General features: G+C 32.9%; 6 protein-coding genes, 2 non-coding genes and 1 pseudogene across 10 annotated transcripts; 3 read left to right on the top strand and 6 right to left on the bottom strand.

Moving 5' to 3' along the window:
• Positions 1 to 11242: 11242 nt before the first annotated feature.
• On the bottom strand, positions 11243 to 21997 carry LOC118182176 (uncharacterized). Its single transcript, XM_085807039.1, has 4 exons — positions 21847 to 21997; positions 19035 to 19659; positions 17965 to 18249; positions 11243 to 11503 (listed from the first exon to the last, which is right to left on the bottom strand). The coding sequence occupies exons 2-4, from the start codon at positions 19655 to 19657 to the stop codon at positions 11314 to 11316; spliced, it is 1098 nt and encodes a 365-aa protein (XP_085663165.1). The 5' UTR covers positions 19658 to 19659; positions 21847 to 21997; the 3' UTR covers positions 11243 to 11313.
• A 13935-nt stretch (positions 21998 to 35932) lies between these two features.
• LOC118182179 (chymotrypsin inhibitor-like) lies at positions 35933 to 50557 on the top strand. The gene is made up of 2 exons (XM_035351502.2): positions 35933 to 36091; positions 50319 to 50557. Exons 1-2 carry the CDS (start codon positions 36031 to 36033, stop codon positions 50513 to 50515), a joined length of 258 nt encoding a protein of 85 aa, XP_035207393.1. The 5' UTR covers positions 35933 to 36030; the 3' UTR covers positions 50516 to 50557.
• A 39134-nt stretch (positions 50558 to 89691) lies between these two features.
• On the bottom strand, positions 89692 to 98714 carry LOC146993150 (uncharacterized). Its single transcript, XM_085808154.1, has 3 exons — positions 98709 to 98714; positions 94245 to 94487; positions 89692 to 91180 (listed from the first exon to the last, which is right to left on the bottom strand). Exons 1-3 carry the CDS (start codon positions 98712 to 98714, stop codon positions 90332 to 90334), a joined length of 1098 nt encoding a protein of 365 aa, XP_085664280.1. The 3' UTR covers positions 89692 to 90331.
• A 231-nt stretch (positions 98715 to 98945) lies between these two features.
• LOC146993149 (potassium voltage-gated channel protein eag pseudogene) lies at positions 98946 to 102290 on the bottom strand (annotated as a pseudogene). The gene is made up of 3 exons (XR_015038717.1): positions 102042 to 102290; positions 99603 to 99799; positions 98946 to 98984 (listed from the first exon to the last, which is right to left on the bottom strand). The product of XR_015038717.1 is annotated as a potassium voltage-gated channel protein eag pseudogene (transcript).
• A 996-nt stretch (positions 102291 to 103286) lies between these two features.
• LOC118182178 (potassium voltage-gated channel protein eag-like) lies at positions 103287 to 673184 on the bottom strand. Its single transcript, XM_085806948.1, has 8 exons — positions 672854 to 673184; positions 396993 to 397226; positions 124934 to 125078; positions 122239 to 122249; positions 116729 to 116859; positions 114217 to 114612; positions 113239 to 113674; positions 103287 to 103492 (listed from the first exon to the last, which is right to left on the bottom strand). The coding sequence occupies exons 1-8, from the start codon at positions 672930 to 672932 to the stop codon at positions 103287 to 103289; spliced, it is 1638 nt and encodes a 545-aa protein (XP_085663074.1). The 5' UTR covers positions 672933 to 673184.
• Positions 227588 to 227659, top strand: TRNAT-UGU (transfer RNA threonine (anticodon UGU)). The gene has a single exon. It is a non-coding gene; the product is annotated as a tRNA-Thr (tRNA).
• On the bottom strand, positions 334311 to 334383 carry TRNAD-AUC (transfer RNA aspartic acid (anticodon AUC)). The gene has a single exon. It is a non-coding gene; the product is annotated as a tRNA-Asp (tRNA).
• On the top strand, positions 494042 to 808297 carry LOC118182177 (uncharacterized). 2 transcript variants are annotated; one of them, XM_035351500.2, is made up of 6 exons: positions 494042 to 494152; positions 676942 to 676986; positions 773914 to 774484; positions 783039 to 783391; positions 795633 to 796044; positions 807885 to 808297. In XM_035351500.2, exons 3-6 carry the CDS (start codon positions 773919 to 773921, stop codon positions 808000 to 808002), a joined length of 1449 nt encoding a protein of 482 aa, XP_035207391.1. In that variant the 5' UTR covers positions 494042 to 494152; positions 676942 to 676986; positions 773914 to 773918; the 3' UTR covers positions 808003 to 808297. The 2 variants fall into 2 exon arrangements, with proteins under 2 accessions (XP_035207391.1, XP_035207390.1); XM_035351499.2 differs by lacking the exons at positions 494042 to 494152; positions 676942 to 676986 and adding an exon at positions 743832 to 744050.
• A 30087-nt stretch (positions 808298 to 838384) lies between these two features.
• LOC118197056 (aromatic-L-amino-acid decarboxylase-like) lies at positions 838385 to 1027505 on the bottom strand. The gene is made up of 17 exons (XM_085807204.1): positions 1027458 to 1027505; positions 1020319 to 1020458; positions 957943 to 958222; positions 926285 to 926398; positions 908921 to 908972; positions 897141 to 897211; positions 884594 to 884728; positions 878901 to 879011; positions 878744 to 878776; positions 870983 to 871144; positions 863071 to 863138; positions 862895 to 862965; positions 862548 to 862567; positions 851893 to 851991; positions 847291 to 847392; positions 844229 to 844450; positions 838385 to 841336 (listed from the first exon to the last, which is right to left on the bottom strand). Exons 2-17 carry the CDS (start codon positions 1020456 to 1020458, stop codon positions 841070 to 841072), a joined length of 1947 nt encoding a protein of 648 aa, XP_085663330.1. The 5' UTR covers positions 1027458 to 1027505; the 3' UTR covers positions 838385 to 841069.
• Positions 1027506 to 1037361: the final 9856 nt, after the last annotated feature.

Below are 1037361 nucleotides of genomic sequence, written 5' to 3'. Positions count from 1 at the left end.
GATGTAGAATCTGGCATTTGGCGACTTTTACTTCATCGCTTTTGCCATTTATTTATGAGCGTGGTGTAACAAAAGCATTAATATAGATATAGCTTATACTGGCATAAAATATAATTTTTATTATTCTTTCTTGTGTTTTAAGTAAAACGAATAGGTATCTGACTTCCTTAAATGTTTATTGAATGTTTTGATTTGGTTTATTTTGCGTTTAGTTTAATCTATTTCCCTATACTCCGAGATGTTCAGAAGTGATTTACTCTATACCTTGCATAGCACTTGCTTATGTGCTCTGAAAGCAATATATTTCTTTTCTTTGTAGCCTTTCATTGATGCCTAAGTTACCAGAGCCATACTGAATTCATACAGTGTAAATGCACTGCAAACATGGCTTTCTAAGCAACATACACGCATAATGGTACGATTAAGCGATTACACATTTACCCCGCTCTTCAACTACTAATAAATACTTCATTTATGATGCGACAGGCTTCCTAAGAAATATGAAATGCGTTGTGATATCATGAACAGAATTACTAAACTTTTACCGGGCATTTCATAGTTTCTTGTACATTTCTCCGATAGTATGATATCTATCTTTTCTCACTGTTCAGTACTTTCATTATATATTGTGGTACAATAATCTGAATTGAAATGATGGTGGAAAATCATGGAAAAGCGCTGCACGCATCGCTTATAAAGTGACAGTTTTACTTTGTAATTCATAGAGATATCTAGCTTAAGCATTGCTAAGTGCAAAACTAAACTTACTGATATTTGAAGCTCTAACATAAGTTAATGCACATTTAATTTTTTTAGAATCTGCTATACTGAAATAGTTATGATAATAAGTTTTAGAAATATGTATGCAATAAATATGTGTGCTGTTTAGCATGTTTTCTGTTTTAAAGTCCTATGTGTTCAAATCCCATAAGATACAATATTATCATATTTCCCAGTTATGAACATGCACTAATCTGACATTGCGCGCTCTCCGCCTCTCGTTGTCTCTATTTGTGACGCTTGGTTAACCCCTCTTTTACCTCCGACCGTCCTTTACCTACTCCAGTCTTCAGCCGTCATGTGCTCTTTTGGTATATCAGTCACCCAGGCAGCGGCATCCCGGCAATACATGTATGAATGAACGAATTAGCATATTTCATTTTGTATCTAAAATAAAAATTTAATTAAAACTTCTAAAAGCATAGATATTTTGCAGTACTTTAAACATAATTTTAGTAGTATGTAATATGAAACAGAAAAATTTATTTGCCATTAAAAATCTAATCTTTCTTTCACGTCTGTATTGCATACTCAACTGAGAAACAGTAATAAATTTTATTTACTGTTTCAAATTAAAATACTTCCATATACACAGTAACTAAAAGGCTGTATGCAAGCTATAAGGGTAAGTGACACTTTCTGATCATTCGTACCTCTCACTAAAAAGACACAAAAAATGTGAAGCAACCCAGGTCAACTCGTAGCATCTTTCCAGACGGTTTTCCATTTCTACAGATACTTTTGTCAGAGTGACTGCAATTATGATCCCTCTTTCAGGAATTTCAGCATTTTAGCATAGCAGTGGGGCGCATCCCGAAGATTTTTTTCCATTTTCGGCAAAATCTCAGCCTTAAATTTCTGCACACATACAGCATAATGTGCCTCGCTTAAAGATATAACGGGTCTCCTTTTTCTCTTCTAATTTTAGGATTTTGGAATAGCGGCAGAACTTAAATTGTGCCGGAATAAATAGTGGAATAAATTCATGAGAGTGGGTATTATTTTTCGTTTTCAAAGTAATAACAGTGTTTACCTTCTGGCCGTGCAAGTCTCAGGTCGTGCAGCGCTAGTGACCTTTCCAGTGCAGAGCTTCTGAAGACACTTGAACTACTTAACTAAATACGGGGAACGGATATTGTAACTTGCGCAGACCTTACGTTTGTTCTCATGTTCTTATCGGATCGCATTCGAGGAGAAATCCCTCTCAGTCACGTTCTGAATGACAGCTAGTATTATATCGCAACGCATCATGGAGAAAGACCGTTAAACATCTCTCACTTTGTTTTTGAAGCTACACTTCTCCGTTTAAATTTCTTTCCACACTCTCATATTGTTTCTAGTACACTCTAAAAGTAAGTATTTTGATACAGATGCAAATGCCGATATGTGCGATCCTGATATACGTCACGCGCTCCAACTTAAATATCGTGCAGGAAACGATATTTCATCAGTCGCATGCCAGTGCCACGAACTGCAGAGTTACCTGATTTCGAGAAAGTTGTAATCATCCGGTATCACAGAAACGACCGATTTTTAGGCCTCATATCTAACGAGCTGAATTACTCAAAATCGATAGTGGCCTATGTGATTCAGAAATGTAAGGTGAACTATGGTTAGAATAGAAGAGAAAATCGCCAATGTGACAATCAGAATCGCAATACAACCTTGTATTTAGCGTACATATATTAAAACACTCAATCGATTTCGAGGGTAGCTAAATGTCCCTCCTCATCAGGAGAACGAAATTACTAAAAAGGAGGAAAAAGAAGAAAAATAAAGCATCGGCCAAGGAGTCTCAGAAACACGTGGTCGTTATTAGCACTGCACGTGTGCACGTGGTCGTAACCGGATTTTGAATCAGAGTTACACTGGCCGCCTATTTTTACTGAGCCAGGCTATCTGATCAAACATATAACACATACACTAAAACGCAAAAAAATATCAGCAAACTAAAAAAATAGAGAGCGAGGGGCAACTGCCCCTTCACGTACCAAGTCTGAAACCTCGAAAAAAAAAATTGAAATGAAAAAAAAAATTTTTTTTTCGAGGTTCAGACTTGGTGCATGAAGCTGCAAGTATATATATACACGCATACATATTGAGGGTAAGCTAAAAATCACTACTCGTTTAATGTTGAGTTCTTGTTATAAGTTACGTAATTACCATCAAGATGTTTTGGAATATAGTGTAGCATTTTCCCTTACTATTTGATAAAATTAGAAAATGAGGCATATAAAATCTAGAAGACAGCTAAAAACAATATCCTATGAAGCAGATTACTCATATAAAAATGATACAATTATTCAACTAATATACTTAACAGTAATATTAATTCTAGATTAGAAAATTGCTTTGTTCCCGAAAAAACATATCATACATAGTGCATTGTACAAACTTATGGGAAAACTCAAACTACTGTTTTTTAACTTAGTCACTGAAAAAAGTAATTTTATGAATAGTTTGACTTTTTTTCCTTATTTTCCTGTGCATTTTAGTTATAGTAGCATATTCAGTTTTTGCCTTGTATTTTAAAATCTATTTTCAAACCGTCATGGATTTATTTTCTCTTCCTGGAATTGATATTACATTTTAAAGTCATGATACCGAAACTACAGTTTCATCATTTTGCAAAAAAAATTGTATTAATATATGTGCTTATTACTTTACAGTTGGAAATAATTATCTCTTGTACAATTTAAAATTTGTTCGTTGTTCATTATGCAAGATGTTCAATTTAAGCTTTGTTCGTTGTCTATTATACAAGATGTTCAGTTTAAACTTTGTTCGTTGTTTATTATACAAGATGTTCAATTTAAACTTGACCACTTCATAAAAATAGTATGTGCACATATTTATGAGACCTACCTTGTTTGTATATATTTTAAGTTGGTTGGTTTATTTAAACACAGCAAAGCTCTCGAAGACCTAAACGGAGGGATACCTTCATGGAGGACTTTGTAAGGAAACTGGCTCATAAACACGTGGGTAAAATCACAGAAACACCCATGTAGCCAGTCCATTTGTCTGGAATCTAACTTTCGACAAACTACCAGTGTTAAAAGAATTTACCACTTGGCTGTTGGCGGATCACATCATGTGTTGAATATAATGCTCCAGTTCAGTGCGTTAACTAACATATTTTTAGAGATAAAATGAAGTTTGTCCTTATGTTATATTCTGAATTGCTCCAGTGATGTTCATTTTAAACTCATTTTAAGGGGTGTGTACCGTTTATGAACCGAGTTTAAGCAGAGATGTCGTGGTTTTTAAATAGGATTCTGCTACTATAACCTTCCCCAGTATTTTTATAGTGGAATCTACTGTTGAACATTTTACATTTTCTTTCTATATTCAGTAGTTATGTTCGTTCGTCTCCAGTGAAAGAGTGAATTAACCCATTAACCGCCAAAACTACAAGGAATGTTTCATTTCTCATGAAAATAATAGAAAATATTAAATTAAGCATTTATAACATAAATTTACATTGAAAATAAAAAAAAATGCTCTTAGGTGTGGAAAAAGCGAGTGTTGCGTTCGCGCAACGTCAGCGGAATAAGACTACGGATGTTTAGTGAGTAGGATTGTACTCGTGTGATGTTTCTTTCAGTGGAGCGCAGGATTACTTGTAATTAATTTAATATTAAAATATACATTTTATTTCTTTTACAAATAAAGATTATTTTATTTGAAAGATTCAAGCATGAAAAGCTTGATTACAATCATGATGTAAAGCTACATTACATACTTTGCATCTATAAACAGTCTGGCTAAGGTACTCTTTACAACAAAGGCTTTTGCTATCAACGGACTTTACGATAAAATTTCTACCATCTTCATGCAATGGTTTTTGAATGCTGAATTTACTAGGTCTTCCTGTTGCTGATCTATTTCTGGCTAATTTTACACTCTCAATAGGAGTTTGCAAAAGGAATAATGCATTCTCGCGTCTGAAATCTAAAACGGAATTTATATTGCCAGTAGTAAAAAGTGGTGATATTTAGTAAGTTTAGATACGGTCTCACCTCATATAATTTATCAGTATTGTCAAATGCAAATTCTGCTTCATATTCCTGTACTGCGAACGTGATATCAATTCTCGTACAACAGGAACAGAAATGTTCTTATCAAAAGACCAATACATTTTTTCTTGAGGTAAAGAATGATATCCTGTAAGCAATAATATTCCAATAAATCTTTTCATATAGGCTTCAGATGCAATAAATTCTTTTTTTTTTTCTTTTCTGAGCGTATATATTTGTCTGTTCAACGAGAAGAGAGTAAATGTATAAACCAAAAAGAAAATCGAAAATCTGTGCACTAGTTTTACCTTGAGTTTTGTCTTTTGTAATTTCTCTTCTATCTCTTTCTTCATGTTCTTCCTGAGACATAACTAACAGTTCCTTTTTTATCACTTCAAGATTTCAGTCTTCTGCTTTTTAAACTTTTTAGTATGACTATAACTGCTTTTAGAAGGCTGAAACTTACTTCTTACGTGAATTTCAACTTCCCCAGCAGTATCATTTGGTAAAATATTATTATTATCATTATTTAAAACATTGCCATTCCTTTCTTCTTCGTCACTAGCCTCTGCAATTTCTGGGGGAACAACAACAATATCAGTTTCATTCTGGTCATTATTAACATTATCATCATCTGTTTCTTCATCAAGAAATCTTTGCAGGGCTTCTTCTAATGTAAGATACCTAGTTCTAGGCATTTTTAAACAACCAGAACATGAACCAGAATATTGAAAGGAATGAGTGAAAAAGGAGATTGACTACCCGTTTCCTGCTGACGTTGCGTCAACGCAACACCTGTTTTCCCTTCCTTCCCAACACAAGTATAAACATCTGACTGATGTAATGTTCTGATAAACGGTGACCTTGACTAAAAATATATCACTCATAAAGACGGCGATTCTTTCGTTAAATATTTTCAGCAAAAATACCCGGTCGAAAATTTTGCTTAAATTTTGCTTAAAGTATGAGATTAATTATTATAAACAAAATGATTGTTGAAGGCAAATATTTTTTTACAGAAATAATCTGCATAATATTACCTACACAAATCATCTGCTGGTATAAAATATCTTAGGTAGTTATATTTATATACGCATTTATTTTGACCGTTGCGTCAACGCAACACCAGCGGCTAATGGGTTTTAATAGACTATCTTGCTAGGTTCAGCATTCATTGTGTTACAGTACTGACTCAGCAATTTGTTGTCTTGATGTGACACTCTAAACAATAACATTTGCAAAAATGGAAAGGAGAATGATAAACAAGTGCAAATTTTCAGGGCTTCATGCTTTGCAGATTCCGTCACAGACATCTCTATTTCGATGAGACCATTCCTCATCTCGCAATGCTACCACAAATTAAGCTCTCATAGTCAGAGATTTGCTATGTTTAGTCTGAAAATGTTTTGTCTGAATATAAAATATCAGCTTTAAAACTAACTGAAGTTGTCTTTTAACTAGTTCTGCTTTTCTAGTGCAGTTTTTAATTAGTAACTTTATATGAGTCAAAAATTCAAGAATAAAATGTAATAAGTCTGTGATTTAATTACATTTTATGAACTTCGTCATCTTTACATATGAAACACTGAACTAACTTTTTGAATATGAAACATCGTATATGAAAACACTGGGTCCATTCAAACCCAACACAAGAATAAATTATGCTAAACAAAATTCACGATACTATAGTACGAGCTTTTCTGCACCGCATTTATTTTGTACAAAGCGTAGAAGCCAGGTGTCCACATAGAAAAACTTTCACAATGACATGATGGTCTTCGATTAAAAGAGAATTGAACACAATAAAAATCTGAAAAAATTTTAGAATTATGAATTAGCATTACACTGTTATACTTCACACTTTTGTAAATCAATAAATGTATGCATAATCTGCAGCATACCTTTAGATAAGAATAAAATATTCTTCGCCCCCCTAGGTCACCAAGTAAGATTCTTAAAAATGTCACATCTTTGGATGATTTGCTGAACAGCTGTTTCCTTAAAAAAGTATTCAAATACTATATTATTGTTTATCATCGGAGCTTGAAGATGATTTAGCAGCGGATTGCATAACTGAAATTAAAACTGATAAAGCTCTGTCATTAGCTCAAGAAACAGTCAGAACAACGATGTATGGAGACGGGAGAGAATTGTTCAAAGGAAGTAACCGTTATTCTCTATTTACATACTCTAAGAACAAATTCCCCATCTGGGAGAAAAAGTTGAATAATTTAATAAATTAATAATTAAAATACTTTTTCCGCCTTCTTAGCATGCCTTCGTAGTGTATTGGTCAGCAGTCTGGGCGCGTGTTCCAGAGGTCCGTGGTTCGATTCCCGGCGAGGGCATTGCTCATTTTTAATCACTCCTGCTTTAAAAATAACCCAATGACTCTACAGTGGCGCTCGAACTAAAAGGGTTGAGGATGATGATGCTCCACACCCAGGATTTGGCGACTGAGTCCCCTAAAAACCCCAGTCGCCCTTTAAAAGTGGGAGTATACAAGGTATTTCTCCCACCTTCTCAGGATGTCTTCGTAGTGTAGTGGTCAGCAGGCTGAGCACGTATTCCAGAGGTCCGTGGTTCGATTCCCGGCAAGGAATTGCTCATCCTTCTTCACTCCTGCTTTACAAATAACCTAATGACTGTTGTAGATATGTCATTAGGTTTACAAATAACCTAATGACATATCTACAACAGCATGCTTCACGGTAATAAAGCAACTGAGCATGGAGCAAATGTAAAAGGCATTGCTAGAAATGTGTATGAAGCAAAGATAAGGCATTTTATTAAGCTATCAGGATTGATAGTAAATCTAACAGCTCCTTGGCTTGGATTCAGCCCTGATGGTATTATCGTAATAAATGGCAAACCCCGGCTTTTATAAACAAAATTGTCCTGTATATCGGCAGTTTACACCAGCAACAGATATTGCAAAAGATTAAAATTTTATATGTACTGATTAAAGTGGCAATTACAAGTTGCTGTTAAAATGTAAATTTTTTCGACAAGTGCAGTAAGGAGCTGTGCTTGGAGCTATTGAATGCGAATTAATTTTATTTGACACATTTGATCAATCATATATCATACTTTTGATCCCATTCGATTTTAAAATTGTAACAGATATGCTTGAAAGTCTGACAGATGTTTATTTCATTTACATACTTCTATTTTTATTGAAAACAAAATAATTATATATAATTGAAGTTTTAAGGTATATTTAAAATTTTATCTTTACTTTAACTGTTCTTTTCTCCATAGGAAACTGTACTTGTATTTTCTTTTATTAAATTAGTGACAGTTGAAATCAAGTTGCGATTGCTAGACATGAAAATGTTCTTGTGTGTTTTCTGTGACATACTGAATTTTATTTGGATATTGAATAAATTGAATTTGATGGTGTGCTGAGAAATGGAATTTCGTGAAGAATACTTAGTACTTGACAAATAAAAATAAGAATAATTTTAAAATTTTGTCTTTTCTATATTATCAAAATTGACTTGCGAAAATTCCTTTATGGTAAAATGTAAACTAGATTATACAGTTTCTTTTCTACGTGCCACATACTTTTTGATGTTGTATATGCAATGAAACATTTTTTTCTGGCGACATAAAGAATGAAGAAGCAGCTGGTGCTTGAAGATGTAGTGGCAGTCATAGCTGTTGAATACTTCGTATTTGATAGCAGGTTCTTGAATGAAAAAAAATACCTCTCGATTTGCATAAAACTCATGCCTATTCTTCAATTACATTTGTACTTGCGACATATTTAACAGATAGTTGAAGAAAAAGTAGTGTCAGATTACATGTCAGTATATCGCAAAAAAAAAAAAAAAAAAAAAAAAAAAAAAAGGAAGAATATGTAGATTAGAATTTTCAAATTAAGAATAGTAAACTTATGGTTCTACTTTATTTTTCTTGAGAATCGAATAACAATGATTAATTTTGAAAAGAAGCAGTTCAGATAAGTTATCATAAGCATTTTACTATTTTTAGCATAGAAAAGGGAATAACCAATTAGAAAGGAGACTTAAAGGGTTATTACAAATTAGATATAATTTTTCATATTCTTTATCTAACATACAATTTTCACAGAGACTTTTCAATGGTACAGAAGTTTAATGAATGAATATTAATTGTTATGTTTACAATGCACATTATATTAGAAGTATTTAAGTATAAATTAGAGTGGTAAAATACTTTTGCAAACATTTGTAGTTTTCTTCATAATCAATTACAGTATTATCGGTTAGTGCACTTAGGAAACTACCTTCTATGGCTCTGGCCCATGCCCTATTAGTCCATAGACAGGGGTTAGAAAATAGTTCCTATTACAATGTATATAATATACATATAGTAATTGATATAAAAAAGCTACTGAGAGGTCAAATATGGATTTTTAAGATTAAACATTACTTCTCGTGTATTTTCATTAATGAAAAACCGTATCTGAATTTGACAATATATTCTAAAATATTTGATATATGAATTTGACAATATAGTGTAAGTACAATATATTCTAAAATTACAGCATACATTACAGTACATAAATATCTAGGAAGAAACTGAAAACGTCTAGTGCATGAAATAAAAATTAATAATTGTACATTATGATTAAAAAATCTTGGCACATTCATGCTCAAAGTGCAGAAACTGTATGAACATTATTCTCCGGTGATTGCCAGCACATACCAAATACGTCGGTGTGAAAGACCAATTATTCTGCTATATTGTTATACATTCGGATCATCACCGGTGTATATCGATAAGCAGAGAAATGATCTGGTGGAGGTCGAAATGAGAAGCCGCGAAGACGGGCGTTGTGAAAGCAGGAGACTTGTGCGATTCAAAAGTGTCATGACAGCGCAAGTTGCTGCAGTAAATTCAACAGTATAACGTGAAACACGCAAGTTTATTAACGTTATTTTCTTCATTTAGAATGTACTCTTGGTTTCAAGTTCAATAATTTATTTACCTGTGCTGTTACTTAAGCTTTCTCCTATCTTTACATATATCATATTTTAATAACGTAAGATTTAAAAACTTGATATTTTTATTCAGGATCAGGGCATGGTGAATGCAGACATTTGCCTGTTATATGAGAAATGAGGATATTTAGCAACTATTTAGAATATGCACCAAACAATCATGTTTGAATGTTGACATTCTCCAGATTTTTGTCCTTCACGGTAACATACATAATATTAGCTCATCTGATTAAGATTATTTTTCATACATAAAATCAAGGTTAAAAATGAGATTATTCTAGGCTGAATTTTCGCTGAACTAATTACAGTAATATTCCTAGAATAAGCGTATTTTCATGCACGAGTTATTTCAAGGTTCTTCAGTAAATTTGCAATAGATTTTTAAAGTAAACTGAAACGTTTGTATTGTTAACCGGTTTAAAAGGCGACATGCTATATAGAATTATCTTAAAATGCTAAGCAGAGAAATGACGCTTCCTTTCAGAATATTTAGAAAGTTTCCGAGATACAGTTGTGGCTTTGAAAAACAGGCGTAATAAAGGAAAAGCGAATACGAAAATGATTAGTTACCCAAAGCAGTTTTTTCAGGGGTGTAACAACCGAGTTGTACGTTCCTAATTGTACAAGATGAGCTGAAATTAAAGTGGTAAGTCATATCTATAGAAAACTAGACCATAGTTAAAATTCTCAACGGGTTTAGTTCAGAGGAGTTAACTCCATTCTTTTGATTGAGTTTTAAAACTTCTACTGACGAGTTTTAAAACTCCGTGGACATAAGGAACTTCAAGAAACGTGCTGCGGTAGAAGCTGAGCTATCCAGCAGTCTTATTTCAAAGCTTTATGGCACTGGATTCTATAATATAATGTATAGGCAATTTTGAAAAAATAAACTATTATAAAGTAATATACCCAAGTTTCATTTAATTATCCAAATTCTACCATTACTTATTAGAGTAAAAATGAACTTGGAAATGCTACTTTCTCAGTTCGGGAAGACTAGAATAAGGCTAGTGTTAAAATCTTGAATTGGGAATCATTCACTTCCACGCCTGGCAAAGCAGACAGTTTCCAACACAGATTGTTAGAACCCTAATTAAGTTTCAATAATTCGATGTTTCGTTTCATAGAATTCCAATTAAATGTTAAGTATACACAACTTCCATTTTTGAAGTAGAAGAGAAGCTAACAAGTATTAAAATCTGGCTTCTGTTTAGGTCTGCAGAAGTAAAACTTCATGGTATACGTTCAAGTAATCTTACATGCATTTAATCTTGAAAATATAGTAAGTTGTACATAAGATATCGCTCTTCAGGATGAGGGGAATCACTTCATACAAACTTGTATACTTTCAACAGTTAGATACACTTCCTCATTCCATTGTTTGGGTAGAGCTGAAAATCAAAACTACAGCATCAGCAAGTGAAGAATTAATTTTAACAAAGAAATAAAGCAAGATTCGAGATATTTGGTAGTTTATTTTAAAAAGGCAGTTTTTAAATACGAGTTATAAATATGCAAGATGCCCATTACAATTGATTAACCATATCCGAATTAATGTTTTGAGGAACACCCACAGATGGTGCTACGTTTTTCACGATTTCATAAGCAGCATCACCACATTGAGGGAATCTCCCCGAGCAGCCACCTTCTCGCTTTCCTGCTTCCATTATGGAAATATACTGGTAAGCACCACTGGATGGCAGAACTTCTAGAGAGCTGAAATTTAAAAATTTTGGTTTATTAAACTATTTCAACATTCTACATATTAATGCAACTAATGAAAACGACTCCGAATATCGGACTAACTGAAAGCGATTATTCAAGAAACCCAGTTAAATGATTTGTCTGTATGTAGACCAAGTACGTATTTACTGTAAAATAAATAGCATTTGTATTTAAAGAAACACTTGTGAACTCGTGTTTTAGCGGCCTTGGCGAGAAACCGAAGTTTCACACAAGCAATCCATTCAATGTCTATTAATTCCTAAACCATTCACATTCAATAAAATAGGACCAGATAAAATCGCCGATATTGACGATTCCCTGTTCTTAAAATAGGAAAAGCGGCTCGCCAATTCTCGAGCGGTTATATCGCTGAACACCGGTAGTTCCGTCCGGGATTTGAACCCCGGCGAACTGCCTGGCTGCATCGTGTTCCCCCCCCCCCACGGGTAAGGTATACCAGCCAGTTTCCTTTAGAAAACCCTCCACGAAGGTATCCACCCCTTAGATAGCCCTCATGTACTTTGGCGTAATCAAATTAACAAAAACAAGAAAACAAGCGGTGGATATTAAGATGGAATTTGCTGCAACGGCAAAATGCTCCTTGATATAGATACCAAACAAACTCGAAAATCCTCATGAAACACGCGAGGTATATATTGTATACATTAAGGTCTGTACACTATAGAGGTTGAATGAATTTGTGTATTAATAACCGTCCGTTTCTTGTCGAGGCTGAAAAGGATACCAACAAAGAGTAAGGCAATTTTATTTCTATAGAATTAGTGGCAAAACTGAGAACTTGAATTTCATCCAAGCTGCTTTCAACCAACAATTACTTTAAGTTGGCAGCTAAACAGAGTTTACCTTACTAAAATTAAAGAAATATTTTTAAAAACAAATCATAACTCACTTCTGTTCATCTTAATCCGTGTTTAAAAGTTTTTATGCGACAGACCTTTACTCAAATGATGGTAGTTTTTAGAGCGGGCAAACTAAATTTAAAAATTATCTTTTGCATCCTCTCAGTTCCCATACTAATCCAAGGTAAATTTGACGCAAAATTAAACAAAAATTTAACTTCCGTATGACAAAGTTTAATAGATATCCAGTTTTAAATTAGCAAACCATTTAGGAACCATACACAAGTTAAGGAGTCAGGAAATGTCTCCATTTGGACGCAAGTTAAAAAAACTAGCTCAGAAAAGTTTGTGATGTTAATAGATAAAGCGACGAAGATTATTACTATACAAGTTTAAAATATTGATCAATATTAAATTTTCAGAAGAGCAAATCTTATACAAACAATCTTATAGAATTCATATTCTTGAAAACGTTGGGAGGTTTTATAATTGAGATATATCACTTGCATAAATTTAAAAATGTTTCTAGCCCAATGAATTTTAAACTTATGATTCTAAACGAGTAAACTTCATGCTAATATTAAAAATAGCATCTGGAAACTCGCCAATTACACGCGAAAATTTTTACCAATTGCATGTTTCGATATATTATGAATTTTAAGATTACACCCTAGTAAATCTCGTAAATATGGAGCAAGATAAAGGAAAATTTGCTTAAATTATTCCAATTTTATTAAGTAATCCATCAAGATATGCTAAAAATGATGTCTAAATAGCTTAGTTAAATTGTTGTACAGGAGGTAACACTTTTTTGCGAGTTCATCTCGTAACGGCTAATCTTTAGAATATGGTAACAGGTAGTTTGGTGACATTTTGGTAAGGCTATAAAGGTTACCAGCTAGGCTAGCTAGGACTTTAGCAATAATCTGAGAAGTACACAGTTCGAATTGCAGATTTTGTCTCAGAAATGAGAAATCATGAGACATGTAATGTTACATTTTCCGGAAAATTTCAATGGGGATTTTAGCTAATAAGCACTTAAACAATTTCGCTGCTAAAGTGCAGAAGCGCCCACTTATTTGTTTGGCGCTTTTTACAAGAGTAAGAATTGGTTTTTTTGTCAACTTTCTTTGACTTTTAAAGTGAAAAATAGGTTGATGTGTACATGGATAAAGTCAAGAGTGTGCGCAATGCCATTTTTGTGCAATTCTGGGATTTTTTTAAAGTGAAAATAGGTCGACGTGTACATTTATACCGTGTATATGCAATTCTTAAAAACGCGGCAAGCAGTGGGCGATTCTACACTTTCTCCCAATTTCGCACCTAATCTTCGTCATAATTAAGCACTTTCGTTCCATAAAAGTTCTAGCAAAAGCGTAATTCGGCTAGCAGATTGTTGGAAAAATGTAGTTAAAAATACATGCCTTTACTTCGTGAAAACAAAATGGCGTCCAAAAAAGTAACAGGTTGCTGTAGCAGGGTTGGTCGCCAAAGTTTCGCCAAAAAATCGCCAAGTTACCATAATCTAAAGATTCACCCTCGTAACTAGGGACGAGGGCTCGTCTGAAATGTTTCCTTTATCTTGCTCCATATTTTTTACAAAACATTTAGGAACACCCAAAGATGAAATTTAACATTATCTGAAACACTTTTGTATTTGGAAGTATGTCTACGACCAATGGTTGGAGAAAAGGCCGGTTAAGACTTCCGTGCACATTATGACTTCCTATGCATAGTAGTAACTCAATGAATGGAAATTACCGAGAAGTAAATAAGCTTATTTTCCTCTTTACTGGAGAAAAAACAGATATCAAATCTAGATCACTGGATTTCTATTACAGAAACTGATTATACAGAAACTGAAGGTAAGTAATTGCTAGAAAGGCCATGTATAGCCTCGGCTTTATTTAACATTCTAATATAACCGAGAATCCTGCATATCTCAGCAAAATTTCATACTTTTCCCACTTTTATGGCTTAAATTCTCGATACTAAAATCTTTGTTAGTTCAAGTTACTTAATTAGGTAAGTTAAATATATCAACTAACCTTAAAATCTTCATTTTCGAGGCAACAGATGCACTAAAGCAGTTTTTACTTGGTAACTCAAACATGTATTAGGGGCATGCGGAACTTCCAACTTATTCCCAAACTGATTTTTCTAGAACTTTGCGTCTAAATACAATGCTACATGCATGATGGAAATATTAAATATATAAAGTATTTTAAACATCGAGTCTTTAAATGCGAAATTAAGATAAAATAGCATTGGCGCGCTATGGTACAAATGTTAAGAGTCTTAATTCGAATTTCTTGAAAGACTTGTTAAAACACTTATGAGAACAAGATTTTAATCCTAAAAAAGATACAATGCGCTTAGATTAGGGTACTTCTATTTTTATTATCTTACTTATTCACCCTAAAGCACTACACGGAAGGGAGGGATGCGTTCGTGGAGGACTTTGTAAGGGAAACCGGCTCGTATTGACACGTTACATATGGGGAACACCACGAAAACGCCCATGCAACCAGCCTGTTCGCGGGATTCGAACCTCGGGCAGAACTACCCGTGTTCAGGGACTCTTTCGACAGCTGGTGGGTAGGGTACTCCTTGAATTTAGAAATAAAATTGAGACAAAATACCAAATACGGCTGGCTTTAAATTAATTTCCGATGTTTAAGTTATTATGGCAACTTTTAAGGGGTATCAGAAACCTCTACACCGACAATGTTAAATTGGCCATTTTCGACGTACCTTTTCTCAAAATCTGCTGTAGATACAAGTTTGAAATTTTTTCTGCAATTAAAGTATACCTATCTGATTATACTGAAATAAGCTTTTGAAACATTTTGAATTTTAGAGTAAATTACAGGATGTTTTGTTAGGCATAATAAAATTTAGCACTTTTCTCACACAAAAAATTTTCCCAAGTTTATTACAAAAAGCTCTTTTCAGTAAATATTAGGGAACCTAAGCCATAAAAAGTTGATACCTGTGAACAGTAGTTCCTGAGAAAAGGTACATCGAGTATAAAAAAACCACGTTTGGAGAAAAACGAGTTTATGTAAAAATCCTCTATTTATCAAAGCAGTAGACAACAAATTAAAACTAGATTTTACAGTTATAATTTTCATAGAGATTAAAGAATGGTATTTTTAGAAAGAAAAGTGTAGAGAATGAAAATTCAAAAATCCGAAATCTTAATTTTTTGAAGATTTTGGGGTTCCAACTCCCCTTAAGCCATGCTCTTATATCCAAAATTTAATTTTCCCCCTCCTCCACATGCTTATATCAATTCATACTGACGCTTAAAGTTTAAGCATGGACTTTAAAAGTTAAATTTCAGATTTTTCAGTTTACAAGTTTGCATGCGTATAAAACAAGCATGCATCTTCCCTAGTGAAAGATCTAAGACTTCTTCGAAACATTGTTCCACTAGCATTCGGAAATTTAATACGGTTTGGTTAATTAAATTCAGTTCGGTTAGTTGAATTTTAAGATTTTCTTAATTTGCGAAATTAAAGCATGAGAAACGTTCTTGAATGTGTTAGGATGGTCGATTTGAGAAGGATTGGATTATTCAGTTATGGCAAAGCACACGAGGGCTATCTGCCTAAAGGGAGGGATGCCTTCGTGAAGGACTTTAAGGGAAACTGACCCGTATACACGTTACTCAGGGAGAAAACCACGAAAACACCCATGCAGCCAGCCCGTTCACGGGATTCGAACCTCGGACCGAACTAACAGTGTTCAGCGTCTTTACCGCTGGGCCGATTTGAGAAGGATTAATTTCTTTAAAGAATGAATGCTTAATTAACAACGGTGGTAAAAATTTTGTAGATCATAATTCATGACAGTAATACAGCATTTTTAGATTACAAGGTACATCAAAATTATTTCGAAACCATATATGGTAGAACAGAAAACCAAGTTAAATTTGATTTTTTTTACCTTTTACTAGAACTTTATTGACTTGTTGCTTCTTCAGGAATTTGCAGCGAGATACCATTTTGAAAACTGCTCTTGTCCTTGGCGAATCAGCTTGAGAAAATGTCGCCAAGGTGTACTCTGTTTTAAAAAGAACCTTATACAGCAAGGTTCAAAGTCAACCGCTTTTCTGACATAGTTCGAAAAAGATTCTTTTGTCATGAGAAAATTCAATTTTTCATTGCAATCTTGAACATTTGAGAATAGCTTATCTACTGGATAGTAAAGAAATCTCTTAAAATTCCGAGCTATCGAGTAAGATGTCTGAAAAACCATCAAAGCTTCAAAGGAGTTTAACAAAATGCAAAGAAAAATAGCAGGAAAATTAACTCAAGTCCAACGAATATTCAGTACACCTAGTAACAGAATCCGTTTAGAAATGTTTTAAAATTAACTTTCATTACCGAATAACTGGAAGGAAGGGATTTCATGATAAAGCGAACTGAAGGTATGAATTCACCAGAATTTAAGAATTTTGGTTATATTTGTAGATTAAAGCATATATTCGCGAGTGATAAAAAGGAGAAAGTGAAGTGAAACGCCAATACTGAACTTCAGACCATCTTACTCCTTCAGTAAAACATGGAGGTGGCCAGATGATCTGAGGCTTCATCTGCGGCATTTAATGTCTACATTTTGGCGATTGTAAAATTTTAAATTTACGCATTTCAATCTTTTAAAAAAATTTGAAGGACAAAATAGGCATTTTGTCGCAATAGAGCATTGCAAGGCCGAAGATCCCAAGCATAATGCTCTTATTTGCAATTATGGACTTTGTAGAACTGTCTATGCATACCTCAGTTTTATTCCAACATACTTAGAATCATTTACAAGACAAAATCTCAGACTCACCACAGAATGGCAAATAAAAGCATACCTCAAATTCTTGAAAAAGCCATATCTAGAAGACACGGAAGGTGATCCTACATTAATATTTAAAATTTTAAAAAATTAGTCCTCCAATACTTGGCCTCCTCGTTTGAGCCCAAGTGTTTACAATTTATCTAACATTTTTAGATAACTTAAGACCTTGATGACAAAAGTAGTTTAGGTTAAATATTTACTTTCGAAAAGAGAAAGGTTGCAACCTCAACAAGTTTCTCACTTTCTGTATGATGTAGAACCAGTTCTGAAGAAGGTGACATAGCGCTCCTAAATTTCAACTAGTCTGAATTACCGAAAGTCGTTAATTAAAATGAATTAAAGAAAATTTTGAATTTTTCAAGTCATGTGCTTCGAAATTTGTTAGCTTTCCTTTAGTTGAATTTATAAATTGACTGTCAACTTTAGTGTTCGAAATCTATTGTTTCCGGATTTATTCAAGTATTTTAAATTTTATGTACAAAATTAAGAAAAACGCTAAATATGAAGCACTTAAAGCTTAATTGCATAGTTAGGAAATTTGACTTTAGATGAATTAAATTTGTACTCCTTAAATCTAAATTGAAAAGTTAAATGTATTAATCTCGTGATACTTTAACACTATACTGACGACATCAAAGTGATTGTTACAGGTACATGATGCAACTATAATGAATTATTGATACTTCTGAAGCAAGACTAATTTCAGAATTCCAGATTTAACTTTAAAATAAAAATTATTACCTGATAATTCCGTGAATATTCTCCGAGAAGTCTCCCAAAAAGGAAGGATCTGCGCCAATGTCACACATCAGCCTGGAAATACAAGTATTATCATCCATATCACGAAGGAAAGTAAAGAAACTCTCGATATCCTCTTCGGATCCAGCTCCTCCATCGGCTGCAGGAGTATCGAGACCTGGCGACGGAGGTAGACTATTTGAAACATCGTGAGGCATACTTCCGAACCCACCACCTCCATTCCCAACACCAGCATTAGGCGGAAACTGATTAAATCCTCCCCCACCTATGAAGATAACTGTATTAGGAAACTATGTAAAATATAGTTAATGTTAAAATTATTAGTTATCTTTTCAATTTTGAAAGGTAGCTCGAAGGCATAAGTTACTGTTGCACAACTACACTTCTACGTATTTAGTACCATTGACTATATACAGTCTGAATACTGGTAGACTAAAGACAATGTATGTATTTAATGTTAATTCATCGAGAGGTAAAGTATGGATTTACGTTAACAAGGCTTAGAATTATGGTCAATGTTTAACACTGAACAGCCATCTTTCAGAGTTAATCGCTTATTCTATAAAGCTAAAATTTTACAAATTCTGTTCCCCTATATTAATATTTTGTTAAACAAAAAATGAGATTGCAAGTGTAATTTTCGGTATTCCCTTTTGTAACGCCCACGTGTAGTTCATCTTTTGTTAATAAGTTTATTTTTGTTTGTTTGTAGATTTGATTTCTAGAGATATCAAAGTAAATGAAAAAGTTTACAGATTTTTAATTTTCAGCTTCCCATGTTAAGAAATTTGGCAAAGCAGAAGCTTCGTCAATGTCCTTTATAGTAAAAATTTATCGCTGAAACAAATTTTAAATTTTTCACCCAAATAGTAGCCCAGATGTGTGCAATACAAAATAACTTGAAACTTATGACAAGTGCTAACTGTTATACTGGGAGTTTGCGTTACGCATTCAGAAATATTGAAAGACCAATTCTGTTAGTTCAATGCATCAATCGATTCTCATTCATTCGCATAAAAACACACTAAGTAATTAAAATAGAATACTCAACTTGTGGTAAGGTTTGTTCAAAACTTGATGCATCTCCACCGAATCCTCCTCCTTCCCTGTTCATTGCTTGCATAGCTAAATTTGGATCAATTCCTTGAGCCGCTAATGCTTGAAAAAGTTCAGCCGGATCAAATCCTCCATAAGGTCCTTGTCCACCTCCAGGCTGCTGAGGGGGAAATCCTCCATAATTTCCTAGTCCACCTCCAGGCTGCTGAGGGGGAAATACTCCATAAGGTCCTAAACCCCCTCCAGGCTGCTGAGGGGGAAACCCCCCTGCTCCAGATAAAGCATAAGGCAGAGGCAATCCACCACCAAACTGAGAGCCTCCTGGTGCTGGAAATCCACCACCGCCACCTGGTTTAGAAAAAGTATTTTTTGGGGGCCGCATGGGCGGCGGCTTAGGTTTTGATCGGCCTTGGCCAAAATACCCTAGATAAAACAGAAGTTTAGCTCCTATGGCTAATTTTGCTCCAACAAGGCCTGTTGTTATAGGACCTGCACTAAAGGGTATGGTTGCCAAAGCTGACGTGATGGCCTGGAAAAACAGCGAGGCAGTTGCTTCCTGTTCTTTCACCAGACCGAAAATCACGAGAGCCAAAAGGGCTCGTTGGCACAATTTAGTCATACCTAAAAATGAAAATAGGGAAGTTCATTTAAAATTTAATATTTCACCTGAAATTTTACAGAAACTCAAGAAATCCAAACACATACCTATTGGTAGTAACATTCGTGAGAGATTAAGATTTAAGATCAACAATTATTTTAGAAATTATTAAGGTCTAGAATGCAAATTACTTTGCCTCTATGCAGCATAATTTCTTACGCTTTCTTTACATTTAGAGATAGATGGGAATCAAGTTTAACAGTACCTTAAACTTTGTAGCATGAAAAAATATTCGGTTTGACTTTATTCTTAAAGTTTCAGCACGAAGGAATTTTGAATTTTTAGAAGTCCAAGATGCCTCTATGTTGCAGGAGGATTCCTAATACACGAGCTTAGAGATTTATTTGTACAAAATAATCATGTGTGGAAAAGGCAGAATTTTATGGTTACTGGTTTTTGCGGCTGGGAGAATATTTCAATACTATAACCACAGAAATGTATCTATACATAAGAAAATTTAATATTTACTTTAGTTAATCTAAAAACGTTTGAAGGTCAAAAACTAAAAACATGCAGCAATAGAATTTTCACCCGTGAACAATGGTATATATACATAAGAAATAAGAAAGTATACATTTGAAAATACGGTTGTTTGATGCAACATTTTAAGATAACCTATAAACAAATGTGCGAAAAATGTTATATCAAGGGAGGGGAAGTTATTAAGTCAAGCTCCTATTTTCACAAAGTGCTGTGGGAATAAAAATAGCAATTTACTTAAAAATTTACTGACATTTTGCAGCATACTTTTTTCATTTACAGTATATTTACTAGTTCAAGTGTGCATGTGTACTGTAAAAAATGTCTAAACAGATACTAAAAAGATCAAATATTTCTCATCAATAAAAAATTCTCTAAAGAAGAAAAATGCGCAGCTTCACGTTTCAAAAGACTTAAAATAAGAGTCAAGAAATACAATGAATATACAGCAAGAATTTCAAAAGCAACATGCGCTTCGGAACCGCTGAAATAATTTCAATTGCACTGTCTATTGAACTTTAACAATTCTATAATTTCATTGCAGAAATAATGCGTTTTTCAGTTTGCTTATAGCATTGCTGTAGTTTCGACTTTTTCTGTATATTTCTGTATATAAGCTTACAACAACCTGCTCCCCGAAAAACGTGCTTTCCAAAGTTCCTGTAGAAGTTCTGTAAAACCTTGTAATGGTAAACTCAAATGCAGTTATAATTTCCTTATCGAAATTCTACTTTGTTACGTTCTTGTAAACAATCTGTACATTTGCTGCTGCAGTATTCAAAGTATAAAATTTTTGAACTAGTTAATGTCGAAAAACTGGTTTTTAATATACTTTGCCATTTAGTCTAGATTATCTATACCACAATTTACAAAATAAACAGTTTACAGTAATAAAAGTAATACCCCTTTCTAAATGCTTCTTTGTAACTTCTGTATCGGAGTGAAAAAACTCAAAACAAACTTTCACTTGATATATCACAAAGGTGTCACCATGTGTCATGCAAGGTGGTTTAGCTAATTTGGGAGGATCACGATCAGTTATTAAATGCAGGTTAACTGAATAGTTTTAAAGCTTTTGTTTAATAGATCGTATGTTTAAATTGCAAGCGAAGACCTGGAAAAGGGGTAAAGAATATAAAAAAAATCGTATCTGTGAAAGTTTATGCTTTTACTTTAACCAATATGCGAGAATAACAAATTTAACTGCATAAGTTTAACATAATTTTCAACATAAATTTAACATAAATTTTGTTTTCATATACAGCGTAATTGTTATTCGGCAATGATCTCCACTACACAGAGTTATCAAAATTCGCCACTACGTGGACTTTGCAAACCTTCCGATGCTCTGCGAGGTAATAAGATTAATAACTTCTAAATATCCCAAGTTCATTAATCCTGTTCTAGGATAATTAAATTCAATGAGCTATATTTCTTAAGAGAGGTTTCTCAGCTAAGGCACAGTATTTGAATTCAATATTTATTTAGAGTTCCTTCCTTTTGAATTAAAAAAAGACATTTTACAAACTTATAATGGCCTCGTTTTCGACCAGAAAGTAATGTATATAAAAATTTCGAGTTATCCAAAAAGGAGAAAAACTATATCAAAAGTCAACATATTTCTCGAAAATTCACCTATAGCTTAAAAACAGAACGTAAACATTACTTACTCCTTCGGTTAGAACACCGGCCACAAGAAACGGATAATAAAAATTACATACTAAGCGAAGGATTTTCTTCGTGCGTTGTAGTTTTGTAGAACACAATGCTTAACTATTTACATACATTCCCAAAAGAACTGTTTTGTACCGTATAGTTTTCCTTACTCATCCCTTACGGCACCCCATTCATAACATTCTATTATTAGTTTAACTTCTTCGCATTTTGAAGTAAACGAAATAATTATGAATTTTAGATGAAATATAATTCAATTTTAGAGAAAATATTTCCCTTTTTTATAGCTTCAGTCTGCATAGCAATGCTAAGAGGTTTTTTACGTGAACTGGATCAAAATTATTTTTAAGTAAATGGAAATTTCTAATTAGGGAAATGCATTAGAAAACTAAAATATTTCATACAGATTGATATATGAATATTACTGTAATAATTCACTTCTTTTATAGAAATTTCATTCTTGATTATTAATCATTGCAGTGTGAATCATCAGATAATTTTTAGTCGACATGTCTGCTTAGACGTAAAGTTAGTTTAATGAAATTTTGGAAGTTTTATTTATTTAGCTTCGTTAATGCATATAAATGATTTGATTCATGAGAAGTTTTAATACATCGAATAATTTATGAACACTCTTTGTCATTCAAAATGTGCATTATGAAGGGAACTTCTAATGAGCTTGAAATTTTCACCATCAGTAGACCTCGATATGGCATGCAAATGATTAGAATTGCTGCGCATTTGCAGACATGTGCACCAGAACCATCATCTAGAAGTATTATAAAAAGAGAGAAACTTTAAGTAAATACTAGGAATACTAGTAATGTTATTGTGTTGTAACTTATAATCAATTGTCTGGAAATAACATAAGGCCCGCGGAATTTATCGTGGCGAGGAGTGCACGATAGCGCCTGTCGTTGTCAAAAGCCTTTTGAGCACCATGCAGGTGACAGGAAGACTTTGCTCAGTTCCGCCCCCAATTTCGATGGAGAGCACCCCTGGTGGCGGGTCCAAGGGTCTCCCACACCTCTTTCCTTACCAACAATCTCTTGAGATGGCTTTCCGCTCGCTGCATATTTAGAGTGAACCCATGCTGCAGAGACACTATACATTGACAAGCATCCAAGCCTTCTCCGGGAATCGAACAAGGGCCCTTCGGTGCCGCAATAAACGCCGCTAACCACTATCTCGATTGAAGGCATACTAGAAGTACTTAATACTTTAAATAAGTATTAGAATTATGTTTTTTAAAAAATGAAGTTATTCAGACAAGTTTCTGAAGTTGACAAAAAAAAAAAAAAAAAAAAAAAAGATTATGGCTTATATAAACTATGCATTCAGGAAGCAGTGCACGTGTTGTATGAAATCAAGCCACGATGATGCGAATAAGGAATCGGTGGATGCAGGAAACGTGGACTGATTGATGGGAATGATTTCACCAACTTCGTCACTATGGTCACATTGCTGGAGGACAGGCATGTTGTTAGGATAGCAATGACAAACCAAACAGAGACATCAAGAATTAGGATCTGCTGCACAGCACTCTGTTTCATCATGCACCATACGACGTTGTCTGTAGAGGAAGGGAATTTTTGCAAGGCGTACGTTGTTGCGATTACCGTTAGCTCTATATCGCTGATTCATGCACTTTCAATGATCCGGATGAATTCCAGGCATATAAATAAAGGAATGGAAAGACACTAACTTTTCAGATGAATCTTGATTCTGTCTACAACATCATGACTGTCGTATTCGAATCTTCTGGTAATACAAAATATTGATTTTTTCTTGCTCCGCAAGACGAAAGTGGGCACAATTTTAAACAATTCATCCTCATGCCTTATCTTATTTGTCCAGTAAATCTGATATCGCTTGTTCTTCATGGTACGGCAGTTTAGATAGCTAGTAGTATAGTATGGGACCCTCGTATGGAACCTTCAGAAATATACGAGTTGAAGCTCGTTTCTAATTTTGAGATCTGTGAAGCACCAGAGAACTATTTTGCCTGATTTTGGTTTCGTTTATTTGACTATGGCAAGCACGCTGTGACTACTTGCTCAAGGGGATGGTTGTCTTTGTAAAAACTTTTCTAAGTGGGACTTGCTTGCATTTACGTTACACATGAGGAAAATACGAAAACTCGTATGCAGCCAATCTCTGGATTTTAAACCCACGTCAAACTACCAATGTTGAGCAATTATAACCACTCCGCCATTCCTGGGCTTTTCGGGGTTTTGCTTGAACTTAAAGTCAGTATAATAAAACTTTGCAAGATTATTTAAATGATATGTTTATAAATTGTAATGTTATAAGGCATTTCTCCCGCCTGCTCAGCGAGCCTTCGTGGTGTAGTGGTCTGCACGCTCAACGCGTAATTAAGAGGTCTGTGGTTCGATTCCCGGCGAAGGCATTGCTAATTTTTCATCTTGACAGCTTCCAAAAAATCCCAATTCGTCTACAGTGGTGCCCGAACTAAAAGGGTGTTGGATGATGATTCTCCTCACCCAGGATTTGGCGATTGGGTTCCCTAAAATCCCCAGTCGCCCTTTAAAAAGGGGGAGCATATAAGGTATTTATCCCACCTTCTTAGCGAGCCTTCGTGGTGTAGAGGTCTGCACGCACGCTCAGCGCGTAATTGAGATGTCCGCGGTTCGATTCCCGGCGAAGGCTTTGCTAATTTTCATCTTGCCAGCTTCCAAAAATCCTAATGTCTCTACAATGTAAGATTTTACTTTTTAATTAATTAAAGTTAATTGAATTAACATTATTCGAGATAATTTTCTGTGCATCATCTAAACTGAGAGCATTTCAAGAACTTAAAACAACTCACAACTGCTGTTTTTTGAAGCTATACGTTTTGAGGCTAATATGTGTTTTGCTTGATGTTCTGAATTAAGACTATTAGCAAAGAAATAATTTTTTTATTCTATTTATTATCAAACGCTCTTAGGATCTTTTATTTCGTTTTTTTTTTTTTTTTTTTTTTTTTTTTTTGCTCAAACAGTTCTAGTAACGGCGAATTTTCACTTCCTTTCTGTCTCTTTGTTGAATTCCATAAGCATAATTCATCAAAAGATACAGTTAATGCACTGAATTTAGGTTATAAAAATTAAACCGTATTTTGCTTTTACTAGTTAAATGCAGAATGAAATCAACTTAATAACAGCATACCGCAGTCACAGAAAAACTTTAGCAGTAAATAAGGTGATCCGAATCAACTTACAGATAGAACAAGTTAGTCACGTAAACAAAATAATTAAAATAAATCTATATAAATCCATTATTTTAAAGATCTATTAAAAACTGTTTACTTAGGTTCTCTGAAAATTTTTAAGCAGTTTGGGAAGTGACAGCTTACATAATATGGAACAGCATGTAGTGAAGATAAATGTTAGAATCCCCCTTTTTATAAGTACGAGATAGATAGATGGATATGCAATGCAGAGTCTGTAATTAGTATTAATTACATATAACGTAGTAATGGAAGAAGAGTTCATCTGGCTCCAGTGGGCTTTTGAGATTATGCTGGAAAATGGCTTTTAACACAATAATAACTTGGAACCTTTCCCCCCCTCAAAATATAATTCAATATTCTAGTTTTTGTAGTAGCAATATCTTTCTTTTTCAAATGCAGCTAAAGGGATCATTCAGCCACTTATTTCGAACAGCAGCTATTTTAAGTTTTCCTGAAATGATAGAACAAACCGCAACTTGTGCAAAAAGTATGTACGGGAGGGGATTTTTCCTTAAGAAATTAAATTGCCTTTTAACTAAATATACTTCTTTTGATGTTTCGCAAGGTCGTATAATTCCAGAATTTTTACTGCATGGATTTTCTCATAGGTGTGCTTTTTCGTTTTCTTTTATTCTTCCTAATTTTTAAGTTGAAAATGCTTTACTGAAGTAAATGAACCTTTACTAAAGCGAAACATTACAAAATTCTTAGACAGAGATTAAGCCGTGGAGGCGAGATTAAAAAAATAGCAACATTATAGTAAAATAATGACTTTCAAACAGTGAAAATTGTACATGTGGTTGTACACTGGTTATGCTGGTTAGTCAATCCAATGAAATATCTTAGTATATCAAGGTCAGCACTGATTTAGTACCTAGACAATACGACCACCGTTATGCACACTAAAAAATGGCATAACTGGAACTGGTGAACTCTATGTATGAGACTATGAACTTTCTCATGCCTTGACTTTAATCAAATGACTGTTACTGCGAGCTATAAACTGTGACTTGGATTATGTACCTCCTATGAACTACCAGTGAACTTTCACAAACATAGACTTTGATCAAATAACAGTTACTGAGAATTATGAACTGACTCAATCCATGAACTTTTTATGAACTGTCAATGAACTGTGAACCATCCATGAACTGCAACTCCGTACTGACACTGCACACTGAGCAAACCTATCAACTTAAACCCAGGACATCCACAATGCAATTCTCAAATATGTACCAAATTACATCACATTAATATCACAATAATTTAACCAAGATAGTAAAGTTTAATGTTTTTCCATTCAATTATATTTCTTTATTTATGTTCATTTTGTGTACCTATACTTATATTTATATTTCACCACCAATTGTAATGTATGGTATTGTATTTTAATGTCATTGTCATGTGTCATCAGCAACTTTATCTCCCGGCCATACTTTGTACCCCAAGTTCTGTATGCCCCGATGAAAATTTCTCAATTAACACCGGTGCGTGGTGTAAGTGCGCCCTATGGAGGTGTTCTTCTCAAGACGGTTAGTGTGAAGGAGCGACACCAGTTTTGCCTATGGCGATGTGTTGGTGCTTCCACATTTAGTCCTGTTCCATCCTGGTTTCACTGGTTATTTTTGAATGTGACAAAGCAACACGAGGGCCATTTGCCTATTGGGAATTATGCCTTTGCTGAGGGCTTTCTAAGGTCCGTATTAAGATTACACATGGATTAAACCACGGAAACCAACATACAGCCAGCACATTCGCTTGGGACTGAACCTGGATTGAACTCCCAGCATTCAACGGTCTTAACTATTCGATCACAAGTATCTGGTTACAGTACAACAAATACACTAAGTGTTCATTACCTACGAATTAGATTACAACTGTATATGAAATTTAAATTGCTTCAAACATCCATGTGTGTTTCAAGAAGAGTTTAGAAATTCACTAACAGATCTGAAATTAGGCAAAATTTAAAATAAATTAATGAAGTACACCGTGTTTTAAAAAGAATATACGTATTACAAAGTGTTATTTTGTCCAAACTATCGATCACTGCTCATTGGCTCGGCTATTGGCGAAACGAATACATAGTCTAGTTTATATTAATAGCCGCTAGATGTCAGTTGTCTTCTGTTTTGCGTGGTAACCGTCACATGTTTAAAATGGCTATTCCGCAGCAGAAATTATTTTGTGTTCTCGAGTTTGACATCATGTGACTTTATCAGGGTCAATGTTCCTTCTTACCTTCTTCGGGAACATACAAGTACCTGACTCGGAACAGAGAGCTTACTAAAGCTATGTTCACTAATTGTGGTAAGTAGACAGGATACAGACGAAGGGTATACAAAACCCTTTATTTTTCTCTATATACAATAACTTCTGTACTTCGGAATACACTGACCCGCTACTTGGGGTCTAACGTAAAAGTATAAAAATAAAAACTAAACTCTAATTTAACTTTAGAATAATAAACGTGGAAGATTGGCCTTATAATAACAGGAAGCGTATGTAGTACAGAGACTGTGAACACTACAATACGTTTAAATTTATCAAGAGGATTAAAACCTCTGGCCTGGAAGGCAAACAGCAACTGCGTAACTTCTAAGGTAAGCGGCCTGCTTTGACTCACTGCTTCCGCTCTCTCGCTTGGCAAAAGGCCACAACTTAAATACTTGGCGTTCGCCAGACAAACTTTGCATAAAAACCTTAACGCTTATAATTCTGGCCGGAAGTAGAAAATAAGAAGTGATAGTAAAGATTTAAAATAAAATAAACGTTAGTAAAACTTAAGATCCTTACATACTTTCCGCCAGAGTTAATTAGTTTGAAAGTAAGGTCTAAAACGACCTTGTTGAAAACTTTTAGCTCTAGAATCTAACGCGAGGCCAAACTTTTACAAACATACTTCGCTAGAAACTAGAAATTTAAAAGAAAGAAATTTGTTACAATAGCAGCTCCCAGGATATACAACAATTTTTTTCATCTGTACTGCATATAAACAGGAGCTTTTATTCAATTCTGGTTCCTTCCAGAGATCTGGAAGGAAAACTAGTTTAATGAAATGTTACACAATGAAATGGTAAGTAACATATACAATTATACTTCTCTTAACATTCTTATTTCATTCATGACGATTTTAATTATCTCTCCCCGTGCTCTCTGACATGTGTTGTAAAAGAACACCAAACACGATTGTGTTTCTGTCTACGTGTTCCACACTTCCTCCTACAATCAAAACACTAACGTGTTAAAATTCAACATAACAAGACCTCTTAACACACCCTAATTTCAACTCTAAACCCTGAGGTACTATTCTAAAAGTGGCTAACTCTAAAGTGTAGCGTCAGAGAGCCTAACTACATCACTCAACCTTTAACACATATTCGCCATGCTTTAGTCTTTTTACAGTCACACGAATAAAAAATTTTAACATTCACCTTTACCATATCACGGTATTTCTTAACATTTAAAATAACAGTTCACATTGTATATAAGAACATATCAACATGCCGTTAATTTTACACATTTGAAAACATACATTAGTAGTACATTGTTAACTTCTATTCTTTTCAAAGCAAGTGCCAATTCTTTCTACATTGAAATACTACATTTCAAAAAGTCTTTCAGACTAAAACTTCTCTCTTGCTAGAATGTTTTAAATAAAATTTATACAATAACTTTTTACAATATTTAAGTCTTTACACAACGCTATTATACATCAACTTTAGTTTTACGCGCGAGTAATTGAAAAACATAATACCAAAATCGGTCACAACTCATTTCTCGCCCTTTTGGCGATAAAGGTAGACCTCGCATGAGGTAAAACTTCTTGAAATCTGCCACTTGCAGTAAGAATGAAAGATTAACTTAAGTTTGCAAAGTAACATAAAATTTTACTTATCTTTGTAATATTCGGACATCCTTTTCTGGGCCCAGTCTTTAAAGGTACTACAGATAGTAGCTTGATTTATCCTCCTTCTTGTACGGGCTCGCCCTTCAGTGCTTTCCTCTGGAAGCTTCCGTTTTTCACCAGTTCGGCCACCCTTGAACACCTTCCTTCTCTCCTCTGCTTGTGGTCTTGGCCGTTTGAAGGCAGCTGGTCTTGGCGGAACCGGGAAACTTCTGTCGTGATCCTGCTTGGACCTCGTTGCTGGCCGTTCAAATTTTCCTTGTAACTTTTCCTCCGCCGCTGATGGCCCTTCCGCAGTTCGCCGACATTTACTGCGGAGAGTCCTGTCGGATGAGTAGATCCGTTTTAGAGCCGGGTTATAGTTGCCGTCATTTCTCCTGGTTCTCTTCACATACGTCGTCCTTCTCCCTTCTTCATTCTGGGGGTGTTCGTGAACTCTCTTTTCTGGACGGTGGAACGGTTTCTTTTTCTTGCTACCTTCAATTTTTCCGCGGGGCAATTTTCTTTTCACTTGCTCCTGCCTCTTATTGGCTTGCCCTTGTACTTGTCGTTTTTCCACCTCTGGAGCTTGTGCCTGCGGTGTCTGCCGTGCCGGATCCTGCAAAAGATCTGAAAATATTTGCATTTTATTACGATCGAAGTAGGGCTTGATTTGATCAATGTTTGCGGAACAGGTTTCACCATTTCTGGCTTTTAACACTACTACAGCGTGAGTTATTTTTTCTATAACATATGGTCCTTCAAATCGTGGAAAAAATTTGGCAGTTTTATCTTCTGGTGCTGAAGAAAGTGAATGCTTAATTTTTAAAACTTCATCCCCTACTTTATAAGTTACTCCCCGTCGTTTCAAATCATAATAGAACTTCTGTTTTCTTTGTGCTACTTCCGTATTCTTTTTTGCTTCTTTTATTAGTTTTTCTATATCACCCATTTTAAATTCTGGGGCTCTTTGTTGCACATAAAATAATTTATCTAACGGCGTTATAATCTTTCTACCTAGAAATAACTCAGCAGGAGTTTTGCCCGTAGTATCATGTTTTGCGGTCCTAAGGGGAAAGTAAATTCATTGACATAGTTATCCCAGTTTTTATGAAAATTTTTAACATAACTACGGATAATTTTCACTATATTTCTATTAACCCGTTCTGCTATATTTGATTGCGGCCGATACGGGACCATTTTTAAATGACGTATGCCCAGTTTTTGGCACATGTCTTCAAATATATTACTTACAAATTGAGGACCATTATCCGATATAACTTTTAGGGGCGCCCCGTATTTTAAAATATATTTATTTAAAATAGAATCAGTAACTAATTTCGCGGAGGCTCGTTTTAAGGGAACAATTTCGGTCCATTTACTAAAATGATCAACCATAACAAGGAGATACCGACTTTTATTTAACTGACTTTTTGGGAAAGGGCCCAATAAATCGATGCCAATTATTTCATTTGGAAATTCGGATTTAATACTATTTAGAAACCCGGCCGGGCGGAAATTAATATAATTAACTGCTTGACATGTTGGGCAGGACTGGACATACGCCCTTGTTAACTTTTGCAGTTCAGGAAAGTAGACTGCCTCGCGTACGCGTTGGATAGTTTTTCGAATACCAGCATGAGAAGCTAAAGGGCTGTCATGGAGCTCCTGCAGGATATTTAATCTAAGACTAGCTGGGATAACAGGTCGAAATTCGATGTTGGAATTCGTAGTTTTTGTATAGAATAATAGACCATCTATTAGTTCGTAATGGGCCGCCCTATTTCTTATCGCCACAATATCTTCGTGGCTAAAATTTTCAGGATCCTTCAAATACTCATAAATGCTTCCAAACTCAGGATCCTTACCCAGTTCGGTTATTACAGTTTCTCGGGAATTTATTGTACATGCTGTGAGCATTGCCACCTTTACGGTATTACCTTGTTCGTTTATTTTAATTCTTGATAGGGCATCTGCTACGATATTTTCCTTTCCGGGGGTATGCTTGATTACCAGATTATATTCTTGCAGCTTGAGTGCCCATCTTATTAACCTTGGGGATAAATTTTTCCCTGAGTACAATCTAGTTACCGCCGCATGATCAGAGTACACTGTTATCGGCGCCTTTTCAAAATAGACTCGGAACTTTTGCACTGCTAACAGAACTGCAAGTGCCTCTCTCTCGGTCGCGGAATAGTTTCTTTGTGTTTGATTTAAAGTTCGGCTAAAAAATGCCACGGGCTGCTGATTTTGCGAAAGTACCGCTCCTACCGCATAATCCGAAGCATCCGCTGAGATTTCTAAATTCTCATCCTTTTCAGGAAATTTCAACACAGGGGCTTGCGTTAATGCTTGTTTTAATTTTTCGAAAGCACTATTGGCTTCGGCCGTCCACGAGAATCTTGCCTTTTTCCTTTTTAATTTTAACAATGGCTCCGCGATAGCCGCAAAATCTTTTATAAAGGACCTATAATATGAACAAAGTCCTAGAAAAGAAGAGAGCTTCTTTGCCGTGTTTGGAGTTGGATACTTTTGTACAGCGATTATTTTTTATTCATCTGTCTCGATCCCTTTTTGAGATATTTTGTAACCTAAATATTTTAATTCAGGGGCTACAAATTTGCACTTTTCGACATTAACTTTTAGACCGGCCTCATTTAATAAGGAAAATACCTGTCTTAAACCCTGTACATGTTGGTCAAGATTATCACTAGTAATAATGATATCGTCTAAATAGATAAATGTGGACTTTCCAAGAACAGGTCTTAACACAATGTCCATGCATCGCTGAAATGTTGCCGGGGCCCCTGAAAGGCCAAACGGCATACGCAAAAATGCATAAGTGCCAGACTTGGTTATAAAAGCAGTCTTAGGCACGTCCTCACACCTAACCCCTATTTGAAAATAACCAGTCGTTAAGTCTAAAGTCGTCATAAATTTGGTTGATTTTATGTTCCTTAAAATTTCTTCTATGATCGGTAACGGATATACCGGATATTTAGTTATGGAGTTTAATTTACGGTAATCAATAGCGAATCTCCACCTTTTTGGATGCTCCAAAGGATAATCATTATTTTTCTTACATAAAACCACCGGGCTAGCATAACTACTTGAGATGGGCGTTATGATCTTTTTACGTAGCATATCGGTAATATGCCATTCTATAATTTTTTCCTTATTCTTATCATACCGGTATGGTTTTTGGCGAACTGGCATTGCATCTCCGGTGTCAATACTATGGTTAGTAACCTGAGTAAATCGTGGAATATCACTAAATAACGAAGCAAATTCACTTACCACTTGTCGGATTCTATCTTGCTCGTCATTAGGCAGGTGGTCAAGTTTTAACATCGGCGGTTCAGCGTTTTCAGTACGAACTGGTTTCATTGTCAGCTTAAGGGACGCTTCATTAAAATCCAGTGTTGCTTGTGCGTCTGAAAGAAAATCTATCCCTAAGATTAAATGTGCTTGCAGATTCTTTACTATAAAAAACATCACCTTTACTTGTTCGTCCTTGATACGGATATACAAAGGTACTTTACCTATGCACTTACATTTTTCTCCTTGCGCCGCTAACACTGTCGTATTATCCGAATTATATATGCGGTATTTGCGAAAATACTTCCTAAAAAATTCTTCTGCCACACAGGAAACACTGCGCGCCTGTATCCAGGAGTGCGGTGGCTGGGATATTATTCACCAAGACTTCAATCTTCGGAAGAGTCAGATTTTTCACCATTACTGTATTTAACTTGTAGGAAGAGGGGTTTTCGTGACCTTCGGATTTCCGCACCCTCTCGTCAGCAGAAATCCGTTTTAGTTTAAATTATTTTTCCTTTCCGTGCTTTCCTTCTTTTTCCACTGGCCTTGAGACTTTTTTCCTGGGTTGCTATTGAACTGTCGACGTTCGCCGGCTGTTTTTGAATGCTCGGGTTTCCTTGCCCACTGATTCGCTTTTTCTCCGTAGCCGTGTACTTGAGTTTCCTGTAGTCTTGGCGTACCAAATTGGTTTCGTTGTTGATATTGGCGTCTTCTTTCGACGTCCGCCGTTCTTCTACTTTCAAACTGGATTGCTAGCTCAAATAACTTTTCCAGTGTAGTCGGATTTCTTAATTCAATAAAGTCTTGCACTTGGGGTAGTAACCTCGGCAAAATCACTTGAATTATTTCAGGATTCGGACGGTTTCCATACAAGAGCTTGAAAATGTGAATTTTTCTTAAAATAAAGCTCGAGAGGTTTTCGATTCTTTGTTGATATATACTGAAAAGTTCCGTTTCTAATTTCGCACGATCCCTTACAACAGGGAAGGCTTTTAGTAGGGCAGTCTTGAAATTTTCGTAAGTATAGGTGGGACTTCCTGCTTGACCCAAGAGACTTCTGCCTATACATTTGAACCAGTTAAGCGCTTGGTCCCTCAAAGCGCTGGTAGCTAAGGTAAATTTTTGAAACTCGTGCACGGGGTAGAGCATGAAGTGGTCATCCAATTTTTCCAAAAAACTGGTTACCGGTGAGTTTCCATTAAATGTTGCTTCTGGTTTCATCGAAGCGCGCATGGTCTGGACGATGTAACCAAATCCTTCCTGGGCGGCAGCTGGCATTTCTGGGTTTTGAGCCGTTTCTGCAGGCAGCACAGGTTCTTCTTGAAACTCGGCCATGGTTATTCTTCTTCGTTGGGCGCCACTATCAGGGTCAATGTTCCTTCTTACCTTCTTCGGGAACATACAAGTACCTGACTCGGAACTTAGCTTACTAAAGCTATGTTCACTAATTGTGGTAAGTAGACAGGATACAGACGAAGGGTATACAAAACCCTTTATTTTTCTCTATATACAATAACTTCTGTACTTCGGAATACACTGACCCGCTACTTGGGGTCTAACGTAAAAGTATAAAAATAAAAACTAAACTCTAATTTAACTTTAGAATAATAAACGTGGAAGATTGGCCTTATAATAACAGGAAGCGTATGTAGTACAGAGACTGTGAACACTACAATGCGTTTAAATTTATCAAGAGGATTAAAACCTCTGGCCTGGAAGGCAAACAGCAACTGCGTAACTTCTAAGGTAAGCGGCCTGCTTTGACTCACTGCTTCCGCTCTCTCGCTTGGCAAAAGGCCACAACTTAAATACTTGGCGTTCGCCAGACAAACTTTGCATAAAAACCTTAACGCTTATAATTCTGGCCGGAAGTAGAAAATAAGAAGTGATAGTAAAGATTTAAAATAAAATAAACGTTAGTAAAACTTAAGATCCTTACAACTTCTTCCTGTGAGGTTTGATTAAAGACAACGTTTATGTACCACAACTCCCACAGAACCTGGAAGAGGTGAAGAACCGGATCCGTACTGTCATAACATCCGTGACGACGGACATGCTTGCCCGAGTATGGGAGGAGTTTGAGTATCGATGTGATATTGTTCGTGTAGCTAATGAGGGACATATTAAACATTTATAGCCTGAACTGGAGAGGTTCGTACGTATGTTTGTAAAGTTTCATATTCATAAGTCATACGGTTTAATAAATATATGCATTCGAAATACGTATATTCTTTTTGAAACACGCTGTATTTAAAGTTTTTAATTCTAGTGTAATTTACGTAATTTTACGTTCTGACTTTTGCGAAACCAAAATTTTTTCTATTTAAAGAGTTTTCAAAATTTTCGGGTTTACATGTTTAGATTTTAGGATTAAGCTATTCGCTAATGGAGAAATTATATATGAGTAACTTCTGTGGCAATGAAAAATAAAAGTCAGATAATGTTCATAAAAGATTTTCATTATGCATGTATACCAGGATTTGTTCATCAGATAGCAAAATGTGAATTACGAGCATTTGTCTGTATATTGTGAAAGTACGGATTCTGTTGGAATAAAATGGCTTTTGATGATTCTTAACTGTGACAAAGTCACTCAATATTGTAGAGACATTAGGTATTTTTGCAGCGTGCAGGCTACCACACCACGAAGGCACGCCAAGAAGGTGGGGAAAAATACCTTATAACGTGTTCGATAACATCATAAGTGATTCGTAAAGAAATGCAGTGTGATCAGACATGTTTAAAACACATTGAATTTTCTCATGTATATGTAATGAATAGGCATGGGAGCTTTCGAAATGAAAGCAGCCAAGAGTTAAAATTCAGATAACAGTTTCTGATAAAGCATATTTTTTAAATTACTTATTTTCTGGTCATTAACTTGGGTAAGGAATTCATATAATGAAACGATTGAACAAGCTACATATAAACTCGGTATTCGTAAATACCTATTGATAAAAATAACGAAAAAACGTTTCATATAGGCTTCATACCAGTGTTATTTGTTATTATATCATAAATTTGTATCATGGTTTGCGAACTGGAACTGGACTTAAAAGTCATTTTTCAGGGTAATACACATGATACAGATGTTTGAGCAAGCCTAATTCACATTTTCATATACAAAAATCTCAAAAACATGGCATGTAGTATTTTCATAGAGCTGCAATAAATGCTGCAATTAACAAGCTGCCGTATAAAGTATATCAAATCGTGAACCGATACTTCATAAACAGCTTTTTTCTTTAACATTTGCATTCAGTTTATGAAATTATGGTCAGTTTATTTGATTTTTAATAACGAAATAATTTTCTACATGAGATTTACTTACGAAAGACAAAAAAGCAGTTTGCAAATGCAAATATGGAAACAGTCTTTTAATTACTTATTGTTTTATTAACCCAACGCAAATATGAAAATAGTCGTATTAACCATTGCAAATTAATCCAATGCAATACGAAAGCAGACATTTATTAAACTATGTGAATCCTATAGAGAAAAACTCGCTATCAGTGGTAAAAATTACAGGTGGAAAAAATGGCGTCTGCCGAAAATGTGTTCCGTTTCTGAAACTACCGATTAACATTTCAAGTTGATGCTTGAGATAAAACAGACGCAACACGTGGAAATTCCCACATCACCAGGATATCACGATCAAAGAATTTCCTGCTGCATATAAATATCGAGGGTTTTTCTGAAGGCTTTCATAGTTAAAGCAGACGGACTCGTCAGGAGAAAATGAAAGCATTTGCCTCAGTTTTGATTGTTGCTGTATTGGTGGCCGTATGTTATGGTCGGCGTAAGTACTTTCTCGTTTTCATTTTTCAGTTGTTTACTCATGTATGTCCTTTGGTAAATGTTTATGATTGAATAAAAAGTAATTTTAGCTACAGTCGGTCAATGTGCAATACGAAACGTAAAATTCTAGTAATATATTTATTGCTAGCGTATTTGTGACTGAATTTACAGATAATAATACTAGTATCCTGGAAATATTGACCAGCTTTCTTCATTTGCTTTGTGTCATAAAAATGTGATTATTCAATTTATGAATGCAAAATATTTGAAATTATTTTATATGTATGTCAAATATTCCGCATAGCATGAATTTGGAATTTGGTTTTAATTTTGTTATTGAAATTTTATCTCACGCACTTTATGTTCATCAGTTTTTGAAAACAGCATTACTTAAGCTTCTTACTTTTAAATCAGTAATCAAAACCAGTAACTAAGTTTTAAACCAGTAAATCAAAAAACTAATTATCTTTGCTTTAAGAGGTAATTTTGCCAAAAGAATTACTGATAATCATTTTTAAATGCAGTGTGAAATATAAATACGGTATCTTTCCAGAGAATATCTACCTCACTAGTGGCCGAGGGATTTAGGCACGATTCGTGCTTTCAAGACTAGTGGTTTTCCTATGTGTAATGTTATAAGGTATTTCTCCCTCTTTCCTAGCGTGCCTTCGTGGTGTAGTGGTTCTGTACGCTGGGCCGGTATTCCAGAGGTCCGTGGTTCGATTCCCGGCGTAGGCGGTTGCTAATTTTTCATCTTTCCTGCTTCCAAAAAATACATAATGTCTCTACAGTGGCACCCAAACTAAAAGGGTCTTGGATGAGGATTCTCCACACTCAGGATTTGGCGATTGGGTCCCCTAAAAACCCGAGTCGCCCTTTAAAAAGGGGAGTATATAAGTTATTTCTCCCTTTTTCCTAGCGTGCCTTCGGGGTGTAGTGGTTCTGCACGCTGGGCCGGTATTCCAGAGGTCCGTGGTTCGATTACCGGCCAAGGCGATTGCTAATTTTTCATCTTGTCTGCTTCCAAAGAATCCTAATGTCTCTACAATGGGAACTTAGGCCAGTTTCCGTTAAGAAATCCTGCACAAAAGAATCTCTCGTCCTAGGTATATACATATATCCTTGTATTCTTTGCCATAATTAAGGACTCTATAAAATTGTACGCTTATTTAAGTAACTGAGAGTGCATCTGTCATTATAAGCGTATAAAAAATCTTTAAATGATAATTGTGTTTTTATTTATCGCGCTACATCATTAGTTGCTTAATTTACTTTGTTTTCGATGTTGAAAAACAATATCCCTTACCACTTAAATGTTTTTAGGTTTGGTTATTTGGATAGGGTAAAGCATACGAGGGCTTTCTTAAGAAGAAAGATACGTCACCCATCGGAAAAAACACAAAATCTACATAAACAGCTCTTTCGTTGAAAATGAAAAACGAATCGAAGTAGTAGTCTTACCGTAATTTCATCGTTCGGGACACTTGTTTATTCTCACTTAAAGATAGTTTTTTCATAAATATGAAAATTGTCATTTTTGCATACTTACAATGACTCAGCTCATGTGCACAGAAGAAACTGACGAGCAGTATTTTATTCAATTCATGGTTTTTAATTTACATTGAATATTTTACGATACTTTAAGCATGCATGTTTATGACAGGGTTCTAAAATTGTATTCAAATAAAGAAATTATGCACAGTCCTATTACGTAACACATATTTTTGAAAAAAATCATTTCACTGATGCTAATCATATTTCATATAAAGTACATATTTTATAAAGTATTTGGTAAAATGAACTTATAATTCAACATTTTTCATTCAAAGAGAATAAGATGAAGACAAATTAAATTAAGATAAATTGTGTATTATAATGTTTAGACTGAGTATTAATTTTAAGTCAATTTGAGACCACAGAGTTATGACTTTAAATCGGATATCTTTTGACACACCCTTTATATTGTCTTGCATACAACTATTGTAACTTATTACATAAATTAGCTACATTTTGAAATGAGAATTTGTCAAAAGATATGATTAGAAAACGAGAGCACATTGTCCAAGACGTATTGTCTGATTTTTAAAGCATAAATAAAACACTGGACTATGAATAAATGAACGGAAGAAGAAGGGGAAAAAGCATAACATTTTATATACTTTAAATACTGTAAAGGGCCGTTCCCACTGGGGTTTATCTGAGCTAACGGAGACAACTGACGTAGCCGACCCATCTTCAAAACCAGTTTTTTTTTCCATAGGGCAGCAAGTTGAAAAATCTGAACTGCAGGCATAGCGGAGCTAGTCGACACAGGGAACTGACTCCGTTAGCTCAGATAAACCCCAGTGGGAACGGTCCATTAGAGGATTTGGAGGCCTCATTGAAAGTACAGGTACTGAACACGTGTTCCATCTGCCTCTGCGGAAATTGAACCCTGATGGGCAGATGACATATATCTGCACCACGAATGTCATCCGACCAAGCACCAAAAATGGCAAAATTGTTTCTAAGGTTATAAGGTATTTCTTCCGCCTTCTAAGCGTGCCGTAATTAATCCTGGATGTGCATGATGATTCTCCACACCCAGGATTTGGCGATTGGGTCCCCTAAAAACTCCAATCGCCCTTTAAAAGAGGGTGTATATAAGGTATTTCTCCCGCCTTCGTGGTGTAGTAGTTTGCACATTGGGCGCATATTTTAGAGGTCCATGGTTCGATTCCCGGCGAAAGCGTTGCTCATTTTTCTCATCTCCTGCTTCCAATTAACCTAATGAACCTACAAGGTGATACAAGGCAAAGGGCTCTTGAAAGCACCAAAACTTAACTAAAGATGTCCTTAAGTATTGATTTATTGTACCTTCTGTTTTTGTAAACTTAAAAATATTACGAATTCATAGGCAGGAAAAATAATTCTCCAGATGTAATTTCATATGACAAATGCTTACATATTTCCTAAATATTTTCTGAGTTAAGGCTAGAAAAAAGCAAAAACTATGAAAAATTATGCTATTCTTCAAGTCATGAAGAATAATGTATGTCACTTTCGAGTTAAATAAATATGGCCCCATAAAATAACGTAATTACCCATAATAAATAAATGTGTCCCTTCCGTAACACGTTTAGTTTTTCGTGAGTGTTTTGATATATGACATTCAAATCTGAATTTCACCTTCTCGAGATTTATAAGCTTGTTTATAGATTAATATAAATTTTCCAAACCTTCAAAGCTAAGTAAGATTATGATGGTACTATCTCATAGTCCAGAGAGATGACTAAGTTCTTATTTAAAATATTCCACATAAAAAAAGTCAATTTCGATTTTCTTAACATCTGTCTTTTAAAATGGAATATAAGCTTGTAAAGGATTGTGAATATCCACAGTTGACTTCAAACAGTTATTTATTATACATCGGTAAAACACTGCACTGTATTAGTTTATAAGGTATTTCTCCCGCTTTCCTAGCGTGCCTTCGTGGTGTAGTGGTTCTGCACGCTGTGTCGGTATTCCAGAGGTCCGTGGTTCGATTCACGGCGAAGGCGGTTGCTAATTTTTCAACTCTCCGGCTTCCAAAAAAAAAAAAAAAAAATTCTAATGACTCTACGAGTTTAAGAGAGAAAAATCAGAATTTATGTGAACCGGGAAGTGTTGACCATTGTTTACAGTAACCGGAAAAAAAAAAGGCGAGACAATTATATAAGTAAATTTTTCGTTATCATTTTGTACTGTTGCACGTTTATAAATACCTCTGTATGAAAACATGATACTCTTATTTCATAGTATGCAGTCCTTTTGTTCATATAAATAAAGATGTCAAGGTTTTGTGAATACTAATAGTATTTTTCTGTATTTGGTTGGTCAATTATGGGAAAACATATGGCGGTTTATTTGCATAAAGAAGTGGATGCTTTCATCGACAAAAACGTCTGAAGAGAAAGTGAGTTTTGTGCGCATAATGCACGAGAAAAACTGTACAATTTGCTGTATTATATTGTATGTTTCTTAATGACTGAATTGTAAAATCAATTAATTGGCAAAGATGATTCGAAATATGCTTTGTCGTATCTTTTTTATAACTTTAAGTACACTTATTTAGAATTTTCTAAGTTTAAAATGTTTAAACGTTAAAATAAAATTTTTATAATAAAATTAAACTAGTATGAAAGGATGCTTTTAAAATATGTGATGTAGTGTTAGACATTGCTTTTAAGAAAACTCTTTTAAGCATTGTTGAAAGATGCAAATTAGAAACCCATTATTATCAATCCAAATATTTTTATGCACCAATTTATCATAAATTGTAATCTTGATCTGTAATTTTTTCCGGTTAATTGCTTTCAAGTACTTCAAGTTTTAGCTTCTTTCATTTCTATAAAGCCAACGCTGAAGCTATTATATAAGGAAAACCGAGATATCTCCCTAACTGCAGATACCTAACTGAAGATATAGCCTTCGTGGTACTCGAGATATTTACCTAACTAGAGATATAGCCTTCGTGTATGTCGTATAAGGACAAAGTAGCTCTTATTTACGTTATACATACAAAAAACCGCGAAGCACGTGTGCAGTAAGTTGCTTTACCAGGAACAGAAGTAGCGCTCATCAGGCTTATCCACTCTGCCATTAATACTCAGACCTAACGTTGAAGCGCTTAGTTACGAATGTTTGGTTGCTTGTTTAAAAATGTGGTGTGCAAGTACATATATATAGTTAACACATATATGCTAAATATAGCTTAATAAGAATGTAGGTTAAATGCTACATGCTAATTTTTGGTAAGAGGATTTTAAATTTAAGAATTTTTAACATTTAAAAAATGAATGTTGAACTCCATAAGTAATACTTTAGTAAAGGAAAATAAAGAAGCATTCCAACTACTATTTTCTTCGCTTACAGTTTAGTAAACACCAAATAGCTTTAATTTCTCTGAGTAATTAAGCTAGTGGATAAAGTTCTTTCATTTGATAACATTATTTCATAAAGAGCAAGTGACTTTATCGAGTACCCAAAAAGTAGAAGGTAAATGCTTCATATGAAATACATTTATTAAGTCGAGATGATAGGTTTATTCTAGAGCAGGAAAAGTGGAAAAAGCAATGTACTGAAACTTCGCGTCCTTCTCCAAGAAGATTCGAACTCCAGGTGTCCGGACTGCTAGCCGGATATGTGCTTCCAATTTACCACGAAGTCACGCAATAAGGAAGAAGAAAATTTCTTACTAGGTCACATCTCAGAGAAAAACAAGTTTATCTGGTAAAGTAGATAATTTTATCTTCAATGAAAATTCATACTAATTTTAAACAAGCTGTTAAAAAGCCACACACTGAAATGTTTATAGACAAGCTAAAAAAATTACAGTCGAATCCGGTTAATTGAACCACCAGATAATCGGACCAGCCGCTTTTTCGGACCAAATCCTAAAGAACCGAAACAAATCCTACGTACATAAGCCTAATATTATTCGCTTATTTGGACCAAAATTCCGTTTAATGGGACCAAAAAACGTGAGAGCGAATAAGAAACAGAAGCCACAAGTCGGCCGCGTACAGCGGATGTACAGGTGGTCTGACATATAGGAGGATCTGTGGTTGCTGCTTCCCAGGAAAATGCTTTATCGAAGGTCAGGAATTCCTTGAAGTGCATGATAAAAGCAAAACTGGTGCGAGGTGAACACGCGCACCATTTTCTTTGACCTTTCTTTGACCTGCGCCTCCGAGTTTCGTGGAAATGAACAATAGAGTGTCCGGTTCCACCTGAAAGAAATTCCTGCCTGTCAATCATGATTAAAGTTTACACAAGAAAGCTATCATTTCATCACCTTTTTGGGATGATTTTAGTGCCAAAGCTCTGAATGGCGAGCATTTTTATCTCCCTCTTGACCTCAACCCGAAACACCAAGGTTTCTCCAGACCACTTTAGTCCATGAACTGTGCGCGTGGTAAGTTGGTGCAAGTGACAACACAGGGTACGAGGAAATGCACTGAAACTTTGCGTCGGTATTTCATGCAGGAGGAAAATAAAGGCAGTCCCATTGCTGCGTTAGATGTTTGTAGCGGTTTCGTTAAAGTGCAATCCGTCAAGGGAACGCCTCAGATCACATTGGATAAGTACTTCAAATGTTGACTGTAACTTGGTAAGAAATTGTTTTTATTGTGCTTCGCATATTGAGTATCGTGGAGATTGTTTCTTAGAATTTGTTTCTAAATTAATTTTTTCAATCAGAAAAAGTTCGACTGTATTTCTTGTTTGTACATGCATGTTCGCCATACGTGTGTACTGCACCATAAAGTTCATAATTACATTTTAATACGTGATTTACATGTACATTTACTGTTTGATACATATAGCACGTTCCGTCTTACAACATAGGACATGTTCGTGTAATCGGACCAGCCGGTTATTAGGACCGAAACGATCGCTTCCCGATGTGGTCCGATTAACCGGAATCGACTGCATATGTGCATATATAGAGAAGTTTATAAATGTATATATATGAAGCGTCCTAGAATAAAAGTCGCTAAACGGTGGCAGTGTATTCTACGGTCAAAGCTAAGCAAATACTGAAAGGAATGTATGAACATTCAAACAGGAAATTCCTAGATTACGAGTTAAAACACATTGAAAATCGCTGAGAAGTTGATGCGAAAGGCTAGCTGCTTACCCCGTGAGGCAGAGCCATGAGATAAAGCTCAGCAAAGGAATGAAGCAGCAGATATCCGTCAGCAGGATTCCATGTTTTAGTTATTAAAAGACGACATACAAAGTTCCTAAATCAGTATTGGTAGCGTGGTTGATTAGTTAAGTAGCCATACTACCAGTTTGGATTAATTTAATTACACTATCAACCGTGAAAACACTACCAATATCAGGTTCAACATATAAAACTATTAGTAGAGCGTAAAAAGAATTTAAGAATATAAATAGTAAAAATAAATAAATACACAAGACTCCTGGAGAAATTTTAACGAATTTATTTATTAGGTTCTAAAGATAAGTTGTAAAGGTTATTTATATATGTGAATGTTATAAAAAGTGCTCGAAACGTAAGCCACAAGCAATAAGAGACATCGGTGAGACTGGCGGACATGTTTTAAGATTCATGGAATGTTGATGACACGTTGAACAACCTCCTTAACACGCTGTCGAGATTCGTGAAAAGATGATCTGGATGTTTAAGAGAGGTTGGAATTTGTCAAAGGTATTCAGTGATAACAGCAGGTCCCTACATCCTCTAGTTACTGATCTTATATGACTCGAAATTTTAAAGTTTTTCCCTTTGTATGTTCAGAGGATACTTTTTGCTTATCTTTGGTCGGAGGTATTTACACAGCATACTTCTGGCATTTAACGATTTTATTCTGAAGTCCTTGTTTACATATATATAAATATTCATCACATTTATTCTAAAATAAGATCCCCTAACATTTTAAGAAATAAAAATGTAGATTAATATTTAAGGAAACGCTGGTCTGATTAGAATTCATTTGTTTGGTTCTAATTAGAATGAAAGGTAATATACCTATGGTATAGAAAGAGAAAGTGAGAAAAATTAATGTGCATTATTACCCATTTGGTTTCAGGCATACCAGTAACGGGTATAGTTGATGCAGGCCTAAACTGAAATCATTCAACTAGATATCGCTATTATAGTTGAATGTAGTTACCAAGTTTATATTCACGATAATTATCTGTTGTTTGTTTAGTATTTAGCGTCTTTTAGAGCATAGATGCTTAACATGCGACGATGTAGTCTGTAAAGAAAATTGTTCATATATGCATATAAAAATATTGAATGTTCCCCGAAATTTTTTATCAGCTTCAAATTCAAAAGCATGTCTTTTACACCACGCTGTGCATTGTTTCGCATTCAAACATCTGGTTTACAAGGAATGCTAGATGATGTTGAGCATTCTTATTCAAAAATTCTGAATGACATGGCAGCAATATAAATCACTAACCAAAGGTATAAGTATTTCCTTTCTGTACCTCTGAATAATCAGGAATAATCGATTCTGAAGAAAGTTTCGGATTGGATTGGATTATTCAATTATGGCAAAGCACACGAGGGCTACCTGCCTAAGGGGAGGGATGTCTTCGTGGAATACTTTCTAAGGAAAACTGGCTCGTATACACGTTACACATGGGGAAAACCACGAAAACGCCCATGCAGCCAGCCCGTTCGCGTGATTCGAACCTCAGACCGAACTACCAGTGTTCAGCGTCTTTACCGCTCGGCCGCTATATATATAAAGTTTCGGTCAATATGCCAACCCAAGCTTATCTTTGCCCAAATAAGCACTCTCCTCCAGCTAAACGCTACAGTCTTTGACATGCGTTTCAATGTATTGGGTGGTACGTTCCTAGAAGTAGCAGGTATCTAGCTCTAAGCTGAATCTGGACTCATAAGCGAAGGCACTGCAAGCGCCGCCTACGAAAGACCCGGCCATTTAATTCCTCGCTTCATTGACAGCTGTTGTAGAATGATCGGTAAAGCGCCGGGCTTGAGAACAAATAGTCCTCGGCTATGTCCTCACCGGCAGCAGAAATCCAGATAAACATGCATTTCCCAGGCGCCCTTTATTAGCGAACATCACCATTAGAAACATCCAACTAAAAACTAAACAGCGGGAGTAATTGAGTTTTAAGGTATTTCTCCCACCTTCTTAGCGTGTCTTCGTGGTATAGTGGTCAGCGCGCTCGACGAGTATTCGAGAGGTCCGTGGTTCGAGTCCCGGAGAGGGCATTACTCATTTTTAAAATCAGCTGCTTCCAAACAAATCCCAATGTCTCTATAGTGGCGCCCGAACTAAGAGATGGTGAATGATGATTCTCCACCACCAGGATTTGGCGATTGGGTCTCCTAAAACCCCAGTCGTCCTTTAAAAGGGGGAGTATATAAGGTATTTCGTCCGCCTTCTTAGCATGCCTTCGTGGTGTAGTAGGCAGCACCCTCGACGCGTATTCAAGAGTCCCGGAGAGGGCATTGCTCATTTTTCATCTTCCTGCTTAAAAAAAAAAAACCTAATGTCTTTACAGGCTTACTATACCAATCATAGAAAATGCCACGAAACCAGCTAGGTCTAACGACACGTTCCACTTCAATCACAGTATTCTTCAACCTAGCGTCTTCGACTATTACGGTGTTGATAGGCCATTCAGACGCACACAAACTGACATACACATACAAAACAAAAACAAGTTTATGTGCATACTATATCTCCACCACCAGGATTTGGCGTTTGGGGTCCCCTCAAACCCCAGTCGTCCTTTAAAAGGGGATTCCTATATTTTTACGATTCCTGGATTAATACTGTCCACAAGGAAGGCTGCTTTTGCGAATTATTTGTATAGCTGATCTGCTAGTTGCCGTTGTTTTTGCATCCAATGGCGGACGTAACGATCCATTAAGCTTCGATCAATTTCCAGTCTTTTATGGTTCGTCATGTAGAGAGCTAGAGGGCAGTTCAGAGCTTCTCAACCAGGATGGTTTCATAGCTTCAGAAGGGGAACTGTGTTCAGCCTTTTACGTACCTGTTAATTATTTAGTCTTAGATTATAAACAATTACTTTTATTCCAAGTTTTGGTATATATCAATATTGTCTATACTAATCTAAATAAGTGTATGTCTAGATTCCGAGTTTGGGAAAGAGGGGGAAGTGATCTTCTCTCAATGGTGAAGGAACAAAACAGTTTGAGAATCACTGTGCTTTTGGAAAAGTTTTATATTTTTAGGTGTATTTACGATTCCTGGATTATAACTGCTGTTTTTTATAGCATAACTATCCCTTCATCATACTCACAAAACATACTTTCGGTAATATTGTTGATTTTAGCACAAAAAGTATTTTGCAAAAACTATTCGTTTGTTAAAATTTGTGATGATCTTGGGACAAATAGTAACAGAACTGACAAAACGTAGTCACACACACACACACACACACACCAAAAAAAAAAAAAAAAAAAAAAAAAAAAAAAAAAAAAAAAAAAAACAGTATTTAAAAAAAATATTTGGTGTTTATTAGTACTTGATATGGGGTCACTGAATGATATCAAGCAGTTTATAGTGAAACAAAGATAACATTATTTAAGCAATCTGTAGAGTCATTAGGTTAATTGGAAGCAGAAAAGATGAAAGAATATGCAACCACCTTCGCCAGGAATCGAACCACGTACCTCTGGAATACCAGCTTAGCGTGCTACCGTTACACCACGAAGGTACGCTAGGGAAGTGGGAGAAATACCATATAAATCAACATAAAATTCAGTCTTCATAAGAATTTCAATTAACAGAAATAAATGCTAAATTGTCTCCTCTCACGCATTTAACGTGTGGCCCGGCTGTGTCAGGACGGCAGATTTCCTTTTGCGTGGGCTGCTGTTACATTGTTTCCGAGGTGAATCCCTAAGGAGATATTTAATTTCTGAGTGTAGAATCTCAATGTTTATATTTTGAGAAAGAAAACTAAATAGGAAAGAGTATTTGCATATTAACATTTAAAGAAGAAAGCCTAACTACATGAATTAAAATCTCGGGGAAAGCTGTAACATGTTACAACTTGCCCCGTCGTATGGTTTTGGAGACTTTTGTTCATTTATAAAAAATATTGCAATTAGTAAAAAAATACAGCAGGATTTTAAAATTTTTCACATAGAAAAAATTAATAGCTAAAATAACTTTAAAAAAGATAAATTAGCTTAATTTAAATCAAAATTTAGGAAATATATTAATTTTCCATTAACTACTTAAGACAGAGCACTTCCTTGCAAACCCTCACTACTCTTTCATTGGGGCACTGATTGTGCTTGCGTAATAGTCGTAAAAATCATGTCCAGTAAAAATTCTGATGAAACATTAAAAAAAAAAAATAAGTGTGTAATGGGCGTGTTACAATAATGCTAATGTGTTAATAATAATGTGCGTTAATTTATCCTTGTTACAACTAGCCCATAGCTGTCCTAGTTTATAGGAACTCGTGTTGAATCTTCATGCTAACACGAGACAGACATAAAAAAATTGCTTCTCCAGTGAAAAGCCGTGTAACGTTCAGCTCTGAAAGAACCAATTATGTTTTACGATTTTCTCATCGAAATCAGTATTGGCGTCTTTGCTACTAATTTGCATTTCAAACTCCTTTTTATAAGCTCTCTTTTAATTACTCGAGAGAATCTTATAACAGTTAAATAATATTTTACTCGAATGCTTTGGATAAAATCGTTTAATAATAGTGTTCCACTAACTTTGTTGACCAGTGTATTAACAAAGTGACGATGTTCTATGAACGGAACATCTTAGATAAAATAGTTAGGAAGCAAGATGAAATGCATTGGAAAATATATCATACTATGAAAATATTACAAAAATGTTAGAAAACCTAATATTATGAAATAATATTACGTTTTATTATAAAATAATATTAGGTATTGAAATGGATATGAGTAACTATGTTTATATTTTCCTTCTAATGCTTACTAATTAAGACATTAATAAAGTAAATTCGTGCTAGCAATATTTCTATGCTGTTGTTCACTGGTAAACGTTTCCTACATGCTAGAGAGGGATCTGCTAGAAATTTACATGCTAGTAATATTATATTTTGAGTTAGTTAAATTTCTTTATTGAAATTGTATATTAGGGGAACAATCACTTTTATAGGTGATATTAAAATAAGATATTTCATAGGTGATATTCAAATAAGATATTTTCTAGGTGATATTCAAATAAGATATTCTCTAGGTGATATTCAAATGAAAGAATTAAGGCTTTACAACGTTGTAAACAATACTTCTTTACCATACGAACAAAATATTAAAAAAATGTGCTCATTACTTGCTCAGTTTATCGATATTTTTCAGTTGTTTGCTTGACTATTGAACAGAAGAGATGTTCTTTTGTAAGGGGAAATGGTTTTATTCAGGCTACGCTTTGAAAAAATATAAAAATATATGCATGAAATGGAAAGCTTCTTAAATAATATTGTAAAGTAAGGAAACATTATGCCCGGAACTAATACTATTGAACTTAACTTCAGTTATTTAACTATTTTAAGGAAGTTAGATAGTCAAGATAAACATTTTAAGAAACACAAAAGTATAAACTAACAAACTTAAATTATTGTAAACCTCACTCGGGTTACGAAGTAAAGTATATACGAAGATGCATTACAAATCTGCACTTAAGCGTAAATTCACATACAGGGTGTTTCATAGATCATGGGACAAACTTGGAGAGGTGGTGGAGCATACTAAAATATGCATTTTTTTATAGGAATGTAGGGTCTAAAGTGACGGGTTAAGGCAGGAACGGGGGGAAAACCGACACGAGAAGAAAATGTGTTTATGTACAAAATCAACGCAAAGTGCTTCTTTGTAGTAATACAGTATTCACAATAAGTGTTCAAAATTGCGACCACCAGCAGCAATACATGCTTGGTAACGTCGCAGAAGGGATTGACGAATATTTTGTAAAACGACAGGCATTTCGCGCACGCTTGCAGCCACAATGGATAGTCGTGCAACGAGGTCGTCCAGTAAGTCAACGGGAGTCTCATAAATGATGCTCTTCAGATGGTCCCATGAAAAAAATCCAAGCTGGATAAATCTAGCGAACAGGGTGCCCATCGAACGGGTCCACTACGGCCAATCCATCGGCCGGAAATGTCCCATTCAAGTAATTGTGGACCCGCACGTGGTTATGGGCTGGTGCACCATCATGCTGGAACCACATGCGATCACGAACGACAGTCGGAACATCCTGCAGCAATTCCGGTAGCACCTCTTGCAGAAAAAATGATAACATAAGTCATTTGTACGTGCAGGTAAGAGGTATGGGCCTATGAGGTAGTCGTTAACAATACCCGCCCACACATTCACGGAGAAGCGGGTTTGGAATGCATGTGGACGTGTGACGTGTAGATTATGAGTTGCCCACACGTGCATGTTGTGGCTATTGAAGATGTCGACCTGTGAGAAAGTTGCCTCGTCCGTGAATAGCACATCCGATGGGAAATTCGTCTGCGCCGCAAACTGCTGCAAGGAAATGACAGAAATGAACTCAAAGAGGGTAATCTGTTTCTTGCAAGGCTTGGACTCTCTGCAAATGCTATGGGGGCAAACCATTTTCATGCAATACTCTCCAAACGGTGGAATGACTCAGCTGCAGATGACGTGTAATAGCTCTTGTACTTGTCTGAGGTGATTCATGCGCAATGTTCAAGATGGATTCTTCAATGTGAGGTTGTCGTGCACTCCTTCCACTCCTAGTGTCAGAGATGGCTTCAAATGATTCGTTTTCACACAGAGACCGATGCAACCTCTCGAACATTGTGTGCTTTGGCATACGCCTGTTCGGAAACCGTTCCTGGTACAACCGTAGCACTGCTCTGCCGTTCCCATTAGCAACATCATACATGAGATGCACGTCAGCTTTTTCCCTGTGCGTAAGCTCACTCATCACGCTCGACATCAGAGTTGCGAATGATCCTCTGATATATCGGATCGTGGTTTGTGCGGCTCACTACCGCCCTCTACCGCTGCATTGCCAACTAATCACAGCTGTAGTTCCTATTACTGTTAGTGTTCCCTTTTTTGAACATTTGTTGTGAATACTGTATTGCTGCAAAGAAGCACTTTGCGTTGATTTTGTACATAAACACATTTCCCTCTCGAGTCGTTTTTTTGCGTTCCTGCCTTAACCCGTCACTTTAGAGACTACATTCCTATAAAAAAATGCATGTTTTAGTACGCTCCACCACCCCTCCAAGTTTGTCCCATGATCTATGAAACACCCTCTATTAGAAACATGAGTATGTTTCCACAGAATAAATCTTTAGAGCGAGAAGTAACCTTGATCTCATCCGAACTTGTTTCTTATTAAATAAATCTCAATTTTATCTCACGGGCAAAACATCTGAGTCTTGGAAACTTGTAATATAAGTTAAAACTGTTGTTTATAAATATAATGAACATAACATGCGAAGGTAAACAAAAGGGAGAAACAGCCAGATACTTGGGTTAAAATTCATATCAAGAAGTACTGTTAATCATTATAGTCATATCAGTGTAATTATATTTAGCATCTTGCTTACATAAAATGTTCTAAACAGAAAAGCGTTGGAAATTTCGAACCAAAGAGCTTAAGCTTTAATGTACTTTAGGAAAAAAAGAGTATTTGAAACTTTTTTGTTAGTGTAATATGTATTTCTATAATTATAATTCTCATTCTTATTTTTAGCAAGAGAAGATATAGGCATTTGTTATCCCGAGAGAGGCGAAGTATTCAAGAGCTGTGGATCAGCCTGTCCTGATACTTGCAGTAACTACAACGAAGTCCGTCCTTGCACTATGCAATGCGTCAGAGGGTGCTTCTGTCCAAACGGAACCGTTAGACGAGAGTCTGACCAGTACTGTGTAAAACCTGAAGATTGTTGAATTTCGAAGGCAAAAAATAAATATGTAAGCTTTTAAGACAAATGTTTCGTATGCTTTCTACATTAAGGATTTAATGATCTTGCGCAATAACTTATTAATGCAAACTCATTTCACTGTATATACACAAATTTACAACATATATAAGAGAGCATGTAGAATGTGTATAAATAATCAGAGCGCATAGAATACATTTTTAATTATTATGAACGCTTCTATGTCTTCACATATTATCAAAATCAAAAGCCTATTTAACCTTTAACTGCTGTGACAAATTTCTCGGCATAATTACTGTGAGCGGTCTCACAGACCGCTTTAAAGAAACGCTTAAAAAGACATACTTTTATGCCTTTTTAAGGAATGTTATAGATACCTTATGCATATTTATGTAATACTAATTCATTTAAATCAATATATTTTAAACATAAATCTTTTAATTTTACTCAGTTAAATTCATATAAAAATGACTATTTTCTTGGCTTTATGGAACAAAGCTTTTTAAAGAACAAAATATTTTATTAAACATGCATGAAAATATGTGACTTTTCTTAAGCATTACTGTCAATGAAACCATAATTCTACAACAATGAATTTAATTATTAAAAATAATATATTAGTTTATCTTTGTTTACAAGGATTAATCGTAAGATGATATGCAGTCAAAACACATTTTCTGAGAGCACTGAAGACACACTGGTTCCTTGCATTCCAAGCATTTGTATGCTGTTTTTCTCTTCTTACAAAGTAGGCACAGATTACATGTTTTTCTTTCTTCTAATTTTCCTTCTTGATCTGATAAATCCATTCTCTGAATTTCCAAGTATTCTTCTAATTGCTACCTTCAGTTCCCTTGGCAAAAAAGCTGAAGTTATACCAACTTTCAGATGCGGTTTAATAAACGGATTAGCTAATAAAGCATAAAATTTTCATCTGCAAAAAGCTCAGATTCACTTTTGCTTTCGCTATATAATTCTCCAGAATCAGAGTATTCTACATAAAAAATATTGTTGACAAGACATTCAATTTATTTTTGAGTGAGATATACGGGACGTTTCTTGTGAAATATGAAGCCATATTTATCACTTTTACGAAAAACAAGCATCCGATATACTATAACGCCTATCGTCCACTAAAACTGGTACGCATCTGCTGTGAGCAGTCTCCTAGACCACTTAAAAAGTAAAAAACGTGGTAACTGAAACCATAATAAAGCTAGAAGTGTGAAACCGGATATGAGACCTTGGGGGACGGGTTTGGGAAGATAAAAAGAAGGACAGGGACATTCTCCGTTTTTAGAGGTGGAAACAACAGTTAGAAAATCCTCAGCGGTGTCTAAGACCGCTCACAGTAGTTAAGTTTAATATATTTCAACAAAAGCTGTTGTTATAACTGAATCCTTTTGTATATTATCAAAATGATTCAATAGCATTATTCTGCTAAAAAATAAAAACAAATTAATATAAGATTTAGTATTATGAAAGTTATTAATAAACTTAAGCCATAATTTAAAATTATGAATAAGTTAATAGTTTTGAAAACATAAATAAATCGCAATATAATATATAAACTCAAATTAGTGTTTAAAATTCAGCAGGAAAAGAATTATTTATTCTCATTAGCAATCTCACCGCATCCCATTTGTTTCGCCATTACACTGTAATGAATTAATAGATCTTATTTACAAATTGGAGACATGCAAGTTTCAGAAATTAGAAATGTAGTAAATAACACTTAGTTTAGCTATCATGTATTCAGATGGTCAATCAAACAAAGTGGACTTGGACTACAACACTTCGTGGTTTGAATGCAGAAGACATTTACACCGATGGGACTGCAAGACTGAATTTGGTATAGTTAGTTCCTTTTACATTTTTCAGGGAGGAGATACAATGCGCATATGGATACTGAGAATAACTCTCAGATCTGTTTTTCATGGCGAACACTGCTCTGTAGTAGTAATCAGCTACGCACTTCACTACACTCCGCGTGTAACAGTGTAACAATCAACAGTGCTTAGGACAAGTGCAGATTCTCTGGTGGCCCGCTTTTCCTGGACATCCTTACATTTCATAAATGATAACACGGCAGGTTCGGGACTTCACTGATGACGGATTAACAAATATTTTGGATTATCAAAAAAATATATATATAACATTAAAAATCAATTTTTGTTTTCGGTATTGAATCTAACGAGGAATGCAAAAAAATTCATACAGTAATTCTGCAAACATATTTAATAAATACATTTATTCATAGTTTAATTGCATTTAATCAGCTTTGAAATCATCATTGTTGCTAGAAAAATAGAAAACTATTTCTATTGTGCATTTTTCAGTTTTATAACTTTATTAACACAAATTTCTTCAGATTTTTATACATTGGACGAGTCTCTGCAATACTTCTTAACACTCATTGTAAACAGCTCCAGAAAAGTTATAGTCTTTTAAGGAAGTTTATTATTCATTATTCCTGGTTATTCATTCTCAGTATGATCATCCAGTAATAATCATCAAAGTTTTTTTTAAGTAGCAGCATAATGTCCTTTCCAGCAGCTCTGTGGGAGGCATCAAATTCATTGAGAAAGAATCAGTAATATTCCGATGTGTCCATGCTTCTATTTACTCTATAATTTCATAAAATTTTCTCAATTCTTTTTCAAAGAAATCCTTATCAGTTGTATTTTTCAGATTTGTATTAATATATTTTGATTTGAGTCAAGTGTGAGTATGGTACTTATTCGAATGAAGATTTCGAAAGCCATCTTCCCTATTTCAGGCCTGGAGTAAATTAGGAAAATAAACTGTAACATTTTCTTTATGTGAAATATTTACAAACTTAGTTAAAAAAAGAAAGCAGTTTTTAAGTCACGTATAGCTCAATAACAGGATGTGTAAATTCAGTCCAATTTTTTTTAATAAAACAGAGAATTAGCCGGAAATTCTAAAACAGTCAAAGCATTGGGATATTACCATGCAAATGATAAAGAAAAGCAACCAATTTCCAAATTTCAAACAAAACGTTACATGTATAAAATAACGGCATTTCTAAATTATTTTCTAAATTTCTTATTGCAAAATGAATTCTGGATTGTCGTTTTACACGCGAGTAGAGAAAACCTCATTAGAAAATCATAAGCACCGAAATAAAGGAATTGATAGTCATGATGTTTAATCTACTAACTTATAGAACAAGAAAGATGTCACATGTGGCTATCTTATTCGTCTAATAGAAGAACTTTTAGAAGTAAAGGAACTGAACAGTACAAGCATAGATGTTAACAGCTGAACATAAAGAGTGGTATCTTTATAGAAGTGATATTAAAAAGAAAAGTATCAACATTAGAAACCTGTGCGGCATTCTAAGATTTCTAGCTGCAATTATTACTGGTCTGGCTTCCTAAAAGCAAATTAAAATTCATGATTTCATCAATGCATGCTTTTTCAGCTGTAAGAATTCGTATAGAAGTCAATGACGTGTTTATACGACAAAATTCGGTGACACTACTATATTGTACATTATGCTGTTTATCATTGTGGGAGAATTATCACTGAATTATATCTGTTATTTGTTCCAATTTTTTTAACTCAATTTAAAGAATTCTGTTTTCGATAGTATTCATAGAAATCAAATTCAGTGGTACATTTAAAGGAATATATATTGCAAAAACGAAGTACTGCACCAGAAATGACCCGGAAATTAGGAAAAAATGTAAAGGAATTTTTATGCGTTTCCTGCTCCAACAGATGGCAGCACCAAAGTTTTCAGGCAAGGAAATTCTTACTAGCTTTAGACCCTGAAGATGTTTTTACTACTTTTTTTATTATTAAATAGTTTCCTTATTTGATGCTTCGTCTTCATTAGAATATCTTTTAACCGGCAGAAACAGAACCTCGTTGATTCCGGATAAGATATTTTTTCGGATAACAGACTATATATTTCTAGAACTTACTTGTTTATGTTTTTTGATGTCATCTGTCCAAATTGTAGCAGGCGAAGTTTGTTTGTCAGGTATTTTGATGCATCGGCCACAACTAAATGAATAATATCAGAAATCGTACATATTATTTTAAACTAAAACATATACGCATGATTTCCTATTTCAGAAAAACAAAATTTACATATATTTTAAAATTTCCGTATTTATTATCCCATGAATGATACGAATTTTTTTCTTAGCGTGATAACACATATTTACGAATGTCTGCTTGCTTACAAGATTTTTGCCGTAGTTTTAAAAAGCTGCTAATACAGATGCAGTACTAACACAAATGAACATTTCTCGGCGAATCTTATGAAAGTCTGCAATTCTTCACCAATTTAATTTGAAATATCTCTGTGTAATGTAATGTAATATGCGAATGTGTTGCAACCCTCCTGGATTCCTGTGTGTCGCGTTCACCCTCTCCTTCCTCTCCGTCAATTATCTTGAAAAAGTTTGACGGAAACAGGATTCTTCACATCTACCCAGACCCTCATCTTTTCCTCATTAATAATAACCTTCTCCCGAGCGTATAACTAAATTTAGGATTTGGGCCACGAGCGCTAAGCTTATTTTAAAATTAAGAGAATCTTTGTCACTCAAGCCGTCATTTACGAATATGATCACGTCTTTCCAAGCAAGGGACAAAGTAAATATGGCGTCTTTAAAGGTGCATTGTTTCCGTAAATCATGGAAACTACCTTCAAAGTTCACACATTGATGCATGAAAGAAGGCCGTAGTTTCTCTCTACATTCTAGATAATTCCTTCGTCTAAAATTCGTTGGATAAGGCTTGTTACGTTGAGCGGCGGGAACACAACATAAATGTTTTCCCGCATTTATATTTTCCTTTTATTAGCCTATTGAACATAATTTTTACTTCATGGGCCTAAATTACGGATTTAAATTTAGATCTTCAAACGTGCCGTTATTTTGAAACTGCTAGTCAATTGAGACCCGGTTACCGGAGATTTTACTCTATATGCTTTTGCGCAGTGAGTCTTATATATTCATTGATGAAGGAATTTTCTTGCATATGTGGAATAGAAATTTTCTTGCACATTCAAGCACTACTTCTGCGTTTTTGATTCGCCAAGTTGGCTAGAATTTAAAAGAGTTATCCTGCTTTTTTATTACTTTGATAAGACTTAACGTTTGCATTATAGCTACGGCTTATGTGAAGGAAATTGCATATTAGGTGTTATATAAAGGAAATGTATTAATTTTCAACAGCCTTGTGAATAGGTTTTTTTTTTTTTTTTTTTTAAACGGTCGTATATTCGTAAGTATTTACTAGTCAAAAGTTCGTTAAAATATTGTTAAAGTATCAGAACGTTTTTATATGCTTTTGCGCAGTGAGTGTTATATATTGACTGATGAAGGAATTTTCTTGCATACATGGAATAGGAATTTGCTTGCATTTTCTTGCATATTAAGGCACTACTTCTGCGTTTCTGATTAGCCAAGTTAGCGATAATTTAAAATGGTTATCCTGCTTTTTTATTAGTTTGATAAGACTTAAAGCTCTCATTATAGCTCAGGCTTATGTAAAGGAAATTACACTCATGTCCATAAATTAAGGATAATTCGGAGTCACGCGGAAATCGAACTCTAAAATAAATATTTCACCTGTAAAATCACTACACACATCTTCAAGAATCATATGCAAATTTCAAAAAGTAACCAGATGACACCGATGGCACGTCACAATGGCGAGAGTGTAAGAGAGTGATATATAGGGAATACAGACAAAGAAGTAAAATTGTTCGCAGGCGCTTTATAAGCATTTCAGTGCAATAACCGAATAGTTATGACACAAAGGACGCATTTGGATGATTTTTTACGTGGTAGAATTATCGGCCGTCTGGAAGGTGGGCGTACCCAACTGAAGTATCAGACGAACTTGGAATTGCCCAGAATGTCATCTCCAGGCTTTGGCAACTATTCCAAGATGATGGTAATGTGAGTAGACGTTACAGCACAGGTCGCCCAGAGTTACAACGCCGAATGAGGACCAGTATTTGGCGGTTATTGCCAAAAGAAACAGGCGGAGCACAGCCTCAGACCTGTCTCGTCAGCTCTCTTCAGCCACTGGTACGACAATTTCAAGGCAGACCGTGTACAGACGCTTAGGGCAGATGGGTCTATATGCTCGTAGACCTGTCAGATGCGTTCCACTTACTGCAACTCACTGTCGCCTGCGGTTAGCCTGGAGTAGAGAGCATGCATATTGTGGAAAACGCAACAGTGGGCTTGTGTGATGTTTTCCGACGAGTCAAGGTTTAGCTTGCAGTTTGATTCTCGCCGGACTTTCATATGGAGAGCTCCAGGTACCCGTTACCACCAAGAAAACATCATTGAACGACACCGTTACGGTGGTGCAGGAGTGCTCGTCTGGGATGGAATGATTCTGGGTTCCAGAACTGACCTGCATGTTCAAATTGGAACCATGACAAGCCAAATCTATCGGGACTTCATTCTGGAACAACATGTACGTTTGTTTCGAGGCGCCATGGGCGCACAATTTATGTTTATGGATGACAACGCCCGTCCTAACCGTGCAAACATCGTAAGCGAATGCTTTCAATCGGAGGATATCACCCGTATGGACTGGCCAGCATTCTCACCAGACTTGAATCCAGTAGAGCACGTGTGGGACATGATTGGCCGACGAGTTGCAGCCCGTCAACCTCCTCCTACATGTCTACCGGAACTTCGGAGAGCATTGCGTTTTGAGTGGTTTAATATCGTCCAAGATCAGATCGGTAGTTTGATTCTCAGCATGCCTAGGCGTTGTACGGACTGTATTGCATCGTATGGGAGACATACAATGTATTAACAATCATACCAACCATGTAATATTGGTTTTTTGTAAATAGGGTTTTTTTGTAATTTGCTCCAGGTAGAAAAAATCTCTAATTTTTTTTTAATAATATCATTTTTTGCTCTTTACCTTTTGTTTAATAAACAAGCTTTATAAATAAGTCACATTTGTTTTGCTTCTAACTCTTCCTTTGCCTGATTTTGCATTATCCTTAATTTATGGACATGAGTGTACATATTAGGTGTTATATAAAGGAAATATATTAATTTTCAACAGCCTTGTGAACAGGTATTTTTTTTAAAACCGTCATATATCCGTAAGTATTTACTAGTCAAAAGTTCGTTAAAATATTGTTAAAGTATCAGAACATTTTTTAATGCTCAAATCGAAATAAAATGCGAATCAAAATAAAAAGGTTTCATTGAAACATTAATTAGTTGCTTAAGCATATGATTATTACAACACTATGGCGAAATTAAAAGTACGTAAATCTTTATATCACAAATATAGCATTGAAAGCATAGCCATGAAATGGCCATTGAAAGGTACCAGGAAATAAAGTGAAATTTTGAATTTTATTTTACCTACGAAATAAATGAAAGAAGATGAAAATGAAGAAAGCAAATCTTGATGAAAATGAAAATGAAGAAAGCTTCTACAAATGAAGAAAGCTAAGCCTTGAAAGCATCAAAGCAAATTGTTATTGGGTACGATAAAATAATACTTAATTGACAGAAGAGGATTACTTTTTCAAAATTTTGAATAAAATAGTCTTTACTTGCGGTTATTTATTTTTCCAAATAATGACTGATCGAAGAGATTAAAACTATTCCTAAACTTCGTAAGTATGCGATATCAAAATGGAATTTTATTTAGTGTAAGAGCTGGCGACGTTAGGGACAAAACATACAGAGCGGTATCGTTTCTAAAGTTTAACTTTTCAAAATACTCTAGCTTGACACAATCTAGTTTTCTGCTTTCAGTTGCTTCTTAGTTGAATTTCAAAATTCTTTTCAGCATTTGGTAAATTATGCTTTTCACTACCACAAGGACATTTGTGTCTTGCAAGGTGGGGCGGATATCCCTCGAGTGCTTTGCCATAATCAAATAAACCAAACCAAGCGCTGCAAGGTTTGCATAATTTTCCCGCTGAAATAACATAGAGTTCCTACAGTAGTGGCCTTATTGTTGACTAGACAGCGACTTAGAATAGCGAGTGAAAATTTAGGGGTTTTTAAGCAAAACATTTATAAATATAATATATATAATTATTTTATTCTATGCGTTATTAAATGATTAATTGTTTGACAACAACCAAAGAGTTAATATAAAAATGCTTCTGGCATACACACGGTGCAGGCAAAAGTTCTTACTCGACCTTTAATTACGAATCTCAGATCATAGACATAGTACTTCCAGTTACAAAAATGCTTTAAGTGACGAAAAATTCGTGTTTTTGTATTTTCAAATTAAAAAAGCAGTTTTATATAAAATACGAAATATTTACCTTTTACAAGTTCCTTGAGTCCCTATACTTTTATTTAGAATTAAATTTTATTTAGAAACCTCCTTGTAAGAAACCAAGCAGAAAAAAATTGACTCACCTACGATTTCGTGTTTTGCATCTCTTCGTTTTACGGCAGTAGGCAAATGAAACGTTTTTGGATATATTTGTGGTAACATTGTCAAATATAATTTTCCACAAGTGCAAAATAAATGATGAAAATAATTTATGATAAAAAATTCGTTACATTAATTTTGATTCTTTTTAAAACATGTGCGAGAAAGCCATTCAGTATGACAATTAACTTAACTGAAAATAATTTTGTCCCCATTTGTTGGTTGAATCTAGCAGCTGAGAAGGAACAACAGGAATTCGTGGTTATCTTAAGATCTTAATATATTTATATATATATATAGGTACATATAGGGGCTGATTTTTAGAATATGGTAACTGGTAGATTGGCGACATTTTGGAGGCGATAAAGGTTACTACCTGGGACTTTGGTAATAATGTGAGCAGTACTCAGTTCCGATTACGCATTATTTTGTGTGAGGGAAATGAGAAATCATGGGATATGTCATGTGATATTAATGGACGAATTACGGTTCTTTAATCGGAAAAGGGGGGAAATCGGGAAAAAATCTGGAAATTTTGTATTTGGCTTTATTCTGTGTTGTGTGAAACAGTGTTCGTTAATTTTTGGATCCCATGGCCCTAACTAAAGTGAATTCGAAATGGGTATTTAGTGAGATTGAAAGGGGTAGTAATAAGTGTTTCTTCAAGGTTGTGCGAGATAGAAGTAAAGATGTTTTATTAAGTTATTTATTTTACTTGGTACCTTACTGTGAACTATAAGTATGATTTTAAAGATCCTGAAACAAAAATAAGAAAAGTTTATCGGACACGTAATCAAGATTCTGAAGAAGATTAGGTAAGTTAGTATTTTTAATTATTTGAGGATATTATTTTTATGCATTGTTCTAAATGTAAGGTGGAAGTAAAGTAATTTGGTATTATTGGGAAAATTGTTATTAGCAATGATTTAGTTTAAAGTAATTAGGATTGTAAGCTAATTTTTATTAATTTAATGTATGTGCTTATTTATATTTTAAGTAGTGTTTTTGAATTTAATTATATTTTAATTAAATGATAGTTATTTTGTGAATTTTATGTTTGTAGGAATTTGGTATACGTTTTAGTTGAAGTAAACGTGCATGGAAATAATTTAAATATTTGACACTAAGTATTTGTAATGTCTGCGGTATGAATTCGTTGGTGACGTTTATAATATAATAGATAATTTAGAGTTAAGACACAATAACACGCCGAATAAATACTAATTCAGAAGTCAAACAACAAAAATCAGCGTTAATTTACAAAATTTTCACAGTAAAATGTAAGCCTGTTTGGGGCTTCTATAATTAAGACACAATAACACGCCGAATAAATACTAATTCAGAAGTCAAACAACAAAAATCAGCGTTAATTTACAAAATTTTCACAGAAATTTTCACTGTGAAAATTTTGTAAATTAACGCTGATTTTTGTTGTTTGACTTCTGAATTAGATAATTTAGAGGTAAAAGTTTTTGGATATTTTATTTATTTTATAAGTGGAAATGTTCATATTTGGAAAGGGTATATACTTTTTCGTTATTAGGTAATTTCATATATGTTTTTTTAACGGGTTTAAAGATTCAGAAAATTGTCATGCATTTTTTTGAAATTTTTCTAATTTATGAGAAAAAAGCAGTGTACATGGATATGGTGATGAGTGTGCGCAATGCCATTTTTGTTCAATTCTGGGATTTTTTTTTAAGTAAAAATAAGTCGACGTGTACATGGTTTAGTGATATTTTAATTAAGTGATAGTTATTTTGTGAATTTTATGTTTGTAGGAATTTGGTATACGTTTTAGTTGAAGTAAACGTGCATGGAAATAATTTAAATATTTGACACTAAGTATTTGTAATGCTTGCAGTATGAATTCGTTGGTGACGTTTATAATATAATAGATGATTTAGAGGTAAAAGTTTTTGGATATTTTATTTATTTTATATGTGGAAATGTTCATATTTGGAAAGGGTATATACTTTTTCGCTATCAGGTAATTTCATATATGTTCTTTTTACCGGGTTTAAAGATTCAGAAAATTGTCATGTATTTTCGTGAAATTTTTCTAATTTATGAGAAAAAAGCAGTGTACATGGATATAGTGAAGAGTGTGCGCAATGCCATTTTTGTGTAATTCTGGGATGTTTTTTTAAGTAAAAATAAGTCGACGTGTACATGGTTTATGTGTATGTGTTATTTTGAAAAACGCGTAAGGAGTATGGTATTGTGCACATTTTCCCAATTTTGCAGTGAATATTTGTCATGATTAAGCAGTTTTGTTAGATAAAATTTCCAGCATAAGTTTAATTCGGCTAGTAGATTGTTGGAAGAAGTGTTCAGTAGATAAAAAGAAAAGAAACATGTCTTTACTTCGTGAAGACAAAATGGCGGCGGGAAAAAAAAATAGAGGGTTGCTGTAGGAGAGTTGGTCGCCAAATTTTCGCGAAAAATTCGCCAAGTTATCATAATCTAAAGATCAACCCATATAGGTGGAACTCGCTTGACAAATATTCGTTTAAAATAACCTATTCGAATAACTGTTATAATGGGATGTATTGAGCGAAAACTGTTAGTGTAATTATGTCTTACTACGTTTTGTAATACCCTGGTATCTAGTAAATATTATAATCATATTTATGGTAATTGCATATCAATATACAGTAATTTTAAAAGTTTTAGTTAAAAATCTGAAGGTTTAAGCGCTTCAAACAGAATCAGTGTTGTGCGATAAGAATAAGCTTTAAACGACCAAACTGTGATATACTAAACTGTAATAAAAATTACACGTGGTAGATTAGACTTATAACCGAAACTGCACATAAACAGCTATTTTCAATGTAGTAGGTTTTCCACTTTCATTTAATATTTTGTGAAAAATTCATTATCATCCAACATACATCTAATTATATCACTGCACATTTCATAACATTACATATTGGGTCACACGAAACATACAGAGGTTTTTTGATGATAAATATAAATAAAAAAGTAAAATTTAGAAAATTTCATTGAATCACATAAGCATCATTTTATTCTATGTCGTCATACCATCTTCCAGACAGCTGGAACATTCCTTTTTTTAAAAAATGTTATTAGACTTATTCTTAAAGAAGTTATCGTCCTGTGTTGTTTGATGATCTCCAAAGAAGTGAACTTCGCACCATTCAGAAAATTTTTAGGTGAGCTACAGAGATGAAAATCCGAGAAGGCGAAATCTGATGAATATGGGTGGTGGGTGACACAAAGCATTTCAGTCATACTCAGTTTAATTTTGTCTGACGTTCATCAACATGTAGGGCCAAGCATTGTCATGATGGAAGACAACACCTCTAAAACTGGTAAGTTCCGGTGCATTACTTAAAACTTCCATTTTTGAACAGTATTTCTTAGAATTTACTGTATTATTTAGTGACAACAGTTCATAGCATACAATTCTCTTATAGTCCTACCACACAAAACAATACGTGTTTGAGATGCCAACCCCCTCTTAATGTTATTAAGGAGGGTTACTAAGAAGGGTCTTATACCATGATCATTATTGTGAAGCATTCCCTTCTCCTCTCCAGTAATAGATAGAGTGTTTCAAAACAGGAACTGTTTTACTTTTTTAAGCAAGGAATCACATGGCAAAACTAGAATAAGCATATTCTGCTCTGTTAAATTATGGGGTACTCATACATCGTAGTAGCTTAAATACACAGTCTTCTTCAAATAATCAGGTACTGTACTCTTCGGTTAATATTAATTCTCTTTGGTAGTTATTCTGTCTGATAATCTACTCTACTTTCCATCGAGATGACATTCGACTTAAGGCCTTTATAGATCAAATGGATTAAGTCATTACAATGGTGTAATTTTATTGAATCTTAATAGCAAATTTTCGAATATGCATAAGTTATTTTGCTACATTTCCTGGCAGATACTGCACTTTTAGTGCTTCTAACGCTGAGAATAATTTTTACATTGATATTTAACAGAGTCAAATAATAAATACTCAACAGAATTCGTCACTAATCCGTAGACATTAGACATTAGATATTGAACGCTTAATACTGGGTTTTGCTCTGCTGTTCTCTGAAAGGGAACTCCAAAAGGGGACATGAGACGTTGATATCTAGAACGGTAAAATCTTCACTTAGAATGTTAAAATTGAACTGAAATATTGTTTCAGAGAACAGGGGCCCGAGATCTTTAATGCTGTTGTAAGATTTGGAAGATATGAATAGTTGTACTCTAAAAATTTAAGGGAATCCGAGTTATTTGAGATGAATCATTGTTCCCATTGTTAATCTGTAGTGCTTATACTCTCTGTCGCAGCTTTATATACAGCGCTGTTTTGCCCCCATGACAGTGTCGTGAGACGACTGCGTGATAGTAGCATAAGTAGTTCCATGCTCTTGATTTGAATGTAAACAATTGATGCATTTAGTTGCTTCCTAGCGTAATTTTTCTGAATGACAACTCGAGCCCTGCATGCAGACAGGACATGCTTTACACTTACGAGACTTATATGGCTAATTCTCTGGCAATGAGAACACAATGCTGAAATTTCCATACTTCCGCACTTCAAGCCACCTTCAAACTGTGTCCTCAAAAACAGCACTTTTTCCATGTATAACAGAGATTTTACAAGCAATCTGACAAGAATTTTGTTCTGACTAGCCTTTTTAAAAATAAAATAGGAAAATATGCAGAAAATGAGCTTTTGGGTTTTTTTATTCTTAGCCCTGCACTGAAACAAAAATTGCGCCATAACACATTTTAGAATTATGTAACCTGAACAGGAAAGACCTTATTTAAATATCCGCTTCGATCAAGGTCATTCTATATCAGCAGTAACAAAATAATTAGAAGAAAACGCGCTTGGATTTGAAAACCACAGAACCTTTGGGATGACCAACGATATTTAAAGTTTATTTGGTCAGACACCTCTCTGTTTAAAACGGATTGAAATGAAACTTAACGGCAGGAATAATTCTGCGATGCAAATAAGATAAGCATTTGCTAACTCAGCCTGCAAATCATATACCTTTTAATGCTCCTAAAACTGTGTTGCTATTCTGGTGTTCAGCTGTGCTAAAAGGAAATGCATTGTTACTGTAAACCAGGGGTCGACAACTCGGAAGTAATTTTAAAGTGCCCACGATTCATATATCTCAATTCTATACTTTATATATTTGGACAACAAACACTCGTAATTTTAATGAGAATAATTTTAGAAAATATTCTTTTTTTTATCTTAGTTATTTTAATAATTGTATGAATTTTACAATTAAACTTCTGACAAAAACTGTATCAGAGTGATACTATATGACTAGATAAATCAATTTTCAACTACTAGAAACATCTGACTCCGCATACAGTAAACTATTTTCTATTCTCATTATCCCTATTACACACTGTTCAACGACTGCGTGTTGCACTTTATATCCTTAACATCTGCTCCGAAATAAACTTTAAATTCATGAATATATTTATTTTTTGTTATTATAGTATCTGCCTCCTGATGCCCTCTGTTCCCGCAGCTTTGTACTCGCCGACATCTCTCACCTCTGAAATATGCCCTCTTAGTAAAAAAATTTGCCGGCATCTATCGTAGACTAGAATTTTCTAACATATTTTAGCACATTGCCCTCTTTTTAACGTTAATTTTGCTTAGCCGCGTTATCCTTGTAACAATGATATGTTAGATAATCTTTTGAATGTAATCTGCAGGCACTGACTGAAAACGTACCAAAATATTTAGGTATTTATTGCATTTTTACTGCATCAAATAATTAACTGAAACTCATTATGCAATACTGAAAAACATGGTAATGATTAAATATTTCTATGGCAAAGAACCTGCAAAACATACACAGATGCCTATATCTGCTACAGTATACATAGACGTGTATAATGAATGAATATGCTACTTTGGAGTACTGGGCATAATAGAAAGTATCTATTTGTGGTCATGATTTAAGAATAAAAAGCTGACTGTAAAATCCAATCCCTTGGAATAGAAAAATGAAACTGCACATAACTTGGAATGAATTGTGTAAAAGGTCGATTGATATAATGTGGTTAATTTTTGTAAAGATGCATCACTGTAATACTTGTACAATCAAATGAATGTTTAATTGTTAGTTTCAAAAGTGTTTAAACAACCAAATTTTCTAAGCGAGGCACTTAGACGGAAAAGGAATTATTAACCCAGACTACCGTAATGAAGGGTCCGGCTTTAAATCCCCGAGAAGGCACGGATGTAAATTGTCTGTCTCTTCATAGAAGGCAACAGTGGCACACCTGTTAGATGTCTCTATAATTAAGTGACAACCGCTTCCGGCTTTAATATTGACCAACGCCTATAATGTCTAGTGTCAGCCGTTGGAAAAAAAATCTAATTTTTAAAAGAATAATCCTAATAAAAAATTCTTGTTCATTTGTTTCTTAGTGCTCCTTGCTGTTCTCAGACCAGTAACATTTCCCTCGGTCTTTGCAGCACCTACTGGTGAGAAGTGAAGTCCACATTGAGAGCTCTTGCTTCAGATATTATTTTTAAGAGATACCTTTAATGTTTATGTTGATTAACCCATTATCTAATTTTTTTATCTGTACTGTCACTTCTGCTTTCGTCAGCTCCCCAAATTTTGTAAATTATGCAAATTAGCAAATATATGCGAGGGGAGGTTTTGAGAAGCTAACCTTCGTAATATTTCCTTGTTCAGCTCTGAGAATTTCGTTAGACCAGAGTTAAACTTTCGCTAGCTGAGTTGCTCGCACTTGTAGAATCCTGAGCCATAGCTTGTTAAGAATTTGATTTGTGAACTTATAAGAGTTAATTACTTTACATTTTACCTTACCTTTTATGTTAAATTGAAACTAGCAAGTAGAAGATTATTATTGTAAACACAAACTGAGTATTATTATTTTTAAAGATTTAACAAAAGGGTCGTTTAAACCGTCTTCTGAGCTAAAGTTATTTTAATAGATGAAGCGATAAGTTCTCCGTCAGTCCCACAAAGAAACTCAGCTTAGCAAGAGAACTGTTCCCTGTCACCTTAGCTAAAGTGCATTCCTTCAGATACAGTGAACGTAATGATTGAGTAAATGAAAAATGAAAGCCTTGTCAGCAGAGAAACACTTCCGAGGCACATGTTTGAAAAATGACGCAGTACGAGACGAGTGTCGTTCTCCATAAAAATTATATCATTAAGACAAGGGCATGGTTAAAGAGCTAGAATTAAGAAGACTATGTAAAAAAGGACATCACACTGACCCTTCACTATACCGATAATCTGTTTTAAAGAGCAGTGTGTAACGCTACAGTGCCAAATAACTTTGCACTTAGAAATGTTTTCGATGAAAACGAAAGCCAACATTGTTCAGTAAAGAGTAACTTTATTACATATAGTGGCTCTTCTTTTAACATTACTCGAACTTCCTTATGGAAACCTCTACAGTTATGAGAGCTAGCAGCGCACTAAAAATGGAAATGAATCTCATTTGTTCTTAAAATGTATATTTGTAGAATACATAAATTCAAGAAAACTTGCAATGTAAAATTTCTTATTGCTATAAATGGGCTAGCAGATGTGCAAAAAAAATGATATATTCTGAGCGGACGCTGTAGCAAACTATACCTCGATGTCTTATGAAAAAGGTAAAGAAATTAATTTGAAACGTATTACAGGCTAGTCCATCTGTAAGATTCACCCTACTGTTCTGCTAATTTCGTATTCTTCTTTGTTATGGGCAAGTTACTTTCCTCCTAGTAGGACGTGAAGTTCCCAGTTTAATCAAAATCTGTAAATATTTTATTTAAGGTACGTAGAGTAACTTTGACTTTTAGCATCCGAAACATTTTCCTTTTTACTATTAACAATGTAGTTTATAGCTTCGTAGATAATACGATTTACAGTTCCATTCATAATTTTTCTTAGCAGAAATGGGAACTTTTAATTTAAAACTAGTAAAGTATACTGTCTGTTTTAGCCTAATATCTTTCATTGCATAATAGAAATGATGAATTGTAGTTTTAAAAGTAAGAGCACAACTGTGGCGAAAACATTTTATGGTTGCTTGAAAATGATTGCCACAACTGAGAACCAAAGACAAATTCACAACGCTCGAGCTAAAGTGCCTGGTGATACGTCAGCTCTAAATTTGAGAGAATTGAGAAAAAGAAATTATTGTCACCAAAAGTGTTCATTTATGCTACAGTGCTCATTCTTACTTTTTGAATGGAAATTAGAAATTAATTGGTACTCTAGAGATTCTAGCTAAGTTAGGCGATAATAATTCAGACTTTTGAATATATATATATATATATATATACACTCAGTCACAAAAGTCTACATACATCCAATGAAATAAAAATTTAGAAAGCTTTATTTCAGTTTAAACTGTTAAAGTATATTAACTGTCATCTTACTCGCATAAAAAATATTTCCTCCAAAATAACAGCTTAAATAACTTAAATACAAAAGATATATTCAGATGTGTTGAAAGCAGAAAGTCACAAAAGCCAGCATACAGTTGATTAACTCTAAAATAAATTTCATATACGGCTGTTTTCTTCCCTTTTGGCTTTATAATAACACCTCAACCAAGCGTGAATTTCAGAATCTTGACTTCCTTTACCAGAGGTGATCGTAGCTTGAAAACATGAATCCAAGGAAAGAAATTTCTTTAGATGCGAGGAACTTTATTGTACATTTAAGGTATGAAAAGAAGTATCTTAATAAAATAGCTAAAATTATTGGAAAAAGTCATGCAACTGTACAGTCTATAATTAAATATTACAAATCAACGGGAAATGTGTTCAACAAATTTCGAAGTGGTGGTCCAAGAAAAGTTAGCTATCGTGATGCAAGAAGTCTTTTGTTGAAAAAGGCGAGAAAAATCTAAAGGTAAGCTCTCTAAACTTACTAAACACATGCGACGGTAACTGAGAAAACGTCTACCTAAAAGCCATGCGTAGAATTCTTCGACTGCCGGGATTTAATGGCAGAGTTCTCAGAAGGAAACCTCTAATCTCAATTCAGAATCGACAAAAAGGATAAAAGTTTGCAAATAAATACCTACACAAAGATGTTGACTTTTCAAAAACAGAAGTATTTACTGATGAAAGTTAGTTCAATGTTTTCGGAAACAATGGTCGTGGAAGGATTTAGGACGGAAAAATGAAGAAACGAAACCGAAAAATTTACACAAACTATTAAACATAGTAAACGGTTTGGGGCTCAATGACAGAGGCTAGACTAGGCAAATTAGTTATTATAGATTGCACTATGGATCGCTTCGTTTATCAGAAAATACAAACCAATGTGCAGTCATCTGTTGAAAAACTGGGACTAGGAAGTAGCTGGGCCTTTCAACAAGACAATGACCCAAAACATAACTGCCAAGATTGTTAAGGAATGGCTCCTCAAAGTACCTAGTAAGCTGTATTCTTCACCCCAACTGCCAGACTTAAACTCCATAGAACACGCGAGTGAGTAAGAGATTACAGGAAAAGATACTCTGAAGGCAGCAACTGAAACAACATAATTTGAAATTAAAATAGATACGACAAAAAGTCTGGTTCGCCAGCCGGGCGGTGATAAATTCAAAAGGTAGACCCGCAAGGTATTAACTTTAATTTTTGATTCATTTGACCAAAGTGAATGACGTATTTCTCTCTCTGTATTTAGATTTTTATAACATGCAAAATGTCGATTTTTGCTACATTTTGTTGAAATTTAACGAACTCTGAGTTAGTTTCTTGATTAGAATAAATTTATGTCTCAGAAGTTTATTACAAAGCATTTATTTACTTATTTACACATTAAAATATCAATGTAAATGCAAATAACGGTGTTTTGATGGTTATATGTAGACTTTCGTGACTGTGTGCATAGACATTTTGAATTATAGGAAGATTTTAAGTTTGTTTTCTACACTGTATATCAGATTTGGTTGATTTTTTTTGCAAAAAAATCTTGCATCTCATTTAATATACTGATCGGCTTATATTCGGAAATAATGCGGTATTGTATAAATGTTATTGTATAGATTAAACTGTAAAGTATTACAGCAATATATGCATTGACTATATATGTATCGATTATTAGTGCTAGAATATTAAACAAACTCATCTTTTTAATGTACAGCACAGATGGTAAATGATTTATCTATAGTACAACATTTACTTTTCTACGGTCACTAAAATTATTTGAAATTTAAAATAATTTTTATCAGTGCATTGAGTATCATAAACATGTTGCTTTTGAAATATGCTCTTGAAATTAATAGCAGCTGTGCGTAAATAAAGCGTTAGTATAAAATGTAGAATTGGATCTAGATTTACACGTTTTAAGCAATATATATAAAGTTCAAGTTAAAAAAATGTTCATTAAAGGAGGAATCTATGTATGTTTACTTTTGAGTTTCATTAATTGGTATGTGATTGTACAATAATGTAAATCATTGTTTTTATTAGAAAGCGATTAGTGCACTGGTCAAATGATAATGCTGTATAAAAACGAAGAAACAAATGAATCAAAGTGTCGGAAATTATTTTTATTGTACATTTTTAGTAAAAGATCTCAAAGAGAAAATTTCTATTTACATGAAATTTACTTTATCACGAGTTTTCGGACTCGCTTCTGTACAATAGAATGTCATTTCTTTCAAAGGCTTCATCAATAATGCTTAAGTAAAATAGTCACAAATCATTTAGGAAAAAATATAGAAAACAAAATTTGAAATAGTCTTAAACATTTCTTTCACAAATCATTCAAATTTGAAAGTTCTACAGTAAGTAAAGCAAATGAGATAAGATATTTTTACTTGAAATTCACGTTGAGCAAATGAGAATGTTATTGTTTGGTGCACTTTCTTTCTAAACATTGTGACATTTTCCCGCTTTTAACATAGACATAAGTTTCTATATTTATTCACTTTTACAAATTCATTACTCAACATAAATTTCAATGTTTAAAAATCAAGTAATAACTGTTTATCTGTTCAGATAGACATATTTCCACACAATACACACATAATCAGTAATTTTAAGTTGAAGAACACGGTGAATATGACGTCATAAAACTTGCTTCAATTGCCAGTTTAATACACACATTTTAAAACTATTTAATAACTACAACATTCTTCAAGTATAATTTTAGACGTCATGACATCGATTCATCATTTTATGCTTTAAAATTTAATTACAATGATTTTTGTTTTCAAGAAATATTAAACTGCTCTGACTACATACAGCGGATTGGCACAGATATAGAAAAGTTTTGATTAAAAAATGCTTAAAATATCAATTCAGCAATAACAACCGTTGATGGGGTAAAATTGCAAAGGAGCAACACATCAGGCTGCTATACTGCAGCGAAACAAATAGATCTTAGTTAACTTCGAGAGTGTATAAAAGCGCTAGATTACTACGAGACAATTCTCTTCATAAAAGCAGTTTTCAAATATACTGAACTTATTAAAAATCCAAATTTTTAAGCACTAAAAATAGAGTAGGTGTGATTATTTTACTTTTATGAGCCCATTGTGAACCTAACATCTTGAAGTACACATGGTAAAACTGCAACATTTACAAAAGGGAATGTCAATCTAGGAATTATTTAACAATTTCCAGCGTTTCCATATGATAGTTTATGATTTACTGATTTTGGCCAAAAAATATAGCTTCTGGCTTCAATACTAAATTATTTAAACAAATGTTTGTTCCAAAATTTCGGCATAATATTATTGAGGTTAGTAGCACGTAATGTATATTGCTATATATCAGAAAGAGAAAACATAATACATGCTAATATGTACAAGAGGAATAAGACTGGAAAACATAAAAACTCATCGCAACAAATCTTTGATATGTATTCAATCAGTGCGACGTCCGCATTAAACAAAAGGCTCTAGTTATCACAGCTCCGCGGATTGCATACGGCTCTAACTTAATAACAGGCAGAGTTGTTCAACAAAAATGTGACTGTAAGGTACGTTTATCTATAAAATTCAAATAGATAAGGTAAATTCAGTTTATTTGAAAGATGGAAAAGTATTTGTAATTATCAATCTTATTCATCATATTCTAATAGGTACTTTAGAGTTCATGGATTTAATTATTAATATAAACAAGAGACCCCTAAGTGAAGTTCTTTGAAGGAGAAGTTTATTTTACTATACAAGAAAACTAAAGCATTAAATATTATCAGTAACGCAATTTTGAATTAGATAAATTCAGCAAAAGCAAAACCTCATGAAATATTCTCTCTCTTCCCTCAAAGCAACTACATAGTCATAAGAGAAATAGCAAATTCTAATTATTCCTTATAAGAATATTTCCAATATATTAAAAACTTCATGTATTTTTGTTTATACTCACGAATCAGTTGCAATTAAGATTAATTTTTAAGATCTAGCTAACTTTTGTATTTTGAGGTCTGATACATTCACTTGCTGAAAAATGTATTCTGAACTCTATTGTATAATACTTTTATTTTCAAGCAGTTTTATTAACGTTTCCATATTTCAATCATGATATTCGTATAATTTTAATGTATGATAAGAAATGGCAATGAATAGTTATAGCTGAAAGACGGTAACGAAAATTATACTTATTCTTTTGGCTAAGATTTTTATAAAAAATACTAAAAAATATAAAAATAACTGAATTTTAAAATTTAAAAACATCTGCTTAGAAACGGAACTTAAAACAGTTAAATTGTTTAATTTCCTGAAATAATTAGATTCATTTCAAATACATTTTTAAAGCATACAAAAAGCTTTTCATGTAAAGCAGCAACAAGATGTTATTTTTCATGGACTATTTATTAGAACATCTAAAAAGCCAATAGCACAGTTTAGTGTTAGTTAAACTATTTAACATTCCTACATTAATTAAAAAAAATAACGTCTATTGTTTTCTGAGTATATGTTGAATATTATTTATGAAGGCAGGAGGGGTAGATCTTAGGAATGATTTCTTGCTATGAGAAGAAACTAATCTCTTTCTGTATTTTACAGCGGACTTTCTTGCATATTAATTAAGTCGATGCTACGATATATTTTAAATGTTTTACAGAAACGAAAAATATATACATATTTGTATATATATAAGAATACTTTTAAATATCAATTGGATATGAAATAATCACTATACGGTCAAAAAAACTATAAAGTCAGTAATTATTACGTAATAAATTTTTTATGCAATATTAGTAGTATGCAGATACAATTTATTATTTCAGATACTAATTAATACGACTATATATGACCCGTTTATTAGATCATAGTTATTATTTATTATATAATATTAATTATTTATATTAGCCTTTTAAATATTTAGATATAGAATATAGTCGAAGGAATTTTACAGTTTAGAGACATTTTCCTCTGTTTCTTGGAATAGTTTTACATTTTAGAATTCTTATTGCAGGAAGTTAGGAAAAGAGAACTTTCATCAAATAATTTAATCCATCCAAAATCTTAATAATTTGCATAAAACAAAAATTTCTTTGACGCAAATTTTCAAATATACTTAGCACACGATAAAAAGTGAATTGTAAAATCTTATTTTGTTTGAATATTAAAAGCTTAAGAGAATATCATAACATTTATGTTGGAAAATTAACGTAATTTAGCGCATCTCTCTAAGAAAGGATTAGCATTTTTGAGGAAATTTCGCAAGATTTTCTCTAGAGAACTTTAAAAAATTTAGCAAAATACTTTTTTTTTAATCTAAAAATTCCGAATAATCTACTGAAACAGTTAAAATGTATGTTAACCAAATAACTTTTCCATTTTTCTGAGGTAGGTTTGCATAATGATACATGCATCGGGTCATTTTAAGTTTGGGAAGGAGAAGGTAAAAGATTACACAATTTGTCAACTAATGTTTAATAGTTTATAGACTGCAAGAGGAGACAAATTTAATAATTGACAGTTCAAAAGCATAAAGAAAAGATTTCGAATTTAAAAGTAATAAGTTTTCGTTTTTTAAAAATACATAATTATTAATTAACTACTAAATTAATATGATTTTCTAATTGGGAAAACAAAATGATCTTTCACGTTGCTTTTTTAAATCGAACTAAGTTCAATGGCACTTTCCAGAATTAAAATGAACTGTGCAATATTTAACACTATAGGAAAGTAATAAAAATCTTGCAGTACGTTTGAGAGTTTTCAAACTCGTAAAACAAAATTAGAGTATTATCCTCAAACGTTTAGAGATCAACAGAAATATTTGGAAAAATTTATCGAATTTGAAAGATTGAATTCTCTAGAAAAATACTTTTGACGTTTTAAATATAAAATTAAAGGAAATTTTCTGAAAGAATCATGATATTTTTATTTTAACAAGCTATTAAAACTGGAATGTTTAGGAAAAGTAATAACCAGTCATATGACATAAGACTGCTCGGATTCAAAATTTAGAATAAACAAGAACACAAAGAAAATCACCTCCAAAGAGATTTCTTCCTTTTTTACATTCAACAAGTAAAGGTAAGTAAATAAGATAAAATAGATAATTTTATTAAATATTGTGCATCTGACTTCATACTTTAAAAACTTGTATGATTAATTTTCAAATCTAAAGAAAGACTTTAGATGTCTTGCTTTAAAGAAAGAAATTGGTGAAAAAACTAGGCTATTTTATGTTTCCAAGTATCCTTTTTATAAAGCATTAGAATTACATTTCTATATATTGTCGAATGTTTATTATAAAAAACTCTTTTGCCAAAAGCCGGCGATTACTAACGTAAAAAAAATAACCTTATAAACTAAGGTTTCACATAAGTTCTAAATTTTAAGTTTCCAACAGTTAGGATATTCCGAATGGAATACATCAGGAACTAATCATATAATATATCGGGTAAAATTATAAAGTTCTCAAAACGTTTTTGGAATAATTGCAAAATGTTTTTATAAAATACTGAAGCCGATAGCAAAAGATAAGAATTGCCCCTTATGCAGCTAAGATCCATAAGCTGTATATGAAAACCAAATAACGGAACGATGTACAGATGAATTTACGATACATGGTAAACAAAATACATTATGCATACGATTGGTTAAAATAAGAACAGCTTCACCATTACAATTATTCCAATTGACAGTATTATTTCCCTAGGTATTATAGCATCACAGGTTTAATGAGCATTGTCATTGCTTTAATAATATTGGAACAATAAACACACAACATTTGATGAACATTATTATTTCAGGGGAAGTTGAAAATAATATTCTGAGGCACTCTGTTATACGACTTTTCTGTTCACTCACTGTCAGTCACTTGAATAAGAGTGCGGATTATTTTACTTCAAGAAAATGTTTTAAATTTATGATTTAATTTGACGAAAATATTTAAAACTCAATACTTATATTATTTATTCATATTATTGTAACGCTTCATGAAAAGTACACATTTTTATTCAAGTAACTTTTTCTAATGTCGAATATTTGAAGAACGCAAGAACAAGTCACCTACCCTTATTTTTGCCCCCTTTGCTTAAATAATTATTTAAAGCACTTGAATTCATGTCTCTTTGGGACTTTTTATTTTGGTCCAACAGCATAAAACTCATACTATTTGTGAGCTCATCCATTACGTAACTAAGGACAGTATCTCCTATACAATTTATGTTTGACCTTTACTGTTAAATTACTTCAAATGGGAGATGCTTGAAGTTAGAATTCAGGATTAAAACTTAGTTAGAATTCAGTGAACTTTTAAATCCAAAATTAATAATTTAACTGACTGAAAATGTCGTTAGAAACACTTATCATGTTTATAAAACTGCAGCTATCATTTAGATGAAGTAAATTTGTTACTGCTGAATGAGCCTGAAAAACATCTGTACTTAAAAGAGATCCAATCTTCAGTTTGGGTAAAAAACTATATACAAAGCATCACTTAACTTCTAATAAGCACTTTATATTAATTAAGCAAGTAGGCAATATAAAAATGCCGACATAAAGAAATAAAGCTAAGATATACTAAGAAAATTGCATATTTTCTTACTAAATGGAAGTGACTTTGCCAAAGGAAAAAAAAGAGCTATCTGATAAGTGCGGAGCATGATCTATAAATACATTTTAAAATTCTAGAGTTCAAAGTTACGCGGAAAATATCATAATTTGTTTGCAATATTTGTACTTGTTCAAAAACTTTAATTTCTAGCTTACCTGCTTACCTTTAATACGTAATAGAATACTGTCTGCTCGCGTACGATCACGCCTCTACCAAAAGATAGCTTGATATATAAATACCGAACTTAATTAATTATTCTATAATCTAAATCTCCCTAAGTTTTAAAATATGCAAATGTAAATAGAAAATTCTCCCACATATGATAATCTTCAGATTATCAAAGAAGCTATCAGAAAGAGTGCTTAAGTATTAGCAGCTTGTGCAATGATTCTATAATAATACGTCTTAAAAAGCGCGCATTATTAATATGCTTATCTAGCAAACTTAAATAAAATATCAGAATCTGTTATTTTGAAATATATTCTATTTAATGCTGAATGCACAGACTCGTTAAATTCATCGAAAAATGTAGAATTATTATAGCTCCTAATTGTTAATTTGGAATGCATAAGTTTTGTTGGAAAAAAATGTCAAAAAGCTATGCAGCTTTTAGAAAATGAACATTGGTGTATCAGTGAACTTTCATTTGAAAAGATATAAAACTAAAAATAAGAATTAAACATCATGATTCTAAATTATGCTTTTTGAAAGTGGATGTTTTCAAAAATTTTGAAGTGATATTCTTGAGGTTTCTGAAAGAAAAATATTCAAAATAAGAATAAATAACTATTTTAAATCTTAATTCTTCGTATTATTTATCTAGATTCATTGCTCAGCATAGAACGAAATTCTTTATAACAATGAAAAATTTTCATATGTCTGCAGCTAAGTTCACTAAAACATTTAACAAATTTATGATAAACTCTGGCAATAATTTCATTGTTTCATTATATATTTTAAATTCATGCTCCGCTTTCAGCAATATTCATCTCGAATAAATATCAGTAATTATATGACCCTAAAAGCTAAATGAATGCGATTTTAGTTTATACAGCAACTATAGTACTGTATGAAAAATCCTGTGCGCTTTTATGTGTCATAAAATGCACCGTGTAATACATTAGGTTAAAATGTATACTTAAAAGATAATTTTAATTAACTTAATCTGCTTAAACTTAAAAAAGAATGAAATGCAAAATATTTAGTAAGGGAAGCAAATTTGTAAGAACGCAAAAGGTTAGAAAATTATACTTTATTACATTTAAGCAAGAAAACTGAAATATTTAGTTCTCACTCAGAGAAAATTTTAAGAATGCAATCTAATTCAGCTATAATATCATAGAAAATGTAACTTTTGAAACAGAAGTGAAGATAAATAAAATAAAGAATTCAAATTAGTGGCAATTTGGAAGCTTAATCATACTTTCCCTTATATTAATTACAGGGTGCTACAATAGAATAGAGCTGATAAACATTTTGGGTTTTCAAGTAGAGTTTTTATAATCAGAAGATCTGTAATGAAAAGCTCTTTTTTATTTTGACATACAGTCATTTGCTGACTTTTTTATTTTAATTTTTCATAAAAGCAAACAAGGAAAATTTTAGAATTTCTCTCCCTACAAATAAACTACAAACACTTTCTTTCATATCATATTTTGATACCCAAAAAATGCATGTTTTTTCAAATATGCAAAGTCTTTTCGGTCTTATTTCATAAGTAATTCTACCCCTTAGAAAAAAAGTGAAAAGAAATTATAAACTAGAAAACGCATCAGATTTTTATTCTCAATTTATTTTGTTCTTTATAGGAAAGAATATTTAACAACAAGTTACTGCTTTCGCATTTCTCCCCCTTTAGTACTGTGCTCGAAAAGATTAAAAGAAAATATGTATCCCATGACTTTCTATAAGTTTTCCAGACTTCCGTGCGTTCGCTTTCGTATATACTGAACGTTCTTTGATAATTTGTTAGTAAGAATAAATTTCGTTAGTATACGCAGCAAGAATGGGAGAACTAAATGCGCGGCATTATCGGAATATTTAGATACAGCTAAATGGTAATAAAAATAAAAAGCATTTCCAATCATTTTTACAGACAATGAATAATAAAGTTTCTACTTACATTGACCAACAACATTGCATAGTGAGCACTTTGTTAAAACATTGCATAGTATTTAAGCTAAGGTATCAAACGTAAGTAGTTACGAGAAAAGCATTATAATATATAATAAAGACCGATAATTCTTACATTACTTGAATTAATATAATTTTCTCTCATAAATATATTACTCGTACGCTTTTGCAATCTACAAATAATCGCTTTTTCTGTAAGCATTCAAATGAAGGAAATAAAATGATTAGTTTTGATTTCAAGTATTAACTTTAAATTCTGATTAGTATGCGAATGATGTTTTAGCATATTACGAAAGCTTTCAGAAATGTTATTGCGTTATTTATTTTGAAAATTAAATTGTATAATTAAATGGTATAGCACTACATAAACAAAAACTTAAGACCTGGGGAGAAATTGTTGAATTCTTCACTTCTGAAATTTCGAAAAACGCAAAATAGATCAAGAGCATAAAATTTCGGAAAGAGTTTATTTTAGTTTTCTCTTTTCGGTAAGCTGATCCCTATCAAAATATGTATACTCATAGTGTAATATTCATAAAATATTATTTAATTCTAGATGTAACTAATGATCTAAATGGAAGAAAGAAATAATTTGCCAGAAAAAGTTAACTGATTAAACCACAAGTTCTGAACTCGTGAAATTCCTATTAGACAACGCATTTAGAATTGAATAAATTAACTTTTGCAATACAATTTGGAACATATGTCGATATATCTATATCTATATCTATATCTATATCTATATCTATATATGTTATACCAACTTCGGAAAACATTTGACTGACTACATAACAAGTGTATAATAGGCTTGAAAGCGAAAATTTTGGAAGTTAATATTTAAGTAGAAAAAGACATTATGATATCCTTCAGCAGTTTTCTGACAAGAAAGAAACTCCCCAGGCCGTACTTAAGCAATTGGAAAAAACTTTAAACTGTAAAAAGAAATAAAAACTTTGATACTTTTATTTATCTAGAGCGCTTAATGCATTTGGTAAAATATTTGAACTCTATAGATGTAAAATTTCTATTAAGTTCAATACATAATTTTATGTTCAAACATTATTCGTATATTTTATAATGAGAAGAAGTGATAAAAACGAAAAAAAAAAGACACTGAAAATATAAAATTTAAGCATTAATTTTAAGAAAAGCAGCTAAGTTTTATAATAACACATAATTGTAATTCATCAAAAAAAAAAAAAATAACTGAGCATTCATATACAGGTGCACAGTCGAGGTATAAGAAAACCTGGAATTATAAAGCGTGTGGAACATTTACACCGTATTGCATAGTGATGAGAGAACGTAGTTGATACAGACGCTTCTCATTTATTGCTCCTTTTTATTATTGCTCTTAGCTCCAGGCAGCAAGTTATGCAAGCGGTTTAAAACAGGAGTTGTTTATCTACAATTGAAAAGGTTCGCTGTATACCATATACTTGAATAAAATTGAAAAAGTATTCAATCAAAACAAGAAGCATATAAGTGTGCTCCTAAATTGTTTAATCATATTAAGATTTATATATTATAATTTATACGAATGTTTTATATTAATGGAGCTTAGAAATGAGATAATATAAAAACATAGCTTTTATTCCGTTTGATGTATTAGTTAAAGGTTATTGCACCAACTTTCGCTGTCTCTTTCATGTGATTACAAGAGCAAATTAAACTTCAGATTTGATGCTCACAGAACAAAATTTAATAAATTTTTCATAGAATATATAGAATTAAAATAACGGGTTTCACACTTATAAAAGGAATAAAAATATCTCTTACGGATTTTAATAAAGTGATAAAAAACTTCACTAAACTTTAATGAATGCTTTGCTTTATAACTAAGTTAATATAAAAAGAAGCAAAACGAAATAACTAATATATTGAATTACAAGAGGGCTTAGTAACAGAAGGACACAGGGCACCAAATGCTTATTTAGGAAAATTCAGCTTCAGATTATTAATTGAATATTTCTCCATATCACCCCTGATTTCTCATCAATGTCCTCAAGCATAAGCAAATACATGTAATGAGGAAAAATTAAAACAATATAAAATATTGTCTTAAATTGCTCAGTATGAATGAACCCGATTATATCAACGTGTGATATAACTACATTGGACAACATTTAACAGAATGAATTATTTCAGACATATATACTGAGATTATGGTATTATAAAACATATTTTCCTATATGCATGTTGCAGCAAAAGCATTAGTTGATGTAGAATTAGAGCAATGTATAGAAATTATGGTCTACATTTTTTAATTTAATACACTTATATCACTAAAAATTAACATACTTTTAATCACACTTTAAGTTAAATATTATTATTTTTTTCAATTTTTAAACTTTTTAAAATTACATTTCATTACATTGAGGCCTACTATGAAAGGCAGGAAATGAATTGCTTCTAACAAGTCTAAATCCAATGCAAAATATAGAGCTTAGCAATTTTTAGAATTTCATGGAAATTTAAGTTAAAAGATGAAATATTATACATATATATCTAAAGTCTAGCAAATGCTGCTAAATTGCCTTAAAATGATTAATGGTTAGAGTACATTATTTTAAAAAAAGGGGTTTTAAAATGTAGTATGCGATGGAGAATGTTGTGTATTCTGATTAGTAAAGTTAACTAATAATGTTTTTACGAAATGAATTAATTCAATTATTCAGATTAACTTCTTAGCTCGAATTTAATCCAGCTAAGAATTACCTAAAAATTACCCCCATCCACCAAAAACGAAAAAAAAAAAAAAAAAAAAAAAAAGAAAAAAAAAAAAAATGCAGCTGCTTGAAAAAGCATTTTCTAGAGTAAAACTCTTGTCAAATGAAAGTTACATTTGTTTTTATACCTTTTAAAATTTAATTAAACAAATAGTAAGCATCTAGACACTCAACTCGATGTAAAAAATGAAATATAAAACTTTAAGTCACTATTCTACACCTGAAGGAAAATACTATTGGTATATAAGGAGCGCAGCCAGCTTAATTTTATCGAGAAGTTTATTTTCCCCTGAGACCTTACTTCCTAGTTTTAGTTTTACAGTTACACATAATATTTTGCCTGTCAAATACTTCCATTTCATTCAAAATGCGAAATATTTCAATTCGCTTTTGCATATTTAGTTGGTTAGTTTTTTTATATAACCAATTAAGGAGATAGATATTTGAGATGTTTATAATTATGCTGTATTTATTTAGATGCAAATTACAAGACATGGATTTAATACAATGAACTTCATTTAATCATTCATCATAGCAATTACTATAAATACTGTTTGTCTTATACTAATGTATTTGTTGAAAAATAAAAGAATCAGTTTCCCAAAGCTTTACATGAAAAGTGAATTGAAAATAAACTTAAAACTTCACAGTTTGAAATTTAACAAAATGATAACCTTTGATGGAATATCATTAACTATTAAAAATAAAAAAATGTACATATCTGATATGTCACTTAACGTTCATGGCTCTTCGGAATCAATTAAGCATTCTTAGTTTAGGAAATTTTCCTTCGAATAAATTTTACTTCTTATTAAAAAATACGCAATCTTTTCATAAGAACTGTAATTTCAGTGCTATATAACATTACATATGTATAAAATAATCAGAATTTTACGAAGTCTGGAATTTTGGAATCAATAAGGACAGTGTTTTGATCACAGGCCTAACCTAATTTTGATATTTAAAATTATAAAATATTTATACAGAATGATAATTGACTTTTTAACATTTAATTTTAAATTTTGTGTCCTACTCAAATTAAATATTAACAACAGTATATGTATCATAATCGGATCCGAAACTTATTTCAAAATATATCAAAGTGCTCGAGATTAAAACTTTTACCTTAAAATGAAATTTAAAGCAATTGTTGTTATGAGTTTTATTTAAAATTTTATTTATTTAAAAGCAATATTATTTCAGTTTTGAAACGCAGTAATATTTATACAGTTTTACTTAGAAATAAATATTAAAATCATAACCAAAGCAAACTACTCATATGAGATTTTCCTCCAACAGATTTTGGATAAGAATATTTTTAAATCATCTTCAAATAAAGCTCAATAATATTCTTTTAATTTTAGCATTGAAATTGATTTTTTGCTAAGTATTTATTTAATTTGTTATCACACTCTAGTAAAAGAAAGAAAAGTTAAATTTGTGATTATCGAAAAATGATGCGCGGGACTTTGTTCGCATTCATTTATTCGTAATTTACCATTACTTAATTTTCTAATCCCAAAAGAGGCTCTAGTTTTGATCACAATCAATATATGATATTAATTAAAAATATAAAAGTTAGTGAAAATCTGTATTTGAGGGAAGTCAAGTAAATATTTATAGAATTGTGAGCAATGCTCGCGGAAAGACTTCGGTAATGCTCTTAAATTTGAAATTTAGCAAAATCTATCAGTTTTAATAAACGATAAATATACTAAAATGATAACGGATTTAATTACTTAATATTTATCATAAAAACATGTAAAACGCTTAATTTTGCCTGAATGAAATCAGCTCCCTAAAACGCAGAATTTGTTTTTTTGAAAAGGTATAAACTAGTCTTGTAATACGAGCTTTACAAACGGATGAATATCGCGTTGACATCTGAAGAAGTTTTGATAAACGTAGTAGATTTCTCATTGATAAACTCTTTTCCTTTTAGTTATGAATGAATGGTATAATCTGAATACATTATTGATTATGGGGAATCATATTTGTCTAAAGTGCATGGAAGAAAATGAGTTTAGAGTAAATGAAAAAAATCTTAGTACCAAAGTAAGAAACTTATTATGATAAAAATAAATAACTGCTTTGAAATAACTTTTTTTAATATAAATTTCTTTTTAAGTCCTTCTTTTCGATCTTTTAAAGAGTAAACGGAGTGTAATATGCATCTAAATAAAACAGATTTGATCTAATCAAACTTTGTTTGCTGTTGTGCAAATTTCAACTTCAATGCAACAAATTTCTGAAATGGTTCATGTCCATTGTAAAATCTATTTATCCAAGGCTTATGAATAAACAATCACATGAAGTAAGGCTGTATTTGACCTGCGTCTAACGCAAAGATTGTCGGGTATGTCGATAAATGGAATTCAGAATGGACGGTTTATTAACTAGATCAGAGGTTTTCAAAATATTTAATATGTTTTTATGTTTAATTCAGATTTTCCAGTAGATTTTTATAGAAGAACAACATTTTCATAAAATATAGCTCTGTCCTGTACGCATTTAAGCATATTATTTTATTTATCTTTAAATTATACAAAAAATACTTATTTTAAATTCAGTAAAAAATCTACTTCCAGCATTTCCTTTCCTTTCCATATTGATATAAATGATGTAACAACTTATAATATATCACTGATTTAATTAACTAATTAAACTGAATTAATCTTTCCTCTGAAATAATAAATTCTCTATGCGGAATAATAGCGACTATCTTAGGATGATAATTTTAGCTAAAATATCGAATTGATAAAAAGCATAAGCTACGATTTCTGTTAGAGAAAGGTAGGTCAATTCAAATGTCATGGGTCATATTAAAATTTAATACAAATGTTAGGCGAAAGAACTATTTTCAAACAGCCAAATATGTGTTAAATTACCGTGATATTTTGAATACCTCTGTAATCTGGGTTTCGCTTTAGACGTTGACCAAGGTTATAACAATAATAAAGGAAATATCTGTAAATTAATGCACAGGAAGAGAATCACACATTTTCTGGCTGAACACTCAATAAATGTGAAAATGCTCTACAAAGAAGCCAGATTAGTGATTGCAAAGGGCGTTACCTATATACAGAAGAGACTTCACGCTTACAGAAGATATAAATATATACAGACATATTTGTGCACATGAAATACATGTGGGAAGGCCACAGTCATTCAGCATACAATAAATTCTGCCCTGGAAGTGCACAATGATCACTCTGTATTTAATATTCCAGTTTATTTCAATAACTTAAGTTCTCAGTTCTGAGAATAACTGCTTATATTTAACGACTTAACTATATACTAATTCAAAGCTTGTAGTAGAAAAGAAATTGCAGTATCTGATATAAAAAATATGCTATAAGGCTTTCAGTACTAACTAATTATATTTTGTTATACCTAGGTTTTACAAAACATGCTAATAGTTTCGAACTCTAATCAGGAAAGACAGATATCTTTTTTTTAGATCTGAGATATGTGAATTTATTGTAAATTCAAATTTTTGTTGCTTAGATTTTCTAGCTACTGATACATTACTTTCAGAGATAATTTATTAACTGCTTGTGAGCGTTAAACAATATTTCAACAATAGGTTATTTTTTAACTCAGAACTGAGAACTACATGATTCTTCACAGGGAGAAAGAATGCACAGTATACATTGCTATCACAGCCTATTCTTACAAATACAATGTGATTCAGTTGTAATGGAATGGCCTATGATTAGTGCAAAATAACATGATGTTACAATTTACTACACAGTAACCACTTATTGTAATCACTGCAACCCTTTACTTTTTCTTTACATAGTTTACATGGTATTCAGACATTATGGAAATGTTTAATTACTTATACATTATCCAAGAAAAAGATGGTAACATAACATCGTATTTTGATACAAAAGAAGATAGTGACAAATAAGCGATGCTGAGATCAAAATTCTTAGCTAATTGCAGTGCATATTGACACCAGATTCTGCTAGTCTGATAGGTTAAAAAACACATGCTTCAAAAGAGGTATGTAGGCACTTAACTTCGGTTTCTCGGTCTAACTTTGTGCTGAAATTTGAACAAATTATATAATCTACTAAGATAAATCTGAGAAAAACTACTGTTTTTGAAAAATCTGCAGTTAATGCTGAAGTGCATGTTAGTTTGAAGTATTACAAAAGGAACTGAATTTGTACATCATGTGATACAGAATTCGAAATTCTTCCTCTTTAAGTTTGATGGAGAATTTCTATTACTGTAGAAGATTATAACCATCAAACTTATTTATCACTGAAGAATATAAAGAACTTTACACAACTTTCATTTACACTAGAATATATTCTTGGAATGCGAAGTTATTGGGAATTTAATTAATTTTTTTGACACTAGTATAAAACACTAGAATGAGCTAAGCTTATTCTAGTGTTTTCCCTATGAAGTATATTTTACTTTAAAGAGTTTTGATTTAAAGAAATAAAACATTATTTCATTCATGGCAAAAGCACTAAAGGTGTGTAAATTTTGAAATAACTACTAATATTGCAGTATTATTCTGCAGACTGAAATAAATTACGTATGCTTGAAATTTTTTACCGATAACAAATGTTTTAATTTTGTTTCGAAATCATTAATTAGATGGCGCGTCAAGACTGAATAAAGCTCGAAAATTTTAAATGCGCTGAATAATAATACCTAGGCTTAAATCTTTAGTTTGCCAAACAGTACTATTTCCACTGTAATGAATATCATGTCTCATTGAGAATTAACTTAAACAAAACAAAAAATCTTAATAGATTTTTTAGCAACACCCTAAACAAATGCACTTTGTTGCCTTTAATCCCAACTTTGGTAAATTAGAACCCTCTTTTATATTTTCCTCTGTATTTAAATATTATGCAACTAAATGTAAAGGTCATTTCTGGTCCGCTGTCAGCCCATCAGTGGCCGAATAGGTAAGACGCCTGAACCTGGAAGGTCGTCAATGCTCGTGTTTCAGTAAACGGGCTGGCTGCATAAAATTTCCGAGGTTCTTCTAGAGTGTAACGTGAAAGCAAACCCTCTTTTACAATGTTCTTAATAAAGGAATGCTTTTAACAAAGGAATATTAGTAATATTCAGTTGATATAATAATTTGTTAATCTGATGCATATGAAGTTAAAACGGTAGATGTGCGACATATTGAATTAGGATTGTTGGAAAATATGGTTTTGCCATGAATACATCAAGCTCTAATTACTCACATTCGAATTTATGGTTTATATTTAATTTAAACAGATTTGAAATAAACTATAATGAAAAAATTATGCTTTTTGATAGCCTTTGAACTGTAAGTTAATAAAATTCTGTATCCTAATAAAATTAAACGAACTCTATCATGGTTCTTTATTTTATCGATGGAAGATACTTAATATTTAGAACGTGTAGTTTTTAGCCATTTGTTCCATTCAATGAATGTAGCTCGTGAAGAGAAGTAAAACTTAAAGCATTCTTTAAGTTCCATAGAATTTTTTTAAGGCTTCATATTCACTCTTATACTCTATCACAGCTTTTTGATATCAGCGTCATTCCATGCAAAAGATATTATGAATCAATTTCTATATTTTGGTTTTCCACTTAGGAGACCACTCTTTCACACATTGCTTAAGGACATTAAAAAAGGAATGTACATGAAAGAAAATCGCTCTAAACTAAGTTTTTGAGCAACCTAATAATAGTTAGATGACAGAGCTTTTACATCAAATGAATTCATTAAAATGCCATTGAAGGATAAAAATCTATTCTCAGAACTACATTAGTGCGGTATTAATCATTCAGCTCTGATTATGTGCATTACAGGATTTTACTAACAGGTATAAAAATAGTATCTATTTTAAACAAATATGAAAAAGGAATGGAAGGGAATTATGAATAAGCGCCGAAAGCAGAGCTTAATATATTAGGAAATAAGCTGTAAAAGAAACTCACTAGCTTCTCATCGTGAAGTATTGATGGCTAAGAATACAGCATTCAGCAAATAATTTAAAGATCAGAAGTTGTTTTGCAATTGCATAAAGCTTATTTGATTTTGTTTTTAAGGTATTCCTCTTAAATTGTGAAATAGTTTTACAGCTTAAAAATAAAGATTGCTGATTAAAACATATTTGAAATAATGGCTTTCATATGGGTAATGGCATGCAAGAACAGCGTTCAGAAAAGGAAAAGGTTATTGTAGCAGTTTACAATTAAAGTATTCGTGTTATAATTAAATTTGCTATTAATATATTATCATAAGATATACTTCTAGTAAACAGATTCCCAACGATATGTTATAATCTCACTGTCTTCAGAAATTATTTTAATAAAGAAAATCTTTAATTTATTAAATACTACCAGTTATCAACACTAATACGCATAGTTTACAATACTTAAATTATATTATTAAAGTAGTGGAGCTTATGAATACCATTTGAAAGGCCTAAATAGTAATATTATTATATTAATTATTAATTATTATCAATTATTAATTATTATCAATTATTAATTATTATTAATTATTCGTTCGTATAACTTATATCTGACTGAGTATAAAGAAATTAGTTCATTGTTAAAATATAGTAAAAATATTTCTTTATTTGATTATAAATTTAATTTTTGAATTGTCTTAAATAATTTTAGGAAAAAAGGGCAGTTTAAACTCTCAAAGACTAATTAACGTTCATTTTTTCTCGTTAAATAGTTAAAGCGCATGTAGCATTTCAAACGTATGCAATACAACTTTTACTATGCATGTTTCTCTCAAATAAAGAGATACAGCAGAAAATTTTAAATAAACCGATTAGTAGTCTTATGCCTGTTATGGTCTTTGTTTCTTGTTGCCGAAGCTTCAATCTTCTGCATAGTTTATAGATTAGCATAATAAATTTTCATCATTAACTAAGAATCTAAGATAACAATTTACAGTTTTATTACACAATGAAAGTGAAAAATATATGTAGAAAAATGTGGCATAGAATGTAAGAAATGTACCGCATGTGCATTACAGGGCAGTGAATAGTAAAAATATTTGGAACTTCTGAAAGCCAAAAAATGTGTGCTTACTTTAAAAGAGTTGAATTTCGAAAATAAATTTAAATATAAATGAGATAGTACTTGATTACATTACAAGCAACAAAAGTTTTAACTTTAAAGAAACATACTATAACTGAAAGATAGTATCACTTAAAAGAAGCAGATTGCCTCAAAAATATTTCGAACAGAGTAGATAAACTTACGAATTAAAAAATACTGATCTATCACACATGTGGTTTAGAAAAGTTCCGTAACTAGTATAGTCTTGTTTAGATCGAGTTATAGAAAACCTTTGACAACGAATAGTTAACTAATTATTCTGAAAAATAAGAAGGAATCCTATTAAAAAAGTACAGGATAAGCTGCTACCTTCACGGTAGATGCAACAGCGCAATCGGTGAGCTCTCACTGTTTTGGTTTTTATTTACGTATAGTTGCATAAACATTTTGTTATTTTTGATAATTAGTTATTATTTATCAAAATCTTTTAATTTGTTAGAAATATTAAACGTGTGATTTAAATGTACTGCGTGTGTCGTGAATTAGCCCTAACGTAATTTTTCAGATTCAAGAGCACCATGGTCAAGAAACTCCTTGCCGGGTGGAGTGGTGCACCATGCTTTAAAACTTTCAGCCTGTTGACTCTGGGTTGGAGTTTTCTTCAGAGATCTACTACAAAGAGCCTTTCTGCCCACTGACGGTTTTATTGGATTCTTAAAATTTGGCAGAAATATGAAATATCCGGTAAACATGCGATTTAAGTGCATTGCCTGTATCATGAGTTTGCCCTAATATGAAGAGGTTTTTCAAATTCAAGAGCACCGTCACCAAGAAACTCCTTACCCGTTGAGTTGATGCACCACGTTTTAAACTTTCTAGCCTGTGGACTGTGAGCTGGAATTTTCTTCGGGGCTCTACTACACATAGCTTTTCTGTCCATTGTCGGTTTATTGAAGTTTGATTCGTTTTTAATATTTGCGCTTAAATGTTTGATATTCAGATTTTATAGCTTTTAATGTTTTAAAATTTATCTTTAGAGCGCTTGAAGTGCTGATTGATTAAATCAATTGATTTATGGTATCTGGTAAAGAGGTATTGAGTACCGTTACAGCGAATACTGTGGAAAAGACTTTACTCAGTCACAATATGTGATGAAGGAGATTTGGCTTATGTAACTAATATTAGAAATACCATTATGACATTAGTTAGAAAATTCAGAATATAGCGGATCAGTTGAAAACAAAAAAACTAAATCTTGCCTTGACAGTGCCATTGAGTATTTAGGAACTATTCCTTACTTAGCTTCTAATCAGAATTCCCAATTCATCAAGGCTGACATAATGAGGGAAAAAGAATTAGAAATAGAGAGACTGCAATCGTGAAATTAAAGACACTTTACAGTCTTTCAAAGGAGAAACGAATAATAAGCAGATTTTGAACTGCACTTGCGAAAAGCGCATATTACAGGATACAGAAAATTCAGGATATAAAACATGAAATTATTGACGTGAAAGAAACATTTCTTAACAAGATCATCAACCTAGGAGCCTACGAGAACTATTCATATCAAGATGATATTACAACCTTGAGTACGGATACAACAAAATTGTAATCAAATATTTAAAGGAAAGTATAGACATCTGTGAAGAACTTAAATATATTAAACCAGACGAAACTGATGCTAGACACCGAAAGACTATTAAAAGAAGAAATAGAGACACTGGGTTTAAGTTGGGATCTTGGGTGAAACTATTTGTTTAGAAGAAAATCTGAAGAACCTAGCCAATGCTTTAAAGAATAATTGCGTATGCGAAAGGAAATATTCCGTGCAATAAAAAACAGACAGAATTCAAACATTATCCGTAGAGGGTTTATTATTACGCCAAGGTGTCAAGTTAAAATTGCTGAAGAGAAGAGTATTACGTGGATTAAGTGCGCAATTAAATTATTCTTCGGATACAGAAGATGCTATAATGGCAACAATATGGGCACATCGCTAAAAATTGCAAAGACTAGAAATATACATGTATTAGTGTTGAGAAATCGTGGTATATTTTAATCGATGGACTACGTGAACAAAACACTGCCAGAATTTCATTTAAGCACTCCGTTTAGCTCATTTAGTTACGAATTATACAAAAAATAAAAGCCTATGAAAAAATTCGAAATTTGAACTTTTAGAGGATTGAGAGTTTTTACAAATCTCTACAAAATTCAAATTTTAAAAAATTTATACTTTAATGAAATTTAGATTCTAGTTTACCATTAACTATTGCATCATTAAAAAATTATTATCAGCTTAACATCCTGATCAATAAATAACCAAGGTGGAAATAATTGTGTCTCAATTACAATTTCTACATTTTAATTTTAAAGTGAAAAGCTAGTGAGTGTCTTTCAAATTTATAAAAATTCTCTTTAGAAATTGTTTACAAACTGATTTTCCTTGGACCTTTTTCGGAAAATAATTGAAATTACTATTAAAATGGTTCGAAAAAAACTAAAGTTGCAAAATTAATGCAACTTTCCGGCTATGTTTTGGAGATATGTGTTACTGAAATATCACTGAGATTCTAACTTACCTTACACTTTCAGTAAAAAGTTTTATTGAAAAGATTTGTACACGTATGAATTAATCTGAGAGATTTTCAGACTTTGGGTTTTAATTGATATATGTCGCAAATTTTATGAATTCAGTATATGATATCCAATTTAAAGTGCCTAACTTATTGTATATTTTAGAGAAGAAGATGTTTTATAAAAGTCTGAAAGTACGAAAAACGTTTGAACTTGAACCTTTAAATTATATTTATATGTATTGTGATGATAAAAGGCTAAACACATTTCTGCTCGACTCTATGGTCAGAAAGTGCCCTTTCAGAAATGTTATGCTTAAAGCAATTAAATTTTTTTAAAAAATATGCAAATTAGATAAACACTTAAATAAAGGAAGTTGAGCAAATCAACCAGTATTTTAAAAAAGAGGTATTGTAGAATGCATGGGAAATGTTTTATAATAACGAAATGCATTCTGAAAAGAGCAAAGTGATCATATTTGTATAGGCGTAACTTATAATGTATCATCAGCTTAGAAATATAGTTTATATACAATATATAAATAATCTTCACTGTACATGTTAACTTACCCCGGGAATGAAGGCTTTTAACAGAATAAATAAAGATCCAAATATAACCTTCTAAATCACTGAACATTATTATAATTGGCGTAGCACCAAAAAATGGAGACCGTGATTTTTATTTTCAGCCGCTCCCAACAAGTTGACATGTAACGGCATAACAAGTAATAAAAAGGAATATTTTTGCTTTCATAGAATAACAATTTGTTGTCCGTCTGAGCAAAACAGCCTCAAACAACTCAGCCTTTTAGAAGACTGAAACCAAACCTACTAAAATGAAGTTATAATGACTAGTGAAACAGATGATCCTATAGAGACAAGAAAGGCCACTTGTCTGTCAAATTGTGCTCTTATTGTGTTTCGTTTGGAAGCGATTCTCGTTGGAGCTCTTCGATTTCGTTCTCGAGCATGGCCCTGACGGCCGAGTCATTAGGAGATGCACGCGATGGCGCAGGGGGTGGGGATGATTTGGATGACGTCCAGCTTTTAGATTTTGAACCCTTCTTTTTGGATGGGGCCACATGAGATTCCCTTTTACCCCCTTTGCTACAAGTATGTTTAGAATGATCACTCCCGCGTCGGTGTGAATCTGGCCGACCGTCAGAAGTCCGTTCTACATCTGCTTTAGTAGGAAGTCTTGGCATCTTTTTCACTAGCTCCACAAGATGTTCATCTATCCTAGAAACTTTGAGATTCAGTCTCTGGATTTCGAGTTTCAAGTCCACTCGCATGTCCATTAGGCTGGAAACAATCTGCTGGTACTCGCCTCCTGTAACTCCACTTGTTAGAAGTTGGAGTTCACCTTCGGTAGATTCCGCTGTTTTATCCTTGGCACCAACTGGTTTCTCAAGATCGGATGTCGGAAAAGACTTCCCTCCTAGAGGCTGGACTTCAGCTCGAGAGTCCAAGCTCTCCTCTTCTTTGATTTGGGTAGATGTTGTTTCGTGCCCAGTAGTGATAGTCTCAGGTTGAGTTGTCTTGGGCCACTTGGAAGAAATACCTTTAGAGAGAAGGCCACGCTGCCGTTGATCCGATTCGCTGTAAGCGTCCGGTTGTTTTTCAACGGTTAGGTCTGCTGACTTATGGAAGAAAGTAACTTCATTTTTGTTTCCTAAGTTGTTTGAGCGAAGAAGAGAAGAATCAAAACCCATCAAACTTTGTGGACCATTTTGATTTTCTCTTGCTTCTTCTTCAGGAACCTGCTTTTATAAATACAAAATTAAGAATTAAAGTATGAAGCACGGACAACAAGCACTGAGAAGTAAAATAATAATTTATAATTTCAGAACAGCAGAAATATATCTGAAGTAAATGTCAGTGGCGTGTCATCAATCAATTATGGGAAACAGATTGGTCACTTAACATTTTAAATAATAACTCTTTCAAGAAAAATTTAATATAACATTCTTAAGATTAAAATGACTGTTGTTTTATTTCTTTAGAGAACTCGCGCCTTTTGAATGTGCAGTGTGATGCATGAAATGTCATATTGACTGTTTTGTTCATTTATTTATCATGGAAATATTGCAAATTGAATGCATAGTTAGCTATGTGAGCATCAAAAGTGAGTGTTTTATCAGAATTCAAAAGTGAGGTAAATGTGTCCACCATTATGTTTCACAGCCTCTTGCATGAGAATCTTTGCATTTGTCACAAAATTCCGGTAAAAGTCTTCCGATACTGCACGGCACAACCGCACGATAAGAGTCTTGAGTTTCGCTACATTTGGAAGCTTCCTTTCGATTACTTTACCTTTCAGAATTCATATAAAAATCTTATGGATTAATATTCGGAATATGCGAGAAAAAATGTCTCCCATTTTGAGTTTCGGGGAACTTCTCCATCTTGCATGAATCACTGAGTGAAAAAAGAAAGACTTGTCATTTTCAGGCGTGCGAACACTTAATGAGTGCCGTCGATTTTTCTCCAAACTAGAGCCAGTGGCTTTCAGTTGCTGACACAGTCTGTGAATAGTTTGTTTGCAATTAGCGTATATTGTACCAAAGTATGTTTCCACTAAAGTCTTTTCCTCAAAGAAACATCACAGAAAACTCAATCGGCCGTTATCCGCGATCTTGGAAACTATTGTTTGGCGTCACTCGAGAGTTCGATGCTGACTTCTAATGACAACTACAGGATTTTGCGTAAATAAAAGCACCTGAACATGTTATCAGGATTTCAAGAAATATCTTTTGATGAGGTAGTTAACTCTGAATCAATAATTCATAGATTCATTACCTGATTTTAAATGTTTCATAAGCCTGATGAGTTACATTAATACATAGAGCTAAATGCAATTTTATTGCAAAGACTTAGTCTTTGCTTCCAAAGTTAAGATTGAAAATTTGGTACGCCCAAATGTTTCTCACCTGCCACAGTGAAACTTAAGGTCTCTTGTGAAAGCTTATGAAAAGCAGAAATTAAGTTTTTTTTTTCCTTAATCTTTTTTCTTGATCTTTGAAGTAGCTTGGCGTTCTGTTACCACTTTCGAATCTGCATTCAATAAAAGATAGTTTTATGAAGGGTAAGAAATTTCCCAAAGCTGTAAACATGACTAAGAAATTCTTGAAGGATATTAATACAATCTTGAAAACATTGCATTTCTGCTCATCATTAAAATCAAATGCTCCCAAACTTTGCATAGTCTTGTAAATTATAGTACAATACAATAATATAGAAGTATTTTGAATCTATTTCACAACAAACAAACTTTAGAATGCCTTTTTGGGAAAATGAAAAATATTACCCAGAAGTATTTCTTTTAGTTTGATTTATATGAATTGATATCAAGGCATAGCAGATATCTTGACGTCTGACAATCTAAATTTATATAGTTTAAGTACTGAATTTACGTATTTTTATTTCATGTAGATCAGTTGACTAAATTTCTTTATCAATTCAAATTGCAACATAAATAATTTAAACGAGGAAGAAAGATCTCTGTCAAATGTAGACGCAAAAAAAAAATGGTAACACTGACAACGGTAATTTAAAATTTCTGGTACAAGTTTTGATTTGATCAAAGGATTTTTGATTTCCATTCACGCTTTGCATTTATAACAATGATGATGCTTTTCGAAAAGAGCCTCCGATTTAGGAATCTGTTTTTTCGCCTAGGACGAAACTTTCCACTTAGAAAGATGTTTATACTACAATTGTGTAATTCAAGTTACTCTGAGGCACTAGCTAAGGTAATGAAACATTTATGCCGATGCTGGGAAAGATTCTGGATGATGGTGGATCACATATTAAAAGTATTGGGATTTTATTTCATTTGTGATTTGAATTCAAATGAGAGCTGCCAAATTTATTAAGCTGTTTGACATCAAATCATTTCATATAAGTGCAATGTATAAACATGTATTGTTTTCTTTAGAAAGTTACACCTTTTTATAGTGATCCTACGTATAATATAAGAAAGTGAATACTTTATTTATGTATATCATTCATAAAAGCAAACTTAAAAAAATTCTGTACTGAATTATGCTAATTATGTAATGACAGATAATCTTCCTATAGCGACATCCCCTCTCTAAGAAAAAAAAATATTATTGAAATCAATTAATTTTTACTGACGTCTTTGCAATACAAAATACAGTGTTTTAGTATGGGCAGAAATACTTTATTTTTAAAGTGCTGCATTTTTAGGCGCTAAGTGCTTTATTTTTAAAGTGCTGTCCAGAAACACATTGCTTATTGCTATTTATTTAAGTTTCGTAACTTCAGTAAAACTAGTTATACAAAAACTGCTCATTCATGATTATATTCATCCAGATAAATGATACTCATGTATTTTACAGCTGATATACGTAGTAAATGGAACTATTGCTTAGTGGAATGTATGGTGTGATCTCGAAAAAAGTAAACAAGTTTATCAGTTCGTAACATATTTCCTTTTATATAGATGATAAAATTTGCATAACAGTACTTTGTTCCACTGATGTTCCAGTGCCTGCGGGCTTACTGATACTGCTGCTTGAGAAAAATACGGTTGTTCCTTTGCTGTTGTTAAGTAGGATAATAAGCCCAACAATAAATTAATATCAATATAAGGATATTAGTTTAAACTTGATAATTGCTATTGTGCTAATTTAAGCTTACTAAATGCGCTCTAAACAAATATTTATTGTAAACAGACTCTTTCATCTAAAAGCTGAAAGTCATGAAATAAGTTTAAGCTATAGGTTTTAAATATGAGATTAAAATGTATAGTTTCCAAATATAGATTTAAGATACTTGTATGCAATACTTATGTGTACTTACAGGGGACCTTGGGCCATCTTGTTGAGGAGGGCTAGGAGGCGGAGCTTCTCCTCTTTCCACATCTGGTAAAGCAGCAATTTGGTTTGGGCTGCTGGTCTTTCCAGAGTCCCCTCCATTTTTCCTAAATTTTGAGAACAGCTTCCGCACAATGTGATCCTGGGAGATATCCGGTACGGGATCCGCTTTTCTCCTTTCGGATAACTCGCGTTCCCGTTTAACGTCAGAAACCTTCCGGAAAATCAACTAAAGAAATGAATGAAAGTCTTAGATGCAACAAATAAGTAAAATTAACATCGGTATAGATAATAGATATCTGAATAAAACTTTGAACATTGCATATCAATCAGTTCATACTAGCAGCAGATACAACTGAGATGTGTTCGGAAGCAATTATGCAGCTTAAGAAATCAACCTAGTAATAATCACATGTTCATGTTTTTGCCATTAATTTGGAGCCGTAGAATGCAATACAGAAGGTTAGAAACGAGAATGAGAAAGCCTATTGAAGTAAAGTGCACAGAAAGAAGATTTATTACATATCAAACTATATCACATTGTTAAGATATTAAAATATCGTCGAAAGTGATTACTGATTTACAGTCTTTACCTGGAGTACAGAATTCGCAGTCCAGCTCATAATCCTTTATACATACGTATTTCTAGAATTAAGTATATGGTCAAGCTTATAGACATATTATGCATCTAGCATTTTACTTGTTTGATAGCGAGTAACATGTTGTAAGGATCTTAAGTTTTACTAACGTTTATTTTATTTTAAATCTTTACTATCACTTCTTATTTTCTACTTCCGGCCAGAATTATAAGCGTTAACGTATTTATGCAAAGTTTGTCTGGCGAGCGCCAAGTATTTAAGTTGTGGCTTTTTGCCAAGCGAAAGAGAGGAAGCAGTTAATCGAAGCAGGCCGCTTACTTTAGAAGTTTTACTCAGTTGCTGGTTGCCTTCCAGGCCAGAGGTTTAATCCTCTTGATAATTTTTAAACGTATTGTAGTGTTCATAGTTCTCTGTACTACATACGGCTTCCTGTTAATATAAGGCCAATCTTCCACGTTTATTATTTTAAAGTTAGAGTTTAGTTTTATTTTTATATTTTTACGTTTAGACCACAAGTAGTGGGTCTTTGTATTCCGAAGTACGGAAGTTATTGTAAATAGAGAAAAATAAAGGGTTTTGTATACCCTTCTTGTGTATCCTGTCTACTTCCCACAGTTATTGAACATAGCTTTAGTAAGCTCTCTGTTCCGAGTCAGGTCCTTGCATGTTCCCGAAGAAAGTAAGACGGAACATTGAACCTGATAATGTTTTGAAAGGCAGTTCATCTAGTAGAAAGATTTTTATTTTAAAATTTTCTTTATTTATTGAAATAGTGTAAGTTTTAATGTTAATGCACGCCATTTCGTGGTAAGTTCTAGATTTTACTTACAAAGATGACATCATTTGTGTGTTGTAAAATTTATTATAGTGAAAAGATATTTTTTGCTTATGAAGTACGAATTGATAAAGGTCTTAAGTCTAAACAGCGTTATTTCGTCTTGTTCGTCATCATTATTACATTTACTTTGAGCTACAATACAATACGATAGCAAAACTGCAAGTTTATAATGAAGCAAACTAAAATTTGAATTTGAACTTTCTAACTCATTAAACGCCTCTGCGGTTCCTTTACAAAGGGAAAATATTTTTTAAGATATACCGTAAAACAAATTTGCAATATCTTTACCAGAATTTGAGCATTAAAATTTGGAATATTATGGACTAAATAAGAAAAATAAGCCATTCAAATTTTCAAGCCGCCTCTTTATTACTTTTAATGTTAAGTTTCAGATTAAACTTCGCTAGAAGTGCAATTTAGAAACTTTAGGATTTAAAAGTAGAAAATGCATGTGTAGGTTCATTGTATCTATCAGCTACAAGTTTGTCCGCAAGTGAAAGTGTCTGAAGATTTACTGAGATAAAACAATAGACAATAAGATAAGATTCACGATTGCTAAGATAGTAAGATAAATAAGTCTAAGATTAAAATATACCTACACGTGAAATAATTTAGATTTAATTAATTTAGAATTAAATCTATATTTATTATTTACTGTTGAATTATACTTAAATGAAAAATATATTATATAAAAAAACTTGTTCTAGGTTTTAGAGTTTAATAGATACGGATAAGTTTTTACAGTTAATATAGATCATAAGTAGTCGAGAAAAGATATTTTTCTGGAAAAGGAGTTCTTTTATTTTTATATTTTGTATATATGCAAAAGTTATTTTGCAGTAATTTCTAGTTCATTTTTTTAAATAATACATAAGTTTTCAAAGAAGAGTTTTCCATTTTTAAACTGAAGTATATAGCATCATGCATCAAAAGTTTTGGAAAAACTCTTAATTTCTAATAGACTTGTAATTCCATTGCTCGAGAACATGTGAGCTTTGAAAGGTTCTTTTATTCCAGAAAATTTCGATAGCTTCTGAGAAGATTGCTTGGTTAAAACGCGTATCTGAAAAAGCAAACGCAGAATATGATTTGGAAGAAAATGTTAGGGATGCTGAAGCTTAACAATAACGAAAAGAAAATGAAGGTTATAAAGATTTGTATAGTAATGATATGTTTTTGGCAACAGTCCACTTTTATGGTTCAAGCCGTAAATTTATTCTTCGTACCATACATTCTCCCTAACAGTTAAGGTATTCAAACAAAGAATTATATGAGGATTTTAATTCACCTAAATCAAATCAAATCGGAACTTTGTTCAATGAAATTACAAATTTTTGCGATAAGAATAATGGTTTTACTAGTACATGTGCGATAATGATGGTATTACTAGTACGTGTGCGATAAGAATAATGGTTTTACTAGTACGTGTATTTGCAAACAGTTTGTTTTCCCACAGCTAATAATTAATAAGTCTAAAAAAGAACCAGACTGACCAGTGAGTATTTACCGTTCGTGATGAAAGTAGTTACTAGTAATTTTTTCATGATTACAAAAATTGGAACGTCATGAGGGTGTTGCAGCTAAAAGTCGTCATTAGAAATACGGAAGTTTATAATTATTTACATACAAATATATGAATTTTTTTGTATGCGTCGATGAAAAATTAAATAAATGTAACGCAGAGAATACGTTGCCACCATTTATTCTCAAATGTTGCCCCACTTGGAAAGTTTTCGTAATTTGTTTGCCTTTAATTTATATAAATTATTTAATTCAATATGTTAGAATTCTATGAAATAAACATCAGCCAGAATATTTAACATTTAGCTGTCAATATGTTTGAATTATAAAAGTTCCAAGAGAAATTTTTTGCAAGTATTAGTATTTAGATTTCAGACAGAAAATAAATATAAACTGGAACTTTTTCCTTTGCATTTTTATTATAACTACTTATGTATGTTTTGATAAATAATTAATAAAATTTTAAATGTAATTAAAAAGTTTTATTTTATTAAAAAAATAAACCCCGGTATATTTTGGTAGAAAAATCTAATATCTGAAATACTTAAACACGTAATATTTACACACGATTTAAAAATAAGACACATAAGGCCTGCTTTACGAAAAATAATGTTATTCGAATTAAACTTACTGTTTGGCATTTAATTATATTTTAAAATGCTTAGACTTGTGTATGAAATAATATGACATCGAATTTAATTAAAACAAAGTATTTATTTATTCAAAATCCAATAGTCTTTTATTATTAATCGAATTGCATGTATAATATCAATCAAAAACAAACAAAAAAAATCGACAAAGCTATTTAAGACCGTTCATAATAATTTTAATTTATATTAATCATGCGATTTTCCGCAAAATTTTATTACAGTAATATAATATAATGTAGTTATTACAAAATTAAATGTACAATAACAGTCAAATTTCCGAAAAGTTGGAAACTCCTATAAAAATTACAGGTTTAACTACAGTTTTAAATTATATTATAAATGCAAGTGCACAGTTGGTAGTAATTCATTTTGCATGAACTTGTGTAAGGAATGCTACAAAACTAGTATAAAAGAATTCTTTAACTATTTGCGACACAGTGTGTCCGGTCTGGACACACCTAAAATTTTCCTTCTGTACGCACAGAAAAATTGAATGAAAAAGGATTTATAGGTTACTATAGGTTACTCTGAACCTTCTTTATTTATAGTAGATGGCAGCTGAACACAAACCAGTCCATATATTTTAGTCATCTTTAGATTTTTAAGACCCTCATTTTTCAAAGAAATCTTCTAGATATTTTTTAGGGTATAAAAGGAATTGTTTGAAAAGAAATTTCTATGTTATGTTTTCTATGTTTGTTATTTCTATGTTAACTTTTGCTTTTATACTCTACACTCAGGGTTAGAATTCACGAATTTCAGAATAGTTAATTACACTGCATGCATTATTTTATACTTTGGTTTTATAAAAGTTTTGCTAAATTAAATTTGTTTCATTTTACTCTCATTTTCTAAGTCTTAGATACTCACTATCTGTGATTACGTACGAAGTGCATTTTGAGAGTTAAATCTGAAATATTTAAGGATTATCGCTTATAAGGCACAAAGTGATTTAAGAAATCGATGTTGATGTGCTCTATTGATAATATTCATTAAGTTTCCTTTGTTTAAATTTTCCCTAATTTGTTCTGAAAATTTGAAGATGCCACAGTTTAATAAGAATATTTGTATTATTATAATTATGACACTGGTGAAGAAACCTTGCCATTGCTATCCAACTACGAGCAATGTTATAAAAGAAGTAAATTGTCACAGCAGCATACACAAGGCTTTTATATTAGTATAATATTTAAGTGTAATATGCTGAGATTACTTCTTTTCACTTTCTTGATTTTAAGATATAAAGTTATAAACCCTAAATTATATCATCTCCCCGTGAGTGCTCTGTAAATAGTAGCATCTACATTTTAATTCCAGTAAAGGCATGGCTGAGTTTTCGTGTTTCCTGCTCGAAAAAAACCTAATGGCTCTAGGGTGGCTCTAGTACTTAAATGGGACGGACGATAACTCATTACCATCTGGAAATGATCGACTGGGTCTCGTGCTTCTTGCTAGTCACCCACGTATTAGGTTTGGGAGAATGTGAGGAATTATCGGATTCTCACGTATGCTGTCGTGATGTCAGAGGTAATATATCCAGATGGAAATTTCAAGATACTAATGCCAGTAAAGGCTAGGCTATAGCTATATTTTGTTATACTATTGCGAACTTAGTTTAATTAGAAACTTAAGTGATAAGAAATTTATAAGTTAAACAGCAATTTTAAATTATATATTTTTAAGCCCTTAGAAATAGTACTTGCATAGTTGAATTCCGTAAATAAATTAATACTCACCCTGTGTCGGAGGTTGTAAGTTAGTACAAGATTTCTTGAGAAAGAATTGGCAAAGGCATGATAAAAGTTAAGCACTTCAAGTAGTTTGTCTCGTTTGATGGCGTGAAGATCACAGTATGTAAGCGCTCTAACATTTGCGCATGACTGACCTATAGAAGGCTCTTTCCAAAAGGAGTCTCCGAAAACATCCCCTTTACCTTCGGAATTAAAACAATAGAATGTTAAGCAAAGTAAAATACAGTATATTAACTGAGTAACAAAATTAAGATTCTCTAAGTTACACTAATGATTAATTTATATTCAACATTCTTCTAGTTTGGAATTAATAGATTTTGTAAAATACTTATGAACGAATGGTTGTAACGATAAAATTAAGTTTTTATTTTATACCTTGGATAATTATTAAGTATCTGGGCAGTCAGAGATAAAACGTACTTTTCTAGTTTATGATATTAAAACTGATAAGGCTATGTACTGATTAATCAGCTGAAAAAGTTTTCTGTATATTCTCATAGTTGAGATAAAAAGTAATTACATTTAGATAATAGTCGAATAAACAACCTATTGATGATTCATTCTTAATACAAACATCACTTCATACTATTCAAGAGTCTGTGTTCAGCGTTATGTATATTTTGAGTAAAGAATTAGTTTATATAAACTCATAAACAACATAAAATTCACATATTCTTTTCTGTGAGCAAATTGGCAGACTCTAATATAAGTTGCATTACAACGGGAAGCTGTTTGATTAATACATAGCATCCCAACCAACCGCGAGATGGATTAAGACACGTCAATTGTAGCAACGATCTAATTCCTACTCTTAATGATCTGGGCTAGAGCAATAACACAAAGGTATAAAATCTAAGAGCCCTTTAACAACACCCCGAGAGTTGGTAAATAGTACATATATAAAAAAAGTTCATATTAAACAGACAGTAATAGTTAACAAAAGAAAAACTCATCTCACTTTTACTTAGGACCATCTATTGTCTTACTAGTATTAACTTCTGCTACCAAGGACAAAACTGTCTCACGTAAACAGACTTAATTCACTTGAGTATAAATGTAGCTTAAAATCTAAAGATGGCTTAAGCCAAATGTATTGATAGCTTAGAAATTCAGAAAAATGTTTTATAATTACAAGATGTAGGTAAAATGGAGTTCAACTCTTAACGCTTTTAACTCAGATTTGCCAATTGAAGTGAAGCTTTAAGGCCGGAAAATTCCGTACAGAAGGTTGCCTTCCACATTCATTATACATGAAAATTTCTGCTAGCTTTTAATGTATCTGATTTCAGTTTGGATGTATATTGGAAGAAAAGAAATCAAGGTACAAAATGAAAGAGTCATTTTTAAATTAAATAAGAAAATATCACTTATTCATGACATTTTGAGGAACTTTGAAATTTCAAGGCTAAACCCGTAACGCTCAGAGTGTTAAATGATATGTTTAGAGCAACAAAACAAACAAAAGATTAGTTGATCATTGCTACCATTGAGATTAACTATCATCGAGTTCGAAAGGCGTTTCATACAAGCAAATTTTAAGTGTTCTCACTCGAAAAAGATTCTGTAGTGGCAAAATTCTCTGGTTTGTTCGGAATTCAAATGTGAGCCTAAAGGCGTGTCAATATGTCAGCCTATACTATACTGTTTGAGGTGGTGCTGTACCAAAACGAGTTTTGAAAGAGTTTATGTATTCTTTAACCAGGCATTTATACGATGTTTTAAAAGAAATTAAATGTAATACGAAATAGACGAACTTATAATAAGATTTAAATGAAGTAATTTTGATGTATATTGTATATTTTTTGTACTATACGTGGTGAAGCACACCATAGCCTGTTTTCTGACAAATAGATACATATGAGCTTTTGGGTAGTTTAATAAAAACTTTTTTATAACTCATATTTCTCAATGAAAATTTTACACATTTTAGTTTCTATTATCAAAATCAAAATAATTTTGAGTCCTTGCTGTATTAATCATTACTAGGCTAATTATAAACTCCAATTATTTTAACTTTGGAATCACCGGTTGCGTTAATTTGTGTGCAACAAATTGTTTGAAAGACTAACTTTTCTTTTTTCTGGTGAAACTTATTCCAGGCTACAAATCAGTTTCATTACCTTAAAAAAGCTAATACTTATTTGAAATAAGGATGCTTTAATTAACGAAATAATTCTCAAATAAACACATCTTAATTTCAAATATATAGGTAAAAAGAAGTCAAGAATGTTATGTAATATCATAATATTATAAGTAACATACATATTTGATTGCATTTCATGTTTTCTAAGATGTTGTTTGCAAAACAAATGTCATTCCTTTAATATGTCAGAAACCTAAACCTGACATGTGTATACCATAAAAAATTTTAAGTGTCAAACACCGATAGTCAAGCATATACCGAGAAGAATGTCAAGCATATACCGAGAATAGCGACGACTTCATCATCTTGGATGACCTCCAGAGATCCACTGACGACAAAGCAAAGTGTATCAATACTCTCTCCAGTGTGGTACAGTAAATCTCCAGGGGCACTATGGTCCATTGTGAAGTACATTGCTAGGGCTCGCAAACAACCATCGCTCGCCAGTCGGAAAGCAGGGTGCTCGTTAAACACTTTGCGGTTCAGATGCACACAAATGTCAGCAGTCATGTCTTTCGGGCAATAACTTAAAACCTATATAAAAGATGTTGCATTAATTTTCAACATTGGCAAAATACTATGGGGAACAACTAAGCAATTCAGAGAATAATACTGAATACCAATGACAGAAAACTAACACTTCATGATTAAACTTTTTCTTGTGAATGCTCTTTGAGAATTAATGAATGTTTTCTTCTCTTTGAGACCCTGTTCTTGACTGACTTAAATTTATCAGAGTGCACTTGAGTTTATAGATAGTTATTTTAGTACCAAGTGGTTATCAACTGGTGTTAGCAATTTCTGTTCGATATTTAGTTGTGCAGAAAATTAAATGCGTACTAAAACAATGGAAATTTTAAAACATAGAAATTTAAGATGAAAAGAATTAAAAAAGATATAAAATCTAAGAGCCGTTTAACAACATTCAGAAAATTAGTAAATAGCACATGTATAAAAAAGTTCAAATTACGCAGACAATAATAACTAACAGAAGCAAAACTCATCTCATTCTGGCTCAAGACCATCTATTTTCTTACTAGTATTAACTTCTGCTACAGAGGACAAATGCTGTCTCACGTAAACAGACTTAATTCATATGATGCTTAAAAGATAAGCTTAAAATCTAAAGAAGATTTAAGTCAAATGTAGTGATGTTTTAGAAATTCCGAAAAACGCTTAATCATTATTTAAGATGCAGGTAAAATGTAGTTTAACTCTTAGTTTTATTTATGTTTTCCAAATGTAGTAAATCTTTACAGAAGCTCAGTGTTTTTCATCGCAAAGTACTTTTGAATTTTAAGAAACTAAACCATACCAAGAATTGTATCTACACCACACCTTATGACATATTTTTCCTGAAAGTAATTTCCGTGACTTTATGTGCAATCCGCAATGATTTTCTGTGTATTTTCTTATGTAACAACTTACTGATTAACAACTTATGTAACAACAAATAACTTATTTCATTTATGTAACAACACCTTATATAAAATGAATTAAACTCAGACAAAATGTTTAAAAAGTTATTATACCTTTTTTGTATCTATGCCTTTGCTCATGGCCCAAGTAGATACCACATAGTCCATAACTCGTTCACTAAGGGCTTTTGGAACTTCATGTAACTTCATAAACTCGCGCACGTTGTTTAACATTTCATGGTACCTTGCAGTTACCGATGTCATTTGCTGAATGATGGTTGTCACATGTCCAAAAATAGTGGCATACAGAAGTGCTACGGAAGAGATAAAGTGAATGAATAAATTTGAAGTTTTACATCGCATGCTCATTGAAAATTCCGTAACTATTTTAAAAACATGAATAACTTTTCTATGTAGATACATCTCTGAGTACTGGATATCTTGAAGTAGTTTAACATTACATAAGAGCTTTGTATACTAGAGGTATTTTGTATATGTGATTATAGAAAACTATACGTTATTGCTATTATCATTTTGCAATATTAGATGTACAAAAAAGAAAGAAATATAAATGGTGATAACTACTTTCTATCTGAACGAAGAAAATTTGTGAGGCTGAAGTAATTGCGCAACTGTATAATGCCTATAATCAATTTAAATTCACTTCTACAACTGCATAGTATTTTAAGGTATCCGACCTTGTATAAAAGACGATTTTCGGTCAAAATTTCGATTTTTACTTTATTACATTATCTTAAAGAATACATCTTTAGCTATCAAATACAAGTTTTTGCTTGTTGATGGATTAATTAGAACTGAAGTTATAAGCATTTTTCTGTAACTGAATGAACCGGAAGTTCCAATATTCTGGGCCGGAAGTGAGCGTTTAAATAGATATACCTATTTAGAAACTTTATTTATAATCAAGATTTTGTAAATTATAAACCTGCGTACTAAGTTTAGATATTTTGTAATACATTTTAAGAATCTGGTGTTAGTTTTTTCCCTTAATTTCGTATTTAGTTTGGCGCAGAGGGTATTCGACGTTGAATGTATGTGTTGCTGCTTTGTCAATTAGCGTTGACAGAGTGCTTGATTTGAAAGCTATGTCACACTTTTGCATCATTTGCAACAAAATAAACAGAATGGCATGCAATCTTCAGCACGACATATGTAAAGCGTAATATAATTGTTCTGCAAATTATAAAGAAGCAGCTTCAGGTATGGAAGCAGTTGGTGCTTATTCCCTGTTTGAATGATCTATTACATTACGAAAGCTGAAGCACACGGAGTATTACGAGGATGGGGATTCTAAGGGGGTTTTTAATTGTGAAAGATATATATGGTAAAGATTCGGTCAAGAAAGTGGAATGCATTGAACATGTACAGAAAAGGGTTGGTAGTGGATTACGAAAAGTAAAAAAACTCCGCTCCTGAATTGAAAGGAAAAGGTAAACTGACTGATTCTTTTATTGATAAATTTCAGAATTAGGGATTGCAATTAGAAGTCATGTTTGAAACTTAATTGAGATGCAGCAGGTTCTACTAACTGCTTGTTCCATTGTAGCTCTTTTTCGAAGCTAATGCCCTCCTCAATAATCAATGAATTGGTGCAACTATGAATGTGTTATTGCAGAAATCAGGAAAAAAATCAGAAAGAAAAAAACCTCTGGTATATCAATATATATTTTGAATTTAATTAAACCTACATATATGGAGTTGACTACATAAACAAGAGTTATTAAAAAGTGTCTACATGGCAAAACTCAAAATATCAAGGAACGTTTTAATGGCATTTTATTGCTAATTGTTCCGAAAAAAACATTCATAAACTTGCGAATATTAATATTTGGAGCAAATGTAAGTGTTGTGTTATTTAATGATGGATTTATAGGTTTGCTTGAAGCATTTTCAAGGTTAGGTATGTTCCCTGAATTTTACACTGAGCAGGGAATTCGAAAACTTGATGAAGTGCAAAATCATGACTTTTGGTGACATTCCACATATTTTACAAAAACACAAAGAAAAATTACGCTTTGTTCGAAAGAAAAGGTTCAGAGTGTGGGAAGAAAAAAACAAGGTGTTAAGTTACAAAGCAAGGGAATTTTAATTATCAGGGATGCTTCTTTCACTAAGAAATTGTTTTATGAAAACTTTAAACTTGTTTTCTGAAAAATGTTTTTTCTGTAAATGTTGCCAATGGTAACAGCCATAACTCAAAATTTTATGGATAAATTTAATGATACTTTCTATACATGTTTCACATAATTCTGATGCATGCTCTGAAGCAAAATATTTTAGAAATATTAATTAGAGGTTGAATTGTTACTTTTTATTTTTAGATTTTGGATGCAATAATAGGAAAATATACAGTAAATAATATACATTTTGACATATCTCAAGAATATATGAATATTTCTTAATTATTTTGCTTCATTGTATACAAAACAAGTGTAAATATAAATACAAATTAAAAAAACTGCATATATACATTGTTCACCGTGGTTGTTGCCGTAAAGGCAAAATTTAAGCAAAAATTATCCTTTTTTTCATTATTTTTTAAAATTAAAATTACTTAGCAATACGTTTTAAATTGTTTTCAATCATTCATATGCTTATCTTCAAATTAATATGTTTATAGTTAAAATAAAAACCATTTTTGAAAAAATGGTACCCGAACGAGGTCGGATACCTTAAATTAATTCAGTTCTTAGAAGTAACATATTGTATCATGATATGGCGAGATGGGATTCAGGTTTATCTATTCATCCTCATAAATTCCATTTAATCCCTCCCAAATGTCTTGTTTTTTGTCACTGCTAGATTAATTCCTTTGGCAGATATTTCCTTGCATCTCTTTTTCAATTACGGTTGGCCTCATTGCATAGTGAGTTGAACATATGATATTCCATTGATATCCAAAGAAATTGTACACTCCTACGCATTGAAATTGCAACACCAAGAATAGAAAGTTGTAAAGTTACCAAATCGTGAGAATTGTAAGAGTAGCTAAAACAGGAAAATGAGGAAATATTTCCTCCTCTAGCTTTAATCTGTGACATGTGGGACGAGCTTCAATAGAACAAAAGCTTGATCAAGTGTAATTTTTTCTGCCACATGAAATTTCAGTAAACGAATTAAATTTGTTTGATGGTGTGATGCTTTGAATCTGTCGTGGGACTCATCGTCACCTCTCGCAAATGGGGACAAATATAATCCTAGATCTTAAAAATCCTGGTATATTACTTCAGCTGACCGCTACTTGTTTAGGCTGAAATGCTAGTAGTGTTCAGTGCTGTGTATTCCAGTATTTATGAAAACAACCACAAACTCGGATTACAGTAAACCGTGGCCAAGGCAAATTCTGCATGGATTGAATGTCAGATCAGAAGAATGATGCATAGTGATCGATTTTTATACTGGGAATCATGCGTAATAGTCCTTTTTTCTCGTATGTCACATACTACGTTCAGACGTTGAGCAGTATCTAAAATGCCATCAGAAGGCACCTACACGACAATGGGCTGTGAGCCAGGCAACCAAAGAAAGGTGTTCCATTAGTCCAAATCCACAAATTTCAAAGACTGTGATGTTGTACATCCAGGTAGCAATGGAGGACTGTTCTGTTTAGCGATGAGCATCGTTTCTTTATTCGAAATAGTGATGGCTCTGAAGGCCTTATAGTAAATACCATCAGTAAGATTTACGAGAGAAAGTCAAATCTGCCCTGCTCCCAGAATAATGGAGGGGAGAATCATAATCCATGAAAGACCAATTCGTATACTCTTATTTCTTGCTTACATCTCAACGTAATGCTGATTTTGATATGTAACCACACGTATAGTCATTCTTGCAAATTGCCCAAGCAGGGACAGGAAAAAGTGGACGGAGCACCAGAACTTCGTCAGTGACTTTTAAAGGTATAGCTCCGCCGCACTACTGTACCTGCTGGGCGTTCGGTTGGCCCGCATCAGAAGGCTAACCTAACAAGACAGTTACAAAGATACTTTACAATAATTCTAGACTTCGTATTGAATATACGATTCTAATAGCTCGGTATGCAATTATTACCATGAACTTAATTGATTAACAAAAGTTGGGTTATGACAAATTAATATAACATAATTACTTCTAACATACATTAGTACATCATACAAACAACGCATTTACATAAGTATATCTAATTACGTCAAATTACATTAAAAATTTTCTTAACGAACTCATTATTGTATAATATTAAGTGCATCCCCTAGTACATTGTCGAGGCGTTTTTATATATACTATAATGATAGGCCACATGTTGCTCAAGCTGCTGTCAATAATTTCCATAAAAGTAATGATCTTCCGGCGCCTATCTCAACTTCGGATTTATCTACCATCTGGTACATCATTGGTCGGCTATTGCAAAAGGAAGAGCAAACTTCGAATCTTAACGCTTAACGTACTCAATGTTTGCAATGTGGGTAAAAATTTTTCACTAAAATGCTAATGATCTCATTTATAATAGGACGAGGTATATGTCAAGGCGGGTAAAGGCATACACTGGTGTGCAAAAATTAAGGACGAGACGGTTTTTTCAATATAACTTTGTACAAAAGCTTTCCAAATCAACACATTTAATACCGTAAGATCCCCAATACATGGACATGAGTAATGTAAGCAACACTTACTAAAAGAGAAATCAGAGGGATAAAAAGAAGCTTTATTGAAAAAGTAGCATGGAGCGCAATGCGACTGAAGGCCGAAACATCCCGGTGATGGGTGTCCAGCAAGAAACATCCGGTCTTTAATAGGGGATATGATCTCCCCTGACTACTAGGCAGGTTTCACAGCGTCTGCCCATGCTGAGAATGAGGGTGTCAATGAGTTGTTGAGGCATTGCTGCCCATTCGTCTTGCAGCGCAAATCGAAGCTCCGGAATCGTTACTGGTGGTAAGGTACGAGCTGCCAAGCGTCTGCCTAGAAAATCCCATACATGGTCGATGGGATTGAGATCCGGAGATCGTGCCGGCCAATCCATACGTTCAATATCCTCACTCTCTAAGAGCTGTTCGGCAGCTACTGTACGATGACATGGTGCATTGTCGTCCATGAAAAGGAACTACGGACCCATAGCGCCTCTAAAAAGACGCACATATGGAAGAAGAATCTCGTTACAATAACGGGTCTCGTTGACTGAACCTGCGTCGAAGATGTGAAGGTCTGTACGACTACCAAGCATGATGCCTCCCCAAATGAGAACACCGCCACCTCCAAATCTGTCCCTTTCAATGATGTTCGAGGGATGATTGCGGCTTTTCCGCTCTCTCCAGATGAGTATGCGATGAGAATCGCTACTCAGACTGAATCTGCTCTCATCTGTAAAGAGTACTCGTCCCCATTCATTGTCTCTGCAATTCCGGTGTTCCCGGCACCACAGAGAACGCCTTCTCCGATGGGCAGGCGTTAGAGGTACACACCGTACAGGGCGTCGTGCAAACAGACCACCACCGTGCACTCTTCTGGCCACGGTAAAACGCGATATCGGTCGTCCAGTCGCCTGTGTCGTGTGTCTAGCGATTTCTCCCGCTGTCTGCCGCCTGTTTCTTCTGGCCTGTAAAGCAATATACCGGTCATCTGCGGGTGTGGTTCCTCGTGGACGACCACTACTAAATCCCCGGATAGCTGTTCCTGTAGTTTGAAATTGTCTCCAAAGTCGTGAAACTATGCTGTGAGCAATTCCGAACTCTGCAGCCACACTTGTCACACTGCGGCCTTCCTCCAACTTCCCAATGATTCGACCTCGGGTAAAAGCATCCAGATGTCGTCTAACAGATTGATTATTCGCCATTTCTCGCTGAGGCAGCAACTCGGTGTGATTTTTACTGCTATACGGCGTGCAATCTCTTTACCAGAAATACTGATCTTACACCGACAACATGCTTTATACTACTCAGACACTTCCGTCTACCTACATAGACGTCTACCTGTATATCTGCGCATGTGCTACCGTACATCACCTTACTTAATCTCCTGTTTGGTCTTTCTGTCCACTCTGCCTCTTCGTTCAGCTGATATGCTAATTTTTCGACTTCGTCCTTAATTTTTGCACACCAGTGTATGTTTCTGAGCATGGCCGTCATAGTATTTCATACCGAATAAATCAAGATGATTTGAACACATTTTGTTTCAGCTTTTATTTATTTTTTTGATTAATGTGTCCATCGATCTTTCGAACTCCAAATTTACACAGCCTCTCCTTTTTAGTGCTATAATCTTAGTGCTGAGTGCATTGTATTTCTATTTATTATAAATATATGATTATGTCAGTTTTTTTAAGTGGAGCTACATGGATCTTTCAATAAACTGAATTGCAGACTACTGTGGGAAATCTGTAGGAAAGGCAAATGCGTTGTTGACCGAAAAGAACAGACAACTATAAGCAAATTGACATTATCCAAGTAGTAACAGTATACGAGAACTATACAACTATACAACCATAACCCCTTGATACAAGATGGTGTAGTTATGATACAGGATAGAGGATACTCTCTGTTAAAGACAGTATTCTCAATCCTGTACCATAACAACAGTTCGCTGTTCTTCGTTTGATGAGCTCATTTATCAATTCTTGTGAGCAGACAGACTTTCAATCATCGTATATTTCACAGCTGTCATGTGTTTGCAGGATATAAGCGACTGGATATCTGTCGTTTCGGTAAAGTGATCAATGCCTGTATTCTCTAGCGTCACTTGCACTTGCTCATAATTTTCCTTATGGGCATGATTGCTCCACAGGATATTTATAGTAGCCTTCATCTCAGTTTTATAGAGTGGCTTTTACATTATGTGTGTGATCTCATTGCCTAGCACAAAAATAACTTCTCAGCTGATATTAAAACCGGACAAACTTGTACTTTTATTGAAATTAGTGAAAATGATAAAATCTCGTTTAACGCAGGCAATAAGTTCTGAGATATAATTCTACAAAGAAACGAGACACATAAACCTAACATTTTCCAGAAATTAAACATATTCCATTTTCAGCTGCCCACAAATATTAAGTATTAAATATCGCAGCTTTTCATACTTGCTTCCATTGCTCATCATCGATATAAATTTTACGTCCATTACAAGTTACTTTAAATTTTATGTTCCTGAGAAAGCTACATTTTATAAATGAAAACTCTTTATTGATTACGCCAAATTTGTATGTTTTACACTTGTTGTTAAATTATCATTTTAAACCCCGTAATGTGTACCAGTTGATCTTACACTATATTTCTCAGATAATAGAAATTACTTCCAGTTGCTTTGCAAAATATTAACACTATTAATGAATGGGAACAAGGTCTAGAAACGCATGAGAATTTAATGAAAAAGAAAGATATTGACTACATTCTAGCCTTGAAAGTTCGCCTTAAACATCTGAAGAAATTTTCAAACATACGTTGTTCAAATTAAGAAAATCGTTTAAATTGATCGATCCAGATAGGGGTGATTACCGCCTTGACCAATAAGGCTCAGATTTTGGAGGAGTTACACATTCTCCTATAATTTTTATAAACTATTCGGTCCTCATAAGATCAAAGTTCCTGAAGGAAAGCTCTGGCTAGCAACCTAGATTATCTTAATCTTTATCTGGTATGACTTAAAAAACCTTCAGAATAAGGAAACATTTTTATATTATTCTGCGTAAGTTTACTTTGTGGCTTAAACTTCACAATTAAAAGTGGGCTGCTTTTAGAGTAAAAAAAAAAGTTACCCTTATTTTATCTGCTCATTTTCCTTTGTTTCCGTCAGCGATGTGTTATTAATTAAACATTTAAACGCCGATAACTGTTTCATCAATTCCTCATACATATGTAATTTACATTTCCTCGTATATAAAAATTACTAAACTTCTTCGACTTTTGTAGTTATTGTTTTTTATATCAGTTTCAACGATCTATATTATTCTCTCTCTCCGTTCGTCAATAAGAAGATGCGATACGCACCTGGAAAATAATTTTTTAAGAGAAAGCGATCATGATCCTCGATATGCTATTTAGGCTGTTTTTGATATTTGCGTAGTGATATGACGATCTTCAGTGACGAGAGTTTTATACAATAAATAATAGCACTAATAACGTTTTTGCTGTGACTGAGGTGGATGAAAGACCTTCTCGTATGTCAAATTTTCGGAAGTTATTTTCCAGTTAAAAATAAGTCCAGCGTCTAAATATTGTGGCAAATAAGGCAAATAAAAATCCTTATCTCCCACATATGACTTTTATGATATTAAGTATTTAATTCATTTTAAAGATATAAAAATAAAACCCAAAAATCTATCTTAATCAAACATGACATTTTTTGGATTACAAGAGTTGCTTGTATCCGATTAAAAATGTTTTCATACTAGAAAAATGTGACATATTGTGGATGTACTTAAAATGATAGGATAATATGAAGCATTTAACTCTCATAAAAGTTCGTTACCTAAAACTTTATGAATGCCTTATAAAAAAGAATAAAGAGAATATCAATTTTATTAAGGTTCAGAGAATGCGCTTAGTTGAATTTCGCTGAGTCGAAATCCGCTAAGCTGAAACAAGAAGAAAAAATAACTCTGATTTAATAAGCCGATTACCTCTAACACTTTTAAATGCTCTTTTTTTCTTTTCTTGTTTAAACTTTTTCATTATATATAAGTAAATATGTATTTTACAAGAAAAAGTGATATTAGTACATTGTAAGTAAAAACAGTGAATATTGAAATTAAGTCTTTCATAAGGAGATAACGTTAGGTACCCACATTCATTTGTGGATTATATTAATTAAAACTCCGATGTTTGGCGTTTCCTTTTACTTCCTCTTTTGAAAGTTTCTAACCTTTCAAAAGAGGAAATAAAAGAGGTACCAATAAATTGTAAACAAAATTGCCGAGTATTCCAAGGAAACATTTTTCTATTTGCTTTTTTCCCTTTCTTTCAGTTTTTTTTTTTTTTTTTTTTTTTTTTTTGTGATTATCCATTGATGTTGACAGTACAGGTGAATAGCATTCCTGAAACTCGAAAATGATGTTCATATTTCTTTTATCAATTAGAAATATTGTACAATAATACAGTTAATGAAAAAAAGAAGAGAATTGCTTTATTGCTCCGGAATGCTCTTTTCGTTGAAGAAAAGAATTAGTCTACATTAGGCTGATGTACAGCTTATGAAACTAAGGTGTAGAACAGCTGCTAATAATTCGTTGTGAGAAAACTCGAAAGAAGGTCACGCATTGTTAACGAATGGTATGCAATTAAAATTATTATGAATAATATTACAGAAGAAAAATTAAAGAAAATCATCCATTAAGTAAAGGAAGGCATACATTTTATGCTCGAAGAAAAGAAAATAAATAAGTAATGATCTGCAGGACACTGTTAGTTTTCATATCACGTGCTATCTTTAACTTTTAATGATGCTATTCAAAAAATGTCTTAAGCTGGTGGACTAGATTTCCTTGAGGATTTTATATCAATAAAAATATTTCTATTTTAAGCAAAGATTTCAATTTTAATCCGAAGTTAATTTCTGTCTACTAACAAATCAGTTCTTGATCTGCCTTGACATTTAATTCAGTTTTTCTAATCTAGAGATTACACTAGGACTTACGTTATTTTTAATTTTTTTTTTCTATTTCGGTAGAAAGTTTCAAAGATGTTTTGATATCATTCTGTTTATGGTTCCCATTTTATACATAATTGCTTCCGAAGGAAGCAACATTATTAAATTACCGAAAGCCCTTCTTTAATTAACGTGTTCCTTGCTAATTTTTTTACTAAGACTATTCATTATTTTGAATAAAAATGCATGTAAATATTTGGCGATGTAACTAATAATTTTGCTTATAATTGTTATGTATCTGTCTTGAGTCGCCGAAAATAGTTACTATATATCAATAGAAAAAGAGCAATCCGAAATGGCTCTCCAAACATTATTTCGTTTAAATGAGATACTGCTATTGATACTAAACACACAGTACAGCTATAAAACTTAACAAATGCAAATGTGCAAAATAAATATAAAGGGAATTCAAGAATTATTATTATACCTCCGATAATCATCATGCAGATCGTAAAAGCTTTTTCATTATCAGTTTCAGCAGCCACATTTCCGAAACCGACACTGGTCATGCATGTCATGGTGTAATATAAAGCAGTGACATACATAGTACCCCTTGGCGGTCCCTTAGTCAGCTCATGCGTGTGGTTATTTTCTGGATTAGAACTAGGCTTATAATAGAAAAGCTTTCCTGTGGTGTTAGATAATTTCCATAACCAGCTATGTACATATCCATTTTCAGCGTCACTCCGGCCAATGCTGTACCATATACATGCCAGCCAGTGGGCCACTAGCATATAGAAACATAGTAATAGGATAAGCATAGCTGCTCCATATTCCAAATACCTGTCCAATTTCCTGACTACTCGACCCAGACGTAAGAGTCGCACCACTTTTAGAGCACTAAATAAGCTACCTATACCTTGCTGAAATGAGAAAGAAAATTCGAATTAGAAAACAGATGCATCAACAATATATAAAACATATTGAAATTGTAATAAAAGTCACTTTTTTATTTCATTTTTAGTTAGAACCGTTTTCAGCTGACAAATTAATGTTTTTGATAACCTACCTTTCTTCGACTTTAAAGAATAAAATTAAGAAAAGTACATTATTTCTTGCAAAAGAGAGTATTCATTTGTCAGAGACTCCGGTTGACTATTGTTAAAGAGCCGAAACAAAAATCAGCGGAAGGATGAATGTCACCTGTTTCAAATTAATTGCTTAAGCCATAATAAGAGTTAAATTTGAAATTTTCATTATTTGAAATTAATAATTTATTATTCACGTAGTAGTATTTTAAAAGATGGATGCCATCTTTAGCTCCAAATCTAGTAAAAAGAGTACCACACAGAAACATACAATGTTATATTTACAGAAATAAATTTATTATTTCAAAGGAATTTTTAACAAGAAATACGAGTGCAAGTACAAAAGAAGTATAAAATGTACTGTTTGAAAAACTTACGTCATCGTCGTGGTCGAAGGCATTGAACACGTCATAAGGCAGACACGAGAGGAGATCGATGATGAACCAACTACGCATGTAGTTCATGCGGATGATTTTGGGGTCCGAAACCACTTCCCCTCCGGGCCCCACGAACGTCGTATGGAAGTTGAGAACAATGTCTATGAAGAAGATGACGTCGACGATGCTGTCTAACACAAGCAGCGACACATCCTCGGAGGTCTTGTTCTTGAAGGCCACATTGTAAGGGACCATGATGGCTGTGTAGAAAGTGAGGCAGAGGATAACCCAGTCCCAGATGGCTTTGAAGGCGCAATAGTGCAGGAGTATATGAGGTGGGGTTTTGGGAGCTTCTTGTCGATACTGAGGCAGGACTTCTGAATTGAGGCTTATCATCTGGAGCATAAAATTTAATTAATTATGAAAAGATCTGAATTATATAGTAAATACATTATAGAAAATTAAAAAAAGAGCTACGTGAATGTATTTTACGTATGATGTCATGGTATTTCGTTAATAGGAAGAAAAAGATTCTTAAAATATTCCTTTTTTTTAGAAGAGAGGAAAATGTTTCTTTAATTAAAAAAACTTAATTTCGGTATTTAGATTAAAAAGTTACTGCGAAATATTTAAAGTCGGTGGATAAACCTATAGTTATCGGTGACAAATAAAGAAAGAATGTAATCAAATAAATTAAAATTAAAAAATGTAGCTTCTTATTTATCTACTTGATTTAATAAAAATGTTTTGATGCAATACGTGGTACAGACATCTTTCCTTCCTTCTGAAGAAGGAGGAAAAAAGAGGAGTAGGAGGTTGTTAGCTCTTTTTTATTGAAATTACTTTTTAAAGTGTTAAGTATTTACTTCAGTTTCAAAACACAGGATTCGATCTTATTTCACGTAATTATACTTTCTTTTCCGCTGAACCAATTCTTGCTTTAGAGTGTACCTATTTCAGTTCCTGAGATTCATAACATTCATGAGACTATCCATAGACTTATGTCCTAGACTTTTCCATAGAGTTAAGTCCTATGCTATCCTAGACTGAAGTCGCAGAATCGAACAGTAAAAATCATGAAAATGCTTAACACTTAGGCAAGGAAATTTTATAAACGTTTTCTTAACAATTAAATTTAAAGTTTTACACTCTCATATTCTTTTTCTGCATTTCTGTCATACATTTGTTTTCCAATTCTGGAGTTTATGAAAATGTTAGCTGCGCAGAAATAATTTTAAGTACTTTTACTAACTGAAAATTATATCGAATCCATGTGAAATTATTTCTTTTTTGAGTTTCTTGTGCTAGTCGCTGTTGGGAATTTGTTCTTGCGCTGCCAGCTGACCATGATTTTCAGAGTCTTTTTTGAGTTAAATGTAAGTTAAGTTTAAGAGGAAGCGACTAAAAGCATTCCCACTCTTAAATTTGATAATTAGGACTGCAAACTGCTACAGGCTTTAGGCCAACTGTTGGCTCTCAAGTTAGAAGCTTAAAAACTTTCATAATGAGCTTAATTTTAAGACCACGAATTGTAATTAAAATAAACTTTTAATTATTATTTATTTGTTGTTATAAGTTATTTAATCTTGCCTTAGCAATATATCTAAGTGGCCAATGAAAGCCAGGCTGACACAGAATTTAAGTTTAGAATCATAAGTTAAAAACAGATGTAGATGACACCGAAAGCTTCAGTAAAATGCTAGAAAATACATAATCTAATACGAGATTTACAGAAATAACATGGAAAATTTAGTTTCTGAATCTGACAGATGTAGTTCATTAAATTAAACTTTCTGTAATATAGAGAAAGTAGTAAAATTTTTATTTATTAAATATTTTCAGTTTTTAAATAATATAAAAGAAAATTACAGGAACAAAATGCCTTCTAAATGGAGACTAGAGGATTTTGTCTTTTATTTAATTTCATTAAAGATACATTAGAAAATCCAAAAATAAAAGCACAGTATTGAACATGTGAGTAACTAAAGTTGCAAATATACATTAACCCATTGCATTTTTAATGCCTCTCTTAGAAATATGCAATGAGTTTTAGTAAGGAGAATAACATTCTTAGTTCAATGAATATGTGGTTGAAATTAAAGCAGAAGCAATATGATGTTGAAATTAAAGCAAAACATATTTGTGGCTTGATATTAGTGTTAAAGGAACACTATAAATTTTGAGAGAGACAATGAAGAAGAGGTATCTGGTGTTTGCGTCACTCGAAATGCATAGAGCCTTTCTTTTAAATAAGTATCAAACCAATTTTTCCTCAATTTAATATTTATATTTGTATACCCCTTTCTCTTTACTAACTTCTTACTCACATTGCATGAAAATGAGATATGATAACTAAGGTAGTCCTTAAAGATTAAATTTCTAACATATAGAACTATTAATTTCAAATGAAAACTACTAATTATATTTATTTCACAATTGTTCTGTTACTTTTTCTTCATTAAATTTAATTTTATAAATGTTTGGAAGGAAATGTTATAAAAAATAGACTTACATGTGCGATTTGTGATTGTTTAGTGGGATCTGATTTGAGGCCTTGGGATAACTGAGTGGAAAATTGCTGAACCAGGACAGAACGACTTCTAGTAACAGACCGGGCAAGGCGGGCGAACTTGCTAAGTCCAACTGTAAACATAATATTAAAAATGAATATTGGCACAACATAGTTAAAACGCTTTAATAATCAAATGTTAAATATGAGAGCGGTAAGAAGAGTAAAATCGGAAATTTGATATATCTCCCTTTAAGTGAAAATTCTAGTTTTATAAAAATGGTTAGAAATTGATTTGATTTTTATAACGAACTGAATCTCACCTATATACTTGAAACCATTGCTTTAGAAACTGTTATAATCATTATTCCTGAAAGAATTTCATAAAATATATTGCTCGTTCAAATTAAAGGACTATCTGAAAAAATATGCTGACTGCATAAAGTTTTCAACCAATGTCTAGTGGTGTAAAAATTTATGTTAGTTATCTGCAAATGACCACAAAATTTGATTACTGTACATAGCCTAACGAATAAAATATACAAATTAGGTTATTCATAACATGTTGCGCAATGAATTCGTAATGCAGTTTTTGAGAATGATCAGTATTCATTATAATTGAAGACCTGCAAAACCGTCAAGTCCACTTTTGAATCGAATTAAGTTTCAAGTACCCACGATCGATTGATGCAAAAAACAGCCAAGTCCGAAGTGCATCAATGGTTTAAAATGTTCAATTTGGACTTAGCCGACCATACCCTTTGGAAGCAAAAACCGGTCGTGTCCGGGACTTGTTCGATTTTTTGCACATAACGTTAATAGTAGAGTATGGGAGGACATGACCTTGAACAATCGCACGCTTCGCTTCCTAGACGCCTTTCGACAAGATTTAGTAGCTTCCTGTAGCTTCTTATGTGTGCGTGCACGTGGTCTGTTGTTTATTGTGTGTAATACGTATAATAGTGTGTGAAAAATGATGTCATCTGAAGAAAAAAAAACATTTTATGTCAATAGGTAGTGAATATTTGCCATCTGATGTCAATTAGCCAAGTATTAGCCTGTTTGAAAACAGGGGGAAAAAAGAAAACTCAAGCAAATTGAAAACATTCCTTTTAATAATCCGAATTCGACACCAGTTGTAGACAAGTCTGTTTTGCCAGACAATGTAAGTAATCCTTGCACAAAAAAGGAAAGAAGAAAATACGAAATGAGGCATCATGGCAACGAAATATCAGGAAAGTGAAAATGGCAAAAGGTGAAACGTACACTACCGTAAAAAGTGGAAAATTAATACCAGAACAAAAGTGGGTAAAAATTGTGCTTGTCGTCGCAAACGTTTTTTGAAGTTCAGAGTGGAAAAAAAGAAACCAAGTCTTGCAGGAGTTCAATGGCTTAGCTAATAAAGAAAAGCAAGATCAGCCTTGAGTGGCCTAATCCGGGTAATCAAGCTGCAAGAAAAAAATATGAACAGGAAACGGCAAAACAAAGGCCGTTACTTTCCATTACAAGGTGGATTAGGATTATGACAAAAAGTTAGTTAGTTGCTCTATGTTTGTGGCGATTTCATATTGTTTGCCTAAACAGATTTTAATAAAGAAGGTGGCATTGAATTCTTCTTACCACTGGTACTTATATAAGTTCCATTATATCACAAAAAATGAAAACGTCGAAGGTTAAAGACCATTTTACTTTACTAAATTTAGTGAATTTTGTTTTCAACGTTTTAGTTTGAATTTTGTGTGGCCGGGTTTTATATTTTTTCAAAATAATTTTAATAAATTGTACCTACTATTCAAAAACATAAAATTTAAAGCATTTTTTTATTCAGATTCGTATTAAGGGCACTGAATATATGGTCTGCAGACAGGCAGTATATTCTATCCATGGAGTTACCAGAGACCGGGTAAATCGTATAGGCTTCACTTTAAAAGAAAAAACTGCGGCGTCACTGGGCATGAAGAGTAAGCATAATACCCGCGCTAACAACATTCCTCAGAATATTATAGCTACCTATAGACAACTATATATTAAGCTTTCCCAAGCACTCATCACATTATAGCAGGGAGAAAAAGGAATGTCGAACTCCATTATTGCTAATCTGAACATTTCCAAGATGCATAAGTTATACTTGGAAAAATATGAATCAGAAATTTCTGAAAAACTTAAACGTGAAGAAAAATGCCAACTAAAAGTTTCTTATGACGTGAAAATGACAATGTAAGCTTCGGTTCTCCTTGTTTAGATACATACCAGACATGCTTTAATAGCAGTAGAGCAGGATCGAGAGGCCACACATGTACTACAAACAGAAAAAGTAGCACATACTAGAAAATGAGAAGTATTCTATACGTCGACGAAGGAGAAAACCCAGCTTGCCAAAATCGATGAAGCAGAAATTTTATGTTTTGACTATCAACAAAACCTTCCTCTCCCCCATGCTCCGGCAGGAGATGTTTTTTTAGAAGAGACAGCTGTTGATGTACAGCTTTTGTATCTTTTCAGGAAAAACCGGCTTATCAACATTTTACAACAAAATTGTACTATCACCAAATATTTGTTTGATTTTGTTAATCAGAGTATAAAAATATTACGTATTAAAATATTACTCAAATTTTTCATCAATATCCTGAGTTTGGTCATAGTTTCTTACCCTGTGATCTCTCCTTTGGCTTAGTCCAGAAAGAGGGAAGAAGACAGCGAATTTACCTGTCTGCCGAATGGAAAGAACTAGTAAGGAAAACTAGCAACATGGTTTCGGGTCGTAGATGCAACTCAAGATATAATAATTTAAACCCATTTTTAAAGCAACGTTTACCAGTCAAAAAATAAAACAAAATTTTGTATTTCAATAGTCCGATTATTTAAATATCAAAACTGGTCTAACTTCATTGAATGAACAACGGCCTTTCCTTTCCACTAAATTTTCCGCTATTAAGCTTGGCTCTAATTTAAGGCTACCTACGACGCGGACGATCCGGATACATCCATTGCCAATAAATCAAAACATATTGGAAGCTTTTAGTTAAGAAATATGTGCCAGAAGCATACCACGGTTACTGCGACTAAATATTGGCGGAAACTGAAGAAGAATTAGAATGTGAGTCCCCCCCCCCCAGTGGAAGCGGTAGAAGCTCGAGAGGAACCTGTAGAAGATGCAGCTTATGAATCACACGCCTTACTTAGTTCTGTTCTCGAATAAGACTTTATACAAGAAATAAATACTGTTGTTTCATGTTTGTGGTTTTTTTGTTCAACATTTTCGTACAAAAGCTAAATCCAAATTTTCAAAGTTCACTTTTTGTGAGATTTTTACAAAATATCAGTTTTATATTGGGCCATATAACGAATACCAAAATTTGGGACAGTTGCAAATTTGTTTACAAATTTGGAAAGTTCTTTGATTTCCCATAAAATTTAATTTTATGACTTGACCGATTTTTGCACCAAGGCATCATTTAAGCAATTAAAATGCATCATTTAAGTAACGGGCAAAACTTTCGAATAATTGCTCATTGCTTTCTGATTATATTTCACAGTGTCATATTAAGAAACTGGAAGAGCTTTTCAAGCAGTGAATCAGTTAGTAGACAGCCTAGCCAAAGTGGTCAAGAGCAACAACTGCATTGGAAAACTGTTTTCTGTTATTGCAGGCTTGACTGTGAACTGACTACAAGAGAGTTGGTGTTAGGCTTTCAGGCTGTCGTAGGAATACTCGAATTAGCTGTTCTAGCTGCACGGAAACCTCATGAGGCTGGATTTCATAGCAGAAAACAAATGATTTATGTCTCACTCAATTCATCTTTAAAAGGATTCAATTTAATTGGTGTGCTTGTATATTAACCGGAGCCAAGAGAAATATTGTTTCTACTAGTCCAGATGTAGCCTGAACATTGATTCTACATATATTTTTACCAGAATGGAACGAGAAACAAGTAATTTTCTTTTCTTTTTTCATAACTAATCCTGCTTCTACTGGAGTTTCACAGTTTGGGGTGGAAGTATCAAAAATGACCTTCATCGAATTGCATATTTTTAATGGACAGAAACGGATCATAGATAAGTAGAAATGGTCTTGAAACCTCAGGTAAGGCTGTTTCGGGGGTAATGATGGCTTAGGTCAGTTATCTCAAACCGGTAGTCGGCGAGCCACGTGGCCCCCGAAGCAATTCCATGAGGCCCGCGAGAGCATTTCAGTTATGTAATTGATGCAAATACGGTGTTGAAAAGATGTAATGTTTTTTGTATAAATTTTTTAAATCACTTTTTAATAAGTTACTGTTAATTTTTTTTCCTGATAATACCTTTGAATTTTGACTTGAAGTGTAGTTTAATAAGTTTGGCATAATAATTGAATGTATTTAAGGGAACATGGAAGCATGTAAAAGGCACATCAAGACACATTTTGTAAACATAATATTAATGCCAATGAAATCATGTCTCGCAAGTCGATATTCGTCCTGGATCTGAGTACCATTTGAGTGCCATTTAAAACACTTCATCAAGATAAAATCATCCAAATATCATTTTAGAGTAGAAGTTGGCCACAAAAGCATGTTTCTGGCTTTGGTAAATCAACGTGTAAAAGCAACATGACGAAGCAGCAGAAGCTAAGTTCAAATCTCTGGCAAAGTTCAGGTCTTTCAAGTATTCAATAAGTAATTTACTGCAAAAAATTTATTTTTTGTGAAATTATATCTTCCACTGGGAAGTATTTACTGCATCCTAATATTGTAAACCTTGTAGTAAATACAGGGTGACTAAAAGTCCGTTAACATTTGAAAATTCAATAATTCACGGAATAATGTAGATAGAGAGTTAAAATTGACACACATACTTGAAATGACATGGAGTTTCATCAAAAGGAAAAGAAAAAAAAAAAAAAAAAAAGAAAAAAAAAAAAAAAGAAAAAAGGCTCAACGTATGGCGCTGGGCAGCAAAATGTCAGTCAGTTCTATGAGAATCGTGTACGAAATGAGCTGTAGTGAGAGAGGGAATCAGTCCCTTTATGACTTTGTGAATTTACTGTCCTCGCCTCGGCATGTTGGTCATGGTGTGATGTGGATTTATCACATCAATAGTGAACTGACTACAAGAGAGTTCACGATCTCAATCGTTATAAATCGTGATCGGACCATTTTCTTTCGAGAAAATGCGTGGTTCTGCTATTCAAACTGTCGGTGTGACGGGTGCGAGGTGCGATGATTTGTTACCGAATCGCATCATTCCTAGTTTGGCTGATAAACATCTGTTGAAAGGGATGACATCTATGAAGGATGGCGCTCCACCCCATAATGCTACACGTATGAAAGATCTCTTGCACTCATTGTTTGGTGAGGATCGAGTGCTGAACCGCCACTTCCGTCATGCTTGACTTCTCAGGTCTCCTGATCTCAATTCGTGTGATTATTCGTTATGGAGTTATCTGAAACTGCAAATCACCGCAACCTACCGTGATCGTCCGACTTCATTAGGGATGCTTAAAGACAGCATCAGACGGCAATGTCTCACCATACCTACAGATATGCTGTACAGTGCTTTTCACAGCATTGTCGGCTGGAGATATTTTTGATGAATGAATGCCGGCATGTTGAACATTATATAGAACATAGTCTTTGCTAACAATCACTTGTTATACTAACTATTGCTTTTGCTATCATATGAAGAGTCATTTGCTGGCCGTTTTAAGCAATTTTTGGCTTTCAATATCACATTTCAAACATGTGTGTTAGTGTTTACCTCTCTAAGTGCATTATTCGGTGAATTATTGAATTTTCAAATATGAACGGACCTTTGGTCACCCTGCATAAATACCTATGTATATATATTAAAGGAAGAGTCTGCCAGTCAAAAGAATGAAATGCAATCAAATCTGTACGAGAAATCACTGAACCACAGCCAAACTCTGAAAATATCGATAAATTGAAGAAGAAACTGCATTATAAATAATTCAGTATAGATCAACAGATATCGTGCCCAGTTGCTTAAAATTAACTCTTAGGCACATATTTAAAAGTAAATAGTACAGAAAATTGCTTATATAGGCTATAAGACTTTACTACACCCTGCTTACTGACCATATCCTTCCTTTATACGTTACTCCTTTTTTCGAAATGTAAATTATAGCAGCTCTGCTGATTGGGTGGCTTGAGAAGTTTTCAATAATAATTCAGCTGTTTAGAAGGTGGTTGACGATTTTATAACTTCCACGGTGGAGAAGTTTTCGAGTTTTTATATGAAATATTTTGCGGTATTTTGTCAAAAATGTATTGACGTTAAACGCAACTGTTTCAGTAAACAATTGTTTCTTGTTTTGTTGCTTTCAATGAAACTGACGATTTGAGTTGTCACGAATCACAGTGTGTTTCAAATAGAATCACCTGATTTTAAATTTGTATATTATGAAAAATGCTGAACATAGAAATTTAAGATTAAGTTTATATTACGGAGATAATCATAAAGGTTCAAACCAAATTTAAGTTTCTCAATATTTCCACCTCTGAATGCAAGGCATAGGTTTACAAAGTAGTGAAAGTCATCCCAAACTTTTGCGAGCATATCTGCATCCACTGCTTCCATGGCTGTTGCTATGCGTATCTTCAGTTCGGCTAATACAGCTGGAAGAAGAGGCGCATAAACGGAGTCTTTTATAAAACAAGAAGAAATCGTACACGGAGAGGTGCGATTATCTTGGAGACCAGTAATGTTCAAATGAGTCGTCAGGTCCCTAATGGCTGACTGATAGTTGGCGAACGAGGTTGCTAAAAATTGTCAAAGATCCAATCTTCAGTGTAGTGGTACCACGTTTTACTGGAAAACGAGGTTAACCAATCGGTTTCTGACTATGAGAAAAGCCAGTGTTCAAGCATATAAAGATATGTGATCCCCGTAACAGTGCCCTCTATGAAGAAAACGAGGCCATACATCTTTTTCAGAGAAATAGCGAAGAGAACATAAACTTTTTTCGAGTCACTCTCATGCTGTATAACCCATACTCTAACTCATGCTGTATAACCATACTCTGGTCTGGCTGCTCCATAACCCATACTCTAACACTGTGACGGTCGACCTTGCCACTTAAATGAAACGTAGCCTTGTCACTAAACATAAAGCATATTAAAAATTGCCATAAAGCATATTAAAAAATGCTAGACACCTTAGGCCATTATTTAAATAGATCAAATTTAAGGTGAAAGCTAGACTGAATAGCCTTCACTTTAGGGTCACTACAGGGCTAGATTGACATCAGTAATATCCATGTTCATAAATATATCCAGGATTTCATTCAAAAGTTTTCTGCATCAGATGTTTTGGTATGGCTTATTCAAAAAGTAACTTTACAGTGGTTTATTTTTAACCTTCGTTTATCAAATACAAGACTGTAATCAGGTGCATTTCTTCATAACACTTTATTTCTTAGTTCTGCTTTCAACTTTACAGCACTCAACGTTGGTGGTATTTACAAATTTGAGCAGTAGCTTTCCAGTTAAATCATACACGAGCTCAAAGAAAATATGCTCATGATATTGACAGAAGTAGAAATATAATGTTATTTGTTGATACATTTCATTTTTAAAGAAAAACTAGACTTTTACTAAAACACTATTTGGTTCCTTTTCTAAACAATAAAAATGCTATCAATAAGCAATACGCAGATATTAGTTACTAAACCACACTAAACATAAACATACAGCATTCGAATCCACATAGTACTTCAAATAGAATACTTCAGTAGTCAAATAGAATCAAATAGAATAGAATAGTTAGAATACTTCAAATGTAAATGTTTTTCATAAAACTGTAGGTTGTGCGCAAACGTACTCTTTTTGTAAAGTGCTTATGAGCTATTTTTATCGTGCAAAACTGTGCCAAACCGAAAAGGAAATCTAAAATATTGATGAGATGCAGCAATCCCAAAGTGCAGACAAGAATTCCAGATTAGTTGCCAAAAATTCTATGAATATTTGAAACTATGTTCGTTCTGAAAATTAATTATGATAAGGTACATGCAAGATTAAGGTGAATTTTCCTGACATGCAATAATCTCTTCAATTTAACCTTATTAACCTAATTAGTCAATTACCAATATTAAATTAACATCTATATTAATAATCACACAAAATGAAATATTTATAGTACTTTTGGCAATACTTAACGTGAAGTGAACTAAACTACCATGCAGATAAGGTGCAATATCTTTGCATAGAAAACAAACCTTTTTTTTTACCTTTAGCAGCATCTTCTTCTTGTGGTTGCTTAAGGGCAGTGATGTCTCGAAAAGTGAGAAGGAACAGAACCACGACATCCTTCTCATTTCTGATTGGGGCTACGTGGAGAAGGAGCCACAGAGGAGAATCTAAATCACATATTCAAATGATAATAATGAAACAAACTTTCCATGCCTTGAATACGGCATCTTAACTGTCTTTCATGCCTTGAATTTGGTAAAAAAATATTTAAAACAGTTTTTAATGTCATTCATATCGTAAAGGAAAAACAAAATACTGCGTTTAGCACCTTGATATTGTCAAAAAAACTCTCGGAATAACGTTTTAGTTACATATATTTAAACATATTTCTTGTCACATTTGTAATCACAATATTTTAATGACGAAGAGGTATTAAGAGACTGTAATTGAGAGACGTTTATTGACTTTAATTTTTTAAGCCAGTTTTAAAAGTACAAATGAGAGCAACATTGTATTCTGTATTGAATTTTTAGACAGAATATGTAAATTTGGGTGTAATAAGGATTATTGTTTTTTATCAAGTTAGTGAGTCTTGTAATTGAACTAGTTTAGTGTAATAACGAAAGCTACTAAGTAGTATTTGTTTCCCTTTCTGAATTAAAGCGCGTGCCATAAATTTCATACATATTTCTACGAGCGATAGATTCAGTCTGTCAATGTATTTTAAAAGAAAAATGTGAAAAGTAAACGAAAGCAGTCAATCAAATCATTTGCTTTTAAAACAAATGATGTTCATGAAGATGAAGAGTTAACTAAAAATTAATTTTCATTTGCGTTTCATAAATTTAATATGAATACATTGAGAAGAATTATTAATTTGAAGCAGAATCCATACAGTTTTGTTCTATACGTTACAGAAAGAAATGCATCTAAATTCTTAGAAAGAAAGGTCATTCCATTGCTGATATTATGTAATACTCATATATATAATGTTAAGTGATGACATAATATAGCATAGTAATTGATTCTAATCAAACCTGCTTAACTACTACTGATATGCAGAAAAACCAAGTATGTCAAAAACTGCCTTAAAAATCTGTAATCGAAAATGAAGACTTCAAGTGTTAATAGAAAGTGAAGAAAAAGATATATAAATAGGGGTACCCAAAAGCAGCCGGAATGACAACCCTGTATAGTAGCATTTTTATAATTACCAAGGTTTTAGGCCTTGTTAGATTAAGATTTGCCGCGTCTGTTGCTCAAATGGCGTTAGTCGTTATTATAGGGATTTCGTTCTCGGTGATGATTTATGGGTGCGTCTGCTCACAGCATTCTGCGTTTCTTGTGATGTGCGATCGCAAAAACAAACAATGTGCATGAATTTTTTGTTCAGTAAAACTGCAACTGAGATCGTTGTTATGTTTCGGCAAACCTTTAAATAGCTTTATTAGAGTAAATCATACATCCCCAAGTGGCTTTCCAGACTCAAAATTGATAATATGTCGGATGACGTCTCTTTCGAAATGGAAATGAGTTGACGAGTAGAAATGACGAAAGCATTGCGAAAGTGCAACAACCTATTGAAGAAGATAACAGAAAGACCATTTACCAGATTTCAGAAGAAACTCTCTTAGTCAGATAGTTTTTGGGGAAGAACAACATGGTGACTGTGTCTCATTTTCGCTACTCAACAAATCTTCTTATTATTCATTACGTCCATTTTCTAATTCCACAGAACGTTCTTAAAACGCAATTCAGTGGATAAAAATGTAATTCAATGAAACGCATGAAGTGCAAGAAATTGCAATGCATGTCTTGAATAATATTCCGTGCGACGATTTCCGGAATTGTTTCTGTGTTTCCAGCAGTGAAGGAAACATTGCTAAAGTGTATCTGAACTAGTGGAGATCACCCTAAAGGAGTTAGAATAAGTAAATGTAAAGTGTAATTTAATTGCTTAAAAATAATTCCGGTTACTTTTGGGTACCTCTGGTACACACATACACACATAGTATATATAATATATATATATAATTGTACACACGTACATATATTTTCCTTTAACGCTTAATATGTGTGTGTGTGTATGTGTACAGGATGCCCACTAAAGTCTGGTACCAGCCGTTTAACTGTGGAACGGTTGCAGCTACAGTCATAAAAGTTGTGTCTAGGTATAGTAAAGCAGCTATGTCCTACTAGATGAGACCGCTTATAGAGCCACCTGTTGGAAAACATTAGAGTTAGCATTCCTATCTCAAAAACAACAAGATAGGATGAAAAAAGCGTGACAAAGTTGTAGAGCATCACAGATCTAGTGCGAAAAGACACTTCGTGGACATGAATCCTAAGAACAGACGTTTAAAACGCACATTTGTTTGTTCGAGGTTTTCTACACTGTAACGTGACGAAACTACCTTAGAAAGAAACATAAATCTAGTTATCACAAGATGCTTTTATTTTTGATGTTCAGAATTCTTTCCGTCAGTTGAAATGCACATCTCGACCCTTGTTAGAATTTCGCATTGCACACGTTATAGCTCAGTGGGGGACACGTTTGCACAAGCCTTTATAATACATCATTGAAGGTCCTGCAATGAAGGGGTCGCATATACATGTTGTTTTAGGTATCCTAACAAGAAAACGTCTATTGGAGTAAGGTCAAGTGAATGTGGAGGCCACTGTTGAAACCACCATATTCGCTTATTCATTCTTCGAATTCCTCCATCAAGTACTGCTTCACTGGGAATGTCTTGTGCGCAGGCGCGCCATCATGTTGGAACCATCCACTCCGGAGTTGAAGCAACGCCAGGTTCTCAAAAAAATCGGATTGCAGAAATTCTAAATATCGTGCGGCCATTAACTCTCTTGTGCTGCTGTTCGGATATGTGAGGTCGTATATATCTTCCGGTTGCACTTTCTGCCCTACCTTAGTTGGTCTGCCTGGTGAAATATTATAAAGATTAGTCTGTTATTCTAAATTCCACATCAAACATTCATAAATCGTATTTGCTGTCGAACGTCGGTAGAACGTGATGAAATTTAAAACAGCGCCCAGTAATGGGTGTTCTGCCTATTGGACATTTCATTCCGCGAAAAGCATGCCTCATCCGTCTATTTGCCGAGACTGTTGAGTGGCCCCCTATCTGGTTCATGATGAAGTTGCTCCATGCGAAACCCCTCTTGGCCTCCCCTTCCAGTAATGCCTGCTGAGGTGTTGTCTGGTATGGATGAGAACCTAATTCGTTTAGGATTTTACAAGCGCGACTTTCTGAGGGGTCACAGTTTTCACTTAGCTCTCTTGTGCTGCTGTTCGGATATGTGAGGTCGTAAATATCTTCCGGTTGCACTTTCTGCCCTACCTTAGTTGGTCTGCCGAATCGAAGACGGCTAGTCACGCAGCTTATCTCTCTTAAACGTTTAACAACCTGCAGAACAGAACAGAATGGTTTTGTGTGAAGGCTGCAGGCCTGCAGGAAAAAGTTACCGATCCAACTGCGCTGCCGATCGTGTCTTGTTCTCACATTCATCGTAAAGAAGAACCATTTCACATTAATTATTTTTTGAAAATCTCTCCATGACCATGAGCTTCAACATAAAACTCCTAGGAGATATTTCTTTTATAGCTATCTCAAGTGAACAAGTTTGACATTTCATACACTATTTGCATAATACACAAATTTCGCACACCAATCAGGATGCATCCCGCGGGGTTTGAACCAAAGTCCTCTCGACTGTGAATTTCAAGAGATATCACTGTGCCGCGATGCGGATCGTTTCTCGACTGAAATTCACAACTTCGATATGAAACAAAAAACATATAAGGTAGAAATAAATGTGCATTTTGAGCATTCTGTTTTTAGTATTCATATCCACAAAGTGTCTTTTCGCACTAAATCGACGATGCTCTACAACTTTGTAATTTACTTTTTTCCTCCTATCTTTTACCGTTTTCGAGATAGGAACGGTAACTCCGCCTTTTTCCACCAAGTGGCTCTATAAGCCGTCTCATTTAGTAGGGCATAGCCACTTTACTATACCTAGACACCACTGACCCTACTTTTATGACTATAGCTGCAGCCATTCGGCACTGGTACCGGACTTTAGTGGGTACTCTGCATATATATATATATATCTGTACGTGTATATATGCAGGATATCCATAAAATTCCTGTTCATTTTGTTGGAAAATAAAATATTTCTCAGGTTTTGTTTTAGGTACCAAGAATTGGTTGTAGAATGATAATAATACAGGTGACAAACGCGAGCAGGATCCGGACATTCGGGGGGCTTTCATTGACTATTCGAGTATTCTCTGGATCCTGCAACTTTCCCGAAGAACAACATTGTCAAACAGGGGCTGATGGCGGAAGACAGACGTATTGCAGATTCTTACAGTACCATCGCTTATAATACATAATATATGGCAATAAAGATATCTTACATCAAAAAGCGGTGTTACTCCTAGTAATTGCACATTTTGCATTTTCAAGAATATTGGACATTTAAAACATAGCATTAAAAATTTGAATTGCAAGAAAGTAGTGCTATATTAAATTAATATAGAAAAGATAATTAAAACACAATAACACGCCGAATAAATACAGAAAGCCTGGACAAGAATAACACGCCACTTGCTTATTCTTGTCCAGACTTTTTTATCTTATCTAATCATTATTTCCTATCTTGTTCATTTGCGGTTTTGCAGCTGAGGATGGTGGTTCGGTAAAACCATCGAAACTAGTCCTGTGAAAATTTTGTAAATATAACGCTGATTTTTGTTGTTTAACTTGTGAAATAGAAAAGATACTGAGAAGAATAGTTATTACGACGCGATTAAGAGTATACCATACAAAACCTTTCAAGTCGAATTCAAGTATAAAATTAGAATACCTGGCCCTACAAAGGCAAATATTGGACTACATAATACTGACGAGAACAGGTGGGCAAGTGATGAAAAACAGTCAGGCACATTTACAACAATTGCTAATACCATACAATATCTTACGTAAACAAGTGGTTGTATCTGTCAACACTGCATTCCTTAGCCGTCAGAGTAGGTAGCTAAATCTGCTGCGTATTTTGTGTTACTTAGTTTTAAGTCTTTGTTACACTTATGTACTATGAAGATTAACAAAGCAAAAACCTTGTGTTAGGCATAGATTTAGTCAAGATCTCAATTTATTTCGAGGGAAAACATATACATGTCTCTCTTTATCAGGAGCAGAGAAATCTGTGGGCAAGGTTAGACGGCACAGCGGTCATATTTATACCATGCAGCAGTAAAACTAAATAGAAAGTAGCACCATTTGGTGGCAAAAATAACCGCGAAATTAAACAATTAAGTTAATAGAATTTTGAAAGCGTTAGGAAGGATTAGATTGGACTTAAAATCATTAACTAAACAAGATAAATCTTTGTGAAGGGGAAAAGCTTCACGAAAATTCACCTTCACGAAATTTCTGAATAATTTTTACTAACACAAAGTCAAACTTATGTTTCAATTTCCAACTATGATTGACTCACTAATTTTAGAATTTAACTAAAATTAACTAAAATAATCTAATTAACTAAAATTTTAACTGATTTAAGACTCGCTAATTTCACCTTTTCAGACATAGGATTCGTGTTCCTTGATACAAAACTTTAATACTCTTTTAGTTTGGCCTATATATCTCAAACAGTACTATAAGTTTCCCAAGAATTAAAGTCAGAAATGGAATCTTTAAGAATCGAAGCATGGGCTTTAATAAAAAGGTGAGAAAATGGCTTGAAAATTGAACTTCTATAGAATCCGTTTAATTTCGTAACTGATAGAAGGATGAAATGGAAGCATGAGAAGATTATGATGGCTGATTTTTTACTGTACGGTACCCCTTGGTTTCTATCTGAAAAAGCCGCCAAGTGGTATTGGTTGTTCGTAAAATCTGAAAGTCTACTGAGTGAAATAGGTTTTTCGGTAACCCTAATGTTAGTAATGTTGGCGAAACTAACCTTGGGGGAAAATTGTGGTTTATTTTTTATTTTTTATTTTTGTCATTAAAAAGGGGTTATTTCTGCGAATATCGCCAAACGTGTTGTGATAAATTAATACTTTGGATATTTTTGTAATAGCAACCCTTTTGTATGGACCAAGGTGTTTTGATTCTTATCATTCTTTTCAATTGCTGTGTTTGGTTGCACTGCGTTGGTGTTGTATTTTGACGTGGGAACCATCATTTGAGTATGTCTGAGGTAAATAAGAGGATGAATGTTGATAGTTTGGACACTATTATACGTATGGAACCGAAGCGACCAAAATTTTAATTTAATTGCTTACATGGAGGATGGAAGAGATGGTGGTGAGAAGCGTAAACGTATGCACGTGAAAAAAAGGTATGTTAAAAATTCAGCTTTCATTTATTTATTCGTTTCCGTGTGTTAATGTTTGTTAAAAGATTTGTTGTTGAATGCGTTAATGTTCGGAAATATGTATTTTTGGTTGTTTATTACTCTCTGTTTGTGTCTTTTTGGTTATTTATTCGTCTGTTTGTGTTAAGACAGCAGCGAATTTTTTTTTCTGGTTAACATGATAGTTTTAACTTTGTTTCAGCTTCCTGATTTTGTTTAAGTGAAAATAGATCGCTGTGTACATGGATAAATTTAAGAAAACGCGCAATGCTTAGTTTGTGCAATTCTCTGATTTTTTTTAAGTTAAAATAGGTCGATGTGTACATGGACACGGAGTTTGTGTAAGTCTTTGACTTCTTGTTTTGGTTTTGTGTAGCGGGCGGAAGGATCGTCACTATCTTGAATTTGGTGCCGATCCTTCCTGGCGCCGATCTTGGCGTCAAAAAAGAAACAATTCTTCAAGGGGTACCATAGAGTAAATTTTAACCGTTACAATTGATATTTCTAATAGCAGAATATCTTGTTTGATGGTAAGCTGATATTTGTAAAAACTTTATCAATGACCAAGGGCGAAAATCCTCGGCCAATGATAACTGATCTCAAGTAATTGAGTTCGTTAGTAAGCAAAGGTTCTGAGGAAAATGCTTTGAGAGCGCAAAATACGTAATAGTATAGAGAAGCCTTTTTTTTTGCTTAGCCGGGTGACATGACTTAGCATGGGGCTTTAAACAAACAAAAAAGGATTTACGGTAAACAGTAGTGCTGAAAGCAGATTCATTGCGAATCATAAGAATATCAAGAAAGGGAAGGGTATTTGCAGATTTTGAGACAAATCTTCTACATTAGCATCAAAATCGCGAAAGTGTCTACTTAGCGAATTCAGAGATGAAAAAGATAGTTTCTCAAATAATTTGATCTCAAAATAGTGTATGTAGATATCAGCAAGTAAAGAACTAAAGGGATTACCCATAGCTATTTCTTCAGTTTGGTGATAATATTCATTTTGGGAACAAAGTGCGTGAGATTCAAAGAGATTTTAGTAAGAGAAATTAACTTTTCAATTCCAGAATGTGTGAAATGGAATTCTGGAAGCCTAGTTTCAAAACAATTTAGTTCTCCTTCGACTGGAACATTAGTAAACAGTTTAACATCGAAAGAAACCATAATGGAAAGCAGGGAAGACAATTTTTAAGTTTATCGACGACTTCAAAAGAATTTTTTCACAGTGTGTATATTGTTAGAAAGTAAAGGAAAAAAATCTAGAAAATAAATATTTTTGGCCAAAGAATATGATGCCATTCCTACAATAGGACGAAACGGAATTCCAATTTTTTGGGCTTTGGAGAGAACGTAGAACCTAGCACAGTTAGCAATAGATGGAATAAGTTACTTTTTAAACTGAGTTGTAGTTATATAAAACGACTGAAAAACTGACTTACTTTCATGGGATCAGAAGTTGAATGATCTGTAGGGATCGAGCTGTATCAGCTTTCGTTTATCAGTTTTGAGGCTCCATAAATGTACGTGTGTTTGCCCGTAACAAAGATCTGTCCGCCCTTATCAGCTTTAGAAATTATAATATTAGTATTAGAATGAATTTCACCTAAAGCCTACCTTTCCTTTCTATTAAAATTCGAAATAAATAATTTGTTATTAAAATTAATGTTATGAGTAATTAAGTTGCTGATTGTGTCCTTCAGTGTTTCCAAAATTTTAGAAAATTTCAAAGCTTTTTCAATAGTGGTTATAATTTGAGGAAGTGAAGATTGAAATGTTTTTTAAAAGTTGAAGTTATACCTTAATACTTTCCTCTGTAAATTATAATTTAATTTCTTATATAATGAAGTTATAACTTTCCTCTTTACCATGATGATCTTTATTCAATGCAAAACATAACAATTTTCACTAAATTTTACCTTGTATACTTTGAAAATTTATTCTTTACTGAGACTGAGAATAGATGCAAGTTTGGATAAGATTACATTTTTCTGAAGAGTTTGTACAGCATCTGCAGATGGCTTATGTATAAGTTTTTCATCTGCTACGCTGCCTGTTCTCATAAATGTGTTATTAAACAGCCGAATATTCGCTCTTGTGTGAGCAAGTTTTCCAAATTTAAGCTTAAGTTCGACTCGAACGGTTTTATATGATACTTATGTCATCACATGGAACTACATTAACATTGCCATTCTACAACCAACCTTTGATATATAGAATAAAACTGAGAAATAGTTATTATATTTTAATCAAAAGAACAGATATTTTAATGAAGTATTAACATATATTTAAAAAGGATGATTTATAATTTTCCCCAAAATTTCGAAAGCTTATTCCGGGTGAACTGGGGACATTTAATTACTAAGAGCACTTGATAAAAAAATAGAAATCAATTAAGTAGTTTTGAAATCTGGTAATATGTTTAATGTTACATGATTATACTAGCAATATCTAATAATTTTCATCTTTTGTTTAAACATAAGAAATGATATTCTAAATATGATAAGTCGAATGCTCTTAAATGTAAGTGTATTGATGGCATAACTCTCTATTATTTGAAACTCGAAGATCTGATTGTGTGTTATATTAAATCTTTTGCTGCACTAATGCAGTTTGTATAATACACTATACAAAATGTATTTTTATTCAAAGCGCACAGCAGAAATTTTTTCCTACTTAGGCATACTGTACTATCAGGTATACTATACTACCAGGCATACTGTTCTAGGGATAAATCGTCTTCATGAACAAATTCAATTTTCAATGATACTCGTATAAATATTTTGCTTTTGTTATATATAACAGGAAATTTTACATAAAAAGCGTCGTAATGATATAGATTTAAAACCATATAATGTTTATGAAACAAAAGTCTTAAGTTTTTAATGGAATATTTGATGGCATGTGACTATTATCATATGTTCAAAATGTTATTCATTAGATAGGCAAAGGAAACGAAAAACTGGATTTTCTGATATTACATGTCAATGAAAATGTATCAAAAATGATATGAATGAAATGGTGAAGAATATATATGTATTCACATGTGTTGCCACCATTCTCCGAAGAGTTCTCAGCATTATTTTATTAGGGTGATAGTATGTTTCTGATTTTTTTACTTAAAATAAAAAATAATGCTTTCAATTTATATGCTTTTATAATTTTAACTAAGTTTTATTCGTAAAGATGTGTATAAATTTTAAGCAGATTTGCAAGAATATAAATTAAGCCGAAAGAATGCTTAGAAGTTTGCTTTCTAGTCATAGTTAAAAATAAAATTACAATAATCATTGATCAGTTTAAATATTATTCTTTAAATTGCAACGAAATACGTAAATCTAAATTTTTCAACTATTTGGTTGGAAAAAAGTATCTCTAATCAAAGGTTTAAGCATCCTTTCATTAGGGGGGGATATAGGATCATCCCTTGATATCAAGGTATATAATTATTTTTAAAAGACTGAAATGTTTTGTTCGTTAAAACATATTTGTTATCTTTTGGTTTAAAATATCCAATTCTGTCAAGAAATACTTCTATAATTCTGTTAGAAGTTTGAAAATTTGTCAGTTTGGAAGGGGGGATAATATTAAAAGCTAAAAAAGAGAAGTACCATCCAAAATCTCCACAAAAATATCTTTAACTAGCACAAAAGTTAAAAGCATATCAGTATAAAATATATCTTTCCCAGTTTGCCTTCGGACGATGGCGAATCAAAAAGTAAATTGCGCTTATGTGAAAGCAATTTTAATTAAAAAACATATATTATGCAGTATTAAAAACTACAACAATCTTGACTGAGTTTCCTACATAGTAGCCTAAAAAATTAAAACATTTATCATAACGCACGATTAATTTATCCTTACAGTTGTAAACGAAATCTCTCACTGCATGGTATAATCAGTTCAAGGTCTAATTTTTACATCATTAGTGGTTCGAATTCGTTGCTCTCTGTTTTATTTTACGAAACATATGATAATCACACGGCGATAAATCAGAAGTGTATGGTGAATATGACCACAAGGTTTTCAGCAGTGATAGTGCACGAGACGTTATTGTGCAAAAGAATGATTTCATCAGTTAATTTTCCCTGTGGCCGGTCTTTAACTGCCTTCCGTATTTTAAAAAATTACCAGTAGGGGCTTGCATCGACTATTCCTGCTGTTATCATGAATTCAACAGAAACATCACCGTCATAGTCAAAGAAATTGGTCGAATTAATTTTTCGGAAGCGTCGAAATTTTTCTCATGACCGCAGTGATGGAGATTGGTGGTCTATCGTTACTATATTCTTTAGTTAGATTTTGTGCGACTCTTTCATATTATTTGAATCAGTTCACAACTGCTGGGCTAGATATTGCATTGTCGCCACACACAGCGGAGATTTCACTTGATTTCACTATCAGTGAAAGTTTAGCGTTTAGCTCACAGAGATCTGATTGTTCTGGCCATTTCCAGTTTTAGAATATGAGTACTAAGGACATGTAGTTACGAAATATCCAACAAACGGGTTAAGAAGGAATTATACAAATAACTAAATTTATAAGGTATTTTCTCCCTTTATACCGTGTGCCTTGGTGGTGTATTGAAAATCATGTCTGGGGAGCAAATGGGAGATCCGAAGTCCAAGTCCTGATGAGCTCATAGCTCACTTTTTCATGTTTCCTTCTCGAAATAAATGCAGTGGCTCTGCAGTTTCTCTCCCAAAACATGTATGTATATTCTGCACCTTTGTTAAATGTAGTCATACTTAGTGCAAAGGCTGCCAAGTGCAATTTAGATTTTAATTCATGTACATAACAGGCCGCATCATATAACTATGGATTAACCTCTGTGAGCCACTTTTCTTTTCGGAAGAAACTCCGAGGACAGTTAATGTACCCAGACATGCTACAGCAGTTGCTAATGCACCAATAATGAGAAAACAGTGAGGTCATCGTTCTTCAACAAGATGGAATTTCCCAGATTTTAATGAGAATGTCCTCGTTTAGCTCAGTTCCAAACTTCCTGGTTGTTGGACTGAGCGTGCTTCTCGAGATGACTCCCTTTCTCTTCTTGACTTCCAAGTTCACTTAACAACTTCAATTGATTTTTTTTCTTGTGAGGTTACATCGAAGATCCCTCCTTTGCGACATAACTTTACGTAACTGCAAGGAGGGGGTACATATGTGGCATCTGATATCGATCGTGAGATGTTACGACCCGCGTAGTAAGGGCTTGAACTCTAGATTGATATCTGCTGTGTCACTAGAGATGCACATATCAAGCACATGTAGGATTCATATAAAATTTGGAGAGATTTTTTTTATGTACCAATATTTTTTTGCTCCAATTATTATAGTTAATGCAATATAAACTTCCGAAATTCCATAGGGAATTGTGAATCACCTTATACAGAGAGAGAGAAAAAAAAGAAATGCCGATGCAATGTTTTTAAACGAAAATATAAATTTTACAAAGTGTAACTGAAAAATGATTAAAGTGAACAGGCATCTTACAAAAGAGTCATTTTCTGTTTTTTGATTACAAATTCCGGTTTTATCAAAAGCCCTATAGTTAACCATTAAAATTTTATTTTTGAAATTCCTTCAAAATTGAAGCAAAGTATAAAACCAAAGAAGAAGAATGGCATGGGGACTGCATACATTTGTGATCTAGCTGGCATATAGAAAGTCATTACTTCTAACACATAAAGATTTATTTTGAATATTTTATAAAATCCATGGATGGCCATCCGTCCCATCATATGAAGTGAGGGAGGCGACTATACTTCATACAAAGACTATTTGATATTAATGCCACAATAATCCTAGAGTAAACGGCGTTTATTATTTGAGGAAATATTCATACATATAATACTAATTGTAACAAACTATGCTGAGCATGGTCTAAAAACAATTTAAATTGGTAATTGAATACTTAGAAGTTCACTGCCAGTACAGTAAACAAAGAGTATTGGAAGTTTTGCTTTGAAGTGAATATAAGAGCAATAAATGATCCAATGTAATAAAATCAGTTTTAAAAAAAATGTTTAGCGCAATAAAATGCATGGAACGTATACAGTCTTTCCAGTTTTCGTAATATTTTCACTTTAGATTTGGCCCAATTATGTGAATTGCTTATTCCCAGGCGCACCATTATTCATAGAATCACTGAATACTTTTTGCAGAATATGCTTGCTGGACCATGTAAAAGTTATGTAATGCATTAACTTGTTACAGGGAAAATTCGAAATTCATTCAAGTATATGAAACAAATTCCACATTTCATTTCATCACTTTATTTGTTGTTTATTACTTTACAGCATCCATTTAACTGCTTAGATATAAAAAGTAAATGTTTGTCGCTAATAATAGTTCATACTTGGTATTTAAAGCAACAACGTTATTTTAACTTCTCACCAGCTTTGGAAGCCTTTTTAGCAGTTTTTTCGTGACGGACTATGCACTTTTTTTGTTAGCATGTGAGATATAAAAATAACCATAATGTTTGCCATTTAAGAAATTTGCCACTTCATTTTGTCCCATAAAATGTTTACCCAAGCCTTTCGTCCTTTAAATATTCGAAACTAAATCGCAGAGCAAACATTTTTCTAGCTAATTAAAAGAGAGAATGTGTTAACGATTGTTACTGACCAACATCACTTCCAAGACCGGGCGACTTCCTTCCCAGACTTCCAGCGTCCCCTGAATCCGGAGATCGGCTAGTAGGAAGCCGGGAGAGAATGTTGTCCAGCTTGCATCCTGAAATGGAAGAATAAACATCTGCAATATTTTTTAAACAAGATGACATATTTTATTTTATTCATAACGGCAAAAAAAAAAGCATTCTCTAAAAGTTTGATCGAAAATAATTATTATTTTATTACACAAACATTAATTCGCTATTTGAAAAAACGTACTTATTTTTAGCAATTGATCTTTATTTAAATCTATTTATAATCTTATTTATAGTTTCCATTTACCTATGGTTAGAGACGCAAGAATCACGTAACAGTTTTGTGCGATAGTTTGACTGACATATTAGCTATCTTTATCTAATTATTAATGCTGATTCGCTTCAAAACCTGTTTGTGCAAATGTTTGATTTATTGTAGATCTACATTTTACGCATCAAAAGGGAAACAATTACTTTGAAAGAGAGGAGACTATTTTTTTAACCGTGTAAAAGCTCAAAATTTAAGAACAATCTAAACAACGTTAACTTTAGTGTAATGCTAACAAATTTGGATTCTACTACAAAAAACAAATAATTATTTTTACAGAAATAAAATATGTTTTCGCTACTTTCTATTATCAGATGCAATACTCCAAATTTTAAGTGCATTATTACACAGGAAAATCAGTCAAAATTACAGCTTTTCATACGGAACGATAACATAGCTATGATGTATTCGGGGAAAAAAACCGTTTAAAAAATTAAAATGCTGATTAACAGGAACAAATTTATAAATTACATCTAAGAACTCCAAAGTTCTTTGGACGTATATTAGTTATTAAGAGATAAGACAAGTTCCTCTTCCCAGTATAAGCAATATTTATCATAAACTCAGGTTATAAGGTATAACTGTTACACAACGGTAAAGTGTATAAGGTGCACAACAGTACGTACAACGGTAAAGTGTATAAGGTGCACAACAGTACGTACAACGGTAAAGTGTAACAGTAGCACACTCGGGGCGTATTTGAGAGGTCGGGTTTGAGTCCTGGCCAGGGCATTACTCATTTTTCATGTCTCATGCTTCTTCATAAAATCGTAATGACTCTACAGTGGAGCAAGCTGGTGGACGATAATTCATCACCACCAGAATTTGGCGATTGTGTCCGCTCATCCCCATTCGTATTTTAAAAGGTGGAGTATATATTTTCTCCCTCCTTTTTCAGCATGTCTTCATGGCATAACGGTAGCATAATCGACAAGTATTCAAGCGGTCCAGGTTCGAATCCCGGCGAGGGCACTGCACATTTTTCACGTCTCCTACTTGAGAAATAACCTAATGACTCTATAAGGTCCAAAAATTTCAATTTTCTTGGAGGTGCTAAGAAAGCTATAAATATTTTTTTATTCTAGAGCTCCTTTGTCACAGGTTTGGAGCATTTTGCATCATGCGCCTATCATTCAAGCACTCTATAATTCATATTCTTTTAAACTTTGACCTAGTGCTTTTTTAGAAAAAAATTGCTAGCATTACGACCATTCACTCTTTTCTAAGTTTGAATTACGGTATTTACTTCCGTATTTCTTCCCCCTTTTTTTACTAATTTTATCGTAAAAAAAATCAAGAAGGGAAAATTATGCAAATAATTTAATTTCAAAGGACGCGGTTATAGTAAAAACATAAAAGATGAAAATTATTCATGGATACTACTACCGGTAAGTTATCGCTGAAAAAGAGAATTTATTACCGAAAATGAACTATATTCAGTACTAAAACAGAACAAAATCTTTTGTTTATTACAATCTAAATTCGATTCATTCAAGATTATTTAAATATATTTTAGAGAAATTTAATGTCACTAACTGCAGTATAGGTACTGAAAAATGCATAAAATCTGCATTGAAAGCGTATGCTTCAGTGCCTATTGCAAATTGTAAAATATTGCAAACCGTGGAAGAATGCTTTCAGATAAACGAAAAATGGAATTCTGATTTTAATCAAACAAAGAGGTGGAAATAATAACGCTGTTACCAGTGCAAGAAAAGTGTGTAATGAATGTCTAAATGTTTAATAAAAAATGTTTAAATGTTAAAAAAAGTGTTTAATGCTTTTCAAATACTTTGAGTATATATATAGATTATCATTTATCATATAAACGTTTAAAACTTCTTAATTAGACACAGCAAATTTAATAATCTAGATATATACAGGAATTCACATGTGTACTCCTGCACAGAATCTTCTTATTCAAGGTAACAATCATCCATTCACTGGTACTCTCATTAGAAGAAAAGAGAGTTGTCTGAAGATATTCTAGGCTAGCCTTCATGTTTTTATGAGAATTATAAAAATATTCGCTTATTATACTCTATAAAAACGTCGAGAGCGAATACATACTAAATACAAGTATGGTGTCAAATTGCTAAATGTGACGTTTATATCAACAGAAAACATATTAAACAATAATGTTGATCAGATCAGATCCGTTAACTAACACTCACAGAAAAGCAAGTAGAAAGAAGAAAATCTTTTTCAACGGGGGTAACTGCTTTGCGTCAATGCTTTCAATATTCTATTAGAGAGTACCTATGGAACTCGCTAATAATTATATACTTTTCAAGTGATGTTCAGTAGCAAGGATAAATAATAATACTTGTTGATATCTATCCTATGCCATTAAAAACACTTAGATTTTAGGTTTTATCATGCTTTTATCACGAATATATAATAAAAATAATACAATAAAATACGTAGACATTTATTAATGGAATAAATACGTAAAAAGGAATTATTTTTTTTTTTTTTTTAAATGTCTTAGAACAATTTATATAAGATGTAATCGTAAGTTTTCTTTATTTGAAGTATATTAAAACTCTCGTTACATCTATAAGAAGTATACGCAGTATTTTTGGATCTCTAACTAAACTCAAATACGTGATATATATATATATAACAATAGTCAGTAAAAAAATTACATTTTTAAATCCGATTTTGCTAGTTTTTTTCAGTCTAACATAAAACAGAGGTTCGAATCCCGCGAACGGGCTGGCTGCATGGGCGTTTTCGTGGATTTCCCCATGTGTAACGTGTATACGAGTCAGTTTCCCTTAGAAAGTCATCCACTAAGGCATCCCTTCCCTTAGGCAGATAGCCCTTGTGTGCTTTGCCATAATTAAATAATTGATATATATCTATATAACAATAGTCAGTAAAAAAAAAATACATTTTTAAATCCCATTTTGCTAGTTTTTTCAGTCTAACATAAAACAGAGGTTCGAATCCCGCGAACGGGCTGGCTGCATGGGCGTTTTCGTGGATTTCCCCCATATGTAACGTGTATACGAGTCAGTTTCCCTTAGAAAGTCCTTCACTAAGGCATCCCTTCCCTCAGGCAGATAGCCCTTGTGTGCTTTTCCATAATTAAATACACCACACCACACCTAACATAAAACATTTTGCCAAGTGTATGTCTCTAGAAATTTGCAAAAACTGGTTTAAAAAGGGTAAAATTTAATAAAATTTAGCTTATTAAATTTTAAAAGCGTATTGTACATCACTGTGGCCCACTAGCAGCAGCGCAGTAAGACTGCTGAAAACTGATTTTTCGACCCGTGCTAAAATCCCGGCAAATGGCTGGCTGCATGGGAGGATTATTATTTTTTTTCCAAACGTAATGAGTAGTACCAGTTTCTCTTAAAACGTCCCCCACAAAGTTCTTCTTTCCCTTACTCAGAAGGGCTTCGTGTAGTTTGCCTTAATCCGAATGAGTAATTTAAAATTGTAGCTCTTTTGCTATTGTAGTGTCAACATTAGTGCTGTTGACATTTTTCCCTACCCTACCTGACATTTTCCCCTAATGGTGTATTTTTGTGTAACTTGCAACTTTTGTGTTAGTAACGTTATAAGGTATTTCTCCTGCCTTGCTAGCGTGCCTTCGTGGTGTAGCGGTTCTGCACGCTGGGCCGGTATTCCAGAGGTCCGTAGTTCGATTCCCAGCGAAGGCGATTGCTCATTTTTCAATCTCTGGCTTCCAAAAAATATCCTAATGTCTCTACAGTGGTGCCCGAACTAAAAGGTTAATAGATGATGATTTTTCCCCACCACAAATTCGGCGATTGGGTCCATTAAAAACACCAGTGTCCCTTTAAAAGGGGGAGTATATAAGGTATTTCTCCCGCCTTGTTAGCGTGCCTTCGTCGTGTAGTGGTTTTGCACACTGGGCCGGTATTCCAGAGGTCCGTGGTACGATTCCCGGCGAAGGCGATTGCTCATTTTTCAGTCTCTGGCTTCCAAAAAATATCCTAATATCTCTACAACGTTTTGTGTTAAAGAATCTTTACGAACGATGAAAGATGCGCATATAGTGGATCATATCATTGCATCCCCCTTCCTTTTCACAGGAAGTGCACTAAACGTAACTTGTAAGACACTGAGTAATAACAAAAGATACACAGCCTAACTTAGAGGATTTTGTTTTTGTGTTTTCTTAATTTTTGTAATTACTTTGACAGTTCTGATGATATATATTAATATTTTGCATAGAAACACACAGAAAAAGTGTTACTGGGACAAACAAACTTAGTTGATCTTATCTTGAATGAGGACGTGAGGAACTTGGCTAAATAACATTTACCAGAAAAGAGCACTCCAGTTACAGAAGTTAGACCCGACATCATGAAACACACAACGAACGGGCTTGCTGCATGGCGTTTTCGTGGTTTTTCTTATGCGTAATGTGTATAAGAGGCAGTTTCCCTTAGAAAGCCTTCCACGAAGTCATCCTTTCCCTTAGGCAGATAACCCTCGTGTGCTATGCTATAATCAAATATATCGAACCAAACCAAACTAAGAAGGCCGAAGAGTACAGGGACAAAAGTACTCTGAAAAACGTAAAGGTATAATATGTTTGAACCTCATAATTCATGGAAAGAGCTCTTGGTTTGCTCATTTAGCAAATTCGCAAACAAGGTTAAAAGAAAAAACACTTATGAAAAAAGGCTATACCAAAAAAGAAAAATGTTGTCTAAATGGGCCTAGGCCTCTCACCCGTCGAGCTGTAAAATCACCGAACACTGGTAGTTCAACCCGGGCTCAAACATCAGAGAAGAGGCTGATGGCATTGGAGTGTTTGTTTTTTTAGTGATAGCAGCCAGTTTTCCTTAGAGAGTGTTCCACAAAAGCAACCCCTCCTCTTAGGCATATAGCTCTCATGCACGTTGACATAATCCAAATATTCCAACAATCCATTTCTAATGAGCGTATTTTAAAAAAATATATATCTAAGAAAAATAAAAGATATGATTCTTCGTGTCTGTCTTCCATGGCAGGATTAACAAAAAAATATTATAAATGCAAAAACACGAATCATAAGTTGGGCATAAAAAGTTATTAAAGCAGCACGATCACATCTGATGGTGGCATCCTTCTACTTTATCTAAATTATAAACTAAAAACTGAAATGAATGACTATTTCAGGAATATATAGATATTAAATAAACAGTATAGCTTTTTAACAAATAAAAGTATAACCAAATTTCGAGAAATACAATATTCATCCTTCAAAGATTATGTTTCAAAATAGGGGAAAGATCTACTCATGTACAAGAGGATACAGGTATTTTCAGATTGCTAAAAACTTCAGGATATAAGTAGAACAGAATTTGTTATGCATAAAATTGGTAAGATGAAAGTGACGGGAAAGAAAGTTTGACATTGACATACTTTACCGGGCTGAATCAAAGGCATTGTTCAAAGTACTTGAATTTGTTTAGATTTTTTACTGATGGTTAATGTCTTTAGGAGTAGCTTAAGTGTATTACAGGCAACCGAATCACAGTTTCGCATTACTTGGAACATCTGTGACATGTACGAAGTCAAATCCACCAGCGGTTGAGCGGTAAAGTTGCTGAACACTGGTAGTTCGACTTGGGTTCAGTCCCAGGCGAGTTAGCTGCATGAACAGGCATTTTCGTGATTTTTGCCTTGTTTAAACTGGATACGAACCAGTTTCCCTTAGGAAGTCCCCCTTGAAGACACCCCTTCCCTTAAGCAGACATTACGAACAGACTATGAAGCTGTAGATGAAACGGTAAAAGCAGTTGCGTAGAAATATTTAGTAGATATTCAGCTACTAAGTAAAAATGTGATTATGTAAAGCAAAGAATAATTAAGAAATAGTTAAGATTAATGAAAAAAATGGAGAAACAGAAAGTCATCATTTCAGATAGTACCAAAACGTCCCAGCAAAGATTATATACAGTTATAAATGTCATACAAATGGATAAAAGTCGTGGAAATTTTTCATCACATACATTAAAAAATATTAAAGTGGAAATTAGGAAATACTAACATATAAGTGCTTGTTTGCTGTTTATTATATGGTAAGGTTGGTCAGAAAAACTTTATAATAGGAGCCACATTTAAGGATTTAGGAATTTTGAGAACAACAGCTAGATTTCCTCAAGAGCCACAATTCCGTACTTAGATTGTTTTAAATTTGATGAAATAGATTTTTATTAAAAGAAACCTTAATAGAAAAAATAAGTAATTCGTACTTTTTATCTAATTAATTGGCTACATTTATACATAAATAAATAATTCTTTCTTCTGCTGCTCTATGTTCTATGTTCTGGGAAGCTTAATCCTAAGAAATAAAAATTTGAAACTAATGAATGTAGATGAAAATTTTTTTTCTCAGAGAAAAAATCAAGCATTTTTCTTTAGCTTCCTATCTCCTGCGTTTGTAACTATTGGCTTGTAATTACTGACTGTTGTAGCAAATGTAAACTGAAATCTAAGAAAAAAGCTTAAAAGTTTTTCCAAATACAGTAAGGTAAAAATGTTTTCATTTGAGTGAAAATAAAGCACACATTTAAGAATAGATCCAATTTTTTTTAACTCATATACGTTTCACAAGAAGGAATCATTGCGAAAGGCGGAGTTTCAGCTGAAAAAAGCGATTTATTACAAATGCTTCTAAAAAATGCATAGAAAAATATACAAAAACGCATGACTTACATAGGATTAAACATTTTCAGTGCTTGTTCATATTTGTGAGTGGGAAGGTTATGACAAACCTGCTGACCAAGTACGAGTGAAAAGTTTTACCTCACTAGCCATAAAATTTAAACAGGAGTTCATCAGTCCACAAATATATCCCTAATTTAAAACAGCTTCATCTTTCCTCCTAGAAAGAGGTTTAATAATATAACTTTTAGGTTCAATAACATTTGTAGCCAAGACGGCGCATTACAGCTGTATAGTCCAGTTAGGACTATTGACGAGACAAAGCCATCTCCATCAAAAATGAATAATTTTAATCCTTGCTTGTGCACATTTACTTAGTTTAGTAGTATCTTTAATAGCACCTTTTCAGTCGCTCAGATGGGAAAGTTGTTAGTGACCCTGACTACCATACCGAAGTGCTCGGGCCCGAATCCCGAAGAAGACATGGATGTAAATTGTCTGTCCCTTCATAGCAGGCTACGGTGGCGCCCTGTTAAGTGCCTCCATAAATAAAATGACCACCGCTTCTGACCTTGGTAGTGGCAAAAGCCTAAAAGTCCGCGACATTAAAGAAAGGAAAAAAAAGTACTTTTTCATAATTCTCTTGTGCCTTACGAGACAGATGTTAGTACCTAAATATTTAATTAATTGCCATTTATCTTCTTCCTATAATGATTAAATTTTACTACACGTTTATCTTATTTAAAATGTAATACTATTTAGGAAAACGAATATTACACTGAATGAACATCTATTTTATTCTACGTACTTTTAATATTGATTAGCGAGAAATACTTCAAGCATGTCTTGTCCAGGATTTCAAATGTGCAGCAACTTTATCTTACTTAAAATGTAATACCATTTAAGAAAACGAACATTACACTGAATGAACACCTATGTTATTCTACGTACTTTTAATAATGATTAGCGAAAACTTCAAGCATGTCTTTTCCAGGATTTCAAATGTGCATTAACTTTTATTTGAAGGCATGTAATTTTCCAAGAAAAACAAAGTGTTTTATAATAAATTTAAGCTAATGCTCTTCACATTCCGACGTAAAATACTTTGGACAAGTCTATTCATTTTAATATGAAAATGAAACTCGAAACGGCCTTTATGTATTTTCGATAGAGAAACTTTTTGTTTTAGCTGATAGGTTGTAGAGACATTAGGTATTTTTTTGGAAGCAGGCAAGATGAAAAAGGAGCACTTGCCTTCGCCGTGAATCGAACCACGGACCTCTGGAATACCGGCCCAGCGTGCAGAACCACTACATTACGAAGGCACGTTAGGAAAGCGGGAGAAATACCTTATAAAGTTTCTGTTTTTAGATGATAAGTTCTTTGTGATGCGATTTGTTTGCTTTAAGCAGAATGTAATCTACGATGTTTTTTATTCTAGAAAAGCCTGGCTGTTCGAAAAATAGATATATAAACATGAACACTTATTATGAAGCAAAATGCGCATTTTAGCTAATTTGATTCCAGTAATTTTGATCGGAATATTGATATAAACTCAGTTAAGAAATACTAATTTTATTTAAAAGTATACACTGCTCAACTGCTGTAGAAATATTTGGGTAAAACTATGTAAACATGTTTGAATTATGTATTGGTGTTTTAATTATGGCTTCATTTTTGTTACATAAATTTCATTTTTAAGGGATCACTCCAGTTTTCATTTAATACGGAGATGATTAATATTTGGTTATGGCAAAAGACACGAAGCCTGCCTTCCTAAAGAGAGTCATGTCTTTGAAAAAGACTTAAGGAAACTGGCTCAAATTCACATTACATTAGGGAAAAATAAAGAAAACTCCCATGTAGACACTCCGTTTGGTGGGATAATACGGTAATGAGTTTTATCGCATTAAAACAAAGCAATGTATATGCTCGTTACTTAAAGAGAGATGCTCTATATATTTTGTGTTATATTATTCGTTGGTAACAAATATATTAAAAATAACTTTGTGCTAAAAAGACGTAAGTCTTAAGAATTTAAACGACAACAATTTATAAAAATATGCCCACCTTTTCCCACTATAAGCCCTCCATTTTAAAGTTACGGGAATACAAATAAATGCAACAGAAACAAAGAAAAGGAGATCCGATAGGAATTTAATCCGCGTTTACAATGAAAGACTTGACACGGACTGAATCATTGATCCTTTAACGCTAGAATAATAGGGTCTCGGACAAGAAGAAAAAGGAAGTCAGATTGTGAATAATGTATAAAATTGTGGAAAGAACAGAATATGCTTAAATCGATCTATGTGGTAGAATCTGTTATATCGCTACGAGGAAAATATAAACCCCTTCAGCATTATATTGCTTTAAGATTAAAGACTGTTTAGTTAAGCATAAAAAATTATAATTAGAATGAAAGCAGTGGTTTTTATAATTTGAACTGTATATAAATTAAATGGTTTAAGACATTTGTAAGAAGTCTGTAGTAAACTAAAAATGTAAACTATATAGAATCGAAATTCAACATTAAAAACGGCGTGTCAATTGAGATAAAATTTATGAATATACTCGTACATTCAAAGCTTCAAAGAAGAAAACAAAATAGTGGTGAAGTAAAGTGACAATTTGGTAAGCTTAATAAGCGAAATCATGGCGCATTTTGGAATGCAATGGTAAGGTAAATATCTTATCCTTGTTTGCATATTCTAGTTACTGGTTTCATTGTACAGATATTCCTTAATCTCTAATCAAAGACGTTTAATTATAAAGATTCGCTGATTTAATACGGATTGTTTTAGGCAATATTATATATTTGTATTTACGCTGGAATCACCAGTTTTTTGTTTGAATATTACTTTTGGAACTTTACTCTTTTGAAATGGAGTGAATAAATAGATTAATTCAGTTTAGTGTCACAATAACATGAAAGTACAAGAGCGCTACTTAAGGTAATAAAAAAAGAGGCAGAAAATAACTAAAGCATATATGTCATCAGAAAATTTTGAAAAAAGAAGGTTGAAAAAGTTTTCTTTTTAAACTTGTGAAATGTCTTCAGGACTTTTCATCCGACAATTTCAACAAGCGAGTTATCTTTTAACTCTTTCGGCGGGACGAGCCCTCGATCTTACAACTGCGTTATCGCCTAATGCGCGCCAATAGTGGAACAGCCAAGGAAACTATCATGTGACCTATGACGTCAAATGTACCCCGCGCGGTTGCTAGGGGCAACTACGTCTACTGATATAATATTACCGGAGCATTGCAGCTGGCCTAAGCTTTTAAGTTACATAGAAACCTCATGAAGTATTCTCACACGTTGCAAGAGCATGTAAAGTTTTATACTTTCCTAATCCTTTACCCACCTTCAAAAGATATGCTCAGTTTAATTATGCCAGAAGAAAGCCATATCGTATTCCAAAGCAGCGCTAATACTACGCTGGCAAACCTATTATTGGCGATTTGAAGGGTTGTCATAAAAGCATGTTCACAATGTGCTTTGCAATCGGCAACAAACTTCTAATGAAGTCTCTGTTGCTGAATTCAGCGTAAACCTCCCGATATAAATTCCGGAAGGATACCTAAATACTTAGGGGTACCTGTAAGCAAATAATTAAATTTTGGTTGTAGTTACATTTATTTCCTTTTATATTCTGAAAATTACTTTACTACAATCTACTATGTTAGTTCTTGTTTTAACTTCTCAGTGCCATGAGGAACTATTCAGCAATTTGGAGTTTTGAACCTGACAGAGGAATATTCATTCATACATAGTCCGTTTAAAACTCTTTTCATGCAAAATTGATAAGGTATTTCTTCCGCCTTCTTAGCATGCCTTCGTAGTGTACGCTCGGCGTGTATTCGAGAGGCCCGTGGTTCGAGTCCGGTGAAGGCGTTGCTCATTTTTCATCTCTCCAGCTTTAAAAAAAATACCAAATGTTTCTACAGTGGCGCTCGAACTAAAAGGATGATGGATGATGATTCTTTACCACCAGGATTTGGCGATTGGGTCACATAATCCCTAGTCGCCCTTTAAAAGGAGAAGTATATAAGGTATTTCTCCCGCCTTTTTAGCATGCCTTCGTAGTGTAGCGGTCAGCACGCTCGTCGCGTATTCGAGAGACCAATGGTTCGAGTCCCGGAGAAGGCGTTGTTCATTTTTCATCTCTCCTGCTTTCAAAAAATTTGTCTCTACAAATTTCGTATCTCATATTAATATTCGCAGGTTTTGATATAAATATTTGTGAATCCGATATTAATCACTTCAGGTTGAAACTGGTTATTTTTAGTTTTATGCAAATGCGTCCACTTTAATAAATCTGAAATATGCAGTGAGCATTCGGAGAAAAACATTGCGCAATAAAGTATAATTTCATTGAATTAATGAAATTTTTGAAATTTTTTATTCGCAATCGTAATTTGTTATTACTTATACGTTTAAACCGTATGAATAATAACGAATTACGATTTCGATGCAAAGCTGCAAGTATCACATTGCCGAAAGGTAGGAGTCAATAATTAATGTGTGGCCTACTCAGATTTCATCGAATAATATCATTTTGAGGTATGCACAATGTGAACTTTCCTAACCAGATATTTTAAAAAGCATTTTCTGGAAGACTGGACCATGTGTTGTGAAGAATGAAGAATCTCCAAAACACGTGCTGCATCTTTTGCTTATCGAACAAAGAAATAGATCTTTTGCTTATGTTTTAGCATTCTTTATTCAGCATGTATGTGGCTTAGATCTTCGACTACCTTGAGATACGGGTGTTCGAGACACACCTGGAGCCAGTTTCAAACAAGCCAGGCAGTATTTGAGCGTGCTGTACATGACTTAGAATAAATGTTGCTAGATGATAGCATCTTCCTTCATACGATGGCAAACCGAAAAGAAGGAAACCCAATTAGTTCGAAATTTCGTCCATGGATTTCCACATCGTATGAAAAGAACAGAATGCCAGTGTAGTATTATATATATTATTATCGGTGATAAGCGGTGTACCACTGCTGCAACTAAACTATCTAAAACGTCAATAGAAGTAAATCCAGGAACATTATAAGAGCTGACTTGTTAAAGCAGACAACTTAGACTAGACTGAAGTTTAACTGGTGTATTTGCAATGGATCGTCTAGTGGATCTTCTTGTATATCTATAGCTCCAAATACAGTTTTGCCATTTAATTCGAGTTTTACAACGCGAGGTTTGTGCACGCTTTGTCACACTGTCATTCTTTCCCATATTATCGGCTAGGAAAGACACAAAAGAGACAAAATAGTGCAACGTCTTACAAATGCTAGATTAGTAAATTTATTTTTTTTGCGACTTAAGAAAAGTAATGTTTCCAGGCATGCATTCAGATACATGGTAGAATGCTTTCCCGGATTTTTGAAGTTAACTGTAACTAAAACGGATAGCCTTGATTATTTAACAGGTTTCTTTACAAGCAGAAGCAAGTCTATTTTTTTTTTCTATACGATTTAAATTTTTCCGTTGCAGTCTAGACATCGTTAATAATAACAATGTCTAGACTGCATGTGTACATATTGCCATGGAGAAGACAAAATTCTATAAAAGTAAGAAATGTGAATTTACAATTGAGTTTTCATATCCCTAAAATGAAACAAAGATACAAGTATTTTTCATGAATGATTATTAGCTATAAATTAAAAATTAGTTAAAACTTTCTAACTAGAATATAATTCAATAAATCCAGGATTTGAAAGTCACTTCCCAAGATATGAAACAAAGTAAAAGAGACAAGATTAAGAGTAATAACTTTTTTAGTACTTTTTATAGCAATGTCTTTTTAAATGAATGATATTTAAACCCTTTTTTCAAGAAAAATTTCGTACTTCTGTACGATGTCTCAAACAAGTTTGCAGTAATTATTAAAGTAATAAACCATGCGTTCTTTCTGTTACGCAAGTAAGAAACGTTTACAGCAAACATTACCACCCGGATACCTTGCTGAATTTTTTTATCTATTACAGTGTCATTTGTCGCTAAAGTAGACAGTTGTATTATAGAGTTCTTCACTTCGGAATTCTAAGTTAAAGTTGGAAGTGAAGAATCTAAGAACTGATTAGCGAATAATTGCTTGAGTTCGGTGACAAGAAACAACAGGATAGAAGGGTAACTAACCTTTTATTATTCCAATAAGATTTAACAAAACTCCGCCTGGGAGTGTACAAGCAAAGCCCGCACTTGGACTTGAACTTAAAAGACTAAGAATTACACTTAAACTAAGATTAACTAAAGAAGTATAGCCGAAGCTATCAAGGTTCAAATCGAGTTGGCCCCTTAACTTATTTGACTACGAAGCTTAGCAAGGGCCTGAGTACGGCCGAGCGTAATAACAGCTTTGAGAGAGAGAGTGGACAAAAAGGCAGACGCGCGTAAATCAGAAACTCTGATTCTCTCTGACTCAGTAAGTAAATTCCTGGTTTAAATACCGCTCCTTCTCATTAAATATTCAGCAAGATTCCAAAACTACGTTCTAGCCGGAAGTAGTAAGTTGAAATTAAGAATTTGACAGGAAACGAACTTTAACTTAAAATTTAACTGTTAATAAAATTAATATAATCCTTACATTATTACTAAATAAAGTTCAAACAAAAATTATTTAGCACTTTATGATTAACTTTAAAATTATAACTAATAACTATATAAAACTGATTAACTTTACATTTTATATATAAATGAGGGTAAGGTATAAGTTCCAATATAGTGTACTAATGTAGTGTTTATTACTGTAATAATAATCTCTTCTATAGAGAAAATGCCACAGGATGAAAATTTTGCAGCGCTTTGCAGTTTGCAGGGTATATTTAAAAAAATTAGCCATGCACATTATTGTATATTTAAATAAAGTTTCGTAGTATTTTCAAATGACAAAAGAACAGGATATAAAAAGAAAATCAGTAGCTTTAGCTGAAAATTGTGGCTTTCCTTTGATAGCACAAAAAAACCTTTACTTACTACCTTTCGCCTCACCATTGGCCGTGTGGTTAAGACAGTTGAATACTGAGAGTTTTTTCTAGATTCGATCCCAAATGAGCGGGCTGGCTGCATGGTGGATTTTTGTAGTTTTCTCCATGTGTAACGTGAATACGAGTTAGATTTCGTTAGAACATTCTCTTCGAAGACATCTGTCTCCTTCTGCAGATAGCTCTCGTGTGGCTTGCTACAATCAAATAACCTAAGCTAATCATATTGCTTTCTGTGTCAGAACAAAATGAAGGAAATGGCTTTGAGCCCTACGTGACAGCATTTTGTCCGAATATGTGTTTACCAAGGATTTCGTTATATCTTCACATATAATCATTTAGTTTCTTTTTCTTGTGATATTGAATTCAAAATTGACCATATCTCTAATCGTATTCAAAAATAATTATTAAAAGAGAGAAAAAAGAAACTTCATAAAGGACAGAAAAAAGTCACATAATCTGAGAATGCTCTTATCACCACGTTAGATGTCATACAGTTTTTCTTAAATGATGTCAATTAGCTGAATTCTTTCGCCAAATGAAGGGAACGTATATCGACGAATGCGTCTGGAAAACAAGAGTGGTGCTTTGGGGAGGAATGTTTAGGAAAGGACATAAACGAACAAGTAATTATTTCCGTCCTGTACAGGGTAATGTTATCGACATGGAGGATAGTTGTGCAAAGATGAAGCAATCGTACGAATAAATGCCTCAGCATTATGTCCATAACGAAAAAAGTCATGGGATTGTAAAGATTCAGCCTGAGTCATGGGATTGTAAAAAACTATTTAAGCTTTGGGGGTATCATAAAATGTTCACGCAGTAGGTTGGTAGAGGGAAAAAGTTCGAGGGTCAGCGGTTTCACTAGGATATTGAGTTGATGGCCACCATCCCTCAATCGATCAAAAACCAGTCTTCAGAACTTTATTGTTAGAAAGTCCTCCACGAAGGTATTCCTCCCTTTAAAAAAAAAAAGGTAGATAACCCTAGTATGTTTTACCGTAATCTCCCTAAACCAAACCAAACCAAACCAAACCCATCAAAACTCTAAATGTAGCCAGTTACACAATGATAAAAATGTTTAAACGCCTATAGTAACTCTTCTGAAGAACAAATGCTGTGATCATGTATGCCTGCACACAGTGCATAAACTATTTTAAAGTGCAATTTAGTATTGTAAAATACAATTTTTACTTTTACAGATATTGCTTGCGAACGGGTTTCAGAATATCAATACGCAAAAACATTAATAGTTTTTTAGCTAAAACATTTTTATAATTAGAACCATATATTTGCGAACAGCGGCTACGTAAATAAACGCAGGGTAAGGACTTTTGTGGAAAAAGTGCATGATATTAATGTGATGATGTCAAATTTACAATGATGCTATTAAATAATTTTGTGTGTTTTGAATTGCATCTGGATCTACAATCTTATTTCTCTTAAAACCATCCATCCTTCTTCTTGGCGAAGAGAGATAAACTGACACGCTTATCCATACTTCTACATTGCTATTCGGTTGGTTTGATTAATTAGGGCAAAGACTCAAGGGCTATCTGCGCAAGGGGAAGGCTGTCTCCGTGTAGGACTTTCTAAGGGAAACTGGCTCGTATACACGTTACACATGGGGGAAACCCCGAAAATGCCCATTCGCGGGATTCGAACCTCGGACCGAACTACCAATGTTCAGCGACTTTGACCACTCTGCTGCTGGTGGGCCCCATGGCTGTTCAGGGAAAAGTCATCGGAGAAACCACATATTTGGTGCACGAGTTAATTATCAAAATAAATCGTAAGTGATTAAAATTTGAGATGCATAGGCAAATAGGGTCACAGTACTGAAGGAAATCTGACTCAGTATTCTACCATAACATGACATATTTGGGGACAATGGACGAAAAAATCTTAGAATTATTGACGTGAGGGAAGGGGGAAAACTACATAGATGATAGAAAGGGGAGATAGGTACTGTTACGCATAGCGGATATGTATCATACAGCAAGTGAGAACTTGTAGCTTGGAGTTGACTTTTGCAATTTTTATTGATTTCATATGCTTGATGTCAGAAACAGCGGTAGGGTAGAGGACGAAAGCGCCTGGGAGCTTGAAAAAGGCAAAATGCTCCTTTATAAAGAGTTTAAATATTGTGGAGCCACAATGTTTTCATCTTCTTTCATCAATAGCATAGGAAGTATCAACTGGAAAGCTGTACTGCAGATCCTCATGATATGGAGCTATTGCATTTCACGTATGCTCACGCTGTCTATGACTCGAAAGCACAATAAATATTCAGCGTTGCATTTTTGAGGTGTTGAAACCAGACGTTTTACTATCTTTAGAGAATCAGTTTGTTACATTCCAGAAGGACAATGCTACTGCCTATGTTGCATGCATTAATTAACATTTCCTTCATGGCCTCCAAGTGTCAACTATTCCTTAACTAAAAGATCGAAAGATCTATCCCCTCCAGTTCATTTCAAAAGTCGTATGGCCTACGCGTTTACTACGCGTATGGCCTACGCGTTTGTCGTATGCAGAATTTTTTTCCCTCTTCAGATACCTTAACGGAAAGGTTTATACAAATAATCCGCATATACTGGAGGACCTAAAGAGGGACATTGCGACTACTATCAACAACATCACTCTACAGGTTCCAAACGCGGCCTCAAATGTCATCAAAGAGTACGCGAATGGGTTATGAACGCAGCTGCTATTTCGAGCATATTTTGCAAAGATATGGGTTTTTCCTTTTTTCTGAATTTTCTATCTTTGATATGAGGAACAAAAGTAATGTGTTTAGCATGAAAGAAACGGGAAAGAAGGTTTGAAATTTTCTTGGTAAGAACTGAGGCAAATTATTCTTGTTAACTCTACGACAACTGACATAAAAGAACTTATTCAAAAAAGTTCCGTTTCTTTTCTTTGATAATAAGGTAACTTATATGAAAGAATATCGTAAAACACTATATTCTGACGATTCCCGGTAACTGATATAAATGAATATGTTTTGGAAATTTTGATTTTGTTAAAAAATGTCTAAAAGCTATGATTTTAGAAAGACTGACATGTGAGGAAAGAGAGATAGATGAACGGCGATGCTTTTTATTACAACTGATATTTTGAATGGAAAGGTAATTTTCATCTGCCTTCCAGATTTACAAAATGTAACGCAGCAGTTTACTCCCGTTGGCAAATCGATGATGAGTGATTGGTTTAGAACTGAAGTATGGAGTTGCAATAAACCCTATCAACAATAAATTGTCCTTTTAATTCGCACGGCAGCTGCAACTGAAGAAGAAACTGTACTAGTATTAACATATTGACCACATCTGAACTATATTTAGCTCACATAATAAATTCTGTTAAAACTCAAATAAGCTTATTTTGCATTAAAAATCCGAAACTGAAAATGAAGAACCATTTTAAATGACAAAAGATATTTGAGAATTAAGGATTTTTTTAGTTGATTAACTGGTTACCAGAAAGTATGTGAGAGCTACATTATTTACGAGGAGAATAAATGGATATTGTTTGTTTAACTACTGCAGCAAAGCAGGAAAGAGCCATCTGCATAAGGGGATGAATGCCTTCGTGGAGGATATCCTTATGGAAGCTGTTTCGTATTTACATAACAAAATTCATATGAGGATGTAACGAAGCTGTAATGAATCCTTTTCTAAAAAAAAAAAAAAAAAAAAAAAAAAAAAACCGCGGTTGACATAAAAGAGAGCGTTAGACCACCATGCATGGAACTTTTTCTTTCCGATGGTCGACCGTAATTTGCGTATTTGGTAACAATTTGGTGCCGATTACAGGAAAGGTCAGAGAGCACATCCACACGAATGGGGCAGACATTTCCTTACCATGGGTGTCAGACTACGCAGAGAGAGTTTGGAATTCTAAGGGAAAGAATGAACCCTGAGCTTTCTCTCTTTGTTGCGACAGAAAGATATACTCAAATTGTTCTTTAATGTAAATTAGTTGTATATACTTCTGTGCATAATAAAAGCTGTATTAACCCCAAAATGCCATGCATAATATTTCTTCGGTGACGTTACAGCAGTAACTCCGAAAGCGCCCATGGAAATACCCATTAGAGAGTGTAAAAATGGATTACGAAATGGAGACTTTTAAATTAGGTTAAGTAAAAAAGGTTTGTAAGGATTACGTTAATTTTATTAACAGTTAAATTTTAAGTAAAGTTCCTTTCCTGTCAAATTCTTAACTTCAACTTACTACTTCCGGCCAGAACGTAGTTTTAGAATGACGTTTGAATACATAATGAGGAAGAGCGGTATTTAACCGCGAAGTGCATTGGTCTTAGAGAGAGAGAATCAGAGTTTCTGATTTACGCGCGTCTGCCTTTTGGCCCTCTCTCTCAAAAGCTGTTATTACACTCGGCCGTACTCAGGCCCTTGATAGCTTCGCAGTCATCTGGAGATTAAGAGGCCAACTGCGTTAGAAACTTGATAGCTTCGGCTATATTTCTTTAGCTAATCTTAGTTTTAGTTTCATTCTTAGTCTCTTAAGTTCAAAATTAAGTGTCGGCTTTGATTGTACATTCCAAGACGGAGTTTTGTTAAATCTTATTGAAATAATAAAGGGTTAGTTACCCTTCCATCTTGTTGTTTCTTATCACACGAACTTAAGCAATTATTCGCTGACTAGTTCTTATTCGTCACTTTCTACTGTAACTGAGATTTACACAGTGAAAATCTTACAGGTTCATAAACATGTTTCAAAAGGAAGTCCAATCCGTAGACAGCTTTCAGTGTGTTAGATACCAGATCTAAAGTAAAACTCATTTTTGTTTTATTACGGCGATGTACACAGTGGTATCCTCTGAAGGGAGGGATGCCCCGTGGAGAACGTTTAGAGGAAACTGGTTCGTATCCATATTAAACATGAGGAAAACATGAAAACAGCCATGCAGCCTTTTGTCGGGATTTGAATCCCGGACCGAATTACCAGTCTTAGTGACTAAAGCGCTTGCCTGTTGTTCGGCCTAAAATGCACATAGTAGCATTATATTTGAGTTTCATTAACAGATGTATTTAATGTACATCTTTCCTGTTTGGCTCATACTGCTCATGTAGATATGAGTGGCAAGCTGTTTTACTGTAAACGTAGAAGAATTTCGTGTGAATATGTGAGAGGTTTGGTATTCACGCCGATGCAGCCTGCCGTTAGAAGATTTTCTCTCTTGGTAAATGAACCGCTAATCTCGAACTAAATAGAAAAGAGCAAAGATAGATTTGGTTTCCTAAGTTAAAATTTTAATCATTGTTGCGGCCTTAGGTGAATCTTGTAGCTTCTAATATATTGAATCAGCTTGTCTGCAATTGTAAAAGTTTTAAGGAAGCTTGCGTTTCAGCTGGATTTGCGCTGTATAATTTCAATTTAATTCTGACAAGTGGTCAGGTAGAATAAATCTAAAATTAACGCTTATCTCTGTTCGTTTGTTTTAAGAGTTTAGAAGTTCTAATGGCGATAATTCACACACAGACTCTATATAACACCTCAGTTAGATTCTGAGTGAGCTAGTTAAGTTTAGTTGAACTAAAGATAAGTGTCACAACATTTATGGCATGTATGTTTGTTGCTGATTTGTTGGAGTTAAAAGCAATAAAGGAAACAAAATGTTATAATCAAGCGATAACATTCTTCTATTTCTACTTTATTATGTTGATGCAATTTCTTGTCTATTCAAGAAAGAAAACCAAATTTATTTTTTAAGAATGCTGAAATGCATAGGACTTTTAAGTTGCTCTGATTCAATTCTTTAACTTTATAAAACTTATTCATCAGTAATTTATATTGTTAATAAGTTAATGACATCACGTTTAACAGTTTCAAAAAAGCAGCTTGTAATTTCCTAAATAACCAAATGAGTGGCTCAAGAATTTCATGATTAATACCTTATTTTAAAACTCATGCAACTTCAATATTTTAGGGCACTAAAGCAGGCAGAAACTAACTTTTTTTTAAAGATAATTCATGAACATAATTTAGTTGAGCAGCATCTGAGACTAGACCTGTCTGTTAAGAATATTTTTAATGTTGCATGTTACGCTGTATGGTACTTTCTTCCTTCTTACAGCCTGCCTTTTCGGTGTAATTTGAAAGTCCGTCCGACTAACAATCGGGAAGTCCGGAACTCAAAGGCATATTCACATTTTCTCGTCTCCATGCTCCGAAATATAGTACCAAAACGTCTCTGCAACTCTTTCTAGTGGTTAAAAAAATCTTCACCAAACATTAAAAAAATTATATAAAATTGTTCGATCAAGAAAATCTCTCAATTACAGTTTTATCTTTACGGAACACGAATTAAGAAAGCAGATTAAAATAAATTAATTATTATTTTTTAATTAGAAAAATTAAGTTCTAAGCTAAATGCTATAAAATTAGTTCAATTTATATTAATTGCATAACTCTTTGTACTATTCCTATATTGTTTGTTATTCTGACTGCATAATCCAAAGGATTTTTTAATTTTTCGTTTTAGAATTATGGAATATCATTTTAAATGTATGTTTTTCGTAAACTGAAGTAAGAGTAGCTGGTTTTAAAATAGTAACTTTTGTTGAGAATAAAAGTTTGCTGATATAATTACTAAACATTGTATTTAGGGATCCTCGTTTAACTTTCTATCCCGTGTGAAGAAACATCCATGAAATACTTTGCCTTGGAACACGAAATTTATCAGCGCTTAACCTGATAGGAGTTGCTGGTTACTTTTCCCACAAGGTGTTTAATTTAAGTTGATAACAGAATGAACTCACGTTCAAACAATAGTTCATGAATTTAGCATAAAAATAAGAAAATAATATTTGTGCAAATTCATCCCAAGGCCACTAATAGTTACTAAGAGTCGGAACAAAGAAGAATGTCTAACCATGATCCGAAATTTCCTGGCCACGCCTAATCATTAGCCTCAATACATTATTTGATTCTTTTGCGGTCAGGCTAAGATGAACTTTTGTTAAAGGGAATTCGAGAGGTTGAAGTCACATGAGCTTCAGATTAGGGTATTGCTTTCGAGCAAGAATAAATTGTACGGTATTAATGTATGTACAAAAATAAGGGAATATGCCCATTACGATAACTAAAATGTTGACATAACTATGATATGGTACTAAATGACCACACCTAGCTATTATCCTAAACATATTACCTACTGATTTCCAATTGCGTTGCAGTAAACGTTCAATAGAAACCACACGAGAAAATTGTAGCTATGAGTATGAAATATTTCTATATGAATCTAAATTAAATTCATTGAACAGAGTCAGCATGCCTAAATTAAATTTATTGAACTTATATTTTCCTTTCAATCTCTTTGCTATTTTTGTTGCCACCATTGGTAGATAGCCCTGGAGTATGTCGTCATAATTAAGTAATATAATTCATTTTTAATTAATACCATATGACTGAATATAAAGCAAAACTTAACATTTTATATCTAGCACTTTTACTGTTATTCAAATTGTATATAATAATAATAATACATCTTATTATTAACTTCCGTAGAAAATAAAACTTTATAGTAAATATACACGCAAGACAAGGAATCTAACATGCAAGCCTACCAGTTATACAAAGTACATCTTAAAGTAATAGTTGAATTTAGGAAATCGCATGCACAAATTCTGGGTGTAATTATCCATCGTGCATCCTCCGTTCTTTAAAAAACATCTGATTTTTTAATATAATATACTAAATGTTTATTTGGGTATGTTAAGAGAGTTAAAGGATCAAGATAAATTTTAGAATGCATTAACGAACTTAATGTATATTATTGTAAATCATGTCATAAAGCTACTGTTCACAGAAAGAACAAACAAAAACATGTTATTATATGAAGTCGTTTATTTCAGTCTATATCATAATTTTGTGTCAAATATAATTAGTATATTACATTCCTGAATTACATGTGCGTGATATCTGTACTTTGTTCGTGTTACTCTCTCTTCTGTATATTTACTAGTAAGCCTCCGGTTCCCTAACGAATCGTATAAGAGAACGCGTGAAAGGCGTATGATATATATGTGAATCAGAGTGGGAGATTTAAAAAATAGAGAATAAATATAGCTTTGAAGGGGTATATCCACTCTGACACTTAACGATAAAATTAAACGAAGTTAAATAAAAAATAAATAATATTAAATAAATGTTAAACGAATATGGATAAATTATATTATTGTTTAATTTTACAACATAACTCAAACTTTGCGTAACAAGGAGCAGTAGTCAGCAAATATATTTACGAAATCCATCAAAATCTCTACTGTACACAATGTTTCGAGTAAAAAAAATTATTAAACACTAATAATACCTGAAACTAAATAATAAATTTTGCCAAATTTATTCCTAAAAAACTTTCTCCTAGTGCCATAAACAAACCGCATATAGATAGGGAAAAACGCGGCCGCTCTTTCCATTTGCGGAGGACAAAAGGAAAGAGATTTTTCCTTTGATGTCATAATATCAGCTGAGTGCATCTACGCTTCACTTTTTTTCCCTTGGCCCTTTGTAATATAAGATTACATGTTTGATTTTGATTCCCTGCTTTCAGGAAATATAAAGCCTTTTCAGTATATGTATTTTCCTGAAACGAGAGTCCCACGTTGTAGTTCACTTGGCCTGGTACATAAAGTTACTCCTAGTTACTTATATCCCATATTAAAATATATTTTCATCAGATATAATTCAGAATGCTTAGATGGATATCAAAGTGCGTAATATGTATTTTAATTTGATTTTTGATTTCCTATATGCAAAATATATGGAATAATGGTTCTTTGTAACTCATGGAAACTAACTGATTTTCTTCAAACAAATGCATAACATTAAAACTAATCGTGTCAGATAAATGTGCGATTATTCTAGGATTATGTCAAACTAACAAAATCCTGCAAAAAACTAATATGGTTGAAAAAGAGGATATTTTATTCTTAGAAGATAAAAGTAAAATAAAATTGATATTTATTAAGATTATTTTAGAAGAAACTTTATTGCATAAAGCGTGTGAAAGTATTCTATGATTTTAAGTGTATGATCTTTTTATAGTAATGTATGGGCATAATTAAGTTTTATCCCCCATTTTTACCCAATATTTAATAAATGGGTGCAGTAAAGGTACTTTTCGGTACTGGGATAATAACTTCTGCTTGGAAACAACAATTTTGAGTTAAGATGGATGGCACAACTTCAAAAAAAAAAAAAAAAAAAAAAATTATACTAATATCCTACAGACCTTTTTACAGAAATAAAATGTCTAGAAATGAAAGGAAATTGACTTTAACTTCAACATTTGTGGCACCTTGCATAGCCTTTACATCTCTAATAAAAACTGAAGTCCTCTTGTTTACTCTATATCTAGAGTCACATCTGGCTTGAAACGTAAAGAAGTATTTAATGGTTAAACCTAAATTTTAAGTTAACAAACAGATTTTAAATTTCGAGGTCCTGGATAAAATTCTACTGTTAATTTTCAGAACTCCGAGCTGTGACAAATGATTAAATTTCATTTGGCCTATGCAGTAGCCGTTTTCCCTGAATTTGCTTTTTGCCCTTTCTTTGCTGATAAGAGGGGGCCCACCAGCGGCCGAGCGGTAAAGTCGCTGAACACTGGTAGTTCGGTCCGAGGTTCGAATCCCGCGAACGGGCTGGCTGCATGGGCGTTTTCGTGGTTTTCCCCATGTGTAACGTGTATACGAGCCAGTTTCGCTTAGAAAGTCCTCCACGAAGGCATCCCTCCTCTTAGGCAGATAGCCCTCGAGGCTTTGCCATAATGACATACACACACACACATTGCTGATAAGAAGATTTAGTAAAATTAATCAAAGCTGATGATGCTGTTTTCTACGTTGCATGTGAGAACTTGAAAAATAAAGTGAAGTTTTTCATTAACGTTATTAGAATTCAGGTGAAAGATAAAAAAAAAAAGTTTCAATAAAATGTAAAATACAATTGATTGTTTATAATTCAGAGTAGGTACAACTAATCAATTTAATTTTCATTAGGACAGATTTTGATCAAAGGAGGTTGTCTGTTGATAAAGATGTTATAGATAAAAACGGGCAAATTTTCGTAGCTCTTATCAGTTAAGACCATTTTCATTAACAGAGGTATAAAGTACCGCGCAGCCCTACCCGCCTTAACCAAAGAAGTCGGTCTTGTGGTTTTTCCGCATGCCTTCGTGGGGTAACTGCACGTACGCTCGACGAGTATTTGGTAAGTCCAGAGTTCCAGTCCCGCCAAGGGCATTGCACATTTTTCACGTTCCTGCATAAATATAACCTAATGACTATACTGAGGTTTTTTTAATATAAAAAGCATTACATGCAAATTCATATAGGTGTATTCAGCAAACAATTACTTGTAGGCATTTATCCTGAAAAGATAATTGCTACTACTATAAACCTAAACTTTATTAGTCGCATATTTGCATATTTCTATAAAAATATGTACATTAATGGCAGTATTTTTATTATAAAGCGTTATGAAATTAATGGTAGATAATGAATGAGTCAATGGGCCCATTAAGAATTATTTAAACTAGTTATTTTATTTAATGTTAAATAATACCAAGAGGTTAACATCAATATATATTTTTAACTAATTTCTTAGCAGTTATCAAACGTCACAGGTATATTGATTTAATAAAAGTTTCTGTTAGTCAGTTTTAGAAATTCAGATGCAGTAATGATATTTAATTGCTTATACGTTTAATAAAAGCAAATCTATAGCAATGAATAGAATTTTAAAATTGCATTTTCTGATGGAAGTATACCATTTCCAGTTTGTTAGTAGTAAATTTCATCATGGCTATGCCTAATTAGTCGACGCTTGTTAAATCTTGTACCATATCTTAGTAAAAGTTATTTATATTATTCATATGTAAACACAATTGTAACGTGATGGATGAGGTTTACGGTTTTACACAATTTTAGTTGCCAATTTCTAAACCTCAAAGACAAGCGACGGAGGACGTGGGCACTGTACCTTTACCATAATGGTTAATCAGTACAGCACCACTTCCCCCATTATCTAGAGCGGCCCAGAGGAAGAAGTGTAGAAAATAGTACAAAGGACTTATACTTTTCTAGTTTACAGTGCAGATAACATTTTTGTGCATAATGCGCCACAGGTGTCCACAGATAGATATATGCACATTACAATGTGCAAATGGCTTATTTATGCCTTGTGAATTTGCTGATTACATGATTTTGGACAGTACACACTCAACTCTTATCTTATAAACACATTAGGAATACACATACATTACAATATACGCTATACAACAGACTTATGCCATATTTAAGCATAGTGAATATGCTGATGACCAGGGTATGCAGGATGGTTTACAGTATAGGTGACGTTATAATCACATGTTACGTGGTTACAATTACACATACATTACAGTTTACAAGTACATTACAGTTACTTTGCAATTACGCATGCATTAGAATACTCTTACTTTATAAATACATTAGAATTACACATACATTACGATATAAGCGGGAAACGTCTTGTCATCCTCTCATACCTTCTAAATACAATAACCACAAACTAAGATGGAGTTTTAAAGTAAATCTATTTATTGGCGCGTCAGTCTGACGGTTTTACTAGCTGTGCAATAACAGAACTGAAGAGCGGCTATTTGCAGAAAACGTTGAACAAAAAGTTCAGTTCTAATTAAAATATTAAATACAAGTTACAAGCGCCTTCTAAGTTTTCCCTCGTCCTTCAGTATCTCACGAAGCAATGGAGGCTAGTCAAGCTAAAGCCAATAAGTCAGTTTAATAGTAGGGAGGTATAATAGAGTAACTGGTCCGCGATAGTTGCCACAAAGGCTGTCCTAAATTCAAGAATGCTGCGCTTAAATTCATTAACAATTTGCACCATGGCAAGAGGGGACAAATGTAGAAGAGACTGTATATGCAAAATAATAAAATATCCATGTCAATTTACATAGAATCCTATAAAGTGGTATAAATAGCTATTAACTAAAATTACTTCTTCTCTTCTAAAAGAAGATGAAGTCTAATAGCAAAAGAAATAAATCATATTTTAAGGGATTATTTGTATTAGTTATTAATTATTCTCATATTTCTTGATTTTTCAGCTTTTACGTAATCATTCTTTTTAGACAAAAATGCAAATAAAGAATGAAATAATGCTAAATTTTATCGAGAATAAAATTCTGCTTAAACTTAGTACTACTTTTATTTTTATTGTAATAAAAATATTACCTGACAGCTATGCCTGATGAAAAGTTGCTTTCCAACTAACTGATTAGCTGTACCTACTCTGAACTATAAACAATGAATTGTATTTTACATTTTATTGAAACAAGAATTTTTTTATCCTTTAACTGAATTATAATGACGTTAATGAAAACGGAAGTACGGCACTTTATCTTTACATGCAACGTAGAAAACAGCATCATCAGCCTTGGTTAATAAATTCAAAAGCCATATTAGTAATTATTTATTTATAAACTTACTTTCTTTTTCACATTGTGTTGAGCTAAATGCACACTTTATAAATAAAACATAAATCTTAATGCTAATGTAATGAACTGTGAAATTAATTAATCTTAATGCTTAATGCTAATGTAATGAAATTAATCTTAATGCTAATGTAATGAAACTGTGAAATTAAGCAAATATTTGCCGTTCAAGACATAACGGCAAATATTTGCTTTAAGTTGCATTATGTCAATTAAAACTTCCATTGTATTAAAAGAATCCCTTGGAAGTTCCTAAGCTACCGAAAACAAAAGATTCTTGTAAATAATAAAATATTTACAGTGCATTCCGAGTGAAGTATATCAATTTTATGAGGTATCATAAATTTTAAGATGACAGCCATTATTGCTGAAAGTATTCAATTATTGTTGAAGGTAAAATGATTCTTTTAACTATAAATTTATGATTATTTAGGGGACAGTAAAAGATTTTAATTTCAAGTTGTCAAGAATTTACTATTTTCTAACCACATGCCTTCGCCGTGTAATTGGAAGTCCGTTCGCCTGACGATCGGAAGATCCAGAGTTTGAATTTTGATGAATATATAGCTGACTTCTGTTTTCACGTCCTGCTTCGAAAAACTTATTAGACTCTAGAGTAATGCCAGACTAAAATGTGGTTGAGACTAATTCGCCACCAACTATATTTGGCGACTGGTTTCCTGTCCTCCCTTTGAATAGGGAAGAATATAAGGAATTTTCTCCTTGTAAGGTTTATTTTAATTTTATAATAATTATTTTTAATTTTGAAATCCTTTTTTTTAAATTCTTATTTCTCACTTCCTACCAGAATGAATTTTTAAGTATCCAGTAGAATGTAAATTGTAAAAGGAGTATTTAATTGAGGATCAGCTTACTTCGGTAGGAGAGCTTAGGAGTCCTTAGAGGCGCGTGTTTGCCGTTAGGCTGCTTCGTTATTAAGCCATATACGCTCAGTATTGTACCTGCCTGTTAATAATTGCCGATTAATTTATAATTAAGGGTAAACTACCTTGGGTAATTGTGTCTAGCTTCGACTAAGTCAGTTTAGTTTTATATTAGATTAGTTTCTTATTTTCTTATCTTGTTGTAAAAGCCCAAGTGGAGGTTTTCCTGTAAGCCCGAGAAAGGGCCAACTGTTATTACTTGAGTGAATGAAAGGGTATTTTAACCCTTCTCTGGATTTTTCCATTACACACTTGAGCTCAGCGATAAGTCACTACACAGTTCAATTACCGTTCAGCATAGACGAAATAGTTAGGAACATTATGTTCTTCCTTACCGCGTACCTTCGTAGGGTAGTTGAAGCATATCGTGAGGTCTGGAGTTTCAAACCCAGGCATCTCTTATTTTTCACTTTACTTGCTGCAAAAATATGTAATCGCTTAAATATTTTTTAAATGTTATTTTTATTAATACTAATGGATTTAAATTACAATGTTATTAATTTTCATCACATGTGGATTTTCATCTTCATTCATGGGATATTGATTCGACAATTTAAAAATAATAATTGTAATAGAAATAAAAATTCAAATCTTATCTAAACATTGGCGGTGTTTATTATTTCCCCCACAAGATTTAAATGAAAATAAAATACCTGAAAAGGAAAATAGGGAGTTTATTTTACGAAAAATATATTACAATCCGTCACAGAAAAATATATGCACCCAGAAGAAGGCTGGTAAGAGGTATGACGCCAATGAGACAAGGGAAAGCGCGTTATGCACATATGAGATGCACAGTTGGGGGGGGGGGTTCACAGCGTTATTGCTTGTGCCATAGGGCTATTCAAACGAATCTCTTGACCTGGAGGGATGGTATTGTGACTAGAAATCCCTCTGAAACGTAATCGGCGGCAGAACGAACAGTTGTTGGACTTTGAGAAGAGGCATATAGTAGGCCTCAAAGAAGCAGGTTGGTCGAACAGGCGTATCGGCCACTATTTCGGTCGGAGAGATAGCGTAGCTGCTTGGTGTTGGCGACAATGGATCACGAAATGGATAGTCTACTGTAGCGGAGAGTCAGGGCGTCCCAGGAACACAAATGAGAGCGAGGATCGTAGAATTATAAGAGTGGCCACTTTCGCACTGACATCGGACGCCGTTTACCACTTTCTAGGCATCCGGTGGTATGAAGGGAAACCATTCGGAGAAGACTGGCCGGCGCTAGTATATGCTGTCGCCGTTGATTAAGACGTCTACCACTGACTTCACACCATAGGCAATGTCGATCGGGTTTTTTGACAGAACTCGGGTAATGTGACCTAATGGAGACGTGTGATTTTCAGCAATGAATTCCAATTCAGTCTCTGTGCTGATGACCAACGCACACGCATGTGGAAGCGGCCAGGCCAGCGGTCCGGTACGGTATTTGTTGTCAAGCGGCGTACGGCGCTTTGTTGGGACATACGATCGCCTGTAGTTGTCCTTCAAGGCACTTTGACAGCTCGCAGTTGCGTAGACGACATTTTAACGCCGGTTGTGGTGCCTGTGCTATCAAGTTGTCCAGATGCCAGTTATCAGCAAGACAACGCTCCTCTACACGCTGCGCGACTCTTCCAACAATGTATTCAAGGATATGACATACTCCCGTGGCCTGCGAGGTCATCAGACATTTTGCCAATACAGCACGCTGGGGACATACTTGTTAGGCAACTGCAACCGTCCCGGAATATTGGTGAAATAACTGTCCATTTGCAGAAATCATGGCATGATCTTCTGCAGGGGGTCATAGGTGACCTACTTGATTCGATGCCATTCCGTGTTCGGCTTGTATAGCTGCCAGAGGTGGGCTATAGTACTTATTAACTGTAACCTTTTTTATGCCGTAACTTCTTAATAAAACGATAAGTTTCGTTCTGGTTGTATATATGTTTTGTGACAGAGTGTACTATAACATTATTATCAAAACCAATAAGCATAAGACTGACCCATTTTCTTTCCTTATGATAATTAGCTTTACTTAAAAGATCAGGACGGAACTGACAAAACAGCTGTGATATATATTTGTATATACATTGCAATATATGCATTCTTGTATGATATTGTATACATACGTAATTTATCTCAACTTTTGAAAGCATATACCAATGACTATCCCAGAAATATGAAATGGCTCCTGTTTAGTTAACTCTGATAAGTCGAATTCTAGTGCACATTATTCATTTTCCAATAAAGTCTGGGCAATTTTAGATATTTCTTCTCTTCATTTGCTATGTATTCCAAAAATATATTATAAAAGCATGTTTATTTGTTCATTTTTATCAAGACACAGACGGGACGTTTAAACTTTTAATAGTACATTTCGAAGGCAAGTTACATATTTTTCGCCTATTCACGTGACAGATTTTATGTATATTACCCTTGCTTACTATTATATGCAGCCCACTAGCGGCCGAGCGGTAAAGTCGCTAAACACTGGTAGTTCGGTTCGAGGTTCGAATCCCGCTAACGGGCTGGCTGCATGGGCGTTTTCGTGGTTTTCCCCATGTGTAACGTGTATACGAGCCAGTTTCCCTTAGAAAGTCCTCCCCGAAGGCATCCCTTCCTTTAGGCAGATAGCCCTCGAGGCTTTGCTATAATCACACACACATACTATTATATGCAAATATCAAATACTTTTAATACTAATTAAGTACAGTACAATAATTCTGAAGACTAAAAATTGTAAAAAATTATTTTTAAATTGTAAAATACTATAATCAAAATAGAGAATTGTTTGAAATTAAAGGATAGTAAACTATAAGAAAAGATAATGAAATAAAGATTTATCACATTTCCCAACCATATTTTTAAAATTCAAACATCTTCAATCAATGCAGATATTTTCTACGGTTTTTCCATTTTAGAAGGAAAGGTAGAAAACAGATAATTCATTGTAACTGAATTTATTTTTCTTTTGCTATTGCAGCAGATGCAAAGGTGATCAATGCATATCAGGTTTGCTCATATAAAAAGAATAATATTAAAAAAAAGCTTACGAAGATGCATAAGATTTGATAAGACAGTTGAAATCGCCTTAAGATGTATATATTACTGCTGCACGGAAGAAAGAACTTGCATAAAGAAGTTATGGTTTATGAACCGTTGATGGCCCTCAAGTATACCTTATTGTATAAATAAGTATACCTTATTATTTACAAAATAAAGATTTTGGAATGAGTAATAGATCTAAATCTTTGCGCTTTTTCATTTCTATGGGATTCCGAAAAATTATTGCATCAGATTCAGATTTGTTGCAGATGATCAAATGGTATAGGAGGATACAGGGGGTTTATTATGGCGAAAGATTAAGATATGTTTTAGGACACTAAAATATTAGAGAGCACAAGTATATAAGTTCCAATTTTACCAAGCCGTAAAAATTGTTTTCACAAATATCACTCAAAGTATGTTGATAAAAGAAGCACGTAAACTTCATAAATTAAAATACTACGTAAGAAACAACTATTCCGCCTTTTTAATTATATAGTGTTAGTTAAAGCCTGATTACACAAGGTATACATAGAAATGTTTTGAAATGCCTTTTCTAATAATTCAATCACCTTCCAATCTATATTTAAACATATTGCTATTACTGCATGTATGCTCATATCTCAGCGTTTCCCAGACTTTTTTGATCGCGGCCCGGTACTAGATTTTAAATTTTTTCGCGACCCAGCTTATAAAAACATTTATTTACAAAACAAATTTTATTTTTTAATAAAAATCAAAATTCAAGTTATTTGTTTGTTTATTTCATACACAAAAATTGCAAAATAATTTGATAACAAAAACATAAGTAATTAAAGACAATCCATTATCTTCATTTAAAACTTAAGGTAAATAAAGTAAATTTTGTTTTACATATTTTGACTTTAGTGCGAAGGATGATGTTGTTTTTCATCACATAGTAATTTCAAATTAGGACTTAATGATGTTATTCTCAAATTAGGTTCAACATCCAATCTGTTTCGATGCTTATTTTTTAGGTACACCAAGGCTAAGAATGCAGTTTCACACGTGTAAGTGGTGACAAAAGGCATTAAAAATTGCATCGCTTTTTCGCTTACGCTTGGATATTCCTTTCGACAGTAGAACCAAAAATTAATTACTGGTACAGTTTCAAACACATTTTTAAGATCGGTGTCGCCATCAAATTTCAATTAAATTATCAACTTCTTGTTCACTAAGATTAAGCATTTCTTCCTTTTCAATATCGACAGAAAAAGGATCTTTAATCCACATATTATTTGAAGGAATATCTTTAAAACTATTTATCGTTTATTCTTCCATGAATAAAATTCCGAGTTCCATACTCAAGGACCCCATTCTGGATATGAATTCCTGGTAACCATACTGGCAAGGAATCTTTTGTGGTTTAATTTACATTGGCCAAATTAAGAGAGCCTTGAAATTTCGTGTCAAGGAACATGAAGCAGATGTTAGAAAAAAGGAAACACAGAAGTCTTCTGTTGCCCAACATGTTGGTCCGAAAAATCACACTTTCAAATTTTCTGCTGCCAAAATTATTCAAAAAACATCTTCCATTGGAGAACTGGATTTTCTAGAGGCTTTTCACATTCAAAAAAATCTTTCTGTTATAGTCAACGATCCTAATTCCAATCCATGTTTGCCTTCGGCCTTTAAGAAATTATGTTTTAGTTCTGGTTTCATCAACAGATGGCACCACTAGCTTATTTTCTGTCCAGGCTTTCTTATCTTATCTAATCATCATATCCTATCTCGTTCATTTGCGCTTTTGCAGCTGAGGATGGTGGTTCGGTAAAACCATCGAAACTAGTCCTGTGAAAATTTGAAAATATAACGCTGATTTTTGTTGTTTGACTTCTAACCTATAATTAATAAATACAAAGGAGGATGCTTAAAAATTCCTCGAAAGTATTAGTATGTGTATTAAAACTGTGTATTAAAAGGAGTGTATTAAAACTGGGTATTTTCCAAAAATGGTTAAGTATAATTTAACAATGAAAAACGTTTTAGAGAAGTTTATACTCCAGATTTACTACCTAAAAGAAAGAAAAATATGAAAATAATTTGTCAATTTAGATGTATCTACAGAGATTGGAACCCTTTGGCTTTGTTATTATAACCATTCAAATTACATTCTTCTTGAGTATTTTTATTCCTTTGGAGCCTATCTATCAGGAAACAAGTAATTAAAAAGCGATCGCATTACTGAAAACATAATAAAATATCTCAAATCTCAAGGGGACAAATATAAAAATGACAGTTTTTTGCTAAATTCTTTATCTGATAACTGCGGTTTTTAAAGCATGAAATACATAACGAAATAAGAATAAATCTCCTTTATATGTTTGCAATTATTTTACTCAAGAACCGAGCGAATTCAAGAGATAAAATGAAAGACTGAACTGCTAAATTTGATCCTACGCTTAAAATAAAACAAATTAAAAATATTACTCAAGGGATTCACTATGTTTATTTCTGGACACAACATAAGTGAAAATAACGGAAATAATACGTTTAAATACTTCCATGTATTTGAGTGGGTTGATTTCATTATTCCAAATGAAAATTACATAATTACAGAGTTAAAAGATTATTTATAAATTTATTTCTTAACAACTTGGAAGAAAAAGTAGGGGAATAGGAACCACCTATACAGATTATCCGAAGAGAGGGTATCCTAAAAGCTCGACAACGATATACTGTAAAATTACTGAATACATAAAATAAGTTATCCTTAAGTAAACGGCACAAAATATTAGAATTTGAAGCCAAAATTTATAAAGAATTCTGTAGAGACATTAGGTATTTTTGAAAGCAGGCAAGATGAAAAATTAGCAACCGTCTGTGCCGGGAATCGAACCACGGACCTCTGAATACCAGCCCAGCGTGTAGAACCACTACACCACGAAGGCACGCTAAGAAAGCGGGAGAAATACCTTATATACTCCGCCTTTTAAAGGGCGACTGGGGCTTTTAGGGGACCCAATCGCCAAATCCTGGGTGGGGAGAATTCATCATCCGCCACCCTTTTAGTTCGGGCGCCACTGTAGAGACATTAGGATTTTTTGAAAGCAAGAGAGATGAAAAACAGCTTCCGGGAATCGAACCACGTACCTAGGGAATACCGGCCCAGCGTGCAGAACCACTACACCACGAAGGCACGCTAGGAAACCGGGAAAAATACCTTATAAGGCAAACTAGAAGGTGAATACAACTGGGATATAACAAACGGAAATAACAATGTCTATGTTCATTGTCTCTTAAAGGAGCTTTAATAAATAATAATACATCGGATGGTATTCTTTCGTATAAATAAATAATTACCTTCAGGCAGTCATATCGGAGAAAAGTTTGATAAACCTATATTTTTTAATTTAAGACTTGAAGATGTTTATATCATTACCATGAAAATTACAAATAAAAAGAAAGAGTAATTAAACTTGAGCAAGAAAGAAGTGGAATGAAATTTAATTTTCGATTCTGAGGATGAAGAATTAGGATATTTAGAGAAAAACTTATAATTTATTGCAAAAGTTTTCTTCTTTAAAAATGAATCCTGATAGATGTTATAAAAGGAGAAAGAATAGCAGGGAGAGTTCTGTTTTAAAGGAGTTAAGATTTAGTATTACAAAAAACAAAATCCTGTAATAAATTGAGAGATACTCTTTATGACGGGCACAGTTTTAGAAATATATATACCATATTTCATTTCTGAATAAATAGAAATAATTTATGATCTGGGCAGTACGAACTATTATTATAATCTAAATAAAAAAATAACGAATATAAAAATATCGAAAAAAAAAAAAAAATGTTGATCTCAAGTATGAAAATACAAAAATAGAATTTTCAAACAAGTTCTGGGATGCTTGTTTTCTCTTCTTAGATAGTTTTCGTTTCGTTTTCAAAAACTTAATATTCTATAATCAGATGTTTCTACATTAAGAATGACACTGTAACATTTGTTCATGGTTACGGTTTGATTAACAATGAGTGTTTAACAGTAGGAGGCACTACCACTGAGAAAAATCATGAAAATATGGCATTCATGCTACACTTTGCTTTTGATTACTGAAATTTTGAGCCTACCAATGCGATTTTCTATAAAGATACATCCAATTATGCAGAAAATCAATTTTGGCTATTCTGGTATCTCATGAGGATGTAAAAAAATATCAGATGCAGCTAAGAATAAAATTGAGTAAAAATACACCTAAGGTCTTGCAGAAAGACTAGAGCTTATGAAAGACAGTCAAATACAAAATGTTTTTACATCCTTCAAACACATATTTAACTTCTTTAGCGAATACAGAAGAGTTGCTACAGGTTTCAGATATGAAATGGAATTTGAAAGGAATAAAAATGTCCACATGTTTTAAAAAATGAATACAAAGACTATAAATATGTTATAGAAGAAATGAGTTTGATTTTTCCAGTTGTTACTTTCGAAAAAGATGTTGAAATAAAAAACATAGAATTAAAAAAAATAAATTTGGAATTACTGGATATTGAAATTATGCAGTACTTAAAATTGAAAGACTAAACTGATTTATAAACAGAGATGGTATGCATGAAGTCAAATCCTCATCAGACAACGTATTTGTCTATGAGTTTCCATAATACGTTAAAAGAGAAAATAGCGTAAAAAATAAATCATATGATATTTGATAATTTAGATATGATTTCCTTTTGGGTAACAGGGAACAAAAATGTCGATTTGTCGAATGAACCATATAAAATGGATTTTAATAATAGAAAACATAACTGTATTCGAATCTTTTAGGAGTAGGATTGAATAATATCAACATGGATGTCTGATAAGTTATAAAGAGTATGGAAGTCTGTATTTTATGTTTCGTTTTAATCTCTCACATCGAGATGACTCTTTAGAATCAAATAGTTAGACATTAATTTTCACTGAGAACTGAGAAATACTCTAAAAGACTCTTTTAGATTTTTCTTTAGTTTGGATCAGAGAAGAATCTGTAAAATTAATATAGTTTCTAAACAGATTTCTACGATAACCTCTTCGGGAATATAAAGAATTTTTATTCTTTAATAAATGACAAAGCATTACACCTTTTGCAAAAGAAACGGAGAAGAACGAGATTTCAAACTGACAAGCAACAGATGTTATGAAATGAAACATAAAATTTTATCCAACTGTGGAAATCCGAAAAAGGAAAAAGGTGTCACAAATAAAGAGAGTTTGTTTTTGAAGATATAGACGACACTTGTTTATAAATTGAGGACACAATAGATGCAGGAAATAAAAGAACTGAAGACGTTTAAGATCTAATTATACCAAAAAGTCTTGTCGATAAACAGTATTTGGAGCAAAAAATTAAAAGTAAACACTAAAAGAATGATAATGTTTTACAGTATAATCAAGGTTTCTTTGTTCCATCTTAAAACAATTAACACATAATTGAGAATATGATATGGAAAATAAAATTTTAACCAGGTACAGAGATCTGCAAATGTCCAAGATGTCACAATGAAACATTTCATTTATAAAAAGCTGTTCTTTTCATGCAACTAGCTAGCTTGAATCTATTACTTTTAAACCTAAAAAAAGAACTGCCTATTCTATAGATCTATGAAGTTTTCAAATAATATAACTTTAAGCGATTAACTGAGATTTCTTACAGAAGAAGATGTTAAAATTTCGCTATTTATAGAATCATTTGAGCCAAGTGCTGTACCTATTTTAATAACGATTGATAATACCGGGTGGCCATAATTAAACTGACAGTGCTCACAGTGTTCTGTAACGCGATCAATTTGCGAGAATGACGCCACATTTTGTAGGAAGATTAAACAAGCAGATATGCTTCCTTACGGATGGTATTCATTGAAACAATACTCCTGGATGCCTGTTGATACTTCTCGCGGATGAGGGCCATCGGTTGGGTGCGGTTCTTCCGAATTTCTCTGGACAGCACTCGTCGGTCCCTATCTCCCAGTTTCGTTGGTCTGCCGACTCGGGGCACATTCCGACAATCACCGCTCACCTTCCACTTCTTAATCACATAGGCCACTGTCCATTTTGGGTACTTCAGATCGCTAGATATGTCCCTTAAGGATCGGCCACATTTGTGATACCCGATAATTATACCTTTCTTGAAATCAGAGAGCTCTGAACTGCGAGGCATCTTGCACGCGACTAAAGCCGATGCTGTTTCCTACACGATATATACCGGTGGAGTCCGTGACGTACCTTAGGACCGCAGATATCTTCATTTGCATAGGTGTCCAAATACTTATTGGTAGTCATTGTTAACAATACAAAGGCTGACAGGTTTTGTATGCTTTGTATAAATTAATAATACAATCTAATCCAATAATTTACCTACAAAGTGGAATTTTATAACGAGCAAAAACATTTGCACTATGATTTTGATAAAAATACATATCTCCAGTATTTCTAACTAAAATGATTAATTTTTACGATCTCATTCTCTAAATATGTACGCCCTAACAGGTGACGAGAAAGTAAAAGCCAAGACAATTAGTTATTTCCTTTACTTCATAATTTCACTGCTGTGTTACTAGACCTGTATAATCTTCAGGCAAGCTAAAGAAATGGCTAGTTTGTAAAGTTAAAAAAATCCGTTTGAAACCAGAAGATGCACTGAGTGTCTTTCGTATAAAATTCCATGAATATATGAGTGTGAGTATCTTGATCATTATGCTCCATCGCAGATTATTTCTATTTCCAAACGATGAATCTTCCTTTCTATCCTGAAGTAGAAGTAACCGATGCATTTATTCCACAGTTTTGAGCTCTGAATTCTTAACGTTTGAGTTTTGAGAATTTAGTTCGAATCTAAAGTTCATATAATCTAAAAAATGCAAATTGGGAAAGTTAAATACTCATAGTTTAATGTTTTGATCTTCGATCATTTTTGATTGTAAGGCCTACCGAAGAAGAAGAAGCATGGTATAGGGAGAAAATAATCATGTTTGTTTTAAAATGGATGAAAACTGGACATTAACTATCAATAGAAACGGAAATTATATACACTTAGTAGTGTCCCGCGTCCTTATCAGCTTTTGGCCAAAACGTTTTAGTGTACCACTTCTAATTTTACTTAAACTTGATCCCTGGTGAGACTATCAGGAAACTTATCGTCTCGTATGTTGAAGTGCTACAACTCATAAGAAGGTTTAAATAACTTTTTATTAAAAGCTTTAAACTTAACAAATACACGGCTTGTGCTTAGAGAACAATTTTCCAAGCTTGGGGAATTTAAGCTAACATAAAAAATGGATTAGACTTTAAAGTAATTTATGCTGGAGCTTCATGAAGCCTATTAAACGTTGGCACAAAAGAATGTAGTTGCGCTAGCAAATTCTGCTAGCACCGGTCTAAATGCTTAGAGCCTGAGCGAGGAACTATCACAACAGTGGATATCGCTGCCTCTATCTCTAACTTTTAAGATTATTTTTTGGTTTTGATTTATTTTGATTATGGCAAAGCACTCGAGGGCTATCTGCCTAAGGACATGGACGCCTTCATGGAGGGTTATCTAAAGGAAACCGGCTTGTACACACGTTGCGGATGGGGAAAACCACGAAAACGCTAATGCTGCCAACATGTTCACTGGGATACGAATCCGGACCGGTGTTCAGCAACTTTCCCGCTCAGCCGCTCATGCGCCTAACTATTAAGAACTCCGTTCATATACTTATGTAGCTAATTTATATCATGTTAAGAGCTGAGAGAACATGGAGGTTGAACCGAATATCCAATGCTATGGAATACTGATAACTCAAACAGGTTCTACTGTCGATGAATGAATGAAATATTTTACACATCAACTTTCAAAATTTGTGGAAATTCTAAAACGGATATTGATATTATTTTAATGCACGACACTCCTATACTGTTGCAAATATTATATCAATTTAAATTTCAGTTGATGTTCAGTTTATGCTGTTAGTTTTAAAAACTACTTGTTTCGTGCAATACGGAGATAAGGTTTTACCAAGGAAAACAAATATTTATGACTACAATTAACAATTAGCATATTTATGACTAGCATTTTATAAAACTGCGTTGAGCAATACTTCTCAACATAATTTTATAAAAAATTGATTGAAATGTTTAAAGAGAACTTTTCATATTTTTCGTGAACTTATCTAGGTAATGATTTTCCGCTTGGTAATCTTATTTCTAGAAACTGGAAGCTTTTACATTGAACAATAAGTGGCCACCCGTCTTTTCTGAGTTCGGACAAAATGTGCTAAGTCAGGAATTAAATATCGTATTGATCAATAAAGAATAGGAGAAAGATAGCAACGCAATTAAATTTATGCGGTCAGAAAATTGGATGCCTGACATAATTACTTGTGTAAGATATTTAATTATATTTATGACAGAAAGCGTAAGTGTAGAGTGTAGGAAATTACGTTATAGGCACGTATCTTAATATTTGCTGTGTGCTTTGTGCATTAATATATAATGAAGTATTACAAATCAGCATCCAGATACTCTTAACGTTAAGCAGCCGTAGCCTGATAACCTGCTATGTTCATCTATTTAATCTGTCACAAACAATGTTGACTCATATATGTATATTATTATGTCATTTATTATGTGATGCTACATAATAAATGATGTTAAGTTTACACTAAAATCATTCTTTTGAGAATGATAAACGGGGAATTTTATTTTCCACTAGGATAATTGTTTAAAAAGGTAAGGATACAGGAAACTTTATTTCCTTAGCGTAATGAATTAAGAACAAATTAAGTTCCACAATTGAGAATGAATGTGAATGAGAATTTTCTGAATCACTTATTTCCGAATTGTTAAGTGTTTTCGTTAGTTTATAAAAATCTGATTCAAATTTCTATTCGTTAGAGCCCTGCAAGCTGATCATTTCGAACGATAGCTAAATGATATGAGGATTATAATTATTTGTGTTATATATATATTTTAAACATTTGGTACAACGACGACTTATATGTCTTAGCTTTCTAATGCAAAGTTTTAACCTGATTGCCCTTTCATTAAGGCTTAAATACACTACACATGAAGACAAAACTGCACAAGAGATGCTAATTCTAATTTAGGAGTGTTCAGAAAGAGTATATTCAACAGAATTCCTGAATTATCTTGACTTTTTACTTAAATGTAAATGTAAAAATTTGATCCCCAACTTTATTGAAATCAAATCTAATCAAAAACCTTCGAGTCGCGTTTCAAGAATTCTGTTAAATTGCAAGCTTCTTCGGTCCGTCATAAGGGATACGCGTCAACAATTGTCCAAAATTGAACATGAACTCTATAAGCTTCATCTGGAACTCGCTAAATCATATCCAAAATTCACTGCCCTTGAACTAAAGTCTTGGTCTAGAACGGAGAATGCAGTTAACCGTCATAAAAACACCCTTGCAGTTAAATTCGAAAAACTTCTTTTACAGTCTTCCAGTTCAAGTAGTTCAAAAAAATCTTCCCATTGTAAACATCAAACCAATAGTTAATATTTCTAATGTTAATCTTTCAGAAGAACAAGAGAGAATTCTAAAATATAATTTTAACTTCTCACAAACCTGTAAACCCTCGATTCCAAAGATTTTGGCTCCTATCGAAAAAGCTTTCAAGTTCAGTAAAGTTTCAGATTCACAGAAAGAAATGATTAGGCATCTTATCGCTCATAATGTGAAATTCAATAATAAACCTTTGAAACAAATCTAACTGCGAAAGAAAGAGCTACAATGCGCGAAATTCATTCTAACCCGGATATTATCATTTCAAAGGCCGACAAAGGTGGTCAGATAGTCGTCATGGATAAGAACACTTACATCGATGGTGTCACTAAACTCTTAAACGAAGGACCATATAATCCGATCCCTAAAGATCCTTCATCTTCGGACTTGTCAAGAATAAAAACTGCGATCCAATCTTCGCAAATCATTTCAAGCAACTTAAAATATTCGCTTATCCGATCTGTTGCGAATTTTTCTAGATTATATGCTCTTCCCAAAATTCATAAAAGTGGTATTCCTTTCTGCCCTATTGTATCAAATTTAGGTACTGTCTCGTATCCATTAGCTAAATATTTAGTTTCTAGATTTTCAACTCTATTAGACAATAACATTTACACCATAAAAAATTCAGCAGAGTTTGTAAAAAAGGTTAAAAACATTTCTCCTAGTAATTTACTCATGGTTTCTTTTGATGTAAAATCATTATTCACCAATGTCCCAGTGGAGGGTGCATTAAGATGTCTAGAAACCAGACTTCGCGAATTTCATTTTTCTTGCATCGAAATTGATCAGCTAATTTCTCTCACTCAACTCTGTTTGAAATAAACACATTTTTATTTCCAAAATAAATATTACAAGCAAACTGAGGTATTAGCCATGGGAAGTCCCCTCAGTCCCATCCTGGCTGATATCTACATGCATTATTATGAATCAAAATTGTTTGAAATTTAAACTTCCCGGCATGGTTCCGCTACGTAGACGATACTTTTACCCTGTTTGAAGGTAATAAAGATGATTTAAATAAAGTTCTTTCAACAATGAATTCTATTGATCCTGCTATTCAGTTCACTTTTGAACTTGAGACTTGCAATTCTCTTCCGTTTCTCGACATTCTGGTCACACGTAACACATCCAACTTCAGTACTACGGTTTACCGTAAACCTTCATCGGTTTGCCTTCCACCACACTTTAAATCATGTCATCCAACTAAACAAAAGTTAGCTTCATTTTATTCCTATGTTTTCCGTGCTCTTCAAGTTTGCTCCTCCAAACTAGCCCTTGATGAAGAACTAAATTATTTAAAAGCAATAGCTATTGACAGGGGCTTTTCCCCCAACATTATTAATCAAGCAGTTAAAAAATTCTCATCTCAACACACTAAAAGGCACACTCTTGTTTTAGGAGATTATAAAAATTATGTTGTCATTCCCTTCTTTCCATCAATTAGCTATAAAGTTACACATATTTTGCAGAAATTTAACTTTCGGGTTGTTTATTCTCCCATCAATAAAATTCCGAGTTCCATACTCAAGGACCCCATTCCGGATATGAATTCCTGGGGTATTTATAGGATTCCTTGCCAGTGTGGTTTTATTTACATTGGCAAAACTAAGAGAGCCTTAAAATTTCGCGTCAAGGAACATGAGGCATATGTTCGAAAAAAGGAAACACAGAAGTCTTCTGTTGCTCAACATTGTTGGTCCAAAAATCACATTTTCAATTTTTCTGCTGCCACAATTATATAAAAAACATCATCCATTGGAGAACTGGATTTTCTAGAGGCATTTCACATTCATAAAAATCTTTCTGTTCTAGTTAACGATCCTAATTTCAATTCAAATTTCCCTTCGACCTTTAAAGAAATTATGTTTTAGTTCTGGTTTCACCAACAGATGGCGCTACTTGCTTATTCTTGTCCAGGCTTTCTTATCTTATCTAATCATTATTGTTCATTTGCGGTTTTGAAGCTGAGGATGGTGGTTCGGTAAAACCATCGAAACTAGTCCTGTGAAAATTTTGTAAATATAAAAATATAACGCTGATTTTTGTTGTTTGACTTCTGAATTAGTATTCAACAGTACCTTGAATTTAAAGCCTTCCTAGCTATGATAAGAACGTTCAATGCAAGTGTTTCATGAACAACATATCAGGAATGTTCAGACAGAACGCTCTAAATCACGTCTATATTGTGCTGTTCTAAAACGGATAACCCCCAGCTTGCCCAATACGGTGTTAGTGGTACTCTAATGCAAAGTGTAAAGAACGTTCATACATCGTTCTGTAAAAACGTCCTAAATCACCGTCTATATATTACAGTTACATAACTTACAGAAATTCAGATATGTGTGTTAGTGGCACTTTCATGCAACAAGTAAAGAACTGTTGTGTATAAAAACTCTTGTATACCGTTCTACAAAATCTTTCTGACTTAAGTCTACATGTAGTTTTATAACACGTAATAATAGCACGCTAAATACTGATACTGGCGGCATTTTCGCATAGCATATAAAGCATGTATTATAAAAGGTCACCTGAAATGTGTCATGGAATGACGGATCATGATGAAAACAGTTTACGTAGGAAGGTGTCCGAAATCATGACCACCCGTAGCTAAAGGATGATGTTTGCAAGTGTATTGGGGAGAGGAAAAAGTGAGTTCATTTCAGGCGAGAAATTTGCACGAGAAGGATGTATCAAGAAATTGGCCCATATGTATTATGTTTATGAGGCCTTTAGTGGAAATGAGCAAGCAATGTTATGTAGAGAAATTATCTGATAGCGTTATAAAAATTAGGTGAATGATTTTATGATTTATGGAAATCTTAATTTTTATTTGATTATGAATTATTTATTTTAAGGCTTTAATTTTGGGGAAAAACAGATGCTTCTGGAAATATTATTTAGTTTAAATGAATGTTATTTATTTTATTTTATTTGCAAATCTTGTACAAACTTTTATTCATTGTGAAAGAAGCAGGGAAAGGGAGGCAATTTTTGCCAAGTCATGATTTTGCGCGCTTTGTCCTTTAGAATGTTCGAGAAAGAATTTTCATTGTTAGTTGACCTTAAGAGAGGAAAGTACGTGACAGAAAGGTCAAAGGTTGCTACTTGTCTTTCAATGTAAGTCATTCAGGTTTTTGGCGATTGAGGGTCCGGTTGTTGGCTAAGTGAAGAAAGGCGCGCATGCGCGATCACCCTTATTTCCGCATTCAGGGGTTGAAAACGCAAATTTTGCCAAAATTAAGGGGGCGATAAGTGAAGCCATAGTGGGAGCCCGCGTTTGTGAAGGAGACGAAGGAAATTCGAGTTGGATTCACTCTTGGAGACACTGACTCTCTGACTTTCGGGCTTGCGGGACTTGTGGACGTTGCTCTTGAAAACCGGCTTGAAGGAGATAGATGTAAGTGACTACGAGAGGTGTTTTCCGGCGGGGAGCGGCAAATATGCTCCCCGGCCGCGTTTTGGTTAAGAGGACTCTCTTACTTACTGACATTTTGACTCACTCACTCTTGGACTCGCTGATTTTCGGGCTGGCTGGACTGGTGGACGTTGCTCTTGAAAACTGGCTTGAAGGAAATTCGAGTTGGATTCTCTCTCTTACTGACTGGCGGGTGGAACTTACTTGGGACGTTACTCGTGAAGCTTGCTCTTGGGATGAGTAAGAACAGGCGAGCCGTAATTGCCTAGAAAAAACGTTTCTGACTTGAAGCTGAAAACCCTCTTCCTTCCGGCGTGCTGGTAAAGAGGCGAAATTTGAACGAGTTACCTGCGTGTTGACATAGGACTTTCAGGACCAAGCGGATAGCCGTCCTGGGCAGCAGTGCTCCTGTTTCTGTTCTACAGTGGGAATTGGCGCCGACATTTTTAGAACCAGTGTCAAGATGAGCCCGGCCGACATCAACGCTTGATAAGATACGAGTCCTCCGCTTCAAGATGTCAACTTCAAGATAAGTTTTAATTTTTTTTGGTGTGTTTGAACTTTAAGCAAGTTTTTCAAAAACGTCCTTAGCAGTAAAAACAACGTCGAATCTAAAATTTAACTCTAAGGCCATAAATTGTTTCCCTTTCCTTTCTTTTAAATTACCAGACAAACCTTAAGTTTTTTTTTATGAATTTAAATGAAAAGACTCTCAGATGAGGTTAAGATTTTTCTTATTGTGATGTTATTGAATAAACTGATATTTAATCTGGAAACCTCTTACAGTATGTTTTCTTTATATATTTAATATGAACTTTTCCTTTATATCTTGTATATGTTTTTCTTATGTTTTCGATCCTCTCACGGCGCGGTCCCGGGATGCATTTTTTTTTTCACAACGCAAAAATGCTGTACACGTTTCACTATACGATCACTAAAATTTTGTTAGTTGGCAAATTCTGAAGAGTTTAGTTTTCCTCCCTAAGAGGAAGTAGAAACCTTTTCACGGCAAGTAGCTTCATATTTAACATTTAACATATAGGAATTTCAGATATAACATGGAACCTTGAAGTAAAGCTATTTAACCTTGGTGTCGAAACTTCTCTATATAACAGCAATGAGACGTATGTACCGACAGCGCTTCCAAATAGACGTCTGCCAAGTCATCCATTGCTTCGACAACTGCCCTGCAGATTAAGTGAGGCCGGAACTTTCCGAGTAAGCAGCTATATCGGTCAGCCACGTAACTGCGTTCCCACCTGTTGTAGAGGAACCGGTTCTACAGAAAATTCAGAGGAATCCAGGAAAAAAGATCAGAGCAATGGAAAACGACTTGCCCAAGAGTCCTGTCAATTTATCGTAGCACAGCTTCCTCTATGGCAAATGTGCGTGCGTATAGTGTGTTGCCGACCGATGTGATTGCTTACTTAGAAAGCTCTAGCCTGATATAATTTGCAGTAGAATTGAAAAACAATGGATAACTTCACAGACATTTGCTTGGGGAGCGCTCTCTGCACATGCGTCATGCGGCTTGTCCATTTCCATTCACGGCCCTATAAGCGTAATGTATATCGACTAGTTCTTTATTGCAAAATATATGCATTCTTCTGAAATGTCTTCTCCTAAAATGATCCAATTTGCGTTCTCCAATACGCATGCGAACATCGTCCTCTAGCGGCGGTTGATCATAGTTTCGGACAAAATTTCTGATGCAGAAATTGTTCGTCATGGCTTGACAGACTAACACGTAAAGTTTGTAAGCTACTTTTTTAGACACCTTGTATATATGTTTGATTTTTGTAAATATTTTTCAGAAATAGTTTTTAACATAAATGCAATTTGTTTAACAGATTATAAAACAAACATGTAACAGGTTTGTTCATAGATCATCTGATATGTATAGTGTTCTTTTAAATGGCATATGGCTATTACTGATAAAGATATTTATTTTTAATATTTCACAATGTATTGAAAAATAGAAGCTAAAAATAGATAGGTTTGAGGTTTTTCCCATTCTTTCACGTACATTGAGAAAGTGGATGATTAGTATGATTAATTTCTATGTTTTACATTATTTTTTCGTATCGTCTAAAATATAAAAAAAAAATAATTCTCTTTTCAGCAGCTTTTTTTTACAAGTCAAAAAATGTTTCATTGCTGTTTATTATTTATGGTACTTTTCCATTTGTTTCGAAAGAAGGAAGTACATTTTCGTTTAAGTAAAAGCATAACAGAGAAATTATCATACGATGAAATGCAGCAACAAAACACACATTCTCAAAATTAGGCAAAACAGCAACCTTGTTTTGACGTACATTTTGAACAGAACTCTATCGATTTCGAAGGCAATCAGACTGATAAACTTCCTCTTCAGGCACAAAAATAATTTTGCAAAAGAGAAGCTGTATTTATATCAAAAGAAATTGAGGAGCAATGCGAATAGAAGCGTAGTGCTATCTGTCGAGTAAATTAACAATGAGGAATAGAATTCTAAAAGTCATAGGAAGGACTGGATTGGAACTGATGTTATTAACTAAAGAAGTTAAATTTCTTTAAATGTGAAAAAATTTAAGAAAATCTATTTTACAAACTGAAGAAACTGCATGGATAGTTTTCGCAGACCCATAAGTCAAAATTGTGATTATGTCTTCAACTATGCTTAGCTATTGAAGATTTGTTTACTTCTCATCTTCGGACATAAGATTCCTATCGTTGGAACGGAATTTTAAAGCTCTTTTACATTTTAATGAGTAAATATATCTGAAATTACTCTGATAAGATATACTATAAATTCCTCAAGAATTAAAGTCAGAGATGGAATCTTTAAGAGTTGAATATCGAAGATGGGAAATAAATGAGATATTTATAGATGAGAAAGTAAGATTAAATCTGAATTTCTAGAAATTACACAAAATTTTGTAACTGAAAAAGAAAGACGACAAGTTTAGGCTGTTTTCCTAATAGCGAATTATCTTCTTTGATGGCAAGACGAAAATTAAAAAGTTTTATCTTTGACTACGGAAGAACTTTGTCAATGGCAACCAATTTCAAATAACTGAGTTCATCAGAAAGCAAGGATTCTGAAGAAAAAACTTTGAAACTTTGAAAGTACGACATAAATAACAGTAAAAAGAAGGGATTTTTTGCTCAGCATAGTGACATGATTTAATACGGAGATGTAAATAAACAGTCAATATATCTGACTGTTTATTTACATCTTATTGAAGAAGAAGGACCTGTATCTGATCGCCTTTGTAATCAACAACGTCCTGTTTAAAATTTACTCCAAAATATACTTGCTGGTTTGCCTGATTTTATAGTTTTATATGGGAATGTTTCTCTTCCTATTTGAAATATATTGTATCTGACTACTAAATACTAAAAGGTACTGGAAAAAGAATTAAATTTTGAAATATCTTCAGTATAGGAAAAGTTAGATTTTTGAAACTAATCACCTCCTCTTTTCATGGTCGTGAAAGAATGAAGACAAATTAAATCCACAATATGTGGAAAATTTTAGCTGTCATTTTTCTAGTTTTTTAAAGCATTTAGATGTCTAATGATTTTGTGCTTGTCTCTTTCAGAAAAGGCAGCATTTTCGTCTAACCATTACATAACTGTTAAGCAGTGTTTGTTGATTGAGGCAAAGCATGCGACAATTATTTACCTAGATAAATGAAGGTTTCCGAAAATTACCTTTAGAAAGAACATTATTATGTTTGCGTTGCACAAGATTAAAAGGTTTTAAAACCGCCATATATGCAGCTTGCCCCATCGTCGAACACGTCCTTAAACGCATTTGTTGAGAATAGCAGAGCCAATCGGTCATTTAGCCATTACATCAGTGAGAACGTTGCCGGGGTACATGGTACATCACATAGACCGATATTACACCTGAGAGAAAGGGACCAAAGGCACACATATACAGTCAAACCGTATACGCAGAAGTGGATTCCGTCATTTGGTTTTGAATAAGCAGTAACGTACGCTTTTAGCTATTCGGTAAATATATCAATATCTTTCATAGTACCAAGAGAATGGAGATTGAGAAACTTTTTTTAATCAACAATACTTATTTAGAAAATTTAAGACAGATTAGTGCAACAATGACAAACGTGAATGTAGCAGACTGTATATTAAGAGGTTTTTAAAAATCATGTTCAATGCTGCTTTGTTATGTCTAGGATTTTTCATTTTAAACCAGTTTTCATCTTTCGTACCTCTTATAGTTCTCCTTATTTGTCTTATTTAATTTAACTTTATATCGAAGAATCTACTTAGATGAAAACAGAATGATATTAAAATTTTAATTTTTAAACCTTGCTTTATAAAGATTTTTCATAAAAAGTTCAAAAACTAAGCTTTAAATTTTATGGTTCTGAAGATAAAAAGTAAAACGATGTTTTATAGACACTTTAAAGCTCCCATATGAGCCAGTCCCATATAGAAATTAAAATTGTCGTTTTCTTCAAAACAAGTGAAACAGAATGATTACTTATTAGCAATTATAAGCATTTTATTATAAATCTTCTAATAAATAAGCATTTTATTATAAATTAATGCTATAAGGTAGTACTCCCGACTTCCTAGCGAGCCTTCGTGGTGTAGTGGTTCTGCATGCTGGGCCGGTATTCCAGAAATCCGTGGTTCGATTTCCGGCGAAGGCGCTTGCTAATTTTTCATTACTCCTGTTTCCAGATTACCTAATGTCTCTACAGTGGTTCCGGAACTAAAAGGGTGTTAGATGAGGATCCTCACACCCAGGATTTGGCGATTGAGTCCCCTAAAAACTACAGTCGCCCTTTAAAAAGGGGAGTATATAAAGTATATATCCCGCTTTCCTAGCGTGCCTTCGTGGTGTAGCGGTTCTGCACGCTGTGCCGGTATTCCAGAGGTCCGTGGTTCGATTCCCGGCGAAGGCGGTTGCTAATTTGTCCTCTCTCCGGCTTTTCCAATTAACGTAATGTCTCTTCAATGCTTTTTATACGGATGATACATATTTGAATAGGATACAGAAATTAGCCTTTCGCCAGGTAAACAAAAATGGTTTTCAAAAATCTTTCTAGTAATATACAATGACAGAATATTACCGTAAAAGCGTTTTCGCGTTAAGACAATTAAAAAAAGTAGTTTGCGTCACACATATTTGAAATAAAATGATTTTAAGACATACCCAAAAGTATTAAAGAGAGCGATATGGAATTTTTACAAATGGAAATTATCAATGTGAACTTATATGAAATAAGATTTTAATGCTAGGGGATTGGAAAGCCGGTTCCCTGAAAATAATTTTCATTGCGATTTATTCTGACAAAGCACCGAAAAATCTTGCATTATATTATGGCTATTCCTCGAAATTTTAGTGCTTTCATACGTTGGAAATCTCCTTCAAATTTTTTTCTCATCGAGGAAAATTTTTTTCAGCAATAAGCTAACAAATGCGGAGTGTTCAACAAATCAATCTGTAGTATTTCCTATCCAAAAAAGTAATGGAAAACATGTTTCACAAGACTTCGTCGAAATGCTTACAAATTATAGTAGCCTGTGTTTGACATACCATAAATTGCTTCTTTGCACACAAATTTATCACTTTGCTGAAACCAGTAATGTACCAGAAAATATACTATTCTGTCGAGCATAAAATATTTAGAAAACATTTCTGGAGAATCATTTTTTTCTACAATTATGATGATTTATATCATAACGCCAAGTTAGAGTTCTTAAATCATTGTTTATGCAAAGCTATAAATATTCCGTGCTTTCTCAGTATTTTCTGGCATAAGTGCCCAATAACGGCTTTGAAATGATAAGCGAAAATGAGGTATTATACCTCCTAAATTACGGCTTTCATATCCATCGTTTACTGTAATATACGCTTTGAAATAAAACAAAGAGAGAGTGATTTCGAAACTACGGTTGTCAAGCGGCGAGTAGTGAATGTAAACTACTGTCAGGCTTAATCAAAGCATTGTTTCAACTTGTATTATGTATTGAAGTTAGGAGCTGGAAGAGAGTGATATTCATTAATAAGAGCCTTTAAAGTAGTTCACTCAAAATTATCAAAGCTATCCCTTCGAAATGATGATTATGAAAGTTTTAATAGCTGTTTGCCCAAAGACAACATAGACAGGAAAATGTATTAGAAGTGTAGATGGATTTGAAATGAGTATGAAGAAGGAAACTAATGACGATTGATACACGGAAACAAGCAATGTTGATTTTCACTGCAGCCTTTCAAATTTTAGTACAAATAATAGTCTCCAATATTGGAAATTCAGAATTTAGAATCAGTTTTGAAATTACGGGTTAGGTGATTCTGAAACGACAAAGTCACAAGGAATTTTTATCTGACTGAGAGATGCTATCATGGAGGTCTTTCTGAGGAAAGGTTGTAGAGATATTAAATATTTTTTTTTTTGAAAGCAGGAGAGATGAAAAATGAGCAATGCCCTTGCCGGGAATCAAACCACGAATTCGCGTCGAAAATGCTGACCACTACATCACGAAGGTATGCTAAGAAGACGAGAGAAATACCTTATATACTACTCCTTTTAAAGGGCGACCAGGGGTGTAGGTGTCTCAATCGCCAAATCCTGGTGGTAGAGAATCGTCATCTGCCACCGTTTTTAGTTCGGGCGCCACTGTAGAGACATAAGGTATTTTTTTTTTGGAAGCAGGAGAGATGAAAAATGAGCAATGCCCTCCCCGGGACTCGAACCACGGACCTCTCGAATACGCGTCGAGCGTGCTGTCCAGTACACCACGAAGGCATGCTAAGAAGGCGGGAGAACTACCTTATAAGGTGGCTCGTGTTCACGCTACATGGAGAAAATCATGAAAACGAGCCATGCAGCCAGCCCGTTCGCCTACGATCGAACCCAAACCAGGTCAAGCTACCAGTATTCAGTGGCCTTAACCACTCAGTCCTAGGTGGGGCTATTTTCAGATTAGAAAGTTATTGTTTATAGTTACGAACTTTGCTTTCAGATTTTACCCTATACAGATTTTCACATCAGAATGGAAGAATATATTTTTAGATGGATACTGGACATATTTAATTCAAAAAATCACTAAACACAGTGAATAAAATTGACTTACCCTTAAACGCTAAGGGATGTTTAATTAGACAATTAAGATACGTATATTGTTTATGAACTCTTTCTAATTCCTGTTTTTAAACGAGGAGAAGGAGCGTATAATATACACTTTAATAAAAGTTAGCATGAGGCTTTATAAGTAAGGATTCATTATAACAAAGTAAAATATTTTGGCTTGAAAGGTTTTCTTTAAGAACTGTAAAATGAACTTTTATGGTTTTTGCAAAATGTGTTACATAACCATGCTGATTTGTACTGAAAGTAATTTATTACGTAAAAGTAATTGAAAGCAAAATAAAACTTGCAAAACGGAGGTAGATGTGCTTGTGTACAAAAGCATTTGAGGCAAACATAAACTTACAAACATACTTTAAGCGAATACAGTCATATATCAGAGATATTTAATTCACTGGAAAGTGTTTCCTTTTCCAACACGTATAAAATACTTTTCGAGAAAGACTGATCTTTAAAATGTGGTAAACTGAACCAGAAATATTTGGTTTTTCCTAACAAATGGATTTTAAGTTTTAAAACGCTGCAAGAAGAGTAGCACGCTTCTGAACAAAGAGCTATATTTCAAACTTAAAACATTGTACTTAATAATTATGTGGTATTTAAATAAAATTAAAAAAATCGATTTAAAAATAACGAAATTTGGTTAAATGAGCTCACTGGCCGAATAGATAAGGTTGTTATCTGGTCTTTCGTTTCGTGTTTAATATGAATACAACTCAGTTTTCCTTAGAAAGTCCTCCACAAAGGCATTCTGCTTTAAGCGAAAAGTCCTCACGTGTTTTGACTTGTTGCATACAATTAAAAACTTAATGCTCACCTAGTTGCAATAACCTCGTCTGAGAATTATTAGCGTATTATGAATTATTTGCGTATATTACTACGGCTGATTGCTACGATTAAATTTCATTTGAAGAAAGCATAGGTAGTTATTTGAACTTTACGAAATATCGCAAAATTAATGACTGCAGAAATGAGAGATATTCAAAATTCACAACATAGTTGAAACACTAACATTTTACTAATTAAAAGTAGAAAAGGAAATTATTCATTAGCACAAATCTGGATATGTTTTCCAAATATGTTATCTTTTCGAATTTTCTTAAAATTTTATTAAAATATCTCTCTGTGGATCGCAATAATGACAGAAACGTTAAAACTGATTTCCATAAAAGAAACGTTTACTTTTAAATTCTCATACAACTTCCGCATCTAGAGAAGGAAAAAAAATGGCAGTTTTAATGCTAATAAGTTAATCAAAAAAGCTAGAAAAATAATAAATCAGTAATATTATTCTAGGATACTGCATTACCAGTCAAGAACAGTCATGAAAACTAGATGAAAGAAATTTATCCCATCAAGTAGGTGCCAGGTGACAATTATTGGAAATATAAAGCAGGCCATTTATGCCAACTGCTGCAAATTTCTTTTCATCGTCCATCTTTTAGTTCGGGGGCCACTGTCGATTCATTAGGATTTTTTGAAGTAGGAGATGTGAAAATGAGGAAAGACCTCGTCGGAATTCGAAACCTGGATCTCTCGAATACGCGCCGAGTGTGCTACCATTACACCACGAAGGCATGTAGAAAAGAGGGAAAAATACCTTACAGAGCATTACAAAGTATGAGCAAGGAAGTTGGGAAGCCGCTTTACGATAACGCGCTCTTCACCTATCAGTATCACAATCCTACGGCCTCGAATGCTTGTCTACACTATTCTTGTAATATTATATTTGCAAGATAAATAAGAAATAATCGCAAAATAAACGACTACCTCGTATGCTTGCATTTTTAAAAAACATGAAATATTACATCCGTCATTCCAAAGTGGAACATTAAAACACAGTTTAATGGTTAATGATATGCAAATTGAAAAAATAGTCTATTTTGTTGGTTGTGTTCGTTTTGAGATAGAATTACTTTTTATTTAATGAGCTATTTTTTATGTCATCCGTAAGATTAAACACCTATTTATACATTATGGCATGATCAATGATTTCTTCTCCTCAACAGATTTTCACCAGTTTTTCGGAGCATTATTATTATACTCAGTAATCTACGTATTTAAAATACAGTAAACCCTGTAGTGACACCTTCACATCTGAAAGGAATCAATACTTCTGAAAATATAAATAAACACTGCTTGTGAGGCATATCTCTCTAAGATGACCACTTCCATTAACAACACTGACCTACGGAGCAACTTCCTACCTAAGTTAGCCTAAAGGCAACAAACGGAATATGTTACTCAGAGGTAAAACCATCTACTAACTACTGGCTCACAACCTTAGGTCGGGGCCAAAACAGATCAGTCGGGCACTAAAATGTCAAAGTCAAATTTCAAAGTTTTACATTAGTACAATATACAGAGTTATTTGTATATATTGCGTACGTTGAAGAAATACATCTGAAGTTATTATATTAAGATTTCCCAGAATAGTTAAGACAGGAATTGACAGCCGCCTACCGTAACAAACATGGTAACAATAAATGCAAAATATTTAAAGTAGAAGATCATAGATAAATGTCAGTTATATATAATAGAAAAACACAAGTAAATGAACAGTAAGGATCAACACCCCGTTCAGAATCTGCACACTATTGAAATGAAGTATATAGTCATGAAAGAATCAAGTCTGATCTCTAGAGTCCAAATTTAAGTGTAAATGAACATATTTTATGTTCCATAATCCAGTACTAAATGTTTTGTCCAAAGCATTGTGCAGTTCATGCAACATTCAAGTCATATAACTCAGAGGTATTGGAATTTGTACTAAATTATAGTAATAAAATCCGAAAGTTCAATCAAGATGTTTGTTGATTCCAGTACAATTAACAGTTGTCATATAATTGTAACAATGAGTTAAAAAAGATCATACCAGATATACACAATATAGAACAAACATTATGTTTATCAAAATCATATGGAATCATAATCAGCCGTCTTAGAAATTATTGAAATATTTCTTTATATCTATTCCCCTTTGATATAAGACGTGGTCTACAATTGAATAAATTTTATCTATACCCAATTTTTAGGTTTCATGAAACCGCAGCTGCCAATTTAACCATCCTCTAATGATGTAGCATGTGTTACATTTTGTGTGTTACTGAATTGTCGCAGAGTAAGATGTAAGAGACGAACACAAATTTTATCATTCAAAGTAAGGGAGAAAAGAATCAACCTTTGTTTGGAACCGTAATCAGTTAGAAAGACTCAGCTAATTTCGAGGGACAAATAGGCAGTTGCCTTTGTTTCAGTGCAAAATATTCTACGCACGCATATTAGCAAGGATATGTAAAATCTCTAACTAATAAAATAGGAGAATTAATTTTTTTAAAAAGCATTATTATGTTGTAAAGTATATTTTAATTTTATAACAGCTACTTTCAGTTTATGCCTTTTTATCGTCTCTTCTAGCTTCAGCTTACAACTCCCTACCAGAATGAGTTTTTAGAATCGCTTTGAATGCAAATAAGAAGTAGAATAGTATTTAAGTGAAGTTCAACTGACTTCGCCAGAGAGAGTTAGGATTCTTGAATAGCGCACGCTTGCCTTTGGACTACGTCTCTCTAAGCTGTTATTACGTTCAGCCGTATTACGTGCCTTTTGATAGCTTGACTGGCTAATAATAATATAGGCCCGTTAATATAGTTGGCCCGTTATATTAACAAGCCAACTAGTTTAGAATTGTGTTAGATTCGGCTAAATCTCTTTAGCTAGTCATTAGTTAGTCTGTATTTCTTAGACTTTGGGTCTGAGCCCAAGAGGAGGCTTTGCTGTACGCCCTGAGAAAAGGGCCGACTGTTAAATCTTTAATTCAGAAGTCAAACAACAAAAATCAGCGTATTATTTAAAAAATTTTTTCACAGACTAGTTTCGATGGTTTTACCGAACCACCATCTTCAGCTGCAAAAAATTTTGTAAATAATAATAAAAAAAAAAATTGTAAATAATACGCTGATTTTTGTTGTTTGACTTCTGAATTAGTATTTATTCGGCGTGTTATTCAGTCTTAATTGTTAAATCTTTCTTTGAGTGAAATAAAGGGTAATTAACTTTTCTTGAGTTTACGTTTCTGTTCTTGGACTTAAGCGATTATTCGCTTATCAATTCACCAGGTTCCTCGACGTTACATTTAACAAGATAAAAGTGAAGAACTCTTTAATGTAACTGTGTTTCCTTTTTTCTCTTAAATTATACTTTTATTTTGTTCAGGTAAAGAAATATACTTCTCATTCATCTGACGTAAACAAAAGTATTTGGACAGACAAATTTGCTTCCAAAGAAGTGTGATATCTTGCATAACTCTCAAATTACATTAAAACATTTGAATTAAACTCGGTGTCAAAAGTTTATTTTTTGCAAAATACAATGTCTATGAATCGGTGATGTGCAATCTCTGACAATAAATCAATGGTAGAAACATAAATAAAAACTTTTAATTTATGGGTAACGTTTTTTGATATTATCCATAAATAATAACATTCAGAATGTCACGGAAAGGAAAAATGGCATATGGATTATGGGTTATCTTTCAAATAACTTTTGTGTTTGAATAGTGGTGATACCTTAAACTCGTTAACGTAACCGTTTTCTACAGAAAAATCGAAGTTTTGGAATAGTCTATAGTTTCGCATTTTCTTCCGAGTTTAAGAATATTTGGAGGAAAACGAAGACATCTTGTAAAATTTCACATGTATTTATTTGTGTTACGCATGTACTGTACAGTCTTTAACACGTGCGTACTAATCTTTTACACAAATGCTATTAAAATCAAATGTGTTAAAAGTTGGTTGGATTTCATAAAGTCAGTACATCTTTGATCAAATGATGCATTATATGGTTCTGCATTATTTTGCTCATTAGTCTTCGCGTTCAATAAAACGTCTCATGGTCACTAGCTTCCTATAGCAATTACTTCCATACGAGACCAGTATTTCTGAGACCAACATAAACATAGGCAACATAACCTTACCTCTGTAAGCCCACCACCTCCATTGACAACCAGAATCATCTGGAACTGTGATTAAATTGTCTTACGATTAAAAGGTATTTCTCCCGCCTTCTAAGCATGCCTTCGTAGTGTAGTGATCAGTACCCTGGGCACGTATTCCAAAGGTCCGTGGTTCGATTTCCGGCGAAGGCGTTGCTAATTTTGCATTAGGTACCTAATGTTTCTACAAGATTACAATTGTTTTCATAACACCTAGATATTTTGGTGAAAGCCACGAAAGGTATTACTGTATGGTCACACACACACATACGAGTATATACATACAAATTGAATAATAACTTTAATAATAGAGCTTTGCCAGAAAAGAACTAATTAATTTCTTCTGTGTAATTCAATAAATCCCCCCCCCCAAAAAAAAACTAGTCTCTGACAACAACTTCAATTAACACTCAAGCTTTTCTTGCCAGTTTAAGGCTGCCGTATCTCAAATAGAGAACAACATTTCACCAACCACTTACTACGGCAACCCTACTACATTCCAACACTGAATATATTTAATTTCCAGCCATTTCGTTTTAAATTTTGCAGACAAGTAAGTTAATTTTAATTTCCTTTTTGGCATTGTTCTTTATTTGTATGTAAATAGCTACTTTAAGTTACTATAAAATAATATATAAATTTTGATTTTACTTTTGATTTTGAAATTAACATTTTAATCTTTCAGAAAGAATAAATTTTATTTTTACTTTCGATTTTGGGTTTGATTATAAAAGAATGTTTTATTCTAAAACAATATACTCATTTTAATTTTGATATTGAAATTAAAGTTTTAATACTAATATTTTTACTGATGATCTTTTTTGATTATAAAAAAAGTTTTAATCTAGAATAATATATTCGTTTATACATTTTCTATTAATGTTTTCTTTTATATATATATTAATTTGTACAAACATCGATAATTTTTTTTATTATTTTACAATACTGTGAAAGTGTCGGGGAATATTTTTTCTAAAATAAGGATTTTGTCTAATTCAATTTTTAACGTATACCTTAAATTAAGAAGAATTTACTCATTTTTATATATTTTATTTATGATAATTTTTTTCGGTTCAAGTGGACTAATATCTTTCTAATAATTGAGTATTGTTCTTAACTTATGAACTAATTCTAGCAAAATAACTATTTTGATCCTTATTTGAAAAAATACCAAACATTCTCACTTAATTTGGTTATTGTTAATTGATAGTAGATTGGTTTGTTCCCCTTGGCAAGTCAATTAATCTGTGATCATTAACTACTTTTTCAGTACTTTGGATTTGTGAATTTAATATTTGGAGTTTTTACGGTCAAAGGATTTTTCTTTTCAGATTTTAAATAATTTTACTAGATAACTCTAGATAGATTATTAGATAACTCTAGACTTGGAAAGCTACTTAAAAATACTCACTAAAATTTTTTCTAATAATTCATATAGCTTTAATTAAATTTGTTTTTATTGGAGATGATGTAGAAATACCTTTTCTAATATATATATATATATATATACACAAGGTGAATCTGAACAAGTGGACAAAACTTTAGAGGGTGATCGAAAGCAGCTATACGAACAATGATCGTCATAGAATATATGGTCGGAATGCAAACGACGAGCCGCTGGGTGACATTGTAAATAAATAAAGGGTCGTCCTCGTACCCAACTACGTTTTCTACCGTGGATTGCCGAGATGACTGCTGGTTATACGAACCACGAAATTTCCAGGGCGAGGGATTGGTTTAGGTAATCCCATAGCTTGGTCACCTAGATCACCGGATCTCTCGTGTTTGTACTTTTTCCTATGGAACCATATGAAAAACATAATCTATGAGTGCTTCATTGAAACCAGCATGGATCTAGTCTCCAGGATCGCCGTTGTTGCCGGCGATGTTCGGGAAGTGTCTGGTGTTTTCGCACATGTGCGTCAGTCCCCCTATCTCGCTAGTGTGAAGCCTGCATTGCAGCTGGAGGAAGGCCTTTTGAGCAATTTCTATGATTATGTTCTGTTAATAAAATGTTTTCTGAAGTATCTACTCTCATTTTTATGCTCATTCCTTAAATGTGAAGTGGAAAATTATCCTTTAACTTCTCACCGCTTGCGTTCCGACCACACATTCTGTGACGAATATTGTTCGAACAGCTGCCTTCTATCACCTCCTAAAGGTTTTCCCACTTGTTCAGATTTACCCTGTATATTATATGATCATAAGTATGTGGCATAAATAAATACCTTAGTCTTTATAGTATATACGTCGACAGTTAATTGTACGTCGACAGTTAATTGATCGTCGTCATTTATACGTCGACAGTTAATTGATCATGTTTGCACTTACGGGAAAAAAAAATTAGGATCTTGATGAAGTTTTGCATGATCAGTAATGCTTAAGCAGGGAGAACAATCAATGTATCTTATTTTTCACGCATAATTTTGGAATGGTGTTGGTGTATTTTAATTATGACAAAGCACACTAGGGCTATCTGCCTAAGAGGAGGGATGCCTTCGTGGAGGACTTTCTAAGGGAAACTGGCTCGTATACACGTTACACATGGGGAAAACCACGAAAACACCCATGCAGCCAGCCCGTTCGCGGGATTCGAACCTCAGACCGAACTACCAGTGTTCAGCAACTTTACCGCTCGGCCGCTGGTGGGCCAATTTTGGAATGTTATATGTTCGATATAGCTACTTTTGAAAGAAATGAACGAGATTATTTAATCTAGCAGGGACGTATATAAACGTCAAATGCTATCCTGCGGAATTTGCTGCTGAGTATCATGTATCTGTTCAACAAGTTGACGTATCCGAAATACTTGTGCTCGATTTTCAAACTTCTGGAGAACAGGCAAGACAAAGAAGTATTTTGACTGTAAAAAGATACTCTGTGCACAAGCGGGCATTATTTTGCTGACAGATAGCTTCGGATAAACGTAATAGTTTGGCAATACAGCAAGTCAAAAGCGCTCATCGACGTATCACGGGGCATTATGCTGTGTAAGTTACTCAAGGTGACGTGGCATTATAGGAAATGGCTCAGATGGGGACAAGTGATGCTACACTATGACATAGAATGAGTAACCGCTGCACAATGACAATTAGATTATGGAAATATGCCTCTCTATAATGTCCGACAATCCTCCTGCATACATGCATGCTCCAGTCATCCGACCGATATAGGAAATGACATTCATCTCTGAGCACGATACAGCTCTATGGAATAGTCAATGGTGAATGAACTTTACATATATGAACTTTACAGTAGTGTTTCTAGCGCACCATGTGAGCAAAAGGTTATGCCAACTCTTTTTTTTTTTTTTTTTTTTTTTTTTCAGAATGATTTTTCCCAATAGCATAAAAGGCTGTCGATTGAATTTGAATGCCGAAAAGGATATTGCTTGAACATGAAATATTTATGTGAATGTTCGTATCTTAAAGTAGTTTGAAAATTGTAAATATTTTATGTGCTTGCCCACGCAATAAAAGATTAAGAAACAATGAAGGTGGATTTCTTGAACCCAACAGAAACTATGTTACAAATAGTTCCCCAGTGTCTTCGTTATCAACGGACTGTTGCAGAAAAAAACTCGCTTATCTCTTCAGTTGTGTTTTTCTGATGATTTGTTGCTCTCTGTTCAGGAAAGGAAGCTGCAAGGTGACGTGGCATTCCCTTTGCCCAGGTGTTTTCCCTTTGCCCAGGATATTTTAAATTTCATTTGTGAGTGGTCGATAAATTATATGCTGAAATTTAACCACCAAAAATCTAAGACGATACTTATTGATAAAAACATATTACTTAAGATGGATATCATATAAATGACAATCCGCTTGAGATGGTGAATGAAATTACATATTTATGTATTTTATTCAACAGCAAATTTAACTGAAAAAAAGCATAATTCCTATATTTACAATAAAAGTGAGAGACTTCAGCGGGATTTGAATCGAATTGCATATAGTTGTTTTGGTACTAATTCGAATGTTTTATTTACAAGAAAGGTGCTGTCCCCCTTCGTTTTATGTGACTGTAGAGCATGGGGATTGCGCCTAAAAAAGAAGCTTAATTCCGATAGTCTGCGTAGAGTTTAGAGGCGAGTTAGTTGTAAAGATGTTCTAGGAGGATGATACTGAATTGGCACCACCAGTTTCGTATTAGAAATGAATGCACTGTTTGTATTTCTGAACTTCTATTAAAAATAAGTTGATAAGAAGCCAGGATAGACATGTTTCCATTTACTTAATCGTCTACACTGATTTTCTCTTTTCTTTGGTGTCCCTAAAAGGTACCTCATCATGTAATGATATTATTGTTAATATACAGCAGTTTGTCGGGGATTTACTGGAGAAAGGTATTGAAGTGTGATTTCTTACATTTGTTCGTAAGTATCGGGGAAATATGTAAATGACAAAGCTGATTGGCTTGCCAAGAATGCAAGTAGAAAAAAACATTAATGTTGATGTAAATATTCCAAAGTCATACTTTAAAAAAGTATTCAAAGCTAAAATGATCGAAAAATAAGTTACGATTATATCTCTTCTCATAAGGGAGATATTAAAGATTAAAAGAGATTTTATCCAACCATCTCTGAAAGGCTGAAAAGTAAGGACTTATTTCTCAATTTTAACGTTAGGCAATTATTGTCTGTGTCCTGGAAAGTTTAATGTTTATTTTGAATGGTTTAAGCCGAACTTTTCCGAATTGTGCTGTTGTGATCTCAGAGTTTAGCGAAGTTTCTTCCACTTAACGTTTTCATTGCCCTTTGCTTAAACATGCAAGAAATTCATTAAAATGTCCCTCGTTTTAATAACTTCGTTGACTCTTATTTTAAATACTGTAAATTATTTTCTTTGTATTCACGTTTCGGTTTTCTTTTTCTTCAATCATATATGTTTGATTTATTCGTATTATTTAAAGTTGATGTGCTTTCCGTTACTTACGCTTTCTAAGCTTGGTGTGATACTTTGTGATGCAGAAGGAAACATTTTTCAATAAATAAATATAAATCTGATAATTACGATTAAGAAATAGAGAGTGTCATTTGAATGTTAGAAACCGATTTAAGTGCATGGCTACTTAGTTGTTTTTTTCGTTATAAGTTAGTTTCCCCCACCTTTCGCATGTATTCGCAACGTAACTGGAAGCATAATCGACGCGTATTCGAGAGGTCCAGGATTCAAGTCCCGGCGAGAGCACTAACATTTTTCACGTATCCTTCTTCTTCTTCTTAAAAAAAAAATGGCTGTACAATGGTGCCTGAACTAAAAACGTGATGGACGATAATTCGTCACTACCACGATTTGGCGATTGGGTCCCCTCATCTCCAGTCGCCCTTTAAAGGGGGAGTATATAAAGTAATTTCTCCTTCTTTTCACATAGCTTCGCTGTGTAACTAGAAGCATACTTGACGCGTATCCTAGAGGGAGGTCCAGGGTTCGGGTATCGAGGAGGGCACTGCACAATTTTCACTTATCCAGCTTCAGAAAAAAAATCTAACGTCTCTACATCGTCTCTCAAAACTGAGGCTTTGCCACATTGGATTGTTAAAAGATGGCTTAATATTATAAGGAAAAGGAACTTCAATAAAGCCTTTAGATGATCGTCAAAGATGTTTACATAGATTTTGTTTCTATGACTATGATTATGGCAAAGCACTCGAGTACTATCTTCTAAGCGGAAAGATGTCATCGTGGAGGACTTTCTAAGGGAAACTTTCGTATACAAGCTACACATGGGAAAAATCACGAAAGCTCCCATGTAGCCAACCAATCAAATGACAGCGACTAAAATTTAGAACAATTTCTATAAACTGCAATCTTGACTGTTTCTTACTAATAGCATTTACTGGTGGCTCAAAAACCTATAAAAAAAGAGGATCTCTGTCTATGTGATTTTCATACGATTGAAAGAAAGGATCATAGGGAAAGGTTTCATAAAGTTCGAGAATAGTGCAGTTCAGGCTGATTTATCGGCAATTAAACAGCAATTATATGCGCAATAGCATATGAATTTCGAAAACTTACGATTAAATACGATAGCTTCTCAGCGAGTTTTGTGCTGTCTAACAAGAATCACCGTTCCCAATATTTCAAGAAATATTTTTTCAGTAATCAAACAACTATCAACTTTACATTACAATTTCTTGTGTGAAAGTTTGGCTTCTCCAGTAACGAATAAACAGATCAACTAGAAAAGGAAGTGATCTAGAATACCACAGCCCCGACACTAGACATAAAATGGACAAGATCATATGTTACCGGAAGATAAATGATATAGAGAATAGATAATAGCAAAGTGATTGAAACAATACCCCTCAAGGTAAACCGAGGTCTACGAATTTTGGCTACAGGTCAAATAATACAGGCAAAGTAGTAATTTCTTCCTAAATAAATCCCCGATTACGCACGGTTTCTTATCAACATGTTTTATAAAAGAAATCTCATGTTGTAGTACTCGCGGGCGAAAAGACTACCCCCATCATTATACAAAGTGATTCTTTTAGAACTTACCTATTTCATTGGGCTGTAGTTTTGTTAAAAATTATCCGATTTTAATGCGGTTTGAGGCAAAAGATTTAGGAAGAAGGAAAATGTAGTGGTCCGTCCCGTTTTTAATGTGCAACGCCGAAAAAAGAAGAAATAAGAAATAACGAAAAATCTCGAAATGGTAGGAGGAGTAGCTTGCGTCTATAAAAAACGTGGTTAAACACTCTGATTGCTATGTGGCATATCAAACGTGACTAGTAAAGGTTTGTAAAGGTAATAAAGTTTCATAATCAGAAGTTACTTTACAGTAGATGTTGAAAATGGCGTAGGCATAACAGAACTCGCCCCTCCAAGCTAGCTACAGCGCTTCGCAATGTGTCGGCAGTGATGTTTGCAATTTCCTTAGAAATACTGGCCTTCAATTCGTTCAGTGTGTGTGGATTATCGCCTTAGACACGACCCTTCAGAAAACCCCATAAGAAGACATCTGGTGACGACAGATCTGACCGAAGATAGTAAGAGTTAAGTGGTTTTGATTATTTATTTCTTCTTTTTTTCGGCGTTGCTCACGTAAAAACATGATGGTCCACTAAATTCTCATCCTTTCTGAATCTTTTGCCGCCGCATTAAAATCGGATGCCTTTTTAACAAATGTACAGCCCAATGATGAATAGGTCAGTTCTAAAAGAATCACCTTGTACCTTCACATGTCCGTTGATGGCTGCTCTTCACAGTAAGTTCTCAGGGATAGCTATATTGGCTTTCAAGAGGTACACCAAGCAGATGAAGGCACAATGGTTAAAATAATGGCTCTTCTCTGCTCAGAAATAACAAAACAACAAAGCAAAAAGTACTCCTTTTAGCAGAATGAACTTTTTAATAGGTCTCCAAAACAGTGAAAACAGCATGAATTGAAAGAGTGCAAATGCAATAATATAATAATAATACAGTAATACAGCAATTTAGTGTATTAATATTATAACACTAAATTGCTTACTGTAGAAGTTCCGAGAACGACCGAGCAGAGTCGGGAGCTGTACTCTGGTGCTTTGCAGTGAAGCTGTCTTCACCGTTATTGGATGACAGTGTGAAGGTTGTGTCGCTGATTGTTCCAGCGTGTTTACAGTAGATCTTCGACGACTGTAACGTGATTTTGGAGCTGTTCTGATTAATATTGGCTAAATAAAATGTGTTTCGATGCTTCATCAAGTGTCGTCGTTATTCACTCCAAATTCTCACGAACCCTGTACGAACGTGAAAGAAGAAAATAACGTAACAACTGGTGTCAGAAAAAAATCGTAACAATATCAAAGTAAAAATAACATTTTTTCGGGTGTAGAATCGAAACATTTATAAATGTAGCGAGTGTAAGGCTCACATTAGGGATGTAGCTAAACGTATGTGTAATAAGTGTAGGGTTATACAGCAAGTCACAGGTAAAGCACACTCTGCGCTAATTTGTAGTAGTATACTACATGTAATCGATAAGTATATGGAGGATGTAAAGGATGTGAGTATAGTATATGAATGATGTAACAACGTACCTACCAATTGAAAGTTTTCAGTGCATTGTCAAATACGTGTGAATAACTAACAAAATATATGATTTGTAAAAGAAATTAAAAACTCAATGCGTAGTCCAAAAATAGTCAACTGCACCCAAAATGACTATATGATTTTTGCAGGAAATGGAATATGTATAAATTGCTCTTCTAAAAAATTGTCTCTAAGTTGCATGGGTGGAACTCGAGTGCCCGAATGGGAAACGTCCTGCGTTAAAACCACGGAGTTAAGAAGAAAATTTCTCAACTCCGTAAGGTGAAAAGGGCTTGCAGCATGGAGTCAAAAAGCATAGTCTCATATGCGACGCCCCATAAGTGACCTGATATCCTCGATTAGTGTTTTTCCCTTAACGGGTAAAACTTGCTTCCTATTTGTACTTATCAGGTATCCAAAATACTTCTGTTATCTACCTCTTCTATCTTCTAACTATTTATTTAGTCTTTGACTCCCCCCCCGGGGGTCGACGTAGAGAACTCTGCGAAGCTACTGGTTAGGATCTGTACCTAGGCAGTCTCGGCCACGGGGGTATAAAATTTATGAACTTGGTGGTTCTGAAGGCTCTGGGAAAGGTCACTTATTGGCCGGCCTCGGAGTCTGGCATGTCCTAGCGCGGTGAGGTGCTAGTAACCCGGGGGACATATCCCCCGGGGTCGCTGGGTAATGTCCCGCTGCGACGGGCTCGCCCGAGCGACTGGTAGGAGCACTTGACGACCGGTGCTGCCTGGGGCCCGTCTCCAGGTGGTGCGCGGCTCTTCTGGAGGGTAATAGTGGAGGTTGAACCTCCATGACGTGCCCAAAGGGGGAGTCGACCTGCAGTGGGATTTAGTTCTCGGAGCAGGGAAGCCAAAACGCCAAAAAGTCTTTGACTCCGTAAACTTGATTTTAGACGCTGCCGGTCATCCACTGTCTAACCGCACTTTTACAAATTGAAGTCAAACTTTTGGCGACTTGCACACCCAGATAGATGATATAACCAGTTTCTGCCGTTGAATGATGTAATAATAAGTTTTTTAAACCAACTTCCATTAAGTTTCGATAAAATCTGGTGAAAAGTTATTTTAATAGTGTAGAATACTCAGTGCTTCCATTGAACTTCAACGTTACCCTCGTCTTCAACGTTACTCAAGTCTCGTTATTTACTTTTGTTGGACGTACCTTTTAGGTAGTCATGACAGACATAGCACACAGTTTGATCAGCACAGGATTCAAGAGCACCGACAAATTATCTGCATTCAAAACTGTCTTACAAAACTGCCTCATGATTACATTTTTCAGTAGTTAAATTTAAAGTCTTAAGTACATAGTCTGCCTATAATTGTTACTAGTTGAATGGCCTTGTAACCCTAGGATATTTACTTTACATATGAATATCAGGATGCGCGTGATCATTTGTGGTTTTGATTTAGAGTTTTTAAATATGCAGCATTGTTTGTTTAATTATGCAGCGTCTAGGTAAATGATATGATAAAAATAACATTTGGAGTCAAATTTCAATATGTATTACGGAGATGTAGGACATAAACTTTAAAAAATGGAAAATATTATTAGAGATACTTTTCGAAGTGAATCAAAATGGGGCAAATAACAAAAGCCCCAATTTATCAAAAATATAAATCGTATTTTAAAGTAAAAATTTGCTTCTTTCCGCAAATCTACTGTCTACATTCTTTAAATAAAAGTGTTTGAACATGTTTATGCATTTATATTTTTGATAAAGCTTAGTTTTTAGCCCGCAAGATTGAAGTACAATGTCTGCGATCGTAAAGTAAATGAGGAAAACAGTTTTATTCTTTCGACACTGAATTTTCTTTACTTAGCGAAACAGGAATATTCTCAGCTGTTTGTTTTACTCTGTGCTTTCCCCCGTTGTTTTCAGTAGTGTCGTAAAGTTTTCTTTCTTCAAACTTCTTCATTTTGAGACGAATATTTCTGGTTAAGAAGATTTATTTATTTCCAAAAACATTTACTTCAGAACATTCGGCCTTAGAGTAGCAAGATTTATTACAGATTTACAGACACTTGTTAGTTTTATCAAAATACAATATCTAGTAGGTACTAGAAGGTTAGTTAGTAGGTACAATATATGTATGAAGATTTTCCTTCATCACCATTTACTATCTTGTAAGATTTACGGTATTTTATAAATTTGGTTAAAATTTTTAACCTTACGTTAGAATCTAATTCAACAAAGATATCTTTCAAATAAGAATTTTTTGCTTTAAAATTATATCTTACTTTTGCCATTATACCTATATTTTGGCTCACCAGCGGCCGAGCTGGGAAGTCCCTAAACACTTGCAGTTCGGACCGAGGTTCGAATCCTGCGAATGGGCTGGCTGCATGGGCGATTTCGTGGTTTTCCCCATGTGTAACGAGTTAATACGAGCCAGTTTACCTTACAAAGTCCTCCACAAAGGTATCCCTCCCTTCCGCGTAGTGCTTTAGGGCAGAACAAGTACATAATAATATTAATAAAACCTATATTTGAAAGTAAAATTTGATATTATAAGAGTTGACAAGGGAGTGGCAACACATTAAAGATTCTGAAAAAACTTTATTACCATACTTGCGATACTTACAACAACCTCTCAATATAATCACCTGCTATGTCTCCTTCTTTCTACGAAATTAACACCGTCAGGATACCCAGTTCTATAGACATTTCACAGCGAAACCTCTAAAACTCTCCTCTGTACTCTTGCAATGGGTCCCTTGCGATGTTTCCTCCATTTTGCGAAGATATCATAGTCACTGGAAGTTGTATCGTGTGAAAATTATGTGTTTCAGTATCTCTTATCACTAATCACAGAAGATACGCAACAGGTTCACATTGTGACACCGAGCATTGTCATGAAGAAGTAAAGGGATTCATTCAGTAAGTGTCGTCCCTTACTCTTGAGCTCTGGGAGCAGATGATGTCGCAGGTTTTAAATCTCGTCATGCTATGCTAACAGACAATGCACTGTGTCATAAGGGGGAGCTGTCACGGATCTCCTGCTACGGTGGGGATATATTGTATTGAAATATAATACACCATATTCACCCACCATGTGACTATGATCTTTTTGCCAAAATAAAAGAAACACTACATGGTATAAATCAGAATAGTACACGGGAGGTTACCTGAGATTTAGGGCTGTCGTTGCAGGATGTCAACAGAACTGGACTTACTGATGGTATATGACACCTGACAGTAATTTGGAAGAAGCCTAGAAGCATGATAGGCGAGTATATTGTGGAAATGTAAATGTCTGTGCTTATAGTAATAATGTGTAATGTAATTCAGAATTACACATTACTGTGAGGACAAGCCTCTATACGCTATGACGTTTTATATAAAAACCCTTAGACGTTTTATATAAAAGATCTCGGTATGGCCAAATTTTCCCTCTCTCGAACCTTGACAACAGGCGAAGATAAGCTTCTGTGTTTTCCCTTTCGCTTTATGTAGCAGCTGAAACACCGAGACACTTCTCTTTTTCGCTTGAGGCAATGCTAAGTTATTCTTCAAATTTTCGTATTTCTTTCTATGGCGAGAACTTTTTTCCCCTGAAACTTTTCCTTTCTGTGTGACAAATAACTGATCATGTTTCAATTAAGATACGAAAGAATATTTGCGAAGATGTGTCAGGGTGGCTGCTTGCCCTCTAATTTTTCCGTATTACGAATCTGCTCTGAAGAATTATGTTCATGTTGTGTTTGAATGGAAACTTTTTATTGGCCGTAATGATTATAACTAAGTAGCTACAATCAAGAAATAGAAATTTACTTGCAGAATGCAGTTTGATATTTTGGCACTATGCAGTGTAACGAATAAACAATAATTTTTTGTATGTTTTATCATTTTATTATTGCAGCACAAATTGAAAAATAATTATAATCTCTGTATTACTACATTTGATACCGTTGTAATCGCCATAGCTGTATGTAGATGAAACGTAATTTAATTTTTAGAATGTCGAGAGAAATTGCAAATCACAAACTCAGTATTATGAAGTATTAAACAAGTTTTAAGAGAGAAATGGGTCTTTTTTTATCAGAAGCTCATATGGATGTAAACAAATGCAATTTTTACCCAACAGTAATAAAAGTACACTTCGATGAAGAGATTTTAGTATAGTATACAGCTCATTCTAAAAGACTATCAACTTTATTTCTATTCAAATAATCACTAGAATTAAATATGCTTCGAAGTATTTATTTACGGTTAAGAATGAAGCATTTTTATTTGTTATTAGTATTTATCTTTATATTTGTTAAAACAAAGGAAATATCTTTAAATGAAAAAATATAAGAAGTCCTTCGACTTCATAATAACGATTGCTCAACTTCACAGATAAATTACCATAATGAAATAAATAAATGTTATAAAAGTGGCTCACATTGTAGACAAGAAGCGAAAACCCTTTTTTTAAATAAACATTTTTTCCAGGGATGAATGAAAGTCTGAAGTAGATACACATATATTTGAAGTAAATACACATGTTAAATAAAATAATATGACAGAGAGAAAAGTTTAACTGTCGCTTTGAAAGATGAACCATCTGTAGAGACAGAAAGGGTGAATATAATATTTCAGTTTGAGTTACCAAAAAGAAGTAGATGAAGTTAAGTAGACATTTACATACTAATCTTAGTAGCATGAATTCTATCCAGTTGATAATCTGGCATTTTTAGGTCTGCCGGAGATTAACGATATGACTTCTGCGTAATTTCCTAAATATAAGACGACTGTTTTTAAGAATGTTAAACTGCAGAAAACATGGAGGTATGATCTTTACAAAATGAGACCTTATGTCTAAAAGATCATTTGACAGTATATGGATAACTAAAACGTTAATTTATTTAAGTTTGATTATTTTAGATTCATTGTTGCTATGTATCAACATTTTCCTTCTAAATTCATTAATTCCTTGAATTTAGTTTTAGCAGAAATTCTCTGAGAAATTATTTTTTTAGTCTTGTTTTCTCGATATATTGCTGTAGTCATTCAGGATACTGACCGTATGGCAAAACCGTCTGAGGGCATTTGTACTGATTATGTAATTAAATCAGTACTATATAGTTTCATTAGTGCTAAATTTGTTTTTAAGAACCGTGACAAAAGCATTATTGGCCTTTCAAAGAGAAATAAAATATTCCAAAAGTTTCGCTCTGTATTTCATATTCAGATTGAAAATATTTTATTGCCTGAAACATTTGGGGTTGGTATTAAACATAACAATATTACATAATTCTATACTTTGTTCAAAGAATGTCATCAAGCTTATTTCATCTTAGGTATGCATCATTCAAGAAATTTTGCTAGAGCTTATACGAACTAAATGATATGTTGTAATGTAGAAGCCCTATATAGATAATCGTGTTATATAGGATGATTCAAAAACATAAAGGCAGGTAGAGATTACCTTAATTACATAAATTTTGTAATAGAATGTGTAATGAAGTCGTCTTGAATATATCCTATGTATAAGTTGCAAGCACATGTATAAACAATGTTTCTGAAAACTATATGTTGTAATGTTGCGCGCTTCCAACCTGCACGCAACAATAGTGGTGACTGCTGAGAACTGGAAAGTAGACAAAGTCTTGAGAAGGGTTTAAATCCCTTTTCATTCAACTTTAGAAATTACAAATGCGTGCTCTTGACTCTCACAAACTACGCCGACCCGGCGGTAAAATAAAAATAAGAAACTAAAAAAAAGAATAGTAACAAGTGACTAACTACGAGGCTCTCTAAACGTAACTAACCTCACCGCGTTCTAAGATACCGTTGATAATTCAGCAAACTTCTGAATATTACGTTGAAAGATTAACAATCTGCCGAGGCAAGCACACAGGCCGAAACGCGTGGTTCTTCAATTTCTAACTAGCCACCTCCACGCTCGTGAAGCAAGAAAGCACACTTTCGAACTCGTTTCCCTTCTATTTAACTCAGATTACTTCCGCTGACAATTCGAATCTTTGCGCGTTCTACTAAAATTTACATACTCTGGCATTGGCAATTCCAGGGGAAAGTAAGGCTTGACAGGAAAGATAGTTTAAACTTAAAATAAATGTTAGTTAAAATAAATATAAACCTTACAATGTAATACACGTACGTTTTTTTTAAAACTGCTTGGAATTTCAATAAGAATTTCCTTCCGTTTTTAAACTAAGTAAATTCATGTACACATTTTTTTACCAGATGCAAGAGATGTGATTTATAATTGCAAATTTTAGTTTTAGAAGATTCTTATGTGATATACACAAGTTTTAGAAAAGTGTTTAAATTTTCAATGTTTTACGTAGATAAAACAAGTACTATGTGAAATGTGAAACGTCAGTTCTTTTGGTGCCAAGCTCATGGCACAAATTTTTTAAAAGAATTTAGTTTAAAGTGCCTATATTGTAAAGAAATTGCTTTGTACTGGAGGGCTTGTTAATATTTTTCTATTTTTGGTACATAACAAAATAATATCTGTTTGATATTTGTGAAGATTATGCGAAATCGTGAATAGTAAAAGATATTTCCTAGATGATACTATATCCCTATAGGCAATGGATATAATTTTAACTCAAATGAACGTTTTGCTAATATCCAAAGATATAAATTATAATTTTTTTCACGTCTCAGATCGTTACAGTTCTGCAGCAGTATGATTATGGAAATATTTAAATATAAATATAAAGAAAAACGCATCCTGTAAAATAGCAGATGCAATCTTAGAAAGAAATTCAATTTTCCAAAATTATCTGGAAACAAATGTTCGCACTTTGAAACTAAAAAAAGCTCCTACATTTCTCATGATGTACTAGAGCTGATTGAGGGCGAACTAAAACCGATCCCAATATAATTAGATTTGATCCCTGGGAACTAATTTCATGAATAATACTCGTAACTGAATTACGAGGAAGTTTCGCTTAAATTGCATCCATGGAAGATAAAGAAAGAAATACAGGGGTAGAAATTTGTCGAAGAACTAGCGTGAAAATAATTTTTCTTTACCGCAAACTCAAAGCTCGAAATACTCGGTATTAATATTGGATTTATATTTAATTCAGTGGACACTCAGAACGAGAATGTCTTTAAAAAATCTTTTGATTAAAACTGGTCGCTAAAATTGAATTTTCCATCTGTAGGTGTAATATTCAAGTATGTATAATTGACATATTTTAATTTGTATTTTAAATTTATATTAAGAACTTATAGAACTTATATAAATCTGAAAAAGATAATATATAAGTTCTGAAAAAGGTAATATATAAAGGTATTATTACTTATATATATTAAGAACTTATAAATTACTGAAAAAGGTGAAATATCAAGAACATAATTTTCATTAATTAGCTAGAGAGACTTAGCTTTCTATTAGAGAGTCGTGATTTCCTTGAAAGAAAAGTGCGCGATTAATAAGGGTTAGAGCGCTTATAAAACTGAGACACATTTTTTCTACTTATTAATTATATTACAGTCACAGTAATAAAATATGTTTTAACATTGACAAAAGTGTGTCCATATTGCAGAATAATATATCCCTTTTTCGGATGAGGTTGTTTCGTGTGTTTTTAATATTCGATTCAGAAAGGAAGAATAGAAACATTTTAAAATGTTAGAACTAATTAAACTAATTTAAATGAAATTGATTTCTGTATTTAACCTATTTAAAACCATTAAAATTGACCAAGAAGCGTTTCCGCAATTTCCTTTGCAACGAGTTGTGACAAGAATGTAAAAACTATGCGAATTTTTAAACCATACAATTTGCTCAATTATATGAAGTGTAAATTAAGTGACTAAAAATATACCGAATTTTTCATCGTTATCGTTTTGAAACTATTTCATTGTACGCAAATTTCTTTGAAATTACTTAAAAGTTAAATTTGCGATTACTATGAATTACAAACAACAGTAAGGTAAATTCAAGATTACCGACTTACTGCAATGAAAACACCCGAAGAATACATTGATGTCGAAGAAGCAACTGAAGTGAAAATTTATCAAAAGTTGCGTGGAAACTGAATTCTTTTAAACTAAGAGACATAATAATAATAAAACATTAACCTCCGAAGTCTCTATTACAAGAGGAATAATCTAAGATAAATAAAATTTGTATTTATACGGTAAGAAATGCACATCTTTCTATGCAACTGCTATTATAATGTAAAGAACATTCTATACACACTAAACGAATTCCGTTCGCATTGACTACCCAGTAAATATTTTGTTTGTGTTTCATTCATGTTTAAGTTAATACTAATTTACTATTCAGAATTTTTAAAATCAAATCTTTTACAAATACTAACCTATCAAGAATCTGACAAAAAATGACAAACAGGTAAATTTTGAGTCACTTCCAGCTACAATTTAAAACGTGCATTATGCTCTTTACAGTCCTTGTGGTACGTATAAATTTCATCATTAAACAAGTGTTATATTTCTGTTACAGGCAAGATTTGCAATATTTCAATTAATAAATTTAAATAGGGGAATTGTAACTGAAGTCTATAAACGATTAGAAATTTTGAATTCAATGATAATAGTTGTCAAATGAATGCGATAATGATTTTGCAATAAACAGCAACTGTGTAATTTATTTTGAAAATAATGTATTTTAATTTTATTTTAAATATTTGAGGCATTCCACAAATGAGTAACCGATGTTTTCATTAATTTAAAATCGATGGAGGTTTGAAGGAATATAAAATGTAACCGTTCAGCATTGGTTTTAGTAAGTTTTTCTTATAATAAATTTGCGAGTTTAGAAATTGTAGAAATATAACAGCATGATATCCTATAATTAGTATTTTAAAAAAGTTTTCACTTCAATGTTTACTTTGAACTACATAAAAGAGTGAGTTATCAATCATACATAAATTTCGAGACACATACCTTTGTTTAGCCATTAGGAATTTTATGATACGATACACACAGATCGTTTTTCTTATGAAACTTTAACTTCAGGAATTCATGAAGCTTTTTATAGAATTTAGCTGTTATTTAAGTTTCGGGTAGGTCTTCATTAAAAAATCAGTCATCCAGATTTTTCAATTGCAAGCAGCAGAACGGAAAATGAAATCCCTATGTTCCGGGCATTTAATTATTCAGCCACTGTAGAGTTTGCTAGAGGTTATAATTGTGTTTATGGAATATTAATCACAGTGTGATGCAAAAGTCAATATATATTCGGAAATTTATATTTCAGTGTATTTACAATTTACAACAACGGTATTAGCCGAGAAATACATGAAATTTAGGTTTTTAAAAATTTGTTTTATGTAAATTTTTCAATGTTAGTTAAACACACTAGATGGCACTGTATGTTGAAAGAGTGAAGAAACGGCTCTGAGTCTGAGCTATCAATCTCACAGTTAAACAAGCCGCTAATATACGAGTAGTACTATTAAACAGCAGTGGGTTTTGTGGCATGCACACAGGGTGGAGCATCAAACCGAGTTTGATGCGAACAAATCCCATTTTTGACTTTTGGAAAGTATAAAGTTATAAGTCGTACCTTTCCGCTTAACAGACTTTTCAGATCTCTAGACCTGTAAATCTGTGATATTTGGATATTAAGTTCCTTAAGTTAAGGTGAAGGAGACCACTGAGTATCACTGGCAAATTAGAAAAAAGCTTTATCCTGCGGCATGTATCAGACATTTCCAAATAAACGTTGTTCCCACTGCCCATTATTCTAAATTTTGTCTTTAAGGTAAGGTGCAGTAACGATGTTTACCATATTCAGCATTTAGTATATTTTATGCTCGTTAATGGAGAGAACGCAGTATATTGGATATATAATTGCAACTATAAAAAATTTACATAATACAATTTCTTGAAATAAAACCCCGCAAATTTATGCCTAACTGTAAAGCTAATCACCAAAGCTCTTTAAACTGTTAAAAATCTTTAAATATTTACTGACATTTAAGTAACTCTGCAAATTATACAATTAGTAAAAATATCAGTCTTTCAATAATTAGAAACTTTAGAAAAATGTTGCTTTTGTAGCAAATTTTCTGATAAATTTAAATGTAATGTTTAAGATCATTTTATTATTTATATTTTCAGTCTCATATGCTGCTTTTAATATGGATTCTGCCTAACTACAGTTTAAATGAGAATTAGTTAAAGCTCACATAAGGGATTTAGATTAGTCTGAAGTTTGCAAATATATCTCTTTTCTCTCTCTCTGTTACTCTTGTAGTTAAACTCTTCCTGAATTTATTTCCATCTAAGTACAAACATCCGAGTTGAGCATATCATAGAAGATAATGCTTGACCGAGTAGTAGATAATACATTAGTAATCAAAAACATATGCTGAACCAGAAATTGAATTTCCGAATAGAATATATGCGACTTTCAGGACTGTCAGATTTCACTTTTAAATGCAATCGGTCTACGTGATCCTTAATAAAGCACAAGTTCAGAAATAAATTGAAATAACTGTCAGAATTTCACTGTGAAGTCCTCAGGCGATCAGTTTTTGTTATGTAAGATTTTGAATTTGTTCATGCTGAAAAAGAAATATAAATATTTTCAAAATAAATTATAAAAGATTTACTGAAGTGTACATCGTTCATTCTTGAAATTAAAAAAAAGTAACATTTTATGCATTATTATCTAAATAAAATAGTTTTAATTTTAAAAATAAAAATTTTAACAAATAAGATGCTTTTCCTCAGTACAAAAGTTAAAATATTAAGAAAAAATAAAACAGACACAATCCCCCTATTTTAATTAATATTAAATCTCTTTGAAGGTATTTTTTGGAGAAGGGATCATGTTGAAGAAATTAACTTTGACATGCTTTCTCAATGTAACTTCTTGAAGGGAAAAACACAAAATTCTCCGAGATTATACGTAAAGAATAAAATAAAAAGAAATTATTGTAAACGAAAGGAAGTTACAATCTAATGAACGAGGTCATAGGTTTTACTTCACTAAGTGATGGTGATATTAATATTTTATGAATTAGAAAAATTTTAAATTAAATTCTTCGAGATAAAAAATTAAAAGAAGAGATGCATTTTTAACATATGCAAGCGTTAGATACTTTTTAAGGTCATTTCTCTATGCAGCTGTTTTCTATTTAAAATATTTGCCAAAACGTGACAGTAGTGAAGTTGCTAACAGAACGTAACATCACTTTATATTTAGAAGAAAATCAATAGTCGCCGCAATCTTTCTTCCTCGCCCCTTTTCATTTCGATCATATAGCTATGGTATCATTGTTATATTTTTTTAATAAATGTTATATTTTTTTGTTGCTATTGTGCCGCAATAACCTGTAATATGCTTGGAAAGGACTAAGGGTAAGATGTGTGAACTAGGAAATAAAAAATAAAATTCAACTTACCCCAAAATGACAACATTGACTCGTTGAAACAATTCACAATTTATTAGTTAGCCAGATTGTAAAAGATATATATCAAAAGATATCACATTGCCAGACATAAAACAACTAATACAAGGCGCACATGAAGCTGCTCGTGAGTAACAGACGAAGTCCAGAAGAATCCTAATTAATCCGCGAAAATACTGTCCTTACATGAATAGCATATTTAAGTAGAGTTAGCTGCATTGAAGTCACTTACATTTTTGATGAAATTAATTCAAATGCATTTCCAGTTCGGAATCTTAGACCTCAAGAACTAGCACGTGGCTGTGTAACTACTTGGAACGAACAAGAGTCCGATGAAAATTTTTGCAAAATATCTTTTTGTCACAAAACATTATCAGAAGATGGTTCTCCAAACCCTGGCTTTCAGGCAGTTAACCAAAAGAGTTCTTTTAATATGGATTTAATTCGATGGTACTCCAAAGATGAAAAATGGCTAACTCACGCAGCCAGGGAACAAGAAATCTCGGAAAAGTGAGGACTCGGCCAGGACAGCCCAGAAGGGCGTCGTACCAAAGAATCTCTAAGCTCTAAGGATTCTTTGGTCCTTAGAGATTCCTTAGAGATTCTTTGGTCGTACCTCGACGAACTCCAGCAGCAGAAGAGAGCGAGAAACCGGTTTCGTCCTTCAAACTCGCCTCGTGATCAGTGCCGGTTGCAGTTAGCATCTCATGTGGAGGCTTGCCTTCACAATCATTTCCGAGCGCAGTTATCATTCATGCAGAAATTGTTATCAAACATTACGTATTCTGGATTGAATTTCACTCGCATTTTTGCCTTTAGCTTGAAGAAATATAATAAAAGAGAGAATATTGCATTTTGGTAGCATTGATTCCCCGCATACAGTTTATAAAAAAGACGGGTTGAAACGAAGATCCTCTAGAACAAATGGCATAACATATGATGTATCTAACTAATACAGCCCGCATATTTGTCTTCTGCTCCGCAAAAAAAGAGGGCATTACATTATGCACACTAATTTGCTGTAGCATCGTATTTTGTTGTACTGATAAAGAAAGAATTTTGAGATTGAGACAATTATATCTTTTGGTTCCTTATTTTATTTCTTTAAATTATTGTTCTTAATACTATATACTACTTCTTGGAACACTTTATAATATATCGATGAGATAAAGCAAAAATTTTTGACACTTTTATCATACCCCCAAAAAATAATTTATATATGAAACTTCTCATAATTCAAGAAGAGAACATGAAGACTACCACTTAAAATTTTTAAATAAAATTTACATGCTATATGTGACTTCGTTCAGTTTTGAAGTGCAATTTAAATTCGAAGAATTGATTTAGTATCAGCTTATAACTGCTACATTTTTTTTTATGTCATCCAGGTTACCCATCTTTTGGTTTTTCACTATACTTGTTTTACAGCATGAATTAGCCACTTAAGGTATCATATATTTCACAGCCTGGGATTAACAGTTTATTCTCTTCTGTGTTAAAAGAATAAACTTGCCTACAAAAACCAATCATAGCTCTAGTAAACGGAACTGCTATTTAAAAAAACCTTCTTGAAATGACAGCAGTATATCATCCTAATGGCCTTATATTTTAATGTTACCAGTTTTATCCTTATCTCTAGAGATGCTTGTAAAAGACACAAATACTAAACGGAATCTCGGAGAAATAGTTGAAAATAATGAATAACATGAAGAAACTTCTACAGTTAATGGCTCATAGACATTGTTACTTTAGCTTATACAAAGATAGAATTTGTTTGTTGCCAGCTTTATGAAAAAAAGGAGAGAAAAGGAAAACTAGGAAGATATTTTAAGCTGACAGGGAAAATGGCAGTTCTAATGCCACTTCTAGATGCAGAAAATAAAATAATTTTCTGAAGACATTGTAGGCAAACTTACAGGCTCCTCTGAGAGTGTATGCTCACTAAATGATCCCATTTTGAGTCCTGACAACTGAATGATTTGCCGACCAGGTGAGTTCAAATTTTTCCAGTGGAAAAGGTGAATAGGGTTTATTGTCTGTGCGAAAAAATTTCTTGAAGTCAACAAGCCAACAGCAAACAGCTGTGCGTTCAACGTAGGATATACTTATACTACATTAGGAATTTTTACTCAACAAACTATAGGTTTTTAATTAAAATAAGTTCTCTACTTTGCTTCTGAACTTATTGTTCCTATTTTTATACATTTAAAACTTTTTTAGGGCGTCGCATTACATTTTGTACAATACACGGCTTTTGGGTTTAAGTGTAGCGCAGTATAACTCGCAGAGCGGAGAAAAAAAACTTAAAAACATTTTGTTACATTCATTAAAAATATTTTTAATTCGCGTAATATTTTCGAATCATTGTAAAAATCCAGTTTATGTACGAGTATCGAATAAATGGAAAATAAAAAATGAATATGTGGTACACTCATATTCAGAACATGCATATGTGTTAAAAAGAAATATAATTTCAAAAGCATCTTCTCAAATTTCAGAATAGAAGAAATGAAATGAATTAATGTAAAAAATGTTAAAATTTAACCTCAAAATCTACTTTAAAATTTTCAGTAACACTTTCAAATTTCTGAAGTTTTATACTAGTAGCGAAGCAAATGAAATCGAAATATTGCTCTAATAATTATAAAACTTGTCTTTTCTCTATATATACTCAGTTAAACCCCAGACTCCCATCCTAACAGAGATAAACAAATGCTTTGTAAGCCTGTAATGACAGCCAAAATTAGACTGTCGATTGATGTTCGATAGTAAATTTAAAATTCGGCTAAAATTTTTAGCTGTATTTATTCAAAATTTGTATTGCCGGAATATTTTATTTCCAACCTCAACAAGAGTGAATGCTTTGATCTGAAATTCATTTTAGGATTATTGAAATTTGACTGTTGTTGTCATATCTAAAGCAAAAACAAGACTGCAAAAATCTACAGCTCTAAGATTACGTTTTTTAATCCTTTGCGCTAGGGTCCTTTCTCGCGCGGCGCACCGAAAGTTTCGCAGCCTTTTTGACGCATTTCTTACCAGTAACTTAAATCATTGCACACCAGGCTTGTCGGAGCAAGTATTACAATAAAAAGTTATTTGATGCCTTTTTCCGGACTCATTTCTCTGACTTTGTGATAGATAAGAAAAGATAAGATTTCAGATAAGAAAATCTTATCTCCATTTAAAGGGGTATAATTTTACACTTCATAAGATTATACAGAAATAGGGTAGGAACCAGCTTGGAAGAAACTAAATGTAAACAGTTATTGCCGCGCATCGAGTTTCCGCATCAAACCAAGTGGTGAGCGAGAGTCACTTCTCGAGTTGCGGCATCTAGTCACATGATAAGTGAGAGTCAGCTCTCCAGTGCAAAGGATTAACTTCTGACCGGTAACACTTTAGTCCATCCGTAGAGATAGATTAAAACTGCAGTAATTCGGAGTCTTGTTATCCGTAACTTTAGTCGTATGAAATGTTTTGTACTTCTTTAAATATCAAGTAAAATAACTTTTTTAAAAAAAATTATTAATATGATTTTATTTAATTTTTTGTTGAAACAAGTATGTTTCAAGAATTGTTTTTAAGTTTTTCATAAGAATAAAAAAGTCATTGTAAACTATAAATTCAAAAATAGTATAGTATGTATTATACTGTTAATTGAATCAATTCATGCCAGTAAACATACTATATTCTCACGTATATAAGCCGCACCCTTAGTTTTTACCTCTGCCATAAAAAAATTCTCGAGGATAAACCTCAGATAGCCTGCTTACCATCTACAACATTTTCTTAGTTTTAAAGTGTGAAAGCAACTAAAATGAAAACAATACTTACCACACACAGAAATAAGATTTTTATTATCGGCTCAAACGAATATGTTTCTGTGTTTAAGCGTTATTCTGTGTCACTATCGGTACCACTAGAGTAGTTAACCTGCACCTGTACTAGAATCAGTATCAATAGTTTATTCTTCTGTTTTTTCCACCCTCACAAATTTTGGTGTGGATCAAAGGGTCAAAAGGTTTATCCACAAAGGGTCAAACGGTCACATCGAAAGGTTTATCCACATCGAAACGACGTGCTGGAACTCGGTTCACATTTCATCACAGAATAACTTGCAGTTTAAACTCGGCGTTGTATCTAAATTCTTTGCCTGACAGTTTCCTTCAAACGATCTGCAACTACAACTAAACTTGTACAATCCTATGTAACGTTCTCCCAATAAAAAATGTCATTTAAACTCAATTTTTAAATAAGCGCTGATACTATGTTTCACGCTCTGCCCAAATGTTTGCGCTGTCACAAGTTTGTAAGTAGCTATTTCCAATCATTCGCGAGTATAAGCTGCACCCCAGATTTTAATCTGCATTTTTGTAAAAAAGAGTGCGGCTTGTTCTCGAGAGAATGCGGGAACAACTTAGTTTCATTTGGACAAATATCAGTTATGAATTTTACGTTTTATCCTCAAAAACAATATTCATATTACTAGATTAAAAGTATATGCAAGATTATTTGTTTTGTTTTAGGACCTATTTAGATACTGTAATTAATTTCCTTCCAATATTTGAATTAGAATAAGAACGGTCAAGAAAAATGATTTTATTGGTGAATTTTATCGACCCATATTTTTTTTATGGAAAAGCAAAAAAAAAATTTTTTTTTACAGTGAAATATTTAATGAAATAAAATACGATAAAAGAAAGCACTAAATTTCCTCACTTGAGTTACGAAAAATATGCATTTTGTCAACAAAATAAATACAAACCAATTAACCTATTTCTCAAATTTACGGTTGGACTGTAGCTCCAGTTAGTGAAGATTATAGGTCTGCTGTACTTTATTATGTTCCTTTAATCATTATTTCTATCTATAGTAACAACTGAAAATGTTCGATCATTCTTGGCTAATGCACGTATAAGGTGCATTAACACGGTGAGCGCGGCGCCGAATTTGCTGTCGTTTCTGTTCAGCCAGCAGCGAGCTAAGGCGTATTTTTGTTTAGAATGTTTCAATACATTTCATTAAAACTAAATTTGATCATTTCCTGCTCTGAGGAGTAGGAAAACCTACTCCTCAGAGCTATAATGCGGAAATAGGAGCTCTGAAAGCAGTGTCTCAAAGCTATATAGAAGGGCGTCGAGTAGAAAAATTTATTGAGGCGCAGCATACCTGTCCTTAAAAACTTGACTGGATAAATTTGAAGCATGTTTAAAAAGTATAAGTGAGATATTCTGGTACTGAAGAAACAGACTTTTGCGAAAATGAATTTGATAAATGACGGATATGAGTTTAATAAATGGCGGTATTTCTATTAATAAGTATATATTTGTTATGGCTACTGGAAAAGAACGTAATTCACGACTGATTTAATTAACCAGTGAGTTTAATAAGTTGAGGATACTATACGTATTTTTGGTAATGCACGATATATTACAGACCTGTTTCATCTACTTGTTAAATGTTTCCAGAACAGTACATTGGTAGACAATTTATCAGGGTCAATGTTCCTTCTAACCTTCTTCGGGAACATACAAGGACCTGACTCGGAACAGAGAGCTTACTAAAGCTATGTTCACTAATTGTGGTAAGTAGACAGGATACAGACGAAGGGTATACAAAACCCTTTATTTTTCATTTATCAGGGTCAATGTTCCTTCTAACCTTCTTCGGGAACATACAAGAACCTGACTCGGAACAGAGAGCTTACTAAAGCTATGTTCACTAATTGTGGTAAGTAGACAGGATACAGACGAAGGGTATACAAAACCCTTTATTTTTCTTTATATACAATAACTTCCGTACTTCGGAATACAATGACCCGCCACTCGGGGTCTAACGTAAAAGTATAAAAATAAAACTAAACTCTAATTTAACTTTAGAATAATACACGTGGAAGATTGGCCTTATAATAACAGGAAGCGTATGTAGCACAGAGACTGTGAACACTACAATACGTTTAATTTATCAAGAGGATTAAAACCTCTGGCCTGGAAGGCAAACAGCAACTGCGTAACTTCTAAGGTAAGCGGCCTGCGTTGACTCACTGCTTCCTCTCTCCCGCTTGGCAAAAAGGCCACACTTAAATACTTGGCGTTCGCCAGACAAACTTTGCATAAAATCCTTAACGCTTATAATTCTGGCCGGAAGTAGAAAATAAGAAGTGATAGTAAAGATTCAAAATAAAAATAAACGTTAGTAAAACTTAAGATCCTTACATACTTCCCGCCAGAGTTAATTAGTTTGAAACTGAGGTCTAAAACGACCTTGTTGAAAACTTTTAGCTCTAGAATCTAACGCGAGGCCAATCTTTTACAAACATAACTTCGCTAGAAACTAGAAATTTAAAAGAAAGAAATTTGTTACAATAGCAGCTCCCAGGATATACAACAATCTTTTTTTCATCTGTACTGCATCTAACCAGGAGCTTTTATTCAATTCTGGTTCCTTCCAGAGATCTGGAAGGAAAACTAGTTTAATGAAATGTTACACAATGACATGGCAAGTAACATATACAATTATACTGCTCTTAACATTCTTATTTCATTCATGACTATTTTAATTATCTCTCCCCGTGCTCTCTGACATGTGTTGTAAAAGAACACCAAACATGAATGTGTTTCTGTCTACGTGTGCCACACTTCCTCCTACAATCAAAACACTAACGTGTTAAAATTCAACATAACGAGACCTCTTAACACACCCTAATTTCAACTCTAAACCCTGAGGTACTATTCTAAAAGTGGCTAACTCTAAAGTGTAGCGTCAGAGAGCCTAACTACATCATTCAACCTTTAACACATATTCGCCATGATTTAGTCTTTACAGTCACACGAATAACAAATTTTTAACATTACTTTCACTTTTACCATATCACGGTATTTCTTAACATTTAAAATAACAGAACATATCAACATGCCGTTAATTTTACAGATTTGAAAACATACATTAGTAGTACATTGTTAACTTCTATTCTTTTCAAAGCAAGTGCCAATTCTTTCTACATTGAAATACTACATTTCAAAAAAAAGTCTTTCAGACTAAAACTTCTCTCTTGCTAGAATGTTTTAAATAAAATTTATACAATAACTTTTTACAATATTTAAGTTTTTACACAACGCTATTATACATCAACTTTAGTTTTACGCACGAGTAATTGAAAAACATAATACGAAAATCGGTCACAACTCATTTCTCGCCCTTTTGGCGATAAAGGTAGACCTCGCATGAGGTAAAACTTCTTGAAATCTGCCACTTGCAGTAAGAATGAAAGATTAACTTAAGTTTGCAAAGTAACATAAAATTTTACTTATCTTTGTAATATTCGGACATCCTTTTCTGGGCCCAGTCTTTAAAGGTACTGCAGATAGTAGCTTGATTTATCCTCCTTCTTGTACGGGCTCGCCCTTCAGTGCTTTCCTCTGGAAGCTTCCGTTTTTCACCAGTTCGGCCACCCTTGAACACCTTCCTTTTCTCCTCTGCTTGTGGTCTTGGCCGTTTGAAGGCAGCTGGTCTTGGCGGAACCGGGAAACTTCTGTCGTGATCCTCCTTGGACCTCGTTGTTGGCCGTTCAAATTTTCCTTGTACTTTTTCCTCCGCCGCTGATGGCCCTTCCGCAGTTCGGCGACTTTTGCTGCGGAGAGTTCTGTCGGATGAGTAGATCTTCCGTTTTAAAGCCGGGTTATAGTTGCCGTCATTTCTCCTGGTCCTCTTCACATACGTCGTCCTTCTCCCTTCTTCATTCTGGGGGTGTTCGTGAACTCTGTTTTCTGGACGGTGGAACGGCTTCTTTTTCTTGTTACCTTCAATTTTTTCGCGGGGCAATTTTCTTTTCACTTGCTTCTGTCTCTCATTGGCTTGCCCTTGTACTTGTCGTTTTTCCACCTCTGGAACTTGTACCTGCGGTGTCTGCCGTGCCGGATCCTGCAAAAGATCTGAAAAGATTTGCATTTTATTACGATCGAAGTAGGGCTTGATTTGATCAATGTTTGCGGAACAGGTTTCACCATTTCTGGCTTTTAACACTACAACAGCGTGAGTTATTTTTTCTATAACATATGGTCCTTCAAATCGTGGAAAAAATTTGGCAGTTGTATCTTCTGGTGCTGAAGAAAGTGAATGCTTAATTTTTAAAACTTCATCCCCTACTTTATAAGTTACTCCCCGTCGTTTCAAATCATAATAGAACTTCTGTTTTCTTTGTGCTACTTCCGTATTCTTTTTTGCTTCTTTTATTAGTTTTTCTATATCACCCATTTTAAATTCTGGGGCTCTTTGTTGCACATAAAATAATTTATCTAACGGTGTTATAATCTTTCTGCCTAGAAATAACTCAGCAGGAGTTTTGCCCGTTGTATCATGTTTTGCGGTCCTAAGGGCGAAAGCAAATTCATTGACATAGTTATCCCAGCTTTTATGAAAATTTTTAACATAACTACGGATAATTTTCACTATATTTCTATTGACCCGTTCCGCTATATTTGATTGCGGCCGATACGGGACCATTTTTAAATGACGTATGCCCAGTTTTTGGCACATGTCTTCAAATATATTACTTACAAATTGAGGACCATTATCCGATATAACTTTTAGGGGCGCCCCGTATTTTAAAATATATTTATTTAAAATAGAATCAGTAACTAATTTCGCGGAGGCTCGTTTTAAGGGAACAATTTCGGTCCATTTACTAAAATGATCAACCATAAAAAGGAGATAGCGACTTTTATTTAACTGACTTTTTGGTAAAGGGCCCAATAAATCGATGCCAATTATTTCATTTGGAAATTCGGATTTAATACTATTTAGAAACCCGGCCGGGCGGAAATTAATATAATTAACTGCTTGACATGTTGGGCAGGACTGGACATACGCCCTTGTTAACTTTTGCAGTTCAGGAAAGTAGACTGCCTCGCGTACGCGTTGGATAGTTTTTCGAATACCAGCATGAGAAGCTAAAGGGCTGTCATGGAGCTCCTGCAGGATATTTAATCTAAGACTAGCTGGGATAACAGGTCGAAATTCGATGTTGGAATTCGTAGTTTTTGTATAGAATAATAGACAATCTATTAGTTCGTAATGGGCCGCCCTATTTCTTATCGCCACAATATCTTCGTGGCTAAAATTTTCAGGATCCTTCAAATACTCATAAATGCTTCCAAACTCAGGATCCTTACCCAGTTCGGTTATTACAGTTTCTCGGGAATTTATTGTACATGCTGTGAGCATTGCCACCTTTACGGTATTACCTTGTTCGTTTATTTTAATTCTTGATAGGGCATCTGCTACGATATTTTCCTTTCCGGGGGTATGCTTGATTACCAGATTATATTCTTGCAGCTTGAGTGCCCATCTTATTAACCTTGGGGATAAATTTTTCCCTGAGTACAATCTAGTTACCGCCGCATGATCAGAGTACACTGTTATCGGCGCCTTTTCAAAATAGACTCGGAACTTTTGCACTGCTAACAGAACTGCAAGTGCCTCTCTCTCGGTCGCGGAATAGTTTCTTTGTGTTTGATTTAAAGTTCGGCTAAAAAATGCCACGGGCTGCTGATTTTGCGAAAGTACCGCTCCTACCGCATAATCCGAAGCATCCGCTGAAATTTCTAAATTCTCATCCTTTTCAGGAAATTTCAACACAGGGGCTTGCGTTAATGCTTGTTTTAATTTTTCGAAAGCACTATTGGCTTCGGCCGTCCACGAGAATCTTGCCTTTTTCCTTTTTAATTTTAACAATGGCTTAGCGATAGCCGCAAAATCTTTTATAAAGGACCTATAATATGAACAAAGTCCTAGAAAAGAAGAGAGCTTCTTTGCCGTGTTTGGAGTTGGATACTTTTGTACAGCGATTATTTTTGATTCATCTGTCTCGATCCCTTTTTGAGATATTTTGTAACCTAAATATTTTAATTCAGGGGCTGCAAATTTGCACTTTTCGACATTAACTTTTAGACCGGCCTCATTTAATAAAGAAAACACCTGTCTTAAACCCTGTACATGTTGGTCAAGATTATCACTAGTAATAATGATATCGTCTAAATAGATAAATGTGGACTTTCCAAGAACAGGTCTTAACACAATGTCCATGCATCGCTGAAATGTTGCCGGGGCGCCTGAAAGGCCAAACCGGCATACGCAAAAATGCATAAGTGCCAGACTTGGTTATAAAAGCAGTCTTAGGCACGTCCTCAGGCCTCACCCCTATTTGAAAATAACCAGTCGTTAAGTCTAAAGTTGTCATAAATTTGGTTGATTTTATGTTCCTTAAAATTTTTTCTATGATCGGTAACGGATATACCGGATATTTCGTTATGGAATTTAATTTACGGTAATCAATAGCGAATCTCCACCTTTTTGGATGCTCCAAAGGATAGTCATTATTTTTCTTACATAAAACCACCGGGCTAGCATAACTACTTGAGATGGGCGTTATGATCTTTTTACGTAGCATATCGGTAATATGCCATTCTATAATTTTTTCCTTATTCTTATCATACCGGTATGGTTTTTGACGAACTGGCAATGCATCTCCGGTGTCAATACTATGGTTAGTAATCTGAGTAAATCCTGGAATATCACTAAATAACGAAGCAAATTCACTTACCACTTGTCAGATTCTATCTTGCTCGTCATTAGGCAGGTGGTCAAGATTTAACCTTGGCGGTTCAGCCTTTTCTACACGCACTGGTTTCATTGTCAGCTTAAGGGACGCTTCATTAAAATCCAGTGTAGCTTGTGCGTCTGAAAGAAAATCTATTCCTAAGATCAAATGTGCTTGCAGATTCTTTACTATAAAAAACATCACCTTTACTTGTTCGTCCTTGATACGGATATACAAAGGTACTTTACCTACGCACTTACATTTTTCTCCTTGCGCCGCTAATACTGTCGTATTATCCGCATTATATATGCGGTATTTGCGAAAATACTTTCTAAAAACCTCTTCTGCCACACAGGAACACTGCGCGCCGGTATCCAGGAGTGCGGTGGCCGGGATAGTATTCACCAAGACTTCAATCTTCGGAAGCGTCAAATTTTTCACCATTACTGTATTTAACTTGTAGGAAGAGGGGTTTTCGTGGCCTTCGGATTTCCGCACCCTCTCGTCAGCAGAAATCCGTTTTAGTTTAAATTATTTTTCCTTTCCGTGCTTTCCTTCTTTTTCCGCTGGCCTTGAGACTTTTCCTGGGTTGCTATTGAACTGTCGACGTTCGCCGGCTGTTTTTGAATGCTCGGGTTTCCTTGCCCACTGATTCGCTTTTTCTCCGTAGCCATGTGCTTGAGTTTGCTGTAGTCTTGGCGTACCAAATTGGTTTCGCTGTTGATATTGGCGTCTTCTTTCGACGTCCGCCGTTCTTCTACTTTCAAACTGGATTGCTAGCTCAAATAACTTTTCCAGTGTAGTCGGATTTCTTAATTCAATAAAATCTTGCACTTGGGGCAGTAACCTCGGCAAAATCACTTGAATTATTTCAGGATCCGGACGGTTTCCATACAAGAGCTTGAAAACGTGAATTTTTCTTATAATAAAGCTCGAGAGGTTTTCGATTCTTTGTTGATATATGCTGAAAAGTTCCGTTTCTAATTTCGCACGATCCCTTACAACAGGGAAGGCTTTTAGTAGGGCAATCTTGAAATTTTCGTAAGTATAGGTGGGACTTCCTGCTTGACCCAAGAGACTTCTGCCGATACATTTGAACCAGTTAAGCGCTTGGCCCCTCAAAGCGCTGGCAGCTAAGGTAACTTTTTGAAACTCGTGCACGGGGTAGAGCATGAAGTGGTCATCCAATTTTTCCAAAAAACTGGTTACCGGTGAGTTTCCATTAAACGTTGCTTCTGGTTTCATCGAAGCGCGCATGGTCTGGACGATGTAACCGAATCCTTCCAGGGCGGCAGCTGGAATTTCTGGATTCTGAGCCGTTTCTGCAGGCAGCACAGGTCCTTCTTGAAACTCGGCCATGGTTATTCTTCTTCGTTGGGCGCCACTATCAGGGTCAATGTTCCTTCTAACCTTCTTCGGGAACATACAAGGACCTGACTCGGAACAGAGAGCTTACTAAAGCTATGTTCACTAATTGTGGTAAGTAGACAGGATACAGACGAAGGGTATACAAAACCCTTTATTTTTCTTTATATACAATAACTTCCGTACTTCGGAATACAATGACCCGCCACTCGGGGTCTAACGTAAAAGTATAAAAATAAAACTAAACTCTAATTTAACTTTAGAATAATACACGTGGAAGATTGGCCTTATAATAACAGGAAGCGTATGTAGCACAGAGACTGTGAACACTACAATACGTTTAATTTATCAAGAGGATTAAAACCTCTGGCCTGGAAGGCAAACAGCAACTGCGTAACTTCTAAGGTAAGCGGCCTGCGTTGACTCACTGCTTCCTCTCTCCCGCTTGGCAAAAAGGCCACACTTAAATACTTGGCGTTCGCCAGACAAACTTTGCATAAAATCCTTAACGCTTATAATTCTGGCCGGAAGTAGAAAATAAGAAGTGATAGTAAAGATTCAAAATAAAAATAAACGTTAGTAAAACTTAAGATCCTTACAAATTCATGTTATTCATTTGCCAATTTGATTTGCAAACAGTATGTTGCACGATACTTTAAAATCTTGCGGGAGAGGGGTTGGAAAACATTTAACTTAAGAGCAGAATTCTGTTTACTGTTTTTTTTAAGCAGGTCATAGCCGTGTAATAAATCATCCTTGGCCGTTAGATCATTACGCCGTTTACCATCATCCATAATCTTAAAATGAGTAAAAAGGAGTAAAAGTGATTACAAATGATAAAACTAAATAAAAATGACTAAATAAAATAAAAACAAGAGCGCTTTCTAGGGGAAGAAAATTCACCAAAATATAAAGCTGAGAAAGAAACAATGAGATTTCTTGGTCCCCCGAAAAAGGTTATCTGGAATTCCAGCTTCGTTAAATTGGTTACTTCAGTAAATGTTCGTAAAACGTGGAAGAAAAACATGTTTGGTTTTTGTAAACGGTTACAGTATTGTTATGTTTAGCTTTTGTACATTGGAATTATTGGAGTTCAGATCAGATTGGAAGACAACAAAATTTAAAATTTGACAAAAAAGGAACTTTAGTTTGGCTCTAATGTTTTTATGAACAGCTTTTTCAGCAGAAGAAAACTAAAGCCTCAGAAACATTTTTTGCTCCTGAAGAAGAGAGATCTATCTCTGATTGTTCTCTAAATTGATAGAGTTATTCAAAATCTATGCTAAATTAAGCCTTTTAGCCTAATTTTAAATGGTTGACTAAAATAAAAACCAAGTTGTTTGGTTACTTAATCCTTTACTTCACGAAATTTCTCTGTCATTCAGAATATTTGCAATCTATTTTGACCTTATTTAGTGATTTTTTCTTTTATTTGGAAATTTGGGTTAAAATTTTTTTCTATAATAATATGATCATATTAACCGAGCTATTGATTACAATAGGAGAGGTATTTTAATGTTTTCATATACAAACAGGTGAAACTTCGGCAATTCAATAACAATATCCGAATCATAACATTAATCACGATCGCATTAAGCGCCATCTTGTGTATGATTAAATGCGAGGTTTTTAAGTTACAATGATATTAAATTGTGTAAACGGAAAATATTTAATTGCATTTAAAAGCTTGCTTTTAATTTCTTATTAAAATAGTATTTTTGATTGCGCATGCAAACCTTTTCATAATCACAAAACAGTACTTTATCTCATTCGTTGAAACACAAAATTCGAATTTGATTCTTCCTTCTGGATATTAAAGGTCATTTCATTTAAAAGTTTCTGTTATTGTTAATTAGTTTATAATGTGTTGATAATTACTCTCTGCACGCGATGTAAATTTCCAAGTAATTTATATTCTTTATAATTCTGTAGAAGAAGAGTAAGGAGTGAGGCCAGTATTTCCTTTGACATTCCCTAGTCGAACGTATTCTAAGTTTAAATATAACAACAAATTTTACATATATATATTTTAATTATATTAAATGTTTTTTTATTTACGCTTTTCTTACAGGGTGTAAATGAAGCGGTGATCAAAATAAAATGTGTTTAGTTATTTTAATTTATTTTTCAATTATTTATCATTGATTTTTAATTAAATTTATTTACGTTACATTTACCTTTTTTGATGACTTTGCTTTGTATAAACTAAAAATAATGCGAAAGTTACGGTCTTATAACCGGCATACAGACTCGTGTGGTCTTTTATCAAGAGTTTGGGTTTATATAAATCTAGACTTTTATCTATGTGACTTTTATCCATTTGCGTTTTCATCCATGCGGATATTTGTCGCGTGGGCTATCATGATTATGGGCTTTTTTTGTAGGATTTTGTTGGGTATTTTCTTTTATCCAGTGCGCACATTTTCCGACGTTTTCGGAGTTTTCGATATAATGAAAATCTTTTCCTAAAATCAATTCTAATTTATAACACAAATGTGATATTCATCATTTTTCTGGTAAATTTCAAATGATATAGCGTTAAAGTAACTATATTTCTTAATAAAGCTTGCGGTATATGTGATTGGCATTTTCCTTTAAAAAAATGTACTTGATCTCAAAGGAAAGAAGAATATATTTCCGCACAGGAAAAATTCATTGAAGGCGTTTCCCAAGACACATCATATATATCTGAAAATATTTCTTCAGAACAAAGATGCAACTTTCATTGAATGTTTTTAAGGAATTTTTATAAAAAAAGTAACTTTTAAAATCTATGAATTAAACGTATATGGTATTTCTCCTGCCTTCTTAGCATGCCTTCGTAGTGTAGTGGTCAGCACGCTCGGCGTGTATTCGAGAGCCCGTGGTTCGAGTCCCGGCGAAGGCATTGCTAAGTTTTTATCTTTCCTGCTTCGAAATAATCTAATGTCTCTACAAACGAATATCCGTAAAAATTTGCATTCATATGAGAGCAGAAAGCATAAGAAAGAAAATGAAGTAAAACGAAACGTCATAAGGTGTTAGAATGCATATATTCAATACAAATAAAGAATGCAACTGATATTGAAGATAAATCAACACTAAAAACAATACGTCGGATGAAGAGCATTTTAAAATCGTTTTCAGTGTAGCTTTTTCACGAAGAAACAACGTAAATGTGGAGTAGAATATCAACGCAAAAATCAGATCGTACCATGAATTCTTAATATCCTTCAGTAGAAAGTATAATGTAAAATTTGTAGCAAAACTGCTATCAAATTTCAGTTGGTAGCAGAAAACTGATCTACCTTTTGAGAGAGAATACATTAAAATATCTGTGCTCAGGATACGAAATGGCAAGAAATATTTTTCTGAAAACGAAAAGAGAGTGTTTTATAACTTGTAAGGTATATTGTAATTTTGTAACAGTTATTTTAATTTCAGAGTGCTTTCCTATCAATTCTTGTTTCCATTTAAAATTCCTTACCAGAATGAGTTTTTAGAATCTCGTTTAACGCAAATGAGTTAGAGGAAGTATTTAAGGAAGGTTCAACTTACTTCGTGAGAGAGAGCTAGGTATCTTGAGTAGCGCGTGTTTGCATTCGGGCTGAGTCTCTGTTGAAGCTGTTACGCTTGGCCGTATATTACCTGCCTTTTGATATTCGCTGGATAGTTCAATTTAAGGGTTAACCACGTTAGATAATTGTGTTAGCTTCGGCTAAGTCTCTCGTAATTAGTTATAGTTTAGTTCTTATTTCTTATTGTGAGTTTACGCCCGAGTGGAGGGTTTGTTGTAAGCCCGAGAAATGGGCCAACTATTATTAGTTGAGTAAAATAAAAAGTATTTTAATCCTTCTTGGGTCTACATCTTTAATTAATTTAACTGAGCGATAACTGTTCACTAGGTTCTTCGACATATACTTTAGACACAAAGTGTGAGGAACTTTACAAACTATTCCTCCTAAATACTAAAGGTTACCTGATTGTAAGAGCTGAAATTAATAATTTAAAGTAACAAGCTAATTTTTGCTTCTGATTTCAATCCATGTCTTAAAATTTCTTTGGAAAAGAAGACATTTTTAGTCCCTTAGCTCACTAAAAACTTAATTTCTCAAGTGAGGGTGAAGTGGTGCTTTTGACACTAGTCGTTAGAAATTTGTCGCCAAAATTTATTTAAGATCAGAAATTGATACCGTTCTGTAGCCCATCAAAATCTTTATAAATTATATTTCATATGAGCAGTGGCGTAGCTACAACTTTTGTCGCCCTTCTTAATGTACAAGCAAATAACTACAAAAACAAAAAATATCAGAACCACATACAGAGAAATAAATTCAAACTCTACTACTATTTCCGAAGAAAAGCTAATTCCAAAGTTTTCAAGTTATATCATTATTTTGCTTTTTTTTTTTTTTTTTTTTTTTTTTTTTTTTTTTTTTTTTGCTCGCAGAACCATCACTCACATTCTAGAGCAGGCGTCGGCAACCTATGGTACGCATGCCAGATTTGGCACGCAGTACAATTCTCAGTGACACTCTGCATCGCCATTGCAACTGGCACTGTGCACCACTCTACAAAGTTATCACATAAAGATAGTCCTGTCTATCCTTTCTGCACCGGCCCACCAGCGGCCGAGCGGTAAAGTCGCTGAACACTGGTAGTTTGGTCCGCAGTTCGAATCCCGCGAACGGGCTGTCTGCATAGGCGTTTTCGTGGTTTTCGCCGTGTGTAACGTGTATACGAGCCAGTTTCCCTTAGAAAGTTCTCCACGAAGACATCCCTCCATTTAGGCAGATAGCCCTCGAGGCTTTGCCATAATCTCACACACACGTACACGCCTCTTTGCACCAACACACTCACGCATTTTCTCGCCTTGCGTTCGGTTAGTCGCGCCATTGCACGATTATTTGAATATGATTTTAGTCAATCCATGTCTTGCGTTATAGATTACTTTTAACTTTGCGACACGTTCTTAGTTTTATTGTAAAAACTTGTATTTTGTTTGCTTAATTATTATGAAAATTCATATCCACATATTTGTCCACTTAAAAAAAAAAAAAAAAAAAAAAAAAAAAAAAAAGAAAGCCTGATGTTCCTGGTTTTCAAGACTCTTGGACGAATGAATATATATTCGTACATAAAAAGAATCGTGTTGTATACAAACAAAGACATTTTTAAACTAAACATAAATCTACATTTGAGAATTCCGATGAGAAATTTGAAGTTATAAAAAGAGCTGTTTCTGGATATAAGATACACGTTACGTTATTTGTCAAACAATTCGAATCAAACCGAAAGAGACGAATGTAGTTTCGTGAATGCTCTTTGTGTGGTTCCCAAAGGCAAAATTTTCACAGATGGCGAATATAGTATTAAAGGACACATTTAAAATAAGTATTGAAATATTATTCAGCGATTTACCAAATCTATAAACAATATTACCCTGAATTCAGGGAATATTGGCTTCCTGCGCGAATTATTGAAAGACGAAAAACTGAAATCACAGAAAATGTAACAATAAAATAGAATTCAGGATTACAAGAAACTGTTGCATTTAGCGTTTGTTGTTCTTGATGAAAATACTGAAGTGAACGATGTTGCGCACCTAATTTTGTTATTATGTTATAATTGTGTGTTGTTTATTTTTTATTTCAATAATTACGTTTAAAAGATACATAACACATAATATATGTATAATTTAAATTTTTAATTTGTATTGATGGAATAGATATATTTTATTGTTTCTTTTATATTAATACCTTTAAACGATGCATAATTAATATATAATAAAATAAAATCTGTATTCTTGAACTCTATTCCCTAATTCTGCATAAATTGTTGCGGGAATCGAAATTGCTTCAAATATTTCTTACTGTGCGGCACCTTGATTCATACTAGTAGATGGTTTGGCACAGTACAGCTACAGTGTCCGACTCCTGTTCTAGAGGTCTGTTTGATTGCTCCAAATGTTTTTATGTAGACTGTAGAGCAAGATTTCTTAAATGCAAAATATACAGGGGTTGGACAAAAATATGGAAACACCTCTAAAAAACATGTTTCTTTGCTTAATATGGTGTAGGAAACCCGTTGGCATCCAAAACAGCTTTCAGTCTTCTCGGAATGGATAAATACAGTTCCTGTATGTTTGACAAGGGAATATTATACCATTCTTCCTGCAAAACGGTGGCAAGTTCAGATAACGATGTTGGCGGTGGATAACGAGAACGCACTTTCCGTTCCAATGTAGACCACAAAGGTTCGATAATATTCAGGTCTGGTGACTGTGGTGGCCAGGGAAGATGGGACAACTCATCCTCGTGCTCAGAAAACCAGTCCTGGACAATGTGAGCTGTGTGAACAGGGGCTTTGTCGTCTTGGAAGACACCATCACCATCGGGGAACAAAGTTTGTACCATGGGATGAACTTGATCGGCCAAAATGTTCACATAAGTCTTGGCAGTCATGTGCCCTGACACAGTTATCATGGGGCTTGCAGAGAACCACGATATGGCTGCCCAAACCATAACAGAACCCTCGCCATGTTTCACTCTTGGCAACAAGCAGTCTGTATTATAGGCTTGAGATGGCGTTCTCCAGACGTAAACTCGGCCAGAAGTGGGAGACAATGTGAAAGAAGACTCGTCAGACCATATTACTCGCTTCCACTGCTTTATAGTCCAGGCTTTATGACTTAAACACCACCTTTTCCTGTTACGGGCATTAGCATCACTGATGAGTAGCTTCTCAATTGCAGCACGGCCAGCAATTCCCTGTTTGTGAAGCTCCCTTCTAATTGTTTTGGTACTCACAGGGTTCGGTAACACAACATTCATTTCAGCAGTAACTTTTGCAGCTGTGGTCTTCTTATTTTTCGTCACAATTGCCCTTAATGATCGTCTGTCACGATCACTCAGGACACACTTTCGTCCGCGCTGTGATTTAGCAGATGATGTTTTTCCGTTTTTTAAATATGCGGAATAAATCTTCGATACAATACCTCTTGAAACACTAAACACCTCGGCTACCTTGCTTACGGAAGCACCTACCATACGTGCTCCAACAATTTGCCCACGTTCGAAGTCTGTTAACTCTGACATAATGCAATGACAACCTCACATAACACTACTCCGACAACAACTGAACTGTTTAGCACATTTACGAAGTTGTATAGGTGGCGTCAGTAGTCAAAAACGCCAGCGCCACCTACATATTTCATTAAAATCAGTCTTTCGTTTCAAACATGCATTTCACAAGGTGTTTCCATATTTTTGTCCATCCACTGTACATCTGTAGCTCTAGTTCTTAACTGATTTTTATTTAGAAAATGCTTCTCACATCTAGCGGCATTTACTGAGCGGCTGAGAGGAAAGTTCACGCTAGCATTACAATATTTAGAACTTTGTTCTGGGGTTCATATTTTCAAATAAACTATAAAAATTCTAAAGACATTTGCAAGTTTTTAAGGAATGAAAAAATATAACAAAACAACGGAACTCTTGAAATCGCGCGGTCATTTTTTTGAATACTTTATACAGTCAACTTCATTCAGTATGACAATTTATAATCTAATTATTCTTCACCTGCTTCGGCGATACATCTAACTAACCCATATAAAATAATGTTTCAAATAAAAAATGCCGCCTCTAAAAATGATCGGCCAAAGGCGGACTGACACATTTTACCTTTTTTACTGCATATGCGTGAAACTGACACCGAAGTGTGTTTAAATAGTAAAAGAAATCCAAAGCCAAAGAATTATATCATTAAATGAATAATTATATTCCTCACATAGGGTTTATTATGTATTAAATATTCTGTAACACAACAGCCAAAATAATATGCTTCTGCTTTATTGGTACACTATTTACATATATTCTTACATTAAGTAGACACGAACTGACTTTCACCTCCAATCTAAAACGAATACTTCCTTTCCTTGCTATCACCTAATACAACATTAAAATCATTAAATTCCGAAATTGGAAGTTCTTTAAATGCAGCTATTTGTAAGGTACTAAATACTTTTGGAAGCCCCCCCCAGCAGCCAAGAGGTAAAGTCGATGAACACTGATAATTCTGCCTAAGGTTCGAATCCCGGAAAGCAGGCTAGTTGTATGGGCATTTTTGGAGTTTTCCCTATGTCTAACTTGGATGTGAGCCATTTTCCCTTAAATCGTCCTCCACGAGGAATCCCTTCCTTAAGCGTAAACCACTGCATGTGTCTCTGTAATTAAAGAATGAATTTGTGAAGTAAAACTGTAATTTCAGAATTCTAATTTGCATTAAAATCTGAGAGAGAGAACTTACATTGATATGCTGAAAACACAAAATACACACTCTTTTACCACGTGTATTATAAACTCCCATTTAGATAATTAACTCATACAGATTACAAGTTATTTATTTATTTGATTTAATTCTTAAACTTATCATATTTAGTTTTAAGACAAAATGGAATTCATTTGAAATTTAAGAGAACAGATATTTCTAAATTTTCCTTTTTTTCTTGATTCTGCCCCCCCCCTAAAAACAGATACAATGTAAATTACGAAGCGTCTCAAGCATTCATTAACATTTCTAAATTTTCTTTTGATTGTTCATCGCATGAACGTGGTTCTCTTGGCATTTATGAATATTTCCTGTGTCTCGGAATAATAAAAGAAAAATAAATTCTCCATGAAATATAATACGCAGGATAAACAAATATCGAATATGGATTTAAATGACATGTACATTTTAATAATGACATAAAGTTAGCTATATGACTCAAATTAATGATGTTGATAAGAGAGCTGGCTGTTGCTTCTCTATACCATATATATATATATATATATATATATATATATATATATATATGAGTAATATTTTCCATTACAACATTCACGCATGAGGGAGAGTAGATCCTAGTATATATCATATACACATTTCTCCATGAACAGACCGAAATGGATTGGGTTACTCAGCTACAGGAAAACACATGAAGGCTGTCTACTTAATGGAAAGAATGATTTTGTGGAAAGCATTCTAAAACACATTCATGTGAAAATTTACCTTTTAATGCCCCCAAACATAATGATATTGTATGAAACATATAATCGAAGTCTTCCATTTTCACAGGGAATGTGTGAAAACAAGCCTATTTAGCATTATCGAAACAAATGCAATTATACGGTTTCTAATCCGTAACTCAAGGCGGTGTCATCTGACGGTGAATTAAGCGTATAAGGTATTTCTCCCGCCTTCTTGGCATGCCTTCGTGGTGTGGTGGTTTGCACACTGGGCGCGTATTCCAGAGGTCCGCTGTACGATTCCCGGCGAATGCAGTTACTTTTTTTATCTTTCCTGCTTCCGAAAAAATACTTAATGTCTCTATAAGCGGTTTGTGCAAAGTGAATATCTAAGTAGATTTCTATTCTCTAGCGTTTGATTTCAGAATGTAAGGATTCAATATCATTTGGAAGTATACATGAAGTGGCGAATTGGCTGTCGTTTAAAAGCACAGCAGAGAATTATACAGGCAGTGTCATGTGTGAATATTTAAAGACAGATGATCTCGACACTATGGGAAAAAATTCATGAGTCTGGAACTGTTGTAAGGAGGCTTAGACAAGATTGTAAACAAATAACAACTGTTTCTCAAGATCGATGAGTGGTAATAACTGCCCGTCATAACAAGAAGTCTACTGCTCGGCTGTTAAGTTGCAGCTGTGTGTGGAATATTTGTATAACGACAAACTATACAAAGAAGACTTAGTAAAAGAGGCCTTTGTGCCAGAAAAAGAAGGGTGTATATTTCGATTTCTTCACAATTAAAGGGAGATCCCTTTCATTGGTGTAAGGAACATCAGAACTGGAGTGAACAACAATGGTCTCTTGTTTCCGTTTACTGATGAGTCAAGGTTCTGTTACTGATAAGTTAACATCTGATTCTAAACGTACTTGCATTTGGAAGGAGTCAAGAATATGAAATCCACTTTCGAACAGTAGGAATCGAGACCGCTTCAGTGACTCTGGTGTTGTTGTATGAGGAGAAATCAGGATCGATGAATGCGTCACCCTACTCGCTTTCAGCAGTGGATCTGTGGCTTGCCAGAAATACTGGACGAGGTCTTAAAGTAAGACTTTTCAGAAGCGCATACGGACTGACTTCTTTTATGGATGATAATTCTCACCCACAGCAAGGAAACTTCTTTAATGAATTTCTCTAAAGTGAAGTCATTGAGCGAATAGCTTGACCAGCAAAATCTCCTGATCTTAACCCGATGGAGAACTTATCGGACGACGTTGGAAAAGCACTTAAAACGGCATATCCTCCTCCTACAGATGTAATGCTTTGAAGATCGCATAGCTGGAGCAGTAGAACTGATTTCCCCAGACTGTGGTTAGTAACGTTATTGCCATTGCGTCGTTCGCGTAGCCTCTAAACGCACGTACGTTTGAAAGAGTCGGAATTCTTGAATCTAGCGCACAGGAGCTAGTGGTACAGAATTAGATTTTGTGCTAGTAGTACAGAATTAGTTTCCCATTTCACGGCCTCAAGTTATATTATGCACTCGAAGCCACCGAGTTCTTTTGCACCACGCTTCCGATTCGACGCATACAAATCGCCACTGCTAGGATCGCATATATGTTGCCACAGCAAGATCAAAGCCACGGCTAGGAACACTGATAGCACTGAACACGAACGAGCTATAAATCACCCTTGCTCTCCGCTGACTTCCAGTATGAAAACACGTTGTGATATGTGTATTTAAGTCACGGAGATTACATTCCATATTAAATTCAGAAGCCTTTATTTTTTCCCAAGTTATTCTTTTTTTTTCTGAACTTTCCTTCTAACATATTACTACCATTTTCGTGTTTCACGCTACTGAGAAATCTGCAATTTCATGCACGTAAAGATAACTTCAAAGATGAGTTATGCATATTAAACGTAAGAGAAAGAAGAAATCTCAATGCAACCATCTCAGGAATTGAAATAGGAGTACGCTAACACAGTTACGGCTTTAGTCCCTCAGGCACTGTTCGAGGCTTAGCATAATTGTGTGAATTGATTTGTTTTAGTATGAGACGATTGTAATCTTCCGTTGCTACTTGTAGTACAATCGCAACATTTTTAACGAATCAGTAGTCACGTCAGCGCCTTTACATACAGTATAATATTTTCCCTATTGAAATAACTTACATTCAGACGTTTTTACCTACTCGGGATTATTTCGGTGACCATGGCTCCTGATAGAAAATTGTTAGATTTCTCTAACTATATACATAATGTACACCATATCCACAAAAATCTCTTATCCAGCCTTTATTTTTGGAACTGTTGGTTATAAACATATCCTTAACAGTTAGAAATGTTTTAAATAATGCTAAGACTCATGTTTTCGTATTTTTAAATTAAAAATTATTCTGTATAAAATATGAAGTTCTTCTGGTTCCTATTTTACACGTTCCTCTGTTCCCTGCATTTATATTTAGGAAAAGTTTGCACTCTTCATAAAAATAAAACACAAAAGTATGACTCCCGTACTATAAAAATTGACCTAGATATTTGATATTAAAATTGAGAATCATATTTAGGGGTCGTACAGAAATTGAAGATAGAAATGTTTTCATTTGTACGCAATTAAAACTAAAACAGTGTTTAGAAAAGGTTTCTGATGTAAAACGATTGCGTGATAAGCATTTCTATGTAGATAATTGTAAAAAACATTGATTAAATATAATTGTGTTTATCAAAATGGATATCTAATTCAAAATACCTTACACAGTTTGTGTTGAAGAAAACGCTAGTAGGCTTGAGTATGGGCATATAGCTAACTCCTAATCGTATTTGCATTAATTAAAAATGGAAAAAATATTTGATCGTTAATGAATTTTTTGTACGATTACCAGATTATTATTCTAAAGTAATATAATTTCACCAGAATATTAATTACGGATTTTCGAACTTGGAAGAGTTATAAATTATTTGTATGAAAAATGTTTTGAATATCAAACGTATTAAAATGAAAAATTATAAGCACCAACAAATCACAAAACAGTATCATTGAATGGTCTTTAAGGGGGGGGGGCAAATCAACTTCAGTTTATTCTAATTTATTTACTAAATGGCCTCTCAATACAAATTGAATATGACTTTAAAAATCGCTTATTCTTAAATTAAATAGCTTTGACAAATTTTAGCGTAGAAGAGTGAAAGCTTTTGTATTTTATTTCTTATAAAGAACACAAAAGTTTCCTGTATACAAGTATAGGGATTGGAGGAAGATATAAAAAGTTAGCATTTGTAATGTTTATAAAATTGATGTCTTTGAATTTAAAAATACCGAAAGCTGAATCTTTGATTAATGTAAGCATTTTTTATATGTCTACTACCAATGTCTACACAAATGAAGGCCGGGCGGGGACTTTTGTGAGCACGATGTGTATGCATCTTAACTTTTGGCAATATTATATTATACTGAGTAATTTATTTTGAGGTTTAATTTCTTTTCTTCAGTGCAGTCGCTTTAGACGTATTTTTAATGAATCATTATGCTTATAGTTTTTCATTAATTTAACTATAAAATATATTTTTGTGCGTGTGCTAAAAACAACTTTAACTAATAAAAGTTTTAAACTGTTATCCTTTCCAGTATATTTTGAGAGATTTGGAATCTCCGATTCGGATCAGTGCTACTGCGGCGATCTGGGCACAGCAGAACACTACGTTCATGAATGTCCTCTCACGGAGGGAAAGCACATTCCGTTCCCGCAGACGAACAGGGAGGCATTCAACAGATTTATGGTCAAGCAGCGACTCCAGACCAACAAAATTACTCGTATAGTTGATAAGCTAATGGACATGGGTCCAGACTTATGCCATGTGTAAATATAACTGGTCAGTATGTCAGCTAATTTCAATGTAAATCAGTATCATTCAAGCATAAGTAATCTAGGTGTGTCTGCGACGTGTGTATATAGTGTGGGCAAGCGTGTCCTAATGTATGTTGTTGTTGTTGGTGTTGTTGTTGTTGTTGTTGTTGGTGTTGTTGGTGGTGTTGGTGTTGTTGGTGGTGTTGGTGTTGTTGGTGTTGTTGGTGGTGTTGGTGTTGTTGGTGGTGTCGTTGTCGTTGTCGTTGTCGTTGTCGTTGTCGTTGTCGTTGTCGTTGTTGTTGTTGTTGTTGTTGTTGTTGTTGTTGTTGTTATTTTTATTTTTATTTTTATTTTTATTGTGCTAGGTGTATATACTAGCTCTGTCTTATTATTCCAAAGCAAATTAAGGTAATGTCATGTAGGTATTTAGAAAGTATATTTATGTAACAGTGCTGGATTGCATGTCAGCAAATATGTATTAACAGAAGCATGTAATTAACTACTAATGTATATCTGCCCTTGTTTAGCCATGTACAATGCTATTCTTGAAGATTCAAAAATCATTGGACCCGGGCACTTTGGACGGGTGTCGACCCGGGCACTTTGGACGGGTGTCAACCCGGTGGCATTTGGTTCGCGGAACTGCCAACCGGTTGGTCCAGGCGTTGGGCTTGGGCGCCCTGTGAAAGCCTCCCATGTGGCCTCTCTCTGGCTTTACTCTGTATAAGGGCGGACGTGGCCCTATATGCTAATTAACTTAATAGTAAAGGGGTGGTGGCCACGTCCTCCGTCACTATCACTATCACTATCCTATTTTTTGACATAAAACTATCTTTAAACACAACGAGGCAAACAGCAAAGACATGAAGTGCTAGTTGCCAGTTCTAGGTGTCCATCTACTGAAAGGTCTTTTTCTCATATGTAGCGCAAGTAGGTCCTAATTTCTCACAGAAAGCTCTCAATGAAGGCCTTTTACAACTAGACAAATAGTCTTCAAATCCTACTGAATTAATCAGCAAGTCAAGACAAACTGGCGCACGTTCTCAAAAAATAGCTCCATATTGCTCCTTAACAATAATGGAATTTTTGAACATAATATAACACTTCATAACAATGTATGGAATTTTTGAACACAATACGCAGAATTCTCAAGCAGGTGTTTCCATCACTTCATAAGCCATATAAAATAGAGGGTAATGATCACCGCAACTGTTGCTTCAATCATGCAGTTTCTAAGTTTGTGTTTTCACCAGGAATATAAAATACTATCTGTTACTGCAACACCATGCGTCTAATCGCAGTGGAATTCAAGTAATGAAAAAAGTTCAGATTCATTTAACATCAGAATTATTTAAAAAGCTTATTTAAAAGACTGAGATTTCTAGATTCAAATAATAAGTTGAAAGGAAAACTAATTTTTTTATTACGGCAATGATCAAGGATTAAAATCTTCTGAAAATAAGAACACACACAAAAAAATCATAGTTTGGAAAACACACTACTAAAATTAATATATCATTGCCAAACACATTTGTCACCTTAGCATTAGCAAAATCGAAATATTAGGCAGTCAAAGTACGATTTAAAACAAGGAAAGGATTGCATGACAAATAATAATAATAAAAAGATGATAAGGAGGAAAAATAATAATATTGAAAGCATTGCCAACGTTTGTAATCAACATAGCCCTTAGCTTGAGATGAAAGAGCCATTTGTGAACGAAGTGAGTATCAGTGAAACACAGTCGATGTTCTAATAAATAAAAAGAAAATATTCGAAAAAGCTTGTTTCAGTATTCACAGTTGTTCATTTCCTCTTTAATCGAGGACATAATCTGAACCATCTCAGCTACGTAAATAGATACCCAGAGAAAAGTACAGCCATTGATGATTGATGTTTATTTTTAGGATATTTTACTACATTTGGCCCTTCTATTACTATTTTATTTGACGTCAAAAATCTTTGATATTAACTTTTTGTAAAATTACATATATTTTAATTTTATTTCTCTGTTAAAATGCACTATACATTTAAAAAATAAAATACGTTTATTCCGAAAGTTTTTCTACGTTTACCTTTCATTTAATGATGTTAATTTCTAAAAGATTAGAAGACCTATATTCAAGGCAGATATAAATTCATCAGTATGAAATTTTAGATTAAAACCTGATATAAACTAAATAACAATACACATTTCTTTAATTTTCTGTATCTACTTTGTTTTCTGATGGCACTGGCTTAAGAGTAGAGGGTTTCTAGTTTTAAAATGTATTGCTATGAGTACGAATAAAAGTTTTAATTGAGTAGAAATAAAAAATGCATAGGAAAACTACCAAAGGAAAATGAGATTATGCTATTGAATCTACTACAACCTTATTGCCTAGCATATGTCCTTTAATTTTTAGATCAGGGATTCACAACCTTTTTCTTACATTGACTGCTTTCAAAGGAATGATTTTTTCATCAATGCCTTTACATTGTTTTCTATAATCTATAGTATATAACACAATCACAATAGAAATAATTGTCCATAAATGACTTAAACAACTTAACTGTCCAATAGATAACAATTAGATTAAAAAAAGGAATAAAAGTTTTGAAAAAAATGGTTTTATTATATTTATGTTTAATTATCTTTTGTATTATTATTATTTTCAGGTTTCAAATTCAGACATGCTTTAAGAAACAAAAACATTATTAATATATTAATTGCACAAAATTTCGATTTTAGTTAATGTAATGACTGTGCCTGATATACTGATGCATTTTTTAAATATTTGACATAAGTGTCATAAATTAATTATAACTCTCCTCGTTCAAAAATATTCAACCATGCTTCCTGTTTTCATTCCAGTTTTGCGTTCTTCATGCGTTTTTGGTTACAATTCATAGTGTTCTTGCTTTCTTATATAGTGATTTTTTTTCTTTCTGTTCATAGTGTTTTATGTTTCTTTCTGTTGCTTTCTTACATTGCTCTTATTTATTAAAAAAACTTAATATATTTAAAACAAAAGGCATTATTTATTTTTAAAACATATTAATAAATTTAGCATATTTCCCCCTTATCTTTATTTTGCATAATTTTATCCTTTATTATAGCTTTATATTAAACATCTATCTATTTTTTAATAATTTTTTTGTAGTCAGTGGGATCTTGATTATGTCAATGAATTGACGGAGTATATTTGGCTATCGACATCTTGATATGACCCCTTTTAAAATTTTACCGACCCCCCCAAGGAGTTGAAACCGACCCCACTGGGAACCCCTGTTTTAGATGTTGTAGGTTATCTGATTGGGTTCAAAAGATTATTCATTACCTTTCAGTAACTCTGACCATAAGGGATCAGCAATCAAATAATATCTGTTTAAGTCAGTTATGTTAAATATTTTGGCATAACAGTTGTGCTATTATTTATTTTTTTATTGTTACAGAAGAAAAGGAATTTATTATCCATTTCATTTGTAGTTCAAAGCAGATATGCCTAGTAAATAAGGCAACCTAACTTTAATTTAAGGACGTGTTTATTTTATTATTTAGAATCTGAAGAAACGTACTTGCTTCTTAAAAATTACTTTTGTAAAGGATCTAGATATAAATCGGGTTTATAAAGATGATTTTATCTCTAAATTTCATTTATCTCAGTTATGTAACCTGCCTTAACAGGTAATTGTTTTATGTTAATTCGTTTCCTATGTTCTTTGTCTCTTCAATACTTATCAAACTGCAGAGCAAGCGGTAAAGTTTAAAACTAAAATATAATCTAAAACGTATGTTTGCTGAAATTTGTTCTGGAATACTGGCGTCTTACTGCTGAAGAAGCTCGCAGATTAGTGCTCAGAGCTACCAAAAGCATGTCGGAGTCTGGTAGGAAGTTAGCCTTCCATTCCAACCCAAAAATGTTATAGATCTACACAGAATTTCCTGTGCACATCTGTCACTTTTAGTATCGGGAAATAGTTATTGTTTTTAAGTTGACGGGAAGTCACTTAGTTTGCTTCCATTTCAGTTGTATTACTCACACGTCGTGGCCAAAAAGCTTTCACTAAATTTTAACCATGAATTTTGTGGAGTAGTATTTTAGCAGTACCAGGGAATAATTTATCAGTCTTTTAAAATAACTTTTCTCTGTATATTAGGTAAGAGGACTCACCACAGAAATTGTATACTGCCCTACAAATATTTAGAAACATCGAGCGCTTGTGCATATTTTCTAACAACAACAACAACAACAAAAAAAGAGATAAAGCATAAAATCTGATAGAGCTGTCAACTTTTACCATATGTATCTCTAATAGAAGAACTGTTCGAAAAAATTCTAATAGTAATGCTGTTATGCTGCTTTTAAAATTTTCGTAATTTTGCTGTTGAATTGTATATGGCGTAAGTGCAAAAAAAAATGCTGCTTAGGAATGAGTGAAACAGCAGACTTGTAGAGCACGAACTCAGCGAAAGCGAAAAAAACCTTAAAATATCCTTTTGGGGAATCGTTAAAGTCTGAACTCTGAGTTTTTTTTAAATTACAAGGTCATCATTCTCCTTAAGAATTTTAGAATATGATCATCCTACGCTTAGGAAAGTGTGAATTCAGATACTCCAAACTTGGAAAATTCATTAGGAAGAAATAAAAGACACGGGGACCTAACGCGCTGTGCGTTCACTACATTATTGCATGTCTTCACACATCTTTGCCAATAACTTAGCCGATCTCTTTGGGCTGGACGATAATCTCTTATCACACCGATCTGATCCTGCACTAACTGAGTCCTTCTGTTCAGTTCAGTGGAGAATAATCTATAGGAACAATGATTTATTAACATGCGCGGAATGAAAGTAGCAGTACAAAAGTAAGTAAAATACTAAAAGAAAACTATGCATTTATTTTTTTTTTATTTATTGAATATAAGCCATTTATTTTATGTATTACCTAAATGTTTGATTTCGTTTTACTCTCTAATTAAATCTGTGGTATGAAGTTTTAAATTAATCTATCACCTGATTTTACGCTGCCACATTTTAATTATGTTTGAAATAATTACTAAAGATTTATAGATAGTAATATTTCATTCAAAATTTGATTTAAGCCCAAAAATTAGAAAAATTACTGTATTTATAATTTGAAAACAGAAAACATTCGAATCGGCTTATCACGTTCGTTTAGTAATAAAGTACCTTTTATGCGGTGGAGAAATTATGGGCTGTTACAAGTATACATGAGTATACTACCCAACAGAAGGAAATGTCTTCACTTAGAAGTATATTAATAGCAGAATTCTACTTAATTAATCTCAGTTTCAGTTTCATATGTATCTAAAGGTCACATGATTCACAGCACAAATATGTTAAAAGAAAATAAATTTTATGAGACAGAATTATTTACACCTTAAATAAATCATAACAATGGAGCAACAACCTGTGTTAAGCATCGATTTTTAGCTTAGAAACTCTATCGATTTCGTAAGCGAACAAAGTCCTTCTTCATCAGGAGCAAAGAAATGTGCAACTGAAAAACCAAGTTACGAACGTATTTATACCCTAATTAACTCTTTCATCTCTCTCGAATTTCCTATCTAAAATCGAGTTTCTATGCTAAAAATCTACGCCTAACACAGGTTGCTTCTTCACTTTTATAAATTTTATGGCTGGTAAAAAATGAAATTTATAAATACTCAGGCTTTTTGTATAGAAAATACTAAATAAATTTTAGTATATGTGGAAAATTTAATAATTGAGAAAAATATGGAACCTATGAAATACTATTGCTATACTTATATAAATAAAGCGAAAATTGTATGTAGTTGAGACCACATTTTATAAGACAATAAGAAAGACGGTAACTCTCAAATAAAATGCGATAGTCCTTTTTCTTTAAATATAAATGCAGAAGTAATTTCTTGAATTACTGTAGTTTAAATACATTTCCTTTAATACAGTGTTTAAATAACTAACATATATGAATAAATAATTAGCAGTCCCAATGATAACTTCAGAATTATTAATTGGTATTTAAATTTGAAATGGATTTGATTAAAAAGAGCTCCTTTTCTTGAAATGATTTATTGATAGACTTCATAAGACAGCAAATACATTTGACAAGGTTAAACATTATCCTTACTTGTTGCTTTTAAAACATTTTATACCAGTCATTCAAAGCTATACTTTTCATGTCTTTTACTATTCACAAAATTTCATTTGCATCACTGAAACAGGTTGGGATATTGTGAAAACGTTTTCTGTTTGATAAAGGGCTAATATTTTAAAAGTACTCTTTTGCTCATGATGGCACTTTCCATTTACGATCATTTTCGTAAACAAAACTCATTCTTCTTGTGCAGAATCTTCCACTGTACAGATAGTCATCTTTCTAGTCCATTAATTTAAAAATATTTGAAACATCCATTCACTTTGAAGAATTTCGCTTCTAGTAAAAGATTTCGACTAACATACATTAGATCAAAGCAAGATTATTTATTTTTATCGCTAAATTCTAACAGATTGTTGAAGTTCATGTGTCACACATTTTACTTTTGTACTCTAAGAACAAAGGTTTTAGACGCTTCATCACAAACTCCTAAATAACTCCATCCATTTTTCCAGTAAGGAGACTTCTAAGAGTAAGTAGTATAAGTGAAATTTCCTGTAATGCATAACATCCGTAAGTTAGATGCGGAATGAAGTGCCGAAGCAGTATTTTTGGACGTCGATTCTTTGATCAGCCAGAGTCGAATGCAAGTTATCTCACTTTATGAGCTTCAGGGTCTGAAACATATAAAAATATAAATTAGAATTAATAAAACATAGCAGACGGTTTAATAAAATATAGTAGACATATAGTGGAATATAGTATGCAAACGGAATGGATAAGAGCTATTACACTTACCGAGTTCATAGCGCTGGATCCCTTTCGCTAGTCCTCGAAGTGTCTAAAAAGATCTCGAAAAAATATGTGTTTTTACATCTTGAAGTGCAAAACTTTCATCTTACCTTTGTATTCAGTTTATAAGATTTAGTTAAAAGTAAGAAATTTAGATTGCAAAATTTAACAGAAATGTAACTTAAGTTCTAGTGCTGATTCTGCATTTCTACAAAATTATTTAGTGTTTTGCTTCAAAATGGTTTGTCCTTAAAAAACTACATACATATTTTTCCTAGCAATGACCCTCTATGCGCTAATGTGCGAAAGCATTTGTTTTTCTTCTGCATGTTTTTTGAACATCTATTCATACAGTACGAAATCTTATTAATAACTCTTTATGCTACTGACTAAATCATTAGTCCATTTAATGCATATAAAACCAAGCAGATAAGGAAAATAGAGTTTAAAATGAAAAGATATAAATTCCTGCATTCCTGCTCTTATCTGAAATATTTCATGTTTATTGGACATTTATACTTGAAATAATTTTCTTATAATAAACAGTTTACATTTAAGGTAGTTAAATATCTTTACAAATAGATGATATGAAATTTTTCTGAAATGTTACTCAGTGTTTCATAGAAAATGTCATAAAAGCAGGAATATGCGGTGGAAAGGAAACTACTATGATTAAAAAAAAAATTGTACTTACCGGGGCTATGCGGAAGACTCCCTTGCATAACTGCTGGAATAAAAATGCCGTAAGTCTCACAGTTAAAATTTAACTACACAAGTTTCAAATATAAATTTATAGTTGAAAATATACTGCTCACAAACCGATAAGAATATGCAAAATAATTAATGATAAACATCAATACAGAGATGTTTTGCCCCGTGCACAGTTGCTTCGTAACTGAGATGCGAAGTAACATGTAAACGGATGTGGCAGCTGCGAAGACACTTTATTATAGGAATATGGCTAAATTTTTTGTTCGCAACGAATTGTGAGGATACCCAATATGAAGGTGCCACTTTATAATTGACAAGCGTATGCAGGTGATTGCGTGTTTTCATACAAAATTTTACAGTTGAAGACTATATGTAATTCTGTTATATTCAAAATTGTTACCTAAAACTTGAAAGTGAGTTTAGAGAAACTTCTGCTATGGTATACACTTTAAGAAATAGTTAACTAAGGGCTATCAAATCCACACAAAATGAATGTTTGAGTATAAGTAGCAGTGAATTTCTGCCAAGTCAATTAGTTGCTACATACGAAAGCAAATGTAAGAAGACAAGAGTATGGAGTAGATTAGGCATGGGCATAGATTAGATCCCTATGCTTATTCTGTAACAGACTGCATAGACAGACTGACCGTTAAATGAGATAAGAGTTGTCATGAAGCAATTTATTTAGAAGAATGCAATGAAAGTTGAGATATATGTCATTAATATTTTATGACTCACAGGCCGAAGCGTATCACTCCAGGTAACCACAGAAGTGCCATTATTGGACAGGGATATTATTCCGGAGGCTTGATGCATATAAATATGAAATATTTCAACTCTTGACGACATTCTTGGAGCTAACTTCCAATGGGCTCGTTAAAAATATGTTAGGGGTGAAGTTAGAATTACGGTAAAGCATGCATATAAGTTCGAAGAGTGTATGTGTTTACGTTAATAGGAAAAACAATGTTAATGCTATTCAGCCAAACTGTTTCACCGTTGAGAATCGGAGTCGGAGCGAACTATCAGTTACCTTAGATTTTAATCAACTGGTCTTGCCGCTCCAGAAGATATAATGGATAGGGAGCTTACTGCGATAGCGAAGGGCACGAGTTCGAATCTCGGAAAAGACATGGCTATAAACGTCTGTCCCTTCATAAGAGGCAATTATGGCCCACCTATTAGGTGATTGCACAATAAAGTGGCCACTCCTTTCGGCCTTAAGAGTGGTCAAGCCTAAGTCAGCTAACGGCCCGCCAATGAAAAAAAAAATCAACTGGTGCTCGGTGGAAAATAAAATCCCACTAGGAGTTCACATTTTTAGTCTCCATTCCAATCAATCTACCTTAACTTCTGCTACGTTGCTGGTCAAGTCTTCCGTAATCGCGACTGGATAAATTAATTCAAAGCATAGCAAGGTATGTTAAAAAAAAGTGTTTGCACAATGTACCAAATAAGGACCAGCATCCAGTCCGTTTTTTATTTGAAACCCTTGTTATATTTACCCGACAGTTCTTATATGCTCCTTTATTATGCTTTCCTTTACCTTTCAGGTAGGTAAAAATATGATATATTTTACTAATTATCTTATTACCCATGTGCAAGAATTAAACTTAACAGAAATATTAGGAACGTTTTGTGGGCAGTTTATTTTAAACAATACACTCATTTTATACATACATATAAGATTGTGATGAAAAGTAAAAAAATAATGCAAATAAGATGAAATAAGATAACAAAATTGAAAGTACGTATAAAAGTTAGGGGCTTAAAACGTTTTATTGCCCAGACTTTAGATATTTATTTAAAAAAAAATGCAAATTTGAAAGCAAAATCTGTTTTATAAATAAATACCTTACATTAATAATTCACATGATTAAATGCATATAAAATAAAATCTTAATTTCAATTAGTAATAGTCGTTTAATTCGGTAATTTTCCCATTCGGTCCTAAAAATTGAGCTTACAATAAATCTTTCTGAAGTGCATGATTTCAGATTTAATATATGTCATATGATTTTATATAACGTAACTGATACATGTACTTACTTAACAGCAAATAAGAAAGTACATTTTTCCTTAAATCATCATTAAATCGAAACTTAACCAAACCAATAGTAATAAAATGATATATCAATTACTAACTTAAACATTCTTAATATAAATAATAAATTTAAATAAGAACATATGAAATGTAATATAAAGTGAGGTATGGAAAAGTTGATATTATAACACTTTAGAGAAACATAGAAAAACATTAATGAAGTGTGTGGTCATCCGTGAAAAAAATGCCAGCCTTACAGCGACTTTTCATGCTGCGTACGAGTATTATACCGTAAAAGAGTTCCTGCAGTAACAAAGTAAAACTGAGAATAAATAGAGCCTTCAGGAGAGTGCTAGGTGCGGTCAGAAGCGATGCAAATCGGCATCCTCGTGCACCTCAAACATAGTCTATTGCATTAAGTACAGAAAATATGCAGTATGATTGTGTGAGCTGAGTCACAGGAGGCGGTACGCTGTGCGAGCCCACAAACAGATTGCCGATGAGACCGCTAGCTGATAAGGCCAAGGACAGAGTAAGAGAGACTTTACGTCACAGTTTGATAAGAGATTTTCAGATAAGAGAGACTTTACGTCACAGTTTAATAAGAGATTTTCAGATAAGAGATATTTTACTGATTTTTTAGAAGTAATTTCTATAATTATACCAATCAATTTTTACCTGTTGAAACTTCTATTTTTCTTCGTATTCCAAGAATGTTATCCTGTAATTCATAATCACAGATATCATTAACAATTTTCGGCCGTATTTTATGTTATTCATTGCTTACTCGCACGGCCTTTACTGAGTTTTAGATCTAAATTTTCAATTTCCACCATGTATTTAAGCTTTTTAGCTTCCTATGAACCGTTAATTTTAACTTATGTATTATATTTTCTGTTCATAACAACATATTTTAGTTTCCGTAATCTGACATAATATTACTAATTTTTATTGTCTACTTCATTTTACACAAATTTGTTTTCATATCTATTTGGTAATTTTCAACATACTCTTAATTTTAACTTATTTCTTATATTTTTTATCATATGCATGACTTTGTTTAATATTAGATGTAATTTTTAACTACTTTCTCATTTTTTAATGTTTTTTAATTTTGATCATATTCTAAATTTTAATTAATTCACTCTATTTTCTGATCATATACACGTCTCTTATGTAACCCGAGATGTAATTTACAACACCTTTTATATAATTAGAAACTTTGACATTTTCTTAAAATTTGTAACTCTTTTTTTTATAATTTTCGATCGTAACAACGATTTAATTTTAGTTTTAATTATTTCAAGATTTTACTTAATATTACACGCTTCTTTCACATTTGTATATTTCTTAAACATACTGAGATTTTTAAATTAAGCATTTAGTTTTATGGCTGTTAATTGTTACTTATTTAAATCCTTACATTTTACAGTTCAATTTAATCTACATATTATGTACTTCTCATTCGATAATAGTCTTCTTATTCGTTTTCAAATATTTTACTTCATTCATTCGTATTTTTAAACTTAGTAATTCCATTTTCCTGCCAGAATGTAAATTTCTAGCTCGCGTGATATTCAAATAAAGTAGAAAGAAGAGCATATTTAAAATAAGGTTTTCGAGGGTAGAATCAGAGCGTGTTCTGCCTGCTGATGGCCACCATGCTAATTTCGATTCTCTTGAGAGTAATATACTGCGGCGTTGCGTTATTCTTGCCATTAAGATTGTCATGCCCAGCTAGCTCAAAACCAACTTGCGCGTTACATGAATTGTGTAGCCGTTACGCTAATTTAATTTTACTCAATTAAATTAGTTCAATATCTTTGACTTAAGCCATAACCGCTGGCCATATTTGTAAGCACAAGTGGTATCGTTTAATAACTTTTATTAGAAATGAATAAAATGTCCTTTACAGTCTTTCTCAGTCTCTGGGGTACCTTACAAGACATACTGATAATTCACTTCTTGTATTTAAATGTTTCGTACATTTTATGCTGCTAAAGAATACGAAGTGTTATAAACTGGCCATCTACATAATTTTATTTGATATTATGCACAAGGGTTTTCCATAATCTAAACGGTATATAGCTTAATATTACTTATATTTGAATGCGTGAATTTATTTCTCATATATTTTTTAGAACTTCGATGTTTGCTGGTACCATTCGAACCCCATTTGCCTTTAATAACGAGTTTGAATAGTTCTATTGTTTTAGAATGAAGTCTCAACTTTAAGTCGTAATTTTAGAATCATATTACTCTTCCATTCACTCATAATGAAACTGTTCTTCCTATTTATTGCATTAATACCTCTTAATTTAATATTTTTTGTTAATATATTGCTCTTTCATTTGTTAAAAATAATACTAATTTATTAAAATTATGTAGATGATAAATTATGGTCGGAAAATGTAAGTAAAATTAACATGAAAACTAATCAATCGGATAACATAATAATTAACAGGATAATAAATTAATTAGTCGAAAAAACTGATTAACATAATTTTAGGAATTACGCCTGGAAAATCAATAAAATATAATCGCTTATCAAATTGTGAAGTCAAGTTTCTCTTGATTCTGTCCTTCCTCTTTATTCAGCTTGCGGATTTAGTCCGCAAGCTTACACCGCGCACCACCTTCTGTCGTAGAACTTTTCCTTTCATTCTACTCAGACTACTTCATTCGCTGGATTTCTTCGTCCAAAAGATGATAGTGATGGCGATGAGCCTTATCGTCCATTAGGAGCAAGAATTACCGACTGCATCCCTAAACAACTTGATATAAGGATCAATCTCATGTCCATAAAGTTTGTAAGGATCCTAAGTTTTACTAACGTTTATTTTATTTTAAATCTTTACTATCACTTCTTAATTTCTACTTCCGGACAGAATTAAAAGCTTTAACTTATTTATGCAAATTTGTCTTGCTAAAGCCAAGTACTTAAGTTGTGTTTTTTTTGCCAAGCAAGATAGAGGAAGGAGTTATTAGAAGCAAGCCGCTTGCCATAGTAGTTTTACGAGTTTTCACTCGGTTGCTGGTTGCCTTCAAGGCCAGAGGTTTAGTCCTCTTGATAATTTCAAACGTATCGTAGTTTTAGCAGCTCGGCGTACTACATACGGGCTTTGTTAAATAACGGCCAATCTTAATGCTAAGCACTGTATACTTGTATACTAATACTTGTATACTAATAAGTTAGTTTTAGTTACAGTTTTAGTTAGTAGTTTTATATTCTTACGTTCAGACCACAAGTGGTTGGTCTCTGTATTCCGAAGTTCCGGAAATATCTGTAAAGATAGAAAATAAAGGGTTTCATATACCCTTCCTGTGTGTATTGTCTACTTCACAATTTATTGAACATAGCTTGAGTAAGCTCTCTGTTCTGAGTCAGGACAGTTCATGTTTCCAAAGCAAGTCAAGAGGAACACAAGTCCTGATAAGTTTAGTACTTATATTTTAAAGAGACTGTCTGAAGAGTTCTTTTTATCATTGAAGGTTTTATGATAATCTAGATTATCATAACCTAGATAACCTAGATATTCGATGGAATTCCGTAATATATTATAATAATATATTTTCTGTTATTTTATTGGTGTGAACAGAGGGCCACAGAAAAATGACTCAAGGTCGTATGTCGCCCGCGGTCCGCGAGTTTGATACACCCGTTCTAGTGATTATGTAAAGAACACTAAGCATTTTTTATCACGTCACATACAAAAACGCTTTTCAATTACATAATAAAATTTTTATTGCATGCAATTAAAATGCAACATTATAATACACTGCTGGCCATTAAAATTAAAACACCATGAAGGAAAGCAAATATAAAAAAGATATTTATTGTGCGTAAACAGTTTAGCATGAAGACAAAATGATCAAATTTGTAAGCACTATGGAGGTTTACAGAGGTGCGAAATTAGTAGAAACGACTGAAAGGCCTGGCAATTAAAACGGCCCTTACTCGGTTAGGCAGGGAATCGAACTGGGCGTGGATGACAGAAATGGGCAACTCATTCCATGCTGTTTCAATTCTATACCACACTTTATTAACCATATTAGCTGGAAAGGGGTGGCAGACCAGTCTCTCAGCAACCCACGAGGAGATGTTATCAATGTGTGTCAGATCTGGTGACCATATCAGGGTAGCGATAGAATACCTTGTGTATCGAGGAAGGTCAGAACACGACGGGCAACATGTGGTCTTGCATTATTTTGTTGGAACCTGGCATTTGGAGGCCTCGAAGATAGGAAAAACCACTGGACGTAAGATGTCAGAAATGTACCGGTCTGCGTTCAAATTACCGTCCATCCGAAGTCCGTTTGAACTAGAAATGTGCATGTCGTGTATCCAATGGCTACCCAAGCCATCACACCAGGTGCAGAGATCGTATGCCGATATAGAATGCAAGCAGGCGATGTGCGGTTACCATTCTGATAGTAACTTTGCTGCAAACATCGACGCATCTCACGGGCTGGTGTAAACATAACCATTTCCTGCCTAATGCTCCGTGATACGGTTGTACGGTTTTGCAGGGCTGACCTCACATTATGCCTATCCTCCCTAGCGTTAGTCATGGGAGGGGGTTGAGATTCCGCATGCCGTTCAGTATGACCCTAAGTAATCCATTGATTCCATATTCGCATAACAGTGGTTGGATGCCGACCAGTGCAACCGGCGATATCACGGAACGATAATTTACACTTTCGATAGGCAATGATCCTGCTTCTATCGAGTTTCGAAACTTACTGGTAAGCATTTCCTTTTCTTATTAGAGGCACGATATGCTGAGCAAACACCAACCTTACAAAGCACTTTCCAATTGAGAAATTCAGTATACAACCTTTCTTTTATGCAATGCTTCAGATGTCGTTTCTCCCTCCCGTGTCGTCGAAACTGACGTTCGTCAGATCATTCCTTTCTTGTGTTTCAATTGTAATGGCCAGCAGTGTATTATTCTCATGAAACCTCAAAATCGTTTGCAATTCTTGGGTAACTGTTTCGAAATTTTAGAGAAATGCCTATTTTTTAACATTAATTGAACCTGTTTTTAGATTAATCTTATCTTGCATGGTAAATTAATCTCTGAACACTGCCTACCAAAGCAAATATCAAAAGTAAGTTATTTGTGGCTTTGTATAACTATCTGATGCGTGTGGATCAACTGTCATGAGAGAACGAGTACTGATATATCATATCATTTAGGATTTTAATACGCAGTTTATAACTGTGGTGGTTTTACAAGGAATCTGGTGCATCTTGAAGGCCTTTTTAAGAAATTACATCAATATTTTAGAGGTTTTTTTTTTTAGAATTTCGCAATCGTTTACTGAGGATTATAAAATGCACAAAGTAACCAAAACGCGTGACATAAATTACACCTGCGGGAAAAGATGCCTTTTTGTGCTTTATGTGTAGTTTATTAAAATATTTGAGTTTTGAAAAGAATACCTCTAGAATAAATATATGGCATCCCTCATACTCGAAAACTCGAATGTTGAGAAATCAGCTCCGAATTATTTCGCAAAATTTCCATGTTCTAAGCCTTCAATCATTGAACATCTAACATGATGTTATTCCATAGAGCTACGATGAAGGTCAGCTAAGATGAAAGCTAGGTCAGCTCCTTCTTTTTATGCGCCCATTCTACACTGAAGTGCAAAATTTAAGGACAAAGTTGAAAAATTAGCTTATCAGTAGAACGAAGAGGCAGAGAGGAAAGACTAATCAGAAGATCAACTAGGGTCAGGTACATTAGCATGTGCCCAACTATGCAGCTAGACGTAGAAGGAGAGTGTCGGAGGGGTGTAAAGATCACTGGAGGTGTGAGCTCAGCATTTTGGGGAAGCTATTGCACGGCATATATCAGTTTAAACAACGTCGAGTTGCTGCATCAGTGTAAAATGTCGAAGAATAAATCTGTTAGATGACATCTGGATCCTGCTATCCGAGATCGAATTATTGGAAAGACAAGTGTGGAAAGTGCGGTTGTCTTGTTCGGGATTGCCCACAGCATTGTTTCACGACTTTGGAGAGTATTTCAAACTACAGGAACAGCTGTCTGACGGTTCAGCAATGGTGGTCCACGAGAAAATACACCAGCGAAATACAGGTATATTGCTCTATAGGCAAAACGAAATAGTCAGCAAATAGCGGGAGAAATCTCAAGACACATGGAACAGGGGATTGGGTGACCGATATTGTGTTTTACTATGGCCAGGAGGCTGCACAATGGTTGTCTGTTTTCACGACGACCTGTACGGTGTACCATTAGACTGCTCATCGGAGAAGACGTTTTCTGTGGTGCACGGAACACCAGAAATGGACAGATAATTAATGGGTTCGAGTACTCATTACGGTTGAGTGTAGATTTGGTCTCAGTTGCACGCAATAACCCCTTTAGCATCATCAAAAGAGATTGGTTTGGAGGTCGCGGAGTTCTCATTTGGAGATACATGATACTTGGTAACCATACCGACCTTCAAATCTTCCAGTCATCGGGAGATTGCTATTGTAACAAGGTTCTCCCTCTTTACATGCATCTTCTCAGAGGTGCTATGGGTCCTCAGCTCCTCATCGCGACGATAACACTCCATCTCATCGCACGGTTGCTGTCGAAGAGCTGTTGAAAAGTGAGGGTATTGAACACATGGTATGATCGGAAAGGTCTCTGCATCTAAATCCCATCGAGCAGGTATGGAACTTTCTAGGAAGACGATTGGGAGCACGTAACTTATCGCCAGCAACGATTTCGGAGCTGCGATTGGTGCTACAACAGGAATGGGCAGCAATGCCTCAACAACTCATTGGCAACCTCATATTCCGCGTGGACAACTAATGTGAAACCTACACATCAGTCAGGGGAGAACATATCCCCAAATAAAGGCTGAAAGGTTCTTGCTAAAACCTGTCGCATGGATGTTATGGTTTTCTGTTGCATTGTGCTCCATGCTGCGTTTTCAATAAAGGTCCTTTCTAACACTTTGATTTCTTTTTTTGAATGTTTCGCTTACGTTACCCATGTTCGTACATCTTGAGGATTTTATGGTGTTATTTTTGTTGATTCTGAAAGCTTTTGCACAAAAATATATTGAGAAAACCGTCTCATCCTTAATTTTTGCACACCAGTGTACGTTTTCTAACTAGTTTAAGGTCGATATCAGAATGCAGTTAAATTAGAGTAACCATACTGGCAGAAGTGTGATGATTTTGTCAGTTGACGCAAAATTTTTTAAGCAATTAAAAATCCTCTCTCCTATAACTTATTTAGTTAAAGTTTTCAATTCCAATTTGGCTGAGTTCTATAAAATATACCAATGTTCACTAATCACGAGGTTCTAATGCTTACGAAAACTAATGGATTCCGTTATCCGCCACAGCCGTTTGGTGTGTTCACGCAAAACTAAATGCGCTAATATACTTGAATAAAGACTTGATCAGTGATTTCTTCACAATAAATAATACTGGGAATGAAAAATTGAAAATCATACTGGGAGTTGTTTACGTGATCCAAGACGCAAGCTTTGGTATAACTTTTTTATTTCTTGAAATCCTTTGCCTGTCCTTCTGTTGTGTTCATAAAGAAATAAACACTTAACAGAAAATTTTTCTATACATTTTCATTTTAAGGAAGAATTTTCAAATAGGCTTTTTATGCATATCTAACCAATATATTTTCCAAATCATAATTATCTTATTTTTAAATGCCTGTTTTAAAATTAAACAGCTAGGTTAGGCAAACCTAAATACTAAAATTTATTTATCTCTACATTTCAAGGTATTATCTAAAGTTCCTCCTAGTGTTTCAGACAATAAAATAACCACTTTATTTTAAGCTTCTGTTCTAACTAAATACTCTGACATACACTGAAATTTGCATTAAGAAAAACAGGATCCTACTCTGAAACAGCAGAACTGAATCCTGCTTGTCTTTAGTGAAGAAATACTGGATTTGGCAAGTGAGTCGATGCCAGACAAAAATATTTTATTGAAGATATCTATAACGTGGCAATACTCTTCTCATTTCTTGGATTAATTAAAGATGGTGACATTAATTTCGTGAATAATTGACTAGAAAGTTATCAATAAATTATAAAAAGGACTTTACGAATCTTTATTTACTGTTTTATCTTTCTCCTTGTACGAATTCATTACTGACTTAGAAGACCAAATGTTTTCAGAAACAAACTGACGAAAAGTACTTCTAATGCAAGCAATTTTTATGACATAAGTTTGCGGTTAATTAAACTCAACCATCATTCATCAGAAAATAAAGACTAAATTTAATAACGAAGTCCACATATGAAATTTTCTTTCTCTGCATGTAACAATCAAACGTAAGTGAAATAAAATGCAGAAAGAAATTATGATTAAGTTACATAAATTCGAAAAGAAATTTAAAAAAAAAGAATTAAGCTTCATTTTTATTCAACTTTCATTTGATCTTTAGTTAAAAACTCAATGTTTTCGGGACGTAGAGTTTCATATATAATCGATAGTGACATTAGAAATATTACAAAATATTTTTTTATAATCTTTAAAATAGAGGTTTGCTGTTTTTATATTATAAAGTAACATAATACTGTCTCAAAAGTTTCGAAACCCGATATCACTTGGATCCATTCCCAGCCAACTCTATAATGGCCTTGAGGCTTAAACGTCACGTGAGCCGGATGGTCGATGTGTTCTTGTGGTAGTGTGTAGTTGAGAACCCGTGGTCATGCACGTTTTGGATATATAAAAAATTTTGGTAATAGTGTTATGTAAGTGGATTATTTTGCTATTCTAAGTGATTTTAAATAGATTGATCTTTACGCAATAGTAAATAATAGTTTTATCTACATTTCGTTTTATATCTTTTTAATATTTAGATTTATTTGGGAGATTTGTAGCTGTTCTCAAGCCTATTCACGTATTTCCTTTTAACATCGAATGCATTTACATTAGTTTGAATATCTTGCATAGTATTGTTTTGAATATTTGTTTGATATAGTATATTAGAAATTCTTTATTTTGATTATTTCTTTCTAATAGCATAATTGAATACAGAATGTCTCGACACTCGACTCTCGTGTATTCCATTGCAAATCCAATTACGACAAAAATGAGCATGGCACTACTTATTCTTTACCTAAATCACCTAAAACATGGTGGAAAATTGTAAACTGTAAACGTAATCAGTGCTGGTTTGTGTTTCAGGTTATGCTTCCATGAAATAATTAAGGGTGGTAAAATGCAATATTTGCCGAGGTCTGGTTGGAAAGTATTAATTCAGTGGATATAGCAGATGATATTTTTGATTTTCTTAAAGAATTAGATGGGGGAAATTAACTTTATCATTTGAAGTGGCTTTATTAGCATCTTCAACTGTGCATTTCTTATTTGGTGTAATTCTTAAAAACATGGAGAATACATTTCTTATATCAGGGAAGCAACTGGATATTTTATATAAGTTATTTTGAATACAGTTTGGTCGAATTAACTTTAATGTAACATATTCTTGCACTTGTGAAATGCCTTTATAAACTTAGAAAATATTGGTTTGATAAATTGTAAAATAATATTAAATAATTATGCAAAATATAAAATGACAAAATTAATATAAAATGTTAAACATTTACCAGTTAATTTCAGTTAATAAGTCACAATTGCTTATTTTTATTTATGCTTTGTTTCTGCATAGAGTACGTATAATATACAGCATGTGTAGATACGGTACAGCTCCAAGTTTTATGAATCTATTTTTAATAGTGGAATGGGCCTGTAATTTGGGTAAACCACTTTAAAAAAATGAGCCTAAACATTTACCTCTTGATTTGGAAAAAGTGATACAACATAAAATTGAAGCTGGTACAAATAGAAAGCTGTACATTTTATGAATGTAATTAGCATTTAATTCTTTGAAATTTTCTTGAAAGATTTTGTAGGATAATATGCATGTAAGTTTATCTTTATACTCAAATTTTCTATCATTTAAGGAATTTTTAATTCATATCCCTGTTCTGACTAAAATTGAGCTATCCAGTTTTTATTAGTGAATGGAGTGAAGAGTGGTGGTGGTAGTTGAGTTAATGGCGCATGACCAGAAAGGTTATATGCGCCGAATGGAGTGAAGAAAGATGACTGTGGATATTTGCCTTCTGAAAATTTATGTAGCTGATGCGATGTTAGCAGCATGGAGTTTTGCAAAAACATTCTGCCTTTAATTTTTATTTTACTATTAAGAAAATCTAAATAAGATTTATATACATAAATCTTGAATCCCCCCTTATGGGGGATTTATATTATTTTGGGAATAAATTTTATTCAGACTACATAAATGGATTCCATTTTTATTAAATTTACAGAAATAAAGTTTTCATGTTATGATTCTCAATGATATGTTTAGTTACATAAAAAGTACAATTCTTTTACTTATTGAAGATATACGTTTTTACCGCCTGTGAAAATATTGCACTATGAAAAACTTAATGTAAATCATGCGACCTATTCAAATTTATTAATCCCGTTTGGTACTTGTATATTATCCCGCCGACCGTGAACGTTGGCTACCATTGAACCAGAGCAGAGTTCTGAAGAACTGATACCTCTTTATTTAAAAGCATCAAAATTCGACTATCTTCATTTCTGGGCTTCGTAAAAAAGCTTTCGTCGATTTCTACTATTTTGTTAAGTAAAGGTAGACAAAAGATGGCTTACTGAGAATCAGTCGAGGTTACATCAAACGAAAGCACACATGTTATGAGTGTGCTGTTACGTTACGATTATCCATAATTAACGCTAAATCGCGCTATTTGGCATGAGTTAGGCTTTTGACGGAAAAATATATAACTACCTTTTAGTTAAGTTTATTTTAAGAGAAAACTATTATTTTAGAGAAAGTTAAACTTCGCGATTATAGTGAAGAGAGAGATCGTCTATTTCGATTACGTAACTTCCGGAAACTGATTTCCCTTCAAGGCCATGATTCAGTCGGCTGCGGATCCATTGCAATTTTATTCAACCAAGAGTACTTTCCCACCTTTTCATAAAAACAGTATTTTACAGATAGTAGAATACAACTGTATAATGAATGCAATTTTTTTATGATATTTATCATAAGAAAATATCTTATTTTTCTAAACTCTGAAAAATCACCCAAATGAACAAAACAGAGAAAGAAAACATTTTTGCAAAGGCTTGTATTTACTGTTTAAAGACTAGTAGAGTTTGCTCAGAGTCATAATAATAGCAATCACGCATGCAATTTCATGGCTTTCTACTATTCTCTTTTTGAATTATTTACGCGTATCTTCATTACCTGCAAGCAGCACAAATACACGCGAAAGTTTACTAAAATTATTTCAGAAAGAATTAGAGAAGAATTTCCGTTCAGAATTAAAAATTTTTCATTACTTCTACACTTCTATTTCCATAGCTAAAGAACGCAATGGTAAAATAAAAAAAAAACTCAATTTACAGGTAATATATAATTAAGGAATCACTGCAATAATTAATACTTTTGAAAAATAAAATTCCTTAGTGGTATAGTTCATGTTTGGTTCAGTTTGCTTATCTGTTAACATAACTAGAGTATAAATGGTAGTTACGTATTAATGCAACCACCTTGGCGCAGTGTGGCAATTTTTTGGCAAAAGGAAAAGAACGATGCCTTATAATTTCAAAATATTATTTACTTTTTACTCTATACATGTGTATTTTACTAAAGTATTTATCTGAAAATTAATCAATAAACTTGCAAGCGGATTTTTTTTAATCTGTCAGAAATTTCGTGACAGTTGCTTTATGAAGAGATTAATATTTATTGTTTTCTTTAGTGATCTGACAATAAAATATTGTATTAATGTAGAAGTTTTTATCGCAGTTTCTTCCACTGCAAAGAAATTTCGGAAAGAAATATTTTCAAATTATATGTTTAAGAAAAAAAATGTAACAATTGTCTACAAAACCTATTACAATGAAACTGGAAAAAAAAAATGCACAGAACGATCAAAGGAAGTGTTGCTTTGAAAATAAAAGGCTTGATCTTTACATTATGGTAACTTGGCGATTTTTTGGCGAAAATTTGGCGACCAACTCTCCTACAGCAACCCTCTATTTTTTTTTCCCGCCGCCATTTTGTCTTCACGAAGTAAAGACATGTTTCTTTTCTTTTTATCTACTGCACACTTCTTCCAACAATCTACTAGCCGAATTACACTTATGCTAGAAATTTTATCTAACAAAACTGCTTAATCATGACAAATATTCACTGCAAAATTGGGAAAAAGTGCACAATACCATACTCCTTACGCGTTTTTTAAAATAACGCATACACATAAACCATGTACACGTCGACTTATTTTTACTTAAAAAAACATCCCAGAATTACACAAAAATGGCATTGCGCACACTCTTCACCATATCCATGTACACTGCTTTTTTCTCATAAATTCGAAAAATTTCACGAAAATACATGACAATTTTCTGAATCTTTAAACCCGGTAAAAAGAACATATATGAAATTACCTGATCGCGAAAAAGTATATACCCTTTCCAAATATGGACATTTCCACATATAAAATAAATAAAATATCCAAAAACTTTTACCTCTAAATCATCTATTATATTATAAACGTCACCAACGAATTCATACCGCAAGCATTAGAAATACTTAGTGTCAAATATTTAAATTATTTCCATGCACGTTTACTTCAACTAAAACGTATACCAAATTCCTACGAACATAAAATTCACAAAATAACTATCATTTAATTAAAATATAATTAAATTCAAAAACACTACTTAAAATATAAATAAGCACATAGATTAAATTAATAAAAATTAGCTTACAATCCTAATTACTTTAAACTAAATCATTGCTAATAACAATTTTCCCAATAATACCAAATTACTTTACTTCCACCTTACATTTAGAACAATGCATAAAAATAATATCCTCAAATAATTAAAAATACTAACTTACCTAATCTTGATTACGTGTCCGATAGACTTTTCTTATTTCTGTTTCAGGATTTTTAAAATTATACTTATAGCTCACAGCAAGGTACCAGGTAAAATAAATAACTTAATAAAACATCTTAACTTCTATCTCGCACAACCTTAAAGAAACACTTATTACTACCCCTTTCAATCTCCCTAAATACCCATTTCGAATTCACTTTAGTTAGGGCCATGGGATCCAAAAATTAACGAACACTGTTTCACACAACACAGAATAAAGCCAAATACAAAATTTCCAGATTTTTCCCGATTAAAGAACCGTAATTCGTCCATTAATATCACATGACATATCCCATGATCTCTCATTTCCCTCACACAAAATAATGCGTAATCGGAACTGAGTACTGCTCACATTATTACCAAAGTCCTAGGTAGTAACCTTTATCGCCTCCAAAATGTCGCCAAACTACCAGTTACCATATTCTAAAGATCAGCCAATAAAAGAATTGTTACGAGCGTGCTGGAGTTGACCCATTCTGAAAATTTGGCAATTCTTACTAAGGTGGTTGCGCTAATACGTAAATACCCTATAAATTAGCTAACAAAATCCATTTTCAAACTTCTTCATAAATATCAGACCATTCTTTATTATGTGACGTCATATTTGAACTGACTTTTGTAAATCATAACATCATATATGCCTTCGCAACTCTTTTTTAAATGCTTTTCTTATTATTTAAAAAGCTAGATTCTACGTTTGTGACAAGTTACACGAGTTAAATATCGATAAAAAATAAGGAATGATAATTGCATAAGGTAAAATCTTAGTATACGGTGCAGCCTTGGCGAGATTTTGAAAATTATCGCCAACACCAAAAATGATCCAAAGAACGTCTATATATATATACTATACACTGTATACTATGTGTGTATATACATAGTATATACACTATATATATAGTATATACTATGTATAACCATATATATTCTTTGAATGACCTGTTTACTACTCATCGTATATGTCGCGTTTTTACTGCTCATCATAAAGTCGCCAAAAGTAGCCAAATTCCGTGTGCACCGGATACTAGGATTAAACCATTGCATAATATTTTAGATGAGTTCCTCGTATCTATGAATAACTACAGTTTAAATATCTTTCGCCTCTGCTCTGCTTTAATTGTCTGTTTTACGTTCTAGCAGCAATATTTTCGCTGTATCTCATACTTTTAATAGAAATCTTTGTAAAATATATTTAAGTCAGATCTAAGCGTCATCATAATACAAGTAAACCATAAAGTAAGTGTCTAATATGAAAGAGTTCTGCAGATTAAAGTAGATAACTTAATACTGTGTATTAATTAAATTATGAAGCTATAATATATATATATATATACATATTAGAATTAGGTAAAATATATTAAATATATATAAAAAATGCCAAATTATGCAATAGAAAGGCACACATTTTAAAAAACGAAAAGAAAAATAATTAAAGGAATCTTCCTCTTGAAATAAGAATAAAAATAATCAAATCAGAATATATTTATATAAAGTTTAAGGAGAATTTTAAAGAAAATTTAAAGAAATTTTAAAAAAGCATTCTTAAAGATATAACGTGTCCCCACGTGACTTAAAGAAAATATGTCCTTAATATTAACAAAAAGAATTTAAATACAAAGTAAAGAACTGGATTAAACCCAATAAATGAAATTTTTTAAGCAAGGGGAAGAAATTTAAGCAAATTTTAAAACTTAAGATTTGTAAATTATTTAATTAATAATATTTAAATTAGTCATTAGCAATCTCAATTTCTTAGCGGTGTTTTATTCTTGAGCCAACGAACTGCCAACTGTTTGTTTTATCACTTGAGAAATCTTATATTTATTTATATTTGATGTTTTTGAGACATTCTTCTACTAGATAGGTTTGTGACTAATAAATCCACATGCACAAGCATGGCTTAGTACCAGAATTCCTGACCGAGGCCAAGCAAGTGCTTAGCCATTTGAAAACGTTCGTCTCTTTCTCATTAAAGAAGCAGGTATTCCGTTTCTTTTTAAACAATTTACTTCCAATAGTTCTAATCTATCTCAAGAATAAAATTCTAATAAATCTGTTCATGGATTTACATTCACACGAGCACACCGATCAGATTAGTTGTGTGGAACGCCAACAGCCTCCTCAGAAGACATTTTGAACTGCAAAACATTTTCATCGACCATGATATCCGAAATGATTTTCCGACATGACTTTGATATCCGAAACTCATGCACAGGCTTGTCACAAACTGAGCATTCCTAATTATCTTCATTATCGCTGCGAACGCAGCAGCCACCACGGTGGTGGAGTAATAATTTATGTAAAAAGAAATTTTCATTCTTGTTTACTATCAAAGTGCACGGATTGAAAATCTGAAACACTCACTGCATGAATCTCTCTGCCTACTTATAAGGACATCTCTTTCTCAGCGTTTTACAATCCTTCTCCAAACCGATTTTTGCACACATTTCGCAGGGAAGTCCGACATTTGCAGCAGGCGATTTTAAATCAAAACACACTGCCTGGAACTGCAGACGTGCAAATGCTAACGGAAACTTTCTATATGAGTCATATATTAAATAACCCATTGGCTCTGCATACATCCACTGAATACACATACATTCCAGATAAACTTGAACATTCGGATATTGTACTTTCGACTACCACCACATTCCGGTAGCTCTGGGAGTTGTAAATGAAATGACTTCGGACCACCTCTCTATCATTGCTATGCTCAGCATCTCCAAACCTCAGTTTACAAATCACAGGAATATCACTGACTGGCTCTTGTTTGAAAATATAATGAAAAATCGCATTTTGAATTTTCATGAGTTATAGATTGTCGGAGGTATCGAAACTGTGGTTTCCTCCCTCACAAGCTGTATTCAAACTGCCATCACTGATGCTATAATCTCATCTGATAAACTTTACAGACTTCCTAAACATATTCGTGGTTTGATGCGCTATCGTAATAAGCTACACAAGACCTATCATCTCAATTAGACCTATCATAAGCAATTAAGCACTTCTTAAGAACATTGTGTGTAAACGTGTTAATATCACAAATGCTTGTTTAATAAACTCCCAGTTTCCGAATCAGTGGAAGGAAGCCAAGATTATAATGATACCTAAACCAGGCAAAATTCATTCTGACCCTGATGGGTACAGACAGATCAGTCTTTTCCCTGGACTCTGAGCAGTTTTGCTTCCGTGAGCACCTTTCCACAACCAAACAACTCCTCAGACTTGTTGAGTTTGCAGGTGCTGCTCTCCATATGACATAAAATATTGCTATCCTCATGCTAGACGTGGCGAAAGCTTGCAACCACGTCTGGCATGAAGGACGTATCGCCAAACTCATTGACGTAGAAATGGAGCGAGAGTTAATCATGCTCATCTTTTAATTCATCATAAACAGAATTTTTAAGGATTTTGTTACTAATACCTTTTCTTTACTTAAGCCTATGCTTAATGAGATCCCACAGGGTCAGTTGCTATCCCTGTAATCTACCTCTTTTACGCTGCGGGTTTCCCTAAGTTTCAAAATAACTGGAACAATTCTAGCTTGTTACGCAGATGATTGGCAGTAAAATCAGCTAACATTAACCAAGCTGTGAAATATCTCAAAGACTTCATGCCAAAAATTGAACAATGGGGCAGTTATTAGAAAATCTCAATCAATGCACAGAAGTCCCAGCTGCTCCTCATCAGAAGACGCAACCGCAATCACTAACTCAAGAAGAAGAATTTGTGTTTATTTAAATAACTTATTCCTGTGGATTCCCATGCAAAATATCTTGGAGTTATTCTTAACATCCGATTGAATTGTAAACATCATATGGATCACGTTCGTGATAAATCCGCTACTATTATAAGATGCCTGCTGCCTATTGTAGGCAAGTACTCAAAGCTTGATCTTAGCTAAAAGCATCTCTTCTATCTTTCAATAGTCAGACCAGTTATGACCTACACATCCCCTGCCTGGGCTGCAACCTCAGATAACGACATACAAAACCCACAAATAGTAACAAATCAATTTCTTAGAATCATTACGAATGCTCACTATTTTGTGAGAAATAATCTTCATGCTCAAGATTGAACCCATGAAAAGGTTTTTAGGAAAACTAATAGAAACGTGATGGTTTTATGTATCATTTCAGAGTTTTCCAGTCTGACATTCTTAATGAAGAAGATATTTACGACCTTTGGCAGCCTTCCTGCTAAATGAAAATAAAGATTTTCCAATCTAATTTTATGGTTTTATTTAATATTTCAACATATAATTTTAGAATTCACGAGTCACTTTATTTAGATGTTTATTTTGCAACTCTCCATCTGCCTGAAAGATGTCCTCATGGACCCACCGTTCAAGCATTCATTTCACCTCAAGCGCTCTAGAAGCAACATACCTCATAATAGCCGCAAAACAACTTGTTCACTGCAAGCTAATCGCGGCGCCCAGCGTTACCCGTAGTTATTCCTCTACTGTTCAGTAGCTAGAAACATTGTTTAATATGTCTTTCAGACAAAAACAGATTTGAGTTACTGCTGATTAAAAATTATGAGGTATGACTGAGAATGTGAATTAGACTAATTTAAAAGTAAAATTAAAGTTGATTATTGTATTTTTATTTTTCATAAAAAATCGCAATTATTACATTTTAATGTTAGCTAAATAAATAGCCTTCGGATTATGAGAAAACACAAAATTTAATTTTAAAAGTTTCAATTTTAGTTTTTCAAGAAGTTAATATTTGAATTACAGATTTTCCCTTGCAGAAAATGTTTTCTAGATTCTGTTTCAAGAATTCAGATATAACTTGTCATAACATGCGCCATCATGTCATCATGCATTTCCCTTGATGGCATGCTTCAATAGTAGCGCTATTGTAACTGAATCAGCCAAAGCGCTTCCCTTACTCTTCAATTTACGTCAGCCATAGAAGTGGGAAGAAAATTCTGAATTATACACCCAAAAGTGACGAATTTTGAGTGACATTGAAGATCCTATATTTCCGTAATTTTTAATAATCCAGTAATCGTTCATTTATAGATACCAGTCCAATAGTTTCCCGAAGTTTTTTTATCATACCTTTTAAAGCTTCCAATTTTATTTCTTTCTTCTCTTCATTAGGATACAATAGCTATTAATTTTATTTATTAATTTGGCTAAAGATCCCGTGGAAAAAAAACTTGCTTATAGTTTAGCTTTTTTATATTGACATTTGGATTTAATTAAAATCAAATTTGTCGTTAGTCAGAGATTTAAGGAATTTCATTAATCCTAGCTTCAGAATAGGGTAAAATAAAATTCTTGCACCGTAAAGATATGCCCTATCAGTGCTCGAGTGGTTAAGACCACTGAATTTGAACCTGGGTTCGATTATGGCGAAAAGGCTGGCTGCATGTTTTGTTTTCCCATTTGTAACGTGAAATATAAGCCAGTTTCTTATAGAAAGTTCTCCAAGAAGGCATTTCTACGCTTAGGTAGACAGCTCTTGAGTGTTTTACCTTATTCGAAAAACCAACCTTAACCATATGCATTGTTACTGTATACTGAATATCAGTACATTGGCAAGATGACATCCGTCCTAGGTCGAAAAATGTGAAACTGAATGTTACCCCAGTGGGAAATTTTAATGGGGGGGGGACTGAGTAACAACAAGTTGCTATTACTAATTCTTTTTTTCTTTTTTTCGATTCAATGAAGTGTATAAATCCTGATGATAATTTTGCCAGAATTCCATTAATATTCATCGAAAATCCTCGGTGGTGGAGTGGCGGTGAGTCAAGAGCTTGAAGTTAGAAAGCCAACAGCTTTCAGCTCATCTCTCATATTTTCAGTGGTGTTGAGAGTTGGCTTCCTGGAGCCCATGACAGTGATACGAATTCATTGGAATGTGTTCTAGAAGCAACCTTATTTTACCTTTGAGAGATTGGGCTAAAATATTTTCAGTCATCGGATCCAGGAAGTAACCTGGCAAGAAATAAGTGAAATAATCAGATGAAATGTCAAACAACATAACAAAGAGTGGAAATGTCAGATGAAAGGAAATCGTAAATCCTTTGAATACTGCTGCTATTCCGAGAGCCTTATCAAGAAGATATCATTTATATACATATTTAAATTAAAATAATAAGTCAGAAAAAGTTATAAATGAATTATTCTATGCTTTGAATGCATCTTTTATATTTTTTTTAAAGAAGTCACATTGCTTCGTAAACGTTTTCTCAAATGTAAATAAATTTGACATCTTTTGCGTCTCATTTGTACAGTCAGAGAGTCTTACTTAACTTGACGTCTACCTAAATATGAGACTCTGTTTTCTCTTCATCACACTGTGAGATTTTATTAGCAAATAATTTTGTTCACTGTGAATAATGCGCTTCTGCACAAGGTAATAGATAGCCCATATTACTTTGAAGTAATTCATAAACCCAAAATGTAGCAAAACGTTTGAAAAATGCCTTATTTTTAAGTAGATTGACTCTACTTTTATTTAATTACTATTAAACTTTGAAATTCAAAAATTCAAAATGTTTCAGAAAAAAATTCAAATTCAAAACGAAGTAGCTTTTAATAAACCTTTTAATTAAATTAATTATTAAAAATTAATTAATTTAATTTTTAGGTTTTACAAAAGTACAACTTCGAAAACTAATACTATAATTTGTTTTGATATTATTGTGCAATTTTATAACTGTACAATGAATTTGTGAAATTTCGTTCACATAACCCAGCATGAAAAATTCTTAAAATGTGAAAAATGACTGAACATTTTTATTGAAAATATCCACATTCAAGATCAGTGATCAAGAAAAAGCATCTGTTACCTACAGAGTTCATCAAACCACAAAACCACAAAATTCATCAGAACTGGTAAAACAGAATTACACTTTGCTTATGAAAAAAAAACATGACATTCCAAATTCTAAACAGAAAAGAAATTATTGCTGCGATTCTTAATATACTCCCTAATTCTTAAAAAAATCATCTAATGCAGAATGTCTGATCATCAAAGCTGAAACTGTTTATTATACCGATAAGCAAAGCTGCGATCAGAAAGACATTATATTGCCGTAATCTTAACAAAATCTTAATTTAAATACAAAAATATCTATGCCTTAATTCACTCCTACATTTTCGATTTCTTCCGTTAGCCGTCACCAAACACATACTAGATTGAATTTAAATAGCAAGCAATACACAATAAGAAAATTTTAGCAACACGCCAATAAAGCTATTTACTTTGAGACGCCCACCTAAAGCCAGTCAGCATATTTGGTAATGACTTTTCGTATTCTTTACTTTGCAGGGCTAGATTCTCTGTTAGTTGAAGACGATATAATTGGTTGTTGGAAGTCAGCTTTGTCATGTACGAATTTAAGTACTAGAATTAATGAAATGTCACAAATAAGTGGAGGCTAATATTTGTTAACTTTTAGTTGTGCTAAAACGAAGTAGCTTTTAATAAACCTTTTAATTAAATTTTACCACTTGTCTGGGTTCTTGAATTTTAGATTTCTCTTAGGAGAGTGGGCGAAAATTCTTCTATGCAAAAGAAGGTTAAATTGGTGTAGTAAGTTATTAATTAGTTTTAATTCTACAATGTACTGCTCTTTTTTTCTCAGCCGATATTTCAGTTACTAATACGAAAGCTGTTACGAATACTAAAATTCAGAATGATGTGGTGTGGTGTACTGAGAATACGGCAAAGCACACTAGAGCTATCTGCCTAAGGGAGTATGCCTTTGTAGAGGGCTTTCTAAGAGAAACTGGCTCGTATACACGTTACACATGGGGAAAACCATGAAAACGCTCATGCAGCCAGGCCTTTAGCGGGATTCGAACCTCGGACCGAACTACCAGTGTTCAGCGATTTTACCGCTCGGTCGCTGGTGGGCCAAATTCAGAGGGAGAAAACTTGCAAAATCCATTCTAGTAAATCTTTAAGATGAGTTTTAAATCATTGATAGAGGTAAGAACTGCTCTATTTAGACTGAAAGGATCCTGCATTTGAGAGATGGCGATTTTTTTGTGTGCGTGAAAATGGTAAAAATTATTTTATATAGACCTTAATCATAACAGATTTGAATAAAATGCAAATGATGTAAACAGTGCTGATTATTAGTTTTATAATGTGTGATAATGAAGAACTCTACAGGAAGGAATGAAATGAAATTGCATAGAAATTAGTAACATGTTTAACATGAAGGTTTCACCAAAAAACTGTCGAATGTTATCCGAAACTAAAGTAAGGAATTTTTTTACTAGCCTTAATATGATGATCTTGAATCTTATAATTAAAATAATTTACATGTTCAAGTTTTTATTGTGCATAGAAGAGCACGTAACCAAACACCGATACTATACCCTGACTGTTGATAGCAAACCGCTTGTTCGTGCTACAACTGCTAGCTTTAATATTCTCTTGCAAGTAACTTAAGTATGCTGTGTTTGCTTAAGTATGTATGTGTGCTGCCCTATGCTGTATTTATTCTCTAGTTTTATGAAATAGCAACACGCAGAGATCTAATGACCTGATTCGATGTTAAAACGAAGTCTTTAAGATTCATCAATTAATTTAATTTAAATATTTAGTTATGGAGATTTAAATTTTAATCAAATTGAGAGTATCAGTTCAATTTTAAGCTTCATTTCTAAATTCAGTACTTACGTATCGTCCCGTCCACCAAGAAAGTAGGCTACCATCGAACTGTAAAAGATCACTGAGGTTCCGTCGAAGTTACGCAAATCGTTTCTACGCAATTCTCAAGGAAAGGAACTGACGCCTCTTTATTTAACAAACAATCAGTGTTCGACCTCCTTCATTTTTAAGCTTCAAAAAACGGCTTTCGGGATTTTTTTCAGTTTTATTAGGTTTTCCGATTTTATAGGAAGCTCTATTTAGAAAGCTAGGAGTGCAGGTAATTGTTCCAGTCTTTTATCGGCTACATTTAGCTGGTCATATCCTGTTTATTAATGCACATGACATTTTTTTGATGCTAGGATCCCATAACTTTGTAAATAGCTGCCCGCTGCTTTAATATTCTATAGAAGGCAGGGACTAAGTTTTAATTATTTTTTAGAACGCAAGAAGAGCGATAACAATAGTATTTAATGTAATAATAGCGATAACAATAATTAATATATAGATTAATATATAGCGATAACAATTTATATCTTTGTTCATAAAAAACGTGGCTTATCAAGAATCGGTTAGTATTTATCAAGAAAGGGCAGATCAGTGAGTAATTATGTCACGCTTATCCATAACTGGCGCTAAATTGCACTCTTGGCGACACTTTCACAGTCGACAGAATAATACGCAAGTACCTTAAATTGTGTGAAGAAGCATGTTAGCATGGGAATAAGATACAAGATAAAAATTGTTTCCTAATATTTTTATACAGCAAGTTAATAGAATTTGCCTCGAAAGCTAAAAGTATCAGTATCCAAACGTTAAAATTATATTTCCACTTTTGATAGTTCAAAGGTTAAGATTCCTTAAATGTAAAAATACAGATTATCGCAGAAAGATAAAATACACGTGTTCTGAATGTAATATATAATTTTAGATGTGACTGTGGTGGTTGTAGTTAGCCATTAAATGAATTTTTGTTTCCTTACTTAACAATTCCCTACTTTATAAAATAATGCTCTAAAAATTTTGATACATAAAAGGTAAAAAATTGGGATTATTCGTCGTTCATGAAATTTACGCATATTTGCACTAAGAAGTGGAAGAAACTGAAAAGCAATTAAATCTTGTAACCTGGAATTACCAATTTCTTTAAAAGGTATATATGTAAATCTCTTCATCTAGAAATACATATTAATAAAAGGATTAGCTGATAATATTATATCAGTTATCAGAAAAAGAAATTAGGATCGGAGTTGTTGATCGGCAATTGAAATTTGTTCACCTATGAACCTTCTGAAAAAATCTCAAAATTTCGTGAAATCTCCTAATCACGCTGCATAGTAATATAGAAGGATTTTATATTTTCAAGTTCCTATTCACATTAATTTAGAAATTAAATTTTTATAAACGTATTTAAAATGTGTTTTTGTGTTACTCTTTTCCAGTATTTTCGATATTTTATAGTAAACATTTTGTCAGTTTTCCAGTAAAATTGCAGTCTGCACTTACCCTATATGTGTATTAAACCCTGAGTGGGGTTTGGGTTGAAAATATAGTTGATTTTATATCCTCCCTTAAAAATGTAGTTGATTCTGTGTCCTCAAAAGGATTGTTTCGTTTCCGTTTATTTGTTATGACGAAGCACATGATGGTTTCTGCCTAAGCGTAGGCATGCCTTCCTAGAAGACTTTCTAAATACTCAAGGGATTTGCTTCGAAAAACATAAGAGTATGTATATATATTTTATAATTTAAAAGAATTGTATAATGTTGTAGTTTCAGTCATTTCAGAAATACACTGAAATTTTACTATTGAAATTTATTAATTATGCACTTGATTTTGCATTTAATGTGACAGATTCATTCAGCCTATTTTAATTGCCAAATATAGTTTGTTTTATGCTTTGTTGATTTTCATATTTAATAGTGAAATTTGTACTATTCTGTTAGCGTCTCCGGATTCATGCATGAATGTATAAATGTGTATATGTATGTATGTTCATATACATATATATATATATACACATGCATTCGCACTTGCATATGTACATAAATGTGTATATGTATGTATGTTCATATACATATATATATATATATATACATGCATTCGCACTTGCATATGTACATGCATACATGAAAACATACATGCATGCATACATACATATATTTCTGAACTCGGTTTCCTGATTACAGAATAGTACCAAAAATTTTATAAGAGTAAAAATTTTCTATTAAAACGGTTAATCTATTCTATCTCTATAAATTTCGAATACGTTAATCTATTCTATCTATATCAAATTCTATTTCTATGCAGTAAATAGAACGCCCACTTTACTTTCAATTTAAATAAAGTAATATCCTATCCAAATCTAAAAAATGCATTAAACTCGAATACGTATATCTTGTACTGCGCCCAACAGAGATTTAAGAATTGTTTCCTTTCTATAATCTTATTAGATAGGAGAATTCTCGTATAACCTACACCATGCGACACACTGTTGTCTCTGATCTTTGAAGTTAATTATAAACGTAAAAGTGTAAATTCTTTGCATTTTCACATGCAAATGTCTGACGATTAGTTTTAATTTTTAAGTTTAAAAACACATTTTTATAAATGTTTTCATTTTTGTAAGATGCAAATGACTTTAATACGCAGTCAACTTAATTGCCCAAATTCTAAAAATTAGAGACACAAATTTAAACTTGAAACTATATCTTTATTTGGTGATATAAATTCATACAGTGTGGCTTAAGCATTTTTCAGGATTTTACAGCAGACATTTGAAATTAAGATGTAACCAAAGAAAATATTAATCTAATAAATCTGACTTCTGAAATCTTAAAAGAATCTGAAAGTTCAAGGGAAATAATAATTGACAAAGAAATAAAAGAAACTCTCGTTTTATCAGCTGAAGCGGTTAAGTTATTTGAATGCGGCAAAGACAGGATCGATGCCTTTAGTAAAAAGCTTTTTAAGGGAAACTGCCCTCATATTCACGTCACACATCAAATGAAGAAACTGGTTCAGAAAATGAATAAAATGACATATTTGAAAGTATGCATCATGGAATTATAAAAAAAAGCGAGGTAAAATTCAAACGTAATAGAAGAAACGATTTAAAAAAATCGAGGATAGAATAGAGAGAAGGGTACCCCTTGTATTATCGCGAATTTGTTGTTTCATTTATGGTAGTTGAATGTTATGGAAATCCTATTATGACGTTATCGGTTGCATAATTGCGGTAACTTCATAAGGGATTGTGTGTGTTGTTATTAAGCATATTGCTTGTTTTGTGGTTTAGACGGTAAAATGGCTGAACGTGGTAAGATTAATTTGAAGTTTTTGTACGATTGGGAAAGAAAGGGAAAAAGAACATTACTTGACTGGTGTGTAAATGAAGGTTTACTTAATAGCCATTATTAATTGTCCTGTTTGTAGGAAGGAAATGCGTATGGTCAAACGTCGGAACGGCGCTACGGAGGATATTTTTGACTCTTATTTTGTGAATTTATGTGGCGACTCCGGTATACAGATTTATAGTTCAGATAATTTTAGGAGGTTTTTGGATGCTGTTAAGGAATTTTGTTTGACCGAAGACACGTTAATCCCTAAATAAAATAAGTGGATATTTCCTTTGTGTAATGCAAAGATGAATTTCCTTTTTTATGTTATTTCATTGTTTAATTAAAAGCGTAGTTTATTGAGATAATATATTTTTTGGTTGGCTTCTCCTTTGACTTTTTAAGTGAATATAGTTCGATGCGTACATGGACAAAGTCAAGGGAGTGCGCAATGCTTAGTTTGTGCAATTCTCTGATTTTTTCTTTAAGTGAAACTAGGTCGATGTGTACATGGATACCGAGTTTGTGCAATTCTTTGTCTTGTTATTTTGGCTTTGTGTAGCGACGATTTTTGGCGCGAAAATCGCCACTACACATGGCAAAATAATTCAGAGAATTCCATAATCTCGGTATCCATGTACCGCCAAAAATCGCTAATTTTCGCCAAGGAATACCCGCAAATATATTTTTACCAAAGTCGAAAAGTAGCTTGTAATGTAATCAGAATAAAATTAAGCAAGTAAAAGAAATTACAGCATTTTTACTTTAAGAGCAGGTTAGACTATAATAAAGCATAGAACCTATCTTCCTAACGGAAGGGATACCTTCGAGCAAGACTTTCTGGGGAATCTCGAGTCGCATCCACTTTAAACACAGAGAAAGCCACGAAACTCGGCAATGCAGCGAGCCTCTTACGTGAGTTAGAAATTCGGGTTGAACTGCCATCATTTAGCAGCTCTAAGCGCTTTGTCACTGGGGAACCCTTATTTTAAAAGAAGAGAGAACTTTTCAAATAAACGGCTCGCATTCACGTTACCCATGAGGAAAAACACGAAATCTCTTATGCAACCCTTCCGTTCATCGTGATTTGAGCCCGTGGCGAACTAGTTGCGTTCATCAGTTTTATTGCTTGGCTTTGAGCCCGTGGCGAACTAGTTGCGTTCATCAGTTTTATCGCTTGGCTAGGGTTAGCATTGCAATTTTGAAACTTTTGTAATCTAAATTCAGTTCCTTAGTTGCAGTTGTTATAAAACAGATAATTGTTCCGATCATTGTTCACTGCACTCCATCTGTGCTACATAATCATTGCATAATCAGCACATTATTTAATTCCTTGTATGAAGTAAAGAAACTATTGTAATCGCGAAAAAATTCGGGTATTATATTTCAGCAAAAATACCAATTTTGACCGCTACCGAAAGCGACTGAACGATGTTTTTCAGTGACATCTGTACGTAAGGACAGATTCAGACAAGTGCGTATGTGGGGAAAAGGGAGACCCAGAACACTATATTTTCAAGTGCCAGCTCACAAAAGAGCTACACTGCAAAGGAAGGTCACAAATTACGCCCGAGTACATTAAATGCATGCTAACGATACCTCAATTACAACAAAAGGTTTCCTTGATTATGAAGAAACATTTTGCATATAAAAGAGAAGACATATGTCAAGATGCTATCGCATCTGTATAAATACCTCTTATTCTACAACTTGCAAAAATAATGCAAGATTTCAGAAATATTGCAAGTGTCTGAAACAGGCTAAATATGGTATAAATAGTTTTTATAAAATAGCTACATTAAGAATTTGGACTGTATTAGTGTAATAATTAAATCATTAATTAAAAAATAATATAAATAATATACGACTCTATGAGATATATTAGTGTAAATGTAAGTATTATGTGATTTTCTAATGTATATTTTCTGTATTTATGATACATTAATGTACAAAAATAATAATGTAAGACTTCAGTGCTGATGCATTTGTGTGTAACAAGTTAAAAAAAGAAAGGAAATGTATTAATAAGAGAATTCGCCTTAGTAATTCAACTAAGTATGATAAAATGAAAAAAAAAAAATTCTTCAATTAGCTCCTTAAAATGATGTTTATTTTAATTCGATGTAACTAGATATACTAATGTAAATATATTGTTTGTATGAAGTACAATGTACAATGAAAGTTTGTATGTATGTTCGAAGTAATTATGTTATTTCAATCTGCCATAATCCAACTTTTGTTAATAGGTTAATTTCTTTGCAATAATTGTATACTATGTCTTTGTAATTGTATATTCAATACGTAAGTCTAATATTAATGTAAAATTACTATGTAAATGTCTTGGCAGGCTAGCATCCGATGCGGGCCAACTAAAAGCCCAGCGGGGTACAGTAGTGCGGCGGAGCAACACCTGTAAAAGTCACTGACGAAGTTCTGGTGCTCCGTCCACTTTTCCCTGTCCCTGTACGTAAGGACAGAATAAAGAACTCGTTTCCCCAAAACAGATGGTAAAATGGATTCAGAAGACATTTTTCCTGACGTCTGTACGTATGTATCCCGCATAACTCAAAAACGAATAGGAACGTTGAAATTTTATATATAGAACTGCTATAACATACAGTTGTACACCTCCCTTTTTTGGTTAAAATCGGCTGCACAAACATATACATGTATATATACTCGCTCGGTCACTCGGCTCGACGAGCTCAGTTTTTTTTATTCTTAAATGTTGGCAAATTGCACATTTTTTTGTTTTACAAATGATTGAATCATGTTGTTATTATGTTCCGGTTAAGGTTTTTATGCCTTTAATTAATCTGCATGCTGTAGTTGTAGAATTATTAACAATTTAAAAGTATTTTAAGTGCAGCTTATCCTAACGGAGCATCCACATTTGTTTACAATTGAAATTTAGCGGAATAGTGAATTAAGTCAGTTCCTGCACCTTCAGTATCTTTTTGCCGAGTCGGACCAAAAATAAACTTTCAGTTTTGGCACCGAAAATTCTGTTTTCTTGCATGCTGGCCGAATTGTTTGTTTCTGCGTAGAAACTCTAATTACAATTGTACAATTTTTTGTTGTTTTAACTGTATTTGGTGTTTTATGTTTTTCCATATGTTTCAATTTTGAATGAAAATATTTTAAGTTTTTATGTGTTTTTGGCCTTGCCACTAAGTGAGAATTGAATTAATTGAATGAGAAATACATCTCCAATTACATTCGAGGAAATAAAGTTTAAATAAAGTGCAGCAAAATTGTGAATAATTTAACATTCTGTACAAGAAAGTCAGGTGGTGTCCACATCAGATTTTTTACGTAAAGGATTAATGCTTGTAACGCGTTAAAATGACTAAAATATGTCGCCTCTTTCCACAATAAAATAATTTATAGACTTTTTGTATTCTGTTTTTGTTTGCTTTCTCTAATCTTTTCTTCTATTAATTTATAGTTTCGTTGCGACAGTCGATCAGGTTGGCGGCTATCCAAATTTTTAGTCCTGCATTTTAAAAGCTTTGGTATTCGTGAAATAGCGCTGTATCTCCAACTCTCGTTACTTTTTACAGGATTTTGCTATCTAATTATAGACTATTAACCCTGAAAGTTTTCGTTGTTGTATATTTCTAGATGAGTAGATTCAAGTTAATTTTGCCTCAGAAAACCTGAGATTTGAAAGTTGGAAGACCTTTCTTGTCAAGACGAAACACAAGATAAAAACGCAAAAGAAAGTTTGCGTGTAAACGCAAGAGATCATCTTGGAAGGTAAAATTAAATCCGTAGAAATTCGATAATTATCTCACGAAACGAACCTGAGCTCATTTCTTTTATTAGAAAGTGTCTTGCAATTCCGGTAATGTAAATTAACGGTAAAGTGGGGTAGAGTTTCCATAGATGGAAAGAGCATGCGAAGATTGGAAAACAGTGATAAAAATTTGTAAAACATCTGCACGTAGAGAAACATCAAAAACTACTAATGGTTACTTATAACGTATTAATTTTAATTATATTAATAATAATTTTATGGTAAAATGTATGTTTGCTTCATTAGGAAAGGGAAGAATGAACATTTACTTTTCGGGTATAAATTTAATTATTTTTTGTTAGCTTTCGTTTTATATGTCAATAAAAAGAAGATTGTGTCTTAATGTTTACCGTCTTTAGGAATTTTCAACCAGCAGCACTTTTGCATTATTGTTCGATAGGAAGAATCCTAACGACTTTTACATTTTTCGGAGCGAGAAAACATGAAAAATAAATTAAGCCATAGCCAAAATTTGAATCACATACCCTCAACGTTAGCTGAGTCTGCTATCTATGCTGTACTACAAGAGCTAACCCCCAAAAAATGCAGTTAATTGTTTAGAAAATTAAACAAATATAGTTTCAGATATGAAAATTGAAAAATTATTTAAATAAATTTCTTTGAGGAATACCATTTCCAAAAACTTTGTAATCCTTATTGGTATAATAGCTTTTATAACACATGAATTTCGGTAAGTGTTATCGCAACCACGCAGGCGCAGTTTAGTGTGTTTTGGCAGATTAATAGGCAATAGGGACTTAGCTATTGTAAAATAGCGATTTTTACGACTTTGTTTTAAAAAGACATTCGAAAACTGTCGATATATATCCTAAGTCCGCAAACATTATCAACACGTGAAAGGAAAATCCACTTTAACAATTTGAAAATAGAAAGTTTAATTGCTAAAAAGTTTATATGATGTATTAAAAAATATAACTGATTTATTGCCAAATACTTCTGTATTTTTTGTTACTCTTCCCACGCACACAGCAATCCGTTTTCACTTAAAAAGAACATGAGAGAATTCCGCAAACTCGCGGCAAGTCTGGAGAACTTTTCGTATTTTTACGTTTGATCTCGAAGTTGTCGCTTTGTGATCCAACTATAGGTCCCAAGCATTTCCCGATTAATGTTGCGCATGCAAGAAAAGTTTTACTGCAATAAATATTGACGAAAAAGGTAGTTTACGTATTTACATATTGCATCGAATAATGTTGCCAATCTGCAGAACACATTTAGCGCTGGCAGGCTCAGTGCTCACAAGCTTCAAGACGCGGAGCTAGATTTCATTATTTCTGTACACGGCGAATCTCTCGATCTTCCACTATCCAGAGATCCTGACAGAGACTCTTCGGACTTCTACTTCAGATGCTTTTCCTTCTCAAGATGGCAGGAAGAATTCTACGCCTACGGTGAAAGAAAAATAACTGTCTAGGCTTTCCAAAAAAAAAAAAAAAAAAAAAAAAAAAAAACCAAGCTTACTCCCAACCAGGAACCAGGAAGCTACTCCAGTGATTTCAACTTTTAATAATTTTTAAGTCTTAAAACCGAACTTCCCTATTTGTGAAAATCACGTGCCAAAGAACGTGCTTGTAAAAATGGAAATTCTTTCTGAGAAAAAGACTGCCGAAAGCAAAGACAAGGAAGACAGATTACCTCCGATTATCTGTCCCAGACCAGAGTTGACCTGGAAGGATATTCGATGCCTTTTCTCTAACCATAAGATCCAGAACTTTACGAGACAACTGAGCAGAGAAAAGATCTCTATTTACTTCTGCTCTAGTGCCATACGGGATAAGGCCTCAACCTGCTTTATGAAAGAAGAAATACAATTTAGCGCTTTCAAAAGTAAAGTGCAAGAATTACGCGAATACAAGGAATTTCGCATGAAACTCTTCACTAATTAAGCGCACTGCAGAGCTGATGGACAGTAAGAACATAAAGTTTCATACATACAAGCTACTGTGTAATAAAGACTTAAAAGCCGTATTTTAGAAGACCCAAGTTTCCCTAATTATAGATGGAATACAGAAAGCACTATTTGCCGAAGGATTTCAGACGACGCAGGGGCTCCAGAAATAATCAAAAAGCTCTTGTTTCTGGTCTTATTCCCCGAAAGAGAGCATTTAAGGCAAATTTACAGCCTGCATTATCTAATGCATTTCAGTGGAATTATACATATGCCGAAAAGGTACTACGTAATGCTTCAGATGCCAAGCATTTCTTCATACTCAAGCTCAGTGTATACATGCATCCTATTGTGTGAAATGCGGACGGAAGGGGACCATCAATCGAAATCATGCAACCAAACAAACCCAAAACAGACTATCCACAGGATGCCAAGCGTGGATAATTTCATACTTCAAGTTTCAAAGGTTATCTTGCTTATCATAAGCGGCGATCAGCCTTTGTGAAAACGTAGTGTGATCTATGCGGATCGTGTAATTAATAACTGCAAAGTAACAACAACGATACAGACAGCCACCCAGGCTGACGAGCTATCACGAAAATTTCAGGAAACAAAAGTCATCGTTGGAAAACCCACAGCAGTCTGGACAACGTTTATTGACCTTGCCGACTGCCGACTTGCCCTGCCGACTGTACAAGCTGCAGTTGAATTACAGCCAACCAAAGCACGGCAAGTATCTACTACATCGGGCATTCGGACGTTCATGAATCTTGTATCCTAAAATTGATGGTCATGCACCAATTTATAAACCACACGTTATGTGATTACTTTTATTACACAAGTCTATATTTTAGTATCATCTGTTTATGATTTGTACTTAGTTCAAAGTTGCACAGAGTAGTTTGTTAATGAAAGCTTATGTGATGCCTGATTCATCGATAGAATTCAGATGAATGTCACCCAATACAGATACTACACCTTCTAACCTCCCAAGATTCCTGCCGGCGTTTTCAGCCCAGATGACGAAGTCTTTCCGATTCATAGTCTCACTTCCTAGAGTTTGTTGCTCTCAGGAGCAAGAGCGTCTCATAGCTTTTCCACCAACAGTTCCTTCTCCGTGAATCTCAACTAAGGATTTTCCAGAAGTCAGGCCTCAATAGTTTTCTTTCAGGTTTTGGTAAGAGCACGTCGATTTCCCCCCTGAAAACCAAAATAACCTCCAAAGCATCATCTTTCAGAGATGTTGCCTTCCGTCTTGGAAAATATTCCTATAATTATCGCCTAAGAAGTAGGCTTGAAATTATTTATGACATGCATAAGTATATTTAAGTTTTATTTCAATATTTCAATGTTTGTGAAGATTGGTAATTTAATTTTTTTCTATTTAAGTAAAAAAACTCTCTTGATTTCTAAATAAAAATTTCATAGTTCCTTATGATTCTTTAATAAAATTTTGCTTAACAGTGTGCGTTAACACAGAAATTCAAAAATGTGTGCATTGCACAACAACTCAAAATGCTTAAGCTGTGTTAATGCACAACACATCATTTCTGTTTTATGAATTTGGCAAAATTTTCGAAGCAGTCAGATGAATGTTATTACGATTCTGATATTTTCGTGAGAAGACCTGTGCTTATTATGCCGCCAGTCCAACTCTCTATCTTATGAGATTTAACTTTCTGTGTTTGTTAACGCTATGGTTTTAATGCCAATTTCCGAAGAACATGTGTTTATCTCTTTTGCATACATTTACATGAAATTAAAAAATTGATGGACATATCATTATGCAGAGTAGTTAAAAATAACCTGCATAGAGAAAAACGTATTGAGATTTCATTAAAGTGATTTTGATTTCTATTATTCCGAAGAGTTTATACATCCGTCTTCTATTTTCTTCTCAAATTTGTTGAAATAAACACGGTTATGCCATCAAAGAACTGCCATAGCATTATGGACTCGTGTTGATTTATGTCTACGAAAGACTTACCAAACAAGAAATCATGTGTACATGAAGAATCTAGGACAAAGATAATTTTAGTGCAATATTTGCCAAAAGAAATAATCTTTTAAATCCTGTTCCACTTAAGTATACTATCTACAATTTAAGCCCGACTTTTAAAAGAATGGTGTTATTATTGAAACCGTAAGGACTTTAGTTCCACTTTTATCTGGGTAAATCAAAACAACTTTTAAATTCATTAAAAACACTAGTGGATTATTTATACCAGTAATCGTTTACTGCATGAGTAACATTTTATTATTTACATCAGTAAATAAATAACTCACAGGATAGAATTATTTGCAACAGTAAGTTAAAAGCGATAATTTTATATAAGGTGAAAATTTTCGTTATTGAAGGTGACTTAGGGTAATAACTTTTTAAAAACTTACATGAATTTAGTTAATAAAAGATCCTTTTATTTCCTCAGAAAATACTGCTTTTGTAAAAAAAAAAATGTAATTTTGGAGGCGTCCCTTTTCATGCAGAATATAAATTGACACAGTTTCTTTTTTTATTCATCTTTTCTAACATTGTGTTATTAGGAACGCATTTTCTATAAGATGAAATTCAAAACTCAATTTTGAAATTTCGTCTTTAATCGAATAGAAAAGAATGTTACTCTTTTCATCCTTCTTAAGCTATATAGCTTATATCTTACGGATGAAACGGGAAAATCTCTTGAAATTGACCAAAAAATATGTGTAGCAAAAATTATGTGAAAAGAACTTTCGGCAGTTCTTAAATAAACCTAAAACAACCTGGATACTTACATATTATCGCAACCACCTTAGCAGAAATCGCCAAAGCTTCTAAATACACTAAATTCTGAAAACCATGGGTATGATAATGATCCAGGCAACCATGCCCTCCATGACAAATATTCTAGGAGTTTTTCAGTTCCGACGTCGCCATTTCCGTATACGAACGTTTTGTTGTATTCCAAGTTTCAAAGACTTTTATAGGAAAATTATAATTATTTTTTTATCTTAAACTCGATTTTAAAATTTGTGCTTGTAAAATTTTCCAACAATAAAAGAAAGATAAACAACAATAAAAGCAAGAGATGAAATTTCTGCAGAAATACATTATTTTGTCGCAAAATCGGTATAGGAACAATGTTTCGAATTCTTTCTGAAAGCGATCGCTACGAAATTTCCACTACAACAAAAACAAAAAACATTTGTAACTAGCTTTCCTGATTGTCTTTTGGAATATATATATGTAAAATAATAATAAAAAAAAAATACGATGGCTTTGCTCTTTGCGAACCAGCATCCTTTAATTAATTTTCTGCAATTCAGCATCTCCCCTTAGACCATTACCTTCTAGAACATTCGCACCTATTACATAACCTCCTCATATAAATGCTGCGTCATAAGTTTTTCTACATTTTTCTAGAAGCTACTCTGTTACATAACCTTTCATATAAATGCTGCGTCATAAGTTCTCCTAGACAGATGCCTTCTCGTCTTCGTCCTGCTAACGCTTCCGCTATGCTCCTCTTTCTTTGTTAGAACGTTATGACGTATTAAAGTTTAAAGTCAGTCGTATCTAATAGTTCAATTACTGAATAAGTTATTTGATTAACTTCATCTGGAAAAAGTCATCTGCTATAAATTAAAATAAAGATATGCTTGCTGTTAAAAGTGAAAAGTCCTGAGTCGTCATTTTTCTCCGTACTTCAATCATCCCAGCTTCGTCAACCATCTGCCAGAACGTGTAATGGAATAGCCTCACCATTCGCCCACGATGTGATGGAATAACTGAAAACATTACAGTTATTAATTAGTCGGCAGGATTCGAACCTGCGCGGGAAACCCCAGTGGATTTCTTGCTTGTGCTTTAACTCTTTTTCTTTAAAAAGGCTTCTCTGTCGCTACGCCTTTTTCTTTTTGAAGGGGGGAATATGTAAGATAAAAATATATGAATCAGAATTATAATATAACTATAAACATTAATTCTTCCTCTCTATTCTAAAAGCGTAATAACTTATCTGCATTGCGTCATTCAAATTAATCATGCGATCTTACGTAACCGTTAATACCAGATGCCTCTTGACGACCAATCACCGAATTGTAAACCAAAACTTTTCTCTTCGCGTGCTTCCATCTTTCATAACGACGCACTTCAGCTTTTGCTCTCTACTGTGCTAAGATGTAATTTCGCTGGTTTGCTTTCTATCCCAACAATATCAAAAATGTAAATCTTCTGTGGAAAGGCACGACTAAAGTGCCAAGTGATTGTGGCCACAAATATAAATTGGAAATAAAAATAGAATTAAAACTGCCTCGACTGCCAAGTTCTTTAAATACTACGCAATCAAAATTCTTCTTCAATATGGATCTAATCACGCATCTACACTGCTCCGTCTTTTTTCCTTTGCTCTTATTATGACATATATATAGCTGATGTATGTCATAACATGCATGTATACAATATATAATTTTTTACATTTATTGTTCTTTTTCTTCCGTAAAATTCTCGAAACTGTGCTGCAATAATACATTAAGTACCGAATTCTGTTTTAGAATATTCTTGTCAACATCCATAAGAGAAAAAGATGGGGAAAATTCCCTTCATATTCGCCTAAAAATCGTTTTAATACACTTATTTTGTAATCTATTAAAATCTTTCCTAACATTGCTTCTGTATTCGACCATTTAGCTTTTTTCAGGGTTGTTTGCTTCTTTTTGATACAAAGCAGATTTTTAAGTGGAGTAAAACATGAATTTAACATAGGTAACCGAGACTCATATCTCGGATATGACATGCTCTCTAGCAATAAGTAAAGGTTTCACATTTCACTATTTCTGAGTACACTAAAAAGGAAAGACTTTAATGTATGTATATATTCATCTAAAAGATGAAGTAATTTAAAAGCAATTTACGAAACAACTGTTCATATTTAGTTCTCTGTCTCTTTAATTCTCGTAACTAGAATATAGGTACCTCATGTAAAAATTCTTTAGCTTTGTAGAAACTGAACACCTAATAACAATTCATTGTATTAAAATAAAGGTTCTGTTAAAAAATTAGGCACTTTAAAGTTATTTACAATTATGTTAATTGATTTCTTTAAAGCTATGATACAACATGATAAACTGATGAAATTTTAAGTAAATCTACTAAATCTCCATTCAGCGTTTAAATTTATCAGACCAAGATTTAACTAGTACTGTACTCAGGTAAACAGTTTCCAAGAAATATTTATAGACTTAACTGTGCTTTGTTACTGAGGAAAATTAAAGATATATTCAGAATTTTAAGAGGGAAATTAATAAACGTATATACAAATAATATCCAGATACAACTTGCCCCACCCACAAAGAAAAAAAATCATTAATATTCACTTTGATAAAGGATTAAATAAAGCACGATAAGCGCTTCAAGCAATTTCATATGAGTATGGAAGATCCGGACACATTTTCTCTATTTTTTACTTTTAATTAATATCTGATGTTAAGATATTTATTTTTTATTAGTGGCCTGGATATAAAATTTTACAACACTACACTATTATCCGTCAGAATTAATAAATTAGATTTGAACTCTTCAGGTTTTTACTTTGTTTTCTGGAGCAAGACATCTTGAAAAATCAAATGTCTTGCCACAAGCAGCTAAATCCGAATCTTCCAACTGCTAGCTGTATTTTTTCATTTATAAAAAACAAGAACACGTTCCAGCAGTTTTTAAGTTGCTTCAAAACAGGGCTGACTAATAATGTTAATTCAGACACTATTTAAGACCGAACTGCTTAGCTTAAATAAAGCTGTGTACGAAACAAAAAGTCAAAAACTAAGTGTTAAATGAAACAACAAGAAACCGCATTCTAAATGGCACATTAATTAAAAAATCTATTGCATTACACTGAGCACAGATGCAAATAGTAAATTACATATATACAACCAAAATTCACAGATACGTTGTAAAGGAGACAAATAAGACGGGGCAGGAAAACAGACTTAGTATATTAAGCAGAACAGATTAAGTGGGAAACATCATGTAGGACAATATTCAAGAATATCTAATGCTGAAACACAAGAATAAATTCCATCGAGATCTTGTAGATCAATGGCTGGGACATTCTCGATTAACTTTTTCCATCGGCGACAGTTCGATTAAGTAAACTATTGCTTATGTCACGGTCTGATACGGTTACAGTAAGAATAAGTAACTTTCGAAGTTATTAAACGAGTTCCATTATGACGTCCGCGAGAAGACATAACTCTGATAATATTTTCATAGACCACTCATAAATGCATCCATTCACTATTCCAATAACGGGGAAGAAGGCTCCATCCCTAAAGAAAGAAGGAAATTCCTACCAGCAGTAATATGGATCAATGGATATCACTTTCTTTCGTTTTCTGTACCTTTTGTGGCTTCAACTTTTTCTCGGTGGACTCGAGGAAAAGAAGAGATCTGGTACTCCACCCTTTATCTTTTGACATTTACTTTTTCTTCCTCTTTTAACATTTTTTCTTCTTCTCCTTACGACTTGCCGCCTAATAGCACTACCTAAGGTTTGCGAAATTCATTTTAATTTTTTCTTGCGTAAAGTAAGGTATTTCAAAAGGAAGCCAAAAAGAAAGAAAAACATCCTAAGAAAGGAATGTTTCACTCTCAGAATGTGTTGGAGAAAAAAAGAAAGAACAAAACTGAAGGAATAATGAGGATCTCGAGACAAAGAGAAAAATCTTTGAAATACTTTACGTTTAAAGCTGTGCCAGTGATGAATGTTTATGAAATGCCATATTCGTCGCTATTTAAATCTTTGAAAATTAATATTTCTTTCAACACTTCCCTAAGGAAAATGAATTCTAACTTTTAATTATTGTTTACCCTTTTTTCCTTACAACGCTTAATACTTGTACAACTAAAAACTTGGTTAAAGGTTTGCTCTCTTTAATTAAAAAAGTTTTTAAGAAATTATCCTTAATAAATTAAGAATAATGATAATGCTGAGAAGTCGGATATGAATAATTAAATATACGCTTATCGCTTATTATATCTGTAATAAAGGAATTATATATATATATATATATATATATATATATATATATATATATATATATTTCCTAAAGAAATATTGATTATATTATCTCCTAATATAAATTTAGTAGAAGTATCAAAAAAGGAGGGAGATTCTTTCTTATTATATGTATTTCAATTTTTATTTGATTTGTTTTTGCAAAGATATCATTATGTTTAATTTTCTCATGTTTATTTTAATTATTTTGAGTTCTATTTCATAATTCCAATTAAGATTACTACTGTTTATTTTTATAAAAATAGTCTTGAATTAACATGCATAAAAGAGAGGGTGTCGGAGGACATTTACTCAAGTATCTTGTAAATTTTACTACACAAATTGCTTTTCACACAAAATTTATAAAGAGTCTTGTATTAGCGAAAATGCTTCATTGAGAATGAGTTCTTTGGTACTCTCCTTTGGTTATAAATCCCATCACTTCACGGAACTACAATTTTGACCTAACTTAATTTGCCAGTTTGGCATCATCATTCCTACTTGAGTAAGAGACGAAACATCTTCGCATTTATTAATTATTGTTCATTGAACGGGGGTTGGTTTGTTCCGCTTGAAAAGTCAACCAATTTCCGATCAATAGCGATAATTACTTGTTTTTAATTATTAATTTCTTTTTCAAAGTTTGAAATTTTGTTATTGATGATTTAAATTCAAGTCCCCATAAAACGTTTTTTCATAATTTACATCCAAGTTACTTTAAAACACAATTTTCGGAATTAAACTTCCTACATATGGGTTCCCTCTTTTTTAATACTTCTGCTAAATTTATATTAGGAGATAGTATAATCAATATTTCTTTAGTAAATAAAATAATTTCCGATCCAAGTTACTTTAAAACACAATTTTCGGAATTAAACTTCCTACATATGGGTTCCCTCTTTTTTGATACCTCTACTAAATTTATATTAGGATATAATATAATCAATATTTCTTTAGTAAATAAATTATTACTCTTACTTTGCAGCTATTGCGCAAGTATTAGAAAAATTTGTTTTTGAACTAAGTGAATTTTAGATCATTTAACATATATATAAAGTATTTAACATCATGTGAGGTATTTAACGTAATATCTTAATGTACTGAATATCATTTTTAGTCCTGTACTAATGCTATTGTGTAGAAAACACTTTCCGAAGTTAAGATCTTTATTAATACTTGCGTGAAAAAGATTATCAATCCGTTAGTTTGTATCTTCTAGCGGCCGTGAATTCCAAAGATGTTGTGTGAAAAGTCCTCAATGAGTACTTGAGGGAAAATCTGTACAGTTTAAAATAAACAAAACGTTTTTCAACGTAAAAACCAAAACAGATAAAAATGCAACTATTACTGACTGCAGTTTCGGAAGAATGAATCTGACATTATCAAAGCGTTATTGTAATTGCAGTAAACGTTATAGTGTTTAACACGCAAGCAGAAATGTTACGTCGAATGAAAATAGGTGGGATTCCAAATAGGTTATTTTCACCCTTCCTCTAGAAAAATAGTGGATATGTACATTGTACGGTTCTTCAAAATTTTATAATAACAAATCTACCAGAACAAACGTAAAAACTATTAGGTGATTTATTATCCTGTTTCCCTTCTAACTACAGCCCACCAGCGGCCGAGCGGTAAAGTCGCTGAACACTGGTAGTTCGGTCCGAGGTTCGAATCCCGCGAACGGGCTGGCTGAATGGGTGTTTTCGTGGTTTTCCCCATGTGTAACGTGTATACGAGCCAGTTTCCCTTAGAACGTCCTCCACGAAGGCATCCCTCCCCTTAGGCAGATAGCCCTCGAGGCTTTGCCGTAATTAAATAACCTAACCTAACCTAACCTAACCCTTCTAACTACAAATATCGCAATTCAAAGCGAAGGTTTAAAATAAGTTATTTTGTAACACCATCCTGGCGATTTCAGAAGAAACTAACAACGACAGAAACTAAATCATCTGCTTGCTTTAATTCTGAAGATCGTTTCAATGGAAAATTGAATTAAAAATAAACAATCAATGCGTCCTATTATACCTCGGTTCAACTCCGTAGTTTCATAGAGAAAAGCAGCTTGCCGACGCTTAAGCCGATAAATTAAATTCAACCACCAGGGAAGAAAACGCAATAACGATCAGTGTTATCAGAAACTTTCTCTCCAAACTCAAAAACTCGACGCTTATTTGTATTTTGAAAAATTTGCATTCTGGCAGGAGTAAAATAAAGTGGAAACTAAAGTTCAGCTAAACTAATGATATAAAATTTTAATTCTACGAACTAGGTTTCGTACAGAAATATTTCTGAAACTTCTATGAAATTCAAATTGAAAAGCGAATTAGTACAAGCAATGATTTTGGCTTCCGCTAATCGAAAACTGTGGTTTTTATCCAAGTAGTTGGAATCAAGTGAAGATTGCTTTTTATCTTTTTGTCTTGCTTAATGCGCTATTTCACCCTGAATTTTAAAGATTTACAGGTTTGTGCTGTGCATACAAGACCGCATTCCCAAGAAATTTTGTAAATTTTCCATGAACGAAGGTTCGATATTTTGTCTTTTACAAAGGAGAATTTGTTTTTTTATAGGTTTAAAGGAAACGATAAAACCATATTATTCGAAGCATTTGGCAAATAAGAGGGTTAGAGTTTAGTGATGAATGGCAGACTCGCGCTGTTTAGTAGGGTATGTCGTTGAGACATTTGTTCTGTAGGTCAGAAATGATGGTGACTTTCTGGATTTTCTTTCCGCATTGAGTACTGTCGAAGATAACATACAATTTATGCAAGAAGTTGAAATTAAAAATTTATTAGTTTCTTGACACACTTGTTACATTCGTAATGAGTTCTTCTGAAAATGAGTTTCACGCTAGTGTTTTTCCTACATCTTTGTTATCTCCTTCTCCTCTCACACTCGCTTTGCCAACCCTAGAAACAAAATCTGAAGCCTATACACCTTTCTTCATGCTTGCCATTCATTTAAGCTCTACTCCGGCTACTCTGGCGAAAGAGCTCAATTTTCTAAAAGGTTTTGCTGTTTCGTGTGATAATTCTTCCATTATTGAAATTGCCTCAAGAAACTTTCAAGACAACCTCCTTCTTCAACTTTAAGTTTTCAAACTAAGAATACGTCAGTTTCGTTCATTTATCAGTTATTTATCCCTAAATTTAGTTCTCTTCCTTCCAAACGCTTCGGAAAAGTATGGCTTTACAGCTTCCTTTAAACCTATTAATAAAATCATGTTCTCATTTGAAAAAGACCAAATACTGGAACTTCATTTATGGGATATTTATAAAATTCCTCCTGAGAGTGGTCTTGCATTTATAAGATAAACCCATAGCTCTTTAAAATTTAGTGAGCAGGAACACATTAGATGTATGAAATAAAAGAAAGTAAAAACAAATTCAGTTGCTTCCCACTGTTAGCATGAAAAAGCACAATTTTTGATTTCGGAAGCCAAATCTATTGCTCACAATCATTCGTCTTTCGATATAGACTTCCTTTCTGCACAACAATCTAGACAGTGTCGTAGCATCTCCAGTGCATTCGCAGTTCTCTTCTTTAACCCTAGCATTCAAACATGTGAGGGAAGCATTATGACTTCTGCTGTATTTATCGCAATATCAAAGGCTTTGATAATGTTGGACCTTATCTACGAAACTGCACCCAGCGATATTTTCAGCTTTATTGGTGTTAACTGTACGACGTGTTATTTTTAAATTTTTAAACCTCACTGAGCTGCAAAAAAGTGCAGATCTTCGTTAGTAATTCGTTTTCATATTGTACAATGGAGAAGAGAACATCTATTATTCGAATTTCGATAACCCGAAATCTTCGGTAAATCGAATAAATATCTTCGAAAAATGAAATGTTTTAATACTCATCAAAACTTGCCTTGATATGTCAAGTTACATTAGGTTTAATTATTCGTTGAGTATGAACGATTTCATTAAAACTGAAAATATTTTCGGTACTATTCCGTTTTAAGGACCGTAAAAATATTGAAGCGAAAATGGCTGCGCAAAAGCGCCAAATCTAGCAAACGCGCACATTTAACAGCGCGCCAAATCTAGCGTATTAGCTGATTTCAGATTGCGTAAGTTTATATAGTTCTATTATTCTTAAGACGCCTTTGAAATATTAGTTGAACTTTTAAATCTTTTTTTTATTTTTTTTTTTTTATTTTAAATTCTTTTTTGATATCGTATGGATTTAACAATTTGGGAATTGACGAAAAGTGTGCAATAGAATTTTGGGTGAAGTGCAGAATCACCCACTGCTTGATGCGTTTTTAACTGCTTGCACATACTCGGTATCCATGTACAGATCGACCTATTTTCACTTCAAAAAAAATCCCAGAATTGCACAAAAATGGCACTGCGCACATCCTTGACCTTATCTATGCACACATCGACCTATTTTTACTTAAAACGTAAAAGAAAATTGACAAAAATCCAATTATTTTTACACTCACAAAAAGCGGCAAACAAATAAGTGGGCGATTCTGCACTTTACCGAGAATGTTTTCAAAGAAAAAGCATCATTCATTATAAAAAACTGTTTTAACAGCCAACGAGATGAAAGTATGCTCGGTAGTACTCGGTATCGAAATAGCGATGCAGGCATCCATTCAGTTATGTTTAGCAATTTTTATATAAATTATAATAATGATCTGAAATAGTTATTTACTCTTATGCTTCCATTCAGTCATGTTTAGCCTTTTTTATATAAATTATAATAATAAAAAAGTATTATATGAAAATAACCTTTCATCTAAATTACAACATCAATCTTAGATAGTTAGTTACTATTATACTTCCTTTCTTACGTTAGGGTTGCCGCAATTATTTTTGGCAGCACTGGCATCAGCAATAGTTTGGCGAATTTTTACGGCCCTCAAAACCGAATAGTACCATATTTTCTTTATATTTTTAATTCAATAAACCGAAACCAGATGCCATTCCTAAATCACAGAAATCTTATATATATATATAAAATAAATCTGGTCATAGCAGTAACAGATTGAAATTCATGTATTGCATTGTAATAGCTTGGGAACTTGGTAGCGAAGTAGAAGAAACTTGCAATCAAAATTAGCCATCGATTTAGAACATTTTATTTCCTGTTAAAACAATTGTGGAGAAGCAATAGCCGATTTACATTATTAAAGGCGAATATTCACTTTACATTTTGTAAGCTTAGCAGAACGTAAGGCAATGGATGACGCAGAGAAGCGAGCTGCTATGTGTTACTTTGATGCAAGTAAGCGGAAAAGTGACGCATTTGGAAGGAAACGTGAGACAGAAGCGTCAAGAAGTTTCGGTTCTGAAACTGAAATCTTAATCATTGATTAGATAAAAGATACCTGCACTGCTGCGTTACGTAAAATGGCATGAATGTATATCAACATGTAGACAATACCATCAAAATACGAGAGATATTTTGTTTTCTAGAAATGGAGTATTTGCACTTATTCCGTATTCTCTTTTACAAGAAATGTCTCTTAATACTAAATACTCAATATTTCTTTAGAATGCATATGAATCTGTTCATTTAAAAACACATAACAGTAAAAATTTTGTTTCTAATATGCTAAATGCTGTCACGTTTTTGTAAGTACTTTTATTTCTGAAAGTTGCAAATATTTGTTGCCTTATTTTACACTCACGTTTACTACCTAAGACGTGCTTCAAGCAGACACTAGATTAGACTACTGATTATAAATCGTGTCTTAAATGGGGTTTAGATGCTGTATCAAGACTATGCAATCAACTATGATCAGGAAAATTTCATGCTGTTTTATTACTGAATATACGAAGTGTAAGTAAACGTCATTCATTTTTATAGTGTACGTGTATTCTTAGAAGACTTGCACTTAATTCATGATCAGATATTTAACACATATATCAATCTGACTTTAAAATGGAAATTCATACGTAATGTATACATGATTATTTAGAAAAAAATTAAAACACTGTGCAATCTTTAAATTTAATGACGCATTCATACATGATTATGCTTAGTATCAGGAAACACGCAAGGTTGTTTTTTTGTGCTGTAGTTTCGGAAAAAAAAACGATAAACAAGATACTTTAGAATTATTTTGCAAAAAGAATTGTTTTCAGGAAGATAATATCTATTCTATCGCTGCTCAATCGGAAGAAGTAAAATTTGAAAACATAACTGTCATGAATTGTTCGGAAAATGGCAAGTGGATCGAAATGAGAAGATTTTGTAATTGTTTGTGTGCGTTCAAATGGTACATTGTGGTGGCACAGTGCTTTATTAAGCGAGAGATAAGAGAGTTCTACTGTCGTGAATTGCCATTCCTTCTGTACAGAAAGCATTCCCTATTACCCGAAAGCAAAACTAGCCGACAATGCATTTAATTTGTATGCCTGTAGGCGGAAATCGAGCATCAGCTCAAAGGAGGTAGATGGGAATCGTTCACTGTCAGTTATAAAAAATATTCATAAACACATTATTGTACTTCTTAAATGAATAGTTTTATCAGTTTCATTCTTCTGTAAAAAGAGATTGATTAGTGCTTCCTTTCGTTTTTTTTAAGGGTGAGGTGAAAATAAGTAAAAGGATCTCTGACATTAGAGTGCTACATTATGGGGATATTTTAATTATTATTATATTTTCACACAAGAAGTACCACTGACACTACATTCAGCTTATCTGTGCATGAGGAAGAAACCTGAGAACTACCACCGTTTAGTGGTTTTTATCCATTCGAGCACTGGTGATTAAAAATATCAGGAGTTCAGTGAGAGCATTTACTGGCATAAGAAGTAAAAGTTGCGAAACGTTAAACGTTACGAAACTATACATGAAATGTTTTCTGAAGAACTTAACATTTTAATTTTGTACCTGATTATAATTAATTTTATAAGTATGAGACTCAGTACATATTTAATATTTTACAAGCTAACAGATGAAATATACAAAAATAGGTAAGAACTTAAATAATGTAATAATATATACCCCTATGTCTGACAAAGACGAGGAAAATGATTGCAAGGTAAATATTTGAAATTTAAAATCATATTACCTAGTGACCGTTCAAGTAACATTCATTGAAATACGTACACCTTTTGCAGAACTATTTGAATTTCTCAGAAAGATTGAAAAAAATGACGTTTTTGGTATCTGCCGCAAGATAGTATTCAAGTTATTTTGAATAGTGTGAATGGTCTGCAAACGTTGGTTCCGTAGAAGCGTGTTTATAATTTAGAATAGAGAGGAAAAGAAGATAAAAAAGTCTGGCAAATAAATTGGTTGTGGCAGAAAAGAGATTAGTTTTGATAAAAGAAATCCAAGTCTATTTGCTGAAAACGATTTGTTCAAAACATGGGATGTCATCGAATGATCGAAGGATATTTCAGCTCGTTTTGCACTACAACAAGTATTGCACTGTCCCAGATAACGCCAGTATCAAAACAGTGAAAACTTTAGCAGAAAAATTACAAACGGGCTTTCAAGCAGCGATGTTACTTATCCAATTCGCCGAAGCAGATGATTAGTGATTTCAAGCAGCGAATCACGATGAACCAGTAGCACAGTAGGATAGAACGTAGTAGTGAATTTTTGGACTCTTAGATCGCGGGTTCGGGCGCGATTTCTACAAATTCATTATAGCTTTGTTTTTTACAAGACAGCAGTAGTCTTATTGCTATTACATCTTGGAATCTTTATCCAGAGTGACTAAAATGCCAAGACGCATCACTAATAATTTTTAATTCTAACTTTGGAATTCCCATGTGTTATGATAGGGAAAGTTATGAGAATGCTACTCGTTATATTCAGGATGAGGCTTTCTTCCGGAGTCTGATTTCAAGTGAACTTTGCACCTAAGTCTTCTCGCATTTCTTCTACAAAGAGTGCACTAACGCCCTTTCACGGTCAAATTGCTGCAACTTCCACGAAAGTGACATGTCTTTATTCCGAAATTTTCGAACAGAAGAATTTTTATTGATTTAAATATAGATTTATAATATAAATGCTCTTTACCTTGTGTAAAGATATACGTACGAAATTACGTATGCATGTAATTACTAGTTTAGTTCTAAAAGGTTGCCGATTTCTATTAGTTGTATCTAAAATACTCAGTTATCTTTTCAGTATGCACTTTTTATAGCTCATATTTCCGCCCGATTCCTAAAATACAATTAAGTTTGCTTTGAATAAGGTTATCTCGGGCTTTGAAAACCTGTAAAGCCTCCATTTATTTATTTTCTCATTTTATTCTAATTTACATTGATTTAGAGGGAAATTTACATTGACTAATGGGTCACATTTATATTGTAAATATGTGAAATGGTCCAAGATATTCAATGATATTAAGCAATTAGTAAAATGATTAAATTATATGTATGCCAAGTTAATAAAAGGCAAATTTAGGCAAGCGAAAACGAGCAATGACTAGTTTCTGTCGAAAGTAAACCTCAGTTAAAAGGCAAAAGTTTCAGTTTTTTTCCTCCTCTTTCTCAGCATCATTAAATAACAATAATTAAAAACTGGAAAAAAACCCCATCATCCATCAACTGCAGTTCTGGCCATTTAAACGGTATCAAAATTCATTTCTGTTTACTCGGTACAACAGTCAGATGGAAAGATACTCCCAACGGCTTGGAATTACACTCACGATTTATTATCATAAAACTTTTTAACATCTTTTTGTTGATTATAATGGCTTGGAATTATAATACAAATATGTATATATATATATATATATTCCTTTGGTTCTTAATTTAGAGCAAATGCAATTTAGAATTTTGAACTTTACTGAGCTAAATCTTAATTGCGTTTTTTTATTTAAAGCTTAAAAAATTTTGTCTACATTTTGCTTTCTTCAACAGAGTAAATCACAGTTGCTGATAACAATGGGTACCTGCAGGCTATTGTAAAATTTCACGATATCAGCATATTTTCCAGCATATTATGAAGAACAGATAAACGGTAAATTTATGCATAATTTAATTGTAACTAAATATGTAATATTTTGCTAATTTTTTGCAAAGGCTACTTTTTTGTAATGCCGGCTAATTAGGATTTAGTTACGATAGTCATAATTGGCTTTAAATGATTTAAAAGAAATTAAGAGGATTAATTATTAAGAGGAATTAGAAGGAGCCTTTCAAACATCTTCTTGCTCTTCACACAATTTATAAAACACTATCCTCAAAGAAATATTCTTTAAACCTCATTTCAAACAGATAAAATAAAAGCTTGTTCACTTTCATGTTCCGTTTTTTTTGCATACCGTGTACAGTAACGAATACTTCGATTTGGAAATAATCAGAGCAGTCCTTATGAAAATATTGTGGTTGCATTTACAGCAGTTTATGAAAAAAGTTTTCTTCTAAACACATCATTTTATTACAATGAAAACATTCTTACACTGTGTGCAGATTATTCATTATTCATCAGAATTTACTCATTTGAGATGCACATGCTTATACATAGTCAGCTCAAAATTATAATTTTTTTGACTTTTGATCCATTTTTCGCGTTAAATCGTTTTACGTTTAATGTAGTATTGGTATAGAAATGATGAAATACATAATAAATTTCAAATAAAGTTTGATAAGAGTTTATAAAGAAATGCTTTTAATGCATACCAACTCTACGCATATCCGTGCAGACAAATTTATGCATTATGCATTAAAATGCTTTTAATATTCTGAAACACTTACAAAGAATTATGTTCTGTTAATCTACTACAACGTACGTTTTACAATTGCATTTCAATTCTATCAGTATAACAGACAAAGGCGTGACCAACCTGAGAGAAAGAATACAAACCACAAAAAAGCATACATGTAGAAGTGGACTTATGCAAGTTATGCAAATTATTGCGTTTTCAGCCAATCAATAGCGTGCAGAATATAAGCATCAAACAATCACGAAGGCCATTATTTTGGCTATAATGTGCAAGATTTTCAGCAATTTCTAAGTCTGGTGAATGAAGAAAACAAAATAAGGCCTTTAAGACGTCACTGTATTCAGTATTGGAAATCAGTTCACGAAGGTCTTCGTGTTAGACTTATGTACCGATGGTTGGTTCTCGGCTCTGCATCGTGGAGGATACGCAGGTTGATGCCACAACTATTGGTTGAATTTGCTGTCAATGAAACAAGGAAGTAAATTTTGAGCGCCATTGGGGTTTCGAAATAAAATCCAGGAGCAAGAAGACGAAAATCAGTATGCAGTAATGGTCGCATACTGCATCGGGCCGTATCTGGTCGATAGTTCACAGCTAAAGACATTTTGAGAACAGTTCAGGATTCCTCTTTCGTTCCAATACTGACGAAGACAGTTTTACGAGTATTCCCTGAGGCATGTTTGGTATCCATCCGTCCTTTGTAAAAGCTTTCTTTCACAGCGAGCTATCATAGTGACCATTTTCAAAGTTGTTGGAACTGAGTTGGAAGGAGTGCGGAACGTAAATGTGTAGCACCCAGCGATGAATCTCACTTCTGCCTCACAACTAAATCAGATAGCCTTAATGTGCTTTACCACATTGAAATAACCTAACACTGTCTTACAAATGGTGACTGTATAAGAATACGCTGTATGTGAACAATTGTGCTACAAGGCGGACGCATTTGCCATTTTTCAAATCTTCTGATTCGTATGTATTATTTATATTCTATTTCTCCCGTCACTGAGATTTTTACTTTATTTCCTGTATGAGAAATATAGCGTAATAACTTCTCAAACACTTTTTATTAATAATGGGAATAAAAACTGAAAATACCGCAAGAAGAATTGAAGGATGACATGAACTACTGTCTGAACTGACTTGGAGAAAATAAACGTTGTGCAGTGAAATCCAAACGAGTTTTCCTCGTGAATGGGAGGAGGGAGAAAATGGCAACAATCCTGCTGTTCCTTATTTTATTTTAAAGTAACAGACTATGGTATTGGAAATTTTTCACATGCATAAAATCCGTTACGTATCGGTAAAGTTAATATTCAGGATATTCACCAACAGAGAAAGAAAATAAAATAAAAAAGTGAGAGATTTTTTTTTTCCTTTCTTTTTTAAATTACTTTCAATACTTTTGTGCTTACGATAATTACTGTCGATAAGGATACACGAGTTTCTAGAACTAAAAGGCTAAAATAATACCTATCTGTGTTATAAAAGTCCACTGCAGTATTGTATAAAAAATATATGTGCAAATCGAAAGCTTTAACACCAGTTTTTTTCCGACCTCTACCGACTTGTGAAATCTTTATGGAACTTTTAACCTCTTTATACGTAGAAACCACTAAACTTTGGAATTTATTGCACCTGTAAGAAAATTTACTCATCTAATTAGTAGTAAAGGAAAAGAAGATATCCTGCAAACCAATAACAAAAGTATAGTTAATTAAAACATGTTTCTACTGTTAGTAATTTAAAAATAAAATAAGTTAAAAGTCTCCAGTAACTTATTTTCAATTCTAATTTGTCACAATTTAAAATGTTTCACTTAAAATTTTTAAAGATATAAAATATTATATTTAAGATTAATTTTATGTTACGTCACGAGCGTTTAACTGAAAATTGATGTCTCGCAAATAACATATTCGTTTTCTTCAGATTTCTTTCCATTAAAGTGGCAAGTATGATATCAATACATATTCTGATGGAATGCGACATTATCTCACCTCGTAAAAAAAGTAAAATGTAAATTTTGCAGCTATTTATGATTAATTTGAAATGTGTATGGTTACAAAGACAAGACTGAGTCTTTCAACAGTTCTACTCTAAAATTTATATACTTTTGGAACAATAATGAATGCTTTACCAAATAAAAAGTTAAAGCTTTTTAGAGAAAAAAGTAATCTTAGCATTTAGATATCACATTATAAACAAAACGTAGTAGATATTTAACAATCTCAATCCTATAGCTCAAAATATATTACCTAGAATATGGTTTCTAGATAATAAAAAAAATTCAGATAAAATACTTTATCCCTTCCCTGATTATCTTTTGACTTAAAGCGCAATTTGCATGGAAATTAGGCCATGAGTAATTATATTCCAGCACAGGCAGTAATTAATTCATGAATGTATTAAAAAGGAAACTTTCTTTTATTTTAAAGGAAGCTTATAAATCTGTGTCTCCTTTCTTCGAGGTAGTTTGTGAAAGCTAAGTTTAAATGTATAGCCATAGTTATTTGTGAATATATGATATTAAAAAGGTATTATCCCACTGAGGGCATAATTAAATAAAGTAATTTATTTAGACAAGATCTGTTTTTGGCTTTATGAATATATAATGATAGACAGTTTTCGTGTTTTTATTTATTGTCTATGAATAACACGAATGCCTATCTACTTAACTTCAATCAGTTTAAAATAAATTCAAAAGTAATAATAAAAATATTTTACTACTTAGCATATGTGAATATTTTATATATGCATGTGGAATTAAGCCGATAGAAGTTTTGGAAAAATTGGAAAAAGCCTTTCAGCATTTAATATAACGTTAACAAATTTCTGGATACAAAAGTTCTAAGTTTTAGAGTGGTAATCAAAGTAAACTTATTTATAGAACATAAAAATGATTCATTAATGTTTTAACGTCATTAGTATAATGTTAGAGTAATATTTAATTATATACAGTTTGTCCCAAACTGATTTCAAGGCTGAATATCACTTAAAAGTAAAAGGCCACAGATTCATCACGTAATGGTCTAAAAAAAATAAATAAATAAATAAATAAATAAAAAAAAAAACTGAGTTCTTGTTAACATTTCGAATTTTATTATTTGTAAAAATGTTTGTAAATTAATACTTTCTAATTATTAAAGCTATTTTCTATAAAATTTCATTCGAAAACGTTCTCTAGGAATACTTGCATGCAGTTCCCCAAATTTAGTTAAAGATAGCTCAAGTAATTTTCTCCCTAAGAGCACGTAAATGTTTTTAGATATTTTTACCGACAAAGCATTTTCTTACTGAGTCTTCTTTCATCCATATTAAAAATATAAGTTTCATATATTAATACTATTATTGGGCCAAAATGGATCTCTCTAAAAATACATTTTATTTGAAGTCTTCTTAAGCTGGAAATACGATTCTTCAACCAATTATTTAAGATATTCATGCCGTGCAATATATTGAACTATCACATGTACCTTCAAAATATAGTATACGCAGGTCTTTTTCTGGGTTGTCTACAATGTGTACGGAAACGTCTTATGAAATACTGATAAAATACCTCGTCAATATTTCGAATAATTAAATGAAATATTGATTAATAGATATGGGTTTTAACACTCTTAATTGATATTGCATGTTCATCAATATAATTGGAAAAAATATTATAATCCGTTAATTCTAGATTACGTAGACGACATGTCTCATATTTTTTATTACAGCCTCATTAGGATAACCGTTAATTAAAATCCTACTTTGCAAGATTTTCAAAGCTAAAGTCGTATTAAGATGTTTCAAACGGTTTTTTTTTCAGAAACAAAAATGTATCACAAAACAAATAAAATTGAGCCAAACTTAAAAATCAAGTTGTGTAAATTTTCGATGTTTATAGTTGACTAATTACCTCAGTTTCGCCTTCTAATTTTTTGTAAATAAAACGAGAAACATTTTATGCAGCATTATCTTTCTTTCGTTGCTGCAATAGCAAGGATAGCAAAAAAATTACCCATCTCTTTAGAAATGAATCCATGCTTTACATCCTTGACTTTATGCTATGTCCTCATAACTAGAATTTAACACTATGCTTCATTCAAGATTTTTATTAATAAGTATTGCATCTGAAATGAAGATTTATGTGCACTAATTTGAAATTAAACAGCATTATTGCAACACTTCTAAACATATTTTACTTTAAAACAAACGAAAATAATCAAAAGAATAATTATTTCGATATTTAAAAACTGAAAGAATTTGTAACTAATTTAAAAATGCAATAAGTAGTACCTATATAAATGAAAATAAAACTTCTAATTAATAAACCTCAGCATTAAGTAATCGGTATACGTTTTCTCTCTGTTCAGTATTCTACAGTTTTCAATGCTTTTAGTTTGAAATAAAAAAATGAACTTTCATGTGCATATGAGTCATATCTAATAAAAGGAAAATGTAGGTGATAATGATAAACAAAGTAGAGAATTGCTTAAATATCATTAAATACCTTTTAAAAGAATGTAGTTTAGGAGTGATCTATGATTTTCGTTAAAAATATTTACCTTAATTAATGAAGGATTTCTTAAGTGTAACTAATTTTGTACTACACGCTAAGTATATTTATCTTGTAAGAAAATGAGAAGTTACTTCTGTAAAATTACAATATTGTATGGAAGATAAACTGTTCTTTAAGTAAAAGAATTTTACGAAAAATTTTGATATATTTAATACACGCTAAGAGGACATAAATCGAATGCAAAAATATCGTTTGTTTTAAACCTGTTCCGCAGAAGTCTTTCAGAATTTATATTTTAGATAAATTAAGCATTTATTTTAAAAGGAATCTAATTAAATGTATCACCATAAATATCTCAAAAACAAATTAGAATTTCGGTTAAATGAGTGTAATTAAGAAATTTAATCATCATAGTTAAAATTAAATGTCTTAAATAATTAATTTACAGTTGAACATTTGCAAATATTTCAAGAGCAAAAATGTATTTATATTTCATTACATGCGATACTTTATATGCCAGGTTAATTATTGACTGCAGATTTTTATTTGACGGCATGCATTCTTGTGATGTTTTCCTATTTAAAAATAACAAACTAAAATGAATAAAATAAAAAATAAGTTATAAGTATTCCGACTTCAAAGCATCTTTACCATTTAAATTATTTTCTTATAAAATATCTTAAGCATAATTAGAATTCGTTCCGGAGATTTAGTTTTGAGTGGTTTATTCATTTCGAAGTCATGTGAGTCATAAAACAGAAAAAGTAAAATCTTTATTATGCAATTACACATTCTTTATCTGGAAACGCATAAAATCTAAACTTTTAGTTAGATTACATAAATTAAATTAAGGCAAAAAAAATTACTTTTTCAAAATTTTCAGATTTCATTTACTTAAAATTGGCAGGCAGGCAAATGTAGGAAATGAATAGGACTAATATGTATCACTTTTAGGTTTTGCGAAGTTGCTTCAGAGCCGCTTATTTTAAGTTTATTTTTGACGTACAAGTTCAGTAAAACTGCTCTTAATAAATATTCTGCATAAGGTTTCTTTCATTATTCAGTTTATTCTTAAAATATCACAAAAGCTAACAATTGTTTTATTTCATTATGGAACACACACACAAACGCATGCTTAAAATATTTTCATTTCAGTTGCAGTGTAAAAGATTGAGTTTTATTACATAGGTAATAAAATAAGATCATCGTTCCTCATAGTGATGTATATTACATTACCCTTTTTAAAATTATTATTACACATGTACGTCTAATTAAAATCTGAAATATTGAAATGCTGTAAGTAGAGAAGAAGCAGTTCCATTTTTAACTCAGATTTTAGAGTCTTGTATGCAATTTATAATAATTTGAGGTTGCAGTGACTTTTAATTGTCTTAACAATCGCGCCGAAACAGGAACAATCATAGTCATTAGGAGCTTGAGCGAAAGTAGTTAAAAACGGTCACTGCTTTGATAACCTGATCTAGACCCATTTTTACAACCAAACAACTACCAAAAAAGATTAAACACTTAACTAACCAACAATTGCCGGACTCATACGCTGACCACTATGCAACGAAGGCGCATAATGCCTTAAATTCTACTCAATGTGTTTACTGTACCTGAAAATTTAATCATTGGCGCAGAAAATTTTGTTACTTTAAATTATTTACTCATCAGATCATTAGGATCTTGACGTTAAGCCTGAGATCAAAGAGATTAGACGACAGAAAAATTAGAAAATTTTATACAGAAAAAGTAAGACAGAAAAAAGCAATGAAAAATAATAGAAATGTAGTAGCTTATCCCGTCTAGAGTTTTTTTTTTATCTAGGCGGCAATTTCTTATCTAATGAGATACATTTTGTTGATAAAGGCTTTGTTTCCTAATGGCTGAACAAACTATCTCTGCAAAGTTTCCATGATTTATCCCACTTTCTCCTCTAATAACATGCAGTGGGTCTTCAGAACTTTGGCAGAATAAATAATTTAACAGCTGCATAGTTATAAGATCATTGGTATAATTAACATACTTTTCTTTTAACTTCGAAATTATTACGTGAAGTTAAAAGAAGCTTTTAATTATTTTTAATGTGTATCGATGTAGTTTTCTATGTGTGGTATTTGTTGCCATGATATTTCTTTTAAAAATTAATTTCACTTTTGTTTTGCATAAGTAAATCTGCGGCGTTTTTTGTTAATTTATTGAAACTCAGAATCTTTGTGTAATATAACCGTTATCCAAATTTAGCTTAATGTAAGCAAAATTTAGCTTAATTTAAGTTTTATTGCAATGCAACATTGTAATGTGCATGATTATTTATTTATGTAATTACTTAATTACTTATTAAAATTTTACACCTGAATAAATTCTGATCCCAGTTGGTACTTAATGTCACACTTCTGTTATTGAAATTAATTTCAATGAAACACTTCTACTTGAATATGTGGACAAAAAATAAAATACAGTATTCACTTTCAGTCGCTTTTAGCAGACCAGCGGCCGAGCGGTAAAGACGCTGAACACTGGTAGTTCGGTCTGAGGTTCGAATCCCGCGTACGGGCTGGCTGCATGGGCGTTTTCGTGGTTTTCTCCATGTGTAACGTGTATACGAGCCAGGTTCCCTTAAAAAGTCCTCCACGAAGGCATCCCTCCTTTAGACAGATAGCCCTCGTGTGTTTTGCCGTAATTGAATAATCCAATCCAATCCAATCGCTTTTATACGCTACAAATACCTATTCTTTCTGAAAGATATTTACATTAATGTATAATTTGAGCAATATATTTTGATTTACCTTTCATAGAACTACTTCTTGGCCAAATATTGTATTTGCTTTACACACTAATGGATTAAAGTAATTCTTTAAACATTTGTGAAGTCATGCAGAAAGAGAAATATGAAGCATTCAGCATAAAAATAACTTAAAATGAATAGTAAAAGTTTCTCCCATCTTCAAAACAAAGAACTGCCACAGACATACGCTTTTTTCGAGATGTTGTTTTAAAAAATGGAACACTGTCTGCGCTTGAAACGCAAGATATTCCAAGATGTAACTCTAAAATTTAGTTTTTTGATTTATATGCGGAAGACTTTCTAAAATTATTTTCTCATTCTATTTGAGTTAAATACCATACATCACCGAGTCAGCGTAATATATATTTTTTGACATCATGATATATCCACCGCAATCTAGACTACAAAATTTCGTACAGTGCGAAACAAAGTTCTGTATAAAATATCAACGTTTATCACAAATATATGAAGAAATGTTCACATCAATACACTAGCAAAGTAGCAAACACTGAAATTTCAGCACAATCACTCTTTTCACAGATAATTAAATATATACTAAAAGGTTATGGAGTGCACAAAGTGATATTAGCTTTGGGATATAAGCATGATTTAGAATAATTCACAGATTCAAAGGCCATATTTATATTAATATCTATAGAAGTCCTCATGCGGCCATTGTTGACCGTAGACATATACTTCCAACTATAAGAGTGTTTTAAATGAGAAAAATATTCATGTTTTGGATTTTTTTTTAGTTTAAAAAATCAATTTTGTGAAAACTGCGAAATCAAACATTTTATACTATCTCACGTTCTTTTTATATTTAATAAAATGTGTACTTATCTTTTAATATAAAATAAGTACACAGAGTCCCCCTGTGCGGGAAAAATTATCGAGATATGTAATTAAAAAATTTAGGATATTTTCCGAAATTTCAGGGGTCGAACACAAAAATCAAGAGCAACATATTTAAATTTATATGTATCTAAAACTGAGACGTTAGTTTGGAAAAGGTTTTTAATAATAATAGATTAAGTTGCGAGCATTTATATACAGACTGTCATGAAAAGAATTGATCAATACAATTTTTTCAAAATTCCAGATATTGTTCACATAGTCTTATAAGAATTCCTGTTTTAGAAAATGTTAGCAAGCAGTAGTTGCATATATCCAACTGATGATATTATCTGTACTAATTAAAATGAAAAATATTTATACTTTAATTGACTTTTCGGGTTCCGTTTTTACGTTCCCGTCTTTACATTCATTACAACTCTCAGGCGAAATTATATTACTTTTCCTGAACATTGCTCGAATACTCCGCACGTAAAATTTTAGAATAAAGCATGTTTCAGTTACAAATTTAGAGATGGCTATACAGAGCGAGGCAGCGGTCATATTGACTAGTTGACAGATCTAACAATATAGTGCTGATCCTTTTTAAAATTAAACTTACGCCTGTGAAATTAATTACCGAGCTTTTACCTTTGCAACCGTTGCAATGTATATATATATATGTTACGGTGAAACACCGAAATCTGGAGAATGTTGACTTTCACCGGTGAATGTCAACATTCACACAGTATCTTGGTGTATGTCCGAAATATTTTCCAAATACTCTTATTTCTGACTTACATCGGTCAATGTCGACATTCACCATGTACTAATGGTGAATGTTGAACATATAACAATATTATATTTTCTTCTTCGTAATTCAGTCGCGAATAAACGCACTTGAGACTTGAAATAAGAACTTAAGAACATGAGAACCTAAAACACACAATACATTCAAAATGAGAAAGGAAAATAATAGAAGTTAAAAACTTACTTAATTATACAGTACGTTCTAAATGAGAAAATAAAATAACAGTAATAAAAAACTTACTAAATTATGTGATTCAAATCTTATTTATTGCTACAACTTAAATTATTATGGCACTTTATGACCTCTCTTTTCGACTTTCACCAGAGCATATCTGTGATTGTCGACATACACCGGAGAGGGTCCGAATATACAAGAATATAGTGAAATATTCGGTCTTCCACCGACGTATTTGGTGAATGTTGATATTCTCCGGTGAAAGTCGACATTCTCCAATTTCGGTCTTTCACGGTAACATATATATATATATACACATTATTTTAGGAAAATATTTTTATATTATGCACACTGTAAAACACAGAATACAAATGGTTTAACATATATACAACAAAAATTGACCAATATATTTAATTCTAAAATTTCTTATTTTTAAGGATTTTACAGAGCTAGAAAATTGAATATATTCCCCTGCTTGAAGGGTTAGTTAAGAATATCAACTATGATCATTTGAGGTTGTTTTTATTTCAATCCAAAACGTTGAGCGCCACGCGTATTTCTTAAGCAGCCACGCGCCGCTTAAAAGCGCTGGTATTGTAGGGCCAGTGTTTTTATAGCAGTAGAAGATAGTTTACGCTTGGAACGTGATTCCTATAGGCATTCATTCAACACGTTATGCGCCAAATCTGTTTTGTTTTCTTTGTTTGTTTTGTTTAGCCAATTAGGTAACATTTTATCGAAATAGATTCCTGGCCGGTGTTCCCTTTACAACAAACCAGTTCATTGCAGTTCTTGGCCCCGTGCAGACAAAAATTTTCTTTAGCCCTGAGCGTCAAAATGCCAGTTCGAGAGTGTGAAAGCGATAGCAGCAGTTAAATTATTCCTGCTAGAAAACTGCCCAGAGAGGATGTATTTTATCATCTTCTGACAACGAGGAGGAGGTTGTTGGAGAATGGCATGACCCGAAAATGGCGGCCTAAACGGAAAGTCTAGTGTCAGCCACAGGTGGCTGACGTGGCTCTCAACGTGTTAAGGACATTAAATGGCATTAATTTTTGATTTACTAATGTGTAACGTTCTTATATTTGTAATAATTATAATTCATATCTACTTAGTGTGGGTTATAATATGATACGCTGAATGGGCATTCATTTATGCAATTTAAACTAGCAAGAAGTACATGGAATTTAAATAAAAATTATAAACGGACTTTTTTTCTGACCACTTAGAAGACAATATCTCACTGAAAGATTGGACAGCGGCGCGATTTCAACATTTCAACCTCTTAAATTCGCAGAGTGACGCAATTTTTTAGAAGAATGTTTGGAACTAATATTATTGGATATGGAGTCCAGGGAAATGGCCGCCATGATAGCCTGACTTAAGTTCACTAATTTTTCTCTTTGAGATTTTGAAAATAAAGCTTATAAAACGGAATCAACAACTCGTACAGACTTGCTCAATCGTACTTTAGCTACGAGTCCGTGTGTAGCACCAATTGCAATAAGAGAGTTCAAGAATACTTAATTTTACGGACAGAGTTTTTTGTATCAAATAAGAGGAAGTCATTTTGAGAAAATATTGCACTAAAATAATTCAATTCATGAAACCTATGTTTTGCCTTACAGTTTCTTATATCTTTTCTGCAGTGTGTACGTTGGTTTCTAATATAAAAAATTGTTATTAGAATGAAAGTGTTGAGACTGATTAATGTTTATGGTAAATAATTGCAGAAGCGGTATTAGCCCATGAAACGTCATGCCACCAATATTAGTAATTTTCTGTCTTTTCAGTACTAACTGGAAAGACAGAACCAGGCTACGAAAACGCCATGAATACCTGTGATTTGTCTTTTTAGCTCTTCAATGGCGAAGCAGATAACACTTCTGAACTTTTGTAGTTCGATCTGGGTTCAAATCCTGGATATATTGCATGCTTTTCTCTGTGAGTGGTTTCTTCACGTGTAACGTGAATAGGAACCAGTTTCTCTAAGACAATTCTCCCCTGCTCTTCTCTTAGGTATCTCTTAATGACAGTCTTTGAATGCATTGCCATAACTGATTGAATCAAACCAACCCATCTGCTTACTCACCGTCATGTGGCTCTTCACTTTAAGTTCTCTGCAGTAAAACATATTAAAGCTCGAATTCGTATAACGTATGCTATTCTTTTGAAAAATTTCCAAAGATCGTCATCAACTGAGCCTGGACAGTGGTTACTTAAAGGTTTTCATCAGGAGATGTAAAGCAGGAAAGCGCTCTGCAGTAACGCTGGAGGATTAAATAATATGGAAGTATAAGGTGAATCCGAAGCCTCGTTGTATTTTCTGTAGAAAGAAAAATGCCAAGAGGTAAGATAAGACATGTCTTTCTTGTTGTTTATTCATATGAAAGAATAAAATGTTTAGTTACAGTGATATATATTATAATTCTAAAATAATTGATACGAAGCAGCGTATTTTTAGGAAGTGTGTTTTGTTCTATTAATTTTAAGTAAATTGTTCTGAAAGAATATATTTCAAAATTTTGCTGATTCAGATGCACCTGATTTAAAAAGACGCATTTAAAAAATTTGATTTTGTTAAAAACTTTTAAGAATTAGTGCTCCAGAAGACAAGCAAATGAATGTGGCGATTTAAAAAAAACTGAAATCCTACCACCAGTATGAACAGCCGCGGATATGGCAGCACTGCTTGTTAATGTGATCACAACTTTGGACAAAATCATCCACGAGTTACGTATCAGATTTTCGAAATTTAATACAATTAAGCCACCTAGGTTAAGCGATTAGAGGGGTTAGAGATGAAGTATGAAACATAAGATGATGTAAGCTGTGCTATAAAATGTTATCTGATAGATATGATAAATCAGTTGGTTACTCTAGGGAATTAAGAGTTAAATCTCATTCAAAATTCTACTCAAGCTCAAATAAGCCTTTCTTCTAAAAAATCGGAAGAATTGAAAAATCGGAAATCATTGAAAAATCGGAAGTGAAAAATCCCTTGAATCTAGAAAAACATGTACGATAATGCGAACATTAATGATTTTTTAATTGATTACAACAAAACATATATAGAATCATAGCCAAATGTTTCGGCAAGACTTTCTAAGGGAAACTGGTTCATGTTATACAGGAGAAAAATCTCGTGCAGTCAAGTCGTTTGTAATAAAACGAATTCAAGGCAAACTAATACAATTTAGCAGTATTATCTTTTCTGCTACTTGTGAGAAAGAACTTTAAGCGAAAAAAAGGAAGCAGCATAGAACATATTATTTATTTCATAGAAAATGTCTACGAAATCAATAATATCTCTTAGTTGAAGAATGCAAATTTTATCTTACATATTGAGAGAAAAGTTAAAAGTGAAGAAACGAAAAATAGCATTAGAATGTGTTTAACAAATATAAAATAAAAGATTTCTTTCGTTGCAACAGATGAAGGCATATATTTTTAATAAATGTGAAAAATTAGTTACAGAAAACGGGCGTATTCCTCGAATCTAAAGTTAAATGTAGTAGAAACAATGATTTTAAATTAAGATTGTCAGAATGAAAATGAATTGCTGAAAGAATTAATTTTTTAGAGTGAAAGAGCTTTAATTTTAATAGATTAGCAAGGAATTTCACGCATTTCGTAATACGGAAAACATTGAAGATTATAAAATTTAGGCTGTTAGAGAATCAAGATGATCTGAATTAAAAAAGTTTTCGAATTCTGAAGTTTGTTTTTAAGATTCAAATTTAAGGGAGCCGCCCAACCAGTATATTGGTTAGCGTCGGTGACTAGCGTGCCGAAGCGCTCGGATTCGAATCCCGGAGAAGGCATGGATGTTTGTAAATGTATAGTGTCAGTGCGGCATGGCGGCACTCTAAACATACGTCGAGCCGAACGTCCTCTCGCGTGGTATAGTGGAATGGGTGAGGGGTGGGAGACCTTCGGACTTATCCCCCCCCGGGGTGCTCTCCACCAAAATTGGGGCCGGAACTGAGCTAAATCGCACGGTCACCTGTAAGGTGCTTACGGCTGATGCCAACGACAGGAGTAATCTTGCACTTCTTGCCACGAGGAATTTTGTGGGCTTGGGCTGACTACGTCAGACAAGTGAGCTTAAGTGACAATAACAACAACAAATTTAAGGAATGATGAAAATCACAATATCGTTTTGCTACAAAATGCAGTACGAACTGATATTGGAAATTATTCAAAAAAGCATTAGCCCATTTGTAGCAAATTACTGCTTTCTTTTTATAGGCCTATGGTTGGAACTTCCATTTGTACCCACAAACGTTTTCTGAAGACATTTTATACTGAAGTTTCGCTTTTGTCACTGTATACTTTCGAAGTTTAACTAGCAGAAAAGTCTTATCAACCAGAAGATTGGGAGCTCGGATCCTGGCAAGGCATGGTTGGTTTTTCATTGTTGATTTTTTTAGCCTTGAAAAATACCTAACTGCCCTACAATTTTATAAGTCTGTTGTATGCCGTTTCATTTCATGAGAGGATCATCTGTTATGAACAAATAATTTTCATTACATGCACATAAATAGAATGTTTAAGAATGAAACAAATCTTTCTCAATACATTTTTTTTTACATTGTTTATAACACTTTTTCACAACCTTAGGTTGCTTTTTACGAAATATATATCTTATCAGCGCCTTTTGGAATAGACGTATTTTGTTGTATTTGGAGCTTTAATGCTTTCACAGATTTACTTCGTTACTACATTTCTATTGCATAAGGTTTCAGACGATAATTTATACAGTTACATTAAACATTTAAGTTTTTTGTTTTTCTAATAAATGTAGAATGAAATCTCAAGTTTAACTAAACCGTTCTTGCTCTAAGTTTTACTGCATTTGTTGGGTTGAAGTGGAAAGGCTCTTCCTTTCCACTTCAACCCAACAAAGAATATGAATTTAACAAATTTAAAAGGAGATGCCAGAGATTAACGTTTAGCAGCTAATATGGATGATTACCGCCAGTGCGAGTTCCTCTCAATACTTTCAACACATACTGGCGTCGCTGTCAGTAGGTTTGATAAGTTGTTAAGCGACAAAGTGATGAAGCTGATAATTCGCCTGTAGCGATATAGCAATAAATATTATACTTACTTCGAGTTGAACATTGTTAAAGAAAAAACAATAGTTTAATTAACTGTCACTTTGATGTCCAAATGCTTTTAGCTGTTGAACTTTTATTATTGATATTCGAGTTTGGTTTATCGCTCCTGCAAGTTGCAGCGGAACTTTTCAGTTGTGTTCCATTTTCGTATCATTCTACTTAATGTACCATTCAAATATATTTTTGATTCTGTCAGTTAATATATGTGAATAATAAACTGCTAACAGCAACAAAATACATACTTTAGCATGTTTTACTTTATGTGTTATATTTAATGAATAAAAGGAGTTAAGAAGAACTCTACAGAATTTTTTCCCTTTATCGAAGTTTCGATCAGAGAGTATCCTATTTGATCACACTAACTTCTAAGCGCTTTGAAAGTCTGAAATATTTCATAGGCTCATATGTATTTTCTAAAACATAAATTTTACATTTAATTGCAGCATATAGGAAGGGAAATAATTAGGAAATTCACGATGTTTTCTAGTTGTAAAAAGTTCAGATACTCTGTATTTTCATATCTGAGAGACACAGACTTTCTAAATGTAAAATGATTTTTGTTACAATTATGAAATGATCAAAAACCATTTATGCCTTTCAATTTAAAAAGTGAATTTTAAACACTACTTTGAAATTTCAAATTATTTTTTGCTTTTAAATGAATTTTTAATACTATTATTTATAGTTTGCTGATATGTTCCTTTAAAACAGACCATATTTGTATTTTAAGGGTGCATTTAACTATTGAATCTGTAGAATGATTTCTTCAACAGGCGTCGCTTAAATTTCGTTTAAAGTATTCAAATATTTAACAAACAGAAACAAAAAAAATTAATTTACATAGAACAAAACAAATTAGAAGTACTTAAATGTGGAAGATGAATTCGTTTTTTTTCCACCTAAGAGTGCTGTAATATTCAATTCAAATTTACTTCTACATTGGCTTAGAGGAAATCACACAAGCAGTTCTATTAAGTGCTACCGTTCCTTTTAATTACAAAGTTTTATTTAGTTCATTCATGATATTTATCGTTATACTCAAAGGTTCATCATCGGTTTTTAAACTACTTCCTGATGAAATATAGAGTTCAAATTTTGCACGCATATAGTTTATGAAGGATGAAAAGGATATGGTGAAGCGATTGTTTCAAAATTCGATTTAGATGTTTTTAATAAATCCAACTTTAGAAAGATTTTTGCACATATCTTCGTTTAGCGAACAAAGTAAGAATCTCAGAAATTTGCTGTTTGCAGCATTGGATAGAGCAGAAAAACAATTTTACATGAAGTCTATATGTGGTTTATAACGTAACAAAACCGTTGGATTTTATAGATCATTCAACGTAAATAATTATTGGAAGTAAATATTCGCTTTTGAATAAAAAAAAATCCTCAACTAAACATTTTGGTTGATAACATGTCACTGAGACTAATACAAGGAAAATAAAAAAAAAAATAATTAAAAAAAGTTTTTATAAAAAAAGCTTTTATTTAAGACTCATAATTAATGAACTAAATGTAGAAAATTTATTCATTATATTGTTTAATGGAAGCGAGAGATTAAATAATTATCTTTACAAACTTCATTTACGATATTATCTCAGGAATAATATTCTCATTTGTTCGCCTAAATAATGTAATCAAATAATCGAATTGCACTGTCAAAAGCATAAGCCACTAACTGTATAAATTTATGAAGGGTGCGTCACACATTTATTATTCGTGATATAAAATTGTAGATTAATTTTGTAATGAGAATTATTTAATTATGTGCATTTGCACCTTGCTATAATTATCAAAGATGGTTTATTTAATTATCGCAAAGCCTTCGAGGGCTATCTGCCTAAGCGGAGATCGCAAATGTCTTTATGGAGGATTTTCTAAGGGACACTATATCGTAAACACGTTACACATGGGAAAAACCACGAAAAGGCCCATGGAGCCAGCCCGTTCGCGAGATTCGACCAAATTACCAGTGTTTATCGACTTCAGAGCTCGGCCGCTGGTGGGCCTAGTTATCAAGGAAAACGTTGGATAAGTGGAGAGACGAGAGAGAAATGATTGGGAGAAAAAGTGTAATCGTATAATTGTTCAGCGAATTTCATGAATGCATATACACTGCTGGCCATTAATATTGCATCATCAGATAGGAATAATCTGACGAACGTCAAAATTAGATGAAAGGAAAACGAGGTTGGGATATGCAGCTGATTAGTATTACAGGCATTTAGACGTCGCAGGAGGGAGAAACGATATCTCAAGCGCTGCATAAAAGAAAAGTTGTGTAGTGAATTTCTCATTTGAAAATCACCACTTTGCAAGGTCGGCGTTTGCTTCGAATATCGTATTAAACCTCGAATAATAATAAGAAATGCTTACCAGCAAGTGCCGGAATTCGATAGAGGCAGCATTGTTGCCTATTGAGAGTGTGGATTCGATCGTTCCGTGATGTCGCCCGTCGCACTGGTCGACATCCAATCACTGTCATGCGAATATGGAATCAGTGGGTTGCTGACGGTCATACTGAACGGCATGCAGGATCTTAACGCTCGAGAGAACACACATATTGTGAGATCAGCCCTGCAAAGCCGTACAACCGTATCATGAACCATGAGTTAGGAAATGGGCATGTTTGCAGCACACCCAATATTCGCTTGTACGGTGCATCGACGTTTTGCAGCAGCGTGGACTATCAGAACCTCGACCATTTCATGGGCTTCCCTTGACAATGCTAGAGACGGCGACTCTTGTGCGCCAAACGATAGAGCTGGGTACAGTAGTTGCACAATGTCGTCTTTTCAGAATAGTCCCGGTTCTGCATGCAGCATTCTGATGGACGTATACGTGTCTGTTCGAGGAGACCGCATGCCACCTGCTTGCATTCGATATCGGCATAGGAGCCCTGCTCATTGTGTGATTTGGGCAGCCACTGGGTACACGACACGCACATCTCTAATTCGGATAGACGGTAATTTGAACGCAGATAGGTACATTTCTGACATCTTACTTCCAGTTGTTGTGGCCTAGCTTCCAGGCCTGCCAAACGCCATCTTCCAACAAGATAATGCAAAACCACATGTTGCACGTCATGTTCTGATCTTCCTCGATATACAGGGTATTTGACTGTTGCCCTGGCCTGCACGGTCTCTAGATGTGTCAGCCACTGAAAACATCTGGTCATGGGTTGCTGACAGATTGGCCCGCCACCCCTCTCCAGCTGCTACGATTGATGAAGTGTGGCATAGACTTGAAGCAGCATATAATGAATTGTCCGTGTCTGTCATCCAAGCCCAGTTCGACACCATGCCTTACCGGTTAAGAGCCGCTTTAGCTGTCAGATGTAGCCTTGCAGCTCACTTTGAAACAGGGGTGACAGCTGTTTCTACTAATTACCTACTCCTTTAAACCCCAAACCTACTTACAAATTTAATCATTTTGTCTTTATACCGTACTGTTTACGTATAATAAATATCTTTTTTTTTTTTGTATTTGCCTTCCTTCATGGTGCTGCAATTTTAATGGCCAGCAGTGTGTGTATATACATATATATATATATATATATATATATGTTCGAGATTGAAACGAAAGAATTCTACTGAAAATTCAGAGGAGTTACAGATATTTAGATTGATAAGTTTATTAAGGTTGACAATTCGAGAATTATCTGTTTAATACGCGAGATCCTTCGTTGAAACATTTTAATAGAAGATGTTATAAGGTATTTTCGACCTCCTTCCAGCATACCTTAGTGTTGTAACGGTTAGCACACTCGGCGCGCATCCAAGTGGTCCAGGTTCGAGTGCCGGTTAAGGGCATTGCTCATTTCTCGTGTCTCCTGTTTCAAAAATCCTAATGTCTCTACAGTGGTTCATATTCAGGAAGCACGTGGGGAAAACCAAATAAACTCTTACGTAGCCAGTCTTTCGATGGGATTTGAACTTTGGTAAAATGAGATTTAGAAAGCTATTTTTCGGGATTTCATTTGATATTTAATGTACGGGAAGATTAGGTAAGTAATGAAATTTTGAGTAGGATGATATTACATTAACTAATTAAAAATTAAATGAGAGTATTTTTTAAACTGGTTATTGGCATCAAGTATTTAAAATTGCAGCTTCTTAAATCACGCAAAATTGTTTGGAAAAAAAAGATTTAAAGTGGAACTGTAAACTGTTGTTTAACTTCGTTTATTATTTCTGTTGAACTAGGAACATGTTACTTCAAATGTACAGGAGGATCCAAACGTCAGCAAAGCAGTCAACACAGAACTGCATGAAGTTGCAGGAATTGCTTTTGAATACTATTAGTATATTTAGATACATTTATATCCGCCAGATCGCGACTGATCTATAAACTATAACAGTGCATTTAAGTTCTATGACTGCAACCGCAGTAGTTATCTCAAGTTTCTTATTATCTCTTGCAGTCTTGCAACCAAAACTAGCTGCGTACTTTTATCATTACTGTGAAATTTATTATTAAAGTACAAAAATCTTTAATTTTTTCCCAAGGAAATTAATAAATATTACTTAATTTACTTAAACTGTTGTCAATAATCTCGGTTTTTAATGTAAGCTTTCTTCTCGCATGCAAAACCAATGCACTTACAAAATACCTTCTAGTACAGATTCTCTAAATGAAGCTTTAAATATACCTGTTAGAAATGTCGTAACAAGCTTTATTCCATTTCCGCCAAATAATGATATTTCATTTAAAGATCCACCACATGGGATTTGCTTCTGTTAATGCTACGCTTGGTGTGATGGTTTATTTCAGATTAACAATATCTTGACGAGCGAGAGAATGAAAGATCGTTAATCAGTCAACCTCCGCTTTATGCTTCATTTGCGTAATCATTTATTGAACTACATGTCTTTATTTTAGGTTATTGATATTAATGACATGTATTGGATAGCTTTTGTGTATTTAAAGTGTATATTTGGTTACTCCAGAACAGCAGGAAAAGGCGAAATTAGACTATGCCCAAAATAAATAAATAAATAAAAGATGGGGGGAAAATGTCTTATCTAAATTCAGAATGTATGTTTAATACTGTCATCAGGAACTCATACTGTATGCAATGTTGAAAGAATGTTAATTATAAACAGGACTAAAAAAATGTATAAAATGTTAGGTAATTAAAGTATATAAGTTATAGGAAAGAAAACAAGTTACAAAGTTTTTATATTGAAATAACAAGCTTTCTTTATATTTTTCCTATCTTTCAATATGTTTTTCAAACTTACTCTAGAAGATGCAAATTAAAGATTATTTATCAAGATGTTATGCGCAGTGTAGAATTAGAAGTTAGCAGCTGTAAAACTAAAACTGTGCATGCAATGCTTCGCATACATAAGCGTCAGACATAGAGGCGATCCAGTGTAGATTTTGTAAGCACTCTTAAACCCCAGAATAGGGCTTGTAATGTTGCTTGCGTGTCTACAGTATTTGCAACTACGGATTGACAAACATAATACATCTGTGAGTTACAAAGCGTTGTGTAAGTCTCATTCCTGACAGATGATAGGCGTATCATACGGTAGTGATTGCTGCTTGTGTAGTGTCATAAAGCTTTGGCATGTTGTACCTTCAACAAGCAACGTTGTTGAGCAATAAATATGTTACATGCCTTATTGAATGGCTTGTGTTCCTCATGTTGTTTAGAAATATTAGTGACGGAGGTGACACTCAGTAACCCAGAAGAAGTCAAGATTCCATCATATATTTATAATAAGTTTGTATGGGAGTTGTATAGCCTGTCGAAGCAAAGAACAGATTAGCAGTAATGGCCCGAATGAACACTAAGCAAAATATAGCACACTATGCTGGCTGTTGACACAGGTGGCACAACTGAACATAAAGTGGCATGAACTAACCTGCATATTTTCACCAAATTGAAGAAGGCATGTAGCTTTGCAGTTCACTATTATATTAAACGAAGTATGCAAAAGGAGCAGCTATCCCAATTTAAGTTTGTCACATGTTTCCTTTACCATCTAAACCGCCATTTTTTTCCGGGCATAAACTTTACTATAACTCTTCCACATGGGAATATAATACCATCATTACTTACTCGATGGTACATGCATCAACTTCGCTCGCAGTTCTGCCTTCTTCCACCACATTACCATGTCTTGGGGGAACGTATGTGCACGATATATGCAACTTTATGTTGGGATACGCGAGTTTTGTTGAAGCTAGAATGTCCCAAATTCCCAAACGTGCAAATACATTGCATATGTCAATTTACGGTTGCAAATTTTGAGGCCGCACAGGCGTTTTCGGAAGTCTTTTTTCTGGGGGTTGCAGACTACTGCAAAATGCTTCTCGTTGCACTTATTGTTATGCTCCCATTTTGATTAATTTTGTAATTTTTGTGGGAATGTCGTCAAGAAGTTCAATAGCTTGCCTTGCATAAAAATTCATATTACATTCCACATTTGAAAGCAATAAATGAAGTTTAATTTATTATTTGCAGGTAAGCTAAAGTTGCATTTCCACTAATTTGAAAAGCTACGAGTTACATACTTTGAACACACTTTTATTTCTCTTTTACTTTTTCATATGATATTTGTTAAGTTTTATTTAGTTATGCGTCTGTCAGGGAGATAAATGCCAGCTGCAGCTGCATCTAAACAGCTAGTAGGTAGAAAGGAATACAGCTAAATCATTTAATGCACATAAATGTTTTGTAATGATTTTGAAGTCTTTAGCAAAAGATCATCTTTTAACTGCCACAAAGTTCGCATTAGCAGTGAGTATAATAAAAATACAACATTAATATTCAAGGAAAAAAACAATAAAAAGAAAAGCAGGACTATATCAGCATCAATTTAGAATATACAAAGTATCCAAGAAAGATAAATTTGAAGGTAAGTACTTGCATAAACTAAGTAAAATGCACCATTAATTCTCTGAACATTTCTAGATATCTGTAGCTAACCGCTAAAACTTGGATTTCGAAATAAAATCGACTACATAATTAGTATATTGATCTTTCAATGGTACCGAAAATAGGTATCGATAACCTTTTTCTTTATTTGTGAGGATGAGAAATATATCCTTCAATTTTACATTGAAATGACATTTTTCTCTTCAATATAATCTTAATATCCGTAGACAGCCTAAATCTTAATATCCGTAGCTTTTCAAATTAGTGGCAAGACCAGCAAACACTGAGAGCTCGTCCCAATTTCAGACCTCAGGGAACAGTTTATTTATATGGAGTATTGTGGTTTTTTCCAGCGTCAAATGAATAAAGGCTAGTTTGGTTTAACAGGATCTCCTTAGAAAGAAGGCGACGGCCTTTGCTTTGCAATAACCAATTAGCTAACAAATTCAAACTCTTATAAATATTCTATCGAATTTTGGAAATGCTTTCGATTTCCCAGCTTTTGCTAAAGTAAGATTTTTAATTACAAATTTGAAATTTTCGAACTGCCATGATTTTACATTAGAGCTGATATTAATTATATAATATCAGATTAACTAAATTAAGAGAGAGTTTGAATGATATGGCGACATTTAAGTTTAGAGGGATACAATACAGTATATGGTTCGGTTAGTAAAATTATATAGACAGATTTAATTCTTTTTTAAATAATGAATAGGAAATAAGCGAGACTTTGATAACCCCAAAAGCAGCTGGAAGTTAGTCTTTTAAAAGAGGAATTTAAATCTGTTAAGATTTAAGACTTCAACTGGGACACAGATGTAGAATGTTATCGTGTACGGATGAGTACTCGAGTGATAACTCTTTGAATATTCGTGGATCTGGAGCAGGAATCACAAAAAAGGTCGACATAGACACTCAGGAGTCGGTATGACATTCAAAAGTGCCTATGAAAAAAAAAACCATAAATTTATTTTTACATATCTCAAATCATCTCTTTGGCAAACAAATTATGTTTCAATCATCGTTGAATACAATAAATTTTTATATACAGAGGTAAAACGATACCACGACATTTCAGACAGGAATGTACAAGTTGCCCAGAGTTCTTTGTATGGCAGAAGTAAGGAAAAAAGGAAGATGACGTAGTTATTTTGCAAAGAGTATTTATACCTAGTAGATGCAGAAAGTACTCTAAGCTGTGATTGGTTAATTTCAGTTTTAGTCACCCTTTTCAAGCAGCGTTATACAACATGGAAAGATCTCGAATTTGAGTGAACATACAAATTTAAGGGGGAGAACATAAAATCTAGAATAGTTAAGTTTGAGGTCGCCAATCATTCTTAAAGCAGCCATCGTATTTTGTTATATCTTACATATATATATATATTCCATTTAAATATATATATATATCCATAGTATATATATATATATTTAATAGCACCATATTCGTATATTTTAGTACACATTAGATTAGTAAAAAATTCATTAATTGTGCAAGGCATTTTTCCTCTTCACTGAATACATTTGTGGTGTTATTGGAAATATGTCCAGCTAGGTATCGGGGGGTCTGGAGCTCGAGTTTGGGGGAGGACATTGCATATTTTTCATGCTTCCTACTTCGGCAACTAAATGACTCTACAGTAGCGCCCAACTGCGATGTGGTTGACGATAATTCGTAACTACCAAGATTCGGCGACTGGGTGTCAACCATCCCAGTCTCTGTCCAAATGCGGAATAATGTAAGATATTTTCTTCAACAGCGTGGGCCTTCTTGGTGTTACTCCATAGTATATTGGGAATCCACCTAACTAGCAACTGGGATTACTGAAAATAACGGATTTTTTAATGATGAACTGAAGAAAAGTAAGAATAACGTTTTCTTTTTGGGGGATTTATTTGTAAAATATCGCGACTTATCTACAAAGTAAATTATACCATACTTATTTAAGCTCGAGCAATTCATTCTGGCGTCAAAGTTAAATTAGGCTTGTTTAATTCTTCATTGTTGCAAATAAATTGTCAGTATCTTTCAAACCTGCAGCATTAGAATTACAATATGAAGATTTAGAAATATACAAAAAACATCCTAAAAAAGCTCTAACATTTGACATTTCTTTATTGATGTGTCAGTTGGTATTGAAGCTAAAACTCCTTTTAAAAATTTGACCTGTATTTACTTTTGGATAGACATAAATGCTGTACAAACATATCCCAAACTTTCTGAAATGGTGTTTCTATTTTTGCATGGATTTCCAAGTTTGTATATGGTTGAATCTGCTTTTAGCCATGTCAGTTCCGTCTTAATAAAACAAATAAGTTAGATACAGAATTTCGTGGAGAATTAAGACTGAAAGTCACTAAGCTTGAACCCAACACTGTTAATCTTGGGAAGAGTCATCAAACACACACGTCACATTAGTAGAGTGCCCTTCGAAAGTAATCGGCACATTTCCCTCCGATGAGAACAAAATTAGGGAGCGCTCTACGGGCGTTCATTACTTTGCAACTTTGTAGAATTCGCCTGTATTCGTGCAGTACATTTTTCTGCATTTTTGTGCTTGCATGAAAGACCTATTACGTATTCGTTTAGTATACTACTTTTCTGAAAATTCAGAGTATGTATAAGCAAATTCACTTACTCTGAATTTAAGTGCTAGACCTTTGAATACTAGAGGCTTAAACATTACCTAATCTTAGGAAACATCCAGTAAAAATTTCCTGAGGTGACAAATGACACTCATTTATAGCAAATGTTCCATCTTAAACAAATCACCATATATCAGGTATTCACTGTGTGTAAATATAAAACTGGTTTGCTGAGGAAAATATTTACTGCTTCTTCAATCATTAATAGGAAGTTAGGCTTACCTTATTTTTCAACCAGATCTATGTAATTGGTAAAATACTCAACAAATAACAGAAAAACTATTATAATTTAAAGCTTAGGATGTTGAGTGGTGAACGATGAAAAACTTATTTAATTAGTTTACTTCGTAATACGAATTTAAATCGTATATTATGAATCAAATTATTAAAATAATCTTTAAATATTAAAACTGAAATATTTTATCTTAAGCTTCCTCACAATTTTATTTCATAGCCCATTGCTTCCGAAGCGTTTTATTTTGTTTAAAGAAAGAATGATGTGTATAGTGAATCTTACAGAAATAGTTGCTTTATTTCTATTTTTCGAGTTTTCTTATGATATCTATCAAACTGAAAGTATATATATAGTACCATAAGCCCTCACATAAGTATTTAATCATGAATGTGCCAATAAGTTTACGAAAAGCATCAAATGCCATGAGTTTAGAAGAACATCTCATGTTAAAGCAGTAATAAAACTTTGTATGTAACATACCCATCGTAATTCTGAATGTTAACAGATGATGGATGGAATTCTTGCAACGAACATTCATTGAGCAACGAACATTCGAACCTTCATTGTTATCAAGTGCTTAATACTTTGGAAACCTTTTGAAGTGAACTGAAGCTTTCCGTCTAATTAAGTCTAACAGACAATATTATGAAAATTATAATTATGATAAGTGTGTATTTTATGCATCAGTTGTCAAACAAAAAATCTAAATAGTATCACTGTAACTATGTTCAGCAAAGGGAGTAACAGACAGTACGTTTGCTCATTTAAAACGAATCTTTACAAAATTACTATGCTAATCACAAGACATGCCAACCAGCGGCCGAGTGGTAAAAGCCGCTGAACACTGGTACTTCGGTCCCGGGTTCGAGTACCGGCGAACGGGCTGGCTGCATGGGCGTTTTCGTGGTTTTACCTATGTGTAATGTGGATACGAGCCAGTTTTCCTTAAAAAGACCTCCACGGGGTATCCCTCCCTTTCAGTGTAGTGCCTAAGGGTGGAGTACGTAATAAGAAAAAAAAAATCACAAGACATGGTCTACCGTATGACATAGAATTTTTTGATACTAGCAAAATATATTTATTAAAAATAATTTGAATATACTAGCTCTTAAGCCTTTTCACTCACGATTGTCGGTGATGATGTAGAAAAATTAGGTATTTTTGGAAGGAGTCAAGATGAAAAATTAGCAACACCTTCGCCGGGAACCGAACTGCGAACTTCTCAATTACGCGCTGAGCGTGCAGACCACTACACCACGAAGGCTCGTTAAGAAGGCAGGAGAAATACCTTATAATGATAGAATTTTATGCTTCTTGCATTCTGTTTGAAATCACCATAACAGCTACCCAGACACTTCTGGAGTTTCTATTCATTGCTTACTCACTGTTCATATTTTGTTTTGGAAGTCTCCTCATCGCCATTTTATTGATTAGCATTGAATTGTTTTAGAGTCAAAAAGGGTAATGTTATTGATTCGTAATTGATATTATGTCTTTTATTGAATTTGAATCTTATTATGTGATGTAATGCCATTACAAAATTTTACATTTTTAAATTCATCTCGTAAAAACAATGATATTATATTTGTTATTAACACAGTAAAATACATCTATGTTTACCTTAAGTAATTATGTGAGAGAATATTCACCTGTAAACGAAAGGAAGGTCTTTTAACTTCAGGAATATAAATTTCGAAAAACGTGTGCTACTAAAACAAAGAATGAAGAGCATAACACCTTATTGAAGAAAGTAGAATGAGGTGTTATTTTTCAAAGGAACTGTAATTAGATTGCTCTTCCTATTGCTTCAGTTGGTAAGTAGTTTTATAATACATGCAACCTAATTTATTTGAAGAAGAAAGTTTTCGGTATGTTTGTTATATACTTAGGCACAAAAATACAAGTTTATTTACTTGAAATTTTAAACTGTTTCGAATTTTCAATAATCATATTGAGTTGGTCAATTCTCCAAATTATACAGTGTTTTATGAGTACCTGGTTTTAGGCCATTCAAAGTCTTTTGGGCAATTCTTCGAGATCAACTGCAATAGAGTGAAACCAAAGTCCAAAATGACTGATCAATTTTGCAAATTGATTCAGTCTCGGAATATGGCAATAACGTACAGGTTAGGCAGAAATAATGCATCTTATTTTAAATTAGTTATTTGCAAAAATAGACAGCAGTTCTGAACATTTAATCAAAAAATATGTCTTGGTGAGGTTCTTTATTTTTGCATGACTTATTTAGAACATTTTGTGTCAGAAAACTTTCATTTACTTCATGTGATAAAGCATTAGTATAAACCGTCGGCTCATAAAAAATGTTTTAAACTAATGAGCAAAACTTAAGCAAAAAATTCATTTGTCAACATATAACCATAAAATTGTTGAACAGGGAATTTTGGAATCAGTACAATAAAACGCTAACTCAGTAGAAAGGTGATTCATATGAAAACATCAGCATTATGATGTCAGAGAGTACATCAGGGCTTGAAAAACGCGAGTCGTCATAGCAAGGAAAATTTGTAGGGTTTCCCTTAGTTTACATAACAAATTATTTTAAGTTTGATACCTTTTCTGAACTCCCCAATTTCCCTTCGCATTTTCTCGCTAGGATATAAATTTAAAGTTAAGTGAAGTGAGTATTTAAAGGGATGAATCTCTGAGTTTATTCAGAGCGTGTTTTCGCTAGCCAGAGCAAGTTTCTTTGCTATCTCGCTGCTACGCTAGTACGTTTCTTGGCCATTTCGGATAATTGTCACGCCTGTTAGGTTTTATTTAGCCAACTTAAGTTAAGTTAACTGGTTTGTTAACGACATAACTTAAGTTAACATACTTTAGCGTGCTAATTCAGCACTATTCTAATTAGACTTTGAATTGATTTATATTCTACGTTTAAGTTTCACCTGAAGTTGATGGTGTTAGTGTAAAGTACGAAATCGTGCCTTTATGTTATCAGATGGAATTAATAAAGGGTTACTTTCACCCCACTGGTGCTGGTATTTCATTCACGCCTATGCGAGAATTCGCCAGGTTCATTGTAGGATCTAGTTTAGATTTTGTGGACTGGAAGAGACAGATCATAAAACTTCAGAAGAAAGGAAGGCGCATGCCCCTACATTTTTCTGCAAGTGAAAGTGATACAAATGTGCTCGGCCAAGGAAAGTAACGGTGACGGATGGAAATATTGGTGACTGAACCGTGACATATCGCCCTGCAAGCGAAAGGGGATTAAAAGCAGAAAGTGGAGAACATTGCTCAGCAGTTTCACGCGGTAACCGGATAAAAAGTGTTCCGGTTTATTGTGGCCAGAAGGTGGTCTATTCACCCGTTGTCCTGAATGCTCCGTACCAGTGACAGCCGCTCATCGGCTTCACCGTTTATAGTGGTAGAGAACACAGACACAGAGACTGGATACACGAATAGAGTCACGTCCTCCTTACCGATGAGAGTGTTTAGGCCTGGCAAACGGTTCTTGGCGCCAATCGATACGGAGAGAGGTAGGGACACATTTTCCTCGCATAACATCAGGTAAAAAGAAACCGTTTGGATGGTCTGGTGTGTTTGTATGGGGAGGTATTATGATGAATGAACAGAGGAGTTCTACATTTTCAAAAGAAGTTCACTTACTAGAGATCGTTACTGTGATGAAGTTATCCTCCCACAAGTGCGTCTTTTCCTGAGTGCCATTGGTCCCGACTTCGTTTTTTTGGATGACAATGCACGGCCACACAGAACTCATGCTGTTGAGGAGCTCTTGGAAAGTGGAAATATTCGCAGAATGGACCGACAAGAATGCTTCTGATTTAAATACTAATGAACATGGGTGGGATATTTTAGGGAGACTTCTGACAGCATGAACGTACCCTACGAAGGACATGAGACAACTGAAACATGAAGAATTAAAACTCTCTTAGATAATCTGGTGAAGGAACTTAGATTCCCAAGAACTCTTAGATAATCTGATGTTAAGTATCGACAGGCGGTGCAACGCACCCATTGCAATTAGTCATATCCCTTATTTAGGCTCTTTAGTTTGTTTTCTCCCTTTTATCCAGACAGCCATTGTGTTAATATCATGGCCGTTCTGTTAATAAAGCCTTTTTTTTTCGTTCCCTGTATGTTTCCCCATTAACGGTTTCTAGTATTCTTGCTGCTGCTTTAAGTGCTACATGCTGCCTCTGTAGTATGAATTTCATGTGTCGCAGTTGATTTTAGCGGAATATATTTATCGTCCTAATTACTGGTCTACAATTACACACTTTAAATGTAAACATTTATACGGAAAGAAGATCAGGAAGCATTATTAAATAGAATAATATTATGCGCAATAATATTTCATTGTTTTTTTAAAACTAATAATATCAATGCTCATCGTCCTTGTTTCGTCGGAGTATGTCCTCAATTAGTTAGAACTAAAACTATTTCTCAACTAATCAAAAATTTTCTAAAGGTCCTTTCTAAATCTCTCACTACTTTCACATCGAACATTATGTGCTGAAAATTATATATGCTTCTGTTATGTAAATAAAAGTATGCACAGAACTCCACCATACCCATCATATTTTAATTTTGAAATTGATGATAGTGTACACTAGCGGTAAAATTAATAATTTTTCAATCGATCAATTAGAGATGTGATAAAAACTTTTTTTATTTATGACACTTGTGGTATGGAATAACAATGGATAAAAATATTGTTATAAATTTCATATGAAATGACAATTTAAATGAATAACCTGGAGTTATTAGGTTATTCGAAGAAGAAACCAAGGAACATCATTTATGCCCTTACAGGATTAAATCTTAGCTTAAGATTTGAACTCTTGATCTTCCGACTGTTAACCAGACTGGCTACCAAGTACGCTATGAGACCTCTCACTTATGAAGGAGGAAATTACTTACATTTTCAATCACTTTAAAATAACTCCGATTTCAAATAACTCAGGGAGAGGAAGACGAGCTCAGTCGGTGAAATTCAGCTGAAAATGCATTAGTGCCGGCCGCATTTATTGGGTATAACTGTGAAATTGATAGATCTGTTTTCTCAAATCAAGGGCCATCAAAAATCAGTTATATATTTGCCGCAATGCGAACCGATTATTAGGCGGATATGTTATCAATTACACCAACAGGACACGCAGCAGGAAGGCGAAATTTCCTTACAAACTTAGTGCTGCTTTCAGTAATGCTCTTACTTAATTATTTTCATAGTACTGAAAATAAATTTATTCTTCCTCAATGGCAACTAGTCTATTGATGTCGGGCACGTGTTGTGGACATGCACCGACGAAAACAGTGCTTTGACTCTGTAATTTTAAGGTGTTAAAGTTAAGTAGAATACATTCAGATTCTGTTGAGGACTTCAGATAGCTTAGCATCTGAAAGTAGGTTGTGTTCTGAACAGAAAGATTCTGAGTATAAATTCATTGCAATGTGTCAATTACCTGTCATTTAAATTTCCTCGAATTTGATGTATATGTTTAATACAACCAGTCAAGCATTTAACAATGAGTGCAAACGCAAACTGTTGTCCAAGCTACAGAAATTGACTTGTTTTTAGAAAAAAATTGTAAATTATGCTAGCAGAAACAGAAAATGCCCGAGGCAATATTTGAAATGGTTATGTTTCAAAATCTTTGGGTTGATCAGAAGCCGTTCTTCTAGGCAGATAATCTTCGTCAGATGAATAATATTTTCCGCAAATATGTTAAATGTACAATATAGCTTTTTCATCTTCTTCTAACTGAAAGTGAGAAAAGGATGATGTTTTAAATTACTATGAGTATTACATATATTATGTTTTGACGAAATCTCTCATTATCTGTTCATTCACTATCATGTCATCTTTTAAAATGAATGGGTTAGAATAATGTATTTTGGAAGAGGACATTTATGAATAACGTACTGTAGATTCTTGTTTAAGCGGGCTCTGTAGAACTGGATATTAGACTAGATTAAATGAATTGTTGGTTAACCCTTTCTGTACTGGTAATTCGCTACATGGCCGCACTTCATATCAGAATAATTTGCGGTACGTTACAGTAGATACATTGTACAGCATGGAGAGTGAGCATAAGCATCGTTTATAGGCGATAAGAATAAAGTGGATCACTTCGAAACAGAATAGATAGGAAAATCTTATAAGCTGTATTTTAATGAAGAACGTTACCATATTGGTTATATATACTCAATAAGCAAATTGGAAAACATAATTGAAATTAATGTGCATTATGATGAAAACTACCCTGTAAAATATGACTGAGAAAATCTCAATTCTAAGTCGCTGCTATCATTATTAAAAAACAGAATAACAGAAACAAATCCTTTTCATCTTAAATTTGGTGAATAAAAACACGGAAATAACAAGCGCGTTGCTAATAAAATATATCTGAGTAAATTTTTGACTGTTCAAATTTCATCCAATAATTCCACATTATTGGAATCATGAATTACATATTTCTGACATAGAAATATATTTACAATTAATGTTAACCTTTCTCAATGACTTTCATTTTATAGCACGAAATGTTCGATAAAAGGAACTTTTCGTGAATGATGCTGAAATAAATGTCTTTTCCTTTTTTCTGGATAAAATAAATCAAGCATTTTTCTTAATCATAGTGCTCAAACTTTAGCTTTAGAATCTTTAAGTACAGTCTCTTTCATGGCCTTTTTAAGGCAATTAGTCCTTCCTACAAACAAGTAGAGCTTTTGCTCTTGTTAGTATCTAAAAAGCATCTTAAAGAAAACACTTCTTTGTTTTAGATGTGCAGTCTGTATTTTTATTTGGAATGAAGTACGACTAAACTGTTTGAAATTTGACACTTTTATTTTAACTTTAAAATTATAATGTATTTTTTAAGAAACATGTTAAAACATTTTTTAGTATTCATTTTAAATTCTTTAAACTAAAAAAATTTAGTATATTTTCGTTAAGAAAAAAATAAAATATATATTCAAATTATTGATGAAATTATTTTATTACTAGTCATATGATTTTTTTTCTTGTAACATTTATGCTGTTGATAAAATGAAATAATGCTAACGCTGACAAAAGATTTTATTAGTTTCAGATACAAATTTTAATTGGTTATGCCATTTGATTTTTCAGAAGAGCTATATATTTGTATTTCTTTATCACTTTATGCAATGTTTCCGATGTAAGCATCTGATTGAAATTGATTTGTTCATTTTATCTATGCTTCTGGTTTCTTATGTCTCAAAAGTAATTTTATTCATTTATGCACACAATAAATTATGTCTTTTCTGATTAATATGAGTATCCTATAAAGAAACCTAAATATCATATAGATTCAATTTTACGAAAGTCTCGTTAACCATAATTTTCGTTCACTCATTTTTGTCCCTTCTCCCTTCAGCTTGGGTCATTAGATACAGATTGCATACAGATAGAATGTGTGTTGCCTGTTTCCAATGTGTGAAATTCACATTATGTATGATTACACAAATGGTGTAAAATCAAGGATTTATTTTCATTTAAAAAGCGTTGTTTAAGTTAGATTTTCTATATGAATTGAAAAATACTGTTGAATGACATAAAGAAACAAAATAAAATTTTTTGTTTCAACATAATACGAATTTTTCAGCCATTATATTTTACAAAAAATATTATAAAAACTTTAGTTAATGTAAAACGAATTGTGCAGGTCTATGAAATATGAGGTGATTCGCCTGAGAAATCCGTAGTTATGTAAATTCGTCATGCTGAAAAAAAAGTATGTTTTGAAACGTAAACTTGGACTAACTGAAATTATTAATATCAGTTACAAACTTCTGATGCTTAGTATTCAGAAAATCTATAGCAATATAGTCGCTATAATAATTTCAAGCAGCACACACTTTATATCATAATTTTGATAATTGCTTAGCCATTCTCGTTTAATATGTAGTTACAAAACTAACATACTTTAAATGTAAATGATGATGATATAAAAATCGTTGGGTTTCTGCAGATATGTGTATTTCTCTAACATTTAACTATTTTTCTTTTGTAAATGCACTGTTATGGATTTTATTTTTTATTTTATGGCAGGTGAATATGATGTGAACATTTTTGCTGCCCATTCAGCTCTTACTATTTAGCCCAGAAAGAGTTTTATTAAGCAAATTGGCACAGATGAACTATCTGCTTTAGCAGAGGTCTATTTTCATTCAGGCGCTTCTTAAAGCTCTACTACTTTAATCAGCTTTTAAATGGAAAGAACATTTAACATTTAATCTCTGCGAAGAGAGACATAGCTATGGGCTTATAATCATGGATCTGATCATGATCTACTGAAGCAATCGTTTTACAATGTTGAAAGTTTACTCATCTGAACTAACACGTACATCTGAAATTGTAGCTTGTATGGTTGCTCACTTCTTTGCATGCACGCAAAATATTCATGATGTAGTTAGACAATAAAACTAATATATGTTTTGCGTAATATCCCTTTTAGCTAGTTTTACCGTTAGAATTTCAAGATGGGAAAGCTACAAAGCTTATAGTCATTTCTTAGGAGAAGCATAGACCGTTTTCTGGTTAAAAACGGTACATGAATAAGCGAAATAATATAACCGTTGATACACTATTTTCTTTATTTCGACATTGCTACTTATTCCTTAGACTTCATGTAGAAGAAAAATTTCCTCCTGAGTTGTGTAATTTATATCTGAAGTTTCTTATTACTGGTCAGGGTGTGGAACAATAAATTTTAAAAGGAACTAATGAAAAAGGAAGTCGTAAATTAATGGGATAACAATGGACACTTCTCACTAGTTTCGCTTTCAGATAGAGGGAGGTGTTCGTGTAGGAACAGCGATGTAAAGATGTCTTACAATTCCTGTTTTTATTAATATTTTTCCAAGACTGAACCTCGAGGGGCCCTGACTTTATATTCAATCTTTTCGGGTTGGGAAATGAATGATCTTCAATACAATTTTGAAAGTTTAAAATAAGGGGCCTAAAATGCATTTGCAGGGAATAGTAATCTGTGAAATTCCAAACATTATGCATTCTTGTGAAAAGGCTCATATTCTGCATTTAGTGACAAAATTATAAATTATGCAAATGAAATGCAAATTTTCCGAATCGTACATTAAAAAAGTGTTTTTGTTGTTTCAAATGAACGGACATTTTCAACTTAAATCAGTTGCCGGAAATAGCTAATATGCATTGGTCGTTTTGCTGTCTCATGATCGAGAATGCTTCCCATTGTGTACCATAGGCTCAACAAAATTACTCCTTTAAAAAACTGAAACTCCGGCACAGTTTTTTTGGAAAACAACCGGAACTGTCATCTTAATGGGGTTATCACATCTAGACAAGAAAGACATTATAAGAAACTTCTACCATTGGTTTTATGATTGGTCTTCTACCAGATATTATGATTTCGGCTTTTACAATAACTTCTTTTCTCCGTATTCCTCACCAGAATGCAAATTAGTTGTTTGAATATTTAAGTAGAGATTTTTGGATCTTGAAAGAAAAAGTGTGTTTCTGGCACTGCGAGCTACGTGGTCAGATTCTGACAGCTCTAGGAGTAGTAGTAATTCCGCTTTGCGTCTCTCGCCGCCGATACTTTAAATTTGACACTCCAGTAAATTATCGAGCCAGTTCCTAACTTAGTGTTTAATTACGCAATCTTAGACTACTGATTAACGTTCAAATTTATTGACTGTTCTTATTTTAGTTTGCATTTCCACAAGCTGCGGTTACTGTAGCAGAAAGTCGTGCTTTGTTCAAAACTCTATTTAAATAAAAAGGTTGTTTGTATAACCTTCCTAAGACTTTGTTGTTCTGTCTCAGACTCAGCGATAATTCGCTTCACGTCTGTTAGGGTTACATGACTAAAATAGCAAGACCAGATCAAGCGAAACCCTATAAACTAATCCGATATCCCTAATGCGAGTATTTCCTATTTTGTTTTTATCTCGACGGACAGTAACGGATAGTTTGAAGGTCTAACAACAGCTTAACAGTTCACAGATCAAAAACTTCTCGAGAAGACATATGGCTTGACAGTATTTAAATTTTTTATGCTGTAAACGCATTTTATAATAAACATCCATGCTTTCTTCGAGATTGAAATTTGGGTTTAAAACTATTGGCAGCCGGCTGCACTACCTCCAGGCCACACGTTAAAAATATTAGGCGGGGAAGTATTCAAATAAAAATGCCTTGTCTTTATTAAATAAAATTAAATAAAAAAAAGCCTGTGATTCTTTGGAGAATTAATTTTCAGACATTAGGAAACAAACAATAAACATTAAGAAACAGAGACGTCCTTAAAGCTTAAATTTTGCAGTAATGGTTGAGACGAGTGAAATTTATTAATTAAAGCCTTGGAAATCGGCTAGGCATAAGATAAATGAACAAAAGCAATTCTTATAGAAAGATCAAAAGTATTGTACAAGCAAGAATATTTTAGAGAATGCCGATAGTAGCCGACTCCTTAATGTTCTAGGAGCAACACGTTTTATCACCTACATAATATATCTTGATTAAAACTTTACATTTTTATTGTAGGCACTCAGAAGCTTTTGATTCTTCGGGGTTTTCTCCGGTATTTATAAACTGAAATAAGAATCATTTTCAGTATGAATAAGAATTTGAATATTTTCCTTGATAATTGTAATTTTAACTTAATATTCAACAACTCATAAAAAACTTTATTTGTAGATAATGTTAAAAATACAATAGCGGAATTTAGGGATTATTTTGAAAGATATTATGATTAATTATTCTGATTAAAGTAGGTTTTTAAAAATCTGATTAAGTGTATGATGAAAAATTAATGAAATGAGGGACATTAATATGGATAATTTTATGCCAAATACCAATTCGCATGTAACATATGACGTTAAGGAATTTTTCCTACATTATTTGCTTCTGTGAGTTTCGTTATCATTAGTTATTTTTCCAAAGTTAAGAACATTTATTATGAAACAGTATATTTTAATGATGTAAGAATTCCCATCCTCGTGAGCTTTAGAATTTGCTTAGAGTATTCAATATTAATATTGCATAGGAAGATGCGGAATGTTTCTAATTCTTGTTTATACTTGGTATTGCTAGAAAAGAGCTGGAAACCTTTTCAAATAAATCACGAAATATAAAACAGATATTGTTATGTTTTAAAGAGACCATTAAAATGCCCTAAGGTTTTGCATTATTTGACATTGACAATTCTTAAGGAGTAAAATTTAAAGAAATTAAATTATATTTGCATTTTTGCTTGTATAAATCCTTGTAAAACTTTACTACAAATATTTAGTGAAACAGGGCAAATTCAACATATATTTTTAGTTTTGCTAACGTTTCGTAAATGCTAGAGAATACGAAGACAGTTTTTAAACATCACTGACCAATGAAAAATAGTATTTTTAATTTAATTTGGGATCTAAAGCCAATAATGAGGAATACTCCTACGTTTATGTCACTTTACCATTTTTTAAGACTAATATGCATAAGGTTTCTTGTAATGCCATTACAGAAAGTTAATCTCTTTCATAAACCAGCAACAAAAATTTCTCTGTCGCATGAAAGGGTGATCTTATTTATAGTAATATTGGATTGGATTGGATTGGATTATTTAATTATGGCAAAGCACACGAGGGCTATCTGCCTAAAGGGAGGGATGCCTTCGTGGAGGACTTTCTAAGGGAAACTGGATCGTATACACGTTACACATGGGGAAAACCACGAAAACGCCCATGCAGCCAGCCCGTTCGCGGGATTCGAACCTCAGACCGAACTACCAGTGTTCAGCGTCTTTACCGCTCTGCCGCTGGTGGGCTATTTATAGTAATAATTCACATAGTTAATAGACTTAATTGTCTTTCTATTTTACAATAATGATAACTGCACTGTACCTAATAACAGGATACACTACAGTTAATGTATACGGAGAAATTTTTATTACCTAATCTCATTTCCTAACCATTTTGAATACAGAATCTAAGTGTAATAAAATTTCTTTTAATTTCACAAGATGACAGATGCAAATATTGCAAAAGTTAAACACACTTTTGGTGAGATAAGTGTTTATTCGCAATAAATTATTTTGGAATAAAATGATTTTGTGAAGTATACAATAAGTAAGTAAATAATTATAAGGTATATTTTAATTAACAGTTAATGCTTTATTTTAAACCCAACTTCTTCTTGTTCCATCAAATCCACCAGGAAGTCAAATCAAGTGGGTTATAAATAGTAATGAAAATGCAAGTTAAAGAGGGAGAGCTAGCAAATCAGCCGGGCCCCGAAATAAAATGTGGTAGACGATAACGCGATGCCACTTTCATTTGGTCGACTGGATCTTGTGCTTCTTCCCATTCGTTCTTTAAATGGGGAAGTATAAGGAAATGCCACATTTCATCCATGCATGCTCTCATGGTGCAGGTGATTAGTACACCCAACTAGCAATTCAAATGTCCATGGTTTGAATCCCGACGAGGGCAAAATTAATTCCTAGCTGCATAAAACTTGTTTATTGGCTACACAACTCTAATAATCTGTACACGATTCTCAGAATAACCAAGATTATTTTATACATTTAGAGATAAGTTATAGAAAAAATAAGCCATAAAATAAATTACAACTAGCTTGAAATGCAAATCAACTTACCATTAACTAATAAGACGAAGTTAACGCAACCTCCTCACATTTATCAATACTTATATAATTAAAGATGTATTAAATTTTAGAATTAAAATTAACCTTTTCTTTAACATCTTGGCGAAATAACATTAGAAGCAGATATCAGGTTTCTACCGTTAGATTTATTAACTGTGTCAGGATTCATCAGACCCACAGCGTGCTTGTCACTACAATTTAAGCATTAAATAATGTATCTATCATTTATATATATCATAAATGTTTAGGCTCATGTGGATATCTTATATGTTTTTCTTGTAGCAGTCTGAAATTTGGTTTCTTGAATTTTTAATTCAGCATGTTTTCTCTACTTTTTGATTTAGCGATTGCTTTAATTTGCTTTTTTCCCTCTTCTGTTTTCTATTTGTTAAATGAGTCATAGATTAGCCTTTGAGATCGCTGATAAGATATTTAAACTACTTTGTAATTGGGGACCACCAGCGGACGAATGGTAAAAGTCGCTGAACACTGGTAGTTCCCTCCTCTTAGGCAGATAGCTCTCAAGGCTCTGCCGTAATCACATAAAACCAAAAAAAAAAAAAAAAAAAAACTTTGTAAATGACAACAGTTGCAAGAAAACACTTTTTAATCTACGGTACGCATTATAATTTAACAATCAAGAGATTTCCATTAAAACAGTAAAATGTTAAAGAAATGTTGTTCTTTTACGCAAAAGAGGACTTTCCTGTGTTAAGTCAAAGTAAAAGATACTAAAAAGTTCTCCGATGCAAACATTTCCATAATGTTATTTAAAAGTTAAATGGATAGATTTTCAGATCTATGGCTTATACCAAAAAACACTATAATGCTTTAGGGACTTTCATTTCGTAAGAAGCAAATACCCTCATGTCCATAAATTAAGGATAATGCAAAATCAGGCAAAGGAAGAGTTAGAAACAAAAACAATCTGACTTATTTGTAAAGCTTATTTATTAAACAAAAGGTAAAGAGCAAAAAAAAGATGCTATATGTTTGATATTATTAAAAAAAATAGCGATTTTTCTCCCTGGAGCAAATTACAAAAAAAAAAAAAAAAAAAAAAAAAAAAAACCTATTTACAAAAAACCAATATTACACAGTTGGTATGATTTTTAATACATTGTATGTCTCCCAGAGGATGCAATTCAGTCCGTACAACGCCTAGGCATGCTGAGTATCAAATTATCGATCTGATTTTGGGGGATATTACACCACTCAAAAAGCAATGCTCTCCGAAGTTCCGGTAGACATGTAGGAGGAGGTTGACGGGCTACAACTCGTCGGCCAAGCATGTCCCACACGTGCTCTACTGGATTCAAGTCCGGTGAGAATGCTGGCCAGTCCATACGGGTGATATCCTCCGATTGAAGGCATTGGCTTACGATGTTTGCACGGTGAGGACGGGCGTTGTCATCCATAAACACAAATTGCGCGCCCATCGCGCCCCGAAACAAACGTACACGTTGTTCCAGAATGACGTCCCGATATATTTGGCTTGTCATGGTTCCAATTTGAACATGCAGGTCAGTTCTGGAACCCAGAATAATTCCACCCCAAACGAGCGCTCCTGCACCACCGTAACGGTGTCGTTCAATGATGTTTTCTTGGTGGTAACGGGTACCTGGAGCTCTCCATACGAAAGTACGGCGAGAATCAGACTCCAAGCTAAACCTGGACTCGTCGGGAAACATCACACAAGCCTACTGTTGCGGTGTCCACAATGCATGCTCTCTACTCCAGACTAACCGCAGGCGACAGTGAGTTGCAGTAAGTGGAACGCATCTGACAGGTCTACGAGCATATAGACCAATCTGCCCTAAGCGTCTGTACACGGTCTGCCTTGAAATTGTCGTACCAGTAGCTGAAGAGAGCTGACGAGACAGGTATGAGGCTGTGCTCCGCCTGTTTCTTTTGGCAGTAACTGCCAAATACCGGTCCTCATTCGGCGTTGTAACTCTGGGGCGACCTGTGCTGTAACGTCTACTCACATTACCATCATCTTGGAATCGTTGCCAAAGCCTGGCGATGACACTTTGGGCAATTGCAAGTTCGTCTGATACTTCCAGTTGGGTACGCCCACATTCCAGACGGCCGATAATTCTACCACGTAAAAAATCATCCAAATGCGTCCTTTGCGTCATAACTATTCGGTTATTGCACTGAAATGCTTATAAAGTGCCTGTCTTCTTTGCCTGTATTCCTTATATTTCACTCTCTTACACTCTGGTCATTGTGACGTACCATCGGTGTCATCTGGTTACTTCCTGAAATTTGCATATGATTCTTGAAGAGGTGTGTAGTGATGTAACAGGTGATATATTAATTTTAGAGTTCGATTTCCGCGTGACTGCGAATTATCCTTAATTTATGGACATGAGTGTATTTTCTGTCGCATATACAATTTGTTCCATTTATCGATCTTTCTCTTCAACTGCAGTATAGTTCACGCATTAGGTAAAAAGTACGGTAATATAGCATGGTTTATTTGCATTGTTTAATACCATTTTTAATCGCATATTTCTTCTCTGCGCTTATCATATTCCACATATGATTAAAAAACATATAATTTATTGCAGCATTATCGATGATAGAGATAAATCCCAAAGTACAATTTTGTAAGAAAAAAAATAACACTGAAAGAAGTGGCTGTAAATGACTTTTTTTAAATATAAAATTAAAAATTGTTAAAAAAACCTGTTCATATGTGTTTTCAGATTTGATAAGTTATTCCCTCAGAAAATATACTCGGCGTACAATTTTTCCTTCTCAGTTTGTAGAGACATTAGGCTATATTGGAAGCAGGAGAGATGAAAAATGAGCAACACCTTCGCCGGGAATCGAACCATGGTCCTCTGGAATACATGCTCAGCGTGCAGACAACTACGAAGGCATGCTAAGAAGGCGTGAGAAATACCTTATATACTTCCACTTTTAAAGGGCGACTGGGGTTTTAGGGGACCCAGTTGGCAAATCCTGGGTGTGGAGAATCATCATCCACCGCCCTTTAGTTCGGGCCCCACTGTGGAGACAAATTAGGTATGTTGGAAGAAGGCAATATGAAAAATGAGCAATGCCCTCGCCGGGAATCGAACCACGGACCTCTGGAATGATCGTCCAGCGTGCAGACCACTACACCACGAAGGCACGTAAGGCACGAAATATCTTCTATGTTTACAAACTGTTATTTTAATAAAGAATAGGATAAGAAATACAAGAGTAAATACAACAGTCATTAATAAAAATGATCTTAAATCATTCCAGTACTGTATCAACATATAGGACCTCATAGGAAATGCAAGAAATGAAACCCTAATACTCAGTTATCATAACCTTTTGGTGCAAACTAGACAGTTTTGACGTAAAACAATATCACACTCACAGAGGATGGTTATACTTTAGACATGATTTCGACCTTTAGTAGCTAAAAATAGATAGAAAAAAAAACAAGAACAACCCACAAATGAATAAAGGTAGAAAACGATTTGAAATATGGAAGATGAATATTATGCAGGAAAAAATAGACGTGAAGTGCTTTACCAAGCTGTTATACAAACAAAATGCAGCAAGTAACTCCTGCAGATACCATTCTTTGTTTCAATTTAAAGTTCTCGGAGAACAATCAACTACCAAAATAATCCCGTTCATGAATACGAAACTCGATATCTAGACAGAGAGCATATTTGAAGAATCTGAAAGAAGGAAAGAAATCTTTAAAATGCGTTTCCGTTAGGCTTGGTGAAAACTACGGTGAACTGCTGATGTCTCAGATGCAATTTTGTAACGACAAAAATGTATCAATTTGTAAATTTAATTGAAGGATAATAAATGGCTATGTGAGAGGTGTTGGGTGTCGTGCAAATTTTTAAATCCATTTTGCGAATATTTCTAAAAAATAAAGAGAGATAGAGAGAGAAAAGGAAACATCAGTATTCAACTGTATTTATAGGTTTAGATGTTAATAAATGTCTTTACAGTTTTGTGAAAACGCAGATCACATGCATTTAGCAGTTTACAAATTGAAATTAGTCAAGTATTCAAGACACGTAAATGTTTGTATTTCAAATACTATAAGTTCAGATGTTAACAAACATCTTTACAGGTTTCTGATGAAAAAAGTCGTAGTATCACCTATCACCTAGGCTCTTACCAACTAAGAATTTTCCCTGACCACCATGTTTCCAGAACTACACAAACATATTTTAAGGAATATCATTGCAAAATATGTTATGTATAAGCTATAACATTCTATTTGCTTGTATAATAGGGTGAAACGAAGAAATGATTTTTTTAAAAATTCAAATTGCCTGAGTCATTAAGTGGTTCCAAACGTGCTAAAACAAACTGGGCTCAAATTTCAGCTCAAAGTATTGACATTTTGAGGTTTAGCACCTTAAGTGAATATCTATACTGGCTTTTTTAATGATTTTATGATTTTCTCATGAATTGCTTTGTCAAAAACGCCATTATTATCGCGATAAATTGCTTCCCACAATAAAATATCAAATTTAATGCCAAAATATGCTATTAGATGGAAACGGGTTCTAATGTGATTACTGGTTATAGCTTGGGATAAGCAATCACAAGGCTTCCATGATCTTTTCTCGACATTTTATTGTTAATTAGTTGTTGTTTTGGTGTGTTTTGTCAATCTTGCTTTACCAGTCATTGTTTGTGTTCGACTAAGAGGACATCAACTACAATTTCATCATTATGTAATAATTTTAGAACTCCAGTACATCTTAAAGGGACAGATTTGCCCACGTATGCAGATGTAAGGTAGCATGTTCTTTGGGTCTGAAATGAGTTATTGTGGAAAGGTAGTAGAAAGCTCCGTTAGTCAAAAGAAATGACCGATATTGTTTCCTGTGACATTTCGGGAATTTGGAAGAAAAGCTCCATACCTCTGGAAAGTCAAGAAGAAATTATTCGTCTTGCAAGAAGTTACAGGGAAAAGAACAAAAATGTAAAATGAATACCAAAATCTCGGAAGGGCGCTGATAAAATTAAGAAAGATTTCTTAGATCCAGTAAACAGCACTTTGATTTTTTTGCATACAAATGTTTGAATTCTGAACAGTGTGAATGTTTCGTGAAGATTCCAAGCATAGAGCGAAATTTCCTAGCAGACCAACAGTATGAAAGAAAAATCGTCGTTGGGTTGATCGGCATTTCTGAAAGCCGGAAATTTTAACGTATATGAGGAAGGCAGCAAAGAGTGAAAAATCAGGAATCTAAAGCAAGAATGCGTGCTTGTATATGATGATTACAGACTTAAAAGTGAATGCCGTCTTAGTTTCTGATTTAGAAGACGTCCTTGAAGATGATGACAATGATTACATGAATCAAGAAGCCACACGCCTGAAAGCAACTGATTCTCAAGTTCCCTCAACTTCTAAGATAAGAAAAATGCGAATACGTCTGCCGCATTTAGCTGTTGATTTTGATAGTGCGGAAGCATCGGATAAGTCAGCTGCTGCCATTGCATTCTCTGTACTTCAGGATCTAGGAAATGGATCTAAAGGTACTCTAGCTAAAGTTATTGAGAGGAATAGGCTACGAAAAGAACGACGTACAGTCCCAGCTTGAGTCAACGCTACACCAATAAGACAGTCTTTGCGTGGTATCCACGTTGATGAGAGGAAGGACAAAGACTATAGTGTATGAGAAGAAGGAAAATTCTATCTACAGGACTGCAGCTGAGGAACAGCATACCGTTATTTTTCAGAACCTGATTCTGCTTATACAGGGCGTGTTACTCCGGATTCTGTGTCCAGTGCAGATATTACACCAATCATCACGAACATTGTTACATAGAAAGGCATTGAACTTTCGAAACTGGTTGCTGTTGCGTGCGATTGAACGAGCGTCAAAACTTCGAAGAGAAATGGTATGATTAGACTTCTTGAGATCATTTTTGGTCACAAACTGCATTGGTTTGTATACTTGTTACATACCAATGAACTAACTCCTTGTTATTTTTTCCAGAAGACTGATGGAAATACATCTGGGCCACATGAGATTTCTGGAACAATAGGCAAATCTCTGAAAACACGTGAAACCTTTCCAGTGACATAGTATATCTTGATTCTAGTTGATCTATCTGACAGTGACAAAAAGGACGTGAGTCCTGATACCTCCTTATTATTTATAAAGCAGTATCCTCGTGGGGAGGATCCCTTCATACCTAACAAACAGGAGTCTTGGGAAGATGGCTCACAACAGCCAACAGAATTCTTCGCCTTTATGTATCAAGTGCCGAATAAACAGACGACTTGAAGCTACTAGAAGAGTATGTTATAAAAGTTTAAGTGCCATCCTGGTTTGAAATAAAGAAGATCCCGAGAGCAATCACATGGAGCATGTCACGTTCAAGGAATGATCAAGAAAAGCTCATTCTTGCAAGAAAATATTAAGGCAATCGTTCACGAAGTTATTCAGAGCAACCGTTATTTTGCTCACCCTGAAAACATCCTGTTGGCGAGGCTGGAAGATAGACGAGCACACACATATTTGTGAACGTGATCTGAGAAAAAACTGAAAGCAAGAAAAACTAACTTGAAGGAGAAAATATGACAATTTGTGTTTCCCTAATGTAATTTCAAAGCAGAGGAGTATTTTTAGATGATTCGCTGGAACACCTTAAACCTCAACGACAGAGACATAAGATTGATTAGAGGCGTTTCTTAATTTGAAATAGAAAAGCTCCGTTGCCATTCTCATGAGGCATGTGACACTCGCGACAGAAGCATCATTGGCAACACGTGATGCAGAAGCCAGAGATGGATTCACACTCAGTCGAATCAAGTCTCGGAACGAACTTACGAAGTTCGACACAAGATGAATTTCTTCGGTTCTCTTGTGGACGAATGATTAACCTGAAACATTTTTTACTGGCATGTTTTTACCAATTATAACCAAATGTTGGGTCAGGAAGCTAAAATGTTGTAACAAAAGCATTAAAAATATTGCTTAAAATATCTGATGTTTTCATTAACATTATTTTTTTTATTTAGCTCATGTGGAACTTGAAGATGACGAGCGATTGAGCTGCAAGTTTTTTATTGTATTTTTTTCATTGAATAGTACCATTTGTTGGGTCAGGAAATAATAAAATTTGAAAACAATTGCCTTTCTCACTCCACACTGATGTATAATGAATCGCTTTTATAAATAATTAGTTACGAAAACAACACATGAAGTTACTGATACGTGGTTATAGTGTATAGTAATTTTAGAATAGTTGTAACCAGGAAACAAGATCAATCAGCGATGTCATAGTCGGGATGCAATCTCCGCACTTCCCCATTGCTACTACTAGATATGTTTCCAGTTACACCAAGGAATAAGGTAATCAGGAAGAAAATGCCTTACTTTCTGCCCCATTTAAAGGGCGACCGGGAAGGCAGGGATATATTCGCCAAATCCTGGCGGTAACGAATGATCAGCCATAATGTTTTAGTTCGGGAACAATTGTAAAGTTAGTTAGAATTTTTGAAGCTAGGAAAACGGAAAAATCCGCAGTGTCATCGCCGAGATCCGAAACAGGACATGCTTTCAGTTACATCTCGAAGGCATGTAACAGAGAAGGAAAAACCCTACAAGTGATACACCTAAAACAAAAGGTACGTTACAAGTTTATGATTTAATTTTGGCAAAATTGTGCCGATTGTGTATACAATCGTGCGATTGTGTATACAATACAACAAATTCTTGACTAAAGAATGATTATTAGTCATAAATATGATGTAGAATTGTTTGTGTGTTGCAAGGATGCAGTCGCAAAAATTGTGCCTAAAATATTTACTAATGCTATTTTTTTCACATTTTGGCATTTAGTTACTAAGCAACATTAACCGTCGGGTACGGCAAGAACTTTTAGTTATTCATCACACTAATAACAATAAATGGGCCGAAAGTCAAGAGTCAAAAGGTAGAGTAAATCTTGTAAAAACTCGAAGCTACTTTTCACTTACCCTTGAATATAGAAAAATGAAGTTATGCTCTATGTACAGTCATCTTGTATCTCAATTACTTACAGTAAATCCTACGAGAACTATCTGCTTAACTTCCTCCCAGTTTTGACAAAGAGTGCCTGGAAGGATCTAGATATATCATAGACCAGGGGTTCTCAACCAGGGGAAAATTTTCCTATGTGGGGAATTTCAGAATTTGAAGGCGAGAATACGGTCAGTCTTCTATTTATTGTTGTATTTTGTTTTAGTTTAAAGTACTAATCTATGAAAAACTACTTTTATTGAATTTTAGTATTTATGAACATTTTCCATAATTTTCTTGTTTAATTTATGAAACATTAAGATTAATGCAAATTTAAATAATAGTGCATGCATTTTTGAGATTTGGAAAGGAGAGGTAGGAAATTATTATATAACAAATGGTGAAAGAGGTGCTTGGCGAAAAAACAGTTGAGAAGCAATACTATAGACAAATAGTACTTTGAGAGCTCTTTATTAATTTTAATCATCAAGTTTACAATGTTAATTGTTAAGCTTCTGCCAAGTGCGCGTAGGCTATCTGATATGCGATCACGGTGATCGGTGCATTATGGGTAAGAGAAGATTTCCTGATTTGTTTCATATTAATGTCGTGCACGAGAAATTGAGGAAATTTCGATGATAGATACTCGTACATTCGGGAAAAGAGCGGAAGATTAAACTAAATAAAACTATGAATCTATGTAGATTATAAAAGCTCAATTAACGGCAGTTACACTTTACTTCATTAGAATGCTTATCATAAAAGCGCATAGAACAAAATACCGTTTTAAGAATATCGTTGCTCAGCGCTTCTTGCGTTTCCTGTAAACGTTTTATTTCGGAGAACGTAAAATTCAAGATTATTAATAATTGTACTTATTCGCATAAAATTATTAAAAGATTTGGAAATTGAAGCGAGGTGAAAATTCAGAAGCCTCGAAAAATGTCATGCTGGAGACAGAGTTACATTTTATGAACGCAGTTTTAAAAGTATGCATGTAAGTGCAATTACTATTTTGTAACTTATATACCACCAGCCATAATTAGACACCTTCAGTTTTAATTCAAGAGTATACCACCGCTATAATTAGACACCTTCAATGTTTCTTCATAATTGTAACTGAAGTTTCGTGCGTCGACAAAAACTTCTTGAATTAAGATTCTTACGAACTTCATTTGACCATGTCTTCCTATAAAAATTCTTATCATTGCTTATTCTTATTGCTGTATTCCTTATGTGTGCCGAAGATATACTAAAGTTAATCAAATAGTAAGGCAAATATTCGTATTACATAAGCAAACAGAATTGTAGAAAATTAATATATGCTAACAAGAGGTCACTTGTTTTGTAATCAGGTGGTTGATGAAGTTACAATGTCTCAAAATCTCTCTTATTTCCTTTTCTAACAGTGTAAACAGGTCTTCTAGCTTGTTTGAAACCTCTCCTTCCAGCAACGAAATGTAGCAGATTTATATAGAATGTGTATGCAGTCGGCTGAAATTCATCGTGTATTCAGTATATTCGTATATTCAATATATTCGTATATTCAGTATATTCATATATTCGTATATTCAATATATTCGTATATTCAGTATATTCATATATTCGTATATTCAATATATTCGTATATTCAGTATATTCATATATTCGTATATTCAATATATTCGTATATTCAGTATATTCATATATTCGTATATTCAATATATTCGTATATTCAGTATATTCATATATTCGTATATTCAATATATTCGTATATTCATATATTCGTATACTTATTGTATCTTCATATATTCATCATATATGCAGTACGGGAAGGTTAGGTGTATGATTCAGAAAATTCCGGACAAGCCGAAAGAAGCATTTACTACTAGTAGAGCCAATGCATTTGCCAGTTTATTTTATCGACATTGCGCAGATGTGCTAGTTAACCACTTCGTCGTCCGTAACGCGTCTAGCGCTTTCAAGTGAAACTTCCGCAGAGCGGCCGTAAAGCGTTCTTCTACATTTTAAAACTTTTAAACGTTTAAAACGCTTTCTAAATATTTACTTGTTTGAGTTTTTATTTTTGTTTGTTCTAATACCTCCTAGAGGGTAGCACTAATCAGGCATTCTATTTCTAATTGAATTTGCCCCGGGTTTTACGAATATTCGCGCCATTTTACATAAGATACAAGACAGTGAGAGATGGCTTCAACGTCTACTCAGCAGAAAAAGAGAAAAAATGAGGTTGTGAATTGGAAATACAAGAATAATATACGTTTGATGAGTACAGTCCATAATAATTCGATGATTGATGATGGAACACGGAAAAGAACTGTAAAATAACCAATAATTGTAAAAAATTACAATAACAAAATGGGAGGAGTTGACCGCCTGGATCAGATGTTATTAAATTATCCTGCTGTTAGAAATAAGAAGAGATATTATTATTTTTCCATTATGCTTTATTTCCTTATAATTTTACTTAATATTCATTGAAATTCATCCACTACGAAAGTCATATATGGAAAGTTATGATGTACAGAGAAAACAACATTACACACTACGAAAAACAGATTGCTGCTGGGGGGGGGAATTTTGGCGGACAGGATAGGACGGCGAAAGGGTTAAAGAAGATCAAAGGATCGCTTTCTGAGACAGTTAAAAATTAAACATTCGTTATGGTTTTGAAGGTTTAATAATGCATGATGTTGTGCATGTTCTGAAGCTACAGGAGCCACTTTTCTGAAGCGCGATAACATTGGAGAAAAATGTCTTTAATCACGATTCTGGGAAAGAAGAGCAAAGCACGAAATGGAAGAATAAGAGCTTTCTATGCAATACGAAATTCAAGAATCGGTGTATTCGTAATTGCGGAAAAACTGTGCATTCGTAGTTGCAGAAAAAGCAACCGAAAATATATTCCTAAGCAAAAATCAAGAAGCGAAGATGAAAATGCGAAATATGTATCGAAAAATACCAATAGTACATTGAGTCTTAATAAATCCTTTTTTTTTAATATGCAACAGCAATGAGCTAAAGCTTTGATTAATATCCACATATCGATAACTTTCTGCTTTACGAATAGAATTTGTTTTGTAACCATAATTTCAAAGCTTTCATAACAAATTGAAACTTTTGAAGTATTATTTATTTATAACTATGTAATGAGCTAAGTTTTTGAACTATGTTAAATACATGAAAATATTTCATAATGGGCATAATGGGAAGGAATGTCTTCGTGGAAAAGTTTCTCAGGGAAACTAGATAGTATTCATGTCATACACGTGAAAACCACGAAACGCTCTTGCAGGCTCCTCTTCAATTATAAGGAAAACAGCCTAGGATAAATTACCAGCTCTCTTCAGTTTTTTGCTGTCCGGTTACTAGAGTGATTATAACTATTAAAGGCTGGAAATGTTGGCAAGTTAAATACTTGGGAACAGGCTTTAATAATTACTACGTTATGATGAACGATCTTCTGCTTGAAAGAAATATATGCTTATCTAGAACACCTTATAGAGGCATTAGGTTTTTTCGAAGCAGGAGAGAGGAAAAATGAGCAATGCCCTCGCCGGGACTCGATTCACGGACCTCTTGAATACGCGTCAAGGGTGCTGATCACTACTCTACGAAGACCTGCTAAGAAGGAGGAAGAAATACCTTATATACTACCCCTTTTAAAAGGCGAATGGAGTTTTTAGGGGACCCAATCGCCAAATCCTGGTTGTGGAGAATTATCATCCACCACCCTTTTAGTTCAAGCTCCATTGTAGAGTCAATAGGTTTTTTTAAAAGCAGGAGTGATGAAAAGCGAGCAATACATTCGCCGAGATTCGAACCACATATCTCTTGAATACACGTCGAGCGTGCTGACCACTACACTACAAAGGTGCTAAGAAGGCAGGCGAAATAACTTATAACCTTAACTGGAAGAAACCTAAATTAATTATTTCATGGATAATAACTTCCTGGCATAGTAGAAATACTTAATAAACATTACCTTTATATCTTTACCTTGTTATAGGTATTGTATGTTACAGTTGTCGCAGGGCTCTCTTTTATTTTCCATAAACATTCAACTTAATATGTCATATAAAACATTTTATAGCTCTTATGGAAATAATCTTTTAACATTACGGAGATAACACAGTTTTTATTATTTATACCTCTATTATATGAAGAAAATATGTCGACAGTTATAGTACTCCTTGCCGAACGAGTATTTTTGGAATACGATTTCGAATATAGGCATTATCTTACTTATTTCTATTTAATTTGTCCAACGCTAGAATTTCATTCCTACGCTATTCAACGTTTATTCATCAACACTGAATGCTGGATGACATCAACTCTGGCCAGATGTTATGAAGATTTCCATCGATTGCAAATGAAGCCAAAGAAAACCGTGCAATAATGCAAAAGCAACTGGCGATGAAGGAGCTTATTGATATGGAAGAAGTAGAAGATAAAGAATAAATGGAGAAATGACGGTGAAGAACTGTGTTTTTGTATCATCAGCCAACAAAAATATAAAGTGCCTTTGACTTACGAGGAGTTAAACAAACTGTTAAGAAAAAATTGAATTGTCTGATTTTAATAGAAATTAACCCAAATAAAGAAAAATGAAGACACTTTACGTGAGCCATCAAAAATCTCGACGCGGCTTACCGCGGAATAATTAAAGGAAGCCATCAGACATTGTCCCAAGCAAAAATCCCCATAAAAACTTATTTTATCACGTATTTAATGAGAAATAATAAAAGTCTTTTAAAATAACATTGTTTCTTTTTTTTATTTAAGGGGTGTCATCACTTTTGCGCAACACAAAAAGCGAGAATTTTAGCTGATTTTCGAGTTTTAATAAGTCAAATTCTTTTGGTCATCCATATATGAAATTTTCAGTGTGTTATCTCTATACATAGATGATTATGTTTCTTGATTTATTTTACTTAATAGTGTATTTGTTTAATAAAGAAAAATCGAACTGTATTTTCCGAAAATTTAAAATTTGTGCTGAAGCACTGCGCGCAAACTGACAGTAATACAAATTTAGTTACAGTAATATTTTTTATAATTTTGTAGTGAAATATCATTAAGTATGATTCTTCACCTATTTAAATTTTAAAATACCAAAGAATATTAACAGCATTACAATAAGATCTTAGAAAACAGAAGAAACATTATTTTTTTTTAATTAAAATTATATAAATACTTGAAAAAATAATTTAAAAAAACGGTAGGTGCATTTTTTCAGCAATATTATCATGTACTTACCCTGAAATTTTTAAATTAATAGTTATGATAGATTTTTTTAAAGAGTGCGTGCAAGTATGAAAGTCACCATTTTGAGAAAAATGATTTTAAAGTTCAAAATTTTAATATATATTCTCTCAAATAATGCTAAAACAGTTTAAAACTGCCCAGCTGCATACACCATGCCCTCTTACTGTTCTTCAATAGTTATTACTGAAACAAGTTTGGCTCTTTTTCTTGCTCTGCGAGCATCCTATTGTAGACGTCTCTGCCTTTATTTCGGCTGATTGAATACGACTTTGATCAGTGTCTGCTGCAAACTTGACTCCATTATCACCAATTCGGTATCCAAGTTTATTCATAGTACGTAATAGCCCAGACTGACAATCGTTGTATATAATAACTGCCTCATTTACTGCTGTTTTAACAATATTATAACCACACCCGGAATTTTTAGGACACAATTTCCAAACCAAAGCATTCAACGATTCATTTGTATTCGGTGTATGTCCTCCTATCGCACGCTAAGGCCTTTAAATATATCTTTGGTAGCATCCATTACATGTGGTGGAATTGAATTTTTGTGTTTTTACGATTTCATATTTTCACTCGCACTCGCTCTTTGATATGTACAACACGAATCCTTCCCTGTTGGGCAAAAATTGTGAGTAGGTTCCACGTCGATTGAACGTTTGTGGTAAAATATTGCCTATTGCCCACACTGCCTTTTGAATACCTTTTACCTAATTGCAAGGTTTCCTAATAGCCTTTCCATAATAAATTGTCAACTGGTTTATAGTATTCCTCCGTAAGGCGGCCTTTCCCACTGAGAGTCTTACCATCACTTAATTTCTTCCCCTTCATTTCTTGCTTTCGCAATCTAGTGATCATTCTTTTTTGAATCTGTCCGACACATTCAATTTTACCAATATACATAATGTTAACAGCAAAAATTAAAGCATTGTAAACATTCGTAAGCAGCTGCGTGTAAAAATGTAAACAAACGTCAGGTGAGGATTTAAATGCCTATCTGGCAATATTTACTTCAGAATCCTTTTCTTTATTTCATAATGTTTACGGTTCTAATTCGAATATATTAATGCTGTTTTTTTTAACAGACTCAGAAATGTCTACAGCTTCTAAAAATGCAAAATAAATAAATAAAATAAAATAAATAAAATTCGATTTTTCGAATGTGTAAAGGTAATGACTCCCTTTATATTGCAACAATAGTTAGGTGTGTTTGAATTATTCATAATTTCTTAATCTGAATGATATCTAACACAATTTTTCTTTCGGAAATTAATACTGCGGAGCCCGATTTTCCCGCACGCGCCTTGCATTAATAACGTATCTCTACGTTTTTCAAGGTTTCACTGTATAACATGTGTAAGATGGTAGTATTTTAATACCTCACAGATATTAATATTTATTATGAGAGGGATCATGACTACAGTTTAAAATTTCTGCTGTTTATGCATATTATATAAAATTAAAGCAATGTTTAATACGTTTTATGTTGCATCTCTCATCAATAAATAAATGTCAAACAAGGCACTTGGAATGTTGATGGCGTCTAGACCTTGACTATCCATATTATCGATAAAACGCCAACGCCCTGTTACACTGACACACATATCGTTTTTTAATGAATCTTAAAAAGCCGAGTACTAAATGTCAAGGAAAAGATAACTGAAGCCTTTAAAAATAGCGACACTTTTTAACATAAAAGAGTTTCACTTCGCCCCAATATTTTCTTCAATTCTCTAAAAATATTTCGAGGAATTAAGACAGCGACTATCGGAGGCATAAAGATGCATATTTATATGCGCATTTAGACGACTGGTTAAGGAAATATATAAGTTTGGCTCATGTTTGTTTCACAAATTTAATATTTCTTTAGTGAATCAATTGAATAAGATATTTCTTCTATAATAACTGGTATAAAATTTTACTTTTGAAATAAAATGATAAAGCTGAAAGAAATAGCTGAATAGATGTAGCTGTTTCAGATTTTTTTTAAGTTCTCAAACTTTCAGCTTTAATATACTAGTAGTGTCGCCGTCTCGGCTGATTACGAAGGAAAACGGTGAATAATACAATAAACGTAATATTCTTGTGATGCTGTATGAATACTGTGTAGTTTAAATGATGTAACGTTAAGTATAATACACTCACTATGTTACATAGTGTAGTTCTCAGGGCTGCCCATGCCATGAGTAGCTGTCTGAGTTTCTAGACGTAAAGCGGCAAAAAAAAGAAGAAAAATTATATAATAAATTATTTGCCTAATGCCAAAGACACAAACTGTTCTTCGCCGGAAAATACCTTTGTCTAGTACTTGTTCTACCAAATAAAAAGAGTAATGCAAAAGATATACACTAGATTGCAGTCGTTCACGCTCTGTCTTACATATGAAATATGTTTTTCTCTTCTAAGTATCGAATTAAGAAATTCTTCTAATTTAGACTAATTCCCAAAAAGTGTCAAAACATTAATGATTAGTGTAATATATTGTATTTATAGCATTACAGGAATAAAATAACTGTCTTGAATTGGAAAAGGAAGAAAAACCATTAAAATAGTATCTGACCATGAATAGGTGAGATCTTGGTCTATTAAATTTATTGCTTCAGATTGCAGTCGTTCACGCTCTGTCTTACATATGAAATATGTCTTTCTCTCCTAATATCGAATTAATAAATTCTGGTATTTTAGCCTAATTCCCAAAAGGTATCAAAATTTAAATGATCAGTGTAATATATTGTGTTCATGGTATTGCAGGAATAAAATAACTGTCTTGAAATGGGAAAGAAAGAACAAAAAAATTAAAATATTATCTGACCATGAATAGGTGAGATCTTCATCTATTAAATTTATTGCAGTGTTGCTGATAGATAAGCTGAGAGAAACGAATTTCTAAATACATCTGTAATTTGTAAATAAAACATAATTATGTGAGGACCTTTTTCCTCCCTCTTACTTGAATACATAGATTCGAAACGCACATTCATACTCACGAATGGTTTCGGAAAACAGCTGGCTGGTTTGCGCCGATGTATTTGCTTTACGAATTGTTTACACTTGACATCCTGGTGAAATCTAAATGTTGATTTTTCCTCTTCTTTGCTCAGTGTAAACGAGAACAGAAATTTAACTTATATATATATATATTACTTTTCTAGAAAGCACTTTTAAGGACTGACACTGAGGTAGTGTAATTTTTTTATCACAGTAATCCTCTTTTATGAGAGTACATATTTACTAATTTTCTGAAGTTTTAAGATTTACGCTTACTTTGTATTGAGCTAAGAAAACCTATAGGGACATTTTTATATCATTTGTAACATTTCATTTTACATTTGATATCTGAATAATGGGGATTTTATTTCTAATAGGTTAATATCTAAATGAATATGGGGATTTTGTTTTTCTAATAGGTTAATATCTGAATGAATATGGGGATTTTATTTCTAATAGGTTAATATCTGAATGAATATGGGGATTTTGTTTCTAATAGAGGTCATGGTAGAGGAACATTATATGTATATATAATTGTTTGATGTGTCTAGTGTTGTAAATGTTGTAAAAAGTGGTACAAAATTATACATGATTGAGTGATGTATTGTGTTATTTGGAATATCGTAAAATAATTTTCTCCAGACCCAAATGAATATATAAGTTCTGAATTATTCAAATCTACAGATTTAGAAAACATGCGCCATGAACTTTTTAACGTTTGAGAATAAAACAAATCTATAAAAACTGACGCATTTTGCAAACTATTGAACTAAAACTTCAAGTCAATGATTTCTGTAGAATTATTTTTACTCTTTTTTTTTTTTTTTTTTCAGAAAGAATTTTTAAAACATATTCTGTAAATTTAACAGGTTAAAGTTATTTTTATTATTTCATAATAGTAGTTTGTTTAATTTTAAAGAATGCTCCGTGTTTAATTCTTCAGCCTATGATTTCAAATAATATTTCATCAATGCTATTATTCTCCTTAACATAAAATCGTAAGAAAAATCTAAATAAGTTTAAGAAAATTCCTTAATTAGTTATATTAAATGTAAACCTGGGTACATTAATTTTAGAAACCAAATTCTTAAAACTGTATCCAAAGCTGTTATAAACATAAGTTTAAATAAAAGAAATATTTATTTTATCAAACCTTTACTTAGCTAATTGAAAATATGCGTATTTGTAAACATTTCGCTATATTTTCTTTAACGAATGCTCTCAAAATGTTTTTCTTCTTTCTTATCTAACAAAACAAAACCAAAAACCTTTTACTTACGCGTTTATTCATCGTACAATCATTATGCATAATCTTTGGTTGTCCAGACAGCTAATTATTTTTAAAAAGTGCGGTTAAAACATATACAACTCTTAAAATGCAGAAAGAGAGGAAAGGTAAAAACACAGTCTCTTGAGTAGTGAACAATATATGTATACCTCCGCAAAAGAAAAAAAAAGGGGGGCATTTCAATATCTCTCATTCTACTGGGCCGATTGACGAAATTGAACTTGCGTTTTTCATGTCTCGAAAGTGCTACTTAGGATGTATATTAGATTTATATATATCATTGTTCTGAATTTATTATGCATTTATTAATCTCGCCTTTTCATTAATTCTTTCTTTCATAGTTCTAAATTTAGATTCAATCCAAATAAAATACGCAGCAATTTTCTGATTTGTTTTTGAAATTTATACATTTTAGCAATTTTTATAAGAATTTCGGAAAACGTTTTTGAGTTATAACATATAAAATATTGCCATTACCTTAAAGTAGATGTACTTCTAGATATACCTGGAAAAAATTAGAAACTTTTATTAAAAATTTACGAAAATATACGCCAATATATATATTGGCGAGTTTTGAAATTTGGCATATTTGTTATAAGCGATAATTACTACAAATATTGTTTACGAACTTTGATAAATTATTTGAAAGAATGAACGGTGCACCTTTTATTCCGCTCGAGTTAATATCTCCTCATTTTCTAAAGATGGGCATATAATTTGAAGAGTTATTATTAATTCGTAGGACGAAAGTCTCATAAGACTGCGGAATTCTTATAATTTACTAAACAGCAAACTGATATTCGAAGGTTGCAAAAAGAAATTTTACTGCGTTTTCTCCTAAATTAAGCTAAGCGTTTTCAGTTAAAATCAGCATCCATGAATTATGAACTTCCAATCTGTCATGCATCTCAAGCATCAGTTATCAGGCGAATAACGCAATTTTCGTCTATGTTTCGTTTCGTTTAGTTTATTTGATTAGGTCAAAGCACGCAAGGGTTATTTCCCTTGCAGTTTTCCCCATTTATATAGTATGCATTACGGAAATATACAAATATGCAAAATCTAATGTAGTGCACATGAACTCTACTTAATAATTACTTTTACAAATAAAGCGCATTTATCTAAAAATAGTCATCAGCTAAATTAAAAAAAAAAAAACTCATTAAAATTATGAAACTGAAGGAAATGAGAAAACGTTTGCTTTACTATAAATACAATTTATGTTTCAATTATTGGAGACTTCAAGAAGTTTTTATGTAACTTATTTTTATCACCAGGTTATCTAAACCGTGATTGTATCTGAAGAAAAGACGAAATTCGCTTATTTTTACTCACTTTATCAATTTTACAATACAATTTATTGAGTCTTAAATCAATGATTAATTGAAATTAATGGGTCAAAGGCAACACGAACATTAAGCAAACATTTTAGACTAAACCATTTGTATTTAATGTCTGACCCTCCCAAAAGATTGGCCCTAATTAATAATTTAGTAATCAGGAAAGAGAGGAAAAGTTAAAAAAAAATTGGAACTCAAGAAATTCGAATTTCATTTGGCAATTTACAAATAGAATCCATTAGGAAGACATCAAATCAATGAATCCTTTTGTTATTTTCAACAAGAGAAAGAAGTCTTGATATAATGTGGAAATCGTAATTTCGCTTCTACCATCTATCAAACAATTCGTCTGTTTCTTCTGTGACAGATTTGATAAGATATTACAGGGAACCTCGGCTACCACTTTTCGAAAACAATAACCTCTAAAAGTGACCAATATTTTTTTATAAAAGACCTAAACATCAGTATAGCTAACTATGATAGCCTTCTTTAATGTTACCACTCTCTAACCCCTAGTGAGACCATAAAATACTTTCATACGTATTTCTAGTGCTATATAAATCACAAAACTGATCTACAAAATAAAACAAGATAAAAGTTACAAAAACAGTTTTATGAATTTGTGAAACCATTAATTTTATACTTATGTCAGTGTGTTTAATTTATTATATAGGTTCGGTTGCAATACTGCGCTCTTCAAAATTCTGTGACTCTTTTCAGTTCCTATGTTAATTTGAAATAACATTTGGCTATATTTCTCTGGTCGTGTCCCCGTTGTAGATATGCGTTTGTCAAAATCGAGATTTTTGGGAAGGAAGTTGAGCCAAAGCCAATGCTTTGACAGAAAAGAAAATGGTATCAGAACACCCATTAAAATTTGAACTAGTTTTTGTGCAATAAAATGGCAAGTGACAGATGACAGGTGACAGCAGGTCCGGACACCCGGCCGGCTTGCATGGATTAAGCGGGTATCGTCCGGATCCCGCAACTATCTAAAGCTACAGTCCGAAATCAAGACATTAAAAGGTCAAAGCATCAGATACAGTAAAATACTAGTCACCTATATCATTATTATATGAAAACGAAACGCAATTAAAGCTAATTTTAGAGCAATGGCATAACCTCCCTGGAGTATCAATTTTATTTTTGTACTTAGGTCTATTTAAATGTATTCATAAATCTATTTTAGAAGTTAAAAACGCAAATCTAGCTATACAAACTGGGAAATTTTACGTTATTAAGCATTTCATTGCAGTTCAAGAATATTTTAGATCTATTTCTTGATAGAGGAAATGTTAATTATCATTGTTTGTTGGAACTGAAATGGGCCTTATTTAAATCACACACCATAGAGGGGGAATTTAGACTGCCGTTGATTTTACATAAAACTTGTGTAAGAGTTTTATTTAAAATCTTCGCCAATCTAAGTTCTTTTTATTAGATAAGTTTAAAATAATAAGTTTATATTTTACTTTGTATGTCTTTATTTGTGTCTCTCTTACTTACGTATATAGATGAAACCCAGTAGCCTGGAAAGAAAAAATTGGAATTACAAGAGCGTCTCAGTTCGAGAGGTCGGTTATATAATAAAGAAAATATCGGTCCATACCCTCATATATATTAGATATTACCGCATCTGGAAAGTAATGCAAACATTCCAGTCTGATGAGAGTGCCTTCTAGTATTATGTTCATAAAATTTAACTACATTAAATGTCTTACTTCTTGTAAAAGAATATTGGTAAGACTTAACATGTCAAGTGTCATTTATTTTTGCCGAAATTCAACGGCAAGAAATTAATTATGATTAATCATCTATGTCTCCATCACTGATACGTTTTTCCTCGGTTTTTAGCACATCCTTGTAGCTTCAGCCTAATATAGCGTTTTGAAACTCTTAGCGTAATGTAAGCCAAATTTCATATTCGTTGTAATTGTTTGCTGGTAACATTTATTCTGAGAAGAACATGGTGCGAGATTCATAATTTCGCGCAATCAGTCATAAATGCTCCCTAGTTGATGTGGTAAGGCAAATCTGCTTTTATGTTACTTTCCTATGGAGTTTTCTACTTAAAGGCGTTTGCAGTATTCAGTCAGATAGAGGCTTCAGATGAATTTCCTGAAGCGTTGATGAAAAAAGAATCATAGTGTTTCCACTGGCTTTTGTTACATCGCTTATTGTTAAACTTAGAGAATGAACATCCTGTAGAATGAAAAATGACTAAAGATTTAAAATTTAGTGAAAACATGCAGTGAGCGTATTCCAGTGATGTCCATTTTCTCTACGTTCAAGTTTGCTCCATTTAGTATCTCTGGCAGCTCATATTCAGAAACAGAATATCATATTTTATCCAGGTGTTTTTATATCCTTTTATATGGCCAGGGCACTGCATATTTTTCACATTTCCTGCTTCAATTAAACCTAATGACACTACACATTAATAATTTTTTATTTCTCTTTGAAAATTGCAGATGTTACTAATAATTGAATTTGCCAAAGCTAGAAAAAGAACTCTAATGAGAAAAGAATTTCTATGAAGTTTACTATTTTATAAAGCTGAGGTTTACTGAAACAGGCAATTTTGGGAATCATGTCCTTTCATGCTACAAATCCTTTGGGGTTTTACGTATAATCAACAGTTGTTTTCTATTCTTCTTTTACCTTTTTAATAAGTAATTTTTACTTATTTCAAAAATTAAAAAGTACATTTATTTAGTCAAAAACAGGACAACATAGAAAACTTGATGCATGTAAAATATAGAAAATATGCTATAGGAAGTAAACAAACTTTCTACTTAGAATTATAATCAGTAACCATTTATATTTTAATAACATTCTTGAAAAATTTCGTACAATTACAGTTTTGCAAAAATTTGAATCTAAAGTTTTCTTAAAATTAAAATGTTTGAAATAATACGCTGGTAAATATCATTTTTTAAAATTTCATTAATCACATGGTGGAATAAAAGTAAATTCAAATAAAAAGAACCTAACATCATAAAACATAATGACGCTCAGATCTGACTTCGTTTTTGCTTTTAATCATATGCAAATTTTTAAATCATCGATAATTACTTTTAATATACAGATATAGAAAAAGCCTACATTATTTTTCACCTAAGGAAACTGGTAAATGTGCATCCCATACACAATGCAAGATGCCGATCATCTGATCACACTAAATCAATAACTAATTTTAACAATAATAAGTAACTGAAAAAAAAGAAAAAGAAATACATATACATCCATTAAGTTAACTATATATGTGCACTTTTATATTCGTTGACGATATTATTTCAAGCCATAATACTAAAAGTTAAAAGTCTTAAAATAATATTTCATCAAGTTAAATTTTAATTTGGTGATGTTGAGAGTTCTGGCGTAGTATGAAACTTGATTCCTTAACAAAAGAGCATTCGTGCTGTTAAGTCAAACACAAACTTTAGTGCTTTCCTTGAATTTGACATAACCGATTTACAGGATATGTTAGCCTGTGACATGTGATGATTAAGCATAACATGAAGAAGATTACAGTTGGATAATTGATGATTAACTTGACTGGTATTTTGGCAGATACTCGGCTGCAACAACTTCATACGATATTGTCCGACACACTCTGCTCATGTTCGCATTATAGTGTTCGACAGCTCTTTTCCATGTCCATATACATCATATCTCCGCACCACGCTGGTGCATCAGATCTCCGCACCGCACCACGCTCTCGACAATAATAAGGGCCACGTCGATAGCCAGTAGCCGTTATTATTGTCGAGAGGAGACACATTCCTTTCACACACACACCTTCTTGGCTTCTACCGCGGGACTATGCTCAACTGAAACTTGACGTTTAATGCCCTCCTTTTTCTAAGAATTGATTAAATTCATGACTTTTGAATTCTTCCTCATTATTGTTGTAGCATATTTTCACTTGCGTCCCTGCTTGCTTCTCAGCCTGAGATTTATACTTTCTAAAGGCTTCAAGGGGTTTGGACCTTTTTCGTACGGCGCACACAATAATTTTCCGCGATTTGTCGTCGATGAGTGTTATGAAGTATTTTGCATCACCTAAAAATGGGACTACAAAATTCGGTATGTACAAGTTCAAGAATATCACAGTTTACTTCTTATGTTTTCTTTTGGAATAGGAACCTTGTTTGTTTACATTTGGTTCAAGTTTCAAAAAATAGTTTCATTTTTACATTTTGAAACCCTAAGGCCATGAACCAGCTTTTTAGAATGCAACATTTTTAAATGGGATAGATATCAGTAACTACACCTTTCCTGCCACATTTTCAGTTTACTGTTTGGATTATTTGCGCATATGCTCTTTTGATAAAGAACCAAGTTTCACACTACTACAAAACTCACAACATCACGAAATTAAATTTTATCAGGTTATGAGACTATTTCTCCAAGATTCTCAGGAAGTCCTTTGGGTATGTGCATCTAAGCAATAATTCAAGCATCTGTATTTGGTGTACATCACGGTAAGCAAAATTAATCTTTCTTCTTTGGCTTTCCGAAAATTGTATGAAACTAATGAAAAAAATTAACCAGAATATTCAAACTGTAAAACTGAATAATCGTAACTTTGAAATATGGCGTTTCCAAGTGAACATGGTTTTAATCCAGTTAGAGCTTTGGGAAGTCGCGAGTGGGCAATTAGTGAAGCCATAAACTTCCGAAACTAACAGAGCCGAACTTGAAAAGTGGGTTTCAAAAGATCAAAAAGCTTTATGAGTTATTGCTCTGAACGTGAAATCATCTGAGGCACTGCATATTAAAAATGTCAAATTTTATACGGAGCATGGATGAAACTTTACGAAATTCAACAATCGTAGCTTTTTATATTGAAAAAAAAATGACACATAAATCAAATTATATTTTGGAATAGATAACTGATACATAGAAAACATAGAAAGATAGAAACATAGAAAACCGCTGTGGTTGCTTTGTTTGCGTTTTTTCACTGAAGGTCTGCAGTTATTACTTTTATTTCACGTCTCTACTAATTTTTTGCTTTGCCAAACATAACTTGAAAAATTTGAGCAACCACTCACCTTGAAATCTTGAGCTATTTATTTTTGATAAGGTAAACGGGGTCATATAAAACTACCAAACTTAAGCTGAAGTTTAAAAGATATTTAAAAAGTATTTTTTCTGTTTAAACAATTACAGTAACATACATGTGTAGCAGAAAATAAAAAATGAAAATGTAATAAATCAAGGCAAGGACTTTAAACTTTTTTTTCAGGAAAACCAACTAGAAAGCGGAAAATCCCATAAAATGAAACAATTTTTTTATTTTAAAAAGGAGAACCATTGTTAACTATTAATTGCTCCATTTAATTTTAAAGCACCATGAAAAAATTCCCTTTTCTCAGTTATTTGTTTCAAAATTTGACTAAACTGTTAATTTTGAGTCAATTATTTATTTCTTGAAATCTGGTATTCATCTTGTGTATGTGCTTTGTAGGAGTACAAAGCAATGACTTTTAATGCATTTAGACTACTGTGAAAATGCAAACCTTTCCGTAACACCTTTTTACATGAATAAATAGCGTATTGAATCTTTTATGCTTAAACGACTGAGTAAAAAAACTATTTTTTTTTAAAATTCTGTAGCTTCCGGAAATCGTAGAATGACTCCACCCTTGTTTCTATTTTCGTTTTACTTTCTTTTTGTGTAACTGAAGTTCATTCTGTTCTTATCTTTTATAACCTCAGGCACAGGAGAAGAAAACAGCAGATTTTGATGGTTCCAAAACAATTCTTGATGGTCAAAGGCAAAATATACGAGTCTCTTAGATAATCTTTTGCATTTCCTCTTTGCTATTAGCATTTTGTTCTTTTCATTTTTCAGTTTAAAAAATAAATTTAGAAGAATAGGCATGCGCTTAAAATATTCTTTACAGTTCATGGTTCAATTACTGCATTCTTCTACTCGAGTAATATTTCTTAAAACTACGATGTTCAATTTTTTCAAGTGTAAAACTAATGGTTGTACAAATTTCACTTGGTACTAGATATGAATGTGTAATCTGGCATTTCTTTGAAAAGAAAAGATCACTGCAGCACTTTTTCGGTCGTAGCAATTTACTGAAGAATCTATTTTCTTTCCGAAAGTAATTATCTAAAGCTATAGGAGAGTCTAAGGTATGGCAAAATATGTTAGAAAAATTGAGCCAAGAAAAAATTTACTTCTGCACGCGATCTTGTAACAGTAATATCACGAGATCTTTGCATTTTCTTTTTTACATTTTCCTTTTAACCTACTGATTTTCAGAGTCATTTGTCTAGCAATTCGCTGACCCATTAAGCAAAGAAACAGCAAAGTCTTTACATTATAAATACCATAAACATCTACAGTTATTATGCTTAATATTAATATATTCATTTCTCGCTGACTAAATACCGCCATTCCTGTTCTCAAACGATATTATAATTAATAAAGATGACCTTTTGCTTAATTTTGGTGCACTCATTCAAAACGAATATTTGATTTTTGTACGATTTCAAGAGTGATTATTTGCACTGCGCATGCAGCTTATTTTATATGTCATAATTGGTTTTCACATTCTGAAGATTAGATATGTAAGAAACATTTGCGTTTTAGAGCCTGAATTAAAAATTATGATACGAGATACTGATACGAAGAAAAGCCTAAAGCCCTAAGAAAGCAGCTTTTCATCTTCATTTACGTTTAATGCCTAAATGACTCCTGTCCTTTACCATGACATTTATATAGGATGTTTTAGAACTGAAACTTAATAAAAATACATGGAAAGGTTAAAGCATTCGTATATTTGTTCTGACGTGTCTTACTTGCTTGACAGTGACATCATAAAAATTCGTCTACGATAAGAATCAAAGAATTGCGCCTATCGTTGGCTTGGGCCTTTAGCACCTTATAAGTGATGGCATGAATTTGCTTATCTCCATCCCAATTTTGAGCGAGAATTTCAAAAGGAGTGAATTCGAGGGTTCTTCTCCCCCCTCTTCCCTTGCCACTTAAACATTCCAAAGGACTTTCGACTCACCATATATTTTGAAAGCCCTCATGCCACGAAGAGAAGTCTCGGTGGCTGGCGGAGAAGACTCGGTTGTATGTGCCTCATGCCAAGGTACCTATCTCTTATTGGTAACCAATATAGACGGCATTCATATATTTACAAAATAAAATAATGCTAAACTGAATGTACATAGCATTTAATACTATATGCTGAAGGAAAAAATATTCGTTTTCAAGGAATTTAATATCTATAATAATCGATATTCAGAAACTACAGATAATTATAATCAGCAAAAGTGTGATAAAAAATTCTGACTGAGAATTGGATATTCAGTGTGAAAAATCAAATAAAAAATTACGATTTTTTGGACATTTCTGAAACACAAAAAACTCTTCAGATCTAAACCCTAAAAAAACTATTTATTTTTTCCTTTACACAGAAAATCATGAATTCTGTTCCATTAGCAAACTAATTACCACAAGTCAAGGGAATAGTTTATGCCTGTTATGCTTCGAGATTTCAGAGTTGCGAAAAGTAATATGTTTTATAACATATATTTCAAAATATTATTGGAAAATGAAGTAAGTTTTTTTAAACCAGGTTCATTTGTAACTGTAGATGTCGTACAGATTTTCTTCTTAAAGTCTTTACAAGAAATGGATGATGATTGTATCAGAATGATTTATGTTATGATGTTGCGTGGCCCCAACTTGTCAGCAACAGTAGTAGTGACTGCTATGAACTGTAAAGTACACAAACTCGTAAGAAGGGTTTAAATCCCTTTTTATTCCCCTTTAGAAATCACAGTTGCGTTCACTTGACGCTCACAAACTACGCCGACCCGGCGGTTTAAAAAATAAAAAAAGTACAACTAAAAATAAATGACAGGATGAATAAATAACGAAATCACTATCTACGAGGCTCTATAATCAAAACTAACTTAACCGCGTTCTAAGATACAGCTGAGATTCAGCAAACTTACTGATTAAGAAGTTGAAAGATTCAACGAACTGCCGAAATAGGCACACAGGCCGAAACGCGCGGTTCTTAAAATTTCTACCTAGCAACCTTCACGCTCGCGATTCAAGAAGTACACTTACAATCTCGTTTCCCTTCTATTTAAACTCAATTTACTTCTGCTAAAATTTGAATACTCTGCGCGTTCTACTAATTTACATACTCTGGCATTGGCAATTCTAGGGGAAAGTAAAGGCTTGACAGGAAAGATAGCTTAAAATAAATGTTAGTTAAAATAAATATAAACCCTACAATGTAACAATATTCAACAATGCATATATACATTATCTAACTTATAAGGATTTTACAGCGGAAGTTCTAAAGGTATGCATGTAAATACCTTTTCTTAATCTAAATTGATAAATTCTCTAGAATATTCAAAAAATTCTATAAGCTACTGAAATTTAAAAAATAGATAAGTATATTAAACGTTCAAAGTAATGATGTTCGTTTCCTGGTTGAAACTTGTCGTGTCTACATAAAACTTAATCAACTTTATAGTTTCAATAGCTAAACCTCAAATATTTTTAATTTTTAGAAATTGATCATCCTTTACAAATTATAGTATCCTTTACAAATTTTACTTCCTTGATTATTTATAAACTGTGCAGCGTATGTATAAAGTTTTAAATCTTTTAAGCGAATTCCTTTATTTACTTGCTAGTGCCAGAAATTTACTCAATTTAATCTAGATATATTAAATTATACAATATGTTTCGATACAATAATGAAAAGTAGTAAATAGTAAGAAACATTAAATACAATGCATTTTCTCAATGAACGTAAAAAGGCGGCAGATTAAAGTGTCAATTAGGAAGATTAATGTCTGACTTTTAACCGACTATATAAGCTGATTTTAATAAGGTTAATCAGATTTAAACAAAGAGCTTCTACGTATGGTGCGATTAGTTTATCGTACAGTAAGCGTGGCTTAATTATACACGCTGGAACATTTTGTGATACACCTACTATCCTCTTCTTTAATTTTGACAATAATCATAGTTCATTCCATTTTGCAATAAGTTATTTTTCTTACACGATATTAAATGGGATGATATTAGTCTAATTAGGTACGTCTTGTATTGTATTTCCTAATGCTACAACAAGTTAAATTATTTGAAGTCCATAGATACTAGATGCATTATATGTTATGGTGAATAGTTTCTATGCAGAAATTTTGATTTCTAATCCCTCACCAAAATGCTAGTTCCAGCAGAAATAACACTAATTTTAAGTAGTTAAGTAGAACAATATGAACAAAATTTTCAACACTTCACCTAAAATATCGTATGGAATACTTGATTGTAATATGCTTACAAATTTCTGTAAGAAATATGCATTTATGATTCTGTAATAAAAAGGTATGTAATGTCTGTCAGACACTGTATTGTGAATCATATGCCATTTAAACAGATTTTTAGAACAGTTCCAAACGCTTAAAGTACGCAATTTATTCTACTTTCTACCAGACAAAAAACAAGTATATAAGAAGTTTAAATCAGTGAATCCTGAATTCTATCTATGTAACGGCATCTGATTTCTGATAATGCCTTAGTACTTAATTGTTATAGAACTGAAAAGTATTATTCTAGTCTCAATATACTCTAGCGTGAAAAAGTAAACTGAAACTCTTTTTTTTCCTGTAACTCCTCAAGAAATCACGGGGAAATGTAAAAAACCAGTATAAAACGTATACAGGCCACATGTAGTAGGGAATTAAGCAGAATAAAGGAATAAGTTTTTATAAGCAACAGCTTCACTTCTTTGATATTTATTCACTAAGGAATTACCTTTTTTGTAGAAAGTATGCGTTTTAGATATCTAGTAAGGAAATTTATAAATATTGCGTGTTTATTAGATCATAAATAAGCGTACGTTTAACAAAAGGTTAGCTAACATACTAAATAAAACATCATTCGTAGCAGTGTAGTGATACATATACAGATGTAATATTAATTAAGATACAGATGTAATATTAATTAAGATACATATGTAATATTAATTAAGTTACGCTGATGGAATACCATTTTTAGCTTCTGTATTCATTCTTCTTGTGAGTATTTTAAAATTAATCCTGCCATTAAAGTCTCAAAATAAGATGCTTCATATTTATGAACGCCTGAAATCATCACATAGGTTCTGCATCCATTTATGCAGTTTTTCCGTTTTCTCCATCAACATTCTAAAGTTTGTTTCTTCCCAAGAATATAATCCGTTTTCTTTTCAGCCGAAGCGGATGTAGCAAATATACCGTGTGGGCGTCTGTTTTCCTCCTTTATTTGTCTACTCTTTACAAAGGAACTTGTTGAAGTCGCAGTTGAAAAGAAAATTTTAGTGTTACGAAAGGCTTACTTTATCTATTGCTGTCTGGATTACAAAATTCACTTGGAAGGGAGAATTCCAGCATGTGACATCCAGGAAAATAAATCTCAGAATTTTCTTTTACTTAACCGTGAAACGGAAGCGGTAAAGTTGGATGACTGAGCTGTAAGAAAACGTTTAAATCGAAATTTATCGTAGAAAATAAATTGAAGGAGACACATAAAAGTGAGAAAATCTTAAATGAAAAATACTATGTAATTTCTCAGTGAATTTACACAGAAACAGTAAGGTTGAAAGTAACGATTTGTAGCCTGTCGTTTTACGATGCTTTAATACTTCGATCGGACCCAGAAGCCAAAATACTTAATACCCGAAACTTTTCATGCAGAAATAAAGTTTGTAAAATGGTATAAGAACTTACGTTTCTGAGTAAGAAACAAGGCTTCGATAATTGTAGTTCATAGTCACTTAGCATAGCAGTCGTTGAATTCACACATTTTGTGAGCTGTTGGGAATGAAATAGTAAAATACGCTATTCCTGATATATTCAGATTGTTTGCTTAAATTCGCTGCATTTTAACAATTAATTAAGTTAAATCACAGTTACTTAGTACAGCAACTTTGAGTATAGTACAACTGCATATTCAGATATACATGAGTATATTCAAATGCCATCTTGGATTTGTATTAAAAATGTAATTCATCTGGCCTCAAAAGCATTTTTGTTTTATAATTGGTTGCTTAAAACCATGCTGTCTTGTTACATGAGCTTATTAATTTAGTAATAGACAAGAGCAAAACCGTTATCTGGATATTTCTTTTTCAATATGTGGACGTCAGTGGCGATTTCAACTTCGCATATAGGCAGATAACGAATTAGGTTAGGACATAAGACATCAAAACGCGACTGTCAGATCTGTTCAAAAAAAAAAAAAAAAAATAGTACTTTTAAACACGTCTGTTTAATAATAAAATTATACAATCTCCATATATTGTATTTAAGGTATATTTTTATCATTTACGTCAGCACAAGACACACGAGCTGTAGCACATCGAAATCATAGGATGTAGACGTAGATGTTAACAGAGAATAAATAGAGACTATTAGGTTTTGCGGCTGTAGAAAGTGTGGTGAACAATCAATTGTGCTCTCGCTGAAATTTGAACTGCGGCCTTTTTGCTCCCAATTAGACGTGATATTCACTTTGACCGTGTAGGGTTTATATTTATTTTAACTAACATTTATTTTAAGTTTAAACTATCTTTCCTGTCAAGCCTTACTTTCCCCTGGAACTGCCAATGCCAGAGTATGTAAATTTTAGTAGAACGCGCAAGGATTCAAATTATCAGCGGAAGTATTCTGAGTTAAATAGAAAGGAAACGAGTTCGAGGTGTGCTGTTCTTACTTCACGAGCGCGGAGGTAGTTAGCCAGAAATTGAAGAACCCCGCGTTTCGGCCTGTGTGGTTGCCTCGGAGAATTGTTAATCGTTCAACGTGATATTCAAAGTTTGCCTGCCGAATTAGCAGCGGTATTGTAAAACGCGGTGAGGTTAGTTACTTTTAGAGAGCCTCGTAGTTAGAGTCTTGTTATTATTTCTTTTCAGGTTCTTATTTTTATTTTACCGCCGGGTCGGCGTAGTTTGTGAGCGTCAAGAGCACGCAATTGTAATGTCTTAAGTTGAATTAAAAGGGACTTAAACCCTTAGCAAGACTCTGTCTATTTTCCAGTTTCAACAGTCACCTCTTGGTTGCGTGCAGGTTGGAGGCGCGCAACTCTACAACCGTAAGAGAAAACATGGGTGAATACGGTGATTCCTTACATAATCTTCCACTTAAGTGATGACTAGCGAGAGACTATCACTTCACTCGACTAAATATCCAGGTCATAAGAAACTTTCGTCCAATTTAGTTTAGTTTGGGTGCCATTACAGAGACCCTTTACTTTCTGGAGCTTTACACAGACCCCTTTGACTTTCTGGAGCCCAGGATAGGAAAAAAATATGTACAATCATTTTATTGTATAGCTTTAAAATTTCATGAAGCATTGAAATACAAAATGCAAAAAAGTTTCCAAGAGGGTAGAGCAAGGTATTTCTAGATCACGCTCAGAGCATTTTCTTACACAAACGTCGTATGTCTTATTCGCTTCTTACAATTAATACGAACTAGAGTTCTCTCTCTGTATGCGCAGTTAATATTTAGGAAGCGTAAATAAAATACTTAGATAATTGAGTTAGATACTTTTAGGATAGATATTTATTAGTTATATAAACTTAAAGAATCTAAAGTTAAAAGTAAATTGGTGTCAAAGCAAGTTTAAAGCTCCAAGTTTTAACGTTTAAACGTCTGTTTAAATTTTCAAATAATGCTGAAATGATTACTGGCTTTGTCAATTTTGGTGATTACAAATATTTGTTTCAAATCTTGCACTAGAGGATGTAGAAAATTCCATGGCAAATTGCTGTTAAATTTAATCCTTTGAATTCTTTGCTTCAGTTCTTCTAACACTTCACGTTTCCAAGCCAAAAAGGCAGAATTCGTAATATTTAATTTGTAACTAGTTTTAACTGTGAACTCGTCGAGATTTTTTTCGAAACTTATAAAACTGTGATTTTTGCCAATTTTCAGTACTGGTCTAAATTTTGTGCCTTTTTTCATTAAATTTCTTAGAAGCTAGTTTTGAACTATTGTTAAATTGCCAGTAACAATATGTTTATGAAATTCGTCTATGTAGTCTTTGTACTGAAGCTCTTTGCAGTATCAATGGGCTGTAGAATCTAGATCATGGTGGTTAATTAGAAATTTGCTAAGAGTTTTTGATACTTGAAAGCTGGTGAGATTCATACTTTAGCAGCTGGAAATTGTTGTTGACATTTTCTGAAAATTTTTGCTGAATTGAATATTGTCATAGTTCAGATGTAGAAAGTTGATTTTACAATAATATTTATTGTGTTTGTTAGAGATTTGTGTTATTGTGTTTGTTAGAGAATTTAAAACTGCAAAAATCTATAATAAGGTCTTTGATTATATCGTGTCCGGTAAATCGCTGTTTAACAAAATTTATAAGTTTCATTAAGAATTTGTGCTTACAAGTATGCAACCAAGTAATGATATTTTTGGTGAAATTTTCATTTAGAAAGTAATTATTAATATTATCTTTTAACTTTACTGTAGCTCTTGTAGAAAATAATTTATTTTTCTGTTTATTACCTGCTCTGGTTCCTCGTAATGTTTTTTTACTGAATAATTTAAAATACCTGTAAGTTGGAATTTCAGAATTCAATGTATTGGTTGAATGTATTAAGTCCATATGGGTAAAGTGTTTTGAATCTAAGCATGTAGAATGACTCTTGAAATAATATTTCTTTGTATTCAGGCACTGACTACAAAGAAAGATTATTTTTGAAAATTTGAATACTAATTTTGCTGAAACCATGTATTTGAAAATGTACTAATTACATTGCATTAGGCGTGTTAAAATTAGTGGTAGCGAATTTTTTAATATGTGCTCTGTGGTTGTTAATTCTTATATTAAGACGATTTTTGGTTTGTCCTACATATTTAAGGTTGCAAGTGTTACATACGATAAAGTAAATGCAATGATATGTTTTTCAAAATGGGAGTTGTTTTGTGGCTGTAGTATTAAAAAGCATAATGCTAACTTTACAAGTAAGTCATTTGCTAGAATGACATTTATGGTAATTTATGTGATTGAGACGCGCCATTATAAAAGTAAAGAGGGAGCTAACCTACACTACAGTGAATTCTGAAAGTAAAAATTCTTAACTCAATTTTTGAACAGGAAAATTTTTTTAAAACTGGGAATTTAAATGGTATTGATAATTTAATTCACTAAAATTTGAAAATTTAAAATGAACTATTGTTATTAAAACAGATACTGTAAGTTAAGAAAGAACTAAGTGCATAAAATTATTTATTCAGTAAACCAAAGAAATTAAATGAAATAAAACTAAACTTGAAAAAGTAGTTAAATTTTTTTTTAAAGAGAAATCAGTAAAACAAACAAGGTAATTAGCGCTAAAAGCTGCTAAGTACAAATACAATTGTTTAATAAGAATAAATAGTAAAGTTAAATTAAATTAAATTAAAATAATTTTTCAGGATTAATTTTTGGAATATTATATATTTATTCATGGTTTTAGATATATGCACTTAATTTACATATGCTCTTATAGTTTAAATGATATTGTAAATTAGTTCGCTGCAATAATTAATCATTTATTTGTATGCAATTAATATTTCATAATTTAAAATTTTAATTTTAATTAACTTAAAATTTGCTTTATACGAATAGGGAATGTTGTTAAATTCAAATTTCATTCCTTGCAGCAAATGGCGGAAGAGAATCATTTAAATTTAATTTAACTTTACTATTTATTTTTATGAAACAATATATATATAAACATATTGTTTTAATTTTATTCAAAATTTTTGGGACTGTTGTAATTAAATAATTTAGAATGGTTCATTAGCTCATTTAACAACAGAACAGAAACGCAGACAGATAACAGAAACGTAGCCGTTTTCAAAGACGAGAGTCGCTCAATTGAGACTGATGTACCTCCTCTTGATTACGTTATATCAGATTTGATTGCATTTCACTTCCTATGTAATTTTTTTTCCGGTTTCGCGCATTTTTTAAAGCTTTAATATTTCACACTTTTTTCTGACTTTTGGTTAGTTTTACATATATATAAGGAATTTTGAAATTTGCTTAATGAATTTCACTTCTTTTGGGTTTTTGTGGAAATTGTTCTCAGTTTCCTACTTTTTGTCTATCTATGTACCAATCTATCTAACTGTCTGTCTATAAATAATTAAATTTTTTTGTCTTGGAGATGATATATAAATATCTTTTCTAAAACTAAATTATTGATTTATCACTTAGCAGCTTTAAAGCAAGTTTTAGGCATTTTACGTTATTCATTATTATTTTTACTTATGAATTATATACATATATATAATACTACAATATACAAGCTGATCAAGATTTATGGCGAGACTTGTAGAAATCATCAATGTAATAAAAGACGAAGTCTATTTTACACTCGAGGTTGTGCCCGTTAGGCATACTGCACTCGAAGGCAATCTGGCTAAGGTGAGGTATGCCTTCGCGGACGATCTTTTAAGGGAAACTGGCTCGTATCTACTTTACGCATGAGGAAAATAACGAATGCATCCATACAGACAGTCCGTGCGCCTAAAACTGAACGCAGGTCGAATTACTAATGTTCAGCGACTTTACTACTCGGACTCCGGTGGGCCGATAAAAAAGAAATTAAATCTCTTTCGGCGTCATAGGAAATTTCATCTTTAATTTCATTTGTTCCATATCGGAATTTGCCTTTATTTTACATTAATTGCAAATCTATTACTGCATTAACTAAAAATGCAATGTGCTTTCTGCAGGTGCATTCTTTAATAGAAATTAAATCTATTAAATTAAGAATTAAATAGGAATGACTTTAATAGGACCGATAGGAACAAAAACTGTAAATATTTTATAACGTGACTAAATGTGGTGTAAATAGCATAGCCATAATGTGTCAATACCATAGCCCAAGTGTGATGGAGTAGGTAATAGTGAACACTTTATTATATGGCTAAATCTGGTTTAATACTACTGGCTAAATGTATAGTAATAGTTATTTATCATAATTTCGTAACCGATTGGCAACTTCGAATATTTTATTACATATTGAATGGAGGGTGTTAATGCTTTGGTTATATATCAATCCTCTGATTTTCCGCAAACAAAAATGATAACCGAAATACCGTCAGACCTCTTAGAAGAGATTTAATTGGGGCTCGAACAACTATGTATCGAGACAGGAAACAGGTCCTATATCTCAGTAATATACGTGATATCTCAGTAATATTTGATAAGTCGTCCAATTCGAGTGCGGGAAGAAAACAACTGCATTATATAAAGAAATTTTTGAACTTCCGATTCTTTTAATTTTTTATGGCTCCGCGTATAAGTCGTCCCCTCACTTTGAAGTCTTTTTTTTTGTCCAAAATATCTCGACTTATACGCGGGTATATGCGGTATATGTTACGGTGAAACACCGAAATCTGGAGAATGTCGACTTTCACACAGTCGCTTGGTGTATGTCCAAAATATTTTCAAAATATTCTTATTTCTGACTTACACCGGCAAATATCGACATTCATCATGTACTAATGTGAATGTTGAACATATAAGAATATATTTTTTTATCCGTAATTCAGTCGCGAAAAAACGCACTTGAGACTTATAAAAAGAACTTAAGAACATAAGAATTTAAAACGCACAGTACATTCAAAATGAGAAAGGAAAATAATAGAAGTTAAACTAAATTATGTGATTCAAATCTTATTTATTGCAACAACTTAAACTACTATTATGACACTTTGAATTGCACAAGAGGCCCTTGCGTTTACAACTGTATTTATTTGTGGAACACTTCCTTTTGCAATGACCAAAGCGTGTACATATACTCGTCTCTTTTCGACCTTCACCAGAGCATATCTGTGATTGTTGACATACACCGGTGAGGGTCCTAATGTTCAAGAATGTAATGCAATATTCGATCTTTCACCGACGTATTTGGTGAATGTTCACATTCTCCAGTGAACGTCGACATTCTTCAATTTCGGTCTTTCACGGTAACATATATATAAGTGTTTTGCAAAATGCAGAACAACGAAAGATAACCGGCATTAAAAAGGAAAGAAAGCAGTCTAGTGCACTCTCATTTCTTGAAAGGAAGATATTTCAACTTACTGTTATACTCGTAGAAAACTTAGAAACAGAAGCGGAGACCCATACTATATAAAATTAATTTGCCTCCTACTGTCAGAGATGCCTGAATTGTAATTCAGTCTGTAACTTTGGCTGAAAGGTTAATGCCTACTCAATGTTGATAGTTCGCCATCGGTTGGATCCCGGGCGAATGGTCTGCCTTTAATGGTGGAATTTTCTTGCTTTTTCCCATGTGTAAGGCGATTACGAACCAGATTTTCTTAGAAAGTTCGCCATGAATTCATCCCATCCCTTAGGCAGACAAAGCTTTGGCATTTCCAAAAACCTTGACCTGCTTCCTGTATTTGTTATAAGCAAAATCAAATTTTGTTGATATGAAATGCTATTTAATTGCATTTATGATAGAAATATGAAATCAGGTATTTTAATTTAAAAAATGTCAGAATTGTTTTTTCTTATTTATCTATAAAATTTTAATTCTAAATTTATTTTATTCAAAGATGAAATCTTCAACAATTTAAAAAATGTATATATTAATAAAATACGAAATTTGTTGCCACACAAATAAAATGAGAGAAAAACTTCGAACGATTCGTAACGTAACGAAAATAGTCCGGAATAATGGATGATTAAGCAACTATTGCTTTCATGCCTCTCTCCTTACTTATTAGTTATACATGTGGGTATATAACATGTACAATTATATATATATATATATATATATTATAAAAATAGATTCAATATGTCCCCGTCTACTCACTAACTCATTCTCCCTCCCTTCCATTCTCCATCCTGGTTCAAATACCAAATTCCATTCTGAATAAAGTAATAGATCTGTCTCTGTTTAAAAACTAGCAAACACGTAAATTAATTAATTAATCTTCTATGTATATTATGTATACATTTCCTTTACATACATTTTAACTTTACTATTTTGTCTTACGTGAATATAATTTTATTCACCTTTTCTTATTTGTTTAATTGTTTTTACTAAAATTGCATTATGTTCATTATTTTTACATAGTTTACATAGCGTTAATATGATTAAAAGCTAAAGTGTCGGGGGCATTTTTCTCAAAAAAAAAAAAAAAAAAAAATACAACGTACTCTTACAGTAATATATCACGATTTTGAATTTTAAACTTGACGAAACAGCCACTTTTTTACTAAATTATTTATAGCGCTTTTACTTCAATTCATCTCACTTAAACTTTACTTACTTAGCTTAAACTCATCTTAATAAAAATACTTTTGACATAATAATTCCTCCTGGAGAAAAAGACGAAACACCTTCGCATTTCTTACTTATTGTTAATTGATCAGAAATTAGTTTGTTTCAATTGAAAAGTCAACTACTTCCCAGTCAATGACGATAATTACTTAGTTTATTGATTATATTTTCAATTATAATTTACTTTTTAAAATTTCCATTTTTCATTCATTCAAGATTCATTTTTGATGTTTCCATTTTTAAAAATTTTTCAAGATTAAATTTTTAAATATGCTTATAAGTTACTTCATTTAAATAAAATCTAACTACCTTTATCAAAGGAGATAATACACTAAATAATCCATTAGTAAATAAATTATATATATATACATAAAATAATTTTTAACAATTTACATTCAAGTTACTTTAAAACTATTTTCGAAATTGAACTTACTAACTATGGATTCACTCTTTTAAGATAATTCTACTAAAATTAATCTTAGGAGATAATATAATCAATATTTCTTTAGTAAATAAATTATTATACATATAATATATATATTTATACATACATATAAATTTACGTACATATGTGTGAATGAATCATTTGAAATTGCAAAGCAGGCTCGATTTCGTTTCCTTTTTTACGAAAGTTATAAATTCCTAATTTCATGTACGTATATCACTCAGAGTCGATTGCATAGCAATAGAACAATTAAACATATGCCACCTCAAGCTGGTCTGTTTTATTTGTGCACCGTTACTTAAGTCAAAATTAGTTTCAAAACTTTCAGTAAAATATTTCTTAGTTTAAAGAAGTTGAAAATCTGAAATTCCATTTTACATTACATACATGATTATTCAGATTTACTTCCAAGAGTCATGCGAAGAAATGATGTCTCAAAGTTAAAGATAACTTTTAAAGTAGGAAATGTATTTTAAAAGTTTGTCGTGGAATCCGCTTGCAGGTGTACGAGATTCGAAAGTGGTATATGGCTGATCTTAACTTCTGCACGAAATGTTTGACCGTAAACCACTTTGGATGTAATTGATATTTCAAAGCTCTTGATTCTTAAAAGGACTTCTTATCATGTCAAAAGGATCTGTGACCAAAAGGTGCTTGGGAAAGAAGTTTTCTATTTGATCATCAAGAATGAAATATTTTGATAACATAATCAGCCTTAGCCAAAAAAAAGGGACGTGTAACGTAAACAGTCAATCGATTCACTTTGTCTCCGGCCAATAAATCTCACGTATTATATGCGTCAGGATTTATGTAAACACGACAATTTTATTAGTAATTGTTAACTACAGCTCAAGTATGTTATTTATATATTCATATGGAGATAAATAAATTACTTTTGACCTTTAAAATGTAAGGCAGGATCATTTATAAAATATATATGAAAGGTACATATTACAATTTAGCAATAAAATAATTCTTAAAATTATTAATTCCTTATTTATAAAACGCCCTCTCTCTTTTGGATAACGCTGCTGGCATAGATAGCTTTGCGACTAAAACTCAGCTATCCAATAATAGTTTTAGAACGCTACTAATTAGCCATCCAAATGATATCGAAATCGAAACTATCTCGCTATAAATCAAGATTTTTATGCTAATGATTCTTGCTTTGATTCTCGCTTGCTAATGATTCTCTAATTCTCGCTTGCTAATGCTAATGATTCTCGCTTGAAAATTTTTGCTTTTCGCTTTTCAGGCTAATTCGACGCTGCTGCACTTCTTCTCTTCTTACCTTAACGATATCAGTAATGTAAATATTCTGGAATACGAACGATTAATGTGTTAATATATTTATGGCTGCGCGAACGGCAAGTGAAAAAAAGAGCATTTAAATTGGCGTGATTGCAAAGTTCTCCTTCGATAGCCACAGCATATCATCCATGCAGCCCAAGCGGAGCAGTAGTTAGTGACGCTGACTGCCGTACCTATAGCTTTGGGTTCGAATCCCGAAGAAGGCATGGATGTTTGTAAATGTGCAGTGTCTGTGCAGCATGCCGGCACTCTAAATATTATTTTAATGATTTAATATACGCTTGAGGTGGCATATGTTTAATTGTTCTATTGCTATGCAATCGACTCTGAGTGATATACGTACATGAAATTAGGAATTTATAACTTTCATAAAAAAGGAAACGAAATCGAGCCTGCTTTGCAATTTCAAATGATTCATTCACACATATGTACGTAAATTTATATGTATGTATAAATATATATATTATATGTATAATAATTTATTTACTAAAGAAATATTGATTATATTATCTCCTAAGATTAATTTTAGTAGAATTATCTTAAAAGAGTGAATCCATAGTTAGTTCAATTTCGAAAATTGTTTTAAAGTAACTTGAATGTAAATTGTTAAAAATTATTTTATGTATATATATATAATTTATTTACTAATGGATTATTTAGCATATTATCTCCTTTGATAAAGGTAGTTAGATTTTATTTAAATGAAGTAACTTATAAGCATATTTAAAAATTGAATCTTGAAAAAATTTTTAAAAATGGAAACATCAAAAATGAATCTTGAATGAATGAAAAATGGAAATTTTAAAAAGTAAATTATAATTGAAAATGTAATCAATAAACTAAGTAATTATCGTCATTGACTGGGAATTAGTTGACTTTTCAATTGAAACAAACTAATTTCTGATCAATTAACAATAAGTAAGAAATGCGAAGGTGTTTCGTCTTTTTCTCCAGGAGGAATTATTATGTCAAAAGTATTTTTATTAAGATGAGTTTAAGCTAAGTAAGTAAAGTTTAAGTGAGATCAAGGCAAGAATCATTAGCATAAAAATATGCGGCGACCCGAAAGTACTCTCGAGAGATTAGTGGTAGGGGAAGATGGAGTGGCAGACCCTCGGACCTGTGCCTCCGGGAGGGATCTCCTTCAAAATTTGGTTCGGAACTGAGCAAAGTCGTACTGTCACCTCTATGGTGCTCAAGGCAACGACAGGCGCAATCTTGTATTCCTTGCCACTATGAATTTCGTGAGCTTGTTCTGACGTTACTGTAAGACAAGTCACAACAACAACATATACCATCTGTTCTCCATATTTTCTAAATTATAACAATATCTTTCTGTCTGTCTGTATATATATATATATAAAAAAATGTATAGATATGTTTGTATTTATATACATAAACGTAGATCCTTTTTATGTGTCCATTTTTTATGTTTCACTTTCCTTTCAACATTAAGCAATTATATTTTATGCTTATAAATGAAAGAAATGAAACTGAAGCTTTACATTTTTTATTTCTGACGTTCTTTATGTTCTAAATTTACACTGTGAATGAAAATTAGTCATATGTATATTTTTCCTTGGGGGGGTGAGAAAATTTTTTTATGATTTGCTTTGATAAGTAAAGTTGTAGAAAAACTAAATGTAAGTAAAATTATGCAGGGTAGCCCAAGAAAGTCAGTATCCAAAAAAATGAAAAAACACCATGAATTGTAAAGGGATATTATACCGCGTACTCCGAGATAATGGGCTTTCACTTGCTTAGTGCTCTGTTTATTTTAGATCACCTGAAATTTTGCCACTTAATCAAAGATAACAGAAAAATATTTTGTGTACCGCTTAAGGGTAATGGTGCTAACTATACATAAATGTGCTAACTATACATAGTGGTGCTAACTAGTCATAAAAGGACTAATATCGCCTACTTCCACCGTATTCATTTGTAATCCTATTTTTCTACAACCTCTAAGAGTACTTTGTTTGGGACATGGGATGCGGTTGCTTTTCGTACAATTTCCATGTTTCAAATTAGCCTGATACACATGTTATTTAAGTATGTATGAACAATTTCGATGATAAACTATAAAATCACTTGCGCTAAGAATCAACTCCTTTAAAGCATCTCTTTTATTTTGATGTGTAGGACATTTTGCACTAAGATGATTGCTTTAATGGAGATGGGGTTTATGATTCAATAAACAGTGAAAAAAGAGATAAGAATTTGACTGAGATTAATTAATTATACTCATTTGTGATGGCTTGTCATGCTAGAACAAGAAAAGAAGATACACGATAGGTTTTTCTAGTCGATTTGTATTAAATAATTATTTTAAATAATTTAAAATTTATTCAAGCCTAGTTTAAACTATAAACCAAAGGTTACATATTTGAGCCCTAAGCGAGAACATTACATTGGCTCGAAAAAACTTAAGTTTTTTATTATCGCAGAATTGTGGTCAAAGTAACATGGAAAATGATATATTTCTTGTCTTATATTAGAATACGAAAGGGAAAAACAAATAAGACATTATCAGGAAAAGAAATTATAAATTTAAAAAGGACGAATTCATTCGAAGTTAACTCAAATTGACCAATTTAAACTTGCAGTAGGTACAGGTCTCGTATTTTGTTAACGGCTCACCAGCGGCCGAGCGGTAAAGTCGCTGAACACTGGTAGTTCGGTCCGAGGTTCGAATCCCGCGAACGGGCTGCCTGCATGGGTGTTTTCGTGGTTTTCCCCATGTGTAACGTGTATACGAGCCAGTTTTCCTTAGAAAGTCCTCCACGAAGGCATCCCTCTCCTTAGGCAGATAGCCCTCGTGTGCTTTGCCGTAATTAAATACACCAAATACACCATATTTTGTTAACAGCTAAAGTCAAAATCCTCAGATTTTTAAATTAAATTGTATGAACTTTGAATTCGTTGGAATTAAATTTTATTTAATATTAAATTTTATTTTAAAATAAAATTTTATTAAATTCTCTTTGACTTCCAGTTATTTAGGATAGTTTGTTCTTATTACTTATTACTCATAGTCTTAATAAAGCATTCTGACTTGATCTATTGAGTAATATAACTTTATTTTATTAAATTTCTGTTTTATACTGTAAATTCCTCAGTAGATTACTTTTTATTTTAGCTGTTTAATTTCTTGCTGTCTTCTGTTTTTACGAAAAGGAAGGACCTTATATTTTTATACTGTATTTACTTGCGTATCCCCCCTCTTCTAACTCATTTTTTCATGCGAAAATAGAGAGAGGAAAATTACATAAATAATTTAATTTCTAATTAAGAATACATAATAATATTTACATTACAATACGTAATAAGATATCTTCATTTCTGCTTCCCTGTGTCTTGAATCTCATCCGCTGTTATTGTTGTCCTCTGCTATTCGTTAACTCTCAGATCAAAAGGGCTGCTGAAATTGGGTCTTTTGCTAAATCTTGTAAGACATTGTCGTCCTCATTAACATTGCCATTGTCATTGTCTTCGTCACCGTCTGTACACCCTATATACAATGATTTTTAGATCCATCAAGAGCATTCCTTATGTTTGTTGTCTATGTCCTTCGCTATAATTGCTTCATCAGTCAGTGTCTGTTCATCCAAAATCCATGAAAAAAACCGATTAATAAGATGAAAACAACCACTATGTTTACGAATCCGTTTTTAAAATTTCTGACAGCTCGCTTTCCGAACGCTTTGAGGATGGGAAATATTCAAGAATTTTCAGAATTTTATGCTTAAGAAAAACATACGTGAATAGGAAAAAATGGCCGAGTAAATACCTTATATAAGAAGAAACATTTATTGAAATCTGAATCAAAGACATGAAGAAGTTTTTGTAAGAATTGTAATCAATCCTATGTTCTTCGAAATTTTTAAGCCATTTATTTGGATTCATTTTCATCTTGTAGATTTTTTACACCTGTAACAAGCTCTTAGAAAATGGAATTTAAAACTTATTTAATAATCTAGCAATTATTCTCCTTGAAAATTGAGTCTTTACGATTCTCATGCCGAAATGGTAATGCCATAAGATCCTTTTTAGATCATTTCATCATTTTTCACTTAAATACAAGCAGAGGTTAGGAAGAAGAATATGCTATCGATTTAAAATTCATTTCATTATGAATTTTGCACACAACATTTACGAGTGAGTCCATCTATCGTCAATGTTTTCTCCTTAGGTTTTAACTTCTATGCTGCACATAAATCTGGTGTCAGAGGTTTTCTCCTTTAACACAGAATTTTATTTGTTGATTAGATCAGCACTGAATAAATTTTATTTCATAAGATTCCAGCTTTTATTTTAGCTTAAGCTGTAACACTTTCTTGGATATTTTTATGGACTTTTTGAAATAGATTAGTCTATCTATTCACAAGCAGTCTTCATTCAAATTATTTCAGATTTTGAAACAATGTTAAACGCATTGAGCATATTACTGCTATCAAAGTTTGGTCTTAAAGAGATTTAAGTCTCATAATTTCAGTGAAATGTTTAGAGCTTAGACTATCACAAGATAATACCTTGAATAGCAATTTTGTTTCATTTAATTAATGAGAAACTCCGTACAAGTTAGCATTAGTTTAAATCCGTGGAAAATTCCTAAGGTCCTTTAAAATCAAAAATTAAAATTAGAACATCAAGTTCATTATTGGTCGTTATATGTTATCAAATAATACAGAGTGGGGCAATTTTTACTGCTTTTTTGGCATAAATAGAACGAATATAAGTCAGTGCTTGCAAACACTTTTGCAATTCTTCACGATTTCTTCATGATGGTACAGCATGTAAAAGGTTACATGATTTTATTCTGAATTCCTTCGGCAGACAGTACCAAACTAGCAACATGACATGATAGTCTTTTGGTACGAGACATTAGTTTTGCATCTAAATATTTGATATTAGAACACTTTACGCGCTCAATGTGTCCATAACAGTCAAATAACTAATCGGGTCACCGTAAGAGAAAACAAAATAGTTGAGGTTGTTGTTACTGATAAATAAATGTTTTATCTTCCTCGTTAAATAACAAATAGGTTGATGGAGTCGTATTTAATTTAATTTCATGCATTTCTGTATTTAGTAATTGGGATGTTACTGAATAGTGTGGATTGGATTTTTTAATCATGACAAAGCGCCCTCTGATATAATATGGGTTATCTCGTCTAGTAAAATGAATGCTTTCGTGGAAGTCATTAAGAAAAAGTGTCTCATATTTACTTTACACACGAGAAAACCACGAAAACGCCTGTGTAAAAGGATTTAAACCGGATCTAATAAAAGATGTTCAATGGTCTTATCCACTTAGCCACTGTTAGGCTACCAGTAAATATAATACTTGGTTTAATGAAGTCTGGACTGCTTTCAGTGGCTTTTAAAATTAGTCTCATTAGTTAGAGTAGATAAGAGAAAACAAGTTCAAGTATTCAGTGTTCTAGTTCCTAAATGTAAAAGGAGTAAAATTATTTCTAATAAAACTCAAACTATCTAGTAAAGAAAATATGCTTAATTATAGCTAAAAACTCGAAAGAGAATGGCATTGTTAATTAAGAAATTGAAGTTGGAGAGTAAATATATAATTCATATAAAAATGACAAAACGTAGTTGTCAGAAAAATTCTTAGAGCCTTTTATTCTTTCACAGATTTTACAGAATAGTAAAAATATTTTTCTCTTATATGAATTTAGAGGCTACTATGGACTGGAAATAAAATTAAGCACTGAGGGCGTGCAGATTAGTTTTGTAAAACGCTCAGATTAATAAAAAGTAATGAGAAACTACAAAATTACATAATACCGAATCTCTAAATCTATAAATGAAAATCTATAAAAACTAATAAATAGAAAAGAATATTCTAAACGAAACATAATTATCTATTTTAATATTAGCCTTATTTCCCTCTGCAATTTCAACAACGGAAATTCTTTGTTTGCCTTAATTCAAATAGTTTATACAAATATAGTAATTTAAACTACGTTGATTGTTTTACACATTTTCTTTTGCGACTGATATTTTACTTTTTATGTACTTAGTATAATATTTTCTAAAACTTTTTCAATTCGTTTTATACATATGAAAGCGGCAAGGTTTACTGCTCAACTAATTCGGAGACTCTACATAAAATTAAACGCTCATTATATTAAAATACTTGTACTGCTCATTAAAAATTTCGGAAACGATATTAAACTAACTTACTAAAATCAGACAAATGTATCTCCTGCTGTTAAACACTCTTTGGTTTTTTTTTTTGTGTGGAATGAACATACTTTTCCCGTTGTTTTTTCTCTAGCTAAAAATCCGATAGCGAGTGAGAGTGTAAATTAAGGAACTGAATTTGGAAGGTAAATATATAAATCCATATAAAAATGAAATAACTTAGTAACCAATAAAAATTTTACAGCCTCTTTTCTTCAACCTGTTTTATATAATAGTAAAAATATTTTTTCAGAATAAAAATAGTAAAAATTTCAGAGTAATAGTAAATAGTTCAGAGTGAAAATAGTAAGTATTTCGGAGTAAAAATAGTAAAAATACTTTACAGAATAGAGTAATATATAGTGTGTCTGTATAGAAAATTGGGCATTTTACCTTTATGGGTAAAACAAAAAAAACCCAATAATAAATCTCCGCACCTTTTAATTAATTCAACTGCTATATTATATTTCGACATAAGATTACCATTTTTATATGTTAACATTTTAAATATGCTATAGATAACATGTAAAGAATTATTCTTGTTCTTAAACAACATTTGTTCCCTAACATATGCTTTAAATTTTTAACCAGTTATTGTAATATTTGTGTACACAATAGCTTTGAATAAAAATAAATACTGATTTCTCTTTAACTCTGAGGCACATGATCCACGAAGCAATATATTTTAAACCTCCTATGGTATGAGCTACAAATTTGGTAAATTTTCTCTGAGAGAAAGTTACATTTGTAAAGAAGAGATTGGTAAGTTACTAATTCTTTTCAGAGCGCAAGCAATTTTTCTTTTTCTTTTTGGGAAAAGGGTGGTCGAGTGGCAGAATGCTTTCTAGCATTCAACGGGAATGACCAAACTCATCGATCATTCAACCATCTCATAATCGACAGAGTAGCAGCCGGTGTGCGCCACAAGAGGTATACCAATTATCATAATACTCGCGACGAGTGGAGAAGGAGACACTCCAGCAACCAAAACTTGGGCAGGACTTTATGGGGCCCATGAGGGGTTGTCCCGGATAATTGCGGTGTCTGGACTCGATCCGAGTAGTCTAAGTAAGCTGCACAAGTGTTCAGACTCTGCTCTCTCAACTCAACTCAACCTGGACTGGCAGACATAATTTATTTAACCTTTTTACCATTCAGGGAGAATTTACTATACTGTTAGATGTAGAGATTTACTTTTTATGACCCAGTTTGAATCTGATCTCCAAAGTAAAATTAGCACAGTATGTTTACATTAATTTCACAGTATGTTACATTTTCGAAACTGTCGCATAAATGTGTATCGTATTTATACCACCATTTTATTGCACAACTTACATTAAATTTTCATACAGATTTAAAGGTACATAATTAGCACAAACAATGAAGAAAGTTCCAGTATCACATATTTTACGAAACTCCATTTCTTAAGATAATCAATGAAATTTCTTTGTAGCCGAACAAACGTTCTTTTTTAGCCTTCCTATTTCGTCACTTGACAAGAAGACAGAAACCGCTAAGTTTCAATTCTCTCTATGTTCTAAATAACACCACATCTGAAATTTCAGTGTACACAAAATTTTTATATCCTCCTCACGACACGCCTTCATGCCTTATCATTACAAGCTAACTCAGTGTTTTCTCCCGCCCTCGAGGCAGTGGATTACCACTTAATTACATGGCATTCTTGTGCATCGTTTATTTTCTACTTATCTTTTAACTTTGTAGTTAGTGAATCCCTTAGAATGTTTAACTAATTTATGGCTTCCAAAATCTGCTTTCCATTTCACAGTGCAGCTATTCGGTATTATTAAGAAATTTATGTGAATGACTTAATCTGCCTAGCATAATTAAATAAGGTTATTATTTAAAATAATGCACATTACTTGTAAATAAAGCTTCCATTTACCGTATAAACTTAATTTCTTAAAACATTAAATTATAAATGAATGCTAAAATGTAATTTATAAATAAATGATGAGTTTTCTAAATATCCAACTTTGATTACTAGTGTGAATTCTGTAACATAGTCAACGATAAAGTTGCGAAAAAGGTTTCTATTATATTCTACCAGTTTCAAATCTCATAGAAAAGGTTTCGCTGCCTCAAAATGGTACAAGTTGCTGTTCTTTTATAAAGGGAAATCTAAATTGCATTTTAAGACTGATAGTTACTTCCAATAATAACAAAAACGTTAAGCTACGTTTCGTTCCGTTTACAAATAAAGGTAAACCAATGACTATGTTGAAAAGCATATCATAGAAAATATTGAACTAATGGTGTAAATCCAATAGTTTGAAACATTTGAATACGTATTAGAATATTTCAAATGCATCATTACACTTTGGTTGGTATGGTAGTTAGCGCAGCTGGCTGCAGAAGAGCTTTCTAGAATTTTCACAAAGAGCATGCTGCTTCGTTATCAGATGATTTAAAGAGAGTTTTTTTGTTTGTTGATCTATGCAGCTTAACTGTAAAGGAGATGTAAACTTAAAGGAGATGTGTGCCAATAGATGACATCACTGAAGTATGATGTCCTTTCTCTGGCTGCTTTGCTTTAGATCATGCTTGATTATCATAACCCTTTGAATAGTAAACAATGCAAAGTGTTTGTGCTAAAATATATATCTTACTGCAAGCGATTTAGAGACGTCATTTATGCATGTAAACAAAGTCACCTTGCAGTGAACTTCCTCGCAGGGTTGAAATCTTTGTTAGCCTGTGTTTCGTCATTAGATTGCCGGGTGGAGAATGATTATTTAGTTGATGCTGCTGTGAAGTAGGTGGTTGAGTTGGCTATGTAATCTGGTCGAGGCTGTTGCGACACAGTTTATTGTCTGCGTGTGAGGAAAATCAGTAGAGCATCCAGTCACTTCCTAAGATCACCAAAGATGGTTAATTAGAAGAATTGATTCTGTATTTGGTAAGGAGTTGCATTAATGAATGCAAGTTTATTAGTTTTACAGGTATTTGCTGTCCTACCAGGATACTGATTAGCGACGCTGACTGCCGTGCCGAAGTGCCCGGGCTTGAATCTCGGAGAAGGCATGAATGTATGTAAATGTATAGTGTCTGTGCAGCACGGGGACACTCTAAATATGCGGAAAGTCCAAAATTCTCTCGAGAGTTTGGTGGTAGGGAACGAGGAGTGTGAGACCTTCAAACTCGTCCCCCGGGGAGGTGCTATCCTTCGAATTGGGGGTGGAACTAAGCAAAGTCGTACTGTCACCTGTACGGTGCTCATAGACGCAATCTTACACTCTTTGGCCCGATGAATTTCGTGGACTTGTTCTGATGTTATTGTCAGACAAGTGAGATAAGTCACAATGCAGCAATAACTTGTATTCGAAAAACTGCTATAGTATCTGGCTATTAATATTGTTAATTACTACACAACATAGAAAATAATGAAATGCATATAGTACAGATTTAAAATTCATTTAATATTTTTTAGTCCAATTGGGAAATATTTTAAATTCATATTTACAAGCAATTTATATCTGGAAGCAGTTTATAAATATATATATATATATATATATATGTAATAATGAAATTCTATAGTCAAGAATACACTTAAAGTTCTAACTGTATGTTCTTTTCATTTTTAATGGCGACGTTCTCTTATTTGAAAGTACGTGGAATTAAATCCGTAGCCCCGTAATCAAGTTGTTTTTCCCGCCTTTTCTACACGAACAGTTTTAGAGTGTTCTGGAAATATTAAAAGCGAACTGGATTGGCGACGAGGCTGACGTCATTTCTTGGAAGCTCCGCCTTTCCAGAGGCTATAAAAGGACTCGCAAAAGAATATCGGGGTCTTTTTCTTAAATGTCACGATGCAGTAAACTTCATACAAAATGTTATTAGTAGTTCTTTTTTATTTACTCCGGATATTTGATTTTTTAACTGATCTTTCTCCTGAACAATAATAAATGGATCCTGTTTCTTAAACTTATCGTCTGATAATTTAAGCTACGACTACATTTATGCTTCTTCAACAATCTATTTATTCCTGACAAAAGCTGGTACATCACACCTATATATATATATATATATATATATATAAACTTAAATAAAACTTTTAAATAAATTTAAAAGTATATATATATATACTTTAAAATTATTTCTTACAGTTATATCTTTTTCTTTTTATATACCGTATTTGATGGCATGTAAGACGCACCCTTATTTAGAAGGCCACACATGTAGATGTAGAAAAAGTTATGTGTGTCTAGATCTTTATCCGGGCTAAAAATAGCATTCAGTATTGAAAGTTAACCTGAGTCTTTCACGTATAAGACGCAGGTAACTTTTTTGAGACCAAATTTGGAAAAAACATTGCGTCTTATATGCCGTCAAATACGGTATATATTTGTACTTTTATACTCTTACTTTTTATGTATTTATATCGATCATTATTCAATTTTGCTTTGTTCTGTCATTTAGCATTATGTACAATCAATTGCTGAACCACTAATTTGTATAAATACTGATGAAAATCGACTTTGTTAGATTTGATGAAGATACCGGCAAAAGTAGCGAATCAATTTTTAAGTTTTACTTTTACTGCTATAAATATCATTGGCGTTAATATAAGTACAACTTTAGCTTCTATCTAAAGGGAAAATATGGAGCACTCAACCAGAATAATTCACACGACTGAAGTTAAATTTAACAAAATTTTAGGAAATTTAGAAGAAAGAAATTTCTTTGCATTCAGAGAGCTCGTAAATTCAAACTCATTACAAGAATCAGGTTTCTGTTTCATTTCCTTGAGCATAATACAGTTTTTCCATGTAGTTAAATGACTTCACAATTTTCAAAACACATTCCTTTCCGTAAAAAGAAACAAAATCAGAGTTTTTTTTATGCCGTTCATAAGAAATTTTTAACCGCAATTCATAAGATTATTCTGAACAATATGAAGCATCCATGCCAGATTTTACTTAGCTTTCTCTTTTACTAAAATTTATAAAATTTTTATAAATTTATCTGTTGTGCAACCAGCAGTTTACTGGTTGATCAGACTGATCAAAGAATTTAAATTGCAGCTCTTCCCTTCAGATTTAATATGTAATTACATATAATTTATCAAGTGATTTAAAATTCTTTTCCTTTTTTTAACGCATAAAGTTTTATGGATTAATTTATTTACTTATTCAACTGAAGATCTTTCTTTGATCACTCGTATGTGTAAATCTCTAAATTTCTTCTAATATTACATCCATGATTTTATTTCTAAAATTAGAAATTCTTAAGCTCTTTGGAAAGCCGTCGGGAGAAGTAGCAAAATAAATTAATACAATAATAATAGATAAAATATTAAACGATGAATAATTAAAATTGCGTAAAATATAAAGAAATAAAAATATTAATGAATTCAATTAAATTTATGGTAGATATATAAAAAGCAAATTTAAAAAATCAAAAAAATTTTATAATGATAAAATTAATAATAAATTTTTAGAAAGTCATAAAAATTTAATGAAATACTAAAACAAATTAAATGTGTGTAAATTAATGGAAACAAAACATGATATCAAGGATAAAAGAAAAAAAAGTCTTTATTATTATTATTATTTTTTTTTTTTTTTTTTTTTTTGCATTTCAGAGAAAATAATGTCTTTATTTTGGCATCTAATTTCTTTGAAGCAATTTTGAACCCTAAAATCTCCTCTTCTTGATAAAATCGCATTTTGACCTGGAAGACGTTTCTTCCTCTGCTACTTAATTTTTACGTTTTGCTCATCCCAAAGAACCTGATGAATTCATTGAATACTCAGTACTACTCCCGGATTTACAAAATAATGTGTAAAATGTTGCGTTAATGACAACATTTTCTGTCAGTTCTGCAATTTAATTGCACAGCAAAGTACTGAAACGCGTCTTATTTGGAATTTCGGTGCACTGGAGTTACGATTTCACTCAACAGTTGAGAAGTACTGAAACTGGTCATTGTCCCGATTGGGTTTTAAGTCCCGATTATAATGAGATTTTTTATGTCTTAAAATAGATATTAATAACTCAAAGAAATCACTGAATCCATTTTTAGTTCACACATTTATTCTTGCATTATTAAACAACTGACCAGGCCCAAAGAAAACCGTTCTTAAATATCACAAACTGTTAACTAGTTAATTTTCTTGCATTACGAAGTTTGAAAATGTACCGGGTTTTTATCTTCACATTTACTGCACATGCTCTTTAAGATTTATCGTTTTCAATTAATTTTCTTTTTAAAAGAAAGATAAACTTAAGCATCTGTTCAATCAACCCTTTAAAAGCGCCACTTTTCCATTTTGTGTTTCAGATGCCTAGAAAAGATTTTAAATTTATTTTAAGATTTAATCCATTATCTCATGGAACTTTGAAAGAAACCTAGAAATAAGCCAACTTTATCTAAAATCTACAGTATAGTGTAAACTTCGAAGTAGAAAAACGCATCTCTGTTTTACCTAAAAAATGACAAACCATGCCAAATTCAATGATAAACAATGAAATTTGTCTTGCTGTTGCATGAGATCCACCAGCGGCCTAACGGCTAAATCGTTGAATACTGATAGTTCAGACCTGGGTTCGATTCCAGGCTAACCGGATGGCTGCATTGGCGTTTTCGTGGTTTTCCCGATGTGTAACGTGCATAGGTGCCTATTTCCCTTAGAAAGTCTTCCACGAAAGCATAACCCTAGTGTGTTAGGTAGCGTGCTAGTGCCCTTAAGCAGATAGCCTAAGTGTGTTTTACCGTAATTATATAAACCAAACCAAATCTTCCAGTTGCATGCGACTATACGACCACTCGGAGATGCGCGAAACTGTCCCGATCTGGGATATTATGGAAGAAAATGAGGAGAAGTTAGAAATTCCCTTTACCCAGGAAAAATATTTCAGTGACTGATGTTGTAACTCCACAGCAGGCACAGTCCGTTAGGGGAAGGTAAGAAAAGACACAATAACGCACAATTCATTTTGTTTTAAATTTCTGATTACAAATAGTATCCATGATTCATTGCATAGCTCTGTATTTTAATTAATTAATAAAGATTTTACAATACGATGTAGTTAAAATATGATATCTACTTTTTCACAATTTTAAATTTACAGACAAGAGCCGCATGCTTCGCATGCTCTAAGACGATGCCACTTTCGGCTGCAATATCATTGGGATCGGTTTCTAATTCCAGAGAAGACATGAATGACTATGAATGTCTTTGAGATATGCAGAGCTTAATACCTGTCGAGACGGATGTCCCTTAGAGATTGATGGCAAAGGAAAAATGATGCAAACCCCTTGAATGTTATCGATAAAGTTGTTCTTCAGGATTCGGGTGTAGAGATGAATGGAAGTTATTCAGTCAAACATTTTCAAACCTTGAACTATACTCGATTTTTCTTCGTAGACACGAAGAATTCATCAAATTGTGATCAGAAAGATACACAATAAGAAAAATAATTTTTCGCCTCCAAACGCACTTAAGCCAACTTGTGTAAAATTAAGATTCAATATATTTGTAAACAATATATATCACAGACATAAGCTGGAATTTTAAAAAGGGCGTTTGAACCTTAGATTTTTAAGTACTTACTATAATTAGTAATAATAATTACTATATTTTTAAGTAATTATAATTACTATATTTTTAAGTAATTATAATTACTATATTTTTAAGTAACTATAATTACAATATTTTTAAGTAACTATAATTACTATATTTTTAAGTACTTACTATTATATTTCATTACTTACTAAAATTCAAGTGATATTTGTCTTATAAGGTAATTTTCCCGCCTTCTTAACATGCCTTCGTGGTGTAATGGCCAGCACACTCGACGCGTAATCGAGAGGTCCTTGTTTCGAGTCCCGGCGAGGGCATTGCTCATTTTTCATCTCCCCTGCTACAAAAAAATCCTAATGTCTCTACAGTCTTTAGAAACAGTATTTGTGTTTACAAATATAGTAAATTTATTTTGCATTTTTGGTAAGTTCATTGGTCAAGTACCATTATCTGTCGAGTTGAAATTGCGATTTTAGAATTAAATGCTGTAATTATTTTTAAATTTCCCATTAACAGTTTACTAATATATCATACTGCATCAATCAGATGTAAAGTTATAATCTGTCTGATACTAAACTACATAATATAGTTTAAATTCCTGTCCTATCACGGCAAAAGAAAATTTGCAGTCTAAGATGATTAGTGACAAGTACAGATGATTAGGACTAAAAGATGAACTGTGAAAAATGTTAAGGCAAAGTTTATATAGTATTTTAACTTCCTTTCTAAATTTGCTGTTGTTTTTGCATTCGGAATGCAGACCATATTAATGAGCCTATCAACAAAAGTTTGAAGTTCGGTACTAATTCCAAACAGGTGTTAATGTTTTTTTTATAATTATGACATGTGCGTTAAGATAGTTATATGGAAAAGAGAATATGGTATTGTTTTTTAAAAGAATGAATATGTGTTTTGTTGTAAATATAGTGTTGTATTCATTGGTATGAAATTATTCAAAGTGTTTCGAACTCAGATCTTCTTATGTCCTTTCGCATATATGGGCCAAAAGCTCATTTTCTTTGCCTAATAATACCGCATGGAATTACAAGCATTCCTTCAAGAGCAATAAATGTTTCCTCATTTGTTTGTAATATAACGGTCAGCACATCTGGTTTGACGATCCTGAGTTTATTTACGCGTAACAGCATTGTCAAGGTTTCCGTCATTTCAAGCCCTTAAATTCTTTTCATCCCTACAAACTGTGTCCGGATTAAAATCGTGAATAATAATTATAATTCAGATTTCGATTCACCGGCTGTGGTAAGGTCGTCTTTTCTCCGCTCATTCATCATCAGATAGGGAAGAGCTCAGTGTAAATAACAAAAGACATTTTTCCCATGCAAGAACTGTTGTGGTTTAACTATTCGATAATTTGCAGGTGTTTAGTTTGGCTCTAAGCATGGGCATAATCAATATTTCAACGAATTCTCTCTAATCCAAACATTATAAGGAATAAAAGTTACCTAACAAATTTATTGATATGGCTGTTGATGAATAACTCGAGACACGTAACATGCGTTTAATTCGCGCAGAGTAAAACTTATTCGAAACGCCTAGGACAAGAAATGTATTGAATTTTGGAATAGTTGGAGTTTTGAAATATTTGCTCATTCATAATGAGCTGTCTTAGAAATCGATCTCAAGTTTAAGCACAAAATTTGTTCATGCCTCATATATATCCATATATATATATATATATGTACATATATTTATGTATGTAATAAAAGAGGACTTTGCAATATTGATGGTATATAACGTAGAATGTTGATCCGTAATGAAGTACAAGAATGTTTACATTTTTGCTAACTTTGCAGTAAGGGGGAAGCAGCAGATAGCAGTCCAGGTAGGCCTAAGAGTAGCAAGCGAATTGACATGGATTAGTACCGAAATGGTGCAGTGCAAGGAGAGATCATCAATTCTAGATTAGTGAAGGGAAATTAATTTGCGCTGCTAATTTAAATTATAATTTATCTTTTATATATTGCCTATTTTTCTTACACACACACACAGAGATACATATATATATATATATGTATGCATATTTATAAGAGGAATCTTAAAAAGCTTATGCTAAAAAATATACATTTGACACTATAGTTCCTTAGCAAAAGTGTAAAATCATGTAACAACTAGAAACAATATTAAAGTAGTAAAAGCTATCTCGTAAGAGCTATCTCGTAAGGTTAGGTTATGTAATTACGGCAAAGCCTCGAGGGTTATCTGCCTAAGAGGAGGGATGCCTTCGTTGAGGACTTTCTAAGGGAAACTGACTCTTATACACGTTACACATGGGGAAACCACGAAAACACCCATGCAGCCAGCCCGTTCGCGGGATTCGAACCTCGAACCGAACTACCAGTGTTCAGTGTTCAACGACTTTACCGCTTGGCCGCTGGTGGGCCCAAAAGCTATCTCGTAAAATTTTCAGGCTAGAGAGATATCCCTTAAAATTGTGTAATTTTTGGAATAAAAGCTTTTTAGCTATTTTTTTAATTGTACATTTGCCTAAATAGGCTTTCTTGTATAGTTTTTTCTTGTTAATTAGTAAGTTTAAAATTTATAATTTAAATTACGCCGCGTCGGGAAAAGAAGCGATATGATTGAGACTTACTAATTTTTTTTATTATTAAGTTGGATTATTCTATTACTGAAATTACGTTTATAGTCTCAATTATTATCGTTTGACGAAGCGCTCTATAGGTATTAACTTGATTCGAGTTTTGAGCTACTTTTCCTTTGATAAATCCGGCTCAAACCTCGAGTTGAGCTATTTACCATTTATTGCATTTTTTTTGTACATATTTACTGTATATTTAAATGTATTTAATTTTTACAAGAGTTCGTTTAAAATTGTTTGTGAGTTAAAATTTCTTAATTTTTTATCCCCCTTTTTAATTTTGAAGTCATCTCGATTCGTAATTTTTACGTTTAGTTTTTACGAGATAGCTTTTACTACTTTAATCTTGTTTCTGGTTGTTACATCATTTTACATTTTTGCTAAGGCATTATAGTATCAGATGTATTTTTCAGCATTAGCATTTTAACATTAATCTTACTTATAAAATTTTACAAAATTTTGCTGCTATTGAGCGCAAAATTCTTGACCACTAAGGTCTCTCTAATTCATGTTGTCTTGCTACTTTCATATATATGATTGAGACTTACTAAATTTTTTTTAATTATTAAGTTGGATTATTCTATTAGTGAAATTACGTTTATAGTCTCAATTATTATTGTTTGACGAAGCGTTTTATAGGTATTAACTTGATTCGTGTTTTGAGATGCTTTTCCTTTAATAAATCCGCCTCAAACCTCGAGTTGAGCTATTTATCATTTATTGCATTTTTTTGTACATATTTACTGTATATTTTAAATGTATTTAAATTTTACAAGAGTTCGTTTAAAATTGTTTGTGCGTTAAAATTTCTTAACTTTTATCGCCCTTTTTAATTCTGAAGTCATTTCGATTCGTAATGTTTACGTTTAGTTTTTGCGAGATAGCTTTTACTACTTTAATCTTGTTTCTAGTTGTTACATGATTTTACATTTTTTGCTAAGGCATTATAGTGTCAAATGTATATTTTAGCATTATAAATTTACTTATGTGCATTGTTTGGCTCTATCATCATTCGTAACACTGAATTTATATTTTACCGATGCTCAATCATTTCCTGAACTTACAAATAAATGCATAGTAATTGAAAAGATGGCGTACTATTAATACAGAGAAAAAAGTAGCATATTCAAGATATATAATAAATACAGCAGTATCACCAGAATATCTAGAAATCAGCTGCTGAACAAAAGCTACTATTTAAAAGCAAGAATAGGTTGAAAAAATTATACAGAAAGCAGAAGAAATGGAGGATGGTTTCACTTCAGGCATTATATCGAAATTCAAAACATTTTGGACTTTAAAGCGCTTCTGGCTTCTGGTACTCCGTAAAGTTTTGCATTTTGGAATTAGATATGTTCAACAGGAAAAACGCTGCGCTTGAAATATTAGAACAGTATTTTACACAGCCTCTAAAACCATAAACATGCCATAAAATTTCTTTAACTGCAGCAAGTAATCAGAAAAAAATATCATCTTATGTGAAATGCTTAAATAGAGACCATAATTGTTTTCAAAATGCATTTTATTACTATCTTTTAAGTGTTTTTGATGTAGCTATGATTGACTTTTTAGACTATGATATAGCATGGATTTTCTATAACATAAAATATTACAATGTTTATTTTCATCATGATAAAAATGCTATCAATGTCTAAGCACTCGATATTTAGTAGAAATACTTATATAAAGTATAGAAATATGTTTATTAACAGCATATTAATTTCCTGTTATTTGTTTATGAATTAATTAATGCATTACTTTCGAACTAGATATTAAACAACTCTAACCTGAGAATTTTCCTGGAAAACGTAAATGATTTCTTATAAGTTCGTATTATGTAAACTTAAAATAAAGATTTAACATGGTGTCTAAAGTAAAGTAGGCATCATCCGGTAATTGGATGGTACTAAGTAAAGTATTACTCTAAGTAAAAAAAAGGGGGAAATAATATTTGCTTTAAATAAAGAAAATACAGTAACGTAAAAGAAGCTTAGAGTACATGGGGACTTGGTTATTGTAACTTTTGCATGCAGGCTCGGTTAATTAGCTTTTAATTAAAACTAATATGAGTCATTTGATAAATTGAAACTCAGATACATTACGCATTTCTTTCGATAAACATTTTTGACTGTCTGGTAAAAATTCAGAGTAATCACATTAGCTGATTAAATTTCCCATCCGATGAGCAATATTCTAATTACACTCGTTTTGTATTTTAGTTTTAGTAAAGCGGAAAATGGTAAGTTCTTGACACAGGAGAGACTTTCTTTCTAAATAAAAATTGGAAAAACAAAAACATAAATATATACGAGAATGGGTTTTCAAGTAATTAAAAGATTTAAATCTAGTTTCAGAACCAAATTTTAAAATAAGTTAGCTATCTTTCTACAGCTTTTAGTAGCAAGCGGTAATTCAAAAATTTCAGATGTTATTTATTTACTCACGTTTAAGAAATATGAATGATTGCCAGCAAGAGGAAATATGAATGAAAGATATTTTAATCTTTTGTTATATACTTCTGTTCTTATTATGATCCAAGCGAATATACGTTTCAGGTATATGAAAATTAAGTGTCAGCGTAAAGTAGCTGTCTGTAGTGCATTGTATACTTGCAATTATACCTATCATTATTTTCAAACTTTTATTCTTGAATTTATTTACTCTATCACCAATGAAAACTTTTCTACTTAACTCTACTATTATCTTCTCTATGGCATTAAGCCTTCTATGTGTTTTTCTGAAACACTAAAAATGTATATTTTCAGAATATTATAATAACTGTGGTTGATAGTATTTTTGAGATTTTATTGACGACAAATTATGTTTGGAAGCAACCAAAATCATGCCTTGGAAGCAAAAAATCTAACAGACGTTTCTGAAAGCTACGGCTAGGTATATAACTCTTTTAAAATAAACAGCATTTGTAAGACAACATGACTGAGACAAAAATTACTTGGCTAACTGAAGTATATTCGTTTCCTATTGGTGAAATATGCTAGACTTCTAGATAATACTAAGACTTCAATACTTCTAGACAATTACTAAGGACGGGCAGCACTTGTGCCCGTCCTTAGTAATCCATACCGACCATAAAAGAAAATTGAATTAAAGTGTGGAAAATTCAAATGTGCGGGAAATATTAAGAAGTGTACGTATGAAAACATTCATTTGCTCGCCTATTCATCACGTGATAGCGCTGACAAAAGATTTCAAAGATTTGACGCATGTGGGCAATTGTTGTACGAAATGTGAGTTTAATAGGAAATACATAATAGACGATGGTGCCAATTTCAGTACGTCTTCCCAACATCACTTAGATAGTTTTACGAATGGCTGTAATCATTGGAAAGATCGAAGAAGGGCAAAACGTAACTGATGTTGCTAGGTAGTTCAACATCGCCCTTGGTGTTATTTCACGGTTCTGAAAAGTATTTAAAACAACTGGAATGTTCAGCCAACGTCACAAGGGTGATCGTTATAGATGTACGATGCCTTCAGGAGACAGGTATATTATTGGCAAAAAGATACCGTGGCACCACAACTCAGCAGGTGGCGAATGAGTATATTGCTGCCACACTACAGAGGATCTCCCGAAAAACTGTGATCAAACCTTTGGTAGAAGGAGGGCTGTACAACCGAGGATAGGCTGTGCGTGTTCCATTGGTCAGACAGCATCGTACCAAACGTTTGCAATGGTGTCGTGAGCATCGCAATTGGACTGTAAACGGATTGGGCTTGCGTACATTTCTCAGATAATTGAATGTTCAGTCTGTAATCGAATCGTAGACGACAGCTGATTTCGCGTTAGAGTGGAACTGTGTATCGTCCCCAAAACACCCAAACAAGAGACCTAAATCCAAGATCCAGTCTCATAGTATGAGCTGGCATCATTATTAATGGCCGCACATACCTACATGTGATTGCAGCTGGGACTATGCCCCACCAACGATACATTGATGAAATTCTACTGCCTCATGTTTGTACTTTTCGTGATGCTTTCGGTGATAAATTTCTTTTAATGGACGACAACCCACCATGCCATCGAACGCACGCTTCTTAAGATTGTCTAGACAGCTAGAATATTCAACGTCAGTTATCATCTGCATGTTCTCCAGATCTGAACCCTATTGAAAATGTATAGGACGCTCTGGGGAGGCGACTTGCTGGCTGAAAATATCCTCCAAGGAAGGAACAAGAATACTTTTTTCCGTGTTCTGACAAAAAATTGGGATTAGTTGCCTCAACAGTTGCTGTATAATGTTATGCAAAACATGACATGATGCCTGCAATTAAATAATTACCATGCACTATAACATTAATAAATAGTAATGTCAGAAGTATGAATGTATGTGTATGTGAGCGCGTAAATGTTTAAAATGTACCTACATACATCGTATCTATAAGATATTTAGATCATTAGGCTGAAATTCAAATTCCTAAGAAATTGCAGATATTTGTAAATATATAATGTCTTTACAGCATGGCTGCACTTAAAGTTAGTTGAGCCGAAAGTCCGTTCGAGAGGTTGATGGTAAGAGAAGAAAAGTTCAGACCTTTGGATTAATTATCCCGAGGTGTTTTTAATGAAAATTAGAACGTAACTAGACAAAAGCCATATTCTTATATATAAGGTGTTTAAGGTCTTGGCCAACTGCAAAAGCACCTGTCTTCTAATAAATTTCGTAGACCTACTTTGATTTCGATTAGGGGAGTAAGTAACAACAACAAAACGAAAAATCAAATGTAGATAATCAGTCAGTCTTAGTTTTAAGCCGTTTTAACCGGCATTTCTTTCAGCGATATTAAATTAATTTTTTCCTCTAATTTTTAGGTTTAGTTCTCTCCTTCCTAAAAGTTTTCGTTATGCTAAGACATTACAATTATGCTTTCGTATTTATGGAAAACATTATGCTAATACAAATTAAAATTGGAAATTACACGCTTGTAAAAGCCCAAATACGGAACAAGTTAAACAGGTGCTCCGTAATGCAAGACACGTTCACAGGAAGATTGATGAAGAAAGCTCTTGAACATTTATATCTGTGCTCTTTTTGTCTTGTTTGATTGTTTCTGAGCTTATTTGCTTTGAATTCCCATTTTCAGTTTGATCTGCATCTTTGGATAGTTGAAAATTGTCTTATATTTTAAATGCTTCACGAAGAATTTTATGCTCACTAAAATTGCAGGTTTAATTCTGGAATCGTCTTTATTTTGTTGGTGAAAATACAGATATGCATTTTAAATTTCCCAAAGAGTGTTAGTCTGTTAATTAATCACTGTCGGTATGCGGACACCGGCAGTCAAACAAATCCTGTAACGCATTTTCTGAGAATCCAAACATCCTCGACAGTTGTCCATTCCTAGCTGTATTATAATGAATTCCGCTGAATCCCTATGAGACAGTCTTGTTATAGCGTGCGACAAAGACATTTAAATAGTTTCATCCTTGGCATGTCTAAAGGTGAAAAACTACCTTGACTACAAAGCAGCTTGCGAACAATATCGATTTGAAAGCGCGCTTTCTGCTTAAAATGTACTGGACGCCATAAACTGCGTTTATTCGCCATTTTTGGCGAATAAACGCAGTTTTTGGCGACAAACATTTTTCTTCAACACCCCTTCCATCACCTTCGCACTTTTACTGAGTACGATTTTTAAAATTTATTATAATATGAAAACTTGTTTAAATTTGTTTGGCCATTAATTGAATAATAAGTTCATTTAGATAAAGTATTTAAATAAAATGTACATTTTATCATTATTTTATATGTATGATTATAACAATTATAACAGAAAACTGTTATAATTGTCACACGTTTCATGCTTAGCTCCCTGCAATGTGAACAAACACCGGCGTAAAATGTGACACAATGGCCAGAAATGCGAACACTTTCACAAAGCGTAGTATATTTACTATTCCTCGTTTTAGCACCTTGAAATTCAACATTAAGATGCCTACTCTTCTGAAAAAGTATTATTTAAAAGTATTTTTGGTTTTCAAAGCGTTGAAATTCAACATATTCTCAAAAGCATATTCTCAAAAACATATTCTCAAAAGCATTGAAAAGACTTCAAAAGGGATATTAATTAAAATATGATAAACTGATATGTAAAACTAATGCTTAGTTCATCTATAAAAGAATTCATTTTGTTGCTCTGCCTTTTTGACGCATGTTAGAAAATATAATAATCAAATTAAAAGTACAAAGATTTGACATAAAGTATTTATATGTTACCGTGAAAGACCGAAATTGGAGAATGTCGAATTTCACCGGAGAATGTCAACATTCACCCACTACGTCGGTGAAAGATCGAATATTGCACTACATTCTTGTATATTCGAACCCTCACCGGTGTATGTCGACAATCACAGATATGCTCTGGTGAAAGTTGAAAAGAGGGGTTATAAAGTGCTATAATAGTTTAAGTTGTTGCAATAAATAAGATTTAAATCACATAATTTAGTAAGTTCTTTATTACTGTTATTTTATTTTCTCATTTAGAACATATTGTATAATTAAGTAAGTTTCTAACTTCTATTATTTTCCTTTCTCATTTTGAATGTATTGTGTGTTTTAGGTTCTCATGTTCTTAAGTTCTTATTTCAAGTTTCAAGTGCGTTTATTCGCGACTGAATTACGGAGAAGAAAATATAATATTGTTATATGTTCAACATTCACCATTAGTACATGGTGAATGTCGACATTGACCGGTCGAACATTGACATTGAAGTCAGAAATAAGAGTATTTGGAAAATATTTCAGACATACACCAAGAGACAATGTGAATGTTGACTTTCACCGGTGAAAGTCGACATTCTCCAGATTTAGGTGTTTTACCGTAACATATATATGAATTAATATATGTATAAATTAATATATATATATTAATAATTAATATATTTATATATTGGAAGCTGAATCTCAAAGGAATTTTAATAAGAAGCTAACGCCGCAGCTTACGTAAGTTCTGGACATCTACCTGTAAAGAGTTGCAGGTTTTCATTTCATCATAAATTAGCGTAGAATAAGGCAACATCATTATAATAACTCAACGTAGAGTGTGAGGCGCATATGCATTTATTTCAAAACAATAATTAGTTGCCTTGCGTATTATAATTTAATACCTCATACTACCTTAAAATCAAATGGATTTCAAAAGTTAGTGATTACTAATTGAATATATCAAGCTCCTTGATTATTATCATAAAAACTAATTATACTGCTTCATCGGATTAATAAGAGACCTCATGCAGCTTATGATAAGTTTTCAATAGTATTTTAAAACTGAATATTTGAATTAAATTACTAGAAGTTGCACAATTTGGCACTTAAGAGGTAAAATGCGCTCCCGAAATTAGTTTGTACTTCTTTAGTTTTGAAAAGAATGTAAAAGAACTGACAAGATGAGATAGCTTACTGAACTGCACATTAATTATACAACTTTAGCTGTCTTTAAAAGTATAGTTTATAGAGATAACTGTAAAATCTATCAACAGACGTTTACTACTCCTTTTTCAAATGCAAATATTCTGCTCACGTATTGATCTGTTTTGAAGAAGCTTAATATTTCCAAACTTTATTATTAATAGCTTAAAATAGTACTTTATCTTTTTCAAGAACTCTTATTTTAAGCAACAATAACTTTGAAAATCAGACATTTAATACTTAAAAAGTGATTGAATATCTTCATTAATTTCAGAAAAGTGCAGCAGCTGAAATGGCGTATTAAATCATCATTAGTCAGCATCGCCATAAATATTTTCGTTGGAACAAGAGCTGAATATCAAGTCAAACTTTTCGCGTTGTAGAAGAAAAATACTAAGAGACGAGCAAGGCCTCTCAGTTAGTCAATTCTTTACCAAAGAAGGTGACGCAATAATTTCGTATGAAGTTTACTTAAAGTGTCTACAGAAGAGAATGACTAATATGAATAATTTACTTAAAATGTCAACAGAAGAGAGTGACTAATATGCCCTTTTATTTAGCTTGAGCATGCTGAGTCTGCATTTTTAGGAAGTAAGAAGTTATCTCAGTCCTGCTCACAATTTTTGTAAGTCTGTAACATTTTTGAAAGTCTTATTAAGAAACAAAACATCAAGGCATCTGCAAATTATTATTTGAACAAATGATGTATGAAAAGGTATAAAACTAAGCTTAAGATAAATGCAGCACAGGATGATGTTAGCTCGCTACAGTAAAAAAACCTTAATTAAAGTTGATTAAATGATTTATAAAAGTTTGTAATGCGCTTTAATGATATTTCAAAATACAGTTCTAGCTGAGGTATTCTTAAGAACTTTCAAATGTTGCAATTTTAGAAAAGTGCGACATAATTATTAAATGAAGACTTATAATGAATTGGCTCAACGTGTTTTGGAAAACTCATATTTTCAAATGTGTAAGTACTTAAAGATCTTTGACTACAAAAGTAGTACTTAAATATTATAGCACAAAAATTTTAAAAAGGTAAAATTACAGATGTTATTCGTATTATTAATGCAATTAAATATCTGATATGAGAAGCAATAGAATCTAAAACATACAAGAGCTATAAAAATTCCGTATCACTCATTCTTTTTTATCACTTCACATATTTGCTACTTTCTATTTTTTAACTACACTCATGTCCATAAATTAAGGATAATTCGGAGTCACGCGGAAATCGAACTCTAAAATAAATATATCACCTGTAAAATCACTACACACATCTTCAAGAATCATATGCAAATTTCAGGAAGTAACCAGATGACACCGATGGTACGTCACAATGACGAGAGTGTAAGAGAGTGATATATAAGGAATACAGGCAAAGAAGTAAAATTGTTCGCAAGCGCCTTTATAAGCATTTCAGTGCAATAACCGAATACTTATGACACAAAGGACGCATTTGGATGATTTTTTACGTGGTAGAATTATCGGCTGTCTGGAATATGGTCGTACTCAACTGGAAGTATCAGACGAACTTGGAATTTCCCAGTGTCATCTCCAGGCTTTGGCAACGATTCCAAGATGATGGTAATGTGAGTAGACGTTACAGCACAGGTCGCCCCAGAGTTACAACGCCGAATGAGGATCGGTATTTGGCAGTTACTGCCAAAAGAAACAGGCGGAGCACAGCCTCAGACCTGTCTCATCAGCTCTCTTCAGCCACTGGAACGACAATTTCAAGGCAGACCGTGTACAGACGCTTAGGGCAGATTGGTCTATATGCTCCTAGACCTATCAGATGCTCCTAGACCTCCACATGCGTTCCACTTACCGCAACTCACTGTCGCCTGCGGTTAGCCTGGAGTAGAGAGCATGCATTGTGGACACGACAACAGTGGGCGTGTGTGATGTTTTCCGACGAGTCCAGGTTTAGCTTGCAGTCTGATTCTCTTCGGACTTTCATATGGAGAGCTCCAGGTACCCGTTACCACCAAGAAAACATCATTGAACGACACCGTTACGGTGGTGCAGTAGTGCTCGTTTAGCGTGGAATTATTCTGGGTTCCAGAACTGACCTGCATGTTCCAATTGGAACCATGACAAGCCAAATCTATCGGGACGTCATTCTGGAACAACATGTACGTTTGTTTCGAGGCGCCATGGGCGCACAATTTGTGTTTATGGATGACAACGCCCGTCCTCACCGTGCAAACATCGTAAGCGAATGCCTTCAATCGGAGGATATCACCCGTATGGACTGGCCAGCATTCTCACCGGACTTGAATCCAGTAGAGCACGTGTGGGACATGCTTGGCCGACGAATTGCAGCCCGTCAACCTTCTCCTACATGTCTACCGGAACTTCGGATTGCATTGCTTTTTGAGTGGTGTAATATCCTCCAAGATCAGATCGATAATTTGATACTCAGCATGCCTAGGCGTTGTACGGACTGTATTGCATCGTCTGAGAGATATACAATGTATTAACAATCATACAAACCATGTAATATTGTGTTTTTGTAAATAGGTTTTTTTTTTTTTTTGCAATTCGCTCGATGGAGAAAAAATCGCTATTTTTTTTAGTAATATTTAACATATAGCATTTTTTTTTGCTCTTTACCTTTTGTTTAATAAATAAGCTTTACAAATAAGTCAAATTTGTTTTGCTTCTAACTCTTTCTTTGCCTGATTTTGCGTTATCCTTAATTTATGGACATGAGTGTATATCGCATCTATCAATTATAGCAGTATATTATAATAGGGAATCTACTTCAGTAAGGATCTCATATTAGACACTGCTGCATTTAAAAATATATGAAGTAAGTTATAGGCTGTATTAACAATTTAATAAAACACATCGATCATCTTAAAACTAAAAGGACTCTCCGAAATAAGTGAGATCGCTTTCATTTTAAACTACAGAAGCGGTATCCTTTAGGCGGAGAGTATTAAATAAATTTTAAATAACTTACCGTTCTTCTTATAAAGAAGAATTTCAAATTGATCCTGAGTATGCGTTTGTAGGCACTCTTCCAATCTGTTAATACTTGCTTTGTCTGTCAGCTCTCCGTACATAAAAGTACAGCGGCACGACTTTTGCATAACTTCGGCTCTGTTATAACCAGAGATCTTACAAAACGACTCTGAACAGTAAACGATGGGGTATTCCACAATTTGGGCATTGGCCAACAGGAAACTGCAATCAGCTATAAAAGAAGAGAAATACTAAATTTATAATATCAACTTCAATCATATTAGCATTTGTAAAACAAATAAGATATTAATTTGGTGAATAATTGTAGCATTTCAAGAAAATATTACGTTACCTATATCAGTTTTAGTTAAACTCTTATTGACCAGAAGGTTGCTACATTCTTGAATGAGGAGAGCCTTAACGTGACATTAGGATACTGACTGTTTAAAGTGCTAAGAATCACTAATTACGTTGAAAAAATAATTCAGTTTAAATACATATTAAGGTCTGCGAGTAGTCTAATTGTTGGAGATAAGTACTTATAAAATTTCCATTGATGAAATCCAAAAGCATTTCTTGTATTTAATTCTTCTAATACGAGTAAATCATTTCTGCAGTAAATTCAGTCAAGTTTTAGTTTTAATTTATAGCAAGAGCATTATGTAGACTAATTTGAAAATTATGTGATAAATGTGCAAGATTTCCTCGATTTTTCTGTATGTTCATTTTAAATTCAAGCAGGCAAACTGCTCTCACTTTAGTTTAGGTTGAGTACAGAAATCATCACATAAATCGATTTAGGTGTAAGAAAAAGGGAAATACTGATCTAATATTTACTGTGGTTGAAAAACACAAAGCATATGTTGTTAGAAAAAACTTTAAATTTGTCTAATATTTTCTGTGCAAAAATGTTAAATAATGATTCTTATAAGGAATTTAGTTACTGTTTGAACCTAGAATAAAGTGACAAAAATTGTAGAAATTTTGAATTAAAAAGCATTTGCATTCCAAATTAATAAACCTTTATATCATTTGCTGAGTTATGTTTGCCTGCAAGGTGAAGTTAAACATAAAATGTTTTAATAAATTTGATTGAGACGTAGACGTAAAACACAAATTTTGAATCATTTCAGACATTATACTAATCAGTACTCTAATTAGCATAAATATGGGATAAGAATATTAACAATAACATCACAAGGAAAATTTAAATCTACGATTTCCTCCACTCAGGATGCTAAAAATGCTATTCTTATGCCACCAAGAATATTATTTTTATTTAAATAATCATGTTCACTTAACGTCGACGCGTACCACCTATTGAGAATTGCTGCCATAGACTTATTTAAAAACTCTCGCACACTTCCTTAAATAAAAATTGCAGAAAAGTCACATGTATTTTTTACAATGCTAGTAAATAAAATCATGCGACAATAATTTCTTTATCAAATTACTTTTCACCATTTGAATATGATTTAATAAAATACATAAACACTGAAACTGATTTCCTCTTCATCCTCTTCAAGCAGATTTATTACTGGTGAATCTTAACTCTGATTATACCGATTCTACTCGAATGATGCAATCTTTCTTTAACTTTTCAGGTAACCAGCTTGCTTTAGTTTTATTGGCATAATACAACCGATATGGAAGCTATAACTATTTCAATTTTAATGTTACGCAAAGAAAATGTAGGTATTGTAGAGACGGTTACACGAATCGTCGTTCCTCATTTTCCCTGATAGTTTCATTTCGCTTTTAAAATGTAAATTACTTTTATTCAGTAGAAGCTTTATTTACGTTATTAGGTTATTTATGAAGGCAAAACATTTGAGGGATCCGCATTAATCGCAATTCTCAATGAAAGGCTTCTTCAGGGAACTGGTTCATATTCAGAATATACGTGGAAAATCAATGAAAAAATAACGTAAATGCTTGTCTATAGCCAGAAATCTATAACCTATATTTTCCAGTGCATCATAACTTTTTAGGGTAGAGATTATAGTAAAAGAATAAATAAAATTTCCGAATCAGGCTAATATGATAAGTCCTTTCGCGCTGGAAAAAAATTAATTCATGATTAAAAATGATTAACTATTGTTTTCCGTAAAAACAGTTTTGATGTGACAGTAAGATTTGGAACTATAATCTCTTTGCATGCTTAATACACCTATTGTTTAAATTTGATAGCAAACTTACAAATTTCAATTGTTGAAATACAGATATTCATGTCGTATATAGACATCTGATGATATTTCATATAATACATATTTGACGGCTTCAGTCTAGTTAGGGAGTGGTCGTTTATGAGAATAATATTTAATTAGTAATATTAGTGTTTCTTTACCATTATCCTAAACACACTGGTACCTTTTTCAAATGATTATGATAAGATGGTTCAGTGCAATGTTATTTATATTTATCAGGCACCTCTTTTTTCATATGAAAAAGACGAAACTTAACTTCAGAGGGGTGACATTCGTCAATGAATTTCACATCTTACTAAATGGAAAAATATTGAACATGAAAATTTAAAATAATACTTCTCGAATCTCATTTTCAAAACCAGAATTAAAATTTTTATTTTTGTAGAAATGCTATTGGCACTTTGTACAATTCAGATACTGAAAGGGACATCTAACTATTTTAACAATGAGCTGTGGAATTCCAGGTTTTTGAATACACATAATTTGTTCTGAACCTTAGAACCTATGAAATGTGTATTTTGCCTAAGTATCCTGTATATTTCTACTCTGAACAAAGGCAAAGTATTCTTTAATATGTAACAGGGGATGGACATTTCATTCATGAATTTAACATTTTAAAATAAAATTAATAGTAAACAAGACAGACGGAAATATTTATTAAGAACCTGGTATCATAGCATTGAAACATTATAATTTTTTACTTATAGCAGTTTTCTGAAGTTCAGTATTAGTTCGAATTACATAGCACATTTTGAGTACCTTTTTTAATTTGGAAATTGTTTCTTAATCATGCATTTGACAAATATTTTTGAAGTTCCCGCAGATTATAGTTTGGCAAATCCGGGGAAACGCAACTTAGAAATGAACAATAAGGAATTAATTTCATATATTTTCAGAAAGGAATTTCGGAATCTACGATAGTGAGTGCCTAGTTGCGCATATAAATTATCAAGTAACAAAATCAAAGTACTGTACAGAATGGATTTTCTGGTGAAATGTGTGTACCTTTAAAATATACGTTGAGACTTGCCGAAGGAGCGTGCTCCTACTTGGTCGTATCGGACGTAAAACTCCATCAACCTAAGGTCTCGTCCGAGAAGCGTACCTTAAAAAGAGATCGCTCGAGGGCGGGAGAGACGATGCTAAAAAAAGAGGCCGGTAAAGAGGGCCGTAACCTAAGAAATGAAATTAATGTGAATCCTCTAGGTCAGCGGTTCTCAACCTTTTGACTAACGCGTACCATCTAAGCAAAAAATGAAAACCTTTAGTACCACCATTCCAAAGTACTACTACCACCACCACTCTTGAACAAAGCTCAGATCGCATAAATTTACGAGTGTTACAGGAAAAACTAAATCAGGATGTTGGAGTTTTAATTTTTGAATTTAATAGTTAAAAATGCTTTACTTGTTTGCGTACCACCTATTTTTCTCTGGCGTACCACCAGCGGTACGTGTATCACCTGTTGAGAATCCCTGCTCTGGGTACTTATGCGAAACAATAACTTCGGTAAGTTCAGTTTTCAGCCTGCACAATACGAAATCATCTGCATGTGCCTCTCTGTATGTGTATAAATGTCTATTTGTATAGTGTACGCTAACTTATTGAAAGCCCCAAAACATACCTGGATCAGAAAATTCACAGGTTAAAAACAATAATAATTTTCTGTGTGGAGCTCATGAGTCTCCAGCTAGTTAGCTCATGAGTTACTGATCCTAGGGTCCTAGGCAGTACGATTCCTAGGAGAATATATACAAGCAGTTTTTTTTCATAACTTAGCAGTTTAGATATTATAAATATTAGCGACAAACTGACAAACTGAAATAAATAAGCATTCTATCCAGTCCCAGATCCAGCATTGGGATTATAGAATATTATAAATCTGACATGCTAATTTTCACGCACCGCCGTAATGGAAGTAATTAAAAGCATTCTGTACACTACAGATTCCTTATTTTGCTGATAACAGGTATATCCATCTGAAATGTATAAGTTTGAAAGGAAATGAAATGTTTAAATAGGGTTTAAATTAAAATTATGTAAAATAAAGCTAAGCTTATTCCGGTTAGTATTATTAAAATTAAGTAACAAATAATGATACTGGGGATTCCTTGCGCTTAATATCCTTGTCTAATTCTATTCTACAATTTACATTCTTTAAATAGTAGTTAGGACAGAATCGGGATTGCATACGTGTAATAAAACCATGAAATCATTATTTTTGCTATTATGTTAAAAAATGTGACTGTATGAACTGCAACCCCAAGTGAAATAGTGGAATCGAAATTAGTAAAAAAATAGTTTGAGAATTTTTTTTCCGTAAATATCATGTACGTTTACTTTCGTAATTTTGCAATATCCGACGAGATCGGTTCGTTTTAGAAAGCCAAATGTATCAAAATTCATGCTGACTATTATATAGAAATATTACATTATGGTAAAATGTGTATAATTAGATTAAATGTCACATTTCTTTCCGTCACATGCTTTCAGAACACAAAAACTGAATAGATTTTAAAACTCTGCGTTAGTTACAGATTATAAAAACATTCTAGGAAATTCTACACTTATGAAACTTTTAATAAAATTTTGTAAATTTGAAATTTTTATTCTTTTGATTTTCAGTGTTCTATTATTTAAAACCACAAGTTGGAATATCCTTTTGGTACTTTGAACTCATTAGCAATTAAGCGTTTAAAGAAGTTAAACAAAAAAACTGATTGGTGCATGTATTTATATTTTGTTCTTCAATTAAATCTAAATTAAAATTAAAAATTTTCAATCATTGAAAAGATTACCTTCGCTATATTATTTAAATAAATGAAATTCAAATTACTTTTCTCAATTTTAAATCATGAACAGAGTAAATGTATCAATAGGGTTTGACTAGCTTTCCGTTACCAGTCAAAATATTATCTAAAACATTATGTAAAGTATTAAGCAATATATATTTTTGCAACGGTTTTTTTTATTAAAGGAACAATGGTAGAAATAATTTAATACAAAGAGAATTCGAAATGTGTATGAAATTCAAAATTAAAATTTACTGTATTGAATTTTATTCATTTATTGTAGTAAATAAATCTTCTGTAATATGCTTTCTTAGCTGAATTATTTTTGTCAGATTTCAGAGACGGAAAGGAAAAGAGCTGCATCCATCTTACTGGGTTAATCAATCATTAAAAGTCAATAACAATTTCGCTCTCACTTCTCTTTATTCCTTTTGATATCCAATGAAAAGAGGGTTCGAAGTACTGAAAGTTCATGTCAAAGTTAAAAGAAGAACAAATGGAGTATTTTAGTTTATAGTACAAAGCAAAACAAGGAGTAGCACAATGGAAAAGCATCGATATTTTGAACAAAAAATACATCCTGGCAAAAAGTACCTAATGGATATCGATGAATGAACATCAAATAATAAGTTTAAATTACTGTTTTATACACCTTGCTGGTTTTCTGAATTATTTTAGATGTGCTGTTATGCTTTTAGTAAAACGCATAGAATAACAACATATGTTCCTTCATATACAGAATAAGGTCCGACCAGCGGCCGAGCGAAAAAGTCGCTGAACACTGATAGTTCGGTCGAGGTTCGAATCCCAGCGAACGGGTTGGCTGCATGGGCGTTTACTTGGTTTTCCTCATGTATAACGTGTATGCGAATCACTTTCCCTTAGAAATTCGTCCACGAAGGCATTCCTTGTCTTAGGCAGATAGCCCTCGAGTGCTTTGATGTGGCTAAATATACCATAAAAACATACTTATATAGAATAATTAATGTGAATGCATATCGGAATATATTTCTACAATCAGATTTACAGACAAATGCTACATTCATTAATCAGCTATGTGATGATTGCTTTTCTATGATTGTTGTATATGTATTTGTGAGAATCTGCGCATGCTTCGCGAAATTTATAAAACAGTACAAATATACTTGCATGGGGGATTTTAAGTTTCAGCATTTTCAGGGATTGCGTACTGAGTTGCTTTCAAACTTAATCTGATTATCGTAACATATTATTTAAAACAGGGAAATGTCCTATTATATTTCTTAATTATTATTTACTCATTCATGAGTGCTTTTATTCACTGTGCATTATTCACTGTGCACTATTCTATTCACTGCGCATTTAAAAATGTTGTTAATTTTAAGCACAGTTAATAATAAAAAATCCTTTAAATTCCTTTAACCTTAAATTATATTTAAATTATTTCAATGAAACTACCCCAAGTCAAAGATACTTTTTTCTCTGTGCAAAGAGTTTAAAGGCGGCGTAATGAATTACATGAATTATTCACGGAAAAACAATAAATGTCATTTTAAAGTGCAATAGAATATAGATCTATCATTTTCAAGGGAATGGAAGAAAAAAATGGTGAACGCGGAAAAAAGATTAGACAGGGAATTTGTCCGAAGACGGAGAAAAAGCATTCTACATAAGCAATATATTGTAAAAATGTAACTTTTCACTTCAATTTGAGTACATATCTTTTAAATCTACATTTTAACAAAAGTCTCACACTATTCTGTGCTTCTTCATTGAATTTTGTTCCAGCTTAAAATACACGTTTTTTTTTGGGGGGGGGATTTAAAATGTTTTCGTGATCAGCATTAAGTTCTACTTTTGGCTTGAAAAATACTTTAATTTTTGTAAAGCTGTTTAGATGTCGATGTCTTCATATTTATCTTCTTCTACAATACCTCTTATGCCGACACTAAATTAAAAGATTTTGTGCTAAGCGTTATAGCATTACAGTGTTCCCAGATTTACAGTCGAGAGCGAAAAGGTAACGCAAATAAATAGATAATGAGCATTTCGCTTCAACCTTTTATTTAAAAGATTCTTGTAGCAAATGCTGGTTCGAGAAAGCGACTCACATACAATTAATGGAAGAAAAAAATAGTTTGGGGATACGAATGCGAGAATAGAGATATTAAGGCATAACTTCTTTCAGGATCAGAAACATCGAGCGATATATGCAGACAACAATCGCTCTGGGAGCGTTAAATCGAGATTCTGTTGTAAAAAGTACATACCAGCTATGCCAATAAAGCTTGTTAAGGAATTAAACAGTGTGCAGTACGTTTAAAAAAACGATACTTTATAACTGCAATCAGCATGTATAATTATTATAAAACTGAAAAATTATTTACTTTAAATTTCACGACAGACTGATTGACTCGTTAAAGAGGTCCAGCCTTAAATGTCTACTGATGCGATGATAAAAAATCACTTTCGCTTCTGAGTTTCAGTAAATGAAACTTCGAACTGAAAAATTAGTTTTGAAAACTCATTTGCCTCTAAACTCTTCTTATTTATCTGTCGTAATTCAACGAACTTCATTTTAAGTATTACTATAAGGAAATGTTTCGAATATATTTCGATTATTTCATTAATGTCACAGTTTGACTATGTTTTGTACTTCACGTTAAGAGCTATATCTTTTATTAGTGTGAATCCATTACAGTTTCTTTACAACTTATGTATTTGTTATATAGATGTTTCATCCACTGCATGCAAGTCAATTATTTTGTTCACATCCATTATCTTCTTTATCAGAATCATTTAATAGAGAGAGTGTTTTAGTAATATTTAGGTTAGACATTTCTTTAACTTAGTTATTCCAAAACAGTTAATCCTTAACTCAAGCACCTGTAAAATCGGCCAAATAGTATTATGATCCGGAGGAACACGATAAGAGTGTCCATTTTTCTTTCTAAGAATTTACCTGCGTAGATATTGTTCTTGCGGATATAAAATTCTTATTTATCCAACGTAGGAATTCGTCTTTCTAGTTTGTTGAATTTAGTTAACAGCAGCTGTAACAGTGTGTAAATTCTCTTTTAAAATGCAGATATCAAAATGATAAACGGATAGACGCTTAATATATTTTATTAAAAAATAAAGATTACAGTCAAGGGAAAAAATTCCATTCTGTAATTACTCTTATTTACGTTTTGAAAGTATTTTAAAATATATTCTTTCTACTTGTATTGAAATTTTGTGCAAGCAAAGTTATTTATTAAAAAGATGAAATAAAAGTTTTGAAAAAGGCATAAATAAAAAGTAAATATTTTCTCTCGTGGTTTCCACATTTGGTATCACCACTGTAAAACTGAAACCTATAAATCTGTTCCCATCTCTTCGTGAAATAAGACATCCGTTTTATCCAGTAAAAAGTTTGTAAGTTAATTTGTTGCTAGTAAAAAAGTGCCGCTTTAATAGATGAATGCATTACAGTTTGTGGCTTTATTTAATTTTCAAATAAATAGGTAATTTGAAGCTTAAATAAGTGCATTCTACTTTCCTATCTTTTTATTAAAATAACAGTTCACAAAAATGAGTTGAATTTCAATGTAAATTTAAAGTTTCCCCATATGCATTATATAGTAGTTAATGCACTGCTCTTTTCTGTGGTAAATTAAAAATGTTTCTCATCTTATGTAAAGAAAATGTTTCTTCTATTTAAATATCTGGAGAAGTACAAGCAACGTAAGTAATTCCTTACATATTTTAAAATAAAAATGTAAATAAATATTTTAATGAAATTACCAGAGACTGTAAGAATGTAAGATACTTTTGTACTGTTAGAATGTAAGACACTTCTTGCATTTTATTTAATTTATGAATGGATTGGATTGGATTGGATTATTTAATTATGGCAAAGCACACGAGGGCTATCTGCCTAAAGGGAGGGGTGCCTTCGTGGAGGACTTTCTAAGGGAAACTGGCTCGTATACACGTTACACATGGGGAAAACCACGAAAACGCCCATGCAGCCAGCCCGTTCGCGGGATTCGAACCTCGGACCGAACTACCAGTGTTCAGCGTCTTTACCGCTCGGCCGCTGGTGGGCCTAATTTATGAATGAAATATGTACACTAAAATTATTAATTGAAATTACTTAATTATTGTTGAACTTCTTATAATAACTTGAAGTTCTGAAGTAATCCTAATATTCTATGTTCCTTCCTAGCGTAAAAAAACTGAGAATAAACAGATTCAAGCATAATTTTGTGCATTTTTATCTCATAAGAAGACTGTATAAAGATTTTTCAGTACTTCTTAACGTTCATTTCAAACCCGTGTCAATAAATTGAACCTAAATATATCTTTCAGATTTTAATTTTTTGGGGAAATAAATAACATTTTTAAATGCATTTGGGAACAATCACATAATTAAGGACACTGCAGAAGAACTGGTGAAGTTGTACTCTGTACGACTTAAAATATGTATATACACTCCTCGCTATTAAAAATGGAATGTAAAAGAGGACAAAAGATAATAGAATTAAATTTATTTTACATAGCAACAGTAAACACAGTAAACAGTGAGCCATAAAAGCAAAGAGAATTTGTATGGCATTTTGTGATAATGCAGTCCAGACAAATGAAATTGTCATATTAAAATAATATAACTTCTCTAGAGGAAATAGGAATTTTTCAGATATGGAGTGAGCTTTAATTAAAGCACCGGATAAGGCTAATGTGCCTTTTTATGGCTACAATTTATTAGGAAGGATCTTCTGGAAACTGCTTACATAAAGCTTTGGATTTCGACAGCAACACTAACTGCAGAGACGCCATGGAACGAATATAAATAACGCTGCTTTTACATACATTAGTGCTTCTACGTATATTAGCACATCACGTACAATTAAATAAAGTTTCGGATTCTTAAGTCAGTTATTGATCTCTTTAATAAAATTATTTTCTTCATCGTAAGTGTAACTTCTTATTTTAGTTCCCAAAACGAATTTGTGTCAGTCTGGAAATTCTGACTACAGTATAGCTAACTCTACACGAAATAGTCACAAAAGTTAAGGTCTGGCTGAATATTGCCTGGCTGAATTCGATATTCTATCCACTAAAATCATTCGTCGCGAACCAAAACATGTTTTCGCCGACGCTGTTTTCAAGCAAGAAAAACTGTAGTTGGTTTTCAGAAAGCGAATTACATTCAGCACTAACCAATAATGGCTAATCATATTTTGACGACGAGCTTCGGGTACAAGTTCCTGCTTCAACAATTGACGATAATTATATCCAGTGACAGTATTTTCTATTAATACTGAGCCAGTTTATAACTTAGAAAAGACTGCGAATCACGCTGTAAATGTTTTGCGGAGACTTGTGCGCTGTAGTACTGAGATGTGGATTCTTAGTCTAGTGGTTACTTTTGTTTGTAAACATTATCTTTAAGAGTAAGTAAGCCTTATCCTTAAATAGGATATTGTATTTTTTATACTTTTCCTATTGTTTATTACATAGACGACTACATTTTAAAAACCATGCTATTTATTGATAGGCTTGATAAATATATTCTTAGGCGACTGAAAAAGTTGCATCCTCGATTGAAACAGCATCGAACAATTGTCCTTTTTTACAACAAATTTCTTCATATTTTCATAAAGTTGTTAGCGTTAAAATAAATGGTGTTTATTTTTTAAATATTTTTTGTTCTTATTCTTCATTTTTTACATCATGACAATAGCTTAATAACCGTAATCTGCGTTTCTTGCATTCAGAAAAATTGGGATTATCTCAAATGTTTTAAACTAGAATGTTTAAAGTTCGACTAAAGAAACGCACTGAAAATAAGTGACCTTAAAACAGAATAATTTTTGGGACCTTAACATTTTAGCTTTCAAAGATTTTTTTCCCATTTCATGATATATTATAGCTTCTAAATTCTCTTCTACAGTGCTATCAAAATATGACATTACTTCGGTTATTAACGCACTATAGTCTTATGATAAAATAGTCGTTCTTTTAGGCTTGAGGATTGTATATCAAAATTTGTCAAACTAAGAAGGCCTTTATATAACAATCAATTAAATAAATTAATTTAAATAATGTTAGGATATCAAATTATTTTTATTGATCTTTTCGCGAACTTGTAATTAAATAGAACATTGTATACACTTTTACTCACATAATTTGTTCTTTAAAATGCCTTTTCAAATTTCATATTGCCTTATCATTGTATGAATTGTTCATTTTTTCAAGTTGTTCTGATATTACTGGCAGACAGGCGAGGTAAAACAAAATACAATGCAGATTTCACTAATTCAGCAGTTACACACTCTCAGTGAGGAGAACCAATGTTTTGAATTTTCTTCACTTCATGCTATCTGATTTTATTTAACACTAAGTAACGCTTTTTTTCATACATGTAATTCATACAATTGAAAGTTGAAATTATTCTTTAAAACAAACAAACTAGTTATAGACTAAACTTCATAAACTATATAAACAAACAAAAATTAAAATTAAAAATAAAACTAAACAAATAATAATTTAAAACTAAACTTTATAAACAAAAAAGCTTTGTAAACAAAACATTTACGCAAGATAACATCTTAATCATATTAATATTAATTTATTCGTCTTCAAGTATATATACATTGAGCCCTTCAGTGAAAAAAATAAATATTGTATATCTGAACCTTAAAAAAATTTTAAAAAATTAATAAATTATTAAAAAAAAAGTTAATATAACTTAACTAAAATAATTTTAACCATAAATTGATAGCTTCAGATTTTTTTTAATGTCAGATTAATTTTCAGCAAGAAAACAGGAAATTTTATCTTGCTCGTTTTTTGATTCTACACACATAAATGGCTTAGTTAAATGTGCGTTTTCTCTTTGTTTACTGACAGTATTTGATAAAGTTTATGTTTAACCCTTATAATATAATAATGTTCTGTAACTGAAAAGTTTTCTTATTGCATTTTATTCCTCTGTAAACATGATCAGATTTTATGGCAACAAAAGTTATTACCTCTGATCAGATATGATACTGCAATGTGTAGAAACACAAATTGCCCTTTTATACAAATGCACAAAATCCCATGTGCCTTTTCTATCATTTAACTATACAACATTTCATGGTATATTCTTCACTTTCTGGAATAGTTACCTACTGAAGATAGTGCAAAACATACGACTAGATATGTAGTTCACGTATAAAATCTCATCAAATACCTCGTTACTGCTATTTTAAGTTTAAAAGTAAATGCACCAAATTTAAATACAACAAAACTTATGTGCAATTGGAAAGTGATGATTTCTAGTTTTGCGGAGCTTCTTTCTGGGTGTGGCCTCTTTTGCAAATACGTGTACTGCATTCGAAATTGAGAATCTTATTCGTCACGCTTTATGCTGTTAGTGCTTATCTGTGCTGCTAGACTGCTAACTTACTTTTTTCATGAGCTCATCCCATCATTCTATGTTTCTTCTAATGAGAACTTATTGAGTCTCTGCATATTTGTCCCTTGTTATTCAAGCGTATAAAAATCAGTGCAGTGCAATCTAGAAATGTTTATGCTTAAATGGTGCGTGGGGGACTATTTCCGTCACTTTCTGTACGTTAAATGAAAGAAAGAATGCAAATCTATACAACACGCTAGATTCTACGTATTTAAAAGAATCCATTTAATGATTGAAAAAAGCTATATTTCTGAATCTTTGCAATTACAATTTGCTATCTGCTATATTTAATGCGTCTGACTACGTTATAACTGTCAATTTTGATGAAATGTTTCAAAAGAAATTTATTACTTAATTTTAATGCTTACACATCAAATTCTCAAAATTATTTTTATTTTGTCTTTCCAGTCGTTACGAGCAGAATTACGGCTTTTCTTGCTCTACGCCATGAACCGGAAATTTCTGTTTAAGTACCTGGCAATTGTTGTTTAAACGTACACAGACTGCTCTAAATGACTTTAAAATGAGAAATTTTGGTGATGTTCAAAAAATGATTTTTAACCTTTCTATTTGTTATTAAATGATCGGGAATAAAATTTATTTTGCAATTTCATTTTTATACTTGACAACATTTTCATTTTCTTCTGCTTGTGTTTGCGTTACATTAAACCTACATGTTGAAAACCTTGATTTTTTTCCCACTTTCTGTTATGAAAAACTTTTTACTTAAAATATTTCTATAGTAATTTTATGAAACTTCTCACAAATATTCCAGGAAATATTGTAAATTAAATGGACTAAAAGTTTAGGTTAATGCACATAACTAACTTTTTTCAGACAATTTTGTAAATGAAAAGAAAGAAATTTCTCGAAAGATACCTAATGCATGTACTCAAACAGGTGTTTGAAAGGTGTCTGAAAATTCAATTTAATTCTTTTTACCTCAATAAATATAAGTGTCAAAAATAAGAGTAAAATATTGATAAATATTTTTGTGGGAATATATCTAGTAATCCTGAAAATTAAGACATTTTTAACACAAAATATAAGAAAAAGCTAAAACTTTGATAATATGTTTATCATCAGTTTGTATTATTTAAATAGGAATCTGCTAAATAAAACCAATGATATATTTATTTGTACTGGTTTCCAAAATTTGTATGTCGAACGTAGTCGGATACCTCAAGTACAGAGATATTTCCCTTAAGAATGTTTATGTTTTACAAGTTTTTGGTTTTGTATTATTATATCACTAGTTATGGAGTTCAAAAAGAAAACTGTAAATGGCTTACGAAGTAGTCTGAACAAAATGTCAATATTTCATATTCTGTGAATATGTACCTTCTAGCATAATTGAAAGTAGTGTTAAATGTTGATATAAAAATAAATAATTATTTACCAACATGATAAATCAAAGTTATTTACGTTAATATTTACTTTATGGAAGATACACAAAAGAAAATTGGATCCAGTTACAGTTTTTCTGAAAGTGAACTAATATTAAATTGACTAATTTATGATTTTAAGAAAACTTTTCATTTAAATATATTCTCTATCTGGCACAGATCCTTAGGTCTTATTATAGTGTTACTTTGTTCAATTAAAAAGAAATAATTTGTTCCGGCTATTTCATGTACTCGTATTTGCCACTGAATAAAAATCGGTATTCTCGCTGCATTTTTGATTACAGTAGTGCTTTTATAACAGTTATGCACGTTATTTGTTCTCGTCACAAATGTGAAGAAATTTTTATTGACAATTATTTTTAAATAACCAGAAATTTTCTAATAGGCATGCAAGTCATTTATCCATCGATATATCACAACTGTAAGTTTTTCTAATGGTCTGAATAAGACGAAAATTATACCTTCTATTTAAGCGAAAATTTAAATGGCTCTTTTCATCATGTTCAGACATTTATGAAATTTGAAAAGGATCGTTCAACTACTGCAGTTTATTCTGTTACGTTACGGTAAGATGTGGTGCTGACAAGTGCTGTCATTCGGTTTGTAGTGCAGTACGATATAAATAAGCCATTTAAATTATTATTTTATTTAAATAAAAATATCTGCTTTTCCTCAGAAATAGATACTTTTTGGAGCTAATTTTATTGCGTTAAAATAACATGCCCAGGAACGGATATTGGAGGAGTTAAAGCAACAACAATTAGCGTAATATTTATAAATTTGCAGGATTAGTTTCAAAATTTTAAATGTAGAACATTCTGCTTCAGCTGCGGAGGTGAAAATGACGAAAGAGAAGCCAGTGACAGGACAGGATAATATCAGAAAAGGAGAGAAGAATGAGAGGAAAGAATTCAAGCTACTAGCAACCTCTACGGATGAAAAATGGAAACAACTATGCAATAATTTCCTTAAAACCTGAGGGTAAAGATGCATTCGATTTAGGATGGTTAACTAGAACTAAAAACCTTTTATGAATGTGAAAAGCTTCTGTAAAATAATTCGCCAGTGAAAGATGTTTTTTGAATAATCTGGCTACAGAAAAATTCAAAAACAGGATTTTCTGACCAACAGTGATGGACAATAGGAGAATTACGTGTTTTTTTTTTCTTTTGTTGTTGTTGTTTTATTAACTTATGCCTCATGTTTCTTAGCGCGAAATCATAAGGTTCTCTTATTTTGACCAATTTAAATTAAATAGCATTGACAACGAATCCTGCATTTACCCTAGGATTTCATATCTGGAACGAATCCTTAAGTATGGAACTGCGGATTTTATAGGCGAAAAAGAAAACGAACTGAAAGTTGAATTTTTTTAAATAGGTGAAGTTTTATAGATAATCGATGGAAAGTAAAGACTAACAACAGAATTCCTATAATCTCCTAAGCCCAGAAAGGGCTTTTTGATGTGTTGGGATGAGAATCTTTTAACCGTATTCCCAATAATGTTAGGTGAAAAGCCTTTGTCAATAGCATCTGCTTTTAAATAATTTAGTTCTTAATCAAGAGCCGATTTGGAGAATCAAATCTGAAGTGCACAGGCAACGAAGGAAGGAAGTTGAAACTCGTGTTTGTTCAGTCGCAGTATATGATTTGAAGTGTTGTGTAAAGTAAACAGTAGTACTGAAATTGGATAACTTACGTGTGACCATGACATCCATAAGTGAAAGCGAATTGGATGTCTCAAGTTCAAACGTAAAATGAATCTCAGGATCAATGAAATTCACTATTGAACGCACTTTAATTATGTCATCTTTATTACCGTCAAATAGATTAAATATAGCGTCATTGCAGTGGGACCACATAGGAAAGTTTAAAGTCTGAAATAATTTTTATTCAGGATAATGAATATACACATCAGCAAGCACAGGAATGCGAGGGCTTCACATGGCTGTTCCCTCAGTTTGCTTGTAATACTTATTTTGAGAAACGAAATTTGTTGGCTTCAGGCAGATTAGGGAAATTAACTCATCAATTTCGATACGGGAGAAATGAAATTCTCGAATTTTCGTTTCTAGAGATTTTAGTCCACCTTGCACTGGAATATTCATTGGGATACCTTTCATTGGAGCAAAAGGTGATTTTTATAAGTGTATTATTTTCTCTTCAGTTGCGTTTAACTTCCACTGTACATTTCTTCGCAAATATTAAACTAATATTTTTGCTTTCATTAGGCTGAAAAACATAAGTATCTAAATGCTAAAAGAAGACAAAAGCAGCTAATTTAAAGTATTCATCCACAATTTTAGCAAAAGAAAGTTTTGTACTAAAGTTGTTTTACATTTTCAGGGAGTACGTTATGAGACATTTTACACAAAACTTAATTTACAGTATTGAAATAGCAGAACGGGAATTAGGTAGCTTTTCGCATATTAAATACGGAAACGAGAATTGACCTTAGTAAGTTTTTAATTAACTTAGGTGATAAGAAAACCTAAGTTCATGATTTTCACTAGAAAGCGTTTTTCAGAAGTACTTAACTAGCTTCACTCTGCATAATCAGCAATTATCATCTTGTTTACTTATTTGTTAATATATGTAGAAATCAAATCATGTAACACTAACCAAATTAATCTTCCACAAAGAGGATTTTTATGATTTATATGAACTGATGTATATCATATACAAAATATAGCTCATTTTTATTAGTCTGGACTTATAAAGCACATAATTTCATGAAAGGCTACCACTAATTAAATTATCACAACGGAAGTCCTTTATTCTTATTCCAAATTAATTATCAGTTTAATTTGTGATCTGGTAGAGTTGATTATCAGCAAGTGCTTGATTAGCCGATTCTCATCTCATATGAAAGGTATCACTTATCAACTGCCTATCAAATTACCTAAACGAGAGTATATTTAGCTCTCTTGTTTCATACCAGAAGTCGAAGTTCGATTAAATTTGTTCTCAGCTAAAGACGCTTTACCTAACAATGGCCATAATATTAAAGCTTTATTGCTCTACAATTAAATCACAAGTGCATAACTACAGAAATCAGTTAGTAATGCTCTATATACACTGACTACCAATAAGTATTTGGACACCTATGCAAATGACGATATCTGCGGTTCTAAGGTACGTCACGGAATCCTCTGGTATATATCGTGTAGGAAACAGCATCGGCTTTAGTCGCATGCAAGATGCCTCGCAGTTCAGAGCTCTCTGATTTCGAGAAAGGTATAATTATCGGGTATCACAAATGTGGCCGATCCTTAAGGGACATATCTAGCGATCTGAAGTACCCAAAATCGACAGTGGCCTATGTGATTAAGAAGTGGAAGGTGAGCGGTGATTGTCGGAATGTGCCCCGAGTCGGCAGACCAACGAAACTGGAGATAGAGACCGACGAGTGCTGTCCACAGAAATTCGGAAGAACCGCACCCAAACCGATGGCCCTCATCCGCGAGGAGTTTCAACAGGCATCCGGGAGTATTGTTTCAATGAATACAATCCGTAAGGAAGCACATCTGCTTGGTTTTCATGGTCGTGCTGCTGCCCATAAGCCTTTGATCACAAAGTCCAATCGCGCTGCTCGGTTATTGTGGTGCAAAACACATCGAAATTGGGCCGTAGATCAGTGGAAACGGGTTCTTTGGAGTGACGAATCAAGGTTCACCCTTTGCCGTTCAGATGGCAGGGTCTGAGTCTGGCGTCTACCTGGAGAGCGTCTCCTGCCAGAATGCATTGTTCCAACAGTCAAGTTCGGCGAAGGTTGAATTATGGTCTGGGGTGTTTCTCCTGGTATGGGCTGAGACCCTTGGTCCCCATTTATGGTAAGCTCAACTCCGATGCCTTCTGCACTATTTTGGATGACAATGTGCTTCCTACGTTGTGGCAGTTTTACGGGTTGGACCCCTGTTACTTTCAGGACGACAATGCCAGTTGTCATGTTTCGACGTTAACCAAGGCTTGGTATGGTGCCAATGGAGTTCATCGAATGGACTGGCCTGCCCAGAGTCCAGACCTGAACCCTATCGAGAACCTCTGGGACGAGTTGTACCGCCGAATTAAGGGGTGCACTATCCGTGCAAAAACGGTGAAGGAACTTCTATGTCTTCTCCAAGCCGAGTGGAAGAAAATACCACTAGCTGTCATACAAAGGCTTGTGGAAAGTATACCCCGGAGGGTCCACGCTGTAATTACCTATCGTGGAGGCTCTACCAACTATTGATTTTGAATTAAGTTAGTTTTTCTTTTCTATCACAGGTGTCCAAATACTTATTGGTAGTCAGTGTATTTACAGCCGGATTTATATGGATATTACTTATAAAAGTGTTTAGTAAACTACTAAATCGAATTTTTCATCAATTTTTATGCAATAAAAATCACTGATACTAACGGCTCAGAAAGGAACTAGTTTAGTATCACAGCAGCATGTTGTTCAAAAAACATTTCTAACACTTCTAAGCTTCGTCTTAAGACATAGTAAACAATGGAAGTATATCTACACTAATGATTATAAAAGTATAAACGTTTTTGGTTATGTTAGGTCACTTTTATGGAAAAGCATATGAGTGTTATCTCCCTTAACAAAGATACTTTCATGAAGAACTGTGTGATGAAAACTGGCTCATATCCTCTGTACTAATAATTCCACTTAAGAGCCATTCCAAGCAGAAAACTCCATCTGTCACGGAATCCTGGAAGAACTAACACTCTTCTCTCTTTGAATCATTTGGCCACTGAAGTGCCCTAAAGTTTTAGAATGTTTTTAAATAGGTGTTATTAAGTAACCTTACAATTCAGTAAGTTCTAATTATCTAAAAATCATTCTAATAAGATATTTTGGTATTAGAAATATTTATAACACGCCATAGCATTTGACAAAATTTCAGAAAGATGTTCGAATCTGACGTTTTGCTGATATGTGTGCTAGGAAACATAGATATTGAAAAATATCTCTCATATTTCAAACACTATTTTTATTTTCTGATTTATTAATTAAAACCAGCAGTGTAACAGATTTTAATAGATTTATTTATTTATTATTTTATTATTTATTAGCTATTTATCCGCTTGTCATAAACTTGTAGCTCTGAGCTTGAATGCTTTCCTAATGCCAAACCTAACTACAAGTGTTAAAGCGAGTTAACACTAACTACAAGCGAGTTATCTTCTGCATAAAGATAAAGAACTTACAAATCACTAAATACAAGTAACTGAAAGTTTATTCATAACATATCTCTTGATTGAGCTTCAACTAAATGTATAGTATAAAACCTGACAATTTCGATAACTTGGGACAAGATATAAACTTTTCTACTGCTTTTAATAATATTTAACTGTTGGAACGGCTAAAATTTACTAACTATTAAAAAATTTTAGCTCTTCATACAGTTACACATGTACATGTTCTATCAATTAACGTTAATGTTCATTCACATTTATAACGGGATTTCTGAGTTACCAATTAACAGTTATAAGGTATTTCTCCAGACTTCTTGGCATGCCTTCGTAGTGTGGAGGTCTGCACGCTGGGCGCGTATTCCAGAGGTCCGCGGTTCGATTCCCGGCAAAGGTGTTGCTCATTTTTCATCTTGCGTGCTTCCAAAAATACGTAATGTCTCTACAAGTCGAGCTCGAACTAAAATGTGGTGGATGATGATTCTCCACACCCAGGATTTGGCAATTGGATCTCCTAAAAACCCCAAGGAGGAGTACATAAAGTATTTCTCCTGGCTTCCTAGCGTGCCTTCGTAGTATAGTGGTCTGCATGCTGGGGGCGTATTCCAGAGATCCGTGGTTCGATTCCCGGCGAAGGCGTTGCTCATTTTTCACTACTTCTGCTTCCAAAATATACCTAATGTCTCTACACAGTAACCGATAAGAAGAACCTCCTAGCAGCGACGAGCACTTTAACCAACAGCAAGAAAACTATCTAGGATTAAGCATCACGTTTCAGTTACGAAATTTAAGTATTTAACCATGCTCTTGAGTAACAGAGGTTTGCATAAATATTGTAACTGGGACAATTATTATGCAGGAAGTTAGGAAGAAAAAGGCCAAAATGAATTCGCAACTGTTAAGAACATAACATAATATTTACAACCTGAATGATTGTGCCAAATGTCAGTTTATTCTTTCATACTTAAAATTTAACATGAATTATGAGTAAGCTATTTTCAATTTAAACACCTTTCGTCGATCAGTTTAACTTCTTAAATAACAAATCAGCTTTCGGAGCAGAGGGTGAGAAGACACAATTTCCGATGCACAAAAGAATACGGAGACTTTATAATAAAAAAAAATTGCCATTATAACTGGATCGAATAATAAATTACTTCATTGTTATCATTGTAATAAATCAACGTTGAATAATGTAGAAATCGATTATTATTGATAATAAAAGTGACACCACAATAATTTTAACAATGTTTTTAGCAATTTTAGAAGATTTTAAAATATATTAATGTTTATTATTCTAATTTTAATGGGTTTTAATCTCTTATTTATAGTAAGGCATTTTGTTAGAAACGAATCATTGCATGCATTATTTTACTCTCGAACAGATATCCAATTTCGCCAAAGAAGTAACATGATTTGTTAATAAGCGGAAAATTCTTAGCTAAATAGTACATATGTTCACTTCCCACTGCAACAAATGGTTAAGGCATCAGAAATTGGTCCAAATGATGCAGGTAATAGAATATGAACTCATAAAATTTTCCTTAAGAAATCTTCCTTTGTGTTAACATTTAAGTAAATAAACATTTTCTCCCATAAGATTGCATTTTCTGTAAAACCTCCCCACACTTTTGAAACATCATTCCTGCAGTCATAGAGCCTGTTGAATCCTTTCAAATTAATCCTTAATCGTATAACCCTTTAAGTTTTTAAGGTATTTCTTTCTGAAATATTTTAATAACTGTGCAAAATACTTTGTTTTCTCCATACTAAACGGTGCGTGCAACTATTGATGTAATACGCATTGGCGAAGAAATAACTGAAGAATATTAATTATCGTGATTCTATAGAACTAAGTGTTTCAAAACTATTGATTGAAAATTGTCATATAAGCTACAGAAGTCGTAGGCACATAATTAGAGCTATTTATAAAATATGACTATGTAATGGGCTTCTTTAATAATATTTGCAATTAAAAAATTGGAAAAAGCAAGAAGAAAGGGAAGCAGGAAGAATATATTACAGAAGATAAAACCACATTAGAGCATTCTCAGTTACAACGTTACTATAAATCGAGATTTCGGGGTTCTATTTCGTATCGAAGCATAACTATACGTAATCTGAGCTAGTTAAATCTACATTCCTTGTTATATAACTAATTAACATTAACTACTTAATTGCTTCATTAAAATCTAAGTAATAAATTTGCACTAATTAAATCCAGATTAATTTTCAAGTTAACAACCAAATAACGAAAAACACGCCTTGCTTAACCGGGCATTTAGAGCACAAAAATAAGTAAAAATTCAACAAATATTTGTAAGTCTACGTTTCAAAAACTTATACATTTTAATAGTGTTTGCTTCGGAAATCGAAACTTCTGTCCTCCCAAATGCCAAACAGACCAGCAATGCCAAATAGACCAGTAATGACAAATAGACCATCCTGACGTTTCTCTTAATTTTTCTAACTTCTATTTAATTTTATAAATTTCCTTCTTATGATTTATACTTTTTATTATGCCTTTCTGAAAAGATGTGTACCTGAAATGGATTGTAACCTGATTAAACTTTTAAATTTTTTAAATTTTATTTTCTTTAAAACTTAGCATTAGGTCTAGGTGATAAATTATTTCAGTCTATTTCATCTGCGCAACAAAGAATTGCCTCCTTAGACTAATAATGTTGCTGTTATTATTAGACTACACTATTAGCGTTAATATTAATACTGACAAAAATATATGGAATGTGATTAAAATCTTTATTATCCGCAATTCATTTACTCCTAAAAATAATCTTAAAGCTAGATACTAAAATACAATATTATGTCTCATTTATGTAAAGTGCAAACTCTTACTTACAGAAATGGTGAACCCACCCATGTCCGAGTGGCTAGGGCTGCTTGAGTGTGTGCGCGATTATGGCAAAGCCTCGAGGGCTATCTGCCTAAAGAAAGGGATGCCTTCGTGGAGGACTTTCTAAGGAAAACTGGCTCGTATATATGTTACACACGGGGAAAACCACGAAAACTCCCATGCAGCCAGCCCGTTCGCGGGATTCGAACCTCGGACAGAACTACCAGTGTTCAGCGACTTTACCGCTCGGCCGCTGGTGGGACTAGGGCTGCTTGATAGTGAGAGTTTAACATGGGTCCTATCCTAAGGGAATGGGCTGGATATCTGGTTGGTTTTCATGATATTCAACAGGCGCAACGTCAATAGTAGCAAGTGCCCCTTAGAAAATGCCCCATAAAGGCATCCTTTACCCTGGGCAAATAGCCCATAGGTGCTTTGGATTCGAGAATAACCAACCAGCCTTACAGAAATAAATAAGATTACTATTATTATGTTGTATAAGAATTTTAAGAGTACAATAGTTATAAAAATATCAATTTAGCATTAAATGTAGTATTATGATTTATTCATAGACCTATTTTCTATGTACTGAATATTCACCATTTTTTTCTAATTTACAGAATAAATCCACAACTGATATGCGAGCTGTCTAAGAAAAAGTGCAGATATACACTGTGTTCCTGAAACTCTTGACCCGGCCCTTATTTCTGCAACTTTTGGTTTTGACATATACTTCTAGCTACAAAAGTGTTTTAAATGAAGCAAAAATTCATCTTTTCATATTTTAAAAAATATAAAATATGAAATCTAACTTTATATGTACCCCCCGGTCCCTTTACTCATATTTAAGGAAATTTTCTCCTCGTCACAAAAAATAATACACGAAAAGTATGACACCCGTACGACAGAAATTAATCGAAATATTCGGTATCAAAGTCAGGAATCATATTTAGGGGCTATGCACAAATTGAAAAGGGAATTGCTTCCATGTGTACATAAGTAAAAATAAAACATCAGTTTAGAAAACTGTATTTTTGTGAAAAATATTTGCCAATATAATTTTTTTTTTCAAAACAGAAATTTCATTAACATAATCTTCTAGAATTCGTTTTCTAGAAAACACTTGCAGGCTTCAGTATTGGCACGTAGCCGACTTATAATATTACACGGATTAATTAAAAATAAAAAAATAGTTGAAGATTAATTAATTTTCTGTGCGATTACCAGATTCTTATTCAAAGTAATGACAATATTAGTAAAGCATTTTTAAGTAAAAAACTTCAGGATTTTAATTAAAAATTCTTTACTAATATTCAAACTAGTTTAACTTTTGCTTAAAAATACTTACTAATATTTTGAAATTACTTTTAAATTACTTGCGTGAAAATCCTTTCCCTGTACCAAATGGCACAAAATTATAAATTACTGTGAGAGTGTAAACATAGAAGAAAACGCAATGGACACTGTGTGGAATCAAAACTTACTAGCCCGTTTTTTGCATTTACTTTCCTAAAAATGTCAAAAATGAATTTTGTTGCTCTTTATTCAGTTCATACACGTATAACTTGGTAATATCCCATCTTTTTCTAACAATTTTTTAATGGATTTTACTTCCTTACGTTTGACATCCATGAGATGGAAAAATTGCAGAAATATTCCTCCCTTTTCTGTTAATTTATGCAAGATTTGGATTGTACCCTTATTTGTATTCATGGGAAAAGCGCGGGCGTTGACCACAGGCAGAGCTTTTAGAAACTATTCTTCATATACCATAAGAAGTTAAAATGCTATATTTCACATCATATACGCAGGCATTTTATGAATGCTTAAAAACTGGGTTACCAAGAATACCAGGAAGAGATATTTTTTTAAGAATTACTTTTAATCTATGTTCTAAAATTTAAAGCTTTATACTTGCTATATAATGATGAAATATTCATTTAGTATTTTACTGTTTATTTAAATATGTTTACTCTCAGAGAGCACATTAAACACCAATTAAAGACCAATAGTTCTTCCTTATCTCAAATTTTCCATATTTTATAATATTAAATTAATTTATTGGTTTATAATTTACCGTAAGTGTATGACTTTAACTAAAAATCTGCTTAAATTCAAGAGAAATTTAATTTAATCACACAGCAAACTTTCACATGCCAGTGCACGTTTACTTGCATCTTTTTAAGTTATGGCTTTACACATCTCCCCACCTTCTTTATACATCAGTTTAGTTGAACAAATTTTAGAACCTTACTCGATCTTATAATGTTAGAGTTATTTATTTGTTTGTGTGATTGAAAGTAGCAAAACAACTATTAACTGTATAAGGAGAAATTTATGAGATAAATTGAATTGTATTTATGCTACGTATGAGGAAAACCAGGAAATACATGCAGCCAACCTATATGTAAGGATAAGAATTCGCATCAGACTTTTAGTGTTACGCGGAGTTGCTCAAACTGCCTCTTGGATTTAGCGTTAAGCAGAATTTCTCTTTATAATCTGAAAACAAGATACTGAAGTTGTATTGATTTTCTAGCATATAACTTAATATTGTTTTTGTTAAGTATAAAGTGGATTTGTTTCAATTTTTACAACAATACTTTTTTATCCTCTGTATCAACTTCAGAGTTTAATTCTTCTAGGCATCTGCCACGTTATTAACAGGTTAATTAATTAACTAGTACTTCCACTTTATAAACCTATGGTGTTGATAAACAAAACTCAAATTGTAATATATTTTATAACTCAAATTTGAGCATTAATCTGCTATTTCTTCATATTCTCATTTCAGCGTTGACGTTTCAGGTTATTGGTGACAGCATGTATTGTTGAATACACGACGTTTTAAAGCACTTCTGGACAACTTAGCAAATCATACTATAAGCATACTTAATAAGTTAAGTATAAGTGAAATTAGCTTGAAAAATAAATGGAAACGCAATAAATAACTATTATGTACTACACCGCTTTTTATGCTTCTTCATGGAAAAGAAGTGAAAAGCGTGCACTAAAGTAAAAAAAAAAAAAAAAAGCGCGCTGTTTTTAGAAAAAAAAGCAGCTTGATAAGGCTGTAGAGACATTAGGTATATTTTTGGAAGCAGGAAAGATGAGAAATAGCAAACGTTTTCGCCGGGAATCGAACCACGGACCTCTGGAATACCGGCCCAGCGTGCAGAACCACTACACCACGAAGGCACGCTAGGAAGGCAGGAGAAATACCTTATAAGTATACCTATTGAACTAGATAAAGGAAACATCGCACACAGATTTTTGAATGGAAATGAATTAATATATGTTTGTAATTATTTATATCTATTTAACTTATCTTTTTTTTTTTTTTTTTTTTTTTTTTTTTTTTTGTTAAAATACTGTAATTTAATGTTGGAAAAGCAACAATAGCAGTAAATATGTGGAAAAGCGAAAATCAAAGTAAATATGAATAAGGGTTTCATACTTTCATACTTAAAAAAAAAAGAAAAAAGGAAGGAAAGAAAAGAAAAAAAAAACTGTAGGTAATCTGAAATCTGATTTCATTTTAAAAATCAGCACACAAAATTATAGGAGAATGAGAACTGATCATGTGTTTAGTAAAAGAATTGTTTAGCAGCGTTATTTATTTTCAAAAGTCTATAATTGTGAGAACTCATATTTCTGCCTAGGATGATACAATACAATTTTAATACTCTTAAAATTTCATTATTATTGACTGATTACTATTCTCTGATTTGAAAGTCTAATAGTCTAATATTCAATAATCTGCTACTTTTTTTTACCATTGAACCATATTAAAAGTGAGTAACAGTGCACATATAGAATATATTAGTGTTAGATGAGAAAAGGTTAGTTTACTTAATATAACAAGTATCCTTTAGAGAAACTATAAGAAAATAACACCGTCATTAGATAGAATAAGGAAATGCTTTCTCTAAATTTAATTGCTATGAAAATTAGAAAAGAGGTCTCATTTGAGATTCTAAGAAAACACGAGGCATTTAGTTGATTTACAGCTAATAATGATGTTTATGGAAAGTAGTATATTAGTTGGGGAGTTACATAAATATTGTTCCTGTGAGAAGTCGACACAGGTCTTGTATACTACCAGTCCCCTTCACCAAGAACTCTCTTCAGCTGATAGTTTGTTACGATTTTTGTTTCAATTTCCTTTTATTTTTTCTTGATAGTCCTTCGCAAATCTTCACTTGGGTTTGGGAAAAGCGCTTGTAATTATTTAGAAAGATATGCAAATGAATGTAAAGTAAACTGTTACTGCGCGGACTGGCAGTTAGAAGAAATAAGATCATAACTGAAAACACTGGTTGCCTCTTTTTTATGTTTGTCTTGCTTCAATCGCTTGTAACGCTTATTTACAAACCCAGAAACAGTGTTAAAAATAACTTAGTGCAGCTAATCATGGGCAGCTATCACCTTAATCTCTAAATCTAAAGTGACTATCACTGCTGTTGAAAAATGCGTTTAAACTAGCTATTGTATGTTTTCAAATCATAAGAGTTCTTCATATCTGTTGAGAAAGAAAATAGTTGCAATTATTTAAAATATTTATAATTTTATTGTTATTTCATACCAAAATAAATACATAAAGTATAAAAAATTAAAAATGTGAAACAAAAAGAAATAAAATGTGAGGTCAAACTTTTTTTCCTTTATGATTCACTCTTGGAAATTACAGCTAAAATTTATTTGCCCTCAAACTGTCATTTTCAGTAAATAAGACTTAAGAAACACAAACGGTATTAAATTATTATTTATTACATACATTATATATTATTTAATTTACTATTTATTACATACTTGACTTCTTTAATGTCCTGATTATATGTAGCATAAAAATGTTTAGAGCCGTGTGCTTTCTTGCAATGGCGCCTTTATTTAAAGATAATAGTAATTTTATATACATAACATTTTACAAACAATTATTTCTAAAATAAAATATAGAAAAACGTACTGAAAGAAAATACATGATCAAGATCAGAGATATATGAAATTACTGAGAATTATATCCCCCTTTGTCGCAAAAAAAAAAAAAAAAAAGCGTCATAAAACGTTACGTGATTGGAAGGCTAAAACTTTCTAAATGTTCAGCTAGTGCAATTGCCCTTTCTAGAAGTTTACTTGATGGGAAAAAAGTGCGGAAAGACTACCGCTATATTTTAATTCTTTTTGTCCCGTAACACGAACAGGAATTAGGTTAGCCTTTGATTTGTATTCACTGGCGTCTTCCCGTCTCTGACCAGGTTACGCATCTGAAATAACGGAAGAGGAAACGCTGCAAAACTCTGAAAAAATCTAGGACTTTTAGGGAAATAACTGCAGAAAAGTAGACTAAACTTTAAGTGGTATCTGATATATCATGCAAATCTGGAATAAATTTAATCTGTGGTTCGGAATTTATAGGGCAACCTTATTGAAGTATAACGGATGGTAATAAAAAAATGAAAGTTATGTCATGAAATTTTCAATAAATGGGAGAGACGGATAGATGCTAATTTAACCCTCTCAGCGTTACGGCTGGAAAATTCCGTATAGAAGGCTGCCTTCTGTATTCATTACAAATGAAAATTTCTGCTAGCTTTTAATGTATTTGATTTCGGTTTCGATGAATTTTGGAAGAAAATGAATCAAGGTACAAAATGAGAGATTCATGTTTTAATTAAAATCAAGAAAATGCCACTTATTCGTGACATTTTGAAGAACTTTGAAATTTCAGGGCTAAGCTCGTCACGCTCGGAGAAACCTCTAGTTGATACTACAAAGTAAAATTTCTCAATTAAGCCAACAATATCCAACTTTACGTTAAATGAAGTTAAAACTGATGCTGAGAGAAATATCGGAAAGCATTCTCTTAATACACGCTAATATTAAATGACAAATAAAAATTTTGAAATTTTATATTTCACATTTTTATTGTTTACTGTAATAAAAACCCATACTTCCAATTTTAAAGTAGTTGTATAGGAAATCGAAATATAATGTATTTTTAAGCATTTCACATCTTAAAATATTTTAATGATTTTACGTGATAAATTTATACAATATACTTATTTTTCTCTTTATCTAACCAACAGGAAGCTTATTAGAGTGACATCATTATAAAGGTATTTTTATGCGTAACTGATGAATATTAATTATGTTGCATAAAACCTGTTACTCATTAGTAACTAAGGATTAAACATAACATTTGGGAATATGAAGGAAACAGCTATCGAGGCGACTGTGGGAGTCAACGTCAGGTACTTAACGTATTCTATAGCGAGTTCACCAAATGAAATATGAGTGAAAATATGTGAAACACGTAATTTGGAAACCGTGTTCTTCGATAAGCCTGAGGTGTCTAAATTGATTTGTGAAGCTTCTAATGGACACTTTAACAGTATCAAAGCGTTCGGTTTCCGTTTAAGAGAGTTTCAGAATTCTGTATGTCGAGTTTTAAAGACGAAATTTAAATAGAGTAATATAAACAAAAAAGTCTTAGACGACGTGTGTGACGAAAGGTCACTCGTGTATAGCAGTCTAATTTAACTGGCAAATGACAAAGTTCTAGGGTAGCACAGGACTAAAGATATAAAAGGTAAGAGTATCTGCCAACGGAGATCATTTTGTTTTAAATTTTGCTAATATATTTCGATCATTTTATTGATGTTATTTTCTATTTCAGTGCATTAAAAGTCTTACTGTTTAACTAAGGAACGAAAATTAAATATAGACCAACTTACATCTAACTCATTTGATAGTTTAGTTTCATTATTTTAGGCAAATTATTTAATTTTTCATTGCTTATTTGTAGTACTAATGTTAGTTCTTATCTCAATAAGTTAACATTGTTCTTGCTTATTGGTAACGAGAAGCACCATAACTCACAATTAACATACATCACGAGTTTCTGCTTTTATGATATGCATTCAGTATTATTTAAACCTGAAACAATTTCTTGCAAAGTATTCAAATGAGGCCGAATAGTTATTTATAATTTTCATCTAGGGGAACCAGTTTCATCATATCTGTTTTTGACCTTTTCGTTGTAAATTCTCCAAACATTAAGAGAATGATATTCAACCCGTGATTTTTTTTTTTTTTTTTTTTTTTTTTTTTTTTTTTTTTTTTGTCTTTTAAGAGTTAAGAATATCAAAATAATTTGGAATAAGTTAACCGTTCATTAAATGGATTTGACAAACAAACATTTGTCAAATGAATTCAAAAAAAATTTCTGAGAGAATTAATAAACTAAAATTCAGTTTTAGATTATAAATAATTTCAGGGACATGCTTTAAACGTTTCTGGGGAATTTTAAATATTGCATTTCTCATCGTTGTTAAACACTCGATCAAAATAAGAGAGGTCTCAAATCTTGTATTAAAGACCACGAAATTAATCTTAGGAAACAAATATTTATTTATTTTTCTTTTCTAATCATTTTAGCCCATTAATCATACTTAAGTTTTTCTTTCGCTAAAATTAATTAAATTGCTTATTAAAACGATGAATTAAAATTTGCTTATATCCTTCCAAATTCATAAAGAACATGTCAACTTTAATCAATGACGTTAATACCAATCCTATATTTCCGGAGCCTTATTTCACAATTTTTTACTACTTTTGATTTTACTCACTGCACCACTTAATAACTGCTGAGGTTTTAATTATTAATTTTAATTTTATGTTATTCGTTTAAGTGTGAAATTTGGATGAAAAGATCTGAATGAGTTTATTCTTTGAACAGGTGTTGAAGCCAGATTCTCCTCCGGAAATGGGAGAATTTTTCTGCATTTGCTACCAATCAATCGGTAAATTTTGCCTTGTTTAAGAACCAGCCTGAGTTTACTATTTTTGAATCTAACATGAAAAAGCAGACATGAAGGATCAGTTTTCACTTTGATAAATCTTTCAAGTTGCTAGTGACTATTTGCTGGCCCTTTTTCTAAGCTGATTTAGAAAATTATTCAAATTTTTATACAGATTTGAATTTTAACAGCAGATTGCTTTGTTTGGTATCATTTTTATTTTCTTATGGTTTTTTTTCAGAATATTAATCTCACTTTTATGGATTTGAATACTTTATTCTACCGTATTTGCCTTATGGACGCAATTACTATGATTTCATTATGCTATCAACACTTTAACTGTTTCTATATTTATGAGTGATTTATCATTGGCGGGTGCAGAAGCATCATGTTCAATTCAGTTTTAGATTTATACAAGATATTTTGAAAATTTCACAATTAAATGTCTCTTAAATTAGTAGTCTTACACTTATGGTCCAACATAAAATGTTGGTTAAATAATATCGGCTTTAAAAGTCATGAACCACTTAAGAAAACATTTTGCGAAAAATGTACGAAACTAAAACTTTTATACAGATCTAGCTGAAAAACGTATCTATGTGAAAGGATCTTTACGTAGCGGAATTAATCCATGAAAACATGTATTGTTGTACGATCAAAATTACTTTACATACCCTTAAACAACTTGCTGAGGGACAGTAAGCATAAACTACTACGGACAACACTGAGGTTACATTTTTTAATGTAAATTTAAGATTGATATATGTTAAGAATGAATGAAATATAATGAATGGTATATATTACAATTAATGATATATATATCACAATTCATGAATGATATATATATATATATATATATTATGATTAATGCTATGTATTATAATTCATGAATAATATATATTATAACAGTCATAAATGATATCTATTACACCAGAACATACAAATGCATAAATAGGTGTTCCAATTCTCATGCAGCAATTATAAAATTCAAACATTTTAGGAGGTATAATTCAGTTTTATTCTTTCCTTAAAACTGATATATTCACAGGTAGCGAAACTCGTTTAGTTCATATAATTTTGATAATTTTCTTCAGTCTCAGTTCTTCGTGTGTTAACTAGATTATTTCGGAAAAGACATTTAGCTAATGATTTAATAACAAAATGCTATTAGGTAAATTATTCCTTATCATAAGAGTGAGGAATAGCTTATTTAAGAGCATTCTGGTTTTAGAAAGCCCGTATGAAATTTTAATTTCGTATTCTATCGCAAAAGTTTTCAATTGATTAAAACCGTCATAGCCATAAAGACAGATTTTCAAAATGTACCTGGTCATGTAGTCTTCCCGAAACATGCTTATGAACTGCTCTGAAATGTTAAGTAATAATACCGAGTTCTCTAACAGCTTTAAGAATAAATAATGAAATACGATCCCAGTTTATAAGCACAAAAACAGTGCAAAAAATATGGGGAAATTATAATTAGTCTAACCTGAAATCAGAAATTCAGATATACACATTACAAAACACGTCAATGAAGCATGAAGCAAAGCTGTTCTTTTTGAATCAGATGTGCTGCAAATGAATTCGCAATATATACGAATACATTCGACTATGCGTGGTTAACGTGAAATACGAATGTCAGCTTAAAACATCTCAAAAAGCGTCCATGAAGTCTGTATAAGAAAGGGTCTAATATTAGATGTTAGGTGTAAAAACAAATTAGTCTGATATTATTTTATCCGATGATAATAATTAGATAAAGATAATAGCAGTAGATAGCGTTATAAAATTCTTTCACTGGCCAGTAGTTGCTTAACAGGGTTAAAGCTACTTACCGAAAATGTAAAAATGGAGACAGAGCTGAAAATTTAAGTAAAAATGAACATATGCTGAAGTAGCCTGTAATGCATTACAAATAGAGACAACACTGTGCATTTACATTTCGGTTTCCTAAAAATGTGCAGACGTAACGGAAAGCTTTACTCCCACCTGGTAAGACAATGAATTATAAAAAATATATTAACATTAGACATTGTTTATTGTAACATTGTTTACTGTTCTTTCATTTTGGTATTTTTTTTTCATTTTCCTCATTTGCTTCACGTTGTAATATCACCAGTTTTACTAACGACATACATACGTACATTTCGAGCAACACAAATCTTTCAGGAATTTTAAAATACCTTATTCATATTCTTTTACTTACATATATAATCTTATTAGTGAAAATGTTTGCGTAGAGCTTGAAGGTAAAAATCTTAGCGCTTTTAGCATTAATTCAGTGGGGAAAACTTCTTGTTGGTAGATAGGATATCAAAGGCGTTTCAATGAGAAAATCTTCTTAACCTCTTTGTCGTCCGTAACGCGCCTAGTGCGTTCAAGTGAGGCTTCCGCAGGGCGGCCGTAACGCGGCTCAAGCGTTCTTCTACATTATACCTCCTAGAGGGTAGCACTAATCAGGCATTCTATTTCTAATTGAATGTGCCCCGTGTTTTACGAATATTCGCGCCATTTTACATAAGATACAAGACAGTGAGAGATGGCTTCAACGTCTACTCAGCAGAAAAAGAGAAAAAATGAGGTTGTGAATTGGAAAGACAAGAAGGATATACGTTTGATGAGTACAGTCCATAATAACTCGATGATTGATGTTGGAACACGGAAAAGAACTGTAAAAAGACCAATAATTGTAAAAGATTACAACAACAAAATGGGAGGAATGGACCGCCTGGATCAGATGTTATCATATTATCCTGCTGTTAGAAATAAGCAGAATATTTTGTAAATAATATTAATAAATATGAGAATATATCAATACGAGAAAATATTATTTACATATTTTCTCATTATTTTTTGATTGGATAATTATAATAGCATACCGATTTTTATTTTTTTTTCTTTGTTTATGCTTAGTGCGATAGCTTAATCCCTTAGCAGTCGAGGATGTCTCACGAATATTGATTCTATTTTCAAAATGCAAAGTTCTAACATACATAACTTTTGAATGATTCAAAGTATTTTTTTAAGTAATATCTAGAATAATATAGATAATAGTTTTCGTTTTCTAATGACAGCATCTGTTGGTTTATTAATTGTTTGCATTTAAAACCATTTATTCATAAATTTAATTTTAAGACAAAGGTGAAAAAGATCTTAACAATGAAGTCGTAACAAACAGAAGGTCACAGCAGACAGTTCAAAATGAACGAAACGTCGAAACTTTTAATTCATTGCAATAAATTAGAACTTGGGCCACTGGCGGACGAGTCCTTCAACCATGGCACTTCGACTCTAGTTAGAGGTCTGACAAATAGGCTGATTGCATGAGAATAGTATTTTTCGTAATTTTCTGTATATGTAATATTATAAGGGCCAGTTTCTCTTAACAGTTCTTCCATGAAGGTATCCATTCACTTAATATATACTTTTGTGCGCGTCATTATAAACCAAATAAAAATATAACTCAGATTTTTTCTGTTATAAGAAGGCCATAGAACTCCTTTATTTATTACGGACTGCTTTTTAATACCTATGAAAGGAAATTTAAAAAAAAAAAACATTTCTCGCAAGCAGATGTAAATTTATCGCAAAATTAAAGCATTTAGTTACAGATTCCTGTATCTTTTTATGTTTCCCTGACTATATTTTAAAATACCTTGTGCGGATTTATTGCAGATGTTTTAAACCACATTCGTTTTGCGAAGGCCATCATTTTTATATAACTCAGCTGTAGTTTCGTTTCATAACCAAGTGCAAACTACAAAGCTATAGCGGTAAAAATAGAACTTAGTTTTATGACCCCCTAAAAGTCGAAAACTTGGATATTATGCTTGATTTTACTGTCAGCAATTTTGCTTTGACATTATTTCAGCTAATTGACGAGATATTAATAGAACTCGTTGAAAAGATAGCTCTTCCTTTGGGAAAAATCTAATATGAATGTTTCTCCCGAGAACAGATTTAAACTCTAAGGACGTTACCGAATGGTTCAATGAACATAACCCTAAAGAATTCCTTTTATTTTTATATGTTCACATAGTTCCAGTTTGTGCTTGCTTTCAGTTGATATGAAAAGAAGAGATGAGTAAAAGTGAAATGGGATTAAATACTACGTTGGATCGGTGCCAAAATATAAGTTGCACTGTTCGCACATAACGAAATTGATCAAAAGGACGCGGCATAGCAGTTTAGATGAATTCAAGTAAAGTTATTCACTTGCTTTGCATTATCCCAAAACTTTATTTATTCACATTACCGGCTCTTTAATACATCATGCATCATGTTACAAAATCTAAAGTTATGTGTTTTGTAAGATACCATACGTCTGAAAATTTTCATAAAGTAAATATTGCAAATGAAATTTTCATTTCTGCTAAAGCTGCGGGAAATTACTTCTTTACTTATTGTGCTTTGCTGTAATTTAAAAATGTAGATATTTTTCGCTTTTAAAATAATCTAAAAATATTCCTATTAGCTCATCCTCAATTCTTAGTTTTATCGATTTTTTTTATATCAAGATGTTTTTCTTTCTTATATAACTATGTTATGTTATAAGGTATTTTTCACGCTATCTTAGAGTGCCTTTGTGGTGTAGTGATCTGCACGCTGGGCGCGTATTCCAGAGGTCAGTGATTCGATTCTCGGCGAAGGTGTTGCTCATTTTTCAACACTCCTGCTTTTCGAAAGTACCTAATGTCTCTACAGTGGCGCCTGAACTAAAATTGGTGGTAGATTATGATTCTCTGTCATCTGGATTTGGCGACTGGGTTTCCTAATCCCCAGTCGCCCTTTAAAAGGGGGAATATATAAGGTATTTTTTCCGCCTTAACGTGCCTTCGTGGTGTAGTGGTCTGCACGCTGGGTGCGTATTCCAGAGATCCTTGGTTCGATTCCCGGCGAAGGATTTGCTCATTTTTCATCACTCCTGCTTTTCGAAAATACCTAATGTCTCTGTAAAAGATACAAATGTGTTCCATGAAGCAATCCCTGCCCTTAAGCACTTAAGCATGCGTAAATGTGCCTGTATCACTTTGTTATAACGTATTTGATACATCGGAGATCAGGCAAAGTCAGCCTAAAAAAATAAAAAAATAAATAAAAAACTCTTCCTAATAGTTCTTGTAAAATACCGATGCATAAGGTTTCACGCCTGTAACGCAAATATACCTTCCAACAAATGGAAAGGTTTCAGCCGTTCAACATAATGCTACCAAAAAATGATAAATCTTATCTGAAAAAATCTCATTTTAAACAACTGATTCGTAATTACGAGTTCGTTCCCTGTCCAGATGCAATGACTGAGAGAATAATCCTATGAATCACCATAAAAGAACGCCACCTTTGGTATTTCTAGTCTTTCTGCAGGTGTATAAAAAGGATATGTGCTGCAGAATATAATCAAAAGATTACTAGTCGGGAATAATTTAGCATAAAAATCCCCCACGACTCCATTGCTTTCGTATGGATTTGTCATGTGACAGCTAATAGAATTTTGTCGACTAAAAATACCATCAAAATTATTTTAAGATACCATATAAAACAGTTGCATTCTTTACAGTCACGCTGTTTTAAAAAACAAGTTTGTGAAAAGAATGTAATTTGCTTCCCTGTAAAAATCCGTATTAAATTTTATAAACTAATTTCTTTCGGTTTCCTTCTCTATTCTTGTTAACTAAACTGTTTGCAGATACTAACTACTTTAAACATTAATTTCTGGATCCTTGAAGATCAGGCGACCTGTGAATCGGTTTCAACCTATACTGGAATAATGTAACTCAAACACAGAAAATGAATAAAATAAACCTTTTTAATAGTTCATGAACATAACAGTTACACAACTTATATAACAATACAAACAGTCTCCGCTGCTTGGGGGAATAACAGAAACAAAGTTAAAATAAATTTTAAGTATTAAAATATCCCATTTACAAGACAAAGCGCGTCTTCAAGCTGTGACTCAGGTTCCTAAATTTTCTTAAATAGTTACGGCTATCAAGGTTAAAACCGATTTAACTACTTCAAACACTGGGAGAAATAGCAGCGAGACAGTCGACAATATCTGCCATGAACTTTCTCTCGATTTCAACAAATCTTTACTTAAATACGTTAACTAATTTGAATCCTAATGAGATCGAAATTAGTGGAAGTAACAGTAACAGCAAAGTGATAAGATAACATAGTAATGAACATAAAAACTTCCAAATACTATTTACCAAAAATGTGGGCGTGATTAACATTAGCTCACAGCATTCTGATAACATTGTAGATATATTTGTTATTTTAGAGCAGGAGAGATGAAAATGAGCAATCCCGTCGCCGAGTCTCGAATCATCGACCTCTCGAATATGCGCCTAGTGTGCTACCGTTACACCGAAAGTATGCTGGAAGGAGGGAGAAAGTATCTTATAACCTTAAATTCTAAATAAGCTCTTCAAGTAAAATAAAATCTGCTTTCTGGGCATTTAATTTAAAAGGTTAGTCTGGGTAGTTAATTTTATTTGATTTCTCCTAGAAAATGAAGTGCCTAAGAATAACAATGGTAGTAAATTCCCAAGAAACGTTAAATTTGCTGAAGATATGGAATTTTCATTAAGAACACTCTACACCTGTATCTCCTAAATCGTGCAAATTTCCACTTTTGAAGTCTTTGCGGAGGGGCAAATTAAGCTTGGTTCCTCCTCTTAACTGTATAACAAACGACTGTGCCTGAAAAACAGCATTATTTTGAAATTACAAGTAAATAGGGTATAATACTTCAACTTTATAATAATTCTATTAATAATGATGATTTACTGATACGTTTTGAATGAAATAATAATTATACGTATTCTGCGTGTCTTCTAAGACCGCACTACACGTCTCGCCCTTTAATCTTTTGCGGCACAGTGTGTCCGGTCTGGACACACGTAAAAATTTCCTTCAGTACTCACAGAAAAATTAAATGAAAAAGGATTTATAAGTTACTATAGATTACTCTGAATCTTCTTTATTTATAGTAGATATAAGCTCAACACAAACCAGTCCGTATATTTTAGCCATGTTTAGTTTTTTAAGAACCTCATTTTTCAAAGAAATCTTCCAGATATTTTTAGTGTATAAAAAGAATTGTTTGAAAAGAAATTTCTATGTTATTTTTTGGCTGCATGCTAATCTTCTTATTCTATATTAGTTTTAAATTTTTACCTTGAAATCTTGCCTAAACCCAAACGGCGAACCCTAGGTGTGCCCAGACCGAGCTAACCGATAATCTAGGACAACTGAGAGTCTGTATTCTTTGTTTCTCCGCATCTCATAGGTCAGTTCATTGACAACAATTCTCGTTTCAGCACTCTTTTCGAAGCTCTATTCCAGTCAGTGTCACAGAGTTAAACGATAACTTCACAAAATTTTACTTATGTACTCCTCTAGGCCTAATTAGACTGCCTACCTTTTTTTTTTAATCAAAACTCCAACTTTAAAAGGTAGCTTTGCCGGAAAGGGTTAAACTCTTCATTTTGTGCAGGAATAAAGTGCTCGCAAAGATCTCACAGGGACATCAGTATAATTCAGCTACACTTGCAATGGCCGGGGCCTCAATCAGAGAGGCGCGAATTAAAAAAAATGTTAATAGCTATTTACAAATTACATATGAAAGAGAAATCAAACTGCAGTTAAGTTTGTATTTGACATGGTATTAGCTCTGTCAAGAGAATAAATTGCTTTTGCAAAGGATTAGGTTTCTTTCCCATCCTGGCTTTTAACTAATATCATACCTATGTTTTCAAAGTTTAATATTTAATAGTTTCATTTACCAAAATCCACTGCCAGTGAATGGCATATTTATCATTACCTTTTCATCAATTTCTAGCCTCGGAAAAATGTTATACCTTTATCATGACACAGATAAAAGCATTTCAACAGTAAAATCTTTGAATCTTTAAAAGTTTGCTATTGTTGCTTTTCAGCAACTTATAATTCGATTAATGGTTTTATAGCAGAAGTGGCAAGAGATTATGTATTTTTTTTATCCTGTGCAGGCAACAAAGAAATTTTTCTAGCTTTTCTTTTCTGAACTCTTCATATGCTCTGTATCATTTCTGCAGTAGAACCCATGAATGCAGATGGTGAACGTTGTATAAGGATTTTCTGTTTCAAATTCTTCAAATACGTAATTTTTGTCATTTGATGATGATTTTACATAACTATTGCTTTTTACTGCTAAAACTAGATAAAATACCACTGATGTTTTCATAATATGACCAGGGATGTTTAAAATTCGAACTTTGAATACGATTACTCTTTAAATTTAAGAGAAAAATTAGACCAGATAATTCTATTATCAGACAAAAAACGCGAATAAAAGCTTGTACGATTAGCATCGTAGCTATATTCTGTTATTCTTAAACGGAAAATCTTCTGGTCCCAATTTACGACGAAGCCTAGCTTATGACTTCGTGTAGAGAAACCTTTCTCATTCATATCAGACAAAAGTTGAATTTGAAATACTGATGCCATGCCTTTAGGCCTTTTATTTTACTTTCAGCATTTTCGTGTTTATATATTTGTCCCACGTTTCTTGAATTCGTAAGTAGTTCATAGTATTAGTTTTTATACAACTGTGCACACCTGTTAGAAATATAAAGATAGCTGCATAAAACTAACTTAACATTTCAGAAAACTGGACGAAGCTGATTAAACTTTTTTTAGGATTTAATGCTTGTTTAACATTCTTTAAAAGCAAAGGCAACAGAATTAATGTTTGTAGATCATATTTAAACAGGTAGAGATTTAGGTTAGGCAAAACACATGGAAGAATATCTTTCATTTGTAATGTGAGATACAGAAATAGCTCATGAACTATTGTAAAGTTCCTGAAATACTTGTGCTAACTTATTTGCTTTATTATGCGTAGTTGTACGTCGGTCGATTGATACGCTGGGGCACGAAAGGCTGCTACTTCAAGAAGAGAGTTCGAACCCCAAATGAACTGACATTTATTTGAAAGATGAATGAAATATTTTTAAACTTTAATATCGAAGAAAGATACAAAAATTTTGTTTTTGAACTATGATGTGGAAAATATTGTTGCGTTCTACGGGTTCGTGGTGGAGTGATTGACGACAACATTTGATGAAGTATCAAAATACAATTTATTTGCCTGTATTACTCAGTGCAGTTCCAAAACTACGTTTACAGTCTTCGAAAAACTATGCCAAGCACGCTGAAACAATCAGCTTTCAGGCTACAATGGTCAAGACGGCTTCACGGCAAAACACTAAATACAGCTCCCGCTTCGGTCGATCGCTCTTGGAGCTCAACACACTCAAAATACTCTTCACGATTCGTTTGATGATACGCTATGATTAAAAACTGCTACTCCGGAGTACCGGCATGGTTTATATAGCTTTTGGCCTGCCTTCGAAAACAGTTTGGGACAAACCGGTAAGAAATCGTTCTAGAATGTTTTCCATCCATCTAGCGCCTATCGCCACTTTTCCCTCAAATGTTTGATTTCGCGCCAAATCTGGCAACCTAGCACTTCTTTGGTATTTTCTGGCAGGACTAAAACCGCCTTGTGGTAAAGCTATCTTACCGCGGCTGGGTATTTCGTAAAAATATTAAATATTGTTTGATTTAATTGATCACGGCAAAGCACACTAGAGCTATGTGACTAAGGGAATGGATGCCTACGTAGAGAACTTTCTAAAGGAAACTGACTCGTATACACGTTACACGTTCGGTTGGAATCGAAACCAAGTGCGAACTACCAGGTTTTAGAGATTTTACAGCTCGCCCAATGGTGGGCCTTTAAATACTGTTATAATGCATATAAAAAATTAATGAATTAAGAAATGAAATAATTGTAAGAAAATTAATTATGAGGTAGATGTGAAATGTATAAAAAATAATTTGAAATTATGATGAATAAATAAAGTGTTACAAATGTGTGTGTGTTTGTAAAGAGTATGTTGAAGAAGGATTGGTTTGAAAAACAGAGGCCCATTTTTACCTGCGTATAATTGTTCCTTTTTACTTTCATAGAAGAAAAATTTGAAGGCCTTTCATTTTATTATAGACTATAATATATTTTTATATGGATTTTTTTATGAAACTTTTAATGGAACTCTATAAAGGCCGGTTACCTGTTGTGACTTATCTCACTTGTCTGATAGCAGTATCAGAACAAGCCCAAGAAATTCATCGTGGCGAGCAGTGCAAGATTGCGCCTGTCATTGGCAAGAACCTTGAGCACCGTACAAGTGACAGTATGATTTCGCTCAGTTCCCCCCCCCCCAATTTAAATGAAGTGCACCCCGTGGGGTGAATCCAAGGGTCTCCCACCCCTCTTTCCCCACCACCAACCTCTCGATAGGTCTTTCGGCTCACCGCATATTTAGACTGCCTCCACGTTGCACATACTTAAAAACATCCATACCTTCTCCAGGATTCGAACCCGGGGCCTTCGGTACGACACTCAGCGTTGCTAACCATTATGCCGGTTGGGCGGCGGCCAGTTGCCTTGTGCAGTTAACGAAAGTCTTTTCAAATAGCTGCCAAAGAGCTCCTACGTCTAAATTTTACGTTAAAATTTAGTTAAACATTTCTGAAATACATTTCTGCTGTTTTGAAAAGACCAAAAGTTGTTTTCCTAGGAAGAAGAGCGTAATAATTGAATAAATCACCACCACTGCAGTTACATAGTAGTCAGCAGTCAGCCAAAGCGGATATACAGAATTTGATGGCAATGTTTATCCTGAAGCCTATGAAGCATTCCAGTGTGTTAAACAAGGAATTGCAAATGAAATATGACAACAAAGAACCACCATCTCAGCAAGAATGTTACATTATTTATTAAAATTGAAATATAAATTATAAATAGGAAAATTAGTGCTATAGACTTTTATATTTGCTATGATTATGAAAATAAGGAATAGGTGCACGAAATGTTCATATTTGTGTTATTCTGTGAGAAAAGATACCAAAACATTCTCTCAAGAATCATAATCGGACTTTTCAAAAACAAGAACTTTTTGAAATTGTATTGAAAACATATTAGGGTTTCAGAAATGTTAGATTAAAAATCAATACATTGGAAGTATTTAAAAAATCACTATTTAGCGCAAAATGTCATGATTTATGTGTTATAAATTATATATTCTTCAATTACTAATGCTTTAACGTTTTATCTTTGAAAGGCTTTTCCGTCGTTATGATCCTTTCTCTTTGAAATGGGGAGGTATATAAAACATATCACAGAAAACTTTTAACTTGATTTTGTAATAAACTCTGATCTTTTCATTTCATCTGATCCTTCATTTAGGCATTTCCTCTTTCCTCCTGATTCTAAAATTAGTACTTGATTATAATGAACTTCCCTAAACTATGTCATTTCGAAATTAACATCCATCAAATGTCTTTCACATAACGCTATTAACGCAGACGATTTTGCTAATTGAAACTCAACGAGCCATTAATAATTTTAGAGCACTATTAATTAACCAATCAAATTTTACCGAAATCGAAATTAACTCACTCTGAACTAAAATTTCGCCCCGAATATATCTTACTTTCTGCTTCTACCGCGATTCTCTCTTCTACCGTAACTAAATGAAACATGTAACGTTCCGGAATGGGCATTAATAGTGTCCGCAGTTATCTGCGGCCACGAATGTCAGCTCAAATAGCAAGGAATATTTAAATCTGCCGCGACTCCAGGCTTCTTCTTATGGTATACACGTCACTTCAACATTTATATTCTTCATTCACAAATTATACATGTCTACTACATTACTCATAGCAATTACAACACATTTATTCAGGTCTCTCTATAATAATTTCTAAGCTTAAGCTGAGAACTGGTATCTTACTTAAGCATTACTGAGGTAGACCGATCAGTTTCAACACATTTGACGATTTCGCAGTTCATTTAGATTATCGTTCCACATTCGAATAATTTAGATCGATACTATTTAACACAAAATCTTTGAAACATGGGAGTATCTGGGTCGATAGTACATACCCGAAGAAAATCTTAAATAGTAGATAATAGCGTTCTTCTGTATTAATTCATCTTTAATTTTTATACGGTAAAAGTTAAAATAATTGACTTAGATATAATTGGCTTTATAATTAAATCTAAAACTTAACTTTTTTTAATACTGTTCAGTCCTTAGCTTAGAAACGCAATCGTTGCTTACAGGATCTGTCTTTAACCTTCCAGCGCGCGCATGAGCAAAATTTACGACAAATTCAGTTTTTAATGCACATTTTTCGCATATCGAAGCTGAGACGTCTGAAGGTCATTTCTATTCCTCCTTTCAACCCTTCCCCACATCATGGAATGTGCCAACAGGAAGTCATTTGACTTTTTTTTTTAACTGAGCTTTTGTGCTACGTGGCAACTTTTTCGTAAAAGTTACGACACGCGCGTGGTCGTGCGGGAAAATTCGGAAATTTTTTCCCCTCAAATGTTTTGTAATTTTGTGTTCTTAATCGCCGTGTATTATTTTAATTTGAATACATTTGGCTCTGTAAATTTTATATCGGTTTTCATGGCAAAAAAATATGCGCAACCAGCTGATTTTGCTCGCATTCTTCAAGAATTATCTGATGAAGAAAAGGAAATCTTTGGAACTGAGAACAACGGCGATTGCCATTCCTTATTTTCTTTTATTTCTATTTCTTAGAAATAAATAAAAATATTAAAGTCAGTTTAAAGCGCGTTTTTGTATCAGTAAGAAGTAAATTTCCTTGCAGAAGTACGTAATGCTAAAATTACGTTTTTTCCTACCAAGGTGTTTTCCTTTTTTATTGTCTATACTTGCCTTTGATAAATATTAAAATTACCTTCGATTTTAAAATATAATTATTAAATAATAAATTTAAAATTTTCTATAATGAAATACAGCATTGCATTTCCATCTCAATAACGTAAGAAATTAAAAATAATTTACTTATATTTGAATGTGATATCATTTGTATTTTGCAATAATAAGAATAATATTTTATTTCGTAACAAATTTATTATCAATATTCACTCATTTTTGTCGTTTTTCGTGCCAAAAACGGTAAAATAATGGATGTCGTAAAAAATACGAACGCGCGCATGCTCATGTAAAATTGCCAAGCGCGCGTGCTGGAAGGTTAAAGGTCTTAGCAAATTCTAGGAAAATTATATCTGAGGTAGTTATTTAGTTCTTTTAAACTGAACATTCCTGGTCTCATAATATATTATACGAAGCATTGGGTTTCATAATTTATAGCCCCTTCGCTTCTGGCAAAAAATCCATAGCGTCCATGTTGGAGTCACGTCTGTTATCTAATTATTTAAATTTAATTATAAACATATCATTTTAAGCAACATAGAAACATTTTTCTGCCGTAATTTGATAACAATTTTATAAGTTTAAAAACGTTCTCAAAACTCAGTGCTGCTTATAGGTTAACGATTTATTAAGCAAAAAATTATTAAGCAAAAAATAAAACTACTAATTTCATTCTAGTTTGCTAATAGTGTAGAGGCATTAGGTATTTTTAGAAGCAGTGAAAATGAAAAATATGCAACGCCTTCGCTGGGAATCTAACCGCGGACCTCTGGAATACGCGCCCAGCTTGCAGACAATGACACCATGAAGGCCTGCCAAGAAGGCGGGAGAAATACCTTATATACTCCCTTCTTAAAGGACGACTGGAGATTTTAGGGGATCCAATCGCCAAATATTGAGTGGAAAGAATCATCTTCCACCGCCCTTTTAGTTCGGGCGCCATTGTAGAGACATTAGATATTTTTGGAAGCAGGCAAGATGAAAAATATGCAACGCCTTCGCCGGGAATCGAAACCCCTGACCTCTGGCATACGCGCCCAGCGTGTAGGCCACCTCACCACGAAGGCCTGCCAAGAAGGCGGGAGAAATACCTTATAATATTACTAGCTGCAAATAATGTTACAAATTATTTTGGTTATAACTTGCAACTATTTTAGTTTTGTTAACTACAAGACGTTTAGTTTTTAGGCCTCTCTCATTTGCGTTTGGTTCACTCGTTTACTTACTGCAAAGTTCTGTAAATGGGATATTAATCTTAAAATCATTTCTTAAGAAAGCATGCAAGCATTTTACTGCAACCTAGAATTTCATGACTTAAGAGACAGCTTTCCTGTTTTGCCTATTGGCACTGTTTGATTTATGAGTTTGTAAGTGCTGCTATTAACTAAAGAAATTTAGATTCCCGAGGGACAAAATCTGTATGAAATAAATTTGTTTTAGTTAGAGGTAAGAGTTCCAATCAGATAAGTACTTCAATCCAGATTTTAATTGCTAAGGAAAAGCATTATTATCATTACGTTCTTAAAAATATCTGTTGCGTTAGCAGTTGTGTTTCATCAGAAATATTTTAAGAGATTGAAATAGACGTATAATAAATTTTAGTTTAATTTAATTTAATTTTAACACAAGTGTGATTAATATCAGTTTTACTTGGATTTTAAATTAGATGTCTGAAACGGTTATTTGCCGTACAGCAGAGAATGGACAGAATCTAATTAGATAAAAATGTCACTAATTGATCTGATAATATTAAAAAAAGAAAAGGAAAATAAATCTTATGGCGTGTAGAATGGTAAAAATTTCGTTTAAATGGAAAATGAAGTTAACAGGATGTGATATTCCTGAGTATGCAGACTTCTTGAATAAGGAAAACAATAGCACTTGCTGCTTCGTTAATTTAGAAACAGAAAAAGAGAGGAAAGAATATCTGAAAAGCTTCAGATTTTAACATCGCACCAGAATGTTTATTAATGCTTTTTATGCTCTCTCTGAACTCGCAGATTGGCAATTTTCTCCTGGACTCATTGTTCCTAGCACAATACTTTTGCCTTTTTAACTTTACTTCTAAATGTAGCGTTCTTTGCGTGTACACCTTATAAAATTCGACAGTAAAATCATAAATTTTTAAAAGCAACGTATTTTCAGAATACCCGGTAACGCGTTAAGTAATGCTATATTTTTTTATTTTCTATTCTCAGTTCGACTTTTTAAATTTATTATTAAACATCACTTTCTTCACATTTACGCCACTTTAAATTCAGCAACAAAATCAAATAATTTTCAAAAGCAGAACGTATGTAGTTATGCTCGATATACTAGTGTTAAGTGTTACGACACATTTTTCAGTCCGAAAGGGCTGTTAGTCTTGAACCTCATTTTTACGTCGAATCGCAGTTTTGCTGTCCGTTTCACTTTTCAAATTACTAGCTGCTGGCGCACCTAAGAGGAAAAAAAGAAAAAAAAATGTGAAGCCTTTTTAATAAATAAAGCATAAAAAACGAAATATCTTGCTCCTTCACCAACACACAACAAATTGGCGCGTGTAAGATGAAAATGTTCTATACTAGGAAATGGCAAAACATTTCTTTTAAATAGCTAGGTTCATTAAATAAATAAACCACTTACACGGCCAATTTATGAAATATATTTAATGTGGAAAATAATAATATATGAATTAATAATAATGTATGAAAAGTTATTATGAAAAAGGAAAATATGTAGTGATTTTAATGAGACAAGCTAGCGCAATTTCATAAAAATACTTAATGTTTCTAATTATACACCTCGCTATTTAAATGCCATTTTATTTCAATAAATCAGATGACAAAGTTAGAAGAAATAGTATTATGAAATGCATTTATTACTTTTAAATCGCTTAGCTTGCTAATTTATTACAGTCAGATAAATTTGAAATTTAAATAGCTTGCGCATTACTGAATGGCAATACGCTGGCATCTGAAAGATAAAAGTATTTCATATCAAGCAGTGGTAATACATTGCCTTCGAATAGCCGAGTTTGTTGATTAAAATTAAAAGATAAATATCTTATATATTGTCGAATGACAACAGTTTGCAGCGCTGTAGATATAAAAGTTTTATTTCAGGCAGTGTTGTGATTGCTCGCTTTTAAATCGCTGAGTTTATTAATCTCGATTCACATTCTTGATTGAATTTTTATGTGTGTTCAACATTAGGTGGTTCTAGGTATCGCCGATTTTCCGCAATACAAGGAATATACATACATACAGATCTTACAGATCTTCACTTATTTAATAAATAAGGATCTGAATGTAATAAAAAAGGGTTTAATAAATAAGGATCTGAATTATTTAATAAATAATGATCATTATTTAATAATAAGTATCTGAAAGACAACTATCTTAAAGTTTTCCGACTGGCAAAACATTTGAAAAGTGAAACGTTTAAAAATGTAAGGTCTGAGACTAATACTAGAACCACCGGTGCAAAATAAAAAATAAGGAAAATCGCATTCTAATCCTTCAGACTTCAATTTAATTCTGGAAAGTAACAAAAAGGGTAGCTTTGCAGTATGAAATGAGCAAGTCGATCCAAAAGCGGAGATCGAAATTTTTGCATCACATTTTATATACAGATCCATTCCTGATTGTTTATGAATGCTTTCTGAAGGTGTAGTATAGGGGATAAGGAGAAAGATTTTGTTTCTTATGGCTAGACGGAAAACTCCAATTAAGATTCACAAAAATATGAACTTTTACGTATATGATATCTTGAAAGGATTCCTGAGCCTAAAGAGGGGCAAAGTTTACATCGGCTTGTCTTATGGCTATACATCCAATAATACGCAACTTCTAAGTAACATATCGTATAACTGGTGTCACAACGGGAAAATATTTCCGATTTGTGCCCTTGAGACTTATTACATGTAAATAAAAAGAAATTCTAGAAACAGAAATTTGCTTAAATGTAAACTAAAGCAAACCATAAACATGTTTGGATTCTCTTTCAAAAAAAAAAAATAAATAAAGTCCATTACTAACATCTAATAAAATTATAATCATTACTGTTTAAAACATTTAAAAAAGAAAATGTACAGATGACTGACATCTGAATGCTGCTACACAGTTTTATTATAAATTTGCCATTTTTTTTAAAATCTTCTAACGCAGTCTATTTAGTAGAAGCAGGAACATTAGACAGAAGTTCTAAAGCCGAAATTTATATGCAAATAGAGATGTCATTTATAAATTATATACATATGTTTATCTTAAACTTGCGTCTTTGGTTCTAAGCGAAACAAAATATCATACAGAAATACATTCAGTTTTTAAATTGCTTACGTTATTATATGCGTATGGGTATAATAGGAAAGGCACGCAACTGTATTATCGTTTACAGTTTGTGTTTAACCATAGTTATGAAATATTTAAATATATATTCTTCAATGAATATTATTCTATAAATAACAAATATATTGGAGAATATATATGACTGCTTGCACTTTTCCGAGATTCTAATTTCCTTCTACCTGACTCTTATCAAATCTTGCCATCGCTGCGTATTTCTTTAATCTTTTACGTACGAGTAGATCATATAATGTCTTTTCGCAATTTAGCAAACTGATCTGTTACACTAGCTTACTTGTGTATGAAAGAGCATTCTTTACATCCAAATCTTAGCTTACAAAAAACCCAGTATTCAAAATTCATCTTTGCGCATTTGAAATCTGATTTGATTTTCCTTATTTAGACAATGAAGCCCCTAACTACAAAAAACGAAAGGCTTGAAGGGGGCAAGAATAAAAAAATTTGATTATAGTTAAGGCATAAAATAAAAAAATACATGGTATATGATATATATTTTTATTTCTTTGCGCCTGGCTTGATTCGAAAATGATACGCAAATAGCCACGATACTTTTAAGGTCATATGACCGAGTTATTTAAATTAATCAGACCCAAATACAAGGTATTAAATTATTAATCGGAAAGGGATAATCCAATGGAATTCTTATTCTTGCTTTAAAATACATATCACATATTAACATAAAATAAGGGAATTGGAACATTTCAGAAAATGCGACGCTTAAACTTTAAAATAGATTCTTTTGAGAAAAATGCGAACTGTAAAAAAGCGGAAATCAGAAACTTTCAATATAACTGAAAATCACATCACCACAACAAAGCGACAATCATTCACTCCTGTGTGTGCTTTTGCAAATTTAAAAAAAAATGCATTAAAACTTTAGAGAAAATAAAGATCAAAGACAAAAAAGCATTCTCCCAATAATGGCGGTAATCTTCTTTCCACGTTTTTGATGAACCTTTTAGTAGGTAAATGTATAAATGCATGTGAAATGTTGTCCGAAAATTGGTTTAGTATACGATATGGCCAAGGTAATTATTTCAACCAAGGCAGCATCACGCACGTCTTTCTTGGTTCCTCATTCCACATGCGTGCTACGAAGAAGATTCTCATACAACAAGACACGGATATGTTTAATAATAAAAAAAAATGTCTTTGGAAAAATTGTGTAGCTACACGCCCTTCAAAGTTTCCTTGAGTCTAGTTTTCTTCGCAATTGAATCATAAATGCTGCCGTACTGAGTGTTAGAGATGAAGTTAAATAGAAAAATGCAAGTTATTACAGAAAAAAAGTATTTCTTGGAAAATATAGCATTATTAATTCCTCTAAATTAAAAATCACAAATTAATTCATGCACTTACTTCAAAAAACACTTATTTTCCATTTATTTTAAATAATCGCTTTATTGTACTTTCAATCAATACATTCTTAGTTTATTTATGAAAACAATATTTATTCTTGTGTAAAATAAAGGTATCTTTTTTCTGATGTTTTGTAGGTTTTTTATGTTTACTAACTCATTATTTTTTTTATTTATTGTTATTTCTACTTTTGTCAGCTCCGACTAGGATGCAACTTAGTTAACATATACAACAATACAGCTCTTGAAAAAAGTTGAGAGAGAAATTTTTGCAGAGACCTCTGACCTGCTCAACTAGTTCCAGACAGCTCTTAAACCACTAGGAGGTGCGTTAGCTAGCCTTAACGGTGCGTCGGAAGAAAGATTTCGATAATTTTCTGGGCATCTTCTCTTCCCGTAAAAGTGATTAGCAGGCTTAAGCAAATTCCTCCCAAAAGTGCAGTCTGTCTGTCTGTCTTCTTCTAGATAGTACGGGGGAAATGCTACTTTCACAGGACTAGAGCCACCTTTCCTACTGTGGTACGTTTTGTTTGATTTCTACAGAGATTGTAAAGGCCAATTCACAACAACGCGATCACGCGTTCGGGAGAAAAGCGAGAACCAATCAGAAACGAGTCTCAGAGACGGTATTTTCCGCACAGACGATCAGCGCGATTTCACTCAATTTGAATTTTTCGCAGTTTGTCGCGGCGATTATTTATAAAATAAAATTTCAGATAGTGGTTCTTAATTAATTTATGAAAGACTAAAGGAAGTAATTATAGTTACATTTAAAGTAAAAATATGTACATAAGGTATAAAATGTGCTTTAAAATACTTTTTTAAAAATATTTACTGTTTATTAACATTTTTTCCTTCTTTTTAAGTAAATGTTTCCTTTTTCCAAGTATGATATTTCGTTTAGTAATTCTGCACATCCTGCATATATTTAAACGAAGTATAATATTTTGTTACATTAATTAAACCGGTTATATTAAGAGAAGTTCATACATCATACAAAACTTTTATGGTGATCTGTTCCGTGAAATATTCACTCTTCAAATTCGAAATATGCAACTAAGAAATTTTAATTATTTTTTAATGACATAAATAAATAAAGTAAATTACAGATGACGTACTTTTCTGAGATATATCTATCTTTCAAACGATTCTATTCTGCTATATTCTGACACATTCTGGTGTTCTACTTTTGAGTAAATAAATAATAGTTCAAAGAAGACTAGAAATTCCTCGAATTGATGAGGGGTCATGCGAAAGTAATTAAGAGAAATTGCAATGTCGTTCAAGCGAATTTCATAGATTAAATTATTTTCATTGCCTTGCTGCATTTATCTCTTAGATATTAATATAAACCACTGCTTTCTGCTTCTGAGATTTAATCTAGCAGAAAATAGATCCATTTTAATTAAAAAATATTACTTTAAAAAGTCAAAATTATCGCACAAAAATTCACATTCCCCCCCCCTCCCCAAGTTTCAGATACGACGAGCCATCTAGTATGATCATATGCCAAATTTTAAAGTAAAAGTTTCCTCGCTGGTATGAATTGTCGTACGCGGAAAGTGTTTTTTCATAGCATATAAAAGTTTGATTTATGTTAATATGGGAAAACACATGAGGATTATGTGCCCTATGGGGAGACATGCCTGTGCGGAGGACATTTTAAAAGAAACTGGACCGTATCCACGTTACACATGGGAGAATCCACGAAAGCACCCGTATAGGCATCCCGTTCGCTTGGAATCGGACCCAGGTTGAACTACCGAAGTTTAGAGACCGCCCGGTCGCTGATTGGATGTGGAGTTCTTAAATTTTGAAAGAATTGTACTTTCGTTTCATGTCCTTTAGAAAAATCCAAAATATTGATCCAAAATAAAAAAGAACAATCTTAGAAATATATCTTAGTTTTTAAGATGCAAATTTGGAATTTCATAAAAACGTAACATTGTACAGAAATACGATACAATTTGAACAGAAAAACGTTTGTGTATATGAAGAGATTTTCTTGAAAACGAGGTTTTTCAAACTAAGCTTATAAAATGTTCTCAAATTAAATTAACATTAATAAAAACTTCCTTCCAAATATGCTTTTATATATAAAGGGACTTAAATTTTTCAATTCTTTTAACTCAGCGACAGTTATGTAGAAAAGTCTTTTGTTTCCAAATCAGCGACACAAAACTTTTAATGTTCAAAAATGGAACAAGGTGAAAAGGAATCTACTCATTAAGGGCCACACGCAAGTATACAAGCACCCATGCACTCTTACGGTTTATTTCTTTTAATTTTATATATTTATTGCGAAGGAAGAAAATTGGTTGAAACAAAGATAAATCCTTCAAAAATACGCGTTTTTTTTATTTTTATTGGAAGCTCATTAGTGAGATTTTGGAACTGCACATTTTTTATTCGTTTTTATTATTTCTTCGCAAGCGCTGGCAGACAGTGGATAATTAAACGACAGTATAAGGGAAAGCTGATAACAAGCCGAACAACTTGTAGCTTTTGCCTTCAGGTGAAAAGGAAAATGTTGAACAGATCAATACAATGTATAACGAGATGTGCTGTAAAATATGAAAAAACAGTAGAATTTACGAAATATTTTAAAATAAGATACTATTCTTAAAGTTCTTATATGATCTCGTTGCCCAGACGAAACGAGGACAGTTATAAAATGTTTCACTGTTCAAGAAAGAAATGAAAAGCCCGAAGGAATTAGAGAGCAGCTTAAAAGACTAGATAGTTACGTAAATGGAATGTTGTCTGATTCGAGATTTCCATGTGTGTTTATTTTATCCTCTCATAGGCATCTACTAAATTTACGTGAAGCAAAAGAGAAAGTTTAGGTGAAATTGTAGAGCAATTAGGCATTTTTTGAAAGCAGGAGAGATGGATCTTCAATTGCCATTAGTACCTCGCTTGATCTCACTCAATCAAAAAGAAGTTTTAAATTACATTATTAAAATGAATGAGCAATTTTCTTTAATATAATAAACGCATATCTTTCTTTCTGAGGCCCACCAGCGGCCGCGCGGTAAAGTCGCTGAACACTGGTAGTTCGGTCCGAGGTTCGAATCCCGCGAACGGGCTGGCTGCATGGGCGTTTTCGTGGTTTTCCCCATGTGTAACGTGTATACGAGCCAGTTTCCCTTAGAAAGTCCTCCACGAAAGGCATCCCTTCCCTTAGGCAGATAGCCCTCGTCTGTTTTGCCATAATTAAATACACCAACGCCAACACAAACACCAACTTTCTTTCTGATCATACATTATGTTACAGACTTTTCAATTAAATATCGATAACCCAACTATAATCTTAGAGGTACAAGAGACAAATCTCCTAAATCTCAAAGGAATGCGGTTCATTGTATGAATCTGAAATTTATTTGATAGCAGAGCTGAGGAAAATAAAGAAATTTGTTTCGCCGGACTGAGCTGCATTCTGAATATAAACAAAAATGTGGCTTAACAAAAATGTGGCTTCTACCGTAGATGAGTCATGAATCATTATGTTGCTTGATATATTTTCAAAATTTTCGTTCATCATAAAGCCTCCCGAGATAAACCAAGAATGAAATCTCCCAAATCCAATACTTGAGACTGCTCCTTTATATTTTATTCAAACAGCATTAATCATCTAATAACCAATATATATATTTAACCATATTTATCTATGGAATCATTTATAATTCAATATATTACATGAAATTGCCCATCAGCGAGCGAGCGGTAAAGTCGCTGAACGCTGTTAGTTCCGACTTGGGTTCGACTCCAGACAAATGGAATGGCTGAGTGGCCGTTTTCTCCGTTTTCCCCATGTGTAATGTGTATACTAACCAGTTTCCCTTTGAAAGTTATCATACGAAGGCATTCTTTCCCTTATCCAGGTAGCCCTAGATTGCCAAACTAAACTGACTGTTGCATAAAATCTCACATTGTACTTCGAAACCAAATAAGATAAGCTACACATAAGTCGTGAGATAAAATTAAACCATTAAGAAATAATACTTGTAAATGATAGAAGATGAAAGATTGGCATTACTTATTGATAAGAATGACTCTAATTTATATTTTAACACTGTTTTTACATTTTTAATCACTGTCTGTATATCCAGCACGATATTTTAAAATAAAATAGCATTAGAATTTTACTAATAGTTTTTCTAATTTATGAATTTATGAGTGAAATCCGAAATAGCGGGCATTAATAAAATTTCAAATCAATCTAATACCGACAATAATCCGAGTTTGCTGTAAAGCAAGAAACCACCTTCACTGCTACATGAAAAATCTTCAAAAATAGGATTAAGTCTAAAATTACCAAGCAGTAAAACTCCATGAAATAACTAATCCTGAATTTTATGACCTAGAACGCTGATGAGAAAGTAATCGAACCAATAAAGACAGTGGTTTTATCACGAGCACAATAGAAGGAAAACAACACACTACATTTTATCTATAGAGAATAAAGCACCACTCGAGGTAAAAAAGAGAGAGAGAGAGAGGAAGAACAAAATTATCGGCGTATTGCACATACTTGACCTCTTTCTGAGGAGAATCCAGAAAAAAGAAAAAAAAAAAACTGAAACAACCATTATCCTAAAAATAATACCAATCCGACATTAACGGCAAGTTGATGGTCCTCCAAGCTGAGAAAGTAATAGACAACAAACCATTGATTAAGAACTTCGAGAAACCGAGATATTTTGAGACCAAACATTCAGTTCCCGAAATCTCCAGAGGTAAAAATAATTTCCTTTAACATTCAATCATAGACATTTGAATGGTTGGAATTTCGTGATGCGGGGAACGATCTTTGTGTTCTCGGTCGAGATATGTGTCTGCTCGCTTTTCTGTAGCGAAGGCCTGAGATGGCGTCTTCAAGTATGCGGGGGAATTGTCTTGAAAGATAAATTGATGAACGTCGTTCCGAGAAAGGCTACAAGATGATCTCAAATAATGGCACTGTGTACCACCAGAAATCCATTCAAGTATGCTTCTGCGATACATTAAGTTTACGACATACTTCTACGTTTTCATTTTCTTCATGCCTAAATATATGTACAGATAGGTATCTTTAGAAAGAATCAAATTCGACAGAATTATTTTACAGTTGGGGAAGGATTTTCTTAACATATATTTATTTATTAGGTCTCCTAATTTATAACGTAGTATAAGTTAACGTTTAACTTTAGTCGAGGCTGATTGATTTATTATAACGTAGCAGAGATTGATTGATTTATAACGTAGTAGGTTTTAACTCTCGTAATTCTGTAAATCTGTCCACCAGCGGTAGTTGGATCCAGGTTTCGAACCCCGGAGAATAGGCTGGCTGCATGCGCGTTTCCGTGGCTTTCCCTATGTATAACGTCCATACGAGCCAGTTTCTCTTAGAAAATCCTTCACGAAGGCATCCTTCCCCTTAAACAAATAGTTCTCGCGTTCTTTGCCATAATTAAATAAACCAAACCCAAACTGTAACTCTATCGTGCCTGATAAAGAAAGTCCACGTAAGTACACTCCTAGAATGTAATTCTAACGGGATGTGCAAGTTTTTAGTCAAGCTTCAATATAGAGTTTTTAATCTCAAATGTTTGGAAAACGGATCCTCATTTGTGAAATATGATTTGTTACTTAAGATATTCCTATGATGTTCTAATCCTATAAATGTTGACTCGTTTTATCAGTTTTAGGCTAATATAATGAGGCTTGATATAAAATATTTTTAAATGGAATGAATAAACCAGAAAAAATATTAAAAATAAATATTTGTGAGTTTATATATTTTGCTTATTTATCTGTTCTCATTAATTACAACTTATGAAACTCAAAGTAGTTTTATCCATTAGAACCTGGGTTCTATGATAAAAGTCTAGATTAATAACAATCAACTTTTAAGTGGTATACCTCAACCATACCCTTCTATTCCATTCCACTACAGTTAAAGTACGCTAACTTTTAGAGAATTCTATTATGCGTACACGTTTGGTTTTGACATATCCCTTATATACGAAGACTAATACTTCACCCATATCTATCAGTTTAAACATAAAAAATAAGAGCTAAAAAACTGTACCTAAATAGGCGAATGCAATTCCTTTTTTGTTTTGTTTATTAAAGTGCAGCGTGCCTTAATGTATTTCAAAGTAAAATATACGTATCATTTTATCAAAAAGAAACTCAAAACAATCACAGTAATTCTAGCATCTAAGTGCTTGAATCTACTGAAAAGAAAATACAAAAACTGAACTCTCAAATAAAGGCATATAACAGATGCAAAAATGTTATGCCTGGAATTAAAAGCATTAATTTAAATTGATACGTATATTTAAAACATTCAGAAGGGATCAAGGAGACAAATTAACAATTGAAGATTTTTTTCTACATATTATTAACAGAATTAAAACTGAAAGAAATGGTTGAGAGATCAACAGTGATTATAAAAGAAATCATTTTAAATTTCGTCTTTTGTAGTATGTACCATGCTTTAACACAAAATTCGTAAGCTAATTTAGTGTAAATAATGTTTAAAAAGTCATTCGGGTAACCAATATGATACATTTCTCAGGATATATTGTAGAATAAGGAATAAAATATGCTTTTAAGGAATAAAATGTGAGTTTACTAGATAAAGAGGAAAGAACTTGAAAGTTAAAGACATTGACATTTGAAAACATTTGTAACTAAGGGAAAGAAAAAGGGTAATTTACAACATCTAATATAGGTGTTAAAAATAAAGAGCACAAATCCTTTCCTCTCTTTACTATGATGTGTGTTTTGCATAAAACGTAAAGCGTACAGAATAAAATAGAACCACATGTTAGGCTATGAGTTATTTTACCTTAATTCGCTGCTTAATGCATATTATATTTTAGTTAAATGTAATACATATAAGCAATAATATAAAGTGATTTAAAGAATACATTATTTTTATAATGAACGTAAAGGAAGTGCTAACTCAATTTTAGATAATTCAAGATGCCAAAATATACTTAAAAGATTTTCAGAGCACTGAGGGAAACAGTTTGTTTCACTAGTTAGTGCAGAATATAGCGCATTATTCATTTAACCAACATAATTCCTATATTTAAACAGATAATTCAGCGAGTCTCTAAACAATCATACGTACACTCGCAAATTAATGGATAAAGTTCAATTTAAGTCGAATCGAAAGATGTAAAAAAGGGGCTATGCGGTAAAACACAAATTTTACAGGAGGAACAAAAACTATCCAATTCCCCTACAAGAATGTCAGAAAACACGTTGAATTACATGGATCTTAGTTACATTAATCTCATAACGTTTTATTGTTCACTTCTGACAATCTTGTGAGGAATGGTATAGACGTTACATAATCAGCTTTCAAAAGAAAATATTATCTTTAATTCTGAAGAAAATTGACGCACAAAATAAAAGCAAACAATTTGTGCGCTTGGAAAATTCTGATGCGTCATTTCTGGCTGGAATAATATTGTGCTTGTATCCGGCGAATGAAAACAAATTATTTTCTTAACCTCCTCTTGAACGTAGTCTATGCAGGACAAGAATTCCTTATCTGTTATTTTATTAAATACTGATCTTTAGAAAACGGGACAGAACGCAGTTTTAAAAGACAATAACATTTTGAAAAATAATGTTGGGTTTTAATTATTTTACACAAAAATGTTGGAAGCAAATTGATTTGAAAATGTCATGGCTTTATAAATAGATTTAAGCTGCACTACATCTTTAGCTGTTGACGAGAGTAAGGAATATGCTTCAGCAAATATTAAAAATATCGATTCCGTAGCTCTAAATAAAATAAAAAATACTATGCAAACTTCTAAAACGATCAAAATATGGACGTCAGCGTTTTAATTTTTACACTTTTTCCGGCCTATATAGAAGATTACGCATGTAAAACTGCGGGATCTAGTCTTCTTCGATATCATGTAATGTAACTAGACCTACGTAAGTGTTAACTTGCGAATTCTCGCAAAGACTTTGTGGATAAGCACAACAGAGAAAGGGTGTAAAAGACCCTTTTAATGAGCACACTATTTTACAGACAGCACGGGCTTACCTGCTTACAGTCACCGACCACTTGCGGTAAGAAATTCAAAAAATAACGTAGGTAAGAGTAGTGCAAGACTGCACAATTCAGTTTAATCTAACAGACTGACTAAGAACCTAAACCGGCAGGATAATAATTAGGTGCAATAATACGAAGGCGATATTAAAAGTTAACAGCTAGTAGAAATAACAACATGCGCTTACAATAGCGAAAACATACTCTGACCAAACTTTCGCTACACCAGTTTGAATACACTTGTTCATTCTAATTAAATTACATACTGGCATGGAAACATGAAGAGAATAAGAGAAGATAGAAAAGGTTAACAAATTAAAATAACTATTAGTAAAAGTAAATGAAACTCTACAAAACAAGAGGCATGTGTATCATATATTTTACTGAAAAAAATATAATTAGTTTGCTCTTTTTTAATGTTTTTGTTTACAGGATACGATGTAAGAATAATCAGCTTTGTAATGGAAGATTTTATGAATTCTTAGTTCTTTAACAGGAGCTAGCAATTGCTTATACAAATTTGGTTTAAGTTTATTTTAATTTTGAAAATGTCTCGCAGTTAGTTAGGCTATCCCTTTGCTGCATAAATGGGAATGAATTATTCTGCTGCTACATGAAAATTATAACTTATTGCTCGATTCTATTTTGTTAAGAAATTAAATTATAAAATAATTGACAAAATTTAGCACTTGCTTAAGCAGAAAGCAGCAAATTTTAAATACCTGGAAGAATATCATTGTATGCAATAATTACTACTTTCGCATTTCTATATGACAAATGTGTCTGATTTCTATATGACACAATTAACTTACAGAATCTCAGAAAATAGTAAGCAAATTTTTAAAGTTGATTAAGATATTTTAAAATCTAAGAAAAGAATTTTCCCAAAACAATTTATCGTATCTGTTACAGAATTTGCTGTTATTAGAAAAACTTTGCTTCGGATAGAGAGAAATATGCTCCGAGCTTCATATATCATGTGCAGTTAATAGGAATAGTCGTACCTCAAAAGCCTGAAAATCTAGGAAATTTTTACGCCTTGTTCGCAATCAATTTCTTAAAGGTTTTATCTCGTCCGTAAATGTTCCCTCGAAAGTCTACAAACTGTTTCATAATAAAATAGAATATTCAAGTTATGAATGAAGAGATGCAAATACGAGTAATGTCACTAAAACTTATATAGAGTAGCATTTTACAAGGTAAAAATTGCATATATCTACAATCTAATCTACTATTCAATAATGTGATTCTTATGCTACTGAACTATTCAAATAAACAAAGAGAAATCTTATTATAAAAAGTTTAAATTAATATAAAATTCCTAAATAAGGAACCATACTACTAAAATTCAAAGAATTTTAAATACGAATTTGTTGCTGTCGTCACTTATCTCACTTGTTAAATAGCAACATCAGAACAAGTCCACGAAATTCGTCGTGGCAAGGACTGCAAAACAGCGCCTGTCATTGGCAAGAGCCGTGAGCACCATACAGGTGACAATACGACTTTGCTCAGTTTCTCCCTCAAATTTGATGGACAGCATCGCGGGGGGATGGGTCCGAGGGTCCCCCTCCCCTTTTTTTCCTACCACCAACCTCTCGAGAGGATGTTCGGCTCGCCGCATATTTATAGTGCTTCCATGCAGCACAGACACTGTACATTTACAAACATCCATGCCTTCTTCAGGATTAGAACGCGGACCCTTCGGTACGGAAGCCACTAGTCACTATCCTGGTTGGGCGGCTTAAACAAGAATTTCGAGTATCAATTAAGCACGAATGAATTTATCAAATAATCAAAAAGAGGTTTGAAAATGAAGACTTTTCTTCAGAGGTTCGAATTTCTGTAAAGGGAGTGAATCATGAAATAAAGCGTTAAAAAGAAAATCAGGGTAATTTTTGCCTTCATGATTATGCACAAGTTGTACGGTAATGCACAAATAAAAGAAAGAATTTTCTTACAGCAGAAGAACACATATGCTTTAATTATTCGGAGGCCCACCAGCGGCTGAGCGGTAAAGACGCTGAACACTGGTAGTTCGGTCCGAGGTTCGAATCCCGCGAACGGGCTGGCTGCATGGGCGTTTTCCTGGTTTTCACCATGTGTAACGTGTAAACGAGCCAGTTTCCCTTAGAAAGTCTTCCATGAAGGCATCCCTCCCTTTAGACAGATAGGCCTCGTTTGCTTTGCCATAATTGAATAACCCATAACCCATGACCCATTAATTATTCAGAGATTTTATAATTAGCATTTTATTAAAGAGTTTGCATCTTCTGTGAATTCCTTTTTCTCAGAAGTTTCATATTGATTATGTAGTGAAACAAGGGTTATACATTTTTAACTAACAATTAGCTCCGCATATATTAATCTTAAAAGCAAAATTCTAGCTTTGAAGCCTCGATTGTTTTTGAGCTTTCCCTCTGATATCGGTGTTAATATTAAATAATTAAATGAATAACCATATAAGTAGATTTAATTTCAGCATAAAACTAACTCCTCACTCAAGCTTACGCTGTTTTATAAGTAATTCCTTAAGTTTATATACATTTTATATTTTCTGCCGTAAACTAAGGCATTTAAGCATTCATATATTAAAAATTTCTGCAGCTGTAAATCGCACCTTTTGGGATAATTATATCACTCACTGCAATGTAAGCAATAATTTGATTACTGAATATATTATTACTTATCTCAAAATGGGCATATGTTAATATTTTGAAAGAAATAATTTTATTTTATAATACAACTTAGCCCATAAATTTGTTAAAAGGATCTATGAATGAACGTTCGTAAAATCTTTAAGGAGAAGCTCAAATTTTGAGACAATGGTTTATAACAGCGCTAACGTGAATAAGCCGAGCAAATGAATTAAGTGACTGAGGGATGACATGAAAAAATGACAAATAAAATATCATTGGGAAATTGTCAGCAAAATCTACAGCAGATGTTTCCAAAAAGTTAATGAGTAAATCCTTCATTAAAATAAAAAAATTCTTCCTAGAAAACTTAAAACTTATTGATTGCTGGTATATTATGCCTTTATTAAGTTTTAAATCATGCTAAGGCAATGCGCATCTTCGAAAAATGCGATGCAATGAAGTTGTTCCATATAATTTGAATAAATCAAAGACATAAATATTTATAAAAGTTAGATAAATAGACGATGCTAGTTGGCACCTGTGAAATACAGTAATTAGTACCCACTAAAATTGTCCTAAACAGATGGTGTGTGTGTGTGTGTGTGATTATGGCAAAGCCTCGAGGGCTATCTGCCTAAGGGGAGGGATGCCTTCGTGGAGGACTTTCTAAAGGAAACTGGCTCGTATACACGTTACACATGGGTAAAACCACGAAAACGCCCATGCAGCCAGCCCGTTCGCGAGATTCGAACTTCGAACCGAACTACCAGTGTTCAGCGACTTTTACCGCTCGGCCGCTGGTGGGCCCTAAACAGATGGAACTTTGATGGATGGCTAAAGCTCAAGCCGGCCACATCTCAATCTTACCAGACTTCAGCGCAGATTAGATTTTCTCGCAGAGTGAAGAAGAGCACCCTGGACTACAGCACTCGTAATTTTGATTACGATAATCTGTTTCCTCGTTAGCTATTGGATTTCCAGCTGAAGATCCATTCCTTTCCAATATCCATGATCCTTTGTCACCGTAAAATCTTTCGATGAGCACATAAAAATATCGATACATTTCTTCCCATGTCACGTAGATCATCCATACTGAAACTGCGGCCTCACGAGCTTATATGTAGCTTGAAACGAAATTTAATTACATTTTCTGCACACAAAGATATATAATGCATACATTAATGCACGACCGACCTGTACTTGCAGTGCGATTTCGCAAATGCTGTAGCTATTTAGTTACGTCATTGTATGACAGCTCCTTTTTGATTATTTTAATTCCACGCGTACATTCGTAGAGTTTTATTACCATCTTGTCAAAGATTTTGTACCTTTGCCATTAGGCAAGTACGTTTCCTAAGTTGTATAGAATTAGCATTGTTCAAACCCTTGTTTACTTTGCTGGGAAAGTGGAATCAAAGCGATATAACGTTGATCGTCATTAAATTCCGAAACACAAATAATTTAAACGCATTTTCCGTGGCGAATCTTTAATAAGATGTGAAAAATTAACTATAGATTTTTAAAACAACAACAGAATTTAATATCGATAGAGATATCACAAGATGCAGCCATAACAGGAGCATCATATAGATATTATAATACGTTTGGGGCACATATGAAACTAATTAGTGATGCAGAAGTTATGAAAGATTGCTTCATTAACGTTTCTAGCATGTTATTTGATAATTTTAGTAATAAAAACAAAATAAAAATCTGAGAAGATAAAAAATATTTTACTCTTAGGGAATATTTGCAGGGAAAATGCTGCAATATACATTTCTGATCAAATTTCTGAAGATTCAAAAATGTGCGTATGAAACATCTTAGCATGAAATTCATGTACGGAGAGCGCACACATTTTAGTAACATTCGCAGTAATCCATTTTTGTTAGACAGTGTAATGAAACAAATTTAATTCACGATATTTTTTAAATTTCTTCATTTTAAGAAATTAATCCAGAGAGAGAGATTATCTTGAAATTATTTATACACTTACAGAAAATATTTGTATGTGCAAATGGAAGTCCGCCCATGACGGAATATAACAGTTGGCTTACTTTTGTTAAAACTGAAATAAAATTAACAAATCTCTCAGCATTCTATTGCATGATTCACTGGGAAAAATCTGCAGCACATTTTTACTTAATAATATCAACACATGATATTATCCTGTGCCTGAAACTAGATGCCGTGATGAAATCTCTGATAAATATACTGCATTTTATTCGTTCAGGTGAAGTGAACTATGAAAAATCAAAATATAGTTGGAACAAGTTAGGAGGCATTGCAGCAACATTCTCTCGCATTTTTCGGTGCGAAGATTAAAGAAAGAAAATTTTCTGGATTGTATTGTTTCTTTGAGTCAAGTATCTAGTTTACTTTACAAGAAAACATAATGTGAATATCGAATTTAAAAATGATAAGTGGTGGTGTCTTTTAGCCATTTTGTGAGACATCATTGAAAATTTAACAAGAAATTGCATTATTACAAGAAAACGCAAAAGCAAATCGTGGACTAAATAGGATGCCTTAACAAATGCTAAATAATATGCATTCACATGTTTTCAGAAATCTGTTGAATAATTTCAAATTATTTATCTTCCCTATCCAAGGAATTTAAGGACATATTTCAAGATTTAGGTAATATTAATAAATTGTGCTGCCTATAGAAAATTCCTGAAGAGCAAGAACAACTGTTATTACAAAACTAGCTGATGGGTATATTATTACACAACATGTTTTGATGTATTCATTAAGGTCCAAAATGATGGAAATTTGTATATAATTTATAAATAAAGGAAAGAGATGAAAAAGAACACTCTGAATTTAGAGAAGTAATGTCTAAACATAGAAAACGGTACGAAAGTGCCCACAAATGCTGTTCACGTTTTTCAACAATATACCTTTGTGAATCATCCTATTCTAAAATGAAATATACGAAGCACTTACACAGAAACTGACTAAATGATTCGCAACTTGATGGCGTATTAAGACTGGAAGGTAGCTATTATAAATCTGATTTTTCAGCAATAGGGTAAGGTGTCCCTGTGTCAAAAATCACGTCAGTGTTTAAATAAACATTTGGATATACAAAAGCTTATTTTTTATTTATGTTTCATTAAATTACGAGGTAAGGTAATTTATATTTTGTTGAAGCACGCTTAATTTAGCAAATATATGTATGAGGTCCGAATATAAAAGATTGAGTATGGAAATATAGACGATTGAAACCATATATGAAATTTAACCAAAGATTTCCTTTTTACTGTTCCTATCTGAGTCGCATCCATGTGCATCAAAGGAATGTGATATCTGAAGAGTTTTCAAGAGAACCAGTAGCTATTTTCGGTGCAGAATAAAGTCTCACTGCTCAAATCAGCCTTGGCTGTTCTAATAGTCCCGTTTACGGTGATTGTGTTAACTGGCAGAGGTGAAGTTTTTCGAAATGACAGCACACAGACTGGCAAGGAGATATCATACTGCGAAGCTGTTCATGTAAAAAAGTAATTTCTGTATGAGCATGTTGAAGAATTTTATGTATTTCCATGTTTCCGCTGTTCCCTAAGACGAATTTAAGCGAGCATTTGAAACTGGAGTTTGAGAAATAGTTACAAGGAGGATTACCCCAATCACGCGAAAGAAATAAGGACTTCTGGTTCAGTCAGTGTTACGTAATACCAACAGAAGCTGATCAATACATCCTTGAACCTCATTTTATTCGTATGATTTCTTTTGGCTGCAAATGACAACACTAAATGACATAATAATAAATTGGATCTTGTAATGCTTTGGCTGATTGATGCATGTATTTTCATTACTGTTGTTTTAGCCCATAGTTTGTGTAGAGAGGGTCTAATCTTTGGAATATGGTAACAGGTAGTTTGGAGACATTTTGGTAAGGCGATAAAGGTTACTAGCTAGGACTTTAGCAGTGTACATGGATAAAGTCAAGAGTGTGCGCAATGCCATTTTTGTGCAATTCTGGGATTTTTTTAAGTGAAAATAGGTCGACGTGTACATGGATCATACCGTATATGTGCAATTCTTAAAAACGCGGTAAGCACTTTGCGATTCTGCACTTTCTTCCAATTTCGCACCTAATCTTCGTCATGATTAAGCATTTTTGTTCCATAAAAGTTCTAGTATAAGCGTAATTCGGCTAGCAGATTGTTGGAAAAAATGTTGAGTAAAGAAAAACAAAATGCCTTTATTTCGTGAAAACAAAATGGCGTCCAAAAGAAAACTAGCAGATTACTGTAGCATGTCAAATTTTCGCCAAAAAATCGCTAAGTTACCATAATCCAAAGATTAACCTAGAGAGGTTTCTGTAAAGGATGTACGTTAAGTTCTCTAGCAGTGTCAAACATCAAACTATTTAGGGTGGAATATTAGAAACGATAGTAAATTTTCCAACAGCTTAAAATAATTCGTGCAACATTATATAGATGTCTCCACATACATGACCATCAGAGGATTTACATCGATATTTGTATTTAGGTACTATGTGACACAGCATTATCAGCTAAGGCTAGCAAAAACGATCAGATATTACCTTTTCCTAAAACGGAAATTTTATTTTTTGTTGCCTGCTTTAATAGAACTCTCTAAAAAATAAATAAAGGAAAATTCACATTATATTGCAAATAGATTTCCTTATCTAGAACTTGAACATTTTCATAATGCTGTATGGGCCGCCCAAACGGGAAAGTGGTTAATGACACTGACTTGACCGAAGGACTTGGGTGACGTGTCGAATGACTTTGGTTCGAATCTCGGAGAACGCATGAGTGTAAATTGTCTGTCCCTTCTGTGAAGAAGTAATACTAAATTTAAATGTTTGGAATTATTAAAACCTCATAAAAACAATATGAGATGTCATCTGTTTCTTTTGGAGCCAATTGTTTTCATCAACGTGTTTCTTGTAACATGACTAAGCAATTTCATCAGACAAGAACTCAGTTCAGTTTGTCTGAGAAGCAAGAGACATATTACGATTGATTGTTATTCTCATTGTGGAATGTTTTTCCATTGACTGTGATGCTTAACTGTTGGTTTAACTGCAGTAGCTTATAAATAGCAAGAGTTTGTAAAACCTCCAACTCCAACTCCAACTTGCTTTATTTGCCGCGATTAACCTGCGAAATTGCAGGTTGTGTTCCGGCTATCGAACTTTGGTGCTTCTAGGAGAGCTGCAGGTAAGGAAATGCCGAACGTAGTTCACGTGGAGACAGAATAGCAGATGCAGGGGGTGTGACCAATGTCACTTGATGAGCGATAAGACATCTTGTAAAACCTTGTGGACTTTTTGGCTTTTATACTGCTGCTACTATTCGTGACACCTTACGCTATTGGCCGGCGTTTTCACGGTTGGCTTGTCTCCGTCCTTTTTTTATGGTTAGATAAGTGAGTACTATTATGGCATTACTACAGGAAAAGCACTTACGTAAAAGATGCTGTAGTGATGACTGCTGTTATTATTCACACCTCCATTTAATGATACAACCCATTTCCTTTTCCTTCTGGAGTTTGTTTGGCTTTTCGTCTGCGCTCACCGCGTTACAGTTGTTGGCTGCTATTACGAAGGCTGTGGAGCAAGGATTATACAGTGGCAATCCTCGAACAATCAGTATGCAGCACAGTCTAGCATGAAGCAATGAAAAAACAGTCTTTGTAAATGTAACCGGGCCTGCTTAATTTTGTTGCATTGGACAGCTCACCATGACACGGCAAAGACTAGAATTATATCTTGAGTAAGTAAAACCCCTACAGTAGTAGTATTCTTTTAAAATCTTCTTACCTAACACACCACCACCACCACCATGATACTTTCATAGGAGGCCAAAGTGCTTACATAATAAAGTCACCACTTCTTCTGGCCTTAATTGTGGCCAGCTCCTAGTGCCCGCCATTTCAAAAAAATTATGTTATTTAAAATTTAAAGTAATATTTATGTTCTATCACATTAAATACATTGGCCTGATAAATCAAACAATTTTAACCTCACTGTAATCTTCTGCTTTTCATAAGTTAATATACTTTCAGTTTAAATAAATTGCACGATTTTTTTCTAGTGAAATGTGTTAATGTTCTTTTAATCAGAGGAAAAAGCGCTTTGCATATTTAAGAAACAATGCAATCCTCACAATCTAAGCCTTTTTATGGTATTTTATTATTTAATAAAAGTCTTTCCGGCTTACATAGAAGGAAGACGATTGAACTCTGAAGTGCAATTAAGTCAGATACTCAAAACTGAAATGATAAGAATATAATCATATAACTTTGCATTAATAGGCAGTAGAACTTTAAATAACTCACTTTCCAATAAAAGTTTCTTTTCATAAATTACTAAGCAGAAATAGCTAACGTATCTTATACGGTTATAAGAAGGCAATTTCCGAAAATAAAATTGTATTTTTGGCTGCCAAAGAAGAGGAGCTAAATATAAAGGACATTAAAAAACTAATATATTCTTTTACCATAACTAGGGTGCCTTTTAGAACTATTCTGTGTAATAAAACTTGGGGAAAAATCATAAAGATAGTTAAAAAGGCAGTGTATCTGAATGCTAAAGAAATTGTATCTCGAAATGTTTTCTGTCGACGTATCTGATAATTTTCTACAGCTCTTCTAACAATGACTAAGAAAGCTTTGATTACTCACGATCAATAGAAAGGAAATCATTCTGGGAAGACCCACAATAAAACAGAGCATAAAAAATCGTCCTTCCCTTTATGTCTGAGAAAGGAGCAATCGATTAATTGGACTAGACTCAGCAGGATAAAGGCCAATGACGTTATGACCCTGACTTACATAACTCAACTACAGGCAATGAATTTCCCAATCAATTAATTTTGCAGCTTTATGGAAGATCATCGACAAATAATGGAGGTGAATGGTGGATTCTCTTATTCTAATAAACCTGATAGATTATTGTTCGCTGATATCGGAGAGAAAGTAGTGATTCAATTGTTTAAAATTTTATCAGGATTTATTATTTGATTCACTAACACTTTTTATTCGCATAATTGCAGCGTTCTGAAATGCTTTTAGTTTGCATGCCGGAAGGAATAAAAATAATATTGATCAGTGGTGAAATCAAATTTAATATTAACATTGAATTTATGTTTCACCAGAAAATAAGGGCTATAGGAAAATTATTTATGTGAAATTATTCAACACTTATGATTAGTACTTCCTTTGCTCCTCGATGGTTAAATAATATTAAAATTATATTGAGACTTTATGATCTTCCTTCGTTTTCGTTTTTGTAATACTGCTTTAGTATTTATTTACATAAATAAATAAACGACGCTGTTTTTAATTTTTTCTCTACTGTTATTTTATACAACTCATTCATTTCATGGAAGTTTCCCAGTAATTATAGTAAGAGTGATTTTAAGCTCGTTGAAGCTTCCTGAAAAACGCAAAACACTGTTTAATATCTCCCTTATGTTATGAAACATTTCATTGTTGCCCTGAAAAGTATTAAGCAAACTCTCACAGTTAGATTAGATTCTAAATGGTGCCCTTTCAGTTTCCCGCATTATCACCTTTCACAATGCCTCAAGTTAAAATACCTATGTCCTGTCGCTAAGATAAAATTTATTTCTTTGTAAATTAACTTTCCATTTCCATCTCCAACAAACTCTGCACCTGCTTTTGTTCTTAGTTTTCAAACTATGACATCTATGCATGTCTTATCATGCTTCTTCTTGACTTAGTTCAAATTGCTTGGATCAGATGATATTTGCAAGTGTTTTTCCTTTAATAATCTCGTTATTCTTAATGTATGTATTTTCATTTCTTTGAAGCATTAATCAGTCTATTAAACTTTGATTCCAACTCGGATTTAGGAACTATCGTTTCTAGTCTTGTTAGAATTTGTATTGTTATAACAGAAACTATCAGCAGTACTATTCTTTGAAACAGATACCTTTTATTAATGTTATTAATAAAATTAATTATTATTATTATTCTATCTCCTTTTCAACATTTTTCGCAACCACACAGTCTTGCCTTTTTATAGCTATAATTAAACAGCTTCATTAATGTGCCTCCGTTTACGGATTTTAATATCATAAATAAAGAATTTAAATTAAAAGACGTGTGACTTTTGTTTTCTACCTTAATGAAGTATGTAATGAGCTTAACGGCTTTGCCCTGAAAAGTCTCCCAAACTTTTTTGAAGCATTTCTTAATTTGCGTGTTATTTATCATTTCAGTCTTGGACTACATTATCCTAATTTGTTCTTTTTGAGAACATAATCATTCTCATTTCTAAGCAATGAAATGCAATTAATATTGAGTTATCTATTTTTCCCTACGCTTTGGTAGTTTTACGTTTTTCATGCCTCTAGGCATAGCGATAATAAAATCACTAGCGTGCAATTGTAATACCACAATACTTCAATATCTGCGCTAATTGGAGTATTTACTATATTATTGTGTAAGATAAGTCGTAAATGGAAATATACGTGGCTCTTTTAAAACTACTTGTCTTTTGAAATAGTGAGACCGCTTTTATAATATTTCCTTTTCCTCTTTTCTAAGTAGCACTCATCAAACTAAATTTTCTAGGCCACTTTAAATTAAATAAGCATTCCAATGAGCCAGTTATAATTTATTGTCCATAACATGCTTAATAATATGAGACAGAAGGTAGTATTGTATAATTATTCCTTCTGTGAACTTAATGATCAATTAAAGTATTAAACTCATTCCGTAGTTTTTTAAGACAAGATGAGTCTGCTGCACTAGCTCGCTTGTAAAGGAATTCGATCCGCTGCGAATAACAAGGAATTAGGTCTGTGATGAAAATTATTTTGTTGATTTAATTCTGAAAGTTCGAGTTATTCCGATTCAAATGCAAATCAAAATACAGATTGTCTTGGTGGTCTTTATTTTAAGTGGAATTCGAGTAGGAATAGCTCAAACATTTCCAATTGAGCCATCAAAACAAGTTTCATCACGGAAAGTAATTTCTGTAATTTTCCAAAATATCAAATGTTCCAGAATTTCATGGAAAGTAATTTTCATAATTTTCCAAAATTATACTAGCATTGGCGATTTATTCAAATAATGAAACTAATATCTATACTCTTAAGTTTTTATTTAAATGCTGCTCGCTTAAATTGTATTAAAAGGTCTTAAATGTTACTTTGACTGCTTACGCTTTCCGCCAGAAACCATTTTTGATGTACAGTCTTTGAGGTCTTTTAAGAGACTCATTAAGAATTAACGAACTTATTACTGCAATACTAATTTTTAATTACTGAACTATCACAGTTTTTATAATTAGATTAGAATATGAATAAAAAGTTAGCGGTAAGAATGGAAGATACTTTTATTTAATTAAAATTTTCAAGAATGGGAAGCAGGAAATCTATTTCTTTTGAACCAATTAATATCTTTTCTCAAATATATTTTAAAAGAAAAGTAATTAATCCTGTACTTAAAGTATATCATCTCTTCTGCACAGAATGAAAAGAAATTAAATACTCGAAACTAAAATAAAATATGAATTACATATTCCGCGTTACTCTACTCGGATGAATGATAAGTACTTCATTAGTAATGAGTTCTCTTAGTAAGGAAAAGCAAGGTAAGTATGTAAATGGATTTCTAAATGCGTTCGAACCTATTTCGCGTTTTATACCACAGTAGAAGATTATGCTGGCTTGAAACTGATTGTTTCTTGTCAGACTATTTTAACGTCCCTTGTGTTATTAATTACTAAAATATGAGAAAATAATCTGAACATTAATTAGTTACCATATTAACGTGCGAAGAAATTTCTTAACCTTCTCCAAATATTTCTATATGGTGAATCCAAGCACATATTTCATTAATGCATTTAGATTCTATGGAAAAGGTTTCCATTGAACAAATGTTCTATTAAATATTCCATAATATTCCACGAAATAAAGTTATTCCTGATAATAAGAATAATTTGCGATCGAGGTATGCCTTTTAAAGAAGTCCACAATATACGCACGTGGTTTTCCTGCATTATTTCATCACTGAGTAAAATTACATATTCACAATTACATGTCACAGGAGCTTTCTTGTTTTATTAAGTAAGTAATAAGTAGTAAGTTTATAAGTAATTGGAGAAAGGCAATAGCATGAGGTATTTACTTACAAGTTAGCTTTGTACAGTATGTAACTAATATAATCATCAGTGTTGTTGTAAAAGTTTCATATTAATCCTACCTAAATTAGATAATTTGGGAGCAAATCAATTTGAGAAAACAAACTTCCTTAATTCTAGACTTATCGAGGGTTAAATTACACCTATTTTTAAATTTTACAAAGGAGGAAATTTCGTTATTTTGAAATATATAATTTTAATTAATTAATATCTAGTGTTTATTAATTATGGAGAGTAAATTTTAAGTAACTATTCAATAGACTTTAAAATGCAAAACAATCATTCAAAATTAAACACTAGTTTCAAATAGTGCAGCTTCTTTACAATATAAGAGTCAAGCTGACTAATCTCTTTTCATCAAAAATGAGAGCAACTGAGCTTTAATTAAATGGACTTAAATGTAAACAAGAATGTTGCTTCCTAATATCACACAAAGAGAAGAAGGAAAGAAAAAGAAAGCGCGAGATCTTCTTAATTGATTTTTGCTCCTCTTTACCTCTCCTTCCCTGATTTTCTCGACAGGGGACAGAGTATTCACATTTATGAATGACGTAATGTAATGAAAGCGTCTGTGTGGAGTATTTGTTTCTGATTAATGGGAATAGCTTTGCAGTTTTTCTTGAAATGTTCCAATCAGATTTTCCATTGAAATACGCACTTTCTAGTTTAATATCAAAGCTGAATTATGCTTAACCTTTTGCTTATTCAAACTATATTGTGAGAAATGTAATCATCACCGAGTTTACCAAAGTCAGCAATTAAAATTATGCAGCATTTTTTTAAATTAAAATTATTTTCTTAATTACATATTGAAAATTGCATAAAAGATAAAAATAAAACTGTAGTATGTTCTAAAAGTGCGCGAAACTAGATAATCTAAACAGACACGTAGAAAAACAATTTCAATTGAAATATGTTTATATATGATACTCAAAACTAAATACAAAATTGAAAACTTCAGCCCGGTCTGCGGAAAATTAAGAAATTATCCAACGAATACACTCTATACGGAAAATACTCATTCTTTTTCCATAAATTATTACTGCGCAAAAACGTTAAGGCTTTTCCTGAAACGTAACTGCCTAATATGATTCCTTATTTTGAAATGCATTTATGCTTCCCCTGACTATGGTTAGCGAAGCCAGTTCCCCAACTTTGGACTCGGGTTTGAATCCCAGAGTAGATTCAGAGGTTCCTAAGTGTCTTTGTGGTAAGAAATGTGTTGATAAACCCTCAGATTTCATCCTTCGTGCTGTGTTTGACCAGATTTAGGTGAAGATAGGTATCGCCACTAATGCCCAGAAGTGTCAGTTAACGACAAGCACTTTCAGCTTTGTCCATGATTGTTCATACAGTCAATCTGGAGACTTTGCGCCAGGGCATCGGGGTAAGCCCAACAATAATAGCTGATGTTATTTATTTGGTTCACATATCCACACACATCCGCACAAAACTACATAGCATTACAATGTAATTTTTGCGTACCTGCAGATCAATTGAGTTCTTATATTTACAGGTCTTCAAGTTATATTTAGATCCATATAGTTTTGAAATTTCGTGGGTGCGTGAGAATAAGTGCGCGCGAAGGCTGATTCATTGCGCAGAATCCAACATCATTTACATTCATAGCGTCAGTCGGTATGATTCATAGAGCAAGATTAAAGTATTTAAAAAAGTGTACCGTTCCGCCGAGGGTGAAATATGATAACGTTTCTAGTTGTTAAGAGCAACGAACATGAAAGCTGCCAATAATTATCGCCACATATATGTAGTGTAAGATCATAATGCAATGAGTGTCAGTAAACGGATAGAAAATGGATGAGATTACTCAAAGAAGGTCTGGAAAACTCCACGACGTCCATGAATCGCACTCTGTTCGCACATCTATAACTACTAACCATTTGGTGCAGGTATTTGAGACCCAAATTCACGTAAACAGGAAATTGAGTAAATGGCATGGAAAAATGAAAACCACTGATGGAGAAGATAATGGCCATGAGTAATTGGTTATCATTCACAAGTCGCAGACTGCTTTGAGGAAGATATAGTTAACTTATTGTTCCTTCCCATAAATCGTTAAGCCAACAAGAAAATTCGATAGAAAATGGAGAATTATAGCCAAACTTAAAGAAAAAGATTTAAACATTGTTTCCTTTTTTTTTTGTAAGTGAAAATGAATCTTACTTCAGAAATTACCATCATACTGGATGTATTAAGTGTCTTAATCCATTTAAGAGATCTTTCACAGTTACTTAGGCGAAGAAAAAGATATCTGTGATTATTTGAAAGAACTAAGCTCTTTTAATTTTTTTGAAAAGTTATTTTGTTGTCAACAATACCTCCTTTCCAGTAATTATAGGAAGACTTTCCATAATTTTATAATTTGATCCATATAGCTGATAACTGTAACCTTAGTCAGAGTTACTTATGCATGCTCTCTTTCTCCCCCTCTCTCTCTCTGTCTCTCTCTATATATATATATTGATTCAGAAGTCAAACAACAAAAATCAGCGTTATATTTACAAAATTTTTCACAAATTTTGTAAATATAACGCTGATTTTTGTTGTTTGACTTCTGAATTAGTATTTATTCGGCGTGTTATTGTGTCTTAATTATATATATATTGGTTGTATTGCTGTAGTATTGAATATTGCTTCATTTACATATAGATAAATCTTTTGCCTTTTTATAAGTTTAGGTTTTATTTTGTGTCTAATAGAATTTTTGGCCACGTGCTTTTTATATAAGTGCTTATTTCTTATATAGAATTGTAGACCTTTGATTTTTGAATAATATAACATTTAGATTGTCAGCTAGTTCAACGAGAACATGACATATCAGATGTTCCTGACGGATTTTGGCGACAATCTTAGTTGAACAGCCAAACTGAAGACTTTCTGGAAGATTTCGGGAAATACGTTTTTGAAGCATAACCACAAATTTTTCTCGAAATTTCCATAAGATCGTGTTACATTATACACGTGTCCTTGTTATAACTACGTAAATACCACTCTCAGAGATGACACGAATCAGTTAATTATCAGTTATGAGAGTTAGTGGTTCAAAGAGTATTATTGCATGCGGTGATTCAGTGTGGATAATGGTGCAAGAATAATCTCCAAATAACGTAACAAAATTTATTAACAATAAAAATAGCAATAATTAAATAATTGAGGATATATTATTAGGCTATCTCGTCCTTCCACATGTTGCACGCTCAGCGTCTCACCAGCTACTGACTGACGGAGCACAGGCAGCGCTCTCTGTCCAAATGGCTTGGAAAATATGCAATTTTACGAAATTACCATATATCTTGCAGGTTTAGGAGGCTTAGCAATCGCTTTCCTTCAACTATCATCATCAATTTATTTCGCTGTGTGAGGTAAAGTTTCATTATGTTAATCTAACCAGTTATTACGATATATATCTCTACTGTCACTTGTTCTTTCCGTTTCCCAACCAAAGCGCAAAACAGGATATCAGTATTTAAGGCGAGGTTTTTATATTGTCAGACAGAGGGCGTTTTTGCCTCTCGAGATCATGTTACTGGGTTTCGCTAGCTTAGATAAGAGTGTAGTCGTCGACTTTGCATTATGCATGCCGGCATTTAAATTGTTAAGCCGGTAAGAAGTTTGAGCCGACTTCCCGTTAAATAAATTGTGTTGTCTTCGACTATCAGATTTAGTTTTAATTTGAATTTGATTGCTACATTTGCATTAACTCGCAACAAGTGGCTGGTTGACTTTGTAATCACAAGACGTCCGTTTTATGTTCAAGGATCTGATTTAATGGAAAGGTTATTTTGTAAACTTCTCAAATCTTTGCCGTTATCTTCAGACAAGCGATAATTCGCTCCGAATCTGTTAGGAGTTTGGATACCAGTTAATGCTACCAAAGAACGCCAAACTCTATAATGTTATTATTTGTAATAAATTGTTGATCTATTCATTCTCATCTGAAGTGATTATTTAAAGAGACAGCCTCGAACCGGTCACCTACCAGAATACATATGTTACTATCTTTACTGAATATGCAACAAAATACAAAAATTTTGATAAAATAAACCGTATTATGATGACTGTAATACAAAATGCTTCCTTTTTAATGCTGTCAAAACAAAGGTTTTTAAATAAAATGGAACTGAAACAAATTTAACCAATGTGAAAAAATGAATAATTGTCTGTCAAATTGTACTTTTTATCATTATAGCGGTTGCATCAAAATTGCGAAATGAAAAAAATATTTTATGAAAAAATTCACTATTTTTAACCAATCTCTTTTTTAAAACTGTATCATAACCCGAATTTAAATATGATGGAAATACCAAAGCTTATACGGATTGTGTTTTCATAAGATGTGCTGACAGAATTTGTAATTTGCTTGTAACATTTTATTATCTAAGCTAGATTCCAACATCATAAATCTAGATAAATACATTTTTCGATAGTTAAAAATCTCTACATTAGAAGGATCTACGTTCTATAATCTGATCTCTTTACTTTTATCTGACATCACGATTCCTGAGACTAGATTATTTTTTTTCAAAGACGTCTTCAAAGTTACCTGAGGCTAGATTTATACAGTTTATTTCAACTGTGAAAAGAAGCTGATCAGCTGAAACTTTTAGGAAAACAATTTATTTTCCTAATTTATACTTATTTATCAAATTCTGGATTCTCCAAAGAAGCTTTTCAATTTTGTCAGCTCAACATTTTCCAGACTTCGGGTATATATAAACACTGGAAAGTACTAATCTACTAGAATTTTCATTCAATCTTAAATAATGAACATAAAGCATTTTCGTCGTATTAGTCTTTATCATAGAAATCTGTTATTGTATTTTTCATAAGAAATGGCAGAAATGAAAGAAAAGTGTTTCCAGATAAAGAGAAAGCACTTATCGCAGAACAAAAGGAAACTTCTGCCTCTATTATTGCAAGAAACTTTCGACGCATAAAGAGAAATGCTACTGAAATAATATAGAATTAATCTAACACTTTTGTTCCTTTCCTTGACAGTGGGACTGATTAAATAAATGTTTGCTTAATTCTCATTGTTTTGTATTGAGTTTTTAAATATAATGGTGTTAAAATCAAACAGTCCTAAATCATTTAGAAGAAACCTTCGTATATGGAGTTTAAAAGGTGGGAAATTTCTGACTATTTAAAAACAAATTAAAATTTTCTCAACAAAAGCGACTTTTAGATAACATAACTATTGCATCCATTTGTTTAGAACTCATCTACAAACTCAACTACAACATCCAAAAGTGAAAATCGTTTCCTCAAAACCTATGCTATATGTATGGAATAATTTATCGAAATTTTTTTAACCGAATCAATTTGTCGCCTGAAAGGACTAATGCAAATGTCAAGCCTTTTATTTCACTCCAGAAAGTTTCCTGCTCTTTGCTATAATTAATCGGTCGTCAGAATCTTTGGTGTTGGTTTCCGCTAGAGCATAGGAACTTAGGCTAAAATGCTAAATTGTTAAGTGCTTTCCTCAGATGATGTAGTCATAATATAATAATTATGTCACTTAAAACTGTAAATGAAATATTTATATTAACTTTTGTTTTTCGGATCTTGTTAGTGAGATTTAATTCTTTATGTTACTTCGGAGATGGTTTTAGACCACAAGAAATAATATTTTCATGGCACAATGCATGTTGCAACTGTTTTGCTTTCATTTATATATCTAGATATTCTGTACTACGTTTAGGATATTAGTGATTAGATCAATTATTCCAAGCGTTTTTCAGACATACGTGTATCCAGTCAAGCTTTCATAAGAAATATTGATAACGCTCAGGAAACACAGCAATGTGTTAAACTCTTACACTACTCCATAAATAAAAGAATGATAGAATAGCAATTAAATCCTTTCTTTTTCTTAACTGATAATATTGTTTTCAGGATCACTTTCATATATAAAGTAGTTAAATTAATCGTTACTGTATGGCTGTGTATAAATTTTGATGAAGTCAGACACATCAAATTCTTAAGTAATCATTAGAGAATTGAAGAGATTATAATCACTTTAAATGTCATATATGATCAGTACATGATAGTTCATTCATGTGTACTTAGTAAAGAATTACTTGCCGAGTTAGACCCATGCTTAATATGATCTAACTTAACATCAGTTAAATTCTTCCAAAACTCATATGAAAGTAGATATGAAAATAAAATTAAATTCTTCAACTACTACCGAAAGATTTCTTTGATAAAGATGCTGTAGATACCCATTTGTATATTCATTATATTTATTGCTGTATGCATACTAATGACACAAATAACCAAGATATAAAGTACCAAACTGAGGAATCTGCAAATTCAGTATTCAAAATTAAAATGTTTTAATTATCAATATGGATTAAATTAATTATAAAAAACACAGTATACTCATCAAGAACATGAAAACGCTGAAACCATAATGTGCAAATGTATAAATTCTTTTAAGAACTTAATAAAACCATATTTATAAAAAAATCAAATTAAATTACATTTAAAAAGCGTTAAAAATCAATGAGATCATAAGTTTTAAATTATTAGATTTCATTTTTATTACTGTGAAGTAATTAATTTATTCATTAATCAGTGCAGCTAAAATTGTTTAAGATAATCATCAATAGAATATTGCAAATAATTACTGCTATTTTAAACTTTAAAAATGCAATGTAACCTCTACGAAAATATCAACTTTTAATTTTATGGCATTAAAAATTTGTAAGGATCTTAAGTTTTACTAACGTTTATTTTATTTTAAATCTTTACTATCACTTCTTATTTTCTACTTCCGGCCAGAATCATAAGCGTTAACGTATTTATGCAAAGTTTGTCTGGCGAACGCCAAGTATTTAAGTTGTGGCTTTTTGCCAAGCGAGAGAGAGGAAGCAGTTAGTCGAAGCAGGCCGCTTACCTTAGAAGTTTTACTCAGTTGCTGGTTGCCTTCCAGGCCAGAGGTTTTAATCCTCTTGATAATTTTAAACGTATTGTAGTGTTCACAGTTCTCTGTACTACATACGGCTTCCTGTTAATATAAGGCCAATCTTCCACGTTTATTATTTTAAAGTCAAATTAGAGTTTAGTTTTATTTTTATATTTTTACGTTTAGACCACAAGTAGTGGGTCTTTGTATTCCGAAGTACGGAAGTTATTGTAAATAGAGAAAAATAAAGGGTTTTGTATACCCTTCTTGTGTATCCTGTCTACTTCCTACAGTTATTGAACATAGCTTTAGTAAGCTCTCTGTTCCGAGTCAGGTCCTTGCATGTTCCCGAAGAAAGTAAGACGGAACATTGAACCTGATAAATTTACAAAGCGTACGTTGAAAAATTTAGTAAAAATTAGAAAAAATAAACACATTTTTCAAGCATTTCATTTAGGGAAGGCTAATAAAATTTTATGCTGTAATAATTAAAATTCCAAAAACTTTTCAACGATCATGAAAATGAAATAAATATGAAATATCCTTCAATATTAGTGTAGAAAATGATTAAACAATGTGTGTGTTTGGGTATTAATATGGAAAACAATAAATGTTGTGTTACTGAATATTAAAAAATGAATATGAAATATATTAATGATTTAAGAAATTCAATAATTATTACAAAATCGAATATTGGTAATGTAATTAAAAAGTAAGGACATTTTGGTTTAAAATCAAAAGAGTATGTTTTTACCTCTGAATAATTGTTCCTTTTACCTTCTCATACAAAGAAAAGTTGAAGGCTGTTATTTTTTAAAATGAATATATGGTATATTTCTCATAGAATTAATTTTATTATTTTGGAATAATGTAATGCAGTTCTCAAAGGAACAATTTCTTTAACATAAGGAACGGAATGCCTTTCGAGTAATTTTCAAAAAATTTGAGAATTAATTCTAAATGCAGTAAGTTTGAGTATCGGCTAAAATTTTATAAAAGAGCATTTCTGGAAAATTGAACTTGAGAGTGCCAGAATAGCATTATTATTCGTTTCGTGTTACATAAACTAGGCACTGCACCTTAGCGACTTTTCGCACTGCCTAGTTAAGTTGCTGTTGTCTGAAGCTGTTTCATAGAGCACTATATCGGGGAGACAAATGCATTATTATTCAAAGCAGTCATTGTGTTTTATCATGAAATTGTGCCTAAATTTTACCATAGTAAACAGAGACAAAACACAGTTTCAATCTTCATCTTTGCAGCACTTAAATGCATTTACATTCCTACAAAGTGACATGAAAAGGAATTGATATCAAATCACATTCTTTAAATATTTTTCATTTCGACATGTCGATCTGAAAAAAAAATGTCTGCCGTAAAAAAATTATTTCCCAGAAAGTCTACTGAGAAAATGAACCAGAAAAAGAGCATTGCCAATAGGAACTTTTTTTGAGAAAGGCAGATTATTATTCTTATTCTTATTTCTACAGAGAGTGAGTATTAACGTTGAATGACAGAGAAAAACTTTCATATTTCTGCTGGGATTCTTCCAAGAATTGCAGAGCTACACAGAAAAACTGAATTATAGAACAAGCTTTGTAATTTCATATATACGGTGTACGACATTTTGCGTAATCTTAACAAAATTTAACCGATTAAAATCTTTTTCAAAAGTGAATGACAAAATTATTTTCAGCATCACCACGTTCTGTTAGTAAAAACAGTGTAATTAATAAAAGCTTTGTGAAGATTTATAGTAAAATTTGAGCAAAAACTATTTTCCGTCAATATACGCATACGGAATAAGACAGGAAAGAAACATAAATTGTTTGCTAACATCATCGTTAACAAGTACTTTTTTATAGCAATACTGTACAATAATTGCTGAAAATTGGTTCCAGCAATAATAACAGAGTATGCTTGGCAACCTCAATTGCTTGACTGACTCGTGCTGATTTCACCAGAAGTCAGTAGGTAGTTTGCCGCCCCTCGATATTATGTATCTCGAAGAAGACGTCATTAGAAGCTATGCTGTGGTTTGTGACATGATACTACGAATTCCGAGAATGTAGTCACATGATTAATGCAGTTGTCCTAAAAAGCCCGTCTGCGGGCTGCATCCGACCCCCGAAATGATTTCACACCGCACGCGAATATATTTCAATTATGTATTTGTTGTTAAAGCGCTTCTTGTAGTTTTAGAGGCGTAGATATATGGCCTGAGCTAACGTGTGTGGTTGCTATCGAAGGAAAATCAACAGAATGAATAGGATGGGGATTTGTTTTTGTTGGCATATAGTGCATACAATGTATGCCTATATGCCAAACTACGTGACTGGGGTAAGGCGGGAGAACTTCCTACTTCGATACGATCAGAAAATTTAATTCGCCAACCGACCGTTGATGGCAGTTAATAGCTCTGATATATTTTTACAGTTACTGGTTGGTTAGTTGGATGCACAGCTATGCAGTTTATATTACTGTATAAATGAACATAAACTAGCGTACATCTTATAAAACCAGATATTTGTGCCTGTTATTGTAACAACAACTATCGTTTAGAAATATGCATAACTTTTAAGTGTTGCTTCTACACGAAAGTTCTTCATGTTGAATTAAGTCGTAAATAAAGATACAGCAGTAATTTTTAATTAAGATATTATACTGCAAGCCAAATTAAAAGAAAAAGATAAAAGGAAAGCGGAAGGAAAAGGATCTGTTTTCAAGATAAATCAGAAATTATGTACTTTTGTGGTGTTGTGCTTAAAAGAAATTGCATGCTTTATTTTCGATACAGAATACCTTTATATCGTCTGTTTAAGTAAAGACCTTGAGTTGCCAATGAGAATTTTAATTTAACTTTTTTATTTCCACAGGAGATAATATATTCAATAATCTATTAAAAATAAATTATTACTTTATAGCTTTAGTGCAAGTATTAGACGATTTATTACTAATAATTATATTGTTTACTTAAATCTGTTATATATTTCTTATGCAAAAATTTATATATTGTTATTAAATAATGAATATGATGAAAACCACTCTTTTCCCAGATAACTTCTATACTAACAATGCATTTAAAAATTATTTTATACACATATTTAAGCAGTTGGAAATCCGTTATTTTCTTTGTTAATAGATAAATGACCATTCTAAACAACTTTAAGTCCGTTTATTACTTTTAATACATCTCGCAGTTAAGATCGAATTTTAGAGTCCTTTGCCCCATTTTGGGATGTTCAGACATGGATGAATTCATCATGAAATTTATGAAAATTAAACCCAACGCAAGTACAACAGCAATTGCCCGTTGCATAGGTGTGAGTGAATTATCCATTTCCAGAATGTTAAACACAGAACGCTTGTCCCATTTTCAGAGAACTTTGAAAACAGAAGATTACCCCCGAGCATGGTAGTCTACCAGACATTTTTGTAACAGAGGGTACTGAAGCTGAACTTCCTAACTCAGGTGTTATATAAAAATGAAGCAACTTTTACACACTAAGGTGTTTCCAGTGTGCAGAGTTATCAGACACGGACAAATTTAAATCCACTTGCTAGAGAACCACTTGTGTTCCAAGAATGGTTCTCGGTTCTTGAAGGAATTTAGGAACGACTTCCTCATTAGCCCCATTCAGTACGTCCCGTTGGCAGGTATTATTGTTATTTTCTTGAAAGAGTTTTATCAGAATTGGTTGAAGATTTTCCGATACTTGTTCCTAATCGACTTTTTATTTTTACACCGATAACTGGGGCAGCCATTCACTGAACTGAATTAACATCACGACCAAGAAACCCCATTGTCCTTTAACGTCAATACAAAATGACATGTTTACTGAATGATGACCCATTCAACCCGTTAAAAGATAATGGGCTATTAATAAAGACAAGAGAAATACTTGTTTAGTGAGATGATATTTTTACTATGTAAATAATAAAAATTATTTCTCTTATGCATAGAGGCAGATGGTGCATCCTTGAAAAGACCAATTTTGACTCTGAATAAATTTCTCTAGTGGGAAGAAAGAATTAAAATTTAGGAAACTGGAAAATAAGTAAAGTAGTACAATATAATATTAACAAAACATCCATGCGGTCAGCGGATTACTTCGCGCCAATTCCATGTTCAGGCATGAAATAAGAGTAATAACAACGAGCAATATATCTTCGAATTCTCGATAGAGTGTTAGGTGTTGCCATATATTTATTTTTATATATATTTTATTTATTTTATATTTGATATTATATTCAGTATTTCTCTAAAAAAGATAAATATGTATAATATTTAGTGGCAGCAATCTTTATCTATGAAAACTGATTCGACACAGAAGTGAAATGAACTCATTGATGGTTGAGGCTAATATATTTAATTCATTTATAACAAGAGCTCTTCTTCATATTGAACTTGATCTCGTTGCATTTAGCACCATTACAAGAACACAATTCATGCTTATGTATATAATATGTTGTTCTCAGTCACCTACCTATTTTAAATACGAAATTTGAGAAGTTTTGGAATCTATCATAATATATATTTTTAAGAGAGTCTGCTCAGTGTGCTTCAAGTACAGTATCACATCCCTTTAAGCTAAAATCTAATATGTTGTTCCAACTGATGTAAAAGTCTTCAATGTTAAATTTTAAAAGTTTTAATTACGTTTTAATTTAGCTTTTCATTAAAAAGTGTTAAGGGCTTCAAGTAAAGTAGCACTTTCTGTTGTGCAATTTCACCCCAAATCTAATCAATTCTTTATATGAATGCTGAAAGCTTAAATGCAGAAAATAGAAATTTTGGGGAATTTCCCCAATAAGAGTTATCGGAAACGAAATATCATCACACACATACCAACACATATAAACAGACAAAAGTCATTGCGAAGAATGTAAACATGTGTTATGGGGTCATAATTTATGCATATTCACTGAAAACTATTGAATGATTGGTTTGAAACTATTACCTCCTTTACCTGTATATACAAGCTGGCGGAAGGTAAAAATGGGGGAGCGGTATTTGTGAGGAATATGGTGGGTTACTTACAGACAGATATATGAGAGCTGAGAATGCATGCTAATGAAACAATGAGGAGAGAAAATACAAGAAAACACGATGCTGTGCAAATAGTACGTATATCTAATGCAAATTTGATATTATACAAGCAGTGTGATGATTGAGTTATTATAAAATGATAACAGTAAATTAAACAGTAAAATATGCATAAAACAGAATAATATATTTTTATGGGACTGAAATTAAAGAAAACTAGATAGCAAGGTGCAGACATATAAAAGAGTTGTTAAAAATGCATCTTGATAGTTATATTTAGACACAACAGACTTACAAATATGTATATGCAAAATGTTAACGCACGAAGTAATAATAACAGTAAGCGTGGGTTCATCATACTGTTGCACTACCCTATTTCAACACTGATGTTAGCAATTATCAGCATGTTATTTTTGGGCGCGATGGACTGGCTATTGTGGTCCAGCCCACTGGCAATCCCAATCTCACATTTTATCAAGCCTATCTGAAGGGAGTTAATTATTTAAATCTATTTGACTCTGATAAGGACCTCGTAGCTGGAATATCTATTAGGCTTGTACGACGCAATAAATACCTGTCATATTTGAAACTGCATCGACTTTGGAAAGCATCTATTACCATTGGTGGATGCAGTTTTAAACAATTATAGTAAACAATGTTCAAAGGTCTCATTGTAGAATGCTTCGCTTAAAAGCATCATTGAAAAATTATGTAAAGAAGCACTTTTCAACAATACAGTAAGTTAAGAATGTAAGTCTCCTTTCATGCCTTACTTCTTGTGTTTCTAATTAAACGCTCGAATAACCTCTTAAGTCGCCCAACTGGCAGAGTGTTTAGCGACGCTGACTGCCGTACTGAAAGGCTCGGTTTCGAATCCCGAGGAAGGCAAGGATGTTTGTAAATGTACAGTGTCTGTGAGGCATGGGGGAAACTCTAAATATGCGGCGAGCCGAAAGTCCTCACGAGAGGTTGCTATTAGGCAAAGAGGGCTGGGAGACTCTCGGGCACATCTTATGACACATCTAAGAATATGTATGAAGGAAATGATAGGGCCAATTCATTTCGCGTTTCAAAGAAGCCCGTACAAAGTACTCACATCTAATTGTTTTATCTGTTTGTCGACTTGAAGGTGTATTATGACTTGATGCCTAAGATTAGACCACGCAGTTCAATTCTTACAGAAGTGGCAGTGTCATGATTTTGGGCAACAGTCTGTTTCGATGCCAGATTTGCAAACTCTCAAATCCTACCAGCTGTTGAATCCTTAAAACGTCCTTCACTTTTATCCCTTCCCTTAAGTAGACATTCTTAGTGTGCGTTTTCTTATTAATAAACTTAACTCTCAGAATTGTTTATAACAAATCTAGGTTCACTTTGTCAGACTGCACAATGGTATAGTTCATGATACTCTTTGCTAATGGACAATATTGCATAATGTAACTGAAAAGTTCCTAGTTGCCAGATTCTTGAAGCCAAGAGATTGAAAGAATTACTGAAATCGAAAACTAAATTTCCAATAACGCAAAACTATTGCGACAAAAGGAAAATGTTATTTTTGTTCAAGTAATGTACATAAATCTGATATTTCTTCCTTACTCTACATATTGTAATTAAAAACGCTGCTGAAATATTTTTAAAAATTATTTTCAAAAATTTAAAAAGAGACGTGGAAAAAATATATGTCAAATGTGGTTTTTCGTCCTTCTTAAATGTAAATTAACTTGACAATTTTTCTTATGCCGTTTAAAATTGAAATAGAATGAAATTTGACTTGAGTAAATTTGACACATAGAAAGATGGCACCTCTATTAAAGGTGAAAAAGCGCGAAGATTTGGGTAGCTAGAGGATTTCAATAAGAGGGAGCTTCTGGCACTGTTATTGAGAGACAAAAGACAAAGCGTTAGAACACAAGGAATCAGTGAGAGAGCTTCCAAAATATCCTCCATGTTTATCTGCCGAGAAAAAACTGTCGTATAAACATGCCATTCTGAAAGACTGTCAGCTATTAAGCTAAAAATCAGTTTAATGTATTTGAACAGTAATTTAAACACCAAGTTCAGGAAACAGAAATCAAGTTCTGTTTCATCTAAGGCATTAACAAACTAGATTTTTTTCTGCCTTTCAAGTTCCTAGGTGCATATCTTGGGCCCATGACTGTTAATGAGTAAAATGATAGTTTAAATGCTGAAAATCCTTTTTCATTCATATATTCATGGTCCAACCAATTACTGAATTTAATTCAAGTCCAACCAATTACTGAACAGTTATAAGGATGAGGTCAGAGTATTGATTTGGGCTGGTAGTTTTTTGTTACCATAAAAATGATCACAGCTGCTGTTAGCAAAAGGGAAAAAATTAGACATGAAAGAATTTTGTCTTTTGGACCCGTTCAGAAGTCTCACCTATCCCTTTACCCATAAGCCCCTGTCAACAATCATCATGAATCGTTTTGGATTTTAATATTATCTCTGCCTTTTTAAAATTTTTTCTATTATTGCTACAGATTGTACTGAAAGTTTTCGTAATGGTTTATGAGAGTCAAGCTTTTATTATTACTATTATAAGCTTTTGTTTACCTCGCTCATGGTGTTGTTATTTACAGTCAAAAATTTGTAATCGATTTTTAAACAACTTTTTGATAAGCTGTAAAGTTTAAATTTTGTAATACACTGTTTTTGTATAGCAATATGTATGGTGCAGCGATCTGGTTTCCAAATTCGAATTAGAATTTTCTAAATTTAATGTTCAAAAATGCTTTGCACATATCTTTGCTTAACGAACAAAATAAAAGCTTAAATTTTACTGATTTCATCATCAAATACAACGGAAATATATTTTTAAATGTAATTCATGCGCAGTTTTTAATGTAAACTCTCATTTTCAGTGCATTTTGAACACTTTCTTGATTTCCTTATTTTTCTGACGTCTTTTATTTTAAAATTTTAAGATATAATATTAACTCGGTTACAATTTTTACAGATTATAAAGCTCTTTGTCCTCTTTTAAAACAAGAAAGATAAAAAAAATACTTAGATGACATTTTTACTGCTTATTTTAAAACTGCATTTTTATAAGCTTTCACTTAATTCGCTCATGGTGGTTTTCATTACCATCAAGACTTTGCCGTACAGTTTTAGAACTCAAATTTTGCGCGAACACTAATTCAACAGTATAATGTGAGGCGGCGATAATTTTCAAAGTTGAACTCAGATATTTTAATATTTAAAGTGGAAAAAGTTCTACTTTCGCTTAAAGAGCAAAATAAAAATCTCAGAAGTTTGCTACTGGCTCCGTCAGTTAGAAGATAAAAAATCTTTTAAAACCGTTTCCACGAGATTTTAATTTAATTTTTGAGCTTCTGACAAAATCGTTGAATTTTTTCGACCATTTGACGAAACAGAGTTTTTGGAAGTGAAGGAGTGATTTTCATTTTTAAGAAACGATTTTTCTATTAAATAATTTGATTGACAAGGCGTGATTTAGACAAAAAAGATGGAAATAAAAAAGTAAGGAATTATTTATGTAAAAAATAGGGTTTTTTTAAACTGATATAATAATTAATGAACTAAAAGAAAATAGTAATTTTTCATATACGAGTATTTTAATGGGGACAAAATATTAAATAGAAGTAATTCTCTTTACAAAATTCACCTATAATTTTATATCACGAACAATAAAAATTTGAGCGCCGAAAAAACGGAACGTAATAGATGAATTAATTTTCAAAAATATATGATATTATGTTTATAAATCTATCAAGGGTGCTTCGCAGACCCTTAGTCGCGAAGGATGCCCCTCAGACTCTTAGCCAGGAAGTGTGCCTTGGACGCCTGTGTATCATCCCCCACGTTGCCGTATTATGTAATAAATATAGCAATTTTGAAGCATTATGACACATAAAAAATAATTTTTATGTGTCATAATATTGCAATTGTGACACATAAAAATATTCTCATGCAAAAGTATAAACTTTTGCATGAGAAATAGTTTTTAACTTCGGCATAAATTAGAGAAAACATTTCAGTTTTGGCTAAATTTCGACTGACTAGCAAGGATTTCATGCACAGGTCAAGACCTTATTCTTCGTTATAAAATCTGGAAACAGAACTTAAGTTTCAAAATTTTTTCTTTGTTCTTCGTTATCTTAAAAATTTAGCATTTGCGAATTTAGTTAAGTCATTCTCCAATTAAAAGGATATTTTAGAATTGAGGCGAGAATCCTATTTAGTATAAGCTGCGATTAGTTACTTATTGTTGCATTAAATCTTTCAATTTCAATTATAATAATAAGCAAAACAAAGTTATAATTTTTTTTTTCGGTGAAGCTATAATTTAGTTATTTTAATATTCCGAATTTTATTCTATAACTAAGTTTTTAAAAAACAGGCGCATTTCCTTTCTTTACTTTATAAGGTAGTTCTTTATAAAGTAGTTCTTTTTATAAGGTAGTTCTTTCGTGGTGTAATGTTCGGTGGATATTGAGAGGTCCGTGGTTCGAATCCCAGTGACGGCATTGTTCATTTTTCCTCTCTCCTGCTTTGAAATAACCTGATGTCTCTACATTCTTCTTCGGATCAATTTTTTAACAAGTGTAATTTCCTGAAGCTTTAAAATCTCATTAAAGTATGTCTCTTTACGTCAGAGATTTTTAAAATACCCACTAACTCCAGATTTCTTTTCTTACATTGTTTAAGAGATACCGCAGGAAAGGGTTATAAAACTTCACGTTAATTCACATGTAGTATTTTACACTGAGCATTAATTTGCAATACAGACAGATTTCAGTTCATTGTTTAATTATACTAGAAACTAGAAAATATATTTTTTTTATATATTCTGATGCGTAACATTTAGGTGCATAGTTTGAATTATTGCTTCTGTGTGCGTGGTTTCTTATCTTGAATAATAGATATAGGTTTCTGTTCAAAAATGTACTTGTAATCAAGGAGAGCTGTGGAGGCCTTAACACTTATATGCACTAGAATTGGTTCACAGCTGAAAACTCAGAAAAACAATTCACATACAATTTATATGAGAATTCGTATCTGAATTCTACATAAACACCGCCATTATAATGTAGTATCAAAGCAGTTTTTCACATGTCGTGGATCTTCTAAACCGCATTAGTGAACAGAAAATGTAGTGAACCACGTTTTTTAAATTATCCGAAATTCTATCCTAGACAGGTATACATTTTAGGTAATTTTTCTACTTGTTTCTAAAGAATCTGACAGATATCTCTTTTCTTTCATCATAAACTAACGCCTCCCCCTTCTTGTTTCTTTTGTAAACTACATATTAAACTTAAGTTCACCTGTAAAATTTAAGAAATTGTAACCACTTATTAGCATTTATCTTGGAAAAATGACGTATGCAAATCAAAATCTGACCTCTTTACTTAAAGTTTCTTCCTTTAGAGCGGTTGCCACGAAAGCATTCTTTCTCTTAAACATATCGGCATCGTGAGGTTTGTCATATTTAATTAACCTAACCTTACCTAATCTAACCTTTGTTCTTTAGGCTGACAATAGATGAATGGTTAAAGCCGCCAAACTATAGTAGGTCTTCTCCAGTTCCATTGCCAGTGACTGAAATGTCTGGCTATGTAAAATTTCTTCGTTAGGAGCATACTCGTATATGTGTATGGTAGCTCTTTAGCCTAATTTTAAATGTATGCACCGTATTTAATTCACTATAAATTACTGGCAAACCAAAACTTGTTCATGATTAATTAGAAATATGTTTCTCAATCATCTGTTAATTAAGTTATTCCGACTTCTATTAAAATGGAAATACAAGCTTTGAATTTTTACTTGATATTAACTCTGAACTCTGGAAAGTGTGGATTATTATTCATGAGAATCTGGCAGACTCGCGCCCGTAGAAAATTATGCATAAAATTCTATAGCCTAGAAGGATTTTAAGATTTAGCCCTCATGCGGGATATCAGCTTTCCTATTATCATTTTAAAGTAATAAATCCATTATTCGACCTTTTTGTTGCACAAGACAAGAGTATTACATGATTCTTCAATATCATAATATAATCGTTATAATAATTTTTGTTATGGTATTGAAGGAAATTTTTTCTTTGAAGAGAGGGAGGGAAAAGAAAATGCTAACAAAGTACTTACGCTTGGTTTAGGAGTTAAGTAATGTTTAATTGTAAGCAATAATATAAATAATAAATATGATGTTATTCGGTAGTGATAGTTCTGAGGAAGCTCTGGTTAAATTAAATTGGTCTGGTTAATTGCTATGGAATGGAAAATTCTACGCAAAGGCTGATGACGTGTGTGGTGTAGAATTGAAAATTCTATGTAAGTGATACAGATAGCACGTGCTATTTGCGAATAGCACGTTACCTGAGATTTTGGGGTCATGAGTTACTTGAGAGACTATTTCTGTATAAATGTGAATTGTATTTTAAATAATACTGCGTGTAGTAAATCCTTTTTTTCAGTCCTTCCACAACTTAGAATTAAACTTTAAAGATACGCTGTGAAAACGCTCTTCTTTTACTTTCTTCTTCACTGGGGCTATGGGCAGCATTACACGCTCCTACTAAGATGGAAATTTGCTTCTTAAGACTAATTTCCAAAGCGTTCATCAGAAACAGAGTTAAAGAATTCATTCATTTTCACATCTGAGTTGATCAGAAATTTCAAAAGGTTCCTGATGACTGACTGGATTACTAAAATATTTTTCATTCCTCTAATGGACCATATGCCGGGAGATAAATTAATTTGCTACATATTTATATATAATCCCTCCCCAAATACCAGCAAACAAAAGAAAACAATCTGGCCTTTGATACAAAAGTCTCCTTATAAGTTTTCCTTGAGAAAATTATGAATGGACTGAATATGTTTACACAAATACACTCTACGTTACACAAAACATTTTATTTACTGATGCAAATTAGATTAAATATATTGCCTTGATAAGGAGCTAAAAACATGAAATGTGTTCATGTAATACATTTATTATTATTATTATTATTCGAGCCAGAGCATCCGCGGCCTGATATTGCCCTATTGGAAGATGTGTAGTTTTTAAATGCCACTTTTTACAGAGAAAGAGTCCAATTTGTCAAGTTTGGACTCCTGAGCGTGATTTGATGAGATACTTCAAGGGATTGTAGTCCGTAATGACTTCTACTGTTCTCCCAAAAATCCGCTTATCGAAGTTCTTGAGCCCGGATAAAACTGCCAAATCTCCTTTTCTATACTCGTCCAGTTTCTATGAGCACCAGAAAATTTTTGGGACGCAAAATTAATTGGTTTAGGATACCTTTCTCATTTCTCTGAGTTAGACAACAGTTAAATGCCACATTTGATGCATCCGAGTGCGCCTGAAATGGTAAATTTAAATCAGATGTGGTTAATGATGTTACCTGATGCACAATAGCTTTCAGTTTCTTCAAAGCCGCTTCTTCGACTTGGCTCCACCGAACAATATTTGGCGAATTCTCTTTCGTCAAATCCCCTAAAGGTCAGAGTCAAAATTGGAGATCTGAAAATGTAACCCTAGTCTCGCCATTGGGATAACTGGCACCCTATCTTTTACCTTCACTGGCTTAGTTAACTGACAGTTTTCTCTTGATTCACAGAATTTTTCGACATATTGGTTTATATTTTCATAACAAAAAGAATAACGAATTCTCTCTATTTTTTAATTCCTATGTGTCTTCCAAAAACTGACTCATGCGCGGGATCTAGAATTTTAATTCTTCTACATTTAGGGGCGACTGATTGCTCCACACTTTTGTCTCAATGAAATTGTCTCAATGAAAAAAAACATTCCCTCGCAAAACAGTTTCCTTTATCCCACGTTTCCTTTTATCTCACGTTTTAAATAGGTCAATGCTCTGCTTCTGCTATTGCCAAAACTCCCCCAAATTCTGCCTGAGCCAAATTCGTTGCTTCCCCTTCTAAGTGCCCTCTGTATCTGTGATAACATTCTATGGCTTTGTATGTTTGTTTCTAGCTTCTCCTAGTGTGGTTCTGTCACCCTAAACACCGAAGAACTCTTGCTCTTGTTGAAATGTTCCTTTCTTCTCTGCTAAACTGCGAAAATATACAGTCGTTTTTGCCCTGTGACATATCTAAAACCTGTAGGGGTATGAAAACATTTTCAACTAGACTTCCACTGCACGAAGCCTTTAGTCTAAGTTTAGTTTATCGCCTGATGAACAGCATTAGCACTGTTTCCATTAATTTGTGCTAAAGATAATTTTACTAGCTCGCTCTTTCTCAGGGGTCCAAAGATTCCTTTCACACTAATTGGCAAACTATTTCCGTATCTAAACTCTGAAATTATATTTTGCTTTAGAACGGTTATTTCACTACCCGAATCAATTAATGCATTACTTATCTGACCGTTTATACTAACCTATACTCTATCTAATTTGCATAGTTCTGTTTTATTGATTATTTAGAAATTTCCTTTCCAAAACAACTTGCTTTAGTAACAATAACTCTATTTCCTTCAGTTTCGCTAATTTATCTTTCATCTATCTCCCGTGTTTTATTCACCTTCGCAAATTAGTCCTTACCATCCTTATTTTGCGCACAACAGCTTTTAAAATGTTCCTTTGACACACACTTCTAACATGCGAAATTTTTCTGAGGAGAGACTAATTTGACTCTTTTTTGACAATATTGAAGATTGCTTTGTCTGAACAAAGTTTATAGTTTTCTTTTGGCTTTACTTTAAACTTGTGTCTGGTGATAATCTGTCTTTAATACCGTTTTCTTTCCTAGAACATTCTACATGACATTTCTCTGTTGCCGGAAAAAATGTTTCACTTTCTCGCTAAATCTTTTGGTTTCCACCAACTTTCTCCCTGCATACTACTAATATTAGTAGCAGTTTCCGTATCGGGTGTTTCCGTTAATCTATCATCAACAGCTAGCTGTTTGACAGTTTCCAGATCCATCGCTCCTCTCAGTTTACAGTAATAACTCCAGACAGAGTTTAATTTGCTAGCAAACTGAGTATAAATTTTCCTTCGGGTTTCTTTACACCCGTTTAAAAATTTCCACGCGAGCTTTAGATGATGGTTCATATTACCAAAGCACTGTAGTTTTCAATGCTTCATAATACTCCTATTACTTTTCCTCTAAATAAGTTAAAGGATAAGCGGCCTTGTCTCCTAATAAACAAATCAGAACTTTGCACTTTAAGTTATCCATTATCTTTTCGCTAGCAAGAGCATTTTCTAAACTGTTGGAAAAATAATTCTCTCTGGTTTTGTCGGAACAGTTATCAATTTTATTGTTTAAATTAATTCGTCTGAAGTTACAAATTTGGAACTCGTTGCTAAATCATTTGAACTTTCAGAATTCAAACTATGGTTCTCTGCCTCATGTCTAAATCCATTCGCGTTCTATCTGTAACTATCCCTGTGTTAACTCAATTTTCCATTCTCTTTCTTTTTGGAAATAGTTGTTATAATGTAATAGTTTTTTAACTACAACTTCTTTATAGTTCTTATTTTCCAGGACGATATTTTTAGCTCAATTATTTTTAAAGCGTGGGAAACCTCTTTTCCTAACTCATCGGCCAAAAAGACAAGTTCGGCCTGCTTCCCTTTTCATAAAAGGCGATATAATGAAATACACTCGTGCTAAAAAAATAAGGAACAAAGGCTAAAAGAAAAGATAAGAATGGGAGAAGGGGAATTAAAATATATAATTTGCATTACAGGTTGCTTCGTCGAATGGAAATAAGCAACCAAAATTAGCACAAAACGCAATCTCGCAGCCACACCACACCACCTTAAAATGCAGCAAGTCGTATTTATGCATCAGTTCGAAAGTAGCTATAGTTCCGTGTAATTTGAAATAACCAAAGCGGAAAACATTACTCAGAGACCATTTCTACGATGAAATGAGTTGGAGGGCTGTCGGCATGTTGCAGACTGGTGCAAGACAATACGCTGTTGCGGGGAAGCTCAATGTGCATCGTGAAGTCATCAAGAAGCTGTGAAATCGTTACCAAAGGGATCAGAACTGGTGTAAAAGACATGGTTCTGGACACCGGACGATTAGCACAACGGCAGCCGATCGCTTCGTGTTGCTATGTACTAGACGCCGTAGATCACTAACAGCATGACACCTGGCTTCGCCTCTTTTTGGTGTTGCAGGACGGCCAATATCCCTTCAAACTGTGTTGCACTGACTGCATGAAGATGAATGTACTCTCGAAGACCTATTGTTTGTGTTCTTTGTCTACATCGCATGTCAGAGAACTGTTGAATTGGTCCATTCAACATCGCAGTTGGACACCAGAGCAGTGGGGCCACGTACGTTTTACGGCTGGGTCCCTATTTAATATTCAGAACGATTCCCGAAGGGCAATGATACGGCGAGAACTGTCACTTTCGACCTTCAGATATGGTCGAAATAGACAATTACAGAGGACGAAGCTTATTTGTATGAGCTGGGATAGCAACGAACGGTTGCACCAACATCCATGAGGGTACTGGTGGTTCCATCACAGCAGTCTGACATCGCGATAAAATCCTACACACTTCCTTTTATCTTTCGTTCCTTGTGCTTCCGTTTATCGCTGCAATGCGTACTGACTCGAAATTTATGAACGATAACGCATAGAGATCCAGTGGTGTTGAATTATCTGAAACAGGAAACCATTCCACATTTGCCGAGACTTGCTAGATCACTGGACTTGAATCCCACACAGCATGTGTGCCCATGTTCGGACGAGAAAAAGCAAGTCTCAGTGTGCCTCCAGGCACCTACCACAAGCTCCGACATGCATTACTACAAGAATAGGCGCTACTGTCACAAGCGATTAAAGACACTATTGCCAGGTTGCCTCGCCGTTGTCAAGCATGTATTTCATCTACAGAGTTACCAAGTCCGTTATTATCATGTTGTTTACATTGCACATTCTTCCGACCCATTTGGTCTCTCGCGATGGATTGTCGTAATAAGTATTATTTATATGTTTTTACTTTATTGTTAGCTTATGTGGTCTAGTAATGTCACACCAACCTCTGTGATCATCTTCAAGTTTTTCTATCAAATAGTTTTTGTTTTTTATTACGTATTTTGACTTTTTTGCTTATTGTTTGAGGAGTGTAACAAAAGTAATATATAAAGCCAAGAGAAACAAAAACCTTACTGATAATTACTATAACTAAATATACGGATGCAACTTGTTATTCTTAAAATTTATTTTACATACCAAAATTTTAAATATAAATAACACTTAAATAAATTATATGAGCTTTTTTCGCATTTCCAGAGCTAAAAAAAAACAGAACCACTTGTCATCCAAGCGTTATCATCCCATAATACATAATATAGTCTTACTATTCAAACTCAAAATAACCTTTAAGTTTATGACAAACAATTTAACATGAAATCACGTATCTTCCTAACAGTTGCTTTTAATCCTTCAGTTTTTACCAGTAAGGAAACCAAAAGTCACCCCATCGGATAGAATAGAGGACTCAAAACAATAGCACACACACACATATGATGATTCTCATCCCAATTCTGGCACCATCGTCGGTGGATACAGCGTCCTCTTTGATGTATTTTTGTCTTGGGAAAACAACGACACGCAATGGATTTTTGTTTCTCTTCTACGACCTGTAGCGGGGGTTGTCTAGAACGCTTTATGATTTACTGTCCCTAGAGGTATTAATCCGGAAATTCCGAAAAAATAACCTTTAATAACTCTTTTAGTATTTATTAAAAATAATTTTACTATCAGGTGAATTTGCAGTGTTTTTCATTACTTTAGAATTCATTGCACATATATCAAGAGCAATTCGACTCTCGCATTTTTAAATTTTCAAAGCTATGTTTTTAAATAGCGCATTACTGGACATTATGAGTTCATGAGTTACTTAAGAAAATATTTGTGAATAAATATATATTACATTTTAAAGAATAATACAGATTCCAAATCTTTTCTATCAGTCCTTAATAATGTCGAATTAAACTCTTTATAGACTAATGAAAAAGTCCTTTGTTTTTTTCTTCCTCACCGGGGCTATGGGCATTACTGATATCTTACGCAGATCTCATAATAATGCATTACAAAATTTTACATTTGATTTAGATATTGGCAACGTTTTACTACATCTAGTGAGTGTAATTTACTTATTTATTTATAATGCGTGGTGATTACGTGAACCTTGGATATTTAATTGCATTTCCCCCCTATAACACTTGGGACTAATCTAATAATATTTAACATAAATATACTTATCTTTTGAAAATCCTAATTGAAAGTTAATGAAAATTAGGAGAATCAGAATTTAATGTATCCAAAGGGCTAATTGTACTACAAAATGATTCATGATTTTTATCTGTATGCTGATAAGGCTAGATTAAGCAAACTTCAGGTTTTCCCACAGATAGTAAATCTGAAGCCGATAAGGATCTGTTATGACTAATTTTTAGGAGAATATAATTCCTTCCTATAACATGTTTTTTAAACTTTTTGGGAATTCTGGGTAAATTCGGTAAAGGTTCTAACCTCATTTAGATAAAACGTTAAATATTCTACAGAGAAACATGCTGATTTCGCATTTAGTTCTTAATATTATGTTAAGAAAAGAGTTCTAATTCGAGTATTCTTTACTAAAGCAATATATAGCGTAGGAAACTTTGAATGAAATAGATAGTCTTTGGAATTTTGTCTTGAAAAAATTTAACATTTAGGAATATTAATTAAATTACAGTTTTCGAAAATGCGTGGAAGGTTGCTCGAAATGCGTGGCTCGAAAATGCGTGGTAACAAAAATTTGTATGTATAAATTATAATAAAATGAAACCTTATTTATGTACTGAAAAGAGGTTATTTCTCATTAAATGGGTATTAGTAAGGAATATTCTATATGCATTAATCTTGATGAGGATATGATGAAGATTTTGTGAAAAAATTTCTGTAGATTTAGTATATTTCTGTAGATTTAGTATATTTCTGTAGATTTAGTATATATATTTTCTGTAGATTGTAGTAGATTTTGGTGAACTATCTCATACTCTGTCTTTGATTCGTTCTGTAAATATATGTATATCGGTAATGATATGTAGTGTAAAGGTATGTAGTGGATGGACAAAAATATGGAAATACCTTGTGAAATGCATGTTTGAAAAGAAAGATTGATTTTAATGAAATATGTAGGTGGCGCTGGCGTTTTTGACTACTGACGCCACCTATACAACTTCGTAAATGTGCTAAACAGTTCAGTTGTTGTCGGAGTACTGTTATGTGAGGTTGTCATTGCATTATGTCAGAGTTAACAGACTTCGAACGTGGGCAAATTGTTGGAGCACGTACAGTAGGTGTTTCCGTAAGCAAGGTAGCCGAGGTGTTTAGTGTTTCAAGAGGTACTGTATCGAAGATTTATTCCGCATATTTGAAAAGCGAAAAACATCATCTTCTAAATCACAGCGCGGACGAAAGTGTGTCCTGAGTGATCGTGACAGACGATCATTAAGGGCAATTGTGACGAAAAATAAGAAGACCACAGCTGCAAAAGTTACTGCTGAAATGAATGTTGTGTTACCGAACCCTGTGAGTACCAAAACAATTAAAAGGGAGCTTCATGAACAGGGAATTGCTGGCCGTGCTGCAATTGAGAAGCCACTCATCAGTGATGCTAATGCCCGTAACAGGAAAAGGTGGTGTTTAAGTCATAAAGCCTGGACTATAGAGCAGTGGAAGCGAGTAATATGGTCTGACGAGTCTTCTTTCACATTGTTTCCCACTTCTGGCCTAGTTTAGGTCTGGAGAACGCCATCTCAAGCCTATAATACAGACTGCTTGTTGCCAAGAGTGAAACATGGCGGGGGTTCTGTTATGGTTTGGGCAGCCATATCGTGGTTCTCTGCTAGCCCCATGATAACTGTGTCAGGGCACATGACTGCCAAGACTTATGTGAACATTTTGGCCAATCAAGTTCATCCCATGGTACAAACTTTGTTCCCCGATGGTGATGGTGCCTTCCAAGACGACAAAGCCCCTGTTCACATAGCTCACATTGTCCAGGACTGGTTTTCTGAGCACGAGGATGAGTTGTCCAATCTCCCCTGGCCACCACAGTCACCAGACCTGAATATTAACGAACCTTTGTGGTCTACATTGGAACGGAAAGTGCGTTCTCGTTATCCACCGCCAACATCGTTATCTGAACTTGCCACCGTTTTGCAGGAAGAATGGTATAATACTCCCTTGGAAAATTACAGGAACTGTATTTATCCATTCCGAGAAGACTGCAAGCTGTTTTGGATGCCAACGGGTTTCCTACACCATATTAAGCAAAGAAACATGTTTTTTAAAAGTGTTTTCATATTTTTGTCCAACCCCTCTATGTCTTGAACAAAATTTCATTCATAAGAAAATGAAATAGTAAATAAATTAATAAAAATCGGCATTCGCGAATGAAATTTATGCCACACATTAGGTCAAAAGAACATTCTGAATCTATGTGTTTAGGCATATTTAGCACAGAATATTGTTATTAGCATAATAACCTAATTAAAAAATCCTTTATGTGAAAGTACATCGCCTCTAAATTGTCTCTAACCTCTAACCTCATCGCCTCTAACCTCTAAAGTACTAGTATTGCATTTTACTAACACTATAACTACTATCTTGTGAAAATGCACAGCACTGATATTTTCGCGTAGTCAAACTGTCAAGTATATTTTGTAATGGATTAGAAAATTTGTGAAATAAGCACTAATAGCCGGAAATATTGAAGGACGTTGCAAACACATGATAGTTTCTTCTTATCACAAATATACCGTAAGATGGGTTTGAACAGAAGTTTTAGGTATATCAATGATATTTATAATTAATAATAAAGTATTATATTTTTAATTCATAAAATTCGTAGTATGGGTGATTATAAAATAGAATGTAAGTGAAGTTGGCTAGTGAATTAGATTGGAACTGAATTGGGTTCGAATAAACGTATTACTGTTATATGGTAAGGTATCTGGAATGCAAAGTTATTTCCAAAATTTAAGGAAATTAAAGTCGGAAAGTAGACTTTTAATATAAAAAAAATCTCTCTTTTCTCGTTCTTTTTCCCTTATCAGTTATCTGAGCCTTTGGCTGCGGGCTCGTCCGCAATCCACCCAAGGACCGCTGCTTACTGCACCTGCGAGTTTGAAATTATGGCGCAGAAACGGCTGTTTCGTACTACCAAACCATTGATAAAATGTGGTGACGTTTCTTAGTTAATGCTTTAATATATGTTGTATGTCATATCAAGATATAATATATGCTATAATATATGATGTGTGTTACTTCAAGGAAATTTCTAACAAGATCTTACCGAGCATTTAAATTGTATTCATAATGTAAAACTATTGAAGTACTAGTATTGCATTTTACTAACACTATAACTAATATCTTGTGAAAATCCAAAGCACTGATATTTTTGCAAAGTAATCTATGCTAAACTAAAAGTATAGCAGACTCTGAGGAAATATGACACGGCCTGTTAAAGTCCTTAAGGTTACAAATCTTATTAACATTTATCAGCAGTCGTTTGCAGACAACTAAGTCTAGATTATATGGCACGAAAATTAAATCATTGTTTCAACTAGTGACAATACATTGGTTCCGTAAATTATCCCATTGGCCTAACACGCTTCGTATTAACTTCCAATGTTGCACAGCATTTTTACAGTTCAAGAATAAAAGCCATTTAGTTTCTAATTTTGGATTGAATTAATTTACACAAGCTTCATTAATGTTTTTGTAATATTTATTTTATTTATTATGAATCGATCAGTAATCAGCTTAACGTTTAAAGCTTAAAGAGAGAAAATTATCAACTTTTGACTTATCTTTAAATTTTATGACATTAGCATATAAAGAGAGCTGAAAAATACACTTTTTGGTTAGTTTTTAGAATCTCTTAAAAGATTTCAAGAAATGATTTGAGTTTCCATATATGCCAAGGTGTATCGCTTTTCAAATGAAAGCATTGATATAATTCCTTTGTTTATTTATTACAGATACTCAACATACATCAGTGGCCAAGTCACTAGCTCGACGAAATTCTGGTAACTACGCCCAAGTTGAATTTCCTGCAAAGAAACGAGTTAACAACAGGATTGAATTCATATTTTTCTTTTTCTCTAATGAAAGTAAGCTCCATTTTCTCTTTGAAAGCCTGCTAGGATCACATTACCATCTTAGCATCTCATACAAAGCAGGCTTTGGGTTCTATACCATATTATCAAAAATCTCTAAACCAAAAGCGTGTCATTTAGAGTTATTTCTCACCCAGAACTCAGAGACTATACTTGAACTAGTCGAAATATAAAATTAAAAATTACGTTAATAAATCGAAGTAATTATACTTTGACAGCTAAATTAAGATATTCCCTTCAGTTATAAACTTGGAAGGTTATATTGAACTTTAGAAAAAAATCAAAGTAGTGTTTAATTCCTAAACTAAATATTATTTTAATAATTCCATTAAATATTGGAGGATAAGTACCTGAAAACTGGGGGATGAAATTTCGGAAAAACTAATTTAAGTAGCTATTTCTAAACACTTTGTAATGAATTAATGCATTAATTATGAAAATGGCAAAGGTCAAATAAAAGCTAATTTTATTTCATTTTCATACAATGATTATATAAATTAGTGATCACACGTTTTACATCAAGTAACGAGTAGTTAGTTGTCTATACAAATTTTCTTCCTTATTTGATTTCAAACTAGACGCTGACGTAAGGAATGCAATTAGAAATTATTAAAGTTTAAGTCACTGATGTTCACTTTTTATTATTAAATATGACAAAAATTTAAATCATTGCCATTCACCTTATAGCACAGCTTTCCAGCTTGTGACATACTTATCCCTGGGAGATTGACGATTTAGTTAGCGGTATTCGAAAAATGTATCAGTAATGGTGGAAAGCAACAAAATGTTATAATAAATGCCGATAAAAAGCAAAATATTTAAAATGCTTATATTTTTAATTGAACAAAAGGGAAAGTAATTGCGAGAATACCCGACGTACCCTTTTCGAGTGGGGTTCTCTGTACGTTATTTATTACCAGCCAGCACAGCCTTCTACGGAATTCGCTAATACTAATGAAGAAAAAAAAACATACAAACGTTGATAGTTCCTTTCAGTGAAGATTCTAAATATTTGTTTGAATAAGAATGCTTTCGAAAAATTAACAGTATTCGCTTCTCAAATAATACAAATTCTAGAAGAATGAAGAAGTATATAGCTGATGATATTGATTTAGCAGTAACTGAGTTTTACTTCATTATGGTAAAGCACTAGAGGGCCATCTGCCTAAGAGGAGGGATGGATGCCTTCGTGGAGGACCTTCTAAGGGAAACTGGCTCGTATACACCTTACACATGGAGGAAAACCACGAAAACGCCCATGCAGCCAGCTCGTTCGCGGGATTCGAACCTTGGGCCGAATTACCAGTGTTCAGTAACTTTACGCTCGGCCACTGGTGTATCCAGCAGTAACTGAGAACAGTACTGATAATTATTTTTTTCTTTGCCCAGGTTAATAACAGCACCAATGTGTTAAGCATTTCGATCTGATCTTTTTATTGCTAAATATAAAAAAGGGTAAAAAACTCAGGATAAATCTCTTACTCTGCTATTCTGTCACAATAAGATGAAGAAAGGCAGGAAATATTTAACGTCTTTTAATTATTATTATTGTGAAAAGAACACTGATTGAACCGACTGTTATGTGTTTGTACGGATGAAGAAAAGCCCATGGCAGAATGTTACAGTTTTGTGTGGGAGCACTTAAAGAATTCTAACGCCATATAAATTGGGTCTATTGCTGCGTTCTTGTAGACAAAGCCTAGAAAGAAACTCAATTTAGGCTTACAAAAAGTTCTTTAAATGTTTATAAAGTGCCTGGCAAAATTTATTCTGAAGCCAGAAATTTAGACTTAAGGGAACCATGCATTAAGAAGAGAAATCGGATCGAGACATTTCACTACTTCTTATCTTACTACTCGAGACACTTCATTACTTCTTATCTTTAACTTAAAGAGGACAAGAAAGAGAATACAAAATACCCAAGATTCATTCAAAGATTACTTTCCTAATTAAGAATGTCAAGTGAATTTTAAATCCTTTCAATGAAGATTTCTTTGAACCAGCCTCAAAATTATCAGATCAATTATATTAAAAAGAACAAGATTCTGAGCTTTGGACTGATTCCTCCAAAGCCATATTTATGAAAAGCATTTGCATTTTCCTAAAAAATATACTTTATTCTCTTATATAATTTTATAAAAGTGTCCTTAACCCTTTGAGGCACAAAGTGTTCAGTTTGGACACACCTAAAAATTTCCTTCTCTACGCACAGAAATTTGTTACTCTTAACCTTCTTTATTTATAGTAGATGGCAGCTCAACACAAACCAGTCCATATATTTTATCCATGTTTAGTTTTTTAAGACTCTCATTTTTCAAAGAAATCTTCCAGATTTTTTTAGGGTCTAAAAGGAATTGTTTGTAAAGAAATTTCTATGTTATTTTGTGGCTGCATGCTAATCTCATTGTTCTATATTAGTTTTAAATTTTTACCTTGAAATCTTGTCTAAAATCAAACGGCAAACCCTAGGTGTGCCCAGACCGGGCTCACCGATAATCTAGGACAACTGAGAGTCTGTATTCTTTGTTTCTCCGCATCTCATCGGTCAGTTCATTGACAACAATGCTCGTTTCAGCACTCGTTTTATGCTCTATTCAATCAGTGTGCCACATTGGGCACACCCACAGAATTAAAACGATAAGTGCTATCTTCGCAAAATTTTACTTGTGTACTCTTCTAGGCCTAATTAGACTGCCTACCTTTTTCTTTTTAGCAAAACTCCGACTTTAAAAGGTGACTTTAAAAGGACTTTAAAATGATACAACTAAAACTTACTTAAAATTAGAAATTACTTACAGGCAAATGTTTCAACTAAAGTTCTCTGTAATATATTATTGTATATCAAACATATAAAACATTTGATAGTTCTTCCACAGGGTAACTTTAGCATATTTTAAATGCTACATATGTTACCGTGAAAGACCGAAATTGGAGAATGTCGACTTTCACCGGAGAATGTCAACATTCACCAAATACATCGGTGAAAGATCGAATAATGCACTACATTCTTGTATATTCGCACCCTCACCGGTGTATGTCGACAATCACAGATATGCTCTGGTGAAAGTCGAAAAGAGAGGTTATAAAGTGCCATAATAGTTTAAGTTGTTGCAGTAAATAAGATTTTAATCACATAATTTAGTAAGTTTTTTATTACTGTTATTTTATTTTCTCATTTAGAACGTACTGTATAATTAAGTAAGTTTTTAACTTCTATTATTTTCCTTTCTCATTTTGAATGTATTGTGTGTTTTAGGTTCTCATGTTCTTAAGTTCTTATTTCAAGTCTCAAGTGCGTTTATTCGCGACTGAATTACGGAGAAGAAAATATAATATTGTAATATGTTCAACATTCACCATTAGTACATGGTGAATGTCGACATTCACCGGTGTAAGTCAGAAACAAGAGTATTTGGAAAATATTTCGGACATACACCAAGAGACTATGTGAATGTTGACATTCACCGGTGAAAGTCGACATTCTCCAGATTTCGATGTTTCACCGTAACATATACACAACTGCGAAAAAGCCTATTATAAGAAAATTGAGTTTTAATGCAAATACTTCAGTATACAACTTTCAAATAATAAAGTGCATAGTATATTTATTCTCAACATGATATATTAAAATAGTATAAATCCTAATAAATTGCATAAGTTTTTGTTAGTATGAAACACATTAAATTTACCATATTATATGCAATACCATGACAGAATGATAGCCGTATATTAAAATACGTGTAGCATATTTGCACAAATAATTTATTTTTATATAACCACTTCTGTTAAATACTTTCAAGCATTTAAGCATATGATATGTATTATCAAATGCTTAAATGATTGAAATGCTGTATTATATTATATAATAGTATTATAGATAGATATTATTTAACATAGGTGAAAAAAACGTTTTACGACTTACTTGAAATTGTACACTAAACTGCTAAAATTTAGTAGTAACAGTAAATTAACAGTCAAAATAAGGACAGAGGTTTTTGTAGAAATATATGGCTGGCCTAGCCAATGGAAGAAAATATTTTACAAGCGCATTTATAATGAAGGGGGAAAATGCTCAGTTACTTACTGCACCAATCAGGTTCTCAAATAAAAGGATTAAAGTGTCTGCAAAGTACTCTTCTGAAAATATTAAAATGCAGATGAAATAGGTCTTTAGTACTATACATTACGCCAAAATACATATTTACTTAAAATTGAATGTTTAAAAGGATGTAAAATATCGATTGTGTAATTGTTTATGTATATCAATAGGTATGGGGGGAAATAAAGAAAAGGAAGAAGAAAGGATAAATAAATATAGAAAAACTATTAGTAAAGGCTCGATGACCTAAAAGGAGTTAAGAGTTTACAAATAACCTGTAGTTATAATTAATGTCAGTAATTTTCTAAGTTTTAATTAATGGCTTTTAACCCTTTGAGGGCCGGTGGTGGCGCCCTGAAACCACCGATTTTCGAAATTTTTCCCGCTCTTGTTTCCAAACTGTTTGAGTGAAAACCGATTGATTACTTATCTTTTACCTCTAAATAACGCAAAATTACTGCAGAACTATACATTTTTTAGGTCTTAATATTTTAAATCGGATGCTTTTTAAAATTCATTTTCAGTGAGAAAAAATAACTTCCTTTTATTTATATTAATAACTTAAAATTTAAAAATTTTTATCGCACATCATTATTTCTATCATAAACAATAAAAATACAGCAATAATTAAACTGCATATATAAACAACCTGTGTATATTTATGGTATTTCCTTTGTGGTTTCAGGCGCGACCACTGCCCCACTAGAGCATTGCGTTACAATGCTCACATTCCCCTAGAGGCTCTGTGGTCGCGCCCTGAAACCACTGCTCTTTATAGAAATGTTTGCTGCTTTGAAATAGAAGTGTTTATTTTCATCCGGATATAGATAAGGGGTTTTCAAATCACAGAGTTATTGTATTACCAAACAATACATGCACCTGCCCCCATAAAATATTTTTCGTTTCCACACATTTTTCTCTGCTTTCAACATGCTTGCTCTCTATGCTAGTACTGTGATTTTCTAAATTATTTTGTGTGGTTCCAAAAAATTACAAATATATTTTTGAATAATTAAAAATAGAAATTGCGCAAAAAATTAATTAAATTTAAAATATTTTCCCAATATTTTATTTTCTACTGTTGAGATTCAAAATGTCTCGCAAAGGGTTAGAAATAGCTGATGCATTAGCGTTACTTGAAGAATTACCTTCGGATCCAGAATCAGTGGTCTCTCAGGATGAAAGTGAAGGAGAATGAAATACTCCTTTACTCCCATTCCCTCCTGCTTATGGAAATATAGAAGATGACCGTGATGATCAGTCAGAAAATGATGATATAAATTTACCAGGTCCTTCCAGAATCGCAGATGTAACATGGAATAAAATGCAGAATGTCGTGAAATCGTGTTGGCTTGTGCATGTACCAAAAAGATAAAACATGCTTTGAACAGTTCCATAAAAAATAACTTAATTCTTTGATATTAAAAAATTACTGAGCTTTTTAATATTCTATTGAGTTTTTTTTTTTTTTTTTTTTTTTTCTATTTATCCCAATTTCCTTATTATGTACGTTCTTATGTTTTCACTGCTGCAGAAAAATTACATAAATTATAATTTTTTTCTGATGATATACTTTGTAAAATAAAGTAAAAAATTTATATTTGATGCAATTTTTAAATGCAGTTTTTTTTTTTTTTTTTTTTTTTTTTTTTTTATTCGCAAATTTCGTCATTCATTGGAAATGTGTACGGAAAAAGGTAAGTTGTTTTTTCCTGCTAACTCAGTAAGTTTCAAAGTCCTAGACGTGCGCTGGTTTCGCAGCGAAACCATCACCCACAGATTAATGGGCGGAAGTAGATTTTTTTAAATTCATATATTATTTGTCTCTAGGATCATAATATTCGTTTTCCAGTGTTTTTAGTTAAAAAAAAAATTTTAAATAATATAGCGCGCGTCAAAGGGTTAAAATAGAATGACAAACTGAAATATGTCTTTCTTCTTACTCACAACTACATATCTCATAACGACTTTGTTAGGCATATTAAAATTGCATATTTACTATCAGATATCATAGCCCAAATTCAGACTTGAGATTCATGGTTTATGAGAGCGATCGAAGACATGATTAATGTAAATTCGTTTTATATAATATTTTTAAATAGTATAACTAACTGAAGAATGATATCTTTCTTCTTACTGACTACTACACAGTACATAACGTAAATGTCTTTTCAAGCACATTGAAATTGTATATTTACCAGCATATACCACAGCTCTCATTCAGCCATATTATATATGATGGTTTAGAGCCGTTATATTGATGTAAGATGGGTATTAGAGTCCTAAATAATATGGAGGGTATATTATTATTATCCTAAATAACATGGAGGATATTAACGAAAAATTTCAAATTGCGGTACTGTTGACAGAAGAAGCTATCTTCCAGTCGCTTATAGAAATAAATCCAAAAGCATGATACGATGAACTTTTTTAAGAGGGTCATAATGAAATCGTTGAATTACCTGTAAATGAGGTGTATGAGATTCCGTCCGAGTATTATGATTAGGGGTAATCCGAGCATTATGATTAGGGGTAATAATAATGAAATAAATTTTAGAAACATTTTTAGAAGCTTTTGGAAAAAAATTTTGAAAACGAAGTTTTTTTTTTAAAGTTAAACATTTAGACAATCGCTTTTAGAGATAACAAATTACTTTTAAAAACTGTTGAAAAATGAATTTTTAAGTAACACTTTGGCAGTATTTCACTAGTGACGATTTTTTCCCAATTAAAATGCTCTGAAAGTATGTTTTTATTTTTCTATTCTATTTGTATTAATGTTATCTCCTTTGTTTATCTAATTTAGCGTCACATAAAGAACATGTAATGTCTATCGCATGTTCAGGGCTTTTTTGAGTACAGGCAGAAGAACATAAGATGCAAGTATTTTTTGTGAACGTATTGTACTCTAACATATCCATTATCAAATTCATAGAACTCAATTTCCCTACGAATGAAAATGACTGCTAAACTATTTCTAGTACAATATTAGCCCATCTTTATGTATTATTTGCGTAGACGGACAATAACAAATTTCAAATTACCTTAAATGATTAATTTTAGGAAAGAGGTTAGTAAACAAACCAATTTCTTCAGTAAAAGTAGATGCTTGCAAGCAGCAATTGGGTTTAATAGGAGTTGTGATGACTTACTGTAAACTGTTTTTTCTCAGTTCAACGTTTAACTATAAAATAAGTTATTTTGCATAAAATTCTCTTCACTGCATTTTTCGAACATCCTTGATGAAATTTATCTTCAGATTACAATGGTTCGTTAAAAAAAAGGAAGCGTTCTTATTAGCTGTTTACTCTGGCTTGAAATGTGATTTAACCCGATAGAACTTAGGAACCACTCTTTAACTACAGTTATACTGTTATGCTCGCTTCTTATTTTCTTCCTTCTAGCAGTTTACTTTAATGATTAATCCAAACGACGTCTTTGAGCTATTTCAAGGCAAAATTTGAATTGCAAATTTTGCTCAGTGTTTTCCAGCACTATCACGATTAGAATCACGAATGCTACTGCCTGTGTTTTCCATTGAAAATATTTGATGTGGTGAGATTTCTATCTGCATTGTACTCTACACCACTTTTCGAAACTAAGAGCCTTACGTGATTGCTTAACACAATGCCATGAAACTACAGACCTTCTGTTATATGTTTTCGTATAAATCCCTTTAAGGAAATTTACTAAATAAAACTTTTGGATAGGTTTATTTTGATATTCAAGTTACTCCCTTTTCTATTTGTTCACCTATTTTTATATTTTTCCTTAGAATTTTTAATTTACAGATATTATTCAGATTGTAATGGGAGTTTAATGATTAATTAATTCAATTCTTTCTGCAAGTCAATAGTGCAGCACAATCTATTTTTATTTTTATTTTGTTTTTAACGATTCAACCATGGTGGTTAAACTTGAAATTGCAGTACAAAACTTCACTATGCACACAAAATGTATTTTGATCTATTCAGATAGAATTACGTAGTAAAATAGCAGTGAAGTATTTAAGGATTTATGTAAAAACAGAATAAAATTGATATGAGTCCCCCATTATTATTGGTTGACTGTATATTATCACCAAATGTAACTGCACTAGCTAATTTCTTTTTATAAATTTATCTTAGTTGTTCTGCTCATAAGAAGAGGCTCCCACAAGAAAGTTACTTTTAATCCGGTTGGCTAAGTTCCCATATCCTTAATTTATTTGAAAGGAAAACTTTGATGGTATAGGCCAAGTGCCTTTAGGTCTTGAATTTTAAAAAGCATCTGTAAAGGGAAAGTATTCATCACTATGATACATGTATTGCAGTTTCTGGTAGTTCATTTGAACCAATTTGTATAACTCCCAAACATGATTTCTTATCAATATCCATGATTAAAATGGAGTTGTTTCCCATGGTCTTCTTACTTATTGTGCTTCTACGTTCATATTTCGCATTCCATCATACACTGTGATACAGAATTTGTTACTTAGTAATGTTATATCATGCCTTAAAATTGCGAACATAATTCTGTTAGTCCCTGATGGGTTTAGTTTACTCGATTAGGGCAAAGCACTAGACAGTAATCTGCCTAAGAGGAGGGATGCTTTCATGGAGAACTTTCTAAAGAAAACTGGCTCGTATCTACGTTTTAGATGGGGGTAACCACTAAACACCATGCAGCCAGCCCTTTTTGCCTCGAATCGAGCTACCAGCGTTTAGCGATTTCACCGCTGGTGGACTCTAGACCCTGTTAGATCACACGTACAATCGAAGATTAAAAAATATATATTCAAATTATTTCCATTAAATGAATGCTATGTTTAAGATACTATTCGTAATTTAGTTTTAAAATTATTGCAATAATTCGCTTCTATAAAATAATCACTGAACTTTAGATTGCTTAATTTACTGCAAATGTTACCATATAGCGCGTATTATAAATAATCACTTGATATATCAATCATTCCACCTTAGGAACATATGAATAGATACTTATTTGATTTTTCCTTTCTTTGTATTAAAATTATTATTTTTGTTAATCAAGAAAATCATCTATTATTCTGCAGTTTAGAAGTCATAAGCCCAGAAAATTGTCTCCCCACTCATTAAAAGGGGCAGTAATAATTACTAGTTAAAATGTAAAACGGTAAAGGAGTTCATAGGAAATAAATTGCTAATGTATTTAACATTCTATTAAAATTGCAAACCACATCCCATATTTCACATGTTTACCATGCACACTCTAATATTTACATTAAAAAATACCGGCATCTTAATGCTGAACATCTGTTTGTTAATCAATTAAGATTTATTTCAATAACAATTAACTGTTCTGCTACAAACTTTAAATATGGCAATACTGAAAAATACCGAAAGAAATTCATTTCAGCAAGTAAGTCTCCACCAAAGAAAATTTCCCTCCTCCATTTTCCAACATACAATCATAAACCGTTCACTCTGTTTTACAAATAAGCCACATTTGGTCTGAACTACTTGTATTCAGCGACATTACCGCTCGGCCACGCCGGTGGGCCCGAGAAATAAGAGAGCAGGACGTAAAAGAAAAAAAAAATCGAAATATATTCAAGTTGTGACCATTTAACTGAAATTTATTATGTTACACATGGGGCCCATCGAATCATATTTGAAAATCCTCTTCCACCCATGGAATAATTTTCAAAAATTCGTGGTGTGCCTCAGGTTTCTGAAGCTACAGATATGCCAATTAAAAGATCCTCATCACTTTCAACGGATGTATCGTAAAGTAACCCGAGAAGTATGTAAATGCATGTTAAATGAAATCGGTCATGTATAAGCTCTTTCGCGGCCAAAAAACGCTATTATTGCAAGAAAAAGGCGTTTGCATTGCTAAATGGTTCCAGTTTGTTTCTGTGCAACCTAACCCTTCCAAAAGTTTATACGCATTAATTGAATCATCCTTTATGTTGCATATTTGTTTAATCTCATTTAAAATCCGCAAGGCAGTTTTGCATGCTTTTCCGAAATGACCTATCATTTCTTTATCCAGCCTAAGGTTGCATGACATAGAGACTGATTAGCCGGTACTGTACTTTACACATATAGCGGATATAAGTTATCAAAGGAAAATGCAAAAATAAAAACAAACGTTGTTGCACTCCAATTGCTTTAAAATCTGCTGTTTTATTCTGAAGTAAGTTGTAGGGTTTATATTTATTTTAACTAACATTTATTTTAAGCTATCTTTCCTGTCAAGCCTTACTTTCCCCTGGAATTGCCAATGCGAGAGTGTGTAAATTTTAGTAGAACGCGCAAAGTATTCAAATTTTAAGCAGAAGTAATTTGAGTTAAATAGAAGGGAAACGAGTTCGAAAGTGTGCTTTCTTGCTTCACGAGCGTGAAGGTTGCTAGGTAGAAATTTAGGAACCGAGCGTTTCGGCCTGTGAGCCTACTTCGGCAGTTAGTTGAATCTTTCAACTTCTTATTCAGAAAGTTTACTGAAATCTCAGCTGTATCTTAGAACGCGGTTAAGTTAGTCACGTTTTTAGAGCCTCGTAGGTAGTGACTTGTTATTTATTCATTTTTAGTTCTACTTTTCGATTTTTATTTAATCGCCGGGTCGGCGTAGTTTGTGAGCGTCAAGTGAACGCATCTGTAACTTCTAAAGCGGAATAAAAAGGGAGTTAAACCCTTCTCAAGAGTTTGTGTAATTCCAGTTCATAGCAGTCACTACTATTGTTGCGGGCAAGTTGGGGCCACGCAACACCACAAAGTATACAGTAAATATGCGAAAGCACTAAAATGTGATGTTAACTTTTGTTTATTAGTGAGTTGCGTTATTTGGTTATGGTAAAGCCCACCAAAGGTGTCATGTTAGCTTTCTACTCCCTCCGTATTCATGTTATCCATTGCAAAAACTACGAAAACACTCATTTAGTTAGCCCATTTGCCGAAATCTGAAACCCGATAGAACTAGTTCACCGGTGTTATCCACTCGGCGACTAGAGTAGACCATAAAGCAACGAATGATTAAAGTTAGAATGAAAATGTGGAAAGAAAACAAGTACAAAGGTGCAAATGTCCAAACAATATACCTCCAAGTAGTTACTTACATCAATAAATGGTTAAACTAAGAACAGCTGTTACTTACACGAAAAACTACTCATTAATGAAAAATGTCAGTGATATAAGTAAAACTCATCATTTCTGTACAGCTATATGTCCCTCAATGCACAGGCTATTAGTAATTTTCCCCTCTCAAAATGAGTGTAAATAATTAATTTATAATATGTAAATCTTATGTAAATCAGATTCTACTTTTAAGGATTTTTTCTCTCCGCTCTCTTTTTTTTTTATTTAAAAGCTGTTTAAAATTAGGCTTAACGCTGATATAAACTTGGATTTAAACAAAAATTCATTTTTAACTGAAGTTCTAAACACGAGTTGTGTATTTGAATGATGTACTGATTTTTGAATAAATTTATAAGATATATCATTGAAATATTCTGAGTTTAAATGATACATTATTGCAGAAACAGATTTTTTTTGTTCTCATATTTACCCACGAATAAAAGAATTTTAAGTAAAATCCATAATATGAAATTATCATATGCAAAATACTATCTACTAAAAACAAAAAGTCTGGAACAGTACTACATTTGCACGGACAATTAATTCCTAGAAGTGATAAAGTCCCTCTAATAATAGGGAATAAAGTTAGAGTTATTAAAACCTTCACTGAGGTACATTAATAAATACCTCAAGAAAATCGCTTTACTTTTCAGAAAGAGGAAACGATATTCGGAGAACGTTTGACAGAAAACCTTTATCAGATTTAAGAACCTGAATCTTTCAGTTCTGTATCTGAAATAAAAGCAAAGAATACTTTAAAGCGGTAGATAATGTTTACAAAAACAGGGTCATTGAAGTGAAAAACTGCCTAAAATACAGATCAGCAGAGTCAGATAATTTAACAAAATGGATTCGAAAAGATTTTAAAATGCGATTTTACTTCTCTGAGAATTCTATCATTTCTGGTAGAAAACTGTAAAACTGTCAGGAAATGCTTAAAATTCAAAGTCGTACTTTTAACTTGATTCGCCGTTAAGTTAATTTTCTTGCTTTATTGATGCAGTAATATTTCCGTAATATATAATACTGCGATAATATTTTTCAAGATTCTTTTATCCGATTTATTTTATAACATTGTTTTATGTGAAGTAAAGAAATTATTATGTTTCTTTTTAAAGCATTGCATTTGTGGGTATAGAATTATTATAAATATTATATTAAATATTTCAATTTGTAAAATTCTGAAAACATCTACATTTCACTATTACAAAATATAAATCTTAGCATATGAAAATTTTTTTGAATAAAAACAATTATTGCTATGTTATTTAAATTTTACTCTTTGAAATTTAATTAAATTAGCAAAAATTAGAAACAACGAAAATTTTATAAGGAAATACAATTCTACGTTTTATGAAGAAAAATTAATCTGAAAAGAGGAAGTTATTAATCTAATATAAACAGAGTTTAATTTAGGAAACTGACTCTTTATTTTTAATGTATATTTCAAAATTTCAGTGATTGTGTAATGTTATAGAAATGTTTTTGATACTATTTAGTATGAATAAGTGTTCGATGTCAATTCGGTTGGGAAGATAATATTTAGTGCTATATTAGTTTTTACTATCGTTATAGATGCGAAGTATTTACTCTTATTCTCTACAGAATATTCAGTTACATAGTATTTTAAAACTACGTTTTAACCAAGTTGAACGTCTGAATAATGAATTTTTATTTATTAAATTTAAATGTAATAGTATTTTTTACTTTTAACATTGACATAGTTACTATATACTTTACAAGCATTACTCTGCTTAAATACTTTGTCAAAACAAACACTATGTTAGGTTTTTAAAACAAAATTAGCATCAGCTTCATTTTAATCGTTTACTTTTCATCATTTTCTGCTCAAATGCATTCTATATGTATATATATATATATACATGAATGTCATAGGCTTATATATATAATGCATATATATATATATATATATATATATATATGCATTATATATATAAGCCTATGACATTCATTGCTTATGACATAAAATTTACTTTTGCTTTGCTTCAATATTTAATAGCATTTAAATTCATTAGAAGTATCATCACTTACACGATATGTAAGAGGACGAAGACGCGAAGTTATAAAGAAATACCTCTCTATTTGTAAAGAAATAATTTTCTCATTTCTGTAAAGGGAAAAAGGTAAAAGAATTGGAAATTATCCAAAAAGCTCTTCAAATGCTATCCCTCCCTCCAGATTCTAAAGCCATGGAAATTTCTGCGCCAAAAATGCTATCGAACGTGCCGAGTCTCCTTTCTTCCAATGAGTATCATATTTTTTGTATTCTGTTGTTGACGTAGTTAAAAATAAAACATATATAAAAGCTTCCACTCTGAGTAGAAAAGATAAACATTGCTTTTTTGTATCTACGACTCAGGAATGCAGGATGTTCTCCTGTTGCTGAATAGCCATTCATCGTACTTGCCTGAAGCATTTTATATGTCTTTTTCTGTAGTAAACCCGAAAGAATTCTAATAAATTAAATGTATTATTATTAACTATCTCAGTTTATAAATTTTAGCAATGTTGTTTGCCTACTAATATCAATAAAGATATGTATTAATTGTATTACAAGACGTTTCTGGAGTAAAATAGAACTGTTATTTATTATGCGTTCGAAATTCATTAAACTGACTTTGAAAAATATCATAGTATAAATTCAGTTTTGAATCTAACACTTTGTGACACAAAATAACATCTGAAATATAGGTTTCCTTGGAATAAGTACAACTTCCATTTGAGATGTGCTAGCAATATTCAACTAAATTTTACGATATTTCACAACGATATTTATTTCGGTAATCAGAAATATTGACATAATAGAGAGAAATCCTTATATTTAAGAAGATAGTAGTCGCGAGAATTCACTTAAAAGATCGAAATATAACTTAATCTTCAGTTTTAGTTATTTGCATAAAGTAGTGTTTTATCTAAAGAAATACAGGCGTAGCAAATAAAACTTGTCCACGAACTAGCAAACGTTTCCCAGTCATGACAACAAGATCTCAATCACAGTTCTGCATATACATTTACTCTTAAAGGAAGGTATTAGATATCTAGGCTGTACGAGACACTAGAATTTTACCTTCGGTCGTATTGGTGTAGACCCACCGCACTAGCTGTTACACTGCGCCCCAATTTTAATGAAGGACGAGGAATGATCCGAGGGTTACCAATCTCGCCACTCATTCGCTAATCCAACCATCCGTGATCACATTCGGCTTGCAGTCTATTTTGAGTTTTTCCGTGCTACACACACACTATACACTTTCAAATACCTATGCCTTCTCCGTGATCACACCCTAGCGCAACGATACAGTAGCCAGTGCATTAATGACTGCACCTATCAAGGAGACTTTCGACTGTCTAAAACTACTATATCAAATGCCATACAACATTAGAGGGTAAAATCGTATATGGCCTCCCATACGAAGTACGTTAGATAGCTTTCTAAATATTCTATTTCATTCTAGAATGGATTCGTCCCGGTCTTCCCGAGAATGTTCTCGAGGGCAGGTCAGAAGCTATAAATACCTGGCTGTACGCGGAGTAGCAGTTTATCGTGAAGTGGATCTTGAACGTGCTGAGTTCATTCATTAGTAGTGCTTTGAGTTCAGAGATAAGCTTGAAAGCGATCAACCGAGTTGGGAGCTGTACTTTAGTACTTTGCCGTGACGCTGTCTTCACCGTTATAGCCTGATAGCCTGAAGGCTGTGTTGAGGAATGTTTCCGCTTGTTTATCGTAGTTTTTTAACGACTGTAACGCGTATTTTGAACTGTCCTGTGTAATACTGACGAATAAATTATGTTTTGATTCTTCATCAAGTGTTGTCATCAATCCCCTAGTCCACAACCCCTAAAATGCAACAACTGGTGTCAAAAGTGGGATTTGCGAGTAAATGCCAGTGACCAGCCTGTAGGAAAAAGCCATGTCCATGAAAGCTTTGATGGAGTTGTTAGCCAAGATAAAAGTTAGGTAAGAGGAGATGAAGCCTGAGATCGAGAGCAAAATGAAATCGGGTCAAGAAGAAATAAAAGCCGTACAAGAAAAGCTGAAAGAGAAACTCCAACTGATGAAAGTGGCGCAAAACAAGAATAAAAGCGATATCGTGGAGCTCAGAAAGAAACTGGAGCCAAAATAGCAGATTTGGAAGAAAGATTTAAAAAAAAAATTGAGTAAGTTCCGGAAAGAAGTAGATGTTTTGAAGGAAAACCCGACTGAACCCGAGAACGAACCTGAAGATTTTAGGATTCTCTCAGTCTCTTCTACGGTAATTAAACCATGCTCATACGATGGAAAATCATCATGGAGTGTACACAAGAACAAGTTTTCGATCATGGAGGAAACTAACAAGGGAAACTCCCACATGAAGGCCTCGCAGTTTGCTGCATCACTCCCAGGCCATGCTGCTGACATCTTAGGAGTCATATCAGAACCCCAGATTCCAAACTTCAACTCCACCTGAAATGCGCTGGAACTGAGATTCAGGGCGAAATGCGTAAAATGCTATAGCCGCCTGCAGCTGTAAAATTGCCAACATATAATCACAGAAAGCCTTCTACAACTGGCAACCGACGTTGAAAGGTTGGCTCATAAAGCATATCCGAACTGTCCACTTGATGTCCGCAAAACTCTGGCCTTGATGCATTTCGTCGATGCAGTTATGGTTGTGGAAACTCGGAAGGCTCTCAGATTGGCGGATTTGAAAGACCTAAAATCCGCCTTGGGCTGCGACATAAGGTTCGAGTCGGCTCAACAAGTGACTCTAAAATATCGCCATCCTATTAGAGCGGTTCAAATAAAAGACCCAATATTTTATGTCAAAAAACTGAGAGAAGAAATAAGAGAGATTCGGGAGGGGTTAAGAAGGCCAAATAAAAGCACCACTGAAAAGAAAACAATCAAGTGCTGGAATTGCGGACTGGAAGTACATCTCCGTGAACCAAGACCGGGAGAGAGCTCTCTTGAAAGTTCTATATATCTCTTTGAGCGGTGGAGATAGATAAGATGGTCATCGATACGGGATCAAATGTAACCATAGTTAGCACAGATGTAGCTTGTGAATTGAACGAAACGTTGCTCTGGACTCCGTCCTGTGTGCCTTCAAGAGGATTTCGGCTCGCCGTGTATTTTGAGTATCCCATTGGTCCGGAAATGTTATACACTTACAAACATCCATTCCTTCTCGGGGATTCATATTCGACATTTAGGTACAGTAGTAGGCGAACCTAAAACTATCCCATCAGGGCGGCACCCGAATAACACAGTTCTTGGTACAACGTGCTGTTATGGTTCTCCAATGCTCACTTTCATTTCATGCGAGAGATAAGCAGAGTCATAAGAAATTTGGAGCTCTTTCAAAACATGAGCGCAAGCTTGGATTATAGGCACCAATCTGCCTAGGCACTAATTACGTCATTTTCATAAGCTAAAAACACATACATATTGTTTGTTACTTACAATAAATAAAACCTCAAGTGAGAAAATAGTTATGGAACTTGCTAATTTTTGAATAAATTTAAATGATTTACGTGGTCAGAAACATTATAATGAAGCCTATATATATGGGAAAAAATCATGGACTTTAAAGGTGTTTATTGAATAATCTAACGCACGCTCATACCACTTTTCCAAGTTAAGAGTAAGAAATATAACAAGATGCTTTTCATCGTATATTTTTGTTTCTTTCTATCTTCTTCTTTATCTCTCTTTTTTGCTTGTGTGTGCGTGTGTGTGTGTGTATTGCAGGCAGTAATTGTATAATTGTTTTAATATATGTAGTATTATAATCATCATCAACAGACAGATGTACATTTTGGGGGAATTTTCTTCCAAGTTTCCACTAAATTATAGATAGAAATTAGAAAACGCGCATTGAAGCAATAGGGCTGATTAAATATCAGCTTAAAAATTTTATGCGCTTTAACCACCATAAAAATTAACAAGACTGAGAAAGGAATCCGCTGCTGTGAAACAAAGAGTGATGATAATAACTAAACTTTATATATGGACCAAACGTTATCAAACTTGGTAATCTTGTCAAGGGGGTCATGTGAATTTATTTTCCGTGAAAAACAAAAAGTTCAAAAACTCACCATTAGGGGGAAAATGGCGTTGTATGCAATACTGTTAAACGAAATAAGACATGAAGACATCGGTTTAAAATGTGTTTAATCGTTTCTTAAATGTGTTACAAAGCATGTTCAATTGTGGCGTCCAACATTTTCCAGGAGCAAGTTAAATCGTGTTACTGCATTCTCAGCAGCTCTAAGCATATCAGGATTAATGTTAAGGACATGTTGGTATATCGCATCTTTCAATTACGCCAAATTGTTTAGATTATTTACATGACTCATTTGCTTCTTCCTGTCGTAAGCCAATTACGAGTCATTGCGGTTTTGCCACACCCCAAAAACAGTTTCGTTTTAAAAACGGTTTAAAAAGTTTTAAACCGATATCTTTATGTCTTAGGGCCAAATTCAGGCTTCCAAAATCACAAATTAGCCATCTGTAAGAAAACGATTTCCATCGCTAATTTGTGGTTTTCATAGACGAATTTCTCTGTTACACGTATGGTTAGATTCGAACTCTTATTTCGTTTAACAATATTGTATACAGCGCCATTTTCCCCCTGGTGGTGAGTTTTTGAATTCTTTTTTGCGGGAAAAAAGTTTCCATGACCTCCTTTAGAAGATTACCAAGTTCCTGCGCCTTGGCTGTAATGATGTTATTAAACATAATCCTAAGAATTAAAGGGAAATACTCCTATCAAAATTTTAATATTCAATAAAGTAAAAACTAAGAAAGCTAATAAAAATACTGAGAATTACACTTTGAAGTCTCCCTGTTTAATCCCCCGATACCACTTCTGTAACCTTAAGTGTGCTAGATTTGCTGAAATAAAATCTAGGCTATCGTTAAAGCATTCACGTTCAATTGGTGACTCATAGAAAACTTTATGGAGAAATGGTATGAGTGAGATAAATTTAAACTTTAGTTAACTGTACGTGCTTGAGTACAGTGTAAAGCTACAGTACATGACACAGAAACTAACAGAGAATCTCTAATACAGGGACATACTGGGATATGACATTTCCAAATAATTTTATCTATTTTATTTATTACCATAAATGCAGGTAAAATTCAAGACGTAAGTTCGGACGATAAATTATCATTTTTAAAAAGATGTTATGCAAGATTGTGATAGTAAACAGCTATACTTTTGTGAAAACACTCATGTCATTAATTTGGCTACTTTAATTCGGTTGAATATTTTATATCAGGGGTGTCCAGCCTGCAGCCTACGGCCCCATGCGCGCAATGCAAATATTAATGCGGCCCAAGGAGCGAGAGCGAGGCGCAAAAGTGATATCAAGACCCCGCCCCAATGAAATATTTTACTGTTGCGATCGGCTTTCGAGGTTGGCTTTCAACATGGACGGATGGGTTATTATGACGCTCAAGAATTGAAGAGAAATAAAATGCTCTTTCAGTGACCAAATAAAACAGGCTCAAATAAATGCAAGCAATTATTTACATTTTAACATATTGGACAAATATAACCCCAAAATGAGAAACAAATTTCTTGTCTTTTAGCGATTTCATTTACAATCTATGCAGTTATTTGCAGCATATTTTCAAATAGAATGCATACTTTTGCTATCTGACTTTAAACTGAAGGAAACGTTTGATCACGCCTCTCTGTTGGACTTTATAAATCATACTTACCCAGAGACAAATGTACTTCGTACTAGACAAAATACCAGGAAAAAATACAAATATGTTATTCATGTCATCATTATTTGGCACGTACATTTGTGACCAACTATTTTCAAAATTATCGAAAATTAAGAGTAAAATTAGAAGCAGAATATCGGATTAAAGCCAAATATGACATTAATTTTATGATCTCTTGTTATCTTTGTAATTACAAAAAAATTATGATGAAATGTTACGCACAAAAATCTCAAATGCAGTGTCAAAATAATTTTATGTTGCTGTACGTATATTAAAAAATCATAAATGAATAAAATTTAAATTACTTAAATATGTTTTTTGCGTGTTTTTTCTTTCATCAGCCATCGTTAGTGATGGGCAATGACTGTTCACCATATGAATCAAATGAATAACTGATTCACTTAAAATTTATCTATAAATGCTCTTTCTGAAATATAATTCAAACTAAAAAATTGAACTTAAGCATTCAAACACGCGCATTTCTCTTCTAGAGAAAGAATTCAAAAATTTCTTTCAGCGGGAAAAACCTGAGAAAACCCGAGAATTTTCAATGAAATCTAGGCTATTATGTGATCTCACGAGCTACTACTGATGATAGAAGTAATTTATATGACCCAAAATATCTCGTCTTCTTCGAATGTGGCCCAAAGAAAATCTCTTTTATATCATAAACTTCCTCTAATCCATTTCTTGGAATTAATAGAAACAGTCTTGGAATACGATTTTTTATAGGTTTTAATGAATATTAGCAAACTTAAAATTGCTACTGCTTTACCTCATACACTCTTATTAACGTTTTTCACTTCTCGGTTGCAAGGCACAGTCCATACTGGATTATTTATATTTCCTTCTAACCATTGTCTCTGAATTCAACTTGTGGTTCTTTTCATTGTGTTGGGCCCCGGTGCTATGTAGGACAAAGAACTGCATTTCCTCCCAAAGTCCACTGAAGATTTCTGTTGGCGTCTCACAGACATTTTCATCACTTTATTCTGATACAGAAAACGCAGTTCAGGAAAGTGTTGATATATTTCTCCTTCATTTCTTTCACCATGTCAAACACTTCATTCGAAACTTTAACTAACTATATAATTCACCTGTTTAAATCTATTCTGTATTTTGCAGGGTGATGAAATAAATCCACGTAATATAATCCTTTCTTTATCCAACCTATCATCACGGAGTGGTAAAGTCACTGAACACTGGTAGTTCGGTTGAACCCCGGCCTACGAGCTGACTGCATGGGTGTTTCGTGGTTTTCCTCGTGTGTAACATGTTTACGAGCAACTTTCCCTTAGAAACTCTTCCACGAGGGCATCCCTTCCCATAGTGACATCGAGTGCTTTGCCATAGTCAAATAAATCCAGCTTTTCTTTATTCAGCTGTCAAATTTTTACCAGTGTGGATTTGCATAAGCAGAATTTCTTCATGTAGTGGCAATCGCTAAGCTATAAAAGTTTGTATTTCTACCCTTGTGTTATCTCGATGCATTTTTTATAGCATAGCAAATAATATAGCAAATACAAAACTATGTAAAACAATACGAATTACTTAATATTACAGCTTCAATGCTACAGTTATGATATTTTGAATAATTGTGATTTTGCAATTAAGTCTTATGTGGCGTAAGTGCAAAGAAAGCTATGTTTAAGTAAATAAAGTTAAAACGCTATCACTTTGCTACGGCAAATGTTTAATAGAGGGCTAATCAAGCAAAAAATGCCATGAAGGTAGCCACTGTAACGCAAAGGCGAGTAACGGCCAGAATTCAGAGCGATAGTTATGGGTAGCTGGCGGCATACGCTGTTTGATTTCTTTGATTATGCAAAGCACACAAGGGCTATCCAAAGAGGGGAAGATGCTTTCGTGAGGAACTTTCTAAGGAAAACAAGCTCATATTTACATTACGCATGGGGAAAAATATTAAAACGCCCTTGTAGCTAGCCCATTCGCCAGGATTTGAGCCCCGGTCGAAGTAGTTTTAGCGACTTTACCCCTCGGAAGTTGGTGGGCCTGCACACATTAAGTGCAACAACCAACATGACCAAGGTCAGCATACATACAGCATGACCAAGGTCCCTCCTAAACTATGAATTTCCATCTAGTGCGTTTTGAAGGATTATATTTATGCTTCAGAAATAAAACAACTTTTGATTTAAATACTATTTTTCTCTTACTTAAAGAAGAAAAATAAATATTTTAATTCCGGAAAATAGTTGCTTATTATCTCATATAATACGCTACAAAAGAAAGTATGAACATATTTGCCGCATTCAGAATTTGCTACCACACATATCGTTTAAAGCAATATAAGAATTTTTAATTTGTGTGGATCTGGACGCGCTTACCAGCGGTGAGCGGTAAAAGCCGCTAACTTTTCGTAGTTCGGTCCGGGGTTAGAGTCCTGATAAACGGGTTTGGCTGCATGGGCGTTTTCGAGGTTTTCTCCATGTTCGATGTGGATACGAGACAGTTTCCGTTATAAAGTCATCCTTTCCTTTCCGTATAGTGGCAAAACACGAAGCACATAATAAGTGAAAAAAAAAGTTTCCCAGGACTTAATGAAATTCAAACTGACGCGTCAATAATGTTAACATTTATTACGTTTTCCTTCTATATACTACTCAAACTTATTATACTATTCGCTATTCTTCTGTTATGGGAACCGGATTAAGAAATGGATGTATACGTTCATATATGTGTAAGTACGTATGCACGTGTGTGCATACATTCACACATTATACGCACATAAATATATACATATATGCATACGTACATATATTTGTGAATCCACTCCTGATAACAGAAAAGTATCCTACTATTCTAAGTAAAAAAGCCTTTTAATACTTGCAACAGATTTACGATATTGCGATTATTTCTTTTTTAATCCTGTTCTAGAATTTTTTCGTGAAATATATGTTTATATAAATGTATTGCATATTTAATTGTATTATATGTTATATAATGTATGTCGAAATATAAATGTATTTATTGGCAAACATAACAGAAGCATTTTCATAAAACAGTTTTAAAACAGCATGATAAAATTAACGAAATTTAAATTTTAAGTTCTCCATAGTTTAGTTCCTGGTTATATAGATTTTCGAATTTTTCCCGTGATTAATGCAATACGATTTAAATTTCATTTAAAAATCATCCACTTGGTCTAGTTGATTATAGCAAAGCCTTCAAGCCTTCATTAGGGCTATCTGCCTTCATGTTTCAAGGCATTTCTAAAACTTATTAACGAATACTTAAAGATACTGAAGTTAAAAAAATAACCTCCAATTAAATAAAGAGAATTTTGATGGAGATAATTTCTTAAGACGCCATGTAACTCGATCGCAACTAGTAGTTTTAACAGTTTGAAGATGTATTTTAATTAAAAGCAAGAGTTATCGATTAGACATGCATGTCATCTGTAGGATGGTTCGTTCATCTCCAGGCAATTAGGCGAACCACCTTCGGTCTTGTAGTTGAATTTTAAAATCGATAGCTTCATTAGCATCTTCGGTAACTTATAGAAGAACATCATAATTTTTTTTATATTTGTGCAATATTATTGCTTTAATTCTATGTTCTCACCTAGCAGCAGAAGATGGTTTTGAATTATGGTAACTCAACACATTGGAAATAAAATCAAATAGAAGTACCATTTCTGTACCCAGCAGAATTAATTGTTTTAAATAATGTCTTTCAGCCTTAACTAACAAATTTAATGAATAAGAATATGCGAAATAAAAAAAACTGTGTAATTTATATCAATGGCGTTTTTGATAAGCTTCACTATTTTTGCTTTTGCATATAGTCAATACTGACATACGCTTCTGCGAGTAAATTTAAAATACCGATATTCAATAATTTTTAAATGGCTTATAATAAAATCGATAGGCACAAATTAAAGTTGTAGGAAACTTTGTTAAATTTTTGGGATATCCATATTACAATAAAAAAAACCTAATGATAATAATGTACAGATAATTTTCTACTTTAGGCCATTTTATTAGACGCAAATCCAGAGCAATTCCAAGAGGAAGTATATTTAGGCTTTTTAAAGATTAATAGTATTTCGACTGTTTAATTAGTTGTGAAAAGTAAACTGAACCCTTTCAAAAACACCGTCGGATTTTGTTCTTTTGTGGAGGTTGTTGTCTTACAGTAATAATACTTAATATTGATATTTATTTATATTCTAAGAAATATTTTAGTCAGTAATTTTCAGAAATGGTCACACTAGGATGGTTTACTGTATTTTGTTTTATGCCTTCACAAATAACGTGAATGATTTCATTTTGCATCTTGTTGGTTTGGTTTATTTAATTATGGGAAAGCACGTATCCGCCTTAGGGAGGGATGAGAGAATTAATAATTCATTACATGAAACTTTATTACTATTGACAACAGAGCCAAATTTAGAAGCGAATCATGGAGATGGCCATCCTAGGCCAGTAGATTTAAATGAACGACGAATGTGCAAAAATTAACTTGTTCTGGAGTTAAAATTATGTCAAAAGCGCTTTCTGATGAAACGCGAAATTGTCTTTCACCGGCGTTGTTTGCTTGTATTTCATTATGGCAAAGCATACGAGAGCTCTCTACCTAAGAAGTCGAGTGACTGCGTGGAGGACTTTCTAATGAAACCTGGCTTATATCCACGATGATGATTTTGTGGTTATCTTTATAGATAACCACAAAAATTCCCGATGCAACCAACCCGTTAGACCCATTTGAAATATCAGTCTTTAGCCACTTTACCGCTCGATCGCTGGTGGGATTCCTCCGGCATAGATTTACCGTAGTGAAATGACGCTCTCCCTGATCAAGCGTCTTTGTGCAGAACACGACTTGAACACCTACATAGGGCGTCCAGTCTATGTGCATGAAACAACGGTTCATATTTCTATATGCATGAATCAACAGAGCTAAAAATATGGTATCAGAAAAATTCAAACTGGAGTACCTTAATTTAGGTAGTATGCAGCAAATCTACAAAATTCCAAGACTAAGTTCAAAACAAATCGTAAGCTATATGCCTCTTATAGAGTTCATAATGAGTTTCTGAATGAATTTCTAGTTGCTGGATGAAAGTTCAGAGAGTAAATAGAAGGTGCTCCAAGGCAAGTTAAGTCAGGATTATCACAAGTTACAAATATCTTTGCAACCAACTGTTTAAAGATAGTTAAAAACTTTAGCTCTTTTTAGCGGAATGGAATTTTCAGAAATGGTGATGTTTTGGTAATTACTACAGCTCGTTCATATTTAGCAAATTCGCTGAGATTAGTGAAAATAATGCAGTTTCAAAGCTTTCTTTGTGAGAGGCTTTCTGTCTTGTTTTTTATTTTTGAAATTTCTGTTCCTTTGTTTTGCACCTTTAGAAGAATTACTTTCTTCGTTTTTCTTTAAAACATGAGCGAATTAACTGTTTTAGCATCACGTTTTAATTACTTTATAATAGAAGAAACCTAAAAGTTTGATAATTCATTTTTATATACAATAATGATGGAATCCAATGCAGCGCACGAGAAAGTACTACGCAGGTAACCAAGTATGTGTTAGAAATATTAATATGCAATAGGTAAATGCTAATACTTAGGTTGAAAGCAACCAATTCTGCTTTTTCTAATTACGGACTACAGATTTAACCTATTGTTGCAAATGGTAAAGAAACTAGAAATATTTATTTTATTTAATACAAATCTAGCTTAAAAGCAATTAAAATTTCATCTCAGATTGGCATTGGTTTCATGGAAAAATTGTGTACATTTCTAGAAAATCCGATACATGTTTACTTTCTTTAAGAAAAAAATGTTCTGAAAATGAAGAATAATATTTTCGTTTAAAACAGAAAAATGCAAATCTTTCTTTTGGAGTGCATACAACATTTAATAAAATAGCACCATTTGTAAAATAATGCTATATGGGTTGAATTTTACTTCATTTTAAAATTGGCAGGTTTCTCTAAAACAATTCTTTCACATACTGTTTATTTAAAATGTGCTTTTATTTAAACGCTAGTCTTATCGATGTTAATTACATGTTACAAGAAATTTCACTAATCCTAAATACGTAATTTTGATAACGATGATTCCGTAAATAAACTTCTTAACTGCCTTTTAAGAGAAGCAAAATCTAACCTGTAAGACGATCTGCATAGCAATATAAGCTAAATTAAACTATCCATTGCTAACATCAACAAACAAAGAAAGTCAAAGAAAAGAGGATTTTCAAATATCTAAAGAGGAATGAAAGGAAAAAGTGCTATCATCATTCTTCTCCTCTACCACTTCCCATTAAGGAAAATCTCCTTTCATGGGGTTATCTTCTAATATACAGCTCCTCTTTTATTGAAATGGTCTCCGAACATCATTTCTGAGAATAACACTTTTACAAATCGAAGATTTGTCTCAAGGATTTCAAAATATACACAAATATAAAGATATGATACTAAAATTTCGCATCTTTATGTATATTTTCTGAAATAACTTATACTTTTAAATAGGGGATGTGAAAACGTGATCAATGTGTGCAATAAATATTTTATAAATAATGTTAAGCACATTTTATTTTAGATTAGTACTATATAAACTCAATTACTTGGTTAAACTTTGGTCATTCTGACCTTTCACTCTCTCGTTTCTGAATCATGACCTTTTTTCCTAAATAAATTAGGCCCACCAGCGTCCGAGCGGTAAAGTTGCTGAACACTGGTAGTTCGGTCCGAGGTTCGAATCCCGCGAACGGGCTGCCTGCATGGGTGTTTTCGTGGTTTTCCCCATGTGTAACGTGTATACGAGCCAGTTTCCCTTAGAAAGTCCTCCACGAAGGCATCCCTCCTTTTAGGCAGATAGCCCTCGTGTGCTTTGCCATAATTAAATACACCTACACCTACACCTACCTAAATAAATTAATATAATGTAACAGAAGAATGAAGTTTATATACATTATAAAATCCAATAACCTGACTACTGCTTTCTACCATTTACAAGCTTATCTGATTGTCTAAAAACACCTATGTATGTAACATATTGACGTGCTAATTTTTCAAATGAAAGGTGAAGCATTAGTACACTCGTGTTAAAAAAATAAGCAACAGACACCAAAACAAAAAAAGGTACAAATCTAAAAAGAAAAATTAAAACACACAGTTTGCATATGGGGTACAGGTTGCATCGCTGAATGCAAATAGGCAATCATAATTAGCATAAAACGCAATCTCGCATTGGTGTCACAACGCCTTAAAAAAGGGACATGCCATATCTATGCGTCAGTTCGCAAGTAGCGATACTTCCGTATAATATGCGATATCTAAAGCGGAAAGCATGACATATAAGACACTATTTGCAGGATGAAATACGTTGTAAGGCGATCGGGATGTTGAAAGCTGTTGCAAAACAATCTGCTCTTGCGACCGAGCTGAATGTGTATTGTAGTGTCATCAACAGGCCGTTGAATCGTTACCAAAAGTCACCCAAACCGTCGAGGAAATCCTGGGTCTGGGTCCCAGCGGATTGCCACAGCAACAGATATTCGCTTTCTGTTGCTATGTGCAAGAGGCCGTAGATCACTAACAGCGCGACAACTGGCGTTGCTTCTCTCTGCTGCTGCACGATGCCCATATCCCGCCAAACTGTGTCGTGTTGACTGCGTGAAGGTGGACGGTGCGCCCCGATCATCCGTGGTTTTTTTTTTTTTTTTTTTTTTTTTTTTTTTTGTTTTTGTTTTGTTTTTTTGTTCTCACAGCATATCAAAGCGCTGTTGAACTAGGCCCGTGACCATTGCATTTGGACACCAGAGCAGTAGGGCCGTGCGGTCTTTACGGATGAGTTTTGATTAACATCCAGAACGATTCCCAAACCAAAATTATATGGCGAGAGCCAGGAACACGCTGTCGAACGCCGAACATCGTTGAAAGAGACCATTACAGAGGAGGAGGTTTACTTGAATGGGCTAGGATAGCAACGAAAGACCACACCGACCTATACGGGATTACTGGTGGTTCCGTCACAGCCATCCGATATCGCGACAAAGTTCTACACATCCTCTTGTGCGTCTTTTTATCCCTGCAATGAGTGCTTGCGTGATATTTATGGACGATAACGCCCCACCGCATATAGCTCGAGTGATTCATAGTTATATGGAGAGTGAATCCATTTCGATCTGCCATGGCATATTAGATAATTGTATCTGAATCCCACAGATGATACATGAGTGTGCCGCCGGGCACCCTCTACGAGCTCCGACATGCATTACTATAGGAATGGGCGATAGTGCCACAACAAGCGATCAACGACACGGTTGCCAGCTTGCCTCCCCGTTGTCAAGCATGCATTGCAGCTATGATGGTATCATACCCGTTATTAGCGTGATATTTCCCTTGCACATTCTTCCGACCGATTTGGTCTTTTGCGATGTAATGACCGTAATACATGTGCTTTCTATTTCTTTGCTTTGTTATTCGCTATTTGGTCTAGTAATGCCACCCAAACTACTTTCGAACGAAAAATCGGTATTTCAGTCTGCCATTTTATATTACTTCGAGAGTCATTTCTCTTGCTTCTAATTTTCAATTTCTCTAAAAGCCTGATCATTTGTAGATCCCAGCATATTTCATCTTTCATGCAAAATTCAAATTTGTGGTGCTCTTCTTTCCAAATGTAAGTATTTTCACAGTGACAGATCCGAAGTGTAGGATCAGAATCTTCGGTTTAAGGACGCCTGTCTTTAGTTTTACTTCTCTTGCAACATGAGGTTTCTCACTGACTTTACAGAGATTGCCAAGAAACTTAATCTTTATTGTACTCCCCAATCAAAAACTAAAACCAAATAAAAGTATACTTAGTTAACTATTTTTGCAGACCACAAAAAGATAAGTGCTAGATGGTCGGTTTTGAACGCATTTGGTAGCCCCATGCTATTAATATAAGAGCTAAAAGTATTTCTCTCTGATCCGAGTGAAAGGAATACCTTACTATTTATGCGACTAAACATTCTTTATTCTATTTCCCCGGAAACACGATATATTTCAGGAGCAAAACTTAAGAGCTAGAAGGGAAATTGTTTTTCAATAATCCTTTACATTTAGATACTTTATTTGTGGTTTTATTGTTATTTTTTACCGTCAATATAAATTAAATTATGTTTATAGTTATGTGATTAATGTGGCTCGTGAGGCTTGAGGCAAGTACACTCATTCATCATTCTAGTGAAACTCAGATACAAATTATCAACCCATCTGTGAAACTAAACTTAGGAATAAAACAATTACACTCTCGTGTATCAGCCTTGTGGAAATTTTGCTCTTTTACTGGAAACGCACTTTTAATTTCAGCGCACAATTACAAATCTTACAAGTTCTCCCAAATACATTTTTATAATTCCAGAGTTGCCCCTAATGCCTGATCGAAATAACAGTTTATTCATTAGAATGCAACTTTTGATCAGAGTGCGCTGGTTAACAACCTCCAGCGACTCATTTCGAGACACTGACTAATTAATATATACATAAGATAATGAATACATTTTATTCCCCTTGATTTTTCATTACCCGTATAGCTATGGAAAAATTATTTCTTACGTTTCTGTAAATAACATCTATGCGACTGTAATTAAGATAATGAAGTCCTTATAATTATTAATCTACATATTATTTCGAATAAGCATACAGCCTCGTAATATATTTATTATTTCATAAAGGAAACATTTAATACTTCATTCTTCGGTATTTTAATAACATGCCTTGCTATCTTAGAGGCTAGGTAAATTTTTAACGATAAATTCGTTGATATTTTAATAACGTATCTAGGTATCTAAGAGGCGAGCTAAAATTTTAAATATAAATATTGCTTCTTTACCACCCATTTTATGTTCTTTGATTAATTCGGTACCTTCTAAGAATCATTTTAGAAAAAATTTCATTTCTAAAGGTAATAATTATTGGTGTCCTCTCTCACACAATTAAGATATGTTGACAAAATTGTTTTTTTTCCCTTCAACTGCCCATCGCGCATTTTTAAGGAAAGTTAATATCTTCTATCATTCTGCCTTTCGATACCGAACACATTTTGTAAAACAAGCCACAGAAATGGACACTGCATAAATAGGCGTGAGGATTTACAGTTTTAAGAATATATGCACCGCACGCGAAGCTCATTTATGACAGTGAACAAACAGATGGTAAAGTAAAGAAGAAACAATTTTATATTCTCATTTCAAAGTTAAAACATTTCACTTCGAATAAGTACAGATTGAGCTGACTAGATACATTAATTTTTTTTATATTTGATTCAGTAAATTTATCCACTACGAGCGATTTATGCAAGCCACTAAAGATATGATGATTAACACTAAGATTAACAAAATCTAAAGATTAACACACTAAAGATTAACAAAATCTAAAGATTAACACACTAAAGATTAACAAAATCTGGACGTCACCCCAAATATGATCTCACACTCCAGTGCCAAACAAGCTTGAACGCTTGTAATATCTTTTTTTCTCCTTAAACAACTTCTTTTATGATTAGATTGTCAGGACTTGCGTTTCTTTTGATTTGCTTTGGAAACATGATGTGTCCTCACTCAAGCTATGTTCAAGATTTGTGTGTAACAGACGACAAAGGCAGGAAGGGTATACGAAACCCTTTATTTTCTATACTTTTACAAATACTTCCAAGCTTCGGGATACAGAGACCAACCATTTGTGGTCTGAACGTAAGAATATAAAACTACTAACTAAAACTCTAACTAAAAGCTAACTTTGAATTAGTATACAAATGCCTAGCACTAAGACTGGCCTTTATTTAAAAAAGTACGTATGTAGTACGCCGAGCTGCTGAAACTACAATACGTTTTCAAATATCAAGATGGCTAAACCTCTGACCTTAAAGGCAACCAGCAACTAAGTGAAAACTCGTAAAACTGCAGAGGCAAGCGGCTTGCTTCCTAAATCTCCTTCTCTCTCTCCTAACTCTTGGCAAAAAGCCACAACTTAAATACTTGTGCGTTAGCAAGACAATTTGGATAAACAAGTTAAAGCATTTAATTCTGGCCAGAAGTAGAAAATAAGAAGTGATAGTACAGTTTTAAAATAAAATAAACGTTAGTAAAACTTAGGATCCTTATAAGATGGCAGAACAGACATGAATTCAGACATTCTTCTGCAAATGACATAATCAACGATCATGTGCCTATTGATTAGTTTTGCTTATTTGATTATTGCAAAGCACATTAGGTACATTTGCCTAAGGGAAAGCCTGCCTTCGTGGAGCACCTTCTACGAAACCGTAGGTAGTATCCACGTTACACACGGAGAAAACCACAAAAAACGACGATGCAGTTAGTCCGTTCGCCTGGAATTGAATCCAGGTCGAACCTACCGCTCGGCCATTGTTTGGTCGACATTCCCACTCAATAATAAGGTAATTTTTGAGCATTTCACCACTGAAAGCTGGAGCAAACCAAAAGTCTGATTTATCATTAAAACAAAAAACAGGAACATTTTTAATAATATGTGATCTGATCTGAAAAGGAAATTTAAAAGGTCTGTAAAATATTAAAAATGAGATTATATTAATTTTAATAGTTTTATACGCTTTTAATGTAAACAGAAATATGAACGGGAAGGAAGAAAGAATTTCACAAAGAATTAAAAAGGGTATTAGGTGGTTTTTCAGAATCTTGAAAAAATTACTGAAGCTTCACAATATCTGTCAATAATTCAATATACAGTAACTAACATTGAACTCATTATTTTACTTTAAATGTTAAAAAGTTTTTAAAAAATTTGGTTCAATCAGGAGTATACTCTCAATAGTTTCTCAGTTAATTTTGTGCAAAATAGATCAGTACGAATGCTTATAAGAAAACAATGGAAAGCATTGCAGAAGCCAAATTATTTCTGATAATTAAATAAATTTCTTTTAAATTCAGTGCTAAAAGTAGAGTATCAGCAACAAAGAGAAATTTCAAAAGAAAAGGTTTTTTCCAAACAGATTTAGAAGATGAGGAAATATTACTCGTATTTAGAGGGAGAAACTGAAATCAAATTGCAAATAATTAGTCTAAACATAATAAAAATATTTGTCAAGACACATTAGCTAAAATTTATTGCAAAGATTTCTTAACTGGCATTTCAATTTGATATTGTCCATTCAATAGAGGAAATTTTCCGCAAATCATATTGGCTTCATCGATGGTAGAGTGGTTAAGTATTTTTGGAGGGAAGGAGAGCAAATAACTCATACAAAAAAAGATTTCTACACTTACATCATAAAATGTTTTAAAAAAATTAAAAATAAACAAACAAGAGCTTGTTTTTCCTATTTTCAAGTTTTCCTATCATGTTGATCCAGTGATCACTATGATAATTTGCTGTCCATAGTTCGATACAAAGCGAAGGTAGTTACGTTGTGATTCCCACTTACTAATGCCGAGACAGCAGACAACGTGTCATATTGCTGCTATCATAGATCATAGAGCCACTTGACTGATTTGCATCAGGAATAGATATACGTTGGACAACACCTAGCACTTGCACGTCGATGCGATGATGTCTATAATGCTAACGGATTGTCGATGCGTTGAACGACGCACGTGGACGCGTCAAAGACATGACGTCATCTTTTCTGGCGAATCTTGCTTTTATTTACATAATTATGATAGCCGTAAACGCATGAGACAGCGTCAAGCAGAACAAACATTGGAAGCTTGAATGTTTCATTGTCATACCGGCCCAGCGCTTGGATTGATGATATGAGGGGCTATGCGTACGCATTATATTTGTGCCTAGTCTACATAACCGGTATATTGATCAACAGTCGTTATATTGCTGATGTTTTGATGTCTGTAGTTGCTCAAAATCTTCTGGGCTTCTACAGACTTGCATTTCAATAGAACATTGAGAGTCCGCATGTTGTCTACCATGACCTACTATGTTTCTTCAGCTCGCGCGGTGTAGTGAGGAAGCTTTTTTTTTTTTTTTTTTTTTTTTTTTTTTTTTTTTTTTTTTATTTTTGGTCAAATGAAAATAAATTCTCACTGTAACAGCTGCAAGTATTAACTATGAAAACCGGTGAAAAAATACATAATTTTTCTCACATAGTTTTAATGTATCTATCGGCGAAAGTCCTTCTGCTGAGGGCTTTTTTGGCTTTTCTAATCATGTTTCTACGGGCGTGTTCTCCAATTCTTTCATCAACTGGAAATCTCAAGTTAATGATTAGATAAAGAAATGAACAACACCATAGAAAGCAAAGCACGATAACAGCCGCTGGTCAATATGAAAGATGAAATTATGTTAATTATTATGTTAATTATGTTAATTATGGGTATTACAGTTCATGCGTAAAAGAACTGAAGCCACATCGAATACATTATCAAAACCTATGTTAATGTTCAAACTTTCAGTCAGAACTTTTGTTATAGCTCACAAGCTGTCAAACTGTAATACTTCCTCACAAATTAATACATGAGTTAAATAATTTCAAACTGATTTACATTTTATTAATATATTTCTGTAATGCAATTATTGAACATAGAAAATTGCATGCAGTTTAGAAATTCCGGTATAATAAATGCCTAATACTGTGCCTTTTCTTCTAGATACAATAGAAAATTTTAGTTCATCGAAAATCTTTAACTCTACCAAATAGTCGAAAAATAATCTGCCTACAAATGTAAACCTATTAAAGACACAATGTGTTGACTGCATTTAATTGCAATACTTATTTACAAAACAGTTTTAATAGAAATACAATATATATTCTTCCTAAAATAAACAGTTGCAATATAAAAGCAATGCAAGGCGTAGAGCAGAATTTTAAATCCATCACTTTTATTATGCCATAAATTATGATTAAATAAAATTAGTTAAAAAATTAATGTATTGCTTTGCTTATCTTTCGAAGTAACTCAAACTTTTCCTTAAAAATTATGTAAGTAATTATGTAATGTTCAGATAATTTTACGTGCTAGAGTTATTGTCAATTCTGCTCACACTAGTATTCGTGCAAGTCACGAAAAGCCGCAGATTTTTATTCGTTACTAGAGAGGAGGACATGGATTATGTTGACATATTTTTCACAGTTACACGCAAACTCAGCCCTTTTCTCTTATGCAGTATTCAGAAAAGAGCAGATATGGAAGTTAGCTGCACAGTTTTTACTATGGAGAGTGTTGGATTATTTCTGTCTATCTTTAGTTCCTTTTCTTCCATATAGTCGTATTAAGCCTCAGAATTTTTCCATGAAACTGTACTTTATTGTTTAAATACAAATATTGTTTTATTTGTTACTTTATTTGGTTAAAATCTTCGCTAGAAGCCCCAAATATGGCGCGCAAAATGTTTTACTCTTTTATGAAAGCAATGCTTTTGTTCTCCTATTCATGAATATTTATACAAAAAGTAAAACATAAAAGTCTTTCTCACATTGCTGAGGAAATGAGGGAAGTTCCGTTCATTTACATGCTTTGGTTAAAACTAATAAACTTACAATCAAATGAAATGGAAACTGCTTCACGGAATAGTTTGTTTTCTCAAAGATTTTGTTCTCTTGTATTGATTCAATCCTAGTTATTAAAATTAAATTGTGTTGTTATTCTAATGACTAGGTTGACTAATGTTGTAATTCTAATGACTAATGTTGTAATTCTAATGACATATTTACTTAATGACTTCGCATTAGTACATTAAAAACATATTTACTTAATGACTTTATGTATTTACTTACTTAATCAATTAAAATACATTTGCTTACGTGATTAATAAAATATTAATTACGCTTTTCAATAGCAGAATCTCACAGAAATTTCATATGTGTCTAACAAAACTGAAGCATTTACTTTCTTGAAGCATGGAGAATCCAGAAATTCACAATGAAATTCATTGCCTATCCTTTTCATAACATTTGCCAGGATGTGGCTGAGGCATTTGCGTCAAAAGAAAGAGAAAGGCGGAAGGAAAGAAAGCTAAGAATGAAGCCAGATTAGCTGGGAAATTTACAATGACACTTTTGAAAAATAAATTATGATTGCCAACTTTCAATTTTGAAATATAGGGCGGTTATAACGAAAATTTCTCGACATATGAAACTTAGCGGCCTAGCCGCTCAATCGATTAAAATGAAATTTCAGATAGTGTTACTTGAAGGTATGCGCTCAAGAGTGTGATGCTGTAAAACAATAGAGCTCTCCCAGTTACACTTACAAGGAAACAATTTCGAAATTTTCGAATGGAAACACCAACGTTGGTCAAATTCATCAGCTCATTGAAAAACTATAAATGGTGTTGGAACGATACACGTGGTAAAGAAAATCGTCGACGGAAAACAATTGCGAAAAAGAGCATTGTAAAGGACTTATGACAACATAAGAGAGGGAGAAAACTTTTGTTGAAATTGTAGAGGTTTGTTTTAATTTTCTAATAGTTAGTTTTATTTCTGAACAAGTTTCTCTTTACTTTCTCGTTTCTTACCTACGATTCCCTGCAAGAAATGAAATTAGGTAGAAACAAATGTTTAAGCTGATGTCTGGATCACTTCACTAAAGTCTAATCTTACTACTATTCGGCCGTATTTTTACATACCTGTTAGTATCCGCCGGTGATCTTAAATAAGAGCCAACTCTGTTAGTTACTTCTGTGTAGCTTCGGTTGGTTTTATTTTAGTTATTGTTAGATTAGTTTCTTATTTTCTGTCTTTATTTGGGCTATTAGTGACCCAAGTGGAGGTTTACTGTGAGCCCTAGAAGGGACCTGTTCACTTCCACGCCTGTCGAATTAATTTCTACCTTTTCATTGCCCTGAGTTGGCAACACGCTTTTCAGATTTGTCGTTCGTAGGATTCGGTCGCTAAAAGCGTAGCTGGCCTGTAACTATTGTAATTCTTATTTTATGTTTATCTGTACTCCTGAATTATTACCAAATGTTTACGTGTGAATGTTATATTATTAAATGTATTCAGTTTGGTTGAAGTAGACCAATAGTGACTGAATTTATTAAGTATGTTAAAAGTCGAAACTGCGTCATCCATGTCGGCGCCATTCTAATACGAGGTACGTAAACAGGGCCATCTGTTTATCTATTTTAAGTTGGAATAAAGATTAAATTAACCATTCCCTGGGTTTGCCATTTGCTTACAGAACTCTGCGATATATCGCTACACAAGTTCTTCGACATTCTAGTCCTCAAGAACTTCCAAATAAGCTGGGATATTACAGAAATGTAAGTTTTCAAAGTGCCCATCTTCGCCGACAATGACTCACTGCTTAAGGTAGTTTGTTGACAGTAATGACGAACCTAACATAACGGGAGAAATATTGTATGTAACCACGTTTTATGGCACCTTTACGTAATATCACATTCGGGTAAATGTTTTAATAAATCTCGTGGATTTTAGATTTCGTGGACTTTAGATTTCAGAAAAACCTTAGAACCAGAAACCCATTTGAATGAAGTCGCATTATCGCGTTGGCTACAAAAATGCAGAATTAAGATAACAACTGCCTTGAAATAGTGTACATGTTACGGTGAAACACCGAAATCTGGAGAATGTCGACTTTCACCGGTGTATGTCAACATTCACATAGTCGCTTGGTATATGTCCGAAATATTTTCCAAATACTCTTATTTCTGACTTACACCGGTGAATGTTGAACATATAACAATATTATATTTTCTTCACCGTAATTCATTCGCGAAAAAACGCACTTGAGACTCAGAAGGTGTCCGCCGATAACATCGCGGACGAAAACATCGCGGAGAAAACAATGCAAGGCGAAAACGTCGTGCTACAAAACATCGTGGGAGAAAACATCGCAAAGAGAAAATATCGCAGCCCTAAAAACATCGTGGTACAAAACATCGTCGTCGAAAATAAAGCGATTCAAAAACTTCGCAGTTTAAAAACATCGTCGTCTAAAATATCATGGTAAAAAATAAAGTATCTACAAATCATCGCATGACGATAACATCGCAAACATGCTTTTTTCAGGCTTTAATAACTGTAAATGGAAATATGGTTCTCATAAGTATTTGTGGGCGCAAGATGTAAAGAAGGATAATTTTTACTTTCATAGCTTTTTATTGACTGATAAATTTTTGCTGAAAAAGTTAAATTATTGCATTAATTAATTTAAGACAACTTATACATTATACTTTTTATGAAAAATTACCAGTAAAAACTTTATAAAAAGGATTTATTAATGGCCTTTGTTAGTTAACTATGTCGGTTTAAAATTCTATTGAGTGATACAAGTTGCATTAATTTTCTATGCTTAAGTTTCCTTCTTATTTTCTCAGCAAAAATTTATTAGTGAATAAAAAATATGAAAGTAAAAATTATCCTTCTTTCCATGAAAAAAGCGTGTCTGCGATGTTATCGTTATGCGATGATTTGTAGATACTTTATTTTTTACCACGATATTTTCGACGACGATGTTTTTAAACTGCGATGTTTTTGAACCGCTTTATTTTCGACGACGATGTTTTGTACCACGATGTTTTAGGGATGCGATGTTTTCTCTTTGCGATATTTTTTCCCACTATGTTTTGTAGCACGACGTTTTCGCCTTGCGTTGTTTTCTCCGCGACGTTTTCGTCCGCGATGTATTTGTCGCGATGTTTTCAGCTGTAGACTCAGAATAAGAACTTAAGAACATAAGAACTTAAAACACACAGTACATTGAAAATGAGAAAGGAAAATAATAGAAGTTATAAACATACCAAATTATAAGATTCAAATCTTATTTATTGGAACAACTTAAACTATTATGACACTTTGAATTGCACAAGAGGCCCTTGCTTTTACAACTGCATTTATTTGTGGAACACTTCCTTTTGGAATGGCAGAGTGTACATATACTCCTCTCTTTTCGACCTACACCAGAGCATATCTGTGATTGTTGACATACACCGGTGAGGGTCCGAATGTACAAGAATGTAAAGAAATATTCGATCTTTCACCGACGTATTTGGTGAATGTTGACATTCTCCGGTGAAAGTCGACATTCTCCAATTTCGGTCTTTCACGGTAACATACATATTGAAAACTTGTAATACCAATAATTTTTCCCTCTCCTGTCGTGTGTGTCATTAGTCCTTTACACTGCTCTTATTTTCAAATTTTTTCGCCGGCAATTTTCGTCATACGTGCGTCATTTCAACGTCATTTATGGACTTTCAATGCGTTTATCAATTTACGCAGGAAAAAAGCGGGTGTTGCCATTCGAAAATTTCGAAATGTTTTCATTGTAAACATAACCGTGAGAGCTCTATTGTCTTAAATCAACACATTCTTAAGTTCATATTTTCAAATAACAACATCTGAAATTTTTACGATTGGCTGAGAAGATAGGCCATTAGGAGTTCATATATTATTGGGGAAGGTTTTTTTTTACCACCTTGAATATCGAGAAGCACAGTTTTACAATAGAATACCCTAATGAAAGCGTTATAAGAGCCTTACATTTCTGAGCACTTGCGTGATTTTCTTTAAACAATGAACCAAACCAAATCAAAAATGTAATTAATTATTAACGATTTAATTTTTAGATTGAGACTGAAAAATCATTACTACGTATTATATATAATTTTCAATTTGTTATTATTACTTTCTATTTGTTTAAGTGTCTCAAATTTATGCAAAACATCAAATAATAAATCGTTGCAAGGGATTGAAATTAACAGCCTTTTAAGTAAAACAGTTCAAAATTTTATGAATGAAATATAATACTGCAAGGAACAGAAAAGATGAACAAAGATTACCATTGTAAAGCTGTTCGATTAAAAGAGACATGAAGGTAATATCGAATTCCGGCAAATGTGTTGGCTGCACTGATGGCTTGGTGGTTTCCTTCACGTATAATGTAAATACGCGCCAGCTTCCCTTATGAAGTCTTCCTTAAGCAACATCTCTCATATGCTTTGCCATATTGAATTAAATAAACAAATGCAACAGCTCTTTATTAGGCGCCTCGTTAACTATTATACTATACGAAGGTGCGTAATATACGTCATTTGAAAGCCTTCCATTAATTAAAATAATGGTGAATGTGCTTATGAAAGTTTTCGCTTAGATCTATCTTGAATAACAGGAATGAGATATTTCATAAACTATGTCAGTTAAAGATATGCGATCTCTTATTTGTAAATTTTAATGCTCGGTTCAAATTTAAAGATATGTCGAGGTATATTTTCTATACATTCAAGATGTTTTCCTAATTTTCCATAAATCGTTATACTTGAGATATAAATATATTCAGAAAAGGATATTTATGGTAAAAATAAGAAATGTTATATTTTTAATATTTTTTGAGAACTTTATTTAGGCTTTAAACGAGATTTAAAATATTTGTTAAAGTAGCAGAGATTTTAGTTATTTTTATCTAATTGAATTTTTCTTGGTAATATTAAATTTACACTAGGAATCGAGATTTAATAATATGACAAACAACTTATCTTTTGATTCTTTTAACAAAGAGACTTGCTTTCTGTTCATAATGTTTTCTGTATTACATCTACATTAGTTCCGCCATCAGAAATATTATTTACAGAGAAAATCATGCTGTGTTTGTTATGTCTCCCAGAAGTAGGTAAATGTATTGCCAGTATTATACTACCCCCACACGTGTTTGAGGTTCAGATTTATTGAAAAGACACTATCTTACTCTTCTCACACGCAGCGATGTGGTTGCGTGCATTAAGTTATGACCGTTACTTCCTGCAGTGAGTTTCTTCGAAACAGTTGCTAAATGTTCTCAAATGATCCAACCCTACTGTTACTTTTGATATCTATGTCTTGTGGCAGTATTTCCCAATCCATTTTCATGGGAGAACCCTGATATAATAATTCATATCACGGCGGACCCCTGCTTACGGAAATGTTTGCGAAGCAAAACAAATGGTACAGATGACTGCAGTTCATTTGCTACTAAGTTATCGGTAAGGTATCTGTAAATGACATAATGCATCATATATACAATGCAAAAACATAAAAAAGTTTATCTAATCAGAAAGTATTTCTGTCTAAAGCTAATCTGAAATTTACTTCCAGTGTCTGTCTCCCTCTCCCCAATCACTTCGAATTATTTGTAAGAATTTTAATGCACTACAGTATGCTTCAGAGTACGACTGTCTTCAATTTGAGATATAATTGGAAAGTTTTTCATTGATTCGAGAAATATTTATTTCATTTGGTTTTAATAGAAAGAAACTTTGATCCTTAATCAATGGAAGCTATTCCCAGCTCATTATTTTTTAACGCATAAGGATACTGTATAATATATATATACATATAAATGAATTAACCCATTGTGATTTTAATTTTACAGTTAATTCTATTTTTTATTAGTTCTGTCCAGGATGTATATGACACATGTGTATCTAAGAACATCCCTCGCCCAGCTGTGAGAGGTTATAAGGTATTTTCTCCCTTCTTTCGATGTGCCTCCGTGGTGTAATGGTTAGCACACTCGACGCGTATTCCAGAGGTCCAGTTTCGCGTCAGGGCGAGGGCATTGCTCATTTTTCACATTTTCTGCATTCAAAAATATCCTAATGACTCTACAAGGTTTATCAGACGTTAACTTCCGTCAGCCCCGATACTCACTCAGTTAGTTAGAGTCAATGCTTGTTCGGCTGTGCATTAATGTATCTCCAGCATTAATTACTTTAAATTTTAATTTAAAATGTTATGTTATCTGAAATCCCTCACGCAGTCAAAATTACTTCTAAGCACAAGCCATGCATTGTTTTTTAAATAAAAAGGATTATTTACACCTTCTTTTGACTTAGTTGTTACTAAAATTGAACTTAGTACATCTTACAACTTAGTAAATCTTTAATGCTTTAATAAATAATGTACATTATTTATTAAAGCATTAAAGATTTACTTTTAAATAATGTATATTATTATTAATTAATAAATAATGTATATTATTTATTATTATTTAATAAATAATGTGTATTATTTATTAAAGCATTAAATTATGTTATCTGAAATCCCTCAAGCAGTCAAAATTATTTCTAAGCACAAGCCATGCATCGTTTTTTAAATAAAAAGGATTATTTACACCTTCTTTTGACTTAGTTGTTATTAAAATTGAACTTAGTACATCTTACAACTTAGTAAATCTTTAATGCTTTAATAAATAATGTATATTACTAAGAGCTTTCTAGCATTGGCTTCATCGTCCTTCTAAAATTTTATGCCGGATATCAGCTTAGAGCCTTATTGGCTCAGTATTAGATCTTGCATTATTATTTTTATAAAATATTTGATTCTCGTTTATCGGCTCAGCAACGGCCTAGTGGTATATTCGCTAAACACTGGTAGTTTAATCCAATCGCTAGTGTTCCAATCCTAGCGAACGGCACGACCGCATGAGAAGTTTTTCTGTTTTTTCCCTGTGGTAGCTTGAGTACGAGCTTTTTTCCCTTACCAAGGCCTCTACGAAAGCATCTCTTCCCACAGGCAGATGCTCTCGAGTTGCTTAGTCAGTTAACCAAACCTAATCTTCATATTTTGCTTAAAAAATTAGCTAGTATAGCCTCCTAAAAGTTTACCGAGTATGAAAAGGACATAAATAGATTGTAAGAACATGAAAAATATTACTTCTACAACCTATACAAATTTATCATACACAAATCGTATTATATGGATATGTCCCCAAACTATTACGTTATATTTTATTTATCTTTTATTACGTTAAGAAGTAATTTAAAAAGCTTTTAATAAAATGCAAGCATTATCATACTTAGCACAGTATAAGACGATAAACACTGTATTTTGTTGTATCCTAATGTTAGCAAAATAAAAACAGTGTAATTAAACTAATTACGCCATTATATTAAAGTTAACTTTAAAAATAAAGAGTGAGTATTAATGTAAAACTGCAACTCAGTCGAACTCCATACATATGAATTTCGCAACTTCTTAAATCTAAATTTCCAAAAGCACACTTCTTTGCGATCTAGATTTTCCATGTCTATATTCAGTAACATTACTTAAAAGTGATAAACTAATTTGTAAAGTACTTAAGTTGCACTTGAATATTAGCAAAGAGAAAAATTTCCTCATCAGAGAAGCTTGATCAAACGCCGTTTAGAGCCACTACAAAAGTACACTACCTAAATAAAAAGGAATTTGGAAAGGAAAAGAAATTTCTGCTGAAATTTTGATTCATGCAACAACATCGTAACCCTTTTTTCGAATATTATGGAAGCAACGTGCCACAGTGCTTCACTACAGGCATATGAGAACACTATATGATGTTCAGATGGTTCCCGTTCTCTTATATATAAGCATTTACACTGATCACCAGAATAAATTGATAATCTAAGCAAATATGATCACCTATTAAAGTTTTTAACTAATGCGTAATAGTATAATTACTCATGTTAATTAGCTCAAGTGAATGCGAAATTGGACTTCTGCTCAAAGTTTAGAGCATAACGTAGGTAAATTAGGCGACTTACAACGTATTGAGTAATGATCATATGTTGGAATTCGAATATGTATTTTAAAATTAATTATTTAATGGGATTTTTGAAAATAACCAGTATTCATTATTTAAGACTCAAATGCATTATTTAAGCAAAAAAAAAGAGTGGCGGTTAATTGGTAGAGTTGTAGAGGGGAGGAACAAAGCGATATGAATATCCCTCAGCGTTTCGTACAAAGAATCTGGAATCACATTTTAAGCAGGGAATTAATTAACAGACAGTCTGGTCAAGCACGGTCAAGAGCAAAAACTACATCCGAAGACCGTTTTCTGTCATTGTTGGCTCGAAGAAACCGTGAAAGGACTAGAAGAGATTTGTTTTGGACTTTCAGGCTCTCAAAGAAACTCGAATCATCCGGTAAGCTGCTGCACAAAATGTTACGTTAGATTATATGTTTATATTAGACTCTTATGTTACACTTATTATGTTATGCTGAAGTGTATATTATTTTTACTAATACTTATTTTAATTCTTAGCATTTACTATCATTCCTTGTTTCTCTCGCCTTTCTTCGCCAGGATCTAAATGAATTACGGTGAACGAGAGTGTATTTAAATTGAAGTAGCGATAAAGGTCACAGCGTGCTTCGGTATTGAATGTGGGCGCTGTTATTTTTACCAGCTGTTCGGATTCTGAATCTCGGCTTCGCATTCTTGCTGCCGAAGTTTATATCACGCCAGCGTAGGTTTCTGAGTTAAACTGCTAGATTAAATCAATTTGTGTAGTCTTAAAATACTAGCTTATCTTTACATTTAGTTTAGTTTACCATTATTTTGATTTTTATCGCAGCAAGTGGATGGTGGACAAAGACTATGCTGTCTGTAAGTAACTGAGTTCAAGAAAAGGGTCTTTTACACTCTTCTTCGATGGTATATATTGTCTACGATAAGTCGCTACCAGACTTTGAGGTAGGTCTAGTAGCAGTCTATGGTAGCCAAGAAAACTAGATATTACAATGTTAGCCTTTTATGTAGGAAAAAACCGATAGCTTGTATCCCATCTACTCGCTTTCTAAAGTGGTCCGTTTAAGGTGATAGCATCGCCTTCTTAGATGAACCGAAGATAAATAGAACCGTGCACTCTTTACTAACGAGTCCAGTCGCCTGAACTGTGATTCTAGACTCGTTTGGATCTAAAAGAGGGCGAGAAAACACAGATTTATTTCTCTTTGTTCATGAAAAATCCTTTTTTTCCCCGGAAGCCGTTTCATGCTTCGGTGTGGAATCATCACAAATGGCTACACTAATCACAAATGGCTACATTTTTAATGGAGGTTTCGTAACTAGTTATAGATATCTGGACAAGGTCTTGGAAACATATATAAGGCTGTTTAAGAGAACTCTCGTCTCATAGTTGTTTTAAGCGGATGACTCCACTGTTAAAAAACATCGAAGTTTGCAGACAAAAGTCTTGTATAGTTACAGAAATGCGAGCAATTACGAAGGAAATATCTGTAACGAACACAGAACCGAAGAAAACTATAAACCCTACAGGAATTTTTCAAGAAGTTTTGCTTTGATTTTGTCCGTAGCGTGTGATCACGCTGCTTAAAACAGCTGAGAGAGAAGAACCAATCAAGAAGAAGGTGAAAAGAGTGTTTTAGCGGGAGAGTTGAATTATAATCGCCATGTTAGCCATTTTTTTTTTTTTTTTTTTTTTTTTTTTTTTGCTGTGGGTATACTGTCGAGGTAAGTTCGAAATCAGTGTTTGACGTGTATTTTATTCATTTGATGTACTGTATTTGTTATATTCTTTACACTATCTGTAATTAAATTCTTTTGATGTTTAGCTTGTAATTCTAGTACGCCTAAATAAACCTGTGTTGAATGATTCTTAGATAGATTTCAAATCACAGAGCTCGTGTTCCATTTAGTAAAATAACGGCAACTTTTATTCCTTACATCTCCAGGTGTATTCAGTTATACTGCTCATATTTCGAATAGAAACAAATTTGTTAATATATTAGTTTCAAAACAAATAAGTTTAATATTAATGTTCTATCTATAGTCTAATAATTTCTCATGTTAAATATTTATGTATGCTTTAAAACATATCGCGTTAGAATATTCATATTTTTCATTTTGTGGACAGATGTAACATTATTATTCCATACATGTTATCATTAATCCCAGTGGGAACTGCGTTAGAATATTTTTCAGAGCATTATTACACTATGTATGTTATTATTAATCTCAACGAAAAAGAAAAAAAATGAATGTAATATTTTTAAAAAATTCGTGAAAATAACTTAACATAAATTAAAAATGGAATATTATTTCATTAATACATGCGATAAGTTTCGCCTTAAAAGATTATATAGTCGGATAGCAATTACATATTTGTAAAAGTATTAAATGTATATTATTTTTTGTGTTAAGATAGTTTTACATAGTTTTAATCCAGGACAATCTTTACCAACTTATAAAGCATCTATTAAGTTACATTATAACCAGAATTTACAAAAGGCAATAATCGAAATGAGATGACTTGGACATATTTTTAACTATGATGTAACATACTATGAACATTAGAGAAAAAATTCTATTTTTTCCTTTATGCTTGTTGAAACGTAAAATATTAATAAAATGGTACAACATTCATTCTAGTACTTATAATGTAAATTTGCATCTAAATTTACTATAGATTTTGTATTGTAAATTTGATGCAAAGTTCATTATAAAATGCATTTGCTAATATTTAATAGTTATAGCATTCAATATCAAATCATGGAAATTTAAGTAATGATATGTCAGTTGCATATATTAATTTCAATATTCAGCTCAATGCCAAATTTCTTCTATATCTGAGATCACATGTATTTTTCGAGAATAATTCTTTTGTGTCACCTTTTCATTTAAAAAACTCTTTGTGATATATTTTAATGTGAATTATTTTCAAAATTATCCCCATTAGAATGAATGTTGTTCTCTTTATTATGTTTGAAACTGCCATTACGTAAAAAAATGTGTTCAGAAAACTATTTATTGCTGAATGTTTAAAATAAGTTCTACACGGTAAAAAAAAACTTCGCTCTTTACAGGCAAAAGTTTTGTAAAGTTACAGAAATGAAAAAGTTACAGAAGAATTTCCTGTAATGGTAACAGGTTGAAAGCAAACTGTAGCGGTAACAGCTGATTTGCTTGTAGCATTACAGATAATGTTTCAGTAGCCGCGCGGAAGAATCACGTGACTGACTGGAAATTAGCCAATCAGGAGAAAAGTGTTTGAAAGCTAGTTGCAGAAAAAAAACATGGCTGAATGCATGTTGGTTGTATAGCGCAGGTAAGTAAAAAAATGTTTACAATTACTACTTGAAATATTTTTTGTTCATTTTATGCAGATTATTCTCATGCACTTTGCACTGTTATATGTAGTGAGTAAGTACTTAAACGTTTAAGCTTTGCGATTAATTAATATCAGTGTTCGTAATGTCTAATGAGTTGAAAGAGTGCAAAATCTTTATTCCAAATGCAGATCTAATAGTAGTATTTTGTCATTGTGCATTCGATAAATTACGCCTTAAATTGCCCGTATTATTATTTAAAACTAATTATTCCAAAATTTAATCACTGTTTGTGGTATTTAATTGAAATGGTAATGTTGTTGTTGAAAACAAAACTAATCATGTTAGCGTTCTTTTCCAATCGTCTGACCAAAGAACGTTTGACATCTTTTTCCCGGCAGGCCTTGCGAGAAACGTTTATATAAACATTTAGAATTCTGAATGTAATGTATATATTTTTTGCTTACTAGGTTTAGTTTATTCTTTTTCTAGGATTACCTAATTAGTTATACCTGGCTTATAATTCAGTCTAATATGTTTATGTACGAGTGTGTTATGAAGTAAAATTACAAAAACTTTAACAACGCGGCCGAGAATCTCGTTTATTCCTTTAGTGTAATAATATTTTTTTCAGTGGTATTAATTTCTTACGAAAATATTATAATTCCAAAATGAAGTAATTATATTGATAAAAAATATGCCGTATCATACTTTTCGTAATATTTTGTTTTACTAACTAGATGCAACTTAATTATTCCATATATTTTAATATACGAATATCAACAGGGGAAAAATGGAAATGACCTAAAATATTTTTCTAACAATTCGTTAAACTAATTATAAAACAAAACTAAAATTTCGTGCATTATTTCCAAAAAATATCATTTCATTAATATTTTATAAATGACAACATATATTATATTGTATATATAACTACCATTGCATACTTATAAGTTTTTAAACATTTAATGTAGAATTTATGTTGATTTTATTTTGCCCAGTTTTAATACAGTTTTGAAGTATGATAGTCTAGTTACTAGGATAGCATGAATCTGCTAATACAAGTTTAATACATTTCTTGACGAATGTTTCTCTTATTCATGTAATATAATATATAAATCATAAAATAAGTTTTCTTAAAAATAAATTATTATTGTTTATTGGAATTTAAAACAATTCTGTATCTGTATGTTGTATTAAAAATAAAATAATAATGAATTTTTAATGAAGCATTGATTTTAGCATTAACAATGTAAATATATATATATATATACACACATGAATAAATGGAAATGCAAGCTACGTTTCCTTATAAAACCGCCTATGAATATATTCTTCCCTTTAGGCTGATAGCTTTTGCATGCTTTGCCATATTCTATCAATCCAAGTGATGCAAATATGCAGAAAATTTTACTTTCTTTGAAAATTAATACCGGAAATAAAATTCAGTGCATTTGTAAACTACATTAGTTCTCTTATAGCTTGGCATTTAATTGCCCAATGATTTACTAGTCCAAACTAAGGCAGAATTCAGATATCGTTCAAATAAAATAAAATTAATAAGGTCTGATTTTTAGACGTATATATGAAGATCATTATATATTCATCATGTATTATAGAACATATATTATTTATCAAGGGATTCTGTTCAATTTTTCAGTTTGAATTTGGGAGGAAGTTGTGAAGTCATAGCTACATTAAATACTTGAATTGATTATTTGAAATATGACAAAGTAAGAGAAGGCCATCTATCCAAGGAAAGGAATATTTTAAGGAAAACTGGGTTATATTCATGTTACGCAAACATTTACACATGCAGCCCATTCTCTAGGATTTGAATCTAGAGCCAAATGCTAGTGTTCAGCTTACTGTCTGGCTGCCTGTAGGCAATAAATGTTTTAGTAGAAGGAATACTTTAAAAATTTAGGACTAATTCTGCAATTTTGTATTTAATGATAAGGATGTAATTTATTAATAATTAAGTTTTAAATCTGGCAAAATGCATGTACAAATGTCATTTATTACTTCGATTAATTAATCTATTATTTCAATTATAGTTAGTAGCAGAAGAGATTTAAAATCATTTATGCCTAAAAGAATTATACTGCTACGGTTTTTCTTTCCCTCTGACACCAGTTGTTATGTTATTTTCTTCCTTCACGTTCGTAAGGGGTTCGTAGATTTGGAGTGAATAACGACGACACTTGATGAAGTATCGAAACACATTTTATTTAGCCAATGTTAATCAGGACAGCTCCAATAACACTTTTTTACAGTCGTCGAAGATCTACTATAAACACGCTGGAACAATCAGCGACACAGCCTTCACACTGTCAGGTAATAACGGTGGAGACAACTTCACTGCAAAGCACCCGAGTACAGCTCCCAACTCTGCTTGGTCGTTCTCGGAAATGCAAGTACGTTCTCGAGACTCTCCACACGATGCACTCGACGATACACAAGAGTATAGCTCTCAACTCAGCACAGTCTAAAACAAAACTCGACGATGCACTAATTCGCGACGCACCTAAAAGACTCTCTCGATGCACTCGACGACCAACTCGGCGCTAGGCTTCGAGACACTCGCTCAGTGACTGACTATCAGCTCGCTAGACCAGGCACACACACTAACTGACTGCGGACCAGCAGGGTTTATATAGCTTTCGGCTTGTTTTCGAAAACATTCTGGGCTAAACCGGTAAAAATTCGTTCCAGAAGGTTCTCCATCCGCCCATGGCATATTGCCAATTTTATCGCCAAATGGGCGATATCTCGCCAAATGTGGCAACCCTGTCTCCCTTATTATTTTATGGCAACCCTAAAACAGTTTTGCGGGGAAGCCATCTTACCGCGCCTGTAAATTTCGTAACAATGTGTTGTAATTTAAATGAATAACACAATTAAGCACGAAAATAATTAATTTTGGATAACTTGTGATAACTGAATTTAGGTTCATTGTTGAATTATATCTGTAATTTTTTTTTTTTTTTTTTTTTTTTTTTTTAGAATTTGAGAGAATATTTATTTAGAATTGTTTATTGAAACAATTTCATTAAAATATTTTTTACTGTAATCATATCCAGTTGCAGTCTCTTTAGGGTTGTTGGGGAACACTGTTGGGGAAAAGGAGATTGGTTTGGTTTAGTTTATTTAAATATCGCAAAGCACACTAGGGCTATCTGTCTAATGGGAGGGATGCCTTTGTGGAGGACTTTCTAAGGGAAACTGGTTCGTATACACCTTACACATTGGGAAAACCACGAAAACGCTCTTGCAGCCAGCCCATTCGCGGGATTCGAACCTCGGACCGAACTACCAGTGTTCAGCGGGGGGAAAACGATGAATTCTAGAACATTACTAATTTATTCCCAAAAAAAAAACATTAAGTATAATACATCAGTTTTTCCCCATTTATTTCATGATGCATATGTAACTTTCAGATGTCTTAAAATTCAATAAAGGAAAGTAATGCAGATGTAAGAAAAGCATACAATTTGAACTTCTTTTTAACATTTTGAATATTTTGAAAGGAAATGCTGTATATCTTTTAGAAAATATGTGGTATTTTTCCTTAAAACAACTTAATAATAATTAAAGTTACATAACTTCCCTTTCCCCACAAATAAATAAATGCAGCATGTTTCGTTACAAGCAGTAGCTGTAGACATTTCACATGAAACATATATTCTACATGTATAATTATTTATAGTAATATTACAATCAAAATATTTAATATTTGAGAATACATCATTTATGTATTTCGTATAAGACAAATATTTTCTATATTCATAATTATTTAGAAGAACTTTTAAGTAAATTATCTGCAACTTTTACATATATGTCCTTTAATATTTCACATGGAAAATACATGTTCTTTTTACATATAATCCCTTGCAATAACCTTACAAGCAGAACACTAGTAATCTACAAATATTCCCTTAAGTAATCCACATACAAAAATTACGTTCTACTTATACTATTATTTCCTGTAATCTTTACAGATGTATACATTGGTAAACCACATATGAAAATCCTGTTATACTTACACGATAATTTCCTGTAACATTACAGATTAAAGATCTGTAATCTTTACAGACACATGCTTCGGTAATCAACATATAAAAACTTTGTTATGCCTACAGAATATCTTCCTGTAACATTACATGTCAAACATCTGTAACCATTACAGATATAATCTCTGTAAAGTTACTAAGAATATTCCTGTTATGATTACTCAAATAGTCCATGGCATCCCAGTTTCTACGGCTTTTCTTAGTAACCTTACAGATTCTTTTTTACAGTGTATGATGGTTTGAAAAGAACATCTTTTATGTCAGAATACTTGGATACTTCTCTATAAAGTCAGAATATTTGGATATCACTTGACTCTGTGAGGTGCTTGAAAATTTCGGGACCGTCTTTAGTGTAAAAAATGCACTTTAAGACGAGTTTCGTGAAGTTCCATAAGATGATATTAAAAGTTTGGAAAATTGTATGAAATCCAGATGGGGTATTTTAATTTCTTTCAGAAGTGATCGTATTCCATATTGAATAAAGATTTATTGGGAAACAAGGATGATTAGTTTACCATTTTGTTTTTAAATTTCCATAAGTTTGACTTCAATATTTTGACATAAATCAGCTGACAAGAATGATAATTCATGCTCAATAATGCTTTTGTTCAAATGTTTTATAAGCATTTTCAGTAATTACAACTTCAAATTAATTTCTGTCAATATCCTTTAATTTTAACGAGCAGTGTAAGACTTAGTTGTCAAGATTTATAAGCAGAAAGTCGGAACTGATGCTTCAAGTGAAGAAAGTAATAAACATAAGTAATACACTCTTTGACGAATATCTAGAAATTCATGATCACATACGTTACCACACCAATAGTAAGTAGCAGTGTTCCTAAAATCGCGAACTTTTCAGGCTACTCTCTAGCTTTTATCGCTAGGGTGAATGACGAATGGACCGCTTAGCACCTCTCAACTTCACAAGTATGGCGTCAGAAGAACCATTAAAGGTAGAGAATCGCATCAGCTGCTAATGGGCATTAGAAGCTCTCAACATTCCAGCCACCATGCTTTCAACAATCCTGCCACTAACCTCACAAATAAAGAGTGGTGTACCGAGTTCACAAGGTAGATAACGCTACTATGCATGAGATTCTGCATTAGACGTGTAGTGAAGCGCTTTTGTTAATGTAAGTCCATAATTTAAGACATTTTTCAGTACAGACGTACCACTCTCATTTAACAGTGGGTGAAACTAGAAACAATTAATCCTGTTGATTTTCCGATAACAATTCTAAGGCTTTTGTTATCCTACCGCATCGGACGGAAAAGCATTTGAGCATTTTATCGCATATGTAATATCTAATTCAGAATTCATAATCATTATAACTAATGGTAATGAAGATCGCATCTAACTAACTTATTAATGTAGCATATTCATGTATTAATGTATTTATTCAATACGTCATTTAGATAGTCAATATTTAATATCTATTTTAATTATACGCGTTATTTCTCGGTTTGATTCTAATAGTTAAATGATGACACATATTTTGTAACACTTCAGAAAATCTATCTATTGCTTTCAGAATATATTTTCAAATTTTTTTAGGAGATCATTTATAATATGCCTTTACAAAATCTTTTTAATTTTGCCTGAATGTATTTCAACTGTTTCTATATCATATATTATATTTTTAAAATGTTCAACATTTGCAAGTCTTCTAACACTTGAAGTCTCCTTCATGCCCCTTTGTTTGCTTGAGATAAGGTTTTTCTTGTTGTATGGACTGTCATTAACTCTGTTATTGATGGGAATTACTTAGTGAAACCAACAATACTAAATAATTAGATAATAAGCATTGAAAAAAAAGCAATAGTTAGTATAAATATATTTCTACAATAAAAGCATGCTATGATATATCTCACGTTCATTAGATTTAACTTCTCTTGATGTTTCTCTTCAAGTTTAGATTAACTTATATTTGTGCGGTTAATGTCCACGTTTGGCACTGAGCACTGGTAGTGAGACTCAGAGTTCGAGTTCCAGCGAATGGGCTGCGTGCATGGACATTTTTGTGGTTTATTTCCTATGTGTAACATGGATACGAATCGGTTTCCCTTAAAATGACCTCCTCTGAGCAATCCCTTTCCGTGTAGTGCATGATGGAACACGTAATAAAATTTTGGAAAAATAATTGCCACGTTTGAAAAGTTCCATGTCAGCACTTCATATAAAAGGTCTCATGGATAATTATGCGGAGTCTTATGGTTGGCAAAGACTTATATCCCCTGATCCAGACAGATTAATTTTATATCCACATCAACCACAATTTTTGAACATGAATATCTAATATGATAAAATCCGAGGGTTTCGTACCTCTCTTCTATTAAATCAACCTCTCAAGAAAATATTCGCATTGATATATTTTACGTTTTCCTGCCATCACAGTCATTACATGGAGGCAAATTTCTATGCTTTATCCCGATTTAAGCTCCAATTCAATGGCTTCAAAGCTGTCACCAACCCTGTGCAGAAATACTTTTTTTATTGTTTTCCATTTGTTGCGAAATACTTAGTTTAATTCTTCTGAATTTAAAAAAAAATTTTTACCATTTTAGGAAAATATAAACAAAATTTGAACTCAATGGCTTTTTTACATTGCGCTTTAGCTTAGGATTTTCACCTGCATTGCAGAGACAAATTGGCAGTTGATTAAATGATAGCAGCAGCTATAATGATGCTGAGTTGTTCATTTCTTAGATTGTGCATGATGGATAACTATATTGCTTTGACAAACTTCTAGGTGTCCGAAATAGTTAGAAATGGAATAAGTAAAGAGATATAGTCACGTAAGTTGCCGCTTACAGAGCAGGTGAATCATTTAAAGGTAGAGAAAAGGAGAGACGGATCTATTTTAGGTAACAAAAGAACAGCTGATGTAGAACAAATTTATCTGTAGGTCAAGCTCACGCGATATGCCGGAAACGTTTGCAGAAAGCTTCCAGTTTCTTTGATATGATTCAATGAATTTATTATTTAGTTATTTAAATCCTTTACCTCGTCAATTTCTATAAACCTCTGATCAGACATATATGATTCAGCTATATGTCTGTAAAATTTAGATTTAAAACTTATTTCCAAACAAAGCATATCAGTTACTACAATTTAAAATATCTAACTAGCACACAGGAACACTTTTTTTTAACACACGCACGCGCACAATATATAGCACATGTAACTAGCACACACAGGACACACACATCTAACATCCAACTAACACACACCATGAAAAATATACATACATATTATTAAAACGCGACAGAGATCGTTGGCAAATTTACATCAAACATGCAGAGTTAAAAAAAAAAGGCGGATATTTTTTTTCACAAAACTCGGAAAGCAGATGCGTTTGGTAGATCAAGCTAACTAATATTTTCCTCAGGGAGTTAGATGAGTGGTTGGCATATAAACGATGGCATGTGGTGATATACACAGTCCTAGTCAAACTTGATAATGCCATTTACGAGTCCCTGTACCACTTCATTACAGCCATTATCAACCTCTGCCGCGCTCAAACGGACTTCCGTATAAACAGTGGTTCTAGTCACGGTGAAGGCAACCAGTTTTCTCTTAATTACCCCACAAGGAGGTAGAACAATTCCCAAACACCTCTATTGAGCACTTGCTGTATTTACGTGCGCATGCTGTTAAGAAAATTAGCCTCGGCGAGCTCCGCTTTCGTGGAAAGATGCATACCGCTCAATATCCACATGGAAAATGATAATTTACGCCAACAGAAGCTTTTACCTGCCACTTAACAGCACCCTATACACTTCAGTGCGCTATTTCAGCAAACACATTCCATCACAAAATTTGTTTATTTCCGTCCCTTCTACTAGCCTTTACATTTCTGCCAAAACATTTTTAATCTCCTTTCATACACTCGCGCACATAAGTGCTATAATATATTAAAGACAGACACTAAAAATAATATAAAAGCATCATTACAATGAAAACTGATAATAACGTAAGCAACGTCGCAATAAACAGGAGCAAACAACACAGCAATTTTTTTTTTTTTAAATCTTCTAGTTCTTCTATCAGAGCTATCAGTATAGTACTGTCCAGTATCAAATTATAGGTATATAAATGACATTAGAAAGAGAGATTTCTTGTATTATGTTCATTTTGGGGGGGGAGGGAGTGAAAACAGCTGCCTTGGATAATTTTAGTTTCAGTTATTCCACTTCACGAAAAATTAAACTCTATATGTAAATTTAATGCAAATAGATTTAATTGCAAATGCAGGTCTTTATTAATAAAGGACAAAATCAGTCGGCAGACAAATTGTTAGTTATTCTGCATTGATGGTGGGTACGTGTGTGTGTGATTCTGCATTGATGGTGTGTGCGTGTGGCAAAGCCTCAAGGGCTATCTGCCTAAGGGAAGGAATGCCTTCGTGGAGGACTTTCTAAGGGAAACTGGCTCGTATACACGTTACACATGGGGAAAACCACGAAAACGTGCATGCAGACATCCCTTTCGCGGGATTCGAACCTCGGACCGAACTACTAGTGTTCAGCGACTTTACCGCTCGGCCGCTGGTGGGCCCCCTCTGCATTAATGGAGCTCATTATCAGAAGCAACTATTTAGGACTGATAATTTGTTAAACGTATTACATAAAAATTTCATAAGCCCAGAATACAAAATTTATATTTTAATATAGTGTTATCAGAAGTAAACATATTGCACTTAAACGTTTCGACTTTATTACATATGCAATCAAATCCGATTAATCACTTTAAGTGCTGTTTAATGATTCAAAATAATGTTTCTAACAAATTACCAACGGTTAGCTTTGTTAAAAGGTCCAAAGCTCTGATCTGAAATGTTTAAAAAACTTCATTAAAAATTATTCTAAAATTATATAAAAATAAGGTAAATTAAATTAATTTTTATAAAAAATGATTTTTTTACAAGATCAGAACGTCATTAAAGATATAAATTCTTCTAAACAAAGGTGGAACTACCGGTTTAGCACCCAACAGCTGTGTGTTCTTTCACTAGCCGAATGTTAAGATCTCTGAACAGTGGTAGGTTTGTGGTTTCCTTCGATTGCAACGTGAATGCGAGCCAGTTTCCTTTAGAATGTCCTCCACAAAAGCAACCTTTCCCTTAGATAGGTAGTCTTTATGTTCTTATCAAATTATCTAGCTCTAGAGGCTGACCACAGAAGTTGCATCCATTGTTTGGCAAGTTATTACCTTTGTTACTGTTTAACTATGAATCACAAGATATCAAAAATAAATCTTAGTATGTATATGTAGTTTAGGTAATTAAAATAATAAGAAACTAAAACTGAGATGTTCTCGTCAGCTTTTAGAGCAGTCAACTGTTCTCATCTTGTTAAGGTTATGACTAGATTACAACCATAAAAAACAATAATCTACTAAGTCTACAACGCACAGAGGTCGGAATGGAAATTTAATTTTCTTAACATTTATGGGTCTCAGCCAAAACACGTCGGCGACAGTATGACCAGCTTCACAGGTAGCCAGGCATTTGAACAAATTCTAACTTGAATTTCCAGGAAACATCGCACTTTTAAACTTCCACTGCCCCCCCCAATAGCGGTCCCACAGCAGACTTCGGTTTGGCCGCAACTAAGGCCAAAAGTGGTAGTCACTTTATTATGGAGGCACCTAATAGGTGAGCCTTCGCTGCACCTTATGAAGAGACGAACAGTTACAACCATGCCTTCTTCGAACCCGGACTCTTTAGTATCGCAGTTGGCTCTTCCAACCACTATACCGGCTTGTCAGCACTTTTAAACTACGAAGTTTGTCATTCACTTTGTATAAACTTTTGATCTGAATGAGTACCGGGACAAGGGAAGTAACACAGGATAGAATTTAGTTAGGATAGATTTAGCTTGAAACTAAATGTTATAAAATTTAAATAATCAATTTCATGGTGTTATATTACCTATAACTTTCAATAAATTTATTGTAAACATAAAATATGATGCAACGTTTAAATATTTCGTGAAAAGCAATTTTTAATTGTGTATCCTCAAATAGTTTCCAAATTACACAAATTTATTTCGAAACTTTATTTGAGAAAAGGATGTTGCTTAATTAAAGCAGCGCTTCAATATGAATATTTTATCGCAATAATTCAGTAATTTCATACTTTCACACTGTAATTTAATAAAAGCAAACGACAAAAAAAAAAAAAAAAAAAAAAAAAAAAAAAAAAAAAAACAATTAAAATCGCGGAAAAGTTCTATTTCCCTAAAACTTTCAAAACTTCCGAAAAACTCAAAACCTTAGATACAGGATAAACAGTAAAAAATTTTCTGTTTAGGTAATTTGTTTTTGATGTTTAACTCAGTAACACATCATAAGAAAACTGATTGATATGTTAGGAAAAAGATATACGTAAAGAACGATTTTCTGTGCTTGATTCTGAGGTGGTAGTAAATGGCGGCTCTTCTAATTGGATCAATGGTACTACAGAAGTTCCCAGAGGATCGATATTTGGACTTTCGCTGCGCTTTTTTCCTTCACTAAACATATGCGCATTTGTGGTTATGACATTACCATCAAAGACGAGATCAAGTCACGCAATATGCACATCGCATGCATATCTCTAAATCTTGGGTTTTCCATACGGAGTCTTTGTATTTGCTCTTAATATGCAAATTCACGGCGTTTAAGCGAAATAAAAGAAAATATCACGAACATATTGAAATAAATGTGATGCTGGAATAAACTACGAAGAGGTTTTTGTGTTAATATTATTTAATGTTCCATGATAATTTAAAATAATTCCTTTTTACAAATTTTTTATTTTAAAGAAGTGAAAAAAAAAGAAATTTAATTATAGAAATAGAATTTTACACTTCAAATATGCGAAACAAACGTGCTAACTTGAAAAGATAGGCAGTCCTATTTCTTATAACTTATGTATCTCTTTTTCATTTTTATTAGATAACTATTGTAGTTGCCAAGATTCCAAAGATGATAATCTGTTACATGTTTACACTCGAAATACGTTTTTAAAAAAAACCACTAAATGATAAATATAAATTTTAGAGTTAAATATAAAAAATCTAGTGAAACTAAATGCACATACAGAGATCTCTGCCTGTGTACAGCCAGATGTTAAATATATTTCGTACTGATTAAATATTTAAATCTCACTTTTTATTTTTCTAGGCAAATTTGCTTCATTCAATGCACATTCTAATTCCTTATTGCAAACTAATATTAAAAAATATTTTTCCATCAATAGCTGACTCTTTTGAATTGATTTACGCTTTATATTACATATCTAATCACTGGAAATTATAAAGACTACTTATATATTTTTAGAACGAATTTTCTAAAATCTGATACTGTTTTAAATAAATGATCAATCTTCAACAATACTGATAGCTTGCATTTTGTGCAAAGCATTTTTTCAGTTAGCAGTGCGTAACTTTCTCCACCCCTTTTTCTACCGCGTTCCATAATCCACTCCGTATCACAACAATCTCTTAATGAATAACAGAAGTAGGAAGAAATATTGGAGGCATGTATTGGTTAACATCTACGATATGGGAGGCACTGATGCAATTCTCATTCACATTTATCCGGCACTTTAGTCAGGCATAGGCCGTGAATTTGAACAAAATACGCAACAGGTCATTAAAATTTTTACCACAAAAGAGAGCAGTTAACAGAATCAAACTGATTTTAAAAATGCATTATAATGCAAGGATGGCATTATTAAAATTTCGACTAAATTTGAGATACAAACATACGAAGTCAGCATCTCGAGCATCGACCTTCGACAGAACTGGACATAACTGGACAGACTGGGCTGGACATAAATTCAGGCAGACTTTAGACGGCGGTTACAGGTACTGCTTGTGGCAGGCGTAACATGGATTTCATTTGTCGACCAGCTGGTGGTTCTTGACAATGCCTTTCGTTTTACAATCACTGACGTTTTATTTGATCTGGAGACATCTGGAGGATGCAGATGTCCCAAAGATATGGCAGAATTAAAGGTATTTAAACCTCTGTAATGTAATGATGAATGCTTAGGGTTCCTTAACGTTATTTTAATATGGCAAAGCGTAAGAGAACTATCTGCCTGAAGGAAGGGAAACTTCCTTTCTACGGGAAACTGGCTCATATTTACGTTACAAACCATACAGCCAGTCCGTTCATCTGAGCTTGAACCCGATTTGAACTATTAGCATTCAATGGGGTTAACCACTCGGTCACTGATATGGCCTATGGTTAGTTAAAATATCAGCTAGTGGTGAATGGGATGTGCAGCAATGCTGCACCATACCATCATACTAGATGTCTGTTCCGTATGATAACCAAAGCATGTTTCCAGCATTTGTCACTTTCGATGTCTTCAGACGTTGATCAGCATTCACAATGCTACAACTAGTAGCGGGATTCGTGATAAAAGATGATGTTACCCTCTGATGACGTAAAGTCGAAGTAGTCGTCGGATCATACGCGTAGATATTTAGTGCTGTGCAATTTTCCCTCGTAAGAGATACAAGCAAGAATAAAATCTGTATACTGTATATTTGTTTTTTAATAGTTGAAACCTAGTCTGTAGGTCTTTTTTACCAATATCAAGGCAACAAATCCATAATTTTAATAGAAATTTATCCAAATCTATTCTTTATGTGAAGTCACAATGTCAAGTACATTTTCGTTTCTCTCTAGAGAGATTGTTTTATCAATGGTGTTCGGTGGAACGTTGGGCGAAAGGCGTTGAACATTAGGTTTGTTTCGCTCTTTTAGGTTTAAATCTGTTTACATTATTTTTGTTTGCAGCTTACAATAGATATACCTAAAATCATTGTGATTATTCGTTGAGTTGCTGGATTTATCTTCTTTTGTTGGGGGGGGAAGGACATTTTTTTCTTTATTCCCATTGTAATCTCTCTAAAAGCTTTTGTATTTTAGTGATATTGTTATTAAATTACTTTTATATTGGGAATGCTGTAAATATATCATTATTAATTAGCAAACCACAAGTTTTATTTGAATTATAAATCTGAAATTATCTTGGTTTAAAAAACGAATGTTACTTTTTGTTTAAATGAATTTTAAATGGCCTCTAAAGAGCTCATTCATAAACCAGAGATTCCTACCCTTTTTTCCCATCGACCCCTTTTAAAAAATTGGCTTTCTTCATCAATACCTTTAAATTTTTCTCTAAAATATACCGCATAGAATATACGCATTGTAAAATCATAGTATACGTAAATGAATTAAAGATAACAATTATACTAAGAATATGCATAAAAGCTTAAAAAAATGTTTATTATAATTATATTTTATTATATTTTTGTAATATTATCAAACTAGGTTTCAGAAATAAAATCTCAGATTCGAATTGTCAAAAATTAGATTTTAATTAATGTGATGGCTGCGCTTGATATTGATATAATTTGTTCGTAAAATTGTTTCAAATATCTTCTTTCAAAAATATACAACCTGTTTCTTGGTTTCAGTAGCAAAATATTGACTCAAGCATGCTTCTGTTAAGTAAGAAGTAGGAAAAGTCCGTTCGTCTGAGTTCTGTAAAAAGATTTTATTTCGGGATATTTCTCTCGGATGACTTTCAAATTCCAAAACTTAGCTTAAGAATGTGCTTTGAATAAAACTTATAAATCTTGAAATCCTCCTTCAATGCAATTAACTCTTCTTGCATCATAGTACCAGATCAAATATATCTCTGTTTAGTTGTTCTATGAACCTTGTTGGTACATTCAAATCTTCAATGTCGCGGAAGCAAATTTTAAATTTTTTTAAAATTTTCAAGTGGCTTGTACTACATGAGTTTTATTTTCTAAGCAAGTTTTGTAATCTTTTTTTTTTTTCTGGTTGTGTTTTCTCGTGTTCTTGCTTTTTTACTTATTTATAGTGAACCTTTCGCAAAATATATACATTTAAAAAATGTATTATTGACTTTTAAAATATATTAATTTTCTTCCCTTATATTTTTACGTAATTTCTTCTCTGCTGCATGATATACATTTATATCAATACACAATTAATTATAAAATTTACAATATTAATACACTTTTTGGTAATAAATGGGATCATCATTATGCTGATCGATTACTCGCACATATTCGGCTATCAACACCAACTGCCTCTGTGATCACAACTATCTACCTTTGAAAGTTTATCGATCCCCAGGGGTCCATACAGCCCCTCTGAGTACACCTGATCTACTTTTTTTCTCATATGTGAAAACAGAAATTACATTTCATTTTATAAAATATGTTAATTTACATGTCAATGATACTTAATAGTAATTTTTCGGTCTAGAATTGTATCTGAGTATAGTTTTAAGGGCTTTCAATTTTTACTTGAGTTAAATCATTTAAAATTAATATTATGATTGTCCTATTAAATAGCATAATGATATAATTACCCTTGAGCCCATTACTGTACTTCTAACTCATCTGGGTGCATATCAGCTGTGGAGTGGATAAAAACCAAAGAATATTAGTAATTTTATCCCACGTGCAATTCCCGCCACCTAAATAGTTGTCTACAAGGAGTTTCGTGGTTCTGTATATTTGTAATTTGATAAGTATCCTTTTTAAGGCAGCTTAGCCTTCGTGGCTTTGCCATAAATAAATAACAAAATTTTCACTATTTCCTATGCGATTAAAATGTTTCATGCTGTTTCTCGAAAAATTTCTTATCGCTCAGAACGATTTAAAGATTTATATTTGTAAGTTCTTAAAATGTTTAAAATACATGCAATTTTCCTACGGATCTTTTCAAACTTCAAGTTTTATCGCACTTAACATAGAATTGTATAGATTATGATACACTCATATTTGCTCAAAAATTACTGATGAGTTTGCAGTACGAAAATTAATTTCACATTTAAGGAGATTAAAATTTATTGCAAGTGTGTGTGTGTGTATTTAATTATGGCAAAGCACACTAGGGCTATCTGCCTAAGGGGAGGGATGCCTTCGTGGAGGACTTTCTAAGGGAAACTGACTCGTATACACGTTACACATGGGGAAAACTACGAAAACACCCATGCAGCCAGCCCGTTCGCGGGATTGAACCTCGGACCGAACTACCAGTGTTCAGCGACTTTACCGCTCGGCCGCTGGTGGGCCAAATTTATTGCAAGATATTAATAGTAATTTGTTAAATGAAAAGTGGATTCTAACAAAAAATTTCAAGTATTTTTGATGAAAGCGAGCTGTTTTGTTTAATGCACAGTATGGGATTTCTATTTTGCTTTATGTATAAGTGCTTCATAAAAGGGGAACTTATAAATGAGGCTTTAGTTTTGTTCAGAATATTTAGAATTTTTATACATTTTACCCCAGACAAAAAAAAAATGCAGTTGATCTTTTTATTCCATTTTGTATTAGTGTTTATATTATTAACTTTTTAGTCTGAAAAGCCTTTCATCATTTAAATAATTTTAATACCACTCAAACCCAAGACTCGCCCCCGACACAAGTTAACCAGTATGCGAAAAACCAGTAAATATTGCGAATAAATCTGTGCTGTTCACTTAAACTGTCGTGTATCTAAGGCGATATTCTCAAAGTGTTTGAAGACAAATCTTCTATATTTATATATATTTCATTCGCGTTCTAAACGGATTCGCAAAGTGCTGCATTTAAAAGACAATCATAGTTGAGGAAGCCTAAATATTTTTTAGACCCTTAATTTCTTTACAGTGTTAAACATTTTTGTTGATTTACAGATTTTTAAAGTGTTCAAAAGATATTTCACATGCATTTATGCATATATGTTTTAAAGAACCTCAGTTGTTTTAATTAGTTCAGTTTCGCTCCGTGGTCCCACCATAGCAAATTTGACACAGGAGCGAAGTGTCCCTGTTAACCCACCGTATCATATTTGATATACTGAAACATGACATTTTGTATTTTAAACGGAAATTAATGACATCAGAATATCGTTAAACTTAATGAAATGTCTTGATTGTTTAAGCTTCTAATTAAAAGTATTATCTAATATTTTATTCTACGAATGTTGAACGTGCTATACGAACAATGTCCGTTCCGAGTTTAGAAACATATCACACAGTGCATGCAGTTTAAAATTTTTATATAAGGTATTTCTCCCGCCTTCTTAGAATGCCTTCATGGTGTAATGGTCAGTACGCTCGGTGCGTACTTGAGAGGTCCATGGTGCGAGTCCCGGCGAGGGCATTGCTCATTTTTCATCTCTCCTGTTTCGAAATAACCTGATATCTCTACAATGGCGCACGAACTGAAAAAGGTGGTGGATGATGCTTCTCCACCACCAGGATTAGGCGATTGGGTTCCCTAATCCCTTTAAAAGGGGGAGTATATAAGCTATTTCTCCCGCCTTCTTAGTATGCCTTCGTGGTGTAGTGGTCAGTACGCTCGGCGCGTATTCGAGAGGTCCAAGTTTCGAGTCCCGGCGACGGCATTACACATTTTTCATCTCTTCCGCTTTCAGGGAAAAAAACAAAAAAACATAATGTCTCTTGATGATAATAGAATGTAATATACGCGTAATTAAAATTTTATTATTTTTATTTCATTATCATATGAAAATAATTTTAATATAATTATTAATCCTACTGTTGCATTTTAACTTACTTTTAAATTTATTTCAGCTGATAGGATTTTCTCTATATGCTATAAAACTAACAGTTATATACTATATGCACATGTCCAAATATTTTGCTTGAAAGCAGAATTTATAGGATTTATTTTTCTATGTTAAGCTTAAGAGCAAAACACGTTAGCGGACACAGTAATATTCATTGCTCCAAGATTATAGGCCCACGAGGGAAATTTTTTTTCACCGCGTCGGAAGCGAATAGGTTTTAATTAGCTGAAAATGCTTCATTCCAGTTTTTAAAAATTTAATAAATTCACAAATCGTTTTTAATTAATTTAAAAACTTTTAAAGATAAAAATAAGACTTTAATAGCGTTTTTCATAATCTTTGGTGAATGACGTCAAAAACAATGAATATAAATCCAAAAATGCATTCGTTTTAAAATATTACTTTGTTTGCATATGTTTATTATATTTTAGGAGAAACTGCGTTTACTATCGTCAAAGTTACCAATTCTGTTCCATATATAAACAATTGTGGCATTTAAAATTTCAGTTAAATTGATGTTTTAAATGCCGATACATTGACAATTTTAATGTAGATAATGATCTTATTAGAATGTGCTCAAAATTAGTTTAATTTAATGTCATATACAAAATGCAATGGAATCAGGAAGAGATCAAGGAATTCAAAACAAAAGAATATTCGAGTTAATTTCTTATCCCTATATAACGCATTCGCTTTTCAGTATGCCATTGTACCATCTAACTCTTCTTTTTGACAAAGTTTTGATGATTTTGGCTCGGTTTAAAACGGTTTTCGAAACATAATATCGTTAACTTTAAGCATCTGTCTTTTAACTTACAAAACAAGGAAAAGGAATTAAAAATAAAAGAAGATGTGGTTTTACTTGTGTCTCAGTCAACTTGATTTTACCTGTCATTTAGTTCAATTATATAGCAAAATATTTTATCCTTCTTGCGCTACAGCAAGTAATAACTAGCAAAGTTTTTCTGTGGTTTGAAGTATTCAGAAATAAATTCAAATCCTTCCTAAGTAATGGTTTAAAGATAAGAGTAATTAGCTATATCTTGATCCGCACAGATTACCTTCTACCGTTTTCAATCAAAACATAATTAAGAGTTGGTTCATGAAAGCTAGATTAGAGCGATACGCCGGATGTTTCCTAGAGACGATGTATTGCGGCTAATAAAAGAGAAGGATAAACACTGATAAAGTCGAATGATTGGAAGACCAGATCGTTAGTTAAAGATAAATAAACAGATTATAAACCAAAGTAAACTCTGCATATAGCCGAAAGATGTTCAGAGACTTAATTAACGTAATTCATCTTAACTTTCTGAAACGGAAACTCGATTAAAACGGAAGCTCTTCGGCTCCCAAAGATTTGATTTTAATCTAATAATATTATGATTGCTAATAATACAAATAATTGGATTCAAATAGAATAATTTAATAGAAATGCAATACCTATGACTTAATGTTTTATTTCTGCATTTTATGAGGTATCGCATCTTGGCTGTCAATAAAATCCTTATAACAAAAATGCTTTGAAATGCGTTAAAGATTATTTCTAGAATTATTTTTTCAGCTTCAGTTTTTAATTGTCTTAAATTTTGGTTTTCTCTATCTGAGCTTATTCTAATCCAGCAATAATGTCCAATAACCTTGGTTACTGAAGGTTTACTGCAAAGAACGTATTAAAATAATGAATTTTCAAATTCTAATAGAATGCACATTTACAGTACTCTCATTCTCTTATTGGTGGAATAGATCTTTGTCTAATAAGCAATGGATAATGCTTTTACACTAATACTTCTGCTACTTTTATATCTTTCAAAACGTGAGTTTCAAATTGGAATTTCATTTTATTCCTAAAGCACAAATTCGATTACCTTTTCAACATATTCGATTCTCAAACTAGAAATTGAAAAAGGTGTAGAGACATTAGATTAATTGGAAAAGCCGGAGAGATGAAAATGAGCAAACGCCTTTTCCGGGAATCAAACCACGGACCTCTGGAACACCGTCCCAGCGTGCAGAACCACTACACAACGAAGGCACGCTATGAAGGGAGAAATATCTTATATGCTCCCCCTTTTAAGGGGTCTCACGACCTTTAAATCTTCAAAAATATCGATTTTTTGAAAAACATATATGTTTTAGTTTGAACATTTCTGCGCACTTTAAAAAAAACCGTGTTAAAATATTCCGTGTAATTTAGGAGATATCATTAAAAACGTAAAGGTCACTGACACGAGAAACCTTCATCACGTATGTAAATAAACATTTAAAGGGACACGTCATTTGCTCACAGCTGTCATAGCCGTTATATAACTGAGTGTTGCTACATTCTAGCCTACAAGTCTTATTTTTATTTCGTCAGCAATCAGTAGCAATGATTCTACTCAACTTAATACTTATTCTGAATGTTTACATCGTGTTTCCGTAAGCTATTACTACGTTGTTTGATTCTTCAAAGTTGTATTGACGTTTGCAGCATTTATTTGGTGTATATTGAATTTTTGATGCGTTAGTCTTTTTGCTGCAATAATAAGTATATTTATATATTATATTTGTGATGGCAAATAATAAAAGAACTTCTGGGAAGCGAGCTAAAAAACGTCGCTTCCACGGCAACCGCTACACGAATATCAGATCTGAACTTTCTGATAAAAGCTTGGTTTCATCAGGTGATAACCATAATACTCAAATTGAACATGTAAAAAGTGCATCCGAGAAAAAGCTTAACAATGCATTATTTAATGAAAGTGATACTGACATTATGAATCGTTTTCATGGCTATATAATTATGGATAAAGACATATTGTTTACATTTTTGAAAGAGAATGTACTGTGCAAATTGTGCTGTAATTCTGTCAATATTTCTGAGAGAAAACCCTTTGGACTATTTTCAACAATTTCTGTGAAATGTGAAAAGTGTAGTTTTAAAACAGAATTCAATAATTCAAAGTTGATTGGTAAACACAAAAATGTTCCTGAATTAAACAGACGAATTGTTTATGCTATGCGATGCATTGGTCAAGGTGTGGAACCTCTGGAAACATTTTGTGGTGTAATGGATCTAGGTAAACCTGTGACACAGAATGCTTATGACAAAATCTGCAAACATATAAATACAGCTTCAAAAACTGTCGCCATTCAAAGTATGAAAATTGCTGCAGAAGAAGAGGTATGCAAAACTGCATCAAATTCTGTCACCGTAAGTGGTGATGGAACATGGAAAACGAGAGGACATACTTCACATATTGGAGTATGTTCTGTAATAGGTGCTGAAACAGGGAAGGTTTTAGATGTTGAAGTTCTCTCGTCCACTTGTAAAGGATGTGATCTATGGAAAGCAAAAAAATCTGGGAAAGCTTTCGAAGAGTGGCAAATGAAACATTTGCCAAATTGTCAGAAAAATCATATCGGTTCTTCAGGAAAAATGGAAGTCGATGGTATGATAAAAATTTTTCACAGATCAGAAGCTGAAAGAGGTCTCAAATATATTAATTATATTGGTGATGGTGATTCTAGAACATTCCCTGCTATACGTGACAGCAAACCATATGATGATAAAACTGTTTCAAAACTTGAATGTGTTGGTCACGTACAAAAAAGAATGGGAACTCGACTGAGAAAGCTAAAACAAGACTATAGATGTAAAAAGTTGGAGGACGGTAAACCTTTATCAGGCAAAGGACGACTGACAGACGCCATGATCAATAGGCTGACTCAGTATTATGGAAATGCAATTCGCTCAAATGCTTTGTCAGTTGATGAAATGCGTAAGGGTATTTGGGCAGTTTATTTTCATACGAGATAAACTGATGCTGAACCGTTACATACATTTTGTCCTGCTGGTGCAGACTCATGGTGTAAATATCAACAAGCAGTTTCAAATGGCTCAGTGGATAAATTTCATCATAAAGTGACTTTGCCATCTTCAGTCATGGATGTTATAAAACCTGTTTTTAAAGCTTTATCAAGTCCAGATCTTTTGAAACGATGCCTTGATAGCTTCACTCAGAATCCGAATGAATCTTTTAATTCCCTCATATGGCAGATGTGTCCGAAAACTTCTGGATCTGGGAAACGAATTGCAGAAATTGCTGTATATGAAGCAGCAATTTTATTTAACATGAGCAAAAAGGGTAGGCTATCTGTCATGAGGCAAATGGGTATCCATCCAGGTATAAATGCAATAAAATCTTAACTTCGCAGTGATATGAAACGTGTAAATACTGCTAAGAAGAGAGCAATGCAAAACACTATAGAAGCACGAAAAGCAAGGAAAAGATCCAAAACAAGTTTAGAACATCAGAAAATTGATCAAGAAGGAATAATGTATGAACCTGGAGGTTTTTAATTTGTGTATATAAATATTATAAATAGTAACAGTATTTTGTGATAAGTTATGTGTGTCGACAAAAATTTAAACATCTTGTTCAAGAAACTGATTATTAATATATTTTTATTCTCAGAAATATTTATAGGTTTATAACACAGTTTGCACATTGCATTCTCTTTCATGTATATGAAAAATATATCTTTATCTGCAATAATGTATCCTTGATAACGGTTGACTGTGTCATCACTTTCATTAAACAATGCATTGTTAATTGTTTTTCAGATGCAGTTTCCTTATTATAAATATACATTCTGTCATTAACTTTATTCAAAACACAAACAAAAAGCATAAAATACAAATTAGATACCAAATAGTGCGAGTTAAGACTCATTAAGTCACAATGTTACTCATTTTTATAGCGATGCAAACTTTACAGGTCTTTATCTCAAAACGTATTTTTTTAATGCGTCGCGCATGATATTTCAAAAACTTTTTAATGTATCTTTCTGAAATTTGTACCATAGTATTATCATGTTACACTAAATTAATTAAACTAAAATTTTGGTATTTTAATGAAATGTTTCAATTTTATAAGGTATGTAAAAATCAAAATATAGCAAAAAAATTATATTTAATACATATATCATAAAAAAATTAAAAATGCATGAATTGTGTAATATTTTTAGTTCAGTTATATTCTCAAACATTCTTCTGCATAAAAAAAGAAAAATTAAACATTTTGGTACAAAACATTTCTTGTACATGTGCGCGCAGTGTGCGTACATATTAATTAGATGTGAAAAATGTCTTATAATTTAACATTTGTTTTTAAAATTTTTATTATAATTTTCAAATTTCAAGTACATTTAATTAAAGAATAGACATTAAATTTATAATGAACAAAATATTGAGTATTTTTGATAAGAATTAAAAAAGTTGCACAAGATTGAAAAAAGGTAAAAAAATTCATCTTTCGACTCATTCAAGGGTCGTGTGACCCCTTAAAGGGCGACTGGGCTTTTTAGGGGACCCAATCGCCAAATCTTGGGTCAGGAAAATCATCATCTAACACCTTTTTTACTTCGTGCGCCACTGTAGAGACATTAGGTATTTGAGAAGCAGGAAAGAGGAAACATTAGCAACCGCCTTCGCCGGGAATCGAACCACGGACCTCTGAAATACCGGCTCAGTGTGCTGACCATTACACCACGAAGGCACGCTAGGAAGGCGGGGAAATAATACCTTATAAAGGAATTTTCAGAAAATATGTCTCTATCCATCTATCTATCTGTTTATATATACAGGGTGCCCACTAAAGTCCTGTATCACTGCCTAACGGTTACAGCTATAGTTATGAGGGGTGTCTAAGTGTAATAAAGAGGCTTATGCGCTACCTAGATGAGGCTGTTTTCAGCTCACCTGGTGGAAAACGGCAGAGTTAGCCTTACTACCTCAAAACCAATGAAAAGATGAATACCAAGCTGTAGAGCATCATCGATTTAGTGCGAAAGGGTGCCTTGCGGACATAATAATTAAGAACAGAACGTTTTAAACGTGCATTTATTTCTTCGCGATTTCTTACACTTTGACGTGACGAAACGATCTTAGAAAGCAAACAAACAAGTAGTTATCATAAGATACCTTCATTTTCGATGTTCAAACGTCTCTCCGTCGTCTGAAATGCACATCTGGACCTTTGTCAGAATTTCACGTTGTAGCAGAACGGGACACACGTTTTCACAAGCATCATCGTTGAAAGTCCTGCAGTGTTTGCGGAGGGATCGTATACGCCTGCTTTTTGAAGTATCCCTACAGGAAAAAGTCTATTAAAGTCAGGTCAAGTGAACTTGGAAGTCACTCTTCGAAATCACCATACCCGATTATTCGTTATCCGAATTCTTGCATCAGATGCTGCTTCACTGGTGATCTCTTGTGAGCAGGCGTGCGGTCATGTTGGAACCATCCATTTTGGAATTGAAGCAACGGCAGGTTCTGAACAAAATCGGGTATTGCGTCTTGCAGAAGTTCTAAACATCGTGCGACCGTTAACGTATCCTAAAATATTAGACTGATTAGCTTGTTATTGTTAATTCTACTGTAAACATTAGCGAAAACCGTATTTAGTGTCCAAGGTCTGCAGACGAAGATGGGTGTCTTAGTGTCAAGAAATGGGTGTTTTGCTTATGGTACATTTCATTCCGCGAAAGGCATGCCTCATTCGTCTACACTATATCTGCCAAGACTGTTGTCTTGACCTCTCTCTCGTGCATGACAAAGTTGCACCATGCGAAATTTCTCTCAGCATTCCTGTCCAGTGTAATGCCCCATGAGGTGTTGGCCGGTATGAATGAACACGTAATTCGTTTAGAATTTTTCAAGCGCTACCGTTTGAGGGCGTGATATGCGAGGGCGTTTGATAAAACATCTTTTGATTTTACTTTCTGCCCAACCTTAGCTGGTCTGTCGGATTGAAGTCGGGTTGTCACACAGCCTGTCTTTCTTAAAAGTTTCACATTTTGTAGGATGGTTTTGCATGAAGAACACGGGACGGCAGAAAAATTTGCCCATCGTGCCTTGGGCTCACATTCACCGTAAAGCAGAACCATCTCACAATAATCATTTTTTTAAAAATCGCTCCATGACCATGAGCTTCAGAATACAAGATATCTCTTTTATAGCTGCCTCAGGTAAACAGATGTGATGTTTCATACACTGTTTGCATAATGTACAACACACACACATGAATATTGGTGTGAACAATGAAACATTGTGTGTTAGTATTTATAATTCAGAATTTAGAGTAAACTAAAGGTTAAATTTAATTTTGAAGGAAATATGGCAAATTTTGAAATATGTCATGTAAATTTATTCCCAGTCCAAAACATGCAGTTATAGTAGCATTTTGGGATTTCGAAAATTGATTATGTTGCGCCTTAAAGAAAAAGGTAATACCTTAGGAATGAGTCACTTACCTTACCTTGAAAATATAATCTAGAATCAAAATATATGCATTGAAGTCAGGAAATATTTGAACAGATGCAGGTAAGCAACAGATTCTCACGAGACAAATTTCATCCTTAATAGTATTGTGATATGTGCTATGCATTTATAAACATTAAACCGATATCTAAGACAAATACGGTAAAACTCGAATACAGTTTTATAGCTAAGGACTAAACTTTAAATTTTTGTTTCATTTTTTCAATACTTTTATAGAAAAAATGAGGTTTTAATATCGTTCTTTGTTCCGAGTTTAACAATATTTTCCAGTAAAAGCATGCTGAACAAATGCAGATTTTTCTCAGCTTGCGCATTAATATCAAATTCTAATCTTAATTTAATAATTTCAGCATAAAATTGGTATTTACAATTTCAGGTAAGCGTTACTACCTTTCTCAGATTATAATTATTGCAGTCTTCATTGAATGTTTTCTTCCTTGACCTGTAAATAAAATGTTTGAGAAAATATCAATATCATCACCTGAAAAACCTTTCAAAAGTTCTTTAGATATTTATTACTTAATGGATTAGTTGAAAATTCATCGTGTGAAGCAAAGAAAAAAATTAGATTAACGATAATGGGTTGACACGTGTAGGATAGCTAAAAAATAACAAGAAGTAAAGCTTCCTTAAATTATTAGTTATTGAAATAGCGAAATTTTAACACTGCTTTTATTCAATATCAAATTAATATTGATTGCGTTGTCGTCACGCATTAAAGAAAAATGTGAATTTCCTCCCGCAGAGACTGAAGAATATGAAGGTGTAAATACTCAAAAGTGCACAATGAACAGAAGCAGAAAATCCACTTCAGTTCTGCGGCTTTTAAAAAGCTTTTTGTACATCTAACGCTCAATTGGGACGCGAAAAAGATAAGATTGCTCAAGAAATGGTGTTAAGGGCATAAATCAAATCTCTGCATCTAAGCCTTAGGCAAAAAAGGAAGAAGTATTCCAATTTTCAAGCAGAAAAGACTTCAAGTGCTTTACCAACATGAAGACTTTATTGTCTTTGAAGTATGCTTGCGAATATCTTTAGAGATTCAGTTGCAGAAATTCATTTCGTTATCGAAATTCAATAGAAATTAAGAGATAGACAGTAAAATATTGGTATAACTGCTTTTTAAGTAGTGTTTGGATATGAAGGTAGATACACTTTAGTCTAATCGTGGCTTAAACTAAATTTGAAGTTCTAATTCTTATTCTATTTTCGGAATTTTACATTTGTTTTAGCTCTTGTAATTAATGTAAAATGAAAGTATGATTACCTCACAGTAAAAGATAATTTGAAACATCTGGCACGTTTTGGAATAAGTGTTGTAAAATATCAACTCTCTAATTTTTGAATCTATTTTGTAGTGTACTGTGTAAGCTTCAAAAGGAGATCTGTCAAAAACATTATTTAAATAGAGTAGATTAAACGAAAGAAAACTAAAATTAAATTTTTTTATAGTTTAGTAGGTAATGTAGCTATGATTCCTTTCTTTATGGCTGGGGAGAAAATGCTATAAAGCCACAAAAATCTCCTTTATTCGAAAAACATGTTAAGTGAGCAAGCTATGATTACAAAATCAAAAAACATTATGCAACGTTTGAATAAGGACTGTACAAGTTATACACACACACACACACACATATATATATATAAATCGGGGAAGGGAACGAAGCTATTAAGACTTAGCTAGAATAAGATAATTAATTTAATAATTTCATTATGAATTACCGCTTTCAATCTCAATTGTTAAGTTCGACGAAACGTGCCTATGTCATTAGCTAATCTGGAGTTTTAAAGCCCTTTTCTCTTGGTACGTCTGTCTGAAACCTCGAATTGAGCTAATTGACCTTTGTTTGCAATTTGTTTGTATGTAATTTCTTTGACTTTAAAATGTCTTTAATTTTTATGTGTACACAATATGATGTAGTTGTTTAGAATTTTAAAAGTTTTTATCTATTTTCCAATTTTGTTTTTGTAGTTTATTTTATTTTGTAGTAGTTCTAATAGGATTATTCGCGTATACTTTAACTGCTTTATTTTATTATAATTATTTTAACTTGGTGTTACATGTATACTTTGGAACTGCTGTATCAAATACTTTAAAGCTTAAGCTAATCTTAACTATCCTCTTCTTTGCATCCTATATATAAATAATATATTTATAAGAAACAAAAATAGAAGTACTGATGTAGGAACACTAACACGTAGAAACGCCGAAATATTGATGATATATCACGCAGATATCTTCGAAAGTAAGTAGATCCATATTGAAGAGAAAGAATTCTGATTACGCAGAATGCTGAAGCATCAGAATGCATCAGCGCAATCAGAATGTTGAATTCGTAATAACTAAGAACTGGTAGTCGAGGCGAATTATATCGTATTTTATTTAAATTGACATTTGCGGCCACAATTCAATTGGCACTCTAATCGTGCCTATTTTCAGAACATTAACATTTTTGACACTGTCTTTTGCGATAGGAAGAGAGCACAGCGAAACAGCGTCAAAGGACAGTAGATGTAAAGCTAAAGTGCGCATTTATGCAATATGGAAACTCACCAAGGGAAGGTTTTGGCTTAGGTTAAAAGGTTTCAATTGTCAAAATTTTGAGTTTTCCTTAGCTACATCATCAGCGTTAAGCATAGATTAAAATAGAAATGAGGCCGTCCAGAAAAGTTATTATTATTTTTAGAGTAGAGAGGAAATACCCAAATTAAAAATGAGGAATGAAAAGCCTGTTGCTAAATTCAGTTATCAAGTTTATTTACATCTTTTTTATCTTTCACATACACACACACACACATATATATATACTCAAAATACAGATAAATTCACGTACTTGGAATAAAAAAGGGCATTAACGCAAATAATGCAGAAATACATCACATGTAGTTATGTGCTAATACTTGCATGCTCGTTTTCATTTTACAATGAGAGTTTCTTTTTGTAACCAAAGTTCTGCTTCATTTTCAAAACAACGATTCGTAACTCTTGTCTCCAGGGTCCATCAACGTAGCTAAATTTTTAGCCCTTATTTTAATGAATATCACGTACGGGTGATTACTGGTCTCTAGGTCAGATGTTTCGTGTTAATTTACCGTGTTATTCAATCCTCATAAAATTTGTCGTAGCATTACCCTATTAGTATTTTACCTTTCTCTTTCCTTTGATAATAATAATGTGAGATTAAGTTAAGTCAAACTGTAAAATACGAATTTTAGATTTAGTTTACAAAATTTTTAGATTTCAAAGATTTGCTTTAGATTTTAAAAGCCTATTTTAATTTTAATTTATTTTAATTTTTGGCCTTATTTCTGATCATATCAAAGCCAAGCAGAGCTGAGTTGCTAAATTATTTAAAATTAATCTGAAAATATTATAAATAAATTTTTAAAAATTTTCTCTTTTATTCCAGAACTCTATATCTTACTAAAGCCTCTCAGCTGAATTGCGTGAGCATTTTGCAATTCATTTGCATAATAACGTTTATTAAATAGCTGTTACATTAAGAAATATCCCTGAACCCACGATTCCAAGATAATATGTACTGAATATTAATGACTAACGATTTGTAGTTAGTATAATTTATATTAATATTTTACGGCTAACTGTTATTTTATTATTGTGGTGATTGCTAATGTTTATAAGATAGTTATTCCAATTCAAGTGGTTTTAATTTTTCTGATTAATTATTCTGTGGATATCATTAAACTAATTGACTGTAATTATAATATTTGAGCTACATTTGCGCAATTGATAAATGTACCACTTTCTTGAACTCATCAATTTATAAGGTTTATATTGTTTTTACTAATAGTTATTTTAATTTGTTAGACTTTCTTGTCACTCGTTGTTTCCCTTGCGTTTTTTAGCCAGAATGTAAATTAGTTAGGGTGAATCAGAGAGAATTTAAACTGAAGTAGCGGAAAGGTTAATTAAAGCGTGTTTTCGCCATTTAGTGCGCACGTTGTTATTTCTATCAACTGTTTGAATACTGAGTATCGGCATCGAATTCATGCCCTCGAAGTCACGCCAGTGTTGGTTTCAAAGTGCTGTCCAGATGGGAAAGTGGTTAGTGACTGACTGCGGTACCGATGGCCCAGGTTCGAATTCCGGATAAGGCATGGACTTAATTTGTCTGCCCTTCATAAAAGGCAACGATGACCCACCTGTTAGGTGCCTCCATAATAACGTGACCACCATTTCCGGTCCTTAGTTGTGGCCAACGGCTAGTGCCCGTCATTGAAACTAAAACAAAAGATTTCAACCTGCTAGTTCAGATTAATTTGTGCAGTCTTGAACTACTAGCTTACTTTTAAATTTATTTCGTTACCTTTATGTTTACGTTTCTCGCCACAAGTGAATGGTCAAATTGTAAGCAAGTGGGTTTACACTTAAGAAAGAGCACGATTATGAGATCAAATTATAAACATGAATATCACAATATGAGGCAAACTGTAAGATAAACTTTCTGACATTACCTATTTGCTCTTAATTATTTGTTCTTAGATTCTATTTTTCATTATATTTTTGAATTTTGAAAAGTAATCTTAAACATTCTCAATTGTTTTGACTGTTAATGTAGTACATGTACTAATATTTCCTTGCAAAGTGCTTTTAAATCCATTGGTTACGAGAGCAGTTACGAGAACTCAATTGCTTAAAATGTAACTGGTGAATTCTCACTTCCTTTTCTTGGTAAAGATTGATTAATGATTTTTCCCCTCATGAGTAAACATTATCTCCAGATCTGGATATTTAATTCAATAATTTTTTTTGTCACCAGAAATATCTACTCAATCACTATCCCGATTAGCTAGAAAAGTTTAGATTGTATTTCAGTTGGAAAGTTTGAGAAGCTATCTACCGATATATTATCGTGCTAATGTCCGTTCTTGTCCTAAGATGTCCTAAGATAATAAAATGCCAAATCATTTTTAAAGTAGCAATTTTGAGAAGATGGATACTTTTGCCTGAAATGCAGGAGGTAGCATGCCGTTTGTGCAAGGGAAAATATGGATTCGAATTCAAACAAATTCAAGGTACTAAAATCTAACGGATAGATTTCAATGACAAGTGTAAATGTAAATTTCAGACATCCACTCGTTCTGTTTAGTTTAATTCATACTTGTGTGAAACATAAGATCCTGCAGGTCCTAAGGAAATTTGATTATTGAAAAATTTTAAAAAAGGCGACTATGAGAAGCATAGATCTGAATATAAAGCACAATCACCTTATAAGTGTTGTTAACATCCATTCGAATTCCGTATTTGAATATGTTTATTTAAATCTCCCTGTTAACTCAGTAGGTTATTCTCTCAACCTACTGTGAATACAACCGATATGTGTTACAACTAACTGTGAGTAAACGAAATCTGACAAAACTAAACCGTAAGTAAATTAAAATTGAGAAATCTTAGATAAATCTACGGAAATCAAAATACTAAACGTAAACTTACATTGCTTTGCACACGCATCACGTGCTTAACTTCTTTCTTTAACGTTACTTCCGCATTAAGGCTTCTTTCTTCTCTTTAATTTATTTGTCTACTTTAATGAAACCGATTTTGCTTGTTTTACAATAACAAAAAAGCATGCATTTTATTTTAAGGAAGACTACGAAAAACAGCTATCAAATGAATCTAATAAAAATATATAATATCTTATTACATATTATTTATTTTTTCTGTTGTCAGTGAAGTTTATTTGTCAAATGTCGGAAGACGTATCTATAAAACATTGCAATAAATGTAAACGACATTCTTCTTTCAAGATACATTTAATCATATTATTTTATTTGCTTATAACCTTTGAAATAATGTTGTCATGTGAAATGTTATCAATAGTTAAATATATCAGTATTATTTGTGAAATATTATCAAATGATTTATGGCCTAATTTTAGCTTAAATATAGTACAACTAACAAATGCATCAAAAATACTCTGACACAAGTAGTATCAAAGATTATTATTGTGATTTGGTCATGATATGGCAAACTAGAAAACTACAAATATGTTATTTATTGAATCATTTGAATACAATATTTTCAGCCATTTAAACAAATGTATCGGTCAATGGAATCTCAATGAGACGTTCGTTAGAGCAGGCTATTCCAAAAGAGCTAAAGCTCGAATCTCGGGCGTCGAAAACTTGAATGCTTGTGACTGCATGGCCTTTGTTGAAAGAAAGCACTTAAAATCGCCTCGTTCAAAAGTCCTCGCAATTTGTTGATTGCAGAGACTTAGAGACTTGAAACTTTCGCATTCCATCATCCAGAATTTTACAATATTAGGGATGGCTTTAGGGAACGTTGTATTTCAATTACTACAGTATTAATCACGAGACTTGTCTTCGTCCCAAATGGTATGATTATGTATAAATAAAAGCACAATAATTTCATGGTATTATAAATACGAAATGAAAACTGAAACATTATAATATATTTCGTATTACAACATTAAAGCTATCAGCATTGTATTCGTGTTATAAAAATTGTTATAAAAATGTTTAAAAAAATTTAAAATTAAAAAAAAATAAATTTATTATTATTATTAAATTATTTGTTATTTATTACTAAATTATTTGTAAAGAAAAACATAAGAATAAAAAATGGTGTTATAAAAAAATGTGTTATAAAAATTTAAATACTTTTACATCTTTTATATTATTACATATTTTATATTACAACATCAAAATTTTAGCTTCATTATGAGATTAAAAGTTCCTGCATTGCTTTCAAATAATAAAATGATTCATTAGTTTAAAGATTTTATTCGCAATGCAGTTTCCAAAAAAAGTTGGATGCGATCGTTCAGTGTCAAAGTAGCATTCCTATTTTCCCCTTTCAAAGTTAAAAACGAAAAATAATGAAAATCATCAATGTTTGAAATTCTTTAATAGTTTCTCTGGTTATGTATAATTTTCAGCTTCCTGAAAAATGAAAACAAAATAACTGTAAATGGTCTCCTGAAAAGAAAGATTTTATGATCATGCTATAACCTTTAAATATGAGACAATGAGAAATGTCTTGGTGTGTCAAAGCTAGTGGACGATAATTCGTCACCACCAAGATTAGGCGATTAGTTCCCTTAATCACCAGTCACCCTTTAAAAAAGGAAGTATATAAGATGTTTTCTTCCTCCTTCCAGCATGCCTTCGTGGTGTAACGGTAACACACTCTGCGTGTATTCGAGAGGTTTAACCAATAGTTTAAAAAATAAAACTTAAACCACTTTTCTCTCTTATGCAGAAGAAAAATATACTAGTTAGTGTACAGATTGAATAATATATCTTTTTTTAATGGAGTCTAAAAAGCTTTATTCGAAAGTTCCCGACGAGCATTCGTCAATAAATTCTTTACGAACAAATGAGAAAATGCAGAGTGAATAAAGCCAATCACTAGAACTTCATTCATTCTCAGCATATTCCTAGGAGGCAAAGAACAGTTGGGCGTTGATTGGTTTGCAAACCCTTCTTCATTATTTAGTAAATGTGTTGTGGGAAAAAATGTTAGCCTCTTGATGATTTCTTTTTAATCAAAATGTCACTACAAGTATATTGACGAATTTTTATGTAACATGTAAAATCTTTCATTTGAATACAATTATATAAATCCTTTTTTTTATTTATTACGTGCTCCGCTATATAAATCCTTATATTTTAATTTATGTCATGATCTTATTTTTAAACACATTCTGAATATTACGGATTTAGCTCAATGATAATAAAAATAACAATTTTAGTTTCATCCGTTGCTTTATTATTTATGAGTTACAAAACTGTTTAGAATAATTTAAAATCTAGATAACCATTTTCACTTTCCACCGCAAATTAACATAAGATTCCAGTAAGAATGATTCATAAAGTGAACAAGTAAAAATGAAAGCTCTCTGTAGCAAAGTCATTATTACATACTCGCACACAGTAATGTTATTTGCAGATTCATATGTTTTTATAAGTTTGTTAGGTATTTTCTTCCTCCTTCCAGAATGCCTTGTGGAATAATGGTAGCACACTCGCCGCGTATTCGAAAGGTCCCTGCGAGGGCACTGCACATTTTTCAGATCTTCTGCTTCAAAAAACTTAATGACTCGCCTAAACATTGGGCGCCCGAACTAAAATCTGGAGGACGATAATTTGTCACCACCAGGATTAGGCGATTAGGTACCTTTTTCACCAGTCGCCCTTTAAAAGGGTGGAGTTTATAAGGTGTTTTCTTCCTCCCTCCAGCATGCCTTCGTGGTGTAACGGTAGCACACTCGGCGCGTATTCGAGAGGTCCATGTTCGAGTCCCGGCGAGGGCATTGCACATTTTTCGTGTCTTCTCCTTCAAGAAAACCTAATGTTTCTATAAGTTTATTATAGGTATTTAACTCTAATTCTGAAAATTTATATAGAATTAAAGCGATATAGATAATTGAAAATAATTTTTTCAAATTCTGTGAACTTGCTTCAGAACACTGTACTGCTTCAGCTGAGCAAAGTATAACCCTTTTTAATGCAGCAAAGTATATTCCTTTTTTAAAAAGCTTCCAGCTTTTCTTTAACATCTAATTGTGAATTAAACTTCTGTACGCGATGCAAATATAAAATAAGAAAGTTTCCGAGATGTTCTCAGTTGATTTATTTTATGTAAATTCGCGGAACTTTTTCAGTCAAGACTTGACATGTACTAAAGAGCTGATCATGTGATTCTTCCCACATTTCAATTAGAAATGTGTTTTCTTAGTGCAATATCATTATGAAATTTTGTGCTTAATTTTACTGACCAATCTTTTTATTATTCACAACTGTGCACGAATTATCTCCGAGATATGATTTTACTATTCACATTATAAGCATAATATTGTGAGTTCAGTTTCCTCCTAAACTTTCATTTCAGAAATGATACATCATATGGAAGTTCTTTGGATTAAAACATTTTAGTTACAGAGTTAATTTAATTTGTTAGGTTTTACTAAGAAAATGGATTTATTCCTTTAAAACTTTTAAATCGAAAATATATTTTTTACTTTCTAATTGTGACAGTGCTTTGTGCTTTTAAACACCCTTCAAATGTTTCTTGGTCTCCTAGAGCTTAAAAATATAAATATTATGATGGAATGGTCCTAAGAGTCTTCTTTGAAGTGAAATATAATTAAACTCTTCTTTAACCGGAGAATTGGCTTAATGTTTATATTAAGAATTGTGTTTCATTTAATTTACAATTCGGAATTTTTCTAAGAAAAGGAAGAATGATTGTATTACTTGATATATTAAAAAAATTAAAAGAAAGTTACTTGAATAATTTTGAACTTTTAAAAATGTTGAAGCTAATTTAAAATTAACATTACAAAAGATGTATCATCTGGTGTTTGCTTTGTGTAATTCATTTATTATAAATTTAAAGCGTCAAAGAAATCACATATTTTTGTTGAACTGATCCTTATTCGACTCTTGATAACTTACGCTAAATTCTCCTTTCTTTAGACGAAAGTAAGAACTATTTTGCTTATGACTATGAAGGGTATTCAAAATAAATATTTCTGTGCATTGGATTCGTGTATTTTACTTTAAAACTTAAGATTTGGGGAATATTCATGTGTAATGCAGTAAACAACAACAACAAACTCTTATAACCGCTCCTGCTACTGAAAGCAACTGCGGTGTTTTGTAACTATTCTGATTGTTACAAAACGATTGTTAAAGTGTAACGATTGGAATCCACATTTCTAACTACTCCGTTATCTCACTCCGGATTAGGCAGGAGCAGACAGGTGCTAACTACCAAAGTGGGCAAAAGCCAATAGGCTAAAACTGGGCAGAGCACGTCAACTAAGCAAAAGAGCTTAAAGGAAAAAAAAAAAAAAAAAGCAGCCAAGCGGCTAATAGAGCAGGGGTGCCTTTCGGCTAAAAGGAAAGAAACAAAAAGCCAAAAACTAGTCTAAGAAGGGGAGAGCTATTACGGCTAAAAGAAGGGGAACAGGCGAAATGAAGCAAAGCCTATCGACTAAAAGGGGCTGAGAGGAAAGGCTAAACTTAGATAAACCTTTGTAAATTTAAAACAAAAAAGGGGGGAAGTCATGACGGCTAAAACAGGAAGTGAAGGGACAGCCAGTAAAGTTACAATGCTAGCGTAATTTAGGAAAAAAAAAACTTTTTACATAAATGAACAATTAATTAAAGCAGAGTAAAATTTAAAATAAACATATATACAAACAAAATAATAATCATAACAGATAAAATAATAAGCATAATCATAACAAATAAATAATCATAATCATAACAAATAAATAATAATAATAACAAAAATAAATAATAAATAACAATAATAACAAAATAATAGAAAAATTTAAAGAAACTTATAAACAGAAATTAAATGAAAATGTTACATAAATTAGTAAATCTAATTCAATGACACCTCAAAGACGTGTTTTAATTTAACGGTAAAATCCTCTCCATTAGAAGAAAAGTCAAGACATACGAAAGCACGGTGTTTGAAATCGACACCGTAAATTTTGCTAGAAAATGCTCTAACACAACTGCTGCATTTGTTACGTTATTCTACTGTGAATGAATGTGAACATGAGTGGATGGGGCACTTGAAAAGACGCTCCGCTTAGAGATTGAAACCGTTTCAAACTGACCGTGTTTGCACATTGATGTGTATAGATTGTTTCTTAACTTATATAAAATGACAATTTAACACTTCGAAAATTGTCCCATTCTCTTACAAGCGGTCGATGATAAGACAGCGGAGCAAAATAGACATCGAAAATTTCCTAAAATACGATTTTGAGGCGTTTCATTTTGTGGGCTGTTCGTATTATAAATGCAGTAATATATGATGCATCAAAAGTCAATGGATTCTTTGCTTCATAAACGTCCAAGTACATTTTTAAGAGTATATCCGATTTAACATTAAAAAATCCATTATATGCTTCATAAGCAATTAAACTGAAGCAGTTTTACCGTACAGTAGCAATTGAAAGATGAATTCAAACTTTGGGTAATTCTTCTGAAGTTAATATCCAATTTAATAATGCAGAAGTCACTCCAGAAGAAAATAAGATTAAAACAACTTCATCACTGACATAGCAACTATGAGAAATTATGGCATGGGATTAGGAATTATGATAATATTAATTAAAAAATGCAAAACGATGAACAAAAGTTTAGTTAAAATAAAAAAACTCAAAGTTTGCGTTTCGTTTAATAATTTGGTACCAAATCCTTTTAAAAATAAATGTTGGAAGCAAATACCCATATCGTAAATTACGAATATTAAACTTATTGCAGAATCTACTGAAAGGTAAAACAATTTTTATATAATACAGAATAGCTTCAAGTGATTATAATAAAGTCGAATCTGAGGAAAATGTATATTTCGGTCATGAAGACATATAATAAATTCATTATTTTATTCTGCCATTGAATTTCAGAGAAGGACAAGTGAGACGACAAAATCAATGTGAACATCGTGATGTATCAACATAAATAAACTTAGAGTTATGATATTTTATAAGTTGTTGAGTAATGCATGCATCATTTTTATTTTTACACGTTGATGCTGCAATCAGCCAATAATGATTTTGTAATTCATGATTAGTAATTTATTTATTCGAAATTTTGGATTCAAAATTCGTAATGAAATATCTACTTATAAGTATAATCATTCACAAATTAGCTTGAAAATCTATAGCAAATCAAAATCTTATATATGGTACATATGAGTAAAAACTAAATAAGTTCCACAAAAATTTAAGCAATAGGTTTGTTTAACATGTAATTTTGCTGGCTGAATATTCCCACAAAATTTCATGGAAAGAAAGTTAAAATTATAAGTATTTGGAAGTCTCAGTTTTTGATTTCACATGCGAATGCCGGGATCTCTAACGCCGGTAATGCTCTTCAGTATTAAGAAAGTTTATTACCCATCAGTGCAAGAAAGTGAATTATTTAAGGCAATTAATTTATGTATGCATCTGAACGAACTTTTGCAACAATTATTCCTGCATGCCATAATATGAGGAATGAAATATGATTTAATGCCTTAAGTATTTATTTCTAATGATATATGCAAAAGTCTTTTTTAATCTGTCTAAGTGTTATTTTGTATATTAGAGTCTGCATCTGAAATCATGTGTTGCCCCCAAAATGTTTTTTGCGTCAACATATATATTACAAGTCTCTTTCTGCATACTTCTTTTAATTTTGTTTAAATGGTAACATATATTTTTTAATATTTTGGTATCCGTCCTTTCACACTGTTCTACGCTCAGAAACAAAATAAGAAAAAATTGTAATATTCAAAATTTTAATTCTTTTTAAATTAAGTTTTCATTTTATTCAACAACAGCAAAAAAATTAGTTTTACGAATTGACAAAATTATATATTATGTTTAATTAAAGAAAAGAACCTAGGTATTTGAATGATTTAAACATATTTTTGAAATTTTATATTAAAATGATTTTAATGTTTAAATATTTCGAGTTGTTAATCTTAAATTTCCAGTTTTCAAATCGAAGCCTTTCATGTTCGAGCAAATTTGAGTGAAGAGTGTTCAACAGTAGCGTGAAGATTTCTTGATCGCTTGCAGCAACATGATGAGTTGTGCTTGCTTTCAGTTCAGGTCTAGGTCGTATGACGTGATCTTTCAAGAATCCTCGCAATCAGATTCACATGGAATTCAAATTCTGAAACCGAGGAGGCTAGGCAGTCGGAAAGTTTCTCGAAATGGCTCGGTCATCTCCAAAGCCCACCTCGACTTAGGCTCCTTTTGTAAGCCTTTCAAGCGTCTATATTCTCGGAGTGCAACTGAGAAATTAATGTCGTTCTGATAAGACAACTTTATCAGTAAACCTCAACGTTTCTTCTCTAAAGGCATAGTGAAGAATGATTTTACGGAGTGCAACTGAGAAATTAATGTCGTTCTGATAAGACAACTTTATCAGTAAACCTCAACGTTTCTTCTCTAAAGGCATAGTGAAGAATGATTTTACGGAGTGCAACTGAGAAATTAGTATGTCGTTCTGATAAGACAACTTTATCAGTAAACCTCAACGTTTCTTCTCTAAAGGCATAGTGAAGAATGATTTTACGGAGTGCAACTGAGAAATTAATGTCGTTCTGATAAGACAACTTTGTCAGTAAACCTCAACGTTTCTTCTCTAAAGGCATAGTGAAGAATGATTTTACGGAGTGCAACTGAGAAATTAATGTCGTTCTGATAAGACAACTTTATCAGTAAACCTCAACGTTTCTTCTCTAAAGGCATAGTGAAGAATGATTTTACGGCATTAACCTGTGGATTTTTGAAACATTTTAGATTTACATAACGTTCTTTCTACCTTGCATGGGAAAAGCCCCATTTGTCGGTCGAAATTTGAACTTTTAATTTATATTGCCATTTTCTTTTCCATATGGTCTATATAACGTACATACTATATATAACGTACATACTGAGTTTCAACAAAATAGGTCTACAAACGGGCTCTACATGTGTCTAAATAAAGTAACTTTGAAATTATGGATCAGTTCAGTTTTCAGTTATGGCCAAGTACTCGACGTCTCTGTGTCTAAAGGTAGAGATGTCTTCATGGAGGACATTTTAATGCATACTGACTAGTATTCCTATTAGCCATAGGAAAATCATGAAAATGTTCATGTAGCTAAGCAGCTTGCGCGATAATTTTGGATTAAATATAATCATTTTATGTAATATATTAACCAACCAGTGCTGTGGTGTACATTAACCAACCAGAGCTGCTCCTAGTATTGCTTCTGACATATATAGTCATTCGTGGTATGAATAATCTTAAGCTTCGGACTAACAATTTTTTGTGCTAACAAAGAGATAGATTTGGCAACTTTAATAAAGGTTAGATCCAAACATTGGCTGTTAATTAGATTTTAAAGACAGAAGAAATCCAATACTTCTGTTTATTGTGTACACGTGTTGTATATGAAACGTAGAAGAAATGCAATATATTACGCTCAAAGCCACTACTGAAATATTATTTTTTGTTCTTCATTTTTTTTAAATAGGAATGCTATATGTATGCAATATTATTCCTAAATATTTTACATAGATCACTGAATATCTGAAAACATATTGACAGGGCTGAATTTAAACCTTAAACTAAATATATTAATAAATATAAATACTGCATACTTGTTCACATCAAAAACTTTCTTACTGGGGTATAAAGTGGAAAGAATAATAAAAGAAGCATAGAATAGCTCCAGCGTTCCACCTACTGCAATAAGTGTTTCACGGATCCGAAAATATGGTGTCACTGAGTATATTCCAAGAAGCTGCGTTACGTTTTCATTTTATAAATAAAACATAAATCGTACGGCTTGATAAAGTTTTATATCCTTTTTTGCGAAGTCCTGTTTTCTCAAGGCCGGTAAATTAAGGAGTTATTTCTACATAAATATAAGAGATGGACTTCTTCGTCTATCCATTCCGTACATGCTGAGTATCCTTGAGGTCCGAAAGGAAGTTAAGAAATAAAACATTAAGGACCTTAACCATCAGAACGGTACTTTGTGAAAAATTCCAAAAGCAGAAGCTATAAGTTATGAAATCTCTGGTGGCACATTCTTTCAAACTAAACTATTCTTAAACGTTAACAGTCTACCAAGGTCAAGTTTATCTCCCTACCGTGTTCAATAAAAAGGTGTCTAAATAAAGAAGGCTATTTATAAAGGCATTTTCTAGGAGGATAAAAATATTTTTCTTCTTTTTCATCAACCTTAAAAAGACATAATCTAGAAATTCCGTATCGAATTGTCGCAAACTGGGAACTTTTATTTTATGGTAATAAGCATTTAAATTATTTTATGGGAGGAAAAAATTTCCATAATCTCAAAATTATTTTAAAAAGAAGTAGCTCGTTTTAGTTTCCTTTTCACTTTCAAAATAAAGTGCTTTTCGCAATTTTTTTTAAACTTCGGAAAGAAGACAAGTAAATTCTTCTTTATTTCTTTGTAACTAAATCTCATTTACTTTTTAAAATATATGTGATTTACTTCTAAAGAATTTCAAATGAATTTATTTGAAAATATCTGCTATTTTTAAAAGCTAATAAATGCAAATGAAAGTAAATCTGTTTATGTTTGGTATATTGCATAGACTTTCGCGTAGATTTCCCAATAAAGTAATTCGTGGGCTTATGAATAATTTTACGGAAAACGATAGAGAGAATACATTAGTACTTTTCGTAGGTAATTTATCATTCGCATTTTGAGTTAATTAATATTATTGTACTTGAGTTAATTCATAACATTAGTCCTTGTGCTTAAATTAAAAAACAACTAAAAACTGTAAATTCTTGGCAAATTAAATGAAATACGTTTAACGTAACTACAAAACTATATTCACTGTCCTGGTAATGTTACCATGTCTCAGAAAATCAAGTATTTTTCTTAACAGATTTTTCGTCGACAGTTTTAGTTGGAATTTTATTTTATTTTGTTCTAGATTTGTTCTAGATTTATTTTGTTCTAGAAGAGATATGTAAGATTCAAAACATTTTTCATTAAATACTTATCAAATGAACTACGTATTTTACTATATAATTGATATTGTGTTTAGTTATTATGAACAGAAGTAATAAATGTGAATAACTCGTGTTCTTATAGTTTACGATATTCTATTACTTATTATTGAGGACTCTTTAAACCGTATTGGTAATTTTTTCTTTAGAATATTATGAAATAGTCTTTTAAAGATACGTTTTCATTTGTGTTCCAATTTGCAAGACAATAAAACTTTTAATTTCTTTTAACGAATAAAGAGACACAGAAATTTTTACGTATGTTTACACTTACCTGCATGTATTACTAGATGATATTCCTTCAATCAACTTTAACTGAAAGTTCCTTCGTGAACTTACCATACTTAAGTGAGAAATTAATAAATTAATTTCTGTTCAAAACTATTACTGCACACCTTAACATTTTTTGTCTTAAAAAATAATGAATTTTTATATAAACTCTTTTATACATCTTAAATATCACATGATTTATCTAATACTTCACTTGCATGTTTTTTACATTTGTTCCTACAAGAATACTCAAGAATATGGAAGAACAAAAGTAAGATATAATATACACTATTAATGTTCTGAGGTAGGAAAATTCAGTAATACAAATAAAAATTAAAATTTTTGTTGAGAATTTTTTATCACTTTCATTGGCCAATGGGCGTCTGACCTGCATTAGTGAAGACTTTCTCTAGAACACCTTGAAATGAATCAATTTCTCAAACGGGAAAAAATATTAAATTTTATGTATCATCCTTTAATCCCGAAACTTTTCTGATCGCAATATTTAGAAATTAAGAACACCAATTTCAGCTCTAAACTAGACTTACCATTCAACTTTAAATTCTCGATGATTTTATAGCCATGCTTTCGTTGCATTTTAAACAATATTAGTATGGGTTCTCTCCTCTTCAAAGAGTAAAAATGTATTTTTGCTACTTGAATGCGTTTTTTTGACTTTTAGCATCTGCTTTTTATAACTCATATGGATCAGATGTTTCCTTGTAACGCGATGGTATCTCCGTTGAAATATATTACCAGCAGGGATCATACATTCGCTTGAACAAAAGCAAATAAAGTTGTATAGTGTAATAATGTCAATGCAATGTTTGATATCGTGTCAAAGGTAAACGAAAACCTACGCAGAGATACCAGGCAAAATAAAATAGTCAGTCCCTGTATGATATCAGAATCTAATTTTTATAAAGACCAAAAAATGTGTTCGGAAATTAATCTCTTTCTCACTCTCTCTCTCTCTCTGAGTGGAATCTCTTTGAGCATATTTCTTTTCTGAAAACGCAAAAATATTTATAAGAAACGTATGATCGATATTTGTTTCACAAAAATTATAACATTGATATGAATAACAACGAAAGGTCTTTGAAATAATGTTTTTTTTTTTTTTTTTTTTTTTGTTGTTGTTGTTGTTGTTGTTGTTGTACTAAATGAGAATGTTACCAGTCTGATGCCGTTATTTGTTAGCAACACATTTAGTAAAAAATTAAATGTTGTTTCTTCAGTAACCTTCGTTTCTGTTATTCACTTTGTTATTAACTTCATTAAAATTTTATGGCATCTACATTTATCATTAGGTTAAAAAATATAGTTTCAAAATAGTATACATATGAGGTCACTTATTTTAACCTTTAAATTATGTGACGTTTTATTTGATATTTTTACTTTCAAACCACTGGTGTACACTATAACAAATTGTCATAGTTCAGTTATAGAAGAATGTGTTATTATATTTAGAAAATGGAAGAATGACACATAGCCTAAATAGTGTTTTATTTTTTAGTCTAGTAACTAGCCTTAATTTGGGTGCTGAACGGAAACTTTACAATTTGTAATATGCTTATTATAAAAAAAGTGTAGTTAATCTAATCTTTGTCTAGACGGAAATTACAATATGTTTTCAGCACAATTTTAAAACATTAAATAGAACCGAATAAGGAATATATGTCTTAAATAAATTTAAATCTGAGAAATGCAGTGACACTGAGATTTAAATGCGTTTTGTAGTGAACGAATGCGTATTCGAATATAGGAATAAATGTTTCGAATTCTACATTTATAGTGAACTGAAATCGCTTGAACATTGTATATTCTACTGAACTGCGCTCGTGAATACAATGAAGAAAATTTGAAAATCATGTCTACTTTTACAAAAATTATTTAACCATAGGTTCAATTATGCCGGCTAAAAGTATGCAAATATTCAAAGTCGAACGCGTAAGGGAACATATGTGTGTCTACGGAGCTGAGACTGTGGATATAAGCCCATAAGCGGTGTTCAGTGATTTGCGTGCTCGGACTCCTTTACGACATTTGCCGTGTTTTTCGCAACGTTTGACTAACTTTTAGCTAACGTTTGGCTATGGTATCAGGTTCAATGTTCCGTCTTACTTTCTTTGGGAACATGCACAGACCTGACTCGGAACAGGGAGCTTACTAAAGCTATGTTCAATAAATGTGGGAAGTAGACAAGATACACAGGAAGGGTATACAAAACCCTTTATTTTTCACTCTTTACAATAATTTCCGTACTTCGGAATACAGAGACCAACTACTTGTGGTCTGAACGTAAGAATATAAAAATATTTAACTAAACTCTAACTTAACTTTGGAATAATAAACGTGGAAGATTGGCCGGATATTAACAGGAAGCCGTATGTAGTACAGATAACTGTTAACACTACAATACGTTTAAAATTATCACGAGGATTAAACCTCTGGCCTGGAAGGCAAACAGCAACTGAGTAAAACTTCTAAGGCAAGCGGCCTGCTTCGACTAACTCCTTCCTCTCTCTCGCTTGGCAAAAAGCCACAACTTAAGTACTTGGCGTTCGCCAGACAAATTTTGCATAAATAAGTTAACGCTTTTAATTCTGGCCGGAAGTAGAAAGTAAGAAGTGATAGTAAAGATTTAAAATAAAATAAACGTTAGTAAAACTTAAGATCCTTACAATGGTGTCAGGGAAAATAAGAATCACGAACCTATGGATGACGGAATACGATGGAGAATTATGTATAGATTAGAAGCAGACCAATAATAAACGCAAGTGGCTACAGAGCTCGATGTAACGACAAGTATCATCTTCAATTGGTGGAAACAGTTTCAGGACACTGGATCCGTTTCGAAAAGATCTAGTCAAGCTCGAACAAGATGCCCATCGACGAATGAGAATCGTTATTTGACACTCTCAGCGCGGCGTCACAGGATTGCTCTAGCTTGACAACTCTCACGTGAGCTGTATACTGGTCATTTTCCACAAAGTTCTATGGTCCACGTTGCCCGAGGACTTCATAAGATAGGGCTGTATGGCAGAAGACCCACTGTTTGCGTCCCGCTTACTGCAGTACACTGCAAATGGGCGAGTTTAGCCTGATGCAGACAATATGCGTCTTGGACCAGATTTCAGTGGAACGTCGTGCTTTCTACAGATGAGTCTAGATTCATCCTGAACACTGATTCTCGAAGTACCTGCATCTGGAGGGAGCTTGGAATCCAATATCATCCCTCCGTTACCAGGGTAAAAGATCATTACTGTGGTGGAGGTGTGATGGTTAGGGCAAACATTTTGTTGGACGGCCACACACTTGTTACGCATAGAGGTGTTAATATTGCTTTTAATTACTTTTAAACTTTCAGACTGACTGACAGAATTAACTTCTCTTTCTGGTGCAGCGACAAAGAAAAAAAATAAAACAACTAAACAAACACAAAATTTTCATAAACAATTATCGAATTCCTTAGGGGCCTGGTGATTGCAAAAACTAAGACTTTCAGTTCAGACTACGTAATTCATCAACAGAGTAAAATAAAGTTTATCAGATCAACGCTCATACTCTTTGAGACAGTAACGAAAGTATAATATCCTTCCTGGTGTTTTGGTAAAATCAAAAGATTATTTATTAAATAAAAATGTAAAAAAACACATTTCCATAACAAATTCAGCAACATGCTATCTGGCTCTAAAATAAAACTAAATCAGCTGTCCTTCCTGAAACTACATTAATTCCAATACAACTCTAAAGATAACCACAAACACTTTCCATTTAAATATAACACAGAACACTTAAAAACACCCGGGAAGGATAAATCCCACAAGTAATTAGTCAATCACCAGTTCAGTAAAATTAATTAATCTGATCGTATGGTTACAACTCAATTAATTTCCTTACTACTCGCCAAGTTACTCAGGTTCAAATTAAAACGAAATAACCATGTTTTCCGTAGGGATCACATGGGTGATTTGCAGTAGACCGCCGGATTAAAACCTCAAATAAAAAATACGATAATAAATCAAAAGAAACATTTATTAAATTTTCCATAAAAACTATATTTTGAGATAGCTGGGATTTCTGGATCTAGGTCCCTATAACGCTTTTCTGTTAATTGCCTAAACAACACACACTTTAATTTCCTAATACGAAATAATTCACATTTGAAATATTGAACAATTTATCTTTTTGAACTAAAATGAAACTTCAGTATAATCACTTATCTCTCATTATGTGTCTGAATACTACAAACATTAATTAATAATTCACATTTAGAATAATGAACAATTTATCTTCTGACAACTACTTGATATAATACTGAATACACATTAATTGACTGAAAATTTCTTTTAAGAAACATTTATTTTTCCTCAATTTAATTTAAATCATAACTCATCTCAATTAAAAATTTTTTAAAATCCTCTTTCTCAAATTAATAATTAAATAACAAGTAACAAACAAAACGAGAGAGGGAAAAAATATATAAATATATATTCACGGATGCCGAATACACATCAGGCAGTGGACACTCGGGAAGTTGCCGCACAGTTTCTTTAATACATCGAAACTATAAACGGACAAAACTTAATAGTTGTCAAAAAACCAAAGTCTGATAATTGCTCGAGGTACTCACAGTTGGCTGCTTCATCGCTGCTAAGAGAAAGTCTGATGACTCCTTCCAACAAATCAACGTCTCAAGAATCCCGCACCGTCAATTTGTAGAAAGCAGTTAATTTGTCAAGCAGTCATCCTCGCAGATTCTCTAAAATAAGAAGTACGGAGGTTTTGATGAAAGTTTATGCAATTAATTCAGGGGCTGGACAGCATCCTTTCGAAGAAAGGAAAGGAGCTGATCTTTTTCAATAGGGTAACACTAAACTCTCTGTTAGTTCCCATGCAAGTTTTCAACTCTAATACTCTTGAATTATTCTTAGGCGACGATTCATGCGTGGGCGGAAAGGCTGTGCCGAAACGCGACAAACCAACTCCAGGGTCGCCAGAAACAACTGCTAAAACTTTTTACCTGCGTCTCGTGCAACTACTTTTAAAACCTCGATGAGGCTCAAAATACGTGTGGCCTCTATATTCACAACTCGCTCAAAATATGAATAAAATTAAAATTAGCCAATCCGACGCAAAACTGGAACCCTCTCTAACCAACTAGAACAAAAGCAATAATTAACCTCCCAAATTCGAAGAAAATCAGTCTCCTTGTTTAAAGTGACTTACCCTTTTTCCCGCGCAGCACCATGGAAGTATTTTCAACTTATAATTCTGTTAAGTACGCCTCCCGTTAAAGCTATTCGCCTCCAAACACGCAAAACTACATGTTCAACCCCGAAAGGTAAGGGAACGAAAACGGCAGCTGGCCGCCAGCCTTTTACCCCAAATGGTCGGTCAGTGAGAACGGAAAACCCCGCCTTTTAGCTGTACCATAGTTTCCTCAAGCAAAATAAGAGCTTTATCTTAAGGGGAGTTGGAACCCCAAAATCTTCAAAAAATTGTGCTTTCGGATTTTTGCATTTTCAAATTCTCTACACTTTTATCTTTCGAAAAATACCATTCTTTAATCTCTATGAAAATTAGAACTGTAAAGAAATCTAGTTTTAATTTGTCATCTACTGCTTTGATCAATGAGGATTTTTACATAAAAACGCGTTTTTCTCCAAACGTGATTTTTTTACACTCGATGTACCTTTTCTCAGGAACTACTGCTCACAGGTATCTAAACTTTTTATGGCTTATTTATTAGGTTCCCTAATATTTACTGAAATGAGCTTTTTGTAATAAACGTAGAAAAAAATTTTTCTAAATTTTTTTGTGTGAGAAAAGTGCTAAATTTTACTATGCCTAACAAAATATCCTGTAATTTACTCTAAAATTCAAAATGTTTCAAAAGTTCATTTCAGTATAATCAGTTGGGTATACTTTAATTACAGAAAAAATTTCAAGCTTGTATCTACAGCAGATTTTGAGAAAAGGTACATCGAAAATGGCCAATTTAACATTGTCGGTATAGGGGTTTCTGATACCCCTTAAACAAATGAAAGTAGTTTAAACAATACTATATATTAAATTAATTCTCAAATATGAACATCAAAATTTCCCTATTCACTGTAAATTAATATATTAACTAAGCTCTGTAAAATTATACATAACAATTCTAAACAACACATTGTGTTTGACAAAGGCTGCCTGATTTCTGTGAGGTACAGAGAGAAGATCATAGAGCTCTATGTTTGAATTTTCTGGGTTACTGTTAATGAACAAAAATCATCCACATAGGGCTCAGCTGATTGATGGTTACCTTGAAAGTGAGGATATTCACTGCATGGACTGGCCAGTCAGATCTCCCGACCTTAACCTCATAAAGAATGTCTGGGACGCTCTTCGAAGGGCAACCCTCCGAGAATCATCCCTGAGTTCAAAACTGCTTTGCTGCAGAAGTGATACGAACTGCCATAGGTAGTGCTCAGCCGCCTCCTGTCCAGTATGCCGTCACGTTGTGCGACCTGTTTGGCTGTGAGAGGAATAAGACTCATTTTTGGTTGGATATTACAACTTGGATTTTGTATATTCCTGCCCTATGAACTTTCATAATCATTCGTACATAAAATGACTTTTGAATGGTATATCTCGTCTTGTGTTATAAATGTATGTTCATACCAAATTTCATTAAAATCAAGCCGTCAGGTTTTCAGAAATTCGACGTCTACTGTTTTTAAATAGAAGTTATTAATAAAGTAGAAAATATTACATTTTTAGTTAAATATTAAACTTTGTAATTCTAAAATCAGAATATTCACTTAATAGTGTATTTAGACTAAGAGCAATTCTGGGAATAATGGTTTAATTTAATTTCAACAGGAGACAACAGACCAGGCTTAGAGAGAAGCTTAGAGCTTTCGACAGGAGACAAGCTTAATTGAGAAAATAACTTTTAGTTAAGTATAGGTTATCACAACAAACTTAGTTTTTCGATCAACTATTTCCACACTGATTTAAATAAAATCTACTGCTACGGCCTTTAACTTTAATATCAGTTAATTTTATGTTAGCTGTCAAATGACATTCTTATCCATTATTTGTGCATCTCGTTAGCTATTAGTCTAGTTTTCAGAAATAACATCAATATCCTAGCAAAATTACAAGAAAGGATCCGCATAAGTTTAAAAAACAAATCAATGCTACTACTAAGTGTACAAACCAAAAACTAAGAGGAAGAAGAAAGGTAACAAAGGAATATACTGGTAGAGTACATCCTTCTCACCCCTTCAAATATTGCTGATAAAAATTAGAGCTGCTTGCATTATCAAATTGCCCGTAAACAGGTACACGTACCTTGCTTGAAGCAACATTAACCTGGTAAGAGTTATCTACAAAGCCAGCCGTTCAGTAATAGTAAGTCATTAAGGCCATCACCTGGAGAATCTTTTTTCGCCTTATATGTTACAGATTTTGATGAGCTCGAAACTTGTTGCGCGGAAACTTAATAACGTGATTCTGTCGAAGGGAACAGATACATAAAATATAATACTCCTTAAGTGAAACATCGCTCTGGTTTTATAATTTGAGCCTGTCAATAGTGTTTCTAATTGTGCTTGTAATATGTTATACTTAATCCAGTGCAATAATTTTAATGAAAAAAACTCCAGTCCATGTTATAAGCTGTATGTTGTACTGTCACTGAATTCAACCAATGTTTAAATAGTTTAGGCGTATTTTCGTATGCTCGGAACGTCACTTTTCTAATAGGTTGTACTTCTGCGTAAAATATAAATATCGTTAATTAAAGCTATCAAAACTAAACATATTTTTAAACGCTGCTGTAGAGTATTATTAATCTGAGATGAGTTTATATGCTTTTTAAGTGTAATTCCTTTTTTCATATATTTTATTAAGATGGGAAAGGGAAATTCTAATAGATTATTGGGCATCGTAATCGCCCCAAAATTTGCTATTTTTATGCATTATATATAAAAGCAGAGCTGTGCCTAGATATATTTTAACCTGAGGAAAAGAGGTAAACGTGCGTCAAATTAATTATACTCTCACCCTTTTGTACTTAACAAATATATCTATTTAAAATCATACAAAATAATTTTAAACATACTGTTATATATCAAGAAAAATAATGTATGCAATAATGAATGCTTAAAAAAAATTTTTTTTATATACAAATATCAAATAACTAGTAATTGTAACAAACTGTAAACGTTATTGCACTAAATTTACAAACTGTTGTTTTAATTTGATTTTCTTGCATTTAATGAAGAAAAGACATCAATAATTTTCTGTTATTCGAATCGCGTCGAGAGTGCAGCTTACATTTCATATTTCTCCATCGGACCAATTGGACCACTTCAGCATCAGTAATTAGCAACTTTGAAAAAAACTCTTAATGCGGTTTCCAAGTTCAAATATGACTGTTTTCATCAATTATTATTTTTAAAAGATTTTCTTATGCTTAATATCCATTATTATTAAAATAGCAACATTTTTGTAACCAGATGTATGGTATAAAATGTTTTGAGCTTTAATATATTCGTGTGATATCTCGTTGAATTTTTCATTTTAAGTTGTGAGATTAAAACTTTAGTACTCCTTTGGTTTCGACTACCTAAAAATCTTTTCTCTAAAATTAGCTCTTTTATAAGGTAATTTCTCCGTCTTCCTAGCATGCCTTCGTATTGTAACGGTAGCACACTCGGCGCGTATTCGAGTGGTCCACATTCGAATCCCGGCGGCGAATGCATATTTTTCATGTCTACTACTTCTGAGTAACTAATGAGTCTACAGTGGCTACTAAACTAAAAGGTGGTGGACAATAATTCATCACCACAAGATTTCGGCGATTGGGTTCCCTAATCCCCAGTCTGCCTTTAAAAGGGGGAGTAGATAAGGTAAAGGTAAAGGTAAAAGTATGGGGGACACCAGCGATGTACCACAGGTCAACTGGTAATGCCTTCTCATACTAACTCTTTGAGAGAAAAAAAAGGGGGGGGTAAATTGCAAGTTTTATAATAATTTGCATAGACTGAAGCTTTTTAAAAGGTCTAAAGTTTGCCTATTATGGTACATCGTGCAATTCCACAGTACGCCCCGCATCCAGTATTTATTAAAAATAATGGTGTAGGGCATAAGTAGATTACAAAATAGTAGGAATACAATTTGAGATTCACAAGATAAATTGAACATCTGATTTGGTGCAACAAAAATAGGAGATAAACATAATTAATAAACAAATAAACATAATGAGATAATTATAATTAGTACTGGCAACACAATGTTAAATGAATTGTTATAATAATGCTAAAGATTAATGGATTATTTCAGATATATTGGTTTATTGCAGTTTATAAAGTTCACGAGCTGATCCATTTTGTCCATAATCACAGCATGTAAAAGTTCACTAAGTTTAAACTGTATGTGGACTTACACTTGACAGAGATCTAGGCCGTAGGAAGAGAGTCGTTGCATAATTTTCTGAAACTTTGGATATTGATGTTTATCTTTAATTAAAAACCTTTGGAATGCCAGGAGGTCAGTTCTTAGGGATTTTATGTGAATATCCTCAGTTAAGGGGCATGAGAAAACGGGAGTAGATAAGGTAGTTTCTTCCTCTTTCCAGCATGCATCGTGGTGCAACGGTAGCACATTCGGCGCGTATTCGAGAGATCCAGCTTCGAGTCCCGGCGAAGGCATTATATAATTTCTACGTCTCCTGCTTCAAAATAACCTAATGCCTCTACAATCTTGTCAACTGAAACTTAACAAAGTTCTTATTTTATAATCACTTTTGCCTTTTCCTTTTTTACTTCCTTGTACGAAGTAAAAAGGAAGTATTGTAATCGGAAAAGATTCAGGCAGCATATTTCAACGAAAATATCCATTTTGACCGCTATCGAATGCAATTTAATGATGTTTTTGCGTGATATCTGTACGTAAGGACAGAATAAAATACTCTTTTCCTTCAAAAAAATTATAAAACTGCTTTAAAATTAATTCCGAAGAGAATTTTTCGTGGCGTCTGTACGAATGTATGTACGTATGTACGTATGTACGTATGTAGGTATCTCGCATAACTCAAAAACGAGTAGAATCAGAACGTTGAAATTTTGTATATAGGACTGTTATAACATGTAGATGTGCACCTCGTATTTTGGATGCAATCGGCCGCACCAAACGTATATAAATATATTTATATATATATCCACTCTGTTACCCGGCTCAGTGATCTCAGTTTCTCTACCCTTATATGTTTGTAAATTGTACATTTTTTGCTTTAAAAATTATTGTATTATGTTGATTTTATCTTCCGCTTAAGGTTTTTATGCCTTTAGTAAATCTGTGTGCAATATTTTTAGAATTATCAACAATTTTAAAGTTGTCTAAGTGTCGCTAAGCCTTTTTTTATGGCTGCCATTGATGTTTACATTTGAAACAGGAGACTAGTGGATTTGTTGCCAATCTAGAGAAACTTAGCTTCGCAACAACAAAGATAACGCATTCATTTATTATTGCCAATTAAATCATGCTTTATTCTTTCTGGAATTTTTTCGAGGAAATAAGTGTTTGAGATTTACTTCGTAATTTTTAATATAGATATTTTGAGTTTTTATGTATTTTTGCCTTCTCGCGAAGTGAGAACTGAATTAATTCAATGAGAAATACTCAATCGTCTGTGAAAAATTGTTTCTTTTTTTTTGTTTTGTTTGCTTAATTTCTTTTATACATCATTCTAGCTTTATTATAGTATTTGAATAGAACATGTGGCAACGATTAGATAATTCTATTCTTTAAATGATATAAATTTTGTGCATTATGAGTTATAATATGAACGAAATATATAAGTTAACTCTTATATAATTATTGGATTAATAACAGTTAACTTAGTTTCCGTTATATAATTATTATATAAGTTAACTGTTATATAATTATTAATACTGTTAAGTGAATCTAGCGTCGAAGTGTCGTTATGGTAAACAAATACTAGAGTGAATTTTAAAAAATGCATTTATTCTATTGTGGTTTATGCGCTGTCGGCGAAGTAGATTTAATTCAATCCAATAAGTTTAAATGAAATGCAAGAACAAAATGCGTATAATTTAATATTACGTACAAGGAAGTCATGTGGTGTACACATCAGATTTTTTTTTTTGTTGTTTACCTTCAAATTTTTTTGATATTTTCATTTTAAAAGCCAAATTAAAATTTTTCTCAAAAATCTTCTCTCTTGCTTTCTATTAAAAAAGAGATAATCCTACCATTACGTTTCCATGTTTAATTTAACATGTTATAGCAGACAAGGACTTCTGCGTAAAGGAAAAAATGCCTTTAGATCGAACATTCTAAAGGGAATTGGTTCGTTTTACATAGCAGGTCTGAAAAGCTACAAGAACAAATATTCAGATAATCCATTCACAGGGTTTCGAACCTAGAGAGAGAGTTTGTTGCAGGTTAATGTTCTGTACCGCTGTACTGAGTGCGAAGCTTTACGCACAGTTTTAAATTTTAATTGCGAAGCTTTATATACTTTCCTGTTTCTCGTATTACGTTCTACGAAGATAACATTCAAACAATTTTAAACCGACTTGTTTCCACAGGCTTTAGTTTCAACGTATTGCAATAATTTATCATTTGATGCTTTATATAAATTTTATGCATTTATATAAATATTTGACAATAATGACGGACTAAGCTTATATAAAGTCTATGATAACAATATTTCAGTGGCTCTGTTAATATTAAATCTATTTAAGTCGTTAATAATTAATTAAATTTTTATTTGCCTTGGTTAACTGATTAAATAGCGCCTACCTAAGAGAAGGGATGCTTTTGTGGATGATTTTCTAGGCGAAACCGACTCACAGTTATTTCACATAATAAAAATGCGATGACTTCCATTCAGCCCGCTTATTCGCGGGGATTTGAACCCTGTTCGAAATGCAAGCTTCAGAGGTTTTATTCATTTCATCACAGATGAGCAAATATGTCTTTGATACAATTATTTCTCAATCTTAATTATTACCACCTTTTTCTTAACTTTCTATTTTAATGAAAATGTTAATTAAGAAAAGCTTTCATTTTACTTTTCAGTACTTTAGTTTCTCAAAATAATTTTCATCTACTACCGATATTTACCGTTATGCGGGATCCCCCCTTCCCCAATATTGACACAAATTAGTAGTTTTCAGTCTCCGATAACAGCTATTTTAGTAGTCAGGACTATTTTCGTTTGTCAAGATTTGTTTCTCCTGAAATAATTTTTTTAATTTTTAACTTTTTTTCTTCAATAGTAAACAGTTTAAGGATAGCTCATAAAAGTCATATCTTCTCTTATCTCTTTACATTCTCGTCTTGTCAGAAAATTTATCTAAGGTGCTGATTCTCTAATTTTATCTAACAATAACTGTAATTACTTTGTGCATAGCCATAAGTTGTGAGTGAAAGCAACTTTATAGTTCTGAGATTAGTTAAGTATGGATACAGCTAGAAAACGAATTTGCACCATGTTTCGATAAACTTTATAACGGGAAGAAGGAGCAGGCAAACATTATACAAAATATGCAGCCTGAAACTCATAAAGTGTATTTTATATTTCTAGATCGTTTGATGTCATTCCAATAGATGTTTGTGTGTTAGATTTTCTAAACCAAATTCTAGGCAAAGACCGAGCTTTTCGTTGATGAACTTTGAAAACTTTTTTTTTTTTTTTTGGTGTACTTGAATCACTCTGAATTTTAATAGGATGCCTTATAAGGTATTTCTCCCACTTCCCTAGCGTGCCTTCGTGGTGTAACGGTAGCACGCTGGGTCGGTATTCCAGAGGTCTGTGGTTCGATTCCCGGCGAAGGCGTTTGCTATTTTTCATCTTTTCTGCTTCCAATTAACCTAATGACTCTACAAGTGGCGCCCGAACTAAAAGGGTTGTGGATGATGATTCTCCGCACCCAGAATTTGGCGACTAGGTCCCCTAAATCCCTAGTCGCCCTTTAAAAAGAGGAGTATATAAGGTTGTTCTCCCACTTCCCTAGCGTGCCTTCGGGGTGTAACGGTAGCACGCTGGGCCGGTATTCCAGAGATCCGTGGTTCGATTCCCGGCGAAGGCGGTTGTATATTTTTCATCTTTTCTGCTTCCAATTAACCTAATGACTCTACAGTCTTTACAGCCGAAACTGCAATAAGACTAAATTTAAAAGCAGTACAGAATCACTGACGAAGCCCGCATAGTGTTTCCTGGGCGAATTCAATCTATGATTTCATTATCTAAATGTAAATCAACTTCAGCATCTTAGTTACAGTTCCACGGTTTAATGCTAGAACGCATTATACATACAACTGTGAATCCACAGTATTTGAAACATGCAATAATTCTTTTCTTAATTCAGCTTTATTATTTATAACATACAATTTTTCTTAATTGTTTTTTTTAAACCCACCCAATGAGAAATGTGTATTAAAGAAACCTGAATGCAGAAAGGTAATAAAATAAAACAAATTAATTCACACTTACTTATACGTAGTGTTAGCATATTAAAAACATAATGCTTTTAAATTAGATTAAATTATGCTAATGTTGTTAAATATGATATTTTAAACTATGTTTCTTAATAGTCTTCAGTATAAACAATTATAACTAGTTTCTGTAAATGAATTTCTAAATTTTCCTTCCTGATTTGAAGTCTCTTCTATTTATTCATCTGAGTGCCTTTCTTCCCTCTCCTCGTCCCGGCCCAGGATGAAACACGTTTATGCTTCCAGATCCATTTCTCTAATTACTGAACCTTTTATCGATCACTTGTATTTTTGAAACCATCGTAAACTTACTTCTTCTTTAATCAAGAAAAATGCAATTATGAATATCTTAAATAAAACATACGGTTAAATGTTGCATGCGTTGCTAGCGAAGCTTTCTAATTTATCTAATAAAATCTAAGCGTCGGGAAATTTTCTGATATGCATAAGTTGAGTTTTACGCTATTCACTGCACAGCATCTCTAAGGTTTCAAGCTGTCTGCATCAAGGACAGCAAAAATAGAAAGCGATATCTGAGACTATTACGTGGAAAGAAACAATCGGTATGGTGTTAAACTAACCGGGTATTTTACAATGATTAGACAGTTTATAAAGGTCGAGTATTCAAACAATATTTGCAGCCCATCTGACTTGTTTTGGAAGTTTTGCCCAGCATTATGGCTGTAAATATCACTGTCGGATATACTACATTTTACGAGAATATAAAGACAAATTTAATATTTCTAATGTCAAAATGCCAAAAAGGCACGGAAACACAAGTAAAATGCTTCCGATATATCTTAATGCAAGCTTTACTATCATATTCCTGGCTGGATGATCTAAATGTAAGTCTTAATATTATATTCCTGGTTGAAAACTTTCAATGCCATGGTTGCTGTTATATTCCTGGTTGAATTTTGTGTTGTTATTTTATTTTTTATTCTGAATACCAACTGAAAATATGTTATCGAGTGATCTTTCAAGCTATATTTTAAATGTTTTTGATTTTATTTTTTCATATGAGTGCTGACTTTATATACCGATTATGTTCTACGAAATCGTTTTATAATTTTTAAGATGTGATATCAAAACCGTAAAAATTGTCATATAGCTGAATTATAAAATAATATTTGAGATTATTAGGGTGATAGTTCATACCATTAAAGGCAAAATTGCAAAATGGTATGGATATATCAACATCTTCCCTTACTTTCGTAACTTATAAAAATATCATAATATTTTGTGTACGATATTGTAAATAGCTTCCTGGGGATTTAAAGGATTCCTCTACACTGCATTTAAATTGCCCATACATTGCCTTTAAAATTTAAAATTCTCATCTGTTTTTCCTTCTTAATATATTCATTTAGTTTTTAAATTAGTATTTTAAAAAATTAGTCACAGATTGTCCAGTTAGCATTTAACTGTTATGCGTGATACATCGTCTGATTAATTAATTTCTAACTGATATTTTCTGACCAGAGTTAGAATCCTCGCTCTTTGTGTATTGAGTTATCACTCGTTCGTTGAATTAACAACTTATTACATTAGCATATGAAAATGAAGCCCAATAAAGTGAATATTTATAGACAAGGCATTTTAAGTAAGCAGATTTATTTTAAATAATACTTTATTGTTCCGCAAACTGCATCTTTAATTATCCATTAATTTTCCCAAAATTTAATGAAACTGACTATAAACTGAATATGTATATACTGATATATAAATTCAAAATAAACTGCAAATAAAATACGATGAAACTGTACGAAATCGCACATATTTGTCTGCAGAAAATTTTAAACGCTTATATAGGCTTTCATTAGTTCTGAAAAAAAAATTATAATGAATGGTAACCGAAGGTGCAAGAAGGGTACTTAAGAAAAGATAGAAAAAAATATGCATTGATTTGTTTCTAAAATTTGGTTTTTTACACTTGGAATAAAATTCAATATATATGTAACTCTATCAACAAAGCAAAGATTAGCTGGCTTTACGTTAACCACAAAATGCATAAAATGAGAACGGATTTGCAAAAAAAAAAAATACCCTTAGAAGCAAATTCTTAAACGACATAAATAAGAAGAATGAAAAGCAAGTCTATAACCCTTTGACCTTTAGTCGATGAGTGTTGTCCATGTATTTCGCTTTTACCCTTTTTATAACGTTTTCATATGCTTTCAGTTAACTAAATATTTCGTTGAGAAGTAGTTTATTTCTATTTTTCTTATTTGCAACTAACTTTTCATTAAGTGAGTTTATGTGCTCTCTATTTCTCTTCGTTTCACGTATTTGTAAGCCAATAGAGGTACGTAATACTTAACCTGAAGCAATTCTTTTACGCTTAGTAATTCTTTTACACTAAGTAATTCTTTGACTAAACCTAAGTAATTCATTTACGGTTTTATGAAACATTTGTCTATGAAACATTTGATATGAAAATATCTTATTTTTATTTGTGCTTACAAAAATATTTCAAGAAACTGTCATAAATGCGTATCTTAAAAGTTTTTTCAAGTACAACTGAATGTATAATTGATTAAAATTGCATTTCAAATTTACGGTACTTTTTAATTTACAGTAAATTTGATCAAATTGCTTGACTAAAACTGCGTCAAGAGACAATTTGTAAAGTATGTCAATAAAAATACATGGGAGTCAAGTTTTTATACAATCTCGTAGGAAGCAAAAAATATCAGTGGTAAACGAATAGTCGAATAAGACAACCAAAAAAATGAAAATAAATATCCATGCTTATGTTATCAAAATTATCAAGTTTTCCTAAGTTTTCTTACTTGTATTTCTGAGATCCGTGTGCGGATATTGTAAATATCTTCATACAAGTAAGTTTTTAAAATCATTTCCTCATAGGTTTTTCATGGCTGAAACAATTCCTTGATATATCCCTATGTATTCAGAAATGCTAAAATTTAGAAATTTTTAATCAAGCATAATGTCGTCTAATATAGCTTCTAAACTTCGCATAATTTTGTCAAGGGTCTTTCTTTGAAGTCGTGTCATTTTCAAAATTGTTTCAGGATCCATTTTGCATGTTACTTAACCAGGCCTTTAGGGGGAATGCAGAACAACTTACAAACAGACATTTTCTACACAGAAGGCAAGTGAAAAAAATTAAAGGTTATTATTGATAATGAAACATGCCATATAACCAAAGTTATCCCATTCTTAGAAACTAGCTTATATGATTCATTTATTAAATTGTTTGTTTCAGTATGGTCGGTGAACTGATTAAGAAAAGTTTCACCATGTCTATGAATGTTCTCATCAGGGGTCTGTGGCTAGCCGTCCAAGTGCCGTCCGTTAATTTTATTGAAGCATTTTTATCTGCAGATAGATAGGCCACATTCCATTTACGAAAGTGCTCACACTGTTTATAAAACTTTTACTCACAAAACTTCGTTTACCAACAGAAAAAGTAAGATTCCTTAAAATTATAACCGTAGTTTAGATGCGAAATGGACTGTATTAGATTCATTATTAGAGGTAAAGCAGAAAGAATGCAAAGAATATCTGACTGAGGTAATAAATGTCTTCATACAGAACTTTCTAGAAAAATTTTACATGTAGAGTAGAAGCCCAGTTATTCGGAATCCAAATGTCCCCCCCACCCCCCATGAGCTCCAAATATCCGCATAGCTAGTTTTTTTCTTACTCGAATTTCTGAGAAAAATGTATTATGTTTACGGTTAGGTGTTCTTAATCATTTATTGTTTGGATAACTGAAAAAGACAGAAGACTGCAATACATAAATTTGAGAAACTGCTAAGTTAAATTACATGAAGTTGGAACATTGTCATATTGCATATTAAATAATATGAACAAGCATATTGCCTTCTGATAAAAATGACTGAATTCAATTTGAGATGAATAAAAATGTCATGTGTTTATTTTCCTCAAATCAGATATAATTTCTCTGCTTAATGTTAGTACAGTACAAATTAAATATTTATTCCCTCTCTAGTTGTACGGCTTATTTAAATTAAATTAAATTTCATCGTTAGGTTGAAATGGGTTTTATTAATCAAATGAAATTGTCAGAAAATAGTCTGCTTTGTGTTCTGCTTCATTAAATGATTTTTAACAACCGCGTTAAGTGAAAATGTATAATTCTATAGACTGCATTTCAATAAATATGCATTTTTTCTGAAAAAAAGAAGAAAAAGGAACACAAATGTCAGAATTTCTTAACTATACGGTAGTAGTCCCAACTGATGTGAGGCCAACCAGCGACTGAGCGGTAATGTCGCTGAACACTAGTAGTTTGACCTGGGTTCGAATCACTTCGAATAGTTTGGCTGCACGGTTGTTTTTGTAGTTTTACCTATGTGTAGTGTGTAGAATATTTCCCTTAAAACGGCCTCCACGAAGGCATTCCTCCCTTAAGTAGATATCCCTCAAGTTCTTTGCCATAATAAAAATAAATGAAATCAAAACCGAATCAATTATTTGTTTTTTGGTGTTATACTGCATGTTCTATATTAAACTTGATGCTGTTAAATGTTTAGAATTTCTTTTCCCTCGTTTCGAATGTTATACATTTATATATGCAAGGCTTCAAGTACGAAATTTAAGCAACTTGAAACGCAAAAATCACAAATAATCTTTTGATTACATCTAATGGCCTTGTTGTAGCAATTAAAAAAGAACGCTGCTACTGTTAATATTATTTCCCAAAACTGATATAACCAAAATTATCGCTATGTTTAATTATAACGATAAAGACCGAAATCTCTTGAAGAAATTAAACACAATGTAGGGCAAAAATACATTTCTAGAAGACATTTTGCACTGAGTATCGGGGCTCATTTTATTTCAAGTTTTCTTAGTCATCGTCGCATAATATTATATATTTTTGTTTGGTCATATGTAGTCCCTTGTTAACCCAGACTTCTTATTTTAATAAAATTTTAATCTCTGAAAACATTCATATATAGCTGGAGAATTTTTTTATTGTGTTCTAAATTCAGAAAATTTCTACACTTTTTTTTTTTCAAAACTTGCTTAGTTCATCTAATATCTTCCTCTCATGTGGCTTGAGTCAGTCGTTTTACAGAGTTGAAAGCGAAAAACTGCTCTCTGTTTTGTACATGAATGCAAAATAAGCTGAATTTTAATTTCTAGAAATTATTTTAATATATTTTGAAGATCGTTTATTTTATATTAATCAATCGCTTAACGTTCCAGAGTTTGAAAGGAGCTTTAAGCATTAAATTTATTCCAACAATAACTTTTATCGATTTGAGCCCCAATTCAGGTTCCGAAATGGAAAGTATATTTATTTAAATAACAATAAATACGTACACTGCATAGATGCAGATCATAAATTATTTAATTAATGATATCCTAATCTATGCATTCAAAATGCACATTTTCAACATCTCGAAATATTTGAATTTCTAGAGCTGAATATAAAAAGAGATAGAGAGAGGAATAGTATAAATTTCGAATGGCAGTCCTGTATTTGTTCATGTTACAACACTTAATATCCTTATAGATCATTCATCCGGAGTTTCTCATTAGCTGTAATTCGAACGCCGATAAAGTATGCAAACATGTAAAAATGCTGCTTTGCAGTTATTGATTGCTGTAACACTCTAAAGAAATTTTTTCATAAATACTGCGCGTCGTAAAGTTAATTATATTCTAAGATTATATCAAAGCATGTAATAAATTATAACTAACTAGGACGGATTTAAAATATTTTTAAATAATTATTTAAGATTAATCTCGTTAGGAAAAGCAAGATAGATGAGTTTCGGAATTCGTATATATTAGATTCATGAATCTGAGTCAGCTGCAATGTCTTATTGATTTTAGTTGAAAACTGAATTCATTAGCATACCACAAATGTAATTAAACTATTAAATAGAAATCTTGCTATCGTGGATCTTGTGAGCTTTGAAATATTTTAATACGTAAGATATTTAATTAATCTAAGCCTTATCCAGGTGAATATATATATATTAATTACAGTTATCTTTTTGCATATTAATTCCAGATGCCAATTTATTTATTAAGTCCTGTTATCTTAAATAAAACATATATTATTCTTTCGCACATATTTCCCCTTTTGTATATCTAATAGCTCTCTAAAATTATGCAGCATGAGCGAAGAGATTACACATGTCTCAAGCCTTGTATAAAACAACTGTTTAATAATTCAGAGATAAATTTTTTGTTAATACCACTCTGCTGGTGGTCAAGCAAGGCTATTGTATTAGAAACCAGAAAAAGAAATTACAACCGTTGTTTTTGACATGAATACACTGATCCTGACTTGACTAAGAGATAGGAACTTAAAAGACAGCCGGTTGAACTAGAATTCTTGCGGGTTGTCTTGCAAGTTCGGAAGCAAATACATTCCTTTGTGGCTGAAAGATATTAGGAACACTGAACTCTTGTGCAGAAATCTATTAGGGTTGTTGAAGCAAGAAACATGAAAAAATCGGTAATGCCCTCGCCACGATTTGAACTCCGGACCACTTCATTGGCTGCAGGATGTGTTTCCAGATACACTACGAAGTCACGTACCACGGAAGGGCAAACATTCTTAACTTCTGCATTTAACCATTTCACAGCGACGTCGCCGAAACGCCCGTACATTCAGACACCGGCAGATTGCCAGAAACCCTGTGTCCATTTTCTGCCTGGTGCTCTACCCCATGACGTTAGTACATAGCTCATTAGTTTGAGAAATTGTTAAATGACATGCCAATCGTTCTTTTGAAGGGACTAAAAGCAGCTCTCGTATTTGAATACACCTTCCCTCTCCCTTGTTTAGTGTTAGCGCTTAGCTACTGATGCTCGCAGCTGCAATCATGTCCTAAGGGGAACTGAACGCAGTTCGATAAATCGCACAAAGTTCCCCAAGAAAGAAGTAATCGCTTCACTTACGTAGATTACTGTTAGTGCTGTAGCATTCTACTTGTCATAGGGGAGATAAATTTATTCTAACAAAAATTCGTATGTACGCTCATTTCAGATACTTAAGAGGTACAGATTTTCGTCTCCACCGATGCGAAAGAGTTAAAGGGAGATTGGAGAGGGGAGCACCCATTCACCAAACCAGGTAGTTATTGTCCACTACATTTTAGTTCAGTCACCCATTTACAATCAATTACTGTTGTCAAGGCAGGAAACTTGAAAAATCAGCTGTGCAGTCGCCAGGATCCTAACCTCCCGATTGCCAGCCAGATGTGTTCTAATTACACCACAAAGGGCATGCAGCAAAGAAAAAGAAAATTCTTATTTAAATGAGGCATAACATGAAACAAACGAATGTTCTTTCATTCTTAGTTGACATGACTAAGAATCTGTTTTCCTGTATAAGTTCTGCATGAAGGCACTTTTCCTTTGGCAGCATACTTTGCCCAAATTTCCCCAAAAAGGTAAATGGCCATGAGTAAATGGTATTTTCTCGTTTATAATTTTAAAATGACCCCTTACTTCGCACGTTGACTATTTTTCCTTGCAATATATATATATATATATATATGTGTGTGTAGCATAATTGTAGGGAGGCATTTCAAGTTAAATGCCTGCCTGCTTGCATTGAAAAGTACCGTGGCAAATATTTTTGAACGTATAATATACGGCTTGGCCGCTTGCAAAATTTTAAATCTTAAAATTGTAAGAGCATTATTAAACCTATAAAAAACAATGGTTTAATTTTTGCCTTAACAACAAAGCAAGATAAATCGAGTTTACCCGCATTTAATTCTTTCTCACAATTCAGAAGTTTCTCAGTGGGTAAAATAAATATTTTATTTTTAGATTCAATTGTTTAAATAAATCACAGCACAAAACTACAATATTTGACTCAATATTCTGCATATTCAAGTAACTACATATTAAATATTAATACAAAATTGCGACATTGGAATACGTTTACTGGTTTAAATATTTATTTCTTAATTTCGCATCAGAATTCTAAATGCTTTTATTTCGTTACTAAACAATTTCAGCAAATATATAAATAGCTTGAAATTATTAAAATTAATTTCTGATTTGATTTTAATAAATCTATTGTCAAAGGGAATGTTTAAATTATTTCTTGCGTTGAAAACTTTAAGCATTTAAAAACAAAAGACAGGTTTCACTCCATTAAACATTAATGTAGAATTAAGATACACTGAAATTTGAATGGATACGATTGCACTGAATTTTATTTTCATATTTTTTCAAAACATGATTTTAAAACTGACTTCATTTCATTGAGATTTTTTATATCTTTAATGAATTGTTTCAAACGTTATATGTAGATTCATTGAAATAAATTGTTCAATCATTAGTTGGATCATTCTACTTTCTTTTCCCCAGATTCATATACTGTATTTTAAAATATTGACACTTTCTTGGACAGTGCTGTATAATAGTACTGCAGAATACATTATTTCGGGGAAAATATCATTTGAATAGACTGACTAAGATATTTTCAGACAGCTGATTTATTTTGATTTAGCCAGTAAGCAGTTTATGTGATGGAGGTACCGAATTTTTATCTACTTATAGATATGTTACGGTGAATCACCGAAATCTGGAGAATGTCGACTTTCACCGGTGAATGTCAACATTCACATAGTCTCTTGGTGTATGTCCGAAATATTTTCCAAATACTCTTATTTCTGACTTACACCGGTCAATGTCGACATTCACCATGTACTAATGGTGAATATTGAACATATAACAATATTATATTTTCTTCTCCGTAATTCAGTCGCGAATAAACGCACTTGAGACTTGAAATAAGAACTTAAGAACATGAGAACTTAAAACACACAATACATTCAAAATGAGAAAGGAAAATAATAGAAGTTAAAAACTTACTTAATTATACAGCACGTTCTAAATGAGAAAATAAAATAACAGTAATAAAAAACTTACTAAATTATGTGATTCAAATCTTATTTATTGCAACAACTTAAACTGTTATGGCACTTTAGAACCTCTCTTTTCGACTTTCACCAGAGCATATCTGTGATTATCGACATACACCGGTGAGGGTCCGAATATACAAGAATGTATTGAAGTATTCAGTCTTTCACCGACGTATTTGGTGAATGTTGATATTCTCCGGTGAAAGTCGACATTCTCCAATTTCGATCTTTCACGGTAACAGATGTATTCAATAAAACACAGGTGGTTTTATTGTTAGCCTTTGCAAATGCTGAATACTGTCATTGATATAACTTTAGGATAGAAACAAATGTTTGGTAGTAAAAACTTAGTTGTTTTGGGCTAAATAATCACCGTGTAAAGTGGGTTTTCTAAAACTTTATTTTATTCCCTAAGTGACAGTATGTAAGTTATTCTGCCCGAATGTATGAATAGGAAATTAAGGCAAAAACCTCACTCTTTGTTGATTTGTAAAACGAACCTTCACTTATTAGCAAAATTAATTAAGGAAATGAATGTGTTGTGGTTATTAATTAAGTAAAGACTATATGGTTTAAAGGTCCAACCTGAAGCTGCCATTAAATAGTTATTTTTACGTTTCCGAAAACGTATCAACTAAACATTAAGTTGAAAATTCCGCCCCAGAAATTCCTGCTTTAGAATGAATAAAATTAAAGCAGAAATCAGCAAATTTTACTATCAGATTCTTTCTGTTCTTTACAGCTGATGCTATGACAACACATTATAATCACTTGTTGAACATTTTGCACAAGCGTTAGTGACTTTAGAGATTTCCTTTTCTTTTTTCTTTTTTAATCTTCATTTTAAATCTTTCAAAGAAGTAGATCAATGATATAGCTCCACTGCCTTATTCGAAGGTTTACTTTTCCGCCGTTTTACAGATGAATGTTGTTAATGAGCACTTCTGTAGTTTTGGATGTTAACGTATGCTGCATTAGTTTCTCAGATAGGCCAAGAGAAGCAAATTAAAATAGACTTCCATATCACACTTATATTAAATATCTGCTTTCTATGTATTTTCTTGGATTCTTCTTTTTCCAAAATATTTTATCAAATACATCACCCCTATACTTTTCATATAATAAAGAAGCATTCATTAATCTTCAGTCTGTAAGTTGTTGACACTGTTAATAGTTCATGCTTATAGTTTCTAAACAAACATTGTTTCCTTTAGTCAGAGATGTTCTCGTTTCACCAGTTTTGTTCCGCATATGTATAATTGAATCATTAAATGAAAAGGACTTAGGGAGAATCACAGTTACGACAGATTGATCGATTAGTAGCAAAATTAACAGTGTCATAGCATTTTACAAGAGGATGATAATTCTAGCTTTATTTAAGATCCATGTATAATTGTAACAATCTAACTGTCTCTCTCTCTATATATGTGTATATATATATATATATATATATATATATATATATATATATCTTATATATCTATTCTATTTATCTATCTGTCTTATATCGAAAGCTTTGCTTAGATAGATGGTATAAAATAGAAAGATTTTATTTCGAAATAAGATAGGTAAATGGATGAATAACCCCAGATTTATTCTCAGATAGATAGACAGCCTAAAAATATTTGCATTTTTCACATTTTACAGAAGCGTTTTCGCTCCTAAAGAAGAGAGACCTGTGTCTGATCGTGCTCGAAATCAATAAAGTTTTATTCAAAACCTACGCCAAACTAAGTTTGCTATTTTGCTTAATTTTAAACAAAAGAATATAAAAACGTTTCCCTCAGTGAATGTCCGTAATTCACTGAAATCCTTCGAATACGGAAAGCGCATGAGAAATCTAGGCGGTAACTAGACCATTTCAGATGTATAAGTCCTTTCTTTCCGAGAAAAGTAAATTAATAATATGTATGGGATTGAATGAAATAAACCTGTACATAATTTATGGAAAACTATACACTGGCCATCCTAAACATTATGACCATCAACTCATTTTCAATGAATTCTTGTGGATGACGTGAAAGGCACATCATTAAGTGAGAATGACAGTTAACTGCAGTTGGACAAGGTAAGCAATCATTCTTGCACTTACTTTTGCGAAAGATGGGAAAGACTGCTGATCTAAGGGAATTTGATCGAGGGCAGATTCTAATGACCCGAAGATTCGGAACGAGCATCTCCGAAATTGCACGACTAGTAGGTTTTTCACGATCTGCCGTTGTTAGTATTTATGTAAAATGGTTAAATGGTGGTGAAATCAGCAGTGAATGCCAAGGTGTTAGACGTCCACTCCTCATTCATGAAAAAGAACTTCGGAGACTGTACCGCTTGGTACAGCAAATCGGAGTCAGACGGTGACTCAGCTAATAGTCCAGGGCAATGCAGGTTCAAGTGTAAGCGTTTTGGAACACACAGTTTACTAGACAATGTTGGATATGGAACTGCGCAGAAGATGTTGCACTCATGTGCCTCTGCTGACCAAGCGTCATTGTGAACTACACCTTCAGAGGGCACGAGAACATCACAACTTTACCATGGATAAGTGGAAACTAGTTGCCTGGTCTGATGAATCACGAGTTTTCATTCATCACGTCGATGATCGTGTCAGAGTACGCCGTCTTCCAAGCGAACAGTTGCTCCACCCGTCCTGTACAGGAGGTAACACACAGGCTGGTAGTGGGGATATTATGCCTTGGGTAACGTTCTGATTGGAGGCTCTAGAACCCTTAGTTGTGGTAAAACAGACTATGGAAACTGTGAACTATCTAAACATAACTGAAGATTAGTTAACTGGTGTGGTTCGAGGAGCATTAGGATGAATTCCATTCAATGTCCTGGCCACCTAACTCTCCGGATGTTTACCCGGTAGGACATCTTATTGAGCGGCAACTTAGAGATCATATACCAAATTACTGTGTGGTAATGTCTCAACTTTGCGTGACCGCTGCTTTGACATTTGGTACAACCTGTCTATCAAGAACCTGTGCCATCCATGGAACGGCAAGCTTAAGGTCGTGCAACGCGTTATTGAGTAGGTGGTCATAATGTTTTGGCTCTTCAGTGTAGATAAATATGTAAAAATTATTTTTCTAGTAGTCTTTTATTTTTTATTTAAAAATGTAGTAATTTAACTGCTGTGTAGCATAGCAGGGAAAAGAAGAGATAAAGGTAGTGAATGAATTAGTTGAAAGTTCAAATAATTATATGTTAGGGCTACTGTAGGAATTGTAATGAAATAAGTCTTTTCCATACATAAAAGGATATAAAAGTGTATACTATTTTAAAACATAAAATTTATTTATAAAATAAAAATTAAATTAAAAATGAGAAATAATGTCCAATAATCACCTCCATGAAAATTCAAGCAACCCTAACCGCTATCATAAATTTCCTATAAATAACCATAAATATGGTGCCTGACATACAAAAGTGGAGAAAATGTTAAATTACTTTTGGCTGCTTTGTGAGCAATGTAATTAAGTATACATTATTGATTTAACATATCTATAAACTTGTTAATTTTATTTGGATCAGATGGTTTTAATTCTGGTTGTTTCATATTTAATTAGATTTATTTAAGGTTCTAGATCACGGAACCAGTTTTCTTTTTTCGTTGTTTAAAAAAGATTATTGTTATTGCAATTAAAACTTTGAGGTCAAAGTGAAAGAAATTTTTTCCTTCTGGTTTTCTGTGCAATGTTAAACCTCATATTGGAAGAAATGCAACAGAGAATTATTTCATTTGGTGATAAGTAAATTTTCAATTTGAAACCAAATCTAGTTAATTAACTCAAACAAAAATGATCCTTCATGCAACAGTAACTGCCCTTGATGAGGAATTATTGTTGTATGGAAACGGAGATTTCTGCTTTAATTTTGTTGTTTGGTAAACGGAGGTGAAGCTCCACAGTGTTGAAATGACTGAATACATATATGCAGCATTTGCCCATAGGAAAACGTTATTAAATCACAAGAATTTTTCGAAATATTTCAAAACAGCAACCAAAATTTCCTGTTTTAATTTGCTTTTTCATCTAATTTTCCATTATTCGTACCATATTTTGTCCTTTTAACAAACCAATATTATCATTCAGAAATCATAACTTCACGTTTTCAATAGAAATATTATTGTTTAGTGATTTCTTTCTGAGTACTGTTATGCAAGCAATTTCATAAATTTATATCTCATACATGCAGTGCAAGCACTCAAAATTAGTTTAATTTTTTAGTATAATGTTTTGTCCATCCAGCAATATATTTCAGTTACTGATCGATTTGCAGTGACTGAGCGCTAAAATATTTGCCGTGTATCTTGAATTCGAAATATGCGTATACTTATAAAACAGTTGAATTATTTCTTAGACAATTTAATCATCAGTGCAAATTTTGCTTAAATTCTAACATTCGTACAACATAACATTTGCAAAACCGTTTTAATGAAAATTAAAGGAGCTGAAAGAGGAATTCATAATGTGTCAATTCGCAGAAAATTAAAAAATAAACCAAGTCCTTATCATTTTGTCTAATTAAATAGAGTTATTATAGAAATCAATGTTATTTAACTCGCGCTGAAATTTTTACAACAATATAAAGAAAACTCCGGAAGAAGAGAAAGCAATTACGTGAAAAAGGAGAACGAATTCGTTCATAATATTTCAAACGAAAACTAATGGCATTGTAACGGAAGTTGAAGGTCAAGGTAAATCTCTTTTTCCTTTCTGTTTTTTTTTTATTTCATTTTTAGGTGTGTGTGGATGGGGGATTAATGAAGAATTGATATAGCACTGGTAAAGCACAGCCGTCGATTTCCGGTGGTTTAATGGGTTGATATGCATGGCACGTCCATAGCCTGCTGAATACATAAGACAAATAGGAACCAGTTTTCCTTAGGAACCCTGACAGAGATATCCTTCTTAAGGCACCTAGCTTTCAAATGCTCTTGTCGTAATAAATGATGATTTTAATTTTTGTCACTCTTAATTTCAGTAAATCGGCAATAAGAGACATTTTTACGATACGTTGCTGAATTTTTAGTTTAAAAAAATATGTTGTCCATTTAATTTAAAAACACATGTTACATGCATGGCAAAGCTTCTGATTTTGTAAATGAAACAGTTTTAACTTAAATAATATGTGAAATCTGTCAGTTGTCTGAGACGAGTATAAATAGATGCTTAAGAAGACACCACGTTTGGTTGCAGTGAACTCGGAGAAGTCTTGGAGTAGAAAATATATTCTGATGATAAAATACAGTAATTTAATTCCAAACTAAAAATATGATATATCAAAACTAAAAAAAAGATACTGCAAAGTCATCTATATCAACTGCCTAGGAAGAAACGCTTTCACTTTCAAAAAGGAACTTAATCAGAACTTTCAAAAAAGAATTGGCTCTTAGGTTTTGCACGAGAGAAAGCAGCAAAACCTTTTATGCAACCGGCCCAGTTCACCACCACAAATGGGACGTAGATAATACTAACGATGTTCCGCTATTTAGTTACAGACAGTTGTAGATCTTCTAACAAATGATTTTCTCAGTTTCATCGGAGTTTTCTTATGTTTAAATAAAAGAATACTTTGTTGAGGTAAAATATACTTTCTTAAAATTCCCTTTTGTTTTGATTAAACTTAAATGCTTAACGAGATGAACTAAGATTCATTCGTTAATTTCCATTCAAAGATAATATGTTATAACCATGCATCCCGGAAGCATAAATTGCTTCATCAATATTTATGTAGTTCATTGTCATAAGAGGGCAGGAACGAGGTGGGATGTCTTTTCAGAATGTAAACAAATATTAAATCTTAAATCATGAGTGACCCAATTTCTCCTTTTCTATGATTTTCAAGAAGCTAATTCTAAACAAATTTAAGAAAAATTATTTCAGTTTAAAATTATAATTAAATTTTAAATTGTTTGAGATTTAATTATAACTCTTAATTTTTGATAAATTTTAATTACAAATAAGCATAATTTAATTAAAAGTTCTATGGAGGCAAGGTAAATTACCTGGCCATTAAAGAATGTTCTAAATCCCATTTCCTTCATGGAACAGAATTTTGTCTGAAGGATATCTAAAGCATCTTAGTCAAATTCCCTTGTCAATTGGTTGATTCTGAAAATCAATTGACCATTTGAGCTCAATAAACTTCCGGATCATTATCCATGCTGCTTGAAATCGATTAAATAAAGCTCCCTTCAAGCATTCTAGAGATGCCTAAAGGAAGCTTTACAAGTAGCGAGCTCTTACAAGTAGAGAGCAAATTAAACGCAACCACATGTCGAAATTCAGGAAGTTGATTGCTCATTCTGTAGAATCAAACCAACCAAGACCTTTGATCTCTATGCTTTGACTTCAGCATAGATTAGTTTATTCGATGAGCCATAAAACTCCAGTTCAATTTTCGATTAGCGTATTCAAAGGCTTCAAATATTGTTCGCGATATAATTTGCGGGGCTTTTCTCACAGATAATATTCCTAGCAGGAACCTGGTATTAAATATTCTACTGCTCCTTATTTAACAAAGGCTTCGTGATTATACAAAGTGTTGTACAAAGAATTAGAGTATTGGAGCGTACTTCTAAGGTAATCAATGCATTTCTTAGAGAATAATAAAGCAATTTCAAATTCGCGGTGTATGCAAATTAACTTTCATTCATATTTGTTTTCACTTTTGCCAAAACATTTATATTTTAAATCTTATTTTTATAGCATTTAAAGATACAATTAAATCTTAATTCAAAGAGTTTATAGAGTTAATGCTAAAGTTTATAGAGTTAATGCTAAAGTTTATAGAGTTAATGCTAAAGTTTATAGAGTTAATTCTAAAGTTTATAGAGTTAATGCTAATAATATTCAGCCATTTTTTCCCTTTTCAAGAAATTATGAATAATTTTTCAATCAGTCCTAATCTTCGTGCAGTGGCTTTCAGCATGAAAGTGTTAAGTTTGATGGCAGTTGCGTTTACAAATTCCCTCAAGTGAACATTATTATGCATGAGATGATACCATAAATTCAACATTGACCTAATTATATAGGGTAAAAAATAGAAATATTTGTGATGTTCACTTTGCAAAAGAGTTAAATAATTCTTCTGTGAAAATAAAAAGCAATATTGAACTTCGTAGATTTGATCAAGATTTCTCACTGCGAAAAGCTTATCAGAGATTTAGTTAACGTTAAAATGTCATCGTTTAAGAACAGTATGTTTCTAAAACTTTATTTTCAGAATTGTTTCTTTATATTTAATAGTTATTTATTAAAAACATCAAATAATCAGAGTATCGTAAATATAGTTGAAACGGTTTCTTTTGCTGGAATTCCGTGTGTAGTAAAATAATTTAGAGGCTAATGTAGACAGTTATAAGAGATTCGTTAACTTTGCTAAAGCTATGCTTTATTAGCTTAGATAAATTCTTCTTAAAAATACAGAGAATTTGAGAAAACATGTACTTCAGCTGAGACTCGAACCCGGAACCTTCTGTCTTCGCGAGTAGTGTTTCATTGCTGAATTACTGAAGGCGCTAAAATGTTTCTTTAATTTTAGCTTGAAGTAACAATTAGCAACCGAGCGATTTCCCTGTTGAGCGTTAATAGCCATTGAGATAAATCCGATTTTATGTGCCCTACATAAGCTTAACTTTTAACAAGTATATCAAAAGCTTTGCTTTAATTCAAATTCTTTAAAATTATACATTAGGATAGATTATCAATTCAGGTAACGCATCAAACGTTACAAGTATAAGTAGCCAGGTTTTAAAACGCTGTATTTATTTCCGAGCATTGTGACTGCTTTACAACTGGTTGACAAATAAAGTAATTGTATCTTACAAAACGTTCCTGCTGAAATGCTGATATCAACAGGATCACTTTTAAATAAATCAATAAAAATTATTTATAATGAGAATACAATGTAGTCAAAAAGTTAATTTCTTATTTTAAAATACAATACGTAACAGCTAAGTTAAGCTAGGTTATTTGAGTATGGCAAAGCACACGAGTGTTATCTGCCTAAGGAAAGGATGCATTCGTGGAGGACTTTCTAGCAGACGCTGGTTCCCATTCATGTTATACCTCTAGGCCACAGGTGGAGTTACATGAAGTAAAAGTCAGTTATTACATTTTTACTAAATATCTTTTCGTACTTGAAAGTTCTAACTCTTAAGAAGGAATTGTTAGCTGAAAATAATGCTTAAGACATTTTACTGAATAAACCTGAGAGATTAGAAAGGCGCAAAGTCCTTTTATTCAGTCTTAAGACCAATTAGGAATTATGTAAGTACTATGAAAGCCCCTTTTTCAATTAAAAAGAATTTGATAAATCTTACGCTTCTATTTCTAAATCTGCTTTGAAAGATATCCCTTTGATCCTACAAAGTTTTATTTTCTTTCTCATGGAGCCTGGAGTCTGTTTGGCCTTCATCCAGAACAAGGTGTGGCTTTTAAAATTTTCCAATGGAACATTTTCGCCAAAAATTTGAATCACGACGAAATTCTTCTCGCAGATGATAACTTTTATAATACATAACTAAATATATTCTGGACTATATATGTGACATTTTCTATCGTAATGATCTTATTCATTCCAAATGCGACCTCCTTCATGCGGTTAGTTTCAGACTTCCATGTCTTAGGAAGATTTGAAAATTTATTATCGCTGCACTACTTCTACGTTAGCATTTTCAAACCCAAAATTACCATTTTCTAATGAGTGTTAGGATTTCAAATTGCTTCGAGGTATAAAATCTTAATGTCTTAATTTCTTTTGAAATATAAATATTACAAATTTTTGAGAGACATCAAAAGCGATTATCATCCAAACTGATAACCCAATAATAGGGGTTCGGTTTGGAGTACTGATACTGTAGATAATACATTATTGTAGTTAAAATGCAAACACTAGGAGTATTTTCAAAATAAGCATCTCCATTTTTACTTTTATTTAAAAACGTTATTCCAAAATTTTTAAATACATTTTTTTTAAATATTTCTCTCTTTTGAAATATCAGCATCTCTGTCAGTCTGTATGAACGGATAAATTGCTGTTAAAGGTTTTTCCTTTCCTTTATAAAATTGATGTTAAAGATTTTTCCTTTCCTTTATAAAATTGATGTTAAAAGTTTTTCCTTTCCTTTATGCAGGAATATTTTTTATTTGTCGATTCAAACTTCATAAAGCATTTCTAAAAATCCTAAATTGGTTCAAATTTAGCATTAGTTGAGCAACTTGCATCTGTTCTTTTTTTTATATACGTCGATGAAGACGTGATACAACAGTTCAGAATATGACAGCATTTCTCTTAAGAGGAAGAATTTAGACACGGATTTCTTACGCATATTAAATCTTAAGTGTAAATATGAACAAAATATACCAACTTATAATTTTGCAAACCAAAATACTCAAAAAAATGTTTGTCTTAAAAGATTGTTTGAAAGTTTAATATAATATACGAATTACTATAAATTATTTTAACAGTGCTGCTGTGGACTATGTGATATACACGTACTCACCACTATTAAGCATAGAATGTTAGCGAAATATGGAAGGTAGCACTAAACACTCTTTCAAAGTAAGAACCAAAGCATTACAAAAGAAGATTATTGAGTGATAGTAAAACGCTCTATCAACATGACACAGATATGATAAATGCTATTTCGGTAAACTTGACCCTTTTCGGAAATTCCCCCCGTGCCCAGTGTTTCAGCCATACGGCCTTCACATATATCGATCTAACACCGTTTTCATACTGTTAAAAATACACCTCTCAAGTCTTGTCCGAAACGTCAGAGTTCGGCCCTCATTTGTCTCATGGAACCCATAATCTTCCTCGTCGGCGTGAAATGTCTATCCGTTAGATCACAAATCAATCAATTCATCCATAATCAATTGGTATAACATTATAGGAAGGATATGAGGTGATAAATCGTTTTCTCGCTTCACGGTAAGTGGCCGTAAAGCGAAAAGTGCTTGTTACGTGTAAAGCGTTATATTTCATATGTCGGCGGTTGTAATTTTTAGCGGTTGGGATGTGGTTTATTTTAGTCAGAAAACCAAAAGATCAATATCTAGAGCGATGTGAAACGTGTCCAGTCAAAATTGCGAGAATTCTGAATTTTAATACCAATTAAATAATGAAAGTTTCAAGTGCGCGAATTTTTAAACTAAATTAGGAAGTGCCCGAATTGTCACGCCGTTAGTGTGATTGTTAGTAATATAATCAGATGTATATACATTTTCAGTCCAGTATTTTAGATTCAACGAAATACCACTCTGTATTCCTTAAGAGGAAGGGATACATTTTATTGGGAAAATTAACTAATGTTATAACACTAACCATAAAGCTTCGATTTTCTTAAAAAGAAAATTATCACCATCATCGTTAAATTTTTATTTGATAATGAAGAACTATTTTTTATTGCTTTTCGTCTTGGTTCTTTTGAAATAGGACCTATTCATGTATCTATATATGAGTATAACGATTCAAACCTCATTTCTTGTAAACCCTGCACTCTTTCTATTTAAGACACTTTCACGTTTACACATTATAAAAATAAAATTTTATTTTCTATAACTCTGATATATTCTCATTAAATGTGTGCTTTCAGATTTTCTAGTAAATTTGATATTAGCTTTTTCTCACTTAAATTTCGTCTAAACGATGTTATGGCTGAATAACAGAAGTTTGATTCGATCCAATAATGAAAAATGTGTAATTGCATTAAAAATCTTTTTCATTGTAATAATGATAATGTTGCAATAATGGTAGCATTAATAGTAGCATTGCAAATAATGATAGTGTAATTAGTAGTCCCATTTTGTGCAGAATTCTCAGAATTACTCAGTAAAGAAAAAATGGCTGAAATCATTTGTCTGATGTGCCTCTGAAGTCGACTAAACCATGAAGTTTTTAAAATTATATGAATTTTATGTTATATGGATCTACATCATTTTTAATTAAAATACTTATGCTTTCTGTATGTTTTTATCTTTCTGTCTTATACTTTCTGTATTCTGTAAATACTTATGATTTATGCAAATTCTATATCTGAAGTAAACATTTAAGGAAATAAGTAAATATATCTTTTCTACAAAATTGCCTGCTTATATTTATTTCACAATATACGAATTGGCAAAGACTGAAAGCTTTTGAGTAAAGTAAAGATCCCTTTCTTTGCTTACCTATTTACAACTGTATAGCTATTTATCTACTTATACATGTATATAAATTACTGCACTAGAAGCGCTTATTTCAGTCTTTATTACCCATACCTAATTGCGTTTCTATTTGTGTTCGGTCATGTATTTTAATTAAGTTAAAATAGGTCACATATTTTAGATTATGTTTTGGATACACACACATATATAAGTGTAAAGATGTAGCTTTAATACCCACGAAAATTGATAAAATATTTTAAAATAAAATGGTTAACATATTTTCGCAAAGCACAATATAGAAAACATTGAGTGTTATAATTTCAAAGATGTCTGTATCTCTCTGCCTCTAAGAGTTCTAAGAGAAATACAATCATTACATATAATATTCTTACATCTTACAAATACTTTAAATCCAGAAACGGTAATGGCTGTCTAAAGTGCGCACCTTTCAGGCAAGCAAATCTACCTACAAACCAATAGAATAATTAAAAGCACAAATTATTTCGCTTCTGTAGAATAGCACAAATTTGCTCAATGGACCAGAGAAAAAGGCTACAGATGTCGGCTCACAAAACACGGGAGATAGTGACAGATCGCAAGGTCCCAGTCCTAAAACCTTCGGAATTGCCTATTAAATTTGCTGCTGAATTCTCATTATTAACAACCGTTTTTTTTCCTGGATGCCACATGTAAAGTACAAAATTAGTAAGCTTAACTATACCCCTGCTGAGAGCATGTGATCAGACAGTTGCAGAACGAATAATTTTTTATGAAACTACTATCTGGGGAGGTAAAATTACTTAGCATATGAAGAGAAAACTGCTCATAATACAACAACGCAGCTGTTGCTCATATGCAGAGCATATCATACAACCTCTGCAGCTGTCCTTGAAGTCATTATTGGTTTCCACCCACTGAAGCTGGTGGTTGAACGAGAAGCTACGATTATCAGAACTACAAGACGTAATTTAGCAACTAATCCGGGGCGACGAACTGATTTTCCTTTTGACTAGAAAGATTTTAATCTCGCAAGTATTTGCTATACGACCCATCGCAAGGTACAGCAGAATATCCTCTATGCTCAAACAACAGATCTCCACCAAGGTACATCTCTATGTACAGATGGTTCTAAGACAAATTCAGGTACAGGTTACGGTTTTTGTCCTCTGGACTAAGATCAAATTGGATATTCTTGGAAGGGGACAGTGGGAAGCAATAATTCAGTGTATCAAGCGTAATTAATATCAGTAACAGCAGCGATTGCTTATTCGCAGCATAAGTCCTCAGAATTCACTGATAATATGCATTGACTCGGCTTTTAGTCTTGCCACAATCTCAGCAGTCTGAATTAGTTGAACAAATACGTTAAGTACTGCTTGAGGGTCTAGCCTATAAAAGGCCTACTCTGTGCTGGGTGCCAGAAATTGGTATTCTGAGAAATGAGCAGGCAGATATCATTGCGAAGAATGCGGTTAACGATCTATCCCTTTCGGAGCATCCATTTTCACTTCCAATTACATTTCTGAGACAATTCACCTGCAAGTACCTTTCTGCGCAGTAGCAAGAACGCTAGAATTCAGCTGCGATAGACAGACAATGCCAATTTTGGCTAGAGCCAAAAGCTAGGAGAGAACTGTAAGCTGATAAAGCAACTCTCCTTCAGTTTCTACTAGGTCACGGCCCCTTTTTCTCCTATCTAAGCCTATCTGGGTATAGTGGTTAGTTGGGTTAGGTTTATTTAATTACGCCAAAGTATTCGAGGACTAACTTCCCAAGAGGAGAGATGCCTTCGTGGAGGACATTTTAAGGGAAACTAGTTCGCATATCCTTTACACATGGGGAAAAACACCGAAACGCCCATGCAGCCAGCCTGTTCGCAGAGATTCCAACCGCGGAGCACACTACCAGTGTTCAGCGACTTTACGGCAGCATAAAAAATCAGGAAAGCTCTCTCCGAGATTCGACCTACGAGGCCCAAACGCTAGCCGAACGTGCTTCCAAGTACAGTACGAAAGATCGCAGTAAGAAAGAGAAAATACCTTACATTCTCCCGCTCTTAGCGTTTCCCTAGGGAGACCGTAATCCTGTCATTCTTGTGAATTTAATTTATGGAAGCTAGAAACGTGAGAAATTTGCACTGCCTTCGTCCATATTCGAACTTCCAACCTCTCAGCTGTCAGGCAGAGGTGCTTCCAGCTACATTCTAAAGGAACAACGCAGTAAGGAGATAGAGAATGCAGAGTCTTATCGCTTTTTTTTATTTAATTATTTTGTTCAATTCCTTTTATATAGAGCAAATCTAACGTAATTTAGTTAATGTCTACTTCTTGCAGATCTTCTTGATCGTAATAAAAGCCCTTATGTACTTTGACATTTGTCTCGTTTCTCAGACTATCTTCAGCAAATTAATTCATCATTTTTATGCCTGCATACTGAAGTTGTCGAGAAAGGTTTTTTTTTTTTCTAAGTCAAAACTTCTACCGTATCTAAAATCTATCTTTCTATATAAAGAGCATCATATCTATATCTACAATGGATTCAAAGCAAGGTTAAGCTAAATATTTATTTACAATATGTACAGTTAATTACTCAACATAAGGAAAATTCTACAAATCAAGGGATATGGCTTAATACGCCATTCCCGTCTAGCATCTAACATCTAACTAACTTTTACTTCAGGTGAGGGCGCTGCTATCGCCGCATGACATCATATTTCTTTACAGAAGTAACACATAGCTAATTCTGCTTTTAAGATTACCTATCTTTTTAGTTAGCTTAGTAAATATACTCATGAGTTTTCAGTGGATTTAGAAGTAATAGAATTTACAGTTTTCTTAAATATCGATGTGAGCTAATATTATTCTTTTTTTAGACACTAAATTCTAAGTAATTGAAATGAACAAATTACACTGCTGTATCTTTATTATAACTACATAAACCGTCAGATAATTTTCTTGTTGATTGTTCTTGTTTTTGAAATTAGCGTAAGAGATAGTAATTTAAAATGAATTTCTGAGTAGCAGTGCATTTTATTTAATTTAATTAATTATTATTTATTAAGTAAAAATTCGTTTTACGTTCATTATTGCCCATATGTTACTAGCCTTTAAATTTGTAAGAAGCCTTTAGCATTTACTTGATTTAGCTATGAAACCAGCCCTTTTATTGACATTTAAGCAATAGTTTTTGTTTATTTGTAATAAAATTTCCGGTATTTTTCCTTCTTTTGCTGAAAATCTTATATACTACTTTTATAACGCAAATTTGATTCCCATAATTAAATCATTTACAGAAATAATTTCTTTTTATAAATACGTATGCTCTGAATTGTGTACTATATAATTTATTTTATTTTTAAAATTAGAAACATTATTTTAATATGTAATGATAGTTTCAGGCTTAAGTCATATGAAACATGTTAAATAAATCTTGTTAAAAAATCACCAGTATCAGGAAATTGAAAAAGAGCGTAATAGCTGGATAAATAAACGTAACCAAAAATCATCAGTACGATAAAATCGCAAAACAGTCTAATAATTGCACTGTAGTCTCATATTCTTTGCTTCTACTGAAGGTCGACAATTCTATCTCGTATGTTACATTTGCCTTTTGTGAGTCGAAAATGATGTCGTACTGTTGACTTCATATAGCGCTTCAGCTTATACTTTCTTTAGATATTGTATTAAAAAGAAAAAAAAGGAGAGGAAGAATGCACTTCCTCTCCTTTTCCTTCACTCTCTATCAATTCTTCCCCAACATGACCATTTTCTGAAGTTATGATCTTTTATGCTACACCCTTCCACTGTATATTTTCAGCTAATCTTTGAATTCGTTACCCTGCTTTTGTACCTTGATACACTTTTTATCTCTTTTTTATAATGACCTTCTTGACTTTCCCAGAGCGTTAAGGAAAAAATAACATATTACAGTTTAATAAGACAAGACTCGCTAAGTCATAAGCAATTCAAATTCGACTGAACAATCTAAATTCATGTGATATTAGATTCTTTCCCGATAAACATTATTTTCAGGTAATATTCCGAAGTTATTATTCTTTGTATGTAATATCCTAAGTAACGTCGTTTCCAACCGTTTTCTCATTTTTTCAAAAATTTCTGGTCAAATAGAAAGAAACTATCTCTTGCAAAAAGTTTAACATTCATCTATAGAGGAAATGAGTAATAGCGCTCAATTCGCAGTCTCTTGTGATTTCCAATTCAATTCTTAATTTATTCTTCAGTCCATTTAAGACCTATCCTTGGCAACTTGAGAAAAATCCCAAAGTGACACACCACTCATTCTCTTAACTTAAATACCTGTACTTTAAAGGTAATAAAACAGCTGGGAATCAAACATCTATATGAAGCTTATAATATGAAAACTAGTTTTTTATTAAGAGCTTCGGTGAGAATTCTGAAGTTATGAAGTTATGAAGTGCTCAATTACCGCTGCACTGCACATTTTTTTTTTTTTTTTTTTTTTTTTTTTTTGAGTAATTTCAAGCATTCACAATGTCTAGTGGCTCTGATGAAAATTCTTTGACTGGTCCTTGAAAAAAGACCAAAGACCTTTCAATAATTCATTATATTAATTTTATTACGTCTTATTAATTATATTAATTTTCTTGCGTTATTTTACCGAATTGTTTGGTTTTTGTTTCGGTTTTGATGTAAGTACTTCCTGTCAGACTATTAACACCCTTTTTTTATTTAACTTTTGATTTAATATAACATTTTATTATATGTATAAAAGCCAAAGCCTAAGTTTTCACTTGGCTAGCCCAAACTCCGAAATAGATAAATAAATATTACGTGTATGTATGCTATATATGTGTGTGGGCACATAAATACGCATGTATACATATATATATTCCTATGCATGTGTGTATGTGTATGCATGTGTGCATATATATATGTACATGCGTATGTGTGTATGAATAGACCTTAAGACAAGGAGATTAAGAAGTTCGTATTTTCTGTGAAAAACAGATGCTAAGATATAGTCATTCATTTTACTATGCTTATTTTCTAAATGGCATAACCGAATAATGTAAACATAGGGCAATAATTTGGTTAAATTTAGAATCTTACAAACAGTATTAAGAAACTTTGTCAAGGTATTGAAAATAATAATGAAATATAAAGCGAATCTACGAGAAAGGAAAATATGGTATTATACATAAAGTTGTTTTACGTAAAATTATGGTAAAGTTAATATCGATAAGCCTTTGATTAGATATACCATGTACTGTCTAATTAAAGAAGTTAAAATCGTTAAGACTTAAAAATAAATAAATAAAATTTGCTTATGTATATATATATATATATATAATTTAACTATAAATTCGGTATAAAATGATAAACAAGACGAAGTAGATATCCGTCACTGTACTGGAGAAAATTACGAAGGATTTTATATATTGCTATTGCTGTTTCAAATGGCCGGACTCTTGCAACTTAATGCAGTAGTCGGGAATGAACAATATCCGTCGGTCATTTGGTCATGTTCTTATCCCCCAAAATGTTTCCCAAGGTGCACTACGGGGGATGACTTGTCTTTATATCCGTGAGAATGGGGAATGTCAGTGCCAATTTTGACAGAGGAAATCCCGAAAGACGAATCTGACCGTCCCCCATCCCTTTTCAACTACCACCACGAGAACATTTTCTTCTCGCCAAAATTTTAAAGTACCACCACGATGTACAGACACTACACACTGACAAATATCCATACTTTATCTTAGATTCGGACGCGGAGCCAATGATAAAAGAGAAAGCAATGCTAACCACTACGCCGATCAGGTCATTGCAGTTTAAAAATAAAGATTGCAAACATATTATAACTTCTAATTTAAATATTTTAGATCTAAGACTTTGTAATTAAAATTTGCATGTCATATAGAACCAAATTTAAACTGCCTCTTTCCCACTGCATAAATGTATGTGGAAGAATATTTATCAAAGACCAGCGATTTACTTATTCCCATAAGTGCAATAGAATTTAGCATGCCATTAAAATCATTTGAACAATGGAACTATAATATATTAAGGAGTTTTAGATTCCGTTATACAATGCTAAATAAATATAATGCCCTTTTCACTCACGTTAATGAGTCAAGAGAATTGACATATAAATTACAATACAACTTTATTGTTACATACGTAGACAAAGTTGTTGCAAATTATGCAAAAATATATAAGAAATTTTATAGTGATTTGACAAAAATAAAGGAATAAGTAATAACTTAGATAGTATTCTCAACGGTAAAATAGGAATGGTGAAAATTTAATTAAAGCTGAACATAGATAAATTAATTTTGATTTGAGGAAAATTATTTTCTATATGTACAAATTCTTCGATGTTTCATCGGAATCCTAGTGACGAATCCAACGTATAGTCATATGTGGTTTTAGTATATATATCAACTGTATTGGTGCAAAGTTATTGAGATAGCTTAATTTTATTCGCGACAAAATCAAAGGGGATAGAAAGTACAGCATGCTTTATAACAGCAGTCGGATCAAAAAAGTTAAAATCCACCAGTCGCCGAGAGGTAAATTCGCTGAACACTGGTAATTTGAGCTGTGCTCGGTTCAGGTGAATGGGTTGACTTCATGGGCATTTTCGTGCCTTTCTCCATGTGGATAGGAGCAAATTTACCTTAGAGAGACATCCGCGAAGGCATCCCTTCTCTTAGGCAGACAACCTTTGCGCACTTTTTCATGATCAAATAAATCAAACTAAACCATTGAAAAACTGAGTTGAAAAAGAAGGTTCTGCTGCGCCTGGTCTTATGATATTTAGGATTTGCTTAATTTGCTTCATAAATATTAATGATATAGTACTCGTGATAAAGTGATAATAATCATGGTTTGAACAAATTTGTTAATGTATAATGATTGATAAAATATTGAAATTAATGCTGAAAATTATATACTGTAATGTGAGGATTTATTAAAACAAATTGATGGTATAGCTATGGGAGAAGAATCTCTTCAGCCCTATCAAATTTACTATGAATCAAAAAGAAGAATGATGATTGATGATGGTGTCATTTTTAGAAGGTATAGAGATGATTAATAATTTATTTTCTTAATAGTGAATACATTTTTTACAGGAATTTAACCCAAAGAATTTAAATTTAACCCATATCACACAAAGTATTGAAGAAATTAATATTTTTTATAAATTTGTAAATATGTGTTTCACTAAGTTTATGTATACATATCAAAATAAAAATTACCAAATTTTTATTAGCTTGATCAATACAGCCTGACCTAAATGGTATAATCCATTGCTAATCATTCTTACTTAGGTGGAATGGGAGAAAGCATCTTAAACATAGTCTAAGGTTACATTTTTTTTTAAAGTAACAACACTTTTAAAGATAATTGTTCATTTTGCGGCGCAGATCATTAGCTGGCATCTTCTTTGTCTATTTTCTTTTTTTTTTTTTACAATAACATGTTCATTTCGAAGCTTTAGAAATTTTTTATTAACTTGTTGAACACCCAGTTTTCTGCAAGATGGATTTCTTGGCATAGAAACTCCAAAATAGGCAACTGTTATGTGTTTTTGAAAATCAAGCAGGCTCATACTATCATCATTAAATAAGTATTTGGGCTTCCATTAAGCACCAAATGCTGTCTCATGAAGAAAAGGCCTTCAGAATACGTTTGAAATTGGGTTCGCATATTACTCATTTGGGATTTACATCATGTTCTTCACTGCTATTTTAAACTAAAATTTCAATAGTGCCCGCAACCTCTTTAGGACTTCCTTCATCACACATTATTTCTTCCGTCTCTCTTGTAGGTAAATCATCAATGTCTTGTGTGTTACTCAGTGCATCGAGATCCGGGGGGTAAAATCGCTATTTCATTGTCTAACGTCGAGTGATCACTGTGATCTGAAGTCTACAAAAAATCCATGGCTTCTTGAGCAGTTAAAAATTTACGCGATATAGTGCTAACATCAAAATAATTTTCCAAAAGGAAACGCAAAATTCAAGCATGTAAAAACGAGAGAAATTTAGTCTACTTCGATGAATTTCAGAATACAAACTGACTTCATGAGTCAGTGTTTGAAACATTTATTCAACCCCTCCCCCACACTTCACATATTTGTCTGTCAATTGAGTGCACCTGCCAGCTAGACTAAAGTGCCTGGATTAGTTGTAGAATAACAATGTTTGGAATATAACAGAGAAAGAAAGGCATATCTCCATTAGGTTTGTAAAACCTAAACCATAGTGTGTTTTACCGTCGTTCTATTTTTAGGACAGTTAAAAATGCAAGGAAAAGTTATCTTTTAGGTATAAAATGTTTTGACAATGTTTTTACTGGTATAAAAGAATAGAATATTACCTCAATAAATTTATATGTATGTTTGTTTTGGAGTTTAAAACTTTAAAAAACTTGTACATTGAAAATATAAGCAAAACATCTGCAAAAATCCCTATTTTTAAAAAAATTATAAAAAATATCTAAATTAATACAAACTTGCGATGAAGACGCATATATATACTTAAATAAGTCTTAAATAAAAAATCGTCTTTAATTTGAATTAAATTCTTTCAAAGATTACATACAAAGACAATTTATATGTGCTGTCCTATTTTAAGGACGATTAGGGAATATGGGTTAAAATGTAAAAACATTGATAGTTCGAAAAAAAAAATATTTTTTTATTTAAACAGAGGTACAAAAATGACAATTTAATGTATAGTATATATCACAAAAAATCGGATTAATGACGAATCACAACTGAACGCACACAAATTAATCCAAAAAAAAGAATTAATTAACAGAACGGTATGCAGTTATCAAAGCTGATAGTTACGTTTGCATATATTATCTTACCTAATATAATTGAACGAGAATTAAAAAGTATGAAAATTATTTGTACTTTAAAATATACAGCTTACAAAGATTTTATGCTGAAAATACGGAGCTGAAGAGATGAGGGAAGGGGGCTAAGTAAGTGAGACAGTCTCTTAGCCGAAAATTATTTAAATTACTTGAGAGAACTTCGAATCTCTAAGGCTACTATCAATTAAAGCCTCTGAATATAAGAGTTATACGCTGAAAAGTAAAGCCATGCCACAGCCGGGAAGTAAGTAAAATAAAATGTATGAAAAAATGTAAAAATTAAATTAAAGTAAAAATTATAATATACATGCCAAAATCTTTGCTTTTATACTCACACCTGAAATCCCCTATATCTTTGAGTTGCGAAATGCAGTACGTGCGAAGAAACGGAAAATGTTCTGCAGCGCCGAACCGAATAACATGCGATTATGCATTATGGGATAAAAACATGTCTATTTTCTTACATTTTATCATGCATTAAAGTTTGTTATGTTAATTTTGAAACAAACTGCACAGTCACTTGTAATGCAGCAGGACCTCAAGAAAAATAAAAGTGCACTGAACTTAAACCTCGATGAGGGTTAGTTTAAGCGTATATTTAAATTTATATTTTATTCTTGCATAAATACGTAGATATAATCCGTGCACTACATTGTCAAATTTTAAAAGTGTACAGACTCATTTAAAATAAAACTCCCCACTCACTGATTTGAAATGACAAATGTAAAGAAATAAAATTGCGTAACTCACTTGATGATTCACTCATTATTGAAAATATGGTTGTGTTCCAAATCTTTTCATTGATAACCAATCACAGATTATGAATGGTAGCTACTTGCGACGCGTAAGAATTCAAATAATATTACATATGAGGGTGGTGCTAGTTACATGTAGTAATTTTTCTTTGGTACACATTTTTGTCAGCAACATATTCTAAATCCTCACATTTGCTTTCTCTTTTATTCAATAAAAAATTAAAACTTTCTGAATTTTTCTTTCTATCAGCATTGTATTTTCTGCCATTACCAATAATTTTTTCCTGCATCTTTGACTGAGACATCACGTACTCCCAAGGATATGGGTACCACATAATTGAAACCACTGTCCTAGAGACACAGGGACATTCGAATTAACCATCAACGGACGCATGAAACGCTGATGCAAAATGCGAACTTTGTCTCGTAACTTAAGATTACACAATCAAATAGACATTTATTTCTTTGATCAGTGCAGATAACACTTTAAAGTACGCTAATGGAAGATTCGGTGTTCAATCTCGGCGAGAGAGAAGTTGATTTATCACTCTAAAAAACTGTAATAATTTAATCCATAATGGCGCACCACTAAAATTATGACCAAACATTCATCACCACCTGGATTTAACGACTATGGGCTCTACCTTCCTAAAGCCTCATTTTAAGCGGGAAAATATAAGAAATTTTTGCCTTCCTTACTGCAGGTTTTCATGATGCAACTGCTAGCACGTCCGACCGGAAGTCGGAAGATCTGGAATTCAAATCCCGAAGAGAACATAAGTGAATTTTTACATCGCTTTCTACGAATAGCATGTCCGTATAAATAGTTCTAACGGATATATCCATATCTGTAGACTGCTTCATATTTCAACAGATCATGGGAGGCACTTCGTACATGTTTCTTAAATGGTTTATTATTGCGTTCTATCACGGCAGCATTCCAATTAATAGGTATCTCGGGATTATGAATTGGACTAGCTCCTGGCACCAACATTACTGATTGCTATTCAATAGTTTATCTGGTGCAGCCAGCTCTTTTCTGCCCCATGATACAATTTCTTTCAACAGTTCTCCTCTGCCTAGATGCTCTCAAATCCAGTGTGATTTCTTTGCATTGAAATCATTGTCCATTCATTAACATTGATTTCTTAAAAAATTTCATATTCAGTCTTGTTATATTTAAGTACGGAAATTCATTCATCTCAAACAAGGTTTCTGGGGATGCTTGAATCTTTTTCTTCAAAGGATATATTATATAGAACTTGCTTAGGAGATTAAGGTATTCTGGTCATGCAGTATCAGTACTTATTATTATTCGTTTTTAGAAAACTCTAAAGATCGTACTATATTTATTTCTTAAGTACCAGGAGCAATTCGTTTTGTGCTTTTAATTGTATCAACTGAAGGAATTTTTATATATAATGCAGTTAAATTTTGATAAATTGGATTTGAAAAGAATGAAAGATACATTATCACGTATTTGAAATTCGATTAATCGAAAAATATTACCGTTGATTTTTGAATGGCATACTTCGATATTCAGTTCGATGTATTGAAATTTTCGATTTATGAAAATTCGGGTAATCGAAGCTCTGCTGTATTCGGCTCTGTGTTGCTTTATTTTGGGAATAGTTAGAAGTAACCAATCATTAGAGTACCTGTTTAGAGATAACGGATATATGGATATTACTATAGACGTGTAAGCCTATGTCTCGATTAGGCCGTCACTCGTTTAAAAAATTGCCTAAAAATTCATGACTTAAACTTGACGAGGTTAATGCTGCAAAAAGTAGATAGAAGTGTTCGAAGATAAATCGTCAAACAGATACTTATAAGAAAAATGACAAATACTTCCATGTGACGTTCCTGTTCCGTTAAAATTAGAAACTGTTATAGAAATCAATGCTATTTGAATAAATAATATGATAAAAAAAGCATTTAAACTTCGAAAACCTCCATTTTTGTTTTTGCGAAAGCATGAGCTGCAAACGCAAGAGATTTAAGATTGCATTCTACATGCCACTCACTACTAATATAAATATGATAACCGAATGACTATGTTAACTGAATAAGTGATGGTTCGACACGAGTTAAATTCCCAGGCAAGAGATTAGCTGCATTAGCGTTTTCTTATTTTCTTCATATGTATAAAGATAATGTCAGTGAGTTTACTTCATTAAGTTCTGCACGAAAATAACCCTTCCTGATACATATAAGCATTGCATTCCTTTCCATATTTGATAACAATTATCTACAAAAGTAAAATCAACAGCACGCTTATATGAATTTCTATAATTCTGAAGATTTCACATTTTTCGTTATATGTTGGCTGCTAGAAAAATTATGGATGGAGGAAAGCTCTGGATATGAATTCTAAATTCAATGAAAGGTCATATTATCTTTACTTATTTAACGTATAAAACATGATAATATATACAAAATTAAAAGTCCAGAACATTAAATGGAATGTATCCCTTGATTAGATTATTTTACGCTACATAAACTGTTTAAAATTATTGGATCAAAAGAAATAGAATTACTTAGGTAAAATTTTATTTATGTATACATGTTTGCATATATGTAGGGCTGCTCGAGATACATACGAGTAAATAAACTCATGGAAACGTTTTAATGTATTATATTTAGAGAAAAATGATATAAAATATTTAATTCTTAGCATGAGTGTGAATTAAAATTTTTTACTTTGTTTCTTCATTATTGAATTTGCCCCCCAGCGGTCGAGTGGTAAAGTCGCTGAACACTGGTAGTTCGGTCCAAGGTTCGAATCCCGCGAACGGGCTGGCTGCATGGGCGTTTTAGTGGTTTTCCCCATGTGTAACGTATATACGAGCCAGTTTGCCTTAGAAAGTCCTCCACGAAGGCATCCCTCCCCTTAGGCAGATAGCCCTCGAGGCTTTGCCATAATCACGCACACACATTATTGAATTTAGTATTTTTATGATAATGAATCATGATTATTATTTTTATGATAATGAATATTTTCCTAATTATTAAACAAAGGTTACTTACATTAATTAGGTTTTACGTATTTTTTATTCCGTAATCTTTATTGATTTTTCGTTACTAATAATGTAATTATTAATTTTTATATAGATATTAGGATTTCATTTAACTTTTCTGATTATTTTCAACATCTTATTCTGAAGTGCTAGGATGTATTCACTATTATTTATTTCTTGCTTACAAAAATGTGTTTTAATCTTTATTTAGCATGCTGCTCCTGTTTCTATGATTGATAAGAAGCAGAACTCTGGTTTTTACGATTTTCTGTAATAATTCATCCAAATTTAATTAACCAAAAATGAATATCTTTTAATGTAGACTGCTGTAAGAAATATTTAACTTAGAACAATTGAATATAGCAAATATAAAGGCGAAACAATGAAGAAAATAGAGAACTACAGAGACCAGAAAACAATAAGATGTTATAAGTTACTTGCAATTAACAACACTGAACCAAACCGCTGAGATCGATTAACTTATTCTAACCGAGCTGAGGTCAGTCAGGAAGTCGGAAATGTCTCCTTTTACTTATATATCAATACTCTTTTAAAAGTTATTAAACTTTTTCAGGCTATTTCAACAGTTTCTCCTTTGAGTACATAAATGTACAGATTAATATTATAAGCCTACAACCATAAACGGATTGTCCTATTTTTATAGTAGGGAAGTCGCGAAAAACTTGCAGATACATGTGCTGCTGTGTCAGATTCTGAAGCAAATCTAGTACTTCTCATGCTCAGTGAGTAAGATAAAGAGATACATTTGAAATAAAAATAACTCGAGAACTGGCTTCAAACTGAGAGTCTTTTCTATTAAATACTTGAAGCGTAAGCTTCCACTGGCAGCAGAGCTACTGGAGCATTTAAACAGAAGTAAGCAGAAAAGATGAAGCTTCTTTATTGATGGTTTCCAAATGAAAGCTGACGTGCTTGAATTCCATAATTCGTCAAACATTCTCACTTAGAAAAACGCAGAACAAAAAGATAATTCTTGCATTCACTTACGCAAAGTTCTTCGTTTTTCATATTTATAGCTATAATATTTCTTTTAGTGGAGTTATTTATTTTTTCGGGCAATACATAAAACACTTTCCCATTTCAGTCTATACAAAGAACTTGATTTCTTTTAAATATCTTGGAAAGTTGTAATTGAGTTTCTGTCTTCCTAGCTTTGGGACAGCTAGGAATTGAGTTTTGTTCAAATGTGTCATACATTTGAACGTTAAGTTACAGTACATTAATAAAATTAAATAAACATAAACTATACTTTGCATTTACTCGTATTAGATTGCTTAAGGGTAAAATTTTCATTTTATACTTTATTTAAATTTCATAACTGACATAACTGCAAGAATTATGACCAAACATTCCTGTTTTATATTAAGGAATTTTTAAATGATAATGATACCCATAACTTCCAGATCACATAGTCTGATAAACATTTTATGTCATTAGTTAAATTATTAAAATAAAATATATTAATAAATAAAGCAAGCAAATAGTAATCTCATGAAAGACGTATAAGACAATTTTAAATGTATATCTAATAAGTATATCTAATAAGTAGCTGGTGGATGAGCTAAATAATAACATAATGCAGACTACTTCCCGTGCCAGAACAGTAAAAGACAAAAGATTGAAAGTTTGTTACTTACTTCGGTAATTTCAATTTGAGAAAAAATTCAAATATGCAAGAGACATTAATCTAAATAGCTCTGTTTTATTTAGTCAAATGTTGCTTTTACAGTAGTAAGGAAAAGGAATACCAGTTTCTTAGACACTGTGGCAAGAACTTGTTCGTCATTTGCTTCATTCTTCAGGCAAGATAGGACAAGGAAAAGGAATGCAGAAAATGTTATCATAATATACAGAATGGAAGAATATTTAGTTGAAATAAATATGTCTTTTGTGTATTAAACAGACAAACTTCGAAGGGAAAAAGTATGGTGTTGGTGTATTTAATTACGGCAAAGCACACTAGGGCTATCTGCCTAAGGGGAGGGATGCCTTTCGTGGAGGACTTTCTAAGGGAAACTGGCTCGTATACACGTTACACATGGGGAAAACCACAAAAACACCCATGCAGCCAGCCCGTTCGCGGGATTCGAACCTCCGACCGAACTACCAGTGTTCAGCGACTGTACCGCTCGGCCGCTGGTGGGCTGGAAAAAGTATGAATATAATCGTGTTTCGTGTATGTGTTTCGTGTATCTATGTGTTTCGTGATATATAATCGTGAGTTATAGGAACGTAAGTGATTGTTATGGGACTGAGTTATATCTGAAGTAAGATATTATGCTCCATGCAAAATAATACTGTGGAGGAACTGAACATTTTTCTTTATTTAGACATCTATTTATACTCAGGAATGATTTCAGGCATGGCTTCTACAGGGAATTCTACTCTCCTTAAATCTGATGACAGGAAATATGTTAAATACGCCATACATTCATTCTTTAACAAAGCCATTTATGTAATTGAAGATCGAATTTTATTTAAGAAAGGGTTTATCTCAAATTATTGGTTGTTTCTAGGCAAAGAAAATTTAAACCGTTATCTCACTTATACAGTAACAGTAACATAAAGAGAAAAGGAGTTGCAATAAGATGGGTATATTCGAATTAATTGTCAGTTTATTACAAAGCACTCTGAATTCACTTAAAATCCTCGCCGTTAATATTTGCAATTTATTGCAAAATCTGTCGTATCTGTGTAATCGTTATAATTCTTTCTTGATTTCATCTGAATCTCGGAGAAAATATCTCATCGAAATTGATGTCTTTAAATTCGTAATTACAGCCATTGGTACTATTGTCGATGCGGCTGAATTTAATATGACTTTAGTAGAATTTCTAATATATTGATTTTATTTTCCACGATTTGTGTCCAAATTGAAACACGTGCGATCTTAGAATACTAGTAAAATGCACTTTTGGTAGGTGGAGTTAAAAACGTAATATGTCTCAATTTTGGTGCAAATAAATTTTCTCTCAGTTTTAAATTTCACATACCGAATATTGTTTTTACAGGTTATCTTAAATGTTGAAAAATTCCGGCTATTATTTTATTCTTTTTTTTCTGTTGGAGAGAATATTTAACTTTTATTTTGTTGGAGGAAATTTATTTAAGAAACTTTTAAGACTTTTCTGACTCATGATCTTTGCAAGACAGTGCATCGTAATTGCATTTAATGTTCTTATATAATATTTTCCCAAACTTTATTATTATTTATGAAATATTTCATTTAAAAAAATCAAGATTTCCAAAGTCTCAAACTTCTGAATATTTTAGCTCATTTTTCTAACTAGACGAACAAGTAGATTTCGTCTTAATTTCATTATTTAAAATTTTAATAGAAAAAGACGTTTCGGTTGGCTTTCCTTAATAATGTGAAGATCATTTTTACTTATTTTTCTGTACAATGTAACCTTAGTTATCCGAACGAGCATGCGCAGTAACCTCTTGGGGTATTAAAAAATCAGAATTAGATAAATAGAGATTTATTAGATATTAAATTTTATTAAATATCAATCTTTATTTTAATATTTTTTTTTCTGAAATTGTATATTTGAATTCTAAAAATGTGTGCATAAGTTCTATTAACATTTCAAGAAAATTTTATTACAAGATGAAATTTGTTTCCTCCTTCAGTTAAAACAAATACTCAATATATGTTTTGATTTCGTGATACAAATATTCTTGTAAAATCTGGAAAAACAAACTGCATAAAAATTTATGCAACCTGTGAAATTTTGCGAAATTCTTTAAATGCACTTTTATGACTTTTTATTCAATTTAATTGTATTTATTTATTGGCAACCGCACGATCATGCCATTTTAATGAACCAAAGACCTACAGGACAATGCTCTAAATGCTAACGAGCTTTGCTGATGGTTCAACTCAGCAAATCTAGCAAATCAACCCAGGTTCAAATCATGGTGAACTGGGCTAGCTGAGTGAGAATTTTCACGAGTTTTTCATAAGTGACGTAACCAAGGGATAGGTTCCCTAAAAAATACTTCCTGAAGAATTACGCAGCTCCTTGCGAGCTCTGCCTTAATCAGAATGAAATAAAATCAAGCCTTTAAATTGGCTCCATTCCATATTGTTTATTTCTGTTCCATAGTCATGCTCAGCCATCACTGCAACTTTTATTGCTTTCCGGATCTATACCATGGATGGCATTCGTCACTCAAAATCTGAAAACTGATGATTCGCTGTTTTCTACACTTATCCATTCCTAAGCAGCATCCTTTATCATTTGAAACTTGTTTACGAATTCATTATCAGTTACTAAGTAGGGTATTATATTGATTAACTCATCCTATTATTATTATATTTACTGTCATTTTTCCTTTCGTCAGCTCCCATCAGGATGCAAATTAGTTAACGTATAAGAAGAAATTTTTCGAAGTTAAGGAAAAGTTTGGGGGAACGACCCCACAAAACCCAATCGAATTACTTTCGCCCAGCTAATGAATTGGCTTTAGGCTTTGCTTGCGTGACTCGAGAAGCTTGAGCCAAAACTTACAGTTGGAACTCTCCGTGTAAAGTGCGTACTTAAATACCTAAGTTTTATCAGGACTTTTAACTAATAATACTGCAAGAAGTGGGACATTTTCTGTAACTAGTAAAATAACAAACATAAGCTGTGTAAGCTTTAATTTGAAGCTCTAATAAAAGGTTTTATCTTAAGCCTTCTTCTGAGTTCAATGTTATTAAACGGAAGTCTAAGACGAGGTTGCTTGACTACCTACACGGATCCCGAAATTAGAATTGAAGCAGTTAAGTTTCGGATGTATGAGCAATTAAGTAGAACGTCCGGAGAAACAGCAATTTTTAGTTTAGCACCTGCGAGTTTGAAAACTGGAGTAGAGCTTATAAGAATGTTTTAACAACCATTTTGTTAAAAGCCTTAAGCTTAACAAATACAATGCTTGTACCTACAGATTAAACTTCGCAGCTTGTGGAACGTCAGATAACATAATATTCGAACTAAAATACAAAGTAATTTAACGCTGGAGACTCAAATATGAAACAAGTTTGACTGAACTTTAAACTAACTGCTTGAGAACCTTGGCTAAAAGAACTCTAATCGCGGTTAAAGTAAACCACAAATCTGGGTGAGAAAATAGCACAACGGTCGGCGTCGCTACCATAGCTCGCTTTCTACCTTTCAAGAATGATAGTGATAGAACAACCAAAATAATAAGTGTTAGTTGTGATAGTTAATATAAGCCTTATAAACCTGTTAAGTATATGACAACCTTGACGTAACCTCTGGGTATATTTACATGAGACCTGAGAACGTGCCGAAAATGCCATTTGTTTCAACTCCTGCTTGCATGCATATCTAAGATTGCCGTTTGGGTTATCGCTGCTCCCTTTAAGTTTCAGGAAGCCATGGACATAATGCTACGTCCCGTACTAGGCAAATGAACACTGACATATCTACATCACATAATAGTCAGTACTGACACAATTGTACCTGAAGGTCTGCAAGAAGTTTTTAAGCTTTTAAAGAAAAGGATTTAGTGAATGTGTTAAAATAAAAATTCATGACGAAAGAATTTCGTTACCTACGATACAAAATATCACATCGGAGGTTTGAAATAGAGGAATTGAAAACTCTCTTTATTAAAAATTACCTATCGTCAAATACGACAAAGAAACTAGCTTCACCTTTGAGTTTTAGGCATGCTATAAGCTAGCGCTATCACATTGGCTGCAGCCGCAGCAATTTTACGTGGCCCGAAAAAAGCATTTCCCTTAAATTAATTAGTATTGGAATGACACTTATTATAACAATAATAATTTGAAGAAAGGTTGTACAGATATTAGGTACTTTTTGGAATCAGGCAAGATGAAAAATTAGCAATCGCCTTCGCCCGGAATCGAACCACGGACCTCTGGATACCGGCCCAGAGTGCAGAACCACTACACCACGAAGGCACGTTAGGAAGGCGGGAGGAATACCTTATATACTCCCCCTTTTTAAAGGGTGACTGGGATTTTTAGGGAACCCAATCGCCAAATCCTGGGGTGGAGAGTCATCATCCACAACCCTTTTAGTTCGGGCGCCACTGTAGAGACATTAGGTACTTTTTGGAATAAGGTAAGATAAGAAATTAGCAATCGCCTTCCCCACATCATGGAATGTGCCAACAGGAAGTCATTTGACTTTTTTTTAACTGGGCTTTTGTGCTATGTTGCAGCTCTTTGATAAAAGTTATGACACGCGTGTGGTCGTGTTTTAAAATTCGGAAAATATTTTTTCTTCAAATATTTTGTAATTTTGTATTATTAATTGTCGTGTATTATTTTAATTTGAATACATTTGGCTCTATTAATTTTATATCGGTTTTCATGGCAAAAAATTATGTACAACCAGCTGATTTTGCTCGGATTCTTCAAGAATTATCTGATGAAGAAAAGGAAGACAAGGAAACCTTTGGATGAGAGAACAATAGCGAGTTCCATTCCTTATTTTCTTTTATTTCTAATTTTTAGAAATAAATAAAAACATTAAAGTTAGTTTAAAGTGCGTTTTTGTAACCAGTAAGAAGTAAATTTCCTTGCAGAAGTAAGTGATGCTAAATTTACTTTTTTCCCTACCAAGGTGTTTTCCTTTTTTATTTTCTATACTTGTCTTTGATTAATATTAAAATTAGCTTCGATTTTAAAATATAATTATTAAATAATAAATTTAAAATTTTCTGTAATGAAATACATCATTGCATTTCCATCTCACTAACATAAGAACTTAAAAATAATTTACTTATATTCGAATGTGATATCATTTGTATTTTGCAATAATAAGATTAATATTTTATTTCTTAACAAGTTTATTATCAATATTCACTCATTTATATCGTTTTTCGTGCAAAAACTGTTAAAAAATACGACGCGCGTGTGCTCATGTAAAATTGCCAAGCGCGCGTGCTAGAAGGTTAAGAATTAAAAGCTGTTCGAAATTAACATAAGGTTATAATCTATTCTAGATTATCTTTTAAAGGGCATAATTGCACCTGCTCTAAGCAGTAAAAGTTATTTGAACTGTAAGTACAAATTCGCAAATACATTTCAAGTCAAAATAATTCGAATCATAGCATATTTCCTTTCTATTTTTACAAGGCTGAAAATAGAAGCAGTATATTACAGTTAACATGTATTCAAGCCGGAATCAAAAAACGATACGCATCAAAAAGTTTTCATCAGCAAATGCTGAAAACATTTTAAAAGATAGCAACAAAGAACTGCGGAAAAATATTTTTAGCTTTGCTCTCAGTTTTCAGGATTATAGACGAGACGGAAACACTGTACAGAGGGCCACGAAATACGTGATCCGACGTTCAAAGTGGGTTAACTCAGAGCCTAATACATATATATATTAATTCTAGATCGAAAACTTCACGTCAGCTTTAGTGGCGTTTTCTTTCGCTAGAGCCGCGATTCTTATTGAGAATAAAAAACAACAATCTAGAGCGTTTTTTATGCGTTCACTAGTGGTAAATCTTAGAATTGGATTTTCGGATCAAATAATTTATTTTATAGACAGAAGCTTAGCAGTTCGTAAATGAATCTTCTATACTGCAAATGATTCAATTACTGCAATAGGAAGATTTTCAAAATTCTCTATGTTTTTAAAGTTTTAATGACAAACTCGACAAAAATGATAGAATGATATAGTATGTTTCGTGTACATGCATTTTTCAGTAGCGACAGTGTGGGTTGTCTTCGAAAGTAGAATAAGATTGTTTGCAATTTCGCTTGGGTATTCTTTCCGACCCTTGGGTATTCTTTGGCTGACCTCTTTCATCATACTGCAATGCAAGATTTATCCTTGGAAAAATTCTCAGATTTCTCTAAAGAAGAGTTTGAAATGACTTGAACTTATCTGTTCTTGCCTCAAATTAAATGACTGCTCTGTAGCGAGCGTTAAAAAATTACGCTTATATTGGCATATGCTTGGCCCACCAGCGGCCGAGTGGTAAAGTCCCTGAACACTGGTAGTTCGGCCCGAGGTTCGAATTCCGGGAACGGGCTTTGTTGCGTGGGCGTTTTCGTGTTTTTTCTATGTGTAACGTGTTAATAGGAGCCAGTTTATTTCAGAAAGTCCTTCACGAAGGCGTACTCTCTTCTATGTAGTGCCCTTAGGGCGGAACACATAAATAATAACACTTGAATAATAATTGGCATATACTTCGTACAATGTAAAAAGCATAATAAATGTACCGTAACTTTGTTAAATATGTTTGTTTTTGTTTCATATTTGCGAATTGGGTTACACATGTAACCTTCAAAAAATTGACAAAATCTTCCTGATCATTGTGTTGTATATAAATGTAAAGATTTTAATACTGGAAAAATTATTTTAAAGTAACAGAAGCGTATAAAATATTGTTGCGTTTTTCTTCTGTCTGACAATAGTTGCTACGTTATTTTCTTCCTTCACGTTCGTACGGGGTTCGTGTAGATTTGGAGTGAATAACGACGACACTTGATGAAGTATCGAAACACACTTTATTTGCCAATATTGTCAGGACAGCTCCAAAACACGTTTTTACAGTCGTCGAAGATCTACAATAAACACGCTGGAACAATCAGCGACACAGCCTTCACACTGTCAGGCAATAACGGTGGAGACAGCTTCACTGCAAAACACCAGAGTACAGCTCCCGACTCTGCTCGGTCGTTCTCGGAACTCCACGTACTCTCGAGACTCTCCACGCTACAACTTGCGATACACTCGACGACACACAGAACACAGCTCTCGACTCTTCGGTTCAGTCGTTCCCTGAGCTCAACACACTCTCTCGACGATGCACTAACCGCGATACACTAAGAGACTCTTTCAATGCACTCGACGATCCACTCGGCACTCGTTGCCCGGCTGTCAACTCGATCGACTCCGCACGGACTCACTAACTCGAGACTATCTCGCCCTCTAGACGAGGCACTCTCTGACTCGCTCTCTCGACGAGGCACACACACTGACTGCGAGCAAGCAGGGTTTATATAGCTTTCGGCTTGTGTTCGAGAACATTCTGGGCTAAACCTATAAGAATCGTTCCAGAAGGTTCTCCAACCGTCCATAGTATATCGCCAATTTTGTCGCCTAATGGGCGGTTTCTCGCCAAATGTGGCAACCCTAAAACTGCTTTCCAGAGAAGCTATCTTACCGCGCCTCTACATTTCATAACAATATGAAATACGGTCGATTGAGGTACTTCTGTACACTTACCGAAAAATAAAGTCAAACAGTCATTTACAGTAATACGAATGTGGCAGCTATACTGAGGTAGTTCAATGTGAGACCAAAAGGGTAAACATTCGCTGGGAGGTTGAGGTTAAAATTTCAGACGTCGCCAGAGCATTTTTTCCAGTTCTTTACTGTAAATTTACTGTCCTTTCCTGTAAAGTTATATTCAAGAGTGGCATAAATAAATGGTTTATGGGGATCATCATTAGCTTTAATTCTTTATTGGCCATTCGCCATTCTCTTATTTTGAATATTAGTCAAATAATGAAGATGCCCTGAGAAATGAAGTTGTGCTCAAACTAGATTTTAAGACATAGAGCAATTCTGAATTATACTCTGGTAGTTAAAGGTAATAAAGAATGGTTGCATAGGCAAAAAAACTTCTGAAAATTTTTCTTTCTCCCGTAGAATGCATAATCAGAACGATTTGAATAATTATCTTTTCAAACATAATTAAATTGTGAGGTGAAGACTCTGTTACGACAAGTTAATGATCACATGCATGCATGGCGTCCCTGCCTTCATAGGTAATACTGTCCAGATTGATGGTGGCGATTTTGATGCCAGGGAAGTATTTTGCAAATCCTAGTATGAGTCTATTGTGTCTCTGTACCCATGTCTGATTGTAACAATGTCTGGCGATGCGATGAAAGACTACATAATTCTCAAAATGTTGCACTTTTCCTGAAATGGGTTTCATTCTCTTCTGATCTTAACCTAAACAAGTATTTCTGTAATAATTTGGAACACTATCTGTGATGACTATGCTCTGCTCCAAACTATTCTGGCATTTTGAGATGCCTGGTAGCATATACGTTTATAAAATTTCCCTGATGTGTTATAACTTTTTAAATCCTGTTAACAAGACACCAGAGCTAATTCTGTTAGTCATCAGACAACGCGCGTGTGCTCATGTAAAATTGCGAGAACAGAGGGAATCTTAACAAAGGCCCTGCGTGTTTATATATATATATATATATATATACAGCGTAAAAGGATAACATCTTTTTCAAATAATCCTCGAAGTTGTTTGGAAAGACTACCAGTTTGTATTTCAAATCTTCTTTGAAGTATTTCATCGATCTTATTTTTCTTAGAACCTATTGCTCATATATGACTTCAGATACACCTTATATTTTCCAGAAAACGTGAGTATCAGAAAGTGTAAAAACTACGTGCTCTTTGGCCAAATGTTAGCCGGTATCACAGTCACGTTGGATCCGTTAGCTCGGTAAGGCGCAAATAAAAAAGTAGATAGGTAAATAAATCAAATCATTTAGAATTCCGGTTGCCGGAAATTCCAAAGTTATTTTTGTAATAAAAAAATCTCATCTCTTCCATTTCAAAATAAATCAACTCTTGCATTTTTATTTTAACATCTTATCGCAGATCATAATTTATTCTGGAAACCCTTTCTTATATTTTTGTTTTTCGAAACTACGTCTTGCCTGGATGAAACGAATGACATGACCAAAAAAATATTAAATAAAATAAACAGAGATAAAGATTCCAGCAATACTGAAATAGTCGATGTGAGGATTCGTGTTAGGTATCAGATCAAGTGCATACAAAAAGGGCAAACCTTTGCTAGAAGGCTGAGTTAAAATTTGAGAAGTAGCTAGCACATTATTTTTAGTAGTATGTCTGATATTTTTAGTCTGATTCCAATGAAGTACTTATAAAAATGTTTCTGCTTCCAGATCAGGTGTTTATATGAACTGTAAATGAGATTTAAAAATAAAGCAACTCATAACAAGATTTTCTATGGTAACAAGAAAGGGACTCAAAAGTTTGATTTTGTTAGAATTATCAAATTTTGTACACGTTGTTAGCAACTTTCTTGGTGTTTATTTTTCAAATCAGAAACTTTGCCATCGGGAATGCGACTTTTTGCTTGAGTTTAGGCATGCATACACGCATGATGAAAAATTAAAGAGAAATTTTTTAAATAAAATGCTTGATTATAAAAAAGCTTTCACCGATTTTTATGTTTTCATGTTCAATCATTTTTAATACTTTTAAATCCTGTTTAGTAACAGCTGCTTTGTACAACAGCATTATGAATTCTCATGCTTTGCATTTCAGTTAACATCAACAGCTTTAGTTGGTCATGAGACAAGCATTTCTATCCCAACTGTCTTCCGATAATATGCATTTTGTAACTGTCGGGTTCCTTTCATAGCATACGAATGACGAATAATACAGCGAGCCCAATACAAAAAATTATTAATGTTGTGTGTGTGTGTGTAATTATGGCAAAGCCTCTAGGGCTATCTGCCTAAGAGGAGGGATGCCTTCGTGGAGGACTTTCTAAGGGAAACTGGCTCGTATACACGTTACACATGGGGAAAACCACGAAAACGCCCATGCAGCCAGCCCGTTCGCGGGATTCGAACCTCGGACCGAACTACCAGTGTTCAGCGACTTTACCGCTCGGCCGCTGGTGGGCTTATTAATGTTGATTAGAATTTAGAGGCTAATATAGTTTTAATGGTTTCGGCTTTTGACTTATAAGAGGAAATTAATTAGACTGCAAAATGTACTTTCAACTTATTTTGTTTCAAAAATGGCCTAAATTGAAAATGTAATGAAAATGCCTTATATCATGATAATGCTTCTGATCACTTATATTTAAACATGTTTTCAAATGACTTTTATATTATTTTAATTACAAGCTTACTTAAATTACAATCTTGTTATCATACATTCTATGAATAATAAAGTAACGAAACCATCACTGATCATAATCTCAAAATTGCTCAGACAAGATTTTATCATCTATCGAAAACAGCTCGATTCATTCCTGAGCAAAGAAGTTGAAGAAAGGCGATATGAAACTAATGAAGAATAATGCTGAATTTTCCATACCTAAAATGAATTAAACTTAGAAAAGCTAAGAACTCATTTCAAATAAGATTCAAAGAATTCAGTTCAATCATATTGGCCAGGTATTCGAGAAAAATGGCTTCAGGCTTTGTTTGCTTGAATATTTTTCCTGGGCATGTACACTGCTCAAAAAAAAAAAAAAAAAAAAAAAAAAAAAAATGGGACAGTCCTATATCTCCCGATCTACTGGGCCGATTGACAAAATTCAAATTGCGTTCTTCATGTCTCGAAAGTGCGACTTAGGATATATATTATATTTATATATAGCACTATTCTAACATAGGTATTTTGACACAAAATCGGACTTTTTCTGAAATAACATACCAATTTTTTTACATATTTCAATTCTACGACTCAAATTACGCCTAAATATGAAATTTTGTAAAATTTGGAGCGAAATTTACGGAGAAATTCACAAATTTATGCTGCCACTTTTTTGTCAGTTTGCGCCAAGAATACTTCACTTGGCGAACTTCTTAATATATGGCAACCTAGTTTCCTTTCCCGTGAGAGGAAAAAAAGTCACCATCGTTCCTTTTTTCCAAATAATATTCTTTATATTATATTTTTAATTATAACTTATTATTTTAAGTAATTTTTTTCTTTTTCGAATTTCATTTTAATTGTTTAAACGTTTTGCACGTTTTTTTTTTTTTTTTTCGAATAAATGTTTTAAAAATTTCTATTTACCTATTTGAACTGCGTAAATAAAGGCGCAGCGTTAATTTTTTTTCAAATAGTTTTCTTTATATATATTTTTCGTCATAGTTATTATTTTAGGTAATTTTTAAATTTTCATACTTTTATTTTAATTGTTTGTGTTGCATTGTCTCTTCAGATAATTATTTTAAAATTTTCTATTTATTCCTTCGAACTGAGCATTTTAAATATATTTATTAGTATCAATTTTCCAGAATTTGATTTTATTTATTTGAACTGCGTTTCTTTCGGAAGAATACTTTGTAACTCAGACTACGATGAGTTTGAAAACTGCATACTATATTAAAAGAGAAAATACAGTAAAGCACAGTTTTACACGCCTTTCAATGTTCCGTTCAGAACAGATATATATAAATAAGAGAGATGTATAACCGACATTTTAACTTAGGATGACTTGCATACTCTGCTTTAAACAGTGTTATCATTGTGCCCATTGCTTTACACAATTTTATCCTACATTTGGTTTCTTAAAATGTTATTCATATTTTAGTCAAATATTTTAGTTTTAAATTGCAAGAATCAAATATCATAACATTGAAAAGTTTTAAATTAAAAAAAATACAAATACTAAATTTTACGAAAAAATTTATTTTTCTTCTCTTTTTCTTTAAGCATTCTGAAAGTATATTAAAAAGTATCCAACTTTTCGAAACATTTTGGTATTTCTGACAATCATTTTAAATAAAGTTATCGCCTTCCTTTTCATAAAGGCCCACAAACGGCCGAGCGATAAAGACGCTGATCACTGGTAGTTCGGTCCGAGGTTCGAATCCCGCGAACGGGCTGGTTGCATGGGTGTTTTCGTGGTTTTCCCGATGTGTAACGAGTATACGAGCCAGTTTCCCTTAGAAAGTCCTCCACGAAGGCATCCCTCCCTTTAGGCAGATAGCCCTTGTGTGCTTTGCCATAATTAAATAATCCAATCCAATCCTTAATTAAATATAATTGATTTGTAACTTCTACTAGAACTGACGTTAAGAATTGAAGTGAAAATAAATAATATCGTGTGCAATCTTGATTAATATAAAATTAAAAATATTTGCATTCAGACAGAAAGTTTTTTGAAATATTTGCAATTACTTTATAATAAGGATTTATTAATAACCGTAATAATTACTTATTATATTACTGATGATTAGGAATCAGTTCTTGACAATTACATTCTAAATTAGAATTTTAAGAATTATTAGAATTTTAAATTAGAATAATGAAAATACGCTACGCACAAAAATACATTTTTGGATAAAAAATGAGTTGATTTTTTATGTTTTAAAACTTCTTGAATTCATTTAATAAACATCGTATCCTCGTTGTTAATTGAATTCAGAATGTTGGGTGTCGTTTATATAATTATTCTTACTTGTCCACGGAATCTGCTGACTTATCCAGCGATTAAGTAGCTGCAGATCATTTCTACATAACCATTGAACTTATTAATTTAGTCTCTAGAGGGTTGTATATTTATATCATAATTTGACTTAAAAATGATTATTCTAAATCTTATGTCTCTATAAAAATACACCGTGCTTTAAAAATATGGATGATAGTACCAGCCGCTCTTTCAGTCACTTAAAAAGCATCAGTTTGTTTAGAAATAAATTGTGCAGCTAATGTCATAAAATTCAAATAAACATCAAACGAAAATTCTCAGTTTTAGACAATTCGATTTAAACGAAGTAAAGTAGCAGACGATAAAACGCCGAAGGTAAAAATTTACTCTTATTAAAAAAAAAAAAAAAAAAAAAAAAAAAAAAAAGATAGAGACAAATAAAAAAAAAATATTATAAAATTTATTTAAAAAAATAGCTTTTCATATAGTATTAATAAATATTTATTACGCATCATTGAGGGAAAAAATGTCATATAATTAATTCTTCGTAAAATTTTACTTGAAATTTAAGGTTAAAAATAGCTGTGGCAATACAGTGTAACAAAAATCCATAGACCACATTTGGCGTTATTATCTCTCAAAAAAAAGATGCCAAATTCCAAAACGCGAAAATATGTAAATTTGTGTATATCTTAGAAAATTTTGAATAAAAAAGTCTAATTTTTTGCAGATATGCTTAGAAATATACCTACTTTAAGATGATGGTAAAAATTTTATAGGTTATGATTCAAAATTTTTTTCGAAAAATTTATAAAATTATTTAAAAATAGAAATTTAAAAAATAAAACAAAAAAATGGGTAAATTTTATTTGGAATGAACCTAAATTTCGAAATGTGAGTGAAAAAATCAAAAAAGTTTAATAAAAAAAGAGATATGAATAAATATTTGCCAAATTCAATTAACATTGAGGAGCTAAACTTTTGAGAGCTAATATTTCAAAAACTACTCGTACGATTTTTACAAAACTTGGTATTCTTGCATAATTTGAGTCGTAGAATCGAAATATGTAAAAAAATCGGTATGTTATTTCAGAAAAAGTCCGATTTTGTGTCGAAATACCTATGTTAGAATAGTGCTATATATAAATCTAATGTATATCCTAAGTCGCGCTTTCGAGACATGAAGAACGCAATTTGAATTTCGTGAATCGCCCCAGTAGAACGGGAGATATAGCACTGTCCCATTTTTTTTAGCAGTGTACTTATGATTACAGCACTTTTTAAAACAGTGTAGTTAGCTTTAGAGAAACATTTCCAATGCCGTAGTGAGGCCTCACCGGTGACCGAGTTGTTAAGACCATTGAATACTGGTAGTTTGACTGGCCATAATTTCTCAGAAAATCAGCTGGAAGACATTATATTCGTACTACAGAGTTCACAATGTACTTCTTAAAGAATGAGAAAATGGGACGCATACAGTACGGAGCAAATCGGAAAAGGCTTTATTTATAGGATGGCGTAGGTACAAATCCGTCTGGCCAACAAGAAGAACAATAAACAAAAAAGCCTTAGTATAGTACAGGACTTTTCTGCCTGCAGTAGTTGTGTTGTACCATTTGTCGATACTCAACACCAGATTAGCTAACAGTTCTTGGGGTAAGAGCTTCCATTCTTCAGAAAGAATCTGTTTCATTTATGTGTTCCGAAAAGGATACGATCGTGCTGCCAGGTATCTCCCTAAAGTATTCCACATATGTGCAATGGGATGTAAATCAGGGAAGCACGACGGCCAATTCATTCTGTGGATATCGTTCTATTTTTAGGCACTCCTCAACACCACGAGTCCTGTGCGGGCCTGCATTCATAAAAACAAACTCGGCATCAGTGGCAGCCCGGAAAAGACACACTTGGGAAACTTCCTCTCAACAACGATCGCCGGTAGGTGAACATCAACCGAAAATATGTAGCACCGTCCGTCCGTTCATCATAGTGTTTCTCCATATAAACAGGCCAGGATCATCCTAACGGTCTCTTTGCCTGATATTAGTGGGACGAACGCGTGTTCCTATTTCTCTCCATAACAACTGGCGCCGAGAATCTTTTGTCAGACTGAAACAACTCTCAAATGTTAAAGAGGATGGGGCTTCATTCATGAAGTGTCCATTCATAGTGTTCTCTGTTCCTTTGATCTCTGAGGGTCCACCTCGGCGTAGTAGAAGGACAGCAACATTTCTCTGCATACACTAACGTACCCTCTGACGTCACGGTGCTGATATTTTCATCACCTTTCTACTGATTTACCATATCACTGCAATGATCGCAAAAAGCCCTTTTCAACAATGTCACAGTTGTTAAAAAATGAATCTGTTTCTTAAGTTTTGTGCGTTAGGTATCCATAGAACAAAAATAGCAGGTGTAAAATATCCATTATGCTTTAATTAGTTAAAATAGGAATGTGCCATTTTTCTTACTTTCAAAATGATCATATATGTACTTAATAAATAATTATTTTCAGTTTACAAATTTAAAAGTTTCCACCCTAAATCTATTGTAAAAACCTTGAATAACATCGGTAATATGCTGAGAAAATGACTTGAATCGGTAAATTCTTTCTTAATTAGTTCCGTCGATTTGCAATTTGTGATAGGGTTAAGAAAATAAAGCATAAATATACTCACTATAGTGTTTTTTGAACGGGAGCTATGTAAGAAATTTATTTTTAAAGAAACTTTTCTCCTCTTATTATACCTGTCGCCTGAAAAACTGTACCTTAGTTTAAGAAACTTTTAAATTATAAGTATATTGATCACAGTATTTAACGAAATAAAAACCTGAAGCAGTCAAATCATACATTTAATAAACCATTATGAGTTATTACATCCAGCAAAAATAAGATATCAGTGTATAAATCTCAACAATAAATTACATATATCCATTAGTCCTTAAATTGAGAAAAATACGAATCAAAGTTTCAGTAAAATTTAAGAATTATCTTGCTACCGGTACTAATTAGACTTGAACGTAATCATGTTAATATAATCTTTCTTGAAGTACGCAAAATATGTAATTAGTTAATTGCAAACATGGAAAGCAAGTACGAAACATATAAAAGGGAATGCGATATATGAGGCGAAATAAAAAGGGTTATATCTTGATCTGTTAGTTTTCAAATATTTACAAATCACTCTTTATGTAGGAAGTATGAAAATAGATATATATCTTAAATAGGAAACACGTAGAAAGTGTCTTATTACTTATGACAGCAAAAGCATTGAGTATTTATAATTTTTATATTTATAATATACCTATTTAGGCCTATAGATAGTCCGTTTTCGCAGAACTATTTGTTAAAGCTTGGTATATATATATATATATATATATATATATATGTTATATGGAACATGAAAAAAAAATGCAGTATAAATAATAGGTCAAATTTCGATCACCAGGTAAGAAGAAGACGCATGAAGATTATAACACACAAATGGGAAACACAAAGCTTTAGTTAATCATAGCATTTGTTCAATTTTCATTCCATTTGAATTAATCACGTGTTCAAAGCATTATATAGCGTGTTCATCAGCAGCGGGAAAGGTTTCTCGATCAATTTTAGCAACATTACGTGTTATGCTTGCTTTCAGTTTCGGGCATAGTCCGTACGCTTCCTCCTTAGACGTGATCGTTCAGGAATCCACACAAGCAGAAGTCGTTAGTGATCCAATTTCAGAGAACGAGGAAGCCAGGCAGTCGAAACATTTTTCGAAACTACCCGATCATCTCCAAAGTGAGCACGAAGCATTGCTTTCACTGGTCTGGTAACTTGAAAGAGTACAGCATCTTGTATGGAGACAGTAGTTGCTAAACATTCTCGTTCTTGGAAGTCAAGAATAATTTGCCACTGAAGAAGTTACCAGTAATGGGCCCTTATGATAGAATATTTTTGAGGGCCTTTAGAAATGTTATCCCTAAAGGAAAAGGGACCAAGAATGATATCTGCACCATACAGTAATGTAATCACGATGTAGAGACCGTTCATGCACAACATTAGAATTTTCAGTACCCCATATGCGACAGTATAGGGTATTAACTGCTCAGTCTAGGATAAAATGCAACTCGTTCGACCACAAAGTGTCCCAAGGCCTTGCATTATCAACTGCTATTCTGGCCAAAAGAAGCCTAGAAACATCAGTGCGTTTTTCCTGGTCTTCAGAATGCAGAACTTCGATCTTATGTGGATACCCCTTTATAATGCATGGCAAAAGCTTTGATACTGTCAATCAAGGGAGAGATAAATCACGTAACACCATATGAGAACTTGTCGGAGAATGCAGGAAACCGAATGCTCTTTCGACCACAGCAAGGATAACTTCTTCCTCAGTGTCATTTGAAATCTGTTTCCGTCATCTTTCTCCCAGCACAACTCCCAGCATCTTCAAATTTACAGCAACTTTTTTCAAACCCTGCCTCGACATAGACTCTTATCGGAAGCTTCGATAAGCTTTCAAGAGTCGATACTGCCACAGAGCAATTAAACAATTACTGCCGTTGTGGTAAATTAACTTGATCGGTGAAGCTCTTTTTTTCTGTAAAGGCATTGTGAAGAATGATTTTACGGCATCGATTACTGGCCTTTTAAAACGCTCCAAAATTGCACAACATCCTCTCTACAAAAAAGCACCATCTTTCGATCTCTTGAAAAGCACCATCTTTCGGTCGAAACTTAAACTATTAATTTTTATTGCAGATTTTATTTCTCCGTGGTCCATATAACGTGAATACCAAGTTTCAACAAAATAAGCCTACCAGAATGGTTTCTACATAAGTCTAATCACCCTGTGGTTCAAGGAATTAACTTGTCGTCTACAAAAATGCTTTAAAAAAAAAGCCTATGGTAGTAATACTTTTAGTTGAATCACAATCGTATGAACTTATTTATTTACCCTCAGCACGAATTAATTAGCAACTAAAGTCACTATCTCTCCGAAAAAGTTTAAAAAACATAGGTATCTTAATGTAAACATGTAACTAGGAAGCTGTGTAAATGGTGAAACATATTGAACTAATAAAACTATATTATTTGAAACATTCGTATGAAATTAGAAAACTTGTCTATTATACTACAAGAAAATAGCTTAGAGTTTGTGATAGTAATAAGTCTTGTATCGAAAGCAGTTTTCCTAGATCAGTGAAAAATAAAATCATTCATCAAAAAAAAAAATTGTCTGTGTTCCTCAAAGGTCTTGAATTCTTCAGATTTGGGTAAAATCATGCAGAATTCTGTCTAAATAACTATTTAGTTTTAGGCTGCAGAAATATATGCCATAAACGTAATTCCCTGAACATTATCGGTATGACTGATTTATAGCAAATTACCACATAAAACTAGAAATTAAATAACCCAAAATATTTCATTTTACTGTACGTTTAATTGTTTTCTCTTCTTTCAGAAAAAAGCAGCCACATCTCAACTATTTTATTTGTCCTTAGTCATTGTTTAAAGGAATAGAATTACGAATAATGAAACTAAAAGGTATCATACTGATTGAGATTTTATATTATTATTCTTTCGTTTATTTAGGTTAAGTACCAATTAACGGTGTTAAATGCTAATACTAAAAGGATAGTGGAATACGTATATTTACTAGAAATATTTTTAAAAATAATTTAACTAATGTTTAAGATTAACTTAATTCAATTTATGCGTCAAATAATCAGAAAGAAATTAGAGCTTTATCATTTTTATCCGGGAACTAACTGAAAAATTGCTTTTTAAAATAATCCTTACTTGTGAAAGTGCACTAATGAAATCTTAAAAATAAACAAAGTCACATAATAAGAATGAAATATTGCAGGATGGCTTTAACTTGAATAGCGATGAGGATCAACTCCATGGAAAAAAGAAAGAAAATGTCCAAGAGCGAGAGAAAACATCAATTAATCCCGAAGAGAAATTGTGAGGCCATTACAGGGACACTGATAATAAATTGGCTTGGATTTCCTACTTTTAGAGGGAAAGAAAGTTTAAAATTCATTCATCTAAAATTTATCGGTGCACATCTTAGCACTTTATGTTATCAGTTACCTAGAATTATTCTCTTATATCTGAAAAAATTCAATAATTTACTTCAGTGCTCATTTAGTTCTTATTTTGGGACACATTTCATAAACATGACATCATAGTCTTTACGGAATGAAATAAAAATTTTCAGTTGTTTGTAGCTTTGGGCTATGAGAAAATGAATTTTAGATTTCAGCTATGTCTCAATAATGCAAAGAATGTCTTAAGAAAAAGTACGCTTTAATAATTATTTAAGGATTATTAATGACTAGCAAAATTCGCAGAGTACGTCTAGAGGTAAAATTATTATTCTTATAAGGTATTTCTCCCGTCTTCCTAGCGTGCCTTCGTGGTGTAGTGGTTCTGCACGCTGAGCTGGTATTCCAGAGGTCCGTGGTTCGATTCCCGGCGAAGGCGATTGCTCATTTTTCATCTTGCCTGCTTCCAAAGTACCTAATGTCTCTAGACTCTTTCAAAATGTATGTATGCCTTTCAGTGTCATATATTGAATTTAGTCAATTATTAACATCCAAATTATCGTGCAGCTTTTGGATCAGTTGTTACCTCTTGAATTTTGTTTACGTGGGCAATCTTATGATTCCTAAGGTAAGCAAAATTCATCTGAGCATATAGACATTCCTGACTCCATATGTTGATTGTAAGTGACATGTTCAATGTTACTTAAACGTAAGAATATATTTCTCCACACAGGAACATCGAACACGGATTATTAGAGAATGGTAATGTGAATCCTGTAAACATTTGCAAGAGAAAACCATTTTATCTCAAATTAATCGCAGTAACTTAACAACTGATTAGAACTGTATTGTCAATGCTTCACTCCTATTGGAAAAATACGCATATAACAGATAATCTGTTATCAACTAACTATATGCATGTCTACAGTGGTGGATGATAGCTAGGAGTTAATTTATAATTCTCTTATATTTAATTACACTGGAACTTTATGCAAAATACAAACAAAATTATGAATTATATTTTCCAAATTTCTAATTTTGAGAAATAAATAAAAGAAGATGTCGTTACAAAATTTTCCCCATTCCGCGCACAGTTTACTAGTATACTATGTAGTAAATATTTTACCATATACATGGATATACAAATGAGCATACGCATCTGCAGTACTTGGTCAGCATTGCGTATCCATTATTTCGTCTCTTCTGTACACCATAGGTTGTACAGAAAAAAAGTGAAACATTGCTTTAACTTGTTTAATTTAAGCTTTTCTGAAAAGGTTTAGAAGCTATTAATCGTTTTACTATGAAAGTTTCTTAATATTATATGAAAGCTTTATTATTTGTTTTGAGTAATTTAAGATAATACTAACTTTAGATAAACCATTTATAATTCACATTTTCTACTTTATCATGCAATTCCTATATATGTACTTATTTATTTATATCTATATGTGAATCGAAATTTATGTAACCATCAGGTATCGCTATGATGTTAAGTGTTTGATAACAGATGTTTATAAATAACATTTCTCCCAAATTTATTCAATAATTTCAAAAAATGCAAAATTTTAGAAAGATAAAAGCTCCTGTAAGTATGCTTGACATTCTGCGTATTTTTTAATTTGATATCTATCTGCCAATAAATGCTGTAACCTTGTATCTTTAATGACTCAACTATCTAATTTGCTCCGTAGCTCCTCATACCAAATACCACCATAGATTTCTCTCCATAATACTTCTTACACTACCAGATCGACACACTTAAACTTAGGTTTTTGATATTTCCTTATTGCAACAAATACCTCACGAAGAATAAATGATTCTGGTCAAGTACGCGAGAAAATATTCGTGAATTATCTTGCAGAGAAACGTTTCAACTCCCCAAAGAATATGTAAAAATCCCGAAAGGTTTCTGAGAAGCATATGAATATACCGCGTGCCAGACTATGAATGGATTTCGTTATTAATTCTGTGAGCCTTCTTTCAGTATTTGCAGATAAAAAATCTCCTCTTTCGTTAAATATTTAGAAAAGTTCTTAGTGCAACTTTCAGATGTTATTCTGCAGATAAATTTATTTTTCTTTACAGAATTTTCATATATACACACTTTTTCTTTGTTGTTACTTCCACTTAAATATATTGAAGTGACACTTAAATATATTGAAGTGCCAAAATTCAGTTTAATTAACATTCAACGTAAGATTTTGAGAACTCCGATTAACTATTGAATTTTGACAGACTAAAAATGCGTAAGAGAAATAATTATGCGCAGACGCACCGGCCTTAATTTCTAAGAAATAATTACACGTAGAGTCTTCAGTACTGAGTTTCTTCTAAGTGCTGAGCGAATGGATAATATGTAATTAATTTTACAACCGATCTACATTTTGGGAATAAAAATAATAATAAGAGCAGTTTTTAAGGAAGGAAAGAAAAGGAAAGAGAATAAAAAGCCGAAAAGGGAAAAAATACAGGTCGTTTACCTTCCTTTTTGAAGTGCATAGAAAAAAATAGACTACTTCGTTTATGATAGTGAAGTGATTTATTAGCAGAGTTTACAACAGATTTCGAATGAAATGACTTTTTCATGACACATAGTAATATAACTGTCACAAGCAAAATTTCCTGTAACTCGCCCAGTACAGCTAAAAAGGCAGGATGGCAAATCCTCCAAGAAATAAAAACGTAAAGATCGTCATGTGGAAAGGAACATTTATAAATAAAGTAAGATTTAAAATCAAATACTGTATTTATTTATTTTGCGTCAACAAAAAATATATTTAAATAATTTTTAGTAGCGATTTACTACGAAAATAAGTAAAATGAGCTTCTCTGCCTAGGCTAAAATGATGTACATTTACTACGAATAAAAATCGGATTTGGTAATATTTACTGCAGCGTTAGCAAAGATCCCTACTATTAGAAAAATACGGTCCTATAATAAAATTCCAAATTTTAATTTGATTCATCGACAGTTTAGTCAAATCGCATTTATATTATCCTGTATGCTTATATCCTTGTGCTTTTTACAAGCATAAATTCAGCAAGTAAATAACCGAAATTTTCTGGTCAATATTCACAAGATAACTCCAAATAACCTTGCAAATATTTCACTGGAAACTTTCTAACAGAACTATTTTAGAAATTTGTCACCCACAATAAGATATGTAAACTAATTTTAAATTCAGCGATTGGAACAATTTCAGGTAGGTTGACGAAAAACAGTGATTGAATTTCTGCAATTTTTGCCTTAACATAAATTACGTAAACTGTGACATAAATGACTTTTCTCCTGAATTTAGTTCGGGAAAAATTCGCAATCCATTCTATCTCGGAAGAAGGTAAATACATTATATATAATATATATTTATCTTTAATAACAAATAATTTAGGTTACCTAGCCAATTGAACGAATTTTTTACACTTTACGCCCAAGTAAAAAATTAGATTAACTGTCATTTTCGCTTTTTCATATTACGAATACATATTTCGTACTCCTAGCAGAAATGGTTCGTACATTATACAGCAGTCATTCGCAGCAGATAGCATAGAAAACGTATTATACCATAAGTTACATAGACATATTCTTTCTTACTGAATTCTATAGTTGGTATGAATGATATTAGATTCTACGTAAACGAATTTGTGTGAATGGCAGATAAATTTCGTTTCGCAGCTAATTTTTATACCATTAGATTTATTCGAATTACCATTTATTTTTCTTCTCATCTTCAGTGTTTCTGCTATTTTTAGAGAACGCTAATTACATAAATGGTGTCAAATATTTTTAATGTTTAGCTTTTCAATACTTCATGATGCATTTGTCTTACAAGTGTTGGATTTTTGTTTTTATGCTCGAAGCCATGCATAAAGTCCCATGTATATGCTAATATGCACACGCACTTATCTGTAAGGAACTGCAGTAAAATATGAGGAAATATTATAAATAAATTCTTTATTATGTTTGAAAGAACTATACTGATTTGACCAAAATATCTTCTCTAAAGCGAAAGTTGTGGTTCAAGTAATTATTGATATTTTCCCTCATATGGCTTCAAGACAGTTAAATATCGTATTAAAATTGAAAATCTAAATAAGAAAAAAGATTTTATTGCTATAAAAGGACACGCGACGCTGAACATCTTTGCTTCCCTAACAGATTTCAAACCATAAAACAAACTAACTTCTCGTTCTTAAAAGCAAACCGTTAACACATTTTTAAGTAAGGAATGGATCGAAAGCTAATAAAACTTCCATTTAAATTTCCTGTTTATTTTAGCCATGTTAATGCGAAAGCTTGGTATGGCCATTTATTTTTGTCATAGAAAAGCTTAGGAAGGGGAAGTCGTATGCTCGCTACGGCAAACTTTTCTTTAAGTCGGAGAAACCTCACTAGGCCGTTAACGATACCACGAAGACTTCAAATCTCGGAAGTAATTGTTTTTTCTTCTATTAGCGTGCCAGCAGCTGTAAAATATTCTCAGATTCTGCTCTGAATAAAGAGTGTTTGCATACTCTAAGGTTGGACATATTATTCTGTTTATGTAGTGTGATCAGAAGTGCGTTTAATTCCTGAATCACTGTTTAAAACTGAAATTAAACTCCGTTAATTTCTGTATAAAAATAATCTATCATACATAATACGGTACTTTTACAATAATCGTCACTTTTATATTTCTGACCTAACAGGGGCGTAATGGTAACGAAATTAGTCAACTTCTCCTTTTCTCACAGAATAGTGGAACGATAAGCTTCCGACTACGTAACAATTTGCTGAAAGTTGCCAATAATACTCCCAACAACAAATTTGCAATTAGACGTATCCATAACTACGCAAAAGTGCCACTTTTGATGTCAAAAGACTAAACGACCAAACTAACTCACCTGAATCAGTACGTTTTCACTATCATCCTCTGCATCATTTGTCGTAGCACAGTTTCATCGCTCATTTTATATATGCTTTGCATCACCATTTATTCTATACTGTTTATATTATTAAGAATTCAGTACAGTGTTCTTTAGTGTTATATAATACATGTTCTTTTACGTATTATGCTAAACGCATCTTTTCTGTGTTATCAGACCTCATATTTTATATTGTCTACTACCTAGCCAACTACAGCCCGAAGACAGAATCAGCAGTCAGGTGAATCAGGCATTTATTTCTGTATATTAAGAGTTACAATAATAGTTTACAGATTGAGTTCCGCGTACATTATGTGGAACTGGTACTTATAAACACTGGAATTTTACTAATCTATAAAACAGAATTCCCAGAAACAGAAATAGAATCTCTTGAATTTAAATTCCTTCAAGCCTCAAAGGAACTGCATTTATAAATCTCCGCTGCTGCTGAACTCAAACCCGCAGTGGAGCCTGTAGTCAGCTTCCACGAACAATATACCAACCGAGGTGGGCAGGACTTGTAAGACTCCTATACCAAATCCGCTAGATTCTTACAGTTTAACCGTTACCTCTTAAGTAAACTAAATATATAATAGAAGCTCAAAGAATCTCTATATATACACATGGTGAAAGAGATTTATATTTGTAGAGAAACAACTTGAATAAATTACTTACTGAATAAGGATGATGTCTTATAATAATATACTGAGTACGTGAATAACAAATTACAAAGAATGATTAGTATTATGTTATATAGAATAAATAGTATATTATGTCATATGCCAAATATTTTAAAACCAATATGCACTTTAATAAATATCCAGATTTTAAAAAGAAAAATAAGATAACTGTAATATGCATTAAAACTAAAGAATATTTCCTAGAAAGTAAAAGATATCAATAATGTAAAATTTAATGTGTAATATTCTGTACTGTGTACTTTAAAGCTAAAGTTGTAGTTAAATAACCTTAAGAACTGGTAAGCGACTAATCGCTTGAGTTCGTGATATAGAGACAACACGTAAGAAGGGTGAAATTCCCCTTTATTATTCCAATAAAGTTTAACAGAACTCCGTCTTGGAGTTTTACAATAAAGCCGCAACTCGGGCTTGAACTCAAAAACTAACAAATTAACTTAACTAATCTTAACTAAAAAGATATAGCCGAAGCTATCAAGATTCTAACCGAGTTGGCCTCTTAAAGCTGAATAACGGCGAAACTATCAAGGGCCTAAAAGTACAGTCGAGCGTAAAAGAGAGTAGCCTAAAAAGGCGGGCGCGTCATAGGCAGAATCACTGGTTAACTCTAAGACTGTAGCACTTCACGGTTAAATACTTCTCCTCAATTTTCATTCAAATGCGTTTCTATAACTACGTTCTGGCCGGAAGTTGTAAGTTGAAATTCAGGAAGATCGGAAAGGAACTTTAACTCAAAATTTAACTGTTAAAGAAATTAACATAATCCTTACAAATGAAAATGTAACGTAATGTAAAATTTTTCATGGAGCTATTTAGAAAGGAAATTACTAAAACAGTTCTAAAATTGGAGAAGGGAAAAAACATTAAAAGCGTAAATCTTGCGAAAATCTTAAAATAGTGTAAATTAATTAGAGTCTTTTTTGATAAGATTTCAAAGACAATAAAGTAAACTAATCTTAAATTTTAAAGTTAATTTTTAGAACATTAAAATAAAATAACCTCTCTATAATTCTTGTTTATGATGTTTTTGTCAAGAAATTATTACGTAAATGTAACCTAGCGTTTATAAATAAATTATTACTTGCTTAAAGACGGAAAATACCTGGGGTTTGGTTTATTTAAGTTGATTATATTATCGTTACTCGTAGCTATAGGCCAAAGGAGAGGGATGGTTTCTTGGAGAGACGTTTTAAGGGAAACAGACTCGCTTTCACGTTACGCATGAGAAAAATCCCGAAAACATCCGTTGCAGCCAAGCCCGTTCTCCAGCATTTGAACCCCGGACCACTCTAGCAATATTCAGCGACTTTTTACCACTCGGGCGCCAGTAGGTACCGGAAAATACCTCAGACACTTAATAATTCGAGTATACAAGGCGTTTCAAAATGTATGTTTACAGATATTATTTCTCAACATTTAACTTAGAGATGTACTTACAGCTATGAAATTTCTCTTAATAAGGCAGATAATTTTATGAAAACTACATCGGAACTCTCTTTCAGGGAGTAAAACATTTAAATTTTGCATGGTCTTTACAGAAATAAAATTCCAATTAATAAACTGTTGACCATCCAAAATGCAACACCTTGAAGGAAATATTCAAACAGCATTAAATCGCAATGCACAAACAAACAGCATTCATGTCTATACCGTGACGTAATATGTAAATGATTAGGATTTCTGCGCACGAGCATATCTTATATCTATATATAAGAAAAAATATATAAAACAAAATGCTAACTTAAATTGCTATAGTATCTTGCTTCTATTTAAATTGGCTAATTCCCTTTCTATCCGAAAAGTAGTAACTCCTTATAATAACGTTTTCTAAGCTACAAGCTGCGTCATTTCAAAATTAATCCTCCTTTTATTATACTCTAATGACACAAGTGTACATTGGGAATGATTTAGACCAGAGGTTCTCAACCGGTGGTACGCGTACCTCCGGTACGCAAGAGAAAAATGCGGTACGCATAGAAGCAAAGTAATTTTAACTATTAAATTCAAAAATTAAAATCCCAACATCCTGATTGAGGTTTTTCTCTCGTAAATTTATGCCATCTGAGCTTTGTTCAAGAGTGGTGGAGTAGTAGTACTTTGTAGTGGTGGTACTAAAGGTTTTCAATTTTTGTTTAGATAGTACGCGTTAGTCAAAATGTTGAGAACCGCTGGTTAGCCAATAACAATGCTGAAATTTGCGTACTGAATTCTTAAGCAACCAATTAGAATGAAGTCGAATCAAAACTGAATCAATCCTACTACACCTTCATGCTACGATGTAGGCATTTCTTCTCTTTTGGTTTGTAACCTTATTATAGGTGCTTTATTTGCTTACTTCCTAGCTTACTAAACTAAAGCATTTCGCAAAGAACGGATGCACGAGTTGAATTAGATTAGCTCTATACGTCTGTATCAAGAGTAGCTCTGTTAAGAAGCATAATGTGTTGAAACGGCCACATCGACTGCTTATGTTTTCTCTGTTCACTGTCGCTACGTCATCAGGCATGTAAATTCCTCCACTGTCAATATATATATATATATATATATATATATACAGAGAGAGAACATAGATGTACAAGTTGATAGATAAATAAATTAACGAAAGATAGAAGTGGAAGTTTAGTACGTGCTTCCTTTGGCACAAATAGTTCTACATACGCTTATTACATACGCTATGTTTTTACTAACATATCGAAAGGAAGGTAGTATGTCATTTTAGATCTTCACAGGTTTCAGTTAATCTTATATTAGTTTTAGTCTTGCCTGAAAGAGTTTAACTAAATAAATTATTAATTATAATAAGGTAGCTTAATAAATAAAACATAGTAAAAGAATGAGCAATAATTCTTTAACACGGAATTTAACGTTTGCCAAAGAAGAAAACTATTGAGATTTTAGAACTCACTTTTATGGTCGGGTTAGTGAGAGAATCAAAATTTAAGGACTATTTCAATCACGCGAATGAAACGTAATTTTCTGATCTATAAATAAGAAGTAATTAATAAGATTAATGTTTCTTTCACTGCATGCACAAGTTGAAACATGCATTTTGTTGCTTATGATATTTGTCCTTATCTTTTCAAAAGAATAGTTTTGTATCTAGATACTTACAGAATAGTTTCATTGCTTTCGAATAAATACAGGTATCTTTATAACAGCTATGTAGATTTATAAGGTATTTCTCCCGCCTTCTTAGCATGCCTTCGTGGTGTGATGGCCAGCACACTCAACGCGTATTCGAGAGGTCCGAGGTTCGTGTCCCGACGAGGGCATTGTCTTGGGCATTTTCCATGTCTCTCAGCATCAAAAATCCTAATATCTCTACAGTGGCGCCTGAACTAAAAAGGTGGTGGAAGATGATCTTCTACCACCAGGATTTGGTGATTAGGTCCCATAATCTCCATTCGCCATTTAAAAGAGGGAATATATAAGGTATTTCTCCCGCCTTTCCAGCATGCCTTTGTAATAGCCAGCACACTCGGGGCGTATTCGAGAGGTCCAAGATTCGAGTCCCCGCGAGGGCACGGCTCATTTTTCATGTTTCCTGCTTCCAAATAACCTAATGTATCTACAACTTAACAAACCTTATAATTCTAAATACGTTATCAATTATTTCCAAAAATATAAAAAGTGGAAAAGTTTCTTAAATATCCTAAGCAGTATTCTTTAAAATATTAATTGCTTATTTTCTACAATAATTTGCTTTAAAGGGAAGTTTAAAATATAATAAGTACTTTATATTAAACTCAAATAGAAACGTCTTTAGACTTAAGGAGTTGAACTGGATGTGTCTTTAAATTATTCGAATTGCAGATAAATAAAATATGCTGAAATTCAATAGAGAAGCTGCTAACAAAAGAGATGTTTCAAATTGAACACAAAATGACAATTTTGTAAAAACTTTGTATGTCAGTCTCGAGATCCTAATAAATTTTAAATTTACTAATTTATAAAAACATTCAGCACATTTCTATTGCAAGTGTCATGGCAGCACAATTTATCAAATATTCACTTATAAAAATTCTAAACTACATGCCCGATATTAGGCCAGTAGAAAATGCTGCTAAAATATTCTGTTTATTCTTGTCGTCTGGTAAAATATTTTCCCTTCACATTAAAATTTAATGCTAAGAATCGGGTCTTTCCGTAATGAGAATTACGGCATCTGATTTAAAATGCAAAGAAGACACGAAATATATTGATTTCTTTCAAAACATTTAAGAGTTTAAGAAATTCATTGATTTTGGAGAAAGAGTTTGTGAACTTCATAGTCGAGTAATTATGTTCCTGTGTTTGAGTTTACAGCTCAAATGCAATTATTAATCAATTTCTGCAAACTTCCTGATCAGGAACTGTGATATCGAGTTTATTTGGAAAGCGAAACTCAGGGGCGTAGCTAGGGGGGGAGGAACAAGGGGGAACATCTGTCCCCGGGCACTGCATCCAGGGCGCGCTAAACTGACATTAAGAAATTTTAGAATGAAATGTTTTCCATTTTTGGGAAATAGGAGGGGGGGGCGAAATCTTCAATTGTCCCCGGGCGCTGGAAGCCCAAGCTACGGCTCTGGCGTAACCAATACAATGTTCACTGTATAAGTCTTAAAGAAAAATAAAAAATTTGTGAAGCTGTATTTATACCACTTAGTGGTTTTAAAGTCATATTCTCATTACTTTTGGGAAGCTTCTTAACGTAATTTTATACAAGAGAGATATTCTAATACTCTCTTATGTTGTCTAAAATTAGATGAAAAATTTAACTACCGTATTAAAGAATTCTGCATAAAGGTAATACTAGATATTTTGCGTCAGTTTCCGTATTCTTATGTACAATCCCAAAAGTTATTTGTTAAGTATTATAAACCTAAGATCGTCTGTTTTTAGTTACTCAGTACTTGAAAAGCCCTCAATATGCATATTTTTCCATTAGATTCAACGGTGTCCGCCGATAACATCGCGGCAAAAACATCGCGGACGAAAACGTCGCGGAGAAAACAACGCAAGACGAAAACGTCGTGCTACAAAACATCGTGGGAGAAAACATCGCAAAGAGAAAACATCGCAGTTCTAAAACATCGTGCTACAAAACATCGTCGTCGAAAATAAAGCGGTTCAAAAACTTCGCAGTTTAAAAATATCGTCATCGAAAATATCGTGGTAAAAAATAAAGTATCTACAAATCATCGCATGACGATAACTTCGCAGACATGCTTTTTTCAGGTTTTAATTATTGTAAATGGATATTCCCATAATGATTTGTGAGTGCAGTATGTAAAGAAGGATAATTTTTATTTTCACATATTTATTAACTAATAAATGTTTGCTGAAAAAGTAAGAAGGAAACTTAAGCATAAAAAATTAAATGCAAATTATAGATTATACTTTTCATGAAAAATTACCAGTAAAAACTTTATAAAAATGATTTATTAATGGCCTTTGTTAGTTAACTATGTCGGTTTAAAATTCCATTAGGTGCTATAAGTTGCATTAATTTTCTATGCTTAAGTTTCGTTCTTATTTTCTCAGCAAAAATTTATTAGTTAATAAAAAGTATGAAAGTAAACATTATCCTTCTTTCCATCTTGCGATCACAAATCAATATGGGAATATCCATTTACAGTTATTAAAGCCTGAAAGAAGCATGTCTGCGATGTTATCGTCATGCGATGATTTGTAGATACTTTATTTTTTACCACGATATTTTCGACGACGATGTTTTTAAACTGCGAAGTTTTTGAACCGCTTTATTTTCGACGACGATGTTTTGTACCACGATGTTTTAGAACTGCGATGTTTTCTCGTTGCGATGTTTTCTCCCACGATGTTTTGTAGCACGACATTTTTGCCTTGCGTTGTTTTCTCCGCGACGTTTTCGTCCGCGATGTTTTTGCCGCGATGTTTTCGGCTGTAACCAGATTCAACTGACAAAAGCAGTTAAAACTAAGTTTAAGATGATAAATAAGTCTGTCCGACTAGAAAAAAAATTTAAGTATAGTTTGGTTATATAGGTTTCATAACTGATTTCGAGAAACACTTATTCTTAACTGTATAAAAGTTTCAACTTTCGTTTAAGTAGTACAGAATCATTTTAAAAAGCGTAAAATAAGAAGAAAAAATTACACTCTTTTCCTAACAATTAATCAAGAAATAAAATTTTTTACTCATTTTCAAGTTTTTTACATGAAGTTCATTAGTTTATGCCCTAGAGATGTTTTCGAAGTTAGATGTGTTATACTAAAGGTTTGACATATAAATTCATTTTTGCGTTATAAATAAAAAATTAGTGCTAAGTCTATAAGGTATTTCTCCCACCTTCCTAGCGTACCTTTGTGGTGTAGTGGTTCTGCATGTTGGGCCGGTATTCCAGAGGTGCGTGGTTCGATTCCCGGCGAAGGCGGTTGCTAATTCTCCATCTTTCCTGCTCCTAAAAAATGCCTAATGTCTCTACAGTGGCACACGAACTAAAAGGGTGTTGGATGATGATTCTCCTCACCCAGGATTTGGCGATTGGGTCCCCTAAAAACCCCAGTCGTCCTTTAAAAGGGGGAGTATATAAGGTATTTCTCCCACCTTCCTACCGTGCCTTCAAGGTGTAGTGGTTCTGCACGCTGCGCCGCTATTCAGAGGTCCATGGTTAGATTCCCAACGAAAGCGTTTGCTAATTTTTCTCTTTCCTGCTGCCAAAAAATACCTAATGTCTCTATAAAGCAAATAACATGGTATCTAGAAAATAAAGATTAGTTTTCTGTTCTTCTAAGAGCAGACTGTCGTGTCAGACTATACACGTCAGTTGATTAGCTTTTCATCAGAAAATTAATTCTAATTTAATTCTAATCAAATAAGTTGATTCTAATCAAATAAGATAATAAGCATAATAAGAATTAATCAAATCAACTTATTTGATTAATTCTTATTATGCTTATTAAAGCCTGAAAGAAGCATGTCTGCGATGTTATCGTCATGCGATGATTTGTAGATACTTTATTTTTTACCACGATATTTTCGACGACGATGTTTTTAAACTGCGAACAAATTAGTTGATTTGATTAATTCTAATCAAATAAGTTGATTCTAATCAAATAAGATAATAAGAATAATAAGAATTAATCATATCAACTTATTTGATTTATTCTAATCAAATAAGTTGATTTCCTGAGTATTTAGTGTGTGGTTTACAAAGAAAAAAATAAATCCTTAAACTAAACAAAAATTCTAAAAGTATTAAATATTGATATTTTTAAGGGGCTTGCATCACGCCATTTTTTATTGAAGTCTACATAATGCGTTAGTAAGTGAAAGGAAAATGGCATACAGTTTATCTCAAGTGGAATGCATTATGTTTGTTAAGAAGCCACGATCTTCAGAATTTTTGTAAATGCTTATCTTCAGTTCTGGGTGGTTTAGTGAGAAAGTGTCACAAAATGTTTGTCACAATTCAAACATTCATAACCTTAAAACGTACCACAGATTTCTACTAAATTGCTTACATTTAGTTATCCAAGAATATACTACGAATAATTTGAGATGATATTAAAAATTATTGCTTAAAATATATTTGAACACAGATGGTGAAATTGCTATCTTTAAACGTATGAAAGCAGAAAAATATCTAAAATAGCTCACACATTTTAACTATACTTATAAATCAATTAAGAAACAGAATGATGCTCAGTATCCTAGTTAAAACTGTCTTCATTTCCCACAACATTTTGATGATTGATAAGTTTTCTTTTATCACATTAAAATTGTCTACCACTTGTGTTTGATCAACATATCCGTTTCATACATCTGTGATCCGTATAATGGTTGTTATTCTTTGTAATAAATCATGGCAGAGTACATGACGATTATACAATAATGTTTTATTTTTAGTCTGCAATACTAAAAGACTTTAAGAACCAGAGGAAGGATTTTTAATATATTTTTTTCAATTCATGTTTAGACTTTTTTTAATCGAAAATGAGCGCAGCTTAAATGACGAATATTAGGAAACATGTATTGTAGTTTCTTAATCCTAATCCATTAGCAAATTATTCACTTTGGTTAGAAAAACCAGTTTACGTGAGTTCAATTATGAATAACAATTAGTACATAAATGGAAAAGGATACTCTGAAATTAAGCAGAAGGATGTCAGAGGCGATTAGCAAAAATTAAAACCCTGTTTTTCGTTACGTTTACTTTAACGCTCATAGTTTGAATTTTATAACTCGAAAAAAGCTTCTTCCCTCGTCTGTTTGAAGCTTTAGAAATTATGTTTAACATGTGACTACGACACCTATTTTTGTAATGTGATGTACGTTTTCCACTGATTGGGACAGAGTGAGAAACTGTAAGAATATTAGAATAGCGGAAGTAACTGAGCATAGTAAAACATAAGACAGGTTCATTTCATTCGTAAAGAACAATATCGAACAAAATAAGGAACTTCATTTAAGTGCTGATTTTAAGCATGTAAAAGGCATTAAAAGAAAAATTTAAAAAAAAAAAAAAAGGAGAGAGAATTTTCTTTCTCTGTCCTTTCTTCTAAACAAATTTTCGTTTTCAAGAAGTTCAAACAACTTCGTACAGTCACTAGGTTTTTTTTTCTATTGAAGCAAGAGACGTAAAAAACAGGCAATGCCCTCGCCGGGTCTCGAACCGTGGACATCTCTAACACACGTCAATCGAGAACGTTTCCAATTACACCACACAGGCAGGTGGAAAGGAGGAAGAAAATACCTTATAAGTTAATATATTCGTTAACTGCTAGAAGTCTTAAGCGTTTTATAAGAAGCCTTATAGCATTACTGTCTATGTTAAAAAAACACTACTTTTGTAAATGAAAAATATCAAGGCAGTTTAGTTGTTAGAGACATTTTACTGCCATTTTCTACAAAATTATGTCATACGGCACTAAGAAATATTCATTATTGCTTGCTTACGTAAGTAATATCACCTCTGGTATAGAATAAATTTTAAATGCATTCCCAAAAACTAATTCTGCAACTACTATTAATTTTTAACTCCTATTTTACATTACATGAATTTATATATTTGTATGGAGTCAGAGACGTTTAAAATATTTTCAAGGCAGCCACATGAAACATTTGTTGAAAACATCTGTAATAGCTAAAACATAAAGAAGTATCTTATATTCTTCATGTTTTGTTACCATTTTGTGGGGGTTAGATGCAGTTAGAAAGGATTTCGTAAAATACATTATTAATGCCTTTTCGTATATCGTAATAATAGTTTTACAATTTTGTGTTTCTTAATAGCAAACAGATATTTTTTATTTCCAAATTTGGGATTAAATTACTCAACATGTTATGAAATATTTTACGAAAACCTTTTATATTATTTTGCATCCATTGTCTTATAAGCCATTGTTTAAAATACTATTTAAAGTATATTTAGTTTAAGTGTTAAACTCAAACAGAAAAGACACCGGAAAATGTTAATTATCTTTACAGAATTTATAAATTATTTTTAAACCAGTATATAATGGAATTGGAAGATTTTCGGTAAATATCTTTCGGACTACTTTAACGTAGCTCAGGAAGAACTATAAATGATTTTCGATCTAAATGCTGTTATTCTAAAAATAAAACCATTGAAGTAATGCATAGGTCAAGGTAGTGAGATAAAAATACCTTTATCATTTATGCTCGCTTTTCATTCATTCATTAGGTTACGTCAAATGGAATGGTATTATTCATTGATGAATTCCCCATGAAATACGTCAAAGTAGTCACGAAGAATGTTATGTAAGGAAATCCTGGAGCAAGTACTTTTTCATTTACTGAATGACGATTCTTATGGTATGTGAATGAATTAAAATCTGCACTTTTTGAAAGGAAATTCAGTTTTATTTAAAAGCGAGGGCCGCAATCACTTCACAGACAGTATTAGCAGCTGTAATTTTAAGTAAGAAACAGATTTATATATGAACATAAATATCTGTAAAAAATTTATATTTTTCTTTAAATTACTTTCAAAAATCTATTTTTTAAGGTTGCAGGACGATTTATTACATTAATAAATTTATATTTCTACCAAATGATTTATTATTTAAAAATATGATATTCATTACATATAAAGTTAAACACATACTCTGCAATCACCTGCAGCTGTTACTGCGTTCCTTGGTAAATTTTGATAGGCTTTCTTATCAACAAAATGTATATTTCATATACAGCGTCTTTGATAGAAACGGTTTTGAGTTAATGCTTTGTAGCTGATAGAATTTCCGAATTTCACGCGCTTTCTTAATTATTCACATCCTTTTCTATCAGGAGAAAAAACTATAGTAAAGTATACTAATTCTGTTTGAGTACTGATGTGTTGGTTTAGTGCTTGTTCCCATGGAGAAATAGACCATTGGCTCGTATTAAGGTTAAACATTTAAGGAGTTATGGAAATTAGTATCCATCTAGCCCATAGTACTGCCAAATAAACCGCAGGAAAACTTCGAGTCTTTCTGTGTGATGTGAATCTCCAAACGAAGCTCTTACATATACAGCGAGGATAAATTGTCTGGTAAATGAGATATACGTTTGCATGTTTAATAAGCAAAAAATGCGAGCGCTGAAAACGAAAATTAATTTGAGATGTGTTGATGCAGATCTTAAAAAAATACGTTTTAATTTAAACACAGAATTCCATAATTTTATTGTATGTGTTTGAACTGGTGCATAGAGATAAAACTTTGCATCCTTAATACATTGAAACATATCGGCTTTGTTGCAATAGGTTGCATGATTAAAAGTATGCTTTTTAAAATTAAGTTTATGTTCAATAGAAAATAATAATTATTTAGCTTCCCTGAACCGTCGAAACGTCACGTGAGGCAAGAACGAAAGCAGCGTTTAAAGCTTCTTGTATTTGTTTCCCATATAGCTTACGAGCCTTGTGTCTTGCATGTGAAAACATTTTCAATGCTTTGACATACAGGTACTGTTCTACAGGAAAATAATATTTGACTATCAAGGAAGAAACTATAAATTAAGATGCTAGTACAGTTTAATAAGCAAAAAATGCGAGCGCTGAAAACGAAAATTAATTTGAGATGTGTTGATGCAGATCTTAAAAAAAATACGTTTTAATTTAAACACAGAATTCCATAATTTTATTGTATGTGTTTGAACTGGTGCATAAAGATAGAACTTTGCATCCTTAATACATTGAAACATATCGGCTTTGTTGCAATAGGTTGCATGATTAAAAGTATGCTTTTTAAAATTAAGTTTATGTTCAATAGAAAATAATAATTATTTAGCTTCCCTGAACCGTCGAAACGTCACGTGAGGCAAGAACGAAAGCAGCGTTTAAAGCTTCTTGTATTTGTTTCCCATATAGCTTACGAGCCTTGTGTCTTGCATGTGAAAACATTTTCAATGCTTTGACATACAGGTACTGTTCTACAGGAAAATAATATTTGACTATCAAGGAAGAAACTATAAATTAAGATGCTAGTATAGTACAGTTTATGGTCAAAGGAAATAAAAACCTAAAAATAATAATCACCAATATGGTAACCAAATAAATATTAAATATTTAAAGCTGAACCAGAATATAGTAATGTAAAAAACATAGTAAACATAGTAACAAGAAACATAGTAATATAACAAAATGTAATGTACAAAGTAGTAACATAACAAAAAAAATAGTAAATGTAACAAAATGTAATGTAACAAAATTAATTCATACTGCACTAATAAAATTTCATTATTTCTTCCTAACACAAGTAATATCATTATATATATTAATAGCCATGAAAACTGCAACGTTCTACTTTAAATACGATTAAAACAAGTATGAACAAATTCATATAAATTGTTAGATAAAAGGTATAAAACGCGAGAATTATATTTTGATAGCCTGTTCTGTTATAATACTGTTTGACTAAGCAGACTTTATTTTACGAAATACATTAAATACGCTCTACTACAATATTAAGAAATATTTAGAATTTAAATATTTAGAATTGAGAATTCATTTACAATGAATCATCCGTTTAATGCTCTTAGCACATTAAAAAACGCAGTTAGTTAATATGATAAATGAAGACTAAGCAAATTCTTTTAAAATATATTTCCCTCTAAATTAAAAAAAACACTATTGCTAAAAGCGGTACTTTTTATCTTATTAAGTTACTGTGAAATTTTATTTAATTTTGTTAATGCAATTAAAATACAAAAACACATATTTACATAAGATTAATGCACAATTTTCGCGACATCTGTCGTTAATGAACTAAATTCAAAACGACTACGCAACATTGTTTACATTATCATTATAATATATACTAATAAACTTCTAAAACTAAAGTATTTTTTCAAGAACATTCTAATGGAATTTCTACTTTTAAATAAAGAGCACTCATAAGAGTTGCAAAAGACACTCTAGTCTCTAGAGCAGAGGATCTCAACCTTTTCTGCCCCTGCATTCTTTTCACCATTGCTCAAAGATCATCTCCCTCCTTTCCAGAACTCAAAAAATAAATATGTGCATTTATCTAGATTTAGATGACATTTTAACATGTCTTATAAATTAAGCAAAAAAAATGAAGAAAGTGTCGCAAATACCAAAACTTGAATAAAAGTAGTTTTTTTACTCATAAACTAAAGTAAATACTTAACAGCTGAATAAAAGGCTGCCCGCATCCTCCCTGAAACTTTAAAATTCCCCCCGGTTGCTAATCCTTGCTCTACAACTTAGTTTTGTCATTAAAAGTCTCGTTAAATTAAGCATTAAGCTATAAACGTTTATCTAACTCCAATATATTTTGAATAAAATGCTTGTTTAATCCGTTTAAAATACATTAAAGTAAATTAATAACAATCAACATTTTTCAAAAACTGTGACCATCTAAAGAGTTTGGTTTGCTTAATTATGGTATAGAGCGCTAGAGCTATCTGCCCCTAAGGGGAAGGTTTTTTTTTTATTTCTAACTGCGGGCACTAGCCGTGAGAGACGTTGGCCACTACTAAGGGCGGAAGCGGTGGTTACTTTATTATGGAGGCACCTAATAGCTGGAACACCGTTGCCTCCTACGAAGGGACAGACAACTTACATCCATGCCTTTCCCAGTATTCAAACTCGGGGCCTTCAGTACTGCAGTCAGTGTCACTAACCACTTTCCCATCTAGGCGGTCTAAGGTGAGGGATACAATCGTGGAGGACACTACGAAAACCCATGCAGCCAACCCGTTCGCCTGGATATCACCCCGCGTATTACTGCCAGTGTTATACATCCTTACTGTTTGGATGTTGGGGAGACAACACGACGAAAACGAAAATTCGAAATTTTAACAAGACTTAGTTTAAGAAAGGTACTAGTTTATTAAAACTGAAACCTCAGACTATTGAAAGTATATTCAGGTCATATTAAGACTTAAGTAAGTTAAGTCTTAAAATGATTAAATTAATTAACCGATTAAATCCTCTAAGATAAAATAAGCATGTTTGCTTTCAACTCGTTAGTCGAACGTGAATATTGTTTAAACCGCTTTAATTTCTAAAACATATTTGAGAAGTAATGCATTTCATAGTGGATATTAGGTTTAAGGCCCTATTGCCTATTACAATAATTTCTGAATTTCTTAAATTACTCGATTTCTGAATTAACTACAAAGAAGTATCAAATGATACCGCTAATAATCATAAAATTTACAGCTAAAAGTTTTAATCAGCTTCCAAGGATTAAGTTCTGTAAACAAAGCACATTAATTTATTAGTCATGCATACTACGTTAACGTTTGTTAATTCATGTTTTAATGTAGGTAATTCCAGAAACGGCAGAAAATTACACATTTAGCACACAATTTTGGAAAAGACACAAAGGTCAGACATGATCATTAGAAGATTTGTTGGAACAAAGTGTGTCGCAGCAAATTCAATCTTTCGAAAATTTCGATTTCTTATGCTAACCATTCCCTCCAGAAAAACTTAATAACTTCTTTTTTCACCTTCAGTGCAAAGCAAAATAAATGAGAATTTGGAATAGTTTTCACAAAATCCCGAGCATCTTTAAGGACTAACAATGGACAAAGACCACCTATTTTGCACTCTAATCAAGGCGAAATTTAGGACTAAATGGCAAGCAGAAGTTAACCTTAGATGAAACAAAAAGTGCATGAAAATTTTACTTTTTGCTCACCAGTGGAGATATACTCTTATCTCGAGAAACTAACGCTCGAGGTAAAATATTTTTCCGGACTAAATTAAGGTAGATCTGCTTTGACAGTAGATTTCATACAGAAAGTGAAACACATTTCAAGCATCGAGAAAAAATTTCTCCCCGGCCATGAATCCTGAAATTTTCTAAATTTCAGTACCCAATATCACGTCCATATTAATCAACATCTTTATACTTTTTAACAAATTTTCTTAGTTGAAATCAGTTTGATGTTATGTATATCCGTATTGATTTTAGATAGAAATCTTTTAAGATAGTAACCAGTAAATATTATTCTGTACAGAGCGATATTTTATAGCAGCTTTAAAAGTAAGTGAGAGTATACTATACAAATGAAAGAAATTAATAATATTTGAATAAATATCAAATTGCTTCATAATTATTTTCATTGAAAATCAAGTTATAAATTAAAAACTTAAAGTAATTATTAATTGTTTTCTCCTTTTTAAGCATTTAACGCATTAACATTAACGCATTTTTAAGCAATTACCGTATTAATTAACGCGTTTTAAGCAATTAACTCACTATTTTAACATTAATTTAACATTAATTAACGCATTAGAGAAACATATTCAAGGCAGCATTGTATACATGTAGTGTGTTAATTATCTTTTCCAAATAACATGTACTGCAATATTTACTTTCTTCAGAAACCAAATTCTATCAGCTAATCAAATTATGGCTTCACATTTCGGCAACTTAGCATTTTCCAGCACTGCTCACTGGTCTCCAACCAGGCGAATAAACGGGGGATGTCTGTACAATCACATATTAAATTTCATCAGTAAAATGATGTAGGTGGATAATGTTCATAAAACATATCAATTAGAATGGACAGTTGTTTTGAAAAACATCTGAGATGGATGGATTCTTAATTGAAGTTATGTTGCAATGCTTGCTGAATTTTCGAAAGGCGAAACGCAAAAAAAAGGCGTAAAAACGTTTTGGGTCTAATCAAGTTTGTCCTTAATTAAATGCTGTTAATTACTAAAACATTATGCATGTTACAGTACGTTTTTTTGTATTTCACACCTTTTATTATTAATTACAAATAACTTCCAGAAAAAAATGCATTAAATTAAATAGCAATTATTTAACGTGCTCTACCTAAAAAAAATGCCTTCCTTCGTATCCGAAATTAACAACTATAGACAATCAAATTTTCTTTGCAACCGTTTTTATTTCCTGCTATCCTTTCCATGTAGCTAGAGTTATTTTTAAGTCTTTTCTTCTAGAAACTTCTCAGATTTATTCATCTTGAAACAATTTTGATTCAACCGTTTGGTCAGAATTCCTTCCTGCCTTCCTATGTTTGACTGCCAAGATTCACTGTAGTTCTTGAACCAAAATATATGGTCTCCGTGTGCGCCAGAAAATCCCTGCTGGCCTTTCCCCATGTGGTTAACGCGAAAGTCTGTCTGAGTAACTCTTCGATCTATACATTCGCTACTGAACAATATTTTTGTATCTACTCCAGGTTTGTTTGCTCCTCAAGTGCATTTTAACACAATAGAAAGAAATGCCTTTGCATGCAGTAGAAATTTAGTAGGAACGTTGGTTAACAATATTTTTAAATTTTAAAATTATTGTGAATGTGAATTAAAGTTGCTTCAGTTAACATGCTTGGAATTAAAAATCTAATGTTTTCAAATTTTAATGAAACTAGACATTTATCAGAATTTTAATAGAACTTTAAGAAATATGTGAAAATATGCTGTTCGTGTTTAAGACAGTTCCCTTAAAATTTTCCTACATTCACTGAGTTTTAACATAAAATATTTTAAAGGAGTATTATTATCAAATTATCAAAATTACTATTTTAAATTAATTCATAGTTGAAGCAAATCTTTTATTACACTATGCATATGTTCTAGAAACTAAGATTTTGACGTTTAATTTGCTTGTTTGATTAAAAAAACTATACGAACTGGAATATTTTATATTTCAATTCCCCAGTATCAAACCTCATTACACTTACAATTTATTGAAAGTTTCCAAACATTTTGAATTATTTGGGAAAATATTTTCAAATAATAATCGTTCACGCCTTTAGTGATAGAGTTGAAAATATCAAATTTTTATTCATTAATATCAATCTTTATTTGGCATGTGAGGGGTACTATTATTTATTCTTATAGAGCAGTATAGTTTGGTATAATTATAATAAACATTCAAATAGTTCTTTTAGATACTATTAAGTATTCTTTCCATTTTAAACTATCAAAAGAAGTGTGAAAGAATTTTTAAAAATTATTTTGTTACTTAATAATGCTTAAAGTGAATGATAAGAGAACTTATCACTTCCTGAGGAAGGAGAGAAATATTGATTTCATTTTCTTTATTAAATATTTCACGCATACATAAATGCATAGTTTAAAATAATATAGTAGGACATGGAATACATGTAAATGTACAAAATTATCCGTACTTTATCATTAAAACGCTTCCGATAAGGAATAAATTTATAGACAAATTTAAAATAAACAAAATGTTCAAATAGATAAAATAAACTTTCTTTTCTTAAAATATCTTTCTTGAAAAGTATTTTGTTGTGAAAATGTAGATTTTCGTAACATGTTAATGCTGTTACTTCATCGCTCTCCTCAAAAGTGCTATTAATATAGAAACTGAAAACGTATTAATATGAAAGCGACAATACAAGCCTTTTATTTTGCCATAAAAGCATTTAGGAAGCTCGTTTCAAAATACAACCTTTGCATATAAGTGAAATAAATTTTGAATTTAAAACATGAATGTTTTTAGACACCTTTTCAATGCGCCTTTCTTTTTCATACCGGCACGTAATAGATTTAAGAAATAGCATTCCTAACATAACGAACTTTGTTTGACAAGTATCAAAATTCAATTTCTTATAGATATTAATTTCACTTAAACATTAATGTTCTTTGCCAATAGGGCTCAATGTGCTTTTCCAATAGTTTTATCTTTCTTCTTGAACAGTCACTATTATTCGTTCGCTCAGAAAAATAATTTGATTAATAATTATTTATTATCTAACTAATTATTGATTAACCAGATTTGGTGCATTTATCTATCTGAATTGTCTTATCGTTAGAACTTATATTCTTAAATAGCGTAGAATTTTTTATACTGTTAACTTTGTAAATAGAAACGTAGATCATAAATTATTATGGTTATTATTGCTATCATTGAAGATCTTATACATCAGTAAATTGAATATTACGAAATAAAATCTTTCTTAAAATAAAATCTGGTACTTTAAAATAAACTTTAAATAAAATCTGGTATTATCCACTCTGGGAAAGGAAATATAAATTTTTGGAAGTCATTTGTCAATTACGGGAAGTAGAGAACTGGATACATGTATGTATGAGTATATATATATATATATATATGTATGTATGTATGTATAGTTATGTGTGTGTGTCTGTTTATGAAAACGGAAGAAATTTCAAAAGTTGCGTATGCGTAGGATGAGGAGAGCAAAGAAATGGAGCAGAACACGCCCAAGAAAGTGATAGAAATCCCGAGCCAATAGCGAGTGTGGAGACCGGCAGTGCGGAGAAGATATATCGATAAAGAAAACCGAGAATAAATGCACAGAGAAAGTGAAATTTTAACTTGAGTTGTTACATATTCGCAAGTATATTTTAAACCAAGTATTGTAATATTTTAAACCAAGACGTAAACATGCTTCTAAATTTACGAGTTTTCAACTATATTCGTACATATAAATACTTTTCTAACATATGAATCTGTTTAAAAATTGCAGAACAATAAATAGAATAATTCGGATTTGCTCTGTTAATTCCGTATTTCGGTTTGCACCTGTTATTATGTTTAGAAAAGCTTTAATGTTAAAACTGTTTTGTATTGTCTATCTTGCATATTTTATTGATTAACTTTAGAAAGCGAAAATCAGAATTTTTAAATATAGTTTAGCTCGTAGCATAATTTAGATAAATAGTTTGCAAGTTTTTCGTATTTTGGACTAGTTTCGCAAAAAAAAAGTATTAATAAATAACTCCTTGACATGTAAATGAAATTTGAACTACAAATGAAATTTGAACTAGTGTAGAACTAGAATGTTACATCTCTAGTAAAGAATAATGCGGTTATTCAAGAGAAATATTGAAAAGGAACTGAAATGAAAACTGTAAAATAAATCTCAATAGGCGCTCTTGCTAATTATTTTTACCCGAATACCCGTTATAGTTTTTCTTATAAATCTCAACGAAAATAAAGAATTTAATTCAAAATATTCATGTATTTTATAATTGAGATACACCTATCATTACGTAAAAATTTCAAGATAAATTTACTCTTCCCATATATTTTTTATTCACAGTGCTCTGTTTTGGTGTAAGAACGCATATCAATGTAACGAGTTATTTCTTTCAATAGTAGGAAGCACTTTGTGTATGAGTAAAATACGTAAAAACAGATGTTAAAAGCAAATGATTACTCTGTACCAGCTACATGCTATGCAGTGTTAGGAATATGCTTTGTATATTACATCAATAACGTAAATGTTCATCAAAGTTATCGCCTTGGATTAACTATAAATTATAGCAATACAATGTACCAGGAATATAATTAATCAGATATATTATGATAATAAAGCAAAGGTATGAAGTATTAGAAAGCGCATTCATTGCTTTTAAATGGCTCAGTTAGCTAAGCTACTATAATTATAAAATGAAACCTAAAAACCTTAGTTCTTGATGAAATATGATACTATGAAAACCGGTTTTCTGTCAAACCACGTGAAAGTTGTATAAAAAAATATTATATGTTTTGCAATAGCAACCAAATATATGATAATAATGTGGCACTAATGCATAACTACTCTAAAAATTAGATGTATTCCACTAGAAATGCTTTTTACTTTAAAATTTTCATTTTATATAAATGAGGCATGAATTAATAACATAACACCGCCGGTAGAAGGCGATATTGTTGTGCTGGATTATAATCAACGTTTTGCAACTTCTTAGTACCTACAGCCATCAGTTAAAGATACAGATAATCTTTCATTTAAAATTATATCAGTTAGACTTTTATTTTCAATAAATCAAGGATTTCACTCTGCAGTTTTAATTTACAGGAATATTGGCGGAAGAATATTATGCACTTATTATAAATATTTTCAGGAAACTATTTTCACTTCAGAATTCAAGTGTAAGCAATTAGCAATTGTAAAATTAATATTTTATGATTTCAAATAAATTTTATAATTTCTGTTAGCTTAAAAACTTATTTAAAGTGAAGGAATTTTTGGCATCACCATGGCTTTGTACTTAATGTGTAACGACCACTTTAAGAATGAAATCAGGTATAAAACATGATATGCTGATACCAACTTGATTATAATACAAATTAAATAAGATTCTTCCCTATTATGGTTGCATTTTACCAAACTAGACAAAATTATTTAGCAAATGTTTTAAAGATTTTTAAATTTTATGCTCTATGATTTTTTTCAATGATGAAAAGAATATGAATATTCCCAAAATGAAAGATATATTTATGAATTAACCACTTCGTACTCTTTCAGATTTGGTTTAAAAAAAACGGATTGAAAAAGGATAAAATAAAATGTTATTCTAAATATTAATAGCAAAAACTCAAATTATTCGGTAATTTATAGTTAGCGAATATTAATAAGGATGCGATTTTCTTTTGTGTCCCCCCAAAAAAGAATCTTTGAAACGAACTCTGCAAGTCTTATTGAAAACATTTTATATATAATAATAACAAGGAAACTAACTCATGCTCTGTTCATTCATATTTTTCGTAATATATTCATATGAAATACAGAACGAAAGTTAAAATATTAACATATTCAAAGCAGTATTTTAAATTTTATATCTGTTCATGAATTTAATAGGCTACCATTAAATGAAAATACAGAGATTTAAAGGATATTTAAATATACACAATACGAAATAATTTAATTATTCCATTAATTATCAACCATCCCATTAAAAACCCATGTAATTTTTTTATCAATGAGAGAAATGTAAATGAACAGTCTTTCTCTCTAATAGCAAACTTCTAGAATTTTAAAAACTGATATATTTATACGACACATAATTGAAACATATAGTAATGTCATTAACAAAGCAGCAAAAAAGGCTCTAATTAATAGTTTATATCAAAACCGATCATATAATGCGCTAAAATCATCATGAAAGCATAAATCTTCCCGTTTCAATTTTTGTTTTACTTCATTAAAAAACTGTGATTACAGTAATTTCCTTTTTTCAGTATTAATTGTGTACCCTGCTATCAAGAGGGTTTTACGTCAAGAGTTTAACTGTTACTGTTACGCTTTTTACGTCAAGAGTTAACTGTTATACATAAACATCTAAAACATGAATGCTGGAAATTTTGACTTTTTTAATGTTTTTTGAAAAGAGTCCTGAAATGTTTTCTGCTAAAAATACAAAAATTTTCATGTACTATCTCTTTGAATTGAATTCGCATATGATTGGATTTAAATGATGACGGATATGATGATTTTAAAGGAATGATTGATAAAAAAATTCCATTGCTAAACTAATAATTTTCTGCTTTATCCCTCAGAAAATAGAAACAAGAATATGCCTATTTGTTGGACATACGATTTCCCTTTCTCATATGTATTTTAGCCAATAAATGTAAAATATGCGGAAAATATATGGAAAATGTAAGTTACTTTCAAAATTCCTTTTAAATTTGCAGATGTAGTAAACATCTATTTCTTAAAAATCGGTGCTTCTTATAAGAATTATATTAAAAGTCTAATTCTACAAAGTGTTTTTTTTTTTTCAAAATTTAAACATTTACTCTAAGTCTGCTTCTATTTCTTTAAATTATTCGCAGTTTTTGCAGATTTACCCTTTGTATTTTTATCTGTAAACAGTTATGGCTTTTATAATGTTATAAATGAAACTGGTAGGCTACTATTTTAGTATCATTTATATGAAATTAATCAAAACAAGTAAATTTTCTTTGACTTGGTTTTGTAGACTATGAGAAGAGCTTTATTTACGTATATGCTTAACATGAAAGGGAAAATCCTGCTGAGTTTTTTTTAAAGTCCACGCAGCTGCTTTTATTTAAATCCTGTGTCAGAAAATTGACTTCGCATACTGACGAGTTCACTAAATGTAAATACATTTTATTTTGTTAAACTAAAGACTCTACTATGTGCAGTTCAAACAAATTTCAAACAAAGTTACAATGTATAAATTACATCTGATGAAAACTAGTCTAGCTACATTCAAAATCTACGTTGCGCAAGCCTCATTGCGCTTCATTTGTATCTGTTTTTAAGTATTGAAATTCATAAAATAATTAAAAGACAATAACGTAGTTATACATAATAAATTTGGAAAAAAACTAAGTATTTTCGTTCTTTGAATTCATGTTTTGTTGGGATTTTTACATCAAAATCATGCATTTTTGAGAGATTTGAGTAACAAGTCAACCAAAATTTTGATAAATAAAAATTTCCGGAATTCGTTTAATTTTTCTCAAATTGCGCAAAATGTTTATCTTAATTAAATGCTCATTACTTTTATCATTTTAAATAAAATGTAGTTTTCAATTACTTCGATCTGTCACCTAGTTGAAAAGTTTACAACTTATAGCATCAAAATAAATAAACATTCGTACAAAAAGCCACCCCTGACACTGATAAATGAATCGCTTCAAAAACAGATATTTTTATCAAAAGCATATAAATAATTAAGAAATTGTTTCCAAATTCTTTTCAATTTAGCAAACACAGTGTGAAGGAATATATATATGAAAAGTGGAGAAAGGTTTACACATAAGGGATTATTCTGAGTTTTGCTCCTTCTTGAAAATGTTTCGTTTGCCAGACTACCTGGATAATTTTGCTAAACTTGGAAATTAAAATATGGGAATAAATGAATTTGTACTTACGCAGGGCGTTATACCGTCGTATGATATTCTCCAGGAAAGTGTTCTGTGGAGCAACGAGTCCTCTCCGTCCCCCAGGCATCTTGACATTACGATCCCGCCTGCTCGTTCGCGATCTAGGTTCACCCTCCGAGGACCTCCTCCGTTGTTATGTTTCGCGTACTACTATGCATTGCTATGCCTCAGGTGTCCTCTCTCTTCGTACGTCCCACACGTGTCGAATCTTGCGACTCGACGCGGCCATGCTGACTGAGAACGGCCTCCTTGTAATCCAATTAGAAAACCGACTCTGGAGGAATTCCGGCACACTGCCTGCTTCTTCGTTTACCGCCAAGGTTTGCCGCAACGCAAAGATTCAGCGCCAAAGCCTGTCGCCAACTGCCAATGGCCGCTGCCTCGCACGTTGATCGAAATCCGAAAACCGTCACAGCGAGGGTAATACTAAGGATGGCCCCCTTTCCTTTTTTGATTCACCCGCAGATTTACCCTTCTAACAGTATTTCATCTCTTATTGTTTCCTCGCGTGTCTGCATGATTAGAGCAAAACCAGCAGAGCGGACTAATTCACCAGTAAGGTTTATGAGATTCAGGATCATCCACGCGATTGAAAAATGTTTTCGTGGTTTTATGACTCAGTCCAGTTCCCGTTAAACATATTAAATTCGTTCATTAAAATTGTAACCAAGGTGAATTGATAAACTTTATCCATCTTGATTAACTGCTTTACGTACATTCTCTTAAAAGACGTTACTTCAAACAACTTTCTTTGCAAGACAAATGAAAGTGGAAAGTTCATTTATGTTTATCATTTGATTTCAATAAAAATGTACTGTTCTAAATTATAAGAAATAAACTCCAATAATAAAATAATGACAATAAATTTTTACATAATGAGACTCAACCTGTATAAAATTATGGGATATGAAACTACCGAGTAGTCAAGAAAATTGAGGATAGGAAATATTACTTGAGATTTGTAAATCAATTATTTTTTCTAGGGAAATGTTTCTTAAACGGGATTTTTCAAATCGACGTTGCAAATTTTTAAAAATATAATAAACAGAACATTCATTAAGAATGAAACTTTTGTGTACAGTGAATACTTTACAAACGAGCCCTCTAAATTAGAGTCAGTAGTCAAAGTAATTTTTCCCCGAGAATTTGAGATAGTCTTTGCTTTCTGTGACTATGATCATAGATTTACAAATGCAGCCACAACACTGGAAAAATTTTCCATGCTGTGCGAAAGGTTATAAACATGTTTAACTTTGTAAGCTAAACTCATCTCAGTTTAAATTATTTGCAGTCTGCAAAATCTGTAATAACGAAGTTGTATTTGTACTATAACGTAGATATATGATAATTTTTTTATTTTTCGAAAAACGTCTGTATGACGCTTCTTTATAGTACAAACCTGCACTTGATTAAAAGCGCATTTTACTGAGGTTTTATTTTCCAAATTAAGATACGATTTTTTTATTAATCAGTATCTAACTGGCATAACGCTTACTAAGAATATATTTTATTTATTTACCTGTCATATGCTCAATTAAATAAAATTTGTACTACTATTTCAGTTATAGTCTGACGTCACAAGTAATCGTAAAACAACAATTCTGCCTATATAAGTTTAAGCCTTATGTATATATATATATATATTACCTACATAATTTTAAAGCTAATTAAATTATCATATTTATAAAACATTACTTATTTATCACGGGTGACCAAACTTCAAGAGATCATGAGGATCATATTAGGATTTAAGAAATTTCGAGTGCCGCAACTAGACATTGCATGAGTCAGAATTTTTTATTTAAATTGTTTTAAAAACAAAACTATATTTTACTCGGATACTCAGTTATTATACAAGCTATCAGCTGCCATGGATAGCTCTTTCCTGTAACCCCACTTATAAAGAAATGCATAGGGTAAATTAATGAGAATTCCGCATCTTTTATGGAATTAACGTGGTTGCATATACATTTAAATAAGAACTTTTATTTCTCTTACTAAATATCCAGAAAAAACTGTTTTTGAATTATACATATTTGAAACTATTATAGAATGCAACTGAACATTATTCTTTTTCACACAGAAAATTAAGCAAGTATTTTCTTTTGGTTCCCCTGTCCCCATTGATAATTGTTGAATGAATTTAGTAGAAGTATACTGAAACCGAAAGAAGGGATAAGAATTGCCTTCGCCATTACTACAACATAAAAAACTTTTTATGTGAATGCAGATTAAAGCACTAATTTGAAAAATAGGTCAGTGATCTTCTTTAAAATCCTATAACGTTCCTGGAAGGAATCAAATAATTGAAGCGCGAAAGCGCACATTACAGAGAAATTGCGTTTCGACACAGTTTTGTTTGAGTTTCACAGAGCACAAGAAGGCTGGCTGTCGAAGACGAAGGATGGCTTCATGAAGGATCTTTCTGTAGAAATCTGGCTTATATGTACATTCCTCGAGTAAAGAACATTATTTAAAATATGCTGTTAACGTCATCTGGATTCTACATGAAAAAATAACTTAGTGTCTTCCCATACAATTAACACTAGAACTAATACCTAGTTCTAATTAATTTAGTTTTTCTTTAGATACCAGTTGGATTATTAGTTACATTTTATTTTTATAAAGATAAAGATTCAAATCCTTAGAGCTTAATCCTTAAAATAAATTAAATTTTAAAAACTCGAATCTTAGAGCTTTTTTCAGTTATTATTTGAATATTTCGTATCCTAACCTAAGAAACCTAAGAAATAGCCGAAAGTTTTTAACTCAAATTTCGGAAAGAGAAGTTTTATTGGTTCACTTATAACCGAATATGAATGCTGCAATTTCAGTGATATCTGCATTATTAAACTTATCCCGTTACTGCTCTATGTGTTGCAATGTTTCTATCTAACGATATCTGCTAGAATACTCACTTAAGTAATGCATATGCTGTGCTTTCTCTAAAATGCTCGAACAGTCTGTATGGCTCTGCACGTAGACAACCTTTCACAAATAGTTCTTGGATATTTCCTAAATTCTCTTGGATAAGCTCTTGAACATTTCTTAACCTTCTTGGATATTTCTTAAATGCTTTCGGATACGCTTACGGTGTGGTATACAAAGGCTACAACGCGAATAAGACTCAGTTGTCTTTGCTGAATTTTGTAATGTTAATTCAAATTTGGGTTGTTACATAAATACGTTGAGAAAGTAAACTTCAAACTTTAAACATTTTATTATGTATATCAATTTCTAAATTTTTATTCAGATCTTTTTAATAAATATAAGCGTCTTTTTGAAAAATATATTCTTATATTTAATTTTCATTAAACCAGATTTCACACTTTATTTTAAAACTTTCAGTATTAAATTCCAAATCTTTATAAAATATAATACAGTAATATGACATAATTTTAAAATATAAATAATTTTTTTCATCCTTCTTCTTCTTATTTTTATTTGAAGGATTCGACAGATCTGATTTTCAGTAAATTTAAAAATCTTTGGCTTAGTTTATTTCTTAAACGTACAATGTAAAGGATGCCATTCTCAACCTTTGGTAGTTTTTTCACTTTTGTAAAATGATTTCTACCATAAATAGTAAACTCCTTCCTTCTAACTACCATGTTCACAGTAAGCATACTTTAAGTTTATGCGCTATTTTTTCATTTGCATTACATGTTGTCTTTAGAAATACATTTGCTCCATTTAGGAAATTTAAGTAGGTTTTTATTTTTTTTTTACATTTTACGTTTATATAATGTTTCCATACCTTAAACCTTTAGATGTTTCTACACCTTTTACCAGGCCATCCATTTTGATAATAGTACAGAATAAAAAATATTTTCTGTGTATTTTCGTCAACAATATTGGTTAATTCCCTCTTTCTTTAAGTTTATTTAACGTACTTTTAGCCGAAATAGCAGCACTCTTGTCTGTAGAAAATTATAATATTCGAAATTAGTTTTTGAGCATATTTTAGCTGTTTCATTTATATTAATTGTACCAGGGACGTGATTTAAATCTAATTTCTTTTTCATATTTTTACAGTAATGTACATTTTGCATTATTTTTGTACTTGGCTTTTTCAGAGGACTGAATTTGCGTTGGGGTATATTCTTGAAGCTTTGAGAATGGTGAGTAATTAATTTTGTAAAACTCTTTGTATATTTATTTAATTTTTTGTTTTGTATTCAAATAGTAAAGAAGGATTAAACTGGTGTGCAGATTTCCTTAACTATTCAAATTTAATATTTTAAATAATTACCCCTTGTCGAGTCTGTTTGAAGCATTAAATTATGAATGATTAATTTGCAGCTATTCATAAGCGTTTTTCATAATCTTTCATTATATATTTTAAGAAATCTTTAACTAATACCTAGTTCAAAAGCCTAAAAATAATTCGTGTTCCTCGATGCGAAACTTCAACGCTCTTTCAGTTTGGTTGATATATCTAAAATCACAGCGGCAAGATATGCTTTAAATTCCCCAAGAATTAAAGTCAAAAATGGAATCTTTAAAACTCAAACAATGAATTTTATTGATCGATGAGAAATTTAATTAATTTTCAAGTCATTTTCATTCAAGTCAAATCTTTCATAAAGAGAAAAACCTAGGGAGCTTAAGCTGGTTAAAATGCGTATTGATTGCTGGTTATAGTACGCTGGTTCATACTACTAATTAAGTCTGTCAGTTAGAACGTCTAGTATAATTTGCTGTTTTCGTTAACGAGTGTATTTTAAGCAGTATTTCAAAGCATTCCATATATACCCGAAAAGAGTAATATCTGTACACGTTAATAATACAAAGCAAAGCAGAATGTGCTGCAAATGAAAACTGTTTAGTTTTAATTAATAAATCACTCAATATAGCATCTTTCTTTGGAACTAAATATATATAATAAAATCGAAACATAAATTTAATTATGGAGACAGATATTTCACTAAACATCAGGGGCATTTTTATGCATCTTAAGTAATAATATAAAGTATAGAAGACGGAATGATTAAGCGAAATATGTCCTTTTATACCAATATAAGTAAAACATACATGGAAATTTCCAATTGCCTTTCGTTAGCTTGTAAGGATTATGTTAATTTTATTAACAGTTAAATTTTAAGTTAAAGTTCCTTTCCTGTCAAATTCTTAACTTCAACTTACTACTTCCGGCTAGAACGTAGTTTTGGAATTTGCTGAATATTTAATGAGAAGGAGCGGTATTTAAACCACGAAGTTACTCACCGAGACAGAGAGAGAAACAGAGTTTCTGAACTACGCACGTCTGCCTTTTTGGCCGCTCTCTCTCTCAAAGCTGTTATACGCTCGGCCGTACTCAGGCCCTTGCTAAGCTTCGTAGTAAAATAGGTTAAGGGGCCAACTCTCATTGAACCTTGATAGCTTTGGCTATACTTAGTTAGTTAATCTTAGTTTTAGTTTAATTCTTAGTCTTTTAAGTTCAAGTCCAAAGTGCGGACTTTATTTGTTCACTCCCAGGCGGAGTTTTGTGAAATCTTATAGAAATAATAAAGGGTTATTTATCCTTCTCTCTTGTTGTTTCCTGTCTTCGAACTCTAGCGATTATTCGCTGATCAGTTCCTAGGTTCCTCACTTCCAACATTAACTTAGAATTTCAAGTGAGGGACCTTACAAGCTGAACCTATGTATGTGTCTCATCTTGGTATCTTTTAACTTACTGATTTTACTACTTCATTAAAATTATGCAGAATAAGAGCATATTAATGTTTTACAACCCATGTAAATGATTAATGTTATGAGCATCTCTTGATTTTAAGAAATTTCGATTAAAATCTAAATTAATAACCAAATTTAAACACCTATTATGTATATTATTAAGTATAATTTGTTATATTTGTTTTGCATAGTTTTCGTTTTACTTTAGTCTATTAAATAAAGCATTTTAAATTCTCCTTCTTCACCTTTTTCTTGTAACTTTGCAAGAATACCAATTCTTGCAATCGAGTTCTTAATATTTTATTAAAATAAAATTAGAGATGTTGTGGTCACAGCAATCAATGATTACTGAGACTGTTTTAATTATTAACGTCCAAAATTTATTTTAATCAACTCGGAAACGATGTTTTTCATGGTGTTGCTTCCAATGTGATCTTTAAATGCATCTTTAATATTCTAAATCTAAAATAATTACCTACATTTGGTCTGATTTGACAATTGTTTCGAAACATTTCGCATCTGTCCTGATAGGAAAATCTATTAAAGCAAAGCTCAATGTTCCTAACTACATTTTAATGTAATGTGATGAAGCTTACAAAGCATTGCAATTTTCTAAGAACTTTGCCCTATTATGCATATACCAGATATATAATTCATGCAGAGATAATTTTCTAAGGCTAATCTGGGCATCACTGTACCTTTTGTAATTTTCTTTAACGGTCGCCAAGCAGTGACATTTCCATTGACGTCATCTCAGCGGAACTTCGGACGAGCGAACCACAGCTCTGCTTAGATAAGGCTATAATAGGATTGGAAAAACATTCCCTACACACATTCGGATTAACAATGCAAGAAAATAGATTTCATCCCTCAAGCATTCGAGGAATATAAAGTTGCAAAGAGTAAGGTTCACCATGTAATGGAGGACTGACAACAACTTTACTTCACAAATTTCATATTAAAGTTGCTGTAGATATTTTTTTTCCATTTACAAAGACATAAATGCTTCTAATGTTAATATTAACGGAAGATTAATTTGCAAAATAAACAATTAATAAAGCTATCATGGAAGGAGGCCGGAAAGACATAGAGAAATCAGAGCAGAAACAGGTCTTAAATCAACGTTTCTTCTCTAGTGGTTATATAAACTATGAACTGAAAAATCGAAATATAATTTTATATAAAGTAAGATAAGACGATATATTTCACTGGAAGATGAATAGAACAAATATTTCTCTTTGGCTCACAGTGTTCTGCAGTAGGCTTTATAATGAACTGGAACAAAAGATTAATGTTTTGCTTTCGCGTGATTTCTGTTTTCCAATAAATGTGGAGGTGTATTTTAAATCATCTCTAATGCAAAAAAATCAGGAGAATCATTCTTTTTTCTGATTCTTTGGTCTTTCTATATAAAGTAATCTCATTATTATTATTTCAGGAAACATGTTTTCATCAAAATAATTCAGTTTCTCAGAAATCTTATAAGTGCGGTTCTAGAAAAAGGCTATCTTCAGTTCAGAAATAGCTGAAATTAGACATTACTCCTTGAAACACCTGAACATTGATGGATTTCATATGCTTAAGGGTCAAAGAATTCGTGAGCTTTGTAGAAAAAATTTTCAAATTGATTGTTGTTTGAAACTTACCGTGTATGAATACTAAAGTACTTGCTTTAATAAGATGTACTAATTATAATAAATGTAATATCATGTATTTCTCTAAACTGCTGTTTCAACAGAGAAAATATTAAACATTATAGAACTTTTGTTACAAAAAGTTGTCATATAAAGAAATATTACATTCGTTACAGATAGTCGTCGAGGAAAGAAATGTTATATTTGTTATAGATCATCACTGTAAAAAGAAATTTTCGAATATACACAAAATAAAACAGTAAGCTAAGCAGCTAATCCCATTAGATAGTTCCCTAAATGCTATGTAGAATTTAATATTTTACAGATCTTAAATTCAGCTTTTGTTCAAAAGAGCAGACACATATTTTGGACAGTAGCAGATGACTAATTATTCTCGATAATCCATACAATTATATAAATATTTTCAAAACTTACATAAAATCCTCAAGAGTGAAATTTTATCATAATTAACTTCCAGCTACGGAAAAATAAAGATTTCAAACAAATATGCTGTTGTTCTTCATTCTCTTTTGTGCAGATTTTAAAATCACTATATTACGTAAACTAAAACTGTTTTTTATAATTTTTATTGTCATTATTTTTAAATACAAGCATAAATTTATATTTATACATTAATATTAACAATTATAGAACACTCTGGTAAATTTTACCGTAAAATCATAAAAGCAGTATACTGTAAATTTATAAAAAGAAGCATAATTTCTTTGAAGGAAAATTTACTAAATTTACTTCCTTTGGAGGCAAATTTTATAAATTAGGGAACTCTTACAATTGTATGATTATATGTATTTCATATAATCTTCCATCACACGTGCTGTTCATCACACTCCACACTTCTTGAAGCAACGGTTTCTTGAAGCAGTGGACTGTGCAACGGGTACTTTGCTGCTTAGACACTTGCAGTGCAGTAAAACAACTTTTACATACATTCTTTTCACATAGTATATGTTACCGTGAAAGACCGAAATTGGAGAATGTCGACTTTCACCGGAGAATATCAACATTCACCAAATACGTCGTTGAAAGACCGAATATTTCACTACATTCTTGTATATTTGGACCCTCACCCGTGTATGTCGACAATCACAGATATGCTCTGGTGAAAGTCGAAAAGAGAGGTCATAAAGTGCCATAATAGTTTAAGTTGTTGCAGTAAATAAGATTTTAATCACATAATTTAGTAAGTTTTTTATTACTGTTATTTTATTTTCTCATTTAGAACGTACTGTATAATTAAGTAAGTTTTTAACTTCTATTATTTTCCTTTCTCATTTTGAATGCATTGTGTGTTTTAGGTTCTCATGTTCTTAAGTTCTTATTTCAAGTCTCAAGTGCGTTTATTCGCGACTGAATTACGGAGAAGAAAATATAATATTGTTATATGTTTAACATTCACCATTAGTACATGGTGAATGTCGACATTGACCGGTGTAAGTCAGAAATAAAAGTATTTGGAAAATATTTCGGACATACACCAAGAGACTATGTGAATGTTGATATTCACCAGTGAAAGTCGACATTCTCCAGATTTCGGTGTTTCACCGTAACATAAACTCCACAAATGTCTTTGATATTTCAATAGTTTCTTGTAGAAAGCTGTTGAATATTAAAATACTAATTAGGAAATGAAAATGTTTTTTACACCTTTACAAATTTATTTCAATAGTCATGTGATGAATATTTTTAAGTGTATAAAAATATCAGATTGCGTTTATTTTTTAAGCATTTCCATTGTTTCCCAATTAAATCAAACAGAATTTGATGTGAAATCATTTTCCTTCTGTACAGAATTAGGTTTATAAGGATTAAGATTGAAGATTAATGTAACAATTCCATAAATAAGTGAAATCAGATGAAACATTAAATCTAAATCTTACCTTAATTTGTAAAATTCAGTTTAAATATGGCATTAATTTCAATAAAATATAGCTCAATGCATTTCGAGAGGAAACCAAATGCATTTTATTTTCACTAATCTCAGATTTTTTATCTCCATCCATATCAAAGCTACCGGTTCCTTCGAAATATTCTTTCTTTACTTACTTTAGAAAAGGACTGAATTTATTATTTGCACACACCAGTGACTAAGCGGTAAGTTTACTGAGACCTAGTTGATCGTCCAGTGTTCAAACCTCGGCGATCGAGCCAGCTGCATGGAAATTTGAGGCCTTTTCGTGCTTTTACCCAAGTGTAACCTAATCACGAGCCATTATCCCTTAACACATCGTTCAGGTACAGATTCTGGTTGATTGTGTACTTTGTCGTAATAAAAATAATCCAGTAACTGTGTGCTTCATCATAATAAAAATAATACAGTAAGATATTAACATGTTTTACCGATCTTATGTCAAATATAAGATATAAGAATTATATATAAGATTCAATAAAATTGCAATTTTGCACTTACTTCAATTTTAGTTAAATTTGGGAACACGGATTCTATACTCTCGTAAAGAAAGCTATAAATTCCTATGTATGTACCAAAAAAATAAAATGTGTTTTTAGTGGAAGGAAGGAAGTGCTCTTTCAGTATTCACTGCATAAAATATACAAAAAGATTTTTTTTTTTTTTTTTTTTTTTTTTTTTTTTTTTTTTAAAGTCCAAAGAGTTTCTGAAGGACTATTCTTTTAGTTTTCCGATTTTGCGTTGAATCACTGTAAATGTCCGTTTCACTTTTCAAACTGTTGCCACCAAATGTTAGAGTCCGGCATTATATTTGAAAAAATTAAAAAATGAAAAATCTGCATAAATGTATGTATATTTCTCGCATTGGGATAAAACAACAGTACATAGAGCCATCGAATTTTGAATGACGTAATCCTCCTACGAATATGGGAATGTGGAAGACCAAATTTGAAATTTGAAATTTGTTTTATTATCGATTTCATACTTTGTAAAACTTTAACGATTTTTTGATTAACAAACTCAAGGATTTCAAATCGAGCAATGGCAACACTCTAAGGGGGGGAAACCTTTTATCTCCAGCCCGCGGAACTGTGTATCGGAAATTCTAAAGATATGCTCATTTTAAAATTAATTTGCGACATTACTATTGAACTGAATTTTATGGTTTAAGTGCAAAGAACATGATATTTAATAAATAAAGGTAACACACAAAACGTTAAAAAAACGCCTCTTTGGACGTAATTTAAAATCTAAAACATTTCAGATTTTTTTTGTTATTATTATTATCCAAATGATTTTTTCCGTGCAGTGCTATCTTTTCAGGCATTCCAGAAGTAAACTGAAAGCACAGTTTTACTTCTGAAACTTATTAATTAAGTACTTTATTCAGAATTTAATCTAACAGATTCATTGCCAAATGTTTTCTCGACTGTTTAATTTTATGTTCTGCTGACTTTCATATTTAATTTCCGTATTAAATACATTGTGTTGTGATTAAAGGTTTGCTCTGAACCTTAAAGTAATGCATGTCATTAAAATTCTACGTAGATGAGTATCCCCCCATACAGGGTTGATAATTCTTTACTTTCTATAACATTATTAGGTCAAACATTATTTTCACAACATTCGCCTTCCAAAATATTGTGCTCTGTTCTTTGAAGTTAATTATAATCAATCCTTTGGATTTTGTTTATGATAACTCAAATATGTGCATACATACATATATATATATATATATATTTAAACATGGCTTGCTACCTTCCTTTGCTATCTTTGTAAATGGTTTTATTTTGCAAGCTGTAAATAACTTTATTTTACTTTGCAGTTATCTTGATTGCCAAAGTCTAAAAGTTAAGGAAACATATTGTAGTCGGGAAATTCCTTTATGTAGAAAACATTTAAAATTAGCGTATCTTACTCAAGAGGAAATTAAACTAAAAAATCTTGAAATTCTAAGGGAAATTACGTTTGACGAAGTAATACAAGAATCATCAGCTGATGAGACTACCTGTAAAAATTAGTCAGATGATACATTTGAAAGCGAATTAATAGTTGCTTCGTCAAATAGTTGATTTGAGAAAGTAAATAAACGGACAAAATGAATAAACAGAATCCTCTATCAACGTATCAGGGATTTATAAGAGGAAAATGGTAAAATTCTGGCGTAATACAAGAAACTAACATTAAAAAATCCAAATATAGCTTGCAGTGTGTTCAGAATATCACTAAGCAAGTGAAAAATTCATAGCACTTTTACTTTAAAAGAAAGGGAGGGATTTTCAAGGGAAATGACTCATATTCACGTTACCCATGGGGGGAGGGAATACGAAAGCTCCCACGCAGCCGCTCCGTTAACCGTGATTTAAAGCAACATCGGGGTAGCTGTATTCAGAAGTTTTACCGCTTTAGCTACCGGTGGCGGTGCAGTTTTGAAACTATTGTAATTCGATTCTATTCGCTAGTTGTAATTGGTGTAAGAAAATGGTACTATACATTCAATCCGTAATTTACGCATGTATTTTTACGTTAAGTACAAACATTTTTATCGAACTAAAATTTTAAAATATGGCGCATCTTTCCACTGTAATATAATTTTCAGAATTTATTGCATTCTGTCTTAATTTTCAAGGATTTAACTTCCATTATCTCTGTTAAAGCTTTCGAGTTTATGCATTTTGACTGCTAAAATATGTTTATTTCAGCTTTATATCTAAGTCTTCTTATAACATTGTATCACCAAATCTTGTTATTTTTCACTTTTTGAACTGTTTATTTATAAAATACTACTACAAGGTAATTTTTGACTGCTATATATTTCTTGATGAGTAGATTCATCTACATTTTTTCGAGAAATTTGAGAGCTCAGTTTGGAAGACCTTTTTTGATGTAAACGTTTCACATACATTCTTGGTAAACTAGAAAGAGAGATCTCTCAAGATCGCTTACACTTATCAAAAGTGTAATTTTTTATGTAGTTTCGAGTTAGTGTGGCGTTTGAAGAAGTTTAGAAAAGGAAACATGATTTATGTTGTATAATCTTTATTTTCTTTTCATAATTACCAAGGTTAATTATGACGAATGCACATCGTGTCTACAAAAGTCCTTAATTAGCCTTCATTTTTGCAAATATTACAAACATCCACTTTCAACTAAAAATATGTTCTAAATGAAGGAAATGTTCATGTTTTATCATTCTTAAATTTAAAATATCAGTTTTATAAAAATCGTGATATCTAAATTTTTATACGTCCTCCGGTCCCTGTACTTACGTTTAGGAAACAATTATACTCACGGTAAAAAATAAATTATAAAAAAGGACCTACATTTGAAACTGTAGAATATCAAAACCGAAAATAAATAAATAATGAAAATGAAAAACACAGTTCATGTTAATATAAAGAAAAAAACATCCTTATAATTCAAATGAAAGTCATAAAAGGAGATATTCTAAGGTCAAGCATAGGTTTTACTGACTGTATGATTTTAGTCTAATATTTGTTTGAAATATCACCCCTTAGTTGCTACAGACAACTCTGTCCGTAAAATATATGGTTCTGGAGCTCACTTAGTATAACTGGTATTAAACAAACACTCGCGGCTCATGTACGATTGAGTAGGTCTGTACGATTTGTTGATTACCTTTCATAAAATTTGCTTTAAAAACCTCCCAAAGAAAACGCTCTAGTGGGTTTAAATCAATACGATAATCAGAGTGGCCATTCCATTGAATCACCATATCCAGGAATATTAGTTCCAAACTCATTTCTCAAAAAAATTGGGCAGGTCTGCGGATTATGTGCTGGGTATCATCATGCTGAACTGCACAGTTGACAAGTCTTTAGTAAGACATTATCTTCCAAGAATTTCAGACAATTGTCCAAGTGTTATTCTTGCCAATTGAATGCCATTGACAATAAATGGACAAATCAATCAATGTTTCTTTCCATAACTTCCACCAAAGAGTTATTAATTATAAAAAACATAAATGAAAGAATATAATAAATTAATAACTCTCAAAGGCTTATCATTTATTGTCCTTAAATGGAAATAAAAAGTAACCTCGAATTATCTTAATTTATTTTATAACTGACCCTAAAAAGGACAATAATTTTGATTTTCTCTCACTGCAAAACGCTAAAAATCGCAAAGCTTAAAATTAAATATCTTGATCAATTTTTGTCGTACGAAATTCAAACTTCCTGCATTTTATGTTTTATAATGTGCAAAATATTTTCCTAAATATAAGTATAGGGACTCACGAAATATGTAAATAGCTAGATTAAGTAAATTTTACGAAATTGATTTTTGAAATTTTAAAATACAAAGCCTGAATATTTGCGTCATTTGAAACATTTTTTTTATAATTATATGTATATATCTAAGGCTAATCTACGGACCGGCTAAATACTTTTGTGAGTAGGTGAATAATTTTATAAGCTCTCAGCAGTATATTTATAGAGCGGTCAATTTGACCTCTATCTCAGTTCGTATAGCCATTTTTAAATTGGTGGCTAAAATATGCTTCATTTTAAAATTCTATCTGCTACGTATTTGAGTACATTCAAGAAAGGTATGTAAATTACGTTTCAGAATTAAAGCTCATTAAGCACGGAAGAACTGAAGCATAATATTGCTGCGGTTCTAGTGTTCAAGCTATTTCCATTCTCATTTCAACAGGCTTTCTATCATTGCTCCATTAACAAAAGGAAACTATTCTAGTAATACAGGCCTTAAAAATAGCAGGAGTATGACGATTTAGTATTTATTTTCATGTGGAGTCAAATTCTGCAACAATTCATCTAAGTGCACTAAACGTAAACTATTAGGCCAACTTGGACTCAGTATCTGCCAAGGATTATACAGAAATCTATATAACGTAACACTTTCCTTTAATGTCAGTCAACCAATGGTTAAATATCTAGTAAATGGAAAAAATATCTTTTTTGTAAGTATTCAAGCATACCTGATCCTGGTCCGAATCTGAAGAAATATTTCCTCTTGACAAGCCAGAAATCGAGTTTTGTTTAATACACTGATTAGTTATGAGTTTATATCGCTTTGATAATGAGTCATTTAGCTTTTAATTGCAAACTTGAAATTTGCTAAGTGCTTGAAATATTAGCTTCTGTAACAATTAAATTGCCTGTAGAATCATTAAGCTTTTCGGAAAAAAATCCTGAAAAATTAACTGTTCCCTTTAAGGAAACTCAAGCTGACACTTTCTTTTAGCTAATTGGATGTGTTGCTGACTGTTACATGAAACTGGATAGTGGAAGCAAGGAATTCCGATCATTATCAAACTAAAATATTATTCTATGAATATCTGTGACATTTAAAAATCCAATTTTTGAAATTGGAATCAACTTCTGAGATTTATATCTTACATAGTTCAAATTTTTCATTATTTCTATCTTACTAGCGTAAGAAATGTATAATTAACCAAAAAAAATTAAACTACGTTTAGATATAATATAAATATTTGTTGGAAATATAGTTCAAATGTCTACGTAGAATGCAATCTACATAAGAATGGGTTTTATGGCCTAGTATTTAATGATCTAAATTCCTGTTATTTCATTTATTCAGATAGAGAATGTTCAGAAGAAGGTAATCCTTGAATGTAATCTGTACGTTACCCGAAGTTGTATACAGAAGTTTCGAATAACAGGTTACTTACTCTCGCGGTGGTGTATTAATTATGGCAAAGCACACGAGGGCTATCTGCCTAAAGGGAGGGATGCCTTTCGTGGAGGACTTTCTAAGGGAAACTGGCTCGTATACACGTTACACATGGGGAAAACCACGAAAACGCCCATGCAGCCAGCCCGTTCGCGGGATTCGAACCTCAGACCGAACTACCAGTGTTCAGCGTCTTTACCGCTCGGCCGCTGGTGGGTCTACTCTCGCGGAATTGTATATATTTAGTCTTAGTACCCAATATGCTTACTGTTGAAGAATGGCATAGATACATTTAGTTGTGCTTAACATTGTAACTGTACTGTAATAAAAGAATATCTCCTAAATTATTAACTTTGACCTTTACCCAGATGTTTGTTTTCTCATCAAACCTAATGTTTACAGTGATATTTTTACTCCACTTAATGTGAATTATTTATGTAAAGCATTTAATATTGTCGAACATTTAATGCACAACAAATCATTTAATAATCTTTATTCATGGAGTGCTTTTAAACGAAACGTTAAGCAGATTTCTTTAATTTTACTAACGATTACTTCCTACTACTTAATTAAACAGTCTCTAGAAATCCAGTAAGGAATCTTTAGACGTTTGGAGGTCATTAGGTTTAGTTTTCTTTGAAGCAGGGGATGTGAAAAATCTGCGATGGCCTCTTCGGGACTCGAACCTCGACCTGCGCAGAGTGCGCTGCCATTACACCACGAAAGCCTGTTTGAAGGATGGAGAAAATACCTTCTATACACCCCCTGTTAAACTGGGGACTAGGGTACCCAGTCGCCAAATCCTGGTGGTGACTTATTGTCGTCAACCTTTTAGTTCGGGCTTCATTTGTACAGTCATTATTTTTTTAAGCAAGAGACGTGAAAAATGTGCGATTCCTTTGCCGAGACTTGAACCTGAACTTCTTGAATACGCGTGTGTTTTACCGTTATACCACGAAGGCATGCTGGAAGGAGGGATAAAATATCTTATACGTTTTAACAGTTTCTTAAAGACTGATGCCATAAAATAAAATGGTTATATTTCTCCGGCTACAGGATTAATTTTACTTAAGTAAATATAATTAATGAGATATAAGAAACGCCACTATACACGTATGCTAGAAAACATGAAAATATCTCCATTGTTAATGAACAGTATAAAATACCCAAATTAATCTGAACATATTTCCCTATTTATAACTGTACACACTTTAAGCAATAACCAATAGTTAATGACATTGTAAATATATACGAAATACCTAGGCAATAATAATTCATATTATGCTACGGATGGTATTGGAAAGATGTCTTTTGTTAGATTTCCTGTAATATAGATAATGTAGTGCTTGCTAGTTTTGGAGGCTGTGCTAGTTTTAGAGGTGTTTTGATAGATGCAGTTAAAGGATTTCGGTATAGTCTGTGAAATATGAGTCAACCCATACGGTGGACAATACAGTAGAAAATGAAACGTAAAGTATTTCTACGAATAAATTTCCCTTATTGTTCAGTGATTGTAATAAATGAGTTGTAATTATATGCTAGAAACATTTTGATAGGTACAGAGAATTGGAAAAAGAAATCAAAATTGTCTTCATTTCCCAAGAGTTATTCAAAGAAAAGAATATTCTTTTCTCCTGCTTGATTTTGGTGTTTCATGTCATTACTTCCAACGGTAAAAGAGAGAACGAAGTAATTACTGCTACAATTCCTGTGTGTACTACAGTTTCAGAGCTCATCTCTCCCCCTGATATTACACAGAACTAAGTATTGATCTCGCAAGAAAAGTTTCGATGGCACACAGCTGTTTTAATCGAAATCATCAATCAGTGAACACTCAGTGAGGAATAAATGCCGTAACTTTTCTTATTTCTACATCGAATATCCTGTTTGAATTTTACTTTAAATAATTGCTATTTTGAATATAGTTCCTTAATCGTTGTTGTGCACATAAAATAATGGGAATAAAAGCTGTACCTAGGTAAGAAATTTAATAAAATACTTGACTAAATTCAAACAAATACTGTCTTTTATAGAATGCTGTATTCTAAACTAAAAACAAATATGCTATTTATATTATTTATGTACCCTATTATATATTTTTGTAACGATAAACATCTTATTTTATAGTTTTTTTATAGTTAGACATAGAAAGTAATATTTCTTCCAAAAATAACTAAAGTAAACTTGAAACTATATTCAAGTTGAAAACTGAGTAATTAATTATAACTTATGTGAAGAGTTACTTGCCGTTACAAAATCTTCTTCGAAAAAACAGCCCACCAGCGGCCGAGCGGTAAAATCGCTGAACACTGGTAGTTCGGTCCGAGGTTCGAATCCCGCGAACGGGCTGGCTGCGTGGGCGTTTTCGTGGTTTTCCCCATGTGTAACGTGTATACGAGCCAGTTTCCCTTAGAAAGTCCTCCACGAAGGCATCCCTCCCCTTAGGCAGATAGCCCTAGTGTGCTTTGCCGTATTCTCAATACACCACACACACACACACCTTCGAAAAATCAAGTGTATTTCCCATTTTAGGGAGCTATTCTATCTATCTTGCTTCCTATAAAAACACTGTCTTCTCGTGCATAAAGTTTTTCTAAGCAAACTGATTTGCCTTTCACACTTTTAATTTCGATGGAAGGTAATCCCTTGCGATAAGTTAATGTTTTTTGGTGCTATTTATTTTTTCCTTACAAGCTTCGCATTTGTTATAATTATTTCTGCTTCATTGACTCTAATTAAAAATTTCTTGCAAATAATTAAACTTCATAGAGCAGAATTCAATTTCGTTATGCTAAAACTCAAAGCATAACTGAACTACAAACTTAATATCTATATCATACTGACTCATATTTACAAACTGATATACGCATTTATTTTTACAAACCCGTTTTGAACAAGAGCTATATTTTCAGTTTTAAAGAGTTACTAAACAGAATAGCATTGGGAGGTCATTCGTTTACGTACTTTATGGAGATTAATAGGAATTTTTTATTTGTTGTTTTTATCACCATTATTCTTATGCAATAAGAATTCCATTCTTATGCAATTAATGCACCATTCTTATGCAATTAATAGCTACTAGTATAAGGTACTTCTCCCACTTCCCTAGCGTGCCTTCGTGGCGTAACGGTAGCACGCTGGGCCGGTATTCGAGAGGCCCGTGGTTCGATTCCCGGCGAAGGCGATTGCTAATTTTTCACCTTTCCGGCTTTCAAAAAATCCTAATGTCTCTACAGTGGTGCCCGAACTAAAAGGGTTGTGGATGATGATTCTCCGTACCCAGGAGTTGGCAACTAGGTCCCCTAAGACCCTAGTCGCCCTTTAAAAAAGGGGAGTATATAAGGTATTTCTCCCCCTTCCCTAGCGTGCCTTCGTGGTGTAACGGTAGCACGCTGGGCCGGTATTTCAGAGGTCCGTGGTTCGATTCCCGGCGAAGGTGGTTGCTAATTTTTCATCTCTCTGGCTTCCAAAAATTCCTAATGTCTCTACATTAGTAGCTGCTTAGTTTGCTGTTTTCAATAAAATATTATTTGATTCAGACACGAACGCAATTTTTAATGTCTTTATTAGATTTTGTTTAGCAGAAAACATTCAGTTTCCGAAAATTGAGGAACATTTGAAAGAAATTTTACCTTTTCTCACCACGTGCCTTCGTCATGTTATTAGAAGAATATCCGACTGGCAGTTGGAAGTCCAAAGTTCGAATCTTTGAAAGGGTTCGTTGATTTTTCACGTTACCTGCTCCAAAAGAAAAACAGTTTTCTCTACATACTCCCAAAAAAGTGATAACCTCATAAATAAATTTAAAAATAAAACAAAGTGAAAAATAAAAGTGAAAAATAAAAATAAAACAAAATGAAATATAATAAATAAAAGAGAAAAATAAAAAATAAAAAAATGAAAAATAAAAATAAATCAAATTTTTCCAAACTTCGATATTTTCCTTTGAAAATAGCACTGAACAAAACTGCAAAGTGTCAGTTACTGGTGGTGTTAATCAGTTTGCTTCATAAGACATAGTCTAAACACTCATGTTTCAAAACTAGCCTTTAATTTCTGGGGAGACTAGGGAGAACATTCTTCTCATATATATAAAATGTGAAATTGTCAGCTTATTAATATGACTTTCAACTATTACTTATCGGAAGACCTCTAATGAAAAACCATTGGCAAATCGGAAGCGGGCCTTAACTATACAAGAACACAGTCAACCAGTATTCTCCGAATAGCTAGGCGAATAAAATGCGCATGAAGTGACCGGCTTGGTCTCCTTGGTTCTTAATCATTGAATAACTAATTATGCTATGAATAAATTATAGACGATTCATGATAGGTAGTTAAAGAGTAAACTAAATAGTTTAACTGAATTATATAACGCGTAAAATGTTATTTGCAGAAAGACACAAATCATTTATTACAACAGGAACTTGTAAAATAGCACCGATGAACTCCCCTGTTATAATCAAAACTTGAAATTCTTAATCGTTGTATATCGCTCTTCCATAGTGGATGGTTTGACTGCTATTTTCTGTTAAAAATGAAAGTAAAGCCACGTCGGTAGGAATACCCAGTGAACGCGAAATGTCATTAACGCATGGGTAGCTGGAAAAGATTATTTTTATCATTTACAGAAATGGCTGTAGACAAACTGCTTTGTACCCCCATAGTCTCTTGAAAGTTATATGCATTCATACATAACCCATAATTTGTGTAAAATGTAGAATTCTTAGGAATTTTAGTATTGTGAAAAAAGAAATTTCGCGGATATTATTAAAAAACCTGCTCAGAGAGCACTACAAAGGAAACTTCCAGAAATAAAATTAAAAAAATAATATATTAAGAAATTTTGTATTCCTTTATCACAAATAGTTGCAATCCAAAACACCATGAAATATAATTCTGACATGACCATTATCTGAAATTGCTTGGAAACAGATACTTGCGTTCTAGATACAATCTTCAGAGATCAGTATTTAAGATAATTTTTAATTCCTCACATTACACTTAATTTTAGTATTCGTGAGATACATTTTCCGCTGTGCATTTCGGGGAAACGATAATTTATAAAAGTTCACTAGAATCCATACTCAAAACAATTTCCATCCAATGGAGGAATGGAGAGGCTTTCTAATCAGACCTAATGGGTGCAGAGTTCATCTCCAAAGTGCTCGGGAAGATGAAAACGAATCAACCCTGGTAGCAGTTCAATGGGAATTCAAGTCATATCCTCGGATTGGTTACGAAGTTGATACTGATTGTCTTCCAGGAGAACACACTGCGGCAACGATTCCTTCAACTAGTGGCTTTGCCCTTTGTACTCTTTACTATCGTTCCACTTCGAACATTCACCCTCTAATCACGTTCGATGGAGGAGTGTGAAGGCTCCTAATCGACCTGTTATGCTTTTTATATTCCAAATGATTTTTTCTACAGCAGTTACAGATGAATTTCTCTCAATAACACAGGTCGTTTTTATAGAAAGAAATACAATAATTATTATGCTGAAATAAAGCATATAACATTAATTAATGCTTTTCTGAAACCGCAATTCAGTATAGAATAAAATAAGTATAATTTATTCAACTTAAACTTTGCTTTATTTACTGCGTACTAAATAAATTAAACGTGAAAAATTTCTTAAACAAATTAATACCATAAAACTACTTTAATTGGCAATACAACTGTTTAAATAAACTAAGCTAATTCCTAGCTTCGAAATCCACAGCACTTTATATAATTATTAATATAATTATAATTATAATTGTAATTCACAAAAAGTAAATTATTCATAAATCATCCATTAATGTCAATAGAATTGTTGCAACATTCCCAGATAAAAAAAATCTTAATCAGCCATAAACCACTTTTCTTCAGTTTCACCCCCATTGTATCGTCAGCTTGAAAAGCAGTGCTCTATCTCAACATATAAATGTCTCATTATAGAAATCCTTTTAATAAAATAAGAACCAATTTTATTTAATTCTATTTATTTTGCTTCATTTTGTGAAATAATTCCATATCAATGACCAAACGTAAATTTTTCTTATAATTTGTAAAAGAATTATGAATCAACGACAAAATGTAACAAATGTAATCATCTCAGAAACTAATAAGAAATTTAGTCCAAGTTGATTACTATCTAATCATCTGATTAACGATTGTGAAACATTGCGTCTACAATTAGAGCTGTGCCTAAATATTTTTTCACCTGAGACAAACAGATAAATGCACGTGTCTGTCTGCAGTCACATTAACAGTATCTGCACATTTTTATATTCAACAAAGATAAATATATTAAATCTTAATACCATAGAAAGTATAATATTTATATATTCAGAAAACCAGAAAACTAATACACATAATAATATATAATTTATGAATGAAAATGTTCAAATTATCTTTCTTATAAATAGCAAACTGAACAATATAAATAGTAATGCATTGAAACATTAAAATAATATAAATAGTAATGGTATTAACATAAAATATATTCGAATAATTTATATTTTTTCTTTTACCGAAGCAAACTTGAAATACTTATTTCAATACAATACATATTTTCAGCATAATTGGTAGTTTATTTGTATAAAATCTATTTGCTTACTTAATATATATTCCGTAGAAAGAATAGGTACGTTTTAAAGTCTCATTCTTTTCTTTCTTTAATTTTTCATTTTTCTATTTTTTAACATTAAGGTAATTTCGCATATTTATTTTATTATTCCAAACCTTTTGATGCTTTTTTTCACTCTCATAATATTAAAACACAATTTCCAAATTAGGATGTCATTGAATTAAAAATATTTTTGAATTACCTTTAGGCGATTGAGTTACTCTTTTAAAGTACGGTACCCACTGGTTATTAATATTGTTTCTGTACCAAACATATTTGAATGTATAAGCGGCTGAAATAAAAAAATGGCAATTTCAGTGCTGCAAATTACGATATCAACTTTGAGCTTACTTATTTTGATACTAACAATTAGTCTAATAATTTATACCTAAATTATTATTTAGAAATTAATGCTAATATTTAACTATCTGCGAAATTTGGAAATTTATTTATTATTATAATTAGTCCAAATGGGCTTTGTCCCTGAGGGACTATTGTTTTCGTGTTGCGATTTTGCGTGGAACCGCTCTGATTGTCCGTTTCACTTTTCAAACTGTTGCCACTAAATATTATCCCCCTGCATTATATTGCACGAAATTAAATAATGAAGAATCTGCATAAATGTATGTATGTTTCTCTCATTGTCATAAATCAACGGTACGTAGAGCCATTAAATTTTGAATGACGTAATCTTACTGCGAATACGAGCATCGGGAAACCCAAATTTGAAATTTGGAATTTGTTTTATTATCTATTTCATATTTTGTAAAACTTTAAGGAATTTTTGATTAACAAACTCAACAACCATCTTTATCTCCAGCGTGTGAGAATGCGTATCGGAAATTCTAAAGATATACTCAATTTAAAATTATTTTGCGATATTGCCCTTGAACTGAAATTTATGGTTAAGTGCGAAGAACATGATATTTACTAAATAAAGGTAACACACAAAATGTTAAAAAAAAGTCCCTTTTGACGTTATTGAAAATCTGAAAACTTTCAGATTTTCTTTTTTTTACTTTTATAATTAAATGCCTGATGGAAATATAAGCTTTTAAAATAACTCCTTTATTAGTATTTGTTTCGCACTGTTCGTCAACAGTCTTTTAATTATATTTTCAATTTCGTAAAACTGCTGGTAGCTTTTCTCATCAAGATTTCGTAGAACTTGCTGTATTTTTCTCGATTCTTATGAGGTTGGCACGCAGTCCATTTTCCTCCGTATCACTTTCAGTTTCATTTTCTGCAGTTCTTTTAACACTTTCTATGACATCGTAGGCAGTGTTTTTACATTTGCATACATTTCAATATTACCATCAATTTCAATGCATTCTATAAACGAATCTTCTTAATTTTCCTCGCTGATGTCCAAATATTAGAAATAACTTGCAATTCCTCTATGGTTTCTTCTAAAAAAAGATCAAATTTTCTAAAGAATTTTTAACTGTTTTGGGGTATTGATTCCCATACGCTGAATATAATTTGCACAAACTCCAGCAAAGATACTGAATTAGTTATCTCGTTCAAAGTGCTTACATTTTCCCAAGATTCAATTTTGTTTGTATTTTTTGGAATGCTATTTGAAAGCTTTTGCAATACTTCAATCTAAAGGCTAAATGATAGAAGTCGTATTTGCAGGAAGAAACGCTAATTTAATGTTTTTCAGAATCATATTTCAATGCAGCACATTTAAAGTTTTTTTTCATTTTTCAGTTCTCTGTCTCAACATTAAAAGGAAATAAGTAGAAATACTGCTTGTCATCGATGAGTTCTTATTATTATGATAAGGTAAACTCTTGACTCCTTTTATAAGTTGAGGTTTTCCACTTTTAAAGAAATGGCATCTCCTTGATCGTTGCAACAGTATTAATAACACAGTAACTCCTTCTTTAATTTCTTAAAACCAACTGCTGTTTCAGTTTTAAATATTAATATGTGCTTCGTCAATGCTGTGTAAAAAACAGACCATTTTCATCTGTTTTATAAATTTCGTGTGGCCTTGTATTCTGTTAGAAATCGGGGATAAAAGGTCTTTATTCAGTTCTTAGCCAAATAATTATCTGCCCCTTGTTTCTCACCATGTAGTTTCCGATAAATAATGTTATTTCTTTCTTTCCATCCCTCAGTTGGCAAAAAATGTTTTTATAGCAATTTAGTGAATTCTAGAGTTTTTGTGGTCAGACTGTAGAGACATTAGGTATTTTTGGAAGCGGGAGAGATGAAAAATATGCAACGCCTTGACTGGGAATTGAACCGCGGGCCTCTCAATTACGCGCTGAGCGTGCAGACCACTACACCACGAAGGCTCGCTAAGAAGGCGAGAGAAATACCTTATAAGATGAGCTCCAGAAATTGAAGCATTTTTTAGTCTTATAGCTTAAAACCATTCTAGAAGAGTAGTTTAAGCGTCTCTCAATTTTTCCATCCATTTTGTGCTTCCTTCAGACATTTCTATTTATGACTAATTCTTTACGAGTTTATTTTTTTTTTGTTTCAGCAAGCTGCATAATGCTGTTTAGGAAATTCGCGCTTTGAATGCTACTTCTCTTTGGATGCATTTACCAAACGTATAATAATTTTTAGCAATTTTCCTTTTCTTTATGGACCAAAGCCTTTTGTTGAGGCATTTTCGACATGTTATTAGTCACGCACACAGCAAACAAAAAGTGTTTTTTCCAGTGATTTATTCAAATCCAGAATTACCATTTCTAAACAGCAAGACGACTGCACATTTTCAGTCGAACCGTCACTTTATTATAGGCATAATCAATGCTTTCTCTTCTTTTTTCTTCAGTTTACAAAGACCACCACTCCTTTCCAATTAAAGACTAGTAATGTGCGATAATAAAGGGAAGCATTTCATTATGTTTCTTGAAAACATCTTGCAAACTTAATGAGCGTATGCACTTCCATCTTCTACCAGCTGGTGTTCGAGAAAAGGAACCAATGCTCATTTCAGCATCACCTTTTCTTTAATCCTGGGAAACACTCACTCATTTGCAAGAACTTGTTTCCAACACCTCTTCTTTTGTTAATGATGATAAAAGTGTTCTTTAATTCTCAGCTTTACTCCGCACAAAGAGATTTAATAACAGTGTCTGATAGGGACTAGAGAAGGGCACCTAATACATCCCAGGGGTTCTTGGTTCTAACTACTACATTAGCCGAAATTTCTGCTAAACCTGTTTTATTGAAGAACCACACAAATGAAAGGTAAATGAATGAGTTTCAAACAGCTTTTATTAGCCGCGAACAATTTATTCTGGATATGAAGAACCAGGCTTTTGTCAGCTTGAGTTTAATAAGCTGCCGCGACGGGTTTAATAAACGACAGTTTTCTATTTATTAGTACGTATATGTCTTCGTTCCTGCAAATCGGAACGTAATAAGAGGCTGTTTATTAACCAGTGAGTATGATAAGCTTGTGGGTACTGTATCTAAATTCAATGATATCAAGTTTTCAACAGTTAGAAACTAGAAATCTGAGGCAATCTCGTTTAACATAATAAATATTTAAATTCAAATGCTGATAGCGTATTCTAAGACTACGCATAAAATAGAATGATCTGCCCCAGTTATTTTACCGGAGCGTATTAAAAACCCTCAGCTTAAATACAAACGAAACTAATTTTCATTCTGGTGAATAGTACAGAAAGGAAAAGTTATAATAAAGACTTAAACTATAATAACTACTTAATTAATATAAGATACTTTACCCCACCAGAATTTAAATCATCGCAAAAGAAGGTTTTTAATGATCTTGGATAAGCTTTTAAAATACTAAGATCTGACAATATAAGCCAAACATTACAGTTATTTAATTAATTTCCTAAATGTACATTTCACAAGACTTGATTCTTAGACATATTTAAAATTCTCATTCATCAGTCCCACATGTGACATATAGGTCACAGTGCTCACAGAAATAGTCACAAAATAGTTTATCACATACAGATGACACTATATGTGACACGAATCACAAAAATAGTTCAGACACATAAATATTTAAGCTATATCAATCCAGGTTGCCTTTAATAGTTTTACATAATCTTTATCATTTAAGCTAAGTTGTAGACTCTTTTTCCTTTCCTCCCCACCTTCCAGAATTTGTGATGGGTGAACCAGTATGTAAAGGTGTGAGATTTTTCAACACTACCTACTAACCGAATTCCAGAATGATTAATAGCAAACTAGACCTCAAAGACATTCTATTTCAAACATCTATACATAATGTTTTAGACATAAGTTCCATTTATTGTTACAAGTGTTGGCTGGAGATCCTAACTGTTATATCATCTCATTTATGATATTCTAGCGTTTACTTTAAGTCAATTAACTTCCATCTGCTACCATTTACTTTTCATTTACACTACACACCATCAGAACACATTTAACTTTTAAGATAAAATTGGTCTTAACAAAATTCTTGCATAGAAAGCACTAAACTTCAGGTAAATAAATAATAGGTAATAAAATTCAATTACTTTACTTAATTTAAGTTTTACGTAATAAATACAATAATTGTTAGTATTTCTCTAGCGTTCGCGCTAAAATGTTCTACTCATTACAGTCCTTTGGATTAAAGTTGAACAGTCTTGTTCAACACACAACATAAAATCCTTAAATGTAGATGAATATATTAAACAGAAAACCTTCATTGCTAAATTAAACTTTGATATTCTCGCTTGAGACAAAAATAACAAAATATTAGAAACTTTGTACAATTACTTAAAATAAATCGAATACTTTAAGAAAAAAGGTAAATTTTTACTTTGTTTTTATTTCTATGAAATTCAGTGATGCTCTTCACGAAGAATACTACCCACATTGGGTAGGCGCTGGGCTCGTGGATCATTATCCTTCTCGGCGGTGTTAACATTTTTTGTTCTGCGGTGGCCGTTTCTGCTTCTGTGTTCCAATCCTTCATTCTCGTGGACTTGCGTTATTTTTCTAGAGATTCAACTGGAGCTGGCCCTTTCATTGGTACGCTCCTTTCCAATAGCTGATCTGCCATCTCTAGGTTCTTTTCACTGGTTCTCTTAAGTTTCTTTTGAGTGAGTGTGCCACTGAGATGGCTTCCGTCCACGGAAGTGAACCAAAAGGAATTGTGTACCACCCTATGGGAAAACCTACTATCTGTTGATACGGGGGCAAAACAGTAATAATAATAATATAGTTATATACAAATCTTCCCCAAACTTTGAGCATCATAATTACTTTGAGCGAATTTAGTACAAAAATTGCATTTAGAAGGTAAATTATGTGGCGATGCCTGTTATCGTTAGGCATCCCTATTGATTCAACAAACTAAATTTCAAAATAAAGCTAAAGTCAGCTAATTTATTAAATCAATATGTCACTACGAAAGTACGTTGCAAAATAATACGATGTGGTACTGTAGAGTCATTAGGATTTTTTTAGAGGCCAGCAAGATGAAAAATTAGCAAACGCCTTCGCCGGGAATCGAACCACGGACCTCTGAAATACCGACTCAGTGTGCAGAACCACTACACCACGAAGGACGCTAGGAAAGTGGGAGAAATACCTTATATACTCCCCTTTTTAAAGGGCGACTAGGGTTTTAGGGGACCTAGTCACCAAATCCTGGGTGCGGAGAATCATCATCCACAGCTTTTAGTTCGGGCGCCACTTGTAGAGTCATTAAGTTAATTGGAAGCAGAAAAGATGAAAAATATGCAACCGCCTTCGCCGGGAATCGAACCACGGACCTCTGAAATACCGGCTCAGTGTGCAGAACCACTACACCACGAAGGACGCTAGGAAAGTGGGAGAAATACCTTATAGTACATATGAAAATGAAAAAATAATGCAATGAGATATAAATGCATAAAACATATACAAGCAGATAAATACAAACTATTTACTGTGATATAACTATTGAAACCAATTCGTTACATACTAGTACTTAAAAAAAGACTTGCGTATATCTTCTACTATATAGTGTGCAGTTTACTGTTCTAATGCAATGTCTTCTTGTACAGAAAGGAACTAATTATCACTAAATAATATACATTTTTACGAAATCCAGTTCGCAGGTAACTACTTCTAACTTACTTAACAGTAAGGAATGAAACATAAACACTGGAAGTGCATTTTGCTAATATTTACTGATAGTTTAACGATCATTCTAAAATTATAAATCGCAATAAGTAAAAAAAGCTGTGCAAACCTATAATAGTAAATCCCTATACAAGATATTACAGTAATATGCATATGAAGCCACTGCATTAAGAGCTAAAATAAAGTGCATAAGTATCCAAATCCAATACAGTGCATAAGTATCCAAATCCAATACAGTTATAGTATGAAGCCAATATATTGAGCGCTACAAAGAGTAGCATATATGCATTGAGAAAAGTTACATGCAGAGCAGACATAAAACCAATTCGCTGAATGCGGGGAATAAAACTTAAATCCTAAATACAAAACACACAATATATAAGACTGCAATGCAGATGATAAAATGCTCATAAACTGCTAGTTACAAAACGAAGCTAACAATTCCACTTTCGATACGTATCATCCATCCTATGAGCGTCCCTGCCCCACGTACCAAAGAGAGACACAAAACGTTAAGGCCAGTACAGAATGTCACGGAACAGCCTAATTACAGTCCTACTTTTACTGTCACCTTTCCAGACTCCAAACTCCTTTACTCATTCATATTCAAACTCCTTACTCAATTTAGAAATATCCAAGTTATACAAAACTTCTCCAAAATTTTCTCTTATCCTTCGTAAAAGCTCAAATGGATGTGATCAAGAATCATGTATAGAGAACAAGTAAAAATTACCAGAAATGCTTCCCCGCCTGTTTTCTTCAGAAAAGTTGTCAAAGAAACGTACAATCATTGTGCACAATTGAAGGATTATTGACGAAGAAATTTATTCTTTTGAATGCACTAAAAAGTTTCCAAAAAAGCATTCTTTTTATTTGCATATACCTTCAATGCTGCCAAATAATGCTTTTTCTTCGGATGCACTAACAGCAGTGCTGGAAGGATCCTCTTCCGATAACCTACAGAACTACCAAAAAACAACACTATGCTCCTCTTGATTCGCCTGGATTACCATGCTTACCAAACTATTATAGAGTCATTAGGATTTTTCGATATTGTGAAAATGAGCAATATCCTTGCCGGGACTCGAACTCGGACCTCTTGAATACGCGCCAAGTGTTCTACCGTTACGTCACGAAGGCATGTCTTAAGGAGGGAGAAAATACCTTATACACCCCCTATTTAAACAACGACTGGGGATTAGGGGACAAAATCGCCAAACACTTGTGGTGACGAACTGGTGTTCACTATCTTTTAGTTCAGACACCACTTATAGAGCCATTAGCTTAATTTAAAGCAGGAGACGTGAAACATTTGCAGTGCCCTCGTCGGTACTCGAGTCCTGGACCTCTGTAATACGCGACGCATGTGCTGTCGTTACTTCACGAAGGCATGCTGGAAGGAGAGAGAAAATAACTTTTACATTTTTATTGCCTTCTTAACATCTGGAGATTGGAGTAATATACGTTGCGCAAGACGCAGTACCGGGACACAGTAGAGAATGTTAATTGGTACAAAATTTCAAACGAATGTATCCCGGATCTATCAAACAACCAAAATTCAAGAAAAGCCAACATGTGGGATCCATTTAGCTCATTATCTCTTGAAACAAAACCTGCAGTGATTCCCTACGAGCTCTAGCACATCACACTTCAAGGAAGTTGTTCCTGAAATAACCAACTTAGGAGGCTAAATACAGACTACTCCACAGAGACAGAAATTGTACTTGAGTCTGAAAGGAGCGGAACCTCAGTTACTGAAGAATAGGAAGCTGTGGCGTCAAGTGTGTCTCTGGACCCTGTAAGGTGTCGTTGTTCTAAATCAAAGTGCACACATTAATTTTACCCACATTAATTTTATAAAACATTGAGTGTCCTTTACATTTCAGCCTCTACCTGTACCTGTTGTATTCCTCAAATACGTCTTCTTAACTTGCTGTTGCTAATTTTTCATCTTGCCTGCTTTCAAAAATATCTAATGTCTCTACGGTGGCGCCCGAACTAAAATGGTGGCCGATGATGATTTCTCCACACCCAAGATTTCGCGATTGGGTTCCCTAAAAACCCCAGTCGCCCTTTAAAAAGGGGAGTATATAAGGTATTTCTTCCGTTTTCCTAGCGTGCTTTCGTTGTGTAGTAGTTCTGCACGTTAGACCGGTATTCCAGAGGCCCGCAGTTCGATTCCCGGCGAAGGCGGTTGCTAATTTTTCATCTCTCCGGCTTTTCCAATTAACCTAATATCTCTACATCTCTTTTCCATAGTAAATAGTTACCATGTACTTGTTCACTGATGATTAAGGCATTATTTTCATGAAGGATTTCATATAAAATTTGAAGAAAATATCAAAACAGGATGATTTTTGTAGTTTTTTATAGATTTATGCAGTGCGACTTTTGTAAACAAATAATCATCTTCAGACTTCATCAGATCAGATGAAGATGCAAAATTCAATACGAAAGTGGTTAGGAGGGCTCGCGCTTTGTTTGGCGCTACAGCCAGCCTTTTCTTACTCGCCGCTCCTATCAAACACTATATAAATAAATATGTTTGATGAAACGAATCAGGAAGCAGTTAAACTATTGAACGAATGCTTATACGTAGAAGATTTAATAGGTGGCTATGAAGACGAAAACGAAGCTAAACACGTATATGAAAACATTCAAAATATATCGAAAGCTGCCAGTTACAAAACGGAGGACAAATTGTGCGAATTTGCAGAAACGTTTTGACCGGCAGGGAAAAGGTAAAATTCAAAAGATTCTAAAAACGAAAGTATTGGGATACAAATTGGGAAAATGGAATTAGAAGGAAGATACTTTAAAACTAGGATCACGAAATTTAATTCATCAAGTTCAAGAATAAGCAAAGCTAATGACAAAGACATAAGCTTTTAAAATCATTGGAGAACGTTATGATCCTCTTGAATTTGTCAGCCCATTCACTGTTAGAGAAAAGCTAAACTACTAGTGCAGGAAATTGGGTAACTTGGTTTAAAGTGATTCGTTATCATTGGACGTTTAAAACAGAATAAGGAGATGGTCTAATGAACTATCACAGAATCAGAGCAAAAACATTACGCGACGTTACTTCCGAAAAAATGTAAGGCTGTATTGAGAGACGTTCAAATTCACTGCTTCATCGACGCAAATCAAAAGGCATATGGAACTGTGACTTATCTGTGATACGTCACAAAGGACACTCAAATAGGACATAGTTTTGCAATTTCCAGAACCACGGCATCTCCATTGACACCGCTGCCTCTCCCAAGACTAGAACTGAGATGGAAGCACTCATCGGAATATGATTAGTTTTAAATGCCAAAGAACAGACAAGAAAGAAGCCCCAGTAGAGTGTATACTTTTGGAAAGATTCTTCTGCGGCGTTACTTTGGGTAAAGGTTGATTTGAATAAATGAACCATTCTTCCATCTTCAAGCTATGAAAATACCAGAAAAAACATCCCCTGTATCCTGGAATTTCTTCCTGGAGAAGAAACCCCAGCTGAAATACTGACTAGGGGAATGAAGACGAAATCCATGAAAAGAAAAATGTTAGATTAACTGCAAGACAGTCACATGCGGGTAGCATAGCCCGAAGTGGTTATTACACAGTATAGATTCGTGGCCTGAACTCCCAGAGTCAGAAAAGGAGCGAAAGAAAAGCTTAAACTTCGAAAGGGAGCTGTGCTGAACTCAACAATTACACGTGAAAGTTTCATTGAGAACAAATTCGTTAAAAAATGTTATTATTCAATCAATTGATTAGAATAACTAAGTAGTGTTTAAAGTTTGTGAGAAATTGTAGAATCAATCAACCATTAAGAAAATATTTTGAATGTTTCTGAACTGCAGAATCCAACGAAGGTTGAAGTCAAATGTGTATAATATTCTGAGTTTAAATCTGAAATTAGGTGCCCGCTGTCGAAATTACCACTTATCAGTAACACTAAGAATTTTATAAATATATTTCTTGGTAAAGATGAACTTTTACGGAGTTGGTGGGAGATTACGTCTCTCCAGTCATTCAGATGTTTTGCAACATCAACTTCTTTTACGAAAGAAGCACCAGTTTACTGAATTACTGATTAATTATTACCAGAAGGAGTCTCCTTATTGGAGCATTCAAACAATATTCTCTTTTATTAGGAAACCATGAATGCCTTCTAGAACGGTAGAGACATACGTGTAATAAATAAATATATGACTTGCTTTCGAATACGGAATCAAATTATAAACCAAATTATGAAAGACTTATCTACAGATAGAGTAGTAAGAACTCGACCATTAAAAAAATAGGATTGGGCTTTGCAGGGTCATTTATTACCAAACCTTATTTGAAAAGATCAAGATCATTAAAATCATAAAATACAATTTTAAGGTATTTCTCACGCCTTCTTAGCATGCCTTTGTAGTGTAGTTGTCTGCACGCTGGGTGTGTATTCCAGAGGTACGTGGTTCGATTCCTGGCGAGGGCGTTGCATCATTTTTCATTTCTCTAGTTTCAAAAATTACGTAATGTCTCTACACTATAATACATTAATAATGCAGTAAATAATTTAAAATCATAAATCGCCATATTTATATGGTTTAGAACAAAAGCTGTTTATCTAGGAACTCTAGTACTAGATTTGTCTACTGAAACTATTTTGCCATGTCTTAGAATATTTATTGCAAGACTACAAATTTTAAGGAAGCGAAACGGTCTTAAAAAAAGATTTTAAGCTTTGAAGAGCTATAAAATATAAGTTTGCTTGAATTCTCAACGATTATCATCCCTTTCTATTGATTCAGTAAATTTTTATTCTTTAAATTCCGGTCATTTCCTAATAAGAGCTCTACTTGTGTCGATACTTGCCTCAAAGAACACTACTCTTTGTACATTCACTCAGAGAACTATTCTTTGTCCTTATCTTTTAAATGGATTTTAATTCAGAAACTTCGAGCTGACTTCTGGAGCCGTTAGAGTGTACCTAAAGCATTCGCAGATCCAGTTAAAATGGAATAAATCGAAATCCAGTTTTCAAAGTGGGACAACTAGTTTTGCTGAAGGATAAAAACAAGACTCCTATGAAGTGGACTTTAGCTTGCACTAAGGGGACTTTTCCTGAGTCTTATGGACTATTACGGGTAGTGGACATGAGATGAAATCTTTCGTGGAGCCGTCTCCAACATCATTCCATTTCCATTCCCAAATGGTATTGGAAAACTGTCCAAAGGGGACAGAATATTCCGGTTTGAGTAGACACTTTGCTCTACATCTGAACTGCAAAGCAAAAAGCGGTAGAAGCGCACTGATTTAGAGAACGCTAAGTGATGATAGTGGGGAGTGGAACTCTTTCGATTCGTTTGATGCATCTTGAATGCCATTAATAATATATATTTGATATTTTTTTCGATATTGCAATAAATTCCCTCTAAAAGCATAAAGATTGCGTGTTGATTTTAGACACGAACTCCAATGGACCTCTGAATGTAGAATTTTAGATGCAGCATTTAGATTATCGTAGAACTTCGGAAATAGGCCTCGTCATTATTGCTCACAACAGAAGTATTGAAAAGTTAAAAAATTCATGCATATTTGGAACGAAATTTTTGAAATGCCAAATTTACTTATTTAATCAATAATTAAAGTTGTAGTGGGGCTTAATAATTAATCATCAAGAACCGAAAAGAGGCTTTTTAACGTTTAACTTAATAAAAATGAAAACATATTTAGGTGCATATTTTATTATTTCTTAAAAGTAAACTATTTTGCCAAATTCTGCTGAAAGAGATGAGCAAATTCTCACAATATGTTTTTTGTTTATCAATATACAGGCTGTATCAGTATAGCGGTGACAAACTTTCAGGAGAGATAGAGTACACCTAGACGATGGGAAATCACATAGCAATGCATGGTCGGAAACGTCTTTCTGGCGCAGTAGTGACGACACAAAACCAAAAAAAAGGAAGGACAAAAACAGTGAGACAAAACATGGTTTATTATGTGTAGTACAGCAGAAACTTGCAAATACGAACAAACAACGATCGTCATTAAAGAAGGAATTTGAAATTACGACCCCGGACCGTAATGCAAGCCTCACTTCTCTCGCACATTGAAGATCGGCATCACGAATGTAAGATCGCATGGAAAATGCATGACGGACGGTTCCTGCATCACGATCCGGGTCGTAATTTCGAACATCCTCTTTGATGATGATCGTTCTCTCTTTTTTATGTTGAGTTTTCTTTGTTTTTGTAGTATTCCGGAAAACAAATATGTTTTCTCACCCCGTTCCTGTTCTTTCTTTCTTGACTTTTGTGTCGTCAGTACCGCCAGGAAAGCATTTCCGACCATGCATTATTATGTGATTTTCCATTTTCTAGGTGTACTCTATCTCTCTTGAAAGTTTGTCACCGCTGTACTGATACACCCTGTATGTAAACATTATTTTAAACAACTGAAATCTATCCACTTAAATGTATTAAATACAGGGTGTTTATAAATGATGTACACATTTTTGCTTAAACAGGCTTTATTCTGAAATATAAGTTATTTCAACAAAAACGCAACATAATAAAACACTAAATTAGTACAATTCAATGTGGCCTGAGTGTCTAGGCACATTTTCCACCGTTCCACTGCACTCCGGAAGACCTTATGTAAAGTTCTTGGTGTACTTTCAGCTGCTGCAGACATAATTCGCTGTTTTAATTGTTCAGTGCTGCCAAGTTTCACTCGGTACACTTTTAATTCGACAAAATTCCATACAAAAACGTTTAGGGGAGTTAAGTCTGGTGATCATGGAGCCACGAACAATACACCTATCAGGGAAAAGTTTCATTAAGATATTTACGCACAATAATGGCAAGATGGGAAGCTGCCCCATCCTATTGTCAATAATGGCATCTGATACTAGCTGTGGCTTAAGTTATTGTTGCAACATATCGAGGTAAATTTCTCCAGTGATGTTTCTTTCTGCAAACATGAAAGGTCCATAGAGCTTAGACGTAGTTATCAATGAGATTCGTATAACACGTTTGGTTGCTCATCAGCCCATATTCGGCAATTATGCCTATTAGCATGGTCGCTGAGATAGAATGTGGCTTCGTCGCTAAAGAGAACAATCTTCATTAAGTTCTCATTCTCCGCAGCTTTCAAAGAATCATAACACATGGCTTGCCAAGCTGCATAGGCCTCAGTTTCAAGCTTATGTACAGTTTAAATGTGGTAAGCATGCTTATATAAATGACGACATATTGTTTTCCAAACAATAATATGCGAAATACCGAGTTCCCAGATGAGTCTTCGTGTAGATAGGTGCCTGGGGGCTACGTGTAATCACTTCTTGTATGTTTTACATATCTTAGGCGTTATAGAAGGTTTCCCAGAACGGTCTTCATCTTTAACACTACCAGTTTGCTTCAATTTGTCTACCAAGCTTTTAATAGCTGCTCCGGTAGGGGCTTGTTTTCTGAATTTGCGGGTGAAGTCCTCCTCCACTTGTTCATACGTTAATCCACGCGTATGGGCACAAACAGTGGCTACTCTTTCCTCTGTTCAGAGCCTTCTGTCAGATTACCTGCAAAGAAATTGGAATTAGAACATATTTCTCAAAAATATACAGAGACTTTATAAATATCCAGTATTAAAATCAGACAAAACTTATGTGGTAAATTATGTCACAGTACACGCTAAGGTTTTAAATGAGACTTCTATTGTAACTGGCAGCTGCTGGTCTTGGGTTCATAAATGATTATTGTAAGTTGAGCATCGACTTCATTTTTTCATATCTGTAGAATGTATGTTAATTTAGCTGTTTAATATTGAGTTAATTTCTAATAGCAAAATAATAATAGAAATAAATTTATTTGTTCTTCAATTTTCATAAGGAATTTTATTGCTTACTTTATATTTCTGGACTGCTTAACGCAACAGATATAATAAAAAAACACAGGATGCATTTCCTGTGTTTTTTGGTTGTTTGCATGTTTGATTATCAAACATTTATTGTGCTGTTTTCTGTAACGAACCTCATTGAAGTCTTAAACACATTGGACCCAAAACAAGCATATTTCATGCTAATAATTTCTCCGATTTTCTAAGTATAAGGATAAGCAGTAAATTTCTTTGCAAAAGAAAGGGTCATAATTTGAATAAGCACTATTTAAAAGAATTTTTAGCTTCTAAACATTTATGTTGCGTGTGGCAAATTATATTTTAAAAGATATTGCTTAACTGTTAGGTAAATTAATAATAACAATAATAATAATAATTATAGTTTACGAGCAGCATTTGCTGCAGCAATGCAATGAAAGTCTCTTATAAGATGATGAATGTGAGTTTGAAACGAAATTAGAAATCCAAAAGCTCTGTTATAATCTGTTATCATTTTTTTATAATATAAAGCGTTCGAACATACTTAAAAATATCAATTTATGCATAATTACTTCAGAAATGTATGTAGCTGATTTTTATTACCAGTTCGTTTGAATGTTTTTGAACTGCTTCATTTGTTAATTGTTTATGCACCATTAAATGACTTCGATTTCCTATTCAAGAAAATTTTAAAAATGTTTCTAGCTATGCTAATCTTGCAAGGAACTTTTGTAATTATTTGCAATATGCACCTCATTTTATAGTAAGTCTCATTTATATTATTTGCAATATATACCTATAAACAGTAAGCAGTACATTTATCTTCTTCTCATAGTACTAGTTAATACATACTAATATGTAAAATACTAGTTAATATATACTAATATGTAAAATGCTATTTAATACTAGTTTATCGTTCAGCCTACTTCGAGATTCTGTTATTTTTATTGATATTGCATACATTTTCTCATTACTTTAATTACGTTGATCCCAATTTATGCAACTATCATGATTTTCTGGAGATATTATTACTTCTAAGCATCAAGGGATAGTATTTATGACAGCAAAAAGGAAGCAGTAATTTAACTGACGACTGTTTTAATTCTTCTATCTTCATTCTTAAGGAGACAGCATGATACTTTTAAGTAAATCAGCAGTACAAAAAATGCACTTTCTTTTGCTGCGATGGTATAGAAATCATCTAAAGGGAAGCACAGACGAGCCCCCGCTTTCACAGTGCTCTCGTGAAGACTGAAACCAGGCTGAGAAACACTACTTTTATTTCGTAAGCTGGTTTTAATTTGTAGAGTCATTAGGTTAATTGGAAGCAGAAAAGATGAAAAATATGCAACCGCTTTCGCCGGGAATCGAACCACGGACTTACAAGATCTTTCTTATTCCCAATTATCAGCTTTAAACGAGTTATAAGTTCACTGCAATATGGCTTGTAAGAACTGCAGTAAGAGTATAAGTTTCAGCTAAACGTGTTCTTAATTTGTACAAAATCTATAGTATATTTTCTACCAGTGGAGTCTTTGTGGATGGCATGAAGAGTCTAAATTGTATTTAAAAATAGAAATAATGCTTAAAGTTGTCTTGGTGGATTCTTAGCTTCCTTCTCCTGTTTATTAATAAAGCGACAGTGGCGGACATGCTATAAAGAATTCTTTCAACATAGAATCAACTTTCTTTTGTTTTTGCTCTGTTGTTGTTATGGGCGAGGATTAGAATTTCTAAACTACAAAATAGATACTCTTGCAAATACATTCAAATAAATTCAAATGTAAAGGAAACTGAGTTTAAATTTGTAAAATATCACTATAATATCAAATGAAATTTACAGAAGAATGTTGAGTTAATAATGAATTAGATCATTGCATTCCACTTTTAATGGTCATTGCTATCTCAAATAAAATTATTATAATAAGGATTTTGATAATGATTCTTGAAATTTCAAGACTACCTCTTTCTGTTGACATACAATTAAAGCAGTTGATACCGAACTGAAACACCTTAGCTGATTGAATAATAATATGTCAAAGTTATCACTTGGTCTTGGGCTAGGATTACAATATATAAACAAAATTAAATTTTTCTTTCTAATTTTAGTCATGCACATGCCTTAGCAACGACTCGAGAGCTTCATTCAAATTAATGATAAATTTGTAGCTTTCTCTAATTTCTAGCAATTAAACTCCTTATTTTTTCACTGTGGATTATTGTTTATAAACCACACGTTCATTCGAAAAATATACAAATTAAAAGGCAATCCAAAAAACGCGAAGTTGTGTTATTGCTGAGTTGCTGCAGCTGACTTCATTTAGAAAATAACTTATGATGCTTCATTGTCAAACAGCATTAATTTGAATTAACTACTGTAATTACTGAATCAGAAAACGAACTAATGTCGTCAGTGAAATTTATGCCTGATTTTATTAGGCTAGATAGATAGGCCTGATTTTATTATATTTATAGTTTATATTCCCTAATTTTAGGTTTCCTCTAATTACCTGTAAATAATTTATTTGTGCACCTTATAATAATCTGGATGTTAACATTGCCTGAAAACTTTCAATTATTTAATACAAGTTTGTGTTGATTTTGAAACTAAGTTTTGAGTTTGATTTAAGAATATATCTGGTAACTCAATCATGACAGGCAGTAAAAGCAGCAGTAAGGTATTTTCAGTCACATATTACAAAACATTTAACTAGCATTTAGTCGTTCTCGCTTCAAAGCTGTGTAGTGAAATATGATGAAAATTTCACTGCAATTTTCATATAAAACCAAATTTTATAATAAATTTTTACTGCCGGGGTTCTACTTGTTGTGCAGTTTGTTTTGAGAAATTCTAAGCATTGTATTTTATAAAATTCTTCTATTTTATTTGATAGTACTCTAAAATAAGTTTAAAATTTTAAACAAAAAGGCTCTTTGCATTTAAAATACCAATGGTAAGAGCTACGTCAATGTTTCCTTGGAATGCTTAAGTCGTATTTATCATTTTAAAACTTTTGTTCATACAAAATACATCCTCAGATTTAATCATGGACTGCAAAATTAACAATCAAAACCATGTATTGACATATACATTCATGTGAGCTCTCTCCTCATCTAGGAATAAAATTCAGAAACCTCAGGTGAACTCGACCATGTTTTATCCTAAGCTACTGTAACTGGAGTTTTCCTATGAGAATAACAACTCTAATTTACTTGAGGCACTTCATATAGAGCTAATCAAAAGCTAAGGAATAGAAACAAATGTACTTTGGTAACATTACAGTGCAAGTAAAAGTCGAAGAATTTATGGGAGAAATATAGGCCTTTATGTCCATGCTTTCATTAGTTAAATTCATACAATGTCTTAAGAAACGTGTAGTAACTTTTAACATACACAGCAGTTAGTAAATTAATGAGTTTCAGAAGGAAAAGATACGATACTTTTAGACTAAATCTCAAACGCCTATATTTAGATTGCATGTGACCATCAATGTTGCTTTTAGACTGATTTCTTCTTCAAAATTCTTACTGCTCGCAAAACTGCTGTCTATAGTAAAAATATTTTTCATAACTAGAAATATATTTAAAAGCTTACTAGAACGCTCATAACTAGAAATATATTTAAAAGCTTACTAGAAAGTTCATAACTAGAAATATATTTAAAAGCATTTTTAAAGTGCATCCTCTATCATCATCCATATTTCTAAATAGAAATTTAAAACCAGCTTTCTTCAAAAACCTTTCAATCTAATAATTCTGTTGTATTTTTTAAGTATCAGAATCGGCCAAATTGTAAAACTACTAAATAGTGGTATTTCTTAGCGGTTTGAAATATGAGGAAAAGAACTATCTGTATGGGAAATTTCGAATGTAAAGTAAATATGAGCCAGATTTCTTTAAAATATTCTTCACGATGGCATCCTTCCCTTAGACTGATTGTCCTTTTTTGAGTCCAATCCAGTACAAATCATTTAAATAAAGCTTTCGATGTGTATTAATGATCGTCACATAAATATCTATAAACATAAATTGTTTTACTTGTCGTCCAAATTTAATATAATTTAAGTTTTAAAAACTTCTTTGATTAAGACACTATCTTTGTTGTTTGTAACTTCTTTGTTACATGTAAACGTCTTTTGTAAAAATTTCGTATATCACAAGCAAAAGTGCTTACATGCACCTAGATCAATTATGGTTTAGCTGGCTCATAAAATGCTGTAACTGTGATGAAAGTATTTATCCCATAAATCCTTCACCAGAAAGCTATAAAGCAGTGTAATGCCATTTGTATTACCTTTCTTTGTCATTACGTTAGCTGCACAATTATTCAAATGATCTTCCAATGCCTATTTTAACTGCTAGCTACGAGAAAGCATTTTACTGAATTGTACCGTGATCTGTCAAAGTTTAGTGCACTGCACTCATTAATGTAATGGGAGATGAGAAGGCCGAATGACCAAATGAACGCTTAAAAGACTATGCGTTCTAAAACGAAACGTAGGTCATGTGACTAGCATGGAAAGTAGGTCAACACCTATGGAAAAAAGCGTGATGGAGAGCAGCTAGGGACTATTTATCCATCTTACGACCCCGCCCTGTGCTCGACCTTCTCAACCAGTCTCTTCGTCAAATACAATCAGCGCCTCTCCCACACTGTGTTCTTTTGAGGTGTATGTTTATCGGCAATAATATATGTGAAGCTGTCACAGTGCGAGGGCTAGATTTTTGGCTCGAATTTCTTGCATTCCTTTCCTAATGGAATAAGTGATTTGGCCACTCCTAAATTTAATTTGGCTGTTATATCTGATAATTTCTATCATGTTGTGCAGGTCATCTGATATATTTATTTTCGTTTCCGTGTTTACGTTTGCATATTTCATATATAGGTTTTTTTTTATTTATAAGTGATGATATCAAACATATAATGACATTTTTCAAATCCTTGATTTCAAAAGAAATGCACATTTTCTCTGTCCTGAAATTTGTTCTAATTTTTTAATTGCATGTTACAAACAAGTTTAAAAAAAAAAGACAAAAAAAAAAAATCATCAGATATTATGATCATTCGTTATCTTTTCATTGTGTAAACATGAATGTTTCGACAAGGCTGTCTACTATAAGAATTGTTCCAACAAACACTGAGCAATTTTTTTTTAATTTTCAAATACTTTTTAATTTAAAATTTAATCTATATATGTATTTTTAGTTTTTTTCAACTATTACTATTTTGATATAAAATTTCTTTTCTATCAATTCAATAGGTTAGAACACGAGAGGGGCTTTCTTTTTCTTTGTTTAAATCCTAACAATTAAGTTTTTTTCAAAAGCTTATGTTATTCAAAAATTTACGAAAAGTAAAAAAACGTAAATCATAAAATTTAAATTTCCGCCCATTTAAAATTTTCTGTCCTGAACTTGGAATTATTTCGAAAATGAGAACAAAAGACTAAGTAACCCTCTTTTTGTTTAATATTATGTGCAGACATTTTCCTGAAACTCTGCATGAGTTTCCTTTATTACTTCAAATTGACTAATTCACTTATTATTTTGGATCCAAAGCAATAAAATCATTCTGAAGGTTAACTCGCTGTAATACAGTGAGAGTAAGTGCACAAAATTTTAGTAACGATTTTTTTAGAATTCTGATCTTGAAAAAAGAATGCATTTTACCGTTGCTCAACATTTTGCACACCCTTCTTCTGAACGGCACATTTGTCGGAAAACTCATTCTGCTTCTGAATGCCTTCATAAAATTCATCCCCTTAAACATTCTTTGAACTTTCCCGTTCTGTCTCGCTGAAGTTCTAGAAAATTTGTGAGAATTTATCTTTATATTTTTGACTAATAGTTAATTTTGGACTAAAGTAACTTTTCTCTCGCTCTCCTTTTCACTCACACTTTTCATGCCATAACGTAAATGAGATATCGAGCGATTAAGATTGAGGGAGAAAAAAGTGCTATTTAAGCGAAGGTTTACGGTGATTTTTAGCGCGTGTTCTGCTTACTTGAGGCCATGTTGTTACCACTACTAAATAGCGATTTTATTCCGTGGTGTTGCGTGCTTCTAGCCATTAGGCTTGTCTCGACGAGGATATACAAACCAGAACCTGAGCGTTACTTTATCCTGTGAGTCGCCAGGCTAATAATAAGCCAGAAATGTTGTCTTCTGTAAAGCCAAATTGGGTCATTGTTACTTCTTTGTGTTAACTTAGAAGCCAAACAACAAAAAATCAGCCTTATATGCTGTTGATTAATATTTGTTCGACGTATTATTGCTGTATCTTAATTACTTCTTTGTGTTCAAATGTAAGGGCTGTTTACACCCTTCTTCTGACTTTGTCTGTCTACAGTTTAAGACAAGAGAATTATTCCTCTATCGTCTTTCTAGAGCTCATGAATTTATGCAACCAAATAAAGTGAGACACTATAAGCTCACAAAACCGGGCATTATTAAGTAAAATTATACCTTAGTTAGGTATAATTAAACTACCAGTATCAAATCTAGCTAGTAAGCGGGTAATTATAGTTAGTTAGGCGCAAGCGACAGTAAAATTTCAGGCGTAACATGTAGTTCCAACATGATGGGGCGCCTAGACTGGATGTTCGTAGCCATTTGAACAGATCATTCCCGCTTCCCGCATCGATTTAATGGGCGGGATGGACAGGTTACCTGGGCCCCTCACGCTCACCAGATTTATCAAACCTTGATTTTTTTGTGGGGGGCCACCAAATGTACAGTGTATCATGATCATGTTGTGTTTGAATGGATCTTGTGCCAAGACTCGCCTGCGCAGCTGCTACAATCAAAGAAACTCCCGGTGTGCTTGAACATGCCCGACAATCAGTGGTCCGTCGGTATCAAGCATGTTTCGCATCTGATGGTGCAAACTTCGAGCACCTGTTATAACATTCAAGCTGTCGTACACCATTTGTATTCATATCCAATAAATGTTTCAAATTAAACACTCTCTTGTTTCCTTTCCAATCTTCTTTCTCTTCTACCAATTACCCCTGACATTTCCGGGCATGCGTTCCTATGCAATTCTTAATCCTTATGATGTGCCCTACCTCCCTCAGAAGTTTGTGGCAACATTTACGGTACACCCTGTATATATATGTAATAATAAAATTCCATAGTCAAGAATATACTTAAAATTCTAACTGTATGTTCTTTTCATTTTTAATGGCGATGTTCTCTTATTTGAAAGTACGTGGAATTAAATTCACAGCCCCGTAGTCGAGTTGTTTTTCCCGCCTTTTCTACACGTACAGTTTTAGAATGTTCTGGAAATATTTCAAGCGAACTGGATTGGCTGACGAGGCTGACGTCATTTCTTGGAAGCTCCGCCTTTTCAGAGGCTATAAAATGACTCGCAAAAGGAATATCGGGGCTTTTTCTTAAATGTCACGATGCAGTAAACTTCATACAAAAAATTATTAGTAATTCTTTTATTTACTCTGGATATCTGATTTTTGTAACTGCTATTTTCTCCTGAATAATAAATAATGGATGCTGTTTTTTAAACTTATGGTCTGATTATTTAAGCTACGACTACATTTATGATTCTTCAGCATTCTATTTATTCCGGACAAAAGCTGGTACATCACATATATATATATTCATTAAATTTACATTTACTCAATTTGGCAAATCTTTATCAGGAGAAGAAAGGTTAAAACCTTCATATAGAAGGAACAAAAGCATTTTCAATTTCGTTCCGACATTCGCTTTATATATATACGTATATATATAAATCAATAATTAATATTAAATTAAAACATTATTAATTAATATTAATTAATTGGCTTATATCTGTTAATAATTTAATTTTTGCTCAAAATTTAGTTGCTAAATAAAATTTCATCTATAAATGGATTCAGGAAAGCGGACGTTTGGTTTTGATAATGATTGATTGCACCCGTTTCCCGACCAAAAGCATATAAAATCTTTTCTTCTATTCCAGGATTTCCTTTTATGTAATGGTATAATCTTCGTATTAATCTCCTTTTCCTATTCAACTGTTAAATATTCACAAAATTACAGTTACGTAACACATTTTAATCAAGAGCTGTTAAAACATCAACGTTCCTACATCTAGTTTCAAACACCATATTTAACGACTCATCCATAATGATGTAGTTACATTTTAAAGCATTAAGAAAGTATTATGAATACAAATATTTTTAATCTTAATTTCATTCAAGAGGTAATAAGACGCTCTTCCATGAATTTTATTAATTTTCGAAGCACTGAAAACGTAGATGCTCTTCAGTTAAGAACCGGGGGGAAAAGCAGAAATCTTTGATTGGATCTTTCAAAAGATGAAATCGATTGCTGAATCTCTAGTAAATAAATTTTACATTAAAAATGTCATTAGCGTAGATAGGAAAAAGTCATCATACAAAAAATACATTTAAGTACACCACTTTTAACGCAGAATGGAAACCAATTTTTACATCAAGTGTGCTCGAATATATGGCAGCCATTCTAGAGTAATGCAATTTGCTGAGAGGTAATTATGAGAGAAAGATCGTATTTCCTAATTCGGACCATGAAAAATCGTTAATGCATCGTGCATTATGTCCTTGAAGATAACAAATTAATGAAGAAATATGATCTAATACCGTACCCACGTAGATAGTGGTTCCGCTCCTTGTAACAGAAAAATTTTGGCATCTTGCTCATTAGATAATGAGTGTTAAAAAAGTATAGAACAATTATTTTTTAATTAAATAATGTTGTAGATATAATCTTACAAAAAAGTTTCAAAATTTAGTCTGGACAACCTATTTGAAAAAACATTTTCAAATTATCTTCCATTGTTTAAAATAAGCAGCAAAGATGCACTTAATTTGACCTTCCTTCGTTCATTATATTGTTACGAATTTGGTATTTAAAAAGCTAATGTTAGTTCAATTATAAATTAAATGGTTTTATTTCTCGCACAGTGCAGCGCGTGACGAATATTAAAAGAAAGCTAAGCCGGAAAATTGAAAATACAAGAGCGCGTGCATTAAATAAATAAATATCTCTTTTTGATTTCGAGAAGGTACTGGAAAATTCTAGCGCGTGATTTTAAAATCTTATAAAAGGAGGAAAACATCTCAGTTTGTAGGAGTTGCTTAGTTTGTTATTGTTTAGAAAACTGCTCTTGTTGATTGTAGCGAATTCGCGGATTAGCGTTCTTTAGCTGTTTTGAATGACGTTCTATTGGACATTTGAGTAGTTAAAAGATAACTACTGTGAGATATTGTAATACTGCATGATAATTTGAGAAAATTTAAGCATTTTTGTTGTGATAATAATAAATTTTTGTTCATTTTTCATCGGACTTGTGCATTCATTTCATAACGAACCCGTACGCACGCAACAATTTTTGGTGTCAGAAGTGGGATTTGAATGCCAATAACAAGAGTGATGGAAGAACAATTCAAGCAAATGATGACTGCATTTGCTGCTTTCCAAGAAAAGATGGAAGGAGCCGTCAACTCCGTTAAAGAAGAAATTAAAGGCGAGATGAAATTGGGCCAAGAATCCGTTAAGGAAGAGATGAAGGCCATTCAAGCTGGTCAGTTAACTTTTAAAGACGAAATAAAAGCCGTATAAGTAAAGATTGAAGAAAGTCAATACGAAATGAAAAGAGAAATTGCCTGCATTATAGATGCTATGGAAGGTAGAAATTGCCTGCATAATAGATGCTATGGAACCAAATTCGATGCTATGGAAGGTAGAATAGATGTGGTTGAAAATAAAGTTGGGCAAATTGAAGAAAAGGTTTCTTCTGTCAAAGATGAAATAGAAGATAGAGTGTCGGCTGTGGAGCAACAAGTCGAAGGAAGAGTTTCGGCCTTCCAACAACAAATTGAAGAAAGAGTTTCTGCCGTCCAAGGACATATTGAACAACAAATCGAAGGCAAAGTTTCTGCCGTCCAAGGACATATTGAACAACAAATCGAAGACAGAATTTCTGCTGTCGTCGCCAAAGAAGTTGACACTTTAAAGAAATTCGTAGCGACGGCAGGGAGCACTTCGGATGGTTTAAAATTTCTACCCATGCCTGCTCGTCCCTCTCTGAAGCTATCGACATATGATGGGAAGACCTCCTGGCAGGTGTATAAGACACAATTTTCTATCGTGGCGGATGCGAACGGATGGGATTCCCAAGCTAAGGCCTGTCATCTCGCCGCTTCTTTAAGAGCCGACGCAGCGGATATCCTTCAGACTCTTCCCGAAAACAAAAGGTTAGATTTCGAAGCTCTGTCCGGCACCTTGGAGCTGCGCTTCGGGGAGAAATGTTTAAAAGACTACAGCAGGCTCCAATTAAAATCCCGTCAACAGAAGCTCACCGAAACACTTCAGGAACTCGCCACGGATGTTGAAAGGGTGTCACATCACGCCTTTTCGGAGTGCCCGACAGAAACAAGGGAAATCCTGTCCCTGCAATATTTCATCGATGGCATCCGGGACCCTGAAATACAGAAAGCACTGCGAATGGCGGATGTTAAAGATCTGAAAAGCGCTTTAGTGTATGCCATGAAATTTGAGGCAGCCCAGCAAGCCACCCGTCGAGACCGCCATCCAGTCAGAGCTGCTCAAGTCCAGGAGCCAGGGGATCAAGTCACCGCTCGTCTAGACGATTTAACTAGACAACTGAATGCTTTAAGACGGAATAGTGGTGAAACGAAACTGACCCTAAAGTGCTGGAATTGCGGTGTTGAAGGTCACCTACGAAGAGCATCTGTGATGGAGAATAGCCGGTAGTCTCGTGGACAGCACTGCGGTAAGCCAGTAAAAAGAGTGGTAATTTCTTGTCCCAGTCCTGTTGGTTTCTGGAAACCACTAATGAGAGGTTATTAAGGATGGTTCGATTGAACCTCTCTACCATGCCGTCCGACTGGGGATGCAATGGCGTCGTTTGAGTTTTGTCAATGCCGAGTAGTTTGCATAGTTCTTTGATTACTTCACCAAGTGGCCTGAAGCTTATCCTATTCCTGATCAAGAGGCTGTCACAGTAACTGAGGTAATGATACAGCACTAGATTTCCAGGTTCGGAGTGCCTCTTCAGTTACATTCCGATCAGGGAAGGAATTTTGCCTCGGCAGTAATCAAAGAACTATGCAAACTACTCGGCATTGACAAAACTCAAACGACGCCATTGCATCCCCAGTCGGACGGCATGGTAGAGAGGTTCAATCGAACCATCCTTAATAACCTCTCATTAGTGGTTTCCAGAAACCAACAGGACTGGGACAAGAAATTACCACTCTTTTTACTGGCTTACCGCAGTGCTGTCCACGAGACTACCGGCTATTCTCCATCACAGATGCTCAGAAGTGGGATTCGAACCCACGCCCACATTCGTGGACCAGAATTGTAAATAGTATAAGACCATGGTCCATTTTGTTTTTAAATGTGTATTTGATTTGTATTTGATAGCATTTGATTTGTTTTATGTATTGCATTTATTGTTCATGTTGTTTATTATTGTAATGTAATGCTTATTAATGCATTTATGCCACAGTTGTAAGTTTAGCTTCCTGTCCAGGGATTGTACTGCCCGGGACGTGCAATCCTTGGGAAGGGGGCAGTGTTACGAATTTGGTATTTAAAAAGCTAATGTTGGTTCAATTATAAATTAAATGGTTTTATTTCTCGCACAGTGCAGCGCGTGACGAATATTAAAAGAAAGCTAAGCCGGAAAATTGAAAATACAAGAGCGCGTGCATTAAATAAATAAATATCTCTTTTTGATTTCGAGAAGGTACTGGAAAATTCTAGCGCGTGATTTTAAAATCTTATAAAAGGAGGAAAACATCTCAGTTTGTAGGAGTTGCTTAGTTTGTTATTGTTTAGAAAACTGCTCTTGTTGATTGTAGCGAATTCGCGGATTAGCGTTCTTTAGCTGTTTTGAATGACGTTCTATTGGACATTTGAGTAGTTAAAAGATAACTACTGTGAGATATTGTAATACTGCATGATAATTTGAGAAAATTTAAGCATTTTTGTTGTGATAATAATAAATTTTTGTTCATTTTTCATCGGACTTGTGCATTCATTTCATAACGAACCCGTACGCACGCAACAATATTTTTTGCCAAATTATGTGATTAAGAATTGCACATAGTCACTAAAAGTATATTTTAAAACTATTTCTCTTTACTGAATCTTTTCATAGTAAATGCATCAGAATATTAATAAAAAAAAACTTGTCAAACTGGATGAGAAAACTGGAATTTTTAAACCAGCAGCCGAGTCAATAACTACAGATACATTTCGTGTTGCACTATCAGTGTAAACATATCAAGACGGAAAAATTACTAAGGTGTTTAGCCTTATAAAAAGGTTTTGCAGCGGTTGATCAATAATATCGTGTTATGAATATTGTTACGAATTTTGTACTTAGATACATAATTTTAGTAGAATTTTGAGTAAAATTCTTGAATTTTTCTGCGTAATGTAGCGCGAGACAAATTGTAAAAAAAAGCTATGCTGGAAAAGTAAGAATACATGAGTAAGTGCATTTAACATTGCGTTATATAGAAAATAACTATGTTTTTATAACTATTTTAAACTTTAACTTAAACTGATGGTTGTGCCGGATAAAATTACCAAAAAAAAATATCAAATATCAGATAATTCACATTCAAAATCTAATTCATATATTCATATATCATATCGACATTCTTATAAGCATTCGTATAGTAAATCTATCAATCAATCATATATCATATCTATCAATCAATCGTATATCATATCTATAAATCAATCGTATATCATATCTATCAATCAATCGTATAGTGGTATAGTACAATTTAACTTTTAGGTTTGCGTTGTGAGTAACCTATGTAAAAGGAAATATCAATAACTCCAAATTCAATTAAACTCCATGTTTCTTAAAAGCCTCCCTTCTCAAACAAATGGAGGGACAAGACAGACCACAGTAAATTATACGCAGCATAAATACACAAATGCCATTAAATTTTAAACACACATTTATTAAATTCTTGACTATTTTATATAATTAAATAATGGATAACTGATCAGTATCCTACCACATATTTTCCAAGTCAAAATAACACATAATACTACACCAAATTACAGCTTACATTAATTAAGATTAACATTATCAAATTCTGCTGTATCATAAGTGTAACACTAGTATTTTCTCCAATTTCATCTTCTAACTTTAAGTATTTATCATGGTAATTCACTTTAAGAACACTGATAATTTCCACATCGATTAATTAAATTAAGTAATTGCTCAAATTTCAACAAACATTAAAAGGACGACTCTTGCTTGAGTATTAAGATAATTATTGAAGTAAAACAAATAAAAAAATAACTCACGGGGTGAAGTCCAATCTGCAACACTCACTTTACTCGGGAATACCTTCGTATACTGATTTAATAAGGTGATTTGACAGCTCCACAGATCGTCCAGCGTCCAAAGTTTACTCGAGCACCACATTATTCCTGCTGTCCTTTATTCACAAAATCATCGTTAATGGAGGCAGACAGTTCTTGCGAATTTTAAAGATGACTTGGTTGCAACACCACTGAAGCTGTCCTTACAATAAATAAATTCCAGATCATGGAATGATGAAAAAAATCGACGCAGCTGGCTCAGGCAGAATAAACAGCAACGCACACCTTAGAAGGGTCCTACCCGAGTCTCTTTCATTATGGAAGCCCCGAAACTCACCATAAGCGTAGAGCACCTTTGGAACAAACTCTAATTAGGAAGTCAAAGCCGGTAAAAAAACAGGAATACCGCATCAGGATGTCAGGATCACCAAGAGAATCTGCCGAACAATTCTTGGGATAAGAGAAATCGAAATTCTTCTGCTGAGCTCTATGCCTTATACCAACGCAAATTCTCGCCAGCTAAAAGCCGAGAGAAAAATCATACCCTCTGCCGGCTGTTCACGCGGCTCGCGAGAAGCAAGACCCGAAGGGTCAAGCCCCCACTTTTTCTCCTCTTACTCTTCTTGAAAAACAGAATCAGAATCCTCTCTAGCCTGGTGCAAGCACCCAGGAAAACTCGGTTTCTCCGCCTCTGTGAGTTCATAGGCTTTCAAAAAAATCATAAAATTAAATCTTACCAATCCCGGAATTTTATGTTATCTAAATTGAGAAAATGACACACCCATGACGAATCAAACACCAGAAAATCTGACAATGAAATCCGAAAAACATCTGCACTCATAACGTGAGAAAAAAAATAGACCCCCCAACTAACAAGTGAAACTAAGCTTTTACAAAAATCCAATTACCAGCCACCCCCACTGTCTTGAAGTAATAAAACTGCAAACTTACAAAGCGACAGGAAAGCGCTTTCCGTTTCACACGCATTAGCTAAAAAAGACCCTACTGCCTCCATTGTTTGTAGGAAAAGGCTATAACCAATAAACCAGATGTGTTTCCTTGCAACCGTCTCTCGCCTTTGTTACAATTCCTACTCAAGAATAATGAGTTAAATAAAACCTTAAGAGCTTAAGAATACTTTTTTCCAAAGAAGAATACACATGAATACAAATAAAAATATTAGAAACACAAAATATTAAAACACATATTAGTAATTGAAATTCGCGACATAACAATTGAGTAAATGGGTATCTCGAAAATTTGGTGAGATATCGCCAAGCTGCCAACGGTTTTGACGACTTATTTTGTCTCCACATTTAGGGTACAATCGTCAAAATTCGCCGAATTTGGCGACATTTTGTTCCTGTCCTTGTATCACCATAATATGTATTGAAATTGAATAAATGTAATTGACCACTGCGTTAGCTGTAATCATAATTCCACTCTCGTATTGCTTTCCAGTAATTTCGAAAAGCAAAGAGTACTAGAAATATCTCGCGGTCGGTATAAAAACTATTTAAGGGCAAAGAGAGAGCATCTGCTCTCAATTTCTTAGTTACTGTTGTTTAGTTCCGCGTTAATTGAAATATCCGAAATGGCTTGCTCTTTAGATCCGCTTTGCATTGCATTGTAACTAACGTTTTTAGTAGTTTGAAAAGTAACTACTGATTGTACTGTGACACCTGTACGAGTATTTCTACCGAAAATTAGAGTTCTGAAACATATTTGTTAAATAAATTTTATTAGCCTATTACCGGATTGTGCATTCAATCTATTACGAACCCGTACGTACGCAATAATATTGTACATAGATAGATAATTTTATTTATATTATATGTGAAATAATTGTACTTTTCTGCATAATGTAACATGAAAAGCTGAGAGAAAAGATGCTCTGCCGGAAAAACAAGAATCCAGAGTCAAGTGTACTTAACATTGAGTAAATAGCAATCTCGTTAAGTTGGCGAGATACCGCCAAGCTGGCCACTGTTTTGACGACTCATTTTTGTCTCCAAACGGGCGAGAAATCGTCAAAAGCCGCCAAACTTGGTGACCATTTGGTGACATTTCGGTCCAATCCCTTTATAACTATAATGGGTATTGTAACTGAATAACTATAACTGTAATCGGGTGTCATTTGCCTCCTAGTAATTTCGAGAAGCAGAATATACTAGAAATATCTCGACGGCCGGGTGAAAACCATATAAGACAGGAGAGAGCATCTGCTCTCAGTTGTTAGTTCAGCGTGAGTTCGGAGTTATCTCCGGGTTAGCTTCGCTCTTTAAATTCCCTTTGCATCGCGTTGTGTTTAACGTTCTTAGTAGTTTGAAGTGTATCTACTGATTTGACTCTGTGATACTGGGAAGAGTAGTGCGGCTATTTTTTAGGAAAGTTCCAAACTCTGAATTGTTTATTTTGATAAAAAAACACTTTATAACAAAAAAGTGGACGCACGAAGAAGGAGTTGTCCAGTGGTGACAAAAATTGGTGGATAGGAAGATTATGTACAGAATAGAAAATGATTGAAATTTCAGAACAATTGAATGATTTATTTCAGAGTTACATAGTTACAAAGAAATGAGCTCAATAAGGTGTTGACTCACGTATAGCCTGGGTGCAAGCTTCCACACGGCGTGGCATAAACTGATAAAGCTAGCGGATGGTCTCCTGCACTTTTCTAGCCAAATTTGCTCCAATTGTCGGGCTATATCATCAACATATCATGGTAGATGCAGTCGCTTTCTCATCATATCTCAGACTTGCTCGATGGAAGAGAGATCTGACTAACCAAGGAAGTGTTTGACGAGCTGTAAGACAGTTCATAGCAGTATGTGCCGTATGTGGTCTGGCGTTATCTTGCTGAAAAATAAGGCCAGGTTACTGCAAAAGGAACGGTAGCAAAACAGGTCTCATAATGTCGTCGACGTACCGCTGTGCTGTAAGTGTGCCTCTAAAGGGGTCGAGCTATCAAGGTAAATGACACCCCAGACCATAACTCCTAGTTGAAGGCCTGTGTGGTGCGCAATAGTGAAAGCAGGATCGGCACGCTGATCTCGGCGTCTACAAACACATCTTCGGTGATCGTCTTCGGTGTGGACAGTGGGCAGACGTGAGTGGCTGATGGCGTAACGGTCGGTACGAGCGTAGATTTCGCTCTATCAGTCTTCTATGAATGGTCATAATGGACATGTGCAGGCCATAATTGCCATGTGCGGGTTGCACGTCTAATGGTTGATAGCGATGAATCAGGTGCTGTGACAGGTCTGACAATCACTCGGTCCTCCCGATCTGTTGTGGCCCTAGTTCGACAGCTATCATCATGACGCTGAAATCGGCCATTGTCCACCCATTCTTGCTAGCATCTTCTAATCGCCGCATCGCTTCGACTCATATGACGAGCGATTTTCCGATTTACACAACATGCTTCTTTCAGTCCAATGATAAAACTTCTTTCAAACTCTGACAGTTGCTCGTAATGAGTTCGAATCCTCATTACGAGCAATTGTCGACGAGTCATTCTTTCAGTCGTTGAAAGGTATCCTAAATCGCAATGCAACAAGAATTTTTAACAGCAATTCAAAACCAGCTCCTTATATACATCTGCTGGATGCCCTGGAGATCGTATTATTCATTTATTGGACACCAAATTTTAATCATTTGTATATTTGGTCGAAACATTTATGCATACGAAATTTCAAAGCAATCGAATGATTCCTTCTTAAGGAGTCGATTTTTTTGTTATAGAGTGTACATTTTATTAAGCTACCATCAGATCTGTGTGCATTCAATCTATTACGAACCAGCAAAGAGGCGCAACGCTCGATATGTAACAAATATCTCTTAATCAGACAATGCGAATGACAGCAAATACATATCAATCAGATACACACAGATCCAAAACGCAGGAGAGATGCGCACCTAAAACATACGTGTGGTACATTGGTTGACCATTAGTTGCCTGTGTGATAGTGTCATTTTGATATAATAAACATAGTGCATTCCATAGTAATTATATTATCGCTTTCGAGCAAAAGAACTAACTAATAATGCGAATGAATCTTCCAGCATGACGTCAGATATATGATACTGCCACACGATTTTATTAGTAGTTATTGCCCTAACAACATCATCATATCGGGCACCCATAACCGTCATGAAGGCAATGATAGATCTAGAGAGGCAACTTTCCGGAAGGATCGAGTAATAATGACAGCTGTCATAAGGACACCAACAACTTCGGCGTCTGTCATCTCTTGGACGAGCAGGGTCACGAAGTACTCTTGTTAGAACTAGGTGGGTAGAAGTTGTATTCCAGTGTCAGTGTCTGTTGCGACGTCTGCCAGTAACTCATCAATGGCATCAATAGCAACACTTACTCCCTTGTCCCTACCATGTGGCTTGTAATTCATAGGACGGCAGCCATACTTCGCAAAGAAACAAATCACGGTTTTCACCTAGTTCGAATGACTCGAGAATTCGTGTGTTGAGGAGACTAGGGCATGTAGTTCATCCTGCGTCATCTTAAAGTGGCTTATTTAGATCTCATTTAGTGCTGTCTCTTTAGGAGCCATTGTCTATGACAAACGGTTACTCATAGTGACTCTTCGCAGAAATTAAATGGCCAATTGGTAGGTTAAACGTCATTTTTAAAATATGATTTTTAGGAGCTCTGAGCATTTGTCACCACGACAATGTAAGATGAAACCCATCTGTGCAAGATGAATGCTTTCAGGAAATAGCGGTAAGGGAGGGTCATGACTCTTACTTGGCTTTCGATACAGATCTCCAGACTTCCCAATTCAAAATATAACGAACATATTAGGAGACCAGTTACAGCCATCTTGCGAAGTGCGTGAACTTGATAAGTGGTTACAGAAAACAACCAAGAGCTTGGAGGCAGCGTTTCAAATCTTCCTACATATTCTCAATGAGATCAAAATCTGGAGATGTGGCAGACCATCTGAGTATTGTAAACTCAACGAAATGTGCTTCAAATCAATCATCTGCCAACTGTCATCAATGAGATAAAGTATTCACATGTTGGATCATGATACTATTATTCGGAAGAAGTTGCTGACAAATGGGTGTAAAAGATCGGCTAATATATCTTAAACATGTTAGAGATCTTGGTAAGAGTACGAAAGATCCTCGGGACATGCAAGTAAACATTGCCCTCCAGAGATTGTGAAAAGTTTTCAAAGTGACGCCTCAAAACTATACATCACATAGCCAGTAGCATGAAACGATGTGGCAGTCGGCTATCTAATCCAGCTTTGGCTATGCATATTTATACAAAATTATAGAAGCCTTTGCATTAAAATTCGTAATGATTGTTGTAAAAGTAATATTTCATTATGAGTTATTACCATAAAGAGTCGCTGCTCAACTAACGAATTTAATGTTGATTGCGTGACACATTATTTTGAGAAATTCAAGTTTTGTTGATTTCACATATTGTTAGTACACTTTTGCTCTGATGTTATTTGAAATGCAAAACGTTTGACTCTCTAAAATTAAAATTCAACCTTCCAAAGGTTTGCCCTCTGTTAATTCACCTAAATCGGAACCTTTATCCATACCACTCCTGGCCTTTATTTTCCTAAGCATGGTCATAAATATATGTTTCCAGTTCCTCGCAGACGATATAGTGGTTAGGGGAGCCTACTGCGCTACCGAAGAGCCCAGGTTCGAATCTTGGAGAAGGCATGAATGTTTGTAAATGCATAGTGTCTTTGCGGCATGGAAGCACTCTAAATATATGACGAGCAGGAAGTTCAAGCACATGTCTACGTCTTCCCCGAGGTGCTCTTTATCAAAACTGGGGGCGAAGTCGCATTGTCACCTGGATGGTACTCAAGACTCTTGCCAACGACAGGCGCAATCTTACTCTCCTTGCCACGTTTAATTTCGTGGGCATGTTATGATGTTAATGTCAGACAAGTGAGATAAGTCACAACAACAACACATATGTTTCTAGAAACAAAAATGTGTCAAATAATACAAAAACTCATGGTTTCGTGTTTTTAAATTGAAATATTTGATTTTGTATCAAATATGAAACTGTCTACTCGTTATATTTAGGAAACTTTTGTACTCGTTATAAAAAAACAAGCACAAAAAGTTTGAGGCCTACACGACAAAAATTGTTCAGGATATTTAATTTCCAAAATTTGTGATATTTGAAAACATTTTGAGTTTGGTTTGAGGGATCAGTTAATAAATAAATTAGAGTAATTCGACGTTCAATCTTTCTCTTTAAATGCTATTCGGTGATATTTATTCGTGATTTAGTGTTTGTAATTTTTGGTTTTGCGAAATTTTGTATACTGAAAGACTTTTTCCACAAGTAATTTATAGGTTTTCAAATTCTAAAAATACGTTATTAATATTCTTGAAAAGTTTTATTATTTTAGAATCATTATGTGGTAATCGGCCAAAACATTTATTTATTTGCTAATATTACATACAAATGCAAATATTTCGCTCTTTAATTTGTGTACAGCCCTTCCCGATCTTAATCTCAAACACCTTGGTGAATTTTTTGTAATATAAAAGGTCAAATGTTTTGTGTTTTATTTTTTTTAATTTCCTAAATGTAAGTACAGGGACCTGAGGAACATGTAAACATTACATTTCGCATTCTACACAAAATCATGCTTTTCTAATTTAAAAATGCGAAAACATGAATCTTTTCTGTCGTCTAAAACAATTTTTAATTGAACGAATATGTTTAATCATTGCAATATCCTTATTTACTTATAATTATCAATCATATAAAATTAATATGCTTATTCACGTACAGTTATAAATTTCCCGCCAAAAAAAATTTACATAACGTGACAAATATGTCAAGTGACATTAGAAATCATGAAATGGTATTCCACATGGCCAGAAACTTTAAGAAATGTATGTATATATAAGTAAATATATTCATGTTAATTGACATACGTATTTGTCGCGCTATTTATTTATTATTTATTTATTTTTTGCGGGAAATTCATAACTGTCCCTTATTTCTGTAATTTATTTATTCTTATTTTTCTAATTTTTAAAATTACATTATTAGTCCGCTTATTTTTACGCTTCCAGTAGTCTTAGCTATTGAAACATTAGCTTGCGCTATTTCCAGCATTTGATTAGACATTTCTGATTTGATTTTCATTTTTATATTACTTTTGAATTAATCTTACGGAAGGATTTTAGCCAAGTGCTGCGTTTTCCTTTTATAATCATTTCGAAGCTAGGCAAACAACGAACAATTAACCTGTTCATTATTTTTAGTTAATTAAATTCGCCTTTGGCCTTTCTAAATTGTTCTTAAACAACTCAGAAACAGAACTATAATTGCCTTTCTTATGTTATACTCTAAAGCAAATGTCACGAGTAATACAACACCTCAGCTCAGTTTTTATAATCTTTTCCTTTTTTATCCTCACTGTTGTTTTAGTTTTGAGCAGGAATTAATTTTGTTCTACAGTATTATTTTGATATGCTTACCATAGTTTTTAGGGTCCAACCCAGGACATATTTAAAAGTCTTAAGTTTCCTGAAGCATTAAACTTTATTTATTCAGTAGTATTTTTCACAAGATATGACTCTTTCCAGAAATGGTTTGTTTGTTTTGAATACATCATAAAATTCACAAGAAGAAATCTCTGAATTAATTTTAACATTTTGTGATGTTGCGTGGCCCCAACTGGTCAGCAACAGTAGTAGTGACTGCTATAAACTGCAAATTATACAAACTCGTAAAAAGGGTTTAAATCCCTTTTTATTTCACTTTCGAAATACAGCTGCGTTCACTTGACGCTCACAAACTACGCCGACCCGGCGGTGTAACAAAATAGAAAAGTACAACTAAAAATAAATAACGAGGTCACTACCTACGAGGCTCTATAATCGTGACTAACTTAACCGCGTTCTATGATACAGCTGAGATTCAGCAAACTTTCTGATTAAGAAGTTGAAAGATTCAACGAACTGCCGAAATAGGCACACAGGCCGAAACGCGCGGTTCTTAAATTTCTACCTAGCAACCTTCATGCTCGTGATTCAAGAAGCACACTTAGAATCTCGTTTCCCTTCTATTTAAACTCAATTTACTTCTGCTAAAATTTGAATACTCTGCGCGTTCTACTACGATTTACATACTCTGGCATTGGCAATTCTAGGGGAAAGTAAAGGCTTGACAGGAAAGATAGCTTAAAATAAATGTTAGTTAAAATAAATATAAACCCTACATTTGCGGCTGCCAGAATTTGGTAAACTTGGAAGCAGGTCCTAGAAACGGCCTGTTGAAGAGTTTCCATATTCTTATCTAAAACTCAAGAGCTCCGTTTACATAAAACAAACTGTTTTATCAAAAATTACAATCATTTCTGTATATGAATAAATTACCATATCTTCTTACAGGATCCTTTCTGGTCTTCAGCAATCAATCTTTTCTCTTCCTTCCAGCATCTGGAAGGAATAAGTATCAGTATATTCTAAATACATTATGACTTACACTTTCTTAACACTGGATAAAGTTTTCGTTTTCGAACCTTTTCTTTTCCTTATTTAACTGCTTAATTCCATTCATTCAAGTATTCAAACATGAATTTAACTTTACCCTGGCTCTCCACCATGTGTGGTGTCAAACGGGAATCTTCGTGTTTTTGTATTACAACACTTCCCCTAACCACAATGATTTGTTAGAATTCAACGACCAAATTTGACACACCTTAATCCGACATATTGAAACTCGATGAGCTATGTTTAATATTCTTAAAATTCAAGTGTAGGTGGAGAACCCTACAAAACACATTCATTCTAATTCCCCCTCATTCATCTTTAGACATGCAGGCTTTCACTCTAAAGCATGATTTTATCTACAGTTTAATGCTTAAATTTGAATTCATTGTTTTCGAGCATTTACTTTTAGCATCTAAAATTTTATGCTTCTAGACTAAATTCTACTTTTATATAACTTTCAAGTATTTACCTATATTTACAAAATTCTAATACATATGATTTTTACAAATTACAATAACATGAATAAGATCAAAATAAAATTTTACTTCACGCTTTCTTCGCCGAGCTGGCGGCACTGAAACTAAATTTTTCATTAATACAAGGAATACGAAGTTATTTTAGTTTCGGCCAAATTCTGGCTTAACATAACAGAACCAGTCTTTCGACCAACAGGAACAGCAGGCTGTTAGATTTTATACTTAAAGAAAGTAATGAATTTGCCTTAGCTAAATAAAGTAAAGCAAAACTAAGTCTCAACCGAGACAAATTGACTTCCGTCCAAACATAGAACTTCGTATTTACGCATAACATTTCAGAACAAAGAAAAAAATTTATAGGAGATTTTAACTTATCTTTGACTTTTCGATGCTTGGAACTCCGACATCCTCTTCTGGCAAAATTGATCCCAAGTTATAGAATTCATGGAAGTCAATCTCTGCTTTTGGGTTCTTCTAGTTTCCTCCATGGTGACTTTTCTTTTTCGCCCTCTGTACGCCGGCCTCTTGGGGTGGTAGTCTTCGAGTTACTGTCTTTTCCGTTTTGCCCCTGGACCGCTGGTCTTGGCGGCCTCCGGTCTGGAAACTTGCTTGAATTTCTTCTGTTGGTGGCAATCTTTTCGTTCCTCCTTCTGTCTTTTTGTTCTCGTGAACGGCGGCCTTGCTTGCTCCTGACTATCTGGCCCTGGAAGTGGTTTCCTCGACTCAGATTTCCTACTGCGGTACGTTGTAACTGGTCTTTTCCTATTTACCAAAAATTCTTTACCCGGCGGCGTTGATTTCTTGCATTTCTTGAATGCTGGAGTCTGACCATTTTCCTTCCTTCTTTTCGGAACCCCAGCATGACTTGTAGAAGGGCTAGGTTCCTCTTCGGTTCTCTGCTTCTTGGGTGGTGGAGCGGGTGGCGTTACTTCTGGACCTTCCACTTCTTTTGCGCTTGAGTCCTGCAAGAAACTTTTAAGGATTTCAAAATCATTTTGATTATAATATTTTTTCACCTGGTCGGGACTTGCTTTACAGATTTCCCTTCTCTCGTTCTTAAGGCACAATACGACTCCCTTGATTTCCTGAATTACGTAGGGGCCTTCAAATTTTGGAGCCAATTTTGCAGTGAAATCATCTGGGGCACTTGATAAAGAAAACTTTCGCTTTAAAACTTTATCCTCTACTTTAAAATCTGCTTCACGGCGGAACTGCTCGCTGTTAGATTTTATACTTAAAGAAAATAATGAATTTGCCTTAGCTAAATAAAGTAAAGCAAAACTAAGTCTCAACCGAGACAAACTGACTTCCGTCCAAACATAGAACTTCGTATTTACGCAGAACATTTCAGAACAAAGAAAAACATTTATAGGAGATTTTAACTTATCTTTGACTTTTCGATGCTTGGAACTCCGACATCCTCTTCTGGCAAAATTGATTCCAAGTTATAGAATTCATGGAAGTTTCCTCCATGGTGACTTTTCTTTTTCGCCCTCTGTACGCCGGCCTCTTGGGGTGCCCCTGGACGGCTGGTCTTGGCGGCCTCCGGTCTGGAATCTTGCTTGAATTACTATCATAGTACAGTTTCTGTCTATTTCTTGCCATATCCGAACTTTTAACCGCCTGATCAATAAGTTTCTGTATATCTTTTTGTTTGAATTCTTCCTCTCTTTGTTGCACAAAGAATAATTTATCTAGTGGCGTAATTAATTTACGTCCTCAAAATAATTCTGCTGGAGTTTTTTCAGTAGTATCATGATTTGCTGTTCTTAAAGCATAGGCTAACTCATTTATGTAGCCATCCCAGCGCTTGTGATGTGTGCTAACATAACTTCGAATTATTTTTACAATATTTTTATTAACTCTTTCTGCGATGTTTGCCTGTGGTCTATACGGAAACATTTTGATATGGCGTATGCTAAGTCCAGTGCAAATGTTTTCAGATATTTGGCTAACGAATTGTTTACCGTTATCGCTAATGACTTTTATCGGTGCACCGTATTTTAAAATGTATCTGTGTAAGAATGCATCTGCGACTGTTTTGGCTGACGCGCGTTTAAGTGGAATAATTTCTGTCCATTTTGAAAAATGATCTACAATTACTAAAAGAAAACGATTTTTATTTAACTCACTCTGGGGGAAAGGACCAAAAAGATCTATGCCTAAAATTTCATTCGGAAATATAGCGCGAATGCTATTTAGGTACCCGGCCGAGCTGTAATTAATATCATTTATTAACTGACATTGATTGCAGGACCTGACATACGCAGTTACTATTTTGTATAATTGTGGGAAATATACCGCCTCGCGTGCCCTTTTAAAAGTCTTTCTGACCCCTATATGACCCGCCGTTTTCGCGTCGTGTAGTTCCTTCAAAATGCTTAATCGAAGCGAGGCTGGGATGACTGGTTTATATTCGAAATTTTCGTTTGTTGCTTTCGTATAAAACAATAAATTATCTATTATTTCATAGTTTTCTGCTCTATTTCTTATTGCATCGATATCTGTGTGTTCAAAGCTTTCGGGGTCTTTCAAATACGCATAGATACTTCCAAATTCAGGATCAGCTTTCAATTCAGCAATAATTGTTTCTCTAGAATCTAAAATTTTTGAAGTCAACACAGCGTATTTGAGTTCATTGCCTTCCTCATCCAGTTTTATTCGAGATAGTGCGTCAGCAACATTGTTTTCCTTACCCGGTTTATATTTAATTTATTAGGTTATAGTCTTGAACTTTTAAAGCTCATCTTATTAACCTGGGCGTTAGGACTTTCCCCGAGTAAAGTCTACCAACAGCCGCGTGATCCGAAAAGACTGTTACTGGCGCATTGCCGAAATAAACTGGAAATTTGCGTACAGCCATTAATACGGCTAATGTTTCTCTCTCTGTAGCTGTATAATTCCTTTGCGTAGAGTTTAAAGTTTTACTAAAAAATGCACAGAATGGCCATTTTGCACGAGAACCGCACCTACGGCATAGTCCGACGCATCTGCTGCAATTTCCAGGTTTTCGTACCCTTCCGGGAATTTCAAAACAGGGGCATTGATGAGTGTTTCTTTTAACTTTTCAAATGCAGTATTTGCCTCTGCTGTCCACGTGAACTTACTTTTCTTTCTTTTAATTACTAACAACGGTTCAACAATGTTCGCAAAATCTTTTATGAACGACCGATAATAAGAACATAACCCAAGGAAAGAAGAAAGTTTCTTGGCGGTGTTGGGAGGTGGGAAATTCTTGATCGCTTTTATTTTTGAGACCTGAGTTTTTATACCCTCTTCCGAAATTTTATAATCCAGATATTTAAGTTCTTTAGTCGCGAACTTGCATTTTGATGCGTTAATTGTAAGACCGGCCTCTTTTAATAATTTAAAAAACCTCTTCTAAATCTTTAATATGTTGTTCCAACGTACTACTCGTTATAATTATATCATCTAGATAGAATAAAATCGATTTTCCTAGGACAGGCTTTAGAACAATGTCCATAGCTCTCTGGAATGTTGAAGGGGCCCCACACAACCCAAAGGGCATGCGTAAAAATGCATAAGTGCCCGATTTTGTGATAAACGCGGTTTTATGTATGTCTTCGGATCTCATAGCTATTTGATAGTAGCCCCAGACGTTAAGTCCAACGTAGTCATGTATCTCGTAGACTTAATCTTTCTAATAATTTCCTCTATAACCGGATATGGGTAAACTGGGAATTTAGTAACATTATTAAGCTTTCTGTAATTGATAGAAAACCTCCAAGCCCTTTTATCCGAGGGAGGGAACACATTCTTTTTCCTACATAGTATGACTGGACTCGCGTACTCACTATTGATGGGCGTTATTATCTGGTTCTTCAACATTTCCTGAATGTGTTCTTCAATTATTTGTTCTTTCTGTTTATCATACCGGTAAGGTTTAGTCCTACAGGGTTTGTCGTCAGTTAATTGTATATCATGCGTAACAATATGACAATTACCAGGCCGTTCTGAAAACAAGTTCGAAAAAGTACTCACCACTTGCTGGATGGCTTGGGTTTCATGGTCATTCAAATGGCTAAGGTCCACTTGCGGTTGTTTCACTGGCTCCACCACCCTCCGATCCATTTTCCAGCATAATCGAATTTTCCTGAAAATTCAGTTTGGCCTTCGCGGCCTTGAAAAACTCCATGCCTAAAATGACTAGACTCTGCAAATTTTTGACCACAAAAATTAATACTTTGAGGCTTTCATCTTTTACCTGTATTTGCAATGATAATTTCCCAATGCATTGACAAGTTTTTTCATGCGCTGCTATAATTTCTGTGTTTTATTTTTAAATAATCGTAACCTATTAAAATTCTTCTTAAAAATGTATCACTCATAAAATTACCTTCTGCCCCTGTATCGATGAGGGCTTCTACTAATACATCGCCAACCAAGACTTGTATAATCAGTAATTGTGAGTTCGTTACCACGACCGTATTCAGGTATCTTCTTGAGGGTTTTTTCGAAACTTCCGGGGTCTGGACCCTCGCTTTTACAGGCCCCTCTACTCGCTTAAAGCTTTCCTTTTAACTTCTGTCTTCTGGGTACGCGGACGGTTGTTTTCAAATTTCCTTTTTGGGCCTTGACCTTCGACCTTCGATGAGTTAGCTTGATAGCTCTTTTCCCCATAAGAGGGATTTGTGTTTCCGGTCTGCTGATTTGGGGATTGCCTTCGGAGACGTTGAGAATACGATGCCCCTCTAGCTTTTTCCGCTATTCTGCGATTTTGGAACTTGACCGCCAACTCGAAGAGTTCCTGAAAGGTGCTTGGGTTTCGAATTTTGAAGTAATCTTGGTTAGTAGGTAGCAATCTTGGTAAGATTATTTCAATAATCTCCGCGTCGGGTTTCTTCCTATACAGCATATCCGTTAGCTTAACTTTTCGCAGAATAAAGTCCGTCAACTCTTCTATATTTCGTTGATAAAAACTATACAGTTCGGCTTCTAGCTTTGCTCGGTCTTTCACTATGGGGAAGGCCTTTAATAATGATATTTTGAAATTTTCAAAGGTATATGTTTGGCCTCCGAATTCTCCTTATAAAATTTCCCTATATTCTTCCACGATAATGAGGCCTGTCCTCTTAGTGCAGACGTGGTAATGGCAACTTTTTGTCTTTCAGGCACAGGGTATAGCTGGAAATGATTTTCGAGGCCTTCTAAAAATATCGCCGCCGAATTTTTTCCGTCGAAATTGACGTTTAGCTTGATAGCTGCTCTCATCGTTTGGACCAAATATCCAAATCCCTCTAACTGGTTCGCTATCTCTTGCTGTTGGAGTTGTACAGGAGCTTCCATCCAGTTTTCGGCCATCTCAGTTCGTAAGGTGTTCCGGCGCCAATGTGATGTTGCGTGGCCCCAACTGGTCAGCAACAGTAGTAGTGACTGCTTTAAAATGCAAATTATACAAACTCGTAAGACGGGTTTAAATCCCTTTTTATTTCACTTTCGAAATACAGCTGCGTTCACTTGACGCTCACAAACTACGCCAACCCAGCGGTGTAACAAAATAGAAAAGTACAACTAAAAATAAATAACAGGATGAATAAATAACGAGGTCACTACCTACGAGGCTCTATAATCGTGACTAACTTAAACGCGTTCTAAGATACAACTGAGATTCAGCAAACTTTCTGATTAAGAAGTTGAAAGATTCAACGAACTGCCGAAATAGGCACACAGGCCGAAACGCGCGGTTCTTAAATTTCTACCTAGCAACCTTCACACTCGTGATTCAAGAAGCACACTTAGAATCTCGTTTCCCTTCTATTTAAACTCAATTTACTTCTGCTAAAATTTGAATACTCTGCGCGTTCTACTACGATTTACATATTCTGGCATATATTACATATAATTCTAGGGGAAAGTAAAGGCTTGACAGGAAAGGTAGCTTAAACTTAAAATAAATGTTAGTTAAAATAAATATAAACCCTACAATTTAGCAAATGTTTAACGGTAGATACTCAACCTCTACCCATTTCTACAGGCCAGATGTTCCACATAATTGAAAAAACTCTCAATTGTAGCAGATGTCCAGACAAAGACATTGCAAACTCAAAAGTTTTTAAAATATTGCAACAGGAAATATCAGTCTTTTGAAACACCTTAAAAATTATTTCTACTTCTTTTCAATAGTATCTAGTACTTACTCAGAATCTGATCCACAACCTACCCTTCGGTTTTGAATTATGTGGTTCGACAATGTACGTTCATCAAATGAGTCATCAATATTTATGGAATCTTTTGTAATTTCGCTAACGAATCGTGCATTCCCTTCTAAATCAGACCAAGCAATCTCAGTTTGTAAATTTATCCATTGAAACTTACTATCTTTATGAAAACTGGTTCTCCATAACTCTAAGTACTGAATACTAGAATTATGAAAATTGTCTACGATTGAGAAGAATTTTTGTTTCTGAATACCATTATTTTCTTTTAGAGTGCATAGCAAGTCTTTGGCAGAAGATGGTACAAATTACTGTACATACCACCAAAATTACTGTTAGTGTTATCGGCAGTATAACAAACCAACTTTTGTTCACGTTTGTATTTTTTCAAGCATTGCGAAGGATATTGAGTCAAAATTTGAGCAGTTTCACCTGACGCTTCATCGAAATTTAAAAGCTTAATTTGAATTCCCTCCTACAGGTTGAAATATCTTACAACAATGAAAACAAGCCCTCGAAATCGATTGAGTGTTTCATTATACCTACGCTAAATATAAGGTTGTTTTTCACGGTTTTGATTGTCACATTAGCGTGTTTCTCTTCTAGTCTAATGAAAACAAGGTTTACTTCATTCTGTTTGAGCTATCCATTGTTACTGTTACATAATTAATTTTTTCAAACATATTCAAATATAAATGGCAAAATAACTTTAACAATAATTGCCTCTCTTTTTCTTCTAGCAGATGCACATTTTGAGTCATATAGCATTTTAGCCAGTTTTTGCAGTCTGATGTTTTGAAACTGAGTTCGTGTCTAGCAGTGTGAAACGAAAACGTATCTTCTTTAGCAGCACCCTCCAGATTGCTATCTTTGGCTTGAAAAAAATATGATATGTTTGCTGAAGTAATAACATTTACAGCACTCCTCCTATGTTTAGATATTTTCACGTGGTCTTCAATATCTCCCTTTCCTTTATGTGCAACAGAAAATTCTCCAGTACACAGTGTGTAATAAACACGCTTATTGTTACTGTCTTTCCATAATTTAAAAATTTTTTATTCCTGTTCGGGGTTAACATTAAACACACATTTACGTTTGCCGTTTGCTATGATAAAACATAAAACGAATAGAGATAAAATGATTAAAACCATCTAGGGGAGTTACTTCACACGATAAAACAACACAAACACATTGCCCCTGTTGTGTTGCCAAATGACTAACTAAAACTGGTAGCAAAATCGACGTCAGTGCTTGCTCCAACGTCGGCTGAGGGATGAGAGAATTTTAAGAACGTGATATCGAACATACAGTTCTAAAATAAAATAAATAAATAAACTCGGCCAGTCATAAAATTGTCAAACACCGGACATTTTTGCAACTCCGGACAACACAGAAAAACTAGGACTGTCTAGGGTAAACCAGGACGTATGGTAAGCCTATATTTTGGATTTTTTATTTATTTACTTGTATTTACTTATTGTTTTCGTTCTTGTGTTACAGCAAAATATTTTATTCTTACTATTCTGGCAGAATATGATTTTAAGCTTGGATTATTCCATTATTATTCTGTTATATTGCCAATGAACTGCAACTATCGCCGAGTTATTTAATTACAAGTAACTCTGAAAGTATTACTTTAAATTTTGCAATGTTTAAGACTATATATATGTATGTGTGTGCATGTGTATGTGTGTGAGTGTGCGAGAGAGAAAGATGTATAGCAAAATATATAGGATGTCTAGTAAAGTTCTTACACGCGCACACACCATATATATATATATATATATATATATCGTGTGTGTGAGAGAGAGAAAGAAAGCACTATAATAAAAGATGCTAGATATACTGTAAAAATCTTAAACACCGAAGTAACTTTTGAACTCAGAAGTCTGGAACTGTAGAAATTGAATCTATCTACAGAAAAGTGTGCCTATGTTATATTACATTAGACAGACTGCAGAGCACATGGAGGCGAATTTCGGAAATATCCTATCACGGAAAATACGAGACATAGCGAGGAACATCAATAGAAAACGCGTAAGTTTGCTCATTTTATAATTGTTTGTCTTGGACTAGCTTTAGACTTACAGTAACAGAACGTTGTTGTTTTGTAAAGCCTAAGATTGTAAGTCCGTCCATTTCTGTGGTTATTTTTCTGAAATTTTTGCAAAAGTTAGTCATTGCATAGCTACAGCTTTTAATGAAGGTTATAATTCGCTGTATATCCTAAATAAGTATTGCCACTAAAAATTTATTTATTTCCAAAAACACTCGAAGAGCTTGAGTTTTATTTATTTATATGTTTATTTATTTTTGAATATTGCATAGGACATTCATAGGAATTTCATTTCAAAATTTCCTCCAAACATTTCTGCATCTGATAGTATATAACTCTGAAGTGTGTTATTACAGCGCTGAAGGAAAACTACTAAACAGAGCCGACACCCAGAGACGGTGCAATCGGTGTAGTCTCAAAAAAGCGGCGGATGTGTTAAAACTGAGAAAGAAATCAGGTTGCTGAATTTAGAATTCGCAGAGTTTGCACTGGCGGGGGGGGGGACAAAAATCCTAGTGCCAGTCCTGCTGTTAAAGAGATTGCAAAGCATATAGAAATACCTATGTTAACAAGAATTCTGAGATTTTTAATTTTTATAGCTAGTGTATAATACTTCTGGACGGGATGTTTAAATATTGAGTTGTTTCTTTGATATTTTAAATGAATCGGGAGACCCAAATAACATATTACGTGACATCCTATAAGCATGCTGATACGAAAACACGATAAAACTGATCACTATAATAAGAATGTTAGTTGTAATTTTGTATCGCATGTGTAGTTGAGACCAGTTTTCCATTTCTGCAAATTTGTAATTTTATTACTCACCATGAGGCGCCGTTTTTAAATTTATTCCTTATTCTTACGTTATTCATTAACGTATAAGATTTTTTCCTACTACTCTTGATGATCTTTTCTGGTACATATTATTCTTCATTAAATTTTAATGGTGTTCTCATTACTTTACAAAGATGAAACCAGTGTCGATGTTAATGTAATACACTGACTTGTGAACTGACTGTCCATAAAATTGAAATTAGAATATTTAATTGTGTTTTTTTCTTTACTTAGATATTTTATGAATTTTACATAGTAATTATTTTACATAATGCACACATTTGATTTCATCTGTATTGTTAACTTCTGCAAAATAATATACAGTATATAATATAAAATTCTCAGTTGTTTGGGATTTTTTAATTTAATTTTATTTTTTAGTAATTATATATTCATTTATTTTCAATATTAGATCTTTATTTGGCAACGTGCAGGGAAGCAGAATACGTACAATAAGACAAAGCACTTCAACTACATAAATGTATTGAATATGTGTATGAATATGTAGGTAAGATATTAATTAAATGTATTGAATATGAGATTATTACGTTGCTATTTATGCATATAGGTAAACTTCCTAACTAAAATAATATATTGCCCATTATCGAGAGATAATATAAAGTACCTCACATCTTCTACGGTTAGTTTGAAGTATAGAATTCTTTATCTGTATGTATCCAAATAGCTGTAAATCTTCTAGTATGTTATCAATGGTGCTGCCATCTGTTGAGCAATTTTAATAATGCATAAAATTGTATAAATATAAGAGAGTTAATCCTCCAAAAGAGTTTACAGACGTACAAGCAAGAATACATTGCTTTTAATAGAAGAAGTTGTGGTCATATTTTAGGGGGTTAAATACATTGATATAATTCGAGGCAAACAGAAAAGTAGGCAATTTAAGTATTAATATGTATTTTTGACATGTAATTTTTAATGTCAACTGAAGTGTCATTTTGTAAATTAATTTTATATTTTCAAAACGAATCTGAGAAAAAAATTTGAAGAAAAAGAAGATAATTTATTAACAATTTAAATGTTTAATGTATTGGATCACTGAAAATATGAAACTGATGTTCTAAACCAGCGTTATCTTTTACCAAATGCTGTTCAACAAAACTCAGCGTTTTTCAGCATGAAAATTATTTAAGAAAAAATATCAGCATTAAAATAAATATTAGTTTAAAGATAAATAAAAAATAGGCTCTCTTTAGTAATTTAAAAGTAAGACTGAGGAAAAAAGTGTAACAATATTTTATCGAAACAAACTGTGTGTTTCGGAGTTAAGTAATATTTTAGTTAATATTGAAAAATAGGTAAATAATGGCCAAACAGGTTTTTAAGAATTTATGAATTGAAGTTCCTTTTACCAATTTATGAACTGAAGTCTGAATCTGACAGTTTTAGATTTAGATTTTAGTTGTGTGAATCGTAAAAAATTGCTCATAAACATTGTTAGAGATTATAAAATATTTGTTAGCAATTTTACAGTTTCACCAGTAACAATATTTCTCAAATTCATGCTCTACGGATACCATCTATAAGAAATTTGTTAAAAGTGAAGATCGTGAAATTTTTTATCCTAATTTCATGGACAGTCTACAATCAAAATCAATGGTATATGATGAGAGTTTCAAAATTTCTTTTCTACAATCCTGTCAGCATAAAAATTTAAATAAAATTTCCCTAACAAATTATTCAGATCATTTTTAATCATTAAAAGTACTAGTAATTTACAAATTTGTATTTACTTAATAACTGTTATTACGTAAAAAATATAAAAAAAATATTTACTCGATTAAGTAATAAGTTTCGAATCTCAAATAAATTTCTTCAGGTAAATTATTAAATAATAATTTTAATCATTTGGCTCTCCAATATGATCTTTTGATATTTCACACTAATGTCTTATCCTGCTGCAGGCTTATGCTATTTAAACCTGCAAAAGATTTCGCTTTAAACGAATTCTGAAAGAATATGATAAAAGGTATTAAATAAATTGAATAAAGCAAGGCGATTGCGTGATCTCTCTCTACTACGTTGCGTTGGACATAAATTTAAGAAGATTCTTAAGAAGTTTACATGAAAGTCTGTTTTCATTTAACCCTTACTGCAGCTAGGAATGTAGCCAGTTTGTCTATAAACTTGAAAATATGTCTGAATAAATCCGCAGATACTTACAAACTGTTAGTGTTTGTTGCATTTTTGATGTTACAGTTTTTTCAACAGCATACTTATCAAAGTATAGGGTTGGTCATTCTTACCTCGTAACTGCTTTTATAGTTATCTGAAGATGATTTTATTGACATATAAAGAGTATTACTTCTTCCCTGAATTACATCTCTGTTGTCCTAAAAAATTAACATTTTATCTTTCAACGGGTTATTTCTTCACACAAAATATATTCATGTCAATCAATAAATCAGCTAATTTAGTTTCGACCACACTTAATTTAAATCTTAGCATAAAATATTTCTACTTCTTTCAAGGTAGCTACAAATGTTACTGTCGTTAAGTTACAAAAACTAAGTAACATTGGTAGTTTGTCCAAAATTCCTGTTCCTGCGTTTGAAATGACTGACGATATAAGTTTCCACAGTTCCCAACTGTTTACATGTAACATAAACACTGTTTCTCTGAAACAAGATGAAAGAGTTGAAAAGAAAAGAGGATTTCCTTCGAACAGCAAGATCTATGAGAATGCCGATAGTCTCGAAATCTTTGCCTTAAAAAAATAATTCCAAATTAAAAATTTTGCCTTAAAATTAAAAATTCCAAGTTCTTTCATATTGATAAAATATTACAAATTAATTTAAAACGGATAAGATACAACGGAACAGAAATTCTTAAGCCTAGAAGGATGAATAATAAAATTATTTCCTAACTAAATAAAACTAATTAGAATCAAATTTTATTGAAACGAAAATGATAAAAGGATTTTCCAGGATAGAGGCAAATTTAATTTCCAAGCTTTAATTACAAAATCTTCTAATCCTAGGTATAGGCCTTAACAAAAATTATCTCAATTATTAACGGTAGGCCAACAAGAAAGAATCCACCCAACTGTTCAGTGAAAGTCAGCGTTCAAAGTTTAGACATTCCTAAAAATTTCTTTTAAGTCGTTTTAATTAATTACCTCATTTATGCATGCTCGCACTCGTGCGTTATACAGTTTTAGAGGAAACAAATGCCTAGATTAAACAATTTTTCTTTAAATTATAAGCCTTCCAAATAAATCATATAGTTTTATCATGACTGACCTATTTTAGAGACTTAATATATTATTAACTGGGTAATTTGTAGAGAACTGAAATAATTTAAATTTGAAATTTTTTCATGAAATTAGTGAAACTTTCAGTTCGATTACGCTTTGTGAAACTGTTAGATCATTTCTCTTAAAATTAAAAGAATTTGATTAGATACGAAAATAATAAAAATTCAAACATAGCAAACAGCAAAAATTCTTCTTTTAAATACACTATAGCTAAGTAATGCAGACAGCTTTGAAGTATGCAATGCAAAAGGATCAGATCAAAAACAGCTATTCTAGAATACACGCATCGCATTTCCGTTACAGTTCCTCTTTCCAACAGATCAGCTTTCAAAAATAAAAATGGCTTTTGTGAAAAAGCTAGCTCTTGTAGAAAGTGAACACATAACAAAAGTAATGAATTTTTTATTATTAAAAATATTTTCATGCTAATAATAATCAGTATGGTAGTGGTCAGTAAAACCGATCTGCAGTTACTGTACATTGATGCTGAGTATTTTATTCATATTAATAACATTTTTAGTTATGCATTGTATCACTGGGCGAAAAGGATTTTGCACTGTGTCGAATGGTCATTTAAAGACAGTTTTAATATCCTTCTTTCCGCCATTTCTCATAAAATGTAACAAACACGGAGCGTTCCGCACATATTCATTCTGACCTTCCCATATAACCCCTCAAAAGGGAGGAGATCTTATTTTCTCGCTCTCGTAAGCACAGAACAACGCCGAATCTGGCGTAGACTCTCTCGTGAACAATGAATCCCCTTTGAAATGTCTTTATGAAAAGAGGCAGTGAAGCGCATTTCGCGTATATAAGAACTTGCAAGTTATGAATGGAAATTGAGTTTAAAATCTCTAAGAGAAACTTACATCTGTAAATTGTTGCTTTAAAAGCTGCACATGCCACGTTATCCAACAACTTTAATTTTTTTGTTCTTTCAAAATATATTCAATTTCAGTTGTTACATATCTGTAAAGTTTACAGAAAAGAACAACGAAGTTTGATAAATTTGGATAATTCAGGTACGTAAACTTCAATTTAATAAGAAATAAATTTATTTTTAATATTCAACAGGAAATAAAATTTTAGTGATTTATATATATATATATAAAGTTAACTGAAAAGTTCTTTTTTTCCGATTCCTTCTGTTAGACACTCATATATCGTCTTTTAAAATTAAAAAATTAGCAATTAATTTTCAAAAATCAGACAGTTTGCCTTAATTTTTATTAAATTAAAATTTTACGTTTTATTATATGCAATATACGGTTTTCATTAATTATTTGTTTAATTATTTAATAAACATTATATAGTGTAATTAGATTATCTAACCTTTCACGCAGATATGTCTTTAAAATCTATTTAATAAAGTTTACACCGATATCGCAAAAGTCTTTACCCAGCCTTTAATTTCAGAAGTTAGAGAAATGTTTTAAATTTCTAAAATATTAATGTTTTTCTATTTTTAAATGAAACAAATCAGTTTTGTTAAATTAAGAAAATTAAAGTTTTACACATCTTCCGAAGCCTAGCCTTATGTTTTGGAAAATGTTATAATCATTAGGTTTAAAAATTTATTCCCATGCAATGAAAGATACTTTGTTTTAAAACTGGACATCATATAGGATCTTAAAACAACAAAACCGCAAGAAAATTTTAATAACGTATTCCTAACATTTCAAAGCTTATAAGTCTGGATTATTCAGTTCTTCGCGTGAAAGTTCTTTTGCTATACCAATTGTAATATTGCAAAGTAAAGAATGTTACATGTTAGTAAATCACTAAAGAATATCTGAAAGAAATTTAAGGAAATAAAAACATCAGCCTCGAATTATTCTAACTCATTTATTAATTGACTCCTCAAATCAAGTTTGACGTCAAAAATCGCAAATTTTGAAGTTAAACATATCGTTTAAATTTTGCCGTACGGGTAGCCAGGCCTTTTGTGTTTTATTTTTTATAATGAATATAACATTTTCCTGAATATAAATATTGGGAACTGGGGAACGTATATAAAGTTACATTTAATAATTTAATACTTTATACGATTTGTTTCAGTTAAAAAATACGAAAACATGAATCTTTATAATGTAATGTAATATACGTGTATGCTGCAACCCTCTTGGCCGATAATAATCGCAAGTTGTATAGTTTGTTTCAGTTAAAAATATGAAGATAGGAATCCTTGTGTCATTTAAGTAATTTTCATAATGGAAGCATGTGTCTGCAACCAGTGATTGTGAAAAGAAACGCCGGGAAATTATTTTTGCAGGCATGGTGTATAACTCCATTTTTACTAAATTGGGGTATTTTATCGAAGAATTCCATGAGTATTTTGATTTAACATTAATTCTATTCAGTTAAAGATTAGTTAAGGAAAAATTATAAGTCTTAAGTTCTCTTACGAGTGTAATTATTTTTATCAAATATCTAGCTCAGTCACGAAATTTGATAACCTTCCTTCCCGTAAGTTTCCAGGTACATTAACAAGTACGTATGATTTGCGCTAGCGATCTGAATATGAGTTTTGACGCTCCAAAACACATAAGAAAGGTTAAAAAATCAAAACTAATCACTAATTCTCATGAAACAAAACATTTATAACATTTTCACTCCGCATATACATATATCACATAAGTACTTCAGTTCCTACTTTGTTCAAAAGGAGATAACTAATTAAAAGTACTTTAAAAAATCTGATGTGGCCACCACGACTTTTTTATACGGCCTAATAAATATTCTTTCCAGAATAACAATAAACTGATATTGAATATGGTTGTCTATTTATCGTTAGACTAACTACATACATAAACTGTATACAACAAAATATATACAATTAGATTTCGTTATTTATCGAAAATATTTTTTTTAATTTAACACTGCCAAAACATGAATATTTTCGTCACTTAAAACGCTTATGTAATTGGAAGTATATGACTATAACCAATAATTGCAAAAATAAAGGCCGGGTTAGGACTTTTAAGCCGGGTAAGGGGTGGGTATAATATATACATAACGTTTAAGCACTGCTGATTGCAATAAAAAATGAGGTGCACAACTAGGTGTTATATCTGTCCCATTACAAAGTTTCAACGTTCTACGGCTAATCGTTTTTGAGTTTTGCGAGATACATAGATACTTACGTACGTACGTACAGACAAAAAAAAACTTTTGAATCCATTTCAAATCCATTTTACAATCCGTTTAAAAAAAAGAGTCCTTTATTCTATACGTACTTGCAGAGCCACGTAAAAAAATCGTCCAAATGGATTCGGGAGCGATCAAAATACATTTCCGTTTGAACATGATACCGAAATTTTTCGCGATTAGAACGGTTCCTTTACTTCGTACAAAGAAGTAAAAAAGAGAGAAGGAGATTATTTTAATGATAAATGTTTTAGTAATACAAAATGTTACTTTTAAAATGCTCCAAGGAAGTGAAAGGTACTTACTTACACGTTGTTCCCCCATGCATGATTTGGTGTTGCAAATGGTTAGTTACTAAAATTAGGGTCTCGGTGATGGCATAGTTGATTTCTTATGTTTTCTGGTCCAAAACACATAATGCCTCTACAGTGGGGGACGATAACTCTTCACTTCTGTTTTGCCTGCTGTGTTTTGTACCTTTTTTTTTTTTTTTTTTTATTGAAAATTTTAAATCCTTGTGCACCACATAGTATTACACAAGGCTTACAGAGTTAAGTTAAAAAAAAATACAACAACAAACAGACAAACAAACAAAATCAAACAAACAAACAAAAAAAACAAAAACAACAACATGTTGTTGTTTTGTACCTTAAAGGATGATTGAGGAAATCACATTTAAGTAGGGAAGAATATAAGAAATTATCGCCATTATCTCATGATGCTGCATACTTTCAGAGAGCAAGGTTTTCCGTAGTTGTAGTCCAGGCGAGGACATAGCTAACCTTTTACGTTTTCTACTCCGAAAAACTGTATTGCGCGACCTATGCTTTAATTCCTAAAATTTCCCACATTTTATTAGTTATTATTCAAATATTTGAATTTATTAGACACTCCTAACTACCTACCATTACTAGCCTGTTACCTGGTAAAGAAAGCAGCAAAAGATGTGGAAAAAATATCGATATAGAATTGAAGGTAGGAAATAGTGGTTATGATAGCAACGTATACGCTACATTTATAGAAAAATTTCTGAGATACCTTTTGGATTCTATCACTTTTTAAAGCGCAAAACTCTCTAACCAGTTATTTACTCTTGTCTCAAGTTCAATAGATTTTTTGACAAACTTTTATTTGGTTTAACTTATTTCCCCAATTTCACACTTACATTACTGAGAAGGATTTCTGTCTCGTTTTTAAAATATAACTTTGTTCTAATCATGATATTTTGCTTAATACCTATTTTACTAAAAGGCTGAAAATTGAAGACTAGGAATGAGTATAAAATAAACACTAACCTATTAGTCTTAAGTACTCCAAAAGTACATCATACTTCCATACTTTGAAGAAAAATAACAAGTAAAAATTAAACACAGATCTATCAATCTTTTATTCCCAACTACTCTAAAAGTGCAATAATTTCTTACTTCCAAGACACCAAGATTAACTTTGAAACTGGAAACGACCAAAAAGTAATTTGCATCTGTGTTTTATAGATCCTTTTTTAAATTACCGGATTAATTTACGAAGTGACGCAGCAGATAATAAACAGCACATGCCAAAATTAATTAATACAAAAGTTGCTTCCTTCGAATTAATTACATTAGTGCTTTTAGTGTCTCAAATAATGAACACGAGCTCTTCCCTCGAAGGAAAGATTTATTTGCTTGTACCTTTGCAAAATCTTTTACAGATGTTGCTAATTTTTTGTTCAATTTTCGTATATTTATATACTGATGAAAAGGAAAAGTTCTTAATTTTCCTCAGAAATTATTATAAAAAATATGAACCACCACAAAGCGATGATCTCAGTTTTATTATAAAATGTATTCATTAACAATCAATAGATAAATCTGTCTGAAACTGGTATGGTAAACGAATCTCCTTCCTAAGCCATATATTGCTAGATTAAAAATTCCCCAAAATGCCGAGTATCAGGTGACTGTAAAATTTCCTCTAATCAAATATCTTGGGTTGTGCATGTAAACTTTATTATTAAGTATTATAAAGACTATAGATAATTATTACTAAAAATTTTATATGCGAGCTCTAAATTTTTAAAATTTCTTCTCCAGTCACCGAGGTTGATAAAACCCCGAAATGTTATCTTAAAATACACCGAATGGTTGAAATTTCAGAAATGCAGCTTGAATGATCTTTCAAAATTTTCCTCCTTTAACAATACTGCGAATATTTTAGTGTCAGATGTAAAGCAGAGTGTTGTTCTCTAGTCATGATAAATCATTCTGTACTTTTTGAATAGTCGTTAATGTGAACTAATAAAAATTAAAATTCTTTTCGGATTTTTTAATCCCAATAATTTTGCTTCCATTTATGCTCATAACTTTCATTTTGTACTTACGATATCCCAAATAAGGTTAATTTTTTCCTTTCGAAAACAAAGTAAGCAATTCAATTCATCATAACTATTTTCGAAACAAAGTAAGCATTTCAATTCATCATAACTATTTTCGAAACAAAGTAAGCAATTCAATTCATCATAACTATTTTCGAAACAAAGTAAGGAATTCAATTTATCATAACTATTCGCAAATACTTCCCTTTTTTATCATATGAATAACTGTACTGAATACAGTGCATTGAATAATTATAAATGAAAGTCTTCACGTCCATTGCAGAAGAATTTTTCATTATATTATCATTATATGAGTTGTTCAAATCTAAATATTTTTTAAAACAATAACTGATTTTAAATTCGAAAAAAATATTATATAAAATCTACTTAACAAGTACACACTTTGAATAATAAATATCATTGAGGAGATAAATCGCAGTTAGAGGAAAAGTGAGCTTTTCCCCAATAGCACATCTTAAATCTTGTATTCGATTATTTAGATTATGGCAAAACATTCCAGGAAGGGATGCTTTCGTGGAATACTTTTTCAAAGAAATTGGCTCGTATTTACATTACACAATGAGAAAAACATGAAAACTCCCGGGCTTCCATCCCTCCCGCAGGAATATGAACCGTGGTCGAACCACCTATGTTGAATAAATTTACCGCGCGGCTTCTAGGCGCCAACACAACGACAGTCCAATTTTAAAACAAAATAAACAATGGGTGGAAAATTTCACGGCACTACAATAAGCCAATCTCGACTCCGCAAAGAGAAACCACTGTATCATTTCGTTTTATTTACTTTCATTTATAAAATTAGTTAACCGTTTTATTTTTTAATTAGTAAAATTTGGTTGCAGGTTTTAGTGATAAAAATGAGTTAGTTACTGAATAAATTCTGAACAGTTAATTGCTTAAAATCTAAAATTAAGTATAAAAAATAAAACCTAATGTTTGATTTCTGTTAGTAATACGGATTGGGATGATTGGTTTGGATTATGGCAAGCGAAGAAACGTTTTCGTGGAGGAATTTTAAGGGAAACTGTTTCGTGTCGTGTTTACGTAACATCAGAGAAAACCACGAAATTTTCTACGCAATCAATCTGTTCACCGAGATTTCTACCATTGGTAATAAGTCACATGGAATTCAAAATAATTTCAAAGTTGTTACTTGTCATACTTATGCCTCTGTTATTAGAAACTCAAAATCTGTTACGCAGAATTCTATATAAAAAAAAACTGTAGATGATGCTCAAAGCAATTTTTGGACTTGGTGGAATAATAGATATGTTTAAATTCTTCAAGGAAATCAATAATATGCTTAAAGGAGTATCCCTCGGAAATATATTAAGACAAATTACTTTAAAAATGCCTGAAATACAGGCTACTAATAATGCTATCGATAAACTGTTTGTAATATTTAACATGTGTGAAGATATTCTTGTTTCACTCAATAGTTCAAATAATGCTGAATATTGCAATTGATGATATCTTTTCTGTTACCTTGTAGTGCACGCTATATTCAATACCTGTGTAATTAATTACTATGACTTTGTTAATACTTGCAGGCCTTTGGCCGTGTTCAACACCTGTTTTAAATAGCATTATATTGTGTTTGTGTTTTCTCTTTCGCATAGTATTCTCTCAGTTTTTGTATTTTCATCTGTACTACATTCACAGTTATAAATTTTGTATGTGCATTGTTTTTATGTACTTTTAATGAATTCGAAGTTCCACTATTCGCCTTACTCTTTTTTATCTACCTGTCACCAACTCATCAGTTCGACGGCTCCTGGGCTTTCAATATTAGACTGCCACTAACTATATTACTTAGCATAATCTCTTTTACTTTAGCGTACTTAATTTAAAAAATTCTAAAGCTTCTTAAGGTTAGTTTATGATAAAATTTGCAATTTTGTAATACATCCTACATGGGGTAGAGCCTTATAGCTCAGGAACCCTGGTGCTTAAGCACCGTTCTACTGAATAACTTCACCGAGATTTGAACATGAGTCGAATTACCAGTGTTCAGCTATATTACCGCTTAGCCGCTAGTAGGCTTCTATTGCTATTATTCTGTTGCTGAGAGACCTCTCCGTGAGTCTTCTATCGAAGTGGGGAAGGGGTGGTAACGTATGCATAGCTCTTCTGTCTCTGCGGCTAATGAGCCCGACCCTTCCTTCCTGATCACTGGTTTTATTTATAGTTGCGAGTGGTTAGAATGGGTCAGATTGGCTACCTTCATAGGACTAAAACCATCGTCCAGGCCCGTTCAGGCGAGGCAGGGCCCGTACGAGTACTGTGAAGTCTTGACTCGAGTTGTGCGAAAGCTAGATGTTTGACTAAGTAAAATGTCGTGCTCTTCGGTCTCGGCCATATGAAAAGGGGAGGGTCTGCCATTAATTTCTGTATGGGCTGATATTTACCGCCTGTATCTGAACCTCATCATTAGCGATCTGTCTATCTGTAGCAGAGAGATTTTTATTCTTTTTCTCTATTATGATTTTCTGCAGCATAACAAGTTTACGAGAACTTTACCAATGGCTCTACAGGTAGTCCCATCGCACTTACTGTACAGCTCCTTCCCAATTTTGATGGAGAACACCCTGAGGGAAGTATCCTAGAGTCTTCCACCCCTCTTCTGCCACCCAACTTCTCGATAAACTCGGCAGTATTTTAAGTGCCTGTTTGTTGCCCACACAATATACACTTACAAATGCACATGCTTTCTAACAGATTCGAACCCAAATACCAGGCCCAAATACATGGCAGGCACATCGCCAACATCTATATCGAAACGCTGCACTTTAGCATGCTACAGATCTTTCAACTCCTTCAAACTGCGCAAATAGAAATAGAAGATGCTTAATTGCAAAACTTTTTCAACAAGGTGAGCGCCACCTTGTTGAAAGTTATTACCAATGATCATGCACTAATTGTTTTTTGATAATCAAAAGAGTTGCAACCAAAAAGGGGGGTTCAGAATAGTAAAAAATCTTAACAATAATGGAGATTATAATAATTCTTATTATATTCTGTCGTTCTTAGGACAAAAGCCAATTTCCTAATAATTCGTTTAGTTGAATATACATATTAGTACAGGCAATTTCTCCAGCTTAAGAAGTGCTCAGCATAGATACCTGCCTGTTTATCCCTTATATATTGCATGTCTGAGTTTTTAAATACGCTGAAACTTTAGAATGCTTTCCTACGCAAATCATACGCTGCAAATACTTTAGAGAGGGAAATATTTCAGAGAGGGAGTGGATTAGTTTTGATCTCTGAAGTTATAATCACATCTTAAACAAAACTAAAACCTTTTCTCTTTTTGATTATTCTGCATCTGCGTGTACACATCTATAATGGAAACTGAATAAAAATGTTCAACATAGAAATGAAATAAGTATATTTATTTAAAATATAGGAAAACTTATTAGAGAAGAGGCAGGATTTATAACACTTATGTGAATAACTCACTACTGAATGGAATTTTTAGTATATCAGACTTAGTATTGTAATCTTTTGAAAAGTCCTCCAATTTTTATAGAATAAAACATTTATGTACCTAATGCTAACTTGTAAAACACAAAGCTTTGAAGAATATATAAGTTTTTATGAAAATTCAAAATTTTAGGCAAATATTTCTAGTCTCTGCTAATATTGCAATGCAAATAATTTAGTGCATTGAACTAAACGGACTATTAGGAAATTGGCTTTTTCTCCTATAAACGACAGAATATATAATATATATTGACATATATAATATTATAAATCCAACAGCAAGCACTGAAACAGGATGTAAGTTCGTTTTCATTTTATTCTAATATTCTTAGAATTATTTTTACTCTTATTTTACAAGTTTTTAATATGTGCACATTAGTTAGCACAATCCTAAATATATCTAATGCTTGTCTCCAATAAATAAATAACTAAATTTGCAATAATAAATATGATCTCATATTAGATCTCGGGCTTGATTTTGTGTTGAATGATGAATTTTAAAAGAATTAAATCATAACTGTAGTGTTTAACAGATGTCAAAATTTAATATTTGATTAATATGTCCCCCTTTTGAAGGTCTACAGACCTTCAAGAGGGGAATGGATCATCTGTAACCATCTACAACTTTCTTGAAGTCAAAAATGAAACTAAACGTATTGTTATTTTATATGCCTTGGTCGTTTAAGCCATAAATTTACCAAATACATGCATGACATACTTAATTACAAAAAGGCGCTAATTTCTCATTAGTGTGAGTTTTAAGCAAACTCTTGAGTACTATATTTAACATAAATTTGTTTGAAAATCCAATAGGTATGAAAAATTACAGGTACATTAACTGGTATGAAAAAAAGTATTTTCCTTGCTTTTGAAAAAATATAAATATGATTAAATAAATTAAAATCGAAAATAATCCAATTAGAACAAAGTCGAATGAAAGTTTTTGTCCCCTTAGCGTCTTTTAAAGATCTACGCGGAATATGTAATATTCCTCTAATTATTTCAAAGGGCAGCTTCATAAACTGCGTATTGTTTGCTAACTTATTTACAAAAATAAAGAAAATATAACTGTAGCTGAATGGTATGCAAAAGAAGAAGAGTATTTGAATAAATCTAAATATTTAATAAAACTAATAAACTAAAATAAATGTTGAATAAAACTGTTCAGCTATAATCATTTTACAAGCTTTAAATTGAGTTAAAATTCTTGCAAGGTTCACATACGACCCCTCCTTACGCATTCATAGAAAAAATATATATCAGGTAATTTACTTCAGTCAACAAAACTGTTGTTTTCATACTTTATTTCTGATCGTTGTTTCTTTGAAATGGTAAGAAGAAAGCAAAATAATTGTTATTAGAGAAGTGTTCCAACATTGCTAGTCTCAAACCACTTTTCAACATACTAATTCAGAAGTCAAACAACAGCAGTCACTTTTCAACATATTTAAGGCTTTTACAGAACGTTCAACGTAGTAACAACTCGTAGTTAGAAACATCTCTTAGGTCACCACGATCTATTTCTTGCAAAACAAAGATGTTACAGCCAAGTGAGCACAACAGGAAGCTACTGTGAAAAATGGGAGGGGGAGAAATATATTCTTTTGAATTATGGTAGAAGTTGTTCTTCCACCCACCCACGCTGGACATGCCAGTCAGGCACAGAGGTCACAAAAGCGTTCCTTTACCGCATTTCCTTTTACAATTTAAAAACTTAATCTCCAAGTGAACATCATTATTAAGATGTCATTAAACTGCGTAAGAACAGTATCTACAGAAAAGCGACTTAATAATATTATTTCATTACATCTGAAATATTACTGTGGGTCCATAACAAATATATTATGAATGTCTAAATTGTAACATAATTTTAATAATATATCTTCAGTCTGAATTACAAAGGTTCGGTTAATTAATTGACTTGTAGAGACATTAGGTGTTTTTTGGAAGCCGGAGAGATGAAAAATTAGCAATCGCGTTCTCCGGGAATCGAATCACGGACCTCTGGAATACCGGCCTAGCGAGCAGAGCCACTACACCACGAAGGCACGCTAGGAAAGCGGAGAAATACCTTATATACGCCCCTTTTTAAAGGGCGACTGGGGATTTTAGGGGACCCAAAATCCTGGGTGTGGAGAAACCTCATCCAACACCCTTTTAGTTTAGCGCCACTGTAGAGACATTAGGATTTTTTGGGGGGAAAGCAGGCAAGATGAAAATTTAACAACGCCTTCGCCGGGAATCGAACCACGGCGGCCCAGCGTGCAGAACCACTACACCACGAAGGCACGCTAGTAAAGTGGGAGAAATGCCTTACAGACTGAGACAAAAAACGCGAAGTTTTACTGATTTACGCGAGGGGCCTAAGAAAGACATAGCTTTCTTGAGGCTTTCTAGCATAAATTGGCTCAAATTTACATTTCACATGACAAACCCACGAAGCCCCATGCAGGCAGCTTCTTGAGAATTGGAGCCGAGGTGTTCAATACCAGAGTTCTAAGGTCACCAGTAGGCGCAAATCCCAAACCTGGGGGAGGATGCAAATAACATTTTCCAGTTAAACAATTTTTCACTCATAAAATGTATTACAGTGCTAGTTGTTCTAACATACAGCTAATGAAAGAAGAATATTTCCATTCTTTCAAAATTTGCTTCTTTAAGTACCTTCTAAATACAAATAGGACATTTGTAAGGACCCTATTTGTGAAATATAAAATATTATATTTGTTAAACATTTAGTCACTTTGATCCTATGAGACTGGAAAGTTATCGCTCCGTCTAAAAAATTATGACAAAACGTATTGAGAATATTTTAATATACTTAATCTTTAAATGAACAGAAAACAACTTATGCGTAGAAGTAAACATCATCATTTGCTGGTATTTAAAATAACGTAAGATGAAAAATTATATTAAAGAAAATGCAGTCGGAGACTACATTATCTATGGTTATAAGTTGGTCTACTTAAGCTAACTCGAAATTTTTATTGGAGCGTTTTTAACGCCGGCTAGCGAAATGTCTAAAGCCGGAATAATCACTAACAGAACTGGGCCATAGAACATAAATTGAAGGCGAGCCTGTCAAAAGCTCTAGCTCTAAAACATTTAAAACTTCGACTTGAATACTCAACTAACTAATTTGCATCCTCCATGGGTTACGGAAACACGTTACAGTAGAGATTTAAGATCATAATAATTGATTAATTACCATAAAATACCTTACACTTCCAAAAAGGAGTAATGCAACTAATTTATGATTTAGCACTTTGGGAAATATGACTGGCAAACATCTATTATGATTTTTTATTTCTTCTTATTTTTCTTATTTGCGACAAAACTTACGAAAGAATAATTTTTTAAAAGCGGAAATGGCTATAAAAATTTATATAAATTCTGGGATGCTAAAGAAATGCACCAAAAATTCATAACCAAATATGTTTTACTAAAAGTTGTATAGTACGTGGAATGTTGAATAAGTTTTAAACCCTGACACAATTGTACAATGTGTCAATTGTGTGTACAATTGTGTGTACAGTTGTGCGTACAATGTGATAAAGACTTAACATTTCTTTCTCGATTTTATATGCAGATCTTCTCCATTTTACTACAGTTAATACAATCATACTTGATGGCTCCGGTTCTTGCAGAAAAAGCGTCTTTTACAGTCTTCAAATCATTGCCAAATAGCATCCTCCAAATTACCTTCGTCATTGTAACGCAAACCATAGAAATTCTATTTTAGTGATTAGGTTAGATTATTTGAACATGGCATCGTCCACCAGGTTATCTAGTATTTAAGGATCAAGGTGGCTTCACGGAAGACTTTGTAAGACAAAAATGGCTCCTATTCACGTTACCCATGGAGAAAACCACGAAAACCAAGCATGCAGCCAGTCTGTTCGCCTTGGATCGAACCCAGGTCAAGCTCCTAACATTCAGCGATTTTAACCTGTCGGCCACTTGCGAAGCTCTACTTTAGTGCCTGTAGCACAAAGATGTCTCTTGAGTCCAGTTATTTCTAGCATCAATATTCTGGAACCCATATAACTCAGACGTATAACACTTCCAAGTTTCGATTAAGAATTTCTTCATTATTCTAACATTCATCTTCATTTCCATTGCCATCAAAATAACTCTCATTCATTTACTTTTACATCAGGCATTCCTCGATTATAGTACATATTTGTTCACCAGTCACATTCACAATCCGGCCTGATCTGAAAGTATCCTACACTGATGTTTCCTCCTTTCTAAATGTGGCAACCTATATTTTAATGGTGACATAGGAATGTACAGTATCACCACAGACTGCAACAATGCGTCCATGGATATTGGTCAGTGCTATGCCCTCTGTCGCCAATATTCGATCGGCAAACGACATCTAATACCTTCAAACTTAACAGATATCACTGGCTGACAACATTTAAAGCTTTTTAAAATTAGTGGGGAAAAAAAAGCAAATTTAGTTTCTCTCTGAACAAAACTCTGTCGAGTTCGATGTCCATCAGACACAGCGTCCCCTTCTACAGGAGTAATGCAATCGGCATGTTTCTCTTCCAGTTTTATTTAACAACCTGTGAAAAATTAAGTTTCACCTGTTGTATGGGTCTATCATTTTACTCTTCCAAACTATAATATAGTTAATTCACCAACTTCCGTCACCTACAAGTATTACGTCATATTTAGGCTTAAAACTAATTGAACGTATGTCATATAAGAACTAGATAATATAATTCTTAAACGACAAAATAATTTATCCTAGTTCATTACTAAATACCAGAACTTTGGCAGCTAAACGCTAAGTTTTCCACCTTATTAAGGTAAGTAAAAAGGTAATGACAACAAGGCTTTATTTACATTCGAGATTCGTGAACTAGAGAAAATCTTCATTAAAAGAACATGATCTTCTAGTTTAGATAATTAGCTTATAAAGTAAGTCTGAAAGTTTCCTCCTAAACTCGTATTGTTTTTCTGGAATATTAAGTATTTCTGGCAGCGAGCAAAGAAATTTAATTACTTAGAATTTATGTGCGAAAATTAGAAATGACTTTTCCAGCACATTTAGTTCCAGTATTCTGAAAACAACGTTAATGCGAGAAATTAGGTTAAATTCAAATACTAAATGCAAATCAAATTATGCTTATAAATTAATTTATTTTAATTTTACAGCAGATGATAAATGAATATTTGGTGTCATCGGTTTCATTTGTCTCTGGCTTAACCCTTTGCTGCACAGTGTGTCCGGTCTGGTCACACCTAAAACTTTCCTACTGTACCCACAGAAAAATTGAAGGAAAAAGGATTTATAGGTTACTATAGGTTACTCTGAACCTTCTTTATTTATAGTAGATGGCAGCTCAACACAAACCAGTCCATATATTTTAGCCATGTTTAGTTTTTAAAGACCCTCATTTTTCAAAGAAATCTTCCAGATTTTTTTAGGGTCTAAAAGGAATTGTTTGTAAAGAAATTTCTATGTTATTTTTTGGCTGTATGCTAATCTCCTTATTCTATATCAGTTTTAAATTTTTGCCTTGAAATCTTGCCTAAATCAAACGGCTAACTATAGATATGCCCAGACCGGGCACACCGATAATCTAGGACAACTGAGAGTCTGTATTCTTTGCTTCTCCGCATCTCATCGGTCAGTTCATTGACAACAATGCTCGTTTCAGCACTCTTTTCGAAGCTCTATTCAATCAGTGTGCCACTTCGGGCACACCCACAGAATTGAAACGATAAGTGCTATCTTCACAAAATTTTACTTAATTCAGACACAATAACACGCAGAATAAATACTAATTCAGAAGTCAAACAACAAAAATCAGCGTTATATTTACAAAATTTCCACAGGACTAGTTTCGATGGTTTTACCGAACCACCATCTTCAGCTGCAAAACCGCAAAAATCAGCAAAAAAAATTTTTTGCTGTTTTTCAGCTGAAGATGGTGGTTCGGTAAAACCATCGAAACTAGTCCTGTGAAAATTTTGTAAATATAACGCTGATTTTTGTTGTTTGACTTCTGAATTAAAATTTTACTTGTTTACTCCTCTAGGCCTAATTAGACTGCCTACTTTTTTTTTTTTTATCAAAACTCCGACTTTAAAAGGTAGCGTGCCGGAAAGGGTTAAACCCGGAATTAATTGCGAATATAAGGTCCTGCGTTCGTATTTCAGACAAATGCAACCAGACGATGGAATGAAAACGGCCTGTGAAAATCCTCGAGTAAAGTTATAATTCTTTCTTGAGACACGCTTTTTTTGGCTAGCAGAGCCGCTGTATTAATGTAAATATAATATGAGTTAGGCATAGCTATCTATAGTCAGATGGTATTTGATTCATCTTTCTTTATTTTCATATTCATAAGTGTTGTAAATGCAATGATTTTTAATTCTATTCAAACCTTACAATAGTATATACTACTGGACATGATTTTTTTTTTCATTTTAAGAATTAGACTAAAATACTGGTATTTTCTCCTTCCTTGTCTTCACATTTAAATCAGAAATTAGAAAAAAAAATGAATATTCTCATTAATCATCTTCGTAATTTTTAGAGGCTGTTTATTATGTACATAGATTCCTAAGCACAGATTTGTAGTCCCTGGAGTATTATTAAAAATACAAGGGAACAAGGGATTACATTCCAGCTTCTGCCTTTAATTTTAAACAAAAATATTAAATGCTTTACAAAGCAACAGATATCAACCAAATATTCCAAATATATTCTGCTCAATATCATGTAAATCAAAACTAGAGATGAATTTTTGTCTAAGAAAAAACTTCTATAGACATTAGATATTTTTTGAAAGCAGGAGTGATGAAAAATGAGCAACGCCCTCACCGGGAATCGAACCACGGACCTCTGGAATACACGCCCAGCGTGCAGACCACCACACCACGAAGGCATGCCAAGAAGGCGTAAGAAATACTCTATATACTCCCCTTTTTAAAGGTCGACTGGGGTTTTAGGAGAGCCAATCGCCAAATCCTGGGTGTGGAGAATCATCATCCACCACCCTTTATAGTTCGGGCGCCAGTGTAGAGTCATTTGGTATTTTTTGAAAGCAAGAGTGATGAAACATGAGCTACTCCCTCGCCAGGAATCGAACCACGGACTTCTGGAATACGCGCCCGGCGTGCAGACCGCTACACTACGAAGGTATGCCAAAAAGGCGGGAAAAATACCTTATAAACTTATGACTGTGTTTTTGCTGTTAAAATAAGCATAAATGGGATGTAATTTCACTGAACCACGGGTCCTTTCTTTTGCTTTGTTTTAGAAAGATAAAAATATTTGTATGGATTTGGAAAAAGAAAAAATACCGTTATCGTGGAGGTAAGAAGCACATCTTAATAAAGTAAGAATGAACTTATATCCATAGCTGGTACATTTAAGTAACAAAAGATTCTAAAAGGGATATATCGTGTTTTACTTTTTTTGTTACAATTTATTACTCTGCTTTCAAAATGCTGTTAATTTGAAAGACTTTTCGATACTTCGATTTAACATGTACAAATAATTGCTGTATATATGTGATGTACAAGCTTTTGTCCGGAATAAATAGATTGGTGAAGAATCATAGACGTAGTTGTAGCTCAAAGTATCAGACGATAAGTTTAAAAAACGGGATCCATTTATTATTATCAGGAGAAATAGCAGTTACAAAAAATTAGATCTCCGGAGCAAATAAAAAAGAACTACTAATAACTTTTGTATGGAGTTTTACTGCATCGTTACATTAAAGAAAAGACCCCGATATTCCTTTGCGAGTCCTTTTATAGCCTCTGGAAAGGCGGAGCTTCCAAGAAATGACGTCAGCCTCGTCAGCCATTCCAGTTCGCTTTAAATATCTCCAGAACATTCTGTAACTGTACGTGTAGAAAAGGCGGGAAAAACAACTTGACTACGGGGCTGTGGATTTAATTACACGTACTTTCAAATAAGAAACCGTCGCTATTAAAAATGAAAAGAACATAGAGTTAGAATTTTAAATGCATTTTTGACTATGGAATTTTATTATTACATATATATATATATATATATATATATATTATCTGTGTTCCTTCCACGTTCAGTAGAAAATTAGAAAACTAATGACTGATATAAATATAATATTTGTAACTTTCTTAAGCTACAACTGTATCAACTGCAATTCCATTTTACATTCGTAAAAGACGAGCCTCGTTTAAAAAAATTTTTTTTTTCAGTTTATTATGACGAGAATCCGCTCTATCCCTCCCAAAATATTCATTCTGTACTACGCTATCAGTTAGTTTTTACATTCATTTGTTTTTTATGACATTTTAAAAATGATTCATTTTTCTATAGACTCTAAGCTATGGTGAGATGTCAAATGTATGATGTTTTCAATACTTTTTATTACCTATGTTTTACTTACTATAGTTCTAAAATGAAATTAGATAAAATTGTCTTCTGTGACAAAATGTAATTGTTAAGGTCGTTTGCTGTAAAGGAAAGACGCCCTGTACTGTTCCATGCATCAGTGATCTCAAAAACTAGAAAATAATCTATAAAATAGAGCTTTAGTAGCTTTAAAGTACATTCATCCACCTGAAGCTAAAAGTGCAGAATTAATACCTACCTTTGTTTTGAATATTCATTTTAAGTAAAAAGAAAGTAAAAATTTGTATAAAGTAATTAAATAGTAGAATATATATTATATTACATATTGACCTTATTCTAAGTCTTGTGCCTACAGGGGTAAATTTCAGTACTTTAATAATATATCAATTTCTCAAATTTGACATTCATGTTAAAGCTCTGACTTACAAGAGATGACCGTGAAGTATTTGTAAAATTAGTTAATTTTTTAAAGCGATAAAAGTAATTTAGGTGAAATAAATTATCGTTTAAACATTTAGATTATATTTTCTGCTCGAATGATGAAGACACGGTCAATTTATTCAAAGTTAATAAAGGAAACATCAAAAGATAAATTCAGTATGTGTTATCAGGTATGAATGTTTGTACGATATTTTCCAAATTCGAAAATACAAATTAAAATGTTTGTCCAACAGTGGCCGAGAGGTAAAATCGCTGAACACTTGGTTTACCATGGGTTCGATTCTACGCAAAATAGCTGACTTATGGGGGTTTTCGCGATTTTTCTCTTGTGTAACATAGATACGAGCCAGTTTCTCTTAGAAAGTACCTCCCCAAAAACATCCTTCATCTTAAACAGACAACTTTAGCTTGCTTTGCTATAATCTAATAACCTAAATCAAATGTCTAATTACTTTAAAGAAACCAATAATTATATCGCAAGTATCCCCTGTTTAACAATTTGCTTTCACAAAATACCAGCACTGGAATTTTTTTAAAGAAATCTGAAGGATTTACACTTTTGTGGAAAAAGGGAAAGAACTTGTAGAGACATTAGGTATTTTGGAAGTAATCAAGAGGAAAAATATGCAACGCCTTCGTCAGGAATCGAACCACGGCCCTCTCAATTACGCGCTGAGCGTGCAGACCACCACACCACGAAGGCATGCCAAGAAGGCGAAACAAATGCCTTATGTGCTTATTTATCATTCAGCGTTTGTTTATGTAAATCTGGTCAAAAATACGAGTTTTGTTTTGAAATTGCAAGTAGATGCAGAATATATTAACTGCCTAAGAACAGCTGTATGGTCGAAATAATAATGATAATAACAAGAGACGTGAAATTCAACGTGATGAATTTTTGCATTTGATATGAAATTTATGAATTCCTTACACTGATTCTAGATTTCGTTACTTATTCTTTAATTGCATTGAAAAGATCTAACGTTTAATTTAGTTTATAACTATTAGTAAAATGCAGAGGATGAACTAGTGAAGTTTGGTTTTACTGCAAAACTTTGGCTATTAATTACTTTAAAGATAACTCTACAGGTTTTTATTTAAAACCCATAATTACGTTGTTCTTAATTTGTAGATGACAAGAATTTTGAGATGTATTATAACCAGTTGCATTGCATACATCGTTACTTGAAGTAAAACATATAATGATTGTATTTAATAATTCGTTTCAAAGAAGATAAATATTATGCTTTCAAATTCACTACTTGCGGTCCTGTTTATGCAATAAGCTCACGTAAGTTAATGCTACAAAAATTCCATAAAAGAAGACGAAAGACCAACTAAATAGATAAATGCTGCTCGTAAAGGAATGCAGCTGAAGCTCGTGTGACAGAAATGCGCAAAAGGCTAATAGGTAAGAGTACTCATAAAACAGCAAATAAATGTTTCTAGGGATAAAATGGCTCATAACCGTTGGTTAAAAGACTACAGCATTTTTTACAGACGTAGGCTTTTATCAGCATAGCTTAATCATATGTAACAATCTAATCTACAAGCTTTTGAAAGAAAAATACTTCTACTCCGAAAACTGTAGTTATGCATTTCTAGGTAGAAAGTTAAGTAATTATTGCATTTCAAGCAAATTATTTAACAGCAACCATTATTTTAGCAAATATTCTGAATGATGACCGTTTTGCTAGTGATTTCTGAAGGACTTCTATTATGAAAGTCATTCAGTAATTTTTACTCATAAAGCTAAAATATTTTTTAATAATTTCCTAATTGCAACAATAAATAAATAACTATAAAATGCAATAAGTAAAGATCTTAAGTAAAGAAGTAAATTAATAAGTTCTTAATAATTAATTAGTTCTTAATAAGTAAAGAAGACGATCAAAGTCTGCAAACAATATTAAAATATTTCATAAATACTGAAAGAAATATGAAAATAACGATGATTGAGAATGCATGCTAAGAAAATAATTCAAAAAGCTTAGTAAATAAAAGCACATATTTTTAAATGAAATTATTTTTTATTCTGAAAAGAGAAAGTAGTTTAATTGCCCTTTGTCATCCTCTTTTCTAGAAGTTTTTATTTTCTACTGCTACGTTTCTCTCTCAAGCACGCAAAATATGTTGCTGTGATTAGAATTACTTACACATCGTGACCCAGATGCGTGTGACGACCCGTAAAAGGGCAAGCATTTTTAAAGAAGTCGAGCACATTTCTAGATCAATAATGATAATTAGCATAGCATGAACGTGGAATATAATAGATAAATGTCTACATCATTCTGTAAATTATTTTATTATGAGAGGTCATACTTTTTAATATATTGTTATAACTTTTAGATCCAAACACCGTGTTTTCAGGTTCCGGAAAACGGTAGTGCAATATTTCTGGAAAATGAAGCTTGATCAGAAGCCGCTATGTCAAAACTCCTTTAAATTGAAAGCTTAAGAATGTAATTCCGTTGTTATGGTGGAATATTTTAAATAAATTATGAGCGCCATAAAAGAGTTATCTTTGTATTTATATTACTCAGCAGATTAGCAGAGGTGTGTACCTAATTTTGCACAGAAACCGAGATTTTCAAACAAATCATTTAATAGAAAAGTGTCATTAATCTCAATAAATAGATGATAATAGTAGTAATAGAGAAAAATGTGTGTCATTGTAGTGTTAGGGGTTATCCCTAATGAAAGAAAAAGGTATAAAATAATTTAAGGCTTACAAAATAGGCTAATTTGATTAAGGCCGTACAAAAATTCTTTTTGGATCGGATGAATGAAGAGATTTCCTGATATTGATTTGCACCGGAAATTAGTGCACAAAAACTTAAATTAATAAATTTATTATCAAAGCACACATTTTTTTAAATGTTTCAGTTCCCAAAACAGATAAAAAATGAAATACTTCAGAGAGATATAAGGAGGAGCCTAAAGAAGAAATATAAATATTTTATTACTAAGCTTTCTATCAAACTAAAAATGACTACTATTACAATTAATTAATTTGAAGGCGAAAATTAATGATAGCAACTTCTACAGTTTTCTGCTTTTTAGAACCTTGTAAAGTCATTAGGTTTCGGAAGCAGGAGACATAAAAAAGAGCAATGCCTTCGCCGGGACTCGAACCTGGACTTCGAATACGCGCCAAGTATGCTGACGTTACACCACGAAGGCATGCTGGAAGAAGGGATAAAATACCTTATAAGCTATTCAGCAATAAAATGTGTAAAACCGTATGAACTTTTCTAAATTTGTGTCATGTAAACTGAGCTATTATAACTCAATACAGCTTTCTTGAATGAAATATCACAACCAGGAAAAGTCTAGTAAGAGCTGAAATCAAAGTTTTGCATACCCGTCAGAACAAATTTCAGAGATCAAGATTCATTATCTTTACTTGCAAATGTCTGATATCGTCCTTGGTACTTTCCCTTTATTTCTAGCCCTTCATATAATTATTCAATTTAGTTTTCATGATAACTCGTGGTAACCATTTCGTAACAACAAAGCTAAATCTAAACTTCTTGCTCATTTTTATAAAGAATTTTGTCTTTATAGCATTCTTATCGTGAATAAAGCTATAATTCGTTTTCGCAACTTTAAATTTTTATTTGTAGAAGCGAAAACGATGTTCATATATTTTTTTAATTATCATTATCTTACTTTCATAAGTTGAATCAGTAAGCTTAAATTGCGTATACAACGAGCTCTGTCTAAGGGTTTTTAATCCTGTTCAAAACTCTTGGAGTCTGATAAAGAAGAATATTGAACTAGAAATCTGTTAATTAATAAAGATGTATTAATAAAATTACAAATCTTCACAAAGAATAACATAATAAAATCTCCTAGGGAGTGATTTGTTTTATACTTAATTTTATCAACACTGAAAGTTGTTACGAATTATATATATTTTAAAATGCGAATAACAGAACTTACGTGCAAAGGCCTTCTCCAAAACAAATTCAGAAAAACCTTATATTATAAATTTTGGTTTGTAATTTTAAAAGCATTCACATTTCATCCAATGAAACCATCCTACTTGATTTTCTGCTACCGTTAATAATTTCTTTTCTAAAGCAGTTTGAGCTCATGGATCAACCATATTATCACTTCCTAAATTATAACCTAATTGTGTTAACTGAATTTGCAGCTTATAAAAATTATTTTCTTCATTAAAGATCACATAGCTTCGGTTAACCAGGATTTTTAAATCGCTTATCATTCAATTAACAAATTGGAAGTAATTTTGAAACTGACACCTACTGAAGTAATTAGCATATAATGAAGTTCATTTTAAAAAAATCTTGATTGTCACTGGTTATTCATTATTAATACCGTATTTCTGTTCACCTAAAACACTGACGTGCAACATAACCGTTACCCATCGCTATACATTTTTAATACCATGCGCGTCTGAAACTTTGAATATCAATGAATTAGTCGCTATTGAGCAATAAAAAAATTTCCGTCATGAACTTTTTAATGGTTCTTGAAATTATAATCTTTCTTTTATCAATAGCGTTAACTGTTGTAAACAATCTATTACAGCGATCTGCACAGAAAGGGAATGTAAAAACTCGTAGAGCAGTTTAGAAATGTAACGAATGATTTGAATTGTGTCCCAAAGAAGGCCTTTCTGATAAATTGCACTGCGCTAAGATAAGAATAAAATTTATGCTTCCGAAATGTATAAGAAGCTATTTTCCATTTTAAAAAGTTTTTTCTAGGAGAGACATTCCTTAAATTTGTGTAAATCTCAAACTAAATTTGAGACTAATATCAAAATTAAGATGTTTTTGGTGGTTACGAATAAGCATATCTAATACTTTCGATCAGGTTTTAGAAAAATATTTCCTTAAGAAATAGTAGTATCTGTACTGATGTTTATATATGCAAGATATCGTGTAGAATGATCCCATACGTGGGTCGTTCAAGCGACTAAACGGAATGCATAGTCCTATGTGTAATTCTGTGTTATTCCAACCCAAGCATTCATGTCGAATCTTTCCTTGAAGGCATATAGTCTCGAGCTATGGTGATTATCATGCACCCATGCAAACGTAGCTTCATCAATGGATGAAACATATGAAGGAAGTCTAAATTTGCTGTGCCTGTTGTAGGTACCAACGAGGAAAGTTAATACCGAAAGGATAATCGTCCCGTTTCAACACCTACCACTCTATGCAAATGATATGAATGCGTTTCTTCTCCATCCGGTCCTTTAAACTGCGAACCCAAAGTACCTCCAACAGGGCTTGTGCCTATTAGCAGGATTATCCTTCATGTTACAACGTCTTTCACTATAGGGGCTCCGCGATGTTTTCCTTTCCCTGCATCCACACCTCTAAACCCGAAATTATCCACTCTCTCTCTCTCAGTTCCCGATTAATATGCAAGAATATTTAAGCATTAGGAAGATGTCTACTTGGGAATCGTTAACTGTACACTCTTCAAGAGCTGCTCCATTTCTGTCCTCAGCCTCATACCTAAAATGCATGCTGGTGAGCTCCGCGTTCATGGAGCCACGAAACCTGCACAGAGAAGATCATTATATCCCCTTACTGCTTTCACTACTAATTTCAGCAGCGTCTCTACCACTTGAACGTGCCATTTCCGCATACACATTTAATTACAAAATTTGGTTATTTCCGTCACATCTGCCTGCTTTTAGATTTCTGCCAGATATTTTTGGATGACCCCATATATATATATTTGTATAGATATTTGTGAGTTTGAATCGTTGTACTCATATTACTGCGTACGCATCTACGTGCGCATGCATACGCTTATTAATAAATTCAAAGAAGGAAACTAAACATTCGTAACTCAGAAGAGTGCCACTGGATGCCATAAACAAATCATTAATACATAAAATAAAATTATTAGTATAATTATATAATATTAATCAATGTTATTAGGTTTCATTATACATGAAGAAAGTAAATAGCAAAAGTTTGAAAATTCCATGAAACGTCTAGTATGTGAAAAAATCTTTAGAGCATTTCAGAAAGATTTTTATGCTGATAATAAAGTCTAACAATAAATGAAACGGTTGATAAACCCATGAGATTACTATATTATCAATAATAGAAACTTTTGAAGACGATTTACTTGCTACGAAAAAGAAAACCTTATAGCATGAACCAAATGCTAAACCTGCAAAGTCACTAAAACTCAAAAGCAGAAAATTTTCGGGGATTTTAGCAACTTGGTAAAATGAGCAAATCGAAGAATATAGCAGATAAATTACTGCATTGATACTGCTGATAAAAAAAGGAGATAGCTACATTCCCTTCCCCTTTGAAAGGAAGTCAAGAAGACATCAAATGTGATCTATGAGAAGTATAACAGAATAAGAATGTAATGATCCTAGACACAAAATAAGAATAATTAATATAGCCCACTGCATGTAAAAAATAATGTGATTTCTGAAATTGAAAATTTTGGAAAACATTTTAATTTAAAATTTAATTTTCTAGGATTATGTTCTCAGAAATATTAAAAAATAAAAGAAGAAAACAGAATTTCTCAATTCATCTAATAGCAAATCCAGGCTCGTAAAAAGGAGATGCTGAAATATAATCTATGTACCTATAAAGCTCTCTGGAATATCTTACATAGTTGATAATTTAAGAAATGCATGTTAATTTATTTATTACTACATGTTAACCTTCTACGTAACGAATACTCAATTAGGTATAAACTGCAATAATATCAGAGAGTTGTTAATTTCAATACATTTAAAATTTATCCACTTACTACGAATTTTTTCTTTCATAATTAACGAAAAAAATATTGATTTGAGAAATAAAATTTGCCAAAAATGTTTTAATTCTGAGTGTCATTAAAGTATTACCTGATAGCGAACGATGCGGCATATTCTAAATTTTCCTAAGTATTTTAATGATTGCTGTTATGGTTAATTGAAATATGTCACTATTGAAGTCCCACCAATACATGCGGCGAAATTAGATGTAATACAATTTACTTTTTCTTAACTTTTAATTTGGGTAATATACATTTAATTTAAGCATGAGTTTCACAGAAATAAAAATCAATTTTAAAAGCTGTGCGTGAATAAATAAATAATTAATATAATTTCCATGAATTCACAAGCCTCTTACTAAGTTAAAAATCAAAACCCAATTTATTAAATTAAGACGTCTGACTTTTTAAACATTTCTAAAGCTTTGTTACCTTCCGGGAAAATTACATATTTTGGATTTAAATTTTCTGAAACCTCTTCAAAAGTTTATGTGATAAATATGTTTTTGTTTAGCGCATCACGTAAATTATAAATCATTCAAATGTAAACAAGTGGCTTATTTAAGCTACATTATACAAAAACGCTGTATATGAATATACGCTGTAATATACATACTTCCTTGTAATTTTAAGGGCTAATCTCCGAATTAGAGCGGTTTACATATGGATAAGGGAAACTTTCTAATTCTAATTTGGATAAACTGTACGATACATGTTTTAAGCTTTGCGATCAGAGTAATTATCAGCTTTGCGATTATTCAGTAAAATCATGATGAATAACATCTGTAAAATATTTTATTTCCTCTTTGATAAATTGTAAAATATACTTTTTATTACAGCTTTGTTTTTACAATAGATACTTCTGTGAAGAATGAAAGCTCTGAATTATTTTTCTGAATATGTTTACACATGTTAGCGTGCATATGAGTAAAGAATGACAGGAAAAGTAATTTCCGCATGCCAAACAGGTAGCTGATTATCTTTTAGTCACGAAACTTACTTGCATGTACTTACGTTTTCGCTTTAACTTAAATATGCAACAATATGACTACAGAAGTATTCTAGGCTAATTGCTAGAAACGATGTCAGGAACTGAAAGAGGATCTAGAGTCACATTTGTACTTTCGTCGCATTCGGTGACAGAAGAAAGTGTAGGATTAGGACACAATTTTTTAACCAAGATTCCACAATTTCAGTTTTGAAACAAATCTGGCGACTTTCTTATATAGACCAAATTTGTCAAAACGCAGTGTAACAGTGAAAGATAATATGGTAAGTCAAAAGAGTTCCTGAAGAATGATTTTAAGGACTAATAAACAATGCGTTTTCGGTACAAAGGAGATATGACGTATATATTTATATCGATAAAATATTATATTTTAATATCGCTATTGGCTGAGGGTTCCCATTCAATATCGAGTCTCGTTTCAAAAGCTTTCCGACGGAAAAAGTTGAGTAATCTAGTGGTACAATAAGGCAGAAATCTAAATCTTCCTATCACACAACTAATCATCAGCTAGTGGATTTCAGCAATCTCTTGTCCATTTCTGGTTGATTAGATTTAGTAATTTAGTCAGCAAAATCCATTTAATTTAAACATCTTTACTTGTTGCGTGATGCTTCATTTCATAGTTCAACAAAGTCACTTTTCAACTCCTTGTTACCGGAAATCTGTACCTGCTCTCTATGATATCGATACAGTATAGTATATCTGTAAGTCATTGCAAAAAATGCGAATATATATGAGCATCAGGAAGTCTGCAATCAATTCTAAAAGTAATACACTTTGAAACTTTTGCGATAAAAGGATATTGCGAACTGCATGCAGCCCGTCGGTTTCATACTCAGCATGAATTTAGGCTCAGAACTACGCTACTGCTGCTTAATCATAAAACTAATCATCAGCTAGTGAATGCATTTGGTTTTAAACACATTTACTTGTTGCATGATGCTTCATTTTGAGTTCACCGAAGTCTATTGCACGTTACCAGAAATCTGATCCTGCACTCAATGTTCTGTACATTACATAACTGCACTTTATTAGAAAAAATATGAATATAATCCTCATCATTCGGCAGTCAGTTATAAAAATAAAACATTTTGTTAACTTTTCCGAAAAAAGAATACTGCGAGCTGCATGCAGCCCGTCCGCTTCCAGTCACTGCTTTAAAGGATTAAAAATACTCAAACATAAACTTAGGCTCAAAACTGCGCAATTGCTGTTTACGGTTTTATGGTAAAAATGTCTTAATTAATGGCTGACTAATTCACTTTGCTAACTAAAGAGATATATATGAGAAATCGTGAAATATGTAAAATTAAACAGGTAAAAATTAAGCCAAAAATATCCTTCCGTAAAAACAAAGGTCAGCCTACTTGTGAAAATAACATAAATAACTTCAAATGTACAAAACGTTTCGGTTAGAGCAGACTGAAGGGTACCCCTTGTACTATCGCGAACCGCGAACTTGTTGTTTCATTTATCGCCAAGTTGTTTCATTTAGGGTAACCTGAGTAGTTGAATGTTATGGAAACCCTATTATGACGTAATCGGTTGCATGATTGCGGTAAATTTTGAATTATGGGATGTTTTGTAAGGGCTTGTAGTGAGTGTTGTTTTTGTTGTTTAGACGGTAAAATTGCTGAATGTAGTAAGATTAATTTGAAGTTTATGTACGATTTGGAACGAAAAGGGAAAAGAGCATTAATTGACTGTTGTGTAAATGAAGGTTTATTTAGTAGTCATTTTCCGGGCAGTCTGGAACTACGGAGGATATTTGTGATTCTTATTTTTGTAAATTTATGTGGCGATGCCGATATGCGGATTCGAGTTCAAATATTTTTAGGAAGTTTTTGGATGCTGTTAAGGAATTCTGTGTGCCACAGACTGAAGACGAAGAAATTTCTAAATAAGGTAAGTGGATATTTGCTTTATGTAGTGCTTAGGTGCATAAGAGGTTTTTATTTTATTTTATTTTATTTTGTTTATGCATAAGAGGTTTTTTTATTTGGCGCTAAAATCGCCGCTACACAAAATCAAAATAACAAGTCAAAGAATTGCACAAACTCGATATCCAGGCATCGGCAAAAATCGCCAGTTTTCGCCAAGTTACCAACTTTTACCAACTTTTCTTATTCTCTGCAAGGAAATTATGTCATACGATAGCAGAAGAAATAAATAATTACCTTATCAATCAGTGGATTTTAAAATAATAATTCCTTTAAATCAAGTTTAGGGATAGCGGAAAATAACATTTTCCATGCTTTTCATCAAATTTTTAAAATAGGTTGCTGACACAGCTGTGAAATTTCTCAGATAAATTGTAACATGTACTTAATTAATTTTTTTACACCACAACATGTGCTTAAATTTTTGCTTACATTGTAACATGTACTTTACAATCTTATAAGGTTATACTCTAATTATACCTGATATTATTAATAGATAATTTAGTTAGTCTGCCAGCAAAGACATGCAAAGGCATTGGTGTAAATACGATATTCCAAGTATTTTCAGATTTTAGTTACATGATGCCCGTATTTATATTATTTTAATTTTCATTAAAAACGAACAGGAGTAACGTACCATCCAATGTAAAAATGGAGCGAATTAATTAAATGATATGATTTAAATCTTATTCAAAGATTTGAAGATGCAGATTTTATTCATTTTTATTCGTACTTGTCAAAACACAAACAAGCTGAGTTACGAATTTTTGCATTCAGGATAATCATTTTGTTTGGGAATACATTTATATGTGAATACCCTCTTTTTTACAGTTGAAAATTAATAAGAAACTAACACGATTGACCGATTGAACCCAATCCAGAAGCATCTATAATCCGTGATGAAAATAATTTCTAATAATTTCTGTCCAAGGCTACAAACTTTATCCGAATTGAAACGCCATTGAGTGTCAAGCTCTAGTGAGAGATAAAGAAGTTTATTCATTCAAACAAATACGTATTTTTATTTATGCGTCAAAGAAAATTTTAATAAATAAAAGAAAGGGATTAAATTGTTATTATTTATCCTCAAGTTTTGTCCCAACTATAAATTTTCCCTGAAATTTAGAAAGTTTTCATAAAATGTTTATTTTTAGTTTAAATTAAAGAGAGTCTTTTCACGATTAATTAAACACGTTAGAAATATTTGAATGAAATGCCAGTCTAAAATTTTTAATATTTAATTCTCAGTATAATTGAATTATTGAGTATGACCAACAAAAATGTCTTACCAAACTTTAGATTGTGGAGCCATTAGGTTATTTTTAAAGCAGGAGTGATAAAAAAGAAAGCAACGCCCTCGTCAGGAATCAAATCACGGACCTCTGGAATACGAGCCCAGCGTGCTGACCACTACACTATGAAGGCATGCTAAGAAGGAGGGAGAAATATCTTATATATTCCCCCCCCCTTTTAAAGGGCGACTGGGGCTTTTAGGGGACCCAATCGCCAAACCCTGGATGTGGAGAATCAGCATCCACCACCCTTTTAGTTCGGGAGCCACCGTAGAGTCATTAGGTCATTTTTAAAGCAGGAGTAATGAAAAATGATCAATGCTCTCACCGGCAATCGAACCACCGACCTCTGTAATACGTCGCTCAGCGTGCTGACCACTACACTACGAAGGCATGCTAAGAAGGCGGGAGAAATACCTTATAAGATTTCAGATATAAAATAAGTATAACTTTGCGACATTATTATTATTATTGTTTATGTAGGCTTTGATAAATACTTAGTAAGCGAAATTTAAATTCATTTCTTATTTTGTTAATAAAATTTTTAACTTTATTTCACAAAAATTTAGCCCGGCAGCTGTTTACAGATCGCGTATTTAACGCACATAGAATCTGAGACCACTGAATTACAGCATTTTTTTTACTCCAGCTCCAAGTTACAAAAATTAAAATAATTAATAGGAGCTTTTCATCCGCTTCTTGCGGCTTGAGAATACAGCAGTTCTTCAATTGCTTATAAAGTAAATGTTAAATTAAAGATTAAGTTATGAGCTCGTATGCTAACTTGCCTTCTCACGTAACTACAAATGAAAGTTAAACTCTCTAATAACTAGGGCAACTCTCAGGCAGATAGAATTAGTGTTGCAGTACTTTTAGCAGTAACTGGCTATACTTTCTCACGTAACTTAGATACTTGTTCGTTATTTAAACTCACTTAATTTGCATTTCTGGAGGAGGCAATAGAAACCAGATTTGCAGGATATATTTAACATAAGGAATTACGTATTGATTAAAATAAACCCTGCATCCATCTTATCAAAATTTAGCTAATTTGGAAACGACGGTCCTAAATGACGTTGATAGAGAAATACTAATTCTAACTACTCCAAAAGAGCCAGACTTCACAGAAATGTATTTTTAATAGCAACATTTCAGCTTTTGGATTTCAGTTATTTCCTTTCAGATTTCTTGGAAGTATCTGTAAAATCTTTGAACATTTTATAATAGCAAGATATTCCTGAAAAAGATACTAATTACTTTCAAACTCGATTCTTGCGACAACGTTATAGTTCCTTTAAGTCTTAATGTGCTCTTCGATTTCATTATTCATTGCAATTATGTGATGTAAGTAAATAAACATAAATTCTTCCAATGTTCGTCTTCAAATAATATCTATGTTCCGCAGAAATATTGCAGGAGCTCCAAACGGTCCAAATTGCAACCGAAAGAAAGCACATATACCTAACTTTGTAATGAATGCCCGTCTTACTAACATCTTCAAGCCTCGTTAAATTTGAAAGTAACTTAAGATATCTGAAGTGTTTTTTTTATTTAGTAGATCAAATTATCCTTATGATTTTCTAAGGAACTAGTAGAGAGATTGCCAGATATTTTGCGGTATTCCTAAGTTTTCTATAACATGCTGCCAAACGCCATGCCTTATGGTGGGAGATTCATTTTCTGTCTTTCTACATAACAGAGCAGGGCTGACTGACTACTTACAGGAATATTATCTTATTTTCTAACATGTATTGAATGTGTTGCGCAATTAATGTTTCTTTAACCATACTATAGCGATAATGCTTAACCTTACTTTGGAACTTCTTACCCATATCTGTTTCACAAGTCACTGCGTGAATCCAGCCCGGAATTTCATCAAACAGTGCTGAAATACAAACTTACTACCTTGTTATTCATCATTTCTTTCTCAGCCGCTGGCAGACGTTAACAAAAGGCGTTGAATAGAGTGTTTTAGTCTTTAAGGACTTCCTTATGAGCTATAGTCCTATATGTCCTTATACAAATGACGAGTTATTTAATGAAATCTTTTGTTTCAGGTATCATGGAAAGAAATTTCCGGACTACGTGGTTTTTGACTCCTCTGTTTGTCATCATAAAATTCTCACTTATTACAGCGGGAGAAAATAACTTCAATAGTCATAAAGTGCATGGTATAAGCAATATACCTTGGAATATATTACTGGATCCAAATTACACAAGTCATAAAATTTCTTCAGAAAATCAAACTTACCGGCCTCCTCATCGATTAGAATATTCATCATCCACTGGTTTCACCCATCATCCTCATCACAGTTATGGGGTCACAGAATATTCAGCAAATCCTCTAGCATATTATGTTCCAGCTCCAACAACTCATCATCCTCAAGATCAAACAACAGTAAAGTACTCAATCCCTTACTTAAATTCAGAGATAAAGAAGCAAAGAGTACGAGATCATCACTACAGTTTACCAATAGCATCTAAACGACCTGTGGAAAAAGTTGTATTCCCCCAGGACTCGGAATACGAAAATAGTAGACCAGACAATACTCAGAATTATGTTTCAGGATCACGAATTAAAAATAAAACAGGAAATAATGAAAATGAAACCAAGAAACACAAAAAGAGGTAAGGTAGCTTTTTTTTACAATATTTCCGTTATGTATAAATATTAATCAATAAAATTTGTTTCTTTACACATAAGCATCGGTTAATGAAATAAGTTTTAGTTTTGACAATAAAATTTTGTACAATACAAAATGAAATTTTAAATATATCTAAAGTGCAATAAATATTAAATCGTGTAAAATTATAGAATGCTTCATTATTTATAAATACTAAACCATTTACAGACTAAATTACTCGTACTTTTAGAATTTGTGCTTTAAAGATGATTTTCCATCATTTTTTGTTCATTCATTAGTTTACTCCATAAATCTGTCTGAATATTTTTTCAAAATATTGCTTTTCTCGAGATCATTTCAATAAGCATCTACATAACTAGGATGATGTCAAACCGATGAAGGTAATTAGTCTCAGGTGATAAACAGTAAAGATTCAGGAGACAAATTAAAAATCTCTTAAATCCCCGTGAGAACAAACATTTAGGTCCTTCACATTTAAAAGCTAAATGCACAAATACAAAGCAATAAAATAAACAGTTTTTCTGCATATAATTAAAAGAAAATTGTCTTACTTAATTAATTACAGAATACGTATTGGTTTTCGAAATAAACAGTAACCTTTCTTTGTGAAAGCTTTCTATTGTTTTATCGCTTCTTGACAAATTGCAAGGAAATAAAAATGAATGTTTCCCATGTGGGAAATAAAGATCCTTGAATACTACTTTTCATCGGAAAGGAAGTATTCTTGGGCACTATTTTGCATTAAAAGCTTTTTAATGCCAGTGGTCGTTCGTTAGATAATTAGCAGATCTACACATTCAAATTATTTCAGAAACATGTAACAAAATTCTCAATGCCAATTAGTTAACAGCATAGAATAGCTGAATTATTAAAATAATTTGTTTGGTGAACTAATATCGTTTAAAATAATATTTTAAATTACGTTCATTAAAATTATTTCAAGATTATCGAATTTTAATAATAATATTTTTCAAATATATTTTCAACCAATAAAGTCTCGGGTTTCGGATGGGATTCAAATTTCTTCAGGCATAAACAGGAATACTGCAGTTCTCCTATTGAAGCTCGGGACTAGTCTTCTCGTAATATTTACGTGAATGCACCAACATAGGAACTTGATTGAAATGAAGGAACATTCTAGTTCATAAGCTTAAATAAAACAGTTCATTTTTATCAATATCAACTTAATTAACATTGAACATGTTGATGTATTTGTATTCTTCGACAGCAAGATTTCAGCATAATTAAGTTTTCATAAAAATATCTTTTAATTCTTTTTATAGTTTAAATCCAATTATACTAAATAAAGTGTGAATGAAATGTATTCACCATATGTTTGGCATATCCTAATCTTTTATGTTATGCGCCATAAAAATCAGCACTCAATTATTCCTCCAATTGAAGGTGAATGTCTGCCACTGCTTCGAAATTAAAAGCAGAAATTTGACGCTATTCGTGCCACAAAAATTCATTCCGCGAAAAACGAAGCTTAAATGCGTTTGTTTCTTGAAGGTAGGAATCGCTGCCCTCTCTAAATCGATTTAACTCTTCGATTTAACTCTTGCAAGAATTCTCTTAGCAAAGACGATACTTTATGATCATGTAAACCAAACCATGGTTAGTTCTTGTTCCTGATTTTTAGAACATTTATGATCATTAAGTTTGAAACTTTGTGGGATCTGTGCTACAGCTTGCGAAGCTCATACATGTTTCAGTGCGCATGTATAATTTGTTTGGGGAACCCAAACCATGGGCTGGTCTCTTTGTTTACTGGAAGTACAGATCAATATTCATGCCTAAAGTTAAGTTGCAGCATTCACTGTTCCTTGCAGAGTAACAAATGGATGTAATGCGTGCTACAGAATTCAACCCAGGCAATTAGGCAGGGTTTTCCAGCTTTTTCAGTAAAAGACACATTTAACTGACCACTTGTCTTCTTGCAACATAAAGATCTAAACGTTTTAATATTATTATTATTACTAGTAGTAGTAGTGTTTCCTTACACTCAGGTTGGGAAGGTTACAGCCGAAAACATCGCGGCAAAAACATCGCGGACGAAAACGTCGCGGAGAAAACAACGCAAGGCGAAAACGTCGTGGTACAAAACATCGTGGAAAAAAACATCGCAAAGAGAAGACATCGCAGTTCTAAAACATCGTGGTACAAATCATCGTCGTCGAAAATAAAGCGGTTCAAAAACTTCGCAGTTTAAAAACATCGTCGTTGAAAATATCGTGGTACAAAATAAAGTATCTACAAATCATCGCATGACGATATCATCGCAGATATGCTTTATTCAGGCTTTAGCATGGCATTTTTACTTTCATACTTTTTATTAACTAATTATTTTTTCTGAGAAAATAAGAAAGAAACTTAAGCATAGAAAATTAATGCAACTTATAGCACTTAATGGAATTTTAAACTGACATAGTTAACTAACAAAGACCATTAGCAAATCATTTTTTATAAAGTTTTTATTGGTAATGTTTCATGAGAAGTATAATCTATAAGTGCATTTAATTTTCTATGCTTAAGTTTCCTTCTTACTTTTTCAGCAAAAATTTATTAGTTAATAAAAAAATGTGAAGGTAAAAATTATCCTTCTTTACATCTTGCGCTCCCAAATCATTACGGGAATATCCATTTATAATTATTAAAATTTGAGAAAAGCATGTCTGCGATGTTATCGTCATGCGATGATTTGTAGATACTTTATTTTTTACCACGATATTTTCGACGATACAATGTTTTTAAACTGCGAAGTTTATGAACCGCTTTATTTTCGACGACGATGTTTTGTGCCACGATGTTTTAGAACTGCGATGTTTTCTCTTTGCATGTTTTCTCCCACGATGTTTTGTAGCACGACGTTTTCGCCTTGCGTTGTTTTCTCCGCGACGTTTTTGTCCGCGATGTTTTTGCCGCGAAGTTATCGGCGGACACCGGTTGGGAAACACTGTTTAAGGAAATGCAAAACTTTCATAATTGAAAAGTGTGACAAACTGGCACTTCCTATGTCTTTGTAAAATGATGCCATAAAACTTTTAAGATATAAGCAGCTATTTTCTTTCCTTATTGGATTTTTCTGATAGTATCATTTTTTGTCGACTTCCATGACGACATAAATTTAAAGAATATTACTAATGAAGTGATGCACGTCCTAGCAAACAATGGGGTTACCACAAAACACCATTACACAAGCCCCATCGCACCTTATGATTGCTCTGCCCGCATGATGCGTTAAAAAAGACTTTTTTTGGGTCGTGGTTAAAAGTATTTGTCCACGCCTGATTTTAAAATTACTGAGCATTCCCCGTACATAAGTAGTTTGAGATCAGTAATTAATTTTTCAATGCCATCGTCATTTTCATCTTAGGCACCACCAATATCATCAAAGATGCAAGACTTAAGTTAAAATTTATTGTTCCGTATACATACTAAGCTGCCTTCATTACTTTATTAAAGCTTTACTATAGGTAAATTTACATTGTCAGGCGAATTTTTTCCCAAGATTTCAGAAACAAAATTTAAGTATTTACTGCTTCTACTCAAAATAACGATGTGACTTTTGCAACGTTGCTCTTAATAGTAAATGAATCTTTGTTTTATTTTTAATTTACACTAACTATAAAAGCAGTTATTTCAAAATAACACGCAATCTTTATTTCAAATTGTATTTTAACAATGCAGCATGAAATAAAGTTACATATTGCAACAGTTAAATACAATTACGCAAAAAAACAGTAAATATTATGAATATCTGTACAACACTCAATACAGAATAATTGTAAAAAATATAAAGAAAAGGAAGAATGATTCTGTAGTCTTGCATCTAAAGTTTTTGCACATTACGCTAGTTATACAAAAAATACCAAATTAAGCTAAAAGCAATAAATATCATGGACATAATTACAACATTCAATGCACAGGAGTTGTAAAAATATCAAGAAAAGGAAAACCTATTCTGTATTCTTTTACAACTAAAGTTTTAATTAATATTCAATTAAGTGCACACCCCCGCTTGCTCGAATTCCAAAGGCTATCTCATATGCTGCTCTTACCTTTAAAGTTCTAATTAAAAGTCGATTAAATAAGCTTTCTCCTTTCTTATTGAAACTCTTCGCAGTAACTCAATAACTTTTACTGTAAGGGGCGACAAATCAGATGAGGATCCTAGCTAGCCTAAAGCATAAATTTCTTCTGCTCCACACTAACATTATTTAAAATACAAATACAGAAATAAAAATTTTCGTTTTCTCATTTATAGAGATAAATTTTGTATGATGTATATGTATGGAAATATGAGCATAGAAATAAAGATGAAACTATGAAATTAGAAACTATAAAAATAATAGTAAAACTAGAACCGATAAAATTTTCTTATATATATAACAGCTACAACAGTAATTTGTATCATTTTAAGAACAATTTTATGTTACTAAAACATACTGATAGACTTATTAAGTACAAATTTAAATATCTAAATTAGTAAGACATAATATACTATTCTCAATTTTAAATAAATTGAAACTTATTAACTTATTTACAGATGTTTGCATATTGTATAAATATGTAATCATATAAAGAATGAAACATAAACTAAATGACATTCAATGCATGAAAGCATAGTCTACAGAGATTCTAAACACTTTATTAAGACACTAATATAAAGTTAGGTTAGGTTAGGTTATTTAATTACGGCAAAGCCTCGAGGGATATCTGCCTAAGGGGAAGGATGCCTTCGTGGAGGACTTTCTAAGGGTAACTGGTTCGTATACACGTCACACATGGGGAAAACCACGAAAACACCCATGCAGCTAGCCCGTTCGCGGGATTCGAACCTCGGACCGAACTACCAGTGTTCAGCGATTTTACTGCTCGGCCGCTGGTGGGCCTAATATAAAGTCTAATACTTAATTATTTTGAAAACGAATGCAGCATGTTTTAAGATAAAAAATCAGTTTTCTGTTTAAGCAAATAACTGTCGCATATAAAGTGTATTTTTAACTGCATGTATAATACTTTGCAGTATTCCTTTGCTGTGTAAACTTCTTCATGTTGGAGAATGTGGTGCTTTATTCAAATTCAATATCTATATCTGTAATTTAATAAAATACCTAATTAATTTCTTTCAATGTATAACTTCATCGTTTTATTTCAATATATGAATGTAATAATTTAAACAAAAAATAACAAAATATTTGCATGGGTTCGAGATTTAATTCTGAGGCAATAAATTAATACTTCCCTACTTGAAAAGACATTTTAATAGTACATACACAAAGTACAGCTATATACACACTTTAAGAAAGCTTTCAACATCTTACATTTTTAGAATTCAACTCTATTGTTGCCAACTCTAACAAGATATAATTCAAATATAAACAGATTAAATATTACTGTTATTTGCTGGTCAGACGATTACTTAATTTTTGCCTATTCCTACATTCGGCCAGCCTAAAGATTCTTTCATCTCGAAAGATGCGCTTTTTCTCCAAATTGGTTTGCGGCTTCGCGCAACAGAGCAGAGTACAGCTTCGGCGGCTTTTTCATTATGTCTTCTCTTTCTCGTCATCAGTACCTATACCATCTTCATCGGCATCCAATCCATATTATCTTCGTCATCATCATTGATATAATCTCCATTTGTATCGTCATTATCATTCACATAATCTCCTTCTTCATCGTGATCATCATTAACATATTCTCTATCTTTAGAGGTCATTTTTATCCATACTGGTTTCATCATCCTCGTTGTTATCATCCGTTCGTCAAATCGAATTGGACATAAGCAGTACTTTTTGTGAAATTTTATGACTTCAGTCTTCGGAATCATTTTAAGTCTTTAGAAATATTTCACATCTTTATGCTTCAGAACCCTTATATGTTTTTATGTTTCAACGCCATATGACACCTTTAGGATTTTCTGTATTAATTAAATCTACTAAAACCACATAATTGCTTCTCATTGTTATCATAAAAAATATGATGTTACTTCTTATTGTTATCTAACTTCTTCGAGTACAATGTGATTTAAAATTTTTGTAGTTTTTGAATGCAGAACAGACATGTAACTAATTTTCTGCAACTGGAATATCTTCTAATTTAAGAGACGTTTTAATAAGATAATAGATAAAAAGTACTTATAAAAATATATTTGCTTCTATATTGAATCCCAAGGCTGCCTTTGAAAGCCAATGAAAATACAGTCTTCTCTTTTAATTTTAAGAACACATGAAGACAAAAATAAAGCTGTTGAAACTTCTGGAAAATTCAAACATTGAACTAAAATTTATTGCTATAGTCGTCTTTTTCACTCGTATAATTTTAAAAGTAACTTTCGTTTTCATACTTTTTCACCTCCACAGTCCCATAATTTGATACTATTCTACTGTGGATTCGAGATGTACTTCTTTGACGGGTGTAATAAATTAATACTTCTGAGTTTGGTAAACCATTTTAATGGATGAAATCACACACGCAAAATACCAATGCACGCACTCTTTAAGAAAACATCCGATATTTTAAAAAGCTCCTCCCTTCAAAAATCACATAATCGCTACAAATTTACCTTTTAAACATTCTGTAAATATCCGAAAATCAGATGAATAGTCTGTGCGACTGTTTTATCCTACAGCGAGAAAATATTATGCTAATAGTATCATATCGTTCTCAAAACAGGCTCTTTCTTAGGTTTGAGCTCGACACTTCTTAAAGTAGCAAGCCAATTTGTTTCTATTTTCTTTTAGTTCAAAGATTTGTCCTGACTCTTCAGTACTGAAAATCACAACGAGACAAGCATTTTATTAATGCTGCTCTCTTTCGGCATTGAAAACAGATCTGTTTACGCACGCTTAAAACAGATCTGTTTACGCACGCTTAAAACAGATCTTGTTTAAAATTCTCTCAACAAGAAACATATCTTGTTTTTCCAACTGGTTGTAAAGATAATGCACTCACACAAATAGCTTTTTTTCACATTTTTTACGCGCAATAAGGAATATTTTCAATACGAAATCAGCATTATATTTATAAAGTAATCAAAGTGACCTCTGTCGATATTTCTGGTATAAACAGCGCGTCCTAAAGTATTATTTGATTTTGTGACTTGTCAGATTTAGTCAAAAAAGCCCACGAACAGTGGCTGTGTCAAACAGTGCGAAATTGCGTCTGTCGTTGGTGTGAGCCTTGGGCACCACACAGGTGACAGTATGATTTTGCCCATTTCCACCCGAATTTGGAGGGACAGCATCCCGAAGATGGGAGCTCCGAGGGTCTTCCCACCCCTCTTCTATCAAATCATACGAGAGAACGTTCCGCTTGCCGTGAATTTAGAGTGCCCCCTGCTGCTAAGATAGTATACATTTACAACATCCATGCTTTCGGGATTCAAACCCGGACCCTTCGTTACGGTAGTAAGAGTTACTAACCACTATCCCGTTAAGCGGCTATTTATTCGTTTTTGCATTTTATATGCTGCATATAAAAGTAGCTTTTCGAATAGTCATGTAATTTATTTCCCAATGTTAAAGCACTTTGGCACATATAAAGACGCAATTTTACTAGTGGTCATTTTTACAGCTTCCTCGGTTACTTAGTTTAATTAGTTTATTGCAGAAAACACAGATGCTTAGTTTTCTTTTACACTTTAATGACTTGCGTCTTCAGTAAAATATAAACATCTTAAGAAATTCTCATTAGCAGCACAGTTCAGTTTACTTCAGAGATTTCTGTCCTAAAAGCTTCATAGAAAAGCATAGTCCTCGAAAAGCAGTTGGAAAATGAAAAAATTATTTCTGTATGATTGCATACATCGATATCGGTACTCAAAAAGGATACAAACCAATCCCCGTTATCTCTGATGTTTATGACCATAAACGTAAATTTAGGTTATCAGAGTAACATCAGATTATCCGAAGTAGTTTAAATTAAACAGCATATTCTACGTTTAGATTATCTGAATTCATTTAAATTGTTAACGTTTTGCGAGCTGCAAGAAGATTATTCAATGTTTTAAATTCAGACATTACAATTACATATATTTCAAAATTATTTAAGTTTTCATCAGGTCTCACTTTTCAACTAATACTTCATACCTTTTTGCTCCAGAACATACTTTTGTTACTATTTAATTCTTAAATGAACATTATTTTTTTAAAGCAATTTTGACAAAAAATGCAAACTGCTGAAGAGAAATTGAAATATTTTAACTCAATATTGAAGGATTGACTGATATAGTACTTATCAGTCCAATTAAATCCTGACAGCAATGGTTAAGGAAGTCCCTAATGACTAAAATAATATCTTCAAATTATTTCAGGTTATAAACTGAAACATTTTCAATTAATAAATGTTTCCCTTACACGCTATTTTAATTCATCTTTTTCAAGCATGTGCTGAATAAGAATGGAAGCAATTATTAAACCAAATAAAAAAAAGCATTCTCTAACGCTCATCACATATTACTTTCTGAAATATTTGATTAAAACGCTTATATTCAAATCTGTGCTTAACAAATATTTCTTTCCATCCTGCAGGAAGCCTGTAGATTACTTTGAAACAGATGATGATGATTATATGGAAAGTTTCTACAATGATTATGATTATGCTGCAGAAAACGAACGAGTGTCTTACAAACCACCTAAGTCATATTCTCGTCCTTCATACTCAGGTTACAAAGCAGTGGGTGATCCCCTTGGTCTTTTACCATCAGCTTCGGACCCAAACGGTTTTTTTGCAAAAGCTAAAGATTTACTTAGAGGTGGAAGCTATAGCAGACCAAGTTATTCAGATAGTACAACTGATTACTACCCAAATTACCAATCCAACAAACATTACGAGGAACCAAATCCATATGGTGCCCAGTCATACTATGATCAAGATCCTGTAGGTAAGGATAATGTAATTTTTCAACATCATGCTAAATAACTTGCACTTTCATGCAGGAACATTTTATTCAAATCATATTTCTAGATATTGTAATTATTTCAAATGTTCATTGATTTTATGATTATATCTACTTTTGTGTCTATTTCTAAATGTTTATTGTACAATGGAGATTGGAAAACTACTGCTCCATATGACTTGCTTCTGTAGTTTAACGACTGCTTTGCAGGAAAATTGTATCAGAAAAATTATTTAATTTATTTATAATTAACAAATTAGCGTGCAGATATATCTCAAGAAAATGAGACCTTGATTTAGGCCATCATATTAAATCTACTGTTGTAATTAACCTTTTAATATAAATTAAAGTTTAGAGTTTCTACTATATCGATGATGAACAGCCACCTGAGGCAAATGGGCTAGAGAAACAGGTAATGAAATTTCGGTGTCCAATCAGCTGAGTGTTTTCCTGTATCTCAGAAGGCTTGTTAAAACGGATGATGAATCCTGAGTTCTATATGATAACATGGTCCTGAAGTGGACTTACGAAACTGCAGAAAGCATGTCACTAATTGTGACTAGGGGCATAGAAGTCTAAGCTCTATCCAAAAAATATTTTGGTATCGATATGGTGATGTCTCAAAGGAGGTCACTTTTTAGAACTACTTCTTATGATCATACAGTAAAATCCACTACATATTTTCGTCTTCTAGAAGAACTGAATCCATTGATTGTAATCATTTACTGAATTATTATTCATTGTAATTCTTAATCCTATTCTTTTGATTTGTCATAATTTTATATTGATATCTATTGTAATGATCAATGTTCAATAATATCTAGAATGTAATACTAATCACCTAAAAATTGTCTTTATTACTGTTTTATAAACTTTATATTATGATCAACTGTACTTTGTAAATTATCTTAAATAAAGATGTTGGCGAGGCCAACACATCTCTTAGTCATAGGACATCAAAATTCATACTAGGTTTTATAAAATTTATGATTCGGCTATAATAAATTTATCTTTGAGCTTATGCTTTGAAATTGTAAAATTCTTCGGCCTATGGCTCTGGTGATACCTCTGCTTAAGAGGTGAGGACCAGATATTCCATCTTCATGTTGTGTTTCCCCGTGACAATGCAGACCTCATGGTTTATCGGGAATGCGTAGAATGCTCTTATAGCTTTAATGAAATGTCCTCCTACACCAACCGTGTTTTCTGGTTTTTCACACTGTACGACTAATTTTGCTCCGGTTCTTAGAAAACTCTTTTCATGAGAAAAGATTTATTTCTCTTGAAGTAAAAGCCTATCTTGCAGACTTGTTTGGCAAATCACCATCTTATTTTTACCAAGGCATTATAAAGCTTCCAAAAATTTGGAGAGTTGTAGTGCAACAGGTTGACACTATGTAGCATAATAAATCAAAGGAACTGTCAAATTTTGAAGAAATTTGTGTTTGTTGCGACCTTTGTACGGAACTTTCCGGACACCCCAATACATCCAAATATATAAATACACACTTTAAAGCCCAGACTCGTTTCGAAGTGACTATACTTTCGTGATGTCCGAAGCGCTTCGAATCTGTTTTGATATTAGTAATAAATGACGCATCCTAGACGTCACTGTATGTCAAAAGGGTTAAACAAGTAGTGTATTGCTTTCAGTTTTCTAGCAAATACGCTTATTATGTCTACATATTTGTAGGTGTTTCCCTGTCTGATCATTAATATGCTAGCAAGAAAATACTCGTTTAGAATTTAGGAAAATAAATTCCAAAGAAAACATTTTATCAAAATGCTTTTTGAAACGTTATCAAACCTGCTAAAAATTTCAATCATTATTAAATAAATCCTACTAATTCTAATGTTGTTACTCTAAAAGCTAAGTTGCTACTGTTTTAGTTATTACGCATAATCATACAAGAACAAAATTAAATGCAATCGTACATATCAATAAATATTTTTGTACTTACACTATAAAATCTTCAGTATCTATAATTACTTTTCTACAAAAGTGATATTAAAAATTAAATTCGTTGCATATCTAGTACCCATCTTAACTTTCGTTTTTTGACATTCTATTGGATCTGCCACCACTAAGCAATAAAGCTCTAGTCTTATACATTTGCTGGCCCTGACTCTTAATGTATTTAAACCCTAGAAAATGATTCTATGAGCAAAACAGAATTTTACGTAAGATTTAATTTCGCTGTACAACACAATGTATAGCAAGGATAGAATTTGGGGCTGAAACGGCGGACATATGAAGGTAACAGTAAATAAATTGCTCACTAAAAATTACAGATATTTGAAACCAGAAAAGATAAAGTCATTTTGTATATTTATGTATTTAAACGTATAATGTTTGACATTATAATTTTCGTATAAATCTTGCATACAGAGATTTGTACGAACTCTTTCATTTTCCTACGCATCTCTAAACAAGGAATGGGCAAATTCTTTTAAGCATGGGCGAAGCCGAAACGGTCATTTTTAGTGTATCATGAGAGCGGGACCTTCGCAAGGTGAGATGGTGCTTCTATGATTATCTATTCTGGTGGCCCTGTTGTTTTCCAGGACACGATGGGATGGAAAAGAACAACCCTTCTCAATAGAATGTTTTTAAATTAACAATATTACAATTTAAAATAGTATTTTATGAACATAATTTCACTTTTCTGACTTTAAATATGCCTAAGCGGTGAACACGGTGCCACGATGCCCCCACTTGTTTCCCATTCTTCAGGTCAGCGGTAATTCATTATTTTATTGCTTTTCTTAGAGAAAGAGGGTGTACGGTTGCGTTACTGGCAATTTACACCAAATACGCCAAAAACGAGATGTGTTCCTATTGGTCACCAAGTGATTGACATGTACACTGTTTAGTTTCTAAATGCAAATTTAGGGATGAAACCTTTTTTCTCTATGCTCCGTTTTCTGATCAATCTTTCTGTCTCAAACATATTTATGTTTAACTGTTTCATTTTTATATAACAGCTGGTATAAATGGTATAATTGTAGTCTTCGGCGGATGCATATGCTTTCTAGTATACCTAGTGTTCTCGGCTTAGGCTGAACGCTAGTACAGCCTTGTGTATTTATGCGTATATACACTGTAATAATAGATGCGCACTCCATAATTTGCGAACAATCCTGGGTAAGAAAGAAATTAAATGTCGCGACACAAGATTTAATAACGGATCGGATTAAGCAATTTAAAGAGAAGTATTCTATTCACAAACCATCTTTTCCCAACCTCTCTGTACACCTATGCTAGGAAAACTTGTAATATCGAGAAACATATCAATATTACTCGATTCAGAGGTACTGATAAAAGTGAAATAATAAGATTAATATAAGCAGCAAAGGTTTCCACACCTTCAACCTTCATTGCTTTAGCTCAGGTTTTGCATTAGCAGTCAGCCATTGGTACCTTTATCTCCAACATACGTTTTCTTTTCCATGTGATGGATATTTAACAATGTCAAAATTACTGATTAATGTCCGTCTGTTGAAATATTGAAGTCATGGCAGCAGTATCTTTATTAAAACCTCTCACTTTGAAACTACAACAAAGCAACGCAACCCTGACACTTGTTCTGTCTTCAAGCGAGTTAATTGCGATTAATGTGGGGCTTGATGCCATCTTGGCTTATGATTGTGATTTTGGGGAACTATGGATTTCATCTGACAGCCGCAGTGCACTGCAACATCTTAGTGGCTGTCGTCCGCATGCGATGAAACCAGCATATCTATTCTCCTCAAATTGAGGAAGATCTCTCAGAACCACGACATCCACCTCCAGTGAATCCCATCACATGTTAATATTAGTGGTAATGAGGTCACTGATAAAATGGCAAAAGAGGATAGTGAAGATGAAATGTTCACTGGCTCCACGCTTACTTACCAAGAACTTTACTCAAAGGAAAGATTTAAACTTAATATAATATGGCGTATTCCACCTACGCACCAATGGTTCATAGGAACATGTCCTGGCTCCGTACTGGAAATCAAATGTAACCGTGGCTCCCAAACCACTCTGGCTGGACTAACAAAACACCACCTTAAATGTCTTTAATTTGATAGTGGCAGAAAAATCCACCCCACTTGTAAAACATGCTGTGACCATCCAGCTTCACCTGATCACATACTGGGCTGCATCGGAATTTCTAAGGAGGACTTAACATCCGATCCCCTCACTGTTATTGATTTTTTGACGGTCAACAACCTTCTGGAGCTGATCTGACATGTGTCAGATCTTTCGAGGATAAGCAACAACAACAACAATATTGAAGTCAGCAAATTTGACTAATCGAATGTTTGATAATTTTAACAAAGCAGTTCCATTTCTAATAATCCCTACTTTTAATAACTAATTACACTAAATGGAGGCCACACATTGTTCGATTAAATGCTCATATATTCAGACGGTATCCTTTACAACGCTTGAAAGTCCCATAGCAGGATAATTAGACATTAACTTTGCCAGTCATTTGCTTTCTTAATTGACTAATAAGAGGATGAAACTCTATGAAACCTCTGGAACCTATGAAACTTATGCACGACATAAGAATGCAAGATCATGGTTGATCGCATGCTATCTTGCTTTAACAGCTGAACACTAAATTGTAACAACGTTTTCACGTGAGCTCTTTCCTAAAGCATAGAATGAGACAGCTTATGTTTTCAATAAATATCTGATATTGATTTTGACCCCGAATTTAAAAAGTATAAAATAAAGGATTATTAGTGAATATATTTAGTGAATTTATTAACTTGAAATAGATTATTATAACAGAAATGACTTTGTAATAATGGAAGTGAAATCTTTTATCGTGTTCCTGATAATATGAATACTGATTACTGATTGAAAAAAATACAGTCGATACCTTTACGATACTTCACAGAGCTGTTGATTATAGTTTTTGATCTATCTATTGTAAAGCTAGATGTTATCATGCTAAGATCGGGCTTAGAAAATGTCAAAAATTAAAAGAGCAAGTTCATAGTTAAGCTCTTCATAAGTACTTGAAAATTGCAACAGAGGGGAATTGGACACTATTGTTTCACATTGATCAATTTAAGCAATCTTATGCATTAGGCACATAGCGCTTTTAATGGTCTTCCAAGTCCATTTTTATAATTTTTGAGAGGGAAAAAAACAGGTCTGTGAGGGAGTTAAGACTGATTTGAAGCCACCTAAAACTTGGGCCTTAGGTCCAGGTATTATAAACCTAGGCGGTGATCTGACCGTGTTAATGTCTTTTATAATCAATCATTTGTATTAACTTCCGCGGCAATTCTAGGCAAATCTTTCTCAAAATAGTAATAATGTTTTAATGACATGCAGTGATGTCTAAGACTTTCATAACACCAGTGTTATTACCTAATATACATGTGACAATATTCTGACATGTGGTATATGTGTATTATTATTTTTTAAGTGTGCTTTATTTGTCATAAGTCTTCAGTGTTAATCAAGTGTATCCCTCTCCCCCCTTTTTTTCCCCTCTGCGTGTGTGTTTTCTGTATATTTTCATGTTTTTGTGTTTTCATACATTTAGTACCTAGCTCTGAGCCCCTCACCTGTAAATCCGTCCCACAAGTCTCATACCTGTAATTATGTAATTAGTCAAGCAATGTTAATAAGTCGCCCCTGTTTAGCCATGTAAACTCCTGCACCCTTAATAAGCTCCCGGTGTGGACTCTTGAGGCCACAGGGAGTTGTTGCCATTAGATAGTGGAAGGCGAGGGACACATGCCTGTTTATCTCTGGTAGCCACCAGGCGTCCCCGTCTTCCGTCACCTACCTACCTAATATACAGAGATTTTGTCGGTGTGTAGACTGTCTCATAATGTCACCTATTCTGCCATGCTAAAAATGCCCCGTAGAAACCCATAATTTTTTTATAGTGAATTGGCCTACGGGTACCCGTACAGCTCTACGGGTGCCCATAAACCAATTTCCCGTAAAAACCCACATACAGAAACCCGTACAACTGTACGGATACCCATAGACCAAATCCCTGTAAAAATCCATAGAAAAAAACCTGTACAGCCGTACGGGTACCCGTAGGCCAAATCCCCGTAAAAACCCGTAAACAGAAACCCGTATAACTGTAGGGGTACACATAGGCCAAATCCCCGTAAAACCCTATAAACAGAAACCCGTATAACTGTACGGATACGAGTAGGCCAAATCTCCGTAAAACCCTATAGCCAGAAATCAGAACTTTATGCGAATCCATAGTCCAAATCTCTATAAAAAAGGGATATTCCGTAGGTCTATTCCTCATACAAACCAGTATACAAAAAGCCGTACACCTATATAGGTACCCATAGGCCAAATCCCTGTAAAAACCAGTACAAAAAATCTACAGACCAATAAAGGTACCTCTTTGTCAAAATCGCTGCTCAAAACGGTATAGAAAGATAATAATCAATGTCATAATTCACAACCATCGAATGATATATGTAGATATATATATATATGTAAGAAAAATAAAGAATATGTAAAAGATTAAATTAGCAGCATAAAATTAATTTTTCTTTCTCTATTCTAAAAATAGTAATCTCTCTGCTTTGCGTCATTTTGAGATTAATCCATGTCACATGCCTGTTATATAATTCCGATGTTGTAAATGGAACTAAAACTCAAACAGCCAATAGTAATTTTCGAGCGGTATTAATTATCAAATAAAAATGCATTGAGAACCAAAACTAACTCAGTTTGAATTAAGATTTCACCCTCAACATAACATAATTTGCTTTCTACGCTTTGGCCTAGCTGGACTGCAGTCTGTCTGCTCCATGTTTCTTACTACAAATTTATCAAAATTGTAAACTTTTCGAATAGGCATAAATAATATGGCAACTTGTTTGTGGCCGCAACATATTTGCTGAAATAAAAGTTGAATTAAATCTACCTCGACTGCCAAATTTCTTATTTATTGTGGATTGGAGTTTCAACATCTCTAAGCCATCAAAATTCTTGCTGTTCATTACGTATTCAAACGCCTGCATTCGATTACAGAATATATTATATATATATATATATATATATATAATTTATCAAGCAAAGCAGTAATAACAATTTTTAAAAAACCAATTTTGGTCTAGAAAACATCTTGCGCAATATGCTGCAAAATAAGTAAAATATAAAAATTGTAGTAAGCTCGCCTAAAAGTAACTTTTAGGCGAGCTTACTACAATTTATATATATATATATATATATATATATACATATCATTTAATGGTTACTAATCATGACTTTGATTATATATATATATTATTGATTTGATTATAAATATATACATATAGTACTGTATTTCATTGCATACATATATTTTGTATTTCAGTTCTTAAATTGGGAAATTATATAATGGCATTTAATCACATCAGCTTGTTTACCAATTTCATACCTAATGAGAAATGTATTGCCAAGAGATGATACTTTTTAGTATTTGCTTAAATTTTAAGTTATCTACAATGCACCAAACCAAACTTCAACAAAATTAGACAAAACCCTAATTCCCAGGAAGAGAAACACTATTACAAGTAAAAATATTAAATAAACAAGCAAGCAAAATGATTAAGGGACTTGCAAAAAGAGTTCAAATTTAGCATACTTGCTATCGCCTTACAACTCGCTTAACACTGATAGCATCACCCTGCAGCTTATTATGACACGCATGCACATAGATGTTTTGCGTAGAAGAAAGGATGAATCCTAGAATATAATGTAGTGAAGAAATAATAATATACAAACACTGTGTGGATCACATCTTTACAATACTTTGAATCAAGGTTTCTTAAACTTTTTTCAGTCGCGACCCCTTTTTATCACTGAGATTCTTTCGCGACCCCCAGGACCCCATAATATTTACGAAAACTTTGTGGAGACCCATAAGCATTGCGCAAATCTGACACACGCGTGTGTGAAACTGTCAATTTTTTCCCTTGTACTGTAATATACTATTGCAGTTTTAGGTCATTAACTTCAATTTCTAATTTTAAGACACAGAACAATGTGAAAATTTTAAATAAGTAACAGACGAAATATGACAACGTCACGTGCAAAGCAAGTAAAATGAACGTTTCTATTATAAAAAGAATGCGTCGAAACGTTTTCCTTTTTTCTCTGTCTGCATTGCCTTATTGTCTTACCTTTATCTATTTTCAGAGAAATTATTGTGTAAAAATATTTGGTAATTGTAAAATTTTTATAATAAGTATCAAAACTGCTACATAATATCAAAACTGCTACATTTTTGGCGACTTCCTGCTGCAGGCCCCGCGGCCCCTCTGGAGGTTGCGACCCACAGTTTAAGAAACGCTGCTTTGAATTTTACCTGTATCCTTCAGAATATAAACGAAACATCAATATAAAAATATAATAAACTTAATAATACCCAAAATATAATAAATTATATTGTAACAAAACGACTTTAAAAAATTTACAAGTCTCAACAAATACCGAATCTCAACCCGCAGTTCGGAAATTAAGGATTTTTTTTTATTATTCAGTTATGGCAAAGCACACGAGGGCTATCTGCCTAAAGGGAGGGATGCCTTTCGTGGAGGACTTTCTAAGGGAAACTGGCTCGTATACACGTTACACATGGGGAAAACCACGAAAACGCCCATTCAGCCAGCCCGTTCGCGGGATTCGAACCTCAGACGAACTACCAGTGTTCAGCGTCTTTACCGCTCGGCCGCTGGCGGGCTCGGAAATTAAAGAAATATCTCATAGCGTATAATATTTTATTCTGTATCTCACTTTTAGTGCTATATAATCTTCCATACACTTTATATAAATAAAATCTATAACATAATACTATATGTAACTCTCGATGTAAAAAAAGATTAATTATCAACTTTCGTACTGTCAAAATTCTATCTCTGTGAATAAGTATCAATATACTCATATACATGTAATTATAAGTATCTATTTATTAAATAACTAATTTAATTAAACTAAATTCCTATAGAAAAAATATATAAGTACCATTTACCTATTTATACATTAATAATTTATTATTACAAAAGATTTTTCATATATCATCTCCAAGGAACATAAATTAGAACGATGAATTATTGGAATAAATTTGAGTCAGTGTTTTAGGTATAAATTATTTAGATTTCTACTGTAGAAAAAATGCTTTAGAAACTGTATAGAAATATTATTTTGAACCGTAAAAATTCTAAATAGTAAAATTAAAAAGTAAAATTTAGAGTACTGAAAAGGTAGCTATTGTTATTGACAGTACATTATATGATATAAAAATATCACTTCGTGCTGAGCATTTCTTGTATTTACATTGCCAAATTAAATTTATGTAATGCAGTATTTAACAATATAAATAAATCTTCTAAACAGCCTTACACAGACAGAGTTAAAATTACTGCAATTAAGCGGATATTAGCACGTACAGTCACATTTGTTTACACACAGTTTTATTTACTTTAATATCTATACAAACAAATAAATTTAGGGCATAAAATTGTAACTATCGTTTCAGCAGTATAATTAATAAAAGAAAATAATGTTTAAATATTACTCTGACTATATTTGAAAGCTAAAACAGTGCCCTTACAAGACTCATGATTTGAAAAGCTTTGGTTTAATTGTCTTGTAAAAACTTTCAATTACTTCAGCGAATTTCATACCCATGTAAACATTACTACACCTAAATCAATTGACTATACAATGAAACTTTCCTAAAACAATTAACTCCATAATTCCAAATAATGCCAGTTTCTTGTAGCCTTACAAAACTATCAGTGATTTTAAGTACTGTTATTTTAATTATGTTCCTGACATATGTGTCACTGTCAGATGTGGTCATTTAAGAAAATAACCACTCTATGAGGTTTCACTTAACGTAATATTTTTCAAATAAATAATTCATTTTGTATACTTCCAAGACTAGCACATTTAATATTACATAAACTCTATCAATTATTCACAAATCTATTTCTATTTCAAAAGCAATTTATGAAAAAAATATTTAAAATTGTCTTCATCAAACTAATAATAATGAAAATTAAAATATGCATAAAAATGATTATATGTGTTTTAACAAAATAGCACAAAATATTTAATGTAACAATGTGGTTCTAGTCTCATATTTGTAACGAAAAAAGAAAAACCAAATGTAAGCTACTATGATCATCTAAATTTTCACACAATTTTAGCATTGGAAAAAAGATTCCTTAGTTTGTATGTCTTGTCTACCTCATTCAATCATTCAATAAGTAATAAACACATTAGATATTTCAATGTTTACTTCATTCATAAAACTTACCTTTTTTGTTCGCAAAATGTAATTAGTACATATTTTAAGACAGAAAGAAACGTTCTTTCTGCTCAGCCACATCACATTAGTCGAAAAATTTAAAATTGAATCATGCAAGATCATTTTAAGTAAAGTATGCTTTAGTACATAATTTATTAGTACATAATATTCAAATGATAAAGCATCTACATGAACAAGCTTTAAAAAGTATTTCTAAACTGTAATAAAAAAAAAACAAATTTTCAAAAATAAAGTTTCAATAGAATGCAAAAACTGTATTTGTGCATCTTATGTAAACGCATTGAGTTATTATCAAGTCTGAAATTATAAGCTCATTAAGCTCATTGCTTTTTAGATGCAACATCAATGTCACGCACAGAAACTCCATTTCAGAATTAGTCAACTATCAGCAAAGTTGTCTCAAACATTGCACACGATTACACGTGTATGGCTTTAGTGGTATTTGCTTTCATATTCACAGTCAGTGCTGGTATTTTATTATTTACTATTAATATCTAAACAGTAAAACATAGTAAAATTTGAAATATAGTAAATCACAGTGGGAAATTTCTACTCATGGAGGTAGCGGGGGAGGGAGGGAATTTTTTTTCCTCACGTTAGAAACGGAGAAAAACAGTTTTGCGTTTGTGATTGAACGTGGCCGCGTTAAAGAGATGATGGTTGATACCGGTGTTTATTTGTAATATCAGAAATGTAAGTGCGTGTATCCAGAGAACCAACTCGTGGCAAAAACCACCTCCCTAAGGTGACCACCTCTGAAAGAGACCAGTATTTCTGTAAACATAAGCATATTTTGGTATTGAACATTCCCTCTGTAAGACTACCATGCACAAAGAAAGTTCTGTAAGTGTGGCTGGTCGCCTTAGAGAGATTCATTTCGTAGAGGCAACCTGCCTAAGACGAGCACCTCTAAAAGATAAACGTATTTCTGAGAACATGTTATTGGTACTGAGCAACACCTCTCTAAGGCGACCACTTGCAAAGATGCATTTTTATTTGCGGCTGGTCGCCTTAAAGAGACCTCATTGTGTGTGGTGTACATGATTACTGTTATTGTTTCTGACAAAAGTTTTTTTTTAAAAATCAAATAAATAAGCATATTTAGTAAAACCCTTTCTTGAAACGACCACCTGCGTTTCTGGGTTACTTTGATGATCTTAAAGAGATCATATTTTCTTTCTATTAATTTAATTGTTTACAAGAAGTCTATTAACGTCACCTAGAAAATTAGCATAAACTCTTATAAATCAACAGAAAATTTATTATGATATTGATACCAGTAAGAAAACCTGTAAAAGTCAATATAAACCAATACAAACCAGTAGAAAGTTCTGACATTGATGTTGGTTGCATCGGTGTCAATTGATACCAGTAAGAAAAATTCACAGAGATCAATAGAAACCAATAAAAGTCAGTAGAGACCAACAAAAATTCTATAGGTACCAGTAGAAAGTTTTACTGGTTTCTATGGGGCATTTTGAAACCAGTAAGAAAAACCCACAGTGACTAACAGAAACCAGTAAAAGTCAATAGAAACCCATAAAATTTTATGGGTACCCATAAAAGTTTTGCTGGTTTCTATGGGGCATTTTTAGCAGGGTGTTCATGGAATTAATTATTCACTTTCTTCCACCTGTGACATAATTTATTGTTGCTTACTGCTAACAAGAAACTCATAAGTTTGCTCGCTGGCTGTTGTTCATTGCTTAATTTTAATATCTTTGTCAAGAAATATGCCATTTCAGCTATATCCTTAACACCGTGCGAACAATTAGCTTGTACATGTGTATAAATATACAAATACTAAGATCGCTCAATAATAATAAAAAGTTTAATACAAAAATATTTCTATCATTTAAAGATTCTATGTGAGGTGAAAGAATTTGAATATCTGAGATCTTTCCTCTTTCATATTACAGGCAACCCAAGTTATCCAGCCAAAGGTGATTATTATGGATCCCCTGGATATGATTACGACACAGCTTTTGAGGATAACAAATATGGTGGAATGATATCTTACCCAGACAGAAGGAAAGGTTCCAAGTATGGACCTTTAGCTTTTGCTCTAGGTCTCTTACCCCTTGGTTTGCTTTTAGCATCCTTGGTCCCCACAGTAGTGACGATACCAGTTACAACAGCGGTAGCTACAGGTAGACGACGAAAACGAAGTATACAGTTTGTCAACCCGGTACTTGATACTATTTCCGAATATGGTGTTGCAGCACTTGAAGATCCTATGTGCTTAAATAGGATATTTTGCCAAGTTGTGAGAGATGGACAAAAAGAAAAATCCTCTATTGTTCAGAAATTTTACTACAAGTTAGCTTATATGTGAGTAATTATTTTTAAATTTATAAGTTCCTAATTATCATACATTTATAATGTATAGTGTACTCTCGATTATCTGGGTTAATGCCTGTGAAGCAGGTCAAGGGTAATTGAAAAACAAGGATAATCCAAACTTTCAATTTTCATGCATATTGTATGTGTTTATTTCTTAAGAAAATCAGTAATTTTAATTAGTTTTTAAGAACGTTTTCTGAAATATCACTGTGGAATTTTTAAAGTGTTATTTAATTACCGTATTCGATTATCCGCTCAAGCACTGAGTCATCACACAAGCACTGAAAGCCCGGCTCAATCGAATCGCTATCGAACTATTTCTCGATATTTTCCCAATTGACATTTTCGAAGAATTTTACACTTTCAATTTTTGGCCTGCAACTTCAGTTATTACTTAGACATTTTGCACAATAAGATAAAAGTCCAATTTCTGTGTTAGAACGCATCTTTCTCCATGATCGAATCTGTGTTACTGGTTTTACTTTCAACCAAGCTTTTGCTAGTTCGTGCATGCCTTCCAATACAGTCAACCTTTTAAGCAGCTTCATTAAATCATCATCTTCCTCAGCAAGAATGTTGAGAAGATAAAAAAGGTAATATCATTTTCTTGATTATATTACACATTAGTCTATCGTCTGAATTAAATTAGAGGCAAACCTTTAGCCATGATTAGACCTTTCGTTTTTTTCAATTGTGTCTTTTGAATGAGAAGGGGCATTAACTAATAATAATTCTGCTTTTTCTGGTAAGCCTTTTTAAAAAATTCCTCACTGCAGGGACTCATAATCCTGAACCAATCTTTGAATATCTCTCTGCTCATCCATGTCCTTTTCTGATTGTAATAATCTTGTTTCATTTCAGCCTCTTTAAATAATCTAGACTTCTCTGCTTTTCAATCATCAAAAGTTTCATTTCATATGTTCCTGATGTATTTGCAAAACGCATGACTGCAATGCGCTCTTTAGGTTATGTATACCCTGAGCTTTCTATTCTGTTGCCGAAGCAAGCGATTTCGTTGCCAAACACTTCCAGTATAGGCCTGTCTCATCTCCAATACACATTTGATTCAGTTTGCAAATTTTCGTGTTTCAAATACTTCTGAAAATCGATGCAGAATTTATCAGAGGATTCTACAAAACCAGAGCCGTTCTCCTTGTGTGGTGAGTTCTCGAATACCATATTGTTGCTTTGTTAAACATAGAAAATGCCGTTGTTCGCAAAACAAATATTTATTACTGAGATATGCAGAGTAATACGCAGAGTTACATGCAAACAGAGATAAGCATAAGCAGAGTAATACAAGCACTAGCACAGATAAATAAGTACAGGCAGAATAATACTAAGGCAAGCAGAATAACAGAATTATACTAAGCCAGCAGAATAATACTAAGCAGCGATAAGTGGTTACAAAGGTCATATATATAACTTTACAACAGATCATGGTTTAACAAATCATAAACAAGACACAATAACTAACCAATCAAAAGTAACATACAGAATGAAATTTAAGTTTCAGAATAACTCGGACCTGGCTGAAAGCTAATGAATGTTTCGGACTTGACAGAAAGCTATACTTCCTTTTAACCAGTAAGAATGCGATTACAAATATCTCAACACTCCCCCTTAATCGCACATTATACAAAACATAAAAGAATTACACAATTTTTAAACAGCTCAAAGATAACAGTTCATAGAATTTTGTTTTGGACAAAGCCTTAGTTAAGATATCTGCAATTTGTAAACCTGATTGTGCATATTCAATTGTAATATTATTTTCCTTAACAGTCTTACGAGTGAACTTTAATTTTATATCTATATGTTTCAACCTACCTGAAAAGTTTTCATTAACAATACTTTTGATACATGACTGGTTATCCTCAAAAATATAAACATTTTTAACAATGGAAATTTCATTTACTACATTTTTTATCCATAAAACATCTTGAATACCTTTACATAAAGCAATTATTTCAGCTTCTGTTGATGAAAGTGCAATACACTTTTGCTTGTTACAGCACCACATAATAGGACAGTTTGAAAACATTACAAAATAACCAGTAATTGATTTCCTATCTTGAGTATCTCCCCCCCAATCTGCATCTACATACAAACACAAGTTTGCCCTTTCCAAATCACCATTTTTGTATATCAATTTTAAATTTAAAGTGATTTTCAAGTACCTAAGAATTCTTTTTAAGGCACACCAGGCAACATCAGTAGGATGCTCCTGCAGTTGGCTCAAGCAATTTACTGCAAAAATAATATCTGGCCGTGTGATATATGCTAAGTAAAGTAAAGATCCAATTAATTCTTTGTATGGCCCATGAAATGCATTTCCTTTCTGAAAATCAGCTGCTGTAGATTTTGGTTGAATGGGAGTTTGGGCTGTTTTACAATCAGACATTTTAAATTTATCAAGTAATTTTTCAATATATGGTTTCTGATCTAAATACAAACAACCAGACTCAAATTTCAGTCTAATACCCAAAAATTCCGAAACACTTTCAGATTTTGACATTTTAAATTCATTTGATAACAATGATATTATAATATTTGTTTCTTTTACATCTGAACCTGCAATTAATAAGTCATCTACATAAAGAGCCATAATTACTTTCTTACAATTTAAATTTCTGATAAAAATACATGGTTCAGAGTCCAATTGCTTAAAATCTAATTTAATAACAAAATTAAGAAATTTCTGATACCATTGTCGAGGAGACTGTTTAAGACCATATAAACTCTTTTTAAGTTTACATTTCTTACCACTCATATCATCATATCCTTTTGGCTGGTCCATGTAGATGATTTCATCTAACTCACCGTTCAAGAAAGCTGTCTTGACATCTAAAGTAAAAGTTTGCAGACCTTCATTATTGATAATTACCAATATTAAACGTAAAGAGCACATACTAATCACTGGAGAAAACGTTTCTGTATAATCTATGCCTTCCTTTTGCATAAAGCCACGAGCAACAAGCCTCGCTTTGTAAGTTCCATCTCGTTTTTTACGTAGAACCCATTTGCAGGAAGTGGCTCTTTTATCAGGGGGTAAACTTTGTAGATCCCAGAAATCGTTATCTTCCATAGATTTCATTTCTTCGTCCATAGCTCTTTTCCATGGTTCTTGTTCTACTTGTGGTAGATTTACAATATCTTCAAATGTCAGAGTGTCTTGTGCAAACATTACTTGGTAAATCTCAGGATCAGGATACCTAACTGGCTGTTTCTTTTCTCTTGAGGATTTTCTTTGTTCCTCCTTCTTATTTGCAGCATTTAATTCGCCGTTATTAGTGTCTGAAATTGATTTGTCTTCATTTTTAATGTCATCATTGTCATTTTCACTCAAATCAGAACTATCGCAAGTATATTTTTGATTTTCTACATTCTTCTTTTCTTCATTAAATTTAGCATTTCTGGAAACAATGATGCGTCTTGTTTCTGGAATCATTAAACGATATCCCATTGTGGAATAACCTACAAATATCATTCTGACAGATTTTTCATCTAGTTTCTTTCTTATACTCTAGTGCGATGGTGGCACTAGAGTATAAGCATCACAGCCAAATACACGCATGTTTTTTAAATCAGGATTTTCACCATACTTCAGAAAATAAGGAACATGATTGTCAATTGAACTATTTGGGAGTCGGTTATTTATGTAAGCAGCCGTAAGTACTGCTTCACCCCAAAGAAATTTTGGTAATTTTGCCTCAAGTATCATTGCTCTAGCTTTTTCCAGTACAGTTCTATTTGCTCGTTCAGCAACACCATTCAGAAAAGGTGTATAGGGAGGTGCAGGATCTATTTTTACACCTGCTCTTTTAGCAACTTCATGCAATTCTCCACTGACATATTCTTTGGCATTGTCACAGCGCAATAGTTGGATTCAGTTTAAAGAATAGCTTGAGTTCATCAGCAATGTCACTTTTTCTTTTGAGCAGTCTGATTTCCATAAATCTCGAATAATCATCAATTATAGTCATGAAATACCTTTCCCCATAGAGTGTTTGAGGTTCTATTGGACCACATATATCAGTGTGTATAGTTATAAGCGGTTTGGATTCTTTTATGCGAGGACCCTTTCCTATAGGCAAAGCACTTTGTTTGTCACGAACACATACTTCACAAAAGGATTCTTTTGCAGGAAGATTCATCAGTTTTAATTTTTGATCACAGCAGTGTCCTAACCTTCTGTGCCATAAATCATCATTCTTTACTGCTAAAGCTGTAAATAAATTTGGTGAAAAATCACTAAAATATTGTCCGCATTTATCCAAGTATCCAAATCTAAAACGCTTGTTTTTGTTTTCAATATAAACTATTTCATTTTTAAAAATTACGCTTAAACCTGCTGCTTCAATATTTTTGACAGAAAGTAATTGTCCGTTTAATTTGGGAACGTAAAGAACATCTTTTAACATTATTTCAACACCATTCTTAGTTTTACCGCAAATATCACCAATTCCTTCCACTTCTAAAACCGCCGACTTAGACGCGCACTTAACAGTTCCAGTCTTAGGCTTAATTGAGGTGAACCATTCCTTGTGAGAACACATATGAGAAGTTGCACCAGAATCAATAATAAATTGATCATTCACAAGATTTCCAGCCATAAAAGATATTGCAGGGAAAGCATACTTATTACTATTTGAATTTGCCTGCTTTTTAGAATTATCAAAACATTCACTTTTAAAATGACCAGTTTTCCCCCAGTTATGACAAACGCAGTTCTTTTTCCTACAAAATTTAACAGAATGTCCTTTTCTTTTACAATAAGTACAAAACAATTCTTTACGAGCACTAATAAAAACAGAGTTATCTGTATTTGCTTTAGAATACTTATTTTCATTTTTATAATCAAGCATAAGAGATTCACAATCAATAAGTCTACTTGTAACAAAATCTAAACTCAAATTATTGCTTGGCTGATTCTCTAGAGATGCCTTAATATTTTCATATTCTTTTGGCAAAGACATTAAAATATAAATAATAATATCAAAATCGCTTACTTCAGAGCCAGAGACGCGTAGACTACTCACCAGGTTCATTATGCTGTCGATATGTTGTCTCATTGACACATCCTTGGATTTCCTTATGGTAGCTAGACGTTTACGCGTTAAAATTTGACTCACTGCACCTTTAGCGCTATACGTAGCTTGTAGTTTCTTCCATATTTTACATGCAGTGTCTTCACGTTGAAGAGAAGCAATAACATTATCACTTAGAAGGGCAAGTATTAAGGCATAAGCCTTTTTTGATTTCAAAACATCTGCAACTCTTTCCGCAACTGCTTCTGTTTCCAAAAACGTATCCAATTCTCTTGCCGTAAATACTGCTCGAACTCTTCGACACCAAACAGTAAAGTTATTAACACCGTCAAATGGCGCTACACCAAAAGCTTCCCTTTCACCTCCGGAAAAAGCCATCATTCACGAAACACCAAATCAAAATCACGCGAACGATAAATTAGTACACTGAAGATTCAATTAGGGAAACTATCAGCGAATTATAACTTTTGAAGGAACCACGCTCTGCTGTTAAACATAGAAAATGCCGTGGTTCGCAAAACAAATATTTATTACTGAGATATGCAGAGTAATACGCAGAGTTACATGCAAACAGAGATAAGCATAAGCAGGGTAATACAAGCACTAGCACAGATAAATAAGTACAGGCAGAATAATACTAAGGCAAGCAGAATAACAGAATTATACTAAGCCAGCAGAATAATACTAAGCAGCGATAAGTTTGTCTTTGTCTTTGTCTTTTGAATGGTTAGGAGGCAATTAGCAGCCTCTGCTGCTTTAACCACCGCTTTTGAAAAAAATGGCCTTAGGCGTTGGTATATATAATTGAAACAATGGGCGCGTAACGCCGCGCCTACTAGGCGAAGCTGAAGCAAATACAAAGGTATGTAGAATGAAAAAGCATCTGGGAGCTGTTCGAGCTGTGACAAAAGATATAACTAGCTGAAAAGTATGCTTAATAAAGCATTTGAAAAAATAAACATTAAGTAATTTAAATTAAGTATGCTTTTGAAACACGTTCAGAATGAAATGGATCGTAATTATACTGGTGGGAGTGGCTCAAATAAGGAGTAAGTCAACAGTAACATATTTCTGGTGAATTTCAAGAGTTCTCGTACGAGAAATGTTAAAGTCATATAAATTAACAGTATTCACAAACAGTTCACACTGTACAAAGTTCTGGAATAAACACACTTTTTAAGAAACACTTATAATTTTAAAAGACACAATATTTCAGCATAAGTCACAGTTTAGAAGTCGGGATGGTGAAACACACATAATTAATTCAGTTTGTGTGTCCCTAACAAAGTCTTTTTATAGGAACACTAATAAAATATAAAATTCTTGAAAATAATGATATAAAGTAATAATCCACTGAGCTTTTTTAAGTCCTAAATAAGTTGGAAAAAAAACACAAAAGTCTCTAGTGGGGAAATATTTACAGTATGTACAGCTATCTACAAGTTTCACCACCTTGGATTATGAAAAATGCTCCTAGGACGCTTAGCAGCATTTTCAAGTGTTGGATCATAATTGATTAGTTTCTTAATATGATCATATTGAGACTGTTCAATTTTACTATAAAAGTTGTGGCAGGTTGAAATAATTTGGTCAGCAATTGGTCTGATTTTTAATTCTTTGTGTATTTGCAAATTTCTAACGAACCAAGGAGAATTAACTATTTCTCTTAGAATCTTGTTTTGAAAGACTTGTAACTTGTGTCTGTACGTTTTGAACACTGTAGCCCATATGGGAATTGCATAAAGTAGTGTCGGTCTAATCAGCATCATGTAAACTCTTTTCTTTAATTGAATGTTTAATTTTGAGTCTCTTTTGATGAGGGGGTACAGAGCCATTTTTGCGGCTGTAGCTTTCCGTAAGGCATATGCAGCCTGTTCCTTGAAAAAGAGTTGTGAATCGAAAATGACACCCAGGTATTTAGTACTATTGACGACGCGGAGTGGCTGATCTTCTATCTTTATATTTACGTTTACTGGAGTAAATTTTCTATACCTTCTAAAGAGCAGAATTTGACATTTAGTCGGATTGACTTTAAGTTTCCAAGATTTGAGGTAATGTGCGATGATGTTAACTGCTTCTTCTAATTTGTCTACTGCAAACTGTGGTTTTAAAGATTCTGTAAAAATAGCGGTGTCATCTGCATATTTCACAAGTTTTGAATTTAGTGGGATTGGCATATCATTAGTAAAGATATTAAAGAGAATTGTCCCCAAAACACTTCCCCGGGCGACGCCGCTTTTGATTCTTTTTCTTGAGGATAAAGTATTATTGATTTTGACATGAAAATTGCGATTTTTTAGATAACTTTGCATTAGTTTGATAAAATTTATAGGCAGATGAGCAAGGTGTAGCTTAAAGAGGAGTCCCTCATGCCACACCTTGTCAAATGCCTTTTCTAAATCTAGGAAACAGCTTGCAATAGTATTCTTTTTGGAAAAGGAATCGGCAATAAATTCAGTAACATTGAGAAGTTGATGTACTGTGCTATGCTGTGGGCGAAAACCAAACTGTTCATTTTGAATTATCCCTCTATCTTCCAAGTGTCTGGTCAGCCGTTTCTGTAGAACTCGCTCAAAAACTTTGCTAAGACTTGGAAGCAGGCTAATTGGGCGATAAGAGTTAACATTTTTTGGATCTTTGCCAGGTTTAACAAAAGTAATGATATGTGCCATTTTCCACTGCTTCGGAAAATAGTTAAGCCTTATGCAGGCATTAATTATGTTGGTAATTAGGACAATATATCCCTTGGGGAGAATTTTGAGCACTTTATTTGTTATACCGTCGTAGCCGGGGGCCTTTCTATTTTTCAGATTTTTTATAATGTTTTGAATTTCAATGGGCGAGGTGTAACCAATATGCTGTCCATCTGTTCTATCAGGAAGGTGAATAATGAAATTAAAAACTTCCTCTTCTGTATCTTCATCTTGTGAGTTATTTGTCGTGAAGGTTTTTTCAAGATATGTTGCAAGAACTTCTGCCATATCTTTTACAAAATATGCGATTCCAGTATCGGTGTGCAACGGTCCAATGTTGTCGCTATGAGTTTTTCTGAGCGCTTTCCCAATACGCCACACTGTATCAGGGTTGAAGTCCATTGAGTTTAATAAATTATTCCAACTATCAGATCTGTATTCACTTAGAAGATTTTTAATATTCCTATTTTTTCTGTTAAGAATTCTTTTGATATTAGGATCAGCAGTACGGCGCCAAATTTTAGCGGTGCGTCTTTTGTCCTTAATTTTGTCAATAATGTTATTCGGAAGTTTTTCTTTTTTATGTTCTTCATATTTAGTAGATTTGTCAAGAGCACTTTTTATACAATTATTGACCTTAGTTATTTGATACTCAATGTCAGTAATATCGGCTAAAGCAGGATGCGCTGGTAGTTTTTCCAGAGAATGAATGAATTTATCCCAGTTTGTGATTTTTCTAAGTGGAATATTTTTTTCAAAGCCGTAATAAGTAAATCTGACAGGCAGATGATCGGAAGTTAGCTGGTGTGAAACTTGTAGGAAGGGAATTTGTGCAATATTTTTTGTGATAACAATATCAAGAACTTCAGCACTGCCAGTATGGCTGTATCTGGTGGGATCCATTGGTCCAAAGATACTTAAATCATTTGTAAGGGCATAATTATGAAGGAAGTTCCCGTTTGCATTTGCACGTCGAGAGTTCCAGGAGTGATGCTTCGCGTTTAAGTCTCCGGCTAGTATTGTGGGAAGCATAATGCCGCTAAAGATGCTCGTGTCACTGTTGCTGATATTATGTCCCGGGGGATTATAAGCAGAAATAATCACAATAGGTTCATTAGTGCGAGAGTGAGCTATGATGGCAGTAGTTTCAATATTACTAGAACTTGAAAGATTAAAGTAGTTGGCCTGCAAGTGTCTTCTGATGAGAATCAGGGTGCCACCGCCCCTGTTATTTTCTCTGTCTTTTCTAAAGGTTCTATAACCTTGGATGTTAAATTTATCACTAGCTCGAAGATGTGTCTCGTTAATTAAGAAAATATCAATGTCATGGCAATTAAGAAAGTTTATGATCTCAGTGTTCTTGCCGCGAACTCCGTTGGCATTAAAGAAGGCGAAATTTAAACTGCTGGAGGCAGTAAGTTGGATGCTTGCATAGTTATTTACAATATTAACATTCATAATTTAAATTTGCTAAAAGTTCAAAAGCTTCCCACCCTATTTGGAGCTTTTCCATTATTGACTTGGCTTTAAAAAAGCGTTCAAATAGCGTTTTGCCTTGAGTAAATAGATTTTTGATCCGTTTCAGGAAATCCGGGGCGGAGCCTAATTGTTCTCTTTCGTGAGCTTCATTCTGGTTGGCTGATGAGGGACTGGCTTCATTAACATTTTCGTTAGTGTTTCTCCTACTCGGTAATGGGGGTAAGTTCTCTAAGTTGTTTTCTGGAGGATTTGTTCTTGTCTTTCTCCAGGCATCTCTTTGATTTTCTTTTCCAGCAATCTTACGTTTAATATTGTCAGGGTGCATTTCGCAACCCCTGTAGGAACTGACGTAGGGTCCCCCACAAAGGCAACACTTTCCTGGAAGATTTCTATCTTTTGTACAGCTAGTGGTGATATGGTTTAATCCGCACTTTAAGCATCTTGGTTTATGTTTGCAGTGGGAGCGACTATGTCCATATCTCTGACAGTTATGGCACTGTTTGTGTCCTGGGGTTGGTTGGAAAGAGGTAATTTTGACCGCAAGGTCCAAGATATGTGTTACCTGAAATATCTTTTTTCCTTCAACAGTCCGTGGGACTTCTACAAGGAAAGTTGGCAATTTGACAATTTCATTGTCAATCTTTTTGGTTATCTGTCTAACCGTTTTAACTGGAATTTTTAATTGTTGGAGTTCTTCTAATATTTCTTCAGGTTTAGTATGCACTGAAAGCTTCTTTATTACTACTCTAATGGGCTTATCCCTTGGTAGGGGAAATGTGTGATAAGGTATTTCCTTATTATCCAAAAATTTTGTGACTGAGCGATAGTCATCGTCAGATTTGACTTTTATGTGGATGTCTCCACCTTTTTGTACGCACTCCATAGCTGTGGTAAATTTTTTAATTTCATCTCTAAGGGGCTTCCAAGACGTAACATCAGATATTATAATCGGCGGTACACGGTTTGCAGTTTTTCTAAGGGCTATGAATTCGCCTTCTTCAGATTGGTCCATATCCTGAGGGTTTGTGTTGGGCGTTTGATTGACTTCCATGCCGTCATCTATTCTAAGGGTAGAATATCTATTTTTTATTGTTGTAACAGATGAGTTACTGCTATCACTTAAAGTACGCTTGTGCATTTTTTGGGTTTAATCCAAGTTTCGCCCTGCTTAAGAGAGTTATTGTCTTGCACATTGACATTATTCATGTTTTGTTGGGTCAGAATCTGACCAATTCCTACAATCTCATCAATTTCCTTTGAAGATTTAACATTTTTTAATTGCCGTTTACTGAAGAGTTTGGCTACCATAACCTGAAACAATTTTTCAACTTCGGGATCAACTATTTTTTGACCACTATCAATAAGATTTTTTTGGATTTGCAAATAGGTAGATATAGCATCTAATTCCTCTTCTGAACCACTTTCAATAAGATTTTCAATAACATTTTTATCATTAATTAAGTTTAAAGTCTGAATGTACTCTAAGTTGGGATTCATTGCAACAGTCCAAAAAACCTACCGTCCCTAACGGAAAGGCAAGTCCATCATGAAAAAACTTGGAAAAATCAAAAACCAAACTCGAAAACTACTTACGCGCACGATCGATCAGGAACACTTCACCAAGCGACCAGCTCGCAGTAACTCCAAAGCTCAAATAGCGATAAGTGGTTACAAAGGTCATATATATAACTTTACAACAGATCATGGTTTAACAAATCATAAACAAGACACAATAACTAACCAATCAAAAGTAACATACAGAATGAAATTTAATTTTCAGAATAACTCGGACCTGGCTGAAAGCTAATGAATGTTTCGGACTTGACAGAAAGCTATACTTCCTTTTAACCAGTAAGAATGCGATTACAAATATCTCAACATGCTTAAATCTTATAAGTCATCCTGGCGAAGTCTTAAAGTTGCGTTCTAATCCCACTTTTTCATAGAAAATCTTGGATTACTCTATACACATTTGACCGCTGATTTTCACTCCTTCTGCTCGTTTCCGGTGAAACCATGCCAAGAATAGCTAAATCTAAGTTTTCGTGTATTGAATGTTTCATGCTGTTTCAGTTATAAGAACCTGCCCCACTGTCACAATCTCTCGTGAAGGCCTCTAACTTTTTTTTAAATTTGTTTAACAATATCACGGACAGTTTGCGAGTAGATTCTTCGGTGAGATTTATTGTCTATTTTCCATGTTCAAATCTTTCAATTAATATATTTTTTTTTAATGTAGAAACACCTTTCTTGCTCATAGTACTTATAGAGTGGTCTTTATTCCTTTTTTTAATTCTAAACGTTCAAGAAATATTTTTAAATAATAAAAAAATATGCACAAAAATACGAAAAAAACACACAAAAATCTCCAATGATCAACCGAGACGATGCCTTTCACTATAAACATGCAAAAGGAATTGTACAAATTCTGCGAATTTCGATAACTGTGCGCGTTTGCTTTTCTACCTCTGTTCTCGCTAAGACGCTGCCTCTTTGCTCTCTTCCTATCGCCACAGTATCAAAAAATTGCAAATGCTCTTGAATATGCATGATTAGAGTATCAAGTAAATTATATATGTATATAATGTACCCATTTTATTTTCAGGTTGGATGAAAAAATTGCTGACTATGTTGGCTTGAGACTCCTGTTATTAGCGGTACGTAAAGACCAATGCCATCTTTTTCCTTGTAACGTGAAGAATTCCAAAAGTTCAAAAACTTAAGAATACTGTGAGAAGAAAAAATATAATTTTTCAGCTAAATGAAGTAATTTCTTAACTCTATCAAAGTGGCATCCAAAGAATTTTCGAATCTTTTAGTAACATATGGATAAAATAAATAAACGTACTGAAAGGGTCATTACAAAAGTATGTTCTCCTACCATAAACTCATTTATTATCTCCACGCATAAATTACCCAAAGGTAATGTAGATGTTGCATGGTTTCCTCTCATAAAGTGATGATTTCCGAAGTAATTGATAAATATTTTTATGAGTTTCAAGAAATAAATTTTTTAAATTATTTTCTATTCATGTCTCTTAATTAGTTTTTCTTCACGCCTCATCAGTTTTTTTTCCCTTAAAAAAAAGAATAAAATAAAATCACATTTTTTTAAAATATTTTCACAAACATATGGAATAATTAGAACATTTTCAATCTTTTTAAGTGACTTTCACGTAACTCATAGACTAAACAAATACTGCTATGATCATTTTGCTACATTGCGGTACCAAATGCATCCGAGGTTTGACACAGGGTGTATCCTCCGAAGACACGCTTCAGGTTGAAAATGTTGCCCACTGCATAGTGTTTGACAGTGTTATGACTTATTCTTTGACTTGGCTCATGTAATTAAACTGGGAGATTGTTCTAATTAGAGAACAGAAAACTCTCAGTTTTATTATAGATCATCATCGACGTTTTATACTCAATCCCAATGCGACCATCGTTGCAGCTTCCTACGACTCTTCCCTCTAACCAGCCTGTTACATACATTCGTTATTTGCACATTATCATAGTTATAACTAATACAAAAGTAACTGATGAAGACAGAACACTAAATGGTGTATATTATTTCTTATTTGGATATTAAGATGCATTCATTATATGTATTTTCCAACTATTCTAGCTTTCCAGTCCTTCTGCATGTAGTTGCGACTTATCGCTATTCACCAAAAGAAGAAAAGGAGACAGCTGGAAGAAAATACCATAATAACACACAAACATGTAGAACTAGCAAAAATTTCAATTCATTTGAGAATAATAAATCCATTTGTAATTAGAGGTAATTCTAAACTTTTCAAGATCCCTAAACTTGGTCTCCTGACCAGCACTCTAAAAAACCACTACTCTATATCTTATGATTTGCATAATTATATAAGCATAATTTATAAACCTTAATCTTTTAATTCTACCAGTTACCTCTGTATTCACTTTATCATATTTGAAACTAAAATGAAATTTGTCTCGCTGTATGTGCATCAAGATATTCTTTGCACCAATTCAATAATTTTAAATTTTTATTTCATGTCCATACATTTCATTAAACAACTAGCAAAAAACATTGTTCATAACATATGATAAAAAGTAGTATTAATTGAGTAATTACTAGTATAAACTGGAAAGTAATACCGTTTCATTAAAGCATATTAACCACTTTCGTGCATACCGAATTCATATAAAGTGAAATTTCTGTACATGATATGCATAATTTACATAACTGATATAAACTTTTAAACAATCTAAATAGGTTAAATCTTCATACGCACTTTATCAAATTCAAAGGTATTGTAATATATATATACCGTATTTACTCGTGAACTTCCCACCCTATTTTTATTAATTTTACCACTTGGAAACCGAGAGGGGAAAAATGCGCGGTGTATCTTATTTCTGAAAGGACGGCTAAAATGATAAATATAACACATTAAGAAGCACACACTAAGACACAATAATATTACTATATTATACATTTTAAAGACCTTATCAATCTGAGTAATATTTTTTTAACTTTATAAGGTATTTCTCCCGCCTTCCTAGCGTGCCTTCGTGGTGTAGTGATTCTACACGCTGGGCCGGTATTCCAGAGGTCCGTGGTTCGATTCCCGGCGAGGGCGGTTGCTCATTTTTCATCTCTCCGGTTTTTCAAAAAATACCTAATGTCTCTACAGCTTATACAACATACATTCCTATTCGTGCGTATGTTTTACATTGTTTCCATAAATCAGGCGTTTCTAAATTATACGTTAAAAAAACTGAGGAGAGAAATATGCCAGTAAATACGGTATATATATTTTAAATGCACATAAATGTTAAAAAGAAATAAATTTTTAGCAGTCATTTCCTATTATTTTTTATTATAATCCTTGTGGTGGCCCTTGGACCTCATGCGTTTCATGTCAAACCTTCCCATTGTACGATATTAATTCCTCCCTTATCTGCCCCATTACAAGAAATGTAGCAACAAATTGTTTAAGGCAAATGCCTTATAGACTTATATCTATAAGCGATAGACTATCTTTACTTAAAGGTACATTTTGCACACACATAATTTCTGGCGAAACTTATTACAAGTAGTAAGTAAGTAAACTAACTAGGCATATCTTACTCGGCATGTCTACTTAAACGGATATTTTGAGCATATATAATCTGACAAGCAATATTTCACGAAACCAGCATAAGTTTTATATTGTCTTTCATATGCACAGACGCCTCGCAGTTTTTTTTTTCAATGAATGGGGCGGATATTAAAATATACAGATAGATAGGCACAGAGGTTAAATACTATTAATGCAAAGTTGCAGTCATCAAGGTATGCCCATGCTTCATCAAGGTTCATGATGCATTTCCATTTATTTTCAGATTAATAGCTTTCATACAGGGTTCTACCAGTTGCTCTGCATTGAGCCATATACCTCGGCTGTTTCTTAGCTTTTTTTTAATTTTAAATTTTGGTTTATTATTTTATTTATTGTTGTTACAGATGTATTTAAAGAATATGCAATTTATTTACATGTCGGCGGATTTTTTTTTCCCTAAAGACGTACTTTTTTCGGGTGTTCGTCTGGAGTCTTCTTTCCATGTAAAAATTATGTTTTCCCTTTCCGATTAATAATGTTGCTTATTTTCAAGTTAGCCACCACCATTTTAATACCAGGTATTTTACAGAAGTTTTGAATTATGAAGCAAGAATATTTCTATTTGGAAAACTCAAAACATTCACACCTTGTTTACATGCGACATTTTGAAAGAAGAATAAATTTCAAAGTAACAAATGTTATTTCTCATATCAAATGATAATGTGTTGCCAGACATTTTAATTCCAAAACATTTGCTTTTTTAATTCTTTATTGAAATCGTTCTAAAATTGTGCAAACTCCCTCTTTAGGCCTGGAATAGTGATCAAGTCTATGATGACACAAATTAGTATCACTCTCCTTTGCTAGTAACGAAACACAAAATAGTAACATAGTCAACAAAATCATTGACATATTGCCCACTATTTTCGCTATGGCCAAAACATGCCTTATGACTTTTGTTAACAATGAACGCATTTATCCTTAAAAATTACTAAAAGCTGCAGCTTCAGTATTTCGCACTCAAATTAACTGAGAGTTCAAATCTGAGCTAAAAAGGCACATTTGTTAGAGTTATTCGAATGCCACTCTATGTTTACTCAGAAATCTGGCCCACACCTTTTACATTTAAGCGGATGAACACGAAGCATATTTCACATTTACTGACTTGAGAGTGAATGAAGAAAATCATTCTTCACTCCAACACATGTGAGCTGCTCCGCAGTCAATAATAAAACTTCTAGACGTTACATCACTTGTAGTAAAAGATCATGAAGAATAGAAAAATTTACAAAATTATGTTAACAAGAATTTACATAGATACATGTGTTGGTTATAATATGCAAACACTAATGAGGAGTTACAGATGCAACGTCACAGATTCAAGTACCCGGATTATGCATTAATACTAATTACAAATATCGAAAATGAATACTGAAGGTAATAAGAAATTATACTATTGTACAAGAATTTGATACAAAACAGTAAAAAACCGATTTGAAAATTGCATACAGATGCTTGATATAGCTGAAGGTGTTATATGGTGCTTTGCTAGTTACAAAACATTACAGTGTAGGTGGTGGTATAAACTGATCAGCTCTAAATACACACTGAGAAGTTCCAAAATCTCAGTCTATATTGGAATTCATTAGTTAAAACTGCCAGCCACACTGTAATGTTTTGTAACTAGTAAAATGCTATGTGATAAATTCCCTAATCTGCAGAAAATGCCATCTCCATCCACTCCTTCACAGGATATAATACACCAAAATGAAGAGATTAAGAAATGCTTTAAGTTTGTAAACTACAATTATACACGAATGGAATAGGCTGTAATATATATATATATATATATATATAATAGGAAGAAATATTGTAGCGAGCTTGCTAAAAAGTTACCAGGAGCTGTAGCTCCATGAAATAGTTCAACTCAATATTACTAAAATATTAACACAGAAGAAATTTTTAAAAAAAAATTATTAACATGGAAAAATGAAAAAACAGCTTACACGCGAAATAAAACTGTCACGCGCGAAATAAACACGCGAAATAAAACTCCATGTTAATAATTTTTTTAAAAAATTTCTTCTATGTTAATATTTTAGTAATACTGCGTTGAACTATTTCATGGAGCTACAGCTCCTGGTAACTTTTTAGCAAGCTCGCTACAATATTTCTTCCTATTACTTCATAATTTTGCAGCATTTTGCGCAAAATATTTTTAAGACCAGATAGGTCTTACTTCACATTACTTGTCAGCTTTTCATTTTCTATTTCGATTATATATATATGGTGTACCAGCTTAAATTATCAGATGATAAGTTTAAAAAACAGGATCCATTTATTATTATTCAGGAGAAATAGCAGTTACAAAAATCAGATATCCGGAGTAAATAAAAAGAATTACTAATAACATTTTGTATGAAGTTTACTGCATCGTGACATTTAAGAAAAAGCCCCGATATTCCTTTTGCGAGTCATTTTATAGCCTCTGAAAAGGCGGAGCTTCCAGAAATGACGTCAGCCTCGTCAGCCAATCCAGTTCGCTTTTAATATCTCCAGAACATTCTAAAACGGTACGTGTAGAACAGGCGGGAAAAACAACTTGACTACGGGGCTGTGGATTTAATTCCACGTAGTTTCAAATAAGAGAACGTCGCCATTAAAAATGAAGAGAACATACAGTTAGAATTTTAAGTGTATTCTTGATTATGGAATTTTATTATTACAAATATTCCCCCCATCTGAAAAGGCTTGAAGCCGGGCGCCTCGACCACAAGACATTCCAAATAGAAAATATATTTTAAATAATTGTTTAATTTGTTTGAAGAACTCGCATCCAAAATTCGAGTTACAATAATATTAATCTTAAATAGATACTCTCACTATAACACAATCAATAATAATATCAATATATAAATTGTAAGTAATATATTGACATTTATAGAAAATAAAGAAAAATAACATCATGCATGCACTATTGGGAAAACATTTCTCGAGAACAGTTTCAGTTCTGGATCCAGGTCTTTAGAGATTGCTGCAAAACATTAGAGCAGTTCGTATTTCACAAATCTTTCATTTCCAGTTCGCCGTGGCTTTAATATTAAAAATTTCTATTTGAGGTGAAATGTTCCTCTATTTTTTCCTTCATTGACAATTGCAATACTTGACAAATTTCTTAACATTTCCTTTTGACTTTTAGTTTGTTTATAGTATTTTATTTTGACTACTTATTCATATAAAATACTTATTTTGATAATAATCATTTTAGACAATAATTTTACTCGTATTTTACCTTTTACTATTGACAATGACAATTATGTCATATACTGCATTGTCGTTCAACACAACTTTCAACTTCAATAGTATTTTATAATTACCATTAATGTCGTTGCCAAAAATTGACACATAAATACAAAATAAATATAAAGATGCAAAACAACACACCAAAAATTTACAACACAGAAAATTAGACATTAAATAATTAGGGGTTCTCTAATTACCTTTAGTAGCAACCCCAGTTGAGCGTTTACCAAAAGGAAGGTATGTCTACCTATTGGTGATGTAGTTTAAAATTTTCTGGGTCTTGGTAGTGTCGTAGTCTGGAAACATGGACAATATCAGTAGGTTTCTTTGTGTGGTAATTCTTTTTATCAATTTCATAATTAACCTCAGATAATTTTTTGACAATTTGGTATGGTCCAGAATAGGGTGCTGTCAATTTACGTGTATTCGGAAAATCAAATTCATCAAATAAAACTAGATCACCAGGTTGAAATTCTACATCTGCAAATTTTGTGTCATAACGACTTTTATTCCTTTTATGATATTCAATAGTTCTCTCTTTAGCTAATTTTCTCGCTATGCCAACTGGAGGGTAAGTATTTTGATCTAGGGGAGAATCGAAAGGAAGTTTTCCAAGTAAAAGATATGCATGGGTGAATTTAGTTACCGAATGAGGAGAATTATTATATTCACTAATAACTTGATCCAAAATTTTCGTCCAAGGAATTTTCGATGATGTAGAATTTATTTTACATCTTAAACGAGTTACTAGGGTTTGGTTCACACGCTCGACTTTACCATTTGTCTGGGGGTGATGGGCAGTAGTTAGAAGTTGTTTACATTATAATTTCTAAGAAATTTTTTGAATCTATTGCAGGTGAATGCGGCATTGCGGTCACTAAGGATTTTTTTCGGGGACTTGAATTTGGAAAATTTGTTTCAAAATATTAGCATAAGTTTCTGTAGTTGCACTTTTAGATGCAAAAGCCCAGACATATGGTATGATCGATCACAAGATGTAAATATTTTTTTGTAGAATTACAATAATTAAAACCGCCGACTGTATCAATAGAAAGACATTCAAAAGGTTTATCAGTTGGGAGTACTTCTTGCATAAGTCCAAATTTTTTGGTTTTTTTCTTTTTATTAATTTGACAAACATGGCAATGTTTCACGAAATTTCCAATATCTTTACTAATGTAGGGTCAATAATACTGTGGAGTGATTAAATTTAACATAGCATGAATACTTGGGTGTCCGAATTTTTCATGAGTTTCAGTTAATAATTTTAATCTTAAGGATTTTGGTACCACAATTTTATAACCTTTTTTCTTCTTAATTACCATCAAATCATTTATTTATACATATTTTTTATCACACACATTGTCACTTTTTTGCTGTTGTATAATTTCATCACGATTAAGTAAATACACAGAATGTTGGAGTTGGTGAGAAACAGGTTGTCTAAAAAGCATATCAGCTTCAACGTTTGTAGAGCCTTTTTGATATTTAACTTCGTAATCAAACATACTGAGTCGGAGTGACCAACGGAATAATCTGCCTCTTAAATTTTTAACATTTTTAAGCCAAACAAGGGCTGCATGATCGGTATGGATTGTAAATTTTTGGCCGTGAAGATAGTAATAAAGTTTATCTAATGCATCAACAATAGCTAAACATTCAAGTTCTGTAATTGCATATTTTTTTCGTAATCTTTTAAAGCTTTAGAATGGTAGGAAACTGGGTGTAATACATTACTTTCATCTGGCTGCTTCAAAACAGCTCCCACAGCATTCTGTGATGCATCAACAAAAACATGACAAGCTTTATTTGGATCATACAATTGTAAGACTGGTTTTGAAATAAGAATATTTTTCAGTTCGTCAAAAGGAGTTTGACATTGATCATCCCAATGCCGTGGTACATCTTTTTTCAATAATTTATTTAGAGGAGATCTTAATTTAGCATAATTAGGTATGAATCTACGATAAACATTTACACTGCCTAACACTCTTTGTAGTTCTTTTACATTACTTGGATAGTTCAAATTTTTAATACTTTCAATATTTTGGTTATCTGGGGTAACTTTACCCTTTCTAATTTCATAACCTAGAAAATTTATTTTATCTTTGGCAAAGACACATTTACTCTGGTTCAATTTAATACCTTCTTGAATAAATATTTCAAATAATTCCTCAAATGCTTTAGATGTTGTTCTTTGGAAGAAGAGTAAAGAATTATGTCATCAAAATAACTGCAAGCAAATTGGATTTTATTTTTAGTGAGGATGAGTTTAATAACGCTGTTAAAGATAGCCGGTGCATTTTTGAAGCCAAAAGGAAGTCTTAGCCATTCATACAGTCCAAAATTTGTAATAAAAGCCAATTTTTCGGTGTCATCAGGGTGAATAGGAATGTGCCAAAATCCTGATCTTAGATCTATAGTAGAAAAAACATTTGCATTACTTAATTTGTCTAATAAAAAGTCTATCCGGGGTAGAGGATGAGCATCAGTCTTTGCTAAAGCATTCAACTTGCGATAATCAATACACATTCTGGTTTTTTTGCCCTCATCGCGTTTTAATACTAAAGTTACTGGGGATGCATAAGGACTACTACTTTCTTTAATAATTCCATTTTTTAATAATTGATCAATTTGTCGTCTAATTTCTTCTTTTTCCTTAGGGGAAGTTCGATAAGGTCTTAATGTGACAGGCAAATCAGAAGTCAAGTTAATTCGTTGTGGTTCAATGTTAATTTTACCTACATCATATTTATTTTTGGAAAACACATTCTTATATTTATTTAACAATTTAATTAATTCAGGGTTTTCTTCCTCCATACTCTCTGAATCTGTTGTTATTCCACTACTTTGTTTTTTCACATCCCTTTTTTGACTCTTTAGTTTTACATTACTTTCATTATTCACATTAACTCTTGTTACCTTAGACATCATTAAACTTCATAATATTAGACTTATTACCTTCATTAACTATTATACCTTTAGACACATTATTTTCATTAGATATATTATTTTCATCAACACTTATTACCTCTAACATCAAGTTGTAAATGCAAAGAAACTCTGTTATTTACATTCACAGAATTTGAAATGTTTTCATTTCTTTGAGTTACCACTAAATTACTACAATCAATTTTTAATTCAAATAATTTACAATCATTTAAACCCAAAAGAACATAATCTAAATTAGTATCTAATACTAATAAGTTAATTAGTTTAATAATATTTCCAATTTTCATTTGTAATCTACACATTTTATCAATAGAAAAATTTCCTTTAGTTTGCTTAATTTTAATACCTTTTACTTTTTGAACTTTTAACTGTAAATTGTTTGCAGATTTTTCTGAGATGATAGACAATGTCGCGCCAGTGTCCACGACACAGTCGACTGATCTGCCATGGGATAAAAATCCCTTAATTCTTAGTTGTCAAATTCCCGAAGAATCAGATCCCGAATTTTTGTTTTCCACATTAGAATTAGTTTCAGTTTCGTTGTTCTGATTTCGGAATGGGCAGATTTGAGCCCAGTGATAACAATTTGGTATCCCTTTTTTGGTATATATTCTACAAGGTGATGGGGCGATACCGTCAAATTTACTATTAGTACGGTGACTTACAACTTTATTTCCGCTGTTGATATCGCTGTTAGATTTATTTCTAATTTGTTGAAAACTATGAGGTTTGTAATTAGCTGCATTGGGTCGATTATCAACAAACTGACGATTATTATTTCGGAAATTAGCTTGTCTGAATTGTTGAATATTCCTATCTCTGTTATAATTTTGTGAATTTTCATCTTTAAATTCATGAATTTGTCGAAGTTTGTGGGCTTGTTCTAGCCAAGTTATCGGATCAGCGGGACATTGAACAATCATCAAAGACTTTAAGTTCGTTGGCAAACCATCTGTCAAACCTTCGAAAATCACTGATTTGTCCAAATTAAGCCGCTTTCCCACTTCCATTTTCTTTCGAAAGTAATTCGTGATGTCTTCTCTGGCGTTATATTTCAAATTAGCGAAGTCGCCGAAAATAGTTAAGGTGGGGTCGATAAAGTTTTCTTTTAATATTTGTTCGAATTCTGAGTAAGTTTTTAGCTCATGGAAATTTTTAATATAGAGCCAGAGGGCTTTTCCCTTAATGTAACGAGAAATATTTTGAAGTTTCCAATTTTCGTCCTTATTTTGGCAGACTTTGTTAAAATAACCTAACCAAGAAATTATGTCACTGTCCTTAGAATCTTCAAATGGAATAATATTGAAATCTATTGTATCTTGATTCACGTTCAGTGAATCGTCAAGATTAACGGGTTCCTGATTTGTCGACATTTTAACTGAAACTTTAAAATTTTCTTGAGAACAAAAAATGTGCACTTTTCTCAAAGTATTTTTACAATAGTTAAAATATTTATTTTAAACCAAAAACTCTTCAGAGTATTATCAACACTTCATAGAATAATAGACTTAAATAAAAATTTTGTATTCTCAAATTTTATGATTATCACTATACATTTCAGGATAATATCAAATCTTACTTAGAATACTATTAATTAGAATAAGACTTGAAATTTAAATAAACTCGTAATTACTTTACATAATATATTTTGTCGTAGCATCTTAGTTCACACACTGAGCAAAAATAATTTCTTAAAATATGTTCTTACTTGGCTGTTGAGTACACTATTTAATCCTGATCGTTTGCGTGCTGTTAAAAAAAAACAAAGCATAAAAAATTGACATTCTTCAGCTTTTTTCCAGCAGACGATATCCAAATCATGCGGTTCTAACTATGAGACGCGCTCAAAATTCGAAGACAAAGCTGTATCACAATTCACAATTCTTTAGTTGTAAAATCAGACACAATTTGCACTTAAAAAGTTCTTTCTCTTCCATTGGAATTATTTTCCTTTTGGGTACACCCATCCTGCCAACTCCTTGTGATGTACCAGCTTTAGTCGTAGCTTAAATTATCAGACGATAAGTTTAAAAAACAGGATCCATTTATTATTATTCAGGAGAAATAGCAGTTACAAAAATCAGATATCCGGAGTAAATAAAAAGAATTACTAATAACTTTTTGTATGAAGTTTACTGCATCGTGACATTTAAGAAAAAGCCCCGATATTCCTTTTGCGAATCATTTTATAGCCTCTGAAAAGGCGGAGCTTCCAAGAAATGACGTCAGCCTCGTCAGCCAATCCAGTTCGCTTTTAATATCTCCAGAACATTCTAAAACTGTACGTGTAGAAAAGGCGGGAAAAACAACTTGACTACGGGGCTGTGGATTTAATTCCACGTACTTTCAAATAAGATAACGTCGCCATTAAATATGAAAAGAACATACAGTTAGAATTTTAAGTGTATTCTTGATTATGGAATTTTATTATTACATATATATATAATATAATCTGTCATCAAGAAATTCTAATTATTTTGTTACTGCTGATTAGGCGTACATATGCATCAAGCCATCATTAATAAACATTTAATTAAAAACCATTATCAGTATTTTGAGAACAAAAAAAAAACATTGTTATTGAACATCACTTCCCTAAAACAACTGCCTCCACATAAAAGCATATTGAAAGGTAAGTAGTTACCTTAGAGACTACTCAGTGTATTTTAAGTTAAACTACTATTAACAAACTATAAATACTGAGAAAGGTTACATAATATAAATATACAGAAGAGAAGATTTAAAAAAATTCTTTATGACACTGTACATAATAGGTACCACTGAAAAATCTTTTATTATTAATAATAATGTTGCATACGTTACCAGTATATTTAGTCAGATATATTACTAAAATTTTTAAACCCCATGTGATTTTCCGTATTCTGCAAATTTTTTTATTGAATAAAATATACATTAAGCCATCCATGCAAAAATAAGTAATCCAATTTTAGCATTTCATTTTTTTGAAAAAAAAATGCAAACATTTTTAAGTATAAACAGATATAAACAAGAAACACAGCTTTTATTTCCAACAGCAAAACAAAAATTTCTAAATTAAAGAAAGATTACATTTTGCTAAAACCTGCATTCGATTACTTATTATAAAATAACAGAAGCAGCTTACTTTAATTTTCTGTCTGAATCTATATGGAAAACTGCAATTATGTTTACAAATAAAATGCATAAAAGAATTTCTCACACCTTTTATTCATTTAGCACTATGAATCTATATTTGAAAATTTAAAGAGTGTTTATAACTATTGAAAAAGCAGCTATTTCAAGAATGACATGATGAAATACTTGATAGGATTAAAGTCATATTTTTAGAAAACATAACTTGATTGCTTTAAACGACTAATTATATATTGCTGTAATTTGATATGAATACGCTGCACTGAAGTAACTGTATTTTTTAATTCAAACTTTATTACTAATGTTCTGTGTATATCGAAATATTTTTTTAATTTCCTAAGTACTTTACATTTGTTAGGTTAACTATACAGGCAGAAATGAATTCCACGAAACTCTTTTTGTCGTGCAAATCTGGGTGTATAACCCGCAACAAAACATAGAATTACTAATTATCAATGCAAGTTTATTGAATATTACTATCATTAAAATGCTTATGAAAATTTGGGTTACTGAGATTAATATCTGCTTATTTAGAAATAAAAAGCTTCCTAATATCACAGCCTGCAGCTACATCTGGGTAAAATAAAAAATTTTAATTCTTAGAAAATTGCTGAGGTTTTATATATGTATTGTTAAATATCTGAAAATTTAAGGATTAATTAAAATTTTTAAATTTTTAACTGTCTAACTGAACTTAACTGGTGATGGGCAAACATTAATAAAAAGAATAATAAATTCTTCTAAAAATAAACTGAATTTCTGAATTCTATACTGTGTGGAGGAGGAGAGGAACTGAGTGATTGATCTATCTCAAATAACATTTAAATAAACTATTACTTAGCATCTTTTAACTCAATCAGTGCAAATTCACTTTTAATAAAATAAGGAGGAATAATTCTTCGCTGGTGCTCGGGTAATAGAATACTATCTCTCAACAAAATCATTACTTAATTTCACTTAACTACATATTCAATCATTTACTAAATTAACTCAGAGCAACTAAGATCAGTTCCGCTACTTCAAAAAACCTCACAAACACCACAGGAGAAATAGTCATAAACAATCAAATCAATTCCTCAAAAGAAAAATCAATCAAGAGTTTAAATACAATCCTGGCACCTAAAAGCATTACAATTTATCCAAAAACAACATTCAAATAAATAAGTGATTAATACAAAAATTAAGGGCGCGTTGTGATTACGATTACGTTGTGTGAAAATAACGTCCAAGTAAAAATCTCCAAGTTTCTTAAAAGCCTTACGGCTCAAACAAATGAGTGACATGACAAACCTAAGTAAGTTAACACACACAAAAAAAAATATACAACTTAAAATATAAATCAAACACATTTTATTAATTTCTTGAATATTCTAATTCAGATAGCTGACCAGACTACCCCTACAAATCATTATCTAAAAATTGCTCATAATTTCTCATTTGACAATATATATAACGATCAATATTGTACCCAAAGTATTAGTTATGTACTTTACTATAATTACACAATTTTCATTGAACCCCAATCTCATTTTTAACATTTTCTAAATCCTACTAAATCATAATGCAACACCAGTAATATAATACATTTCGTCTTCTAACATTTAATACTTTATCAAATTAATTTCCTTTAAGAAACATTGAGATTTCCCCACATATATTAATTTAAGTGCTGATTTAGGACATTTAACATTTAAAAACTAAACAATTCCTTTCTTAATTATTAAGTAACAGCTAATATTCAAGTTTTCATCCAACATTAAAATGACCGCTCATACTTTAGAATTTAAATTTCTAAAATCCTAATAATTAAGTTATTAAAGAAAAAGCAAATGAAAATAAATCACTCGCAGATTTCAGAACACAAGGGCCCATAAATGGGACTGAAGAATCTCGCTCGCTCAGAAATGTCGTTTTCCAGATTTACATAAAGATGGCCCTAGAACTTATACACTTGGACTGATCGTTCAAAATCATTTCCTTTCTTTTCTTCGGTGGCTTCCTAGCTGGTGATGTTCCGAGCTTTTCTCATTAGAAATTAGTACAAGTCGCAGGCCCTAAAAGCATCGCCTTCAAGAAGTGCGAAGATTGTCTTAAGAATTTCACATTTGTAATGTTTCGTCCTTAAAATGTTTGCAAAATTAGAAATGATCTTCTGTTACTCGAGAGGCTCAACATTCTTTGGTCGCCGGACAGTTGACAGTTGACAGTTGAGAGCAGAATCTGGACACCCGTGCGGCTTACTTAGACTATTCGGGTCTAGTCCAGGTTCCGCTACTATCCGGGGAAACACCTCATGGGCCCTATAAGGGCATACATGCTTACATAGTTCATAATATATGCTTATAGTTACATAGATCATAATATATGCTTACATAGTTACATAATTCATAGTACAGTGGTCGCCGAACAGCACGCCAACCACCCGCATCGTACATGATCCGATCGCGCAGCAAGCAAGCCAGGGGGAAGCGGAAAGTGGACCCTCAGACCGCGGCCGCCGGGCTACGCACGTTGAAAGAAACTGCCAAAGTCTGGAGAATCTGCTATTCCTTCAGAAAACTGCTAATCAGCACCCTGAAAAGTATTGTCGATGGCAAAAAAACATAGCCGCAGCCCGCTGAAGCAGGCCGCCCGCAACAGGGCAAGCATTCACCAGGCAAAAGCCCTACGATCTCTCTCTTTTTTTCGAACTTCACATCACTGCAACACCAATCTGTGTGTCATTAACACGCTTACAAGTCACGAAGAAAACTCGGATTCTTCACCCACTAAAAACTATAGGCCCAAAAATTCCGCATAAAATTCAACATCACCTGCTCGAGAATTTCACTATTTTTATTTTTCTGAAAGCTTCACTCCCTCTAGCGAATTAAAATAGAGACGTTGTACAAAAAACGGTTGACCAGCTGTTTCTTTGATGCACTCCAAAAGCATGAGAACTTAAAATTCGACCCCCCCCCCCGCTAACAGCCGAAAAATTAAAAATAACAATCAAACTGCCCCTTACAAATGAATTTGCAGACGCCCTTTTCGTCCGGAAGAAGCTAATTTATTTAACTTTTACAGCACTCACAAAACAAAGTGAAAGCAAGCGGGCAATTAAGATTTCCTTTTACTGCCCAGTAACAAACCCTCCCCCAGCGAAAGACATGCGAAACACACTATACTACCCTCTGTTCTACTGTTATCCTAAAACGCTATTCTCAACAGATGCCATTTCTGTCTAAAGAAACGCCCCCTATCTTTGTTACAAAATTGAAACATAAAAAAATAACTAGCTAACGCTTTTAACACTTACAAATACACTCTTTACAATTTCAAATTTAAATGAAATACAAATAAAAATACTTAAATATTGATTACATAAATAACCATAACAGAATTAAAATTTCGCGACACAGCAGTATTTATCTCGCAAAAACGATTATACGTAGAACATCAAAATTTTCTATAGGGAACTGCTATAACATCTAGTTCAGCACCTCCCTTTTTTATTGCAATCGGCATCACCAAACACGCACACACACACACACACACACATATATATATATATATAATTTAAAGTAAAGTAGAAAGAACAAACGATAAATACATATATATACCTAAGCCCTTACCCAGCTTAAAAGTTGTTACACGGCCTATAATTTCGCAATAGTTGCACGTAGTGAGTTCCTAATTACAGAAGTGTTTTAAATGACAAAAGTTTTAATGTTTTAGCAAAGTCAAATTTAAAAAAAAAGTTACATTTCGAAAAAGAACGAAATGTAACTTTTAATGCTCCTGTTCTAGTGCTTATATTTGTGAAAGTTTTATATATATATATAAAGTTTATATTTGTTATAAAAAAATAAATTCATATGTTGTTTGACTCCTTTACGACAAAAATTGACCAAGATACTTAATTTCAAAATTTGCAGTTTTTAATGTCATTTTCGACTTTCCTTGAGGGATTGTTTAATTACGTTAAGATAATTCGAGGATATAAGTTAAAATCAAGGGCGGCAAAAAATGGGTATAATTTAATAGGTCTTAGAAGGAAGTCATGTTGTATCCACATCAGACATTTTAAGTACGCTAAGTCTTTTTTTAACACCGTGATCTATTAAAATTCTGAGAAAACTAGAAAAATAAAACTAATAATATTAAAAAAAAGTAAAACTGTTAATAAAAAAGTTATTCAAACAGCCCTGATAAGCAGTTATGTAAAGAAAAATATATTGATCAGACTTGCACAGTAGCCAAGACTGGACAACGACTTCTTGCCACCCATGAAATTTCTGCTCTTAATAATTTTATAATCCTGATAATTAAAAAGTTTCAATTGAAATATACTTTTGTTTGTTTATTGACACTAAGTAAATCAAAAATGCATTATATAGCAAGCATACTACACAAGAAATCACACACAGTGGACGCCGATACAGGTCACACCCCCTAAATGATAATTCTCTTGCTTGAATAGGTCTGTACTCGCATATCTTCATTATTCCCTTGGTTGCAAAAAATCAGATCTCTGTCGGAAAATCAAATCTTTGTCGAGAAAGACAACAAATGGCAGCAAATTCCACGGTCGAGAAAACTACTGAACAGTGGCGCCATCTATGAGACAACAGATACATTATTTTTAGATATCGGAACACTAAAGTATGTTCAAAAAATCATCTTGTACTACTGCAACCTAGCACGTCTGCACGATGTAATTAATATACAGTACACAGGGCCGAACTGAGAATTTTAGATGCCTAAGATTTTAGTGCCCCCAACACAGAGAGGTTTTTTTTTTTTTTTTTGGGTTATTTGCATTTTTGAAATTTATTTGCATAGATTTTGCATTAAATACTGAGACGCAGACTTCAGATTTTTTTCTATAGTATGCTATTTTTTCTCTATTTTAAATCTAGGTTTTGGCAAAAATATAGCATTCAATAAAATAATATATATAAATATAACACGTAATAAAAATATAGCATATCTTCAAGATATAGCATGTAAAAGAATAATTTGTACAGTGTTAATTAGTAACTCACATAATAGTTTGGGGACTCGAAAGTTTTGTAGAGATGTTTTGTTTCTTAATTTTTTTATATGAAAATAAATTGCAAGAATTATCGTCTGAATTTGGAAAAACATATTAAGAGTTGCATATTTGATGTGAACCTGGCAAGACCCTACAATTTAAGAGAGTTCTACTAGAATAATTCGTTATTTTAATATTGGTAAATGTAATCTAAATATAACAAGAAATTAAATCCTTGATGTAAGCATTCAATTGTCTCTGATGTTATAAAACGAGGAAAGATCGCATGAAACTACTAAAAATGCGCTGAAGTCTAGACCACATTCCGAACTAACGCCAAAGAATAAAAGATTTAACCCCCCCCCCACACACACACACACAAGAAAAAAAAAAGAAAAAATTAGAACTGTAAAGCTTGAAATAGATTTAGAAGAAGGATATGGAAAAAATTTAACCATGAAACTAAGATGAGTAATAAGGGCATATGGATAAAGTTGGCTGTCAGGAAAACGGAAAATCTTTGTCAACAAGAAAGCAAGAAAAATACACAAAGGCACCTGGCTTTTGGCAAAATCCATGGTAAACAACGATTTATCATAGTCGAACAATGTTGTTTTAAGACGAGTCAAAATTTTATATATTTGGATTCAATGAACGAATTGCTGTGTGAAGAAAGCCGAATGAAGAACTGAATACGAAAACCATGTTGCTTACTGTAAAGTACTAGGGAGTCATAATTATGTGGGGATGTTTCTCTGCCTCTGGAATGGAAAAAAAAATTTTTCACAGAAAATAATATGGATCCGTATTAAATATATGAATATTCTTAATGAGCATCTGAAAACCAGTGACGTAAATAGAGCTCACGGGCTCTTATGCAAAAAATATTTCTGGGCCTTCCGCTGTCCAGTATTTAAAGCACTCCAAAAAAAAAAAAAAAAGTGAAACAAAATATAAGGATTTTTCACAGATGATGATTTTGGTTCGAGGCTTGATCAATTATTAAACAAAAGGTACCACTGCTGACAAAATAAAACAATCAGTTATCTTTCAGGATTGGAATAAAAAACCTGAACATGTTTTTCTCAGAATTCTAGTAAAGCAGCCGAAAAGGACTTCATGTTTTCATAATCGTCTCTTCATCAAATGCAGTTCCACGCTTGTGAGCTTATCTCATTTAAAACAGAACTGCGTCCGATTACCTCCGCTTTCGGGCTATCTGCTACATGTATATGTTACGGTGAAACACCGAAATTTGGAGATTGTCGACTTTCACCGGTGAATGTCAACATTCGCATAGTCTCTTGGTGTATGTCCGAAATATTTTCCAAATACTCTTATTTCTGACTTACACCGGTCAATGTCGACATTCACCATGTACTAATGGTGAATGTAAAACATATAACAATATTATATTTTCTTCTCCGTAATTCAGTCGCGAATAAACGCACTTGAAACTTGAAATAAGAAGTTAAGAACATGAGAACCTAAAACACACAATACATTCAAAATGAGAAAGGAAAATAATAAGAGAGTTCTACTAGAATAATTCGTTATTTTAATATTGGTAAATGTAATCTAAATATAACAAGAAATTAAATCCTTGATGTAAGCATTCAATTGTCTCTGATGTTATAAAACGAGGAAAAATCGCATGAAACTACTAAAAATGCTCTGAAGTCTAGACTACATTCCGAACTAACGCCAAAGAATAAAAGATTTAACCCCCCCCCCCACACACACACACAAAAAAAAAATGCAAAAATTAGAGCTGTAAAGCTTGAAATAGATTTAGAAGAAGGATATGGAAAAAAATTTAACCATGAAACTAAGATGAGTAATAAGGGCATATGGATAAAGTTGGCTGTCAGGAAGACGGAAAATCTTTGTCAACAAGAAAGCAAGAAAAATACACAAAGGCACCTGGCTTTTGGCAAAATCCATGGTAAACAAATATTTATCATAGTCGAACAATGTTGTTTCAAGACAAGTTAAAAACTTACTTAATTATACAGTACGTTCTAAATGAGAAAGTAAAATAACAGTAATAAAAAACTTACTAAATTATGTGATTCAAATCTTATTTATTGCAACGACTTAAACTATCATGGCACTTTATGACCTCTCTTTTCGACTTTCACCAGAGCATATCTGTGATTGTCGACATACACCGGTGGAGTCCGAATATACAAGAATGTAGTGAAATTTTCGGTCATTCACCGACGTATTTGGTGAATGTTGATATTCTCCGGTAAAAGTCGACATTCTCCAATTTCGGTCTTTCACGATAACATATATACAAGTATATACTTGTATTATAATGCTAGACATCTTTTAGTTCAAATTACAATAGCCCCCTGCTGTTCCTGTTTCTTGAAATGCATTTAGGCTTTCAAAGAGGCAATTTAGGGATTTAGGCAGCAGTTGTCCATTCTCTTATTTTCCTTGCCTCAGGAAAATTACTGCATTATCTGCACGAGTTTCTATAAAAAGTGCTAAATTTTCAGGGAGGTATGAATGTAGCCGTTTTTTAAGATTTTATTTAAATACAACTGTAGTTATGAACTGTATTGGGAATTTGTATTAAATGGATATTATCATCACAAAAATTTAGTTTATGATATTTATCATTTAATATCTAAAAGCCAGTGGCGTAAAAAGTGCACTCTTCTTCGATATGATTCAGTAAAAGGTTATCATATGTCAAATCGTTTATATATTCTAAAAATGCATAATGAAACTATTTAAGCAAAATGTAAGATTCGAAAAGAGAAAGTACATCTGCCTGATTTTGATTTAACATGAAATTATTACAATAAATGCAGAAGTTATCAAACAAGGTATTTAGAACAGGGAAGTTTTGACAGTTTGGAAATACCTTTAATTTAGAGATATCGGCAGTGATTACTTTCAGCTATTCTACTACCAGATGCAATAAGAAGGGATTTTCTAATGCTTTCGCAAAACCTAATCACTGAATTTGGATTCCATCGACACTCGAACACAGTTAGTAAATTAGAACTTCTGTAACGATCTTAAGGATTACTAACGTTTATTTTATTTTAAATCTTTACTATCACTTCTTATTTTCTACTTCCGGCCAGAATTAAAAGCTTTAACTTATGTATGCAAATTTGTCTTGCGAACGCCAAGTACTTAAGTTGTGGCTTTTTGCCAAGCAAGAGAGAGGAAGGAGCTATTAGAAGCAGGCCGCTTGCCACAGTAGTTTTACTCGGTTGCTGGTTGCCTTCAAGGCCAGAGGTTTAATCCTCTTGATAATTTTAAACGTATCGTAGTGTTAGCAGTTCTTTGTACTACATACGGCTTTTTGCTAATATACGGCCAATCTTGGAGTAGGCACTTGTTTGATTAATCCAAAGTTAAGTTTAGTTAGAGTTTAGTTAATATTTTTATATTCTTACGTTCAGACCACAAGTGGTTGGTATCTGTATTCCGAAGTCCGGAAATCATTGTAAAGAGAGAAAAATAAAGGGTTTCGTATACCCTTCCTGTGTGTATTGTCTACTTCCCAAATTTATTGAACATAGCTTTAGTAAGCTCCCTGTTCCGAGTCAGGACATTTAATGTTCCCAAAGCAAGTAAGGAGGAACACAGAACCTGATACTTCTAAATCTTTTAATGGATCTCAAGCTATGTTCCTCGGTTGAAATCCAAGTCGGGTTAAACTAAATGTACAGAAGTATCAGCAGTACTAGTATGCCTTAACATAATGGCTACCAATGATGAGATTGCCTAGTTTCACTCAGAGGTTAAACTCTGAGTAAGGTAACACTCAGTAAGGTTAAACTCCATTTGGCTTAATATATAAACACTAGTCTAACCTTCTAGATGGCAGAACGAATTTTCGCCCTGTCTTTTACATTTCAACAGAGCATTAAATAAATACGTCAATGAAAATAACTAAAGAACGCATTCAAACTTCTGCTTGAAATGCATAACTGGAACAATTAACAGTATTATCTCACTCTTCTTGCGGAATTAAAGGGCAACAATGACTCAAAGTTGTATACGTTAATATTTAAATTCAAAGCCTGCCATAGTAGCTCTACTAGTATTCCCCAGCTACTAACTTGGTTTCTAATGAAATCTCACCAGCTAATAGCAATAACCTCAAGGCAGAGAATAGCAGAAAGTATCATTTACGCAGGTTGATGTTGTCAAACATCTCTCCCATATATAGATTCAAGCTGTCATTTAAAACTCCCTTCATGTACTTGTAGAGTGGATGATGAAAGAAATAACGTTAATTTAATTAACTAATAAATTAATCTAATAAAAGTAAACCTTACTGCTTATCACATTTGATCGAAATTCACATTTGATTGAAATGTATAATATGAGCGTTATCTAAGCATATCTGAGACTAAAATAAACCTAACTTTTATTTTAATTTTGTTAGTAAACTGATGGAATTAAGAAATATTTTTACAGAAATTAAAAATTCAGAAACTCCTAAGTAATTGTGTCTTTTAAGCTATAAGAAGTAGAAGCAAATTCTCCTTCCAAGCTTTGAATTCAGCATTTAGATTTCAGGTAATTTTTTTTTTTCGTCCACAGAACACACTTATATATCATTATATAAAACTACTTTCACATAATTGTAAATATTACTCCAATTTTCTTGCCTTCCAGGTCCGTTTTGATGAATTTTTAAGACAATTTCTTCTTGTTCATGACGCATTTTAAAATATAGTACAATCATGTAAACTAAACTTTTTATTGCATGGTACAGTTTCAATTACTGTAATTTGATCCAATACACACAGCATAAAAATAATTTTTTAAAAAATGTTAAAATTTCTTCTATGGTATCTTTTATATGAATTTATTGGGAAAATATTTCAGAAGAATATGCAAAACTATTTATAATATATAAAAAATTATATTAATAAAGAAATACATTTCCTTAAAAAATCTTTTCCAGAAAAGTTCAACAATTTTTTAGGCAAGTAATCCGTTTCCTTAGAAGAAGGAATCTGAAATATTTTAATGTTAGAATGCAGCATAAAATACACAGAATATATGACAAGGAAAGTTTCTTACATTACTTGTTTCTTGAAATGAAAATGTTTAACAAATTTGCGTCTTATCTTGTTTCATCTATCCACATATTTTGGTGAATCGTTTTAGGAAACGCAAACATAACTTACTTTTTTGCTTATTTTCCAAATAAAGTTTTATTGAGTAAAATTCTTTCAGAGTAACTGACAGAAGCTACCTTCTTATATACGTTTTTGTGCATCAACACTCTGAAAGTTCCGTGCTTGAAAAATGAATAAAGATTGCTTATAAATATGTATAGCACATAGTTAATTTCATGTTACAATTATACGTAAAACAGTTAAATAAATATTGTTACGTTATTTCTCTCCTTTTTTTACGTTACCGTACGTACGGAGTTCGTGCGGATTTTGAGTGAATAACGGCGGCACTTGAGGAAGTACCAAAACACACTTTATTGGCCAGTATTATTCAAGACAGCTTCAAAATCACGTTTACAGTAGTCGATACCACGTTTACAGTCGTCGAAGAACTACTGTAGACAAGCTTGGCCATAATACATGTATGTATTATGGCCAATGAAAATTATTATGAACTATGTATGTATTACGTAACAGGCTCAATAGATTATGAACTATGGAAGCATGTATATGTATGAACTATGTAAGCACGTATTATGAAAGATCTTTGCATTATGAACTACTTGTATATAAGCGTATACTATGAACTATATCTGTCATGCACTATGTAACTATGTAAGCATATATTATGAACTATGTAACTATGTAAGCATGTATTATGAACTATGTAAGCATATATTATGAACTATGTAAGCATGTATACAGGATCAATGTATGCCCTAATAGGGCCCATGAGGTGTTGCCCCGGATAGTTGCGGAACCTGGACTAGACCCGAATAGTCTAAGTAAGCCGCACGGGTGTTCAGATTCTGCTCTCATCTGTCAACTGTAACAATCAGCGACACAGCCTTCAGGCAATCAGGCTATAACGGTGAAGACAGCTTCACTGCAAAGCACCAGAGTACAGCTCGCGACTCTGCTCGGTCGTTCTCAGAACTCCACGTACTCTTGAGACTCTCCATGATAAAGCTCGCGATACACTAGAGTACAGCTCCCGACTCCTCGGTTCAGACGTTCCCGGAGCTCAACACACTCTCTCGACGATGCACTACCGCGATACACTAAGAGACTTTTTCGGTGCACTCGACGAACAATTCGGCACTCGCTGACTGACTATCAACACAATGGACTCCGCACGGACTAACTCTCCGCGTGCCAGTAGGGTTTATATAGCTTTTGGCTTGTGTTCGAGAATATTCTGGGCTAAACCAGTAAGAATTCGTTCCAGAAGTTTCTCCATCCGTCTATGGCATATCGCCAATTTTGTCGCCAAATGGGTGATTTCTCGCCAAATATGGCAACCCTGCCTTCTCTTGCAGTTTATGACAACCCTAAACCTGCTTTGCGGGGAAGCCATCTTACCGCGCCTTGACATTCCGTAACAATATGTTTTTCACACCTAATTCTAAAAATTAAAGGTTCTATTTGGCATTGCCCATTTCAATATAATGTGTCATATCCGTTAAGCAGAAATTTTAACTTTATCATTTATAGATATATTTGATTATTTTCTGTAAGAATGTTCATAATACACCTGTAGGGTTTATATTTATTTTAACTAACTTTTATTTTAAGCTATCTTTCCTGTCAAGCCTTTACTTTCCCCTAGAATTGCCAATGCCAGAGTATGTAAATTCGTAGTAGAACGCGCAGAGTATTCAAATTTTAGCAGAAGTAATTGAGTTTAAATAGAAGGAAAGCGAGATTGTAAGTGTGCTTCTTGAATCACGAGTGTGAAGGTTGCTTGGTAGAAAGTTTAAGAACCGCGCGTTTCGGCCTGTGTGCCTATTTCGACAGTTCGTTGAATCTTTCAAATTCTTAATCAGAAAGTTTTCTGAATCTCAGCTGTATCTTAGAACGCGGTTAAGTTAATTACGATTATAGAGCCTCGTAGGTAGTGACTTCGTTATTTATTCATCCTGTCATTTATTTTTTAGTTGCATTTTTGTCTATTTTGTTCAACCGCCGGGTCGGCATAGTTTGTGAGCGTCAAGTGAACGCAACTGTGATTTCTTTAGTGAAATAAAATGTGAAATAAAAGTGAAATAAAAAGGGAGTTAAACCCTTCTTAAGAGTCTGTGTAATTTCCAGTTCATAGCAGTCACTACTACTGTTGCTGACAAGTTGGGGGCCTCCCAACATCATAAAGCTTAAGCATATTTTCATGTCACAATTACTAATGTATTGTTTAAAAACTTCTGAATAAAGCTTCCTTTTTCAGAAAGTTATTTAAGATTAATTTTATCAAGAGATAATTCTTCCTTACACAGAAACTGTTCTTAAGTTTTAAATACATGGAGTTATTTTAGACACATTAATACATTGATTATATGCATTTTGAAGGTATCCGATGATGGATATGGAAAACTGTGTCCTTTTTGGAAGTTTTAGTATAAGGTATTGCTTTACCACTTGATTACTTCATCAGTAAGATGAAATATTTGAATCATTTCATTATTTAGAATTTAAACTATATTAATCAAAAAATTTTGCCAATTATAAATACTGGTTGTTTTATTACCCGATTATTTTAAAAAATAGAGCGCCGGAAATATCCCCGTCTATCTATCTAAATCTATATCTATATCTATTTACCTATCTATCTCTATTTTTATATAGGTTGGTCATAAAAAAACTTCCCCGATATATGAACTCTTAGATAATCTTAGAGAAAAATTAATATTTAATCTGAGTAGGCTGCCATGCTTTCTCTTCACTATGAATCAACGTTTGTGCAATCAATATTTCCATAATATTATATTTAAGCCTATATTATTAGATCTAGCCGACAGCACCTCAAATGCAGCTATATCAACGAAAAGTAATTTGAAACATTATAAAGTGCGTGAATGACAGCGACTAAAGCTTTGCTATGGAAACTAATTTATTCTATCTGTATCTATCTGAAACATCGCTCTTGATCTATTTAATATCCAGAAGTGAAAAAAGTCAGTGCTTCGAAAATCAATCCAGTATAGTGTTTCTATTAAAACTGATTTGATGAGTGGTATCAAAGATACAGTGTATTTACGTTCCAAATCATTTCAGGATTAGTGTCAGGGGTATTTACAAATTTATCACATTTATAAATTCTGGTTCCCATAGGCCCATAGTCCTAGTATGCTTTGCCATAATTAACTAAAACCGAAACCGAACCTGTTTAAATTATGAATCTGCGACAGGATACGAGCTTCTGGTAATGCAGAGGATTGTATAAGCAAGTATGAAATGGAAAGACGCAATCCAGAAATTTATTAAAAACAATTTAAAACAGAAAGGGGAAGTACACAAATTGATTTTAATTATATATATACACATACATACATGTATACATATATATATGTAGGATGGCATCGTTGATAATAATCGGACGACGCGATAAGCTGTGAAAATAAATCATTTCTTTCCGATGGAAGAATGCAGACGATTTAGCCATTGTTATGACGATGACAGTATTAAAAGACGGTTACTTCTCTTCATCTGTAAATTATCTCATATTTTCCCTCCCCATGTGTAACGTGTATACGAGCCAGTTTCCCTTAGAAAGTCCTCCACGAAGGCATCCATCCTCTTAGGCAGATAGCCCTCGAGGCTTTGCCATAATCACACACGCACTCATATTTTCCCATCTACGCATGTAATCACTTTGTAATTTGTAGCAGCTATTCATGTTTCCGTTAAATTATCGATTTTTTCATAAATCGTATTAGTTATTTCAAGCCCCTAGACAGCCACCTCGGAAGTACGAATCCTATATATATATTCAATTTGGTGATTCTTTACCAGGAGAAGAAAGGTTAATCCTTCACATAGAAGGAACAAACATTTTCAATTTCGGTCCAATATTTCCTTTTTCATTAATATATACATATATATACATACCCAAGTAGCACACGACGTTTCAAAGACGTTGCAAACTGGTCCGAGAGGTTGCAAAGTGGTCGTGGTAACTTTTATGACGTCTTTACAACGCTGCGAAGACGCAAAATATTTGCCGTTGCATTTTGGCAATTTGTCGACGTCGCTGAAACGTCATGATATGACTGCTTTTAGACGTGGTCGTTTTAGCATTTTTTTCATAGTTCATCAGCATTGCTTTTAGAATGAAAAGAGACTAAATATGCTCTTTCAAGAATCTGAAGTCTGCATAAGATTTGTAATATTTCATTACTTTATTTCATCTAAATATATTAATCTAAGGTAGATTCATCTAATGAAACATAAATTTAATATAAATACTTTTGATTTATTAAATTTAATTAGTACTAAAAGTATGTGCTAAATTATTGTTTAAACTTTGTTAAAATAATTAATACTAATAAATATTTTTTATAAATATTATAGCAAAATATTTAAAAATTAAACTTAAAATTTTGTTAAAAATATTAATACTTAAAAATTTTTTATAAATATTATGGCAAAATATTTAAAAATGAAACGAATCTATAAAGTAAGTTATAAAGTTAAGCATTTTATATATTTTAAAAAATCATATTTCCGAAAGCAATGCGAATCACATGTTAGCAATTATTTCACTGCTGAAACATGACTTTATTTATTATTTTTGAAGTAAGGACGAATTTATTTGAATTAATATTCTGACATAATATGAAACATTTTACCGCATAAAGTGCAAAAAGTACAATTTTCGCGAAGCTATGATTGTGCGTGAAGATGTATTCACGGATAAAAATGGTGTGATTTTAAGAATTCCGAGAAAACGTCCTATGTTAAAAGACGATGCATATCCATACATATTTAACGGTTGTTAAATATATATGACGGAAATTCACCGACAGTAAGGACAAGCAGAACGGAAAAATTAATGGAAAGGAACGAAATATTTACACATTTCATGGAAAATGACAAAATTAATGGCTTTGATAAATTACTATTTAAAGGTTGACATCAAACTTAGAGAAACTGTGAACAAAAATACGAAATTCATTACCTATAAAAATTCTAATGAACTGTTTGTTATGTTTTTACGTTTTTGGTCATCTCCACAAATTTCAAATGAATTCAAAAATGCTTGGTTTAATTCTAGTATAAGGTACACTCGGGATTTGGTGACATTGGCATTACAAATGATTTAGGGAGCCCGATAAATATTTTTTTGTAAATATAATCTTGTAAACATTGTTCGTTATTCTATTCAGTTAAAATAATTCTTCTAGGCCATTTAAAAAAGGTTCTACTAAATTATCAGAAGAACCGTCAAAAGGTTTAAGGTAATCGGCTGAAAGGTACACTGCATTGCTGTTCGGCCGGTGTTATTTATTGGGTGCTTATTATAAACGAACATCTCGAGGTCAGTTGTGCGCGCTTTGGCTAGCTGCCAAATTCGAACAACCAGCTTCGTTAACTGCGCAGTTTCGTTAGACTCCATTTTATTTTCGTGAATTTTGGTTTCACGGTTTTCTAATTCATCGTCGGAATTAAATACTGGAGAGCTTCAATGCAGAAAGAGGACGATGTACATGAATATAATGATGGCAGTTTATTTTGAATTGAGGAGAAATCATCTTAGGAATGCCAAATTCGTGTTATTTTGTTTGTGAATATCTGCTGACACCAAAATTGCTCTCAATATTCAGTGGCTCCAACGGTGCAATATTTGGATACACGGATATATGATCGAAAAAAAAGTGTTAAGGAAACATTAGCATTACTACGAAATATTGTAATCTATAATTATGTAATATTTAATTGTGTAATATTAAAAAACACTAAATATTTTTTATTGATTGCAAATGGCAGTTTTATTACTTTTCGTTTGGTATCTATTCTTCCAAATACTGTGTAATTCGAGTTTTATTTAAATATTACTGTTATGTATGTCTATTAGATTATCCCAATAAATGAATGTTCTAAATTAGGTTTTATTCTTTATTAAATTTAAGTATATTCTATTTTCTTCGCTTACTTTTTATCTGCTTGTGATAACAAAAAAATTCATCGTGTGCTATTTAACGAAGAGCTTACTTTAAAGTACTTGGCTTACTATCGTATACTATATTATTTAAATTATCTCCGTACAGTATAAAAAGGAAAGTTATTGATTATAAAAAGTGCATGAAATGAAATTTAAATGTATGTAAAATGTAGAAACTAAAAGTAAGTAAATACATTTACATATGATCGAAAGAAATGGTGTTAAGAAACATCAGCATTAGTAGTAAATACTGCAAATCATAATTATTGCGCTTTTAATTGCTTACTATTTAAAAAACACAAATAATATTTTATTAGTTAGAAATTTTAGTTCTGTTACCTTCCTTCTGCTATTTATACTTTTAAACCCTGCTAGTTCATGTTTTTTCTTAAATAGTGCTAATGTTGTTTGTTAGATTTTATTTTATTCTAGATATGAATATGGGAAGTGGTCTTATTTGGTTACTAGTTTTATATATATTTTTGTTGATTTGTATTGATCACATTTATTAACTACTTTATACAATCTTTCATTTGCACATCTTGGAGATATAAAAGTTAATGGCTATATTTTTTACTATGAAACGCGAATAAATGTATACTTAAGCTCAGGTAAAATACTGATTATGTTACCTGACGCTTCCTAATTTATCATAACAGGGGCAATTTTCATTGTCTTTGAGATTTAACAGAAATAAATGTGATAATGCTGTCATAATTAGAAATATTCGTTTTTTACACGCATATATAGCTTTACTTTTATTTATGTCTACTATTATTGTTATATATTTATAATAATCACTTTTATAATTACTCTCACTTACATACTAAAGGATTAAGGAAAAAAATGATAAAATATTAAGTAACCATAACTTAGGATTTAAGTTATTTAAAAAATATAATTTAAAGTACTGAAAATAATTAAAGCTATTATTAATTATGCATATTTAGTTTAAAGAGAAAAAACTGTGTTATCTTCTTGTTTTCAGGAAATGATGAAATACTTAAACTTTAGAAAAATACAAGGAATACAAAGTTTTAAAAAAGAAGAAAAATACATTAATTATTAAGCTTATTTTCTGCATAAATCATTATGTAACACAAGGACGTCATAACTACGTTTTTACAACTGTTGCAAAAAGGTTGAATTTTGCGAACATTTAGGCGTCGTTAAGACGTCGTAATACGATGCTTTCACAACCAAAATATAACGTGAGAAAGATCCAATAACGACTTCTGTTCAACAGAAACCTGATCTGCAAAGACATAATAAAGACGTCTTTGCAACGGTTGCAAAACAGTGGAGTTTCTCGGACATGTGGGCGTCTCAAAGACGACATATTGCAACGATATCTGCGTTTGCAACGTCGTTACGACGTTGTGTGCTACCTGAGTATATATAGATAGATAGATAGATAGGGTGCTGTCAGAAGTAAGCAATAGGTTTAATTCCCTTAAATATTAATCTAGCTGTTTACTTCCAATTGCAAAACTTTTCAAAATAAAGTAGAGACTTTGCACTAAAGGTGGAAGTGTTTTTCTATACATAATGTCTGACTTTTATATTTTATGCGTAGAGCAAAAGAACAGCTAGTAAAATGCAACTCACTTTTGAACAAAGCTAATCATAAAGCCCTCGTTATAAATTCTGTAACTGGAGTCATGAAGCTATTACATACTCCTGCTACTCAAATTTTCCATAAAACTATCTACCTTATTTTAAGTAACTCTGCAGTTAGAAGTATATGTCTTGGATTAATAGTTAAGAAAAGCTTGAAACCATTTCCATCATGTATAAATAAAGTATTTTACTGGAATATTTTTATATTAATCAGTATTTAATAAATTCGAAAGAAGATAAAAATTAGTAATAAGGATTATTTTAGTATAAGTAAAACACATAGTTAGAGCACTTAATTTCAAAGGTCAAACAATACCTTCTTCAGCTGTTAAAACAAACATGAGACTAATAAAAACACATAACTTTTCCGATGTTTTTGGGTCAAATGCTAGAAAAGAGGTGGCCTCCTATTGTCAATTAATTAAGGTCAAATAAACGAAAAGCAGTTAAGGATTATGTTCTTTAAAATTTAGCGGTAAATAGGAAACTGATTATTGCTAATACATTATTCTTCGGAGTTGCATTAATTCTTTCTGCTAAAATTTGGTCCAAATTCAAATATACGCTACCAGAAGTGTATTACTAATTATAACTTAATTAGTTGTCTAAATTATATTGTTCTGCTGCATTTAATTAATGTTGAACTCACATAAATTGATTTTAAACCACCATAGATTAAATAGGTCATACTTTAATCGGTCTAAAAGATTCAAGAAATCTAAATTTTACTATCAAATTATCCTATATTTTGGTTATGTTTTTGAATCATGAATTTTCTGTTGCTTCGAAAGTACACACATGCAGCACCTTTGAATAGCATCATAAAAATATCGGAATGAGAAAAATTAGCTGAAAATGATTACTGTGAAAGAAAAGAAGCACATTACGAAATAAAGTAAACCAAGATGAAGTTTCTGTAGTTGCTTTTCTTTATTATTATTTTTTACATGAAACATGAGTACAAGTAAGTAGGATCTAATATTTCACTCATTCGCCGGCTTTGCCATTTATCCAACAATCAATATCATAAATTTTTTAGCAAAAACATACCGAACTTTAAACTTGGAAAACAACTTGGAAATATTTAACAACATTTACCCGCAAACAATTTTGATTAAGTGCAGTTTTTCATTTTAAAGATTTCAGAATGCGTTTAAATAACTTGATATAATTTTTCTGTCATTTTACAGATTATATAGAATATTATAAAAAATATTTTTATTCAATTTGGTACTCTAGTTTCAACGATATGAACGAACGAATATTCAATGCGCTAAGCTAAGTAGTGCATTTTAATCATATTTGGTGAATAGCTTCTGAAGCCATTTGAGCGGAAATTACAAAGCTGTTATTAATACTTAATACGTAATTAATACATAAGCTTAATACATAACTGAATTAATAATACAAAACTTATAGCTCAAGCTTCTTTTGTTTTTAGTTCTTTATAAAATATTAGACATTTTAAATATATTTACATGTATTGGGAAATGTATTAAATACACATGTATTTGGATACGCTTAGAAATTCATGCATTTTGGAATTAAAATTTAGAGCTACAAAAACACAGGAATTCTTTTCGAAAGAAATTGAAGGTAATTGTGAGCAAATTTAGTTTCACATTTTCATTGTGATACGCTGATTTAATAGGCGATTTTATTTTGTTAAATATATTAATAACTGTAATTGCGATATTTAAGGCAGATTTCGTTGAGTTGCATACATTCTTCATTTCAATGAATTTATCATTGTTATAAGCATTCTAATTAGTAGCTATTTTATATTTGATATATCAAACAACATGTAGATTTTAGAACAATTCCTTATATAATAAGAAGATAAAATTTAACAGATTTGAGATAAAGATATACTACAAGTACATGAACTATGTAACTTGAGATAAAAAACACAAATTGATCTTCCCGAAAACAGAATGAAAAAGGGAAAATTTGTGAAACAGACACATAATATTCATTTTAAAATTTAAAGCATATTTTGAAGAACATAAAAATGTCACACACTTTATCAAAATATGTGTATGATACAGGGGACTGAAAATTTAACAGCAGAAAAACATTTTCATTTACTGAAGGAACTTAGCAAGCGTTGTAGTTACAAGACAAAGTACAATAACCATGTTCTGTGGCAGGAAGAAACTAAGTCTAATCATTGATTGAAAGATTAAGTCCATGAAACTGCGATTGTATGACTCATGCTAACTTCAAATGAAATAATCAAACTGGGAAACACTTATATCGCCAAGGCCGGCTTCAGATATTTCATATTATCAGTATGCTATGCTAGAAACTGACTTCCTCATGATCCAGTATTTGCTTCTGTAGTGAGTCCGGCTTTCTAAAGTTAACACTCGTTCTTGATAAGCTGGATGAAGATTATTTTTAACCAAAAACCTTAGCTAAACAACTTTAGTTTTAAAAATAAGTGTGTAAGGAGTATATTTGTAAAATTTTAGTTTTATTTTATTTATCCATTTCTGTTAAAAAATTGCATTTGTATAAAAGATTTTTTTAAACATGCATATCTCTAAATTATTTGGAATCAATATAAAAATATTCTACATTTGATTCTTAATCTACTGCCTAATTCATTCGTTGCTAGGGCATACAGTTCATGTATTTACATAAATGTATTTTAGTTAAAATACGATATTTTGATTTTCGAAAGGAATTGAAAAAATATAGTAATAGTGGCTAAAACTTTTATATATGCATACATATGAACACACACATATGTATATATGCTTGCACACATATATCCTGCTTTTTATCCAATTGATTTGATCTACAATATTTTGATGTAAGTCTGGAATGCTTTTGACTAATGCTGTGATGGGTGTTATATTTGAAATAACGATATGCAACAGATAGCGCCAACCTTCGTAAATATTGCATAGGTTCAGTAATGAAAAAATAAATTGAGTAAAAATAAATAAAATTTGAGACCTATTAAACATGCGTGAATTAAATCGAAGAATTGTGTAAATATAATACAGAAAGTCTGAACTAATCTCTTTTTTTAAAAAAAAGGATACAAAACTGAAAAAATAAGATAGCTATATTTTGAAGCTTTATATAATTAAAGCTGTTAAATATTTTCATGCTATAAATAACTTCAGATGCAAGAAGTTTTGTAAATGCGTCTGAATGGCTGAATCTAGAAGAGATCTTCTAAAAACATGTATAACTTGTGCAGCAAGAAATACATTGCCAGTAATTAACAAGAGATAAAAACAGATAAATAAATAAGAGCTAAATATTTTTATCATTATAAGGATAATATTTATTTTTTCATTGCTAAATTAACTGCTATATTTGGTGTAGCAAAGCAAACTGCTTAAAATATAAATATGTCTTATCATAAGTCATGATAATATGAATTCATGCAACGGTAATTTTCTGAATTTATCAATAGTCATACAAAGCAGGAGTGCTTTTTCAACTTTACCGGCATCACATTAGCAAAGCCGAAATATCTGCCGACTACTCCCTCACTCAAAGAGCATTAAGTTTTGTAACACACCCCATCTGAAGCCGGCGATGACTTTTCCATATCAAATCATTACTCAATTTTTATACAGGGGTTATAACCCCAGTTTCACCATCCATAGGATCGCTAGTGTGTCTACGACTGCCGGTTGAGGATAGGGCCCGAACAATCTTCGGATTGTACAGCTTCGGATCAGATACCATGCGTACGAAGAAGCTCCTTTTGTATTTCAAACTATGTTTCCGTTTGCGCTCTAGGAGGAACACTTCATCTACTGATTCCGCTACTTGCTCTTTAATTTCTTTTTCTTCTTCCTCTTCTTCTTCCTCCTCTTCCTCCTCTTCTTCTTCCTACATGGAAACGACATATTATGATAACCTGCATTAGACATTCTTCATTATAGAAATTATCCATTAAAATTTGAAGAATAATTATCTTAACTCAGTGCAAAATTTCGAGGCACCATATTATCACGAAGAGACTAAATTCTTTCTTAAAATAAAGAGCACACCAAAAGATAAAAAATCAGCACTTTTGCAATGGCACAAAAAATTTACAATGTTGTTAAGTGCAGAAGTGGATTTATGGAATCGCTGAAGTTGCAATTGCGAGGGAATCCGTGGACCTTCCAAGAGACCCTCAAATCATTAATTAATCAAAGAAAATTATTTAAATTGTCTTACCTTTTCTCTTACGTACCCTTAGTCTTAAACTGAGAGACCCTCAAAAGATCAGATCATGTGGTTCCCTGTTCATAAATCTACTACTTCTTAAAGAATGCAACTAGTCATTAAGATTCTTATGGTCAAAGTGCCATGCATATCAAATTATATTTATCATTTACCGAAAGTTTTCTTATATTTATTCCCTAATCGAACTTCTACGGAAATTAACAGGCTTCCCACGTTTTAAGTTCTATCAGTTAAGACAAAGAAAGTAATCAAGTTAAATTTTAGATAGAAATAAAAAGTTTAAAACTAATATATATTGACACATTAGAAATTTCAAAAAAAAAATAATAATTCATAATTAATATTACTGTGGCATAATTTATCTCTTTGTTTACAATTTACCTCTTTCTTATATATATATAAGTCAAATTAAAAACATAAGGAATATTTCCACAGACATTCAAGATATTAAAAGTGATATTTCTTTACTAATTAGCTAACTAAAGGATAACCGAGTACGAACTAAATTTATCAATTTTTATGTCAAAAGGGCAGGCATTAATTTTAAATTTTAATCTTTTAGTATAAGAGATATGAAGGCAATATCTGAAACCTTTAATAAGGAGGATACAGTTGGATGGCTTAAATTGGAAGACTTGTACAAATGTAAATTACTGTGGCATAATTTATCTCTTTGTTTACAATTTACCTCTTTCTTATATATATATAAGTCAAATTAAAAACATAAGGAATATTTCCACAGACATTCAAGATATTAAAAGTGATATTTCTTTACTAATTAGCTAACTAAAGGATAACCGAGTACGAACTAAATTTATCAATTTTTATGTCAAAAGGGCAGGCATTAATTTTAAATTTTAATCTTTTAGTATAAGAGATATGAAGGCAATATCTGAAACCTTTAATAAGGAGGATACAGTTGGATGGCTTAAATTGGAAGACTTGTACAAATGTAAAAAAACAGTACGATGTATAAATTTACAATATTATTTTTCTGGCTTCTAAGCTTTTAATAACCCAGAGCCAATTTATCTTCTTAAGTCGCAATTACAGCTCGTTTTGCTTGAAGATTTCTTATCATTTTCTCGATCTTATTTTCTGTTTAATGACTTAGAAGACTCAGAAGTTTCAAAAATAAATTTACTTACTTATTCGACTTAAGAGTTAGTCGCACTTTCTAGCCATGCCATAATTACCATTTTCACCAGTCTAATTTTTACTGTTCTCTTAAACCTGGCAACTGCAGGCAAAAAACAACTGCCTTTGGAATTTAAAAAAAAAAACAAACAAAAAAAATTCATTGTTGTTACTAGCACGATGTACAGAATAAGTTTTCGGCTTTTAAAATTATTCTGGTCTAATTCTTTTTTTAAAATATGACAATTTCATTTAATTGAATATTTTATAATATAACGTTTATTCCTTTTGTTTACATTTGCATTATCCTGTTTTATTTAAACATTTTTACATGTTTTAATAACATCAATGATTCGATATTTGCGTTTTGTTCTAACAGTTTTTTAGCATTTAAATAATGTTTTTCATTTTATATAATGTTCTAAAGAATTTTTAAATTCATCTGCATCGTGTAGGGCAATTCTTGATATGCATACGAATTTCCTAAATTTGGGGAACTGAATATTTACGTTTAATTTCATTTCTATTTTTTTATTTGCATATACATAGCAAGGACGAAATACGATGTCTGAACCGCTGCAAAGAGTTTAAAAGAAGCTAATTCCCACTGAAGAGTCAGCATTGTTTCTCTCTTTTTTTTTTCAATTGTTCATTGTAGGTAATTTTCTCTATACGGCAATAATTATTATTAGCAAATTTTTCTCTCAGTTTTATGCATATCCGCTACTATTGGCCATTGCTTGTAGAGCCATTTTTCCATCTACCACTTTTCGTTCTATTGTTTCAAGTACGTTTGGAAAAAACTTTCTAAAATTTGTTAAACTTTTGAATACATTTTTTAAACTTTTAATTTCCTATTACTTTTAAATATTACTTAAAAATTACGACTTTGTAAATTGAAAATTTTTAGCTATCTTTATTGGCTTTACAAATTTAACTTTGAAATATAAGAATTATAATAGGAGTATTTCCCTATAAATTATATACATATATATATGCACATACATGAAATTGACAAAAATATAACTCATCTCTGGCTTATAAATGATACATGAGCATGTTTAAACATTAAAAAGTTATTAAATTTTGCAAGGAAAATATGTTTATCGTACACGTACGTCAGTTAATCGTATATATAAATCAAATCGGCCAGACCGTGTATATAAATCAAAGAATATATTTACTGACGTTTCTAAATAATTATGTGTTCATGCATCTTAAAATTAGTCCAAACTATTGAGTTTATTTATTAGAAGAAAAGAAGTCAAGGCATGAGAACAGCAAAGACATTCTGTAAAATATATAAAAAATACCTTTTTTAAGGTATTTTTGGAAATTTGAGCTCTGAAAAGAAGCTAAACCATAGGACAATTGGACGGTTAATATACTAAATAAGCATGGAAATTTTCTTACGGCTATTTCTTCTTTATTAACATCCACTTTTACAATTTCGAGCAGTTCTTCAGTAAACATCGTTATGACGTCCCAAGCATGGATGATATCAGCATCTGTTGCATGTTGAGCACATACGCAAAAACGGATTACATAATTACCACTCAGTGAAGCTGGTACCATGTGCAATTTTCCTGAAGCATTGATTGAGGATAGAAGTTTCTGGTTTAAATTGTTAGATCCCTAAATGATAAACAAAAACAAAATTTAAAGTTTTGAATAAATAAAACCTGCATTTCTTAATACATAGTAATAAAATTTAACTTTTGCCGTTTAAAATAAATGCTTCGGATATGAGCAGAATTTAAAAAGTAACTACATTGAAGTCATAGCGTCCAAACAAAAAGAGCTTCGACAGAAAAAGCAGCTAATACTGTCGCAAAACCCGTAATTTTAGTAAGAAGTTGAAGTACCAGTACACGCGTTGTCTTGCCAACTGATTCTTGCAAACGAATACAGATATGCTTTTAAAACCAAGTGTGGTGTAGATGGCAGCAAAGAACAGTTATAAGGTATTTCTCCCGCCTTCTTAGCGAGCCTTCGTGGTGTAGTGGTCTGTACGCTCAGCGCGTAATTGAGAGGTCAGCGGTTCGATTCCTGGCGAAGAAGTTGCTAATTTTTCATCTTGTCTGCTTTCAAAAATACCTAATGACTCTACACAGTTCTCAACTTTTGCATGTGTTTGAAAGTGAGCACTATTTAAAAGTATTTTTTCTATATACTATTTAATAACCTACAAATCCACCGACAAATATTAAGTTAGAATTCAAATTAACCAAATAAAGTGTGAAATGCATCTGAATTTCATTGCAGAATCTACTCGAAATACAGAAATATTTTTTTTTTTACTTTCTTTTATTTCTGCGCCAACCAGCGGCCGAGCGGTAAGGTCGCTGAGCACTGGTAGTTCGGTCCGAGGTTCGAATACCGCAAACGGGCTGGCTGCATGGGCGTTTTCGTGGTTTTCCCCATGTGTAACGTGTATACGAGCCCGTTTCCCGTAGAAAGTCCTCCACGAAGGCAGCCCTCCCCTTAGGCAGATAGCCCTAGTGTATTTTGCCATGATTAAATAAACCAACTACATCTTTTATTTCTTTTATCGCATAAGAAAAAATTACATTCTTATTTACATACCACTCTCTCATTTTTTATATAGACGATGTCTTGAGTAAAATTGTAGGTGCTCGTTACTGAATTCATTATAATAAATTAATTTTATTGCTTTCATATATCTGTAAAAATATTTTGTTTCTATTACTTTTTAAATGCCGCATCAAATACTTTAATGCATTCCCTTAAGCATAATTTGATAGAGGTAACATAAATTTGCTTTTATAGATTTGAGTGTGTAACAGCCCTTTTTTAGACAGATTTGTTGTCGAAGTAATACATTTTCGGCTATCCGAAAACTAGAATTGAGGCTTTAGAATCAATAATTATTCTCATTTAATTACTCCTAAGTATATAATTGTCATTTAATTAAATGCAAAGTATGCGTGAGTTAGTACAGTAACGGCTTTATACACATTTATGTGTATATTTTAAGAGGTTTTGGTTAACATTTAAATTGTATCTTAAAAGTAGATCAATACCTACAAAATCAGCTTGTTTTATTCAAGACTGGTCAGTACACTGAAACGAGTTTTTCAACGAATCTCATTTTATCTTCTTCTATACTAAAGCATACCAAAACTAAAATTTATTTAAGAAACATTTCTTTCTTTCAACACTTAATGCATTAAAAAACTTTTCAGGCCTATCCTCATTCAAATCTAGCAAAACCTTTCTTTAAAAACTGAATTCGAAATCAGTACAAATGGTAACAATGGAATAGACTACACTAACCACGATGTCTTATCTTCGGATTTAGCAATTCACGAATATGACTTCTTATATCTTAATTCCTTGATTATGACCTTATATGTCTTAATGCCTCGATTAAATGTCGATTTAACAATGAAATCAGAAATATAATATTACATATAACAGCCGTAAATAACTGAAACTTGTCAAGAAACTTTAATATATGAGAAGAAAAGTTGCTAGAAAATAAATAGTATAAAATTTTGCAGATTAATGCTTGGGATCCGTATATTTTCAAACAATTCATTTCATGCACGTAAATCTTACCTACTATTAATAAAAGAGAAAAATAATCTACCTCCTTGCAGTTGGTTCAGATTATTTATATTAATAATATATACGATTTGCTTGCCAGACATGCGATTTAGTTGACCACATGAACCATTTTGTAAGCTTAATCTCATTCGTTCGACGAGATTCCTTGGGGAAATTCAAGTGGCAATTCTTCCATTTTTGAAAAAGCGTGAAAAAGATGTCTTTCAAATTTTCCATGTGCTATTCCTTTCTACACGCGACTTGATGCACTTGAATTTTCCATTATTCTAGTACTCGTCAGAATAGAATTAAAGACAAGTTGTCAAAATCAATAATGCTTTGAAATAATGTAATTATAGGTAAAAGTTTAAATGTGTTTATTAAAATGTTATTAACAGTTTAGTGTTACTAACAGTTAAATAATATTCAATTAATGCGCATGATTAAGATATTGTAAAAATTACCTGATATTATAATGTTTGACTATAGATTTAGGAGAACTAACTTCCGAAGTTCAGCATCTCTAAACTATTCAAGGATGCAACCTGAATTTGCTATAGATATCTAAGCTTTGTGGGATTACGTACTTAATTTGAAAATTATATAGATAAATACTTTATTTAATTATATGTTTTATTTCATAAACATACTGACATGTCTATATATAAAATCAAAATTATATTCTTTGAGGTAAAATGAAATGCAAAACCAAACTACCCATTAAAGCTCAAGGCCAGCATTTCCGAGACTGATAAAGGAAACTGGAAGAAAACTGTGCGCGTCACATTTTGTACTTTTAATAAAATCCAAAATGAATTTTTAATTCATTATCGTTCAAAGAGTTCGCGAGTTTGTTAAAAATTATTCATTTAGGAAGATAGTGAGAACCTTTATCTTTAACTTACCTTTAACCGAAAGCAAACTAAACCAAAGTGAACTTGATTAGCTACGATAAATCTGTCATCCTTTAGTACAAGACTTTCGAATTTCTTTGCCAATCGCACGTGCTGAAAATACAAATATAAATTCTTATTTGCATCCTCATCTAATACATTTATGAAACAAAAAATTCGTTTTAGTCTGAAGTAATTTAATTTCAAAGCTGTTTTAGAAGTTTACAGAAGCATTTAATTGTACTGTAAAATATATTAATCTCATCTACCAACATAAAAAATCTCACTATTTACAAACATCATAAAAACATTTTAAAACTTTCAAATTTGCCGCCGATAAAAGGTGTTTTAATATTTTCCACGTCATGCATTGCGTGGCTGAACAAAGATATAACCGCATCACCCAGCAAAAGTGTGTTAAACGCCGCAGAGACGAAAGTTACAACGAAACAAACAGTTTTCAGCATAAAATGCATGGTCGCACGTTAAGTGCTTAGGCGCGCTGAAGGACATTTTGTAATTTATCACAGACTCTGTGCTTACGTTTTACTGGAACATCTGTGAAGTAGAACATACATTAGTTTCCTTTAACAAACCTTGCCTGAGTTGATGCAGATTGTACTAACAGTCATTTGCCGTAAATTCCTATATAAGGAAGCGTCATGTCATTCATTTGAGCACTCAGGTGCGTGTTTACTTGAAAATCACATTTCAAGGCCAATGGATTCTTATATGTTGCGACATTGTTTGTCCTCCACACTCACCATATTTGTCTCCTTTGGATATTTTTTGTGGAGACATACGAAATGAGTCATACAAGTGACTCCCATTGATTCCGAAAAGCAACTAGCCTCTTCAGATGTCCAATAAATGTCTGGGATTTCCCATAACATACGAGCGTCTTTGTGTCAGGATAGTTAGTGGTGTGGTGTATTTAATTATGGCAAAGCACACTAGGGCTATCTGCCTAAGGTTGTATCAGGATAGAAAGTATGCGAAACATGTTTCAAATGTGGTGGTCACTAGTTTTGAGAAGATTTTGTAATATTAAATAATATCATTATTTATTTATCAATGACTGCCAATTTTATTTATTTATGCATTTCATTTAATGACAGCAGTTAAGCTACTCAAGTCAAGCATTTGTCGATAATAAGTTTCCTTTTGTCCTATCTGACAAAGCTTTGTTTTTATTTTGTGCTTTCATATCTTTGGATCGCAACAGACGGTGTTTGTGATACAAAAAGTGTCGTCCACAGCCTTATGTGGTATTTTCTCCCTCTTTTCCGCTTGACTTCGGAGTATAACTGGATAACATGTCCATCGCGCAATCAGGAAGTCCAAAGTTCCAATCCCAGAGAGGGCATTGCACATTTTTTCAGTTCAGTGTTCTGCATCGATACGACTTAATGACTCTACAGCTGAACAGCTTAACGAGCGACTAAGGATTCTATGAAAAAAGGTTTTATTTTGGTGAGTTCTATCACTTCCAAAATTTGCTTTATTTGTTTTGAATCAGCCTGTGCATGAGACACTTCGCTTTACGAAATCCTGCTTTGGGTAACCTCTGAATTATGCATCCAAACTATAAAAATAAAAACGTAGTTATATTTTTAAAAATGATAATTCAAACTATTTCCCAAATATTTCGAATTAATATAAACAATCATATGCAGTGTATAGTAGCCATGGCTAGACCAGTTTGGAAGATAAATTTGAATTAACAATTACAATTTTCCTGAAAAACACTATTAGGAAAGAATCTTTTTATGAAGATAGGTATTTCTGTTTACTATATATATGTATATTGATAAAATTACATTTGCTTTTCAATCGGAAATTTATTTTTTAGGATACAAATATAAACATAACATCTTTAATGTCAACACTAGCTTATCCCAAAGTTTCATGTTAGATGAAACATGTTAAACATAACAGTTTTAAGGCTAAAATTAAGCTGACTTCTTATATAAAACTGCATATGTAGCAGAGCTGATAGATACGTGGTAAAGATTACGAAGAATATATTCAAGATGTTCGTAGTAGACTTTTTTTTTATTTTGTTTTTTGTAGGCTCCTTACAGCAAAAAGAAATGTTTCCAAATATAAATGATCTCAAAATAAGACATCATTAACAGGGAATGTTTGTAAACTGCTGTAAATGTTTCTCCAAGCGGCTACAATTAAAAAGAAGTCCATTACTTTATGTTGCGTTTCTATTTGACGTCTTATGGACATGAAATCTGCAAGCTTGGAAGTAAATTTGATGGCTGCTGAGAATGTAATAGTAGATGTTCTAAAATGTGTTTGATGTTTTCTTAAATGCTGAAACCTATTTCCAGATGCAATGGTAATTAATGTCTGTCATATACTTTCATGAGAAGATAGAGTTTTAAGAAAAGAAAAGCGGCATACATTTCGAAGTTTATGTAACGTTTTTTCAAGCAAAATTTCTGGGCGTATTAATTTGTCACTCTTATTATGAGGAACGCTGTCATTAATTTGTAACATCTATTAGTCTCCTTAAAAAGGCGTGTTCATTTCATTTAAATAAAAAATCGTATAAATTTAAGACCATTCAACCAGTTTTCATCTTCAAACTCGATTTTGTATGCATTTTACCCTTTCTTTTTCGGTCGTATAATACGGGTCTGATTTAGACACACCTGCTTTAGATAATTATAATGACATTCTAGTATATTAAGTTTCTATTACAACTTTAAATACTAAACTACAATAAACTGTGTTTTATATTGTAATGCTTACCTTAATTTCTCTAACAGTTAATTTTTAGTTACTTTCCTCCCTTTTCTGAATTTCAGCTTACAACTTCCGGCCAGTGCGTGTTTTCAGAATCGCGGTCAAATGCAAATTAGGAAGAGAAAGGATATTTAACTATGAAGTTCTACTGACTTCGTTAGAGAGCCAGAGATTCTATGTAACGCTCGTTAGCCTTTTGGCTATACTCTCTTTGAAGCTATTATTACGCTCGGCCGCACTTTAGGCCCTTGATAGCTTCGCCGTTAGTTAGCGTTAAAGGGCCAACTCTGTTAGAATTTTGATAGCTTCGGCTCTATCTTTTAGCTTAGTTAAGCTTTATTCCTTAGCTCCTGAGTTCAAGTCCAAGTGGAGGCTTTATTGTAAACTCCAAGAAGAAGTCGACAGTTAAACTTTATTTGGAATAATAAAGGGTATTTAACTCTTCTAGAGTATCTGTTCTCTGTCTATTGAACTAAAACGAGTATTCGTTTACGAGTTCTTAAGATTCCTCAACTTTAGCTGTAAGTCAAGGGAGCAATCTTACAATTTATTAACTTTTATTTTCAGCTATGAAAGTAATGTGCTAGCCAGAGAAATCAATTTGAGTACTGACTTCGAAACCTCAAAATAATTTTGCTTTATCGGAAGAATTTACTTTTTTCATCCTCAAAATACTGGTTACTTAGCGACAAATTTAAACAGTTTCTTCTAACAGGGTATAAAATTTTCACTCTAGAAATAATTAAAATTTATATACTGCGTTATAAACATAGATGAATAGCTATGAAATATTTACTACATATTGTTTAAGTTTCATTCTAAATACGGGAATTTATTTTTCTTTGGGTGATGATATTTCTACCATTTCATTGATTCAAATTCGCAATTTCAAAAGATATATTTTGAAGTAAAACGCATATAATTAATTATTCTTTTAGCACAAGTGATTTATATTCACTGACCATAATCATATTACATTCTAAACTGTAACTTTTTGTAAACGCCCTAATCAGGCAATGTAGTGCATTAAAATTTTCTTACTTTAATCTGAAACATTTTTGAAGAAGGATATGAAGTATTCTGCAGCGTGCCTTGCTCCTGGGAGTAACTTTGAATAATACATTATTTTTTAACTTAAAACGAATAAATTTCCTCTTAATTATGGTTATTTAAAAATATGAGATTAGTTATTAAAAACCGAATTAAATACAGTTTCTTCTTTGAAATGACGTTAGTTCACATTTAATCACAGAATAAATACTTCTGAGTTTTAAAGTTACATTTGTATATGCGTGTATGGAATCTAAATTATGGTATGTCTTCACTCCAAATATATGAAATCCTACAGTCAGTAGACAGATTTTTAAATGTCCTGTCATTTCATTAAAACACGAATAAAAGGAATGATGTGTTATAGAGGTGCCTTGCTGGTTAGAGTTTCTCCCCTTTGTTGAAATTTACATTTTTCGAAGTCCTCACTCATATACCTGCTATTATCAATTTATTACCAATTAAAAGAGAAATGTTTAAGAAGTTAGTATAAATAGCCTCTTAAATTATAATTAATATTTTTAAAAAGTGTCACCCATAACTATCCTATTTATAAAATTGTTACCTACTTCTTTTCTCATTCTGTTTGAAAACGTTTACAGGGAAAACTAAATTCTTTTTCAGAAATACGGGAACATTTTGTTCATTTGAACAATAAAATTATTGTTAGATGTTTGAAGGGCATTTAATGAATAAACATTTGTTTCTGACCATTTAAATATAACCAGCTTTCATTTCCGACATTATTTTGATCTAAATCAAACAAAGGATAATGATAAGAAAAAATACAGAAGATTTTCTTACTTCACGAATATACTTTTGTAGCCCCTCGACTCCGTATTTCCTGATAACAAACCAGAGTTTCAACGAGCGAAATCTTCTGCTTAAAGGGATTCCCCAGTGCTGAAAATTAGTAATACATATTAAATACGTAAGTATTAACATTGAAAGTGTTTTTGTAATATAATGCAGGCGTTATTTTTGAAAACGTCTATTAGAAATATGGTAAAATATGTGCTGTAACGAATTAATTCTATAGCACATATTTTAGTGAAAAGAAGAAAATACAAGCATTTCAGAACCATTCTTGAAAATAATGCTCAGATTACACCTTTCAAATTTTGAATATATTACTATATGGTATGGTCAAAAGTGTAATACATGGTTTGGTCTAAAGAAAGCGTTGCACAAACATTATTGAAAATATAGCGCATATTGTACTTTCGAAACGTTTAATGTGTTACCACGAGGAAAGAATTCTGAATAATTCAATCATTTAGGAAGTTATAAAAAGGACCTTAATTTTATCGCTAGGTAATCATGCGGTAAACAATGGAATTTTGCACGAACATCTGAAAGGGGCACGTTTACCAGATATGAATCACTAGCACAGGTAATTTATACTTAACAAAATAAGCATTGACTTATACACTGCCGACCATTAAAATTACTACATCATGAACAAAAGCGGTTCTTATTTATTTTGCAAATATATTAAATATATTTTGATGGAAGGATGAAATACAGGTAATTTTGAAGTGCATAATAAGTTGAAATAAGTACTCCGAGCATACGCCTCTGGCAACTCAATAGTAACTATTCTATGACTTGGTATGGAGTTGAACAGGTGAAACGTCCTGTTTTTTTAAGTCCACGTGGCTTCAATTCGACCCCAGATGTTTTCTCTCTCTTTAGTTGGCAGCTTTTTCCATGCCTTTTCCCTGCAACTACTAATCAGAAGATTTTGACTAGAGAAAGATTTAAAGCAGTGGTTCTAAACCTTTCTTGCTCCATACACCCCTTTCACTATTGCTTGTACATCATTCCCCCTTCCTTTCCCAAATTCGAAAAATTCATATACATCTATCCAGATTTAGATCATAATTTTAACGGCACAGCAGGAGACAGACAAAGTCAGGTTGACCGCATTCCCCTCTTGAAGCTTCGGAATTTTTCTCTGGTTGAGAGACCCCAATCTAGAGAATACACCGGCCAAGGCAAGGCCAAAATCCTGCGCATTTCGGCAACACATGATTTTGCAAAGTTCTATTAAAAGGTGAAGCAACAAAGGCACTGACACAAACTCAGACATTAATGACCACTGATATTACATAGGATTAAAAGTTCAGTAATATAACAACGCTTGCTCTAAGTAATGAATACGGCTTAGAGGTGAAAGTGCTGTGTACGTACTGGCATCCCATGCAGAAAACCAGGTGGTGGGTGGATATGCCGAGGAAAAAAATGAAGCTTCCAACTTTCGTTCTCCTCAGTGTATTCACATATGTACACAGCCATCATAATGCTATAAGTCAAAGGAGGAATTCTTCAGAAAAGATGATGTCATACCAGTTTTTTTCCAATGGCAGGCTCTAGCTGTTCATAGGCGTTGGCAACTACTAAGGTCGGAAGCGAGTGTTTCTTTCCTACGAAAGCACCTAATAGGGGGCCACCGTTACCTATTATGAAGGAACAAACAAATTACATCCACGCCTTCTCCAGGCCTCGAATCCGAGCAATGCGTCCATTGATGCGTCTATCTGCGGTGCTGAACGTACTAATGCTGGCGCTGATTTCTATGCTGCATCACCAAAAAAACTATAACGAAGCTATAGTTACTTGGCTGACAGTCTACAGCTTTGCACATTCAGGCTACGATTCGCCTGTGAATGAATCCTGAGGCGCGTTGGTAGGAGTATTTCCCACGTTAAATTCTACTAGGACCTACAATACAAAAAATAATGAGTAAACGAGATTTACGATTCAAAAATTGGCTTCTCAGTCTGACTTTTTTATATTGTTTCGAGGTGTTATTACTCTTACCTATAATATATTCAAGTGGCGAAATAATGATCATTTACAAATCCTAACAAGTTCTTTATTTCATGAAAATTTCAGTTTTGTTATGCTCTTCTTTCATGTATAAAGGTCAGCAGTGTATCCATACTAAATTTTATATACCCTTATAAATCAGTGAAGTTCTGGCAAGGTAATCAAATCTAGTATATAAGATAAAAATCTCCAATTAAGTGAATCGTGTTTTGATATCTTATGTTGTCCACTCTCATATTTTCTTCGTTACATGGAAGGTCTTCCAACACTAAACTCTCAGTTTCTTTCAAAAAATATATTTTAATCTACCAGCAGCTAACATATAATAATATAGGAATTAGCTGTTAATATTCCATAGAAAACCACTGTCTCCAAATTTTTTAAACATGGGATTTGTGAACATCAATGGAAAAATTCCAGACGAACTTCCTAGCCAATAATAAACTTTCGGACGAAATTTTAAAATTTCATCAAATCTGCGAAACAACGTTGCATCGCCGAATACTATAGTCAGATAAATCAAATTTTCAATTTCCTTTTCACATTTATTCAGTAATAAAAATTTTTAACATTAATTACTTCTACATTATAAAAAGTATTTCTGCATATTCTGAGCTGAGCACTGCTTTTTTTCCAAATAATTTCAACGTTTTATCGGAAACGCTTTAGAAGTTTCTGAATGAAACTGCAGTCTGCCCTTGGGTGAATTTTAAACGGATTTAGGAAACGAACACAGTGGATTCTAGACCTTCAAAAAGAAAACAATTGAATTAATATTAACAGCAAAATTCCTGTACATGAAGCAAAAACGCTTTTAGTTATTAAGGGTAAAATTTCTGTTGGGGTTTGAGCAGTTTTAAGAATTTTCCTCTCTTGGGTCAAGACAATATGTTGCTATTATTTCAAATGGCCTGACAATTTGCAACTTAACACATTCTTCGAAATGGTCATTCCCGATTCGCCATTTATTCGTCTCATCACCACCTACGTTCCCCAGGGTGCACCACAAGGGACAATCGAATCAAATCTATGAGAAAAATAAAAAGTGATAGCAAGAGATTTTGATGGAGAACAGCCCTGTAGCGGATCCAAGGGTCTTTTACTTCTTTTACACTAAAATTCTCAGAGAATACTTCTCATTTTCTAGTACATACAATGCCCCTCTCCATGCCGCACAGACACTGTACACTTACAAGCATCCAGGTCTTCTTGGACATCAAGCAGGGCACATAGATAAACCACCCTGCATTCTTAGCCACTCTAAATCTCAGGTTAAATACTCGCTAGAGGCTTCATCTTGCAAACATTAAAATCTGTTCTTTGAACTTAATTACAGGAAAATTCTTTAGGGTTTATTTCTAATATATTATATACATTGAATTCTTATTAAAATGAAACTGTTTTCAATATTTTATAAATATTCTTCTTTTTTTAGGGCTGCGAGTAACGTTAACTTGGAATCAAGTTGTTAGTCAATGTCTAAAAATTAAGAAGACACTGAATTAGACTTTGAATTTTAAATCACATTTTTATACAGAATACAATGTGATTTGTGTTCTCTATACACATTCTGTATGTGATTTGAATACATACAATGTGATTTGGGTAATGTTTCAAAATCATATGCACTCAAGCATTTGAAATCAACAGATATTGCGCAAGAAGGCATTTAAAGAAAATTTCTTATTTCTGAAATTTAAAAGAATCCAAGTGAAATTGCAGTTGACAAAGTAGTAAGAAAAATACACGCCTCATTGACTTTGAAAATGAATTAGATAACGCATCCGAAATGAATTCATAAATTTGGAGGAAAAGTATAAATCATATACTAGTGTGCAAAACATAAGCAACTTTTCTGATTTGGTCTGCAATTACAAAACTTCAACTGGGAGACTGGAAATTGATACCACAGAGACGCAATATAGATGACGAAATTATAGTAACAAAAAAATTAATAGGACGCATACAGTGCGGAACGAGTAGAAAAAGAATGGCGTTGGTGCAATAAACTGTCTATCCAAGAGGAATAAACACAAACCAGAAAGCCTTAATAAGGGATATGACCTACTACCTGCAATGTTTGCGTTGCACCGTCTATCGACACTCAGCATCAGATCATCTAGCATTTCTTGGGGTAAGAGTTCCCATTCTTCAAACAGCATATGTTTCAGTTGCTTGGTGTTCTCCGGAGGATACGATTGTGTCACCAGGTGTCTCCCTAAATTTTCCTACACATATTCAGAGGGATTTAAGGAGAGCCACGCTGGCCAATCCACTCTGTGTATATCAAGGTTTCTTCCAACAGCGTGAGTCCTGTGTAGCCATAGATTGTCATCTATAAAATCGACGTCGGGACCAATGGCACCATGGAAATGACACAGGTGGGGAAGGATAACTTAATGACAGTAGCGATTAATGATTATTGAACATCTGTCGAAAATGTTGAGCTCCGTTCGTCAGTTCATAATACTTCCACCCATACGGTCTCGTTTCCTTATGTTAGTGGGATGAAAACATGTTCCTACCTATCTTCATATCAGCTGCTACTGAGAATAGTTTGTCAGACTGAAACTCCATTGTTGAGGTATCCAGCCTACACATTGTAAACGGGGCCGCCGATGGTCTGCTATCAGTAGTACGTAGCATTAACGAATGGCAAACAAATAGGCCACTTTTATGATGTTGTCGGGGAGCAGTAAAGCGGGACATATATCTTCCGATTGCGTTAGCAATTGCTGAACAGTGTTGCCAGTTGTTTTTCTTGACCGACCATCACCAGCCTTTCTTACACTTTACCTGTCATTTGCAAGACTTTCTAAGCCCGTGAAACAACACTTCTATTCGCTTCAAACTCTTGGGCGACAGACGTCAAACTACGCACCTTCTCAAACTTAGCAATCATTTTCTCACGTGCAAAGATGTCTTGATGTTTTCTTGTAGTCATACTGCAAGTACAATCACTTTCACTTGCATACGATAGACTGAAAATGCTCCTTTCTTTCTTCTTTTTAAGTTGCCTTGCACTGCCTGCACTATCTTCTCGTGTTTGAATACCCGAACGTACCCTTTGATGTCATGCTGCTGATATTTGCATATGCATCACTTTTCTACACTTTTCTTTTCATTGTGCTGAACGCTAAAGAACTTTTCGACAAATTCACGGTTGTTTGTATAAAAATAACTTTATTGCTTAAGTTTTGCACACTGGTCTATATCACAGTATTATTAGGATAAAGAAGAAAGCGTCTAGCGGGTATGACAAGAAAACAAATTACGCCTTCTTATTTCCAAAAGAAATTTAGGGAGTTGAAAAATTTACAGAAATTTTACTATCGAAAAACATAGTTCCAAAAGCCTGATTATGGCAGAATTAAAAACACGGAAGACTTTTTAACGCACATGGTTGATATTGATGTTACCCACGAGAAAAAGCTCTATAACTCTCCTGTAGCCCCTGCGTTCGCTGTTATTTGAACCCACATCGAACTACTTGTGGTCAGCGGATGTACCGTTCAGCCGCCCGTAGCCTTTCGTTTTTTAAACTTGTTTCTTTTCTAATTGATACTGGCGTAAAATATTGATTACAACTTTGATAAGCTTTTTATGCATCTCATATGTAATATACACTTAGTCTTCAGTCATGTTTGCTATACCGTAGAGCAAATATGCAGAACTCGCGGTCGTGGACCGCATGCGGCCTTACGTTCACCCGGAGAAAATCATAAAAGTGATGAAATTATAATACATCAGAACAAAATTCCTCATATGTCGAGGCACATATATATATATCCTGGTGTGCCATCAAAGACAGTTGCAATTCTTTCTTTAAAAATTACATTCTAACCGACATTGAGAAAGTGCAAGCCCATTTAAATATGAATTTAACATAAATTCAATTCGACCAGACTCTAAAGCAAAGATTTAATGCATTAATCTATTCCCGAATTTTGTAAATACTTGTGTACTTGCCTGGACGACTTCCAGAATACTGTAAATTTGCATCGTACTTAATTTCCGTTTTAGGGAGTACTTACCAATGGGAATAGCTCTTCTCACTTCGGAAAAGAAATGAGCGAGGTCCAGGTTAACAGAAAATCATCTGACCTTTGTTCTGTGCTAGAAGCATGTTTTCACACATCTTAAAATTGGTTGCAAGAAGAGGATACACGGTGTCGGGAAAGAACAGGTACAGGTGCTATTTCTGGATACCTTTATGTTCCTACACTACAGTATTGGATAAGAATTTATGTGTTTACTTACTTTTCCACTCATTTTATCACTAAGTACGAAAACGGATTTGTTCGAAACGGAAAGCTGTTTCTTGCGGCCTGCACTATTGTACATCGATGATTATTTGGCTCCCTTGAAATAATGAATTTGACAGACATGACGTAGTGAGTGTATACTGTATGAATCGCACTAAAATAACTACAGCATTAGACATCTTTCCACAATAAAATGGTTTCCATATAGGCTTCCGAAAGCCTGCGACGATAAAATCAAGAAACTAGAACAGTAAAATTTTGACTAACATCAAATTGCACATGAAGTTGTAAGTATGTTTATGCATAAAAGAAAACAAGCAGTGTATACGGAGAAGTAAATAATATTTAATTTTTAAAAATTATATAATAGCGTCACATTTCGGTCATTAACAAATTGATGTTCAAAGCTAAAACATTAACAAGCTTACATTAATAAGCTTACGTGACCACCTCGGCCCCTCACACAAACTGTATAACGTTTGTAAGTGCTTTTGAGGAAGTGATCAACCGTAGCAGATGTTAAAAACTAACATTCCTCCGTTAGAGCAATTTCCAACCATCTAAAACTGACTGGGGGAGGTAAACGTGCAGAAAACAGCACTCCTTAGGGCATCTCTATGACCTTTAGTGCGTTTAATGTCAAGGGAATACGAGGGCCACTCCATACGTGAAATGCCCTCATTCTCCAGACGCTTGTTAACGACGTTGTGTGGATGAGGATCGACAACAAGGGCCATATCTACCTAGGTTTTCAGTTCTGCTATTTTCGAAAATTTATAACCATTATTCCTGGTTACAACTGCCAGGTCTTTGAACATATTTCAAGAACTTGTACTTAGAAACCGGTTTGCGTATATTGTGGGCATTTACATACTAGTCTGTCCAAGAACTGTATTGCTGAACTTTTTTGCTTTAATTGCTTAACGCCTATTAAAGTTTCTAACAGTCATCATGACACTATACATGCTTCTAACTCGTCCGATTTATCAATCTCATCTGCCTTCTCTGTTACAAAATTTAAAAATTCGAATTCATGTTTTATGTTTACATTTGACAGAGTGAGCCAGTGAGTTAATGTTGCCATCATTAACCTGTGAGTTAATGTTGATGCTCACAGGTTAATACAAACATTTATCTATGAGTTAGTGTTGTTTCTTGTTATAATGTTTAACTGCTTTGTTAGTATGGATATAATAGAAGAATAATTATAATGAAACTTCAAAGCAGCATATTGAGAGTTGTAGTCAAATTCGAGAAATTACCAAATGATCAAAGCCAAACAAAAGAGTGGCATCTTATATTGACTATCCTGCTTCAATGCATCTGACATTACGCTACGGCTTACCATCTGCGATACGTCTTCTTTCAGCCATAGAGAGACGAATGCCATCAAAACCTATCCTATTAAAGTTATAAACCCCTCGTATCATTATTTTAATGAACATTCTCAAACCCTTCAGAATGATGGCGTCTTCAACGACTGCCTAATTAGTATATGAATCGGATAATCAGTCGTGATTGGATGCAACATACAATATTTGAATATTGTCGTATGCATCCGCAGCTATTATCAGCCTCTCAAATTCAACTACTCTTTTAAAAATTGCTGATTTGCATTTACTGCTTAACTCTTGGCAGGCAGTGTATTATCTGACCTAATTTTCCAAAGATCAAGTTCTCATCAATTCTATAGTTCTGTTTAACGTTGCATTTTAAGTTCTTACGTATTGAGAGCCAAAGTACATATATTTTGCTCCTTACCTCTTCATTATTTCGTTGTAAGAACAGATGAGCTTTTTACTTTTCCAAATTTTCGAAACTGAATTTTGAAAGTTATCAGATAGCGCTTTAATGCCAAATCTCGTTATTGTTTACTAGTTTTAACTGTTATCTGTAGAATATTAGCACCCAGTAGTTTTACTATTATGCATTTCTAGATAAGTAAATTTACATACTTTCATTCAAAAAATATGTTTCAGTGTTAATACATCTTCCTTGTCGCTTTTCAGCTTAAGGAACGATCCATCTGCTTCGCTGAGGTTCACCAATACTGACAGGTAACGGATGGAGACCTTATGTAGCTTTGGAAAACAATCTCTTTTAGTCGCCCAGGTACTGGCAAAGGGGGGGGGGTATTCGAAAGTTTGTTTTGCATTTTTGGAATAGATTAAATTTGAAGCTTTTTTCGAATAAATTCGAATGGATGAAATATTAAATTTATTTAAATCAGAAAAATAATCTAGAAGTTGCAATAGACATGTAAAAATATAATATTTATAATTATAAATTTTTTGAATGTATTCAGATTTCGCTGAAAAATTTAATATTCACGAAATCTTAGAAAATCTCTTAAAATGATTATCACGAAATTCGTTTTGCAATAAAATTGCGACCCTAGTTATAAATAGTGAGACAGAGGTCTGAAAGTCTGCAGTTTTCTAAGAAAAAGTGGCATTATTCCACTAACTACAGGTTTCTTGGAAAAAAAAACCTGTTAACTACAGGTTTTTTGAAAAAAAAAAACCTGTTAACTACAGGTTTCTTGAAAAAAAAAACCTGTTAACTACAGGTTTCTTGAAAAAAAAAACCTGTTAACTACAGGTTTCTTGAAAAAAAAAACCTCTTAACTACAGGTTTCTTCCATCGTTGAAGCGAAATGAAGCTAACGTAATGAGGTATTTTCTTTAACACATAGAAAACATATGGTGAATGAAAAATTATTTAACATTTTATTTTCTAAATAAATGTGTGTTTCTAAATAAGTAATATGTGAGCACGTCACATATTACAGAACGTAGTCCGATCCTGTTTGGAATAGGTTGAATAAGTTGATAAAAAAATTATGGCTAGCTTTTCGAAGATAACTCAAGAGAACGAAATGCTCTCCAGATACAGAGAAGAATCCCAGTCAAGTCAGACACTTCGATGATTTAGTGAAATGTTGAATACACGCCGCATAACCGCCACGGAAACCAGGCGTAAAAAGCTGGGTAGGCATAGTAGTGACGTCAGGGGCGTTCCTGATAGGCTGAAAGTAAGGAGTTAACTAAAAATATCTCTGGATTTGCAGGAGGGAGAAAGAATTGTGTGAAATTTAGTATAAAATTAAATTCATAAAATGGTTATAACAATTAAGCCAAATAAGGGAAGATTTGAAAAACAGTGAGCACAAAGTAGACTAAAGAATGGATTGGAATTTAGGGTCATAGCCCAGAAAGATTTTTTGATGTGAGACGCCCCTAGAAAATCTAATTCATAAATGGAAGATATTTTTTGAATAATTTAGTCTGCAGAAAGATGGAAAGTGTGATTTTCTGATGAACAGTGCTAGGCAACAGAGAATTCCCGTGTTTCCTTTTTCCTGACATATGCCTTATGTTCTTCACTGTAAATTTAACTTTCGGGTCGTTTTTCTACTCTCAATAAAATTCTCTATTCCATACTTAAGAACTCCATTCCCTATAGGAATTCCTGGTGTATTTACAGGATTCCTTGCCATTGTGGCTTGATTTACATTGGTCAAACTAAGAGAACTTTAAATTTTCGTATTAAAGAATATGAGGCATATGTCAGGTAAAAGGAAACACAAATTTTCTGTTGCCGAGCACTGTTGATCAGAAAATCACACTTTTCTTTTTTCTACAGTCAAAATTATTCAAAATACACCTTCCATTTGTGAATTAGATTTTCTAGAAGCGTTTCACATCCAAAAAAATATTTGTGTACAGACTTTAAGAGACGAAAAACAAAAGTAAACTAATTTAAGTAAAGGAGCACTGTTCCGGGAGGCCTTTTTTTTATTTGCTCTAACGTGAAATTTATAATCCAGTAGTAGTATATTTTCATTATTTACATGTCCAATATTACTAAAAATTTCTTTACAATGTCTGCATGTATTTTGTTAACATTTTAATTTTATATTCTTTATGGATAGCACTATTCCTTACAAGCCATCTGCTAGCTATAATTTCTCTCAGTTGTTGGGCTAGCACTTGGTTTTCTAAATGGCACTTTAGAATAATATACTTTAATAAATATAGATATGCTTGATAACAATTGTCATTTTTTAGTGTTATTTGATGTTTAAAACTCAATTACGTATACATTTATTCATGTCATTTGCAAGAATCATTCAACGCAATTTGTTTTTAATTGCTTCTTGTCTCATACTAAATATGGCATTACAGATTTCAAATACTAAATTTTATCGTAAATCTAGGCCAAATTAAAAGTGCCTAGTTATGTGTGTTTCCATAATTATTTCTGAAACTAATTTCACAGTTTAGAATCCTGAAATGCTTTAAATGATATAAGAAGATGTCAGCAATACTGCTAGGCAGTATCAAATGAAAATATACTCACTCTGTAGTCGATGGATTTATCTGAAAGAAAAAATAAGGACATAAATTCATAAGAGTAGAAAACGTTAAACTTAAAATTTAAATTGTATCTTCGTATCACCATTAATTATTTAATAAGTTTATTATTTATTAAAAATTATCATAATTAAAAATTTATTCACTTTTTCAGTATAGTGATATGTTTATCACTAAGATATTATGCTTAATAAGATTTACTGCCAACGTAAAACTGTCATCATATTTTACTTTTGTAATAATTTGAAAACAGTTACTCAGAGCTCATAAATTAAGATAAAGTCAGTATTTTTATTGTTGAAAACATCTATGAAATTTGTTATGATCAGTTACCTGAAAAACTATGCTGCAGATATAGAGGATCAACAACTAAAGCTTGAGTAAGTTTGAAACGATCCTTTACCCTAAAACCAAGCATAGATTTTATTATTTATTCACTTCACTTGCGTTTTTCAGTATACTGTAAATATATCTAAACTCAAATACAAACTGCTCAAACTTTTACTTACCACATTGTAGAGCAATCAAAATTCACTAACATCCATTTGTTCGGATTCATATTAAATGACATGGCATACTGAAATCATAATAATTTAAATGTAAAGAAAAAGTAACTAAAGCATTGAAGTATTGTGTATGAAAATTATTAAAAACAAAAAATTATATAATATCTTTTAGGTTAATCAAGCTCTTACAGACGTAAGATCTAATTCATGTTCCAATTAATTTATATTTGTGTTTAGAAATGATATGAACTTCTAGCTTAGGAAAAAAGAAAATAGAATTTTTATGCTCCATATTTGTTATTTAGAAAACTAAAAATATACATAAATACATAAATTAATACTAGCCGCTACTCGGTCAGCCATCGTCTGGCTTTTAAATGTACCGGAAAAATGCTTAAAGGGAACACTAAATATTAAATTTAAAAACTGCACAGAATTTTACTCTTCAGAACAGCTTTACCAAAAATAATTTCAATAAAAATTTATTACATATAAAAAATCACAATGAAATAAGCAATGTTTCTTAATACAAATATAAATTATCCAAATAAATAAATTAACCAACTTCCAGTTGCCTTCTCTCGACAAACGTCCAGTATCCAAGAGAAACGTTAAATTAAAAAACTGCACAGAATTATCGCCCTCATTTTTACGAGTGGCAACAGTGCTAATATCTGCAACAATGGCAACAGTGATATATTAGAAACAATGGCTGCGTGCAATAGCTGCTGATATAATGAGAGAAAATTATCGATTTGATGCGATTTCAACAAAAAACGTAAAATTAAAAAAAAAAAAAACTCTCATTCAAATTTTGAAAAAGTCGCTTCGAGGTGCAATGGCTGCTGTCTAGATGCACCCTATGAACCAAATTTCGTATCCCTGGGTCTATTAGCTTACGAGCAGCACGAACGTAAGACACACACACAGACAGACTCTTCCTTTTATTATATGTAGAGATAAAGCTCTTCACGCGTTACATTGTCTTTAAAGAATGGGCCTCTCTAGGAAATCATTATACTTTTATTTGTAAATTGAAGTTATGAATTCACGCTAATACATTGTAAAGCTATCAAGATAGGTCATAACATTTCATTATGTCTTAATTACTAAACTACTAAAGTAACGTATATTTATTTTTTATTTCATTGGTTTCTGTTTATTTACAAAAAATAATGATATTGCTTTTTTGTCTTATTTCAAATTAGTTGAGAATAAGCATCTTAGTTATTTTAATGAATCACCTGCTGTTCTAAGTTATAACACTTGTGTGTTCCAACTAATTTAGCGGTGATAATTACCATAAAAATAATGTGTTACGATTGTTCTATAAAGTGAATTATTAATATCAGAATAGCTAATCGTCAAACAAACAGTACTCAACTTTGATTAAAAAAACTGCTAGTTTTTTGTTACCTCACCACTCGGGAGCGTTCAAATTAAAATATACGAACACAAATTTACCAGACAACCTGGGCCTGGTTTAAAACTCAAAGTTTCCTTTCTGAAAGGATATAAATGCAACAAATTACATCTAATCTGAAACATTACTTAGCCCGTGACAGAATTTTGAACACAAATTTACCAAATAAGATCTAACCTATCTACTATAGTATTCCCAGCAAAACTAGCATTAGCGTCGCCTGCAGTCTGTTTACTTCAATCATGAGGGCAGCATAAAGCACGCTAAACTGTCACACTTTATTTGTAAATTTCCGTAAAATTCCTTGCGCCGAAATGCTTCTGGAATGAGCGAACTTCGTGTCAACAAAACACAGAAATGAAAGATCTTTCTCTTCAACTTTTCTACTCTCAGGGTGATCCCCTTTCCTTAAATTCAGTATTAGTTAAATTAACTTAAGTTTTTATTTTCAGCTTTGCCTGTCGTCTATGTCTGCCTTTGCCAAGGTACCTCTACTTGAATTCTCATTTCTCTGAACAGAGTGTCTTTTCTAAAATAAAATGTTTTAATTTGATCGACGTTCGTAGACGCTGTCTGTCCCAAATTCGTTTGAAAAATACTACATTACCTTTGATATTTTACCACTAAATACAGTCCTTGAAATTTGGGACTAAATTTACTTTTTTATTTTTTTTCTTCGTATAAGAGCGTATGATTGATTTTGAAAACTTTGTCTCCAATCATTATATCTACTATTATTAAAATACAACTTTTGCCTGTCCCTGGCGATTAGACTTATTTTACATTACCCTTGTCCTTATCGATTAACATTATAATGCCTTTTTGTTCAAACTCCGGCTTTCTCTCTCCCTCAGAAAATCACGTATAAAGTCATTATCTTTTTATCAAGAAATAATTCTGCCAGTGATTTTTCCGTTGTTCCATGTTTTGCGGATTGCAGTGAGTAAGCTAATTTTTTAATGTATAAATCAATCATTTTTAATGTATTCAAGTGCTGTGATATTTTCTCACATAACAATGGATTATCTGTACTATGTTTCTGTTTACGTGCTCAGCAATATTTAACGAAAGTCTGTTTGGGGTCTTTTTTATGCGTTTTATGTCCAGGTCTATGCACAGCTTCTCCAAATTGTTATTTACAAATTGCAGTCTATTATCTGAAATTATTTTTAGTTGAGCTCTGTATATTCAAAAGCAATTTTTAAAAGTTCGTTTGCTACAACACTATTTAAAGCACGGTCTAATGGTATTAGTGCGCACGGCTTCAAAACGATCAGCAATCACTAATAAATAACGTGTTTTATTTACTTTACTTCTAGCAAAAGGACTTAACAAATTTACTCCTAAAATTTCTTTTCGAAAATTATACAATTTAAGAAGCTCTCCGGACGGAAATTTACGTGTATACACATCTGGCATATGATACAGCTCTGGACAGATTGGCGTATAATTTGTTGCAACCTGAGGAAGAACACAGCTTCCTTCATTCTCTGTATTGTTGACCGCACCGTCATAGATGCTGAAATAGGATCGTCATGTAATTCGCGCAAAACTTATAGCACAAAAACGGCTGGGGTAAGTGGTCTTAATTCAAAATTTTCATTCATTGTTTTTATATAAAATAAAATATCACCGATTATTTCGCACGTTCGACCCTACCTCTAATTTCTATTACATTCATCGATTGAAACTATTAGGGATCTTTTAAATATGCATAAATTTGTCCAAATTCTCGATCCCTTTGAAAGTCCTTAATCCGCGTTTCCCTAGAATCTTGAACCACAGAAGTTAACATGTGTCATTTTATTTTATCGCCGTTTTCGTGAACTTAAATCTTGATAAAGCATCTGATATTTTATTTTCCCTTGCAATTAATTTCAGACTGAACTCTTCCAAATTCGAAGTCTATTTAATCATAACTCGGTATTAAATGTTGTGTATTTTCCAACTTTCTTAACACCGCATGATCGGTGAGTATTTAAACTTCTTTCTCCGAGAAATAAACTCTAAATTTCTTCACTGCACACACTCATGAATGTGCTTCTGTTCTGTCACGGAATAATTTTATTCTGCCAGACTGATAGTTCTATTAAAACACGCTATCGAGGTCCCCTCTCGCATCAGAACTGCTCATATTGAAAAGTGAGTAAATTTGAAAGCTCACATATGGGTCGGTCATTTTCAAATCCGGGGTTATGATCTCTGCATGTTTTAGACTCTGGAAGTCCCTTTTCTGTCTCTTCATACTATATAAACATTACGTTTGGTTTTCTTTTTGTTCCAAATGGGGTCTGGAAATGTCTGAAAAAATTTTGATAAACATTTTCTAACACAAGCATAATCCGAGAAACTTTAGAAAAAAAAATCACAAAAAAAGGTTCACGTCCTAACATCCTAATTTTTGGTTCTACTTTAAATTATTACTTAAGCTATCATATAAGTTAAAATCAGCGCTTAATAATCTTTTTCCTTCACATGAAAATATATAAAAATCGTGCTTACTTTGAGAAATAATTTTCGGAAGTGCTATTCAAATTAATCCGAGGTTTTAATTGATTAAATACATTAATAAACTTTTGAATTAACAAAAAAATATAATAAAGACTGTTTACATGGAGAAGTAACAAAATCTTTCCTGTGAACTGGAAGGCAGGCACTCAGTGATTTCAGTATCTAACAAAATGTCCATATGAGAATCACTAGAAATATCGCTCTCTAACTCTTTACAAAATAAATCAACTCTCTCATTCATATCACTAATTGGCTCATTTACTATTTGGCTGATAAATAACGCTTGCTCGTCGTAATAAACTGAAGGCTTTCCAAAATAAAAGCGTAATAGTGCCTCAACTGAGAACTCTATAAGACCCTACATAGTAGCAAAAAATGAATAAAAAAGGATTCAAAGGAATATGGAAACGCGAACGTTTATATCACTTGACGAGTTAAAGAGATGAGCTCTGCCTGTTTATATTAGGCCACCCCCAATCGCGAGAGCTGACACCAGCGTTCTACAGAATGTAATCAAATTGAAGGTCAGGATCTTAAAACTATATTCAGTTCAAAAGTAATGGACACAAGACAATATCTAGTGGTCTCTAAAACGTTGCAGGACACTAGCACAAATGTGTGACAGCCGGGGGGTGAGCGAGGAAAGGCCCTGGCAGCGCAGCGTGTCGGCCAGGAAATAAGTGCGTTTCTTGCTGGCCCGTATACGTGACAGCTGACAATTAAGTCTTTATGTCTTTACTCTGGCATTTCTATCGGTAAAATCTTTTTTCCCCGAAATTCTCACCTTTTTTCACCCTCGTTCCGAAATCCATCATTTTTAATGCCTTGGTGGAAATTTCCGGCCTTGCTCACCAGCTCTATACCCTTTGTTTCTGCGAAAACCAATTCTTGTCTGTAAGTCAGTTGCGGTACGTCATTTAATGTTTGGACGCTTCTTAATTCTACAGATTCCCTCTACTTTCGCTAAAAATCGCGGCATTATTATCTCTTGCTCATTCCTATACAATAACTTACAAATCTCCATTTTTCTAAGTATAAATTTCGTTAGTTCCTCACCCTCCGTTAAAAGCTGATTATACAACTCCGTTTCTAATACTCCGTTTTCCACTGATGGTAATGCTTTCAACAGAGTTCGATGCACCACCATGGTCTAACATAGCCTTCCCAATAAATTTATACGAGTTTGCATTTCTAAAACTGATGCAACTATTACAAGCTTTGTGACTCCGGCATAGCATGCAACACAAAATTCATCTGAATTTCTTCTAAAAATTTTGAAGCCGACCCTGTTCTATGAAAGAGAACATTCTGCTTGATCGTCGACGCCCTAAATGAGTCTGTTAACCGCCCAAATACTTATAATGCATTTCTTCCTTGCCTGGTGTCAAATCTCGCTGGAGCCAACACATTTCTATCTAATATCGCACTTTTATCTGGTCTTTCATCCAAAACCACCATCTTTTCACAACTATCTATGCCACCAAATTAAACTTTATGCAAAATAAAAAAGTCCACCAGAGTTTGAGAGGTGAAGCCGCTAGTAGTTCCGACTTGGGTTTCATTCCAGGCGAATGCGCTTGCTGTATGAGCATTTTCGTGTTTTTTCCCATGTGTAACCTATATACGAGCCAGTTACCCATAAGAAATCTTCCACCAAAGAATAGATTCGTCCTTATTAATTCTACCGAGAATACTGAGTAAAACGATGAGGATAAAAATGATAAAGGGAAATAATAAATTGATAAAGGAAAAAAATAAGAGTTAAAAAAGCGCAAAAATGCTTCATCCTTTACCAGGAGACAGAAATTTTAATAAACTAAAGCAAAAATTTGGGCTAATGTTTCACCACCAAAGAGCACTGTAAGTTTGGCCATACGCTTTATTATAAATTATATACAACTCAATATACATCGAAAACTCCCGAGTGAGCATTTTTCTTTGATGAAAATTCCGCCTAAAAATACTTTAGATTATCTGGTGTAATACAAAATACATTGGTTTTTATTTAATACATTCATTTCAAACACAGTTAAAATTCAGTTCATGCTGCGCAATGTCATTAATTACTAAAATTTGCTGTAGAAGTAAAGTAACAGAATTTTTGTTTTTAATTTTTCTTTTTTTTAATGAGTATGTTACCGTGGAAGATCAATATTCGAAAATGTCGACATCTCTGCTGAATGTCAACACATAGTAAATACATCCTTGTAAGACCGAAATTTGATTACATTTTTATACATTCGGATCATCATCGATGTATGTCGACAAGCACAAGTATGATCTGGTGGAGGCCGAAACGAGAAGCCGAGAAGATAGAAGTGTTCTACGGCTAAATGCAGTTGTAAAAGCAATGCACGCCCCCTAGTGCAATTCAAAGTGTCGTAACAGATTAAATTGCTGCAATAAATAAGATTGTATACAGTCATAGAATTAAGTACGCTTATTTGTGTAATTTTCTTTTCTCATTTAGAATGTATTTAGAATGTATTTTAAATTCAGCAGTTTAGATAAATGAGCTGTTACTTAAACTTTCTCCTATTTTAACATGCATCATAATACATTTTAATAACAAAGTATGATTTAAAAAAGCAACAAAAATACTTGTATTCAAGATTCGTTATCAGTGTATGGTGAATGTCGACATTTGTTGGCATAAGTGAGAAATAATGGTATTTAGCAAATATTTCATTGAACTATTTTGAACGACATTGAACTATTTTATACTAAAAAAGACAATGCAAAGAAAAATATCAGATTATTTTCCAAAAACTCAATAAATGTTTTGTTTTTAAAAGAACTTGAAAATTTTGTATTAATTTTCATTAAGTTCTTGTGGATGTTTTTGTTTCATTGATTGTTATTAAATACATGCATCTATACATATCTATGTAAACAAACGTACCCTAATAAACTTAATTTAGTTGAATATATGTCTTTTATTTTTTTTTTCAATATCCTTTAACACTAAATTCTTTTAACATGAAAATATATTTCAGTCCCCTCAATTTCGTGTTAAAAGATTTTCACTGTATATGTATTCATTAATATAGTTTGTTGTTTAACTGAATTTTTATTTTAATGGAGACTTATATTTCATTTCACTACGCTGACATAAAAGGAATACAATGGTAGTGTATGAATGTAGTGTAGGGACATCACTACCACATCATTGGATGTGTTAATGATGAAGTAGATGAGATAAATACACAAAAGCGGCGGTAGAAGCTGACTGGGTAATCCGACAGCGGTTAGCATCCACTATGTAGTATGTGAAAGCGTCGAATTTCAGCTTTAAAGATCCCAAGAGCTTCCTGGTAAGAGCTATCAGTACCGCAGTAAAACCAGTCAATTTATCTCAGAATATCTATCAAAATGTTCTCCGCGGATCTGTTTCTGTCAACTTGGTCAGCTTTACCACAGCGTTCCATGAAGCACAAGAATGGATAGAACTTTTTCCATAGTCATATGCAATACTTATCATCAACGAATCCATTCCATCACGAAATCCATTCCATCACCACGAATATTTATCATCCATCTTCACTTGTAGAAAATACCCTTTTGCTATGTTTAAAGCAAATACGAATTAGACGCTATACTTCACACTTATCTCGGGTGTAACCCACGAGTCCATTTTACAATGTATTAAACAGAATAATTTAATTATCAGTTAGTGATTAATTTTATTCTAAAATATTGTATTAAAAATCTGAATAAAATTTTTATTAATTTTCTCCTTTTGCTATGTTTTAAATCAAATAATACTTGTAAACGACTAAAAAAATGAAATTTTGATCTGATACTGTTCGAACCTACTCGTACTTCCTTAAATTCTAGTGAGTCTATATAGAGATTACTGAATGTTATTGAATGTTTTGGAAATCCAAAATGCATTTCGCTTTCTTTTTTGACAGTTACAAGCATCCAAATTTGCTTAAATTACTTAAAGTAAAATTATATTGTGCATGAAAATTTACTTACTTCTATTCCTTTCAGGAGATGTTTGAATTCGGGGCAAATTAAGGCACTGCCCGCATACGCCGCATCAACATGAAGCCAAACCCCAAATTTCTCACATATGGGTCCTATCTCGTGGATCGGATCAAAAGAACAACACGAGGTAGTCCCTAATGTCGCTGCGACCTATGAAAAATAAGTAAATTTCAAGTCAAAAACCCCATTTCTCGTTGAATTAATTTTGAGAAACTCTTGTTACATGGATTTCTAAATTTTTACTATTTTCTAAATTTGCATCAAAAAACTTCCTATTTTATATGGTGGAAGTAATTTTATTTGCATATTTGTTTATTTTACATTTCATAACTTTAAAACTTTAAAAACCAACTTTAAAAATCATAAGATTACGAAAGAAGAATGGATATAATCATCTAAAATGTAACGTTTTTGAAATTTAAATAGAATTTCATCCGAAAAGAGTTAAGATAGCCGCATTTACAGTTTTTAGAGGATGAATGTTCAAGTAGTAAATTCCTAAATAACTAGCATATACCTAAAATTTTCAGTTCCAGCTAAAGATTATTTTGGGCATGAATATTTTAGGCGAAGCATACTAAAATCTGCTAGAAAGATGAATTTCTTCAGTAATATGGTGTAGGATTATGTTTCTTAACTAAGGTTCCCTAAATTCTTCTTAAGGGGTTATCACAACTGGCGACGCTCCCTGCTAGACGGGACTTTTCTGAGAAACGAGACTCTGGTAACACTGGTTTAAACGGGAGGATTCCTAGAAAAACAGCTCCAATGGACGCGAAGTCTTAGTTACGGAAACGATGTACCTGCTACGCGGGATTATTTGAAACCTCCCCGAAAATTTCAGATCAACCAATCAGATGAAAGCTCTGCTTCTGAAGGATCATGTGATTCCAATCTGAGCGATAATCGATTACTGTTTGGCGTTCAAGTCTGTTTAGTAAGTAAAAATTGTAACCCAACCATGGAAATATGCGGGTCTGAGAATTGTCCCTTTCGACGTCCAGTCCCGCATTGCCGAAGCATATGTTATTGAAACTTAAGAATGGAGGAATAAAAATTTTTTATGTTGGATAACTGATGTTATACCATTCTTACTCAATCTTCAGTCACGTTTCTATAAAGTAGAGATGGAGAGTGCGTTCGAAATTAATTCTGCGAATGTGGTCGTACCGTCCTAATAATATAATATTTAGTTTTGGTGACTGAAGAGAATGTAAAAGGTAAAACATCTTATTAACCTGTCTAGCTGAGATGTATGAGTAACGTAGCGATGATGTATAAATGATACTTTCTGCAGGGAACAATGTTCGCGATATAAGGATGGACTTTTTTGTTTAAAATGGTTACGTAGAGTGCTTGAGAGTTAGGTCAAGCATACAAAAAGCCAGCTGATTTTTACATAGAAATATATTGCCAAAAATCCCACTCACGCATGCCAGAGAACATTGTTTGCCCTACCAATCGTGAGCAGCTTGAATTATTACCATTCGAGCCTGTGCAAATGTCCTTCTCGCAGAAATCATTGTAATGACAGGCATTTTTGAAAATGTTTACTGACACATGCATCGAAGTGGCTGGGATATTGCTAAAGTACAATGAAGTTATTTTAAAATTTTAAATATAAATACCTCTAATAAATATATTTTACTCCTTTGTATGGTTTTTCTCCCTCCCTGCTGCATGCCTTCGGGGTGTAATTGGGAAGCTCGTCGGGGTAAATCGGAATGTGCCGACGGCGCACTACACATTTTTCACGAATCCTGCTTTAACACAAAGCTAATGACCTTTAACATTATTTATTCTACCCGTACATCTAGTCGCTAAAGTCGGTTCTAATTTGCATTCCCCTGCGTGTGTTGCTGTGGCGGAAACGATTAACACTTTCATCTAGCAGATGGAAGATTAGAGGTTCAAACCTCGAGTAGGGCCCTTTTGTTATTTCATATTTCCTGGCATTGAATAATTTCGAAGCCAGAAAATTTGGACAAACATGAACGAACTTCTGTGATACGTTCTATATATTTCGGTCACAGTATAAGGTATTTCTCCCACTTCCCTAGCGTGTCTTTGTGGTGTAACGGTAGCACGCTGGGCCGGTATTCCAAAGGTCCGTGGTTCGATTCCCAGCGAAGGCGTTTGCTATTTTTCATCTTTTCTGCCTCTAAAAAAAATCCTAATGACAGCAACAGGAGCACCCTTTCTATAGGCTTCAACAATTAGCTTTCTTTGAATCTGTGATCTTGGACACTGCCACAAGACTCCGAGCATTAAGTGCAACAGGTGGGTTGGTGTAAACATTACCTCAGTAGCAGATTTCTTACTAACCTTATGTTGTAAAAACTTACAATATTACACTTATTTGGGGAAAAAACAGGGCTGATTCTTAGACAAGATATTTTACTGCATGAATCGATCACATAGTACAACTTGTAGAGACATTAGGTATATTTTTGGAAGCAGAAAAGATGAAAAATAGCAACCGCCTTCGCCGGGAATCGAACCACGGACCTTTGGAATACCGGCCCAGTGTGCAGAACCAATACACCACGAAGGCACGCTAGAAAAGCCGGAGAAATACCTTATAAACTAACTGTTTTATGTAACATAATTTACAGTTAAATTCTGGACACATCATCTTTACTTCCGTCAGTTAGACAAGAACTTCTCTTCTGTCTGTTATATCATGTTTCCAAACACGTGCATGAGTAACTACCATATAGCAGTGCAGCATATTCACGTGCCACCATAAATGTATCCGTGCATGACAGACATATTCATTCACTTGGGCAACTGGGCAGAATAATGTGTAGAAAGCATCTACGTCTGTCTAATTCTTTGATAAGTTTTTGGCCACACAAGAAATATAAATAAATATAAATAACTACAGTACCATCTGCATTTTCAAGGAAAAACATTTGTCATGTTTAGGTGTTCCCAAATTTTTATTTAACCCTTGTGGTAAAATGATGTTTCAATGGCATGTTACGTTTCCTCGCTGTAGGACTTATTGAGCCCTTAAAGCAGAAACATAAAAAAAACTTAACGAAAATGCAATTAAAACTAGCAACGAAAATAAGAAATAATTTTTCAAAAAAATCTATATTCTTAGAGAAAAGTGTCCTGAAAGAAAATAAAAATGAGAAGTCATTTGTCTTTTCGTTTCGCACAGAATAAGATTTTTATGACCGTTTTATTAAAAGTCAGAGTACACTTTTATTTAGTGCAGTTGTAAGAATTATTTTAGTTCCTGTGTTGTTTCTTATGTTAAATTTTCCCTAAACTTCTACTGCTTCGTCTACTGTAACAGAAAAGTTACGAGTTGAATTTAAAGAAAAATTGAGAGTTGAGTTAAAGTGTAGATAAAGGGAGAGCTTTGGCTATCTGGACTTGGAGCGCTGTTAATCATGTTTCTTCTTTCTTCTGATGTGCTGACTGTGGATCAGTTAATGTTGTACTTGGTTTTACATGAGAAGAAGCTCAGGCGAAAGGTCCTTAAAGACTTTTATTTATAATTATCAACCATTATTGTGTTAACTGACCTCAAAGAGCAGAAATTTAGCTTTAGCTGTAAACTTCACGATGAAGTACCGATAAATATTCTAGCCGTTTTTATGCGTTTGTTCTGACAATTCGTTTTCTAAGTTATGAAGGGACGAAAAGTCACCCGACAATCTATTAAGGCTATTCAGTTTAATTTAAGTAAAATTAGGATGCAAATATTTTGCATAATAACCGCTGAACATCTTTTTGCCATTTTTTATTTCCGTAAATGGAACAACGTAACTGCAGTTATTTTACAGTTTCCTCTACAGTGATACAAATAACTGTCTTGTGCCAATAAATGTGCTGGTACCCTCAAAGCACGTTGTTTAAATGATAAGAAAAGACGACTTGTTGATGTTATGTAAACGAATTTGGATAATAAACAGTGTGCTCGTCCTTCATTATCATATAAATGCGAATATTGAAGCACATAAATCTCTATTACATGCATGTAATGTTTTCTCATTAATAAACTCTCAGGCAATATATTTAAGCACGCCCACCTCTCGCTTACGATCACTACTTCATGAATCCTTTTTGTATGACACAATATTTACAGCTATTGATGTCATGCAGACTAAACAAAGATTTTGTGGGATGTCAATCGTATTTCTTGAAACAATATTTTACCTGATCTTTCTTTGAAATTTGGAATTTTCCCCTTTTCCGGAGAACAAGCAAGAGTTCTTAAACGGTTTGAAATTTGAAATCAAGTTAATATGAATCTATTCTAGGGCTTAAACACAATTTTAGAGAAGATAAACTGTGCTGGATATGCGATATGCGGTTTGCTGAGATACTTTTAAAAGATCATATCTTCATACAGAAGAAGATTAGCAGTTAAAAAGAAGAAATTCTTCTGAAAATTGCATGATAGTATTGGGCATTAACATTCCCAACCACACGGATTCAAAACAGCAGTGCTAGGATTTATGATTTGGTTGCTCGTACTCCAGACAAATCGCTAATCTTATAACGTGGCTAGGAACTTTACTCCTTGCTTCATACAATTTGGGGCAAGTCCTTCATTCAGACGATGGGTATTTTCTCCAGCTTGTTGGTCCAATATTTCTGTATGGAACTGGAAACAGCAATTTTCAGACTTATTACTCTGCCCTCCTAAGCCTTCAGAGAGGACAAATAGTCTATGGCTCATATGAGGGTTAGTAAGAAATGCAAAAATTTCTTTTCTTGGGAGATGTCCCAGAGGTTAGTCGAATATGCCATCCAAATATGTATCGCGATGGCCAGTTACGGTTTCAATATGCTCCTCATCTTTCTCGGTCTTCGTGGCTCCGAGAGTGTTGACCCTGGGAAGACGGATCAATAGGCATGTATTAGACAGAGATCAATTTTTAAAATTCGCAGTCTGTGCATTGGGAACCTGAAGGCACTATGGTAAGCGAGTTCTTTTATTCTCTTCTTGACATGATGTCCACTTCCTCCAAATTTGGAAAAGTTTTAAAGTTTGGGAGTCAGTTCGTGTACATCGAGCGATGCACAGTGTCAGAGAGATGCTTCTAGAAATGGCCATCTAGTATGGAAGAACACGTAATTAAACTTATTTTTTATAAGAAATAGTCTTGATTGCAACAGGGAATGTAGAAGCTAGTTTACCTGAGAAGCCATTTCTAGAAGCATCTCTTTCAAACTCTGCATCCCACGAATGCTTTGATGTAGTAAATTACTTATCAAACTGTCTTTAATTTGCAGGTTCAAATAAATAACATTAGTGATTTATGTTAAATGTTACGTAGAAAAAAAAATTTTTTCATTTAACTTTTATCTCTTTAAAACTGACTACTTGGTGCCGCGACACAAAAAAACTAAACTAAACTAACATAATCAAAACTTTTAAATCTTAAAGAGACATCAAAGAAAGATATCCTCCCTGGTGTTTTGGTAGAAACACGATTAATTGACAATAACAAAATTCGAAAATTCACTTCCACAACAAAATCTTTAACACGCTATCTCTCACTAAATTAAAACTAATTTAGATCTCCAACCTGAAAACACATAAATTTCAATACAAAATCAAGAGATAGCCCTAAACCCTAAACACTTCAAATACCACACAGATCTCTTTAAAACACCAGGGAAAGATACAATCTCACTATTAAGAAGTCTGCTTATCAAATTAAAATAAATTCAGTAAACAGATCGTATAGTCACCAACACTAAAACTGATTTTTTCCTTTTCCTACTACTGCAATATAATTACCCAGGGTTCGGTTGAAAAACCATGTTTCCGTAAGGATCACATGGGTGACCTACAGTAGACCACAAATTACTACACAAAAGAAAACATACAATAATAAAAATAATAAACACATTTATTGACGATTCCTACGCATTATAATTTAAGATAGCTGGCCAGACTACCCCTACAAAAATCTTTTAAAAGTTACTCATAGATTTTTCATATTAATCTCATATTTAACATTAATCCATTAATACAAAAATCATAGTAAAACACGTCACAGTTCTTGATCATTTTAAACAGGAACTCAAGAAGATTAAACTCATTTAAAAAAAACTAATTTAGAAAAAATCATATCGAACATAGCACTTAAACATTAAAACAAAGATTCACTTCCTCCAATTAGTTCAATTAACTTCTGACTATTAAACATTAAAAAAATACCTTCTCAGCTAGAAATTTAGTAAAAATATTCAATTTTTAATTACTTAACATGACAGCTCTTGCTTTAGTATTAAACATTTCCAAATTTAAAAATATTAATTATCAAAATAAAGCACCAATGAAAATATAAAGTCACTCACGAGATCCGAGTACCACCTTTGAGAGACACAGGGAGCAGCCCGGATTCAGTCACGAAACGTCGAAAACATAACAGCCAAATCTTCATCGTTGTTTTCAGGAACCGGACTTTTCATAGTTCCAGCACTAACCTCCGTCAAGCAACATTTTAACTCAATCAACTTCCCGATTTCAAAGTTCCACTGAAGATAAGAGAAGGAGGTCGAAACTGGAGACAACAGACCAAGGCAGACCTCAGGAGATGACGACTTTCCATATTTCCATAATTTCTAAGGCAAAATAGAGACTCCAGCACGAGCAGTTCAGATTCTTACACAATTGGGAAAAAAAATCTCATCGACGAAAACGAAAATAATAAGCCGCAGTTCAAGAAATGCCGCCGTCAACACCACGAGCACCCGCACCATTTCATACAAGACCCCGTAATCAGAATCTCGGAGATAATCAACTTATTTGTAAACCGCGGTCGACCCCGAAGAACCGCCGCGTTTCCATCCCAGCACGTCACAGACCGCGGCCGGCCCCCATGGGGCCGCCGTCAAAGAGGCACACCCGCTAAGGCTCCAAAAAAATCTCCTAAAAAGGTCTCTTTCAGTCTAAAAATCTCATCTTCAGTCCCAAAAAAAGATCTCTCCTGCCTCCCGTGCAACGGCTTATGAAACCTCTGATGACACGCACCAAGAAACGCCTCAAAATCACTATTGGCTCAAACAACACTAAAATTAAAAATTTAGCCAATCTTAAGGAAACTCCTTAAGATTAGATCCTTAAGATTAATCCTTTAGACTCCCTCAGCCACTTGGAGGAGAGGTAATAAATAGCCTGAAAATTCTCAGAAATACAGAACTTTCTACAAGATGACATACCCTTTCTTTCCCACGCAACAGAAGAATGTTTCCAACCTATAACTCTGTCAAAATATCGCCGCCCCTCAGAACTATTCGCCTCTGAACGATTAAAACACGTGTTTTCAACCCCCGCGAAAAGAGGAAAATGCAGCTGGACAGTGACCTCTAACCTCCAAAGAAGCCGACTCGTGAGAAACGGAATACCCGCGCCCTTTTAACTGTAACACAAATTCTGCCAAACTTAAGGGAGCTTTGCCGTAAAGTTTAACAATATTAAATATTATACATTAATTTAAAATAAGCTCAATACAAATTCAATAAACACAGTAAAATAATACGCAATAATTATACACAACAAAAAATACATAAGAATCTTCCATAACATAAAAATACATTTTCAGAATATAACTGCAAACTATGCTATTATAGGGACTTTTGAAATTTCAAAATTTACTTGAACACTGAATTGGATCATTCACAGTAAAAGAGAATTAGAAAACCAAAACTAAATGCTCTATCATTAAGAATAAATTGAGATTTTTGTCTGAAATATAATAATAAATTTCAACTTACAAAAAAAGGCTTTAGTCCCATATTACGATCCTCCTAGAACCAAAAAAGAAAGGGCAATGTAAGATCATGATTGATGTACTACCGTTCACAAATTATTTTCTCATAAAAGGCTAATTACTCATTATTTACTCATACTGGAAAGAAGATTTTCCTGTACCTCCATTGCCTTCGCTAATGTAGCTCCCCGTAGCTGAAATTTTTCGTCCGTGTCGAGTATTCGAAGTTTTACGAAACCGATCATAGCAGCTTTCTCGACACTTGAATGGGCCTAAAATAAAGGAAAAACGTTAAATATTTATTTGCCGTAGAACTTCGCAGAAGGCTAATTTTGCGTTACATTGTTATATATACAAGTCCTCTAAAAATTAAGAGAGAAAAGTTTTTTTATAAATAAATTATAAAATCAACAACGCAAAAAGCATGAATTTCGCACTGTTGTTACTAATAAAATGATTCATTATATTTTGGTCAAATTTATAAATTTTAGATAAAATGGTAACTGCTTTTTAAATATTACATGTATGGAAAGAGAAAATGAATACTTTAGGAAGAATGATTGCAGAAATATATCTCGTCGTAGAATATGTTCTCCCCTGTCTTAAATATAAGGACTCTCCCATATTTTAAGATATGTTTTCTCCAGTTGAACTTAGAATTCCATGTGCTCTTAATACCCCAGTAGGAAGAAAAGTCATTCCTTGAAAACGTCAACACAACCCATTTTTATAGAATGCACAGAGAATCTGGGTTAGTTATTTGCTGTAGGTAGTATCCCTATTAATGGTTCATTTGACTGAACTAATGGTCGATATGACTGAAGGACTATCGCGCTGTCCGCTTACTCATCACTTTCAAGATGGTGACTAGAGCTTTTTGTCGAGATCAACATCATTTATTAAAAGGAAGAATCATAAATCGCACCGGGTGTTGCCATCAATAATTTTTTTCATTACATATGTGAGAGCTTAAAGTTCTAGAAATAAATAAGCGCGAAGAAAGAGAATATTAAGTAATATTCTTATTTATTTATAGTCAAAGGTAACCCTGCCCAAACCTCAATATTTCTGCTTCTCACTGCTCAAATTAATCCCTTTTCAAATCATAGTATTTCTACTTTCGCACATAAAATCCTCACATAAGTTCTAAATTGGCTATATCTCGTTTCTTTACGTTTTAGCTGAAAACAGAGCACGAATAATATTGTAACCTAATTCTGAAAACCTGAATCGCTCATGAACTTCACTTATATTCATTATGTTTACTCCAAAATATATATCTAGCCAAAATAATTGAGCAGCTCTACGTGATTGATTATGCGGAGAGCAAACTTTATAGCTCGTGTTACAGGAAGTCATTATAAAGAAATGTTTCTTAAAACACTAGCATAAATTATTTTCTTTTTCCTAAATGGTAGTCTAACTATAAAGCAAATGTTATGTTTCTTCTCTTTGAGAGAAAAGTCAGGAAAAATTTTCAGAAAACGCTGTAATGAGTGTATGACCGGACATAATTAGTATTCAAAATCGCAAATTAAGTAAATCCATTTTTATTTATTCAATAATTCTGTACTTTAATTCATCTGGTAGATGATTTAATTGTGACATTACAGTAGACTGTAATGCTGTTGATTGTGTTACAAGGAATTTATTTCAAGCAAAATTTGAAGAACAGCTAGCAGAGACAAACGTATACTAAAATGTAACTCAGAGAAACTCCGCTTTGGGTGAAAGTACTTACTGTTTTTATGGAAGCAAGGTTAGTTTATATTTTCTCTTTTGTTTAACTACTTTGCTATTGCTTCCATGAAATATACATATTTTGCTTTTGTTTAATCAATTCTTCAGAAATTTAGAGGAAATTCGAATTTCACTTTGACTTTTATAATGTCATTTCTGGCTCTGTAAACTTTATCGGTATCTTTTAAATTTTCAAATCTATTAAACATGCCATACCTGTTACGTCAAATATATTTATTCACATAAGATGTTTGCAGTAACTGCAAACAGAAATTCTTTAGTCTTCGTAGTTTATAAGAGTGCATGATCTTCTGAGTTAAGAAACATTTCTGAGAATAACTATTAACAGCTTCAATATCACAGTATTATAAGGTATTTCTCCCACCTTCTTAGCGTGCCTTCGTGGTGTAGTGGTTCTGCACGCTGGGCCGGTATTCAGAGGTCCGTGCTTCTATTCCCGGCGAAGGCGGTTGCTAATTTTTCATATCTCCGGCTTTTCCAATTAACCTAATGTCTCTACAGCATAATAGCATTAATTTGTAATTGAAGAGGTCTGGAACTCTGTTCTTTGAAATAAGAATACATTTGCAATAATACTCATCAACTAAAGTTGATTTTCGGAGTGGTATGCAGGCTTCTTATACACACTGACAAAGTGTCAGACTATGTTCTGTGACGCTTAAAATGAAAGACAATTGCACTGCCACGCCATCAGAAGAAACACTACAGAATGGACAAAACTAAGGATGAAAGAAGTCATTGACATTCATGCTCAGTGGTCAGCTTGATCCTTCTTATGAAGATTTGTGAATTCCCGCAGAAGATATCCATGATCAAAGCAACACTTTATAAACTGAAGGAAAGCTTAAGTCTCAATAACTTTTGATAATTTTTGTGCAGTAAGTAAATCTTACCTAACTCTTTAATAATTACGTTTTGTAAGTTGTAGAGATATTAGATATCTTTGGAAGCAAGAGAGATTGAAAAATGAGCAAACGCCTTCACCGAGAATCGAACCACGGACCTCTCGAATACCGGTGCAGTGAGAAAACCACTACACCACGAAGGCACGCTAGGAAGGAGGGAGAAATACCTTACATACTCCCCCTTTTAAAGGGCGACTGGGGTTTCTAGGGAACCTAATCGCCAAATCATGGATGTGGAGAGTCACCATCCGCAACCCTTTTAGTTCGGGCCCCACTGTAGAGACTTTAGGTTAATTGGAAAAGCCGGAGAGATGAAAAATTAGCAACCGCCTTCGTCGGGAATCGAACCACGGACTTCTGGAATACCGGCCGAATGTGCTGACCACTACACTACGAAGGCACGCTAGGAAGGCGGGAGAAATACCTTATAACGTAATGAACTTTACATCAGCCAAAAAACGTTAACAACAATTTTTAATAAGATAAAGGTCTTATTTTTGTATTCAAAATAACTCATCCGATTGCTAGGTGTAGATTCAATGGCTGTAGTTTTTTTCTTGCAGTTTGGTACTATGCTTTAATAACAGGTCCTATTCCGGTGAATTATGAGAGCCGGGTGGTGTTCTTCTTAGTAGCGTTCCTATTTAAACTTCAACTGTCTTATTCAAATATATCTGGAGCAATTGCACTGAACCACAACACTGGAGGAAACTCCTGACAATGCTCTTGAAATCTCCTTTGTCTTCTTCGTAAAATGCCTCTTCGATCGCCTCTTCTGCCTCACGTACATCCTTTTATTTGCAATAAAGGGGTGTACGTAATCAGATGATGTGTTAGGTAGGTATGAACCACCAAACTTCTTCAATGGAAATAGGTACAAGATTTTAAAAGAAAATATAGTTCTTGGCATCGCACCCTTCTTCTCTCGCCTGATTTTCTAACAAGTGGGTCACGGTGAAAAGGGTAACTGACTCACTCTAACTTCTACTTTCATACAGTGAAAGAACGAAAGTGATTCAACTGTCCATGCGACCCTCATCTAGTTGCCCGATGGTCCAACATTGGTTCATAAGTATGGTTGCAAACGCTTACAGCACTAAACGGTTGGTAAGTGTAAGCTCATGAAATGGATTCGAGGGCCAGAAGACTTGTTCCTAAGAGAATATGGAGTGTTCATGCTTGCGGGAGATGTCAGCCATAGTATCATCTACGGCTTTTGACAGAACAAGATAGCCTACCTTCCTCGTCAAAGATTTCTGCAGAACTCACTTCGACTTAGTTCTGAGATATGTGATGTCTCAGGCTTTGCAGACAAAACAAGGTAGCCTACCTTTCTCGTCAAAGATTACTGCAGGACTCACTTCAGCTTAGTTCTGAGATGTGTGATGCCTCATGATTAACCCCTTCCGGTACGAAAACCCCTTTGCTTTTTATTTTGAATGCATAAATAAAAAATATTTAAACATTAAATTTTGGAACAATATTGAAAGAACTTTTCACACCATTTAACTGAAGTCAATTCTTCACACCAACCATAAATAAATCTTGCACACTTCATGAATCTCAACACTCGGCGACTTTATCGCTTGCACCGGCGAAATGGAAATTTGCGCCGGCCAAACGGAAAAGTACCGTTTTTCCTTTACAGAAATATATATTGACCGATGCTCACACTAAACTTTTACAAGAATGAAATCTTACAGACTAACAACAATTCGGCCGTGACTTGTACCAAGAAATTCTAACGGTAAACAATATGTGATATGATCTGTGATATTTCCACAAGTAAAAAAAGGTGTTGCCAAATTCAGTACACTAGAAATTTTAAACTAAATTAATTATCATATTCAACAGTATGCATGACGAGTGTAGCTCGTCATTGTGCGATATGGCATGAAAAACAATGACGAGCTAGACTCGTCATTTTACCGGAAGGGGTTAAGAGATGACTTAGTAAATGAGTTTTAGATAACAAATTTCTTTACCCCCAAAGTCATAATTTTCTTTCTCCTTCCTCCGCCTTATAGAAACATTACCTTTCTAAGAGTTTCAGAAGTACTTTCAAATCACTTAAGCTGAAATTGGTGACAGATCGTTCAAAAACTGGTTGTTGGTTCTTGAGTAAGGAATAAAGTAATAGCTGATGTTACAGGAATAATTCAAAGTGCTTATTAAACATCTTAAGAATCATTGAACTTTTGTAGTATCCTTCAATTGCATGTCTAATTTATTAAGCAGAAGGTTTGTGTTAATTAAAATTATTCAAAAGAAATTATATATTTTTTAATTAACAGGTTTAAAACTATTTTTGAAACATTCTACCTGAAGGCGAAAAATTTCATATAGAATAAATTTAAATTTTTGTACCATGTAAATAACAATAATGAAATCATTTTTGAATGGTAGAAAGGGTTTGAACTGCACGAACAGTTTGCTTAATACAATACAAGCTGGCTAGAGCAAAATTACTAGTTTTTATGTCAAGGTTTAACAAAATAGACATGGTAGCAATACGCCACGTTTATCATCTGTTCTTTTAAATGCCTCAAAGTGTTTTGAAAAGGTAAAGAAACATAACTCATTCGGTTTTAAAATATCAAGCAAACTGAGAAATAATAGAACAGATGATATGGGATTTGTAATATAATCGGTCTTGAGTTTCAAGTACATAAGAGTGGAATGTTCATAAAAAGGTCCAAATCATACAGAACATCAAAACCTAAAATTAAAACATATGAGCGACAGGGGGTCCAGCGCTCGTGTGACAAGCCGATTGCATTCCTCGTGGTGCTATCAGTCAAAACTATGATGGAACAAGATAGATAACATTTAATTAAGTTATCCATTCTCATGTTTCAATGTAAGTATTATCATTGTCTTCATTAATGTTTCCTACTGCATTGTATGATTATATAGTACTGCGTTATGTACAGTGTATAATTATCTCTATATTCTATGTAATTTTTATTAGAATATAGATGTTTAAAGCAAAATATTTTTGTAAAACTGGGTAACAATTTTTTCATTAATAGAGAAAATAAAGTGAGAAACTTTCTTATAAGTAATTTTATTGCCCCCAATATTTGTTTAGACAATTTCTGAAACATATGTATTTTGAAAAGATATCGGTTAAAAAAATAAGCTAAATATCTTTCTCTAACACAAGAAATCATTAAAAACTTGCTTACTTCTTTGGAACAGTATGCCATAAGGGATGAGAGAAGTGTTCCTTCTTCTACAAAAGGTTTTTCTTCTTTCAGTGCTTTGATGGCAGCATGACGCGCAGCAAGGAGATTTACTAAAATGCAATCACTAGCAGAACCCTAAAATATACATAAAATATTTAAAGCTTTCTTCCCATCATTATTTATTTGCATTGTGATACTTCTAGAGAAAGTAGTATTTAAAAAGAGAAAAAGTTCTAAAACTGTGTGATGGTTGTGAACCGAGTCATAAAATTAATGTTCGTAACAAAATTTGAAATAGAAAAACGTAAAATTAAGCTAATTTCGAAAACTAAATTATCTTCATTATACAGCATTTAGTTTCAAAATTAACTACTATCTGAGCGCCGTGAAAATGTCAAATTAATATAATTTTGGGGGGGCTTCGATAAATTTTCATCAGCAGTCTGAAATCAAATTAAAATTTTTATTACTTTGTAGTAAGTAAAATATTATGAAGATAATTTTGAAACTCTTGTAAAAACAGTAAAAAAGATATAGTAAAAAATTCATGGGGAAGATGGCAAAGCGAATAGACGAACTGGATGTAGAGAAATGAATTTCTATCTATGAGAAATTACAGCGCTTATTATTTTATTCTGATTAGATAGATGCTCTATGACTCAACATATTTTCGTCCATTCTTACTTGCGACTCACTTCTGCGACAAAGAGAAAAGATAAAAATTATGTCTTATGTTTAGTCTTTTAAAGTTGTTCATAACTATTTCTCCTTATAGTAACCATGAAGTTAATTGTAGCATTTAATTGTAGCATAATATGATCGTAACTTGAATATTTTATTCCAGTTCCTACATAAAATATGTGACGTTTCAAACAAACGCCTTGTTTCCGCTATTGTTATCCCAACAGCCGCCGAAAGGTAAAGTCGCTGAACGCTGGTAGTTCGATCCGAGGTTCGAATCCCACAAACGAGTTGGCTGTATGGTCGTTTTCGTGGTTTTCCCATGTGTAACGTGTATACGAGCCATTTTCCCTTATAATGTCCTCTACGAAGGCATCCTTCGCCTTAGTCAAATAAGCCCTCAAGGCATTACCGTAATCACATAAACCAAACCATCTGCTGTTATGACTCCACTTGTATTTTATCCAATATAAATAAATAAATGCATAACATTGTCTTATTATGCAAGTTAAAATATCTGAATCTTTTAATTAATTTTAATTCATTTTTTAAGTACCACAAGTTTTCATATGCATTACAACGTATGTGTCAAAAATCTAAAGCTAGAATATTATTAAAGAATGTAACCCTTGCAGAATCTAGTGACTCATACTGTTCAGATGCGCACAGTTAGAGTAAGTATGCAAATCAAGTCCGATCATCTGAGTAAGACACTATCTAGAGAGCACCGTAGAAGGTGATTACAACAGTGTGAGATCCTCCAAAACTGGGCTATGCAGTAATGGATTAATGTTCTCTGATGACAGTCGGCTTCCTAGCCAAATTAATGACGTGAAAGGAGTAAGGCAGTCAACAGGAAAGTATTCAAAAAAAGGTATTGTTATAATGGTATTGGGGAGGTGGTGTGGGACGGTATCATGACTAATGAACGTGCTGAGCTACAAGTGATAGAAAATGACCCCGTAATAGGCGAATGCTGTTGTAAAGAGTTTATTAATCACTGTTGTTGAACTATTTTATGATAATTATGTCACATCACATACAAATGAGGCAATGCAGGATCTCCCGGAGAATGAGGATATCCATTAAATCCATTGGCCTGATGCTTTCTAGAGCTCGATACCATTGAGCACGTATGGGACATCATAGGGAGGCGAACTACAGCTTCCAATTCTTTGTCGAAAACAAGTAAGACTTAATCTATGATCTAACGAAACATTTTAATAATATGTCCTAGAAACTTTTACATCCCCCTGGTAATAAGCGTGCCATTACACTGTGATTACTGTACTGCATCTGGGGGTAGATATATTCCCATCGAGAAGTTAAATTCCCTGGGCTTTGGTAAAATTTACTTCTAATTCCTTCTTCATATGTCTTCTTCTCCTGTGTGTAATTTTTTTATCTTATTTCGAATACATAGTTAGTTATTACTTTGTGTCAGATGTCTACAGCTTGCCATTGTCGCTCATCCTTAAGTTTCAGTCAAGTGTGTAGCAGTGATTAAAAAATGTTCAAATTTAAATAAGGTATGTTTATGTCACAAACAGGAAACCGTGCTAGCTGAATACCATTCTTGAGTAATTCTTTCAACATGTTGACATGTTTCTTGACTTGAAACACTTACTCTAAGTCAAAAATATGCACAAGTAATTCAAAACCATTTATCAACACTCTTATATTTTATTCCAAGAAATATTTTTAATCTATATAACTGACTTTGGAATTCATGTATCATTATATTATTTCATTTACATTTATTAAATACATAATTCAAATTTCACTTTCCTCGTCCCAGTAGTAAAGTGTTTCATTGTTTTAAGAAATGATGAGTAGCTTTACACTTATCTTCAGTCCGATAATCGTGAAATTTAGTCGTCATTTCGGAACTTGATGAGATTTTCGTTTCATATTTCTTGGCCTGAAAGCATAACGGCAAGGAGCCCCACTTCTATCATTGATATTTTCGATTCCATATTGTTCCTGACATGTCCTATGTTTAGTCCAATGTCTGCCATATACCCGGCATTTAAACATCCTTATGTTCGTCGTTTAAACGTTATAATTTTCCTTTCCTCCCGATGAAAAGTGTAAAAATTATCAATAATATAATAAACTCAGAAAGCCTAATGACGTTTTTTACTCATACGCCTTTTAACCCCTTGACATACATATTTTCTTGTGTTATTGTAGACTTTGACGTCTGCGAGACGGCAAGAACTGTCTTCGACAAAGGCCGCGCAATATATTATTAGGTTCTTTAACTGCTGCAGCCGTGCTTTAATCCTGTTTTGTGTATTTTCTCCCTCTCAACAAACAAATATCATGTTTTGTATGTTTTCCTCCCCTCCCTTTCCCCCTCTCTTATTTGTATGTCAAGGTGTTTATAAGGAAATGGAAACTATTTGCGTTATGTTTTTATTGGTCACAACTTTTCCAACGCTAAAACATAACTATGCCTTTGCTTTGTGGCAAAGCATACACGAATGTATAATTGTGCTATTGATTTGATTTTATGTAGGTCATGTTTGAATAATTTCATTGACACATGCAAATATTGGTATAAGTATACCTCTAGATCAACTTCTGCAAATATTTTGATCACGAGGGAGCAAGTTTTTGACTATAAAGAAATGCAAGCATCGAATATTTTTAAATATGGATGATTTAGGAAGTCAGCCCTAGAATTACTTAAAAGAAACGAGGAACTTTTGTTAACTTAAATAAAATAAAAAGATATTTTGAGTGATAAACAGACACAAATAATAAAACGCAGTTACAATTGCTTAAAAACACAATTGAAAAATGGATTTCATTTGAAACCGACTTATAATTACGCATGTAATTAATACACTATCCGACACTGAAAATGCAACACCAAGAAGGAATGACCAGAAATGAAACTCGGCAAGCAGAGAGAGACCGCAACAAACAGTAGGTGGGTGACCTTTATTTCGAAATGATATGCAGAATACAGAGAAAGAACAGCGTCGGCTCAGTAGGTTGTAGGACCATCTTAAACGACGAAACACGGCAACACATCTAGGTACATATTCCGTGAGACTACGGATGGTGTCCTGATGAATGACTCTCTATTCCCTGTCAACCATTTGCCATAGTTCGACTTCTGAACGCCGGTATGGCATGGTCGGCAAGTAGCGTCCAATCACATCTTAAATGTGTTCGATTAGTGAGAGACCAGGAGAAAACGGTGACCAGAGAAATATCTATACAACTTGCAGAGCACGTTGACTTATGCGAGAAGGGTGTGGTCAGGCGTTATCCAGCTGATAAAGGGTATTGGGCACTCTCTGAAGGTAGGGGAGTGTCAGCGGCCGCAACACATCATCCACGTATCATTGGGCCGTCATAGTGCTCTGACAAATTAGAAGTGACCTGGAATCGTACGCAATTGCATCCCAAAACACGATGCCGCGTTGTCGTGCAGTGTGGCGTTCCACAATTGCTGCAGGATTGGACCTGTCTCCACATCGACGCCCTACTCGTACGCAGCGATTATCATTGGTCTCCAATGATACGACCCCGTGCCACTAGAACACGACCCCGTGCCTTTCTGTCGTCCACATTTCTCAAGCCTAGCACCATTGCAATGGTGGCCTCTATGATGTGGGGTCAGTGGCAGTTCTAATGGACACCACGAATGCAAGCCACTGCTGTGGCGGGCACAATTGCGGGTGCGGCACCGCTTGTAGGCGGATGCGACGATCCACGTGTACTGACGTCACTCTGGCTGCACTGGCACCCCTCGAACTTGCCCCATTTCCATGTGCTAACTATCGTTGCCACAGCCGGTGCACTGTGGATGCGTCCGGGTGTGTGTCAGCTGAGATTTGCCCTATAGACCAACCTGCCCTTCTAAGTCCGATTACTATGCCCCTCTCAAAATCGTTAAAATCGAGTCTGCTAGAATTGCCTCCGTTACGACGGCCTGCCATCCTCTGCTATTACATGCATCCTCTGAGAAAAGCACAAATTTTTTACGATTATTTCCCTAGCAGAAATACCGGCACGAAAACTGAGCATTCTACCCTGAAATTTGGATAACTTTCGGGTCGTTCCTTTTTGGTGTTGCATTTTCAATGCTAGTGTATGACCAACTGCTCGACTACCTGCTTAAACCTGCTTCTCATTCTAAAAAAGTGAGTGAAGTCAGATATTCTATAGAAATGAAAAATGCACATTTTCTGTAGAAATGTATAAAATGAAATGCAATATATAAAAATTTTCAAACTTTGTTGCGGAATTTCATACGATCTTTTTGGCTGTGTCTAATTTGAAATCTAATTTGAAATAGTCGTGTTCTTTTTTTACAAAGACTGTCATTCTTGTTGATTCTAAGTCGACCATAAATTCAGTAGCTCTTCAACACCACTCTGAGCCTCCTCTTGTGTCAAAAATAAAACGAGATATCAGGAAACTAAACTGTAACGGTAAAACTGTAGAATTTCAGTGGATACCATCCCACATAGATATTGATGGTAATGAAAAAGTAAAGAGAGGTACGGAGTTTTTTATTGAACAGAGTTCCACTGCGTTTGATTCCCTTAGAATGGAGTTCCACCGCGTTGGATTCCCTTATTAGAGAGAATCTTATGTCGGATACAGCACAGAACAATCAATTAAATCAAAGGGTAATCTCTGAAAGAATGCCATATTTGTAAAACAGACACTATAAATAAGCAGCTCGTCTGCCGGACCTTAACCCTACGTTACAATACAGGCGTGATGTTCTCCTGCTGCATTGAATGGGCAGGGATCCTATGCCCTAAGCTCACGATACTTCTCTAATCACCGAGCGTTTTTTCAGGATTTTAATTCTGAAATTTTTACGTCTTAATTTATTCGTATTGTAAAGACTTGAGTTTTAGTATTGTATTTTTAAGCGTTTTTATTCTTTTGGTGATGTCAATTTGAATTTAATGATTTGTTTTTTGGCGAGTGGCTTGATGTAAATGCATTGATTTCCGAATAAAGCCGAAAGAAATAACAACAATGTATGAAATTAAAAAATGTGAAGTGAGGAGATTTTCTGCAAAATGATTAAGGTGAGAAGATTTTCTGTAGAAATTTCGGTACTTAGGGTCCACGAGATTGAATTGCTAATCAACCAAGATATCAAGCCAAATCCTGGCTGCATGTCCTTATACCTCGCCACGTTGATCGTATATTAGAACCGGCTACGTTTTCTTATACCTCGCCACGTAATCGTATATTAGCACCGTGTTGCATTTTTGCTCTCGTCGCGTGTTCTTATATTATTCATTTTTGATGAGGTTTTAGAATTCGCATTGTTTATTTTAAAGTATATTCATTTTTTTATTGCGTGAATATGACGTTAATAATCTTTAATTTACCAAGTAATGAGGTGGATGCCGTATCATTCCTTCAAGAAAGCTATCTTTTACCTGAAAACGTGTATGCGAAAATGGCCCCAACATGAAACTTTACATTAACGATCAAACCATTTGGAGGTGCAATATTAAAAATTGCAAAAATAAAGACTTCCGTGTTTAAAACTAGTTCAGCGGTTTTAGAATATCATTCCTCTCTGCTATTAGATTTATATATTCTTGGGCAGAGGAATTGACGTCCATGAAATGGTGCAATGTGTGTGAAAGTGTTGCGGATGACTGGAACCATTTCATGTGATAAAATAATAATAATGAGGAGGAGGATTCTTAGAAATATTCTTAGGGAACGACATGTAAGTATATTTGTTATTATTATGCATTGTGTTGTTTATTTTTACATTCGCACTTCACGAGCTTGGCGAAATTTTAGCTAAAATCTAGGCGCAAATCCAAAATCGCCAAATATAATTGGGGACCGCTATAGGAAAGAAGTACCGAAATTTCAAAGCTACTTAAGTCTACTTTAGTTAAAAGCTACTTAAGTCACATTTTAGAGTTCCCCAAAGTACCCATTCAGCAGGAAATGTCAGCTATCGGAAATTAACCGTAAACTGATATTGCCTCATTTCTGATATGCAACGGTAGAAACCATATCAGTTACCAAAAAAATTAAATTAGTAGAGATAACAGTATTACCTCGATTTACCACTAGTACGGTTTAGCGTTACTTATAATTAACTTTTCTTTAAAGAACTGCTTTACCGGACTACCAAAACTGGTCTTAAAGAACCTTTATTCATCCTAGGGTTGAACTTTAATGGGCGCTATTTGCACCTCACAATTATCGTTGCGAGAGGAATTTCATAAAGTCTATTAGAAATTCTTGGAATAGCATACGGAATGATCGATCGATCGTGTTTAGGTGGATGACATTCTCTTCCAGTTGCTGTACAAAATTGGTAATGCCCTTATCTCGCATTGCGTAATCAAAAATTTTCTAAAGCTTTAAATAGTAAATAGTATTTTGTTAAAACAGAAAGAGTTATGGTAAACATCATAACATTTTCCTTGATTTGTTGATGAAACAACCTAGTTTTAGAGAAAATAAATTACCTTTTTAGATGCGCATTTCATACTATTAGCTTAAATTGTTATAATGATTAAGATGATCTTCATTTAAAATTAGAGATTTAAAGTGACTAATTTTATATTAACAAAGGTGAACCTTCTTTCTAAATTAATTTAATTAAAATCAAAGAATATGATATGAAGAAAAGGGCTGATCTCGAATTTACGGCAGATCTATTACCTCAAGTTTTAGTTCACACGGTGCATTATCAACTAAATCGCACCAAAATTGTTTCATTTTTCCCAAAATCGTCAAATCTTGTTAATTAAGGGTGATCTACAATCTACACTATTTTGATGTGAACAGAACTAAAAATTAAAAGAGTTTCCAAGCTGAAAACTTAAAAATGTACTGTGAATTCAAATTTGGTTATTTTTTAAGGAGCATCAAAAGGCAAAAGGATTAATAGGAAATATGATTATTGCTCTTGGATCGTACAAAAACGCTCGACGGGCCACGGGTTTTCCGGATCTGATTTATCATATTCTTTTTTTTAAATGTTAAAAAAAAAGATTTTGTATAGGTATGTATTAGAACTGAAAAACTTGAGGTCACATCATTTGCAAAGTTTCGATGCGAAGGTATACGTTATACAATGAAAATATTCTTCTTCAGAAGAAGTATAGGACCAAATGCTGCTTAATGTCTATCTGGGAGAAAGGAAAGGAAATTTTGGATCTCTCAAATTCCTGTTTGTGACTGTAGTTACAGAAGAATAAGGCTTAGGATATTTTCCAGACGTTCGACATATCTGCTACAGAAAGCGGCTCCGAAATTTATATCTGCAATGTTCAACTGACATTTTCCAGTCTTCTATCAAATATTGAAAACAATTAGATGAAAATATCGCATTTGTTATGATAACTCAGTTATTGAACCCAGCTGAAACTACTAACATTTTCCTTTGCTCTCTACTTAAAATGCAGCCTAGATTCCATCATGTCAATATATTCCACGTTCAGTTTACTTTAGCTTATCCGAATACCGCAAAGTCAATAGAATCATCTGTCTAAGTGGAGGAATGTCTTTGTGGAGCACTTTCTGAGGAAAACTAGTTTGTAGTTATGTTACATATGAAGATAAACACGACCGCCAATCAGCCAGCCCGTTCTTCTAGAGCTGAACCCAAACTAGGTCAAAATACTAGGACTCAACGTTCTTAAACATAAAACAAACCTGGTGTTGTAATTTATTGAACCTATTTCTGTTATTGTTACATTACTGATCCTTAATTCATACATATTGATTTCGTTTAGTAAAAAGCTTAAAAGACAAAAATTCTCATCATTTATGGTACATTAATTAAATTTTCAGAGAGCAAGAATCTTGAAAAATATCCGCATCCTAGACGAAAATCGAACACGATACTTTCCATTTGTCATTAAAGGTAAATCAATGACAAGTCAGTATGAGAGTGAATGATTACCAAAGAAGTCTTACAAATACAAAAATAATAAAGAATCGCCTTTAATTCAATCGCCATCTTGAATTATTCGAACAGAAAAATATTTTAATACTGTATTTTGGTAACAGTTAACCTTTCTAGTCTCAATTTGTTTTCCTACATCTTATGTTTTTACGTTTTAATAACGTAAAGGCGGCTTTTAGAAAATTAACTATGTAAGAAACTTTGCAACTCTGTGAATCATAGTAGTCTTTTATTTGAATTAATGCTCTTGATTTGCTTGAAAAAACATGAAAAGATGCAATACATTTCTGCTAAGCCTGTTTTAAATAATTGTGAGTGAACTTTTGTGCCATAGAGAAATTCAAAACCTCCTTCATACAAATAGACATTTGTATGAAAAGTTTTAGCAGCTTTTTGTACCACTTCTTCGGACCTAAGAATTAGATAACTGATTAGAAAAGGAAATATATAAAAAAAGTACAACTTCTAAGTTAACCGTCATCTATTAGATTTGGTGATTTATTTAATCTTGTGATAAATCCATTTGCTGTCTCACTTAAAGCTGATATAAATAAAGATAGGAATCTGATATAAAAATTAAATATATATTTCAGGTCATAAGAAGTAACTATGTTTAAGTAACCCACCACCCAGACGGTATAGTGGTTAAAGGAGTCGGCTGCAATACCGAAGGGCTGAGGTCCGAATCCCGAATGGATGTAATACGTCTGTTTCCTCATAAGAGGTAACGGTGGCTGCCTCTTAATTGCCTCCATAATAAAATGACCACCACTTTTGGCCTAGTAGTTGGCTTAGTAGTGGCAAAAGCCTAAAAATGGGTAGTGCTAGCTGTTAAAAAAAGTTAAGTAACCATATTTAAGGTTTGTTTGTTTATTAAGTTGTGGTAAAGTACTCGAGAGCTTTCTGTTAAGGTTAGGGATGCCCTCTTGGAGGACTTCCTGAGGGAAATTGGCTCAGATACACATGGGGAAAGCCACGAGAACGCCCATTCAGCCAGCCCGTTCGTCGAGATTCGAGCCCCAAACCTAACTACCAGTGTTCAGCGACTTTACTGCTTGGCCGCTTGTGGGTCTAGCCATATGAGTTTTAATAAGTTGTTTGAAGAGGTACTACTTAGAATTTTGTTTAAAGAAATTAACGAGTGCCTCACAATATGTTTCAAATCAGATGCGCAATACTGTGAGATTTATAAGGTTAATTCTTGAACTTGGCATGTATATTCCAGTTCTTGAATTCACACAAAAGCAAGATTCTGAGGAAGTTCTCTAAAAAAACTCATCACCCTACTAATGTTAAGATTCAAATGCTTTTTGCTGATAAATCAATTTCCAAATAGTTAAACGCCGGCAATTTTTTTTCCTTAAAGCTTTCGACACACAGTCACGTCGGAATATCGTTTAATGTACCTCATAGAGAACAAAAAGAGGAAGATGACGACGTTATGTATTGCTTACATAAATTGCTATATTTTATACTGTTGCGTAATAAGGAGACTTACCCCATGTATAAGGCTGCACGAAAGTCATTTCTAAAAGAGAATATCCGTGTTTTGGGATTTCTCTACTTCAGCCGCATACGCTGTATTTCTGAAATGGTGTAATAAACTGGAGGCATAGGAACTGTAGAGGAGTTTGTTTCACAAATTCGTACAGAGGGTTGTTCAGAAGTCATGATGCGACTAACTTCGGATAATCGTACTGCACTCTACAGCAAACGTGTTTTACACGGGATTGAACGAGCGCTAGTGTTGAGGCACAAACACAAGTAATAAGGCATGAAAGAAACCGGAAAATGCTTACTTGCACTGTCTTTGAAAAGTATTGCCTTATAGCAATGTGCTAAATTATTTCTCAAACCTGCGCCCACCAATAATAATAATAAGTGTTTGATAGCATTGATGGAGTGACTAGCTTGGAGTCCTGTTGCCCGCAGAGGGCAGGAAGTGGATTGCAGCTCGTCAGCATTATGCATCTGGGAAAACAAGCCACTGACGACTGTGTTATCACCCGTAATGAGAGACTTTGCGGGTGCCGAGAAGGTAGAAATGCATTTAATGTACAGGGCTGTAAATGGTAATGACAGAGGAGAGTTAGGCATATTAGGAATACTATTCCAACAGATGAATACCTAATCACAAATTGTATGAGTAGTTACACTGCCAACTTTGGAAAACTATTTTCTTCGCCAAGCAAGCAGGAAACGCGTTAGCGAAAAGTTGCATGATGTCCAAACGTAGACGAGTTCACTTTAGACTTTGCGAAAGACAGACTATGCTCAAGTACCACAGCTACTGCACGTCACGTAGATGCAAGTCGATCGCCGTTTAGAGAATTTTTAACAAAGAATAACTGGGCACATTTAATTTTCGGGTAATTCAAGCTTTAAAACTCTAAGTGCATTATTTTGTCACTAGCTTTTTAGCACAGTGTATTGCAGCCGAACTGTTCACCTTATATACATTATTCATAGATGAATTTCACACACAAAAGTGTTTTCAGTGTGCACAGTTATCTGTCAGCAGCCTTAAAACAACGAGCTACACGTCCACATGTATTTCAGGAATGATTCTTCTTAAATTGTAAATGTGTGGGCAAGTAGTGTAAATGACCTCTTGAATAGCATATATCTGCTACAATACGAATCAATGGCAGATGTTATTGCATATTTCTGGAAGATGTTTTAGCAGAACTGTTTCAAAACGTTTCTTTGTCTTTCGTAATCGACTGTGGTTTCGGCACGACAGTTCATTTGCGCACTGATGTGTGTAATTTCCTGGATGCCACTTCTGGAGCACGAAGAATTCAACGTTTATGTACCAGCACATTGGCAACCCCGATCACCCAATGTTTCGAACTTTTACATGAATCCAGTTGATTCTGTTGAGAACCTTTCTGTTCGAATAGCCATTGGCATTACGAAGTACTTCTCAACGATACTGCAAGTAAAAGTGTTTCCTTTCATGTTTATGCATTGATTTAATACCTCACCGTGTAATTTGCCTCTACATTTTCTTATATAAAATGTTTGTTTAGTATATTCTTCTACTCTTAAATTTTGTCCCATGAACTCTGAAACATCCTACAGAATTTTCTTGAGAAATTGATTTTGCAGTTATACATATATTTATTTACATGAAGAGAGTTAAAAGCAAGACGAAATCCCAGTAAAATTCTGGAAAGTCATTGTCAGTTAATCATAGTTTGAGATCAAAAGATGTCAAATGGTAGCACATAAATTACGTCTTTCAGAAGTCTTTCCGTAAGTATTCAGTTTATGTAGAGATAAAATCTAGAATTCGTACACGAAAATTAATAGCAGAGATAGATTTCGCTGATGAAATCCTCTTGATGGACGATAATGCATGACTTGATTTAACTTGCTCACATCTAAGTGTTGGAAATTTGAAAGTACACAGAAGATAGCCTGACTTACCTACTCACAGGACTTACCACTCATACCTGCGATGTAACATGTGTAGCTCAGCTTTGGGGATAACATTTCAAACTTCAAACTTTTCCTAGAATACTCCTTGATTTAATAACTGCAATTAAAGAACAGCGGAACTTTCTTCTGAATTTCTACAAAACTTTTATGAACCTCACGCGCAACTTGAAACTGTCAATTATCGTTTCCGATATGGTAAATTATACAGTTTATATTTTTGCTTTCGTCCTCGCAATTATTAGTATTACAATTATTTAGCATCTCTTTTTTATTGTTTAACATTTCATTAAGTTTGAAATTGTGCAGCAATTATTTTTGCACTATGTAAGTTATGAAAGTATAAAGAGTTATAAAATGCTATACTTCTATCTGGAGAGAAATAAGAGTATCCCTTTAATTTTTTTCACGAGTGTAATTTTCACACTTTGAATCAAGAATAAGAAAGTTAAAAAATTTTAAACAAAATTGTCAACACAATAAAAATGACAATACCTCTATGACCCCTCCACCTTTGCTCTTGTCTGACAAACACAAAAAATCTTCAGGTAGCCCGATCATTTTACCTGTAAAATACCGTTTTTTGGTAAACATATTTAGGAGTGTGATTTTTTGTGCAATAAAAACTCACAAGTTTCTGACATATGTACTTTATTTAGTACATTTTAAAATCAATAATTACCATGAAAATACAAAATAAAAATAAGCTATAAGAAAAAAATGGAAAGTAATTTAAAATTATAAAATATTAATAATTAACTGTGCTGAGAGATTCAGTTAATGCTTACCTAAGTCATTTTAGTACATCGAATTACATGTGTATGCATACATTTCGTGCATACATACATATGAAATTATACATGCATACATTTCGATGTGTCAGTAAACTAAAAGGGTTCATTGTGTGATGATTTTACCAATACTCGCTCACGATAATCATTAATTCACTCAAGAGTTACATGCATTCTGAATAACTGAATTCATGTATATGAAGTATTTTCAGTTTTGTTCGTCGACAAATATACCGCACAGGTTTTGCTTTTTCAAGTAATTCAATTGGTTCTGGATTCTTGTTTGATAATTATAAACAATTACTGGTATAAAAGTTTTACTTTTCATACTATCTTGTAAATTTCATCTGAACATTCGGCTTCTGTGCGTTACTTACAACCTTTAAAAAAATATATTTATTCCAGCTGGTAGCAAATTAAACACAAAAATGTAAGCTCTAAATGAAAGATAGAAAATCATTTTGCAATCGTTATGTTAGAAATTCGTTATACAGCTGTTATACCTATCTAAAATTTTAAGTGCTGTCATACTATGACAGAAAAGGATTTTCAAAACATAGAAACGAAATGTCAGTTCTTCGTAAAATATTCTTTACGTCTGTGCATTTCCTTCAGTCCAAAAAAGCTTGAAAAATTGCAAGAAAAACGTTTAAGCTATTAAGATGCATAGAATAAGATTCTTTACCTCGCTCAATTTAAGCATAAAAATTTAATCTCTAACTAAACAACGAAGCTAGATATCTGAATTAAATAACAATAGGGTTGTAAAGTCGTAGGTTATTTTGAAGAAAGAGACGTGAGAGGATATACCCTCGCCGGGACTCGAACACGGGACCCCAAGAATACGAGTCTAGTATGCTTCCAATTACACCCCGAAAGGCATGTGGAAAGAAGAGAGAAAATACCTTATATAATGACTCATAATATATCTACCAATTTGAGTTTGCATGTCTGCCAGAATGAAGGCACCCATGTATGGCATACTTACATACGTGATGAGTTACAAGTCAGGCAGTTAGTAAACTAAAGGACCAGTGGTCTGCCTCCCAGACGGGAAAGTAGTTAGCGACGCTGACTACTATACTGAAGAGCTTGGGTTCAAATCCCAGATATAGCGTGGGTGTTTGTAAGTGTATAGTAGCTGTGCATCATGGGAGCACTCAAAAATATGTTGCGAGCCGAAAGTCCTCTCGAGGAGTTGGTGATTGTGAAGAGGAGGGATGGGAGACCCTCGTATCCGCCCCACCGGGCTGCTCTCTTTCAAAACTGGGGCGAAGTGAGCATAAGACTGAATGTCATCTGTATGGTGGTCCCTTAAGGCAGATAGCCCTCGAGTGCTTTGCCGTAATCTAATAAACCAAACCAAACCATCTGTATGGTGGTCAGTTTTCTGGCTAACGACAGACTTATTCCTTGGCACGAAAATAATTCGTAGACTTGATATGATTATATCAGACAGGTAACATCAATAATAACAACAACAGACCAGTGGTTTCAAACTGACGCCTCTGAAGCAAATTTATACAGCCCACGAATATATTTCAATTATGTATTTGTTGCTAACGCGGTGTTACAAAGATGTCAAGAATTTAGTTATTTGAAGTCCGAGTTTACATTACCTTCATTACCATTAGAAACGAAGATAAATAAAGCGTCCGAAAAGTCTATAAATCGAGCTAATTATTTTACAATCTGATAGTGAATATCATTCAAAGATCTGAAGATGCAAATTTTATTAACTTGCATTCATACTTGTCAAAAAAACGTGGTTATAAATTTTTACTCTAAGAATAATCGCTTCATTTGGTAATAAGACAATAGCCTTCTTTACAACTGAAAATTATTAAAAAAAAAGAACCCGATTGGACGATGACCATATAAAATCCGGGATAAAGGTAACTTCTAGTAACTTCTCTCTTAGGCAACAAATTTTATCGAAGTTTATTATTGTAGTAAAAGATAAAGTTGTCGTCATTTGTTCTCACATTTTGTTTCACTTGGAAAATTTTTCCTGAAAATTTAGAATATTTTTATAATTTAATTAATAATTATAAGGGACGTCAGTACCGAATGGGATGTTAGTCTTGAAACGGCATTTTGCGTCGAAACACTTAAATGCGTTGTGTCCCTTTGCAAACTGTTGCAAACAAATATTATCGCCTTCTATTATATTTAAAGAAATTAAATAATAAAGAATCTGCATAATTGTATGTATGTTTCTCGCACTGTGAAAAAACAACTGTACATAGAACTATCAAATTTTAAATAACGTTGTCCTTCATCCGAACACGGGCACCTGGAAGCCCGAATTTTAAATTTCGAATTTGTTTTATTATTTATTTTCTATTCGGTAAAACGTTAACGAATTTTTATTAACAAACTCAACAATTTCAAAGTCACCAGTGGCAACACTGTATGGAATAAACGGTTTTCTCCTCGAGCACGCGAGACTATCTATTGAAAATTCTAAAGATATGCCTTTTTTAAATATTTTTTATTTTGTGGCTGAATTAAATGTTATGTGGCGTAAGCGCCAAGAAGAAAATATTTAATAAATTAAACACACAAATTATTAATAACAAAAATACAAAAGCTTTTAAAGCCCTTTTAGTTACAAAACTGAACACTGATAAGAATAACTGAGTAAAGACTAAAAAGAAAAATGTTTGCCAACACTCAACGCTGCATCGGGTGGTGGTGGTAGTTGAGTTAATGGCGCATAGCCAGAAAGGTTATATGCGCCAAACACATGGTAGTTTATAAAAAGATAGATAAACTTTATAAAACAACAATTAGCTAAGTCATAAAATCTACATGAAATAATAAAATGGTGAACATTAAAAGGAGTAGGTATTAAAACTAAGCAAATGATATGTAACAAGCGATGAAACACATCAAAATTACACTGTAATAAAAGCTAAATTAAATTAAATAATAGAAACCTGTTTCTTTCAGGTATAGAAATAAATTATTAGTGGCCTCTTTCCCTATTAAACGGTCAAGAGGCAAGTCACACTCGTTAAAATGCTTTAGTCTTAGTCTATTAAAATTCGGACATTCTATTAAAAAATGATGAACAGATAAAATGCTATCACAGTAGGGACAAATTGGCTCACTCTCTGCTTTGAGAAGATTAATTGTGCGTGATTCTGGAGTGGCCGATTCTAATACGAGACAAGAGTACTTCTTCCCTTCGGTTTTGAGTACTTTCCCAAAATTGCACTCTAGGCTTCACACTTCTTAGCTTATTATTTAATTGTGCATCCCAGATTTCTTGCCATTTATCTAAAATTTTCTGCTTAATGATTTGGCTGATATCTCTGAGAGGAATGAGTTGACTAGATTCCTCGACAGCAACTTTGACTGTGATATCTGCCAACTCATTACCTTTTATTCCTACGTGTCCAGGAATCCAGCAGTAAAGAATTTCAAATCCACGATTACTTAGGATTTTATTAAACTTTAAAATTTCAACTATAAGTGGACTCTATGTGTCAGAGAATGTTTCTAAGGCCTTCAGAGCACTGAATGAGTCAGAATAGATAATAAACCTTCTTCGGCAACGTCTAGATATAGATAAAAAGGCATGATAAATTGCAGTCAGTTCGGATGTCAGGACTGAACAATTAAGAATAAGTCGTCTTCCCACCATATTATTTTCAATTACGAAAGACATTCCAACATGACCAATTGCTTTCGATCCATCTGTATATACAGGAATATAATGTAAATTTGTCTATGTTCTGAGAAAATTTGTTGGTCTGTGATCTCATTAGTACTTTTTTAACCAGATGGAAGAAAATATCAAGAAAGCGAATTTGTACATTTTCCCAAGGTGGTATTTCAAAATGCTTTGCTGGCTGGATGTTTAAGTCAGACATGGAATATTTCTCAATTAATGAACGAACTCGTAAAGAGAAGGTAGGAATACAGGAGGGTCGTGCTTCAAATAAGAGGTCACTGTCATCAAGCAGAATTTTACAAAGATATTTCAGTTGTGATAAGACAGTGAAATGATAATGAAGGGACAATTGCTCGCGTCTTAGCTGGAGTGGTGGTTCATAACAGTCGACATAAAGGCTTTGAACTGGAGAAGTTCTGAAGGCTCCAGAACAAATCCGCAAGGCCTGGTAGTGAACAGGATCTAGCTTCAGTAAAGCGGAAGACCGTTCCGAGCCATATACAACCGAGCCATAGCTTCTAGAGCGTACATGCGAAGCATTGGTTCCCGCTCGGCACCCCAGGAGGTGTTCGCCAAGACTTTTAAAATATTCAGTGTTTTGAAAGACTTCTTCCTCGAGTAAAGGACATGGGGAAAGAAGGTCAACTTTCGGTCAAACATCACTCCTAAAAACTTGACTTCTGGTACGACAGGAATCAAAGAATCTTGAAAGTGAAGCTCCGGCTCGGGATGCATATTTCGCTTTCGGCAAAAGTGCATGCAGACATTTTTTTGCTTTGAAAAGATATACCCGTGTTTTTCTGACCATTTCTCAATTCTGTTAAGAGCGATCTGCAACTGTCAAAATCCGTAATAACGTGAATTCAGAACAAAAAAAAATGAGAAATTTATATGCGTATTTATTCTATGAGTAAATAATTTCTATGCGTATTCTTTCGGTACAGAAGGAGCTGACCGTGGTTATACATCCGTGGTACGAGAAACTTTCCACTAGAGTGGTTGCACTGTATGGCAGCGTAAGCCGCGAAAACATGTTTTGCGGCTTTCATATTTTTTCCTTTTAGATATGCACATTTTCAGTAATAAAAAGGAACGATCTCTGCTCATAATTTCACTGGAAATATCGCTTCGGAAAATCTTATCTTCACGCCAGTATTCCTTTAAAGATAACTTTCTGTTTCGCGTCATTAATAACGACGAAGCAATAAAACAATATAATTGGTTTAATCCCGTCCCTTCTAAAACCTATAAGTGATCCCTTTTAAGTTGTCGACAACAGTAGTTGTTTCTTTTTTTCCTCAATGAATTGAATTAAATCTTCAGAAAAAATGCAGTCCGAAGTCATCTAAAAATTCTCGACGAGCGATTTAAATTGTTTCCTACTACTCCCGAATGTTGTGGCGTAAAATCATGAATTTTGGGGCTAAACATCTTAGAAGTCCATCTCATACCAGAGAAGTATCAATTCGTATTTCAAGTTCCTATGTTTCTTTAGATTCCGAGGTGCTGAATATACTTGGTGGATTGTTTATCCTCCTTTTACGAAGTTCTAATTTATACTCATTTTCTTCATCAGAATCACTTCCTGAATCAATTATTTCCTTTATCCATTGTTATCCTTTCAAATGTTTCGCACTTATTCTGAAGGGAACTGAGTTCAGATTGTAAGTAAAAACATTCATAAAATTTACTATATAAGCAAACATACCAATTTGTTTTCCGTTGATTATATATTATATAATATGCATCATTTGTATTATAGAATACGTATTATTAAAGGCACGTTGTTGACTGTTAGCAATGATATAATGGAATGATTAGAGCAGCGGGCAAATTTACACACAGAATAGTAAAGTAATGCGTCACACGCAAGCTAATGCCTACTATAGAGATTATATACAGGGTGATTCTAATTTGCTTTTACAAATTAAGAGTGGTGATAGTACACATCCAGATGAGCAATAATTACCATAGGACATAGGGTCGCATTCCACTCTGAGAATCAAAAAAGAGGAATATTAGAATTCCAACCTGAACATAAACAGTGTTGGAAGAGAGAATGAACAAGAGTAAAAGTTGCACAATCAGTTTAGTGGAAAACTCAAGAGAGAGTGTACAAAACGGATAAAACCGAAAACTTGGTGTTCGAGGTTTAATTTGAGCTCAGACTTTGATGGCAAACACTCAAATTCACATCTTTGGTTGGCAAGGTCTCAACCTCGCAAACGATTGCAACAAGTTAATCATCTAAAAAAATCAAGGGCTGAAATGTTATCAACTAACAACAACATCCGCTGTATGCCGAGATTAGCATGAAAAGTTTATGCTGTGTTCCGGCTGTCAGAACTTTGTGTCCCATAGAAGAGCGCTTCAAGTAGAATAAGCGCAGCATAGAAAGGCCAGGAGGACAGGGTAGAAGATGGGCGAAGGAAAAAAAACTCCTACCTTAATACTTAATATCAGAGTAGCAGTTTTTCCCCGTAATAATTTGGATAATTAACTTGTTGCAATCGTTTGTGAGGTTGAGACCTTGCCAACCAAAGATGTAAATTTGAGTGTTTGCCATCAAAGTCTGAGCTCGAATTAACACTCGAACGCAAAGTTTTCGGTTTTATCCGTTTTGTGAACATTCTGTGAGTTTTTCACTAAACTGATTGTGCAACTTTTGGTCTCGTTCCTTCGCTCTTCCAACACTGTTGTAAATTCAGGTTGGAATTCTAATATTCCTCTTTTCTGCCTCTCAGAGTGGAATGCGACCCTATGTTCTATAGTAATTATTGCTCATCTGAATGAGTACTATCACCTCTCTTAATTTGTAGAAGCAATTTAAAATCACTCTGTATACCTAAGTAACTTAAAGTGAATGCTGATTTTATATGGCGCGGCGGTCGTACTCAGAAAATGTTTCGTTACCATTGCCAGTGGGGGACGGCAGTACACAGACAACGTTTCGTGTACGCCGTCTATGGGGTGGTAGTAGTACTGAAAGGGTTAACTTTCTTAAATTAGTAACAGCTAAAAGTTATTAATCCTGTTAGCCAATCTTTTGAATGAAAATGTGCAAGTGTTTCTATAACGTTTTAATGAAAAGATGTTTCCATTGCATGGCTAACAATGAATATCAGAATCACTGGGTAGTTAATTACATTACCTACGCAGTAAAAATAGCTTGTTTGTATCAATTTTCAGTAAATTGCTTCAGTTATATTTTATAATGTAGTTATATTTCTTTATATTATACTTACAGTTATATTTCTGAATAGGTTCGTACATTTGAGAAAGTTTTACGGTATTTTAATTCCAACGTTTAGCTCGGTTAAGATGTTTTTTATCATACTTGGAAGCAAATTTTATTGTTTTTATTTTGTAACTTCCTTATGTGTAATGAATGGGGGGGTTTCGATAATTTCTGTATGCCTAACATAAATATAAGCCGATTTCCCTAAGAAAATTCGTTATGAAAGCATCCCTTTCTATATTTGAAATTATCATAAATAACTGAAAAGCATACTTACTGTTACATGTGGAATGAGATATTACAGTTACATCTGGAATCAATAACTTTCAACAAATAGCCGATATTTTATTCTCATTTGACAGCAGAATACCGACATTAGTGATCTTTTGATGTTACTATTAGGAATCCAAGTTAACAATGCTCATAAAAACTTTGCACTTTTACAAGTGAGATAACACTGAAACAGGTCTCTAATCTTTAAGGTAATGGACGTAAATACTGAACTGCAAATTTAGCTACTGGCTTCGATGGTTCGCTATATTATCTGGCGACGGAGGATTTTCTTGAATTTCTTCAAGTGTAACATAAATTATAAATAAATTCTATTAGAAAAATCTCCATGAATGATTACTTTCTCTGCAATATAAGATTTTAGCACGCCTTGTCAATATTAATTAAGCAATGAACCAGTCTTTCTCCCAAAGTCATCTTTCCTACATAAATTATTTTTCGCTTTTGACTTTATCCACAGAATCTTTATTGGTAAACTTTGACCACAGACTATAAACAAATAAAGGATATTGCTTACTACAATTATCACCACCCAGTTTCAGTAGCTATTATACTATAGCTCATATTACTATTATTATTAATGCCTAATGCACAAGAATACCTTGCCGATTTAGCTAAATGAAAACAAGCATTTCCAGGTAAATTTAGGGCAGTTTCAACTCTCTATTCAATTGAACTACTTATGTTTTAGCATGTTAATTATTGTTGCCTCAAATGAACATTCAGGAAATGAAAGCGGAATTTGAAATTTTGGTGAGATTTCAGACTAAGTATTTATTTATGAATATTTGGCTGATCTTTGGAATATGGTAACAGGTAGTTTGGCGACATTTTGGAGGCGATAAAGGTTACTACCTAGGACTTTGGTAATAACGTGAGTACTCAGCTCCGATTACGCAATATTTTGTGTGAGGGAAATGAGAGATCATGAGATATGTCATGTGACATTAATGGACGAATTATAGTTCTTTAATCGGAAAAGGGGGTAAAATTTGGAAAAATATCTGTAGTACGATATTATTTTGTATTAAGCTTCATTGTGTGTTGATTAATTTTCGGATTGCATGGCGCTATGTAAAGTGAATTCTAAATTTTTAATGCGTTTATCTGATAATAAGTTGAGATTGTGTGAAAGGAAGGATATTACAGATAAGTTTGAATGGCGGTGCAAGAAATCTGGTGAAAATGGACATTTTGTGAAACGGAGTGTAAGGAAGGGTACGTGGTTTGCTGAAAGTAGTTTGAGTATGGGTGAAATTTTATTAATTTCTTATTACTTGGTGAATAGACTGCCAGTTGACTACTGGATTTCGGATTTAGAAATTAGCCGTAGTACTGCAGCCGATTGGAACTCTTTCTGTAGGGAAGTGTGCGTGCCACGTAATGAAGATTCTGAAGAAGATTAGGTAAGTTAGTATTTTTAATCATTTGAGGATATTATTTTTATGCATTGTTCTAAATGTAAGGAGTAAATAAATTAATATGGTATTATTGCAAAATTGTCATTAGCAATGATTTAGTTTAAAGTAATTAGGATTGTAATCTAATTTTTATTAATTTAATGTATGTGCTTATTTATATTTTAAGTAGTGTTTTTTTAATTTAATTATATTTTAATTTAATGATCGTGATTTTGTGAGTTATATGTTTGTAGTATTTTGGAATACGTTTGAGTAGTATACGTTGAGTATTTTCATGCATTTTCGTGAAATTTTTCTAATTTATGAGAAAAAAGCAGTGTACATGGATATAGTGAAGAGTGTGCGCAATGCCATTTTTGTGCAATTCTGAGATGTTTTTTTTTAAGTAAAAATAAGTCGACGTGTACATGGTTTAGTTATATTTTAATTAAATGATAGTTATTTTGTGAATTTTATGTTTGTAGCAATTTGGTATACGTTTCAGTTGAAGTAAACGTGCATGGAAATAATTTAAATATTTGACACTAAGTATTTGTAACCATTTTTAATGTCTGCGGTAGAAATTCGTTGCTGACGTTTATAATATAATAGATAATTTAGAGGTAAAAGTTTTTGGATATTTTATTTATTTTATACGTGGAAATGTTCATCCTTAGAAAGGGTATATACTTTTTTGCGATCAGGTAATTTCATATATGTGCTTTTTACCGAGTTTAAAGATTCAGAAAATTATCCTGCATTTTCGTGAAATTTTTCTAATTTATGACGAAAAAGCAGTGTACATGGATATAGTGAAAAGTGTGCGCAATGCCATTTTTGTGCAATTCTGGGATTTTTTTTTTAAGTAAAAATAAGTCGACGTGTACATGGTTTAGTGATATTTTAATTAAATGATAGTTATTTTGTGAATTTTATGTTTGTAGGAATTTGGTATACGTTTCAGTTGAAGTAAACGTGTATGGAAATAATTTAAATATTTGACACTAAGTATTTGTAACTATTTTTAATGTTTGCGGTACAAATTCGTTGGTGACGTTTATAATATAATAGATAATTTAGAGGTAAAAGATTTTGGATATTTTATTTATTTTATACGTGGAAATGTTCATCCTTGGAAACGGTATATACTTTTTCGCGATCAGGTAATTTCATATATGTGCTTTTTACCGAGTTTAAGATTCAGAAAATTTTCCTGCATTTTCGTGCAAATTTTTGTAATTTATGAGAAAATAGCAGTGTAGATGGATAAAGTTAAGAGTGTGTGCAATGCCATTTTTGTGCAATTCTGGGATTTTTTTTAAGTAAAAATAAGTCGAGGTGTAAATGGTTTATGTGTATGTGCTATTCTGAAAAACGCGCAAGGAGTTTGCGATTGTGCACTTTTTCCCAATTTTGCAGTTAATATTTGTCATGATTAAGCAGTTTTGTTACATAAAATTTCTAACAAAGTGTAATTCGGCTATTAGATTGTTGGAAAAAGTGTTGAGTAAATAAAAAGAAAAGAAACATGTCTTTACTTCGTGAAGACAAAATGGCGGCGAAAAAAAAATAGAGGATTGCTGTAGCAGAGTTTGTCGCCAAATTTTCGCCAAAAAATCGCCAAGTTACCATAATCCAAAGATCAACCGAATATTTTCCCTTTCAAAAGGCTAGACACTTGTCACGTGTTCAACTGAAGATGGCCTCAGTAAACTTTTCGTTTCACACTGTCATTAATAAGACGTTTTCTAGCGTAAACCATAGGGTTCAGATCAATATTGCATCCATAAGTGAGAATTAAATCCGAGCCTCGATTTCAAGTATGAAATCTGCCTATATAAAAGTAGCCAATGTAGCCTTTATGAAAAATATTTTACAATAAATATTTAATGCAAGATTTTTAATAAATGATCAAGATAACAGAGAAACCTGAAAACATTTAAATACCTCTCTTTATGAGACATTTCTTTCTATATGACACTTTCATTCTCTTTTTGGAATATAAAACAACAACAAATTATATACAGGAGGAGTTATACGAAATTTAATTATTTTTCTCATTACCAAAGCAAACGTATTTCATGCAACATACATAATTTTCTTCCAGATGAAATATTTATTGTTCATATTTACACTTTTTGAAACTAAATGCTAGTAAAGGTTTTTATGGAATTTTTTCATAAAAACCTTTACTAGCATTTACTAGAAAGCATTTACTAGAAACCTTTACTAGAATTTTTTATGGAACTTATTTTATTTTTAAAATAGGTTTGTGGGATATCAATCATAGAACAGTAATCAAGAGTCGCATCAAGAACAATCTCTCGTTATACGCTATCTTAATCGCGATTCTGAATTCTTCTAAAAATTTTAGAAAAGGTACATTCATTTATACTATCTTTGCTCATTTAAATTAATAAGAAACAACTATTTAATGCTTGGAATCTAAACAAAATGTACAAAATTTTATTTCTTGTTTCTTCTACTGTTTTTTATAAGAAACAGGAAAATGCTTTTAGATTTCCTTACTTTTAATACTAAAATATTTCTTTAATTCTTTAAACAGTTTTGAATTTTTTTGCATTCAAATTCGAATTAAAACATCATTGCTTGGAAAAAGCAACAGGGAAGACTTCTATTGTCTTAGAAAATTTCTATTTAATGGGGCAAATTACGAAAAGTCTATTTGCCTACTAAGCAAATAGCTCTCCCGTGCTTAGCCATATTTTAAAAATCTAATCTGATCCAATCCATTCTGCTCGTTGTTCTGTAAAATAAAGATAAGATATAATAGAATTATTCGTAAAATATAGCTCCAAAGTTATTTTATTATCTTGTGAAGGACCTCTTCTGTATAAGCAAAACATACCTACCTAGCCAATCCAGCATAATGGTCTCTAGTTCTGTACATGCTGGACTTGCAGCCTGGAAAAACAAAAAGAATAGGCATTTATGCGTATTTCTACTTAATGCAAATGAAGTTTTTTTAATTTTATGATAGTTTAAAATTAGTGTCGCAAAAGGAAATAAAAGGAGAATTTTAAATGTTTTTAAATTTAGAGCTGAAAACACAATTGTTTAATTACTACTAAAAATTTACAAATTATAATTTGTAATTAATTAATTGGCTTTGCCAATTAATAAATGCTAGTTACAAAATACGACACGAACAGAAATAAATAAACAAGCTATAAAACTATATGAACTGAGCTTCAAGATTCCAAAAAATTATTCTTTTATATAACAGGAATGGTACACTACAAAGAGTGTTAGCACATTTTAGAACGATATCGATAAATAATTCAAAAAATTTAAATTTAGAGAAATGTCTTCTGGTACCTATAAATTTGTTCTTCTTTCAAAATGTCGCATGTTAACAAACTGTAGATTGGAAGATGCATTTTTGAAATTTTTGAAGAGAAACATTACGTTACGTATATATATTCAATTCAAAAACTTTACGAAACGCATTACATTGAAATTCCTAAGTGCGAAATAAGCAACAGTATTAGTTCGAAAGAGACAATCCATCATCATTATTTTTACACAAAAAAAAAAAAAAAAAAAAAAAAAAAAAAAAAAAAATCCCGGAAAACGTACGTACTGTTTCTAATGTTTCTAAAGTAAAGACTCTGTTAGCAACAGAAAATCCACCAATGCAAAAATCAGTTCCAAACGCTTTAAATAGAACATAGCAACAATAAACAAAATCGTAAAAAGATTTACACTTTAAAAAAACGTTTGACCGTACGCATTTCCGACGTTCGACCAAACGCATTTCCTTCTTACAAACAGGACATCTAATAATGGCTACTAAGTAAACCTTCATTTACACACCAGTCAAGTAATGCTCTTTTCCCCTTTCTTTCAAGTCGTACAGAAACTTCAAATTAATCTTACTACATTCAGCCATTTGACCGTCTAAACCACAAAACAAGCAATATACTTCCTATCCAAAACACAAACTTCACAAGCCCTCACGAATGTACTGCAATCATGCAACCGATTACGTCATAATAGGGTTTCCATAACATTCAACTACTCAGGCTACCATACATGAAACAACAACTTCGCAATAATATAAGGGGTACCCTTCTCTCTATTCTAACCATATATATATGTAAAATATAAAAAATACGATGGCTTTGCTGTATGCGAACAAGCAACCTCTAATTAACTTTTCGCAATTTCAGGATCGTTCCCCTAGACCAGTATTTTCGAGAACATTCGAGCATATTACGTAACCGCTCCTATAAATGAAGAACTTGCGCTATTTTGCGTCAGAGACCGCTTTCTCCCTTTACTGCTGTTAAGACCTATGCTGCTGCTGCTTTTCTCATCTGCCTCCCTTTGTTCGAATACTATGACGCAGTGAATTTTAAAGTTAATCTTATTTAGTAAAGAATAATGATCTCTGCCGTTTGAAATGAATAAAGATATAGAGCTATAAATTTGAATCCTTCTGTGTTGTCTTTGGATGCCGCCTTACACTCAGCCATTACAATGTCCAGAATTCTGATGTGACCAAGCTTCACTCATGTGCATTACTGCCAAAATATTACATATATATACTATAAATTAGCGTTTATATATATAAACTATATACTAAATACGAATTAAAAAAATTAAAAATTAACTTACTTAAAACTGGTTAAAAGAAAAACGTTGACGTTAATGGTGAGGAAAGTGGCGGGAAATAGCTTTCAAAATAGCAACGAAAGGCGTTTCCTGTTTTTCCGCCAAGTAAATTCAGTTAAATAGGTATGCAAATAATGGCGGCTTATCCCACTTTGTCGCTTGTTCCTCCATTTTGCGGAACCCCACATCCTTTCAACGTGTTGAGTATGAGTCTGCGTAGATGGGTCAACAAAATTATATCGATGATTCACCTTAAAATGTTCCAAACCGGCAGCAATGAGCTCCTCTGTTTGATATCCAGGCCACGAATCTGACATTATTGTTGAGCCTTCAGCAATATTAATTTGGATTTCATGCATTAATGTTGGTTCCAGACAAACATTCCGATCTGGAACTTTGACTAGAAATGTTTCTTTTGTTTCCCGAAAAATTCCACCGAAGACCCATTATTGTGGCAAGATACGACCTTTCTTTAGACGCGTAAAAAGGCTTTTGTCAATTTCGACAATCATTCCGGGCCCTCCAGTTGTCATATTTCGATTATCCTCCAAATCCTTCACACACACTTCACGCATATAATTATTCCAATCAATAACAGTCTTATCGGATAGATCCAACTGATGTTTGCACCATTTAATGAACGACTGTTCTTATGCCCCAAAGTAAATAAATCTTAAAGTTTTTAAAATTCAATACGACTACTTTCAAACCACGTATCAGTACGGACACTAAACTTTTGTTGACGATTTTTTACATTGCATCTCCAATACAATCCTGAATTATAAAACTTCATATCATGCCCGTTTTTACAAACGCGCTCTTTGGGTAAAATTCCAGCCTTTCTGAAAATTTCTATCACTTCTTCTTCATTTGAAAGAAGTTAGAAACTTTTGATAACCATTGGGAAAAATAACCATAAAAAGTTTCGCGTGTTTAACCTAAACGTAATAATCCGCGTAAATGTAGCCAAAAAACGGTGTGGTAATAGCAAGTGCGGGACTAGCGAGATAACAATCTTTATTTTAGCGCCCTCTAAAACGGTTACAGCCGAAAACATCGCGGCAAAAACATCGCGGACGAAAACGTTGCGGAGAAAACAACGCAAGGCGAAAACGTCGTGCTACAAAACATCGCGGGAGAAAACATCGCAAAGAGAAGACATCGCAGTTCTAAAACATCGTCGTACAAATCATCGTCGTCGAAAATAAAGCGGTTCAAAAACTTCGCAGTTTAAAAACATCGTCGTCGAAAATATCGTGGTACAAAATAAAGTATCTACAAATCATCGCATGTTCACTTACGATTTGTAAGTCTCGTGCGATACTTTGTGGTGCACGAGGATTTCTTTTCTTTAAATAAAAAAAAAAAAATCATCGCATGACGATAACATAGCAGACATGCTTTATTCAAGCTTTAGCATGGCATTTTTACTTTCATATTTTTTATTAACTAACAAATTTTTTCCTGAGAAAATAAGAAGAAAACTTAAGCATAGAAAATTAATGCAACTTATAGCACTTAATGGAATTTTAAACTGACATAGTTAACTCACAAAGACCATTAGCAAATCATATTTTATAAAGTTTTTACTGGTAATGTTTCATGAGAAGTATAATCTATAAGTGCATTTAATTTTCTATGCTTAAGTTTCCTTCTTACTTTTTCAGCAAAAATTTATTAGTTAATAAAAAATGTGAAGGTAAAAATTATCCTTCTTTACATCTTGCGCTCCCAAATCATTATGGGAATATCCATTTATAATTATTAAAATTTGAGAAAAGCATGTCTGCGATGTTATCGTCATGCGATGATTTGTAGATACTTTATTTTTTACCACGATGTTTTTGACGACGATGTTTTTAAACTGCGAAGTTTTTGAACCGCTTTATTTTCGACGACGAAGTTTTGTGCCACGATGTTTTAGAACTGCGATGTTTTCTCTTTGTGATGTTTTCTCGCACGATGTTTTGTAGCACGACGTTTACGCCTTGCGTTGTTTTCTCCGTGACGTTTCCGTCCGCGATGTTTTTGCCGAGATGTTATTGGCGGACACCCTCTAAAACCTATGTTATAGGGTTAACCTGTATAATCTACAAGGGTCGCCAGTTTTGGAAGATGTCTTGGTAATCGACATAGTACGTAAATGCCTACGTTTATTTTTAATGAGCTTACAAACGTCCTTGTTTGAAGGTATGGTCCTAGTCAGGTTACAATTTTGTATCAATTATTTTTTAAAAGCTTGAGAATATGCTAAAAATAATTTTTCTGCCCGCCATTAAAACCCTTTGTTGCTCAATGTTCTACTACATTGGAACACCCAACTTTAATCGCTTCTGAAACCATTAAATTCAACCGTAAATGGATAAAAATGCCTTTATAATATACTTTGAACTTTTCTTTTTAAATAGTAGATGGCAGCATATCACAAGGAGATCTGGAATTTTCACCTATGATGTGTTCTTAACCTTTTAACTGTCATGCCCGAGATTATCTCGGGCACAGCACTGGTGTTCGAAAATGTCACGCCCGAGTATTTCTCGGGGTATTTTTTTTTTTTTTGAGTGCATCCTATTGTCATACCCGAATATATATCGGGAGATGTTTATTTCGGCTACATTTGGTTTTTTAAATAAAAAAATTTGACAATTTGTGTACCCAAATTATCAAAATAACTTGACAGTTAAAGGGTTAAAATCCACTTATTTTCAAGTAATTTTTTCTATTTTTTGTGATACAAAAAAAAATTGTTTGAAAAAACATTCTGTATAATTTTAATGGCTGTACTCTATATTTTTTTTTTAATTTTTCGTACAAAAAGCAAGTGCATAATCATCGAATAAAACAGAGTGTTCCATCAGCGGGAACACTGCGCCTCTAGCGATCTCATGCTATTACGCATCAGAACATCCGTTTTTAGGAGAAAACATCTCTTGTATACGTTTTCTGTTTCTGTTGTTTTGGCGGGGAATAAATTCAAACAAAGCAGTATTGAAGGTGAGGTGAGGTTTGTGCTATGAAAGCCCTATTATGGGCATCTTGAAATTTTTGTGAGTTAAAGCGGGAATTTTATCAGTAGCTCGTCATCCTTTCAGTAGCTCGAGTCATCCTTTTAGCAGCTCGAGTCATCACAAAACAAGTTTTCTGTACAAAACCTACAAAGTTGGTTTGTGCTTCTATTAAAAAGGTGTGACATGCTTTGAACAATTTCATGAAGCTAAGAAATCGAAACATTTGTAAATATTTTTATATAGGACTTGCTTATATACATATATTTATCTCATTTATCCGTATATATTCAAGAATATTGTGTATATCCGGAAAACCATGTATACAGCCATAATACATTGTTTTTCATTACTGTACAAAATCTTCTACTCATTTTCGTGCTTCACTGCAGTGCTCACATAGTCGCACTTTAAGAGCTCTGACGGCCTTTAGGCCTAAATAGACTGAATACAACTTTTTTGTTGAAATTCCAACTTTAATGTATAGTGCGCCACAAAGGGTTAATACTACACTGTACACCACTGTCCGTAGATAGTGCCCAACGCATAGCGTAATTAGTTTTACATCAAGATGCCATCTACGAAGGGAAATCACCACTGAATGCGGATTCTCCTAACTACCGTGTTATATTTACTGTTAGTTATATGCTCATATTTTTCGTGTACGTATCTCCTACTTTATTGCTGGTGTACTACTTCATTTTTTTTTATATATTTCGTTATTCTAATCCCAAAATAAAATACTCATTAAAACACAAAGAAACCACAATTTTAATACTGACTGGGAAGACTCATATCTTTTCTTCAATTTTAAAGATGAATATGTTTGTTTGTTGCTCGACAATAGTTTTGTAGTTCCCCGAACAAACATACTGTTGAACGTCACTTTGAGGTAATTCATGCCACTTTGAATACGAACCTGAAGAGAGAAGGGAAAAGAACAAATAAGCTAAAATAAAACCTCCTTGTCCAAAAGTAAGATTTCACTAAGCCTATGGTAAATTGTAAAAATGAAAGTATTGCTTCGTTCAAAATTTTTCATATGCTCCCAAAGACAAAAAAAAAGCTTTTCTAGGGTAGAGCATTGTTAAACGAAGCATTTTTAACTCGTACCGATTGCTTTTTTGAGGGAGTTTCTAATAAACCTGAGATTTTGTCTTATAATATAAGACTTGCAGTTGTCAGGCCACTTCAAAAGACGTGCAGACTCAGTTAAAGCGTGACTTTGAAATATATGACTGGTTCTCTCTAGTTTAACGAGACTACAAATATATCAACGCAGTTAGCAGTTATGGTAAGAATCGCATTTAGTACTACCTAAACAAGCATTTAGTAATACCTACCTAAAAGAAACCAACTGAAAATATTACCCATTAAAAGACGAGCAAAATGTAAGGATACAAATGAACATACTTTTACAGCATGTGCGAAATCGATAGGCATGCCTTTGCACAAGCTTCTGCGATAACCGCTGATTAGGCATCAGCAGTGAATGGTAATATTAACGGACTTATTGCCTTCTGCAATAACGATAAATCAAAATAAATATCATATCACATCATTCACCAGGAAGCTTTATATGGTAGAATATTGCCCTTCGGACACGTAACGAAATTACTTACAAAAATAGTAAACTTTATTTGTGCAGCACCTTTGCAACATCACCTTTTCAAAGCCTTAATAGAAATTCCAGAAACTCCTGATTTCATTCTGTATACTGAACTACAGTAATGGCAAGATTCTTGCAAAATTTGTAAATTTAATTAAAGAAAAAGAAATTATCTCAATACGCAAATTCAGAATTTTGCTGAACGATTTCGCAAGCACATTTGACTGGCTGGGACATTTACATTTTCTCACAGATATAATTAAAAAAAACTGAAGTATTTAAACTTGGAGTTGCAGGGAAAGGCAAACATATAACTTTGATGATAGTCGTTTAAAGCAAATCTTATTTTGTGGATATCACGTCTGCAGATGTAATCACTTGCGCATTTCCGAAATATGGTGAAAAGGACAGATAAAGCTTGAACTGACTGCCCACATTTTTATCACCCTTCAGTTACTTCGAGACCAGTTTGGAAAGCGATTTCGACAGTTTAATATTATCGAGCCAATGACTAAAGACTTTTTCATGAATTCTTTTACCAATGATTCTTTTACTTTACTCTTTTACTTGCCAATGACCAATGATTAAAGACTTTTTCATGAATTCTTTTACTTGCCAAGTAAATGTAATCGAAATAGATATACATTGCAGTGTTTATTGAAGCAAGAAAGGAAGAACTGAAGGTAGAAACTCTGGATCTTCAAAATGATATCTTTCTAAAATCTAATTTCTCAGAAGAGAACTTCTGGAATAAAGCTGACAGAAACAAAGTTTCATTCTCGGAAAGAGTATCATACAAGATAAAATCGCTATTTTGGTTCCACATACTTTGAATGAAACATTATTTCCAATAATGCATATTAGAAAATCAAATTCCAGATCTCGACTTGCAGATGATCGTCTTGATTCTTGATGACTGCTTACGAGCAACGGTATCATCATACTCTCCTAATTATGAGGTAATAATAAATATAAATAGAATAAATAAATAATAATTAAATACCAAACATCATACCGACTTTAAGAATTACATTTTATAAAGAATTTTTATAGTAACGAATTTGTAAACTTTTGTCTGTATCATTTAGTAATTATTTATTTTACATACAGTCATTAACTTTTTTATTTTAAAATTTTATTTTTATAATTTTTTTGTATACTATGCGTGTTATAAACTATGTTAATCTATAAATTTACTTTGAAAAAATAAATACGCCCGCCGCCCGGTAGGTGTTCTAGAATGTACTCTAAAGTACAAGAAAGTTGGGGATCCCTGCTGTAAAGTTGTTTAAGAGAAAGGAAAAGCAATATACCTCGAAATTTTACGAAAAGGCCTTCAGTGATCGAAAGTATAATGCAGACTATATTCTAGAATAAGGACCATCAGATCCGATATTTAAATACTAAATACTTATATTTTGATGAATAATTAAACGGCCCAAAACTGTTCTAAAAATGCACTATTACCCTCTGAAGTAAAGTACAAGAAAGTTGGGGATCCCTGCTGTAAAGTTGTTTAAGAGAAAGGAAAAGCAATATACCTCGAAATTTTACGAAAAGGCCTTCAGTGATCGAAAGTATAATGCAGACTATATTCTAGAATAAGGACCATCAGATCCGATATTTAAATACTAAATACTTATATTTTGATGAATAATTAAACGGCCCAAAACTGTTCTAAAAATGCACTATTACCCTCTGAAGTAAAGTACAAGAAAGTTGGGGATCCCTGCTGTAAAGTTGTTTAAGAGAAAGGAAAAGCAATATACCTCGAAATTTTACGAAAAGGCCTTCAGTGATCGAAAGTATAATGCAGACTATATTCTAGAATAAGGACCATCAGATCCGATATTTAAATACTAAATACTTATATTTTGATGAATAATTAAACGGCCCAAAACTGTTCTAAAAATGCACTATTACCCTCTGAAGTAAAAATGAGTACAGGTATTTTTCTTTGTCGATATACTGGCTCTCTCGACATACTGATACTACATTGACTGTACCTGATATACTGGTTCTCTAGATATACTGATTCTATATTGAATATACTCAATAAACTGATTATAACTCGATTTAATGATACTATATGAACCAATGATATTTTATGAAACTTCTGCACTGTTTATATGCGCAGAAGTTTTACAAAAATGTTTCAACTCAGGGCCTTTTAATAATACTTCTGAGATTTAATTCTGTGTAAATATTTTATTTCACATTAGAGACCAAATTGTAAGTAACCTGCTCGCGAATTGTGAAAGCGAGAAAGATATAAATTTTTTAATAATCTCAAAATTAAACTAAATCATCGAATTTCTTTCAAAGTTTACATAAATACCAGAATGCACTGCAAAACTAATATGAAAACATCGAAAGAATACGAAAATGAAAAACATAATTTATTTGATAAGATAATACGAACTAAGCTAGGCTTTCATTAATTGAAACTTAGATGTAAATATTATCTTAATGGAAAGCAAGTACAAAGCTTACTTTAAAACACATTCCTAGTTATTGTTTGAATGCCGACACGCGAGTAAAATGCGTAAGAAATCTGCTTGCTGTGAACTAATAGCACTGAAATTTGGAAAGCGTTCTTATTAATAAAAGTCGTAACATTTCTGCGTTGGACCTTTCACTTTAGTCTTTCAGCTTGCTAGTTATTACCGATCCCAATTTAATCTAAAGAAATAATTTCTTTTTATACAAGTAAAACCCAATATATTAATATCTCACACAAAGAATTTATTTCTGAAAATGCTTTCTGAAATGCGGAATATTTGTTTCGCAGAAGATATTACGTTAGATAATCTGTTATTTAGAATCCACAATTCTTCAGATTCAATCGAAGTTAGATTAGTTTTAAACTAGAAATATGTAATACGTACGTGGTCATTATAATTTAAAAAGTCTTCAGATAATCGCTATACAAATAGATAATGCACTTAAAGCTTTATCCATTTCATTTTGCATTGTAAAATTCCAGCATTTGAATTTTACATTCAAATAATAGGGCATTTACAGAAAAGCAAATACTCCTAGCTATAAGTGGATTGACAAAATCTATGTGATATATGAAATTTTATTATTTAAGTGTATGCCATAATACCTCACATATAACGGTATACGTTACGAAACCAAAGACAACCGAAGACTGGGAAATTATATTCCGTTCGTGAATTAATTGACTCCAGAATGCAGAGATAACGTGCATTGATTCGAAAAAGGTCCTAAATAGCTAAAATGATACATGTCTTTAAGCACAGTAATTTTTACAATAAAAGAGAAAAGATCACACATCAATTGAGATATTATGATACGATGATTAGTCTCACATCAGTATACCTAACAAAAATTCCATTTTATGAATGATCTGAGAATACATACTTAGATTATATTGCAAATAATTATATGGCTCGTATTCTTTGCAGGTTTTAATCTTGTGTATTAGGAAGGAAACAAGAGTGATAACAGGCACGCATTAAGTAACCAAATTACTTTGGTTAAAGGCTTACTTGATTGCAAGACAATGCTATAATTTTGAGATATGCAGAAGGTGTGTCGAACTCATTACAGAAAATTTGGAAACCAGCGGAAGGTCCACCTTGGGCCGAGCTATAAAATCACCGTACCCTGCTAGTTCGACATCTGGTCCCTACCTCGGAGAAAGGCCTGATTGTATGAGAGTTCTTGTAGCTTTCCTCACGCGTAACTTAAATATAAGCTATTTTTCCTTAAAATGTTTTTCACGAAATCACTCTTTCTTTTAGGTAGACAGCCCTCGTGTGCTTTGCCTTAATCCAAATATTAAGTACAAGCAAGTACAAAGCTTACTTTAAAACACATTCCTAGTTATTGTTTGAATGCCGACACGCGAGTAAAATGCGTAAGAAATCTGCTTGCTGTGAACTAATAGCACTGAAATTTGGAAAGCGTTCTTGTTAATAAAAGTCGTAACATTTAAATAGTAATAAAAGTAATAAAAGTAATAAATAAGTAATAAAAGTCGTAAACTTGTGGAATCTATTTTTAATTATCCGAGGTCCAAGACTGTACTATCTGACAAAATTCGAATCCATAACAACACAAATACAAATACCATTCGGACAAATTAATTTGCAGAAATAAGATGGATAAATGCGATCTGCAAGAGACAAATGCGATCTGCAATGCGTGTTTTACTTGGTTACAACCGAAAACATAGCGGCAAAAACATCGCGGACGAAAACGTCGTGGGGAAAACAACGCAAGACAAAATCGTCGTGCTACAAAACATTGTGGGAGGAAACATCGTAAAGAGAAAACATCGTGGTACAAAACATCGTCGTCAAAAATAAAGCGGTTAAAAAACTTCGCAGTTTAAAAACATCGTCCTCGAAAATATCGTGGTAAAAAATAAAGTATCTACAAATCATCGCATGACGATAACATCTCAGACATGCTTTTTTCATGGATATTCCCATAATGATTTGTGAGCGCAAAATGGAAAGAAGGATAATTTTTACTTTCATATATTTTATTAACAAATAAATTTTTGCTGAGAAAATAAGAAAAAAACTTAAGCATAGAAAATTGATGCAACTTATAGTACTTAATATAATTTTAAACCGACATAGTTTAACTAACAAAGGTCATTAATAAATCATTTTTATAAAGTTTTTACTGGTAATTTTTTATGAAAAGTATAATCATAATCTATAAGTTGCATTTAATTTTATATGCTTAAGTTTCCTTCTTACGTTTTCAGCAAAATTTCATTAGTTAATAAAAGAAATGTGAAAGTAAAAATTAGCCTTCTTCACATCATGCGCTCACAAATCATTCTGGGAATATCCATTTACAATTATTAAAACCTGAAAATTTATGTCTGCGTTGTTATCGCCATGCGATGAATTGTAGACACTATTTTTTACCACGATATTTTCGACGACGATGTTTTTAAACTGCGAAGTTTTTGAAGCGCTATTTTTTCGACGACGATGTTTTGAACCACGATGTTTTAGAACTGCGATGTTTTTCTCTGTGAGATGTTTTCTCCCACGATGTTTTGTAGCACGTTTTGACGTTTTTGCCTTGCGTTCTTTTCTCCGCGAAGTTTTCTTCCGCGATGTTATCGGCGTGCACAGTTTTACTTTCCCAAATTTCTTTTACCGATGCAATTTTGCTATTTAATACCCATGCTGGGCTGAGTGGAAATGTTTTGGTAGAGTGCCACTCAAGGTTACATTAGCGATGGTTTGGTTTGGTTGATTACGGCAAAGCACACGAAGACTATATGCTTTCGTGGAAGATTTTCTTAGGAAAACTGGCTCGTATATACGTTACACATGAGAAACACAACGAAAGCCACCATGTAGCAAGCTCATTCGCAAGAATTCGAGCCCCGGAGCGAAATACCAGTGTTCAGATACTTTATCGCTCGGCCGCTGGTGGGAACATTAGCGATGGTAGATGTATGGTTCTAACACAAAACTAATTCGTCATTCACTGGCGGAAAATATTTAAAGTTACTGAGGGAAGAAATTGAAATAAGCGTGTTATGCCCTAAACTTCTAAATGAATAAAATGAGAGTCTTAAAATTTAGAAGCATAGCACGTTACAATAAAAACTGGTATTTTATAGAAGCATAAAGAATAAAAATTACCATGCGCGTAAAGAATGAAAATTACCATGTGGGTAAAGAATGGAAATGTTTAAGTTTTTTATATGAATTTATGTGCTGCCTAGACCGCATTGTGGTTATGTGAACCTACTGCGGTACCGGAGGGCCCAAGTTCGAATCTTGAAGAAGGCATGGCTGTAATTGTCCGTCCTGTCTTAAGAAGTTACGGTAGCCCACCCATTAGGAGCTTCCACAAGAAAGTGGCTACCACTTCCGGCCTTAGTAGTGGCCAAGGTTTAGTAGGCTAAATAGCCGCCAATGGAAAAAATATATTAATTTAATGTTATTTTACTATCCTGATTTTGAGATCATTTGATTATCACTTAGGTTTCTAATCATGTTCATTCTTATCAATATCTTTGGGTTAATACTGTTAGATATGAATAGGTGAAAAAGGCATAATGTTCCGGTCAGTCCATAAGTTCGTGCGCATTAAGAGAATGCGTGGAGTTCACTATGACGCATTTACTAAAGCAATACAATTTTGAACCTGTTGAAACTTGTCATCGTTTGACTAACATATTATTCAGTTCATCACCAACTTTCGTAAATATAGCACTCATTTTAGTACCCATAGAAGATGAATATAGATAATCAGTACAAACATGCTGTGCTACATTTTTTTTATTTTCGTGTGGTGAATTTTCCAGGTTTGCAGTGATAAAAATTAATAGTGTATATGGTAAACACACTTATTAATGTAAGGACTGCCCAGAAATGGTTTAAAAATTTTTAAGTTGGAAAAAGCAGCATTGATGATAAACCCCGTTTCAGGACGTTTTGAACTGTTAGAAACAATCAACGATTAATTCAGAAGTTTATAGTGAACAACTTTGCCGTCTAAACTCAGAATTGATCAAAACACTCCCACAATTGGTGAATATTAAGAAAGTGTTGTTCATCACGATAACGCTAGAGCGCACACGGCTCGAACAACGCTTCAAAAATTAATAAGAGGATACAAGGAGACAGGAGATCACTGGACAAAACGAAAGTTTGAAATAAATGAAATTGCAGTAGAATGATACCGACTTTGTTTGCCAAACCCGGTATTTTACAATGCACTTTATTAATTAATCTTATATACTTAATATCATATGTCTTATAACTTACTACATTAGACAAAAAAAATATTTAAGCAGAGGAAAAAAGAGAGAGGGGGAGGGAGAGATAACTCAATTAAAGAAATCATGTAAACACTGGTTTTTGCAGTCGCCCAGATGGTAAAGTAGTTAGTGATTGTGGCTGCATTATCTAAGAGCCCAAGCTCGAATCCCATAGAATGCATGGATGTAAATGGTCATTATCCAGCGCCTATAATGGCTAGTGGCTACAGTTGGGAATAAAAATGATTTACGAATTTAAATTTCTCTGCATCAAAAAACTATCTTAAGCCTTTTCCTCAAAATTCAATAACTTTAAAATTTACACAGAAGTCATAATTACTTTAACATTTTATTTATGCTTATTGCACTGTTAAATACGATTATGTGAGAAAATATTTTCAAAAGTGCTAAACTGTGTCTCAGATTAAAAATATTATGTGCAATAATTATATTTGCTTCAGCAAACAAGAATGTCTCATCCACCATGTCTTTAAAAAGCATTAAGAGAAATAATGTTCCTGTGAGTAACAAGGGAACAAGTCAAAATTTTCAGAATAAAAGTTATGAAGGCTCAAAACGAAGCATTTCAAAACAGCGCATTCCAGCAGAGGTTGCTTTTACAGCCTCTTTTACAGCCTTAGCGAAAGAAATCTTTACTTGTTCGGATAAATCTCATGTAATTAAGAAATGTTTTTTTCATTAACCTAATAAGGAAATCCGTTAAATGCACATGAATGATGTTACATTTGCCTAAAACAAGGACGTACCTCAAAAGTTTGCTAGAAAAAACACCAGCTGTGCAAAATGAAAACTACTATTATTTATTATACGATAAGGCTGAACCGACAACAAATTCAGTCCAATCAAATAATAAAACGGAATGTTCATTTTCCTACGGTACAGTTATTGGGTTGCTTAAGGAAATACAAATGAATGTGTAAACCAAAACAAGAAAGCAAGAATATCGTTGCCAGTTTTATTACAAGCATTCAACTCTATTATAAAAGTAAATAAAAAAGTGGGGTGGTAAGTGTCTTAATAGACATCGGGAGTAATAGAACCGTTATAAGAAAAAGAAATTTGCTGATTCATTGGGATTTAAGGATATGTCGATGATTTATATTATGTAGCAAATACAGTCGAAAAGGCATACCAATTGTCATCTGAATGCAGTTGCCATTTTAAAGCACGCGAGTATGAATCTACGTAAATTTAATTCAAATTCTAAGGAGGTAAAATACATATGGTTAAAAAACGGTTTATGAATGAATGGATGACATTGCACAAGTTAAAATTTTAGGTCTTGACTGGGATACTTTAAGAGACCTGTGAAATTAGTATAGTCCCTTGAACTATCAGATTGAAAATGAACTTATTTCGTAACTTTTATTTTGTATTCTTATATTTCATGTTTATTTGCATTACTTTTAGTTAATTAGTTGAGTTATTACTAATAATTTACTGTTTGTAATTTGTTTTGAATTGTTATGCTGGACACTATGTTTGTTAATTTTATAGTTTCCCTTTTCCTGTTTATATTTACATCACGTAAATGTACTTGATATTGATATGTAAGTTACTTACTTACATTTGAATTTTTTGTATGCTGAAATAGTGATAATTTTTGTAAAATTATCAAGTGGGAAGCTTTGAAAAAACCCGCAACCGACTGATTTGTATCACCGCTAGAGGGCGCTTCTCTTCCAAAGAAAAAGAATGTTAATTTTATTTACGATGTTTAAGTGAAAAGAACCACCGTTGGCTTCCGAGCCTGCTTTGAAATAAATTATTATTTTGCAAAGTTCAAGTATTGTCTTCTATTTTATTATATGTATGATCAGCTCCCTCTTTCTTTCTTGTGTGTGTCTATGTATTTAATTATGGCAAAGCGCACTAGGGCTATCTGACTAAGGGGAGGGATGCCTTCGTGGAGGGCTTTCTAAAGGAAACTGGCTCGTATACACTTTACACATGGGGAAAACCACGAAAACACCCATGCAGCCAGCCTGTTCGCGGGATTTGAACCTCGGACCGAACTACCAGTGTTCAGCGACTTTTACCGCTCGGCCGCTGGTGGGCCTCTTTCTTTCTTGTACGAAGATACAAAATAATATTTTTTATGGGGATTAGGGGACCTAATCGCCAAATTCTGTTTGTGACGCATTATCGTTTACTATCTTTTAGTTCGAACGTCACTGTAGAGTCTTTAGGTTTATTGATGTTGGAAAAGTGAAAAATGAGCAATGCCCGGGCCGGTACTCGAACCCTAGACCTCTTGAATATGAGTCGAGTATGCTTCATATTACACCACGAAGGCATGCGGAAAGAAGGGAGAAAGTGCCTTATAAAATAAAGCGTGTAATAAATTTTAACTTGGAGGTATGTGTTAATTTTCTGTTAATAGTCTCGGTAAGCCTATGGTAAATAGCCTGTTGCTAGTCTTTAAGGTTCTGAGATACATAATTCATAAATTCATAAATGGATTTGCACATGCCCTGATACTGGTACTTTTAACATTTGTATAATTTAATGGTTATACGAATGTTAAACGTACCAATACCAGAGCATTTGTACCTAATATTGGTACTTTCAACGCTTTTGTAATCTATATCCTTGCAACTTGCTTGTGCAAGGGTATTGATTACAAATACCCTCGCACAAGCATGAGATATTATATTCACTGTAGTGTTTAATTTACATACTCAGTGCATAAATCAGGCATCTTGAATAAGCAAACTCCTTTATATATATAAATTATTTCTATGCAGGCTCTGACAAGATCTGTAGCATAAAGAAATATTATAAGCTCTTAGAGTTAACATATTTCACTGAAATATTATATTCGCACTTAATAATATTCAGTATCATGTATACACTGAATATAATACTGAAGTACACTAAATAATATTCAGTATCATCGTTCAGTATAAAAATATACCTGCATTGTAAACTGAGCAGTCACGAAGAAACCTTGAAGACAAGGAAGTGTTACTTAGCTGGAATTTTTAGATTTATTCTGAGTTTGAATATTAAACCTCCCATCTATTAAAGGACTAAGTTGTTCATATTTTTTTGCTTTTAATGAGTTTTTTTAAAACGCCAGATCTTCAAAATGCTGTGCAAACGTGATAAAAAAGTACGTTAATAAAAATTTCCGAAACATTCTTCAGAGATATGTTTTTAGAACTTAAATGTTCTAACCCAGCAATCAACTTATTCTCTATTCCGTTCTATCTTAAAATCCGAAAATTAAACTCAAAAGTAAAAGCAGAAGGAACACTTCTTCGAGAAGGCTCAGAAGTTGTGTTGAAAATTATTATTATACGTAGACTATACTAGAAAATATTTAAAATGAACACTTTTGATTAACCTGAAAATATTTATAAATAGCTGTCGTATATATTATAATAAGTATCTCACTCTGCATTATAGCCAGGGGCGAGCCGCTCATTATTAAACAAAGTATCACTTTATTTAGATATGTTAATAATATAGATAATGATTTTGTGAGAACGAAATTTTGCGAAGCTGAATTTAAAATTATCTGGTCTAAGAAAAGAGAGTTTTACCTGTATATCGCTGAATAGTAAGAAAAATCAACAAATAAATTTACAACTAAAAACTAGACTTTCCATATTCAAGGCCTTAATGCTAATTTCAGATGCGACCTTATTACGGAAATATTAAATAAAATATCTTTCATGCAATAAAATGCAATTAGAAAATATTACGTTATTGCTTTGTAATGAAGAAGGTCCAGCCTGTAAGCAACAGGGTATAAATATACAGTCTTACAAAGCTAAGAGAACACACTTAGACATCAATTTATTTAAAAGATTTATTCATTTACTTCTTTAGCTTTGACCTTTCTCTTACGTTTCATACTTTAGATATTTCATACTTTAGATACTTAGATACTTAGATACTCTTACGTTTCATACTTTAGATACTTAGATACTCTTACGTTTCATACTTTCATAGAATTGAGTTCTTAGATTAATTCTACAAATTTATATTGAAAATAAAACATAATAAAGTGAAATGAAATCACGTCTGGATATCATATAATACTACTACTACACATTTTTCAGACGTAAGCGCATTAAACTTGTATAAACACAGTGAAAATGGCTCAATTTCAGATGCAGGCTACTTTAAAGCTCTTTAACTCCCCCTTGGCTATACTTTAGCAAAGATGGAAAAGAATATTTCATACCCAGGAAAAACCTACACATCCAATAGCGTCAGACAGCATGTCGGCTAGAATTGAAGGATATGCATTTCCGGCGGGAAAGTATGCATGGAACCTTGGATGTTGCCAGTGAGTAACCTACAAGTAAAATAAAATGTTTCTGATAAAATAACATTAAAATAAAAAAAAATTAAACTAATGACAAATATATTTCACAAAATTAACAAAACATGGAAACTAAAGCTGAAAAAAAAAACTAGTTTGGTAATCTAGAGCAACCTGCTGTTAAATTAGCAAGTTGTAAAATATTTTGCAATTTTATAATTATAAAAGATAATAAGATAACAGTTAAGTGTCAAGTCATAAACTATTAATTATTGGTGAAATACTTTGTCGTTCTAGAGCAAGAGTTCTTGAGAGGGGGATTTTCCCCCAAAGGGGGGATTACATAATTTCAAGGGGGAGGAATGCGATCAGTCTTTTAAGTACTAAGTATTTAGTTTTAGTTTATGAATGTAAAAAATAACTACTTTTCAGAGTCGTTAAGTTATTTTGAAGCAGGAGATGTGAAAAATGTGTGATGCCCTCCTCGGTACTCGAACCGAGACCTCTCGAATACGCGCCGAGTGTGCTACCGTTACACCCCAAAGGCTTGATGGAATTAGGGAGAAAATACCTTGTATCTATTATTCAGGTTCTGGAATTTATGAACATTTCCTATACTTTTTGTTGCTTAATTTATAAAACACATTAAAAAATAATCCTTAAGTAAATAAATGTATATATCAGGAGTGGCCAAAGTGCGGCACGCGAGCCTAATACGGCTCTCACAGGCAATTTGTGCGGCTCATGCATATAAAATATATGTACGACATATGGTAAACTAAAACTATTCAGTGTTCAAAAGGAAGCAATTAATTAGTTTAGACTCATCTTAGAAAGTTCTCAGGTATTTCTTTCCATTGAAAACCTCCTCCATTACTTCTATAATGATGTAAATATGAACTTGTGGCTTTTAGAAAATCTAGATGCGGCTCTCGAACATTCCTGAATTCAAACGTGCGGCTCTTACTGACATGAAGTTTGGCCAACCCTGGTATATATATTTTTCGATTTTTTTTAAAGGATGGGTAATGAACTTGTAGCAGTGGTGAAAGTTATGCATGAGGCAGAATTGGTTGAGAGCCCCTGTTCTAGAGGTTAACATTGCAATATATTGTTGCGTGCGTACGTTATGAAATGAATGCACAAGTCCGATGAAAAATGAACAAAAATTTATTATTATCCCAACAAAAATGCTTAAATTTTCTCAAATTATCATGCAGTATTACAATATCTCACAGTAGTTATCTTTTAACTACTCAAATATCCAATAGAACGTAATTCAAAACAGCTAAAGAACGCTAATCCGCGAATTCGCTACAATCAACAAGAGCAGTTTTCTAAACAACAACAAACTAAGCAAGCAACTACCACGAACTGAGATGTTTTCCTCCTTTTATAAGATTTTAAAATCACGCGCTAGAATTTTCCAGTACTTTCTCGAAATCAAAAAGAGATATTTATTTATTTAACGCACGCGCTCTTGTATTTTTAATTTTTCCGGCTTAGCTTTCTTTTAATATTCGTCACGCGCTGCACTGCGCGAGAAATAAAACCATTTAATTTATAATTGAACTAACATTAGCTTTTTAAATAGCAAATTCGTAACACTGCCCCCTTCCCAAGGACTGCACGTCCCGGGCAGTACAATCCCTGGACAGGAAGCTAAACTTACAACTGTGGCATAAATGCATTAATAAGCATTACATTACAATATTAAACAACATGAACAATAAATGCAATAAATAAAACAAATCAAATGCTATCAAATACAAATCAAACACTAAATGCAAATCAAATACTAAATACAAATCAAATCAAATACACATTTAAAAACAAAATGGACCATGGTCTGATACTATTTACAATTATTTACATTACGTACTATGGCCATAGTAATAAGCTAACCTGTCGTAATAGTTCGAAGACTCACGGATCCGAGCCACGACGTCATTCAGCTTTTTAGGACTGTATACGGGCCATCCCAAGGTGACTGTAATTTCGGACAAAGTCCTTTCCGTCGAGTCGGATTCCACAACCACACCTTGTCTCCTTCGTGGAACTGATGTTCAGCAGCTCTCGTGTTGTATCTGGTCTTCACTTTCTCCGTCGCCAAGTTCACTCGCTTTCGTGCGGAACGGTGCATCACTTCAAAACGGGCCTTGACATCTTGGATGTGTTCCTCAGGCGATGAAGGCGCATCCGTACGGCGATGAAACAGGCGGTCACAAGGCAGACGAAGGTCTCGACCGAAGAGCATCTGAGATGGAGAATAGCTGGTAGTCTGGTGTTTCTTTTCGACCCTAGCATGATTTCGGCTGTTTCTCGAGCTGGTTCTTTCGGACAAAGCGTCGGCATTTCCAGGTGAGGATCCCTTCTTAGGATGGATAGTTATGTCTTTAGATCCTGAAAGCAGTTTGTTGTTTTTCAAGTCTAAGGAAAAATTGTATTTCCTTAAAAAGTCCAATCCGAGTATGCATGGATCTGTAATATCCGCCACATATGCCGTGTGATGGTAGGCGGCACTTCCAAACGTGATGTTTACGTTTAACTTCCCAGTTATGTCGATCTTGTCACCAGACGCAGTCTGAAGGGTAACACAGGATGGCGTCCAAATAAGTTTATCTTTAAACTGTTCAGCTAAATCTTTCCTAATGATGGTAACATTAGCTCCTGTGTCAATGATCATACTGCAAGGAACTCCATCGATATTCCCATTGATGGACAGTCCGTTATTGTTGCCACTCACTGTATAAATTTTAAGAGCTTTAAAACAAGGTTTTTCACTATCTGGCAACCTCTTCCTCGATATGGTCACTAATTTGTTTACTGCGTTGTTGCTGGGAAATGGTCTTATTTTCCGTACCTCGGGGTGTTCTGCAGTTTTCTTCGTATGTGGCCTTCAACTCCGCAGTTCCAGCACTTTAGAATTAGTTTCTTTTCACTTCTGTTCCGTCTCAAGCCACTGACTTGTCTGGTAAAATCATCTGCTTTATATTCCGTACCCTGGGGTGTTCTGCAATTCCGTCTTAGGTGACCTTCACTACCACATCTCTAACACCTTAGAGCCACTTTCTTCTCGCTCCTACTCCGTATCAAATCTTCGACTTGTCTGGCTAAATCATCTAAACGAGCCATCAGTTGATCCACTGGCTCATGCACTCGCACAGCTCTAACTGGGTAGCGATCTCTACTAGTTGCTTGCTGGGCTGCCTCGAACTTCATGGCGTACAACAGAGCGCTTTTTATGTCCTTTACATCTGCCATTCGAAGAGCTTTCTGTATTTCAGTATCTCGGATGCCGTCGATAAAGTATTGTAAGGACAGGATTTCCCTTGTTTCTGTCGGGCATTCCGAAAAGGCGAGATGGGACAGCCTTTCAACATCCGCGGCGAGCTCCTGAAGTGTTTCGGTAGGCTTCTGTTGACGAGATTTTAATTGGAGCCTGCTGTAGTCTTTTAAACATTTCTCGCCGAAGCGCAGCTCCAAAGCGCCGGATAGAGCTTCGAAATCTAGCCTTTGATTTTCGGGAAGCGTCTGCAGGATATCCGCTGCGTCTGCTCTCAGAGAAGCGGCGAGATGACAGGCCTTAGCTTGGGAATCCCACCCATTCGCATCCGCAACGATAGAAAATTGTGTCCTATACACCTGCCAGATAGTTTCAGAACGGAACGAGCAGCCATCGATAAAAATTTGAAACCTTCAGAATTGTTTCCTACCGTCGCTATGCACTTCTTTAGGCTGTCAACTTCTTTGGCGACGGCAGCAGAAACCCTATCATCAATTTGTTGTTCGACGGCAGAAACTCTCTCTTCTATATGTCCAACTTTAGTTTCAACCGCGTCTATTCTGCCTTCCATAGCCTCAAATTTATTTTCTATTACGCAGGTAATTTCTCTTTTCATTTCGTCCTGACCTGCTTTCATCTCATTTTTAAGAGATTTCATCTCTTCCTTAACGGATTCCTGGCCCAATTTCATTTCTCCTTTGAGGGATTCCTGGCCCAATTTCATTTCATCTTTAACGGACCTTTGACCAGCATCCATTTTCTCTTTAATTTCTTCTTTAAAAGATGTTTGGCCAGCTTCCATCTTTTCTTGGAAAGCAGCAAAAGCAGTAATGAGCTGTCTCAATTGTTCTTCCATCCCTCTTGTTATTGGCATTCAAATCCCACTTCTGACACCAAAAATTGTTGCGTGCGTACGGGTTCGTTATGAAATGAATGCACAAGTCCGATGAAAAATGAACAAAAATTTATTATTATCCCAACAAAAATGCTTAAATTTTCTCAAATTATCATGCAGTATTACAATATCTCACAGTAGTTATCTTTTAACTACTCAAATATCCAATAGAACGTAATTCAAAACAGCTAAAGAACGCTAATCCGCGAATTCGCTACAATCAACAAGAGCAGTTTTCTAAACAACAACAAACTAAGCAAGCAACTACCACGAACTGAGATGTTTTCCTCCTTTTATAAGATTTTAAAATCACGCGCTAGAATTTTCCAGTACTTTCTCGAAATCAAAAAGAGATATTTATTTATTTAACGCACGCGCTCTTGTATTTTTAATTTTTCCGGCTTAGCTTTCTTTTAATATTCGTCACGCGCTGCACTGCGCGAGAAATAAAACCATTTAATTTATAATTGAACTAACATTAGCTTTTTAAATAGCAAATTCGTAACAATATATTAAATCGAGAGTGCAGGTTTAATGTTTTAATCACTTGAATGTTTCTGTTTTAAGTGAAAATATGTATGAAATAAAGTAGATACCACCTTTTCAATTTACATTTGTTCGCATCTTATAGCGAGAGTTTAACATGCTATAATTTATAGAAAGGAATTGTTTTATACCCTCGCAATATAGTAACAATTGCCATACTCTATGAAGGCAAATTTACTGCAGGATATTTTTCTTGAGCAACACTGCGTGATGTAGTAGAACTATAACGCATTTTACGATGCTATTAGACACGAATAACTGCACACATTCAAAGGGAGTCACTGTAACAAGCACAAGATGCCTTTGGGGGATATTCCTACTATATCGTTAGAAAAGTCATAAAATAACTACGGTAAGTGTTGTATTTCTTTCGACCTTACGCAGTGAATATACCTGCAGTACACTGAAATCCTTTCTTAAACAATTTTTCGATTCAAGGGGTAAGATACCTTTAAACAGATGAATAAATCACATTTTTATGCTTTTACAGTATAATTTTTATTTCTTATAAGTATCTTAAAACAAACCTCTAATAGAAAAAAGTTCTAAGATTTTAGCATTTAAAGATCCAGTTTATATCTTTAATTAATATTTAGAGCATAATGTAGAACAACAAGATTTGAAAATAATTACATCTTTAAGTCAGGATTTCTCAAATTTATCATTTTCCTGGTTGAGCTCATGATTTCTCTAAAACCGCTATTCAGGAAAATCAATAAATTTTGTTTAAGAGTATGAATTCTATTATGTGGGCATAAAGCTACCAACTATTGTGATTTCTCGCGAAAACAACTTTAGAAATAATGCATAACTTTATGAACTTTATGTTAATAGTTGAACAAAATGTAGACTATTTGAGGGTCTCCAAAATAAAAATATAAATATTTTTTAAGAAAATTTAATTTTTCATTTTTAAGAAAAGCTAATTTAATAATGGATTGTTTTTCTAATTTGAAAAAAAAAACTCAGCTAAAACAGTGATTTGTCTATTCATAATATTGCGCGCAAAACCTGTTAAAATTTATATTAATGACGATAAAGGCATTTTACTTTTATTTTCTTTAAAATGTTTTAATATCCGGAGCATAAAATTAAAACAAGTATAATATCAAATATATCAAAATCTTATAATATAATATAAAATTTCACGAGCGGTCATAAATATATAGGGCTATAAAGTGTGTTAAATTTTTGGCATATTTCGACATTTTAAAAGGGCATAATTCTTGAGAAATGTAAAATATTCTTACAAGCTGCTGCTCATATAGTCAATGTAGTATATGTAAGAAATTTTATATCACGCCTTTTTTAATACATTGCTTAAATTACTTTAACTTTTGAAAAATTATGTTTATGAACTGCATAGTACTTCTGTGACTTTTTCGCATAAACTTGAGCAGATGAGTATGTAAACAACTAAGTTATATTTATGTTATCAGCTACATTTATGTCAATTGCAAGATTTCAAGAAAGTTCTTTCCTTGTGTAATATTGCGTCAGGTAAAAGTTTCTTAACATTCATAATACATTCATTTAATATTTCATATCTCACAGTACAGGTTTTCTATGCACATTATGATGAGTATTCAAAAAAAATATTTTGAGCTATGTTTAAAATTTTAATTTATGCATCATGACTAATAATATTGCGGCGGGTCACGTAAAGATAAGAAATTCATATGTGCGGTCTGCTACAGGTCGCACTGTTCGAGCTGTTACGAGGTGTGAGACTATAGACTCCTCTGACATTACAGCAATCATATCGTCACGGCCAATGTCAAGGGATTTTAGGAAACTTCATTATGTCTGTCAACAAAGCCTCTAAACTTCAGGGAGTCTGACGGATCAATTATCATGTTTCTCCTCTGTTATCTAACTATAACGAATTAGAGGACATAAAATACAACTCAAAAATTACCATGAACGTGACTAATTCAGTATGCAAAATGTTTAAGATAAGGCAGGGACGCAGGATGCTTTCACTAGAAAGTATCTTGCCTCTAACAAGATCCTCCCATAATGATGGGAATAATTTAAAATAATCGATTCTGTGCCTTCATTATTGTTATGTATTGTCATAGAAATTCTCATAGTGCATTTTCGTTTTGCGCCAAGTAATACGCAACTTTAACAAATGCAACCAACACCAGTTACCATATGGAGTCGCACCATAAGTGCAGCGTACCGCCATCACTCCAATATGCATGCAACACTCCCTTAAAGACATCTGTGAAAAATCTATTGGTAAAATGTTACAACGCAAACCAAAAAAAATTAACTTTCCATAAACATGTCATTGTTCTTCAAATTCTAATACTTATTAAAGGTTTTTCATATTTGGTGCTTAATTTTTGGAAACTTCAATGTTCCTTATTTAAGTCTTTAAATACCATTATATTACAACTGTAGGCTAAACATAAAATTATATGAATCCACTAATATTTTCAGGCTAGGCACGTAAGTGAAATCATGAAATAGTTTCAGATATTGTCATCAGATGCATTCAGGCACTACCAACATCACAGAAGTGTGAGCATGCCTGGGATGATCTGACATAAACGGAACGTAAGTGCATAAAAGTGAAATATTCTGTCGCATTTTCAGTAAATTCAAGTATTACTTTTCTCATATAACTTTGGGGTGTAGCGCTCAAACTATCCAACTAGCATTTAAAAGGTCTCTAGTTAGATATTCCTAAACATATGATTAGCTTTTCAAGGATTTTTGATCACAAGAAAATAAACAAATCTCTAATGGCACCTGGATTAAACTGCCATCAACTACAAATCGGTATCACCTTATTTTGTTCGACTGAATCGCCCTTCTTTTCAGTAGTCTCTGTTATGTGCGAGGAGGGATATAATAATCTATGTGCATTCATCCCATGTTGCTTCTTTCAATATATTCATCTAGTAAATGAAAGGCCTGTAATTTGATACCCAACAAGAACATGGTTGAGTTTTTAAGAAATATTTTCCAAAAACGCAATAACTTTACAGTGTCTTTGAATTAAATGTGGTTTACTCATCACCACCAAGATTTGGCCTCGCTTCAAACGAAAAAATATGTAAGAAATAAGGAACATGCCTCTAATTTTCTTAAAGTAACACATCCGGATACCACTGGGTGCTCGTACATGTCTGTTGGTTTTTTTACGGGTACCCGTAGGCCAAATCTCCAAGCAAATGTTTTACGGACCTATAAGGGGCATTTTTATTAGGACGGGTTATCTTCTCTCGTAATTGAAAAATTTCGAGTTCAGTTACGAGAGGAGATAAGCCGTCCTGCTAACAATGCCCCATATAGGTCCGTAAAAACAGTTGCACGGAGATTTGGCCTACGATTACCCGTAAAAAGACCAACAGACCTGTACGAGTGCCCGTAAGCCAAATCCCTGTGAAAACCCGTAGATAAAAATCTATAGACCTATACGGGTATCCGTAGCCCAAATAAATTAAACAAAAGCCCGTAAATTTATAGTGTACTCATAGACCGAAGCCCCGCAAAATCTAGTAGACCAAAACCCGTATATAAAACCAGTAGAATTATATGGGTATCTGTATACAAAATCTACATAAAAACAATGCAAAAAAAAAATAATAAAACCGTATATCAAATTTTCATAAAAACTAATAAGTATTCGCATAAAGCATCAAAAGTAAATAATTAGCACAGGTGAAATGCACAGAACTAATATCATGGGCAGGGGCGCATGCAGAATAATTTTAAATAAATTTCAGTGCAAACAGAATAAAATTTTGAATACTTAGAAGCCTCTAGGCCTGTGCCATTCTCTATGCATGTCAGTACAAATGAATTATAAAATATTTGCATGAATTTTCTTTACAGAATTTTAAACTCTCTTATAAAATTTTGAAAATGAAATTAACAGAAAGGTTATAATCAAAATCATGATTCGCAACCATAACATGGTATGTAGCATTGTATCTCATTGCATATATTTGTATAACGCTCTGTACTTCAATACTTTTCAGACATTTTAGGGTTGCAGCCAGTGGTGAGCTATGAAAACTTTAACAAAGAATAGCCCTTTATCTTATAAAACAAAAAATACCAATTTCTAATTAAATGTTTTCTTTAAAAAAAAGCAAATATTATTTATTGTTCAAGAAGAAAAAAATTTTTAATTTAAATAATTTATAAAAGATATGAAAAATTACGCAGTTTAATGGGTAATTTAAAAAAAATAAGGGCTCATGAGGGCTCAATAACTTCAACATAAATGTTAAAATGATTTAGTAATAACTTGTTTACTTCCATCTTTTATTGGAAATTAAACAATTGGGTTTCATCGCATCAACTTGCTGTTTAACAATTTGATACTTCACGAGAAATGTATTGCTAACATATGGTAGTTTCTAGCACCTGCTTAAATTTTAAGTTATCTACAATGCGCTAAGCCAAATTTAAATTAAACTAGACTAAAACCTAATTTTCAGGAAGAAAAAGACTACCGCAAGTCAAAATATCAAATAAACAAGCAAGTAAAACGAACAAGGCTCGCACAAATTAGAATTTTAACAAAGAGTTCATTTAACATAGTTGCCAGCTCCTTCAGGCTTAACACAGATAGCATCACGTCTGCATACTGCAACTTATGACACACATACACGTAAATGCTCTGCATAGGAGAAAGGAAAAATCTTGGAATATGATGTAATAAAGAAAAATAATAGACAAATAATGTGATGGACCCACCAGCGGCCGAGCGGTAAAAGCCGCTGAACACTGGTAGTTCGGTCCGGGGTTCGATTTCCGGTGAACGGGCTGGCTGCATAGGCGTTTTCGTGGTTTTCCCCATGTGTAACGTGTATACGAGCCATTTTCCCTTATAAAGACCTCCACGGGGCGTCCCTCCCTCTCCGTGTAGTGCCTAAGGGCGGAGCGCGTAATAATAAGTAAATATTGTGATGACCACTTGCGTGCAATAACCATCTTTGAATGTTACCTGTATTTTACATAAATAAATATCAATATAAAAATATAATAAAATTAATAATATATAAAATATAATAATAATATGATGAAAGCAATTTCAAAAATTTACGTGACTCAACAAACACCAATTCTAAACCCACAATTTAGGAATTATTAAAATATCTCATAGCATATAATGTATATTATCTGATTCTGTATTTCACTTTGAATACAATATAATCTTCCATACACTCTATATAAATAAAATCTATATCGTAATAGGTATTTATACAATATGTAGTTTTCGATCTAAAAACGGCTTAATTTGTACTTGTACTGTACGAATTCCCTCTCTGTGAATACAGAGGGAATACAGAACTCTGTGAATACAGAGGTTGGACAAAAATATGGAATGTACGACTATTCTTTCAAAAGCTGTTTTTGGTACTGGTGTGTTTGCTCACTAACACTACCTGTCCTGTACGTTGTCTACATTGCAAATATCATTCGTTATCTAGATACTGTTCTGTGCAGTTCTGAGTGCATCATAGCGGAGCTAAAGGAATTCGAACTTGGGCTCGTATGATGGGGGCTTCAATAACTAAGGTAGATGAATTGTCTGATGTTTGAAGAGACACACTATCTAAGATTTTTGACTCATACAGGAAAAATGGAAAACCGGCATCCGCTAAACCACAGCGCGGACGAAAATGTGTCTTGAGTGATCATGACAGACTATCATTGAAGACGACTGTGATGAAAAATAAGAGGAATACAGCGGCAAAAGTAACTGATGATCCGAATATCAGCACCAAAAAATTACGAAGGCAGCTTCACAAGCAGGGTATTTTTAGGGGAGCTGCAATTCGAAAGCTCCTCATCAGTGATCAAAATGCCAGTAAGCGGAAAAAGTTGTGTCAACGTCATAAAACCTGGACTGTAGAGCAACTGTCATTTGGTCAGATGAGTCTTGCTTCACACTGTTTCCGACTTCTGTGCGAGTTTACATTTTACGAACGCCGTCCCAAGCGCATGATAGAGACTGTTTGTTGCTGAGAGAGAAACATGGCGAGGGTTCAGTCATAGTTTGGGCAGCCACTATGTCTGAACCATCATTACTATGCAAGGTCACATTACTGCCAAGAATTATATGACCATTTTGGCTGATCACGTCCATCCAATAGTATAAATATCGTTTCCCAAATGTGATATCGTATTCCAAAAGGACAGACCTCCTGTTCACTTAGCTCACATCGTCCAGTGCTTGTTTTCTGAGCATGAGGGTGAACTTTCACATTTACCATGGCGTCCACAGTCGCCAGATATCAGTATTATTGAGCCTTAGTGAGTGGATTGGTTTGAGGAAAATTCTGCTCGAGCGCTGTACACCGTCATCATCGTTAACTGAACTTCCCAACGTTTTACAGGAAGAATGGTATAAGATTTCCTTTCAAATCACATAAGACTTCTATTTATCCATTCCGAGAAGCTTGTAAGCTGTTTTGAATGAAAACGGTATTCCTACATCGTATTAGTCACAGCACTATGTTTTTATTTCGGTGTTGCCATATTTTTTCCCACTTGCTGTAAATATGAATGTAGTTATACTCAAGTACACGCAGCTATAAATATCTGTTTATTAAGTAACGGATATAGCAAACCTATATCTCCATCAAAAAAAATTTTAAAATACAATTCAAAAAGTGCTGAGCGTTTCCTGTCTTTACACCACCAAATGAAATTTTTACAATGAAGAATAAATAAATCTTCTACACAACTTTATGTTAAAATTAATATCATTCCAATTAAGCAGATATAACACATACACTGAAGAGCGAAAACATTATGACCACCTACTCAATAATGCGTCGCGCTACCTTTGGCCTGCAAAACAGCTGCAACTCGCCATGGCTTGGATGCCACAAGCTCTTGGTAGTTGACAGTTGAGAGCAGAATCTGGACACCCGTGCCGCTTACTTAGACTATTCGGGTCTAGTCCAGGTTCCGCAACTATCCGGGGCAACACCTCATGGGCCCTATAAGGGCATACATTGATCCTGTATACATGCTTACATAGTTCATAATATATGCTTATAGTTACATAGTTCATAATATATGCTTATAGTTACATAGTTCATAATATATGCTAGATGAATGGAGACAGGTTGCACCAAATTCCTAAGCAGCGGTCACGCAATTGCGGATATTCCGACATGGTGGTGTTTGAGATCTGACCTGCCGCTCCATCACATCTCTAATGTGCTCTATCAAGTTACGATCCGGCGAATTAGGTGGCCAGGACATTAATTGGAATTCATCCTTATGCTCCTCGAACCATTCTAAAACAATTCAAGCCTTGTGACGTAGGACGTTGTCCTGCTGGAAGATTCCATTTCCAGTTGGCAAGACAGGCGCAATGTAAGGGTGCAACTGATCTCTTATGTTCAGACTACAGCTTTCATGGTCTGTTCTACCACAACCAAGGGTCCCAGATCGCCCGTGAGAACGTCCTTCAAAGCACAATGCAGGGGAAAAACTGTTTGCCTTCAAGACGGCGTATCATGACACAACCATTGACGTGATGAATGAGAAATCATTATTCATCCGACCAGGCAACTGTCTTCCACTTATCCATGGTTCAGTCTCGATGTTCTCGGGCCCACTGTAGGCGTAGTCAACTACGCCAATGACGCTTGGTCAACAAAGGCACAGGAGTGTGACGTCTGCTGTCCACTCCCATATTGAACAGTATCTTCTGAACTGTTTGTTCCGAAACACTTGCTCTTATATACTGAAGCACTTGGATTACTGAAGCACTTGGACTTGGATTGCGCTGGGCTGTCAGCTGAGCCAATGTCTGGAGCTGATTTTGCTCTACCAAGGGGACACTCTCCGATGTCCTTTTTCTTTGATGGCGCGTGAACGTCTAACATCTTGGCGTTTATTGCTAGGTTCACCGGCATTTATCTAGTTTGCATAAATGGCAGATCGTGAACAACCTACCAATCATGCAGCTTCGGAGATGTTCGTTATGAGCCTTCGGGCCATTAAAATCTGCTCTTTATGAAATTTGCTTAGATTAGCAGCCTTTCCCATTACTCGCAAAAGTAAATTCAATAGTGAATCCTTGCGTTCTCCAAACAGCAGTTAAATTCCATTCCCACTTAATCCCCTGCCCTCCACGTCATCCAGGCAAGTTCACCGAAAAATGGTCATGTTTTGGCTCGTTAGTGTATAGTCATATTTGTTTACAAACAGTTTTATCTACTGCAATAGTATCTATAGAAATAAATCAATTTAACGTAAAAAAATGTAACTGCTATTCCTGCAGCATAATTAATTTACAATTAATATTAGAAAATGATTTTTATATAGAACTTTTACTGTATTCGAAATTAGTCCTAAAACATAGCCCTTACAAAACTCATGAATTACCGCAAAATTCATACGCGTGTAAAACTTTCTTAAAAGAATTAACCACAATTCTAGATAATGCCAAATTCATGTCATCTCACAGAACTATCAGTGATTACTATTATTAAATTATCTTCTTGACAAACGTGTCATTGTCAGAGGTGATCATCTTAAGGAAATAACCACTATATGACATTTCACTTCACAGTTAATTTTTTTCAATAATTTATTCTTATTTCTAACTTATACTCCTAGGATTAACACATTTTATTTTACATAAACTTTACTAATTATTCACAACCCTATATCAAAAGAAATTTATGAAGAAACAATTCGAAATTTTATTCATCAAACTTTGATAGTAAAGAATATTAAAATCTGCATAAAAATGCTCAATTACCTATGCTTTAACAAAATAGCACAAAATATTTAATGTGATACTGTGACTCTAGTATCATACTTGTGCAGAAAATGGATTTCTGTACAAATATGACAGTGGAATCACCAGAAAGGAAAAGCAATATAAACAGTGTAAGTTACTATATGATCATCTAAAAACATTTTCACGCAATACTTTAGTAATATAAAAAGATTCCTTGACTGCTTTTGAAAAATTCTTGCCTGCCTCATTCAATAAATAATGCATATGTTAATTATATAAATATTTACTTCATTCACAAACTTACCTTGTTGTTTAACGAAATATAATTATCACATTTTTAAGAAAATGTTAAAAATGTCCTTTCTGCCTAACTACATCAGATTAGTGATACTAGCCGAAAAATTCAAAACTAAATCATGCAAGAACTTTTCTAATTTTAAGTAAGGTATGCTGAAATTTATTAGTATATAATATATAAATGTCAAAACATCTACATCAACAAAGCTTAAAAAATGATTCTTAAATTAGAATCAGAAAACAGGTTTTCAAAAATATAATTTGAATAAAATAGAAATAATATGTTTGTGCGTCTGCTGCAAACACATTGATTCAAATTATGTCTGAAATTATCGCTTTAAGCACATTGCTTCTTATGATAAAATTAAAGTTAAAAAGCAAGTTCATGCATTAGTTTGTTCTTACTGGAGAAACTCTGTTTCAGAACTATTCAATTTTCAGCAAAAAATAATAGTTAAATAAAATTACTGTGTAATGGAATAATACAGAAATGCCAATGTTCATTAGACTCAGATACACGTGCAAGGCTCTATTGGCAGATTATTTGTAATCACATGCAATGCTGGTATTTGAGTTTTCATTAAAAATATCTAGCATAGTAAAACATATTTTTTGCAAGTATTATTTATTGCATTACTGTTGCGTATCATCCATCAAGACCATAACACAAACGCAAACGTCCCATAACAATATTACCAAAAACGTCGCCGTGTTGTTTATTGCTCACTCCCACTATTCCTGAAAAAAGGGTAAAGAGTCATTAAGGTTTTTTTAGGCTGCAGATGTGAAAATGTGCAGTGCCCCGCCGAGATCTGAATTCTGGATCCCTCAGATGCGCGTGGAGTTTGCTTCCAATTATACACCATGAAGGCATGTGGAAAGGAGGGAGAAAATAACTTATAAGGGGGAGGGCAATTCTTTTGCTCACATCAGGGCTAACAAGGGTAAAAATGACTTTACTCTCAGAAAGTTTTTCAGCTCGGTAATAAAACTGAAAATGTCACGTTTAAGAGACTGAATCCAATCTCTGTCTTAAAGTAAGAAAATACCGCGGAAAGTTTTTACGGCAGTGCACATTTTTTAATCCGTTTGTGTATCTATTTTTGTGAAATGGACTTTGAGCCTTGGCTGAAAGACCACGAAAAGTACCAGTATTTCGTAGAACTTAAGCAAATATAAAAGTTGAACAACATTAACTCACTAATACCATCATTTCCACAACGGACAAAAGCGTCTGGAATCATGGGTGGTCATCTTAAAGGGAATCACATCTGTCTCGCACAGTTTTTATTTAGAACACAGAGCAATGCGAGGGTTAAGATTAAAGAGAAATGTGATTCCTTTACGAATAGAAGGTGGAATGTTAATGGAATGTGGATCCTAATATCCTAAGCTTTGATTATTTTAACAGTTAGTAATTTTTCGTGAAAACTTACAAAAATTCTGGAAAAAATATTTAAAAAAATTTTATTCGAAGATATTCATACAGTTCATCACATTCGATTTTCATACTTTATAAAAATCGACGTTTGATCCAATCTGCTATTTCGTATAGTAGCCCTAGTGATTGGTGACTTTCATTTTACCCCTAAGTTTAGAGTTAATATTCTGAGTTGAGTTGTTATAGTCTGAACAGTTATCATACCGGATGGTTGCACACTACTTCAATCCGGCTTCTTCAATGTTTAGATGTATAGAGAGAAGATCTTTGAGCCATATATGCAACTTTTCAGAAGTGCTAAGTTCATGTTTTATTACATATTTACATTTGGCGGATGGATTCGACAGTCAGGTCTACATATCTGAACCCGATGAAACGTGTCTAGGGTGCATCTGGGAGTGCAGTTGTAACTCTCTAATCACTTCCGAAAATCAGCCAGAACTCAGAACTGGTCTGATGCAGGAATGAATGCGGGTGCCTCACGGACTCAACAGCTATCTTGTTAACGGTATGGCGAGTCACTTTATGACTTGGTGTCTGTTAAAGGGAACTATATCTCTTATCAAATTTGTTTTAGAAGACGTCTTGCGCTGTCAGGTATCGATATTCCTACTCTCATGATTATCACTATATCCTTCACGATCACGAGAAGGAAACTTTCATTGTTGTAAGGCTGCCTCACATTACGTAGATGAGTCAAATGAAAACTGTAAAAGTGCAATAAAAATAAATATTATTGATTTTAAAATTGCCAAACGTTATCCTTGTGGCTCAAATAATGACTAACAAGTGTGAATATGATGCTGCCTCACAGAACAAGAGAAAAGCATCCGTGCAAAGATGGCCCTATTGTAGACTAGCTCTGCATTAGAGCAGCAATCTGTGATGCATGTTTCTAATAGTGAAGGTGTTAAACTAATTGTAGTTTATCGCAGAATGAAAGCCCAGTACAGTGATTCGTATGTGTCACTGCAGCAAGTGTAGGAAAGGAACAGAAATTTAAAAGCGTACGTACATTCTGTGAAAAATCTCATCCCATTCTAGGATGCAAATGGAATAATTTTGGAGCGTTATATGGAAACCGGAGTAATAGTGACCAATAAATACTTCATACGCAGGATCTGCTCCAAGCTCACCTTTGCCTTGCAATCACAAGTAAGCAGCAGACTTCTGAATTCTGGCTTATTATGTTTGCATGACAATGCTCGATCGTATTAGTGCTCATTGAATGATTGCAGCAGTATAGAATATGAAATATGAATGGCTCACATATCCAACTTGCTCACTATACATAGCTACTCGTGAATTTCATGTGTTCAGGCAGCTGAAAGCTCGACCAGTGACCAAATGGTTAAGACCAATGAATGATGGTAGTTCCACACGGGTTTGAACACAGCCGAATCGGCTGGTGGTATGGTTGCTTTTTCTTATATGTAACTTGAGTACGTTCCACTTCCTTCTAAACGTCGTCCACGATGGCCACCCTCTCCCGTGGCAGATAGACCTCTGTTGTTTTGTCACATTCAAATAGCCTAACATCATACTGCTTTAAAAGACCTTACGAGGCAAACATTTCCGAAGCGATGAAAATCGCCGTGCGCGAGTGGCTCTAATTGCACCCAGTCATTCACTTTTGCAGCCATAAAATACATGTATTCCACGTCATGGGGACTACGTCAAAAAATGATGTAAGTATAGGTTTCTGTATTTCCTTATTTACCTGACAATAAATAGTTAAGGTTTTCATTCGAATCATCCTTTTATATCCATTTTAAACTTCATTCAATTCTGTGAGGATATTTTTGAGAAATTCTAAAACTGTGTGTATTTTCTTAATTGCAAACACAAGTATACTTTCTTAATTGCAAACACAAATATACTTTTCCAATGCGTTGTAGAAACATTAAGTATTTTTTTTTTGAAGCAGGCAAGATGAAAAATTAGCATCGCCTACGCCGGGAATCGAACCATGGACTTCTCAATTACGCGCTGAGCTTGCAGACCACTACACTACGAAAGCTCACTAACAAGGGGGGAGAAATACCTTATAACGTAATAACTTATCAATGGCAATATTCAGCAGTCTTATTTTAAGATAAAAGTATGTTCAGTGTTTCCACAGAAAGCAGTAAAGCTACCAATACTGGTATGATATTCTTTTTGTCAATAAACAATTTACGTGAAACGCGATCCTGTATTCCCTGAGATATAAACCATACTAAAGATTAAATGTATATTAAATTTTATGTCAAATGAAAGAATTATAATAAAAAGCTGTTATGAAAAATAATATAATTATTAAATAATTATTATTCCTTAATTTAGGTTAGTACACACTACTTATGTACGTTTTATGCCGTCTCAGTTATAGATATCATGTGCATTATTTTATACATATTAGATAAACAATCCCACCAGTGGTCAAGTTATAAATTTGCTAAAGCTTAGTAATTCGATCTGGGTTCAAATTTTGGCGAGACGTTTGAATACATGGGAGTTTCTATGCTTTCCTCCACGAGTAACATCAATACAAACTAATTTCCCTTAGAAAGTCGTTCTACGAAAGCATATCTTTCGTTAGGTAGATAGCTCATTTTCCATAATCCAAATAATCCAATCTAATTTGTATAGACAAAGGTTCTGCTTTTAGTTATAAACTCAGCCAAATTCCAAGCACAAAATAAAAATATATATTCACATTAATTACTATAGCTATTCTAATTGTTTAAAACCAATTTTTAACGTAGTATTTTTATCATTATCTTTTTCTCGGTATGCTTTTATCCAATATTTTATTCAAGTTCTCACTCTTTCATAGTTTATGACTTTAAGTATCACATATTGTTGAAAAATTAGCAAAGATTTAAGAGTTTTTTTTTTTTTTTTGAATAACTCTAAATATTCCTTTGATATTCCAACTATTTTTAAATATTCAAATTAAGAAAAGTATTATTAATGTTCTCTCAATATGGCAGAAAGAATACTAATAGATTCGACGATCCACAAAGGAAAGAGAAAAAGAAGTGAAGATTAACATAAAGTTATTTCGCCCATGTAAATTATTGTTAAATTTAAGCCGCAAAACAATGCCAGAATTTTAGTGAAAATTTTTTATATGTAACTATAACTGTTACATAAAACATGCAATTGTACTTGTAGCATAAGGATAGTAGCTGGCAATGTCAAATAAATTATGTTTAACAGATCCTGTGTAATCTTAACTCCATGTATTAATAATTCATAAATATATTATTTGGCCAGTTAATGAAAACATTCTGAAGATCAACCGCTCAAATGTCATTTGTAAATAGCCTTGACGACATCATTAATACTGATGTATGAATGAAGCTTGTTTACATTATCTAGAACGAAATCGGAATTTTTCATCGCGTAAGTGCCTTATTTACACTTAATTAGAGTGGCTAATAAATATGAATGTTTATACTTTTTAAAGTCTTACATTAAACGTGCATGGATTAAAGCCACCAAACAATCTAACATTTGAAGGTAATATAAGTGAAAATTAGCGAAAATAGAACGAAAGTTCCGGATTTACATGGTAGAGAGAGTTTTTATTAACATGATTTTATTACATGGTAATAAAAAACATGCAGAAACAAAATTAGCAGTTTTACTGAATGTTATTACTGAAGAAATGTACAGAAGTTAAAACTTTTTAGTGAAGAAATGAAAACGATGTTGCCAAATTAATAAAAGATTTCACAAACTCTTGAATACCGAAGGCAAATGAAAGTGTTGGTAATTGTATATTTTTCTTCCAAGCGCAGAAAACTACTGATTCAATTGATGATTCTCTAATAGAATTAAAGAAATTAAGCATTTAGATGTGGAGAAAGTCATAAAACTACCATGCTGCCAACCCGTTCGCCTGGAGCAGAGCCCAGCTCGAACTACCGGTGTTCAAGCAACATTACCACTTGGCAGTTGGTGGTGCAGGAACATTCAGAAGAAAAAAGTCGTAACTTAGCTCCAAATACCACGTTACACGAAAGTTACAAAATGTTAGTTTTGAGATTATCAAGGGAATACGCCCAGGAATCCAAACCCAAGCATGTGGAACTGGTCACAAGTTATGTAACTGTTCTGCTTATAATAGGACATGTTTATACTGCAAAAGGAAAAATCACTTTACTAAAATATGTATTAATTAAAATATTATCATTATGCAGAATATTTTGGAATATGAGTCACATAATAATAATGAACATATTCTAGGATCTGTAAAAGGAAGGTATCATTACCTAAAATTGGAAGAGAATGGTTTGAGAAACTAAAAGTAAACATATCTAAATACCTTTAAATTTTGGATACTATAGTGCTCAGTGTAATGTAATGTTATTGCTTAACTTTACACAGTTAAATTTAATGTATAAATGCGTGATTAAATCAAAAGTTACTTTATATAATTACACTGCTGGTCATTAAAGCTGCAAAAGCAAATACAAAAAAAAATATTTATTGTACGTAAACAATAGACATGAAGATAAAATGATTAAATTTGTATTTACATTGTTGTATATTTAGGGGTTTACAAGGGTGCGAAATTAGCAGAAACAGCTGCCACCCTTCGCATCTAAATCGGCCCTCCTGGTTAGGCATCGAGTCGAATTGGACTTGATGATGGATACGCGCAACTCAGTCCATGCTGCTTCAAATCTATGCTACACTTCATCAACCGTACTAGCTGGAGAGGGGTGGCGAGCCAGTCTCTCAGCAACCCATGAGCAGATGGTTTCAGTGGGTGACAGATCTAGAGAACAGCTACGGTGTAGGCCAGGGCAGCAATCAAACACCCTGTTTACCGAGGAACGTCAGAAAACGACGTGCAACATGTGGTCTTGAATTATCTTGTTGGAAGATGGCGTTTGTCAGAACTCGAATATAGGCCGTAACACTGCCGCTGGACGTAAGATGTTAGAAATGTACAGATATGCGTTCAAATTACGGTCGATCCGAACTACAGACTGCCCAAAACATAACACCAGGTGAAGGGCACCTATGCCGATATCGAATGTAAGAAGCCGATGTGCGGTCTCCTAGGAGCATCCAGACATGTATACGGCTATCAGAATACTACACGAAGTACCGGAACTCGTTTGGAAAGACGACATTGTGCCGCTCTTGTATCAAACTTCGGCGCACCAGAGTCGCCGTCTCTCTCTATACTGCATTGTCAAGGGAAGCCGAAGTAATGGTCTTCGTGTTGATAGTTCACGCGGCTGCAAACGGGGAAGCACCATACAAGCGGATACTAGGCGTGCTGCAAACATGCCCAATTCCTGACTAATGGTCCATGATCCACACTCTCGATATGGAAAGATCCTGCCTCTAGCAAATTCCGACGCTTGCTGGTAAGCATTTCTTCTTATTATTTGAAGAATAACACGTTATTCTGAGCAAACCTCGGCCTTACAAAGCGTTTTCCGAATAAAAAACCCATTACACTGTAAGATTCCTGTCTTTTAAGTTACAGCTAAAGTTGAGGAACCTTAAGATCTGATAAGCGAATAATCGCTTTAGTTCGGTAGACAGAGAACAAATACTCAAGAAGGGTTAAATACCCTTTATTATTCCAAATATAGTTCACAGAAGACTCCTTCTTGGAGTTTACAATTAAGCCTCCCCTCGTGCTTGAACTCAGGAAACTGAGAAATGAAACTTAACTAATCCTAATATCCGGATAAAAAGATATAGCCGAAGCTATCAAGATTCTAACAGAGTTGGCCCCTTAACACTAACTAACGGCGAAGCTATTAAGGGCCTAAAGTACGACCGAGCGTAATAATAGCTTAAGAGAGAGAGAGAGAGAGTAGAGTAAAAGGCGAACGCACGCTGCTCAGAATATCTGACCCTCTAACGAAGTCAGTAGAACTTCACAGTTAAATATTTCTTCTCCTGATTTGCATTTGACCGCAATTCTGAAAACTCGTTCTGGTCGTAAGTTGTAAGATGAAATTCAAAGAGGACAGGAAAGTAACTTTTAACTATTTTGCAGATCTTCAGATGGTGTTTCCCCCTTGTACGTGGTTTAAATGGGCTGAAATATTAATTTTTTGCATATCCCAATCTCTTCTTCCTTTTCTCGTGATTTTGACGTTCGTCAGATCATTCCTACCTGGTTTTCTTGCAATGTTTAATGGCCGGCAGTGTATAAGGGTCTAAAACAATGTATAAGGGTTCTAAAATGTAAGTTCTTATGTGAGACATCTAAAGGTGATGAAGAGGAAGAAGAGCTTCAAGTAATTACATGCAATAAAATAGTATTTGCAGGTACTTTAGACCTACAGTACAAAATTTAAATCCATTGCAATAAATGTGTGCAGTAAATCCCAAATCTCGTGAGAAGTTACCCGAATCTCTAAATGGGTTTCAAGACTTATTTAAGGGAATTGGAAATTTAACTGGCTGCACCATTCCTATTAAATTAAAATCAGAAACTGCTAGTAAAATAGAGACCTGTATCACAATTCTACTTATATTAGTAGATCAATTAATAAAGAAATTGGCAGGAATGAAAGTAGATAGCATTATAAAGAAATTTATTTAACCTACAGAGTGTGTGCATTCATTTGGTTAAAATAGGATAGTATTTCAAGCATATGGTTTACACATTCAATATCTTAAAATATACTGAGAAAACATTCATATATAACCTTCGAAGAAATTTCCACTTAACTGTTCAGCATTTTGTATATATAAACTCCTTTTATATCACCAGACTTTTATGATGACTTATTAATTTGGGGAAAAGATAAAAATGAACTTGACTTAAGGTTAAAGAAGGTGCTGGAAAACGTCAGATAAAAGTATGTCAAATTTAATTTTGCACTTCAAACAGGGGTTCCCAACGGGATCGGTATTGACCCCTGTAGGTCTATGAAATTTTAAAGCTGTGAATGATGATTAAGGGTTCAATAGCCGAATATGAACAGGCAAGTCATAGGCATAATAAAAATCCCATTTATCACAAAACCTTATTAGTAAAAAAATCTGAAATGTTTCAGACTTTAAATTACGTCCAAAGGTTCGTTTTTTAATGTTTTGTGTGTTACTTTTATTTATTAAATATCATGTTCTTTGCACTTCAACCATAAAATTTAGTTCAATAGCAATGTCGCAAAATAGTTTTAAAATGAGAATATCTTTAGAATTTTCGATACACAGTTCGACGCGCTGGAGATAAAGTGGTTCCCCCTCCCTCGTGGAGTTTTGCTATTGCTCGCTTTTAAATCGTTGAGTTTCTTACTCAAAAATTCGTTAAAGTTTTACAAAATATGAAATCGATATAAAACAAATTCCAAATTTCAAATTTGGGATTTCAGATGCTCATATTCGCAGTAGGATTACGTTATTCAAAATTGGATGGCTCTAGACATTGTTGTTTTATCACAATGCGAGAAATATGCATACATTTATGCAGATTTTTCATTAATTAATTTCTTCAAATATAATGCAGGACTCTAACATTTTGTGGCAACAGTTTGAAAAGTGAACCGACATTTATAGTAGTCCAACGCAAAATGCCAAAACGAAAGTAATAGTCCTTCGGGACTCAAATCTCTTCGGACTAAAAATTGATAATTAATTGTTTATTAATATAATGTTGTATCATATAGTAAGGAAGAAATCACGTAAAATAAATGTAAAGAAAAAAATACGCTAAAATTATTCGATATATTTTTAAAGATCAATGTTTTATTTAATGTATAAATTGTTATGTTATAACTATAATATAAAAATTGTAATTTATATATTATAAAAAATAATATTCAAGAAAACGAGAAAACCGCAATAAAAAACACGAGGATGGCAAAACTAGAAAAGAAAACAGGAAACAGGTTGATTATTTCAAAAGAAAGTAAATTTAGAAATTAAGCGGTTTTATGAAAAATATTCAAATCGTAGTATCAATGTATAAATCTTAGCCATCACATCAATTAAAACGGACTTTTATGCAATTAGAGTCAATAATTTTGTTTCTGAAAATTTGTATACATTTGTAAAGTTAAAAATAACAGTGCATAAAAAATAATTAAAACTAAATCTAATGAATCATTTTTCAAAAATTTTGTTCATTTCTTAATCTAATGGCTATATTTAAGCTACTCATGTGCAATTATTTGTTTTGTGGCTACGTTGTGAATTGTATATTTCAGAGAAAACTTTTAGGGGCTCGATGAAGAAAGCCATTCTTTTAAAAGGAGTATATGCAAGAAAAGCCTTGGAATCCCTGATCTAAGAAATTAACAGATATGCAGGAGAATCATGCTCAAATCGAAAAGGAGCTATAGCATTTTGCATTTGAAAAATTTCAAAAAGTGATCATAAACTTTTGGAATCAATTTTTAAGTAACCGCTGTCCAATCATATTACATAGAATGCGTATAAGATTCAGCCACATCAGTTTGAAATTAAATAAGTACCAGTGAAAGGCGTGATGCATTATGAAGATATTTATATTATTATTTATATTTGATGCATTATGAAGATCAGTTGCTGATAAAGAATCATCTTATTTCTTTGAAGGAGATTTAGAAGTCTGTGCTGGAATGATTGTCGAAAGTATACCAATATCTAAAGATAAAATGCATATTGTTCTACTAGAAACAGACAAATATAAAGAAATAAGTGTAAGTTTTAAACAATTTAATTAAAACTGGATAGCTAAATACAAAAATATATGGTTCCGAATTATCAAAACCATATTTTAACTTCAGAGGAGAATTATGAAGAGCAATTGATTTAATATTTAAAAATTCCTGTGTAGTTGTACCTGATATTTAAGGAACAATATTCTAAATACAATTCATTATAGTCATTCAGGAGTAAAAAAATGCAAAAAATAAAGAAAAAAAAGTATTATGTTTGCCAGGAATGTAAAAGGAAATCAAGATTTGGTTCTAAATTATTCGACATGTTTGAGTTTCCAAACTTATTAATAGTGAAGCACTAATGATATTAATGCCTAATGGTCGAAGGGTTATACTTGAAAGGGATCTCTTTTACTTTAAAAACAGAGATAACCTAATAATTATAGATTAGCAATATGCTTAAATAGGATATTTGGAAGATTTATGAATAGTAGCAGTGACAAAACAATTGAAATACTTTCTTTACATAGCAAAAATAGTGATGATGATGATGATGTCGTGTTTATGACAAAGTGCAATTATATAGCTCCGAAGCTGTCAAAGACAGCTTTTGCAACCTCGGCAGCTCTATCAGTATAAAGTAGGTCCACTGGGTCTTCAATGCCGATGTTAAACAATCTGGCCTGGATTGCTGGGCAGCTGAAGATGTGATGGCGAGACAGTGGGATATCATCTGGGCAATGAGGACAAATGTTGGTGTAACTACGCTGTCCGTCTGCAGAAATTCTCCTCCCTTTTTAAGTGATTTGTCCTAAGTCTAGTTATGATAGTCGATATGGTTCTGTCACAGTTCAATTTCGGGATGGAGTTTCCTTTAACTTGACCGATTAGTCTTTGGCTGGCAACTGCATTGGCATCAACGAGGGTTAGGCAGTTAGATGGCTAAGGAGAATCACGGGATGCCTTTGCAAGCTCATCGGCCTTCTCATTACGAAAAATATTTATATGAGCCGGTATCCATTGTAAGATGCAGGATCTTTGGGCAGCAATGATTTTGTTTGTGAACTTAATGATCTGATGACTGAGTTGACATTTTCCCTTCTGGATCGCTTGCAATGCTGATCTGCAGTCAGAGAAGATGATGATGCCCTTGGAACTCTGGTCTTCTTTAGAGAGATAAATCTCCGGAGCAAAAATAGTATATTTAGATAATGGTCGATAGTATAGCAAGACATTTAAATACTTTGCCAAGAAGTGGACTTTTGAAACCACAATTTCAAGTCCGTACTACCCACAATCAAATGTAATGGTTGAAAGACATATTTAAACCGTCAAGAGAATGTTAGATAAAGTTGAAGTTGACAACAGGAATCCACTTTTAGTTTTACTGGAATATCGTAACTCTCCTAATGCAGCTGAAGTTAAATCACCTTCAGAATTAAAGTTTGGAAGAAAAGTAAACACATTAATGCCAATGAATACGAATTTCTTCCATGTAGAAGAAAAGCAATGTTTACCAAAGAGACGAGTATCATTAAATATAATTTTGTTATAAACACTGGGATGGTTATCAAAATATTATTATGATAGGAATGCAAGACCATTGAAATTACTGAAGGTAGGAGATAACGTGTACATAAATCAAAAGGGGAAAGCTAAAACAAATCGCAGGAAAAGCAAAAAGACCACGATTATAAAAAAAAGTTGGAAGAACTATGAAGAGAAACAGAAGAGACATTCTTCAGAAACTAATCCTAAAGATTTCACAGTGAGAATCAGTTATCCGAATGAAAGCAGTGAAGGTGAAGATTTGAATAAGAATGAATTTCAGATTAGTAGGATATAACTTCAAATTTAGTGGTGACTGTTCTCATGCACGTAACAAATGTGTTGTGCCATTAAATTTCGAAAGATATGTTGCGTAGCTACAGTGTCTCACAAAAGTGATGGGACACATGTGTTTTACAAAAGGAAACTGTAATAAAATAAATTAAAAAACATGTAAACATTTTTTGTGAGTGTGTTTCATACTTAAATTTAGTAGCAATTATTACATAACATACATTTTCTCAAAATATTAAATATTAATTTAATAAAAATAGAATTGTTTAGAACGGAGCAAAAAATGGCTCACATAAGTGATGGGACACCATTAGATACTACTACATACTACAATAAAAAAATTTTGGGGGGGTTTTATTTTTACTCAGACGCAATTGGCAATAATTTATAAAACCGTCTGCAGTATTTCTCTCCAGTTTGTTTTGGAATTTTTGTGTTTTTTAGCTCTGTGCAGCCATGAATGCTAAACGAAAAGAAACTTTGCCTGAAATTCGAAAATTAGTTATTAATTTGCATATTGAACGTGGAAAATCTATTAGAGAAACTGCTGAAACAGTTAACTTGAGTCATTCGACAGTTTTCAATAAAATTAAACGATATAAAAAGAATCATATGATTCAGGATAAAAGAAGACCTGGCCGACCATCAAAGCTATCCAATGGAATAAAGCGAATTATCGTTTGAAATATTAAAAAAATCCAAGAATGAGTGCTCCTAAAGTTGCTGCTGATTTACAAGCATTATATGGAGTAATTGTTAATCCTAAGACTATTAGAAGAGTAATTCGATCTGCTGGATATCACTGTAGAGCAGCCAGGAAAAAATTCTTCTTAAGTGAAAAGAATAGAAAACTCAGACTGGCTTTCGCAAAATCCAATATAAATAAGAATTCTGATTACTGGAATGAAGTTATATTTCCCGATGAGAGTAAATTTAATATATTTGGTTCTGACGGTAGAATCTTGGTGTGGAGGAAACCCAGGGAAGAATTTCATAAACAGAACTTGATGCCAACCGTAAAACATGGTGGAGGAGGAGTTATGGTATGGGGGTGTATGTCTCCGCTGGAGTTGGTAATCTTGTTTCTATTGACAGTATAATGGATCAATACAAGTATATTGACATTTTAAATCAAAATTTGAAATCTTCAGCACGAAAATTGAACCTTCATAACGATTTTAAATCCTACCAGGACAATGACCCCAAGCACACTGCTTTGAACGTTAGACTCTGGCTGCTGTATAACTGTCTTGAAATAAAAACAGCACCACAATCTCCAGACTTAAATCCTATAGAGAATATTTGGTAAGAATTGGAATCAAGAATTCCCAAACACACCATTTCTTAAAAACAACAATTAAAATCGGTGCTTCAAGAAGAATGGGGTAAAATCACTCCAGAAATCACAAAACAATTAGTCGAATCCATTCCAAGAAGATTAAATCATGTTTTAAAAGTAAAAAGAAATCCAGCAAAATATTAAAACCTTTTAAAAAGTTAAATTTTTGGATAAATATTTGATGGAAAAGTAAGTGTCCCATCACTTATGTGAGCCATTTTTTGCTCCGTTCTAAACAATTGTATTTTATTAAGTTAATATTTTAATATTTTTAGAAAATGTATGTTATGTAATAATTGTTACTAAATTTAAGTATGAAACACACCCACAAAAAATTTTACATGTTTTTTTTAATTTATTTTATTACAGTTTCCTTTTTTAAAGCACAAATGTCCCATCACTTTTGTGAAACACTGTATATTCTGTAGAAGGACATAATTATGTTACTCGATTTGGTAGGGCTGTTAAAAGCTCATTATGTAAAACGGTATATATAATTCTCTCGTTCTGTTAAAAAGGGCGATGTGATATATGTAGCTGTGACATAAACATGTAGCTGTAACTATAACTATAAAATTGTAACAGGCAGTGTAGAATAAACAATGTTTAACTGATCTTGTTTAATCTTATTTTCACATATTAGTAATTCAAAAGTTGCAACTCATGACTGAAAAACGCTTGCACGATTTTAATAAAAACTGGTTTTTATTTCATAAATTCTGCATCGCAGAACTGAACTATGTTGAGGGAACTCGATATTTCCTTTCAGAAAAATCAAACTTTTAGAGCAATACTATATGTATGTATAAACATAGCATTACGCTAACATCCAAAATACTCCTTTTGATAAATGAAAAAGTACACAGGTTGGTCATCAGCTACAACTGGAAATACAGAACTGCCCCTGCCACTTTTCGTCTTCTTCCGCAGTGTATCTCACCTTTTACTTCTGTGGAGATACTGATGTAAATTGGAAAATTGTATTTATTTTCTTTTAAGTGACTGGGATAAGGATAAGTTTTTGCAGAATCTTCAGATATAATTAATGATAATTACTACTGATACTACTGATAAAACTGTTCTTAAAAAGTAACTTATTTCCTATTTTACACATCTCTTATAATTAGTATTTATCTTAGATAAATGCAATAAATGAAATATGTAAATAAGTACTACTTAAATACTAAATGAACATACGCAAATAAATACCAAAAGGTTGTAGGATTCTCTACTGTGTACTAATCAGTTGAATGTGAAGAACCTTAAAAGCAAGTAAGCGAATAAACGCTTGAGTTCGTGGGATCGAAAACAACAAGTGAGAAGGGTGTTATAACCCTTTACTATTTCAACTAAAGTTTAACGTAACTCCATCTTGGAGTTTTACAATAAAGCCGGCACTCGGGCTTGAACTTAGGAAACTAAGAACTAAAACTTAACTAAGCTTAATAAAAAAGATATAGCCGAAGCTATCAAGATTCTAACGAAGTTGGCCCCTTAATACTAATTGCCTGCGAAGCTATTAATGGCCTAAAGAACGGCCGAGCGTGCTAGCCAGAATCTCTGGTTATCTCTGACTAAGACAGTAGAACTTCGCGGTTAAATACCGCTCTTCCTCAATTTGCATTCAAACGTGATTCTAAAACTACGTTCTGACCGGAAATGGTAATCTTAACTTAAGAAGCGATAGAAAAGGAAGTTTAACTCAAAATTTAACTGTTAATAAAATTAACATAATCCTTACAAGGTAAATAAATATCTAATGAATATAGGTAAATAAATACTTACATTACATGAAGCATTTTTACACAATCTAATGTTCTAGTATTGATTTAAATTTCTGTGTTAAACTTTGATAAACTATTTGCGGTATAAATAAAAATTTGATACTTCTCACGTAAATAATTCCAGCTAAGCCGAATGTTTGTTAATAGGAATCATTAAGCTTTTAGAAGATTTAAATGCCAGAAATAATAGTATTTATAAAATCCTTCTCTTTGTGGGATTATCTTATTGTTTTACGGAGTTTGTAAAAGAGAATTACAAGAAACAGCACTACGTAGTTGTCGGAATGGAAAGTTCTTTCGAGAGGGATTCTACCAAAAGAATAGCAAGTAAATTTCTTAGTACTTTTGGCACTAATCAATTAATAACTTAATTCTCGAAACTTTTATTTCTCGAGCAGGTAGGTATGTGGCAAAATTCTTTTATATGGAGTTCTGAAGTCACAAGTTCACAGACTGACAAGTACACGTTCTCTCCTTTAATACCGGTTTACCCGAAACCCATATATTTTCTGAAAACTTATGTCACAATTAGAAAAACTGTGAAATATTAGGTGCAGAGGGACAAACGCTTAGGAGCTATAGGGCCAAAAATTATCAGAAAAGTGTTGGAAACATGACACCAAAATTTGCTAAAATGCTCGTTTCACATATTTATATGAACTAATAATATGGTAAGAAGGTGGGGATCTTAATGTAAAGGAAGAAACATTATACGTTGGGATGTTGAAAATGTGGCTTGTTATTGACTTCAAACAAAATCTATTGTAAGAAACAATTAACATGCAATTCATCAAATAAACAGTGAAACGGACAGAAAGACAGTTCACAATGGGCACATTTTTCAAAAGCGATAGCCTTACACTTTGCCCACTCATCATTTGTCAATGAATCCAAGCAGTAATCCATTGGCACAATCCACATTCCAGGTTCTTTGTCCAAGTATCTGCCCTTATAAAAAGGGTACTTAATCAAGTTCTTAAAACGAGGAGCGCTGAATTGGTGCAGTGGAAAGGACTGCAGGACCAGAAAACTATCGCGATGCCAAATGTGCTCCTCTGTCTCGATAATGATTATGTCCGTTATGTAACGAATAAAAGATTTGTAATGTCTGAAAAAATGAATATCCAGAGTCTGGATCTTTCCCTTAAATCCTTCATGTACCAGTTTATTTTTTAGTACTTTACCATCAAGTACTTCGGAAGCAGGCAATGCATGAACATACAAGAAATAGAGAAGTCGTTACGGAAATATGTCCATCTATGCACACTTCAATGATACTTTGTGGGTTCTACAGCTCCTAAACGCTTGTCCCTTTACCCCTAAGACTTCACAGTTTTTCTACTTGTGATATAAGCTTTCAGAAAATATATAGGTTTTCGGAAAACCGATATCAAAGGAGAGAAGGTTTACTTGTGAGGCCCATAATATCTACATGAATATATTTAAATATCTAAATCTGTAGATACATATTCCCCACATAATGTTTCAAATAATGGCCTGAATAATGATAGAAATAACTTCATAAGTAAAAGAATAAGCTAACATAAATATCCGAAACTTTCCAAACACTGTTTAAAACAATTTACATTGGATAAAAACAAAAAAAAAATTAAATCCTCCGATAAGCTTATGGAGATTAGAATTTGCTTTCATAATCTAATTTAAAAGATATTTCTTGCTCTATTTTGAATATCTTCACCTTAAATATTCTCTTTGCTAATTTATAATTTATCTTGTACAAAAGTGCTCATATTTATGAAACCATTAAAACTTAATTTATTATTTATTATTTTGATATTTTTACGACATTGATAACTCATTCAAAAAGCATATTAAGAGTTACGTAATATTTATTTAAAAATTATTATACGTATGGGTTGTTATTTACTGAAACATACATTTTGAAAGTACATAAAGAATCCGAAAAGGTAATAAATTGTTAATCATGAAAAGGCAAAATTATTTTAGAATTAAAACACAAATAAATAATTTAAAACTCAACAAAATCTAAATTAACAAGCTTTTCCACCTTTGTATTGCAAAAAGCAAAATACTTTTTTATACCTTCCACACTCACCGATTATTGTTTTCTCTGTAGACCAATTTTTGATTCCCAACAGAAATCTCTGGAGGGTGCTTTGTTAAAAAATAACAAATTATTAATTTCACCTGAGTTTCTGACTTGTCTTACCTTGATATTTTAATGCTGTCCGTCATCACCAGCCCAATTATGTATAAGCAAAGAAAAAAAGTATGTTACCCGATCCTAGAAATACTGCTAAGTCTCTTCAAGGAGAATATTATTGTTTTTTATATTAGGAGAATACATTAACATAGAGAAATCATTGCCTTAATATGACTAAAGTACGAAAGATTTTGCCTATTATGGTTTAATTTTAAGTAATGAGATAGCCTACAAGATATTAGATTTCACGACCGATTTAATAACTTTTGTTTTGTTTAACTGCTGTTTAAAACGTTTTGTCTCTTGCATCTTTTGATATTTAGTTTTACATTACTGCATAAAATACTTTAATATATTTCCCAATAATTTCCAGATATGTATGATTTTTTGTGCTCTATGTTATATATAGCAAACATACGGATAATGAGACTTAGCACTTTCTTTGGAACCCATTCACTCGTATGAAACTGCCCTATAATTGCTTAACGAGATAAACATTTCACCTGCTTATGATGGAAGTAATCACATCCTCTCGTAATACGGGCAAGACTTTCCATTTCGACTACTACTGTCTGAGATTTATAATGCTATATAAAGCAGCAATATAGACACTCACCCCCGGCATGATGTACCTTTCGACATCTTTCATGATATCCTCCCACTCTTCTCCCTTCTTAGGTGCAGCATTTGGAATCAAGTTCCGCAAGTACCCTGGTTCAACATTAGGAGTCACACGACGCTGCGAAATTGATTCCAGATAATCACAAATGTAGTCCACCATTTCCCGGCCTCTTTTGCGAAACTCGGCGGTATCCATAGCGCAGCCCTTTGATTGCTTCTTCGGGGAATCTTCTCGGCTCTCAGATTTCTCCGTTTCCGTTCGTGGACAAGCGGGGCTAGAAAAGAAAATTAGTCCTCCACCAAAATTTTTAAAATATAAATATAAAAAAACTTATTTTCTGAAAGTAATATTTACTTTTACTATCAGAAGTAGGTAAATACAATACATATACAAACAGTTTTGTAGCAATTAACAATACATTTATCGAATTATACTGCGAAATAAATCTTTCCGTTTCAAATACTGCGAAAATAAGTTTTTCCGTTATTTTGTACAAATGGCTATAAAACATAACAGTTGCACTGCAAAAAATATATGAAAAATTATTCTAAATATCCATAATAAATAATATTTTGTATAATATGGTATCTTCTTTTTATATTTATTAATATAATGCAAAATCAACAAAGTATATATAATATCAAATTATATTATTTACGTTAATTCCCATTGTAAAGTTTTGTAGTACCCTTATTTTATATTAAAATTGAAATCGTTGCTTACAGATTTAAATGATAAAGGAATCTTACCTTTTAAAATGGAACAGAAAGAAACTCATTTTTAATCAACATACAGATAATCTGTATTTAAGTATAAATGCTCATATATTTTACATAAGGTTATAATTAATATGAAATAAACTTTGGTTGCAATAAACGCATAGAAACGACTAGTAGGCAGTGTAGGAAAGTGAAATAATAAACTTAAAATCTAGTTCTTAAATGTTATGGCAAAAGAATCAGTCTCATCGATGGATTATCAGGGCAATAACACGCTGTTGATTATTTAGAAACTAAATTGTCACCGTAGCAAAATATTATCAAAATAAAATACTCCTTGTGTCAAAACAAAACATATATAGGTATTACTTGATTTTCAATGCACACGTTATCGAAGCGGCGACAAGATTATCTCCAAGTTTTTTAACTACTGGCATATAATTTGTGGCTGCCATATCTCCGTGACTGCTTTTATATTGCATCAAAAAGCTTATCTTTCCCACAGGATTTTCACCACATGAATTCCGAAAGATACGACTATAGATGATGTCGAGCCGTAAATTTGTGTTTTATTTCGCCATTTAGCAGAGCTGTACAATCTTTTCATATTTTGGGTACGAATACCCGTTGTTGAATCAATGAAATTAAATGTGTGATTCATAGTTAAATGGCTGTTACCAGTCTTTTGAAGCTCATCTATTGTACAGGCTTGCCAACAATCTGGGTACCAGTACTTGGTCTACAATCGTTGATATCAGTGTGCTTGCGTCTCGATTTGAAACCTGAATAAAAAAGCTTTCGCCACTTTGAAACGGCATAACCCGCCGAATATCCACAGCTGGTGAAGTAGTGGCCAGCGTTGTTTTTTACGCCGTGCGAACAAACTCTCGTCAGCTTCAATAGTGTTTTTGTATTTATTTTAACTACTATTTATTTTATTTATTATTTATTTTTGGATTTAACTTTTTAACTGTCATGCCCAAGATTATCTCGGGCACAGCACTGGTGTTCGAAAATGTCACGTCCGAGTATTTCTCGGGGTAATTTTTTTCTGAGTGCATCGTATTGTTATACCCGAATATATATCGGGAGACGTTTATTTCGGCTTCATCTCTTTGTCAAACCCGACTGTATCTCGGGAAAAGTTAATGTGCGCTCAATAAATCATCAAAATAACTTGACAGTTAAAGGGTTAAATCAGATATAGTATTGCATTGAATATTGTTATCATTTATTGTTTATTATTAGTAGTACAAACGGACAATTTGCCCAGGACTATTAATTTCGTTTTGGCATTTTGTGTTGATTCACTATAAATGTCGGTTCACTTTTCAAATTGTTGCAACCAAATATATTGTTGCCACCGCTTTTTTCAATTGTTCCCACCGCCGTTTATTATATTTAAGGAAATTAAATAATGAAGAATCTGCATAAATGTATGCATGTTTCTCACACTGTGATAAAACAACGGTACCCCGAACCATCAAACTTTGAATAACATATGTTTCGACCCGAATACAGACACCTGGAAGCCCTAATTTGGAATTTAGAATTTTTTATTATAGGTTTCATATTTTATAACACTTTAACGAATTTTTGATTAACAAACTCAACGATTTCAAAATGAGCAATGGCAACACTGTACGAAAAAAAACATTTTTATCTCCAGCGCGCGAAACTGTGTATCAGAAATTCTAAAGATATGCTCATTTTAAAATTATTTAATAAATAAAGTTAACACACGAAGCGTTAAAAAAACGCCCCTTCGGGCGTAAGGTAACATCTGAAACCTTTCAGGCTTTGTTTTTGTTTGTTTATTGTATTAAAATGTGAAAACACACACAAATATTTGTTTTCTCTTCTTAAATAAACATGATATTTGATATTACCAACTCATGAAAATAAATCTCTAGTAAAATTCAAAAGGAACTTAAAATTAATTTCAAATTTAAAAGTTTCGCGTTTTAGTTTCTTCTTTATTTATCTCTTTTCATCTTTTTTCATATGTAAAATCGTATAAATAGAAAATTAGTACAATATAAACAAATCTGTATTACCGTTTTAACAAAATTTAAAAAATAGAAATTTGAATAGGGACTACATCATCAAGAACCAAAGACGCCTAAAAAAACCTAATAAAAAGTTTTGGATTCTACTAATCATACAGTTTTAGAAACTTAAGTTATGTAAGATATTCATGGCATAAATTAGCAACTGCTGTAAAATATTAAAAGAAGTCCAAACAAAATTACTTTTTAATCAATAATGCTATACTGAGCAACGCACTTATATAATATCAAAGATTAAATGACATATCATTATACACTGCCGTTTGGAAACCGTGTGAATCTATCGTAACCGTTTCCTTTATTGTTAAGATTAGCTCCAGATTTGTAATGATCGGCACTAGATTTTCCCCGTTACTTTAAAACAAAACTTCCACTGTACTTATTTTATTTGAATTAACCATTCAGTGAATTCAAAGATACTTTTTTCTATAATTAGATCATTTTTTGTTTTATGTTTAATCACTAATTAATGATGTTTCATGAATTAATAATACAATATTTTGAAACTTAACTCAGAAATCCCACACATTTTCTGTGGAAATGAATAATTAATCTCGACTGTTCAGCCTCCTTTAATTGTGACCCATTGCATTTACAAAAACAATTATTACTATACTAATTCAGAAGTCAAACAACAAAAATCAGCGTTATATTTACAAAATTTTCACAGAAATTTTGTAAATATAACGCTGATTTTTGTTGTTTGACTTCTGAATTAGTATTTATTCGGCGTGTTATTGTGTCTTAATTATTACTATATCAATAAAGTGAAAAACTGCATGAGGTAAACGTCTTAAGTATCGTATTTGCTCAATTTCCGCCCACTATAAGTTAAGACTCAGTTTCTTAAAATACTGTTATTTCCTTTCATGAGTTTTCCATGCTTTTTATTTTTTTCCTTACTTCTGTCAAAAGATTAGTTTAACAAATTTCATATTTATGAAGAATTTCATTTATTCTGTTATTCAGCATATTCTTGAAACCAAATCATTCAACTTCTGTTTCTTTGACTATTAAATAACAATATACAAGATTAATAATGTTTTTATTCTTAGAGAAGAGGATCCTGTATTGGTCTGCCTATCAAGGTACGCAATTTTGAGTGTAAAATAATGCTAATCTAAAAATTAAATTTGATAATTTAAAATTTGAATTTTCATGGGTCTGTTCCCTTTGCTAAATTAATTGAATTATTACTTGTCATGAAGCAAGAATAGTTATATTTAATTTATTTTAATACTTATATTCCATTGTAGAACTATTTCATTTAAATAATGTAATATTTCAGAGTACAAAAATTAAATTTTTATCTTCTGCAGTCTATTGCAATGATTAATGTTTAGTTACAGTGTCAAGATGTATAAACGTCACGAAAAAGCTTGATTTCATTTATAAAGTTGAGATATGTATAGCCATTGACAAATCTTTCAATTCGAGTATATCAGCTCCAATATATTCTTCCTTCTTTAAAGTATGCTTATATTCAGCGGATTCCGTATGCAAGGATAGAGATCGACATCAACAACGTGGAAATCTAAACTTCCGGCGTGTTAGATATGTTTTGTAATTAAATACTTGGTTTGTGTTTATAATCTAATACTATCTTTTTCAAAACACCTACATCGAAAGTGAAAATTTGCAGTCCAGCTAATGCAGGCACTTTTCATTTGTTTAGAACCAAAATTAGAAAAAGTGGAGAAATTGAAAAAGAAGGACTAAATTTTGCTAATTGATACTAATATCTTCAGTGAATGTTCTCATATAGTAAGAAGCAAAAACTAAAATTATATTTCACAACAAACTTGTAACATATCGAAACTTATCCATTTAGAACCCCGAGATTGAAGTGTAATAATTAAATTGTCACTACTCTTATTTCAAGCCAAGAAAGCTTACTGCTAAAAATCAAAATTCGAATTTCACGATTATCTAGCTGCGTGAGATTCTGGGGATTTTTCGTATGTGTACGCATATGCAAGCTAAATTCCCTTAGAAAAGTATCATCACCTTAGCCCTGGAGATGGTCCTCAATTTTGCCATGTCTGAGGGAAGAACCGAGCTCTCGTGTGCACTAAAATGGGAGAAAACTGTAAATATAAGCAAGATTATCTATACCTCTCGTGTTTTTAACGATTTATCCCCTCCATCTTAGAGACAAGCATTAAATTTTCGTAGATGAACTGAGCAAAACAGAGAGTTTTTCAGAGTACTGTTCAATTATGAATAAGAAAGGTGATATATGTACCATAAGAAAATAGAAAGACAATAACTAATCATTTCCTGCAATTGAAAACATTTCCTAAATTGTTATGACAATGATAATTTTATAAACTCTTGGTACTTACCCAATATAAAGAAGTATGCCTGAATTTATGTTGTTTATAATGAAAAGCTTGCTTGAACATGGAAATGAAAATCAAGTGGCACCTATTTTATTACAGATCCATAGAAATATGTAGGAAGGTCAGCAATTATTTGCCTCTTTTTTTAGGCTTTTCTCAATACATTCCTCTATCTCTTACCTTGACACTTGAAATCCAGAAAGAGAGATTTATAGTTCATAGACAGATACTGTTTTGTTATGACTTATCAGGAACTTGAAAGTTTTCAGAATAAAGTTATTACTCTTACTTTTATTGCAAACAACGCAAATGTAGATGATCGTTTCACTGTAAATGCTCACTTCAGTCCTTTATATGCCTACCAAATGGCCGTGCGGTTTCGGTTTTCGTGTTTTCATTCAAAACGTAGGAAATAAATGTCTTAATTATGATATTTGAGGAAGAAGCTAAGTATTTATAAATACAGTTATCTCTCTCATATTCAGCTCTCTGCACTTAGTAAAATAAAATACCTCAAAATCTGCATTTAATCACAAAATGTAGCTCTGTAAATTCATTTACGAATGTTTCCTCGTAACAGTAGATTTAGTACCCTCGGTTTCACTTATCTGCTGAGTGCCAAAGAAAGAAAATTCTGCTGCAAAGAAACAAAGTAGTTTTAGCTATTAAATTCAAACATTAAATATCCCAACATCCCGTTTAAGTTTTGTCTCTAATACTCGTAAATTTATGTCATCTGAGCTTTGTTCAAAGTTAATAGTCGCTCATAGACCTTAGCAAAATAATACGTTTTTATTTTCACAAATATACTTTTAGCCATAGACACAATAAAATTTGTCATAAATGGTGTTTTTAAAAGTAGTAATAGAAATGGATGTTATATTTAAAACTAAAACAATAACTTCCTATAAAAACATAATAATAGTATATATCATTACTTCTTTTAGAGCTGATTAATTTATCAGCATATCTGCATGTCACCACAATGTCCGGGCTCATACTGCTCTGTTTTCAGTTAGAATGATTTTTACGTCGATTTGCTGTCTCTTAACAGCAGGTATTTTGTCTTCTTTTTTCTTCGCATTTATCACTTTTCTACGCGATTTGAGAATATGTCATTTGTTTTTAAAGAACTCGTAACATATTGTTGCATTTAAATGTCTGTGAAAAAATAATAAAGCTAACCTAAACTTTTCAAATTGAAAAATGGCTAGGATTGACTAAGCGGAAAAGGGATGATTCACAGGTGATGGATCCAGGACAATCTACTAGCACTAAGAATTTTGAAAAGAAAAGAAAACTGTTTACAGAAAGTATAATAAAATTTATTTGAGTTTACTTGGAATGGAGATGAATTGGATGTGTTGTTTGTGGTGAACTGTTATCCAATCAAAGTATGAAACCACCGTTTCTTAAAAGACCTCTTGAATATAAGAATGCCAATTCAAAGGACAAATATGAAGAGTATTTTAAGAGGAAATTATCAAAATTCAAAAATAGTAAACAAGTAATGAAAGGTTTTGTTACTTCAAGCGAAAAGCTTTGGAAGCTAGTTATTTAGTAAGCCTAAGAATTGCCAAGGCTAGGCAGGTTTACACTATTAAAGAAAACCTTATATTACCAGCAGCTAAAGACATCGTTTTAACATAGTTCAGCGAAAAGCGGCTAATGAACTTAATAACATATTTTAATCAAATTATGCAGTGAGTAGATGACTTCATAGCAACTCCATAAAAGAGCAACTCTCAAATAGCAACTCCATAAAAGAGACACTTATTTAAAAAATAAAACACCGTGAGTATTTCGCATTGCAATTCGATAAAAGTACTTATATAACCAACTTTTTTCAATTATTAGTATTTTGACGTTTCGAAGACGAATTGCCGAAGAGTACTTATTTTGTGAGTCTCTTGATGATACAGCAATTGAAAAGAAATATTTAAAGTAATTTACAATTTTATATGTCTGAGAATGCTATTGCTTGGAATAAGTGCATTGCCGTATGCAATGACGGATCTCGGGTTTTAACAGGAAAACATTCCGGTATTATTTCTCAAATAAAGAAAAACGTACCTGAAACTAAATTTACTCACTGCTCCATTCATTGTGAAGCTGTAGTATCCGAAACAGTCCTCGAAAACCTGAAAATCGTTTTGAATCAAGCTGTCAAATTCGTTAATTTTATTAAAAGCCGAGCTATAAATTCAAGAATATTTACGATTCTATGCCTAGATATGAGCAGTAAACATGAAACGCTTTTGTTACATTCCGAAGTGAGGTGGTTAAGAAAAAGCTTTAAATCGTCCTTTTTGAACTTCGATCGGAAATTCTAATTTTTCTTTGTGATTCAAAATTTTAAATTCAAATATGTTTATTAAATGAATTATTGTTGGCGCGTTTAGCATATTTAGATAATATTTTTGGAAAGTTTAATGAATTAAATTTAGGATTACAAGGACGAAGGGATAATTTGTTTACCATTAGAGATAAAATAAGTGCAATGATAAAAAAAACCTAGAGCTAATAATCAAAAAATTGGATAATAATAGTTTAAGCGTTTTACCAGTTTTAGAAAGATTTCAAAACGAAAATAATTAGAAAATAAAAGAATTAGCATCAGACATTAAAAATCATTATTTTTCATTGCTACATAATTTCAACACATATTTTCCGAAGATTATGAAACGGAAAATTTGATTAGATATCAGTTTTGTTCAAATGTACCTGAAATTTTGGCTAATCTTTGGAATATGGTAACAGGTAGTTTGGCGACATTTTGGTAAGGCGATAAAGGTTATTAGCTAGGTCTTTAGCAGTGTACATAGATAAAGACAAGAGTGTGCGCAATGCCATTTTTGTGCAATTCTGGGGGTTTTTTTAAGTGAAAATAGGTCGACGTGTACATGGAAACCGTGTATGTGCAATTCTTAAAAACGCGCCAAGCAGTTTGCAATTGTGCACTTTCTCCCAATTTCACACCTAATCGTCGTCATGATTAAGAACTTTTGTACCATAAAAGTTCTAGCATAAGCGTAATTCGGCTAGCAGATTGTTGGAAAAAAATGTTGAGTAAAAAAAAAAAAAAAAAAAAAAAAAAAAAAAAAAAAAAATTGCCTTTACTTCGTGAAAACAAAATGGCGTCCAAACAAAAACTAGCAGGTTGCTGTAGCAAGGTTGGTTGCCAAATTTTCGACAAAAAAATCGCCAAGTTACCATAATCCAAATATTAACCAAAATTTTATCTCGTGACGAAAACGAAAAATTTCTAGAGCACTTGTTAGCATTTGTCTAACAGAAAAAAAGAATTTCAAGACATTTCAAATAAATCTGTTAAATTTTAACTGTCTTTATGCGCAACCTATTTGTGTGAACAAGGATTTTCTTCCTTGTTATATTTTTTAAATAAATGCAGAACAAAATTAAAAGTGGATCACAGTTTACGGTTAAAACTAAGTGAAATAAGACCGGGCATAAAGAAATCGAACTCTCTTAACAGGGCCAAATTTTAGATATAAAGTATTGTAACTTAAATTTTGATTTTTGAAATAGTAACCAATTTTTAATCTAATATATTTTTATGTGCGCATATTTAATACATATAGCCAATAGATTGCTCAAACGGCAAAATGTTTTTTTTTTTTATTTCTATTGAGAAATGAAAAATAATCCTTGTAAAAAGTAGTGGTGGTACTAAAAGTTTTTCAATTTTTTGTAGAGCAGCGGTCTCAAACTTTTGACTAGGTCTTTTGACTAGGTCAAACTTTTGACTAGGTTGGGTCTAGAAGGTTTGGAATTTAAAGGAGATGGAGTAGCGACTGAGAGAAAATTCTTGTCTACTCTTAATCGCGTTTATGATCCTGTAGGGTTTGCATCCCCTGTAACGTTATGTCCTAAACTTCTATTGTATTTTACCTGGAAGACAAAGGAAAAGGAATGATGAAGTGAATAATGGTGAAAAGGAAGAATTTTTAAAGTTGTCGAAATATTTACCATATTTAACTAATATAAAATTACCCAAATGGCTTGGTGGCAGCTGAGAGGTCAAACTGTGCTTGCATACTTTCTGTCACGTCATTCAGTTAGCGTATGAAGCCACAGTGTTTATCAGATGTACGTATGGGATATCAATGTAATTACTAAAAGCCCAATCAAGAGTTACTCCTATGAAGAAAATGACCATACCAAGATTAGAAGTGCCAGCAGCTACAATTGGAGCTAGGCTGCATAAGTCAGTAATGGAATCTTTTAAATTGGAATATATATAAATCTGAAAGCTTTCAATTTTTTTTTGGGGGGGTGGGATTAAAATTCTCTGGTTTCGTATTTTTAGAAACGTAAATTCAGTGCATTTTACTAGTACTTATCATGAAATGTCTGATTAATCAAATGATGTATTAGTAATTACTTCTTGCTCATATCAACTACACATGAAGGAATTGAAATGTTAGTGATGTGTTTGTAAATTTTACAGGCTGCATATATGACTGTAAATGAAACTAAATTTTAAAATGTAAAATAATGTTAAAGCTTTTATTGATCGATAAAGAACAGATGTACGGACAATATATTACCTGATAAAAATAAAAAAACATTGAATAAAAGGTGAAATTCTGAAAACATTAATCAAATACTGATACATAGATCAAACTGGATCAAATACTGATATCGAAGAGTTATAAAAAACACAAGCAATGAAGAAAATAATTGTTTATCTAATTAATTTTAGTAGAATTTAGTGAAACTATAAATATGGAAAACAAAACATTTAGTCAGACTTCGATTATAATCATGGGATAATGCAAGTTAAATTAGTTTGGTTTATTTGATAACTGCAAAGTTAGAGAAAGCTATCTTCCCTAAGGGAAGAGATGCCTTCGTGGAGATTTTTCTAAGAGAAACTGGCTAGTATTCACATTATACACTTTTAAACCACAAACATACCCATGCAGCCAGCCCGTTTGCCTGCAATAGAACCGATGTCGAATTACCAGCGTTCAGCGATGCTGCCGCTCGGCAGCTTGTCGGCACTCATGAAATTAGATTGTAATTAATGTAAAACTATGGAAAAAAAGCATAATATATTATAATAAAGGTAAATTACATTAATATGATCAAGATATTTCACTTTTCAGTATAATATTCGCAAAAGTAAAATAAAAAGTAAGCTAGCTAAATGTGCTAATCACTTATCACACAAAAACCTGTGTAGGCGGGAATGCGATAATTTCTCTCATTCTTCCCCATTTAATGGACGGCTGGGATTGGCATAAGAACCAGTCAAAAAATCGAGGTGGGGACGAATTATTGCCCACTATGTTTTAGTTTGGGTTCCACTCTAGAGACTATCAGGATTTGCGGAGCAAAAAATAGAAAACATCATCTATGCCTTAACGGGGTTTGAACCGTCGATCTTCTGATTGCTTATTGAACGAGCTATTATCTTACGCCCCTATAGCAAGCGTGGAAGAATGCAATAATTCTTTACTATTTCCGAGGCCCGCCAACACCCGAGCGGTAAAGTCGCTGACCACTGTTAGTCCGGCCCGAGGATCGAATGTCTGCGAACAGGCTGGATACATGGACCTTTTCGTGGTTTTTAATATTCGTAGTTTCCTTTAGAAAGTTCTCCACGGAGGCATCCGTTCCCTTAGGCAGATAGTCCTTGAGTGCTTTGCCTGCCATAATCAAATAAACTAAGTACAATTTTTTATTTGATTCGCTTTCCTTTTAGATACAGGTCTATAATTAGAGTTTAATTAAATATTAAATATTGGTTGTGGAAAACCTCCAGAAATATCTTACAATGTTTTGACAAGTCTGTTTGTACATCCTTGATCAACAAAGGAATACTTTTTTTTTCTTTTAGGACATTAAATTTAAAGAAAAATTACCAGTGTCAACAGTAGAAAGAAGAAAAAAGAAGAAAGGGAAAAGAGAAAAGAATAGAATAAAAGTGCGGAAACGCCAGGTGAAATAAAAGCGGCTGCTCATGTAAAAAGTAGAAAAGAGAGTGAGAAAGAGAGTGGTAAATGAAAAATAATCGCGTAAAAAATCAGTAAATAATAAAAATGCTTTCGTTCCAAACAGCTTCGGATGACGTCAGGAACGGCGTTGCCGGGGTGACGTGGTGCGTAATTAAAATCCTCACGACGGAGCGCCTATCCTTTTCAATTAAAGCGGCCTAGAATGGATGGAAGGGTCTGTCATGTTCGTCAAAGGCATTGAAGGCTCGCTCTTTTATAAAGTCAAGGAATGCTGTCCTTATCCAGAGTTCATTTTCCGCGTCCTTTCCAATTCGACGGAGATGTTCTTCGCCGTCGCAGCCACCGTGGAATGCGTCTGACCCACATAGTTCCTTCTTGGGATGCAAATTTACGACGCCCACTATATATAATTTTTTATTTATTTTGACCATTATTATTTATTCCTCTTATCCTCTTTGCTTCACAGAAAATATAGAAGAACGCCGGATTTAATCTGGATTCAAAATAATATTTATCCTGTTATAAATTCAAGTATGAATTTCCCTTTCTTCCTCTCTTATTGTGAGTTACTTTATTTACATAAGTGGATTTGCAAAATGAATGGAGACAATTTTTGGTGAAAACAGACAAAGTGATTCAAAATATTTTTCAAATATTTTATTTGTCCTCTTTGGATCATCATATGCTAATAGTGTAGACGTTTTTTTGCTACTATGTTTACGTCTTATTTTTATCATTATAACTGGCGAATAAATTTCGTGTAACTGAAATTAAAATTAATGTTTGGTGTAAGCTGCTATATATCGATTTCGTGCAGCCAATTTCACATCGAATAACGTATAATTTAACTTTAATAATTGCATATTTAAATATTTTGAATGTAAAAATGAGAACTAATTTTTACTTTGAAATCCAGTATATCATATGTTTTCAGAAATTTGATGATTAAAAAAAACGCTTTTTTTCTTTAATTTTTACATATTTTACGTTATTTCCTATACTCAACAGCAAAAAATTCTTTTTGGTAGTATTTTAAAATGTTGTAGCATTTTTCAATTGTATTACTTTTTTATCTTTTCTTTTGTGTTCTAGTTCTAAAAAAGTTGTTCAGTCTTCTGTTAATGAAATGAAGAAACAGTTAGTTTTAAAGAAACGTCTTGTAATTTTTTTTTCTGAATTAGCAGTGTAAGGTTTATCCTAAGTTTATGACAGTTATTTTTAAGCTCCTTTTCTATCCATCCTAATTTCAGCTTACAAATTCCTTACCAGAATATGTTTTCAGAATCGCGTTTAATGCAAATGAGTAGGAGTAGTATTCAAGTCGAAGTTCTACTGACTTCGAGAGAAAGAATCAGAGTTTCTGACAAGCACGTGTTTGCCTTTTGGCTTCGTCTCTCTAAGCTGTTACTACGCTCGACTGTATTACGGGCCATTGATAGCTTCGCTAGCTAATTCGATATTTAGGGGCCAACTAGTTAGATTTATGTTAGCTTTGGCTATATCTCTTTAGTGTTTTCCAAGCGGAATTGTCAGCTATAAAAGCAGCGATTGAAATAGCCATTCTCAAAAATCTCAACAAATTTAACATAAAATCTGACTCCCAAGAAGCTATTCTGGCTATTAAGAATCCCTTACCTTCCTCTCCATTGATATCTGACATAAATTCTCTTCTTGGCAAAATTCCAAACTACAAAATTCAAATTTCATGGATCAAAGTACATAGTGGCCATTTTGGTAATGATGAGGCAGATGAACTAGCCAAAGAAGCAGCTATTAATCAAGATGGTACTGAAATCATCATTCCGTGGCCTCGCTCAAATTTCAAGTACCAACTAAAACAACTTGCTTCGAAATCTTGGCAAGATTTGTGGAACAATGCTCCACAGGGAAGACGTACATATAACTTGATCCCCAATGTAAGCTTCGCCTCTCTGTACTCGAATCCTTAACTAAATTACTTTATAACAGGATATGGACCCTTTCCCACATATTTCTACGCAAGAAATTTGGCAAATTCTGATATCTGTATATGTGGGGAACAGGGAACTCCTGATCATTACACTTTCTCATGCCCCTTAACTGAGGATATTCACATAAAATCCCCAAGAACTGATCTCCTGGCATTCCAAAGGTTTTCAATTAAAGTTAAACATCAGCATCCAAAGTTTCAGAAAATTATGCAACGACTCTCTTCCTACGGCCTAGATCTCTGTCAAGTGTAAGTCCACATACTGCTTAAACTTAGTGAACCTCTACATGCTGTGATTATGGCTCCACTAGTAAACTTTATAAACTGCAATAAACCAATATATCTGAAATAACCCATGGACACCCATCTTTTTAGCATTATTATTACAATTCATTTTAACATTGTGTTTCCAGTACTAATTATAATTATCTCATTATGTTTATCTGTTTATTAATGATGTTTAAGTTCTATTTTTGTTGCACCAAATCAGATGTTCAATTTATCTTGTGAATCTTTAAATGTATTCCGACTATTTTTTAATCTACTTATGTCCTACATCATTATTTTTAATAAATACTGGATGCGGGGTGTACTGTGGGATTGCACGATGTACCATAATAGGCAAACTCTAAACCTTTTGGAAAGCTTCAGTCTATGTAAATTCCTATAAAACTTGCAATTCCCCAATCTTTTTTTAATAGTTGGTATGGGAAGGCATTGCCAGTTTACCTATGGTACATCGCTGGTGTCCCCTATACTTTTACCTTTACCTTACCAATATCTCTTTAGTTAAGCATTAGTTAAGTTCTTATTTCTTACACTTTTGAGTTTAAGCCCAAGTGGAGGATTTGTTGTAAGCGCTGAGAAAGGGGCCGACTGTATATCTTTATTTTAATCAATAAAGGGTAATTAATCCTTCTTGACTTTTACGTTTCTGTTTCTGGACTTGAATGATTATTCACTTAGAAGGTCGCTAGGTTCCTCCACACTTAAGCTGTTAGATACAAGGGAGGAACACCACAATTGAAATCGAAAATAATATTTAGAGGGACATATCAGGAAATGTCTCAGCAATTTAAAACCCTCCTTTCGTTCATCCTACTTAGTTGAAATACATTTTTTATACTTGTTGATGGAATGTTTTTGATTTTTATTACAGCAACATCTTTTACTAATTGAAATTCTTAAATATATCTTCTTGTGTCTTATTTATAGAATCAGCGTAATAAAGGAAACGAAAGTTGAACCTATGATCCTTATATTAAGTTTTTTTTATGTTACGTAAATTCTGAAGTGGCAGATGGTTGTTAACTAGTTATTAAATTTACAATCCAAATAACGCAGAAGAAGAATCTTTGGCACAGATATTATAAAAGAGTCCAGTGCTTATTATTTATACGGTCTATTTTATGCAGCATTTTGTACTAAAAGAAAATTCCATCATGTAGTTATTTATTTAAAAAAAGTGGCTGATATTTAGCGTTCACATTTTTGAAAAGATCGCGGTTTGGGGGTTCTGACCTTCTGTCTTCTTAAAATTTTTAACAATATAGCAAGTCTCTTAGAATCGAGTAAGTTAGGCAAAAGAAAGTATTTTAAAGAAAATCCTTAACTGAAAAAACCTCATTTAGGATAGTATTATATTGCATTTCTGTACATATTCCTTTTGAAAAATGAAGTATCTGTCTATCAGGACACGCGCCAATATCGTTTTACACATATAAAACGATGTAAATATTATACTAATTGCTAACACTACGTTCAATGAATTGAAAATTTTTGTAACATAACTATGTATATTTTAGAAAAGCATATCATAAAATAGACTAATATCTCCATATATTTTACGCATTCCAGATATACAAGACTTCGAGATATGCAATGATTTGATTCCACAACTTATTTGCCAGTTGTTGATACTGTCTTAAATATTCAAAAATATTTAACAAATATATGTATTGGAAACATCCTTTTAATTCAACCTGCATTCAATCTTGGTTTAATAGTACATTTATTTTAACGCATGGCTTAATAATACGTTTATTATAGGAGGAAAAACGCCCAACTATTTTGGAACATGCGTATGAAATTCTTAATTTAATGAAAAAGCAAACATATAAAACCTATGGAACTTACACTTCTTAAGTTATAAAATACCATAATTTTCCACCGTTTAGTATGCTGCTAAAATATTTTCGATTGTTACTTTGAAGATGACGTTTTGCATAGTTTACTGGCAAATATTATATTTTAAGCTTTAGACTGCATTCGTCCTAAAGTGTTAATTCTATCATATCGATTTTAATTTGACATTTGTTCAGTTTAGAAATGCACACTGCAAAGTTTAAACGAAGTTTAATTGATGCAAGACGGTCATAAAATAACTTTCCTTATATACGGAACTCAAGCGACAGAATGGTTCAACGACTTAAAATAAACTCAGGATATAACTATGGCTTAGAATATATAGTTAGGTTTATACATACCAAATTTTTCTATCATACATATAATATAACAGAAATTTGAATATGTTTTATATGATATGTCAATTTTATTGTGTATTTCGCGTCCACGCTTCAAATTATGCCGAACTTCCAAGTTTTTAAAAACGCACCATTAGTAAAAGTAGCGCTCAAAGTTTCTGCTCCATTATATTATTTGAATGTGCTTAATTAGACAAAGTGAAGGCATTCTGTCTGATTTCTTGTAAAAAATCTAGATTTTAAATAATTATTATAAGTTTTTCGGAAATATTTTTCCTTTACAATTTATTACAACCTGCGTATCATCTTAAAGTAGATAATTTTAAGGGGACACGCGATGTTAAAATGAAAAATTCTTACTTTTTTTAACTTTAAAACTTTTTCAGTTTTATGCATCATGCATATATTTTCATAAATATATAATTTCGTAGGGATAGAGCTAATTTTTTCCAAAATAATGTTTTGTATTTTTCCGCTTTTATACTTATATTCAATGGCCCACCAGCGGGCGAGCGGTAAAGTCGCTGAACACTGGTAGTTCGGTCGGAGGTTGGAATCCCGCGAACGGGCTGGCTGCATGGGCGTTTTCGTGGTTTTCCCCATGTGTAACGTGTATACGAGGCAGTTTCCCTTAGAAAGTCCTCCACGAAGGCATCCCTCCTCTTAGGCAGATAGCCCTCGTGTGATTTGCCATAATTAAATACTCCACTCCCCTCCATACTTATATTCATACAGTCCCTCGAGCATAAAAATAATCAGCAGTCTACATGAATTTGTGTAATTAATATATATTAAATGGTAAAGGAAACTATATATAAATTTTATAATACGGTGAAATTTCGCTGAAAAATAAATTATTCATTGAATTTTACATATTCTTTTTTATTTTTAAGGGGTCACCTTTTTACAAAAAAGCCTAGTAATTTGTAGAAAAATTTATCAATGGTAAAATGATTTTCTTTTGAATAGTATCAGAATGGTATAAATGAAACCTGAAAAGAATTTTGATAACAATTAAAACGCATTACGATATTCAGTTTTCAAAGATCTTAAATCCATAAAAACACAATAAAAAGTTTACTGTTAGTTACATGCCTGAAAATAAATTATAAATGTTTTTGTGTTCTAATATATTACTACTTCATTTATTAGCTATTTCTCAGATCAGTTTTTTTTTTTTTTTTTTTTCCTTTGGTTTAAATAGAACTAATTTATATGCTACTGTATCCTGTGTAGACAAGCATAACACACGATATATCATGTATCATTGTATTTCATTGCTAACCTATTTTTCTCTTATATTTCAAATGCTATTGTCTAAAATTTTGCTTATCTAAAAATCTGCTTCTTTAGTTCTTTATTCTGCATATAATTTCAAATAAAAAATTACATAAATCAAATGGCTCAGCCTACTCAAGTCTTCGACTGATTGCACAGTGGGAATTGCACAGGAATGAATTGCACAGGAATAAGTAAAAGTACGATTGAAGCTTTCCTAAGTATTGGTAGAGGACATTCGGTTACGGAACAGTTTTCGATGTTTCTTGCTATGAAAGCAATGGATAGGAAAGCTTCCAATAAAAGTGTTGTATAGCCTACAGAAGCAAGCGAGAATATAAAAAGGAAGGTACCTGAGCTGTTCAAGAATATAGTAAGGGAACAACACGAAAGCTTACATCCATCTATGAAAGTTGAGCATATAATCGGCACTGGAGTGTCGTTCGACGTTAAGTGGCATGAATATAGACATAATTTCTTAAGGCGTGGGACATATGCCTGTTTACCACTGTTAAACACCAGGCGTCCCCGTCTTCCGTCACCTGTCACCTGTACTGTATTGGCTGTGTTGCTGACATTTTCACTGGCCTTGCAGTTTATTTTTCGGTAATAAATTAAATATTCATTAAATTTTATGCAGCTTTTAATGTTTGATTACGACATCGTTTTGACTGTATTATAATTTTTATGGAAAAAATAAACTAAATGAATAAAGCATAATATTTTAATTATTCTGGAGAATATATCAAATAAAACAATGTAAAAATTCAGAATAGGTCAATATAGAGTTAAGCAACTTGATATTCAATTTTAAGCACATTTTGATATTCAAAAATGCAATTGGAAAACATTTTAATACTTCAAGACTAATTAAAGATGACTAATGATTAAAAATGACTAATTTAAAATATATACAAAATTATAATGCACAGAAAATTTCTTAAGAAAATGTCTATAAAGAAACATAAAAAGTAACGGTTTTAAAATAAACAAAATTCTGCGCAACACGTAATACGGTTTGAACGTTACTTGCATATTAACTCGTTGACCGTGAAAATTGACTATCATCAAACCATCAAAGTTACGCCAATCGTTCCTGAGCAAATTTCAGGAACACTTCTTTATTTAATTAATTAATTTAATTAATTAATTAATTAAATGAGACTCACTTAAGGTTTTGGACCAGATCTACTATTTTATTAGGGTCCTCCAATTTTACCGGAAGCTCTGTCTAGAACGCTATAATTATAAACTTCTCGCAGATAATTGATTCATTTCATCATTCTTTTGTCTCCCATATTCAGCTCACCATATCACGTTCGTAATTAATAACGCTAGAAACCATATACAGTTTTGCATTATGACTTTTACTGTATCAGCATCTGTTTTCATTATCCTCACTCGACTTTCTTTATCAATGAAATTCTAAGCATAAACTTTTATCAGTTTAATATGTTAAATATATTAATTTTAAAATAACTATGAATAAAACGTTTCGCAAAATTAGAACTATATTAAAAACCTTAAAGACTGTTGTTAAGGGGAAAATGATAGCTGATTTAATTCGAAGGAAATGTACGTTAAAATCCAATAAAGCATCGGCTGAATCTTACTTTCAGATACTTTAAAAGTTTTCTTTTTTTTATTTATTTTTTATTGTTATTATTTTACTGTGATATTTTCACATAAATGAATTCTTATATTATATGTTGAAGATTACATCCTAGAAATTTAAAATGACAGAAACTTAACTATTACCACTATGGTGAAAATATTTGCCTGGGTTGGGTACTATGGACCGGTAAATAAAATTACGCCTTTTACGTAAAATCTTTAAGCAATTCAGGTAAAGCAAGTGACAGCTCTGTACCTAAAGACCGAAATGCCATTGCGGCGAACCACATAAAGCTAAGAAATTCATGTGTTCAGTGCCCCACAGTTCGCAGTGCTCGAGCTGATAGGACTTGTGAGATGACATTGCAGAAGCAATATCTCGTTCAGTTACTGGTCCGCTTCACATTACAAGAATAATAACGTCACGACTAGTGTCAAGGGAGTTTAGAAATCTGCACTGTGTCTGTCACCAAAGCCTCTCGATTTCAGAGAATATGACAGATCAGTGATCCTGTTTCTCCTCTCTTACCGTTTCAACTATAACGAATCAGAGGACGTAAAATATAACCGAAAAATTAAGAGGGCGTAATTCAGTCTTCAAGTTATTTTAAACATGGCAAAAACTCTTAATGCTCTTAAACTCTTGACTAGAGAGACTCTCACCGCTTGTACGATCCTCACGAGGGCAATAAACGGCAATAATTATTTTTATGCCTTCAGTGATGTAATGTATTGTTAATAGAACTTCTCGAAAGATATTTTTGTTCTGTAAGCAGTAAGTAATACGCAACCTTAACAAACGCAAACAACACCAGTTGTCAACGTTGATGGAGTTGGGCCATCAACGTTGCGTACAGTAATCATCTCACCTTCATCGATGGCTTTCTACAAGAAAAACAGGTCTTTATTCTTGCAGATGAACGAAATCCCTAAAACCTTCATACAGCCAGCTCATTCTCTATTATTCAAAAGTGGTTTGAATTACCAATAGGTAGAAAACTTATCTACTCGGTCACTGATAGGTATACATTTTGCAGGTAATTTTCAGATAGGCAATTATTATTCATAGGAAGTGTTACTATATTTATTTTAAGATTTAACATATAAACCATAATCAGTACTTTTGTTAAAAATAACGAAAATACTAACATCTCTCATAATCATTAAATTAACCGTGGTGCTTCAGTTCCTGCCGTACCACTCATTGTGGTGGTGTGGTGTGGTGTATTTAATTACGGCAAAGCACACTAGGGCTATCTGCCTAAGGGGAGGGATGCCTTCGTGGAGGACTTTCTAAGGGAAACTGGCTCGTATACACGTTACACATGGGGAAAACCACGAAAACACCCATGCACCAGCCCGTTCGCGGGATTCGAACCTCGGACCGAACTACCAGTGTTTAGCGATTTTACCGCTCGGCCGCTGGTAGGCCTTGCCCCCCACTCATTGTGTATTCACAACCATTTTGCGTGAAATGACTAAACATTAAAAAAAATTATGTTAGATCTTTGAGAACTGATTTTTAATTTTTTTCATTTCATTTTAATATGCAAATTTATCATCTTAAAAAGACAACTGTGATTTTCAGATAACTTTCATCTTTGTCAAAGTAGTTAGAGAATATTATTATCAGCGATGTTCAGTATAGTTTTCTGAAGAATGTTATTATTTTCACTTAGAAATAAAATCTTGTCCATAGCAAATAAAGTCCAGAAACATGAAAGTTTGTTATTGCATATTTTTTTATCTTTTATCTACACTAATTAACAGATATATTATAATATGCAGATTTTATTTTGCAGCATAAGAGTGATAAATAAAATAAATTTCAAAAACTTAGTGCAGTTACTTCTACTAAACTATGTAAAAGTGTACAAACTTTCGTATTTATTCAAGGTTTTGAGATGTTGGACTGAAATATGAAAAACATAGGTTTATCATTTCGAAAAAAAATCCCCCTCTTTTGTGTAAAAATACATATGTTAGAACAAGGCTATACATACAAAGTGTCCACAAAAGTTATTCCCAGGCCTTTATTTTAACAACCGTTGGTTGTAGACAAAAATATTATAAATCTCGCTTAGATTCATGTTTTGACATTTTTTAACTGTTAAAAATTATTTTTGTATAAAATATGATATCTAGACTTTTACACATTCTTCTGGTTAGTATACTTGTCTATATGAAAATTCTGCACTCATTGCAAAAAAATAAAACGCAAAATGTTTGACACACGCTCGACAAAAATTCATCAAGATGTTTAACTCCGAAATTTACGATACTTATAATATTTCTGGATTTGCATTGAGGGGACGATTAATAAATAAATGAGGATAGTTTGATGTAGCCTTTCCCCCTTAAATACCATTCTATGGCATTCTTTTGTGATTTACTAGTGTTTATGGTTTTGTTACATACGGTACGGAGAAAGAATTTTCCCATAAGTAATTTAAATGATTTCAAAATCTAAAACTACGTTATATATATTCGCAAGAAGTTATATTGTTTTAGAATCCTAATTTGGTAATCGCAAAAAAATCATTAAAATACAAATATTTTCCATTTTTAGAGTTAATGCACATAATATTATGAGTTGGCTACGTGCTAATACTAAAGATGGCTTTTCTGAAAAAAATTACAATGATCAATATTTTTCACAAACTTCTGTACATAAATCTCGGCCCGTTCATACCGGAAACCTTTTCTTAAACGATATTTTATTTTCAGTTACGTACAAATTCAAACATTTCGGTGCTACCCCTGAATATGTTTCAAGATTTTTATAGTATATATCTTGGTCGATTTTTCTCGCACGGAAATCATTTTTTTTAGTAACAAGCACAAAAGTTTCCTAAAAACAAATATAGGGACCGGAGGAATTTGTAAAACTTTAGATGTCACATTTTAAATAAAATTAATAACTTTCATTTACTGGAAGACTACATCTACGACACAAGGTTGCAAAAATATAGAACTTTGTGGTATGGACTTTTGTGGACACGGTCTATATAAATCTAATATATACTCTAAGTCGCATATCTGAGAAATTTCAAAATTTTCAGTTTTTTATTTAAAACGTTTATCTTGTTAATCTACGTGAATTCTCATTTCCTATACAATAAAGAAGAAACATAAATTCGACTAAATATAGAAAAATAGAGAAATAAAATTCAAAATATAGAAAAATAACTTTTGATAATACTCCATTCCTTGCTAAAAATAATTTAGGAGTTAACAGCTAATATATGCTCATGGTATTCTTGATTTTTGAAGTTTGGGAATGTTAATTTGCAAGTATTACTTATGCTTACCTTCAACGCCTTTTTCCCATCAGAAATGAAAACGAAAATCCTTTTAATTGTTTAAGAATTAATTCATCAATTCATAAGGTTATTCAGCTCTTTTGCATTTATTATTTAGAGCAAACAAGCATTTTTCTCTTGTTTTGTTTTACATTTTACAAAAATAGAGTTTTACGTATTGTTTTGTAGAATCTATTCTAACTGCAAATAAAACTAGAATTATTTAATAACATGGGAAGATCTCATTTGAACGCTAATACTGATACAGATAATTATGGCGCCAAGTTGACCATATTTGTAGATATATGTTATTTCGAATATGAAAATCTGACTCTTAAGTTACAAGAAAGCGCATAAATATTTTTCTATTATTTAGTTGCTCGTTTATTAATTTTTCTCTACAGCGTATTTATATTTAGTACTTTCTTTCGTACCTCTAATATATATAAGTACAAGAGAAAATAAAGCATTTGCTGTCCACTAATTTATAGCATTGTAAGGGTGATTTGTGCATATTTATTGAGATAGTACTCAACTATTTCTGTTATTTTGTATTAACTGTTGTTAATTTTGAATACTGCATTTAAACAATAATTCATGAATATATTTTTATTGAAGTTGGGAAATGTGATGATAATATTTATTTTAATATTTTTAAAGACGCAAATTAAAACATTTGAAGACTGGTAAATTGTTAATTTGGTGAAAAAGCTAGCGGTATTTAACTTGTACTATGCTAATTTAGGATATGTGTTCTTCATATGAATTCATAAATCTTCATTTATACTTCCGTATATGGGAAAAGAAGTAAAACATGCAAAGAAAATAGAATATTTTTAAAATGTGGGAAATAAAATTTATGGAATAAAATTTAAATTTTTCTTTATAAACAATATAGAGATTTGTTTTATATTGATAGAAAACTCTGATTAAATAAGCATGAATAATTAGTGCTCATTTGTATAATCTACAATGAGTTCACTCTAATTATAGAAAATTCAGAACTAAACGGCCTACCAGCGGCCGAGCGGTAAAGTCGCTGAACACTGGTAGTTCGGTCCGAGGTTCGAATCCCGCGAACGGGCTGGCTGCATGGGCGTTTTTGTGGTTTTTTGTGTAACGTGTATACGAACCAGTTTCCCTTAGGAAGTCCTCCACGAAGGCATCCCTCCCCTTAGGATCTTAGGATCCCCTCGAGGCTTTGCCATAATCACACACACTCAGAACTAAACTCTACGTTGTGCTCTTAATGATACTTTTTTCTCTTTCAAAGCGAACTTTAAAATTAACTAAAATTAGCTCATAATAATTTTATTGAAACACACGTTTTATGGAAGAAAAAAAATCTGCATATTTGTTTGAGAAAGCTGAAAACGTTTAATGCGAGGTTCATTCGCTTAAGATCAGAGAAAATCATTCAATTCAGAAAAACGGTATAAATTTTTATATCTGTGTTTTTTAAAGCACAAATATTTAGTATTTTGTAACGTCTTTTAAAATTTTGAACAATTATATTTACATAACTGAAAATAGCAGTCTTTATTTCCTTACTTAATATTTGAAAAATACAAATATAAGATTTTGAATTGAAATCGATCACGCTCTGAACAATTAGGTAGTTACTCTGAATCGTTTAGAAAGTTTTTGTTGGCGTATTCAAATCTAAAACTATATATAAGTGCTTCGGAATTTTGAATACTCATTTACATAATATTTAATAAAGACAATTTGTTATGTTCCTGCTTCTATATAACTTCACATTTCGTTTTCAACAGCGAGTTGAGATCTGTAAGCGTGTTTTTCTGGCAAGTATACTCACAAAGCAGGAAAGCTAACTCAGGGCAAAGTTGAAGCTATTTCTTGCACCAGAGGCCTTGTCGTCTTATTTGCAATCTTTCAAACACTTTTTTAAGTAACAATTTTGAAGTAGCAGCTTTTTATATGATGCAATTTCACATCACAAGTGAATTTTTTGAAATATTAAACTTGTTTTTTGTAAGTCGTCAGTTATACTTATAGTTACATAATTTGCAATTTTATAACTATTAGTTCATTTAAGCATAATATTTTATAACTGTTAGTATATTAATTTTAGAAGTTGTAGAGCTTTTAATGTCTAAAACTGTTTGTTTTAATTGCTACCTTAATGGCTCTCATTTCAGGCAATTAAAAATAAAAATTCTTTGTGAATTTATAAATCCGTTTTTCTACGCTTCACTAGCTAATTTATGACTTTCTGCTAAAATACTATTAGAATATCGGATTCCTTTTAATGTTGATAAAGATATGAAACAGAAAAATGCTCTTACATATCAATGATGTTATTTCATTACTCTCTGAATTGAAAATAATGTTCTTTAAAAAATACGTTTCTATATAAAGAACTTATTTTCATTTCTTCTTTACACTAAACCTGCCAGCAAGTGCAAGTCATTGCATTGAAGTATTCTCTTGTTAGGAGTCTAATCTCTCGATCAAGAGCTTACTGTGTTTATATTGTTTAATGCAGGATTTTGCTATTCGAAATTTTAAAACTAAGCAGTTCTCATTTTATACCTTTTGCGGGGACTTTTGATCACAAAAACGTACAAGTGTAGAGACATTAGGTATTTTTTGGAAGCAGGCAAGATGAAAAATGAGCAATCGCCTTCGCCGGGAATCGAACTGCGGACCTCTGGAATACCGGCCCAGCGTGCAGAACCACTACACCATGAAGGCACGATAGGAAGGCGGGAGAAAAACCTTATATACTCCCCTTTTTAAAGGGCGACTGGTGTTTCTAGGGGACACAATCGCTAACATTGGGTGTGGAGAAACCTCATCCAACACCCTTTTAGTTCGGGCGCCACTGTAGAGCTATTAGGTATTTTTTGGAAGCAGGGAAGATGAAAAACGAGCAATCACCTTCGCCGGGAATCGAACCATGGAGCTCTGGAATACCGGCCCCCAACGTGCACAAATTTATTTTTAAACTTTGTCTGAGTTTGTGTTACTCTGCTTAAAAGTTACGACAGGACAGTAAGTCATCTACCTTGTAGAAACATTAGGTTATTTCAATGCTGGAGAAGTCAAAATGAGCAACGCCCTCACCAGAACTCGAACTACGGACATCTCGAATATGCGCCACTACACCACGAAGGTGGGAGAAATACCTTATACAAGTACCTCAAATAAGTCATATTAAGTGGAAAAGGGAGAATATCATAGATAGTGATATAGATCCTGAGCTGTAAATCCAGCTATAAGACAACGTTGCCAAGAAAGTAAATGACTTTGTTAAGAAACTAATCGTCAGCTGATCAGAAAAAGACGAAATAAATCTCCAGAACTTGGTGAATGCGAGTGCCTTGACGATTTGAGTAGTGACATCTGCTTAGTATTAGTTTTCGGTAATTTATTTAAAAAATTATAGTGATATTCCTTCCTTTGCCTGCGAGCGCAGAAGATTCAAGCCTGATTGCTATCATCTTGATAAAGTTAAAATTGATTTAACTATTGACTAACTAAATTACATCTTAACTGTTTAAAAGTATGTTTCTGGGCGATAATCTAGATGCTGTAAATTTAGTGAGAAATGTTCGCTTTTGCAACTTTGCATTTGTTACGGCTGTATTTTCTCCATCGGAAGAAGCCTAATTTAAAGGAATTAGCTCATTAGAGGCTTATTAACAGTATGGCAATATAAAACATAGTTATGTTACAAGTCCAAACACCTCGATTTCAAAGTAAATTCACAAAAACCATGCAATATTAATATACCATCTTTTTAATAAGTATCGCTTTTTTGTTGAAAAACCGTGCAAGTTGTAAAGAATTTAATGATTTTGTTAAATTATATCGCACAGTATTCAAAAGATACCCCGAAAATCGGAATAAGGCTATTTGCTTCAAAGAGCAGCACTCTGTGCTGTCAAATGAATGACAGTATAATCTTTCAACTGGGAGAACTAGAGCTGAAGTAGCAGCTGTTATAGTTAATGAAGCAGCTATGTATGTATACAACCTACTTGTTTGGCTTCCCAGTATGCCTAAACCATCGGCATGGTTATCAAGAGATGTACAAGTTATACCAGCATGTCGAACCTCCTCTTTCAGGAAACACAGAGTTTCTGTTTATGTCCATGGTAATAAAATATTTCATCAATGTATTACCGTGGTTCAGTACTTTCGATAGCGACTTGGTATGATAAAGGATGAAATTAACATTTTTGCAATTTCTCGAAACCTTACTCAAAATATACGACTCATGGACACATAGAAAGAATGAACGAATTCATCAGCAACAGTTTGAAAGATAGAACATGCAGGACTCATAGTCCATGTTGGAAATAATATTACTAATATTTACGTCTAAAATTGTCAACCTACATTCAGCATTCGAAGGGAACAGAAGATACATACAGCAGCAATTTCAAGAAGCAATGGCCTTGTTGACGAAACCTGAAATACCAGTTATTACTTTTATAGCCAATCTACAATCACGAGACCTGAAAGGATTTCGACGCTAACTGCCCATTACATTGATGAAAACTTAAAGTAATGGAAATCGTCATGTGGAACTCTTTACACTGACAATGATTTCTGTAATGGAATGATGGTAACTTCTGGTTAAATACGCATGTTACTTAAATCCATCATGGCTGACGACAGAGTTAGTTACATTACTTGTATTTCTATGATCAACCTTAATATAATGGAATGATGGTAACTTCTGGTTAAATGCGTATGTTATTTAAATCGAGCATGACTAACGACAGAGCTAGTTACATTACTTGCATTTCTATGATAAACCTTAATATAATGGAATGATGGTAACTTCAGCAATATAAGCGAGGACAGGGAGCTGTGACCCTGGTGTAAATATGCTGCGTTTTTGGATCTTGTTATAATAATTTATTTCGCATTTATATTTTATCTAATCCTGTTATTTTTGTGACTCTTCAAGAGAAATCAGTATCACTGCCTTGAATGAACTCAGTTTTTAAATACGTGCAACTTTTTTATGCTTTGTAAAAAGAAATATTAAACGTTACTCCTAAGCTTAACTTATCGACGAATGCTGCCGGCATGATGGAAGCTGACGTTGATGTTCTTTACAGCCGCATTTAAGAATTATTGCATTGCACTAAATGTGAAATCATTGGACATTGTATGAAATGCGAAAAGCAATCTTAAATGTTCCTATGATGAAGTAAGCAAAGAATGCACTAAGTGAATTAAAACTTTTAATTCTGTGAAGATATTTGAAAGCTTTTAAGGTTGAAAATTGCCGCCAGACTTTATAACGCTGTCTACTATTATTACTCCTTACCGTTCATTGAATATTTTATGTCACTCAAACATATATGACTCTTTCGTAACACATTAACCACATGTCATTTTGCCGTTTTCAGTAGTGTTTTAGTGGTTTAATAGCAATTTTTTTTCTATTTTTACATAACATTTGTCATAATTTAGCTAAATTTCAGGGGTGCATTTTTATGCCAAGGGCACGCACAGATAACTATTTTCTGCCCAAAACTGACTAACATCTGTCCTCTAGCAGGAAATGTACGAGCCTATTTGTTTAGATATGTTTAGATATGAATATTTACCTGATTGTGATACGATCACGTCAAAGTTGACAATACGCGGCAATTTCTAGATTTCTAGATTGTAATGATTAGTTTACAAGGTATTTCCTCCTTTCCTTCCATATGACTTTGTGGTATAATTGTAAGCGTATTTCAGATGTCCATGGTTTGAGTCCCGTCGAGGGCACTGCACATTTTTCACGTCTCATGCTTAAAAATAATGACTTTACAAGTTCATCCAGTTAAGCTTGAAAACTCTTGGTCTTAATCCCCGGCAAGCGTGAAGTTCAATATACAACATTCCTGCTGACAAAGAAACCAACTGATTTTGCAAGATCCACATGTTAGAGATTAGGACGAGTGTTAGTTCCCGGTCTGATCTTTCCCGAATAGTTCTAGGACTATTCGGGACTTTTATTGCCATGTACCTTTCTATGCTGTCTATTGAACATAAAATACCATTTGTTCCCTATATGGTATAGAAATAATTCATTTTTAATGTAGGATTTTTCTGACTGTATGAATACCTTTTCTATAAAATGTAAAAAAGTGCGTTTAAACTTCTAATTATTGCATATACATTATATAGCATTGTTCCAGTAACTGTAACATTTTGATTGAAATTTGTCAAGAAGCATCTTTATTTACAGTGAATTCTAAATTTTTAGATTCAGCGAAGTTATGGAAAATTGAATCACAGTAAAATATTTAGGGTTAATTAATCCCGTTATATCATTATTTTGCCTTTACTTTCACTTTTATTTTTTCAGCTCCAATCAGGATGCAATTAGCTGATTTATTTAAGCCCATAGTTTCTAGAGTTCGAGAAAGAGACTTTGACAATTATCGTTAACTGGTTACCCTATTAGAATATCTTGTTGCTGAACTTATTTATTGGCTTTAGCTGCGCTAGTCGTAATTGCTTCGTAAAATCAACCAAAGCTTAGCAGGCGCATAGTGTCAAAATCAAGTTAAAGTATTTAATATTTTATTTTGAGTTGCATATTTGTTCTGAATTTCTCGCAGGCTGCGAAGGTTTACCATTATGGGTCTCGCAGCTGCAAAGGCATGCTAAGAAGGTGGGAGAAATACCTTATATACTCCCCCCTTTTAAAGGGTGACTGGAGTTTTAGGGTACCCAATCCCCAAATCCTGGTGGGGAAGAATCATCATTCACCACTTTTTAGTTCTGGCGCAATGTAGAGACATTAGGAATATTTTTAAGTCTTATCTAACAGTTAACATGATGTGTTTATCTAACAGTTAACGTGATGTATTTATGTAATAGTTAACATGATGTGTAAGCTTTATTTTTAAACTTCATCTGAGTTTGTGTTAATCTGCTTAAAAGTTACGACAGGACTATAAGTCGTGCCTTGTAGAAACATTAGGTTATTTCGATGCTGTCGAAGTTGAGCAATGCCCTCGCCGGAACTCGAACCACTGACCTCTCGAATACGCGCCGAGTGTGCTGACCACTACACTACGAAGGCATGCTAAGAAGGCGTGAGACATACCAAGCTAAGAAGGCGGGAGAAGGCAGTTAGTTGAATCTTTCAACTTCTTAATCAGAAAGTTTGCTGAATCTCAGCTGTATCTTAGAACGCGGTTAAGATAGTTACAATTATAGAGCCTCGTCGATAGAGACTTCGTTAGTTATTCATCCTGTCATTCATTTTTAGTGGTATTTTCTGTTTTTGTTTAACCGCCGGGTCGGCGTAGTTTGTGAGCGTCGAGTGAACGCAACTGTGACTTCTAAAGTGAAATAAAAAGGGAGTTAAACCCTTCTTAAGAGTCTGTGTAATTTCCAGTTCATAGCAGTCACTACTACTATTGCTGACAAGTTGGGGCCCGAACACTTTACGAACTGAAACGGCCGAAAACTGGATGGAAGTTCCTGTACAACTCCAACAACAAGAAATGGCGAACCAATTAGAAGGATTTGGATACCTGGTCCAGGCGATGAGAGCATCAATCAAACCAAACGTCAATTTCGACGGAAAAAATTCGGTGGCGATATTTTTAGAAGGCCTAGAAAATCATTTCCAGCTATACCCTGTGCCGAAAGACAAAAAGTTACCATTGTCAAGTCTTCACTAAGAGGACAGGCCCACTATGGTGGAAGAATATAGGGATATTTTTATTAGGGGAATTCGGAGGCCAAACATATACCTTTGAAAATTTCAAAAGATCATTATTAAAGGCCTTCCCCATAGTGAAAGACCGAGCAAAGCTAGAAGCCGAGCTATATAGTTTTTATCAACGAAATATAGAAGAGTTGACGGACTTTATTCTGCGAAAAGTTAAGCTGACGGATATGCTGTATGGGAAGAAACCCGACGCGGAGATTATTGAAATAATCTTACCAAGATTGCTACCTGCTGTCCAAGATTACTTCGAAATTCGAAACCCAAGCACCTTGCAGGAACTCTTCGAGTTGGCGGTCAAGTTCCAAAATCGCAGAATAGCGGAAAAAGCTAGAGGGGCATCGTATTCTCAAAGTCTCCAAAGGCAATCCTCAAATCAACAGACCGGAAACACAAATCGCTCTTATGGGGGAAAGAGCTATCAAGCTAACTCATCGAAGGTCGAAGGTCAAGGCCCAAAAAGGAAATTTGAAAACAACCGTCCGCATACCCAGAAGACAGAAGTTAAAAGGAAAGCTTTCAGCGAGTAGAGGGGCCTGTAAAAGCGAGGGTCCAGACCCCGGAAGTTTCGAAAAAACCCTCAAGAAGATACCTGAATACGGTCGTGGTAACGAACTCACAATTACCGATTATACAAGTCCTGGTTGGCGATGTATTAGTAGAAGCCCTCATCGATACAGGGGCAGAAGGTAATTTTATGAGTGATACATTTTTAAGAAGAATTTTAATAGGTTACGATTATTTAAAAATAAAACACAGAAATTATAGCAGCGCATGAAAAAACTTGTCAATGCATTGGGAAATTATCATTGCAAATACAGGTAAAAGATGAAAGCCTCAAAGTATTAATTTTTGTGGTCAAAAATTTGCAGAGTCTAGTCATTTTAGGCATGGAGTTTTTCAAGGCCGCGAAGGCCAAACTGAATTTTCAGGAAAATTCGATTATGCTGGAAAATGGATCGGAGGGTGGTGGAGCCAGTGAAGCAACCGCAAGTGGACCTTAGCCATTTCAATGACCATGAAACCCAAGCCATCCAGCAAGTGGTGAGTACTTTTTCGAACTTGTTTTCAGAACGGCCTGGTAATTGTCAAATTGTTACGCATGATATACAATTAACTGCCGACAAACCCTGTAGGACTGAACCTTACCGGTATGATTAACAGAAAGAACAAATAATTGAAGAACACATTCAGGAAATGTTGAAGAACCAGATAATAACGCCCATCAATAGTGAGTACGCGAGTCCAGTCATACTATGTAGGAAAAAGAATGAGTTCCCTCCCTCGGATAAAAGGGCTTGGAGGTTTGCTATCGATTACAGAAAGCTTAATAATGTTACTAAATTCCCAGTTTACCCTTTGCCGGTTATAGTGGAAATTATTAGAAAGATTAAGTCTATGAGATACATGACTATGTTGGACTTAACGTCTGAGGCTACTATCAAATAGCTATGAGACCCGAAGACATACATAAAACCGCGTTTATCACAAAATCGGGCACTTATGCATTTTTACGCATGCCCTTTGGGTTGTGTGGGGCCCCGTCAACATTTCAGAGAGCTATGGACATTGTTCTAAAGCCTGTCCTAGGAAAATCGACTTTAATCTATCTAGATGATATAATTATAACGAGTACTACGTTGGAACAACATATTAAAGATTTAGAAGAGGTTTTTTAAATTATTAAAAGAGGCCGGTCTTACAATTAACGCATCAAAATGCAAGTTCGCGACTAAAGAACTTAAATATCTGGGTTATAAAATTTCGCAAAAGGGTATAAAAACTCAGGACTCAAAAATAAAAGCCATCAAGAATTTCCCAAGAAATTTTCTTCTTTCCTTGGGTTATGTTCTTATTATCGGTCGTTCATAAAAGATTTTGCGAACATTGTTGAACCGTTGTTAGTAATTAAAAGAAAGAAAAGTAAGTTCACGTGGACAGCAGAGGCAAATACTGCATTTGAAAGGTTAAAAGAAACACTCATCAATGCCCCTGTTTTGAAATTCCCGGAAGGGGACAAAAACCTGGAAATTGCAGCAGATGCGTCGGACTATGCTGTGGGTGCGGTTGTTATGCAAAATGGCCATCCTTTGGCATTTTTTAGTAAAACGTTGAATCATACACAAAGGAATTATACAGCTACAGAGAGAGAAACATTAGCCGTATTAATGGCTGTACACAAATTTCGAGTTTATTTCGGCAAAGCGCCAGTAACAGTCTTTTCGGATCATGCGGCTGTTGGTAGACTTTACTCGGGGAAAACCCTAACGCCCAGGTTAACAGGATGGACTTTAAAACTCCAAGAATATAATCTAATAATCAAATATAAACCGGGTAAAGAAAACAATGTAGCTGACGCACCTTCTCGTATAAAATTGGACGATGAAGGCAACGAACTTAAATGCGCTGTGTTGATTTAAAAAATTTTAGATTCTAGAGATACAATTATCGCTGAACTGAAAGCTGATCCTGAATTTGGAAGTATCTATGCATATTTGAAAGACCCCGAAAGCTTTGAGCACACAGATATCGATGCGATAAGAAATAGAGCGGAAAACTATGAAATAATAGATAATTTACTATTTGATACGAAAACAACAAACGAAAATCTCGAGTACAAACCAGTCATCCCAGCCTCGCTTCGATTAAGCATTTTGAAGGAATTACACGACGCGAAAACAGCGTACAAAATAGTAACTGCGTATGTCAGGTCCTGCAATCAATGTCAGTTAATAAATGATATTAATTACAGCCCAGCCGGGTACTTAAATAGCATTTGCGCTACATTTTCGAATGAAATTTTAGGCATAGATCTTCTTGGTCCTTTCCCCCAGAGTGAGTTAAATAAAAATCGTTTTCTTTTAGTAATTGTAGATCATTTTTCAAAATGGACAGAAATTGTTCCACTTAAACGCGCGTCAGCCAAAACAGTCGCAGATGCATTCTTACACAGATACATTTTAAAATACGGTGCACCGATAAAGTCATTAGCGATAACGGTAGACAATTCGTTAGCCAAATTTTTGAAAACATTTGCACTCGACTTGGCATACGCCATATCAAAATGGTTCCGTATAGACCACAGGCAAACATCGCAGAAAGAGTTAATAAAAATATTGTAAAAATAATTCGAAGTTATGTTAGCACACATCACAAGCGCTGGGATGGCTACATAAATGAGTTAGCCTATGCTTTAAGAACAGCAAATCATGATACTACGGGAAAAACTCCAGCAGAATTATTTTTAGGACGGAAGTTAATTACGCCACTAGATAAATTATTCTTTGTGCAACAAAGAGAGGAAGAATTCAAACAAAAAATATACAGAAACTCATTGATCAGGCGGTTAAAAGTTCGGATACGGCAAGAAATAGACAGAAACTGTACTATGATCGAAAACGCCGTGAAACAGATTTTAAACTTGGGGATAAAGTGCTAAAGCGGAAATTTTCTTTATCAAGTGCACCAGACAATTTCACTGCAAAGTTGGCTTCAAAATTTGAAAGCCCCTATGTAATTCAGGAAATCAAGGGAGTCGTATTGTGCCTTAAGAACGAGAGAGGGGAAATCTGTAAAGCAAGTCCCGACCAGGTGAAAAAATATTATAATCAAAATGATTTTGAAATCCTTAAAAGTTTCTTGCAGGACTCAAGCGCAAAAGAAGTGGAAGGTCCAGAAGTAACGCCACCCGCTCCACCACCCAAGAAGCAGAGAACCGAAGAGGAACCTAGCCCTTCTACAAGTCATGCTGGGGTTCCGAAAAGAAGGAAGGAAAATGGTCAGACTCCAGCATTCAAGAAATGCAAGAAATCAACGCCGCCGGGTAAAGAATTTTTGGTAAATAGGAAAAGACCAGTTACAACGTACCGCAGTAGGAAATCTGAGTCGAGGAAACCACTTCCAGGGCCAGATAGTCAGGAGCAAGCAAGGCCGCCGTTCACGAGAACAAAAAGACAGAAGGAGGAACGAAAAGATTGCCACCAACAGAAGAAATTCAAGCAAGTTTCCAGACCGGAGGCCGCCAAGACCAGCGGTCCATGGGCAAAACGGAAAAGACAGTAACTCGAAGACTACCACCCCAAGAGGCCGGAGTACAGAGGGCGAAAAAGAAAAGTCACCATGGAGGAAACTAGAAGAACCCAAAAGCGGAGATTGACTTCTATGAATTCCATAACTTGGGATCAATTCTGCCAGAAGAGGATGTCGGAGTTCCAAGCATCGAAAACTCAAAGATAAGTTAAAATCTTCTATAATTGTTTTCTTTTGTTCTGAAATGTTATGCGTAAATACGAAGTTCTATGTTTTGACGGATGTCAATTTGTCTCGGTTGAGACTTAGTTTTGTTTTACTTTAGTTAGCTAAGGCAAAAGTATTATTTTCTTTAAGTGTAAAATTTAAGAGCAAGCAGTTCCTGTTGGTCGAAAGACTAATTCTGTTATGTTAAAGCCAAAATTTGGCAGAAAGTAAAATAACTTCATATTCTTGTATTAATTAAAAATTTAGTTTCAGTGCCGCCAGCTTGGCGAAGAAAGCGTGAAGTAAAATTTTATTTTTATCTTATTCATTTTATGGTAAATTGTAAAAATCATATGTATTAGAATGTTGTAAATATACGTAAATACTTGAAAGTTATGTAAAAGTAGAATTTGGTCTAGAAGCATAAAATTTTAGATGCTAAAAGTAAATACTCGAAAGAAATGAATTCAAATTTAAGAATTAAACAGCAGATAAAATCATGCTTTAGAGCGAAAGCCTGCATGTCTAAAGATGAATGAGGGGGAATTAGAATGAATGTGTTTTGTAGGGTTCTCCCCCTACACTTGAATTTTAAGAATGTTAAACTCGTAATTTGAGTTAAATAGAAGGGAAACGAGATTTGTAAGTGTGTGCTTCTTGAATCACGTGCGTGAAGGTTGCTTGGTAGAGCACTGGTCGCTGAACACTGGTAGTTCGGTCCGAGGTTCGAATCCCGCGAACGGGCTGGCTGCATGGGCGTTTTCGTGGTTTTCCCCATGTGTAACGTGTATACTAGCCAGTTTCCCTTAGTAAATCCTCCACGAAGGCATTCCTCTCCTTAGGCAGATAGCCCTAGTGTGCTTTGCCATAATTAAATAAACCAAACCAAAACCGGTACGGCAGCACGCTTCCCCAACCACTATACTGTCTGGGCGACTATCATCGCTTTTGAAACTTGTTACTTACTTTTCCCTTTACTTATGTGCCGTCTTCTACGGAAGCTATTTTTTAGTTTTCCCCACTTCTGTTTTCATACCTAAGTAAGCCAGGTTTTAAATGTATGTAAAGTAATTCTTATTTTGATAAGAAGTGAACCATTTTCATTTATTTTCCTATCATGAACTTGCTCATTTCAATTCGTATCTTAATCTATAAATGTAGAATGAATTGAAAGCATTTCAAAGCGAGTGTATGATTACTTTGGTTTCAGTTAAACCGCTAGCTTAATACATTAAGCTATTGACTTATGTTGCTGCTTTTGTAGGTAAGTTCGATTTAATCTACTCGTACTTTAGTAGACAGCTGTTACAAAGAAAACCAGATTAAGTGTATCCCCCCAAAATTGTTAAGAACTCTTATTATCGCAAATAATAGCTCGAAGTTGTCTAGTTTACTATCAGATTCCAGGCAGTAGTAAATATTATTTTAAGTTCGAAAAGCTCGGTTTGAAGTTGTTATCATTTTAGCTGCTGCTTCTACACTTTCATTTTTGTTTATATTGCTGCTTTTATCAACTTTTCTACCTAGAGCCATGATTTACAAAAACAGGAAATGGTTAAATTATAAAAGTTTCATTTGCTGTTTTAAATTTAGGAAAGTGTGCTTTAAATCACTGTCTCTAATGTCCCTCCCATGCTCTGAAACTTAGCGAATCACATCACATAATTTGCTATCCATCTTTAGAGGCTCCTCTCCGTCGTGAACGATGAGGAGAAGAAGATCGGTTACACTGCGCGATTGCCTTATTTGTGAATTGCGCATGACTCCGCCTTTTCTCATAAAAGCTGAATTCGCTGCAAATCGCGCCACTGGGCGGAGTTTAAATTAAAGTAAATTACAGACGGAATGGTTGATAAACAAAGTACCCCGCAAAATGGAATTTCTTAGTTTTACTGCATCACTATGATTAACAAACTTTACCGCTTTCAAAATATTAATTTATTTTCTTCTTTATATTTTATTCAAATGCAGATTTATATCTCCACCTGAATGTCTAAGACAATATAATTATTTAACCTTTCACAAATCAAATATTTTTAAATTGGTAATTTTTTTATTTTAATTTTGGAGTTAAAAATAATTACGTACTGTTTCATTTTAAACATAAAGCATTAACGGAAGAAGATTTAATAACGAATTTCAAAATTTTATTGCGATGATGATAGATTTAAAAAGCTGCAGGAAGATATTAGACATTTAGATAACCATCTGAAACAAATTTTGAATGGAATCTGAAAGAATAATCTAAATAATCTTGAAATAAAACATTTCCTAATCGAAAAAACATTTTTCAGTTTCAGACTACAAACAACTTATATGAAATAATAATTAAACATACTGACATGAGGCATCTTTTAAATAATATCTGTTGCTTTAAATTACATTTCATATCAAAGTTCATAATTTTAAAAATTATTGAATTGTACCCTTTCATCTTATTATGATAACATATTTACATGCATGCCAAGATGCTGTTTTATGCTACTGGAAAACTATATTGCATCAATAATTTTTATTATGAAGTAAAACCAGAACTTTAGCCTTTTTTCACTAAGAAGATACTTATTTAAATGCTAAATAAGCAGGTATAAGTGACGCACGCTATATGAAACCTTAACAATAGACGAAATTCAAGCTTTGTTAACTGTACTCGACGACAGCTTAAGATGAAATGTGTCTAATAAAAAATTATTAGAGGGACACATACTGAGACTTTTATTTAAAAACACTGATAGTTTTATTTAATCTTTTCAATGAATATGCATCATCCAAGATCTCGTTTATCTCTAGTATGGTATATGGCTTAACATGTACATCATGGTTAACATCATGGTAACATGAACATCATGGTTAACAGCTCTTCAGAGCCATTAATCAGATGCCCGCATTTTATGCCACATAATATCCATAGATTTTGTTACTATGAATAATTCTCTACTAAATTGTATTATGAAATATTGAAATCAAAAACCATAAAAATCAAAAACCATAAAGCACATTGTTTTATGGTTTGAAACAGATGATAGATTTTAAAATTGAAAGAGATGAACAAAGACCACAATTTCCTTTTAAAATAGCTACATACGACCTTAAGGTCTCGACTTGATGCTGCACCGCTGACTCTAAAGCTTGTATACAGACTGCAATTTCTGTGTTACATGTAAATGATGCTTGTTAAAGAAGACTAATATCGTTTATTGGTGAAAAGAAGCCAAACACATTTGCACATTAAAGTATGGCTTAAAATATGAGACCTGTATTTAGTGATGGGATAAAACATAAGAGCTGAGGCTCAGTGATGAAATAATTAGCCAGGATGCAAAGGAATAAATAAAAAATTAATTAAGTTCAATGTAATTTTATACAGAATCTATCTCATTTGTATCTTTACAGATTTTTATTAGGCTCGCGTTAGTAGTAAACAAATTAATATGTAAAAGTAATAACCCCCAGAAAATTGGTTTCGAATGTTTCACTTAGAGAAGTTTATTCAACAGTGTTCCCTATGTGCACTGGCCGTATTACCCATACATTGAGATACTAGTATTGTATCTGAATCAAGATGAAACTCACGTTAAGTTTCTCCACAGGCAGTACTCATAAATTCGATCTCCAGAGGTAGGCTGTAGTTCCCAAAAAATGTAGAAATGATACGGAAATAATAGTCAAAAATTTAAAGAATAAAACATTATTCTCATCAAATCAACAGCAATCGTGGCTAGATTACTTTGCAAGGTATATTTTAATTTCAAAGTCTCTTTCCTATCAATTCTTGTTTCCACTTACAACTCCCTACCATAATGAGTTTTTAAAATCGCGTTGAATGCAAATGAGTTAGAAGTATTTAAGGAAAGTTCAACTAACTTCAAGAGAGAGTGCTAGGAGTCCTCAGTAGCTCGCGTTTGCCTTCGGGCTAAGTCTCTGTTGAAGCTGTTACGCTTGGCCGTATATTACGTGCCTTTTGATATTCGCTCGCTAGTTCAAATTAAGGGTTAACCGCGTTAGATAATTGTGTTAGCTTCGGCTAAGTCTCCTTTAGTTAGTTATAGTTTAGTTTCTTATTTCTTATCTTGCGTTAAATCCTAAACCTGAGAAGCTGCCTACTGTTATTCTTATTTGAGTGAATAATAGGTTAAAGGGTATTTTAACCCTACACAAGTCTACGTTTTAGTTGTTTGAACTCAGTGATAAGTCGCTACACAGTTCGCTAAGTTCCTCGACGTTCATCTGAGACAAAAAGAGTGAGGAACAATACAACTTGTACCTTAAGTGGAGGAATAAAATTTTGTCTTCTGTCGAGGCAGGTTGGCTTTTCGAAAGAAGCTGCCTTCTTTTTCATGAACTGATAAAGTTAAGTTTCAGTTCTCTTATTCTAACAATAAGTTCCAGTTTGAGATCAATGATCAATTTTGTTAGAGATAAGAAGTAGCTGAGCACACTGGCTTTCTTGGCAGATGTCATTTAAAGATTGAATGATAGAAAAAGGTGAACAAATGTGTAGAGAATAAAAGATACAGCCCTTTTCAAGATTTACGACCAGCTTTCAAAAGCCTAAGAAAACGGGCTTTGCAAGTTTATCTTTCGAGAGCAAATAGAGAGTGTGTTCCAGTATTGTATCTGAAGTGTTACTCTTTTCCCCTTAAAAACAAATTCTTTCTGAAAAAATTTCCTTCTGCTGTTTCATGATCATTATATGTCGATCACCTCTAGGTAAATTGTCAGAGCGCATGTGAAATATTTGAAAACGCATGAGCGCATGTGAATATTGAAAATTAAGTCTGGGCCAATGGCACCTCGGAGCAGACGCACATGGGGAAGGAGTACCTCCTCATAATAGCGATCCCCGGTTACAGACCCTCTGTCGAAAACGTGGAGCTCAGTTCGTCCGCTCAGCATAATGCCTCCCCAGACAAGAACTCCAGGACCACCGTTACGGTGTCTTTCCTTGATGTTACAGGGATAAAACCGGGTCCCGACCTCTCTCCAAACCAAAACGCGTTGAGAATCGCTTTTGGTACTGAACCGACTCTCATCCGTAAAGAGGACACGACTCCATTGATCAGTTGTCACATTTTTGTGCTCTCTGCACCACTATAAGCGGTGGTGTCGGCGTCCACCTTTCAACGGGAGGCAGCGTTCAGGACGGCGGATGAATAGACCCCCTTTGTGAAGCCGTCTGGCCACAGTAAACCGCGACACTTGTCGCCCCGTTGCTGTACAGAGTTGCTAAGCAATGGCTCTTGCTGACTGCTGTCGGCCTCTTTTCGCCTGCAGGACGATATATCGGTCATTCCCTGCAGTTGTCGTCCTCGGGCGGCAACCACCAACCTTTCTAACAGCTGTACCTGTGGTTTGGAACGCTTTCCAAGCGCGCGAAACGACACTTTTGTTGATTCCGAACTCTGCAGCTACACTGGTGACAGTACGCCCCTCCTCCAGCTTTCCGATCATTCTTCCACGTGTGAAGTCGTCCAGGTGATTTCTTCTAGCCATATTTCACGAACTTACTTACTGGCACTTGCAGTGAATACGTTGAATTGCGTCTCCGTCCTTCCTTTTACTCTACTGTTGAGCTGCACGCGCCGACATCACGCGTTTTGGGTACGCTCACGTCGCCTCTGACGTTTCGTTCCTGATGTTTGCATACGCATGACGTTTCTACTGACTTATGTGTTCATTGCACTGATCTCCAGACATCCTTTTCTGCAATTTTAGGGCTATCTGCTAAATTTTTACATTGTTGCTTAAGTTTATTTAACTGTTCGTTCACTGAATGACGAATATTACATGTCTGATTTGAATAACCAAGCAGTAAAACGTTTTCAAACCTCACCTTCGGCGAAAGCAAAAATTTAGCTTTTTGATATTTTCCACCATTTCGACAAAATAAAAAATAAATACTAGAGAGTCATATACAACAATGTTTCCTTGATCACGGATTTATATATAGCAGTTAGTTTCCCATGTACATAGACTGGCCTAAAGAAACATCATTCACATATTCGTCAGCATGATTTAATATGTTTTATGTCGTAGAATATACATTTAGTTTTACTAACCAGTTATTCTATGTTAATTATCTATTCCGTCTTTCTTGTTTTTCATTTTCCCGTCAGAATTATAATGTCTAGTTCGCGCGTTTTCAAATGAATTAGAAAAGGGACAGTACTTAAGGTTTTAGACGGTAGAATTAGAGCGTGCTCAACATGCTGAAGGCCACGTTTTTCACTTGATTCTCTTGAAAGCTGGCTATTTGCGGCATTACGTTATTATGGCATCAGGCTTAGTACGCCGACTTAGGTTTGAGCCAACTTGCGCGTTTTATCTTTGAGCAGCCTTTTGACTAACTTATGATTAACTTAGTCTAATTTAAATTCTCTTACGTTTTAAGCTACGCCATAAATGCTGGCTAGTTCTGTAAGCATGAGCAGTGTCTTCTGCTAAACTTTATCTGAGTTAAATAAAAGGGTCTTTTACACTCTTTCCACGAATTTGTCGTAACTTCAAAGACATAGTGATAAGTCACTTAAGTCTTAGGTAGAGTTTTCATAGTTTATGTTGCCCAAGCGTGTGAGACTCTATTATGTATATTAAAGTCCATGATCTCGAGGAACATCATTTGTAGATGGAAAACATTTGTAGGGTAAACGGTTATATGACGCTGATTCAGTACTAACTTTGGAATTAACTGCTATGTATTATCTAATTTCATTTTTATCCAAGCTATCCCAGATAACGTTTATAGTTTCTCATGATTCGCTTAGGATACTAAAAGTCTTGGAAACATTATTCAGGTTATTATTTTCCAATCAAAATTTCTAGATCTAATGAATGTCTTATTCCTAATAAATGACCTGTCAGAAAGTTTCAAATTTTTCGATCTTTTTCACTGAAAGTACGAAGGTACATTTAGTGCTATTTCCAATTTCCCTTCGAGCAATGAATATTCTATCTTGATTTAACAAACAGTCACAAATTTCCAAAGGTTTTGATTTTTTCAGTAGTTTAAGAGATTTTTCCTGAAATTGAACTATTTTAGATACCATTTCTGGAGTATGTGTGAATCAGGTATATATGCAAATCTAAATTATCCTCGCTTCCAGCGATGGGGTAGATAGTGCCCGCCAACTCTAGTGTCTACCTAAACTAAAGGATTTTGATATAGCAGAAATTCTGTCATTCAAAATAAAGTATTGAGATCTGCTAATCAAATGAATTAAAATCTCCAGCTGTGACAATTAAATTCAGTGTTCTAGACGCGGCAGTTTTTATTCAAGATTCATGGAAAGAAATGAAGTCAAACATTATTAATAATCATTTAAAATTAAAGAAGTTTCTTTAAAGATACAGTCGAATGCAATTCACGCGCTGTTACAAAGAGCCGCAAAACGGATTCTGTTGAAGAGTGGCATACAATTTCAGAGACTTATCAGTTTTCAGATCATGTTTCTATCAAAGTTCATTTATCGACGTTTGAGAAGCAATTATATAACAATGAAGAAAGCAATGTGTCCAGTGTAAACAATAAGGAAGAAATTAAAATAACATTTAAGTGAGCTATTTGTGATCTGATACTAAAAGCTGCAAAAATGTTCCTAATGAAGTATGATCGGATGATGAAAAAGTTGAAGCTTTTCTATAAAACTCATGAAGAAATTCGAAAAAAAACTTGTAAAAAATGCTCATTTTATTAGTAGATACCTTTTCTAAACTACAATTTCTTGAACAAAACTTCTTTAAATGTGTATAGCCAGATATATCTGCATATAGAGTTCCTTTCAGTGTCTTCACTTTTCTAAGATCTTCATAATGAGCTATATAAATAATTTTTTAACTTCTTTGCAAATTTATATGTTTATTTTAGCGAGTTTTGATTTATTGGATATTATCTCTAGGTCTAGGTACTTCGTTAAAAGTGTATTTGATTATTCGATAGTATTTTGAATATATATATAAGGGCTTTGCAATATCGATGGTGTAGAACGCAGAGAGGTGAATGCGTAGTGAAGAGCAAAAATTTTGATAGCGTAGAATGCTGAAATTCCGATCCCCAGTGAATACGAAACTGGAAGCCGATGCAAAGTCTTCATTTTATTCCAGTAAACATGTTGCGGCCACAAATAATTTGGCACATTATTTGTGCCTATTTCAAATTGTTTAAACTTTTCACAGATTTGCAATAAAAAGAGAGCAGCAGACTGCAGTCCAGCTAGGCCGAAGAGTATAAAGCAAGTAGGTTATGTTCAAGATGAAATCTTAATTCAGACCGAGTTAGTTTCTCAATGCATTTTAATTGAATGATTAATACTACTGTAAAGTTATTATTGGAGAATGAGTGCAGCCAGAGATTACTATTTATTTTTAGAATAGAAAAGGAAAATTAATTTATGCTACGAAATTAAATTATAATTTATCCTTTACATATTCTTTATTTTCCTTATATATATATATATCCTTATATATGTAGTCTTATATATATATTCTTATATATATATATATTCCAGTAATAATTTGTCTTTCGTTATTATACACAAATGAATATTGTAAAATTCATATAAAAATTATTGAATAAATCTTCAACTTCCAATTAAGTCTTTATGTCAAAGGAAAGGACTTAACTAAAGAAAGTAATAAATATTTAAAAATAACATCTCAAGTATTCGACAGTCGAAAGACTGCCTCAAAGTTACTTTAACACACACATAATACAGTACACAATACTTATACAATAAAAATACATAAATCAAGATCCTAACTGAAATTTGCAATAGTCTCTTAATACTCCATAATTAAACCAAGTCGATCCTACATTACCCTGCTAATTCAAGTACTTACATAAACGCTTTAGCCGCGATGTTTGGAAAACTGAAACTAACACTGGAAGCCATAAACTTTTGACTGTCTCCCAGACTTTCTTTCTGAACGCGTCAGATACTTCCTTGTTTTGCTTGTTTCTCGTTAAGATGTCGTCGCTCTTTCATCCATTGTTTTTGCCTTGAGATGTAGAAAACGTATGAAAATAAAGAATGGGTGCAGATTGCGCCCGTAATGATGTGTGAATCAGAATTTGCTTCTAAAGAGTTGTTTTTACAGAAATACAGTATGTTGAATTATCGCAAATGCTGCAATTGACTGCAACTGCGGAATTAAGCATTTTATACCCCGTCCCACCCGCAAACCCCCGCCACGACTTAAGTATTCATAATCTTTTCTCACAACCTAAATTACAAACATACATATACACACACACATATATATATACACATAACTACTAAAATTAATATTAGGAGATAATATAATCAGTATTTCTTTAGTAAATATATATACACATACATATATATGTAAGGAAAAACAAAGTACTATTATGCCAAAAACAAAAATCTTGCGCTATAGCCCGATATAATCGAGGATCACCCATTTTCTGAGTTTTGTTTAAATGACAGTTTGATTTAAATGTTTCTCTCTTATTCTTCAATTTTTAATTTCTTTTGAAAGTCGTTTTTGCATTTTAATGTATCTTTGTCAATTTTGTTTTTTAGAGCAGTCAGTTTTGCATAATGTAGTAATTTTACTCATTTTCTCTTTTTTTCAAAGTATTCGAATGCGTGTAGGGAAAATTCTGAATACATTTGAGATTAGGTCTTTCAGTTTTAAATGCTTTTTTGAAAATTTGATTGAATCCATTACCGTTTTTTGATCTCAAATGATTCAAAAGAACAAACATGTATTCGAGACACATTAATCGACTTTTATGAAACTTTAATTCATTTTTCCTGATAAGTTCTGAATTGGTGTTTCAGACAAAGGAGATTAATTTGTAGTTTTTATTTCTATTACCAATTTTCTTTTTATTTTTCGGGTTTATTCTACTGATGAACTCGTATTTTAATTTTGATGATATTTATAATGTAGACCTTTCGCCACGGTTTCAATTAGTATTATTAGAAGGGAATTGCCTTTTCTTGATTCAAATTTAATTTTGGATGCTTTATGTTTATATATATATATATATATATATAAATTTCCTCACATCTTAATTAATTCATTGGATTATCTGTTTAAAAGTAAACATTTTGATTCAAAACTCTACACTAAAGTATTTTGTTAGTGCACTTTCGTTTTCAATTCTTTTAATAATATAGAATTCTCTTTTTTTAAGGTTTTTCTAATTATTCTAATTAGAAATTATTTTGTTGACCAGAATTTTAGGGTGAACTATTATAATTAAAATACATTGAAATGGTTCATCGGCTAATTCTGGATACAGGATAGCAAGGATTTTGTAGAAGAGAGATTTCAATTGATTTCAACGTTCCTCCCCCCCCCTTCGATGAAGTAGCATTGAAGTTGATTGAATTCCTCTTTTGTTTTTGTTAATTTTTCTTTAAATTTTCCGTAATTTTTTTAAATGGGGGTTTTGCTTGTTTGAAATCTTATCTTTAATCTTAGAAGATAATATAATCAATATTTCTTTAAAAAATAAATTATTATTAACTTACTTTGCAGCAATTGCGCATGTAGTAGAATAACTCGATTTCGAACTAAGTGAATTCAAGATCATACAACATTATATATTATATATAAATTAATTATACAAAAATATTTTCGGCCTCAGATTGCTGCAAAATACTGCAAACTAGAGGCAAAACTCTTTTCTTAAGACTTTAAGTTAATCTTACTTTACCACATTAAAAATCGTTTTTGCTAAAAAAGTAGTTTCTTAACAGCTCCACTTAAAATTCTCTTGCCTTAGTGCATGTGTTAGGGTTAGGTTATTCGAGTTCTTCAAACGCAAATGTATGGATTTTTTTCATAGGTTCTTGTATAATTTAATTGCCAAAGTTTATTTAATCGAAATTCTAGTCACTGACACAATTTTTGATTTCATTATTTAACTTTGGTTTCTGGTTTTATAACTTGTTTTAGGAAGAGTAGCTAATTTGCCACAGGTTACCGTTTTTAGTATTTTTAGAGTTTTTATTATTTTTGTATAATGAATTATTTTACATAGCTTGCTTTGTGTTACAATTTTTTTAATCAAATGGTTAGAATTTATAATTTGGGATCGCAAAGAATAATGTTTTCTATGAATTTGGTCAAGGCGCCTTTCACAATACAGCTTGCAGGAGTTTGACTTTTTAAGACACAAATTGTTTCGTAGACGTGCATCTCTCGATACACTAACCCCCTGAAGGAAATTAACGGAAGGGGGGTAATTCTTCTTTTATTGCTTTCAATTTTTAACTTTTGCTCTTTTTGTTTATTAAATTTCGAAACTGGGCTCGTTTCCTTGTTTTTTTACAATGATTTATAATTTTTGGAGAATAATTTATTTCATTATTGTCACTGTTTATTCAATTTTGAATTTAATTTTCTGTATAATTTATATACATACACACATACATATATATAGATAGACAGATAGATATATAGATATAGATATGAAATGTAATTTCTCATACATTATTTGTTTTGTGCAGCCGGGGCAACAGGAATGAGACAAATTTTGGAATATAAAGTGGTAGGTTTATTTTAGCATCCATCTCACAAGCGTTTTTTTCGTACCTTGAGCAGAAGTCCTATTTATACATATGTGTGCGTCACGAGGCTCATCCAATCAGCGATATTAATTGAAATCACGAGGTGACGCTATCTTCTCATCAGGAGTGTTCTTAAGGACTTTATGTAATATGACAGATTTATGAGTTTGGCGATTTGGCGGGCGTCAACAGGTTAATATATTTTATACTAAAGAAAGGATTTCGCCAAAATTTAGGAACAGGGATGCAATTTAAGTAGAGAATCGCCAACACATTATTAAACAATATTATTAGAATTTAATTTAATCAATTGATTTAAAAATATCATTACAGATATACATCTAAGATAGAAAAAATAAGCAAATCAGCTTTATAATTTAATTTATTAATAGCTTCTTAATTCCTCATTTTTATTTGCGTATTTCCTTTCTCTATTCTAAAAATAACCACATCTCCGAACTGCGCCATTTCTAGATTAATCTATGCCGCAAAGCTTGCGTAACGCTGACAACGTAGTTAATTGGGAGCCTAATCTCTGGGAACTGAAACCTTTCTAACTTAAACCAAAACCTATCTCTTAACAGACTGCCATATTGGATAAATGCGTACTTTTTAGATTCAACCTCTGCGCTTCTTGGACGCCGCTTTGCTCTCTTCCTATCGCAATAGTATTCAAAAAATATAAATGCTCTTGAATAGGCACGAGTGCCAAATGAATTGTGGCCACAGATGTGAATTTAAATAAAAATAGAATTTAATCCACCTCGACTTTTTCCTCCTCAATATGGATCTACGTTCTACGCCTAACAACATTGTTACCTTTCTACGTATGTTCCTACATCAGTACTTCAAAATTTTGCTTTCATTGCTTATCGTTTTCTATATGGCATTTATGTGTAATAAGAAATAAACTTCTACATATGAAAAAGCTATGGAGACTCTTTTATTTTTGTACCAAATGAGAATTGCAAGGAAAATTTAATTAAGAAATTTAATTAAGAAAAATTAAGAAATTTAATGAAAATTTTTCTAAAATTCAGTACTGTCCATTGAAACACAGAAGTTTCATGCGACAAGAAATCGTATATATATATATATATATATATATATATACGATTTCTTGTATATATATATATATATATATATATATACGATTTCTTGTATATATATATATATATATATATATATATATACGATTTCTTGTATATATATATATATATATATATATATACAAGAAATCGTATATATATATATATATATATATATATATACGATTTCTTGTATATATATATATATATATATATATATATATACATTTCTTATACATTTCTTATATATACGATTTCTTGTATATATATATATATATATATACGATTTCTTGTCGCATGAAACTTCTGTGTTTCAATGGACAGTACTGAATTTTAGAAAAATTTTCATTAAATTTCTTAATTTTTCTTAATTAAATTTCTTAATTAAATTTTCCTTGCAATTCTCATTTGGTACAAAAATAAAAGAGTCTCCATAGCTTTTTCATATGTAGAAGTTTATTTCTTATTACACATAAATGCCATATAGAAAACGATAAGAAATTTCATAAAATTCTGAAAGTTTTTTAATTGGCAGAAGGAAAATAAAAATGAACTTATTCCACCTACTTTTCAAAAGGGCAAGTATTGAAAACATACCCTATCCAGAAGACGAATAGCAAACAGAAAAGGAAAAGCCTTTTAATTAGCATTACGTTATTTACTTACTTATTAATCTACATTTATGCAACTATGTACACATTAGTTATAGCTAAAAATGTTGTTCATTTAAAAAACAATTATTTTCATGAAAATAATTTTAAATTGTTACAATCGGGTTTCTTATTCAGCCGTTGCCCAAATATAGGCTTGTCCATATGCTGTTTATCTTAGCTTCTGTCTTTTCATAAAAATAGTAAATCTGGGAAAACAGAGATTCGAAGTCTTTTTAGTTTTAGTGCATGCATTAAATTATTATAATTGTTAGAAAATATCATGTTTAAGTTTAAAAAAGTTCTTAAATATTTTACATTATCAATAAACTTGACAATATATGCACAAATTCTGTAAGTAAGTGCAGTTTTTCATTTTGAAAAATCATGATACTGGGGTTTATTGGATATTGTTACAAATACAGACTTATTTTATCTTTATACAGTTGACGACTGGAAAACGACCACTCACTATGATGATCAAAACAGTACGTAGTGGTCATTACAATAATCGGTATAAAAAGTTCATATGAATGAGATATGTATTAAATGATTAATGAGAATGTATTAAATTTAATTTAATTATGACGCCCATAACTCTACACTGCTGTTTGTTTCTGTTGTTGTCGGACGAGAGAGTCCTATAACGAGACGCAGCTAGTTTTCCCCATGTGTAACGTGTATACGAGCCAGATTCTCTTAGAAAGTCCTCCACGAAGGCATTCCTCCCCATAGGCAGATAGCCTTCGAGGCTTTGCCATAATCTCTCACACACACACGAGACGCAGCTATAGAATTTTAGCCTGAAAGCTTCCAATTTACATTCTCTTGAAATTAAAAAAAAAAAAATTGAATCGGGGAATCAATTTGTTGCTTGAATGTTCGTTTCAAAGTGTTTAGATCCCTAAATATTGAAAGCGTATGCTTAATGCCCATTGTTTCTTAATCCGCTTAATTCCACCCTCCGGATTAGTAACTCTCCCAAATTTCCTCACGGCTTGTCGGTATGCAATAGGAATTGTGGAAATTGAGTGTATTTACCTTCGGTAAGGAATGTTTTTGCTATTTTACGTCTTTCTTCGACATATTTCACTGCAGCTTTGATGAGGCCTGTACGACAGGTAGGAATCGAACCCAAAACATTTTGTCTTCGATCAATTACTATATGAACTAACTTATTCAGAGCCATTACCCAGCTTCAAATAATTTCAGTTTACAATGATACTGGCATAGTTTTATCTTGATTAATTATTCTGCAGTGACATAACCAGGCGGGTCTTTCACTACTTCTAGTAATAATCCGTGCATTAAAGTAAACATAATTACCTTTTTTTCTCGTTTAATGGTTATTTCTATACTTAAATAATTTTATAATAAAGCGCAGTACATTTCATTGTAAATATTAGTATATAATATTCAAATGGTTAAAACATTTCTTAGATTTCGAATGACTTAATAAAATGTTAAATTATGTTTAGTTCAGTCAGAAAAAGGCTTGTTCTTTCCATCGCTTTATTGAGTTTTACAATTCCAGCAAAGTTCCTCGGACTGATAGGTCCAGTGCACCAACATGCATAATAAATATTTCAAATACGACACATAATATTTATTAAAATAATTTTAAAAGTCACAAGAACTCCTTATTCCTTTGAAGTGAAAAAATTATGAAATTGCTTTCAGTGACAGAATTGAAATTTAGCATTTTTAATGAACTTTCAAGTAAATCATCATAGTTGATTAAGATACGTAGATGACGTAATTCATACAGAAGGAATAAAATGACTTTGATTACTACTTATTTAGCTAAGTTTGCCTTACAATATTCAAACTGAATGAGTATCAATAACTGTGTTGCGTTATATAAACTGAAAACGGAGAATTTAGAATTTAGCAATACGAGCAAATGCTAAGTTTTTAACACAACCGTGTGAAAAATGATAAGGCAAATTTCCTGTGCACTGAGAAATATTTCAAAGCTATAAAAAGAAAATTATATCAGAAATTCAGAAATGTGGAGTATCTATAGGGTAAGAATAAAATTGGATAAATAAGCAGAATGGAATTATCAAAAAGTACAGGAAGAAGAATATGTAATGCGTTCTTCGATGCTGCATATAAGAAAATGAACAAGGAAGAAATGAGAACGAAAGAATGTTTAGATCCTTTAAATTGTAAACAGTTTGTACTAATTTATCTCCTATGATGTGCATCAGTTGGAGCCAGTGCAGCTAATTAAATTTGCTTCCAACCGGTATAGTGGTTAGCGTTACTGAATGTCGTACAGAAGGGCCTGGGTTCGAATCCCGGAAAAGGTATGGATGTTTGTAAATGCATATTGTCGGTGCAGCATGGCGGCACTCCAAATATGCGGCTAACCGAAAGTCCTCTCGTGTGGTTTCGTGGAAGGGGAGAGGATTGGCAGACCCTCGGACCCGTCTCCCCCCCTCAGGATGCTCTTTATCAGAATTGGGGGCGGCACCTGAAAGGTGGTCAAGGCTGTTGCCTACGGCAGGTGTAATCTAGCGCTCCTTGCCACGAGCAATTTCGTGGGCTTGGGCTGACTACGTCAGACAAGTGAAGTATAAGCAACAACGGCAGCTAATTAAGATTTTTCATCACGAATTTTTTATCACATTATTCCGTATAAGCAGCGAATGATATTAGTTTTAAGAACGAACTTTTATTAAACGAGAGGCCTATATAATCACTTAGAGGGTAAGAGTAGTTATTCCCATTAAGTTTCATGAAAATGTTTAACTGAAAGGTATTTCAATAAAAAAAAAAATAAACGCAAACAGCAAAATGCAACTTTATTTTCATAAAATAGGGAATAAAGGTTTTCCTTTCCTCGCGAAATGCTGTTTTTCACTTCTATTCTGCTTGGAAAATGTTTACTCTAAGTATCTACTCTCTAGTACTTCTGTTTATGATTGTTATGGGATTTTGTTTAGTCGTACGTAAAATATGAATATTCTATTGAGTTTCATCCAAGCTTTCTATTTACTATTTGAAATGGAAAATAAACTTAGAATTCATCATGTACATGGTATTAAAAAGAAATTTTAAGATCTTAAAAAATACACATAATTATCTTTAAGTTTCAAGATGCATTAATATAAGTTCTTAATCTAAGATGATTTTCTATAATTCAAAAGTTAGATACAAAATACCACGAAGTATTTAATATATCTCCCTCAGTTTCAGTCATTAATGAAATATCAGTTTATATTTGTTTAAAAAGAGAAAATTGTTCTTAGTTAAAATTTAAAATATTTTTTCTGAAATCAAATAATCTTTCTTAAACTGAATATTCTCTTAATCATTATAAATAAAAGAGGAGAAGACGATGTTCTGAAAAGGAAAGAAGAAAGAAACTTTTCTTCTCCGTTTATTCAGTAGACTCTAAAGCTTCAAATATAAAAATCATATATTAATACGATTGGAGTTAATTCATTATTATTACCGAATAATGTGACTTATATAAATCTGTCGCAAGGATATATGTAAATAATTAATATTTGTAAATGAGTGGCCAAGTGAAAGAACTCAAGTTTTATATAAATATATTTCTGCATAATTAAAGTACAGCTAATCATGAATTGTGAATTTTAGTAAAGTACGAAAATAAGATTCCATATAAGAAAAGAAGTGTTCTTTCTTTGAATCTCCAGAGTTCTTGTATAAACGAGCATGTAAATTTAGTGGTTATTTCAAAACCAACAATATTTTGGTAAATTTTTTCTTTTAGCTCTTCTAATACACGTTCAATAAATTTTATATTCTGTTTAACATTTATCGAATATATACTAGAACATATATTAAGTCATTTGAAGTATTATAAATGAAGATATATAATATGACTCAAGATATCTGTGTTTTCCTGTGTTTTTCCCTGTGTTTTTGTTCACTAATCTATTTCTATAAGGAATTTCTTGAGGGTATTAAAGCACACATAGCTTTTTACTCAGACATGACGTTTTCTACTCCAGTCGCCTCCATAGTTAAGGATTATATGTTGCAGTTATCTTATTGTTTAGAGATTATAGCTTCCAGATTCCTAGAAATCTCCGAATCCATTAGAAGACTAGATACGTAGACATGTAAGGATTTAGAAGAAAATTACTCTTAAAAATAAAATTGTGGCATCGACCAAACTCGAATGCAGAAGTTTTGAATAACAGATTGGCGTTGCACCGTAAAACCGCAAGGAGAAAATGTTTTAGCTCATTATACTTTTAATAACTGCAAGAGATATAAAAAACGTTTGGAAAAATTCTTTCTTTTGGTGATAGTTTCAATAAAAAGAGTATGGATGAATTTCAAGAAATAGCGTGGATCTGTTTTTCTCAGGAGTAGAACTTCTATAACTGCTTTAATAATTCCGTCAGTGTTGGTTTTATTATTCGGAGTTATTGGCCTCTTATGGTTGGCAGAATAAATTTTGCTCCTTTGCCTCTATTCTGCGTCTGAATTTCTGTAGTTAATATTTTTGCTCGTGTCCGAAGCAGAAGAAATTACTTAAAACCATTTCATAAGCAATTACGTGAAGTTCTCATTTCAGAAAATTATTTATTCGAATTCCTATTTAAGCTTTTTTATTGCTAAATTTATCAGCAAGGAAAAACTGACACTTGTTGTTTATGACATATTGCAGTTTACTTGAAATTTACACTTTGATGATCTGGAAATCTTAACGTATTACGATTGAGCAGATCATTGTACCAGTAACTAATTTATATTGCATAAATGTAAATAATTGAAACAATTTCTCACTGACGAAATAGTATTTGTCAAGTACCAAGAAATAAACTATTCCATTCCCTGCTGGATCATCTAACACCGGCAGATAATTTTCTCTATTTTAAAAAGTATCAAAATTATAGCAGTGTGACACTTCGTAAATTAGCTGCTTTACAAAATATTTCGACAAATATTGTGATTAAGCAACAAAACCATTTAATGAAACTGGTCGAAAAAGAGGTAATTTTCTCCAAGACAGGTTTCGAATAATTTCACTGGTTCACAATAAATATTTTAAATGTCAAAAAATAAGCGGAACCATTTCAAATTAGCCCATCAGGTGCAGTCAGATCTATTTGTGAGGAATCCAGCGTCTTTGATTAAATTTACAAGATGCTTCAGTAAAGCGTTAATAGTTATTCAAGAGTCAAACAAGGACTTACGTGTTGGCTGCAAGGGCGTTTTCGTGTTTTTCCCCATGTGTAAGGTGTATACGAGCCAGTTTCCCTTAGAAAGTCCTCCACGAAGGCATCCCTCCCCTTAGGCAGATAGCACTCGTGTGCTTTGCCATAATTAAATAATCCAATCCAATCCAATCCAAACAAGGACTTATGAAAGCTCTTCATAAAAAACAGAGACATATATATGTATATATATGTATATACATATATATATAAGACATATATATGTATATATATATATATATATATATATATATAAAGAAACATATGGTATATATATATATATATACACATATATATATATACCATATGTCTCTGTTTTTATGAAACCCATAAAAATAGTACTATGAAAGAGTGTGGAAAAAAACTCTTTTTAAAACCCGAATCTAAAAGTTAAGATTTCTAGGAGCAGAAAGGAAATTTTATCAACCGACTCACTAGAGATGCACACAGCTTAAAAAAATTTTAATCCAAAAGCAATACTGTTTTCAAACTTTTTCTCTTTTCTGATAAAATAAAATTCGGTTTTGTTATTAAAATAATTTGTGTTTTGGAATGATACGATTAGCAGAGTTTTCATTCGCTTTATAATTTCTTCACATTTGTTGTATATAGTAAATGAGATGATACTTTTACACTAATATATAATAATATCTTTTTTCCGTAGCTGCCAGAAAAAAACGTGAAAAAATAATTTAAGCCATTTTTATGCAAATAATTTACTACAATTTTTGTAGTGCTAATACAGTCTAATTTCAGCTACGTTTGAAGGAATTTCATATTGGTTTAAAGTTAGGTTTGAAGACAGTATATGCACACACAAAATAAATAAGTAAATAACGAGGATTTATTAACAAAATGTGTTAAGCTAGCTGCATATTATACTTGAAAATATCCTGATTTCTACCCGGATATGTATATAAATGTATTTAATAAAGTAATACAGATATTTGCTGCATGCAATAATACTGAAAATTATTTTGGTACAGAAGAAATGTTGAAAAAGATATTAAAATTAGAAAATTCAATTTTTACTTTGTTTTTAACATATTTGAAAAGTACTTCATGGAAATAAAAGAAGTATAAAATCATATGTTTCTGGATGAAAATTAAGCTTCTCGTATTCACTTAAAACATAATAAAATTTGATAAAAATTTATATTTATACTTGGTAACATTTCTTTCTCTTCCAATAATAATAAAACAAAAAAAGTTAAATGAAGATATTAATATAAACGATGTAGCAAACATAATATTTTAGAGATGCCATCTTTTAATTTCTTCTGCTTAATGTTTTAAAATAAATTATCATAATACAGAAAGTGGAAGAGTATTGTTTTTCAAACAAAAATATAGATTCCATTTCTGTTGCTGTTGAGATTTACCTCGCTTGTCTGATAGTATTAACTATCAGATCAAGTACATGAATTTTAATATATAAATAGAAGCGCAGAATTTTGTCCGTCGTTGGCATAGGCCTTAGCCATTTTATCGATGATAGTACGACTTTATCCGGTTCGGTTCCATTTTGGAAGGAAAATTCCTCAGAAGACTGCCCAAGGATCTCTTACCATCTTACCTTACAATTAAACTACTTAAAAGGGTTTCGGTTGGCAGCGTATTTTAAGTACCTCCACGTAACAAAGACACTATATACTTAAAAAACACCCAAGCCTTCTTCGGGACTCGAATTCGGACCCAACTATAAAGCAACCAGCAAGCCTAACCTTTATAGCGATCAGAGCAAATTTTTATGTACTTTTTTAATTTTTCACCAAAAAAGTCCAGTTAAGAATTAGAAGACATGGATATCATGTCCCAAAATTTGAGATCGAAAACGACTTAGTTTTCATTCCACAATTCCTTGATTTTGTCTGCCCTTTTTCACCTCCTCGTTAAAGGGTACCTCCTCTACTGGTGTCGATGGTACTCTTGACAATAATTCCCATATTTGTTTATTTAATGTGATAATGTTTGTACAAGGTGGTACAACGTTTTGATTTAGTGTGATACAACGGTAATTTAACAATTATGGTGCGAGACACAACAGTCAGATATTCAGAAAGAACTGATGCATTAAACGTTAAAGATTTAAGATTGGTTTGTATATGTAAATAAATTCATAATTTCTTCTTATTTATTGTTTCTGTCTTATTTTGTATGTGTGTACGTTAAAACTTCTACAAGAGATCATTTTTGCTTTGAAAGTGCTTTTCTATGTTAGAGCCTCTCAACCAGAGAGGAATTCCAGAGTTCCAGGAGTGGAATGCCGTCAGCCTTTTATTTACCAGTTAAGTATTTAGCTTTAATTTGTGAATATAAAAAAACTTTTATTCAAACTTTGGTACTTATTGACATTTTGTACATGTTTTCTTGTTTAATTTATAAAACACATTGAAAATAAGCTAAATTTAAATAAATGTATATATATTTTTCCAGTTTTGGAAAGAAGGAGGTATGATGGTTTAACAATGCTAAAAGGGGTGAGGGCAGAGAATAGAAAAACTTTATATGAGTAATATACGGAAGTTAATACATTTTAAAGTGTGTTGATTTGAACGATTATTTAAAAATTAAAATTTGAGTGATTTTATTTAAATAATTTTAATTGCTTAAACTTAGTTTTCTATTAAATTAATTAAAGTTAATATTTTAAAGAGATTAAATATTTTGTTTTTTTTAATAATAAATCTTTGTAAGAAAATGAGAATTTTTACATTATAAAGAATTCACCTTTCTTTCGGTCAAGTTGTCATATTGAGCATGCAAGATTTCGAAAGTAAATCGAATCTAATATTACTTAAATACGTTTTAAAGCCTAAAACTTAGCCCCGTTTTAATTATCTTTTTATTAGCTCTCAAGCTAAAATGAATTTTGAAAGCTTTCTTTTCTAACAGTTCACTTAAATAGTTTTCAAAATTATATACAGGGGCTGTTTTTATTTTCATTTGAATATTTTTTCTCTAAGGAAGCTACTAAACTTCATGTAAAAAATAGTGTTTCTCTAGCGACGTCAATATCGTTAAAACTAACACAATTTTAAGCCATAAATGTTCTTAAACTCCATATATTGCAGCTGTTTTAAATTATTATAAAGTAGATAGAGCATTTTGGTATTGTAAATTATGCTTGTTAATGTCAATTTTAAACCTTTTAATGTGATTTAGGGTTATTTATTAAGTGCAACATATTTATTTTCGGGCTTAAACACAGCAAGTGGACAAATGCTTATTAATGCATGGTGTTGTTTATTTATTGCGAGAAGTTATTTGTATTGTATGACATCCATAACTATCTATCTGACCCTTAGAATTTCTGGATGTAACTTAAAAAAATATGCTCTTTGATGTAAAAATCTATTTTGCGTTTTTTGCTTAATGAGTTTCATAACTCTTATCATGTTTTTGGTAATATGGATTATATATTATGAGGTAAGTATTTAAATGCAGGAGGAATAAGAGATTGTGTAACTAAAATTGTTTTCAAAAATTCTCAATTTTTTTATTTCGTTATAATCAGTACTGTTCGCCAAGTTTCATCGAATAACTTATTATTTTTTAATTAAATGCAGAAAATAACTTTAAAAGTTTTATCGTTTTATCCAGAAATCAATCCATTATTTTCTTTAAATTTAATTTATGGTTATTTACCAGTTGGAAGATTTCTGAAAAAACTATCTAAGAAGAGCTAATTAGTTAGGAATTAAAAGTTACAAAGGGATCTTCTTCATTTAGCAGCTCGTTGTCCCACATTAGAGCTTATTTTTTTAAAACGTGATTAACGAGATTATGCGACGTGCAGTATGGGGTCTTGATGTATTCATTTTCAAATATTACAAGTAGTTCTAGTGTTACCAGTGATGGGACGCCGGAGAGCACTAAAGAATAAGAAGGACATTTTAACTCAGTTAACCGGTTTCAAGTAACTCCTCTTAGATAATAACAGAGAAAATCTAGCATTCCCAGCATATTCCTGGATGATGTTCCGCCATGTAGAGCACGCTTTTTATATGCTGAGATTTTTCGTTCTTTTACATGGAATATATTCGTTCTTAGGGCTCTTCATCTCTCCATATGGAAAAATTTTAAGGTATTATATTCTTTTAAAACATACACTGCTGGCCATTAAAATTTCAACACCATGAAGGAAAGCAAATACAAAAAGATATTTATTGCACGTAAAAAGTATGGCATGAAGGCAAAATGATTAAATTTTTAAGCATTTATAGGTTTACAGGGGTGCGAAATTAGTAGAAACAGCTCCCACCCCTGCTCAACTGAAACAGCCCCCGTCCTGCCTTTTAACTGGCAGCTGAAACGCCCCTTACCGCATTGGGCGTGGAGTCAAACTGGGCTTGGATGGCAGAAATGGGCAACTAATTCCATGCTGCCTCAAATCTATACCACACTTCATCAACAGCATGAGCTGCAAAGGAATGCCGGGCCAGTCTTTCAACAACCCATGACCAGATGTTTTCAGCGGGTAACAGATTTGGAGACCGTGCACGCCAGGACAGCAATCGATTACCCCGTGTATCGAGGAAGGTCAAAACACGACGTGCAACATGTGATCTTGCATTATCTTATTGCAACGACATTTGGAAGCCTCGAAGATAGGGCACAACCCCTGGACGTAATATGTCAGAAATATAACCATCTGCGTTCAAATTACGGTCGATCCGAACTAGAGATGAGCGTGTCGTGTACCCAATGGTTGCCCAAGCCATCATACGAGGTGCAGGGCCCTTATGCCGATATCGAATGCAAGCAGGCGACGTGCGGTCTCCTCGGAGCCTCCAGACACGTATACGTGCATCAGAATACTGCACGTAGAACCGGGACTCGTTTGAAAAGGCGACATTGTGCCACTCCTGTACTCAGCTTTGTAGTATGGCGCATCAGAGTCGCTGTCTCTTTTTATGCCGCATTGTCAAGAAACGCCGAAGTAATAATCACCCTGCTGGTAGTCCACGCGACTGTAAACGGCAACGCACCTTACGAGCTGATATTGGGCGTGCTGTAAACATGCTCATTTCCTGACTAATGATCCGTGATGTAGTCTTACCGTTTTGCATGGCTGACCTCACATTATGTCTGTCCTCTCTGGCGTTAGTCATGGGAGGGCGTTGAGATTCTGCATGCCGTTCAGTATGACCCTCAGCAATCCATTGATTACATATCCGCATGGCAGTAGTTGGATGTCGACTAGTGCGACCGACGATATCACGGAACGATGATCTTCACTTTTGATAGGCAACGATCCTGCCTCTATCGAATTTCGAAACTTTCTGGTAAGCATTTCCTCTTCTTGCTCGAGGCATAACACGATGTTCTGAGCAAACACCAACCTTACAAAGCACTTTCCGAATGAGAAATCCACTACACAACTTTTCTTTTCTACAGTGCTTCAGATGTCCTTTCTCCCTATGCGTCGTCTAAAATGCGCTGAAATACTAGTCATTTGCATATCTCAACTTCTTCCTTTCATGTGATTTTGACGTTGGTCAGATCATTCCTTCCTGGTGTTGCAATTTTAATGGCCAGCAGTGTAGATGTGTTATAGCCATTTCAAACTCATTAAATTTTAAGGAAACGGATTTTAAGGATAATATTTGACTTTTGTCTTGCACACATTTATCTTGAAGCTTGTTTCACAGATCATCTTCCTGTTTGAATTTCTTTTAATGACCTCAGTTTATTGCTGCAGCCCCTGAAGTTTCAATGTGAAATTAGGAGGACAAATGGAGTATTTATGAGTGATTAATTTGTAGGTTTAGCCATTTTTGAAACACATATATCTGCAAGTCCAGAAAGCTATGTTTTGGTCCTTTAATGAAAGGACTGGATCGACGAATCTTTTAAGAGCCTCCAGCTGAGTGGTTTGCTTTATCGTAATACGGGGATTCAATGTTTTGAGATAAGAACACTGTGAATTTCATTCATTTCTTTAAATTCCCAAGAGAGTAATCAATACCGATTTTGAATCCTACATTTTGGACCTGAAATAAGGCGTGTCAGAAATTACTGCGAGCAAGCAATAAAGATTGTTCAGGATTTAAGGTTTATTTAGAAAACGCGAAAGGGATATGGAGGCACATACGCAAGGGTACAAGGCCTCCAATAATGAAGAATGAAGACTCTAAATACAATATTCATTACAAAATTTTACGCCTACATTAAAATTGTATGCTTCGTTATCACGAATGCAAGGGGGGGACCAAACTGAGATGAGCAAAATTAAGATCTCTAACTGAAATGGTTTAACTGCTTTTTTAATTATTAATCATTAATATTACTGCAGGAGGTTTTGTTCTTTTGACTCTGACAAGTATAATCAATTTAAGTAGGAAAATATGAAACAGAAGCTTTTTGAAAAACTAAGTTTTACAACATTACATTTGCTGTTGTAGAGTAATTAGGTTATTTTGAACCAGAAGACATGTAAAATGAGCAATGACCTCTCAGGGACTCAACCTGGACGTCTCGAATTCATGACGAATGTGATACGGTTACACCATGAAGGCATGCTGGAACGAGAGAGAAACTACCTTATATACTCCCCCTTTTAAATGACGATTGGTAATTAAGGAACCTAATAGCCAAATCCTGGTTGTGAAGAACCATCATCGTTCGGGTTTCACTGTAGTGACATTAGGTTATTTTGATGCTGGAAACGTAAAAAATGAGCAATTCCCTCTCCGAGACTCGAACCTGGACCTCTCGAATGCACTCCAAGTGTGCTACCGTTACACCACGGAGGAATGCAGAAAGGAGGGAGAAAATACCTTATACTTTAACTCAGGGGCTCTTAACCGGTGGTACGAGTACCACTAGTGGTACGGAAGAGAAAAATAGGTGGTATGCAAAGAAGTAAAAATATTTTTAACTATTAAATTCAAAAATTAAAACCCCAACATCTTGATTGAGGATTTTTTCTCCAATACTCGTAAATTTACACGATCTGAGCTTTATTCAAGAGTGGTGGTGGTGGTAGTACTGTGTAGTGGTGGTACTAAAGGTTTTCAATTTTTTTAGATGGTACGCGTTAATCAAAAGGTTGAAAACCTCTGCTCTAACTGATGTATATTATTCATGCAATCACAACTAAAACTTTCAGCGTATTGACCTAAAACTAAATGTGAATAAAAAGGGAGTATATTTTACTTGCGTTACTTTCTTTACCACAAAAAATACTTATGGAAGCTTCAACATATAAACCGCTAGAAAGATTCCATAACTTCAGCAGTATTCAAAAAGCCTTTCGATGTGTAGAATATTTTGAACTTGTTAAGTTCGACATTTTGAGATATGTTAGATTAAATTTTATAAATTTCGTTGAACGTGATGCAAGCATTTAAAGCTTATATTTGTCTCAAATATTGTAGATGATTTTTCAAATATAAGTAATATAAACATGACGTAAGCGTTTAAAGCTGTATTTGTTTGCCTCAGTTATTGCAGATGTCTGTTCAAATTTAAGTTTGATTTCAAGCAGGTTATCAAAAAAATATATTAAACAACACTGTAAATATCCAGGCAATATATAGTTTTTCTCTGATGGTTTTCCACATTGGAACCTCTTAGTGAAAATGCTTTAATTTCGATATTAAATGCTTTAAAATAATTTTCAAAGACTGTGAAACGATCATTAATCTAATTTTTTCTGTAAGTAAATATGGGAAGAAATGTTGGAATTCCTTCATGGTTTTTCACATCATTTATCAAAAGTAATAAAACTCTTCTGTAACTCTGTTTAAACAAATGATTCTCACAGATTTTAGCAATTTTCAGTCATTTTTTTAAATTGTATTTCAGAAAGAAATACAGCTTTATATGTGCTTGAACAAAGAAGTTTATTTACATGATTAAAAAAATGTCGCAGTTATTACATTTAGTAAGTCTGGTAATTAGTAAAATTAGTAACTTACTTCAATGAGAGTTCTTATAGACTTTGGGAGAGCAAACAATTAGATAAAATTTACCTTACTGTCCCCATCTTATGCAACAAATACTTCTCCAAATGCCTACTAAAATTTACATTTATACAAAAATTGCATGTACATGGAATTTATAGTACTTACCTTGGGAATACGGTTACACTTTATGGCGGAATTATCTTAAGTTACTAAGAAAATAAAACTTCCGTATATTTTCTTATGTGGAATAAATATCTGTAGCTTAAAATAACAGGATATATAAATCACTTCAAGAAAATAAGTTTTTAATATTCAACCAAGAAAAATATGGCCTTTAATTTTCTTCACAGTATGTTTTTGGATATAACAGCGATGAAAATATAGCTTCTATATGCTTTCAATTCGTCTAAAAAAGGTACTTATTTATTCTACATTTGTCACAGAAGTGCATTTGAATTTTCTGACATACTAATAGGAAGGAACTAAGTTTAAGAAGCATATAAGGTCTCTTTATTAATAAGAATTGAAGAAATTCATGTTTCAGTTAAGCTGATTCTCCTTTACTTAATAAAACGTGAAAATATGGCAGCTGCTCAAAGATTTTCATTTATTAGTGGATAGTAAATAGAGAGTAATGGTAAGTAAATAGAGAAAGAAAATTCACTTAACTAATTTATTCATTAAATTCATTACTTTCTAATTTCCAACAGAAAGCTTTGCCCGCACATTATTTATACGCTAGTGCATGTTTAAAGAATTACACAGAAACATCAGTTGTTAGAAATTTATGATGCATACTTCCAATATTCACCGGATACCTGACCAAAATAAGCTCAATGTATATTCCGATTTTATCTCAGCACAAAACCATAAATTCATTGCAGTGCTTTTTCCTGTAGTAAGAGAAATACATAATAGTGTATTAATGACTACGAGAAAGTAGTATACGAGAGACTTATTTGATAAAAAAATATGCTTTCATGTAGATACGTATGAAAATGGAAATTTATTTCAACAGGTTGGTAAATTAGTATAATCTACAGCTAGTATCCCCTTATTATTTACATTTCAATAATTTAGCACAATAAAATACAATAATCATGCCGAATTTTATTCGTATCCTAAGACTATAATAATCTGCTTCTGTGTATAACCGTGACTTTCAATTTAGGTTGCGTGAATCTTTAGTAGCTCAAAAAGCTGCCTAACATTGCAATGAATATCGGTTTAAGAATAAATTACATATAACTAATCCTCTTCTGAGATTCAATTCCTTTCAAAACAACCTGATTTTGGGTGATTTACCTTAAAGTAATCAAAACGCGCGTCAGTTAAAGTACTCAACGGAGGCAGCAACTCTTCTTCTTCGGCATAATACAGACTCTCAATGGCATTTGTCACAATCTATTATTTAACCTTTTAATTTAAAGCTAATGATTTCTATATGAATATTTGTTCAAAATTTAAAAATAAGGAAATTTAAAAGAATAGAGTATGTAAATGCTTCTCTTAGTTAATTCAAATATTCTTTTGTAACTTTACTGCTGAATCGTCTTGGACAGTGAGTAAAAATATAATTTAAATATAAAAAACTTGTAACAAAACTTTTATTCAAATTATTTTTTAAAGTTCTGATTAGCATACCGTTAGAATAAATTCATTTTTAAACTTGAAAATATAAGCTTATGTACACTAAAAATGGATGTTATAGGAATTAACTACGTAAAGGATATTTCCATTTATTTTGAGATTGTTGATTATGTACAAAGAAACATCGCATTATCGGAAAATATTTTTCCGAACTCCTGAAAAATCTGTCTTTGACAAATGAGGCCCAATTCGATTTTAAAGAATTGAAGCGATTAATTAAATTAAAAATGTGTTATAGAAACACATGGACATAAAAAAAATTCAAAACATGGTTTAATTTCTAGTAGTCAAGTACTGAAATTTAAACTAACGAATTCAATCAATGCTAAATTTCTAGGTTTCTCTTACTAGATTACATTGTTTTGAAGAAGTTTAGGTTCGAACTACTGCATAATCTACTTTTAAGTATATGAGATTTACTGTGACATATATTTAAACTCATTGCTGTTCCTTATCAAAGGAAACTATTGACTTAGCTTCAGCTAGGAAAAATTAGCATAATACTAAATCGAATGACAATTTATAAGTGTTACGTAAAATTCGGGTGTAGAAGAAGAGTAATAACTTAAGTATATTAGTTACCAGTAGAGCTTTTAAAAGGAAATGTACCTGATAAAATCCAGAAGCTTTCGAACTTGTCCACACATGGTCTTCTGCTGTATTTCCGGTCTAGATCCTCCAGAATCAGCTACGGCCACTTCACGTCTCCGGCCACTCAAAGGAGAAGCGCCGAAACGGGAATTCAGCATCTAGGGAAGAATGCGATAGGTCTTCAAAAGTTATGTGTCATTTGCGATCCTGTCCATTCAAGATGTGTTTCTTAAACGAATTTTTTAAATCGTGGATTTCTGATCGATGTGATTTATAACCGCTAAAATAAATATAAATAATTATTTTAAAGTAATAAAAAAACTAGTGTTGATTAAGAAGTCACATCTCAAGTACCTGATGAATGAATTTGAGTACAAATAATATTTTTAAAGCAAATGTTATATTACTACCTCATTGATAATTTTTGGTCTTAAATGAACAGCAGCATTATTTTCTCAGGTCAATAATAGCATATCATTTTAACAATGAAACAGAATTCCATTTGTTAGAGGACAAATTATAACATGCTTTAATCTGTTTCAATGATGCTTGAATATTCTGGAATTTCAATTCAGACATTCCATTTATATGTATCATTTCCCACCTATAGATTAAGGATTTATACGCCTCAATACACCACTGTTTCTATACAGAGTTCAATAAAAATGATTACGTAAAAATGTAGGGGTGGTACCTGATACTTCATTTATTATTAGTAAGAAGAAACGTCTATCAAATAAGCAGTCAATAATAACGTTTCCGATCAAAATCCTAGAGGCGATGGCTTCAAATTTAAGCAGAATATATTTTGATGCCCTAAGAAATTAAAGAAAGGGTTCTGAAGTCATAAAAAACTCCAGTAATATATGTCTCCTCTGTCATGAATTTGTTATGGAGAATAGATATTAATATAAGATTTTTTAAGCAAAAAAAATTATTTTAGAACCATTCTCTCTGAAATTAAGAATTTAGTAAAAAATGTGACTTTTATGGCCTACTTATAATTAATGTTCAGCTAAACGTTCGTTCACTTCACAAATATTCACTCAGACCTGATGGTTATGCAAACATAAAACAGAGGCATGGAACCTAATGCAAATGAGAGTATAATTGTAACTGGGCGCTTTGAACAGCTTTTTTGTGGATGGTAAGTGCTTAAACGCATAAAAAGCTAGCTGATGTTTTTGGAAAGAAAGTAAATGTGGTCTCAGAAACTCGTATCGGGACCCATGCTATCCTAGATGATAAGTGAACTCCTGTTAAAATTTCATTAGACGAGAATAAATCCAGGTATCTTGTTTCCAGACTAATGCCTTTTGACATTCCCACATCTCGTACGGCAGGTTGCTTGATTTTATAAGTTTAATGTTGAAAAGTATTGATTTTTTAATTTATTTAAATCACAAATGATAATCCAGCATATATATGTTGATTATTAATTAGTGATTTTTATACTTAGTGATTTGTATAATTAGTGATTAGGAAATTACACCCAAAACAATTTAGTAGGTAAAATTTATAACTGATAAAAAAACGATGTTTTAAATTCTGAAATGAAATCGAGTTTAGAGAGATACTTTTTGTGATAATAAGCAATAAAATTAAAAATTTAAAAACATTGCTTAGAAAATTAACTCTAACTTTCGTGGTTTTCTTATTAGAAGTATGAATAGTAGCTAGTTTTCCTTACGAAGGATTACTTACTTTGCCACATGGTAAATTATGTTCCTCTTTATTAATTGGATACCTTTATTTTTCCATGCAGACCTTACTCTAATACGAATGAAATATTTTTGTCAATTAATGGTAATCAACAACTACGAACAACTTATATAAAACCCATTAAAGTGATTAAGGAAAGCGCTTGTTTATTGGTTTGTCTTGAGGATAAAATAGGTCAAATCGACATTGTGATAAATATTTCTAGTTAATAATATTTAACCTATAAAAGGTAATGCCACATATATACAAAGAAAAACAAAAACTCATTAATATAATATTTTGTCTATATTTGTCTAGATTATTTTTACTTAAAGAAAAACATGACTGTAGAAATAATAGTAGGCATCTACTTTGCATAATATAATATGGACTATAAAAATGCATTTTGTGTATATATTACCGTGAAAGGCCGAGTTTGGAAAATGTCAACTTTCACCGGAGAATGTCAAACATTCACCAAATACGTCGGTGAAAGATCGAATATTGCATTACATTCTTGTACATTTGGACCCTCACCGGTGTATGTCGACAATCACAGATATGCTCTGGTGTAGGTCGAAAAGATAGGAGTATATGTACACGCTTTCATTGCAAAAGGAAGTGTTCCACAAATAAATTCAGTTGAAAAAAGCAAGGCCCTCTTGTGCAATTCAAAGTGTCATAATAGTTTAAGTTGTTGCAGTAAATAAGATTTGAATCTCATAATTTAGTAAGTTTTTAACTTCTATCATTTTCCTTTCTCATTTTGAATCTACTGTGTATTTTAAGTTCTTATGTTCTTAAGTTCTTATTTTAAGTCTCAAGTGCGTTTTTCCGCGACTGAATTACAGAGAAGAAAATATAATATTCTTATATGTTCAACATTCACCATTAGTACATGGTGAATGTCGACATTTACCGGTGTAAGTCAGAAATAAGAGTATTCTGAAAATATTTCGGACATATACCAAGCGACTATATGAATGTTGACATTCACTGGTGAAAGTCGACATTCTCCAGATTTCAGTGTTTCACCGTAATATATACAAGACAACTAAATCTTTTATAATTCAGAAGTCTTCTTTTACAAATATCTAAAAAAAATATTGTAACAAAATAATTGTTCTCGTACTTTCATGCTTATTTTTTTAAAACAGAAAATTAAAGTACCTAGAAATGCGTGGTCTTCGTATAGTAATTGAGGAATTTCATCCGACATAATTATTCTTGTAATTCTCTTGTCAGCTGCGAAATCCAAGATCAAAATCTGATATCATATAATTCTCGCTTAAGCTGAATTTTCAATCCATTATAGGCTTTAATTAAGAAAGAAATATAAGCCGGATAACAAGGAAATATGAGACGTATTGAAGAGCAGGAGTTTAAACAAATCAAAAGGGTTTCTTAATTTAGAAGTCTCAGATTTTTTAATAGTCAGTAGAGTAGTCCACTGGTTTCAGGAGATCGATGAAATATCAAAAGTAAAATAAGAATTTTCTTTAATGTGCTATAACTACAGGATGGAACACGAAAACCTTATAGTTTTTAAAATTAAATAACGCAATAAAATTAAAGGAAATATTTTTATTAATTTTATACCTTTACAGGTTAAAGTACACCATTATTGGAGAAAAATTAAAAATAAAATTTACGCTAATATTAGGTTTTGAAAATGAATATCTTTCAAATATCGTTCTCCTCAGTCCACATACTGCTAATTATTTATTAGCGAAGCTTCGCACAACGTTTCGAAATAGTACTGTCGGTATAGTGGCTGCCTCACATTAGAAGACGGCCTTTAGTTCAGTTAGTTCAGGTAAGGAACATATCCGATGTACACACTCGATTTTTAAGTAACTTCATATGAAGGAGTCACAGTCCGGAAGATCAAGTGACAAGGGTGGCCACACAGAATCACCCCGTCTGAAAATTAAAAAATATTCTGGGAACATCCTCCCCAGTATTTCTATCGGATTTCTAGCTGTGTAGGTAATTGCCTTCTCACATTTAATTTATGGGCCTTCTACGAATTTCTGGAGCACCGCAGGGCATTATTCTGTATTCCCTGTAATTGCCTCATCATCTTGCTCAAAGAAATAGAGGTGCATCACCCCACACCATATCACAACCCATTGTGAATTCAGTAACCGCTCATGAATTTGCGCGAAGTTTTGCTGATCTACTCTCACGAGTGAGGAAGACTAGACTTGCAAAAAGTCATTTTCAAAACATAATTTTAGCGTAATTCTTATATTAACTTTTTTCAGTAATTGGATACATTAAACTGCAATCTATAATATGAAACAAATATGTTCCTTAAATTTATTGCATTAATTTATCACAAAAAAACTGTCAGGTTTTTCTGTTCTGCATTGTATATACAATGACGAAAACATAGACACTTTAAAAAAAAAAAAAAAAAAAAAAAAATGCTCATATGTACCCAATGTATACTCAAATATAGTATTTTGGAAACCTTATTATCTTAATAAACATGCTTACGTGTGACTGATATTCTATTTTAGTCTAACTAATTTAGTTGCAGTTTTAAATGTGTTTTGTTAAACTAAATTCTGTAGGCTGATAACTCTCTCAAAATAGATGCATAACCTGATTTATATCAAAATTTACTGAAGTAAAGATTATACTGCGACACTTAAAGAAACCCATGGGAATCTAACTCAATCAGCAATTTGTACATCTAGTAGCAACATTTACCTTGGCGTTATCATCTTTACAAGTACAGTTGGTAAAAAATGAGCTTCTGTGAAACTGCTGAAACGTAAATTTTTAAAAGTTTCCTAAAAACATAGTATTAATATACTAAACACTTTTAGACTTAGCATAGATAGTAAAAAGATTGATTTACATTCTGAGCAATCCATTTGTTAAGTTTTTTTAAACTTTTATTTTATGACATTTAAATCTGATGATTCAAATTCTTTTTTATAGAGAGCATATTTATGTTTGCTCTTTCTCGTAGTTTATTCCTCTTAAATGTAGAGCCTGTATGTTTAAGTCTTCGCAACCGGTAGTTTCCCTCCAACTTTGATTGAACATGAGGACAACAATATTTTTCGCCGTTATTTATTTTATGTAACATAGTCTAAATTCTTTCCTTTTAACATCTATTTGTTAGAAATGGGGCGAACATCCTTAAATTACGCATGTTTTGAAAGTTTTCAAAACGCCCTAATATTTAAAGTTCCATGCAGTTACTCAATTCTGAGGACATTATAAATTAATCAGATTTCATACAAACCGAATTATTTTTGTTTTTTGGCAAAATGTTAATGAGTTAGGTTTTAATTTCTAAACCTCGGAGCACTTGCTATTTTAGTTTTAACATAACATAACATTAGTGGCGCTTCCTTCTGATGAAAAGAAGGAAAAGAGCTCAGGCAATGTTGCCCATTGCTCTTCCGCCATTTGATCATTTAAGTCAAAGGTTTTAAATGGTAACTCCCGTGAAAGGTAAATAATAAATAAATAGATAAGATCCCAAATTGACACCAAATATATAGTATCAGCAAAAGATTCTCTAAATTCAGTGTGTCGGTTAAATCGTTAAAACTTCCCAGTTGGATGAAGAGCCGATTCAATCCCTCCCAAACCACCAAAAGCAAACTCTTGACCAAACAAGGGTGCGAGGGTGAGTCTAAAATAAATATTAAAAAAATTAATAAATAAAAATAAATAAATAAATAAAAATTAATTAATTAATTAAGGAGGGCAGAGGTACTTTACATTTTTTTATACATCACCTGGCCCAGATATTCCATTATATTCCAAAACACAGCTATGAGAGCGAAATCCCTGCATAGTTTCTTTTACAAGAAAAAAAAAAAAAAAACTCACAGGGCGTCTCAATGCTTGTTTCTGGTGGTTTCAAATATTTACCTTACCTGTAGGTATTTAGTATACATCAGAAATCCTATTATCCCAGAGAGCCCTTTGTATAGATGGGCTTGATCAAAGGTAATATAGGGAAACCCAAGGAATTTGTTTCTAAGGACAGAAAACACCAGACATCGTCCCAGGAAGTGAAAATGTGTTTCCTCTTCTTCTCCACAAGCTGGGCAGAGAGGGGATTCGACAAGACCACATTTGTGAAGATGCTTGGCCAGATAAGCATGTCCGGTAACAATTTGAATTACCTGGCGTAAGTTAGTTCTACTGAGTTGTATGAGTTTACCTGATAAGTTAAGTGTACGGCTATTTTAGTTTTACTTACAGCGCAAAACTGTAATAGTAAATAAAGGTTCTTGTACTTCTGATCCACAGTATTCAGTTTATAAATAATATCTGAAATTAACTGCTGATGTATACATTAGAATTTATTTAGATAATGAAAAAATATGAAATTATAATAGCAGTGCTTAAGGACTTAGAATTAATTTAAAAGCATTGAAAAGGGGAATTAGAACTAATTCATTAAATGCATTGTTTTGTTTGAATTCATTATTAAATTTTACTATATATGTATGAAGTTACGTAGAAAAATCACTAAAAATTATTTTCTCTAAATGCCTAGCATTTATTGTTTTCATTCTGTTGAAATATTATTGATAAGGCTAGGTCCGCAATTTTAACGCTTTTGAAATACAGTATTCAGAAGTAATATAAAATAAATGAAAACTGAGTTTTGAATTTTGAGAAACCCTAAAGACTAACAAGAATGATTATTTTAAACAAGTGCATAAAATAACTAAACCTGGAAATCCGAGAGCTTTGTAAAAGTTATTCTCGGAAATGATGTGGGAAAGGATTTAAAATTAGGCTGTATAATTTAGGTAATTTTAATATGGTTGAGCGCGGTATTCATAATCAAGATATTAATTCGAGATAACTTAGAATCAAAGACTAACTAGACTGATTATTTTAAACAAGTACATAGAATAACTAAACCTGGAAATCCGAGAGCTTTGTAAAAGTTATTCTCGGAAGTGATGGGGGAAAGAATTGAAAACTAGGCTGTATAATTTAAGTAGTTTTTAAATGGTTGAGAGCGGTATTTATAATCAAGATATTAATTCAAGATAATTTAGAATCAATTACTTTAACTTTTTTTTATTTTAAAGAACAAGGAATCATAAAAAAAATATGAATGTTAATTCTCAGAGTTTTGGTAATATTTTTAATGTAGTTAACATTTTTGCTTATTAACGAAATATATTTTGTAAGTATCAGACCAATGAATTCCAAATTCTGCATATAGGAGGTATATAATTTTTGATGTAAGTTGAAGAACAGTATTACTAAACAGAAAATCAAATTGAGGTTTTTTTATAGCCCTCAATACCGCAAATAGGTCTTATAGCTTTTATGGAAGTTTATATTACATTTTTAATGCAGCCAAAAATCTAGTTTAAAAGTTTTTGATTTGGATGGAAACTTTTCCCAACTTCATCGGGTAGTTAGAATCCATTATAGAGATGAAAATATGAGTGACTTACCGTAAAGGCGAGTTCCTTGATGTGACTTGGCGGTTTGAGTATGACGGGGGTGCTCAAATAGGAGTGAGTGCCCCCCAATCTTTTTATTGCCCTCAGATGCTGACGACAACGTCGAAGCTGATTGGTCGCGTAGGAAGCTGGAGAGGCGCGAGAGAGACGTTTATGCACGTGAGCGGAATCCAGAGCCATGCAATCTTTAATCATTGTCTATTTTGCAGGGCTTCCACTTTTGGCGATGTAATCGAGACTGCTGGACGATTTGTAAAGGCGTTTAAATGAATTGAGAATTTTTGAGGTGTAGTGCATTTTGACCTTTTACTCACGGATTATGCGTCTTTAAGCTGTGATAAAGCATTTAAAATTTCCCGAGATTTTAATTAAGAAAGGACCTTTACAAATCTGTAATCAGAATTTGCATATTCAAATTGAACACATAACTATTCTGAAAGTTTTTACATAGCTAGTGAATCCACTTCTCCCTCCGAGATTATTATGCCCTCCGAGAGTTACAGATTTAGCCCTGAAATTTTAAAGTTCCCCAAAAGGTCACGAATAAATGGAATTTTCTCTATTAGAATTAAAATTCGACTCTCTCATTTTGTACCTTGATTCCTTTTCTTCCAATATACAACCAACCCGAAATCAGATACATTAAAAGCTGACATACATTTGCATGTGTAATGAATAAGAAAGCCACGCTTCTATACGGAAGTTTACATCCATAACACTGAAAAGGTTAAAATTAATTAGAAATAGGTACACCTTAGAAACAATGGATAGATGATGCAAAGATAACTCGGAAATACGAGTCATTTCGCAACATGGCTTCCTTACTTTTTTTCAATAATCGCTATTCATCAATTTTATATCACGCTGCTAAATTTTGATAACAAACAACAGAGATAACTCGAAAATATGAGTCATTTCGCAACATGGCTTCCTTACTTTTTTTCCATAATCGCTATTCATCAATTTTATATCACGCTGCTAAATTTTAATTGTTCCTTCACAATTATTTACAGATTAACTGTCGCAATGTTTAATAAGAAAAATTGCTTTAAAAAATTAATTAATTCTATAAAAGATTAGTAAATTCAATTTTAAGTTTTCCTTCATTTCGGCAGAAAACAGCTAAATTTTAATTGTTCCTTCACAATTATTTACAGATTAACTGTCGCAATGTTTAATAAGAAAAATTGCTTTAAAAAATTAATTAATTCTATAAAAGATTAGTAAATTCAATTTTAAGTTTTCCTTCATTTCGGCAGAAAACAGCTCAGTGCATTTCCATGGATCGCATCATAGGATGAGATGTTGCGTAATAATGATGAAATAAAATATCTAATACCAACACCAACCTGAAATTTAATAATTACAATGTTAAACTTATAATTTTATATTTATATTGTTAAATTTCAAATTTTAAATATGTCTCTTGTAGCTCTTAATTTATTAGCTGCGAAATTTAATAACCAGATATTAAATCAAGGAAATTTGTGGGGATATTTTAAAATAGGGTAGGACTTAAGAACAGGCAGTTCTTAAGTGTGAGAACAGAAGAACAGAGTGAAACTTTATAATAGAGGAATTTTAATGAAAAAAAACTAATGAATGAATGTAATAAAAATAACATCCAATGAATTAAACTTTAAAAAAATTTAACATGAATTCATACCTATATTTCTCAATCTTTTATTAGAATCATTAGAATCCTGAATATTAGGGAAAAGTACACATTTCTTTAAATTTTTGTTTTGAAAAAACATGAATGTCTTGTCACAGATAGATGCACACAATCCATTAGAATCAATAACCTCCTGGAGATCTCCTCAACGCACGAGTTTAAAAATTATTATTTGGACGTAAGAATAAGCACATTAAACATTTAAGGTTGTGATTACATTAAGGAGACCTTAAGATTATGATGTACATAAACATAATTAATTTCAGTTTGTAAATCAATTTGTTTGTAATTCAGTTTGTTTATCTTATGAGCTACATTGGGAACCTTTACTTGTAGTCAAAGTTTGTTTAAATAATCATTACTTCGAACATTTTGTTTCATTTTAAATCTCAAGGGATTATTCGCTGAAGAGACTAAAATGACTGGGTATAAGCTCTTTTCTTTACAACTCAAAACTCAATTTTATTGTATAAATCTGTGTATTTGATTGAACAAAATGTTCTGCTTTTCCTTTCAACTTTTTAAAAATCAGTATGAAGTTTTGCATGATAGAGGTTTTACAAGAAAATCACAGAACAGATGAAATTTAACTGGTAATTACAATGGGTTAAGAAATGCTTTGACTTCTATTGCTCAAAAAAGAAAAACAGCAAGTGGTCTATCCCTTAAACATTGATGAAAAATATTAGATAACACTAATATTGGTAATTTTTTTCTGGGTTCAGTTTCAAAATTTATTTTAAGGGCCTATATAAAACTTTATGTACTTTTCGTCAGTTTCCCTCATAAAGTGCTCCAAGAAGGCATTCCTTTTAAAATAGATAATACTAGTACCCTTTGTCTATGTAAATAATCTGTCTTAATTTATCTACTTCTTAAATTAATGCTGCTTATTAACATTTGAGACCACATGTGTGCTAGAATAGCCATAAAAGCTACATCAAAGCTTACAGGAAAAGCTAATCAGAGATATCATGTAATGACACAGAGTATAAATATTCTGATATGTCTAGGACACAAATCTTTCCTACATTTTCTGGATTAAAAATTAATATCACTTTATATCATATTTTGGTGTCAGTAAAGTGAATTTTAATTTTCCCTTCTAATCCCTAGTTTCTTCATAGGATACATAGGCACATCTTTTTAGGGTACCAATACATTTGTATAGTAAAGACATCTTAAAACTTCTCAAAATTAAGAATACATTTATCATTGGTAATAATTTTTTAAGAAAAGAGCACATAAAATTAATCTTATGTGTTTTCTACAGAACAATATTTCATTGAGTTTTCCCCCTTAACGCTGTTTTCTTTTTTTTTTTTTTTTTTTTTTTAATCGTCATCGTTCTTATTGCTATTTTTTTATTATTATTATTTTATTTAAATTGAACTGGTAGTCAGCAGAAATTTTGCATACGAAGATTTCCCAAATAAATTTTAGTTTATGGTAAGTGAAAAATGCAATAAACATTGACGAGTTCCGAGTTATAGCCACCATCTAGTAATAAACAGTATAAGAGATTAAATAAAATTTTAATCATAGTATGCTAATATTACGCAAACCTATTTACTTTCCTCAACGAAACTACATTTTCAGATACTTTTGTAATGGAATATGTGTAAAACATTGCACGCAGATAGATTTAAAATCTCAGTATTATTACCTTACTGGTAGAATATTAGGATGGACTATATCATTTATTTAATGCGAAACAATATTCAAATAAGAACAGGTCATTTAGTAAAAAATAACCTGATATATTTAAAAATTACGACAATGATGTCTGTTTCTATTTATTAACTCAAACTAACTCAACAACACTTTGTTTAGAAACTTGAAAATTGAAATTTCAGGCGTTGAAGCAGTTTAACAATACCAAACTTACAGTTGAATTTAGATATAATGTAGTTCTCGCTTCAGCTAGTTAGAAAAGTTATTAAAATCCTAACTAATTATTTCGCTAGTTTATCTATGTCTTTCACAGCTAATTGTTTTCAATAAAATTAAGATGAAAAAGGGGCCTAATTTAGATAAATATGAGAGACTGATTACATTCTAAGTATGAGGCATAATGATTTCTTTCAAATAATATCTAAATTCCTAAACTAAAATTCACAAACAATTTTAATAGCTTAGAAAATTCATGTCGTGTATTTTCTTTGCTATTAAGTTACGCTTCGCTCATCTGTTTTTCAAAGAGTCGCTTTAACTTCCTTTTCATACAACTTCCTGTAACACTAGCTGCATTAAATGTCACAGAAAAATATAGATCGACGGACAACTCAATTAGATTGAAACATAAATTAATCAATTAAATTCTCTTTTCTTTTTATGTTGGGATATCCCAATGCCTTTTTAATAAATATCGCCACCCTTCCCTGCTCACAGGATTGTCCCCTTATACTGCATTCGCTGCGATAAGAAAAGGACAATGAAGTGGGTGTTTATTAAGTGGCTCTTCCAACAAGTGGGAAAATTCCAGACGCCACCATTACGGAGGGTCGATGCGGCTCGTCCTGACTCTCATTAACTACGACCGCCGGTGTGTGCCCTTTCCCAAATCTTTATTACCCTGATACTGCCAGCTTACGCTTCCCATAACAGAAGTTGGCCGAGAGGAAAAACACTAATCTCGTTAATTTTGAACCTGTTGATTTCATCATTCTTTAATTTTATTTAGGATTCAAAATTTCTGCGTGTTTTTCGTTAGAACATAAAATAAAAAGATTTAAGATAAAATAAAAAGAGTTAAGATAAAATAAAAAGATTTAAGATAAAATAAAAAGATTTAAGATAAAATAAAAAAGATTTAAGATAAAATAAAAAGGTAAGATAAAATAAATAATTTAATTTTAAATAAGCTCTTAACTCTGTATTTCAATTTAGCTTCCCCCCCTTTTCCAAAAAATAGTAAAATAGTAACTGCTTATAATAAATTGCTTTGAACAGAGTTAGTTCAAAATTGATCCGTGTCATATGAAACTTGCATAACGCTCATGACGCAAAAGCTTCCATAGCGCTTCATCCCATCAGGATTTAAGAAGGAAAATATTAATTTATACAAAATACGAAACTTAAAACTTCTTATACGCTTTCTCCTGTCCCTATACTTAGGAGCATTTCTTCCTCGTTATAAAAAGTCAAACACAAACTGTTTTATTGACTCCCGTAAGACAAAAAGTTACTAAGACATTTGATATTAAAATCGGGAATCGTATTCAGGGGATGTACGCAAATTGAAGAGCAAAATATTTGCATTTGTACGCAACGTAAAGTAAAATATCGTTTGGAAAAAGGTGTCTAATGCTAAAAGATTACGTAGCTAGCATTTCGATGTACAAAAATATTGATCAATATATATTTTTCAAGATGAAGATCTTATTCACCAAATCTAATAGAATTCGATTTTTAAGAAAACCCTCAATGCAATTTATCAATCCCCTCAGTGCAAATTCAAAATGATGTCAAATATCGAAAGTTTTGAAATTACTAATATCGATCAGTTTTTGTCGCATGGAAGTCAAACATTTTGTGTTATTAAAATTCTCCAAAATAAAAGTATAGGAACAGGAAGAACGAGTAAAAAGCTCATTTTATATTTTATATAAAATGAGTTTTTTAATTTAAAGTTACGAAAATTCGAATCTCGGCATCATTTAAAACATTTTTGTAACTGAAAGTATACTATGTCTACGACCAACAGTTGCAAAAATAACGCCCGCTTAAGAACTTTTGTGGATACAATGTATATACAAAACTTCTCAGTGAATAAACACATTTATGCAGTTCATAAAACGCTGTGGGAACATTAATGATTCACTGTAAATGAATTTAGATCTCTGAAGCTAGATCAAGTTCTGACGTACTGAATAATTTTTAGAAATATTGTCCACTGAAGAATATTTCTAAAAATACCACTGAAGAATTTTTTTATTATTAGTATTTACTTAGAAATACCACTGAAGAATTTGTAGAAATATTGTCATTTATGTGTCAAAATGGCATAAAAGTGTCATATATTTTTTATTTATAAATTAAAATTTATTTCTGTGTATTTTAAGTATTTTTAAAACAAAAAATGTAAATACATGAATAAAAATAATTAGTTAAATTTACATACATTTATGTATACCTAGAGAGAGACAGAGAGTTAGGCATAGATACATGTAATGAAGCAGACTTTGCTTGCGTAGATACTGAGATGTTGATCCGTAATGAAGTAAAACTTGGCAGCCGAGGCAGATTAAATATTCATGTTTATTTCAATTGACTTTTGTGGCCACAAATACTTGGCACACTAATCGTGTCTGTTCCAGAACAGTTTTAATATTGTTTGGCGGCAGAATGGAAAGCAGCAAGTAGTAGTCTATCTAGGGACGAAGTACAGAGAACAAGTGCCTTGTGTTTGGGAGGCCCACCAGCGGCCGAGTGGTAAAAACGCTAAACACTGGTAGTTTAGTCCTTAGAAAGTCCTCTACGAAGGCATCCCTCCCTTTAGGCAGATAGCTCTCGTGTGCTTTGCCATAATTGAATAATCCAATCCAATCCTTGTGTTTGGAATGAAATCTTAATTCTGAATGACTTAGTTTCGGTTTCAATGTATGTAATTGAATAATTAATAATACTGTAAAATTATTATTACCTGTTTGAGTTTTAGTTCCATTTAACTCCCCAGCGTTATGTAAGAGTCATATGATATGGATTAGTCTCGAAGTGACGTAGTTCAGAAAAAACTATTACTATTTTTAGAATAGAGAGGGAAAATAACCAAATTAAAATTCAACATTAAAGGGTTACTAATAATTCAAATTATAATTTATGTTTACGTATTTTTTATCTTGCATATTCCCTTCTTTAAAGAGAAAAAGACTTAGAGACAGAGAAGCCTCTTTAGAGTAAAAGCGTTAAAGCAGTAACAAATGAAAAAAATAGAAATTTAAAAGAATATATCATAAAATGTTGACCAAAATAATTATTTTATTTATTGCAAAATATAAATTTTGATATTTTAGAGTCCAACTGCAAAATTTCTAAAAAGATCATTTTTAATGGTCTTGAAATGTTCTGAGCAAATATTGTAAAATAAATGTTATAAATTTGGAGCCCTAGATTATTCATGAAACATTTTGAATTTTAGAGTAATTTACGAAATATTTTGTTAGGCATAGTAAAATTTCTCACTTTTCTCACACAAAAAATTTAAAAAATCGTTTTTCTAAGTTTATTACAAAAAGCTGATTTCAGTAAATATTAGGGAACCTAATAAATAAACCATAAAAAGTTTAGATACCTGTGAGCAGTAGTTCCTGAGAAAAGTCCTCATTGATCAAAGCAGTCGATGACAAATTAAAACTAGATTTTTTACAGTTCTAATTTTCATAAAGATTAAAGAATGGTATTTTTAGAAAGACAAAAGTGTAGAAAATTTGAAAATACGAAAATCCAGAATCACAATTTTTTGAAGATTTTGGAATTTCAACACCCCTTAAAGCCGTTACTATAGCTGTGTCTAAACAGATATTATCGTTATTTTTTATCTGACAAATACTTCTTTCGTTGATTTCATCTTTTTCATTCATTTTTTTTTAACGTTTACCTCTTTCAAGTAATTCGACTATTGTAAACTGAAATACGCATTCGGTTATTTGCAATTTTTTATACTCAGTTTTATGGTTTAAAACATCTATAACCTCATATGCATCTTTAGTAGACAACATACGAGGATGAAATGGATTATTTAATTCAAGATTAACATCTAATCTTTACCGTATATTTCCAATAGCTTTTTCAAATAAAGCTCTTAAATTACTGTAATATTGTACAGCTTTTAAATCTTTTAATGCTATTTATACTAGTTTTATAAGTGTTATATTTTCTTATATATTCTTCATAAAATTTCATTTTTTTTTTTTTAATCTGGTTCAAAAATTTTTCTTAAATTTATATCTATATCTTTTTGTTCTTTTTTTTTTCTTTTTTTTTAGGTTCAAGATGATTAGTATCTTTATTAAATCTCAAATTGTAAAAAGGGCCCACCAGCGGCCGAGCGGTAAAGACGCTGGTAGTTCGGTCCGAGGTTCGAATCCCGCGAACGGGCTGGCTGCATGGGCGTTTTCGTGGTTTTCCCCATGTGTTACGTGTATACGAGCCAGTTTCCCTTAGAAAGTCCTCCACGAAAGGCATCCCTCCCCTTAGGCAGATAGCCCTAGTGCGCTTTGCCATAATTAAAAAAAAAATACACACACACACACAAATTGTAAAAAACTAGTATTTTTTTATTTTACTTCTTTTTTAGGGTATTTAATAATTTATATTATTTTTTAGGGTATTTTTAGGGTAATTGTTTTTGTCTTTTATACATATATACCATATGGATTGAATAAACCACTTAAATCAAATAATCTTTCGATTTTATGATTAAGATATACAATCTTTTGTTTCTTTATCATATTTCAAAATGAAAGAATCATATATCTTCTTAATTTTATTACGCTTTTCTAGTTCTTAATGAATTCTTTTTCATTTTTATCTAAATAATTTGTTGCATCTAAATTTAATAAATCTACTCAAACATATTTATATTTACCTGTATTTCTTCTATATTTAGCTAATAATTTAATTAAATCATCTTTCTTATAACCCCCATGTTGTTTAATATTGAATTGTTCTAGAAGTTTTTCGAAGTTAATTTGCTGTCTTTGGTCTCAGTGTGTCTTCCATTTGATAGGAAACATTTTTACCGCCCAACCGAGATAGTGGTTAGCGGCGCTGACTGTCGTACCGAAGGGCCCAAGTTCGAATCCAGGAGAAGGTATGTATGTTTGTAAATATATAGTGTCTGAGCAGGATTGGGTGCACCCTGAATATGCGGTGAGTCAAAAGTCTTCTCGAGTGGTTGATGGTAGCGGAAGAGGGGTGGGAGATCCTCGGTCCCCTCCCCAGGGTGCTCTCTATCAAAATTGAGCTCAGAACTGAGCAAAGTTGTACTGTCAACTATAAGTTGCTCAAGGTTCTTGCCAAAGACAGGAGCAGTCTGGCATTACGTGCCACGATAAATTTCGTGGGCTTGTTCTGATGTTACTGTCAGACAAGTGAGATAAGTCACAACAACACAGAAAGCATTTTTTGAAGGGAGATGTTTCCGGCTAGGTTACAAAAACGACTTCATAGAAATATTAATTCTTTGTTATCACTAGATCATAAGATATGATAATTAAATGACTTTTTATGGTCATAAGAATATTTTTCACCACATTCACAATCATATTTTGTATTATTAAATTTTAGACTTATAAATTTTCTAAATTTTACAAATACTGTCATATTCAACTTTCCCTAAACAGAATTCAGTATAAAATTCATTTAAAGGTTTTCCAACTTTAAAACGACACCAAATTTTTAGGACCTCCATTTATTGTGATTTAATTTTTGAATGCCTTTCGGCTATACAGGCTATAAGAAAATATTCCACATATTTTCATATTCATTTTTCGTTTTGTTTTTAGAGGTTATATTTATTTCGTTCGGAGTATTATAATAATCACAAACTTTTTTATAAAACCTAAATAATTATGTATTCTGTCATAAAGGGTTAAGTCCATAAATTGTAAAAATGTATCGTCTGCTTCTTGAGTTACAATAATATTATTTTTCTTTTAATTTTATTAAAGATTCTACTATTATATCTCTGTTTTAAAAGCATGTTTATATTAAAATCGTAATAAAATTTATCTTCTGAACTATCCTATATTATTGACTTTTTCTATATTATTTAATATTTCTTCAGATTCTTTACTAGCTTCGGAAGCTCTGTGAGCTCTCTGAGCTAGAAATATAATTTGAAACTTGTACATATGCATCACCTTGCTTCGATCTGAGACGTTATTTTGATTTCATTTCGATTTTAGTCATCTGTGTTTTACTCATTGGAAACATTTTTCCTTTATTAATTATAGCTTTTGTTTAATTTAAATCATAATTTGGAGTTTTAGGTTTATCAATCTGTAATATTTCTTTCTCTTTTTTATTATAAGCAGATTTAAATTTACTAATCTGGCCATCACTCATTTCCGCTTTTTTTTTCATATACTTGTATATTAAGGATGAAAATCAGGATAAAAATTGGTTATAATATTGCTTCATTTCCTCATTAGATATAACACCAATTATACATATTAGCAATATAACAATTTGTTTATATAATTTCTTAGATTTACT

The sequence above is a fragment of the Stegodyphus dumicola genome, chromosome X1 (assembly GCF_044657685.1).
Source record: "Stegodyphus dumicola isolate Sdum_Otavi_A_Nest chromosome X1, ASM4465768v1".
Lineage (NCBI taxonomy): Eukaryota > Metazoa > Arthropoda > Arachnida > Araneae > Eresidae > Stegodyphus > Stegodyphus dumicola.
The sequence above is the reverse complement of the archived record's forward strand: the minus strand, read 5'-3'. Positions and strand labels throughout refer to the sequence as shown.

What these genes read in the sequence shown, in the direction of transcription:
- LOC118182176 (XM_085807039.1), bottom strand. Translation starts at nt 19,657, where the DNA reads ATGACTAAATTGTGCCAACGAGCCCTTTTGGCTCTCGTGATTTTCGGT. An exon ending in TTTGAACAAACCTTACCACA is followed by an intron (nt 18,250 to 19,034) that starts AGTTGAGTATTC and finishes AGTTATCTTCAT; the next exon opens with AGGTGGGGGAGGATTTAATC. An exon ending in AATATTCACGGAATTATCAG is followed by an intron (nt 11,504 to 17,964) that starts GTAATAATTTTT and finishes TTTAAATTTCAG; the next exon opens with CTCTCTAGAAGTTCTGCCAT.
- LOC118182179 (XM_035351502.2), top strand. Translation starts at nt 36,031, where the DNA reads ATGAAAGCATTTGCCTCAGTTTTGATTGTTGCTGTATTGGTGGCCGTA. An exon ending in GGCCGTATGTTATGGTCGGC is followed by an intron (nt 36,092 to 50,318) that starts GTAAGTACTTTC and finishes TCTTATTTTTAG; the next exon opens with CAAGAGAAGATATAGGCATT.
- LOC146993150 (XM_085808154.1), bottom strand. An exon ending in AAGATGGCCCAAGGTCCCCT is followed by an intron (nt 91,181 to 94,244) that starts GTAAGTACACAT and finishes TTATAAAAGCAG; the next exon opens with GTTCCTGAAGAAGAAGCAAG.
- LOC118182178 (XM_085806948.1), bottom strand. Translation starts at nt 672,932, where the DNA reads ATGCCTGGGGGACGGAGAGGACTCGTTGCTCCACAGAACACTTTCCTG. An exon ending in ACGACGGTATAACGCCCTGC is followed by an intron (nt 397,227 to 672,853) that starts GTAAGTACAAAT and finishes CTTCTTTTATAG; the next exon opens with CTGATTGCAGTTTCCTGTTG. An exon ending in TCTTCTTTATAAGAAGAACG is followed by an intron (nt 125,079 to 396,992) that starts GTAAGTTATTTA and finishes TATGTGATTTAG; the next exon opens with ATTCTCCTCTGTGGCTCCTT.
- LOC118182177 (XM_035351500.2), top strand. Translation starts at nt 773,919, where the DNA reads ATGGAAAGAAATTTCCGGACTACGTGGTTTTTGACTCCTCTGTTTGTC. An exon ending in ACCAAGAAACACAAAAAGAG is followed by an intron (nt 774,485 to 783,038) that starts GTAAGGTAGCTT and finishes TCCATCCTGCAG; the next exon opens with GAAGCCTGTAGATTACTTTG. An exon ending in CTATGATCAAGATCCTGTAG is followed by an intron (nt 783,392 to 795,632) that starts GTAAGGATAATG and finishes TTCATATTACAG; the next exon opens with GCAACCCAAGTTATCCAGCC.
- LOC118197056 (XM_085807204.1), bottom strand. Translation starts at nt 1,020,458, where the DNA reads ATGCTGAATTCCCGTTTCGGCGCTTCTCCTTTGAGTGGCCGGAGACGT. An exon ending in AAAGGTACATCATGCCGGGG is followed by an intron (nt 926,399 to 957,942) that starts GTGAGTGTCTAT and finishes TTTTACTTGTAG; the next exon opens with GTTACTCACTGGCAACATCC. An exon ending in TTTGATTGCTCTACAATGTG is followed by an intron (nt 862,966 to 863,070) that starts GTAAGTAAAAGT and finishes GCTTGGTTTTAG; the next exon opens with GGTAAAGGATCGTTTCAAAC.